The sequence below is a fragment of the Pseudophryne corroboree genome, chromosome 5 (genome assembly GCF_028390025.1).
Source record: "Pseudophryne corroboree isolate aPseCor3 chromosome 5, aPseCor3.hap2, whole genome shotgun sequence".
Taxonomy (NCBI): Eukaryota; Metazoa; Chordata; class Amphibia; order Anura; family Myobatrachidae; genus Pseudophryne; species Pseudophryne corroboree.
The window spans coordinates 333,105,757-334,191,245 of record NC_086448.1 but is presented as its reverse complement, the minus strand read 5'-3'; the positions used below and the strand labels follow the sequence as shown (position 1 = coordinate 334,191,245).

At 45.6% G+C, this 1,085,489-nt stretch overlaps 1 protein-coding gene and 1 pseudogene across 4 annotated transcripts; one reads left to right on the top strand and one right to left on the bottom strand.

The window, feature by feature from the left end:
• The first annotated feature begins 162,500 nt into the window (after positions 1–162,500).
• On the top strand, positions 162,501–1,015,832 carry BBS9 (Bardet-Biedl syndrome 9). Of its 4 annotated transcripts, none has more exons than XM_063922539.1 (23): positions 162,501–162,588; positions 163,500–163,568; positions 191,826–191,946; positions 197,474–197,621; positions 214,758–214,822; positions 277,489–277,602; positions 365,363–365,537; positions 367,897–367,981; positions 414,058–414,241; positions 431,979–432,108; positions 489,196–489,377; positions 501,770–501,846; positions 503,408–503,461; positions 508,653–508,755; positions 517,978–518,082; positions 548,812–548,826; positions 575,695–575,835; positions 577,813–577,908; positions 593,007–593,179; positions 619,577–619,729; positions 845,153–845,335; positions 962,452–962,674; positions 1,014,795–1,015,832. In XM_063922539.1, exons 3-23 carry the CDS (start codon positions 191,835–191,837, stop codon positions 1,014,851–1,014,853), a joined length of 2,577 nt encoding a protein of 858 aa, XP_063778609.1. In that variant the 5' UTR covers positions 162,501–162,588; positions 163,500–163,568; positions 191,826–191,834; the 3' UTR covers positions 1,014,854–1,015,832. The 4 variants fall into 4 exon arrangements, with proteins under 4 accessions (XP_063778609.1, XP_063778608.1, XP_063778611.1 ...); XM_063922538.1 differs by having other exon boundaries at positions 162,501–162,595; XM_063922540.1 differs by having other exon boundaries at positions 162,553–162,642.
• On the bottom strand, positions 921,729–921,846 carry LOC134930079 (5S ribosomal RNA; annotated as a pseudogene).
• Positions 1,015,833–1,085,489: the final 69,657 nt, after the last annotated feature.

Below are 1,085,489 nucleotides of genomic sequence, written 5' to 3'. Positions count from 1 at the left end.
CAGCAGTTATAGCTCTTCCGTTTCCGTTCCCCACGTGTTTCTGAGCTACAACTCCGCCCACTGATATTGAATCCTATTTTCTATTGGTTGTTACGGAGATATACGTCACGGAAAAGCCGTAGGTGCGACGGTTATCCTAGCTCCAGGCATCCCCTTGTTGCTATAGTAACCAAGCCAAGGGCATGCTTGCGCCAGCGCACACTGGGGAGGAGGGTGAGGGAGGGATATACTAAGCCTTGAAAAGTGATAATTTCACTGTGATAAAGTACCAGCCAATCACCTCCTGTAATTTTTTCAAACCCAACCTGTGACATAGAAGTTAGGAGATGATTGGCTGATACTTTATGAGAGTGAAATGATCACTTTTCAAGGTTTAGTACATCCCGCCCTGAATCACAGTGCAAAGACGCTATAGGGGGTCATTCCGAGTTGATCGCTCGCTAGCAGTTTTTAGCAGTCATGCAAACGCTATGCCGCCGCCCTCCTGGAGTGTATTTTAGTTTAGTAGAAGTGCGAACGAAAGGATCGCAGAGCAGCTACACAAAAAATGTGTGCAGTTTCAGAGTAGCTCCAGACCTACTAAGTGCTTACGATAACTTTAGACCATTCAGTTTCTGTTTTGACATCACTAACACGCCCTGCGTTCGCCCAGCCACGCCTGCATTTTTCCAAACACTCCCTGAAAACGGTCAGTTGACACCCAAAAACAGTGTCGGACTGGGGCATGTAGGGCCCACCAGGGAAATGCAATCACAGGGGCCCACTAAGGGGTGTTGCTATATGCTGGAAGGGGTGTGGCCAAGTGACCAGAGATGAGTGGCTAGCCATTATAGGCACCACCTAGCATAGTATATAAAGAAAAAGAGCTCTACCTCGCTGCCTACTTCAACCTGTTGTGTATGTGCCTGGGTTAAACCAGGAGAGAACAGTACTATATGTGCCTGGTTTACACTGGGAGAGAACAGTAGTAGATGTACGTGGGTTACACCGGGAGAGAACAGTAGTATATGCGCCTGGGTTACACCAGGAGAGAACAGTAGTATATGCGCCTGGGTTACACCAGGAGAGAACAGTAGTATATGCGCCTGGGTTACACCAGGAGAGAACAGTAGTATATGCGCCTGGGTTACACCGGGAGAGAGCAGTAGTATATGCGCCGGGGTTACACCAGGAGAGAGCAGTAGTATATGTGCCTGGGTTACACCAGGAGAGAGCAGTAGTATAGGTGCCTGGGTTACACCAGGAGAGAACGGTAGAATATGCGCCTGGGGTAGAGAACAGTAGAATATGCGCCTGGGCTACACCAGGAGAGAACCGTAGTATATGTGCCTGGGTTACACCGGGAGAGAGCAGTAGTATATGTGCCTGGGTTACACTGGGAGAGAGCAGTAGTATATGCGCCTGGGTTACATCGGGAGAGAGCAGTAGTATATGCGCCTGGGTTACATCAGAAGTGAGCAGTAGTATATGCGCCTGGGTTACATCGGGAGTGAGCAGTAGTATATGCGCCTGGGTTACATCAGAAGTGAGCAGTAGTATATGCGCCTGGGTTACATCGGGAGTGAGCAGTAGTATATGCGCCTGGGTTACATCAGGAGTGAGCAGTAGATACACATAAAGACCTCAGTATAGTGCCAGATACAAATAATTACCCCAGTAGTGCAGTGCCAGATACACATACACCCCCAGGAGTGCCAGATACACATCGATACAGGGCGGTAGGGAGGGGATACAGAGAGGCGGGGCAGTAGGGAGGGGATACAGAGAGGCGGGGCGGTAGGGAGGGAAGAGGGAGATGCGGGGCGGTAGGGAGGGGCTACGGAGAGGCGGGCGGTAGGGAGGGGATACGGAGAGACGGGCGGCAGGGGGGGATGCGGAGAGGCGGGGACGCGGAGAGGCAGGGAGGAGACGCAGAGCGGCAGGGAGGGGATACGGAGAGGTGGGCGGTAGGGTGGGGATACGGAGACGCGGGAAAGCAGGCAGGGAGGGGATACGGAGAGGCGGGGTGGTAGGGAGTGGATATGGAGAGGTGAGGCGGTAGGGAGGGGCGGTAGGGAGGGGCTACGGAGAGACGGGGCGGTAGGGAGGGGATACAGCGAGGCGGGGCGGCAGGGAGGGGATACAGAGAGGCAGGGTGGTAGGAAGGGGACACACCGACGCAGGGCGGTAGGAAGGGGACACACCGACGCAGGGCGGTAGGAAGGGGACACACCGACGCAGGGCGGTAGTAAGGGGACACACCGACGCAGGGCGGGGATATGGAGACGCAGGGCAGTAGGGAGGGAATACGGAGATGCGGGAAAGCAGGCAGGGAGGGAATACGGAGAGGCGGGGCGGTAGGAAGGGGCTACGGAGAAGCGGGCGGTAGGGAAGGGATACGGAGAGGCAGGGTGGCGGGGGGGGGCACGGAGACGCAGTGCGGCAGGGGGGGACACGGAGAGGCGGGGTGGCAGGGCGGGGACACGGAGAGGCAGGGAGGGGACGCTGAGAGGCGGGGCGGCAGGGAGGGGACGCGGAAAGGCGAGGAGGAGACGCGGTGTGGCAGGGAGGGGACGCAGAGAGGAGGGGTGGCCGGGAGAGGACGCTGGACGCTGGGGCTCCCTGGCGCAGAGAGTCAGGGCGCCAGGGAGGGGACGCGGGGTGGCAGGGAGGGGACGTGGAGACACAGGGTGCCAGGGAGGGGGCGCGGAGAGGCGGGGTGGCAGGGAGGGGGCGCGGAGAGGCGGGCGGCAGGGAGGGGACGCGGAGAGGCGGGCGGCAGGGAGGGGAGGCGGAGATGCAAGGCTGCAGGGAGGGGACGCGGAGAGGCGGGGCGGCAGGGAGGGGACACAGGCTGCAGGGAGGGGATGCGGAGGCGCGGGCGGCAGGGAGGGGACGCGGAGAGGCAGGGAGGGGTTACAGGTAAAGTATGGGGGGCATAGTGGATGTGGGCAGTGGAGGAAGTGGTGACAGTGTGACCCCACATACCTGTGGTGTGCAGTGAGGGCATCGGCTGTGGCGACGGTGGGAGGCAGCGTCACGTGTGCGGAGAAGGCAGCGGGTCTCTGGCGGTGGTGTGTCCGGAGGAGGCGGCGGGTCTCTGTACGTGGCGCAGGGAGGGCTTCTCCTGCACCACCCGTCCTTTGTGTATGGCGGCGGCGACAATTGTGCGTCTGCCAGGCGCCACTGCCGGGGAGAGAGGGTGTGCTGATGGCGGAGGGGGGTTATAGACAGGCGGCAGTTGTTGCTGTGCCGCTGCCGGAGAGTGAGGGTGTGCTGATGGCGGAGGGGGGTTATAGACAGGCGGCAGTTGTTGCTGTGCCGCTGCCGGGGAGTGAGGGTGTGCCTATGGCGGAGGGGGGTTATAGACAGGCGGCAGTTGTTGCTGTGCCGCTGCCGGGGAGTGAGGGTGTGCCTATGGCGGAGGGGGGGTTATAGACAGGCGGCAGTTGTTGCTGTGCCGCGGCCGGGGAGTGAGGGTGTGCTGATGGCGGAGGGGGGTTATAGACAGGCAGCAGGAGGAAGGACGCAGCAGAGAGATTTGCAGGACATGTGGAGGGCTCTGTGACTCCGCCCAGCGTTAGAAAGCCAGGCACAGAGTCACAGGGCTATTATATAGGAGATAATCACACCAATGTCTAATACCTTGTGCGTGTGACACACCTCCCTCCCTCGTAATCATTTCTGTGTCAGCATGGAAGCTGCTGTGTCTCTCTACTCACCGGCTGTCTCCTTCTCATCAGACATGATTGTTGTCACTGATTACCGTGGCGACACGACCTAAACGTATGCGGATTAGGCTGCCGCCATCTTTAAAACAGTATAATGCCCTAACAAGCTGGCGCATCCGTGCTCATCCCAGATGTTACCACAGTAACAAAAGTTGCGTACTTTCACTATATGTGACACTTGCAGTGTATCGCGATAAACACCATACACTCTCCCTTGCTGTATCTGCCACTAGTTGATATTATATAGATCATGATGACAGAGATGCCACATACAAGGAGTTAGAAAATAAGTTGACTGCCAGTTAGCCAGTGATAGATTTAAGCATATTAAACATTTCTAATTTATTGGAACGTGGCTGGCATCACCATATGCAGTGTATTTAGAGGCTCAAAATGATGTTCCTTTTATAATGTTGATGATAATTAGTGGAAATAATACTAAAATTTATTTTAAAAAATGAAAGCGTTGCACAGTTACAGAGAGCCAGGGCCCCTCCCTCCAGAACCAGGGCTCCTCCCCCCCCGCCGTTCACTGTATATTGGCCGGTGGCCACACTATACAGCCAGGGAGCTGGGAGCTGACATCTGGGAGCCAGGACGCCCCCCTTGCTGTTCTCTGCTATATTGGGAGCCACGACCCACCCGCTGCCCACTGCACGCACTCACCAGTCCCAGAGTGTGTCTTCTGCTCCGGAGCGGTGGGATCCTCCAGACGGCGTGGGGCGGCGTAACGTCAGTCCGTACATCCGCAGACGCTCCTCTGGAAATGGAGCCTGCTGACTGCTAAGCCCCGCCTCCCTGCATAAATGGGCATGGCTACAAACAATCGTGATCCACCGGAACCCCCGGCTGGCCAGTCCGAGCCTGCCCAGAAACGCCCACTTCATGTCAATCACTCTGCGACCAGCAGTGCGACTGAAAAGCTTCGCTAGACCTTGTGTAAAACATCGCCCGTTTTGAAAGTACGTCGCGCGTGCGCACTGCGCCGCATGCGCAGAAGTGCCGATTTTTCATTTAATTGCTGAGCTGCAAACATTTTTCACTAGCGATCAACTTAGAATGACCCCCATAGTGATGAATGGCGGGCACAGAGGCTGAGGTGCTCTGTATATGCTGCACTAAGACAGGTCTGATGACCTAATGGTAAAGGACAGAAATCAGCATACTCACAGACCTATGTTCAAGTCGCAGTAAAACCAGGACACAAATATTTCAGCACTAATAGTGTACATTAGATTATGACAAAATCCTCATTGTTTGATGTGTGCCTCTGTTTCTATCTTTTCTGAATATCCACTGATATTCCAGTTTTTAATATTTTTCACCTCAGGTGCATCTTAAAGAATAACTTTGTTTTAATTTTTCTGAATGTAATTATTCATATTAGATCAACAGTTCATGATACCAGATGCGGGGGTGAAATTTCTTTGTGTGTGTTTTTCTGTGTACATTCAAATTTTTTTTTAGACTTTACTCAATTAAAAGTTACGTTTTAATCACTGTCATCATATCAAGCATGCCCCAACACAGAGTCTTTCTTTTCTTCTCCCTCCATACCTATATGTACTACTGACTCTGGGCGCACCACCAACTACAGAAATTTTCGAAACCCATTTTAGGGATCCCCTATATATCTCCAAATTGTTGGTTTTCCAAGGGCCACATAGAATAGAGTCCGTTTACAACACTAACTAAGGGGGACATGTATTAAGCAGTGATAAAAGTGGAGAAGTGAGCCAGTGGAGAAGCTGCCCATGGCAACCAATCAGCTGCTCTGTATACTTTTATAGTATGCAAATTATAAAAGTTACGTCAATGCTGATTGGTTGCCATGGGCAACTTCTCTACTAACTCACTTCTCCACTTTTATCACTGCTTAGTACATGTCCCCCTAAGTCCTGTGCGGCACCAAACAAACCAATCAATCTCAAGTGTACCGTAAAACACTTTTATAGAAAGAGAAGCTTCTGCTCTTTGAAACTAGCCAGTTTGTTTTCCTGGGTGGTCTTCAGTTTGCCGGCCATCGGCGAATATACCGGCCATATGCCGGCCATATACCGGCGCCGGAATCCCGACACCCGGCATACTGACATCTTTTCTCCCTCTTGGGGGTCCATGACCCCCCTGGAGGGAGAATAAATAGCGTGGCGCGCTTAGTGCACCACTGTGCCCGCAAGGGGCTCATTTGCGCTCTCCCAGCTGTCAGTATGCCGGCGTTCGGGATTCCCGCGCCGGTATGCTGGCCGCCGGGAGCCCGGCCACCGGCATACCATACTACACTTGTTTTCCTATATGGGATCCTTCAGTAAGACTTGAGAAGCCACAAGCACTGGTTTTGCCTATTATATTAACCATAAATAATTTGAATTGGCCCTAGATCACGAACCCAGGGCACCCCTGCAAGTGCCTAGAGGCAGTGGCTTCACAAGGGAGGTGCGGGGGGTGCGGCCCCCAACCGGGTGTCACCCGCTGAGGGGTGACACCAAAATGCCAGCTCCTACTCAGTGACAGGAGCCGAGTGCTGCACTGTTGCATTGTGTGAAGCACTCGGCTCCTGTCACTATGTAGGAGTCGCCACTACCAAAGCAGCACTCTGCGGGAGTCAGACCGCACCTCCTGAACCCCACAAGTGATGGAAAACGGAGTCGGAACGTGAAGCCCCTCCCGTGAAGCCACACCCACTTATGGGAAGCCACACCCCCTTTTGCAGACGCCGCACCAGGTGTTCACAAGGTAAGTGACGCCCCTGCCTAGAGGCAACCAAGTTTGGAAACCACTGATTTAGGGAATATATGTTTGTTTGAAGCTCATTTTGCAATAAGCCCTTGGCTTTTCCAGGACTTTAGCACTGTTTTCTTGTTTGGGGGGTCATTCAGATCTGATTGTAGATGTGCTAAATTTAGCACATCTACGATCACTTACTCTGACATGCGGGGGGACGCCCAGCACAGGGCCCTACCCCCCTACACAGGTACAAAAACATTGCACGGTGGCGATGCTTTTGTACCTGACAAGTAGCTCCCTGCCAGCGTAGCTCCTGCGTGCCAGGAGGCTGCTTCTCACACATCCCGGGTCGCAGCAGCTTCATGTGACGCCACGCAGCGCCGCGGCCCGCCACCCCTAACGGTCCGGAGACGCCTCCGTTATCCTCGCTGCCGCTGCAGAGATGCAGTCTGAATTATCCCCTTGGTCCAGTCATGTGCTGCGGCTCTCAGGACTCTGCAGGTCAGTCATTGGTCAAGACCTAGGAAGCAGGTCAGAGATTCTGTACTGCTGATCACATCCAGCGCTGGTTCAGCATTTTTTTTTATTTTTTATTGATATTGGTTTTTCTCTAACGTCCTAAGTGGATGCTGGGGACTCCGTAAGGACCATGGGGATTAGCGGCTCCGCAGGAGACTGGGCACAACTAAAGAAAGCTTTAGGACTACCTGGTGTGCACTGGCTCCTCCCACTAAGACCCTCCTCCAGACCTCAGTTAGATTCTTGTGCCCGGCTGAGCTGGATGCACACTAGGGGCTCTCCTGAGCTCCTAGAAAGAAAGTATATTTAGGTTTTTTATTTTACAGTGAGATCTGCTGGCAACAGACTCACTGCAGCGAGGGACTAAGGGGAGAAGAAGCGAACCTACCTAACAGGTGGTAGTTTGGGCTTCTTAGGCTACTGGACACCATTAGCTCCAGAGGGATCGACCGCAGGACCCGACCTTGGTGTTCGTTCCCGGAGCCGCGCCGCCGTCCCCCTTACAGAGCCAGAAGCAAGAAGAGGTCCGGAAAATCGGCGGCAGAAGACTTCGGTCTTCACCAAGGTAGCGCACAGCACTGCAGCTGTGCGCCATTGCTCCTCATGTACACCTCACACTCCGGTCACTGATGGGTGCAGGGCGCTGGGGGGGCGCGCCCTGAGGGCAATATATGACACCTTGGCTGGCAAATCTACATCATATATAGTCCTAGAGGCTATATAGATGTAAAATTACCCCTGCCAGTATTCCAGAAAAAGCGGGAGAAAGTCAGCCGAAAAAGGGGCGGGGCCATCTCCCTCAGCACACTGGTGCCATTTTTTCTTCACAGTGCAGCTGGAAGACAGCTCCCAGGCTCTCCCCTGTAGTTTTCAGGCTCAAAGGGTTAAAAAGAGAGGGGGGCACTAAATTTAGGCGCAATATATGTATACAAGCAGCTATTGGGGGAAAAATCACTCAGTTATAGTGTTAATCCCTGCATTATATAGCGCTCTGGTGTGTGCTGGCATACTCTCTCTCTGTCCCCCCAAAGGACTTTGTGGGGTCCTGTCCTCAGTCGGAGCATTCCCTGTGTGTGTGCGGTGTGTCGGTACGGCTGTGTCGACATGTTGGATGAGGAAGGTTACGTGGAGGCGGAGCAGAGGCCGATAAATGGGATGTCGCCCCCTGTGGGGCCGACACCAGAGTGGATGGATAGGAGGTGGAAGGTATTAACCGACAATGTCAACTCCTTACATAAAAGGCTGGATGACGTAGCAGCTGTGGGACAGCCGGCTTCTCAGCCCGCGCCTGCCCAGGCGTCTCATAGGCCATCAGGGGCTCAAAAAAACGCCCGTTACCTCAGATGGCAGACACAGATGTCGACACGGAGTCTGACTCCAGTGTCGACGAGGTTGAGACATATACACAATCCACTAGGAACATCCGTTACATGATCTCGGCAATGAAAAATGTGTTACGCATTTCTGACATGAACCCAAGTACCACATAAAAGGGGTTTTATTTTTGGGGAGAAAAAGCAGCCAGTGTTTTGTTCCCCCATCAGATGAATGAATGAAGTGTGTAAAGAAGCGTGGGTTCCCCCGATAAGAAACTGGTAATTTCTAAACAGTTACTGATGGCGTACCCTTTCCCACCAGAGGATAGGTCACGCTGGGAGATATCCCCTAGGGTGGATAAGGCGCTCACACGTTTGTCAAAAAAGGTGGCACTGCCGTCTTAGGATACGGCCACCTTGAAGGAGCCTGCTGATAAAAAGCAGGAGGCTATCCTGAAGTCTGTATATACACACACTCAGGTTCTATACTGAGACCTGCAATTGCCTCAGCAAAATAGTGCTGCTGCAGCGTGGTCTGATACCCTGTCAGATGATATTAATACCCTAGACAGGGATAATATTTTGCTAACATAGAGCATTTTAAAGACGTCGTCTTATATAGGAAGGATGCACAGAGGGATATTTACCGGCTGGCATCCAGAATTAATGCAATGTCCATTCTGCCAGGAGGGTATTAGAAACCCGGCAGTGGACAGGTGATGCTGCCTTTAAAAGGCACATGGAGATTCTGCCTTATAAGGGTGAGGAATTGTTTGGGGATGGTCTCTGGGACCTCGTATCCACAGCAACAGCTGGGAAGAAAATTTTTTACCTCAGGTTTCCTCACAAAAGCCTAAGAAAGCACCGTATTTTCAGGTACAGTCCTTTCGGCTGCAGAAAAGCAAGCGTGTCAAAGGCGCTTCCTTTCTGCACAGAGACAAGGGAAGAAGGAAAAATCTGCTCTAGGCAGCCAGTTCCCAGGATCAAAAATCCTCCCTCGCTTCCTCTGAGTCCACCGCATGACGCTGGGGCTCCACAGGTGGAGACAGGTGCGGTGGGGGCGCGTCTCGGGAACTTCAGGGACCAGTGGGCTTGCCCACAGGTGGATCCCTAGGTTCTGCAAGTAGTATCACAGGGATACAGGCTGGAGTTCGAGGCGACTCCCCCTCGCCGTTACCTCACATCAGCCTTGCCTGCTGCCCTCGGAGAAAGGTAGTACTGGCGGCAATTCACAAGCTGTACTTCCAGCAGGTGAAATCAAGGTACCCCTCCTTCAACAAGGCCGGGGTTACTATTCCAAAATGTTGTGGTACCGAAACCAGACGGTTCGGTGAGACCCATTCTAAAATTGAAATCCTTGAACACTTATATACGAAGGTTTAAGTTCAAAATTGAATCGCTCAGGGCGATTATTGCAAGCCTGGAGAATTTCAGGGTATCACTGGACATCAAGGATGCTTACCTGCATGTCCCTATTTACCCTCTTCACCAGGTGTACCTCAAAATTGTGGTACACATTTGTCATTACCAATTCCGGACTCTGCAGTTGGTCTGTCCCCGGCACCGAGGGTATTCACCAAGGTAATGGCCGAAGTACTTATCCCGTACTTGGAAGATCTCCTTATAAAGGCGAGGTCCAGGGAGCAGTTGTTCGTCGGAGTAGCACTTTCTCGGGAAGTGCTACAACAGCACGGCTGGATTCTGAATATTCCAAAGTCGCAGCTGGTTCCTACGACGCGACTACTGTTCCTGGGTATGGTTCTGGACACAGAACAGGATAAAAAGGGTTTCTCCCAGAGGAGAAGTACAAGGAGTTGGCGTCTCTAGATGGAGACCTCCTAATACAAATACAGGTGTCGGTGCATCAATGCACGCGAGCCTTGGGAAAGATGGTAGCTTCTTACGAAGAAATTCCATTCGCCAGGTCCCATGCAAGGATCTTCCAGTGGGATCTGTTGGACAAGTGGTCCGGGTCGCATCTTCAGATGCATCGGCGGATAACCCTGTCTCCAAGGGCCAGGGTGTCGCGGTGGTGGTGACTGCAGAGTGCTCATCTTCTAGGGGGCCGCAGATTCGGCATACAGGACTGGGTCCTGGTGACCATGGATGCCAGCCTTCAAGGCTTGGGGGCAGTCACACAGGGAAGAAACTTCCAAGGCCTATGGAAAAGTCAGGAGACTTCCCTACACATAAATGTTCTGGAACTATGGGCCATTTACAATGCCCTAAGTCAGGCTAGACCCCTGCTTCAACACCGGCCGGTGCTGATCCAGTCAGACAACATCACGGCGGTCGCTCAGGGAAACCGACAGGGCGGCACAAGAAGCAGGACAGCGATGGCAGAAGCCACAAGGATTCTCCGATGGGCGGAAAATCATGTGTTAGCACTGTCAGCAGTGTTCATTCCCGGAGTGGACAACTGAGAAGCAGACTTTCTCAGCAGACACGACCTCCACCCGGGAGAGTGGGGACTTCATCCAGAAGTCTTCCAAATGATTGTACACCGTTGGGAAAGGCCACCGGTGGACATGATGGCGTCCCGCCTCAACAAAAAGCTACAAAGATATTGCGCCAGGTCAAGGGACCCTCAGGCGATAGCTGTGGACGCTCTGGTAACACCGTGGGTGTACCAGTCGGTGTATGTGTTCCCTTCTCTGCCTCTCATACCCAGGGTAATGAGAATAATAAGAAGGAGAGGAGTAAGAACTATACTCATTGTTCCGGGTTGGCCAAGAAGAGCTTGGTACCCAGAACTCCAAGAAATGATCTCAGAGGACCCATGGCCTCTGCCGCTCAGACAGGACCTGCTGCAGCAGGGGGCCTGTCTGTTCCAAGACGTACCGCGGCTGCGTTTGACGGCATGGCGGTTGAACGCCGGATCCTGAAGGAAAAGGGCATTCCGGAGGAAGTTATCCCTACGCTATTTAAAGCTAGGAAAGAAGTGAACGCAAACCATTATCACCGCATATGGCGGAAATATGTTGCGTGCTGTGAGGCCAGTAAGGCCCCAAAAGGAGGAATTTCAGCTAGGTCGATTTCTGCACTTCCTACAAGTCAGAGGTGACTATGGGCCTAAAATTGGGTTCCATTAAGGTCCAGATTTCGGCTCTATCGATTTTCTTCCAAAATAGAACTGGCTTCACTGCCTGAAGTTCAGACTTTTGTTAAGGGAGTGCTGCATAGTCAGCCCCCGTTTGGCCTCCAGTGGCACCGTGGGATCTCAACGTGGTGTTGGATTTCCTGAAGTCGCATTGAGTTGAGCCACTTAAATCCGTGGAGCTACAATACCTCACGTGGAAAGTGGTCATGCTGTGGGCCTTGGCGTCGGTCAGGCGTGTATCAGAATTGGCGGCTTTGTCATGCAAAAGCCCTTATCTGTATTTTATATGGATAAGGCGGAATTGAGGACTCGTTCCCAATTCCTTCCTAAGGTGGTATCAGTTTTTCATGTGAACCAACCTATTGTGGTAACACTGAAAACAATTATGGTGTGTGTATTCTGGCGCGGTTTAAAGTGTCAGCCCAATTTCACTCCTCTTGTGATCTGCCCAGTCTCAAACCACATACAATAATAGGAAATAAAGGTCGTTGAGGGGAAATCAAAGGCGATACTGAATAATTGAAACAGGGTAGAGAAAATAAATAATTAAATATACATCACATGAAATCTCGACGAACTGGTATCAATTTGAATTTCTTTCTCATCCAATGTCTATAATAGTTCTTTTTCAATTCAAATGAATCTCCAACGTGAAATTCATAGGAAACAAAAAATGGGAAAGAGGCACACAATGTGTAATAATGTTTGTCATCAGATAATGTAAATGAATCCAGTGACTTCTCCAACGGGAAAGGAACCCTATATGGTGGAAATCTTGATAGCTGAGAAAGGGACAGTTCCTCACCACCTTTTCATTTAAGGATAAACGTACCAAAACTCACTTAAAATAGTGTAGCATCATACATATCAAGGTATCTTTATCAATTCATGAATAGAAGACAATAAAAATTCGTTCAATTTGAACGTACCGCACTCACTCAGTGATTTATCCGTGTTTTTACTGCGTCCTCCTGTTACCATCCAAATCTTGAAGGTATAGTACATGGGTGTTACCTAGGTGTTAGTCTGGAATTCACCTATGTTAGTCTCATTTCATCTGACCCACCCTTTGTGTATATACCTTGTGATGGTAATATATAAGGAGAAATTTTTATGTAATTTTTAATTTTGTGATAATAAACAACCTTTTTTGGAAAGAAACGGCTGCATTCATATCCATTACGTGAGGATACCCACACTCCAAGAAAGTGAGTGCGGTACGTTCAAATTGAACGAATTTTTATTGTCTTCTATTCATGAATTGATAAAGATACCTTGATATGTATGATGCTACACTATTTTAAGTGAGTTTTGGTACGTTTATCCTTAAATGAAAAGGTGGTGAGGAACTGTCCCTTTCTCAGCTATCAAGATTTCCACCATATAGGGTTCCTTTCCCGTTGGGGAAGTCACTGGATTCATTTACATTATCTGATGACAAACATTATTACACATTGTGTGCCTCTTTCCCATTTTTTGTTTCCTATGAATTTCACGTTGGAGATTCATTTGAATTGAAAAAGAACTATTATAGACATTGGATGAGAAAGAAATTCAAATTGATACCAGCTCGTCGAGATTTCATGTGATGTATATTTAATTATTTATTTTCTCTACCCTGTTTCAACCTATTGTGGTGCCTGCGGCTACTTGGGACTTGGAGGATTCCAAGTTTCTGGACGTAGTCAGGGCCCTGAAAAATATATGTTTCCAGGACGGCTGGAGTCAGAAAGACTGACTCGCTATTTATCCTGTATGCACCCAACAAGCTGGGTGCTCCTGCTTCTAAGCAGACTATTGCTCGCTGGATCTGTAGCACGATTCAACTGGCACATTCTGCGGCTGGACTGCCGCACCCTAAATCTGTAAAAGCCCATTCCACGAGGAAAGTGGGCTCCTCTTGGGCGGCTGCCCGAGGGGTCTTGGCTTTACAAATTTGCCGAGCTGTTACTTGGTCGGGTTCAAACACTCTTGCAAGAGTCTACAAGTTTGATACCCTGGCTGAGGAGGACCTAGAGTTTGCTCATTCGGTGCTGCAGAGTCATCCGCACTCTCCCGCCCGTTTGGGAGCTTTGGTATAATCCCCATGGTCCTTACGGAGTCCCCAGCATCCACTTAGGACGTTAGAGAAAATAAGATTTTACTCACCGGTAAATCTATTTCTCGTAGTCCGTAGTGGATGCTGGGCGCCCATCCCAAGTGCGGATTGTCTGCAATACTTGTATATAGTTATTGCCTAACTAAAGGGTTATTGTTGAGCCATCTGTTGAGAGGCTCAGTTGTTATCATACTGTTAACTGGGTATAGTATCACGAGTTATACGATGTGATTGGTGTGGCTGGTATGAGTCTTACCCGGGATTCAAAATCCTTCCTTATTGTGTCAGCTCTTCCGGGCACAGTATCCTAACTGAGGTCTGGAGGAGGGTCTTAGTGGGAGGAGCCAGTGCACACCAGGTAGTCCTAAAGCTTTCTTTAGTTGTGCCCAGACTCCTGCGGAGCCGCTAATCCCCATGGTCCTTACGGAGTCCCCAGCATCCACTATGAACTACGAGAAATAGATTTACCGGTGAGTAAAATCTTATTTTAAGTGAAAATTAGACTAAAACTCGATGATATTATCTCCACTCTAGTTGTTTAGAATGTAATTAACGTTTGTTTAGGTGGTCTCATAGCACTTGTATTTGTCTGTTACCCTTACCACAGCCCCTGTGGCGTAACTAGAAATTTTTCTGCCCCAAGCCAAAACATTCTCTGGTACCCCCCCATAATTGACACTACAAACGTGATGAATCCGCGAGCGCCTGTAGGGCGTGCGCCACAAAAAAGGGGGAGTAGCCTTGCTGTAATGGGTGCAGCTTTGCTTAAAGGGGCGTGGCATTGCAGGAAAAGACTTCCTTATACCCCAGTTTTGCAACCTGCACGCCCAGACACTGGCCACCACAGGAAAAAAAATAATCCTGATTCATGTCCCTTACATTATTTAAAGTGACAAAGACAGACAAAAAAACTCTTTTTGGGAGCACTCTTTTGTAATAATAAAGTCACTTACTTTATTATTACAAAAGAGTGCTCCCAAAAATACTTTTTTTGTCTGTCTTTCTCACTTTAAATTGTAGTTGTCTACAAAATAATTGGGAGCACCAGGCCCGCCATCAGGGGGGTGCCGCGGGCAAGCAGTCCCAGGCCCGGCCTCTCTAACAGAGAGGAGAGGGCCCGGGCTGCCTGTACCTCCGTTCGCCCACCGCCTCTCGTCCCCGTCTTCCACCACAGCCTCCCATCCCCGTCTTCTGCCGCCGTCCGCAGCAATCGAATGGAAATGTCCCTTTCAAAATGGCCACCGCTTAAGAGGAGACAGTTACTAAAGATACTAGAGGAGGCTCTAGTATCTTTAATAACAATCTCCTCTGAGGCCATTTTGGGAGGGACGTTTTCAATTTAAGCAGGCAGGCGCGAACAGTCTGCTCTGCAGCGGCTGAAGCAGTGGTGGCTGGGGGGTGTGGGGGGGGTGTGGGGAGAACCCACTGACAGAGCAGAACCCTCACAAGAAGCAAGGCCTTCACAACAAGCAGGTACTGAATAATTAATGGGGGGTCTTATTATTACAAGGGCATTAATGTTGGGGGTATATTATGTTGTAGGGGCATTACTGTGGGGCATAATATGGTGGCAGGGGCTATGGTGTTGCTCCATATCTGCTTATGATTTTATATATATATATATATATATTTATTTATTATACTTATTTTTTTATTTGTGTGTGTGTATATATATATATATATATATATATAAAATTGGAGGGGGGAGGCCCTGCCTATTTTGTCAGTCCCGGGCCCCACAATTTCTGATGGCAGACAGCATCCCCTTTTTACACAGTACGGCAGACAGCGTCCCCTTTTTACACATTACGGCAGACAGCGTCCCCCTTTTTACATATTACGGCAGACAGCATCCCCGTTTTTACACATTACGGCAGACAGCATCCCGTTTACACAGTACAGCAGTGTCCCCTTTTTACACATTATGGCAGACAGAGTCCCCCTTTTTACACATTACGGCAGACAGCGTCCCCTTATTACACATTACGGCAGACAGCGTCCCCTTTTTTACACATTACGGCAGACAGCGCCCCCCCTTTTTACACATTACGGCAGGCAGCGTCCTTATTACACATTACGGCAGACAGTGTCCCCCTTTTTACACATTATGGTAGACAGCGTCCTCTTTTTACACATTACGGCACACAGCGTCCCCCTTTTTACACATTACGGCAGCCAGTCTCCCTTTTTACACATTACGGCAGGATAGATAGAAAGATAGATAGATAGATAGATAGACAGACAGACAGATAGATACAACCCATCTCTCCGCTGGCTCTGGCAGTCAGGCTCCTTGGTGCTGGCAGCTCCGGAGGCAGGGAAGAAGGAGGAGGAGGAGGGAGCTGCAGCAGCGCAGTGTAATTGCTGGCGGCGCCACATGCAGCTGTCCCCCTCCTTCCGCATTGGCTGACCGCCGCCGCTGTGAATGCTGGGATGAGGGAAGCACATCCCAGCATTCACAGCAGCGCCAGCCAATGCGGAAGGAGAGGGACAGGTGCAGCGGCGCCGCTACCAATTACATAGCGCTGCTGCGGCTCCGGAGTCCCCCTCCCTCCTCCTCCTGCCCTGCCCCCGGAGCTGCTCTTCTCTTCTCCTCCACCGGTGCACACAGCACAGGTGGCTTGTAATGAGTCAATTTGACTCATTACAAGCCGCTGACATGGAATGCTGGCAGTTGCACCCTCAGGACGACTGCGCTGTGTGCCAGGCACACCTGGCACACATGTAGTTACGCCTCTGTAGCCCACATTCATATATACATGCACAAACACACACATATACACAAGCACACATACATACATACATACATACATACATACATACATACTGTACATACACCAGTGCACAAACACACAGACATACATATAAACATACAAATACACACATAAACACTTACTTCAAACTTACATAATCCATCAGGGGCTGGGAGCAGAAGGGCGGCAGTGTGACGGATGGAGCTGCTGTGGCTGAGCATGTGCAGCCAGCAGCTACCCCGGGACATTCTGTGAGCAGAGAGCTCCATGGCTCTCTGTTTCTGCTGCAGCTCCGCGGTCGCAGTTGCAGCTTTTGCTGAGACGGAGACAAAGCTGTCTCTGTCTCAAAATAGAAATCTTGGCTCATCAGGGGGGATTTCTAGCAGTAGCGGATCTTGCCACGGGCAAGCAGGACTTTTGCCTGGGGCACCGCCTTCCGGAGGGCGCAGGGCGCCGCACCAGGGCAAGATCCGCTGCTGCTGTGCCCCCCGCTGCCGCTGGCCGCTGTGAAGGGAAACTAGACGCGTACGCGTCTAGTTTCCCTTCGTGGAGAGGTCCTTTACTGTGCGGTGCGCGATGACGTCATCGCGCACCGCACAGCAAAGGTCCTCTCCACGAAGGGAACTAGACGCTATGCGTCTAGTTTCCCTTCGTGGAGAGGACCTTTGCTGTGCGGTGCGCGATGACGTCATCGCGCACCGCACATCATTTCTCTGACGTCCTAGTGGATGCTGGGTACTCCGTAAGGACCATGGGGTATAGACGGGCTCTGCAGGAGACTGGGCACTCTTAAAAGAAAGATTAGGTACTATATCTGGTGTGCACTGGCTCCTCCCTCTATGCCCCTCCTCCAGACCTCAGTTAGTATCTGTGCCCGGCCAGAGCTGGATGCACCCTAGGGGCTCTCCTGAGCTTCCTAGAAAAGAAAGTATTTGTTAGGTTTTTTATTTTCAGTGAGATCTGCTGGCAACAGACTCACTGCTATGTGGGACTGAGGGGAGAGAAGCGAACCTACCTGCTTGCAGCTAGCTTGGGCTTCTAAGGCTACTGGACACCATTAGCTCCAGAGGGATCGAACACAGGCCCAGTCCTCGGTCGTCCGGTCCCGGAGCCGCGCCGCCGTCCCCCTTGCAGAGCCAGAAGAACGAAGAGAAGTTGAAAATCGTCGGCTGAAGACTCCGGTCTTCATTAAGGTAGCGCACAGCACTGCAGCTGTGCACCATTGCTCCCTTAGCACACCACACACTCCGGTCACTGATGGGTGCAGGGCGCTGGGAGGGGGGGTCCCCCTGGGCAGCAATTAGATTACCTTACTTGGCGAAAAGCACATAATACAGTCTGATCAACTGTATATGTGCATTAAACCCCGCCATTAAAGTACATAAAAGGACAGAAGCCCGCCGCTGAGGGGGCCGGGCCTTCTTCCTCAGCACACCGGCGCCATTTTCTCTTCACAGCTCAGCTGGAAGGAAGCTCCCCAGGCTCTCCCCTGCAGTATCCTGGTACACAAAGGGTAAAAAAGAGAGGGGGGGCACATAAATTTAGGCGCAAAACTGTGTATATAAGCTGCTATGGGGGGAAAATCACTCAGTATAGTGTACATCCCTGTATTATATAGCGCTGTGGTGTGTGCTGGCATACTCTCTCTCTGTCTCTCCAAAGGGCCTGGTGGGGGAACTGTCTTTAAATAGAGCATCCCCTGTGTGTGTGGTGTGTCGGTATGCGTGTGTCGACATGTCTGAGGTAAAAGGCTCCTCTAAGGAGGTGATAGAGTGGATATGTGTGTGGGAGGGTGTCTCCATCGACAACGCCGACACCTGTTTGGATATGTGTAAGCGCTGAGGTAAAATTATTGCACAAAAGGTTAGGGAACAGAAAGGAAATCTACCCTGGTCTGTCCCTATGTCACAGAGTCCTTCAGAGTCTCTCTATGTTCACTATCCAAAATAACAAAGTGTCGACATGGAGTTTAACTCCACTGTCGACTACGATAATGCAAAGTTACAGCCAAGAGGGCTAAAAGATATTCAATATATGATTATTGGAATAAAAGATGATTTGCATATCACTGATGACTCATCTGTCCCTGACACGAGAGTACACATGTTAAGGGGAAGAATGCTGAGGTAAATTTCCCTCCTCTCATGAGGAAAAAGAGCGGGAATCTCCAGACAAGAGACGGCAGCTTCCCACAAGAGAATTCTCAGGCTGTATCCTTTCCCCACTAGGGCCAGGATGTGTTGAGAATCTTCCCATTGGGTGTCCTGTTTGCACTAGCTATTCTCAGGGATCCTGCAGATAGTGTGCACATTCTAGTATACTACCCAGACCGGCGATTGTGTCGGCATGGGTTTATAGCTGTTATGAGCCACGGCTGTGGCTCATTCCTGTTTTTCATGTCAGTTAGGTATTTTATGTTTATAAGTTGTCTTGCAGGCCAGGATTTCCCGTTGCTCTGTTTAAGAATACTCTTGGTTGCTGCCGCTGGTTAGTCTGTGTAATTGCAGCTTGTTCCCATGTGTTCAGCCTCACCTGGCTGCTAATTGCATCTTGTCAGTTTGGAGTCATGCAACAGGGCAGCTGCATGATATTATTAATTAGGCCTCTCTGTTATATGCTGGCTCAGTGCAATTCACAGACGCTGGTGATATTTCTAAGTTTCCAGTCTGCTTGAGTTCTGAGCTTGTTCCTGCCAGTTCCTGAGCTCCAGTCTAGCAGTGTCTGACTAACTGCTTCCTGTGTCGATTCCTGAGTCAGTTCCCATGTCGATTCCTGTATCTGATCCCGTGTCCTGCCGTGAGGCGTTCCTGTTCTGAGGTCCTGTGGCTTTGCCTGTGCCTGGTCGAGTTTCTGGCTTCTTGGTGTCCACCGGTCTGTCGTTTGGGATTCTGCCTGTCCTCCAGTTCTGAGAGTCTGTGTCGGCAGCGGTTCCTGTCCGTTTGCCTGTATTCATACCGGTTCCGTGAGTAGCGGCTCTGCCGCGTCCGTCGGCCTAGGCCGCTGTATTCCGTTATTATTTCTGTCACTGGTGTTTTGCAGAGGGTTCTGCTTATGCTGTCACCGCCGGTACACAAAAGTATTGTGTCGGCGTGTGGTCAGCATTTCCTTTGTTGTTCTTTTCCTTTGGCGGCAAGCCGCACATACTTTGGTTTTAGGTTTGTTAGTAGCCCCTGGCCTTGTTGTTTAGTTAGAGGGCCCCTTGTTATCACCCTGTCTCGGTTCACTTTTTGTCTCTCATTAAGACCTGAGGGGGCATCGAAGTTGGGCAGACGTAATCCGCCCTTCAAATGCGGCTGCCATGGGCTCAAGCAACCATAGTCTCGCAAGAGTGTACTGACAGCACGGGCGAGACAACGGAGATAGGGTGCCAGGGGCTATTCCCTTTCCATTCCCCTTTCCCAGCATTACGTTCTGGTATTCAGGTCCTACCGTATAAGATCACCCCTGACCTGAGTATCAGAATCATAACATTATCACCAGCCATACCACAAAAAAGAAATAAAACTTATTTCTTTTTTGGCCCAGTCCAGTGTCTAGTCTAGAATCCAGTCCTGTCTAGAATTCAGTGTTTAGAATCCAGTCCGGTGTTTAGAATCCAGTCCGGTGTTTAGAATCCAGTCTAAAAATTCAGTCTTGCCTTGTTTAGTCTTGCCTTGTTTGGTCTTGCCTTGTTTGGTCTTGCCTTGTTTAGTCTTGCCTTGTTTAGTCTTGCCTTGTCTAGTCTTGCCTTGTCTTGTCTAGTTTTAAATCCTCCTATGTCTACTATGCAAGCCCTGCAGGCATCTCTCTCAGCCCTAAACTCTGCTTTCAGTGCTTTGAGACCAGAGCGACTAGAAGTTTTGCAGCAATCCTTAAAGCAACTGCAAAACCTTCTGACTAAAATCTTGCTCATCTTGCCAGAAGTCGTTGAGAGTACATCTATCTCTAAAGAGACTCTTGTTCACAGTATGGTGACAAGAGAATCCTCTGGTTTAATTGAAGAGAAAAAGTTTAAAAGTTTTCTGCGGCCCAGGCTCTCAGAAGAGGAGCGTCTGCGTCGCAGAAACTTAAACTTATGCCTATATTGTGGGGGTTTAGGCCACTATCTGCAGACCTGTGAGTTGCGCAAGCCAAAGTGTGGTGACGAGTCTTGCCCTCTGGCCAAGTTGAGTCAGGATACAAGACCTACTCCTGTCTCTACTGTGGCAGAGGTACTTGTCACACAACCCACACTAAAAAGCTCTCTGTCCTATAATTTGGGTCCTTGGGCAAGGGAGCCCCATTATAGATTCAGGAATCAAAAGAGAATGTTTCTCTCCTCTCTTGAAGTTCCTGTTGAAGCAGAGTTGCAAGCCCATGGAGTGGTGCCCGATGCCCAGGTTCCTGGAGTGGTGCCCGTTGCCCAGGGTCCTGGAGTTGTGCCCGTTGCCCAGGGTCCTGGAGTGGTGCCCATTGCCCAGGGTCCTGGAGTGGTGCCCGTTGCCCACGGTCCTAGAGTGGTGCCTGTTGCCCAGGGTCCTGGAGTGGTGCCCGTTGCCCAGGGTCCTGGAGTGGTGCCCATTGCCCAGGGTCCTGGAGTGGTGCCCGTTGCCCAGGGTCCTGGAGCAGTGCCCGTTGCCCAGGGTCCTGGAGCGGTGCCCAATGCCCAGAGTGCTGGAGCGGTACCCGATGCCCAGAGTGCTGGAGCGGTACCCGATGCCCAGAGTGCTGGAGCGGTACCTGATGCTCAGAGTGCTGGAGCGGTACCCGATGCCCAGAGTGCTGGAGCGGTACCCGATGCCCAGAGTGCTGGAGCGGTACCCGATGCCCAGAGTGCTGGAGGTGTACCTGATGCCCAGAGTGCTGGAGCGGTACCTGATGCCCAGAGTGCTGGAGCGGTACCTGATGTCCAGAGTGCTGGAGCGGTACCCGATGCCCAGAGTGCTGGAGCGGTACCCGATGCTCTAGCTTATAGAGGAACATCAAATATTTTAGCTCAGGTTTCCATACCAGAAGGGGTCTCAGAAGCTGTTACCCCAGGTAGGGACTTGAAGAGCGCAACCCCAGAAAGGGTATCTGAAACCATAGTTCTAGACGGGAACTCGAGAAGCAAAACCCCAGAAGGGATCTTTGAAGTAATATCCCCAAGTGGGGTCTCGAGAGACGCAGCCTCTAAGAAGGGTCTAGAGGTCGTTTCCCCAGGAAAGAACTTAAGAGGTGTAGCATTAGTGGAGGTGCTGAAGGTTATAGCTTCAGCAAAAGTTCCGGAAGTTATAGTCCCGGGAGAAGTTTCGATAATTATCGATTCAGAGAGGGAGGCCAATGGCTCAGTCCCAGTGAAGGAAGTCGATGGCTCGGTCCCAGTTAGGGAGGTCGATGGCTCGGTCCCAGTGGGGGAGGCCGACGGCTCGGTCCCAGTAAAAGAATCCGAGGTGCTGACCCCAGCGGGGTTCCCAGAGGCCACTTCCCTAGCGGGGTTCCTGAAGGCCACTGCCCCGGGTGGGGTTCAGAAAGTCACTGCCCCGGGTGGGGTTCAGAAAGTCACTGCCCCGGGTGGGGTTCAGAGAGTCACTGCCCCGTGTGGGGTTCAGAAAGTTACTGCCCCGTGTGGGGTTCAGAAAGTCACTGCCCCGTGTGGGGTTCAGAAAGTCACTGCCCGGGTGGGGTTCAGAGAGTCTCAGCCTCGAGTAAGGTCAATAGTGACCAGGTCCTAGCAAAGCACTCCAGTCAGTCAGATGGGAAGGAAACAGATCCTGACTCTGTTGATATCTCAACATCCATAATCTTTGATGGGGACTTAGCCCAATTTCTGGCGCTTTTCAAACACTATTACACTATTATGTTGTCTAGACCATTTCTGGGCATCACTTTAGAGAACCTTGGGCTCTATCTGATTTATTCTTTTAGAGGAGAGCATTTGATTGGGCGACCAGCCTAATGAAAGCTGAAGATCCCATTCTTCAGGATCCCCCAGCATTCTGTGATGCAAATAGTAAAAGATATGGTTCCAAAGAAATTGGTTCAGGTTCCTCTAAGTCACCCGTCTTGTCTGCTGAGAGTCCACCAAATACTGTAAACTCGGCACAAGAGTCTCAGCCCGTTGTTTTGACTGCAGGATGTGCTTTTCTGACTTCTTCTTCTAATAGGAGTACTTTGCCAGAAAGTTCAGCTCCCAAGGGTAAGAAACCTATCTCTGATTTGAACGCAGCCTTGCTGGGTGGTACCATCAGTTCAGACAATGTTTGGGGAATTACCTTGGTCAGACCTAATGAGCTTTGTAAAAAGAAGAAGAAAAAGAAATAATTTTTGACTCTTGCCTTGATTAAAAAAAAAAAAAAGATTTTTTTTTCCTTGTCTTGTGTCCAGTGGCCACCGTCAAGGGGAGGGCACTGTTACAAGCTGTTGTTGCAGCTTGTTTCTGTTTTCTTGTCTGTTAGACCAGTGTGTCAGGTTTTTTTTTGTATCCCTTGTTTTGGATAGTCTGTATTTTGGGGTCCTTTGACCCCTCCTCAAGGGGGGGGGGGTACTGTTATGAGCCACGGCTGTGGCTCATTCCTGTTTTTCATGTCAGTTAGGTATTTTATGTTTATAAGTTGTCTTGCAGGCCAGGATTTCCCGTTGCTCTGTTTAAGAATACTCTTGGTTGCTGCCGCTGGTTAGTCTGTGTAATTGCAGCTTGTTCCCATGTGTTCAGCCTCACCTGGCTGCTAATTGCATCTTGTCAGTTTGGAGTCATGCAACAGGGCAGCTGCATGATATTATTAATTAGGCCTCTCTGTTATATGCTGGCTCAGTGCAATTCACAGACGCTGGTGATATTTCTAAGTTTCCAGTCTGCTTGAGTTCTGAGCTTGTTCCTGCCAGTTCCTGAGCTCCAGTCTAGCAGTGTCTGACTAACTGCTTCCTGTGTCGATTCCTGAGTCAGTTCCCATGTCGATTCCAGTGTCTGATCCCGTGTCCTGCCGTGAGGCGTTCCTGTTCTGAGGTCCTGTGGCTTTGCCTGTGCCTGGTCGAGTTTCTGGCTTCTTGGTGTCCACCGGTCTGTCGTTTGGGATTCTGCCTGTCCTCCAGTTCTGAGAGTCTGTGTCGGCAGCATTGGGGGTTCCTGTCCGTTTGCCAGTATTCATACCGGTTCCGTGAGTAGCGGCTCTGCCGCGTCCGTCGGCCTAGGCCGCTGTATTCCGTTATTATTTCTGTCACTGGTGTTTTGCAGAGGGTTCTGCTTATGCTGTCACCGCCGGTACACAAAAGTATTGTGTCGGCGTGTGGTCAGCATTTCCTTTGTTGTTCTTTTCCTTTGGCGGCAAGCCGCACATACTTTGGTTTTAGGTTTGTTAGTAGCCCCTGGCCTTGTTGTTTAGTTAGAGGGCCCCTTGTTATCACCCTGTCTCGGTTCACTCTTTGTCTCTCATTAAGACCTGAGGGGCCATCGAAGTTGGGCAGACGTAATCCGCCCTTCAAACGCGGCTGCCATGGGCTCAAGCAACTATAGTCTCGCAAGAGTGTACTGACAGCACGGGCGAGACAACGGAGATAGGGTGCCAGGGGCTATTCCCTTTCCATTCCCCTTTCCCAGCATTACGTTCTGGTATTCAGGTCCTACCGTATAAGATCACCCCTGACCTGAGTATCAGAATCATAACAATAGCGCTGTGGCAGCGTGGACAGGTACCTTTATCAGCAGAGATTGAGACCCTAGTATGCATATAAATATTTTAAGATGCTGTCTTAAGTGATAGATATAATTATAAAGCATGCCCAAAGGGACATGAGTATACTGGGTCCTAGAGACAAAGCTATGTCGATTTCTGCTTGACGTGTCCTGTAGAATATACATTGGACAGATGATGCCGACTTAAGAGGCATATGGAAGGCTGAGGATTGTGTGGAGAAAGGTTCTCGGGCCTGGTCTCCACAGCTATAGCTGGTAATTCTGATATTTTGCCTTATATTCCTGCACAGCCTAGGAAAGCACGACATTATTAAATGCAGCTTTTCGAATAAAGAAACAAGAAAGTCTGAGGTGCGTCCTTTCTTGTCAGAGCTGGGGGCAGAGGAAAGAAGCTGTACAACACAGCTAGTCCCCAGGAACAGAAGTCCTCCCCGGCCTCTACAAAAATCCACCGCATGTCGCTGGGGCTCCACAGGCGGAGCTAGGCCCGGTGGGGACACGCCTTCGTAAGTTCAGCCACAAGTGGGTTCACTCCGTTAGATCCCTGGGCAATAGAAATTGTATCGCAGGGATACAGGTTGGACTGTGAGAAGATGCCCCCTCACCGAGGACCCGGCGGGCTTCCCCCCAAGAGAGGGAGCCAGTGTTAACTGCAATTCATAAATTGTATCTTCAACAGGTGGTGGTCAAGGGTCCCCTCCTTCAACAAGAGGGTGTTATTATTCGACCATGTTATAATCCCGAAACCAGACGGTTCGGTTAGACCCATATTGTATTAAAATCCCTGAACATATACCTGAAAAGTTTCAGGTTCAAGATGGAATCGCTAAGAGCGGTCATTGCAAGCCTGAAATGAATCGGGACATAAGGGATGCATACCTTCGTGTCCCCATTTATCCACCTCATCAGGCGTACCTCAGAATTGCGGTACGGGATTGTCATCACCAATTTCACCAAGGTAATGGCGGATATGATGGTGCTCCTGCGGAAGCAAGGTGTCACTATTATTACATACTTGGATGATCTCCTCATAAAAGCGAGATCAAGAGAGCAGTTGCTGGACAGCGTATCACCTTCTCTGGAAGTGAAACGGCAACACGACTGGATTCTATATATTCCGAAGTCGCAGTTGGTTCCTACAGCTCATCTGCCTCGCCTAGGCATGATCCTAGACACAGACCAGAAGAGGGTTTATCTCCCGATAGAGAAAGCTCAGGAGCTCATGACACTGGTCAGGAATCCATTGAAAACCAAAACAGGTGTCAGTGCATCACTGCACTCGAGTCCTGGGAAGGATGATGGCATCATACGAGGCCATCCCCTTCGGCTGGTTCCATGGAAGGACAATGGAACTTACTGGACAAGTGGTCCGGATCACATCTTCAGATGCATCGGTTAATCACCCTATCCCCCAGGGCCAGGGTGTCTCTCCTGTGGTGGCTGCGGAGTGCTCACCTTCTCGAGGGCCGCAGATTCGGCATTCAGGACTGGGTCCTGGTGACCACGGATGCAAGCCTCCGAGGGTGGGGGGCAGTTACACAGGGAAGAAAATTCCAAGGTTTGTGGTCAAGCCAACAGACTTGCCTTCACATCAATATCCTGGAACTAAGGGCCATATACAACGCCCTAAGTCAAGCGGAGTTCCTGCTTCGCGACCAACCGGTTCTGATCCAGTCAGACCGCAGGGGCTCATGTAAACCGCCAGGGCGGCACAAGTAGCAGGGTGGCGAGGGTAGAAGCCACCAGAATTCTTCGCTGGGTGGAGAATCAAGTAAGCGCACTGTCAGCAGTGTTCATTCCGGGAGTGGACACGACCTCCACCCGGGAAAGTGGTGACTTCATCAGAAAGTCTTCACGCAGTTTTGCAAATTGATGGAAACTGCCTCAGGTGGACTACATGGCGTCCCACCTCAATAAAAAGATAAAAAAGGTTTTACGCTGGGTCAAGGGAATCTCAGGCGATAGCTATGGTCGCACTAGTAACACCGTGGGTGTTCCAGTCGGTCTATATATTCCCTCCTCTTCCTACCCAAGGGCTGAGAATTGTAATAAACGGAGGAGTGTGAACAATATTCTTTGCTCCGGATTGGCCAAGAAGGACTCGGTACCCGGAACTGCAAGAAATGCTCTCAGAGGACCCATGGCCTCTGCCTCTCAGTCAGGACATGTTGCAACAGGGACCCTGTCTGATCCAAGACTTACCGCGGCTGCGTTGGACGGCATGGCGGTTGAACGCCGGATCCTAGCGGAAAAGGGCATTCCGGATGCAGTTATTCCTACGCTGATAAAGGCTAGGAAAGACGTGACAGCAAGACTTTTTCACTGTATATGGCGAAAATAGGTTGCTTGGTGTGTGGCCGGGAAGGCCCTACAGAGGAATTCCAGGGGGGTCGATTCCTGCACTTCCTACAGTCAGGAGTGACTATGGGCCTAAAATTAGGATCCATAAAGGCCAAGATTTCGGCCCTATCCCTTTTTCTCTCAAAAAGAACTGGTTTCACTGCCTGAAGTTCGGACGTTGTTACAGGGGTGCTGCATATTCAGCCCCTTTTGTGCCTCCAGTGGCACCTTGGGATCTTAACATGTGTTGGATTCCTAAAATCCCACTGCTTTGAGCCACTTAAGACCGTGGAGCTAAATTATCTCACGTGGAAAGTGGTCATGCTTTTGGCCTTAGCTTGGACTAGGCGTGTGTCAGAATTGGCGGCTTTGTCATGTAAAAGCCCATATCTGATCTTCCATATGGAAAGGGCAGAATGGAGGACTCGTTCCCAATTTCTCCCTAAGATGGTATCATCGTTTCATTTGAACCAACCTATTGTGGTGCCTGCGGCTACTAGGGACTTGGAGGATTCCAAGTTGCTGGACGTAGTCCGAGCCCTGAAACTTTATGTTTCCAGGACGGCTAGAGTCAGAAAAACTGACTCGCTATTTATCCTGCATGCACCCAACAAGCTGGGTGCTCCTGCTTCAAAGCAGACTATTGCTCGCTGGATCTGTAGCACGATTCAGCTTGCACATTCTGCGGCTGGACTGCCGCATCCTAAATTAGTAAAAGCCCATTCCACGAGGAAGGTGGGCTCTTCTTGGGCGGCTGCCCGAGGGGTCTCCGCTTTACAACTTTGCCGAGCTGCTACTTGGTCGGGTTCAAACACTTTTGCAAAATTCTACAAGTTTGATACCCTGGCTGAGGAGGACCTTGAGTTTGCTCATTCGGTGCTGCAGAGTCATCCGCACGCTCCCGCCCGTTTGGGAGCTTTGGTATAATTCCCATGGTCCTTACGGAGTACCCAGCATCCACTAGGACGTCAGAGAAAATAAGAATTTACTCACCAGTAATTCTATTTCTCGTAGTCCGTAGTGGATGCTGGGAGCCCGTCCCAAGTGCGGACTCTCTGCAATACATGTATATAGTTATTGCTTAACTAAAGGGTTATTGTATGAGCCATCTGTTGAGAGAGGCTCAGTTATTGTTCATACTGTTAACTGGGTATAGTTATCACGAGTTGTACGGTGTGATTGGTGTGGCTGGTATGAGTCTTACCCTGGATTCCAAATCCTTTCCTAGTAATGTCAGTTCTTCCGGGCACAGTTTCCCTAACTGAGGTCTGGAGGAGGGGCATAGAGGGAGGAGCCAGTGCACACCAGATATAGTACCTAATCTTTCTTTTAAGAGTGCCCAGTCTCCTGCGGAGCCCGTCTATACCCCATGGTCCTTACGGAGTACCCAGCATCCACTACGGACTACGAGAAATAGAATTACCGGTGAGTAAATTCTTATTTTCAGTCTGTACAGGGGGCGTAAATGACCACGCCCCCTGTACGAAGCCACGCCCCCACTTGCCGCCCGGGGCGCACAGAGCCCCAGAACCGGCCCTGTTTTGTAGGTACTCGGAACCCCCCCACGTGCGCCACTGAGTGGCGGCGCCCCTGCAGCCCTACGCCTCGAAGCCTCCACAGTGGCTGCAGGGGTGGTAGTTACGCCACTGCACAGCCCAAAATTAGCACATCCCTCCTGAGGTGTTAGTAATCCATGTGGCCTTCATACAAATATTTTATGCAATTAACAATATGAGCCCAATATGAGCTTACCATCTTTGGAGTGTTGGAGAATTAATATAACTTTTTATGTTTTGTCTGTTTTTTTTTTTTATTATTTCAAAATATAACTGGACCCTCTTTTGTTATTTTCCCCTCAGCTCACTTTTTAAATCGTTATAAAAGAGAAAAGTGTCTTAAAGCAATTACAGAGTAAGACTATTTTCCTTACTGTGTAAGCTGCAGAACTAGGTGACCTGTTAGTTGCTTTTCATTTTACCCTTGTATGCCTCATTGCCATGTTTTACTAATCGCACAGTGTAACCTATGTAGCGGGACTACATGGCTGCCTCATCTGGTACTCTCTTTTGTAGAATAAACAATGCATGGTTCTGAACTCTCCTAATATTTCTCATACGTCCTAGAGGATGCTGGGGACACCATTAGAACCATGGGGTATAGATGGGATCCGCAGGAGACATGGGCACTTTAAGACTTTGAAAGGGGTGTGAACTGGCTCCTCCCTCTATGCCCCTCCTCCAGACTCCAGTTTTAGAATTGTGCCCAGTGAGACTGGACGCACTAAGGGGAGCTCTACTGAGTTTCTCTGTAAAGACTTTTTGTTAGGTTTTTTATTTTCAGGGAAGCTGCTGGCAACAGTCTCCCTGCTTCGTGGGACTTAGGGGAGAGAAGTATGACCCGCTTCCAGTGAGTTCAAGGGCTCTGCTTCTGGCTACAGGACACCATTAGCTCCTGAGGGTTTGATCGCTGGGTACGCTCAGATGCTCGCTCCCACAGCCTGACGTCACCCCCTTTCAGAGCCAGAAGTCAGAAGACAGGTGAGTAACCGAAGAAAAGAAGACTTCTCTTCAGTGACGGCATTTGCAGAGGTACAGCGCAGCGGGCAGATGCTGCGCGCCAAGCTCCCACTCACACAGCACTGCAGGATGCAGGGCGCGGAGGGGGGGGGGGTTGCCCTGGGCAGCTGAAAACAATCCTCATAAGCACACTGGCAAGAGGGTACATTAGTGCCGCGGCACTGTCCCAACCCCCGCCAGTATAAATATTGAAAAAAGCGGGACAGAAGCGCGCCATTACGGGGGCAGAGCTTCTTCCTCACAGCTCACGGCGCCATTTCCTCTCCACAAGCTGCAGAGACGCTGGTCCTCCAAACACACTGACAAGTACCAGGGGTGCAAAAACGGAGGGGGGAGGCGTATAATTGGTGCAATATATATATACATATATGTGATAAAAGCGCTATAGGTCTGAGGCATTGTCTTGCCAATTTCAGACCTGTTTTTTCAGTGCAGGGTTGTGAGCTGGCAAACCCCCTCTGTGTCTCTCTGACAGACTTTACTGTGGGTCTGTCCCCTATATGCCCAGTGTGCCTGTGGGTGTTTGGTGCACGAGTGTTGACATGTCTGAGGCTGAAGGCTCTTCCCAGGAGGAAGCTGTATTAGGGACGCAGACAGCTGCGGGGGTGACCCTGTCGGCACCGCCGACACCTGATTGGGTAAATGTGTTGAACGCCTTGAATGCTAATGTGGCTCTTATTAGTAAGAGGTTAGATAAGTCTGAGTCGCAGACCCAGGCATGGAAGAAATCTGTGGAAGATATGTTATTCCAAAGTCAGGTCCCATCAGGGTCACAAAAACGTACGTTGGCCCAATTGGCAGACACTGATACCGACATGGACACTGATTCCAGTGTCGACTATAGTGATTCCAGGTTAGACCCAAAATTGGCAAAGAGCATTCAGTACATGATTGTGGCGGTTAAAGATGTGTTACATATCACTGAGGACCCAGCTATCCCTGATAAAAGGGTCTGTATGTATAAAGAAAGGAAACCTGAGATAACGTTTCCTCCCTCTCGTGAACTGAACACACTATTTGAAAAAGTTTGGGAAGGTCCTGACAGAAAGTTTCAGATTCCCAAAAGAATTATGGCAGCTTATCAGTTTCCCTCGGCGGATAGGGAAAAGTGGGAGTCACCCCCCACTGTGGACAAAGCCTTGTCTCGTTTGTCTAAGAAGGTGGCTCTCCCGTCACCTGACACAGCGGCCCTTAAGGATCCTGCAGATCGTAAACAAGAAACTACGTTGAAGTCAATTTATGTGACCATGGGTACACTACTCCGACCTGTCATTGCGTCTGCGTGGAAAAGTAGTGCTATCGAAAAGTGGGCAGATAACTTGTCATCTGATATAGATACCCTAGTGTCACGATCCGGGTATCTGGACGCCATTACCTGCCGTTTAGGTGTCTTCTGAGGCTGGCCCAGCGTTCCAAATCCGGATCTCATCTGTGTCAACACTCTGCACATCCCTCCTGTCATTCTGAGACACTACCACAGCGGCGCCATGTTTTAATCCAACATGGCGTCTCCCGTCCTCCGCGGCCTCCGCCGCCGTTACTGTGTTATTGCTGCAGGTTCTCAGAATCATGTATCATGCCTGCCGCGGCCTCTGCTGCCCTCCAAGGGTCTCAGCATTTAACAGTCATCTGGCGTCTCCTGTCCTCCGCGGCCGGCGCCGCCATTATCACTATGTTTGCACATTTCATTTCAAACCAGTTTTCCCTCCAGGTTCCAGCATGGGCGCAGCCATGTTGGATTTGATCACATGCTCCAATTCCTCCAATCCACCGTCTCTGAAATCTGCATAATTGCCCAGCCAATGCCTGCATAGCAGCAGGTATAAGTATCCTGTGTCTGGGCCAGATAGATGTCAGTGCTTTGAATGTCATACCTTGTTCCAGTCTCTCTCTCCTGTGGCTTGTTTCTCCAGGTTCCAGTTCCTGTCTCCAGCATCCACAAAGAGACCCGCACCTGCTTTCCATCTTGCAGTGCAGCCTGACTCTACAGCCTTCCGTGGCTGTCCAGTTTCCAGCTATCTACTATCTGCTTCCAAGCAGCCAGCTTTCAACTGATTCCAGCTTCTACCAAACACCGGTGCTGATCCAGCGGATCCTATCTTACCAGCAGTATCCACTACCACCGGTAATCAACTATCAGTTATTCTGTTTCTACGCTCACTAGCATCTCACATCATCCATTCTATATTTCATCACCTGGCTGGTTCCATCCAGCACCCACTCCGTGACTTTAGTACCTGGCTGATTCCATTCAGCACCCACTCTGTGTTTCATTACCTGGCTGATTCCATTCAGCATCCACTCCGTGTTTTACCACCTGGCTGGTTCCATCCAGCTGATATAGCAGCTTACTCAAATTACCAGATTCACCTGTTACAACTACTGGCATGTTCCTCGGCTATCTCCACTACTACAACCAGGCCTGGTAAGGATTTCTATCAAAGGACTTTAACATCTGTTCTAACCTACCAGTGCTCTGCAATACCTTATACGGTTACGTGTTCCAGGAACGGTGTTATTTGCCACTGTATTTGATTTACTTTGAATGCTGCTTGTCATTTCACGGAGTCTGTTAAATAAACTTTTATTTTGAATTTTAAACTGGTTGTCATGGTCACACCTTCGGGTAATCAATCTGCACTTACATGTCCAGGGGTCTGATTAAACCTCCCAGGTTTAACTTCATCTCAGCCCCTACAACTGAGGCTTCCTCCCGTCAGCCTAAACCCTCAGTTGTGACACCTAGATAGGGATAGCATCCTCTTGACGCTGGGTTATATCAAGGATGCTGCAGCATAACTTAAGGAAGCTGCGAGAGATATTGGTCTTTTGGGATCAAAGGCTGTCTCAGCTAGGCGTGCGTTGTGGATTCACCAATGGAATGCTGTTGCTGACTCCAAGAAAAGTATGGAATCTCTACCATATAAGGGTAAGGTCTTATTTGGAGACGGCCTTGATGATTTGATGTCTACGGCTACCGCAGGTAAGTCATCCTTTTTACCTTATGTTCCTCCACAACAAAAGAAAACGCACCATTATCAGATGCAGTCCTTTCGGTCCAATAATTTCAGAAAGGGCCGGGGTTCTTCCTTTCTTGCTACTAGAGGAAGGGGAAGAGGTAAACGATCTCCAGTCTTGTCAGGCTCCAAGGAGCAGAAGTCCTCCCAGGCTTCTACCAATTCCACCGCATGATGTTGGGGCTCCTATGCGCGAGTCCGCACCGGTGGGGGCCCGTCTAAAACTATTCAGTCAGTTTTGGGTTCATTCGAATCTAGACCCTTGGATTTTACAAATAGTATCCCAAGGGTACAAGCTGGAGTTTCAAGACGTCCCCCCTCGCCGTTTTTTCAAATCGGTCTTACCAGCTTCTCTTCCCGACAGGGAGGTAGTTTGCGATGCAATACAAAAGTTGTGTCAAAATCAAGTTATCATCAAGGTTTCCCAGTCACAACAGGGAGAAGTTTTTTTTATTCGAGCCTGTTTGTGGTCCCGAAGCCGGACGGCTCGGTCTAACCAATCCTAAACCTGAAATCCCTGAATTTCTACCTAACGAGATTCAAATTCAAGATGGAGTCTCTCCGAGCAGTGATCTCCAGTCTGGAGGAGGGGGATTTTATGGTGTTGTGGATATAAAAGATGCCTACTTACTTGTTCCCATTTATCCTCCGCATCGGGCGTACCTGAGATTTGCAATTCAGGATTGTATTTACCAATTTCAAACGTTGCCGTTTGGTCTATCCACGGCTCCGAGGATTTTCACCAAAGTAATGGCGGAGATGATGGTTCTCCTTCGCAAGCAAGGAGTCACAATTATCCCATACTTGGACGATCTCCTGATAAAGGCGAGATCCAGAGACCAGTTGGTCCAAAACGTTGCACTCTCCATGACAGTTCCTCAACAACATGGTTGGCTCCTAAACTTGCCAAAATCACAGTTGATTCCGACGACGCGGTTGTCGTTTTTGGGAATGATATTGGACACAGAACTACAGAGAGTCTTTCTTCCTGTGGAAAAAGCTCTGGAACTTCAGAGTCTGGTCAAACAAATTCTGAAACCAGCAAGAGTGTCGATCCATCAATGCATTCGGTTGCTGGGAAAGATGGTTGCGGCCTACGAGGCCATTCAGTTTGGCAGGTTCCATGCCAGAGTGTTCCAGTGGGACCTGTTGGACAAGTGGTCCGGGTCCCATCTACACATGCACCAGAGGATAATCCTGTCTTCCAAGACCAGGGTATCACTCCTATGGTGGCTGCACAGATCTCACCTCCTAAAGGGGCGCAGGTTTGGGATACAGGACTGGATCCTAGTGACCACGAATGCAAGCCTCGGAGGCTGGGGGGCAGTCACAATGGGAGAAAACTTCCAAGGAAGATGGTCAAGTCAGGAAACTTGTCTCCACATAAATGTTCTGGCGATAAGGGCCATTTACAACGGCTTACTACAAGCGGGGCATCTTCTTCGAGATCTGCCTGTACTGATCCAGTCGGACAATGTAACAGCGGTAGCGTACATAAACCGTCAGAGCAGAACGAAAAGCAGAGCGGCGATGGCAGAAGCCACAAGTATTTTCCGCTGGGCGGAAAAGTATACAAGCGCTCTGTCAGCAATCTTCATTCCAGGAGTGGACAACTGGGAAGCAGACTTCCTCAGCAGACACGATCTCCATCCAGGAGAGTGGGGCCTCCACCAAGAAGTCTTCGCAGAGGTGACAGGTCGTTGGGGAATTCCTCAAGTAGACATGATGGCTTCTCGTCTCAACAAGAAGCTTCAGAGATATTGTTCCAGGTCAAGGGACCCTCAAGCGATTGCAGTGGATGCTCTCGTGACACCGTAGGTGTTTCTGTCGGTGTATGTATTCCCTCCACTTCCTCTCATTCCAAAAGTTCTAAAGATCATAAGAAGAACAAAAATCCGAGCAATCCTCATTGTTCCAGACTGGCCAAGGAGGGCTTGGTGTCCAGATCTTCAGGAATTACTCATAGGAGATACCTGGCTGCTTCTGTTACAACAGGGGCCGTGCGTGTATCAGGACTTACCGTGGCTACGTTTGACGGCGTGGCAGTTGAACGCAAAATCCTAGCCCGTAAGGGTATTCCCAGTGAAGTCATTCCCACACTTATTCAGGCTAGAAAAGAGGTAACGTCTATACATTACTACCGTATTTGGAGAAAATATGTGTCTTGGTGTGAATCCAAGAAGACTCCTATGGAAGAGTTTCACCTAGGATGGTTTCTCCATTTTCTACAAGCAGGTGTGGATGCAGGCCTAAAATTGAGCTCAATCAAGGTTCAGATTTCAGCCTTATCGATTTTCTTTCAGAAACAATTAGCCTCCCTTCCAGAAGTTCAGACTTTCGTGAAGGGCGTATTGCACATCCAGCCTCCATTTGTGCCTCCGGTGGCACCATGGGATCTTAATGTGGTGTAGCAGTTCCTTCAATCGCATTGGTTTGAACCTTTACGGAAGGTGGAGTTGAAATTCCTCACTTGGAAAGTGGTTATCCTGTTGGCCTTGGCATCTGCAAGGCGGGTGTCTGAGTTGGCAGCCTTGTCTCACAAGAGCCCTTATTTGATCTTCCATGAAGATGGAGCTGAATTGAGGACACGTCAGCAATTTTTACCGAAGGTGGTTTCTTCTTTCCACATAAACCAACCTATCGTGGTACCTGTGGCTACTGACGCCTTAGTTGAGTCAAAATCTCTGGATGTGGTCAGAGCTTTGAAGATTTTTGTCGCCAGAACGGCTCAGATTAGGAAAACAGAAGCTCTGTTTGTCCTGTATGCTCCCAACAAGGTTGGGTGTCCTGCTCTTAGCAGACCATTGCGCGCTGGATCTGTAACACGATTCAGCAGGCCCATTCCACGGCTGGATTGCCATTACCGGAATCAGTAAAGGCCCATTCCACTAGGAAGGTGGGCTCATCCTGGGCGGCTGCACGGGGGGGTCTCGGCATTGCAACTTTGCCATGCAGCTACTTGGTCGGGGTCAAACACTTTTGCAAAGTTCTACAAGTTTGACACCTTGGCCGATGAAGACCTTAAGTTCGGTCAGTCGGTGCTGCAGAGTCGTCCGCACTCTCCCGCCCGTTCTAGAGCTTTGGTATAACCCCATGGTTCTAATGGTGTCCCCAGCATCCTCTAGGACGTATGAGAAAATAGGATTTTAATACCTACCAGTAAATCCTTTTCTCTTAGTCCGTAGAGGATGCTGGGCGCCCATCCCGGTGCGTACTGTATCTGCAGTTAATAGTTATGGTTACACATATGTTGTGTTACATTTATTGTCAGCCTGTTGCTGCATTTGTTCATGCCGTTGGCCTGTGTTCTGTTGAATGCCATGTTCTGCGGCATGGTTGAGGTGTGAGCTGGAATGAATCTCACCTTAGTTTAACAATAAATCCTTTCCTCAAAATGTCCGTCTCCCTGGGCACAGTTCCTATAACTGGAGTCTGGAGGAGGGGCATAGAGGGAGGAGCCAGTTCCCACCCCTTTCAAAGTCTTAAAGTGCCCATGTCTCCTGCGGATCCCGTCTATACCCCATGGTTCTAATGGTGTCCCCAGCATCCTCTACGGACTAAGAGAAAAGGATTTACCGGTTGGTATCAAAATCCTATTTTTTGTCTCCCCAAATATGTGTTATTTCTTCACGTTTTGAGAGGATTTATTAATAAAAATAAAGGCAACTTCTTCTTCTTCTTCTTCTTCTTCTTCTTCTTCTTCTTCTTCTTCTTCTTCTTCTTCTTCTTCTCCTTCTCCTTCTCCTTCTCCTTCTGTAATTATTATTATTATTTGCTCTGCATTATAAAATAGGGAATTTCGGACCAAGATTGGTCCAGAAATCTTACAAGCTTGTCCTATAAGAGGAACAAGATGGCGGAAGCATCATGACTCATGAAGAGTCATCCTTCAGCACTCAGGAGAGGAAAAAACCCCTTGTATAGGAAACTTCTGGGGACCCATGGCTGAAGGACTGCTTGTCCCTTTAGGCATTAAGAGACTATGCAGAGTTTGCCCAGACCACCCGCCCACCCACTAACCTTGCATAACCCAATCATCCCTTCTGTTGCCTAAAATCTGCTATTTTGACCTTTTACCCAGCCGGTGAAGAATGCACCTACAGTCTATGTTGAGAGAGTGAAAAAAGAGAGCAAGAGATGGATGGGAGGGGGAAGGGGAAGGGGGGCGATGGGGACAGTCATAACCACCATAGCACTCGTCTCTGATGCTAACAGGGAGTTACAACTGTACAAATGTAGACAATCTCGTTGTGGCTACATAATACTATGATTGCGGCTTGTTAGGCGCGACCGCGCAGCGTATGTCTTCACGTCTAAGATGTTTGTGCGCCCATTTCGCATGTATGGGTGCGGCAAATTCCTCAACTCGGCATGGCTAGGCGCAGGCGCGCATAGCTGCGTCGAGGGTGCACGTTTACCTCAGATGTAACCATGATCAGCGTGGCTACATCTGTATATAGTATTGGATAAAAACAAAAGTAATCACTAAAGCACAATAATAGGATTTTAATTACCTACCGGTAAATAATTTTCTCGTAGTCCGTAGAGGATGCTGGGGTCCACATTAGTACCATGGAGTATAGACGGGTCCACTAGGAGCCATGGGCACTTTAAGAGTTTAATAGTGTGGGCTGGCTCCTCCCTCTATGCCTCTCCTGCCAGACTCAATCTAGAAACTGTGCCCGAGCAAACAGACATACTTCGAGACAAGGAAATACACAGATAGTGGCGAGATTCACACCAGCTAACACATACAAGGCAAACCAAGCTAACCAGCTTGAAACAATTCAGCAACGGCTGACCAACAGTTCTTAACCAAGTAACAAAGCAGTACTCAACCAGGTAACAAGGCAGTACTGAACCAAGTAACAACTGCAGGAAAACGAAGAGCTGGGAGGGCCCCAGCATCCTCTACGGACTACAAGAAAAGGATTTACCAGTAGGTAATTAAAATCCTATTTTCTCTTACGTCCTAGAGCAGGCTTTTTCAACCAGTGTGCCATGGCACACTAGTGTGCCGCAACCAGTTGCAAGGTTTTGCCGCGGAGCCAGACCAGCTTCCTGCACCTTCAGAGTGAACCGTTGGCCCGGGCTCTTCTTAGAGGATCAGTCGTGCTCTGGCCGTGACGTATGCCTTGAAGGCGCGGCGGTGTGATATCATAGGTCATGGCCGCCGCTTCTCACCACCCAGCCAACCCACCCACCTGCACACACATCTTCCAGTTCCTGCCTGCATACACAGCTTTCCTTGCCCACCCACATCCACACCTGCCCGATCGCCCACTGCTCAGTATTTGCAGCACTCCACTAAGAACAATCCCCGCCTCTGAGGGACAGGGAGGAGGACAGCTGACCAGTAGGGGCTAATATTTGTTATTTTTTTTCTCCTGTGGGGAACAATAGGATTTATGTGGGGAGAATTAGGATTATGAATTTATGGGGGGAACAATGGGAATAATTCATGTGGGGAGCAATAGGATTTATGTAGGGAGCAATATGATTTATGTGAGGAGCAATGTGATTGTTTTTTCTGTGTAGGCCAATGTATGTGTGGATTTTTTTTTACTATGAGGGCCAATGTGTGTTTTTTTTCTGTGGGGAACTTATGGTGTGCCTTGGCAATTTTAAAATATTGTTTGGTGTGCCGCGAGTAAAAAAAGGTTGAAAATCACTGTCCTAGAGGATGCTGGGGTCCACATTAGTACCATGGGGATGTACCAAAGCTCCCAGTATAGGAGGGAGAGCGCGGAGGCTCCTGCAGAACAGATTGACCAAACTTGAGGTCCTCAGAGGCCAAAGTATCGAACTTGTAAAACTTCACAAACGTGTTCGACTCTGACCAAGTTGCTGCTCGGCAAAGTTGTAAAGCTGAGACACCCCGGGCAGCCGCCCAGGAAGAACTCACTTTACGAGTAGAGTGGGCCTTAACAGATTTTGGACACGGCAAGCCTGCCGTAGAATAAGCATGCTGGATAGTGAACCTGATCCAGTAATAAATCTTCTGCTTAGAAGCAGGACACCCAATCTTGTTGGGATCATAAAGGACAAAGAGAGAGTACGATTTTCTGTAACGTGAAGTCCTCTTCACATAAATCCTCAAAGCCCTCACAATATCCATGGACTTTGAGGTGATTGAGGAGTCAGTAGCCACTGGCACCACAATAGGTTGGTTGATATGAAAAGCCAACACAACCTTTGGAATAAATTGCTGACGCGTCCTGAGCTCAGCTCTATCTTCATGGAAAATCAAGTAGGGGCTCTTGCAGGACAATGCCCCCAATTCAGACACATGCCTAGCAGAAGCCAATGCCAACAGTGTGACTACCTTCCAAGTGAGAAACTTGACCTCAGCCTCCTGTAAAGGCTCGAACCAATCCGATTGCAGGAACTGCAACACCACGTTAAGATCCCAAGGTGGCACAATGGGAGGCTGGATGTGCCATGGATTTGAGCGTAGTCTCAATCTTGCGGTCTGCTGGTTCTTTCAAAGCGGTAGACCCAGGGACAGGTAAAACCACCTTTTTAGACAAGCTAGAAACAGAAGCGTCTACTATAGGAGGGTTTTCCTACTTTTTCCTATCCTCTTCAGGGAAAGGAAAAGCAACCAGAACTCTCTTTGGGATCTGGAATATTTCCTCTGGGTTTTCCCAGGATTTTTCAAATATTGCGTTTAATTCCCTAGACGCAGGAAAGGTAAGGGGGACTTTCTTATTTTCTGTAAGGAAAGACTCCTCGACCTGTTCAGGTACCTTGTCAGTAATGTGTAAAACATCCTGAATGGCCTCAATCATTAGCTGCACCCCTTTAGTAAGGGATGCCTCCCCCCGCAGAATGTCCCCATCACCATCACCCGTATCAGAGTCAGTATCCGTGTCGACTTGCATTACCTGGGCAAGAGCACGCTTTTGGGGGCATATACCAGGGGACTTAGATGAGGTAGTGGGAGATGAATACGACAAAACCTCCACAGATTGTTTTAAAACCTGTATTTCAGTTTCATAATGAGCTATCCTAGATGAAATCTGGGATATCATCCCCTTAATAGAAGCCACCCACTTGGGTTCGGGTTTAGAGGGCTGAGACAGTGTATTGCATTCCTGAATACATGGAATGGACTCTTCTGGAGAAGATACATACTCTGCAGCACAAGATACAGAGTCCCTAGACATGGTAATGTGAGATATATAGCATACACACACACACACACACACACACACACACACACACACACACACACACACACACACACACAGGAAAATGTCAGAAACAGTTTCCCCCAAGTATCTTCAGAGAGACACAGAGTTATGGAGCCAGCCCACATAGCGCCCCAGTAGACAGTTATAAAATAATTGCCTGGCGCTGACTGTGCAACCTTAATAGATTACAATGTACACTCTCCCCCCCTTCCCCCCCTCTATAACTCCCTGGTACCGCACAGGATAGCTGGAGTTATGTGGAGGGTCAGCGCTTCCTGTCAGTGTCTTTGTATGTGATCTGCAGGGACAAAATGGCGCTGGTGAGCTGCTGGATCTGCTCTGAGGAGAAATTGCGCATCTTCCCGCACTTTTAAAGATTATACTGTCCTGAGGTAATCAATGCTAGCAGCAGTACCGTGTACCTGATAGCTTCTGTGACCAGTGTAAGGGTGTCTGTGCTGGCCCAGGGCGCCGCTCACAGCGCCGCATCTCTGTGCCTCTGAGCCCTCCGGAGTGCAGCCGCAGCTGCGCTCCCACCCTGGTGCCGCCATTCTCACCAGATACCCGCTTGTCCAACTCACCACCAACGTCTTCTGACTCTCCGGCAGTGCTGCGGGAGCGAGCGGTCGCCTCGGGGGCTTGTGATTGACACCCTCAGGAACTCAGTGTCCTGTCAGTGGAGATAGTGGCCATTAACCTCAGGGGGTTGGACACTACTGCCCCCTAAGTCCCACGAAGCAGGGAGGCTGTTGCCAGCAGCCTCCCTGTGCCTAGCTCTAAAAAAAACAATAAAACTAGAAAAACTCCTATGGAGCTCACCTAGCTGTGACCGGCTCCTCCGGGCACATTTTCTAAACTGAGTCTGATAGGAGGGGCATAGAGGGACGAGCCAGCCCACACTATTAAACTCTTAAAGTGCCCATGGCTCCTAGTGGACCCGTCTATACTCCATGGTACTAATGTGGACCCCAGCATCCTCTAGGACGTAAGAGAAATTTAGTTGATTGGACATGATTTGGAAAGGCATACTCCTGTCTATATAAGGTACCACACTTGACAGTGCATGTCTGAGCACAAACCAAGCATGAAGTCAAAGGAATTGTCTGTAGACCTCCTAAACAGGATTGTCTTGAGGCACAAATCTGGGGAAGGGTACAGAAAAAATAAGATTTTAAACCTACCGGTAAATCTTTTTATCCTAGTCCGTAGAGGATGCTGGGGACTCCGTGAGGACCATGGGGAATAGACGGGCTCCACAGGAGACATGGGCACTAAAAAGAACTTTAGATATGGGTGTGCACTGGCTCCTCCCTCTATGCCCCTCTAAGCGGGTCAGTCATAACCACCATAGCACTCATCTCTGATGCTAACAGGGAGTTACAACTGTACAAATGTAGCCAATCTCGTCGTGGCTACATCATACCGCGATTGCGCCTTATTAGGCTTGACCGTACTGAGTATGTCTGGACATCTAAGATGTTTGTGCACCCATTTCGCATCTATGGGCGCGGAAAATGCAGCAGCTCAGCACGGCTAGGCGCAGGCGTGCATAGCTGCATCGAGGGTACACGTTTGCCTCAGATGTAGCCATGATCAGCGTGGCTACATCTGTATATAGTATTGGATAAAAACAAAAGTAATCACTAAAGCACAATATAATTCTTTTACACCTCTGCAAATTAATAAAAATGGAACCGTCTGCAAACCTGGCACACTGGGATTTAGGCAGGCAGAGAGAGAGAGTAAAGGATTTACCTTGCAACATTATAGACTCACCAAACAACTCCAAGGAGATGTCATAGGTGCAGCCACAAATAAAGGATTTAATTAGGGACATTATAGGCCCATCTAGATAGCACTCTTCAAATATCTCCAATGACCTATTTGCAGCTGCTTGTGGTTGTTAAGTAACAGCACTGTCCTAGTAGGTGTGACATTTTGTTTTTATCCAATACAATGCTATCCCCAAGGTCATAAGTCATATATTATAGTAGTCATGCTAAAAGTCTGCAGACACTTCGAACTAAGCTACCCTTATCTTTATCCAGTCACTAACCTTCTGCCGGTGTGCTATGCTATCCCAGGCCTTAGGAGGCATATGCAAGAGACAGCAAGAGCACAGCCCTGATATGGGCAGTTGCCATTATGACATCACTTCATAACCTCACACACACACACCACTCCATACTTGCCTACTTTTGAAAAAGCATTTCAGGGAGATGTGAAAGTAATACCTATCCTATCCGTGCGTATGTGTACTGCTACATCTGAGAGGCGTGTCATAAAAATGACTTACATCCAAATGTAAATGAGCCCCAAAGTTAGTAAGATCTACTTGTTGAAGAAAAGACTCATATTTTGTAGAATTTGTTTGTGTATTGTGCTTTACAAGGGATTCCATATACTGTAAGTGGCCGCGAGAAACTTTATTTAAATGCATGTAGCCATAGTGATCATTGTGTCTTGTAATCAATGCAGGGAAATAGCACTGATGTTCCCATTTGAATGTATCTGAAATTTATTTTTTTCCCCCAAGAATGTAACAGCTGCACAATGGGGTTGTCACAACTGAGGGCCTGAGCTGACGGGAGGCAGCCTCAGTTGTAGGGGCTGAGATGTACCAGAACCTGGGAGGTTGTATCAGACCCCTGGACATGTAAGTAACATGAATAATAACTGCCCAAAGGCGTGACCACGACAACTTGGATAAAAGTCAATGATGTTTATTATGACAACTCCGCAACACAGCAGCAGTAAAAGAAAACGTAAAAGTCAGCAAAGAATAAATACAGTTCCTGGGTACTACAGGATGGCAGGAGCCACAGGGCACTGGTAGTGTGAGATAGTTCTTATAATCTTCTAGATGGAAAGTCCTTACCAGGCCCGACTGTAGCAATGGAGATAACCCAGGATTGTACCAGCTGGTGTTCCAGGAAAAGCTGGGTTGCTGAAGATAAAACGGCTGCTGTGGATACTGGCTGGAACCAGACTGTTGTTAGCACGGAGTGGATACTGGCTGGAACCAGTTAAATAATAAATGAACTTGGGAGCGATGAAATATGAACTGTAATGTAGAACTTGAGAGCGGAGAAATAATAATACCGGTGGAGAGTGGTAAAGTGTAGAAAGGACACAGGCCCTTTAAGAGAAGCTGTACTCTGCTGGAAGCTGGGCTGGAAGCAGGTAATGTTGTAGCTGGAAACAGATGAATCCACAATGGATTGGAGAGTCAGGCTACACCGCAGGTGGAATGCTGGTGCGGGTCTCTATGGTGGAAGTCTTGAGACAGGAGCTGGAACCTGGAAGACAATCACAGGAGAGAGACAAACAGGAATTAGGTTTGACAACCAAAGCACTGACGCCTTCCTTGCTCAGGCACAGTGTATTTATACCTGCAGCAAGGAAGGGATTGGCTAGGCAATTATGCAGATTAACAATACTGACAACAGATTGGAGGAAATGATCAGCTGACAGAATCCAAGATGGCTGCGCCCATGCAGACACTTGGAGGGAAGTTTGGTTTGTAATCCATGTGGTAATGAAAACAGTAATGGCGGCGCCAGCCACTGGAGACAGGAGACGCCAGGCTGACAAGTGCACATCCAACCACGCGGACACAGCGGAGGCCGCGGCTGACGTAATCGCCACTCTGACACTCTGCATGCAGAAGCTCAGGGACGGCGGCGGAGGCCGCGGGAGACGCCATGCCAGATGTAATAAGGCGTTACTGTGACAGCGTCTCAGAGAGACAGGAGAGGATGCAGGAATGTGAACATTAGGATAACAGATGGAATCCGGTCCTGGAGCGCTGAGCCAGCCTTAGGAGGCATCTGATGGGTAAGAAATGGCGTCCAGATACCCGGATCGTGACAGCACCCCCCCTTTAGGAGTGGCCCCAGGACACTTCTTTGGCTTTTGAGGAAACTTGGAATGGAATCTCCGGACCAAGGCAGGAGCATGGACATCAGAAGCATTGGTCCATGAACGTTCCTCAGGGCCGTAACCCTTCCAGTCAATAAGATACTGTAGTTGACCGTAACGGTGACGTGAGTCCAGGATCTTGGCCACTTCATACTCAACGCCTCGTTGAGTTTGGACTTTCGGAGTTGGAGGAAGTGAGGAATGAAACCGATTCAAGATCAGCGGTTTCAACAGGGAAACATGGAATGTCCTGGGTATTTTTAAGAAGGGAGGCAACTGAAGTCTGTAAGCAACAGGATTGATGACTTGTTCAATCTTGAAAGGACCGATATAGCGAGGTGCAAACTTCATGCTGGGAACTCTTAACCTCAAATTCTTCGTGGATAACCATACCCGATCACCCACCTTGAGAGCAGGAACTGCTCGACGCTTCTTATCCGCAAACTTCTTGTACCTGAACGATGCCTTGAGCAGAGCTGATCGTACGCTCTTCCAGATATTGGCAAACTGATGCAAGGTGATATCCACTGCGGGAACAGAAGTTGCTGGAAGCGGTTGGAACTCAGGGACTTTAGGGTGGAATCCAAAGTTAGTGAAGAATGGTGTTGAAGCAGATGAAGAATGATACTGGTTGTTATGACAGAACTCGGCCCAGGGAAGTAATTGAACCCAGTCATCTTGAGAGGAGGACACATAGATGCGGAGGAAGGCCTCCAAGTCCTGATTCACCCTCTCGGTTTGACCATTGGTCTGAGGATGGTAAGCTGTGGAAAACTTTAGCTTGACTTGAAGGACTTGACATAAACTTCGCCAGAATTTGGCTGTGAATTGAACTCCTCGATCTGAGATAATTTCTTCAGGAAGACCGTGGAGTCGGAAGATCTCTTGTATGAATACTTGAGCCAACTTGGAAGCTGACGGAAGACCGGTGAGAGGAATGAAGTGTGCCATCTTGGTGAACCGGTCAACTACCACCCAGATGGTATTGAACTTGTTGCACATGGGTAAATCTGTAATAAAATCCATCGACAAATGGGTCCAAGGTCGACGGGGAACAGATAGTGGAACCAGTTGCCCCGCAGGCGACTGGCGGGATACCTTATGTTGCGCACACTTTGGGCAAGATGCAATAAACTCCAAGACGTCCTTTTTCAGAGTTGGCCACCAATAGGACCTAGAGATAAACTCCAGGGTTTTTTGGATACCTGTATGTCCGGCAAAACGGGAAGCATGGGCCCAATGCATGAGCTTCTTCCTTAGCATCGGTTTCACCAAACTTTTCCCTGATGGGGGCGTAGAGTCCATCCCTACCGTGGAGAATGCCAACGGATTTATAATAGGATGCTTGTCTGAAGACTCTGACTCATTTTCTTGCTCCCATGAGCGGGAAAGGGCATCGGCCTTGCGATTCTGAGAGCCCGGACAGAACTGGAGTTTAAAGTCGAACCTGGAAAAGAAAAGTGCCCATCTGGCCTGACGAGGGTTGAGACATTGTGCGCCTTTCAGATATAAAAGATTCTTGTGGTCTGTAAGTATGGTGATTGAATGAGAAGCTCCCTCCAACAGATACCTCCACTCTTCTAGAGCGAGCTTGATGGCTAGCAACTCCTGGTCGCCAATGGCATAGTTGCGCTCAGCTGGGGAGAACTTCCGGGAGAAGAAACTGCAAGGGTGTAAATGGCCATCTTTAGCCCTCTGAGATAACACCGCTCCTACTCCAACGGAGGAGGCATCCACCTCTAAGATGAAAGGAGAGTCGATGTCAGGCTGTTTCAGAACAGGCGCAGAGATGAACCTTTGTTTTAAAAGATGAAATGCTTGCATGGCTTCTTCAGACCACTTGGACGGGTTAGCACCCTTCTTAGTGAAAGCAGTAATAGGCGCCACAATGGTGGAAAAGTCTCGTATAAACTTTCGGTAATAGTTGGCGAACCCCAAGAACCTCTGGACCCCTTTGAGGGTTAAGGGTATCGGCCAATTTTGGATTGCTTGTAGTTTCTCAGGATCCATCTCTAGTCCGGAACTGGACACAATGTACCCTAGAAACGGAATGGACTTGACTTCAAAGACGCATTTCTCTAATTTGCAATAGAGATGATTGACACGGAGACGGGACAGAACCTCTTTAACCCAAAAACGATGTTCCTCTAAATCGTTGGCAAAAATGAGGATATCGTCTAGATAGACCACGACATGACGGTATAGAATGTCTCTGAAGATCTCATTGACAAAATGCTGGAAGACAGCTGGAGCATTACTCAATCCGAAGGGCATGACGAGGTACTCATAATGTCCGTCACGGGTGTTAAAGGCGGTCTTCCACTCGTCACCCTCACGGATCCGGATGAGATTGTATGCACCTCTCAAGTCCAGCTTTGTAAAGATGGTAGCTCCGCTAACTCTGTCAAAGAGCTCAGTAATCAGGGGTAAAGGATAACGGTTCTTGATGGTAATGTCGTTCAAACCTCTGTAGTCGATGCACGGCCGCAGACCACCATCTTTCTTTTTTACAAAAAAGAAGCCTGCGCCGGCTGGGGAAGAAGAAGGTCGAATGAACCCCTTTGCTATGTTCTCTCTAATGTATTCCTCCATAGAATGCGTCTCAGGCAGAGACAACGGATAAGTTCGGCCTCGAGGTGGAACCTTCCCTGGAACGAGATCAATCGGGCAGTCCCATTCTCTATGAGGAGGAAGGATATCAGCAGAAGCTTTACTGAACACATCCGTGAAATCTTGATATGGAGGAGGTGGAACATCAGACGACCTGGGGGAGGAAGAACAGACAGGCAATACTTTAAACAAACATGTCTCAGCACAGGAGGAACCCCATGCCAGGATTTGCGTAGTCGTCCAATCAATTGTAGGATTGTGAAGACGGAGCCATGGAAGGCCCAGGACCACAGGATGTGTGGCTCTTGGAATCACTAAAAAAGAAATAAGTTCGGAATGAAGAACTCCCACTCTCAGACGAACTGGTAGAGTCCTTAAAGAAATAACTGCATCAAAAATTTTGCTGCCATCCACGGCAGTTAAAGAAATGGACGAAGGAAGTCTCTCGGTGGGTAGGGACCACCGTTTAACATAGGCTTCGGTAATAAAGTTCCCAGCTGCTCCGGAATCAAGGAGGGCAATGATGTTCCGATAACGTTGAGCAACTTGAAGCGAGACTGGGAGATTACAATCTTGAGGAGATGGAGAGGAGATCATTACTCCTAGCCGGCCCTCTCCTTGGCGAGCTAGGATTTGGAGTTTCCCGGACGTTTGGGACAGGCATTAATGGTGTGAGACGGAGCTGCACAATAGAGACAGAGAGACTCGGAGAGACGTCTTCGGCGCTCAGCAGGAGTTAAACGGGAACGGCCAAGTTGCATGGGCTCATCCTTAGATGGTGACAGTTGACGAGGAGGAGGAGCAGAAGATTTTGGAGCAGATGATCTTCCACGCTCAGTTGCTTTCTCTCTGAAACGTAAATCAACTTTCGTGCAGAGTGAGATTAGCTCATCTAACTTAGAAGGTAAGTCTCTGGTAGCTAACTCATCTTTAATACGCTCAGATAAGCCATGCCAGAATGCAGCATACAGGGCCTCGTCGTTCCATGCCAGTTCGGATGCCAGGATCTGGAACTGTATCAGATATTGTCCTACAGTACGTGACCCCTGGCGTAAACGGAGAATCTCGGATGAAGCTGAGGTTACCCGGCCTGGCTCGTCGAAGATGCGCCTGAATGTTGACACGAAGGCAGTGTAGGAAGATAGCAGGGTGTCAGACCTCTCCCATAACGGTGATGCCCAATCAAGGGCTGAGCCACTGAGAAGAGAAATAATGTAGGCAATTTTTGTATGGTCACTGGGAAAATTGCCAGGTTGTAGCTCAAACTGAATCTCACACTGGTTGAGAAATCCCCTGCAGAATCTTGGAGATCCGTCAAATTTTGCTGGCGTTGGAAGATGAAGACGTGGAGCAGAAATGGGTAAGGTGGGTGGGGTTATAGCTGGAGTCACTGTGGTTGACTCACCAGACGCGCCTGATCCACGGAGAGTTGTCTGAATCCCATCCAGCCGAGTAGAGAAATCCTGGAGACAGCGGATGATGTGGCCCTGTGCAGCCTCCTGATGTTCTAGTCGGGCTGCCAGTTCTTGCATCGGCCTGGCCGCTTGATCCTGGTCTCCGGCTGGATTCATTAGGTCAGTGCTTACTGTCACAACTGAGGGCCTGAGCTGACGGGAGGCAGCCTCAGTTGTAGGGGCTGAGATGTACCGGAACCTGGGAGGTTGTATCAGACCCCTGGACATGTAAGTAACATGAATAATAACTGCCCGAAGGCGTGACCACGACAACTTGGATAAAAGTCAATGATGTTTATTATGACAACTCCGCAACACAGCAGCAGTAAAAGAAAACGTAAAAGTCAGCAAAGAATAAATACAGTTCCTGGGTACTACAGGATGGCAGGAGCCACAGGGCACTGGTAGTGTGAGATAGTTCTTATAATCTTCTAGATGGAAAGTCCTTACCAGGCCCGACTGTAGCAATGGAGATAACCCAGGATTGTACCAGCTGGTGTTCCAGGAAAAGCTGGGTTGCTGAAGATAAAACGGCTGCTGTGGATACTGGCTGGAACCAGACTGTTGTTAGCACGGAGTGGATACTGGCTGGAACCAGTTAAATAATAAATGAACTTGGGAGCGATTAAATATGAACTGTAATGTAGAACTTGAGAGCGGAGAAATAATAATACCGGTGGAGAGTGGTAAAGTGTAGAAAGGACACCGGCCCTTTAAGAGAAGCTGTACTCTGCTGGAAGCTGGGCTGGAAGCAGGTAATGTTGTAGCTGGAAACAGATGAATCCACAATGGATTGGAGAGTCAGGCTACACCGCAGGTGGAATGCTGGTGCGGGTCTCTATGGTGGAAGTCTTGAGACAGGAGCTGGAACCTGGAAGACAATCACAGGAGAGAGACAAACAGGAACTAGGTTTGACAACCAAAGCACTGACGCCTTCCTTGCTCAGGCACAGTGTATTTATACCTGCAGCAAGGAAGGGATTGGCTAGGCAATTATGCAGATTAACAATACTGACAACAGATTGGAGGAAATGATCAGCTGACAGAATCCAAGATGGCTGCGCCCATGCAGACACTTGGAGGGAAGTTTGGTTTGTAATCCATGTGGTAATGAAAACAGTAATGGCGGCGCCGGCCACTGGAGACAGGAGACGCCAGGCTGACAAGTGCACATCCAACCACGCGGACACAGCGGAGGCCGCGGTTGACGTAATCGCCACTCTGACACTCTGCATGCAGAAGCTCAGGGACGGCGGCGGAGGCCGCGGGAGACGCCATGCCAGATGTAATAAGGCGTTACTGTGACAGCGTCTCAAAGAGACAGGAGAGGATGCAGGAATGTGAACATTAGGATAACAGATGGAATCCGGTCCTGGAGCGCTGAGCCAGCCTTAGGAGGCATCTGATGGGTAAGAAATGGCGTCCAGATACCCGGATCGTGACAGGGGTTAAGGTGCAATCAGGGAGATTGCTGGACTATTCAGGGAGTCAGGGAGATTGCTTCTATTTCAGGGAGTCTCCTGCAGAATGAGGGAGCGTAGGCAAGTATGCACCACTCTCCTGTAGAAAGTTATCTGCTGCAGTGCCCTCTGGCATAAATCCAATAGAAACCAATACAAACAAGCAGCAGCACTCAGAGACTGAGTTATAAAGTCAATGTATTAAAACACATAAAATTCATACGTTTCGGGGCACACCTTGACAAAGGGGCAGTTGTGCAGCGAAATGTTGTAATGTTATGCACTTACGTGTTTTATACATTGACTTTATAACTTAGTCTTCGAGTGCTGCTTGTTCATATTGGTATATATATATATATATATATACAGTGAAGCAGCCCGGCACTCCCTGAATGCGTTGAATAACTGGCCTGGGTGCCCTCCGGGGTTTTGGTGATGATATGCAGAAAGAAATCGGCGGCACTCCAGGACTTTTCAAACAAAATTTGGTGTATTTAAAGCATCACAAAATACAACATGTGACCGACGTTTCGGGGCCCGTAGCCCCTTCTTCAAGGTGTATGTGATGTGTGTCTAAAGCTTACCTTATAAGCCGTGAACTACCCGCCAAACGAAAGTGAGGACGGACGCCTCCGGCCACTCTGTCTCCGCTGCGCTCCCTGGACTTCCGGGGTCCGCTACGGATGACGTCACGCGTCCATGCGTCGGGTTGCCATGGTAGCAGCCGACGCGTCGGATCGCGCTGGCCGGGGCTGTCAAGAAAACAAACGAGTGATGTAAATGTCAAAGTCAAAAATATTACATAGAGAGAACATTCAAACCACACACACATTTAAGTCGCTATACTTGCAAATATGCGCAGCGAGCACCAGACATCATGGAGATTTAAAATTAGCTAATGAATTAATGTCATGGATGTGTATCATTCGAACCGAACCAGATAAACACATCATGTTTGGTATTGAAGCAAGCAGAATGAGGTGTGGGTTAGTTTGAGGCCTGTTGTGTTGTTGTGGGACATTGCAGCGGATAGATATGATTATATGTATAAAAGCTGGGATCACTGTGTTGGGAACAATGGATGATCAAGACAACCCTTTACTAAGTTTTCAGGGCTGAACCTGATTAGCATATACAAGGGAGCTAGAGAGACCCCTCCCCCAGGAACAGACACACAGGAAGAGTAGTTTCTGTCTGGGGAGGTGAGAGTCAGTGTTGCTGTTTTGCCTCAGAGAAGCAGATGTGATGTGGCTGCGCTCAGAAGCATGGCTGGATCCTCCAGGAAACAAAGGCTAAGTATCATAATTTCAATATCTCATGGCTGATTGGCATAGAGTAGTTTTAAATGTGTGTTTTGTGGTGGGGTAGTTGTGGAATGATGGGTAAGCATAGAGTGGTTGGTTTGGAGAAACAAATGGCTTGGGGATGGTGAGGCTTGCGCAGCTGTGTGAATGTAACTTGTAGCATAGCATTTGTGGTATTTGTTTGCCTATGGAGATTTAATAAGATGGTTCTAGGAAGTTGGATTGAAAGTGTGAAAGGTGATTTAGATTGTTTGGAATTGTAAAATCAGAACATATGCATTGTTTTGAGGCTTGGACATTTTGGAATAAAATGGAGTCTTGTGTTTTCTGCTATGTGATTGTGGTGTAGTAGAGAGTGCCATGTGTTTGGACCTGCAAATCTAAAATGGCTGCTGCTGGATGTCTTCCCCTCCCCCTTTCAGCCATGTGGTGCAGTCTTTGGAATTATGGGAGTTTTCTCAAAATGGAGTCTAGCTTCCATCCCATGCGGTATTCAGCATTGACTAACTGCGCAGCGATTGTCTCTCACATGTGTAGTTTTATCTGCAACCATGTTGTCTCTTATTTAATGTTATCGTGAGCCATTTCTCTCTATCTCTCTCTTCTCTTCTTTTCTTCCCCTTCCATTTTCCCATAAATAGTAATTGTATTGTATTGTATTTCTGGTGTAGTTATCTGGTTAGGTAGTCTCTGTTATATTGTAGTGTATCATTTGTACTGTGTTTCTTTTTGCAAGTATAATAGTCATAATACATATAATAGGCTTTGGACCCTAAACCCAGGTATCTGTGTATTTCTTATAGTGTTAAGTATTCTCTGAGCGTCGGTGACGCTCAAACAGCTTTGTAGTTAATCAGGTTACACCAGGTTGCACTTACACCCTGTCTCTACACTAAGGTATACTGTGTATCTCATTGTTAAAGGTATAGATATAAAGGTTTAACGTTGTGAGCGTCTGCGCCGCTGGTGATCTTCTTGTGGTCTCGAGCGTCCGCTACGCCATAGCGAAACATTACGTTAGTCAGCGGCCAATAGCGTGCCTGCCTGTGATCTCTGGGCCGTGAGCGAACGCGACGCTTGAGCGTCTCGCCTACGGCTGAGCGATCGTTACGCAACTTGCGTACCCTTACGGTACTTCTTACGTAGATAGCGTACAGTGTTCTTAGACCTCATAAAGGGTAATATATACGATAAATATTTAGCTTTGTTAGATGGGGGCTCTGGTCCGCGATATCACGATCTTAATGATGCACTGTACATTACAAACGCGGCTGTAATTGACCGGCTAATGATGGACATCTCGCAAAATGCTGAAAAAAAAAAAAAAAAAACACCCACGTTAATGTATTGTGGTATCAGTAAGACGCTGATAGGAAATTTTAAGGGACAAGGCGTTTCTCATAATATTTAAGATGCTAAAATGTATTTTTATTGTCGCAAAACCAGGTTCAAATGGATCATATCGTATTTGATTAAGATTAGATTGTTTATCTGTTTAAGTAGGTTTAAAAGTACATTTAAAAGTTACTTTGGGAACTAGCATGGTGATTTTCTTTATGGCAGGAGAGGCCGCATGGTCTGTCCACCATTTTGTGTGACCCTCATGGAGGTGGAAGGGGGAGGAGCAGCGGCCATTTTGGGAAGGTCACATTTTTTTTTTTTGAACGGCTGCTTTTCAGTTGACTCAGGAAATAATCAGCCACCCATTGTCAAAAATAATAATAATAATTAATAAAAAAAAAAATAAAAAAAAATCACCATTTATGAGTTACCAATGCATTTATTTAACCAGTGTCATAGTCAATTATAAATAGTTCAGATAGGGCTTAATGAAAGTTGTTGTTTTGTTTTTTGTTGTGTTTTTTTTTCTTTTTCCCCTCTCACCTCCAAGATTCTAGGATTCTCTGCTAGTTGTGAGATGGGCCATTGAAATGCAAATGAACTTGTGTGACTGGTTTGTTGTTTTTTTTTTCTCTCCCAGCAGTGAAGGAGATTGCATTCACAGATAGTTTGAAAGCACATTCGTATGCAAATTGGAAGCACTGAATAAGGTCTCATATATGTAATAAGTGATTAGTACATATATGTAATGTCTATATGTCTGTGCTTACATCAATGTATGTTATTAGATTAATTTAGAATTGCATTTTCATCTGTGTACTTTCACATATCTCACCTTCCTGTTTGCCATTTGCATTGGTAACGTGCTGAGAAAATTTGCTGCTAATTAAAAAAAAAAAAAGGTAAGGGAGTAATTGAAAAAAAAAAACAAGCACACAGCATAGAAGATACTGTGTGGTGTTTGGTAAGCGTTTATATAGTGAAATATTGCTTATAGTAAGGCGATACAGAAGCCACAAGATCATAGCACAAATTGATTTCAGTTTCCAAAACTTAGTTTAAATACCTTACTTTACTGTAACGCCTCTGGGGAGAGCTATCAGACTACGGGAAATGATTTTTCTGATCAGAAAACTATAAGAATGATAGTGGGTTGAAAACGGTATGAGTGTATTGAATCCCGCTTTGTGGACTTTGTGATCTATGTGATAAAACGGTATTGAATCCCGCTTTGTGGACTTTGTGATCTGTGTGATCTTTAGTGGAACGTGATGAGCACGGTCTGAGTGAAAACGTGCAACAGAGTGTGATAAAGTTTTCGTTGTATTACGCTCTGGCTGTTTTGGAGCACAGTAGGGAGACTCCAATGATCCTACCATTTATGGGCAACAAGTGTCTATAAGTGGTACGATTGGACCGCACGGTTGTATGTGTGACCAATAACGCAACGTGATATGAGGTCGTATATCCATGCGTAAATCTTGCCCTCATACGTGTTGTAGGGAGCACATGCAAGCGTGATTTGTGTAAAGAAAAAGGAAGGGAATTTTCTCAGGAAAATCTCTAGAGATAGGGCCTGCAACGGCTACACGTGTCTGCTAGAAGGCGGACCGGAGATACCCGGAGCAGAAGAAGTTCAGTGGAAGAGCTTTAAGGATTTCCAACGAAGTTCTGTGTTTGGTGCATTTTAGGAAGTTTTTCTGTGTTAAAAAGGTCCACAATGGCAGCCAAGTGCACAACACAGAGACGGTCGGAGGTCAGGATTCAGACTCCAGAGGCTTGCAGACCCCGAGGGTCTGCTCGGTTAGTAATGTGGGGGAAATATGGTCCCCACACTGAGACCTTTTGTGATGAATGGACACGAATGACTGCGGGGGATAAGGCACCATTTCCCGGGATAGGTAGTTTTGACTCAGAGGTGTTGCATAATTTAAGGCAAAGGATCAGTCTCATAAAATCCTGGAAACAACGAGTTAAACATGATGATTGTTTGCAGTTATGGCAACAGGAAAGTGAAATGCAAAGAAATGTAACTTACATATCTAACTTTCATCTTGAGAGGAGAGACATGGCAATGAAGAGGATTATGGTTGCAGAGAAATGGCACAATGTTGTACGATAAAAATGCACTTAGTAACTGTATTAAGAATGAAAGTGTTAAATGTAATAATGTTTATGAAAATGAAAGTGTAAAAATTACAAATGTTAACCTGTGCAAGTCGCACCCCATGTTAAACTTCCCTCAGGATTACCAACAAGAAAGTGAGCCCAGAACGATGTCGGCACCTCTTCCAGAAGCCATCCTACAAGACATCCAGGTGGACGCGACCAAATTGGTAAAGGCAATAATCAAACCCCCTAACGGAGGGTCAGGTGAGGTCGTGTCCACAGGTACGTACAATGTTTTATATCACGCACAAACAAATGTACCCCATATTGTAAGACCAAAACAAGGTGATGTAATTGAGTTTAGTCCTGTCAGGGTGATCACAGTCCCCAATGGGAAGACTGACGATCAGGGAACCATTCCCGTCAAGGACAGTGCAATGCGCCATCCCTGGTCCCGGACAGAATTGAGATCAATCATGTCTGATTACCCAGATCCTAGGAAAGATCTAACTGTATGATCAAAGATTCACAGAAGGTATATGAACCCCCTAGACAACGACATAATCATGGTATCCAAGGAATCAGGTAGGTACAGGGAAAGCGGTTGATGGTGATGAGCATCCAAGCGTTTGAGGAGGCATCAAATCAACCAAAAACCCCAGGCCATTGGCACATGGAGGAACTTAAGGATTTGTGATCTGTGCAAAAGAGAAGGGCATTATGCCAGTAACTGCAACAGCCCACATAAAATCAGACCCCCTAGACATGAAAATGAGCAAAAGTTATGACACACCAAATTATAATCAGGGATCATATAGGAAGGATTTTGGGCCACACCCATAATATATAGTCAGGAAAGGTGATCATTAGGACTGATGGTAAGCCTGAGGTAACGGTTAATAAATTGGGAGGTCATTCACTGAAAGACACAGGAATGACCAGGTGAAACGTTGTAAATGTATCTGTGAAATGTTTTTTTTTTCTCTCTCTCTCTCTATCCCCATCTCTGACGAGTATTGGTAAGAATTCACACATTGCATATCCACTTGATCCTTGCAGAAGTCTACCAAACCCCAGCATGACCTCCGCCACAATGTATTTCTGGCCAGATACAGACAGTGGAGTAATGCAGGTGCTGGTGGGGAGGGACTGCTCAAGGAGACCATTAGACACGTAGATATGACAGCCTGATAATCTAACAATGTTTTCTTAATGTTGACAATGTTTTAAAAATGCTTTGTTTCTCTTTTCCTATTGATGGTTAATGTCGAGTTATGTAATATATATATGCATATGAATTGTTCTCTATCTCTTTTGTTTTTTTTTGTTTTCTCTCTTCTCACTCATGTTTTCATGGTTTAAAGATGGTATGTCACCCCTCAGTTGGACCAATGGTAATGCCAGATTTTTGCTCCTTACAGAAAGATCGCCGGTTAGGAAGGAATATTGCATCACCAGAATGTTCGTTTGGAAGACTGAGAGACAGCACCTTTGAGAGGACAGCAGAACAAGAAGAACAACAAGACGAGAGAACTTATTATCGTAACAAGTTCTCTCCCCCTCAAACTGATTTCTTATACCCCCTTTACAAATTTCTTCTTTTCTCCTCCTGTAAGATGGACTTGCCCCAAGAGACTGTGATATGGATTTTCCTGTTGACCATGATGTTGACCAGAACAGTCTGTTTCGGTGAGAGTACCAGTGAGGTCGAGAAAGGATCCAGAAAGGTCCTGATGACTGAGACGGAGGTGTAAATTTCCAATAGCAACCCAATCACCAAGCAAAGGCGAGTACCGGGCACGATCTAACAACCATGTTATTTGTAAACAATTGTGAAGGATTGTTAGTTCAAAAAGAAAATTGTATCTGTAGGCTCTGTGACAATCTGGTAGAGGATGGATGCATAAAGAAATGCCAATCCAGTTTTAATATCCATATGGACCGGCATCCATTGAGTGACTATCACTCCTTAGTGGGTAGTGTGTTAAATAAAACAGATTGTTGGGTATGCTCTCAAGTACCTCAGGGTCATAGTAAATCAGGGCTAGTACCATTTCCTTTAACGGTAGGGGAGGTACTTGAGCTAAAGGGTGGGAGACCGGTGGACAGGAGGTTTAATAGCTCCAGCCCTCCTAGTTTGAAGCTCCACCAATACCATGTGGATAGGTCCCTAATATGTTTTAACATCTCCAATCCCCGAAAGCCGGGAAATTGGGAAGTGTCATGGAGCAACCAAACCATGACCTTTTCGCATAGAGCAGATAGAATGCCTACAGATACAGAGCTTGTACGCCACATAGCCAGTAGAGGAAAATCTTTCCGGTATAGGTATACCTTAGGAAATAGGATTACGAGAGTTGGAGAAGTATCACCAGGATACTGTGCACATATCGTACAAACTGATACGTGTACTAAACAGATGGGAGAATTAGGGTTAGGAGAGTTCACATGGAAAATGTGTAACATGGTAATGACATATTCCGTCCCATATGTTCTCCCCGATGATGCATATTTCATATGCGGGAGAAAGGCGTATGAGCGGCTTGCCCCAAACTCTGAAGGATTGTGTTGTATTGGAAAAGTACTACCTGAGGTAATGAGTCTAAGGAGTGAGGAAACTGTAATTAACCTGGATTTGATTTATGACCCAATGATAGAAACAATGATGTGATGAAAATGTGGTTATACGGTCCGTTTCTTTCACCTGTTTTTCTGCTTTTCCCCAAGATAAAAAGACCCCCTTGGACGAGGAAGTTGACGAGACGCTATACAGACAACGAATAGACCAAAGAAGAAGTTTTGACAACTTGAGATACGGACATTTGATGAACTTTGCCATGGATCCCCAGTTTCCCTAGTATTCTTAAACTTACGCTAGCCCAACATTTTTTGTAAATCTAATGGCATTGACAAAGCTTTTTGCTCACGCCTAAAGAGCAAAACAGCGCAAAGAAGACGACTTTCAACTGATACCGAACAAAACTTCAACCGACAGATGTACATTAACCTGACATAGAATACCACTGCATTTTCCATAAGTGTTCTTTATATTTATCTCTATAACCCTCAGGTAATGACACACATAGTCGATAGGGAATACAGGCACAGATATCAGCAATCACATACCTCCCCCATTCATGTATCATCAACTAAAATGTGCTCCCCCATTTTGTTACAACCACAGCCGAAATGAGCTCGGTAAAGTTTGACAGCCCATCCACAGACCCTTAGTACGGGATAAGAAGGAATTCAAATGTATACTTCGCAATACCTCGAAGCTTGATGTACAACACGTACGGCACGATGATACATGACCCCCCAAACATGGATTCATACATACATACTTCTGCTATCTCACTAGGTCATACCTTTTTCCCACCTTCTTCTCTCCTCCCTTACCCAATCATAGAAATGTATTTACATATGACATATATTTTTCTCTTTTTGAAATGTTTTAGGAAATGGCAGTTATTGGTGACTGCCAAAGGGTGGACTGTCAAAGTCAAAAATATTACATAGAGAGAACATTCAAAGCACACACACATTTAAGTCGCTATACTTGCAAATATGCGCAGCGAGCACCAGACATCATGGAGATTTAAAATTAGCTAATGAATTAATGTCATGGATGTGTATCATTCGAACCGAACCAGATAAACACATCATGTTTGGTATTGAAGCAAGCAGAATGAGGTGTGGGTTAGTTTGAGGCCTGTTGTGTTGTTGTGGGACATTGCAGCGGATAGATATGATTATATGTATAAAAGCTGGGATCACTGTGTTGGGAACAATGGATGATCAAGACAACCCTTTACTAAGTTTTCAGGGCTGAACCTGATTAGCATATACAAGGGAGCTAGAGAGACCCCTCCCCCAGGAACAGACACACAGGAAGAGTAGTTTCTGTCTGGGGAGGTGAGAGTCAGTGTTGCTGTTTTGCCTCAGAGAAGCAGATGTGATGTGGCTGCGCTCAGAAGCATGGCTGGATCCTCCAGGAAACAAAGGCTAAGTATCATAATTTCAATATCTCATGGCTGATTGGCATAGAGTAGTTTTAAATGTGTGTTTTGTGGTGGGGTAGTTGTGGAATGATGGGTAAGCATAGAGTGGTTGGTTTGGAGAAACAAATGGCTTGGGGATGGTGAGGCTTGCGCAGCTGTGTGAATGTAACTTGTAGCATAGCATTTGTGGTATTTGTTTGCCTATGGAGATTTAATAAGATGGTTCTAGGAAGTTGGATTGAAAGTGTGAAAGGTGATTTAGATTGTTTGGAATTGTAAAATCAGAACATATGCATTGTTTTGAGGCTTGGACATTTTGGAATAAAATGGAGTCTTGTGTTTTCTGCTATGTGATTGTGGTGTAGTAGAGAGTGCCATGTGTTTGGACCTGCAAATCTAAAATGGCTGCTGCTGGATGTCTTCCCCTCCCCCTTTCAGCCATGTGGTGCAGTCTTTGGAATTATGGGAGTTTTCTCAAAATGGAGTCTAGCTTCCATCCCATGCGGTATTCAGCATTGACTAACTGCGCAGCGATTGTCTCTCACATGTGTAGTTTTATCTGCAACCATGTTGTCTCTTATTTAATGTTATCGTGAGCCATTTCTCTCTATCTCTCTCTTCTTTTCTTCCCCTTCCATTTTCCCATAAATAGTAATTGTATTGTATTGTATTTCTGGTGTAGTTATCTGGTTAGGTAGTCTCTGTTATATTGTAGTGTATCATTTGTACTGTGTTTCTTTTTGCAAGTATAATAGTCATAATACATATAATAGGCTTTGGACCCTAAACCCAGGTATCTGTGTATTTCTTATAGTGTTAAGTATTCTCTGAGCGTCGGTGACGCTCAAACAGCTTTGTAGTTAATCAGGTTACACCAGGTTGCACTTACACCCTGTCTCTACACTAAGGTATACTGTGTATCTCATTGTTAAAGGTATAGATATAAAGGTTTAACGTTGTGAGCGTCTGCGCCGCTGGTGATCTTCTTGTGGTCTCGAGCGTCCGCTACGCCATAGCGAAACATTACGTTAGTCAGCGGCCAATAGCGTGCCTGCCTGTGATCTCTGGGCCGTGAGCGAACGCGACGCTTGAGCGTCTCGCCTACGGCTGAGCGATCGTTACGCAACTTGCGTACCCTTACGGTACTTCTTATGTAGATAGCGTACAGTGTTCTTAGACCTCATAAAGGGTAATATATACGATAAATATTTAGCTTTGTTATAAATTACAAGAATGTGGAGCACCCATGCACTATGTGACTAATAAGGTTCATCTAATAAAGTAAGGAGGGATATTCTCTAGAACACAGACGTAGAGGTGGACTTATTGATGGGGATGTAATGTAAGTGTTGGTGCACAACCTATTAATATCTGAAACCATTTTCACCAGTTGTTAAGATATGCTGATGGCAGTAATGGTTAAGAGTGATCACGCTCCCCAAATATCTACTGGTTAAAACCCTTATGTAAAGTCACCATGTGTGGTAGGCAAGATATCTAATAACCATACACATAAGCACCAAGTGCACACCAGATATGATAGTAAGCAAACAATGACATCCCCTCTATTCCCCTTGGTGTTGGATCATCTGTAGGAAAGTCCATCATAAGCACACCATCAAATGTCCCTATTGATATTCTGTCCAACTTAATGAAGGGAATTCAATGCTATATTCTCATTTAGGCCCATAGGGCTTATCGTGTTGAGTTTAAAGATCCATCTCGCTTCCAATGTGAGGAGTTTACCACCTCTGTCTCCTCCACGAATGGTGTCTGGTACGTGGTCTATAAGGATATGCTTAAGAGAGTTCAGTGGGTGTCCCATCTCTGCGAAATGCCTGGCTATTGGTTGATCAATTTTCTTCCCAGACAGCGCTTGGCTAATGGCAGATCTATGTAAGGCCATACGTTCTCTTGCTGTCCTGATAGTCTTCCCCACATAGCCTTTGCCACATGGGCATATTATTAGGTAGACTATGTATTTGGAGGTACAGGTTAAGACTTGTCTTATTTGTCCCACTTTCTCAGACAGGGGGAATTTGAAAGAAGATCCAGTTAACATGTGTGTACAAGTGGTGCACCCTAGGCACCTATAGCACCCGGGCATTTTGGTTAGAAAATTGGAAGAAGTAGTATTACTAAACCCTGTTATATCTGGGTGGACTATATTGTCCTTGATATTCTTTCCTCTCAAGAAGCAAGACATAGGTCTCTTGGATCTAAAACATTTAAGATTTTCATCTGACGCCACTATGGGCCAGAGGGCTCTCACTACTCTCTGGACCACTGGGCTGGAGGTAGTATATGTGGTTTTCCATGGAATCACCTGTTGGGCTGGTTCTTTAATCTTAGCAGATAATATGGATTGACTGTCCATTGATAGAACTTCTTCCTTCTGCTGTATTAATAAGGACCAGTCGTATCCTCTTTGGACAAATTTGTGAACTACAGAATCAAGTTGGGTTGCCAAGGTCGTTCTATCACTGTTGATCCTGGCTATTCTCAGCATTTGAGATTTAGGTAGACCTTTGATCAGAGATCTCGGATGGTGGCTGTTAGCCCTCAGGAGATTATTCTTGTCAGTCGGTTTTGTATACACTGTCGTAGACAAGACCTGATTTAAGCATGTGACATGGACATCCAAATAGTCAGCCTCTGTGTTACTGCATTTAAAGGTGAACTTAATTGGTGAGTTGGTGGAATTGATATGGCTCATCAGTTGCATGAACTTTTCTTCGCCACCTGTCCATACCATGAAGATATCTTCTATGAATCTTGTGTATAGCAAAATATGCTCCGATATGTTGTCATCATTAAAGAAAAATTTCTTCTCCTCCTGAAACATAAAAATGTTAGCATAAGACGGGGCGACTGAGCTCCCCATGGCGCAACCCGACCGCTGTTCGTAAAATTTCCCATTAAATAGGAAATAGTTTCTCCGCAACGTCAATTCCAGTAATTGTAAGAACAACCCATGTCCAATGCAATGGACATCTTCCTGTATCAGGAACCTCTTCATCGCCTCTAATCCCTCAGCATGAGGGATACTTGTGTATAAATTACACACATCCATCACACACAGTAAGGTGTTAGGGGGGATGTGTTGAAGGCTCTTGAGTGCGTGGAGGAATTCCGTTGTGTCCTTAATGAGGGTGGGCTGTTTCTTAACAAGAGGTTGTAAAATGAAGTCCAAAAACTGGGATATTGGCTGATATAAAGAAGTTCGTGTGGAAATAATGGGGCGCCCGGGGGGATTGTCCAGATTTTTATGAATTTTGGGTGTAGTGAATAAGATTGGTACTACCGGAAATTGCTGGGTAAGGGCTTTGTGAAGTTTATTCGAAATCTCTTGATCTACTTTTGCTCTATTCAAGATGTCATCCAGTTCCCATTTGTATTGGACAGTAGGGTCCACTTTTAATATGGAGTAAGTGTTTGGATCTGCCAATTGTCTATCAATTTCTCTGATGTAATCGGATAAATTCTGAATTACGATCCCCCCTCCCTTGTCCGCTGACCTAAATACCACATCGGTGTAGCCACTTAGGTCTTTAAGGGCTGCTTTTTCTGCCCTCGACATGTTGTAGTGGACTCTCTTCGATGCTTTGGAGTATTTGTCCACCGAGGTGTCCAAGAGACGTGTAAAGGTCTTAATTGAAGCGTTTGTTGAGGGGGGGTCAAACATAGAACATGATCTATTATTGAGAAATCCAGAGAAGATGTCCGGTGTCAGGTCAGGTTGCCTGTCTTGATAAAATTCTTGCAGGCGCAATTTTCTGGAAAATCGATGGGATTCCAGGTTCCATGTGAAATTATCATGTAGGTTCGTTGGCACGAAGGAAAGTCCTTTGTTCAGGACCGCCATCTCGATATCACTAAAAGTCCTTGTGGACAAATTGAAAACTAAAGTTTCTTCTTGGCAACCAGATTTCTGGTGCCTTTTGTTCTGGCCACCCCTGCGGGTGGGAGATCTTTTGGGAGGCTTGATTTCGAGGCCCCTTGAGCTTTTTCTAAAGGGATGTCGGTGGTCTGTACAGAATCTTCTGAATCCCCCGCCGCAAATTCACTGTCACTAGTAGTGGAGGCTTTTCTGAGCGATTGACCTTCTCTCCGCCTCCTCCATCCAGGGTTAAACCTGGGCTGTCTCTGGCCCGGGGCAGACCGCTCTCCCCCCATGATCCACTTATAAACTTTGTTTTCTTCATAGTCAGTTTTGACTAGATCCAATTTGTTGTGTTTAAAACGGATCAGTTCCCGCTTGTAGCTATCACACTGGTTTTGCAGCTTGGGAATCCAGTCCTGAGTTTGGTCCTGCTGGAGAATAGGTAAATGTACACGTTCAAACTCGGCAATCTTATCTCTGGTGTGTTTCAACTCCCGACCCAACTCTTCTATGACTAAGAGCATGAGGTCCGTACTGCACTTGTTTAAGATGCCGATCCATCTTGCACAAAAATCCGGGTTATGTCGGCCCAACGTGGGGATGTTTTTAACTCTAAAACCCCTAGGAATCATATGGTCTCTGTGATAATCTGATAGTGATATGCCGTGAAGTAGGAAATCAGTTTCTTTTTTCTTTAATTTGAGAAGTTGCTGGTATATGTCCTTCGAGTCCAGTATGGATTCAGTGGGAGGTAAACACTCTTTAAATCGTAGCCGATCAGCATCTTCCTCTGTAAAGCTGTAAGTGTCTCCTTTGTTGGCAATCACTCCCCTGTGACCCCTCTGGTCCATGTTCTTTTGAAAAGTGCTGGGTGCTTCCATAATGATAAAGTGCACTGTGCCCAAAAAAAGTGCTGTGTGAGTTAGTGTCCTATGTTAAAACGAGAATCCACCTGAAAAAGTTCATTAAATGATGAGGGGTGCCTTGGCTCGAGAGAAGCAAATGCCTCAGATAATGTATACAGTGAAGCAGCCCGGCACTCCCTGAATGCGTTGAATAACTGGCCTGGGTGCCCTCCGGGGTTTTGGTGATGATATGCAGAAAGAAATCGGCGGCACTCCAGGACTTTTCAAACAAAATTTGGTGTATTTAAAGCATCACAAAATACAACATGTGACTGACGTTTCGGGGCCCGTAGCCCCTTCTTCAAGGTGTATGTGATGTGTGTCTAAAGCTTACCTTATAAGCCGTGAACTACCCGCCAAACGAAAGTGAGGACGGACGCCTCCGGCCACTCTGTCTCCGCTGCGCTCCCTGGACTTCCGGGGTCCGCTATGGATGACGTCACGCGTCCATGCGTCGGGTTGCCATGGTAGCACCAACTCACCAATTAAGTTCACCTTTAAATGCAGTAACACAGAGGCTGACTATTTGGATGTCCATGTCACATGCTTAAATCAGGTCTTGTCTACGACAGTGTATACAAGACCGACTGACAAGAATAATCTCCTGAGGGCTAACAGCCACCATCCGAGATCTCTGATCAAAGGTCTACCTAAATCTCAAATGCTGAGAATAGCCAGGATCAACAGTGATAGAACGACCTTGGCAACCCAACTCGATTCTGTAGTTCACAAATTTGTCCAAAGAGGATACGACTGGTCCTTATTAATACAGCAGAAGGAAGAAGTTCTATCAATGGACAGTCAATCCATATTATCTGCTAAGATTAAAGAACCAGCCCAACAGGTGATTCCATGGAAAACCACATATACTACCTCCAGCCCAGTGGTCCAGAGAGCAGTGAGAGCCCTCTGGCCCATAGTGGCGTCAGATGAAAATCTTAAATGTTTTAGATCCAAGAGACCTATGCAGGGGCGGATTGGGAACAAAAAGCGGCCCTGGAAAAATTTGTACTAGTAGCCCCACTTGGGCAGCACCAGAGGTGTAAGGTCTGGCCATGGGCCATGGCAGCAGCACCCTTCCCCCAAGACTTTCCAGATAGTGGGGATGTCCAGCATCAAGGGGGAAGTTAAAAATAAATAAAATTAAATATTATGAGCACATTATATGATATACCTTCAGAATTTAGGAAACTATATAATTCTTTAGAAAGATATATTTTCTTACTTATTACACCAACCGTATCCCAATCACTATTCACTCAATCTTATATGTCAGCCAAGCAGGCAGACAGAGCATACACTAGATCATCTGCAATCACAGGCCAAAGACATTTTCATATATGCAAATTATTTTGCATCTTATTCATTATGTCTATAAAAATGACCACATGTCCTCAAACAAAACAGGCCCCACGGGTGCGTCGGCCCACCGGGAATCTTCCCTGTAAACCCTATGGCCAATCCGCCTATGGACCTATGTCTTGCTTCTTGAGAGGAAAGAATATCAAGGACAATATAGTCCACCCAGATATAACAGGGTTTAGTATTACTCCTTCTTCCAATTTTCTAACCAAAATGCCCGGGTGCTATAGGTGCCTAGGGTGCACCACTTGTACACACATGTTAACTGGATCTTCTTTCAAATTCCCCCTGTCTGAGAAAGTGGGAGAAATAAGACAAGTCTTAACCTGTACCTCCAAATACATAGTCTACCTAATAATATGCCCATGTGGCAAAGGCTATGTAGGGAAGACTATCAGGACAGCAAGAGAACGTATGGCCTTACATAGATCTGCCATTAGCCAAGCGCTGTCTGGGAAGAAAATTGATCAACCAATAGCCAGGCATTTCGCAGAGATGGGACACCCACTGAACTCTCTTAAGCATATCCTTATAGACCACATACCAGACACCATTCGTGGAGGAGACAGAGGTGGTAAACTCCTCACATTGGAAGCGAGATGGATCTTTAAACTCAACACGATAAGCCCTATGGGCCTAAATGAGAATATAGCATGGAATTCCCTTCATTAAGTTGGACAGAATATCAATAGGGACATTTGATGGCGTGCTTATGATGGACTTTCCTACAGATGATCCAACGCCAAGGGGATGTTAGGGTCTCCTGCCCTGTGCTGCCACGTCGTCATGGCAACCGGGAGACAAGTGCTAGCGGAGTAACCTGAGCGCAGCTGATACTCCGGTTCGGGTCTTTTGCTGTGCAGTGGTTACAGGCATGGGATCCGGTGCTGGTTTTTGTGCTCACAGTCTGTGAGGTCTGAGGGGGGCGTGGACAGCACCTGCTTTATAAGGCCTCTTCTCAGATTAAGCAGATGCTGCTGAATCTTTGTTGGTTAGTCAGTTCCTGAAAGTTAGCCAGTACTGTGTAGCTTTGTATTTTGTTATTGCTTACTGCAAATAGGCCTGGGCATTTGGTACTACACTCTGCCAATCCAGACCTAGCAGTAAGACTGGAGTCAGTCGTTTAGCCTGCTGAGGTTCTTTTGCTATTCTGTGAACCCAGCAGGTTTGTGGCTGTACTTTCAGACCTGCCTGCATAATCCTCTCTCACTGTGCAGGGCGTCCATGTGTCAGTTTAGTGGCAGTAAGCTGAACCTGGGCCCTGCAAGTGAGAATTAGGATTGTGGAGACTCTCCTTGTGTCTATTATTCCATCTCTGACCAAGGAGTTTACTGCCACACCCGTTGGTAACCCTTTAGGGTTTTGCTGTTGCCCTTAGCAACAGCATTTCGGGTTCTCTACGTATTAAAACACAACATCTTGCTTTTTCCATCTGAGCATTTCTAATACTAGGGAGACACCCAGTTTCTTAGCCTCTGGGCTTCTCTGTTCACTCTGTGTTGGTTTTGTTACCCTATCACCTTCTGTGTACGTTATGTCATATTTCCCAGTCTGTCTGTGAGTTCATTTGTTTTGCATCCCTCTCTGTTCAGACACCAGTACATTCCTGCAGGCACTGGTGTGTATAACAGTTCAAACACCAGTACATTCCTGCAGGCACTGGTGTGCATAACAGGGGAATAGAGGGGATGTCATTGTTTGCTTACTATCATATCTGGTGTGCACTTGGTGCTTATGTGTATGGTTATTAGATATCTTGCCTACCACACATGGTGACTTTACATAAGGGTTTTAACCAGTAGACATTTGGGGAGCGTGATCACTCTTAACCATTACTGCCATTAGCATATCTTAACAACTGGTGAAAATGGTTTCAGATATTAATAGGTTGTGCACCAACACTTACATTACATCCCCATCAATAAGTCCACCTCTACGTCTGTGTTCTAGAGAATATCCCTCCTTACTTTATTAGATGAACCTTATTAGTCACATAGTGCATGGGTGCTCCTCATTCTTGTAATTTACATCACTCATTTGTTTTCTTGACAGCCCCGGCCAGCGCGATCCGACGCGTCGGCTGCTACCATGGCAACCCGACGCATGGACGCGTGACGTCATCCGTAGCGGACCCCGGAAGTCCAGGGAGCGCAGCGGAGACAGAGTGGCCGGAGGCGTCCGTCCTCACTTTCGTTTGGCGGGTAGTTCACGGCTTATAAGGTAAGCTTTAGACACACATCACATACACCTTGAAGAAGGGGCTACGGGCCCCGAAACGTCGGTCACATGTTGTATTTTGTGATGCTTTAAATACACCAAATTTTGTTTGAAAAGTCCTGGAGTGCCGCCGATTTCTTTCTGTATATATATTATATATATATATATATATATATATATATATATATATATACACACACACAGTGGGGCATAAAAGTATTTGTACATCCACCGATTGTGCAAGTGGACCCACTTAAAAAGATGAGAGAGGTCTGTAATTTCCATCATAGGTACACTTCAACTGTGAGAGACAGAATCTGAAGGAAAAAAAACCAAGGAAATCACATTGTATGGTTTTTAAACAATTTACTTGTATATTCTTGTGGAAAATAAATATTTGGACACCTACCAAGCAGCAAAGATTTCTGGCTCTCACAGACCTGTTACTTCTTCTTTAAGAAGCTCTTCTATCCTCCACTCGTTACCTGTATTAATGGCACCTGTTTGAACTGGTTATCTGTATAAAAGACACCTGTCCACACCCTCAAACAGTCAAACTGCTACCTCTCCACCATGGCCAAGACCAGAGAGCTGTCTAAGGACACCAGGGACAAAATTGTAGAGCTGCACAAGGCTGGGATAAACTACTCGACAACAGGCAAGCAGCTTGGTGAGAAGAGATCAACGGTTGGCACAATTATAAAAAAATGGAAGAAATACAAGATCACAGACAATCTCCCTCGACATGGGGCTCCATGCAAGATCTCACCTCGTGGGGTATCAGAGATCCTGAGAACGGTGGGGAATCAGCCCAGAACTACACGGGGGGACCTGGTCAATGACCTCAAGAGAGCTGGGACCACAGTCACAAACGTTACTATTAGTAACATACTACATCGTCATGGATTGAAATCCTGCAGCGCCTGAAAGGTCCCCCTGCTTAAGCCAGCACATGTCCAGACCCATCTAAAGTTTGCCAGTGATCATCTGGATGACCCAGAGGAGAATTGGGAGAATGTAACGTGGTCAGATGAGAGCAAAATTGAACTCTTTGGTATAAACTCCACTCGCCGTGTTTGGAGGGAGAAGAATGATGAATGACATCCAAAGAACACCATACCAACTGTGAAGCATGGGGGTGGAAACATCATGCTTTGGGGCTGCTTTTCTGCAAAGGGGACAGGACGACTGATCCGTATTAAGGAGAGGATGAATGGGGCCATGTATTGTGAGATTTTGGGCAAAAACCTCCTTCCCTCTGTAAGAGCATTGAAGATGGAACGTGGCTGGGTCTTCCAGCATGACAATGACCCCAAACACACTGCCCTGGCAACTAAGGAGTGGCTCCGTAAGAAGCATTTCAAGGTCCTGGAGTGGCCTAGCCAGTCTCCAGACCTCAACCCAATAGAAAATCTGTGGAGGGAGTTGAAAGTCCGTGTTGCCCGGCGACAGCCCCAAAACATGACTGATCTAGAGAAGATCTGCATGGAAGAGTGGGCCAAAATACCTACTACACTGTGTGCAAACCTGGTCAAGAACTACAGGAAACGTTTGACCTCTGTAATTGCCAACCGAGGTTATATTACAAAGTATTGAGTTAAACTTTTTGATTGTCCAAATATTTATTTTCCGCAAGAATATACAAATAAATTGTTTAAAAATCATACAATGTGATTTCCTAGGTTTTTTTTTTCTTCAGATTATGTCTCACAGTTGAAGTGTACCTATGATGGAAATTACAGACCTCTCTCATTCTTTTAAGTGGGTCAATTTGCACAATCGGTGGCTGTTCAAATACTTTTTTGCCCCACTGTATATATATAAATTTGCATTATTGAGTTAACAAAGCCATACCACAAGCACCTGGTTGGATACACGTCCCTTTCAAGTTCTGACTGTGATCACCTGATTGTAAATTCCTCACATCAACTGAAAATGTCTATGTATAAGATTGTTAAATTGTTTTATTGAATTTTTAGATATTTGTACCAATGACAAACTTTTAGGTTACAAATACCTTTCGTTTGTGTATGAATAAAAAACTTTTAATATTGTTATTCTGAAGGCTGATTGGCTTCCACAAGAATCTTTTTCTATTCCATATCTACTTTTGATACCTTATCTGACAGAGGGTATTTCTTGGTGGTCTGAGACTAGTGGTACAGCGCAAAAAAAGGGTTACCTTCTGTTTTGTAATATATATATATATATATATATATATACAGTTGTGCTCATAAGTATACATACCCTAGCAGAATTTGTGATTTTCTGGCCATTTGTCAGAGAATATGAATGATAACTCACAAACTTTTCTTTCACTCATGGTTAGTGGTTGGGTGAAGCCATTTATTGACAAACAACTGTGTTTACTCTTTTTAAATCATAATGACAACAGAAACTACCCAAATGACCCTGATCAAAAGTTTACATACCCTGGAGATTTTGGCCTAATAACATGCACACAAGTTGACACAAATGGGTTTGAATGGCTACTAAAGGTAACCATCCTCACCTGTGATCTGTTTGCTTGTAATCAGTGTGTGTGTGTATAAAAGGTCAGTGAGTTTCTGGACTCCTGAAAGACCCTTGCATCTTTCATCCAGTGCTGCACTGACGTGTCTAGATTCTGAGTCATGGGGAAAGCAAAAGAATTGTCAAAGGATCTGCGGGAAAAGGTAATTGAAATGTATAAAACAGGAAAGGGATATAAAAATATACCCAAGCAATTGAGAATGTCAATCAGCAGTGTTCAAACTCTAATTAGGAAATGGAAAATGAGGGATTCTGTGGAAACCAAATCACGGTCAGGTAGACCAACAAAAATTTCAGCCACAACTGCCAGGAAAATTGTTCGGGATGCAAAGAAAAATCCACAAATAACTTCAGTTGAAATACAGGACTCTCTGAAAAAAAAGTGGTGTGGTTGTTTCAAGATGCACAATAAGGAGGTATTTGAAGAAAAATGGGCTGCATGGTCGAGTCGCCAGAAGAAAGCCATTACTACGCAAATGCCACAAAGCATCCCGCTTACAATACTCAAAACAGCACCGAGACAAGCTTCAAAACTTCTTGAACAAAGTCATGAGACCAAAATTGAACTTTTTGGCTCAACCATAAACGTTACATTTGGAGAGGAGTCAACAAGGCCTATGATGAAAGGTACACCATTCCTACCGTGAAACACGGAGGTGGGTCGCTGATGTTTTGGGGATGTGTGAGCTACAAAGGCACTGGAAACTTGGTCAAAATTGATGGCAAGATGAATGCAGCATGTTATCAGAAAATACTGGAGGAAAATTTGCCCTCATCAGCCCGGAAGATGCGCATGGGACGTACTTGGACGTTCCAACATGACAATGAGCCAAAACACAAGGCCAAGTCGACCTGTCATTGGCTACAGCAGAATAAAGTGAAGGTTCTGGAGTGGCCATCTCAGTCTCCTGACCTCAATATCATTGAGCCACTCTGGGGAGATCTCAAACGTGCAGTTCATGCAAGACAGCCCAAGAATTTACAGGAACTGGAGGCTTTTTGCCAAGAAGAATGGGCAGCTTTACCATCTGAGAAAATAAAGAGCCTCATCCACAACTACCACAAAAGACTTCAAGCTGTCATTGATGTTAAAGGGGGCAATACACGGTATTAAGAACTGGGGTATGTAAACTTTTGATCAGGGTCATTTGGGTAGTTTCTGTTGTCATTATGATTTAAAAAGAGTAAACACAGTTGTTTGACAATAAATGGCTTCACCCAACCACTAACCATGAGTGAAAGAAAAGTTTGTGAGTTATCATTCATATTCTCTGCCAAATGGCCAGAAAAATCACAAATTCTGCTAGGGTATGTAAACTTATGAGCACAACTGTGTGTATGTGTGTGTATATATATATATATATATATATATATATAAAACTTAAATTCAAACTCAGTAAAAAGTCTTATTGCCAGTGGAAATTGCTGTGTTGCCCAACTTATCTTAATTTTGCTCTTTACATAATTACCCGGGTTGTTAGTGGCCATGGGCCTTTAGTTTTCAGTCATATCTATACACATTACATACAGGTGCACTGCTGCCACTTATGGAATGTGTGTATGCATACCTCCCAACTGTCCCGATTTTGGCGGGACAGTCCCGTTTTTCACGGTCTGTCCCGCTGTCCCACCCGCGGGTCGCAGTGTCTCGCAGGTGGGGGGGCAGTTGGGAGATCCCTCCCTGTCACTCACTGCTCTGAGGAGAGCAGCAGTGAATAGATGCTGTGCGCATGCTCACAGCGTCTATTCACGGCAGAGGGACAGGGGGCATGACCAGCAGCTCTCACAGCGCTGTTCATGCCCCCATAATGACAAAAACGGGATGTGGCTTGCGATCGCGGCACTTGCCGCGAGGCCACGCCGCCTAAAAAGCGGACGCGCGCCTTTGGCGCGCGATGTGGTCCCTCTTCCAGAGATGCCATAGTTGGGAGGTATGGTGTATGTGTGTCCTGAATCAGTGGCGTAACTACTGCCCCCGCAGTCCTCGCGGTGGCTTGGGGGCGAGGGGCTGCGGAGGCGCCACTGACTTTGCACAGATTGACATGCGGACGAGCGTCCGCATGTCAATCTGCAGTCTCCCTCCCTGCTGTAAGGACTAGGAGGGACACGGAGCGCATAGCGCGTCTCTCCTGTGTCCCTCCTTGCTCTCCCCCGGCCGGTCTAATAAAGGAAGTGCCGTTCGTGAGCTCTGATTGGCTCACGAACCGGCACTTCCTTTATTAGACCGGCCGGGGGAGAGCCAGGAGGGACACTGGAGAGGTGCGCTATGCGCTCCGTGTCCCTCCAACACAAAGGTGCGGGGGGGAGGAAGCAGGCACTGGGGGCATATACCTGGCACTGTGGGGGAAGATCTGGCACTGGGGGCATATACCTGGCACTGGGGGGCATATACCTGGCACTGTGGGGGAAGATCTGGCACTGGGGGCATATACCTGGCACTGTGGGGGAAGATCTGGCACTGGGGGCATATACCTGGCACTGGGGGCATATACCTGGCACTGTGGGGGAAGATCTGGCACTGGGGGCATATACCTGGCACTGGGGGCATATACCTGGCACTGGGGGCATATACCTGGCACTGTGGGGGAAGATCTGGCACTGGGGGCATATACCTGGCACTGGGGGCATATACCTGGCACTGGGGGGGAAGCAGGCACTGTGGGGGAAGATCTGGCACTGGGGGCATATACCTGGCACTGTGGGGGAAGATCTGGCACTGGGGGCATATACCTGGCACTGGGGGCATATACCTGGCACTGTGGGGGAAGATCTGGCACTGGGGGCATATACCTGGCACTGGGGGCATATACCTGGCACTGTGGGGGAAGATCTGGCACTGGGGGCATATACCTGGCACTGGGGGCATATACCTGGCACTGTGGGGGCATATACCTGGCACTGGGGGCATATACCTGGCACTGGGGGCATATACCTGGCACTGTGGGGGAAGATCTGGCACTGGGGGCATATACCTGGCACTGTGGGGGAATATCTGGCACTGGGGGCATATACCTGGCACTGTGGGGGGATATCTGGCACTGTGGGGGAAGATCTGGCACTGGGGGCATATACCTGGCACTGTGGGGGAAGATCTGGCACTGGGGGCATATACCTGGCACTGGGGGCATATACCTGGCACTGTGGGGGAAGATTTGGCACTGGGGGCATATACCTGGCACTGGGGGCATATACCTGGCACTGTGGGGGAAGATCTGGCACTGGGGGCATATGTGGCACTGGGAGCACGGCCCTAGCAACAAGCACTACCCCCTAGCAACGAGCATGACACCCAGTGCATGAAACCCCTGGCAACGAGCATGACACCCAGTGCATGAAACCCCTGGCAACGAGCATGACACCCTGAGCATGAAAACCCCTGGCACCGTGCATGGAACCAAGAGCATGAAACCCCTGGCAACGAGCAGGTAATTTAAAAGTAATTAGAAGCCTTACTGTAGAACTTAATGTGTAATGGGCATTACGGTGTGTGGCATAATGTATCATGGACATTGCGGTGTGTGTCATAATGTATCAGGCATTACGGTGTGTTGTATACTATATCACGGGCATTGTGGTATGTGGTATAATGTCTCAGGATCATTGTGGTGTGTGTCATACTGTGTCACAGACATTGTATGTGCTATAATGTATCAGGGGCATTGCAGTGTGTAGCATAATGTATAACGGGCATTGCGATTCCTGTCATAATGTGTCACAGGCATTACGGTGTGTGGCATAATGTGTCGGGGGCATTACAGTGTGTGCATATTGTGTCATGTGCATTATTGTGTGTGGCATAATGGCTAAGGGTCTGGTGGGAGGGGCATGGAGGGAGGGGCCAGTCCGCACTCTCGGGCTCTTGGGGTGCCAATGGCTCCTGGCGGACCCGTCTATACCCCATGGTGCTAATGTGAACCCCAGCATCCTCTAGGGCGTAAGAGAAATAGGCCTGGAAAGCACAGTGTCAATCTTTGTAGATGATACTAAACTGTGTAGGGTAATTAATTCAGAAATAGATGTGGAGTCTCTGCAGAATTACTTATATAAACTTGAAATCTGGGCGTCTAAATCGAGAATGAGGTTCAGTATAGAAAAATGCAAGGTTATACATTTCGGGACTAAAAACAAACTTACATCCTACATATTAAACAGGGAAAGTCTAGGGGTAATAGTTTTGGAAAAAGATTTGGGGGTACTCTGATAATAAGCTTAATAACTGCATACAATGTCAAAGCGCAGTAAAGAAGGCAAGTAAGGTGCTAGCATGCATAAAACGGGGAATTGAGACAAGGGACAAGGATGTAATTCTGCCGCTGTACAAATTATTGGTATGTCCGCACCTGGAATATTGTGTTCAGTTTTGGGCAACACTGTATAAAAAAAAAGGTATCGGTGAACTCAAAAGGGTTCAAATGCGAGCTACTAAATTGATAGCAATGAGAAAGGCAAGTCAGATGCTTGGTTGCATAGGGAGAGGAATCAGTAGCAGGAAAAAAGAAGTGATAATGCCACTGTATAGGTCATTGGTAAGGCCCCATCTGGAATACTGTGTCCAGTTCTGGAGACCCTATCTCCAGAAGGATATAAATACATTAGAGAGTGTACAAAGAAGGGCAACTAAAATGGTGCATGGCCTACATCACAAAACTTACCCGGAAAGGCTAAAAGATCTTAACATGTATAGTTTGGAGGAGAGAAGGGAAAGGGGAGACATGATAGAAACTTTCAAATATATAAAGGGTCTTAACAAAGTTCAGGAGGGAAACATTCTTCAAAGGAAAAGAAGTATTAGAACTCGAGGGCATACATTGAGACTGGAGGGGGGGAGGCTCAGGGGAAATTTAAGGAAAAATTACTTCACAGAAAGGGTAGTGGATAAGTGGAATAGCCTCCCATCAGAGGTGGTAGAGGCTAAGACTGTAGGGCAATTTAAACATGCTTGGGACAGGCATATGAATATCCTTACAAAGAATCAAGGTTAAAAAAGGGTTGAGATTGCCTAAAGGATAAAATAAAAAAGGGGCAGACTAGATGGGCCAAGTGGTTCTTATCTGCCGTCAAATTCTATGTTTCTATGTTTCTATGTAAGGCTATTGCAGTATGTGGAATAATGTATACTGGGCATTACTATAAGGAGGAAAAATGACAAATAATGTAAGGGGCATGAATCAGGATTATTTTTCTTTCCTGTGGTGGCTAACGTCTGGGCGTGCAGGTTTCAAAACTGGGGTATAAGGTAGTCTTTTCCTGCAATACCACGCCCCTTTACGCGAAGCCACGCCTATTTTAACGAAGCCACACACCCTTTTTGGCGGCGCGCGCCTACGGCGCGTGCATATTTGTCCCTTTACTGATGCCAATTATGGGGGGTACGGAGGGGGGGGGGGGGGGGGGGGGCGCCGAAGGATTTTTTGGCTTGGGGGAGGAAAATTTCTAGTTATGCCACTGTCCTGAATGTTGTGCTACAGTACATGTAAGAGCTGGTAGCATCAGGTTGTGAAAGGTTACACCTGCTCCTCTTTCCTTCAGCCATGTGATAATTGCACTAGCCCCCAAAACATCACAATAGCCATAAACATATGTATCTTTTTTCTGAAACATGTACCTTCAATATATATTAAAGCATAAACAGTGATGTGTACGTGAAAAAATCATGGAGCAGAGTAAAAGTCTTTATTGAAAAACTCACACAACCAAATTTCAATGAAATTCTGTGGTAAACGTGTAGCTTTTTTTCTTTTTTTCCTAATAAATATATTTGACAAACTTTATATATAACCAAAATTGGAGCACCAACAGGGGCGGATTGGGATAGAAAACCAGCCCGGGAAATTTCTGGAAGCAGCCCTAATGTAGGCGGGGTCTGTTGAGGGGGTGGGGTATGTTGAGAGAGCTGGGATACTCTTCATAGAGCCTGACACAGCCATCCTTGCATCTTTTGCTTCAGTTGGGCCTGTGACTTCATGCTAATTCTTCTACATAACCCTTCCATGGTGGCATTTGTCTATTCTCACTATATACAGAACTTTACTGTCCTAATCAATGGTCGTTGCTTAGTCTGGCTCAAGTTTAGAACATGGGAACCCTGGTTTATTAGTTTCACTATTCACGTGGACATCTAATGGTATCAGTAAACTGTGGCAAGCAAAGTGGAGCAAGCCACCCCGCCCAAAGCATGGCGAGCGAAGCGAGCCCACGATGGTACACTTATTAATGTTTTGACCAGTGTAGTTATACTAATCCAAGGGATCCCATATTCTCAACTTGAACCCTTAGTTTTTTTAGATTCCTTATGCTCCTACACTATATTTTTGTACATTCTCTGGTATGCGGTTAGCTCATTGAGATCCCGACTGTCACAGTACCGATGCCGGGATCCCGATGGGGGGGGGGGGGGGGCACCATACTGCCACCGGTATACTAGTGAGGTAGGTCATTCCCCATCTTTTTTTTTTTTTATCATGCATGTAATATTATTTAGAAGGAGAAGTATATGATTCAGCATAAAGTAATATGACAGAAATATCATCAATAAACATGTAGCTGAAAGGCCAGTATAAAAGCAGATACATAAAGTTTCTCCAAGGAGGTAATAGAAGGGGAAGAACGTATAGTATTGTAACGTCAAGTCTAGAGACTTGAGACATAAAAAGAAAAGCATTTTTGGTTAACAATAAAATATAATATCAGAAAAAGGTGTGAGCCTGTAGAGTTCCGAGCTGTAATGGAGACTTTAAATATTTAGCAAGACAGACAAGTAGAGTAGGTGGGAAGGGAGGGAAAGAAAAGAGAAGTCAAGAGATGTAGAAGAAAGAAAAAAAAAAGGGGGAGAAGAAAGGAAAGAGAAAAAAAGTACTCCTGTGGGTCAGGGGCCTGAGAAGTAGGAAGGTAATGAGGGGAGGAAAAAAAAGGGGGGGTTAGGGGGAGTGATAATATTTATGGAACGGGTTAGTTCAAACCTGGGAGGGGGTGGTTATGGTGCCTGTACCAGGGAAGCCAGATAAAGTGGAATTTTTGTACTGTGTTGTGTTGAAGACCAGTAATGTATTCCATGTTTGCGACAAACCAAATCCTGCTCATTAGCGCCTGATGGTTGGGTGCTTCGGGGCTCCTCCAATTACGTGCTATTTGATATTTGGCTGCGCAAGAGATAAAGAGGATCAGTTTTTTTGAATCTCTAGAAATGTAGTCGGGTGGGGCGCAAAGGAGAAAATTAGCGGGTGAAAGAGGCGCTGACAAATCAATGAATTGAGAAGAGAGTGTGCGGACCATCGCTCAGTATTGAGCAATTACTGGGCAGGTCCACCAGATATGATAAAATATGCCTACTTGACCGCAGTTCCTCCAGCAGAGGTTGGAGGCGTCAGGATAGATCCTGTGCAATCGATCCGGCACCAAATACCATCTCGTGTATATTTTGTATTAATTCTCACAGATAGCCACGCTGATGGAGCATTGCAAGATCGTGGTGCGAATTGTATTCCACTCCTCGTCCCCATGGTGTTGTCCAAGGTCTGATTCCCATGCCAGCTCGTGCGGTTCAAGGAGGGGAGATTCAGGGTTTAGGATGGATTTATAGAGAAGAGAGAGAGTGCCTCTATCAGTAGGGTTGTAAATGCAGAGTCTCTCAAGAGATTAGGGAACCGGTAGTGGGTATGATAAGTGTAGAGAGAAGAGAAAGTGACGGATTTGTAGATATTGATAAAACAGAGAGTTAGGTAAATCATATGTGTTTTGTAAATCGGAGAATGATTTAATGGCGTGTGTCCTTGTGAAGTGGTGGATTCTAGTGACACCTGCAGAGATCCAAGGGCGGGCCATTCCTTGAGAGAGCCCCGCGGGGAATGCTGAGTTGTTCTAGATGGGAGTCAGAGGGGAGGGATAGGTAGACAATTTACATTTTTTGTTCAGACTCTGCCAATGACTAAGTGTCAATTGTATTGTGGGTGAAGGGTAGTGAAATTGAGGGCAATGTTTTCAAGAGAGTCAAGGCAAGTATGAGATCACTTTCCAAGTCAACCCACCTTTTAGTGTGCTTCGGGACGTGCCAGGCAACCAGTTGGCTCAACCAAGTCGCGTCATAATAGCGCTGAAGGATGGGGAGGCCTAGACTGCCGTTCCGAGAATGTTTGGATTCTAGGTTTTTTATGGTTCCAAATGAATTTACACAAAGAAGATTGGAGGGTACTAAGAGTCTGAGGAGGGATCGAGATTGGGGGCGTCTGAAACAAGTATAGGAGTTTGGGGAGGGCATTCATTTTTATTGCATTGATTCATCCCACCCATGAGAGAAAGTAAGATTCCCATTGTTGGACATCTTTAAGGATAGAGGCAATGAGCGGGGGGATAGTTAGCTCGGTAAAAAGAGCTGTGAGATTTAGTAATGAAAACTCGTAGATATTTGAGCGAATGTCTGCACCAGGAAAGTCAAAATTCGTTTGTAGTTGAGATTTAGTAGGTTTGGGGATATGTAAGGAAAGGGCTTCAGATTTTGCCTGATTAATCTTATATTCTGAAAGGTTGCCATATATGGACAATTCTCGAAAGAGATTCGGAAGGGAGATAGTGGGTTTGTCAAAGTCAGAAGGATATCGTCGGTGAAGAGGGTTGATATAGACCCCTGAGATGTCAGGGTTGGCCCGGATATCATTTGCAAAGGGTGCAATGACAATTGCGAAGATGAGAGGAGATAGTGGACACCCCTGTCGAGTTCCGTTTGAAATTTTGAAGGGATCCGACAATAAGCCATTAGAGTGTACCGATGCCGAGGTGTTTTGGTATAAGGCCTGTATGGCCTGAAGAAATTTACCTTGAAAGCCAAAACGCTGCAGAGTCTGCAGCATGAAAGGCCAGGAGACCCTGTCGAAGGCTTTCTCCGCATCCAGAGCAAGCGCCAAGGATGGGATCTTATGAAGATTAATGTAATGAATGATATTGACAACGCGTCTAGTATTGTCAAGCGCCTGTCTGGACGTGACGAAGCCCACCTGGTCAGGGTGTATGAGCGAGGGAATAGGATTAAGTCTACTAGCCAGTACTTTAGCGAAGATTTTCAGATCAGAATTCAGAAGTGATCTAGGCCGGTAGTTAGATAGGAGCTGGGGGTCTTTATCGGGTTTTTGGAGCACGGTAATAATAGCCTTAGTAGAGTGGGAGTAGAAGGGAGACCCGTCCAGTATAAGGTTAAATATTGTTGTGAGGTGGGGAAGCAGTGGGGGTTGAAAAGATTTATAATAGGACATCGGAAAGCTGTCTGGGCCTGGTGCTTTGGACGGTTTCTGACATTTGATAGCGAGGTCGACTTCTTCAGGGGTAATAGGTTTATCGAGGTCCGATGAGGTATTTGAGTCGATACAGGGTAGATCAGAGGATGTTAAGTAGTCAGAGGTCGTGGGGTGGGTCGAGTTCAAAGAAGATGAAGTGTCAGGCAGACTGTAAAGCCACTCGTAGTAAGTCTTGAAAAGAGAGTTAATAGCCGCTGGGTTGTATTGGAGGGAGCCGTTGTAATCTTTAATAGCCGGAATAGCAGTGTGCGCTTTCCGAGCTTTCAATCTATTGGCCAATAGTGTGTCAGCTTTGTTACTCTTTTCGTAAAATTTTTGTTTTAACCAATGGAGAGTGCTCAGTTTTTTCGGCTAGTAAAGATGCGAGGGCCGTTGTTTATGTTGGGTTTCCAGGTTGTGGACCTCGTCCGTGAGGGACGATATTTTTTGTTTGTGTTCCCTGTTTCTGTGTGACGCGTAGCTAATAATGTGACCTCTGATGACAGCTTTGTGGGCTTCCCAGATTAATGGAGTACAAGAGGAGTCAGTGATATTTAAGGAGAAATAGTGATAGCTAGATTAATTTTTTCTTGGAATTTAGGGATCTTCAAGAGTGCCTCGTTTAATCGCCAGTTAGGACGGGTTGTCAGAGTTTCAAGAAAGTGGCAGTGATAATGGAATGGCACGACCAAGGGTTAGTAATAACAGATGAATCTGAAACGTGTTTGGAGACTAGGGTGCCGCAAAAAAAAAGGTTGATTCGAGAGTATGATTGGTGTGGGATCGAGAAAAAGGTTGAGGGCCCGCCAGACATCGAAAAGGCCAAATTCATTTAAGGATCGTGAGTAGGAATCGCACTGTGGGCGGGACGGACCAGAAGATTTATCTAGGACAGTGTCTGAAACGGTGTTAAAGTCACCCCCTAGTATTAAATAACCTTTCCTGACTTCAGCCAATTCAGAAAAAAAGAATTAAAGAAGGAGGATTGTCCGAAGTTGGGGGCATAAACAGTGGTGATCGTGCATTCCAAATGTCCCAATGTGCCTGTCAGGATGACGTAGCGTCCGTCAGTATCCACATGTGTCGAGTGTAGTGTAAATGGGATTTTAGAGTGTATCAAAATGGCCACCCCATTATGTTTCGATTGGCTTGAGGAATAAAAAGCCATTGAGTAGCATTTGGTGGACAGGGTTGGATGTGACTGGGATTTAAAGTGAGTTTCCTGAATAAATACTATTCCCGCTTTAAGAGTTTGGAGAGAGCGGAACAGGGACGAGCATTTCTGAGGGGTATTGAGACCCTTGGCTTTCAGAGACGCCAACACCAGGGGCATCTTGGATGTTGCTTAAAAGGAGGGGGAGGGGGGAGAGATGTGAGCGAGAGAGAGAAAAAAAGGGGGGGGGGGGGAATGAAGAAAGGACCCCGACTCGACGGAGGAGAGAGAGAGAAAGAGAGAAAAGAAAAGGGGAAAATAGGTACTGAGAGGAAGTGTCAGGGGGGCGGGAGGAGTCTGTGCAGGGGTTCCTCACGTCCAGCGAAAAGGAACAGGCACAGAGAGTAGGATCAAGTGATCCGAGGTGGAGGAGTATCGGGTATCGACCGCACTCCCTCTACGGAGGGGAAAAGGTGGAGAGGCGGGCCTAAAGACTAGAAATCAATAATGCGAACTTGTGGAGTAGGTGAAGGTAACGAGGAAACACATCCCTCCAGTTGTGGTCTATGTGAAATTATCGATAATGGCCATGGGGTGTAAGAACCAGTGTGTAAAAGACATGCAGTAAATGCAAAAGTAGGAGGATAGTGGTAGTAAAAGTGGCTAGACAAATGTCAGAGTAGTGGGCAGAGCCTAACATTGGTCGCATTAATAGCAATACTACAGTAACATAAACAACAAAGTTACTAGAAATCTCATCTATACATCCTGGCATATGTACGTGAAAATAACTTATGCACGAGCAGCAATTATTCAATAGTAAGTACCGTGTAAGCAGTGCTAATAAAGTAGATACAGCCACGGAAATATAAGTAGCAAGGTAAGAAAAACAGGATGAGAGAAAAAGGGGCATACAATATACCAGCGTTTTTCAACCCCTGTGCCGCGGCACACTAGTGTGCCGCCAGCAGTTGTCAGGTGTGCCGCAGCCTGCCGGTCACCGGCCACCAGAATTGCCCTGCACAGTGCTCCGCCGCCCGCCGACAGTGCTCCTCCGCCGCACGCTGGGTCCTCCAGCAGTCATGCACGGCAGCACAGTCGGCTCTCCTGCTGCCCGGTCCGTGACCTATGGTGACATGCGCATTTCCGCCCGCGCTTGGTGCTGATGTGTGCTACGGACTGCCCTGCACTGCTCTGCTCATACTACTCCAGCTCAGATATGCAGTACTTCAGGCTGACATTTCAGAGGGGGCTGTGAGTACTATTACATGGGGGGAGGGGGAGGGCAGTGTGTGTGTGTGTACCATTACTGTGGGGGCTGTTATTACTATTACAGGGGTTAGCAGTGTGTGCCATTCCTGTGGGGGCTGTGAGTGCCATTACAAGGGGGGGGCAGTGTGTGTGCAATTACTGTAGGGGCCAGTGCGTTTGATTTATACCTGTGGGGGCCAATGTGCTTCATAACTGTTAGGGTCAATGTGTTTAATTACTGTGGGGACCAATGTGCTTATTTGATATCTGTGGGGGCCAATGTTTGTTTGTTTTTCCCCGTGGGTAACCGATAGTGTGCCTTGGGAATTTTGAAGTCTTGTTAGGCGTGCCGCGAGTTGAGAAAGGTTGAAAATCACTGCAATATACGGTAGGCATTCAGTAATAACCAGGATGATAAACTGAAACAGATCAAACAATCAGTGTAATAACTAGAACAATATAACGAGTAGAGTGTTCACATAACCGCAGATGCGAAAGCATTTAGGCCGGTCGAGAGTTGGGAGTCGGCCCGGTTGGAGGGTAAGAGTCCTCCAAGTGTGACAGAAAGTCCCCACCCTCTCTTGGGTCCTTGATGACGATCGTTTTGCCGTTGTATTCGACCAGAAGCTTGAAGGGGTATCCCCAGCGGTATCGAATCCAGCATATGCGGAGTGCGGAGGTTAAATCCCTAAGTTCTCTCCTTTTAAGTATTGTAAAGGGAGCCAAATCCTGAAAGAACTGTAACTTGGAGTCCTCAAACAATATGTGCGGCTTGCCCCGGATCGGGAGGAGAACCAGTTCTTTATCTTTGAAACTGAGAAAGCGCATGATAACATCCCTAGTGGGATCGCCGTCACGTGGTCTAGATCGGAGAGCCCTATGAGCCCTTTCCAAGGGCAACTCCCGAGGGCCCATACTCGGCCCGAGGGTGGAGAACAGCTTTTGTAAGTATGCCTCGAGGGTGGCTGGGAGAATAGACTCTGGGATATTGCGGATTCGGAGATTATTTCTCCTTACGCGATTTTCCAAACCCTCGTTTTTGGAACGTAACTCTGATCCATCCTGGATAAGGTGATCAATATCCCTGACAGTCTCTATGTTATCCTTTTGTAGAATGTCTTGTCTGGATTCTAATTTAGAGGTTCTAGAAGACAAAGATGAGACATCTGATCTGATTGAAGTAACCACTCTGTCCAATTTAGATTCCAGCGATTCTTTAAAGTCCATTATGAGCGATTTCAAGGCCATGATATCCTCTTTGGTCGATAGAGCTGGTGAGGAGGACGTATCGTCTTTAGCTGATGATGATAGGCTAGGAGAAGGAGGGCCTGAGAGCGAGGAGGGTTTATCACTTTTGTAGTTTTTAGTAAAATGTTGGGAGATATCCGTTCCCGCGCGTTTTCTGGTATTCGCATTGGATTTAGACATGGTTGCACCTCAGCAGTTGGGTCGGAGTAGAGAAGGTTAAACAGAACACTGGAGAAGGTGGCGAAAGCGAAGTAGCCAGACAGCCAGAGAGAGGACCACTGGAGGGCTGAGTTATGATGCGATCAGTGGGGCATGAGGGCTTTTAGATGTCGTAGGCACCCGCAGGGCTCTCTAGACCACTCGCCGCCAGGCGGCTGATATAGGGCTATGAACAATGGGAACCCTTGCGGGTGATGGAGGTCTGGACATAAGCGATACAGTGGTCAGGAAGCGAAGGCCATCCACCCCACACACAGCAGCAGAGGTCTGCGGGAGTGTCGAAGACGGATCCCCGCTATTACAGTCGACAGCTACAGGCCGCAGACAGGCAGAATCAGCGATTTTAATGAGGAAGATGGTCGCCGTCAGTGAGGGATCGTGACCTGCCATCCAGGTAGTACAGGCTGGGCCGGGGAAGACCATTACAGTCCAGCAAACACCACTGCATGGGACTTTGTAGAAAGTAGCGGTGATAGTAGTGGAGCTCCGGTGCTGCAGGCAGATGCCAGAGAGTCGCGACCAGCCGATCTGAGAGCCTCCAGGTAGCTGGAATTGAGGCAACGGCTTCCGGGGGGCAGGTGGGCCGCAATCCACGGGAGCTCCACCAGTGCACTGCTGACCCAACCCGACGGCAGCAATGGGGGTCAGGGAGGTGGAGAGATACGGGGGAAGCAGGAGGGTCCCGCTGCAGCGCCTCTCACCGGTGTCTGCTATGCCGGATGCTGCGGACCGGGGATCAGCATCTAGGTGGTATTGGGAGCTTCAGCCAGCCTCTGCTGCACACTCGAGAGGCTTACCTCCCACCGCCGAGTCCTTCAGTCTTCTCCGCAGGCTCCGCGGGTCTCCATGCCGGGCTCGGGCGCTCCACGGGCTCAGATGGTAACGTGAGACCCTGGCTTCCTCCTGGAGGCAGGGCCGCCGCTCCCCACCAGCACGACACGGAACGCAGGGAGCCATCTCAGCGGAGGAAGCCGCCAGTCACAAGATGGTGGGTGTTTGTTCGGCCCAGGGAGAGGAGAAGCTGCGGCAGCTGCGGGGAACCGAAGTGGGAGTAGGAGGATGGCTTCTCCAGCGGTGAGTGTGGCAGGAGTCAGTCCGGGTGCCGCTGGGTCACAGGAGGGATCGGGAAGTCTGGTGGAGTCCAATGATCCGTCTGCCGGGCAGGCCAAAAAATCTAGGTCCCGGTCCGTGTGGAGTAGGCAGGCCGCAACCCGCAGAGAGGCCCAGTGCCTCTCCCGGCTCTGCCCTCCCACAGGTAGAGAGGAGGGGGACTCAGAAAGGAGGGATTAGAGCGTGGCCAGGGGGTCTAAAAGCAGCTCTGGCTTCTTGCTGGCAGGTGCCCCAGATTAGCACGTCCGTCTTCAATGGCTACTAGACCACGCCCATCAGGTCATTCCCCTTCTATGGGTGTCCACAACACCCATAGAGGGAGAATAGAACCTGTGGTGATTGAAGCTTGCCACCGAACCTGCAAGGGGCTTCATTTTGCTTGACCCCCTGCCGGCATTCTACCGCTCGGGATGCAGATGTCGGGAAACTGACATTCAGCATCCCGGGCAACGGGAAATCATACCGAACCCCATTGTCTCATCTGTATCTTTTATCCTCTTTCTTCTTTGTGCATTCTGTCATGCCCTACACTTTACTCTTGTTCCACTCACTTATTATATAGTCTCTCCTTTATTTTATTTTATCATATTAATATTATTCTCATTATCTTTTCTCTTCGTCCTTTACTTTCTCCAAATCTCTCTTGCTTTTTAGTTTCCATAAATTTTTATCTTTCCATGCTCTCATACTATATACTCATACTATATTATACCGCACACAGGTCCCTGACCCTCTATATTACAAAACACGCAAGTACCTGTCCCTCTATACCACAACACACACAAGTCCATGTCCCTCTATGTTAGAAAACACGCAAATCTCTATCCCTTTATATTACCACATGCAAGTACCTGTCCCTCTATATTACAACACACATAAGTACCTGTCCCTCTATTTTACAACGGTCCCTGTCCCTCTACATTACAACTCACGCAATTCCCTGTCCCACTATATTACAACACGCAAGTCCCTGTCCCTCTGTATTACAACACACGCAAGTACTTGTCCCTCTATATTAAAACACACATGTCCCTCTATATTACAACACACACAAGTCCTTGTCCCGCTATATTACAACACGCAAGTCCCTGTCGCTCTGTATTACAACACACGCAAGTACTTGTTCCTCTATATTAAAACTAGTGATGTGCACCGGAAATTTTTCGGGTTTTGTGTTTTGGTTTTGGGTTCGGTTCCGCGGCCGTGTTTCGGGTTCGAACGCGTTTTGGCAAAACCTCACCGAAATTTTTTGGATTTGGGTGTTTTTTTCAAAAAACCCTAAAAAACAGCTTAAATCATAGAATTTGGGGGTCATTTTGATCCCATAGTATTATTAACCTCAATAACCATAATTTCCACTCATTTTCAGTCTATTCTGAACACCTCACACCTCACAATATTATTTTTAGTCCTAAAATTTGCACCGAGGTAGCTGTGTGACTAAGCTAAGCGACCCAAGTGGCCGACACAAACACCTGGCCCATCTAGGAGTGGCACTGCAGTGTCAGACAGGATGGCCCTTCAAAAAAATACTCCCCAAACAGCACATGACGCAAAGAAAAAAAGAGGCGCAATGAGGTAGCTGTGTGACTAAGCTAAGCGACCCAAGTGGCCGACACAAACACCTGGCCCATCTAGGAGTGGCACTGCAGTGTCAGACAGGATGGCCCTTCAAAAAAATACTCCCCAAACAGCACATGACGCAAAGAAAAAAAGAGGCGCAATGAGGTAGCTGTGTGACTAATATAAGCGACCCAAGTGGCCGACACAAACACCTATCCCATCTAGGAGTGGCACTGCAGTGTCACGCAGGATGGCCCTTCAAAAAAATACTCCCCAAACAGCACATGACGCAAAGAAAAATGAAAGAAAAAAGAGGTGCAAGATGGAATTGTCCTTGGGCCCTCCCACCCACCCTTATGTTGTATAAACAGGACATGCACACTTTAACGAACCCATCATTTCAGCGACAGGGTCTGCCACACGACTGTGACTGAAATGACTGGTTGGTTTGGGCCCCCACCAAAAAAGAAGCAATCAATCTCTCCTTGCACAAACTGGCTCTACAGAGGCAAGATGTCCACCTCATCATCATCGTCCGATTCATCACCCCTTTCACTGTGTACATCCCCCTCCTCACAGATTATTAATTCGTCCCCACTGGAATCCACCATCTCAGGTCCCCGTGTACTTTCTGGAGGCAATTGCTGCTGGTGAATGTCTCCACGGAGGAAATGATTATAATTCATTTTGATGAACATCATCTTCTCCACATTTTCTGGAAGTAACCTCGTACGCCGATTGCTGACAAGGTGAGCAGCGGCACTAAACACTCTTTCGGAGTACACACTGGAGGGAGGGCAACTTAGGTAGAATAAAGCCAGTTTGTGCAAGGGCCTCCAAATTGCCTCTTTTTCCTGCCAGTATACGTACGGACTGTCTGACGTGCCTACTTGGATGCGGTCACTCATATAATCCTCCACCATTCTTTCAATGGTGAGAGAATCATATGCAGTGACAGTAGACGACATGTCAGTAATCGTTGGCAGGTCCTTCAGTCCAGACCAGATGTCAGCACTCGCTCCAGACTGCCCTGCATCACCGCCAGCGGGTGGGCTCGGAATTCGTAGCCTTCTCCTCGCACCCCCAGTTGCGGGAGAATGTGAAGGAGGAGATGTTGACGGGTCACGTTCCGCTTGACTTGACAATTTTCTCACCAGCAGGTCTTTGAACCTCTGCAGACTTGTGTCTGCCGGAAAGAGAGATACAACGTAGGTTTTAAATCTAGGATCGAGCACGGTGGCCAAAATGTAGTGCTCTGATTTCAACAGATTGACCACCCGTGAATCCTGGTTAAGCGAATGAAGGGCTCCATCCACAAGTCCCACATGCCTAGCGGAATCGCTCTGTTTTAGCTCCTCCTTCAATGTCTCCAGCTTCTTCTGCAAAAGCCTGATGAGGGGAATGACCTGACTCAGGCTGGCAGTGTCTGAACTGACTTCACGTGTGGCAAGTTCAAAAGGTTGCAGAACCTTGCACAACGTTGAAATCATTCTCCACTGCGCTTGAGTCAGGTGCATTCCACCTCCTTTGCCTATATTGTGGCCAGATGTATAGGCTTTGTCAGAATTCGTTTGGATCTTCCAGTGTGAAAACATATTGGCAGGGACTGAGGTTCACGGAATAATAACTAGTTTATTAAAGCAACGTACAACTGTAAACAATAAATATAAAGCAGGAATAACTAGAGAACACAAAGGGAAAACTGAGGGGACATGGGATGCCAGGAAACTGTGAGTACATGAGAATGATGTAGACTGTGGTAGAGTATGCACGTACCAGGGTTGCAGGATTGCACTGTAACTGGAACACAGGATGACACTGATGATTTGTAAACTTGTGAACGGTGACTAAAGGTGCTGATGAGTTAAGGAACTTGTGAATGATGATTTAAGACACTGGTGATTTGCAGACTTGTAAATGGTGACTGAAGATGCTGATGAGTTAAGGAACTTGTAAATGATGATTGAAGACACTGGTGATTTGCAGACTTGTAAATGGTGACTGAAGATGCTGATGAGTTAAGGAACTTAAGAATAATGGTTAAAGACACTGGTGGTTTACAGAGTAGTAAATGGTGACTGGAGACGCTGATGATTCCAGGAACTTGAGAATGATAACTAAAGACACTGGTGGTTTGTAGAGTAGTAAATGGTGACTGAAGACGCTGATGATTCCAGGAACTTGAGAATAATAATTAAAGACACTGGTGATTTGCAAAGTAGTAAACGGTGACTGAGGACGCTGATGATTCCAGGAACTTGAGAATAATAATTAAAGACACTGGTGGTTTGCAGAGTAGTAAACGGTGACTGGAGACACTGATGATTCTAGGAACTTGAAAATAACAATTAAAGACACTGATGGTTTGCAGAGTAGTAAACGGTGACTGGAGACACTGATGATTCTAGGAACTTGAAAATAACAATTAAAGACATTGATGGTTTGCAGAGTAGTAAACGGTGACTGAAGACGCTGATGATTCCGGGAACTTGAAAATAACAATTAAAGACACTGATGGTTTGCAGAGTAGCAAACGGTGACTGGAGACACTGATGATTCTAGGAACTTGAGAATGATAACTAAAGACACTGGTGGTTTGCAGAGTAGTAAATGGTGACTGAAGACGCTGATGATTCCAGGAACTTGAGAATAATAATTAAAGACACTGGTGATTTGCAAAGTAGTAAACGGTGACTGAGGACGCTGATGATTCCAGGAACTTGAGAATAATAATTAAAGTCCAGAAGCTGCTTGAGAATGCTGGAAGCTGTGCAGCAGTTAATGCTGGAAGCACCGGAGACACTGGGGTAGACTGCGGAGAAACTCGCCGGGAACAAAAGCACTGGCAGTTCTTTGGTCTATTTAGCAGCAGAGATCAGCATGACCAGGACCAGGAGCTGTAACAATCTTGACTCGATGAACTGGCACCAGGGAGCCTGTGTGGCTGGCCTAAGTAGTGAGTACAGGTGCTGCTCACAGCTGTGGTAGCAGCTACTAATCAAGATGCAGATACAGAGCAGAACTCTGAACACCAGAGCAGAGAGCGCCACCCCAGGCAGGGAGTAGAAACTACATGGGATTGTGACAGTACCCCCTCCCTAAGGAGCGGATTCCAGACGCTCAACACATGTCAGAGTCTGAATCAAAAGGTAGAGGGCATATCACGGTATCCTCATGCTGCAAAGGAAGTCCAACAGAGGCTTTCAACTTAGATTTTCCCTTTTTCTTCTTTCTCCTTTTTGTGGATTTCCCAGTAGGAACAATAGACTGGAGCTGAAGAAAACCAACAGGTAAGCTGATTGCTGGAGTCTCAAAGCTGGCAACAGGATTCTCGGATGAATCAAGATAGATAGGAACCTTGGATGACCCCGCCTGGGCAGGAACCTCATTTGGGACTGAAGACTGGTAAGACCATGAATTGAATTTCTTAATTACCATTTCACTGAAGGCCACAAGATTAAGAAGAACTGGGTCATTGGTCTCAATTAGTGGACTAGCCCAAGCCGCGGCTTCTCCTCTGAAGGTCAGGAATAAAAGTTTAACTATGTTGGATGGAGTAATTCCGAGGGAAAGATCTGTCTCCATCATAGAAACATATCGATTAACTAGTGCGTAGTATTGCGTTAAATCTCCATCAAAGTAATCCAAAGATGGAGCGTTGGATGAATTCTGTGAAGTGGAAACTTGATTTTCGGAAAACACTGGAGATGGATCATCAGGACACTGATGAGGGGACAGACTTTCAGAAGACTGGTCAGAAATATATGATGATCCTAACTGAACTTGGATTAGAGGCTTGGATGGTACTTTTTGGATTTGGTCCTTCCTGGAAGTCCTGGGGGACTGGGCTGTACCCAAATCGTGAGCCAACAAGTTAGTAGTAGAATTGGAACCCAGGACTACAACAGTGCCTATGTGTCTAGATATATGGCCTGTGTTGTGAGAAACGAGAGTGCTAGATTCTTCTTCTGAAATTGACATAATGCTCAAAGCCCCCTCGTCACGGGGCTGAACTAAGGCAGAAGCCCCCTTGTCACGAGGCTGAACTACGGCAGAAGCCCCCTCTTCACGGGGCTGAACTAAGGCAGAAGCCCCCTCTTCACGGGGCTGAACTAAGGCAGAAGCCCCCTCTTCACGGGGCTGAACTAAGGCAGAAGCCCCCTCTTCACGGGGCTGAACTAAGGCAGGAGCCCCCTCTTCAAGGGGCTGAACTAAGGCATTAGCCCCCTCTTCACGGGGCTGAACTAATGCAGGAGCCCCCTCTTCACGGGGCTGGGCTGAGGCAAGAGCCCCCTCGTCACGGGGCTGGGCTGAGGCAAGAGCCCCCTCGTCACGGGGCTGGGCTGAAGCAAGAGCCCCCTCTTCACGGGGCTGGGCTGAGGCAAGAGCCCCCTCTTCACGGGGCTGGGCTGAGGCAAGAGCCCCCTCTTCACGGGGCTGGGCTGAGGCAAGAGCCCCCTCTTCACGGGGCTGGGCTGAGGCAAGAGCCCCCTCTTCACGGGGCTGGGCTGAGGCAAGAGCCCCCTCTTCATGGGGCTGGGCTGAGGCAAGAGCCCCCTCTTCACGGGGCTGGGCTGAGGCAAGAGCCCCCTCTTCACGGGGCTGGGCTGAGGCAAGAGCCCCCTCTTCACGGGGCTGGGCTGAGGCAAGAGCCCCCTCTTCACGGGGCTGGGCTGAGGCAAGAGCCCCCTCTTCACGGGGCTGGGCTGCGCTCTGAAGGCTCCCTTGCTGGGCAGCACTCTGAAGGCTCTCTTGCTGGGCAGCGCTCTGAAGGCTCTCTGGCTGGGCAGCGCTCTGAAGGCTCTCTGGCTGGGCAGCGCTCTGAAGGCTCTCTGGCTGGGCAGCGCTCTGAAGGCTCTCTGGCTGGGCAGCGCTCTGAAGGCTCTCTGGCTGGGCAGCGCTCTGAAGGCTCTCTGGCTGGGCAGCGCTCTGTAGACCCTCTGGCTGGGCAGCACTCTGTAGACCCTCTGGCTGGGCAGCACTCTGTAGACCCTCTGGCTGGGCAGCACTCTGTAGACCCTCTGGCTGGGCAGCACTCTGTAGACCCTCTGGCTCTGGACCCTCGGATCCCCTTCCTGGGGCTGGACCCTCGGAACCCACTCCTGGGGCTGGACCCTCTGAAGAACCCCCTCCTGGGGCTGGACACTCTGAAGAACCCCCTCCTGGGGCTGGATGTGCTGAACCCTTCACTGGGGCTGGACGCTCTGAAGAACCCCCTCTTGGGGCTGGACATTCTGAAAAACCCCTCACTGGGGCTGGACGCTCTGAACCCCTCACTGGGGCTGGACGCTCTGAAGAACCCCCTCTTGGGGCTGGACGCTCCGAACCCCTCACTGGGGCTGGACACTCTGAAGAACCCCTTCTTGGGGCAAGATACTCTGAAGAACCCCTTCTTGGGGCTGGACACTCTGAAGAACCCCCTCCTGGGGCGACAGGCTTGGAAACTCTAGGTGGAAGACCAGTTTTGTGACAGATGGTATTTAAAGATTGGAGATACACTCTGCCCTCATTTCTTGGTTTTCGAATGGGACAGGTTAAAATAAAATGTCCTTGACCCCCACAATACAGGCAAAGTTTATAGTCTCTTCGATACTGGCGTTCTGTTTCAGAGAGGCTAGGTCGAGGGAAACTTTGGAACTTGCCTCTTGTCTGAGGAGGAGAGGTGCCCCTATCATGCCTAGTCCATGGGTCAGAAGAAAACTCCTTTTCTGGAGCTATTTTACTGGGGTCCACCAGTCTCCCCAGGAATTCAGGAAGAACGCATAGAATACCGGACACTAAAGTCTGTAGCTGGTCTAACTGCTCCTTTAAAACCCCCAGTTGTAATAAATCTAAAGAAGGTGATGTCACGGGAGCTGAGGGGTTAACGAGCTGTGAGAAAACTCCCTCAGGCAGACTGCAATTATTTCCCCTGCTGTTTGTTTTTGGCCAGTTCATACTGTCAGAATTCGTTTGGATCTTCCAGTGTGAAAACATATTGGCAGGGACTGAGGTTCACGGAATAACTAGTTTATTAAAGCAACGTACAACTGTAAACAATAAATATAAAGCAGGAATAACTAGAGAACACAAAGGGAAAACTGAGGGGACATGGGATGCCAGGAAATTGTGAGTACATGAGAATGATGTAGACTGTGGTAGAGTATGCACGTACCAGGGTTGCAGGATTGCACTGTAACTGGAACACAGGATGACACTGATGAGTTGTAAACTTGTGAACGGTGACTAAAGGTGCTGATGAGTTAAGGAACTTGTGAATGATTATTTAAGACACTGGTGATTTGCAGACTTGTAAATGGTGACTGAAGATGCTGATGAGTTAAGGAACTTGTAAATGATGATTGAAGACACTGGTGATTTGCAGACTTGTAAATGGTGACTGAAGATGCTGATGAGTTAAGGAACTTGTAAATGATGATTGAAGACACTGGTGATTTGCAGACTTGTAAATGGTGACTGAAGATGCTGATGAGTTAAGGAACTTAAGAATAATGGTTAAAGACACTGGTGGTTTACAGAGTAGTAAATGGTGACTGGAGACGCTGATGATTCCAGGAACTTGAGAATGATAACTAAAGACACTGGTGGTTTGTAGAGTAGTAAATGGTGACTGAAGACGCTGATGATTCCAGGAACTTGAGAATAATAATTAAAGACACTGGTGATTTGCAAAGTAGTAAACGGTGACTGAGGACGCTGATGATTCCAGGAACTTGAGAATAATAATTAAAGACACTGGTGGTTTGCAGAGTAGTAAACGGTGACTGGAGACACTGATGATTCTAGGAACTTGAAAATAACAATTAAAGACACTGATGGTTTGCAGAGTAGTAAACGGTGACTGGAGACACTGATGATTCTAGGAACTTGAAAATAACAATTAAAGACATTGATGGTTTGCAGAGTAGTAAACGGTGACTGAAGACGCTGATGATTCCGGGAACTTGAAAATAACAATTAAAGACACTGATGGTTTGCAGAGTAGCAAACGGTGACTGGAGACACTGATGATTCTAGGAACTTGAGAATGATAACTAAAGACACTGGTGGTTTGCAGAGTAGTAAATGGTGACTGAAGACGCTGATGATTCCAGGAACTTGAGAATGATAACTAAAGACACTGGTGGTTTGCAGAGTAGTAAATGGTGACTGAAGACGCTGATGATTCCAGGAACTTGAGAATAATAATTAAAGACACTGGTGATTTGCAAAGTAGTAAACGGTGACTGAGGACGCTGACGATTCCAGGAACTTGAGAATAATAATTAAAGTCCAGAAGCTGCTTGAGAATGCTGGAAGCTGTGCAGCAGTTAATGCTGGAAGCACCGGAGACACTGGGGTAGACTGCGGAGAAACTCGCCGGGAACAAAAGCACTGGCAGTTCTTTGGTCTATTTAGCAGCAGAGATCAGCATGACCAGGACCAGGAGCTGTAACAATCTTGACTCGATGAACTGGCACCAGGGAGCCTGTGTGGCTGGCCTAAGTAGTGAGTACAGGTGCTGCTCACAGCTGTGGTAGCAGCTACTAATCAAGATGCAGATACAGAGCAGAACTCTGAACACCAGAGCAGAGAGTGCCACCCCAGGCAGGGAGTAGAAACTACATGGGATTGTTACAGGCTTGAATGGCCTTTTGCTGCTCCTCCATCCTCTGAAGCATATAGAGGGTTGAATTCCACCTCGTTACCACCTCTTGCTTCAGATGATGGCAGGGCAGGTTCAGGTGTTTTTGGTGGTGCTCCAGTCTTCTGTACGCAGTGCCTGTACACCGAAAGTGGCCCGCAATTCTTCTGGCCACCGACAGCATCTCTTGCATGCCCCTGTCATTTTTTAAATAATTCTGCACCACCAAATTCAAGGTATGTGCAAAACATGGGACGTGCTGGAATTTGCCCAGATGTAATGCACGCACAATATTGCTGGCGTTGTCCGATGCCACAAATCCCCAGGAGAGTCCAATTGGGGTAAGCCATTCTGCGATGATCTTCCTCAGTTGCCGTAAGAGGTTTTCAGCTGTGTGCGTATTCTGGAAAGCGGTGATACAAAGCGTAGCCTGCCTAGGAACGAGTTGGCGTTTGCGAGATGCTGCTACTGGTGCCGCCGCTGCTGTTCTTGCAGCGGGAGGCAATACATCTACCCAGTGGGCTGTCACAGTCATGTAGTCCTGAGTCTGCCCTGATCCACTTGTCCACATGTCCGTGGTTAAGTGGACATTGGGTACAACTGCATTTTTTAGGACACTGGTGACTCTTTTTCTGAGGTCTGTGTACATTTTCGGTATCGCCTGCCTAGAGAAATGGAACCTAGATGGTATTTGGTACCGGGGACACAGTACCTCAATCAAGTCTCTAGTTGGCTCTGAATTAACGATGGATACCGGAACCACGTTTCTCACCGCCCAGGCTGCCAAGGCCTCAGTTATCCGCTTTGCAGCAGGATGACTGCTGTGATATTTCATCTTCCTCGCAAAGGACTGTTGGACAGTCAATTGCTTACTGGAAGTAGTACAAGTGGTCTTCCGACTTCCCCTCTGGGATGACGATCGACTCCCAGCAGCAACAACAGCAGCGCCAGCAGCAGTAGGCGTTACACTCAAGGATGCATCGGAGGAATCCCAGGCAGGAGAGGACTCGTCAGACTTGCCAGTGACATGGCCTGCAGGACTATTGGCTTTCCTGGGTAAGGAGGAAATTGACACTGAGGGAGTTGGTGGTGTGGTTTGCAGGAGCTTGGTTACAAGAGGAAGGGATTTAGTGGTCAGTGGACTGCTTCCGCTGTCACCCAACGTTTTTGAACTTGTCACTGACATGAATGCGCTGCAGGTGGCGTATAAGGGAGGATGTTCCGAGGTGGTTAACGTCCTTACCCCTACTTATTACAGCTTGACAAAGGCAACACACGGCTTGACACCTGTTGTCCGCATTTGTGTTGAAATAATTCCACACCGAAGAGCTGATTTTTTTTGTATTTTGACCAGGCATGTCAATGGCCATATTCGTCCCACGGACAACAGGTGTCTCCCCGGGTGCCTGACTTAAACAAACCACCTCACCATCAGAATCCTCCTTGTCAATTTCCTCCCCAGCGCCAGCAACACCCATATCCTCATCCTGGTGTACTTCAACAGTGACATCTTCAATTTGACTATCAGGAACTGGACTGCGGGTGCTCCTTCCAGCACTTGCAGGGGGCGTGCAAATGGTGGAAGGTGCAAGCTCTTCCCGTCAAGTGTTGGGAAGGTCAGGCATCGCAGCCGACACAATTGGACTCTCCTTGGGGATTTGTGATTTCGAAGAACGCACAGTTCTTTGCTGTGCTTTTGCCAGCTTAAGTCTTTTCTTTTTTCTAGCGAGAGGATGAGTGCTTCCATCCTCATGTGAAGCTGAACCACTAGCCATGAACATAGGCCAGGGCCTCAGCCGTTCCTTGCCACTCCGTGTCGTAAATGGCATATTGGCAAGTTTACGCTTCTCCTCAGGCGCTTTTAATTTTGATTTTTGGGTCATTTTTTTACTGATCTTTTGTGTTTTGGATTTTACATGCTCTGTACTATGACATTGGGCATCGGCCTTGGCAGACGACGTTGATGGCATTTCATCGTCTCGGCCATGACTAGTGGCAGCAGCTTCAGCACGAGGTGAAAGTGGATCTTGATCTTTCCCTATTTTTTTAACCTCCACATTTTTGTTCTCCATATTTTAATGCGCACAACTAAAAGGCACCACAGGTATACAATGTAGATGGATGGATAGTATACTTTATGTATGACGACCAGTGACTGAAGACACAGAGGTAGGTACAGCAGTGGCCTACCATACTGCTATATACAGTATAATGGACCTGGTGGACACTGTCAGCAGACTGCGTTTATAGTATAATGAAAAAAAGACACCACAGGTATACAATGTAGATGGATGGATAGTATACTTTATGTATGACGACGAGTGACTGAAGACACAGAGGTAGGTACAGCAGTGGCCTACCGTACTGCTATATACAGTATAATGGACCTGGTGGACACTGTCAGCAGACTGCGTTTATAGTATAAAGAAAAAAAGACACCACAGGTATACAATGTAGATGGATGGATAGTATACTTTATGTATGACGACGAGTGACTGAAGACACAGAGGTAGGTACAGCAGTGGCCTACCGTACTGCTATATACAGTATAATGGACCTGGTGGACACTGTCAGCAGACTGCGTTTATAGTATAAAGAAAAAAAGACACCACAGGTATACAATGTAGATGGATGGATAGTATACTTTATGTATGACGACGAGTGACTGAAGACACAGAGGTAGGTACAGCAGTGGCCTACCGTACTGCTATATACAGTATAATGGACCTGGTGGACACTGTCAGCAGACTGCGTTTATAGTATAAAGAAAAAAAGACACCACAGATATACAATGTAGATGGATGGATAGTATACTTTATGTATGACGACGCGTGACTGAAGACACAGAGGTAGGTACAGCAGTGGCCTACCGTACTGCTATATACAGTATAATGGACCAGGTGGACACTGTCAGCAGACTGCGTTTATAGTATAAAGAAAAAAAGACACCACAGGTATACAATGTAGATGGATGGATAGTATACTTTATGTATGACGACGAGTGACTGAAGACACAGAGGTAGGTACAGCAGTGGCCTACCGTACTGCTATATACAGTATAATGGACCCAGGGCCGGTTCAAGGGCCCTCGGCGCCCCGGGCAGGGGATGGGGGCGAGGCTTAATACAGGGGGCGTGGTCCGTTACGTCCCCTGTACAGTAGAAGCGCCGCTTAAACGCTGAGCGGTACGCGATGACGTCATCGCGCACCGCTCAGTAAAGGTCCTCTCCGCGAAGGGAAACTAGATGCTACGCGTCTCGTTCCCTTCATAGGGGACCACAGCCGCAGGAGCCGGGGGACACAGCGTGACAGCGGGCAGCTGAGGGCACAGCAGTGGCGGATCTTGCCTCCGGAAGGCGGCGCCCCGGGAAAAAGTCCTGCTACTGAATGGACCTGGTGGACACTGTCAGCAGACTGCGTTTATACTTATAGTATAAAGAAAAAAAGATACCACAGGAGTGTTTTTCAGGCAGACAAACGTATACTGGTGGTCACTGTCAGCAAAACTGTGCACTGTACTCCTGCTATAGCTGCTCCCCAGTCTCCCCCACAATTAAGCAGTGTGAGCACTCAGCACAGTCAGATATATCATGCAGCACACTGAGGCTGAGCACAGATATGGTATGGAGCGTTTTTTTCAGGCAGAGAACGGATTAAAAAAAACTAGCAAAACTCTGCACTGTACTCCTCCTGAGTCCTAACAGCTGCTCCCTAATCCTCCCCACAATAAGCTAAGCAGTAGCAATCAGATCAACTAACTACTATAACTATATAAACGGAGAGGACGCCAGCCACGTCCTCTCCCTATCAATCTCAATGCACGTGTGAAAATGGCGGCGACGCGCGGCTGCTTATATAGAATCCGAATCTCGCGAGAATCCGACAGCGGGATGATGACGTTCGGGCGCGCTCGGTTTACCCGAGCCACACGGGAGAATCCGAGTACGGCTCGGACCCGTGTAAAAAGGCTGAAGTTCGGGGGGGTTCGGTTTCCGAGAAACCGAACCCGCTCATCACTAATTAAAACACACATGTCCCTCTATATTACAACACGCAAGTCCCTGTCCCGCTATATTACAACATGCAAGTCTCTGTCCCTCTGTATCGCAAGTACTTGTCCCTCTATATTAAAACACGCAAGTCCATCTATATTACAACACACGCAAGTCCCTGTCCCGCTATATTACAACACGCAAGTCCCTGTCCCTCTATATTACAACACACAAGTCCCTTTCTCTCCATATTACAACACGCAAGTTCCTGTCCCTCTATATTACAACACACAAGTATCTGTCCCTTTTATTGACTCTCTACACTATTTGAAGCCTCTTTAGTCTTTATACTTTAGTCTCATTTATTTTGTCTTCCTTTTTCTCCATAATATCTTACTGACATATTTTTTTTCTAATCCCTAAGATAAAGCCTCTTACTTGCCTTATTTTCTCTCTCTCTCTCTCTCTCAATCACATACTTTTCTTTGCTGCCTCGTTTTCTTTTCTTTCACTACACTTTTATCCTCCTTACTAATCCATATTCCTCTCTGTACTCTCCCTCATCCCTTCTTCTACTGCATCTTACTGTACTTTACCATGCATTAAGCTATTGAACCTCTTTCTGCCCCTGTAGTCGGTTCAGTCACTTCTCTGCAGGACAGGCTTGCAGCAGAGCAGTGGCGAGTGCTAGCCCCGCCCCGATACATGATGTCATGCAGAGTCCGGAGTTTGCAGTTTCAGGAAGTGCTCCACGAACTGCTGCATCACTGGTAGTTGCTGTGCACTGTCACAGGGCTGTTTCCAAGATCTGCCTGATCGGAGTTGAGCTCCGATCGCAGCCGGAGGCCAGGTGGAGGGGTGAGTCAGCCCGCTAAGGGGACAATGGGCCCGGCCAAGCAGGAACTGGGCCGGTGTCCCGGCGTCCCAATCCGCCCCTGAACACCAATGTGAAGCTTTACCAAATGTTAAGAGTATTCTGCCACTAGTTCTGTTGTTGAGAAAACTATACTTATGGGACCTCATTCCGATCCCGTTGGATCTGCTTCGTGATGTGCAAAGTACAGATGTTAGTACTTTGCGCATGCACAGGTCTTGCTCAGACTGGCAAAAGACTGTTAGTGACTCCCAATCTGCCACCATCTTGGGGTGGGTAGGACGCAGCGACGGCCTCCGTTTGTGAAAAAGGAGGTTTGTCACTGCCTTTTAGAGATCTCCATCATTGGACTGAGATTTCCTTGTTTCTGTGATGGGGGATTTGCGTGTCCCCATGGGTGGCGCAAGCCACCCAATGGTGAGTCCAGTGATACGAAGCATGCGTCCTACTACACAGGGTGGATCACTACTGCAGCAGGAGGCAACTGCTTGTAATCGACACTTCCTGAGGCATTAACTTACAGATCTATCGCTGCTGCTTCCAAGGAAGCAGCAGCGATAGCCACGTCGTCCACATCCTAACTAGCCCCATTGTCCTTGAGACAGAACCATATTGTACTTTAGAAGCAAAGTAAATGAAGCTAAAGTTCATTACGTGACATATGCCTACAAATACATGCGTAGAATGACTTTAAAAGAATTACAGGTCACCATTATGTAATCTAACTTAATATTTGTGAGAATGGGACCAATCAATTTATTAGGAAACATTGACATCACTTATGCATGCCCCAGTGACATCACTAGTTGCTAGCTAGTGGATTAATATACATGGTTGAAAATGGCTGTCCTGTGTTACTGTTTAGCTAACTAAATTCTAGGTTCAAGGTGTATTATAGGCAAACTACCATTCTACTGAACTCATATTATATTGAAGGTAATATATATCATGGGTTTTGTTATTTAAGACTAGATTTGATGTAAAATCTGTGATGTTTACCACTATCTTTCTGCACCATTTAGTATAAATGTTTGAAGAGCTAACATTACCTACGGCTACTTGACGGTGCTCTCTAAACAAGAGTAGTAGGTATTGTGTGTATATAATATTCACTCCTGCTGTAGAGATGTGACCTGCAAAGCTGCAGTGGCGGAGTGCAGGGGATCTGCGTCCCCTGCAGGACACAGTGGCGGACAGCGCTGGGATCAAGTGTCTGATCCCAGCGCTGGTGAGGCTGCGGAGGCATTTGAATATTGGCACCCAATCACAGATGGGTGCGGCAAGCCAATCGGCGCTCGCCACATCATAGGCCCCGTCCCCGGCGTCTGACGTCAGAAGGAGGCCGCGTGGAAGAGCGGCGAAGAGCCCAACGGAGAGAAGCTGCGTGACAGGAGAATAAGATGGCGGCCATGGGAGGAAGAGCTCCGGTGGCCTATGAAGAGGCCGGAAGACGCCTGCATACAGGAGAAAGATGTCCAGCGGCGGCTGGATGCGGAACGGCAGAGGCGGCGCCGCTGGCCAGGATGGGTCAGCGGCAGAAGAAGACCTCTGAAGCAGGTGAGGCCTCGGTGAAGCTCCTCCCTAGACCACCAGGGATCAGGCATTAGGCCCGGGGGCACAGCCAGGCCTATGGCCTGTGGCGCAGTAGGCAGGCAATAGGCCTGTGGGGAATGTTAGAGGGCATTAGGCCCTAGTTCCAGCACACACCCCCTGTCAGGTATATAAGGTGACTCTGGGCATTAGGCCCGGGTCACCCAACCGGCCCCATGATAGGCGGGCACTAGGCCCATGGGTACTTGTCAGGCCTCAGGCCTGGGAGGATAGTTAGGGGGCACTAGGCCCAGTGTAAAAGGGGTGCTCCCCAGGTGAATAAGCGTGGTACTGTGCACTATGCCCAGGCCACTCCAACGTGTACATGCAGGCAAGCTCACAGGGCCTGAGCCCCTGGTAAGTAAGTGTATGGTAGGTGGGTAGGCTGTACGGTGCCCGCTCCCCAGTAATGTAAAGCAAATAGGAACTTAAAGGGACAGCACCGTTGTAGTTACTTGTACTATACTGTGTTATTGGATTGTTGTTCCCGTGCAGGGCCAAGTTTGCTTATATTTTTTGTTTAGTTTTGTTGCACCACACACACAGAGTTAGTTTGAGGGCTCTGCTGTTGAAGTTAGTGTAGTGGTGTTACACTAAGATAGAGTTAGGCCCTGCACAGTAGTGTGGTTCTTATCTCCTTACAGGGACCTGTAAGTGAAGAAGAGGAAGATCGCAGTACAAGATTGGCAACGGTGAGCATCATCTGTGTCTGTCTGTCCCTCTGTCCGTCTGTCCCCTGAGCGCCGGTTCGGTGGACCTTGCACGGCCGTGCGAGATCCAGGGTACACCTCAGCGTGAGAGCGCTGTTAGGTGAAAATTGGGTGGCTGTGGCTTTGTGCCTGTGATGACCTTTTACCCAACCGGTGAAGGTCACCGTCACCCCTGGAGTATCCTCTTTTTCAGTGGAAGAAGATTGATACTCCTTAATTGGTTTACGTTCCTTTCTATTCCGGACGTCATCTACACCTGGAAGGGGATCGCCGTGTCCGGGTCCAACTGCAGTTTCCAGGTCCATTGAAGGATCCATGACCTGAAGGAGAGGGGGTGGTGACTGGTAAGTAGTGGATCTACACCTGCATGGCAGCAGTCACTACACCGCACTGCCACCCTCACACTGCACATGCGCAGCATGAAACACACAGGGGGAAATTATCAGTATCCGAAAAACTCTTCTCAATAATGCCAGATTTTCAAAAGTGAGAATTTTCTCATTGGGGCATGATGAATCATGAAAAAATTGTGAGAGAATACTATAAAAATGTAAAACTAAAAATTCTCATTGCACAATTGTTTTCATGATGACTATACCTCTTTATCTGAACTACCTGTAAATCTATGTGTACAGTGCCACCTTGTGGCCACAGGGTAGATTCTGAGTTGAGAATAAAGTAAAAAGAAAGAAGATCCAACTGTATTTTCCAGCTTTTGTACACCTAGGGTTTTATAAGGTAAGATTATTTGTTTTGTTCTTGCTACACCTTTCTGAAGACGGGGCATGTGAAGTCCTGAAACATCAGTAAACAGTGTACCTGTAATCAGACCTGCGGTGCCATGCCGTGCTTACACACCCAAGCCAGGGTGTTTTTTCACACGCTAACTATATATATATTTCAGGCAGGAAGTCCCTACTGCCACATCTAATGGGTTACTGTAATCACTGGCCCTGTATACAGTATGTCAGAATTCTGATATACAGTACATTGCACTTTGTATAATGCATGTTATAGTTGCTTCAGTGCTAATTATGCCCTCTTCATGGACTGGCCACAAGCACCCTAAAATCAAGCATTTGGAAACCACCATCTAGAAATCCTGCGTTTTCTGTTGCCGGCTCTGCCTCCAGTCCTCTCTCTGCCCCTGTTCCTCTCCATGTGTGACTGCACTCTTATTGTCCTGTTTATGACTCTATTACCCCACAGCCACAGCCCCCTTCTGTCTCTCCACCTGCCCCTGTCTCTGCCCCTCTCCCTTTGTGATTGCTCTGTCATTGTACTGTTTTTGACACCCTCTTTTACCTGCCCCATTCGCCTCTCTCTGCCCCTATTCCTCACCCTGTGTGACTGCACTCTCTCTGTCCTGTTTCATTGTCCTGTTTCTAACACCATAGGCGTTTCTATAATGGGTGCAGTGTATGCGGTGCACACAGGCCCCTGGGTCCAGTGGGGCCCACACCACACACACTGCACCCATAGAATATACTTACCCCTTCGGAGTCCTGTAACGGAGGCCCTGCTGTGCGGCACAGATCACTTGGAAAATCACTTGGAACCCGGCTCCGACCATTGCTTTGCTGCTGCTCCTGGGCCAGGCTTGTTGAAGAGACCTTTGGCCGGGTCCAGAGAGAGGATGCTGCTGGGCTGGTTAACTTTCTTATGGTCCCCCATTGGTAGAACAGCATAACCACTTTTCACGGCTAACGGCCCGCTAGCCTAACTTCCGGATTGCATTCCAATGAACCACAAGTACTGGAAGCAGTATGAGCCAGCCCAGCCTGAGTGTGAATTGGCCTGGCTGAGGGGGATATGGGACCAGCCCATCGAAATCTGTCATGGTGTCCTGGAGGGCCAATCTGCCCCTAGTAGCTGCACTCCCTGCACCTATGGTAGCTATACCCTTGTATATAACACATGAAACTGTGACAGGGAAGGTGGCCCCTCTCAGCTGTGGGTCCCAAAGCAGCTGCACCTATGGTAGCTACACCCTGCATATAACACATGTAATTGTGACAGGGAAGGTTGCCCCTCCCAGCTCTGCATAGCAGCTGCACTCCCTGCACTTATGGTAGCTACGTCCTTGTATATAACACATGTAACTGTGACAGGGAAGTGGCCCCTCTCAGCACTGGGCCCCATAGCAGCTGCACTCCCAGCAACTATGGTAGCTACACCGTGTATATAACACATGTAATTGTGACAGGAAAGGTTGCCCCTCTCAGCTCTGCATAGCAGCTGTACTCCCTGCACTTATGGTAGCTACATCCTTGTATATAACACATGTAACTGTGACAGGGAAGGTGGCCCCTCTCAGCACTGGGCCCCATAGCAGCTGCACTCCTCACACCTATGGTAGCTATACCCTTTATATAACACATGTAACTGTGACAGGGAAGGTGGCCCCTCTCAGCACTGGGCCCCATAGCAGCTGCACTCCTCGCACCTATGGTAGCTACACCCTGTATTTAACACATGTAACTGTGACAGGGAAGGTGGCCCCTTTCAGCTCTGGGCCCCATAGCAGCTGCACTCCCTGCACCTATGGTAGCTACACCGTGTATATAACACATGTAACTGTGACAGGGAAGGTGTCCCCTCTCAGCACTGGGCCCCATAGCAGCTGCACTCCCTGCACCTATGGTAGCTACACCCCTGTATATAACACATGTAACTGTGACAGGGAAGGTGGCCTCTCTCAGCTCTGGGTCCCATAGCACCTGCACCCTGCACCTATGGTAGCTACACCCTGTATATAACACATGTAACTGTGACAGGGAAGGTGGCCCCTCTCAGTTCTGGGCCCCATAGCAGCTGCACTCCCTGTACCTATGGTATCAGGATGCTGACCGCTGGGATCCCAACCGCTGGTTACACGATCCTAACGCATGATAGAGCATATGGTACTTGCCTATTCTCCCGCAATGTCTTGGAGACTCCAGGATAGCAGGCAGCAAGGTGTAGGCATATCTTCAGTAATGCCTCAGTTCCACAAGTGACAGTCCAGGCGAGCTGATGATGCTATTCCTGCTGAATACCATCATCATGGCCCCTTCCCCCGCTTTACAATGATGTAATCGTGGCTTTATATACTGTGCCTTGATGATGCGATTCTGCTGTCATGCCCCTGCACTGCCCACATCGTTGCGCCATACCCCTCCCAACTGGCAGCCAAGAACTTGGTAAGTGTGTGATATCTGGGCCCTGTAGCTCACCAGCAAAAAAGTATCTATTTTTTTAACCATTTCATCACCCCCACATCCACTGCATACAATTGGGTCTATGTACTAAGCCTTGGAGAGAGATAAAGTGGATGGAGATAAAGTACCAGCCAATCAGCTCCTGTCATTTTTCAAACCCAGCCTATAATATGACAGCTAGCAGCTGATTGGCTGGTACTTATCTCCGTCCACTTTATCTCTCTCCAGGGCTTAGTAAATAGACTCCAGTATCTGTAACGAGCCCCAGTGCTTTAGCCTACCAAACACCCACCACCACCACCAATTTTGCAACTAAACACTGTAAAGCGTGAGAGGACATGGACTGTTATCCGATGTCTCCACTGTACAGCTGGCCACGCGCAGGCCCATCCCGCCTCTGGAGCTGCGGCCCAGGATTATTCATCAATTTGACCTCACACTTGGATGGCCAAACCTGCCATGGACCAGTAAAACAGCCCTATGGGGTTTCTGGAGGATCTATGGGGCCAATTCAGACCTGATCGCTCGCTAGCTGTTTTTTGCAGTCCTGCGTTCACTGAGTCGCCGCACGCCACGGAGTGTATTTTAGCTGTGCAAGTGTGCGATCGCATGTGCAGCCGAGCGGTACAAAAGATTTTGTGCAGTTTCTGAGTATCCCAGGACTTACTCAGCCGCAGCGATCACTTCAACCTGTCCGGGACCAGAATTCACATCAGACACCTGCCCTGCAAACGCTTGGGAACGCCTGCGTTTTTTCCAACCACTCCCAGAAAACGGTCAGTTGACACCCACAAATGACTTCTTCCTGTCAATCTCCTTGCGATCGCCCATGCAAATGGATTCTTTGCACAAACTGATAATGTCGGTATTATCTTAGACCGCAAAGCTATACCCCTTTGTACACTATTACCGTTGAGCCGATATGGCCGCTAGACTACGTGCACGTGCTACGCACTTTGTACGCTATTTGCATACAGAGTCCTGCACGTGGTACGCACTTGGCGTACGCACGCTGCGCTGAGTGTACGGAGTACACACAGCGAGCGCTCACACAATGGATAACCTTTAAACCTTGTTAATGATACAATGTAATGATATGCTTATACTTTAAACCTTTGGCAGCAAAGTACTGCAACGATGTTATACCTTTAAACCTTAAGTAGCGCTGGCGATACAAAGTATCCGCAGTGCGTACACCTTAACAATGCTTATACACCTTAAACAGGTTAAACTACTTTAAAGCCCATGCAGGAAAGTGAAAACACAACACTGTTTGTAGTTGAAACCACAGGGTTCTAAGGCCACCATGGATTGATTCCAAAAGATAAAAACAATACAATTTATACACTACAGGCTAACAAGTAAATCTAAACAGAATAATGGCTACAGAGAATGTACGTACGTGAGAATATTCGCAAGCGCAACCCGAATCCGGTCCTCCGCTGGTCATACAGATAGCGTTTAGAGTCTTCTGACCGGCCAGGCAACAATGGTTCTTTTATACACAACATGCATACACAATACAATGGTCACTGTAATCTCATTGTTCATTGGACACAGTGATATGTCTCCACATTACAGCAAAGGTCATAGGTGGATTTGAAAAGGTGGGCAATGTCTTTCCCAACTGCTCTTGTGGGTGGTATCCTCTGGATTCCCGCCGCATATGTAATTTACAGTAAATACAGTTAATGTTCATAATCTACTTTTGTACATAACTATACGCAGGAACAAGCGATCTTTCTCTAACTAACACCGGAATGTTACCCTCAAAATACCCTACAGCTGGATACTAGACATCACCTTCCAACCTTTATCTGACCCTTCCTATCATGCAAAGGCGAATCTCTCTGTCCAGGAACTGTTTAAACTAATAATACTCGCTGACATGGTCTAGGGGAACTGTGTCTACAAAATGCACTATTTGGGTTAAATATGCAATGTTCTAATAACACGCTACACGCTCACAAACTCCGCCGTAAATACCCATATCATGCGCATGATCGCCGGAGCGATCTTACGCAAATTGCGGATATGTGCACGCACGGCGGACTGAGTGCACGAGCAGCGGGCATGTGCATGGGGTTAGTACAAGGCATATGCATTATGATATTTTTCGACTTTGACAGTCCACCCTTTGGCAGTCAACAATAACTGCCACTATCTAAACATTAAACAGAAAAATATACAATACAATACCTATAAATGATTGGGGGGTAGGAGCAGAGAAGTAGGCAGGAAATGTATGATCTAGTGGGATAGTAAAAGCATGTATGTATGAAATCCATGTCAGAGGGGCATGTATCATCGTGCCGTACATGTTCTAGATAAGCTTCGAGGTATTGCGAAGTATACATTAAATCCATCTTATCCCGTATTAAGGGTCTGTAAGTGGGCCAACAAACACTACCGAGCTCTTTTCGGCTTCTTGTTCTAACAAATGGGGTGCACATTTAGTTAATGATACATGGAGGGGGAAAAACATGTGAAAGCTAATATATGTATCTGTATCACCTGTCGACTATGTGTGTCACTACCTGAAGGTTGAAGAGATGAAGATAAGAAACATATCATAAATACATTCACATAATAATGTGTGCAATCGTCCTTGGGTGTTGGTTGAAGTCTTGTCCGGATGGGTGTATCCTTGCTGTGGGTGGTAATCAAAGTCTTTCAAGTGTCCATAAAAAGTCTTTCAAAGTCTTTAGAATGTCCATCAAAGTCTTCTTCCGAATGAATGTATTTTTGCTTGGGAGAAAAACAAAGGAGAAACGGGTGAAAGAAACGGACCGTGGAATCACGTCTAATCACAACATTGTCTCAATTGATGGGTCATAAATTAAATCAGTTTGTGTAACAATGCCCCCGCTCCTCAAACTCATCACTTTGGTACTGCGCTTGCACTGCATTAAAAATCGAACACATCTAAATATCAAACCAATCATTACGACGACTCCCAGGATACAAAGGAGAAACTTTCCTACACTCACGATAACATTTTGAGCCCATTCTCCTAAACCAGAGAACCAATTGCGTGGGTTCAACCATGAGACCCAGCCGGTCAGTTCATTACTCACAGCAGTCAGGGTAAGGTTGTGTCTCCTTCGGAACTCCCATTTCAATTGCAAGATATCGTCCATCTTTTGATCTATGACCTCGGTTGGGTCATCAGTGCTGTTTGTAATATACATGCAGCACTTCACACAATACTGATTTGCTAGGTTGACACAGTACCCACCTGTCACCGCTGTGATGTAATTGAGAACCATCCTGTGCTGGATCAGTTCCGTTTTGTAAGCTTGCAATTCCCTCCCTGTATACCTGAAGGTGTCATCATACATTTCGGCGATATTATCTATCAGATTCGCTAGCGCATGAATAGACCTAAAATTTATAATTCCTCTGGCGGTACGGGTGATACCGCGAGTGTGATGTCTAACGCGAGTAGGAATTGAATCCCAGTGGATTCGTGGATCAAATCAGAGGCTGCGTGCTCTGTCCTATCTATAAGGTGTCTCTTAACGATGTGTTCATAATGAGTGTGAGTGTAAGGAGCTTGAGCATTGCGGTGAACGTCTTTCATCTTATTATGGGTTATGGTCATAACTTCTGGCAACACTCTTCCAATGTAACACAATCCCTCTGAGTTTGGGGCAAGCCACTTATACGCCTTCCTCCCGCATATGAAATATGCATCATCGGGGAGAACATATGGGACAGAATATGACATTACCATATTGCAAACCTTCCAGGTGAAAAATCCTACTCCTAACTCTCTCATCTGTTCAGTACACGTATCAGGCTGTATGATATGCGCACAGTACCCTGGAGATACTTCTCCAACCCGCATGGTCCTACTTCCTAGAGTATACCTGTACCGAAAATACCTCCCACCGTTGGCTATTTAGTGTATAAGTTGTGAGTCTACGGGCATTTTGGCCTCTGTGTGTGAAAATGCCATGGTTTGGTTATTCCATGTTACTTCCCAATTTCCCGGCTTTCGGGGATTGGAAATGTTGAAACATACTAAGGACCTATCCACATGATATTGATGGAGCTTCAAGCTAGAGGGCCTAGAAATATTAAATTTCTTGTCCACCGGTCTCCCATCCCTTAATTCAAGTACCTCATCTATTGTTAAGGGATACGGTACTAGTCCTGACTTGCTCTGACCTTGAGGTACTTGTGAGCACACCCAGCATTCTGTTTGGTTTAAAACCTTACCCACTAATGAGTGATAGTCACTCAATGGATGACGGTCCATGTTGATATTAAGGCTGGACTGACATCTCTGGATGCACCCGTCCTCAACTATGTTTTCACAGTTTCTACAAATACAATTTTCCTCAGCCAATAACCCTTCACAATGCCTCCTAGTTTCATGACTACCAGATCATTTTCTGATACTCGCCTTTGCTCGGTGAATGTGTTGCTCTTGGAATTCTACAAATCCGTCCTTGTCATCAGAACCCATTCCAGATCCTTTCTCGACCTCTCTGGTACTCTCACCGAAACAGACTGCTCTGGTCAACAACAGGGTCAACAGGAAAACCCGGAATGCAGTCTCTTGGGGTAAGTCCATCTTGCTAAGGGGAGAGAAAAAGGAGCAAGGAAGGGGGGGGGAAAGGAGGGTTATGGGAGATGGAGAAAATAATGAAAAGGAAAAAGAAATTTTGTGCGACAACCGCCTCTGGTCTTGTAGTTCTCTGTGCTCAGGTGCCGTGACAACAGTCCTGCCTCTCAACCTTCCCGGAATAAGCACTCCAGTGATACGATTTCCTCCACACTCTGCTCTTTGTCACGGGCTTTCTCTGGGTCAGCGACCTTCTTACAGTGGGACGAGTGGACCCAAGTCTCTCTCTCGGCGACCTTCAATGCTGTCGTGCTGGTTAGTAAGACTTGGTACGGTCCTTCCCACCGGTCAATAAGGCAACCTGAGCGTAGAAAATTTCGAATCATTACATAATCCCCAGGTTCAATGTCATGACAATTACTGTCTGGCAGGTCAGGAATCACCAGCTTTAGATTGCTGTTTTGATTCCTCAACTACTTGCTCATCTTAACCAAATATTTTTACAGTTACTTCATTATTGCATTTCAAATCATCCTGGGGGTCAATCATTACATGGGGTTGTCGACCAAAAAGAATCTCAAAGGGTGATAGGTAAAGGGGGGACATGGGAGTGGTTCTGATGCTGTACAATACAAGTGGCAAAGCTTCTGGCCACAACAATCCAGTTTCAGCCATCATCTTGCTCAGCTTGTTCTTAATAGTGCTGTTTACTCTTTCCACTTTCGCACTCGCCTGTGGGCGGTACGGAGTATGCAGCTTACTATTAATTACCATTAATTTACACATAACCTGAAAGACTTCACCTGTAAAATGGGTACCCCTATCACTTTCAATTATCCTAGGGATACCATATCTGCACACAAATTCCTGCACAATCTTTTTTGCAGTGAACGTAGCAGTATTTGTGGCAGCGGGGAATGCTTCTACCCAATTTGAAAACATGTCAATACAAACCAACACACATACTTTAAATTTCTGCAGGGTGGCAACTGTATGAAATCAATTTGTATTACCTGAAAAGGGCCGTCTGTTGGCGGGATATGGGATGGTTCTGTTGGTATAGACTTTCCAATATTCTTCCTCAAGCAGATAAGACATGTCATTGCTCTCTTACCCGCATGAGAAGAGAATCCTGGCGCACACCAGTAGGCTCTTACCAGCTTACACATACCCTCTTTGCCCAGATGAGTCAGACCATGTGCCGCCTCAGCTAAACTTGGACGGTATGCTCTGGGGGCTACTGGCTTACCCTGTCCATCCTGAGGACTCCTGGCCATATCCTTTTGACCTCCAGACTGCCTTTTCCTGTGGAGAACACAAATTTTGCATTTCACTTAATTTTTGTGTGTTGACGGTATTGAATACCATCAGTTGTGTGATGTCTGTCTGTATGGGGGTGCCGGCTGCTGATTTAGCAGCTTCGTCTGCCTGGCTGTTACCAAGTGACACTGGGTCTTGACTGTAAGTGTGGGCTTTGCACTTGATAACAGCCACTCTGTCAGGTTCCTGTATCGCTGCTAGAAGTCTTTTGATGTGGGTCGCATGCGCCACGGGTGTACCAGCTGCCGTCATGAAATTTCTGAGGCGCCATAGGGCCCCGAAATCATGCACTACTCCAAAGGCATACCTATAATCCATGTAGATATTGGCTGACTTACCCGTAGCCAATTCACACGCACTGGTTAGGGCGACCAGCTCAGCAACTTGTGCTGAGTGTGGTGGGCCCAGGGGTTCGGCTTCTATGATACCTTTGTCATCTACGACTGCGTATCCAGTACACAAGTCTCCCGAGTCCGTCTGTCTGTGGCAACTGCCGTCAGTGTAAAAAGTAAAATCTACGCCTTCCAGTGGGTTGTCACTGATGTCGGGCCTTGCAGTGAAAGTTTGGTTCAAATATTCCATACAATCATGTGTGTCAGTGTCTGTACTAAATCCTCCTTCACCATCACTCTCATCCCCCACCATTTGTGCCTGTCCAGGCACACCTGGGAGATACGTTGCAGGATTTAGTGCGCTGCATCTCCTTATGGTGATGTTTACAGGGGCCATTAGTGCTAATTCCCACCTTGTAAACCGTGCTGATGAGACGTGTCTGGTTTGGGCAGAATTCAGTAAGACTGACACTGCATGAGGTGTATGGATGGTCAGGTTGTGTCCCAACACTACATCTTCGCTTTTACTCACTAGCAATGCTATCGCTGCAACACTTCGCAAGCATGTGGGGAGAGACCGTGCTACGGTGTCCAATTGTGCACTGTAGTAAGCTACCGGCCTGCTGGCATCACCATGTTTCTGGGTTAAAACACCTGCCGCACACTCAGCACTCTCCGTACCGTATAATTCAAAGGGTTTCCCATAATCTGGCATACCTAAGGCAGGTGCTTGTGATAGACACTGTTTGAGTCTCTCAATGCCAGTTCGGACTCATCTGTGTGCGAAATCTGATCTGGTTTGTTTGACGAGACCATCTCTTGCAAAGGTAAACCTAGTATGGAGAACCCTGGGATCCAGTTTCGGCAGTACCCACACATTCCTAGGAAAGTGCGGATCTGCTGCTGGGTTTGTGGCAGAGTCATGTCGCGAATCGCCTGTATTCTATCAGCGGTGAGGTGTCTCAGTCCTTGTGTTAAACAATGTCCCAAGTATTTCACTTTGGTCTGGCACAACTGTAACTTATCCTTTGAAACCTTGTGTCCCTTATTAGAAAGGTGAAACAGAAGCTGTTTCGTGTCTTTCAAGGACGATTCGAGTGAGTCAGAACACAGCAGTAAGTCATCTACATACTGTATTAATACTGATCCGCTCTCAGGTTGAAAGGATTGTAAACAGTCATGCAAAGACTGGGAGAAAATACTTGGGCTGTCAATGAAACCTTGGGGTAAGCGAGTCCAGGTGTACTGTACTCCTCTATGTAAATGCAAACAAGTATTGGCTGTCAGGGTGCAGAGGGACCGAAAAGAAAGCAGAACAGAGGTCAATGACAGTGAAAAACTTTGCAGTAGGAGGAATTTGCATGAGGATGACAGCTGGATTTGGCACTACGGGGAATTGGCTCTCAACTATCTTGTTTATCCCCCTTAGATCCTGCACTAGCCTGTAACCCCTCCCACCACTCTTTTTCACAGGGAAGATGGGACTATTGGCAGTGCTGGACGTCCTAACCAGAATGCCCTGTAGTAGCAAGCGCTCTATGACTGGGTAAACTCCTAATTCCACCTCTGGCTTCAGAGGATACTGTGGGATTTTTGGAGCTATCCTACCATCTTTTACTTGCACCACTACAGGAGCTACATTTGCCATCAATCCAGTGTCTTGTCCATCTTTGGTCCAGAGGGATTCCGGTATCTGGGAGATCATTTCCTCTACCTTGGATGGACACCTGTCTATAACAGCAGAGTGTGACATCAACCTTTGTGGGGTGTCTAACATATCCTGCACTTCCTGAACGTGATTCTCGGGTATATCTAAGAAGACACCCTCAGGGGTACAATATATGACACACCCCATCTTACACAATAAATCTCTCCCAAGTAGATTATTCGGAGCCGATGCAGCTAGCAAAAAGGAGTGCTTGGTCTGAAAAGGCCCTATCGTAATCTCTGCTGGTTTACTTAAAGGATAGTGTTGCACTACTCCTGTTACCCCCATTGCTGAAATTGTTTTACCCGTGGTCTTCATACCTACCGTTGAATTTAACACTGACCTGGCCGCCCCTGTATCTAAAAGGAAAGGTAGTGATCTACCAGCTACATCAACTGTAACCTCGGGTTCATTTCCAAGGCAAGCAATCAACTTCACTTGCTGCAAACTATAGGTGTGGCCTGACCCCTATTGTAAGTTGTGACCCTCCCGCAGCGTGCTGGCAGCTACAATATGTGAGGGGGGTAGCTGAGAATTTCCAGAAGTCTGCCAGTCCTTCCTAGGTGGGTACCTCCTTGTTTCCCCTGCATGTGGCTCATAACTCCTCCTATGCGGTCCCTGATCCCAATTACGTGCGCCATACTGTGTGTCATGTTCTGGTCTAGGGGGTCGATATACCTTATATGGGTCTTTAAAATTACAATTCCGTGCGTAATGTCCTTCCCTCTGACATTTAAAACATTTTACCACATATGACTTACCATCAGGGGTCTGGGGTTTAGGCTGATGTGGCTTCGTTGTCAGGGCTTTTATACTTACTGTCATCAGCTTATCCCCCTGTGACTCCCTGTGCCTAATGATGTTCCGATCATGCTCAATAGCGGACTCTCTTAATGCAGCCACCGAGATACCTCTCCAACTTGGTTGAGTGGTTTGTACCCTTGTTCTCAACGTTTCCTTTAAGCCGTCCATTAATACAGACACCGCTACCTCCCTATGATGCACATTTTCCTTAATGTCCGCGACCCCAGTGTATCTAGCCATTTCCTGCAGTGCTCAATGGAAATAGTCAGAAGCCGTTTCACCTTCTTTTTGTCTAATGGAGAAGATTTTATTCCACTTGACAACAGTTGGGAAATATACTCCTAACTGCAGATTGATCTGTTTTACGTTCTCCTGATTGTATTCATCAGTGAGAGGTACTTCTGCGTCTAATTTACAGTCAGCAATGAATTTCACAGGGTCAATATTAGAGGGCAAACATGCCCGTAGCACTGTCCGCCAATCTTTGTTATTGGGTTCGGTGGCGTTACCTAGTTCTCTAATAAACCTCTGACATGCGGCTAGATCTTTCCTGGGATCGGGAAATTCACACATAATTGTCCTCAATTCTGTCCGGGACCAGGGGCAATGCATAGCAATGTTCCTGACGGGAGTGATTCCCAGAGCGTCAGTCTTCCCATTGGGGACTGCGATCACCCTGACAGGATTTAGTTCAATTACATCATTCTGGGTTGCTTCTACAATGTGAGGTGCAATTGTCTCTGCATAATGTACTGTACCGTACTTACCTGTGGACACGACCTCACCTGTCCCTCCGCTAGGGGCCTTAGCTACTGCTCTTACTGGTTGGGCCGTGCCCACTTGGGTGTCTTGTATGGTGGCTGCTAGAGAGAGTGCCGATATCGTGGTGGGCTCATCTTCTTGGTCGCAGTCCTGAGGGAAGTTTAAGATGGGATACAACTTGCACGGGTTAGTATTAATACATTTATTAAGTTCACTCTTATCATATATTAGTATGCCATTCTCTGTAGCCACTTTCTCTCCTGTAATGTACGGTGGCGGTGGTGGTGCAGTTGCTATCAGTTTCCTGCTAGGGTTGGAACCAGCCGCTTGAGCTAATCCCCTTTGCATATCACCCTCCTGTTGCCATAAATGTAAACAATCATAATGTCTAATCCTTTGTTTTCTGGATCTTATTAGACATATCCTTCTCCTTAAATTTTGCAACACCTCAGGACTAAAACTGCCTACCCTAGGGAACGGTTCCCTATTTTCCGCAGTCATACGTTCCCATTCATTGCATAAAACCTCTGCGTGTGATCAATATTTCTCACACATTATGTACCTCGCCGACCCTTTGGGCCGCGGAATATCAACCTGAACCCTGGTTGATCGTCCCTTACTTCAGCAACTGGCCCCCATTCTTTGCAGGTATTGCCTTCTCAGCTAATTCCTACAAAAACCAAATTACTCAGTGGTAAGGCGACGGTGAAAGTTCTCCGAGCGCTCTCACCCACTCACGCCCACGTTGGCCAATAAACCTGAGTACTGTCCGCAGCACTGGTCGTACCCAACCTAGGGCCCTACGTAACCTCTATTTACTGAGAGTGTGTGGGAGTGACTTACCCTTCCCAGTAAATATCAGTTTACCGGAGGTTTCCCCACCTACTCGCAAGCATCGGCGGCTTCCTGACACTGAGGAAGCCGCCGATGCTTGCGAGTAGGCGGGGAAACGCGTCTGTCAGCACCTCCAGTTACATACTACAGCGGACCATTCTTATCAGCCGGCTAGCTGAGCACTTTTCCCGTAGCAGGGGGACGCCTCTACAATCACCTACCCACGGACTCCGAATAAGGCCGAGGGTACCTGCACCGGCCGGGAGGAAGAAGTGAACACACCGTGGAAAAAGCAGACACATGCTTTACTCCGATAAAAGGCTACCCGTGAAAGATCAGCCAGGAGGATTGTCGCATGCATTGTGACTTAACAGAGGCTTTTGTACGGTACACAAATTCATTATATATCACTGTGGCACAGTGACTCTCTTTTACAATCAGCTTTTGCATGAACTGCGTTTAATACTACTAACAAGCTGATAGCAAGACTGCTCATTTCATTGCCACTAACACGTGTTCTATTAATTACAATAATGGACATATGGACATAAGTACTATATAATATTTCTACAAAGGTACATGGTCCACTGTGAATATGGAAAAATAGTTATAATGCACTTGAATATGAGAGATATTTAATGTGTTATATGGTTTGCATATAAATATCTGTCTCACTAGAGAGATATAAGCCAGAGTTGCTGTGGTTATAATCCAAATGTGTATATGAAATGAATTATTTAGAGCATAAGCATTGATTTTATTGTGATATTTTAGTAATTTTGTGCATTGCCGGCCGGCACTATAAAAATATATAATGTGCTTTTAGGAGATATTGATAAATAAGGAAAAATAAAATCCACATTAGATGTGCATAGCGCTCCCTCGTCTGGTTTTTTTCTATTTCTTTTTCAGGGGTAAAATACCAATTGCCCCTGAGAGAGCAGCTTACACACCTATGTAATCACAGCGCCAGGAATTTTCTCTTGTTTTGTATTCACAGGGGATACTCCGCCCTTTGCTGATAGATAAAGTCTGCCAAAACTCTGCTAGGTTGTGGGTATGAGAAGGAACCGGACGAGCCCTCAATTGATAATGTCGGTATTATCTTAGACCGCAAAGCTATACCCCTTTGTACACTATTACCGTTGAGCCGCTATGGCCGCTAGACTACGTGCACGTGCTACGCACTTTGTACGCTATTTGCGTACAGAGTCCTGCACGTGCTACGCACTTGGCATACGCACGTTGCGCTGAGTGTACGGAGTACACACAGCGAGCGCTCACACAATGGATAACCTTTAAACCTTGTTAATGATACAATGTAATGATATGCTTATACTTTAAACCTTTGGCAGCGACCTCCGGTGGGTGGCGCATCCAAGATGGCCACATCTTAATTGAGCTCTGCTCCCTTCAGCTCCATCCACCATCATCTGCCTGCTTTCCAGTTGCCTCTCTGGGGCATCTTAACGGGATTGTTTACCCCGAGCACCGGGGAACCCGTTGGGGACCTTTCTGGACAGATATACTGGATGGGGGCCCTGTTCCCCGGAGTCGGGCCCGTGATCGGGCCACCGCGTGGTGAGTGTCCGCGCTCCCCACCCTCCCGTTTGAGTTCCCCTGCAGTCAATCCTAACCGGCCTGCCGCTCCTCTGTTGTGGCCTCAGTGGGGACTGCTGCCTTATCCCTTCAACTCACCGCTGTTCAAATACGGACCCTGCCCGTGCGTTCGCGGGGCTGCTTCAGGGGTGCCCGGTCTGCTGCCGAACCAGCGGGGGTGGCTGTCAAGGAAGGCGTCTACACCTGCTGCTGTCTCCCTGACTACGGACTCCCGAGGTGGCTGGATTGGGGCCGTGGCGTCGGACCTCGGGCTGGGGTGTTTGGGGCTCCGTCACCCTGGTTGCCGCTCTACTTTCACCCGCCCCGCAGCTTACCTGTACGACTGACCGACGCTGACCCGGCTTCCTCCGACACGGCTGCTTTATGTGTGAATGCCCGGCCCTCCTGAGGTCCCCTCTTGCCTGGCACTGATCTGCTTACCCTGGAGGACTGGTTGTCGCCTCCCATCTGGACATCCCTGGGGGTGACCTTGCTGCTCCGAGTGACACCCGCTGCTGTAGACGGGTGATATAGCTGGACTCTTCCCCTGCGGTGTGCTGCCTGGCGCCTACCTTCTACATCTGGAATACCGCTACTACATCCTGCCGCCTTGCTGGACCTTTGAGGCTGCCTTTGGTGGACACGGACGCCCCGACGAAAGGCTTCTCACTGTTGAAGCCCCCATTCCGGCTGTAAATGACCCTTCCTGAGACATCAGGACGCTGAGGGACTATTCTGTACAGGGGGCCCGTTCGGTATTGTTACTGCTCCTCTATCTGGTATTACCCTTACCCTCTTATTGTTACCCTTTTCCTCCCCATTTCTCTGATATTGCCTTTTTATTTTTTATTTTTTTATTACTTTCTTGTCCCCACGTTAAATATACTTTGACTATGCCAGCCTCCATATTACCATAGTATTGAAAGCTCACACATTAACTGCTCTCTCAATAGCTTAGCTTGGTGGACACTGACACCTTGTGGCCGTTCAATATAATTTTTTGTCTGGTTTGCTCTAATTTTAATTTAATTTCCATTATAAGCATTACTGATTCTACCTACCGTCTATAATATCTGTGTGAATAATATTTTGTTATATATCTAGAGGAAAAGGGGAGAGGGGATGAAAAAAGAAAGAAAAAAAAAGGAGAGAATTTAATTATTTTCTTATTTTTTCTTATTATCTCTTGCCTGCTCACACTCTCCCTACCCCTCTGTAAACGGTTTATGTAGTGGTTGGATTGGTACACGCAGTGACCTTGCCCCGATCTTGAACCGCTGCTCCTCATATTTGCCTTAACACTGATGGTTATGTGTTGCTGACATCATTATTTTGCTTACAACTGTCCCTTTGTGATATATATATATTTTTTTAAATTACTTTATTCATTTTATTCTTTTATGCCAATTGTACTGCCCACACCTATAAGCCGTAGGTTGGTCACTCTTTAGATAGGAGGTCTGTCACTCAATATTTGCAATGTGAAATTTTAAATATCCCTTTGGGGCGTTATACTTTACGATTTCAGATATATTTCATCTGATATTTCTATTTACTGGTGAACCGTATTTGATCCTTTTGGATCTTTCTTTCTAAACATTTAACACTTGATGGAGAGATTTTTAAATAGGACAGTTTCTGACACTATGGTCAGAAAGAAGTCACAAAAGACCGGTGGTTCTTTCCCCCCTCATTCGCAACCTGTAACAAATATGGCTGGGAACCTCGATTCTATACCTCCACTTGACACAACCATCACTGTGTCTCAAACTGCTAAAGAGATTCTTTCTGTGCTCATGCCGCACATTGATAGGAAATTGGACGAATTTAAGGATTCATTTCAGACCACCCTACTAGAAGTGGCCTCAAACACTTCCAGAATATCGGAGGTGGAGCAGAGACTTAGTGATATGGAGGACATGGTCCACAATGTAGAGTCCTCCGTTGACTCGTCCATTGGTATGATTCGGGAACTCCAAGAAAAACTAGATGATCTCGAGAACAGAAATCGAAGAAATAACCTATGTTTTATTGGTATCCCGGAACATGTCAAACCCTCACTTTTGGGAAAGTACCTAACATCTCAATTAGTCACGGCTCTTTGTATTTCTGATGGAATGGAGTTTCCCCAGATTGAAAGAGTCCATAGAGTGGGAATTGAGAGAGACGGTCCAAATCCTCCTCCTAGACCGGTAGTAGCCCGTTATTTTGATTATAGGACAAAGGAAACAATACTCCGAGCATATAAGAAACTGGGTAAATTGGTCATTGACGATAACCGTATCCTGATCTTTCAGGATTTTTCAGTGGTAGTCACCAAGAAATGCAGGGCATTTTCGCCAATTTGCAAATTTCTAGTGGAATCGCAGAAACGCTTTGCCCTCCTCTACCCTGCTAAGTTACGGGTCACTGATAATGGCCGTACTCTATTTTTTGACAACCCAGACGAGGCCCGGAGACACTTTTTGCCCTCTCCATCCCCATTGAGTTCACCAGTATCCCCTTCCCAGAGATCCCCCAATCGCTGAATGCTTATACTGCACTATGTGATAATTTTCTAACTTGGTTCTATTATGGCGGTGGGGGACTGGGTTTTGCTTTTAGTATACCCCCCCAAAGTTAATGGTTGCTGTAATGTTACTATCTTGGAAACTATTTTTTTTTTTTTCATAATTACTGTTTGTTTTTTGAAGGGACTGTTGGTCGGCCGCAGTGTCACCACTGTGACCCTCCAGGATAGTTTTTGGTTTAAGAAAATTCAGAAAATGTTATTGAAGCATGATTTTATGTCTTTTGGAAATTGTGATATATTCCTTACATTGTACTTTCAATTTCTTGTGCTATATTTTGGTGCTGCAGGGATGGAGAGGCGGGGACGCGTGGCCGTGATTCTGTTCTGTGGGTTGCCCCCTGCTCGCTGGGATGGGGGACCCCGCCATATATCCATGGGGCTATATCATACAATTAGCGCTGCGAGGATTGGGATTGGATGATGGCAAATAGTACCCATATTCTACCTTATTCACCTCCCAGGATTCGATTAAATGTCTCTCATGGAATATGGGGGGACTTAATTCTCCCATTAAGCGTCAAAGAGTTTTGTCTCACCTTAAGAAGTTCGGCTCGGACATTATATTCCTGCAGGAGACCCACTGGAGGGAGGGCGATGGCTCATCCCTTCGAGCTGGCTGGTTGGGGGATTGCTTTTCTGCCCCGTATATAAATAAAACTAGAGGGGTAGCTATCCTCTTTGCGAGACACCTTCCGTACACTATTTTGACTATTACACCTGATCCTAATGGTCGATACTTGCTGATCGACGTTAAGATTGGGGATGCCACATATACACTTTTAAATATATATGCTCCCAATACTCAGGTATCGGAATTTCTGACACAAACGACCTTCATGATACAACAACGAGAGACTTTCCCACTGATTATTGGGGGGGATTTCAATACGGTGCATGATCCGACCTTGGATAAAACGCCACTCCCGTCCAATCGACACTCCTCAATTTGGTCTACACTTGTGAAATTTATGTTAGGACTACGGGTGACTGATATCTGGAGACTTTTTAATCCTTCAGACAAATCTTTTACTTTCCATTCGGGGGTTCACCGCACTGTTTCCCGCATAGACTACTTTTTAGTTGCGGATTCTTTGGTGTCTGAGGTGACCTCTGCAAATATTGCTGAGATACTGGTCTCGGATCATGCGCCGATTGAGTTCTCGTTCAAACTACCACATATGGGCCCCACACACTGTGCCTGGAAATTTCCTGCGTATTTATATCAATCAGAACGATTCCGGGAATATCTAAAACGTAACTGGCTAGATTATGTTGATAACAACATTGCCCACTGGGATGACCCGATCCTTTTTTGGGAAGCATCGAAGTCTGTGATGAGGGGTAATATTATCTCATATGTGTCAGGTCGCAAAAAAATTCAAAAGGACCAATATAACTCCCTCTCTCACACACTGCAGACTACATTTGTAGAATATATAGCAGACCCCTCGGAGGAAAAATTTACCATATATAACCAAGCTAAATCTGTACTAGAAAATTTCCTTCTTTCTCAAGCACAATCGCGTTTGGACTTTACGAAAAACAAATATTATAGGCGGGGTGCCCGGACGGGACGTTTATTGGCCTCGCTGACTAAAGGATACAAGAGAAGAAATCATATTGTCTCTATTAAGGGGAATGATACCTCCTCTTGTCTGACAAAAACGTCTGATATATCAAGAGCCTTCCATGACTATTATTGTAATTTATACTCTGCTAGACCGTCGACCCCAGAATCTCTAGATGACATCATTAGAGAAGCCAATTTGCCAAGTTTAGATCAGGACCAAATAGATCTTTTGGACTCTGAAATTACGGAAGAGGAAATAAGATCAGCAATCTCTTCCCTGCATACCTGTAAAGCATCGGGGCCGGACGGCTTCTCGGGAGAATATTTTAAGATCCTGTCTACTGACATTGTGCCAACCTTACTAGAACTTTATCGTACTATACATAAAAAATGCCCATCTTATCCCTCCTTTAATACCGCATTTACTACCCTAATTCCAAAGCCGGACCGTGACCCTACACTGTTAGGCTCCTATCGTCCCATTACTCTGCTAAATGTGGATTTTAAAATTATGTCCAAAATTATGTCTTCTCGATTACAATCATTCTCTTCCTCTCTTTGCTCAACCCACCAACTAGGTTTTACCCGGGGCAGACAATTGGTTAAGGGTATTCGCACAGCCATTGCATCCATAATTGCTTCCAACAATAATCCCACTGTTTCCAATATGCTTTTGAGCCTTGACGCTCAAAAGGCTTTTGATACGGTGTCCTGGCCCTTTTTATTTAAAGTATTATCGACTCGAAACTTTGGCCCCGACTTCATCAATCTTATAAAATTCTTCTATAGCTCCCCTACTACTGTCCTTTTAATTAACGGCACAAGAAGTGATCCTATTATTATGTCCAGAGGTACCCGCCAAGGCTGCCCCTTATCCCCCATACTCTTTAATTTATCTCTTGACCCCCTGCTTCGTATAATTGATTCCTGGCCTATCCTTCAAGGTATATCTGTTGGTACGGTGAAAGTGAAACTCACTGCGTTTGCAGATGATGTTTTAATATATATATCCAATCCCAAATAATCCCTTAAACCGTTGCTGGAACTACTTGATAGGGTGGGATCTTTATCTGGCTTTTTTATAAATTTTGAAAAATCTAGTGCACTCTATTTAAAACACGGATTTTATATACCCTTATGGGCGGCGCAATTACCTTTGAACTGGGCAAAAAAGAAACTCCCGTATTTGGGTGTTCTTCTCCCCAAATATATTGCAAACCTCTATGACATTCATATCAAGAAAACGCTTACTAAACTTATATGGAACCTTGGGGAGATGGCCCATTTACAACTTTCTTTCTTAGGTAGGATAAATATAATCAAAATGATATATTTTCCGAAACTCCTTTATCAATTGCAAGTTCTCCCTCTTTTGCTTTCTAGACAAGATCTCTTACAGATTACATCAGCCTTTAGGAAATTTATTTGGAATAATAAACGCGCAAGAATTGGCCTATTTAAATTATGTCAGCCTAAAACAAATGGGGGAGTTAACTTTCCGGATATTTTGACATATAGCTATGCTTCCCACATCTGATACATCAAGGACTGGTTGTCTTGCACCCACACTTACACTGACTCGCTGATTGAACAAAACTTCATTCCTCACATATCCTTGACAGCCTTTCTACACCTAAATGATGCAGAGGTCCCTACAGGATTGACCAATAACCCCCTCTTAATGACCACAAGGAAGGTTTGGTTGTCCTTGAGACATAAATACAAATTGCACAAACACTTGTCCATCCACTTGCCTTTCTTACAAAATCCAGGTTTTCAAAACGGTGATGCAGCCTTTCCCTTTATTGACTGGAAATCATTAGGACTTTGCAGCATAGGACAGCTAATTAATCTTGACTCCCACAAACCCTTATCCTATGCGGAGGCCCTATCTAAATACCCATATATTGGCCCCCAGAACTTCGCTTTCTTCCAAGCCCAACATTATGTTAATACGGTTTCTAGACTACTGCCCACGACTGATTGGGATAACCATCTGGATCGCATGCTATTAAGACCGGAACAATCCATAGGCGCTATTTCTTTTTACTATAAACAACTTCATACTACAATAGAACACTCAACATTTGGAACTGGGATAGCCCAATGGCTAGAACATTTTCCTAACTTGAATGTTGATGGATTACTACGCATGCTGCATCTCTCAATGACAATGTTCCCTGCGGCTAAGTACACCGAAATGTATCTCAATATTTTTCATAATCTTATATTTCTCCCCATAGAGGATTTTTAATAGGTCTTCTAAATGACCCTTGTTGTCCTAAATGCGGTCGCCAAAGGGCAGACCTCTACCATTGTCTATGGGCTTGCCCACTTTTAAGAAGGTTCTGGTTAGCAGTGTGGCGCTTTGCCTCCCAGCATTTAGTAAACTATGTCCCCTTCACACCGGAATGGGCATTATTTGGTATGTTACCTCCTGGCACTAGAGCTCCCAAGGCCGTTCAAAAATTACTCTTAGCAGTCTCATCTGCGGCTAGAAAAGCTCTTTTGCACATGTGGATCAACAGTTCTGCTCCAACTCTAGAAATGTTCAGGGACAAATTATTTTTTCTTTGCCATATGGATTGGCTGGAGGCCTCTCTTCAAAAAGAGTCTCGTACCGAATCCTTTTTCGCAACATGGGAAAGTTTTATTGAAACGCTACCCATTCATACTAGAGAGGCCATCAGCCAATGCTTTCGCAACACACTTTGGTATGAAACCAGGACTTTTCTTAGAGACCCACCCATTACCCTTGATAACGCTGGTTCGCGTGCATAGCGTGTCCCTGTCTCTCCAATGGTCGAGGATCACCTTGTGAAGGTTATTTGTTATATCACAATTCTACGCGAATTACCGTCTTTTATAATCTTCCCTGCACTCTGTACTATGTCATATATAAATTGTACTATGTTTTCTTTGTTATTTTTCACAATGATTATATGAATATTGTGACTTTTTATATGGAATGCTTCAATAAAGAAAGAAATGTTAAAAAAAAAAACCTTTGGCAGCAAAGTACTGCAACGATGTTATACCTTTAAACCTTAAGTAGCGCTGGCGATACAAAGTATCCGCAGTGCGTACACCTTAACAATGCTTATACACCTTAAACAGGTTAAACTACTTTAAAGCCCATGCAGGAAAGTGAAAACACAACACTGTTTGTAGTTGAAACCACAGGGTTCTAAGGCCACCGTGGATTGATTCCAAAAGATAAAAACAATACAATTTATACACTACAGGCTAACAAGTAAATCTAAATAGAATAATGGCTACAGAGAATGTAGGTACGTGAGAATATTCGCAAGCGCAACCCGAATCCGGTCCTCCGCTGGTCATACAGATAGCGTTTAGAGTCTTCTGACCGGCCAGGCATCAATGGTTCTTTTATACACAACATGCATACACAATACAATGGTCACTGTAATCTCATTGTTCATTGGACACAGTGATATGTCTCCACATTACAGCAAAGGTCATAGGTGGATTTGAAAAGGTGGGCAATGTCTTTCCCAACTGCTCTTGTGGGTGGTATCCTCTGGATTCCCGCCGCATATGTAATTTACAGTAAATTCAGTTAATGTTCATAATCTACTTTTGTACATAACTATACGCAGGAACAAGCGATCTTTCTCTAACTAACACCGGAATGTTACCCTCAAAATACCCTACAGCTGGATACTAGACATCACCTTCCAACCTTTATCTGACCCTTCCTATCATGCAAAGGCGAATCTCTCTGTCCAGGAACTGTTTAAACTAATAATACTCGCTGACATGGTCTAGGGGAACTGTGTCTACAAAATGCACTATTTGGGTTAAATATGCAATGTTCTAATAACACGCTACAAGCTCACAAACTCCGCCGTAAATACCCATATCATGCGCATGATCGCCGGAGCGATCCTACGCAAATTGCGGATATGTGCACGCACGGCGGACTGAGTGCACGAGCAGCGGGCATGTGCATGGGGTTAAGTACAAGGCATATGCATTATGATATTTTTCGACTTTGACAAACCCATCGCAGAGCAACGAACCGCTTTGTACCTGTGCCACGTGCCTGCACATTGCGGTGAATACACATGCGCAGTTCTGACCTGATGGCAGCGCTGCAAAAACGCTAGCGGGCGATCAGGTCTGAATTTGGCCCTGTAAACACTGTGTTATATGCACATTAAGCATTAAGTGGTATAAATGAAAATGTATGGAACATGAGTAATTAACATGAATTAAAAACAAATCATCACATTATAATGAAGTCCAGTAAACATGACATGATAGGAGTTGTAGTGCACAAAGGTCCTCCTAGACAGATCTGCACATGACATTCCACCATGCACTGGGCTCAGCCAGCAAGCATCCCTGGAACTTGTTATAAATTGTTGCCAAGTATGACAGTTACATATCAAAGTAAACTTTAAGTGTATCTACTATATAAAAGCGAAAATCCGTCCTTCTGTCTATCTAGACAAATCCACAGTTTACAAGCGACGATCATTAAATTTTACATACGAGCGTATTTAAACACGGCGGAGGCAACTAAAACAATTAGAAATCCCTAGCACCCCTAGGGGGGCAGACAGCAGCACAGAATATATCAGGAGACAGCATAACTCCGGAATTGCTGGAGCAATGTACTCAAAACTTGGTACACATACAGTTGTGCTCATAAGTTTACATACCCTAGCAGAATTTGTGATTTTCTGGCCATTTGTCAGAGAATATGAATGATAACTCACAAACTTTTCTTTCACTCATGGTTAGTGGTTGGGTGATGCCATTTATTGTCAAACAACTGTGTTTACTCTTTTTAAATCACAAATTCTGCTAGGGTATGTAAACTTAAGAGCACAACTGTATGCCTTACAATCTGGGAACAAACACTGCGGGAGGAAGACACCCCTAGCACCCCTAGGGGTGAGGCAGCAGCACTGAGTATTTCAGCAGACAGCATAACTCTGGAATGCCTGCAGCAATTTACACCAAACTTGGTACACAAAGAACTTTCACTGTGGAAACAAACACTGTGGGGGTCAGACACCCCTAGCACCTCTAGGGGTGGGACAGCAGCACAGAGTATGTCAGCAGACAGCATATCTGAGGAAGTCCTGGAGCAATTTACACCAAACTTGGTACTCATCTGACTTACAATCTGGGAACAAACACTGTGCGAGGAAGACACCCCTAGCACCCCTAGGGGTGAGGCAGCAGCACTGAGTATTTCAGCAGACAGCATAACTCTGGAATGCCTGCAGCAATTTACAACAAACTTGGTACACATATGACTTTCACTGTGGAAACAAACACTGTGGGGGTCATACACCCCTAGTACCTCTAGGGGTGGGACAGCAGCACAGAGTATGTCAGCAGACAGCATATCTGAGGAAGTCCTGGAGCAATTTACACCAAACTTGGTACACATCTGACTTACAAACTGCAAACAAACTCTGTGGGGGTTAGACACCCCTAGGGGTGGGACAGCAGCACAGGAGACAGCATAACTCCCAAATGCCTGGACCAATTTACAACAAACTTAGTTCACATATGACTTGCGAGCTGAGAACAAACATTGTGGGAGTAAGACACCCCTAGCACCCCTAGGGGTGAGGCAGCAGCACAGAGTTTTTAAGCAGTCAGCATAACTCTGGAATGCCTAGAGCAATTTACACCAAACTTGCTACACATATGCTTACACTCTGGGAACAAACACTGTGAGGGTAACACACCACTGGTACCCCTAGGGGTGGGCTAGCAGCACACACTATATCAGGACATGCATGCTGTCTCAGTGATGACAGGGCTGCATGTGACAGGGCCAGTGACATGATGAGGGGGGGAATGGAGGCAGCAGGAAGCCACAGACTGAGAGTTGTATAGTGGGAAGAGCAGGGTCCCTTGGGAGACCAAAAAGGGGTGCGGCCACTACACAAAGTGCATCAGGGAAGCAAGATATGCCTATATACTAGCATACCCTCCAACTGTACCTTTTTGGCAGGTACAGTACCTTTTTTATGATCTGTACTGATTTTTGGCTCTACAAAATGCCATTGAAAGTATAGGAAAAGGGGTGTGACCACGCCCCCTTTACACGTGGCCATGCCTCTTTTCCTACTTTGTACCGATTTTTATGTGTAAAATGTTGGAGTGTATGTACTAAATCTCCAATCAACCTAAATTAACAAACTATCATTCTATTTTATATCATCATCCCGTACCAAAGCACGGGTATTCAGCTATCTACTATGTTATTTATACTGTGTGTTTAATTTTTCCATTTATTTTTGTAAACAGACATTCTTAAAATCCTGGACAACGCCAGGTACTCCAGCTAGTATATACTAAATCATCTGTCACACAGTAGCAATATTCTAACCATATTGGAAGTCTCGCAACAGAACATTTGTAGATGGAGTTTAAGATCATACATGTTAACATTAGGGATGTGCACCGGACATTTTTCGGGTTTTGTGTTTTGGTTTTGGATTCGGTTCCGCGGCCGTGTTTTGGATTCGGACGCGTTTTGGCAAAACCTCCCTGAAAACTTTTTGTCGGATTCGGGTGTGTTTTGGATTCGGGTGTTTTTTTTACAAAAACCCCTCAAAAACAGCTTAAATCATAGAATTTGGGGGTAATTTTGATCCCATAGTATTATTAACCTCAATAACCATAATTTCCACTCATTTCCAGTCTATTCTGAACACCTCACACCTCACAATATTATTTTTAGTCCTAAAATTTGCACCGAGGTCGCTGGATGACTAAGCTAAGCGACCCAAGTGGGCGGCACAAACACCTGGCCCATCTAGGAGTGGCACTGCAGTGTCAGACAGGATGGCACTTCAAAAAATAGTCCCCAAACAGCACATGATGCAAAGAAAAAAAGAGGTACACCAAGGTCGCTGGATGGCTAAGCTAAGCGACCCAAGTGGCCGACACAAACACCTGGCCCATCTAGGAGTGGCACTGCAGTGTCAGACAGGATGGTAGATTAAAAAATAGTCCCCAAACAGCACATGATGCAAAGAAAAAAAGAGGCGCAATGAGGTAGCTGTGTGACTAAGCTAAGCGACCCAAGTGGCCGACACAAACACCTGGCCCATCTAGGAGTGGCACTGCAGTGTCAGACAGGATGGCAGATTAAAAAATAGTCCCCAAACAGTATATGATGCAAAGAAAAAAAGAGGCGCAATGAGGTAGCTGTGTGACTAAGCTAAGCGACCCAAGTGGCCGACACAAACACCTGGCCCATCTAGGAGTGGCACTGCAGTGTCAGACAGGATGGCAGATTAAAAAAATAGTCCCCAAACAGCACATGATGCAAAGAAAAAAAGAGGTGCACCAAGGTAGCAGGTAGCTGTGTGACTAAGCTAAGCGACCCAAGTGGCCGACACAAACACCTGGCCCATCTAGGAGTGCACTGCAGTGTCAGACAGGATGGCAGATTAAAAAAAATAGTCCCCAAACAGCACATGATGCAAAGAAAAAAAGAGGCGCAATGAGGTAGCTGTGTGACTAAGCTAAGCAACCCAAGTGGCCGACACAAACACCTGGCCCATCTAGGAGTGGCACTGCAGTGTCAGACAGGATGGCACTTCAAAAAATAGTCCCCAAACAGCACATGATGCAAAGAAAAAAAGAGGTGCACCAAGGTCGCTGGATGGCTAAGCTAAGCGACCCAAGTGGCCGACACAAACACCTGGCCCATCTAGGAGTGGCACTGCAGTGTCAGACAGGATGGCACTTCAAAAAATAGTCCCCAAACAGCACATGATGCAAAGAAAAATGAAAGAAAAAAGAGGTGCAAGATGGAATTGTCCTTGGGCCCTTCTGTCACGATCCTGACTGTAGTTCTCGTATTTGGTGACTTACCCCTGCCATCTGTCCTGGATCCTGTGCCTTTTTGCTCACTGAGATAAACAGCTTGTCAGCACCATGCGTTTCCTGAGTTCTCTGCCTGGAGGGTAATAGTTAACGAGCTCTACCTGTGATTAATCTTCGGTGTGAGTCTGAATTCAGCAATCTGAAGTTTAGGCCTAAAAGCCAGCATTCTCTGTTTGTTTGCAGAAGTTCAGGCTTCAGTGTTCTCTCGGCCTGCTAGGCCTTGCTCCACTTCACAGCATAGTCTAGAGTACTCACATGACAGTGACTGTTCAACTGACCCAGAGCGGTCCAATCCTGTGCCAGCCTGAGACTCTCTGAATCACCTGACACTGCTCACCAATCACCAAGGACCAGGAAGTATAAGTCTGAAGGCTGGAGTTGCAAACGCTGCCAGTTCCTTGTGTCACACACAGCTCTGTGTGAGCTTTGAAGCTGAGCTCCCTAAAGGTAACCCTTGTACTTCAGTTCCTGTAAAAACTCTGTTCCTTTGTCACCCAGTTTGGATTTCATTTGTGTTACCATTGATATACAGTATTCCACAGTCTCAACTTAAAGGCACAGTTGCAGTGTTTCATCTTAAAGGCACAGTACAATATTCCATAGTCTCAACTGAAAACCACAGCTGCAGTGTTTCATCTTAAAGGCACAGTACAGTATTCCACAAGTCTCAACTTAAAGGCACAGTTGCAGTGTTTCATCTTAAAGGCACAGTACAGTATTCCATAGACTCAACTGAAAACCACAGCTGCAGTGTTTCATCTTAAAGGCACAGTACAGTATTCCACAAGTCTCAACTTAAAGGCACAGTTGCAGTGTATCATCTTAAAGGCACAGTACAGTGTTCCATAGTCTCAACTGAAAACCACAGTTGCAGTGTTTCATCTTAAAGGCACAGTATGGTATTTCACAAGTCTCAACTTAAAGGCACAGTTGCAGTGTTTCATGTTAAAGGCACAGTACAATATTCCATAGTCTCAACTGAAAACCACAGCTGCAGTATTCTACCGTCACAGCCGCAGGGTTCTTCAGCCTCGTACTAGAGTTACAGCCACAGTCATCGTTCTGCTTACAGTTGCATCGCAGTCTCACCGGTAACCAGCCCGGTTATCAGTCTCACCAGTAACCAGTCCATCTTACTATCTTGCCAGTAACCTTGAGTACATAAGCACCTACTCCTGTGACACTATATCCAGTACAGTCTCACCTATACATTCATCATCCTGCTATCAAAGTCCCTGGTGATCCAGTGGTCAGGATACGGCTTCCTCTGCCGAGGCCCGGGTTCGATCCCCGGTCAGGGATTGCTCCTTCTTCTCACTGATTACTACAGACCAGCCTAATATTCACATAGTCCTCCTGTCGCCCGCAAAGACTTCACTAACACCGGGTTCACAAAACCACAGTCCTGACACCTTCCACCCACCCTTATGTTGTATAAACAGGACATGCACACTTTAACAAACCCATCATTTCAGCGACAGGGTCTGCCACACGACTGTGACTGAAATGACTGGTTGGTTTGGGCCCCCACCAAAAAAGTAGCAATCAATCTCTCCTTGCACAAACTGGCTCTACAGAGGCAAGATGTCCACCTCCTCCTCATCGTCCGATTCCTCATCCCTTTCACTGTGTACATCCCCCTCCTGTTAGGCGCCGAGGGTCCGCTCGTCAGTGCGGCCCGGCGCCTAGCAACTAGGGACGCCGCATGCGGACAGCCGCCGGCTCCCTAGCAACGCTAGACGCCGGGCGCACGGAGCCGCACAGACCCTAGCAACGGGGACGCCACTGTCGGACCGCGTTCCCCGTTGCTGGGTCTAAGTTAATCACCTCACTGGTTCCTGGCCGTGCAGCATGCAGCTGCACGGCATGTTGTAATTAGCCCTGTCTGGCTCCTGATTGGAGGGCTTCCATTTAAAGGCACTCTCAGGACTTCTCACAGACGCCGGTTATAGCTTCCTGTTTGCTGTGTCAGTTGCAGAGAGTTTTCCAGTCCTGTTCTATCCGGTCGTTCCTGTCCTCAGTGATCCAGTACTCGGAAGTTGTCATCCTTTCCTGGAGTCCAGACCGAGCACCTTTAACATCCTGTGGTGTTCGTGAGTCGCGGCGTAGCCGTGTGTTGCGGCTTGACCGCTTACTATTTATTATTTGGTTATATTGTGTTTCGGAGCTTTTTGCGGAGGATTCCGCTCCCACAAATCCACTCTGGTATCCAGCGGTGCTGGATAGGAGTAACGGATTAGTGGATTTTTGGTTGTCCTTTTCCCTGGCGGTTTGTCCGCACATACTTCTGGTTTAAGTTAGTTAGCTTGTAGCCCCTGGCCTGGTTGCTGAGTCAGAGGGCCCCTTGTTATCACCCTGTCTCGGATTTCCCTTTGTCTCCCATTAAGACCTGAGGGGGCATCGGAGTTGGGCAGACATAATCCGCCCTTCAAACGCGGCTGCCATGGGCTCAAGCAACCATAGTCTCGCAGGGGATTTCTGATTACACGGGCGAGACAACGGAGTTAGGGCGCCAGGGGTTACTAGGCTTTCCCGCTCCCGTAACCAGCATTTCCTTCCAGTACTCTGGCCTCTGTCATAAGATCTCCTCTGGTCAGAAGTACTGGAATCAAAACATTATAACCGGCCAGACCAAAACTTAAAATTTAACAGGGTTTGATTTTTTCCCTTATTCAGTTTAGAAGATTTGTCGGCCTCATGAATCCCACTGGTTTAGGGCCAAATCCTGGCCAGCTTCTAGTTAGCCAGATTCAAGAACTTACTCAGATGGTTCAGGATCTTTCCCTTCGGGTGAGGTCACAGGAAGATCTTTTACGGACTTCCCCGAGGGTCGTTCCTGAACCGAAAATGCATTTGCCTGACCGTTTTTCTGGTGATAGGAAGCAGTTTTTTAATTTTAAAGAGTCTTGTAAACTTTATTTTCGTTTAAGACCAGTCTCCTCAGGTACGGAATCTCAGCGGGTCGGAATTATTATTTCTTTACTTCAGGGGGATCCCCAGACCTGGGCTTTTGGTTTAAGAACAGAGGATCCGGCATTGTTGTCTGTAGACGCCTTTCTGGGGTCTTTAGGGCTATTGTATGATGACCCTGATAGAGAGGCATCCGCCGAGAGTCAGTTACGTGCTCTCAGACAGGGTAGGAATCCCGCAGAGATTTATTGTACGGAGTTTCGCCGTTGGTCGAACGACTGTGGATGGAATGACCCAGCCCTGCGCAGTCAGTTTCGCCTCGGCTTATCTGAGTCTATAAAAGACAGTCTCCTTCAGTATCCCGCTCCTGAGACTCTCGATAAACTCATGGAGCTTTCTATTAAGATTGATCGTCGTCTCAGAGAGCGGAGGGCTGAAAAAGGAGCACCTGTCGGGTCTACCCCTTGTGTTTTTTCCATTCCTGTGGACATAGAGGAGCCCATGCAGATGGGTCTCTCCAAGCTGTCTCCTGAAGAAAGAACCAGAAGGCAAAATTCTGGTCTTTGTTTGTACTGTGGGGGTAAAGGACATTTTGCCCGTAATTGTCCGAGCAAGTCGGGAAACGCCTCGACCAAGTGAATTGTGAGGGGGTTCACTTTGGTCTGCAGCTTATCTCCTCGAATAATTCCCTGTTAGTCCCAGCTAAAGTTTCCTTTGGCAGCCTCTGTTCTTCGGTGTCGGCTTTCGTTGACAGTGGAGCTGCAGGGAACTTTATGGACTTAACGTGGGCCAAGGCCTTAGGTATTCCTCAGTTAACCTTGGGTAGGCATATCACCATGCATGGTTTAGATGGGAGTCCCTTATCCAATGGGGTTATTTCTCTCTGTACACCCCCTGTTCTACTTTCGGTTGGGGCTCTTCATTCCGAAAAAATTGAATTTTTCCTTACCCATTGCCCAGCAGTTCCAGTGGTTCTGGGTCACCCTTGGCTGGCCTTTCATAATCCCATCATTGATTGGCAGTCGGGGGAGATCTCACAATGGGGTACCATCTGTAATAAGGAATGTATTACGCTTCCCCTCAGAATTGCTGCTGTCATTCCCGCACCCATTCCTGTGGAATACCAGGATTTTGTTGATGTATTTTCCAAGGGCAATGCGGACATTCTGCCTCCCCATCGGCCTTATGATTGTGCTATTGAGCTAATTCCTGGTGCCACATTGCCAAAGGGAAGGTTATATGCATTGTCCGGACCAGAAACTGTGGCCATGAATGAGTATGTTAAAGAGAGCCTAGGGAAAGGATTTATCAGGCCATCTAAATCCCCTTTAAGTGCAGGCTTCTTCTTTGTGGAGAAGAAAGATGGATCACTCAGACCCTGCATTGACTTTAGAGCCTTGAATAAGATCTCAGTAAAAAATACTTACCCTTTGCCGCTGATTTCTGTCCTCTTTGATCAGCTACGTTCGGCTGTGATTTTTTCTAAGATTGACCTGAGAGGAGCGTATAACCTCATCCGAATCAAGTCAGGAGATGAGTGGAAAACGGCATTCAGTACTCAATCGGGTCACTACGAGTATCTGGTTATGCCATTCGGCCTGTCTAACGCTCCGGCAGTTTTCCAGGATCTCATTAACGATGTGCTCCGTGATTTTCTTGGAAGATTCGTAGTCGTCTACTTAGACGATATTTTGATCTATTCTGACTCTATTGAACAACATGTTACCCAGGTGCGTCAGGTTCTTCAAAAATTACGTGAAAATCACCTATATGCCAAGCTGGAGAAGTGTGAATTTCATGTCACGGAGGTATCCTTTTTAGGGTACATTATTTCCCCTCGGGGATTCTGTATGGAACCTAAGAAGCTCCAAGCCATCCTTAGTTGGGCGCAACCCACCAACTTAAAAGCAATTCAGCGCTTTTTAGGGTTTGCGAATTATTATAGAAGATTTATTCATTCTTTCTCCGACCTGGTTGCTCCCATTGTGGCACTGACTAAGAAGGGAGCGGATCCAACCAACTGGTCACGTGAAGCTGAAGTATCTTTTCAGGCCTTGAAACAAGCCTTCATCTCAGCCCCAGTCCTCAGACATCCCAACCCAGAATTGCCTTTCATTGTTGAGGTTGATGCCTCGGAGGTTGGAGTAGGGGCTATCCTGTCTCAGAAGGATCCGGACTCTCTAGAATTACATCCTTGTGCCTTTATGTCCAGGAAATTCTCTTCTGCTGAATCCAACTACGATGTTGGTAACCGGGAATTACTGGCTATTAAATGGGCTTTCGAGGAGTGGAGGCATTGGCTTGAGGGAGCAACACATACCATTTCAGTTTTGACTGATCACAAAAATCTTCAGTACATCGAATCAGCTAAACGGCTGAATGCCCGGCAGGCTCGTTGGGCTTTATTTTTTACTCGTTTCAAGTTTTTTATCACCTTCAGGCCAGGTTCCAAGAATACCAAGGCGGATGCCCTGTCACGCAGTTTTCTTCCAGTTCATGATAACAGTCCTGTTACTCCCATACTTCCGTCTTCAGTCATTCGGGCAGGTCTCACACAAGATTTATTCACCCAGTTAAAGCAGCTTCAACATCAAGCTCCTGGAAATACTCCTGCTGGTCGTCTTTATGTCCCTGAGTTTTTGAGAGCAACTGTTTTGACTGAGTTTCATGATAGCAAAGTTGCCGGGCATCCGGGGATCTCTAAGACTTTGGAATTAGTCTCCCGCTCAGTATGGTGGCCTGGTCTTTCCAAAGACATTAAGGAGTTTGTTTTTTCTTGTCAAGTCTGTGCACAGCATAAAGTTCCCCGTTCCTTGCCTATCGGTCAACTTATGCCCTTAAATGTTCCTCTCAGGCCATGGTCTCATATTTCCATGGATTTTGTGGTAGACCTCCCTCTGTCAGCCGGATGCCGAGTCATATGGGTAGTAGTGGACCGTTTTAGCAAGATGGCCCATTTCATTGCTCTTCCCCGACTGCCATCTGCCCAGGGATTGGCAGTTTTGTTCCTCCGCCATGTTTTCAGACTCCATGGATTACCCACTGATATTGTTTCTGATCGGGGTCCACAATTCATTGCACAATTTTGGAAGTCTTTTTGTGCCTCATTAAAGATGAAATTGTCTTTAACGTCCGGCTACCATCCCCAATCCAACGGGCAGACTGAGCGAGTTAATCAATCATTAAAACAGTATTTGCGTTTGTACTCGGCCAAACTCCAAAATGATTGGTCCGAGTTTCTTCCTTTGGCGGAGTTTGCTTACAACAATGCCTGTCATTCCTCCACCAATGTGTCTCCATTTTTTACAGTTTTCGGTTTTCACCCCAGGGCTAATTCCTTTTTTCAACATTCCTCTGTCTCCTCGCTGACCTTGACCTCTCATCTCAGACACATTTGGAGAAAAGTGCACCTTGCTCTCAGAAAAGCGGCATTTCGGGAGAAAAATTTTTCTGACAGGCTCCGGCGGCCTTGCACTTTTAAAGTAGGAGATAGGGTATGGTTGTCGACTCGCAACATTAAACTTCGACAAACCTCAGCCAGATTGGGCCCCAAATTTATTGGACCATTTCATATTATAAAAAAAATCAATCCAGTTGCTTTCCGGTTACGTTTACCAAGAACTCTCCGGATCGGAAATACGTTCCATTGCTCCTTGTTGAAACCATACGTTTCTTCCAGTAGATTTCCTCGAAAGGTCTCTCAGGGGAAATCACCAGTAGATGTACAGGGTCAGCAGGAGTTCTTGGTGGAGAAGGTTCTCGATTCCAAGTTGTCCCGGGGTCGGCTTTATTTTCTGGTACATTGGAGAGGTTATGGTCCAGAAGAAAGGTCTTGGGTCCTGGATAAGGATCTCCATGCCCCGAGGCTCAAGAGGGCATTTTTTCGAGAATTTCCTCAGAAACCTGGCCTTAGGGGTTCCTTGACCCCTCCTCAAGGGGGGCGTACTGTTAGGCGCCGAGGGTCCGCTCGTCAGTGCGGCCCGGCGCCTAGCAACTAGGGACGCCGCATGCGGACAGCCGCCGGCTCCCTAGCAACGCTAGACGCCGGGCGCACGGAGCCGCACAGACCCTAGCAACGGGGACGCCACTGTCGGACCGCGTTCCCCGTTGCTGGGTCTAAGTTAATCACCTCACTGGTTCCTGGCCGTGCAGCATGCAGCTGCACGGCATGTTGTAATTAGCCCTGTCTGGCTCCTGATTGGAGGGCTTCCATTTAAAGGCACTCTCAGGACTTCTCACAGACGCCGGTTATAGCTTCCTGTTTGCTGTGTCAGTTGCAGAGAGTTTTCCAGTCCTGTTCTATCCGGTCGTTCCTGTCCTCAGTGATCCAGTACTCGGAAGTTGTCATCCTTTCCTGGAGTCCAGACCGAGCACCTTTAACATCCTGTGGTGTTCGTGAGTCGCGGCGTAGCCGTGTGTTGCAGCTTGACCGCTTACTATTTATTATTTGGTTATATTGTGTTTCGGAGCTTTTTGCGGAGGATTCCGCTCCCACAAATCCACTCTGGTATCCAGCGGTGCTGGATAGGAGTAACAGATTAGTGGATTTTTGGTTGTCCTTTTCCCTGGCGGTTTGTCCGCACATACTTCTGGTTTAAGTTAGTTAGCTTGTAGCCCCTGGCCTGGTTGCTGAGTCAGAGGGCCCCTTGTTATCACCCTGTCTCGGATTTCCCTTTGTCTCCCATTAAGACCTGAGGGGGCATCGGAGTTGGGCAGACATAATCCGCCCTTCAAACGCGGCTGCCATGGGCTCAAGCAACCATAGTCTCGCAGGGGATTTCTGATTACACGGGCGAGACAACGGAGTTAGGGCGCCAGGGGTTACTAGGCTTTCCCGCTCCCGTAACCAGCATTTCCTTCCAGTACTCTGGCCTCTGTCATAAGATCTCCTCTGGTCAGAAGTACTGGAATCATAACACCTCCTCACAGATTATTAATTCGTCCCCACTGGAATCCACCATCTCAGGTCCCTGTGTACTTTCTGGAGGCAATTGCTGGTGAATGTCTCCACGGAGGAATTGATTATAATTCATTTTGATGAACATCATCTTCTCCACATTTTCTGGAAGTAACCTCGTACGCCGATTGCTGACTAGGTGAGCGGCTGCACTAAACACTCTTTCGGAGTACACACTGGAGGGTGGGCAACTTAGGTAAAATAGTTTCTGCAAGGGCCTCCAAATTGCCTCTTTTTCCTGCCAATATACGTACGGACTGTCTGACGTGCCTACTTGGATGCGGTCACTCATATAATCCTCCACCATTCTTTCAATGGTGACAGAATCATATGCAGTGACAGTAGACGACATGTCAGTAATCGTTGGCAGGTCCTTCAGTCCGGACCAGATGTCAGCACTCACTCCAGACTGCCCTGCATCACCGCCAGCAGGTGGGCTCGGAATTCTTAGCCTTTTCCTGGCAGCCCCAGTTGCGGGAGAATGTGAAGGAGGAGCTGTTGACGGGTCACGTTCCGCTTGACTTGACAATTTTCTCACCAGCAGGTCTTTGAACCTCTGCAGACTTGTGTCTGCCAGAAAGAGAGATCCAACGTAGGTTTTAAATCTAGGATCGAGCACGGTCGCCAAAATGTAGTGCTCTGATTTCAACAGATTGACCACCCGTGAATCCTGGTTAAGCGAATTAAGGGCTCCATCCACAAGTCCCACATGCCTAGTGGAATTGCTCTGTTTTAGCTCCTCCTTCAATCTCTCCAGCTTCTTCTGCAAAAGCCTGATGAGGGGAATGACCTGACTCAGGCTGGCAGTGTCTGAACTGACTTCACGTGTGGCAAGCTCAAAGGGTTGCAGAACCCTGCACAACGTTGAAATCATTCTCCACTGCGCTTGAGTCAGATGCATTCCCCCTCCTTTGCCTATATCGTAGGTAGCTGTATAGGCTTGAATGGCCTTTTGCTGCTCCTCCATCCTCTGAAGCATATAGAGGGTTGAATTCCACCTCGTTACCACCTCTTGCTTCAGATAATGGCATGGCAGGTTCAGGAGTGTTTTCTGGTGCTCCAGTCTACGGCACGCGGTGGCTGAATGCCGAAAGTGGCCTGCAATTCTTCGGGCCACCGACAGCATCTCTTGCACCCCCCTGTCGTTTTTTAAATAATTCTGCACCACCAAATTCAATGTATGTGCAAAACATGGGACGTGCTGGAATTTGCCCACATGTAATGCACACACAATATTGGTGGCGTTGTCCGATGTCACAAATCCCCATGAGAGTCCAATTGGGGTAAGCCATTCTGCGATGATGTTCCTCAGTTTCCGTAAGAGGTTGTCATCTGTGTGCCTCTTATGGAAAGCGGTGATACAAAGCGTAGCCTGCCTAGGAACGAGTTGGCGTTTGTGAGATGCTGCTACTGGTGCTACTGGTGCCGCCGCTGCTGTTCTTGCTGCGGGAGGCAATACATCTACCCAGTGGGCTGTCAGTCATATAGTCCTGAGTCTGCCCTGCTCCACTCTGAATCCAAAACCTGGTGCAATAGAGTGTGGCGTCCCACCTCGTTAAATGCACTGTTGGGATTCTATATTGTGGATAATAATACAACACAGTCCCGAAGGAAATGGGAGCTCTTAATATCAGTCTGGGCTTGGAGTTGGAGAGTCTTTTGTAGATGTTACAGGTTAACCTCTTTCCAGAGGCGGGTGCTGGTCCGGTAGTGGTAGCAACACTAAGGGGTACCCCTAACTGGATAGCGGGGGGACAAGGTGACCAGGGGACAAGTAAACCCTTTGCTCCGGACTCTCCGTTTGTCCCCACCACCACGGAAGGCGGGAGGCGCCTGAGTCCACATACGTCCACCGCCCGCCGGGTACGAGGGACGCGGTCGCGTCTCTGGGGGGAAAGTAGCGCTGGCTTCGGGACACACAAAGGGACTGTCTGCCGCGCACTTCCCCTCTTACGGAGCTGTTACCTTATCTCCTGCGCTTGAGTCCCAGCGTCCGCATCCACTTCTGTGCTAGGTCTTCCTTGCATCCGTTGATCGGTACTCTGCTTTCTGGTCTCGCACCTCACGTGACTCAATCTTCCTCCGTATTCCTCCTGTGTCTTTTAGTGTGTTTGTAGAGCTCCACTGTATTGTGTATATAGACAATAGTTTAAAGTAGGAGTATTGTATTTCTCCTCCAACGCGTGTCGACCCGTCTGGGTCTTCCTCAGGGAGTCCTTGAATGCCATCTTTGTTGAGGGCTATTTATGCCCATACTTGATTGCCTCCTATGGGTGGGTGTGTTCTTTGGTTCCTCCCACTGAACACACAAATTGCAGTACTCCAAATTGACAAGAAGAATATAAATAATAAAAAAAGTAAATAATAAAGTTTTTTGTAAAAGAAAAATATATCAAAATAAAATAAAACACTAGGCAATAAATAAAAGGAAATACAATAAATAAATTGTATACAGAAATGAATTGTGATTGTGTGAAAGAGAAAAAGAATAATTGTATCATATAGATAAGTAGTTATAGTGGGATATTAATTGAATAGATAAATAGAAAAATGAATGTTAATATTAATTAAATCTGGGAAATAATGACATAAATGGTGAAGGGGGGTTTGATCCTGATTTCCCTATACTCTAATTGAAAATTAAGAACACTAAACATTAGGGTAAATGGTTCTAAGGCCAATCAGTGTATTCATTAGGGATATCAATCCAGAATGTTAGTGTAATTACATGGGTCAGTCACAGTGTCCTTTATCTTTCAATGTACTTAGTAAGTAAATTAAATTCACAATACAGATAACGAACTATGCCGTCAGTTCATAACTATTGATCTGACTTCATTGTCCAAGTTGAGACCCTGTGGTCTCAGTGTTTTTAGAGTGTATATCCACCTTAGTTCCTCCTTATTGATTTTCTTCAAAAAATCTCCTCCTCTCCAATTCGGTGACACTAGCTTGATTCCCACAATCCTCATACCTATAGGGTTGCTATCATGCAGTTCTTTGAAGTGGTGTGACAGACTGTGCGTTTCTAGTCCCTTTCTCACATTCTTAATGTGTTCTGATATTCTTATCTTTAGGGGTCTTGTTGTTCTGCCTACGTACTGTAATTTACATGGGCATTCGATGAGATATATTACCCCTTTGCTATGGCATGATATATGTTCTTGTATATCAAAATCTTTTCCTGTTCTGTTGGAAACAAAGTTGGAAATCTTTTTGGTACTAACTTTGTGTGTTTTACAGTAGCTGCAGGTGCCACAATGAAAAAAACCTTTACTTAGTCTCTGTCCTATCATGGTGGTCTGTACTGTCTCTATCTTTCTAATGTGATCTGTGACAATCTCGATTTTAAGTCTGGCGCTTTTTTGTAAACCACTTTTGGTCTTGATGGGAGTTTGTCAGCTAAAAGATCATCTTCTAGAAGAATATGCCAATGCTTGTATAGAATTTTTTCCAGTTGTTTATTGTTGGTGTTGTATTGTGTTAAAAAAAACTGTCTTAAACTCCTCACTCGATGTCTCTCTATTTTTATAGGTTAGAAGGGTATCTCTATCTGTCTTCGTGGCTATTTCCAAATCTTTTTCCAAAGTGTCTTCCTTGTAGCCTTTTTCTAAAAATTTACATTTCATTTCCCCTGCTTGCACTTTGAAATCTTCTAATTTAGTGCAGTTTCTCCTGATTCTTTTAAACTGGCCTGACGGGATGCTCTTTAACCAGTTGGGGTGGTGTCCACTACTCTTTAAAATATAACTGTTCACGTCTACGCTCTTTTGAAAGGTTTTCGTATGTATGTCTGAATTTTCTTTAAAGACCGTTATGTCCAAAAAATTCACTGTGGATTGACTGTAATCTGTACTAAAAACCAGATTGCTATTATTTGAATTAATGTATGTCAAGAAATCCAATAGTGTTTCTTCTGTGCCTTGCCAAATGAAAATCACATCATCTATGTATCTTCGCCATAGGACCAGGTTTGCTCCAAAGTCATGCCCACACCAGATACTGGTGTCCTCCCACCTACTCATGAATAAATTGGCATAACTTGGAGCAAACCTGGTCCCCATAGCTGTGCCTGTAGTTTGTCTGTAATGGGTGTCGTTAGACCAAAAATAATTGTGCTGTAAAATGAATTTTATGCATTCCAGAAAAAAAGCCAACTGTTTTGAATCTAGGGTCTCGTCTGATGAAAGAAAATGTTGCACTGCAGCTAAACCTCGCTCCTGATCGATGATTGTGTATAGTGATGTAAGCAAATTCTCCCTCTAACTACTTTAACACCTGGGTGCTTCCTCAAAGAGTTAGAGTTATATGCCCTACAGACTCGGCGATGTGCTGCCGAGCTTCCCGACCACCGATACGGCAGACGGGCGACCCGGCGGCGGGGGGGGGGGGGGGGGGGCAGTGATGGGGGGAGTGAAGTTTCTTCACTCCTCCCGTCACCCGGCTCCATAGACGTGCAGGCAAATATGAACGATCTCATCCATATTGGCCTGCATGCACAGCCGACGGGGCATCAGCGATGAACGAGCGCAGGGTCGCGCATCGTTCATCGCTGGTGCCTCCACACTGACAGATATGAACGTTATCTAGTTCATTAATGAACGAGATCGTTCATATCTTGCAGTGTTATCGCTCAGTGTGTAGGGCACATTAGAGGGAGAATTTTCTGATCATTCTACAAATTCCTACAACTGATGGTGATCTGGTCCATAAGCTGGGAACCAAGGACGGCCAAACGTGACTCCTTACATCAGAAACCGCCGGCTGGGTCTTCTGCATCGAGGACGCGGCCAACCAGCTGACGGGGAGAGTCAGATCTGCACAGCCGTCCGTATACAAGTGGCTCCAGCTTCCCGTGCTCTGTTGAGCGGACGTAGACGGGTGAGAGACAGCACCACACACCGCTGAGTGCAGCGCAAGATCCCACAAAACAGCCAGTTGGGCTGCAGTGGTAAGCTGCCATACACGGCACACAAGCAGCAATCACATTACGGGACAAGTGCTCTCAGGATCGTTTGCACATAATGTGGGACACCATACTTAGTGCCACTGCTTGTATATACAAGAGACTGCACCTTAAAACTGAAAAGCATACGAGTGTGCAAAAGTTTTCATACCATTATAAGAAACATATATATCATGGAACAATAAGCTGTGCGCATACAGCATATGAGTGGTAACCACAATTTGGGACAGCATCTTTAAACACAGTTGTTTCTACAATATCTATATGGATAACATTTTAAAGTTAAATCGCACTTTTTTATGAAAGATGTATACTTAAGATTGGATACTATCTAGAGTGTGCATAAGTATTCATACTACATGTGGTAATATATATGAGGTGTTTTCCATTGTTATAGCATTTGGGAAAAGTATTTGATGACTTGTACACATTAATTCTATATAGTAAAAGCAGAACGTTACCCAATCGTTTTATATATAAATTTTTATTGAATAAACAAATCAGATGGTTATATATTATACAGGAGTTTTCATTCATATATGCACCATTTAGTATTTTAGCGCAAAACAGTAATTTTTTGGTTCTTTGGTTTGCTTTAATTTCTGAGGTGGAGATCTGTGGCTCTTCATCATCACTAATTAAAATAGCTGTGTGCACACAGACACAGCTGGACTGTTTTTTTGCAGCTCATAGTATAAAAACTAATTGAATTTATACATTTTTAAAAACATAAAGCGCCTGAATTGTGATTTTTGGAGTTCTGAAAAGGATTCTTAAGTAAGGAATGTAGTGTTTAGCCCACTGGAGGGGAAACCGCCGAGCCCACCGAGGACGCCCACCCGAACGCCCGAGTTACATTGCAGAGGACTTGTCCAAATTAATGTGTAAACCAGATATTGAGCCAAAAAGATCAATTTTGTTCAATATAAATGGGAGAGTTTGTTCTGGGTTTCCAATATAAAGAATTATACCATCAGCAAACGCTGAAAGTTTTATTTCCTGTCGACCTATCTTTATACCCGGAAAGGAGTTTTCATGCTGGAGAAATCGCAGCAAAGGATCTAAAGCTAAATTAAATAATAATGGAGAGAGTGGGCAGCCTTGATGGGTGCCCCTCTCCAAGTAGAAACGAGGCCCCACTATTCCGTTGGATGGGTTTTGAAAAAAATAGGATTTTAATACCTACCGGTAAATCCTTTTCTCCTAGTCCGTTGAGGATGCTGGAGTCCACTTCAGTATAATGGGGTACAGACGGTTCCGCAGGAGCCATGGGCACTTTAAGACTTTTCAAGGGTGTGAACTGGCTCCTCCCTCTATGCCCCTCCTCCAGACCTCAGTTATAGAAACTGTGCCCAGGGAGACGGACATTTTGAGGAAAGGATTTACTTTTATACTAATGGTGAGATTCATACCAGCTCACACCTCAACCATGCCGCACAACATGGCATTCAACATGACACGCCAACAGACATGAACCATTTACAGCAACATGCTGAAAACAAATGAAACACAACTTGTGTAACTATAAAGAACAAACTGCAGGTAAAGTATGCACTGGGTCAGGTGCCCAGCATCCTCTACGGACTAGGAGAAAAGGATTTACCGGTAGGTATTAAAATCCTATTTTCTCATACGTCCTAGAGGATGCTGGGGTCCACTTCAGTACCATGGGGTTATACCAAAGCTCCAGTACGGGCGGGAGAGTGCGGATGACCCTGCAGCACCGATTGACCAACTCTGAGGTCCTCATCGGCCAAAGTGTCAAACTTATAAAATTTAGCAAATGTGTTTGACCCTGACCAAGTAGCTGCTCGGCAAAGTTGTAAAGCCGAGACGCCCCAGGCAGCCGCCCAGGATGAGCCCACTTTCCTAGTAGAATGGGTCTTCACCGACTTCGGTACCGGCAAGCCTGCCATAGAATGACCGTGCTGAATTGTCCCTCTGATCCAGCGTGCAATAGTCTGCTTAGAAGCAGGACACCCAATCTTGCTGGGAGCATACAGGACAAACAGAGCCTCTGTTTTCCGTAACCGAGCTGTTCTTGCGACATAAATCTTCAAAGCTCTAACCACATCTAGAGACTGTGACTCAGTGAAAGTGTCAGTAGCTACTGGCACCACAATAGGTTGGTTTATGTGGAAGGACGAAACCACCTTTGGAAGAAATTGTTGACGAGTTCTTAACCCTGCCCTATCTTCATGGAAGATCAGGTAAGGGCTCTTGTGAGACAAGGCCCCCAACTCAGACACCTGCCTTGCGGATGCCAAGGCCAAAAGCATCACCACTTTCCAAATGAGAACATTCAATTGTATCTCCTGCAAAGGTTCAAATCAATCTGATTGAAGGAACTGCAACACCACATTAAGGTCCCATGGTGCCACTGGAGGCACAAATGGAGGCTGGATGTGCAGAACCCCTTTCACAAACGTCTGAACTTCTGGAAAGGAGGCCAAATGTTTTTGAAAGAAAACTGATAAGGCCGAAAGCTTGACCTTGATTGACCCCAATCTAAGGCCCGCATCCACACCAGCCTGCAGAAAATGGAGAAAAACGTCCCAACTCAAACTCTTCCGTAGGAGCCTTCTTGGCTTCACACCAAGACACATATTTTCTCCAAATACGGTGGAATGTTTAAACATTACTCCTTTCCTGGCCTGAATAAGAGTGGGGATGACTTCCTTGGGAATACCCTTTCGGGCTAGGAGCCGACGCTCAACAGCCATACCGTCAAACGTAGCCACGATAAGTCTTGATACACACACGGCCCCTGCTGTAGTAGGTCCTCTCGAGGAGGAAGAGGCCGAGGATCTTCTATGAGCAACTCCTGAAGATCTGGATACCAAGCCCTCCTTGGCCAGTCTGGGGCAATTAAGCTTGCTCGAATTCTTGTTCTTCTTATTATTTTGAGAACTTTTGGAATCAGTGGAAGTGGAGGGAAAACATATACCGACCGAAACACCCACTGGGTCAACAGTGCATCCACTGCTATTGCTTGAGGGTCTCTCGACCTGGAACAATATCTCTGAAGCTTCTTGTTTAGACGAGATGCCATCGTGTCTACTTGAGGAACTCCCCAAAGACCTGTCACCTCTGCGAAAACTTCTTGGTGGAGGCCCCACTCTTCTGGATGGAGATCGTGTCTGCTGAGGAAGTCTGCTTCCCAGTTGTCCACTACCGGAATGAAAATTGCTGACAGAGCTCTAAACACTCTTTCGGAGTACACACTGGAGGGTGGGCAACTTAGGTAAAATAGTTTCTGCAAGGGCCTCCAAATTGCCTCTTTTTCCTGCCAGTATACGTACGGACTGTCTGACGTGCCTACTTGGATGCGGTCACTCATATAATCCTCCACCATTCTTTCAATGGTGACAGAATCATATGCAGTGACAGTAGACGACATGTCAGTAATCGTTGGCAGGTCCTTCAGTCCGGACCAGATGTCAGCACTCACTCCAGACTGCCCTGCATCACCGCCAGCAGGTGGGCTCGGAATTCTTAGCCTTTTCCTCGCAGCCCCAGTTGCGGGAGAATGTGAAGGAGGAGCTGTTGACGGGTCACGTTCCGCTTGACTTGACAATTTTCTCACCAGCAGGTCTTTGAACCTCTGCAGACTTGTGTCTGCCGGAAAGAGAGATCCAACGTAGGTTTTAAATCTAGGATCGAGCACGGTGGCCAAAATGTAGTGCTCTGATTTCAACAGATTGACCACCCGTGAATCCTGGTTAAGCGAATTAAGGGCTCCATCCACAAGTCCCACATGCCTAGCGGAATCGCTCTGTTTTAGCTCCTCCTTCAATCTCTCCAGCTTCTTCCGCAAAAGCCTGATGAGGGGAATGACCTGACTCAGGCTGGCAGTGTCTGAACTGACTTCACGTGTGGCAAGTTCAAAGGGTTGCAGAACCCTGCACAACGTTGAAATCATTCTCCACTGCGCTTGAGTCAGATGCATTCCCCCTCCTTTGCCTATATCGTAGGTAGCTGTATAGGCTTGAATGGCCTTTTGCTGCTCCTCCATCCTCTGAAGCATATAGAGGGTTGAATTCCACCTCGTTACCACCTCTTGCTTCAGATAATGGCATGGCAGGTTCAAGAGTGTTTTCTGGTGCTCCAGTCTACGGCACACGGTGGCTGAATGCCGAAAGTGGCCCGCAATTCTTCGGGCCACCGACAGCATCTCTTGCACCCCCCTGTCGTTTTTTAAATAATTCTGCACCACCAAATTCAATGTATGTGCAAAACATGGGACGTGCTGGAATTTGCCCACATGTGATGCACACACAATATTGGTGGCGTTGTCCGATGTCACAAATCCCCAGGAGAGTCCAATTGGGGTAAGCCATTCTGCGATGATGTTCCTCAGTTTCCGTAAGAGGTTGTCATCTGTGTGCCTCTTATGGAAAGCGGTGATACAAAGCGTAGCCTGCCTAGGAACGAGTTGGCGTTTGTGAGATGCTGCTACTGGTGCTACTGGTGCCGCCGCTGCTGTTCTTGCTGCGGGAGGCAATACATCTACCCAGTGGGCTGTCAGTCATATAGTCCTGAGTCTGCCCTGCTCCACTCTGAATCCAAAACCTGGTGCAATAGAGTGTGGCGTCCCACCTCGTTAAATGCACTGTTGGGATTCTATATTGTGGATAATAATACAACACAGTCCCGAAGGAAATGGGAGCTCTTAATATCAGTCTGGGCTTGGAGTTGGAGAGTCTTTTGTAGATGTTACAGGTTAACCTCTTTCCAGAGGCGGGTGCTGGTCCGGTAGTGGTAGCAACACTAAGGGGTACCCCTAACTGGATAGCGGGGGGACAAGGTGACCAGGGGACAAGTAAACCCTTTGCTCCGGACTCTCCGTTTGTCCCCACCACCACGGAAGGCGGGAGGCGCCTGAGTCCACATACGTCCACCGCCCGCCGGGTACGAGGGACGTGGTCGCGTCTCTGGGGGGAAAGTAGCGCTGGCTTCGGGACACACAAAGGGACTGTCTGCCGCGCACTTCCCCTCTTACGGAGCTGTTACCTTATCTCCTGCGCTTGAGTCCCAGCGTCCGCATCCACTTCTGTGCTAGGTCTTCCTTGCATCCGTTGATCGGTACTCTGCTTCCTGGTCTCGCACCTCACGTGACTCAATCTTCCTCCGTATTCCTCCTGTGTCTTTTAGTGTGTTTGTAGAGCTCCGCTGTATTGTGTATATAGACAATAGTTTAAAGTAGGAGTATTGTATTTCTCCTCCAACGCGTGTCGACCCGTCTGGGTCTTCCTCAGGGAGTCCTTGAATGCCATCTTTGTTGAGGGCTATTTATGCCCATACTTGATTGCCTCCTATGGGTGGGTGTGTTCTTTGGTTCCTCCCACTGAACACACAAATTGCAGTACTCCAAATTGACAAGAAGAATATAAATAATAAAAAAAGTAAATAATAAAGTTTTTTGTAAAAGAAAAATATATCAAAATAAAATAAAACACTAGGCAATAAATAAAAGGAAATACAATAAATAAATTGTATACAGAAATGAATTGTGATTGTGTGAAAGAGAAAAAGAATAATTGTATCATATAGATAAGTAGTTATAGCGGGATATTAATTGAATAGATAAATAGAAAAAATAAGAATTTACTTACCGATAATTCTATTTCTCGTAGTCCGTAGTGGATGCTGGGGACTCCGTAAGGACCATGGGGAATAGCGGCTCCGCAGGAGACTGGGCACAAAAGTAAAAGCTTTAGGACTACCTGGTGTGCACTGGCTCCTCCCCCTATGACCCTCCTCCAAGCCTCAGTTAGGATACTGTGCCCGGACGAGCGTACACAATAAGGAAGGATTTTGAATCCCGGGTAAGACTCATACCAGCCACACCAATCATACCGTACAACCTGTGATCTGAACCCAGTTAACAGCATGATAACAGAGGAGCCTCTGAAAAGATGGCTCACAACAATAATAACCCGATTTTTTTTTGGTAACAATAACTATGTACCAGTATTGCAGACAATCCGCACTTGGGATGGGCGCCCAGCATCCACTACGGACTACGAGAAATAGAATTATCGGTAAGTAAATTCTTATTTTCTCTAACGTCCTAAGTGGATGCTGGGGACTCCGTAAGGACCATGGGGATTATACCAAAGCTCCCAAACGGGCGGGAGAGTGCGGATGACTCTGCAGCACCAAATGAGAGAACTCCAGGTCCTCCTCAGCCAGGGTATCAAATTTGTAGAATTTTACAAACGTATTTGCTCCTGACCAAGTAGCTGCTCGGCAAAGTTGTAAAGCCGAGACCCCTCGGGCAGCCGCCCAAGATGAGCCCACCTTCCTTGTGGAATGGGCTTTTACAGATTTTGGCTGTGGCAGGCCTGCCACAGAATGTGCAAGCTGAATTGTGCTACAAATCCAACGAGCAATAGTCTGCTTAGAAGCAGGAGCACCCAGCTTGTTGGGTGCATACAGAATAAACAACGAGTCAGGTTTTCTGACTCCAGCCGTCCTGGAAACCTATTGTCACGATCCGGGTATCTGGACGCCATTTCTTACCCATCAGATGCCTCCTAAGGCTGGCTCAGCGCTCCAGGACCGGATCCCATCTGTTATCCTAATGTTCACATTCCTGCATCCTCTCCTGTCTCTCTGAGACGCTGTCACAGTAACGCCTTATTACATCTGGCATGGCGTCTCCCGCAGCCTCCGCCGCCGTCCCTGAGCTTCTGCATGCAGAGTGTCAGAGTGGCGATTACGTCAGCCGCGGCCTCCGCTGTGTCCGCGTGGTTGGATGTGCACTTGTCAGCCTGGCGTCTCCTGTCTCCAGTGGCCGGCGCCGCCATTACTGTTTTCATTACCACATGGATTACAAACCAAACTTCCCTCCAAGTGTCTGCATGGGCGCAGCCATCTTGGATTCTGTCAGCTGATCATTTCCTCCAATCTGTTGTCAGTATTGTTAATCTGCATAATTGCCTAGCCAATCCCTTCCTTGCTGCAGGTATAAATACACTGTGCCTGAGCAAGGAAGGCGTCAGTGCTTTGGTTGTCAAACCTAGTTCCTGTTTGTCTCTTTCCTGTGATTGTCTTCCAGGTTCCAGCTCCTGTCTCAAGACTTCCACCATAGAGACCCGCACCAGCATTCCACCTGCGGTGTAGCCTGACTCTCCAATCCATTGTGGATTCATCTGTTTCCAGCTACAACATTACCTGCTTCCAGCTCAGCTTCCAGCAGAGTACAGCTTCCCTTAAAGGGCCGGTGTCCTTTCTACACTTTACCACTCTCCACCGGTATTATTATTTCTCCGCTCTCAAGTTCTACATTTCAGTTCATATTTCATCGCTCCCAAGTTCATTTATTATTTAACTGGTTCCAGCCAGTATCCACTCCGTGCTAACAACAGTCTGGTTCCAGCCAGTATCCACAGCAGCTGTTTTATCTTCAGCAACCCAGCTTTTCCTGGAACACCAGCTGGCACAATCCTGGGTTATCTCCATTGCTACAGTCGGGCCTGGTAAGGACTTTCCATCTAGAAAGATCATAAGAACTATCTCACACTACCAGTGCCCTGTGGCTCCTGCCATCCTGTAGTACCCAGGAACTGTATTTATTCTTTGCTGACTTTTACGTTTTCTTTTACTGCTGCTGTGTTGCGGAGTTGTCATAATAAACATCATTGACTTTTATCCAAGTTGTCGAGGTCACGCCTTCGGGCAGTTATTATTCATGTTACTTACATGTCCAGGGGTCTGATACAACCTCCCAGTTTCCGGTACATCTCAGCCCCTACAACTGAGGCTGCCTCCCGTCAGCTCAGGCCCTCAGTTGTGACACCTATATTTCCAGGGCTCTGACAACGTCCAGCAACTTGGATTCCTCCAAGTCCCTAGTAGCCGCAGGCACCACAATAGGTTGATTCAGGTGAAACGCTGAAAACCACCTTAGGGAGAAACTGAGGACAAGTCCTCAATTCCGCCCTGTCCGAATGGAAAATCAGATGAGGGCTTTTACAGGATAAAGCCGCCAATTCTGACACGCACCTGGCCCAGGCCAGGGCCAACAGCATGACCACTTTCCATGTGAGATATTTTAACTCCACATATTTAAGTGGTTCAAACCAATGTGACTTTTGGAACCCAAAAACTACATTTAGATCCCAAGGTGCCACTGGAGGCACAAAAGGAGGCTGTATATACAGTACCCCTTTCACAAACGTCTGAACTTCAGGGACTGAAGCTAGTTCTTTTTGGAAGAAAATTGACAGGGCCGAAATTTGAACCTTAATGGACCCCCATTTCAGGCCCATAGACACTCCTGTTTGCAGGAAATGTAGGAATCGACCTAGTTGAAAATTCCTCCGTCGGGGCCTTACTGGCCTCGCACCACGCAACATATTTTCGCCAAATGCGGTGATAATGTTTTGCGGTTATATCTTTCCTGGCTTTGATCAGGATAGGGATGACTTCATCCGGAATGCCTTTTTCCTTCAGGATCCGGCGTTCAACCGCCCTGCCGTTAAACGCAGCCGCGGTAAGTCTTGGAACAGACAGGGTCCTTGCTGGAGCAGGTCCCTTCTTAGAGGTAGAGGCTACGGATCCTCCGTGAGCATCTCTTGAAGTTCCGGTTACCAAGTCCTTCTTGGCCAATCCGGAGCCACGAATATAGTGCTTACTCCTCTCCATCTTATAATTCTCAGTACCTTGGTTATGAGAGGCAGAGGAGGGAACACATACACTGACTGGTACACCCACTGTGTTACCAGAGTGTCTACAGCTATTGCCTGAGGGTCCCTTGACCTGGCGCAATACTTGTCGAGTTTTATAAACATGTGGAAGACTTCTGAGTGAAGTCCCCACTCTCCCGGGTGGAGGTCGTCCACTCCCGGAATGAATACTGCTGACAGTGCTATCACATGATTTTCCGCCCAGCGAAGAATCCTTGCAGCTTCTGCCATTGCCCTTCTGCTTCTTGTGTCACCCTGTCTGTTTACGTGGGTGACTGCCGTGATGTTGTCCGAATGGATCAACTCCGGGTGACCTTGAAGCAGAGGTCTTGCTGAGCTTAGAGCATTGTAAATGGCCCTTAGCTTCAGGATATTTATGTGAAGTGATGTCTCCAGGCTTGACCATAAGCTCTGGAAATTCCTTCCCTGTGTGACTGCTCCCCAGCCTCGCAGGCTGGCATCCGTGGTCACCAGGAACCAGTCCTGAATGTGCGGCCCTCTAGAAGATGAGCACTCTGCAACCACCACAGGAGAGACACCCTTGTGCTTGGTGACAGGGTTATCCGCTGATGCATCTGAAGATGCGACCCGGACCATTTGTCCAGCAGGTCCCACTGGAAAGTTCTTGCGTGGAATCTGCCGCATGGGATTGCTTCATAGGAAGCCACCATTTTTCCCAGAACCATCTCATTGATGTACTGAGACTTGGCTCGGTTATAGGAGGTTCCCGACTAGCTCGGATAACTCCCTGGCTTTCTCCTCCAGGAGAAACACCTTTTTCTGAACTGTGTCCAGGATCATCCCTAAGAACAGAAGACGAGTCGTCGGAATCAGCTGCGATTTTGGAATATTGAGAATTCAATCGTGCTGCCGCAACACTACCTGAGATAGTGCTACACCGACCTCCAACTGTTCCCTGGATCTTACCCTTATCAGGGAATCGTCCAAGTAAGGGATAACTAAAATTCCCTTCCTTCGAAGGAGTATCATCATTTCGGCCATTACCTTGGTAAAGACCCGGGGTGCCGTGGACCATCCATACGGCAGCGTCTGAACTGATAGTGACAGTTCTGTACCATAAACCTGAGGTACCCTTGGTGAGAAGGGTAAATTTGGACATGAAGGTAAGCATCCTTGATGTCCCGAGACATCATGTAGTCCTCTTCTTCCAGGTTCGCAATCACTGCTCTGAGTGACTCAATCTTGAATTTGAACCTCTGTATGTAAGTGTTCAAAGATTTTAGATTTAGAATCGGTCTCACCGAGCCGTCCGGCTTCGGTACCACAACAGTGTGGAATAATACCCCGTTCCCTGTTGCAGGAGGGGTACCTTGATTATCACCTGCTGGGAATACAGCTTGTGAATGGCTTCCAAAACTGTCTCCCTGTCAGAAGGAGACATCGGTAAAGCCGACTTTAGGAAACGGCGAGGGGGAGACGTCTCGAATTCCAATTTGTACCCCTGAGATATCACCTGAAGGATCCAGGGGTCTACTTGCGAGTGAGCCCACTGCGCGCTGAAATTCATTGAGACGGGCCCCCACCGTGCCTGATTCTGCTTGTAAAGCCCCAGCGTCATACTGAGGGCTTGGCAGAGGCGGGAGAGGGTTTCTGTTCCTGGGAACTGGCTGATTTCTGCAGCCTTTTTCCTCTCCCTCTGTCACGGGGCAGAAATGAGGAACCTTTTGCCCGCTTGCCCACGAAAAGACTGCGCCTGATAATACGGCGTCTTCTCATGTTGAGAGGCGACCTGGGGTACAAACGTGGATTTCCCAGCTGTTGCCGTGGCCACCAGGTCTGAAAGACCGACCCCAAATAACCCCTCCCCTTAATAAGGCAATACTTCCAAATGCCGTTTGGAATCCGCATCACCTGACCACTGTCGTGTCCATAACCCTCTACTGGTAGAAATGGACAACGCACTTAGACTTGATGCCAGTCGGCAAATATTCCGCTGTGCATCACGCATATATAGAAATGCATCTTTTAAATGCTCTATAGGCAATAATATACTGTCCCTATCTAGGGTATCAATATTTTCAGTCAGGGAATCCGACCACGCCAACCCAGCACTGCACATCCAGGCTGAGGCGATTGCTGGTCGCAGTATAACACCAGTATGTGTGTAAATACCTTTTAGGATGCCCTCCTGCTTTCTATCAGCAGGATCCTTAAGGGCGGCCATCTCAGGAGAGGGTAGAGCCCTTGTTCTTACAAGCGTGTGAGCGCTTTATCCACTCTAGGGGGTGTTTCCCAACGCACCCTAACCTCTGGCGGGAAAGAATATAATGCCAATAACATTTTAGAAATTATCAGTTGTTATCGGGGGAAAACCACGCATCATCACACACCTCATTTAATTTCTCAGATTCAGGAAAACTACAGGTAGTTTTTCCTCACCGAACACAATACCCTTTTTTGGTGGTACTCATATTATCAGAAATGTGTAAAACATTTTTCATTGCCTCAATCATGTAACGTGTGGCCCTACTGGAAGTCACATTTGTCTCTTCACCGTCGACACTGGAGTTAGTATCCGTGTCGGCGTCTATATCTTTAGAGCCCCTGACGGCCTATGAGACGTCTGGACAGGCACAAGCTGAGTAGCCGGCTGTCTCATGTCAACCACTGTCTTTTATACAGAGCTGACACTGTTACGTAATTCCTTCCAACAGTTCATCCACTCAGGTGTCGACCCCCTAGGGGGTGACATCACTATTACAGGCAATCTGCTCCGTCTCCACATCATTTTTCTCCTCATACATGTCGACACAAACGTACCGACATACAGCACACACACAGGGAATGCTCTGATAGAGGACAGGACCCCACTAGCCCTTTGGGGAGACAGAGGGAGAGTTTGCCAGCACACACCAGAGCGCTATATATATACAGGGATAACCTTATATAAGTGTTTTTCCCCTTATAGCTGCTGTATCTTTAATACTGCGCGTAATTAGTGCCCCCCCTCTCTTTTTTAACCCTTTCTGTAGAGTAGTGACTGCAGGGGAGAGCCAGGGAGCTTCCCTCCAACGGAGCTGTGAGGGAAAATGGCGCCAGTGTGCTGAGGAGATAGGCTCCGCCCCCTTATCGGCGGCCTTATCTCCCGTTTTTCTATGTATTCTGGCAGGGGTTAAATTCATCCATATAGCCCAGGAGCTATATGTGATGCATTTTTTTGCCATCCAAGGTGTTTTATTGCGTCTCAGGGCGCCCCCCCCCAGCGCCCTGCACCCTCAGTGTGAAGTGTGCTGAGAGCAATGGCGCACAGCTGCAGTGCTGTGCGCTACCTTGTTGAAGACAGGACGTCTTCTGCCGCCGATTTTCCGGACCTCTTCTGTCTTCTGGCTCTGTAAGGGGGCCGGCGGCGCGGCTCTGGGACCCATCCATGGCTGGGCCTGTGATCGTCCCTCTGGAGCTAATGTCCAGTAGCCTAAGAAGCCCAATCCACTCTGCACGCAGGTGAGTTCGCTTCTTCTCCCCTTAGTCCCTCGATGCAGTGAGCCTGTTGCCAGCAGGTCTCACTGAAAATAAAAAACCTAAAACTAAACTTTTCACTAAGCAGCTCAGGAGAGCCACCTAGTGTGCACCCTTCTCGTTCGGGCACAAAAATCTAACTGAGGCTTGGAGGAGGGTCATAGGGGGAGGAGCCAGTGCACACCAGGTAGTCCTAAAGCTTTTACTTTTGTGCCCAGTCTCCTGCGGAGCCGCTATTCCCCATGGTCCTTACGGAGTCCCCAGCATCCACTTAGGACGTTAGAGAAATGAATGTTAATATTAATTAAATCTGGGAAATAATGAAATAAATGGTGAAGGGGGGTTTGATCCTGATTTCCCTATACTCTAATTGAAAATTAAGAACACTAAACATTAGGGTAAATGGTTCTAAGGCCAATCAGTGTATTCATTAGGGATATCAATCCAGAATGTTAGTGTAATTACATGGGTCAGTCACAGTGTCCTTTATCTTTCAATGTACTTAGTAAGTAAATGAAATTCACAATACAGATAACGAACTATGCCGTCAGTTCATAACTATTGATCTGACTTCATTGTCCAAGTTGAGACCCTGTGGTCTCAGTGTTTTTAGAGTGTATATCCACCTTAGTTCCTCCTTATTGATTTTCTTCAAAAAATCTCCTCCTCTCCAATTCGGTGACACTAGCTTGATTCCCACAATCCTCATACCTATAGGGTTGCTATCATGCAGTTCTTTGAAGTGGTGTGACAGACTGTGCGTTTCTAGTCCCTTTCTCACATTCCTAATGTGTTCTGATATTCTTATCTTTAGGGGTCTTGTTGTTCTGCCTACGTACTGTAATTTACATGGGCATTCGATGAGATATATTACCCCTTTGCTATGGCATGATATATGTTCTTGTATATCAAAATATTTTCCTGTTCTGTTGGAAACAAAGTTGGAAATCTTTTTGGTACTAACTTTGTGTGTTTTACAGTAGCTGCAGGTGCCACCATGAAAAAAACCTTTACTTAGTCTCTGTCCTATCATGGTGGTCTGTACTGTCTCTATCTTTCTAATGTGACTCTGTGACAATCTCGATTTTAAGTCTGGCGCTTTTTTGTAAACCACTTTTGGTCTTGATGGGAGTTTGTCAGCTAAAAGATCATCTTCTAGAAGAATATGCCAATGCTTGTATAGAATTTTTTCCAGTTGTTTATTGTTGGTGTTGTATTGTGTTAAAAAAAACTGTCTTAAACTCCTCACTCGATGTCTCTCTATTTTTATAGGTTAGAAGGGTATCTCTATCTGTCTTCGTGGCTATTTCCAAATCTTTTTTCCAAAGTGTCTTCCTTGTAGCCTTTTTCTAAAAATTTACATTTCATTTCCCCTGCTTGTACTTTGAAATCTTCTAATTTAGTGCAGTTTCTCCTGATTCTTTTAAACTGGCCTGACGGGATGCTCTTTAACCAGTTGGGGTGGTGTCCACTATTCTTTAAAATATAACTGTTCACGTCTACGCTCTTTTGAAAGGTTTTCGTATGTATGTCTGAATTTTCTTTAAAGACCGTTATGTCCAAAAAATTCACTGTGGATTGACTGTAATCTGTAATAAAAACCAGATTGCTATTATTTGAATTAATGTATGTCAAGAAATCCAATAGTGTTTCTTCTGTGCCTTGCCAAATGAAAATCACATCATCTATGTATCTTCGCCATAGGACCAGGTTTGCTCCAAAGTCATGCCCACACCAGATACTGGTGTCCTCCCACCTACTCATGAATAAATTGGCATAACTTGGAGCAAACCTGGTCCCCATAGCTGTGCCTGTAGTTTGTCTGTAATGGGTGTCGTTAAACCAAAAATAATTGTGCTGTAAAATGAATTTTATGCATTCCAGAAAAAAAGCCAACTGTTTTGAAACTAGGGTCTCGTCTGATGAAAGAAAATGTTGCACTGCAGCTAAACCTTGCTCCTGATCGATGATTGTGTATAGTGATGTAAGCAAATTCTCCCTCTAACTACTTTAACACCTGGGTGCTTCCTCAAAGAGTTAGAGTTATATGCCCTACAGACTCGGCGATGTGCTGCCGAGCTTCCCGACCACCGATACGGCAGACGGGCGTCCCAGCGGCGGGGGGGGGGGGGGCAGTGACGGGGGGAGTGAAGTTTCTTCACTCCTCCCGTCACCCGGCTCCATAGACGTGCAGGCAAATATGAACGATCTCATCCATATTGGCCTGCATGCACAGCCGACGGGGCATCAGCGATGAACGAGTGCAGGGTCGCGCATCGTTCATCGCTGGTGCCTCCACACTGACAGATATGAACGTTATCTAGTTCATTAATGAACGAGATCGTTCATATCTTGCAGTGTTATCGCCCAGTGTGTAGGGCACATTAGAGGGAGAATTTGCTGATCATTCTACAAATTCCTACAACTGATGGTGATCTGGTCCATAAGCTGGGAACCAAGGACGGCCAAACGTGACTCCTTACATCAGAAACCGCCGGCTGGGTCTTCTGCATCGAGGACGCGGCCAACCAGCTGACGGGGAGAGTCAGATCTGCACAGCCGTCCGTATACAAGTGGCTCCAGCTTCCCGTGCTCTGTTGAGCGGACGTAGACGGGTGAGAGACAGCACCACACACCGCTGAGTGCAGCGCAAGATCCCACAAAACAGCCAGTTGGGCTGCAGTGGTAAGCTGCCATACACGGCACATAAGCAGCAATCACATTATGGGACAAGTGCTCTCAGGATCGTTTGCACATAATGTGGGACACCATACTTAGTGCCACTGCTTGTATATACAAGAGACTGCACCTTAAAACTGAAAAGCATACGAGTGTGCAAAAGTTTTCATACCATTATAAGAAACATATATATCATGGAACAATAAGCTGTGCGCATACAGCATATGAGTGGTAACCACAATTTGGGACAGCATCTTTAAACACAGTTGTTTCTACAATATCTATATGGATAACATTTTAAAGTTAAATCGCACTTTTTTATGAAAGATGTATACTTAAGATTGGATACTATCTAGAGTGTGCATAAGTATTCATACTACATGTGGTAATATATATGAGGTGTTTTCCATTGTTATAGCATTTGGGAAAAGTATTTGATGACTTGTACACATTAATTCTATATAGTAAAAGCAGAACGTTACCCAATCTTTTTATATATAAATTTTTATTGAATAAACAAATCAGATGGTTATATATTATACAGGAGTTTTCATTCATATATGCACCATTTAGTATTTTAGCGCAAAACAGTAATTTTTTGGTTCTTTGGTTTGCTTTAATTTCTGAGGTGGAGATCTGTGGCTCTTCATCATCACTAATTAAAATAGCTGTGTGCACACAGACACAGCTGGACTGTTTTTTTGCAGCTCATAGTATAAAAACTAATTGAATTTATACATTTTTAAAAACATAAAGCGCCTGAATTGTGATTTTTGGAGTTCTGAAAAGGATTCTTAAGTAAGGAATGTAGTGTTTAGCCCACTGGAGGGGAAACCGCCGAGCCCACCGAGGACGCCCACCCGAACGCCCGAGTTACATTGCAGAGGACTTGTCCAAATTAATGTGTAAACCAGATATTGAGCCAAAAAGATCAATTTTGTTCAATATAAATGGGAGAGTTTGTTCTGGGTTTCCAATATAAAGAATTATATCATCAGCAAACGCTGAAAGTTTTATTTCCTGTCGACCTATCTTTATACCCGGAAAGGAGTTTTCATGCTGGAGAAATCGCAGCAAAGGATCTAAAGCTAAATTAAATAATAATGGAGAGAGTGGGCAGCCTTGATGGGTGCCCCTCTCCAAGTAGAAACGAGGCCCCACTATTCCGTTGGATGGGTTTTGAAAAAAATAGGATTTTAATACCTACCGGTAAATCCTTTTCTCCTAGTCCGTTGAGGATGCTGGAGTCCACTTCAGTATAATGGGGTACAGACGGTTCCGCAGGAGCCATGGGCACTTTAAGACTTTTCAAGGGTGTGAACTGGCTCCTCCCTCTATGCCCCTCCTCCAGACCTCAGTTATAGAAACTGTGCCCAGGGAGACGGACATTTTGAGGAAAGGATTTAGTTTTATACTAATGGTGAGATTCATACCAGCTCACACCTCAACCATGCCGCACAACATGGCATTCAACATGACACGCCAACAGACATGAACCATTTACAGCAACATGCTGAAAACAAATGAAACACAACTTGTGTAACTATAAAGAACAAACTGCAGGTAAAGTACGCACTGGGTCAGGTGCCCAGCATCCTCTACGGACTAGGAGAAAAGGATTTACCGGTAGGTATTAAAATCCTATTTTCTCATACGTCCTAGAGGATGCTGGGGTCCACTTCAGTACCATGGGGTTATACCAAAGCTCCAGTACGGGCGGGAGAGTGCGGATGACCCTGCAGCACCGATTGACCAACTTTGAGGTCCTCATCGGCCAAAGTGTCAAACTTATAAAATTTAGCAAATGTGTTTGACCCTGACCAAGTAGCTGCTCGGCAAAGTTGTAAAGCCGAGACGCCCCAGGCAGCCGCCCAGGATGAGCCCACTTTCCTAGTAGAATGGGTCTTCACCGACTTCGGTACCGGCAAGCCTGCCATAGAATGACCGTGCTGAATTGTCCCTCTGATCCAGCGTGCAATAGTCTGCTTAGAAGCAGGACACCCAATCTTGCTGGGAGCATACAGGACAAACAGAGCCTCTGTTTTCCGTAACCGAGCTGTTCTTGCGACATAAATCTTCAAAGCTCTAACCACATCTAGAGACTGTGACTCAGTGAAAGTGTCAGTAGCTACTGGCACCACAATAGGTTGGTTTATGTGGAAGGACGAAACCACCTTTGGAAGAAATTGTTGACGAGTTCTTAACCCTGCCCTATCTTCATGGAAGATCAGGTAAGGGCTCTTGTGAGACAAGGCCCCCAACTCAGACACCTGCCTTGCGGATGCCAAGGCCAAAAGCATCACCACTTTCCAAATGAGAACATTCAATTGTATCTCCTGCAAAGGTTCAAATCAATCTGATTGAAGGAACTGCAACACCACATTAAGGTCCCATGGTGCCACTGGAGGCACAAATGGAGGCTGGATGTGCAGAACCCCTTTCACGAACATCTGAACTTCTGGAAAGGAGGCCAAATGTTTTTGAAAGAAAACTGATAAGGCCGAAAGCTTGACCTTGATTGACCCCAATCTAAGGCCCACATCCACACCAGCCTGCAGAAAATGGAGAAAAACGTCCCAACTCAAACTCTTCCGTAGGAGCCTTCTTGGCTTCACACCAAGACACATATTTTCTCCAAATACCGGTGGAATGTTTAAACATTACTCCTTTTCTGGCCTGAATAAGAGTGGGGATGACTTCCTTGGGAATACCCTTTCGGGCTAGGAGCCGACGCTCAACAGCCATACCGTCAAACGTAGCCACGATAAGTCTTGATACACACACGGCCCCTGCTGTAGTAGGTCCTCTCGAGGAGGAAGAGGCCGAAGATCTTCTATGAGCAACTCCTGAAGATCTGGATACCAAGCCCTCCTTGGCCAGTCTGGGGCAATGAAGCTTGCTCGAATTCTTGTTCTTCTTATTATTTTGAGAACTTTTGGAATCAGTGGAAGTGGAGGGAAAACATATACCGACCGAAACACCCACTGGGTCACCAGTGCATCCACTGCTATTGCTTGAGGGTCTCTCGACCTGGAACAATATCTCTGAAGCTTCTTGTTTAGACGAGATGCCATCATGTCTACTTGAGGAACTCCCCAAAGACCTGTCACCTCTGCGAAAACTTCTTGGTGGAGGCCCCACTCTTCTGGATGGAGATCGTGTCTGCTGAGGAAGTCTGCTTCCTAGTTGTCCACTACCGGAATGAAAATTGCTGACAGAGCTCTTACATGTCTTTCTGCCCAGAGGAGAATTCTTGTCACCTCTGCCATTTCCGCTCTGCCTTTCGTTCCGCCTTGCCTGTTTATGTACGCGACTGCTGTTACATTGTCCGACTGGATCTGCACGGGATGATCTTGAAGAAGATGTACCGCTTGTAGAAGGCCGTTGTAAATGGCTCTCAATTCCAGAACGTTTATGTGAAGGCAGGCTTCCTGACATGACCATTTTCCTTGGAAGCTTTCCCTCTGTGTGACAGCTCCTCAGCCTCAGAGACTTGCATCCGTGGTTATTAGGACCCAGTCATGAATCCCAAACCTGCGTCCCTATAGTAGGGGAGAACTGTGTAGCCACTACAGGAGCGAAATCCTGGCTTTGGGGGACAGGATTATTTTCCGGTGCATGTGTAGGTGGGATCCGGACCACTTGTCCAACAGGTCCCACTGGAATACTCTGGCATGAAATCGGCCAAACTGTATGGCCTCGTAGGCCGCTACCATTTTCCCCAACAATTGAATGCATTGATGGATCGACACGCTTGTTGGTTTTAATATTTGTTTGACCATTTTCTGGATTTCCAGAGTCTTTTCCACTGGAAGAAATACTCTCCGTACTTCTGTGTCCAGAATCATCCCTAAAAAGGACAATCTTGTCGTCGGTTCCAACTGCGACTTTGGAAAATTCATGATTCAACCGTGTTGTTGGGAGTATTGACAGGAAGAGTGCGATGTTCTGCACCAACTGTTCCCTGGATCTCGCTTTTATCAGGAGATCGTCCAGATAAGGAATGATATTGTCTCCTTTTTGACGAAGGAGGACCATCTCCGCCATCACCTTGGTGAATACCCTCGGTGCCGTGGAGAGTCCAAACAGCAACGTCTGGAACTGGTAATGGCAATCCTGTACTGCGAATCTCAGATAAGCTTGGTGAGGAGGATAAATGGGAACATGCAAGTAAGCATCCTTTATGTCTACTGACACCATGAAGTCCCCGTCCTCCAGACTGGAAATCACTACCCTCAGGGATTCCATCTTGAACTTGAACCTTTTCAGGTAGAGATTCAGATTTTTCAGGATTAAAATCGGTCTGACCGAGCCGTCCAGCTTCGGAACTACGAAGAGGCTTGCATAAAAATCTTCTCCTTGCTGTGACAAGGGTACCAGGACAATGACCTGATCCTGACATAATTTCTGAATTGCCGTTGTTACTGCTCTCTTTCTGGAAGAGAAGCTGGCAAGGTCGAATTGAAAAATCGTCATGTGGGGACGTCTTGAAACTCTAGTTTATACCCATGGGACACTATTTGTAAGACCCATGGGTCCAGGCCAGATTGAATCCAGATTTGACTGAAAAGTTTCAGACGTGCTCCCACCCGAACGGCCTCCCGCAAGGGAGCCCCAGCGTCATGCTGCAAATTTGGCAGAAGCAGGGGTGGACTTCTGCTCCTGCGATCCGGGAGATGATGCAGATTTCTTTCCTTTTCCCCTTCCCCTACCTGCAAAAAAGGGGGAACCTTTGGTCTTTTTGTATTTGTTGGGCCGAAAGGACTGCATGTGAGAGTGATGTGTCTTTTTCGCCGGTGTAGGAGCATAAGTCAAGAATGTCGACTTACCTGCGGTAGCCGCAGAGACTAACGCATCCATCCCATCACCAAACAAGGCCTCACCCTTATACGGGAGTGCCTCCATATTTCTTTTGGAATCTGCATCAGCATTCCACTGGCGAATCCACAACGCCCTCCGAGACGATACTGCCATGGTAGCGGTTCTTGATCCCAAGAGACCAATATATTTCATGGATTCTAGTACGTACGCAGCAGCATCTTTGATATGACCTAACGTTAGGAGTATCTCGTCTCCATCTATTGTGTCAATGTCTAATGACAAGTTTTCTGACCACTTTTCAATAGCACTACTCACCCACGCACAGACAATGGTAGGCCTGAGTAGTGTCCCATTGGCCACATCAATAGATCACCTCACTCACTTGCGGTCTGTCGGCTCCTTAAGTGAAGCCATTCCAGGCACAGGGAGAAACACCTTTTCTCTTTTATGACAGGGCCCTGTCTAAAATGCGGGGTGACTCCCACCTTTTGGAAAAAGATAAGCTGCCTGAATTCCTTTTGGGAATCTGAAATTTCTTTTCAGGTTAGATCAGACTCCCTCCAAGAGACTGTTCAACTCCTGAGGTGGAGGGAAAATTACATTACTTCTTTACTAAAGTAAACCCTCTCCTTGTGGTAAAAGAGGGGACTTTGTAACTTCTAACACCACCTTTATTGCTAAAACATGTTTTGAATGCTTTTTTGCTAACTTAGGACCTATTCCCCTGGAATCACCAGTGTCGACACAGGAATTAGAGTCCGTGTCGGTATCAGTTTGTACTACTTGTGCAAGTTTGTATGTGACCCAGAGGGGTCCCTGTGGATGAAAGGCAGAACAATTAAAAATCACATCTTCAACAGATTATTTTCAGTTTTCTGTATGAGATTCAGTCCAACCTCTTACTGTTATGATTCACACTATCATGTAACCTTTCACCCAGGCAGGCTCTTGGTGTCATATTACACCTCCATGTCTCCCACAGAGGAAGAATTATCTGCCACAGACATGTCACACACGTGCACAACCACACCACAGACACTCCGGGACTTATAGGGGACAGACCCATAGTAAAATCTGTCAGAGGGACACAGGATTTGCCAGTTCACAACCCAGCGCCAGTAACACAATGTCTGTGAACACAAAATGCCCACTGACATGCAGTGCTTTTATAATGTTAATCACACAATTATATAGCACCAAATTCACTGTGGCCCCCCCGTTTTGCACCCTGATACTTGTTCAGTAGTGGAGGACCAGCGTTGTCTCTATAGCCTGTGGAGAGAGAGAAAATGGTGCTGAGCAGTGTGCTGGCTGACTGAGGAGGAAGCTCCACTCTTCAATGGTGTGTTTCTCCTCAGCTTTTATGAGGTAATTTTTTATATTGGCGGGGGTAGGACTGTGCCTCAGCAACTTATGCCCCTTATTTATGCCAGTTTCCATAGGTTTCATGCTGCCCAGGGCGCCCCCCCCCCGCGCCCTGCACCCTGCAGTGCCTGTGTATGTGTGGGCAACATGGCGCTCTGCGCTCCCGCCAGCCGCGCGGTACCTTTAGCCGTCACTTTCTTGATTGAAGATCTGTCTTCTAACACTCACCTGTCTTCTGACTTCTGGCTCTGTTAGGGGGGTGACGGCGTGCTGTGGGAGTGAGCATCTAGGCACGGCTAGCGTTCAGTTCCCTTCAGGAGCTAATGGTGTCCTGTCAGCCAGAAGCAGAGCCATGAAACTCTTTAGGAAGTTGGTTCCTACTTCTGCCCCCTCAGTCCCACGAAGCAGGGAGACTGTTGCCAGCAGTTCTCCCTGAAAATAAAAAACCTAACATAAGTCTTTTCAGAGAAACTCAGTAGAGCTCCTCTGGAGTGCATCCAGTCTGCCTGGGCACATTTCTAAAACTAAGGTCTGGAGGAGGGGCAGAGAGGGAGGAGCCAGTTCACACCCTTGAAAAGTCTTAAAGTGCCCATGGCTCCGTCTATACCCCATGGTACTGAAGTGGACCCCAGCATCCTCTAGGACGTATGAGAAAATAGCGAACCAAATAAACAAAACCAGTATCGAAGGCCCTCTCCTCCAGCACTTTAAATAAGTGTGGCCATAAGACCATATCAAATGCCTTTAAGCTTCTAAGCTTAAAAGCATATTTTCACCACCGGACGAACTAGCCGACATTGCTACCGCTGCTATCGCTGTTCTTATAGCCTTTATCGCATGACAGCCTTGAACAAAGCCCATCTGATGTTCAGTTAGAATAGACGGAAGAATAGTCTGGAGCCGTGTGGCCATGATTTTGGCTAGAAGCTTAAAATCGACATTTAATAAACTTATAGGTCTGTAGGAGACCATTAAACTGGGGTCTTTATTGGGTTTAGGTAATAATGTTACATAAGCCTCGTTGAAGGATGGATAAGGAGCTGTATTGTCTTGGATGTCTGTATATAGCGCTAATAAAGTTGGTGTTATATAAGATTGCAAAATACAGTAATATTCTCCGGAGAACCCATCGGGTCCCGGGGATTTACCTATAGGGAGATTCAAAATGGTTGTAGTAATCTCCGCTATTATGACATTTCCTGCAAGGGCTTCTCTTTGTTCCGAGGTTAGTTTTGGTAATGTCATATCTGAGAGAAAGCCATTCTGAGCATGGACATCAATAGGAGAGGAACGAAACAAGGTTTCAAAGTGATTCTGAAATTGGGACGCTATATCCCTAGATTTAGTTAGGATAGTTCCATTTGAGGGGTGTTTTAGGGAAGTAATAGTATGTCTTGATCTGGGCTGCTTAGATAGCGAAGCCAGGAGCTTGCCAGCTTTGTTACCCCAGCGGTAGAATTTGTGTTTTGTATACTCTAAAGAACGCCTTGCCTGCGTTGCTAAATAATTTTCCAACAATTGACGAGTTTGTCTATAAGCATGCATATTATCCTCCGTTGGGTTAGTAGTATATTGTTGGAATGAGTCTAGTATTGTAGCTTTAAGGTCATCATACTCCGCCTTCGCTTCCTTCCTCTTCCGGGAGATGTAACTGATTATATGCCCCCTCATTACTGCCTTAGAAGCATCCCAGAAAAGGACCGAACTGTCCCAATAATCTAAATTGTCATCGACATAATTCGTCCAGTGGTAAACAAGATAAGATTTAAAATCCTCGGATTGTGCCAGATAGTGAGGAAAGCGCCATATGCGGTCGGCAGGGTGCATTTGCGGGTGAGTGAGGGCCAACGTCACAGGTACATGGTCCGATATGATGATTTAATGGATGTCTACCCGGGAAACGGTAGTCATTAAGTCATCGGAAATTAAAATCTTATCTATGCGTGAAAGTGATCCATGTACTAAGGATAAATGCGTCAGAGTTCTGTCGGTGAGATTTAGTAATCGCCAGGGTTCAGATACATCTAAATTTGTTCTAAAGATATTAAAAGAACGATGTTGGGAGCCCACGGGTCCCAAGAGTGGGGGTGATTTGTCCAGTAAGGGGTCCTCCACCAAATTGAAGTCCCCCCCCCCCCCCCAAGATAAGGGGATAGTTATTTCTACCCAGTAGAATCAAGTGATGAGGATTCACATTCGAGGCATGTATATTAACTGATGTATAATTAGTGTGATACACCTCTACATCTAGAATGACGTATCGTCGCTCAGGGTCAATAGTTTGTGATAATATAGAGATGGGCAGATTTTTCCAGAAGTGTATCGCTACTCCACGCGCCTTTCTCCCAAAGGGAGATGAAATGCATGCGCCTAACCAAGTAGCTTTCAGTGAATTTTCCTCTGAAGAGATCCAATGTTGCATCTCCCGAAGAAATATATTATCGGGGTCCAAGCATTTAAGGTGGGTAACAACCCTTTTTCGTTTAATGGGGGTATTTAATACACCCACATTCCATGACAGGATTTGTAAAGGTTTTGGGGGAAGAGAAATAACAGGATCAGGCATTAGTAACGGCATGGCTACTCCCACCATGGGCTGTTACACTGCAGAGAATTTGTAAACACAGAATATATCAGCAGAGGCTGCATCTCCCCCCTCCCGTTCCCAGGCTCCAGGCCAGAGGTAATTCTGTGATAGACATAGAAATCTGCCAATCACTATGTATGTTGGGCATTCGGCACTCGCTCACTACATTTCCCAGAATCCCCCGCAGTCCCGTCCTTGTGCGTGTTACTGTTGCCTGGGTAACGGAGGGAAGATGGCGGCATGCGGCAGAGCTGGGGAGAGTGATAGCGGAGAGCAGCAGTGATTGTACTGGAAAGTGTGAGTGGTGGGTAATCTGTTAGCGTGACGTCACTAATTGGGAAGCAGCGAGAGGTGGGGGTCGCAGTACGTACATTGCTATTACGCTGCATGTTGTGCTGTATGCACTGGCAGCATCTTATTGTGCTGTTGTGATTGTAATGTAAATAACCGTGTGTAGTATACACATGTGCATTGTACACATAGACTCGGTGCTTGCATCAGCAGATGAATACTATGTAATCTGTGCAGTACGTACAGTATATGTTGTGTCTCCTCACTTTATTTCTGGATAATGTTGAGGGAGCAACATTATTGCCACAGCACTGGCTCATTATTTAACCTATTTGTAATGTTGCTATACAGTATTATGTGAGCTTGGTATGGATCTGAGTTTGCAATCTCTTCATCATGTAACATACGCTGGTAACCTTGGTATTAAGCTTATGCAGAAATATCCATAACATTATATACCTGACAACAGGTGCCATTGGTGATATAAACTATATGTATTCATAGCAAACTGGTGTATTACAGTACTCTGACTCTAGTACCGTCTTCATATGAGTATTGCCTGTTTTACAATTGATTTCATGCTGCACTGTCCTTAGCATTATAGAAATGTTCTTTGTGCATCGTGTGCATACTATACAGTACATGCAGTAGGAAAGTGTACATGGCTTTAATTGCCATACCTATGGTAGCACATGTACAGTATATGTTACATCAGATTATGTAATAACTACAGGCCAAAAAAGAATACAGTGCTTATTATGAAATGCAAAATATGGTGTGATTACTACTATAATTTATCTTTGCTGTTCTATAAATATACACATACTTTTAAAATAAATAATCTTGTTTATCATTTTGCTTTTTCCTTTGGAAAATATGGCTGATAAATATTGACATCACAATGGCTGCAATGACAGAATCTAGAGGTTTCTTCGCTGCAATAATTGTTGCTGTACCACTATTTTTTCTCTATTCGTCACAGTAAGGTAGGTGCTTCTAAATGGGATTTGATTAACTGTCTAAATATCTGTATAGCTGTGAAACAGGATAAATATTTAGTTTGCTACAGTCTACAACTTAAGGTCCATACACACTTGCTGATAAAATGAGCGCCATCGCTCATTTTATCAGCAAGTGTGTATGCTGCCAGCGACGACTGATGCGCGGCCCCACGGGTCGGCAACGGTCGTCGCTGTCGGTAGGACATGCATGCAGGATCTGAACTGTCGTCCAGGACCTGCATGCACGGCTGGCGGAGGCGTGATGTCACTGAGGCATATGAGCGGCCATATCGCTCAGTGTGTAAAGTCGGCCGCCGACCGGCCAGCCGTGGAGGGGAAACATTAGACGACGTCGCTCATAGAGCGACATCGTGTAATGTGTACGGACCTTTACACTTGCTTTGTTTTTTGAATATTTAACATTTCCAGTGAGTATATGCCTGTAGCCAGGCCATACATTTCTTACCAACTTATTCCAGTTTCCAAGGAAAACTATTTATTAAGGTAAACAACATATAATTACATTCTATCAGACTTTGCTAGTAGTATGTGGATGGCATTCTCTTTCCTTTTGATTATAAATATGATATTGGAACCTCAGTCAAAAACGTTGTAATATTTGTATTCATCAATACACCAGTTTTTATTGAATGACATTTCCTAGAAGCATCCTAGTAAAGCTACAGATTGTCTACACATACTTATTGTACCACCACTCTAACACCTACTGTATATTTTCTCCCAAATGCATCATGTTTAGTACATGTTGGAGCATAATGTTTAAATACACTTTTTGGAGTTTGTACTGTTTGTGTCTTAAGGCTGTTTTCCTTTGGATAGGATTAATATTTATTTCACATATTCGGTATTTCTGACTTGTTTCCTTTTAAGACCTGTTTAAGAATAAAAAGAGAGTTAATTTGACAAAATAACTGCTGCAGTTTGTGCCTTCTAATAGAATACATCTAAAACATCACAGAGCAAAGATGACTTTTATCTTGAATATTTCTTATTAATACTTACCTATATAAAAATATTCCATTGCACTTTTATTTAATAACATTTTATATTTAAATCCTAAAAATACAGTTTTCCACTGTTGCTACTAATGTCACTAAAGTATTTTGACAATTGTGACGAAAATCCCCATCTTTCTTGCTGGTGCCTTCCCTCCCTCTTGTCAGGCAGACGGTAAGCATTGTAAAGAGGATTGTAGCCCAACTGATGGCTGGCATGATCAGCTTCCTTAAGTAGATTATCGTTATGCTGCTACTAGTATTTCTTTAATCTTTTTAATTCCATGCAGAACAGTGTCGCTGCTAGTGATGCTTTATGCAGGTCTTCTTTATGTACATAAGTTTATGAATACTATCAGACAGCCACATTCTCTGTAAAATACAGCAGTGTGAGAAACCATTACAAAAGTTTGTAACAAGGAAAATAAACACACCAACCACATGGTCAGAGTTCTGTAACAATGGGGGTAATTCTGAGTTGATCGCAGCAGGAACTTTGTTAGCAGTTGGGCAAAACCATGTGCACTGCAGGGGAGGCAGATATAACATGTGCAGAGATAGATAGATTTGGGTGTGGTGTGTTCAATCTGCAATCTAAATTGCAGTGTAAAAATAAAGCAGCCAGTATTTACCCTGCACAGAAAGAAAATAACCCACCCAAATCTAACTCTCTCTGCACATGTTATATCTTCCTCCCCTGCAGTGCACATGGTTTTGCCCAACTGCTTACAGAGTTCCTGCTACGATCAACTCAGAATTACCCCCAATATAATTATAATGTTCTCTAGATGGTGCTTGTTATTTTATTATGCAAATAAAGATCACTGTGGATAGAAAATATTGTGATGACTGATTATAGTTGCTGTTCCACTGACCACGAGATTCGTGGCAGCCACCTAGGATTGCAACAATTGTTTCTATTGGCTCCCTGTCTGATTTCATGTCAGATAATAGAAAAGTTTAGTACAGGTGCCAGTAGGATTGATTATTACATGAAGAAGGAGCCCATTACTATTACAAAAGACAAGGTATAAACTGGAATACTATTTACTTGAGTCCTGTTACCATATACCCCCCACCCCAAAAAAAAAAAAATTCCCCCAAGTTTGTTATTGAAAGTACCAGAGAAGTTACGACACTAGAAATACAGTCCTATAATGGAAACCAGTGTCAGTCAATCGAAAAGACAATTGCTATAAAAAAATATATGGAGCAGATAAAGAAAACCATGGCATACTTTTCATTTATAAAAAAGAGAGAGGGATAAAATAAGATTTTACTCACCGGTAAATCTATTTCTCGTAGTCCGTAGTGGATGCTGGGGACTCCGTAAGGACCATGGGGAATAGACGGGCTCCGCAGGAGACTGGGCACCTAAGAAAGTATTAGGACTACTGGTGTGCACTGGCTCCTCCCTCTATGCCCCTCCTCCAGACCTCAGTTAAGGAAACTGTGCCCGGAAGAGCTGACATTACAAGGAAAGGATTTTGGAATCCAGGGTAAGACTCATACCAGCCACACCGTATAACTTGTGATAACATACCCAGTTAACAGTATGAAAAACAACAGAGCATCCGACAACCTGATGCAACATAACATAACCCTTATTTAAGAAATAACTATATACAAGTATTGCAGAAGAAGTCCGCACTTGGGACGGGCGCCCATCATCCACTACGGACTACGAGAAATAGATTTACAGGTGAGTAAAATCTTATTTTCTCTAACGTACTAGTGGATGCTGGGGACTCCGTAAGGACCATGGGGATTATACCAAAGCTCCCAAACGGGCGGGAGAGTGCGGATGAATCTGCAGCACCGAATGGGCTAACACAAGGTCCTCCTCTGCCAGGCTATCAAACTTGTAGAATTTTGCAAAAGTGTTTGAACCCGACCAAGTAGCTGCTCGGCAAAGCTGTAATGCCGAGACCCCTCGGGCAGCCGCACAAGAAGAGCCCACCTTCCTTGTGGAATGGGCTTTTACTGATTTTGGATGCGGCAATCCAGCCGCAGAATGAGCCTGCTGAATCGTGTTACAGATCCAGCGAGCAATAGTTTGCTTTGAAGCAGGAGCACCCAGCTTGTTGGATGCATACAGGATAAACAGCGAGTCAGTTTTCCTGACTGCAGCCGTTCTGGCTACATAAATCTTCAAAGCCCTGACTACATCAAGTAACTTGGAATCCTCCAAGTCACAAGTAGCCGCAGGCACCACAATAGGTTGGTTCAAATGAAAAGATGACACCACCTTCGGCAGAAATTGCGGACGAGTCCGTAATTCTGCCCTGTCCATATGGAAAACCAGATAGGGGCTTTTACATGACAAAGCCGCCAATTCTGACACACGCCTAGCCGAAGCTAAGGCCAATAGCATGACCACTTTCCACGTGAGATACTTTAGCTCCACGGTCTTAAGTGGCTCAAACCAGTGAGATTTCAGGAAACTCAACACCACGTTAAGATCCCAAGGTGCCACTGGTGGCACAAAAAGGGGGCTGAATATGCAGCACTCCCTTTACAAACGTCTGAACCTCAGGAAGTGAAGCCAGTTCCTTTTGAAAGAAAATGGATAGGGCCGAAATCTGGACCTTTATGGATCCTAATTTTAAGCCCATAGTCATTCCTGACTGTAGGAAGTGCAGGAACCGGCCCAGCTAGAATTCCTCTGTAGGGGCCTTCCTGGCCTCGCACCAAGCAACATATTTTCGCCATATACGGTGATAATGTTTTGTCCTTCCTAGCCTTTATCAGCGTAGGAATAACTTCATCCGGAATGCCTTTTTCCGCTAAGATCCGGCGTTCAACCGCCATTCCGTCAAACGCAGCCGCGGTAAGTCTTGGAACAGACAGGGCCCCTGTTGCAACAGATCCTGTCTGAGAGGCAGAGGCCACGGGTCCTCTGTGAGCATTTCTTGCAGTTCCGGGTACCAAGTCCTTCTTGGCCAATCCGGAACAATGAGTATTGTTCTCACTCCTCTTTCTCTAACGTCCTAAGTGGATGCTGGGGACTCCGTCAGGACCATGGGGAATAGCGGCTCCGCAGGAGACAGGGCACAAAAATAAAGCTTTAGGATTAGGTGGTGTGTACTGGCTCCTCCCCCTATGACCCTCCTCCAAGCCTCAGTTAGGTTTTTGTGCCCGTCCGAGCAGGGTGCAATCTAGGTGGCTCTCTTAAAGAGCTGCTTAGAAAAAGTTTTTTAGGTTTTTTATTTTCAGTGAGTCCTGCTGGCAACAGGCTCACTGCATCGAGGGACTTAGGGGAGAGAATTTCAACTCACCTGCGTGCAGGATGGATTGGATTCTTAGGCTACTGGACACCATTAGCTCCAGAGGGAGTCGGAACACAGGTCTCACCCTGGGGTTCGTCCCGGAGCCGCGCCGCCGACCCCCCTTACAGATGCTGAAAATTGAAGGTCCGGAAACAGGCGGCAGAAGGCTCTTCAGTCTTCATGAAGGTAGCGCACAGCACTGCAGCTGTGCGCCATTGTTGTCACACACTTCACACCAAGCGGTCACGGAGGGTGCAGGGCGCTGCTGGGGGCGCCCTGGGCAGCAATATTTTATTACCTTAAGGCAAAAGAATACATCACATATAGCCATTAAGGCTATATGTATGTATTTAACCCATGCCAGTTATCTAAATCCACGGGAGGAAAGCCCGCCGAAATAGGGGGCGGGGCTTATTCTCCTCAGCACACAGCGCCATTTTCCTGCTCAGCTCCGCTGTGAGGAAGGCTCCCAGGACTCTCCCCTGCACTGCACTACAGAAACAGGGTAAAACAGAGAGGGGGGGCATTTTTTGGCGATATATTGGATATATTTAAGCTGCTATAAGGAACAACACTTATATAAGGTTGTTCCCATATATATTATAGCGCTTGGGTGTGTGCTGGCAAACTCTCCCTCTGTCTCCCCAAAGGGCTAGTGGGGTCCTGTCTTCGATAAGAGCATTCCCTGTGTGTCGGTACGTGTGTGTCGACATGTATGAGGACGATGTTGGCGTGGAGGCAGAGCAATTGCCGATAATGGTGATGTCACCCCCCAGGGAGTCGACACCGGAATGGATGGCTTTGTTTATGGAATTACGTGATAATGTCAGCACATTACAAAAATCAGTTGACGACATGAGACGGCCGGCAAACCAGTTAGTACCTGCCCAGGCGTCTCAGACACCGTCAGGGGCTGTAAAGCGCCCTTTACCTCAGTCGGTCGACACAGACCCAGACACAGACACTGAATCTAGTGTCGACGGTGATGAAACAAACGTATTTTCAAGTAGAGCCACTCGTTATATGATCACGGCAATGAAGGAGGCTTTGCATATCTCTGATGCTGCAAGTACCACAAAAAGGGGTATTATGTGGGGGGTGAAAAAACTACCTGTAGTTTTTCCTGAATCAGAGGAATTAAATGATGTATGTGATGAAGCGTGGTTTAACCCAGATAGAAAAATGCTAATTTCAAAAAAGTTATTAGCATTATACCCTTTCCCGCCAGAGGTTAGGGCGCGCTGGGAAACACCCCCTAGGGTGGATAAGGCGCTCACACGCTTATCAAAACAAGTGGCGTTACCGTCTCCGGATACGGCCGCCCTCAAGGATCCAGCAGATAGGAGACTGGAAACTACCCTAAAAAGTATATACACACATACTGGTGTTATACTGCGACCGGCCATCGCCTCAGCCTGGATGTGCAGTGCTGTGGTCGTCTGGTTGGATTCCCTGACTGAAAATATTGATACCCTGGATAGGGACAGTATTTTATTGACTATAGAGCAATTAAAGGATGCTTTCCTTTATATGCGAGATGCGCAGAGAGATATTTGCACTCTGGCATCGAGAGTAAATGCGATGTCCATATCTGCCAGAAGGAGTTTATGGACGCGACAGTGGTCAGGTGATGCGGATTCCAAACGACATATGGAAGTATTGCCGTAAAAAGGGGAGGAATTATTTGGCGTCGGTCTATCGGATCTGGTGGCCACGGCAACTGCCGGAAAATCCACCTTTTTACCTCAGACCCCCTCCCAACAGAAAAAGACACCGTCTTTTCAGCCACAGTCCTTTCGGTCCTATAAGAACAAGCGGACAAAAGGACAGTCATATCTGCCTCGGGGCAGAGGAAGGGGTAAGAGAGGGCAGCAAGCAGCCCCTGGCCAGGAACAGAAGCCCTCCCAGGGTTCTGCAAAGCCCTCAGCATGACGCTGGGGCCTTACAAGCGGACTCAGGAACGGTGGGGGGTCGACTCAAGAATTTCAGCGCACAGTGGGCTTGCTCACAGGTGGACCCCTGGATTCTGCAGGTAGTATCTCAGGGTTACAGGTTGGAATTCGAGAAGTCTCCCCCTCGCCGGTTCCTAAAGTCTGCTTTGCCAACGTCTCCCTCAGACAGGGCGACGGTATTGGAAGCCATTCACAAGCTGTTTGCTCAGCAGGTGATAGTCAAGGTACCCCTCCTACAACAGGGAAAGGGGTATTACTCCACGCTATTTGTGGTACCGAAGCCGGACGGCTCGGTAAGACCTATTCTAAATCTGAAATCTTTGAACCTGTACATACAAAAATTCAAGTTCAAGATGGAGTCACTCAGAGCAGTGATAGCGAATCTGGAAGAAGGGGACTTTATGGTGTCCCTGGACATAAAGGATGCTTACCTGCATGTCCCAATTTGCCCTTCACATCAAGGGTACCTCAGGTTCGTGGTGCAAAACTGTCATTATCAGTTTCAGACGCTGCCGTTTGGATTGTCCACGGCACCTCGGGTCTTTACCAAGGTAATGGCCGAAATGATGATTCTTCTGCGAAGAAGAGGCGTATTAATTATCCCTTACTTGGACGATCTCCTGATAAGGGCAAGGTCCAGAGAACAGCTGGAGGACGGAGTAGCACTAACCCAAGTAGTGCTGCAACAACACGGGTGGATTCTGAATTTTCCAAAATCTCAGTTGACCCCGACAACACGTCTGCTGTTCCTGGGAATGATTCTGGACACGGTTCAGAAAAAGGTGTTTCTTCCGGAGGAGAAAGCCAGGGAGTTATCCGAACTTGTCAGGAACCTCCTAAAACCAGGGACAGTGTCTGTGCATCAATGCACAAGAGTCCTGGGAAAGATGGTGGCTTCTTACGAAGCGATTCCATTCGGCAGATTCCACGCACAAACTTTTCAGTGGGATCTACTGGACAAATGGTCCGGATCGCATCTGCAGATGCATCAGCGGATAACCTTATCGCCACGGACAAGGGTGTCTCTTCTGTGGTGGTTGCAGAGTGCTCATCTGTTAGAGGGCCGCAGATTCGGCATACAGGACTGGGTCCTGGTGACCACGGATGCCAGTCTGAGAGGCTGGGGAGCGGTCACACAAGGAAGAAACTTCCAGGGAGTATGGTCAAGCCTGGAGATGTCTCTTCACATAAATATACTGGAGCTAAGAGCGATTTACAATGCTCTAAGTCTGGCAAAACCCCTGCTTCAGGGTCAGCCGGTGTTGATCCAGTCGGACAACATCACGGCAGTCGCCCACGTAAACAGACAGGGCGGCACAAGAAGCAGGACAGCAATGGCAGAAGCTGCAAGGATTCTTCGCTGGGCGGAAGATCATGTGATAGCACTGTCAGCAGTATTCATTCCGGGAGTGGACAACTGGGAAGAAGACTTCCTCAGCAGACACAATCTACACCCGGGAGAGTGGGGACTTCATCCAGAAGTCTTCCACATGATTGTGAACCGTTGGGAAAAACCAATGGTGGATATGATGGCGTCCCGCCTCAACAAAAAACTGGACAGGTATTGCGCCAGGTCAAGAGATCCTCAGGCAATAGCTGTGGACGCTCTGGTAACACCGTGGGTGTTCCAGTCAGTGTATGTGTTCCCTCCTCTGCCTCTCATACCAAAAGTACTGAGAATTATACGGCAGAAGGGAGTAAGAACGATACTAGTGGCTCCGGATTGGCCAAGAAGAACTTGGTACCCGAAACTTCAAGAGATGCTCACGGAGGATCCGTGGCCTCTACCTCTAAGACGGGACCTGCTTCAGCAGGGACCGTGTCTATTCCAAGACTTACCGCGGCTGCGTTTGACGGCATGGCGGTTGAACGCCGAATTCTAAAGGAAAAAGGCATTCCGGAAGAGGTCATTCCTACACTGGTAAAAGCCAGGAAGGAGGTGACTGCACAACATTATCACCGCATTTGGAGAAAATATGTTGCGTGGTGTGAGGCCAGGAAGGCCCCCACGGAGGAATTTCAACTGGGTCGATTCCTACATTTCCTACAAACAGGATTGTCTATGGGCCTCAAATTGGGGTCCATTAAGGTTCAAATTTCGGCCCTGTCGATTTTCTTCCAGAAAGAATTGGCTTCAGTTCCTGAAGTCCAGACTTTTGTAAAAGGAGTACTACATATACAGCCCCCGGTTGTGCCCCCAGTGGCACCGTGGGATCTTAATGTAGTCTTGGATTTTCTCAAATCCCATTGGTTTGAGCCGCTCAAATCGGTGGAGCTGAAGTATCTCACATGGAAAGTAACCATGCTACTGGCCCTGGCTTCAGCCAGGAGAGTATCAGAATTGGCGGCTTTATCATATAAGAGCCCATATCTGATTTTCCATACGGACAGGGCAGAACTGCGGACGCGTCCTCATTTTCTGCCTAAGGTGGTGTCAGCGTTTCACCTGAACCAGCCTATTGTGGTGCCTGCGGCTACTAACGAGTTGGAGGATTCCAAGTTGTTGGACGTGGTCCGGGCATTGAAAATATATATTTCAAGAACGGCGGGAGTCAGAAAGTCTGACTCACTGCTTATATTGTATGCACCCAACTAGATGGGTGCTCCTGCTTCTAAGCAGACGATTGCTCGTTGGATTTGTAGCACAATTCAACTTGCACATTCTGTGGCAGGCTTGCCACAACCTAAATCTGTCAAGGCCCATTCCACAAGGAAAGTGGGCTCATCCTGGGCGGCTGCCCGGGGAGTCTCGGCATTACAACTCTGCCGAGCTGCTACTTGGTCAGGGGCAAACACGTTTGCAAAATTCTACAAATTTGATACCCTGGCTGAGGAGGACCTTGAGTTCTCTCATTCGGTGCTGCAGAGTCATCCGCACTCTCCCGCCCGTTTGGGAGCTTTGGTATAATCCCCATGGTCCCGACGGAGTCCCCAGCATCCACTTAGGACGTTAGAGAAAATAAGAATTTACTTACCGATAATTCTATTTCTCGTAGTCCGTAGTGGATGCTGGGCGCCCATCCCAAGTGCGGATTGTCTGCAATACTTGTACATAGTTATTGTTACAAAAAAATCGGGTTGTTATTTGTTGTGAGCCGTCTGTTCAGAGGCTCCTACGTTTGTCATACTGTTAACTGGGTTCAGATCACAAGTTATACGGTGTGATTGGTGTGGCTGGTATGAGTCTTACCCGGGGTTCAATATCCTTCCTTATTGTGTACGCTCGTCCGGGCACAGTATCCTAACTGAGGCTTGGAGGAGGGTCATAGGGGGAGGAGCCAGTACACACCACCTAATCCTAAAGCTTTATTTTTGTGCCCTGTCTCCTGCGGAGCCGCTATTCCCCATGGTCCTGACGGAGTCCCCAGCATCCACTACGGACTACGAGAAATAGAATTATCGGTAAGTAAATTCTTATTTTTTCTTACGATTCTCAGCACCTTGGGTATGAGAGGAAGAGGAGGAAACGCATAGACCGACTGGAACACCCACGGTGTTACTAGAGCGTCCACAGCTATCGCCTGAGGGTCTCTTGACCTGGCGCAATACCTTTGTAGTTTTTTGTTGAGGCGGGATGCCATCATGTCCACCTGTGGCAGTTCCCATCGATTTGTAATCTGAGTGAAGACTTCCTGATGAAGTCCCCACTTTCCCAGGTGGAGGTCGTGCCTGCTGAGGAAGTCTGCTTCCCAGTTGTCCACTCCCGGAATGAACACTGCTGACAGTGCTTGCACGTGATTCTCCGCCCAACGAAGAATTCTGGTGGCTTCCGCCATCGCCACCCTGCTTCTTGTGCCGCCCTGGCGGTTTACATGAGCCACTGCGGTGATGTTGTCTGACTGAATCAGCACTGGCTGGTTGCGAAGCAGAGGCTCCGCTTGACTCAGGGCGTTGTATATGGCCCTTAGTTCCAGGATATTTATATGCAGACCAGTCTCCTGACTTGACCACAGCCCTTGGAAGTTTCTTCCCTGAGTGACTGCCCCCCATCCTCGGAGGCTTGCATCTGTGGTCACCAGGACCCAGTCCTGTATGCCGAACCTGCGGCCCTCGAGAAGGTGAGCACTCTGCAGCCACCACAGAAGAGACACCCTGGCCCTGGGGGATAGGGTGAGCAGCCGATGCATTAGAAGATGCGATCCGGACCACTTGTCCAACAGATCCCACTGAAAGGTCCTCGCATGGAACCTGCCGAAGGGAATGGCTTCGTATGACGTCACCATCTTTCCCAGGACTCGCGTGCCTTGATGCACCGACACCTGTTTTGGTTTTAAGAGGCCTCTGACCAGAGTCACGAGCTCCTGAGCCTTCTCCGCCGGGAGAAAAACCTTCTTCTGGTCTGTCTCCAGAATCATGCCCAAGAAGGGCAGACGCGTCGTAGGAACCAGCTGCGACTTTGGACTATTCAGAACCCAGCCGTGCTGTTGCAACACCTCCCAAGAGTGTGCTACGCTGATCAGCAACTGCTCTCTGGACCTCGCCTTTATGAGGAGATCGTCCAAGTATGGGATAATTGTAACTCCTTGCTTTCGCAGAAGCACCATCATTTCTGCCATTACCTTGGTAAATATTCTCGGTGCCGTGGACAGACCAAACGGCAACGTCTGGAATTGGTAATGACAATCCTGTACCACAAATCTGAGGTACGCCTGATGAGGTGGATAAATGGGGACATGAAGATATGCATCCTTTATGTCCAGAGACACCAGAGACACCATATAATCCCCCCCTTCCAGGCTTTCGATGACCGCTCTGAGCGATTCCATCTTGAACTTGAACCTTTTCAGGTATATGTTCAGGGATTTTAAATTCAATATGGGTCTGACCGAACCGTCCGGTTTCGGTACTACAACATGGTCGAATAACCCTTTCCTTGTTGAAGGAGGGGAACCTTGACCACCACCTGCTGAAGATACAATTTGTGAATTGCAGTTAACACTGTTTCCCTCTCGTGGGGGGAAGCTGGCAGGGCCGTCGGTGAGGGGGCATCTTCTCAAAGTCCAGCTTGCCTCCCTGAGACACAATATCTATTGCTCAGGGACCTAACAGGGAGTGAACCCACTTGTGGCTAAACTTACGCAGGCGTGCCCCCACCGGGCCTAGCTCCGCCTGTGGAGCCCCAGCGACATGCGGCGGATTTTTGTAGAGGCCGGGGAGGACTTCTGTTCCTGGGACCTAGCTGTGTTGTGCAGCTTCTTTCCTCTGCCCCCGCCTCTGGCAAGAAAGGACGCACCTCGGACTTTCTTGTTTCTTTGTTCTAAAGGCTGCATTTGATAATGTCGCGCTTTCCTAGGCTGTGCAGGAATATAAGGCAAAACAGCAGAATCACCAGCTATAGCTGTGGAGACCAGGTCCGAGAACCCTTCTTTACACAATCCTCAGCCTTCCATATGCCTCTTAAGTCGGCATCATCTGTCCATTGCATATTCTACAGGACACGTCAAGCAGAAATCGACATAGCTTTGTCTCTAGGACCCAGTATACTCATGTCCTTTGGGCATGTTTTATATTATATATATATATATATATAATATCTATATATATATATATATCTATCTATCTTAAGACAGCATCTTTAATATATATCTCTATATCTCTATATATACATATATCTATATATATCTACATTCTAGGGTCTCAATCTCTGCTGATAAGGTACCTGTCCACGCTGCCCCAGCGCTATAAACCCATGCCGACACAATCGCCGGTCTGAGTAGTGTACCAGAATGTGCACGCTATCTGCAGGATCCCTGAGAATAGCTGTTACGACAGGTTACCTTTTGGGCAAACGTGACACCCTAGGGGAAGATTCCCATCGTATCCTGGCCCTAGTGGGGGAAGGATACTGCCTGAGAATTCTTTGTGGGAAACTGCAGTCTCTTGTCTGGAGATTCCCGCTCTTTTTCCTCATGAGAGGAGGGAAATTTACCTCTGCTTTCTTCCCCTTAAACATGTGTACCCTTGTGTCAGGGACAGATGAGTCATCAGTGATATGCAAATCATCTTTTATTACAATAATCATATATTGAATACTTTTCTGCCATTTTGGCTGTAACTTTGCATTATCGTAGTCGACACTGGAGTCAATCTCCGTGTCGACATCAGTGTTTATTATTTTGGATAGTGAGCATTGAGAGACACTGAAGGTCTCTGCGACATAGGGACAGACCTGGGTAGATTTCTTGTCTGTTCTCTAATCTTTTGTGCAATAAATTCACCTCAGCACTTAATTACACATATCCAACAGGTGTCGGCGTTGTCGACGGAGACACCCTCACACACACACATTTGCTCTATCTCCTCCTTAGGGGAGCCTTTTACCTCAGACATGTCGACACACACGTACCGACACACCACACACAGGGGATGCTCTATTTGAAGACAGTTCCCCCACAAGGCCCTTTGGAGAGACAGAGAGAGAGTATGCCAGCACACACCCCAGCGCTATATGACCCAGGAATCACACAGCAACTTAGTGTTAACCCAGTAGCTGCTGTATATATTGTTTTTACGCCAAATTTATGTGCTAGGAGGTTAGAGAAAAAGGGTGAAAAGAAGAAGAGTACAGAGGGGGAACGAGAGTGTTACATACTGCAAAAGGTCAGCTGCTAGGGGGCCTAAACGGTGTGGTAGGAGTTTGTTCTAGTCATTGAGAATAAACTCCTTTATCTTTAACTCGATGGAGAGGTTGGTTTTATCAGCAGATCCATGGGGACAGCACCATGTGGATGGAAGTGGATGCATTCCTCAGGGTGCTTGTAATGTAATGTATTTTATGTTATATGTATGCTAAACCCTGGAGAAGACTGAGGTGACACAGTGAAGGGAAGAAGATTCTTCCTGGAGGAGGCTCTCTGATTGCATATTAAGAACGTGAGAGGTTTAGGATATGACTGCTTTCCAGAAGTTTGGAGTTTGGTACAGCTCCATCAGATGTGCTTTCTACAGTGGTGAATGGGTGTCTGTTGAGTTATAGTAGTGTCTGATCTGCAGATACTGGTGGAACTATACTCTAGTGACCCCAGGTCCTCAAACAAGTTAAAGGCCCTGGCTTTACGTCCAGTATCTCAGTGTAGGAATGGCCATCAACTATTGATGATTCAAAATCATCGATGGTCTATGACAAATGTTAACTACTTTTACCATTAATGGGGGAGAACCAGATGGTTTCCTGCCATCGATAAGATGCTATTGAATATTTTTTTTTCTCTCTCTCCAGGGTGTTGGGGACACGAGCATAGATCCGCCACCCGACACCTGCAAAGCCATGCCCCTGGGCCCTGATTGGTCCGCGACTTGCTCAATACTAAAGTAGAGCAGACCATCAATAGCTGAAACCATCGATGGTTACCTTTATAGATAGTTTCCCACCATCAAGGTTATCCATAAGTGGTACCATTGATGGATAACCTACTGATGGCCATCCCTACCTCAGTCGTGGTTTTGAAATTAGAGAGGAAAAGCAGTAAAGTTCATCGAACAAGTTAGGGATGGAAGTGAAGGGCTGTATTATGGTTAGGAGGATATTATCCACATAGAGGGACATTTTATGTTTACCAGAATACATAAGAATGCAGGAGAGATCAGGGTTAGATCTACTTTTAGAGGTATGGAGAGTATAAATATCAAAGGGAAAAGGGGACAACCTTGTCTTGTCTCAGTTGATAATGGAAAGGTTGTGATAAAATGTCTGGAATTCCTTATGGATTAGGTTTGGGTAGTCGGCTACCATGAACCTACTGTGCCATAGGCATATTGTGTCAGGGAGATGATACAAAGGTATGCAACAGGGTAGAAACACCAGGTGGGGTAAAACAAATGATTGAGGATCTAGGTAAACTAGAGGAATGGTCAAGAGTGTGGCAATCACAGTTTAATGCCAAAAAATGCAAAATCATGCACTTGGGTCTCAAAAATCCAAAGGCTAAATATACACTGCTCAAAAAAATAAAAGGAACACTTAAACAACACAGTGTAACTCCAAGTCAATCACAATTCTGTGAAATCAAACTGTCCACTTAGGAAGCAACACTGATCGACAATCAATTTCACATGCTGTTGTGCAAATGGAATAGACAACAGGTGGAAATTATAGGCAATTAACAAGACACCCCTGTCACTGACCTGGATTGGGAGTGTTGTGAACTCGGGGGCTCCTCCGATGGTCGAGAAAAGGCACCACAGCTGGGTCGGAGCAGAGAAGGCTGGATATAGGTTTTCCTCATACAGGACTCTGACAATTGTGTTTGATGAAGAAATGCTGAAGAACTTTATTTAGGGAAGGGAGCAATACAGCAACACATGGAAGAAAGAGGACTGGTGGGCAATGTCAAAGGCTACTGAAGAATTTGTGAGCGATGTTTAAAGATACATGAATAAAGAACTTGTGAGCGATGGTGAAAGACACTAAAGAATTCGTGAGCGATGTTTAAAGTCACTGATGATTGAAGAACTTGTGAGCGATGTTTAAAGACACTGATGAATGAAGAATTTGTGAGCGATGATAAAGACACCGATGTATGAAGAACTTGTGAGCGATGATAAAGACACCGATGAATGAAGAATTTGTGAGCGATGATAAAGACACCGATGAATGAAGAACTTGTGAGCGGTGATAATGACACTGATGAATGAAGAACTTGTGAGCGATGATAAAGACACTGGTGAATGAAGAACTTGTGAGCGATGATAAAGACGCTGGTGAATGAAGAACTTGTGAGCGATGATAAAGACGCTGATGAATGAAGAACTTGTGAGCGATGATAAAGACACTGATGAATGAAGAACTTGTGAGCGATGATACAGACACTGGTGAATGAAGAACTTGTGAGCGATGATAAAGACGCTGGTGAATGAAGAACTTGTGAGCGATGATAAAGACACTGATGAATGAAGAACTTGTGAGCGATGATAAAGACGCTGATGAATGAAGAACTTGTGAGCGATGATAAAGACACTGATGAATGAAGAACTTGTTAGCGATGATACAGACACTGGTGAATGAAGAACTTGTGAGCGATGATAAAGACACTGGTGAATGAAGAACTTGTGAGCGATGATAAAGACACTGAAGATTTCGTGAGCAGTGTTCAAAGACGCTGATGATTGAAGAACTCGTGAGCGATGTTTAAAAACACTGAAGACTAGGTGAGCGAGCAGCACGATATGCTGGGAAAGCTGACTGGATGCTGGAAACTCTAGGAGGTAGCACAGCGGTCACAGGAGCACTGGAGATCACCTCTGGAAAAGCGACGATACTCAGGCGCCGGAGCTCTGCCCGGCGTCTGGTTTTGAATCTCCCGCCCTAACAGGATTGGTGGAGCGGTTCTGTGATGCCACCCACTCCCGCCCACGTGACGCCGGGTGCAATGGCGGCGCCCACACTCCGGGGAACCGCCGGGAGCAGCGCCAGCCAGATGCCGGGACCCGACGACCGCCGGAGGCCGCCAGACGGACCAGCAGACACGCAGGGGTAACCGCGGCGGCCGCTGTCTCTGGTGTGTGACAACCCCCAATAAAGGAGTTGATACACAACAACAGATAATGAATACACCTTTAGGCGCTACCACTTTCTCAAAAGTCACGTATTGTTCTTAATCAATAGTCCCAAATTGTATCACTTGTTTCACTGACAATATTCCTCCTTGTGGATGTTCCTTCCTCTTCAATTTTCTTATGTAGAGATATAGTTCATAAAATGGAAAAAATAACGTATATAGTGTAGTAGTTTTAAGTGAATTTATTCAGTAATAAAAATGCATAAAAATATATTACTATCCAATTAAAAGTGACAGCTTCACTCTCTAATAAAATTGGAACCGTACCGTGTCAAGCTCCCAGCATGGATCACGGCATCCAGTGATCCTTTACCTGTACTTAGAACAAGAGGGGAACCTTGCCAGGTCCAGTGGTCAGCAGATTGCGTGAAGGGAGGAGGGAGGAATTCCGGAACCTTCCAATTTTACTTTCTTCATTGCTCCATGCTGGGAGCTTGACACGGTACGGTTCCAATTTTATTAGAGAGTGAAGCTGTCACTTTTAATTGGATAGTAATATATTTTTATGCATTTTTATTACTGAATAAATTCACTTAAAACTACTACACTATATACGTTATTTTTTCCATTTTATGAACTATATCTCTACATAAGAAAATTGAAGAGGAAGGAACATCCACAAGGAGGAATATTGTCAGTGAAACAAGTGATACAATTTGGGACTATTGATTAAGAACAATACGTGACTTTTGAGAAAGTGGTAGCGCCTAAAGGTGTATTCATTATCTGTTGTTGTGTATCATCTTTTCCGGTGATTGGGAGTCACCAGAATATATCTTGGGCTGCTTTGTTTCCACTAAGCGCTATTTTCTGTTCCGCTCACACATTCCCAATAAAGGAGTTGTTCTGCAGGTGGTGACCACAGACCACTTCTCAGCTCCTATGCTTTCTGGCTGATGTTTTGGTCACTTTTGAAAGCTGGCGGTGCTTTCACTCTAGTGGTAGCATGAGACGGAGACTACAACCCACACAAGTGGCTCAGGTAGTGCAGCTCATCCAGGATGGCACAGCAATGCGAGCTGTGACAAGAAGGTTTGTTGTGTCTGTCAGCCTAGTGTCCAGAGCATGGAGGAGCTACCAGGAGACAGGCCAGTACATCAGGAGACGTGGAGGAGGCCGTAGGAGGGCAACAACCCAGCAGCAGGACCGCTACCTACGCCTTTGTGCAAGGAGGAACAGGAGGAGCACTGCCAGAGCCCTGCAAAATGACCTCCAGCAAGCCACAAATGTGTCTACTCAAACGATCAGAAACAGACTCCATGAGGGTGGTATGAGGGCCCGACGTCCACAAGTGGGGGTTGTGCTTACAGCCCAACACCGTGCAGGACGTTTGGCATTTGCAAGAGAACACCAAGATTGGCAAATTCACCACTGGCACCCTGTGCTCTTCACAGATGAAAGCAGGTTCTCACTGAGCACATGTGACAGACGTGACAGAGTCTGGAGACGCCAAGGAGAACGTTCTGCAGCCTGCAACATCCTCCAGCATGACCGGTTTGGCAGTGGGTCAGTAATGGTGTGGGGTGGCATTTCTTTGGGGGGCCGCACAGCCCTCCATGTGCTCGCCAGAGGTAGCATGACTGCCATTAGGTACCGAGATGAGATCCTCAGACCCCTTGTGAGACCATATGCTGGTGCGATTGGCCCTGGGTTCCTCCTAATGCAAGACAATGCTAGACCTCATGTGGCTGGAGTGTCAGCAGTTCCTGCAAGACGAAGGCATTGATACTATGGACTGGCCCGCCCGTTCCCCAGACCTGAATCCAATTGAGCACATCTGGGACATCATGTCTCGCTCCATCCACCAACGCCACGTTGCACCACAGACTGTCTAGGAGTTGGCGGATGCTTTAGTCCAGGTCTGGGAGGAGATCCCTCAGGAGACCATCCGCCACCTCATCAGGAGCATGCCCAGGCGTTGTAGGGAGGTCATACAGGCACGTGGAGGCCACACACACTACTGAGCCTCATTTTGACTTGTTTTAAGGACATTACATCAAAGTTGGATCAGCCTGTAGTGTGTTTTTCCACTTTAATTTTCAGTGTGACTCCAAATCCAGACCTCCATGGGTTAATAAATTTGATTTCCATTGATAATTTTTGTGTGATTTTGTTGTCGGCACATTCAACTATGTAAAGAACAAAGTATTTAATAAGAATATTTCATTCATTCAGATCTAGGATGTGTTGTTTTAAGTGTTCCCTTTATTTTTTTGAGCAGTGTAGTATTAATGGCACTATACTGGAAACTACTGAGGAGGAAAGGTATCTAGGAGTCACTATTTCAGGTGACTTAAAGGCAGGTAAGCAATGTAACAAAGCAATGAGGAAGGCTAGTCAGATGCTTGGTTGCATTGGGAGAGGAATCAGCAGCAGAAAGAAAGAAGTAATAATGCCACTGTATAGGTCATTGGTACAGCCTCATCTTGAATACTGTGTTCAGTTCTGGAGGCCATATCTTCAAAAGGATATTAATACATTAGAGACTGTACAAAGAAGGGCAACTAAAATGGTGCATGGCCTACATCACAAAACAAAGCCAGAAAGACAAAAAAAAATCTCAATATGTATAGTTTGGAGCAGAGAAGGGAAAGGGGGGACATGATAGAAACTTTCAAATATATCAAGGATTTTAACAAAGTTCAGGAGGGAAACATTCTTCAAAGGAAGAGACGTATTAGAGCTCGAGGACATACACTGAGACTGGAGGGGGGGAGGTTCAGGGGAAATTTGAGGAAAATTACTTCACAGAAAGGGTAGTAGACAAGTGGAATAGCCTCCCATCAGAGGTGGTAGAGGCTAATACAGTAGAGCAATTTAAACATGCATGGGATAGACATAAGGATATCCTTACAAATAAATAAGGATCAAATAAGGTTTGAGATAAAAATATGGTAAAAAAAAGGGGCAGACTGGATGGGCCAAGTGGTTCTTATCTGCCGTCAAATTCTATGGGGTATATTTACTAAGGTCCCGATTTTGACCGAGATGCCGTTTTTTCTTCAAAGTGTCATCTCGGGAATTTACTAAGCAGAAATCACGGCAGTGATGAGGCCATTCGTATTTTTTTTGCAAGTCCAAGAATAAAAATACGAATGAATACACCATCGGTCAAAACGCGGCTGTTTAGATATGAATCTCGGTCATTTACTAAGAAGTGCAAAGCAAAAAAAAAAAAAAACACTGCCGTGAAAAAATACAACTCGTAAAAAAGTGCTAAAAAAACCAGACCTGCTTTTTTGAGCCGTGATTGGATAGGCATGCACGGATCCATGAGATCCGTGCATGTATATCAGTGGGAAGGGGTGGGAAAGTGTTAATTTTTTGAAAAAAAATTGCGTGGGGTCCCCCCTCCTAAGCATAACCAGCCTCGGGCTCTTTGAGCCGATCCTGGTTGCAGAAATATGGGAAAAAAATGGACAGGGGTTCCCCCATATTTAAGCAACCAGCATCGGGCTCTGCGCCTGGTCCTGGTTCCAAAAATACGGGGGACAAAAAGCGTAGGGGTCCCCCGTATTTTTAAAACCAGCACCGGGCTCCACTAGCTGGACAGATAATGCCACAGCCGGGGGTCACTTTTATACCGTGCCCTGCGGCCGTGGCATCAAATATCCAACTAGTCACCCCTGGCCGGGGTACCCTGGGGGAGTGGGGACCCCTTCAATCAAGGGGTCCCCCCCCCAGCCACCCAAGGGCCAGGGGTGAAGCCCGAGGCTGTCCCCCCCATCCAATGGGCTGCGGATGGGGGGCTGATAGCCTTTTTGTAAAAGTGATTGATATTGTTTTTAGTAGCAGTACTACAAGGCCCAGCAAGCCTTCCCCGCATGCTGGTACTTGGAGAACCACAAGTACCAGCATGCGGCGGAAAAACGGGCCCGCTGGTACCTGTAGTACTACTACTAAAAAAATACCCAAAAAAAGACAATACACACACACCTTGAAAGTAAAGTTTTATTACATCCATCCACACAAACATACATACATACATACTTACCTTATGTTCACACGAGGGTCGGTCCTCTTCTCCAGTAGAATCCATGGGGTACCTGTTGAATAAATTATACTCACCAGATCCAGGGTACCAGGCTCCTCGGATAATCCTTTTGTAATCCACGTACTTGATTAAAAAAATAAAACGGATACCCGAGTCACGCACTGAAAGGGGACCCATGTATTCACATGGGTCCCCTTTCCCCGAATGCCAGAAACCCACTCTGACTGATGTCTAAGTGGGTTTCTTCAGCCAATCAGGGAGCGCCACGTTGTAGCACCCTCCTGATCGGCTGTGTGCTCCTGTACTGTCTGACAGGCGGCACACGGCAGTGTTACAATGTAGCGCCTATGCGCTCCATTGTAACCAATGGTGGGAACTTTCTGCTCAGCGGTGAGGTCACTTTCGCTCAACCGCTGAGCAGAAAGTTCCCACCATTGGTTACAATGGAGCGCATAGGCGCTACATTGTAACACTGCCGTGTGCCGCCTGTCAGACAGTACAGGAGCACACAGCCGATCAGGAGGGTGCTACAACGTGGCGCTCCCTGATTGGCTGAAGAAACCCACTTAGACATCAGTCAGAGTGGGTTTCTGGCATTCGGGGAAAGGGGACCCATGTGAAAACATGGGTCCCCTTTCAGTGCGTGGCTCGGGTATCCGTTTTATTTTCTCTGACGTCCTAAGTGGATGCTGGGGACTCCGTCAGGACCATGGGGATCAGCGGCTCCGCAGGAGACAGGGCACAAAACTAAAGCTTTAGGATCAGGTGGTGTGTACTGGCTCCTCCCCCTATGACCCTCCTCCAAGCCTCAGTTAGGTTTTTGTGCCCGTCCGAGCAGGGTGCAATCTAGGTGGCTCTCTTAAGGAGCTGCTTAGAAAAAGTTTTTAGGTTTCTTATTTTCAGTGAGTCCTGCTGGCAACAGGCTCACTGCATCGAGGGACTTAGGGGAGAGAAGTTCAACTCACCTGCGTGCAGGATGGATTGGCTTCTTAGGCTACTGGACACCATTAGCTCCAGAGGGAGTCGGAACACAGGTCTCACCCTGGGGTTCGTCCCGGAGCCGCGCCGCCGACCCCCCTTGCAGATGCTGAAGATTGAAGGTCCAGAAACCGGCGGCAGAAGGCTTTTCAGTCTTCATGAAGGTAGCGCACAGCACTGCAGCTGTGCGCCATTGTTGTCACACACTTCACACCAACGGTCACGGAGGGTGCAGGGCGTTGCTGGGGGCGCCCTGGGCAGCAATGTATAATACCTTATTCTGGCTAAAAATACATCACATATAGCCCCTGGAGGCTATATGGATGTATTTAACCCCTGCCAGGTCTCAGAAAAACGGGAGAAGAAGCCCGCCGAAAAGGGGGCGGGGCCTATTCTCCTCAGCACACAGCGCCATTTTCCCTCACAGAAAGGCTGGTGGGAAGGCTCCCAGGCTCTCCCCTGCACTGCACTACAGAAACAGGGTTAAAACAGAGAGGGGGGGCACTTATTTGGCGATATGTATATATATATATATATATTAAAATGCTATAAGGGAAAAACACTTATATAAAGGTTGTCCCTGTATAATATAGCGTTTTTGGTGTGTGCTGGCAAACTCTCCCTCTGTCTCCCCAAAGGGCTAGTGGGGTCCTGTCCTCTATCAGAGCATTCCCTGTGTGTGTGCTGTGTGTCGGTACTTGTGTGTCGACATGTATGAGGACGATGTTGGTGAGGAGGCGGAGCAATTGCCGGTAATGGTGATGTCACTCTCTAGGGAGTCGACACCGGAATGGATGGCTTATTTAAGGAATTACGTGATAATGTCAACACGCTGCAAGGTCGGTTGACGACATGAGACGGCCGGCAAACCAATTAGTACCTGTCCAGGCGTCTAAAACACCGTCAGGGGCGTTAAAACGTCCTTTTACCTCAGTCGGTCGACACAGACACAGACACGGACACTGACTCCAGTGTCGACGGTGAAGAAACAAACGTATTTTCCTTTAGGGCCACACGTTACTTGTTAAGGGCAATGAAGGAGATGTTACATATTTCTGATACTACAAGTACCACAAAAAAGGGTATTATGTGGAGTGTAAAAAAACTACATGTGGTTTTTCCTGAATCAGATAAATTAAATGAAGTGTGTGATGATGCGTGGGTTTCCCCCGATAGAAAATTATTGGCGGTATACCCTTTCCCGCCAGAAGTTATGGCGCGTTGGGAAACACACCTTAGGGTGGATACGGCGCTCACACGCTTATAAAAACAAGTGGCGTTACCGTCTCCAGATACGGACGCCCTCAAGGAGCCAACTGATAGGAGGTTGGAAAATATCCTAAAAAGTATATACACACATACTGGTGTTATACTGCGACCAGCGATCGCCTCAGCCTGGATGGGCAGCACTGGGGTGGCTTGGTCGGATTCCCTGACTGGAAATATTGATACCCTTGACAGGGACAGTATTTTATTGACTATAGAGCATTTAAAAGATGCATTTCTATATATGCGAAACTCTGGCATCAAGAGTAAGTGCGATGTCCATATCTGCCAGACGATGTTTATGGACACGACAGTGGTCAGGTGATGCAGATTCCAAACGGCACATGGAAGTATTGCCGTATAAAGGGGAGGAGTTATTTGGGGTCGGTCCATCGGACCTGGTGGCCACGGCAACAGCTAAAAAATCCACCTTTTTTACCCCAAGTCACATCTCAGCAGAAAAAGACATAGTCTTTTCAGCCTCAGTCCTTTCGTCCCCATAATATCTGCCCAGGGATAGAGGTAAGGGAAGAAGACTGCAGCAGGCAGCCCATTCCCAGGAACAGAAGCCTTCCACCGCTTCTGCCAAGTCCTCAGCATGACGCTGGGGCCGTACAAACAGGTGCGGTGGGGGGTCGTCTCAAGAGTTTCAGCACGCAGTGGGCTCACTCGCAAGTGGACCCCTGGATCCTACAAGTAGTATCCCAGGGGTACAGATTGGAGATTCGAGACGTCTCCCCCTCGCAGGTTCCTGAAGTTTGCTTTACCAACGTCTACCTCCGACAGGGAGGCAGTATTGGAAACAATTCACAAGCTGTATTCCCAGCAGGTGATAATCAAAGTACCCCTCCTACAACAAGTAAAGGGGTATTATTCCACACTATATTGTGGTACTGAAGCCAGACGGCTCGGTGAGACCTATTCTAAATGGAGTCACTCAGAGCAATGATAGCGAACCAGGAAGAAGGGGACTATATGGTGTCCCTGGACATCAAGGATGCTTACCTCCATGTCCAAATTTGCCCTTCTCACAAAGGGTACCTCAGGTTCGTGGTACAAAACTGTCACTATCAGTTTCAGACGCTGCTGTTTGGATTGTCCACGGCACCCCGGGTCTTTACCAAGGTAATGGCCGAAATGATGATTCTTCTTCAAAGAAAAGGCGTCTTAATTATCCCTTACTTGGACGATCTCCTGATAAGGGCAAGGTCCAGAGAACAGTTGGAGGTCTGAGTAGCACTATCTCAAGTAGTTCTACGACAGCACGGGTGGATTCTAAATATTCCAAAATCGCAGCTGTCTCCGACGACACGTCTGCTGTCCCTAGGGATGATTCTGGACACAGTTCAGAAAAAGGTGTTTCTCCCGGAGGAGAAAGCCAGGGAGTTATCCGAGCTAGTCAGGAACCTCCAAAAACCAGGAAAAGTGTCAGTGCATCATTGCACAAGGGTCCTGGGAAAAATGGTGGCTTCTTACGAAGCGATTCCATTCGGCAGATTTCACGCAAGAACTTTTCAGTGGGATCTGCTGGACAAATGGTCCGGATCGCATCTTCAGATGCATCAGCGGATAACCCTGTCTTCAAGGACAAGGGTGTCTCTTCTGTGGTGGCTGCAGAGTGCTCATCTACTAAAGTGCCACAGTTATGCATTCAGGACTGGGTCCTGGTAACCACGGATTCCAGCTTGAAAGGCTGGGGAGCAGTCACACAGGGAAAAAATTTCCAGGGAGTGTGATCAAGTCTGGGGACTTCTCTCCGCATAAATATACTGGAGCTAAGAGCAATTTACAGTGCTCTAAGCTTAGCAAGACCTCTGCTTCAAGGTCAGCCGGTATTGATCCAGTGGGACAACATCACGGCAGTCGCCCACGTAAACAGACAGGGCGGCACAAGAAGCAGGAGGACAATGGCAGAAACTGCAAGGATTCTTCGCTGGGCGGAAAATCATGTGATAGCACTGTCAGCAGTTTTCATTCCGGGAGTGGACAACTGGGAAGCAGACTTCCTCAGCACGACCTCCACCCGGGAGAGTGGGGACTTCATCGAGAAGTTGTTTCCACATGATTGTGCACCGTTGGGAAAGACCAAAGGTGGACATGATGGCGTCCCGCCTGAACAAAAAACTGGACAGGTATTGCGCCAGGTCAAGAGACCCTCAGGAAATAGCTGTGGACGTTCTGGTAACACCATGGGTGTACCAGTCGGTGTATGTGTTCCCTCCTCTGCTTCTCATACCAAAGGTACTGAGAATTATAAGACGTAGAGGAGTAAGAACTATACTCGTGGCTCCGGATGGGCCAAGAAGGACTTGGTACCCGGAACTTCATGAGATGCTCACAGAGGACTCAGGGCCTCTGCCGATAAGAAGGGACTTGCTTCAGCAAGTACCGTGTCTGTTCCAAGACTTACCGCGGGTGCGTTTGACGGCATGGCGGTTGAACGCCGGATCCTAAGGGAAAAAAGGCATTCCGGAAGAGGTCATTCCTACCCTGGTCAAAGCCAGGAAGGAGGTGACCGCACAACATTATCACCACATGTGGCGAAAATATGTTGCGTGGTGTGAGGCCAGGAAGGCCCCACGAAGAAATTTCAACTCGGTCGATTCCTGCATTTCCTGCAAACAGGAGTGTCTATGGGCCTCAAATTGGGGTCCATTAAGGTTCAAATTTCGGCCCTGTCGATTTTCTTCCAGAAAGAATTGGCTTCAGTTCCTGAAGTCCAGAAATTTGACAAGGGAGTACTGCATATACAACCCCCTTTTTGTGCCTCCAGTGGCACTGTGGGATCTCAACGTAGTCCTGGGATTCCTCAAATCACGTTGGTTTAAACCGCTCAAATCTGTGGATTTGAAATATCTCACATGGAAAGTGACCATGATGTTGGCCCTGGCCTCGGCCAGGCGAGTGTCAGAATTGGCGGCTTTGTCTCACAAAAGCCCATATCTGATTGTCCATTCGGACAGGGCAGAGCTGCGGACTCGTCCCCAGTTTCTCCCTAAGGTGGTGTCAGCGTTTCATCTGAACCAGCTTATTGTGGTACCTGCGGCTACTAGAGACTTGGAGGACTCCAAGTTGCTAGATGTTGTCAGGGCCCTGAAAATATAGATTTCCAGGACGGCTGGAGTCAGGAAAACTGACTTGCTGTTATCCTGTATGCACCCAAAAAACTGGGTGCTCTTGCTTCTAAGCAGACGATTGCTAGTTGAATGTGTAGTACAATTCAGCTTGCACATTCTGTGGCAGGACTGCCACAGCCAAAAATATATAAATGCCCATTCCACAAGGAAGGTGGGCTCATCTTGGGCGACTGCCCGAGGGGTCTCGGCTTTACAACTTTGCCGAGCTGCTACTTGGTCAGGGGCACACCCTGGCTGAGGAGGACCTGGAGTTCTCTCACTCGGTGCTGCAGAGTCATCCGCACTCTCCCGCCCGTTTGGGAGCTTTGGTATAATCCCCATGGTCCTGACGGAGTCCCCAGCATCCACTTAGGACGTCAGAGAAAATAAGATTTTACTTACCGATAAATCTATTTCTCGTAGTCCGTAGTGGATGCTGGGCGCCCATCCCAAGTGCGGATTGTCTGCAATACTTGTACATAGTTATTGTTACAAAAAAATCGGGTTGTTATTGTTGTGAGCCGTCTGTTCAGAGGCTCCTACGTTTGTCATACTGTTAACTGGGTTTAGATCACAAGTTATACGGTGTGATTGGTGTGGCTGGTATGAGTCTTACCCGGGATTCAATATCCTTCCTTATTGTGTACGCTCGTCCGGGCACAGTATCCTAACTGAGGCTTGGAGGAGGGTCATAGGGGGAGGAGCCAGTACACACCACCTGATCCTAAAGCTTTAGTTTTGTGCCCTGTCTCCTGCGGAGCCGCTGATCCCCATGGTCCTGACGGAGTCCCCAGCATCCACTACGGACTACGAGAAATAGATTTATCGGTAAGTAAAATCTTATTTTTTTAATCAAGTACGTGGATTACAAAAGGATTATCCGAGGAGCCTGGTACCTTGGATCTGGTGAGTATAATTTATTCAACAGGTACCCCATGGATTCTACTGGAGAAGAGGACCGACCCTCGTGTGAACATAAGGTAAGTATGTATGTATGTTTGTGTGGATGGATGTAATAAAACTTTACTTTCAAGGTGTGTGTGTATTGTATTTTTTTAGTAGTAGTACTACAGGTACCAGCGGGCCCGTTTTTCCGCCGCATGCTGGTACTTGTGGTTCTCCAAGTACCAGCATGCGGGGGAGGCTTGCTGGGCCTTGTAGTACTGCTACTAAAAACAATATCAATCACTTTTACAAAAAGGCTATCAGCCCCCCATCCGCAGCCCATTGGATGGGGGGACAGCCTCGGGCTTCACCCCTGGCCCTTGGGTGGCTGGGGGGGGGGGACCCCTTGATTGAAGGGGTCCCCACTCCCCCAGGGTACCCCGGCCAGGGGTGACTAGTTGGATATTTGATGCCACGGCCGCAGGGCACGGTATAAAAGTGACCCCCGGCTGTGGCATTATCTGTCCAGCTAGTGGAGCCCGGTGCTGGTTTTAAAAATACGGGGGACCCCTACGCTTTTTGTCCCCCGTATTTTTGGAACCAGGACCAGGCGCAGAGCCCGATGCTGGTTGCTTAAATATGGGGGAACCCCTGTCCATTTTTTTCCCATATTTCTGCAACCAGGATCGGCTCAAAGAGCCGGAGGCTGGTTTGCCTTAGGAGGGGGGACCCCACGCAATTTTTTTTTAACATTTAAACTTTTTTTTTTTTTTTTTTTAACAAAGTGCACAATGAAGCCCAGCACGGATCTCTCAGATCCGGCTGAGATTCATTGTATTAAAGTCGGCAGTGTTTTACAAGTCACTCACGTAAAACACTGCCTAAAAAAACGAATGACATCGACATCGGAAAACCCGAAAATGCAGAATACGGCAGCTTAGTAAATTAGTCGTAACAAATTCAAAAAGTTGCAGTTTTACACTTTCGATGTCATTCGTGATTATTCTCCCACCAAATCGGGAGAATTACGAATGTTAGTAAATATACCCCTATGTTTCTAGGGAGAGAAAGTGCCACCCCAAGTTTATTATTATTATTATTATTATTATTATTATTATTATTATTTTTTATTAAACCATAATATCCAAAACACATTTTCTATATTGCTGCCTATCTTTTTTTAATATTGGCATATTTGTATTTTGGCTTTTTAGGGCATACATGCTAGACTTTTATAATAGGGGTATACGTACTAAATCATCCACAATCTTAGATGTATTTTTGATTACTGTCTAAAGACAGTAACAGTAACTTTATACTGTGACTATATTACAGTTTAATTTATATAATTGTTAATAAATTTAAAAACAAAGTCCTCTACACAATCCTTATTTTCATGAAAATATGTTCATGTACAATAGAGAATAGTAATGCATACTGACATTAGATTCTCAGCACATACAATGTCAGAACCATACCTTAGATACAACCCGTTTCAAATCTTTTTTTTCCTGTATTAGCAGTAAGAAAGGAGCAATAATGTCACTTTATGGTTGAATAACAGGTGCAACAAAAGTTGAAAGTTTTGGACCTGATTCTGAGTTGGATGCAATTGGGTTTGCAGACAGATCTCATGAATTTCTGCATACTGTGCATGTGTCATAGAAAGAAATTGGCAAGTGCGGTTGGATTGATAAGACCACTGTTTCTGTTAAATTAGGGTTTCTGGGTGACGACTCATGGACCACCGCTTAGGGTGTTTCTGAGCAATCCTAGAAAAGTCCTCACTTTGTCTAATACTGTATGAGCTAGATCTATATAGATGACTCTCTAGCTTATATTAGACTAAGTCTAGTTCAGACTTGAGGTTCAATTCTCTTTTCATTTCGATTTACTAACGCAGACCCTCACCATGTAAAGACATTTCAGGGGTTCTGAAAATACATCTCTTTCACACCATACCTGACTTTATCACAATGTGTTTCTCTTTACAGATGTGTCCTCATACATCTGTCCTTTTTGTGCCATATGGTGCGATTCAGTGCTGTGTACTTTTTCTTCAATTTTGCATCTTAGTACATACAATCATACATACATACATACATACATACATACATACATACATACGTACTGTACTAGGTACTTAGACACATATCCAATTATATATTATTATTATAATAATAATAATAAACATAATTATATTTTCTAGACTGCTGACATGTCACTCTTCAAAGCTCGTGATTGGTGGTCCACTACAATGGGCGAGAAAGAAGAATTTGACCAAGGATGTTTGTCTGTGGCCGATGTTGACAACAGTGGTTCAGGGGAAGGTAAAATTATTTTCATCTTTTAGAAAGTAGTTTTGTACTATAATCTGTAATATAAAGCGATTTAAGGTAATTCTCCACCCAAACACAAAAATAAGTATATACTTCCTGAGGTTTCCTTTTATCCCAATGAAAATACTGTTAGCTTAAAACACCTCTGCCAATAAACACAGAAAATAATTCAATATCTAAACAGCATTTTTATTTCATTATGCTATAACAATACGTGAGTGGTGTAAATGCATTTGTAGAATTAAGGATTTAAATAAAGACACTTTTAAAACTGACACTCCCAAAACCACTTGTGTGACTCTGCAGCATTTGTGTATTATTTACAGCAGGATGTGATGCACTTTTGCACATCACTTACCATAAACCGTTCCCCATGTAAAAGTCAGCTGTGGGTACCTCTGCTTGCTGTTCTCTTAGACTACACAAAAAAAAAAAAATTCTCAGTGCACTGAGATAGAGAATTGTTGCCTAGTTACCTTCCCTACCCTACTCCATTCATTAAATCACTTTTGGGTCCGATGGTTACACCGGGCATGTAACTCCACTCTTTCCAATAAATATTTATGGTTGGGCACCAGCCAAATCGCGCACAGAGGCTGCTGAAGGTTAAAGACCCCAAGGGTCTTATCCTTCCACAAACAGATTTTTTTTAATGGGGTATCTCCCACTTCTGCACCTCAAAAAATAGTAATGAACAGAAACAGAACAGACACTTATCTTGTAAATGTGTAATCTGTTGAGTTCGTTGTTATCAGTTATTCTCCTCACAGTTGTTTGCAGTGGTAGATAAAATTTACCCAATCTAGTGCAGCATGTTCATAATAGGTAAGTATCAAGCTTAATCACCATAAGAGGGCCATTCTGACACTTCATACATTTATAATTAAACAGGTGAGATGGGTAAATTTATATTAAAAGAAAATTTAATAAAAGCTCAAAAAATTATTCCATGTTGTCAGGTGCCGGATGCTTACCTCCGGGACCGAAGGCCAGTACCGGCTGATGGCAGTACTGCGCGGCCATGGCGGGGCTGGCGGAAGTGTCGGTACGACTGCTGGAGTGGAGGAGATGGGTGACCTGGTGGGTAAAAGGGCGTGTTCCCGTGTGTCTGCAGCACTGGGAGCCACCATATTGGAGACCCAAGAGTACCTGTGGCCAATCGCTGAGTTAAGTGGTTGCTCAGTCCAATGGGAGGCAACTTCCTCTTACAAAAGGGGTCAGCCCACTCTTGCATGCTGCCAGTGCTTTATGTTGCTGCCTAGAGCAGAAGCTTCAGTTCGGAGCTCCCTCAGGTACCCGCTGTGGGTTTTCCATGATCCACAGGTCTCTAACTCCGATGTACAGGTCTGCCTGTCATTCTCCACTGCACTTCTGCCAGAGGTTCCTCTGTTCCGCAGTCCGCAGCTGTCCGCCCTCCGGGCGGCACCTCAGGTGCCCCGCGACCGCAGAGGAGTTCCGCGATCATCCGCAGTGCCCTCCAGCCACAACTATTCAGCATCCATTCTTCAACAGTAATATCCAGTGTTCTTCAGTCATGTCACCGCAGCATTCATTCTTCAACAGTAATATACAATGTTCTTCAGTCACGTCACCACAGCATTCATTCTTCAACAGTAATATCCAGTGTTCTTCAGTCAACGTCACCCAGCATTCATTCTTCAACAGTAATATCCAGTATTCTTCATTCACGCATTGTCAGTATTCAGTCTTCAGCAGCGTCCTTTGAGTTCCTCAGCCATGTCGCTTCAGCTCCTTTCAGAGTTTTGTAGGCTAGTTCTTAAAGTTCTGTTCTTCAGTTACTCATCCTTGTACCTCAAGTTATATGAGAAGGAACTACATCCAGCTTCCTCAATTCATAGTATTTGACATAGTAACATAGTATTTAAGGTTGAATAGAGGCAAATTGCCCATCGTGTTCAACCTGTTTTAAGTTGTGATGATTCTACATACTTGCTGAATAATGTTTTATGACTAGTTAGCTACTATAACTCATGTTAGCCCTGGATTAACCACGTTGATATTTTAAGTATTATAACCTTGGGTAGCTTTTTCATTCAGAAATGTATCCATTCCTTTTTTAAATCCAATTACAGAGTCCGCCATTATCACATTCCCTGGCAGGGAATTCCACATCCTGATTGCCCTAACAGTGAAGAACCCTTTCCTCCGTTGCGTTCGGAACTTTCTATCCTCCAGTCGCAGCGAGTACCCACGTGTCCAAAACTGTGTTCTTTTAATAAATAATTCCTCTGATAACTCTTTGTGATGTCCCTTTACATATTTGAAGATATTAATAATATCTCCTCTTAGGCGCCTCTTTTCTAGTGTATACATATTCAACCTAGTAAGTCTTTCCTTATAGTCCAGTCCTTCTATGCCTTTAATCAATTTAGTAGCTCGCCTTTGAACCCTTTCGAGTTCACTGATGTCTTTTTTATACAATGGTGCCCAAAACTGAACACAATATTCCAGGTGCGGACGTACCAATGCCTTATACAGCGGCATGATTACATCAGAGTCCCTTGTCTCAATTCCACTTTTTATGCACGCTAGCACCTTACTTGCCTTCTTTACTGCGATTTGACATTGTGTATGGTTATTAAGCCTATTATAAATGAATACCCCCAAAAATTTTTCCAACTCTGTTTCCCCTAGACGTTCCCCATTTAATATGTAGGATGCAAGTTTGTTTTTAGTCCCAAAATGCATAACCTTGCATTTGTCTGTATTGAACCTCATTTTCCATTTAGACGCCCAGAGTTCAAGTTTAGATAGATCATTCTGCAAGGACTCCACATCCAATTCTGAATTAATTACCTTACACAGTTTAGTATCATCTGCAAAGATTGACACTATGCTTTCCAGGCCTATTTCTAGGTCATTGATAAATATGTTGAACAGTAGTGGTCAGAGTACGGACCCTTGTGGTATTCCGCTGACTACTGGGGACCAGGTTGAGGACTTCCTGTTGACCACTACTCGCTGTACCCTGCTATGCAACCAGTTGCTTATCCATGTGCAAATAGTTTTTCCTAGGCCAAGCTCCTTTAATTTGATCATCAGTCTCCTGTGAGGAACTGTATCAAAGGCTTTTGCAAAATCTAGGAAGACCACATCCACTGCTTTTCCTAATAATCCTAGCGGACTGTAGATACTCCTGTATGCTGTCCCTTAGAAATCCTTCCAATATTTTCCCCACTATAGATGTTAAACTAACTGGTCTGTAGTTTCCCGGAAGATTTTTGGATCCATTTTTAAATAATGGCACTACCTCAGCTATACGTTAATCCTTCGGTACCATGCCTGATCTAATTGAACTATTGAAAATCAAGTATAGGGGTCGTGCTAGTTGTGAACTAAGCTCCATAAGAACCCTCGGGTGAAGTCCATCAGGACCAGGTGATTTATTAATCTTAATTTTGCTTAGTCTCTCCCGTACTACTTCTTCGCTTAAACAAGTATCTAACCCTGAATCATTACTGTCACAATTGTTATGCTCTACTCCCACCATCAGTTCTTCACTGGTGAATACTGATGAAAATAATTTTTTCAGTATGTCTGCTTTTATTTCGTCATCATTTATCAATTCTCCTAATTCATCTTTTAATGGACCCATAGTCTCCTTTTTTTTAACCTTTTACCGTTTATGTATTTAAAAAACTTTTTAGGATTAGTTTTACTCTCTTCTGCTCTTATTGCTTTTTTGCATTTCTTATTACACTCCTTGTAATACTTGAAAGACTCCTCCTTTCCATTAGATTTAAATGCTTTGAAAGCCCGCTTTTTTTTTTTTTTATCCATTTTTGCCTTAACCTTCTTGTTAAGACACATCGGTTTGAGTTTAATACTCCTGCGTTTACTGCCCATGGGAATAAAGGCCCTCATTCCGAGTTGATCACTAGCTGCCGTTGTTCGCAGCACAGTGATCAGGCTAAAAATCGGCATTTCTGCGCATGCTTACGGGCCGCAGTACGCGTGCGCGAAGTACTTACACACAAAACTATGCAGTTTTACACAAGGTCTAGCGACGCTTTTCTGTCGCTATGTTGATCGGTGAGTGATTGACAGGAAGTGGGTGTTTCTGGGTGGTAACTGGCCGTTTTCAGGGAGTGTGCTAAAAAAACGCAGGCGTGACAGGTAAAAACGCAGGCGTGCCTGGGGAAATGGGGGAGTGGCTGGCTGAACGCAGGGTTTTTCGAGCAGTTCTGCTAACCTTTCGTTCGCAATTCTGCTAAGCTAAGATACACTCCCAGAGGGCGGCGGCCTAGCGTTTGCACTGCTGCTAAAAGCAGCTAGCGAGCGATCAACTCGGAATGAGGGCCAAAGTTATGAATATTGCTATCCAGCAACCCTTTTAAAACATCCCACATTTCCGAAGTTCCTCCCTGCTACTTTCCTGCTTCTGCAGCCACTCCTCCAACAAATGCTCAGCCTATGGATTTTCAACTTCAGCCTGTTGTGACACACGCAAGGATATCACATAAGAACATATAAAATACAATCCAGAACTTGATGATGGTGGCCTCCTACCAGATTTTGGATTAGAAAGGTGCCTATAGAAAACTGGGTAAATTTTTAACGTCCCGGGCACACACCAGCTCCACACGGACACCCGTCTTCACCTGGTCTGGTCAAAGGGCCACTTCTCCTCTTAGCCAACGTGTTTTGATCAGTCCTTTGATCTTTGTCAAGGCATATATCTATGCCTTGACAATGATCAGAGGATTGATCAAAACATGTTGGCTAAGAGGAGGAGGCTGTATCTGCCCTAGTTCTATAAAAGCACTCTTGACTTGTGGGATTCTGGGGGCGGGACGAGTGTCAGCGAGAGGTGCGGACCCCCATATGTGTATCCAGTAGTGTAGGTATACATTTATGGCTAAGGTCCGATACTGCAAGAGTAATGTTTTCCATTTTTTGTTTCCCTTTTTATTCATTATCGGATATTTTGGAATTGGATTTCCAAAAACCACAGAAATTGTCAAGTTTTTTTTATGTTTTTATTAAGTCAAAAACATCTATTGAAGACTTATCCAACACGATTTTAGTAAAAAAAAAAAAAAAAAGTATTTATTTTTTTGAACACAGTATATTCATTTTGATGATAGGAACTTGAACTTTTAAACTATTTAGGATAACTGGCCATTCATACTTGGAGGTCCCGTATTAATATTCTAAATCGATCGCCATAATCAAAATGATCCATGAAAGAATTCCTCATTGCAATACCTGCTCTGCAAGCACTGAATAGAGGTGCCCCTGGACTACCCAATCACTGTTACCAGCAGTGATTGGGTCACACTGGGGAACCTTGTAGTCCATGTGCCTACTTAGCTAATCTGACCATGTGTTTATAAAAATGTCATCAGATTATTCAGCAAAGATAAAACATTGCAATGGCCAATATCAATGACAGGCTTTAAAAATTAAAATCCTGCTGCTGATGCTTTTCTATGTTTTTAGCGGATACATGGCCTTTTATATGCTATCTCCATAAGGTGTCTCTTTATTTCCTCAGACAAAATAATTGTTGGAAGTTACAGTGGATATCTGCGTTTATTCTCTCCTCATCCTCTAAAAGCTGATGGAATTCAGGCTGAAGATCTGTTACTTGAGGTTCAGTTGCGCAACCCAGTTCTCCAATTAGAAGTGGGAAAGTTTGTTTCGTAAGTACTCAGTATAAACCTCAGGAAGACCTCTGGTTGCAGATCCTTGGTTTATCAATATCCATTTTATGAAAACTGTTAACTTGTTGGCAGCTCCATAGCAACTTAGTTCAGCTCCCATGATACGGCCTAGCAATATGAGTTCTGCAGGGAATTTACAGTTTTGGAAAAATAATAAGTGTTGCTATAATAAAATCTACTGTATGGTCATTGTATTATCAGACATGTAAAAACGTAAGTATATTTTCTTTAAAAAATGCACTTTAACATATAAGAACGTGAATAACTTTGTTGTTGACGTGTAACAGCAATCTGCATATCTATATAATGAAGAAAACAGAGCTTTCTGGCGTACCCTATACCCCTTTCTGTCTGTTTCTTTCTTTCTTTCTTTCTTTCTTTCTTTCTTTCTTTCTTTCTTTCTTTCTTTCTTTCTTTCTTTCTTTCTTTCTTTCTTTCTTTCTTTCTTTCTTTCTTTCTTTCTTTCTTTTTCTCTCTCTCTCTCTCTCTCTCTCTCCTCTATTCTCTGTGCTTTTTCTTTTTCTCTCTCTTGGGTTGATGTATCAAGCAGTGGAAAGAGTGGAGAAGTTGCTCATAGAAACCAGTCAGATGCAGTCTATTTTGATGCAGTCTTTTTATGAAATGATGCGTAGAACCTTATTGGTTGCTATGGGCGACTTCTCCATTGGTCCACTTCACTCTTTTCACTGCTTGATACATCTTTCTCGTAACCTCTCACAAGCAGGTCCCTTTTCCCTCGTGCTTTTCCCTTTTTTTTTTTTTTTTTATAATCAACCCCCCTTCCTGCCCATTTTCTGCAAGGGTATTGAGAACTTTTTTGATTCTACAGATTATATTTGTGAGGGTATTATGGTTGGAGCAATGGTTTTATAGCTTTAATGTATATAACAGATCAGAATTCTGGATTTACCTCTGATTACTGCGTCTCTAGTTAGTGCCAATCTTTTTCAAAGTTTCTTCTTATTCCCACCCAAATTTAGGGTGGAATTTAATGATTTGATTACTGCACTTACTCCATTCTATTTGCAATCATGTTAAGAAGCTTTTGGTTCTAATCTTCTTTATATATATATATATATATATATATATATATAAAAAAAGACTAAAGAAGATAATTTTATAGCACTGCTACAAGTTTGGCAGGATTTTACACATGTGAAAACCCTGGAATATAATTTCTAACATTTTTGCTGTTTAAGCTATATATAAACTTCACTTCAAGTATTGTATAGTGTAACAACGAACAGTGCACTTCCAAAGGGGTACATTTACAAAGGTGGGAGTTTTTTTTAGAACTGGTAATGTTGACCATAGCAACTAATCAGATTCTATCTATTACCTACTTAAAGTAGCTAGATAAATATTAAGTATCTGGTTGCAATGAGCAACATCACAAGTTCTAAAAAAAACCTCCCACCTTAGTAAATGTACCCCAAAGTCTCCTAATCAGAATGCATTCAATTATTTACTGCAAAATAATACTGCAAATGAAGTGGAACTGTTTCCCAGTACCGAAAAATACAGTATCATCCAGCATCCATTACAAACCTCCAAAATGTAGACCCTTGCTTATTATTTTAGTGTAAGTGCTCCTAATTGCCCACACAACACATTATAAATTGCACATTTCCCTGACCCTGAAAACGGGAGGTATGATGCGTGGTTTACACAAGCAGTTAAATCTGGTCCATTTTTAAGGTGAAAAATGCTGTGCAACAATATTTACATATGTGCCTTCTCCAACCAGGTCATTTAGTCCTACAAAATCAAGACATGTTTTTTTTAGTTCAGTACAAAGCAAAAGGAACCCAGTATGATGAGGCAATGTGTTCCATCTTACTCCACCTACTGCAATGTGATGACACGAATCACAGCATCATGCTCTACCCAATTTCATGACAACCGTACTTGCACGGATGCTATAAGTGAGGGGTTTCTAGCTTCACTTACCTACCCTCCACACTTCCCAGGAGGTCTGAAAAGCCAGATACTCCTCATTGTTCTATACGCTAATAAAATGTTTATTGAATAATATCATCCACAATAAAGAAAATAATCAGCTTAAGGGTAGATTCAATTACATGCATTGGCAGCTTATGTTGCATATTTATCTGCAAGTTACAGTACTAAGATATTGCTTGATCTATGCTGATCTAAGCTGCAAACAGAATCTGTGAGTTAATGCACATAACCATTGGAAGCCACCCCAACTTAATAGAAACTGCCCTGCAATATAATTACTTATATACTGTAATATCCTTATTAGTGCTTTCACTGGAGATAGTTGTTTATCATTGGATTAAGTAATATCAAAATTATCAGAATTTTATTTGCTTACTATAAATATTACATTGATGCTTTTCCCATAAAATGGTTGAACCTTCAGAAAACTAGTTCCCCACGCAAGAGTCTTTCTTTCTTTCTCTTTTACATACAGTATAAGCTAACTACATATTCCCCAATATACTGTAGACCATTATTATGTGGTGTCACCCATAGCTACAGCCAGTTAATTTGATTTCAAAATATAGTATTTTTTTGTGATGAAGGGAAGGTTAAAGAAAGGAAAATAAGAAGCTGAGGGAAGGGATCTAATGCTGCTTATAGAAGTAGAAAACATAAACATAATTGAAGATCATAAAGTTTCCTAACACCCCCCCCCCCCCGCAATTTATCCATTCCTCCCCTCCTGGGGCAGAGTTGGCTGTTTCCTATTTATTTAGGTTCTCATAACTTATTCACTGGGTTTATCTGGACTTCTTCCATTTGTTTGTTATGTATTCTGTAATTGCGCCAACTCTTTGTTTATGTTCTGAAAAATAACTCTTCCACATTTAGGGGGTTATTCAGGTTTGTTAGCAAACCAAAAAGACAAGCAACTGGGCAAAACCATGTTGCACTGCAGGTGGGGCAGATGTAACATGTGCAGAGAGAGTAAGATTTGGGTGGGTTATATTGTCTCTGTGCATAGTAGATATTGTCTGCTTTATTTTTACACTTATTGAGTTATGGAATAATATTTATAAATTATATATTTTTTAATATTAATATACCATATATGATTTTCTCTAACGTCCTAGAGGATGCTGGGAACTCCGTAAGGACCATTGGGGATATACGGGCTCCGCAGGAGATAGGGCACTTTAAGAAAGCTTTGGATTCTGGGTGTGCACTGGCTCCTCCCTCTATGTCCCTCCTCCAGACCTCAGTTTTACACTGTGCCCAGAGGAAGATGGGCGCACTGCAGGGAGCTCTCCTGAGTTCTTTGCATTAGAAAGCATTTTTGTTTGGATTTTTCTATTTTTACAGGGAGCACTGCTGGCAACAGGCTCCCTGCATCGAGGGACTGGGGAGAGAGGAGCAGACCTACTTAAATGATAGGATCTGCTTCCTCGGCTACTGGACACCATTAGCTCCAGAGGGGGTGAACACAGGTTCGTCCTGGGCGTCCACCCCCGGAGCCACGCCGCCGTTCTCCTCACAGAGCCAGAAGAACAGAAGCAAGAAGACGTCTCAGGCGGCAGAAGCCTTCAGCGGCTTCACTGAGGTAACGCACAGCACCGCAGCTGTGCGTCATTGCTCCACACACCTCGCACACTCCGGTCACTGTATGGGTGCAGGGCGCAGGGGGGGCGCCCTGGGCAGCAATAATAACACCTCAAAACATGGCAAAAAGATATATACATGTACAGCTGGGCACTGTACATGTATATAAAAGAGCCCCCGCCATTTTTACACAAATTTGAGCGGGACCGAAGCCCGCCGCCGAGGGGACGGGGCTTCTCCCTCAGCACTCACCAGCGCCATTTTTCTCTCCACAGAACGCTGAGAGGAAGCTCCCCGGACTCTCCCCTACTTACACACGGTGAAGGGGTGTTTAAAAGAGAGGGGGGGGGCACATAATTGGCGGATAAGATATTATACAGCGCTGCTGGGGGAAAAACATTTTGTGTTGGTCTCCAGGGTCATTGCGCTGGGGTGTGTGCTGGCATACTCTCTCTCTGTCTCTCCAAAGGGCCTTAAAGGGGATACTGTCTTCAGAAAGAGTTTCCCTGTGTGTGTGGGAAGTGTTTCGGTACGTGTGTGTCGACATGTTTGACGAGGAAGGCTCGCTTAATATGGAGGGGGAGTGTTTGAATGTCAGGTCGCCGTCGGCAACGCCGACACCGGACTGGGTGGATATGCTGAATGTCTTAAATGCAAATGTGAATCTCCTGCATAAAAGGTTAGACAAGGCTGAAGCTAGGTCAGTCAGGTAGCCAGACTATGCCTGTCCCTGTGGCGCCAGGACCTTCAGGGTCTCAAAAGCGCCCCATATCCCAGGTCGCTGACACAGATACTGACTCTAGTGTCGACTACGAGGATGCAAAATTACAGCCGAAGGTGGCAAAGGGTATTCGATACATGATTATTGCCATAAAAGAGGTTTTGCATATCACTGAGGAACTCCCTGTCTCTGACACGAGGGTTCACATGTATAAAGGGAAAAAGCCTGAGGTCACGTTTCCGTCCTCATTTGAGCTAAGCGAATTGTGCGAAAAGGCTTGGGAGTCTCCGGATAGGAGACTACATGTTCCCAAAAGGTTTCTTATGGCGTATCCTTTTCCACAGAGGGATAGGATACGATGGGAATCTTCGCCTAAAGTAGACAAGGCGCTGACACGCTTATCCAAGAAGGTGGCACTGCCTTCTCCGGATACTGCTTCCCTCAAGGATCCTGCTGATCGCAAGCAGGAAATTACCATGAAGCACATTTACACACATTCAGGAACTATCGTTAGACCGGCCATGGCGTCGGCCTGGGCTTGTAGTGCTGTCGTGGCATGGGCAGACTCCTTATCTACGGAATTTGACACCTTAGATAGGGATACCATTCTAATGACCATTGAGCATATCAGAGATGCTGCCTTGTATATGAGGGATGCTCAGAGAGACATTTGTTTACTAAGCTCCAGAATAAACGCTATGTCTATTTCTGCTAGGCGACTCTTGTGGACCCGACAGTGGATGGGAGACGCCGACTCAAAGCGGCATATGGAGTCATTGCCTTACAAGGGGGAGGAGTTGTTTGGAGAAGGCCTCTCGGACCTTGTCTCTACTGCTACGGCCGGTAAATCGAATTTCTCTAACGTCCTAGTGGATGCTGGGGACTCCGTAAGGACCATGGGGAATAGCGGGCTCCGCAGGAGACTGGGCACTCTAAAGAAAGATTTAGTACTATCTGGTGTGCACTGGCTCCTCCCTCTATGCCCCTCCTCCAGACCTCAGTTAGAATCTGTGCCCGGCCGAGCTGGGTGCTCCTAGTGGGCTCTCCTGAGCTTGCTAGAAAAGAAAGTTATTTTGTTAGGTTTTTTTATTTTCAGAGAGCTTCTGCTGGTAACAGACTCTCTGCTACAAGGGACTGAGGGGAGAGAAGCAAACCTACTCACGGCAGCTAGGTAGCGCTTCTTAGGCTACTGGACTCCATTAGCTCCAGAGGGATCGAACACAGGTACCTAACCTTGATCGTCCGGTCCCGGAGCCGCGCCGCCGTCCCCCTCGCAGAGCCAGAAGAACAGAAGCAGCAGAAGCATGAAGACATCGAAATCGGCGGCTGAAGACTCCTGTCTTCACTTAAGGTAGCGCACAGCACTGCAGCTGTGCGCCATTGCTCCCACAGCACACCGCACACTCCGGTCACTGTAGGGTGCAGGGCGCAGGGGGGGGGGGGGGCGCCCTGGGCAGCAATTAAGATACCTTTTGGCAAAATTATACATATATACAGTCAGGCACTGTATATATGTACGAGCCCCCGCCATTATTTTTACACAGAAAAGGGACAGAAGCCCGCCGCTGAGGGGGCGGGGCCTTCTTCCTCAGCACTCACCAGCGCCATTTTCTCTCCACAGATCCACTGAGAGAAGCTCCCCAGGCTCTCCCCTGTAATAGAAGAGGGTAAAAAGAGAGGGGGGCATATAAATTTGGTGCAAAAACAATATATACAGCAGCTACTGGGTTAACACTAAGTTACTGTGTGATTCCTGGGTCAAATAGCGCTGGGGTGTGTGCTGGCATACTCTCTCTCTGTCTCTCCAAAGGGCCTTGTGGGGGAACTGTCTTCAAATAGAGCATCCCCTGTGTGTGTGGTGTGTCGGTACGTGTGTGTCGACATGTCTGAGGTAAAAGGCTCCCCTAAGGAGGAGATAGGGCAAATATGTGTGTGAGAGGGTGTCTCCGTCGACAACGCCGACACCTGTTTGGATATGCGTAAGTGCTGAGGTGAATTTATTGCACAAAAGATTAGAGAACAGACAGGAAATCTACCCATGTCTGTCCCTATGTCACAGAGACCTTTAGAGTCTCACAATGCTCACTATCCAAAATAATAAACACTGATATCGACACGGAGTTTGGCTCCAGTGTCGACTACGATAATGCAAAGTTACAGCCAAAATGGCTGAAAGGTATTCAATATATGATTATTGTAATAAAAGAGGATTTGCATATCACTGATGACTCATCTGTCCCTGACACAAGGGTACACATGTTAAGGGGAAGAAAGCTGAGGTAAATTTCCCTCCTCTCATGAGGAAAAAGAGCGGGAAACTCCAGACAAGAGACTGCAGCTTCCCACAAAAAATTCTCAAGCAGTATCCTTTCCCCACTAGGGCCAGGATGTGATGGGAATCTTCCCCTAGGGTGTCCCGTTCACCCAGAAGGTAGCACTAGCTATTCTCAGGGATCCTGCAGATAGCGTGCACATTCTAGTATACTACTCAGACCGGCGATTGTGTCGGCATGGGTTTATAGCGCTGTGGCAGCGTGGACAGGTACCTTATCAGCAGAGATTGAGACCCTAGTATGCATATATATATATATATATATATATATATATATATATTTAGAAATATATATATATTAAAGATGCTGTCTTAAGTGATATATATATATATATATATATATATATATATATATATTAAACATGCCCAAAGAGACATGAGTATACTGGGTCCTAGAGTCAAAGCTATGTCGATTTCTGCTTTACGTGTCCTGTAGAATATGCAATGGACAGATGATGCCGACTTAAGAGGCATTTGGAAGGCTGAGGATTGTGTGGAGAAGGGTTCTCGGACCTGGTCTCCACAGCTATAGCTGGTAATTCTGATATTTTGCCTTATATTCCTGCACAGCCTACGAAAGCACGACATTATCAAATGCAGCCTTTCGAATAAAGAAACAAGAAAGTCCGAGGTGCGTCCTTTCTTGCCAGAGGCGGGGGCAGAGGAAAGAAGCTGCACAACACAGCTAGTTCCCAGGTACAGAAGTCCTCCCCGGCCTCTACAAAAATCCACCGCATGTCGCTGGGGCTCCACAGGCGGAGCTAGGCCCGGTGGGGGCACGCCTTCGTAAGTTCAGCCACAAGTGGGTTCACTCCCTGTTAGATCCCTGGGCAATAGATATTGTGTCTCAGGGATACAAGCTGGACTTTGAGAAGATGCCCCCTCACCGACGGCCCTGCCAGCTTCCCCCCACGAGAGGGAAACAGTGTTAACTGCAATTCATAAATTGTATCTTCAACAGGTGGTGGTCAAGGTTCCCCTCCTTCAACAAGGAGGGGGTTATTATTCTACCATGTTGTAGTTCCGAAACCAGACGGTTCGGTCGGACCCATATTGAATTTAAAATCCCTGAACATATACCTGAAAGGGTTCAAGTTCAAGTTGGAATCGCTAAGAGCGGTGATTGCAAGCCTGAAAGGGGGAGATTTTATGGTGACTCGGGACATAAAGGATGCATTGCTTCATGTCCCCATTTATCCACCTCATCAGGCGTACCTCAGAATTGCGGTACGGGATGGTCATTACCAATTTCAAATGTTGCCGTTTGGTCTCTTCACGGCCTTGAGAATATTCACCAAGGTAATGGCGGAAATGATGGTGCTCCTGCGGAAGCAAGGTGTCACTATTATCACGTACTTGGACGATCTCCTCATAAAAGCGAGATCAAGAGAGCAGTTGCTGAACAGCGTATCACTTTCTCTGGAAGTGAAACGGCAACACGGCTGGATTCTATATATTCCAAAGTCGCAGTTGTTTCTTACAGCTCATCTGCCTCTCCTAGGCATGATCCTAGACACAGACCAGAAAAAGGTTTATCTCCCGATAGAGAGAGCTCAGGAGCTCGTGACACTAGTCAGGAATCTATTAGAACTAAAACAGGTGTCAGTGCTTCACTGCACTCGAGTCCTGGGAAGGAGGGTGGCATCATACGAGGCCATTCCCTTCGGCAGGTTCCATACCTTCCAATGGGACTTACTGGACAAGTGGTCCGGATCACATCTTCGGATGCATCGGTTAATCACCCTATCCCCCAGAGCAAGGGTGTCTCTCCTGTGGTGACTGTAGAGTGCTCACCTTCTCGAAGGTCGCAGATTCGGCATTCAGGACTGGGTCCTGGTGACCACGGATGCAAGCCTCCGAGGGTGGGGGGCAGTCACACAGGGAAGAAATTTCCAAGGGCTGTGGTCAAGGCAGGAGACTTGCCTTCACATCAATATCCTGGAACTAAGGGCCATATACAACGCCCTAAGTCAAGCGGAGACCCTGCTTCGCGACCAACCGGTTCTGATCCAGTCAGACAATATCACCGCAGTGGCTCATGTAAACCGCCAAGGCGGCACAAGGAGCAGGGTGGCGATGGTAGAAGCCACCAGAATTCTTCGCTGGGCGGAGAATCACGTAAGCACACTGTCAGCAGTGTTCATTCCGGGAGTGGACGACTGGGAAGCAGACTTCCTCAGCAGGCACGACCTCCACCCGGGAGAGTGGGGACTTCACCAAGAAGTCTTCACGCAGATTGCGAATCGACGGGAACTGCCACAGGTGGACATGATGGCGTCCCGCCTCGACAAAAAGCTAAAATGGTATTGCGCCAGGTCAAGGGACCCTCAGGCGATAGCTGTGGATGCACTAGTAACACCGTGGGTGTTCCAGTCGGTCTATGTGTTTCCTCCTCTTCCTCTCATACCAAAGGTGCTGAGAATTGTAAGAAAAAGAGGAGTGAGAACAATACTCATTGTTCCGGATTGGCCATGAAGGACTTGGTACCCGGAACTGCAAGAAATGCTCACAGAGGACCCATGGCCTCTGCCTCTCAGACAGGACCTGTTGCAACAAGGGCCCTGTCTGTTCCAAGACTTACCGCGGCTGCGTTTGACGGCATGGCGGTTGAACACCGGATCCTAGCGGAAAAAGGCATTCCGGATGCAGTTATTCCTACGCTGATAAAGGCTAGGAAGGACGTGACAGCAAAGAATTATCACCGTATATGGCGAAAATATGTGCTTGGTGTGATGCCAGGAAGGCCCTACAGAAGAATTCCAGCTGGGTCGATTCCTGCACTTCCTAGAGTCAGGAGTGACTATGGGCCTAAAATTAGGGTCCATACAGGTCCAGATTTCGGCCCTATCCATTTTCTTTCAAAGAGAACTGGCTTCACTGCCTGAGGTTCAGACGTTTGTTAAGGGAGTGCTGCATATTCAGCGCCCTTTTGTGCCACCAGTGGCACTTTGGGATCTTAACGTGGTGTTGGGTTTCCTGAAATCCCACTGGTTTGAGCCATTTAAGACTGTGGAGCTAAAGTATCTCACGTGGAAAGTGGTCATGCTGTTGGCCTTGGCTCCAGCTAGGCGTGTGTCAGAATTGGCGACTTTGTCATGTAAAAGCCCCTATCTGGTTTTCCAGATGGACAGGGCAGAATTGCGGACTCGTCCGCAATTTCTGCAAAAGGTGGTGTCATCTTTTCATTTGAACCAACCTATTGTGGTGCCTGCGGCTACTTGTGACTTGGAAGATTCCAAGTTGCTTGACGTAGTCCGGGCTTTGAAGAATTATGTAACCAGAACGGCTGGGGTCAGGAAGACTAACTCGCTGTTTATCCTGTATGCATCCAACAAAGTGGGTGCTCCTGCTTCAAAGCAAGCTATTGCTCGCTGGATCTGTAACACGATTCAGCAGGCTCATTCTGCGGCTGGATTGCCGCATCCAAAATCAGTGAAAGCCCATTCCACAAGGAAGGTGGGCTCTTCTTGGGCGGCTGCCCGAGGGGTCTCGGCATTACAGCTTTGCCGAGCTGCTACTTGGTTGGGTTCAAACACATTTGCAAAATTCTACAAGTTTGATACCCTGGCTGAGGAGGACCTTGTGTTTGCCCATTCGGTGCTGCAGAGTCATCCGCACTCTCCCGCCCGTTTGGGAGCTTTGGTATAATCCCCATGGTCCTTACGGAGTCCCCAGCATCCACTAGGACGTTAGAGAAAATAAGATTTTACTTACCGGTAAATCTATTTCTCGTAGTCCGTAGTGGATGTTGGGCGCCCGTCCCAAGTGTGGACTTTTTCTGCAATGCTTGTATATAGTTATTGCTTAAATAAGGGTTATGTTATAGTTGCATCAGGGTTTATCTGATGCTCTGTTATTGTTCATACTGTTAACTGGGTAAGTTTATCACAAGTTATACGGTGTGATTGGTGTGGCTGGTATGAGTCTTACCCTGGATTCCAAAATCCTTTCCTTGTAATGTCAGCTCTTCCGGGCACAGTTTCCTTAACTGAGGTCTGGAGGAGGGGCATAGAGGGAGGAGCCAGTGCACACCAGATAGTACTAAATCTTTCTTTAGAGTGCCCAGTCTCCTGCGGAGCCCGCTATTCCCCATGGTCCTTACGGAGTCCCCAGCATCCACTACGGACTACGAGAAATAGATTTACCGGTAAGTAAAATCTTATTTTTTTACCTTATGTTCCCCCGCAGCATGCTAAGAAGGTACCGCATTATCAAATGCAGTCCTTTCGTTCCAATAAAAGCAAGAAGGTACGAGGATCGTCCTTTGTTACCAGAGGTAAAGGCAAGGGAAAAAAACTGCACTCGGCTAGTTCCCAAGAGCAGAAGTCCTCCCCTACTTCCGCAAAGTCCACCGCATGACGCTGGGGCTTTCCGGGGGGAATCAGATCAAGTGGGGGCACGTCTTCGTCTTTTCAGCCACGTCTGGGTTCTATCACAGGTGGATCCCTGTGCAATAGAGATTGTTTCCCAGGGATACAGACTGGAATTCGAAGACATGCCTCCTCGCCGGCTTTTCAAATCGGCTCTGCCGGCTTCCCCGTCGGAGAGGGAGCTAGTGTTAGCTGCAATTCACAAATTGTACATTCAACAGGTGATAGTCGAAGTCCCTCATCTCCAGCAAGGAGAGGGTTATTATTCATCCCTGTTTGTGGTACCGAAACCGGACGGTTCGGTCAGACCTATTTTAAATCTGAAATCCCTGAACCTGTACTTAAAGAGGTTCAAGTTCAAGATGGAATCGCTCAGAGCGGTCATCGCCAGCCTGGAGGGAGGGGATTGGATGGTGTCCCTGGACATAAAGGATGCGTACCTTCATGTTCCGATTTTCCCTCCTCACCAGGCATTCCTGAGATTTGCAGTACAGGACTTTCACTACCAATTTCAGACCTTGCCGTTTGGTCTTTCCACGGCCCCGAGAATTTTCACCAAGGTAATGGCGGAAATGATGGTGCTCCTGCGCAGGCAGGGCGTCACAATTATCCCGTACTTGGACGATCTCCTCATAAAGGCGAGATCTCTGTCCGTGAAGACGTTGCAGAGGCACGGCTGGATTCTCAATTTACCGAAATCCCAGCTAGTCCCTGCAACGCGTCTGACCTTTTTGGGCCTGATTCTAGACACAGACCAAAAAAGAGTTTTTCTTCCAGTGGAGAAGGCTCAGGAGCTCGTAGCTCTGGTCAGGAACCTATTGAAGCCAAAAAAGGTTTCAGTGCATCATTGCACGAGGGTTCTGGTTCGGCAGGTTCCATGCAAGGACCTTTCAATGGGAACTATTGGACAAATGGTCCGGGTCCCATCTACACATGCAAAAACGGATCACCCTGTCTCCCAGGGCCAGGGTGTCTCTCCTGTGGTGGCTGCGCAGTGCTCACCTCCTGGAGGGTCGCAGGTTCGGCATTCAGGACTGGGTCCTGGTGATACGGACGCGAGCCTCCGAGGTTGGGGAGCTGTCGCACTAGGAAGAAATTTCCTGGGTCTCTGGTCAAGCCTAGAGACTGGTCTCCACATCAATGTCCTGGAGTTGAGGGCCATATACAACGCCCTACGCCAAGCAGAGGAATGGCTTCGGAACAAACCGGTTCTGATTCAGTCAGACAATGTCACGGCAGTGGCTCATGTAAACCGCCAAGGCGGCACAAGGATCAGAGTGGCCATGGCAGAGGCGACCAGGATTCTAAGCTGGGCGGAAGGCCATGTAAGCGCACTATCAGCAGTGTTCATCCCGGGGGTGGACAACTGGGAGGCGGACTTCCTCAGCAGGCACAACCTTTTATCCGGGAGAGTGGGGACTTCATCAAGAAGTCTTCACACAGATCACGGATCGGTGGGGACTGCCTCAGATAGACATGATGGCGTCCCGCCTCAACAAAAAGCTAAAGAGGTATTGCGCCAGGTCAAGAGACCCTCAGGCGGTTGCGGTAGACGCTCTGGTGACACCTTGGGTGTTCAGATTGGTCTATGGGTTTCCTCCTCTACCTCTCATACCCAAGGTGTTGAGGATAATAAGAATAAGAAGGGTCAGAACAATCCTCATTGTTCCAGATTGGCCAAGGAGGACTTGGTATCCGGATCTGCAAGAGTTGCTCACAGAAGAGCCGTGGCCTCTTCCTCTAAGGCAGGACCTGCTGCAGCAGGGGCCCTGTCTGTTCCAAGACTTACCGCGGCTGCGTTTGACGGCATGGCGGTTGAACGCCGTATCCTAGCGGAAAAAGGGATTCCGGAGGAGGTCAGTCCTACCCTGATCAAGGCTAGGAAGGACGTGACGTCGAAACATTATCACCGTATATGGCGAAAATATGTTTCTTGGTGTGAGGCCAGAGCTGCTCCTACGGAGGAGTTCCAGTTGGGCTGTCTGCTTCACTTCCTTCAAACGGGAGTGAATTTGGGCCTAAAATTAGGGTCCATAAAGGTTCAAATTTCGCCCTTATCCATTTTCTTTCAAAGAGAATTGGCTTCTCTTCCTGAAGTACAGACTTTTGTGAAGGGCGTGCTGCATATTCAGCCTCCCTTTGTACCTCCGGTGGCGCCTTGGGACCTTAACGTGGTATTAAGTTTCCTCAAGTCACCTTGATTTGAACCACTCAAAACAGTGGAGTTGAAATATCTCACTTGGAAAGTGGTCATGTTGTTGGCCTTAGCTTCTGCAAGGCGGGTTTCGGAATTGGCGGCTTTATCATATAAAAGGCCATACCTGATTTTTCACGTTGATAGGGCAGAGTTGAGGACTCGTTCTCAATTTCTGCCCAAGGTGGTCTCACCTTTTCATATGAACCAACCTATTGTCGTGCCTGTGGCTACACGGGACTTGGAGGATTCCGAGTCCCTGGATGTGGTCAGGACTTTGAAGATTTATGTGACCAGAACAGCTAGGATCAGGAAGACCGAAGCTATGTTTGTTCTGTATGCGGCCAACAAGGTTGGCGCTCCTGCTTCAAAGCAGACTATTGCTCGCTGGATCTGTAACACGATTCAGCAGGCGCATTCTTCGGCAGGATTGCCATTGCCTAAAACGGTTTAGGCCCATTCCACTAGGAAGGTGGGCTCTTCTTGGGCGGCTGCCCGAAGGGTCTCGGCACTACAACTGTGCCGAGCTGCTACTTGGTCGGGGTCAAACACCTTTGCAAAGTTCTATAAGTTTGATACCCTGGCTAAGGAGGACCTCCTGTGTGCTCAGTCGGTGCTGCAGAGTCATCCGCACTCTCCCGCCCGTTTGGGAGCTATGGTATAATCCCCATGGTCCTTACGGAGTCCCCAGCATCCTCTAGGACGTGAGAGAAAATAAGATTTTACTTACCGGTAAATCTATTTCTCGTAGTCCGTAGAGGATGCTGGGCGCCCGTCCCAAGTGCGGACTTCTTCTGCAAGACTTGTATATAGTTATTGCTTACATAAGGGTTATGTTATAGTTGATCGGGTTTGAACCGAGGCTATGTTATTGTTCATACTGTTAACTGGGTAGTTTATCACAAGTTATACGGTGTGATTGGTGTGGCTGGTATGAATCTTGCCCTTAGATTTACAAAAATCCTTTCCTCGTACTGTTCATCTCCTCTGGGCACAGTTTCTCTAACTGAGGTCTGGAGGAGGGACATAGAGGGAGGAGCCAGTGCACACCCAGAATCCAAAGCTTTCTTAAAGTGCCCTATCTCCTGCGGAGCCCGTCTATCCCCCATGGTCCTTACGGAGTCCCCAGCATCCTCTACGGACTACGAGAAATAGATTTACCGGTAAGTAAAATCTTATTATTAATATACAGATATATTTTAATTAATGTGCGTTTAGCACATATATCTGCAAATCTGTTGTGTCAGGCTTACAAACTAAGTGGCTGATAAATATACGCAGTCCGACTCCTTATACATATGAATTCTGAAATTATAATGTTATGATTCCTTAAAGAGAGTTCAGACTTGAGATTACTGCTCTTATCATCTGATTGTTTATTTACAGGCAAATCAAATCATACAGAATAAGATATACACAGTAGTGACATATATACTAATACTATTTATGCTTCCTTAATTATAGAACTTAAAACAACATGAAGCAATCTAACAAATTTAGACAATTACTAACATAAAGTCTATACTTGCAAGTGCATAGTTACATAGTTGTTCCATGATGGAATATTCATAGCTACCTAAAGACCATTCCTTCTGTGTGTCACCATCTCCTCCAGCACCTAGCTTCTTCTCTACTGACTCACTTAGGGGTATATGCAATTGCGGTCGAATTGCCGCAAATGTCGAAAAACGGGTCATTTTCGACAAAAAAAAAAAACCTGTCTAATTGGATTCGACAATGCAATACAGTACTTTTCAACAAAAAACCTGCCGTTTCAGATTCGACTTTTTGCAATTCGACATTTGTCAAATTCGACATGTCTGCAATGGTAAAAATGCGGCTTTTCAACAAAAGTATATTCAATTGAAGAATGTTGATTCGACAACAGTGCTTTTCGACAGTCATTTCGTCAATTTCATTACGCCTCATTTTGCTGTCGTGATCTATTAAATTTTTTTTAAAACATGGGTTTTTTTGTGTTTTTTTGATTGCTAATAGCATATCTATTTATATTAGAAGGGATTATCTACTTGGTTTGTCTATTTAGGAGCTGTGCACGTCTGAGCTGTCAGGCGGCGCATAGCGCATAGGCGCTCCATTATATTCAATGGTGGGAACTTTGCGGTCAGCGGTTGACCGCGAGGTAATGTGGGGTCACCCTCGCGGTCAACCGCTGACCGCAAAGTTCCCACCATTGAATATAATGGAGCGCCTATGCGCTATGCGCCGCCTGACAGCTCAGACGCGCACAGCCAATCATGAGAGTGCCACGATGTGGCGCTCCCTGATTGGCTTAAGGGACCCGCTTTGACAGCAGTCACGGGGGGTCCCGGCAGTTGGGGAAAGGCTTCCCATGTGTAAACATGGGACCCCTTTCAGTGCGTGGTCCGTGGTTTCCGTTTTTTTATTTTGCCAAGTACGTGGATTACAAACAAGAAGAAGACCGATCTACACAGGATTGTTGTGAGTATAATTTTATTTACAGGTACCCCGTGGATTCTACGTGGAGAAGGGGACCGAGCCTTAGTGTCAACATAGGTAAGTATGTGTGTATGTTGGTGTACATGTATGTAATAAAGTTATACTGTCACGGTGTGTGTGTGTGTGTGTGTGTACTGTTTTTATTTGGGTATTGTTTTTGTAGTAGAACTACAGGTACCAGCGGGCCTGTTTCCCCCCATGTTGGTACTTGTGGTTCTCCAAGTACCAGCTTGTGGGGGAGGCTTGCTGCTACAAAAAACAATATTCTTTTTTTTGACACTTGGCTATCAGCCTCCCATCCGCCGCCCTTGGATGGGGGGGACAGCCTCGGGCTTCACCCCTGGCCCTTGGGTAGCTGGAGGGGGGGACCCCTTGATTTAAGGGGTCCCCACTCCTCCAGGGTACCCAGGCCAGGGGTGACTAGTTAGTGATTTAATGCCAGGGCCGCAGGGACCTATATAAAAGTGTCCCCCGGCTGTGGCATTATCTTTCTGACTAGTGGAGCCCGGTGCTGGTGTTAAAAATACGGGGGACACTTACGTGTTTTGTCCCCCGTATTTTTGGCACCAGGACCGGACGCAGAGCCCGGAGCTGGTTGTTAAAATACGGGGGATCCCCTGTCATTTTCCCCCCCGTATTTTTACAACCAGGACCGGCTCAAAGAGCCCGAGGGTGGTTATGCTTAGGAGGGGGGGGGCCCCACGCAATTTTTTTCAGGGTTTTTTTATCACTTTTGTGCTGTCCATGAAGTCGAATCCAGGATGCACACTATTCGTCAATTGGTCCGTTTTTCGACAGCGGGACTGTCGAATCCGTTTTTTATTGAATATGTCAAATTCGGGTCCCGGCGGCCGGGATTCGACTGTCGAATTGTGTCGAATCCAAAAACAGTGGAATCCCAGACGGAATTCGACCGCAATTGCATATACCCCTTAATCTTCTTACAACCAACCTGACTTAACTACTTCTGACTGAACTCATGTGTATATATACCTATAAACATCTGCTAGTACAGTCTAATAGTGTTTTCAGTGCAATAGATAATTATAGATTTGCCATTTACATTCCAAGGTGTCATAAAACAAACCCTGAACTAAGCTGGGTTGTCCTGCTCAAGCAGGCATGGCAAACTTGGCCCACTCTGCCTCAAGCATGGAGAGTATTGTAAAATTCAAAATGGTTTTTCATCCAAAATTCTGTTGTGTTAACAAGTTTTGCCTGTGTTAACAATATTTCAGTTTGAACACACCCCACCCAAATCTAACTCTCTCTGCACATGTTACATCTGCTTCACCTGCAGTGGAACATGGTTTTGCCCAATTGGTAACTTTTCCAGGTTTACTAAGAAACCTGAATATGGCCCATAGGGTGGATCATCTCTGTAACACTGTCACATGTCGTGTAACATGTCAAATAAAATGGTTTAGTATTAATTTTTTTTTTCTTGGTAACTTCTCCCCTTTTCTTGTAGAGGTACAGAACTTCTCCATCTTGCTGTATTGCATCCAAGAAAGCTGTGTGTCTATTCTGTCTCAGGTACATGCAGGCTTTATATCCCATCAATATCTTGTCGTTGCAGTATTTTATTACTTATTGCTAATCAAAGTTGATCTAATGAAAGTTAATAATAAGAGGCCAATGCAATTTTTTGGCAGAAATAGGCTGATTTATTTACAGTGCCTTCAATAGCTTCTGCACCACAATAATATAGAAGGGGAGGGGGATTGAAGAATGGAGGACCACTTGGTTTGCATTATATCATTGAATTAATCCTGTCTGTTCTTTATTTACTGTGTACGTGGTGCCACCATTTTATTATTGTTACGCATTCACCATACCTTAATGTTACATACACCATACAGTTTGTTGTTGGTTGGCAAATTGAGAAATTGCTGTTTTGTTTTATTAAAATAAGAATTTACTTACCGATAATTCTATTTCTCATAGTCCGTAGTGGATGCTGGGGACTCCGAAAGGACCATGGGGAATAGCGGCTCCGCAGGAGACTGGGCACAAAGTAAAAGCTTTAGGACTAGCTGGTGTGCACTGGCTCCTCCCCCTATGACCCTCCTCCAAGCCTCAGTTAGGATACTGTGCCCGGACGAGCGTACACAATAAGGAAGGATTTTGAATCCCGGGTAAGACTCATTACCAGCCACACCAATCACACCGTACAACTTGTGATCTGAACCCAGTTAACAGCATGATAACAGAAGGAGCCTCTGAAAAGATGGCTCACAACAACAATAACCCGATTTTTGTAACAATAACTATGTACAAGTAATGCAGACAATCCGCACTTGGGATGGGCGCCCAGCATCCACTACGGACTATGAGAAATAGAATTATCGGTAAGTAAATTCTTATTTTCTCTAACGTCCTAGTGGATGCTGGGGACTCCGAAAGGACCATGGGGATTATACCAAAGCTCCCAAACGGGCGGGAGAGTGCGGATGACTCTGCAGCACCGAATGAGAGAACTCCAGGTCCTCCTCAGCCAGGGTATCAAATTTGTAGAATTTAGCAAACGTGTTTGCCCCTGACCAAGTAGCTGCTCGGCAAAGTTGTAAAGCCGAGACCCCTCGGGCAGCCGCCCAAGATGAGCCCACTTTCCGTGTGGAATGGGCTTTTACAGATTTTGGCTGTGGCAGGCCTGCCACAAAATGTGCAAGCTGAATTGTACTGCAAATCCAACGAGCAATCGTCTGCTTAGAAGCAGGAGCACCCAGCTTGTTGGGTGCATACAGGATAAACAGCGAGTCAGATTTTCTGACTCCAGCCGTCCTGGAAACATATATTTTCAGGGCCCTGACTACGTCCAGCAACTTGGAATCCTCCAAGTCCCTAGTAGCCGCAGGCACCACAATAGGTTGGTTTAAGTGAAATGCTGAAAACACCTTAGGGAGAAATTGAGGACGAGTCCTCAATTCCGCCCTGTCCGAATGGAAAATCAGATAAGGGCTTTTACAGGATAAAGCCGCCAATTCTGACACGCGCCTGGCCCAGGCCAGGGCCAACAGCATGACCACTTTCCATGTGAGATATTTTAACTCCACAGATTTAAGTGGTTCAAACCAATGTGACTTTTGGAATCCAAAAAAAAAACTACATTGAGATCCCAAGTGCCACTGGAGGCACAAAAGGAGGCTGTATATGCAGTACCCCTTTTACAAACGTCTGAACTTCAGGGACTGAAGCTAGTTCTTTTTGGAAGAAAATTGACAGGGCCGAAATTTGAACCTTAATGGACCCCAATTTCAGGCCCATAGACACTCCTGTTTGCAGGAAATGTAGGAATCGACCCAGTCGAATTTCCACCGTCGGGCCTTACTGGCCTCGCACCACGCAACATATTTTCGCCAATTGCGGTGATAATGTTTTTGCGGTTACATCCTTCCTGGCTTTGATCAGGATAGGGATGACTTCATCCGGAATGCCCTTTTTCCTTCAGGATCCGGCGTTCAACCGCCATGCCGTCAAACGCAGCCGCGGTAAGTCTTGGAACAGACAGGGTCCTTGCTGGAGCAGGTCCCTTCTTAGAGGTAGAGGCCACGGATCCTCCGTGAGCATCTCTTGAAGTTCCGGTTACCAAGTCCTTCTTGGCCAATCCGGAGCCACGAATATAGTGCTTACTCCTCACCATCTTATCAATCTCAGTACCTTGGGTATGAGAGGCAGAGGAGGAAACACATACCCTGACTGGTACACCCACGGTGTTACCAGAGCGTCTACAGCTATTGCCTGAGGGTCCCTGGACCTGGCGCAATACCTGTCGAGTTTTTCCCAACGGTTTATAATCCTGTGGAAGACTTCTGGGTGAAGTCCCCACTCTCCCCGGGTGGAGGTCGTGCTGAGGAAGTCTGCTTCCCAGTTGTCCACTCCCGGAATGAATACTGCTGACAGTGCTATCCCATGATTTTCCGCCCAGCGAAGAATCCTTGCTGCTTCTGTCATTGCCCTTCTGCTTCTTGTGCCACCCTGTCTGTTTACGTGGGTGACTGCCGTGATGTTGTCCGACTGGATCAACACCGGCTGTCCTTGAAGCAAAGGTCTTGCTAAGCTTAGAGCATTGTAAATGTCCCTTAGCTTCAGGATATTTATGTGAAGTGATGTCTCCAGGCTTGACCATAAGTCCTGGATATTCCTTCCCTGTGTGACTGCTCCCGAGCCTCGCAGGCTGGCATCCGTGGTTACCAGGACCCAGTCCTGAATGCCGAATCTGCGGCCCTCTAGAAGATGAGCACTCTGCAACCACCACAGGAGGGACACCCTTGTCCTTGGTGACAGGGTTATCCGCTGATGCATCTGAAGATGCGACCCGGACCATTTGTCCAGCAGGTCCCACTGGAAAGTTCTTGCGTGGAATCTGCCAAATGGGATTGCTTCGTAGGAAGCCCCCATTTTACCCAGAACCCTTGTGCATTGATGCACTGAGACTTGGCTCGGTTTGAGGAGGTTCCTGACTAGCTCGGATAACTCCCTGGCTTTCTCCTCCGGGAGAAACACCTTTTTCTGGACTGTGTCCAGGATCATCCCTAGGAACAGAAGACACGTCGACGGAACCAGCTGCGATTTTGGAATATTGAGAATCCAATCGTGCTGCCGCAACACTATCTGAGATAGTGCTACACCGACCTCCAACTGTTCCCTGGATCTTACCCTTATCAGGGAATCGTCCAAGTAAGGGATAACTAAAATTCCCTTCCTTCGAAGGAACATCATCATTTCGGCCATTACCTTGGTAAAGACCCGGGGTGCCGTGGACCATCCCTACGGCAGCGTCTGAACTGATAGTGACAGTTCTGTACCATAAACCTGAGGTACCCTTGGTGAGAAGGGTAAATTTTGACATGAAGGTAAGCATCCTTGATGTCCCGAGACATCATGTAGTCCCCTTCTTCCAGGTTCGCAATCACTGCTCTGAGTGACTCAATCTTGAATTTGAACCTCTGTATGTAAGTGTTCAAAGATTTTAGATTTTAGAATCGGTCTCACCGAGCCGTCTGGCTTCGGTACCACAATAGTGTGGAATAATACCCCGTTCCCTGTTGCAGGAGGGGTACCTTGATTATCACCTGCTGGGAATACAGCTTGCGAATGGCTTCCAAAACTGCCTCCCTGTCCGAGGGAGACGTCGGTAAAGTCGACTTTTGGAAACGGCGAGGGGGAGACGTCTCGAATTCCAATATGTACCCCTGAGATATTACCTGAAGGATCCAGGGGTCTACTTGCGAGTGAGCCCACTGCGCACTGAAATTCATTGAGAACGGGCCCCCACCGTGCCTGAGCTTGTAAAGCCCTAGCGTCATACTGAGGGCTTGGCAGAGGCTGGAAAGGGTTTCTGTTCCTGGGAACTGGCTGATCTCTGCAGCCTTTTTCCTCTCCCTCTGTCACGAGCAGAAAAGAGGAACCTTTTGTCCGCTTGCCAACAAAGGACTGCGCCTGATAATACGGCGTCTTATTTTGAGAGGCGACCTGGGGTACAAACGTGGATTTCCCAGCTGTTGCCGTGGCCACCAGGTCTAAAAGACCGACCCCAAATGTCCCCTTTCAAAGGCAATACTTCCAAATGACGTTTGGAATCCGCATCACCTGACCATTTTACTGGTAGAATTGGACAACGCACTTATACTTGATGCCAGTCGGCAATTATTCCGCTGTGCATCATGCATATATAGAAATGCATCTTTTAAATGCTCTATAGGCAATAATATACTATCCTTATCTAGGATATCAATATTTCCAGTCAGGGAATCCGACCATGCCAACCCAGCACTGCACCTCCAGGCTGAGGCGATAGCTGGTCGCAGTATAACACCAGTATGTGTGTAAATACCTTTTTTTGGATACCCTCCTGCTTTCTATCAGCAGGATCCTTAAGGGCGGCCATCTCATGAGAGGGTAGAGCCCTTGTTCTTACAAGCGTGTGAGCGCCTTATCCCCCCTAGGGGGTGTTTCCCAATGCATCCTAACCTCTGGCGGGAAAGGGTATGCAGCCAATACTTTTTAAGAAATTCTTAATTGTTATCGGGGGGAAACCCACGCATCATCACACATTTTATTTCTCAGATTCAGGAAAACTACAGGTAGTTTTTCCCTCACCGAACATAATACCCCTATTTTGGTGGTACTCGTATTATCAGAAATGTATAAAACATTTTCCATTGTCTCAATCATGTAACATGTGGCCCTACTGGAAATCACGGTTGTCTCTTCACCGTCGACACAGGAGTCAGTATCCGTGTCGGCGTCTGTATCTGCCATCTGCCTGACGGCCTATGAGACGTCTGGACAGGCACAAGCTGAGTAGCCGGCTGTCTCATGTCAACCACTGTTTTTTTATATAGAGCTGACACTGTCACGTAATTTTCAACAGTACATCCACTCAGGTGTCGACCCCCTAGGGGGTGACATCACTGTTACAGACACTCTGCTCCGCCTCCACATCATTTTCCTCCTCATACATGTCGACACACACGTACCGACACCCAGCACACACACAGGGAATGCTCTGATAGAGGACAGGACCCACTTAGCCCTTTGGGGAGACAGAGGGAGAGTTTGCCAGCACACACCAGAGCGCTATATATGTATAGGGACAACCTTACAATAAGTGTCTATCCCTTATAGCTGCTTATATCTGTTATTTTGCCAAATAAGTGCCCCCCTCTCTTTTTTACCCTGTTTCTGTAGTTGCAGGATGCAGGGGAGATTCTGGGAGCCTTCCTACCAGCGGAGCTGTGTGGGAAAAATGGCGCTGTGTGCTGAGGAGATAGGCCCCGCCCCCTTCACGGCGGGCTCTTCTCCCGCTTTTTACTGGAAAACTGGCAGGGGTTAAATACATCCATATAGCCCAGGAGCTATATGTGATGTATTTTTCGCCAACTAAGGTAAATTCATTGCTTCCCAGGACGCCCCCCCCCAGCGTCCTGCACCCTCAGTGACCGGAGTGTGAAGTGTGCTGAGAGCAATGGCGCACAGCTGCAGTGCTGTGCGCTACCTTATGAAGACAGGAAAGTCTTCTGCCGCCGATTTATGGACCTCTTCTTGCTTCAGCATCTGTAAGGGGGCCGGCGGCGCGGCTCCGGGACCCATCCATGGCTGGGCCTGTGATCGTCCCTCTGGAGCTAATGTCCAGTAGCCTAAGAAACCCAATCCACTCTGCACGCAGGTGAGTTCGTTTCTCTCCCCTAAGTCCCTCGATGCAGTGAGCCTGTTGCCAGCAGGTCTCGCTGAAAATAAAAAACCTATTTAAACTTTTACTCTAAGCAGCTCAGGAGAGCCACCTAGATTGCACCCTTCTCGTTCGGGCACAAAATCTAACTGATGCTTGGAGGAGGGTCATAGGGGGAGGAGCCAGTGCACACCAGCTAGTCCTAAAGCTTTTACTTTGTGCCCAGTCTCCTGCGGAGCCGCTATTCCCCATGGTCCTTTCGGAGTCCCCAGCATCCACTAGGACGTTAGAGAAAATAAAATAGGAATAGCAGTTTAGCTTGACAAAAAAAAATGTGTATGTATGTGTGTGTGTATATGTATATGTATGTGTGTGTGTGTGTGTGTGTGTGTGTGTGTGTGTGTATATATATTTAATAAAAATGGAAGAGCAATCTACCTTTCTCTCAACTAATACGTTTGAAAAGAAACTGTACTTCAATAGTTAAATTTGAGGAACAAGCTTTAGAGTACAAAAGGAGATTTTTAGAAAAAGGTTACCCTCTGTCCTTGATCGAAGCGGCCATCAAAAAAGCGAGGGCGCTGGATAGAACAGAACTTATTAAGTATAAAAAACGCGATGATAAGAATTTAGTCAAAAATGAGAAGATGTTTTGTCCGTTCGTGACTCAATTCAATTCATCTAACTATGAAATCCAGAGGAGCCTTAAACGAAATTGGCATATCTTGCAAATAGATCCGGTATTATCACAACATATATCAGTAAGACCAGATATGGTGTTTAGACGAGCAAAGACTTTAAAAACTCATCTAGCACCTAGTTTGTTGCCTGTTTTGGACAAGAAGGATGACTGTCCATCCAATAGTACCCTATTGCCCAGAGTAGAAGGATTTTATACATGTGGCAAGTGTAAAGTGTGCCAGTATGGGTTAAAAGGTACGAAAACCTTCAGTGGTTTAAATACGGATAAAAAGTTCAGAATAAATAACTTTATTAATTGTAACACTACATATGTTGTATATCTGCTGGAATGTGGGTGCGGGATGCGTTATATTGGCAAGACGAAGAGAGTGCTAAAGTTGAGAATTTTAGAGCACCTAAGAAACATCAGGAACAATGTAGAAAACCATAGTGTTCCACGTCATTTTAAACAGCATCATTGCAGCAATCCAGCCTCATTAAAATTTATAGGGCTGGAACACATACCACTTGACAAGCGTGGTGGAGATAGAGAAAACATATTGAATAAAAGAGAGACATTCTGGATATTTACATTGAAGACTTTGCATCCAAAGGGATTGAATGAGGGGTATGAACTTACTCCGTTTCTCAAATAGGTCACATCTCTCCGTTAAGTGTGCAGCTGGCCTAAATAGCCAGTTTCATGTGGTGTCCCTATTAGTATCATTTGCTCTAATAACATGCTTCAAACTAAAAAAAAAATTTCTTTATAAGATGCTTGAATTGACCTTTTAATTCCCTCTTGAGTCGATATATACGATACAAACAAGAGGCTTTTTAGTATGTGCATAGTTGCTGTGCCATTATAATTAGTCCATCATCTAAACCTGTTGGTGTTGGGAAAAACTCCTGTCTGCTTAATTACCCTGCTGTGGTTGCCAATGGTAACAAGAGTACAATGAATATAGGGTTGGTCAGTATGTGATATATAGAAGTTTGGAATATTGCTTATTTTACTCTAATATAGTTATTGGTTTATGAATAACAATGTGTCTATGGGTAGTGTGAATATTACCTATTAGAGTGCATTAATATTTTTATACTGCATTTACATGATTACATTTCAACAAACAAATTTTTTTTTTATATATGTTTTATTTTTTAATATTCCGTACATATTCATGTACTTTGATGCCTTTATGAATTCTCTCCTAATCGTTTAGACACGTATAAAATGTACTATTTGATAAATTAATCCATTGGTTTAATATGGATCAGCTGCTGTATAGATGATTTGTAGCTGTTCTAAGGGGCCCTACTCATTTGAAGATGCGCCGCCGAGGTGCCCGACGGCCGAAACGGCCGACGAGCGACCCGGCGGCGGGGGGGGGCAGTGACGGGGGGAGTGAAGTTTCTTTACTCCCCCCGTCACGCGGCTGCATTGAAGTGCAGGCAAATATGGACGAGATCGTCCATATTGGCCTGCATGCACAGCCGACGGGAGACCAGCGATGAACGAGCGCGGGGCCGCGCATCGTTCATCGCTGGAGTCTCCACACTGAAAGATATGAACGAGTTCTCGTTCATTTATGAACGAGATCGTTCATATCTTTCAGAAATTCGGCCAGTGTGTAGGGCCTATCAGACATCTTGCATAGGTCAATCAGAGTGCTGCAGGGTGTATTTAAATAATGAGATTGTGATTTCAGACCAAGCCCACTGACGAAGTCTGATGACGAAATGCGTATGGGCGTGGTCTGACGTATGGATACTGAATCACGTATGCTGAGTTGTATTGTGGGATAATTTCATGCTGGTTATACAAGCGGTGGTTTAACCACCTTTTATGGTACGGGTTTTATTTGATCATCGTATTTGGATGTGTTATAAATAAATTGTTACACTTTTAATGCACTATTGGCGCTCCCTGCTTCTTTCAAAATTTCTCGGCATATATATATTTGTGACATGTGTGAAGATTGAGATCCACTATTACCGCATAGAATTGTTTCATGGAGGGGCACCAGAGAAGCAGTTGCATCATTCATTTGTGTGTCGGTTGTTGGGAGGAATGAGTATACATATATACACACTGTTAGGTCCAAATATATTTGAACACTGACACAATTTTCAGAATTTTGTCACGCCACCACATTGGATGTGAAATAAAAGTGGACTTGCAAATGAAGTGCAGACGTTCAGCTTTAATTCAAGGAGTTGAAAAAAAAAATGTTGTGTGAAACATTTAGGAATTGCAACTATTTTTATACACAGTCCCCTATCTTCAAGGGCTCAAATGTAATTTGACAAATTATTAACATAATCCTAACTAAAATGTTCATTTGTAATACTTTGTTGAAAATCCTTTGCAGGCAATGACTGTCTGAAACCCAAGGATATCACCAAATACTGGGTTTCCTCCTCTGTTAGGCTTTGCCAGGTCTTTACTGCTGCTGTCTTTAGTCGTTTGTTCGTGTGGTCTTTCAGCCTTTAGTTTTGTCTTAAGCAAGTGAAATGTATGCTCGATCAGGTGATTGACTTCGGCCATTGTAGAATTTCCACTTTTTGCCTTAAACTCCTGGGTTGCTTTCGCAGTACTGTATGTTTTGGGTCATTGCTCATCTGTACTGTGAAGCTCTGTCCAATCATCTCTGCTGAATTTGTCTGAATCTGAGCATACCGTATATAAATTAAATATACACTTCAGAATTAATCCAGCTGCATCTGTCTCCTGTCACATCATCAATAAACACTAGTGACACAGTACCATTGGAAGTCATGCATGCTCATGCCATCACACTGCCTCCTTTGGGTTATACGGATGATGTGGTATGCTTCAGATCATGAGCCATTCTGATCCTTCGCCGTACTATATTCTTCCTAGTTTCATCTGCCCAAAGATTACTGTTCTAGAACTGGGCAGGATTTTTTAGCTGTTGTTTGGCAAAGTCTAATTTGGCCTTTCTATTTTTAAGTCTTATGAATGGTTTGCACCTTGTGGTTAACCCTCTATATTTGCTCTTGTTACGGCTCCTCTTTATGGTAGACTTGAATAATGATATGCCTAACCTCCTGGAGAGTGTTTTTCACTCGTATGGATCTTGTGAAGGGGGTTTTCTTTATCATGGAAAGGATCCTGTGATCGTTCACCACTGTTGTCTTCCATGGATGTCTAGGCCTTTTTGTGTTGCTGAGCTCGCCAGTGCGTTCTTTTTTTTTTTTTTTTTTTCTCATCAGAGTGTACTAAAGTATTCATTTGTCCACTCCTAACATTTCCATTATCTCTCTGATAGATTTTGCTTGTTTTTGAAGTCTAAAGCTGGGCATACACTAAACAGTTATGTAGCAAATAATCTGCCAGATCTAGCTGGTTGGAATGGAAATCTGGTAATGGATGAGAGCAAATTACAATGGGCCATTTGCTCCAAAACACTGGAAAACAGACAAAACCTGTCGTTCATTTCCGGTGAGCGGACCCTGAGCAGCGGCCGCATTTTATATGGGCTCCCCGGTCTCTGAGGACAAAGTGCAGGTCCAGAGACTACAATAGCGCCGGCGCTCACCTGGTCTGTGCGGCGCCGTGCCGGGGATACTGCAGGGAAGGCACTGAATCATCGCCGGCCCCCTGCGCAGCCACAACACCGGAGTCTGGCCCGACGGCTGTCTCTCACGCCGCAGCCTCCGGCACCCGACGCCATCTTGCGGCTCCCATCAACGCCGCGTGCGCTCCTGCGGAATCAGCGGGACTGGCGGCACCTTGGCCTCTGACCACTACCCAGGGGATGAACACAGCCTGAATAGAGTGAGGAGTTTCACTGGACTCCCTGCAGACGCTGAGCCCTGCTGAGATCTGCACAGTGCACACTCTGGGGTGCTTGAGGACCCGGTGGCCATCTTGGTTCCTGGAACTTGGCCAACTCTGCCCCAAGTTAAATAGTAAGAGACAAACTCTTTTTCTCTGACGTCCTAGTGGATGCTGGGAACTCCGTAAGGACCATTGGGAATAGCGGCTCCGCAGGAGACTGGGCACAAAAGTAAAGCTTTAGGACTACCTGGTGTGCACTGGCTCCTCCCCCTATGACGCTCCTCCAAGCCTCAGTTAGATTTTTGTGCCCGGCCGAGAAGGGTGCATTCTAGGAGGCTCTCCTGAGTTTCTTAGTAAAAGTTTAGTTTTAGGTTTTTTATTTTCAGTGAGAACTGCTGGCAACAGGCTCACTGCATCGAGGGACTAAGGGGAGAAGAAGCGAACCTGCCTGCTTGCAGCCAGCTTGGGCTTCTTGGCTACTGGACACCATTAGCTCCAGAGGGACCGAACACAGGCCCAGCCTCGGAGTCCAGTCCCAGAGCCGCGCCGCCGCCCCCCTTACAGAGCCAGAAGCAAGAAGAGGTCTGGAAAATCGGCGGCAGAAGACATCAGTCTTCACCAAGGTAGCGCACAGCACTGCAGCTGTGCGCCATTGCTCCTCAGGCACACTTCACACTCCGGTCACTGAGGGTGCAGGGCGCTGGGGGGGGGGCGCCCTGAGCAGCAATAGAAACACCTTGGCTGGCGAAAATACATCACATATAACCCCCAGGGCTATATGGATGTATTTTAACCCCTGCCAGAATACAGCAAAAAGCGGGAGAAAAGTCCGCAGAGAAGGGGGCGGAGCCTATCTCCTCAGCACACAGGCGCCATTTTCCCTCACAGCTTCGCTGGAAGGACGTCTCCCTGACTCTCCCCTGCAGTCCTGCACTACAGAAAAGGGTAAAACAAGAGAGGGGGGCACTAATTAGGCGCAGTATAAATAAAACAGCAGCTATAAGGGGAAAAACACTTCTATAAGGTTATCCCTGTATATATATAGCGCTCTGGTGTGTGCTGGCATACTCTCCCTCTGTCTCCCCAAAGGGCTAGTGGGGTCCTGTCCTCTATCAGAGCATTCCCTGTGTGTGTGCTGTGTGTCGGTACGATTGTGTCGACATGTATGAGGCGGAAAATGGTGTGGAGGCGGAGCAATTGCCTGTAATGGAGATGTCAGCCCCTAGGGAGTCGACACCTGAGTGGCTGAGCTTATGGAAGGAATTACGTGACAGTGTCAGCGCTTTACAAAAGACGGTTGATGACATGAGACAGCAGGCTACTCAGCTCGTGCCTGTCCAGGCGTCTCAAAAGCCATCAGGGGCTCTAAAACGCCCGTTACCTCAGATGGCAGATACAGACGCCGACACGGATACTGACTCCAGTGTCGACGATGAAGAGACGAATGTGACTTACAGTAGGCCCACACGTTACATGATTGATGCTATGAAAAATGTTTTACATATTTCTGATAATACAAGTACCACTAAAAAGGGTATTATGTTTGGTGAGAAAAAACTGCCTGTAGTTTTTCCTGCATCTGAGGAATTAAATGAAGTGTGTGATGAAGCGTGGGTTTCCCCCGATAAAAAACTGATAATTCCTAAAAGGTTATTAGCATCATACCCCTTCCCGCCAGAGGATAGGGCACGTTGGGAAACACCCCCTAAGGTGGATAAAGCGCTCACACGTTTGTCAAAACAGGTGGCACTACCGTCTCCTGATACGGCCGCCCTTAAGGAACCTGCTGACAGAAAGCAGGAGAATATCCTAAAATGTATATACACTCACACGGGTGTTATACTGCGACCAGCAATCGCCTCAGCCTGGATGTGCAGTGCTGGGGTGGCTTGGTCGGATTCCCTGACTGACAATATTGATACCTTAGATAGGGACAGTATATTACTGACTATAGAGCATTTGAAAGATGCATTTCTATATATGCGTGATGCACAGAGGGATATTTGCCGACTGGCATCAAGAGTAAGTGCGCTGTCCATTTCTGCCAGAAGAGGGTTATGGACGAGGCAGTGGTCAGGTGATGCTGATTCCAAAAGGCATATGGAAGTATTGCCTTACAAAGGGGAGGCGTTATTTGGGGTAGGTCTATCAGACCTGGTGGCCACGGCAACTGCTGGGAAATCCACATTTTTACCCCAGGTAGCCTCTCAACATAAGAAGACGCCGTATTATCAGGCGCAGTCCTTTCGGCCCCATAAGGGCAAGCGGGCAAAAGGCTCCTCATTTCTGCCCCGTGGCAGAGGGAGAGGAAAAAGGCTGCAGCAAACAGCCAGTTCCCAGGAACAGAAGCCCTCTCCCGTTTTCTGCCAAGTCCTCAGCATGACGCTGGGGCTTTACAAGCGGACTCAGGCACTCCCCTAAAGTCTGCTTTACCGACGTCTCCCTCCGACAGGGAGGCGGTATTGGAAGCCATTCACAAGCTGTATTCCCAGCAGGTGATAATCAAGATACCCCTCCTGCAACAGGGACAGGGGTATTATTCCACGCTGTTTGTGGTACCGAAGCCGGACGGCTCGGTGAGACCTATTTTAAATCTGAAATCCTTGAACACTTACATACACAGGTTCAAATTCAAGATGGAGTCACTCAGAGCGGTGATTGCGAACTTGGAAGAAGGGGATTATATGGTGTCTTTGGACATCAAGGAGGCTTACCTCCATGTCCCAATTTACCCTTCTCACCAAGGATACCTCAGGTTTGTGGTACAGAACTGTCACTATCAGTTTCAGACGCTGCCGTTTGGTTTGTCCACGGCACCCCGGGTCTTTACCAAGGTAATGGCCGAAATGATGATACTCCTTCGAAGGAAGGGAGTTTTAGTTATCCCGTACTTGGACGATCTCCTGATAAGGGCAAGATCCAGGGAACAATTGGTAGTCGGGGTAGCACTATCTCAAGTAGTGTTGCGGCAGCACGGTTGGATTCTCAATATTCCAAAATCGCAGCTGATCCCGACGACACGTCTTCTATTCCTAGGGATGATCCTGGACACAGTCCAGAAAAAGGTGTTTCTCCCGGAGGAGAAAGCCAGGGAGTTATCCGAACTAGTCAGAAACCTCCTAAAACCAGGCCAAGTGTCAGTGCATCAATGCACAAGGGTCCTGGGAAAAATGGTGGCTTCCTACGAAGCAATCCCTTTCGGCAGATTCCACGCAAGAACTTTCCAGTGGGACCTGCTGGACAAATGGTCCGGATCGCATCTTCAGATGCATCAGCGGATAACCCTGTTACCAAAGACAAGGGTGTCTCTCCTGTGGTGGTTGCAGAGTGCTCATCTTCTAGAGGGCCGCAGATTCGGCATTCAGGACTGGGTCCTGGTGACCACGGATGCCAGCCTGCGAGGCTGGGGAGCAGTCACACAGGGAAGAAATTTCCAGGGCTTGTGGTCAAGCCTGGAGACATCACTTCACATAAATATCCTGGAGCTGAGGGCCATTTACAATGCCCTAAGCCAAGCAAGACCTCTGCTTCAAGGTCAGCCGGTGCTGATCCAGTCGGACAACATCACGGCAGTCGCCCACGTGAACAGACAGGGCGGCACAAGAAGCAGGAGGGCAATGGCAGAAGCTGTAAGGATTCTTCGCTGGGCGGAAAATCATGTGATAGCACTGTCAGCAGTGTTCATTCCGGGAGTGGACAACTGGGAAGCAGACTTCCTCAGCAGACACGACCTCCACCCGGGAGAGTGGTGACTTCACCCAGAAGTCTTCCACATGATTGTAAACCGTTGGAAAAAACCAAAGGTGGACATGATGGCGTCCCGCCTCAACAAAAAATTGGACAGGTATTGCGCCAGGTCAAGGGACCCTCAGGCAATAGCTGTGGACGCTCTGGTAACACCATGGGTGTACCAGTCAGTGTATGTGTTTCCCTACTCTGCCTCTCATACCCAAGGTACTGAGAATTATAAGACGGAGAGGAGTAAGAACTATACTCGTGGCTCCGGATTGGCCAAGAAGGACTTGGTACCCGGAACTTCAAGAGATGCTCACAGAGGACCCGTGGCCTCTACCTCTAAGAAGGGACCTGCTCCAGCAAGGACCCTGTCTGTTCCAAGACTTACCACGGCTGCGTTTGACGGCATGGCGGTTGAACGCCGGATCCTGAAGGAAAAAGGCATTCCGGAAGAAGTCATTCCTACCCTGATCAAAGCCAGGAAGGATGTGACCGCAAAGCATTATCACCGCATTTGGCGGAAATATGTTGCGTGGTGCGAGGCCAGGAAGGCCCCAACGGAGGAATTTCAACTGGGTCGATTCCTGCATTTCCTGCAAACAGGAGTGTCTATGGGCCTAAAATTAGGATCCATTAAGGTTCAGATTTCAGCCCTGTCGATTTTCTTCCAGAAAGAACTAGCTTCAGTTCCTGAAGTTCAGACGTTTGTCAAGGGGGTGCTGCATATACAGCCTCCTTTTGTGCCTCCAGTGGCACCTTGGGATCTCAATGTAGTTTTGGGGTTCCTAAAATCACATTGGTTTGAACCGCTTAAATCTGTGGATTTGAAATATCTCACATGGAAAGTGGTCATGCTGTTGGCCCTGGCTTCGGCCAGGCGCGTGTCAGAATTGGCGGCTTTATCTTATAAAAGCCCTTACCTGATTTTTCATACGGACAGGGCAGAATTGAGGACTCGTCCACAATTTCTCCCTAAGGTGGTTTCAGCGTTTCACCTGAACCAGCCTATTGTGGTACCTGCGGCTACTAGGGACTTGGAGGACTCCAAGTTGCTGGACGTTGTCAGGGCCCTGAAAATATATGTTTCCAGGACGGCTGGAGTCAGAAAATCTGACTCCCTGTTTATCCTGTATGCACCCAACAAGCTGGGTGCTCCTGCTTCTAAGCAGACTATTGCTCGTTGGATTTGTAGTACAATTCAGCTTGCACATTCTGTGGCAGGCCTGCCACAGCCAAAATCTGTAAAAGCCCATTCCACAAGGAAGGTGGGCTCATCTTGGGCGGCTGCCCGAGGGGTCTCGGCTTTACAACTTTGCCGAGCAGCTACTTGGTCAGGGGCAAACACGTTTGCTAAATTCTACAAAATTGATACCCTGGCTGAGGAGGACCTGGAGTTCTCTCATTCGGTGCTGCAGAGTCATCCGCACTCTCCCGCCCGTTTGGGAGCTTTGGTATAATCCCCATGGTCCTTACGGAGTTCCCAGCATCCACTAGGACGTCAGAGAAAATAAGAATTTACTTACCGATAATTCTATTTCTCGTAGTCCGTAGTGGATGCTGGGCGCCCATCCCAAGTGCGGATTGTCTGCAATACTTGTACATAGTTATTGTTAACTAAATCGGGTTATTGTTGTTGTGAGCCATCTTTCCAGAGGCTCCTCTGTTATCATGCTGTTAACTGGGTTCAGATCACAAGTTGTACGGTGTGATTGGTGTGGCTGGTATGAGTCTTACCCGGGATTCAAAATCCTTCCTTATTGTGTACGCTCGTCCGGGCACAGTATCCTAACTGAGGCTTGGAGGAGGGTCATAGGGGGAGGAGCCAGTGCACACCAGGTAGTCCTAAAGCTTTACTTTTGTGCCCAGTCTCCTGCGGAGCCGCTATTCCCCATGGTCCTTACGGAGTTCCCAGCATCCACTACGGACTACGAGAAATAGAATTATCGGTAAGTAAATTCTTATTTTCCATTACCCTAACCCTCCCCCCTGTGGCTGGGAGATTTATTTGTAAGAGTGCTACCTTCATCTGCTTAGGCGCTGCACATATTTACAGACATAAGAGTGGCAGCCTGATATCCTCTCACTGTCTATCACTAAACGCTTCCCTCCACTGTTCTGTATTATGCACTTTGTGATTTGCTTGGAATAGTAGAAGGTTTGTCTATATGTAACCTCCCTGCTGTTTACTGCATCGGATCTGCCAGGCTAGACGCACATATTCAGTGCCTGTATTCTCGTGCTCCTCCTTATGGATAAATTTATGGCAAAACAACAGAAAGCTGGCAGAGGGGGCGCGGTGGTTAGAACCAGAGATACCAGGGCCAATCCTCCAGCGCCCACCAGCCCTTCTTCGTCACCTGGGAGAGATGATGTAATGGATGGAATCACCGACCCTGACAAATACAGCTCGACAGCTATTGCTAAGGCGCAGGAGATTTCTGATTTAATATCACCCTTGCTCGATTAAAAATTAGCTGGACTTAAGGAATCCATTGATTCGGCTATGTCGCAACTAAAAGACCATAACACTCGTATAGAAGAGGCGGAGCAACGCATCTCTACTGTTGAGCATGACCTCCTAGCGGCTTAAGCGGTTATTAAGTCCCAGGAATCGGCTCTCACGGCAGTCCAAGAGAAGCTTGAGGACTTAGAAAATTGCAATCGCAGAAGTAATTTACGTATCATCGGCCTACCGGAGTCAGTTAAAATGGCGGATCTCATGCCGCTGGTTTTGGTCTGGCTGCCGAAGGAATTGGGCTGCTCTCCTGATTCAGGCTCTATCCTGGTGGAACGAGTACACAGGATTGGACCGGACCGCCCAAATGATCAACGTAGACCTCGGCCAGTTATATTAAATTTTCTTAACTACACTGATAAAGTTCGTATTCTTGATGCGTACCGGAACACAAAGATCTGACTTATCAAGGTAACAGATTATTGCTTTTTCAGGACTTCTCGTATCAGGTCGCCATGAAGAGACGGGAGTTCTCCCCTATTTGCAAGCTTCTTTTCAATGCTGGACTGCGTTTTGCCTTACTTTACCCGGCTAAGCTCCGTGTGTTCTACGCTGGTAAACAGCATCTTTTTGATTCCCCGCAAGCCGCAAAAGTCTTTGTGAGTTCTCTCCCAGAAGCTTCGCCGCACGACACGGATGTGGCGGAATGACTGATGTGAATATAGCTGTACAACATATTCCATTGTGTTCAAAATGCCTGATTTCTCTTTGCATTTGTGGTTTTTCCAGTTTGTTTTATTGTCATTGCTACTTATTCTTCTTACACGTGCATACCATGGGGTAAATTTACTAACATTCGTAATTTTCGGAAAAAGGTCAAAGTTCAATCACGAATGACATCGAAAGTGTAAAACTGCAACTTTTTGAATTTATTACGACTAATTTACTAAGCTGCCGTATTCGGGTTTTTTTTTTCTTCCGATGTCGATGTCATTCGTTTTTTTTTTTTTTGTTTTTTACGGCAGTGATTAGCAAAACACTGCCGACTTTTTTTACAATTAATCTCGGCCGGATCTGTGTGATCCGTGCTGGGGTTCATTTTTTTTTTTTTTTTTAATTAAACACTGTAAAATCTAAAAAAAAAATTGCGTGGGGTCCCCCCTCCTAAGCATAACCAGCCTCGGGCTCTTTGAGCCGATCCTGGTTGCAAAAATATGGGGAAAAAAATGACAGGGGTTCCCCCATATTTAAGCAACCAGCATCGGGCTCTGCGCCTGGTCCTGGTTCCAAAAATACGGGGGACAAAAAGAGTAGGGGTCCCCCGTATTTTTAAAACCAGCACCGGGCTCCACTAGCTGGACAGATAATGCCACAGCCGGGGGTCACTTTTATATAGTGCCCTGCGGCCGTGGCATCAAAAATCCAACTAGTCACCCCTGGCCGGGGTACCCTGGGGGAGTGGGGACCCCTTCAATCAAGGGGTTCCCCCCCCCCAGCCACCCAAGGGCCAGGGGTGAAGCCCGAGGCTGTCCCCCCCCCATCCAATGGGCTGCGGATGGGGGGGCTGATAGCCTTTGATGTAAATGAAAATATATTGTTTTTAGTAGCAGTACTACAAGTCCCAGCAAGCCTCCCCCGCATGCTGGTACTTGGAGAACCACAAGTACCAGCATGCGGCGGAAAAACGGGCCCGCTGGTACCTGTAGTACTACCACTAAAAAAATACCCCAAAAAACACAAGACACACACACCTTGAAAGTATAATTTTATTACATACATACACACAAACATACATACATACTTACCTATGTTCCCACGCAGGTCGGTCCACTTGTCCAGTAGAATCCAAGGGTACCTGTTGAATAAATTATACTCACGAGATCCAGGGGCCCAGGGTCCTCGTCGCATCCATTTATAATCCAGGTACTTGAATAAAAAAACAAAACGCAGAGCCGAGCCACGAACTGAAAGGGGACCCATGTTTTCACATGGGTCACCTTTCCCCGAATGCCAGAAACCCACTCTGACTTCTGTCTAAGTGGGTTTCTTCAGCCAATCAGGGAGCGCCACGTTGTAGCACTCTCCTGATCGGCTGTGTGCTCCTGTCCTAACTGACAGGCAGCACACGGCAGTGTTACAATGTAGCGCCTATGCGCTACATTGTAACCAATGCTGGGAACTTTCTGCCCTGCGGTTGACCTAAAGTGACGTCACCGCTGAGCAGAAAGTTCCCAGCATTGGTTACAATGGAGCGCATAGGCGCTACATTGTAACACTGCCGTGTGCCGCCTGTCACTCAGTACAGGAGCACACAGCCGATCAGGAGAGTGCTACAACGTGGCACTCCCTGATTGGCTGAAGAAACCCACTTAGACATCAGTCAGAGTGGGTTTCTGGCAGTCGGGAAAAGGGGATCCATGTGCAAACATGGGTCCCCTTTTAGTGCGTGGCTCGGGTGTCCGTTTTGTTATTTTTTTCAAGTACGTGGATTACACCTGGATTCCCCGAGGACCCTGGACCCCTGGATCTCGTGAGTATAATTTCTTCAACAGGTACCCCTTGGATTCTACTGGAGAAGAGGACCGACCTGCGTGGGAACATAAGGTAAGTATGTATGTATGTGTGTATGTATGTAATAAAATTATACTTTCACGGTGTGTGTGTCTTGTGTTTTTTTGGGTATTTTTTTAGTAGTAGTACTACAGGTACCAGCGGGCCCGTTTTTCTGCCGCATGCTGGTACTTGTGGTTCTCCAAGTACCAGCATGCGGGGGAGGCTTGCTGGGACTTGTAGTACTGCTACTAAAAACAATATCTTTTCTTTTACAACAAAGGCTATCAGCCCCCCCATCCGCAGCCCATTGGATGGGGGGGGGACAGCCTCGGGCTTCACCCCTGGCCCTTGGGTGGCTGGGGGGGGGGGACCTTTTGATTGAAGGGGTCCCCACTCCCCCAGGGTACCCCGGCCAGGGGTGACTAGTTGGATTTTTGATGCCACGGCCGCAGGGCACTATATAAAAGTGACCCCCGGCTGTGGCATTATCTGTCCAGCTAGTGGAGCCCGGTGCTGGTTTTAAAAATACGGGGGACCCCTACTCTTTTTGTCCCCCGTATTTTTGGAACCAGGACCAGGCGCAGAGCCCGATGCTGGTTGCTTAAATATGGGGGAACCCCTGTCAATTTTTTCCCCATATTTCTGCAACCAGGATCGGCTCAAAGAGCCCGAGGCTGGTTATGCTTAGGAGGGGGGACCCCACGCAATTTTTTTTGAAAAAATAAGCACTTTCCCACCCCTTCCCACTGATATACATGCACGGATCTCATGGATCCGTGCATGCCTATCCAATCACGAATAAAAAAAAAAGGTCTGGTTTTTTTTAGCACTTTTTTACGAGTTGTAATTTTTCACGGCAGTGTTTGTTTTTTTTTTGCTTTGCACTTCTTAGTAAATGACCGAGATTCATACTTAAACAGCCGCGTTTTGACCGATGGTGTATTCATTCGTGATTTTTTTCCTAGGACTTCAAAATATTACGAATGCCCTCATCACTGCCGTGATTATTGCTTAGTAAATTACCGAGATGACACTTTGATGAAAAAACGGCATCTCGGTCAAAATCGGGAGCTTAGTAAATTTACCCCCATGTGTGTCTTAGAGTCATAGATGTGCTTTACATAGTCATTGTTCTTCATGTTCTCCCACCCTCCCACTGCTGCCTTCCCTTTTTCTTCTATACTCAAATCCGTTTTTTTGTTTTTGATGACAAGGGGCTCTCTGAGTCTCACGTTTTGGTTCGTAAAATGTTTAAAATTTATAGGACTGTATCTTGGTCACTCTTTTTTGTAATCTTTTTTCAGAGGTTATTAGTGGTGAAGTTACACACACGTTTTCTTATATCCTGTTTATTCAGCGTACCCCGTGCTTGCTGGGACACGGGGGCTGACGAGTTATGATGTCTTTTTCATTTTGTTCTTTGTTAGATTGGGAATAGGATGACAGTATGGCCCCACAGCCAGTTACTGCTATAGTACAACGTTCCTTGAAGTTCCTTTCGTGGAACGTTGAGGGGCTAAACACCCCTATTAAACGCAAAAAGGTTTTGCAACACTTAAAACGGCTACGGCCTGATATTGCGGTGCTTCAGGAGACCCATTGGAGAGCCAGCGATACTAACACCCTTCGTGAGGTGTGGATCGGTGATGTAACAGCTGCTTCTTTCTTGACCCAAAAAAAGAGGGGTCTTGATAATTCTCCGCAAATCTCTTCGATATAGAATATTAGACTCACAGTTAGATGTAGAGGGTCGTTTTTTGTTTCTCAAGTTGGAAATTGAAGGTGAATTATTTACTGTGGCGACTCTGTATGCTCCAACGGGTCCTAATAACGCCTTTTTTACTGTTGTGTATGCCAAACTGCAGGATTGGGTGGAAGGTGTATTGGTTCTGGGTGGTGACTTTAATACCACATTGTCACCCCCGTTAGACAAATCAGATCTCCCTACACGTGGTCGCTCTGGTGTATCACCTGCATTGTCGCTATTGACACAAACTCTATGTTTGATAGATCCCTGGAGATATCAACATTCGGTAGAGAGGGCATACACATTCTATTCGCACCCACATCGTACTTCCTCGAGAATAGATTTCTGGTTGGTGTCCACTTCTCTACTCTCTCGGATCTGCGACTCTAAGGTTGAGAATATTGCGTTATCTGACCACGCTCCCACTTGGTTCACATTATCCCTTAATGTACCTAAGGTCACTACTTTCAACTGGAGGTTTCCGACATATCTTTATACTTCACCAGATTTTAAATTGTTTTTAGACCAGCAGATGGCTAACTATATAGATGATAATATTAAGCATACAGAGGACATTAATTTATTCTGGGCGGCCTCTAAACCTGTCTTGAGAGGTCATATAATTGCTTTTGTCTCTAGTAAGAAAAAGAGTCTAAATCAGAGATTTCAGTCACTGAGCTTACAACTGAAAGAGGCCTATGAAGCCCTCTTGTGTTCAGACACTGAAACTACACGTAATGAATATAAATATTTTAAGGCCCTTTATGATACTTTATGTACGGAGAGAGCGCAATGGTGTTTAGATTATCAAAAACACAGATATTTCAAATGGGGAAATAAGGCCGGGAAGTTGCTAGCTAATGTAGTTAAAGGATACGGGAAAGCTACGAATATTCAATCTCTCACGGCACTTTCGGGCAAGCTATATGATACTCCTGATATTGCTGATGCCTTTTTGCAGTATTATAAAGATTTGTACACTGCCCCTATAGACAATCCAGTTTTAGGCGCTAATTTCCTTAAAACTGTTGCAGACCCTAAATTGTCTGATGAAGAGCGTGACTCTCTTACCGCCCCGATCTCTGAACTTGAACTCACGAATGCCATAAAACACCTCCCTGTTGGGAAATCTCCGGGCCCAGATGGCCTTAGTGCCGAATATTATAAATTACTATGCCCTACCTTAGTACCCCATTTATTGTCGTTATATAATTCTATTCTGGAAGAGAATGAAGCTCCGTCTGACTTTAATCAGGCTCGCATAATAATAATACACAAACCAGGGAAGGACCCACAGCTGGTCCAATCTTATCGTCCAATATCTCTTCTCAATCAGGACCTCAAGATTCTCACTACAATCATAGCACACAGACTACAATTGCTATTGCCCACTCTATTGCACCCCTCACAGACAGGCTTTGTGAAAGGCAGGACCTCTGTGCTTAACATGCGTCAGGTAATCGCAGTTCTGACGAAGTCGCTCTCATCAACTTCTGGCAACGCCCTCTTATTGAGTTGTGATGCGGACAAGGCTTTTGATAGGGTGTCATGGGCCCATCTATTGAGAACGTTACATTCTAGAAACTTTGGAGCACAATTTGTTACTTTCTTTAGGACTTTATATAAAATACCGAGGGTGAGTCTCACGGTTAATAATTTTAACACTGAATCCTTTCAACTATATAGAGGCACTAGACAGGGTTGTCCCCTGTCCCCATTGCTTTTCAATTTGGCTTTGGACCCGCTTATACGCCACTTTTATGATTGCTCGGATTGGAGAGGAGTACATATAGGACATCACGAGTTGAAAGTAACTGCCTATGCGGATGATCTCTTGTTGTTTTTTGAGAATCCTCAAGCGGCTCTGCCCAGTTTACTTACACTGCTGGAGGACTTTCATAAGATATCGGGATTTCTCATTAATAAATCACAATCTGAAGCCTTAGCATTACATAACGCTGCCAAATTACATTGGGACGACAAGTTCCCATTTAAATGGGCCACCTCCTCTTTGAAATATTTAGGACTAAATGTCCCCGCCAACCCACTCAATTTGTATAGGGCGAATTTTCCGGGCATAATTAATCGTATACAGTCTGACTTTGCTAGTTGGAAACATTTGCCCCTGTCTTATTTAGGCAGATGTCATCTCATAAAAATGATTTCTTTCCCGAGAATACTGTACCCACTGCAGATGTTGCCTCTACTGATCTCAGATACAGATCTTAAAATTTTAAATACAGCGGTTAGTAAATTCATTTGGGCGAATAAAGAAAACCACGTAGCTCCTTATTTAAATTAAGTCAACCTCCCACATTGGGGGGGGGGGGGGGGGTTAACCTGCCTTGTTTTCGCACCTATGCTCTAGCGGCAAATTATAGATATGCTCTGGACTGGTTGAAAGACACCGAAAATTATGCCAATACGAGCTTAGAACAAGCATTGTGCCCTCAGATATCATTGTCTAGTCTATTGCATATGCGACCTTCCGCTTTCCCGGCTCGTATTTCCAAAAACTTATTACTGACTACCACTTGTACTGCCTGGAGGCTGGTACGTAAGAAGATGGGGGTCTCAGCCTCCCATACAATTTTTCTCCCAATAACCCATAGCATTGGATTCGCCAGGGGTTTGTCGCCCAATTTCCCCGCCTCTTGGTCTAGGAAAGGTCTGCGATTAATTTATCAATTTTTAGATTTAGACACCTTACAGTTGCGTACACTTGAACATCTTCAACAATCGTACCCGCAAATCCCTATACCCCTCTTCGTTTATTTTGAAATTCGCAGTTTTATAAAGAAAGTTCTATCGGCCCTATCAGATAAGGACAAGTCATGCAATATAGATAATATAGTCAGCCGGGGCTCCCTATTGATTTTTCTCGACCTCATTCATATATTCCCTGGTGAAAAGTCAGCTGAATTTAGGAACACTGAGCTCTGGCCTGGCAAAATGGAGGGGGGTATTTCCTAATGTATCCATACAAGACATCTTGTCTTCCTTTGTCAAATTAAACAAATGCCTTATTTCAACTTCCTACGCAGAAATGCACTACAAATTGTTACGTCATGCATATTTCTCTGACGTCCTAGTTGATGCTGGGAACTCCGTAAGGACCATGGGGAATAGACGGGCTCCGCAGGAGACTGGGCACTCTAAGAAAGAATTAGGACTACTGGTGTGCACTGGCTCCTCCCTCTATGCCCCTCCTCCAGACCTCAGTTAGAATCTGTGCCCGGCTCGAGCTGGTTGCACACTAGGGGCTCTCCTGAGCTTCTAGTAAAGAAAGTATTTATTAGGTTTTTTATTTTCAGTGAGATCTGCTGGCAACAGACTCACTGCTACGAGGGACTTAGGGGAGAGAAGCGAACCTACCTGCTTGCAGCTAGCTTGGGCTTCTAGGCTACTGGACACCATTAGCTCCAGAGGGATCGAACACAGGCCCAGCCTCGGTCGTCCGGTCCCGGAGCCGCGCCGCCGTCCCCCTTGCAGAGCCAGAAGCAAGAAGAACGTCCTGGAAATCGGCGGCTGAAGACTCCGGTCTTCATTAAGGTAGCGCACAGCACTGCAGCTGTGCGCCATTGCTCCCTATGCACACCACATACTCCGGTCACTGATGGGTGCAGGGCGCTGGGGGGGTGGGGCGCCCTGGGCTGCAATTAGAGTACCTTACATTGGCAAACAGCACATAATATAGTCTAATAAACTATATATGTGCAAAAATCCCCTGTCATAATATTAATATAAGAGCAGGAGAAGCCCGCCGAAAAGGGGGCGGGGCTATCTCCCTCAGCACACTGGCGCCATTTCCTCTTCACAGCTCCGCTGGAAGACAGCTCCCCAGGCTCTCCCCTGCAGTTTCCAGGCTCAAAGGGTAAAAAAGAGAGGGGGGGCACTAAATTTAGGCGCAAACTGTATTTGTATAGCTGCTATAGGGAAAATCACTTTGTGTTAGTGTAAATCCCTGATTATATAGCGCTGTGGTGTGTGCTGGCATACTCTCTCTCTGTCTCCCCAAAGGACTTGGTGGGGTCCTGTCCTCAGTCAGAGCATTCCCTGTGTGTGTGCGGTGTGTCGGTACGGCTGTGTCGACATGTTTGATGAGGAGGCTTATGTGGAGGCGGAGCAGGTGCCGATAAATGTGATGTCACCCCCTGCGGGGTCGACACCAGAGTGGATGGATATGTGGAAGGTTTACACGACAGTGTCAACTCCTTACATAAAAGGTTCGATGACATAACAGCTGTGGGACAGCCGGCTTCTCAGCCAGTGCCTGCCCAGGCGTCTCAAAGGCCATCAGGGGCTCAAAAACGCCCGCTACCTCAGATGGCAGACACAGATGTCGACACGGAGTCTGACTCCAGTGTCGACGAGGACTAGACTAATGTACATTCCACTAGGGCCATCCGTTGCATGATTACGGCAATGAAAAATGTGTTGCACATTTCTGACATTAACCCAGGTACCACTAAAAAGGGTATTATGTTTGGGGAGAAAAAGCAACCAGTGGTTTTTCCCCCATCAGATGAGTTGAATGAAGTGTGTGAAGAAGCGTGGGCTTCCCCCGATAAGAAACTAGTGATTTCTAAAAAGTTACTGATGGCGTACCCTTTCCCGCCAGAGGACAGGTTACGTTGGGAGACATCCCCGAGGGTGGATAAGGAGCTCACACGCTTGTCAAAAAAGGTGGCACTGCCGTCTCAGGATACGGCCGCCTTAAAGGAGCCTGCGGATAGAAAACAGGAGGCTATCCTGCAGTCTGTATATACACACTCAGGTACTATACTGAGACCTGCTATTGCTTCAGCATGGATGTGCAGTGCTGCAGCAGCGTGGTCTGATTCTCTGTCTGATAACATTGATTCCCTTGACAGGGACACTATATTGCTAACCATAGAGCATATTAAAGACGTAGTCTTATATATGAGAGATGCACAGAGGGATATTTGCCGGCTGGCATCTAGAAATAATGCAATGTCCATTTCTGCCAGGAGAGTATTATGGACTCGGCAGTGGACAGGTGATGCGGATTCTAAAAGGCACATGGAGGTTTTGCCTTACAAGGGTGAGGAATTGTTTGGGGATGGTCTCTCAGACCTCGTTTCCACAGCAACAGCTGGGAAGTCGACATTTTTACCTCAGGTTCCCTCGCAGCCTAAGAAAGCACCGTATTATCAGGTACAGTCCTTTCGGCCCCAGAAAGGCAAGCGGGTTAAAGGCGCGTCCTTTCTGCCCAGAGGCAGCGGTAGAGGGAAAAAGCTGCACCATACAGCCAGTTCCCAAGAACAAAAATCCTCCCCTGCTTCCACTAAATCCACCGCATGACGCTGGGGCTCCACTGGTGGAGCCAGGTGCGGTGGGGGCCCATCTCCGGAACTTCAGCGACCGGTGGGTTCGCTCACAGGTGGATCCCTGGGTTCTACAAGTCTCCCCCTCGCCGTTACCTCAAATCAGCCTTGCCAGATACTCCCCAGGACACGGAGGTAGTGCTGGCGGCAATTCACAAGCTGTACCTCCAGCAGGTGATAATAAAAGTTCCCCTCCTTCAACAGGGACGGGGTTACTATTCCACAATGTTTGTGGTACCGAAACCAGACGGTTCGGTGAGACCCATTCTAAATTTGAAATCCTTGAACACTTATATAAGGAAGTTCAAGTTCAAAATGGAATCGCTCAGGGCGGTTATTGCAAGCCTGGAAGAGGGGGATTACATGGTATCACTGGACATCAAGGATGCTTACCTGCATGTCCCCATTTACCCACCTCACCAGGTGTACCTCCGTTTTGTGGTACAGGACTGCCATTACCAATTCCAGACGTTGCCGTTTGGTCTGTCCACGGCACCGAGGGTATTTACCAAAGTAATGGCCGAAATGATGATACTCCTTCGAAAGAAGGGAGTTATAATTGTCCCGTACTTGGACGATCTCCTTATAAAGGCGAGGTCCAGGGAGCAGTTGTTGGTCGGAGTAGCACTATCTCAGGAAGTGCTACAACAGCACGGCTGGATTCTGAATATTCCAAAGTCGCAGCTGGTTCCTACGACGCGTCTGCTGTTCCTGGGTATGATTCTGGACACAGAACAGAAGAAGGTGTTTCTCCCGGAGGAGAAGGCCAAGGAGTTGTCATCTCTGGTCAGAGACCTCCTGAAACCAAAACAGGTGTCGGTGCATCACTGCACGCGAGTCCTGGGAAAGATGGTAGCTTCTTACGAGGCAATTCCATTCGGCAGGTTCCATGCAAGGATCTTTCAGTGGGATCTGTTAGACAAGTGGTCCGGATCGCATCTTCAGATGCATCGGCTGATCACCCTGTCCCCGAGGGCCAGGGTGTTTCTGCTGTGGTGGCTGCAGAGTGCTCATCTTCTCGAGGGCCGCAGATTCGGCATACAGGACTGGGTCCTGGTGACCACGGATGCAAGCCTCCGAGGTTGGGGGGCAGTCACTCAGGGAAGAAACTTCCAAGGACAATGGTCGAGTCAGGAGGCTTCCCTACACATAAATATTCTGGAACTAAGGGCCATTTACAATGCCCTAAGTCAGGCAATACCCCTGCTTCAAAACCAGGCGGTGCTGATTCAGTCAGACAACATCACGGCGGTCGCCCATGTAAACCGACAGGGCGGCACAAGAAGCAGGATGGCGATGGCAGAAGCCACAAGGATTCTCCGATGGGCGGAAAATCACGTGATAGCACTGTCAGCAGTGTTCATTCCGGGAGTGGACAACTGGTAAAGCAGACTTCCTCAGCAGGCACGACCTCCACCCGGGAGAGTGGGGACTTCATCCAGAAGTCTTCCAGCTGATTGTAAATCGTTGGGAAAGGCCACAGGTGGACATGATGGCGTCCCGCCTCAACAAAAAGCTAAAAAGATATTGCGCCAGGTCAAGGGACCCTCAGGCGATAGCTGTGGACGCTCTAGTGACACCGTGGGTGTACCAGTCGGTTTATGTGTTCCCTCCTCTTCCTCTCATACCAAAGGTGCTGAGGATAATAAGAAAGAGAGGAGTAAGAACTATACTCGTCGTTCCGGATTGGCCAAGAAGGACTTGGTACCCGGAACTACAAGAAATGATCTCAGAGGACCCTTGGCCTCTGCCTCTCAGACAGGACCTGCTACAGCAGGGGCCCTGTCTGTTCCAAGACTTACCGCGGCTGCGTTTGACGGCATGGCGGTTGAACGCCGGATCCTGATGGTAAAGGGCATTCCGATTGAAGTCATTCCTACGCTGATAAAAGCTAGGAAGGATGTGACAGCAAAACATTATCACCGCATATGGCGAAAATACGTTGCTTGGTGTGAGGCTATGAAGGCCCCCACAGAAGAATTTCAGCTTGGTCGATTTCTGCACTTCCTACAGTCAGGAGTGACTATGGGCCTAAAATTGGGATCCATTAAAGTCCAGATTTCGGCCCTGTCTATTTTCTTTCAAAAAGAACTGGCTTCACTGCCTGAAGTTCAGACGTTTGTTAAGGGAGTCCTGCATATTCAGCCCCCTTTTGTGCCCCCAGTGGCACCTTGGGATCTCAACGTTGTGTTGGATTTCCTAAAATCACATTGGTTTGAGCCACTTCAGACCGTGGAATTAAAATATCTCACGTGGAAAGTGGTCATGCTTTTGGCCTTGGCTTCGGCTAGGCGGGTGTCAGAATTGGCGGCTTTGTCCTGTAAAAGCCCCTATCTGATCTTCCATATGGACAGAGCAGAATTGAGGACTCGTCCCCAATTTCTCCCTAAGGTGGTATCAGCGTTTCATTTGAACCAACCTATTGTGGTGCCTGCGGCTACTCGGGACTTGGAGGCTTCCAAGTTGCTGGACGTAGTCTGGGCCCTGAAAATCTATGTTTCCAGGACGGCTAGAGTCAGAAAGACTGACTCGCTGTTTATCCTGCATGCACCCAACAAGCTGGGTGCTCCTGCTTCTAAGCAGACTATTGCTCGCTGGATCTGCTCCACGATTCAACTTGTACATTCTGCGGCTGGACTGCCGCATCATAAATCAGTAAAAGCCCATTCCACGAGGAAAGTGGGCTCTTCTTGGGCGGCTGCCTGAGGGGTCTCGGCTTTACAACTTTGTCGAGCTGCTACCTGGTCGGGATCAAACACGTTTGCAAAATTCTACAAGTTTGATACCCTGGCCGAGGAGGACCTTGAGTTTGCTCATTCGGTGCTGCAGAGTCATCCGCACTCTCCCGCCCGTTTGGGAGCTTTGGTATAATCCCCATGGTCCTTACGGAGTTCCCAGCATCCACTAGGACGTCAGAGAAAATAAGAATTTACTCACCGGTAATTCTATTTCTCGTAGTCCGTAGTGGATGCTGGGCGCCCATCCCAAGTGCGGATTGTCTGCAATACTTGTATATAGTTATTGCTTAACTAAAGGGTTATTGTTATGAGCCATCTGTTCAGTGAGGCTCAGTTGTTATTCATACTGTTAACTGGGTATAGTTATCACGAGTTGTACGGTGTGATTGGTGTGGCTGGTATGAGTCTTACCTGGGATTCCAAATCCTTTCCTTGTAGTGTCAGCTCTTCCGGGCACAGTTTCCCTAACTGAGGTCTGGAGGAGGGGCATAGAGGGAGGAGCCAGTGCACACCAGTAGTCCTAATTCTTTCTTAGAGTGCCCAGTCTCCTGCGGAGCCCGTCTATTCCCCATGGTCCTTACGGAGTTCCCAGCATCCACTACGGACTACGAGAAATAGAATTACCGGTGAGTAAATTCTTATTATTACACCAAAAATACGCCTTTTATTGGGAGCATCTTCGAACTCTGATTGTTTTTAAATGTGGAATGTCAGGTGCAGATATAATGCACTGTATGTGGGCCTGCAAAGAGGTTCAATCGTTCTGGTCTCTGGTTCAATCCTTTATAAATGACTCGCTCAAGCTTAACTTTAAGGTCACTTCTGAATGGGCACTATGGGATATTTACACAACACCCTCACGTTCTGCTCTACCAAGGGTGAGAAATTGCTACTAGCTAAAATTGCAGCAGCTGCTAAGAAAACGATCTTGTCGCAGTGGGTCTCCTCGGGCACCTTGTCTTTGACCCTACTTATGCCTAGAATAGAACACCTATTTCATATTGACTGGTTGGAAACCTCTATTAATAAGGAACGCAATGCGGAGAGATTCTTCGGTATATGGTTACCGCTTATACACACTTTCTCCTTGCGTAGGAAGGATACTCTCCGTACCGCAATACACCTGACATCCTGGTATAATTTAGAGACCTTGACGCTAGGCCGCCCTCCTTTCTAGGGAAGTTAAATGATTCCTTCAAAAGTGTAGAATCCTTCAAAAGTATAGAATCCTTCAAAAGTAGACTCAAGACTTTTCTGTTTACTCAAGCATTTCCATAATGTCCCTTTTAGTATCTTCATGCTTCTGTATTTTATGAAAATGTACTTCATTATTTTCTGTACTATATTATGCTATGTATCTGTTAAGCGCCTTGAGTCCTATTGGAGAAAGAGCGCTATATAAATAAAATTATTATTATTATTATTATTTTTGTGAGTTGTACTATTCACCCATTTCCTCTGTTGTGTGTAATCACCCAATTATTCTTCTTCTTACCATGTTATTTTAGTCATGTTGGTATCCCAAAGTTTGTCTTTGTATCTGATTGGGTTTTTGGTCTGATACTTTCATGATTTTTGTTTATTCCATATACAGTTCTATAATAAAATATGTTTAAAAAAACAACAACCTGTCGTTCATCCAAATTGGGTAAATCCTTGATTTAACAAATTTGTCTGCACAAAAGTGTTTGTCCATTTCCGGTGTTTGGGAGCAAGTTGTCAATTGTCATTTTCTCTCATCCATTACCAGATTTTTATTCCAACCAACCAGATCTGGCAGATTAACTGCCATACTGTATAATTGTATAATGTATGCCAGAGCCAGATTAAAGCTATGGGGGGCCCGGGGCATCTCAGACAGCGGCACCCCTAATACAGAGACAGCAAGATGAATTATATATATATATATATATATATTGGAACAAATAGCCCGGCACTCCCACGAAGGATATCAACTTGCCCCGGTGCCCTCAGGAACGGCTGACATAAGAAAGAAAAACTGCGGCACTCGGGGACTGATGAAAAGATAATGTATTCAGCAATACATAATTTACATCAACGTTTCGGGGATTTTAACCCCTTTGTCAAGATGTACCTTTTCATCAGTCCCCGAGTGCCGCAGTTTTTCTTTTTCTTTCTTATATATATATATATATATATATATATATATATATATATATATTTATCCCGTAGAAAGGAAGAGGCAGCATTCTGCAAACTTTTATATTAGTGTACATCTGTATTAATAGTTACTAACGTGGGTTTTTCCTTCAGGGTACAGATTTACACTCATTTAAAAGCCTGTGGAGTGCTGCCTATTTCTTATATTGAGCTAAGAGGACAACCTGGCATTCTATCGATCCATCGATCTATCGATCTATAAAAATATGGGTTCAGTATAATGGTTAATCCAATGGATGTGATGCTGGCGGTCAGGATACTGACAGCAGCATTCCGTCCATCAGAATCCCGACAGCCTCCTCTAAAGTACCCTAACGCTCCCTTCCTCACTGCCTAAACCTTACCCTCCCCGCTTGGTGCCTATCCCTAACCTCTGCTTCTATGTGCCTAACCCTAACCCTCCATCCCCAGTTCCTAACCTTCCCGGCCCTGCACCCTAACCCCCTTCTCCTGCCTAAACATAACACCCTCTCCCCATGGTAGGACGCAAATGCATATTGCTGGATGGATGTTTGGGATTCCGGTTGTTGGTATTGTGATGCCGGTTTTCAATTCAGTGTCCATATCTAGACGCCAGGATAGCGGCATTCCGGCGTCGGTATATCGACCGCCAAGATCTCGCTGGAAAGCAGGTACGCCGATGTCACATAGGAGACAGGAGAGACAGCGATCGTTTGTCTCTGTCAGTCTGTCTCTTCTCTCTGTCACGCCGACACATCTCTCTCCCCTGCAGCAGGGCAGCCTACGCACCCAGCCAATGACTGAGCTGCAGGCTGCTACTTCACAAACTATTGGACAGCTGAGCCGTTTTTCAGCTCTCCTGTCCTGCAATGCGGTGCTGGCGCCGCTGCTGTTAGGTTGCCAGGGCAACCTAGGGGTAGCCGGGAGCACATTACAGCGCAGCGCTGCAGAAGCTCCTATCTGTGGCGGGGGGCCCATTTAGAAAGGGGGGCCCGGGGTACTTACTCCCAGGGCCCACCCTTTAATCCGGCTCTGGTGTATGCCCATTTTAAGGACAGTCATTACACATGCATTAAAAGAGCCTTTGATCACTTGTTGGTTCACAGCAAAGGCTTCCAGATGCAAATGTCACACTTAAAATTAACGCCAGTTCTTTTTCCTGCTTAATTGATGAATAAATAACAAAGCAATAGCCCAGACCTGTCCATGAAACAGCTTTTGAGTACATTGTCCAGTTGCTTTTGGTCCCTTGAAAAAGAGGGGGGTTCATATTAAACAGCTGTAATTCATAAACCCTTTCTCCAATATGGATGTGAATATACTCAAATTAAAGCTGATAGTCTGCACTATCTTTATATTCACTGTATACTGGTATCTTGAATATGTTTTGGTAAACAGCTAAAATAACAAGAACTGTGTCAGTGTCCAAATATCCATTTACCTAACTGTATTTGTATACATATATAACCATATAACACTTCTTCCTCAATTATTGGGCACTGTATGGTTCCTACGCAATTTAGAGGAAGCTACTCACATTGCATGATCATAGGCTCTGTCAGTGGAGGAAGCAGGTGTGAAAAGGAACATGGATGGCTGTACTTTGCTTCTCTAAGTCAAAAGGCTGTGCATGTTCTAGCCTACAGAAAATGCCAGCCCGAACCTGGAGTACCTGGCTCAGGGTGCCCCTAGATTGAAAGGCCATCTAGGCCATGTGACCCATGTACCCTCCATTCCCTCCTTTAATATTGGATGCAGGGGCAGTTCTGCTAATGTTGGGACGTGAATAAAAAAGATCAAGTAACCCTCCTTATAGACCACCATCTACCGCTCTTCAAACTTTTTATTTCAAAATATATTACAACAAAAGCTGTACGTGCTGTGATTATGATTTCGATGAATAAAGTTATTCATAATGGGGTTAAAGAATAGAGTAATGCTTAAGTCTGTCAATAATACTGTACATAGTAACAGAACATCGAGGCCTTAAACCACCTGGAACCAAAGGTCTCATGCCCACTGGTGTTAATTCAAATTTGTTTTTTTGCTGCGGGGTACACTGGGCTCCACAGGGAATGACATTGGGGTGTAGAGTAGGATCTTGATCCGAGGCACCAACAGGCTCAAAGCTTTGCCCTTCTTCCCAAAATGCATAGCGCCGCCTCCTCTATAACCCCGCCTCAATTCACAGGAGCTCAGTTTTGTAGTTGGTGCCATGCAGTAAGCAGGCATACAACAGGGGGGCTGCTCCAGCAGCCCTAGGGAAAAGCTTTTTAAAGAAAAATGAAGACTTCAAGGGCTGCAGCAGAGGCACTGTAAGTGCTGGATGTCAGTCAGACATCTCCTGCTGCAGCTCCATCACCTCCCCCAGCAGCGCTGTACACTCCTGCGCCCTGGTTGCCGGGTACCTACAGCGGAGGTTCCGGTTTTCTTCCTGTAAGAAACACACACGACCGCTGCTCTCCTGGATCACGTGGCCGCACTCAGGGAGGAGGTAAGTGGGTCCAACCGGCGGCACCCGCTGTAAATCGCGATCCCGCGCGGCCGGTGGGAGGCGGGCCGCGCGCGCGCGCTGGCGTGGACACTGTGGTAGTACAGGGACCCCACTAGACCACCAGGGCATGGGCACAGGTCGGTTTTCTCTCATAAAACCGTTTATTTAAGCCCCCAGTACCCGGTGGTGAAGTCCAGCAGGGGGATAAGGCTTTGATCTGTAGCCCCTCCCCCAACCCCAGGGCGCCATATAGAGTAAATGTTCCCACCCTTGGAGCTGCATATCTCTCTCTCCCTCACTCCCTGTCAGCGTTTGGGCGCCATTAGGACAAGCTGAGCTGATCCTGGGACTGTTCGGGCAAATCCTCCTCTGTAAAGCCGTCTGCCTGTCAGCACTGTGCATTTTACAGGACACTTAAGTATTCTACATGTCTGCTGACAGTGTCAGTTCAGAAAAAGTGCATAGTACAAGTACCCTATGATATACATCCTGTCTTTACTGTGCATTGTTATATCTATTAAGTGTATAGCTTTACTTAGAACTACTTTGTATTGCTAGTCCAGTGCAGTTTTATTGCATGTAATAATTTCTGCATTGTACAATGTGACTATGTGTGTGTGCATATAGCTGTTGTGTGACCTCCATTTCGTGTATCTCACTCAGATTGCGATCCCTATATTCTATAACCTGAGGGGGCTAAGTGCGTCAGGTTTATCATTAATATAGGTAGTTCACAGGATATACTCAGTGTGTATTTTTCTCTGTGATTTGTAGTCACCATATACCTCTAGAATTCCCTGTTTATGCTGAAATACACTGTATTGTCAGGCATTGTGCTGCTGATATTGTACTGTGTTGCCTTGCATTGAGCTTTTGATTATGTCAGCTACAAAGGGCAATGGTGCTGGGGCTGATCCCACATTGCGTGGTGTTGACGCTGCAGACACATTTGAGGATAACATAGCAGCTGAGGGTTCAGGTTCTGGGGGCTCTTTACCCCCCAGTGGGACTGTAGCATCGGGGGTTCAAAATGACCCACCTTGGGCTACCTTCTCCACGCTATTGAATACGCTGGTAACTAGTTTAACGCCCCCTATGGGACCTCCTGTGCTGGTACAACCGCTTATGGGCAGATTAACTGTCCAATCAGTTACAGCAATTGATCCAATCACTGACTACTCAGAAGTCTAACCCTTGCCCGTCTAAGACCAAGGGGTCCTCTAAGCGGGCAATTACTTCCTCACAATCCACCAACGTCCCAGACACCTCGACTAATGAGGATAGCGTTTATACTGACCCCACAGATTCTGACCCCGATGCTTCTGACGGGGAAGCTGTTTCACAGGTTTATGTTTCTCTTACGTCCTAGAGGATGCTGGGGACTCCGTAAGGACCATGGGGTATAGACGGGCTCCGCAGGAGATAGGGCACCTAAAAGAACTTTGACTATGGGTGTGCACTGGCTCCTCCCTCTATGCCGCTCCTCCAGACCTCAGTTAGATTCTGTGCCCAGAGGAGAAAGGGTACAAAGCAGTGAGCTCTCAAGAGTTTGCTGTTTTAAAGAATTTTGTTAGGTTTTTTATTTTCAGGGAGTCCTGTTGGCAACAGGTTCCCTGCATCGTGGGACCGAGGAGAGAGAAGCAGAGCTGGCTTGTAAGGTTGTGCACTGCTTCTAGGCTACTGGACACCATTAGCTCCAGAGGGAGTCGGAACGCAGGTCTCACCTGGGGTTCGTCCCGGAGCCGCGCCGCCGTCCTCCTCACAGATGCCGAAGATAGAAGCCGGGTGAGTATTGAGGAAAAGACTTCAGGCGGCAGAAGACATCAGATCTTCATGAGGTAAGCGCGCAGCGGTAAGCTGCGCGCCATTGCTCCCAGTCACACACACACAACCCTGGGCAGCAATATTCCTCAATTTGGGCATATATATGTTGGATTAGGCTGTGGGACAGTAAATCCACGGACCCCCGCTATTTTCTTACAATATCATGAGGGGACCGAAGCCCGCCGTCGGGTGGGCGGGGCTTGATCCTCGGCACTAACCAGCGCCATTTTCTCCACAGAGGCTGCATGAGAAAATGCTGGCTCCCTGTTCTCTCCCCTGCTGAGCTTCACAGGCTGGAAAAAAGAGGAGGGGGGCACATTGGCGACGCAGTGAGTGGAGATTAACATTATAAATATATAAAAGCGCTATCTGGTCATATATTCCAGTGTTTGGGCGCTGGGTGTGTGCTGGCATTCTCTCTCTCTGTCTCCCCTAAGGGCCTGGTTGGGGTTTTGTCCCCTTATAGGTACCCCCCTGTGTGTGTGGGGTGTCGGTAAGTGTGTGTCGACATGTCTGAAGCGGAAGGCTTCTCCAAGGAGGAGGTGGAGCAAATGAGTGGTGTGTCCCCGTCGCTGGTGCCGACTCAGGATTGGATGAGCATGTGGCATAGGTTAAATGCAAGTGTGACATCTTTACATGAAAGGCTTGATAAGGCTGAATTAGGGGGAACATCAGGGGGTCAATCCTCGGATTGGACCGATTCACAGGGCCCGTCGGGGTCTCAAAAACGTCCCTTAACACAAGACACTACTACCGACACGGACTCTGATTCCAGTGTCGACTATGACGAAGTAAAATTGCACCCTAGGGTGACTAAAACCATTCAGTGTATGATTGTGGCTATTAGGGATGTCTTGCATATTGAGGATGAACCCTCGGTCCCTGACACAAGGGTACACATGTTTAAGGAAAAGAAACAGATTATTAATTTTCCCACATCTCATGAATTAAATGAATTCTTTATAAAAGCTTGGGAGACTCCGGAGAAGAGGCCGCAGATCCCCAAAAGAATTTATATGGCATACCCCTTCCCTAAACAGGACAGGGAGATTTGGGAATCACCTCCCACTGTGGACAAGGCCCTGACGCGCTTGTCCAAGAAGGTGGCGCTATCGTCTCCTGACACAGCTGCCCTTAAGGACCCTGCAGATCGCAGGCAAGAAACTACCTTAAAGTGTATTTATTCTCATACGGGTGCTGTACTACGACCGACGATTGCGTCGGCATGGGTGTGTAGCGCAGTTGCAGCTTGGGCAGATGAGCTGACAGATAATTTTGAAAATATGGATAAGGATACTATATTCTTAACTCTAGCCCATATAAAAGACGCAGTTTTATTTATGAGGGATGCTCAAAGAGACATTGGATTGCTGGCTTCTAGGGCCAATGCCATGTCGATCTCAGCGAGACGATCCTTATGGACTCGCCAATGGACGGGTGATGCGGATTCCAAAAAGCATATGGAAGTACTACCCTATAAGGGTGATGTATTATTTGGGGATGGGCTGACGGACCTGGTTTCCACAGCTACAGCAGGTAAATCAAATTTTTTTACCATATATTCCCCAACAGCAAAAGAAAATGCCACCCTATCAGATGCAGTCCTTTCGGTCGCACAAGTCCAGAAGAGGTCGGGGATCCTCCTTCCTTGCCAGAGGTAAGGGCAGAGGCAAAAGAGCACCTGCTTCGGCAGGCGCCCAGGAACAAAAGTCCTCCCCGGCTACTCCAAAACCCACAGCAAGACGCCGGGACTCCCCTGAGGGAGTCCGCACCGGTGGGCGCACGTCTTCGACTTTTCAACCAGGTCTGGGTCAGCTCAGGCCTGAATCCCTGGGTGTTAGAAATAGTTTCCCAGGGTTACAAACTGGAATTCGAAGAGGTGCCCCCGCGCCGATTTTTCAAGTCGGCCCTACCAGTTTCCACGTCGGAACGGGATATAGTGTTAGCTGCAATTCAAACGCTGTGTATACAGCAAGTGATAATCAGGGTTCCCATGAACCAGCAGGGAGGAGGTTACTACTCAACCCTCTTTGTGGTCCCGAAACCAGACGGTTCGGTCAGACCTATAATGAATCTGAAATCCCTAAACCTGTACATAAAAAGATTCAAATTCAAAATGGAATCACTCAGAGCGATAATAGCCAATATGGAGGAGGGGGAGTTTATGGTGTCTCTGGACATAAAGGATGCGTACCTTCATGTCCCCATATATCCCCCCCATCAAGAATTCCTGAGATTCGCTGTACAGGATTGTCATTACCAATTTCAGACGGTGCCGTTTGGACTTTCCACGGCCCCGAGGATTTTCACCAAGATAATGGCGGAAATGATGGTGGTCCTGCTCAAGCATGGAGTCACAATTATCCCATACTTGGACGATCTCCTGATAAAAGCGAGATCAAGGGAGAAATTGCTGAGCAGTGTGGCGCTCTCTCTGAGAGTGCTCCAGCAACACGGTTGGATTCTAAATCTACCGAAGTCACAGTTGATTCCGACAACTCGACTACCGTTCCTAGGTATGATACTGGATACGGAACAAATGAAGGTCTTCCTTCCAATGGAGAAAGCCCAGGACATCCAGAACATGGTCAGAGACCTGCTGAAACCGAAAAGGGTGTCTGTTCACCAGTGCACTCGAGTTCTGGGAAAGATGGTGGCGGCCTACGAGGCCATTCCATTCGGAAGGTTCCATGCAAGGACTTTTCAATGGGACCTTCTGGACAAGTGGTCCGGGTCCCATCTACACTTACATCGAAAAATTACTCTGTCCCCAGGGGCCAGGGTGTCTCTCCTGTGGTGGTTGCAAAGTGCTCACCTACTGGAGGGTCGCAGATTCGGAATTCAGGATTGGATCCTGGTTACCACGGACGCGAGCCTCCGAGGATGGGGAGCAGTCACACAAGGAAGAAATTTTCAGGGACTTTGGTCAGACCAGGAGTCATGTCTACACATCAATGTGTTGGAACTCAGGGCCATATACAACGGCCTTCGACAAGCGGAGAGTCTTCTCCGAAACCTACCGGTTCTGATTCAGTCAGACAATGTCACAGCAGTGGCTCATGTGAACCGCCAAGGCGGGACAAGAAGCAGAGTCACGATGGCGGAAGCCACCAGGATTCTTCGCTGGGCGGAAAATCACGTAAGCGCTCTGTCGGCTGTCTTCATTCCGGGAGTGGACAACTGGGAAGCAGACTTCCTCAGCAGACACGATCTCCATCCAGGAGAGTGGGGACTTCATCAAGAAGTCTTTGCAGACATAATACGTCTTTGGGGAACTCCTCAAATAGACATGATGGCGTCACGCCTCAACAAAAAACTTCGGAGGTATTGTGCCAGGTCTCGGGACCTGCAGGCAGTGGCAGTAGACACTCTGATAACACCGTGGGTGTTCAAATTGGTCTACGTGTTTCCTCCTCTTCCTCTCATCACAAAAGTGTTGAGGATCATAAGACGAAGAAGAGTACAGACGATACTCGTTGTCCCAGACTGGCCTCGAAGGGCCTGGTACTCAGATCTACAAGAGATGCTCACGGGAGATCCCTGGCCTCTTCCGCTGAGGGAAGACCTGTTGCAACAAAGGCCCTGTGTATTTCAAGACTTACCGCGGTTACGTTTGACGGCATGGCGGTTGAACGCCGAATCCTAGCAAAAAAGGGGAATCCGGAAGAGGTCATCCCTACTTTAATTAAGGCTAGGAAGGAGGTGACGGTTAGCATTATCACCGTATCTGGCGAAAGTATGTGTCTTGGTGTGAGACCAAGAATGCACCTACGGAAGATTTTCATCTGGGTCGTTTTCTCCACTTTCTACAAACAGGAGTGGATATGGGCCTGAAATTAGGCTCTGTTAAAGTTCAGATTTCGGCCCTCTCGATTTTCTTTGAGAAGGAATTGGCTTCTCTTCCAGAAGTCCAGACGTTTGTAAAGGGAGTGCTGCACATCCAGTCCCCTTTTGTGCCTCCTGTGGCACCATGGGACCTCAACGTGGTGTTGCAGTTCCTAAAATCACACTGGTTTGAACCGCTTAACAAGGTTGAGTTGAAATTTCTTACTTGGAAGGTGGTCATGTTGTTGGCCTTGGCATCGGCAAGGCGAGTATCAGAATTGGCGGCTTTGTCACACAAAAGCCCCTACTTGATTTTTCATGTGGATCGAGCTGAATGGAGGACACGTCCGCAATTTTTGCCTAAGATGGTTTCTTCATTCCATGTGAATCAACCTATTGTGGTGCCTATGGCTACAAGTGACCTGGAGGATTCCAGATCCCTGGACGTAGTCAGGGCCTTAAAGATTTATGTAGCCAGGACGGCTAGAATTAGGAAAACAGAGGCCCTGTTTGTCCTGTATGCGGCCAATAAGATTAGCGCGCCTGCTTCGAAGCAGACTATTGCTCGCTGGATCTGTAATACGATTCAGCAGGCTCACTCTACGGCTGGATTGCCGGTACCAAATTTGGTTAAGGCCCATTCCACTAGGAAGGTGGGCTCTTCTTGGGCGGCTGCCCGAGGCGTCTCGGCATTACAACTTTGCCGAGCGGCGATTTGGTCGGGGTCAAACACTTTTGCTAAATTCTACAAGTTTGATACCCTGGCTGATGAGGACCTAGCGTTTGCTCAGTCGGTGCTGCAGAATCATACGCACTCTCCCGCTAGGAGGTAAGAGAAAATAAGATTTTAAACCTACCGGTAAATCTATTTCTCCTAGTCCGTAGAGGATGCTGGGCGCCCGTCCCAGTGCGGAAACTCTGCAAGACTTGTATATAGTTGTTGATTACATAAGGGTTATATTACAGTTGGAATCGGTCTTGGACCGTTGCTGTTTTTTGTTCATACAGTTAACTGGTTATGTATGATCCAGGTTACATGGTATGATTGGTGTGGGCTGGTATGAATCTTGCCCTTGGATTTCCAAATCCTGCCTTGTAGTGTCCATCTCCTCTGGGCACAGTTCTCTAACTGAGGTCTGGAGGAGGGGCATAGAGGGAGGAGCCAGTGCACACCCATAGTCAAAGTTCTTTTAGGTGCCCTATCCTGCGGAGCCCGTCTATACCCCATGGTCCTTACGGAGTCCCCAGCATCCTCTACGGACTAGGAGAAATAGATTTACCGGTAGGTTTAAAATCTTATTTTCTGACTTGTTGGAGGCTATCAGGCTCATTCTTCAAGTTGATGATGAACCGGAGCCTGATGCTGCCCCTAAGAAACAGGACAGGTTTAAACGTCAGAAAGTGGTTAAACAAGTTTTACCTCACTCTGACCATTTAGTTGACATACGTCAGGAGTCCTGGGGAAATCCAGGAAAGAAATTCACGCCTCACAAGAAGATGCTGGCTTGTTACCCCCTCGCTGTGGAGCTTAGTAAAAATTGGGAAACACCCCCACCAGTGGATTCGCAGGTGGCGCGGCTGGTGGTATCCTCAGCTCTGCCTGTAACTACCGTCACGTCCCTGAGAGAGCCGACGGATAAGCGTGTGGAGGGTTGTTTAAAGGCAATTTACACCCTAACCGGTGCTGCGCATAGGCCCACCATTGCAGCGACATGGGCTGCAGAAGCTGTGGAAGCGTGGGCTCAGGAGCTGGAGGCGGAGTTGCCATCCAACGCTTCTGATCATGCTAGACAATGCTTGTCATACATTGTCACAGCGTCTCATTACATTAAGGAGGTGGCTTCTGATGCCGGTATTCTGGCGGCCAAGGCTTCTACTACGTCCATTTTGGCTCGCTGGATTCTCTGTTTACGGTCCTGGTCTGTGGATATGGACTCTAAGAAAACCCTGGATGTACTTCCTTTTAAGGGAGACATTATTTTTGGAGAAGACCTCTACAAGATAGTGGCTGACTTAGCTTCTGCTAAAACAGCATGTCTACCTAGTACTGCTCCTTCGGTGCCAAAGGCTAAGAGTACTCCATTTCGCTCCTTTCGTCCTTCAGGGAAAGCAAAAGGTCAGGCGTACCCGAAACAGGTTTGCACTTTCAAACCCAATAAGCCCAAACCCAAAAGGGCCTAGGCTGGCCGTCAGCCTGCTTCCAAAACTGACAAGCCTGCCGCATGACGGGACAGGCCTCCCTCTGGGGGAATCCCAGGGTGGGGGGCCAACTTCTAGGGTATACCCAGGAATGGTTGAAGACCACTTCCGATGCCTGGGTAAGTCGTCACTCGAGGTTACGCCGTACCCTTCAAGAATCGTCCCCCTCATCGATTTTGCCTGACAGACGTCTCTTTCGGATCAGGTGAAGGCAAAAACTCTTCTTTCGGTGGTACAGTCCCTCCTGCACACAGGAGTGGTAGTACAGGTGCCTCTGGCTCAGAGAGGCAAGGAGTACTATTCAACGCTGTTCCTAGTCCCGAAACAGAATGGGTCCTCCTGGCCCATTCTCAACCTCAAGTCCTTGAACAAATTTGTGAGGGTCTTCAAGTTTCATATGGCAACTCTTCGCTCTATTGTTCTGGCCTTGGAACCTGGGGATTATATGGTCTCCCTTGACATACAGGATGCTTACCTGCATATTCCCATTGCAGTGTCACATCAGCAGTACCTGAGGTTTGCGGTTGGCAACCTCCATTACCAATTTCAGGCGTTACCTTTTGGTTTGACCACGGCTCCGCGAATCTTCACCAAGGTCATGGCGGTAATGACGGCTGTACTCCGCCGTCAAGGGGTCAGGATCCTACCGTACCTGAACGACTTGTTGATCCTGGCAAATTCCTCAGAAATTCTCCTACGCCATCTGTATCTGACTATCCAGTTTTCTGCAAGCCCACGGGTGGCTCATCAACTGGAAGAAATCTTCCCTAGTCCCTGCTCAGAGCATGGTGCACCTGGGGGCGTTGTTGGACACTCACAACCAGCAGTTGTTCTTGTCTCAGGAGAAAGTCCTGAAGCTTCAGGACAGGATTTAATGCTTCCTATCTCGTCCGCGAGTATCGATACATTCGGCGATGCAAGTGCTAGGTCTCATGGTGTCTGCTTTCGACATGGTGGAGTATGCTCAATTCCATTCCCGCCCTCTACAGAAGCTGATTCTTGCCAAATGGGACGGCCTTCCTCACTGGTTCAGGCCGCCAAATGATCTTCTTGTCTCCGGAGGTCCGTCTGTCACTGATCTGGTGGCTTCAGGACCAACGATTGAGCAGGGGTCGTCCCTTCTGGATCTCCAACTGGGTCCTTCTGATTACGGATGCCAGGCTGGGAGGTTGGGGCGCGGTGTTGGCCAACACTCCCCTTCAGGGTCGGTGGACCAAGGAGCAGTCTCTCCTCCCGATAAACATTCTGGAATTGCGGGCGGTGTTCAACTCATTGAACTTGGCCCACCATTTAATACAGAACAGACCTGTTCAAGTACAGTCAGACAACGCCTCCAAGGTGGCATACATCAATCATCAAGGTGGCACTCGAAGCCGCATGGCAATGAGGGAAGTATCACGGATTCTTCACGCCATCTGGCAGCATTCATTCCGGGGGTCCTAAACTGGGAAGCGGACTTTCTCAGTTGTCAGGATGTACACGCCGGAGAGTGGAGCCTCCATCCAGAAGTGTTTCCATTCCTCGTGGACAGGTGGGGCCTTCCAGGTGTGGACCTGATGGCGTCTCGACACAATCACAAGGTTCCGGTCTTTGGAGCAAGGACAAGGGATCCTCAAGCAACGTTCGTGGATGCACTGGCAATTCCATGGAACTTTCGGTTGCCATACGTGTTCCCTCCGGTGTCACTCCTGCCCAGAGTAATAAGGAAGTTCAAGCAAGAAGGAGGAATCCTACTTCTGATCGCTCCAGCGTGGCCAAGACGGCATTGGTTCTCAGACCTTCAGGGTCTCTTGATAGTGTCCCCCTCTACTTCTGCATCACCCAGATCTCCTCATTCAGGGCCCCTGTGTATATCAGGATTTAGCCCGGTTGGCTTTGACGGCGTGGCTCTTGAAGCTTCCGTCTTGAGGGCCAAAGGATTTTCTGAGGCGGTCATTCAAACTATGTTGTAGGCTCGGAAACCGGCTTCTGTTCGATTTTACCATAGGGTCTGGAATTCTTACTTTGCTTGGTGCGCATCTAACAATCATGACACTTTAGTTTAGTACGGACAAACTTTTGGCCTTTCTACAACAGGGGAAAGGAAATTTTTACACATGACAATAGCGCTCACCAAGTGACATGCAAAAGTGTATAATCAACTGGTATAGAATGCATTCACCCTTAGTTGAAAGATATTCCTCATAAGCTGATGAATAGAGGATGAAGATTCACTCTAGAAGGTCCTCATAACAAACATCAATATTCAAATTGAACGGATGATATCCGGGAGGAACCTAAAAAATAATAAGTGCCTCTTTCCCCAATATGAATGGGCATGCAATAAGAGGCACCATTAAACACAGACCATGGTGTAGTATTTTTTGATAAAAACACGCACTGGTTTTAATGCACAGATCAAACTTACAATAAGTTAAAAGAACAAAAGCATGTATATAAGACTCCACGGGATAACACAGATGGTATATCACCCAAAGATTCCTTGCAGCCACAGCAGATGGTGTTGGAAGATGTGCACGATCTCTCCAAGTGTCCAATAGCATGCAGGGTAACAGACGGTGGTTGTGTCCAGATGTTCCAGGGTCAGTCACACATAAAAAGCAAGAGCCACGCTTAACGCGTATCGGACCAAGTGTCCTTTATCAGAAGCGCTTCTGATGAAGGACACTTGGTCCGATACGCGTTAAGCGTCGCTCTTGCTTTTTATGTGTGACTGACCCTGGAACATCTGGACACAACCACCGTCTGTTACCCTGCATGCTATTGGACACTTGGAGAGATCGTGCACATCTTCCAACACCATCTGCTGTGGCTGCAAGGAATCTTTGGGTGATATACCATCTGTGTTATCCCGTGGAGTCTTATATACATGCTTTTGTTCTTTTAACTTATTGTAAGTTTGATCTGTGCATTAAAACTAGTGCGTGTTTTTATCAAAAAATACTACACCATGGTCTGTGTTTAATGGTGCCTCTTATTGCATGCCCATTCATATTGGGGAAAGAGGCACTTATTATTTTTTAGGTTCCTCCCGGATATCATCCGTTCAATTTGAATATTGATGTTTGTTATGAGGACCTTCTAGAGTGAATCTTCATCCTCTATTCATCAGCTTATGAGGAATATCTTTCAATTAAGGGTGAATGCATTCTATACCAGTTGATTATATACTTTTGCATGTCACTTGGTGAGCGCTATTGTCATGTGTAAAAATTTCCTTTTCCATTGTTAGATTTTTGAAGTGTGGGGTACACCTCTCTTTGCACTTGATTAGCTGCACTCCGTGTATATTGCGCATATCATTGAAAACACCCCCTTTTTTAATTTCTTTCTACAACAGGGCCTGGACTTGGGCCTTCGTCTGGCCTCCATCAAGGTTCATATTTCTGCCTTGTCGGTTTGGTTCCAGAAAAAAATTGCGACTTTACCTGATGTTTACACGTTCACTCAGGGTTTGTTGCGGATTCAACCTCCTTATGTCCCGCCTGTGGCTCCTTGGGACTTGTCGGTGGTTCTAGAGGCGTTACAAGAGTCTCCATTTGAGCCCCTTGAATCTGCAGACCTTAAGTGGCTTTCTCTTAAGGTTTGTTTCTGCTGGCTATTGCCTCTGCTAGACGGGTGTCTGATTTGGGTGCCTTATCTTGTAGGTTACCATATCTGATTTTTCACTGTGATCGGGCGGTTCTTAGAACACGTCTCGGGTATTTACCTAAGGTGGTGTCTTCTTTCCACCTTAATCAGGAGATTGTGGTTCCGGCCTTTGCCTCTCCTGAATTGTCTTCCAAAGAGCGATCTTTGGATGTGGTACGGGCTCTCTGTATCTACGTGAAGAGATCTGCCTCCATTAGGAAGTCAGATTCTATCTTTGTTCTGTTTGGTTTTCACAAACGTGGCTCGCCTGCTCACAAGCAGACCCTAGCTAGATGGAATAGAATGGTGATTGCACATGCTTATGTACAGGCTGGCCTTCCAGCTTCTGCTACCATCAAGGCCCATTCTACTCGGTCTGTTGGACCCTCTTGGGCGGCCCACCGTGGTGCGACCCTTGAACATTTGTGCAAGGCGGATACGTGGTCCTCAGTGAACACATTCATAAGGTTCTATGCCTTTGATACTTCCGCCTCCCAGGATGCTTCCTTTGGACGCCGGGTTCTTGTGCCTGCTACAGTGCATCCCCTCCCATAAGGAACTGCTTTAGGACATCCCCAATGTCATTCCCTGTGGAGCCCAGTGTACCCCACAGCAGAAAACGAGATTTATGGTAAGAACTTACCGTTGTTAAATCCCTTTCTACGAGGTACACTGGGCTCCACAGGGCGCCCACCCTGACGCACTTAGCTTCTTTGGGTTTGCATGGCATTAGCCGCTGACACTTTCTCCTGTCGTGAGAATGTGGTGTATGTGGCTACTAACAATTGTCGTCTCTGGTACCTGCTACTGCATTGGACTGGTTAACAAAAACTGAGCTCCTGTGCACGGAGGCGGGGTTATGGAGGAGGCGGCGCTATGCATTCTGGGAAGAAGGTCAAAGCTTTGAGCCTGTTGGTGCCTCGGATCAAGATCCTACTCTACACCTTAATGTCATTCCCTGTGGAGCCCTGTGGAGCCCAGTGTACCTCAGTGTACCTCGCAGAAAGAGATTTAACAACGGTAAGTTCTTACCATAAATCTCGTTTTTTCTTTGTAACATTTGTGAAATGTATGACCTTTTCCTAGCAGGTAAATCATTGTTTCTAGTGTTAACATATGTAATGGAGTTTTCTCTTACGTCCTAGAGGATACTGGGGTCCACATTAGTACCATGGGGTATAGACTGGTCGACTAGGAGCCTTGAGCACTTTAAGAAATCAATAGTGTGCACTGGTTCCTCCCTCTATGCCCCTCCTATCAGACTCAGTTTAGAAAATGTGCCCGGAGGAGCCAGTCACGCTTGGGAAGCTCCTGGAGAGTTTTCTGCTTTTACTTTCTATTTTATTGTTTGCAGGCAGGTCTGGCTGGCACCAGACTGCTTGCTTCGTGGGACTTAGTGGGGGGAGAGGGGTGACGGCCCAACCTCCCTAGGGGTAATGGTCTCGTTCACTGCTGACAGGACACTGAGCTCCTGAGGGTCCTATTGGTAAGTCCCATCACGGCCAGCGTACAGACCCACAGCACGCCTAACAGAGCCAGAAGACTGAAGAGTGGTGAGTAGGTGGCCGGCATCCTGGTTAGCCAGTCGTCTGCTTTAATGGCGACATAAGGTTAGGAGCGCAGCGTTGCAAGCATGCAGATTCACCATGTGACCGCTGTGAGGGGTGGCTGGAGCCACTACAATTACCCACAACTGGCACATATTACAGGGGTTTTAACTCACTGTAACCCTTATTATGCACCTCAGCCAGTATAAAAAATGGGAAGACCGCTTGCCATTTCGGGGGCGGGGCCTTCATTTTGAGCAGATCCAACGGCTCACCAGCGCCATTTCCCTTCTGCAGCTTACACAGGCAGCCCGACAGGACAGTGCAGCTCCTTCACAAGGACTCCAGAGCACTTCAGTGGTACCAGGGGGTCATAGCAAAGGGCGGAGGGAGGGGGGTTAGCAATAATTTGGTGCACTAAGCCCTATTAAGGGTACTTAGTTTGCGACCCAGCTAAGTCTATACTTTAGCTATAGGGGTGCTGTGTAGCTGGCTCCGATACTCTGTCTCTCTAGAAGGGCTCTGTGTGGGTTAACTGTGCTTTTAACCTATTCCTCACTGTGTGTGTGTGTGTGTGTGGTGTGTGTGTGTGTGTTCTTTTACATTTGTCATGTCAAAGGAGTGTGTATCATGCACAGTAGAGTGCTTTTCTCAATCTGGGGGATCACTGCCGTGTACTCGGGATAGTACACATTCTCAGGCTAGTGGATATGAACCTGTTTGATTAGATTCGTTAAAGAGGATGATTTCAAATATTTCAAACAAATTGTTCCAAAATGAAAAGGAGACGCAATATTTAAGGCAATCTGTAGATGACCTGATGAATAGAGATTCAGTGGTCATTCCAGCGTCTCAGACCCCTGCTATTTGTCCACAGAAGCGTACTCTAGCCCAAATCATGCAGGCTGATACCGATGATGATGTATCAGACCCAGAGGAGGGGGAGGTGGACTTAGTGGGGGGATGCAGCTTTAGCACAGGGAATACAGGCCCTGATTGAACTATAAGAGAGGTCTTGCACATTCCTGACAAAGTTTCAGAGGAAGAGGAGGAATCCTTTTTTAATGTGAAATAGAAATCCTCTGCTACTTTTCCTGCTTCTAAGGAATTAAATACCCTCTTTGAAGCAACTTGGGTTAACCCTGACAGGAAGTTTCAGATTCCAAAAACGGTTAATAACATCCTTCCCATTTCCTCAGGATGATAGAAAAAAATGGGAAAACCCACTGATAGTTGACGCATCGGTTTCCAGGCTGTCACGTAATATAGTATTACCTGTTCCTGGGGCAGCTTCATTGAACGATGCTGTAGACCGCAAGATTGAGACCACTCTCAAATCTCTGTACACAGCGGCAGGAGTGGCCCAAAGACCCACTATAGCTTGTGCATGGATCACTAGGCCATTGCAAAATGGTCTGGCAATCTTATTGAGGGGTTAGATTCCTTGTCCGGGGGGAAATGATTTTACTCCTACAGCATATTCAGGATTCTGCTAACTTTATGGTGGAGGCCATAAAGGAGATTGGACTACTCATCGTATGAACCACTGCCATGGCAGTGTCAGCACACAGGGGCTTGTGGCTACGCCAGTGGACTGTGGATGCGGATTCCAGGAAAGGTGTGGAAAGCCTACCTTTCACAGGTGAAGCCCTGTTTGGAGATGAACTGGATGTGTGGATATCCAAGGCTACGGCGGGTAAGTCTACATACCTTCCTTCCGCAGCACCCCTGGCTAGAAAATCCTGTTCTGTTCCAACTTTGCAGTCCTTTCGGACAGCGAAGTTTAAAGGTAAGTCCAAAGGTTCTTCTACTGCCTTCAAAGGCAATACAGAAAACCTGCAAATTCAGGCTCACAGGATTAGATCTCAGGTTCTGTTTCCGCAAAACCTTCAGCATGATGGTGGACCACACTGCTTGGTCAACAGGCAGGTGGGAGCCCGGTTAGAATATTTCAGTCACGTATGGACCACATCATACCTGGATCCATGGGTAAAAGATCTTATCGTCCAGGGCTACAGACTGGAGTTTCAGGAACTCCCACCTCACAGATTCTTCAAATCAGGCTTGCCAGCTTCACCGGAAGCAAGTATAACCTCACAAGCAGCAGTTCAAATACTGGTATAGACTCAGGTCATTGTTCCAGTTCCACTTCAACTACAAAACCAAGGTTTCTATTCCAACCTGTTTGTGGTACCGAAACTGGACGGTTCGGTGAGGCCCATTTTAAACCTCAAGTCACTGAACCCGCATTTATGGGTGTTCAAATTCAAGATGGAGTCGCTGAGAGCGGTGTTCTCAGGTCTGGAGGAGGGAGAATTCCTAGTGTCTCTGGATATCAAGGATGCGTACCTTCATATTCTGATTTGTCCGCCTCATCAGGCTTATCTAAGGTTTGCGTTGCAGGACTGTCACTAGTTTCAGGCCCTACCCTTTGGGCTCTCCACGGCACCGAGGGTGTTTACAAAAGTAATGGTGGAGATGATGTTTCTCCTCCGCAAGCAAGGAGTGAACATAATACCATACCTGGATGATCTACTGATAAAAGCACCGTCCAGGTAGAGGTTGTTACACAGCATTGCCCTCTCCACACGTCTACTCCAGAATCACGGGTGGATTCTGAACCTGGCAAAATCTCATCTGGAACCAACACGGAGGCTTCCGTTCTTGGGGATGATCCTGGATACGGAGGTACAGAAGGTATTCCTTCCTCTGGAAAAGGCATTTCCAAGGAAAGTGGTCAAGTCAGGAAACCATTCTTCAGATCAATGTTCTGGAACTAAGGGCCATATACAACGCCCTCCTGCAGGCATCTCATCTTCTTCACAATTGAGCCATCCAGGTTTAGTCGGACAGTGTGACGGCAGTGACGTACATAAACCTACAGGGCAGAACAAGGTGACAAGGATTCTCCTCTTGACAGGAAGACACGCGGTGGCGCTGTCCACGATCTTCATTCCGGGTGTGGACAACTGGGAAGCAGACTTCCTCAGCAGGCATGACCTCCACCCAGGGGAGTGGGGCCTTCACCCGGAGGTGTTTGGGTGCTTGACTCGTTGGTGGGGGACTCCACAGATCGACATGATGGCCTCTCGTCTCAATAAGAAGTTCCAGCGTTATTGCTCCAGGTCAAGAGACCCACAGTTAGTGGCGGTGGACGCTCTGGTGACTCCGTGGGTCTATCAGATGGTGTATGTCTTTCCTCCACTTCCTCTGATCCCAAGTATTCTCAAAAGAATAAAAAGAGAAAGGGTTCAAGCAATTCTCATTGGTCCAGATTGTCCAAGAAGGGCTTGGTTCGCAGATCTACTGGAAATGCTTCTGGAGGCCTCTACCTCTACCTCTTCGGGAGGATCTTCTGCAACAGGGGCCATTCGCCTATCAAGACTTACCGTAGCTACGTTTGAAGGCATGGAGGTGGAGCATCAACTTCTAGCCTGGAAAGGGATTCCGGACAGGGTAATTCCTACCTTGATCCAAGCCAGAAAAGTGGTAACGTCTAAACATTACCACCGGATTTGGAGAAATTATGTCTCTTGGTGTGAAAACAGGAAAATTCCTGCGGTGGAATTTCAGCTGGGTCGTTTCTGCTTTTTCTGCAGTCTGGTGTGGATGTGGGCCTACGCCTTGGATCAGTAAAAGTCCAGATTTCGGCCTTAACCATTTTCTTCCACAAACAGTTGTCTTCCCTTCCTGAGGTTCAGACGTTCTTGAAAGGGGTTCTGCACATCCAACCGCCCTTTGTGCCTCCCACGGCACCCTGGGATCTTAACGTGGTGTTGCAGTTTCTGCAATCGGATTGATTTAAGCCTTTACAGGAGGTTGATGTAAAGTTTCTTACATGGAAGACTGTCGTACTATTGGTCTTGGCTTCGGCGAGGCGTGTTTCGGAATTGAGGGCCTTGTCTCACAAGAGCCCCTATTTGATTTTTCATGAAGATAGAGCTGAACTCAGAACTCGTCAGCAGTTTCTTCCAAAGGTGGTGTCTGCGTTTCATATCAACCAGCCTATTGTGGTTCCGGTGCTTACTGACACCTCTTCTACTTCAAACTCAATGGATGTTGTGCAGGCTTTGACAATCTATGACGAACGGACAGCTCAATACAGAGTGCTGGATCACGCTTACTATCCAGCATGCTTACTCTACGACAGGTTTGCCGGTTCCTAAATCTGTTGATGCCCACTCTACTCGGTCGGTGAGTTCTTCCTGGGCAGCTGCCTGGGGTGTCTCGGCTTTACAGCTCTGCCGAGCAGCTACTTGGTCGGGTTCGAACACGTTTGCTAAGTTCTACAAGTTCGATACTTTGCCCTCTGAGAACCTTCAGTTTGGTCAGTCAGTTCTGCAGGAACCTCAGCACTCTCCCACCTGGTTTGGAAGCTTTGGTACATCCCCATGGTACTAATGTGGACCCCTGTATCCTCTAGGATGTAAGAGAAAATAGGATTTTAATTGCCTACCGGTAAATCCTTTTCTTGCAGTCTGTAGATGATACAGGGCGCCCGCCCAGTGCTTCGTGTTTCCTACATGTTACTTGGTTAAGTATTGTTGTTGGTTCAGCTGTTGCTGTTCGTGTTCATGTTGGGTTAACATGGTTTTCTTTTTGTTTGTTTGTGCTGCTTTGAATCTCACCACTATCCTTTCTGAATCCTTCTCTCAAGATATGTCTGTCTCCTCAAGCACAGTTTCTAGACTGAGTCTGGTAGGAGGGCATAGAGGGAGGAGCCAGTGCACACTATTGATTTCTTAAAGTGCCCAAGGCTCCAAGTGGACCCGTCTATACCCCATGGTACTAATATGGACCGCAGTAATACTCTACGGACTACGAGAAAAGGATTTACCGGTAGGTAATTAAAATCCTATTTTTACTTGCAGTTTTTCAAAACTGGTGTGGTACAGAAGTTAGACATTATAAAGATAGGCAGTCATTAGGTCTACACCATAGGGTCGGCAGTAAAAAGGTCAACAGGGTCAAAAAGTCAACACAAACAGAATGTTTTGTTTGTGTGTTTTTAACCATTTTTATCGAAATTTGTTGGTATGAGTCCCCTCGGTGGCTCGCTTCGCTTCCCACAAGGTTATTAAAGGTTATAGTATGTGCCAAGGATAGTAATTAAGGCAAAAGCATGAAAAAAAAACCCTTAAAAACCCCCCCAAAAAACAAAGAAAGTCGGTCGACCTTTTGACTGTCCACACTATGATGTCGACCTTTTGACTGTCGAAATGTTAACTGTCTATATATATATATAAAATACTAAAAAAATCCCTTAACGCGCTCTAAAAATGAAAGATGCTACAAATTTAACGTATATTAATTTCTCTAAACCTATACCTTAATTGATGGGCAAGCTTCCACACAGAGATGATCCCCCGTCGGAAGAGACCAATAATAAATAGAAACAGAATGTATCTCTGTGGAGCGCACTTATTGTAATATGTTTTAATGTAATACTATCTGAAAATTGAGTTTAATATAATTATATTCGGTTTCTGATGAAGAAAGGATAACTGTACAAAAACACCTTTTTTCTTCAAAACACTTATTTTTTATTGCTAAAAATGATTTAAGATTTTCATCTCATTAAAACAAGTTGATAAACATTTTAACAATGTGTTATTGTTCATTATAAATACAATATTGAATTTCAACTTTCTCTAACGTCCTAGTGGATGCTGGGAACTCCGTAAGGACCATGGGGAATAGCGGGCTCCGAAGGAGGCTGGGCACTCTAGAAAGATCTTAGACTACCTGGTGTGCACTGGCCCCTCCCACTATGACCCTCCTCCAAGCCTCAGTTAGATTTCGTGCCCGGCCGAGGTTGGATGCACACTAGGGGCTCTCCTGAGCTCTTAGAAAGTTATAGTCTTAGAATTTGTTCTTTTCAGTGAGACCTGCTGGCAACAGGCTCACTGCAGCGAGGGACTAAGGGGAGAAGAAGCGAACTCGCCTGCTTGCAGCCGGATTGGGCTTTTTAGGCTACTGGACACCATTAGCTCCAGAGGGATCGACCGCAGGCCCAGCCTTGATGTTCGGTCCCGGAGCCGCGCCGCCGTCCCCCTTACAGAGCCAGAAGCAAGAAGATGGTCCGGAAAATCGGCGGCATGAAGACTCAGTCTTCACCAAGGTAGCGCACAGCACTGCAGCTGTGCGCCATTGCTCCTCTCACACACTTCATACTCCGGTCACTGAGGGTGCAGGGCGCTGGGGGGGGGGGCGCCCTGAGGCAGCAATAAAAACACCTTGGCTGGCAAAAATACCTCAATATATAGCCCCAGGGGCTATATATGAGGTAAATACCCCTGCCAGAAGTCCATAAAAAACGGGAGAATAGGCCACGAAAAAGGGGCGGAGCCTATCTCCTCAGCACACTGGCGCCATTTTCCCTCACAGCTCCGTTGGAGGGAAGCTCCCTGGCTCTCCCCTGCAGTCTACAAGGGTTAAAAAAAGAGAGAGGGGGCACTAAATTTAGGCGCAGTATACATTATATATATAGATATAAAGCTATAGGGGACATAACTCAGTTAGTCCCTGCAGTATATAGCGCTCTGGTGTGTGCTGGCATACTCTCACTCTGTCCCCCCAAAGGGCTTTTGTGGGTCCTGTCCTCGTTTAGAGCATTCCCTGTGTGTCTGCGGTGTGTCGGTACGGCTGTGTCGACATGTTGAATGAGGAGGCTTATATGGTGACGGAACAGAGGCCGATATATGTGATGTCGCCCCCTGTGGGGCCGACACCAGAGTGGATAGAGAGGTAAAAGGTATTAACCGACAGTGTCAACTCCTTACATAAAAGGGTGGATGACGTAACAGCTGTGGGACAGCCGGCTTCGCAGCCCGCGCCTGCCCAGGCGTCTCAAAGGCCATCAGGGGCTCAAAAACGCCCGCTCTCTCAGATGGCAGACACAGATGTTGACAAGGTGGAGACATATACACAATCCAATCCGTGACTTGATCCCGGCAATAAAAAATGTGTTATACATTTCTGACTTTAACCTCTATAAATGGGTTTTAGGTTTGGGGAGAAAAAACAGGCAGTGTTTTGTTCCCCCATCAGATGAATAAATGAAGTGTGTGAAAAGCGTGGGTTCCCCCGTTAAGAAACTGGTAATTTATAAAAAGTTACTGATGGCGTACCCTTTCCCGCCAGGAGGATAAGTTACGCTGGGAGATATCCCCTAGGGTGGATAAGGCGCTCACACGTTTGTCAAAAAAGGTGGCACTGCCGTCTTAGGATACGGCCACTTTAATAGGTACCTGTTGATAAAAAATACAGGAGGCTATCCTGAAGACTGTATTTACACACTCAGGTACTAGACTGAGACCTGCAGATAGTGCTGCTGCAGCGTGGTTGGTGACCCTGTCAAACAGGGATAATAGTTGGCAAACATAAAAACATATTAAAGACGTTGTCTTATATATGGGGGATGCACAGAGGGATATTTTGCCGGCTGGCATCCAAAATAAATGTAATGTCCATTCTGTCAGGAGGGTATTAGAGACCTGTCACTGGACAGGTGATGCTGACTTAAAAAGCGCATAGAGAGCCTTATAAGAGTGAGGAATTATTTGGGGATGGTCTCTGGGACCTCGTATCCACAGCAACTGCTGGGAAGAAATAATTTTACCTCAGGTTTCCTCACAGAAAAAGGTACAGTCCTTTCGGCTTCAGAAAAGCAAGCGGGTCAAATGGCGCTTCCTTTCTGTACAGAGACAAGGGTAGAGGGAAAAAGCTGCACCAGTCAGCCTGTTCCCAGAATCAAGATTCTTCCCCCGCCTCCTGTGAGTACACACCATGACGCGGGTGCTCCACAGGTGTAGCCAGGTACGGTGGGGGGCCGCCTCAAAAATTTCAGCAATTAGTGGGCTCGCTCACAGGTGGATCCCTGTTTCTTCCAAGTAGTATTTCAGGGGTACAAGCTGGAATTAGAGATGTCTCCCCCCAGCCGTTTCCTAAAATATGCCTTGCTGACAACTCCCTCAAGCAGGGAGGCTGTGCTAGAGGCAATTAATAAGCGGTATTCCCAGCAGGTAATACTCAAGGTGCCCCTACTTCAACAAGGACGGGGTTACTATTCCACACGGGTTGGGGTACCGAAACCGCATGGTTCGGTGTGACCCATTTTATATTTAAAATCCTTGAACATAAAAAAATTCAAGTTCAAGATGGAATCGCTCAGGGCGGTTATTGCAAGCCTGGACGAGGGGGATTACATGGTATCCCGGGACATCAAGGATGCTTACCTGCATGTCCCCATTTACCGTCCTCGCCAGGAGTACCTCAGATTTGTGGTACAGGATTACCATTACCAAGTCCAGACACTGCCGTTTGGACTGTACATGGCACCGAGGGTGTTTTATCAAGGTAATGGCCGAAATGATGATACTCCTTCAAAAAAAGGGAGTTGTAATTATCCCGTAATTGGACAATCTCGTTATAAGGGCGAGGTCCAAGGAGCAGTTGGTAGTAGGGGTAGCACTATTTTGGAAAGTGCTACAACAGCATAGGTGGATTCTAAACAGTCCAAAGTCACAGCTGGTTCCTATGACACGTCTACTGTTCCTGGGGATGGTTCTGGACATAAACCAGAAATAGTGTTTCTCCCGGAGGAGAAAGCCAAGGAGTTGTCATCTCTAGTCAGAGACCTCCTGAAACCAAAATAGGTAGCGGTGCATCATTGCACGCGAGTCCTGGGAAAAATGGTAGCTTCTTACGAAGCAATCCCATTAGGCAGGTTCCATACAAGAACTTTTCAGAGGGACCTGTTGGACAAGTGGTCCGGATCGCATCTTCCGATGCATAGGCTGATAACCCTGTCTCCAAGGACCAGGGTATCTCTACTGTGGTGGCTGCAGAGTGCCCATCTTTAAGAGGGCCGCAGGTTCGGCATACAGGACTAGGTCCTAGTGACCATGGATTCCAGCCTTTGAGGCTGGGGGGCAGTCGCATAGGGAAGAAACTTCCAGGGACTTTGGTCAAGTCAGGTTATTTCCCTACACATAAATATTCTGGATCTGAGGGCCATTTACAATGCCCTGAGGCCAGCAAGGCCTCTGCTTCAAAACCAGCCGGTACTGATCCAATCAGACAACATCACGGCAGTCGCCCATGTAATCAACAGGGCGGCACAAAAAGCAGGATGGCGATGGCAGAAGCCACAAGGATTCTCCGATAGGCGGAAAATCATGTGTTAGCACTGTCAGCAGTGTTCATTCCCGGAGTGGACAACTGGGAAGCAGATCTTCTCAACAGACACGACCTCCACCCGGGAGAATGGGGACTTCCTCCAGAAGTCTTCCAATAGGATTGTACACCATTGGGAAAGGCCACAGGTGGACATGATGGCGTCCCGCCTTAACAAAAAGCTATAAAAGATATTGCTCCAGGTCAAGGGACCCTCAGGCGATAGCTATGGACGCTCTGGTAACACCGTGGGTGTACCAGTCGGTTTAGGTGTTCTCCCCTCTGCCTCTCATACCAAAGGTACTGAGAATAATAAGAAGGCGAGGAGTAAGAACGATACTCGTGGATGGCCAAGAAGAGCTTGGTACCCAGAACTTCAAGAATTTATATCAGAGGACCAATGGCCTCTGCCACTCAGTCAGGACCTGCGGCAGCAGGGGCCCTGTCTGTTCCAAGACTTACCGCGGCTGCGTTTGACGGCATGGCGGTTGAATGCCGGATCCTGAAGGAAAAGGGTATTCCGGAGGAAGTAATTCCTACGCTTACTAAAGCCAGGAAAGAGGTTACAGCAACTCATTATCACCGCATATGGCGAAAATATGTTGCATGGTGTGAGGCCGAAAGGGCCCCAACAGAGGAATTTCAACTAGGTCGATTTCTGCATTTCCTGCAAGCAGGAGTGACTATGGGCCTTAAATTGGGTTCCATTAAGGTACAGATCTCGGCTCTGTCGATTTTCTTTCAAAAAAGAACTAGCTTCAGTACCTGAAGTTCAGACATTTATAAAAGGAGTGCTGCATAGTCAGCCCCCGTTTGTGCCTCCTGTGGCACCTTGGGATCTCAACGTGGTGTTGAGTTTTCTTAAAATCACTTTGGTTTGAACCACTAAAAACCGTGGATCTGAAATATCTCACATGGAAGGTGGTTATGTTATTGGCCTTGGCTTCTGCCAGGCGAGTATCAGAATTGGCGGCTTTGTCTTGTAAAAGCCCTTATTTGATTTTCCATATGGATAGGGCAGAATTGAGGACTCGTCCCCAGTTTCTCCCTAAGGTGGTGTCAGCGTTTCACCTGAACCAGCCTATTGTGGTGCCTGCGGCTACTGAGGATTTGGAGGACTCCAAGTTGCTGGACGTTGTCAGGGCCCTGAAAATATATGTTTCCAGGACGGCTGGAGTCAGAAAATCTGACTCGCTGTTTATCCTATATGCACCCAACAAGCTGGATGCTCCTGCTTCTAAGCAGTCTATTGCTCGCTGGATTTGTAGTACAATTCAGCTTGCACATACTGTGGCAGGCCTGCCACAGCCAAAATCTGTCAATGCCCATTCCACAAGGAAGGTGGGCTCATCTTGGGCGGCTGCCCGAGGGGTCTCGGCTTTACAACTTTGCCGAGCAGCTACTTGGTCAGGGGCAAACACGTTTCCAAAATTCTACAAATTTGATACCCTGGCTGAGGAGGACCTGGAGTTCTCTCATTCGGTGCTGCAGAGTCATCCGCACTCTCCCGCCCGTTTGGGAGCTTTGGTATAATCCCCATGGTCCTTACGGAGTTCCCAGCATCCACTAGGACGTTAGAGAAAATAAGAATTTACTCACCGGTAATTCTATTTCTCGTAGTCCGTAGTGGATGCTGGGCGCCCATCCCAAGTGCGGTTTATCTGCATTACTTGTACATAGTTATTGTTAACTAAATCGGGTTATTGTTGAGCCATCTGTTGAGAGGCTCTATTGTTTCATACTGTTAACTGTGTTTCATATCACGAGTTGTACGGTGTGATTGGTGTGGCTGGTATGAGTCTTACCCGGGATTCAAAATCCTTCCTTATTGTGTACGCTCGTCCGGGCACAGTACCTAACTGAGGCTTGGAGGAGGGTCATAGTGGGAGGGGCCAGTGCACACCAGGTAGTCTAAGATCTTTCTAGAGTGCCCAGCCTCCTTCGGAGCCCGCTATTCCCCATGGTCCTTACGGAGTTCCCAGCATCCACTACGGACTACGAGAAATAGAATTACCGGTGAGTAAATTCTTATTTTTCCAAACAATAAAGCATGTATTTTCATTCAACGCGTTTCGTCTTATAAAGACTTCTTCAGGGGTGTTTTTTTTTTATAGATAACGGATAATTATTTATTTTGAAACGGCTGTTTTTTCATGAAAATCAAATATGGTCCATATTAAACGGAAAATTTGTATTATTCTTGTAAATGACTTAACTGACTTTTTATTTATAATCTTCCCACAATTTTTTCATATATCAATAAAAATAAGAATCCCGAAGTGAACTGAATATTATTAGGCCTCTTTTAATTACCAGCAGCTCTCATATATGACCGCATACATAGGGATCCAAAAGTGGGATGGGGATCCTTATTTTTATTGATATATGAAAAAATTGTGGGAAGATTATAAATAAAAAGTCAGTTAAGTCAGAAAAGTTGAAATTCAATATTGTATTTATAATGAACAATAACACATTGTGAAAATGTTTATCAACTTGTTTTAATGAGATGAAAATCTTAAATAATTTTTAGCAATAAAAAAAAAGTGTTTTGAAGAAAAAAGGTGTTTTTGTACAGTTATCCTCTCTTCATCAGCAACCGAATATAATTATATTAAATTGAATTTTCAGATAGTATTACATTAAAACATATTACAATAAATGCACTCCACAGAGATACATTCTGCTTTTATATATATATATATATATATATATATAATATATATAATCCACCTCTATTTAAAACAATAGTTATTCCTGTTTTAGTGGTTGCTGAATTTAAATGAATTAGTAATCTATTTTGTGTCTGATATGTGTTTTACTAGCATTAAAAAAAAAGTTAAATGACAGTGGGTACAGTATGTATCCTAAATTAGTTCGTTTTTGTTGCCTAAAGGCCCATACACACTGGGTGATTTTGAGCTGAAAGCAGGTCACTTTTGGTGTTTTTGAGCTGCTTTCAGCTCAAAGCCGCCCAGTGTGTATGGATAAGCGATGAGCGGTGAGCGCTGATGCGCGCTCCCGCTTCATCGCCAGCGGCCGCCGTTCATCTACTGGTATTACCAGTAGATGAACGGCGGGGTGAGCGGCTTTCCATAGCGTCCTGCTATGGAAAGCCGCTCACCCCGCTGACATCGCTGGGCAGCGGGGAAAAGCGCTTAGTGTGTATACACTGAGCGCTTTTCAGCCCAGCGATGTCAGCGATCATCGCTGTTCATACACGCTGGGCAAAAACGCGCAGTGTGTATGGACCTTTACACATCACACTTACTGCAGGTATCCTTAGACTTTAAGTATATAGGTTAGATCAGGAGCACTTTAAGAGGGGAGGAGGCCCATGCACAGCCTGCTCCATTCAGACCCCCTCCTCTCTGCCGGCAGTGCTAAGAGTCTGAGCTCTAGAGGGCTTAGACTGTACGGCGCATGCGCAGATCTCCAGGAAAATGGCGCGGCGGCCATTCTCCCATTGTTTTCTCTACTGCGAATGCGCAGAACTCCGTGAAAATGGTCACTGTACCATTTTCACGTTGATTAACCAGCGCTGCTGGTGTTGGCATGGGACTCCGGAGGGGTGAGTATTCAAAAATCGTGTGTGGAGTGGGCCTCCCCTGGACTCAGGTGCCCCTGTGAGTTAGATCTTCAAGTAAATTATGGTGCATCTTCACTTTGTTGTGTAATGGCAGCATGACCATGCCCACATATATATTTTGTGTGCACATTTCATTTTAGTTTATGGATTTAAAGGAAAGTTATTCTTATCATGCTCGTAAGATATAGCAATAAGTAATTAATTTTTGCATGTTACTACTGAAAACATAGATTTAAAATATTTTTAATTAAATGTACAAACCAAAACACTGCTGCCTAGAATATGCTACAGTTTCAGTGCAATTGGGACATGAAAGTTTGCTCTAGGCCATTTGAGGTGATGCGTTTAAGATGCTGACTGTCAGGATCCCCACATTCGTCAAAATGCAGACTTTGGTATCCTGACAGGATCAGCAGAGGCGTCACCGGGTGTGGAGACACCCGGTGCACACTCTGTATTATTACACCCCCCTCCTGCTCAGCCAGCTGGAGCCATGGGCATCCAAAAAGGGGGATGGACTCATTTAAATGGGGCGTGGCCTCAAATATTTTTTCTCCTTCGTTCCGGGGGCATGAGCAGCTTCCCCGAAGATGCTGACTGCCCCCGGAGACTGGGCAGCATGCAGTGCCGGCTCTTATCTGTGACAGGAGCCGAGTGCTGCAGGAGATTATCTCACTGCAGCATTCGGCTCCTGACACTGCAGAAGAGCTGGCACTTTGGTGTCACCCCTTCTGAGGGGGACACCAAAGTGCGGGCCGCACCCCCCGCACCCACCTTCTGACGCCACTGAGGATCAGGAGACTGATGCCGGAATCCTAACAGCTGGCATCCCGAACTTAAGTATAATGGGGATGTTAGGGTTAGCCTGCAGGGATGGGGGGTTAGGGTTACATACCATCGGGGATAAGTTAAGTTTAGGCACTAAGGGGAAGGTTAGGGTTAAGCTGCAGGGATGGGGGGGGGGGGGGGTTAGGGTTACATACCACCGGGGACGGGTTGGGTTTAGGTACTAAGGGGGAGGTTAGGGTTAGGCTGCAGGGATGGGGGGTTAGGGTTACATACCACCGGGGACGGGTTAGGTTTAGGCACTAAGGGGGAGGTTAGGGTTACATACCACCGGGGACGGGTTAGGTTTAGGCACTAAGGGGGAGGTTATAGTTAGAATGCAGGGATGGGGGGTTAGGGTTACATACCACCGGGGACGGGTTAGGTTTAGGCACTAAGGGGGATGTTAGGGTTAGAATGCAGGGATGGGGGGTTAGGGTTAAATACCACCGGGGACGGGTTAGGTTTAGGCACTAAGGGGGAGGTTAGGGTTACATACCATTGGGGATGGGTTAGGTTTAGGCACTAAGGGGCAGGTTAGGGTTAGGCTGCAGGGATGGGGGGTTAGGGTTACATACCACCGGGGACGGGTTAGGTATAGGCACTAAGGGGGATGTTAGGGTTAGGCTGCAAGGATGGGGGGTTAGGGTTACATACCACCAGGGACGGGTTAGGTTTAGGCACTAAGGGGGATGTTAGGGTTAGGCTGCAGGGATGGGGGGTTAGGGTTACATACCACCGGGGATGGGTTAGGTTTAGGCACTAAGGGGAAGGTTAGGGTTAGACTGCAGGAAGGGAGGGTTAGGAGCAGGGGGACAGGGGGAAACATATCTTGCCCCAGTTGGGATTTCATACTTCTGGATTCCAGCGTCTGTAATGTGACCGCCGGCATCCCATCCGCAGTCATTCATACTGATCCCCATTGAAGGGTGCACTGTTAATCTTTCAAGGATGTTGGTCCCTGGACTGACTCCTGTTGCCGTAGACTGAATAGTTACATGAAGTGAGAATCACTGCAACATTGATACTTATTTTACACATTGGGGTAAATTTACTAAGATGGGATGTTGCCCATAGCAACTGTTAAAAATACTGCCAGATAAGAGACAATATGAATAGAACATCTATAATTTATCTAGCACCTTCTAGAATATAATACCTGGAATCTGATTGGTTGCTATGGGCAACATCACATTTTTGTAAATTTACCCCATTGTTTCTCTTTTTGCATTTTAATCCTGTTCTGATATTTCCATGTACTGTAGGTGTTTTGTGAATTTATGTCTAATATATATTATTGACAAATGAAATGTTCATTATCCATTGCACATTTTGCTTTGGCTTAGGGGGATATACACTTAGCCATGGTAATTTACCGCTGCTAATGGATTGCCGGCGCTTATCAGGGAATTTGCTTTGCTGTCTAAGCATTTTTTCTGTGATAAATACATAGGGGGTCATTCCGAGTTGTTCGCTCGCAAGCTGCTTTTAGCAGCTTTACACACGCTAAGCCGCCGCCTACTGGGAGTGAATCTTAGCTTCTTAAAATTGCGAACGAAAGATTCGCAATATAGCGAAAAGACATCTCTGTGCAGTTTCTGAGTAGCTCGAGACTTACTCGGCATCTGCGATCAGTTCAGTGCTTGTCGTTCCTGGTTTGACGTCATAAACACACCCAGCGTTCGCCCAGACACTCCTCCGTTTCTCCAGCCACTCCCGCGTTTTTCCCAGAAACGGTAGCGTTTTTTCGCACACACCCATAAAACGGCCAGTTTCCGCCCAGAAACACCCACTTCCTGTCAATCACATTACGATCACTAGAACGAAGAAAAAACCGTGAGTAAAAAACCTAACTGCATAGCAAATTTACTTGGCGCAGTCGCACTGCGGACATTGCGCATGCGCACTAAGCGGAAAATCGCTGCGATGCGAAAAAATTTACAGAGCGAAGAACTCGGAATGACCCCCATAGGTCCACAGATTTCTGTGGACCCTGTGTATTTTCGTGTGAAATTGGCTACTTTTTCTCACCAAAAAAATTGGATAGCCCGGTAATGACCATCAGCTAAAAATCGCAAGAAAAATTATCACGGCTATTAGGCTACTCCCCCCAGTTTTATGATCATGAGCCTGTTCGGCAGTCCTTATATTTCTATTGTTGTGCATGAAAGGTTTCTATCAGGTTTATGGCATAACTATACGGGAGACTCCCAAATTTCAGGGAGTGCTCCTGGGAGGGGGTGTAACCCCTGGGAGGGTGTGCCATACACCTGCTTTTCTTTCTCGCAAGTCTATGAGGCACTGATGATGCAGGGTGGCAAGGTGGGGTGACACACATCACTCTCCCATCTGGGATCTCCCTCTCAAGGTCACAAAAATAATGGCTTCCCACAAGTTTTTGTTTAGAAAAGTCATATTTTGTACTAGTGCCATTTTGTAAATATCAAATTAAATGACTCTGCAGTGACTTTTATACTGTTTATAAAATTGCAGTGTGACCTCACATAATGTTATAGCCTATAACAGCGGTTATTGTTTGCAGTGGTTGTATTGCATAGAAAATTTTGATCCAAACACTGACTTGTTACAGAACTAATTGAATTTATCTGTGACATTATAATTGTTCTCAGCAAGATTTTAATATGTCCTTACAATTAATTGTCACTATTTTAATTGAACATTTTGAATTAACATAATTTATCCTTTTGATAAAGGTACATTGGGAAACGTAGAACATGGTAACCAATATCAGATTAAATTGATGTATGAACATAATCTTCAGCGAACAGCTTGCAACATGACTCATGGACCATTTGGAGGAGTTAAAGGTATTTTGGGAACTAACAGTAAAACGTCTGTGAATATCGTTCCTTGCTAGTGCAGTACTATTGATTTACTGTAAAGTTTAGTAAGATATGTTTATTATTCTCTGAACACACTACAAAACATTTCTTTGTATTACCTTGTCTCCAAGAGGAACATAATAAAGCTCATGTGCAGAAAATTGGGATGAGCCCCCTGCTTTTACCCTAGTTCACTTACTCCTGATGCCATGTTTTGGGTTGGTACGAAATATATTTTCTTTTTTTTGTTTCTTGTGTTTTTTAACATAGTAGGATGAGTTACATGTAACTGTTAAAAATACTGCCAGATAAGAGACAATATGAATAGAACATCTATCTAATTTATTGTGTGAACGCCACACACATCATCACCTCTGTCCTAGAGCAGTGCTGTCCCACTATGTAGAGGGTTTGCACATTTTTGGCTTTACATCGGGGTGGGGAACCTCCAGCTGTTGTTGAACTGCACATACCAACATGCCGTGCTACAGTTTTGCTATTTGGCCATGCTAAAACTGTTGCAGAGCATGCTGAGATATGTAGTTCAACAACAGCTGGAGGGCCGCAGTTTCCCCACTTCTGCACATGGTGTGTGTCAAAAATTAACCCTTGTGTGTACGTGGGTAGATTAGATGGATTTAGGTGGTTCTAATCTGGCCTCAAATTATTTGTTTCTAGTTCCATGCCTACAATGCATGTAGCATCCTTCCCATAACTCCATAATATTTACCATATTCATTCTTGTGCCCATCCTCATGGCTGCTAGCTGGGCAGAGCCGGATTAACAACAGAGTGGCCGGGGCATTCGCCATGGGAGGGTGTAGTATGGCTGACCGGTGGTCAGGAGACCGCCGGTCAGCATACCGACGCCGGGATCCCGGCAGCATACCGACGCCGGGATCCCGACGGGGTGGGGCGAGTGCAGCAAGCCACAGGTTCTATTCCCATTCTATGGGTGTCTTGGACACCCACAAGTGGAAATAGTCCCTGTAGGTCGGCATGCCGACCATCGGGATAGTGAGGGGTCGGGATGCTGGAGGAGGTCATGTGACTGTCGGTCTCCCGACCGCCGGTCACATGAATACCACCCCCCTGGGAGGCCCCCATGCATAACTACATCACCAGTTTAGGGGTCATTGGGCAGATGTGTTAACGTGGAGAAGGCATAAGAAAGTGATAAAGCAGTGATCAATGCAAGGTGATAACGCACCAGCCAATGAGCGCCTAACTGTTAATTTATATATGGGAGCTGATTGGCTGGTGAATTTATCACGTTACATTAATCACTGATTTATCATTTCCTTATGCCTTCTGCAGGTTAATAAATCTGCCCCAATGTTATACATGTAAACTATGTGTGGTATTTTGTGAACTGGGTCCACTACAGTGTGGTGTTGGGAGTATTTGCACATTATACTTTTTGATATAATCACCGGCATATCTTATTGACAGATTTATCCCCCCCCCCCCCCCCCCCCCAAGACTTACGTTTCCTGTCCATATTGCTGTGATTTCCCGATATATTACTTCCTTTATCTGGGGTGCTAAGCGGGCACGTATTGCATATAAAACGCTTAGTAGACCCAGAACCGAAGGTGGCCTGGCCTTGCCGGATATACGTTTATACTATTTGGCTGCCCCAAGTAGTACAACTTTATGAATGGGTTACCCCCGGGGATTATGGGAGCCTTCCTGTGGCTCTTTTAGACAGGGCTGGCCTCTTGTTTTCTCCGTTACAGTTTTTATTAGCAAATATTCCGCTGACCTCTCTCCCCCATATTATTACAACAGGCTCGTAGAGTATGGTTGGCGGATGAGAAGCTGCTGGGGGATCCCACGTTGGACCCCTGCTCTCAACTTTGGAATAATACAAATTTCTCTAACGTCCTAAGTGGATGCTGGGGACTCCGTAAGGACCATGGGGAATAGCGGCTCCGCAGGAGACTGGGCACATCTAAAGAAAGCTTTAGGACTATCTGGTGTGCACTGGCTCCTCCCCCTATGACCCTCCTCCAAGCCTCAGTTAGATCTCTGTGCCCGAACGAGAAGGGTGCACACTAGGGGCTCTCCTGAGCTTCTTAGTGAAAGTTTTAGTTTAGGTTTTTTATTTTCAGTGAGACCTGCTGGCAACAGGCTCACTGCATCGAGGGACTAAGGGGAGAAGAAGCGAACTCACCTGCGTGCAGAGTGGATTGGGCTTCTTAGGCTACTGGACATTAGCTCCAGAGGGACGATCACAGGCCCAGCTTGGATGGGTCCCAGAGCCGCGCCGCCAACCCCCTTACAGAGCCAGAAGGCAGAAGAGGTCCGGAAAATCGGCGGCAGAAGACGTCCTGTCTTCAACAAGGTAGCGCACAGCACTGCAGCTGTGCGCCATTGCTCTCAGCACACTTCACACTCCGGTCACTGAGGGTGCAGGGCGCTGGGGGGGGGCGCCCTGTGACGCAATAAAAACACCTTGGATGGCAAAAAAATGCATCACATATAGCTCCTGGGCTATATGGATGCATTTAACCCCTGCCAGAATACATAGAAAAACGGGAGATAAGGCCGCCGATAAGGGGGCGGAGCCTATCTCCTCAGCACACTGGCGCCATTTTCCCTCACAGCTCCGTTGGAGGGAAGCTCCCTGGCTCTCCCCTGCAGTCACTACACTACAGAAAGGGTTAAAAAAGAGAGGGGGGCACTAATTAGGCGCAGTATTAACTATACAGCAGCTATAAGGGGAAAAACACTTATATAAGGTTATCCCTGTATATATATAGCGCTCTGGTGTGTGCTGGCAAACTCTCCCTCTGTCTCCCCAAAGGGCTAGTGGGGTCCTGTCCTCTATCAGAGCATTCCCTGTGTGTGTGCTGTATGTCGGTACTTTTGTGTCGACATGTATGAGGAGAAAAATGATGTGGAGACGGAGCAGATTGCCTGTAATAGTGATGTCACCCCCTAGGGGGTCGACACCTGAGTGGATGAACTGTTGGAAGAAATTACGTGACAGTGTCAGCTCTGTATAAAAGACAGTGGTTGACATGAGACAGCCGGCTACTCAGCTTGTGCCTGTCCAGACGTCTCTTAGGCCGTCAGGGGCTCTAAAGCGCCCGTTACCTCAGATGGCAGATATAGACGCCGACACGGATACTGACTCCAGTGTCGACGGTGAAGAGACAAATGTGACTTCCAGTAGGGCCACACGTTACATGATTGAGGCAATGAAAAATGTTTTACACATTTCTGATAATACGAGTACCACCAAAAAGGGGTATTATGTTCGGTGAGGAAAAACTACCTGTAGTTTTCCTGAATCTGAGAAATTAAATGAGGTGTGTGATGATGCGTGGGTTTCCCCCGATAACAACTGATAATTTCTAAAATGTTATTGGCATTATATCCTTTCCCGCCAGAGGTTAGGGTGCGTTGGGAAACACCCCCTAGGGTGGATAAAGCGCTCACACGCTTGTAAGGGCTCTACCCTCTCCAGAGATGGCCGCCCTTAAGGATCCTGCTGATAGAAAGCAGGAGAGTATCCTAAAATGTATTTACACAAATACTGGTGTTATACTGCGACCAGCAATCGCCTCAGCCTGAATGTGCAGTGCTGGGTTGGCGTGGTCGGATTCCCTGACTGAAAATATTGATACCCTAGATAGGGACAGTATATTTTTGCCTATAGAGCATTTAAAAGATGCATTTCTATATATGCGTGATGCACAGCGGAATATTTGCCGACTGGCATCAAGTCTAAGTGCGTTGTCCATTTCTACCAGTAGAGGGTTATGGACACGTCAGTGGTCAGGTGATGCGTATTCCAAACGGCATTTGGAAGTATTGCCTTATTAAGGGGAGGAGTTATTTGGGGTCGGTCTTTCAGACCTGGTGGCCACGGCAACAGCTGGGAAATCCACGTTTGTACCCCAGGTCGCCTCTCAACATGAGAAGACGCCGTATTATCAGGCGCAGTCTTTTCGTGGACAAGCGGGCAAAAGGTTCCTCATTTCTGCCCCGTGACAGAGGGAGAGGAAAAAGGCTGCAGTAATCAGCCAGTTCCCAGGAACAGAAACCCTCTCCCGCCTCTGCCAAGCCCTCAGTATACGCTGGGGCTTTACAAGCAGAATCAGGCACGGTGGGGGGCCCGTCTCAATGAATTTCAGCGCGCAGTGGGCTCACTCGCAAGTAGACCCCTGGATCCTTCAGGTGATATCTCAGGGGTACAAATTAGAATTCGAGACGTCTCCCCCTCGCCGTTTCCTAAAGTCGGCTTTACCGATGTCTCCTTCTGACAGGGAGACAGTTTTGGAAGCCATTCACAAGCTGTATTCCCAGCAGGTGATAATCAAGATACCCCTCCTGCAACAGGGAACGGGGTATTATTCCACACTGTTGTGGTACCGAAGCCGGACGGCTCGGTGAGACCGATTCTAAATCTAAAATCTTTGAACACTTACATACAGAGGTTCAAATTCAAGATTGAGTTACTCAGAGCAGTGATTGCGAACCTGGAAGAAGGGGACTACATGATGTCTCGGGACATCAAGGATGCTTACCTTCATGTCAAAATTTACCCTTCTCACCAAGGGTACCTCAGGTTTATGGTACAGAACTGTCACTATCAGTTCAGACGCTGCCGTATGGATGGTCCACGGCACCCCGGGTCTTTACCAAGGTAATGGCCGAAATGATGATATTCCTTCGAAGGAAGGGAATTTTAGTTATCCCTTACTTGGACAATTCCCTGATAAGGGTAAGATCCAGGGAACAGTTGGAGGTCGGTGTAGCACTATCTCAGGTAGTGTTGCGGCAGCACGATTGGATTCTCAATATTCCAAAATCGCAGCTGGTTCCGACGACTTGTCTTCTGTTCCTAGGGATGATCCTGGACACAGTCCAGAAAAAGGTGTTTCTCCCGGAGGAGAAAGCCAGGGAGTTATCCGAGCTAGTCAGGAACCTCCTAAAACCGAGCCAAGTCTCAGTGCATCAATGCACAAGGGTTCTGGGTAAAATGGTGGCTTCCTACGAAGCAATCCCATTCGGCAGATTCCACCCAAGAACTTTCCAGTGGGACCTGCTGGACAAATGGTCCGGGTCGCATCTTCAGATGCATCAGCGGATAACCCTGTCACCAAGGACAAGGGTGTCCCTCCTGTGGTGGTTGCAGAGTGCTCATCTTCTAGAGGGCCGCAGATTCGGCATTCAGGACTGGGTCCTGGTGACCACGGATGCCAGCCTGCGAGGCTGGGGAGCAGTCACACAGGGAAGGAATATCCAGGGCTTATGGTCAAGCCTGGAGACATCACTTCACATAAATATCCTGAAGCTAAGGGACATTTACAATGCTCTAAGCTTAGCAAGACCTCTGCTTCAAGGTCAGCCGGTGTTGATCCAGTCGGACAACATCACGGCAGTCACCCACGTAAACAGACAGGGTGGCACAAGAAGCAGGAGGGCAATGGCAGAAGCTGCAAGGATTCTTCGCTGGGCGGAAAATCATGTGATAGCACTGTCGGCAGTATTCATTCCGGGAGTGGTCAACTGGGAAGCAGACTTCCTCAGCACGACCTCCACCCGGGAGAGTGGGGACTTCACCCAGAAGTCTTCCACATGATTATAAACCGTTGGGAAAAACTCGACAGGTATTACGCCAGGTCCAGGGACCCTCAGGCAATAGCTGTAGACGCTCTGGTAACACCGTGGGTGTACCAGTCAGGGTATGTGTTCCCTCCTCTGCCTCTCATACCCAAGGTACTGAGATTGATAAGATGGAGAGGAGTAAGCACTATATTCGTGGCTCCGGATTGGCCAAGAAGGACTTGGTAACCGGAACTTCAAGAGATGCTCACGGAGGATCCGTGGCCTCTACCTCTAAGAAGGGACCTGCTCCAGCAAGGACCCTGTCTGTTCCAAGACTTACCGCGGCTGCGTTTGACGGCATGGCGGTTGAACGCCGGATCCTGAAGGAAAAAAGGCATTCCGGATGAAGTCATCCCTATCCTGATCAAAGCCAGGAAGGATGTAACCGCAAAAACATTATCACCGCAATTGGCGAAAATATGTTGCGTGGTGCGAGGCCAGTAAGGCCCGACGGAGGAAATTCAACTGGGTCGATTCCTACATTTCCTGCAAACAGGAGTGTCTATGGGCCTGAAATTGGGGTCCATTAAGGTTCAAATTTCGGCCCTGTCAATTTTCTTCCAAAAAGAACTAGCTTCAGTCCCTGAAGTTCAGACGTTTGTAAAAGGGGTACTGCATATACAGCCTCCTTTTGTGCCTCCAGTGGCACTTTGGGATCTCAATGTAGTTTTGGGTTCCAAAAGTCACATTGGTTTGAACCACTTAAATCTGTAGAGTTAAAATATCTCACATGGAAAGTGGTCATGCTGTTGGCCCTGGCCTGGGCCAGGCGCGTGTCAGAATTGGCGGCTTTATCCTAAAAAAAGCCCTTATCTGATTTTCCATTCGGACAGGGCGGAATTGAGGACTCGTCCTCAGTTTCTCCCTAAGGTGGTTTCAGCGTTTCACCTGAACCAACCTATTTGTGGTGCCTGCGGCTACTAGGGACTTGGAGGACTCCAAGTTGCTAGACGTTGTCAGGGCCCTGAAAATATATGTTTCCAGGACGGCTGGAGTCAGGAAATCTGACTCGCTGTTTATCCTGTATGCACCCAACAAGCTGGGTGCTCCTGCTTCTAAGCAGACTATTGCTCGTTGGATTTATAGTACAATTCAGCTTGCACATTCTGTGGCAGGCCTGCCACAGCCAAAAATCTGTAAATGCCCACTCCACAAGGAAGGTGGGCTCATCTTGGGCGGCTGCCCGAGGGGTCTCGGCTTTACAACTTTGCCGAGCAGCTACTTGGTCAGGAGCAAATACGTTTGTAAAATTCTACAAAATTGATATCCTGGCTGAGGAGGACCTGGAGTTCTCTCATTTGGTGCTGCAGAGTCATCCGCACTCTCCCGCCCGTTTGGGAGCTTTGGTATAATCCCCATGGTCCTTACGGAGTCCCCAGCATCCACTTAGGACGTTAGAGAAAATAAGAATTTACTTACCGATAATTCTATTTCTAATAGTCCGTAGTGGATGCTGGGCGCCCATCCCAAGTGCGGATTGTCTGCAATACTGGTACATAGTTATTGTTACCAAAAAATCGGGTTATTGCTGTAGTGAGCCATCTTTTCTAGAGGCTCCTCTGTTATCATGCTGTTAACTGGGTTCAGATCACAAGTTGTACGGTGTGATTGGTGTGGCTGGTATGAGTCTTACCCGGGATTTAAAATCCTTCCTTATTGTGTACGCTCGTCCGGGCACAGTATCCTAACTGAGGCTTGGAGGAGGGTCATAGGGGGAGGAGCCAGTGCACACCAGATAGTCCTAAAGCTTTCTTTAGATGTGCCCAGTCTCCTGCGGAGCCGCTATTCCCCATGGTCCTTACGGAGTCCCCAGCATCCACTACGGACTATGAGAAATAGAATTATCGGTAAGTAAATTCTTATTTTCTCTGAGCTCTTTAAAATGGAGGGTGGTTCGATTTGGATTTCGTATGAGGTGACTGCAGTGGGGCAACTCTACCAGGATGGAGTACTCCATAGTTATGAGTATCTGTCCACTACATATAGTATCCCTAGACAATATTTTTTTCGCTATTTACAGCTCCGACATGCTCTGACGGCACAGTGGCGGGGCTCTGCTCCACAACTTTCTGAATCCCCTGTTCACAAATTAATTCGTACTCTGCCTTCTTGTGGGAGGGTCTCGGCTTCGTACTCCTCCCTTCTCTCCTCCTCTGGATTGGATGGGCTGTCCACCCTCAGGGCTAAATGGATGCAGGACTTAGGTGAAATTGGTGAGGAGGATTGGAATTAAATATTGGCTTCCCCGAGTGCGGCCTCGACGAGTGCAAATACAGCTTTATATTTTACATAGGGTCTACTGGACTCCTTCTCATCTGTTTCAATTTGGAAGCTCGACCTCTGATAAATGCCCGAAATGCTCTGCTTCGGCTGCTGGGTTCTGGCACTTGCTCTGGCAGTGCCCGTGGGTGTGCTCCTTTTGGGAGGATGTCACGACATCTGTTGCCCGTACGGATATTTGGATCCCATTGTTGACTCCACGTATTTGTATATTCGGCCTTGTCTTGAGGGACCGCCTCCCACTTCACTCCTGCCTTTATGTGAATATTGTTCTAGCACTAGCCCGGGTGTGTATCGCTCGCACCTGGATGGCTCATGTTCCCCCGTCATCTGCTGAATGGGTTGCCCTTGTAAATTCCACCCTTTCCCATGAGCGCTTTATGTACACTAAGCGTAATTCTTTATTGAAATTTGATAAGATTTGGGCTCTCTGGAGGAACTCTCCGTACTCTATTGACCCCCTTCTTTAAAGAATGAATATGTATGTCGATTGCTGCAATGCACTGTTTCTGGTACGGCCCGGTTCACCTTCCTTAAGTATCCCCCCTTGATCTCTAGCACGCCATTTGATTCTTCTGTTTTCTCTTCTATGTCTGTTTTATTTTGCTCTGATGAGTGGATGTGACTATGTCTTATATCCACATACCGCAATATTTTGAAGAACTACCTATAAAGCACGATTTTGATTTTGTAGATGTTTATTGGAATTGTTTATTGTAATGTTCTTTTTCTTTTCTCTTGTAAAACAATAAAAAAATACTTGATTAAAAAAAAAAATATCAAACAGAAATTCGATGGTGGGTGTATAACAACTAAGATAATCTCAGCAATTTTTGTAGCGTGCTTGTTTTTCTCCTGGTATATAACAATGATAAGAATTCACAGTAATATTAACAAAACACAGCACAGACATGTACACCCACAATTCTATAAGTACAACTGGAAGGACACTTCCATGCAGATATGTGTATACATATGCAAACAATAGAAAAGAAATACTTGCTCACAAGCATACAGGGCCGAGCACAATTCTTTGTTACCCATCCAGCTATATTGCTTGCTGTATCCTGGGTGTTAGCCATTATTGGCAGCTAAAAGATTAATACATTTATACAGGGGGGAAACACCCTGTCTCTTTCTGTTGGACTTTATTATATGATATAATAAAATTGTACAGAAATAGACTAGTTTTGGATAGAGGTTTAATAAAAAGGAAATTGCTAAGGTTAACAACTATAATTTCCCATGGAAACTACAATAGTTCAGACATCATCATATGTTTTATCATTTGCAACATGTTATTCTATAGTTTTACAATTTTAATAGCTTTCTCAGTGGTCCAGTCTAATAGGAACCTTTGACTAGAGCAGGGGGCGCACAACCTTTTCTATTATGAGGGCCGTATTGGGAAATCACACTTATTGAAGGGCCCACAATAAAACGTTACCTGCATATACGTATAAAATATATACACTTTACTATTGCAAAAGTACTCTTTCATAGCATTGTTAGAAGATCCTTTTGAGGCAGAAGTGTGTGCAGTGTCACACAGCAGTGTGTGTCACCACCAGGTTGTGGCCATCCCGTGTAGCAACACATTCCCCTTCCCTGCTGTAGCAACAAATTTCCTCGCCTCTATATCAACACCATCACAACCCCATAGCAATACATACTCCTGTACTGCCACTGTGCTCTCTCAGTTTGGCTCCCACTAAGGGGGGTCATTCCGACCCGATCGCTCGCTGCATTTTGTCGCAGCGCAGCGATCGGGTCAGAACTGCGCATGTGCCGGCTTCTCCAGGGGAATCCATTCCATGTACTCAGGAATGTAATACCATGTTTCAAGCTCCTGAATCTGATCCCCAATGGCTGGCTTCCATTAAGGGAATGATATCTCAGATTTCTACTAGGGTAGCCCATACCGAGGCTGGTTCTGTCCCTATTACTTCTAAACCCCCTGGCATATACCCAAAGAAACATGCACTTGCCCAGATTATGCAAGCCGACACGGATACCGACTCTGACACAGCGGACGGTGATGGGGATGTGCTGAGGAGGGCGCATCCCTTGCAAAGGGGGTGCAGCTCATGATTGAGGCCATTAGGGATGTGTTACACATTACTGACACACCTCCTGAGCAGGTTGAGGAGGCTTACTTCACAGACAATAAGAAAGCCTCGCTAACCTTTCCTGCGTCTAAGGAATTAAACTCATTGGGGCAGATGTATTAACTTGGAGAAGGCATAGGGAAGTGATAAACCAGTGATATGTGCAAGGTGATAAAGGCACCAGCCAATCAGTTCCAATATGTAAATTAACAGTTAGAATCTGATTGGCTGGTGCCTTTATCACCTTGCACATATCACTGGTTTATCACTTCCTTATGCCTTCTCCAGGTTAATACATCTACCCCATTATTTGAAAAGTCCTGGGAAAAAATTCCAGGTCCCGAAAAGGGTTCTTGTTGCTTTTCCATTCCCTGGGGAGGATAGAAAAAAATGGGGAACCCCACCCATAGTTGATGCATCTGTCTCCAGACTGTCAAAAAAGGCAGTTTTACCTGTCCCTGGATCTACCGCTTTAAAAGAACCGGCTGATCGTAAGATTGACACTACGCTCAAATCCATATACACTGCTTCAGGAGTGGTGTCAAGGCCCACTATTGCCTGTGCATGGATTTCTAAAGCCATCGTATAGTGGGCAGGCACATTACTAGAGGACTTCGATGCGATGGATAGAAGTGACATTGAACTGTTTTTACGTAACATACAGGGTTCGGCGGGTTTCATGGTGGAGTCCATGAATGACCTGGGTACTCTGAATGCAAGGATATCTTCCATGGCTGTCTCAGCACGCAGGGGATTCTGGCCACGCCAATGGTCTGCAGACGCGGAATCCAGGAGAAGTGTGGAGAACCTACCCTTCACAGGTCAGGCTCTATTTGGGGAAGCGTTGGATGTGTGGATTTACACGGAAACCGCGGGTAAGTCAACCTTTCTTCCCTCAGCTGCTCCTTCTACGAAGAAACCCTTTTCTTCATCACCATCGCAGTCCTTTCGGACAGCAAAGACAAAGTAGTCCAAGCCCCCTACTACCTTCTTTAGAAGTGGTCGGGCAAAATCCAAAAAGCCTGCACCTACAGGTTCCCAGGACCAGAAGCCTGCTTCTGGTTCCTCAAAATCCTCAGAATGATGGCGGACCGCACAGCCTGCAGAACGGGCTGGTGGGTGCGAGACTCAGACGTTTCAGTCGCGTCTGGGTGTCGTCCGGCCTGGATTCCTGGATACAGGATATTGTGTCCCAGGGGGAAAGGCTGGAGTTTCAATAACTCCCGCCTCCCTTATTTTTCAAATCAGGCTTGCCAGCTTTACTGACGGAAAGGGCTATCCTACAGGAAGCCATCCAAAAATTGGAAAAGTCAGAGGTCATTGTTCAAGTTCCACCTCATCTGCAACGCATGGGTTACTATTCAAACCTTTTCGTAGTACCGAAACCGGATGGTTCGTTCAGACCGATTTTAAACTTGAAATCGTTAAACCCTTATCTGAGGGAGTTCAAATTCAAAATGGAGTCTATGAGCGCGGTGATCTCAGGTCTTGAGGAGGGAGAGTTTCTGGTATCCCTGGATATCAAGGATGCGTACCTCCACATTCCGATTTGGCCGCCTCACCAGTGCTTATCTCAGATTTGCACTGTTAGACAGTCACTATCAGGTCTAGGCACTGCCATTCGGTCTCTCCACGGCACCGAGGATGTTCACCAAGGTGGTGGCAGAGATGATGGTTCTCCTCCACAGACAGGGAGTGAACATAATTCCATATCTGGATGATCTGCTGATAAAGGCATCATCCAGGGAGAAGTTGTTACAGCCCATTGCTCTTACGACTCATCTGCTCAGAGAACATGGTTGGATCCCGAACCTTCCAAAATCACATTTGGAGGCGACAAATAGATTGTCTTTCCTGGGGATGATCCACGACACGGACATGCAGAGGGTGTTTCTGCCGGTGGGAAAGCGTTGGTGATACAATCGATGGTCCGGGATGTCTTGAAGTCTGCCCGCGTATCGATTCATCAGTGCATTCGCTTTCTGGGGAAGATGGTTGCCTCCTATGAGGCTCTACAGTACGGAAGATTTCATGCTCCTAGACAAATGGTCGGGATCTCACCTGCACATGCACCAGAGGATATGTCTGTCGTCGAAAGCAAGGATTTCACTCCTCTGGTGGCTGCAAATGCCTCACCTTCTGGAGGGCCGCAGGTTCGGGGTTCAGAACTGGATCCTTCTAACAACGGATGCAAGTCTCCGAGGTTGGGGCGCAGTCACCCAAGGGGAAACCTTCCAAGGAAGGTGGTCAAGTCAGGAATACCTTCTTCCAATAAACATCCTGGAACTAAGAGCCGTGTACAACGGTCTTCTTCAAGCAGCATACCTTCTGCAAAATCAGGCCATTCAAGTGCAGTCTGACAATGTCACGACGGTGGCCTACATAAACCGTCAGGGCGGAACGAAGAGCAGAGCTGCGATGTCAGAGGTGACGAAAATCCTCCTCTGGGCAGAAAGGCACGCGGTTGCGCTGTCAGCAATCTTCATTCCGGGAGTGGACAACTAGGAAGCGGACTTCCTCAGCAGGCATGATCTCCATCCAGGAGAGTAGGGCCTTCATCCGGAGGTGTTCGCAGAGGTGACAAGTCTTTGGGGTGTACCTCAAATAGACATGATGGCCTCCTGTCTCAACAAGAAGCTTTGGAGGTACTGTTGCAGGTCAAGAGACCCACAAGCAGTGGCGGTGGATGCCCTGGTAACTCCGTGGGTGTTCAAGTCAGTGTATGTGTTCCCTCCACTTCCACTCATCCCAAGGATTCTCAAACTAATAAAAAGATTTAGGCGATCCTCATTGCTCCGGACTGGCCAAGGAGGGCTTGGTACGCGAATCTTCTGGAGTTATTGCTAGAAGATCCAAGGCCTTTTTCTCTTGAGAGGACCTTCGGCAACAGGGGCCGTTCGCTTATCAAGACTTACCGCGGCTACGTTTGACGACATGGAGGTTGAACGCCATATCTTAGCTCGGAAGGGTATTCCGAGCAAGGTTATTCCTACCCTGAGGAAGGGAGTAACGTCTAAACATTATCATCGCATTTGAAAAAAAAAATGTCTCTTGGTGTGAATCCAAGAAATTTCCTACGGTGGAATTTCAACTGGGACGATTTCTCCTCTTCCTGCAAGCAGGTGTGGATATGGGCCTGCGTTTGGGATCCATAAAGGTCCAGATTTCGGCTTTATCTATTTTCTTCCAGAAACAATTGGCTGCCCTCCCTTAGGTTCAAACTTTTTTGAAAGGGGTTCTGCACATCCAGTCTCCTTTTGTGGCGCCGATGGCACCCTGGGATCTTAACGTGGTGTTGCATTTCCTGCAATTGGCTTGGTTTGAGCCTTTACAGGAAGCTGAGGTCAATTTTCTCATGTGAAAGGCTGTCACTTTGTTGACCTTAGCTTCTGCTCGACGTGTGTTGGAATTGGGTGCTTTGTCCTGTAAAAGCCCCTATGAAGATAGAGCTGAGCTCAGGACGCATCAGCAGTTCCTTCCAAAGGTTGTGTCGGCTTTTCATATCAACCAACCTATTGTGGTGCCCGTAGCTACTGACTCCTCAATTACATCAAAGTCCTTGGATGTTGTGAGGGCTTTGCAGATCTATGTGAAGAGGACGGCTCCTCACAGAAAATCAGAGTCTCTGTTTGTCCTGTATGATCCCAAGAAAATTGGGTGTCCTGCTTCTAAGCAGATGATTTCTCGGTGGATCAGGTTCACTATTCATCATGCATATTCTACGGCAGGATTGCAGTGTCCAAAATCTGTTAATCCCACTCTATTTGTAAGGTGGGTTCTTCCTGGGTGGCTACCCGGGGTGTCTCGGCTTTGCAGCTTTGCCGAGCAGCTACTAGGTCTGGGTCGAACACGTATGCTAGGTTCTAAAAGTTCGATACTTTGGCCTCTGAGGACCTTAAGTTTGGTCAATCAGTTCTGCAGGAACCTCCGCGTTCTCCCTCCCATTCTGCGAGCTTTGGTACATCCCCATGGTCTAATGTGGACCCCAGCATCCTCTAGGATGAGAAAATAGGATTTTAATTACCTACCGGTAAATCCTTTTCTCGTAGTCCGAAGAGGATGCTGTGCGCCCACCCAGCGCTTCGTTATCCTGCAGTGGTTACTTGGTGCAGTACTGCTTTGTTCTTAGTTAAGTACTGCATTATTACTTTGGGGGTAATTCAGAGTTGATCACAGTAGCAAATTTTTTAGCAGTTGGGCAATACCATGTGCACTGCAGGGGGGCAGATATAACATGTGCCGAGAGAGTTAGATTTGGGTGGGTTATTTTGTTTCTGTCCAGGGTAAATACTGACTGCTTTTTTTTTTACGGTGCAGTTTAGATTTCAGTTTGAACACACCCCACCCAAATCGAACTCTCACAGCAGCAAATTTTATTTCTCTTACGTCCTAAGAATGGGTGTGCACTGGCTCCTCCCTCTATGCCCCTCCTCCAGACCTCAGTTAGATCCTGTGCCCAGAGGAGACTGGGTGCACTGCAGGGGAGCTCTCCTGAGTTTCTCTGAAAAATACTTTTTGTTAGGTTTTTTATTTTCAGGGAGCACTGCTGGCAACAGGCTCCCTGCATCGTGGGACTGAGGGGAGAGAAGCAGACCTACTTAAATGATAGGCTCTGCTTCTTAGGCTACTGGACACCATTAGCTCCAGAGGGTCGGAACGCAGGTCTCACCCTCGCCGTTCGTCCCGGAGCCGCGCTGCCGTCCTCCTCACAGAGTCAGAAGATAGAAGCCGGGTGAGTATTAAGAAGAAAGAAGACTTCAAAGGCGGCAGAAGACTTCAGATCTTCACTGAGGTAACACACAGCGGTAACGCTGCGCGCCATTGCTCCCACACATACACACACAGCAGGCACTGTAAGGGTGCAGGGCGCAGGGGGGGGCGCCCTGGGCAGCAATTTTAACCTCAAGGGACACTGGCATATGGATTAGATACTGCGGAGGCGGTATATTAACAAACCCCCGCCAGTATAAATATTTTGTGCGGGACCGAAGCCCGCCGCTGAGGGGGCTGAGCTTGATCCTCCAGCACTAACCAGCGCCATTTTCTCCACAGCACACTGCAGAGAAGCTGGCTCCCCGGACTCTCTTCTGCTGAACACGGTTACAGAGGGCAAAAAAGAGGGGGGGGCACATTTAATTGGCGCAGTGAGTGTAATTATATATTTATATAAAAGCGCTGTACTAACTGGGATTTTATTCCAGTGTCCGGTGGCGCTGGGTGTGTGCTGGCATACTCTCTCTCTGTCTCTCCAAAGGGCCTTATTGGGGGACTGTCTCCATATAGATATATCCCTGAGTGTGTGGGGGTGTCGGTACGTGTGTGTCGGCATGTCTGAAGCGGAAGGCTCATCTAAGGAGGAGGTGGAGCAGATGATTGTGGTGTCTCCGTCGGCAACGCCGACACCTGATTGGCTGGATATGTGGAATGTTTTAAATGCAAATGTGTCTTTATTACATAAAAGATTGGACAAAGCAGAATCCAGGGATAAAACAGGGAGTCAATCCATGGCTTTGGCTGTGTCACAGGGCCCTTCAGGGTCTCAGATACGTCCACTGTCCCAAGTAGCAGACACTGATACCGACACGGATTCTGACTCCAGTGTCGACTACGATGATGCGAGGTTACACCCAAGGGTGGCCAAAAGTATTCATTATATGATTATTGCAATAAAAGATGTTTTGCATATCACAGAGGACCGCTCGGTGCCTGACACGAGGGTATGCATGTTTAAGGAAAAGAAACCTGAGGTAACCTTTCCCCCATCTCATGAGCTGAACGCGTCATTTGAAAAAGGTTGGGAAACTCCAGACAAGAAACTGCAGAGAATTCTTATGGCTTATCCTTTCCCTGCAAAGGACAGGTTACGGTGGGAATCTTCACCCAAGGTGGACAAGGCTTTAACGCGCTTGTCCAAAAAGGTGGCGCTACCGTCTCCAGACACGCAGCCCTCAAGGATCCTGCTGATCGCAGACAGGAAACTACCTTAAAATCAATATATGCACATACGGGAGCCTTGCTCAGACCGGCAATAGCGTCGGCTTGGGTGTGTAGCGCTGTATCAGCTTCGGCAGATACCTTGGGGTTTATTTACTAATGTTCGTGTTTTGTCCGTTTTGAAGGGTGTTTGAACTCGAATGGTATCGGGTGCACCGAAAGTAACCTCACCGCTGACCACAAAGTTCCCACCATTGGTTACAATGGAGCGCATAGGCGCTACATTGTATCACTGCCGTGTGCTGCCTGACAGACACTACAGGAGCACACAGCCAATCAGGAGGGTGCCACGACGTGGCGCTCCCTGTTGGCTGAAGGAACCCTCTTAGACAGGAGTCAGGGGGGGGTCCTGGCAGTCGGGGAAAGGGGTCCCATGTGAAAACATGGGGCCCCTTTCAGTGCGTGGTCGGGTTTGCGTTTTATTGTTTTGACAAGTACGTGGATTATACAGAGAACAGAAGAGGACAGATCTACACTGGATTATGTGAGTATAATTTTTCCCACAGGTACCCCATGGATTCTACATGGAGAAGAGGACCGACCCTCGTGTGAACATAGGTAAGTATGTATCTTTGGAGGTGTGCATGTATGTAATAAACTTATACTTTCAAGGTGTGTGTCTCCTGTTTTTATTGGGGTATTTTTTTAGTAGTAGTACTACAGGTGCCAGCGGGCCCGGTTTTCCACCGCATGCTGGTACTTGTGGTTCTCCAAGTACCAGCTTGCGGGGGAGGCTTGCTGGGACTTGTAGTACTGCTACTAAAAACAATATTCACATTTTTTCAAAAAGGCTATCAGCCCCCCATCCGCCGCCCTTGGATGGGGGGGACAGCCTCGGGCTTCACCCCTGGCCCTTGGGTGGCTGGAGGGGGGGGGACCCCTTGATTGAAGGGGTCCCCACTCCTCCAGGGTACCCTGGCCAGGGGTGACTAGTTGGGGTTTTAATGGCACGGCCGCAGGGACCGATATCAAAGTGTCCCCCAGCTGTGGCATTATCTCCCCAGCTAGTGGAGCCCGGTGCTGGTTTCAGAAATACGGGGGACCCCTACACTTTTTGTCCCCCGTATTTTTGGAACCAGGACCAGGCGCAGAGCCCGGTGCTGGTTGATTAAATATGGGGGAACCCCTGTCATTTTTCCCCCCATATGATTAGGAGGGGGGACCCCACGCAATTTTTTTTTCTGATTTTAAACTAAACAGACCCTTTCCCATAGATAACCATGCACAGATCTCACTGATCCGTGCATGGTTATCCAAACTCGACTGGAAAAAGCAGGTCTATTTTTTTGCTGCTTTTTTTTAACGATTCGAAAAAAAACAGACCCGCACTTGAGCACTCAGAAACTAACACCCAAATACGAATGAATAGTGAATGGCCGTATTCTATGAAATAACAGCGCTTTTGACCGATGGTCTATTCATTCGTACTTCGGGACGTTGTCATTCAAACCAGTACGAATAGACCAGACACTGCCGAGATTGGTGCTAAGTAAATTCCCGGATTGGGACTTAGAAAAAAAAACACAAATCGACCAAACTCGGATTTTTAGTAAATACTGGCCCTTGTCAGCTGACATTGATACCCTAGATAGGGATACCATTTTATTGACCTTAGGTCACATTAAAGACGCAGTCTTATATATGAGAGACGCTCAGAGAGACGTTGGGCTGCTAGGTTCGAGAGCCAACGCCATGGCGATTTCTGCTAGGCGGGCCCTGTGGACCCGCCAATGGACGGGTGATGCCGACTCAAAAAGGCATATGGAAGTTTTGCCTTACAAGGGTGAGGTTTTATTTGGGGAAGGTCTCGCAGACCTGGTTTCCACAGCTACCGCGGGTAAATCTACTTTTTTACCTTATGTTCCCCCACAGCAAAAGAAAACACCACAATATCAGATGCAGTCCTTTCGGTCGCATAAGTCCAGAAGAGGTCGGGGCTCTTCCTTCCTCGCCAGAGGTAAGGGTAGAGGGAAAGGAATGCCTGCTACGGCTAGTTCCCAGGAGCAGAAGTCCTCCCTGGCTTCTACTAAATCCACCGCATGACGCTGGGGCTCCACTGAGGGAGTCCGCGCCGGTGGAGGCACGTCTTCGACTCTTCAGCCACGTCTGGGTTCAATCAGACGTGGATCCTTGGGCGATGGAAATTGTATCCCAAGGATATAAGCTGGAATTCGAAGAGGTGCCTCTGCGCCGATTTTTCAAATCGGCTTTACCAGCTTCTCCCCCAGAGAGGGAGATAGTTTTAGCTGCAATTCAAAAGCTGTATCAACAGCAAGTAATTGTCAAGGTTCCCCTAGTTCAACAGGGGAAGGGGTACTATTCAACCCTGTTTGTGGTTTCGAAATCGGATGGCTCAGTCAGGCCCATTCTAAATCTAAAATCCCTAAACCTGTACTTGAAAAATTTCAAATTCAAGATGGAATCACTCCGGGCGGTTATCTCCAGACTGGAAGGGGGGGATTTTATGGTGTCACTAGTCATAAAGGATGCATACCTTCATGTCCCCATATATCCCCCTCATCAGGCGTACCTGAGATTCGCTGTACAGGACTGTCATTATCAGTTTCAGACGTTGCCGTTTGGGCTTTCCATGGCCCCGGGGATTTTCACCAAGGTAATGGCGAAAATGATGGTGCTCCTGCGCAGGCAGGGAGTCACAATTATCCCGTACTTGGATGATCTCCTGATAAAAGCGAGATCGAGAGCTCAGTTGCTGAAAAGCGTGTTGCTTTCCCTGAGAGTGCTACAGCAACATGGCTGTATTCTAAATCTACCAAAGTCACAGTTGGTTCCAACGACTCGGCTATCTTTCTTAGGCATGATTCTGGACACGGAACAAAAGAGGGTTTTTCTCCCGATGGAAAAAGCCCAGGAACTCCAGAACATTGTCATAGACTTGTTAAAACCGAAAAGAGTGTCAGTCCATCAATGCACTCGAGTACTGGGAAAAATGGTGGCGACCTACGAGGCCATCCCCTTCGGCAGGTTTCATGCGAGGACATTTCAGTGGGACCTTCTGGACAAGTGGTCTGGGTCCCATCTTCAAATTTATCAGAAAATAAGCCTGTCCCCCAGGGCCAGGGTGTCTCTCCTGCAGTGGCTGCAGAGTGCTCACCTTCTAGAGGGTCGTAGGTTCGGCATTCAAGACTGGGTGCTGGTGACCACGGATGCGAGCCTCCGAGGATGGGGAGCAGTCACACAAGGAAGAAATTTTCAGGGAACATGGTCAAGCCAGGAGGCTTGTCTACACATCAACATACTGGAATTAAGGGCCATATACAACGGCCTACGACAAGCGGAGAATCTTCTTCGCGACCTACCGGTTCTGATTCAATCAGACAACGTCACAGCTGTGGCTCATGTAAACCGCCAAGGCGGGAAAAGGAGCAGAGTGGCAATGGCGGAAGCCACAAGGATTCTGCGCTGGGCGGAAAATCACGTAAGCGCTCTGTCAGCAGTCTTCATTCCGGGAGTGGACAACTGGGAAGCAGACTTCCTCAGAAGACACGATCTCCATCCAGGAGAGTGGGGACTTCATCAAGAAGTTTTTGCAGAGATAACAAATCTTTGGGGACTTCCTCAAATAGACATGATGGCATCACGCCTCAACAAGAAGCTTCGGAGGTATTGTGCCAGGTCAAGGGACTCTCAGGCAGTAGCGGTAGACACCCTGGTGACACCATGGGTGTTTCAGTCGGTCTATGTATTCCCTCCTCTTCCTCTCATCTCCAAAATATTGAGAATAAGAAGAAGAAAAAGAGTGCAGACAATACTCATTGTTCCAGATTGGCCACGAAGGGCCTGGTATTCAGATCTTCAGGAGATGTTCACAGAAGATCCATGGCCTCTTCCTCTCAGGGAGGACCTGTTGCAGCAGGGGCCCTGCGTGTTCCAAGACTTACCGCAGTTACGTTTGACGGCATGGCGGTTGAACACCGAATCCTAGCTGAGAAAGGTATCCGGAGGAAGTCATCCCGACTCTGATAAGGGCTAGGAAGGACGTGACGGCGAAACATTATCACCGTTTCTGAAGGAAGTATGTTTCTTGGTGTGAAGCCAAGAATTCTCCTACGAAAGAATTCCACCTGGGCCGTTTTCTCCACTTTCTACAGACAGGAGTGGATATGGGCCTGAAGTTAGGCTCCATTAAGGTACAGATTTCGGCCCTATCTATATTCTTTCAGAAGGAATTGGCTTCTCTCCCAGAAGTCCAGACTTTTGTAAAGGGAGTGCTGCACATCCAGCCTCCTTTTGTGCCCCCAGTGGCACCATGGGACCTTAACGTGGCGTTACAGTTCCTTAAGTCACACTGGTTTGAACCTCTTCAAACAGTTGAGTTGAAATTTCTCACTTGGAAAGTGGTCATGTTGTTAGCCTTGGCATCTGCGAGGCGGGTGTCCGAATTGGCGGCTTTGTCTCACAAAAGCCCCTATCTGATTTTCCATGTGGATGGAGGAGAGTTGAGGACTCGTCCTCAATTTCTGCCTAAGGTGGTTTCATTGTTTCATATGAACCAACCTATTGTGGTGCCTGTGGCTAAGGGGGACTTGGAGGATTCCAAGTCTCTTGATGTAGTCAGGGCCTTAAAAGTTTATGTAGCCAGGACGGCTCGGGTTAGGAAAACAGAGGCACTGTTTGTCCTGTATGCGGCCAACAAGGTTGGCGCCCCTGCTTCTAAGCAGACTATTGCCCGCTGGATCTGTAACACGATTCAGCAGGCTCATTCTACGGCTGGATTGCCGGTACCAAATTTGGTAAAGGCCCATTCCACTAGGAAGGTGGGCTCTTCTTGGGCGGCTGCCCGAGGTGTCTCGGCATTACAACTTTGCCGAGCAGCTCTTGGTCGGGTTCAAACACTTTTGCTAAATTCTACAAGTTTGATACCTTGGCTGAGGAGGACGTCATGTTTGCTCAATTGGTGCTGCAGAGTCATCCGCACTCTCCCGCCCGGTTTGGAGCTTTGGTATAATCCCCATGGTCCTTACGGAGTCCCCAGCATCCTCTAGGACGTAAGAGAAAATAAGATTTTAAACCTACCGGTAAATCTTTTTCTCCTAGTCCGTAGAGGATGCTGGGCGCCCGTCCCAGTGCGGATTACATTCTGCAAGACTTGTGTATAGTTTTTGCTTACATAAGGGTTATGTTACAGTTTTGATCAGTCTCGGGCTGATGCTGTTTTGTTTCATACTGTTAACTGGTTCGTATATTCCATGTTGTATGGTGTGGATGGTGTTGGCTGGTATGCATCTTGCCCTTAGATTAACAAAAATCATTTCCTCGTACTGTCCGTCTCCTCTGGGCACAGTCTCTCTAACTGAGGTCTGGAGGAGGGGTATAGAGGGAGGAGCCAGTGCACACCCATTCTAAAGTCTTTAGAGTGCCCATGTCTCCTGCGGAGCCCGTCTATACCCCCATGGTCCTTACGGTGTCCCCAGCATCCTCTACGGACTAGGAGAAAAAGATTTACCGGTAGGTTTAAAATCTTATTATCTGCCATATCTGCAGTGCACATGGGGGGTCATTCCGAGTTGATCATAGCCCTGCAAAATTTTGCAGGGCTACGATCATGTTCATAGACATGCGGGGGGAAGCCCAGCACAGGGCTATCCCACCCCGCATGTCAGTGCCGGCCCCCCCCAGCAGAAGTGCAAAAGCATCGCACAGCGGCAATGCTTTTGCACTTTAGGAGTAGCTCCCGGCCAGCGCAGCTTTAGCGTGCTGGCCGAGAGCTAATCGTCGCTCCCCGGCCCGCGGCGGCTGCGTGTGACGTCACGCAGCCGCAGCGCCCCGCCCTCGCACGGTCCTGCCACGCCTGCATTGGCGGACCGGGCCCACAAAACGGCGGCCAAATGCCGCCATTTCGTTCCCCCCCGTGCGTGCACAGTGACTGCCTCTGCCTGAGGCGATCGTACTGCAGCGACGGCCTTCAGCCGCCTGGCAGATCTGACCTGATCGCACCGATGCGATAAACTGCAGCGTGCGATTGGGTCAGAATGACCTGCATGGTTTTGCCCAACTGCTAACAAATATGATGCTGCGATCAACTCTGAATTAGGCCCTTTGGGGGTCATTCCGAGTTGATCGTAGCTGTGCTAAATTTAGCACAGCTACGATCAGCCACTCAGACATGCGGGGGAACGCCCAGCACAGGGCATGTCAGTGCCACCCCCCTGCAGAAATGCAAAAGCATCGCACAGCGGCGATGCTTTTGCATTTGAGGAGTAACTCCCAGCCAGCGCAGCTCCTGCTGCTGGCCGGGAGAACCTCTTCGCTGCCCGGGTCGCAGCGGCTGCGTGTGTCATCACGCAGCTGCCGCGGCCTGCCCCCCCAACGGTCTGGCCACGCCTGCGTTGACCGGACCGTGCCCCCTAACGCCGCCGTCCAGCCCCCTCCCGCTCAGCGACCACCTCTGCCTGTTAAACATGCAGAGGCGATCGCTGGGCAACGACGGGCTTCGGGCGTCTGGCATGCGCCGGAGCACTGCGGCGCTGGCGCATGCACAGTACTGACCCGATCGCACTGCTGCGATATAAACTGCAGCGTGCGATCGGGTCAGAATGACCCCCTTTGTTCAGTAATGTTTTCAGCTATTGCTGAGTTTTCAGGCTGGTTAGCTTGGTTTGCCTTGTTTGTGTTAGCTGGTGTGAATCTCGCCACTATCTGTGTAATGTCCTTCTCTCGAAGTTGTCCGTCTCCTCGGACACAGTTTCTAGACTGAGTCTGGTGGGAGGGGCATAGAGGGAGGAGCCAGCCCACACTATTAAACTCTTAAAGTTCCAATGGCTCTTAGTGGACCCGTCTATACCCCATGGTACTAATGTGGACCCCAGCATCCTCTACGGACTACGAGAAAAGGATTTATCGGTAGGTAATTAAAATCCTATTTTTTTGCATCAGGGCTTGTGTGCTTTGCTTTAAAGCTCCGGTCTGGCTCTAACTATGGGAATGAAAATAATTATATACAAAATTTTCTAAAAGTAATAGAAACCAGACATTTGTTGTTACAGACAATTAATTAACTCTCTGTAATGTCTTTACTTTTTTTTTTTATAAATTGATATAACCTTAAGAAATGATGACATATAAAAAGAACACTAGTTAACCCTGTTAAATTTATTGTGTATGTTGACTTGTACAAGATGGACTTATAAGTCACGCATTAATATTGGGTCACAGTTTTGGTTGGCTGGGATGCCCATTCTTTGATGCACTGCTGTGTTAACATTATAGAATTATATTTGAGCATATTTTGGTGCATCGCCTGCTTTGCTTTAGCGATTAGTGAACCAAAGCTGTGGTAGAAAGTGTTATGAATTTTAAAGTTTTAAATGCCACCAGCAATTGACTCATCAAAGTGTGCTTCAGAGCTGATGATGACGAGTGACTCAATGAGGTGTGCTTCAGAGCTGATCATGGGGAGTGACTCATCAAAGTGTGCTACAGAACTGATCATGGCAAGGGAATCGTATGAGCTAATATTGTCTAAATAATTAACTGTTTCGTTTATTCCTCAAAAGTATGTGTATCATTTACATAAACAGACTAGATGGGCCAAGTGGTTCTTATCGGTCATCAAATCCTGTGTTTCTGTGTATCTCTGCTATTTGATGTCTCATTCTCAATCAACTGTTGTAAGAAAGGCGATGGCGAAAGTATCACAAGCTGCACTTTTCTTTTGTGACAACACAGGCCAAAAGCATCCAAGTCGTTGTTAGTGGCTTCCAATGCAAAGTAATTTGCGTTGCAATAAGTGCATGCGGCTGACATCTCTCCCAAATTCATAATATCATTGTCCACTGGAACCAATGAAGCTATTCGGTCACATTGTACAGTGCGACCAGTTCTTATCATTAGTTGATGTTTCAATTGCCTTTGACATGGACCCGTTAAGTTCGCGTATATTCGTTACGTAGATAAACTGTAAGAAAAAAATTGCCTTTCTCCTGCAGGGTCCACAGATTATCCACAGGATAAACATTGGGATATGAGGTAGCGTCAGCGGATTGGCACCAACGATCAAAAGCTTTGCACCTCCCAGAATGCAACGGGCCAGTCCCCTATAACCCTGCCTTCTGGCTCAGGCAATTCAGTTTTTTGTTTGGTGCGGCTGGAGCCAGACCACGGTCAATGGGCTGCTGGTTTTCAGCAGCCATAAGCTTTTTATTATTTTATTTTTATAGTCTAATTCTTTTGAGTGATCTTTCTAAAAAGCCAACAACTCCCATGTGTACAGTGCTGTTTCGGTGGGCGTCTGTGTTGGATGTACTAGCAAGTCTAGGAGATGTTGTCAGTTCTGCTTAGTGGGGGGAGGTGCAAGACACAGCTGCACTGTTTTCGGGAGGAGACTACCGAACAGTCACTGACATGGCTGGCACCTCGGGTGCACCAGCGCTAGGCCTCAGGGATCATAGGCTCCAGGGATTAGTATGAGGCCGTGATCCCTGAGGTTTCCTCAGAGTTTCCCACCATGAACTGATTACCCGCTTCCGTCTGAGATGCTTTGTATCTAAAGGACCCAGTCGCAGCATAGACGGCTGTGTGACTGGTGCGTTGGTGTTCACTTAGGTGTCTGTGTTCACTGTTGTGTCCGATGGGTGTTTGTGTACACTATTTCCATCTGGATCCACTCAGCGTTCACTAACGTATTGATCGATCCTGGAAGCGGGGTTAAGTCTCCCTGTATCCCTCTCTCCTGAGCCAGGTGATAAGTCTCTACCTACCATTGGGTACGAGTAGCTGGATAAGTGCCTCATGCGTATGAGTCTGTAAACTATTGCTGCTGTGTCTTTCGCTGTGCGACTGAATACGTTAAATGTGCTATATAAGGTAATGCAGTAATATGTTTCTCCTACATACTTGAAATGTATTTGTAATTGAATATGTGCTCATATTGCTTATTGTATAACTTGTGACTGATTGCTGACTTTACTATTCCTGTCAGTTTCTGTGTATATACTGATCCTCAATGCTGGTGCAAAGCAGTGAGGGAACGGATTGTATATCACTTTAACAAGCTTTAAAGTGATTTTCAGTCATAAATTGTGTAGTTAACACCATACAGGAGCGTGATTTGTTACCATGTCTAAGAGAGGCAAGGGTGAGGAGGATACACTTTCCACAGCAGCATCAACACTGATTTCATGTTTGTCCTGCAAAGCTGGGTTAACCTCTCTGGATCAGGTTTAAATTGGTTATGTGCAAATTGTTTTAGCTTTCACGAAAGCCTCCTGAATACTAGTATGGCACAGGTTCAAATCGAACCCCCATGGGCTGCTTTTGCACAGACATTATCCAATATAGCTGAGCGGATAGTGCCAGCTCTTATACCTGAGATAGGTTACCCTGTTAACCCTTACATGCAGCATTCCCCCTGGGTTTTATCACATCCAGTCCAGGAATCTACAGCCTTTCAACAAAAGCAGGCTGAAAGGCCTGGGGAAGGTAAATCACACAGACATGAAACAACATCTTCACAGTCTACATGTTTCAGATGGGGACACGTCGGAAGATGAAGATTCCTCACTTTCTGGTTCTGCATAGAGATGAGGATGAAGGTCCCATCTCAGTGTCTATACCTGAGCTAATTAGTGCTGTGAAAGCCATTCTATCCTTGGAGGAGGCAACAGAGCCTTTGTTAAATTCCAAGGCTCCTGTGTTTAAACGTCCCAAAACAGTCACAACTGAATTTCCGGGGTCAGAACAGCTGAAGAGGCAAGAGGATTATGCAAGAGGCTTTGGTCGCACCCAGTAAGAAGTTTAGAATTCCAAAGAAATGGAATTCACATTATCCTCATCTGGCTGTGTGTTTAAAGAGGGAGGTGGCTCGCATAGTAGATACGCATGTCATTCGATTAGTGTGAAAGTCTACATTGCCTTTGCCTTCAACATCATTAAATGATATTAAGGATAGAAAAATAGATGTTTTTTAAATACCATTTTTTCCTTGTCTGGGGCAATTGTAAGACCAGCCATGGCTTCAGCCTGGCTGCCAAAAGCAGTGGCAGCCTGGGCTAATGCATTGGAGGGTGATCTCTCATTGGCATCTAGAGAGCAAAAATTCCATATTGCACTTATTAAAGAATTATCTATGTTTATGGAAGAAGCAGCTTTGGATATGGGTTCTATTGCCTCTCAAGCCTCAGCAGTAGCAGCTCGCAGAGCTGTCTGGCTACGTACATGGAAGGCTGATTTAGAGTCCAAGAAGGGTCTAGAGTCTTTGCCTTTTAATGGAGATATTTTTTTTGGTAAAGAATGAAACCGTATTTTGGAGTCAGAGGCAAACTCCAAGAAAGTGAAGTTTCCTTCTTCCTACATATCCAAACCTAAGTTTCCAGCTTTTCGGACCCAAGGAAAAGCAAAAGGAAAGGGTTATGGCAAACAGTCTCAATCTGATAAGTCTGGTAAGACTAAAAAGCATTGGGCTACCAGAGGACCTGCTTCGAAGCCAGGAGATAAGCCATCACAGGGTGGGAGGCCGACTTCTTAATTTTGCACAGATCTGGCAGCAGTCCACCACAGATGCCTGGGTGCAAGAAACAGTATCTAATGGTTATACGTTTGCTTTCAGGAAACACCCTCCACAAAGGTTTTTTTTGTACAAGCCCGTCTTCAGTAGAAATATAGGGCCTTACAAGAGGCAGTTCAGAAGTTGCTTCAATCAGGAGTGATAATTCCAGTTCCTCTTGCACAACAAGGAAAAGGTTTCTATTCCAACATGTTTCTTGTTCAGAAATGGGTCGTTCCGGCCCATACTCAATCTCAAGGTGCTGAACAAGTACATTTGGGTGCCTCGCTTTCATATAGAGACTTTACGTTCCATTATTTTGGCCATGGAGCCGGAGAATTTTATGGTATCCCTGGATATCCAGGATGCTTACCTGCATGTTCCTATAGCACAGTCCCATCATAGCTATCTCAGGTTTGCTATCCTCTAGCAACACTTTCAGTTTCAGGCCCTGCCATTTGGACTGGCTACAGCTCCAAGAGTGTTCACCAAAATTATGGTGGTAATAGCGGCTTATCTCTGTGGGCAGGGATAAGGATTTTTCCATACCTCGACAACCTGTTAATCGTGGCACAGTCTCTGGAATTGCTTCAGTGTCATCTGCAACAGACAATAGCTTGTTTACAGAAAGACGGTTGGCTCATAAATTGGGCAAAGTTGTCCCTGGTTCTGTCACAGCATAAGACGCACTTGGGGGCTGTATTGGATTCCGGACTTCAGAGAGTGTTTTAGTTCAGAACAAAATATCCACAATACAGTCGAGGATTCAGGAGTCAAAGGGTATCCATTCACGCAGCTATGCGTGTGATGGGATCAATGGCGTCGACATTCGACATGGTGGAGTATGCTCAATTCCAATTGAGTCCTCTTCAATGTCTGATCCTTTCCAAATAGAATGGGTTACATCAGACAATAACAACTCAAACTATAGTCCTTCCTCTGGAAGTACGGAGGTCGTTAGCCTGGTGGCTACAGACATTCCATCTGGACAAAGGGACCTTTTTGGATCTCAAATTGAGAGGTTCTGACAATGGATGCCAGTCTTCAGGGCTGGGAAGCGGTGTCAGGAAGGAGTTGCTTCCAGGAGTAGTGGACCGTGGAAGAAAGTCACGCCAGAACAACAAAGTTCCCGCATACGGGTCAAGAACAAAGGATCCCAGAGCAATCTTTGTGGATGCCCTGTCCGTAAGATGGGACTTTTGTCTGGCTTATGTGTTTCCACCGATCCCCCTCTTGCCCAGGGTGATGCGAAAGGTAAAACAGGGAAATGGCGCCGTGATACTAATAGCTCCGGCTTGGCCCTGAAGACATTGGTACACAGATCTGCAGAGGCTGTCGGTGGATACTCCGTTCCTACTCACTCAACATCCAGACCTACTGTCTCAGGATCCTTGCTATTACAAGCACCTGGATCAGCTGTCTTTGACGGCATGGCTCTTGAGACTTCGATCCTGAAAGCAAGAGGATTCTCACAACAGGTAATTCAAACAATGCTTAGAGCAAGGAAACCTTCCTCAGCTCGCATTTATTACCGAATATGGCAAGCCTATATTCAGTGGTTCAGTGACAGGAAATTTGACCCTAGTTCTTTCAGAGTTTCCAGAGTCCTAGCATTCCTTCAGGCAAGAATGGACAAAGGCCTACGGGTGGCATCCTTGAGAGTTCAGGTGTCAGCATTGACTGTATGGTTTAAAAAGAAATTTGCTAACTTACAGGATGTTCGCAATTTTTTCCAAGGAGTGCTTCACATCCAACCTCCTTCTGTTCCTCCTACAGCTCCTTGGTATCTAAGTTTAGTCCTAAATCGCTTCAGGTTGCCCCATTTGAACCACTGAATCAAGTGGATCTTAATGATTGACAGCTAAAGTTCTCTTGCTACTGGCTATTGCTTCAGCTAGGAGAGTTTCAGTCTTAGGGGCATTGTTATGTCGCCCTCCTTTTCTGATATTTCATCCAGATAGAGCTGTTCTCAGAACCAAATCTGGTTATCTTCCTATGGTGATGTGTAAATTCCACCTTAACGAAGAAATTGTAGTCCCGGATTTCCAAGGGCCGGACCTTTCTGTGGGGGATGCATCGTTGAACGTAGTCCATGCTTTAAGGATCTACATGCATCGTACCAGTGCCATCAGAAAGACAGACACTCTCTTTGTTCTCTACGGATTTCACAAGAGAGAATGGCCTGCTGACAGCAGACACTGTTGAGGTGGCTTTGGATGACTATTTCAGAAGCATATTCTCAAGCTGATCTCCCTGTTCCAGATAATGTCCCTGCTCACTCTACTCGTAAGGTAGGTCCTCTGTGAGCAGCACAATGTGGTGCTTCAGCAGAACAGATATGTAAGGCAGCCACATGGTCTTCCATTAACACATTCATTAGACATTATGCCGTTGATACATTTGCCTCTCAGGATGCTGCATTCGGGCAAAAGATTCTCCTGTCCATTCAGGAGCGTCCCCTACACTAAAATGCTTTGGGACATCCCAATGTTTATCCTGTGGATAATCTGTGGACCACAGTATCCACAGGTATCCCACCGTGATGCAATAGATTTGAGAATCCTTACACCTACTAACCTCTTCCTTCTTGTATGGAAGTGTATTCTTCTTGCCTGATTAGGGCTCTCTATGATGCTCCTGTCTTGAGCTTTGACTTGCCTGAGCCAGGAGGCGGAGATATAGGGGACTGGCCCGTTGCATTCTGTGTGGCCGAAAGATTTTGATCGTTGGTGCCAATCCGTTAATGCTACCTCATATCCCTATGTTTGTCCTGTGGATACTGTGGACTTAGGAGAAATAGAGCTATCGATGGTAAGTCTACCATAACTACTGATTTTAGTGTTCTCATTTCAAAACATTAATAAAAAAACTAACGTGAATAATTATTTTATCCAGAAATTTTATTTATTCTGAAAGTTTACTGTATCCCAAGAGTTTACTGTACACTAAAAGTGTAAACTTTCCGAATAAGAAGAACTTTTGGTATACAGTCTTATATATTTATATAATTTTTTATAGCAACTGAATTTAGGACAGAAAAAAGCAAGGCCTTCGCTGCAACGTACAAACTAAAGGTAAAAAGTGTGCGCCCCCCCCCCCCCCACCTCCATACTTTTTTACTGAGGGGAAAAAAATCCTGACTTTGACATGAGCCGCCGGCTCATACGTTATATCGGTAACATCAGACAGTGTATGTGGGTGACATTGTATACGATGCGCGCTCCTGCGGGTCGTATACAACATTGCATATCTTTTGTTCTGCACTTGAGATCAAAAGATATGTGACAGCCCTGCATGCTTCGGGGATGTGGGTGGATGTGGTCACAGCCGATATATCGTACTGTTTGTATGCACTTACGATTTATCGTTTGCGATGTCACATCCGCCCGACATCCTACAGTGTGTACCCAGCCTTATTCATCAACAACCTCAGTGGCGCACCCAGGGGGGTTTCCGAGCACCCAGAAACCCCCCTCCACCAAAAAAAAAAATAATATATATATTTTTTTTCTGCATGAGTATTATTAATGGCTGTCTAGCGTCCTCTGCAGCCTGCTTTCTTCCAGGTGGCACTTGTAAGTGCTTAATAAAAGTTTACTTTATTTTAATTATAGTACATACAGTATATATCCATGAACATGCATATATATATATATATATATATATACACATGTATATACATACATACATATAAACACACACACACATATGATATATATACATGTGTATATATATGTGTACTGTGTGTGTGTGTGTGTGTGTGTGTGTGTGTATATATATTATATATATATATTATATAACAGCCCAACAGCTGTTTCAACCGATACAGGTCTTCCTCAGGGGCCCTGAGGAAGACCTGTATCGGTTGAAACAGCTGTTGGGCTGTGCCTGTATGTACACTTGCCGCCTTGATATGGAATAAATCTTCTTTGTTTTTTCATCTAAATCGTGAGTGCTGGCTTGTTTTGCTTTTTCCAATGAGCTGGGAAAGTGAGTGCCTTTATGTTATTTTACTGCCTTGCACCATCTATTCATTCTATACTATGGTTTTGAGTGCTGTCACTTTTGCTCCTTTATATATATATATATATATATATATATTTATTTCTCTAACGTCCTAGTGGATGCTGGGGACTCCCTAAGGACCATGGGGAATAGACGGGCTTCGCAGGAGACATGGGCACTTTAAGAAAGAATTTAGATTCTGGTGTGCTCTGGCTCCTCCCTCTATGTCCCTCCTTCAGACCTCAGTTTGAATATGTGCCCGGACGAGCAGGGTGCTGTTTAGTGAGCTCTCCTGAGCTTGCTATAAGAAAGTATTTTGTTAGGTTTTTTTATTTTCAGGGAGCTCTGCTGGCAACAGACTCCCTGCATCGTGGGACAGAGGGGAGAGAAGCAGCCCTACTCTCTGCAGGTAGGTCCTGCTTCTTAGGCTACTGGACACCATTAGCTCCAGAGGGATCGTACACAGGATCTCACCCTCGTCGTCCGATCCCGGAGCCGCGCCGCCGCCCCCCTCGCAGAGCCAGAAGACAGAAGCCGGGTGAAAGAAGCAAGAAGACTTCGAAATCGGCGGCAGAAGACTCCAGTCTTCACTGAGGTAGCGCACAGCACTGCAGCTGTGCGCCATTGCTCCCACACTAGACCCACATACTCCGGTCACTGTAAGGGTGCAGGGCGCAGGGGGGGGGGGGGGCGCCCTAGGCAGCAATTAAAGACCTCTTTGGCAAAAGTTTGCATATATACAGTTGGGCACTGTATATATGTATGAGCCCCCGCCAAAAATTGTACATGAAAGCGGGACAGAAGCCCGCTGTCGAGGGGGCGGGGCTTCTTCCTCAGCACTCACCAGCGCCATGTTTTTTCTCCACAGCACCGCTGAGAGGAAGCTCCCCAGTCTCTCCCCTGCAGTTACACGGTAGAAGAGGGTAAAAAGAGAGGGGGGGCACATAATTAGGCGCAAAAATCAATATAAACAGCAGCTACTGGGTTAACATTATTTTACTGTGTTATTCCTGGGTTAATAGCGCTGGGGTGTGTGCTGGCATACTCTCTCTCTGTCTCTCCAAAGGGCCTTATGGGGGAATTGTCTTCAGATGAGCATTCCCTGAGTGTGTGGTGTGTCGGTACGTGTGTGTCGACATGTCTGAGGTAAAAGGCTCCCCTAAGGAGTAGATGGAGCAAATATGTGTGTGAGAGGGTGTCTCCGTCGACCACGCCGACACCTGTTTGGATATGTGTAATTAAGTGCTAAGGTGAGTTTATTGCACAAAAGATTAGAAAACAGACAGGGAATCTACCCATGTCTGTCCCTATGTCGCAGAGACCTTCAGAGTCTCTCAATGCTCACTATCCAAAATAATAGACACTGATATCGACACGGAATCTGACTCCAGTGTCGACTACGATAATGCAAAGTTACAGCCAAAAGGCAGAAAAGTATTCAATATATGATTATTGTAATAAAAGATGATTTGCATTTCACTGATGACTCATCTGTCCCTGACACAAGGGTACACATGTTTAAGGGGAAGAAAGCTGAGGTAAATTTCCCTCCTCTCATGATGAAAAAGAGCGGGAATCTCCAGACTAGAGACTGCAGTTTCCCACAAAGAATTCTCAGGGAATATCCTTTCCCCACTAGGGCCAGGATATGATGGGAATCTTCCCCTAGGGTGTCACTTTTGCCCAAAAGGTAGCCCTGACGTAACAGCTATCCTCAGGGATCCTGCAGGTAGCGTGCACATTCTGGTACACTACTCAGACCGGCGATTGTGTCGGCATGGGTTTATAGCGCTGTGGCAGCGTGGACAGGTACCTTATCAGCAGAGATTGAGACCCTAGTACAGAGGTGGCCAACCCGCGGCTCTCGAGCCGCATGCGGCTCTCTCCTTGTTGTGATGCGGCTCCCGCTCTCTCTCATTCAAGTGACGCGGCTCTTGACTCGCACCGGCACTTGTCTCAGCCTTCCAACAGCCTGCCTCCGTCACAGGAGGCTTGGGAGGCGCCGGCACTGCTCCGCTCTATGCGGGATGTGAAGTTAGGACGTCACATCGCTTAATGAGAGGCGGAGCCGCTGCCACAGGAGAGGATGCAGCTGCGGGACTCGTGGACGCCATTGTAAGTATGCAGTCTAGGCTGCGGCTGGTGTCTAAATGCCACAGCGGAGGAGGGGGTGGTGGTGGAGCCTGGAGCCTGCCATGAGAGCCTGTCTGCATGATGAGGGGGACCCAGGTGCCGCTGTCATCTGTGCGGTGAGGGGGACCCAGGCGCCGCTGTCATCTGTGCGGTGAGGGGGACCCAGGCGCCGCTGTCATCTGTGCGGTGAGGGCGGCCCAGCCAGCACCACGCGCCGTGCGGTGAGGAGATCAGATGCTAAATACCTGCGGGGAGTGAGAGGGGAGGAGGAGGGAATACTCGGGTCTTGGATGTTATGCTGTGTGTGGAGCTGGGGGGAATGCTGACTACTGTGTTTGGATCTGGGGGGGATGCTGGGAACTGTGTTTGGATCTGGGGGGGGATGCTGGCTACTGTGTGTGGAGCTGGGGGGATGCTGGCTACAGTGTTTGGAGCTGGGGGGAATGCTGACTACTGTGTTTGGATCTGGGGGGGATGCTGGGAACTGTGTTTGGATCTGGGGGGGATGCTGGCTACTGTGTGTGGAGCTGGGGGGATGCTGGCTACAGTGTTTGGAGCTGGGGGGGATGCTGGCTACTGTGTGTGGAGCTGGGGGGGATGCTGGCTACTGGGTTTGGAGCTGGGGGGGATGCTTGATACTGTATGTGGAGCTGGGGGGATGCTGGATAGTGGATACTGTGTCCCCTGTCACCCCACCTATAATCTGTCCCTGGGCTGGAATGACATGGGAGGGGCTAAAGTGACACATGGAGACGTGTACTATGTGAATCTGACTTTTTCAATTAATTTATGTGGTTTTGAATTTCAAAATTTATTTTATGTTTGTGGGTTTTAAAAAAAACATTTTATGTGGAAGTGTATTTTTCCAGTGTATTTTCTTGTGGAGTGTATTTTATGTGAAACTGGCTTTTTTCGGTGTATTTTCTTTTGATCTGGCTTGTTTCAGTGTATTTTATGTGAATATGGCTTTCTCTATGTTTGCAAAGTAAAAAGGTAAACAAAGTTTTATACTGGGAAGATTGTGTGCAGATGATGTGTTATTTTCTATGTGCTGGGCTCACCACCTGCGTGATTAAAAATGGGGGAGAACGATACACACGGTCATGCTCCTACGAACATCATACTGAAGGCATACACACAAAAATGGGGCGTAGCCTTGTGCCAGCTAGGCCACGCCCCATTTTTTGGGCGCGCCTTCGGCGCGCACATGACAGTGGCTCTTTCGCTTGACTACAGATATTTTTTGGCTCTTTGCCTCTAACTGGTTGGCCACCCCTGCCCTAGTATGTATATATATATATGTATATATAGAGATATATATATTAAAGATGCTGTCTTAAGAGAGATATATATATATATATATAAAACATGCCAAAGAGACATGAGGCTACTGGGTCCTAGAGTCAAAGCTATGTCGATTTCTGCTTGACGTGTCCTGTAGAATATGCAATGGACAGATGATGCCGACTTAAAAGGCATATGGAAGGCTGAGGATTGTGTGGAGAAGGGTTCTCGGACCTGGTCTACACAGCTATAGCTGGTAATTTTGATATTTTGCCTTATATTCCTGCACAGTCTTGGAAAGCACGACATTATCAAATGCAGCCTTTCGAATAAAGAAACAAGAAAGTCCAAGGTGTGTCCTTTCTTGCCAGAGGCGGCGGCAGAGGAAAGAAGCTGCACAACACAGCTAGTTCCCAGGAACAGAAGTCCTCCCCGGCCTCTACAAAAATCCACCGCATGTCGCTGGGGCTCCACAGGCGGAGCTAGGCCCGGTGGGGGCACGCCTTCGTAAGTTCAGCCACAAGTGGGTTCACTTCCTGTTAGATCCCTGGGCAATAGATATTGTGTCTCAGGGATACAAGCTGGACTTTGAGGAGATGCCCCCTCACCGGCGGCCCTGCCAGCTTCCCCCCACGAGAGGGAAACAGTGTTAACTGCAATTCACAAATTGTATCTTCAACAGGTGGTGGTCAAGGTTCCCCTCCTTCAACAAGGAGGGGGTTATTATTCGACCATGTTGTAGTCCCGAAACCGGACGGTTCGGTCAGACCCATATTGAATTTAAAATCCCTGAACATATACCTGAAAAGGTTCAAGTTCAAGATGGAATCGCTAAGAGCGGTCATTGCAAGCCTGAAAGGGGGAGATTTTATGGTGACTCTGGACATAAAGGATGCATATCTTCATGTCCCCATTTATCCACCTCACCAGGCGTACCTCAGAATTGCGGTACGGGATTGTCATTACTAATTTCAGACGTTGCCGTTTGGTCTCTCCACGGCCCCGAGAATATTACACCAAGGTAATGGCGGAAATGATGGTGCTCCTGCGGAAGCAAGGTGTCACTATTATCCCGTACTTGGACGATCTCATCATAAAAGCGAGATCAAGAGAGCAGTTGCTGAACAGCGTATCACTTTCTCTGGAAGTGTAACGGCAACACGGCTGGATTCTATATATTCCAAAGTCGCAGTTGGTTTCTTCAGCTCATCTGCCTCTCCTAGGCATGATCCTAGACACAGACCAGAAAAGGGTTTATCTCCCGATAGAGAGAGCTCAGGAGCTCATGACACTGGTCAGGAATCTATTAAAACCAAAACAGGTGTCAGTGCATCACTGCACTCGAGTCCTGGGAAGGATGGTGGCATCATACGAGGCCATTCCCTTCGGCAGGTTCCATGCGAGGACCTTCCAATGGGACTTACTGGACAAGTGGTCCGGATCACATCTTCAGATGCATCGGTTAATCACCCTATCCCCCAGGGCCAGGGTGTCTCTCCTGTGGTGACTGCAGAGTGCTCACCTTCTCGAAGGTCGCAGATTCGGCATTCAGGACTGGGTCCTGGTGACCACGGATGCAAGCCTCCGAGGGTGGGGGGCAGTCACACAGGGAAGAAATTTCCAAGGGCTGTGGTCAAGGCAGGAGACTTGCCTTCACATCAACATCCTGGAACTAAGGGCCATATACAACGCCCTACGTCAAGCGGAGTCCCTGCTTCGCGACCAACCGGTTCTGATTCAGTCAGACAATATCACCGCATTGGCTCATGTAAACCGCCAAGGCGGCACAAGGAGCAGGGTGGCGATGGTAGAAGCCACCAGAATTCTTCGCTGGGCGGAGAATCACGTAAGCGCACTGTCAGCAGTGTTCATTCCGTGAGTGGACAACTGGGAAGCAGACTTCCTCAGCAGGCACGACCTCCACCCGGGAGAGTGGGGACTTCATCAAAAAGTCTTCACGCAGATTGCAAGTCGGTGGGAACTGCCACAGGTGGATATGATGGCATCCCGCCTCAACAAAAAGCTGCAGAAATATTACGCCAGGTCAAGAGACCCTCAGGCGATAGCTGTGGACGCACTGGGGACACCGTGGTGTTCCAGTCTGTCTATGTATTTCCTCCTCTTCCTCTCATACCCAAGGTGCTGAGAATCATAAGAAAAAGAGGAGTGAGAACAATACTCATTGTTCCGTATTGACCAAGAAGGACTTGGTATCCAGATCTGCAAGAAATGCTCACAGAGGACCCGTGGCCTCTGCCTCTAAGACAGGACTTGTGCAACAGGGGCCCTGTCTGTTCCAAGACTTACCGCGGCTGCGTTTGACGGCATGGCGGTTGAACGCCGGATCCTAGCAGACAAAGGCATTCCGGATGAGGTCATTCCTACGCTGATAGCGGCTAGGAAGGATGTGACGGCTCAACATTATCACCGTATATGGCGAAAATATGTGGCTTGGTGTGAGGCCAGGAATGCCCCTACGGAGGAATTCCAGCTGGGCCGTTTCCTTCACTTCCTACAGTCGGGAGTGACTTTGGGCCTTAAATTGGGTTCCATTAAGGTTCAGATTTCGGCCTTATCCATTTTTTTTCAAAAACAACTGGCTTCTCTGTCTGAAGTTCAGACGTTTGTAAAGGGAGTGCTGCATATTCAGCCCCCTTTTGTGCCTCCAGTGGCACCTTGGGATCTTAACGTGGTGTTGAGTTTCCTGAAATCACACTGATTTGAACCACTCAAAACGGTGGAAGTAAAATATCTCACGTGGAAGGTGGTCATGCTATTAGCCTTGGCTTCGGCTAGGTGTGTGTCAGAATTGGCGGCTTTGTCACATAAAAGCCCTTATCTGGTTTTCCATGCTGGTAGAGCAGAATTACGGACCCGCCCACAATTTCTGCCGAAAGTGGTTTCATCCTTTCATATAAACCAACCTATTGTGGTGCCTGTGGCTACTACTGACTTGGAGGATTTCGAGTCTCTGGATGTGGTCGGGGCTTTGAAGGCTTATGTAGCCAGAACGGCTAAGGTCAGGAAAACAGAATCTTTGTTTATCCTGTATGCTTCCAACAAGCTTGGGGCGCCTGCTTCAAAGCAAACTATTGCTCGCTGGATCTGTAACACGATTCAGCAGGCTCATTCTGCGGCTGGATTGCCGCTGCCTAAATCAGTTAAGGCCCATTCCACAAGGAAGGTGGGCTCTTCTTGGGCGGCTGCCCGAGGGGTCTCGGCATTACAGCTTTGCCGAGCGGCTACTTGGTCAGGTTCAAACACCTTTGCAAAGTTCTACAAGTTTAATACCCTGGCTGAGGAGGACCTTGTGTTTGCTCATTCGGTGCTGCAGAGTCATCCGCACTCTCCCGCCTGTTTGGGAGCTTTGGTATAATCCCCATGGTCCTTACGGAGTCCCCAGCATCCACTAGGACGTTAGAGAAAATAAGATTTTACTTACCGGTAAATCTATTTCTCGTAGTCCGTAGTGGATGCTGGGCGCCCGTCCCAAGTGTGGACTTCTTCTGCAATGCTTGTATATAGTTATTGCTTAAATAAGGGTTATGTTATAGTTGCATCAGAGTTTATCTGATGCTCTGTGATTGTTCATACTGTTAACTGGGTAAAGTTATCACAAGTTATACGGTGTGATTGGTGTGGCTGGTATGAGTCTTACCCTGGATTCCCAAAATCCTTTCCTTGTACTGTCAGCTCTTCCGGGCACAGTTTCTCTAACTGAGGTCTGGAGGAGGGACGTAGAGGGAGGAGCCAGAGCACACCAGAATCTAAATTCTTTCTTAAAGTGCCCATGTCTCCTGCGGAGCCCGTCTATTCCCCATGGTCCTTACGGAGTCCCCAGCATCCACTACGAACTACGAGAGATAGATTTACCGTTAAGTAAAATCTTATTTTATATATATATATATATATATATACACCGACACACTAGTTTTACGTACCCAGCATATGCTGGGTCACCTCAGTCCCCACCCCCGTGATTGGCTCCACCCAGTTCTGGAAACCCCCCCATGCAAATCCTGCGTTTGCCACTGAACCTGACCACTTATCAAAACCTTGTTGCACATCTACATCACACACATATCAAATGACACTTCAACCATCAAAATCGGTGTTGTCATTTCAGGGTAGTTGCTCTCACAAAAAAATTCCTAGCCGATTAAATGTAAAACCAGTCATATAATTGTACTGAATTTTGATTATTATTTGTTTTTTTATTTTTAAAATAACCAATATTTCTGCAGCAGGATACATTGGTTTCCACAGGAAAACATTGGGTGTAGAGTGGATCTTGATCCAGAGGCACCAACAGGCTAAAGCTTTAGACTGTTCCAGGATGCATTGGGGCCTCCCCTATAAACCCCGCCTCCAGTCACTAGGAGCTCAGTTTTGAGTTGGTGCCTGAAGCAGCAGGTCACCTAACAGGAGGCCTGAAACAAAGCTTGCTAAGAAGATTTTTTCTCCGGGCTGTCTGCACTTTATTTCGTGACTCTTCAGCACTGCAACTCCATCACCTTCCAAGCAGCGTTGCATACTCCCGCGGCTCTGTTCCCGGGTACTTGCGGTGGAGACGCTTCGGCTTAGGCACACGCTCGCAGACGCTCTCCTGATTTGCGTGGCTGCTACGGGGAGGAGGTACAGTTTGAGGGTTCCCCAGGCGTGACCCGCCATTAAATCTCGTTCCGTCCGAGACCTAGGTAGACGGGTGGCGGTGCTGTCGTGGACACTGGGATCTCACTAGACCACCGGGGCATCTGAGTACAGGTCAGGTGTACTAACAACCTATTTAATAAGACTCACTGTACCCGTGGTGGATGTCCAGCACAGGGAAGGTGGCACTTGACCTGTAGCCCCTCCTCCGGCCCAGGGCGCCATCTCTGAGTAGATTTTCCTGCCCTGGAGCTGCCTCACACTCTCCCTCACTCCCTGACTGAGACGCTGGGAACCATCTTCTGAGCGCAGCTGCGGCTGGTCTCCGGGATTGCAGGGCAAGGTCTCCCTTGTAAAGCCGCCCGCATACAGCGATGTGACTTTACAAACATTTGAGTATTCTACATGTCTTTATAAAGACAGCGTTGGTTAAGAAAAAGTGTACCTGTTATAAAATATATTGTATGAGTACTCTGATATATACCTCTGGTCTAGGACCGTGCTGTTATATATATATATATATATATATATATACGATGTAGGTGTTCGTGGTGACTGAAGCCACAGTCCACTGACCCCCTCACCACAGAAACAGGCGGCACTCCACGGATTTGGTGTGAGACAAAAATTTATGAGACAAACTGCATGACTGCATATATAAGTGTGGTAGTGGTGCCCGGCACTCCTGGTCCTGCAGCTTTAGATTGCCTGGGTGCCCTCCGTGCTGGCTTGGATACGCATTCGAAAAAAAGGCGGCGTCACTCCAGGTCTTTAAGGTGCTAGTAGTGTATTTCAAATTAACATCACGAAAACCAACGTTTGACAAAGGGGCTACGGGCCCCCAAACGTTGGTTTTCGTGATGTTAATTTGAAATACACTACTAGCACCTTAAAGACCTGGAGTGACGCTGCCTTTTTTTTCGAATATATATATATATATATATATATTTCTCTAACGTCCTAGTGGATGCTGGGGACTCCGTAAGGACCATGGGGAATAGACGGGCTCCGCAGGAGACTGGGCACTCTAAGAAAGATTTAGTACTACTGGTGTGCACTGGCTCCTCCCTCTATGCCCCTCCTCCAGACCTCAGTTAGAATCTGTGCCTGGTCAGAGCTGGGTGCATTTTAGTGAGCTTTCCTGAGCTTGCTAATAAGAAAGTATTTTATTAGGATTTTTTATTTTCAGAGAGATCTGCTGGCAACAGACTCTCTGCTACGTGGGACAGAGGGGAGAGAAGCAAACCTACTAACTGCGGCTAGGTTGCGCTTCTTAGGCTACTGGACACCATTAGCTCCAGAGGGATCGAACACAGGACCTGACCTTCGTCGTCCGTTCCCGGAGCCGCGCCGCCCTCCCCCTCGCAGAGCCAGAAGACAGAAGCCAGCGGGTTGAAGCAAGAAGACGTCAAAATCGGCGGCAGAAGACTCCTGTCTTCACATGAGGTAGCGCACAGCACTGCAGCTGTGCGCCATTGCGCCCACACTAACCCACACACTCCGGTCACTGTAGGTTGCAGGGCGCAGGGGGGGGGCGCCCTGGGCAGCAATTAAGTACCTCCTGGCAAAAGCAGCATATATACAGTTGGACACTGTTATATGCATGAGCCCCCGCCATTAATTTTACACAAAATCGCGGGACAGAAGCCCGCCGCTGAGGGGGCGGGGCTTCTTCCTCAGCACTCACCAGCGCCATTTTCCTTCCACAGCTCCGCTGAGAGGAAGCTCCCCAGGCTCTCCCCTGCACGATAGAGAGGGTGAAAAAGAGAGGGGGGGGGGGGGGGGGGGACATAAATTTGGCGTAAAAACAATATATACAGCAGCTACTGGGTTAACATTAAGTTACTGTGTGATTCCTGGGTTATATAGCGCTGGGGTGTGTGCTGGCATACTCTCTCTCTGTCTCTCCAAAGGGCCTTGTGGGGGAACTGTCTTCAAATAGAGCATCCCCTGTGTGTGTGGTGTGTCGGTACGTGTGTGTCGACATGTCTGAGGTAAAAGGCTCTCCTAAGGAGGAGATGGAGCAAATATGTGTGTGAGGGGTGTCTCCGTCGACAACGCCGACACCTGTTTGGATATGTGTAATTAAGTGCTAAGGTAAATTTATTGCACAAAAGATTAGAGAACAGACAGGAAATCTACCCATGTCTGTCCCTATGTCGCAGAGACCTTCAGAGTCTCTCAATGATCACTATCCAAAATAATAGACACTGATATCGACACGGAGTCTGACTCCAGTGTCGACTACGATAATGCAAAGTTACAGCCAAGATGGCTGAAAGGTATTCAATATATGATATTGTAATAAAAGATGATTTGCATATCACTGATGACTCATCTGTCCCTGACACAAGGGTACACATGTTTAAGGGGAAGAAAGCTGAGGTAAATTTCCCTCCTTTCATGAGGAAAAAGAGTGGGGATCTCCAGACAAGAAACTGCAGCTTCCCACAAAGAATTCTCAGGCAGTATCCTTTCCCCACTAGGGCCAGGATGTGATGGGAATCTTCCCCTAGGGTGTCACGTTTGCCCAAAAGGTAGCCCTAGCTATTCTCAGGGATCCTGCAGATAGCGTGCACATTCTAGTATACTACTCAGACCGGCGATTGTGTCAGCATGGGTTTATAGCGCTGTGGCAGCGTGGACAGGTACCTTATTAGCAGAGATTGAGACCCTAGTATGCATATAGAGATATATATATATATATATATATATATATTAAAGATGCTGTCTTAAGAGATATGTATATATAAAACATGCCCAAAGAGACATGAGTATACTGGGTCCTAGAGTCAAAGCTATGTAGCTTGACGTGTCCTGTAGAATATGCAATGGACAGATGATGCCGACTTAAAAGGCATATGGAATGCTGAGGATTGTGTGGAGAAGGGTTCTCGGACCTGGTCTCCACAGCTATAGCTGGTAATTTTGATATTTTGCCTTATATTCCTGCACAGTCTTGGAAAGCACGACATTATCAAATGCAGCCTTTCGAATAAAGAAACAAGAAAGTCCGAGGTGTGTCCTTTCTTGCCAGAGGCGGCGGCAGAGGAAAGAAGCTGCACAACACAGCTAGTTCCCAGGAACAGAAGTCCTCCCCGGCCTCTACAAAAATCCACCGCATGTCGCTGGGGCTCCACAGGCGGAGCTAGGCCTGGTGGGGGCACGCCTTCGTAAGTTCAGCCACAAGTGGGTTCACTCCCTGTTAGATCCCTGGGCAATAGATATTGTGTCTCAGGGATACAAGCTGGACTTTGAGAAGATGCCCCCTCACCGGCGGCCCTGCCGGCTTCCCCCCACGAGAGGGAAACAGTGTTAACTGCAATTCACAAATAGTATCTTCAACAGGTGGTGGTCAAGGTTCCCCTCCTTCAACAAGGAGGGGGTTATTATTCGACCATGTTGTAGTCCCGAAACCAGACGGTTCGGTCGGACCCATATTGAATTTAAAATCCCTGAACATATGCCTGAAAAGGTTCAAGTTCAATATGGAATCGCTAAGAGCAGTCATTGCAAGCCTGAAAGGGGGAGATTTTATGGTGACTCGGGACATAAAGGATGCATACCTTCATGTCCCCATTTATCCACCTCATCAGGCGTACCTCAGAATTGCGGTACGGGATTGTCATTACCAATTTCAGACGTTGCCGTTTGGTCTTTCCACGGCCTTGAGAATATTCACCGAGGTAATGGTGGAAATGATGGTGCTCCTGCGGAAGCAAGGTGTCACTATTATCACGTACTTGGACGATCTCCTCATAAAAGCGAGATCAAGAGAGCAGTTGCTGAACAGCGAATCACTTTCTCTGGAAGTGTAACGGCAACACGGCTGGATTCTATATATTCCAAAGTCGCAGTTGTTTCTTACAGCTCATCTGCCCCTCCTAGGCATGATCCTAGACACAGACCAGAAAAGGGTTTATCTCTCAATAGAGAGAGCTCAGGAGCTCGTAATACTGGTCAGGAATCTATTAAAACCAAAACAGGTGTCAGTGCATCACTGCACTCGAGTCCTGGGAAGGAGGGTGGCATCATATGAGGCCATTCCCTTCGGCAGGTTCCATACGAGGACCTTCCAATGGGACTTACTGGACAAGTGGTCCGGATCACATCTTCAGATGCATCGGTTAATCACCCTATCCCCCAGAGCCAGGGTGTCTCTCCTGTGGTGGCTGCAGAGTGCTCACCTTCTCGAAGGTCGTAGATTCTGCATTTAGGACTGGATCCTGGTGACCACGGATGCAAGCCTCCGAGGGTGGGGGGCAGTCACACAGGGAAGAAATTTCCAAGGGCTGTGGTCAAGGCAGGAGACTTGCCTTCACATCAATATCCTGGAACTAAGGGCCATATACAACGCCCTAAGTCAAGCGGAGACCCTGCTTCACGACCAACCGGTTCTGATTCAGTCAGACAATATCACCGCAGTGGCTCAAGTAAACTGCCAAGGCGGCACAAGGAGCAGGGTGGCGATGGTAGAAGCCACCAGAATTCTTCGCTGGCCGGAGAATCACGTAAGCGCACTGTCAGCAGTGTTCATTCCGGGAGTGGACAACTGGGAAGCAGACTTCCTCAGCAGGCACGACCTCCACCCGGGAGAGTGGGGACTTCATCAAGAAGTCTTCGCGCAGATTGTAGGTCGGTGGGAACTGCCACAGGTGGACATGATGGCATCCCGCCTCAACAAAAAGCTACAGAGGTATTGCGCCAGGTCAAGAGACTCTCAGGCGATAGCTGTAGACGCACTGGTGACACCGTGGATGTTCCAGTCGGTTTATGTGTTTCCACCTCTTCCTCTCTTACCCAAGGTGCTGAGAATCATAAGGAAAAGAGGAGTGAGAACAATACTCATTGTTCTGGATTGGCCTAGAAGGACTTGGTATCCAGAGCTGCAAGAAATGCTCACAGAGGACCCATGGCCTCTGCCTCTTGGGCAGGATCTGTTGCAGCAGGGACCTTGTATGTTCCAAGACTTACCGCAGCTGCGTTTGACGGCATGGCGGTTGGACGCCGGATCCTAGTAGAAAAGAGGGATTCCGGATGAGGTTATTCCTACGCTGATAAGGGCTAGGAAGGACGTGACGGCTAAACATTACCACCGTATATGGTAAAAATATGTTGCTGGGTGTGAGGCCAGGAATGCCTCTACAGAGGAATTCCAGCTGGGCCGTTTCCTTCACTTCCTACAGTCGGGAGTGACTTTGGGCCTAGAATTGGGGTCCATTAAGGTCCAGATTTCGGCCCTATCCATTTTCTTTCATTGTAAAGGGAGTGCTGCATATTCAGCCCCCTTTTTGTGCCACCAGTGGCACCTTGGGATCTTAACGTGGTGTTGAGTTTCCTGAAATCTCACTGGTTTGAGCCGCTTAAGACCGTGGAGTTAAAATATCTAACGTGGAAAGTGGTCATGCTATTGGCCTTAGCTTCGGCTAGGCGTGTGTCAGAATTGGCGGCTTTGTCATGTAAAAGCCCCTATCTGGTTTTCCATATGGACAGGGCAGAATTACGGACTCGTCCGCAATTTCTGCCAAAGGTGGTGTCATCTTTTCATTTGAACCAACCTATTGTGGTGCCTGCGGCTACTCGTGACTTGGAGGATTCCAAGTTACTAGATGTAATCAGGGCTTTGAAGATTTATGTAGCCAGAACGGCTGGAGTCAGGAAACCTGACTCGCTGTTTATCCTGAATGCATCCAACAAGCTGGGTGCTCCTGCTTCAAAGCAAACTATTGCTCGCTGGATCTGTAACACGATTCGGCAGGCTCATTCTGCGTCTGGCTTGCCGCCTCCAAAATCAGTAAAAGCCCATTCCACAAGGAAGGTGGGCTCTTCTTGGGCGGCTGCCCGAGGGGTCTCGGCATTACAGCTTTGCCGAGCAGCTACTTGGTCGGGTTCAAACACTTTTGCAAAGTTCTACAAGTTTGATACCCTGGCTGAGGAGGACCTTGTGTTTGCTCATTCGGTGCTGCAGAGTCATCCGCACTCTCCCGCCCGTTTGGGAGCTTTGGTATAATCCCCATGGTCCTTACGGAGTCCCCAGCATCCACTAGGACGTTAGAGAAAATAAGATTTTACTCACCGGTAAATCTATTTCTCGTAGTCCGTAGTGGATGCTGGGCGCCCGTCCCAAGTGCGGACTTCTTCTGCAATACTTGTATATAGTTATTGCTTAAATAAGGGTTATGTTATGGTTGCATCAGGTTTGTCTGATGCTCTGTTGTTGTTCATACTGTTGACTGGGTAAGTTTATCACAAGTTATACGGTGTGATTGGTGTGGCTGGTATGAGTCTTACCCGGGATTCCAAAATCCTTTCCTTGTAATGTCATCTTTTCCGGGCACAGTTTCCTTAACTGAGGTCTGGAGGAGGGGCATAGAGGGAGGAGCCAGTGCACACCAGTAGTACTAAATCTTTCTTAGAGTGCCCAGTCTCCTGCGGAGCCCGTTTATTCCCCATGGTCCTTACGGAGTCCCCAGTATCCACTACGGACTACGAGAAATAGATTTACCGGTGAGTAAAATCTTATTTTATTTATATATATATATATCTATCCACACACCACTCGGCGGCACTCCGGACAGATAAAATGAAGACTACAAAGTCATCTTAGATTTAATCCAAGATGACTTTGTAGTCTTCATTTTATCTGTCCGGAGTGCCGCCGAGTGGTGTGTGGATATTGTGGGCCGTTGCTATACGGCCGTCACGGAGGGCACCTGGCAAGTTTCTATACTGGGACAATAAGAGTGCCGGATCTGGTGGATATATATATATATATATATATATATATATATTCTAATCCAGTGCAGCCTTGTTGCTGTAATAATTTCTGCATTGCCTGTGGCTGTGTGTACCTGTATCTGTTGTGTGGTTTCACTTTCAGTTTTTCCAAGATATATCTGTCACTATATTCTGTTCTCTAAGGGACTAAGTGTGTCTGGGTCATGTATATAGTGCGCCACAGTATTTATCCGTATACGTATATGCTGCTGTGTACTCAGTACCATAATATTGGATTTATTCGCAGGTATTATACTTTATCTGGCTTTATCGTACTAAGGGGGTAATTCCAAGTTGATCGCAGCAGGAATTCTGTTAGCAATTGGGCAAAACCATGTGCACTGCAGGGGATGCAGATATAACATGTGCAGAGAGAGTTAGATTTGGGTGTGGTGTGTTCAATCTGCAGTCTAATTTGCAGTGTAAAAATAAAGCAGCCAGTATTTACCCTGCACAGAAATAAAATAACCCACCCAAATCTAACTCTCTCTGCAAATGTTATATCTGCCTCCCCTGCAGTGCACATGGTTTTGCCCAACTGCTAAAAAATTTCCTGCTGCGATCAACTTGGAATTACCCCCTAAGTCGCTCTGTTGTTGCATATATACCATAATGTCTAACAGAAAGGGAAGTAAATCAGTGGAAGCTCCTGCATCATGCAGCGTATGCTCCAAGGATTTACCAGAGGGGGAAGTGTTCTATAATGGTCTGTGTACTATGTGTCATACACCCACCTCCTTGCCAGTCCGCTGCTCCTGGGTCTACTCAGGAGCCAACCTGGGCTGCGTCCACAAACCTACTGGGTACTCTGGTAGAACGCCTTATGCACCCTATGGGACCACCTTTGCCACTACAGCATGTCCCTATAGTTAATCCGTCTTGGGCGTAAAATTTATCTTACCAGCTGCAACAATTAAATCAGTCTTTGGTTAGACAGAAATCCACTCCAGGCGACTCTCATGTCTTTTGGTCATCCAAGCGGGCTACTTCCTCCTCACAGTCCACATACCTCTCTGATGTTTCATCTGAAGAGGCGGGGGAGCATATGGTCCTGTCAGACACTGAATCTGGTGTTACTGGTGAGGATTCTCCCTTGCAGATTGATGTCCCTGCCTTAGTGGTTGCTATTAAGCAAATACTACAAATCTCTAATGATGAGGATTCCACTACAGTGGCAAAGAAAACTGATAAGTTTACATGGCGAAAAGTGGTTAAAACTCTGTTACCCCATTCTGACCATTTATTGGACATCAGAAGGGAACCCTTATTTACTCCAGGGAAGAAATTCTCTCTGCATAAACTGGTCTTGGCTCGCTATCCTCTCCCTGCATAGTTATGTAGCAAGTGACAAAATTCACCGCCGGTGGAGTCCCACATCACCCGACTTGTGGTGTCATCAACTCTGCCTGTCAGCACTGTTACCTCACTGAAGGAACCGATAGATAAGCGTGTGGAGAGATGCCTGAAATCTATTTACTCCCTTACAGGAGCTGTGCATAGACCCACTATTGCTGCCTCTTGGGCTGCAAAAGGTATTGAGGCGTTGGTTCAGGCATTAGGGGAAGAGCTTCCCGAGGATATATCTGACAGTACCAGACAATACCTGTCTCACATTACCACCGCCGCCTATTACATTCAGGAGTGCGTCCTCTGAGGCAGGTGTGCTGGCGGCCAAGGCGTCGGCTACGTCTGTCCTGGCTCGCCGTATTCTGTGGTTGAAGTCATGAAAGGTGGACCTAGACTCCAAAAAGACCTTGGAGGTACTCCTCTTCACTGGGGACAATTTGTTTGGTGAAAACCTTAATAAAATTGTGTCTGAGTTAGCGGCTGCTAAGACTGCTTTCCCCTCGAATACTAATCCTTCTGCACAGAAGGCAAAAGGTACCACCTTTCGTTCCTTTCGGCCTTAAGGGAAAGCAAAAGGTCAGGCATACCCGAGACAATGTCGTGCTCCCAAAACCACAAAGCCCAAGGCCAAACTATCCTGGGCAGCCCATCAGCCTGCTTCTAGACAAGACAAGCCTGCTGCATGACGGGGCATGCCTCCCCCTGAGGGACCCCAGGGTGGGAGGCCGACTTCTGCAGTTCGCCCAGGTCTGGTTAAAGACCACTTCAGACGCATGGGTGCTGGAATTTGTGTCTCACGGGTACGTTGTCTCTTTCATGAGACGTCCCCCTCGCCAGTTTTGCACCACGGCTCTACAAGCGGATGAGTTAAAGGTGCAAGCTTTGCAAATGAGTGTCAATTCTCTCCTGAGTACTGGAGTGATTGTGCTGGTACCTCAGTCACAGAGAGGCAGAGGTTATTACTCGACCCTGTTTCAAAGTCCTGAAACCAAATGTGTCATTCCGGTCTATACTCAGCCTCAAATCCCTGAATAAGTTTGTGAGAGTGTCCAGGTTTCGTATGGAAACACTGCTCTCAATTGTACTGGCTATGGAACCCGGAGACTATATGGTATCTCTGGATATGCAGGATGCATACCTGCATATACCTATTGCCATGTCACACCAGCAGTTTCTGCAGTTTGCTATTGGCAACCTACATTTTCAATTCCAGGCTCTACCATTTGGACTGGCTAGGGCTCCTCGGATCTTCACCAAGGTCATGGCCGTGATGACGGCACATGTCCGTCGCCAGGGGATCAGAATCCTGCCGTATCTGGACAACCTGCTGATTCTGGCAAATTCCCACAATGTCCTCCTCAGTCATCTGCAACTGACGGTAAACTTCCTGCAAGCCCACGTGTGGATTAGCAATTGGAAAAAGTCCTCGCTGGTCCCAGCTCAGAGCATGGTACACCTGGGGGCAGTTCTGGACACACACAGTCAAAGGCTGTTTCTGTCTCCATAAAAGGTCCTGAAGCTTTAGGTCAGGATAAGATGCTTTCTTTATCGCCAAAGAGTGTCGATACACTTGGCGATGCAAGTACTTGGCCTGATGGTGTAGGCATTCGACATGGTAGAGTACGCTCATTTTCATTTTCGCCCACTACAGAGGTTAATCCTTTCCAAATGGGATGGCCAACCTCATTGGATCAGATCTCAGATGATCACTTTAACTCTAGAGGTTCGTCTGTCGCTGACCTGGTGGTTACAGGACTAGCGATTAAGAAAGGGCCGTCCCTTCTGGATCCCCGACTGGGTCTTGCTGACAGCGGATGCCAGTCTGAGGGGATGGGGTGCGGTGTTGGGCTAACACTCTTTTAGGGTCTCTGGACCAAGGAGGAATCACTCCTCCCAATAAACATTCTGGACCTGAGGGCAGTGTTCAGTGCATTATCACTTGCCCTGCCTCTGGTATAGAACAGGCCTGTTCAAGTACGGCCAGACAACACCACCACGGTGGCATACATTAACCATCAAGGCAGCACTCGAATCTGCTTGGCAGTGATGGTAGTGTCAAAAATCCTTTCTTGGGCAGAACGCCATCTGCCAGCCATATTGGCAGTGTTCATTCCAGGTATCTTGAACTGAGAAGCAGAATTATTCAGTCGCCAGGACGTGCACGCCGGAGAGTGGAGTCTTCATCCGAAAATTTTTCAGCTCCTAGTGGACAGATGGGGCCTACTGGACATAGGTGTTAATTCAGAGTGATCGTAGCAGGAAATTTGTTAGCAGTTGGGCAAATCCATGTGCACTGCAGGTGTGGCAGATATAACATTTGCAGAGAGAGTTAGATTTGTGTGGGTTATTTCGTTTCTGTGCAGGGTAAATACTGACTGCTTTATTTTTTCACAGCAATTTAGATTTCAGTTTGAACACACCCCACTCAAATCTAACACTCTCTGCACATGTTCTATCTGCCCCCCTGCAGTGCACATGGTTTTGCCCAACTGCTAACAAATTTGCTGCTGCGATCAACTCTGAATTAAGCCCATAGACCTAATGGCATCTCGACACATTCACAAGGTTCCGGTCTTCGGATCAAGGACCAGGGATCCTCAAGCAGTGTTCATGGACGCACTGGCGGTTCCATGGAACTTTCGGCTGCCCTACGTGTTCCCTCCAGTGTCATTCCTGCCCAAGCTACTACGGAAGTTCAAACAAGAAGGAGGAATACTACTTCTAGTCACCCCAGCGTGGCCTCGAAGGCATTGGTTCTCAGACCTGCACGGTCTGTCAACAGAGAACCCCCTTCTGCTTCCTCAGCACCTGGACCTCCTCATGCAGGGCCCTTGTCTATACCCAGACCTGGCCAGACTGGCTTTGACGGCGTGGCTCTTGAAGCATCACTCCTGAGGGCCAAAGGTTTCTCTGAGGTGGTTTATCCAGACTATGTTGAAAGGCCGCAAACCGTCCTCTGCCCGGATTTATTACAGGGTTTGGAATTCTTACTTCACATGGTGTGCTGATAAGAAGGGATCTATGACCTCACATGATCTCCCCCAGCATCCTTCCCCCTCACTATCCCGACGATCGGCATGCTGACCAACAGGGACTATTCACCCATACAGTAGGAGTGCGGCCACCACCGGGCCCGCAAGAGGCTTGCTGCACTTGCCCCTCCGCCGGGATTCCGCTTCCGTGATCCCGGTGTTGGTATGCTACCGCCGGTCAGCCATACCACACCCAATAAGAATTATGATATCTCTACATCCAGAATAACAGAATTCTGGCTTTCCTGCAACAAGGCCTTGACCTAGGTCTCTGTCTGGCCTTCCTCAAGGTTCACATATCTGCCTTGTCGGTATGGTTTCAGAGAAAAATTGTGTCTATACCTGACGTTCATACTTTCACTCAGGGCGTACTTAGGATTCAGCCTCCCTATGTCCCTCCTGTGGCTCCATGGGATTTAACTGTTGTACTGAAAGCCCTGCAAGAGTCTCCTATTGAACCTCTTGAGTCAGCGGACCTTAAATGGTTAACGGCCAAGATCCTGTTCTTGATGGCTATTGCCTCGGCAAGACAGGTGTCAGACTTAGGCAGTTTGTCCTGTCATCTACCCTTTCTGATTTTTCACAGTGACTGGGTAATTCTACGAGCTCGACCGGGTTATTTGCCTAAGGTGGTGTCATCTTTTCACCTTAACCAAGAGATTGTGGTTCCGGCCTTTATCTCTTCAGACTTTTCTTCCAAAGAGCGCTCTCCGTGTTTATGTGGAGAGGACTGCCTCTATCAGAAAGTCAGATTCCCTTTTTGTACTGTTTGGTTTCCACAAACGTGGCTGGCCTGCGAATAAGCAAACCTTGGCCAGATGGATTAGAATGGTGATTGCACAAGCTTATGCGTAGGCTGGACTTCCAGCTCCTGCTGCTATTAAAGCCCATTCTACTCGGTCTTTTGGACCTTCTTGGGCGGCCCGCTGTGGTCCTCAGTGAACACTTTCATTAGGTTCTATGCCTTTGATGCTACCGCCTCCCAGGATGCTTCCTCTGTACGCCGTGTTCTCATACCAGCTAAGGCGCGTCCCCTCCCTTGAGGAACTGCTTTAGGACATCCCCGATGTTTTCCTGTGGAAACCAATATATCCTGCTTTATAAAATAAGTTATGGTAGACTTACCATTGTTAACTCTCTTTCTGCGAGGTACATGGTACCACAGGGTGCCCACCCTCACGCACCTTGCTTCTTTGGGTTTGTATGGCATTAGCCGCTGGTACCTTCTCCTGTCATGAGAATGTGGTTCTATGTGACTAACATCTACCTTCTCTCTTGCCTGCTACTGCGTTGGACTGGTTAACAAAACTAAGCTCCTAGTGCCTGGAGGCGGGGTTTATAGGGGAGGCCCCAATGCATCCTGGGACAGTCTAAAGCTTTAGCCTGTTGGTGCCTGTGGATCAAGATGTACTCTACACCCGATGTTTTCCTGTGGAAACCAATGTACCTTGCAGAAAGAGAGTTAACAATGGTAAGTCTTCCATAACTCTTTTTTATACAAGTGTGCATAGGCTGGGCAAAGGACTCTTTTCTATTTATACGTACGGGACTTTTACATCTGCACATTAGAATCTAGGAATTTATAAGTATGTTATTGTTAATTGACAATCATCAATTACACAACATGTAAATGTATATTATTTGAATGCTCTTTTGAGACACATACATATGTTAAGATTTTATGATAAATATTTTGATTTTATTTAATTTCTATTAATGTGAACTCTGAGATTTATCTTAAATATAGTAAACTAATAAGCACTATTGTGAGTATAGTGGCACAGGCTACAGTTGTTTTGCTATTTCTATTTTTTAAGTGATTACCTTTGGTCTGGTCTCATTGTATTTGAAATATTTATGGTAAGCCAAAATCTTGCCCCTTATGTTATACATGCCCCTCTATTTTCTCTAGCATTTATCAAATATATTTTATAAAATGATAGATAGAAGTTGCTACAGATGTGTCCTCATACATCCTTGCTGATAAAAACAGCATGGTGTGACGTTGCCGCGATGCATGCATCATGGGAACATGCACCGCTACCTTTCCTTTGTTCTGCTATTAATTGCGGGTGCGTCCGTATGCACTCACCTGCAAATGCCACCTTTTGGGCAGCGGGAGCATTCCTTCCCGCTGCCTGTGCCCATAGTATGCAGCTGGCTCCCCCTCCCTATGCACGGCACCTGGAGCTTCTTACTCCTGCTGCCTGCAAACGCAAGCATATGCATGCACCCACAAACACCACTTTGTGCCGGGAATTCTTGCATCGCCTGCAAGGATGTATGAGGACACATCTGTATGGGAAACTTCTCCACGCTTTACACTGCCTGGTACATCTCCCCCGTACTTGGGTTTGAAGCTGTAGCTCAGTCTGTCTGTTGGAATTTAGCTAGAGTAGTGAATAAGAAAGCTCTTCATGCAATCTCCTTATCTAATGATTACATTATAGGGACTGATAGATTTACGGCCACTCCTCGACAAATACAGATTCTTGGCAGCTAATTTAATTGGCCACCAGACTGCTTGACACAGGCATGACTGATGAGTCCTGCCTGGAAGAGTACGTCCCACCCCTCTACACAGTGTTGAGTGCCTCCTTTGGGTACCCAACAGAGGGCCACATATAATGAAGGCAAGGGATGCAAGAAGCCCCTAGTCCACAGATTGTGTATGGCTGTTTTATGGAATTCATATCCTGACTGAAATTAGGCTTGCATTCCCCATATAACCATAAAAGTTAAGGTCAGGGCCCATTGCAAAGCACCAGCACACATACTTCAGTCACCAGCATACGTGGTTCAGTGCCTGCCAGCTACAACTTGTAGCTCTAGCTCTTCCATCCCCTGCTTATAGATGCAAAACGCCTAATCATATTACATACCAATTTATAGATTATACACAGAAATGAAGATGGTGCCGCCGATGCCGGCAACAGGTTTGCTTGGAGGGAATGGACCCGGGGGCCCCATCAATAGCCAGGGTAATTTGTAACACCCCCCCTTTCCCCCCTTCCTCCTCTCGGCTTGTCATATGACCTCAGTGTGGATTTTATGTGTGTAGGCTTGCCAGATCAACTATTTACAATTAAACACATTTAAAATACACAGGGGGAGATGTATCAAACCTTCTGAAGAGTACAGATGGAGAATTTGCCAATATCAACCCATCAGATTCTACATATTATATAGAATGTACTAGATAAATGATAGCTTGAGGCTGACCGGTTGCTATGGGCAACTTCACTTGTCATTGTTAGAAGCTTTGCTACATCTCCATCACAGCCTTCTTCATACAAGGGTAACTAAGCCATTTCAGTTTTATAATATCCTGCTTTTGCTTGTGTCATATATTTCCAATATACTTTGATATTAGAGGTATTTTAATAATACTGTACTTCAGCTAGTGTTTCACACTTGAGGAATAAGTGTGAAAAGCAGAATATTAACATTTCTCTTACGTCCTAGAGGATACTGGGGGTCCATATCGTACCATGGGGTATAGACTGGTCCACTAGGAGCCATGGGCACTTTGAGAATTTGATAGTGTGGGCTGGCTCCTCCCTCTATGCCCCTCCTACCAGACTCAGTTTAGAAAATGTGCCAGGAGGAGCCAGTCACGCTTATGGAAGCTCCTGAAGAGTTTTCTGCATTTATTTTATCTGTTTTTGTTTTCAGGCAGGACTGGATGGTACCAGCCTGCCTGCTTTGTGGGACTTGGGGGAAGGGGGGGGGGGGGGGGGTTTAATGGTCTTGAAGGGTTAATGGTCCCGTACCGCACTGACAGGACACTACCTCCTGAGGGAACTATTTGCAAGCCCCACCACGGCGAGCGTACATTCCCGCGGCACGCCGCCACCCATAACAGAGCCAGAAGAGTGGTGAGTACTAAGCCGGCGTCCCGGGTTAGCGGGGCACCGGCCATTATGGCGTCATGAGAGTATGGAGACGCACGGCTTCTAACCAGGGCAGACTGCGTTTCCAGACTCAGTACACAACTACGTCTCAGTACACTGTACACAGTACCAAACACTGACAAACAAAGCCTTAAAACGGATCTGACTCCATTTTAAGTACTAAATTACCTCAGCCAGTATAAAAAAAAGCTGGAAGACCGCGTGCCATTGAGGGGGCGGGGCTTCACTATGAGCGGATCCAGCAGCTCACCGCCATTTTCCTTCTGCAGTGGACACAGACGCTGACTGACTGGGACGCGCAGCTCCTCTGGTGTGACTCCAGATTACCTCAGCAGTACTAGGGGGTCATAGCAGGGGGGGAGTGATTATTAGTGTACGAAGTCCCCAATCTGGGTACTTAGTCTGCGACCTGGCTAAGCTTGGCATTAGCGATAAGGGCGCTGTGTGCTGGCTCCAAAATATCTCTGTGTCTCCCTGGAAGGGCTCTTTGTGTGTTAACTGTGCTTTTAACCTTTTCCTGTGTGTGTGTGTGTGTGTGTGTGTGTGTGTGTGTGCTGTCACATTTACAATATGTCAGGCAAAGAGTGTGTTTCATGTACGGCAGTGTTCCTCTTCCCCTTGGAGCTCACTACTATGTACTCAGTGTAGTGCACCTTCCCAGATTGGCGGGGCTGAAGCAGTGTGGCTGGATCCATTAATGGAATGATTTCCAATATTTCTAATAAATTGTCCCACAATGAGCAAGAGACGCAATACTTAAGACCGTCTGTGGATGAGTTTATGAACAGAGACTCAGTCCCCAAACAAGCGTCTCAGTCCCCTGCCATTTGTCCACAAAAACAAGCTCTGGCCCATATCCTGCAGTCTGACTCTGATGCTGAGGGGTCAGACATGGGGGGGGGGGGGAGGATGCTGCTCTGTCACAGGGAATAGAGGCTATTTATAGAAGCTATCAGAGACGTTCTGCAAATTCCTGATAAGGTGACAGAGGAGTGTGAGGAGTCTTATTTTAATGTAAAATTTTAATGTACCCTGTTTGAAGAGCCGTGGGTTAATCCTCTCAACTTTTCCTTTTCCTCCTGAGGATAGAAAAAAATGGGAAAGTCCACCGATAGTGGATGCATCAGTGTCCAGGCTGTCACGAAAGATTGTATTGCCTGTCCCTGGGGCAGCCTCCCTGATAGACACAGCTGATCGTAAAATTGAGACTACACTCAAATCCTTGTACACAGCTGCTGGGGTGGCCCAGAGACCCACTATAGAATGGACGTGGATTACTAAAACCATTGCTAAATGGTCAGATAACCTAATTGAGGGATTTGATTCCTTATCTAGGGGGGAGATTGTTTTACTCCTGCAACATATACAGGACTCTGCGAACTTTATGGTGGAAGCCATAAAGGAGATAGGCTTGCTTAATGCACCCACTACTGCTATGGCAGTATCAGCACGCAGGGGCTTATGGCCACGCCAGTGGACTTCTACCATTCACAGGAGAGGCCTTATTTGGAGATGAACTAGACAAATGGATCTCCAAAGCTACTGCGGATAAGTCTACATATCTTCCTTCAGCAGCTCCCCCAACCAGGAAGGCTTACTCAGCTTCGAATTTACAGTCCTTTCGGACGGCCAAGTTTAAGTGCAAAACCAGAGATGCTTCTACAGCCACCAGAGGCACTAGAAATAAACCACGCAAACCAGCAACCGCCGGTTCTCAGGAACAGAGCTCAAGCTCTGCTTCCTCAAAACCTTCAGCATGACTGTGGACTGCGAGGCCCGGAGGACTGGCAGGTGGGAGCCCGACTAAAATTCTTCAGTCACAACATCATACCAGGTTCCATGGGACATAGATCTTATTTCCCAGGGTTACAGACTGGAGTTCTAGGAGCTCCCACCTCACAGATTCTTCAAATAAGGCTTACCAGTTTCGCAAGAGGCAAGCATAACTTTACAGGACGCCATTCAAAAACTGGTACAGACTCGGGTCATTGTTCCAGTTCCACCTCATCTGCAAAACAAGGGATATTATTTCAACTTGTTTGTAGTACCGAAACCGGACAGTTCGATACGACAGATTCTGAACCTCAAGTCGTTGAACCCGTACTTAAGAGTGTTCAGATTCAAGATGGAGTCTTTGAGAGCGGTGATCTCAGGTCTGGAGGAGGGGGAATTTCTAGTGTCCCTGGATATCAAGGATGCGTACCTTCACATTCCGATCTGGCCACCTCATCAGGCTTATCTGCTGTTTGCACTGCAGGACTGTCACTACCAGTTCCAGGCCCTGCCATTTTCTCTCTCCATGGCACCGAGGGTGTTCACCAAGGTGATGGCAGAGATGATGTTTCTCCTCAGAAAACAGGGAGTAAACATAATTCCGTACCTGGACAATCTTCTGGACAGCATTGGTCTCTCAACCAAAATTCTCCAGTATCATGGGTGGATTCTGAACCTTACGAAATCTCACTTAGAGCCAGCACGGAGTCTTCCATTCCTGGGAATGATATTGGACACGGAGTCGCAGAAGGTGTTCCTACCAGTGGAAAAGGCATTAGTAATCCAGTCAATGGTTCGGGATGTCCTGAAGCCAACCCGGATATCGTTGCATCTCTGCATTTGCCTTCTGGAGAAAATGGTGGCCTCTTACGAGGAACTTCAGTACAGAAAGTTTCACGCAAGACCCTTCCAGCTCAATCTGTTGGAAAAATGGTCCGGATCGCATGCACCAGAGGATCCGTCTGTCGCCAAAAGCCAGAATTTCCCTTCTGTGGTGGCTACAGACTTCTCAGTCTCGCAAGTCTCAGAGGTTGGGGAGCAGTCACCCATGGGGGTACAGTTTCAAGGAAGATGATCAAGTAAGGAAGTTGTCCTTCCAATCAACATTCTGGAACTCAGAGCCATATACAACGCCCTTCTGCAGGCCTCCTCTCTTCTTCAGGATCGGGCCATTCAGGACCAGTCGGAATATGTGACGGCAGTAGCGTACATAAACCGACAGGGCGGAACGAAAAGCAGAGCAGCAATGTCAGAGGTGTCAAAAATTCTCTTCTGAGCAGAAAAACACGCTGTGGCATTGTCAGATTTCTTCATTCCGGGAGTAGACAACTGGGAAGCAAACTTCCTCATCAGACACGACCTGCACCCGGAGGAGTGGGGCCTTCACCCGGAATTGTTCAGGTGCTTGACAAGCCAATGGGGATATCCACAAATTGACATGATGGCCTCTCGTCTCAACAAGAAGCTCAAGCGGTATTGTTCCAGGTTGAGAGACCCACAGGCAGTGGCAGTAGACGCTCTGGCGACTCCTTGGGTCTATCAGATGGTGTACGTGTTTCCTCCACTTTCTCTGATCCCAAGAAATCTAAAGAGAATAAAAAGGGCAAAGGTTCAAGCAATACTCATTGCTTCGGACTGGCCAAGAAGCGCCTGGTACGCGGATCTTCTGGAGATGCTCCTCGAATATCCGTGGCCTCTACCTCTTTGCGAGGATCTTCTGCAACATGGCCCGTTCGTCTATCGAGACTTAACGCGGCTTTGTTTAAAAGCATGTAAGTTGAACGGCTGATTCTAGCCGGGAGAGGGATCCCTGACAAGGTTATCCCGACTATGATCCAAGCCAGAAAGGGGGTAACGTCTAAACATTACCACCGTATTTGGAAGAAATACGTCTTTGGTGTGAGAGCAGAACATTTTCTGCTGTGGAATTTCATCTGGGACGTTTCCTACTTTTTCTCCAATCAGGTGTGCATGTGGTCCTACGTCTGGGCTCCATAAAAGTTCAGATTTCGGCCTTGTCAATTTTTTTTCAGAAACAATTGGCTTCTATTCCTGAAGTCCAGACGTTCTTGAAAGGTGTGCTGCACATCCAACCTCCCTTTGTGCCTCCCATGGCACCTTGGGATCTCAATTTGGTGCTGCAGTTCCTCCAATCAGACTGGTTTGAACCTTTACAGGAGGTTGACGTAAAGTACTTTACGTGGAAGACCGTCACACTGTTGGCCTTGGCTTCAGCAAGACGTGTGTCGGAGCTGGGGGCATTGTCTCACAAAAGCCCCTATTTAATTTTCCATGAAGACAGAGCTTAACTCAGAACTCGTCAGAAATTTCTTCCTAAATTGGTGTCTGCGTTTCACATCAACCAACCTATTGTGGTTCCGGTTGTTATTGACACCTCTGCTACTTCACAGTCTTTGGATGTTGTGAGGGCTTTGAAGGTGTACGTAAAGCGAACAGCTCATCACAGGAAGTCGGACTCGCTTTTTGTTTTTTATGATCCCAATAAGATTGGGTGTCCTGCTTCAAAGCAGTCCATTGCGCGCTGGATCAGATTCACTATCCAGCATGCTTATTCCACGGCATGATTGCCGGTTCCAAAATCTATACAGGCCCACTCTACTAGGTCGGTGGGTTTTTCTTGGGCAGCTGTCCGGGGTGTCTTGGCTTTACAGCTCTGTCGAGCAGCTACTTGGTCAGGTTCGAACACGTTTGCTAAGTTCTACAAGTTCGATACTTTGGTTTCTGAGGACCTTCAGTTAGGTCAATCAGTTCTGCAGGAACCTCAGCACTCTCACACCCGGTTTGGGATCTTTGGTGCTTCCCCATGGTACTAAATGGATCCACAGTATCCTCTAGGATGCAAGAGAAAATAGGATTTTAATTACCTACCGGTAAATCCTTTTCTCTTAGTCCGTAGAGGATACTGGGCGCCCACCCGGTGTTTTGTTCTTACTGCACTGTTACTTGTTTTAGTATTTTTGTTTGGTTCAGCTGTTGCTGTTCCTGTTTCAAGTTTGGTTAGCATGGCTTTCCTCATGTTTGTGTATGCTGGTTCGGAATCTCACCACTATCCTTTTATATCCTTCTCTCAAAGTATATCTGTGTCCTCGGGCACAGTTTCCTAGACTGAGTCTGGTAGGAGGGGCATAGAGGGAGGAGCCAGCCCACACGATCAAATTCTTAAAGTGCTCATGGCTCCTAGTGGACCCGTCTATACCCCATGGTACTAATTGGATCCCCAGTATCCTCTACGGACTACGAGAAAAGGATTTACCGGTAGGTAATTAAAATCCTATTATTCTAAATGCTGATGTCTGCAGACATAGGACCTTATTCAGGTCGCATCGCTAATGCCATGCAACCACATTCTCCCGTTATAGAGGCCACTGTGCACGCGCAGGTCTCGTTCTGCACGTGCGCAGGTGTGAGAATGTGATCACATCGCATTGCTGCAAACGTCTCTGACTGACAGGCAGAGGCGTTCGCGGAACAGAGCAGTGACGTAGCATTGCGGGGGCGTCGATTCGGTGTTGTGCAAGCATGGCGTGGGAAACGGAGGCGGGTTCGATGTCACACGAGGCCACTGTGAACCGAAACGTGACGGCTGTAGAGGCAGGGGGGCTTCCGTAAATCAGCGATGCGCATCTCTGCCCTGTGCTGGGCGGACACCAGCGTGCAATCGCAGCCAGTTGCACTTTTGCTAAATTAGAAAAACTGATGCTGAATAAGGTCCCTAGTCTATTAGTTCACATGCCTTTTGCATATCTGCATCTCTAACATATGTAGTAAAGGCATTTTCATGAGGACTGTAATCAGTGCAGCATGTTTATTCAATTTGTGTCCTCTTTTAAATGGCTTAACTGGAAATCTGTATGTGTGGGTAGTTTGTGAGACTGCAGACTCTATAATATATCAAATCTGTTTCAAACAACCAGTTTATAAGACGAATTTGCTTCTACGTGTTCCAGGCTGCACATTGATCTCACTTCCTGAGCAGGTCATCTATTCAGGGGGACAGTAAGAGAATCTATTGGTCAGGCCAGAACGCTGAAATATCATGCATGCTGACCTGCACTTTCTAACACTATTTGTCTGACCAGCAGAGGAATGCTGGCTCCGAAATCAGCGAGACTTTTGTCTTCACAATATTCAGAGCCGTTTGCTCATTTTTTGTTCTGTCTCATACACCACTTAAGTAAATTATTACTAAACACTCTTTATCCACTCGTCTGACAAAACTGTCTTTTGAGTAATTAAAAATAAATACCTACAAATCCTGTCGCATTACGTTTGGAAATTATTCAATACAACCAATGATTTAGCTTGATCTTACAGCTTAATTGCTGTTATCAACTGCTCTCTATGGAGGAAACTTTCTGGGCCCAAATAACGGGGAGGATAAAAAGTCATCTTATTAAGAATTGAGGAATTCTGAGATGAGAAAACCAGAGTGACAGGATGTAAATCCACTCAGACTAAAATGACCACATGAAAATTCATCATAAATTGGAATTGTTTGAATAAAAGTGATAATCCCTCCTGGGTTTTATTGCAAGGATGTTGGCACTGATTTCTATCATGGGATATATAAATTTGTCAGCAAAAAATCCTGTATCGATTGCAAGGACGATTGCATGAATGTATCTTGCTTGATGAATTGGACACTTTTATTTTCATAAAGAGTTCAGTCCAAATATTAACCCCATGGTGTTCCTTTTGTCTCTATTTTTAATCAAAATTAGTCCGATGGGACAAAGTTCTCAGACCAAAAGCACATAAGTTTCGTTCAGTATAAAAAGTATGTTGTAAAACCATCGTTTTTGTAAATTGTCCATTTTCTGCTTTTATTGCCTGCTTTTCTGCTTCAGTTTTAAAACATTTAAAACATTTTATTGTGGAAATCCTTTTTGTTAAAGGAGCAAAGAAAACTCTATTTATATATATATATATATATATATATATATATATATATATATATAGTGTTTCTACTACTCTGATATATATATATTTCTTCATTTTCCATTTATCAGTATTATTAGATGCCAGGTTATAGCGTCTTAAGCAGCAGAAGCAGCAGTATGGTTGCCGGAATTTAAGTAGAATGTCTAGGGTCTTTTGACCACTGGGTATTCATAGTATAACCTTGGCTAAGCTACAAACACTTTTATTATATGTTTAACAAGCATGGGTCTAACACCAATGTATGAATCCCAGGTAATAACCGTAGGCCAGGAGATTTGCATTTCAAATATTTAAATAAATTGTACAGTTGATCGATATTGATTGAGGGTCAAATGTTTGAAGACTGTTTGAATTGCCGTTGGAAATCAGGTATGGTTGGCAAGTATGATTTATAACAGTTCTATTCTGTGACCTTATTACCGTACAAATGTCTGAATGTTTAGCATTACTAATCTGTAACTCATGAATAAAATATAATTATTTGGCAGACAAAGCTATATAAATCTTATACTGTTCTTGAATAAGTAATTTTTCAAATTGTGTATTTCATATTTATGTTAATACAGAACAGCGATTGGTAGCCGAACAAAATACGATTTAATCCTACTATAAATGTGAGTGTGAAATAAACCGGAAATGTGTAACATGGTTTAATAGTAAGCCTAACAAATAATACACTTTCCATGCTATACCATCACACACCTGTTCTAATTGCAAAATAATATTATATAGTTATTTAACCACTTAACTGGCATGGTCAGATCACAAATGACTGTGCCGCCCCACTGTGTTCTCCAGTTTTTGACGAGGAGATCCGTTTTGCAGATGTGCATAATATAATATTTAAATATTTGAATGAATATTTTTGAAACTATATTAAATAATTTAAAATAAACAAAAACTATATTGACAGTTCTGAAGGGAAAACTGGTCAGTTAAGTGTTTGTTGTAATGTTTATTTGGATTGTGTTACTTGGGATACATTTCTTTTAAAACCACTAGGTGGCTCTGCAGCTTTAATTTGCTAAGAGCTCCAAATAATAAAGCATGTTAAATTATTTGATGGAAACACTCTTTAGGGAAATCATACATCTAAATGCGTTTGTCTGCGTACTTCTAAAGTGGATCTTTCGTTTTTATTTTTAATAATGCATCCATACATAAAAAAAATAAAAAAATCTGTGTATAGGAAAATAAACACATTTAAAACCTTTTTACGCATATGTCTATATTACTATTTAATCTGTCTAATGATAGGATAATACACAGTACAAGGTAAACCCATATGATTCTCCAGAACCGAAAGAGAGCCTAGTGCAAGAGAGTACAAAACTATGCTCAAATTCTACAAGTGTAGTCAATGTTCCCAATACATTTTCATTTGGATTAGTGAGGCTGTTGTAATGTGAAGTGAAATTACACTGTAGTGGGGACGCTGTACAGGAAGTATCACTCTCTGTGTTCCATGCCAAGGTATTTTATTTACACTGCCCTTTTTCTCCATCTATGCTATACCCGCTATTTTGCTTTATGTTGCTATTATCACGCTTGTGCACTATAGGAGTTGACAAAATCCCCCAATATACATACACACAGTTTTATTGCAAATCAAAGTAGCACAGTGGAGTTTATTTAGTAATCATCCATGGTCTATGACAACAATATTGCCTCATTCTCATGTAATAGTAACGAGTCTGATTAGACAGATTTAAATCTTCATTTTTACCTGCTGTTACCAACAACTTCAGCTATATGCTCTCAAACTGCAGTATTCAAATAATTAAAATGTCATAACCTACTTTTAAAGGCATATTAGACATGTAGGGGCTGCAAAAAATAAAATAAAATCTGTATTAAGTGCACCCTCTGGAGATTACCGCGTAGAGTAATATCACAGTTTGGGGCAATGAACCCGGGAGCTATGCGATAACACGTGTTAGCCTCAGGTGTATCATGCATGGAAATTGACAAGTTAATTGAATAGCCCCAGGTATTAAATCCAGACACTTAAAAATAGTTTTCACTCACTTTACTGTGTTACAATAGTACTCCTCTACTAAAGTTCAAAATAAGGGACAAAATGTGCCCTGTTAAAATTCAAGTATGAAACTGGAAGACCACTGTATCAGATCATGTACAAAACCAAAGTGAAAAAATTGGCGTGTCCCCTACACAAATGCATCTATATACAGTATATACCTTATCCACTTCCTTATCTTGTTTCCATAATAGAAACTTGTTTTTGTATTACTCCATATATGGGTAATACTAAGGACAACAGTGTGTATTATTTATACTTTACAAGGAGCAGCTTCATTCTCCCCATCTCTTCCCCTCAACTGGTCTCTGCAAACTTCTGCTTTTCTGCAAATGCTGTGATCATGCTAAGTAAATTTGTTCATTTTTGTGGAAATATAGATAAAGTAGGCTTTCATCCCTTCTTCAGTTATCTTGTTCTGCCCCTCAGCCATTTTGCGCTTTTTAAAAGTACTGCACTGTCATCATACTGTACAATGGAAAGCTTAAAGAGTTTACTGACCCGTTTAAATCGAAACCATGCACATGCACAAACTGTAGTCTATAGGCTGCCGAGTGACCGGTAAGACAGTTAAGAAAGTCAGTAGATTTTAATTAAAGCCCTTTTTCTTTTTTCTTTTTTTTTTTGCTGAAAAACACTTGCTTTATATCATTTTTCACTGTTTTAGAATAATGCATATAACAGCCATTGGGCACATTTTAAGAACCCCACATTTTTTTTATTATGGCCACTCATAGACCTCTATATTGTTATCCTATATTAGTTTTCCTTTTTTGGGAGTACAGGCAGATTTCCCCATTTCCAACTAGAATTATCAGTAAAATTCAATTTTTACACACATTTCTAATTAGATTGTACGAAAAACAGAAGCATGCATACAGACATGGAAGTGGAATTTTCAGGCAATATGTGTGTTAAGTTAACTTAACGCTTTATCACGATTAATTGGTTTCCTCCCATAGTATTACAATAGTCAGAGATATGAGTGAAAGTGACAGGTGGTATTTTCAGTTCTAGACCTTTGCTGAGAGGGTTATATTTGAGGAATGTTTAATGAGGGGAATCATGTGTATTGTAGAAAAGCCTCATATATATGAAATACATAGAATACTGAGAAAAGAGGCTTTGACGGGGCAAAGGAGTTCACCAATGCCCAATAATAAGATTTAAGATCTGGAAAGCCTCTGCCACCACTAGTCTGCCTCTTTATGGTTTAATGGAGGGAGATGGTATAAGACTACATGGCCCTGCAACATAATAGTTTATACTAATAATTATAAATAAAATGGTCTATCTCGTTTTGAACCACATCTGCCTGCTATCCATATTGTCCAGGTATGTATCAAGTATTTGTCAACAAGTACCTGTGTTAAACTCTTAATCAATGCAGTAATGTTATGTTACAGATAGGTTTTAATCATCTTTAACACTGAACACTAGAATTCCTTTGTCCAAATTGGCCACATGTGGACAATGAGTCTACCATACCTGGACCACTTGACCATTTTTTTCGTCTGGTTATCTTTTTAATGTTATGTCTTGGCCTCTTCTACTCATTCTTATGGCCACTGAGCAGATCATTTTCTCCTGGCTTTGATTAGTATATGATTTAGCACCCCATTTCCTCCCACTCTTAGCCCTCTACCTTTACACTTACAAGTTCTCTTCCACTACTTTTTAGATTCTAACTCAACCAGGCCTCTTCATACACAGAAATCGCAATACTTTTTGCCCACCATAGAAATGCAATCTTCATAAACCCTACGTAAGGGTAAATGAATTAGCCACATATTTCTCATGACTTCACCAAATATACTGCTACATACTGTACATGACTCAAACCAAATGTTGTGGACACCAACACCTTTGACCAGTGCGGATTTAGGGTTAGGGGTGCCCCTAGGCACAACAGTAATGGCCGCCCTCCCCTGCCTAATTTTATTATTTTTATTGGTTGGTTATAAGCTCTTATTTGATGATAGCCAAATTAATAGAATAATAAAAAAGCCACCATTTTTTTTTTTAAATTACTGTATGTATACATATTTACCAAGTAGGACAGCGGTATGTCCTACCCATTTACACTCCAAACAAGATGGCATATAGTACAGTACAGTGGAAATATTTTGCAGTTTAAGGTACGTTTCAGGCTGACAGTGCCAACACAAGCATCCAAGTGCAGCCCCTAGGCACGTGCCTTATAGGAAATTCGCCACTGCCTCTGACCAACATCAATGGCAACTAGAATTCCTGATATTATTTGATATGATAATAGTCTGCTACATTATTCACTATTTTATGTGTGATTTTATTTGGATTAAATATAACCTAATGAATTTTAATTCATGTACTACAATATAGGAGATTTCCATTTTAAAGTATATATTCGCATTAGCATTTAGTTTTCACATTTAAGGTGTATGCCCGGATAGTCTCACAGCCTTTCCTTCTCACAAAATTGCTTGACTTTTTTGGGCTAATTAGGGTGTCAAAACCCAACTACGTTTCTCTACTTGTAAGGGAATTTATGTTGCACCTACAGCTTACTCATGTGATAATGTCATTAAATAATAAAGGAGAGGAGCAATAAACGGGATGTAATTATGTGACCAGTGGTTGGGATTCCGCCGGTCAGTATACCGATGGTGGACTCCCGACCACTAAAAATCCTGACAGTTGGCATGCCAACAACATGGGACTATTCCCACTGGTGGGCAAGGTGCTTGGTTGCGATTGCCCCCCGCCGCCGGCAATCTTGCGGACAGGATCCTGGAGTCGGTATGCTGACCGCCAGGATCACCACCACTGGTCACCCGATCCCAACCCCAATAAACAGTTAAAATAATGATGGGAGTGCACCTATGGTGGAGCAAGGCTGAGTGTTAGTAAACCTGCAAAGGCTTATGCAGATTGATATATGGAGCATTTTCAAAGACCGGGAAGTGTGTGATCACTGTTATAAGTAATTGGCATACTTGTGCAAAGAGAAACGCAACACTGGTCCCCATTTTTTGATAGTTCATAAAAGAGCAGAGAATTGGCTAAAACACATATACACACTAGGGTCCAATTTTTTAGAAGCCAGCTTACCAGTATGCCTTTTGGAAGCGAGCATAATACATTGAGGAAAACATGATGGCACATACAAACTCCACACATATAATGCCCTGGTCAGAATAAAACCCATGGCCCCATGGGGGTGCATAAAAAAATAAATTAGTAGGTTTTTGTTCATTTTAAGGGACTTTTAAAAAATCTTTCAAAAAATACCTGTAACTACAAACACCTTTCCCATTCATGCAGCACCTCAATATTTTTGCACTTTGCATTTTTTCACCCCAAAAATGACGTATCATTATTGGACAAATTAAGCTAATTAAAAAAAAAAAATTCAAAGTGCCTAATTAGTCAATTACAGAAGTGTCCATGGTGTTCTGAATCTAGTCCCAACATTTTTAGCCCAAATTAGAGATTTTCTCCAACTTTTCACCTGCTCAGCAGGTGATGAAAAGAAATCCCGTAAAACCTATGGTGAATTATGGCTATAATTTTTCACGGTCAATTGAATAGCCACGTTTTCTAGAGTCTTGATAAAACAGCCAGTTTTTAACACAAAAAATGGTTATCATGGCTAATTGAATTCCCCCCTATGTTGTAATCCTGAGTTTCCCCCAGGGGAATGCATTCTCTGCGAGGTGGTGAGATTCTGGTATACACTTTACCAGATTCTGGTATACACTTTACCTGTGAGATAATAGTCTCCCTTGTGGCGCTCCAAATTAAATATCTGGATATCTACAATTACACAAATATCTTCAGGCATTTTGTGGGATCTCTCCAAAAAAGTCAGATAATTAGGCAATGGAAGCCCTGGCTTAACCTTGATGTAAAGCTCAGAATTGAGTTTGGAACCATAACAAATTTTTAATTAGAAAATATCCATGCATAGCAAACTACATAAAATTCCAAGGCTTTGTTAGCCAGAGAGACAGACAATCTTCTCACTGATACAACAAGTTTATACATTTCTAAGTTAGGGAATACTAGCCCTTTAACAGAGTTGGGTAACATCATAGATTTTCTGGCTACTGAATTGTATACAATTTGTTAAACCAGGAGCAGTCTAAGAAGAAAACTAAGTTAATATAATATTGGGAAGGAACCTCATTTTGGCAGCTGCCAGGCAGTCAGTCTACAGATCTACAAAACCTTGTAATTCATCTAATCCCTCATAAAGGATTCCAATGTGCACAATAGATGGTGGTTTTAGTCAGGGCTATCAGAACATTTTTAGGTGGGGGAGGCAAGCTATAATCTCATTTGGCAGCCATGGATCTGTGTGGCAGAACTGTGGTGGCTTGTGAGGAGTCCTGGGGGCGGAGCCACTGTGGAGGTTGAGGCCGGGAGTACCAAGGACTGAGGCCCTGCGATGGGTTGGGGAGGGGCTTGGGACCGCAGCAGCTGTACAGTCAGCAGCACCATCATCATGTATAAGGTGAGGCCGGCCGCCAGGACCACCGGGGACCACTGCACAGAGGATGTAATGTCCTGTCTTTCACCTAACAACAGATCGGTCCTGTGCTTCTGTACATCGGTGGTTCTCTTATGTTGCGGGGGGGGGGCGAGCTGTCCCCACCCCCTACCATTCCGACACCTCTGGTTACAATATTCTCTTTGGCTGGAAGAAGGTATATAATAACTTAAATCTTATGCTGTAAATATGGATAGTAAATTACATTTTTAAGTGTTCCAAGAAGATCCAGAGGAACTTTAATGGGCAGGGCTACCGTTTTGGACAAATGTCCAAATTAACAGAATTAATATCCATAGCAGAATAGATGGCCAGCAACGAGGTTTCTGGATAGGCAGCAAAGATCAGCACATTGGCTGTGAGTAGGGACACCTTGTGGTGGAGACCCTTAATAATTTAGAAGTGTGGTTCTTTTCCGCTAGTGGAAAAGCAGGAAAATAGGAACCTGTTGCCAGACAATCTTGCTGTAGGAGTTCAATATAAAGCAAAAATGATCTCAATACATTTCCTGTAAATGCCAAATTTGAGGAGAATGGACACATTTGAGAACAGCCCCACTGAAGCCTGTTGAATGTTTTTGGTTTTTTTGTGGCTAGTGAGGGCATGAAAGCAGGAATCCAACCATTGGTCGCCATAAACAAACTAAGGAAAGTGGTTGAAACTATGGGTGTTCATTTTTTTTTTTTTTTTTTAAATAAAGCTTAATGTTTGTATAACAATACTAATGGGCAGGAAGTCTGTGGATAGACTGGATTTTTGCCTGGCTTTGGGTTAATAATAATCTGGTCCTCTAGCATCACCGCAGGAAGAGATCCAGAGAAAGTTCCTGCCTCAAACACTCTGAAGATCAGCAGCCAGCTCCTTCTGAAATGTGTTATTGTTATGCCTGTCTGTGTTTGTAGCTTTGTAGATGATGGTGTGTTTAAGCTTGGCTTCTAACCATGGGGCATTAAGAGAAGCCAGAAAAACAGATATCTGACAGAAAATTTAAGCTATACAAATGGTGTAGATTGGGGTTACCAGATAACTTCTTAAATAATACTGACCAACATAGTAGATGACCCACACATTCGATATATTTAGGGAGCAGGTCAATTTATCACCCTTCGAGTTGCATAAAACTTAAATACTACTTCTAGCCATCCTGGCTTTCAGTATCCTTGCCAACAAAAGGGTGCTCTATTCTCTTTACAGAAAAATATCTTGTTGAGATGAGCCACATCAATGTGAATAACTGTCACTGAATAAACACTGAAAAATCATACCCTAGTTTGTTAAGCATTTTTTTAAAGTGTGACATCATGGAGGAACTGTATACTGTGCTTCCCGTTCGTTGTAATTGGGATCCTTTTGTGTTTGCATTTCATGTTTATTAATCTTAAGAAACTACCTAGGTCTATAAGCAAGAGGAGTGCATTTTCTGCTATGGTATTATTTTATATAATTATATTTTGTATAATTATATTTCACTTTATAGTTGAATTCAAAATAATAATTGTTGAAATTTCAGAAATAGATTTCCCGGAAAAAGGTGGATCGTCTAATAATAGTAACTAGACACAACAACAAGGATTATTTCAGAAGGGCACTCCTAATATATAGAAAGGCTAAGAAAGGTATACTGATCCTCTTCCTTTATTTTTTCTGATGTTATATTCAATATATAAGTGGGAAATAAGTTTCTTGCGCAAAAGTAGACCTATACAAAGACAAGTTGCAGGATGTGTTCAAAACACAGGTGGCTGCCTCTTCCAAATGTAATTCATGACATGACCTGCTAGAAGAAAGGCCATGCCCCACCATGTGAGTTTTAAACAAAATAAAAACTGCAGAACCAATACAGCTGTTTTTTTTACACTTTGTATCAAAATTAGATGCTAAAATAAAAAATAAACTCAGTTGTGAGTAATTAGTTATATACATTCTAAATAACTTATGTGAATCAAAAGAAACTACCAAGGAAAATACAGCAGCTGTCTGTAAATTGTGTAATGTTAAACATGTGACAGACCATAGAGCGAGTGAGAATTACAGAGTAAGACATCTTTTGCCCGTGTGATCCTAAGACAAGGATTTTGAGATGTCTTAGGATCAGTTTGAGATTCCAATGTGAAAAAGCAATGGTATACAGTAAGTAATGGAAAGTAGTGACTAATAAACTCTCCCTTTTGGAAACTGTAGAAATATATCTCTATTGGTACATACAATAACAGTAAAAGAAATGAAAGAAAGCTTGATGGTAATTAATCTGAACTTGTGGTGCCAATTTAAAAAATACATAAAAAGTAGGTCTCGTTTGCTACCTGATCAGATTAGACGTCCCGTCTTTGAAATGTAGGCGTTTGGGACCAGACGTATGAGTGAGTAGGTGTTTCCGTTGACATGTTAGTAACGTGAGATCTCTGCCTCTTGAAATCATTGTTACCCAAATTGTCTGCGAGTCCCCAGTGCTCTGAAAAGCTGTCTTTTTATATCAAATAATGGCCCGTCGCTCTCAGAAGGAAAAGGAGTAAGAACAGAAGGTCAGAATAGGAAGTAAAAACAAGAGGAAGTAGAAAACCAAGACAGTACAAAGGACAGGAAAGAGACTAGCAATCTGACTGGACTCCTTTTACTTTCATTACAAGCTTTGCCGCGAGGGAAATTGTGGGGAGTATTACAACAAAGAGTGTGTTATATGGAGGCCTTTTTTTTTTTTTTTTTTCGTTTACAATGAAACATAACATATGTGTAAACCATACAGCCTTGTAACAGGAAACCTTATAATAAGACAGGACTGTACTTAACTTTTCCACAATTCTGCAAGAAACAGTTTTATTAGGTGCTAGGAAGAAAAAAATTATCAGCTGGGTTGTATGCTTGAAGGTTAAATGGTTCTTATTGCCATGGTTTAAATTCAGTCCTCTTAAATCTTGGCTGCAATTTATCTCTGACTTCTAATAAAGCATGGTGTTTAACTATTGCATTTCAGTGGGCCATAAAGTGACCTTTTGGTTATATGGCTCCTTTCTTTACAAAACATTTTTAATGTATCAGTTAGGTCATTTGATTTTAGGAAATGTTTAACAAGTCAGTTCAACTAAAACCTCTTAAAAAAAAAGCTTAAGAATAGTCTGTGTCCAGGATACAACACTAAAGGTTGTTTAAGTGCAAATGTATAATGCACAGCACACTCTAAGCTTCCATTATCAACAGTCCTCTCAAAAGCTGAATGCTCATTGGTTACAAATACCACCCATTGGTCTATTTAATTTGTGATTGCTCGGGCAGTAGTAGCACCTTTCTGGACATACTATGGGACTCCGGGTCTAATAAAGCATGTATTTAAGCCCTGGACACACTTTGCCAATGATTCCCAAACTGTTTTGAATCATGGCGCCCTAGACTATCAGAATTTTTTTCACGGCACCCCTAGGCCAAAATTTTCTTATTGAGAAATTCATAAAAAATATAAAATTAAGTAAATTGTGTTTATACTGTATGTCATCCTTCGGTTCAGTTATGTGGTGAGGGACAGGATTCTATTTTGTTTTTCCTTATATTTTATCATTGGAAGCCACATGCACTATTTTAGCCTATCACATTGACCATAAATAATTTGAAATGGTCCTGGACCATTAACCCAGGGGAACCCTGCAAATGCCTTAGAGAGCCATGGCACCCATTTTATGGATGACTGCACTAGGCAATATATTGGGTGTTTGAGCAAACGATATGCCTGTGAACGGCGTCATTCACAGACATACAGCCGACAGCTTCAGATATTTCTGCGCATCTTGCTGTGTGTACGGGTGGTCAGCCAATCTCCCGTATACATGCTGAAGGGGATGACGTAACAGCTACGCAGGCAAATTCAGATGCCCATCAAACTTGATGTCAGGACCAACCTATCAAGCGGCCATTTGGTAAGTGTATATGCTTGCCTGGATCGGCCAATATGTCGCATGCCGACAGGTCTGCCGTCAAGTCATTACAGTGTGTACCCAGCCTGAGATGGCCACACGATCTCATACAACAGTAATCTAGGTACATGTGTGACAATTTAGGCACTTGTCTGAGTTTTAACTACAGTATGTACTCATCCCCATTGTACTGCAGATTGTTCACTTGGGTCCATGCATTAACTTATTCCTGTATGCTGCACACTGCAGGGTCTTTTGTGTGCAGAATTATATGCACCACAGTCTCCCATTTAAAGGAATGGCACTTCTTCCAAGCATCACTGGTTATTTAACAGATGTACTTAGAAAAAGAAAAAAAAAAGGTATTAAAGGAGTAATGTGCTGAATAAGACAAACTAAATAGCCAAGATCTGTTGTTTTTTTATGATTGTGTTGGAAAAATCACAAAAAATGAGCACATTGTGGGTTTGTGTGGGCTGTATCCCAAAATAAGTTTGACTTTCAAAATGACTTTTAACTCCAGCACTAGTTCACAAACTAATACTAGTATAATAATATTCCTGCCATAACACTGTTTATAGAGTACCAATTTATAACATGTATATTGACTTAATTTTTTCTTAAAGTGGATTTTTTACGGTAGCATACAGTTCAGTGCTGTGATTGTTATTTCCTAATATTTCAAGCAGAAAACAATAGGCTGGAATATCATCTAACTTAAAACCATCAGAAAACTGCAGATCTAAGAATAACATTTCAATCTTAATAGAGTTGCATATTAAGTGATTTGAAAGAAAAAATATAAAACCTGATAAGTTAATATAAGATGGCTTCAAGTTGTGAAGACAGTGAATGTAGAAGGGCTGCCGCATTTCCCATTTACCTGTTGGAAACAGGTTCTTTGCCCCTGAAAAATTGGAAAAAACTTGATTTTCACAAATCCTCAGAGGCAGCAGATATGAGGCTTAAGTCTGTGCACAGTACTTTAAAAAGTGAAATCATTTTCCCATGGAAACTAATGTCATAAAATGATTGTAATGTTGAATTGTGACACATACAGTGTAGACCGATCCAATATCCCCTTACTCGTATGACTCATTTAAAACATGAATAAGGCTGCAAAGAGCAGTATTTAAAAAAAGAAAAATGACAAAGCTCTAATTAACAAAGGTGATCGTCCAAACTGATATTGGTCAAGACCTTATAGTGACTTTTTGACTTATTCAGCCATTAATATTTCACTTTAAATCCCACATATAACTGCAGAAATAGTTTGGGTGAGGTGGATGCAAGATGGTCAGATAAGCACATTTGTACTTAATAAAATGCACTGCACTTAATAAAATGCACTGCACATGGTCAGTAAATGTGTATTCACAATACAGACCTATATGATCCACTATACAAGGAATGGTATGATTAACCTGAATCCTTTATTAGTTTTGCTTTATGCGATTTCTTTTTACTATTTCTTAGTGATGAAATTAGCAAAGTGTTACTCTATAATGCTTGTACATAAATACAAAGCTTTGATCAGTAAAGAAAAACTGTCCGCTTTTTAATTTATACTAAAAATATGTAAATCAAAAGTATAATATTTTTTTTAAATATGATGCCGAACAATTTTTTATTTTGTGTCAAACTCCCCTGTCCACCCTCCCAACCTACATTGCACTGATAGCCCTCATACAGATGTGTCCTCTTACATCCTTGCTGTAGTCACGCTAAACAGACCTTCAAGTCGCGCTAAAATGTGGCGGGACTCAGTAGTGCTGAGCGTCTTTCTTTGCTTTCCCCCCCCCCGCAGAAATGTGTCTTAGTCGCATAAAAATGCTATAGGGCACACAAGTAGATTTAAATAATATGCAGCATGCCTATATTCTGCGTGAAATTTTATCTGCATCCGAAATGTCACGTTACAGTGTTTTCCAGGAAACCGTTAGTGTTTTCCAGGAAAACACTGTAGCATAGCATTTTGTTTTCCAGGAAAACACTGTAGCATAGTATTTTGTATGCAAATACATCCACAGTCACACACAGAATATAGGCATTTTAATCAGCAGAAGCTATTTGTGCATCCTATTTCATTACATTGCGTCTTAGATGCTTTCTCTCTGAAAAAAAATGTGAGAAAGACGCTCGGCACTACTGAGTCACGCGACACTCACGCGTTGTGTGTAACGCAACTTATAGCGCACGGAGCAAAGATGTAAGAGAAGGATCAACACACTGCACCTTTGGAAGCTGGTCAGTGTTTGCTCTACAGGTGCTTTCTGTGCACGCTGCTGAGGCGGGACCCATTGGTGCACACTTAGTGTATGCTATACATGCTGCGGAGCCGAGACCTTTTGCCGCATACCCAGCGCACAACGGAGCCAGCTTCCCACATGAGATGGAAACAACTTACCGTGAGTTGGGAGTTATAAATACGGAGATTGGCCCTTCCAGCCCTCACTCTGCTGTGTGCAGTCCTCTGCACATTACAATTATCAAGGCAGATCGGTGTGTACTGTTGAAACGGAGGCAGTTTTATCATCATTGTGCAGCGGGTGCTGGCGACATAAAGCGGTTAAAGTTGGGGTGAAAGTGGAGGCGAATGAGCCCCCTAGATTAATGGTCATCACGGATAACCTTTAACTGAGGTTTGGCGGACATCCTTTTATAGCAGAGAAAAGCACCTCAGTATTTCATTTTGGAATCTGAATATAATCACTCCATACTATAGTAATTACGGCTGCAGGACTTTTGGAGCAACTCAAAACGGAGGGTAATATAATATCAACCCATTGTTTGCATAATTACAAGTATTCATGTGATGTTTTTATTACAAATTTTGCCTGACCTGACTTGTTACATATCTTCAAGTGGCTGTCTGAAATATAAGTGTGGCAGAGCATTGGAATGGTTGTTTGATACAAAATAACTTTTATTGTTAGACCACAAGGTTTTAGCAACATATTGTCACATAACATTTTAATACCAATGTACATGTTGTGATTTTATTCACTGGCCAGTGAATTGTTTTTTTATATGTCATTCATATGATTATTTTGAATAAAATCAGAATATATAAATTAATTCATTGCTGTTGTGCTCTAAACCAGCGCTTTTCAATACTGGTTTTATAAAGATTTAAGAGGACACATCTGTATTAGTGCACAGGTAATATTTCCTCACTTGCATTGTCACAAAGATTTTCACTGTTTACTTTAGTAGTCAAATTTATTTAGTACTCAAATTTAGTTACTCTGGGCCGATAACATAGATTTTCTTTTCTTTTTTCCATTATTGTCAGTGCTTAGCAAGTTTGAAGTTTTTAACTTCAGTCTTTTTATTGAGGTTTACAAAAACTGTAAAGGAAGGGGTGCAGGTACAGAAAGAAAGAAAAGGGGGGAAGGTTATCAAGTAAAGGAAGCATTGGGGTGCAGAAAAAAAGGGGTGGTGGGAAGCTTATCCAAATAGGCATTGTAAAATAACAGAACAAACATCTGGATATACAATGCTATAGAGAGTCATATAGGCAATATCATGCAGACTGCTAACAAAGACTGATAGCAATAAAAAGACACATATCTAAATGTGGTTACTTACACAGGAAAAACAATTGGGCGAGAAAAACTAGAGAACACGAATCAGGTATCTTGCAGCATCAAAACTGGTGAATCTTGGTTCGGGGAGCTAGGTACGCGAATAAGCCTAAGAGCCCTGGTTCTGGCTTCCTCAGTGACGTAGAAATGCCATGAAAGCTTTTTCATCTGGGAGTAAAAAGAGAGGTGAATAGGGAACTGCAAAGGTCTTCATTTCGAATTATATTGCATTTTAGAGATCACTTTAGCAAATTAGGGGGACTTCCACAACTGGGCTAATGCAACTCTAGCAGCAAGTAGTATTTGGCCAGTGTAAAATGGATACTTGAAATAAGGGCTCGTGGGCAGGTTTTCTCGTAGAACACAGTGTCTTTACTGGCATCAGATATTGGACATAGCAAACACAGGCTTAGGCCTGGCCATACAGATACATAACTTAAAATGAGCAAATGAAAGTAAATGTCTTAGCACTTCCCATGCTCAACAGTCATTCTGCTGCAACGATTTGCAGCCACCATCCCCCATGCTCTCCTAGCACAGCCAATGTCCACAGTCCTTGGCACTATAAAACTGCAGCCTACTCGCTGGCCTCTAACAGGCATCAGTGCAACATGCAGTGGGTGTATGGGAGTTTTAAACCCCTCTCCTGCTTCAGACTTCCTGCTGGCTCTGGGTGAGCTGGAATACCCAGCCCTCTATTTTTCTACTTGGAGCTGTGCAATCCAGAAAGGCCAGAGTTCCAAATTACTACTGCAGGTGCAGAATGTGCAGGTCTTGTTTTTCTCTGTCTTGAATGGAGCTGATCCCACAGAAATGTGGGTAATTGTGCTGAGACACAAGCTCTCTCACCACACCAGTCAAGTAACGTTCATTTTTAGGATTGGACTGGGGACACCAATTTAATAAGGCAAGAAACGGATTCGGGTTTACAGTTATCCAAAGTACTTCAGACAGTAAATCAACAATGTCTACCCAGTAACCTCAAAGAACTGGGCAATACCAGAAGACATGAAAGAGGCTTCCTTCCTCCAAGCATTGTCTCCAGCAGAATTTTGAGCAGGAGCACCACATTTTATGCATTTTGAAAGGAGTAAGCTACAATCAATGAAGCAGTTTGAAATACATCTCAGTATGGTTAGTACAAATAGACATATGGGGCCGGATGTAATGGAGTGCGAGACGGCTGGAGCTCTGAGATTCTGGCCGAACTTGTACATTTTTGTAAAGTAGCAAACATTGTTTAAAAAAAAAACTTACGAGTTCGGCCATAATCTCGGAGCTCCGGATGTCCCTCCATTACATCCAGCCCATGTAATGAGATGTTACAAATATTTTCCCACTGTATGGGTTTAGCGTTACACTGTAGATCAGATTCCCTGTCAAGTTGGGTTGTAGATTTTTCAGTAGGTACAGATTGTGCATTGAAATACCAAAAGGAAATATCCCCCTTAGAAATTTGCAATGTAAGTTTACAAAAGAGTATTATTGGAAGTAGGTACAAAGCTCCGGGTAATTTACAAAGGTCACAAAATCAGTGATCAATTAAGAGATATGAATAGTGGTCCGTATTTGGAAAACCATAAGCCAACCGGAGTTGGGAGAAAAACAGAAACGTATCACCTGAGAGGAGATCACTTAGAGTGTATACTGTATACTCAAAGAGAACCACATATTAAGGTATAGGTGGGGAATCAGGAAACTCTACACCGTATCGGATGCATTTCTAGAGGGCAGTCCCAAATCTGCTCTTTTGATAACATTATTGTCCCAAACCCGCAGTGCATCTGTAATGGCTAATAGACAAATCTTAGGGAGGGGTGGACCATTTTCGAGAGCCATAGTAGGTCTGCTAAGAGGAATCCCACTAAAGCAGCATGTTACATGTCAACCTAGGACTTGACCCCAGCATGCGGAACCCAGTTGCGGACTTGTGCAAAAATACATGCTGATTGATACAGGGAAAGGTCAGGGAGCTTGAGCCCACCATACTGCTGTGGCAATGTCAGCATATGTGCCACCAGTCGTGGAGGCTTTTTTTTTTTTGCAAACAGAGAATACCGTTAGGTTTTTTTTCAATTTCACCAAATTACAGGTAGGAAAAAGGTAAGGTATGTATATCTTACAAACATAATTTAAATTTGAGCATCTTCATATAAATAAAGGCTTTGTTTCAAATATGTTATTCTAGTATTCTCCCCAGTTATCACCATCCTGAGATGGCATTAGTGGTAGGACTGCACTGGAACTTGTACTTCCACTTGCTAAACAGGCAAAGCATGGCAAGCGGATGGTACTGTAGCTGGCAGTAGTTTTCACCTTTTGGACACAAATTCATGGACACATACTGGTTCTGTGTAGTAGTGTTTTGCAGTTTGCTGTATAAATGTAAATGGAAGCTGTAGCTGGTTAGAAGGAATGACTGTTTTAAAGGTGTTAAACAGTTGTTACTTGTAATAGGAGTCCATTACATTAGCACCAGCTCATGGGCTTTCTGTATAGTTGATATATTTCACTATAAGAAACATTTGATTCTCCCCAGCTCATGGGCTTTCTGTGTAGTTGATATATTTCACTGTAAGAAACATTTGATTCTCCCAGTGGCAGAGATATGAAATAGTGTTCAGCATTTCCACCTTTTGATATATGTCCATATATAATTGATACAACCTGACTGAAATACCTACCTGTCAGTGAAAATAAAATCAGGTAGAAAGACTTAACTTTAAGCCTCAGACCACTCTCCAGTACCTTTTAGGCACTGCGCCAATCCTGCTGCCAGCCTTATGGTTTTCAGTAAGTTACATGTTCTAGTTAACTTGATTATTCTATCTGATGTTTGAACTATTTATTTAAATATTTCTTTAGTTTAATGGAGTGGTTTGGGTGGAGGGCCCTGTCATTGCTCCAGATTTAAATAGGGTTTACATCCATTACTCATGGTCTGGCTTTTATGGTCAGTGAGTCATGTTGCCAAAGGCTGAGGTGGTCGGTGCCACGAGAAAACTGTATTTTATACCATACGTTGTGCTTGTTGAAAAGTCATTGCTGTGTTAGACTGTGGTGCTTGGCACATTGCCACTGTTCCTGATAAGCTTCTATTTGGTGGTCTTCCAGGTATTTACTTTTTCATTTCTTCGTTTCTTATTTCGCAAAGGGACAGCGTGTTCAGACACTCTTTTATTTCAACAAATATAAGATTTAGCTGTGTTAATTTGTGACACATTCATGGAAAACCTGGTTCAGTGGTTTCCAGTGTGTGTTGTCACCGTTACCAGGTGACCATTCTGGACTATGACTTTTAAGCTTGGCAACCCCAGTTCTGCCACAGGAATTCCGTTTTTTAAATAATCTTTATCTGAAGTGCAGTGGGTCCTTATTAATGTTTTAAGGTTCAATGAGCGTTACTATATTTTATCAAAAGAACAAAATACTAATTTGTTGTATTCTTAGCATATCAAAACCACTGTTATCTTTGTTGCCTTGTCATAGATATGAAGACACTTCCAATTTGGGTTTCTTACAGCTCTGTTTTCTCAGTAACTCTCGTAACATATTATATACCCCATGGAAGGCAGACAGCAGTTACTGTTGCCATGGTTGTACTTTAGTCTAGCTCTGTGCCCTATCTGTGTCTACGTCCTGTAGTGAGCATAGTGTCAACTAAAAATACTCACAGCAACTCTTGTAACATATATACCCCATGGAAGGCAGACAGCAGTTACTGTTGCCATGGCTGCACATTAGACTAGCTCTGTGCCCTATCTGTGTCTACGTCCTGTAGTGAACATAGTGTCAACTAAAAATACTCACAGCAAATCCATGCTGGCAGGTAAACACAAGAGTGCACATGTTGCACAAGAGTCTTCTCCAGAACCTCAAGAGGTAGTTCAGTTAAATGGTGGACCATGCTGTCTTAATATGTTTACAATATCTAGGTCATCTTTCATACAGTATCTCCTTTTACCACTGTTTCTTCTCATTCCAACCATGCCGCATTATTGGTAGGCGCACAGTGTATCTGTGATTGTGTCTACTATAATATCCCGGCTTTGGGGATCCCGGCGCCCAGCATACCGGCGCTGGGATCCTGACCGCTGGAATGCTGGCAGTGGGGTGAGTGCAAAAGAGCCCCTTGCGGGCTTGTAGCACTCGCCACGCTGCCGGCACGGTGGTGCGCTACGTACGCCACGCTATTTATTCTCCCTCCTGGGGTGTCATGGACACCCCAAGAGGGAGAATAGTTGGCAGTATTCTGGCAGTCGGGATCCCGGGGCCAGTATGCTGAGCGCCGGGATAGCGACAGCCGGGATATTGAATTCTTCCCATGCGATTAATGGCTAGTTTATTATTGGTGGCTGGAAATGTCTCTAAACACACAGCATTTTGCCACCAATTGTTATTCCTCTACCTCCTGTATTAGGTGTTCCGCACACTTCCTTGATAGCTTGTGTACACTGGCGCATGTGATTTATTGTATCATTATTCACTTAATGTACAGTGCTGTGTAATATGTTTGTACTTTATTTGTAAAATAATAATAAAAAGCCTCACAATATTACATTTTGGATTGGTATATGGCCACATCCCCTCTAAAATGGTGTGTGCCTCATGTTAGGGGCATGGCAATGTCTGAAGTTCAAGGCCTGTCCTGATTTTCTCCCCTTAAACATGTCTGCGTTGTCGCCATTACTAATTAACCACTGCTCTGCTGTCAGTGGGACATCACTCCCAACATTCTGGCAGTAAAGATTGTTCCAGAGAACGAAGACTGTCTTTCTCCTACAGGGTTCACAGTTTATCCACAGGATAACATTGGGATATGAGGTAGCGTCAGCGGAATGGCACCAAATGATCAAAGCTTTCGGCCTTCCAGAATGCAACGGGCCAGTCCCCTATATCCCCGCCTCCTGTCTTGGGCATTTCAGTTTTTTGTTTGGTGCACCAGGAGCCGGACAACGGTCATGGGGCTGCTGGTTTTTGCATCCATAAACTTTTAATTATTTTATTTTTATAGCCTTATTCTTTTTGAGTGATCTTTCTAAAAAGCGTCTTGTACGCATCTTAGAAAGAGTCGCTCCAACAAGTCTCTACCGTGTCGCGACAACGCTTACCCACGTGTACAGTGCTGTTTCGGCGGGCGTGTGTGTGTACTAGCAAGTCCAGCTGACGTTACCAGGCTGTGGCCGGAGCACAGGGAGAAGGTAAGGCGTCTGTTCCGCTTAGTGACTAAGACGCGAGCTACAGCTGCACTGTTTTCAGGAGGAGACTACCGAACAGTCGCTGACATGGCTGCCACCTCGGGTGCACCAGCGCTAGGCCTCAGGGATCATAGGCTCCAGGGGTTAGTGTGAGGCCGCGATCCCTGGGGTTGATGTTAGCAGTGGGGAGTAAGATGCTCCCCTGGTCGCCCCTCCCCCCAGTTCATGACCAGTTTCCCCCGAGTTTCCCACCATGAACTGATTTCCTGCTTCTGTCTGAGATGCTAGATATCTAACTGACCCAGACGCAGCATAGGTGGCTTTGTCACTGGTGCGTCGGTGTTCACTTGGGCATCTGTGTTCACTGATAACATATGTGTTCACTTAGGCGTCTGTGTTCACTATTTGCATCTGAATCCCCTCAGCATTTGATAGCGTATTGATCAATCCTGGAAGCAAGGCTAAGTCTCCCTGTATCCCGCTCTCCAGAGGCTGGTGATACAGCACTAAGTCTCTACCTACCATTGGGGTATGAGTAGTTGGATAAGTGCCTGATGCATATGAGTCTGATAAACTGTTACTGCTTTTTCATTCACTGTGCGACTGAATACGTTAAAAGTCCTATATAAGGTAATGCAGTAATTTTTTTCCTACATACCTGAAATGTATCTGTAGTTGAATATATGCTCATATTGCTTATTATACTAATATATAACTTGTGACTGATTGCTAGTGCGGCTGCTGACCTTTACTATACTATACTATAATATATTTCTGTCAGTTCTGCTGTCCTTTTATATACCGATTCTTAATGCTGGTGCAAAGCAGGGAGGGATTGTATTGTATATCACTTTAGCAAGCTTAAAGTGAATACGGTCACAACTTGTGTAGTTAACACTATACAGGTGTGTAAGTTTGTTTACCATGTCTAAGAGAGGCATGTGTGAGGAGGATACACTCTCCACAGCAGCACCAACACTGATTTCATGTTTGTCCTGCAAAGCTGGGTTAACCTCTCAAGATCTGGTACAAAATGGATTGTGTGCAAATTGTTGTAGCTTTCACCAAAGTCTCCTTAATAATCCATGGCAGACACAGGTTCAATCAGAACCCCCATGGGCTTCTTTTGCACAAACATTATCCAGTATAGCTGAGCGGATAATGCCAGCTCCCATACCAGGGATAGGTTACCCAGTTAACCCTTACATGCAACATTCCCCCTGGGTCTTATCACATCCAGTTCAGGAATCTGCAGCCTTTCAACAAAAACAGGCTGAAAGGTCGGTGGAAGGTAAATCACATAGACAACATCTTCACAGTCTACACATGTTTCAGAAGGAGACACTTCGGAGGATGAGGATGGTTCCTCGCATTCTGGGTCTGTATACAGAGATGAGGATGAAGGTTCCAGCTCAGTAGATATACCTGAGCTAAGTAATGCTATGAAAGCCATTCTATCCTTAGAGGAGGCAGCAGAGCCTGTGTTAAAATCCAAGGCACCTGTGTTTAAACTTCGCAAAATGGCCAGAACTGAATTTCCAGAGTCAGAACAGCTGATGGAAATCATGCAAGAGGCTTGGGTCACACCTAGTAAGAAGTTCAGAATTTTTAAAAGATTGAATTCTCATTATCCTCTTCCGGCTGGGGATTGTTTGAAAAGAGAGATTGCTCTCAAAGTAAATATGCATGTCATTCGCTTGGTGCATAAATCTACATTACCTCTGCCTTCAACATCATTAAATTATGTAACAGATAGAAAAATAGATGGGTTTCTAAAAACTGTTTTTTTTTTCCTTGTCTGGGGCAGTTGTTTGACCGGCCATGGCTTCAGCCTGGAGGCAGTGGGGTCCTGGGCTGATGCATTGGAAGACGACCTTTCATTGGCTTCTAGAGATCAAAAGTCCCATATTGCACATATTAAACAAGCAGCTGTCTTTGTGAAAGAAGCAGCATTGGATATGGGTATAGTAGCTTCTCAGGCATCAGCCTCAGCAGTAGCAGCAAGCAGAGCGGTCTGGCTACGTACATGAAAGGCTAACTCAGAGTCCAAAAAGGTGCTAGATTCTTTGCCTTTTGCTGGAGATATTCTTTTTGGTAAAGAGTTAAACAATATTCTGGAGTCAGAAGCAGACTCTAAGAAAGTGAAGTTTACATCTACCTACAAGTCTAAACCTAGTTTTCCAGCTTTTATGTCCTTTCAGACCCAAGGAAAAGCAAAAGGAAGGGGTTACGGCAAACAGTCCCAATCGGATAAGTCTGGAAAGACTAAAAAGCATTGGGCTACTAGAAGGCCTGCTTCCAAACCAGAAGATGAACCATCAGCCTGATTGCACGGGACTCCACCTGGGGTACCCCAGGGTGGGAGGCCGACTTCTTTTATTTGCACAGACCTGGCAGCAAAGGCTTTACAGGAGGCAGTTCAGAAGTTGCTTCAATCAGGGGTGATAGTACCAGTCCCTCCTGCACAGCAGGGACAATGTTTCTAGTACAGAAACCGAATGGGTCATACCGGCTCAATCTCAAAGCTCTGAACAAATACATTCCGGTGCATCGTTTTCATATGGAGACTTTACGTTATCTTGGCCATGGAGCCGGGGGATTTTATGGTATCCCTAGATATCCAGGATGCTTACCTGCATGTACCTATAGCACCGTTCCATCAGTGCTATCCCAGGTTTGCTATCCTCCAGCAACATTTTCAGTTTCAGGCCCTACCATTTGGACTAGCTACAGCTCCAAGAGTGTTCACCAAAATTATGGTGGTCAGGGGATAAGAATTTTCCCATACCTTTTTTTCCCATACCTGGATGACTGTTAATCCTGGCTCATTCTTAGGAAACTCTCCAGGGCTACTGCAATTGACAATAGCCTATTTACAAAGCCACGGCTGGCTCATAAATTGGGCGAAGTCATCCCAGTTTCCGTCACATAACAGAGGGACTCTGTCATCATCGCGGGATCGTAGCCGATCACGTGGACGGACGCGGGGTCACGTGATCGGCGTCATCTCGCAAACTAACCTATGAGTCTCTAGTATGCGTTCCAGAGACCGGAAACACTTGCCCGCGGTCATGTGACCATTAGACATATCCAGGAAGTGTTTCCGACATTCTAAGCTGTACAAACAATAAACCACTATTCAAATAAAGTTTTTTAGTACATATTCCATTGTCTCCACTAATTATAATTTAACTGAACTGGATATAGCTTTATTTTAAGCATTTTTTTAATTTTATGATGCTTATAATGAGTTACAGCTGCACTCACTGGGCAATCAGCACAGCCTTTATAAGGGGCACTCTGTCACGTCTAGCAAAGTTTGAGGATCCGGCAGCTGAGATTTGCCTGAGGAGGTAGCAGGCTGTGAATGAACCAGATGAGGGGGCTGGATATAGTTCCTTTGCATGGGACACGGAGCAATGAAGAACGTAGGCGGGGTTTGACAGTCAATGGAAAGTATTTATTATGTACAGGGCTGAGATAGAGGACCGAGGCTGGAGCACGATGGTTAATGACGTGGCAGGAGGCGAAGAACTGTGGACTGTGATTTGAAAGACGAGACTGTAGATGATGAACTGTGAAACTGTGGATGGTGGTTGAAGACGTGGCTGGAGACAAGGACTGTGGACTGTGGTTTGTTAAACGAGGCTGAAGATAATCTGCAGGCTGAGGTCGGTGGTACAAAGGCGTGGCTGGTGAAGGAGATCTGTGGAGTGTGGCTTGAAAGACGAGGCAGAAGACCCGGGGCCGACTGTGCCCAAAGAGTCTTACTGGACCGGGTTTTCCAGGAGCGCTTCCTCAGGCAGTAACAGGCTAGAAACGGCAGGGCTGCAGCAGCAGCAGAGAACCGACCAAGCAGGATCAGGAGGAACCAGAATACAGCAGGAATCCTGGGAGCACAAGCTAAAGCACCTACAACAGGGTTGTAGCTTGAAGCACTGGCATCCCTGTCCTAAACCAGCCCCCTTTTATAGGGAGAGCTTCCCCTGGATTGGCTGGAAGAAACAGGAACTATGCTTAAAATTTGGTCTCCCCTTTTTAGGATACACCCAAACTCTAGACCCCTTGCTTATTGTCCTTTCTCCCCGCCACTAGAACATCTTTACAAATCTGGGATAAATTGGTGACTCGCCTGCCTGGACATCAATTTCCATATTCTACTATCTCACTACGAGCCATAGCTAAATTAATACCTAATTTAAATCTCTCTACCTGGTTTGTTTGTGGTTTGACTGTCTTGGGGGACCTTATGGATGGTAATGTTATGCTATCGTTTTCTCAACTCCAGTCTCGATATAATCTCCCCAGTGGAGAATTATTGCATTATTTCCAAATTCACCACTGGTACAAAGGTTTGCCTAGACAGGTGGCTCCCCCGAACCCGTTATCCCAGGTTGTCTTAACACGTGTATCTCTGTGTGACTCTAGAGGGGACATCTCGTTTTGGTACAGGACGCTTATCAGCTTGCTTACTACTACTAAGTCTAATGCGCAGCTGAAATGGGAACAAGACTTGGATCTTCCCCTATCTGAAGCCTTATGGGAACAAATTTTTATTTCTTCTTACCGAATGTCCAAGTGCTTGAATCACATGGAGATGCATATCAAACTCCTTAATAGACTATATTTAACACCGGATAGGCTACACTCATTCTGGCAATCTTGTTCCATATATTGCTGGCATAACTGTGGGGAAATAGGCCATATTTTCCATATTTTCTGGTCCTGTCCTTCCCTTCGACATTTCTGGAGTGAGATATTTGTTTTGATTAATTCGGTCTTACACCTGTCCCTCACCCCCTCTCCGGCCATGGCCCTGCTCCACATTTTTCCTGCTGAGATACCACCTCATCAGAGATATCTGGTGGGGCATATTTGTATAGCTGCCAGGGCTGCATTGGCCCAAAGTTGGAAACAAGCTTCTCCCCCTCCTCTATCACTAGTCACCAACAAAATTCAATTCCATTTTACTATGGAAACTGAGTTCATGCCTTACTCTTCTGCGGCCTCCTCCCCAATGGTGAAATGGAGAGCATGGCATGACTACGTCACTGCTGGAGGGGGTGTTTCGCCTTCCCCCTAACTGACTCGGCTTATACTTCCGCTCTGTGCACCGGCTGTGCCTTACTAGCCCTGTGTCTATTATTGATTATTTGTTTATTGATATGTTTTCATGTTTGACCCGTGTTTATCTGTATCTTTTTCCAAGATGACTTTGTATTTTTCCTATTGTATCTATATTAGATTGTTATATTTAACTTCTGACAATTTTGATATTTGCATGTTTACATCCCGTTCCCTTGGTTCTTTGTACCCCCCCCCCCCCCCCCTCTTCCTTCTTTCTTTCTGTACCCCTTCCCCTTGCAAAAAGAAAACTTGTTTTCAATAAAAACTATTGATGAAAAAAAACAAAACTTGGTCTCCAACATGGCGGCGCCCAGTAATGCAGACCTTTTTGCAAAGCCACAATGCTTAATGCCCCTGGTCTCCTAGCAACTGCTCAGCAAGAGCGACCCGCTGTAGCGGCGTCCCGCCGCCACAAGCGGACCCCCTCACCGCTGCTACTGCTGTCCACGGATCCGGCGCAGCAGCCCACCTCCGCCGCTGCCCGCACATCGCCAAGGAAGCCAGCCCCACGGCCCCAGCGTACCGGTAAGACTCCGGACGCTGACACACTCTCACAATGGACACTCACACCTTGATGAAGCTGTTGACACAGCGAAACGCGTCGGTTTTAAGAAGTCCTCCACTACAGATCTCACAGATATCCTGGAACACGCCTAGAAGTCCATTCTCTGCAAAAACGGGGAACACACTGCTGTCCAAGCAAGGAGTATAGGACAAAGCTTTCAATAGGACTCTGGTGTCTGGAATCAAGCAATAAAGGTCTGTGCATCTCACTCCGCAAGGACTAATAACATCTGACAAGTGTCTTATGCACCCCTGGGACTGTGGCTCCATTTCCATGGACTTTAAACAGGAGATCATGTGAGGCTATTATATGTGATATTATTTTATCCAAAACTGCTGTGCTGAGTTTGCCCCATTTGTTTTATATTGATAAATTTTAAAAGTATTTACCGTTTGTTATTATCTCTTACTAATTACATAAGTACTTATGATATGTTGCAACTTTTTTCTTTTTCTAATAAACTATGTAATTATATATCCAGTTCATAGCGCTGCATACTCTCTTTCTGCAAATTGTTCTGTAAGGGGTTAACTATCCCTCAAGCAGCTGCTCCAGGTCAAACACCTCAATTTACAAGCGCCTTTCTATGGGAGATTCATCATTGGACGTAGTCCGTGCTTTAAGGATCTACGTGGATCGTACCAGTGCCATCAGAAAGACAGATAATCTCTTCGTTCTCTGCTGATTTCACAAGAGAGGATGGCCTGCTGACAAGTAGACACTCGCGAGATGGCTTCGGATGACTATTTTTAGAAGCATATTCTCAAGCTGCTCTCCCTATTCCAGCTAATTTCTCTGCTAACTCTACTCGTAAAGTAGGTCTGTCATGGGCAGCACAACGTGGTGCCTAAGCTGATCAGATATGTAAGGCAGCCACATGGTCTTCCATTAACACATTCATTAGACATTATACCTTTGATACTTTCGAACGCAACGTACACCTGCAGGAAGGTGGGGGAGCGGGTCCATGCTGCATTCCGCAGCATGGTCCTCGACTGCGATATGGCCCATTGAACCTGCATGCAGATCTGACGGGAGACGTTGAATCGATGACCCGTGGGAGTGCGCATCTTGTGATATATCCTTCGTCCACACTAGACTATATCATTCTGAACCGCCCGATATCGCCTAGTGTGTACGCACCCTAAGAATCTAGTCTGGACAATGGTTTCCAGAAAGCCTTTGCAGTCTTGCAGAGCTGTTTCTAGCATTACATACTTTGGGGGGTTTTCAGGTTTGTTACCAAACCAAGAAAGTTAGCAATTTGGAAAAACCGTGTTGCACTACAGATGGGGTAAATAGAAACGTGCAGAGAGATTTAAATTTGAGTAGGTTATAATGTTTCTGTGCATGGTAAATACTGGCTGCTTAATTTTTACACTGCAATTTATATTTCAGTTTAAGCACCTCCCACCCAAATCTAAATCTCTCTGCACATGTTACATCTGCCCTACCTGCAGTGCACATGGTTTTAACCAAATGCTATTTTTTTTTGTTTGCTAACAAACCTGAATAAGGCCCTTTATTTTGGATTCACTAATAATTTTGTGATTTCTATACAAAGACCAAGCTTAATTTGTTACCAACTTACTGTCACTTCAGTATAGAACAATTTATAACATAAAGTTCAGCAGCGTTGCTAGTTATGAGACATGACAACACACAGAAAATGGATACAGATCTGTACAGTACACTTTGCATTTGCAAATAATAAAGTTTAAAGTTACCTACAGAAAATATGCACTGTTTTCCTGTTTAACCTTGTTTTTGCAGTGACAGCAGTGCTGAACATGTGTATAATGTCATTCCTACAGTTACAGCACAGGCAGACGGGTGTGGTTCGTTTTATCGACAGTATCTAGGTCGACAATGTTTAGGTCGACCACTATAGGTCGACAGTCACTAGGTCGACATGGATGGAAGGTCGACAGGGTTTCTAGGTCGACATGTGCTAGGTCGACAGGTCTAAAGGTCGACATGAGGGGAAAAAAAATGTTGGTGTTGTTTTCTTCGTAGAGTGACCGGGATCCCAAATTAGTGCACCGCGTCCCCTCGCATGGCTCGCTTCGCTCGCCATGCTTCGGGCATGGTGCCTTCGCTCCGCTACCGCTTCGCTCGGCACACTTTACCGTTCCAATCGTACTCCACGTGGATCGTTAAGTATGAAAAAAAATAAAAAATAAAAATGAAAAAAACTCATGTCGACCTTTAGACCTGTCGACCTAGCACATGTTGACCTAGAAACCCTGTCGACCTTCCATCCATGTCGACCTAGTGACTGTCGACCTATAGTGGTCGACCTAAACATTGTCGACCTAGACACTGTCGATCTTCAGACCGGATCCCCAGGCAGACATAGGGCAAAGGCAGGCTGATTTGCCTTTAGTAAGTTTTCTTTTTTTTCTTTTACAGGTCGAGATTTGATTTGCATTCAATCAATGGATGGGATGCTCATGTTCTTTGAGCAGGAAAGCTATGCATTTGGCCGTTACTTGCCAGGTTTTCTTATACCTGGTCCCCTGAGATACAGTCCTAGAACAGACTCGTTTGTTACTGTGTCTTCTTGCCGACAAGTCGAAAGCTACAAGTGAGTATTCCATTATATTAGATTTAAACGTTGGTGCAGTGATGGGACCAGCAACTGTTTTATTTGGCTCAGGAGCTTTATAAACTGCGTTGTTGTTTGTTCACTACAGTTGCACAAGAGTGACATTGTCACAGGAAATCCAGTGATGTTACCATGTGACACTACCAGATTTTCTTTACATTTGGTAGGTCCTATAAATTAACTTTTACTTGCAAGACAACTACTGCATTTGAAATAGGCCATTGATCTTTATAGGAAGGCAGACTGTATATACCTGCAATGGGTTAACAAATACAGTTTAACTAGTGTTGGTTTGTAATTTTCCCTTTCATGTCAGTGGCCCTTTAATACAATGCTAGAATAGCCAGTGAGATTATAGGAACTTCACAGCATTGTTAATTTGCACTAAGTCCCCACCGCCCATAGTTATTCAGTTAATATTTGTTCATATGTGATGAAAGCTTGGAGTCTACAGGCAGGGGCAGATTGGGAACAAAAAGCGGCCCTGGAAAAATTTGTACTAGTGGCCCCACATGGGTAGCACCAGAGGTGTAAGGTCTAGCCATGGGCCATGGCAGCAGCACCCTCCCCTCAAGACTTTCCAGATAGTGGGCATGTCCAGCATCAAGGGGGAAGTTAAAAATAAATAAAATTACATATTATGAGCACATTATATGATACACCTTCAGAATTTAGGAAACTATATCATTCTTTAGAAAGATACATTGTCTTGCTTATTACACCAACCATATCCCAATCACTATTCACTCAATCTTATATGTCAGCCAAGCAGGCAGACAGAGCATACACTAGATCATCTGCAATCACAGGCTAAGTGGCAAAGTAATTTTCATATATGCAAATTATTTTGCATCTTATTCATTATGTCTATAAAAAGGACCACATGTCCTCAAACAAAACAGGCCCCACTGGTGCGTCGGCCCACCGGGAATCTTCCCTGTGAACTCTATGGCCAATCCGCCTCTGTCTACAGGACACCCCATATTGCCACCAATCTCATAATGGCTATCTTGTGAAGCTGTATGTCAATGGCTGAGGGCATAATTCATCATGTAACGCAGGTATGATTGCGTTCATATGCTGAAGCCCTGTGAAGTGTGCGCTCATGCAGCAGCTGTACTGCGCGTGGGCATACAGTGAGATGCAACAGCATCTCACTTGTGCAAATGCCTCTGCCTGGTTGACAGGCAAAGGCGTGTGTGGGGCGGGAAAGGGCGTTGACTTGGCGTTTAAGGGGCGTTGCGGTGGCATTGGGGGGTCGCGGTCCAGACAGTGCATGCGTGTCCGGACCGTTTGCCGGGCGGGCTACGGTGGCTGTTTTCGGGGCAGGGGGGGCAGGGCCCGGCATGTGGGCTGGACTTACCCTGTGCTGGGTGTCCCCCGCATGTCAATGTAATGGATCGTAGATGTGCGATTTTTTCGCACATCTACGATCCATGCTGAATTATGCCCCGAGTTTGCTGTCATTCTGCACTGAAAAGTTTTGTTAATAATTTTTAAAGAGTGATTGCCCATGTCCTTTAGGAAGACTGATAACATTTTATGTTCCTTTTGTTTTAAGAAATTTTGGGAATTGCTTATTTTATGGTTTTAACAACACAAGTACTGTAGGTAAAATGGACAATGACAGGGCTAGTGTAAAGCATGCAAGTCACTATTAATATTTACCATTTCAACCTTTTTTCTATATCATGAAGGTTTTTATCCCAGTATCGTTGTTTTTCTTTTTTTATTTCTTTTCTTTTTCTATGTCTTATCCTACCTGTTCTTTGTGACTAGTATCCAATGCTTTGGTATGCAAATGAAATGGAGGAGTCCGAGCCAGTATCATCTAGTAAAAAGTTGTCCCTGCTAAAGTGATTTCAAAAATAAAATAAAGCTGATCTGATTGAACAGTAGGAGAAAGTTAATTAAGTAAATAATTGGGATGTAGTTAGCATTTCGATAATCAGGATGCTGACTGTCAGAAGACTGGCATCGAAATGCAGACAGTCACAATCCCGAATATAAGTATCAGGGAGAGGACTGGGCTGCGGGAGGGGAGGTTTAGGTCTAGGCTGTGGGTTGGCGGGTAAGGGGTAAGGTTAGTCTATTAACCAAAATATGTTGGGATTCTGACCATCGTAATGCCTCTGTCTGTATTCTGACCGTTGGCTCCTGACTGTCGGGATCCCGTACCCAACCAGATAAACTGCTCTTATTTATCACTGTTCATATTAAACTGAGTGACTGTGTCACTGTTGTATTTTACACTGTGCAAGTACAGTACTTAATACATTTCATGTTGTACAATAAATAATATAGTTCTGATATCTTGAACCTTTCTTTTGTATAACAGATACCAGGTGCTTGCTGTTGCAACAGATGCAGATACTAAAAAAGAGACAGAACAGCAAAAAATTGGTTCTGGGAAGAAACTGCTGGTAAATATTTATCATTATTAAGTTCTTGGTAACACAAAAATATTGTATTCAAATGTACTGTTTCATTCTTTATTGAAATCCTTTTTTACTGTATGTATTGAAGCTATTCTTTACATACTAAAAATATTAATTTTGTAATGTGAAGAATAATTCAATTGTTATAAAATTTGAGTTTTGAAATGTTATGAAATTGTTCAAGTACACGGAAAAAGAAAATACTTAAATGAAAACAATATATGTAATTTAGCTTATTTTACATGGGGTGATGTGCTGATTTCTTGTAGTTTCCCAAAGTACTAGTGAGCCTATTTTTCTCTTATGAAAGAAATTGCTGTGTGCCACCATATCTTGCCACAGACATATGGCAGCAGAGCATTGCCAGCCAGTCAAGATCCCTTCTGCGTGATGTGGCATTGCTAGCTCACACTTGTGCACAGCATTTCCAGCAAAAACAGCAGTTGTGGGGTGGGTTTTAAGGCTGTTTGTCCTTTAATAAATAGAACCCTTTATCTGCAGTCATTGACATTCTTACTTTTTCTTGAAATGCTGTTCACTTTCAAGATGATAAAGCTACCCTATCGTACTGGAACATTGATGTACATATTCCATTAGAAGTATTTTGCTAGGGAGATCCTTGTTAGTGTGTATTTAAATAGAATTTCACTATTGTATGTTTGTTAAAGCACCTGCACATGCCTACTCATAAGGTTGTTCAAGACAGCTTGAGGTTCATCAAGGATTACAATGGTCTCCAAAGTTTGCTGCATTATGTGAAAAATGACCATATATGGTACAACAGATGTATCGGGAACTTCATACTTTCCATCAGTATCTCTTTCTGCGTGTTTTTAAAACAGGATCAAGCCCTGCGTAAACCTGGATGGAATATTTACAGGACATTTGTTGCCAGCAATATCTTATCTAAGAAACCTTGGTTAGACCCTGTTCTCAGTAAGTCTCAGGAGGAGATGTACTAATCCTTGGATAGAGAGAAAGTGGAGCGAGATAAACCGCCAACTATCAGTTCCTAACTGCCATGTTATAGGCTGTGTTTGAAAAATGACAGGAGCTGATTGGTAGGTACTTTATCTCTCTCCACTTTATTGATCTCCAAAGCTTAGTACATCTTCCCCATAATATTTTACTGTGGAGCTCAGCACTTTTACATACACAGCCAAACTCTAGAGTCCGAGTACTTCAATGCATGTTTTTCAGAGACCACCTTCTATAGTTTACTGAATAGGTAGAAAAATGTTGAATAATAATGCTTGCACGTTGTCTAATAAGATGGGATGGGATGTTACGCTGCTTTTAGCATTACCCCAGAGCGATACACCATGGGTGACTGTAAAGGTTTTGGGTACATGGCTTTGCTGAAAGCGTGTGAAGTGTTGCTGGTTTTCTTCATACATCTGCTCTTAGGAACCTCTACTTTCATACAATTCTTACAAGTTACACTGTTGTCATATGAGAAGACCTGATTTTTAGCTCAGCAATAGTGTCCACTGGATATATAGTTAATAGAGTCTGAGTACTGCTCTCAACCCGCAGCTGTTTTACAGACATACTGTACCAATAATTGCCTGAGCGCATATGGCAGAGAATACTTTATTGTAAGTTTTATCACATGTTTATAAAATTTCCTTTGGCCATAAAAGCAACAATCTACTTTTTGTACTTTCCCCCCCTCAAATTGATATAATATTCCCTTGCTCATCATATTTAAGTAAGCATGTATTACTGTCTCCTGCTTCATCACACAGGAGACCCTTTTATGTTCATATTGCTGGCGCTGCATGGGATTTTCACCTAATCATGATACGCTCTCCACTTTTTATGCCTTTAACTTGATCTTTAGGTGATCGCTCTAGGTTTCTATACATTAAGTACAATGATGAGATAAAAGTTCTATAGTTGTCATCAAAGTCAGATTCTTAGAAAGGTTCAGAGTGATTTTTGGTCTGATTGAACTTTGCAGAACAATTTAAAATTACATTATTAAATCTTGGCTTTATATCTTTTATGGTTTTTTTTTGTATATTTATTTTTGGCTGGTGTACTGGATTTTGTTTAACCTATTTAGTTAGAAGTAGCAACATGCAACAACAAGGGATTGAGTGATGTATATAATGTTGCTGGTAATAATTAGTGAGAAAGCTTGTATCCATTAATAAGCTGCTCCTGTACCGTCATGTGTAAACAGGACAGTAACCTGTGCCGTGGAAGAGCAACTGGGCTTTTTTAGCCATATTTAGCTGCTCTTAACGTCTCAGTTTACAATTCTTGTGCTTAAGCTGTCTGCTCATCTTTCAGAATTGCTTGCTTTGGGAAAAGAACACCTTTTGTAATGACGTGTGGCTAGGCAGAACTTTCATCTACTTCTAGTATTTGGGTGGGTGGTATGCTCATATCATTCATCACTCCTCTCTAGTCTCTAAGCCTGTGTTACGTGGGTGACTTCACTATCTTTCTCATAAACGGTTTACATTTGTATCAGGTTTTATAACTTTTTTCAAAATCTGAAGTGATTATGGTCAAACTTGTGTTGACTTAACCTACTTGGTCTTCAGGTGAAAAGCATTCAGCTCAGTGTAAGTCTTATATCCTATTTAAAAGATACTATGGGAAGGCATTCTGTACATAGATGTTGGGTAATAAGATGAGATAATGACATTTGGTATGCCTTAAAGGGCATCTAAGCCCCCTTAATATTTGTTGTACAGAGGGGTGATCATTTGTCATGCATTGATGTCCATGAATGTCAGAAGATGATTGCGTTTTTAAAAGTTGCTCACTTCACGCTGCAGTGTGTATGTGTTGAAAGCTTTGGCAATTTCTTTGTAACTGCCATGTTAATAACAATATGATATAAGGCTTTTGTATTCCTTACTTGATTCCTTATAAAATGTCAGTTAGAGCAGGAGATATTCAGTATTACATAATTTTCTTTGCTCTCAGCATCTACAATACTTCCCTCTTTTAAGCAGTGAACACACTGGAGCGATGTCGGCCCGATATGCTGTTTCGTAACGGCATATCGCCTACATCGCTCAGTGTGTATGCATGGTTGCGCGCTCCCACTTGTTCGCTAGCCGTCCGTGCTGCACATCAAACCTAGTGATATCACTAGTGATTTTGTGCCAATTGTGCAGTGTGCACGGTGAACCAGATGACAAACTATATGTTGCACTATAATGGAAGTGGCATGAAGGTTGTTCTAGTGTCTACAGTAGCCAGTGCCGTAACAAGACATTTTAGTGCTGTGTGCAAGAAACCGCATTGGCGCGCCCTTCCTCCCACCCCCACCCCCCACCCCCCATCCCCATCCCCCCACCCATCATATTTAAAATAGGACCAGTGCACGCGGGGGGGGGGGCGTGCCAAAAATATAGGGGTGTGGCTTTTTGGGGAAGAAGCGTGGCCACAAAATAATACCAATTCATATTATGCTGCACAGTAGTCTCTATTATTCAAATTATGCCACACAGCCACTTACACACATTACGGCAGCCCCATTTTACACATTACAGAGGTAGAGCCCCTTTTTACATAGTATGGCAGGTAGACTCAACTTTTACACATTATGGCAGGTACAGTCCCCTTTTACACAGTACGGCAGGTACAATCTCCTTTTACACGTTACGGCAGGCATAGTCCCCTTTTACACAGTACAGCAGGTACAGTCCCCTATTATACAGTACGGCAGGCAGAGTCCCCTTTTACACATTACAGCAGGCAGAGTCCCCTTTTACACATTACGGCAGGCAGAGTCCCCTTTTACACATTACGGCAGGCAGAGTCCCGTTTTACATATTACGGCAGGCAGAGCCCCCTTTTACACATTATGCCAGGTAGAGTCCCCTTTTTAAACATTACGACAGGCAGAGTCCCCGTTTTACACATTATGCCAGGTAGAGTCCCCTTTTACACATTACGGCAAGCAGAGTCCCCTTTTCTCTGACGTCCTAGTGGATGCTGGGGACTCCGTCAGGACCATGGGGAACAGCGGCTCCGCAGGAGACAGGGCACAAAATTTAAAAGTTTGACCACTAGGTGGTGTGTACTGGCTCCTCCCCCTATGACCCTCCTCCAAGCCTTAGTTAGGTTTTTGTGCCCGTCCGAGCAGGGTGCAATCTAGGTGGCTCTCATAAAGAGCTGCTTAGAGTAAAAGTTTTGATAGTTTTATTATTTTCAGTGAGTCCTGCTGGCAACAGGCTCACTGCAACGAGGGACCTAGGGGAGAAGAAGTGAACTCACCTGCGTGCAGGATGGATTTGCTTCTTAGGCTACTGGACACTAGCTCCAGAGGGACGATCACAGGTACAGCCTGGATGGGTCACCGGAGCCGCGCCGCCGACCCCCTTGCAGATGCCGAAGTAAGAAGAGGTCCAGAAACGGCGGCTGAAGGCTTTTCAGTCTTCATGAGGTAGCGCACAGCACTGCAGCTGTGCGCCATTGCGCTCAGGCACACTTCACACCGGCGGTCACTGAGGGTGCAGGGCGCTGGGGGGGGCGCCCTGGGCAGCAATGTTAATACCTTTCTGGCTAAAAAGAATACATCACATATAGTCCATGAGGCTATATGGATGTATTTCACCCCTGCCAGGTCTCAGAAAAACCGGGAGAAGAGCCCGCCGGAATAGGGGGCGGGGCCTATCTCCTCAGCACACAGCGCCATTTTCCTACACAGCTCCGCTGCTAGGAAGGCTCCCAGGCTCTCCCCTGCACCGCACTACAGAAACAGGGTAAAAAACAGAGAGGGGGGGCATTTTTTGGCGATATTATATATATTTAAGCAGCTATAAGGAAACAACACTTATATAAGGTTGTTCCTATATAATTATAGCGCTTTGGTGTGTGCTGGCAAACTCTCCCTCTGTCTCCCCAAAGGGCTAGTGGGGTCCTGTCTTCTATCAGAGCATTCCCTGTGTGTCTGCTGTGTGTCGGTACGTGTGTGTCGACATGTATGAGGACGATGTTGGTGTGGAGGCGGAGCAATTGCCGGTAATGGTGATGTCACCCCCTAGGGAGTCGACACCGGAATGGATGGCTTTGTTTATGGAATTACGTGATAATGTCAGCACGCTGCAAAAGTCGGTTGACGACATGAGACGACCGGCAAACCAGTTAGTACCTGTACAGGCGTCTCAAACACCGTCAGGGGCTGTAAAACGCCCTTTGCCTCAGTCGGTCGACACAGACCCAGACACGGACACCGAATCTAGTGTCGACGGTGAAGAAACGAACGTATTTTCCAGTAGGGCCACACGTTATATGATCACGGCAATGAAGGAGGCTTTGCATATCTCTGATACTGCAAGTACCACAAAAAGGGTATTATGTGGGGTCTGAAAAAACTACCTGTAGTTTTTCCTGAATCAGAGAAATTGAATGACGTGTGTGATGAAGCGTGGGTTACCCCTGATAAAAAACTGCTAATTTCAAAGAAGTTATTGGCGTTATACCCTTTCCCGCCAGAGGTTAGGGCGCGCTGGGAAACACCCCCTAGGGTGGACAAGGCGCTCACACGTTTATCCAAACAAGTGGCGTTACCGTCTCCTGATACGGCCGCCCTCAAGGATCCAGCTGATAGGAGGCTGGAAAATATTCTAAAAAGTATATACACACATACTGGTGTTATACTGCGACCAGCAATCGCCTCAGCCTGGATGTGCAGTTCTGGGGTGGCTTGGTCGGATTCCCTGACTGAAAATATTGATACCCTGGATAGGGACAGTATTTTATTGACTATAGAGCAATTAAAGGATGCATTCCTTTATATGCGAGATGCACAGAGGGATATCTGCACTCTGGCATCAAGAGTAAGTGCGATGTCCATATCTGCCAGAAGAAGTCTATGGACACGACAGTGGTCAGGCGATGCGGATTCCAAACGGCATATGGAAGTATTGCCGTATAAAGGGGAGGAATTATTTGGGGTCGGTCTATCGGATTTGGTAGCCACGGCAACAGCCGGGAAGTCCACCTTTTTACCTCAAGTCCCCTCCCAGCAGAAAAAGACGCAGTCTTTTCAGCCGCAGTCCTTTCGTTCCTATAAGAACAAGCGAGCAAAAGGACATTCATATTTGCCCCGAGGCAAAGGAAAGGGTAAGAGACTGCAGCAAGCAGCCCCTTCCCAGGAGCAGAAGTCCTCCCCGGCTTCTGCAAAGGCCTCAGCATGACGCTGGGACCTTACAAGCGGACTCAGGGGCGGTGGGGGGTCGCCTCAAGAATTTCAGCGCACAGTGGGCTCACTCGCAGGTGGACCCCTGGATCCTGCAGGTAGTATCTCAGGGTTACAGGTTGGAATTCGAGAAGTCTCCCCCTCGCCGGTTCCTAAAATCTGCTTTGCCAACGTCTCCCTCAGACAGGGCGACGGTATTGGAAGCCATTCACAAGCTGTATTCTCAGCAGGTGATAATCAAGGTACCCCTTCTACAACAGGGAAAGGGGTATTACTCCACGCTATTTGTGGTACCGAAGCCGGACGGCTCGGTAAGACCTATTCTAAATCTGAAATCTCTGAACCTGTACATAAAAAAATTCAAGTTCAAGATGGAGTCACTCAGAGCAGTGATAGCGAATCTGGAAGAAGGGGATTTTATGGTGTCCTTGGACATCAAGGATGCTTACCTTCATGTCCCAATTTGCCCTTCACACCAAGGGTACCTCAGGTTCGTGGTACAAAACTGTCATTATCAGTTTCAGACGCTGCTGTTTGGATTGTCCACGGCACCCAGGGTCTTTACCAAGGTAATGGCCGAAATGATGATCCTTCTTCGAAGAGAAGGCGTATTAATTATCCCTTACTTGGACGATCTCCTGATAAGGGCAAGATCCAGAGAACAGCTGGAGGTCGGAGTAGCACTAACTCAAGTAGTGCTCCAACAGCACGGGTGGATTCTGAATTTTCCAAAATCCCAACTGATCCCGACGACACGTCTGCTGTTCCTAGGGATGATTCTGGACACTGTTCAGAAAAAGGTATTTCTTCCGGAGGAGAAAGCCAGGGAGTTATCCGAACTCGTCAGGAACCTCCTAAAACCAGGGACAGTGTCTGTGCATCAATGCACAAGAGTCCTGGGAAAAATGGTGGCTTCTTACGAAGCGATTCCATTCGGCAGATTCCATGCACGAATTTTTCAGTGGGATCTGCTAGACAAATGGTCCGGATCGCATCTGCAGATGCATCAGCGGATAAAATTGTCGACAAGGACAAGGGTCTCTCTGCTATGGTGGTTGCAGAGTGCTCATCTGTTAGAGGGCCGCAGATTCGGCATACAGAACTGGGTCCTAGTGACCACGGATGCCAGCCTGAGAGGCTGGGGAGCGGTCACACAAGGAAGAAACTTCCAGGGCGTGTGGTCAAGCCTGGAAACGTCTCTTCACATAAATATACTGGAACTAAGAGCAATCTACAATGCTCTAAGCCTGGCAAAACCTCTGCTTCAGGGTCAGCCGGTGTTGATCCAGTCGGACAACATCACGGCAGTCGCCCACGTAAACAGACAGGGCGGCACAAGAAGCAGGAGGGCAATGGCAGAAGCTGCAAGGATTCTTCGCTGGGCGGAAAATCATGTGATAGCACTGTCAGCAGTGTTCATCCCGGGAGTGGACAACTGGGAAGCAGACTTCCTCAGCAGACACGATCTTCACCCGGGAGAGTGGGGACTTCATCCAGAAGTCTTCCACATGATTGTAGTCCATTGGGAAAGACCAATGGTGGACATGATGGCGTCCCGCCTCAACAAAAAACTGGACAGGTATTGCGCCAGGTCAAGAGACCCTCAGGCAATAGCTGTGGACGCTCTGGTAACACCATGGGTGTACCAGTCAGTGTATGTGTTCCCTCCTCTGCCTCTCATACCCAAGGTACTGAGAATTATACGGCAAAGGGGAGTAAGAACGATACTAGTGGCTCTGGACTGGCCAAGAAGGACTTGGTACCCGGAACTTCAGGAGATGCTCATGGAAGATCCGTGGCCTCTACCTCTAAGAAGTGATCTGCTTCAGCAGGGACCGTGTCTATTCCAAGACTTACCGCGGCTGCGTTTGACGGCATGGCGGTTGAACGCCGGATCCTAAGGGAAAAAGGCATTCCGGAAGAGGTCATCCCTACCCTGGTCAAAGCCAGGAAGGAGGTGACTGCACAACATTATCACCGCATTTGGAGAAAATATGTTGCATGGTGTGAGGCCAGGAAGGCCCCGACAGAGGAATTTCAACTGGGTCGATTCCTACATTTCCTGCAAACAGGATTATCTATGGGCCTCAAATTAGGGTCCATTAAGGTTCAAATTTCGCCCCTGTCGATTTTCTTCCAGAAAGAATTGGCTTCAGTTCCTGAAGTCCAGACTTTTGTAAAAGGAGTACTACATATACAGCCCCCGGTTGTGCCCCCAGTGGCACCGTGGGATCTCAATGTAGTTTTGGATTTTCTCAAATCCCATTGGTTTGAGCCACTCAAATCGGTAGATTTGAAATATCTTACATGGAAAGTAACCATGCTACTGGCCCTGGCTTCAGCCAGGAGAGTGTCGGAATTGGCGGCTTTATCGTATAAAAGCCCATATCTGATTTTCCATTCTGACAGGGCAGAATTGAGGACGCGTCCTCATTTTCTGCCTAAGGTGGTATCAGCGTTTCACCTGAACCAGCCTATTGTGGTGCCTGCAGCTACTAGCGATTTGGAGGATTCCAAGTTGCTGGACGTTGTCAGAGCATTGAAAATATATATTTCAATCAATGCCCACTCCACAAGGAAGGTGGGCTCATCTTGGGCGGCTGCCCGAGGGGTCTCGGCATTACAACTCTGCCGAGCAGCTACGTGGTCAGGGGAGAACACGTTTGTAAAATTCTACAAATTTGATACCCTGGCTAAGGAGGACCTGGAGTTCTCTCATTCGGTGCTGCAGAGTCATCCGCACTCTCCCGCCCGTTTGGGAGCTTTGGTATAATCCCCATGGTCCTGACGGAGTCCCCAGCATCCACTAGGACGTCAGAGAAAATAAGAATTTACTCACCGGTAATTCTATTTCTCGTAGTCCGTAGTGGATGCTGGGCGCCCATCCCAAGTGCGGATTGTCTGCAATACTTGTACATAGTTATTGTTACAAAAAAATCGGGTTGTTTATTGTTGTGAGCCATCTTTTCAGAGGCTCCTACGTTATCATACTGTTAACTGGGTTCAGATCACAAGTTGTACGGTGTGATTGGTGTGGCTGGTATGAGTCTTACCCGGGATTCAAAATCCTTCCTTATTGTGTACGCTCGTCCGGGCACAGTATCCTAACTGAGGCTTGGAGGAGGGTCATAGGGGGAGGAGCCAGTACACACCACCTAGTGGTCAAACTTTTAAATTTTGTGCCCTGTCTCCTGCGGAGCCGCTGTTCCCCATGGTCCTGACGGAGTCCCCAGCATCCACTACGGACTACGAGAAATAGAATTACCGGTGAGTAAATTCTTATTTTACACATTATGGCAGGCAGAGTCCCCTTTTACACATTATGGCAGGCAGAGTCCCCCTTTTACACATTACGGCAGGCAGAGCATCATACACCTCCCCCCCACCCTTAGGGTATAGTGTAGTGTACTGTAGTGTAGTGTGATATAGTGTAGTGTCATTGTAGGCACTTACATGATGTTTACAATCTTCCTACACTGTTGCCGACTCCTGTACAGAACTGACTCCTCTGTACACTTCACAGACAAAGAGGGGGCGGGCCGCGGGAGCGCAGCAGCACAGGGGGGATATACTGTCCAGCGCTGCAGCTGACTATACACAGCGATCAGCGGCAGAGGCTCCAGCTGGTCGGAGCTTGGGGCTGTGGGCGCCAGGCACAGGGGAGCGGGAGGGCGGCCGTCAGCATGAGGGATATGCAGCCACTCGGGGTGTATGTAGAAGGTGCGCCCACAGGGCAAGTGCTCTGTGGGCAATGCACCTTTTTCTCACACCTAATTACGGCCCTGACAGTAGCAATGATAAATCGCTACCGACCAAGCAATGCAATATATCGTTTGGTCGTTAGGAAGATTGTGTCACGATCCGGGTATCTGGACGCCATTTCTTACCCATCAGATGCCTCCTAAGGCTGGCTCAGCGCTCCAGGACCGGATCCCATCTGTTATCCTGATGTGTACATTCCTGTATCCTCTCCTGTCACTCTGGGACGCTGTCACAGTAAACGCCATATTACACCTGGCATGGCGTCTCCCGCGGCCTCCGCCCCTGAACTTCTGCATGCAGAGTGTCTGAGTGGCGATTACGTCAGCCGCGGCCTCCGCTGTGTCCGCGTGGTTGGATGTGCATCTGTCAGCCTGGCGCCTCCTGTCTCCGGTGGCCGGCGCCGCCATTACTGTTTTCATTACCACATGGATTACAAACCAAACTTCCCTCCAAGTGTCTGCATGGGCGCAGCCATCTTGGATTCTGTCAGCTGATCATTTCCACCAATCTGTTCTCAGTATTGATAATCTGCATAATTGCCTAGCCAATCCCTTCCTTGCTGCAGGTATAAATACACTGTGCCTGAGCAAGGAAGGCGTCAGTGCTTTGGTTGTCAAACCTAGTTCCTGTTTGTCTCTCTCCTGTGATTGTCTTCCAGGTTCCAGCTCCTGTCTCAAGACTTCCACCATAGAGACCCGCACCAGCATTCCACCTGCGGTGTAGCCTGACTCTCCGATCCATTGTGGATTCATCTGTTTCCAGCTACAACATTACCTGCTTCCAGCCCAGCTTCCAGCAGAGTACAGCTTCTCTTAAAGGGCCGGTGTCCTTTCTACACTTTACCACTCTCCACCGGTATTATTATTTCTCCGCTCTCAAGTTCTACATTTCATTCATATTGCATCGCTCTCAAGCTTCATTTATTATTTAACTGGTTCCAGCCAGTATCCACTCCGTGCTAACAACAGTCTGGTTCCAGCCAGTATCCACAGCAGCCGTTTTATCTTCAGCAACCCAGCTTTTCCTGGAACACCAGCTGGTACAATCCTGGGTTATCTCCATTGCTACAGTCGGGCCTGGTAAGGACTTTCCATCTAGAAGATTATAAGAACTATCTCACACTACCAGTGCCCTGTGGCTCCTGCCACCCTGTAGTACCCAGGAACTGTATTTATTCTTTGCTGACTTTTATGTTTTCTTTTACTGCTGCTGTGTTGCGGAGTTGTCATAATAAACATCATTGACTTTTATCCAAGTTGTCGTGGTCACGCCTTCGGGCAGTTATTATTCATCCTAAAATTATAAATAACTATAATAGAGAGCACAAACATATAAAATTAAAAACAATTTATTGTTTAAAAAACAGCATATATTTAGCTATGAGAATCAGTACTAATAAGCCAATTGTTAGGTAAATAGGAACAGTTGCTCATACCATAACCTATTAATGAAAATGATTATGAAGATAGTCCCTTGTTGGATTTATTTGGATAATTTATCCGGTATATCAAAAAATGAGAAATATCCAAAATATGTATCGTTCCTTATATATCCAAGAAAATTGTTAATTCAGCTGAATCACTGTTATTATGGACAAGTGCCTAAAGTGTTCTAGATTGCCTCATTAAAGGTGAAATTATTCATGTGATAGCACACACAATTTATCCAACTGTAGAATGGTGAATAGTTCCTTAACACGTATTTGTAACACCCCTCTGCCATTATCAAGATGATAAATATTTTTCACCACGGTGTAATATATAGAGCCGTATCCTATGGCACAAGGATGAAGCGGCTACAGCGGCGCTGGATGCTAACGTTGGTGCCGGGTCCTATAGCACAAGGACCGGACGGCACTGAAGGAAATGATGACAAGACAAGTTGGAAATAGTGACGATGAGGCACTTCTAGGAACACTGGCCGATCTCACATGCAGCTGAATATAAGAGTCCAGGATCCGATGCTGTATAATTCTTGCGGCTTTAAAATACTGTGTCTCAACTCCTTGACGCGTTTCTCCGGCTTGGACTCTGCCGGTCACCTTCTGAGGAAACCGGCAGAGTCCAAGCCGGAGAAACGCGTCAAGGAGTTGAGACACAGTATTTTAAAGCCGCAAGAATTATACAGCATCGGATCCTGGACTCTTATATTCAGCTGCATGTGAGATCGGCCAGTGTTCCTAGAAGTGCCTCATCGTCACTATTTCCAACTTGTCTTGTCATCATTTCCTTCAGTGCCGTCCGGTCCTTGTGCTATAGGACCCGGCACCAACGTTAGCATCCAGCGCCGCTGTAGCCGCTTCATCCTTGTGCCATAGGATACGGCTCTATATATTACACCGTGGTGAGAAATATTTATCATCTTGATAACGGCAGAGGGGTGTTACAAATACGTGTTAAGGAACTATTCACCATTCTACAGTTAGATAAATTGTGTGTGCTATCACATGAATAATTTCACCTTTAATGAGGCAATCTAGAACACTTTAGGCACTTGTCCATAATAACAGTGATTCAGCTGAATTAACAATTTTCTTGGATATATAAGGAACGATACATATTTTGGATATTTCTCATTTTTTGATATACCGGATAAATTATCCAAATAAATCCAACAAGGGACTATCTTCATAATCATTTTCATTAATAGGTTATGGTATGAGCAACTGTTCCTATTTACCTAACAATTGGCTTATTAGTACTGATTCTCATAGCTAAATATATGCTGTTTTTTAAACAATAAATTGTTTTTAATTTTATATGTTTGCGCTCTCTATTATAGTTATTTATAATTTTAGGTTGACTAGGTATAACAGAATACCATCTGAGAGCAGCATTTATAAATTATTAATTAAATTAGAGTGGTCACATTTCTAAAGCGCCTGTATTTATTTCCTGATTAGGAATTTTTTCTTTAATTGACGAGTTATTATTCATGTTACTTACATGTCCTGGGGTCTGATACAACCTCCCAGGTTCCGGTACATCTCAGCCCCTACAACTGAGGCTGCCTCCCGTCAGCTCAGGCCCTCAGTTGTGACAGTAAGCACTGACCTAATGAATCCAGCCGGAGACCAGGATCAAGCGGCCAGGCCGATGCAAGAACTGGCAGCCCGACTAGAACATCAGGAGGCTGCACAGGGCCACATCATCCGCTGTCTCCAGGATCTCTCTACTCGGCTGGATGGGATTCAGACAACTCTCCGTGGATCAGGCGCGTCTGGTGCGTCAACCACAGTGACTCCAGCTATAACCCCACCCACCTTACCCATTTCTGCTCCACGTCTTCATCTCCCAACGCCAGCAAAATTTGACGGATCTCCAAGATTCTGCAGGGGATTTCTCAACCAGTGTGAGATTCAGTTTGAGCTACAACCTGGCAATTTTCCCAGTGACCGTACAAAAATTGCCTACATTATTTCTCTTCTCAGTGGCTCAGCCCTTGATTGGGCATCACCGTTATGGGAGAGGTCCGACACCCTGCTATCTTCCTACACTGCCTTCGTGTCAACATTCAGGCGCATCTTCGACGAGCCAGGCCGGGTAACCTCAGCTTCATCCGAGATTCTCCGTTTACGCCAGGGGTCACGTACTGTAGGACAATATCTGATACAGTTCCAGATCCTGGCATCCGAACTGGCATGGAACGACGAGGCCCTGTATGCTGCATTCTGGCATGGCTTATCTGAGCGTATTAAAGATGAGTTAGCTACCAGAGACTTACCCTCTAAGTTAGATGAGCTAATCTCACTCTGCACGAAAGTTGATTTACGTTTCAGAGAGAGAGCAACTAAGCGTGGAAGATCATCTGCTCCAAAATCTTCTGCTCCTCCTCCTCGCCAACTGTCACCAACTAAAGATGAGCCTATGCAATTTGGTCGTTCCCGTTTAACTCCTGCTGAGCGCCGAAGACGTCTCTCCGAGTCTCTCTGTCTTTATTGTGCAGCTCCGTCTCACACCATCAATGCCTGTCCCAAACGTCCGGGAAAACTCCAAACCCTAGCTCGCCCAGGAGAGGGCCGGCTAGGAGTAATGATCTCCTCTCCATCTCCTCATGATTGTAATCTCCCAGTGTCGCTCCAAATTGCTCAACGTTATCGGAACGTCATTGCCCTCCTTGATTCCGGAGCAGCTGGGAACTTTATTACCGAAGCCTATGTTAAACGGTGGTCCCTACCCACCGAGAGACTTCCTTCGTCCATCTCCTTAACTGCCGTGGATGGCAGCAAGATTTTTGATGCAGTTATTTCCCTAAGGACTCTACCAGTTCGTCTGAGAGTGGGAGTTCTTCATTTCGAATTTATTTCTTTTTTAGTGATTCCAAGAGCCACACATCCTGTGGTCCTGGGCCTTCCATGGCTCCGTCTTCACAATCCATCTATTGATTGGACGACTACGCAGATTCTGGCATGGGGTCCCTCCTGTGCTGAGACATGTTTGTTTAAAGTATTGCCTGTCTGTTCTTCCTCCCCCAGGTCGTCTGATGTTCCACCTCCTCCATATCAAGATTTTACGGATGTGTTCAGTAAGGCTTCTGCTGATATCCTTCCTCCTCATAGAGAATGGGACTGCCCGATTGATCTCGTTCCAGGGAAGGTTCCACCTCGAGGCCGAACTTACCCGTTGTCTCTGCCTGAGACGCATTCTATGGAGGAATACATTAAAGAGAACCTAGCAAAGGGGTTCATTCGACCTTCTTCTTCTCCAGCCGGCGCAGGCTTCTTTTTTGTAAAGAAGAAAGATGGTGGTCTGCGGCCGTGCATCGACTACAGAGGTTTGAACGACATTACCATCAAGAACCGTTATCCTTTACCCCTGATTACTGAGCTCTTTGACAGAGTTAGCGGAGCTACCATCTTTACAAAGCTGGACTTGAGAGGTGCATACAATCTCATCCGGATCCGTGAGGGTGACGAGTGGAAGACCGCCTTTAACACCCGTGACGGACATTATGAGTACCTCGTCATGCCCTTCGGATTGAGCAATGCTCCAGCTGTCTTCCAGCATTTTGTCAATGAGATCTTCAGAGACATTCTATACCGTCATGTCGTGGTCTATCTAGACGATATCCTCATTTTTGCCAACGATTTAGAGGAACATCGTTTTTGGGTTAAAGAGGTTCTGTCCCGTCTCCGTGTCAATCATCTCTATTGCAAATTAGAGAAATGCGTCTTTGAAGTCAAGTCCATTCCGTTTCTAGGGTACATTGTGTCCGGTTCCGGACTAGAGATGGATCCTGAGAAACTACAAGCAATCCAAAATTGGCCGATACCCTTAACCCTCAAAGGGGTCCAGAGGTTCTTGGGGTTCGCCAACTATTACCGAAAGTTTATACGAGACTTTTCCACCATTGTGGCGCCTATTACTGCTTTCACTAAGAAGGGTGCTAACCCGTCCAAGTGGTCTGAAGAAGCCATGCAAGCATTTCATCTTTTAAAACAAAGGTTCATCTCTGCGCCTGTTCTGAAACAGCCTGACATCGACTCTCCTTTCATCTTAGAGGTGGATGCCTCCTCCGTTGGAGTAGGAGCGGTGTTATCTCAGAGGGCTAAAGATGGCCATTTACACCCTTGCAGTTTCTTCTCCCGGAAGTTCTCCCCAGCTGAGCACAACTATGCCATTGGCGACCAGGAGTTGCTAGCCATCAAGCTCGCTCTAGAAGAGTGGAGGTATCTGTTGGAGGGAGCTTCTCATTCAATCACCATACTTACAGACCACAAGAACCTTTTATATCTGAAAGGCGCACAATGTCTCAACCCTCGTCAGGCCAGATGGGCACTTTTCTTTTCCAGGTTCGACTTTAAACTCCAGTTCTGTCCGGGCTCTCAGAATCGCAAGGCCGATGCCCTTTCCCGCTCATGGGAGCAAGAAAATGAGTCAGAGTCTTCAGACAAGCATCCTATTATAAATCCGTTGGCATTCTCCACGGTAGGGATGGACTCTACGCCCCTATCAGGGAAAAGTTTTGTGAAACCGATGCTAAGGAAGAAGCTCATGCATTGGGCCCATGCTTCCCGTTTTTCCGGACATACAGGTATCCAAAAAACCCTGGAGTTTATCTCTAGGTCCTATTGGTGGCCAACTCTGAAAAAGGACGTCTTGGAGTTTATTGTATCTTGCCCAAAGTGTGCTCAACATAAGGTATCCCGCCAGTCGCCTGCGGGGCAACTGGTTCCACTATCTGTTCCCCGTCGACCTTGGACCCATTTGTCGATGGATTTTATTACAGATTTACCCATGTGCAACAAGTTCAATACCATCTGGGTGGTAGTTGACCGGTTCACCAAGATGGCACACTTCATTCCTCTCACCGGTCTTCCGTCAGCTTCCAAGTTGGCTCAAGTATTCATACAAGAGATCTTCCGACTCCACGGTCTTCCTGAAGAAATTATCTCAGATCGAGGAGTTCAATTCACAGCCAAATTCTGGCGAAGTTTATGTCAGGTCCTTCAAGTCAAGCTAAAGTTTTCCACGGCTTACCATCCTCAGACCAATGGTCAAACCGAGAGGGTGAATCAGGACTTGGAGGCCTTCCTCCGCATCTATGTGTCCTCCTCTCAAGATGACTGGGTTCAATTACTTCCCTGGGCCGAGTTCTGTCATAACAACCAGTATCATTCTTCATCTGCTTCAACACCATTCTTCACTAACTTTGGATTCCACCCTAAAGTCCCTGAGTTCCAACCGCTTCCAGCAACTTCTGTTCCCGCAGTGGATATCACCTTGCATCAGTTTGCCAATATCTGGAAGAGCGTACGATCAGCTCTGCTCAAGGCATCGTTCAGGTACAAGAAGTTTGCGGATAAGAAGCGTCGAGCAGTTCCTGCTCTCAAGGTGGGTGATCGGGTATGGTTATCCACGAAGAATTTGAGGTTAAGAGTTCCCAGTATGAAGTTTGCACCTCGCTATATCGGTCCTTTCAAGATTGAACAAGTCATCAATCCTGTTGCTTACAGACTTCAGTTGCCTCCCTTCTTAAAAATACCCAGGACATTCCATGTTTCCCTGTTGAAACCGCTGATCTTGAATCGGTTTCATTCCTCACTTCCTCCAACTCCGAAAGTCCAAACTCAACGAGGCGTTGAGTATGAAGTGGCCAAGATCCTGGACTCACGTCACCGTTACGGTCAACTACAATATCTTATTGACTGGAAGGGTTATGGTCCTGAGGAACGTTCATGGACCAATGCTTCTGATGTCCATGCTCCTGCCTTGGTCCGGAGATTCCATTCCAAGTTTCCTCAAAAGCCAAAGAAGTGTCCTGGGGCCACTCCTAAAGGGGGGGGGTGCTGTCACGATCCGGGTATCTGGACGCCATTTCTTACCCATCAGATGCCTCCTAAGGCTGGCTCAGCGCTCCAGGACCGGATCCCATCTGTTATCCTGATGTGTACATTCCTGTATCCTCTCCTGTCACTCTGGGACGCTGTCACAGTAAACGCCATATTACACCTGGCATGGCGTCTCCCGCGGCCTCCGCTGCCGTCCCTGAACTTCTGCATGCAGAGTGTCTGAGTGGCGATTACGTCAGCCGCGGCCTCCGCTGTGTCCGCGTGGTTGGATGTGCATCTGTCAGCCTGGCGCCTCCTGTCTCCGGTGGCCGGCGCCGCCATTACTGTTTTCATTACCACATGGATTACAAACCAAACTTCCCTCCAAGTGTCTGCATGGGCGCAGCCATCTTGGATTCTGTCAGCTGATCATTTCCACCAATCTGTTCTCAATATTGATAATCTGCATAATTGCCTAGCCAATCCCTTCCTTGCTGCAGGTATAAATACACTGTGCCTGAGCAAGGAAGGCGTCAGTGCTTTGGTTGTCAAACCTAGTTCCTGTTTGTCTCTCTCCTGTGATTGTCTTCCAGGTTCCAGCTCCTGTCTCAAGACTTCCACCATAGAGACCCGCACCAGCATTCCACCTGCGGTGTAGCCTGACTCTCCGATCCATTGTGGATTCATCTGTTTCCAGCTACAACATTACCTGCTTCCAGCCCAGCTTCCAGCAGAGTACAGCTTCTCTTAAAGGGCCGGTGTCCTTTCTACACTTTACCACTCTCCACCGGTATTATTATTTCTCCGCTCTCAAGTTCTACATTTCATTCATATTGCATCGCTCTCAAGCTTCATTTATTATTTAACTGGTTCCAGCCAGTATCCACTCCGTGCTAACAACAGTCTGGTTCCAGCCAGTATCCACAGCAGCCGTTTTATCTTCAGCAACCCAGCTTTTCCTGGAACACCAGCTGGTACAATCCTGGGTTATCTCCATTGCTACAGTCGGGCCTGGTAAGGACTTTCCATCTAGAAGATTATAAGAACTATCTCACACTACCAGTGCCCTGTGGCTCCTGCCACCCTGTAGTACCCAGGAACTGTATTTATTCTTTGCTGACTTTTATGTTTTCTTTTACTGCTGCTGTGTTGCGGAGTTGTCATAATAAACATCATTGACTTTTATCCAAGTTGTCGTGGTCACGCCTTCGGGCAGTTATTATTCATGTTACTTACATGTCCAGGGGTCTGATACAACCTCCCAGGTTCCGGTACATCTCAGCCCCTACAACTGAGGCTGCCTCCCGTCAGCTCAGGCCCTCAGTTGTGACAGATTGCAGTGTGTGTACACTCAATTTTGCTTGTTCTGGGCTTAGGGGAAATCGTCAGTAAAGTTGGAATGATTAGCGATCGCTCCAGTGTGTTCCAGCTACAGATTTTAGCACCCAGGCAATTAAATCAGATAGCAGAATTTTTTTATTACTTTCATGTAGGTATAAATACCTCAAAAACAGATTATTAAAATGGCAACCACCAGAATGGTGTCTAAGTAGACAACACTTGCCTACTTTTGAAAATGCTCAGAGAGAAAGTAATATCTATGCGTCAAAGAATCTGTGTATTTATGGTAGCCCAGTGGGAGGGGTGAGGGGGGGGCGGTGCTAATTGCCCGTGTATGTCTTTCTAAGTTTTGATTTTCAGTAGATCAATCTGTTTTACCATCTGCGAGCAACAATTGGAGGCAGATCCCCATAATATAACAGATGGATGTGATAAAGCCTAGTGCAAAATGTCTGGTGGGTTTTTGTGATCTATAAAAGATTGTGATACATGACTATTTGTATCAAGGGCAGTGACTGGGCTTAATGGTATGATTTGTGTTGTGGCCCCAATCCACGTAAAGTGATAACGCCAATCACATCATTTTGCAGCGGTTGTGGGGCTATGATGATGCAGGGAAAAAGTAACTCCGCAAATAGTGATTTGAACCACTATTACCAAACCTTGTCTGTAGAGCATGCCTGATTTGTAGGTAGCAAAAGTGGAATGTTCTGGAAAAACAAGAGTCATCTGCCATCTGTTGACATTAGGTTGTGGTTGTGGTACTTATGTAGGTTACACCACTATTTCATCTCACCCCACACATTCCAGCATACACAGGTCAGTTAACAAAATGTTTTCCCATAAACGGATGGGTGTATGCATGTCATCATTATATACCAAATAGGTAACCCTGGTTCACATGTGAAAAGTATTTCACAGTTGTATGTACAGTAACCGTCTGTAGAGCATGTGCCATATACCGGTGATTTATTCAGAAATCTCCTGACTAATTGAAGAGGTAGCTAACATGCCGGGCAGTTAAATAAATGCAGTGGATGCAGGGTTATTGTGTTGCTTAACGGTAGCCTTGTTTATTTGGGCACTATTTTGCCCAGCTTCTCAAAATATGATGCACTTGCGTTATCTGACCATTTCCTGTTTTATTTGCTGACCTTTGCTTTTAATGTTTTCAATTTTGTTATACTTTACTGTTAAACTTTTGTTTTGCTTTTTTTTGTACACTTTACTTTTTAATCAACACATGCAAAGAACATTGAAAATAAGTCAAAGATGCATTTCCCACCATTGTGTTCTACTATGCTAAGCATTTTTCCATGCCTTATTAAGCTACCATTCTAATAGATTGTGTTGGAATAGGTCTGGCACATGGAAAACGCACTGAAAATGTATTGCTAAACCCAGCATTAGTTTTCATACATTATACCCATTTTCTTGGTGCATACAGTTTGTGTGAATCAGTTCTATAGGATCGCTAAATTACATAATTTATATTTTGTGTGATGAAGAAAGTCTTATTTGTTTAGGGTTAACCTGACATTCCACTGCAACATTCATAAAAATGACCTCCCAGCTTTTTATCTGCATTATTGTACCAGCACTGGCCTGCACTATGTATAAATCCTCCAGTCCAAACCATACATTTCTGTTCAGCAACTTTGCCCTGCCCAGGGGCTGACAGGCAACTTTCAGCCTGGGGGGTATACTCAAGCAAGTGGCCCAGCTCTTCTGCCAGCGCATGTAACAGAAATGTTCCCACCCTCATGCGGGTGCAGTTGAAATAGCTGTTGAAATATATTTAAAAAATTGTTCTGACAAAGCTAAATTAATACATCACCTACCAGCAGCCTCTGACAAAGTTGGGACTATTCTAGTGAACGATACACAATACAGGGACTGCACTAGTGAACGATAAACAATGCAGGGACCATTCTATTCCATATATAAAAAATAATAATAATAATTAGTGATATAAATATTTTTTTTTCACCTTTAAAACAAAAATCTACTAGATATGCAGCAAAATATAAGTGTAATACTGACAACCTTATATTGGTGTAATAATACTAAATCGTTGTTACCACTAGTTTTCTTTTATTCATTCAACCCACCACCGTCACCTCTCTCACTGAAAATTAGACCCCAGATCCGATCCACTCCTGCTTCAATAAAAATCATACCCCAGATATGAACACACTCTATTACCCCTTCCCCTAGATCAGGTGAAATTAAACACATATAAACAAGAATTTAAGAATGAAAAATAAGAAACCCCTCTAAAATCCCTTTTCTAGACAATCCAGTGCATCCTTCCACAATACATGAAAAATATTTCTATTATACCTGTATGTACATACATGCATACACATTAAAACTTAATACACTGAAACTTTGGGAATATATTTATACTGTACATCATATAATATTGAAAGCATTAGTTCTGTTCTTTAATTATTTTGTATTCCTTCTTGCAAGAATCACTTAGACATTTTCTTCTAAAACTGATGGAGATGAATTAACAGAAGACTCACTGTATACTCGCTCGTTATTTATGCCCTTAGTTCATAATCGAGAATTTCCAGGATGGTGACACAGACATTATTTTTAAAGGTTGGCACCTCCATGGTTTACGCTTAAAACATCAGTTGTTGGATGAGGACTGCTCCTCCGTTCTCACCCTGTCCAGATTTAAGGATTAATTTCCCTGTACCCGGTTCCTGTTGTTTGCCTATTTCCAAGTACGCAGTTATATTTTGAAATTATTAACTTAACTTTCCTCAGCTGAAAGAAATAACCCATTAGATATTTTGATAAGGCGCCATAATGGCGAACCTTTTTCTACTTCGACATTGTATGAGCAGATCAGGAAAAAGCTAGATCTCTCTAATATTACCACGGGACTGGCAAAGTGGCAGGATTCCTTCCCTGACCTCTCACTACAGAATATTATAATGACATTTTCAGGGGTTACTAAATAAACAATTAGTATCTTCCTCCTTTGCAGAAATACAATACAAAATATTGTATAGAGCTTACTATACCGCAAAACTAAAATGCATCAGAGAGCTTACTATACCGCAAAACTAAAATGCATAACAGGTGTGTCGGATAATTCTAATTGCTTTAAATGTTCACTGCAAGAGGCAGATATTCTTCATTATCTGTGGTCCTGTAATATAGTACAATTATTTTGGAAAGAGGTCCAGTCCTATATTACTGATACTTGACGTGTCCTGTTTACCAGGGTTGGACTGGCCCACAGGGGCATAGAAGAAACCCCCGGTGGGCCCCACAGCCTGGGGACCCATCTCTTCCTCTAGGGATCAGCTTCCAGACTGTGCACTTGAATTATACATTATACATATTTACATTATACTGTACAGGACTGGGGTGTATTTTCTCAAATGCATTGCTGTTATTAATCTGGCATATTATCACACATGGCATATAATTATAAAGGGGTCCAGACCATACACTCTCTAATGGTTAGCCAAACATCTGTATTAGCTGGCCACACCCCTAAACATGGGCGCTTACCTCTGCATTTTCCCAGTGGGTCCTTCATGCCCTAGTCCAACTCTGCTGTTTACTGTAACTCTACCCTGGGCTCTGTGGTATTATTATCTTTCCTTAATAGTTTCCAGACCTACAATTGGAACCCACCTTTTACTGGTTAAAGTGGCAACGGTGGCCAAGAAAACTATCTTGTCCAAATAGATCCAACCTGACCGTATCTCCGTGACATTAATGCTCCCTAGACTGGCTTATGTTTATCAATTGGACTGGGTCGAATGTACAATAGATGTGGAATCAAGAGCATCAAAATTCTTTGATATTTGGTTGCCCTATATTCTTATGCTATCTACTGTGAGGGATCATATTAGGAAAATAGTTAATTTAACTATGTGGTATAATATGGCTGTATTAAAAGACAATGTACCTCCTTATTGAGGGGGTATTCAGAGACTTCTTAAATGTATATAATCACATACAACGTTCTTCAAGATGTATATTTGATTACCTTTATTTTATTTATTTATTAACAGTTTATTATACAGTGCAGCATATTCCGTTGCGCTTTACAATTAGAACAACAGTAATAGAACAAAACTGGGCAAAGACAGACAGACATAGAGGTAGGAAGGCCCTGCTCGCAAGCTTACAATCTATAGGGAAATAGGCATTGATACACAAGGATAGATGCTGCCTATTGCATAATGGTCCACCAGATTGCTAGGTTCTTAATGGGTTGTATGATGATACCCCGCAATGTTGGCCAAGTGTCAGGCGGGTGTGAGAGTAAAGAAAGACAAGATATGTGATGTTATGTATACTGTACAGAGAGGATGTAATTAGATAGGGAAACACTGAAGGTTATGAGGGTGGGTCAGGAATTTGGTAGGCTTGTCTGAAGAGATGTGTTTTCAGGGAAAGTTTAAAGGTTTGGAGACTAGAGGCGAGTCATATTGTGCGTGGGAGGGCATTCCACAGAGTGGGTGAAGCCCAGGATAAAGTCCTGTAATTTTGGGTGTGAACAAATAATGCGTGTGGATGAGAGACGTCGATCTTGTGCAGAGCGGAGAGGTCGGGTAGGGAGATATTTTGCGATTAGTGAAGAGATGTATGTTGGTGCAGTTTGGTTAATAGCCTTGTATGTCAGTAAAAGTATTTTATATTTTATATTTAATACAGTAGAATACTGGTAACCAATGGAGGGACTGACAGAGTGGATCTGCAGACGATGACCGTCCAGCGAGGAAGATTAGCCTCGCAACTGCATTCAAAATTGATTGTAGTGGTGAGAGCCTATGGGGGTCATTCCAAGTTGATCGCTCGCTCCCAGTTTTTAGCAGCCGTGTGAAACACTAAGCCGCCGCCCTCTGGGAGTGTACCTTAGCTTAGCAGAAGTGCGAACAAAAGGATCGCAGAGCGGCTACAAAAAAATATTCTGCAGTTTCTGAGTAGCTTCAGACATACTCAGCGCTTGCGATCACTTCAGACCATTCAGTACCAGATTTGACGTCACAAACACGCCCTGCGTTCAGCCAGCCACGCCTGCGTTTTTCCTGGCACGCCTGCGTTTTTTCGAACACTCCCTGAAAACGGTCAGTTGATACACAGAAACGCCCACTTCATGTCAATCACTCTGCGGTCAGCAGTGCGACTGAAAAGCTTCGCTAGACCTTGTGTGAAAATACATCAGCCGTTGTGAAAGTATGTCGCGCGTGCGCACCGCGCCGCATACACATGCGCAGAAGTACCATTTTTTTCCTTAATTGCAGCGCAGCGAACATTTTCAGCTAGCGATCAACTCGGTATGACCCCCTATGTTTGGGAAGACCGGTCAGGAGACTATTACAATAATCAATGCTGGAGATAATGAGAGCATGGATTATAGTTTTTGCAGTGTCTTGTGTAAGATATGATCGTATTTTGGATATGTTTCTCAGATGTATGTAACATGATCTTGAGACAGATTGAATGTGGGGAACAAAGGACAGTTCAGAGTCAAGAATGACACCTAGGCAGCGAGCTTGTGGGGTAGGGATGATTGCTGAGTTATCAACAGTGATAGAGAAATCAGGTTGGAAACTACTATTGGCCGGTGGAAATATAATTAACTAGGTGATTCATCGCGCCCTACGGGCGCTCTTCACACCATCATAAGGGGCTACTCCCCCTTAACCCTTGCACACCCTTGTGGCATGCAATATTTTTATTATATGGGAGTATTACCTCCAATCATAATTGTGTGAGTGGTAAAATATTGCACGGACAAAGGGCGTGCAATGGTTAAGGGGTCGAAGTCCCTGGCAATGGCGTGAACAGCGCACGCAGGGCCTTATGAATCACCTAGTAGGTGCTTTGGTTGGGGGAGTGGCGGGTGCGGGGGCGACGCGGATGGGATCCAGGGGGGGCGCGGGCGGGGCGGTTGCGGTGGTGCCGCAGGTGGGGGAGGGGCTGGTGTGGTGGTGCCGCAGGTGGGGGTCCGGAGCCACCGCGGCTGGGGGAGGAGCAGTTGCGGGGGTGCCCTGGGTGGGGGAAGGGCGAATGCGGTGGTGCGGCGGGAGGGGCGGGTGGGGGAAGAAGTCCAGAGCTACCGCCGGTGCTGGAAGGGGGGTGTGGGGGTGCCGCGGATGGGGCCCGGAGGTACTGTGAGTGGGGGAGGGGCGGGTAATGCTTATCCTGCTCCTGTCAGCAGCTAAACTGCTGTCCTCCCTTTGGCAGTGGCTGTCCCGGAGACTCGCACAACAGCCAGTCACTATTGTTAGCACCGGTGTCCCAACACGCTGCATTACAGGGAAGAAGATGCACTCAATAAACTACAGCTCCCAGCAGCCCTACGGGCCCGAATGCTTCGGCGCTAAGGGCTGCTGGGAAGCAGAGTTTATTTAGTGCGTCTACTTCCCTGTAATGCGGCGCGTTCGGACACTGGTGATAACAATAGTGACTGGCTGTTTGAACTGAGTGACTGGCTGAATCAGTGTAAAAGGTGAGAGTGCTGTGCAGTGTCAGTGACACTGCACACAGGCCAAGCGGTAGCCGCTCAGCAAAGGGATGCAGTGCAGGGAGGCACCAGGAAGGAGAGGCGCTCTCCCTGCTCTGCATCCCTCTGCTGAGCTGCTGCTTTCACTGCTGCTGCTGCCGGCTGCTGTCACACATGCAGTGGCGCCAGCAGCACAAAACCTCCTCCCCCCCTCAGCGCCGGCAGCACAAAGCCTCCTCTCTCCCCCCGCTCCCTTGTGTGACATTCAGTGGCCGGGCGGGAGCCAAAGGGGCGGAGCTATATGGGAATAAGAAGTGGAGCTAGACGGGACCATGCTGCAGGAGGAGGATGAGCTGCTACAGCTTCGGCCAGCCAGACTTCATTAGCTAAGTGTCTGGAAAGAGAGTGAGTGTGTGTCTGTATATACAGTGTCTGTGTATACTGTATATATGTGTGACTGTGTATGTGTGTAATGTATGTACAGTATGTGTGTGTTTTGTGTATATATATTTATATACATATATATATTATAAAATAAAGCCGCGCATTACAGTCCACCTTAGACTTATATGTTAGTCCATAATTAGCAGTCTGTGTCCGGTTTTTGAGTATTGTCAGATGTATGCTGCCGCCTCCTCCGCTTTAGGACCAGAGCCACTGAATCCAATGTACATGCAAATGAAAAAAGAATGGAGGGCGCAGGTGTGAGTAAAATATTACAATTCCATTTATTATAAAACAAAGCTCACAAACATCTTAGCTTCAGAAGATCAGCGTAATCAACCATATAGCAGCAAAGCCTCAGGAAAACTCTGTCCCGTACTGTCTCAAACCACCAGCCGCGGGAGCCGCCAGGCACAGCCCGTCAGTCGCACCGGGACCAGACTCGGAGACGTTACATAGAAACATAGAATTTGTCGGCAGATAAGAACCACTTGGCCCATCTAGTCTGCCCCTTTTTTTTTTTTTACATTATTTTTATCTCTAACCTTATTTGATCCTTATTTCTTTGTAAGGATATCCTTATGTCTATCCCATGCATGTTTAAATTGCTCTACTGTCTTAGCCTCTACCACCTCTGATGGGAGGCTATTCCACTTGTCCACTACCCTTTCTGTGAAATAATTTTTCCGCAAATTTCCCCTGAACCTCCCCCCCTCCAGCCTCAGTGCATGTCCTCGTGTCCTATTGCTTCTCTTCATTTGGAGAATGTTTCCCTCCTGGACTTTGTTAAAACCCTTGATATATTTGAAAGTTTCTATCATGTCCCCCCTTTCCCTTCTCTGCTCCAAACTATACATATTGAGATTTCTTAGTCTTTCTGGGTATGTTTTGTGATGTAGGCCATGCACCATTTTAGTTGCCCTCCTTTGTACAGTTTCTAATGTATTAATATCCTTTTGAAGATATGGCCTCCAGAACTGAATACAGTATTCTAGATGAGGCCGTACCAATGACCTATACAGTGGCATTATTACTTCTTTCTTTCTTTCTGCTGCTGATTCCTCTCCCAATGCAGCCAAGCATCTGACTAGCCTTCCTCATTGCCTTGTTACATTGCTTACCTGCCTTTAAGTCATCTAAAATAGTGACTCCTAGATCCCTTTCCTCCTCAGTAGTTTCCAGTATAGTGACATTAATACTATATTTAGCTTTAGGATTTTTGAGACCCAAGTGCATGATTTTGCATTTTTTGGCATTAAACTGTAATTGCCAAACTCTTGACCATTCCTCTAGTCTACCTAGATCCTCAATCATTTGTTTTACCCCACTTGGTGTGTCTACCCTGTTGCATACCTTTGTGTCATCTGCAAAAAGGCATGCTTTCCCTTTAATGCCATTTGCAGTGTCACCAATAAAGATATTAAAAAGCACTGGTCCAAGTACAGATCCCTGGGGTACTCCACTGGTAACATTTCCCTCCTGTGAATGCACTCCATTTACCACAACTCTCTGTTTTCTATCCTTCAACCAAGATCTTATCCATTCAATAATCCTAATATCCAATGGAACAGTGTCAAAAGCCTTACTAAAGTCTAGATAAGCTATATTCATCACACGTCTATCGCTCCACAAGCCACGCCCAACGTATCCCATTAAAAAACACACCATATTAAGTCATTACCATCTAAACGGTAGCTATTGCAACCACTAACTACAGCAAATCTGTACCACATATTCATGAAATAGAACCTGTAAAGATAAATAATTATGCGCTGTGAAATATATATATATATATGTGTGTGTCCAAAACAAGAGCAATACAGGTGCGCTGGTTTTAATTATCAGTCCACAGGCTTCTAGCTCCTGGCTGAAGCACAGGCACTGATAGGTGCCGCAGCAAACTTCAAACAGACGACTCCGAACTACTGGAGCCAGGGATTTTTTCTAAGAACAAAAGAAGAATGCGCTCATAGTGCAGATAAGTTTGATTTTTTATTTTCACATAGGTAGGTCAAAGCTGCTCACAATAATTAAAGAGACTCGTACCCTGTATTCCCACTCTGTGGGCTGATTACCACATGGTATAGTAAAAAACCCAGGCAACAACCTGCACACCGCCTTCCAAGGACCAGGACCTGAAACCCGCGCCGCTGGCTGAAGATCTCGGCCGTGACTCGTCCGGACACCACGTCAATGGAGCGGTCGGTGATGCAGTGCACACTGGTGAATCGAGCGTCTGGTAGGCCACGCCTCAACGCGTTTCGTAAGGTACTTCGTCAGGAGGCTGGCCTGCCAGACGCAACACTGATCTTAATATACTCCGCAGGCCAGGCAATTAACCATTCACGGCCGCCGGATAATTCAACTTGCTCAGCTGTTTACCACAATTACATTCATTTACACAAAACACACATGATTTAAGCACAAGAATAAATCACGTATAAAAACACTTTGTGTAACAGTAACATACAATATATGTGCATAAGACAACATCTACATTAAAACTACATATATATAAGAACTCCATATACATATAGCAGCATTTATTTTAGAAGTTGTTCTTCTCTATTACCTCCATCTGGATTTTGGGCCACATGTTCAATCCCAACAAATTTGAGACACCCAGGATCAGCATTATGCTTTTCCACAAAGTGTCGTGGAACACTGTGGTTCAGAACTCTATTCCTAATATACCTGGTATGTTCCAAAATCCTTAGTTTTAGAACCCTTTTTGTCTTACCAACATATCGGAATCCACAAGGGCAGATAAGCATGTATATACAGAAAGGGGTATTACAATTAATAAAGGACTTAACATTAAAGACCAGTTTTTTGTTGGTATTATTATAAAAGGTTTTTGTGCCTCTCTCCGCTAAACTGCATATTTTACAATGCCCACAATTGAAAAACCCTTTTATGGAACTCAAAAAATGTTCCCCATTATTACTCTTAATTTTAGCTAATTTACTTTTTGATACTATAGATTTAATCGTATTAGATTTCCTATAAATCATTTCCGGCCTCTTTGGGAGCTCAGGGCCCAGGATTGGATCAAGTTTTAGCACATGCCAGTTTTTCTTCGTTATTCTTTCTAACTGTCTAAAATCTGTACTGAACTGAGTGACAAAGGGACAGAACATTTTTTTATGATTATCTTTTTTCTTATATTGCAAAAGGGAACTTCTCTCTTTCCCCTTGCTTTCACTCTAGCTGTTTCTACTACTTCCTTTGGGTATCCTCTCTCCTGAAATCTTGCTGTATAAGTATCAGCTTGTTCATCAAACTTCGTCAAATTTGTGCAATTTCTTCTAAGTCTCGTATACTGCGAAAAAGGAATATTTTCCTTCCACTGTGGAAGGGGGCAGCTATTAAATTCTAAATAGCTATTGCTATCTACCTTTTTAAAATGTGTAAACGTCTCAATCTCCCCAGTCAAACTGAAATTTTCAGAAGATAATACCAGATCTAGAAATTCCACACGATTGGTGGAAAAGGTACCCGTGAACTTTAAATTATATGTATTAATATTAATTTCCCTAAGGAAATCAATCCATTCCCCTTCAGTCCCCTTCCACACAATCAGGACGTCATCTATATACCTCTTATACTCTATGATGTTCTGTTTCAGGTCACCCTTAATCATTTCACCTACCTATGTGAAAATAAAAAATCAAACTTATCTGCACTATGGGGGTGATTCCGAGTTGTTCGCTCGCAAGCTGCTTTTAGCAGCATTGCACACGCTAAGCCGCCGCCTACTGGGAGTGAATCTTAGCTTATCAAAATTGCGAACGAAAGGTTCTCAAAATTGCGAATAGAAATTTCTTTGCAGTTTCTGAGTAGCTCGAGACTTACTCTTCCAGTGCGATCAGTTCAGTGCTTGTCGTTCCTGGTTTGACGTCACAAACACACCCAGCGTTCGCCCAGACACTCCTCCGTTTCTCCAGCCACTCCGCCGTTTTTCCCAGAAACGGTAACGTTTTTTCACACACTCCCATAAAACGGCCAGTTTCCGCCCAGAAACACCCACTTCCTGTCAATCACATTACGATCACCAGAACGAAGAAAAAACCTCGTAATGCCGTGAGTAAAATTCCTAACTGCATAGCAAATTTACTTGGCGCAGTCGCAGTGCGAACATTGGGCATGCGCAATTAGCGGAAAATCGCTGCGATGCAAAGAAAATTACCGAGCGAACAACTCGGAATGACCACCCATGAGCGCATTCTTCTTTTGTTCTTAGAAAATATATATATATATATATATATATGTGTCTGTTGTGTGTGTATGTGTGACTGCGGCATAATGTGTGTAAGCGTCACTGGTACAGTAGGCGTTACGTGTGTAAGCAGCACTGGTACAGGGGGCATTACATGTGTAAGCGGCAATGGTACAGGGGGTATTACGTGTGTAAGCGTCACTGGTACAGTAGGCGTTACGTGTGTAAGCTGCACTGGTACAGGGGGCATTACATGTGTAAGCGGCACTGGTACAGGGGGCATTACGTGTGTAAGCATCACTGGTACAGGGGGCGTTATGTGTCTAAGCGGCACAGATACAGGGGCGTTACGTGTCTAAGCGTCACTGGTATAGAGGGCATTATGTGTCTAAGCAGCACTGGTACAGAGGGCGTTACGTGTGTAAGCGTCACTGCTACGGGGGATGTTACGTGTGTAAGCATCACTGGTACAGGGGGCGTTACGTGTGTAAGCGTTACTGGTACAGGGGGCGTTACATGTGTAAGTATCTCTACTACAGGGGGTATTATGTGCGCTGTGCCTTTGTAAAGTATGCAAGGGTGCAAATTTAAAGTTTGCAAGGGGGCGCCGAACACCCTAGCACCGGCCCAGACTTCACACCCACTGCACTGCACAGCACTGTCACCCAGTGGCAAACGCAGGATTTCTTGAGGGGGGTTTCCAAATGCAGTCCACAGTTTCCCACTCTGCGGAACATTGGAGCAATTGCAGGAGTCTGGGGGAGCGGTAGAAGAAACTAGTAACGACTCTGAACAGTGGTCTTTTTATACACTGTATACTGTATGGAATATAGTATTTATATTTAACCCTATAGATTGTCTCTAGTATAGGCTGTATCAAACATACTTAAATAATATAAATAAGTGGTCAGAAAAAGGTTAAACATACCATAATAAATAAATACACAAACATAATAGAACCAGTACTGTACTTTCTAAGAACACATTCTTCCACCTTATGGTAAGGCTTCTGTCTCTTCTTCCTGGTAGCTAGTCTCTGGTACAGTGCACTGATTGAGGACTCAGATCCACACACACAGCAAACTTGGTAGAAGAAGCTGCTACCACTGGGCATCTGGGCATGTGCAGCAGCTCTGCTGTCCCAAAAATTGCATGATGTGGCGGCAGTTCTAGTAATAGTATTGTCTACCATGACCATTGTTGTCATCATTTGAGCCACTTGCCAAGAGGAGGGGGGTTTCCGTGCAACCGGACCCCCCCCCCCCCCCCTGCGTTTGCCTATGTCACCTTTTACATTGATTCATCATCCAGACATTACCCTCCACGATATCACCCCACTCTATCCGTTACATTAGCCATCTTGGGGCTTCCAGGCTGGCAGTCCAGGTGCTGTGTTGCGGAGTCAGGGCCTCTGGGGATCTGGGCGCGGCTGTGGCGGGGAGGCAGTTCTGTGACATCAAGCGCAGAGGAGGCTCCAGGGCTCAGAGAGTATGCGGCGCAGGGAGTGCTATGTGAGCCTTCTGCTGCGCCGCTTTCATACTCATCTATGCCGGTGGCCGCAGAAGCTTTTGTTCCACCTGCGCCATGGCTAGGGAGTGGGGATTATTGATGCTGGAGGGGACAGGTGGACTGGCAGTAGGACATAGGACGCTGCAGTAAAAGGATGTTTTTTCCCCCCTATCTACAGCACAGAGACTTGCTGCAGATGCAGTGGCATACCCTCCAGCTGCACCTTTTTGGCAGGTACAGTCCCTTTTTTTTATGGTCTATACCGATTTTTGACTCTCCAAGCTTCCATTGAAAGTATAGGAAAAAGGGCGTGGCCATGCGGCTGTACCCGTGTCCACGCCCCCTTTTCGAATTTGTATCAATTTTTATGTCTAAATTGTTGGAGGGTATGTTGCTGCAGATGCAGTGGGCCTATTTTGGGGTGTGGGGCTGGAGCTGCATCTCCATCAGTCCCATTGCTAATCCTCCTCTGTGAAAACACAGCAGGCAAAGGGCAGAGCCTCCAATTGGATGTAACCTGTGTGGGAGGGCGTTTCTCTCCCAATCAGCTGTGGACTGGGTGTGATAGACTTGCCACTAACCCAATGAGAGATGCGTTATACACACAGGCACAAAGTCACAGATCTGGGCTATTATATAGGAGATTCTGTTTTGGAAATATTAAGTTTGGGGTGGCGAGATGTCATCCAAGATGAAATGGCAGAAAGGCATTCAGTGACACGGCCCTATACAGATGGTGACAAATCAGGGGAGCATAGGTAGATTTGAGTATCTTCCGCATACAGATGGTACTGAAATTCAAAAGAGTTGATTAGTTTGCCAAGAGATGTGGTATAGATAGAGAAAAGCCGAGGACCTAATACTGAGCCTTGCGGTACTCCAACTGAAAGAGGTAGCGAAGAGGAGGTGGAATCAGAGAAACGAACACTGAAGGAGCGATTAGATAGGTAGGATGAGAACCAAGAAATACCAACAATACTTTTATCTGAGATCTGGATAATAGATTATAGTCAATTATATGTCAATATTATTGTCCCTTGTTGTGGACTGGATTCATGTATTCTCCATGCTATATATGCCTGTACCATTTGCTTACACTGTGATGTCATTTATTCTCAAACATATTTTACAAAAAAAAAAAACACCTTCACATGCTTGCCACACAAGTATAAATGGGTTAATCAAAACAAAAATTAAGTTAAACAAATGACATTCTTACTACCTTACATGTCCAATAACCCAAGGGGAGGGGGAAACGAGGGAGAACTAAACACTGGTGTAAATGCTGTACATGATGATGTTAAATAGGGAAATCCATCTGCGGGCAAAATATCATGCCACTAAGGGCCAATTGCTAAAATACTACTGGAGGTGTCCCCATGAGAGTAAGATACAGGTATGAACAAGGAGAAAGTACTCTCTTTGTTTGGGGCTCTCACCCTAACAGAAAGAGTACTTTTCTTTCTACTTGCTTATACCTTACATATCCTAAAAGCCAAGTATTAAGACAACTTTAATTATACTATAAACCTAACAAAGCTTGTTTGATACGTCAGTTATTTAAGAACACAGAGACAGAATGTTATTAATAAATGTAACTTTGTATAACAAAGGTCACAAATTCTATCCAATAAAAATGGTGATAACAAATGTGACACAAATATAAATGTAAAACTGTTTATTTAAAAAAAAGCAAAGAAAAAAAAAAAAGCCAGAAATAGAAACACTGCACTCACATTTTGTCATGTAATCAGTCCCCTGGGTCTATATATGAAGAAACATGGAACTTGACATTGAAAAAAACACAGGATCTGCATTGTAGCACTTTGTTTGCATATTCATTGTGAGACGCGTTTTGACTAAAACGTATTTCCGGACAAAAAAATACACTAAAAAGATGCCTGACGCTATCAGAGTCTCACGGGACCTAGCGTGCCAATAGGGGCTATTTGGCATGATTGCAGCAAATATGTATCTGTATATTGTGTTCTAAAAGTCAATGTACAAGAGTTCTCTAATACAGTATAAAGACCATCCACCAGTGGTTCCCAAACTTTTTTGAATCACGGCATCCTAGAGTATCAGAACTTTATTCATGACACCTCTAGGCCAAAAGTAAATTGTGTTTATGTCGTCCTTAGATTCAGTTGTGTGGTGAGGGACAATGGCCCTCATTCCGAGTTGTTCGCTCGGTAAATTTCATCGCATCGCAGCGATTTTCCGCTTAGTGCGCATGCGCAATGTCCGCACTGCGACTGCGCCAAGTAAATTTGCTATGAAGGTAGTATTTTTACTCACGGCTTTTTCTTCGCTCCGGCGATCGTAGTGTGATTGACAGGAAATGGGTGTTTCTGGGCGGAAACAGGCCGTTTTATGGGCGTGTGGGAAAAAACGCTACCGTTTCCGGAAAAAACGCGGGAGTGGCTGGAGAAACGGGGGAGTGTCTGGGCGAACGCTGGGTGTGTTTGTGACGTCAAACCAGGAACGACAAGCACTGAACTGATCGCAGATGTCGAGTAAGTCTGAAGCTACTCAGAAACTGCTAAGAAGTTTGTAATCGCAATATTGCGAATCTTTCGTTCGCAATTTTAAGAAGCTAAGATTCACTCCCAGTAGGCGGCGGCTTAGCGTGAGCAACTCTGCTAAAATCGCCTTGCGAGCGAACAACTCGGAATGACCTCCAAGATTTGCTTCTGTTTGTCCACATATTTTATGATTGACAGCCACCAGCACTGATTTTGCCTTTTACATTGACCATGAATAATTTGCATTGGTCCTTAAGCACCAATCGAAGGCACCCCTGCAAGTGTCTTGAAGCACCACAGGGTGCCACGGCACATAGTGTGGGAACCACTGCCATACACGATTGCAACAATGTAGTCATAACTCTATTCTAACATTTCAGTCTGTCTTATTTAAAAGCCAAGAATGATACTTTATTTCATGTGTTTCATTTTACATTAGGGTTGTGTAATCACTATTCACTTCTCTGACAATGTTGTTACTGATGACTGGAATAAAAACCATGGGCAATTGGGAAAGGTTTGTTCAATTGGTATCTGAATATTGTTTGAATACTGGGTCATTTTGCTGCAAAGGTGCCAGATGGAAATAATGTAGTTAGCATCAATATTTTAGCAGATTTATCTTGCGGTATCTCTCATCCGCCAGAGAAATGATTCATAGTGTAATTTTAAATACTCAACACTACTGTACGTACTCTGTACAGTAGCTTCAGTGATTGATGTACACAAACGTAGCCAGCTTCATGCTCCCTGTGGAAACAGTAACAGATATTTTTATTGATAACCTCAGCTTGTTACTGCCAATATGACCATGAACCTGCAACAAGATATATACATTTATTGAAAAGCTTTTATGGAATTTCAATACTATGCCAGTATAAGCATACATTGGAATATATATATATATATATATATATATATATTTCTCTAATGTCCTAGAGGATGCTGGGGACTCCGTAAGGACCATGGGGAATAGACTGGCTCCGCAGGAGATAGGGCACTTTAAGAAAGCTTTGGATTCTGGGTGTGCACTGGCTTCTCCCTCTATGTCCCTCCTCCACACCTCAGTTTTACACTGTGCCCAGAGCGAGATGGGTGCACTGCAAGGAGCTCCCCGGAGTTCTCTGCCTAGGAAGCATTTTCGTTTGGATTTTTTCTACATTTTTACAGGGAGCACTGCTGGCGACAGGCTCCCTGCATCGAGGGACTGAGGAGAGAGGGGCAGACCTACTTAAATGATAGGCTCTGCTTCCTCGGCTACTGGACACCATTAGCTCCAGAGGGGGTGAACACAGGTTCTTACTGGGCGTCCACCCCCAGAGCCGCGCCGCCGTTCTCCTCACAGAGCCAGAAGAAACTAAGTCAGAAGACGTCTCAGACGGCAGAAGCCTTCAGAGCTTCACTGAGGTAACGCACAGCACCGCAGCTGTGCGTCATTGCTCCCATACACCTCACTTACTCCGGTCACTGTAAGGGTGCAGGGCGCAGGGGGGGCGCCCTGGGCAGCAATATAACACCTCTCTTATGGCATAAGACAATATACATGTACAGGTGGGCACTGTACATGTATATAAAAGAGCCCCCGCCATTTTTTAATAACTTTGAGCGGGACTGAAGCCCGCCGCCGAGGGGGCGGGGCTTCTCCCTCAGCACTCACCAGCGCCATGTTCTCTCCACAGCACCGCTGAGAGGAAGCTCCCCGGACTCTCCCCTGCTTACACACGGTGAAGGGGTGTTTAAAAGAGAAGGGGGGGGAGGGCACATAATTGGCGGATAACATATTATACAGTGCGGCTGGGGAAAAACATTTTGTGTTGGTCTCCAGGGTCATTGCGCTGGGGGGGGTGCTGGCATACTCTCTCTCTGTCTCTCCAAAGGGCCTTAAAGGGGATTCTGTCTTCAGAAAAGAGTTTCCCTGTGTGTGTGTGAAGTGTGTCGGTACGCGTGTGTCGACATGTTTGACGAGGAAGGCTCGCTTAATGTGGAGGGGGAGTGCTTGAATGTCATATCGCCGTCGGCAGCGCCGACACAGGAATGGATGGATATGCTAAATGTCTTAAATGCAAATGTCAATCTATTGCATAAAAGGTTTGACAAGGCTGAAGCTAGGGATCAGTCAGGTAGCCAGACCATGCCTGTCCCTGTGGCGCCAGGACCTTCGGGGGCATCAGAAGCGCACGATATCCCAGATCGATGACACAGATACCGACACGGACACTGACTCTAGTGTCGACTATGAAGATGCAAAATTACAGCTGAAGGTGGCAAAAGGTATTCGGTACATGATAATTGCCATTAAAGAGGTTTTGCATATTACTGAGGAACCCCCAGTCCCTGACACGAGGGTACACATGTATAAAGGGAAACAGCCTGAGGTCACCTTTCCGTCCTCATTTGAGCTGAGCGAATTGTGCGAAAAAGCTTGGGAATCTCCAGATAGGAGACCACAAGTTCCCAAAAGGATTCTTATGGCGTATGTATATGAGAGATGCTCAAAGAGACATTTGTTTACTAAGCTCCAGAATAAACGCTATGTCTATTTCTGCTAGGCGGCTCTTGTGGACCCGACAGTGGACGGGAGACGCCGATTCAAAGCGGCATATGGAGTCCTTGCCTTACAAGGGGGAGGAGTTGTTTGGAGACGGCCTCTCGGACCATGTCTCTACTGCTACGGCTGGTAAGTCAAATTTCTTACCTTATGTCCCCCCGCAGCATACAAAAAAGGCACCTCATTATCAAATGCAGTCCTTTAGTTCCAATAAGAGCAAGAAGGTACGGGGATCGTCCTTTGTTGCCAGAGGAAAAGGCAAGGGAAAAAGGCTGCACACAGCTAGTTCCCAGGAGCATAAGTCCTCCCCTGCATCTGCAAAGTCCACCGCATGACGCTGGGGCTTCCCGGGGGGAGGCAGATCTAGTGGGGGCTCGTCTTCGGTTTTTCAGCCACGTCTGGGTTCGCTCGCAGGTGGATCCCTAGGCATTAGAGATTGTTTCTCAGGGATACAGGCTGGAATTCGAAGACTTGCCTCCTCGCCGGTTTTTCAAATCGGCTCTGCCGGCTTCCCCGTCAGAGAGGGAGCTAGTGTTAGCAGCAATCCAAAAATTGTATATTCAACAGGTGATTATCACAGTTTCTCATCTCCAGCAAGGAGAGGGATATTACTCAGCCCTGTTTGTGGTCCCGAAACCAGACGGTTTGGTCAGACCCATTTTAAATCTAAAATCCCTGAACCTGTACTTGAAGAGGTTCAAGTTCAAAATGGAATCACTCAGGGCGGTCATCGCCAGCCTGGAGGGGGGGGGGGGATTGGATGGTGTCCCTGGACATAAAGGATGCTTACCTTCATGTTCCGATATTCCCCCCTCACCAGGCGTTCCTGAGATTTGCAGTGCAGGACTGTCACTACCAATTTCAGACATTGCCGTTTGGGCTTTCCACGGCCCGGAGAATTTTCACCAAGGTAATGGCAGAAATGATGGTGCTCCTGCGCAGGCAGGGTGTCACATTTATCCCATACTTGGACGATCTCCTCATAAAGGCGAGATCTCGGGAGAAGTTGCTGGACAGCGTGTCTCTGTCCATGAAGACGTTGCAGTTACACGGCTGGATTCTCAATATACCGAAGTCCCAGCTAGTCCCTACAACACGTCTGACCTTTTTGGGTCTGATTCTGGACACAGACCAGAAAAAGGTTTTTCTTCCGATCGAAAAGGTTTAGGAGCTCATAGCCCTGGTCAGGAACCTATTAAAGCCAAAAGGAATTGCTTAGGAAAAAAAACGGTTCTGATTCAGTCAGACAATGTCACGGCAGTGGCTCATGTAAACCGCCAAGGTGGAACGCGAAGCAGAGTGGCCATGGCAGAAGCGACCAGGATTCTACGCTGGGCGGAAGGCCATGTAAGCGCACTATCAGCAGTGTTCATCCCGGGGGTGGACAACTGGGAGGCGGATTTCCTCAGCAGGCACGACCTGCATCCGGGAGAGTGGGGACTTCATCAAGAAGTCTTCGCACAGATCACGGGTCGGTGGGGGCTGCCTCAAATAGACATGATGGCGTCCCGTCTCAACAAAAAGCTAAAGCGATATTGCGCCAGTTCAAGGGACCCTCAGGCGGTAGCGGTAGGCGCTCTGGTGACACCTTGGGTGTTCAGATCGGTCTATGTGTTTCCTCCTCTTCCTCTCATACCCAAGGTGTTGAGAATAATAAGAATAAGCAGGGTCAGAACAATCCTCATTGTTCCAGATTGGCTACGGAGGACTTGGTATCCGGAGCTGAGTTGCTCACAGAAGATCCGTGGCCTCTTCCTCTAAGGCAGGACCTGCTGCAGCAGGGGCCCTGTCTGTTCCAAGACTTACCGTGGCTGCGTTTGACGGCATGGCGGTTGAACGCCGGATCCTAGTGGAAAAAGGGATTCCGGAGGAGGTCATTCCTACCCTGATCAAGGCTAGGAAAGATGTGACGTTGAAACATTATCACCGTATATGGCGAAAATATGTTTCTTGGTGTGAGGCCAGAGCTGCTCCTACGGAGGAGTTCCAGTTGGGCCGTCTGCTTCACTTCCTTCAAACGGGAGTGAATTTGGGCCTAAAATTAGGGTCCATAAAGGTTCAAATTTCGGCCTTATCCATTTTCTTTCAAAGAGAATTGGCTTCTCTTCCTGAAGTACAGACTTTTGTGAAGGGCGTGCTGCATATTCAGCCTCCCTTTGTACCTCCGGTGGCGCCTTGGGACCTAAACGTGGTATTAAGTTTCCTCAAGTCACCTTGGTTTGAACCACTCAAAACAGTGGAGTTGAAATACCTCACTTGGAAAGTGGTCATGTTGTTGGCCTTAGCTTCTGCAAGGCGGGTTTCGGAATTGGCGGCTTTATCATATAAAAGCCCATACCTGATTTTTCACGTGGATAGGGCAGAGTTGAGGACTCGTTCTCAATTTCTGCCCAAGGTGGTCTCATCTTTTCATATGAACCAACCTATTGTCGTGCCTGTGGCTACACGGGACTTGGAGGATTCCGAGTCCCTGGATGTGGTCCGGGCTTTGAAGATTTATGTGACCAGAACAGCTAGGATCAGGAAGACCGAAGCTTTGTTTGTTCTGTATGCGGCCAACAAGGTTGGCGCTCCTGCTTCAAAGCAGACTATTGCTCGCTGGATCTGTAACACGATTCAGCAGGCGCATTCTTCGGCAGGATTGCCATTGCCTAAATCGGTTAAGGCCCATTCCACTAGGAAGGTGGGCTCCTCTTGGGCGGCTGCCCGGGGGGTCTCGGCACAACAACTGTGCCGAGCTGCTACATGGTCGGGGTCAAACACCTTTGCAAAGTTCTATAAGTTTGATACCCTGGCTGAGGATGACCTCCTGTTTGCTCAATCGGTGCTGCAGAGTCATCCGCACTCTCCTGCCCGTTTGGGAGCTTTGGTATAATCCCCATGGTCCTTACGGAGTCCCCAGCATCCTCTAGGACGTTAGAGAAAATAAGATTTTACTTACCGGTAAATCTATTTCTCGTAGTCCGTAGAGGATGCTGGGCGCCCGTCCCAAGTGCAGACTTCTTCTGCAAGACTTGTATATAGTTATTGCTTACATAAGGGTTATGTTATAGTTGATCAGGTTTGAACCGAGGCTATGTTATTGTTCATACTGTTAACTGAGTAGTTTATCACAAGTTATACGGTGTGATTGGTGTGGCTGGTATGAATCTTGCCCTTAGATTTACAAAAATCCTTTCCTCGTACTGTTCATCTCCTCTGGGCACAGTTTCTCTAACTGAGGTCTGGAGGAGGGACATAGAGGGAGGAGCCAGTGCACACCCAGAATCCAAAGCTTTCTTAAAGTGCCCTATCTCCTGTGGAGCCCGTCTATTCCCCATGGTCCTTACGGAGTCCCCTACGGACCCTCTACGGACTACGAGAAATAGATTTACCGGTAAGTAAAATCTTATTTTATATATATATATATATATATATATATATATACATACATATATATACACACATACATACTTACATACAGTGGGGCAAAAAAGTATTTGGACAGCCACCGATTGTGCAAGTTGACACACTTAAAAAGAAGACAAAGGTCTGTAATTTCCATCATAGGTACACTTCAACTGTGAAAGACAGAATCTGACAAAAAATAAACAGGAAATCACATTGTATGATTTTTAAACAGTTTACTTGTATATTCTTGAGGAAAATAAATATTTGGACACCTACCAAGCAGCAAGATTTCTGGCTCTCACAGACCTGTTTCTTCTATAAGAAGCTCTTCTATGCTCCACTCGTTACCTGTATTAATGGCACCTGTTTGAACTGGTTATCTGTATAAAAGTCACCTGTCCACACTCTCAAACAGTCAGACTGCTACCGCTCCACCATGGCCAAGACCAGAGAGCTGTCTAAGGACACCAGGGACAAAATTGTAGAGCTGCACAAGGCTGGGATGAGCTACTCGACAATAAGCAAGCAGCTTGGTGAGAAGAGATCAACTGTTGTTGCAATTATTAAAAAATGGAAGAAATAAAAGATCACTGACAATCTCCCTCAACCTCGGGATCCATGCAAGATCTCCCCTCATGGGGTATCAATGATTTTGAGAATGGTGAGGAATCAGCCTAGAGCTACACGGGGGGACCTGGTCAATGACCTCAAGAGAGCTGGGACCACAGTCACAAAGGTTACCATTAGTAACACACTACGTCGTCATGGATTGAAATCCTGCAGCACCCGAAAGGTCCCCCTGCTTAAGCCAGCACATGTCCAGGCCCGTCTAAAGTTTGCCAGTGACCATCTGGATGATCCAGATGAGGATTGGGAGAATATAAGATGAGAGCAAAATCAAACTTTTTGATATAAACTCTACTCGCCGTGTTTGGAGGGAGAAGAATTTTTAATGGCGTCCCAAGAACACCATAAACCACTGTGAAGCATAGGGGTTGAAACATCATGCTTTGGGGCTGCTTTTCTGCAGAGGGGACAGGACGACTGATCCGTATTAAGGAGAGGATGAATGGGGCCATGTCTTGTGAGATTTTGGGCAAAAACTTCCTTCCCTCAGTAAGAGCATTGAAGATGGAACGTGGCTGGGTCTTCCAGCATGACAATGACCTCAAACACACCGGCCAGTCAACTAAGGAGTGGCTCCGTAAGAAGCATTTCAAGGTCCTGGAATGGCCTAGCCAGTCTCCAGTCCTCAACCCAATAGAAAATCTGTGGAGGGAGTTGAAAGTCTGTGTTGCCCGCGCAACAGCCCCAAAACATGACAGATCTAGAGAAGATCTGCATGGAAGAGTGGGCCAAAATACCTGGTACAGTGTGTGCAAACCGGGTCAAGAACTACAGAAAACGTTTGACCTCTGTAATTGCCAACCGAGGTTATATTACAAAGTATTGAGTTAAACTTTTTGATTGTCCAAATATTTATTTTCCACAAGAATATACAAATAAATTGTTTAAAAATCATACAATGTGATTTTGTAGGTTTTTTTTTTTCAGATTCTGTCTCACAGTTGAAGTGTACCTATGATGGAAATTACAGACCTCTCTCATCTTTTTAAGTGGGTCAACTTGCACAATCGGTGGTTGTCCAAATACTTTTTTGCCCGACTGTATAATATGCAATATATGTTTAAGTCCTTTGCCAGAAATTTGTGAATCAAATAGTTGTGGTACTGTGGCATCACAGCATCCACCTCTTTGAGATGCTTCATTTTGTTAGACAGCCAGCTTCCTCCTATTTGTCAGTTTAGCTTATCCACCATGCCAAATTAACAATGATATTAATTTATTATTACATGTGTGTGCAAGACATGGCTAGAGAGCAATTACGTGGCATAATTGGAATTGGGAAAAAGGCTGTACTTATGTCACTGCATACGGGAGTGTTTAGTAATACAGGGTGAGGCAAAAAAACCTCACAGATTTTAAAGGTTAACAAAAAGTCATGGTAAATGCTATTCAAAATGTTAGTACATAATGTAAAATGCATGGAGTACAGTTTATTTTCAATTGGTTTTGAATATGATGTCGTTCAGATGGTGGCCTTCATTTGTGATACACATCTGTAGTCTATTTCTGAAGTTTCGCATCACTCGGCTGGTCATTTCCGGCATTACCGCCGCAGTTTCCAAACGAAGCTCACTTTAATTTGTCTGGCTACGTTAACAAGCAGAATTTGTATTACTGGGCAGAAGACAATCCTCAGCCGCTTCAAAGTCAGCCAGCGGGGCCATCTGAAAGCTGAGGTCTACAAACATTGACCAAGAACCATTAATTACCTATATACCAAGAAATTACAGTATCATATTCAAAACCAATGTATTCAATGTACTGTTAGATTATGTACTAAAATTTTGAATAGCATTTACCATGCTTTTTTTTTAGTAACCTTCAAGTTTATTTTTTTTGCAAAAATTCTATGTAAATTGTCTGTTAATACACTGCATGCACTACGGGGACATAGCTATTTTCACATTAGTGCTACTAATGTTTTAATAACTTCACTTAATGTGTCACGCTTTTTTTTATTGCGGATCTCTGAAGTTTTTGATTTTAAGGAAAAACAAAGAAACCATGGTCCATGCCATGTGATACATACACATGATTGTAAAGGAACATTTTAAAATAAATAGTAGTTAGAAATAGATAGACATGGTGTATTGCTGCCTCACCTTAAAGCACACTATGCACATTTCTATTTCAGTATGTACTTTGTATTTAATTGCATAAAAATTCTGAATAGAGTTGTATTTTTCCCCATAATGTGAATAAGTAATGAAAACATCATACTGACAGCATATATACTTTATTAAGACATCAATATAAATATCTCATAACTGAAGTAGCAAATCTACATATACTATAGGGGTATAGTTTATTAGGTTGACAATGTCTAGTTTAACCCAAAAAGGTCGACTTGCACAAGGTCGACATGAGGTTTTTTAAGTTTTTGGTGTGTTAATGTTTAACTTCTAGCTCATGGATCCCCAGTTAGTGTACTGCAGGCCTGGCCAACCTGTGGCTCTCCAGATGTTGTGAAACTACACATCCCAGTATGTCCTGCCACAGTTTTAGTATTTCCTAATAGCAAAACTGTGGCAAAGCATGATGGGGCTTGTAGTTTTACAACAGCTGGAGAGCCACAGGTTGGCCAGGCCTGGTGTACTGCATCCCCTTGTATTCAGGCAAGGTGCTTCACTCTGCACAGATTACCATTCCCAATCGTAGTCCACGTGGATGGCAAAGTATGAAAAAGAAAAATTATGAAAAAAAAAACCCCTTGAAAACTCATGTCGACCATATGGACCATATGCGGTGTTGACCATTGTCCTGTTGACATTTTGACTACGTCGACCAATAGTGGTCGACTTATTGACTGTCGACCTAAAGACCGAATACCATACTTTAGTACTGCAGTTAGTATTTAAGAAACCAGGGGTGGCATATATTGTAAGGATTGCAAGGCACGATTACAACAAAGGGCACTGTGATGTAAAAAGTATGCATAAACATACTATAATGTGATGTATTTAAAAGGTTTACTGAATTATTAGGACCACAGTTCATATCTGTGTTGTCCAATTTAAATCTATAGGTGGGAATTCAGCTAGGTGCGAGTTTGATCCTGCAAGGCGAACTCACAACAAATTTGCATTGTAATCCAAACTCACATTTATTTTTCAGAGTAAATTCACTTGTGTTTGTCCACACCCCCCTAAGCAGGTGAAAAGGTGTGAAATTCTTCATTTTAAGGCAAAAATGGTGTGACTTGCTTCAGAAACCCTTGGAACCCCTTCCCAATGACTAATTAGACATTTGAAAGTTTTCATTTAGCTTAATAAATTACAGGTCAATTTTGTGGTAAAAAATTACCCCAAAATCAATGTTCTCGTTAGTGTATACACACCAAAATGAAAGTATTTATTCCAATTAGAAAGAATTACTTATTAGTGTGTATGTATATGTATGTATATATATATATATATATATATATATATATAATTGTTTTTTATTTTTTTTAAATAAAGTAGTCTCAAATTATCGCCAAGTCACCTTTTTTTCTATATATTATTATTTTTTGTTTTAATTCCTTCAGGCAAAGTGTGAGAGTTTAACTAGGTGAGTTTACCCTCTGCAAACTCGCACCTAATTGAATTCGCCCAATACTATCAATGTTTCACACATAACTTGTACATTTTTATTATTGAATATATTAAGTTTATATATCTTATTAAAAACTTTAATTATTTGAAAAATTTATAAATCATGTAAAAATTATTTGTTATATTTTAAAAAAGTCACATTATGTTAATCTTAAAATGATATGAATTATATTAATACTTACACTAGTATTTTTTCTTATGTTTCTTACAGTTATAGTACAACTTTTACTTCATAAAAATGTGAAATCCATTAAATTGATAGCCTGTGATTACCATTTACTGTCGTTTGTTGACTATAAATTACGCCTTTTAGTACAACATTAATTTAGCATACTTAATTTAATATAAACTACACCCACATGTGATATTGTCAATCTGCAATATTTAATAGTAGTGATTTTTAACAAGTTTTGATTGGTTTGAGGATATGTTGTTGAAGGAGTCGTTACAACATAAACATGTGCCTCTAGGTGACTTAAACATTACGCCTGTTTCTGAAATTCAGCTGAATTGCCACTCTGTCTGTCTCCATTGACCTCTGACATCTCATTGTATCAAGAGGCACATTGGGCTGTAAACTTCCTTCTACTTAATGTTTTATTGCTAAGGACAGAATGGCTGGTGTGAATTACACCTTTAGAGCCCTAATCCCACTGAGTTTGCTGCTTAATGTTTTATTGTATGGGACACACTGACTGATTCAAAAGGGTCTATAGTCCTTCGCACTGTTATAATTCCCATAAACAACACTGGGAGGTCATGCCAGAAATGCCTCTGTAATGGAAGAAGGGAAGGAAAGTAAAATGCTCTGTCCTATGCATACCCTCCAACTGTACTGTTTTAGCAGGTACAGTACCTTTTTTTAATGGTCTGTACTGATTTTTGGCTCTCCAAACTTCCATTGAAAGTATAGGAAAAGGCACTTTGCCCGTGACCACGCCCCCTTTTCGAATTTGTACCGATTTTTATGTGTAAATTGTTTGAGTGTATGCCTATGTCAAGTGCAACATAAAATGTTTTGGTCTGTGTAATGTATATACCACATCTTCATTGTTTTGTAGCTATCTTTCCTATATATGATTACCAAATTATACAATGGAGTAGCTGCCATGAAATTTGTGGGATTCAGCCAGTACTGTTTTTTAAGTCCCAAATATATGCAATTCCCTTGATCCGCCTCCAATAGTTATATACAGCTTAATGACCATAAGCCATCAATACCATCCAGCTGTCATCTTAACCCAATGCACCTTGCTTCTGCCTCACCAACTATGCCATCTGTGTCACCTGTCTGTCTGCTCTTCCCTTGTAGAATGTAAGCTGTTATGAGCAGGTCCCTCTTCCCTCATGTGCTTCTCCTTCTCTTACTTTTGTTATCATTTATTCCGCACTCTCTACAATGGCACATAACCTTTGGTTGTTGCTCTTGCACTGCTGCTTATTTCAGCGGTAGGATAGCTGATACAGCAATGTTTGTGAACCATGTACTTGTCCTGCATTGTTTTGTACTGTAAGTCACACTCTTTTTGTAACTGATTTGTTATGTACTTTGTACGGCGTTGCGGAACACTTGTGGCACCATATAAATAAAGGATAATAATAATAATAATAATAATAATATTCCAGGTATCTTAATTGTTACGGCTTAGTACCACTAATACAAGATGAGCAGGTGGCCGCGGGTGTTATAAACAAATAAGCCATAGACACCCTGGTGGTGGTATTGATTTGATATGACATACACTTGCCAAATATTCCCCAGTGTTACTCGTCAAATGCTGTAGAGTTACTGAGGACGTGTGCAATGTGTAAGATACACCCATCAATGGCAAAAGTATTCAATATTGACCATAAACCATCGATGATTTGAATTCATCGGTGGTCGATGGCCATCCCTATTTCCATGTTTCCATTAAATTAATGATGTATCTTCAATTTGTTCCATTTTGCATGTAATAATTAAAAAGAAAACTGAAAAAATTAAAATAATACACACATAATTATAGTTTTCTTGGTGCCTTTGGGGTTTAGGTAATAGTTTTGCGCACAAAACATGATCCTCTAGGCCAGGACCCCGGCAACCCATTGTAGAGCATGCGTCTCTCGATAAAATTAATTAGGTGATGTGCAACTGTGAAAGTGATTTATTTATGTTCACTGCTCATTCTCTTCTGCAGGCAGACTGGATATTAAACATTGGTGAGCAGGCATTGGATATCAACATAGTCTCCTTTAATCACACTGCATTCTCGATTTTTGTACTTGGCGAAAGACACTTCTTCTGTCTCAAAGAGAACGGACAGATCCGCTTCATGAAAAAGCTTGAGTACAGTCCAAGCTGCTTCCTTCCATATTGTTCAGGTTAGTTGAATTACGATACCCAATGTTTTCAGTTCCACGGGACTAGATGTACAAACTATATACGTTTTAATATGCTGTCTGCATACACTGTTCCTCTTGATAATTTACAGACACCTTTTTTGGCAGTAAAAGAAGTTAATATAAAAATGTAACATTTAATCAATATGTTGTGTTTAAAGCCGCTATCAGTCCATTGGGCCGGATGTGTGTCTGCATGCTTAATCATTTTTTGTCTTAAGTATAAAAAACACAGTATCTGCAATCTACTTAAATATTAATACAGGCTACCTACAGGTCTACGTGAGGGACATAAACATGAAATATAAATGAGTCTTACTTGCCCTCTGCTTCCCATCTCTAGGTCAAGGGAGCATATATGCTATTAATTCTGAAGATGTTATTGGTATAGCGCTAGTGAATATGTGGGCTCAGGTTATTTTCTATGCAATATGTTAGTCTAAAATGCTTGCTTGTTTTCACTGTCTTTTTAGAAGTATATTTTTTCTTCATATATATTATACTTAAAAAATTCATGCTGTTTTATTCAGTTGCCAAAGCTATTTCTTTTATATTGTTATGAAATCTATCTACCATCACTTCATTTTCTCTGCTTTCTTTGCCAAATCTGCCTTGGTGATGGGTGTGAGACACTGCACCACACTCTTCTCCTGTCAGCTTCTTTCAGTCAGACTCCCTGGAAGAAGAGGAGTGCAGCTCTCTGTGTAACCATGAAAGATAAGCAAGTGTTTGGTTTTTATTTCATCTCACTGAACGCCACCAAAAATAAAATAATAAATTTTGTGTGTAGTTCTCCTTTAACTCTGCTGGAGGGGGGGGGGGGGGGGGATTTAATTTATAGTGATGGATGTGATGTGCTCTTCCAGAATGGCAACCGATAGAGGTGAAAGGAGAAACCTGATCTGGGTGCAGCTGGGCATCATCTCTATTTATCATTATAATTCAGGTCACTCACAATAGTGAGTTGTTCCTATAGAGTAGAGTTAGGCAACCCTTGACACTAGTGCCACAAGTTGCCAGTTGGGGAGGCTTTGTGTAGCACCCATGGGATCAGTCCCTCCCCTACTGGTGCACCATGTTTCTCCTCCCCTTCCACTCTAATTTGGGGCATCAGACCTTCTGCAAACAAAAGAACCAAAGTGTACCCAGTGAAGCCTGTGCCTCTGATGAGTGATCTCTGCCACAAGTAATTGCTGCTTACAATAGCAATGCAAAATCAACCTAACCTATCCTGAACAAACTACATTCAAAAAAAGGAATAATAGTGATGGTACTAACCTTTTCAGTAATCATCTTTTACTTTTGTAAAGGATCACAGCTACAGAATATATGTAGCACATAAAAAGAAAACCATTGAATACACCTACTCTAGAGTATCCATTATTGTAAATTAGTACAAAAACTGTCTCTACTATTTTCTGCCATGTTTGCAAATTCCAAAGTACAACTTATCTACGTTACAGCGTTTACCCGTTCAACTATACAGTATCTAACCAGATAATGACTGAGACATTTTTGATAGCAGTTATTAATAATCTATTTTGTCATTATATGTGCTCGTTTATTTTTATTTTTTGAAAAAGGTAGAAATATTGTATACAATAAATAAATTGTGTTTTAGGTGTTAGCATGAGTTGTAACGTTTCTTATTAAGAGGTTCTATGACGATTTAGTTTTAACTGTTTAAATAAAACCCATGCTTCCCGAGTACCCCGAGTTTGATAAGATGTTGCCGAATTACGTGCCTCCAAAAGGAGAAGAGATGGCATTAAAATAAGTGGGTCTTTGCCCAATTTTGAATGTTGTATGGTAATCAAAACATTGGTACTCATTTGGTACAAACGATCTACAGTATGATTAAAGTCTCTATCTTTGAGATCATTGTCATTTACACATTAACTCTTAAATCTTATTTTCTATATTGCTTTGTATTTTTGGCATTCTACATTTTGTGACCAAATCCATTATTTCATCAACTTATCTTTTTGCTCCTGTACACAACACATGATTGATCTTTGGGTGCAATTGCATAAGCTAGGCTGTCTCATATGCAATAGCAACAAGAATAACAACAACTATATGCAGTGCATCCGGAAAGTATTCACAGCGCTTCACTTTTTCCACATTTTGTTAAGTTACAGCCTTATTCCAAAATGGAATAAATGTATTTTCTCTTACGTCCTAGAGGATACTGGGAATCCATTTAATACCATGGGGTATAGACTGATCCACTAGGAGCCATGGGCACTTTAAGAATTTTATAGTGTGTGCTGGCTCCTCCCTCTTTGCCCCTCCTACCAGACTCAGTTTCGAAAATGTGCCCGGAGGAGCCGGTCACGCTTATGGAAGCTCCTGAAGAGTTTTCTGCATTTATTTTTCTCTTTGTTATTTTCAGGCAGGACTAGGACATAGGAGGGGGGGGGGGGGCTTGCGGCCCAACCTCTTGAAGAGTTCATTGTCCAGTTCCCCGTTGACAGGACACTAGCTCCTGAGGTTACGGTCTCGTATGGCTACTAAACGGGGCTGACTGCGTCTCCAGACTCAGTACACAGTGCAGACGCACCGCTTCTGAAGGGGCGAACTGAGTCTCAGTACACTGTACACAGTACCCACACTGGCAAACACAGACTTAACATGGATTTGACTCCATTTTAAGCACTAAATTACCTCAGCCAGTATAAAAAAGGCAGGAAGCCTGTGCGCCATGGAGGGGCCGGGGCTTCACTATGAATGGATACAGCAGCTCACCAGCGCCATTTTTCCTCTGCAGTGTACACAGACACTGCCTGACAGGGACGCGCAGCTCCTCCGGAGTGACTCCAGATTACTTCAGCGGTACCAGGGGGTCATAGCAGGGGGGAGCGATTATTAGTGTACTGAGTCCCCAATCTGGGTACTCAGTCTGCGACCCGGCTAAGCTTGGCATTAGCGATAAGGGTGCGGTGTGCTGGCTCCATACTATCTCTGTGTCTCCCTGGAAGGCCTATTTGTGGGTTAATTGTGCTTTTAACCTTTTCCTGTGTGTGTGTGCTGTCACATTTACAATATGTCAGGCAAAGAGTGTGTTTCATGTACGGCAGAGTGTTCCTCTTCCCCAGGGGGAGGCTCACTACTGTGTACTCAGTGTAGTGCACCTTCCCAGGCTAGGGGGGCCAAACCAGCGTGGCTGGATTCCATTAAAGGAATTATTTCTAATATTTCTACGAAATTATCCCGCAAAGAGAAAGAGACGCAATACTTAAGACAGTGGATGAGTTTATGAACATGGACTTAGTCCCCAAACCAGTGTCTCAGACCCCTACCATTTGTCCTCAAATGTGTACTCTGGACCATATCCTGCAGTCTGACTCTGGTGATGGAGGGTCACACATGGAGGAGGGGGAGCTGGACTCAGAGGGTTGGGATGCTGCTCTGTCATAGGGAATAGAAGCTCTTATAGAAGCTATCGGAGATGTTCTGTAAATTCCTGATAAGGTGACAGAGGAATGTGCGGAATCTTATTTTAATGTAAAAAAGAAATTCTCAGTCACTTTTCCTGTGTCAAAGGAGCTGAATACCATGTTTGAAGAACCGTGGGTTAATCCTGATAGGAAATTTCAAATCCCTAAGAGGATACTCTCATCCTTTCCTTTTCCTCTTGAGGATAGGAAAATGGGAAAATCCACCGATAGTGGACGCATTAGTATCCAGGCTATCACGGAAAATAGTATTGCCTGTCCCTGGTGCAGCCTCCCTGAAAGACACGGTTGATTGTAGAATTGAGGCCACACTCAAATCTTTGTACACAGCTGCGGGGGTGGCCTAGAGACCCACTATAGTGTGTGCGCGGATCACTAAATCCATTGCTAAATGGTCAGGTAACCTAATTGAGGGGTTAGATTCCTTATCTAGGGGGGAGTTTGTTTTACTCCTGCAACATATACAGGACTCTGCAAACTTTATGGTGGAAGCCATAAAAGAAATAGGCTTACTTAATGCACGCTATGGCAGGGTCAGCATGCAGGGGCTTATGGCTACGCCAGTGGACTGCTTACGCGGACTCCATGAAAGACTCCACGAAAGGCGTGGAAGGCCTACCATTTACAGAGAGGCCTTATTCAGAGATGAACTGGATAAATGGATCTCCAAAGCTACTGCGGGTAAGTCCACATCTTCCTTCCGCAGCTCCCCAAGCCAGCTTCCTCAGCTTCCAATTTGCAGTCCTCAACGCAAACCAGCAACTGCAGGTTCTCCGGAACAGAGCTCAAGCTCTGCTTCTTCAAAGCCTTCAGCTGGACCGCGATGCCTGGAAGACTGGCAGGTGGGAGCCCAGCTAAAATTCTTCAGTCACATCTAGACAAGTACGTGCCACGATCCCTGGGTCATATATCTTATTTCCCAAGGCTACAGGCTGGAGTTCCAAGAGCACCCACCTCACAGAGTCTTCAAATCAGGCTTACCAGTTTCACAAGAGGCAAGTATAACTTTACCATTCAAAAACTGGTACAGACTCAGGTCATTGTTCCAGTTCCACCTCATCTGCAAAACAAGGGGTACTATTCCAACTTGTTTGTAGTACCGAAACCGGACGGTTCGGTAAGACCGATTCTGAACCTCAAGTCGTTGAACCCGTACTTACGAGTGTTCAATTTCAAGATGGAGTCTCTGAGAGCGGTGGTCTCAGGTCTGGAGGAGAGGGAATTCCTAGTGTCTCTGGATATCAAGGATGCATACCGCCACATTCCGTTCTGGCCGCCTCATCAGGCTTTTCTACGGTTTGCACTGCAGGACTGTCACTACCAGTTCCAGGCCCTGCCATTTGGTCTCTCCACGGCACCGAGACTGTTCACCAAGGTGATGGCAGAGATGATGTTTCTCCTCCGCAAACAGGGAGTGAACATAATTCCTTACCTGGACGATCTTCTGATAAAGGCGCTGTCCAGGGAGAGGTTGTTGGACAGCATTGCCCTCTCAACCAGACTACTCCAGGATCACGGGTGGATTCTGAAACTTCAGAAATCTCAGCCAACACGGAGGCTTCCATTCCTGGGAATGATACTGGACACAGAGTCGCAGAAAGTGTCCCTTCCATTGGAAAAGGCATTTGTGATCCAGTCAATGGTTCGGGATGTCCTGAAACTAACCCGGATATCGGTGCATCTATGCATTCACCTTCTGGGGAAAATGGTCGCCTCTTACGAGGCACTTCAGTATGGGAGGTTTCACGCAAGACCCTTCCAGCACGATCTGTTGGACAAATGGTCCGGTTCGCATCTTTACATGCACCAGAGGATCCCTCTGTCGCCAATAGCGAGGATTTCTCTTCTTTGGTGGCTTCAGACTTCTCACCTAATCGAAGGTCGACGGTTCAGGATTCAGAATTGGATTCTGCTAACCACAGACGCAAGCCTCAGAGGTTGGGGAGCAGTCACCCAGGGGGTGCAGTTTCCAGGAAGACGGTCAAGTCAGGAAGTCGTCCTTCCAATCAAAATTCTGGAACTCAGGGCGATATACAATGCCCTTATACAGGCCTCATATCTTCTTCAAGATCAGGCCATTCAGGTCCAGTCGGACAGTGTGACGGCGGTAATGTACATAAACCGACAGGGCAGAACGAAAAGCAGGGCAACAGTGTCAGAGGTTACAAGAATCCTCCTCTGGGCAGAGAAACACGCTGTGGCATTGTCAGCAGTCTTCATTCTGGGAGTAGACAACTGGAAAGCAGATTTCCTCAGCAGACACTACCTGCACCCGGTGGGGGGGGGGGGCCTTCACCCGGAGGTGTTTAGGTGCTTGACACGGTGGGGATATCCACAAATCGACATGATGGCCTCTCGTCTCAACAAGAAGCTCAAGCGGTATTGTTCCAGGTCGAGAGACCCACAGGCAGTGGTGGTAGACGCTCTGACGACTCCATAGGTCTAACAGATGGTGTACGTGTTTCCTCCACTTCCTTTGAGCCCAAGGATTCTCAAAAGAATAAAAAGGGAAAAGGTTCAAGCAATACTCATTGCTCCGGACTAACCAAGAAGGGCCTGGTACGCGGATCTTCTAGAGATGCTGATCGAAGATCCATGGCCTCTATCTTTTCGAGAGGATCTTATACAACAGGGCCCGTTTGTCTATCAAGACTTACCGCGGATATGTTTAACGGCGTTAAAGTTGAACGACTGATTCTAGCCAGGAGAGGGATCCCTAACAAGGTCATTCTGACTATGATCCAGGCCATTAAGGGGGTAACGTCTAAACATTACCACCCTATTTGGAAGAAATACGTCTCTTGGTGTGAGAGCAGAACATTTTCTGCAGTGGCATTTCATCTGGGACGTTTTTGGCTTTTTCTGCAGTCAGGTGTGGATGTGGGCCTACGTCTGGGCTCCATAAAAGTCCAGATTTCGGCCTTGTCCCTTTTCTTTCAGAAAAAATTGGCTTCTCTCCCTGAGGTCCAGATGTTCTTGAAAGGTGCACATCCAGCCACCCTTTGTGCCTCCCACGGCACTTTGGGATCTCAATTTGGTGCTGCAGTTCCTCCAATCGGACTTCTTTGAGCCGTTATAGGAGGTTGATGTAAAATATCTTTTGTGGAAGACCATCACACTGTTGGCCTTGGCTTCAGCAAGATGTGTGTCAGAGCTGGGGGCGTTGTCTCACAAGAGCCCCTATTTAATTTTCCACGAAGACATAGCTGAACTCAAGACACTCTTCAGCAATTTCTTCCTAAGGTGGTGTCTGCGTTTCACAGCAACCAACCTATTGTGGTTCCGGTTGTTACTGTCACCTCTGCTACTTCAAAGTCTTTGGATGTTGTGAGGGCTTTGAAGTTGTATGAAAAGCGAACAGCTCGTCACAGAAAATCCGACTCGCTGTTTATTCTTTATGATCCCAATAAAATTGGGTGTCCTGCTTCGAAGCAGTCCATTGCACGCTGGATCAGGTTCACTATCCAGCATGCTTATTCCACAGCAGTATTGCCGGTTCCTAACTCTGTACAGGCCAACTCTACTAGGTCGGTGGGTTCTTTTTGGGCGGCTGCCCGGGGTGTCTCGGCTTTACAGCTCTGCTGAGCAGCTACTTGGTCAGGTTCAAACACGTTTTCTAAGTTCTACAAGTTCGATACGTTGGCCTCTGAGGACCTTCAGTTTGATTAGTCAGTTCTGCAGGAACCTCAGCACTCTCACACCCGGTTTGGAAGCTTTGGTACTTCCCCATGGTACTAAATGGATTCCCAGTATACTCTAGGATAGGGGTGGGCAACATGCGGCCCGCGGGCCGGATGCGGCCCGCGGACCGATCGTGCCTGGCCCGCTGTGCCCCACCAGAGTGCAATGACAAGCGGCCCGACAGGCCGCTTGTCATTGCACTGCTCTCAGACGCGGCGCCGCTGAGGAAATCCCGGTCATGTCACAGGGTCAGCTGACCGGGATTTCCTCTGTTACCATGCGCGCGCTGGGCGGCACGGGGGGCGGGCACTGCAGTGAGCAGGAGCGGCGGCTGAGTGAGGAGAAGAAGCGGTGGCCAGCGAGCGGGAGCAGGAGAGGCCACATCAGCAGTGACTCCAGGCGGCAGCAGCAGCAGCGCGGATCATCGGACAGTGGGGATCATCTGCCACTGTGACAAACAGGTAAACCCCCTGTCCAGCCAGCCCCTGGATCAGCGCTTCAGCTGCCATATAGGTTAGGGGTGGGGAGGCCGCGGAGTTAAAAACTGCAATATGGGTTTACGGGAGGGGGGGGGGAAGGGAGGTAAGGGACTGTCTGCCTTAATGTGTAAAAAGGGGACGCTGTCTGCCCTAATATGTAAAAAAGTGGGACGCTGTCTGCCGTAATGTGTAAAAGGGGGGACGATGTCTGCCGTAATGTGTAAAAACGGGGGCACTGTCTGCCGTAATGTGTAAAAAGGGGGGCGATGTCTGCCGTAATGTGTAAAAAGGGGGACGATGTCTGCCGTAATGTGTAAAAAGGGGACGCTGTCTGCCGTAATATGTAAAAAGGGGATGATGTCTGCCGTAATGTGTAAAAACGGGGGTGCTGTCTGCTGTAATGTGTAAAAAGGGGGACGATGTCTGCCGTAATGTGTAAAAACGGGGGCGCTGTCTGCCGTAATGTGTAAAAAGGGGACGCTGTCTGCCGTAATGTGTAAAAAGGGGACGCTGTCTGCCGTAATGTGTAAAAAGGGGACGCTGTCTCTTGTAATGTGTAAAAAGGGATGCTGTCTGCCTTAATGTGTAAAAAGGGGGACGCTATCTGCCATAATGTGTAAAAAGAGCACGCTGTCTGCCGTAATGTGTAAAAAGGGGACGATGTCTGCCGTAATGTGTAAAAACGGGGGCGCTGTCTGCTGTAATGTGTAAAAAGGGGACGCTGTCTGCTGTAATGTGTAAAAAGGGATGCTGTCTGCTGTAATGTGTAAAAAGGGGGACGCTATCTGCCGTAATGTGTAAAAAAAAAGGTCATGCTGTCTGCCGTAATGTGTAAAAAGGGGACTCTTTTTGAGTATTTTGTGTGTGCCCTCGAATATTCGCTGGAAGTGTTAAGCGGCCCCCCAGCTGAAATAATTTCCCACCCCTGCTCTAGGATGTAAGAGAAAATAGAATTTTAATTACCTACCGGTAAATCCTTTTCTCATAGTCCGTAGAGGATACTGGGCGCCCGCCCGGTGCTTCGTACTTCTTGCATTGTTACTTGGTTAAACAAGAAAAAAACCTAGGCGCTAATTTTATGAAAGATATCGATATATTTATAGATGTATATATGTATATACACATCTAAATTATTCACATCTCTGTTCCTCCCGTTCGCTGCTGTAAACAAACTTCTGTGTGTTTGTGAGTTTAGTATAAAAAGGAAAAATACAACTGCGCCCGGGATTGGCAGAAGATTGAATATACCCTAATTGAACAATTGATTAAATATGGATATAAATGCAAATACAAGCCACTGAGTGTCAATAAACAAGTACACTAATCAATGTTGCACATAAATGTTTATATATAAATAACAAATAAAAATTACTGTTAAAAATTAACTGTGCACAGTATACATTTTATAATGAAAAAAAAAATTAAAAAGAAAATAATGTAGCATAAAAATGTGTCCAAGTATGAACACAAACACTGTATCATATGCGGTATCTCAAACTGTCTCAGCTAAATAGACATCTCCATTAGGAGACACTGTTGCGCAATGAGTATGATGAGTAGCTATATAAATAACCAGTCTCTAGAATCCACATAGATATATGTTATTAGCTTTCAAAAAGTCCCTCTGGTATTCAGGTCCATGACAAATATGCTTTTTGTGTATTAGATAGCAGTTCGTACAGTTATATGAAGAGGACTGTAAAGTGCTTGTTTATAGAGCAGGTACGTGTGGCGTCCCACCATGCTATTACCTGGTCCAGTTGTGAGAAAAAAACGGAATCAGGCTGTGCTCACCTCATACGACTGCTGGATTGTTTGTCAGTAAAGAGGACCACTGACCCTTAGTTGGAAGTTGGCCAAACGTGTAGGTAGCTGGCGCCAGACTGCGCTGGCTGAGGTGATCCCCTCGTAGTGCTCTCACCGGAAACTCGTCCTGCAGCGAGGGGGAGCCGAGCCGGGGCTGTGTCACCTCATATATGGCTTGTTGGGTCAGTTCCAATGTAGTGACCGGTATGCGGTAGCAGGGGCCGGCCGGCCTCGTCTCATAAGCACCGGGCGGCGCTAACGAAGTTGTTCAGACCTCTGGGTAACCTCACCAGAGGTGTTGCATATAGCAGGTATTCCAGGTGGAAACAATAGGGAGGAGTCCTAATGCGTTTCGTCACGCCCACGTGACTTTCTCAAAGGTATGACTCCTATAGCCAAGATCAGAGTTATATACCTCTTCCATGGAGCACCTGTGTTGTATTTTAATCACAGTGCAAAGCTGTCATAAGCCTTAGACCTGATTAGGCACATTCACATAGGGTCTTTAACGCATACCCGCAATGATATATTTAATAAAAAAAGAACTATAAAAACAATAATAAAACTTCATTAGGCTGCATATTATTTTCCAATTTAAATCGGAAAAGAAATGACACTCAGTGGCTTGAATTCACAGTATTAATAATAACATCTAATAAAATAATATAACAATACCGATAACACATAAGGGGATATATGACAATTGTACACAGAGAGAGGAATATATGTATATATTTTTATAAACATTTATACGAGATTTATTAACTCATAGATACCAAGATAAAGTATATAGACGTTAGGTTCCTGGTGCTCAGAACAAGGGAGATGTTCATGAAGTGAGTCCAGAGCACCAGGACGTAACGCTGGGAAAGGGGAATGGAAAGGGAATAGCCCCTGGCGCCCTAACTCTGTTGTCTCACCCGTGCTGTCAGAAATCCCTTGCGAGACTATGGTTTCTTGAGCCCTTGGCAGCCGCGTTTGAAGGGCGGATTATGTCTGCCCAACTCCGATGCCCCCCGGTCTTAGTGAGAGACAAAGGGAAATCCGAGACAGGATGATAACAAGAGGCCCTCTAACTAAGCAAACAGGCCAGGGGCTACAAGCTAACTAAAAACCTAAAGTATGTGCGGAGAAACCGCCAAAGGAAAATAACAACAAAGGAAATGCTGATCACACGCCGACACAATACCTTTGTGTACCGGCGGTGACAGCATAAGCAGAACCCTCTGCAAAACACCAGGGACAGAAACAATAATGAAATACAGCGGCCTAGGCCAACGGACGCGGGAGAGCCGCTACTCACGGAACCGGTACGAATACTGGCAAACGGACAGGAACCCTCAATGATGCCGACACACACTCTCAGAACTGGAGGACAGGCAGAATCCCAAACGACAGACCGGTGGACACCAGGAAACCAGGAACTTGACCAGGGATAGGCAAAGCCACTGGACCTCAGGGCAGGAACGCCTCACAGCAGGACACGGGAACAGACACAGGAATCGACACAGGGACTGACACAGGAATCAACACAGGAAGCAGCTAGTCAGACACTGCTATACAGGAGCTCAGGGACTGGCAGGAACCAGGTCAGACTTCAAGCAGACTGAAAACCAAGAAATATCACCAGCATCTGTGAATTGCAAACAGCCAGCATATAACAGAGAGGCCTAATTAATAATCCCATGCAGCTGCCCTGTTGCATGACTCTAAACTGACAAGATGCAATTAGCAGCCAGGTGAGGCTGAACACATGGGAACAAGCTGCAATTACACAGACTCACCAGCGGCAGCAGACAAGAGTATTCTAAAACAGAGCAACGGGAAATCCTGGCATGCAAGACAACTTTATAAACATAAAATAGTAATGAACCACTACCTGTGGTTCATAACAATAGATAACCCTAAAAATAAATTAAACTCTTATACTCAAACATAAATTGATGTTAAATGTAAGTATATCATAAAAAATTATTATTATAGATGTAATATTTCATATATGAACATAGTTCAGAATTAGCTATGACATTTATTTACTTCTATGCTTGGGCATATGCAAATTGGTTACTATAGTGTTGATAAAATTAATAAACACAGAGATTGTTAAGACAGATTACCTATATATATTTTACTATAATTATATCATTTATTCAATTTATAAAAAAGTAAGAGAAAAAAAAGAGAGGAATATTGAGGAGATATATATGAGACATATGCAAGAGGGAGGGAGAGGGGTAAAGGGGGGGTGGGGGGGGGAGGGGGTGATGGTCTTAGGTTGAGAACTATGAGTGAAAAGGATATAAAAAAATTAAAGATCTATATCAATATGTTCGTTGAGTCCCTCGGGAACGAGGGTCCCTAACCTATGTATCCCAATAGTTTTCTCTCACACAGAGTTTTCTATACCTATCCCCTCCCCTCAATGTTGGACTTATAGTTTCAATACCCAACAGTTTCAGATCACGTGGATTCCTACAGTGGAATTCTGAGAAATGTTTGGATAACCCATGTGTGAGGATACCCTTAAGAATATTACGTCTATGCTCAAGGAAGCGTGTTTTTAGTGGTCTAGTAGTTCTGCCCACGTACTTCATATTACAATCGCATATTAGCACATATATAACATATGTGCTATTGCAATTGATGAAGGACTGTATTTCAAAAATCTCACCATTTGGGGTATTAGTCACCTAAAATCGTCGTGTGTTATTTAAAATAAAAGAGCAAGTTATACAGATGTTATGGCCGCATTTAAAACACCCTTTAGGTTTCTCTGGAAGCCACTGTAAGGGACCATTGCTTGTTACATGATCAATTTGTCTCTTATCAACGAAAAAACTAGGAGCTAAGCTCTGTTGTAAACTAGAGGATTTCTTGAAAATAACTGAAGGAATCTCCTTGATGCACTTCTTTAGGAGAGGATCAGCATGGAGAATAGAGAAATTATTTGTTATAATCTTCTTAATCTTGGTGGATGCAGTGTTGTATTTAGTGATAAGAGACAAATTGATCATGTAACAAGCAATGGTCCCTTACAGTGGCTTCCAGAGAAACCTAATGGGGGTTTTAAATGCGGCCATAACATCTGTATAACTTGCTCTTTTATTTTAAATAACACACGACGATTTGAGGCGACTAATATCCCAAATGGTGAGATTTTTGAAATACAGTCCTTCATCAATTGCAATAGCACATATGTTATATATGTGCTAACATGCTATTGTAATATGAAGTACGTGGGCAGAACTACTAGACCACTAAAAACACGCTTCCTTGAGCATAGACGTAATATTCTTAAGGGTATCCTCACACATGGGTTATCCAAACATTTATCGGAATTCCACTGTAGGAATCCATGTGATCTGAAACTGTTGGTTATTGAAACTATAAGTCCAACATTGAGGGGAGGGGATAGGTATAGAAAACTCTGTGTGAGAAAAAACTATTGGATACATAGGTTAGGGACCCTCGTTCCCGAGGGACTCAACGAACATATTGATATAGAGCTTTAATTTTTTAATATCCTTTTCACTCATAGTTCTCAACCTAAGACCATCACCCCTTCCCCTCCCTTTCCCCCCTCCCCCCCCCCCTCTTGTATATGTCTCATATATATCTCCTCAATATTCCTCTCTTTTTTTTCTCTTACTTTTTTATAAATTGAATAAATGATATAATTATAGTAAAATATATATAGGTAATCTGTCTTAACAATCTCTGTGTTTATTAATTTTATCAACACTATAGTAACCAATTTGCATATGCCCAAGCATAGAAGTAAATAAATGTCATAGTTAATTCTGAACTATGTTCATATATGAAATATTACATTTATAATAATAATTTTTTATGATATACTTACATTTAACATCAATTTATGTTTGAGTATAAGAGTTTAATTTATTTTTAGGGTTATCTATATACTTTATCTTGGTATCTATGAGTTAATAAATCTCGTATAAATGTATATAAAAATATATACATATATTCCTCTCTCTGTACAATTGTCATATATCCCCTTATGTATTATCGGTATTGTTATATTATTTTATTAGATGTTATTATTAATACTGTGAATTCAAGCCACTGAGTGTCATTTTTTTTCCGATTTAAATTGGAAAATAATATGCAGCCTAATGAAGTTTTATTATTGTTCTTTATAGTTCTTTTTTTATTAAATATATCATTGCGGGTATCCGTTAAAGACCCTATGTGAATGTGCCTAATCAGGTCTAAGGCTTATGACAGCTTTGCACTGTGATTAAAATACAACACAGGTGCTCCATGGAAGAGGTATATAACTCTGATCTTGGCTATAGGAGTCATACCTTTGAGAAAGTCACGTGGGCGTGACGAAACGCGTTAGGACTCCTCCCTATTGTTTCCACCTGGAATACCTGCTATATGCAACACCTCTGGTGAGGTTACCCAGAGGTCTGAACAACTTCGTTAGCGCCGCCCGGTGCTTATGAGATGCGGCCGGCCGGCCCCTGCTACCGCATACCGGTCACTACATTGGAACTGACCCAACAAGCCATATATGAGGTGACACAGCCCCGGCTCGGCTCCCCCTCGCTGCAGGACGAGTTTCCGGTGAGAGTACTACGAGGGGATCACCTCAGCCAGCGCAGTCTGGCGCCAGCTACCTACACGTTTGGCCAACTTCCAACTAAGGGTCAGTGGTCCTCTTTACTGACAAACAATCCAGCAGTCGTATGAGGTGAGCACAGCCTGATTCCGTTTTTTTCTCACAACTGGACCAGGTAATAGCATGGTGGGACGCCACACGTACCTGCTCTATAAACAAGCACTTTACAGTCCTCTTCATATAACTGTACGAACTGCTATCTAATACACAAAAAGCATATTTGTCACGGACCTGAATACCAGAGGGACTTTTTGAAAGCTAATAACATATATCTATGTGAATTCTAGAGACTGGTTATTTATATAGCTATTCATCATACTCATTGCGCAACAGTGTATCCTAATGGAGATGTCTATTTAGCTGAGACAGTTTGAGATACCGCATATGATACAGTGTTTGTGTTCATACTTGGACACATTTTTATGCTACATTATTTTCTTTTTAATATTTTTTTTTTCATTATAAAATGTATACTGTGCACAGTTAATTTTTAACAGTAATTTTTATTTGTTATTTATATATAAACATTTATGTGCAACATTGATTAGTGTGCTTGTTTATTGACACTCAGTGGCTTGTATTTGCATTTATATCCATATTTAATCAGTTACTTGGTTAAGTATTGTTGTTCGGTTCAGCTCTTGCTGTTCCTGGTTTCAAGTTTGGTTAGCATGGCTTGCCTCTTGTTTCATGTGTAGTGTTCGGAATCTCACCACTGTCCTTTTATATCCTTCTCTCAAAGTATGTCTGTCTCCACAGGCACAGTTTCCTAGACTGAGTCTGGTAGGGGGGGCATAGAGGGAGGAGCCAGCACACACTATCAAATTCTTAAAGTGCCCATGGCTCCTAGTGGACCCATCTGCACCCCATGGTACTGAATGGATTCCCAGTATCCTGTACGGACTACGAGAAAAGTATTTACCGGTAGGTAATTAAAATCTTTTTTTTTCCCCTCCAAATTCTACACACAATACCCATAATGACAATGTGAAAAAAGTTTTTTTTTTTAGATTTTTGGAAATTTAATAAAAATAAAAAACCTAAGAAATCACATTTTCACAGCCTTTGCCATGAAGCTCAAAATTGAGCTCAGGTGCATCCTGTTTCCGCTGATCATCCTTGAGATGTCCCTACAGCTTAATTAGAGTCCACCTGTGGTAAATTCAGTTGATTGGACATGATTTGGAAAGGAACACACCTGTCTATATAAGGTACCACACTTGACAGTGCATGTATGAGCACAAACCAAGAATGAAGTCAAAGGAATTGTCTGTAGACCTCCGAGACAGGATTGTCTCGAGGCACAAATATGGGGAAGGGTACAGAAAAATATCTGCTGCTTTGTAGGTCCCAATGAGCACAGTGGCCTCCATCATCCATAAATGGAAGAAGTTCGGAACCATCAGGACTTTTCCTAGAGCTAGCCGGCCGTCTAAACTGAGTGATCGGGGGAGAAGAGCCTTAACAGGAAGGTGACCAAAACCCGATGGTCACTCTGTCAGAGCTACTGCATTCCACTGTGGAGAGAGGAGAACCTTCCAGAAGGAAAACCATCTCTGCAGCAATCCACTAATCAGGCCTGTATGGTAGAGTAGCAGACGAAAGCCACTCCTTAGTAAAAAGCACATGGCAGCCCAGCTGGAGTTTGCCAAAATGCACCTGAAGGACTCTCAGACTATGAGAAACAAAATTCTGTGGTCTGATGAGAACTCTTTGGCATGAATGCCAGGCGTCATGTGTGGATGAACCAAGGCACCGCTCATCACCAGGTCAATACCATCTCTACAGTAAAGCATGGTGGTGGCAGCATCATGCTGTGGGGATGTTTTTCAGCGGCAGGAACTGGGAGACTTGTCAGGATAGAGGGAAAGATGAACACAGCAATGTACAGAGACATCCTGGATGAAAATCTGCTCCAGTGCGCTCTTGATCTCAGACTGGGGTGACTGTTCATCTTTCAGCAGGACAACGGCCCTAAGCACACAGCCAAAATATCAAAGAAGTGGCTTAAGGACAACTCTGTGAATGTCCTTGAGTTGCCCATACTTGAATCCGATTGACCATCTCTGGAGAGATCTGAAAATGGCTGTGCACCTGCGGTTCTCATGCAGTCTGATGGAGCTTGAGAGGTGCTGCAAAGAGGAATGGGCAAAATTGCCCAAAAATAGATGTGCCAAGCTTGTGGCATCATATTCAAAAAGACTTGAGGGTGTAATTGCTGCCAAAGGTGCATCAACAAAGTATTGAGCAAAGACTGTGAATACTTATGTACATATGATTTCTTAGTTTTTTATTTTTAATAAATGTGCAAAAATCTCACAAAAACTTTTTTCACGTTATCATCATGGGGTTTTGTGTGTGGATTTTTGAGGTGAAAAAATGTATTTATTCCATTTTGGAATCAGGCTGTAACATAACAAAATGTGGAAAAAGTGAAGCGATGTGAATACTTTCCGGATGCACTGTATACTACTTTTAGTTTAAAGACTACAAGTTCACTTTAAATCCTGTTAACCACCTTGCATACCATACCGTTAATTGAATACCAGTCATATTATAACAGACATTCAGCTATTACCTGTAAAGTAATGATACACATGGGGCCTGATTCAGATCCCGAGGCAACTTGAAAGCATGTTGCAAAGCACTGATGGCCAGACCCATAATGCACATGTGCAGTATGGGTCCTGTGTCGTTGGATGCACTGCAGTTGCAGATGTCAAGTGATTGGCAGTCTGCTTCCGTTTGGGGGTGGGGAGGCCTGATTTCCTGGCCTCCTGGTAGGAGCTGCAGTGACCTTTGGTGTTGCAGGTGATCTGATGCTGCATTACCCATTGTAATCTGTGCTCCTGGAGTCTCAGCAGATTTGCTCAGCCTGTGACTGCTCAGACTCACTTAGGGCTAAAACACACTACCCGGCTTTTGCCGGCCGGGAAAAAGCCGGACGGCTTTTTCCCGTGCCGGCATTGTAGTTAACAGTGTGAGGGGTAGGGTCCCTTCACACTGCACGGCCCCGGCCCGGCTGCCGGGTTGCAGCCGGGTCTCACCACTGGAAGGTCCGGCTGCCGGGCGGGCGCCGGGCCGTCTTTGTAGCCAGTAAACCGTGTGTGTGAAGGGGAGCTTTCACACACAACGTTTTTTTCTGAAGCCGTGTCTGATGCTGCGCATGCGCACAGCATCACACATGGCTCAAAGCCGTCCTGTGTGACAGACTCTATCGGTTTCTCCCGGATGGCAAAAAGCTGGACAAAGTTTGTCCGGCTTTTTGCCATCCGGGAAAAACCGGAGTGTGTGTTACAGCCCTTAGAGGGTGGACGGTCGCCTGATCTGTGACAGTGGTACCGATGTTTCAGCTGTTTTATGCCATCGGACGGCTATGAGGAAGCAGCAGTGAGTGTCCCTATGCTTCCCCTCATGTTAGCATATACTCGCAATTGCGAACGGCAAAAGATTGCAGCAGCTATCGCTTTAACAACCACATCTGAATCCAGCCCATAATGCGGACAGATTTGTCTTTAATTTTATTTGTGGCAGCAGCTTTTACAGAGATGAATGTCTATTTTTGCTGGAAAATGTGAATGTCTTTGGTATGGAATATCTTATTTAGCACTTTTTCTTTCAAACGTTTTTTTCTTGTCCTTCTACAGTAAGCGAAGGAACAATAAACTCTTTGGTTGGGAACCATAATAACATGTTGCTTGTGTACCAGGATGTGACATTGAAGTGGGCAGCGCAGCTTCCGTACATTCCTGTTGCAGTAAAAGTTGCCAATTTCCAGTAAGTATCTTTAAATAACCACATGCTTTCTATAACAACCTATCTTCACACGAGTATGGCTGTTGTGTGGGAGAGTTATTTGTTCTTGTGTATGTCCTTTTTTTATAGTATCTATTATAAATGTGTGAAAAACGGAGTGCAGTGCCTTGTCTTGTAAATATCACAGTGACCTAGTGCTTTTAGTAAGGAAGCAAGATAATAAGAGGTTTGCTAAGCGGTCTTATCAGATTTTATAAGAAAGAGCCTTTTTAACTTTTTATTTTATTTTATTGTTTAAGTTAAAGTTTATTGATGATATAAATTTCAATACAGTAGTGATGTGTGAAGTGAATAACAAAGCTGATGAGAAGTGGCCCACATATGGAGTTTTAATTAATTTAAAGGCAAGCGGAGGTGGGGGTTGACAAAGCAAAGGGGTGAACAGAGAAAAGGAAGTAAAGACATAAGGATGGGGAAAGGCAGTTCCACTTGGGTGCGGCCAAATGAAATATGTTAGCACGTAGGGGGGTATCTATTTAGATCCGATCTGTTTTCTGTGGGTGAAAACGGACGGATATCGCGATTAATGGCCAATGGTTATTATTGCTGTATCCAATTAAGGTCCGTATTCACCGGACAAAAATGGATCCGCAGTTGCGCGAAAACACATGGGATCAGGACTGAGTCACCGATCCCATGTGTTTTTGCGGCTCCGGCAGTTGCTTATCGCGGATTATGCTTCGGGAGATATATGGCAGGGGGTGGAGGGGTCGCAGCATCTGGGCTAATAGGGTAGCCCACGGTAATACAATTACCCCCCTTACACATCTAAGTGGGAGCTGTATTAAGCTTTGGACAGTGATAAAATGGAGAGTGGTAAAGTAATGAATTTAAATTATTGAATTATATATCTTCACAATATTTATTTAAACATTTGCCACAGCATTTTCATTTATCTTTGTTTACTAAATATTTTTCTGCTTATATACAGTATGTACTATATACAGTCATTTGGGTAAACACAACCTTTACTTCATTGGAAATCAATTGTCAATGTTCGTTAGAGAGTTTCCATGAAAAAGAATATATAGCGTAGTACATTCAGTAATACTATTGTTAGTATATCTGCATACCACAAGATTTCCAAAGCTTTTAACAATAATTTTGTAATATATATTCTGGTTATGTGCATGACACATTAATATGCCAGTCAGGAAAGTATTTTGATGGGAACAGGCGTTATTAGAACATTCTCCTGATTATTGATTGCATGGGGGTTGGTGGTGCAGAATAGAGAGATAGATGTCATGTTAGTATGTTACTACTACTGTATTCATTTTTTCTGGATCCAGGAAAACAGGTCAATGAAGGCGGAATTATTGGAGATATTCAATTAGGGACGTTTTTTCACCTAGGCCAAAAAAAAGGCACTTTTCGCTATTTTTTTAGGGCGAATTGGGATTCACCCTATTCAGTAGCAGTGCTGTTTTTATCGCATAGGTGAAAAATGTAGCAGGAGCGTAAAACGTGTTTTTACACCTGCGCCGGCGAAAACACAGACAGTTTTCTCTGATTTTGATGCATTTTTCGCCAGTGCCTTTTCGCTAAAAAGAGAGTGAAAAGGCATTGGCAAAAATTTCTTAAAAACGGCCTGCAATTAAATACTCAGGGTAGTCAATTCAGTAGCTCCGAAATTATCGGATCTAATTGAATTCCCCTCCTATGACGCATCCCTTGACAGCAGAGCTGGATTGCCACCTTATAGGTCCCTGGGCCTAAAGTTGGATCCCACCTCCAACTTTGAACTGTCCCAGGAACTACTGCAGCTAAGCATATTTCTCTGGCTGGGTCCACAGGTTATCCACAGGTTATCCACAGGATAACATTGGGATATGCCGGAGCGACAGCGGAAATGGCACCAAACGGTCACGAGCTTTCTGGCCTCCCAGGATGCATATAATCCCGCCCACTGACTCAGTCAAATAAGTTTTTTGTTTGGTGCGGCAGGAGCCGTACCATGGTCACAGGGGTGCTGGTAATAGCAGCCTGAAGCTTTTATTATTTTATAGTCTTACTATGTTTTTTTTTTTTCTGAGTGACTTTTCTTAACAGCGTCTTAAATGCATATTAGAAAGAGTCGCTCCAACAACTCTCCACCGGGTCCAAACAACGCTTACCTTTGCGGTATAGTGCTGTCTCGACGGGCGTCTGTGTCGGATGATTCTAGCAGGTCCAGCAGACATAACCAGGCTGTGGCCGGAGCATAGGGAGAAGGTAAGGCATCGGTTTCCTCTTACTAGGGGGTCCGGACACAGCTTCACTGTATTGGAGGAGACTACAAACAGTGGTTGATGCGCCGCCACTCTTAAGTGCAACAGCGCTATGCTTTAGGGATCATAGGCACCAGGGCTAGGTGAGGCCGCGATCCTTAGAGTTTAAGTCAACAGGCGGAGTTAGACGCTCTCCTGGCTGCCCCTCCCCCAAGTTCATGGCCAGTTTCCGTGCGTCTCCCATCCATGAACTAATGACCTCACTTCCGTTTCAGACGCTACCACGAGGATACTTGGTCGCAGCTTCGACGCTGCAATGGTGTACACTAGACTTTCCGCCTTGGCCCGGTCGTAGACAGGAGCGTCTGCATACACTTATCGTTCAATGAGCGTCTGTGTCCATTAAAGAGCGTCTGTGTCTCTCATCAGTCATCAAGAGCGGCAGTGTACACTAGTAGCGTCTGAATCCACTCAGCGTCTTTCGAGCGTATTGATAGATATGGAAGTGTGGTGAGTCTCCCTGTATCCCACTCTATGGAGAAATGGGTTATACAGTACTAAAAATTCTCTCTACTTGTTAGTATGAATTGTTAATTTTTGGTACATATTGCATATATGGCCTGTATATTACTGTTGTTTTCTGCATGATATGTTAGAAAAAACTGGTTAAAAATAGAAATACAATTGTCCCACTTACTTGTTATGATGGTAGTTGTATTCTCATATGACAATGTCTAATATTTTAACATGTGAATGACTGCTAGTATGTGTGCTGACTTATATATGTTGTCAGTTCTGTTCTGAACCTCAATTCAGGTGCACGTTGTGGTCATATTGATCTCACTTCTATATATTTATATATAGGTGATTTTCAGTCACAAATTGTGGAGGACAATTTATCAGGCACTCCTACATCCTTAACATGTTTATCTTGTAAAACAGGGTTAATTGGAATAGGCCAGTTGGTCACTTATGAGGGGTTATGTGCAAAGTGTTTTGCTTTTCAGCAAAGTAAAAAACAGGAATTGGTTCAACAACCAGCAGAACCACCATGGAGTATGTTCGCACAGACTTTGTCTTCAATAGCGGACAGATTCACTCCTGCAGCGCCACCCCAGGGAATAGGTTACACTATTAACCCATACATGCAGCTCCCTTCCTATGGTTTGGTTCCAGTAGCTTCTACAAGTAACCAGGCTATTAACCAAGGTACAGGTAAGACTAAAGTAGATGTTGCAGACTACACAAGATGATACAACAGATGATGATACAGTATATTCAAATACTCCGTATGATGATCAGTCGCAGAGTTTCAGCTCAGAGGATGTAGCTGAACTTATTGATGCAATGAAGGCTAGTCTCTCTTTGGAGGAAACAGCCAAAACAGTGTCAAAATCTAAAGCACCTGTGTTTAAACGAACAAAAACAGTTAAAACTGAATTCCCAGCGTCAGAGGATCTGACGGAAATGATGGAAGAACCCTGGGCGACGCCCAATAAAAAATATAAGATTCCGAAAAAATGGGATTCTTATTATCCATTCCCAGCTGCGGATTGTTCAAAAAGAGAAGTTCCCCCTAAAGTAGATGCACATGTACTGTGACTTGCGCATAAATCTGCTTTGCCATTTTCATCTACCTCTCTAAATGATGTCACAGACAGAAGGGTAGATAGCTTCTTGAAAAATATATTTCTCTGACGTCCTAGTGGATGCTGGGAACTCCGTAAGGACCATGGGGGATAGCGGGCTCCGAAGGAGGCTGGGCACTCTAGAAAGATCTTAGACTACCTGGTGTGCACTGGCTCCTCCCACTATGACCCTCCTCCAAGCCTCAGTTAGATTTCGTGCCCGGCCGAGGTTGGATGCACACTAGGGGCTCTCCTGAGCTCTTAGAAAGAAATAGACTTAGGTTTTTTTATTTTCAGTGAGACCTGCTGGCAACAGGCTCACTGCAGCGAGGGACTAAGGGGAGAAGAAGCGAACTCGCCTGCTTGCAGCCGGATTGGGCTTCTTAGGCTACTGGACACCATTAGCTCCAGAGGGATCGACCGCAGGCCCAGTCCTTGGTGTTCGGTCCCGGAGCCGCGCCGCCGTCCCCCTTACAGAGCCAGAAGCAAGAAGATGGTCCGGAAAATCGGCGGCATGAAGACTCAGTCTTCACCAAGGTAGCGCACAGCACTGCAGCTGTGCGCCATTGCTCCTCTCACACACTTCACACTCCGGTCACTGAGGGTGCAGGGCGCTGGGGGGGGGGGCGCCCTGAGGCAGCAATAAAAACACCTTGGCTGGCAAAAATACCTCAATATATAGCCCCAGGGGCTATATATGAGGTAAATACCCCTGCCAGATTCCATAAAAAAGCGGGAGAATAGGCCGCGGAAAAGGGGCGGAGCTATCTCCCTCAAGCACACTGGCGCCATTTTCCCTCACAGCTCCGATGGAGGGAAGCTCCCTAGCTCTCCCCTGCAGTTTACAACACAGAAAAGGGTTAAAAAAGAGAGGGGGGGGGGGCATTTAATTTAGGCGCAGTATACATTATATAAAAAAAGCAGCTATAGGGGACATAACTCAGTTAGTCCCTGCATTATATAGCGCTCTGGTGTGTGCTGGCATACTCTCACTCTGTCCCCCCAAAGGGCTTTTGTGGGTCCTGTCCTCGTTTAGAGCATTCCCTGTGTGTCTGCGGTGTGTCGGTACGGCTGTGTCAACATGTTGAATGAGGAGGCTTATATGGTGACGGAGCAGAGGCCGATATATGTGATGTAGCCCCCTGTGGGGCCGACACCAGAGTGGATGGATAGGTGAAAGGTATTGACAGTGTCAACTCCTTACATAAAAGGGTGGATGACGTAACAGCTGTGGGACAGCCGGCTTCTCAGCCCGCGCCTGCCCAGGCGTCTCAAAGGCCATCAGGGGCTCAAAAACGCCCGCTCTCTCAGATGGCAGACACAGATGTCGACACGGAGTCTGACTCCAGTGTCGACAAGGTTGAGACATATACACAATCCACTAGGAACATCCGTGACTTGATCCCGGCAATAAAAAATGTGTTACACATTTCTGACATTAACCCAAGCACCTCTAAAAATGGGTTTTTAGGTTTGGGGAGAAAAAACAGGCAGTGTTTTGTTCCCCCATCAGATGAATAAATGAAGTGTGTGAAAAGCGTGGGTTCCCCCGTTTAGAAACTGGTAATTTCTAAAAAGTTACTGATGGCGTACCCTTTCCCGCCAGGAGGATAAGTTACGCTGGGAGATATCCCCTAGGGTGGATAAGGCGCTCACACGGTTGTCAAAAAAGGTGGCACTGCCGTTTTAGGAACGGCCACTTTGAAGGTACCTGTTGATAAAAGACAGGAGGATATCCTGAAGTCTGTATTTACACACTCAGGTACTAGACGGAGACCTGCAGATCGTGCTGCTGCAGCGTGGTCGGTGACCCTGTCAAACATGAGAACATATTAAAGACGTCGTCTTATATATGAGGGATGCACAGAGGGATATTTTGCCGGCTGGCATCCAAAATGAATGTAATGTCCATTCTGTCAGGAGGGTATTAGAGACCTGTCACGGGACAGGTGATGCTGATTTTAAAAAGATTCTGCCTTATAAGGGTGAGGAATTATTTGGGGATGGTCTCTGGGACCTCGTATCCACAGCCACAGCTGGGAAGAAATATTTTTACCTCACGTTTCCTCACAGACTAAGAAAGCACTGTATCAGGTACAGTCCTTTCGGCTTCAGAAAAGCAAGCGGGTCAAAGGCGTTTCCCTTCTGTACAGAGACAAGGGAAGAGGGAGAAAGCTGCACCAGTCAGCCTGCTCCCAGATTCAAAATTCTTCTCTCAATTCCTCTGAGCCCACAGCATGACGCGGGGGCTGCACAGGTGTAGCCAGGTACGGTGGAGGGCCGTCTAAAAAATTTCAGCGATAAGTGGGCTCGCTCACAGGTGGATCCCTGTTTTTTTCAAGAAGTATGTCAGGGGTACAAGCTGGAATTCGAGATATCTCCCCCCAGCCGTTTCCTAGATTATGGCTTGCCGACAACTCCCTCAGGCAGGGAGGCTGTACTAAAGGCAGTTAATAAGCAGTATTCCCAACAGGTAATACTCAAGTGCCCCTACTTCAACAAGGACGGGGTTACTATTCTACACGGGTTGGGGTACCGAAACCGCATGGTTCGGTGTGACCCATTTATATTAAAATCCTTGAACACATACATAAAAAAATTCAAGTTCAAGATGGAATCGCTCGGGGCGGTTATTGCAAGCCTGGACGAGGGGGATTACATGGTATCCCAGGACATCAAGGATGCTTACCTGCATGTCCCCATTTACCATCCTCGCCAGAAGTACCTCAGATTTGTGGTACAGGATTACCATTACCAAGTCCAGACAGGACTGTACAAGGCACCGAGGGTGTTTACCGGGGTAATGGCCGAAATGATGATACTCCTTCGAAAAAAGGGAGTTTTAATTATCCCGTACTTGGACAATCTCCTTATAAGGGCGAGGTCCAAGGAGCAGTTGCTAGTCGGGGTAGCACTATTTTGGAAAAGTGCTACAACAGCAGAGTTGGATTCTAAACAGCTGGTTCCTATGACACGTCTACTGTTCCTGGGGATGGTTCTGGACACAGACCAGAAATAAGTGTTTCTCCGGGAGGAGAAAGCCAAGGAGCTGTCATCTCTAGTCAGAGACCTCCTGAAGCCAAAACAGGTATCGGTGCATCATTGCACGCGAATCCTGGGAAAAAGGGTTGCTTCCTACGAAGCAATCCCATTCGGCAGGTTCCATGCAAGAACTTTTCAGTGGGACCTGTTGGACAAGTGGTCCGGATCGCATCTTCAAATGCATCGGCTGATAACCCTGTCTCCAAGGACCAGGGTATCTCTAAAATGGTGGCTGCAGAGTGCCCATCTTAAGGAGGGCCGCAGGTTCGACATACTGGACTAGGTCCTAGTGACCATGGAGGCCAGCCTTTGAGGCTGGGGGCAGTCACACAGGGAAGAAAATTCCAAGGACTTTGGTCAAGTCAGGTGACTTCTCTACACAGGCAAGGCCTCTGCTTCAAAACCAGCCGGTACTGATTCAATCAGACAACATCACGGCGGTCGCCCATGTAAACCAACAGGGCGACACAAGAAGCAGGATGGCGATGGCAAAAGCCACAAGGATTCTCCGATGGACGGAAAATCATGTGTTAGCACTGTCAACAGTGTTCATTCCCGGAGTGGACAACTGGGAAGCTGATCTTCTCAGCAGACACGACCTCCTACCGGGAGAGTGGGGACTTCATCCAGAAGTCTTCCAAAGGATTGTACACCTTTGGGAAAGGCCACAGGTGGACATGATGGCGTCCCGCCTCAACAAAAAGCTATAAAAGATATTGCGCCAGGTCAAGGGACCCTCAGGCGATAGTTGTGGACGCTCTGGTAACACCGTGGGTGTACCAGTCGTTTTATGTGTTCCCTCCTCTGCCCCTCATACCAAAGGTATTGAGAATAATAATAAGAAGCCGAGGAGTAAGAACGATACTCGTGGTTCCGGATTGGCCAAGAAGAGCTTGGTACCCAGAACTTCAAAAAATTATATCAGAGGACCCATGGCCTCTGCCGCTCAGACAGGACCTGCGGCAGCAGGGGCCCTGTCTGTTCCAAAACTTACCGCGGCTGCGTTTGACGGCATGGCGGTTGAACGCCGGATCCTGAAGGAAAAGGGCATTCCGGAAGAAGTCATTCCTACGCTTATTAAAGCTAGGAAAGAGGTTACAGCAAATCATTATCACCGCATATGGCGGAAGTATGTTGCATGGTGTGAGGCCGAAAAGGCCCCAACAGAGGAATTTCAACTAGGTCGATTTCTGCATTTCCTGCAAGCAGGAGTGAATATGGGCCTAAAACTGGGCTCCATTAAGGTACAGATCTCGGCTCTGTCGATTTTCTTTCAAAAAGAACTAGCTTCAGTACCTGAAGTTCAGACTTTTGTAAAGGGAGTGCTGCATATTCAGCCCCCGTTTGTGCCCCCTGTGGCACCTTGGGATCTCAACGTGGTGTTGAGTTTCTTAAAATCACATTGGTTTGTACCACTAAAAACCGTGGATCTGAAATATCTCACGTGGAAGGTGGTCATGTTATTGGCCTTGGCTTCGGCCAGGCGAGTATCAGAATTAGCGGCTTTGTCCTGTAAAAGCCCTTATCTGATTTTCCATATGGATAGGGCAGAATTGAGGACTCGTCCCCAGTTTCTCCCTAAGGTGGTGTCAGCGTTTCACCTGAACCAGCCTATTGTGGTGCCTGCGGCTACTAGGGACTTGGAGGACTCCAAGTTGTTAGACGTGGTCAGGGCCCTGAAAATATATGTTTCCAGGACGGCTGGAGTCAGAAAATCTGACTCGCTGTTTATCCTATATGCACCCAACAAGCTGGGTGCTCCTGCTTCTAAGCAGACTATTGCTCGTTGGATTTGTAGTACAATTCAGCTTGCACATTCTGTGGCAGGCCTGCCACAGCCAAAATCTGTCAATGCCCATTCCACAAGGAAGGTGGGCTCATCTTGGGCGGCTGCCCGAGGGGTCTCGGCTTTACAGCTTTGCCGAGCTGCTACTTGGTCAGGGGCAAACACGTTTGCAAAATTCTATAAATTTGATACCCTGGCTGAGGAGGACCTGGAGTTCTCTCATTCGGTGTTGCAGAGTCATCCGCACTCTCCCGCCCGTTTGGGAGCTTTGGTATAATCCCCATGGTCCTTACGGAGTTCCCAGCATCCACTAGGACGTCAGAGAAAATAAGAATTTACTCACCGGTAATTCTATTTCTCGTAGTCCGTAGTGGATGCTGGGCGCCCGTCCCAAGTGCGGTGTATCTGCAATACTTGTACGTAGTTATTGTTAACTAAATCGGGTTATTGTTGAGCCATCTGTTGAGGGGCTCGGTTGTTTCATACTGTTAACTGGGTTTCATATCACGAGTTATACGGTGTGATTGGTGTGGCTGGTATGAGTCTTACCCGGGATTCAAAATCCTTCCTTATTGTGTACGCTCGTCCGGGCACGGTGTCCTAACTGAGGCTTGGAGGAGGGTCATAGTGGGAGGAGCCAGTGCACACCAGGTAGTCTAAGATCTTTCTAGAGTGCCCAGCCTCCTTCGGAGCACGCTATCCCCCATGGTCCTGACGGAGTTCCCAGCATCCACTACGGACTACGAGAAATAGAATTACCGGTGAGTAAATTCTTATTTTTCTCTCTCAGGAGCAGTGGTAAGACCTGCTATGGCTTCAGCCTGGAAGGCAAAGGCAATGGGAGAATGGATAGAGGAACTAGAGAATGGCCTCTCCCCTCCTAATAGGGAGCAGGAGTATCATCTAGGCCGTTTAAGACAAGCTGCCCCATATTTGGAAGAAGCAGCAATTGATATGGGTATGATTGCTTCTAAAGCATCAGCCTTGACAGTAGCCGCTCGTAGAGCAGTTTGGCTACGCACTTGGAAAGCAGGTGCAGAATCCAAGAAAGCTCTGGAAGCATTGCCTTTCATTGGTAATATATTGTTTGGGAAACAATTGTCAGATATTCTAGAATCGGAAGCTGAATCCAAAAAAGTCAGATTTCTGGCTAGTTATAACCCTAAGACTAGGGGTTCAAAATTTCAGCCATTTTGATGGCAAGGCAAAGCAAAAGCTAAAGAGGAGTCTAAGCAACCCCAGTTCAATAGAGCAGCCAGGGGTAGGAAGCAATGGGTTAGTAGAAAGCCAGCTTCCAAGCCTGAATAGAAGCCATCAGCCCGAGGAGACGGGCCTCTACCTGGAGGATTCCAGGGTTGGGGGCCGACTCCTTCATTTTGCACACATATGGCAACAGTCGACGACAGATGCTTGGGTACAGAAGGTGGTATCTCTCGGTTATGGGTTCCCATTCAGGAGGCAGCCTCCTCAAAGGTTTTTTTGCACCAGCCCATCTTGTATAGAGTCGAAGGCCAATGCCCTACAAGAAGCAGTTCAGAAATTGCTTCAGTCTGGTGTGATTATCCCGGTACCCCCATCACAACGGGAACAGGGGTTTTACTCCAATCTATTTTTGATTCAGAAGCCAAATGGGTCATTCCGACCAATTCTCAATCTCAAAATGTTAAACAAATACATTTGGATTCCAAGGTTCCACATGGAGACGTTACGCTCTATAGTGTTGGCTATGGAACCGGAAGATTACATGGTATCTCTGGATATACAGGATGCTTACCTACATGTGCCTATAGCAAGGTCTCATCGATGTTACCTCAGGTTTGCCATCCTCCATCAACATTTTCAATTCCAAGCCTTTCCCTTCGGGCTAGCAACAGCACCCAGGGTGTTTTTCCAAAATGATGGTGATTATGGCAGCTTATCTCCACAAGCAGGAGATAAGAATATTTCCATACCTCGACGATCTGTTAATCCTAGCACATTCGCAAGAATTACTTTTGAGCCATCTTCAACAGACAGTAGTTTGTCTACAAATACACGGGTGGCTCATAAACTGGGAAAGGTGTCTCTGTATCCGTCACAGCGAATGGTTCATTTGGAGGCCATATTGGATTCAGGTCTACAGAGAGTTTTCTTACCATAGAAAAAGATAGCCAAGGTTCAGGTCATAACTCAGGAGGCGTTGCACACTCAGACAATGTCAGTCCATGCAGCAATGCGACTGTTGGGTCTGATGGTGTCAACCTTCGACATGGTGGAATATGCACAATTCCACTCCAGACCTCTATAGCACCTTATTCTGACCAAATGGAACGGAAATTATCTGGCAATAAAAAAACAGATGATAAAGTTTCCGGTAAACGTTAGAAGGTCTCTAGCTTGGTGGCTACAGAGGGACCATTTAAACAAGGGGAGACCCTTTTGGATAAAGGAATGGCAAGTCCTGATAACAGATGCCAGTCTTCAAGGCTGGGGAGTGGTGCTCGAAAGCCTTTGGTTCCAGGGAAAATGGACCATAAGGGAAAGTCGCCTACCAATAAATCTGTTGGAAATAAGGGCCATTTATATGGCTCTAGTTCAGGCAAAGGACAGTCTGCAAGGAAGACCAGTCCAGATTCGTTCAGACAATGCAACAGCAGTAGCGTACCTCAATCATCAGGTAGGAACTCAAGCAAAAGATTGATGGAGGAAGTAACTCCCATACTAAGGTGGGCAGAACTCCATCTTCCAGCATTGTCAGCAGTGTTTGTTCCAGGTGTAATGTACTGGGAAATGGATTTTCTCAGTCGACACACCATTCAGGAAACCGAATGGGCATTACACTCAGAAGTGTTTCAAACTATAGTGAACAGATGGGGTCTACCAGAGATAGACCTCATGGCGTCTCATTTAAACAACAAAGTTCCGAGGTACGAATCAAGAACAAAGGATCCCAGAGCGGTCCTTGTAGACGCACTGTCAGTTAAATGGAAATTTCATCTGGCATATCTGTTCCCTCCAATCTCTCTGTTACCCAGAGTAGTGAGGAAAATAAAGCAAGCAAAGGGAGTTATAATTCTAATAGCTCCAGCTTGGCCAAGAAGGCATTGGTACATAGATCTACTAAGGATGTCCATGGAAGCACCAATACTGCTCCGTCAACGTCCAGATCTGCGAATGCAGGGTCCTTGTTGTCACAGCCATCTGGATCGTCTGTCTTTGACGGCGTGGCTGTTGAAACCTCTATCCTAGAAGCTAGAGGATTTTCAAAATAAGTAATTCAGACTATGCTTAGAGCAAGAAAACCTTCTTCAGCTCGTATTTATCATCGAATATGGCAAGCCTATATTCATTGGTGTAGTGAAAAAAGTTTGAATCCAAGATCTTTTAAAGTATCCAGGATTTTGGATTTTCTTCAAGCAGGATTGGATAAGGGCTTGAAGGTAGCTTCCTTGAGAGTTCAAGTATCAGCATTAACTGTGTGGTTTCAGAGAAAGATTGCTGACTTACAGGATGTGCGTACTTTCTTTCAGGGAGTTGTACATATTCAACCTTCATTTGTTCCTCCTGCAGCTCCCTGGGATTTGAATCTGGTTCTTAAAATCCTTTAGGGTCCTCCGTTTGAACCACTTAAGAGAGCAGATCTTAAGTGGTTGACGGCTAAAGTGCTCTTTCTACTGTCAATGGTATCAGCTAGAAGAGTGTCAGATTTAGGAGCACTGTCGTGTAAGTCTCCTTTCCTAAGTTTTTTCCAGATAAGGCAGTTCTCAGAACTAGGCCTGGTTATCTTCCGAAGGTGGTTTCAAAGTTTCACCTTAACAAAGAGATTGTAGTCCCAGCTTTTCAGGTATCGGGACTTTCTGCGGGAGAAGCGTCGCTGGATGTGGTCCGAGCGTTAAGAATCTACATAGATCGTACTAGTGCCATCAGAAAAACAGATTCTCTCTTCATCCTCTATGGATTTCACAGAAGAAGATGGCCTGCTAGTAAACAGACGCTGGCAAGATGGCTCCGAATGGTAATTTCAGAAGCTTATTCTCGTGCTGATCTCCCTACTCCGGCTAATGTCTCTGCTCACTCTACACGTAAGGTAGGTCCTTCATAGGCAGCACAACATGGTGCTTCAGCAGAACAGATTTGTAAGGCAGCCACCTGGTCTTCCATTAACACATTCATTAGACATAATGCCTTGGATACTTTTGCCTTTCATGAAGCTGAATTCGGGCGAAAGGTTCTCCTGTCTAATCAGGAGCGTCCCCACCACTAAAACTGGCTTTGGGAATACCAATGTTATCCTGTGGATAACCTGTGGACCCAGCCACAGAAATATACGTTATGGTGAGAACTTACCGTTGATAACGTGATTTCTCTTATGTCCACAGGTATCCACAGGGGTCCCACCCTGACGCACCTGATTTGAGGATCTTTACAATCACTAAACCTCTTGCCTCTTGCATGGAAGGGTGTGCATGTGTGTTCTTATCGCCTGAATAGGTTTCTTCCTGATGCTCCTGCCTAATTGCTGAGGAAAGGTCTGATTTGACTGAGTCAGTGGGCGGGATTATATGGAGAAGCCTCACTGCATCCTGGGAGGCCAGAAAGCTTGTGACCGTTTGGTGCCATTTCCGCTGTCGCTTCGGCATATCCCAATGTAATCCTGTGGATACCTGTGGACATAAGAGAAATCACGTTATCAACGGTAAGTTCTTACCATAACGTATATTTTGCAGCCACACAATCCCCTGCTGCTGCACACTGCATATATCTTATTAGCTGCACACGTTTTGAACTGACAATTACAACTAGCTTCATATACTTGGAATGACAAGCATCCTATGCAGGAGCAGATCGCTCCATATCCCTCATCACGAGTTGATCGCTCACTAGCTACTGTCAGCAGCCGTGCAAATGCATAGTTGCCGCCCACGGGGGAGTGTATTTTCGCTTTGCAGAAGTGCGAACCCCTGTGCAGCAGAGCGCCTGCAAACACGTTTTGTGCAGAACAAGACCAGCCCTGTAGTTACTTATTCTGTGCGATGATTGCTGCGACGACTGACAATGTAATGACGTCAGATACCTGCCCAGCAAACGCCCGACCACACCTGCATTTTTCCAAACACTCCCAGAAAACGGTCACTTGACACCCAGAAACGCCCTCTTCCTGTCAATCTCCTTACGTTCGGCTGTGCGATTAGAATCGTCGCTAGAACCAATGCAAAACCACAAAGGACTTCGTACCCGTGCGACGCGCGTGCGCATTGTGGTGCATACGCATGCACAGATTAGCCTTTTTTTCACTGTTCGCTACGCAGCGAACAATGGCAAAGCTAGCGATCAACTCGGAATGACCCCCCCCCCCCCCCCCCCGTGTGTGGTGTATGATGCTGAGAGTTTGTTTACCAGTATGACACGGTGAGAAATCTTTTCTAACTGAATGTGCACATATCTCCCGTAAGTACAGGAGCCTGCCTGCTCTGCTGCTCAGAGCTCACATTCTCCTCACTGGTTGTGTGTGTGCAGCATCAACCAAACCACCTACTCCACCCGCCCTGCAGTCTAGAACTAGATAGGTTGACTACTTCACTAAGAATTTCCACAGTAAGTGCTTAGAGCAATCTTTGAAGCCACATTGCTCACTGCCCCCGGTCTCCTAGCAACGGCTCAGCAAGAGCGACCCGCTCTAGCGGCGTCCCGCTGCCACGAGCAGACCCCCTCACCGCCGCTACTGCTGCCCACGGATCTGGCGCAGCAGCCCATCTCCGCCGCTGCCCGCACATCGCCAAGGAAGCCAGCCCCGCGGCCCCAGCGTACCGGCAAGACTCCGGACGCTGACACATACTTGGCAATATAAGAAAATCATTTCCAGGCACAGTTTGGTGTTTAGCAGATGCACTACAATACTCGTCATGTCACGTTTATTGAACTTGTTTATACTGTACTTACTGGTACTGCTTTTCTCTTTAATTACTAATTTTCAGTAAACCGTGTACTTCATGAAGGGCCTGATTTAGGTTTGTTGCAAAGCAGAAAAGCACCCAACTGGGCAAAACCATGTTGCACTGCAGATGGGGCAGGTGGCGTTGATAAACTAAATTTACTACTGAAACAGAATAACAAATGGCAACTTTGAATTAATTGCCAATGCCAGTGTTATGTTTTACATTAATACACTTGTTGTCACCATGAAAAATGTATTATTGGCGCAAGGAAAGGCTATTTTCAGCCCGCAAAAATGCTAATAAATGAGCAGTATTAAAGTTGCAGAACTCTTATTAATGGACACCTCTATCTGGAAGCGGGGATTTGTAGTACTGCATGGCTGCTTTCTTTGCTTCCTTTGATATCTGGGTTTGTACTCCTCAGTACTAGAAGGGTCTCCTTATTGTACAAGCCCCATTTCCTTGTGTTTTGTTATGTGATTTTTGTTATCGGTCTATTGATTACGCATCTTTTCATTACATGTGTTGCAAGATGTCAAAGTTACTTAATACCCCTTTCAGACTGACAAATATTTCCCGGGTTGTTGCACATGAACGCACATCAACCCTGGACTTTGCTCAGTGTGAAAGGGTCCTGAAAGAATATCCCGGGTTGAGCGTCCCGGCATTTCATCCCAGGTCTCGACCTGGGTTGAATCCGGAATCGTCCCGGGATGCTGTGCAGTGTGAATGGTCCTTACCCGGTATTCAGTACACGGGACTGTTAAAAGGCCTCTCATTGGAGCTTTCTTGGGCTCAGAAAAGATGATGTCATCATCTAGAGCCCGGGGAAGCATCCTGGAAGCGGAGCAGACATGCAACTCATCCCACCACCCAAAAAAAAACAACACTTACCAATATTTGTGGTCCACAACAGTCTGTAATATGATTGAGTGCCAGCCTTTTCTGTTAAAATAGTCTGCAGGGTTGTCACGTGGGGCAATAATGGGGATGTGTGTCCCATCGATCGCTCCTGCACACTGCGGATAGCTTCGCTTCACAAATCCTTTTATGGTATCCTGTAAGCGCTGTCCTTGTGGTAAAGATATGAAGCGTTTGTATAAGGTAGACACCGTTGCCTGAGTCACCTGGTGGACTATGACACAGACTGTGGAGATCACAACACCGAACAAGCACGAGATTGTGCGGTACTCTCCCGGGGTAGCATACCACCACAATGCAATGGCTTGCCTCCTGCTTTCCTCGATGGGTCTCCTAAGCCTGGTGGTCTGCATGTCAAGTGCTGGGGTAAGTAAGCCCAGGATGTAATCAAAGTTTGCACGTGACATACGGAAGTTAGCCATCCACTCATCATCCTGGTAAGCTTTCACGGTCCTCATAAAGGCTTCTTCGTGCCGGCGATCTCTGGACCACAATGATCGGTTGGTCCCTGTGTTCAGTCTCAGGATGGTACTTATTCTGGATGATATGTATCCTCTCCTCCTGCGCAAATATTGGCGGCAACTAGCAGCCTTCTCCACCATAAATTGCGCCCTCCTCCTCATATAATACATGTGCATGAAACAGCTGTAAAGCATAAAGAATCTGGAGCTCCGGCATACACACTGGTACTCCGTTGGCCATGACTGCAGCAATGTTGTGAGCAGGCCCCACCCCTCCCTTTGCTTGCCTATTGTGACCTCATCTATGTGAGCCAGAAAAATGTCCATTTCTAATGACATACATATGCATTTATGCATTTGCAGGGATTTCCAAGGATCAGTGTAAACGGGGCTCTCCCGGGTCAATCCCAGGTCTAAGGTCTAATGCTAAGCAGGCCTTTGCCTCAGGTAGAAAGCTTAACCCCTTCCAACTTCTTTTGGCGGAAGCAAAACCAAAGTGTTGGTCCAGAAGTGTCCAAAATAAAATTCTTAATAATAATTAAAATTTGTTGGTACAAACACTATTTTTATTTTTTTTTATTTTTTTTTAACGATGGAACCTGGTGGATGATGGGGAATTGGCCACTGTGGCTATCAAGACAAACCCCACCTAGACAGAACATGATAGTTGAATATAAGAGGACGCTTTAAAGGAAAATCATGGTGGAGGATATTAGCAATGCTGGCCTACCCGTTGGTGGTCAAGAATAAATCCTGGAAAAATGAGCCAAACGTAGTACAAAGTCTTAAGGTCCATACACACGGTGCGATATAGTTGAGCGATTTTGACTATATAGTCAAAATCGCTCAGACAGTTAGTGCATATCGCTCTGTGTGTATACAGCCAGCGATAGCGATGCGCGTCCCCACCAGGTCGCTATCGCTGCTAAAAATAAACTGTGCAGGCAAGTAAATTTTGGCCAGGTCGCTGGAAAAGAAAAAACATCCCTTTGCTTAAATGAGTTAGCCAAAATCGCTTGCACACTTAGTCAATATCGCTAGAAAAGTTAGTCAAAATCTCCTACTGCCAGTTCAAGGGAAAATGCTCAGTCAAAATCTCTCATAGTTAAAATCTCTCTGTGTGTATGCACATTTACTTAACAACTGCTGATTTATTGTTTGGTTTTGGGATCCCCAGTGCTGTTGCACTCTAGAAGAGAACCCTATCCAAGTATACAGAATGGAGTGTGGTTGTTGGTGGAGTAATATAGATAGAAAATTAAAACTGATGCCAAAAAATAAATAAAATGCAAGTGGCCCAGACACACATGATTTGGAAGTAAATTTGTTGTACTCATCTGAAGCATGGATTTTCCCCAAAATGGCTGTATTTGATGCAGTACAAAGTTGTATGTTTAGTGACATGGGTGGAGATGTATCAAACCTTTTAAAGATGACAATTTGCTTTTAGGACTTGTGTTAAAATCTGAGGTCGTTTTAGGCCAAATTCCTTGAGAAATATACAAAATTCTGAAGGGTTCACAAACTTTTTAGCACTACTGTATATTGTTTAAATTACTCTGTTAAGGGGCTAGAAAATGCATGTCACTTAGGATTCCTTGTAATAGAAAAGGCAGGGCCGTAACTAGGTGTGTGCCGATGGTGCCTTGCCCACAGCGCAAATGCACTGAGGGCGCACCATCAGCAGCACACCCGCTGGCCCAGACAGCTGAAGGCGGCGCCGCCTGTGTCCCGCTGATGGCGGCGCCGCCTCTGTACTACTTAAGTCACCGCCGCCCGCCCGTGTTCCCCCCGGAAGCTGCCACAACTTCCTCTGAAGCCGCCGGCTAGCCGCGCGCTCGGCCGCCCACCTGCCCAACTTCTCCTGAAGGTGCCGGCCGCGCGCTCGAAACTTCTTCTGAAGCCGCCGGCCGCCCGCCCGCCCAACTTCCTCTGAAACCGCCGCTGCCGTTCGCCCGCCTGTGTCCCACTGAACCAGCTGCGGCTGAGCGGCATCAGTGTGACAGGGATGCTGCTCTCTGGCCCAGCGGCAGCCCGGCCCCCCCTTTGCAATTTGGAACTTGTCAGAGCGCCTCAGTCTGTCTGACCTATCTGGTTAGTACATGCAGGGGCAAACGCAGGATTTACTGGGGGGGGGGGGGGGGGGGCTGGGGGACTCTGTCTGCTGTAATGTGTAAAAAGGGGGACAATGTCTGCTGTAATGTGTAAAAAGGGGGACAATGTCTGCTGTAATGTGTAAAAAGGGGGACAATGTCTGCTGTAGTGTGTAAAAAGGGGGACAATGTCTGCTGTAATGTGTAAAAAGGGGGACAATGTCTGCTGTAATGTGTAAAAAGGGGGACAATGTCTGCTGTAATGTGTAAAAAGGGGGGACAATGTCTGCTGTAATGTGTAAAAAGGGGGACAATGTCTGCTGTAATGTGTAAAAAGGGGGACAATGTCTGGCATAATGTGTAAAAAGGGGGACAAGGTCTGCTGTAATGTGTAAAAAGGGGGACAAGGTCTGCTGTAATGTGTAAAAAGGGGGACAATGTCTGCTGTAATGTGTAAAAAGGGGGACAATGTCTGGCGTAATGTGTAAAAAGGGGGACAATGTCTGCCGTAATGTGTAAATAGGGGACGCTGACTGCCGTAATGTGTAAAAGGGGCTCTACCTGGTGTAGTGGCGCTACTGTGCGGTGTAATTTGAATAATGGAGACTACTGTGCACTGTAGTATGGTATTATTTTGTGGCCACACCCTTTTCCCATGAAGCCACGCCCCTAATTTTTTTGCACGCGCCTATGGCGCGCACTGCCCTTGTTTTACATGAGGTGTGGGGGGGGGGGGGGGGGGCGCGCCAATGCCGTTTCTTGCCCACAGCGCTAAAATGCCTAGTTACGGCACTGAGAAAAGGTAATAGTAAATGTTGATATGGATTGGGTATATAATTGCTTATGTATTTTTCTGAATTGTTTAATCACTATAAATAGCTTTTACCTTGTAGAATTGGATACTTCCTAACTAAAGTACCCCTGTAGCCCTAAATGAACATTTTGATCAAACCTTTTATAGACCTGAAAGTAGAAAACATGAGATAGAGCCATGGTGATCTAAAAACAAAATAGCTCCAGGTAACCGTAAAATGATGTGATATGGAGTAACACCAGGGCCAGATAAGATAAACAGTGGGATCAATTGTGAGAAGAGTCTCTTAAACTTTTCCCAGAGAACAAGAATAGGCAATTCATAGTTGTAGCATATTAACCACAATCCAAACAGATTTCTCCAGCACCCATTTATAACAACTTTGTTTTAAAGTTGCAAGAATGTTTGAACACTATTTTAATGTTTTTTTTTTTCACATTGTAAAGAACAACCTGCTTACATGATCCTCACCATATTTCTAATAGTACTGTAAAATCTACTTGAACAGTAAATTATGATACTATTGCACTTTCCCTAATATTCTTCCATCATATTTAATGTAGGAGAAATATATATTTTTTGGCTATTTAAACCCATGTGTGTATCAGACATTTTAGTGAATCTTCTATACTATGGTAGCTTGTCTGTGTGTCTTACATGACTAGCTTATTTAACGGTTGATATCTATTTAATGATATCAGCTACTCCAGACAAATGACCCCTTTTTAGTCCATAAGCATAATGTGATTTAAAGCCCTACAATGTAGAATTTTTACAATAATATATGGAAAAAAAAATGTCTTTCAGAAATATGAGAATGAGTAGGCTTTGAATGATAAACATATAACACCGATAGTCTCCTATAACATACAAGAGTATGATATTGCTTCAATTTACCACAATGGGTTTATTCAGATGAGTGAAGTGCACTTAATGGCTCCCTCGTTGCTCTCCAGAGCTGCCTAAATCTCATCACCCTCCAAAAGTAACCTACTTTCTAGAGCATTTTACGCACTTCATGTTCACGGATCACTTAGCTCTTTTTCCCTGTGTTCTTTAGTTTGCTTTTTATGGTGGTATTATTTGACATTAAAGGGTTAGTCTGTCAACAGCTGTTAAATGAGTTTTTTGTTCCGGCTGAGAACCCTGCTGTGGATATTCCATCATTGCCTACTCTTTGCTTGACAACTCTTGCATAGGTCTGCTAAACTAAATGCATCTGAAAGCACACATTTGATGCTCATTCAGGTACGGTCACAAAGCGGGTGTTGTATGCACATTGGTCGATGTTTTCTTACTGCGCATGCATCTGAGCCGGAGTGCGCACGCCATGGGCGGATTTACCGCTAGGCAACACAGGCATGCGCTTAGGGCCTCACGAGTTTCAGGGGGACCGGCCAGCGGCCAAGGATGGGGATCAGGAGCAGCGCTGCAAAGTACATGTGAGGCTGAGCCGGCCCGGCCCCAGCAAGCTGTCAGCTCACACTGATTGGACAGCTGCCGCTGGGACCAGCACCAGCTCAACGCCCACACAGTCTGTCTCCGCTATCAGTTACAGTGTAGCCCTCCTCCACCATAGTGGTACACGTGACTGACCAGCACGGCGTGGGAAAGACTAGAGGAGCCCAGCGGAGAGCAGTCTGACAGGTGCGCACCATGGCCTGCTGAACGGAGGATCGGAGTTGGAAGGGGGAAGACTCACTGAAGTGATGAACTTGTCAGTGAGTGCTGCGGCTACCTTTACAATGTGTACGGAGGCAGGTGGGGACACGGGATGGGCGGGAGGTGAAGTTCTGCAGGTGGCTTTACTGTGTGTGTGCGGGGAAAGGGGGTGATCGGGCTTGTCGATGTGGGGGAGGGGGTAACTCTGGGGCCCGAAGCTCCCCTGCACCCAGTAGTCACGCTGAGAGAGACACGCCCTACCGGCTCAAACACAGTGTCTCTCTCTACACTAGAATAAATACACAAATGAAGTGTGCTGTCAACGGCAGCCCGTACTGGGAAGGTCAGTTCCCTTGGTAATTTAAGCAAAAAAGGAAGAAATGGGTACTGGCGCCGGCTGAAGTACAGAATATGATGAACGACTCAATAAATAAAATATAAAAAGGTGCATTTAATATACATTCATCAAACAGAGGTTATCCACCCCTCAGGAGTAAAACATAAGTAATAGCAGAACAATAAAAAGTACAATTAGTAGGATCCCACAGGGTTAACCCTTTCAAGTATAATGTCCACAGTTCCTGGCTAGGACGCTATTCCACATTTGCCCACAAGTTCAATTAGGTGTAAGGTAATTTACCAGACTGGATTCCAGATAAGTCCCCTAGGTCTCTCTTGCAGTTAGGAACCAAATGGCAGATAGGGATGAGTCCAGATCATATGAAGAACTTGTGTCGGAATTTCATCCAGTGGAAGCTGATAAATCCAAAGTTTACCAGGAGGTGGATGAGGGTGCTGATACTTGTGGTCCTACAAACTTAAGCTGGTCACAGCTGTACTAGAGAGGGGGAGGGCAAGCCACATGCAAAGTTCCTCCCATTTGCCTGTGGCTGCCAAAGCCCCGCCCACATGTGACACCTTAAGACCCACCCACAACACCTTAAGCCCCGGCCTCACTCTGGTTGATAGCCACCCATTCACCCCCAGTAATTGACTGAGTTACGAGCTGGCCCTAGGCATTTAAGTTCTGAGAAAAAGGGAGCTGGGGAGGCTGAGGATTGCTACAGGTCAGGTCTGAGGCTGCTCCTAGCTGTGTTACCATCTTACCCTGGTGCTCTGTATGTTCTGTTCTGCCACCATTTCTGCTGCTCTGGCTGGCTCCAGTTTACAGGTCTTTTTGTTTTCCAATTTCCTTTGCCTTGCCCCCCCCCCCTCCCCTCCATCACACAAGTAATTTCACAGTAGCCCCTCACACACACGCTGCCCCATAGCCGCACACACTCACTGCCCCATAGCCGCATACACACACGCTGCCCCATAGCCTTACACACACACGCACGCTGCCCCATAGCCTCACACACGCACGCTGCCACATAGCCTCACACACATGCTGCCCCATAGCCGCACACACACGCTGACCCATAGACTCACACACACGCTGCCCCATAGCCGCACACACACTCGCTGCCCCATAGCTTTACACACACACACGCTGCCCCATATCTTTACACACACACACTGCCCCTATCCGCACACATGCTGCCCCATGGCCGCTCACACACACGCTTCCCCATAGCTGCACACACACACACTGCTCCATATCCGCACACATGCTGCCCCATAGCCGCTCACACATACGGTGCCCCATAGCCACACACACACACGCTGCCCCATAGCCGCTCACACACACGCTGCCCCATAGCCGCTCACACACACGCTGCCCCATAGCCACACACACACATGCTGCCCCATAGCCGCTCACACACACGCTGCCCCATAGCCGCTCACACACGCTGCCCCATAACCGCACACACACACTCTTCCCCATAGCCACACATACACACGCTGCCCTTTTAGCCGCTCACACACACGTTGCCCCATAGCCATACACACACACGCTGCCCCATAGCCGCTCACACACACGCTGCCCCATAGCCGCACACACACGCGTTGTCCCATTGCCGCACACACACGCTGCCCCATAACCGCACACACATGCTGCCCCATAGCCGCATGCACACACGCTGTGCCATAGCCGCGCACACACAGATGTGATGCGGTCAAGATGACGACTGTTGAGATCCCGACAGTCAAAATACCGATGCCTGGATCCCGACATCCTTCAAAATCCCGAATGGGTCACATCAGATTGTAGGGGGGGGGGGGGGTTAGGGTTAGGCTGCAGGGGAATGGGGGGAGGTTAGGGTTAGGCTGCGTGGAGGGGGGTTAGGGTTAGAGGTGCTTGGAGTGGAGGGAACTCCCCTTACTCACCCCTGTCGGTCTTCTCACCAGTGGGATCCCAGCGTCAGTATTATGATCGCTGGAATATCATACTGATTCCACACAAACACACTGTACTTATGGCCCAGCACTATTTCAGTTAACCCCTGAAAACTTTTTTTTTCACGGGGGAAGTGCTGGTCCCCCCCAGTGGCACATTTAAGGGCCCCATACACTAGGTAGATGTATCTCAGCAATGAGTTGCATCAATTTTCCTGCAATCTGGCTGGGAGCTTCCCAGGAGCCCTGCAATTGTGATTTGCTACTTGAGTGTATTTTTTTACATGTGATTTATCTCATGCAATCTAACGTTATTAAACCTATTTCCATGCAATTGAGATAAATATTACTTGCCGCCTGTGTGATCTGCAGTTGCGATGGGAGACACACGGGAGCGCGCATTGCATCGCAATCGCAGCAAAAGTACATTCAGTTTGACATTTTTCATGCTGTCCGTCTCAGGAACTTGTCTCAATTGCATGAAAACATGCAATATCGCACTAGTGTATGGGGCCCTTTAGGCCCTTCATAAACTTCAGCCCCAGAACCATGAGAACCTTTTATGTGGGGACAAATGTGTGTATTTACCTTTCGGTGCCAATAGGAGGGGCCCTTTCAAGATTTTGCTATGGGGCCCACAGAGTACTAATTACGCCCCTGAATAGAGCTCCACAAATAATGTAAGGGGAATAAATCAGGAGTGAAAATATAGTGTTATGGATTGTTTGAGGAAGGGGAGGCCCAAATCGGTGTCCTATATAGGGCCCCATAAGGTCTAAATCCGCCTCTGGCGCATGCGCATCAATTTGAATTGCTATAACGGTTGCAACAAGGAATTAGTCACATAGGAGTGACAGGAAGGCAGCATTTGGCGGTGGTAACAGGGAGTGGTCAGCCAAACACAGGCGTGTCATGGCTATTCAGACTGCGTTTTCAGGGCGTATATAAATTAGCAGTTGCGATCTTACTTGCTAATGAAAAGCCCTCTGTGTCCTAGGAGAGCAGCTCAGCCTGCAGTGTCTTCAGAGGCACTCAGACTCTGCAACATGGTCCGATTTGCAACAAAAGTACCAATGTATCAGCAGTTATATGCTGTTGGACGGAAATTATGTGACTGCAGTGTGCGTCCTTATGCTCAGGTTAGCTTCTGCCCATATTAGCATATAATCGCGATTGTGTACAGCAAAAGATAACAACGGCAGCGGCAAGAACAACCACACCTAATGAACCCCTTCGTGCATGCATTGTTATATGTAATATGTATGTGTACACACACACACACATATATATCTGTTGATCTACTGTGTGTTTTTGTCTGACAAAACTTTACAATACTTGTCAAGAGTTGGGTAGTAAATGTTAGACAATAATGCAGACACCTTCTGTTTTATATTGTACATACACTAAGTGACCTCTTCTAATTAGTGTGTTTGGCGATATCAGCCACATTGATAGGTGCATAACCAAGCATACAGGCTTGCAGTCTCCATAGTGAAATATTTGCAGAAGAAAAAGTTGTACTGAAGTGCTCAGTGACTTTCAATGTAGAACTGTCATTGGATTCTACTTTGTCAAGTCAGTTTGTCAAATTTCAGCCCTGTTATAGTTGCCACAGTCAACTGTAAGTGCAGTTATTGTGAAGTTGAGCCCCAGCTCGGCCACAAGGCATTGGGTCATCCAAGTTCTCAGAATGGTGTTACTAAGTGCCAAAGCACTTAGCATCTAAAGCAATCGCTTGTTCTCAGTTGCAGTGCTTGCTGCTGAGTTCTAAACAGCCTCTGGAAGTAACTCCTGCTCAATACCTCTTCATTAGATGCTTCATAGATTGAGTTTTCATGGCCAATGAGCTGCACAGAACATTTAGATAACCATGCACAATGCCAAACATCGGATGCAGTGGTGTAAAACACACTGCCATTCTTCTCTGGAGTAATATATCATGCTTCATTATCTGGCACTCTGACAGGCAAATTTGGGCTTTGGTGGATGACGTCTTGCTCAGATTTGTGTTTCCAGCTACAAAGTAGGTCTGGAGCTATCTTTCATGGTTTGGTCTGCATGCCTTAATTCCAGTGAAGGGAAATCTTAATACTACAGAATACAATTGCATTCTAGAGAATTGTGTGCTTCAAGCTTGTGGCTATACTGTAGCTTGGGGAAGACCCTTTCCTGTTTCACTGTTACATTGCCCCTGTGCGCAAAGCGAGCTCCATCAAACAATGGATTCCTTAGTTTGGTGTAGGAGAATGTTACTGACCAACACAGATGTTTGGCCTTACCCCATATATCAGGGACCCAAAAGCACTACAGGTTCACCGACCCTGTTTATATCACACTGCCACCACCCGCAAATATTTCCACCATTTGTCAGGGACCCGCAAGCGCTGCAAAGTCCGCCAACAAATAATTCTACAATAAAACCAGTGAAGTTGTGGGCCATTAAGCACACCTTTTATACTAATTGTGCATAGGCAGCTGTTCCCAAGCATCCAGACAGTCTGCTGGTAAGGCTCCTATGTCAGCAATTAATAACCGTGCACTAATTACAGTTCATTTGCACAAGAAAAGCCAACCCCCGCAGTCCACATTTTAACCTCTACTTTGCGCACAAGACTTAGCGATATCCACATCAACGCAGTCAAGGATAACGCTCCTTAACACTCGCAGTTTATTAATATTTCCTATTGCACAGACTTCGCAACACAGACCTCCACGCAGTATGGTTGTGTGCCTACAGTTTCAGCAATTAATAATACCTTTGTATGACAATTGCGCTTAGACATTGCAAACAGACGTCCACACAGTACACTGTTGCACCCTTCTTGGCAGTTCATCACAATTTAAAGCATTACTTAGCACTATGATAGTCTCTTCATAGAATTTGGGTTCTGGAAGCATTTGTGACAGATTAAATGAAGAACTTTTATTTATAAAAAAAAAAAAAAAAGAGTACAATGCCTAGTTTAGAAAGTTCTAAAAAGTAGTGGTCAAAAAGTAAAAGGTATATAAAGAATATACATACATGTAAGTCGAGAGTAAATAAAACAGGATTCATTTACAGCCTTAACACGCAGCTAGGTCTGTCCGTAGGGTAACGGTGGGGAATGTGTCAAAAACCGATCTGTGATGGACCCCTGGTTTTTAAGACCTGAACACCAGCTACAAACACCTTTTATCACCAGACTATCATACCTTTGGTTCGGTCAGCTGAGGACCTGTTGATTGGCTCATTCGATAACCAATGCAGGGACCTCCCCTGAAATGCTCTTAGAACTTGTAACTCACATTCACATATTAGGGCATAACGTCCCCCACAAAAGGATAATCTTAGATTTTGGGTGTCCATTTAACCCTTTGCTATTTTAGCAACAATATGAATATAAATATCATGTGTTTGTGACATAGTGGTGTAGTGGAGAGGTTTTATATCTTGGAAACGATGCTTCTCAGAGAAATGAAAAATGAAGTACCTCTCCGCATATACTAGATAAACTTATATGCATTTTGGGAGTATGGAAATATTAATTTTACTCCATATACCATATGAAAGCTGAGAAGACTTTCATATATCCTGTGTTTAAGCTGCAGTTTGGCTCAGCCCTGAATACACGTGGTCTGTGGACATCCTATGGGGTGCTTCCCTTGAGATGCCAACACAGACAAAAGACTGTCCTGTCAGGCAATTGGCATTTTCCTCTGAATTCAGTTACTTTTGATGTGGTCCCTTCCAGCAGACCTAGACCATTTGGTAGGGCTGTGGCAGTCAGATGCTAATCTGATTGCCAGCTACTGGCTCATCCTATGTCCCAATGAACAATTCTTAAAATTAAGACGTCTCCTTAATTGTGAAGTGGCTTTTCAAGAATATACAGAGATAGATAACATATACATGTCAAATGGTCATCTTGTTCAGGATAAACAGCTTATACATTTTAATGACCACACAGGCTAACCACAGCACTTCCTAAGTGTATTAACATGCTAAAGGCATCATCCTAGTGTCTAACCAAAGTTTCCATGTGGCTAACAAAACCAGCAGCCTAAATCAATTAGTTAGTTGACAAGTGGGAGGTAGCTTCATAATTCAGACTTAAATGAAACATAACTTGTAAGGCCCTAATATTTATAGATAAATGGGCAGCAGATTCATAACCCCGTTTAAAAAAAAAAAAAAAGAAAACATAATTCCAACTACCTGAATATTGAGTTTCTATTCTAATAGCTCTGAATCTCACACCATACAGTATATCACATTTGGGATGAACTGGAATGCAGAACGTGAGCCAGACTTTATCCCATAACATCAGTGCCCTACCTCACTACTGATGTTGCTGAATGGATGTGATTCCCCGCAGTTATGTTCTAAAATCTAGTAGAAAGCCTTCCCAGAAGAGTGGAGGCTGTAACATCAGCAAACAGGAAACCAACTCCGTAATAATGCCCACGGTTTTGCAATGACATGTTCAGCAAGCACACCTGGTTCAGCAGGCCACATTCTTTTGGCTATGTAATGCATATAAAGGTATGAGCTCTATTATCAAGATACTGATTATCCAGAAAGTTTAGAAAGCCAAAAACAAAATTATATAGATCTGTAATTTTCTAAAGAAAAAGAAAATGCATATGTTTGTATGTGTCAGTTATGTTTTTGGCCATCTTCATGATCACACTTGGTAACTGACTACAAATGTAAATGACCTTTATACATATACAATAAGGGGGGTATCCTATGAACCCCGATGCAGCGGTGTGTCCCCCACCCCACCCCACCCCGATGCCGGCACTTGAAGCACCCGAAGCATAATCCGCGGTTAGTGGCTGCTGGAGCCGTGATAACACATTGGATCGGGGACCTATCCCTGATTCCATGTGTTTTTGTGCGATCATAGGTCCGTTTTCGACCAATGAAAACGGACCTTAATTGGATTCAATAACAATAACCATCAGTAATTAATCACTATATCCGTACGTTTTCACCTGCCGAAAATGGATCAGATCTAATGTGATACCCCCCCTAAATCTGGAATGATAATTTCCTTGCATTTATGCAAAACTTTCTAAAGCAGCCACAATTTATGAGCAAACTCTGAATCAGGCCTACAATGTACTCCTTAATTACAGTAGTGAGATGTTTTTGACAAATATGAGTGCTGGTGGTGTTTCTTATGTTGTTGAAAACTTATGTAATGTCTGATTTAAGTTGAAAAGATGAATGGAAAGCAAAGGTTTTTACTTCTGGAGATTTCTGTGCATATATTTTGCGTGGCAGTGGCATTATTGAAATTAATTATTTTTTTCTTTAGCACTGTTCTGTTTCTGTTGCATCAAGAGCTAATAATAATAGTACTGCACACATTTCACTCTAGTAGCCTTTTTGACAGCATTCTCTCCTTGTTCACGTCTTACTTTTCCAACCTCCCCTTTTCTGTTTCTTTCCTCCTGTCGTCCCTGGGGTCCCTAGGCTATGTCCTCAGTACTCAGTTCTTCTTTCTGTCCAACTCCTCCCTTGGTAAACTAATTATTTCAAAGCTCAGTATCACTTTTATGCTGACGACACCCAAATCAATATTCTCCAGACCTATACCTATACCTATACCTCTAGCTATTTTATATTGTAAGTGTAGAAACCTTCCTTAAGAACCAAAGCCAGCGATGTTCATCTTTTCCAATCCTAATAAAAAAAAGACAGACCATTTTTGGAAGTCATTCTAGAGTATACTACTTTATCTTTCCAAGAAGTTTATAGATGTTTATTGCTCAACACATATGGTAAGTACAGGAAAAAAGGAGTTGGTTTCCCAGGGCCAGCATTGGGCAGAGGCGGCGTAGGCATTTTCCTGTTGAAACCTAGCCTTAGCCCAAGAGGGAGAGCACACTATGGATGAACTTCCTGATGCTTTCTGTTTGCTGCACAAGTGTTACCAGGAGAGAGTGCTCAGTAGATGGAACAGAGTCTTGTTGAGACTGCTGAATAGGACTGGAAAGCACAATACATTTAGAAAGCTAGAAGCTGCTGGAACTGGAGCCAGGAAACAAGTCACAACTGAAGTTGTTCTGGCACTGTACTACTATGCTAGGTGGATTTAAATAGGGTGCTCAGAATCCCTATGGGTACATTAGTCAGCTGGAAGGAAAGCAGCCACTGATTGGAAGACCTGGGATCAGGTGACTAAAACCAACATGGCAACACTGGGTCCGGGTAAAGGCGCCAAATGGATAAACAAATACAAATGTTATGGATTGCTGCGATGACCAGCAGACACACCCCAGGAGACAAAACAGGAGTGCCAGGTCACATAGCAGGGTCTCAGATGTTTGTCATATTGTGTTTGATATGTGATTTACTCTCTTATTTTCATAAGCATTTGCATGTGTTTATAAACATGTACAGAATGCAAGCTATTCTTCAACCAGTGTTGGTCCTAGACTTGGTTGTTTCTTGGTAAAACAGGAAGACCACAAGTATCGGCGCCCCCTGCAAGAGTATAAACCTTACTACAGGTTAGTCAATATGGGCCAATTCAGGCTGTTTATAGGTAAACCAGTAGTGTGGGACCTTCAAGTCCTAGTGAAACCAATCCCAGACCCTCCCACCGCAGACATACCCCACTGGTGAAAAGGGCTAATTGTGAATACTGGGACTCCCTGGAGTGTCAAGTTTTCCACTCCCCTAGTTCCAGTATATGAACAGAGGTTCCAAGTGAAATCTTATAAAATTTGGAATCCAAGGGAAATTGTTTTGTAATCCATGTTTAATCTGCTTGAGCCCCGCCACATAAATAAAGCAAATTGAATGGTCAGTGAAGCCTTGTAATCACTTTGCCTATAGGTTTCCAACACTATTTGTGATGTGATTTCCTGTTGTGGAGCCATGGGAACTTCCTGCCTTGATCACACATAAATAGTTTATTTGCATCTCAACTAATTTGTGTGTTTTAATATCTCTCATAAGCTATGGTAAGAAGTACAGTATGCTATTCCTTATGCTATATATATATATATATATATATATATATATATATATTTATTTATTTCTCTAACGTCCTAAGTGGATGCTGGGACTCCGTAAGGACCATGGGGAATAGCGGCTCCGCAGGAGACTGGGCACAACTAAAGAAAGCTTTTAGGTCACCTGGTGTGCACTGGCTCCTCCCACTATGACCCTCCTCCAAGCCTCAGTTAGATTTTGTGCCCGGCCGAGGTTGGATGCACACTAGGGGCTCTCCTGAGCTTCTAAAAAGAAAGTATATAATTAGGTTTTTTATTTTACAGTGAGACCTGCTGGCAACAGGCTCACTGCAGCGAGGGACTAAGGGGAGAAGAAGCGAACCTACCTGCTTGCAGCTAGCTTGGGCTTCTTAGGCTACTGGACACCATTAGCTCCAGAGGGATCGACCGCATGGAACTGGCCTTGGTGTTCGGTCCCGGAGCCGCGCCGCCGTCCCCCTTACAGAGCCAGAAGCAAGAAGAGGTCCGGAAAATCGGCGGCAGAAGACATCAGTCTTCACCAAGGTAGCGCACAGCACTGCAGCTGTGCGCCATTGCTCCTCATACACACTTCACACTCCGGTCACTGAGGGTGCAGGGCGCTAGGGGGGGGCGCCCTGAGCAGCAATAAAAACACCTTGGCTGGCAAAAATACCACAATATATAGCCCCAGGCTATATATGTGATAATTACCCCTGCCAGAATCCATAAAAAAGTGGGAGAAAAGTCAGCGAAAAAGGGGCGGAGCTATCTCCTTCAGCACACTGGCGCCATTTCTCCCTCACAGCTCCGCTGGAAGGAAGCTCCCTGGCTCTCCCCTGCAGTCTACACTACAGAAAAGGGTAAAAAAGAGAGGGGGGGCACTAAATTTAGGCGCAGTATATATAACAGCAGCTATAGGGGACATAATTCAGTTAGTCCCTGCATTATATAGCGCTCTGGTGTGTGCTGGCATACTCTCACTCTGTCTCCCCAAAGGGCTTTTGTGGGTCCTGTCCTCTGTTAGAGCATTCCCTGTGTGTGTGCGGTGTGTCGGTACGGCTGTGTCGACATGTTTGATGAGGATAATGATGTGGAGGCGGAGCAGATGCCTATAGAAGGGATGTCACCCCCTGCGGGGCAGACACCTGAGTGGATGGACTTATGGAAGGAATTGCGTGCACGTGTCGACTCCTTACACAAAAAAATTTGACGACATGCCAAATGCGGGACAGCCGGCTTCTCAGCTCGTGCCTGTCCAGGCGTCTCAAAGGCCATCGGGGGCTCTAAAACGCCCGCTACCTCAGATGGCAGACGCGGATGTCGACACGGATACTGACACCAGTGTCGACGACGATGAGTCTAGTCTAATGTCCACTAAGGCCATTCGTTGCATGATTGAAGCAATGAAAGAGGTGTTACAAATTTCTGATATAAACCCAGGTACCACTAAAAAGGGTATTATGTTTGGGGAGAAAAAACTACCCGTAGTTTTTCCCCCATCAGAAGAATTAAATGAAGTGTGTGAAGAAGCGTGGGCTTTCCCTGATAAAAGATTGGTAATCTCTAAGAAGTTACTAATGGCGTTCCCTTTCCCGCCAGAGGATAGGTCATGTTGGGAGACACCCCCCAGGGTGGATAAAGCGCTCACACGTTTGTCTAAAAAGGTGGCACTACCGTCTCCGGATACGGCCGCCCTCAAGGAACCTGCTGATAGAAAGCAGGAGGCGATCCTGAAGTCTGTATATACACACTCAGGCATTATACTTAGACCAGCTATTGCGTCAGCATGGATGTGCAGTGCTGCCGCTGCGTGGTCAGATTCCCTGTCAGAAAATATTGACACCCTAGACAGGGACACTATTCTGCTAACCATAGAGCATATAAAAGACTCAGTCTTATACATGAGAGATGCACAGAGGGAGATCTGCCGGCTGGCATCTAAAATAAGTGTATTGTCCATTTCTGCTAGGAGAGGCTTATGGACTCGCCAGTGGACAGGGGATGCAGATTCAAAAAGGCACATGGAAGTTTTGCCTTATAAGGGTGAGGAGTTATTTGGGGATGGTCTCTCGGACCTAGTTTCCACAGCAACTGCTGGGAAGTCAGCATTTTTACCCCATGTTCCCTCACAGCCTAAAAAGGCGCCGTTTTATCAGGTACAGTCCTTTCGGACTCAGAAAAACAGGCGTGGAAAAGGCGGGTCCTTTCTGTCCAGAGGTAGGGGAAAAAGGCTGCAACAAACAGCAGGTTCCCAGGAGCAAAAGTCCTCCCCCGCTTCTTCCAAATCCGCCGCATGACGGTGGGGCTCCACAGGCGGAGCCAGGTACGGTGGGGGGCCGCCTCAAAAATTTCAGCGATCAGTGGGCTCGCTCACAGGTGGATCCCTGGATCCTGCAAATAGTATCTCAAGGGTACAAACTGGAATTCGAGGCGTCTCCACCCCACCGGTTCCTAAAATCTGCCTTGCCGATAACTCCTTCAGACAGGGAGGCTGTGCTAGCGGCAATTCACAAGCTGTATTCCCAGCAGGTGATAATCAAGGTGCCCCTACTTCAACAAGGACGGGGTTACTATTCCACACTGTTTGTGGTACCGAAACCGGACGGTTCGGTGAGACCCATTTTAAATTTGAAATCCTTGAACACATACATAAAAAAATTCAAGTTCAAGATGGAATCGCTCAGGGCGGTTATTGCAAGCCTGGACGAGGGGGATTACATGGTATCCCTGGACATCAAGGATGCTTACCTGCATGTCCCCATTTACTATCCTCACCAGGAGTACCTCAGATTTGTGGTACAGGATTGCCATTACCAATTCCAGACGCTGCCGTTTGGACTCTCCACGGCACCGAGGGTGTTTACCAAGGTAATGGCGGAAATGATGATACTCCTTCGAAGAAAGGGAGTTTTAATTATCCCGTACTTGGACGATCTCCTAATAAAGGCGAGGTCCAAGCAGCAGTTGTTGGTGGGAGTAGCACTGTCTCAGGAGGTGCTACACCAGCACGGTTGGATTCTGAATATTCCAAAATCACAGCTGGTTCCGACGACACGTCTATTGTTCCTGGGTATGATTCTGGATACAGTCCAGAAAAAAGTGTTTCTCCCGGAGGAGAAAGCCAAGGAGCTGTCATCTCTAGTCAGAGACCTCCTGAAACCAAAACAGGTATCGGTGCATCACTGCACGCGGGTCCTGGGAAAGATGGTGGCTTCTTACGAAGCAATTCCTTTCGGTAGGTTCCATGCCAGAATCTTTCAGTGGGACCTGTTGGACCAATGGTCCGGATCGCATCTTCAGATGCATCGCCTTTTAACCCTGTCTCCAAGAACCAGGGTGTCTCTGCTGTGGTGGCTGCAGAGTGCTCATCTTCTAGAGGGCCGCAGATTCGGCATACAGGACTGGGTCCTGGTGACCACGGATGCCAGCCTTCGAGGCTGGGGGGCAGTCACACAGGGAAGAAACTTCCAAGGACTATGGTCGAGTCAGGAGACTTCCCTACACATAAATATTCTGGAACTAAGGGCCATTTACAATGCCCTAAGTCAGGCAAAATCCCTGCTTCTACACCAGCCGGTACTGATCCAGTCAGACAACATCACGGCAGTCGCCCATGTAAATCGACAGGGCGGCACAAGAAGCAGGATGGCAATGGCAGAAGCCACAAGGATTCTCCGATGGGCGGAAAATCACGTACTAGCACTGTCAGCAGTGTTCATTCCGGGAGTGGACAACTGGGAAGCAGACTTTCTCAGCAGGCACGACCTCCACCCGGGAGAGTGGGGACTTCATCCAGAAGTCTTCACGCTGATTGTAAATCGATGGGAACGGCCACAGGTGGACATGATGGCGTCCCGCCTAAACAAAAAACTAGAGAGATATTGCGCCAGGTCAAGGGACCCTCAGGCGATAGCTGTGGACGCTCTAGTGACACCGTGGGTGTACCAGTCAGTTTATGTGTTCCCTCCTCTGCCTCTCATACCAAGGGTACTGAGAATAATAAGAAAACGAGGAGTAAGAACAATACTCGTGGTTCCGGATTGGCCAAGACGAGCGTGGTACCCGGAACTTCAAGAGATGATCTCAGAGGACCCATGGCCTCTGCCGCTCAGACAGGACCTGCTGCAGCAGGGGCCCTGTCTGTTCCAAGACTTACCGCGGCTGCGTTTGACGGCATGGCGGTTGAACGCCGGATCCTGAAGGAAAAGGGCATTCCGGAGGAAGTCATTCCTACGCTGATTAAAGCCAGGAAAGATGTAACTGCAAAGCATTATCACCGCATATGGCGGAAATATGTTGCTTGGTGTGAGGCCAAAAAGGCCCCAACAGAGGAATTTCAACTAGGTCGATTTCTGCATTTCCTACAAGCAGGAGTGACTATGGGCCTGAAATTAGGCTCCATTAAGGTACAGATCTCGGCTCTGTCGATTTTCTTCCAGAAAGAACTAGCTTCACTACCTGAAGTTCAGACGTTTGTGAAAGGAGTGCTGCATATTCAGCCCCCGTTTGTGCCTCCAGTGGCACCTTGGGATCTCAACGTGGTGTTGAGTTTCTTAAAATCACATTGGTTTGAGCCACTTAAAACCGTGGATCTAAAATATCTCACGTGGAAAGTGGTCATGTTATTGGCCTTGGCTTCAGCCAGGCGTGTGTCGGAATTGGCAGCTTTGTCATGTAAAAGCCCTTATCTGATTTTCCATATGGATAGGGCGGAATTGAGGACTCGTCCCCAGTTTCTCCCTAAGGTGGTATCAGCTTTTCACTTGAACCAACCTATTGTGGTGCCTGCGGCTACTAGGGACTTGGAGGATTCCAAGTTACTGGACGTAGTCAGGGCCTTGAAAATTTATGTTTCCAGGACGGCTAGAGTCAGGAAAACTGACTCGCTATTTATCCTGTATGCACCCAACAAACTGGGTGCTCCTGCTTCTAAGCAGACTATTGCTCGCTGGATTTGTAGCACAATTCAGCTGGCGCATTCTGCGGCTGGACTGCCGCATCCTAAATCAGTAAAAGCCCATTCCACAAGGAAGGTGGGCTCATCTTGGGCGGCTGCCCGAGGGGTCTCGGCTTTACAAATTTGCCGAGCTGTTACTTGGTCGGGTTAAAACACTCTTGCAAGAGTCTACAAGTTTGATACCCTGGCTGAGGAGGACCTAGAGTTTGCTCATTCGGTGCTGCAGAGTCATCCGCACTCTCCCGCCCGTTTGGGAGCTTTGGTATAATCCCCATGGTCCTTACGGAGTCCCAGCATCCACTTAGGACGTTAGAGAAAATAAGATTTTACTCACCGGTAAATCTATTTCTCGTAGTCCGTAGTGGATGCTGGGCGCCCATCCCAAGTGCGGATTGTCTGCAATACTTGTACATAGTTATTGTTAACTAAAGGGTTATTGTTGAGCCATCTGTTGAGAGGCTCAGTTGTTTTCATACTGTTAAACTGGGTATAGTATCACGAGTTATACGGTGTGATTGGTGTGGCTGGTAAGAGTCTTACCCGGGATTCAAAATTCTTCCTTATTATGTCAGCTCGTCCGGGCACAGTGTCTTAACTGAGGCTTGGAGGAGGGTCATAGTGGGAGGAGCCAGTGCACACCAGGTGACCTAAAAGCTTTCTTTAGTTGTGCCCAGTCTCCTGCGGAGCCGCTATTCCCCATGGTCCTTACGGAGTCTCAGCATCCACTACGGACTACGAGAAATAGATTTACCGGTGAGTAAAATCTTATTATTTATATATATATATATATATATATATATATATATATATATATACACTAGCTGGAGTACCCGGCGTTGCCCGGATTTTTAGGAATGTTAACAAAAATGAATTTAAATGTTAAACACACAGTATAAATAACATAGTATAAAAAAGCATGGAAAATGTTATACACATCAATAAAATGAAAACCCAATGTGCTGCTGGGGGACCGTGCTACTACCACTATATAACTCTCAGTGTGTGGGTTTGTGCTACCTCCATTCCCCTCCTGACATCATGTCACTGCCCCTGTCCCATGCAACCCTGTCATCACTGACATATCATGCATGTCCTGATATACTCTGTGCTGCTGGCCCACCCCTAGGGTTGCTAGTGGTGTGTTACCCCCACAGTGTTTGTTCCCAGAGTGTAAGTAATATGTGTAGCAAGTTTGGGGTAAATTGCTCCAGGCATTCCAGAGTTATGCTGTCTACTAAAAAAAACTCTGTGCTGCTCCCTCATCCCTAGGGGTATTAGAAGTGTCTTACACCCACAGTGTTTGTTCCCAGCTTGTAAGTCTTATGTGTAGCAAGTTTTTTGTAAATTGGTCTAGGCATTCTGGAGTTATGCTGTCTCCTTAAATTTTATGTGCTACTGTCCCGCCCCTGGGGGGGGGGGGGGGTAGGGGTGTATAACCCCCACCGAGTTTGTTCCCAGATTGTATGTTAGATGTGTACCAAGTTTGTTGTAAATTGCTGCAGGCCTTCTACAGTAATGCTCTCTGCTGACGTACTCTGTGCTGCTGTCCCACCCCTAGGGGTGTCTGACCCCCACATTGTTTGTTTCCCGATTGTAAGTTATATGTGTACCCAGTTTGTTGCAAATTGGTCTAGCCATTCGGGAGTTATGCTATCTCCTTAAATACTATGTGCCGCTGTCCCACCCCTAGTGGTGGTAGGGGTGTTTTCGAGATTGTAAGTCAAATGTGTACCAAGTTTGGTGTAAATTGCTCCAGGCCTTCCACAGTTATTCTGTCTGCTGACATACTCTGTGCTGCTGTCCCATCACTGGGGGTGCTAGCGGTGTTTAACCCCCACATTTTTTTTCACTAGTGTAAGTCATATGTGTACCCAGTTTGTTGTAAATTGGTCTACCCATTCGGGATTTATGCTGTCTCCTGAAATACTCTGTGCTGCTGTGCCACCCCTAGGGGTGCTAGGGTTGTCTAACCCCCACAGAGTTTGTTCCCAGATTGTAAGTGAGATGTGTACCAATTTTGGTATAAATTGCTCCAGGCCTTCCATAGTTTTGCTGTCTCCTGAAATTCTATGTGCTGCTGTCCCACCCCTAGGGGGCGATAGGAGTGTTTAACCCCCACAAAGTTTGTTCCAAGATTGTAAGTCAGATGTGTACCAAGTTTGGTGTAAATTGCTCCAGGCCTTCCACAGTTTTGCTGGATGCTGACATACTCTGTGCTTCTGTCCCACCCCTAGGGGTGCTCGGGGTGTCCGACCCCCATAGTGTTTGTTTCCAGAGTTTAATTCATATGTGTACCAAGTTTTTTTGTAAATTGCTGCAGGCATTCCAGAGTTATGCTGTCTGCTGAAATACTCAGTGCTGCTGGCTCACCCCTAAGGGTGCTAGGGGTGTCTTCTTTCCACAGTGTTTGTTGGCAGATTGGAATGCATATATGTACCAATTTTTTAGTACATGGGTCCAGCAATTCCGGAGTTATGCTGTCTCCTGATATACTCTGTGCTGCTGTCTGCCCCCTTAGGGGTGCTAGGGATTTCAAATTGTTTTAGTTGCGTCCGCCATGTTTTAATACGCTTGTATGTGAAATTTCATGTTCTTCGCTTGTAAACTGTGGATTTGTATAGAAAAACAGAAAACAGGATTTTGATACCTACCGGTAAATCCTTTTCTCCTAGTCCGTAGAGGATGCTGGGGTCCACTTCATGACCATGGGGTATAGATGGTTCCTCAGGAGCCATAGGCACTCTTAAGACTTTTCAATGGGTGTGAACTGGCTCCTCTCTCTATGCCCCTCCTCCAGACCTCAGTTATAGGAACTGTGCCCAGGGAGACGGACATTTCGAGGAAAGGATTTACTTTAATACTAATGGTGAGATACATACCAGCTCACACCTCAACCATGCCGCACAACATGGCATTCAACGTAACACACGCCAACAGGCATGAACCAATTACAGCAAACATGCTGAAACTAATAAAATACAACATGTGTAACTCTAATAAACAAAACTGCAGGTAAAGTACGCACTGGGACGGGCGTCCAGCATCCTCTACGGCAGGGGTGGGGAACCTTTTTTTCTACCGAGGGCCATTTGGATATTTATAAAATCCTTCGGGGGCCATACAAAAATTCTCAACTTAAAAAATTACCCTGCCCCCCAGTAGGTCTGCCCCTTAGAGGTACTGTGTGTGCGCATGCCAAAAAAATGGGTGTGGCCAGTTAAAATGGGACGTGATACACATATGCCCCCAATAGTGCGGTGCCAGATCCACAATTGCCCCCACAGTGCCAGGTATACAAATGCCCCTCACAGTGCCAGGTATACAGATGTCCCCACAGTGCCAGGTATACAGATGCCCCCACAGTGCCAGGTATACAAATGCCCCCACAGTGCCAGGTATACAAATGCCCCTCACAGTGCCAGGTATACAGATGTCACCACAGTGCCAGGTATACAGATGCCCCCACAGTGCCAGGTATACAAATGCCCCTCACAGTGCCAGTTATACAGATGCCCCCACAGTGCCAGGTATACAAATGCCCCCCACAGTGCCAGGTATACAAATGCCCCCCACAGTGCCAGGTATACAGATGCCCCCACAGTGCCAGGTATACAAATGCCCTTCACAGTGCCAGGTATAAAGATGCCCCCACAGTGCCAGGTATACAAATGCCCCTCACAGTGCCAGGTATACAGATGTCCCCACAGTGCCAGGTATACAGATGTCCCCACAGTGCCAGGTATACAGATGCCACCACAGTGCCAGGTATACAAATGCCCCTCACAGTGCCAGGTATACAGATGTCCCCACAGTGCCAGGTATACAGATGCCCCCACAGTGCCAGGTATACAGATGCCCCCACAGTGCCAGGTATACAAATGCCCCCACAGTGCCAGGTATACAAATGCCCCACAGTACCATGTATATAGATGCCCTCCCCCCTCCCCTCTCCCCTCCGTGCTGCTTACCGTGCTCCTTTCGGCGGGACACGGAGGAGAGCGCGGCTGTCGGGTGGGAGCGGCGGCGTGTAGTACTTCAAACCAGCCGCCGGTTCGAGAGCCAAACAGAGCTCGCGGACCGGCAGCCGCGGCTCCTGATTGGCTGCCGGTCCGCGAGCTCTGATTGGCTCACGGACCGGCGGCTGGTTTGAAGTACTACACGCCGCCGCTCCCACCCGACAGCCGCGCTCTCCTCCCTGTTCTGACAGCTGAGACACGCTGCCGCCGGACTGAGCGGCAGCGTGTCTCACTGACACAAGCTGGTGGGCCGGACCAAACGGCTTCGCGGGCCGGAGGTTCCCCACCCCTGCTCTACGGACTAGTAGAAAAGGATTTACCGGTAGGTATCAAAATCCTGTTTTTTCATACGTCCTAGAGGATGCTGGGGTCCACTTCATAACCATGGGGTTTATACCAAAGCTCCAGTACGGGCGGGAGAGTGCGGATGACCCTGCAGCACCGATTGACCGAACTTGAGGTCTTCATCGGCCAAGGTGTCAAACTTGTAGAATTTTGCAAATGTGTTTGACCCCGACCAAGTAGCTGCTCAGCAAAGTTGCAATGCCGAGATCCCCCGGGCAGCCGCCCAGGATGAGCCCACCTTCCTAGTGGAATGGGCCTTCACAGACGTCGGTAACGGCAATCCAGCCGTAGTATGAGCATGCTGAATCGTACTTCTGATCCAACGCGCAATAGTCTGCTTGGAAGCAGGACAGCCAATCTTGTTGGGAGCATACAGGGCAAACAAAGACTCTGTTTTCCATATTCGAGCTGTTCTAGCGACATAAATCTTCAAAGCTCTAACCACATCTAGAGACTTTGACTCAGTGAACGTGTCAGTAACTACTGGCACCACAACAGGTTGGTTTATGTGGAAAGATGAAACCACCTTTGGAAGAAAATGTTGACGAGTTCTCAACTCTGCCCTATCTTCATGGAAGATCAGGTAAGGGCCCTTGTGAGACAAGGCCTCCAACTCAGACAGCCGCCGTGCGGATGCCAATGCCAAAAGCATCACCACTTTCCAAGTGAGAAACTTCAACTCTATCTCTTGTAGAGGCTCAAACCAATCCGATTGAAGAAACTGCAACACCACATTAAGGTCCCATGGTGCCACTGGAGGCACAAATGGAGGCTGGATGTGCAGAACCCCTTTCACGAAGGTCTGAACCTCTGGAAGAGAGGCCAATTGTTTTTGGAAGAACACTGACAAGGCCGAAATCTGGACCTTGATTGACCCCAATCGGAGGCCCGCCTCCACACCAGCCTGCAGAAAATGGAGAAAACGTTCCAACTGAAACTCTTCCATAGGAGCCTTCTTGGATTCACACTAAGACACATATTTTCTCCTTTTACGGTGGTAATATTTCAACGTTACTCCTTTCCTGGCCTGAATAAGGGTGGGGATGACTTCCTTGGGAATACCCTTACGGGCTAGGATCCGGCGCTCAACAGCCATGTCATCAAACGTAGCCGCGGTAAGTCTTGATACACGCACGGCCCCTGCTGCAGCAGGTCCTCGCGAAGAGGAAGAGGCCGAGGATCTTCTATGAGCAACTCCTGAAGATCTAGGTACCAAGACCTCCTTGGCCAGTCTGTGGCAATGAAGATTGCTCGAACTCTTGTTCTTATGATCCTGAGCACATTTGGGTTCAGCGGAAGTGGAGGGAAGACATACACCGACCGGAACACCCACTGGGCCACTAGCGCATCCACTGCTATTGCTTGAGGGTCTCTCGACCTGGAACAATATTTCTGAAGCTTCTTGTTGAGATGAGATGCCATCATGTCTACTTGAGGAACTCCCCAAAGACTTGTCACCTCTGCAAAGACTTCTTGGTGGAGGCCCCACTCTCCTGGATGGAGATCGTGTCTGCTGAGGAAGTCTGCTTCCCAGTTGTCCACTCCCGGAATGAAAATTGCCGACAGAGCCTTTACATGTCTTTCTGCCCAGAGGAGGATCTTTGTCACCTCTGCCATTGCCGCTCTGCTTTTCGTTCCGCCCTGCCTGTTTATGTACGCGACTGCTGTTACATTGTCCGACTGGATCTGCACGGAATGATCTTGAAGAAGATGTACCGCTTGTTGAAGGCCATTGTAAATGGCTCTCAATTCCAGCACGTTTATGTGAAGGCAGGCTACCTGACTTGACCATTTTCCTTAGAAGCTTTCCCCCTGAGTGACAGCTCCCCAGCCTCGGAGATTTGCATCCGTGGTTACCAGGACCCAGTCCTGAATCCCGAACCTGCGTCCCTCTAGTAGGTGAGAACTGTGTAGCCACCACAGGAGCGAAATCCTGGCTTTTGACGACAGGATTATCTTCCGGTGCATGTGTAGGTGGGATCCCGACCACTTGTCCAACAGGTCCCACTGGAATACCCTGGCATGGAACCTGCCAAACTGTATGGCCTCGTAGGCCGCCACCATCTTCCCCAACAACCGAATGCACTGATGGATCGACACACTCGATAGTTTCAATATCTGTTTTACCATTTTCTAGATTTCCAGAGCCTTTTCCAGCGGAAGAAATATTCTCTGAACTTCTGTGTCCAGAATCATCCCGAGAAAAGACAATCTTGTCGTCGGTTCCATCTGTGACTTTGGATAATTTATGATCCAACCGTGTTGTTGGAGTATTGACAGGGAGAGTGTGATGTTTTGTAACAACTGCTCCCTGGATCTCGCCTTTATCAGGAGATCGTCTAGATAAGGAATTATATTGACTCCTTTTTGATGCAGGAGAACCATCATCTCCGCCATCACCTTGGTGAATACCCTCGGCGCCGTGGAGAGACCGAAAGGTATCGTCTGGAATTGGTAATGGCAATCCTGAACCGCGAATCTCAGATAAGCCTGGTGAGAAGGATAAATGGGAACATGCAGGTAAGCATCTTTTATGTCTACAGACACCATGTAGTCCCCCTCCTCCAGACTGGAAATCACTGCCCTCAGTGATTCCATTTTGAACTTGAATCTTTTCAAGTAGAGATTCAGATTTTTCAGGTTTAGGATCGTTCTGACCGAGCCGTCCGGCTTTGGAACTACAAAAAGGCTTGAATAAAAACCCTCCTCTTATTATGACAAAGGTACCAGGACTATGACCTGATCCTGACATGATTTTTGGATTGCCGCTGTTACTGCTTCCCTTTCTGGAAGAGATGCTGGCAAGGTCGATTTGAAAAATCGGCATGGGGGAACGTCTTGAAACTCCAGCTTGTTTCCCTGGGACACTATTTGCAACACCCAGGGATCCAGGCCAGACAGAATTCAACCTTGGCTGAACAGTTTGAGACGTGCCCCCACCCGATGGCCCCCCGCAAAGGAGCCTCAGCGTCATGCTGAAGATTTGGCAGAAGTAGGGGTAGACTTCTGCTCCTAGGAACCTGAAGCTGCTGTGGACTTCTTTCCCTTTCCCCTTCCCCTACCCTCAAAGAAGGGGGAACCTCTCGCTTTTTTGTATTTATTGGGCCGAAAGGACTGCATGTGCGGGTGATATGTCTTTTTTGCCGGTGCAGGCGCAGAGGTAAAAAATGTCGACTTACCTGCGGTAGCCGCTGAGACTAACGCATCCAGTCCATCGCCAAATAAGGCCTCACCTTTATATGGGAAAGCCTCCATATTTCTTTTGGAATCTGCATCCGCGTTCCACTGGCGAATCTACAACGCCCGCCGAGCCGATACTGCCATGGTAGCGGCTTGTGAACTCAGAGTCCAATATCTTTCATCGCTTCTAGCATGTATGCGGCAGCGTCTTTGATATTCCCTAATTTAAGGAGTATCTCATCTTTATCAATCGTGTCAATTTCTGATGACACACTTTCTGACCATTTTTCAATAGCGAGACTCACCCACGCGCAAGCAATTGTGGGCCTGAACAGCGTACCATTGGCAACATAAATGGATTTCAATGTAGTTTCCATCTTTCGGTTTGCCGGCTCTTTTAGTGAAGACGTGCCTGGTGCAGGGAGAATTACCTTCTTTGTCAACCTGGACAGTGCACTGTCTAACACAGGGAGTGACTCCCATATTTTCCTGTCCTCCACCGGAAAAGGATAAGCTATCTGAATTCTCTTGGGAATACGAAATTTATTTTCGGGATTCACCCACATCCCTTCAAAGAGTGTATTAAGCTCGTGGGAAGGAGGGAAAGTGACCTTAGATTTCTTTTCTTTATAGAAATAAGCCTTCTCCTGAGGTACAGGAGTGGCTTCTGTGACTTCCAAAACTTCCCTTATAGGCACAATCATATATTGTATATTTTTTGCCAATTTATGATCTATTTCTCTGGAGTCACTATCGTCGACACAAGAATCAGTGTCCGTGTCGGTATCAGTATTCACAATATTCGCAAATGATCTCTTATGTGACCCAGAGGGGTCGCCTGCGGATGGAAGAACAGAGCCCTGAAAAATCACATCCTCCACAGATTTTCTCCAGCACTCAGCATGAGATTCAGACTTATCTAATCTCCTACTGATATGATGCATACTGTCACGTATTTCTTTCACCCATGCAGGCTCTTGGTGTGCCGGCAGCGCCACCACATAACACTTCTGTGTCCCTAAAATGGTTTCCTCTGGTTGCCTCTGACATGTCTTACACACGTATACAACACACACACAGACACACTGGGACTTATAGGGGACAGACCCACAGTAAAATCTGTCAGAGGGACACAGTTTAGGAGCAGCCAGTTCACAACCCCAGCGCCAGTATCTAATGCCTGTGAACACAGAATGCCCACTGACATGCAGCGCTTTTTACACAGTAAAACACACTTGTAAAGTATCAAATTCGCTTGTGCCCCCCCTGTTTTGCACCCTGATACTTGTAGTCAGAAGTGAAGGTGGACCAGCGATGTCTCTGCAGCCTGAGGAGAGAGAAAATGGCACTGAGCAGTGTGCTGGCTGCCTGAGGAAGAAGCTCCACCCTTTTTGCCTCAGAAACTTTTCATAATATTTATACTGGCGGGGGTAGGGCTGTGCCTGGGCATCTTATGCCCCCTTTTTGACAGTTTATAGAGGTGTTTTTGCTGCCCAGGGTGCCCCCCCCCGCGCCCTGCACCCTGCGGTGCCTGTGTGTGTGGGCAGCAATGGCTCCCACCAGCCGCACTGTACCTCAGCCGTCACTTTTCTTGATAGAAGATCTGTCTTTTTCTACTCCCCTGTCTTCTGATTTCTGGCTCTGTGAGGGGGGTGACGGCGTGCTGTGGGAGTGAGCATCTAGACACGGCTAACGTTCAGTACCCTTGAGGAGCTAATGGTGTCCTGTCAGCCAGAAGCAGAGCCATGAAACTCTTCAGGAAGTTGGTTCCTACTTCTGCCCCCTCAGTCCCACGAAGCAGGGAGACTGTTGCCAGCAGTTCTCCCTGAAAACAAAAAACCTAACATAAGTCTTTTCAGAGAAGCTCAGTAGAGATCCCCTAGAGTGCATCCAGTCAGCCTGGGCACATTTCTAAAAACTGAGGTCTGGAGGAGGGGCATAGAGGGAGGAGCCAGCTCACCCCCATTGAAAAGTCTTAAGAGTGCCCATGGCTCCTGCGGAACCGTCTATACCCCATGGTCATGAAGTGGACTCCAGCATCCTCTAGGACGTATGAGAAAGACAGAATGACTGATTTTCATTTATATATATATATATATATATATATATATACAGTGTTGTAGTGCCCGGCACTCCCAAAATATTGACGTTAATCCGGGTGCCCTCACGCCTTGACAAAGGGGTCTCAGGACCCCGAAACGTTGGTTCTTTATGTGACCATTGTGATGTTATTTTGCCCATAATACACGTTTGCTGATTCATTTCAACGGAGTGCCGCTGCTTTTTCTTTACTGTTCCATATATATATATATATATATATATATATATATATATACGATACCAGTTCCCTTAGAATAAAGGAGAGGCGGCACTCATCCGGTCTTGAAAAAAAGCTGGAAAGATGCTGTGTTTAATCACATCACAACGTTTCAAAGCTCACATGCTTTGTCATCAGGTGCATAGTGTTGACAAAGCATGTGAGCTTTGAAAGACGGGGGACAGCCGTGAGCAGACGGGGGACAGCAGCGCTGCAGAAGGATGTGGCACAGCCGCCAGACCTCACGGCAGCGTCCACCCGGCTCCAGCAAGCGGGACCTCACTTGCTGGAGACAGGTGGACTCTGCCGTGAGCGGCGGCTGTGCCACATCCTCCTGCAGCGCTGTGCTGTAGCACTGCTGTCCCCCGTCTGTTCGCGGCTCTCCCCCCTCTCCTCCTCTCAGGTTCCTCATCTCAGTCTGACTTTTTTTTAAGTCGAACTGAGATGGTCGGAAACGGGGCCAAAACCTGTCGAATTTGGCCCCGTTTCCCTCAGAAGCACGTGAGTCGGCAGCTATACCACCGATTCACGTACTATTCGACAAGTCGAATTCCCCGACTTGTCGAATAAAAAAGCTTGGGACAGAATAGGTCGGAACCATAGTGGGAGTGGTGTACTGAGTGCTATAGACTAATACTTATTAATATATACACACATGTGTACATCAGAGTTAGACAGTAAGCCATAACTTACCATTTAGTTAACTATACAATAATGCCTCCATGTACAAAAGAAATAATTATTTTATAGTGTTTTCCAACATTTTAAGGTGGCAAAATGCACAAAAATAGATTGTATTTGATTCTGAATTTGAGGTAGGAGAGTTCTCTTATCTCTCTTCTTTTTTTTTTTTAAGTCTTTGTGTTACAAGGTACATTTCCACTTTCTCTTTTTTCACAGCAGGTGAACCTTCCAAGTTTTGAAAAGGTAAGAAAGTGGTGATAATCTGTAACACAATTCTTTTGTATTCATTCATGCTTGAATAACAATACATAAAGGCCCTAGCTATAGGTATATAACATGTGCAATATGAACTGTTAACACCAACAAGGATAAGTGTATTGTCATCAAACCAATCTTTAATGTTTTGTGACATTTCTTGGCAACAAATTGATCCACAGAAAAATCCTTCAAAATGTTTCTAAAATCATTGGTGATGTCGGCACATTGGCCTTTGATGTAAAACCAACATGATTTTTTTTTCTTAAACAATGATTCATTTCTTTAAAATACAGAGAGATTGTCATTGATTGTAAGTTTGTGACAAGGCCCTCTTATCTCTTTCTGGGGTGGAATTTAATCGGGTACAGCTTTTAAAAAGTGCTTATTTTTTCGGTAGGATTTATAGCAGCATTTTGTTAAAGTCAAAACTAACCTGGTTTTGCATTTTATACAGGTTGAGTATCCCTTATCCAAAATGCTTGGGACCAGAGGTATTTTGGATATCGGATTTTTCCGTATTTTGGAATAATTGCATACCATAATGAGATATCATGGTGATGGGACCTAAATCTAAGCACAGAATGCATTTATGTTTCATATACACCTTATACATACAGCCTGAAGGTAATTTTATCCAATATTTTTTATAACTTTGTGCATTAAACAAAGTTTGTCTACATTCACACAATTCATTTATGTTTCATATACACCTTATACACACAGCCTGAAGGTCATTTAATACAATATTTTTAATAACTTTGTGTATTAAACAAAGTTTGTGTACATTGAACCAATAAAAAACAAAGGTTTCACTATCTCACTCAAAAAAGTCAGTATTTCGGAATATTTGGATATGGGATACTCAACCTGTATTGCTATTTTAAATAAAGTTGCAAAATCACAGAAAAATCTGCAATTTTACAATGTCATACACTTTTATATTCCCTCCTTTGCCTATTTATTACCCATTCGCAGTTGGATATGGTATGATTTGCCAACATGCCAATATTCATCATGTCTACCTAGATGATATGTTGACATGATAAACTGTCGAAAAACTGTCCCTGGTGGCTCTTACGTTCTCTAAGTGGCCGCGGGGGCTCCAGCGTCTTTTTATTCTAGGTCCCGGCTGTGCTGTAACAGTCATCCAGCATGCACCTGTGATGCTCCTGTGTTTCGGTAAGTATTTCTTCCCCTAACCCTCTCTTTATGTGCCTAAACTTCAGGGACGTAGAGAGGATGACTAGGCCCCTAAGGGGTGTGGCCTAATGTATGGAGGCATGGTCAAACCAGGAAAATTATATGGTGTCATGAAGCAGTGTCATCCTCTCCACAGGGGGGCGCCATTGTGCCCCTCTACCAGGAGAAGTTCAAACTTGGGCATGATCAGTGTGATTGCTCTCCTGCACAGCCAGTGGAGACTGCTGCTGATTCTCAGCGGCAGCAGCCTCCATGCACCCACTGCTGCCCAGCACATGCAGCGTGTGCCTGGTTGACAGTCAGAATCCTTGGTGCTGCCAGGCAGGGTGGAGGCAATTGGCAGACCCGGGCCCCTCAATTGGGCATGGGTAATTAGTACCTTTCCCTCTTTCTTGGCGTCACTGCAGTCCTAAACCCTCCCTCTCCACACAGCTTAACCCTAAAAACCCCATCCTCAGTCTTTCAACATAGATGGTGACATTTAAGTAGGATATGCCTAGTTTTATTTCACAATTGTAAATCACAATGGAACATGCTAGTCTTTTATATATATATATATATATATATATATATAAATGTTCTTAAGTAAACTATTGGTCACGATTCAATTTCCGTGCATACTTATGTTTATTAATAATCTTGCGAGCTACATTTTCTTTGTATTTCGTAGTACGATAAAATCTTACCAAATGGTAATATATGACCTTATTAAGAAATTGTATATGATTTAAGTATTTTGCAGACATAGGAGATCCTTGTTTTATTCATCAAGAATAGGAATATATATCTTACATTATTATATAGTTGCACTCTGTTCAAGTATAGTAGCACTAGTACAGGTCACCACTTAAAAAATAGATTTCCTACTTGAAGTGCACTATAAACATATGGGATTATACTGCTTTAGACAACTGAATGATCCATAGTAAAACATTTGTGTGAAGGTGATTGGAATTGCAGGTGACATTCCGTATGTGCCAAATCTGGTAATAGGTTTTGCAGAAACTCAAGAATAGATTTCAGGCACACTGTAAATTAAGCTGTTTAAGATAAGATAGAAATTTGGAAAGGAGACTTTTTTTCCATAGTTTTTGAAATGGAAATATATTTTTAGTAAATGAGATTTAATGGGAAGTGTGGCAGTATTAAGGTATTCATTAGCCTAAGTACACAGTGTAGTCGTTTCATGGACTAAAGCAGGAATGGTTCGTTCTTTTTTAGCAGAAATATAATTACACCATCAGAATGGTTCCCTTACGAATCACCCCTTATAAGCTTCCTGAAAATGTTTTTTTTTCTTTTTTAGTTAGTTCACTGTGACTGTGTTATTGCAATTGAAGCTCTTCCACTAAGGAAACTGTGTTTTATTATTCGGTTTTCTGAGGTAACATTAACAGAAATGTAGCCATATATTTATACAGAAATGCTGTGTAAAATACCAGATGGCCAAACCATATACATTTTTTTTGTAATGTTTACAATGAATTTTGTGTCACCTAGCCCAGTTGTATATATGTTTATAATATAGATATCTTACATTTTTATAATAAACTATGAAGTATACAGTATATACGAGGGTGGCTCAATAAATAAGGTAGCAAGACCTCTCATTGTGTAAATGTATTAAACTAGTACATATACGTACAGTATACTTGATAGTATGGCCTTTTTAAAGATTATTTTTCCACAAAGTCCACATACTTGCATTTGTTCCAGTGGTACACCAAGGTATCTATCCCAGCATAGAAGAAATCCGTGCAAGGCGCTTGAAGCCAGGACATGACAGCTTGCTGTACAGTCGGTTGTGAATCACCTTTCACCCAGGTGCTTCTTCAATGGTCCAAAGAGATGGAAATCACTTGGTGCTAGGTCAGTGCTATAGTGAGGATGGTCCAGTACCTCCCAAAGGTAGTGTTGTAACAAGTCATGCATGCCTTATCAAAGGCAGTGCACCAAACCCACACCTGTTTCTGTGATATGACGTTATCACCATACACCTCAGCAAGTTGGCAATGAATTTCAGCTACTGATGTGCCCTTTAGACACAGATGTCTGATCGCACTATACACCTCAATGTTTGACCATGTTTTATCCAAACCCACCATCTTACAACTAATATTGGGACAGTATGGGCGGGATTCAAATCTTGCAGCTGCCCTCCCGCCCTCATCGCGCCCGCCAGCAGTATTCAAATGTTACTGCCGATGGGCGCGATATCAGCACTTCAGCTCGCCACCTCCTGGGGTGGTGAGCTAAAATGCATGAAAAGTGACCCGTTTGGATGCCCAAACGGGACTTTTCGCGATCGCGCCCATGACTTGGTTTAGCTGCTTTACGTGGCTAAACCCGTCTCTTATGGGGGCGATCAGCGTGATAACAGGGGTCCTTAGAATATCGCCCTGCGATCTCCCGTCACTTTAGACGGGAGATCAGGGACAATAAAAGATTTGAATCTTGCCCTATGACTGATAAGTCTACCTGCTCTGGCCTGGTGGGAAATAAGAATGAAACTGAGAACATTACACACGTGCGATGCTTTGTTACCTACGTTATTGAAGCACGCTGGTATCCTATATGCTTATAATAAACTATACCTTTCTCATCCTCCTGCCTCTGTCATCTCTCATACTATCAATTCCTGCCCTCAGCTGTCCGTATACTGGCTCACTCCTTGTGTCATCCGTTTGTCTCCGCTCTTCCCCTGTAGATTGTAAGTTCGTATAAGCAAGGTCCTCCTCCTTCCTGTTCTCACTACTTGTCTTGCACACCAGCGAAACTCCATAGCTGTGTTGAGAGTTGTAATGGTATTTGTTATTATTATCTTTTATTTATATGGCGCTACAAGGGATCCGCAGCGCCCAATTACAGAGTACATAAGTGAATAAGCAAAACAGGAAACCAGGGACTTACAATTGAAGATATTAAAAAGTACAGCAGGCACTGCTGAATTGTATACCAAAACCCCCCCCGACAATTAGACATTCTTACAAGTATAAACAAATTATTTAATAAAATTGACAATATAAATTAGTGATCATGCTGTTAGTGCATATGCATAACTATGCAATCACATAAATAGTAACGGTATTATTCAGATAATAAACAGATAAATAAAATAGATAAAAACTATATCTACATATCTGGACTTTCAAACTCGGCATACAGCTGTGCCATTTGGTGCAGATGGTGCCCTCATCAATGGAGGTGTTCGTTGGTAATAAATAATATATTGCCAAACTGCATAGCGTGAGAATATTATCTGATTCTTGAGAAAGCTGCAACAAGCAGAGAAACATGTTGAATTAATATCCTGTTATTGGACTTCTCTGCTATTTACAACTGCTATATACGCCACTGGGTTAACTTTATCTCTCACTGCTAAAAGCACTTAATCTACACTGTAGGACCGGAGCCGTACCATCTGCTGCTGCATCCACCTCAGCGCATACTATCAGCCACCGGAGCTCCTGTTCCCAGTGTCCTATTGCTTTCTCACATACAGTGAGTTTTCTGCTGGGCTAGTGCTTTTCCATCTGCCACAATGAACCGGCCAGCGCACCCTAGCAACAAACATCATTACGGCTCCTAGCACCCTCTCACCACCGTACCTGCTCTCATAACAGGTACCAGGAAAGGTATTCTTTCAGCAGCGGCAGGGGCTCTGGTGGGCTGTGCAACGTGCCAGCTGAGCAGGACACTATTACCCTTCTCCGTTACCTGACGGTTGTGAGTATGTGGGCAACTTACATTTCCGGTGAAGATTGTGTTTATCAAAGCTTGTAAGTTCACCGGTTGTGCTGGGACATACGTCATCAGTGACTGTTAAATAAAACCTTGCTCTATGCAGTTTGGCAATATATCATTTATTACCAATGAACACCTCCATTGGTGAGGGCACCACCTGCACTAAATGGCACAGGTTTATGCAGAGTTTGAAAGTCCAGATGTTTAGCACATCTAATTGTGTTTTCTTTGGTATGCAATTCAGCAGCGCCTAGTGTACTGTTTAATATTGTCTGCTTCTTGTGTAGAGAACTGGCACCTCTCTATTCAGTAAGGCAGCTGCAGTGCGCATGACCAAAAGGGGAATTTGGTGATTGCCTTAAAGCAGGCGCCTGGACTATTTATTCTGTTTGTAACTTACAGTTGAAGACAATATAGGACAAGTACAGGATACATAAACATATCTGCATCAGCAGACAACACTAAAATAAGTATCAGGGTGGCTTAAACCAGCGGGATTTGATGCCGTCGAAGATGGTATAAGTAATAGAAGTGTAAGCACATGAGGAAAGAGGGCCCTACTCATGAGAGCTTAATTTCTAAAGGGGAGGGGTAGACAGACAGTGGTGACACAGATAGGGTAGACAGTGACTGTGGAATAGGTGGTTAGGATGAGATTTGGCTGGGTTTAGTGAAGAAGTGGGTCTTGAGAGCCCGTTTGAAATTTTACAGAGGTGGAGAGTCTGTAGTGTACCCTTTTCTGTTTTATACTGTCTTATATGACTCTCTTATTGTATGGCCTATGTAAGGTGCTGATCACCACTTGTGGCGCCTTATAAATAAAGTTTCATAATAAAAATAATAATGATTATGGGGTATATTCAATTAAGGTCGAAACTGCCACCTTGTCGAAAAGACGGCAGTTTTCGACTTTTTCAGGTAGGTAGGGGTTCTGACCTATTCAGTCCCGAGCATTTTTATTTGACAAGTCGGGGAATTCGACTTGTCGAATAGTACGTGAATTGGCGGTATAGCTGCCGATTCGCATACTTCTGAGGGAAACGGCCAAATTCGACAGGTTTTGTCCCCGTTTCCGACCATCTCAGTTCGACTTAAAAAAAAGTCGAACTAAGATGAGGGACCTGAGAGGAGGAGAGGGGGGAGAGCCGCGGGCAGACGGGGGACAGCAGCGCTACAGCACAGCGCTACAGGAGGATGTGTCATAGCCGCCACTCACGGCAGCGTCCACCCGGCTCCAGCAAGTGAGGTCCCGTTTGCTGGAGCCGGGTGGACGCTGCCGTGAGGTCTGGCGGCTGTGCCACATCCTTCTGCAGCGCTGCTGTCCCCCGTCTGCCCGCAGCTGTCCCCCGTCTTCCCACGGCTCTCTACCCTCTCCCCCCTCTCCGGTCCCTCATCTCAATTCAACTCTTTTAAAGTAGAATTGAGATGGGCTGTGAATAGCCCTTGTCGGATCCATTCCGACAAATGCATGTCAGAATGGATCCGACCCTAACTAAATATACCCCTATGGCTGCTTTTTTTTTTTTTTTTTTTAAGCATATAGCTTTGTAAGAACCCTCAATAGCTCTCTATCATGAAGTCAGTTGTAATGACATTACATAGCACATTGTGGTGTTTGAAGTATAATGGCAGACACTGGGTGGAGTGAGAGTGTTACTTGCAATATATGGAGTAAGCCTACTGGTACAATTAGTTTTATGGAGCAGTGCAAATTTGAGATTTCATTTTGTTTGAGAAATGTTATTGATATGAGATAAATGTTGGAAGAGGGATACATTTTAGGGCTGTTTCTCATGTGTGATGTCAGGTCTCTGGTTTTGTCTGTCCCCGGCGGGGGCGCTAGTGGGTCAGTGTTGGTGCGATGTACAAAGCGGGGAGGCAATATGAAAGTCCTGCGCATAAGCGCTGATATTTATTAAAAAGCAGATGGTATAATACTGAATACAATGGAAACCGGTAATGTGGAAAACTATGACAGTTAACTGAATCCAAACAACTTAAAAGTCTCTTGCAGCAGAACGTAAAATAACTTGATAATGAATGCAGGTGAAATAACAGAACTCCAGTAGTATTTGGAAATACACAGTCTCTGAATAACACAGGGCAAACTGATAATGGTTAGGAAAGCAGAACTCCGGAATATATAAGTAACTCACAGTCTCTGTAAAGCACAAGTCCATATAGCCACACTTAGGCTAAAGCAGGAGACAGTCTCTAAGCAAGTAGATGTTATACTGCTGAGTTGCACAGATGGTATGCTGACAATTAGTGCACAGGTAAGTAATGAGAAAGAACACCTGAGGAGAGTCTCTTACTGCTGATGAGTTTGAAGCTGGATGTAGCTGAAGTCCGGAGTAACAGGAGAGCTGTAGAAATGGAAACTGGAACAAATGAGGTAACCACAGGGGAACGCTGGAAACAGGAACGCAGGAACTGGGAAAACTAGACACAGGGTATGTGACTTGTTGTCCGAGGCGATGAGAGTGAGCCCCGGACAGGAACTTATAACCCTTGCTCTGCAGTGATTGGTCGCAGTGTTCTGGCTGGAAACACAGGGCTGGATTAGAAGCCGGGATTAGCTGAGTGCAGGTGACATAGCAGCATCCATACATACCGGATGCCGGCACACAGCGGAACACAAACGCAGGACCAGACTCAGGGGTACTCAGCGACACGGGAGATGACGCTCGCGGTCAGCGCATCCATGCAGCCGCGACTGGGGCCATGACCTCCGGAGGCCTGCACACCAGCGCGCTGGTAGGTGAGACGCAGCTGACCGCCGATTCCTGACATGTGAGAGGTATAAACTCACCCAAAAGGTATTCAAAAATCAAGTGCAAGTATGGCAACAGACCAAGTTAGTTGCAGAGTCCAAGAGCCAACACACTGAATCAAAATCAGAGTTAGGTTTGGTATACAACCAGGCAAGTCAGTAATGAGAAAAGGCACGGCATGACATAATAGCAAGCAGTAAAGGTTTGAACAAGAAGTCTAAATGTAACAGAGGTCCAATATACAGAAGTCAGAGCATGTACGTGAGCAGACAAAATGGATGGTCAATTCACAAAACTGAGATCAAAACACACAGGAGCATGCTGTTCAACAGAGATATGAGCTAACACATGGACTAACCTAACACCAATTGCAAGGTTCATCTCCACTTTATAGCTTCAGGGGACCAGGATCTTTTCTTGAAAAACTGCTCTAAACCCTTTCATTCAATTTTTTTTAGTAATCAGATCTCAGCGGCGGTAGCGCTTGCGCAGCAGGACGGCTGGATATTTAAAAATGCCCCAATACTGCAGCATAGTAGCATGTTAGGGACAGGGCTTTCTCACAAGCTCTGTCTCTGCATGAAATTATTGATACATCCATGCAATGTAATCAATAATTGCGTTGAGAGTTTGGTCGATTTTATCACCTCACATCCGCGTCTCAGGATGCAGATGGTGATAAATCGGCCCCTAAACCGTAGCAGTAGATAACCTCTTGCTATAGACAGTGGAGTCAGCCTTCATGTTGCATATGTTTCTGTATAGGTAGTAGAGAGGTTGACTTCACTAGAAAAATCACCATTCTCATCATCTTGAAGAATAAAACTAGCAGTGTACCTTGAAAATGGCATACTGTGCCCCAACCAGACGGTAAGGTTGCAGCAAAAGTGAGCACAGGAAGGTCTGTTGTTGATAAAAAATGAAAAAGAATCAGCATTTCTGTTTTTACGCCGTGTTGCACTTACACTCTTAATACAGCAATGCCTTTGGGGAAACAACAAATTTACAGTTATTATTTAACTTTTACATTTTCTATTTATTTGCAGTTTTGATTTTCATCATACTGATGCAATGTATTCATCCAGTATATGTGAGTACATGGAGTAATCATGGTTTAAACAGAACCAGTTGGTTTGAAAGAACCATATGAACATTTAATCATAATATTTGAAATACTGTGTCACCATGTAGTACAGCTCTGTGGGTAATTTGGAAAAGAATATGCTCAGATACAGTAGAGTAATCAGACTGTAACCCCTTTTGCTACTGGTGGTTGAGGCCATTTTTCCACCTATGAGATTGTCACATTCCAACATCAATGTTATGCTGTATCCACACAAATTATACCTTGTTTTTTTGAAGGCTTCACATTTTCAGAACTTATTGCACCAATACTCTTTTGCTTCATCTACAACAAAAGTGTTTTATTTTTCATTAAATTTCAACAGAGTGAACTAACAGTAAATGTGTATTTTTTTATTTTTTTTTAAATACTCACCACAAAGAAATACATTTGTGTTTCTTTGGCTTTAATCCATCTTTTCAAAGCCAGAAAAACTAGGATTTTATAGAGCTGGTTCAATTCCCATCAGGTTGGGTCGCAGTCTGTTCTCCCAGGTAAAGTGTCCAGAGCTGTTCCGTTAGAGACCCAGGCAGCAGTTAAATGTTATTTTTGCTTGTACTCTCCGGATGTGAGTCTATATAATAATTTCCTACGGTTTTACCCATCTCCAATATGCTTGTACAGTGGAAGCTGGGGAACGCACCCCAACCGTTCCCACTGCTAGGGGTATGGAAGGTGTCAGAGCAGCAGAGAGGAGAGGTGGACCAGCAGATAGAGAGATTGAGCCATACAGCTAAAGTGGGGCGGAAATGTGGGCAGACTGAGGTGACTCACATATACCAGGTCTCTTCGCTAGCTAATTTATAATCAAGCGTTCTTGTGGAAATTTATATCACACATTGAAAAATCATGTTGTTTTACTTTCAGATCTATGAACTCTACCGTTTTATCACAAATCTAGGGACCCATCTATTTCCAATACAGGGTGCATCATATTCATTTCTTACTGTAAACCGCATATTACTTTTCTACATATGCATCTTAGCCAGTGCTGGTATAAGGTTGGGCACTAGGGGACAGTACACCTGGGCTCCCCTATCTTAGAAGTCCAGTGCTGTAACAAGGCTCAAATGCACCCTGTGCTGCCCCACCTCCTGAGCGCCCAATGCCATGGTGTCATATGCATGATATCATTATGTTGCATAGAGGGGTTGGGGCAAGGAGTAAAGGCAGCGCTGAGCGGAGCATTCTGAGGATGCTCCAATCGGCTATATTATTCTGCAAGGTTCCTGCCTGGTCATGTAAGGGATCCTCCAGTGGAGCCGTAGCAACAATGCTGGCTGTAAAGTGCCTTAACAGGTACCCTGCTAGGCTAAAGCAAGGGCCTTGGGGCAGCGATGGTGCTTCCCACAGAACCCTGAGCTCTGTACGGTGGCACTGGTTGCACACCCCTAGGTACGGACCTGGTGGGGGCGAATCAGATACTCTCAGCCCCCACAAACAGGGTCAGTCCCCGGATAGAGGGAATGGCTGCAGCAGGTTTTGTGGACTGTCACTGTCTTATTGTAGCTCAGGAATTCATCCACTTAACTATCAATTTTCATTACAGCTGCTGTACCTGTATGTCAGAGGGCCTGGGCAACTTACTATTACACAGTGCTTCTAATGCTTTCCAGCACTCGTACACAGCGCTGTAGTCGATCTTCAAGGCAGCGCCATTTCTAAGAGCCCAAAATATATAGAAGTGGAGCCAGGCAGCTTGAACAAAATGTCTCCCATAATGGGGACAAAAATATTTGTTTCTCTAGTAATGAATACTATCCTGCTATAGAGCGTGTTGTGTTGTATGATCAACATTTATAACATTTCTAGTCTACTGTAAACTATATGTAAATGTTCTCACAGTCACAAACCATCCACTGCCACTTTACTATCATATAAATGTGTCTGTATGCTGGTGTATCATGGAAGTGTCTGTAGGATTGTGCTGCTGCTGCTGCCGCATGCAGCTGCAGGGGGAGGAGGAACACAGTGGGCACAGCTAGGGGGGCAGTGCAGACAAGAGGGTGAGAACAGGAAGAGTGTGGATTGGCCCCCCTGTCTTATGTGTCCTGGACCCCCAAAAACTTAATCTGGCTCCGATCTTATCAGTAAGTGCTACATTATCAAAAGCTGCATGATTTTGCCTTGTGTGTTCACAGAAGAGAATAATTTGCTATGAGTTCCGAGTGCCAACTGTTATTACCCACTTTTGGGAAATGACATAAGTATTTACAGCACGCCTTGTACATTTTTAAAACCAAATGAAAATGTTGATTACTACAAGAAGATTACAAAATGGCAAATAAGGATTAAAAAGTACAATTTATTAGTAGAAAATAAATAAACCTTATCTTATTTTAATTGTCCATTCTTTAGCTCCAGACCCACCCATTTTCTCTGTTAGCTGTCATACATTATGCTTTCCTTCTCTCTATCTCTAATGTTTTTCTCAGATGTAAGCTAGCTACACAGTGTAATTTTAAAACATATTAAACATTTTTTTCACACACCGTAACATTTTCATTATTGGCAAAAAATACCCCATCACCTAATTTGTCAGAAATCAATATTACTCTGGGAGCAGTTGCATCTAAATTCCCTGGATTGCTGTGCATGTTGTGTTTTGCAGTGCGCGCATGTGTTTTTTTTCCTGCAACTGTAGAATAAATGATGTATTTCTCCCACAGAGACATGAAAGGAATCATAGTCACTCTAAGTGACAGTGGTCAATTACAGTGCTCGTATTTTGGAACAGACCCTTCTCTCTTTCAAGCTCCTAAAGTGGAATCTAGGGATATAAATTATGAAAAACTTGATGTTGAAATGAGAGAACTCCAGAGAATTATTAAAGACTCTACAAAAACACAAGGTACTGTATTTTGTCAGAGTATTTCTGAAACTTGGTATAAAAATGTTGTAATCTGTTGCAACCAAACCGATTCTAGCTTTTTCAATAAAAAAAAAAAAACTACTAAGCCACCTTTTCTATGTAACTAAGCACTAGGTTTTATATATTTCTCCCTGTAATATTAAGTTGACTCATCTTATGGAGTTTGTCAAATAGATTTCTTGTAACTTTATCTTTGTAAGTCGCAATTAGATTTGAATATTCCAGTGCAGATAATACTAAATAAAGCGAATGTTAATCTAGTTTTGTATGTGCAGTATGTTTGTATAGTAACTCCCCCCTTTCCCCTCAACCCACTCCTCTGTCTTTCTGTCTCTCACTTCTGTACTCCATAATCCCCACCTCTCATTTCTGTCCCCCTCACTCCCCCACCTCCCTATCTGCCATCTCTGACCACTAGCCCCCTTTCTCCCTGTATCTCATATCTTTCCCACTTCCCCCTACCACCCCTTCTCCCCAACTGTCATCTCTTTCCTATGCTTTATTTTGTGCGTATTGGGACAACCAAGCTAAGGACTAACACTGGATTAAAATACAATGGCCAATCAAGGCTAGTTTAAAACCTAGATACAAAAATGTTATCCATTAAAGTTTGGTCGATCCCAGATAAGCCTTCCTACACCTAGTCCTCACATGAAACTAGTACTTATGAAGCAGTTTGTAAAAGCTTATGAAATTTATGGGATTGTCAGATGCCAATTTCATAGACGGCACTTTTGTTGGACCAGACATTTGAAAATTACTAAAAACTGAGTATGAAAAAGTAAGGAAACTTTTGAAGGAGAGTCTTGAAATAGTTAAGAAGCTCTTAGGGAACTTCAAAGATGCCTGCTACGATCAACCAGTGCAACGTATTAGGTTGTTTGGTGAGCTTTAACTCGAACTTTATGAATGATCACTTGGCTAACTTTCCTGAAATCTTTGAAGCTGTTAGAGATTAGAAAGAACAAAGATTCCACCCAAACATAAAGGAGATGGAATGATGATTTCCGGGAAGATGGAACGTCAACATGATGGGAGAATATTGTTGGATGTTACACAGTATAAATCCATGCCTAAACACATGTGACTTAACTAGTACCTCAATCAGTTTGATTATAAAATCTGTAAATGTGTATGGATAGCCTTAAGACTTGAACTGTTAGGATGCCTTGAGGCCCGAGTTTGGATAACCCTGGTATATAAGTAAAAATACCAAACAAAGCTTTAAAGCGGTGTTGTTTACCTTCAGTCCTCAAGTACCACCAACAGGCCATGTTTTGTGGATTTTTTTAATCTTTAACAGGTGCGTTATTCTATTTTGCTGTGTCCATAATTATCCCACCTCTTTCCTCAAAACATGGCCTGTTGGGAAAACTTGAGGGTTGAGGTTGAGAACCACTGTTTTAAAGGAGATAGAAAAAAGCAATATAAGGACTTGAAAATATAAGTAAGATTGTAAGATGGTTATTCGGTATCAGAATTTTTTTTTTTTTTACTTTTAATACTATTAATATTTCACCAGAATACACTTGAATAGGATATTTCCCCATCTATTTATATCCATTTTGTGAAAAATACTTACCTCTTGGAGAAAATCGTAGTTATTTATTAAATAAGCATACCAAACACCTTTGGAATAAGCCAGAGAATTGGAGACAATTATCAGTGAACCAAAATTTGCAGGCCTGTGTTATTAGCGAGACTTAAGTCACCACTTCAAAAATAGAATTGAGGTTACTGGCAGAAAACTGGTCTTCTACTTCCATCTATGACTCTTACACAGAGTTGTTCATTGTTTCAGATACTCTTCTGTTAATACTTTGGCATTATATGTGCTGGAGACGTGCAGTCCTTGTTGGACTGTTTGTAGAGGATGGTGAGACAGTCATTACATCTCACTGTGTAATATACTTCAGGAAATGGGTGTGACACAGACTGCCTGGAATTTAGCCACTCACCGTATTGGCAATTTCTGTAGCTTTATAGCTAGATTGTAACAGGCATTGCTCACAGTGAAAGATATTGGAAACAGTAGGTCTACTATAATAAGCTGCCTCTGCTTTATATGTAAACTTCAATAAACCTTCACTTAACATGAATGAAAAAAAACAAATTCCCATTATGTTACCATGTGTTGTTTTCCTTGCCTAAACAACACATGGTAACATAATGGGAATTTGGTTGTCAATATTGGAAATCTGGAATACCAAAAGTTATAAAGTATATATATAAAACACACACACACACACACACACACACACACACACACACACACACACACACACACACACACACACACACGTTTACCAGGCACTCGTACTATAAGTCTGTGTACTGCTCTGGTGTCCTCCTCGGGTATGGCGGCCCATGTGTAGATAGATGGAGATAAAGGCGGCACTCGGGAGTCTTTTTAGATGCTTATACTTTAATTATTATATATATATATATATATATATACTGTATATATATACTGGATATATATAAAATATACAGTATATATTGGGGATGTATATATAAAATATACAGTATATATCGGGGACGTGCGGTGAGGTAAATGGCTGAGGAGACCACAGCTTACTACCAGAGCCAGATTTATACACAATATATAAGCCAAAGGGTTCATGTGGGCATTATGCACAGGTGCGACAGTATATAGGGCTGGGATGTTGGTGAATTTTGATCATAGATGTGTGGAAAAGGTAGGCAGGGGAGGCACTGCATCACCTGCCATAGACTTTTTACTCAATTTTAGTCCATAAATAGGCTATTATGTATGCAAAGGATACCCTGTAGGCAATAAAACACTGAAAACTGTTTCTACTACTAACCTGAAGAGTGCCTTCTTTCTTCTATACACTGTAGTAGATACCTTGGATATAGGTAGGTGTGTGTGTGTTTGTATATATATGTGTGTGTGTGTGTGTATATATATATATATATATATGTATATGTATATGTATGTGTGTGTGTAACACGGGAAGCATTCAATATCCCGGCTGTCGGTATCCCGGCACTCCTCATACCGACATCGGGATACCAACCGATTGGATACCGACAACTACTCCCCCTCTTGAGGTGTCCACGACACCCCTGGAGGTAGAATAAATAGCGTATGTGCACCACCATGCCCGCAGCGTAGCGAGTGCAGCAAGCCCGCAAGAGACTCTTTTGCACTCACCACACTGCTGGCGGTCGGGATCCCAGTGCTGGTATGCTGGGCGCCGTGATCCCTACAGCTGGGTCATCGTAGCACACCCATGTAACACTATATTTGTTTTCCCTAATGAAGGACATTAATGCCATATTTTAACATAAATAACTATGATTCGGCCAACTTTTTATAAACCTTAAGAAACTTTGTTTTTACTCTATTTGTGTACTTCGGATATGTAAGTGGAATTTGATTAGATCTACAATGTTGTTAACACAAAGTCAACACTCTCTAATTACTTAAACTTGTGTCATCATGTGTTTTAATCTTAAAGCATTAAACATGGCACATTGAATGGATGCTAATTATTTTTATTAAATCTGCTTTCCATGCAAAGTTTCCAGAGCCAAGTACTTTACAAGGCATCCTCAACATAAAATTATACTGACGTTTAAATGCCAAACATCTACTAAAATACTTCATTAAGTCATTGAATGCTGGTGCTCTTCCCCACTGGTGCTCAGCAGGCCTCTCTCTCTTGAAATGATCATTCTGAGAGTATGTTCTGGCACTTTACGTTATGTGTCTGGTTCATTTTGAGTAACCATGTCTGTTATTTTATTGTAAGTACTTTTAAATTGATGACAGATAAGAGCCATTGGGCCACCTGCTTTGCCAGTTTCGACTATTTTGCTGTAAAACTTGAAAATACATTGGTATAATTCATTATAAAGTTATCCATGACCTGGGCTATTTTCTGGTCTATTATTATTTAGTCTTTTAATATGCAGGTTTTTCATGGCACAATTACTCAAATTCTTAGAAATGATTAATAAGTAATTTCATAATCATTATAGTTCATTAATGAACAATTCAGGGGTGTCCAGATGGGGAAAAAAATCTACTCTTGTAAAATAAATCATTCCTTTGTGTCACTCATAGTCCTTGAGTGGAGTAGCAATCGATCTTTTTTCCGCCTATATGGCTAGTTGAAAATGTATTGTTAGGCATGATATTTCATAAATTGTTGTGAACCTTAATTTTTAGGAGTGTTTTGCCCAAAGACCATATTTCTTTGGGGGCAAGCTCTAGAAACAACCCAGCCACTTGCAGGATTACATAATTAATTCTGAAATTGTTCAGTAGTAAATTATACAGTATAAATACCAGTAGTTGGGCTTAAGTGGGGCAATTTACTGTTTTATTCATTCCTCTGAATCCATCTGGGGGACACTGCCACCATACGGTTGTCCTAAGGATGAAAGAGCTGGCTCTTAATAGGTCAAAGCATAAGGTTTAAACACGTGAGAATAGACGTTCACAAAAAAAGAAGATGAGTGTATTGTACCCCAGATGGACTCTGAGGAATGGATTTTAAAGTAAGTACGAAAAGTCCAGTTTTCATCCTTTATCTAGGAGACACTGCCACCAAAGCTATCTTTAGGGGATGGTTTGTTCAGACTTTGCTGCTCAGAAAACCTTGCATCCAAAGCAATAATAGAAAACAGAAAGGGGGTTGCCCCCTCCCCACCCCAGGTGTCCCCAATTACAGTAAATAGTACTTGCAACCATACTTGAAAAACAATATGGTAATAGAAATTCTGAGATATTTGTTGCATGCATTTGCAAATACATGGTTAGCCATTGGGGCACTTTATGGCTTCTCTGATACCAGCAGCCCCTACACTGCATGATAACAACACCCACTCTGGGCCATGTAATTGTCTATAGGCCTCATGATAAAGGCACACACAAAATACACCCAAATTGAGAGCTAGCTTATCTAGGAGCCACCCCTGGCATCTCCAAATAGCACTACAGGAACCAGTATGCCCTCCAAATGCTGATTCCATCCATTCCTCTCACAACAGCAAACAAATGCAGTGGAAGCTGCTCAAATCAATCTGGCAGTACTTTTCAGGTGCATGAAAGGAAGGGGTCATACCAAACAGCAATAATCCCTGGATGCAAAAACGTGAACCGATAATTTAAGGTTAATGTGAGGACCAAGTGGCTACCCAATACAGTTGCTTAGTGTAAACTCCATGCCTAGCCGCACAAGACATACCACTGGTGGAGTGAGCCTGCTTAGATGCTAACCTATCCTTATTTTGTTTTAACTTACAAGAAGATGTGCAAACTGGCTTTTTTTTAGTAGACTGGCAGTTCTACTTAACAGCATGCAAAAGAGCCAGCTGAATCTGCTTCGATGAAGAACCCCCTTCAATACCGCAGTTCCTTGATTAAGGTAGATACCTTCTTAGCCGGAAACCATGGATACTGTCCTATAGCTGTGAAAAATTAAAAATTGAGATCTTCAAAACAGGGCCCCTATTTACAAAACTGTTTTAACTTAGGTTATAGCTAAAAAAAAAAAAAAAACACCTTAAAGCATTGGAAGAGGAGGAAAGAGACAGTACAGCTGAAAATCCCATGGAACCATCATTAAATCCACCCTTGACCTAGAACAGTGTCCTTAAAATTGGGCTTTCAAACCTGGTTCATGCACAGAGTGATTCATCACTTACCTGTCCCACAGGTCAGGCTTCTAGTTGTACTTATATTGTGGAGCTGAGACATAGGTGGATCTTGTCAGATAGGCTGCCAGGTGAGCAAGCCCAGGTGGTGAAACGTACGTCAACTAACGGCCTCACGCACGGACTCCTCACTGCAGGAGGAGCCGTGACCAACAGCAGTTATTCAGAACGGCTGAGCGGCATTGATCCATCGAGTTCGGGGAGATCGCGAGTGGTAATGTACAATAACCTACGGGTCAGACTCACTCACCCGACACTCCCCACATCCTCTCTCTTCCTGTCAACTCTCACCTTCACGGACGGACACCTGGTCTCCGGTGGCGCATCCGGACCCTGCAAGGCAAGTGGCAACAGGGTTCGCCTAACACCACATACGGCTTCTCAGGCTGCCGTCCGCTGTCTTTCTTTCCACGGCACAACCCACGATCCCACTCTCATCTGTCCTCCGCTCCAATGATGAGGTCAGACAGCAGATGTGATCAGTGAACTGGAGTGCCGACTATCTTTCGCCTTTCAGAGTTATAGTTTCACATTTGACCAGCTACTTGTATGCAATCTTGATAAAATAATAAGTACCAACGTATATAAAACATGGCAACAAACAAGGCGCAATTATTGTGGAAATAAATACCTGTGATTTTGTTTTAATTTGTGCCTATTAAGATAATATCAATTGTTTTCCAGCAACTGCCATGTTTTTTATTAGGAGCAGGTCTGTTCTGTGCAATCTCATTGCACAATTTAAATGTGTTTAAGTGATGCAGTTTTATTAACACAATTGTGATCTAGCCTATTACTGTGGGCCTTTTCATTTCATTTTCGGACTCTGGCTCGGACCCAAGTGGCGCATTTAGGACCCTGCAAGGCTCATAAGCATCAGGGCCCATCTAACACCACGTTGGGGTCTCTAGCCAGTGTGCCAGTTCTACCTTTTTTCCGTGACGCAGTCGACGGTCCTACTCTCATCTTTCCTCCGCTCATGGATGAGGTTAGACAGCAGATGGGACTAGCAGACTAGAGTGTCACTATCTAATTTTCTACTATCCATGCCAGCACAATTCCGTTTTTTCTTTTTTTGCATTTGTTAGATTATACCTAACAACAACATTAGTGTGTCAGCCTTTCATTCAAGATACAAATGAATCATTTTGGAGACAGAGTGTTGCAGTAAAACTTAATTGTAACTATGCATTTTCTAACAGACATGGAGAGTACTTTCTTTTTGACATGGAAGAGATGTCAAAACACAGATTAACATTGTGAAATATGGGGAGAAGCTGATCTCACATGTATAGCAGCATTTATCTGCCAGGTGTAATCTAAACAGCTATTATCAGATGTGATCTTATATGAGATATTGAATTAGAATTTATCTATAAACTTTCTGATTGCATAGACTTTATATCACCAATATCATCTCTGCTGCTCACAGGATATTTTTGATAGATTACTATCATTTTTTGTCATTAATTTCTGTGATTACTGCTGCTTATTGGATAAGTTTGATAGATTACTATCATTTCTCTTATCACCCATTTTTGAGCAAAATATATAAATAATTTCAAGATGATAACATTTGCTCTTCTTGATTTATTCATATTTTTACCACTGTTTAAAAGGGGAATAATCAATTGATACGTCTAGTATACCCCTGTTATTTCATTTTAGTTAAGTATTGGATAAATAAAAGCTAAGTTTTAATTATAGACAGTTTTCATCTTTTTCACATATCTAATCATCAAAAGAGTGCTCCAAATATAGGAATTTCTTCTGTTTGGTAAGATGTGGGCTCTTCCACACCCACCAAATCATTTTGGATCTTGTCAGCTGACAGCTTCTCCTCCAGTCAGAATGCCTCTTTACCTAAGCTGACTCTGCCAGCCAATCTGTGACCTGCAGCTCCTATTTAAACCCTTTTTTTTTTTTACAGCACACTCCAGATCAAAAAGTCACATTGCTGAATTCCTGGCTCCTGTTTAGCAGTAAGTCTGCAGTTCCTAGTGAGTTTCTGTACTGCTGGATTTTGTTTCTGCAAGTATCAGCGCTGCTGAACTTTCCAAGATTTCAGATCATCCCTGTGATTCTTGTACATCTACTTAGTTAGGCCTCAGAGTTCCTAGTACAGTTATTTCCTGTCTCTCCAGCTCAAAACTGACTCCAGCTGCACTTCATGGATTATCAGACTCTCCAGTGTTCTCAAGTTCTCAGTTCTGCTGGAATCTGTCCCTGAATTCTCAAGGCTTGTTTTTGTGCCTGCATCTTAGTGCTGCTGTCAGTTTCTCTGCTTATTGAGCTTTTCATCTGTGTTTAGTACCTCCGGTCTCCAGCGCCCAGTTTCAGCATCCATCAATTTTAGTCCGTCATCCAGTATTATAGACTTCCAGCCTGGTTAACCTACTTGCTTTGTTACCCCAGAGTCTTCTCCAGCAAGTAGCATCATTAGTGTACTTAGCAATTCTCATTACAGCTTCATCTATATAGCCCAGTGGTTCCAGTTGCTGTGCCCACAAACAAATGCAGATTCCAACTGTTCAAGACAGTATGGGGACTACCAAACAGAAAGTGACTGCCCCAATTCCTGAAGACTTAAATCAGTTGTGACCACCATCCTGTTATAGATGGTCTTTATTCAGGTTTTCCTCCTCAACCACCATCTCCAGGTTTTCCTCCTCAACCACCATCTCCTCAACCACCATGACCAGTACTTTAGGATGTTGATCTGAAAATACCTCCCTCAATAACATTTACTGAAAGGGTACCAGAATGTAATTGTGGAAACTTACAAACTAGCTGTGTGACTGCAACACTAATGGAGGGATTCACTTAGCCGTAGTAAATTACCGTGGCTAATTGATCCCCAGGGGATAATTTAATTATCTACGGTAGCCACCACTATCAGGGATTTTCTTTCACCTGCCCTGAGGCAGGAGAAATGAAATCCATGATAAGTGCCATTTTTTTGCGATCACAAAAACCCATGGATACGAGGTGCTTTTCCAGGATCATGTGTTTTTCTTATGATAGCTGGTAAATTTTACTGTGAAAAAAGGGCATTATTTGAATAGCCCAATAAAAACATTGGACAAAAAAATTGTGATAAAGCTTATTTTTTTCGCTGTAAAATTTACCGCAATCAATTGGATTCCCCTGAACTTCATAAGAATCCTCTAAAAAAGGAATAAAAGCTATCCATCGAGACCCTAACAAAGCTGCAAAGACTGCTATTATTTTTGTAAATTCGTTTAACACTTTGGCCAAACCTGAACGGCAGAGTCGCATACTAAAAAAGACTGATGCCCCTCCCAGATAAGAACATGGAGGTAAGCACTTTTTAAATCTCTAAAAAGCTAAAAATTCTTTTACTTCCACACCATTGATTATTGATCTTAAGGATTCCATCTTGAACCTGTCTACCAAGTCTTCTTGATCAAGGATTTTAGGGTCAAAATATTTTGTCTCGTTTTAGAACCAGAAATAGATTGGAGCAGCAATACTGATTTCTCTGATGCAGAGGAACTAGAGAAATTACTCCCAAAGAAACATTGGAGGAAATTACTTGACAACGAGCCTTTGTCTTTCCCTTCTCTATTGGAAAATTTATTGAAAGAAGACTCTCTCCATTGTTCCTGAAACAACAGACGTTGTTTCCCACCCCAGACAAAGCTGTATCTGTGTTTTTTATTTTGTTCCTACCTGAGTGCCCTAGTTTGTTTACTGTTGTTTGTTTTAAAAGCCACTTCTAGAGCTTCTTCCCCCAGGTAGCCAGATGCTACTCTAATTTTTAATTTTGAAAGTTCCTACTTAGGACAGTTGCCTGGATGCTTACCCACAGGAGCTCAGACCATTTTTTTTATGAGCTGTGAAACACAGTCTGCCACTAAATTAGGTCTTTATGCTGTACCATGGCTACATAATAGACTTTAGTGTGTTGAGAAGTATCCTTCAAAGAAACCCCATCCGGAACCAGAAAAGGGCTTATTTAGACCTTCTAGCTCATGGGTCTTCATCCTGTGGCCCTCCAGCTGCTGTGAAACTACACATCCCAGCATGCCCTGCCACAGTTTTGCTATTAAGGTATGCTAAAACTGAGGCAGGGCATGCTGGGATGTGTAGTTCCACAGCAGCTGGAGGGTCGCAGGTTGAAGACCCATGTTCTAGCTAAATGTCTACCCAGGGTGACTCTGGCAAAATATGATATATGGAAGGAAAACATTGTGGTATTAAAAAACTTTTTTCTGATTTTGACTGTGTTTCACCAAGCACATTTTGACAACCATGCCAAGGAACTGAACAACTCTAATAACTCTTCTTTTTCATTTTCCTCATTCTGAAGATATAGCTTGAAGTAAATGGGAAAATGGACCTGCTCCTGGTGGCACCATCTGTTACCAGTTTTAAGGCTCCGAGACATGGCTAACAGCCTCTATAAAGATTAATGGGTATATTCAATAAGAGTCTGGTCCATTCCAACATGCAGTTGTCGGAATGGACCCGACAACCCCTATTGAAAGAGCGCCCAAATCCGACTGTCGGATTTGGCCATTCCCGGTGTCCTGACCTGCTGCGGCATCAGGGGAAGCTGTCAGCGGCACCGGGAGGGGGGAGCTGTCAGTGGCGCGGGGTGGAGGGGGAGATGTCTGCGCGCTGGGGGGGGGCGGAGATGTCTGCAGTGGTGGGGAGAGCAGCAGAGTAGACGGAGTGGACGGGGGGAGGAGAGGAGAAGATGGGAGCAGCGGCTGCAGCAGCGTAACTTGGGGCTCTTGGCAGCGTCCACCCGGCTCCAGCAAGCGGGACCTCGCTTTCTGGAGCCGGGTGGACGCTGCCGCTGGGTTCCTGCTCCCCCACTGCTCCTGCTCCTGTCTCCTGCTCTCAGCTCCCTCATCTCAATCCGACTTTTTTTAAAGTTGGATTGAGATTGTCGGAAACGGGGCTAAAACCTGTCGGGTTTGGCCCCGCTTCCGACAATGTACGCTGATCGGCGGCTGAAGCCGCCGATCAGCGTGCATTCTGTCAAGTCTGGTTTCCCGACTTGTCGGAAAAAATGGGGCCGTAATGAATAGGTCGGAACCTCTTCCGACCTAAAGCTGTCGGAAGCTGCCGTCTTTCCGACAAGACGGCAGCTTCCGACAGTTATTGAATATACCCCTTAGTGGTATATTCAATTAAGGTCGAAACTGCCGTCTTGTCGAAAAGACGGCAGTTTTTGACTTTTTCAGGTCGGAAGGGGTTCCGACCTATTCAGTCCCCAGCATTTTTGTTCGACAAGTCGGGCAATTCGACTTGTTGAATAGTATGTGAATTGGCGGTATAGCTGCCGATTCACGTGCTTCTGAGGGCAACGGGGCCAAATTCAACAGGTTTTGGCCCCGTTTCCGACCATCTCAGTTCGACTTAAAAAAAAGTTGAACTGAGATGAGGGACCTGAGAGGAGGAGAGGGGGAGAGCCGCGAACAGACGGGGGACAGCAGCGCTACAGCACAGCACTGCAGGAGGATGTGTCATAGCCGCCGCTCACGGCAGCGTCCACCCGGCTCCAGCAAGCGAGGTCCCGCTTGCTGGAGCCGGGTGGACGCTGCTGTGAGGTCTGGCGGCTGTGCCACATCCTCCTGCAGCGCTGCTGTCCCCCGTCTGCCCGCGTCTCTCCCCCTCTCCCCCCTCTCCGGTCCATCATCTCAATTCGACTTTTTTAAAGTCAAATTGAGATGGGCATTGAATAGCCCATGTCGGATCCATTCCGACAAATGCATGTTGGAATGGATCCGACCTCAATTGAATATACCCCTTAGTATTTCCCACTTCAAGGCAATACATTTCATATCTCTATCCAAAGATGGATAATTTGCAGGGGTTGGAATCGGAACCTGCCAAATCTGTTATTATGGATTAAGCCAAAGATTTAACCAAGCTGGTTGCTCTACTAGATTAGCTGGGTAACATCAGATGGGCATTTTAGGGTAGGCTGCAATTAAGGTTATGGTTTGTTTTAGGCAAAAAAAATATAATTGTTGACATTGTGACTGTCGACTTTCACGTCAACACTGATTTTTTTGGCTTGAAACCATGATCCTAATTAAACATGTTTCAATTGCCTTTAGATATGACTCTGTTCCCTGAGTTTCATTCATTGGCTAATGTCTGTTGCTTCCAAGTACAACTATGGTAAACAACACAAGTTGAGATAAATGCTAAGGGCTGGAATCCGTTAGCTGCGGTAACTAGCCATTGGCTTATTGGTCTGCCTAGGCTATTCAGTTACAGCCACGGCAGCCTACGTTACCTTGCAGGCCGCACTTAATGTGGATTTCTGCTTGAGCCTAAGAAAGGCTCAAACTGGAATCTGCCGTAAGTGCCCTTATTATGGGTGCCCCAAATGGGTTAACCCATAGCTCTGGGTACTTTTATCAGATTCTGTGGGTTATAGCGCATTAGCTGCAAATTTACCCATGCGAGAAAAAGGAGCTGCCAGCCATTTCCCATGCATAGTTACTGTGGCTAATTAAATCCGGCCATAGTTGTAAAAAACAGAAAGATATCAGAAAGATAAAGAAATGTATTTATTAAAAAAAGTAGGAGAGAGTCAGTGAAAATGCGTGCAACTTGTTAATGTATAGTCATAACTTGAACTTGTGTACTTATATTTCACTAATTTAATTCAACATAATTTTTGTGTTTAAATACTGTAGATATTTTACCAAAGATTGAAAAAGAAGAGGATTTCACTTTGTCAGCCACGGTGTCTCCTGCCCTTGATGCTGTGTCTGTAAGTATTTATCGGAACAGATACCGTGGCATAAGGATAACCATTTTTAAGTCATTGCATTCTCCCATAGCTGACATTTGTCTTTCACTTCTAGGGACAGTCTCAGGTTTTATTAAATGGTACTTTCTGGAAATGGTTGTCCCTTGTAATGTCCCTGTTGCATTTTCCCAGCAACTCTCCATAAATGCCAGGTTACCGCCCACAAACGGTCAATTCCTGTCAATCGAAGTGTGATCGCTTTACACGTAGGCTGCAAACGCAGAGCGATCACATTTTTACCTTTGCGCGTTCGCAGCAAATGCGCAGATAATTACTCAGTGCGTGCATTCTCACATTAGCATATGATAGCGGATTGGCCCTCAAGTCTGCATAGGCAGCAGCATACATAACATGATTCATTGGGGAAGCATTCGATATCCCGGCTGTCGGGATCCCGGCGCTCAGCATACCGGCACTGGGATACTGACAACTATGCTTCCTCTTGGGGTGTCCACGACTCCCCTGAGGAAGAATAAATAGCGTGGCTCGCCACCGTGCCCACAGCGTGGCAAGCACAGCGAGCCCGCAAGGGGCTCTTTTGCACTCGCCCCACTGCCGGCATTCCGGCGGTCGAGATCCCAGCTGTCGGGATCCCAGAGCTCAGCAAACCGGCGCCGGGATCCCGACAGCTGGGATATCGTTGTACACCCGATTCATTGCCCCTACCCAGCAGTGGCATATTTTTCCAATATTGGCAACTGCATTCTCAATAAAGTCAGTTGCAGGTTAGTATAAATATTATATTAATTAGGGCTAAATGCTTTCATCAGTAACACAGATTGAATTTTTATAGTAAGTTGGATTAACTATGTATACTGTATATGATATTATGCATTTCTGCCATTTTCTATGATATACTTTACTACTCTTTAGGAGGGATCAGTACGAGATCCCGCCTGACGGGATCCTGGCGGTCAGAATACCAACACTGGGATCCTGACCGGCAAAATCCCGACAGGGGGGCGAGCGCAACGCAGCCCCTTGCGGGCTCGCTGCTCTCACCACGCTGCGGGATCCCGGTATCTGTATTCCGACCGTCGAGATCCCGTCTGGCGGGATCTTGACCGCATCCCCTTTAGGAAAGTTAATTATCTTCATTGTTTGAATATTGTTATTGGTGCATTTTATTTACTGCTATAGGGCGATTCAATTGTTTTGCCCTGCAGCTGCCACTAGAAGGCACCCAACGGATAAGTCAATTTTTGCTTCATTCGGGCGCGAGTGTCGCGGGGAGACACATTTCTTATCGCCACCTTCTGAGGTGGCAAGCAGAATTGTGTGAAAATTGTCCTGGTTTTATGCCCAATCAATACTTTTTGTGGTGCCACCAGCACTAAACCAGTTCTATTTTGGCGTTACAAGAGCGATACTTAATGGGCACCTGGAACAATTTAATTTCTCCTTCGGCGCCCATTAATCATTGCAGCTGTTTAAACAATTGAATCACTCCCAATATATTAACATAAAAGTAGCAAAAATGTCACAGTGTTCCAGATTTGTAATAATTGTTTCTTTTGAGCAGCAAGCTGTGGACTGTGCTATGGAGTCTGAGAACACACCTTCTGTAACAGTAAAGGTATGGATTGTATGTTACTATTCTGTCTATGACAAGGGTATTATGCCTCTGGCCTACATTTTGTCTTCAAGCTTCTCTATTACTAGATACGAAGGTACCCACAAATATTAAGCATCCTTGGGCTATATTTAGGGTTGTCCATTTTCGATCTCTGCAAGTTCACTAACACATATAAGCCTAGTGCTGTTGTCCCGCGACTTGTCTCCTGGCTGGCTCCAATGTGCATAAGTGGCTCCTCTATAGGGATTGGGAGGTCGGCTGTGCGGAACATAAAATGTAACCTCGTGGTTCCAACCGTTGCAGGAGCATTATAAGCCGTTTATCGGCTAAAGCTCCTGCATAGGTCCAGTACTGCAAACACAACAATTCAACGGCTGTTCACCGATATTGGGAGAAAGGGCAGACGATTGTATATGTGTGTACAAAGCTGTACACACCACAGACATGTTTGAGGACATTGTGAATAAAGAATTCTGAGTGTTTGAGGGGAAGGAGAGACACAAGGAGAGGCACACATGCAAGAGTGAAGACTGGGGCAAGCAAAGTCATAGGCAATTTCAAAGGTAGCTAGTCCAAGGGGACTTGCTAGCCAGCACGAAGCAATGCAAGATTTAGTCAAGCCCCCGCAAGGGCCAGCCTAGATAAACATGCTGCCACTCTAACAGAAGTCAGACGTATGATGTCATAGGGACCAGCTGGCCACTGGGAAGACTCACCTTGAGTTCTACTGTATGACCAGTCACTGTGAGATTTACATTACTGTTCTGTGCTGTTGGGGAACCTGTTCCTTCCATTGTCTCTCTCTCTCTCTCTCTGTAGTTGTCTCCATTACCTTCCCCACACAGGGGCATATTTATTAAAGTTTGCACAGATATCTTTTTTGGGGGTTACCCGCAAATATTAAGAATATAACATGGAGGGAATATAGCAGATATCTAGAATATCTGCCACAGGGCCTCCATTTCCGACCACAAAAATGGCCCTCATATGTTTTTATGGGGGCTGCTAAACTTTCGGATTTACCTGAAGATGATGTTAGGTCATGGTATCCTGTAAGCTACTCTGTCACTATCGTTTTCAGAGAGGGATCTGAAGGATCCCTCCCTTGTCCTGCCTGCTTCCACGTGCTCTGACTGATGTTGGTGCCATCACTGCGCAGTGGGGGTCCAAGGCAAGACACAAAGTTATTGCATATACCGATAAGGGTCCATCCTGGCAACACAGAAAATATACATGTACTGTAGGCAGTGGTACAAGTAGAAATATTTTCTTAGTGGTACTGAGTGACGAAAAATGGGCGTGGTAATGTGTTGTGAGGGGGCGTGGCCCCTTGCTGCTAGTGGGAGTGGCTACATTACATTAGCGGCGTGGTCACACGACAGCCCCTTTTTTTGGGGGGAATCTGGAGGCAAGGCTAAAAATATTTAGTAATGCCTCCAGTATGATAGAAATATATAGTAATGTCCCCAATTTAATAACAATATATAGTAATGCCTCCATTATAGCATGAAAATACGGCCACTGTCGCACTCCCAGTAACCCTGACAAAGTGGGAGGAGCCGTCATGCTGCCAAGCACCATGGTCTTGTTGCTTTGTGGCACATTATAATTGTGGTAATGGCAAAGTGTGTGGCAGGTGGTACTGCGTACCCGCTGCCAAATTCCTACGGGTACTCCATACCCGAGCGTACCCGCATACTTGCACTCCTGACTGTAGGCGAATAAATATTCCTTATTGCTGCAAAATGCTCATTAAATTCGGGGGCAGACTGCAAATATTAATAAATATGCCCCATAATGACATTGCTGTGGTCACATGTAGCCGTGCCCTCTGCAACAAATTGCTCTGGTCACATGTTGCCATGCCCTATGCAACAGATGACATTGCTCCGGTAACATGTAGCCATGCCCTATGGAACAAATGACATTGTTCCAGTCACATTTTGCCTTGCCCTATGCAACATATGACATTGTACCGTGTAACAAATGACATTGATTCAGGCACATGTAGCCATACCCTATGCAACTTCATTTCACAAGTGGACCGGTGACTGCCTACTAAAGATCAGCACTCTCATCTGGTATGCTCTGATTTTATGTGGAATGTGCTGAGCCCCAAGATTTCTGTAGCCGACCCTTAATGAATATTTCTGAAGATGTAGCCACCCAGGCTAAAGCAATTCCCCCTTTCTGCTCTTTAGACCACACTGGGCATAAGTTAAAGTGACACAGACTATTAAGTTGACCCCAACTAACAGCTAATTTGCATTAGGGAATACTGTTGAAAACACTAGATAGAAAGGGACGGGTAACTTTTTTTAGCTGATTGTCTTTAAAATGGTATACTGTATGTTGATAATGTATCTTCCAATTACATTTTATTAAGGTTTTAAAATTATTTATATGTTTTAGATCGGCATAACAAGTAAAGTTTCATTTATTATAAATTATTTTATTCCACAGACTCTTATAATCCCTTAACACTTTTCCTTGCAGTGAAGGCAACATAGGTTGAAATATTTTTTTTAAATGTAATTATGTATCTGATAAACCATAGCTTCTCCGTTACAGTTTCAGTGACATCATTGATCATGATTGTGTGTAAGAGAACCTAATGTGCGGTCTGTACGGAACAACTCATTACATAGGACACAGGGAAAGCTATTCACACAAAGTTTGGCTTCTCAGCTGCCTGAGAGTAATGTAATATAATTGCCCTCCTGGGCAACTCTTTCGACATGTCAGCTTTCCCAGGATTTTTAACTAACATGATGGAGAGCCGGATGCAATACTGTATATAGAATTATTTCAATTCAGTAAATTTAGATATGAAGAAGCATGTTGTATTCAGTAAGCTAACAATACATAAGTATACACAGATGATATCTGCAGTACAGTTGTTATATAAGACGCCTTTCACACATGCTTATACCACCTCCAACGTCTTATAGTCCTAAATCAAGAATGGCAGCAAAAAATACTATAGAAATGTGTGCTTATTAAATTGTTCTGAAATGTCTAGGATTATATTATAAGGGTAAATAAGGTGAGTGTATAGACCGAGCAAAAGGAAATGCCTAGAATCTTGGGATAATGCAAAAGGTGTTTATTTTCCAAAACATGTAAGCGCCACTGACGTGCGCTGTAATAAGGGAACTGATTACAGTGATAACTTGTTTCTCGGTATTGGGTATGATTTATTCAGAATTTCTGCTCTAGTAAACAGTTTGAAATCCACCTTAATTGTGATTCACTGTAACTCAGCGTTTCCCTGCATGTTCTCAGGAAATATAAAACACAGTTCACTTTACCATTTCCTGTTTGGAGACTGTCATTTGGGCAACTGTGCCAAAATGTCCTGCCAAAATCCTACCCCTGATAGATGAATAAAGACTTAACAGTTCTATGTAAATACACCTTGTCATTTGGAGATTGAGAAAGGGTAATGTGAGAGAAGAGGGTTGAATTTGCATGCTGTTGTGTGGTTTATAGGCATAGACAGTGTTCAGAGGGTATATTATAGACCTGATTCAGACTGTGATATGCATGTGGCAGCCGTAGCCAGGGCGGGAGCTAGTGGTGTGTGACTGGTGCCGCCGAACAGAGTGCAGGGTTCTGTGTGCGGCACTGTTACTGCCTCATGGTCCTTGCTTCTGGCTAGCAGGGTGCTTAGAACGACACCCTGCAGCTGGAATCGCTGCGGCAGCACTAAGGATGCTTCAGACCCGCACCCTACAGCCTGTACAGCCTATCTGAGCATCCTCAGGATGCTCCAGTCAGTGATGACTTATTGGTGCTGCTGGCCTCGTCCCCTCTGCGTGTTTGTCATCCGAAGCTAACATATCCATCTCTGCGGATCTGCTTGCTATTCAACGTAGCACTGAAGTCAACTGGATTTACACTTACAGCTTAAATGGTTGTAACCGGATGGCAGCAGGGCGAATGCACATAGCATACGTTTGCACTGGGTGTGCAGAAGGAGCTGCCACCGAGAAGTAAGCATACGCACAAGGCCAGCAATTTCAAATTGATCTCTTGTAACCTGGATATGGCTAGTGCAAAAGTCGTTCCTTTCGCAAAGCTTACACTGGCAATTGGGATGGGAGGGCGGGTAAAGCTTCCAGAAAAGAGACCACCCTTAACCCAACTAAATCATATAAAATTACCAAACACTCCCACCACTACATAAAACCTTTTCATATTAGCTATAAAAGAAAACCTAGCAACACCATCTGTGTGCTGCCGGCCTGGAGTTTTCTGACACACCAGCGTATAAAATGGTTTCCGTGTTCCTTCTTGCGGTAAGACAATAAATGATTGTTCTAAGAACAAATCATTATGTCTTCACTTACCCCAATATTAGTTTTGTGCCCATATTGTTCTAGCAACTTCCATACCAGTTTATAATTAAATACATTTATAAGATTATTCTATTTATTTGTTCCTAAATACAACATTTTTCTTTGCGAGTTATACAGTAAGTACAATGGTTATGGTGGATTTAGATGCTGACACAGTAGCACCTACCTGACAGCACTGGAATAGTCATACTGCCAGACAAATGTAAGGGCAGGGAGACAGTGGCATCACTAAGGGGGTGTGGGGTGTGCGGGACGCGCCAGGCCACACCAAAATAGCAGAGCTGGTGTCAACCCCTTAGATGTCACTAAGCAACAGTGAGACCAGGAAGATGCTGGTGACTGCCCAGCAGATCCCGGAGTTCTGGGCAAATCACCAGCATGTTGAAAACGAAATGTCATACACCTGGGGTGTTGCTTCGTGGGCACAAGACCACACCCCCATCAGTGAGCTTTTGCGTCTTCCGTGCGTGCAAGAAGTCCAGGACTAGGAGGGGCAGGGGCAGTAGGTGCAATGGGTGAAACCCATCCTAGTGATGCCACTGGGAGGAGTGGGGGGGGGGGGGTTGTAATCATATAGCATTTAGAACTTTTTCAATTTATTAATATCAAACTAGTTTATGGTTCATGATTCCAGTGTGCTTTTTTTGTGTTACTATATTGCACTGAATTGATTTGTTATGTAGCAGTTTGGGTTATGTAACAAAGTATAAAATGATTATTTTACCGTTTGTTTTTTATTTGTGAGCTCAGATGCATTTTATATTTGCATTTATGAAGTTTGCTTATTAATGAACCTTTGCTAAAATGTTGTTTTCTAATTCCCTGGTTAGTTCTGTGTACGGAGCAGACTGCATGTGCAGAAGACTGTGCTATCCATAAGCGTACCACCATTTTTAGCTCTTACTCAGGATCAATTCATTTTTCATTCTGTTGGTGAGTATAGAACAAATGAATCCCTCGTTGTGTATTTAAATAGTGTGAACCATACTGGTAATATGTATAGGTAACGTTGGAAATGCTAAACTACCTTTATTATGAGTGAATCTTTCAATAATACATTTTTGGTTTCCCTGGATAAGTCCATGTACAGAAAAATTACCAAACATGAAACTACTGTAGAGATTTATTTTCTGTCATAGGGCCTAATTCAGACTTGATTGTAGATGTGCTAAATTTAGCACATCTTCGATCAGTCTTCAGACATGCAGAGGGCAAGTCCGCCCCGCATGTCAGGCCCGACCTCCACACACAAGTACAAAAGCATTGCAAAGCCACTCAAGGACATTCACAGAGTTGTACTGAAGCCACGCCTTTGATATTTTGGCTGTGTGCTTAGGGTCGTTGTCCTGCTGAAAGATGAACTGTCGACCCAGTCTGAGGTCAGGAGCACCCTGGAGCAGGTTTTCATCCAGGATGTCTCTGTACATTGCTGCATTCATCTTTCCCTCTATCCTGACTAGTCTCCCAGTTCCTGCCACTAAAAAAACAATCCCCACAGCATGATGCTGCCACCACCATGCTTCACTGTAGGGATAGTATTGGCCTGGTGATGAGCGGTGCCTGGTTTCCTCCAAACATGACGCCTGGCATTTAAGCCAAAGAGTTCAATCTTTGTCTCATTAGACCAGAGAATTCTGTTTCTCATGGTCTGAGAGTCCTTAAGGTGCATTTTGGCAAACTGCAGGCGGGCAGCCATGTGCTTTTTACTAAGGAGTGGCTTCCATCTGGCCACTCTGCCATGTAGGCCTGATTGGTGGATTGCTGCAGAGATGGTTGTCCTTCTGGAAGCTTCTCCACTCTCCACAGAGCAATGCTGTAGCTCTGACAGTGTGACCATCGGGTTCTTGGTCACCTCCCTGACTAGGGCCCTTCTACCCTGATTGCTCAGTTTAGATGGCCGGCCAGCTCTAGGAAGAGTCCTGGTGGTTCCAAACTTCTTCCATTTACAGATGATGGAGGCAGAGGTGTAGCTAGGTGCCGTAGTGCCCGGAGCAAGGCTATGTTTTGGCGCCCCCTCCCCTGTACTGATTTGGGGGCTTGGCCAACATGTGGTGGCATGTTACATTTGAAAAGAAAAAATATTTAAAAATCCTAACTTGACCTTGTGGAGGTAAGGGTGGAAGTTTCCTTTTTGTGCCCCTATGTTTAACGTAGGGACAGTGCGCATCGAAGTCGTGCACCAAAATATGGGGGCTTGGCTTCATGGGGAAGGGGCTAGGCCACATAATAGTACTTATTAAACCACAGTATAGTCCGTTATTCACATTACATTACTTAGTAGTGTCCGTTACATTACACTACACATTAATACCCCTTATACACTTTATGACACACAGTAGAGTCCCTTATACATGTAACACTACTGTAGAGCCGCTTATACATGTATCACCACAGTAGAGCCACTTATACACGTTACACCACAGTAGAGATGCAAATACACATTATGCCAAGAGAGAGAAGTGCTGCAGCAGCAGCAGCTGGGACAGATAACGGTCCTGCAGCATCAGTGTAGAGAGAGGTGCTGTAGCAGGCGGGTAGAGTGGGGTGTTGCAGCAGCCGAAGCAGAGAGAGGTGCTGCAGCAGTTGGGGCAGAAAGAGGTGCTGCAGCAGTTGGGGCAGAAAGAGGTGCTGCAGCAGGTGGGGCAGAAAGAGGTGCTACAGCAGTTGGGGCAGAAAGAGGTGCTGCAGCATCTGGATATAGAGAGGTACTGCAGCAGCTGGGGCAGAGAGTGGTATTGCAGGACAGAAATAACCCTGCTACACATCTACAAGCAGACAGTGAGACATATAAAGAGGGTGGCAGAGCTCCTGCATGTGCTGGCTGTCAGTATCTCCTGCTATCGCCGCTGGTCTGCATTGTACCCTACCTAGTCTCTGAGTCAGAATCAGTGTCCGCCCCTCTGCTTCTCCTTCTCCTGCTCTGTGGCTGCCTGTACAGCGGCCCATGGTATAGCAGTGGAGGGAGGGGGTTGGTGAGGCGGTAGCGCGTCTTTTATCTTTTCTAGCACCCAGAGCTCACGCTCCAACTGAGCCACCCTCGCTACACCCCCGTATGGAGGCCACTGTGCTCATTAGGACCTTCAAAGCAGCAGATATTTTTCTGTACCCTTTCCCAGATTTGTTCCTCAAGACGATCCTATCTCAGTGGTCTACAGACAATTCCTTTGACTTCATACTTGGTTTGTGCTGAGACATGCACTGTCAAGTGTGGGACCTTATATAGAAAGTGTGTGCCTTTCCAAATCATGTCCAATCAACTGAATTTACTAAATTTACTTACCTCCAATTAAGCTGTAGGAACATCTCAAGTATGATCAGTGGATGCACCTGAGCTGAATTTTGATCTTCACGGCAAAGGCTGTGAATACTTATGTACAAGTGATTTTTAAATGTTTAATAAAGTGAAGCGCTGTAAATATGCCTGTTCAGTTGTAATGTCATTTTCAATGGTTCCTATGGCAACACAATAAGATGTGAATGATATATCTGTACTATATATTTCATCTTCTGTGCATCACAGGTGATGCACTATATCTATGGAAGATGTGTTCACAGATATATTGTGTATCTATGGTTGGTACAATATATTGTTCTGCGGCTGTACAAATTATATATCATCTAGTGTGTCCCTAGCGTTAGTCATAAGAATAGACAAACACAGTCTACTTAAGCTAATATCACACAAACAATTATACGTTTTGATGTCTTCATTGAAAGCGCTGTGTAAACATTCACAGTGCAGAGTGGCCGAAGTATATATACTGTTGAATTTAATAACTGGTTGACCCACCTTTAGTAACCTCAACCAGATGTTTCCTGCATTATTATTAGTAGTAAACTTTATTTATAGGGCGCCACAAGTTGTCTGCAGCACTGTAAAGCTGCTGATCAATCCTGCACGATGGTCAGGTCACAATGGACCATTCCTCTTTACAAAGCTATTTCAGTTCCACAGTATACTTAGGATGCGTGGTGTGGACCACTTTCTTCGTGCCATGCCTCGGCATCTCAGTCCGGTTGATATCAGGATTCTGGATGGGCACCTCCAGAAGATGAATTATCTTCTGTTGAAGCAATTCAGATTATTTTCTTCTGTGTATAAGGTCATTGTTATGTTGCCTCATCCAACTTCTCTCCTGCAAAATATCTTTATGAATTTTGGAATTCATTTTTCTATCAATGAGAGCAAGTGGTGCATTGTCTGATGCAGCAAAGCTCTAACTTATGTCACTCTCTCCACCATACTTTATAGTTGATATGAGGTTTTGACACCGACAGCCAAATTCCATTGTATATCCTGAGCAACCATAGAGTTGCTTGAATATTTATTGGGAGAAGGGGAAATGGGAAGAACATGAGCACCAGTAGGATGTGATCAATTTTAGATATATGTTAAAGTATATGGACAGTCCACTATGTATTTGTATAAATCTTGTATTATATGAGATAAAAATATCATGTGTGGAGGTTCACCCCTGAGGAAATCCGGACTATAGGCCGACAATGTCTAGGTCGACAGTCAATAGGTTTACCCTATATGGTCGGCATTGACCAAAAGTCGACCATTGAAAGGTCAACATTAGAAAAGGTCAACATGGACAGAAGGTCATCAGGTTCAAATGGTTGACATGGCAGTAGTCGACACCCACACTGCACTACTGGGAATGCCGGGTGCCTCTGAAGCCTTCAGAGGCTAATTACAGGGGCACTTCTAAAATTGGTTGCGATCTACCAGCTGGAGCTTTGCGAGCTACCGGTAGATCGTGATCAACGTTTTGGCTGAGTCTGACATAGGTTGTATTATCTGTGGTCCTGCACTATACTTTATTTTTATCTTTCTGACTCTGGGTACTCACCTGAAATGGGCCTAATGAACCTGCCCGGCTATTACTAAAGGCAAAAATCTAACCAAGTCTGTTTTTCAGAAACCGTCATTTTCCTGGGGGTTTAAATCATATAGGTCAGTAGCTTGAGACAAACATATTTCCCGTTTATAACTTTCCCAGTACTTTTATCACAAAAGCAAACTCAACATTTGTGAGAGGTTTTTTTATAGGGCAGCACAACTCCTCCAATATTTTCTCATTGATTGAACTTCAAGCTTGCTAACTCCTGATGTCAGTAAGGTTTTTGAAAGTAATTTTTCGAACCTATATGTTGAATGTTAAAAACATGTATTTAGTATCAAGAAAACTACTGTAATTTGTGTGTTGTTAGTATAAACAGACTGTGTCTATTATTATGAAATAAATGAAGGTCAGATCACAATTTATGACCAATTTATGCAAAAATCTAGCTGAATCCAAAGGGTTCACATTTTTTCCACATTTTGTTTCACATCAGTTAGATCACAGATATTCTGCACATGTTGTACAGGTTACAATGATATATTCTTATAGTCACTGACTACTTTGTGTAATCCTAAAAACTCCAGAATATTTTGTCATTAATATCTACTATTGTTACATACCTGTGTGTTTCACAGTGGTATCTACCTAGATAATCCTTTGACTTCCTTTCCACCCTCAGGTTTCCTAGAATGACCTTTTTCATGGAATAATCTGTTAAGATTTATATTCAAAATATTTTATGTTAATTTGACATCTGCTTTTACAGACTATTCAGGTTTGCTTCATTTGTTTGTCCTGCTGTGCACAAAGCTTTTTCCTCCAGGATCCCAATTTATTTCATTTTATTTTATTTAATAGTCCATATTTAACATCCTTACATAGTGGTTAAAACCATTGCTTTTACCATTTGTATGTCTGTATCTATCTAAATGTGTTATAAGCTTCCTGTCTAGAAGTTTACTTTTCATTTTCATTTTGGTCTGTGAGCTTCTGAAAATAAAACCATTGGCAGTTTCAGTTTCCTTATTATAGATATGTATTTAATTTATTTGAGTAGTTCGGAGAAACATAGTCGTCTCTATATTAAACTTTCTTTTTATTAATTTGAATTATGTACTTCTGCTTTGGCCTTATTGATGAATTGCTGCAGATATTCATTGTTTTATTGCCTGCTGTCATTGTAAAGGTATGGGGAGAAATCAGTTAGAGTAACTCTCATGTCATTGAGAGTATGCCAGAGCTTCTACTGATCTACTGTATGTGTTCAATTCCAAATGGCTGCTAACATAACCCCAGACCCCCAACCTATCTCATTGCCACTTGCTGGCATCAGGAGCAATGACCTACTGAACAAACACATTTTTAAAGGTAGCAGACAAGTTGTAATGATTAGCCCAGCTGTGGCTTACAACAACAAAAAAGAAGGGCGCCTCCCTGAGCCTATGTTGAAACGCTGCCCGCTGCTCTCAAAGGAATAGGGTATTAGCAATCCCTAAACAAATGAAAACCAAAAAAAGACTAAACAAGAGAGCGCAGGCAGACTTAACAAAAGTTCACAATTTATTAAAACAGTGATCACAGAATATGATAATATTAAGATAATTAAGAATTGATTCCGTACTACAACTCCATAAATTCCACACAGTCCAGTGCACTAATATACTGGTATAATGACGATATGAAGTAATCCTAAAATTTTTAGCAGCTGGTGTTTAAGTGCTGAGAATCTGGATATTATCCATATAACAGTCTCGTATTGATTTGTTCAAATGAAAGTCACATGTATACAAAGTCAGTGCACTGTTGATTATGGATTAAATATCTGTAAGTTACCTCCAATGGACATAGCACCAGTTCCGTTTGATTTAGTATATCCTCATATAGGAAAATGACGCTTACCGCTTCCTTGATGTGAGTATAGCACTCGCGAGTGCTCGGGTGTCTGCTTGTTCCAGCGACTGTATCCACTGCTACTGACTACTTTTCATCCAACCACTTCCACCTCTCACGGACTTCACCTGTTCCAGCTCTACTCCACTGTCGGGTAAAAATCTGCCCGAGCAGAGCCTCCTGCACTGGTCCCTTTTGTATCACAGGGACCGTGGCTACCAGCTCATTTCTACTGTCGGGTCTAAATCTGCCCGAATAAAGCCACCTGCACTGGTCCCGTCTGCAATACGGGGACCGTGGCTGTCAGCTCATCTCCTTGGATCAACGGCACTTCGGTTAATTACAGCACCGTCAGATGATCCGTAGGAGCGGTGAGCAGTTAGGAGTCTGACACGACTTAGTAAGTAGAGAGCAGTGGATACAGTCGCTGGAACAAGCAGACACCCGAGCACTCGCGAGTGCTATACTCACATCAAGGAAGCGGTAAGCGTCATTTTCCTATATGAGGATATACTAAATCAAACGGAACTGGTGCTATGTCCATTGGAGGTAACTTACAGATATTTAATCCATAATCAACAGTGCACTGACTTTGTATACATGTGACTTTCATTTGAACAAATCAATACGAGACTGTTATATGGATAATATCCAGATTCTCAGCACTTAAACACCAGCTGCTAAAAATTTTAGGATTACTTCATATCGTCATTATACCAGTATATTAGTGCACTGGACTGTGTGGAATTTATGGAGTTGTAGTACGGAATCAATTCTTAATTATCTTAATATTATCATATTCTGTGATCACTGTTTTAATAAATTGTGAACTTTTGTTAAGTCTGCCTGCGCTCTCTTGTTTAGTCTTTTTGTGGCTTACAACAGACTCCGCTAAAACCAAGACTGGATTCCATCAGACCTGTTGCTTCTGCTCCAATCCTTCAAAAGCCTGCCGTTCCACATTTACCATATGTGGAATCATCCTGTCCCTGCCACAGTTTATAAATGGAATATTATTTATAGTATCTTTAACACGTCAGTTATGCAAATATAAGCACAGTTTTAATATGTGCAATTGTCATAGCTAGATCTGCACATGATCAATAAACAATTAGCGTCAAAGAGGCAAGCATTTAACAATTATTGAGACTCACTAATATTTGTACAACTAATGGTGGAATTAATACATGGTCAAAATAACATATTGATGAACAAATAGTAGTCTGAAAACAGAACAGTTATAGATTTCTCCTCAAAGGAGTATTTTGGGGACATACAAGCTAATGGGATTCTATAGATTGTAAGCTTGCGAGCAGGGCCCTCCTACCTCTATGTCTGTCTGCTTTTACCCAGTTCTATTAATGTTGTTCTAATTGTAAAGCGCTACGGAATATGCTGTGCTATATAAGAAACTGTTAATAAATAATAAATACTGTTTATAGTATCTTCTTCATTTATTTTTGCCTACACAAGTTTGAGACTTGTGTGGGTAATGAGTTAGATCTGTACACAATGTACATCAATATACTGATTATGTGCCCCCATTGAATCTGGGCTGTAGGCATTTGAGCAATGTTGGGGTTAGGTATGGGATACCGGCAGTCAGGATGCCGGCGGTCAGAATACTGACACCGGCACTCTGACTGCCCTAACCCTCCCCCTAACCCCCCCTCGCTGCCTAACCCTAACCCCCCCCCCCCGACCACCACAGGGGTGGATCATAGGGTCGACCACACATAGGTCGACAGTGTCTTGGTCGACCTCTATTGTTCGACAGTAAGTAGATTCAACATGGTTTTAGGTCGACAGGGTCTGTAGGCTGACATGTACAAGGTCGACATGACAGAAGGTCGACATGAGGTTTTTTTGTGTCGTTTTCTCTGTAGAGTGACTGGGAACCCCAATTAGTGCACTGTATTCCCTCGCATGGCTTGCTTTGCTCGCCATTCTGCAGGCAAGGTGCCACGCTTTGCTACCACAGCGCTCGGCACAGGTTACTGTTCCCAATTGTAGTCCACGTAGATTGTAAAGCATGAAAAAGTAAAAAAATATGAAAAACTCACGTCGACCTTCTGTCATGTCGACCTAGAGACCATGTCGATCTACTTACTGTCGACCTAAGTGTGGTCGACCTAGAGACCGGATACCACCACAGCCTAACCTTCCCCCTGCAGCCTATCCCTAACCCTCCCCAGCATACTTACGTTTGGGATTCCAGCTGCTGCAATTCTGATGTCGGCATTCTGACAGCTATTGGGTTTCTGGCGCCAGTATTCTGACCATCGGGATGCTAAATATGGGGCTTATTCAGAGCTGGATACAGATCTGGCTTCCCGCAGCAAGATCTGCGTCCATCTCCTCACATGCTGGGGGCCGCCCAGCATGTGTTTAGCGCGGCCTCATCGATTAGAGGTTGACCCCTGCCTGCGCAGCCTGCCTCTGTTGGCAGGCGGTCCAACACCATTTTGTCTATTGAAGCGGCTGTGTGTGACGCCACACAGCACCCTGAAAACGCTTGCAACACCCTCCCGTTTTGGCTGCCACGCCCCCGTAATGCCGAAACACTGCCACCCAAACGCCCACCGCTGTCATATAATCTTACAGCCACATCCTTCCACAAAGGGCCGCAAGAAAAATGCTTGCATTCGCACTGCAGCCAGTGCACGTACGCAGACCAGATGGACACGGCTGCTGCGTACAGACGTGTGACTGCGTCCATCTCTGAATCAGCCCCTATCTCCCCAATGTTTCTTTATGTAACAGAAAATAAGGTGATGCCTAAATATAAATTGTAACACAATATATGAGTTAACATGAACGATATTTATCAAAGCTTGGAGAGAGATAAAGTAGGAAGAAATAAACTACCAACCAATCAGCTCCTAACTTACATTTTTTATATACCGCATGTAAAATGTCAGTAAGAAGCTGATTGATTAGTACTTCTATCTCTCCGAGCTTTGATAAATGTCCCCCTATATTATATGAAAAATGGAAAATATTAATTTCTCTTTCCAAGTTATCACTGTACACTGTAAAGGTGGTGAGCACCTGCTATGATAGATGATTCATTTTAATAAATCTTTATTCACATTATTTCTTTATTTTGTGTCCTTATTAGTTCTATTTTAATATGTTGCTAGAGAGACTAAGGGTTGTAACATAAATTGTAATTCTTATTAATAAATGTATATTTTATCTGTATATAAGCATGGACCTTAAAAGTGCTTCCATATCAGAATCTTTTTTGAGGTAAGCACATTTTAATCTGGGAAGGCGCCGCTAAATATGGATGTATATTTTATCAATCCAATATATACGGTAGGTCCACCTTTGTGCAGATATTAATCCTTTTTTGTTTTATTTTGCCACATTAACACATATGCCCTCTTATGTACTTTCCTTGTGTTTTCAGAGCCAGGAATAGCTAAAACAATAAGTGTTTCGGTGTTCCTGAAGGGGAACTCTGCCCCAGCTGACCTTGAAGGGGAAGCAGTGGCCTCATACTGCACTCCTACAGGCAAGTATTCCAGTCCAGTGTTTGAACACATGGTTTAAGCTGTTTTCAGATTATTTATCTTTGTTATCATAACAGTGGTTCACTTTTTAGGATTTAGTGCTTTAGTTGTCAATATGCCTTCAAGTACATGGATATAAAATGCTTCTGGAGCGAATAAGCAACATAGTTTATACTGCTATTACTATAACTCCCAACTTCTGCACTTTTGGAAGAGAAACAAATGCGCAAATTAGAGGCGTGACTTAACAGCAAGGGGGCATGGCTTCATGGGAAGGCCAAACCTGTGAGCCACGCCTTCATTTTCCATCATGCTGGGAGCTTGCCCATCGCTCGGGGAGCTGCTAGACAGTCCCAAGCCTCCCTCCATGCCTCTCCCCCAGCCAGCAGCTTGTGTGTGGATGACAGGGGCATGCACAGCGATGCCAAAGTGTCCCCCCAACCTCCCGCCACCCGTGGGACATTGTAGCCTGTGGGCGGGGCAGCAGGACAGTCCCAGAAAAACTGGACTGTCCTGCTAAAATCGGGACAGCTGGGATCTATGGGGGTCATTCCGGGTTGATCGCTAGCTGCTTTCGTTCGCTCTGTAGCGATGCGGCAAAAAAACGGCACTTCTGCACATGCGGTGCAGTGCGCACGCGCGTTGTACTATTGCAACGAACAATGTAGTTTCACACAAGGTCTAGCGAAGCTTTTCAGTCACACTGCTGGCTGCAGAGTGATTGACAGGAAGAGGGCATTTCTGGGTGTCAACTGACCATTTTCAGGGAGTGTTCGGAAAAACGCAGGCGTGCCAGGAAAAACGCAGGCGTGGCTGGGCGAACGCAGGTCGTATTCGTGACGTCAAAACAGGAACTCAACAGTCTGAAGTGATCGCAAGCGCTAAGTAGGTATTGAGCTACTCTAAAACTGCACAAAAAAATTTTGCCGCCGCTGTGCGATCCTTTCGTTCGCACTTCTGCTAAGCTAAAATACACTCCCAGTGGGAGGCGTCATAGCGTTTGCACGGCTGCAAAAAACTGCTAGCGAGCGAACAACTCGGAATGACCCCCTATGTATTACTAATTTCATGGATGGGGTGTTTTCTTGAGGAACTGGTATCTTTTCTCTTTAGTTTGCATATTGTGCAGGTTGAGTCTCCTATATCCAAAATTATTGGGACCAGAAGTATTTTGGATTTAGTTTTTCTTCTGTATTTTCGGAATATTTGCATACCATAATGAGATATCTTGGGGATGGGACCCAAGTCTAAACACAAAATTAATTTATGTTTCATATACACCTTAAACAGCTATGTGTAATAGCCTCCGAGTTCTGGAGGTGCAGGACTTTGTGCGAGTCTGGCCATTTTTCTAAAACGGCAATCATTTTCAAGGCAAAACCAGGTTGGTTTGGCTTTGTAAATGATTGCTGCTTTAGAAAAAGGGCCAGACTCGCACAAAAGTCCCACACCTCTGGAACTCGCCAACTTTGACATTTAGCTGCTAGTCTATAGGTAATTGTATACAGTATTTTTTAATCATTTTGTGTATGAAACGTTTGTGTACATTGAACCTTCAGAAAGCAAGGGTGTCACTACCGAAGTTTCACTCAAAAAAAAATTGGTATTTCATATTTTTGGATATATTGTAAGAGACTAAACCTGTATATAAAATCCTTTCTGGTGTGTTTTTGGCTCTAAGCAGGTCCCATTTTTTAGGTCCAATTTTGTTTTACTTTTATGGGGGGAACCATTTATAGAGGTATAAAATAATAAATGCTGCCCCCTTCTTAAATAGATTTGTATTTACATGAAAATGAATCAAATTAAACACAATCACACCCAATTATATTTATAATATGCTATTGCCCCCATAACAGTATTATTAATGTTATTTTCCTCTTTCATCAATGCATAATGGCCCAGATTCAGATTTGCTTGTATAAAGCATAGTGGAAGCAGCAGTGATGCTTTCATATGGTAATGCAGCAGGAGGCGCCTGGTATAAGTAGACACCTCCATCATGCATGTGTGATCCAGTGCTGTGTCCAAAGATGCAGCATCTGGTCACTTTCTAACAGCATTAAGCAGCTGAGTAACCCTAAGAATTCGTAGGCCAGCTGCCGCAGCTACGTAGGAAGATGAAGACCCTGGCATCGGCACTCCCACAAAATGGAGGTGACACGTCTATGTTTTGTGAAACTCAGACCATCGCCGCTCCAAATGGCTGCAGATTGTCAATCACTTGATGTCTACAGTCGCTTTGCAAACAATGACGCAGGGCCCATACAGCACATGCACAGTACGGATCCTGCAGATGCACAATGTAACTATCATTGGTACATTGCAACTTTACCCATATCAGGGTAAATGACCTGAATCGGGTACAGTGACTACAGTAAATTGGGAATTCTGTTGATTGTCCAGTTATTCTTGCGTTTTTCAAAACTGCTTTTTAAATGTGGCGGTTTCTACGAATAAAAATTGGGACGGCAATGTGTCTGATGGCGATTTCTAACCTTTCATATTTCTGTCTGTTTTTGCCCTTAGTATATATGGCGGTTCCAAAACCGCCAGAAAACTGTTACTTTTGAGTAAATTTACATAAAGATGTCTGATTGCTTGCTATGGTCTAGTGTAAATTGTGTTCCTCAATGCAATAATAGTACATGAGCCTAAAGGGCAGCTGTCCTGCTTGTAGTAAGCAAAAAGTGTTTACACGGGGAGCCTCTAAGTAGTTAAAATTGTGTGTACCCCTATGTCTATGCAAGGCAGTCAGGTTCATTTACACAAACTTACATGTGTGGCACATATGCTTACTGTACTTTGTGGCTGGCAAATAAGTAGGTCTTATATAAACCTACATATCCTACTCATTTGTATTATTAATAGTTTCATGGTTAAAATATTTATCTTAATTATTAAGTATATTTCAATCTTTTTCATGGATGAAGCTGCTTTTATTACAACAATTTTATAGTCTAAACCTTTAGTTCCAAGTAGCCACTAACTGGACACATCTGTGGTAATACTCAGGTGCCTTAAAACACCTTTTGATTTTATTGTCTGAGAAACATCTTCCCGTGTAAGGCCAAGCAGTACTCTGCCAAAACAAGCAACAGGGGCTTTGCGGGGAAATTTTTGGATGTTTGTTTTTTCATCACCTTCCAAGAAAGTTTCAAATTCTAGACATCCTCCAAAGGCAATACAATTGTTATCAGCCTCTTCTACTTAAAATGATGAACATGTAAATAGAGACTGTGCACAGCCATTTATCAGGCGAAGTCTTGTGGTGGTTGAATACACACAGCAAAGCCTCTTTGAAGCTATGCGAAAGTGCTTTGCAAGTGTTTCCCCTTGAGACTATAAGTTAAATAGTCTTTAATAAATATCACATACAATGAATAGAATAAGCATGATTCTGTTAAGTGTGCAGCTGTTTAAAACATTTGTGAGTATTTAAATCACTGCTGGAGAAGAACTAAAATGAAAAAATAAAATGGTGGCCGCTTATAGCAGTTTTTCTATGTCCAGAAGTTTTTGTTTTCAGATTTTCATTTTTTTGGGAAAAAAACCCAGAGTAGGTTTAATTTTTGTTGTTGTATTCCACAACTTGGAAAATGATGCTTTATCTATGCATGGAATAAAAATATAATGAATTGAACTTTAAAATCTATAAATATATATGTAAAAAAAAATCAAGAGACTATACAGAGTAACATTTGTAAAGGGTGCAGAGTGTGTAGTGCACACGGGCCAAGGATGCCCAGTATTGCAAACACCTCACCCAGAACAGATCCCAGTGCATACCATGCATTGGTTTCCCCCTTCTGTATTTTGCCGAGGTGCCATGTTTATGGGTCATGTCTTTGGAAATATGGGCCCTCATTCCGACCCGATCGCACGCTGCACTTCTTTGCAGCGGTGTGATCGGGTCTGGAATGTGCATAGGCGGCGTGCGTATTGCGCACGCACGTCGTTGCGCCGGGCAACGACGCTGACAGCAAAGAAAGTCGTCGCAGCTGCGACCGCAAGAGGATTGACAGCAGGAAGGCGTTCCGGGGCGTCAACTGACCGTTTGAAGCCTTTTTTGGGGAGTGGAAAGAAAAACGCAGGCGTGTCCAGGCGAACGGAGGGCGGATGTCTGACGTCAAAGCCGTGACCATCATCGCTGGACCCGTCACACAGGGTATGTCCAGGGCTGGTCTTGTTTTGTGTGAAACCTTTTTAGCAAGCGATCGCAGCCCTGCTATGCTAAAATACACTCCCCCATAGGCGGAGATTAGTTGATCGCACCAGCAGCAAAAAGTTGCTTGGTGCGATCAACTCGAAATGAGGGCCATGATGCTGGTGGAATTGATAGCAAAACCTGTGGCATTGTTCCAAAGCCTCTGCTATCTTCTACACATGCATGATCTTCCCAAAAATATTGCACAAATTCAGAGTAGTGGATGGACCAGCTGTGTGAGGGGCTCTCTGATAAGATCATCAATCATACAGTTTCACTATAACCAATACAATTTGTAGATATATACGTACATGTGATATAAATAAGAAAAAAATCAATTAACGTACAAACAATTTTCCCTGCAATAAGTAGGGTAGATTGTTGTCCTTTAGAAGACCACATGATGCATCAGGTCTAGTGATCTGTGGAGACTGATAAAAGGCCGGCAAATACTAGTGTAGTAATTGGAGTCACATAAATGTAAAAAGTTGTAAGTTGGGGCAAAGGTTGGCTTATCTGCAGCTGCGCTCAGGTGGTGAGGTAGGTACTGATTACATGGACTTGTAACTAAGGGTCAGATGTGGAAGCAGAGTCATTTTCTGTGTGGGTGTGACCAGGGCAGTAAAGAGCTTGGCCGTGCCCAGGTACTTCTGGGGATGTGTGGCCACATCATGGGAGGCATGGTCCTGCACGCTTAGAATAAATACAGGATAATTAGTACTTTAAGCACCTAACTTGCCACACTGCAGCCCAACACACAGCAGAATGTGCTGGGCTGAGGAGAACAGATACAGCTGCTGCTGCCTGTAGCTAGAGAGGAGGTACGTTCACATGCAGTGGTGCCAAAAGGGGGGGGTGAGAGAGATATCATTGATATGGTGATACGATATAATACAGTGACCTTTTGATTTTAATATATGTCTGTTGAAATGTCTAATGTATGTAATTGTTTGTGATATGGGGTGTGGGGGAGTTGCTGAGATTAATTGGAGGGAGGGATTTACATGGGTATATAGGTAGCACTAGTTCATTGCACTGGTATCTTGACAAAGGTCAGAACCATGACTGAAACGTCAACATAAACTATTTGCTGCTGATGGTTTCAATAAACTTTTTTCTACTTGAAGACTGGTGAGTGCTCCCCTAATTTGGAATTGTATTGGAGTGAAAATTTTCTCCCTCATTGGATGTCACCCCAGCACTGTTTATATTCAAACCTGAGTGTGGACCCTCTATCTTTATATATATATATATATATATATATATATATATATTAAGACTCAGTGCCCTGATTGTACACATTAGATCACATGACTGTGCATTATTTCCCAATGACTGTTCACCAGTTCACAGCGTAACCGCGCATTGCAACTGATAGATCCCACCATTTATTGAGTACATACTGGCGTTACCCACCTGGTCCTAGCTGGTGCATATGGGTAATGAAGCCAAATTCCAAAATAGCAGTTGCCTTTAGTACTCACAGAACGGCAGCACATACCAGCTTAACTGACAGCAGCACATCCCTGCCTCACTGACAGCAGCACATCTTCGCCTCACTGACAGCAGCACATCTTCGCCTCACTGACAGCAGCACATCCCTGCCTCACTGACAGCAGCACATCCATGCCTCACTGACAGCAGCACATCCCCGCCTCACTGACAGCAGCACATCCCTGCCTCACTGACAGCAGCACATCCCCCCTCACTGACATCCCTGCCTTACTGACAGCAGCACATCCCTGCCTCACTGACAGCAGCACATCCCCGCCTCACTGACATCGCTGCCTCACTGACAGCAGCACATCCCTGCCTCACTGACAGCAGCACATCCCTGCCTCACTGACAACTGCACATCCCCGTCTTACTGACAGCAGCACATCCCTGCCTCACTGACAGCAGCACATCCCTGCCTCACTGACAGCAGCACATCCCTGTCTCACTGACAGCAGCACATCCCTGCCTCACTGACAGCAGCACATCCCCGCCTCACTGACAGCAGCACATCCCCGCCTCACTGACAGCAGCACATCCCCGCCTCACTGACAGCAGCACATCCCTGCCTCACTCACAGCAGCAAATCGCCTCAATGACAGCAGCAGCACATCGCCTCCCCTCTGACAGCAGCAGCAGCACACCACCGCCTCACTGACAGCGACAACACATCGCCTTCTCAATGACAGCAGCCGCATATCGCCTCCTCAGTGACAGAAGCAGCACATCGCCTCCTCAATGACAGCAGCAGACCATTGCTTCCTCAATGACAGAAGCAGCACATCACTGCCTTTCTGACAGAAGCATATCCCTTCCTTTCTGACAGAAGCACATCCCTTCCTTTCTGACAGCAGCACATCCGTTCCTCTCTGACAGCAGCAAATCACTGCCTCACTGACAGGCATACATATTTTTGACAGAAAAATGTAAACCTAAGTATTTTATTAATTTACGCTGTTATCCAGTCAAATGTTTATTCATTAATAATAGTTAAAACTAAACAGCCTATTGTGAACTATTTTTCTATCCTATTCTGTATGTATTTCACCCTGTTTTGTCGAACAGGGACTATTTTAGAAGACAAATATTGTATACCATTCTTGTGTGTGCAGTCGCACTCTGAAATACGCACACCATTGGTGGTTGAACGCACACCAAGCCATGCAATTTCAGAACACGACCACACTCCCAAGAATGGTATATCTTTTACATATATAGACATTTATACAGTACATAAACATGTACACAATTTTTGCAGCTATGCATGCTCCACAGTGCACACAGAGTATATGCACAAAGGTGCTTTAATGTTCGATGTGCACGGATGAAAAAGTTTGTAGCATTAGCATTAAGTCACAGATGGGCGACCTCCAATAGATGCAGCTTTGGTCGCTTCTGCGTCAGACTCAGAATCCGGCACTATGCGACAATATAATGCCCGGTACACGTTATGCCACATTGTAGTGCCCCCAATACGCCTTATACCTATTAGTGCAAAACATACACACACACACACACACACACACACACACACACACACACACACACACACACACACAAATCCATATGCACATACTGTATATGTATGTATGGGATGTAGTTATGTGACCAGCGGTCAGGAGACAGACGGTCACATAACCTCCCGCCCCTTCACAATCACGATGGTCGGCATGCTGACCAACAGGGACAAACAGAAACCTTTTGATCAAAATAATCAAGTTTCATATACTATGTGTGGATACTGCGGTACGTGTTGTATAATATACAGTATGTGTGTGTATATGTATATATATTAGTGATGTGCACCGGAAATGTTTCGGGTTTTGGTTTTGGATTCGGTTCCGCGGCCGTGTTTTGGATTCGGACGCGTTTTTGCAAAACCTCCCTGAAATTTTTTTGTCGGATTCGGGTGTGTTTTGGATTCGGGTGTTTTTTTACAAAAAAAACTCAAAAACAGCTTAAATCATAGAATTTGGGGGTCATTTTGATCCCATAGTATTATTAACCTCAATAACCATAATTTCCACTCATTTTCAGTCTATTCTGAACACCTCACAATATTATTTTTAGTCCTAAAATTTGCACCGAGGTCGCTGGATGACTAAGCTAAGCGACCCAAGTGGCCGACACAAACACCTGGCCCATCTAGGAGTGGCACTGCAGTGTCAGACAGGATGGCACTTCAAAAAAATAGTCCCCAAACAGCACATGATGCAAAGAAAAAAAGAGGCGCAATGAGGTAGCTGTGTGACTAAGCTAAGCGACCCAAGGGACAGACAAGAACACCTGGCCCATCTAGGAGTGGCACTGCAGGGTCAGACAGGATGGCAGATTTAAAAAATAGTCCCCAAACAACACATGATGCAAAGAAAAAAAGAGGTGCTGGATGGCTAAGCTAAGCGACACAAGTGGCTGACACAAACACCTGGCCCATCTAGGTGTGGCACTGCAGTGTCAGGCAGGATGGCACTTCAAAAAAATAGTCACCAAACAGCACATGATGCAAAGAAAAATGAAAGAAAAAGAAGTGCAAGATGGAATTGTCCTTGGGCCCTCCCACCCACCCTTATGTTGTATAAACAGGACTTGCACACTTTAACAAACCCATCATTTCAGCGACAGGGTCTGCCACACGACTGTGACTGAAATGACTGGTTGGTTTGGGCCCCCACCAAAAAAGAAGCAATCAATCTATCCTTGCACAAACTGGCTCTACAGAGGCAAGATTGTACCTCCTCCTAATCGTCCGATTCCTCACCCCTTTCACTGTGTACATCCCCCTCCTCACAGATTATTAATTCGTCCCCACTGGAATCCACCATCTCAGGTCCCTGTGTACTTTCTGGAGGCAATTGCTGGTGAATGTCTCCACGGAGGAATTAATTATAATTCATTTTGATGAACATCATCTTCTCCACATTTTCTGGAAGTAACCTCGTACGCCGATTGCTGACAAGGTGAGCGGCTGCACTAAACACTCTTTCGGAGTACACACTGGAGGGGGGGGGGGGGCAACTTAGGTAAAATAAAGCCAGTTTGTGCAAGGGCCTCCAAATTGCCTCTTTTTCCTGCCAGTATACATACGGACTGTCTGACGTGCCTACTTGGATGCGGTCACTCATATAATCCTCCACCATTCTTTCAATGGTGACAGAATCATATGCAGTGACAGTAGACGACATGTCAGTAATCGGCAGGTCCTTCAGTCCGGACCAGATTTCAGCACTCGCTCCAGACTGCCCTGCATCACCGCCAGCGGGTGGGCTCGGAATTCTTAGCCTTTTCCTCGCAGCCCCAGTTGCGGGAGAATGTGAAGGAGGAGCTGTTGACGGGTCACGTTCCACTTGACTTGACAAATTTCTCACCAGCAGGTCTTTGAACCTCTGCAGACTTGTGTCTGCCGGAAAGAGAGATACAACGTAGGTTTTAAATCTAGGAACGAGTACGGTGGCCAAAATGTAGTGCTCTGATTTCAACAGATTGACCACCCGTTAATCCTGGTTAAGCGAATTAAGGGCTTCATCCACAAGTCCCACATGCCTAGCGGAATCGCTCTGTTTTAGCTCCTCCTTCAATGTCTCCAGCTTCTTCTGCAAAAGCCTGATGAGGGGAATGACCTGACTCAGGCTGGCAGTGTCTGAACTGACTTCACGTGTGGCAAGTTCAAAGGATTGGAGAACCTTGCACAATGTTGAAATCATTCTCCACTGCGCTTGAGTCAGGTGCATTCCCCCTCCTTTGCCTATATCGTAGGCAGATGTATAGGCTTGAATGGCCTTTTGCTGCTCCTCCATCCTCTGAAGCATATAGAGGGTTGAATTCCACCTCGTTACCACCTCTTGCTTCAGATGATGGCATGGCAGGTTCAGGAGTGTTTGCTGGTGCTCCAGTCTTCGGCACGCGGTGGCTGAATGCCGAAAGTGGCCCGCAATTCTTCGGGCCACCGACAGCATCTCTTGCACGCCCCTGACGTTTTTTAAATAATTCTGCACCACCAAATTCAATGTATGTGCAAAACATGGGACGTGCTGGAATTTGCCCAGATGTAATGCACGCACAACATTGGTGGCGTTGTCCGATGTCACAAATCCCCAGGAGAGTCCAATTGGGGTAAGCCATTCTGCAATGATGTTCCTCAGAGGTTGTCAGCTGTGTGCCTCTTATGGAGAGCGGTGATACAAAGCGTAGCCTGCCTAGGAACGAGTTGGCGTTTGCGAGATGCTGCTACTGGTGCCGCCGCTGCTGTTCTTGCTGCGGGAGGCAATACATCTACCCAGTGGGCTGTCACAGTCATATAGTCCTGAGTCTGCCCTGTTCCACTTGTCCACATGTCCGTGGTTAAGTGGACATTGGGTACAACTGCATTTTTTAGGACACTGGTGACTCTTTATCTGACGTCTGTGTACATTTTCGGTATCGCCTGCCTAGAGAAATGGAACCTAGATGGTATTTGGTACCGGGGTCACAGTACCTCAATCAAGTCTCTAGTTCCCTGTGAATTAACGGTGGATACCGGAAACGCGTTTCTCACCACCCAGGCTGCCAAGGCCTGAGTTATCCGCTTTGCAGCAGGATGACTGCTGTGATATTTCATCTTCCTCGCAAAGGACTGTTGGACAGTCAATTGCTTACTGGAAGTAGTACAAGTGGTCTTCCGACTTCCCCTCTGGGATGACGATCGACTCCCAGCAGCAACAACAGCAGCGCCAGCAGCAGTAGGCGTTACACTCAAGGATGCATTGGAGGAATCCCAGGCAGGAGAGGACTCGTCAGACTTGATAGTGACATGGCCTGCAGGACTATTGGCTTTCCTGTCTAAGGAGGAAATTGACACTGAGGGAGTTGGTGGTGTGGTTTGCAGGAGCTTGGTTACAAGAGGAAGGGATTTAGTGGTCAGTGGACTGCTTCCGCTGTCACCCAAAGTTTTTGAACTTGTCACTGACTTCTGATGAATGTGGTCCAGGTGACGTATAAGGGAGGATGTTCCTAGGTGGTTAACATCCTTACCCCTACTTATTACAGCTTGACAAAGGCAACACACGGCTTGACACCAGTTGTCCGCATTTCTGTTGAAATAATTCCACACCGAAGAGGTGATTTTTTTTGTATTTTAACCAGGCATGTCAATGGCCATATTCGTCCCACGGACAACAGGTGTTTCACCGGGTGCCTGACTTAAACAAACCACCTCACCATCAGAATCCTCCTTGTCAATTTCCTCCCCAGAGCCAGCAACACCCATATCCTCATCCTGGTGTACTTCAACAGTGACATCTTCAATTTGACTATCAGGAACTGGACTGCGGGTGCTCCTTCCAGCACTTGCAGGGGGTGTGCAAATGGTGGAAAGCGCAACCTCTTCCCGTCCAGTGTTGGGAAGGTCAGGCATCGCAACCGACACAATTGGACTCTCCTTGGGGATTTGTGATTTAGAAGAACGCACAGTTCTTTGCTGTGCTTTTGCCATCTTAACTCTTTTAAGTTTTCTAGCAGGAGGATGAGTGCTTCCATCCTCAGGTGAAGCTGAACCACTAGCCTTGAGCATAGGCCAGGGCCTCAGCCGTTCCTTGCCACTCCGTGTCGTAAATGGCACTTTGGCAAGTTTACGCTTCTCCTCAGACGATTTTGATTTAGATTTTTGGGTCATTTTACTGAGCTTTATTTTTTTGGATTTTACATGCTCTCTACTATGACATTGGGCATCGGCCTTGGCAGACGACGTTGATGGCATTTCATAGTCTCGGCCATGACTAGTGGCAGCAGCTTCAGCACGAGGTGGAAGTGGATCTTGATCTTTCCCTATTTTACCCTCCACATTTTTGTTCTCCATTTTTTAATGTGTGTAATTATATGCCAGTAATATATCAATAGCAATGGCCTACTACTATATATAGTGCGTACAACTGAAATGCACCACAGGTATGGATGGATAGTATACTTGATGACACAGAGGTAGGTAGAGCAGTGGCCTACTGTACCGTACTGCTATATGTTATATACTGGTGGACAGCAAACTGTGCAAAACTGAAATGCACCACAGGTATAGATGGATAGTATACTTGACGACACAGAGGTAGGTAGAGCAGTGGCCTACTGTACCATACTACTATATATTATATACTGGTGGACCGCAAACTGTGCAAAACTGAAATGCACCACAGGTATGGATGGATAGTATACTTGACGACACAGAGGTAGGTAGAGCAGTGGCCTACTGTACCGTACTGCTATATATTATATACTGGTGGACAGCAAACTGTGCAAAACTGAAATGCACCACAGGTATGGATGGATAGTATACTTGACGACACAGAGGTAGGTAGAGCAGTGGCCTACTGTACCGTACTGCTATATATTATATATGGTGGTCAGCAAACTGTGCAAAACTGAAATGCACCACAGGTATGGATGGATAGTATACTTGACGACACAGAGGTAGGTAGAGCAGTGGCCTACTGTAGCGTACTGCTATATATTATATACTGGTGGTCAACAAACTGTGCAAAACTGAAATGCACCACAGGTATGGATGGATAGTATACTTGACGACACAGAGGTAGGTAGAGCAGTGGCCTTCTGTACCGTACTGCTATATAGTATATACTGGTGGTCAGCAAACTGTGCAAAACTGAAATGCACCACAGGTATGGATGGATAGTATACTTGACGACACAGAGGTAGGTAGAGCAGTGGCCTTCTGTACCGTACTGCTATATATTATATACTGGTGGTCAGCAATCTGTGCAAAACTGAAATGCACCACAGGTATGGATGGATAGTATACTTGACGACACAGAGGTAGGTAGAGCAGTGGACTACTGTACCGTACTGCTATATATATAGTTATACTGATGGTCAGCAAAATTTCGCACTGTCCTCCTACTATATACTACAATGCAGCACAGATATGGAGCGTTTTTCAGGCAGATAACGTATAATACTGGTGGTCACTGGTCAGCAAAACTCTGCACTGTCCTCCTACTATGTAATACTGCTGGTCCCCAGTCCCCACAATAAAGCAATTAGCACACTGAGCACAGATATTTGCAGCACACTGAGCACAGTCAGATATGGAGCGTTTTTCAGGCAGAGAACGTAGATATTTGCACTTGCAGCACACTGAGCACAGATATTTGCAGCACAATTTGCAGCCCACTGAACATAGAAACTGAGAGGACGCCAGCCACGTCCTCTCACGCTCATCTCCAATGCACGAGTGAAAAGTGGCGGCAACGCGCAGCTCCTTATATAGAATACGAATCTCTCGAGAATCCGACCGCGGGATGATGACGTTCGGGCGCGCTCGGGTTAACCGAGCAAGGCGGGAGGATCCGAGTTGCTCGGACCCGTGAAAAAAAAAGGTGAAGTTCGGATCGTGAGCATCCGAACCCGCTCATCACTAATATATATATATATATATATATATATACACACACAAACACACATATATTATACAACACATACCACCGTATCCGCACATAGTATATGAAACTTGATCAATTTTATCAAAATGTTTCTTTCTTTAAGTGCTTGCATACTGTACCTTTATGATAGCACTATCTGAGGCTCGGTGATCAGCAGCAGCGAGCAGGACATGACATCCAGTCAGCAGCACTTGCACGATCAGTCACTCATCCGGTCGGCCAGCTGGGCAGCCCTCACGTAGATACAGTAAGTTCATGTTCGGCTGCTTAAAGGCGCGGTGATGAGGGTGGCACATATGACATTATACGCCATGCTACCACGCAGAGGCGGCGGCGGTGCTGTGTCACTATGCAGTGCAGGGGGGCTAGTACAGCTGCAGCCTACTGTGCGGCTGGGACGTGCGGTGAGGTAAATTTCTCAGGAGGCACTGGTTAGTACCAGAGCCAGATGTACACACAATATATGAGCCAAATGGTTCATGTGGGCATTATACACAGCAGTGACGTGCGGTGAGGTCAATGGCTGGGGAGGCACTGGCTTCTCCAGTACATCCCCAGCAGCACAAGAACACAAACCTCACCTCACTTTTTAGGAACAGCAGATACATTACGGTATATGGGGGGTCGGCTGGTACTGCAGCCATTGTGTATATACTGTGATTACAGGACAGACCCCAAAGTACCCAGACAGCAGCCAGAGCCAGCTCCAGGCCTACTAGAACCCTGAGTGAGATCATTTGAAGTGCCCCCTCTCCTCAATGTGCGCGCATTCGCTCCTATAATAGTGGGCATGGCCTCGCAACTATATATTATGAAATCAACTTATAAATGTATATACTGTATTATCAGCCCCCCTACACACACAATTGGCAGCATTATACATAATGCCCACAGTAGTGCTCCTTACACATAACGCCCCCAGCATAGTGCCAGATAAACATAATGCCCCCAGTGTAGTGCCAGACAAATGTAATGCCCCCAGAATAGTGCCAGTTACACGTAGTGCCCCCAGTATAGTGCCAGTTACACATAGCGCCCCCTGTAGTGCCAGTTACGTGTAGTGCCCCCTGTAGTGCCAGTAACACGTAGTGCCCCCTGTAGTGCCAGTTACATGTAATGCATCATATAGTGCCAGTTACACATAATGCGTCCTATAGTGCCAGTTACATGTATTGCCCTCCTGTAGTGCCAGTTACACGTAGTGCCCCCTGTAGTGCCAGTTACACGTAATGCATCCTGTAGTGCCAGTTACATGTATTGCCCCCCTGTTGTGCCAGTTACACGTAATGCATCCTGTAGTGCCAGTTACACATAGCGCCAATTACATGTAGTGCCAGTTACACGTAGTGCCCCCTGTCTCGGATGTGGGATGAGCTACCCCCCTTCCCACACTACTTCAAGTCACCTTCCCCCCACCCAGCCCCTCGCATCAGAGCCGCCGGCGGGAGAGTGCAGCAGGCCCGGTGCTGCTGCTCAGAGCCGGCCCTAGACAATTTGATGCCCTAGGCAAGATTTTTGTTGGTGCCTCCTAGCAAATAATCCCATCCCTCATCCCAGTATGCTGTGCACGGCCAGAGAGTTAGCCACAGCGGCTCACCGTCAACTTGAAGAGTGATGATTGATCTCATCACCTTTCATTTGAACTGATGACACCACTACTATGGGTCCCATCAGAGTTTCCCAAACTCCACCATTACAGTCCAGGTTTTCAGGATATCCATGCTTGAGCCCAGACAGTTAAGTCAGATCGACTGAGTTACTAACTAAGTCACCTGTTCTCAAGCATGGCTACTAACTCACCTTGTGTTCAAGCATGGCTATCCTTAAAACGTGGACTGGATGGCAGAGTATGCGAAACTCAGGTCTACATTAAAAAAGCTAGATCCAAATAAAAATACAGTACTTTGAAAATGCCAGACCCATACATATATTAAGAGAGCCAGATCCACATAAAAATACACAGAAAATACATGAACAAAAAAACAGATCCATATAAAACTACATAAAAAAAAAACTACATAAAAATACAGTTCAAAGTATAAAAGTTTGTGTGGTAACATGGTGGGGGACAGAATTTGTGGGGTGACCGACTGTGACCAGTGGGTAGATGTGTGGTGTGACCGGTTGTGAGCGGGTGACATATTGTGTGAGGTGGTAGTATGTGAACAGGAGTAGAGGATGTGGGGTAACAAGCTGTGACTGTGAGGTTTTGAGGTGATGTGCTGAGGCCGGGGGACAGAGGTGAATACATTATTGATCACGGGTGATGAGCTGTGATTGGGGACAATGCGTGTGGGTGACGGGTTGTGACCAGGAAACACAGGAATTTGTGTTTACTGACTGGGAGCCAGGTATGAGTCGAGAGAGGAGGGGGCGGAATACAATCAAAAATCCAATTTAACCCCTTTCACAGGTCCATTGCTGTCAGTGTATATATTACAGATAAAAGCATGCATGGGTGGTCTTCAGTATGCCAGCTGTTGGGATCCCGGCGCTCAGTATACCGGTACCGGAATCCCGACACCCGGTATATCGACACCTATTCTTCCTCTTGAGGGTCCACTACCCCCCTGGAGGGAGAATAAATAGCGTGGCAAGCACAGCGAGCCCGCAAGGGGCTCATTTGCGCTCACCCCGCTGTCCGCATGCCGGCGGTCGGGATCCCGGCGATGGTATGCTGGGCGCCGGGAGCCCAACCGCGGCAAACCATACGACACCCACATGCATATAGAAGAGCGAAAGGCCAACATACAGTACTGTATAATATGAAGGGGGGGGGTGTTACAGGGTGACAGACACACAAAGGTAGTGGGAACAGTGTGTCAAACATGGGGGGGCTAGGGGGTACAGTATGTCACACATACAGGGGTAGGGGGGTATAGGCGGTTACACATCAGGGTGAGGGGGGGTCACACACAAAGTTACCAGGTTACTCACCGTGCTGTGTCTAATCAACCTCGGGATGAGCTGCACTGCTGCGGGGTGTGATTGAGGGAGGCCTGCGGAGTGCGGACCCAGGTACAGCTCAGAGGAGGTCGGCAGATGGAGGACCTACATTGGACGCGGTGGCTGGCTGACTGCACAGTCAGACTCCGCAAAGGCTGCTGCATCTAGGCATATGTAGTGCAGAAGCCCTCCCCCAGGACCAGCGGCCATATTTGTTAATGGCAGCCGGCCCAGTTAGTGTTAGTGGCAGCCTGCCCTCCCCCCCACCCTACTCTGGCATGGCAGGCAGGTAGGTATTGCCAGCCATGCACCCCCCTGCTGCCGGCTCAGGTCAGCTTAATGAGCGGCCTCCCTAACAGAGCGGCATGTTTAATTTGCAGCCTCTCCGGTGCTCCCTCCCGCTGCAGGCTCAGCTCAGCTGTGTGAGCTGTCCTGCCGGCTGCTGCCCGATCTCAATAGAGACCAATAGAGACAGGCAGCGCAAATTCAGCAATCGCCGGCGGGTGCCCCTGCACAGATAAACTTCCACAGAGCCGGAACCCTAGGCAGCGCAAATGCAGCAGTCATCGGCGGGGGCCCCACCTGAGAGGAGGAGGAGAGTGCCGGCCGCCGATGCTCTGAGCTTCCCGCCGCATCCTCTGTGCCCATTGTCATAGATTAAATGATGCTCTCCCGCTCCCCAGTGCTGACGGCTACGTCTGAGGGGTAACGGTGATCACCGGGTGCCGGCAACTGCAGGCGACTGCAGGCTCCCACCAACAGCAGCAGGTGAGGAGGAGTCAGGGGAAGGGGATAATAATTATTGGCAGCTCCGAGACCCTTATCCCGCCGCCGCTTACCGGTGATTGGACAGCGGATCCAGCACTGGATCCGCTGTCCAATCACATGTGCCTCGCTGACAGGGATGTGCTTCTTGTCAGCGAGGCACTTTTATAAGTGCCGCTTTTTACAGTTTTTTCAATGGGCTTTTATAGCCCAGTGCTAGGCCTCGCCCCCCCTCTCTATCTCATTCTCATTGACTACGGGAGGCACTGCTATAAGTGCCTCCCAAACAACTTTAATTAGTTACAATGATTAGAATAATATAAAGAGGATACTTATGACACAGAATATGTGTCATAAGTATCTTCTTTGTATTATCTTAATCATTAATGACTGGGGAATGACAGGGGAGGCACTGCCTCCCCTGACTGCACGTCCCTGTTACACAGGTGCAGAGGTATAAACTCCTAGAAATGTGGTGAGTTTTGATCAGAGATGGGTGGAAAAGATAAGCAGGTGAGGCAGCCATAGACTTTTTACTCCAGAGATTTGACTACAAAATTGATCAGAATAATAGAAAGAAGATATTTTTAACATATTCTTTCTATTTTTCATATACTTTATCCAGTCAAAACTCTGGCACAAACGTTAGTATGACAGGAAAGGCTCTGCCTCACCTGCCTCACCCCACCGCACATCACTGCTGTGCGGCCATGTATCTGGTAGTGTTTGAAATTAAACGCCGCCAGGGTTTAAGTGGACAGGGCCTCGGGTAGCTGCTGGCCGGAATGCTGTAGAGTAGCAGGAATTTTATTTCCCTGTCTACAGCAGATGGCCTATTTTGATGGTGAGCCTGGAGCTGCAGCTCCATCAGCCCCATTGTTAATCCTGCCCTGGGTACAGGACCCATCAGATGACAGTCCTGCTTATCTGTATTGTTGTTTGTGTGGTTCAACATGGTTAATTATATTTTCTTAGATCCTTCAAATGAAATATTTGAAATTCATACAAAATAAGAGAAATACTGTAGTATTTTGAGAAAAATGGTGATTTAACTTATTTCCATACCAATTGCCTACTTTAAAAATAAAATTCTTTGTGGCTTATTTGGTAGATAGTGTTATCTTCTTATAATTTAATGTGTCTGTGTTTTTGTCACATCAGACTCAAAGGGGTATATTCAATTAAAGTCGGATCCATTCCGACAGTCATTTGTCGGAATGGATCCGACCTGGGCTATTCAATGACATCTCAATTCGACTTTAAAAAAAGTTGAATTGAGATGCGGGAGGGGAGACGGGGGAGAACAGCGCTACAGCTGCTATAGCGCTGCTCTCCCCGTCTGCCCCCCCCCCAGTCTCTCTGCCTCTTCCCGTCCTTCCCTGCATCACAGCCGCCTCTCATGGCCGTGTCCACCCGACTCCAGTAAGCGAGGTCTCGCTTGGTGGAGCCGGGTGGACGCTGCTGTGAGCGGCAGCTGTGACATCCTCCAGCGCTGCTCACCCCGTCCCCGCCTCGGCTCTCCCCGTCTCCGGCGCTGCTCTCCCCATCTCACTTCGACTTTTTTTTAAAGTTGAACTGAGATGGTCGAAAAGGGGGACAAAACCTGACGGTTTTGGCCCCGTTTTCCACACAAGCACGCGGATCGGCAGCTATTCCGACAATCCATGTGCTTTTCGACAAGTTGAATTCATCGACTTGTCGAAAAATTTGGGGTTATATTGAATGGGTCGGAACCCCTTCCGACCTAAAAAGTCGAAAACTGCCATCTTTTCGACAGACGGCAGCTTTCGACTTCAATTGAATATACCCCAAAAAGTGATAGAGAAATAGCAACATAGTACAGTGGTTTTTATTTTTATTTTAATTGAAAAACAAGATTAAAAATGTGTTCAGAATGATACTTGAAACTTGATCTCTGCAATGGATGATGCCAAAGATTCCACAGGGTGGTGCAAATTTACATGGTTACTTTCAAAGTGAAGGGATTCAAGTGTTTAGTGAAGTTGATACTGTATCCCACAATGGTGTCCGGATGATAGATGTCTAGTTAGACAGTCAATAGATAGACACCATATGTTAGGCAGACATTAGGTCGACAGGGTCAAAAGGTCGACATTAAAAAAGGTAGACAATACAAAAGGTCGACAGGGTCAAAAGTTTGATATGAAAGTGGTTGACATATAAAGGTAGACTTTTTTTTACATGCTTTTGGACTATTTCATACCTTCTCTATCCATGTCGGCATAGAGCTGGCTATAAACCTGAGCCCGAAGTGTGGCGAGCAAAGCAAGTCCCGTGAGGGTATGCCTTTCTACAATTGGGGGTCCCAGATGACAAAACTATCCACACAAACCACAAAAAATGCAAAAAACATGGTGTCTACCTTTTTTTGTGTCGACCATTTGTATTGTCTACCTTTTTCATGTCAACCATTTGACCCTGTTGACCTAATGTCTGTCTAACGTGGTGTCTATCTATTGACTGTCTAACTAGACACTGTCTATCTATCATCACACACCTCTCACAATATAGGGAGATCTCACAATATAGGCCATCATTCTGCTTCAGTTGCAGTTTTGCTATTTCAGCAAAACTGCAACTGGCTGTAATCGCATGCTGGGGGGCGCCCCGCATGCAAATACCCAAATGCAAAATTGCGATCGCATAGCTGATTTGTGGAAGCCCCCCTGTCTCGAAGGCAGGCACAGGGTGGCCATCTTTCGGGTCGCAGCGGCAGCCCCAAACCCACACCCATTTCCCATGCTTTTATTTAGTGCAAGTTTTTAGAAGTGGAGATGTTGCCATAGCAACCAGTCATATTCTAGCTATTATCTTCTAGAGGAATTATATGTAGAATCTGATTGATTGCTATAGGAAACATAACTTCTAAAAGCCCAAGCTTTTGTACCCCATCAACTTCAATAACTGAGTATTCACTTACTGCCTAATGTAGCCCACCACTTGACAGGCACCATTGTAATTAGATAATGATATCAGTGTTATTCCCTTCACCTGTTAGTGTTTTAATGTTATGGCTATATATATAATCTAATTTGTAATCCATACTTCAGCAATGAGGCATAGCAAAGACCAGCACACCAAGCTTTAAGTTTAAACTCAATATATTGTGAAGCAAGCGACATTACCACAGGGATATGGATGGTGTAATGGTTAGCATTACTGCCTCACAACACTGAGGTCATGGGTTCGATTCCCACCATGGCTCTAACTGTGTGGAGTTTGTATATTCTCGCCGTACTTGCGTCTTCCTCTGGGTACTCCGATTTTCTCCCACAATCCATAAATATACTGGTAAATTAATTGAATTCCAACAAAATGAACCCTAGTATGAATGTTTGTGCATGTACATGTGATAGGGAATATAGATTGTAAGCTCCACTGGGGGCAGGGACTGATGTGAATGGCCAAATATTCTCGGTAAAGTGCTGAGGAATATAAATAACTGGTAATAATAAATAAATCACAGCAGTATGGAGTAACACCTAATTTCGGAGCTGACATGCACCTTCCTCATGGTCTCCAGTTTGGCATGCTAGTCTTTTCTATGCCTCCTTGCTAAATTATGGATTACAAATTGGACTACAAATACCATTTGACTTCGCACCCATTTTATATGCTGGATTTGTGGCAAGTGCTTTTTTTGGGTGTTTCGCTCTTTTGTATATTTTATATAAAATATATATAAGAAAATGTGTTCCAGAATACTTTGATAAGAAGGTAGTTTATTAAATAGCGGCACAGAAAAAAAGATATTTTTGTGTTTGATCAATTAGGTGACATATACTTAACTAAAAAAATAAATATAACTTGCCATGTAACATACATTAAAACTGACTCCCATTTTTACAATATATACCTGGTTTGTAATTACCAAAGTTATGCGGATTCCCAGAAAAGTAGGGTTGGAATGGTAGGGTGTGCACTGGGGTGTGGCCCACTTTTGTTTCCATTTATTTATGAATGTTGTGATTTATGCAAAAATCCCAAGAATGTTTTTATAATTGCAGATATCTCCTCCCTCACCGTTGCTGGAGTCACGTTAAACAGCCCTTCTTGTCGTGCCTAGTCATGAGCATGTTTACGAACGCCGAGTGTCTTTTTGTGTATTTTTCCCAAACAAATTCATCGCTATGCGAATAAGGCACATAAGCAGATTCTGCTCATCAGATTGATGATGACAAGACACTTTTTTGGGGGGAAAAGATGCTCAGCGCTGGTTTAGTCACACAGGAGTTGGCAGTTCTCATACACCCTGTGTGCTGCGACACATTATGTACAGAGGCTAGATGAGGAAGGACGCATCTGTAATTATTTTTAACTATGGAAATTGTACTTAAAATGGTTTAAAAATGTTCTTGCTGTTATTATCTGAGGGCCTGAGATGGACAACGTACACATCGTTGCTGCGTCTTTGGATGCATCAGCGATGTGTAAAAATGCTAATGCAGCTGTTGGCTCCTGAGAAAAAAAGATGTATCCTGCTAGCATCTGCAAGCCTAGTGCTCTGTCTGAAGACAGTTCATCAGACCACTATTGCGACCAATGGCCGAGATGGTCGCAGCCCCCAGCCATCTGAGTAAGCCTCTGCTTATTTAGAAAGGCTAGCGGAACTGTTCAGCCAGGACCAGGAAGTCTGTGACATGCTCCTGTGTTCAGGAACGCTGGCCAACCCTGCCCATCCCCACCCCCTAACTCCGGCAGCCTGTCAATCAGTCTGCAGCCCAGGGACATTGCGTGCGATCACACAGGACCTGTTCTGCACATGCACAGTCTAGCCACCATTGGAGATGTACATAAACCATTGAGTTAGCGTATATCTCTGAATGAGGCGCTGAGTCAATGGTTTCTGCCTTGATATTCAATTACTGGAATAGGTGACAATATGTTTACTTTACATCTAAGTATATGAAGTTAATATTGTCTTGCATAAGCAATGAGAAAGGTCCCAATCTGATTTCCACCCAGCTAGAAAAATTGAAAGAAGAAAAAAATATAATTTATTTAATGTACTGTAAACCTGAATGACTTTCGGACAAAGTACTAAGAATACAAATACAACATTTTAAAACTAATGAAATGCTAGAAACCTTGAGAGTTTTTTGTTAAATGTGTGCTTCCTTAAGAGTATGACAAAATAGATTGCGCTACAGTTTCAGTTCTGGAAATTAAATTTACAAACAAAAAAACAAAACAAGTATTCAAACGTAACAGATTGGTGCTATAAGATCTGGTTTATTGCATGCTGCTTTAGATCATGTTATCATTCTTTTGACTTCTACAATACAATGTCCTTTTATAACTAAATTATCACAAACATGAAGAGTGCCAAACTGCAAAGCAGTGTATACTGGCAAGGTAATGTGTTTATGTTTCTGGGAGGCTTATACAAAGTAATAGAACACAAGGTGTTCCCAGCATTATGTTCAGAAGCCTATGTACTGCAGTGTTTAGGTATCCAACCATCAACAGATATATAATGGGATTCTTGTCACATAGATAAATGTTTTCATTTTGTTTTAAGCTTGTTGACCATTCTTAAGGGAAAAGATCATACTGTATTTTTATAGAATATGATGTGGCTTATAAAGAGGGCTTTACATATCTACTAAGGGTTATTTTCTAACAGAGCTCAATTGTTCAACAAACAAGCAGCTTTTAGCTTTGTTCTGTACGACACAAGTTGGGCAATGAAAATAACTTTTTGTGGATGCTACAAACTTGTATTGTGTAACTTGTTCATGCATTTTGGGATTTTGTTGCTGTTACAATAACTTTGTATTTTTTCCACCTTAGCTAAAGTATAGTGAGATTTGTCTTGAGAAAAATATCCTACATGAGTTTCATTTATAAGATATGAGTCTATTAATTTTATAGTTTAAAGAGATTTTCTACTTAGTCCACTAAAGACATATGCTCTTACCTACTATACAACCAAGTTTAGGGTGGTTTCTCACTGACATTAAGCAGTCTCCTGGCATGTTACACAGTTGATCTTGTTTGACATGTGTGCAACCAGTGCTTGCATATGCTTTCCGGATTAAGGAATATATAACCCGTCAGGTCATTTGGAGCGAACTGCTTCACTGCTGAAGAAGTCCAGAGTGAGGATTATCAATCCTGCTATGGATGTGACTGGGCATTGGTATACAGCTCTGCATGCTCTTGCCAACAATGTATGCAGTGCAAAAAATGACTGCTGCTGTCTGAAAGAGACTCCAGACAAGGTTTAGCATGCAAGGAGCTCAGGTGGGCAGGTGGAAACGCTGGGAGAATAGGCAAATATCCCGAGATCTCAACTTGGAGGAGAGGTAGATATAACTTGGCAGGTGATTAATTATTTTGATAGGCAACAATTTTATATCTGTGAGCATCTGTGTCTGCTGCACCATAGGACTGCATATACAAATTCTGACTCAGTCGCACACAGATATGTGTTGCATATAAAAAATAATCAGTGCAGTCTTGTAAGCAGTTTTGTCACATCCAGTTGTGATTTTTGGAATTATTTAACCAGTCACTAGCTACAGGAGTAGTTCCAGAGGACTAGAAAATAGCATAGGTTTCCCACTGCACAAACGTGGAAGCAAGGAACTATTAACCAGTGAGCCTTACATCAGTAGTAGAAAAATTGATGGAAACACTATTAAAAGTAAGAACTGTGGAATATCTCAAATCCAGAAATTTATATGATCCCAGACAGCATGGACTTACCGGGGAAAGGTCATGCGAAACAAATCTTCTTTACTTCTTTGATTGGGTGACTAAAATAATGTCATGACTGAGGTTTTTGTGAACCCGGTGTAGTGAAGTCTGTGCGGGCGACTGGAGGATTATGTGAATACTACCACTGACCTGGTTTGGAAATGCTGTGGACTCTGGGTTTCCTCCGGTGACTGGGAAGAGGAACCGCAGCAGAGATGGCCGAATCTAGGTTCTCCTCATGCAGGATTAGGTCGGCAGACAGGAGGCATGCTGAAGGTCTCCTGAAAGACAGAACTGGAAAGGCACTGATGAATCAGTGAAGAATACCAGGTATAATTGTGCTAAAGGGCACGGGGTGCTTGGAGACACTGAGGTGCTTGCGGACACTGAGGTGCTTGCGGACACTGAGGTGCTTGGAGACACTGAGGTGCTTGCGGACACTGAGGTGCTTGCGGACACTGAGGTGCTTGCGGACACTGAGGTGCTTGGGGACACTGAGGTGCTTGGGGACACTGAGGTGCTTGGAGACACTGAGGTGCGTGGAGGCACTGAGGTGCGTGGAGGCACTGGGGTGCGTAGAGACACTGGGGTGCGTAGGGGTGCTGAGGCACGGAGGTGCTGGAAGCACGGAGATGCTGAGGCACGGAGGTACTGAGGCACGGAGGTACTGAGGCACGGAGGTGCTGTGGCACGGAGGTACTGAGGCACGGAGGTACTGAGGCACGGAGGTGCTGGAAGCACGGAGGTGCTGGAAGCACGGAGGTGCTGAGGCACTGAGGCACGGAGATGCTGAGGCACTGAGGTGCTGAGGCACGGAGATGCTGAGTCACGGAGATGCTGAGGTGCTGGAAGCACGGAGGTGCTGAGGCACTGAGGCACGGAGATGCTGAGGCACTGAGGTGCTGAGGCACGGAGATGCTGAGTCACGGAGATGCTGAGGTGCTGGAAGCACGAAGGTGCTGAGGCACTGAGATGCTGAGGCACTGAGATGCTGGAAGCACGAAGATGCTGAGGCACGAGGTACTGAGCCCTGGAGATCCCAACTACAACAGTAGTAAAACTGAAATACGACAGCTGTGGTTTTCAGTGGAGAACACGGAATTCAGTACTGTGCCTTTAAGACGAAACATTGCAGCTGTACCTTTACATTGAGACTCAGGGAAATGGTGAAATCAAATGGCAACACACAAATAAACCAAACGGTAACAAGGGAACAGAGTTTCCACAGGAACTTAGGTACAAAGGTTACCTTTAGGGAGCTCAGCTTAAGACCCACACAAGGCTGTATGTGACACAAGGAACTGGCCCAGATTCCAACTCAGCCTCCTGATTTATACTTCCTGGTCCTTGATGATTGGTGGGCAGGATTAGGTGATGTCACTGTCATGCGACTACTCTAGCCAAGGCTGTGATGTAGAATGAGGCCTAGCAGGCCAAGAGAACACTGAAGCCTGGACTTCTGCAAAACACAGGATGCTTGCTTTTAGATTACTGAATTCAGCCTCACACAGGAGATCACCACAGGTGGAGCTGATTACCTATTACCTCTCAGGCAGAGAACTCAGGAAAACTGACAAGCTGTTTAACTCCGTGAGTGAAAAGACACAGGATCCAGGACAGATGGCAGGGGTAAGTCACCAAATATAAAACCTACAGTCAGGATTGTGACAGTATCCCCCTCTTCAAGGGTGGACTCCGGACACCCATCTTGAATCTTAGAGGAACTTGAGAAATTCATACAGAAGAATTTAGGACCTTCGTTGATGCAGATTCCAAAGGTTTAGGACTAAATTCTTTAACTACAGCGTTACTGAAAGTCTGTAAGTCATGGAACACAGGATCATTACTCTCAAAGAGCATGTTGGCCCACTCCAAAGCTCTTCCTCTGAATGCCAGGAACAGATATCGAGTAACGTTGGAAAGAGTTACTGCACCTGAAGGATCAGACTCCATCCGAGAGAGAAATTGTTCAACCAGAGCGGCATATTGCAATAAATCTCCATCAAAGTAAATAGGTGGAAAACCATCAGACGAAAGCTTAGAGGATGAAACTGAAGAAAGCTTTGGCTGGACGAGTAGGACTGGATTGGATCCGAGGATACTTGGATTGGCTGGAGCCAAAGGAGACGGACCAGGCTGGTCCTGGAGTATTGCTGGACCGGCTGGAACCGGGACGGACTGACCAGGCGGAGCCTGGAGTATTGCTGGACCGGCTGGAACCGGGACGGACTGACCAGGCGGAGCCTGGAGTATTGCTGGACCGGCTGGAACCGGGACGGACTGACCAGGCTGGGCCTGGAGTATTGCTGGACCGGCTGGAACCGGGACGGACTGACCAGGCAGAACCTGGAGTATTACTGGACCGGCTGGAACCGGGACGGACTGACCAGGCGGAGCCTGGAGTATTGCTGGACCGGCTGGAACCGGGACGGACTGACCAGGCTGGGCCTGGAGTATTGCTGGACCGGCTGGAACCGGGACGGACTGACCAGGCAGGGCCTGGAATATTGCTGGACCGGCTGGAACCGGGACGGGCTGAGCCCTTTCTTCACAGGGCTGGGCTGAGGCAAGAGCCCCCACTTCACGGGGCTGGGCTGAGGCAAGAGCCCCCTCTTCACGGGGCTGGGCTGAGGCAAGAGCCCCCTCTTCACGGGGCTGGGCTGAGGCAAGAGCCCCCTCTTCACGGGGCTGGGCTGAGGCAAGAGCCCCCTCTTCACGGGGCTGGGCTGAGGCAAGAGCCCCCTCTTCACGGGGCTGGGCAGCACTCTGTAGAATCTCTGGCTGGGCAGCACTCTGTAGAATCTCTGGCTGGGCAGCACTCTGTAGAATCTCTGGCTGGGCAGCACTCTGTAGAATCTCTGGCTGGGCAGCACTCTGTAGAATCTCTGGCTGGGCAGCACTCTGTAGAATCTCTGGCTGGGCAGCACTCTGTAGAATCTCTGGCTGGGCAGCACTCTGTAGAATCTCTGGCTGGGCAGCACTCTGAAGACTCTCTGGGGCTGGACGCTCTGAAGACGCCCCTCCTGGGGCTGGACGCTCTGAAGACGCCCCTCCTGGGGCTGGACGCTCTGAAGACGCCCCTCCTGGGGCTGGACGCTCTGAAAACGCCCCTCCTGGGGCTGGACGCTCTGAAAACGCCCCTCCTGGGTCTGTGGACACGGACTCCTCTGTGACTGTAAATGGCTTGAACATTCTTCTCTGGACACCCAACTTGGGATAAGGTCTTTTAACCACCGGACCCCAGTCATAAATTTGAGTCTCTCTCAGAAGAGTAGCCTTCTTGATACCCCCGTCAGCAGCAGAAGGATCGGATACTGTGGATGACTTGTAGATATGAGCACTATGATACTGAGATTTGTCACTATTACCTGGCTTGCGAAGAATGCAGTCTTTAACAAAATGACCAGAATTTCCACAGTAAAGACAGAGATGTAGCTCCTTACGCCGCTGACGTTCAGCTTCAGAGAGCTTGGGCCGTGGATAGCTCTGATGAAAAACTTTCCCTTGCGCAGAGGAAGAGACTTTATTAACTGGATGGGACAAAACAGGATCAACAACGTTGGTAGTATTCCTGAGGAGATCAGGCATCACAGAGAGAATACTAGGCAAAAGTTCTTGTAACTGTAGTAACATCTGGTAGAAAATCTGCAGTTGGTCAGGAGTCTTAGAGCAGAAGGTCATAGAATCTCTGGAGGACGAATTCCGCTGCAGACACTGTGCCAATCGATGCTGAGTCGACTCCAGACCTTCCAAGCGTCCTGCAATATTGCTTAGGAGGTCATGCGTCAGACTAACACTTTCGGCCGGGTCCATGTGGCCAGTTCCTACTGTCATGACTGAGGTTTTTGTGAACCCGGTGTAGTGAAGTCTGTGCGGGCGACTGGAGGATTATGTGAATACTACCACTGACCTGGTTTGGAAATGCTGTGGACTCTGGGTTTCCTCCGGTGACTGGGAAGAGGAACCGCAGCAGAGATGGCCGAATCTAGGTTCTCCTCATGCAGGATTAGGTCGGCAGACAGGAGGCATGCTGAAGGTCTCCTGAAAGACAGAACTGGAAAGGCACTGATGAATCAGTGAAGAATACCAGGTATAATTGTGCTAAAGGGCACGGGGTGCTTGGAGACACTGAGGTGCTTGCGGACACTGAGGTGCTTGCGGACACTGAGGTGCTTGGGGACACTGAGGTGCTTGCGGACACTGAGGTGCTTGCGGACACTGAGGTGCTTGCGGACACTGAGGTGCTTGCGGACACTGAGGTGCTTGCGGACACTGAGGTGCTTGGGGACACTGAGGTGCTTGGGGACACTGAGGTGCTTGGGGACACTGAGGTGCGTGGAGGCACTGAGGTGCGTGGAGGCACTGAGGTGCGTGGAGGCACTGGGGTGCGTAGAGACACTGGGGTGCGTAGGGGTGCTGAGGCACGGAGGTGCTGGAAGCACGGAGATGCTGAGGCACGGAGGTACTGAGGCACGGAGGTACTGAGGCACGGAGGTGCTGTGGCACGGAGGTGCTGTGGCACGGAGGTGCTGAGGCACGGAGGTGCTGGAAGCACGGAGGTGCTGGAAGCACAGAGGTGCTGAGGCACTGAGGCACGGAGATGCTGAGGCACTGAGGTGCTGAGGCACGGAGATGCTGAGTCACGGAGATGCTGAGGTGCTGGAAGCACGGAGGTGCTGAGGCACTGAGGCACGGAGATGCTGAGGCACTGAGGTGCTGAGGCACGGAGATGCTGAGTCACGGAGATGCTGAGGTGCTGGAAGCACGAAGGTGCTGAGGCACTGAGATGCTGAGGCACTGAGATGCTGGAAGCACGAAGATGCTGAGGCACGAGGTACTGAGCCCTGGAGATCCCAACTACAACAGTAGTAAAACTGAAATACGACAGCTGTGGTTTTCAGTGGAGAACACGGAATTCAGTACTGTGCCTTTAAGACGAAACATTGCAGCTGTACCTTTACATTGAGACTCAGGGAAATGGTGAAATCAAATGGCAACACACAAATAAACCAAACGGTAACAAGGGAACAGAGTTTCCACAGGAACTTAGGTACAAAGGTTACCTTTAGGGAGCTCAGCTTAAGACCCACACAAGGCTGTATGTGACACAAGGAACTGGCCCAGATTCCAACTCAGCCTCCTGATTTATACTTCCTGGTCCTTGATGATTGGTGGGCAGGATTAGGTGATGTCACTGTCATGTGACTACTCTAGCCAAGGCTGTGATGTAGAATGAGGCCTAGCAGGCCAAGAGAACACTGAAGCCTGGACTTCTGCAAAACACAGGATGCTTGCTTTTAGATTACTGAATTCAGCCTCACACAGGAGATCACCACAGGTGGAGCTGATTACCTATTACCTCTCAGGCAGAGAACTCAGGAAAACTGACAAGCTGTTTAACTCCGTGAGTGAAAAGACACAGGATCCAGGACAGATGGCAGGGGTAAGTCACCAAATATAAAACCTACAGTCAGGATTGTGACAAATAATAGATCACCTAATGTTCTGTATTTAGCATATTTAGTCTTTAGTAAGGATTTTGACGAGGACCCACATTGCAAACTGCTAAATACATTTAAAAGGTTGGGTTTGGATTTTAAGAGGGTGGAATGGAAGAACTTGGTTGCATGACAGGGAACAGAGGGCTGTAGTAAGTAGAGTGCAGGTGACTTAAAGGCAACTAAGCAATGTAACAAAGCAATGGGAAAGCCAAGTCAGATGCTTGGCTGCGTAGGGAGAAAAATCAGTAGCAGAAAGATAAAGGTAATAATCCCACTGAAAGTTTTTAATATGTATAGTTTGGAGAAGAGAAAGACGAGTCATGATAGAAACTTTCAAATATATCAAGCGTTTTAACAAGGTACAGAAGGGAGACATTCTTCCAACGAAAGAAGTATTAGAACAAGAGGAAACATGTTGAAACTGTAAGGTGGTAGCTTCAAAGGAAACTTGAGGAAATATTACTTTTCAGAAAGGGTAAAAGGGTGGAAAAGTGGAATAGCCTCCCATCAGAGGTGGTAGATGCCTTGACAGCAAAGCTATTTAAACATGCTTGGGATACACATAAGAATATTCTTACAAAGAACTAAGGGTCAAATAGGCTTCAGGTTACCACAAGGAAAAAAAAAAGGGTCAGATTAGTGGTTCTAGCTGCCATCAAATTCTGTTTCTATGAGAAGACTTTTGTTTTAAACAAATTCTGTTTCTATGAAAAAGACTTTTGCTTTAACAAACTTAACTGCAATTCTTTTTCTTTTTTTTATTTACATTTACATGAATTGACATCTTTGGTTAGTACATAGGAGATACCTGTGTACATTTTTTTTATGGAGTATCTTTTAGAAAAGTTTCACTTTGAACTTTCATCAGTGGCACTTCTTGATCGGATATTGGTGGCTAAAAGAATGAATATCAAATGTTTGAATTAAAGCAATTAGATCTCATTCCTAGAAGGCAGTAATGCAGTATTATGTGATAAGCTGGAACACAAAATGGGACAGAGCACTTTATATTTGTCTTGTCTCAACAATAAAATATAACTTTTATTAAAATAAATTATACATTTTAATATTAAATCAACTACAAAGTGCACCAATTAATGTCTCTCTCTCTCTCTCTCTCTCTCTCTCTCTCTCTCTCTATGTCTCATTTGTTTCCATGTAAAATAAAGACTTATGTTTGCATCCCTGAATACTGACAGAAACAGCACTTGAAAAACTATATTTAAAAGTTGTAACAATACAATCACTATAATTATTTAGTGGGAATGGATTCTTTGCCCAATATAGCACATTTATAAACTCTATGCTTGTTGGTAATAATGTTATGGTAGCATTTAACAAGCGTGCATTTGCCTGTTAGTAAATGTTATATGTAATCCTGATTTTGTATTGTTCTTTCTGGATAGAGGGCCAAGCTTCGAATTAAAAAGAAATGCATTGCAGATTGCTGTATATATAAAAGGCTGTAAGATATTCATAGCCTATTTACCTCATCTTGCTGTAGCTTATTACATTTCCATTAAGTAGCTGATCTTTATTGAATTACCTATTTTCCAATATTATATGCAATTTCCAACTAATGTGACCTAAAGTTGATACAGCTGTTCTTTTATTCAACATTTCTTACCTTTTCTTGATTTCTTTTCTCCTTTTTGCTGCTTGTGACTTTAGAATTGAACCCTGAAGGTAAGAGTAATTGGCAGTAGACATTGACTATATATATTGAAATAGTAGGCACCACTTGTGCTACAAAAGTATGGTAATTGTTGCAAGAATGCTGATCAATGATGTAGTAATGAATCATTTTACAAATTCCTTGTCCTTTAGCAATTCTGTCATTTTTGTGTTTGTGAACAGTTTCAAAGGTATATGTTGGGCTGATTGGGAACAAATCAAATAAAGGTGAAAAAGAAGGAGCAATTTACTCCTGGAACAAGCCATGTTGTAACACATTGGGATGGAAATTTGTTTTTTTTAGGAGTTTTTTGACATGTAGGGAAAATACTGTCTGCTTTTGCATGTGGCGATCAAATACTGGGCAGCTTTGTTTTACACTGAAATTTAGAAATAAGCTATAAAACATCAATTCCCAATTATAATTCTCTCCTCCAAAAATCTGTTTCACTTGCAGTGCAACTTTGTATCACCAAAGTGCAAAATGCTCATATTTTTGTTCCTTTCTTAACTTGGTCCTAACTCTGAATCAGGCCCACAGTACCACTTGTAGTATATTAGTAATTGATTTTGTCGTGTTAGTAGGCTCATGTCATTTGGTGGGCCTATTGCTCCACTGAGCCAGGTTTTCTTGAAGAGGATGTGTACAGTAGTGTACTGTATATTTCAAACTCAGGAGAAGGGATTAGAGAAGGATCATCATCATTGTCGGGCAGCACAGGTGGTGTAATGGTTAGCATTATTGCCTCACAGCACTGAGGTCATGGGTTTGATTCCCACCCTGGCCCTAACTGTGTGGAGCTTGTATTTTCTCCCCTTGCTTGCTTCGGTTTCCTCTAGGTACTCCTTTTTCCTCCCACAATCCAAAAATATACTGGTAGGTTAATTGGCTGCAACAAAATTAACCCTAGTGTTAATATGTGTGTGTGTGTGTGTGTGTGTGTGTGTGTGTGTGTGTGTGTGTGTCCATGTATTAGGGAATATAGATTGTAAGCTCCACTGGGGCAGGGAGTGATATGAATGTCCAGATATTCTCGGTAAAGCGCTGCGAAATAACTGGTAATAAATAATAAAATAAATATTGTATTATCCTTTTATTATTTATTATTCTTGTATAATGTGATAGTTTTCTTAAAATGTTTCATATATTGTACTCAAGTCCAAGGGCATAACTACCATAGGTGCAGTGAGTGCAGCTGCTATGGTGCCCAGAGCTGAGAGGGGCCACCTTCCCTGTCACAGTTACATGTGTTCTATACATTTTTCACCGTACCAACTTTGGCCTTGGGGTATGCAATATATCTGGGAATGCCCCTGGGTCTGCTCATTGTAATGTGATACCAAATGAACTAGAGGGCATTGTAATGTTATATAATATGAATTGGGGCACTGTAATGTGATATAATATGAACTGGGGACACTGTATGTCAAAATGTGAATTGATGTGTTGCATAATGTGTACTGCCAGCCCTGCAATGTGACATCCAGAGCCGGCCCCAGGGAATATTTTGTCTGGTCCACCCTAGCACCGCTGCTAGTTCTGCCTCTGACCCAGTACCCCTCTCCCAGCACTGACATCATGTGAACTAGAGCACTACTATGGTTCATAAAATAAACTAGGGCACTGCTATGTGGCATAACCTTAACTAAGACACTGCTGTGGTTCAGAAAATGAACTAGGGCACCATTATGGGGCATAAAACTAACAATTGCTGCGGAGAGCTGTCTCTCTAGAAGTATTGGGACAGGGGCCTGTTCAAAATATTGCTATGGGGCCCACAAAGTTCTGGCTATGCCCCTGCTCAAATTCCATTAGAAGTAAACGTGTAGTGGACATTTATTAGCTTTCCTGAGGTCCTGCAGTGGTACTTAAGTCTGACACAAATAATATAATCTATTATGCAGCAACCAATGAGATACTTGCTTATTTTAACTGCACTAGAAAATTACCCAATCTTTTTTGTTGTTATTAATAACACCTTTATTGAAGAATTATATGTGGGCCTCAGTGGCGTGCGGTGCGGTCAGTGGCTGGTGAGGCACTGCAGCCATAATGTCCGCCGAATCCCGCCGATGACCCCTACCACCGCTGAGCCAATGCCCGCTAATGCCCCTGAGCCAATGCCCGCTACCCCCGCCACCGCCTTACAAACTCGCCCACACATCAACTGCCCCGGCACTCCACCACTAATTCGCATCTCAGTCCGAGAGAGGGCGACAGGAAGAGCGTGACACCAGGGAGATGGTGACAGCAGTGGATGATGCCAGGGAGAGGGAGACGGGAAAGGTGATGCCAGGGAGAGGGTGGCAGCAGTGAGTGACAGGGAGTAACGCCAGGGAGAGGGTGATTGCAGGGAGAGGGTGACGACAGGAAGAGAGTGACGCCAGGGAGACAGTGACAGCAGTGGATGATGCCAGGGAAAGGATGACGGGGAGGGTGGCAGCAGTGGGTGACAGGGAGAGGGTGATGACAGGAAGAGGGTGACAGTAGTGGGTGACAGGGAGAGGGTTATGCTAAAGCGAGTGCGACATTAGTGGGTGACAGTGAGAGAGTGATCTGCATTGCCCTGCACCCTTGAGGGCTTGTAACAGCAGTTGGGCACCTTCCTGGTAGCAGACCAGACTATCCTGGTACCAGTAACTTCAATCCAGTTCCACTGCCCGCCTGAGCACTACCCCTGTCGAGGTCTCCAAATGGTCAGGACAGACATGCAGGGAGCAGTGGTCACTATTCTCCCCCCCCCCCCACCCCTCTCCAGCTCCTATTTCTTTTACCGGTGCTTACATGTCCCCCCCCCCCCCCTCCCGCTCCTGCTATGTCTATTGCCGGTGATTACAAGCTCTTCCCCCCCCCCCCGCTCCCGCTCCGGATCTCTGACACTCACCCAGGCCGACACTGTCCAGCAGGTCCCAGGGGCCATCTGTAGTCGGGCCAGCTGTGACTGTAATCCCTTACCCGTGCCGCGGTAGAGAATCATCCGGCATAGGAGGGGGTGTGTCAGCCAGAACAGCTGCGACAGTGGGTCTCCGAGAGTAAGGAACTGGGTTGAAGCGAGGGGGAGGTTGCTGGGAGGGCAGCTGTTGTGGGAGGGGTTGTCACGGCATAGCAGTGCCATGTAAAAGGATGTCTCTGAGGTAGACAGACCGGCGCCCAATCACCTCCTCCACAGTGACAGGGGCGTGCTGTCATATGGGCTGAAAGCACGCCCCTGTCAAAGAGGCACTTCTAGTAGTGCCGCTTACAGGGTTTCTCTATCGTCCTAGTGGATGCTGGGGTTCCTGAAAGGACCATGGGGAATAGCGGCTCCGCAGGAGACAGGGCACAAAAGTTAAGCTTTAGGATCAGGTGGTGTGCACTGGCTCCTCCCCCTATGACCCTCCTCCAAGCCTCAGTTAGGTTTTTGTGCCCGGCCGAGAAGGGTGCAATCTAGGTGGCTCTCCTAAAGAGCTGCTTAGAAAAGTTTAGTTTTAGGTTTTTTTATTTTACAGTGAGTCCTGCTGGCAACAGGATCACTGCATCGAGGGACTTAGGGGAGAAGAAGTGAACTCACCTGCATGCAGGATGGATTGGCTTCTTAGGCTACTGGACATTAGCTCCAGAGGGACGATCACAGGTACAGCCTGGATGGGTCACCGGAGCCGCGCCGCCGGCCCCCTTGCAGATGCCGAAAAGAGAAGAGGTCCAGAAATCGGCGGCAGAAGACTCTTCAGTCTTCTTAAGGTAGCGCACAGCACTGCAGCTGTGCGCCATTGCTCTCAGCACACTTCACACGGCAGTCACTGAGGGTGCAGGGCGCTGGGGGGGGGCGCCCTGGGCAGCAATGGAAACCTGTTATTTGGCAAAAAATACCTCACATATAGCCTCCGGGGGCTATATGGAGATATTTAACCCCTGCCAGAATCCGTTGAAGAGCGGGAGACGAGCCCGCCGAAAAGGGGGCGGGGCCTATCTCCTCAGCACACAGCGCCATTTTCCCTCACAGAAAGGCTGGAGGGAAGGCTCCCAGGCTCTCCCCTGCACTGCACTACAGAAACAGGGTTAAAACAGAGAGGGGGGGCACTAATTTGGCGTTAGACATATATATAAAGATGCTATAAGGGAAAACACTTATATAAGGTTGTCCCTATATAATTATAGCGTTTTTGGTGTGTGCTGGCAAACTCTCCCTCTGTCTCTCCAAAGGGCTAGTGGGTCCTGTCCTCTATCAGAGCATTCCCTGTGTGTGTGCTGTGTGTCGGTACGTGTGTGTCGACATGTATGAGGACGATGTTGGTGAGGAGGCGGAGCAATTGCCTGTAATGGTGATGTCACTCTCTAGGGAGTCGACACCGGAATGGATGGCTTATTTAGGGAATTACGTGATAATGTCAACACGCTGCAAGGTCGGTTGACGACATGAGACGGCCGACAAACAATTAGTACCGGTCCAGACGTCTCAAAAACACCGTCAGGGGTTTAAAACGCCCGTTTACCTTAGTCGGTCGACACAGACACAGACACGGACACTGAATCCAGTGTCGACGGTGAATAAACAAACGTATTCCTCATTAGGGCCACACGTTAAGGGCAATGAAGGAGGTGTTACATATTTCTGATACTACAAGTACCACAAAGATGGGTATTATGTGGCAGTGAAAAAACTACCGTAGTTTTTCCTGAATCAGATAAAATAAAATGAAGTGTGTGATGAGGCGTGGGTTTACCCCGATAGCAAATATTGGCGTTATACCTTTTCCCGCCAGAAGTTAGGGCGCGTTGGGAAACACCCCTTAGGGTGGATAAGGCGCTCACACGCTTATCATGTGGCGTTACCGTCTCCAGATACGGCCGCCCTCAAGGAGCCAGCTGATATGAAGCTGGAGTAATATCCTAAAAAGTATATACACACATACGGTGGTTATACTGCGACCAGCGATCGCCTCAGCCTGGAAATGCAGTGCTGGGTTGGCTTGGTCGGATTCCCTGACTGAAAATATTTTAGTGATATAGAGCATTTAATAGGATGCAGTCTATATATATATATATATATATATATATATATATGCGAGATGCACAGAGGGATATTTGCACTCTGGCATCAAGATAAGTGCGTTGTCCATATCTGCCAGAAGATGTTATGGACACGACAGTGGTCAGGTGATGCAGATCCCATACGGCACATGAAAGTATGGTCGTATAAAGGAGAGTAGGTACTTGGGGTCGGTCCATCGGACCTGGGGGCCACGGCAACAGCTGGGAAATCCAACCTTTTTACCCCAAGTCACATCTCAGCAGAAAAAGACACTGTCTTTTCAGCCTCAATCCTTCCGTTCCCATAAGGGCATGCGGGCAAAAGGCCAGTCATATCTGCCCAGACATAGAGGAAAGGGAAGTAGACTGCAGAAGGCAGCCCCTTTCCAGGAACAGAAGCCCTCCACCGAGTCTGCCAAGTCCTCAGCAGGACGCTGGGGCCGTGCAAGCTGACTCAGGTGAGGTGGGGGGTCGTCTCAAGAGTCTCAGCGTGCATTGGGATCACTCGCAAGTTGACCCCTAGATCGTACAAAGTATTATCCCAGGGGTACAGTTTGGAGATTCGAGACATCTTTTCCTCGCAGGTTCCTGAAGTCTGCTTTACCAAAGGCTCCCTCCGACAGGGAGGCAGTATTGGGAAAAAATTCACAAGCTGTATTTCCAGCAGGTGATAATCAAAGTACCCCTCCTACAATCAAGGAAAAGGGTATTAGTCTTCCACACTATATTGTGGTACTGAAGCCAGACGGCTTGGTGAGACATATTCTAAATCTGAAATTTTTGAACACTTACATACAAAGGTTCAAATCAAGATGGAGTCACTCAGACAGTGATAGCGAACCGGAAAAAAGGGGACTATATGGTGTCCCTGGACATCAAGGATTACCTCCATGTCCAAATTTGCCCTTCTCAACAAGGGTACCTATGGTTCGTGGTACAGAACTGTCAATATCAGTTTCTGACGCTGCTGTTGAATTATCCACGGCACCCCGGGCCTTTACCAAGGTAATGGCCGAAAAGATGATTCTCTTCAAAGAAAAGGGCATCTTAATTATCCCTTACTTGGACGATATCCTGAAAAGGGAAAGGTCCAGAGAACAGTTGGAGGTCGGAATAGCACTATCTAAAGTAGTTCTATGACAGCACGAGTGGATTCTAAATATTCCAAAAATCGCAGCGTTTTTCCGACGATACGTCTGCTGTTCCTAGGAATGATTCTGGGCATAGTCCAGAAAAAGGTGTTTCTCCTGGAGGAGAAAGCCAGGGAGCTATCCGAACTAGTCAGAAACCTCCTAAAACCAGGCCAAGTATCAGTGCATCAATGCACAGGAGTCCTGGGAAAAATGGTGGCTTCTTACGAAGCAATTCCATTCGGCAGATCTCACGCAAAAAATTTTCAGGGGGATTTGCTGGACGAATGGTCCGGATCGCATCTTCAGATGCATCAGCAGATAATCCTGTCTCCAAGGACAAGGGTGTCTCTTCTGTGGGGGCTGCAGAGTGCTCATCTTCTAGAGGACAGCACATTCAGCATTCAGGACTGTGTTCTGGTGACCACGGATGCCAGCCTGAGAGGCTGGGAAGCAGTCACACAGGGAAGAAATTTCCAAGGAATGTGGTCAAGTCTGGAGACTTTTCTCCACATGAATATACTGGAGCTAAGAGCAATTTCCAATGCTCTGAGCCTAGGAAGACCTCTGCTTCAAAGTCAGTCGGTGCTGATCTGGTCGGACATCATCATGGCAGTCGCCCACGAAAACAGACGGGGCGGCACAAGAAGCAGGAGGGCAATGACAGCAAGAACTTTTCGCTGAGCAAAAAATCATGTGATAACACTGTCAGCAGTGTTCATTCCGGGAGTGGAAAACTGAATTTCCTCAGCAGGAATGAATTCCACTCGGAAAAGTGGGAACTTCATCTGGAAGTTTCCACATGATTGTAAACCGTGGGAAAGACCAAAGGTGGTCATAAGATGGCGTCCCACCTGAAGCGCCAGGTCAAGAGACCCTCAGGCAATAGCTGGGTCGCTCTGGTAACACCGCGGGTGTACCAGTCGGGTATGTGTTCCCTCCTCTGCCTCTCATACCCAGGGTATTGAGAATTATAGGAAGGAGAGGAGTAAGAATTATACTCGTGGCTCCGGTTTGGCCAAGAAGGACTTGGTAACCGGAACTTCAAGAGATAAGAAGGGTCTTGATTCAGCAAGAATCATGTCTGTTCCAAGACTTACCGCAGCTGCGTTGACGCAGGGGCGGGTGAACGCCGGATCCTAAGGGAAAAAGGCATTCCGGAAGAGGTCATCCCTACCCTGGTCAGAGCCAGGAAGGAGGTGACCGCACAACATTATCACAGTTTAGGTGAAAATATGTTCCATGGTGTGAGGCCAGGAAGGCTCCACGGAAGAATTTCAACTAGGTTAATTCCTATATTTCCTGCAAACAGGAGTGTCTATGGGCCTCAAATTGGGGTCCATTAAGGTTCAAATTTCGGCCTGTCGATTTTCTTCCAGAAAGAATTGGCTTCAGTTCCTGAAGTCCAGAAGTTTGTCAAGGGAGTACTGCATATACAACCCCTTTTGATGTCTCCAGTGGCACTGGGGGATCTCAACGTAGTTTTGGGGATTCCAAAAATCACATTGGTTTAAACCACTCAAATCTGTGGATTTGATATATCTCACATGGAAAGTGAACATGCGGTTGGTCCTGGCCTCGGCCAGGCGAGTGTCAAAATTGGCGGCTTTTGTCTCACAAAGCCATATCTGATTGTCCATTCGGACAGAGCAAAGCTGCGGACTCGTCCCCAGTTTATCCCTAAGGTGGTGTCAGCGTTTTACCTGAACCAGCTTATTGTGGTACCTGCGGCTACTAGGGACTTGGAGGACTCCAAGTTGCTGGATGTTGTCAGGGCCCTGAAAATATAGTTTTCCAGGTCGGCTGGAGTCAGGAAATCTGACTTGCTGTTTTATCCTGTATGCACCCAACAAGCTGGGTGCCCCTGCTTCTAAGCAGACTATTGCTCGTTGGATTTGTAGTACAATTCAGCTTGCACATTCTGTGGCAGGCTTGCCACAGCCAAAAATATGTAAATGCCCATTCCACAAGGAAGGTGGGCTCATCTTGGGCGGCTGCCCGAGGGGTCTCGGCTTTACAACTTTGCCGAGCGGCTACGTGGTCGGGGGAGAACACGTTTGTAAAATCCTACAAATTTGATACCCTGGCTAAGGAGGACCTGGAGTTCTCTCATTCGGTGCTGCAGAGTCATCCGCACTCTCCCGCACGTTTGGGAGCTTTGGTATAATCCCCATGGTCCTTTCAGGAACTCCAGCATCCACTAGGACGATAGAGAAAATAAGAATTTACTTACCGATAATTCTATTTCTCGGAGTCCGTAGTGGATGCTGGGCGCCCATCCCAAGTGCGGATTATCTGCAATACTTGTACATAGTTATTGTTAACTAAATCGGGTTATTGTTGTAGTGAGCCATCTTTCAGAGGCTCCTCTGTTCTCATACTGTTAACTGGGTTCAGATCACAGGTTGTACAGTGTGATTGGTGTGGCTGGTATGAGTCTTACCCGGGATTCAAAATCCTTCCTTATTATGTACGCTCGTCCGGGCACAGTATCCTAACTGAGGCTTGGAGGAGGGTCATAGGGGGAGGAGCCAGTGCACACCACCTGATCCTAAAGCTTAACTTTTGTGCCCTGTCTCCTGCGGAGCCGCTATTCCCCATGGTCCTTTCAGGAACCCCAGCATCCACTACGGACTCCGAGAAATAGAATTATCGGTAAGTAAATTCTTATTTTTTTTAAAATGGGATTTTACTCCCCGCTGCTTGGCCCCGCCCCCAACTTCCGGCCCTTTTACATTGTCAGCGGGACAACACTTTTAACACGGAAAAAAAATGATAAAAATAATACAAATATACTTATGACACAAAATCTGTGTCATAAGTATCTTCTTTGTATTATTTTTTGCATTAATGACAGGGGAGGCACTGCCTCCCCTGACTGCACGTCCCTGGTGGGCTTTCTTCTTTATAGAATACGGGAGGAATGAAATAGGCCCTTTCCCATTTTGGGCTCCATTACCAGCTAGTTTGATTGTGGTTCCCTAATTCTAGGGGATGTAGACAAATTATGCTTCAGCCTGTGTATGACACGTCCTGTCGGTAATTATTATACTCTTTCTATAAAAAAAAAATCTGCAGCATTTATACACTTAAAGGCATTCCCATTTAAGTATGTGCTATGTTTATAACCCTTTTAGAGAATTTGATATTTCGAAAGTAGGGATTAGTACATTTAAGGTTTTATCCTTTATTGAAAGTAACACTCTAATGACAGCTACTACTTGGTAGGACACTGGAGCAGAACAGGTTACTACTTTGAGTCACTATCACTCATTCTAAATTGCAATACAACTAATGAATAAAGCAAAATGTTCCCTCAGGTTGCATGTGAAGTGCATGACTGCACTTGGTTGGGGTTGCAGATGTGAAGACCTGACAAACTTCTCAGACTGTTCACTAGGGGGTGCTGCAGTTCTATATGTAAAGCTGTATTCATTATTCTCTGCTTGATGTGTGGGAAGACTCCTACTGTTTTCCAGTAGTGCTAACAAATACAATAGTGATTGCGGAATGTAAGATGTACAACAGGTCTGAAGATACATATCATGTTATGTTTTTATTACCTTAACAGAACTAAAGATGTTAAGTGGAGTTTTCCTTTATTACAGCTGCAGCATTTATAGACATACTCAGACATCAGCAGGGTAGTCTATGATAAGGTGGCTGACTGCATTCCTTACAAGCAACATACTCACTGAAATCTTCTATTACACTGAAAGTATCAGTTACTGTTTAAAGCATAATATTCATTGATATCACACTGGCATGTTAGTTTATCCAGTGCCTGGTCAACTATATGGCTGCAGCCTTTGGGCCTAGGATTTGGAGGGGCATACACAAGTGGCAACTATGTAATAATATGAAGATTTCATTAATTTCATGTTTGCGGTGACCGAACAGCTTAATAAGAGAAACTTTTTTGTTATATGGAGTCCTGAGGTGGTGTTGAGTGAAGTTTTTCAAGTGACTACCAGATGACTTTGGCAATGTGACCATGCCAGTCTTCGAAGAGGGGCGGGTCCAATATGATGCATTTCTATTATGGGTGCAAGATGATGGCCTGATGACGAGAATAGTCTGGCCCTGTCCCATCACTTGCTACCTGCCAATAAGATCAACATAGTTACACTATGTAGCTTATACGGGTGTGATACCGGTGACCCGTGGTCACGATGCCAGCTGTCAGAAGACCGACAGCGGCATCCCAATGGTTTGAATCCTGATAGGGGTCCGGTAAGTATACTTACCCCCCCATCTACCCGTCTATCCCTCCTATTCCGCAGTCTGACCCTAACCCTCTCCCTCCCACTCAGTCTAACCCTAATCCTTCCCAGTGGTGCCTATCCCCCTCCCCCCCACATCCTAACTCTTCCTCCCCCGCAGCCTAACCCTAATACTCCCCGCTGTTGCCAAACCCTAAACCCCCTCCCCGCTGCCAGACCTTAACCCCCGTTTCCCACAGCAGAATCCTAACCCTCCCCAATGGAGCCTAAACCTATCCTCCAGCCCCCCTTCCCCCCCCCCCCCCCCCCCCACACACACACACACACACACACACGCTAGGAGTCCCCACATAGTTACGATTGGGATGCTGGGTGTCGGGATTCCAGTGTCAGAATTTCAGCTTATGTTGGGATTCCGGCTCCGATCTTTTGTCTGCATGTCGGGATTTTACTGCTGGATCCCGACCACTGGTATCCTGGCCGCATCCCATTTACACTTCACAAAATCAGAGGTCCGTAGATGCCAAGACCACAAGTGTTCACTTGTGCGTTATAAGGACTAATATACTGGTTACATTTATATTTTGTATTATTTAAATTTAAGTTCAATACTATTTTTTTTGTGGTCTTTACAGTACTTTAATGTAAATGTTACTTTTACAGATGAAACATTAATAATATTTATTTTATAAAATACTTGTTTCAAGAAAATACAAATAACAACATGAATAGCAGGTAACAGGAAGAACATGCAAAATAAAGAACATTTTTAAACCAAATAAACAAGCTTGAATTGCTTCCTTATTGTTTGGGTATATGGAGTTTCTAAGATGGTATAAGCGAGAAAGTAGGCTGACCATAATATCCCTTTAACCTGGGACACTCATGAATTACACAGGTTCTGTGGCTGGCTGACTACAAGCCAGCATTTCACCTGGTTTTAAGCAGCCACAGAACCTGTGTAATTCATGTGTGTTCCAGGTTAAAGGGATAATATGGTCAGCCTAGAGAAAGGGGAAATGTTGGATGATTGAAAATATAAGGACTTGAGGAAAAGAGGATAGAGGGATATTTGGAAGAACACACAACCATGATAAATATAGCATACAGCTTTTTCCGTAAGGTAGAAAAGAATATGGGGAAAATATAATTTTCTAATAACGTTTTCTTAGTAAGACTTACCAGTGCAAAGGTCATTGGAAGTAGACGTCCAGCAAATTATAATTAGGGAGAACTTGGCATTCCCAAATAGTAAGTAATCCACAACTCCCATATCTGGTTGAATTTGTCTCCTTTGTCATGTATATAGTGGGTAATTTTTTCCATTTCCACTATAAACCAATCTCACTTTTCGACTGAATAGGAGATGGTGAAAATTTCCGGTGCTGAAAATTTCCCTGCTGAACTATTGGCAGTCTGGAGAAGATGAAGTGATAATTTATTAAGTATTATAGGGAGGTGTGGTACAGACAGCCCAAGGAGGGCATTCCAATGGCTTAACGTAGTATTAGTTTGTAATATCTCCTCTAATATTTTTTTTTTTTAAACCAGCCAAAAAGATAGAAATCTTTGGACAGGTCCTCCAGACCTTAGGCCACAACCCCACCAGCTCAGAGGGGAGGCAGATGGAAAAATTTAGTTTCATCTAGTTGGAACCAATTACCATCTTGAATAAATTTTATGTAAGTTCTTCTTAAACAGGGTGTATATGGAATATTTAGCAACACCTTGTTTAATGATTAGCCAAGAGTCTTCACCTGGTGGCAGGAAGGACATAATTATTTTGAGAACATTTCTCTGACAAATTTTCCTTTTAGCCTTTCTTGTTATGGTCCCTTAAGATTTTCTCTGTCTTTGCAGTCTCTTTATATATATATTTGATGGGATTAGGATCTCTTAATACTTATATTCTGTTATATTTGTGTTGTATTTTGAGGAGGTACTGTGGATATTTGGATTATGCTTCAAAGTATCAGACACACATCATATGTTTACCTGAACTACCATTAATATTTGTAAAAAAAAGAATAAAAAGAAAGGGATTTTTAGGATGATTTGTTAACCTCATAAGAACGGTTACAAATAAGACACACAAAGGAGAATAGTTTCCGTGTAGTGAACTGTTTTTTCTTCTTGCAAATATTGTAGACTCCTTGCAAAACTACTACTATTTGTTGTGTGTGTGAATAATTGAAACATCTGTAGGGAGCATTTACAGAATTTAAATAAAACATAACATGCTGTACAGTTTATATTATACATTTTCTGTAGTGGAGGTGTCAAGACTAAAATTACAAATGAACCTATGAGGTCTATAGATCAAAGGTTCGAAGCCATAACTCCTGCAAAATGCTCCTGTTTTTTGGGTATTCTCCTGCAGATGAAGGCTTCATTGTCTATAGCAGAGGTGGGGAACCTTCGGCCCTCCAGCTGTTGTTGAACTACACATACCAGCATGCCTTGCTACAGTTTTGCTATTTGGCCATGCTAAAACTGTTGCAGGGCATGCTGGGATGTGTAGTTCAACAGCAGTTGGAGGGCCGAAGGTTCACCATCCCTGGTCTATAGCAAGAGATGACCATAACCAGGGGCAATGCTTCGCCATCCAGAGCATGGTAGCCAACATAATATGGGCAGCTGTGTTATAAATGCGGCAGCCGTTCAGAATTGATAACACAGTCTCAGGATTGTGTTACATGGGAATGAACACAGAAAAAAAAATATTATTAGAATAAAGCATATTGTTCCTTATATATAAGGCAAATACCACTGACTCATCACACAAGCTCCTGAACCATAAGGACTCGGAACTTGAAATTTGGACAGTAGCTTGCTTTTGTGACGTAGGCAACCACTAAGAAGGGATTTTTCAAAATTCCACCCACAAGAGAGTTGAAGGCGGTGAGATGATTATTGGGAATTCCCCCATCACATTAACAGTAGTACCCGAAGTAGGAATGCAGCAAAAAAGGCAATCAAGGTATTAGCGTGCATTAAGTTGGGAATTGATGCAAGGATTGAGTGTGTTATACTCCCATGATATAAATCACTAGTGAGGCCACATCTCGATTACTGTGCACAATTATGGGCACCATACTACAAAAAGGATACCCTGGAACTAGAAAAGGTTCAGAGACGGACGACCAAGGTGATTAAGTGGATGGAGACGCTAGAATATGAGGAAAAGCTTGCTAGGCTAGGCATGTTTACACTGAAAAAAGGAGATTAAGAGGGGACATGATTAACATTTACAAATATATAAGGGGTCAATACGCAGAGCTAGCGGGGGATTTTGTTTTTGGAAAGATCATCAAAAAGGACATGTGGACACTCGCTTAGGTTAGAGGAGAGGAGATTTAGCACACTAAAGCCCAGTACCCACGGGCCGATGCAGGAGAGATGTGTGCTGAGCGAACCGCTCAGCACACATCTCTCCTGCCGCTCAGCACAGCGCGATCTGTGCTGACCGTGCGGAGGGAGACGGGGGGGCCCCTCGCTTCACCCAGCGGGTGAAGTGAGCGACCCGCTAGATTGGCCTGCATGCAGGCCAATCTGGCAGCAGCGATAGCGATGTGCGGGGCCGCGCATCGCTATCGCTGAGTGGGCTACACACGGAGTGATCATGCTGATATTCTAAGCAATCTAGTCAGATTGCTTAGAATATCGCTCCGTGAGTACCCCACTAGAGACGGAAAGGTTTCTTCACAGTAAGGACAATACGTATTTGGAATTTCCTGCCTGAAAGAGTAGTAATAGTGGACTCTGTCATTACTTTAAAGAATGGGCTAGATACATTCCTATTGGATAAGGATATACAGGGTTATTGTGGATAAATCATGTACTATAGTAATAAAAATTAAAAAAGGATTTATTTTCGTTTACAGCAAAATATTCACCACAGTTAAAATTAGTCTTAAAAATTTTTCAGTGTAGGAGATCACTAACATGTTGAACTCGATGGACAAATTGTCATTTTTCAACATCAGAAACTATGTTACTATGTATGTTACAGAGGAGAGTTAAGACAGCCCACCCAGCCATGGTTATAAAGAATGCATAGTGTCGGGGATACCAAGTCGCGGAGGGGGGAGGACACAATGCTGTATTCCTGGACTTCCTTTCCAGTGGTAGTTGCAGAGCAGTCCATTATTCAGATAGGGTAGCTACATCAAATGCCTCCCTTGAACCATGTCAAATATCGCTGGGTGTGTCCTTCCTATTTGAATAATGGACTACTGTGCAACTGCCACTGGCAAGTAAGTCCAGCCTTATGGTTCAGGAGATTTTGTGATAAATCGGTGGCTATTTGCCTTTTATACATATAGATTTCAGATATACAGTATGTACTTAACCAACCCATTTCCAGTCAGGAGAGGATAGTGTCTCAATTATCAGAGGTTAACCTGTCACTTGAATTAAACATTGACAATCCTCTCAGAGAGCAATAGGTGGAAAGGAGAGATAGATATTTTGACTCTTAAATGCATTAATGGAAAGCTTGATAGTCAGCAACTGCTAATCTGCTGTGTGAAGGGTACTGACAGCTCTCCCAGTGACCTTAAGTGTTGTGCAAAAATATTTACCTTTTTACCTTCAAGGAGGAGCCCTAAGGAGAGCAAGAAGCTAAGCAAGGAGATCTAGGGCCCTTTGGTATAGGTCAGCCTATCCCTGCAAACCTTACATAGTTAACATACAGTGGGCGTTGCTTGGACTGTCATCCCAGCATGTACAGCACTGAGCAGGTCAGCATCAGAGGCAGGACAGGGCAAAGAAGGAGGCGGATTATTCTCCTCAGCGACAGCCTTTTGACAGCATCAATCTGGGGAAGGCCCGCCCGTAGGTGCGGCCTGACAAAGATTGGCAGCGGCGTACGGAGCATGTCCTGTTGTAAGTCTAATTGCTGATCTTCTGTGATAAACTAACCAGTTAACTTTAGGTATATCCAGTGGTGCAAGTGGGCGGGTACGGGTGGGTACGGCGTACCCGTAAGAATTTAGCCGTGGGTACGCCGTACCCACACCGACGGGCCGCCGCTCCTCTTCCCTCCCTCCCTCTGCTGCTCCACGCCGCACCCGCCGTCCCCGCCGCACCGCCGCTGATGTGAGGGGAGGAGAGCGCAGCCTGCGCCTCTCCTTCCCCTCAGTCTCCGGCGGGTGTCATAGTTTAATTCAGCGCCGATCCGTGAGCCAATCAGAGCTCGCACCGCGAGCTCTAATTGGCTCACGGATCGGCGCTGAATTAAACTGTGAGACACCCGCCGGAGACTGAGGGGAAGGAGAGGCGCAGGCTGCGCTCTGCTTCCCTCACATGACAGACAGGACGGCAGCGAGCAGCGGTGAGCAGGGAAGGGGGGGCATGTTATACCTGGCACTGGGGGATATCTGGCACTGGGGGGGGGGGATTTCTATCTGGCACTGGGGGATATCTGGCACTGGGGTGGCATTTCTATCTGGCACTGGGGGATATCTGGCACTGGGGGCATATCTGGCACAGGGGGGCATATATACCTGGCACTGGGGGATATCTGGCACAGGGGGGCATGTATACCTGGCACTGGGGGATATCTGGCACTGGGGGGGGCATGTATACCTGGCACTGGGGGATATCTGGCACAGGGGGGCATGTATACCTGGCACTGGGGGATATCTGGCACAGGGGGGCATGTATACCTGGCACTGGGGGATATCTGGCACTGGGGCGGCATGTATACCTGGCACTGGGGGCATATCTGGCACTGTAGGGGCATTTCTGTATCTGGCACGGGGGGCAATGTATATCTGACACAGTGGGGGCATTTGTGTATTTGGCACTGTGGGGCAATGTGTATCTGACACTGTGAGGCAATGTATATCTGGCACTCTGGGGGCATTTCTGTATCTGGCACTGTGGGGCAATGTGTATCTGGCACTGTGGGGCAATGTATATCTGGCACGGTGGGGCAACGTGTATCTGGCACTATTGGGGTCATACGTGTATCTGCCCCTCCCCCCATATGTGTACCACGCCCCCATTTTCATTGGCCACGCCCCATGTGGCATTTGGTCACACCCATTTTTTTGCGCGCACGCGCCTTCGGCACACAGTACCCGTAAGACATTTTTTCTACTTGCACCACTGGGTATATCCCGTTTTCAAGAAAATAAGACAGAGAGACTACAGATTCCCCGGCGGTTTGGGTGTGTTCTCAGGCAGTTTCATGGAGGGGCACTTTGATGCTACCAGTTCTCAACAACATACTACCACAAGTGAGCCTATTTTAAAAGCAGTATTAAATTTGCTTACATATAAGCACTTTTCATCTCTTTGTCATTATACTTGAAATTCCGTAGCAAAGCACGGGTATTCAGCTAGTGTGTATGTATATATATATATATATATATATATATATATATATATTTGTTGAATTTGGAAGTAAAAGCCTGGGTTGCAGCTTCTAGTCTACTAATGGGCATGAGGGATCTGATAACTGGTCTGGCAAGCTGTAATAGAGATGTGTCCTATACTAGTGCTGTATGGCATGATTCCCATGCTATGCAATTTTTCCTTAATTTTGCTACATTTTACTCAATTTTGTGTCCTGGGGCCTGATTCTCAGTTGAGATCAGTGGTGGATTTTACCTATGCCCCCCCCCCTTCCCCCCCCCCCCCCAGGTATATCACCACCCCTCTCAGTGTCAGTGAAGCTAGATGCAGTCCATGAGACTGCACTGACTTCACTGTGGCTGGCAATGACTACCTATTGGAAGCTCTACCTGCCAGTCAGGGACACTACAGGCAGTCCCGTTGGAAGGTGCTTCCAGTATGGATTAAAGATTCCATTTGCGTACCAATTAAAAGGAAAGTGGCTTTGCTAGAAGGGGGTGTGGCCTCAGGGCCCAATCTCCATTTTTGTCACTTTCTGGAGTAGCTGGGCGGGGCAGAGACTATCTGTCTGCAGTACTGGCTCCTACTTTGTTATAGGAGCCATGTGCTGCAAGCAGCAATGGACTGGGGCACAAAAATGGCCCGGGCATTTGTGAGCGTGCGCGCGCTCGGCACGGGGGCATGCAGAGAGTCATGGGGGCGTGGACTCGTGGCACACCCCCATTACTATGGCGACGCTTGCTGGGGGGCGCCGCAAGTCTGGGGGCGTGGACTCACGGCACGCCCCCATTTCCATGGAGACCAGTGGGGGCGGCTGAATCAGAGAGCCGGAGGCTACTCTGCGCGCGGCCTTCCCAGCTCTCTGAGGGACCGGACCGGCCCACCTGCCCATCGGCCCTTCTGGCATGTGCCAGATAGCCAGTCTGGCCCTTGCAAGCAGGGACGTGCAGGCAGGGGAGGCAGTGACTCCCCTGTCATTAATTATGAAAATAATACAAAGAAGATACTTATGACACATATTCTGTGTCATAAGTATCTTCTTAATATTATGGCACTCATAAATACCTTTTTAACTAATGTCAGCAGCACCGAGAGCGGTGCCTCACGCTAGTCCTTGTATATGGCCGGAAGCAGGGGGCGGGTAGGGGGCGGGACCAAGCAGAGGGCTGTAAAAGCCCATTAAAAAATCCACAGGAAGCGGCACCTGTACAAGTGCCTCGACTGGCCGACTGGTGCATGGGGCCGCCTGTCATCTGTGGCGCCGCCCCCCTTATCTGTCACCCGGCCACAAGTTTTGTGCATGACAAATTCCGTGACCTGGTGACGTGCTATGGGGGGCGGGGCCACAAATGATAGGCAGACCCGCACACTAATCAAAGCTGATTTCCCCCGCCACTGCCTTCACCCCAGGGAACCGGCACTGTTCCCCCCTCCTGCAGCGTCATCTGAAGGCAGCCGAGCTCCACTGGTGGAGTGGCTGGAGCCAAAGGAGCGGGGAGAGCACATGGACCGGGATGCGGCACTGCACGCCTCCGCACAGCTTAAGGGCATAAGCAACACCGTTGGCTTCCCACCTGCCTCCGTCACCGGATCCTCATGGGGCTATACAGCGAGGCTCATCTCATCCTGCCACTCGCTCTCCTGCCTGGCTGCTTCCCCTGCTCTGGAGCTGCTCCTCCCACCAGGCATTGGCAGTCCATTTCACACGGGTCATTATCCAGAGGAGAGCGCACGGGGATCAGGCCTCCTCCAGCTCCAGGCCCACCCATCCTGCGGAGACCAGCTGGTCTGGGCCCAGCTCTGGATGTGCTCCGGACCTACTCCACAAGGTGAGCCGGGAGCTGAGGGGGGTGCACACTAGGACTGCCCTGGGTTCTGAATGGGTATAAAGACAGTTCCCTCACTTCTGAAGTCTAGTGACCACCATCGATGCTGCAGACAACATATCATAAGCTCCTGGCATCCACCTTCTCAGTCCATTTGCCAGTGCTTTTGTCACCCTTGGCTGCTGGACTGAATCCCATTGCACCTTTGGGTACTGTGGGCCCCTGCCATTGATGATTAAAATAATATAAAGAAGATACTTATGACACATATTCTGTGTCATAAGTAATCTCTTTATATTATGTTAAGCATTTTAAATCTTTAAATCACTTTGGGAGGCACTTGGAATGTGAGAGAAAGGGGGGCGGGGCCAAGCACAGGGCTTTAAAAGCCCATTAAAAAACTGCGGGGGAAGCGGCACATATGCCAGTGCCCCGTTGACAGGTGAAACCCGCCCCTGTCAGCGAGGCAGATGTGATTGGACAGCGGATCCAGTGATGGATCCGCTGGTCCAATCACCCATAGGCATTGAGGTCAAGCTGCGGCGGGACCCGGCGCTACAGTGGAGCTGCCTGCCACTACAGGAGCGTGGCGGGGGGGCAGCGGCGGCGGCGGGATCCGATGTTGGAGCTGCAGTGGCGGCCAGCACTGTTACCTCTATTTCCGTGCCCTCAGCATATCCGCCAGCATCTGCTTCCTCCGGGACTGAGGGACCAGGACCACTAAGGTGAGAGGGGGGTGGGGGGAGTTGTGCTTGGTGGTAAGTGTCTGGGCAGCTCACCCCCTGATCACTTGGACTGCAGCTGGGGGTGAGCGGCAGTCCACGTGATCTAGGGGTGAGCTGCAGTCCAAGTGATCTGGGCAAGATCACTTGGACTGCAGGGACAGGGAAAAATAAATGTAAAAAAATGATATATTTATATCACAGCCGCCCGCTGCTGACCAGCACTCACTGCCGCACACTGCACCGCCACTGAAAGCTGACCACCGCAGACCACAACTTGCGGTGGTCAGAGGAACATCAATGCCACAGCGACGAAGGACAGCTTAGTACCGCCGCATCCCCCGCAGACCATGGGCTCATCCGCCACCGACAACCACAGTCCCTTCCGCACCTCCGCTGCACATATCAGGTAATGTTCCCCTGCTTCCCTATGTCCCTGCTGTCACTCTCTCTGTCCCTGCTGTCACTCTCTCTGTCCCTGCTGTCACTCTCTCTGTCCCTGCTGTCACTCTCTCAATCCCTGCTGTCACTCTCCCTGTCCCTGAATTGTGGGTCATACCGTGTGCTATAATGTGAATTTTGGATCATACCATGTCCTATAATGTGATATTGCGGCTCATACCATGTGGTAAAATCAGAATTTTGGGTCATAGCGTGTGCTGTAATGTGAATTTCGGCTCATAGCGTGTTCTGCCCTTAGGACCTTATTCAGCTTCAGTTGCTGTTTTGGTAAAACAGCAAAACTGCAACTGCATACGATCGCATGTTGGGGGCCGTCCAGTCCAGGGCAAGGCATGATAATTGGTGTCAATTGCAATCGCATTGCAGACCCGGCAAAATAGAGATAGCCCCTGAATACATAGCCAGGTAGAATATGCAGGCGCTGTTTGGGGGTGAGTGAGCAATAGGAGAAGATCACTATAAGAAGGCTCTCTTTGTGGTGCACTCTTTTATTAAATTTGATTTGTTAGTTATTTATAACTAACAAATCAAATATTTTTTTGATTACACTGCCCATAATCAATGGGAATGTAATTATTATATTTTCGCATAACGAGTTACTCAAGATCCAATGTAATTTATTACCCATCACATGGATCAATCATTGTGATCATTTTAGACACTGGAGCTTGGATTTTATGATTAATTACCTTGCTCCTATGAATGTATTCACACAAAAAATATTTTTCTTTGTTCCACATACTATCATTGTTTAAAACTTGTTATATTATTTTAAGCTATTACAAAATAAAAGTTACCGTATATACTCGAGTATAAGTCGACCCGAATATAAGCCGAGGCACCTAATTTTACCACAAAAACCTGGGAAAACTTATTGACTCGAGTATAAGCCTAGGGTGGGAAATGCAGCTCTACCCGTACACAGAACTCATAGTGCCAGATGTGCCCCACAGTGCCAGATGTGCCCCACAGTGCCAGATGTGTCACACAGTGCCAAATATGCCCCACAGTGCCAGATATGGCCCACAGTGCCAGATATGCCCCACAGTGCCAGATATGCCACACAGTGCCCCACAGTGCCAGATATGCCCCACAGTGCCAGATGTGCCCCACAGTGCCAGATGTGCCAGGTGTGCCCCACAGTGCCAGGTGTGCCAGATATGCCCCACAGTGCCATGTGTGCCAGATATGCCCCACAGTGCCAGGTGTGCCAGATATGCCCCACAGTGCCAGGTGTGCCAGATATGCCCCACAGTGCTAGATACTTACCCTCCGTCGCTCCCGCGCTGTCTTCTGAAGGAGGGACACGGAGAGCGCAGCACGCGGCTCTCCTGTGTCACTCCTGCGTCTCCGGCGGCAGCGGCGTGTGTTAAAGGAAGTGCCAGTTCGTGCACTTCCTTTACCACACAGATGCCGCTGCCGCCGGAGATGCAGGAGGGACACAGGAGAGCCGCGCGCTGTGCTCTCCGTGTCCCTCTTAAAGCTGACTCGAGTATAAGCCGAGGTGGCTTTTTCAGCACAAAAAAAAGTGCTGAAAAAGTCGGCTTATACTCGAGTATATACGGTATGTTTTAAATAACTAACAAATCAAATTTAATAAAAGAGTGCACCACAAAGAGAGCCTTCTTATAGTGAACTTCTATTGCTCACTCACCCCCAAACCCCAATACTGTATTTTTGCTTTCGGGTGCACCTCGAGCCCAATAAGAATTACGACATTAAATATGTAGAATACTCATAAACTGGCTGGTTTCATGAAATTCGCTGTTATTAATATTCTGTCCTGTGCATAATCATCTTAGGGGTCACCCTCCGTTTGTATACACAGCATATGCAGGCGCACTAGCGCCATGTTTTGTTTCGCTGTTTGTGATGTCACGCGGCCAACGTGAAAATGGCCCGGACCCGCTTGTATTTCTGTCGCCATGCCCCGCAATGCTGCGTCACAGCCCCGCAAATGCCTCTGCCTGTCAATTAGACAGAGGCGTTTGCATCACTGCGATGCGATCGTATCTCCCGATCCATATGCAGTACGGGCCCTCCGCATCCGCACTGGCCCGTTAGAAGGGAAAGTTTGATCTCATCGCATTAACGATGCTTACTGAATAAGGCCCTTAGTTCACATATTCTAGGTACTTAGGATTAACATTTTTTGTTGCAAGGTAATTAGTACAAAGTTGCAGATACAGTAAAGCATAACGATGCATAGCGCAGGTCACTCCTATGGGCTCTGTCTTGTGCATTATTACATATTGGACCCTTTGCCTCTCATGCTGGGGGCCGCCCATCTCAGGGCAAGGCCGCCCAGCATGCTAACCGCCGCCCCCCCCATCTGCGATCCGAACTATTTGCCGCAATTAGTGCATGGTCGCAGTAAGCAGGGAAGCATCTTGATTGGAGCTGCTGCGTGTGACATCACACAGTCACCCCGATCACGCCCATTCCCCCCCTTGTTCATGCCGCCTTGCCTCCATTTCCCCGCCCCCACAATGCTCTGTCTCCGCCTTGGAAATGGAACGTTGCCGCCCCATCCCGTCCCCGCGAACGCCTCTGCCTGTCAATCAGGCAGAGGCGTTCGTAATTAGTGCGGGTCACCCGCAGTAAATGCGCGCGCATGTGCAGGATGGGCCCAGCGCATGCAACCGCAAATGCAGAAATTCCAGTTGGATCGCGATGTGCGATATGTATGTATGTTAATATTTAATATGTATGTTTATATTTTGTGTAACTGGTGTTGGTCGGCCATATAGTGTGTCCTTGGCCAGTTTCTCCTCACAGTATCTGTCAGTACTGATTTTGTCAATTAGCCACACATTACGTGTTGCTAACTGGAATATAAAGCATTCCTGAAAGTACAGTAGGTGGCAACTGCCTTAAGCTACTTTTAGTTTCGTGTGAAACCAGAACTTTAGATTGTGTATGTTCCTCACCACAGGAAATAATGGAGTCAAAGAGATTAGGAAAATGTTACTCTAGGAGACTGCCCATCTGGTAATACAGCTTAATGTACTTCTTCTTTGTTTATGTTTGCATTCCATTTCCGTGAACTATTCACGTGAGCTGCAGAAATGTTAACTATAGTAGCAGTAGGATCTCAGCCATCACAGTACCAATGTATTACCCTTGTAATCAAAAGAATAGACATATGCACAAAATGAAACACTTGGCACTTGCAGGACTGTGTGTTAGCCTTCATATTTTTCCAAACTTTATATCTAGTCTACAGTATATACATTACTGTATATATTGTAATCTATTTATCCAGGTTAGCTACTATGTATAGATGTCAGATTTCTTAGATTCATTTATCTTATGTATTTTTATCTCTCATTTTCAAAATATCAATTAAAACAAAAACAGTGTGTCCACTGTCCAGGCTTATTAGCAATGTTTAAAATATTTCTCCGCTTTTAAAGGTTTTATGATGGAGTTCACCTATGCTCTTTAGTGACCTGTATCACATGTATAATGATAGGATGAAAGAACATCCAATAACCGCTGCTGGCAAATGTGACTTAGGTCACAATTATGCGTCATATGTTACAGCAAATTACTGTCACATTAACAGATGCCTTCATGTAGCAAGATACAAAGGACAATCACACATGCTGTAATGGTAGCACCTAGTTACCCTTCGTGGAGAGGACCTTTCCCATAATCCCCTGGGTCCATGTCACCAACTATTTGGAATAGTACAAAAGAAAATAAACAAGATATCACTTCACCAGCGCTTAGTATTAACTGCTAGTTCCAGTTTTCATAGAGCTGTTTTGTCCATCCTTCTATTTTGTTCATATGGGGGTATTGTATATCAGTGACACCTCACTCCGGAACCGGAGGACAAAGAAAAAAGTGCAATAGTGTAATACTTTTTTTAAAAGGTTACACATTTAATACACAAACAATATACAATGTAAAATACATGAAGACATCCAACAAATGAGCCGCTGCTTGACGAGTATAAAGTGTAGGCACACAATTACCGTCTGTAGATGAGAACCGATATGCAATCAGTTCTTATGCGCATATGAGTGAAAGAGTCCTCCTGGCTGCAGCTACGGGTCCTTCGTCTCACTCCAATTCGCTCCCTCACCGCCAGGCAAGTGGGCCACCACCGTCACGCACCGGACAACAGTCTCCTTGAGCACCCACGCGTTCCGACCCTCCCCAGGTCTTTTTCAAGGCTAGCTCAGCGTGCAGCGGCTCATTTGTTGGATGTCTCCATGTATTTTACATTGTATATTGTTTGTGTATTAAATGTGTAACCTTTAAAAAAAAAGTATTACACTATTGCACTTTTTTCTTTGTCCTCCGGTTCCGGATTGAGGTGTCATTGATATACAATACACCCATATGAACAAAATAGAAGGATGGACAAAACAGCTCTATGAAAACTGGAACTAGCAGTTAATACTAAGCACTGGTGAAGTGGTATCTTGTTTATTTTCTTTTGTATATTGTATGGTGGAGGTTGGAAGAGCCTCTTGCAGGATCACCTAAATTCCAGCTGCTAGTGCACTCATTGATATTCTTGGTCTATTTTGCTATATTTGGAATAGTAACCTGTGGCGAGCGAAGCAGAGCGGTGCGAGACAGCGAGCCCGAAGCATATATAATACAAAATAACCTAAAACAAATGGAGAATAGATAAAAGATTAACATGCTGTAAGGGCGGAAGTCCTCTCCTACCCTCTTGTGCTGTCACTTCATGGTCCTTTCCATGTGGGCAACATACAGTAGACACAACTATGCTGTAATGGGGCAGACTGTACCCCCTGGTTGACACTTTAGGCACAGAGATGAGACTTGGGAGTGGGAACAGGGCAGAGATTTCCCACAGCCACATTGTAACATCCCAGACAGCCATAACCGATTATAATGTGTAAAGTAATTTTGCCCATGGGTGTTACCAACAAATTAGCCTTAATCATCTAAAACCAGTGGTCATCATATTACATTTAGACAATGTACAGAAGATTGTAAGCTTGTGAGCAGGGCCCTTTTTCCTTTCTGTATGTCTGTTATTACCCAGTCTTGGTTTTATTACTGTTTGTTCCCAATTGTAAAGATCAATGGAATATGCTGGCGCTATAACTGTTAATAAATAAGATGGAGCTTAATATAAATAATAAGACTGTTATTTATAAACATTTTACTTACGAAAGTGATTGTAGCTATTTGGATAAAATACAAAAGCCGCAAAGTTACAGTTTCAATGGTGTTTGTTATCAAAGTACTAAATGGTGTCGGTGTACGCAGTACAGATGTGTCCTTCCTTTGCTCTCCGCGCAACAAATATTGGATATAGTGGGGGAAGATGATGGTCCCTAGGGCCTAATTCAGAGTTGATCGCGACAGCAAATTTGTTAGCAGTTGGGCGAAACCTTGTGTACTGCAGGTGTCACAGATATAACATGTGCAGAGAGAGTTAGATTTGGGTGGGGTGTGTTCAAACTGAAATCTAAATTGCAGTGTAAAAATAAAGCAGCCAGTATTTACCCTGCACGGAAACAAAATAACCCACCCAAATCTAACTCTCTCTGCACATGTTATATCTGCCACACCTGCAGTGCACATGGTTTTGCCCAACTGCTAACTGCTGCGATCAACTCTGAATTACCCCCTTAGTTAAGGATACCATCTTGCAATGTTTCATCTGTCTGTATGATGTTTTTGCAAAAGTAATACAGGTACTCTGCCGTCAGGAGGCACTTTTGTCAGAGTCTATGGTGCCTGCATGTATTTGCATATACTCTCGAGCACTGTCGCTGCTACTGCCCTATACTTAACATAGGGGGTAATTCAGACCTGATTGCTGCTATGCGTTTTCGCACAGCAGGCAATCCTGTCCAAACTGCGCATGCGTATCCACCGCACAGGTACAAAGCGGATCGCTACTCAGCTATGGGTTTGTGCGATGGATCTGTTCGCATGGGCGATCGCAAGGAGATTGACAGGAAGAAGGCATTTGTGAGTGTCAACTGACTGTTTTCAGGGAGTGTCTGGAGAAACGCAGATGTGTCCATGCGTTAGCAGGGAGGGTTCCTGACATCAGTTCCGGTCCCAGATAGGCTGATGTGATCGCAGTGGCTGAGTGAGTCCTGAGCTGCGCAGAGACTGCGCAACATCTGTTTGTACAGCTGTGTTACACATGCGTTCGCATACTTGCACAGCTAAAATACCCTCCCCCTGTAGGCGGTGACTATCTGATCACTGCAGTGAAAAAATCGCTTGCTAGCGATCAGGTCTGAATTAGCATCATAGTGCTTTCTATTGCCCTTGTATTACACTCAGATTAGGTCGAGAATTCTAGCTTCACCAAGTTAGCAAAAACTTTAACTTGATGTAATGTTTGTACAAATGTGTGTTTCATTCTGTGTCTAAGGGCCAGATTTACTAAAGCTTCTAAAACAGACCAGTAGTGGTATTGCCTATAGCAACCAATCAGGTGCTATCATTTTCTAGTATGCAACAGAGAAATTATAACTAAAATCTGATTGATTGCTCTAGGCAACACCACCACTTGTCTGTTTTTAAGCTTTAGTAAATATACCCCAAACTGCTTTCAATTACCATGCAATGAAACAAATGTATTGAACATAGACAGAATATCTGTGTGTTAGTACAAATTAAAAATTACCAGCAATCAGGGAGTTAGGCCACAGATTCATTGCTCACAAGGCTGGTATACCATTTGATCACATTCCAAATTAAATTAAAAGTAATTTTACACCTGTCCTTCCCTTTTCCACATCTAATCAACAGTAGGCAATAAGTACAGCCAGGTATGCCAGCACTTTTTTTATATAGATGGTTTAGTCAAATGTATTAAGCTTGCAAATAACTGTTTTTTTGTTTTTTTTTCATTAAAATTATTATATATTTGACTGTAATGAATCTTATTCAGGATAGACAAATAACTGTGAACATATAGAGTGCATTTACAGTGTTAATCCATGTGGATTTTCTGAAGTAACATTCTGATTTGACAGCTACTGGGAATAAAGTGAATGTACAGTACACACTGTTTGGCCACCTCTGCCAGAATGGTAGAGATTTAAGTAGTGCACTATGATAATGGATATTACATGTAAAGTTCTACTATTCATGTTACTTTTTTCTTGATATTTTTCTTTACTACAGGTGTCCCTCGAGTTACGCAGTGTAAATTTCGTCTTCCCTTACGATTAGTGTGTTTCCCTATACAACCAACAAAAACAGCAAATCACAAACTGACTATTGACACCAACAAACCTCCAGTCAATCTGATAAACCTATTCCCAGGTGAGTATTAAGTGTAACATATTATTTGCATTTGATATATATGTGTGTGTGTGTGTGTGTGTGTGTGTGTGTGTGTGTGTGTATATACATACATACATACTGGTTGAGTATCCCATATCCAAAATGCTTGGGACCAGAAGTATTTTGGATATCGGATGTTTCCGTATTTTGGAATAATTGCATACCATAATGAGATATTGTGGTGATGGGACCCAAGTCTAAGCACAGAATGCATTTGTGTTTCATATACACCTTATACCCGCAGCCTGAAGGTTATTTTAGCCAATATTTTTAATAACTTTGTGCATTAAACAAAGTTTGTGTACATACACACAATTTATTTATGTTTCAAATACACCTTATATACACAGCCTGAAGGTAATTAAACACAATATTTTGAATAACTTTGTGTATTAAACAAAGTTTGTGTACAATGAGCCATCAGAAAACAAAGGTTTCACTATCTCAGTCCTACTCAAAAAATTCTGTATTTCGGAATATTTGGATATGGGATACTCAACCTGTGTGTGTGTGTGTGTGTGTGTGTGTGTGTATATATGTGTGTATATATATATATATATATATATATACACAGGTTGAGTATCCCTTATCCAAAATGCTTGGGACCAGACGTATTTTGGATATCGGATTTTTCCGTATTTTGGAATAATTGCATACCATAATGAGATGTCATGGCGATGGGACCTAAATCTAAGCACAGAATACATTTATGTTTCATATACACCTTATACACACAGCCTGAAGGTCATTTTAGCCAATATTTTTTATAACTTTGTGCATTAAACAAAGTGTGTGTACATTCACACAATTCATTTATGTTTCATATACAGCTTATACACACAGCCTAAAGGTCATTTAATACAATATTTTTAACAACTTTGTGTATTAAACAAAGTTTGTGTACATTGAGCCATCAAAAAACAAAGGTTTCACTATCTCAGTCTCATTCAAAAAAGTCCGTATTTCGGAATATTTGGATATGGGATACTCAACCTGTATATATATATATTTTTTTTAGGGCAGTATGCAATTGAAGTTGGAACTGCCATTTAGTTGGAAAGACGACTGTTTCCGACTTTTTTAGGACGAATCATGATTCAACCTATTTAATGGGGCTGCCGTTTTTCTGGCTTGTTGGAAAACACGAGGATCGGCGGATTAGCTGCGAATCCACGTGTTTTGTCGGATTAGCAGCCAAATCCAACAGGTTTTAGTCCCGTTTTCGACAATGTCAATCCAACTTTAAAAAAAGTCGGATTGACTTTGTCGAAAATGGCCAAAACATATAGACCCCATAATAGACATATGGCAGCACTCATGGTGACAACAGTCTGAAAGCCCATTTCTGTCTTCAACGTTTCAAAACCTTTACTGCATTTTTTTCATCAGGACTTCCTGATGAAAAAACCACAGTGAAGGTTCTGAAATGTTGGACTCAGAATTGGGCTTTCAGACTCTTATTTACAAGTCACCGTGAGAGCCGCCTTATGCCTAAAATTGTAGCCTGTTAATGACCACAGATTTCCTAAATGGTGGTTTAGGTCTAACGTGAGATTGAGATTAAACAAAATCTAAGATAAACCTCATATCATAATACACCCATAGCAGGTAATTTTCATAACAAATTTTATTAATAACTTGAATAACATTATACATACAACATGCCCTTCTTGACCTTTACAGTCCTGTTGGTACTAAGTAAGTAAGATATTGATCTAGTTCGCATAGTCAACCAATACTACAACTATATGTATATGTATAAGGGTATAAGGATACTTTAATGATAAATCGAAACTTTATGTTTATGTATACAAACACTCAGTATGGATTGCAATGTAGCAGAATTTGCAATCCTTTCACTTGCATTCTGGGGGCCGCCTATAGTAGGGCAAAGCCGCCCAGCATGCTGTCATAGAGAATTATTATTGTATAACTTTTATTTAATATGTCTCTCAGATTTTGTTGAGCGCAGTGATGATGACCAGCTTAATGTGTTAGGATTCCAGTTGCTTGCCGGACAAAAGGTCACACTTCTTGCCTCTAAAACATCACGTAAGTAGAAACATCCTATTATACTTCCTTGTTTTTTTCTATTAATGTGTATATACAGCAGTGGCTACTGCTTATCTGTCTGACCGGGGGTCTGTCTGCTGGCTCCCTGTCCTGCTGATTAATGGCTGACATCACCAGAAGACAGGGCTTAAGTCTGCCGGCAGCAGGGGCGGGGCTTAGCCCTGGCATTGCTAGGAAACAGCCTTGCTACTACTGCATAAGCTGCATTTCGTAGAAGCCAGAAAGGGCTGATGTATTAGTAAGGGAGTGGCCCCCAATGGGAAGTGCTCTCTGCTATTGCAATCTGCAGCCTCAGGGGAAGAAAACACCTCCCCCTGCAGGGGCAAACTCCCAGCCTCTGTGTCACAATCCCCCTCTCTGTCTTCTGTTCTAGCCACTGTGCCAGCCCTCCCGTGATCTGCCCCAACCACTGTGTAACCCCCCTTCTGTGTCCCAGCCACTGTGTCACAACTCCCCTCCCCTCGTTTTTTTGTCCTAGTCACTTTGTCACAATTCCCCCCCCCCCCCCGTCCTGTCCCAGTCCCACCTGTGCTCTCCCCCCCCTCCCCCTTGTTACATGCAGCTTCCCCGTAAATCTGCTGTGCTTACTTGATCCAGCTGCTACCTCAGTGTCTGTGGTAAGCCTGTCCCACCGTTGGTCTCCTGCTGAGTCCTCCACCGCGCCGCTCGAGTCAGTCTTCCTTGGGCCCCGTGCAGTGCAGTAACGATTTCCATTGTCAGACAGCTTCCCTCACTGACCCAACCCCTGTGCTATTGGCTGCTGAACCTCCCGCTCCGCTCCCACACAAGCACACTAGCTCCAGCCTCCCTTGACTAATTGCCCGGCCGGAGCTCTGGCTCACGGAAAAAAAAAAATATCCTACCCCGGCCACTTTGGATGCACTAACAGAGTTAGCCATCAAAGTAGATAGGCGGATCCGGGATCGGAGAATGGAGAAAGAGGTTCCCACACATTCATCTCGTTGGACAGTGTCAGAGTTTGCGGGGGATGCTGAGGAACCCATGCAAATCGGGGCTTTCCGTTTGACATCTCAAGAGAAGGCTAGACGTTGCAGTCTGGGATTATACCTTTATTGCGGGATCAAGGGGCATCTGGCGAACACTTTTCCGCAGAAGATGGAAAACAAGTAGTCCCGAGAAATTCAGGGAGCATTTTCTCGGGTCTCTGTTCCATCTCCCCGAATAATTCTTTATTACCTATTAGGATAACTACCCCTTCTGGTTCAATTGAAGTAACTGCTTTTGTAGATTCTGGTGCTGCCGGAAATTTTCTGGACTTGGAATTTGCTCTTGCCCGAGGAATTCCTCAGGAGACTCCTTATCCTCCAATTTCCGTCTGCGGTTTGGATGGAAGTCCTTTTCAAAACGGGCGGGTGAGTGCCCGGACTCCAGCCCTCCAGTTTTTTGTCGAAATGTTACATTGTGAAGAGTTGTCTTTTTACCTTGTACAATGGGCTTTCTTCAGAGTTGATCGCAGCAGCAAATTTGTTAGCAGTTGGGCAAAACTATCTGCACTGCAGGTGTGGCAGATATAACATGCTCAGAGAGAGTTAGATTTGGGTGGGGTGTGTTCACTCTGAAATCTAAATTGCAGTGTAAAAATAAAGCAGCCAGTATTTACCCTGCACAGAAACAATATAACCCAATCAAATCTAACTCTCTCTGTAAATGTTATATCTTCCCCACCTGCAGTGCACATGGTTTTGCCCAACTGCTGCTGCAATCAACCCTGAATTACCCAGAGTGTCCGCTCACTCCAATTGTACTGGGCCTCCCCTGGCTAAACACTCCTAACCCAGTGTTCAACTGGAATACTGGAGATCTTGTTTCTTGGGTCATGGAATGTGCTACCAAATGTTTGACTGTGCTGGCCCATTCGGCCCTCTTAGTCCCTGAAGTGTTGCCCGCCCAATATTTGTCTTTCATGGATGTCTTCTCCAAACAGAAAGCTGAATCTTTGCCTCCTCACCGTCCTTATGATTGTGCAATCAATCTTATTCCTGGAGCTAGACTCCCTAAAGGTTGCCTTTACGCTCTGCCTTTGCCCGAGATGAAAGCTATGGAGGAATACATCCGGGAGAGTTTAGAAAAAGGCTTTATCGGGCCTTCTAAGTCACCGGTTGGAGACAGCTTTTTCTTCATTGGAAAAAAGGATGGCTCATTACGGCCATGCATAGATTACAGGGAATTGAATAAAATAACAATAAAAAAATCATACCCATTGCTCTGATCTCCGTCTTATTTGATCAGCTCAGAAATGCTACATTCTTCTCCAAGATTGATTTGCAAGGAGCATACAATCTAATCCAGATCCGGCAGGGGGACGAGTGGAAAACCGCATTCAAATCCCACTCAGTACACTACGAGTACTTAGTAATGCCTATTGGACTCTCCAACGCCCCTGCCGTCTTCCAGGATCTCATAAATGACATTCCTAGGAAGATTTGTGGTCATCTATTTAGATGATATACTCTGCCTCCCTCAAAGAACACCCATCTCATGTTAAAGCAGTCCTCACCAAGCTCAGGGAAAATCATCTTTATGCAAAACTTAAGAAATGTGAATTTGAGGTAGAGAAGGTGGCCTTCCTAGGACACATTATCACCTTTAAAGGTTTTTCTATAGATCCTAAGAAACTTCAGACAATTATGGAACGGGTACGTCCCTCTAATCTAAAAGCTACTCAACGTTTCCTTGGTTTTGCAAATTATTACAAAATATTTATCAATTCATTTTCTTCAGTTGTAGCCCCAGTTGTGTGTTTAACCAAGAAAGGTGCTGATCCTCCTCATTGGTCACCACGGACAATTAAGACATTTGAGGACCTTAAAAAAGCATTTATCTCTGCTCCTGTTCCCTGGCATCCCGATCCAGATCTGCCCTTCATTGTAGAAGTGGATGCCTCTGAAGTAGGCGTTAGAGCCATTCTTTCACAAGAGGATCCAGTCAGTCATAAACCACCCCTGTGCCTTTTTCTCTCAGAAAAATTTCCCCTACTGAAGTCAACTATGACATAGGAAATCGAGAGCTCTTAGCAGTCAAATGTGCTGTAGAGGAATGGAGGCACTGGCTGGAGGGGGCAAGTCATGAATCTGCTAAAAGATTGAACTCTTGTCAAGCCAGATGGGCGTTCTTTGCTAGGTTCAATTTTGTAATTACTTATAGGCCTGACTCCAAAAGCATCAAAGCTGACACTTTATCCCGGAGTTTTTTGTCTAACCATGAAGTCTCTAAGCTTACGAAGCCAATTCTTTACCCGGGATGCATTCTTGCTGGTCTCACCATTAATCTTGCCTCTCAAATCCAGTCAGCACAAATTCAGGCCCCATCTGAGACTCCTTAAGGTCTCCGGTTTGTTCCAGAGAAACTCAGATCAGCCGTGTTATCTGAGTTCCATTTCAACAAGACCTCAGGACATCTAGAGGTTACTAAGACTTTACACCTTCTCTCTCGCTCAGTATGGTGGACAACTATCAAGACAGACGTTCAGGAGTTTGTTAGGGCCTGTCATGTCTGTGCCAAAAACAAGTCTTCTCGTGTTCTTCCTTCTGGACAATTACTTCCTCTGTCTGTAACATCCAAGCCATGGACCCATTTGTCTATGGATTTTATTGTGGACCTGCCAAGATCTTCCAAATGCTCAGTCATCTGGGTAGTAGTTGACCATTTCAGTAAAATGGCTCATTTCATTCCCCTATCTAAACTGCCTAATGCTAAGGATCTTGTTTCATTGTTCATTCAACACATATTAGGTATTAATGGCTTACCACAAGACATCGTCTCAGATAGAGGCTCTCAATTTGTAGCCCGTTTCTGGAGGTATTTTTGTGCAGAACTGGGGATCAATATCAGTCTCTCGTCAGTGTATCATCCACAGTCCACTGGGCGAAAAGAGCGGGTTACTCAACCGTTGGAGCAATAGTTACAGTGTTACATCTCTAAATACCAGGATGATTGGGTTGACCACCTACCCTTTACAGAATTTGCGTACAATAATTCTGAACTTTCTTCAACTTCCATGTCTACTTTCTTTTGTGTTTCCGGTTTTCATCCTAAATTTAATACTTTAACTCCATCACAACAGTCTAGTTCTTTTTCTCCCGTGTCTCACCTCAGGAGGATTTGGAGGGAAGTTCATCAAGCCTTGGAGGATGCACCAGCCCCGTCTAAGATATCTGCTTACAGTTTTTGGAAATCTTGTTCTTTCAAAGTAGGAGAAGTGGAGTGGTTATCTGCCAGGAACATCAGGCTCCGCCAGACATCTCAGAAATTGGGTCCCCGTTACATTGAACCATTTCAAATCATCCAGAAAATCAATCCTGTTGATTTCCATCTTCAATTACCCAGATCTTTGAGAATCAGTAATACCTTCCATTGTTCTTTGTTTAAACCGGCATTTGTTTCTAAAGAATTTAAAGTAAGAGGTTTCAGGAGACCTCTTCTAGTCATGATTCGGGGACGTCAAGAATTTGTTGTAAAGAAAATCCGGGACTCCCAAGTCTGTGTGGGGTCAAGTACATTATTTAGTTCATTGGAAAGGCTATGGACCTGAGGAGAAAGCCTGGGTGCCTGGGAAGTTCCTCCATGCTCCTGAATTTAAGAAAGGATTCTTCAAGAAATATCCCCAGAAATCCCTCTTCAAGGGGGGGTACTGTTAGCGATGGGAGGCACGCGTCCCAGCCGTTGACTTGGTGCCGGGACGCCGCACCTCCCACTGACCCCCCCAGGCAGACACCCGGCGCAAGGTCTCTTGGTCCCCGCCCAGAGCCTAGCAACAGGTTGACGCCGGGCACAAGGTCTTCTGGTCCCTTCCCAGCACCTAGCAACAGGTTGACGCTGTGCGCTGCCTGACTCCTAGCAACGGGGATGCCGCAGACAGACGGCATTCCCCCGTTGCTTAGGAAATAGGTTACGTGCAGCAGGGCAACTGCACTTGTTTAGCATTTAGGGTTCTGAATGGTTGGAGGGCATTTATAAGTGCTTCCAGTTCACTCCCCAAATCGCTGGTGATAGTTCCTGCTCTAAGAGAGAACCTGTCAGCCTGCAAACACCAGTGATTCTGAGACCCTGTCTGACTACTTTCCTGATTGGATCTAGCTAGCCTTGTATTCAGGTTTTGGTGTGGAACTTCCACACAGGCACTGTCTTTGCCTATTTTCCTTTATTGTTTCCACCTTGTGCATCGTTGCATTTATATTTAAGTTGCTTATTGCATCATGTGCATTGTTGCATTTACAAATAATTTGTTACATTCATTCCAGCCTGTGTATTGTTGCATTTACAAATAATTTGTTATATTTATTCCATCTTGTGCATTGTTGCATTTGTAAGATTATCTGCTTTAATTTTATCTGTGCATTGTTGCACTCACGTGCACTCCCTATATACCCCCCTGGAGCAGTAATTTTTGCATATTACTCCTTTACTGCACAGATGGTGGGAGATGGGGTGAGAGGGAGAACACTAAACTGTAGAAGGGGGCATTGGGCTGAATGAAGGGGCTGCGGTACATGACTTGATTTCTTAGCTTCAATAGGATAAAAGAAACTAGTGTCCCACCTTTCAGGATGTACTTTGGACTCTGGGATCAGAGTTCAGGGGCCAGAGCAATCCACCAGTGAAAATATAAAACTGCATACCAGGTGTGTGGAGCTGGTGCAGGGACTAGCTGCTGGAAGGCTGTTATCTCTGGTTCTGGGCATAATAGAGACAAGCTACCAGTGTCGACCGAAAGAGGAGAGTCCCAACTTTAGAAGTGTGCCCTCAGAAAACATCTAAGTCAGACAGAACCCGAGATATCTTGCTGGGGAGAGCAATTATCAGGCTCAGATGGGGACCACTGTTTTGAAGTCGAATATCTCTGGTTCCCCAGGGCCGATTTAAAAAAAATCTGGTACCCCTGGAAAAAGCTATCTGCCTATGGCCCTTATACTCCTGGGGCCCTTGGGCAAGTGCCCATTGAGCCCAGATGAAATGACGGCCCTTCGGACACCCCCCTAATGACTAATTTGGCATTCAGAAGTTTCAGTTAACCTAATTGGGCCAATAATTACATGTCTTTATTGTGTTTAAAAACAAATATTGACATCAAATTACCTCAAAATTAAGTTTTTTTTGTTAATTTAGGTAAACTAATTTAATGAAAGTATTTATTTCAATGAAAAATAGTTGCTTTTTCATATATATATATATATATATATATATATATATCAGTTCGATTAGAAGGTGTGCAGGTGCGCTGGCAGTCCTTTTTCTCTCAACGGTAGAGAAAATTACAAGCACCAGAAACCTCTGAGTTGTAGCACAGGTATAGGATAAATACCGCAGCACTTTCCCAATGAAGGCTCCGGACTCCTGGAGCAGGATTGATTTCTAGGAATAAAACATAATGGAAAAGGCGCTCATAGTGCAGACTGTTTATTCAATTTAAAAACAGTAACAGGTCCACGGACAAATTGTATAGGACTCGTACCATGTAGCACACGCTGTGGGCTGGTTACCACGCGGTTCAAAGAAAATCCACTGGCACAAACTGCATACCCGCTGGCCGCCACTCGGGACCACACACCGCGCCGCCGGCTATGGTATAGCCGTGACTCGTCGGGAAACCTCTCTGGATCAGACAGTGGGAGCAGCTGCACAGGTGGACACAGTGCGTCAGACAGGCCACGACCCAACGCGTTTCGTATCACACTTCGTCAAGAGGCTGGCCTGTCTGACGCTGAGCTCATGTTTTATGTCCCTGGGCTGTGTGTGCGCATCAGCCCACACTGCTCAATTAGTGGCAAGCACAGCTGAGCACTATTATGGCTCCAGGTAAAAGTGTTTAAAACATGCCAATAAAGCACGTTTTTTCTAAAAACATAACAACAGAACATTTTTAACACTTTTTAACCTAATAGCAGCAACTTTTAGCTTAAAAGACCATACATAGATCACAGGCAATGAATAGCAAATACGAATGAACATTTCATGACATGTACACAAAACACATACATATAATGCAATATAAAATATATCTATAAAAAATCTTTACTTATAGGAGGGAGATCACAGTAGTTAGATTCAGGGAGTGCACACAGAGAGAGGGTACCAGAAGATACTTCAGAACACTAAACTCTACACAACTGACAGGAGAACTTTCTCATAAGCATTTCTCTCAGTTAATCACAGCTAGATCCCTTGTTACATGTTGCTTAAAGCAACAGTAACCATTATTTGTTGTATCACTTAAGATCGTTTCCAGCTATTTTGTTACCTACTGCACATATTTGTAACAGTATTGCTAATATTGGGGGTAATTCCAAGTTGATCGCAGCAGGAATTTTGTTAGCAGTTGAGCAAAACCATGTGCACTGCAGGTGGAGCAGATGTAACATGTGCAGAGAGAGTTAGATTTGGGTGGGGTGTATTCAAACTGAAATCTAAATTGCAGTGTAAAAATAAAGCAGCCAGTATTTACCCTGCACAGAAACAATATAACCCACTCAAATCTAACTCTCTCTGCAAATGTTATATCTGCCCCCCCTGCAGTGCACATGTTTTTGCCCAATTGCTAACAAACGTGCTGCTGCGATCAACTCAGAATTACCTCCATTGTTCAAAACTGCTAGCAGACACAGAAAGACTGATATTTATCATTCTGGCCTCAAGGGTGTCAGTAATATAAACTACCGGTATATGTCCCTAATAGCAGCTGTCACAATCAAGGGGAATAGAGAAAATATCAGGTAGCTAGATTACACGTAAAGGTACTAGAAATAATAAAAAGTAAAATGATGGAGACAGAAAAAACAGCAGAGCGAACAGAGGAATTTATCAGTGACTACCAAATCATGTCTTGATAATTCTGCAGTACAGAGATAGGAATTTTCTTCATATTTTCTCTCTACCCCTATATTCTCATATTGGAGTACTAAAAGCAGGGAGAAAGTAACTATCCAATTATTTAACCCTACCACGCTTATCTCTGTCTGATGAATGGGGTGATCTCATATGTTTAATTTAACCCCTTAGGAATCAGAGTGTCTAGAGACAGGATCCAGAAAGTTTCTCGTCTCAGCAGTTGTTCCTCTCTGTTTCCTCCGTCCTTATTTTGAGCAACATGTTCAATCCTCATAAACTTCAATAACCTAGTGTCAGCATTGTGGCATTCTGTAAAGCATACTTGCCTACCTGACCCTCTCCATGAGGGAGAAAATGCTCTGTTCCTGGACTTTCCTGTTAATGTATGATTGCCATCACCTGTGGTGAGGCACCTTTCTTATCAATTAACTAGCTCACCACAGGTGATGGCAATCATACATTACCAGGAAAGTCCAGGAACAGAGCATTTTCTCCCTCATGGAGAGGGTCAGGTAGGCAAGTATGCTGTAAAGTGTCGGGGGACACTATGATTTAGAACCCGGTTTTTTATGTTCCGGGTATGCTCTAAAATTCTAATCTTCAAGACTCTTTTGGTTTTTCCCACGTATCTTAGTCCACATGGGCAACTCAATACATATATGCAAAAAGGTGTATTGCAGTTAATAAAAGACCTGATGTTATTGGGAGAACTCTGGAAGGGCACCGAGCCAGAGTGGAATGACTTTCTAAAAGAGATGAATATTAATTCATACAATTTTAAATTTACGGGTACTTTTAGTAGAAACCGTCTTGAGTTCCTTGACCTGGTATTATCAACAGAAAATTTTCAAAGCTCTGGTGTTATTGAAACCTCCACACATTTCAAACAGGTAGACAGTAACAGCTACTTAGACTACACTAGGGGGTAAATTTACTAAGATGGGAGTTCTATTTAAGATGGGATGTTGCCCATAGCAACCAATCAGATTCCAGGTATCATCTTCTAGAAGGTGCTAGATAAATGGGAAGTAGATGCTGATTGGTTGCTATGGGCAACATCCCATCTTAAATAGAACTCCCATCGTAGTAAATATACCCCTAGCTGTCACCTTCCGCAATGGAAGGGAAACATTCCCCTGTCCCAATACACTAGACTTCGTAGGAATTGCACCCATGTATCTAAGTTTGATGAACAAGCTCAGATGTATACTGATAGATTTACTGAAAGGGGCTACCCAGAAAAACTTGTGTCAACAGCTAGAGAAAAAGCTAGGCTAAAAGAAAGGACTGGCCACCTTCAGTATAAGAAAAGGGAGAATCAAAAGAAATTATTTTGCCCCTTAGTCACACAATTCAGTGCAGGATTCCGAGAGCTAGAAAAGATAGTCCGAAAAAATTGGCATATCCTCCAGCTAGACCCAGTCCTGGGACCTGAACTTAACAGCAAACCAGAGATCATTTACAAAAAGGCTAAAACCATCAAATCCATGATATCTAAGAGTAAACTAAAAAAGGTTCATGGAAATATGGAAAAAAAATTCCTGGATGGTCTGAAAGGCTTCTTTAGTTGTGGGAAATGTAAGGTATGTAATAATGCAGAAAATGGAAAAAAGACGTTTTCTGGAAATAATAAGCAGAGTTCTTCCAATAACATCAGGTCTTTTATTAACTGCAATACACCTTTTTGCATATATGTATTGAGTTGCTCATGTGGACTAAGATACGTGGGAAAAACCAAGAGTCTTGAAGATTAGAATTTTAGAGCATACCCGGAACATAAAAAAACGGGTTCTAAATCATAGTATCCCCCGACACTTTACAGAATGCCACAATGCTGACACTAGTTTATTGAAGTTTATGGGGATTGAACATGTTGCTCAAAATAAGGACGGAGGAAACAGAGAGGAACAACTGCTGAGACGAGAAACTTTCTGGATCCTGTCTCTAGACACTCTGATTCCTAAGGGGTTAAATTAAACATATGAGATCACCCCATTCATCAGACAGAGATAAGCGTGGTAGGGTTAAATAATTGGATAGTTACTTTCTCCCTGCTTTTAGTACTCCAATATGAGAATATAGGGGTAGAGAGAAAAATATGAAGAAAATTCCTATCTCTGTACTGCAGAATTATCAAGACATGATTTGGTAGTCACTGATAAATTCCTCTGTTCGCTCTGTTGTTTTTTCTGTCTCCATTATTTTACTTTTTATTATTACTAGTACCTTTATGTGTAATCTAGCTACCTGATATTTTCTCTATTCCCCTTGATTGTGACAGCTGCTATTCCGGACATATAGTTTATATTACTGATACCCTTGAGGCCAGAATGATAAAGATCAGTCTTTCTGTGTCTGCTAGCAGTTTTGAACAATATTAGCAATACTGTTACAAATATGTGCAGTAGGTAACAAAATAGCTGGAAACGATCTTAAGTGATAAAACGAATAATGGTTACTGTTGCTTTAAGCAACATGTAACAAGGGATCTAGCTGTGATTAACTGAGAGAAATGCTTAAGAGAAAGTTCTCCTGTCAGTTGTGTAGAGTTTAGTGTTCTGAAGTATCTTCTGGTACCTTCTCTCTGTGTGCACTCCCTGAATCTAACTACTGTGATCTCCCTCCTATAAGTAAAGATTTTTTATAGATATTATTTATATTGCATTATATGTATGTGTTTTGTGTACATGTCATGAAATGTTCATTAGTATTTGCTATTCATTGCCTGTGATCTATGTATGGTCTTTTAAGCTAAAAGTTGCTGCTATTAGGCTAAAAAGTGTTAAAAATGTTCTGTTGTTATGTTTTTAGAAAAAAAGTGCTTTATTGGCATGTCTTAAACACTTTTACCTGGAGCCATAATAGTGCTCAGCTGTGCTTGCCACTAATTGAGCAGTGTGGGCTGATGCGCACACACAGCCCAGGGACATAAAACATGAGCTCAGCGTCAGACAGGCCAGCCTCCTGACGAAGTGTGATACGAAATGCGTTGGGGCGTGGCCTGACTGACGCACTGTGTCCACCTGTGCAGCTGCTCCCACTGTCTGATCCAGAGAGGTTTCCCGACGAGTCACGGCTATACCATAGCCGGCGGCGCGGTGTGTGGTCCCGAGTGGCGGCCAGCGGGTATGCAGTTTGTGCCAGTGGATTTTCTTTGAACCGCGTGGTAACCAGCCCACAGCGTGTGCTATATGGTACGAGTCCTATACAATTTGTCCGTGGACCTGTTACTGTTTTTAAATTGAATAAACAGTCTGCACTATGAGCGCCTTTTCCATTATGTTTTATTCCTATATATATATATATATATATATATTGTGCAAAAAAGATAGTATAGCGCCACTTGTGGGGTTAAAATCTCAGTAAAACTATATGAATGAATTATAAACTTTTGTTAAAAAAGCTACAAGCCCACGTAACCTTTTAAAATGGTGTCAGCCCACCCCTAAAAATACAACACTGGTATGGTATTGTTAGAGAGTATAAAAAATGGGGGGATAGGGGTACTGGCGACGAGTGTGGCTAAAAACAATGTTTATGTATGCTTATAATTAGAAGACAAAAGATATTGTAAAATTATAAAAATAGATTTTAATATATACGAGAGTAAAACAGTTTCAAAGAATGGTTTTAAAAACAAGAATAAAAAACTTTTGTCAATAAACGAGAAATATAAAAGGATAGGAATTCAGAACTTAGCTTGAAAACAGTGGGTGGTCAGTACAGGACCAACGCGTTTCGTCTCAGCAGACTTCTTCAAGACTTCTTGAAGAAGTCTGCTGAGACGAAACGCGTTGGTCCTGTACTGACCACCCACTATTTTCAAGCTAAGTTCTGAATTCCTATCCTTTTATATTTCTCGTTTATTGACAAAAGTTTTTTATTCTTGTTTTTAAAACCATTCTTTGAAACTGTTATACTCTCGTATATATATTAAAATCTGTTTTTATAATTTTATAATATCTTTTGGCTTCTAATTATAAGCATACAAAAACATTGTTTTTAGCCACACTCGTCGCCAGTACCCCTGTCCCCCCATTTTATATATATACATATATATATATATATATATATATATAGTAAAAAAATTTTTATGAAAAGTGGTCTCAAATTACCCCCAAATTATGTTTTCTCTCCTTTTTTTTTTGCGCAATTTTTATTTAATTCATTTGTAATTAAATTAAAAAAGTTAGGTTTTTATTAAAAAAAAAGTGTAAGTGCACAAAGTCAGCCAGTTAACACCTTTTAAGAGCGTCCAGTACTTTCCTAATGCCCATTAATAGCCTTCTACATGGTCCTGCTAAAAATTTCCCATTTTGGGGTCAAGGAATGTCTTCCCACTTTTGATTCTCTTTTCTGAGTTTGCTGTATAGTCAAAATCCGCACAGCTCGCTGAGATTAATGCGAATTGGCATTTCTAATTGAACTGTACGATTCTCGGGTAAGCGCATGAAGGCGAAGTGTAGTGTTACGATGCAAGTTTACCTCTTGCAAACTCGCACCTAATTGAATTCCCCCCACTGGTTTGTAGGATAGATAAGAAAAACTACTATAGCACTTCAGAGGCCACATTACTTTTAAGGAGCAACCCAGGAACAAAACTAGTCTGTTCTCTGACAGACCATCTAGTCCATTTTTATTTATTCTCATTAGGGAAAAAATTTTTTAGATACTGAGATGACCTCTGAGTCCCTGTGATCCACAGTGTGTGCTGTTTTCTGTAGGTAAGCGCTAGTGATAAGTCTGCACCGAGATAGACTGAGGGGAGAAGCTTAGCCAAGTCTTGTTTATATCCTGCAGTTGCTCTTGTGAACGGCCTTAATACAAGTCTACATCTGGTGCGAATCATCCATTGCAAGTTACAGTATAGATCAAAAGAGTTGCTCCATCATTACAGGGTATATTTAAACTCCCATTTCTTGCTAGAGGCATTGGTGACAGGATCCCTTTAACTTACTTTCAAAGCTGGCAGTTAGTTCTCCCACAGTTTTAGGGCACACACCCTGCTCTTTAAGTTGATTCTTATAGGTAAAGTGGCCTCATCAGCCAAAGCTCTCCTGCTCCTTACTCAGAGCTGCTACCTTTCAGTATATATAGGATTCTAATGAGCCCTACACACTGGGCGATAATACTGAAAGATATGAACGAGATACCGTTCATATCTTTAAGTGTGGAGACACCAGCGATGAACGATACGCGGCCCCGTGCTCGTTCATCGCTGGTGCCCCGTCGCTTGGGCATGCAGTCCAATATGGACGATCTCGTCCATATTGGCCTGCACTGCTATGGAGCCAGGTGACGGGAGTGAAGAAACTTCACTCCCCCCGTCACTGCCCCCTGCCGCCGGGTCCCCCATCGGCCGTATCCGCCGTCAGGCAGCTCGGTGGCGGATCGCAAAGTGTGTAGGGCCCATATGAAGATATCACCAGATCTGTACATTGGGCCTTATTCACAGTTGATCGCAGCAGCACATTTGTTAGCAGATATAACGTGCAGAGAGAGTTAGATTTGGGTGGGTTATTTTGTTTCTGTGCAGGGTATATACTGCCTGCTTTATTTTTACACTGCAATTTAAATTTCAGTTTGAACACACCCCACCCAAATCTAACTCTCTCTGCAAATGTTATATCTGCCCCCCCCCCCCCCTGCAGTGCACATAGTTTTGCCCAACTGCTAACAAATTTGCTACTTCGATCAACTCTGAATTACCCCCATTGACTGTTCATGATGTCATCACATTGCATGCAGCCAAATATTTTTAGTTTCTAAATACATTAATGAATCAGACAAATTGAATATACTTTGATAATATTAAATAAATATACAATATAACAGCCACAGGAGAGGATAGGTCTAATTATTTCTGTATGTGGTAAAACATGAGGACATTGCTTACTGCCTGTAGTTATGTTATAGTAATGTTATTTTCTCTTGCACCAAATAACTTTAAATGAGAGAAAGTTCAGTGAAAGTGCACTGTTAATGTTTCTGTCATACATGGGTCCCTCTATGCTCTGCAACATCTGTTTTATAAACATACCTCATTTCTGCAGTCTGACCCACTAAACATATTGTATAATGATATTTCATGTAAATTGTATGTCCTGTGTTGTGCTTTGTGAATCTGGATAATGGAGTCACTTTGGGTCTCTGGAATTCAGCCTGTTTCAATTAATTTATTGTAGAGGGTAAAGTTAAATGGGATAATTTATCAAAGGTTAAAAGAGCTATTACATGTGTAGTCTCCAGTGATAATATAAATGTTAGCTCCATCATAATTCTGTGATTGCTAGCATATACTGTTGTGAATGTATTTATTCAGTGCTACTTACAGTACATTTAGATGTATGGACAAATAATTGAGTTATGTATAACTAATTGTGTTGTTGCTTAGCAATGAGCAGGGACATGGTTCTTAAAGATACATCACCTCTATATGCTTCATAGGTGCCTACCATGCTGCACCATCTTCCGGGAGGCTGCAGCGTGGTAGGCTAATGGGGGCGTATCCAACGGCAATGTGGGCGGTCGGGGGGCGTGGCCACCGGGGAAAGTAAGCGGTCCGGGCAGAACCATGCTGCACTGTAGGGGGGGCAGATATAAAATGTGCAGAGAGAGTTAGATTTGGGTGGGTTATATTGTTTCTGTACAGGGTAAATACTGGCTGCTTTATTTTTACACTGCAATTTAGATTTCAGTTTAAACACACCCCACCCAAATCTAACTCTCTCGGCCCATAATACATTGGTTAATGGAGGAATATGGGGGCAGTTTTTAACTTTTTTAGCCATCATTACTATTTAACATTTCAATAGAAGCTCTGCCATGGCACTGCCATTTCTGACACTACAGAGACACATGCACTGACTGTTCTTGACAGTGCTATATACTTAATATATCAATATGTATCTTTGGACAAAAAAGCTTCTATAACAGAAATTCCTTGCTGTGATGTTTTCTTCTTAAGTGTGACATGTAAAAGGAGAATTCTGCCCAATATGTTGCTTTTGACAAAGCAGTTAGCTCTTCCAAGTCATATATGTCTCCAGTGATAAGCATCTGAATAGTTTTCATAGTAAAAAATGTATTGGCTGTCCAAGGAATGGCCGGGGACACTCCATCCCCCAATATAAAGTATGACATGTTTTATTTCAAGTTTCACTGACTCACAGTGCTTGATTCTGATTATTCCAAGAAAACACAAGACTTTCACCTTTCATGTTTTACTTTAGAGAGATACAGGATCCAGAGTGAGCAGTTTGAGGACCTCTGGCTTATTACGAAAGAGCTCATCCTGCGTTTTGAGGAGTATTTCCGGAAGCAAGGAATTAAGGACTTTGCATGCTTGTTTTCTGGACCAATTCCACTGCAACCATATTTTGAACTAATAGACCAACATTTTGAGGTATGCTGTTTCCATTTTGTTGTAATACTCAAACCGTGCCTGCCAAGATTATTCAGGAATACTGTATACTCACTTTCTGCAGCAGGTTACATTGGTTTCCACAGGGAAACATCGGAGTAGAGTGGATCTTGATCCAGAGGCACCAACAGGCTACAGCTTTAGGCTGTCCCAGGATGCATTGGGGCCTCCTCTATAACCCCGCCTTCAGGCACTGTGAGCTCAGTTTCAGTTGGTGTCTGCAGCAGCAGGTCACTTAACAGGTGCGCTGCACTTGGCAGCCCTGAAAAAGATTTTTCTGACAGAAAATTTCTTCAAAACCGTGCTGTGAGCACTGTATGTCATAGTGACACTGCAGCTCCATCACGGTGGTGTCGCGGGTGGGGTAGGTGTGGGGATACCGTGGATGGGGTCCGGAGGTGCTGCAGGTGATGGAGGGGTGGGTGTGTCGTGGGTGGGGGAGGGGTTCGTGCAGGGGTGCCGAAGGTGGGGGAAGGGCTGTGCGCGGGTCCGCCGCGGGTGGGGGAGGTGCGGGTGCGCCGTGGGTGGGGGAGGGGGTCCGGAGGCGCATCGGGTGGGGGAGGGGTAGGATCGGGGTGCCCCAAATGGGGGATGGGGTCTAGAGGCGCTGCGGGTGGTGGAGGGGGGTTTGCAGGGGCGCCGAGGATAGGGGAGGGGGTCCGGGTGCACTGCGGGTGGGGGAAGGGCCAGGGGCGGGCGTGCCGTGGGTGGGGGAGAGACTATATTAAGGTGTATATAATGGAGTGGGGTACACTTTGGGGGGGTATATATAATGGGGATTGGTACACTGTGGGGGGGTATATATAATGGGGATGGGTACACTGTGGGGGGTATATATAATGGGGATGGGGTATGTATAATAGGGTTGGGGTTATTGGAGGAGACTCCCCGCCGCAGGTCCCTCACCTTTCCTGGCCAGCTCGCCTCTCTCCATCCCGCTGGCCAGAGCTTCTCCTCCTCGGCCCTGCAGGCAGGTGGCACCAGAGGATGCGGCTGGTGGGGGGGGGGGGGAGTGGGAAACACGGAGCGGAGGGTGCAGCCACCTGGGCTGGGAGAGGAGGGGAGTCAGCGGGGAGAGCGGCATCCAGCAGCCAGGGCACAGGGACTACAGAGCTGCCCCCACATGGGGTATATACAGGGGGCGTCCAGTCCTACACATAGCTCCGTACTCCAGGGGTTACAGTGCTGCTAGTACCGCATGCTGGGGGTTATAGCTGCAGGGGCGTGCGGTGAGGTGTTTGACCAGATATTTGCCCAGATCTGTGACTCATTTCCTAATGCTGTGTGACTCCGCCCAGCGTTATACACATAGTCAGAGAGTCACAGATCTGGGCAAATATATAGGAGATATCTGTACATATACTAGTCCAGTGCAGTTTTATTGTCATAATAATTATCTGTATTGCCTGTGACTGTGTGTGTCTGTATCTGCTGTGTGGTTTCACTTTCAGTATTTCCAAGATATATCTATCACTATATTCTGTACCCTAGGTGCGTCAGGTTCATATATATAGTACGTACTCAGTCACATAATACCGGATTTATTCACTGGTGTTGTGTACTGTGTCTACAGTCACATACTAACAGATTTATTCGCAGGTATTGTACTCTGTCTGGCTTTATCGTACTAAGTCGCTCTGTTGTTGCATTTGTGTTCAATGTCTAACAAGAAGGGCAGTAAGTCTGTGGACGCTTCTGCATCATTCAGAGCATGTGCCAAAGATTTACCAGAGGGGGAAGCTGTGTATGATGGTCTGTGTACTATGTATCATACATCTCCCAGTCGGTCCGCAGCTCCTGTAACCAATCAGGAGCCACCCTGGGCTGTGTTCACAAAACTATTGGGTACTCTGGTGGAACGCCTTATACCCCCTTTGGGACCAACTGTGCCATTACAGCCACAAATTGTCCCTATGGATAATCCGTGGAAAATTTGTCTAACCAGCTACAGCAATTAAATCATTCCTTGGTCAGACAAAAATATTCTCCAGGTCAATCTAGTGTCTCTGAGTCATCTAAGCGGGCTGCTTCCTGCTCACAATCCATGAGTCTTTCAGATGTTTCATCTGAAGAGGAGGGGGAGCATACTGTCCTGTCAGACACTGTATCAGTTATTTCTGACGAGGATTCTCCATTGCAAATTGATGTCCCTGTCCTTGTGGTTGCTATTAAGCAAATGCTAGAAATAACTGATGATGAGGATTCCACTACTGTGGCTAAGAAAACCGATATGTTTAACGACAGATGGTGGTCAAAAACCTATTACCCCATTCTGACCATTTGGTGGACATCAGGCAGGAGCCCTGTTCTAATCCAAGGAAGATATTCCCTCTGGCTAAACGGGCCTTGGCTCGCTATCCTCTGCCTGCAGAGTTAGGTAACAAGTGGGAAAATTCACCGCCGGTGTGTTCTCATGTCACCCACCTAATGGTGTCGTCCACTCTGCCTGTAACCACTGTCCCCTCACTGTAGGAACCGACCAATATGCGTGTGGAGGGATGCCTGAAATCTATTTACTGCCTTAAGGGTGCTGTACTAAGACACACTATTGCGACCTCTTGGGCTGTAAAAGGAATTGAAGCATGGGTTCAGGCATTAGAAGAAGAGCTGCCTGAGGATATATCTGACAATGCCAGACAATACCTGTCTCACATTACCACCGCCGCCTATTACATTCAGGAGGTGTCCTCTGAGGCGGGTGTGTTGGCAGCCAAGGCGTCGAGTACGTCTGTCCTGGCTATCCATATTCTGTGGCTGAGGTCAAGGAAGGTGGACCAAAAAGACCTTGATATTACTCCACTTTAAGGGTGCAGGGGTGTAGCGAGGGTGGCTCTGGTGGAGCGCAAGCTCTGGGTGCTGGAAAAGATAAAGGGCGCGCTACTGCCTGACCAACCCCCTCTCTCCATCTGCTGTACCATGGGCCGCTGTACAGGCAGCCACAGAGCAGGAGGAGGAGAAGCAGAGGGGCGGACTGATTCTGACTCACAGAGTAGGTAGGGTGCAATGCAGACCAGAGGCGATAGCAGGAGATACTGACAGCCAGCACATGCAGGAGCTCTGCCGTCCTCATTATACATCTCACTGTCTGCTTTTAGCTGTGTAGCAGGGTTACTTCTGTCTTGCAATATCTCTTTCTGCCCCACCTGCTGCAGCACCTCTTTCTGCCCCAACTGCTGCAGCACCTCTCCCTGCCTCGGCTGCTGCAGCACCCCACTCTACCCACCTGCTACAGCACCTCTCTCTACATTGATGCTACATCACCTCTCTCTGCCCCAGCTGCTGCTGCAGCACTTCTCTCTCTTGGCATAATGTGTATTAGCGTCTCTACTGTGTTGTAACGTGTATAAGTGGCTCTACTGTGGTGTTACGTGTATAAGCGGCTCTACAGTAGTGTAACATGTATAAGGGACTCTACTTTGTGTCGTAAAGTGTATAAGAGGTATTACTGTGCAGTGTAGTGTAACGGACACTACTAAGTGGTGTAATTTAAATAACGGACTATACTGTGTTGTGTAATAGGTACTATTATGTGGCCAAGCCCCTTCCCCATGAAGCCACGCCCCCATATTTTGGTGCGCGTCTGCGATGCGCATTGTCCCTACATTAAACATAGGGGAACCCAAAGGAAACTTCCACCCTTACCTCCACAAGGTCAATTTAGGATTTTTTCTTTTAAAATGTAACATGCCACCACATGTTGTCCAGGCCCCCAATGCAGTACAGGGGAGGGGGCGCCAAAACATACCCTTGCTCCGGGCACCACAGCACCTAGCTACACCTAGCTACACCTCTGTAAGGGGGACATCTTGTTTGAGGAATACCTAAATAAAATTGTGTCTGAATTGGCAGATGCTAAGACTGCCTTTCTCCCAAATACTAATCCTTCTGCACAGAAGGTTAAAGGATCCACTTTTCGTTCCTTTCGCCCTCAAGGGAAAGCAAAAGGTCAGGCATACCCGAGACAATCTCATGCTCCCAAAACCACTAAACCCAAGGCAAAGCAGTCCTGGGCACCCTGTCAGCCTGCTTCTAAACAAGACAAGCCTGCCGCATGACGAGGCTGGCCCCCCCCTGGGGGACCCCAGGGTAGGAGACCGACTTCTGCAGTTCACCCAGGTCTGGTTAATGACCACTTCAAACGCATGGGTGCGAGAAATTGTCTATAACGGGTAAGCAGTCTCCTTTAAGAGACGTCCCCTTCGCCAGTTTTGCACCACAGTTAGCCCTTTAAACCGGTTAAAGGTGCAAGCTTTTTAAAAGGTTGTCAGTTCTCTCCTGAATACAGAAGTGGTAGTGCCGGTTCCTCTGGCCCAGAGAGGCAGAGGTTACTACTTGACCCTATTTTTAGTTCAGAAGCCCAATGGGTCTTTCCGACCTACAGTATACTCAACTTCAAATCACTGAACAAGTTTGTGAGAGTGTCCAAGTTCCATATGGAAACACTGCACTCAATTATACTGGCTATGGAACCCGGAGACTATATGGTATTCCTGGTTATACAGGATGCATACCTGCATATACCTATTGCCATGTCGCATCAGCAGTATCTGAGGTTTGCTATTTGCAACCTCCACTATCAGTTTTAGGCTCTGCCATTTGGACTGGCTACGGCTCCTCGGATCTTCACCAAGGTCACAGCCTTAATGACGGCCCATCTCCGTCGCCAGGGAGTCAGGGTCCTGCTGTATCTGGACGACTTGCTGGTTCTGACAAACACCCATGATGTCCTCCTCAGTCATCTACAACTGACAGTAAGCTTCCTACAAGCCCACGGGTGGCTCGTCAATTGGAAGAAATCCTCGCTGATCCCAGCTCAGAGCATGGTGCACCTGGGGGCACTCCTGGACACACACACTCAACGACTGTTTCTGTCTCCAGAAAAAGCCCTGAGACTTCAAGACAGGATAAGATGCTTCCTTTGTCACCCCAGAGTGTCGATACACTCGGCGATGCAAGTACTTGGCCTGATGGTGTCAGCATTCGACATGGTAGAGTATGCTTAATTTCATTCTCGCCCTCAGAGGTTAATCCTTTCCAAATGGGATGGCATACCTCATCGGATCAGATCTCACATGATCACTTTGACTTCGGAGGTTCATCTGTCGCTGACCTGGTGGCTACAGGGCCAGCAATTGAGCAGGGGCCGTCCCTTCTGGGTCCCTGACTGGGACCTTCTGACAACAGATGCCAGTCTGAGGGGATGGGGTGCGGTGTTGGAGCAACACTCTTTTCAGGGTCGCTGTACCAAGGAGGAGTTACTCCTCTAAATAGACATACTGGAGTTGCGGGCGGTGTTCAATGCATTGACTCTCTCCCTGTCTCTGGTACAGAACAGTCTGGTTCAAGTACGGTCAGACAATGCCACTACGATGGCATACATAAACCATCAAGGCGGCACTCAAAGCCGCATGGCTATGATGGAAGTGTCAAAAATCCTTAGTTGGGCGGAGCGCCATCTGCCAGCAATATCGGCAGTGTTCATTCCGGGGGTCCTAAACTGGGAATCGGACTTCCTCGGTCGCCAGGACATACACGCCGGAGAGTGGAGTCTTCATCCAGAAGTGTTTCAACTCCTAGTGGACAAGTGGGGCCTATCAGATGTAGACCTGATGGCGTCTCAACACAATCGCAAGGTTCCAGTCTTCGTATCAAGGACCAGGGATCCTCACGCAGCGTTAGTGGATGCACTGGCAATTCCATGTAACTTTCGGCTGCCCTACGTGTTCCCTCCAGTGTCACTCCTGCCCAGGGTCCTGCGGATGTTCAAACAAGAAGGAGGAATGCTACTTTTCTAGTCGCTCCAGCATGGTCCAGATGGCATTGGTTCTCAGACATAGAGGGTCTATCGACAGAGCGTACTCTTCTACTTCCTCAGTGCCAAAAACTCCTCATACAGGACCCTTGTCTTTATCCGGACCTGGCCAGGCTGGCTTTGACGGCATGGCCTTTGAGACTTCACTCATGAGAGCCAAAGGATTCTCTGAGGCGGTCATCCAAACTATGTTAAAAGCCAGCAAACTGGCATCTGCTCGGATTTATTACAGGGTCTGGAATTCTAACTTCAACTGGTGTGCTGATAAGAATTATGATACATACAGATTCAGATCTTTCACAATTCTGGCTTTTCTGCAAAGAGGCCTGGACTTAGGTCTTTGTCTGGCCTCCCTCAAGGTTCACATATCTGCCTTGTCGGTATGGTTTCATAGAAAAATTGCGTCTTTACCTGACGTTCATACATTCACTCAGGGTGTGTTACGGATTCAGCCTCCCTATGTCCCTCCTGTGGCTCCATGGGATCTGTCTGTTGTCCTGAAGGCCCTGCAAGAGTGTCCTTTTGAATCTCGGTGAAGATTAAATGGCTCACTGCCAAGGTCTTGTTTTCACTGGCTATTGCCTCTGCAAGAAGGGTGTCTGACTTAGGCACATGGTCCTGTTGTCCACCCTTTCTAATATTTCATAGTGATCGGGCAGTTCTTAGAACTCGCCCAGGTTATTTACCTAAGGTGGTGTCATCTTTTCACCTTAACCAAGAGATTGTGCTTCCGGCCTTTATCTCTTCAGATTTGTCCTCCAAAGAGCGGTCTTTGGATGTGGTATGGGCTCTCCTTATATATGTGGAGAGGACTGCCTCTATCAGTAGGTCAGGTTCCCTTTTTATTTTGTTTGGGTTTCTCAAACATGGCTGGCCTGCGAATAAGCAAACCTTGGCCAGATGTATTAGAATGGTGATTGCACAAGCTTATGCGCAGGCTGGTCTCCCAGCTCCTGCTGCTATTAATGCCCATTCTACTCTGCCTGTTGGACCGTGCCGCATCCGCAGAACAATTGTGCAAGGCGGCTGCGTGGTTCTCTGTGAACACGTTTATTAGGTTCTATGCCTTTGATACTTCCGCCTCCCAGGATGCTTCCTTTGGACGCCGGGTTCTCACACTCACTACGGCGCTTCCACTCCCTTGAGGAACTGCTTTAAGACATCCCTGAATGGAACCTGCTGCAGAAAAGGAGAGTTATGGTAGGCTTACCATTGTTAACTCTCTTTCTGAGAGGTACATTGGGTTCCATAGGGCGCCCACCCTGATGCATCTAGCTTCTATGGGTTTGTATGGCATTAGCCGCTGGTCCCTTCTTCTGTTGTGAGAATGTGGTTCTATGTGACTAACATCTACCTTCTCTCCATCCTGCTCCTGCATTGGGCTGGTTAACAAAACTGAGCTAACAATGCCTGGAGGCAGGGTTCTAGAGGAGGCCCCAATGCATCCTGGGACAGCCTAAAGCTTTAGCCTGTTGGTGCCTCTGGATCAAGATCCACTCTACTTCGATGTTTCCCTGTGGAACCCAATGTACCTCACAGAAAGAGAGTTAACAATGGTAGGTCTACCATAACACTCCTTATCTTGACTGTAGAATATTAGAGTCCATCTCTGAATAAGGCCCTATAGCTATAAAATAATAGAAGCTTTTATACTTCACTAAGTAGCTGAATCTGTCTTTCTGTGAAATTAAGGCGGAATCTGGGTGGCAACAGTACAATCACACAGGACCTCCCTGACTTGTAGGTGTGTCCTGGGCGTGTATTTAAAGCTCAGTGCAATTCAGAGTTGTGCATGTATAAAGAGGAGTACGCTACTGTGCAGACGCAAGTCTTCTTGTTCTCCAGGTAGTATTCATGCCCTATCCCAAGAAGGCCGCCAAGATCTCTACTGAGCATGTGCAGGGGCCATCTTGTTATTTACTGTGTAAGACTGTGGTGTGACATGGTTGGAGACAGAAGTTTCCTGTTCAGCTCCAGAGAGACCTGCGATTTCCCACAAACTTCAATGTTTTCCAGCATCCCTGCACCGCTATCCATTTGCAGCATACACTCACCAGCTGGTCAGCTGTATGAAACCCAACTCAGTTCAAGCTACACTCCATCACCAGTGTACATGTAACAGCTGTACCTGCTATCTATCAATAAACCAACACCACTGGTTAAGTAACTGTGTGTGCCTACACAACTGCAGAATCAACACCTGTACACACATCAATTTTAAATGGTATAAATCAATGGGCACGACATCCTACTTGCAGACACACAAACCGTATTAGCTGAATGGACTCTTGTGTTAGCATTAAGGAGTAAATACAGCTTTGCAGATGCCCACATATACAACCCTTTCTCTGACGTACTAGTGGATGCTGGGTACTCCGTAACGACCACGGGGTATAGACGGGCTCCGCAGGAGACTGGGCACTCTTAAAAGAAAGATTAGGTACTATATCTGGTGAGCACTGGCTCCTCCCTCTATGCCCCTCCTCCAGACCTCAGTTAGTATCTGTGCCCGGCCAGAGCTGGATGCACCCTAGGGGCTCTCCTGAGCTTCCTAGAAAAGAAAGTATTTGTTAGGTTTTTTATTTTCAGTGAGATCTGCTGGCAACAGACTCACTGCTACGTGGGACTGAGGGGAGAGAAGCGAACCTACCTGCTTGCAGCTAGCTTGGGCTTCTAAGGCTACTGGACACCATTAGCTCCAGAGGGATCGAACACAGGCCCAGTCCTCGGTCGTCCGGTCCCGGAGCCGCGCCGCCGTCCCCCTTGCAGAGCCAGAAGAACGAAGAGAAGTTGAAAATCGGCGGCTGAAGACTCCGGTCTTCATTAAGGTAGCGCACAGCACTGCAGCTGTGCGCCATTGCTCCCTTAGCACACTACACACTCCGGTCACTGATGGGTGCAGGGCGCTGGGGGGGGGGGCGCCCTGGGCAGCAATTAGATTACCTTACTTGGCGAAAAGCACATAATACAGTCTGATAAACTGTATATGTGCATTAACCCCCGCCATTAAAGTACATAAAAGGACAGAAGCCCGCCGCTGAGGGGGCCGGGCCTTCTTCCTCAGCACACCAGCGCCATTTTCTCTTCACAGCTCAGCTGGAAGGAAGCTCCCCAGGCTCTCCCTTGCAGTATCCTGGTACACAAAGGGTAAAAAAGAGAGGGGGGCACATAAATTTAGGCGCAAAACTGTGTATATAAGCTGCTATAGGGGAAAAATCACTCAGTATAGTGTACATCCCTGTATTATATAGCGCTGTGGTGTGTGCTGGCAAACTCTCTCTCTCTGTCTCTCCAAAGGGCCTGGTGGGGGAACTGTCTTCAAATAGAGCATTCCCTGTGTGTGTGGTGTGTCGGTACGCGTGTGTCGACATGTCTGAGGTAAAAGGCTCCTCTAAGGAGGTGATAGAGCGGATAAGTGTGTGAGTGGGTGTCTCCGTCAACAACGCCGACACTTGTTTGGATATGTGTAAGTGCTGAGGTAAAATTATTGCACAAAAGGTTAGGGAACAGAAAGGAAATCTACCCTGGTCTGTCCCTATGTCACAGAGTCCTTCAGAGTCTCTCTATGCTCACTATCCAAAATAACAAAGTATCGACACGGAGTTTAACTCCACTGTCGACTACGATAATGCAAAGTTACAGCCAAGAGGGCTAAAAGATATTCAATATATGATTATTGGAATAAAAGATGATTTGCATATCACTGATGACTCATCTGTCCCTGACACGAGAGTACACATGTTAAGGGGAAGAATGCTGAGGTAAATTTCCCTCCTCTCATGAGGAAAAAGAGCGGGAATCTCCAGACAAGAGACGGCAGCTTCCCACAAGAGAATTCTCAGGCTGTATCCTTTCCCCACTAGGGCCAGGATGTGTTGAGAATCTTCCCCTTGGGTGTCCTGTTTGCACTAGCTATTCTCAGGGATCCTGCAGATAGTGTGCACATTCTAGTATACTACCCAGACCGGCGATTGTGTCGGCATGGGTTTATAGCGCTGTGGCAGCGTGGACAGGTACCTTATCAGCAGAGATTGAGACCCTAGTATGCATATAAATATTTTAAGATGCTGTCTTAAGTGATAGATATATAATTATAAAGCATGCCCAAAGGGACATGAGTATACTGGGTCCTAGAGACAAAAGCTATGTCGATTTCTGCTTGACGTGTCCTGTAGAATATACATTGGACAGATGATGCCGACTTAAGAGGCATATGGAAGGCTGAGGATTGTGTGGAGAAAGGTTCTCGGGCCTGGTCTCCACAGCTATAGCTGGTAATTCTGATATTTTGCCTTATATTCCTGCACAGCCTAGGAAAGCACGACATTATTAAATGCAGCTTTTCGAATAAAGAAACAAGAAAGTCTGAGGTGTGTCCTTTCTTGTCAGAGCCGGGGGCAGAAGAAAGAAGCTGTAAAACACAGCTAGTCCCCAGGAACAGAAGTCCTCCCCGGCCTCTACAAAAATCCACCGCATGTCGCTGGGGCTCCACAGGCGGAGCTAGGCCCGGTGGGGACACGCCTTCGTAAGTTCAGCCACAAGTGGGTTCACTCCCTGTTAGATCCCTGGGCAATAGAAATTGTATCGCAGGGATACAGGCTGGACTGTGAGAAGATGCCCCCTCACCGAGGACCCGGCGGGCTTCCCCCCAAGAGAGGGAGCCAGTGTTAACTGCAATTCGTAAATTGTATCTTCAACAGGTGGTGGTCAAGGGTCCCCTCCTTCAACAAGAGGGTGTTATTATTCGACCATGTTATAATCCCGAAACCAGACTGTTCGGTTAGACCCATATTGAATTAAAATCCCTGAACATATACCTGAAAAGGTTCAGGTTCAAGATGGAATCGCTAAGAGCGGTCATTGCAAGCCTGAAATGAATCGGGACATAAGGGATGCATACCTTCGTGTCCCCATTTATCCACCTCATCAGGCGTACCTCAGAATTGCGGTACGGGATTGTCATTACCAATTTCACCAAGGTAATGGCGGATATGATGGTGCTCCTGCGGAAGCAAGGTGTCACTATTATCACATACTTGGATGATCTCCTCATAAAAGCGAGATCAAGAGAGCAGTTGCTGGACAGCGTATCACCCTCTCTAGAAGTGAAACGGCAACACGACTGGATTCTATATATTCCGAAGTCGCAGTTGGTTCCTACAGCTCATCTGCCTCGCCTAGGCATGATCCTAGACACAGACAGAAGAGGGTTTATCTCCCGATAGAGAGAGCTCAGGAGCTCATGACACTGGTCAGGAATCTATTGAAAACCAAAACAGGTGTCAGTGCATCACTGCACTCGAGTCCTGGGAAGGATGATGGCATCATACGAGGCCATCCCCTTCGGCTGGTTCCATGCAAGGACAATGGAACTTACTGGACAAGTGGTCCGGATCACATCTTCAGATGCATCGGTTAATCACCCTATCCCCCAGGGCCAGGGTGTCTCTCCTGTGGTGGCTGCGGAGTGCTCACCTTCTCGAGGGCCGCAGATTCGGCATTCAGGACTGGGTCCTGGTGACCACGGATGCAAGCCTCCGAGGGTGGGGGGCAGTTACACAGGGAAGAAAATTCCAAGGTTTGTGGTCAAGCCAACAGACTTGCCTTCACATCAATATCCTGAAACTAAGGGCCATATACAACGCCCTAAGTCAAGCGGAGTTCCTGCTTCGCGACCAACCGGTTCTGATCCAGTCAGACCGCAGGGGCTCATGTAAACCGCCAGGGCGGCACAAGGAGCAGGGTGGCGAGGGTAGAAGCCACCAGAATTCTTCGCTGGGCGGAGAATCAAGTAAGCGCACTGTCAGCAGTGTTCATTCCGGGAGTGGACACGACCTCCACCCGGGAAAGTGGTGACTTCATCAGGAAGTCTTCACGCAGTTTTGCAAATTGATGGAAACTGCCTCAGGTGGACTACATGGCGTCCCACCTCAATAAAAAGATAAAAAAGGTTTTACGCTGGGTCAAGGGACTCTCAGGCGATAGCTGTGGTCGCACTAGTAACACCGTGGGTGTTCCAGTCGGTCTATATATTCCCTCCTCTTCCTCTCAGACCCAAGGGCTGAGAATTGTAATAAACGGAGGAGTGTGAACAATATTCTTTGCTCCGGATTGGCCAAGAAGGACTCGGTACCCGGAACTGCAAGAAATGCTCTCAGAGGACCCAGGGCCTCTGCCTCTCAGTCAGGACATGTTGCAACAGGGACCCTGTCTGATCCAAGACTTACCGCGGCTACGTTGGATGGCATGGCGGTTGAACGCCGGATCCTAGCGGAAAAGGACATTCCGGATGCAGTTATTCCTACGCTGATAAAGGGTAGGAAAGACGTTGCAGCAAGACTTTTTCACTGTATATGGCGAAAATAGGTTGCTTGGTGTGTGGCCGGGAAGGCCCTACAGAGGAATTCCAGGGGGTCGATTCCTGCACTTCCTACAGTCAGGAGTGACTATGGGCCTAAAATTAGGATCCATAAAGGCCAAGATTTCGGCCCTATCCCTTTTTCTCTCAAAAAGAACTGGCTTCACTGCCTGAAGTTCGGACGTTGTTACAGGGGTGCTGCATATTCAGCCCCTTTTGTGCCTCCAGTGGCACCTTGGGATCTTAACGTGTGTTGGATTCCTAAAATCCCACTGGTTTGAGCCACTTAAGACCGTGGAGCTAAAATATCTCACGTGGAAAGTGGTCATGCTTTTGGCCTTAGCTTGGACTAGGCGTGTGTCAGAATTGGCGGCTTTGTCATGTAAAAGCCCATATCTGATCTTCCATATGGAAAGGGCAGAATGGAGGACTCGTCCCCAATTTCTCCCTAAGGTGGTATCATCGTTTCATTTGAACCAACCTATTGTGGTGCCTGCGGCTACTATGGACTTGGAGGATTCCAAGTTGCTGGACGTAGTCCGGGCCCTGAAACTTTCTGTTTCCAGGACGGCTAGAGTCAGAAAAACTGACTCGCTATTTATCCTGCATGCACCCAACAAGCTGGGTGCTCCTGCTTCAAAGCAGACTATTGCTCGCTGGATCTGTAGCACGATTCAGCTTGCACATTCTGCGGCTGGACTGCCGCATCCTAAATCAGTAAAAGCCCATTCCACGAGGAAGGTGGGCTCTTCTTGGGCGGCTGCCCGAGGGGTCTCGGCTTTACAACTTTGCCGAGCTGCTACTTGGTCGGGTTCAAACACTTTTGCAAAATTCTACAAGTTTGATACCCTGGCTGAGGAGGACCTTGAGTTTGCTCATTCGGTGCTGCAGAGTCATCCGCACTCTCCCGCCCGTTTGGGAGCTTTGGTATAATCCCCATGGTCCTTACGGAGTACCCAGCATCCACTAGGACGTCAGAGAAAATAAGAATTTACTCACCGGTAATTCTATTTCTCGTAGTCCGTAGTGGATGCTGGGAGCCCGTCCCAAGTGCGGACTCTCTGCAATACATGTATATAGTTATTGCTTAACTAAAGGGTTATTGTATGAGCCATCTGTTGAGATAGGCTCAGTTATTGTTCATACTTTTAACTGGGTATAGTTATCACGAGTTGTACGGTGTGATTGGTGTGGCTGGTATGAGTCTTACCCTGGATTCCAAATCCTTTCCTAGTAATGTCAGCTCTTCCGGGCACAGTTTCCCTAACTGAGGTCTGGAGGAGGGGCATAGAGGGAGGAGCCAGTGCACACCAGATATAGGCCCTCATTCCGAGTTGATCGGTCGCAAGGCGAATTTAGCAGAGTTACACACGCTAAGCCGCCGCCTACTGGGAGTGAATCTTAGCTTCTTAAAATTGCGACCGATGTATTCGCAATATTGCGATTACTAACTACTTAGCAGTTTCAGAGTAGCTCCAGACTTACTCTGCCTGTGCGATCATTTCAGTGCTTGTCGTTCCTGGTTGACGTCACAAACACACCCAGCGTTCGCCCAGGCACTCCCACCGTTTCTCCGGCCACTCCTGCGTTTTTTCCGGAAACGGTAGCGTTTTTTGCCACACGCCCCTGAAACGCCATGTTTCCGCCCAGTAACACCCATTTCCTGTCAATCACATTACGATCGCCGGAGCGAAGAAAAAGCCGTGAGTAAAAATACTTTCTTCATAGTAAAGTTACTTGGCGCAGTCGCAGTGCGAACATTGCGCATGCGTACTAGGCGGATTTTCACTGCGATGCGATGAAAAATACCGAGCGAACAACTCGGAATGAGGGCCATAGTACCTAATCTTTCTTTTAAGAGTGCCCAGTCTCCTGCGGAGCCCGTCTATACCCCATGGTCCTTACGGAGTACCCAGCATCCACTACGGACTACGAGAAATAGAATTACCGGTGAGTAAATTCTTATTTTTGCATGCAGCTCAGAATTTCATTTCCAATATGGGCTTTTCAGGGCTTGTTCATTTCTTCCCACAGTAGTTTACAGAAACGACACCAGTGATGTCATTAGAGCTTAACAGACTGCAGCCTTAGCTCTTTCATGCTTATCTGTCCTAAAGATTGGAAGGCTTGTTAGCTGCATAGCAGAGCAGTGGTGCATGGGTGTTACATGCATTTTCCACTTTGGAGTATAACAAAATAAAGTTGCCTGCAGGGGACAAGAGTGTGATAAGGAGCAGCCTACTGTAGCGCCTTTCAGTGCTAGACACACCTCCAATAGGATTACCACCTTTTCATTTTCAGGATCCCGGATAGGGGGCGTGACAGCCGTGGGGGTGTGATGAAACCCACAGCAGGTCTACAATGCATTTCCCCCTAATACTCACATGTAGTTCACATAGTTAGTAGGATCCCCATCATTCATGGTTTTTCCAGCACTTTCCTATTGTTCTGGCCAAAACTTTTTACTTATACTTAGAGAGGAGAAAAATTTTATATATTGTATCACTATATATTTGCCTAATTCTTCAATTGATTGCAAAAGTATTCCTATTTCCCAGTGCATTCCCCTTATTTTACATTGGCCCTCATTCCGAGTTGTTCGCTCGGAGTTTTTCATCGCATCGCAGTGAGAATTCTCTTAGTGCGCATGCGCAATGTTCGCACTGCGACTGCGCCAAGTAACTTTACTATGAAGAAAGTAAGTTTACTCACGGCATTTTCATCGCTCCGACGTTCGCATTGTGATTGACAGGAAATGGGTGTTACTGGGCGGATGCACGGCGTTTTAGGGGCGTGTGGCTGGAAACGCTACCGTTTCCGGAAAAAACGCAGGAGTGGCCGGAGAAACGGTGGGAGTGCCTGGGCGAACGCTGGGTGTGTTTATGACGTCAGCCAGGAACGAAAAGCACTGAACTGATCGCACAGGCAGAGTAAGTCTGAAGCTACTCAGAAACTGCTAACTCGTTTGTAATCGCAATATTGCGCGTACGTCGGTCGCAATTTTAAGAAGCTAAGATTCACTCCCAGTAGGCGGCGGCTTAGCGTGTGTAACTCTGCTACATTCGCCTTGCGAGCGAACAACTCGGAATGAGGGCCATTGGTAGGTAAGTTATGTTTAATTGTAGTCCCTTGAAATGAGTGCAGTCTCCCCGTGCAAGCTGCTATACAGAGTAAGATGGTGCATCCATGTTCTACAAATTGATGCCACCATCGCTAAATCACAAGCCTCTGCCATATGTTGACTGCACAAGTCTGGGCTGTCCCACCTAAGCTGGGACTTTATGCCACCATATACTCAAAGTAATGACTTCTTCCTCTACATTTGCCACTAAACAAAAAGTGTGCTGTAATTGTGGCTAACTGTTCCCAATTTTTTCAAGCTCTTGAATATTTGTCTGCAGACAGGTTTGTGGAATCATGAGTTCCATGCCACCAAATTGCTGAAGCCTGGTTATAATTTAACCGGCAAGGGACTAAAAACCTAGAAAACAAACCACACCATCCCAAGCCATACAATGCTCCATAGTTTATTGGGCCGGCCAATAACATTAGAGCATTACAGTAACAGTGGCCCAAGATGGTTACAATCCCAGAGGAAGACCCTAACAGGTCGAAACGCGTTGGAGCTACCCATCTATACTACATTGGACTGAGGACGAATATTCACTACAAAGAAGGACAGTACTGCTAATCCTTTCCGCAAACCATCCGGTCACGTGATCCGGAGTTCCGGAAGCAACCGGTTGCCAGGCGACGGAAGAAGCCCGAGACAGAGGAGAGTGGAAGGCGGAGGGGAAGGGAGAAGGTAAGTCCCTGTAGGAGGAGGAGAGGCGCGGCAAGCCGCTCGGAGAGCCCAGGCCGGGTCCACTTCGCCTCTGTGACAGGCGCACACCCCAGGTCAGCGGCCCCACAGAGCGGGCCTGATTCGGGCGCTCTACTGTGGGACGTGCTGCAGGAGGTATAGCGCCAGTCCAGAGTCCTTATTCTCCACTCTAACCAAAGCATACACTACCGCTGTCAACTGTTCATCACTTCACAAGAGAATCCTTCACTTCAGAGCACAGATTAGCGGGACGCCGCTGTCTGTATAGACTTGTAAACCGTTTGGACTTTAGTACATATTATCATTAATATTTTTTTGTGGCATTTTTCTTTTTCTTTTTCTTTTTTTCGACTTTACAAAGATTACAGCATTTGTTCTTTCAATTGAACCTTGCACTTCAGAATTTAAGCTCAAACCAGGAGCGTGCCCCAATCACTGATTGACTTTTAAACCGAATTTATACCTGTTGGGAAAGAAAGTATCTCAGCATCTTAGAATAAACAACCTTAAGTATATTACCTGCTTTTTCATTATTGATTTTAGTTTCACTTTATAACCGTATCATTCACCACTACAAATAGGGTTTGAGCGCTGGTTCCCTGTGGATTTATCCACATCTGTATACTTACCATTTAAGGGGGGGTGGGACACCCCTCATTACCAGCAGCACAGCCCGCCACAGATTAACACCTCAGTGCGCAGAGAACCCATTTCTGTATATCTACAAGATGGTTACAAGCTGGGCTAGGATGTTGAAAGAAACAACAGTAACATCAACCAATTGCATAATGTACCAAGAACTTCAGCCAGCAGGATATGAGAGAGGTTTCACCTTCGCTCTTAAATCAAATAACCAAAAACTGAGTTGATATGCTACCGATGCGCCTCTGTAGGATATCAACTTTATTTAGGGTTAGAATGTTGACTGAAATGGAGAAGCACATTTTATCATAAGTTTAGGAGACAAGCCTAGTAGCTGCAACATAACTGTCATCCAGTCCTATCTGTTCACCATAGCAGAGCGTCCACTCACCATACTGCCTAGAAGTCAACCACACAAAAACATGTTGGATGAACAGTAGCTCTTTCCCAGAGATGAGCAATCTGTCTTACCATGGTGACGTTTCCTTCACCTGGCAGAAGCAACAGATGACAACACCGCATGGCATGGGACTCATGATTCCACAATAATGATTAGAGTTTATTTTGAAGTGCACATAGCTAGGAGCCAGTGAATCCAATGATTGCACCAGCGTGAGCACTAAAGGCAGGGAAGCAGCAGATTGCAGTTCACACCAACATACCTGTTCAAGACGAGCAGTAGTCAGGAGGCAGGACTGAGCAGAGTGGGCAGGCCCATGTGCGAGTCACTCATACGAACTAGGGATAGAGGTTCTACCTATAAGAAAAATAACAATTCCGGTCACTGCCTGTCTGGGATTATCTTTGATCCATACTCCATATAGCTGTCCTCATTTCCAGACTGACCTGAGTAATCCTAGATGCGTGGCATCCCTGACCACCAAAGATATGACCATGTTCATTGTCCTGATCCAGGCTCACACCGCATTGCTTGAAATATGCTTAGAGTTTATTTTAGATTAATTTAAGACAGATCCAATTCGAAGTACACATGTAAGGCCACCATTTTGCGGCCACAGATTTATGCCTACATTCAGGCTTCAAAATTTGTATCGTACTATAAATCAAGCCTATAATTACTATCTTCCAGCTGTATATTTTTGTTGGGTGTTGGTAATTGCCGTTTTATTGTTCACATTTGTATTGGTTTATTTGATTCATTTTACTGCTCAGTAAAATGTACCAAAATGAGTCCTTTTGAAAAATCTCTGTATGAATAAATTATTTTTCATACTCCCTTTTGTTTGTCGCATTGCTTCTCTAAAGAAAAGTCGTAACCAAGCTGTAAAAACCTTATTTGACTCTTACCCCACGTATTGGCCGCATGAATGTTTTATCACTGTCTCCCCAGCAGCAACTTATTTAGTCTTTCTTACAGCCAACAAAATAAATAAAGGTTCCTCGATCCCTTTAGACTGCACTCAGGACTTTGAGACTCAGTAGCTGGTGGAAAATACATTTTAAACGTATTAGAGCGATGCTTGCACTGTGTGTTTGGGGCTGGTGAATATTGTTATCAGCTATCCACAAAACATAAATCTTTGTTTTATGCCTGACCAACGGAATGTCATGTATTTAAAAACATTTACTACTTTCTGGCATGTATTTTCCAGAGGAAATCCAGTTGAAATTCTTTAATCATTAGAAATAGTTTTCTGGACTTCACTGGGAATTCTGTTCTGGGTGACCTGCCAACTCATGTAAAATCCTGTGTAGCATTATATTGTTTACTAATGGGATTATCTTTGTATGTCTATAAGGGAAACTTTTGCATTCCAGTTTTTCACAATTGTTTTCTTTATATGTCTATTTCCATAATTTATATTACATATGACAAGACTGCTGTTTTTCCCTTCTTAATCATACTATAGAAGTACTGATGATAGGAGATTGGTTTGGTTTTAGCTTCATTTTACTGGCAGAAAAGGCTCTGAACTAGAATTCAAATTCTCTGTCCATTAGCAAATGTCGACATTAGGTGTGGGATAAGCAATTCAAGAACTACAGATGTAGCCACCTTTATCTTGACTGTTTCTCCGCCGAGACGGGCGTTTAGTCACGCTAAGGCGATAGCTGAGTTTAATCACAGGTAGGCGCGTTGAGGCGATCTAGATACTCATCATGCATTACACATCTCCACCACTGTGTGGCTAATGCTCCACTAATCCAGTACTTTCGATCGTACAGTATAGCGGCGGATTGATCTACAGCTCTGGCAATACTGTAGGCGTAACGGGAGGCGGTGGAAAAAGTATGGAGTACTGTATGTGTATGGAGACGCAACTAAAGTAATTGTGTAAAAGGAAGAATGTACGTGTCAATGTATAAATACCGTGCTTTTAAAATACATGAGCGTCTGGGAATGGAGGGCTACAGTAGCTAGCAGGAGGCGGTGGAAAATACCGTGCTTTACAAATGCGAGCGTCCGAGTCCTCTAAGGCATAAACCAACACCAATGGGGTGGGGGCCGGGCGCTGTTTGCAGTACTTTCACACATGAAATTGGGAGTCTCTCATGAGGCGTCGTGGGCTAGGGGTGAAGGCTCCCACCTCCCACGCTGGGGGTCCAGGGTTCGAGACGTGATGTGCCTTCTTTTTTTTTTTTATTGTAATAATACACTGTATTATTTTATCTACATTGTAAGACAGTCAATGGAAAGGTGCACACAAGTTACATATAAATCAGAGTACATCTGCAGGAGCGATTCTTTACGCTAAATGCAACTAAACAGCGGGAATGAAATGAGGGTATTCTGACGCTACTAACTGAGCAAAACAGTACTGTAGATCTTCAGCGTTTGTGTATTGCACATGACCTGAATTCCCTCCCTGTGCAGGCTCCCAGGGGGGAAGGGCGATGGGGGTAGGGGGAGACGATGGGAAATACTGTACTGTGCCTTTGAAATGCAATTACATGAGCGTCCGAGTCCACTACGGCATACTGTAAACGCAACACCAATGGGAAGGAAATGCCAACCATTATTTTTATGTGTTCCCGTGACATTCATTTGAAAATTATTTTTTTTCTCTCTAATACATCCAATGGAAGGATGCACACAGGTTTCACATAAATCAAAGTACATCTGCAGGAGCGATTCTTTACGCTAAATGCAACTGCACAACGGCAATGAGTAGAAATGAGTGTATTCTGACGCTACTAAGTGAGCAAAACAGTACTATACAGTAGATATTCGGCGTTTGTGTATTGCACATGACCTGAATTCCCTCCCTGTCTACTGCATGATCTGTGCAGGCTCCCAGGGGGGAAGGGCAATAGGCTAGCAGGAGGCGGTGGAAAATACCGTGCTTTACAAATGCGAGCGTCCGAGTCCTCTAAGGCATAAACCAACACCAATGGGGTGGGGGCCGGGCGCTGTTTGCAGTACTTTCACACATGAAATTGGGAGTCTCTCATGAGGCGTCGTGGGCTAGGGGTGAAGGCTCCCACGCTGGGTGTCCAGGGTTCGAGATGTGATGTGCCTTCTTTTTTTTTTTTTATTGTAATAATACACTGTATTATTTTATCTACATTGTAAGACAGTCAATGGAAAGGTGCACACAAGTTACATATAAATCAGAGTACATCTGCAGGAGCGATTCTTTACGCTAAATGCAACTAAACAGCGGGAATGAGTAGAAATGAGTGTATTCTGACGCTACTGTGAGCAAAACAGTACTATACAGTAGATATTCGGCGTTTGTGTATTGCACATGACCTGAATTCCCTCCCTGTCTACTGCATGATCTGTGCAGGCTCCCAGGGGGGAAGGGCAATAGGCTAGCAGGAGGCTACTGGGGACTCAGACTCATACAGTACTTGCATTTCAAAAGCACAGTATTTTCCACCGCCTCCCGCTTGCCCATCGCCCTTCCCCCCTGGGATCCTGCACAGGTCATGCAGTAGACAGGGAGGGAGTTATTCACGTAAACTAGGGCAAAGCTGCAGGAGCAGTTGTACTGTTTAGGGTCTATGCACCATATGGTATACATACAATTCTATAGCAGGGCAGACTCAATTGAAATGGCTACCGCCTGTGTCTCCTCGCCCAATGGAGGCCCTCGGCTATGGAGCAAGTAACAGCACAGATTTGGTAGGTCACGGGGCAATGCTGAAGGAGCGTCAGAATCCCCTAGCTAAAATACACAGGGGTGATAGGGATAAGTGAGGTCTTTGCGCATAACGATACACCGCAAAGTTCCCCATGGTTTTGATTATGCCTTTTCTTTGAACACGGTATTTTCCACTGCCTCACCCTACCCCCATCCCACTTTCCCCTTCCCCCCCTGGGAGCCTGCAAAGTACATGCAGTAGACAGGGAGGGAGTTCCGATCAGGTTACAAGACATGTGCAACAGTATACTACTGTATGTAGGAAAATCCACCGCCCACTCTGATTTATGTGAAACCTGTGTGCACCCTTCCATTGAATGTATAACAAAGAAAAATAATAATAATAAAGTGAATGTTACAGGAACACATTAAAAAAAGGTTGGCACTTCCTTCCCATTGGTGTTGGTTTATGCCTTAGGGGACTCGGACGTTAATACTTGTATTTCAAAAGCACAGTGTTTTCCACCGCCTCTCCCTACCCCCATCGCCCTTCCCCCCTGGGAGCCTGCACAGGTCATGCAGTGGACAGGGAGGGAGTTCAGGTCAGGTACAATACACAAATGCTGACGATCTACAGTACTGTGTTGCTCAGTTAGTTGCGTTGGAATACACTAATCTATACTCATTACCGCTGTGTATTTGTATATAGCGGAATGAATCGCTGCTGCAGATTTACTTTGATTTATGTGAAACCTGTGTGCACCCTTTCATTGAATGTACAACAAAGAAAAAAAATAATAAAGTGAATGTCACGGGAACATAGAAAAAAAAAGGTTGGCACTTTGTGACTCTCAGCATGGGAGGTGGGAGCCTTCATCGATAGGTTGGTATGGAAGGGGAGACAATTAGCTACCGGAGGGTACCAACCCCAAGTTTCTGTGACCCCCACAAGGCTCATGGCAAGCGTCGGAACCTATGGTGGGTCTGAATTAACGGTCCCATTATAGTCTATGGGAAAATGGGTCCACTTTGCGTACTGATATCTCTGGTTCTGGGTGTCCCAGAGACTCAGGACTGGTACCATACAAAAGAGGAGACTCTTGGCTTTCGGGGCAGACCAACCACTAGTTTATGTGACACTGGAAAAGGAAACGGGAAGCAACCGTGTTTCGGGTCCCCTCCAGTTGTCCGCCTAGCTTGCACAGGATACAGGGTTTCTGGCTAGATAGGAAATACTGTACAGAAATGCTAAGCATGGTAATTTGACATTCAGGAACATAGGGAGGAGTTTTTATCTCACTCCATTATACTTAGAAAAATTACACTTGCCACTGTACGTTACAAGCTGTTTGTGCTAATTAGTACACTAGTAGAACATACTGTACAGAGATACTAAGGACAGTGATTTGGCATCCACGAACTTAGGGAGGAGCTTTTATCTCTCTCCATTGTAATCTTTCTAAGTATAATGGAGAGAGATAAAAGCTCCTCCCTAAATTCCTGGGTGCCAAATAACCGTCTTTAGTATCTCTATATAGTATTTTCAATTAGGGTACTAATTAGCACGGACAGCTTGTAAAGTACAGCGGCAAGTTTAATCTTTCTATGTAAAATGGAGAGAGATAAAAGCTCCTCAGTAAGTTCCTGGATGCCACATCACTATACTTAGTATCTCGGTACAGTATTTTCTATTAGGGTACTAATTAGCTGTTCGAGCTAATTAGTACCCTGATAGAAAATACTATACAGAGATACTAAGGATGGTGATTTGGCAACCAGGAACTTAGGGAGTTGCTTTTATCTCTCTATATTATACATAGAAAGATTAAAATTGCCACTGTACGTTACAAGCTGTTCGTGCTAATTAGTACACTAGTAGAACATACTGTACAGAGATACTAAGTACAGTGATTTGGCATCCACGAACTTAGGGAGGAGCTTTATTCTCTCTCCATTGTAATCTTTCTAAGCATAATGGAGAGAGATAAAAGCTCCTCCCTAAGGTTCCTGGATGCCAAATCACTGTATGTAGTATCTCTGTACAGTATGTTCTACTAGTGTACTAATTAGCACGAACAGCTTGTAACGTACAGTGGCAAGATTAATCTTTCTATGTATAATGGAGAGAGATAAAAGCTCCTCAGTAAGTTCCTGGATGCCACATCACTGTACTTAGTATCTCTGTACAGTATTTTCTATTAGGGTACTAATTAGCTGTTCGTGCTAATTAGTACCCTAATAGAAAATACTATACAGAGAAACTAAGGATGGTGATTTGGCAACCAGGAACTGAGGGAGGAGCTTTTATCTCTCTACATTATACATAGAAAGATCAAAACTGCCACTGTACGTTACAAGCTGCTCGTGCTAATTAGTACACTAGTAGAACATACTGTACAGAGATACTACAGACAGTGATTTGGCATCTGGGTGTCTCTGGGACACCCAGAACCAGAGATATCAGTACGCAAAGTGGACTCATTTTCCCATAGACTATAATGGGCCCGTTAATTCAGACCCACCATGGGTTCCGACGCTTGCCATGAGCCTTGTGGGGGTCACAGAAACTTGGAGTTGGTACCCTCTGGTAGCTAATTGTCTCCTCTTCCATACCAACCTAGCGATGAAGGCTCTTACGTCCCACACTGAGAGTCCCAGCTTTGAGTCCCAAAGTGCCAACCTTTTTTTTTTATATGTTCCCGTGACATTCACTTTATTATTGTTTTTCTTTGTTATACATTCAATGAAAGGGTGCACACAGGTTTCACATAAATCAAAGTAAATCTGCAGCAGCGATTCATTCCGCTATATACAAATACACAGCGGTAATGAGTATAAACTAGTGTATTCCGACGCAACTAACTGAGCAACACAGTACTGTAGATTGTCGGCATTTGTGTATTGTACCTGACCTGAACTCCCTCCCTGTCCACTGCATGACCTGTGCAGGCTCCCAGGGGGGAAGGGCAATGGGGGTAGGGAGAGGCAGTGGAAAATACGTGCTTTTCAAATACAAGTATTTGCGTCCGAGTCCCCTAAGGCATAAACCAACACCAATGGGAAGGAAGTGCCAACCTTTTTTTAATGTGTTCCTGTAACATTCACTTTATTATTATTTTTTTTCTTTGTTATACATTCAATGGAAGGGTGCCCACAGGTTTCACATAAATCAGAGTGGGCGGGGGATTTTCCTACATACAGTAGTATACTGTTGCACGTCTTGTAACCTGATCGGAACTCCCTCCCTGTCTACTGCATGTACATTGCAGGCTCCCAGGGGGGAAGGGGAAAGTGGGATGGGTGTAGGGCGAGGCAGTCGAAAATACTGTGTTCAAAGAAAAGGCATAATTAAAACCATGGGGAACTTTGCAGTGTATCGTTATGTGCATATACCTCGCTTAGTCCTATCGCCCCTGTGTATTTTAGCTAGGGGATTGTGACGCTCCTTCAGCATTGCCCCATAGCCTGCAAAATCTGGACTGTTACTTGCTCCGTAGCCTAGGGCCTCCGTGGAGCAAGGAGTCATAGGTGGTAGCCATTTCAATTGAGTCTGCCCTGCTACAGAATTGTATGTGTACTGTACGGTGCATGGAACCTTAACAGAACCGCTCCTGCAGCTTTGCCCTGGTTTATGTGAATAAAAAAATAATAAAGTGTCTGGAAAAAACTAACATGCATTCGTACTTTAGAAATCGAACTCGGGACTCTGAGTATAGGAAGCGGAACACTTCACCACTTCGCCGCAGACAGATGAATAAATCCATTGGTTTTGATTATGCTGTAATGGCTATGGGATTAGGACGCTAACATACTGTACAAAATTCCTAATCTCAAGAGGCAATAGTGAACTTCTAACACGTCCATTTGCGACAGTGTACACTACTGGTTTTATGTTGTTTTGTCTGCGGGACTTGGACGCTCACATATTCATAAAGTACTGTAGATGGATCATATACTGTATGCTGTACTATTTGCGTCTGTACCGTATATACTGTATTAAATAATGCAGCATAATGAGTATTTACTGTATTAAATAATGCAGCGTAATGAGTATTTACTGTATGCAGCGTAATGAGACGCTTAGTAAATTAGTCCTTATTATATATTTCAGTATTGTATTTTACGGGAGACCACACGCATGCGCAGTGGTGATTGTAAAAGGCGACATCTGGTGGATGATCGCAGGTATTACACGTAAAGGTAACGCCAAACGCTCTGTCTGCCTCCGTGCGATTAGGTACGCCTCTCTGTGACTAGGCGCGCCTCCCTACGCCCTGGTATGCTGCGTATGCTCGATCGGGACAAACGCCTCAGCCAGTAAAGATAAAGGAGGCTACATCTGTAGGCCCATCATCATGACAGCATGATTATGATAAGCCACCAGCTGGCCACACGGTCTGCCATATATCATCAATATTAAAACAATGGGCCCGATTCAGACCTGATCGCTGTTGTGCGAAATTGCGCAGCGGCCGATTATCGAACGACTGCGTATGCACTGCAATGCGCAGGCGCAACACCAAACATCGACAGAATGGTGCGAAAATTTAGATCGCTAGGCGTATCCAAGGGTGATTGACAGGAAGCAGACGTTTGGGGATGGTAACTGGCTGTTTTCTGGAAGTGTCAGGAAAAACGCAGGCATTCCCAAGCGTTTTCTGGGAGTGTGTGTGATGTCAGCTCCGGCCCTGAACAGCCTGATTCTATCGCACTGTAGGAGTAAGTCTTGGACTATGCACAGACTGGAAGAATCATTTGATAGTGAGTGAGTTGCAAACAGATTTGCAGCTGTCCGGTAAAGTTTTTGCACGGCGTACGCATGCATTCGCACACTTGCACGGGGTGGGTTTTCACTCTCTATGGGCGGCGACTATCTGATTGCAGTCCTACGCAAATTTGCAGAGGAGCGATCAGGTCTGAATTGTGCCCAGTGTTTATATCTTACCCACAAAATGTTGCAATTTGTATTCTTTTACATATTTAGGGGAACAGTGGGGTTGAGTTTATGGAGTGTACACACCCACATGTCACAGGCCACATCCATGCAGCAATGGTTACAGCTTCTCAGAATAGGCCCTTGATCATTTTCAGCCTCACTCCCATATGGCCCTTTATTTGGATCTAAATAGCATGAATGAGTGTAACTATAAGATATGAGTGTGTATAGCATCATTAAAGGGTTTGTAGAGGTACATAATCCATGGGTCACAAAATGACAGGTGTGGTAATAGGCTAATGTATACTTTGTGCAAATTAATGCAAGTAAGATTTTTGTTGTTATACTTCTAGTACAAGTTGTAATTAGGATGTCTTTTGATAGGACGTAATTGAGTGTGGAAGGAATTTGATGTGTTCATATGAAAGGCATAGAGTCAATACTTTTTGTGTTTCCATGGTGTAAAGCCAAAAGGAACATTTATCCTTTATGTGTATGGAAACGTTATTAACAATTCATAATAATACCCAGCATGATAAAAATCAAACAGACATATGAAGAAGCACTTCAAGATCCCAAAAAAGTAAGTCAGAGGCAGAGCCCATTTCCTGATCATAATACCAACCAAACATGGTCCAATTCTGCTGCTCTGCAAGGGACATTTTCCAAATTGGCAACACATGATTGATTTTCTATGAAGATTAAACTGTATTTTATTATAAAATCATATTTTTTAATGATATGTCATCATATTTCTAGCTGCGAATGAATACAGAGAAGTATGAAAAATTATTATCTGAACGTGCCGTTCAGTTTCGTGCTATTGAAAGACTCCTCTTAACAAGGTTCAAAGATAAGACACCCTCTCCACTACAAAATCTGGACACCCTTTTGGATGGGACCTACAGACAGGTAAGACGCAAATGATTAATGCAGTATATTAATTTGATGTCCAGAGGTCATCTGTAACATCGAAAAAGTAATTTCCGATTGAAAAGTTTGCAATACTCTGTTGCTATTAAGGATGAGCGGATTTGGTTCCCTGGGAACCGAACCCCCGCAAACTTCACGCTCTGAGTCCGGCTCGGGTTTTCCCGCCAGACTCGGAAACCAGAACGAGGCAAAACATCATCATCCCGCTGTCGGATTTTTGCAGGTTTTGGATTCCATATAAGGAGCCACGCGTCACCGCCATTTACACTCCAGTCCTGGAGAGTGTAGCGAGTCGACGTGTCTCATCAGTGTCTGTTCGGGAAAGTGGCGTGGCGACCTGCTCTTTTGTGTCATTCCAGTGGGTGCTGTCTTGTGCTGCATCAGTCCAGTGGTGGTGTCTTGCGCTGCATCAGTCCAGTCACAGTGGTGGTGTCCTATGCTGCCATAAGTCCAGTGCTGCTGTATAAGTCCAGTCCAGTGGTGCTGTCTTGTGCTGCATCAGTCCAGTTGTGGTGTCCTGTGCTGCCATAAGTCCAGTGGTGGTGTCTTGTGCTGCCATAAGTCCAGTGCTGCTGTTTAAGTCCAGTCCAGTGGTGCTGTCTTGTGCTGCATCAGTCCAGTGGTGCTGTCTTGTGCTGCATCTGTCCAGTCACTCCAGTGGTAGTGTCCTGTGCTGTCATAAGTCCAGTGGTAGTGTCCTGTGCTGCCTTAAGTCCAGTGCTGCTGTATAAGTCCAATCCAGTGGTACTGTCTTGTGCTGCATCAGTCCAGTGGTAATGTATTGTGCTGCATTAGTTCAGTCACTCCAGTGGTGGTGTCCTGTGCTGCCATAATTCCAGTGGTGCTGCTGTATAAATCCAGTCCATTGGTGCTGTTTTGTGCTGCATCAGTCCAGTGGGGGTGTCCTATGCTGCCATAAGTCCAGTGGTGCTGCTGTATAAGTCCAGTCCAGTGGTGCTGCCGTATAAATCCAGCGGTACTGCCGTATAAGCCCAGTCCAGCGGTACTGCCGTATAAGTCCAGCGGTACTGCCGTATAAATCCAGCGGTACTGCCGTATAAGCCCAGTCCAGCGGTACTGCCGTATAAGTCCAGCGGTACTGCCGTATAAGTCCAGCGGTACTGCCGTATAAGTCCAGCGGTACTGCCGTATAACTCCAGCAGTACTGCCGTATTGGTCCAGTGGTGCTGTCCTGTGCTGTATATTATTTACTCCAAATAAATGGGTTATTAATATTTAATCCAAATAATTTTTACAGGCTTTGACATGTGTGTGTGGTTAAGGGGTACGCTCTCCTGTGCTGCATGTTATTATAATAACTCCAAATAAAAGGATTATTATCCAAATAATTTGTACAGGCTTTGCCTTGTGTGGTTTAGAGGTACACTCTCCTGTGCCGCATATTATTATAATAAATCCAAATAAAAGGGTTATTATCCAAAAAATTTTTACAGGCTCTGCCGTGTGTGTGTGGTTTAGGGGTACACTCTCCTATGCCGCGTATTATTATAATAACTCCAAATAAAAGGGTTATTATCCAAATAATTTTTACAGGGTTTGCCCTGTGTGGTGTAGGGGTATGCTCTCCTGTGCCACATATTGTTATATAACTCCAGAAACGTAAACTTGCCAATATGCCATTTACGACACGGAGTGGCAAGGAACGGCAAAGGCCCTGGCGTATGTTCATGACTAGTGATTCATCTTCACATGACGATGGAAACCCTCATCCTCCCGCTAGAAAAATGAAAAGAGTTAAGCTGGCAAAAGCACAGCAAAGAACTGTGCGTTCTAAGATGGTATCACAAATCCCCAAGGAGAGTCCAAGTGTGTCGGCGGTTGCGATGTCTGACCTTCCCAACACTGGACGGGAAGAGGTGGTTCCTTCCACCATTAGCACGCCCTCTGCAAGTGCTGGAAGGAGCACCCACAGTCCAGTTTCTGATATTCAAATTGAAGGTGTCACTGTTGAAGTACACCAGGATGAGGATATGGGTGTTGCTGGCGCTAAGGAGGAAGTTGATGATGAGGATTCTGATGGTGATGTGGTTTGTTTAAATCAGGCACCGGGGGACACAGTTGTTGTCCGTGGGATGAATAAGCCCATTGTCATGCCTGGGCAAAATACGAAAAAAGCCACCTCTTTCGGTGTGGAATTATTTCTCCACAAATCCGGTCAACAGGTGTCAAGCCATCTGTTGCCTTTGTCAATCCATAATAAGTAGGGGTAAGGACGTAAACCACATTGGAACATTCTCCCTTATACGTCACCTGCAGCGCATTCATCATAAGTCATTGTCAAGTTCAGAAACTTTGGGTAATAGCGTAAGTAGTCCACTGACACCTAAATTATGTGGTTTTGTTTGTTTGAATATTATTTCTCTGTGAGGATGTAAACACTGAAGGGGAGGGGGGGGGGGGATCTGAGAATGAGGACGACATCTTGCCACTGTAGAGCTAGTTTGTGCAAGGAGGGACTAATTGCTTATTTTTTGGTGGGGGTCCAGACAAACCAATAATTTCAGCCACAGTCGCTTCGCTGAAATGATTGGTTTGTTAAAGTGTGTATGTCCTGTTTATACAACATAAGGGTGGGTGGGAGGACCCAAGGACAATTCCATCTTGTACCTCTTTTTCTTCTTTGCATTATGTGCTCTTTGGGGCCTAATTTTTAAAAGTGCCATCCTGTCTGCCACTGCAGTGCCACTCCTAGATGGGCCAGGTGTTTGTGCCGCCCACTTGGGTCGCTTAGCTTAGTCATTCAGCGACCTCGGTGCAACCTTTTGGCCGAGCACTGTGAGTTGGGGTACGCTTGAGTGGACCAATATTTCACTCCTTTCTATACTAAAGATACCTTGATGTGTTTAACACCCACCTTGCGAGTGTGACTTCTTGGGTACGCTTCATTTATATATATTTCCATCCTAAAACATCATGCCGGGCGTAGTTCAAGTGGGCGAGGCCACGGCATTGGGCAAAGAAACCTTGATGGGCTTATAGTTTCTTAATCAAAGTGTTAGTTGGGTACGCTCCTAAGCCACCTCTTTATCATATAAAAAATACACTAAGAACTGTGGATACATAAAAGGAATCTACTACACATTGGTCTTTATTTTTATTCCCTTAAATGTTACTATACTCTTGAGAAATTCCATCAGAACATTCGCTTTGAGCACTCCATCACAGGAACCTTCATTAAGGGACGTTATGGTGATTTTTATTTGTCTATAATTTTGTGTTAAAGCGCTGTGGTTATAAACACAGATCTCTGATTTTGTGAAAGTATTGGAGACAGTCTGTGGTGGATGCACTGTTTGCTGACTCCTCCACTTCATCCACTCGGGATCACTCGAATTCCCAAAAAAGGTCTCTGGCGCAGATTATGCAAAGGGACACTGACACAGATTCCGACACTGAGATTGACACTGGGGATTTGAGAGGGGTAAACCCCCAACTGGCAAAGAGCATTCAGTGTATGATAGTCGCTATAAAAGAGGTGTTGGAAATTACTGTCACAACACCTACACCTGAGGAAAAAGATTATTTTAAATAAAATAAAAAACAGGTGGTGACTTTTCTTCCGTCTAAGGACTTAAATGCATTCTTTGAAGAATCCTGGTCTAACCCGGAAAATAAGTTTGCTGTCCCTAGAAGGTTGCGTGTAGCGTACCCTTTCCCTGAAGAGGACAGGCGTAAGTGGGAGTCACCCCCAATGGTAGACACCTCAGTCTCTAGGCTTTCGAAGAAAATCATTTTGCCTGCCCCAGGGTCAGCTTCCTTAAAGGAACCTGCTGGCCGTAAGTTAGAGACGACTTTGAAGTCTATCTATATAGCTACGGGTACGTTACTCAGGCCCACAATTGCTTCTGCGTGGGTAGGTAACGCAGTGGAAAAATGGGCAGACAACTTGATTGTTAAAATTGACACGGTTGATAAGGATGATATGCTTCTAATTTTAGATCATATAAAAGATTCTGCAGGTTACATAGTTGAGGCTATGAAGGACGTTGGCTTAATGGGCTCAAGAGCCTCTGCTATGGCAATTTCAGCTCGCAGGGCACTCTGAAACCGCCAATGGAATGCTGACGCAGAAACCAAAAGAAATATTGAGGTGCTCCCCTACAATGGTGAGGCACTTTTTGGTGAAAAGCTGGATGCCATGATATCAACTACTACATCTGTCAAATCAGCATTTCTGCCGTCGGCAGCTGCACCGCCTAAAAAAGTATATCATTCTCATACTATGCAGTCCTTTCGGCCCAACAAATACAAAAAGGCAAAGGGTATTCCCATCTTCGCAGGAAGAGGGAGAGGTAGAAGTAGGAAATCTACAACAACATCAGGCTCGCAGGAGCAGAAGTCAACAACTACTTCTGCCAAAACCACAGCATGACGCTGGGGCTCCCCTGCGGGAGTGCATTCGGGTGGGGGCGCGTCTTCTGTTCTTCAGCCAGGTCTGGGTTCACTCAGATCTGAATCCTTGGATATTACAAATAGTATCCCAAGGTTACAAGCTAGAATTTCAAGACCTTCCCCCATGCCGATTTTTCAAATCAGCCTTGCCAGTTTCTGCTTAGGACAGAACAAAAGTGCTGAACGCAATACAGAAATTAGTTCAAGACGACGTAATTTCCTTGGTTCCTGCCGAACAATAGAACAGGGGATATTATTCAAGCCTGTTCGTAGTGCCGAAACCGGATGGCTCGGTCAGGCCGATTTTAAACCTAAAAACTCTGAATCTTTATTTAAAAAGATTCAAATTCAAGATGGAGTCCCTGAGAATGGTGATCTTCAGCTTGGAGGGAAAGGAATTCGTGGTGTCGGTGGACATCAAGGATGCTTATTTGCATGTTCCCATTTTTCCTCCGCATCAAGCATACCTGAGGTTTGCGGTTCAAGACTCTCACTACCAGTTCCAGACTTACCTTTCGGGCTCTCCACGGCTCCGAGAATATTCACCAAGGTAATGGCGGAGAGGATGGTTCTCCTTCGCATGAAAGGAGTCAACATAATTCCTTACTTGGACGATCTCCTCATAAAGGCGAGATCGAGGGAGAAGTTGGTCCAGGACATAACACTGTCCCTGATGGTACTGCAAAAGCACGGTTGGATCATCAACTTCCAAATATCACAATTGGAACCGACAATGAGGTTATCATTTCTGGGAATGATACTGGACACCGAAGAACAGAGAGTATTTCTACCGGTGGAAAAAGCTCAGGAGATCCAGAGCATGGTCAGACAAATTTTGAGACCAAATCGTGTATCCATTCATCAGTGCATTCGCCTGCTGGGGAAGATGGTAGCGGCTTACGAGGCACTACAATATGGCCGATTCCATGCCAGGGTTTTCCAGTGGGACCTACTGGACAAGTGGTCCGGATCACATCTGCACATGCATCAACGGATAACTTTATTTGCGAAAGCCAGAATTTCGCTCCTGTGGTGGCTGCAAAGTTCTCACCTCCTAGAGGGACGCAGGTGTCACAACTGAGGGCCTGAGCTGACGGGAGGCAGCCTCAGTTGTAGGGGCTGAGATGTACCGAAACCTGGGAGGTTATATCAGACCCCTGGACATGTAAGTAACATAAATAATAACTGCCCGAAGGCGTGACCACGACAACTTGGATAAAAGTCAATGATGTTTATTATGACAACTCCGCAACACAGCAGCAGTAAAAGAAAACGTAAAAGTCAGCAAAGAATAAATACAGTTCCTGGGTACTACAGGATGTCAGGAGCCACAGGGCACTGGTAGTGTGAGATAGTTCTTATGATCTTCTAGATGGAAAGTCCTTACCAGGCCCGACTGTAGCAATGGAGATAACCCAGGATTGTGCCAGCTGGTGTTCCAGGAAAAGCTGGGTTGCTGAAGATAAAACAGCTGCTGTGGATACTGGCTGGAACCAGACTGTTGTTAGCACGGAGTGGATACTGGCTGGAACCAGTTAAATAATAAATGAACTTGGGAGCGATGAAATATGAACTGAAATGTAGAACTTGAGAGCGGAGAAATAATAATACCGGTGGAGAGTGGTAAAGTGTAGAAAGGACACCGGCCCTTTAAGGGAAACTGTACTCTGCTGGAAGCTGAGCTGGAAGCAGGTAATGTTGTAGCTGGAAACAGATGAATCCACAATGGATTGGAGAGTCAGGCTACACCGCAGGTGGAATGCTGGTGCGGGTCTCTATGGTGGAAGTCTTGAGACAGGAGCTGGAACCTGGAAGACAATCACAGGAGAGAGACAAACAGGAACTAGGTTTGACAACCAAAGCACTGACGCCTTCCTTGCTCAGGCACAGTGTATTTATACCTGCAGCAAGGAAGGGATTGGCTAGGCAATTATGCAGATTATCAATACTGAGAACAGATTGGTGGAAATGATCAGCTGACAGAATCCAAGATGGCTGCGCCCATGCAGACACTTGGAGGGAAGTTTGGTTTGTAATCCATGTGGTAATGAAAACAGTAATGGCGGCGCCGGCCACCGGAGACAGGAGGCGCCAGGCTGACAGATGCACATCCAACCACGCGGACACAGCGGAGGCCGCGGCTGACGTAATCGCCACTCAGACACTCTGCATGCAGAAGTTCAGGGACGGCGGCGGAGGCCGCGGGAGACGCCATGCCAGGTGTAATATGGCGTTTACTGTGACAGCGTCCCAGAGTGACAGGAGAGGATACAGGAATGTACACATCAGGATAACAGATGGGATCCGGTCCTGGAGCGCTGAGCCAGCCTTAGGAGGCATCTGATGGGTAAGAAATGGCGTCCAGATACCCGGATCGTGACAGCACCCCCCCCTTTAGGAGTGGCCCCAGGACACTTCTTTGGCTTTTGAGGAAACTTGGAATGGAATCTCCGGACCAAGGCAGGAGCATGGACATCAGAAGCATTGGTCCATGAACGTTCCTCAGGACCATAACCCTTCCAGTCAATAAGATATTGTAGTTGACCGTAACGGTGACGTGAGTCCAGGATCTTGGCCACTTCATACTCAACGCCTCGTTGAGTTTGGACTTTCGGAGTTGGAGGAAGTGAGGAATGAAACCGATTCAAGATCAGCGGTTTCAACAGGGAAACATGGAATGTCCTGGGTATTTTTAAGAAGGGAGGCAACTGGAGTCTGTAAGCAACAGGATTGATGACTTGTTCAATCTTGAAAGGACCGATATAGCGAGGTGCAAACTTCATACTGGGAACTCTTAACCTCAAATTCTTCGTGGATAACCATACCCGATCACCCACCTTGAGAGCAGGAACTGCTCGACGCTTCTTATCCGCAAACTTCTTGTACCTGAACGATGCCTTGAGCAGAGCTGATCGTACGCTCTTCCAGATATTGGCAAACTGATGCAAGGTGATATCCACTGCGGGAACAGAAGTTGCTGGAAGCGGTTGGAACTCAGGGACTTTAGGGTGGAATCCAAAGTTAGTGAAGAATGGTGTTGAAGCAGATGAAGAATGATACTGGTTGTTATGACAGAACTCGGCCCAGGGAAGTAATTGAACCCAGTCATCTTGAGAGGAGGACACATAGATGCGGAGGAAGGCCTCCAAGTCCTGATTCACCCTCTCGGTTTGACCATTGGTCTGAGGATGGTAAGCCGTGGAAAACTTTAGCTTGACTTGGAGGACTTGACATAAACTTCGCCAGAATTTGGCTGTGAATTGAACTCCTCGATCTGAGATAATTTCTTCAGGAAGACCGTGGAGTCGGAAGATCTCTTGTATGAATACTTGAGCCAACTTGGAAGCTGACGGAAGACCGGTGAGAGGAATGAAGTGTGCCATCTTGGTGAACCGGTCAACTACCACCCAGATGGTATTGCACTTGTTGCACATGGGTAAGTCTGTAATGAAATCCATCTACAAGTGGGTCTATGGTCGACGGGGAACGGATAGTGGAACCAGTTGCCCCGCAGGCGACTGGCGGGTTACTTTATGTTGGGCACACTTTGGGCAAGATGCAATAAACTCTAAGACGTCCTTTTTCAGAGTTGGCCACCAATAGGACCTAGAGATAAACTCCAGGGTTTTTTGGATACCTGTATGTCCGGCAAAACGGGAAGCATGGGCCCAATGCATGAGCTTCTTCCTTAGCATCGGCTTCACAAAACTTTTCCCTGATGGGGGCGTAGAGTCCATCCCTACCGTGGAGAATGCCAACGGATTTATAATAGGATGCTTGTCTGAAGACTCTGACTCATTTTCTTGCTCCCATGAGCGGGAAAGGGCATCGGCCTTGCGATTCTGAGAGCCCGGACAGAACTGGAGTTTAAAGTCGAACCTGGAAAAGAAAAGTGCCCATCTGGCCTGACGAGGGTTGAGACATTGTGCGCCCTTCAGGTATAAAAGGTTCTTGTGGTCTGTAAGTATGGTGATTGAATGAGAAGCTCCCTCCAACAGATACCTCCACTCTTCTAGAGCGAGCTTGATGGCTAGCAACTCCTGGTCGCCAATGGCATAGTTGCGCTCAGCTGGGGAGAACTTCCGGGAGAAGAAACTGCAAGGGTGTAAATGGCCATCTTTAGCCCTCTGAGATAACACCGCTCCTACTCCAACGGAGGAGGCATCCACCTCTAAGATGAAAGGAGAGTCGATGTCAGGCTGTTTCAGAACAGGCGCAGAGATGAACCTTTGTTTTAAAAGATGAAATGCTTGCATGGCTTCTTCAGACCACTTGGACGGGTTAGCACCCTTCTTAGTGAAAGCAGTAATAGGCGCCACAATGGTGGAAAAGTCTCGTATAAACTTTCGGTAATAGTTGGCGAACCCTAAGAACCTCTGGACCCCTTTGAGGGTTAAGGGTACCGGCCAATTTTGGATTGCTTGTAGTTTCTCAGGATCCATCTCTAGTCCGGAACCGGACACAATGTACCCTAGAAACGGAATGGACTTGACTTCAAAGACGCATTTTTCTAATTTGCAATAGAATGATTGACACGGAGACGGGACAGAACCTCTTTAACCCAAAAACGATGTTCCTCTAAATCGTTGGCAAAAATGAGGATATCGTCTAGATAGACCACGACATGACGGTATAGAATGTCTCTGAAGATCTCATTGACAAAATGCTGGAAGACAGCTGGAGCATTGCTCAATCCGAAGGGCATGACGAGGTACTCATAATGTCCGTCACGGGTGTTAAAGGCGGTCTTCCACTCGTCACCCTCACGGATCCGGATGAGATTGTATGCACCTCGCAAGTCCAGCTTTGTAAAGATGGTAGCTCCGCTAACTCTGTCAAAGAGCTCAGTAATCAGGGGTAAAGGATAACGGTTCTTGATGGTAATGTCGTTCAAACCTCTGTAGTCGATGCACGGCCGCAGACCACCATCTTTCTTTTTTACAAAAAAGAAGTCTGCGCCGGATGGAGAAGAAGAAGGTCGAATGAACCCCTTTGCTAGGTTCTCTTTAATATATTCCTCCATAGAATGCGTCTCAGGCAGAGACAACGGATAAGTTCGGCCTCGAGGTGGAACCTTCCCTGGAACGAGATCAATCGGACAGTCCCATTCTCTATGAGGAGGAAGGATATCAGCAGAAGCTTTACTGAACACATCCGTGAAATCTTGATATGGAGGAGGTGGAACATCAGACGACCTGGGGGAGGAAGAACAGACAGGCAATACTTTAAACAAACATGTCTCAGCACAGGAGGAACCCCATGCCAGGATTTGCGTAGTCGTCCAATCAATTGTAGGATTGTGAAGACGGAGCCATGGAAGGCCCAGGACCACAGGATGTGTGGCTCTTGGAATCACTAAAAAAGAAATAAGTTCGGAATGAAGAACTCCCACTCTCAGACGAACTGGTAGAGTCCTTAAAGAAATAACTGCATCAAAAATTTTGCTGCCATCCACGGCAGTTAAAGAAATGGACGAAGGAAGTCTCTCGGTGGGTAGGAACCACCGTTTAACATAGGCTTCGGTAATAAAGTTCCCAGCTGCTCCGGAATCAAGGAGGGCAATGACGTTCCGATAACGTTGAGCAACTTGAAGCGAGACTGGGAGATTACAATCTTGAGGAGATGGAGAGGAGATCATTACTCCTAGCCGGCCCTCTCCTTGGCGAGCTAGGATTTGGAGTTTCCCGGACGTTTGGGACAGGCATTAATGGTGTGAGACGGAGCTGCACAATAGAGACAGAGAAACTCGGAGAGACGTCTTCGGCGCTCAGCAGGAGTTAAACGGGAACGGCCAAGTTGCATGGGCTCATCTTTAGATGGTGACAGTTGACGAGGAGGAGGAGCAGAAGATTTTGGAGCAGATGATCTTCCACGCTCAGTTGCTCTCTCTCTGAAACGTAAATCAACTTTCGTGCAGAGTGAGATTAGCTCATCTAACTTAGAAGGTAAGTCTCTGGTAGCTAACTCATCTTTAATACGCTCAGATAAGCCATGCCAGAATGCAGCATACAGGGCCTCGTCGTTCCATGCCAGTTCGGATGCCAGGATCTGGAACTGTATCAGATATTGTCCTACAGTACGTGACCCCTGGCGTAAACGGAGAATCTCGGATGAAGCTGAGGTTACCCGGCCTGGCTCGTCGAAGATGCGCCTGAATGTTGACACGAAGGCAGTGTAGGAAGATAGCAGGGTGTCGGACCTCTCCCATAACGGTGATGCCCAATCAAGGGCTGAGCCACTGAAAAGAGAAATAATGTAGGCAATTTTTGTACGGTCACTGGGAAAATTGCCAGGTTGTAGCTCAAACTGAATCTCACACTGGTTGAGAAATCCCCAGCAGAATCTTGGAGATCCGTCAAATTTTGCTGGCGTTGGAAGATGAAGACGTGGAGCAGAAATGGGTAAGGTGGGTGGGGTTATAGCTGGAGTCACTGTGGTTGACGCACCAGACGCGCCTGATCCATGGAGAGTTGTCTGAATCCCATCCAGCCGAGTAGAGAGATCCTGGAGACAGCGGATGATGTGGCCCTGTGCAGCCTCCTGATGTTCTAGTCGGGCTGCCAGTTCTTGCATCGGCCTGGCCGCTTGATCCTGGTCTCCGGCTGGATTCATTAGGTCAGTGCTTACTGTCACAACTGAGGGCCTGAGCTGACGGGAGGCAGCCTCATTTGTAGGGGCTGAGATGTACCGAAACCTGGGAGGTTATATCAGACCCCTGGACATGTAAGTAACATAAATAATAACTGCCCGAAGGCGTGACCACAACAACTTGGATAAAAGTCAATGATGTTTATTATGACAACTCCGCAACACAGCAGCAGTAAAAGAAAACGTAAAAGTCAGCAAAGAATAAATACAGTTCCTGGGTACTACAGGATGGCAGGAGCCACAGGGCACTGGTAGTGTGAGATAGTTCTTATGATCTTCTAGATGGAAAGTCCTTACCAGGCCCGACTGTAGCAATGGAGATAACCCAGGATTGTGCCAGCTGGTGTTCCAGGAAAAGCTGGGTTGCTGAAGATAAAACAGCTGCTGTGGATACTGGCTGGAACCAGACTGTTGTTAGCACGGAGTGGATACTGGCTGGAACCAGTTAAATAATAAATGAACTTGGGAGCGATGAAATATGAACTGAAATGTAGAACTTGAGAGCGGAGAAATAATAATACCGGTGGAGAGTGGTAAAGTGTAGAAAGGACACCGGCCCTTTAAGGGAAGCTGTACTCTGCTGGAAGCTGAGCTGGAAGCAGGTAATGTTGTAGCTGGAAACAGATGAATCCACAATGGATTGGAGAGTCAGGCTACACCGCAGGTGGAATGCTGGTGCGGGTCTCTATGGTGGAAGTCTTGAGACAGGAGCTGGAACCTGGAAGACAATCACAGGAGAGAGACAAACAGGAACTAGGTTTGACAACCAAAGCACTGACGCCTTCCTTGCTCAGGCACGGTGTATTTATACCTGCAGCAAGGAAGGGATTGGCTAGGCAATTATGCAGATTATCAATACTGAGAACAGATTGGTGGAAATGATCAGCTGACAGAATCCAAGATGGCTGCGCCCATGCAGACACTTGGAGGGAAGTTTGGTTTGTAATCCATGTGGTAATGAAAACAGTAATGGCGGCGCCGGCCACCGGAGACAGGAGGCGCCAGGCTGACAGATGCACATCCAACCACGCGGACACAGCGGAGGCCGCGGCTGACATAATCGCCACTCAGACACTCTGCATGCAGAAGTTCAGGGACGGCGGCGGAGGCCGCGGGAGACGCCATGCCAGGTGTAATATGGCGTTTACTGTGACAGCGTCCCAGAGTGACAGGAGAGGATACAGGAATGTACACATCAGGATAACAGATGGGATCCGGTCCTGGAGCGCTGAGCCAGCCTTAGGAGGCATCTGATGGGTAAGAAATGGCGTCCAGATACCCGGATCGTGACAGCAGGTTCGGGATTCAGACTTGGATCCTGGTGACCACAGATGCAAGCCTCCGAGGTTGGGAGCAGTCACACAAGGGGAAAGCTTCCAAGGAAGATGGTCAAATCAAGAAGTACTCCTTCACATAAACATTCTGGAACTAAGAGCTGTGTACAACATCCTTCATCAAGCAGCGCACCTTCTACAAGGCCGTCTGTACTGATCCAGTGAGACAATGTAACGGCAATAGCTTACATAAACCGCCAGGGCAGAACAAAAAGCAGAGCGGCAATGGCAGAGGTGACAAAAATTCTCCTCTGGGCAGAGAGACATGCAAAAGCTCTGTCGGCAGTCTTCATTCCGGGAGTGGACAACTGGGAAGCGGACTTCCTCAGCAGACACGATCTCCATCCAGGAGAATGGGGCCTCCACCCAGAGGTCTTTGCGGAGGTAGCAAGTTGTTGTGGCGTTCCCCAAGTAGATATGATGGCATCACGTCTCAACAAGAAGCTTCAGAATTATTTTTCCAGGTCGAGAGACCCACAAGCAATAGCAGTGGATGCTCTGGTTACCCAGAGGGTGTTCCAGTCAGTGTATCTGTTCCCTCCACTTCCGCTAATACCAAAAGTTCTCAAGATCATCAGAAGAACAGGGGTTCGAGCAATTCTCATTGCTCCAGACTGGCCAAGGAGGGCTTGGTATCCAGATCTTCAGGAGTTATTACTGGAAGATCCTCAGCCTCTTCCTCTTCGCGAGGACCTGCTTCAGCAGGGGCCGTTAATTTATCAAGACTTACCGCGGCTGCATTTGATGGCATGGCTGTTGAGCGCCAGATCCTAGCCCGTAAGGGTATTCCTACTGAAGTCATTCCCACACTTATTCTGGCCAGGAAAGGGGTAACGTCCAAACATCACCATTGTATTTGGGGAAAATATGTATCGTGGTGTGAATCCAAGAAGTCTCCTGCGGTGGAGTTTCAAATAGGACGTCTTCTCCTATTTCTACAGGCAGGTGTGGATGCTGGCTTGAGATTAGAGTCTATCAAGGTCCAAATTTCGGCCTTGTCCAATTTCTTTCTGAAACAGTTGGCTTCTCTTCCTAAGGTTCAGACGTTCGTGAAGGGGGTTCTGCGCATCCAACCTCCCTTTGTGCCTCCTGCGGCACCATGGGATCTTAATGTGGTGTTGCAGTTCCTTAAATCAGACTGGTTTGAGCCTCTACAAAAGGTAGAGTTGAAGTTTCTCACTTGGAAAGTGGTCATGCTGTTGGCCTTGGCCTCAGGCAGACGAGTGTCTGAGTTAGGAGCTCTGTCTCACAAGAGTCCTTACTTAATCTTTCATTAAGATAGGGCTGAACTGAGAACGCGTCAGCATTATCTTCCAAAGGTTGTGTCATCTTTCCATATCAACCAACCTGTTGTGGTGCCAGTGGCTTCTGACACCTCAGCCGTTTCAGAGTCCTTGGATGTCGTCAGAGCATTAAGGATTTATGTTGCTAGAACGGCTCGGATTAGGAAAACAGAAGCTTTGTTTGTTCTCTATGACCCCATCAAAATTGGGGGCCCTGCTTCTAAGCAGACTATTGCGCGCTGGATCAGAGGTACCATTCAGCACGCTCATTCCACTGCAGGGTTGCCGTTACCGACTTCGGTAAAGGCCCACTCTACTAGGAAAGTGGGTTCGTCCTGGGCGGCTGCCCGGATGTCTCTGCATTGCAAATCTGCCGAGCAGTTACTTGATCAGGCGCAAACACGTTTGTTAAGTTTTACAAGTTTGATACCTTGGCTGCTGACGACCTTAAATTTGGTCAGTCAGTTCTGTAGGAACATTAGCACTTTCCCGCCCGTACTGGGAGCTTTGGTACATCCCCATGGTACTAAAATGGACCCCAGCATCCTCTAGGACGTAAGAGAAAATAGGATTTTAACAACCTAGCGGTAAATCCTTTTCTCGTAGTCCGTAGAGGATGCTGGGCGCCGGCCCAGTGCTCATTTTTCCTGTGAATTACGTTTGTCTTTTTACACAGGTTCTCATGTGTTAAGATGTTTTACAGCAGTTGCTGTTACGTTAAGCATGCACGTTAGCATGGGATATGTTGAAGGCCATGTTTTTGCGGCATGTTTGTTGTATGGTGTGAGCTGGTGTGAATCTCACCACTAGTTTAATATAAATTATTCTCTCAAAGATGTCCGTTTCCTCGGGCACAGTTCCTATACTGAGGTCTGGAGGAGGGGCATAGAGGGAGGAGCCAGTTCACACTGTTGAAAAGTCTTAAAGTGCCCAGGGCTCCTGCGGAACCGTCTATACCCCACGGCACTAAAATGGACCGCAGCATCCTCTACGGACTACGAGAAAAGGATTTACCGGTAGGTTATTAAAATCCTATTTTTTTGTGTTTTTTTTTTTTAAATAATCCAGATGCAAAACCAAAACCCGAAAGGGTAGTTTTGGCAAAACCAATCCAGATCCAAAACATGAGTGGGGAGCCAAAACCAAAACACGAAAAGTGTCCGCCGCACATCTCTAGTTGCTATATGATTACTGTTTGAACATTGGGATGCGGTCAAGATGCCGCCGGCCGGAACCCCGGCGGTCGAAATACCGACGCCGGAATCCCGACCGCCACAATCCCGACATATTCTCCCTCCGTTCGTGTCCACGACACCCATAGAGGGAGAATATAATAGTGTGCCGAGTGTAGCGAGGCACCGTGCCCGCAGCGTGGCGAGCGAAGCGAGCCCGCAAGGGGCTGCGTTCCGCTCGCCACCCCTGTCGGGATTGTGTGGTCGGGATTCCGGCGTCGAGATTTCGACCGCCGGGATTACGGCCGGCGGCATTTAGTATTGCTCCCTGAACATTAATGTAATGCTTTTGATCTGTGGTAATGTAGTTCACAGTAGCATTAAAGAGCATATTATAGAATGGCATTACTGTGTGTTAAACATTAAATGAAAGCTAAAAGTACAGTAAGTTACCCTTAGCTGAAGTCTTTCACTTTCTGAACAAGAATCTGCATTCCTTCTCTGGAAGGATTTATGAATGTTCCTGGCCTCAATCTTTCATCTTGACTGTAAGCTACCGAATAGAAGAAAAAACTGGAGTGACTTGCTACAAGCCACTATCAGTCCCAGACAGAGAAGTAGTAGCGTTGTCTTTGTAACAATACAAGGAAGTTCTGTCTTTGCATTAGGTTGCAATCTCTGCCGTAGTATACAGCATATGAAAAACCATAGTTTTGGTAATTTGCTCTGAATACCATTTCTATATGTGGAGTTTGAGACTTTATATTAATGTAAAGGCTTAGATGGATTGGTCAAGACCCAGATGCAGTGGGCATGTAATGAGGTGACATTACAAGGATTACTGTGGCGAAAGGTCTTTTTGCATTTAAATAATTAAGCTAATATCAAAATGAAAGTAGGGAAACAATTTAAGTTTTATACATAGGAGAGATGTATGTAAAATGTTTTTAACAATTTGTTAAGTAGTTATTGCTGGAGAAACATGGCTCTCTTTGTCATACCATATAGTTTTTTCCACCGTATGTACTGAACTGTGGGAAGAGATGATAGATGCAATTTATAAAGCAACAATTTAGCCAGTAATTCTCTCTCTAGACTGTCCTCTGTCTCGGGCTGACGTTATGCAGAAATTTTGGCTCAGAGAGAGAGTTCACACAGATCCCTCCTCAACTGGCTCATTGGCCCTGCAGCCAATGCTAATAAATAACTACCGTTACTTACCATTTTTATATATATATATATATATATATATATATATATATATATATATATATATACACTAGCTTTTGCCTGCGGCTTGACTCGCGTGGATGTCTTCCAAACAAAAAAAAACAAATGTCTCCATAGTTCATAAACATAATACATACCTCAGTGAGTTTCTTTCAAGGTCACTAGGCTATCCAATAGTGAAAACGCAATCCAAATTCATCCTGTCTTTTTTTTGACAGACGAACAGATAAAAATTACAAGTGTATTATATATAAAGATCTGGGGTGCATGTGGCATGTGATCACATTCTTTAAATAAAAATCACAGATGCTGTGAAAGAATGAGCTGAGATGCTTAACAATGAGCATGCATGGACCTGCCTTTCGCACACGGAGCCAGAGAGAAACCTCCCGCTGCAGCTAGGGTGGCCAATCCTGGGCCATTTTTCACAATCTCTGGTATCGGGACTGAAAAATGACAAATTCTGGGATTGGCTTCTCTTTAGTGTTGGTGGACAAAGCCCATCACCCCCCCCCCCCCCTTATTCCCCCCCCCCCCCCCCATGGCCTGTCTAGCCAAGCCCACACAACTCACCCTCATGCGAACAGGTTGGTGGGTGAGTCCTCTTTCTGAGGTGAGGTGCGGTGCGGGGCAGTACAGGCGGTGAGGTTCAGACAGCGGACAGCAGGCTGCACAGTGTGACCTCTGACTTCATGTCATGCTGTGCAGTGATCACAGCCGGGGGTAGTGGGAGCTCAGTAGGGGGAGCCAGGCAGCGTCTGAGCCTCCTGAGGATGCTCAACGCTACCCAGCGTTGAAAAAACAAAGGGGCTGGCCAAACCTGAAATCCCTGGGATTGGAGCTTCCAATCCCGGGATTGAATCCCGGACAATTTTTGGCCAAGATTCCGGGATCCCACTAATCCTGATCCTGGGATTGGCCACCATAGCTGCAGCATTTGTCTATCGCTGAGCAGGGGGATTTCGCAAGAGATCGCTGGGCTGCTCACCCATGATAAGCTCCGGAGGAACCTCAAATACTCCACTGGAGAGAAGCAGTGAAATTGGAATTTGGGTAGAGGTACAGTAAGTATTGACAAATAGATCCCTTAGGGTGCTTTATATCAAGATTTATTTTTTTTAAATATAAAATTACATAGGCAATTTTATGAATTGTTGCTATGTACTAATAGCCTAATGCAGGCTATATCACAGAAATCGCCTGCAGAAGGCTAATTAGTGCTGCAGATCGCAGTCCCCATTATTATCAGTGGGCTATGATCTAACCCCTATGTACCAAAACAAGTTTTGCCCCTTTAGTTTACACCATATTCAGGTGGTGGAAAGCGATTTAAGACTATGGAGGATTCCTTGCAAGAGAGAGATTTTCCGATCCCTCTCCTGCAGCCTGCATCTGGCAGTGGTCAAGACGATAGCGCTCCTCTCCCAAACCAGCGTCTGATTCAAGTGCTGCTGCAGTAACACGTGGCTCTGGGTGAGTCCATGGAGCGATTCAAAAGGGTTGTGTGAAGTATTAGTGACCAGCAAGGGGTAACTCTGACATGTTTCGTCCCCTAAATCAGAGGCTTTATCAAAGAGCTAATCTGAAATATATTATACTTACACTTTACATATTATGTACTATTTACGGTGTACATCAAATCCAAGTGTATTACTGGAATGATATGGTGTCAGGGGATGGCTATCTCTAACTACAGTAGTGTAACTACAACTCGCACCATACTTTGGTAGCAGCTAAATACATGCATCCCATGTACACACCTAAAAAGTGTTTAACTTTCCTGAGAAGCTACATGGTTAACATGAAAATGTCTCCTTGGGGAGGCTTGGGTTTCCATGCTAAAGTATACTGTGGAAAGGGGCCATTGATGGAATAAAATTAGAATTTTTGGACACAAAGGAAGATATGGATCCCATGTGATTTCCTTCCCTTCTGTGCAATGAATCACATCACTGTCGCTCTTATGCTAACCACCTGTTTAATAAATGAAGAACGTGCAAGATTTATACGCACCTGCCTGGGCTCTTGTCATCCTAAATCAAAATGAACAATCAAGCAGTGAAAGAAAGCCTCATGTGTATAGATTTATGTGATCCTCTGAAAACAATATCCATAAAAGAATAGGCTTCTATTATTGTGGGACTGGGGTTCAGTAGAGGGAATGGTGTGATCATTGAATCTTTTTTTATTACAAAGTTGATAGCTCTGCGGCAGTGCTCAGGGTTTCTGTTCCTCCTCTTGCGCTTTGCATGTTCTCTCTGCAGACATCAAAACAATATTACCTTTATCATGCTTCCCACGCTATTGTCGAGTAATCCTAATCAAAAAATGATCCCACTGCTTTAAAGGATACATTGTTCTTGATTATTTTTGTTAAACATTTTCTTAGTGTGATATTACTTCTAGGTTATAGATTTTTGTATCTGGCTTTTCAAGGTTATATTTAATATGTGCTGCAAAGTCTCATTTAAAGGACTACAAATCAGTCACTACTTCCTGTGTCTTTTATACTTCTCAAAGAGTTCATTTAAGTAGTAATGCTTTGCGTTTACAACGTGTTTAAGTAGTAATGCTTTGCGTTTACAACGTGTTCACAGTTCACGATACTTTTTGCTGTAGTAGCAATTGCAGCTATTTGCATGACTTTTAATATGCCTTTCCATAGGCATACAATAAAATAATGCGCTAGAACACATCAGCAAGCACGCACTTTAGTTCATGCTGTAACATGAGTCAGTGACGTCCATAGAAAATGTATTAGACATCAGTAACCACAGCTGGCGCAGCAGAGAGGTCAGAAAGAGATAATAAATTGCAGGCACTGAAGTCTTTTCACAACATTTTGATGCTTCATGCATTGTGATACAGGTGCTTTGAGAATCTTAACTATGAAAGGGAGAAAAAAAAACTCTCTGAAGTGGTAGCAATCTCCCTGATTGCACCTTACACCTTACCCCCTTTATGTACTGTAGCTCTTATATGTTTGGGGACAAAAAAAAAATCAGATATACATTCAAATGGGATCATCAGTGCCATTTACCTGCATTGGTTAGGTTATAAGTAGAGAGGTGGGAGATCCACAACAATAAGGGTGTATCTCCCACCCACCCTTATGTTGTATATATTAAACAGGACATGCACAGTTTAATAGACCAATCATTTCAGCGACAGAGACCGTCACTTGTGGCTGAAATGGTTTGTTTGTTTGTTTGTTTGTTTGTTTGGGCCCCCACAAAACAAGCTGCCAAGTGGCAATGGGCATTGCGCAAACTGGCTCTACATAGGCAAGATGTTGTCCTCATCATCCGATTACTCTTCCCCATCAGTGGCCCTCATTCCGAGTTGTTCGCTTGGTAATTTTCTTCGCATCGCAGCGATTTTCCGCTAATTGCGCATGCGCAATGTTCGCACTGTGACTGCGCCAAGTAAATTTGCTATGCAGTTAGGTATTTTACTCACGGCATTACGAGGTTTTTTCTTTGTTCTGGTGATCGTAATGTGATTGACAGGAAGTGGGTGTTTCTGGGCGGAAACTGGCCGTTTTATGGGTGTGTGTGAAAAAACGCTGCCGTTTCTGGGAAAAACGCGGGAGTGGCTGGAGAAACGGGGGAGTGTCTGGGCGAACGCTGGGTGTGTTTGTGACGTCAAAGCAGGAACGAAACTGACTGAACTGATCGCAGTTGCCGAGTAAGTCTGGAGCTACTCAGAAACTGCTAAGAAGTGTCTATTCGCAATTCTGCTAATCTTTCGTTCGCAATTTTACTATGCTAAGATTCACTCCCAGTAGGCGGCGGCTTAGCGTGTGCAAAGCTGCTAAAAGAAGCTTGCGAGCGAACAACTCGGAATGACCACCAGTGTGTACAGCCTCTTCTTCGCACAATATTAATTCATCCCTAATGAAATCCACCGTTACAGGTGCATCTTTATTTGTGGACGTAATTGTCAGTAAAGGTCTTCCTCGTGGAATTGGTAATTCATTTTTATGAACATCATCTTTTCCACATTTTAGGGAAGTAACCTCCTACGCTGATCACTGACAAGGTTCCCGGCTGCGCTGAAAACGCTTTCTTAGTACACACTGGAGGGTGGGCAACTTATGTAAAGCAAAGCCAGTTTGTGCAAGGGCCTCCAAATTGCCTTTTTTTTCCTGCTAGTAGTGAAACAGACTGTCTGACATGCCTATTTGACATGCGTATTTATAATACGTGTATGAGAAGAAAATAAAATGTATTACTGTGATACCACATTCGCCCACAGCGTTGCACAATACGTGTATGAGTCAGAAATAGTAATCGAACACTGTGGTTTAATTTCACCAACAGTGTCGCACAATATGTCCATAAGTATGAAATATATTACTGTGGTACCACCTTCACCCACAGTGTTGCACAATACGTGCATGAGTACGAAATAATAATATACTGTGGTCTGACCAGCAGTGTCACAGTACTTATAAAAATAAAATAAAAATGATATAGCACACTGGGGTACAGCATAAACAAACAAAAAAACATTTTTTTTATAATACTTTTAAGCTTTTTGTTTTTCACTTTTATTATTTTAATTTTAGAATGGGGGGAGCCCCTGGATGGACGGACAGATCACCCCTTTCAAATACAGCAGACAGAGCACTCCTTTCAGATACAGGAGACAGAGCACCCCTTTCAGTTAGAGCAGACATTGCACCCCTAGACCGATACTGATAGGACACACCAGCCCCTGGATGTTACTGGGTTAATTTAATTAACAATGGGGCAGAGCCCCCTGGATGTATGGGCAGAGCACCCCTTTCAGATACAGCAGACAGAGCATCCCTGGACTGATACTGATAGGACACACCAGCCCCTGGATGTTACTGGGTTAATTTAATTAATAATGGGGCAGAGCCCCCTGGATGTATGGACAGAGCACCCCTGGACGGATACAGCAGACAGAGAACCCCTTTCAGATACAGCAGACAGAGCACCCATTTCAGATACACCAGCCCCACGCCAGTCAGACACTACAGTACTGAGATGGACACTTCTGTTCAGTACATTCTCCACAGTCGGAGTGAAAATTGCGCCAATCACTGGGGACTTTTTACAGAACCAAAACCCACGAGAATCCAACAGCGGGATAATGACGTTTTGCCTCAATTTGGGACCGAGTGTGGCGGGAAACCCCGAGCCGGACTCGGATCGTGAAGCTCGGGTGGGTACGGTTCTCGGTCTACTGGCCCACTCAACTCTAGCTATAAGGCACAATGAGCCATATTGCTACATGCATTTTCAAATAAGGTTTTTCTGGCCATTTAGTATGGAGCCACATGTGAGTAGAGCACAATACATGAAAAGTGCTGAACAGTATTAGTGTCTTCTCATCAACAAGTAGGTCTTACTGAGCAACAATACCAGTACGCATCCACTTTCACAAAGGTGCTGCTTTCACAATCTTCCTGAAAAGCTTTTCCAAAAGTAGGAAAGTATGCTACTAATAAACAGAAAAGTGTTTTTCTCGACAAATATGATTATTATTATTATTTTTTAAACATTAGTTTCTATTGAGTTTAGTCACACAACAAAATACTGTAAAAGGGATAAAGAAATTAAGAGACGGGAAGAAGAAGAACAAGGGATAAAGGGTGCCTTGGGTGGTTTTACCTATGGGCTGCAGTTACCCCCCCCCCCCCCTACCTTCAGTAAAATCCACCACCCTCAGGGACTGACTGGCAGTGACAGTTACTTCCCATTGGAAGCACTCCCTGCTAATCACAGCCAGGCAACATCCCCAGGGGGAGGTGTTCTTTTTTTTCCTGGGACTGCCAGTCCGAACTGCGATAGCTGCTATACCATCAGCCCTATCTGACTTCTATGGGCTGCAGCCAATGTAGTCCATTGAAGCCAGTCTGTTCAGCAGCAGTGGGTTTAAGCACCGCCCCTGACCCTAAGAACCACACCCAATCCCGCCGGACCTAAGATCCGCACCCTGGTGACATTATCCATCAATCAGCAGGAGGTCTGTGACTGCAGCCTGGAGGATATCAGCCAGCACCCCCCCCCCCCCCCCCAGCTGCCAACAAGAAGGGTAAGCAGCCATTGCTGCTTTTCTTACTTTTTAATATTGCCAATAACTTAAGTTACAAAAATGTAATAAAAAAAAAAATCTAAATATTTCTTGCATTGCTTATGGACTGTCAATCCTTCTGTTCTAACCAACTATCTCTTACTGTAGGGATGACCATCGATGATTTCAAATCATCAATGATTTATGGACGGTGCCAAATACTTTTGCCATCGATCTGGGGGACCTGGTTTTTCCCCCGCCATTGATGGTATAGATCCAGGGCTTTGCGGGTGTCAGATTCTACTGAGGAGCCTCTGACACCCGCAAAGCCCTGCCCCCAGTTTCTGATTGGCCCAAAGGCCACTCTGTGAAGTACAGAGATTATCATTGGTTTATAAAACCATCGATGGTCATCTGTTGCATAGTACGCAACCATTGATGGACACCTGCCATATCACGATCAATGGTAACTATCAATGGTAGGCATACCGATGGCCTTCCCTATCTTACTGCGTCTCCTTTTGGTGTTACTATTGTACTTACTTGTTCCTTATTGATAATCTGCCCTTTTTTTGCACAATATGATGTCACTCCCTACTATCTTTGGGGCACCTTCCTAGCAGGAAATGTTGCTGTTTATACAGTATGCTAATCAACAAAGTATTTGTTTTGCATCATGTTGGATTGTCATGGCCTTTTCCTATTGTACAATTATTTTTCCTCCCAATAGTACGGATTCATAACTATTTTATTGTTATGATATTGTGAAATAAAAAAAATTTAATACTTATTTTTAAAAGTTTTTAATCAAAAAGGAAAAGAGTGACATTTCAAATAAAATGAAATGTAAAACCCAGAAAATAGCAGTAGCACATGTCCTTACACATAGTTGGAGCCTCATTGGCTGCACCATGCAACGGTTTTACCTTTTGTTCTGATTATACAGAACCTTAAATGTATTTAATTCATCCTTTTAAAATGGCAGACCCTCCCTCTAGTGCAGGCATTCCCAACCACGGTCCTCAAGGCACACCAACAGGGCAGGTTTTAGTGATATCCAGGCTGCAGCACAGATGGTTAAATCAAAATAACTGAGCTACTAATTAAGTCACCTGTGCTGAAGCCTGGATATCACTAAGACCAGAACTGTTGGTGTGCCTTGAGGACCGTGGTTGGGAATGCCTGCTCTAGTGCCTAACCCTAGCCTCCCCTTTCCCAGCCTAACCCTAATGTCAGCATTCTGACATTGTCCACATTTCAGTTGTCACCTTGCCTGTTGACATTTTAACAATGTTGTCATCATAACTGTCAACATTATGGGGTCAACATTATGTGGTTGACATTATGGGGGGTATCCAATTAGCTGCACTAGTTTTTCGGCCAATAAAAACAGGCTACTATTGCGATTTTAGCCCATTTTTTTTTTTTTTCAAATAACTTTTTATTGAGTCATCATGAAAGTCACAAAAAGCATATAAATCATAAGGTTATAATACACAAACATTAAGATCAAGTGGTATACATCAACAGTGTCTACATTAATCATCGGTTAAGACATTATTCATCGAAAAAGAAAGGTTTACAGTAATCGTGCTAGTGATATCGTACATGATATAAGCGACCGAGAGGGAGGCCGCCTCAGCCATCTACACCTAGACCAGGGATACCGGTTGTTCCTGTGTGGCCAGTCTAGTTAGATACTACGTGGTGTTTTTGAGGCTGTTATGAATGTTTAGGCGTGTGGTAAGGGGCAGGGTGGGGATGTAGGATTCCCACAGGTGAAAGAATCGTTCCACTTGTTTACCCCTGTCTACAAAGGCCTCCACCCAGTCCATCCTAAATATATGATGTAACTTGTTTAGGAATAGTGGTATTTGTGGTGGTGTACTATCTATCCAACCCTGTAGTATAGTCTTTTTCCCCGCAGCGCTTAGGGCTATCAGTAGTTTTTTACATTCCGATGGCATGCGGAGGGCAGGATCAATAATGCCCAAGACTGCCCATTCAGGGGTGAAGGGCACGTGGGTAATTAGATTTGCCTCCGCATATCTCCTAACCAGGTGCCAGAAGTATTGCACAATCGGGCATGTCCACAAACAGTGAAAAGTGTCTGCTTCACTCTGATGACATTTTGGACAAGAGTGCGAGTCGGTCGCTCCCATGTGGAAGCGCCGTAGTGGGGATAAGTAGGTGTTATGATATACATTAAGAAACAACTCAGTGTACATGCTTGCCGGGAGGACCTTTCTGGAGTAAAGTAGCGATTTTTCCATAGTTGGTATGGTCAGATCAGGAAAGTTAGCCAACCAAGAGGACATGCCACCCCTCACAGTAGCGTGATCTAATATTTTTCTCAAGAAAGTGTAGTGGATAGAAATGGCCTTATATCTCGGTACCGGATGTGTTAAGAGGCTATCCAGGGAGTTGGTCCAGTCCCCATCCGCAAAATGAGCGAGGACATGTCTGACATAGAATTGTGTCTGTAGATATGGAAGGGAAGATGAGACAATCACCTCATGCCTCGCTGAGACCTCTGAGAGGGTGAGCGGGCGGCGGTCTCCCACTGCCACTAGTGAGCGAATTGATGTTATGCCCTCCTCCCTCCAAGTCTGGAAGGGGTGAGCAGCCATGCCGTCTAAGAAGTCTGGGTTTTTAATTAGGGGTAGATGTAGGAAGTAATACGGATTTATTTTGCATTGTGTCGCAGTAGGTGCCACATCTTCCTGGTAGACCATAGAAGAGGGTTAGACCGAATGTGTTCAGGTATTTCCCAGTCATGCTGATGGAGGAAACATGTCAAGGCTACAGTCGGAAGGAAGCTTTGTTCGAGGGATGTATTTGTGTAAATAGAGCTGTTCTGCAACCAGTCCCTCAAGTGTCTCAGAAGAGCAGCGTGGTTATAAACCACTACATCTGGGAAATTAATACCCCCATTGGATTTAGGCTGAGTAAGCTTACGTAGCGCGATACGAGCTCGGCCCCCCTTCCATATGAAGGTTCTAGTAAGTTTATTAATCTGCTGTGAGTCCTGCTTCGTTAACAGTATGGGAAGTGTTTGCAAGGGGCATAGTAGGCGAGGTATTGCCACCATTTTCAGAAGATTGGCCCTACCAAGATATGACAGTGGAAGGCGTTCCCATCTCTTGACATCTTCGGTCAAGGTGTGTAATACCTTATGTACGTTGATTTTATAGAGTTCTGAAATATAATGTGGGACACAAATATCCAAGTATGTGATATATGTGGATACCCAATGAAAGGGGAAACGTGTGGCCCAAGGTGGACATGTTACAGAGCCGCACAACAGCAGGGCCTTCGATTTGTCCATATTAATGCTAAAACCCGATATGCGGCCAAATGAAGTAATCCTGTCCATGATCTGAGCTAGGGAACATTCGGGGTCTGAAATATAAAGGAGGATGTCGTCAGCGAAGGCTGATAGTTTAATTTCCTGACTACCCGCTTTTATCCCTCTAAAAACAGACCAGTCCTGCAGTGTTCTAAGCAGTGGGTCAAGGGCCAAGTTAAATAGAAGGGGCGATAAAGGGCATCCCTGACGGGTTCCCCTTTCCAAGAAAAACCGTTGACCTCTGATCCCGTTAATTAGGAGCGAGGCGGATGGAGTGCTGTAGATATATCGTATATAGTTAATAAAACTCACATCAAACCCCCTTTTCTCCAACACAGTAAATAAGTGTGGCCATAGTACCATGTCGAAAGCCTTATTGGGGTCGAGGCTAAGAAGCATGTTAGAGTCTGTGCAGGGAGACTGGGATGCCGCCACCGCCGCCAGTGCCGTGCGGATCGCCTTAACCGCATGTCTGCCAGTCACAAAACCCATTTGTGTCGTGGTGAGAATATCAGGAAGGATGGATTGGAGTCTCGTTGCCATAATCTTAGCTAAAAGTTTGTAATCTACATTTAGGAGACTAATTGGTCTGTAAGAGGAGAGGAAATTTGAGTCCCTGTCAGGTTTAGGGATAAGTGTAATAAAAGCTTCATTAAAAAGCGGGGACGGGGAACTCCGTTCGTGTATTGCACGAAACAGTTCCAGTAAAGAGGGGACAATTTGGGCCTGTAACATGCGGTAATAATCACCCGACAAACCATCTGGGCCCGGGGACTTGCCATGGGGCAAATTAGAGATGGAGATGTTAACTTCCTCTGCCGTTATTGGACCCATAAGGGCTTCTCTCTGGTCTCTGGTCAGAGGGGGTAGCACGTCATCCGTGAGCAACTGTGTTTGTGTTTCAGTGTCTATTTGTATCGATTGGAACAAGGACTGAAAGTAGGAATGGAATTGTTCTACTATTTCCTGCGACTTTGTGATAAACCGACCGGTCCTGGGGTGATGTATGGTAGTTATAACATGACGTTTTTGGGGAGGTCTAGAGATGACCGCCAATAATCTACCAGCCTTATTGCCCCATCTGTAGAATTTGTTTTTGGTGTAGTCTAAGGAATGTTTCGCCTGGGTGGCTAAATAGGTTTCAAGTAGGCGCCTGGCCTGTTTGTATTCATCAAGAGTAGCCTCTGTAGGGTTAGCAGTATATGTTTGGAAGGTCCTGGACATAGTAGCTTTTAACGTTGTGTATTAAAATTTAGAGTCTCTTTTCTTCCGAGAGACATAACTAATAATATGACCCCTCATCACTGCCTTTGAGGCATTCCAGAAAATCTCGGGCTTGTCCCAATATTCTATGTTGTCATCAACGTAATTGGTCCAATGATAGGTTAGGTATGATTTAAAATCCTCTGAATTTGCCAAATAATGCGGGAACCGCCAGGTACGATCTGTCGGGTGCATATAGGGATGGGCCAGCGCTAGCGTGACGGGGGCATGATCAGAGATCAATATATCGAGTATGTCTACCCCCGCGATCTGGGATACTAAGTCATCAGCTATTAAAAACCTGTCAATACGAGACAAGGTTCCATGTGCTAGCGCCAAATGGGTATGTGTCCTGTCAGTCGGGTGCAGCAATCTCCATGGGTCAGAGAGGTCTAGTGAGTCTCGAAAGGCCAATAGATGCCTGCTCTGGGAGTCAGTAGTTCTCGGCACACTTGGTGATCTGTCAACTGTGGGGTCGTCCACCATGTTATAGTCCCCCCCCACTATCAAGGAATAGTTAGTTCTGCTTAAGAGAATGTGGGCAATGTCCTGAATAAATGTATGTGTATTGACATTGGGGGCGTATAAATTGACAAGTGTGTATTTGGTATGAAAAAGCTCTATGTCCATAATGATGTACCTGCCTTCTATGATTTCTGACAGGATAGTAACAGGTAGGTTTTTCTGAAAAAGTATCGCTACCCCTCTGGACTTCGTTCAAAAGGGGGCAGCTATACAGGGGCCAAGCCATGGTGCCCTCAGGACATTTTCCTCCCCCACCAGCCAGTGGGTCTCCTGTAAGAAAATAACATCTGGGTGGAAACGTTTAAGGTGTGCGGTCACACGTCGTCGCTTGATTGGGGAGTTAAGTCCCCCTACATTCCAGGAAATGAATTGTATCGGCTTCGGGGGTAGTACCTCATCTGAGGAAGGGACTAAAGACGGCATGGCTACCCAATCCCTCAGGGCAATGTGAGACTTGACTGGTAATCAATAAATTCAGGCGGATAGCTGCGGCCCCCCTCCCACACCAAGGTCGCCAGGACATCAGCAATTTCAACCATACAAACACCAGCATGACATAAAATCTATAAAACAGTCTTAATGCGTGAAACAACAATAATGAACCATGATGACTCGTAACTCCTTTTTCCAACATTTTCTCAACTTCCAAAACCGTAGTGGGCACCAACTGGGTCCAGTGGTGCGCACACAAAAATTCAACAAAATAAGTATTAAATTATTAAGGTGAACACTTATAGTATAGTACTATATTATCTATAAACTGGATACTACACCAATCAATGGCTAGCACCTATCCGCCCGAGGCGGGAGTTCCCGATACAATCAACCCGTTGTTCCCTCCCGACCAACATCCTATCCATTAGGTGATTTTGATGGGGATTTATGAGTCAGAAAACGAGATCTTGCCACTTCCGGGTCCGTGTAATCAATGGCGAGCACATATCCGCCCGAGGCGGAAGTACCCGATACAATCAACCCCTTGTTCCTTCCCGACAAACACCCTAACCAACAGGTGACTTTGATGGGGATTTATGAGTCAGAAAACGAGATCTCTCCACTTCCGGATCCGTGTAGAACACCTGATTACCATTCTCTGTGACCCGTAGTTTTGCTGGGTACAACAGAGCAAATCTGATGTTTTTGCTATGCAAATGGGAGCAAACCTCAGAGAATTCCTTTCGTTTCTGAGCCACTGCAACTGAGAAGTCTTGGAATATCAAGATCTTGTGACCCTTGACCAACAACTCTCTAGTTTTACGATAAGCTGTGAGAACCTGTTCTTTGGCCCTATAGTCAAGGTAGCGAGCAATGACCGGGCGCGAGCGCTTTCGCGCTCCGTCCTGCATCGCCCCCAACCTATGGACTCTTTCAAGATGTGGGATTTCCATATCATCTATAATTCCCAACGAGTTTGGGAGGTCTACAGAAAGATATGAGGAGAGGGCCTGGCCCGTCAAGGACTCCGGAACACCTATAAATCGAAGGTTATTTCTACGCGATCTATTATCCAGGTCTTCGACTTTATCCTGCAGTTGCTGTATATATGTATGCTGAGATGATATCCCCGCCTGACAGGATTGGACTAGGTCCTCAGTGTCTCCCAGTCTCGTCTCCAACGCAGTAAGACGCGTTGCATGAGAGTCTATGCGAGCCAGGCCCGATTCTAAGCGGGCCTGTAGGTCGTCAAATCGCTTATCAAGTAAGGGCATGAGAAAATCCGAAATCTCTTTGGCCGTAAGAGGAGGGTTTTTTTCACTGGGAAAACTAGGTGGTTCCGACCTGTGTCCAACTGGGGAGGGTGGGCCTGATTTAGGGAGGGGCTCTTTCCCCTTTCCCGCCTTATGTGAGGTGTTGGACTGTTTCGGGGGCATGGTCTTGTCGAGGTATTTGTCCATACCCCAGAGGATGAAATATGGGGCAGTCAGCGGCACCTCTAAATAGTGCTTCCCCCGGTACGGACAGTGGCAAAGATACAGAGGCGGTTACATACAGAGCTCGGGCGGAGGTGCTAGGCCAAGCCCATTATCTAGAGCATACCGTAACCTGCAAGGGGGCTCGCGGAGCAGCCCCAGCAACAAACTACAGCAGTTTTTAACTAGGATAAAAGTATATATATCTAGAAACAATATACTATGCTTCCAGGAACATTATGTTATGTCAAGCAATACAGAATAGAGTACTGTGATGAAAATAACAAACGTCACATGTGAACCATATATGAAAAATAACAAACATTACAGGAAGGTTCCGATAGGAACAACAGAAAGTGAGATGGTATAGCAGTATCAAAACAATATAAATATGTGGTGTAGCAGAAAGAACAGTGCATTAAATTTGTGAAAACAATACACAGTGTATACCTACTAAATGGCTCATAACAGTTCAGAGAACTCGACAATATTAAGTATATAAAAACAGTGACAGTAAAGGCCAGTTAGCAAATTGGCACAATGGTATAGTTTCTGATGTTCGCCCCAGATCCGTAAGAGTTCAGGGCGTTATATACAACCCTGGATGGTGAGTAGTGTAGGAAATTTCAGCCGTAAGATAGGTCTGCTACCACCACAATAATGGAATCCAGCAGAAGGGCTTCGTGTAACCTCCCTTCACAGGGGGTCAGAACTTTGTGGTCTGAGGGTCAGGGGGAGCTAGTGTATGTCTCCCAGCTCCACTGTGTCATAGCAGCAGAGGCGTCCCAGGTATCACCTGTGGTGCACAGAAAAATATGTGCGGAGGAGGTAGAGAGAGAGGGGGGAGCAAGAAAGGGTAGGTCTGATAAGGAAGGAGAGGAATGGACTGCAAGGGGGGAAAAGGCTCACACACGAGGGTGGATGGTATCAAGTATGGAGTAATGTAAATGAGGAAAGGGGGGATCGTTAGTAAAAGGCAGTAGGGGGAGACAAACAGTGTTAGTACCTGGGGTAGTTGCAGGACCTTGCAAGTGAACGAGAGCAACAGGTGTCGGGACAACTCCAGGAGCACCAGTCAATTGAAAGCCTGGGGAGTTGCAATCACGCGGTCCCACGGATGTCAGCAAGAGTTGACTGGCAGTCTCAGCGTCAGTCCTCAACGGCACAAGTAGGGATGGGGCACCGTGATAACATTAGGTCCGTGCAGGGATGTATAAACGGCCGCACAGCAGGTCCACACTCCCACCGGCTCCCGCGGCCATCCACAAGGGCAGGAGTGAGGGGGTTAATAGCAGCCCTAAGCGTCAGATGGCCCCTGTCAGGATAGCGTCCGCAGCAGGGGATAGTGCATAGCCGCGGCAATCCCCGCAGGTATTTCCGGCGGCGCAGAGCCGGTTGAGTCACAGAGGCACCAGGGGAATCAGCCGTGCCCGTGAAGCGGGCGGTCCAGTGAGCGATGGGGGGATAGCCCGTGCTGCACCCCGGCCCACGATGTAGAGAGTATTCCTACGTCCGGCGGGCAGCGGCTCCGTGTGAAGCAGGAAACCCAGCTGTGGCGTCACGACGGGGGGACCCCCCGCCCGGCGGCCCAGGCCTCCCGAGCACAGCCCCAGGAACCCACGGCCGGAGATTCGAACAGTCGTGGTGGGGGCGCTGCCGCACGAGGCAGGCGAACGAGTGCCCCGTAGTGTGATCTCCCCGAGAGAGCTGATCAGGGATGCGGGGGATAAGGGTTGGTGGAGGGGGCAGGGCGGCCGATGCTTCAGTGGCTGCAGACGCGTTCCTCCCAAAGGCAAGCAACCCTCCACGCCGTCTGCATTAACGGCTCGACTTCGGTGGATAATAGGTCCACAGGGGGGAGTAAGATATCAAAACGTTCCTATATACTCGGGGGAACACACTCCTATGAAATATGTAACCCCATGAGGGCTAGAAAGGGAGGATTGGAGTGGATTACTTTAGCCCCTGTGTAGAGAGAGATTAAAAAGCGGCCATGCTAGATGCCCCGCCCACCGGAAGTCAATTTTAGCCCATTTTTATTGCCCAAAAGATGTTTCATGCTCGCTCGATGACACATGGGTTCCAGTCTAAGTTCCCGGACCCATATGTTATTGCGGCTCTGAGAGCTGGTTATCGGGCCTCATGCATGCAAAGTATAGTCCCCAATAAGTACCGGCTATGGTTAGCCCCCCACGAATAATGGACATTGTCGAGCTGTCTAATTATACCTTCTTTTTTTTTTTGAGGGGGGGGGGGGTTGAAAAATGTCCTGTTTTTGGCCGATAGCACATGGTTTCCTGGTTCCAGGACCCATGTGTTATTGCAGCTCTGAGGGCTGGTTAATAATAATAATAATAATAATTTTATTTATATAGCGCCCTTTCTCCAATAGTACTCAAGGTGCTTAACAGATACATAGCATAATATAGTACAGAAAATAATGAAATACAGAATAGCATTTCATAAAATACAGAAGCATGGAGATACTAAAGGGGCATTATGGAAATGCTTGAGTAAACAGGAAAGTCTTGAGTCTACTTTTGAAGGATTCTATAGTTGGGGCCTCTCGCACTGTACGGGGGAAGTGAGTTCCATAGAGTCTGAGCCGCATGATTAAAAGCTCGACTCCCAGATGAATTACGGGAGATTCTAGGTACTGCTAAAAGTCCTTCATGCACAGATCGCAGTAATCGAGTGGGGTAGTATGGGTTATTAGGCCTCAGGCATTCAAGGCATAGTCCCCAATAAGTGACGGCTATCGAGGCTAATTGGATAGTCCCCTGCAAATCCATTGGCCGCGCCAATTTACCACGGGTAATTGGATACCGCCCGATGAATGTCAATATTGTTATTGTCGACCTTTTGACAACATACCTGTAAATATATTTCCCTTTTTAGGCGTGCATAAACATAGTACACAAGACTTAGAAATAAACTGTCCAGGGTTTGTATATTCTTCCCCATACTTGCGTGAGTTTCCTCCGGGTACTCCGGTTTCCTCCCACAATCCAAAAATATACTGGCAGGTTAATTTGCTCCCAACAAAATTAACCCTAGTGTGAATGTGTGTGTGTGTGTGTGTGTGTGTGTGTGTGTGTGTGTGTGTGTGTGTGTGTGTGTACATCTGATAGGGAATAAAGATTGTAAGCTCCACTGGGGCAGGGACTGATGTGAGTAGGCAAACATTCTCTGTAAAGCACTGCGGAATATGTGTGCGCTATATAAGTTACTGGTAATAAATAAATAAATAAATAAATAAATAATAAATAAATAAAGTATAATGGCTTACTGCAGGCATAGTAAATCTGTTTTGAATTGTATTGATTTGTTGTAGGCCTCCTGCAGGAACTGTAGTATGTCAATGTGCATATTGTTTTAGCAGAGACCTCTAAAAAAATAACTTCAGTGTCTGTCTGTCAGTGTCATGAAAGAATGGTTTGTTTTAGAAAACAGAACCCACATGTATTTTAGGTTAATCTTGTCCAGTGTAATTATTTCTTTTGTATCAGTTATTATACCCACACTTGTGAAGAAGATAGATCCAGCAGTGTCCATTGTATAATCTACATCTGACACCGACCCATTTTTCTCATGAAAGAAATAGGAGACAGCCTGTTGTACAATCGTCCTTTACAAGAACAGAGAAAACCCAAGAAAATAAATTGTTGCTCGCTAAGGGACTTTACAATAAAAAATGTGGGGTAATTATTTCAGTTGAAATGACTGGAATGAAATGTCTGCTGTTTCCACATCTTCAGGATGTCAGAATATAAGAGTCTACAATTTTGTGTATCAATTTCAAAGAATCGTTCTAGAGTGCACCTTGAAGACACAAGTAAATTGGTTCAAACAAGCCCTCTTCGGTATTATCACTTGGGCTGTGTTCACAATATCATTATAGTATATGTGTGTGTGTGTGTGTATATATATATATATATATATATATGTATGTATATGTATATATATATATATATATATATAGATATATATATATATACACATGTATACCGCAAAAGTTCCAAAGATTTGGAGGTGCACTCTCACAGAGAAAAACTCTCATATCAGCTTCTCATTTAAATCACCATTATTTTATTGTCGACGTTTCGGTCTGGTCACAGGCCTTTATCAAGACAGGTGATGTACTATGTCACATATTCAACGTTTTTGACAAACGAGATAAATCTGCAAATAAACAGTTATGACAATTACAAACAGCAAGCCTCACCGGCCCCTAAGGTGGCCAATTCACAGAAACAGATCCACCACCAATTTTCACCATACAGGTGATAAAAAACATTCAATAGTGGAGTGCAAATGTAGTATGTTCACAAATACCTTGGGGAACTACTGTAATCCACAAGCTCTTGCAAAAGGTCACGAAATCACATGATTTTAAAATCGTACTTGGAAAAATCCTTACTGTCAAAAAAGAACCAATGCATATTGTCATAAATGCGTGTATGGTTTACAGACCATTCTACCATATTCAACAGAATTGGTGGTGATACCAAACTAATTAAATACCTGGCTCAAGGGGCCTAGATGCATGGATGCAACAGCTTCAGTAATGCGGCTAGCGACTATGGCCGTCCAGCTATAGGTAGCAATCTGTCCAAACAACAACAACTTAAGTATCTAATATCGCATTCACAATCAGGAAAACCTCACTCAGGGATAAAAGACACAGATCAGTACTTACATCTGACAGGAGCCGCTGGCACGCACTGCTGCATGCAGCCTCACTGTCAGTGAACTCAATTTAAGCTCCCCTGACCGGAAGTGCCATCAGTTACCGGAAGTAACTGTTACCGGTGAAGCAAACTCCAAATGACTACTTTTAACAACCCTTAGTACAAGAGGCTAAGTCGTGGGTCCCCTGTAGAGACTGCTATTATTACCATAAATAAACTGCAAACGACGAGTTCGTCAGAAAGGCGCTGTACACCATGCACCTTTCGGTTCGTCACACTTCCGGGCGTTTCAACTCCCGGAAGTGCGTCACTGTGCGTTCCACCGCTCGTGGGCGGGGACGCACGAGCCCTACATCATCACGCATTTCATTGCCAGCCGGCGGGACACGCTCGGCGGCGCACTGTAAGAGACTTTCTCTTATTTGCAGATTTATCTCGTTTGTCAAAAACGTTGAATATGTGACATAGTACATCACCTGTCTTGATAAAGGCCTGTGACCAGACCGAAACGTCGACAATAAAATAATGGTGATTTAAATGAGAAGCTGATATGAGAGTTTTTCTCTGTGAGAGTGCACCTCCAAATCTTTGGAACTTTTGCGGTACATTTGTGGACCCACCCGGCCCATTGGGAGCACCCACTATTTAATGGACTATCCATATTGTGGATGAGAGAGCAGGATTTCCAGCAGATATATACATTATATATATACACACACATACATAGAGAGAGGGGTTGCATTATATAACAAACAGTGAGGTGTATAGTATAAAATAACAGAAAATCACATGAATAATTTGTAAATCTCTATTATATGTTTTACTTGAGCCTTAGTAACAACTATCTATTTTAACCTACACAATCTCAACTTTTTAATTTACAGCACTATTTAACAGAGCTACTGTATGGGTTGTACCATAATCGTTTGTTTTGCTATAACAATCTTAACTAACTTCACTAACAGGTCACTCAGTGTTCCCCACAGTATGCTATCTCTTACGGCAGTTTCCCTTAGAATTCTGTAGGCTTTGATGGTAAAATGCTAGTAACTATGTAAGATTGGGACTGCACTAGGGAATCAAAGATGTTCTGGGTACCACAGACACTCCAAAAACATACTGGTAGGTTATTAGGTTTTTGACAAAACATAAACCCTAGTAATGTGCATGTTATATGGAATGCAGATTGTAATATCCACTGGGGCAAGTACTTTTGCAAATCTCTAAATAAAGATGTGTCCTCATACATTATTACTGCAGTCACACCAAATAGCCCCTCTTGGCACGCCAGGTCCTGTGCAAGTCTTCTAGAGCCAGGTATCTACTTTGCCCAAAAATGCATCTTAAAAATTGCAATGTACAACACCAAGAGACTGTGCTGAATAATTTCATATGTGACCATTGTAAATCTGTGTGTGACTAAAGTCTCAATCTGTACCAATTGCTGGCCATGGCTTTTTTCCAAACCAAGTTCCATTGTGCTTTGTGTAGAGACTCAGTCGCACACAGATATACAAGTGTCGCATATCAAATTAGCACAGTCTTTTATGCTGGATACACACTGGCAGATATATTGGCCAATCATTTGGTTGTCCAATACATCTTTTGCTGATCTGCAGGTGTGCACAAGCAATATGTCTGTGAAAGACGTCTTTCACAGATATATTGCATCTGCTGTGCAACACAGCAGATGACCAATATATCTGCAGATATATTAGTGCATCTTTCAGTGTGTATGAACAATCCCCATCTGCATATATAGCTGCAGATAGATTTAACAGCAGATTTCTCATACGTCCTAGAGGATGCTGGGGACGACATCAAGACCATGGGGTATAGACGGGATCCGCAGGGGACATGGGTGTGAACTGGCTCCTCCCTCTATGCCCCTCCTCCAGACCTCAGTTTTAGAAATGTGCCCAGGTCGATTGGGTGCACTCTGAGGAGTTCTACTGAGTTTCTCTGAAAAGACTTATGTTAGTTTTTTTATTTTCAGGGAGATCTGCTGGCATCAGACTCCCTGCTTCGTGGGACTGAGGGGGCAGAAGTAGGAACCAACTTCCTAAAGAGTTTCATGGCTCTGCTTCTGGCTGACAGGACACCATTAGCTCCTGAAGGGAACTGAACGCTAGCCGTGCCTAGATGCTCACTCCCACAGCACGCCGTCACCCCCTCACAGAGCCAGAAGTCAGAAGACAAGTGAGTGCTAGAAGACAGATCTTCAATCAAGAAAAGTGACGGCTAAAGGTACCGCGCGGCTGGCGGGAGCGCAGCGCGCCATGTTGCCCACACATACACAGGCACTGCAGGGTGCAGGGCGCGGAGGGGCGCTCTGGGCAGCATGAAACCTATGGAAACTGGCATAAATAAGGGGCATAAGTTGCTGAGGCACAGTCCTACCCCCACCAGTATAAAAAATTACCTCATAAAAGCTGAGGAGAAACACACCATTGAAGAGTGGAGCTTCCTCCTCAGTCAGCCAGCACACTGCTCAGCGCCATTTTCTCTCTCTCCTCAGGCTGCAGAGACGAGGCTGGTCCTCCTCCACTACTGAACAAGTATCAGGGTGCATAACAGGAGGGGCCACAGTGAATTTGGTGCTATATAATTGTGTGATTAACATTATAAAAGCGCTGAATGTCAGTGGGTATTTTGTGTTCACAGGCATTGTGTTACTGGCGCTGGGTTGTGAACTGGCAAATCCCATCTATGTCCCTCTGACAGATTTTACTGTGGGTCTGTCCCCCTATAAGTCCCGGAGTGTCTGTGGTGTGGTTCTGCACGTGTGTGACATGTCTGTGGCAAAAAAAGCATTCAAAACATGTTTTAGCTATAAAGGAGGTGTTAGAAGTTACGAAGCCCCCTCTTTTACCACAAGGAGAGGGTTTACTTTATTAAAGAAGTAATGTAATTTTCCCTCCACCTCAGGTCTGATTTAACCTGAAAAGAAATTTCAGATTCCCAAAAGGAATTCAGGCAGGTTACCTTTTTCCAAAAAAGGTGGGAGTCACTGCGCATTTTAGACAGGGCCCTGTCATAAAAGAGAAAAGGTGTTTCTCCCTACGCCTGGAATGGCTTCACTTAAGGAGCCGACAGACCGCAAGTGAGTGAGGTGATTTATTGATGTGGCCAATGGGACACTACTCAGGCCTACCATTGTCTGTGAGTGGGTGAGTAGTGCTATTGAAAAGTGGTCAGAAAACTTGTCATTAGACATTGACACAATAGGTGGAGACGAGATACTCCTAACGTTAGGTCATATCAAAGACGCTGCTGCGTACGTACTAGAATCCATGAAATATATTGGTTTCTTGGGATCAAGAACCGCTACCATGGCAGTATCGGCTCGGAGGGCGTTGTGGATTCGCCAGTGGAATGCTGATGTAGATTCCAAAATAAAATATGGAGGCTCTCCCATATAAAGGTGAGGCCTTGTTTGGTGATGGGCTGGATGCGTTAGTCTCGGCGGCTACCGCAGGTAAGTCGACATTCTTGCCTTATGCTCCTATACCGGTGAAAAAGACACATCACTCTCACATACAGTCCATTCGGCCCAACAAATACAAAAAGGCCAAAGGTCTCCCCTTTTTTTGCAGGTAGGGGAAGGGGAAAAGGAAAGAAATCCGCAGCGTCTCCCGGAACGCAGGAGCAGATGTCCACCCCTGCTTCTGCCAAATCTGCAGAATAACGCTGGGGCTCCCTTGCGGGAGTCCGCTCGGGTGGGAGAACGTCTGAAACTTTTCAGCCAAATCTGGATTCAATCTGGCCTGAACCAATGGGTCTTACAAATAGTGTCCCATGGGTACAAACTAGAGTTTCAAGACGTCCCCCCATGCCGATTTTTCAAATCGACCTTGCCAGCTTTTCTTCCGGGAAGAGAGGCAGTAACAACGGCAATTCAAAGATTATGTCAGGATCAGGTCATTGTCCTGGTACCCTTGGCACAGTAAGGAGAAGGTTTTTTTATTCAAGCCTCTTCGTAGTGCCGAAGCCGGACAGCTCGGTCAGACCGATTTTAAACCTGAAAATCTGACTCTCTACCTGAAAAGGTTCAAGTTCAAGATGGAATCCCTGAGAGTTGTGATTTCCAGTCTGGAAGAGGGGGACTTCATGGTGTCAGTAGACATAAAAGATGCTTACTTGCATGTTCCCATTTATCCTCCTCACCAAGCTTATCTGAGATTCGCAGTACAGGATTGCCAGTTTCAGATGTTGCCGTTCGGACTCTCCACGGCACCGAGGGTATTCACCAAGGTGATGGCGGAGATGATGGTTCTCCTTTGTTAAAAAGGTGTCAATATAATTCCTTATCTGGACGATCTCCTGATAAAAGCGAGATCCAGGGAACAGTTGGTGCAGAACATCACACTCTCCCTGTCAATACTCCAACAACACGGTTGAATCATGAATTTTCCAAAGTCGCAGTTGGAACCGACGACAAGATTGTCCTTTTTAGGGATGATTCTGGACACTGAAGTATGGAGAGTATTTCTTCCAGTGGAAAAGGCTCTGGAAATCCAGAAAATGGTCAAACAAATATTGAAACCAACAAGCGTGTTGATCCATCAATGCATTCGGTTGTTGGGGAAAATGGTAGCGGCCTACGAGGCCATACAGTTTGGCCGATTTCATGCCAGAGTATTCCAGTGGGACCTGTTGAACAAGTGGTCCGGATGCCACCTACACATACACCGGAAAATAATCCTGTCCCCCAAAGCCAGGATTTTGCTCCTGTGGTGGCTACACAGTTCTCACCTACTAGAGGGACGCAGGTTTGGGATTCACGACTGGGTCCTAATAACCACGGATGCAAGTCTCCGAGGCTGGAGAGCTGTCACACAGGGGGAAAGCTTCCAAAGAAAATGGTCAAGTCAGGAAGCCTGCCTTCACATAAACGTTCTGGAATTGAGAGCCATTTACAACGGCCTTCTACAAGCGGTACATCTTCTTCAAGATCCCGTGCAGATCCAGTCGGACAATGTAACAGCAGTCGCGTACATAAACAGGCAAGGCGGAAAGAAAGGCAGAGCGTCAATGGCAGAGGTGACAAGGATTCTCCTCTGGGCAGATATACATGTTAGAGCTCTGTCAGCAATTTTCATTCCGGGAGTGGACAACTGGGAAGAAGACTTCCTCAGCAGACACGATCTCCATCCAGGAGAGTGGGGCCTCCACCAAGAAGTCTTCGCAGAGGTGACGAGTCATTGGGGAGTTCCTCAAGTAGACATGATGGCATCTCGTCTAAACAAGAAGCTTCAGAGATATTGTTCCAGGTCTAGAGACCCTCAAGTCAGTGGATACACTGGTGACCCAGTGGGTGTTTCGGTCGGTATATGTTTTCCCTCACTTCCACTGATTCCAAAAGTTCTCAAAATAATAATAAGAACAAGAGTTTGAGCAATCTTCATTGCTCCAGACTGGCCAAGGAGGGCTTGGTATCCAGATCTTCAGGAGTTGCTCATAGAAGATCCTCGGCCTCTTCCTCCTCGAGAGGACGTACTACAGCAGGGGCCGTGTGTGTATCAAGACTTACCGTGGCTACGTTTGACGGCATGGCTGTTGAGCGTCGGATCCTAGCCCGAAAGGGTATTCCCAAGGAAGTCATCCCCACTCTTTTATACAGGCCAGGAAAGGAGTAACGTCTAAACATTACCACCGTATTTGGAGAAAATATGTGTCTTGGTGTGAATCCAAGAAGGCTCCTACGGAAGAGTTTCAGTTGGGACGTTTTCTCCATTTTCTGCAGGCTGGTGTGGATGCGGGCCTTAGATTGGGGTCAATCAAGGTCCAGATTTCGGCCTTATAAGCTTTCTTTCACAAACAATTGGCCTCCTTTCCAGAAGTTCAGGCATTCGTGAAAGGGGTTTTGCACATCCAGCCTCCATTTGTGCCTCCAGTGGCACCATGGGACCTTAATCTGGTGTTGCAGTTCCTTCAATCGGGTTGGTTTGAGCCTCTATAAGAAATAGAGTTGAAGTTTCTCACTTGGAAAGTGGTGATGCTTTTGGCGTTGGTATCCGCAAAGCGGGTGTCTGAATTGGGGGCCTTGTCCCACAAGAGCCCTTACCTGATCTTCCATGAAGAACTCGTCAATATTTTCTTCCAAAGGTGGTTTCCTCTTTCCACATAAACCAACCTATTGTGGTGCCAGTTGCTACTGACACGTTCGCTGAGTCAAAGTCTCTAGATGTGGTTAGAGCTTTGAAGATTTATGTCGCTAGAACAGCTCGAATACGGAAAACAGAGGTTTTGTTTGTCCTGTATGCTCCCAACGGGATTGGGTGTCCTGCTTCCAAGCAGACTGTTGCGCGCTGGATCAGAGGTATGATTCAGCAGGCTCATTCTACGGCTGGATTGCCGTTACTGATGTCGGTGAAGGCCCATTCTACTAGGAAGGTGGGCTCCTCCTAGGCGGCTGCCTGGGGGGTCTCGGCATTACAACTTTGCCGAGCAGCTACTTGGTCAGGGTCAAACACATTTGCAAAATTCTACAAGTTTGACACCTTGGCCGATGAGGACCTAAAGTTTGGTCAATCGGTGCTGCAAGGTCATCCGCACTCTCCCGCCCGTACTGGAGATTTGGTATAGACCCCATGGTCTTGATGTCGTCCCCAGCATCCTCTAGGACGTATGAGAAAATAGGATTTTGATAACCTACCGGTAAATCCTTTTCTCCTTGTCCATAGAGGATGCTGGGCGCCCGTGCCAGTGCGTACTTTACCTGCAGTTTAGTTATTACAGTTACACAAGTTGTGTTATCTTGGTTTCAGCATGTTGCTGCAATTAGTTCATGCCTGTTGGCGTGTGTTATGTTGAATGCCATGTGTGCGGCATGGTTGAGGGTGTGAGTTGGTAGATATCTCACCACTAGTTAAGTAATTCCTTTCCTCGAAATGTTAGTCTCCCTGGGCACAGTTCCTACAACTGAGGTCTGGAGGAGGGGCATAGAGGGAGGAGCCAGTTCACACCCAATGAAAAGTCTTTAGAGTGCCCATGTCTCCTGCGGATCCTGTCTATACCCCAATGGTCTTGATGTCGTCCCCAGCATCCTCTATGGACTAGGAGAAAAGGATTTACCGGTAGGTTATCAAAATCCTATTATTTCTTTAAGATATATTGGTACATCTTTCTGTGTGTATGAACAACCACTATCTGCAGATATATCTGCAGATCGATTGAACTGCAGCTACATCTGCCAGTGTGTACCCAGCTTTAGTTACACCATATTGCAACTAATGCTGGATACACACTGGCAGATATATTGGCCAATCAATTGATCAACTAGTTTATCTTTTGCTCATCTACAGGTGTGTACAAGCAATATGTCTGTGAAAGACGTCTTTCACAGAAATATTGTATCTGCTGTGCAGCACAACAGATGGCAAGTATATCTGCAGATTCACACCAAGACACATACGTTTTCCAAATGCGATGGTAGTGTTTAGACGTAACTCCTTTCCTAGTCTATATCAGGGTAGGAATAACCTTGTTCGGAATGCCCTTCCGAGCTAATATCTGGCGTTCAACCTCCATGCCGTCAAACGTAGCCGTGTTAAGTCTTGATAAGCGAACGACCCCTGTTGTAGAAGATCCTCCTGAAGAGGAAGAGGCCTTGGCTCTTCCAGTAATAGATCCAGGAGATCTGTTTACCAAGCCCTCCTTGGCCAGTCCGGAGCAATGAGAATCGCCTGAACTTTTTGTTCTTTTTACAAGCTTTAGAATTCTTGGAGTGGGTGGAAGTGGAGGTAACACATACACTGACTTGAACACCCACGGAGTTACCAGGGCATCCACCGCCAGTGCTTATGGGTCTCTCGACCTGGAACAGTACCTCCAAAGTTTCTTGTTGAGACGCGAGGCTATCATGTCTATTTGAGGTACGCCCCAACGACTGGTCACCTCCGTGAACACCTCCGGATGGGGGCCCCATTCTCCTGGATGGAGATCGTGCCTGCTGAGGAAGTTTGCTTCCCAGTTGTCCACTCCCGGAATGAAGATTGCTGACAGTGCCACTGTGTGCCTTTCTGCCCAGAGGAGGATTTTTGTTACCTCTGACATTGTAGCCCTGTCAGTTTATGTAGGCCACCATCATTACATTGTCCGACTGCACTTGAATGGCCTGATTTTGCAGAAGTGGTGCTGCTTGTAGAAGACCATTGTACACGGCTCTTAGCTCCAGGATGTTTATTGGAAGAAGGGATTCTTGACTTGACCATCTTGCTTGGAAGGTTTTCACTTGGGTGACTGTGCCACAACCTCTGAGACTTGCATCCTTGGTTAGAAGGATCCAGTTCTGAACCCCGAACCTGCTGCCCTCCAGAAGGTGCGGCAGTTGCAGCCACCAAAGGAGTGAAATCCTTGCTTTCGGCGACACACGTATCCTCTGGTGCATGTGAAGGTGAGATCCTGACCACTTGTCTAGGAGATCCAGTTGGAATGAATGAGCATGAAATCTTCCGTACTGTATAGTCTAGTAAGAGGAAACCATCTTCCCCAGAAGGCGAATGCACTGATGAACCGATACCCGGGCTGGTTTCAGGACATCCCGGACCATTGTTTGAATCACAAACGCTTTCTCCTCCGGTAGAAACACCCACTGCACCTCTGTGTCGAGGATCATTCCCAGGAACGACAATCTCCTTTTCGGCTCCAAATGTGACTTCGGAAGGTTCAAGATCCAACCGTGCTTCCTGAGTAGATGAGTCGTGAGAGCAATGGACTGTAACAACTTCTCCCTGGACGATGCCTTTATCAGCAGGTCATCCAGATATGGAATTATGTTTACCCCCTGTCTGTGGAGGAGAACCATTATATCTGCCATCACCTTGGTGAACACCCTCAAAGCCGTTGAGAGTCCGAATGGCAGCGCCTGGAACTGATAGTAACAGTCCAACAGTGCAAATCTGAGATAAGCCTGGTGTGGCGGCCAAATCGGAATGTGGAGGTACGCATCCTTGATATCCAGGGATACCAGAAACTCTCCCTCCTCCAGACCGGAGATCACCGCTCTCAGAGACTGCATTTTGAATTTGAACTCCCTCAGATAAGGGTTTAACGATTTCAAGTTCAAAATCGGTCTGACCGAACCATCCTGTTTCGGTACCACGAAAAGGTTTCAATAATACCCCTTGGTTTGCATATGAGGTGGAACAGGGACAATAACCTGTGACTTTTCCAATTTTTGGATGGCTTCCTGTAGGATAGCCCTGTCTGCCAGCAAAACTGGCAAGCCTGATTTGAAGAACCGGTGCGCCGGAAGTTCTTGAAACTCCAGTCTGTACCCCTGGGACACAATATCCTGTACCCAGGGATCCAGGCCGGACGACACCCAGACATGGCTGAAACGTCTGAGCCTCGCACCCACCAGCCCATCTTCCAGGCTTCGCGGACCACCGTCATGCTGAGGATTTTGAGGAACCAGAAGCCAGTGTCTGGTCCTGGGAGCCTGCGGGTGCAGGCTTTTTGGATTTTGCACGACCACCTCTAAAGAAGGTGGTAGGAGGCTTGGACTTTTTTGTCTTAGCGGTCCGAAAGGACTGCGATGCAGATGAAGAAAAGGGTTTCTTCATAGAAGGCGTAGCTGAGGGAAGAAAAGGTGACTTACCCGCGGTTGCCGTGGAAATCGACGCATCCAATGTTTCCCCAAATAGAGCCTGACCTGTGTAGGGTAGGTTCTCCACACTTCTCCTGGATTCCGCGTCTGCAGATCATTGGCGTAGCCAGAGACCCCTGCGAGCTGAGACAGACATGGAAGATACCCTTGCAGTCAGTGTACCCAGGTCCTTCATGGATTCCGTGAATCCCATAGAATCCTGTATGTTACGTAAAAATAATTCAATGTCGCTTCTATCCATTGAATCAAAATCCTCTAGTAACGTGCCTGACCACTTTACTATAGCTTTAGAAATCCATGCACAGGCAATGGTGGGTCTCAACGCCACCCCTGAAGCCGTGTATATGGATTTGAGCGTAGTGTCAATCTTACGATCAGCCAGTTTTTTTAACGCGATAGACCCAGCGACAGGTAAAACCACCTTCTTTGACAGTCTGGAAACAGATGCTTCAACTATGGGTGGATTTTCCCATTTTTTTCTATCCTCCTCAGGGAAAGGAAAGGCAACCAAAACCCTTGGGGATCTGGAATTTTTTCTCCGGGTTCTCCCAGGATTTTTCAAATAAAGCGTTTAATTCTTTAGACGCAGGGAAGGTTAGCGAGGCTTTCTTATTATCTGTGAAGTGAGCCTCCTCAACCTGCTCAGGTATTGTTTCAGAAATGTTTAACACATCTCTAATAGCCTCAATCATGAGCTGCACCCCCTTAGCCAGGAATGCCACCCCCCTCAGCACATCCCTATCACTGTCAGCAGTGTCAGAGTAGGTATCCGTGTCATCTTGCATAATCTGGGCAAGTGCACGTTTTTGTCGGCATATGCTAGGGGATTTTGAAGGAATAGGGACAGAACCCGACCAAACTGCCATAGACTTCTTTAATACCTGAGTTTCAGTCTCAGTATGAGCTACCCTAGTAGATATCTGAGAGATCATTCCCTTAATAGAGGTCAATCACTCAGGCTCAGTAATAGCGATCTGAGACACAACATTACATTCCTGTGTACATGGAATGGATTCCTCCTGAGAAGAAATGTCCTCTGCAGCATAAGACACAGAGTCCCTGGACATGGCTATGTGAGAACAAACACCCACCCACACACACACAGGAAAATGTCAGACACAGTTTCCCCCTAAGTATGCCACAGAGAAACACAGAGTTTGGAGCCAACCCACACACAGCGCTTCCCTAGGTAGATATAATACAACTACCTGGTGCCGACTGTGTACCTTGATAGACTACACAGTATTTACACAGCCCCCCCCCCCCCCCCCCTTCTACAACCCCTTGGTACCACACAGGATAGCTGGAGTTGCGTGGAGGGACAGCTCTCCCTGTCAGCGTCTCTGTACTGGATCTGCAGGCAGGAAAATGGTGCTGAACGCTGCTGGGTCCGCTCTGAGGAGAAGCTCCGCCCCTTGAACATGGCGCTGCTTCCCGCTCTTCACTTCTTTATACTGGCCTGAGGAATGGTGCTGGCAGCGTTATGGAGGTCCCTGACAGCCTTGATGACCAGTGTCGGGTATAGGCGCTGGCTCAGGGCGCCCCTCAAAGCACCGCACTGTGTACCGCTGAGCCTCTGGAGCGTAGTTAGTACTGCGCTCCCACCCTGTTGCCGCCATCTTCACACCGGCTCCCTGCTTGCTGTGGGGGCCGGTGACTCACTCGCCACCGGAATCTTCTGGGTCTGTTAGGGGGTGGCGGCATGCTGCGGGAGTGAGCGGTCACCTGGGGCTGCTAGCTCAGTGTCCTGTCAGCGGAGATAGTGGCTCAAAACCCCTCAGGGAGGACACTACTCCCACCCTAAGTCCCACGAAGCAGGGAGGCTGTTGCCAGCAGTCTCCCTGTGCCTAACTAACTCTTAGAAAAAAAGAAAACTAAAAAAGCTCTAGGAGCTCCCCTAGCTGTGACCGGCTCCTCCGGGCACATTTTCTAAACGGAGTCTGGTAGGAGGGGCATAGAGGGAGGAGCCAGCCCACACTATTAAACTTTTAAAGTGCCAATGGCTCCTAGTGGACCCGTCTATACCCCATGGTACTAATGTGGACCCCAGCATCCTCTAGGACGTAAGAGAAAATATATTGAACCATTGGGAAGCAAGTAGGACTAGGCAGTACTTATGTATGACCCTGTCCTCTTTTTGCTACACTTTAATTCTTACTCTTATCATGTGTTAAACAAGTTGATGCTTCTAAACCTAAAACTGGACAAGATCCTGATCCTAAGCTTAAGTAAAATGAGATTTTTATTAACACGTTTTGTCTGCCTTTATGATGTTTTTATTGATAAACTGTATTGTGGTTCTGTTTAATAGACTGTTTACTTTTTACATTTACCATTTCCATACAGTGAAAGAAGCTTCTTTTTTCACATACACACTTACAAGTTAGTTAGGTATAATAGATTTCTCGTTTGTCAAAACCGTAATACTGTGCATTTTTTGGGCCATTTTGCCCTATGGTGGGGATGGTCTGTAAATTATCCCCTGTGCTGTGATTGGAGTGGTACTCACTGGGATTTTTTTAAGGCCATATTCTGCAGTAAAAATGTGTGAACTTTTGCAGCTAAATGCGGAATGAAACGACTTCAGTGGAACAATTTGTCTCCTCTATGGGGAGTATTCAATTAGTGTCAGAATTTCCGGCAGAGCGGAAAGACGTCACTTTCCGCCGATAATAAGAACTTTTCGACACTTCAGTATTTTGAAAAGTGAAAAAAACACATGGATGAGCGGAATCTCTGCTCATCTATGTGTTTTCGACCCCGCCACAGTCAAAAATGGGTCCGTTTTCGACCATTCAAGTCCGCCCATAAGAGAGGGCCGAAATGCATAGTCAGAATCAGAGGGGGAAATGGCCCGCATTGAATACTTAAGTGTCGGATCCTCACTGTCGGAGAGGATCCGACACTAATTGAATACTCCCCAATATTGTCTATCTGTGCAATTCAGCGATATACAGTATCTCAGACTAGGTTAACTGTGTGTGAATAGCTAAGTATATTGGGTTAATTGGAAATGGCATTGTTTATGCAATACCATGTATTGGCATTAACTGTAATTGATTTGTATTTTTGTTCTGTATTCAAGCTGCAATATATTTATTCTACTGAAAAAACATGGTGTACTTCCTTCCTTTTGCTGTCTGCAGCTTTTCATTTTGTTTTTTAGGTCTAATTTAGCCAAGCGGGTATTATTAGAATTTATTTACTTACTGATGTAGAAAAAGAGAAAGGCAGAATGGTACTAATTCAGCAACTGAGTCTTCCCGATAGGCTAAGTAGAGGCTGGAAGAATGCTTACAATATGTGTGGGCTGTAACATATGCCAACTGGCACAGAGAAAATAAGGGGTATTCTTTATTTTGCTAAGTATTTGCTGACAGCTTTATTTAGATTTTATCTGCTGCCACAAAAACCTAAAATTTCTTTTTGTGTAAATAATTCTAATTTGAGATGCTGACCACCCAATGGTAGTTCCTTCCTGGGCACGTTGCTGGTTTTAACAGGTGCTGTTCTCTAAAAGCTCTTAAATAAAACTGTCATGGTATTTTTTCCTTTTGAATATATTGAGTTTTCTTTCTTTTCTTTTTTTGTCAGTGATTTTAACAGCAACTATTCTTTCTACAGTTGTAATAGCCAGCATACAGTATGTATGAGTGCATGAGGGAGAGAAAAAATAAATTAATTACATTAATTTAATTCTTTTAGAGTTGTGACTTTGCTCATTTTTATAAAGATTTTTTTTTTTACGGAGAGTAGCAATGTACCCATACAGTAACCCATATCTGCGGAGGAAATATACATGTGTCCTGGACAGTGGCGGAACTTGTGAGTGGTGGGCCCAGGTACAAAAATAAAATTTTGGCCCCCCTCCTCCACCCCAACCCAAGTCCACAATATGCCACGCACAAGTGGATGACACGGAGAGGCAGAGGGTGATACCATAAGGCAGGTGGAGGCAGAGTTTGACAACGTAAGGCAAGAGAAGGCAGAGGGTAACAGCAGAATGCAGGGGTGGTAGAGGGTGACAGGGAGAGGCAGTGCGTGACAGTAGTGCAAGCAACATGGAGGAGGGGAGGGGGCATGTACCTTGGTGGGGACAAGAACACAGCGGCCTCTGCTCTGTCTGAGGCAGAGGCCCCGCCCCTTGTGCTTTTCTATGTTTGGCATCAGTCAGGAAGACTCTACAGTACCATTTACACCTGTTGTGACTGCATTTAATTCACAGATAATAGTGAATCAGAAGAAATGTACAGGTGTGGGTTAATTAGAGGCAGTAAGTGGCTGTGATCATCAGCGCTGATAGGAGGCAGACCTACTCTATCAGTCCAGCACCCAAAAGGTCAGCCAGACTATTCCTCTGACATTGGGGGTAATTCCAAGTTGATCGCAGCAGGAAATTTTTTAGCAGTTGGGCAAAACCATGTGCACTGCAGGGGGGGGCAGATATAACATTTGCAGAGAGAGTTAGATTTGGGTGGGTTACTTTGTTTCTGTGCAGGGTAAATACTGGCTGCTTTTTTTTTACACTGCAATTTAGATTGCAGATTGAACTCACCACACCCAAATCTATCTCTCTCTGCACATGTTATTTGCCCAACTGCTAACAAAGTTCCTGCTGCGATCAACTCAGAATTACCCCCATTGCTCAAAATGGTCTGCAGGAAAGGGGGGTCTCAGGGGATAACTCATTGCTGGTCTGAGAAGCGGTGGGCCCATTAGTCCTCAGGGGCCCCGTTGCAATGCACCTGCTGCACCAATGGTAGTCCTAGAAGATTATTCAAATGTAACTGTCAGATCTGTGTGAGTTTGTGTTCCTAGCTTGAGGTCTGGTGTAGGAGTTGGAGCAGTAGCTGTATTGCAGAATGCTAGGTGGCCTGATGAAGTTTCTGCACATGGAAAGAAACATGTGGAATGCTGAAGGATAACTCAGGAATCCTGAATACTGGAGATCTTGGATTAGCACAAGGATAAAATGAGCCTGGCTTGGACCGGCAAGGCTTAGCTCAGGATTCGGGCTAGGACCGGTCTTGCTTAGCTCTGGAACCCGACTGGGACCAGTGAAATGTAAGATTAGAATAGATCCGAGGTGTATATCTTGAAAAGTCTGTGACACTGCAGGCTTGGCTGGATCTAGACTTGGTGAACCGGATTGGAGCTGGTGGACGAGGAAACCGCACTGAAGCCGGTGACACTGGGAACCGGACTTGTACCTGCGATAATGAGAACCAGACTGGAATCAGACTGGAACCGGTGGCATTGAGAACCGAACAGGAACCAATGACCGCTGTTGCAGAAGTAGTGTAAGAACACTGTGGAGCACAGGTCTGAGCCATACGCTGCTGTCTAAGAGTGACGTTGCACTGGCAACCAACCAATCGTCTAAGTCTTCTTTATAGGGACTGTTGGTTCTGGATTGGCTGCTGAAGTCGGGTGTCCTGGAGACTGGTTCATATTGATGGTGAACCAGTCACCTGACTGAAACAAGCATGGCTGCGCCCAGAGTCCGAAGTTGACGGGAGTCACATGCTGGGGGACACTGGAGCTGCCTGCCACGAGAAAGCAGCCGTCAGACCCCCGAGGATCTCCACAACAGCTGAGTCAGCAGTGTCCAGAGAGGAAAGTAACATGGTCTGGGCTGGGAGCAGCGCTGAGCTGTGACAGTAACTTAAGACACTGGTCTTGTCTGACCAAAAAGTTAGGAATATGCATACGGGATCAAGGGGAATATTTACTTAGTGGTGGGTTTAAAGTACCGGCAAGATTGGAGAGTCTCACAGTTGGAGCACATTTTGTAGATTTGTTAAGCTCAAAACCTCTGACAAACCACACTTTAGGACCCGCACTTTTGCACAGATGCCTAGGATCTTTTCTTGTTTTTTAATTATAAATGCAGACATTTTGCTTAATAAAAAAAAAGTGCTTGAAATTTACCTCCAAAATGTGAAAACCCCTTTTCTCGCACGTGACAGATGGAAAAAGGGATTTCACATACTTAGAAATAGAATCCTTTAAATAGACTTCTTAATCCATACTTACCTACACTCATGGAACAGTCGGGAGACTCACGAATTTAAGGTTAAATTCCCTTGGCCCCCATAAGAGTGGGTAGCTCTGTCACATCCCACACATATTCTAGTGAAGTGGGTAGGATGGGAGTGCATAACACCGCGCAATACTGTACTTGCCTACTCTCCTAGAAGGTGTGGGAGACAGTGGCGTAACTACTGCCCCCGCAGCCCTCGCGGTGGCTTGGGGGCGCAGGGCTGCGGGGGCGCCACTGATTTAGCGCAGATTGACATGCGGACGAGCGTCCACATGTCAATCTGTGGTCTCCTCCTTCCCTCCACTGCTGTAAGGAGGGACACGGTGGGCACAGCGCGCGCCTCTCCTGTGTCCCTCCTGGGTCTCCGGCGTGTCTAATAAAGGAAGTGCCGTTCGTGAACTCTGATTGGCTCACGAACCGGCACTTCCTTTAACAGACCCGCCGGAGACCCAGGAGGGACACAGGAGTGGCGCGCGCTGTGCCCTCCGTGTCCCTCCAACACAAAACAGCGGGGGAGCACGGGGGGGGGGGCTTATGTGGCACTGGGGGCATATGTGGCACAGGGGGAGGGGGGCTTATGTGGCAGTGGGGGCATATGTGGCACAGGGGGAGGGGGGCTTATGTGGCACTGGGGGCATATGTGGCACTGGGGGGTATATGTGTACCTGGCACATGGGGGGGAAGGGGGCTGTATTTGGCACTGGGGGCATGTGAGTACCTGGCACTGTGGGGGAATATCTGGCACTGGGGGCATATGTGGCACTGGGAGAGCACAGCCCTAGCAACAAGCACTACCCCTAGCAATGAGCATGACACCCAGTGCATGAAACCCCTGGCAACGAGCATGACACCAAGTGCATGAAACCCCTGGCAACGAGCATGACACCCTGAGCATGAAAACCCTTGGCACAGTGCATGGAACCAAGAGCATGAAGCCACTGGCAACGAGCAGGTAATTTAAAAGTAATTAGAAGCCTTACTGTAGGACTTAATGTGTAATGGGCATTACGGTGTGTGGCATAATGTATCATGGACATTGCGGTGTGTGTCATAATGTGCCACAGGCATTACGGTGTGTGGCATACTATATCACGGGCATTGCGGTATGTGGTATAATGTCTCAGGGGCATTGCAGTGTGGCATAATGTATAACGGGCATTGCGGTGTGTGGCATAGGGTATAACGGGCATTGCAGTATGTGTCACAGACATTACGGTGTATGGTATACTATATCACGGGCATTGTGATATGTGGTATAATGTCTCAGGGTCATTGCAGTGTGTGGCATAATGTATCACAGACATTGCGGTGTGTGTCATAATGTGTCAGGCATTACGGTGTGTTGTATACTATATCACGAGCATTGTGGTATGTGGTATAATGTCTCAGGGTCATTGCGGTGTGTGTCATAATGTGTCACAGACATTGTATGTGCTATAATGTATCAGGGGCATTGCAGTGTGTAGCATAATGTATAACGGGCATTGCGATTCCTGTAATAATGTGTCACAGGCATTACGGTGTGTGGCATAATGTGTCGGGGGCATTACGGTGCGTGCATTATTGTGTGTGGCATAATGTCTAAAGGCCATTGCAGTATGTGGCATAATGTATACTGGACATTACTATAAGGAGGAAAAATGACAAATAATGTAAGGGGCATGAATTAGGATTATTTTTCTTTCCTGTGGTGGCTAACGTCTGGGCGTGCAGGTTGTAAAACTGGGGTATGAGGTAGTATTTTCCTGCAATGCCACGCCCCTTTATGCAAAGACACGCCCATTTCAATGAAGCCACGCCCCTTTTGCATGTTTATCCCTTTACTAGTGCCAATTATGGGGGATGGGGGGGACGGCGAATAATTTTTTGGCTTGGGGGAGAAAAATTTCTAGTTACGCCACTGGTGGGAGACTCCTGATATTTCGGGTAGTCCCCTACACCCCTGGAAGAGTGGGTGGATCTCTAGTATCCCAGCTAATTCCTAGTAAAGTGAACAGAATTGGGAAATAATAGTGGGACTCAGGGGTCCATAGGTAGGATGCAAAGTGATGCAAAGCTGCATTTTGATGTGGGGCCTACTGATGTTAGAGCATGGGCAGAGAAAATTGCAGTTTACAGTGAGTGAAAATACAGGGGAGGAGGGTGGGGGTACCAGCCAACTCCTACCTCCACTTTAAGTGAATATGTTATTAATTTCAGCACCATGCCCCTTTCTGGGACAGTCCTAATCTCAGAGCTCTATCCTCGCCCAATAGCTCCCTTCACAAATGCTGTAAACCTACTTTCTTACAGTGCTGGGCTCACTGATTAACACAACCGTGTCTGTGGGGGTTGGGTATGCAACCCCCATAGCGAATCCAGTATCCTGGCAGCGGAATGGCAGCGTGGTGGGGGGGGGGACGAGCACAACAAGCCCCTTGTGGGCTCGCTGCATTCGCCACGCAGCGGGCTTGGTGTACTGCAACCCGTCTGTGGGGTTGAAACAGGAGTCTGGGAGATGGATTATATCAGTGTGGGGCATTACTGAGAGGCAGAGACTAAAACCTGTATGAGCACTGATGAGTCGCTTTTTTTCAGGCTGGGGAACAGGATGCACTCAGTTGCTTAGCCGCTAATTTCTGTGACCTGGGTCTGTGGCCCCTTGAGCCACTGGAACCCATGGCACTCATTATAGGTACGCCCATTCTTTATTGTATAATTCTAATTTAGTGCATTTTTAAAACACTGAGTATTAAGTATAATGTTAAATGTATTTGGAGAGACAGGCTGAAAACAACGACAGTCATTTGACATCAGTCCATTGGTTTTGTCTGTTTTTCCACCTTCAAGGATGTCACTGCTTCAGCAGAGTTGAGTCACTGGTTCAGTCATTTGTGGATAAGATGGAATATAATTATGTATAATGATGACCTGTCTCTGGTATAGTGGCGAGTTCACTGTGTCACGATCCGGGTATCTGGACGCCATTACTTACCCTTCAGATGCCTCCTAAGGCTGGCTCAGCGTTCCAGGACCGGATCCCGTCTGTTGTACTGATGTCCACATTCCTGCCTCCTCTCCTGTCACTCTGAGACGCGGTCACCGCGACGCCTGTTGCATCCGGAATGGCGTCTCCCGCGGCCTCCGCCGCTGTTCCTGAGTTTCTGCATGCAGAATGTCAGAGTGGTGATTACGTCAGCCGCGGCCTCCGCTGTGCCCGCGTGGTTAAATGTGCACTTATCAGTCTGGCGTCTCCTGTGGCCGGCGCCGCCATTACTGTTTTAATTCCCACATGGATTACAAACCAAACTTCCCTCCAAGTGTCTGCATGGGCGCAGCCATCTTGGATTCTGTCATCTGTTCATTTCCACCAATCTGTTGTTTGCAATGTTAATCTGCATAATTGCCTAGCCAATCCCTTCCTTGCTGCAGGTATAAATAATCTGTGCCTGAGCAAGGAAGGCGTCAGTGCTTTGGTTGTCAAACCTAGTTCCAGTTTGTCTCTCTCCTGTGGTTGTTTTCCAGGTTCCAGTTCCTATCTCCAAACCTCCACTAAAGAGACCCGCACCAGCATTCCACCTGCGGTGTAGCCTGACTCTCCTATCCATTTGGATTCATCTGCTTCTTTTCTACAGATTACCATTTATCACCGGTATTATTATTTCACCGCTCTCAAGCTCCATATATCATTTCATATTTCATCGCTCTCAAGCTACATTTATTATTTAACTGGTTTCAGCCAGTATCCACTCCGTGCCAACATCAGTCTGGTTCCAGCCAGTATCCACAGCAGCCGTTTTATCCACAGCAGCCCAGTTTTTCCTGGAACACCAGCTGGTACGATCCTGGGCTATTTCCATTGCTACAGTCGGGCCTGGTAAGGACTTTCCAACTAGAAGATTATAAGAACTATCTCACACTACCAGGGCCCTGTGGCCTTGCCACCCTGTAGTACCCAGGAACTGTATTTATCCTCTGCTGATTTTATGTTTTCTTTTACTGCTGCTGTGTTACGGAGTATGTCATAATAAACATCATTGACTTTTACTTTGGTTGTCGTGGTCACGCCTTTGGGCAATTCTTCTACATGTAACTTACATGTCTAGGGGTCTGATACAACCTCCCAGGTTCCTTTACACCTCAGCCCCTACAACTGAGGCTGCCTCCCGTCAGCTCAGGCCCTCAGTTGTGACAGTAAGCACTGACCATATGAATCCAGCCGGAGACCAGGATCAAGCGGCCAGGCCGATGCAAGAACTGGCAGCCCGACTTGAACATCAGGAGGCTGCACAGGGCCACATCGTCCGCTATCTCCAGGATCTCTCTACTCGGCTGGATGGGATTCAGACAACCCTCCGTGGATCAGACGCGTCCGGTGCGTCAACCACAGTGACTCCAGCTATAACCCCACCCACCTTACCCATTTCTGCTCCACGTCTTCATCTTCCAACGCCAGCAAAATTTGACGGATCTCCAAGATTCTGCAGGGGATTTCTCAACCAGTGTGAGATTCAGTTTGAGCTACAACCTGGCAATTTTCCCAGTAACCGTACAAAAATTGCCTACATTATCTCTCTTCTCAGTGGCTCAGCCCTTGATTGGGCATCACCGTTATGGGAGAGGTCCGACACCCTGCTATCCTCCTACACTGCATTCGTGTCAACATTCAGGCGTATCTTCGACGAGCCAGGCCGGGTAACTTCAGCTTCATCTGAGATTCTCAGTTTACGCCAGGGATCACGTACTGTAGGACAATATCTTATACAGTTCCAGATCCTGGCATCCGAACTGGCATGGAACGACGAGGCCCTGTATGCTGCATTCTGGCATGGCTTATCTGAGCGTATTAAAGATGAGTTAGCTACCAGAGACTTACCTTCCAAGTTAGATGAGTTAATCTCACTCTGCACGAAAGTTGATTTACGTTTCAGAGAGAGAGCAACTGAGCGTGGAAGATCATCTGCTCCAAAATCTTCTGCTCCTCCTCCTCGCCAACTGTCACCATCTAAAGACGAGCCCATGCAAATTGGCCGTTCCCGTTTAACTCCTGCTGAGCGCCGAAGACGTCTCTCTGAGTCTCTTTGTCTTTACTGTGCAGCTCCGTCTCACTCCATCAATGCCTGTCCCGAACGTCCGGGAAAACTCCAAACCCTAGCTCGCCCAGGAGAGGGCTGGCTAGGAGTAATGATCTCCTCTCCATCTCCTCATGATTGTAATCTCCCAGTGTCGCTCCAAATTGCTCAACGTTATCGGAACGTCATTGCCCTCCTTGATTCCGGAGCAGCTGGGAACTTTATTTCCGAAGCCTATGTTAAACGGTGGTCCCTACCCACCGAGAGACTTCCTTCGTCCATCTCCTTAACTGCCGTGGATGGCAGCAAGATTTTTGATGCAGTTATTTCCCTAAGGACTCGACCAGTTCGTCTGAGAGTGGGAGTTCTTCATTCCGAATTTATTTCTTTTTTAGTGATTCCAAGAGCCACACATCCTGTGGTCCTGGGCCTTCCATGGCTCCGTCTTCACAATCCATCTATTGATTGGACGACTACGCAGATTCTGGCATGGGGTCCCTCCTGTGCTGAGACATGTTTGTTTAAAGTATTGCCTGTCTGTTCTTCCTCCCCCAGGTCGTCTGATGTTCCACCTCCTCCATATCAAGATTTCACGGATGTGTTCAGTAAGGCTTCTGCTGATATCCTTCCTCCTCATAGAGAATGGGACTGCCCGATTGATCTCGTTCCAGGGAAGGTTCCACCTCGAGGCCGAACTTACCCGTTGTCTCTGCCTGAGACGCATTCTATGGAGGAATACATTAAAGAGAACCTAGCAAAAGGGTTCATTCGACCTTCCTCTTCTCCAGCCGGCGAAGGCTTCTTTTTCGTAAAGAAAAAAGATGGTGGTCTGCGGCCGTGCATTGACTACAGAGGTCTGAACGACATTACCATCAAGAACCGCTATCCACTACCCCTGATTACTGAGCTCTTTGATAGAGTTAGCGGAGCTACCATCTTCACAAAGCTGGACTTGAGAGGTGCATACAATCTCATCCGGATCCGTGAGGGTGACGAGTGGAAGACCGCCTTTAACACCCGTGACGGACATTGTGAGTACCTCGTCATGCCCTTCGGATTGAGCAATGCTCCAGCTGTCTTCCAGCATTTTGTCAATGAGCTCTTCAGAGACATTTTATACCGTCATGTCGTGGTCTATCTAGATGATATCCTCATTTTTGCCAACAATTTAGAGGAACATCGTTTTTGGGTAAAAGAGGTTCTGTCCCGTCTCCGTGTCAATCATCTCTATTGCAAATTAGAGAAATGCGTCTTTGAAGTCAAGTCCATTCCGTTTCTAGGTTACATTGTGTCCGGTTCCGGACTAGAGATGGATCCTGAGAAACTACAAGCAATCCAGAATTGGCCGATACCCTTAACCCTCAAAGGGGTCCAGAGGTTCTTAGGGTTCGCCAATTATTACAGAAAGTTTATACGAGACTTTTCCACCATTGTGGCGCCTATTACTGCTTTAACTAAGAAGGGTGCTAACCCGTCCAAGTGGTCTGAAGAAGCTACGCAAGCTTTTCATCTCTTAAAACAACGGTTCATCTCTGCACCAGTTCTGAAACAGCCCGACATCGACTCTCCTTTCATCTTAGAGGTGGATGCCTCCTCCGTTGGAGTAGGAGCGGTGTTATCTCAGAGGGCTAAAGATGGCCATTTACATCCTTGCAGTTTCTTCTCCCGGAAGTTCTCCCCAGCGGAGCGCAACTATGCCATTGGCGACCAGGAGTTGCTAGCCATCAAGCTCGCTCTAGAGGAGTGGAGATATCTGTTGGAGGGAGCTTCTCATTCAATCACCATACTTAGAGACCACAAGAACCTTTTATATCTGAAAGGCGCACAATGTCTCAACCCTCGTCAGGCCAGATGGGCACTTTTCTTTTCCAGGTTCGACTTTAAACTCCAGTTCTGTCCGGGCTCTCAGAATCGCAAGGCCGATGCCCTTTCCCGCTCATGGGAGCAAGAAAATGAGTCAGAGTCTTCAGACAAGCATCCTATTATCAATCCGTTGGCATTCTCCACGGTAGGGATGGACTCTACGCCCCCACTAGGGAAAAGTTTTGTGAAGCCGGTACTGAGGAAGAAGCTCATGCATTGGGCCCATGCTTCCCGTTTTGCCGGACATACAGGTATCCAAAAAACCCTGGAGTTTATCTCTAGGTCCTATTGGTGGCCAACTCTGAGAAAGGACGTCATGGAGTTTATTGCATCTTGCCCAAAGTGTGCCCAACATAAAGTATCCCGCCAGTCGCCTGCGGGGCAACTGGTTCCACTATCCGTTCCCCGTCGACCATGGACCCATTTGTCGATGGATTTCATTACAGACTTACCCATGTGCAACAAGTTCAATACCATCTGGGTGGTAGTTGACCGGTTCACCAAGATGGCACACTTCATTCCTCTCACCGGTCTTCAGTCAGCTTCCAAGTTGGCTCAAGTGTTCATACAAGAGATCTTCCGACTCCACGGTCTGCCTGAAGAAATTATCTCAGATCGAGGAGTTCAATTCACAGCCAAATTCTGGCGAAGTTTATGTCAAGTCCTCCAAGTCAAACTAAAGTTTTCCACGGCTTACCATCCTCAGACCAATGGTCAAACTGAGAGGGTGAATCAGGACTTGGAGGCCTTCCTCCGCATCTATGTGTCTTCCTCTCAAGATGACTGGGTTCAATTACTTCCCTGGGCCGAGTTCTGTCATAACAATCAGTATCATTCCTCATCTTCTTCAACACCATTCTTCACCAACTTTGGATTCCACCCTAAAGTCCCTGAATTCCAACCGCTCCCAGCAACTTCTGTTCCAGCAGTGGATATCACCTTGCATCAGTTTGCAAACAACTGGAAGAGTGTACGAGCAGCTCTGCTCAAGGCATCGTTCAGGTATAAGAAGTTTGCGGACAAGAAGCGTAGAGTGGTTCCTGCTCTCAAGGTGGGTGATCGGGTATGGTTATCCACGAAGAATTTAAGGTTAAGAGTTCCCAGTATGAAGTTTGCACCTCGCTACATTGGTCCTTTCAAAATTGAGCAAGTCATCAATCCTGTTGCTTACAGACTTCAGTTACCTCCCTTCTTAAAAATACCCAGGACATTCCATGTTTCCCTGTTGAAACCGCTGATCCTGAATCGGTTTCATTCCTCACTTCCTCCAACTCCGAAAGTCCAAACTCAACGAGGCGTTGAGTATGAAGTGGCCAAGATCCTGGACTCACGTCACCGTTACGGTCAACTACAGTATCTTATTGACTGGAAGGGTTACGGCCCTGAGGAACACTCATGGACTAATGCTTCTGATGTCCATGCTCCTGCCTTGGTCCAGAGATTCCATTCCAAGTTTCCTCAAAAGCCAAAGAAGTGTCCTGGGGCCACTCCTAAAGGGGGGGGTGCTGTCACGATCCGGGTATCTGGACGCCATTACTTACCCTTCAGATGCCTCCTAAGGCTGGCTCAGCGTTCCAGGACCGGATCCCGTCTGTTGTACTGATGTCCACATTCCTGCCTCCTCTCCTGTCACTCTGAGACGCGGTCACCGCGACGCCTGTTGCATCCGGAATGGCGTCTCCCGCGGCCTCCGCCGCTGTTCCTGAGTTTCTGCATGCAGAATGTCAGAGTGGTGATTACGTCAGCCGCGGCCTCCGCTGTGCCCGCGTGGTTAAATGTGCACTTATCAGTCTGGCGTCTCCTGTCTCCTGTGGCCGGCGCCGCCATTACTGTTTTAATTCCCACATGGATTACAAACCAAACTTCCCTCCAAGTGTCTGCATGGGCGCAGCCATCTTGGATTCTGTCATCTGTTCATTTCCACCAATCTGTTGTTTGCAATGTTAATCTGCATAATTGCCTAGCCAATCCCTTCCTTGCTGCAGGTATAAATAATCTGTGCCTGAGCAAGGAAGGCGTCAGTGCTTTGGTTGTCAAACCTAGTTCCAGTTTGTCTCTCTCCTGTGGTTGTTTTCCAGGTTCCAGTTCCTATCTCCAAACCTCCACTAAAGAGACCCGCACCAGCATTCCACCTGCGGTGTAGCCTGACTCTCCTATCCATTTGGATTCATCTGCTTCCAGCTACAGATCCACCTGCTTACAGCAATCAGCTTCCAGCAGAGATCAGCTCTTCTTAAAGTGCCGGTACCCTTTTCTACAGATTACCATTTATCACTGGTATTATTATTTCACCGCTCTCAAGCTCCATATATAATTTCATATTTCATCGCTCTCAAGCTACATTTATTATTTAACTGGTTTCAGCCAGTATCCACTCCGTGCCAACATCAGTCTGGTTCCAGCCAGTATCCACAGCAGCCGTTTTATCCACAGCAGCCCAGTTTTTCCTGGAACACCAGCTGGTACGATCCTGGGCTATTTCCATTGCTACAGTCGGGCCTGGTAAGGACTTTCCAACTAGAAGATTATAAGAACTATCTCACACTACCAGGGCCCTGTGGCCTTGCCACCCTGTAGTACCCAGGAACTGTATTTATCCTCTGCTGATTTTATGTTTTCTTTTACTGCTGCTGTGTTACGGAGTATGTCATAATAAACATCATTGACTTTTACTTTGGTTGTCATGGTCACGCCTTTGGGCAATTCTTCTACATGTAACTTACATGTCTAGGGGTCTGATACAACCTCCCAGGTTCCTTTACACCTCAGCCCCTACAACTGAGGCTGCCTCCCGTCAGCTCAGGCCCTCAGTTGTGACACACTGTTTTGGAAATAGCAATGGGCAGAATGACTCTAGCTGTGAGGAAACATAACTCTTTCCAATTTACTGAGCTGCCGTGTTTCAGCATAATACACCAGTCTAATCTTTCATTTCAGTAATAAATGAAAGCTATCTGCCAATCATATGAATGGTAAAACAAAGTTGCTTTTTTCCTCTTATACATTTACTCCATAGTGATAATTCTATTGATAACTATTTTCTACATGTGACTCAAGCAAATAACTTTTTTCTCTGTGGACTTTAGTATACATTGTCAGAAGTTCCATCTTTATTTGTAATCTACTCACATACTTCACTGCTACTTAGCACATAACCCTCTGCCAACTGGTTAGAGTGACTGTAAGGAAGTTTGCCATGAGCGACTGTAAAATAGAAAGAAATTGGGTTACAGCTTTATATGTAATATGTGTGTGTGTGTGTGTGTGTGTGTGTGTGTGTGTATATAGATATATATATATATATATATATACCGTATTTGCCGGCGTATAAGACGACTGGGCGTATAAGACGACCCCCAACATTTCCACTCAAAATATAGTTTGTTATATACTCGCCGTATAAGACTACCCCCTTCCACGCACCAAATAAAACGTAAAAGAATATCAGATTTGTGACATACTGTATATTATGACCTGATAAGAGATTTGGATAGGGAGTATTTATCAAGGTATGCATAAGAAGGGGGGAGGGGGCGAGGAGAAAGTTGTAAAATGTATAAAAGTATACCCCTGTATGCATTTATTGTTACCGGTTTCACATGAGTGCCATTAGTATTAGTGCCATTACAGTACCTGTCATTGTCACCATTGTACGGCCACAACGCGACCGCAGCGCCTCCGGCCAGTCCCTGCATCTCCCTGTAATTGGCACTAGTGACCCGCCGCGGCTGCACTGGATACCGCGCTATACTGGATGGTATGTAGAATGAGGTGGGCGGGCATCGGGAGGCCACTATGGGCACCGGGCGAGTATCGGAAGGCCACTATGGCAGCTATGTCTATCCCAACTGAAGTGCACCCGGCGTATAAGACGACCCCCCCACTTGGAGGCATGTTTTTCAGGGCAAAAAAGTAGTCTTATACGCCAGCAAATACTGTATATATATATATCTATATCTATATATATATGTCTGTGTGTGTGAATAATAGAGACAGAACAGGCGCCTAATAGTGTAGTATTGATGACTACAATATGCTTCAAGAATAATAAATAATCTACGTGCCAGATCTCTTAGTACTTCAATGCACATCAAAAAGGTTCTTTTTCTTTCATCCAACAGATCAGGATATTCAATACCCATCAAAGGATCTCTCAACCTTCTATGTGTCCATTTGTAACTCCTCAAAGATACTAGAGAGATTGCTCCATGGCGTAGTATATAAGTATACCAAATGGGACCATTTATTTATAAATACATACAATGAATGTGCAAAACAACATAAAAATAAGAAATATAAGATATTAAAAAGAGCTTATCTTAGAGCCCCCAAAACATAGGGGATGGCGTGGAGTTGTCAGTGCTTCCCCTCAGGGGAAGCAAAATCCAGTACAGTTTCAATAGTTCCTTGATGTGAAAAGAGGTAGGTAGGTAGAAGCAAGTCAATTTTCCAATGCGTTTCACCTTTTAAGGTTACCTCAGGGGTGTTTAGTAGGGTACAGTAGGGGGAGATACATCTACCCCTCTCAATTAACCCTTATTTTGGGGTTTCCCACTGACTTCCAGTCTGCGACCGAAAGTGGTCTTGTGGAATGCACCAGAAGTGCGTCATACCCGGTCCTCCGGTGACACGTTCCCTTTTCCTCAACCATTGGAGTCAGTAGTATTTATACATAGAGACCCGGGGAATGAGATGTATCACTCCATTACTCTTTTTCACATGCCTGTGTGAATAAGTCTCAGCACCCCTGTGGTTCTCTCCTGCTTCTGACTACCTGCTGTCTCTGGGTGAGCCGGAAAACCTGGACAGCTGTGCAATACTGAAAGCCTAGAGTTATAAATCTCCACTGCAGGTCCTGAATGTGCAGGTCTTCTTTTCTTTTCCCCTGGAGGGTGATGATGCCACCAGAATGTGGCCAATTGTGGTGTGACACAAGCCCTCTCACCGCTAATATATATATATATATATATATATATATATATATATGTGTGTATGTATTATATATGTGTGTATGTATTATATATGTGTATATATATATATATATATATATATATATATATATATTTATTTATTTATTTATTTATTTTTACAATTTTTTGTCTCTCCTTCTTATTACATTTTCCACAAAAGTAAAACTGGAAGCCCAAGTCCAGGGGTCAGTACCACTACACATATACAGTGGGGCAAAAATGTATTTGGACAGCCACCGATTAGGTCTGTAATTTCCATCATAGGTACACTTCAACTGCAAGAGACAGAATCTGAAAGAAAAGAGAAAAAAAACAGGAAATCACATTCTATGATTTTTAAACAATTTACTTGTATATTCTTCAGGAAAATAAATATTTGGACACCTAATAAGCAGCAAGATTTCTGGCTCTCACAGACCTGTTACTTCTTCTTTAGGATGCTCTTCTATCCTCCACTCGTTACCTGTATTAATGGCACCTGTTTGAACTGGTTATCCTTATAAAAGACACCTGTCCACACCCTCAAACAGTCAAACTGCTACCTCTCCACCATGGCCAAGACCAGAGAGCTGTCTAAGGACACCAGGGACAAAATTGTAGAGCTGCACAAGGCTGGGATGAGCTACTCAACAATAGGCAAGCAGCTTGGTGAGAAGAGATCAACTGTTGGCGCAATTATTAAAAAATGGAAGAAATACAAGATCACTGACAATCTCCCTCGACCTGGGGTTCCATGCAAGATCTCACCTCGTGAGGTATCAATGATCTTGAGAACGGTGAGGAATCAGCCCATAACTACACAGGGAGACCTGGTCAATGACCTCAAGGGAGCTGGGACCACAGTCACAATGGTTACCATTAGTAACACACTACGTCGTCATGGATTGAAATCCTGCAGCGCCCGAATGGTCCCCCTGCTTAAGCTAGCACATGTCCAGGCCCGTATGAAGTTTGCCAGTGACCATCTGGATGATCCAGAGGAGAATTGGGAGAATGTAATGTGGTCAGATGAGAGCAAAATCGAACTTTTTGGTATAAACTCCACTCGCCATGTTTGGAGGGAGAAGAATGATGAATGGCATCCCAATAACACCATACCCACTGTGAAGCATGGGGGTGGAAACATAATGCTTTCTGCAAAGGGGACAGCACCGTATTAAGGAGAGGATGAATGGGGCAATGTATTGTGAGATTTTGGCCAAAAACCTCCTTCCCTCAGTAAGAGCATTGAAGATGGAACATGGCTGGGTCTTCCAGCATGACAATGACCCCAAACACACCGCGCGGGCAACTAAGGAGTGGCTCCGTAAGAAGCATTTCAAGGTCCTGGAGTGGCCTAGCCAGTTTCCAGACCTCAACCCAATAGAAAATCTGTGGAGGGAGTTGAAAGTCCGTGTTGCCCGGCGACAGCCCTAAAACATGACAGATCTAGAGAAGATCTGCATGGAAGAGTGGGCCAAAATACCTGCTACAGTGTGTGCAAACCTGGTCAAGAACTACAGGAAACATTTGACCTCTGTAATTGCCAACCGAGGTTATATTACAGAGTATTGAGTTAAACTTTTTGATTGTCCAAATATTTATTTTCCGCAATAATATACAAATAAACTGTTTAAAAATCATACAATGTGATTTCCTAGTTTTTTTTTCAGATTCTGTCTCTCACAGTTGAAGTGTACCTAAAACTTGCCAGCTAAAGTTATAGTTGCCTCAAGATTTATAGCCTCCTCACTGGACAAATGAGGAAATACTTATTTTATTAATTTGATAAATGATTCCACTGATTTTGTGCTGTTTCCATAACTAGTAATAATTACAAAAATAGAACAAAAAAGGGAGTTTGTACTGCATAACCCGGAGTACCGCCACAGTTGTTAGAGAATTGAGACTGTATTATTCCAAATCGACAGTGGTCAGGGCAGAGGCGTAGCTAGGGTTTTCGGAGCCCAGGGCAAGATGGAAAGTGGCACCACCCCAAAAAAAAAAAAAAAGAAGCATGTGCGCGCGTCGTCAAAAAAAAATGGGCGTGGCCACACGCCAGAAGGGGTGTGGCCACTGAAAATGGCCCACAGTGCCAGTTACATTGCCCCGCAGTGCCAGATACAATGCCCCACAGTGGCGGATACATGCCCCACAGTGGCAGATACATGCCCCACAGTGGCAGATACATGCCCCACAGTGCCAGATACATTGCCCCACAGTGCCAGATACATTGCCCCACAGTGCCAGATACATTGCCCCACTGTGCCAGATACATTGCCTCACTGTGCCAGATACATGCCCCACAGTGCTAGATACATGCCCTACAGTGCCAGTTACATTGCCCCACAGTGCCAGATACATTGCCCCACAGTGCCAGATACATTGCCAGATACATGCCCCACAGTGCCAGATACATTGCCCCACAGTGCCAGATACATTGCCCCACAGTGCCAGATACATGCCCCACAGTGCCAGTTACATTGCCCCACTGTGCCAGATACATGCCCCACTGTGCCAGATACATGCCCCACTGTGCCAGATACATGCCCCACTGTACCAGTTACATGCCCCACTGTGCCAGATACATGCCCCACTGTGCCAGATACATGCCCCACTGTGCCAGTTACATGCCCCACTGTGCCAGATACATGCCCCACTGTGCCAGTTACATGCCCCACTGTGCCATATACATGCCCCACTGTGTCAGATACATTGCCCCACAGTGCCAGATACGTGCCCCACAGTGCCAGTTACATGTCCCACAGTGCCAGATACATGCCACACAGTGCCAGTTACATTGCCCCACAGTGCCAGATACATTGCCCCACAGTGCCAGATACATTGCCCCACAGTGCCAGTTACATGCCCCACAGTGCCAGTTACATGCCCCACAGTGCCAGATACATTGCCCCGCAGTGCCAGATACATTGCCCCACAGTGCCAGATACATGCCTCACTGTGCCAGATACATGCCCCACTGTGCCAGTTACATACCCCACTGTGCCAGTTACATCCCCCACTGTGCTCCCCCCCCCGGTCACTCACCGCTTGTGTTGATATGTGAGGGGAGGAGAGCGCAGCGCCTCTCCTTCCCCTCACCGCTCCAGGTCTCCGGCGGCTGTGTGGCGCCGGTTCGCTAGCCAATCAGAGCTCGCGGACCGATAGCCAATCAGGAGCCGGTCCGCAAGCTCTGATTGGCTAACACCGCCGGAGACCGGACACACGCAGCGCTGCTGGCGGCGGTGAGGGGAGGGAGAGACTCTGCGCTCTCGTCCCCTCACATTTCGGCGTGACGGGGGCGAGTGGGGCATGATGCCCTGGCCGCCGGCGGCGCCCCCTGTCCTGGACCTGCCAAGGCGCCCAGGGCACGTGCCCCACTCGCCCTCCCCTAGTTACGCCTCTGGGTCAGGGGGACTCAACCAATGGTATAGCAGAAATAGAGAAATTATGTTGACTACTATGTGTGGTAAGTAGAGAAGCCCTAAATCTAACAAAAATACCAGGCTTTTCCCTATTCAAGAAGCCCCTAGACCAGTAATTTCAACCTTTTTTTACTCGCAGCACACCGAACAATATTTTAAAATTGCCCCACAGAAAAAACCCAAAAAACACACATTGGCCCTCACAGTAAAAAAAAATCCACACATACATTAGCCTACACAGAAAAAACAATCACATTTCTCCCCACATAAATCCTATTGCTCCCCACATTAATTATTCACATTTTTACCCCCATAAATCCATAAATCCTATTGCTCCCCACAGGAGAAATAACATAACAAATATTAGCCCCTACCGGTCAGCTGTCCTCCTCCCTATCCCTCAGTGGCGGGGGTTGTTCATAGTGGAGTGCTGCGAATACTGAGATGTGGGTGGGCAGGGAAAGCAGTGGATGCAGGCGGGAACTGGAGGATGTATATGCAGGTGGGTGGGCTTGCTGAGTGGTGAGACGCGGCGGCCGTGACCTATGATATCACACCGCCACATCATCAAGGCATAGGTCACGGCCAGAGCATGACTGATCCTCTAAGAAGAGCACAGACCAACAGTTCACTCTGAAGGTGCAGGAAGCTGCTCTGACACCTTGCTACTGGTCGCTGCAAGAAAAGGGGTTGTATCTGCACACACACTCTTTATTAATTCGTGATTGGAACAAAAAGCTCCAAAAATGGCCCCTATTAATTGTAGGTATGTACCATTAATATTGGGGGTGCTACCAACTACAGCTGAGGTAAGTAGACAAGGCAAAGAGGAAGAAAAAGGCTGTATTGTTGATGCACAGGAATAAGGGTGACCTAATTGTCACCACATTCTCAAGAATTCATAAAATGTAACTTTTATTGTTGTCAAATTAAAATGGTGTGACAATAACAAACACACAAACTACGAGTATAGACGAAACATAGAGGTTAAAATCAAGACACATACAACATATACCACAGGTGCAATTGAAATAATAAATGTGATTAAAGATTAAAAAATGTGTCCGCGTATTGATTCTTATGTCCTATTATAAGATATTGCTCTTAATCTTACACCAGTCTGATAGTCGTTGTCAGCAGTTGGTCACTATATCTTTACATGGCCATCTATTGATATATAAATATATAATATCAGAACTGCTTCACTCGTATTTATTATGTTGACAGCTGACAGTATCCTTCAGACAGCAAGTATAATATATTATGTAGATATCAAAGCTGTCTGTTTATTGTTCTGTACGCAGAAGAGCCTTATTAGAAAAAAAGGTACAATTTACTATGTATGTATCAGTGGTTCAGTATTAAGCCTTCCAAAGGACGTTCATAAAAAGGGGCAAATTAAATTATTCTGCCTAAAAATTGGCACATAAACTACACCAATTGGTGCCTATGTGCTGATTATGGTTGTAAATAGTGCTAGTGGAATACAGTGTATTAATATGTCTCAAAAATTATTATATTGAATATACTTGTAACTTTAGTGAGACTCTCTGTAATCACATGGGGCGACTATAACAAAGATCATGCTGTTTTAGGTAATGAGAGAGAATACCTTCCTCATTCCTCAGTGTCAATATTATAAATATATAGCTATTTATTATATTCATTTAGCTATACCAGATGCTGATATCCCACTTGGGGAGAGCACCTTATTGTAACAATGAATTCAATATATCTCGATTTAAGCGAAGATAGCTATATCCCCTGTTAATTATGAATAACCAGACGGTTATAGATTATAGTTTGTAGTTTACTGGCTTTATTATTGCCTCTAAAGCAGGTTCAAATTGACACTGATACATTTAGTCTGTTAGCAATTGTTAAATTTGTATCAGATATCTCCTCATGACTAACAGGTGGCCTCAAGGATTACATATGAAACATTGTAACATTTCCATACACTTGTTTAATCCACAACACTATTTGTCATTGCTTGTTCACTAGCATAGATATATAGCATGAATCTGCTTAAATAAAGACAGTAGGTGTCCGTGCATTCAATTATATCAGCACATCTACTAATTACTTAGGCACAAATTATATTATCCATAGGCATTGGAAGGAATACAGGTCTCTATCATTTAGTGTTCCAACTGCCTGTTATATAATAATAAATATACAGCACATATATGCTGTGTTCAGGCAGTTGCAGTCTTTTCATTAAATTGTATCAGAACGTCTATTACTTAATCTTGCACTAATTGCATTGTCCATAGGCAACGAAAGGAATACAGATCTCTGTCACTAGCTATTTCATCTCTCTGCTGTACATTACATATCGATGCTATCAGATTTTAACTCATCAACTAGGTCAGAACTGGTTATACATTTGAATTAATATATGAGCAAGGGCATAGAGCACAAACGCGGACACACGCTGCCCACACGCGTGTTCCGCCGTTACTCTGACAGCTTCGTCAGCCAATTTTTAGGCAGAATAATTTAATTTGCCCCTTTTTATGAACGTCCTTTGGAAGGCGTAATACTGAACCACTGATACATACATAGTAAATTGTACCTTTTTTTCTAATAAGGCTCTTCTGCGTACAGAACAATAAACAGACAGCTTTGATATCTACATAATATATTATACTTGCTGTCTGAAGGATACTGTCAGCTGTCAACATAATAAATACGAGTGAAGCAGTTCTGATATTATATATTTATATATCAATAGATGGCCATGTAAAGATATAGTGACCAACTGCTGACAACGACTATCAGACTGGTGTAAGATTAAGAGCAATATCTTATAATAGGACATAAGAATCAATACGCGGACACATTTTTTAATCTTTAATCACATTTATTATTTCAATTGCACCTGTGGTATATGTTGTATGTGTCTTGATTTTAACCCCTATGTTTCGTCTATACTCGTAGTTTGTGTGTTTGTTATTGTCACACCATTTTAAGTTGACAACAATAAAAGTTAAATTTTATGAATTCTTGAGAATGTGGTGACAATTAGGTCACCCTTATTCCTGTGCATCAACAATACTGGTCGCGGCACACTGGTTGAAAATGCCTGCCCTAGACCAACTATAGCCTTAGATTATTACCTCTGGCGATCGCTTACCCCAGAAAACTAATGAAGAACGACGGTGATAGCCATTTTTTTTATCTGCGGGATATGGCTTGCTCCGGTGCCCTCCCCAGCAGAGGGCTCACTCTACCGTAATGTACAAACAAACAACGAGGCGTCACTCGGAGACTGTAAATCAAACGTGTATTCGTGCAAATATCACCATTGATGGTGATATTTGCACGAATACACGTTTGATTTACAGTCTCCGAGTGACGCCTCGTTGTTTTTATATATATATATATATATATATATATATATATTACTGGTAAATTGGAATGAAGGATAAAGCGACCAATGGTGTAAAACAATAAGGTGCTATGCCCAATTGGTAAAAAATAAATATACTATTTATTAAACAATTATGCACAGTTAAAAAATGGGACAATAAATACAAACACAAATGATCTAAAGTACTTAAAATGGAAATTAAAATGCTATTAAAAGATAATTCCTTATCTGGGTATGTGGTCAGTATAGGTCTTCCAAAGCGTTTCGTCACTTAGACTTCATCATGGACCCCATGATGAAGTCTAAGTGACGAAACGCATTGGGAGACCTATACTGACCACATACCCAGATAAGGAATTATCTTTTAATAGCATTTTAATTTCCATTTTAAGTACTTTAGATCATTTGTGTTTGTATTTATTGTCCCATTTTTTAACTGTGCATAATTGTTTAATAAATAGTATATTTATTTTTTACCAATTGGGCATAGTAGCTTATTGTTTTACACCATTGGTCGCTTTATCCTTCATTCCAATTTACCAGTAATTTTATTTCAGAGAAAGTACCATCTCTGTTTTTATTTTGAGGGAGTCCGCTGACGCCCCTTATCTTGGGGAGTGTTGTCATATGTATTTTATATTATAACCTATACAGCATTTCTGTTACGTTGTCCCTTTTACTCGTGGCGCAATATTATTCCCTGTTTTGCTATATATATATATATATATATATATAAATTGTTATAATAGTATTGCATTCAAAAAAAGGTTGATCTAGAACAGTGCAATTCCATTCGATAAGGAGTGATGCCTAGACTGTAACATATTAACTAGGATATTATATTATTAAACACCAGTAGGTTGATCCTCAATGCCGATAAGGACTAGCAACATAACTAGTATATAGAAACCCATTTTATACTGCATCACAGGCTAACGATTTTAATGTAATATAAGGGCACCTCAAAAGAAATGTCTTTCTATTTCCTTGTGTGTGCACATAATGTTTACTTTTTATATATTTTTTTAAGTATCTAGGAGAGTGAGCCAGCTGAAGGCATAATAGGGTGTAATTAAGATTTTGCAGAGCAGTAACAGTAATCACTGGTGCTTGACTGGAGAATCTGAAGACAAAATGAGTGATCCTTCCTGTTCTTACATACAATAGGGCTGAGTGTGCACTGTGCAGCATCAGGAAAAAGCGTGACATCACTCATGAAGCATCTTATGCCAGTAACTGGCATGAGAGGAACACCCTCTGATGACTCTTTCGACCCACGTGTCACCAGCGCCCAAGTTGGGGCTACTGTTTAACCCATCCCACCATGGAATAATCACAGCAGCAGTCAGGGACATTTTAATTTTGAGAATACTGCTAAGCAGGACTGCACATGTTAGTCCCATATAAATGATGCAAGGCCAGATGGATGGCGCCCCGCATTTCTGTCAGCACTGAAGTATCTGTTCCAGGTGCTATACCCTGATTACCAGCTGGGACAGGTTTATGGCCATCAGATAGTAACTAACAAGTGTTGGTTTTATAGACATTTGTGATTCCAATAATATCGAAGTCTTTCTTATGTTAGCAATGCATCCATAGCAAATATTAATGCTTTGTTCTTTAACCACTGAACTGACAATTATTATTTTCCAAAAAGACATGAGAAATTGGCAATAGCTACCCCTAAAGCATTACCAATTACAGTGGTCATAAATTGCACAGTGGCATTAGCCCAAGCCCCACCCAACCCTTGTCCATAGTTCCCAGTGAAGATGATAATCTCCCTCTCCTTTGGCAATTTACTTACTCGGAACACAGAGATCAGTATGATAGTGCACATGGAATGCCTGAAATTTTCCTCTCCGCACTAATGTTACGGGCACATGCATGCCAGATTGCCGTTCATACGGCTGTAGTGGTCATGAACTGCACAGTGGCATTACCCCCAGTCCCAACCAACCCTTGTCCATAGTTCTCAGTGAAGATAATAATCTTCCTCTCCCTTTGGCAGTTTACTTACTCAGAATACAGAGATCATCATGATAGTGCTAAAAATTTTCCTCTTCACATTAATGTTACTGGCACATGCATGCTAGATTGCCGTTCATACAGCTACAGCACTACTGGCGGCCTGGACAAGCAGGAGGAAATACAGATGTGTCCTCTCATAGCCTTGCTGCAGCCTCAAGACACGCCATGCCGTGGCGGGACTTGGTAGCTACGAGCTTATTTTTTGCGTTTTTCTACTGCGGAAAAATTTCTTAGTTGCAAAGTACTGCAATAGGACGCACGAGCAGATCCTGCTGATTAAAGTAATATTCAGCATGCCTATATTCTGTGTATAATTGCGGCTGTATCTGCATCCGAAATGCCACGTTACAATGTTTTCCAGGAAAACACTGTAGCATAGCCTTTTGTATGCAACCCCTAAATATTACTATAATGATTATGATACACTCATATATTATTATTGCTAGTGCTGTACCTTACTGCTAGAGCTGTGCTTGTGTTGTTCCAGTATTTGTGGTGCCACTAACCATGTCTGTAGCATTTTTCAGTCACTACTGATTGTTTAAAAAGTCATCTGTTTGTGTGTGTCTGTCTGTGTGTGTATAATTGTTACTTTAAATATTTTCTTCCGGAATCTGCAAATATTGTGTCTATTTATTATTTTAATTCGATGTCACAGAGGGTCATGCGTAAAACACTTATATACAATTAAAAGAATTGCAGTTGATTTAGTCTATACAAGTATACTTCCTAAGAAGATACATTACATTGAATTTAATTTGAAATGTCATGCATCTTGTGATATCATTGCTTGTTTCCAATTAAAATTGTAAATTGGTCCAGAAAGTACCTTTAACAAGCAAGATACAAATCTTAACCAGACTGTATGTTCTGAATGTTTGTATGCTTAGGTAATAATTATATTAGAAGATAACATTCTACAAATCATCTAATCAAACAGTCTTTATTGGTATTTTAGGGCTTAATAGCTCTTGGTAAAGTAAAAACTATTTTCCTACAAAATAAATAAATAAAACAAATAATCTTTCTCCCATGTGGTCTATAAATATGGTCTTGGAGAGAATGAAAAAGTCTCATTTGAAATGGCGTTCTAGAAAAGTGCAGTCTGTCATGTTTGTTATTCTCGCCGTATGTTTATGGTCAGAGGGTTGAGTGATTGTTTTATGTTATAGTGTAATATAAACATATCTGGAATGCAGTGGCCAGTTATGGTTCATCGGCCAGCTAGTCTTTAGTATGAGCTGAGATACCATGAGAGATACTCAGCGTTCACTACCATCAAGTATTTGAAGTGATTTAAAAGGTGGTTACATTTGAAATCGGCATATTCCCTCTCATTAGGCTTACTGAGGGGATTGCAACTTTATGGCCATAAAAATCTCATTGCCTACAGTACCTTACTACCCAAGAGTTAAAACCCCTGTTACCTGATCAACAATAGCATAAGGTCTGATTCAGAGATGTACACAGCGACTGTGCAAAAATATGCTAATGTTGGTGCTGTCTGGATTTGTATAGAGACGCCCACCTTCCTGTGGCTGTATACAAAGATTTAGCATCCCCAGCAGAACAGGTGATTATCGAAGCTTTGAGTCACACTATGATTGCGCATCATGGCAGCTGTATATAAACCACCAAACACATTGCAGCTGCACACAGGATCGCAGTCACAGACTCAAACTCCCCCCCCCCCCCCCCCAAAAAAAAGAAAATGGTTGTGACACATCTGCCACTCCCCCATTACCTCCAACCAAATGATCACCGACTGTCAATCACTTTGCTAATAAATACTCTCTGTGACCGCTGTTACAAGACTATCGCAGCCCATGCACACTTACCGGTCCTGAGCCTGATGTGTTGTGACTGATGTCACAACAATGCAGGCACTTACATGGGCCCGTCCGGTTATGATGTCGCAGCAAGGACCGCCCGTACACACAGCATGATGCTCTCATATGTCTGCAGATACAGTATATCACCCATTGGTTGTACTGAAGGACCGATAGACATATCGGGGGTAGACACTTGCCAATGCGCCCACAATGTATCTGCCAGCATGTAACCAGCTTAAGACACATGATCAGATTGCTGATAATGACTCCGCAGCAAAAAAAATCAGGTTTCCGTACATCTCTGAATCGGGCCCTATGTGACTAAAGCATCTCTGCTCAATTTTAAATTAAACAGAACTTTTAGTTGTGGCATTTCATTTTTGCCTGTGGAGCTGGGCCCACAGTGATAGTGGGACCTGCTCCTGATAAATTGTACAAATCATCTCCTGGCAGAATGCCATGGGGTCCGTGCTGTTCCTTTTTTCTTTGGAAATTCAAAAATGTATTTAATTCGATAGTTAAAGTCCAAAAGGGTATTAAAGGTGTTAAAGTGATACATTGCTGCTGGCCACTTAGATGACGCAATAGTGTGTACACAGTAATGATAGGAGGAAATGTATCTAACCTCCTAAAGAGTGAAGAAGTTGCCGATACCCATCATTTTATACAATGCACTTGGTAAATTCTAGTCGGAAGCTGTTTGAATGGGGAACCTCTCCGTGTGTCCACTCCACTCTTTAGAAGCTTCGATACCTCTCCCCCAACATCTGTTATCACTGCAATAGGGTGCCATTACTGTATGTGCGCCAAGTATTCCACCACACTTTATACTTGCACTATTATTGTTCTGTATTAGTTATTGTGTTTAATACATCTTTTTTTTTTTAAGTAATAGATTGTTCATTTCTTAACTTATTCTAAAGATTTAAGTAGCATAAACAATTAATTCTTTACTATTCACTCATAACGATCCACAACCCTCAACCAACCGTAGGTTAGCCGTCTATCATATTATATATTAAGCTTGCGAGCAGGGCCTTCCTACCTCTATGACTGTTTGTTATCACCCAGTTTGTTATTGTTATTTGAAATTGTAAAGCACAACGGAATTTGCTGCGCTATATAAGAAACTGTTAATAAATAAATATATTCTATCAATGATTTGTATTGTCTGGCGTAATTAACTTATTGGGATCATTTGTGACAAATCGGGCACCACATGCTTTTTGTTTTATTATCTTTATTACTATTTTTTTGTATTGCTACATTTATGCTGTACACAGGCTCACATTCTGACTCCCACACAACAAATACAGTAGTATTATATGTCCATTTTAGTGTTTTTCTCTGCTTTCTCCTTGCATTGGATGCTGATGGGGAAAAAAGAAAAGTCAGATTACTACTTCGGCTGCATTGCTAATGTGACACTCATTTATATTAGACTCTAGAATATTAGTGGACATATAGCTCCATTTATTTGAAGTGTCATATTTCTAGATTTTGAGAAACAAAATATTATTTGGCTCGTGTTTAATTGCACGTCCAGTTTTTCTTTTGAGACTAGGATGAGTAAGTAATACCCATTTAAAGTATTTGTTTGGAAATTGTTGGTTTTAAACCCTTAACCTTGACATCTTCCCTCCCCAGTTCAGGTAAAACATTCACGCCTCCACAAAAGACATCCTCTTGATGTGTAAAACAGTACACTTCGGCATATTACCAGAACCATGTATCAGGTCGTTGGAGCAGAAGACAAACTGCTTTAGCGCTTGTATCCAGAACTCAGATAAAGTATTACATTTCTAGTCACGTAAAGCTTGTTGTAAACATGCAGAGCATGCCATCCAATATGGTGCAACATTAGTCTGGGTGTGACCTTCAAAACTATTGTTCTAAGTAGTGTTCACTCTAGGAGTGAAAAGGGGCAGGGCACCGGACTCCGGGGGCACATGTGCGCGCGCGCGTCCGAAACGGGGGTGCGACCACGCAAATTAGGCGGCGTGGCCACGCCTACGTCATTTTAGGGGACGGTGCGGCCCACAGACGCTACTATAGAGAGCGTCTGTGGCCGGCGACGTCACTGTTGGGGGCGTGCCCAGCACCTCCGTCGGTGCTGGGCTTCCCCCAGCCCTCTCCCAATGCGTGAATGGATGCCGCGCGCATGCGCACGGCATCTATACACGCCGGGAGGGCAGGAAGCGGGCGGCTGTTCTAGCAGGGCGCCGCAAAAGGGGCAGGGCGGGTTTTGCCTGCTAAAAAACGGGCAGGGCGCAGCGCCCTGCTAAAACAGCCTAGAGTGAACACTAGTTCTAAGTACTCAATAGCTATTCAATAGCTGATATCTAGAGATGGGTAACTGTGGTCTAACATTATCCTGATAGCTGCAGATGGGTAACTCGTGGTCTCACTTTGTCTGGATAGATGCAGATGAGTATTTTGTGCTCTCACACTGTCCTGCTAGCTTTAGATGGGTAATCTGTGGTCTCACATTGTCCTGATAGTTGTAGATGGATAACTTGTGATCTCTCATGCTCCTGATAGTTGTAGATGGGTAACTTGTGGTATAACATTATCCTGGTAGTTGCAGATGGGTAACTGTGGTCGAACATTATCCTGATAACTGCAGATGGGTAATTTGTGATCTCACTTTGCCCTGATAGCAGCGGATTGGTAACTTGTGTTCTCTCGTGATCCTGATAGCTGCAGATGGGTAACTTGTGGGCTCTCATGGTCCTGATATCTGGAGATGGGTAACTTGTGGTATCTCACTGTCCTGATACCTGGAGATGGGTAACTTGTGGTCTGTCACTGTCCTGATATTTGGAGATGGGTAACTTGTGGTCTCACATTATCCTGATAGATGCACATGGGTAACTTGTGTTTTCACATCTAATTGGAGACTGGCAACTTATGGTCTCACATTGTCCTGATAGCTGCAGATGGGTAACTTGTGGTCTCACATTATCCTGATAGATGCAGATGGGTAACTTGTGGTTTCACATCTAATTGGAGACTGGTAACTTATAGTCTCACATTGTCCTGAAATCTGTAGATGGGTAACTTGTGGTCTCACATTATCCTGATAGATGCAGATGGGTAACTTGTGGTTTCACATCTAATTGGAGACTGGTAACTTATGGTCTCGCATCGTCCTGATATCTGGAGATGGGTTTCTTGACTTCTCTTATGATCCTGATAGTTGCAGATGGGTAACTTGTGGTCTCACATTGTCCTGATAGATGCAGATGGGTAACTTGTGGTCTCACATTGTCCTGATAGATGCAGATGGGTAACTTGTGGTCTCACATTTAGCTGGAGACTGGTAACTTCTGGTCTCACATTATCCTGATAGATGCAGATGGGTAACTTGTGGTCTCACATTTAGCTGGAGACTGGTAACTTCTGGTCTCACATTGTCCTGATAGCTGAAGACAGGCATTAATAGCAAAAATAAAAAAGCAAATACATGTCTTTAGTATTTGATCCTTCCATTGTTATTTTCCAATACTGTATGGTACCAACCTGTTCAATTTATTGTTTATCTAAAAATGTGTCCTATTTTCAGGAAAGACAGTTAAGTAAGTTTTAGATTTTGGCTCATTATTTGTGTTAATGAGTATGCATTAATGTAAAGCCAGTAATGGAAAGCAGTGTGTTTGGTATGCACAGCTGTTCTGTGTTGCTTCATAATCTTGTGTAACGTATGCCAGGTAGTTTAATCAGTCTAGCCCCAGCTGATGGGACAGACAGTGAAACAAATCTACAGTTCTCTCTGTATGATTGCTCTCTGAGGACTGTGAGCCAAGTCTAATCAATTACAGGACTAAGTTTTTGAATGGACATTGACGCTAATAAAAACAAATGTGATGTCACATGGAATCTGATAGAGAAGGCAGAGTATTTACAGTATAGGTATAAATGGATAATTAGCCACTGCTAAAAATAAAACCAGCTAAAGGCCCGTACACACTGGTCGATGTATCGGCCGTTCTCTTGAACGGCCGATACATCGCGGGACCGTCGGCCAGTGTGTACGGGCGATACGTCTGTGAACTCCGTCGTTCACAGACGTATCGCGTCGGCCGCGCAGCACAGCCGACAGCCAATATATCTAACGATATATTGGCCCGTCGCTGTGTGTGTACGGGGCGGTCGTCCGACCGCCCGTACACATGCTGCGGCGGCCGGCGGTGATTGACAGGTGAACTGGGCGGGCGCGAGCGCCCGCCTGCCCAGTTCATGACATCAGTCCCCGACGGATCGGGCTGTGTGTATGCACAGCACACTGCCCGATCCGTACATAGATATATCTGCAGATCAATTGATCTGCAGATATATCTAATAGTGTGTACCCACCTTAACCCTTTTAAGCATTCCATGTATGTTCATAAGTGGGTTTTTTATTTTTATAATAATAACATTTTATTTAGATTTTTTTTACATGATACCAGTGACATTATTAACCACAACCCCCAGATTGCAGTGAACGACATTGCTGCTGGTTTAGCTATGTACACTCTTATTTTGAGCTGTAAAGACAATTGTAAAGCACTTTGAGTCCTATTAGGAGAAAAGTGCTATATAAATATTATTATTATTATTATTATTATTATTATTATTATTATTATTATTGTTATACTAAGATATAACACTTAAACACGTTACTTTGTATGTGATGTGACCATGCTCCCAATTGTATACAAAGCTCCAATTAAGATGTTTTCAAAGTTGGAAGATTTAAAAATACAGTACTAAAGTGATTCCAAAGGCATCATTTAAGTCTTTTGGTTAGCCCAGCTCTGTGGAAAGGTCACGTATTGTAGGTTAGTGCCTTGGGTGGTGCTGATGGTATGTTGTAGACCTTAAGGCCAGTACACACGGGGAGATGGACCCAGAGATATGTGCTGAGCGATCTAGCATGAACGCTCAGCACACATCTCTCCCCCGCTCAGCACACAGCGCGATGTGTGCTGAGCAATGTGTGGGGGGAGGGGGGGCGCTCATTTCACCCAGCGGTGCATGCAGGCCAATCTAGCACCGGCAATAGCGATGTGCGGGGCCGCGCATCGCTGTCGCTGTAGGGGATACACACGTAGAGATCTGTGCTTAAGTTCTAAGCAATGTAGTCAGATTGCTTAGAGTTTAAGCACGGAACTCTCCGTGTGTACCCCCCTTTAAGAACATAGCACAAAAGGTACAGGCATCATCATATGTGTTTAATTCTGTTTTAGACTTTATTTTCTTTAGTCTTTAGTTGTTATCTTTAAAGTATTTTGTAATGCAGGGAGATTTGTCCAGGATATGCTGGAAGTTTAGTAGAAGGTCAAGTTTCTTGTAAGAAGATTACAATAAGAAACTTTGGGGTGGGTGCTAGAATTTATAGAAAGCATTGCTGGAATGTAATAAGTACAGTATGTTGAGTTTTAGAACTGGATACCTGTAGTAAAGTATTAGTATGTAATACAGATGTGTCCTCATACACCAAACCTCAATGCACTATGTGGCGCGAGTGAGTTGCACCGAACAGTGCAGTTTAGTGACTTCTTCATCCTATTTACACAGCAGACGCAGCGAAAAACCACTAAATCTGGGCTGCCACTTTAACCTCACAGGAATTAGTTTAAATATGTCACAGTCACAGTGAAGCACAACAGATCTTGGCATCAAAAAAAGCTGCAGCCGCATCATCGTAGCATTTTAAATATAGATTCATTCACACTTAGATGTACAGTACAAGTGACACATATCCAATTAATTAGTGCAGTCTTGTTAACTAACAGGTTTTGTCGCTTAGTTGTTTCATTTGTGCAACTAAGATGCACTTTAGAGCACTTTAGAGCAAAAAATACACTTGGCACAAGTCATGTTGCACGGGACCTGGTGCACCAAGGAGGACTGTTTGGCATGACTGCGGCAATAGTGTATGAGGACTCATCTGTAGAAATACATTATTCCATGTCGTTCACTATGCGTATATTAGGAAGTACAGTACATGCATGTAGCTCTCATTTTTTCATTTGTAAGTTCAGGAGAATCTTTACATCATAATGTGTAAGGCAATTCTCCTAGGTATAGCCTAAACCTAATATGGAAACAAGTTAAATATATGTGAGATTTATATACATGTCTTGAACCATTACTTACCAGCTTGATTACTTATTGCTTCATGCCTATTTCATTATATGCTGTTTAATGATTTGCTGAATATTTAGTGATGATAGGTAGGAACATTAGTTAATGTGCATGCTAATATTTTCCTGGAAATCAGGAATTGCTACGCATCAGGATTTTATATACAGTTAATGGTTGTGGTTTTGGAAACATCACTTAATATTACTTTAGCCTGTAATTCTCTATTCTGTAAGTTTGGTGCCAAAAAAATTGTAAAGCTAAAATCCCTTAAGATTTTCTTGTTTCAAGTTTATATCACAAGTGCAATTTTTTTTTATTTTAATTTTAATATACTTAACCTTTAATGAGGTATTTATTAAAGCTTGGTGAGGGATAAAATTGTGAGAGATAAAGTACCAACATCTTCCATCATTTTTCAAACACAGCCTGTAACATGTAAGTCAAAAGCTGATTGGCTAGTACTATATATCTGCTATAATACTGGTCGCACAGGTAAATTAATATTTAGTAAATGACCCCCATTTTTCAAATTATCAAAGGTATTCTTTATATTCTTCCAGAATTTGGGGGGTGCTGCCACAGGCAAGGTAAGTCTACAAGAAAAAAGAAGAAAGAATTCGAAATGCCCTAAGGTGGTGCACACAATCTTGTATTAAGATATAACTTTTATTGAAATATATGTTAAAACCAGCGAATATTAAAAGGAAAGTAGAGTCGTGTAAATAGAAAAGAAATAGTGTCTTAAAATGAAAATGCTGCGCACTAGATGTCACCGGATTCACTCATATATTGCTAGCAAAATCTATAAATGGTCAAGAGTGTATCAGAAATATTCCATATGTGTTATATTACACTTTTTAGACAGCTGAAAAGGCTCCAAGGATAGGTGTCCCACAGATTAAATATATTCCTTCCCAGGATTCCAAATGTAGGATCGTTGGAGCCAAATTCCAGATGTCACCTTGTATAATGCTAATGGTTTACTCTATGTTTTGCTGAATTGTCTCTCAATAAAACTGATCAGAATGCTAAATGTGTACTGTGTCTCTCTATATCTCAAAGTTAATATACAAGCTCTATTATAAGGTCTCAATAATATCTGTGTGTTCTGGTTTCATGAGCAGTGTTGTATCCACTGATAAAGGAGCATGTGAAACATTCGGTTACAAATGTATCCACTAAAGGGAAACAGTTGTTAAGCTCTGGCAGTATCCAATCTTTTAGTTGTCACAAGATTTTATCATAGCATCGCTATGGCTCATAGAGAGCTGTGACAATTAATGGTAATAAATGGTCAGAATTATTTTAACAAGATATGACTGTACATCATATTCATTCCCTCAAGAGCCTTATGCTCAAATAGATGTTAGTGATCTATTTAAGATCATAAGAGTAGTTTATTCCTCTGTGTTATAATAGGAATATTAAGGGCTCAGCACATTCTTATATGAATGTAGGCTCAAAATATCAATATGAACATGGTTCGTTAGTGTATCATGTTGAGCCTGCGGGGTGTGTGTGTAATAATAAATCTTACACCAGGTACCTAAATATATTAGGCGCCCTCTGCTGCCCTTATTACTTGGGAGGATTATATATACAGTGAATATATAGCACTTGCTGTAAATGGGTCTGTGATCACTATAGAGTTAATGTAAGTGTGAAATGTGTCATTAGTGTCCTGACACACATCCAGCCTTTTATTAAATAATTTCTGATATAGATGTTATATACACATTAAGCATCTTTTGGTGTGCATATCAGGGCTTTATTATTTAGCCTTGTGAACACCATTTAATACCATTCATAATACACAGTGTTATATCGGCACAGTGAATTATTTTATCAGCATCTGATTGTGCAATTTCCTCCCTGTAACTACCACACTTTGCCTGAATTGAGACACTTACAAAATCAATAGTTACTGATATAGATACATATACACATTGAACGTCTATTGACCATATAGATTAGAACCTAGATGTACTGCCTTAATATAGGGTTCAGTATGGTTCATTACATATAGTATTTGCTTGCACAGTAAAGCATTCTGTTGGCTGCTAATAGTGTTGTTTGCTTCCAATAAGCCTCACAGCTAACACAAGTTAAACACTCTCGTATAACAAATCTTTCCTAATCTATCTAGCTGAGCATTGTCCGGTGACTACCTAAAGTGCGCAGCTAGCCTGACGCACGCTTCGCAGTTTGCTTCATCAGAGGTCTGATGAAGCAAACAGCGAAGCATGCGTCAGGCTAGCTGCGCACTTTAGGTAGTCACCGGACAATGCTCAGCTAGATAGATTAGGAAAGATTTGTTATACGAGAGTGTTTAACTTGTGTTAGCTGTGAGGCTTATTGGAAGCAAACAACACTATTAGCAGCCAACAGAATGCTTTACTGTGCAAGCAAATGCTATATGTAATGAACCATCTATTTGAGCATAAGGATCTTGATGGAATGAATATGATGTACAGTCATATCTTGTTAAAATAATTCTGACCATTTATTACCATTAATTGTCACAGCTCTCTATGAGCCATAGCGATGCTATGATAAAATCTTGTGACAACTAAAAGATTGGATACTGCCAGAGCTTAACAACTGTTTCCCTTTAGTGGATACATTTGTATCCGAATGTTTCACATGCTCCTTTATCAGTGGATACAACACTGCTCATGAAACCAGAACACACAGATATTATTGAGACCTTATAATAGAGCAGGGGTGGCCAACCAGTCAGAAACAAAGAGCCAAAAAATCTTGAAAGGCACGTCAAAGAGCCGACATCAAGCCACAGGCACACATGCAAAAATTGGGTGTGGCCTTGTGCCTGCTAGGCCACGCCTCTGGTATAAAATACATTTAAAAAGCCAGATCCACATAAAATAAATTTTTAAAGCCAGATCCAACATAAAATACATTGAAAAGGCCACTTCCACATACCCTACTGTGTCACTTTAGCCAGCTACCTCATGTGTCACTCCTGCTAGCACACTCCTTCAGTATGTCACTACAGCCAGCTCCCCCATGAGTCACTCCTGCCAGCACTCTCCTGTTTCACTCCTGCTAGGACCCTCATGTGTCATTACAGCCCCCACGAAAATACAACTCGTGTCATTGCAGCAGCCCCTTATGTGTCCATTGTTTGCCAGTGGGTGTCTCACCTCTAGTATCTGGCTCTCTCAGTTCTCAGCCCCCGTAGTGCTGCTGCCTGTCTGGCTGGATTGCAGCAGTTTCTGTTGTGGTCACGTGACTTCGAGTGTCGGGAGCCACATTTGAATAAAGAAAGAGCCGCATGAGGCTCAAGAGCCACAGGTTGGCCACCGCTGTAATAGAGCTTGTATATTAACTTTGAGATATAGAGAGACACAGTACACATTTAGCATTCTGATCAGTTTTATTGAGAGACAATTCAGCAAAACATAGAGTAAACCATTAGCATTATACAAGGTGACATCTGGAATTTGGCTCCAACGATCCTACATTTGGAATCCTGGGAAGGAATATATTTAATCTGTGGGACACCTATCCTTGGAGCCTTTTCAGCTGTCTAAAAAGTGTAATATAACACATATGGAATATTTCTGATACACTCTTGACCATTTATAGATTTTGCTAGCAATATATGAGCGAATCCGGTGACATCTAGTGCGCAGCATTTTCATTTTAAGACACTATTTCTTTTCTATTTACACGACTCTACTTTCCTTTTAATATTCGCTGGTTTTAACATATATTTCAATAAAAGTTATATCTTAATACAAGATTGTGTGCACCACCTTAGGGCATTTCGAATTCTTTCTTCTTTTTTCTTGTAGTACTATATATCTCACAACTGTATCACTCTCTGAGCTTTAATAAGTGCCCCGTCGCCCCTAATCATATGACAATATCCACAGCAATTTTAATTTGTAGTGATGTTCAGCATTGAAATCATCGATACTGATCTTTGATGATAAAAGTTAGAAGAGTAATCGCCACAAAAATCAGAAAGTCATACAGTATATTCAAAAGTTAAATAATAATCACAGCACTCATAGAAAGCAGTAAAAGTGAACACGGTTAATCACAGATTCCACCAGTAAATCATTCTCATGCAGTGTGTATGCATACCTCCCAACTGTCCCGATTTTCGCAGGACAGTCCCGTTTTTTTTATAGTGTCCCACAGTGGTGTTTGGGGCAGTTGGGAGGCTCCTGTCACTCGCTGCCCTGCTTAGCAGAGCAGCAATGAATGGACGCTGGGCGTACAGTATGCACACAGCATCTATTCGCAGGAGACTGAGGGACTGGGGGCATGCCAGCAGCTCACAGAGCGATGGCCATGGCCACATAGTGATGGAAAACATGGGGCATGGCTCGCGATCACGGTGCTCCCACGAAGCCACGCCCCCTTTTTGGCCTGGTGCGGCTAGGGTGTCCCGGGTTTCCTTCTATAGATGTTGGGAGTATGTGGATTTAAACTTACTAAACCAAAGTGTCGACAAAACAAGGGTTGTGTATCTGCACACTTTTATAGTTTTCTAATGAGAGGGGTTCCCCCGTATTTTGATAGATTTTATGATACATAGTTTTTAATAGGGGGTGCCACCAACTACAGTAAAATTACAAATGTTGAAAATCTTGTGCCTTTTTTTCACAGTTTTTCGATAAAACAGTGAAAAATAGAGGTTAAATTCACACAGACAAGGACATACAAATATGTGATTATGAAAATAAAGAGTGTAATAGAGATTTAAAAAAGGAGAAAGCAAGGTCCACCTGTTGTTGTTGTTGTCCTGTTTCTGTCATTGGCCGCACAACCAAATTATTAAATTCACATTTATTTTTGTATGGTATTGGTGATTTTTTTTTGTGTAAATTCTGTTTATTGGAATTTTATCAATAAAGAAACAATACTTACACATCATAGACTTGAGATCGATATTATACAGTGTAAGAAAAGTAAATTCTCAGAAGGGTCCCACACTACACAAAATGGATCCGCTCGAATAGCAGTATGTAGACATAGTGGAACCAGTAGCCAAACAAGTCTGGAACAAATAATATCCAAAAATTGCAGCGAGAGAAATAAAATAGGGGGAAAAAGATAACTAAAACACAAACACGGGGAAAACAGGGAGGGGAAGGAGCATGGATGAGCAAAGAGCTGGGAGAGAAAGAGTGTCATGAACCTTCAATTAAATTAACTTAGAGGCTAATATTAGGAGGAGAGTTTACGTGGGAGAGAAAGCAATTCTCCTGTGGAGAGGTTGTTCTGCATGGTCCAACAAGGTAAAAACAGAGTCTTGGGTCGATTGGTCAAGGGAGAGTGTGTATAAGACCCATTTTTTTATGAAATGTCACAGCACCAGTGTTAATATTGTTTAAAGCAGTTTTCCTATCAAAATACATAAGTTGTAACAGTTTCTGGTGTATCTCTGAGAGCGAAGGAGAAGTGCGTGACAACCAATGAGTTAATATAATTTTTTTTGCAACCGTGACTATAACTGTAAGTGTAGGCGTGAAAGCACGTTTATTCAGACCTAGATTCCAGTTCGTAAAATCAGCCAAGAGTCATGCTGAGGGATCTAGGGTAACAGAGATTGTGAATATGCGTTTGATATAATTAAGAATTTTAAACCAGAAGCGACGTATATAAATGGGCAATCCCACATGCAATGAAGGAAGGAAGCAGTGATACAATGACACGTAATACACTCTGCAGAATTTGCCGGGTTAAAATGGGCATATTGTGCAGGGGAGATGTATGCCCTGTGGAGTGTTCTAATATGAACCTCTTGTAAATACGAGGATTGAAGAACTTTCATAGTCTGAGCAAATTGAGCATTCATGCAGTCAGGTTGGGGGGTGTAATTTAGGTCTGTATTCCATTTGAGTCTAATTCCTGTCCATCGCTTCTCAGAGGTACATTCAGTGAGGAGAGAGTATAATGAGCTAATGCGGTACATTTTTTCAATACTGAGGGTTAATAACGGTTGTAGGGGGTCAGAAGGTGGAGTTGTAGTTGAGGAACGTGAAGGGGGTGACCAGGCAAGAGAAGAAAGGTAATGTCGGACCTGGAGGTACATATTGAAATGCTTATGTGAGATATCAAATTTGGTGACAAGGTCAATGAATTGGATAAAATTGCCACCAGGATCAAAGACTTTGGAGGAGATATGGAGTCCCTTATCCCTCCATAGGCAAAACATGTTATTAGAGGGGCTTAAAACTGATATAATGAGGGAAGATCAAGGGCACTACTGAACAAATGGTGAACACTTGGACACTATTGTTCAAGTATAATAAAGAGTGTGGATATACATCACATGAAATCTCTGCAGTCCTGTGTCGATTATCATTTTTCCTTTTGTCAATTCAGTGACTCCCAGATGTTACATATACAAAAAAAAAAAAGCACAAAATGTGTAGTATAGCTTTTTTCTAATTGATATAAGTCCCGTGAATTCTCCAGAGAAAAGAACCCTGTATGGTGGATGTTTCTTGATAGTAGAAAAGGACAGTTCCTCTCCACCACTTCACAACATGAAAAGACGTACCAATACTCACTTAAGTATGTTTATCACCATACACATGGTTGCCATTGTTATTCCCCATCTCCCATGTACTCACAGTATGAATATTTGGAGAAGATTCTGTTTATCCATTTAAAGAAACCGCTATATGTGGAAATCCACCTTCCAAGAAGTGAGTGTGGTATGTTCAATTGAACGTTTTATATCCTATCTTGTTGGTTTTAAGAAGTATGAAAGATACCTTTATGTGTATGGTGATATATTTTTCCATGACCATAAGAAGGAGGTCATTACTCTCCGCAAAATTCCCAGGTCATGAGTGGTTATGCAGATCAGGAGTATTTGCATAATATAGAAATTTTTTGGAAAGATGATACTTTGTATAACAGCAATTTGGCCCAATAATGATATTGGAAGGAGTTTCCAACCTGCAAGTACTGTAAGCTAGAAATTTTGATGATAATGGGAGTGAAATTCAGTGAATAGAGCTGTGTTAGAGTAGAGGGTATCTGGATTCCTAGGTATTTTAAGGAGGTATGGGTGGCGCGAAAGGGCAGAGAAGAAAGAAAGAGGCTAAGGTGGTGTGAAAAGTGCCCAGACATAAAAGTTCAGATTTAGAAATATTAGTGCGATATCCTGCTACGGAGCCAAAGGAGGTGGTATTGGTGATTATTAACTTCCAAATTTTCTGGCTGTTACTCACAAGTGCTATTACCGTTCAGTGTCAGTAAATCTTTAGCTGTATTGTTCCATAAGGACATATGAACAGTACTCCACAAAATTTCTCATTGGTCTGCCACAAATAAGGTAATAATAGTACCATAAAATCAATACATTGAATGGTTATATATTTAACTGATTTTAGACTACTTGAGCTGACATCCCCTATTGAAGATATAGGCCCTCATTCCGAGTTGTTCGCTCGGTATTTTTCATCGCATCGCAGTGAAAATCCGCTTAGTACGCATGCGCAATGTTCGCACTGCGACTGCGCCAAGTAACTTTACTATGATGAAAGTATTTTTACTCACGGCTTTTTCTTCGCTCCGGCGATCGTAATGTGATTGACAGGAAATGGGTGTTACTGGGCGGAAACACGGCGTTTCAGGGGCGTGTGGCTGAAAACGCTACCGTTTCCGGAAAAAACGCAGGAGTGGCCGGAGAAACGGTGGGAGTGCCTGGGCGAACGCTGGGTGTGTTTGTGACGTCAACCAGGAACGACAAGCACTGAAATGATCGCACAGGCAGAGTAAGTCTGAAGCTACTCAGAAACTGCTAACTCGTTTGTAATCGCAATATTGCGCGTACGTCGGTCGCAATTTTAAGAAGCTAAGATTCACTCCCAGTAGGCGGCGGCTTAGCGTGTGTAACTCTGCTACATTCGCCTTGCGAGCGAACAACTCGGAATGAGGGCCATAGTGTATTACAGGCGCATTCACCATTCAATGTATTGATTTTATGGTACTATTAATATCTTTTTTGTGGTAGATCAATGAAAAATGAGATAACATTGGAATACTGTTTATGTGTCCTTATGGAGCAATACAGCTATAGATTTACTGACACTGAATGGTAATACCACTTGTGAGTAACAGACAGACAATTTGGAAGTTTATAATCACCAATACCTACCACATACATAACTGACTAAATAAATAAGAAATAAATGTGAATTTAATAATTTGGTTGTGCGGCCAATGACAGAAACAGGACAATAACAACAGGGGGACATTACTTTCTCCTTTTTTTACTCTCTATTACACTATATTTTCATAATCCCATATTTGTATGTCCTTGTCAGTGTGATTATAACCTCTATTTTTCACTGTTATATCGAAACAAACTGTGAAAAAAGGCACAAGATTTTACCTAATAAGTTTATTAAAAGTTACGTTTTATTAAATTACTTTTTTTTGTGCGCCCATTATACAGTACTCTCTCCTCAGTATTGCCAAACCCCCAAAAGAATCCCTTCAGTAGCTGATATTGCCAGAATATATTTCCATTATATAGTGATTTCCAATGATTTAGGAGAAGAGACCCAGGAACTATACAATCTTCAGTCAGCATGCAAATCATTTAGTAAAGTGTCTCAACTGCTTGTGGTTGCCGTAAGCAACCAGTGTGATGGCCTTGTCTGCCTTAAATTTTCAAGTGTGAGGCTCTTACTAACGTTGCTTCCCCTTTTAATTCCATTGCATTAATTCTTCAGTTCTTTTTTTGTAATGTGCTGTGATTTTAGTACTTATTTTAAATATATCATATTAATGCAAATTATTATTGCAGTCAAACAGTAGTTTTATTAATAAGTCAGATAGATATACCTACTACTTATACTTGTATTTATGTTTCGAGTGCTTTAGGATTTTGTAAGGTACTTTTATGTCATGTTTGTTATGTTTATGCTTAGGCATCATTTTGATACCTACTGTATACATGATTACATATCATTATAACATTGTAAGCCAAGCTTGTATTATTTTCATATTATGTTTGTTTTCTCAGTTATTGCTTACATAATACCATATGGTGACCAATATTTTACATTATGCGACTCATAAACATCATGTCATTGCACAGCTTGCTGGTGAGACAATGTTAGGATCTTAAATTGTTCTGCATTCCAAAATATTTTTTTTTTGTTTCATGTTAAATGGCATGGGAAATTATATATAAAACCTATCATTTATGTTGCACATCAAATTAACATTCATAAAAGTAAGTAACAGTCTACACATTACTGACTGGATTGCTGATGTACTAAACCTACTGAAAATGATTACATACTATATATCCAGATATATCCGCTGTTCTTCTGTGCTTCATACACTGTCAAAGCACTTCTCCATGTGTCCAGTACATACTGCATTTCTATTACCTTTGTTTGGAAAGGTAACAATATATCCACCATACATTGTTTCACATTAATAGGACTGGATCAGTTAGATTTACCGACGGTCGGGATGCCGGCTGGCAGTATACCGACAACGGCATCCCGGCCGTCAGTATGCCGGGAGCGGGACGAGTGCAAAGAGTCCCCTTGCGGGCTCACTGCGCTCACCACAGGTACTATTCTCACTCTAAGGGTGTTGTGGACACCCACGAGTCAGAATAGTCCCTGTGGGCTGGGATTCTGGCTGTCTGTATTGTCAGATGTCGGGATTCTGGTGTCAATATCATTTTGCAGCAAAAAGCTGTAAAAAAACAAAAAACCATTTTCTATTGTTTTGTGATGGATGGTTTATCAAATTATTATGGTTCATATCTTTCAGAAAGTACCATTGTTATATAATGACTTTGTAGGTCTGCCATCAGGGATATCTGGGAAGGGGAAGTCTTGAGAAGCTGCAGGGAGCATGACATTTTGCAGCAGGAGCCAGGGCTAAAGTGATGCAATTCACTGCAGAAGTGGACAGGATGCCAGAGAGTTTTCTGATCTCCAAGGAGTCCAGGAGAGCTCTGCTGAATTCCGTTGTCTCTCCTGAACATTCCGGGAAAATAGCCAAGCATTAATTGATAGAAGTTTTGTACCTATTCTTCAGTGACGTGCAGTGGGGTGAGGCAGAGCCTTTCCTGTCATATTAACATTTGCGGCAAAGTTTTGACTATATAAAGTATATGAAAAATACAAAGAATATGTTAGAAACATCTTCTTTGTATTATTCTAAACATTTTTATAGTCAAAACTCTGGAGTAAAAAGTCTATGGCAGGTGAGGCAGTGCCTCCCTGCCTACCTTTTCCACAGAGCCGCAACTAGGGGGGAGGCTAAGGGGTCACGTGCCCCGGGCGCGGGAGTCGAGGGGTGCAGGGAACTCTCCCTGGCTCCCTGACAGCTGCTCCCTCCCCCCCGCGATTGTCACCCGCAGCCGCGAATGGCGCCGTCATGGACCCACCGCGGCTGCGTCTCCAGTCTCCCTCTGCCCGCCCACCGAGTGCGCCTCCTGCAAGCCCCCCCCCCCCCCACCTGCATCTTTACCGCCTGGCGGCCGCTGTTTCCGGTGCACGGAGACGCGGCCGTGCGCGCACCGTCACCTGCCGCCCCTCTGACCTCCGGCACCTGCTGCAAGCCCCAGACACTGGCCTCACTCACTGCACCGAGGTTTAGGATTGATCTACAGCGGTGAGTGGAGAGAGATTTTATATATATATATATATATATATACTGCTCACAAAAATAAAGGGAACACTAAAATAACACATCCTAGATCTGAATGAATGAAATATTCTTATTAAATACTTAGTTCTTTATATAGTTGAATGTGCTGACAACAAAATCACACAAAAATTATCAATGGAAATCAAATTTATTAACCCATGGAGGTCTGGATTTGGAGTCACCCTCAAAACTAAAGTGGAAAAACACACTACATGCTGATCCAACTTTGATGTAATGTCCTTAAAACAAGTCAAAATGAGGCTCAGTAGTGTGTGTGGCCTCCACGTGCCTGTATGACCTCCCTACAACCCACACAAGTGGCTCAGGTAGTGCAGCTCATCCAGGATGGCACATCAATGCGAGCTGTGGCAAGAAGGTTTGCTGTGTCTGTCAGCGTAGTGTCCAGAGCATGGAGGCGCTACCAGGAGACAGGCCAGTACATCAGGAGACGTTGAGGAGGCCGTAGGAGGGCAACAACCCAGCAGCAGGACCGCTACCTCCGCCTTTGTGCAAGGAGGAACAGGAGGAGCACTGCCAGAGCCCTGCAAAATTACCTCCAGCAAGCCACAAATGTGCATGTGTCTACTCAAACGATCAGAAACAGACTCCATGAGGGTGGTATGAGAGCCCGACGTCCACAGGTGGGGGTTGTGCTTACAGCCAAACACCGTGCAGGACGTTTGGCATTTGCCAGAGAACACCAAGATTGGCAAATTCACAATTGGCGCCCTGTGCTCTTCACAGATGAAAGCAGGTTCTCACTAAGCACATGTGACAGATGTGACAGAGTCTGGAGACGCCAAGGAGAACCTTCTGCTGCCTGCAACATCCTCCAGCATGACCATTTGGCAGTGGGTCAGTAATGGTGTGGGGTGGCATTTCTTTGGCTACCTCTGGCGAGCACAGCCCTCCATGTGCTCGCCAGAGGTAGCCTGACTGCCATTAGGTACCGAGATGAGATCCTCAGACCCCTTGTGAGACCATATGCTGGTGCGGTTGGCCCTGGGTTCCTCCTAATGCAAGACAATGCTACACCTCATGTGGCTGGAGTGTGTCAGCAGTTCCTGCAAGGTGAAGGCATTGATGCTATGGACTGGCCCGCCCATTCCCCAGACCTGAATCCAATTGAGCACATCTGGGACATCATGTCTCACTCCATCCACCAACAGACTGTCCAGGAGTTGGCGGATGCTTTAGTCCAGGTCTGGGAGGAGATCCCTCAGGAGACCATCCGCCACCTCATCAGGAGCATGCCCAGGCATTGTAGGGAGGTCATTCAGGCACGTGGAGGCCACACACACTACTGAGCCTCATTTTGACTTGTTTTAAGGACATTACATCAAAGTTGGATCAGCCTGTAGTGTGTTTTTCCACTTTAATTTTGAGGGGGACTCCAAATCCAGACCTCCATGGGTTAATAAATTTGATTTCCATTGATAATTTTTGTGTGATTTTGTTGTCAACACATTCAACTATGTAAAGAACAAAGTATTTAATAAGAATATTTCATTCATTCACATCTAGGATGTGTTATTTTAGTGTTCCCTTTATTTTTTTGAGCAGTGTATATATATAATGTGTGTGTGTGTGTGTGTGTGTGTGTGTGTGTGTGTGTGTGTGTGTGTGTGTGTGTGTGTGTGTGTGTGTGTGTGTGTGTGTGTGTGTATATAATTAGTGATGTGCACCGGACATTTTTCGGGTTTTGTGTTTTGGTTTTGGATTCGGTTCCGCGGCCGTGTTTTGGATTCGGACGCGTTTTGGCAAAACCTCACCGAAATTTTTTTGTCGGATTCGGGTGTGTTTTGGATTCGGGTGTTTTTTACAAAAAACCCTAAAAAACAGCTTAAATCATAGAATTTGGGGGTCATTTCGATCCCATAGTTTTATTAACCTCAATAACCATAATTTCCACTCATTTCCAGTCTATTCTGAACACCTCACACCTCACAATATTATTTTTAGTCCTAAAATTTGCACCGAGCTCGCTGGATGGCTAAGCTAAGCGATACAAGTGGCCGACACAAACACCTGGCCCATCTAGGAGTGGCACTGCAGTGTCAGGCAGGATGGCACTTCAAAAAAATAGTCCCCAAACAGCACATGATGCAAAGAAAAAAAGAGGAGCACCAATGTCGCTGTGTGACTAAGCTAAGCGACACAAGTGGCCGACACAAACACCTGGCCCATCTAGGAGTGGCACTGCAGTGTCAGGCAGGATGACACTTCAAAAAAATTGTCCCCAAACAGCACATGATGCAAAGAAAAAAAGAGGCGCACCAAGGTCGCTGTGTGACTAAGCTAAGCGACACAAGTGGCCGACACAAACACCTGGCCCATCTAGGAGTGGCACTGCAGTGTCAGGCAGGATGGCACTTCAAAAAAATTGTCCCCAAACAGCACATGATGCAAAGAAAAAAAGAGGTGCACCAAGGTCGCTGTGTGACTAAGCTAAGCGACACAAGTGGCCGACACAAACACCTGGCCCATCTAGGAGTGGCACTGCAGTGTCAGGCAGGATGGCACTTCAAAAAAATTGTCCCCAAACAGCACATGATGCAAAGAAAAATTAAAGAAAAAAGAGGTGCAAGATGGAATTGTCCTTGGGAGGCACCCACCCTTATGTTGTATAAACAGGACATGCACACTTTAACGAACCCATCATTTCAGCGACAGGGTCTGCCACACGACTGTGACTGAAATGACTGGTTGGTTTGGGCCCCCACCAAAAAAAGAAGCAATCAATCTCTCCTTGCACAAACTGGCTCTACAGAGGCAAGATGTCCACCTCATCATCATCCTCCAATTCCTCACCCCCTTCACTGTGTACATCCCCCTCCTCACAGATTATTAATTCGTCCCCACTGGAATCCACCATCTCAGGTCCCTGTGTACTTTGTGGAGGCAATTGCTGCTGGTGAATGTCTCCACGGAGGAATTGATTATAATTCATTTTGATGAACATCATCTTCTCCACATTTTCTGGAAGTAACCTCGTACGCCGATTGCTGACAAGGTGAGCGGCTGCACTAAACACTTTTTCGGAGTACACACTGGAGGGAGGGCAACTTAGGTAGAATAAAGCCAGTTTGTGCAAGGGCCTCCAAATTGCCTCTTTTGCCTGCCAGTATACGTACGGACTGTCTGACATGCCTACTTGGATGCGGTCACTCATATAATCCTCCACCATTCTTTCAATGGTGAGAGAATCATATGAAGTGACAGTAGACGACATGTCAGTAATCGTTGGCAGGTCCTTCAGTCTGGACCAGATGTCAGCACTCGCTCCAGACTGCCCTGCATCACCGCCAGCGGGTGGGCTCGGAATTCTTAGCCTTTTCCTCGCACCCCCAGTTGCGGGAGAATGTGAAGGAGGAGATGTTGACGGGTCACGTTCCACTTGACTTGACAATTTTCTCACCAGCAGGTCTTTGAACCTCTGCAGACTTGTGTCTGCCGGAAAGAGAGATACAACGTAGGTTTTAAATCTAGGATCGAGCATGGTGGCCAAAATGTAGTGCTCTGATTTCAACAGATTGACCACCCGTGAATCCTGGTTAAGCGAATTAAGGGCTCCATCCACAAGTCCCACATGCCTAGCGGAATCGCTCTGTTTTAGCTCCTCCTTCAATGTCTCCAGCTTCTTCTGCAAAAGCCTGATGAGGGGAATGACCTGACTCAGGCTGGCAGTGTCTGAACTGACTTCACGTGTGGCAAGTTCAAAGGGTTGCAGAACCTTGCACAACGTTGAAATCATTCTCCACTGCGCTTGAGTCAGGTGCATTCCCCCTCCTTTGCCTATATCGTGGGCAGATGTATAGGCTTGAATGGCCTTTTGCTGCTCCTCCATCCTCTGAAGCATATAGAGGGTTGAATTCCACCTTGTTACCACCTCTTGCTTCAGATGATGGCAGGGCAGGTTCAGGAATGTTTGGTGGTGCTCCAGTCTTCTGTACGCGGTGGCTGAATGCCGAAAGTGGCCCGCAATTCTTCGGGCCACCGACAGCATCTCTTGCACGCCCCTGTCGTTTTTTAAATAATTCTGCACCACCAAATTCAAGGTATGTGCAAAACATGGGACGTGCTGGAATTTGCCCAGATGTAATGCACGCACAATATTGCTGGCGTTGTCCGATGTCACAAATCCCCAGGAGAGTCAAATTGGGGTAAGCCATTCTGCGATGATCTTCCTCAGTTTCCGTAAGAGGTTGTCAGCTGTGTGCCTATTCTGGAAAGCGGTGATACAAAGCGTAGCCTGCCTAGGAACGAGTTGGTGTTTGTGAGATGCTGCTACTGGTGCCGCCGCTGCTGTTCTTGCTGCGGGAGGCAATACATCTACCCAGTGGGCTGTCACAGTCATATAGTCCTGAGTCTGCCCTGCTCCACTTGTCCACATGTCCGTGGTTAAGTGGACATTGGGTACAACTGCATTTTTTAGGACACTGGTGAGTCTTTTTCTGAGGTCTGTGTACATTTTCGGTATCGCCTGCCTAGAGAAATGGAACCTATATGGTATTTGGTACCGGGGACACAGTACCTCAATCAAGTCTCTAGTTGGCTCTGAATTAACGGTGGATACCGGAACCACGTTTCTCACCGCCCAGGCTGCCAAGGCCTGAGTTATCTGCTTTGCAGCAGGATGACTGCTGTGATATTTCATCTTCCTCGCAAAGGACTGTTGGACAGTCAATTGCTTACTGGAAGTAGTACAAGTGGTCTTCCGACTTTCCCTCTGGGATGACGATCGACTCCCAGCAGCTACAACAGCAGCGCCAGCAGCAGTAGGCGTTACACCCAGGCAGGAGAGGACTCGTCAGACTTGCCAGTGACATGGCCTGCAGGACTATTGGCTTTCCTGGGTAAGGAGGAAATTGACACTGAGGGAGTTGGTGGTGTGGTTTGCAGGAGCTTGGTTACAAGAGGAAGGGATTTAGTGGTCAGTGGACTGCTTCCTCTGTCACCCAAAGTTTTTGAACTTGTCACTGACTTATGATGAATGCGCTGCAGGTGACGTATAAGGGAGGATGTTCCGAGGTGGTTAACGTCCTTACCCCTACTTATTACAGCTTGACAAAGGCAACACACGGCTTGACACCTGTTGTCCGCATTTGTGTTGAAATAATTCCACACCGAAGAGCTGATTTTTTTTGTATTTTGACCAGGCATGTCAATGGCCATATTCGTCCCACGGACAACAGGTGTCTCCCCGGGTGCCTGACTTAAACAAACCACCTCACCATCAGAATCCTCCTTGTCAATTTCCTCCCCAGCGCCAGCAACACCCATATCCTCATCCTGGTGTACTTCAACAGTGACATCTTCAATTTGACTATCAGGAACTGGACTGCGGGTGCTCCTTCCAGCACTTGCAGGGGGCTTGCAAATGGTGGAAGGCGCAAGCTCTTCCCGTCCAGTGTTGGGAAGGTCAGGCATCGCAACCAACACAATTGGACTCTCCTTGGGTATTTGTGATTTAGAAGAACGCACAGTTCTTTGCTGTGCTTTTGCCAGCTTAAGTCTTTTCATTTTTCTAGCGAGAGGATGAGTGCTTCCATCCTCATGTGAAGCTGAACCACTAGTCATGAACATAGGCCAGGGCCTCAGCCGTTCCTTACCACTCCGTGTCGTAAATGGCATATTGGCAAGTTTACGCTTCTCCTCAGACGCTTTTCATTTTGATTTTTGGGTCATTTTACTGAACTTTTGTTTTTTGGATTTTACATGCTCTCTATGACATTGGGCATCGGCCTTGGCAGACGACGTTGATGGCATTTCATCGTCTCGGCCATGACTAGTGGCAGCAGCTTCAGCATGAGGTGGAAGTGGATCTTTATCTTTCCCTATTTTAACCTCCACATTTTTGTTCTCCATTTTTTAATGTGTGGAATTATATGCCAGTATCAATAGCAATGGCCTACTACTATATATACTGCGCACAACTGAAATGCACCACAGGTATGGATGGATAGTATACTTGACGACACAGAGGTAGGTAGAGCAGTGGCCTTCCGTACCGTACTGCTATATATACTGGTGGTCACTGTGTCAGCAAACTGCAAAACTAAAATGCACCAAAGGTATAGAATGTAGATGGACAGTATACTTAATGACGACACAGAGGTAGGTACAGCAGTGGCTTTCCGTACTGCTATATATAGTATACTGGTGGTCACTGTGTCAGCAAACTGCAAAACTAAAATGCACCACAGGTATAGAATGTAGATGGATAGTATACTTAATGACGACACAGAGGTAGGTACAGCAGTGGCCTTCCGTACTGCTATATATAGTATACTCTTGGTCACTGTGTCAGCAAACTGCAAAACTAAAATGCACCACAGGTATAGAATGTAGATGGATAGTATACTTAATGACGACACAGAGGTAGGTACAGCAGTGGCCTTCCGTACCGTACTGCTATATATAGTATACTGGTGGTCACTGTGTCAGCAAACTGCAAAACTAAAATGCACCACAGGTATAGAATGTAGATGGATAGTATACTTAATGACGACACAGAGGTAGGTACAGCAGTGGCCTTCCGTACTGCTATATATAGTATACTGGTGGTCACTGTGTCAGCAAACTGCAAAACTAAAATGCACCACAGGTATAGAATGTAGATGGATAGTATACTTAATGACGACACAGAGGTAGGTACAGCAGTGGCCTTCCGTACTTATATATATAGCATACTGGTGGTCACTGTGTCAGCAAACTGCAAAACTAAAATGCACCACAGGTATAGAATGTAGATGGATAGTATACTTAATGACGACACAGAGGTAGGTACAGCAGTGGCCTACTGTACCGTAATGCTATATATTATATACTGGTGGTCACTGGTCAGCAAAACTCTGCACTGTACTCCTCCTATATAATAGTATACTGGTGGTCCCCAGTCCCCACAATAAAGCAGCACACTGAGCACAGATATGGAGTGTTTTTCAGGCAGACAACGTATACTGGTGGTCACTGTTAGCAAAACTCTGCACTGTACTCCTGCTATATAATACAGCTGCTCCCCAGTCCCCACAATTAAGCAGTGTGAGCACAGATATATGCAGCATACTGAGCACAGATATGGAGCGTTTTTTTCAGGCAGAGAACGGATAACTGGTGGTCACTGATCAGCAAAACTCTGCACTGTACTCCTCCTATATTATACAGCTGCTCCCCAGCCCTCCCCACAAATAAGCAATAGTGCACAGCACAATCAAGTTCAACAATAACGGAGAGGACGCCAGCCACGTCCTCTCCCTAACATTTCCAATGCACGAGTGAAAATGGCGGCGACGCACGGCTGCTTATATAGAATCCGAATCTCGCGAGAATCCGACAGCGGGATGATGACGTTCGGGCGCGCTCGGGTTACCTGAGCCATACGGGAGAATTCGAGTATGGCTCGGACCCGTGTAAAAAGGGTGAAGTTCGGGGGGGTTCGGTTTCCGAGAAACCAAACCCGCTCATCACTAATAAATATATATATATATATATATATATATATACACATACTCTCCTGGGATGCGGTACTCCTGGTGATTTCAAATAAGAAACTTCAAACAGGCATGCTACTGCCTTGCCCCGGGTGCTGAAAATCCTAGTTTCGGCCCAATTTCCACACATCTGTGCTCAAAGCTCACTGTATATACTGCTGCACCTGTGTATAATGCCCATATAAACCCTTTAGCTTATATATTGTGTGTAAAACTGTCTCTGGTACTATCCAGTGCCTCCTCAGTCATTTACCTCAAGGCACATCCCTGCTACTCTTTACCAAATTTCCCTTCTCTCTTGGAAGGCTCGGGAGACTCCCGATTTTTCGGGTAGTCCAGAAGGGTGTAGCTATAATGAGTGCAGGCAATGCCATTGCGATGTGACCTGGAGGCTTAAGGGGCCTGTCTCTGGGTCCTGTCTTCCTTACACACAGGTCATATAGTTGTCTACCAAATTTTTTAGAATTGCCTAATAAGCAATTGCTTCTGACCTGTTGCCCAGCCTGAAAAGAGAGACTCGTCAGCACTTGTATTTATTATTGATGAGTCAGTGGCTACGTTATGTATTCATGTTTATAGCATTTTGTCTCAAGTTCCTGGCAGTCTTAAGGTGCATACACACGGTGAGATATTGACTATCTACTATTTTGACTTTGCGATTTAATATATATCTTGCATTCAACAATAACTCATACAATATAAAAAAAATCCTAAAATTACAATATACACATTTCTCAACTAGTATCACTGTATCAAACATCAAATGAAACAGACTCTTATTTCTCGGAAGAGTGGATTAATTAATATATGTGCACAGCTTGAATCAGGTATACAGTATATAGAGTTCTTTTTCAATCACTGAATAGAAAATAAGTGAGACCGTTCTTAGTATTGTAAATGGCTGTTGACCTTAAGCAGTGAATCCGAGCATACCTCAGCCAGCTCCTTCCTCACTGTGGTGGCCGGGTAAGCAGTGCAATATCTGCTCAAGCGGGCCAACAACTGCTGGCTAATACTCCCTCCGTTTACTTGCTGGAGAAACAGAGGAGTCTATAGAACAGTTCATCCGGCTTTGGAGCTCAATTGCCGGTAATTTATATGCAGTTCACTGCTTAAGGTCAATAGCCATTTGTAATACTAAGAACGGTCTCACTTGAACCTTTGCCTCTACAAAGGTGACTGTTATTGGGACTAATACATTGGCATCAGCCTTATTAATTTTTGGGACATCCAATAGCGTCATTTTAATTATTTTCTATTCAGTGGTAAATACCTGATTCAAGCTGTGCACATATATTAATTAATCCACTCTTCCGAGAAATAAGATTCAGTTTCATTTGATATTTGATACATAGATACTAGTTAAGAAATATGTATATTGTAATTTTAGGATTTTTTTATATTGTATGAATTATTGTTGAATGCGAGATATATATTAAAAGTGCTATTTTAGCAGAAATTTTACTTTTGTGGTTATATCATTCACCCACACCAGTGCATATTTGAGTTAATTAGTGCAAGGTGATTCATTCTTTGCAGATTCCCTTCCGTGAAGGAAGGTGTGGTTTGTTTGTGCAATCACAGGCACAATACACTCTGCTGCTATTGAAAGTAATATATGTATATATATATATATATATATATATATATATACATATATACCGTACATATATACATATATACAGATATTGTGAATAGAATTGTGTTTTTATAATACAGAGCGCCTAGAAATAAAAAATATTAGATTTTTACTTTACAGTCAAAATTGTAAGGTTAGATCGCACCGTGTTATGTCCCTTTTGTGCTACCAGTGAAAGGTATCCAGCTCAAAGATGCATTTTTGAGACCAAATGTTCAGGCAAAATGTGTACTTCAGACGAGGGTCTATTCTAACTCAACTGCAAACCATGGTGTTACATAAAGCTGCCCAGGATTTGTGTGCTATATGCAAAAACGGGCACTATTCTACCAGGTTCAGTATTGATATCCCAATGGACAGGATGCCAGGAGGTCAGGATACCGACAGCGGCATCTCAACCATCAGAATCTCGACAGCTCCATGGAAAGTACCCTAACCCTCCCCTGCGCTAACCCTAAACCTCCCTTATGGGTTCCTAAACCTAACCATCCCCGGTGGTGCCTAACCCTACCTGGTGGTGCCTCCTCCGCCTGGATCCTGTCCTTCGGGATATTAACTGCATCCCGTTCTACCTGTACTGCGTGAGGGGGGGTTGGAAACTTTTGCATCCCTTGCACCTCCACATAGTTTGTTCAGGTGGAAATCATCTGGATTTACTCTTACCTCTAGATGAGGACCAGCATCTGCCTTTTTAATTTTAATAACATTTCTTATGAAGAATAACCAAAAAAGCTGAAAATAAAACATTTTGTCCTGAGTTACAGCAGGGATGTTTCCCTGCCTGCAGAATCGCATTTATTGTTTTGAGAAAAATCCTGGCATAGATGAGGTGACACTAAGCGCTATGATCTTCTTAGCACATTTGTGAAGATGCCGAGAATGTTTCCTGCACTTGGGAAATGACAATAGCAGAAGCGGAAGGATAACACTAGCACAATGTTTCGCCCCGAGAGTTCTGTGTAAAACATATACTCTGTAAAGCCTAACTCCAGAAGTGTTCCAGAAAGAGACTTTAGACTAACGGTAATATTTTCTTTCTCACCTAATTCAGTGGTATACATTGTACCGGTGCCTTGGATTATACCTTTAATCATTGTTGCAAGATCCTCAGCTTTAGTTTTGCTTATTTGCTCTAAATATTTCCTAGCTATAAAATAAATCCTTCACTGTGTAACTTGATGTCAATAGTTGGTTTATGACTTCCGTATGTCATAAGCAAATACAAAACACACAATATATTCAATGAAAATATAATTGATAATAACTATGCAGAATATAAGCGGATACAGAGTACTGGAATATGTTACACATGATATATGGAATATATTACACACAGGATTTATTAAAGCATATTAAAGAGGAGACTCAGTGCAAAGAGAACAGGATACAATTTGTATGACACTGTAGATTACTATCTGGATGGTTATAAAATTCCCATATCTTGAAATATAAGTTCATATTTTACAACAGATCATTCTGAGTAATGCTACAATTTCCAAAAGGAAAATGTCCTTATTCTAAATGTCTTAAACCCCAATAAAAATTACATGGTTATTTCCGTATGAGGTGCTATGTGTTGTGTTTAAGGCCCGAGATACCTTAAGAAAACCAGGAAACCAATAGTGGTTTCACAGAGAAGTAAAACTTTGTGAGTTTTAATAGATTGTGTGGTACATTTCCCCTTATTGTCAGTAATTCCATAAAGCAGCAATCCCACATACATGTAGAAGGTTTTCTTCTTGATAAAGCAGTTAAGTAACACTTAATTCATGCATCTGATTATCTCCATTTTCTTAGCTTTCCTTCTAGGAATCATGATCTTCTTTATTTTCAATATCTTTAGCTGCCTCCAATGCATAGTTTATGGCCACTAACAGGATGCAGTTAAAATACTGGCTGCCGGGTTCCCGGCGTTCAGGAGACCAACACCCGAATCTTGACAGCCAGTGAAATACCGACACCCGGAATTCACACTCGGTTATTGGGTCCATGCCACCAACCGAGTGGGAATATAACCTGTAGTGAGCAAAGCGAGCCACTAGGCCCAAAGCGCGGAAAGCAAAGTACCACAGTAAATCATATGTTTCTCTAACGTCCTAAGTGGATGCTGGGGACTCCGTAAGGACCATGGGGAATAGCGGCTCCGCAGGAGACTGGGCACATCTAAAGAAAGCTTTAGGACTATCTGGTGTGCACTGGCTCCTCCCCCTATGACCCTCCTCCAAGCCTCAGTTAGATCTCTGTGCCCGAACGAGAAGGGTGCACACTAGGGGCTCTCCTGAGCTTCTTAGTGAAAGTTTTAGTTTAGGTTTTTTATTTTCAGTGAGACCTGCTGGCAACAGGCTCACTGCATCGAGGGACTAAGGGGAGAAGAAGCGAACTCACCTGCGTGCAGAGTGGATTGGGCTTCTTAGGCTACTGGACATTAGCTCCAGAGGGACGATCACAGGCCCAGCTTGGATGGGTCCCAGAGCCGCGCCGCCGGCCCCCTTACAGAGCCAGAAGGCAGAAGAGGTCCGGAAAATCGGCGGCAGAAGACGTCCTGTCTTCAACAAGGTAGCGCACAGCACTGCAGCTGTGCGCCATTGCTCTCAGCACACTTCACACTCCGGTCACTGAGGGTGCAGGGCGCTGGGGGGGGGCGCCCTGAGACGCAATAATAAACACCTTGGATGGCAAAAAATGCATCACATATAGCTCCTGGGCTATATGGATGCATTTAACCCCTGCCAAAATACATAAAAAAACGGGTGATAAGGCCGCCGATAAGGGGGCGGAGCCTATCTCCTCAGCACACTGGCGCCATTTTCCCTCACAGCTCCGTTGGAGGGAAGCTCCCTGGCTCTCTCCTGCAGTCACTACACTACAGAAAGGGTTAAAAAAGAGAGGGGGGCACAAATTAGGCGCAGTATTAACTATACAGCAACTATAAGGGGAAAAACACTTATATAAGGTTATCCCTGTATATATATATAGCGCTCTGGTGTGTGCTGGCAAACTCTCCCTCTGTCTCCCCAAAGGGCTAGTGGGGTCCTGTCCTCTATCAGAGCATTCCCTGTGTGTGTGCTGTATGTCGGTACTTTTGTGTCGACATGTATGAGGAGAAAAATGATGTGGAGACGGAGCAGATTGCCTGTAATAGTGATGTCACCCCCTAGGGGGTCGACACCTGAGTGGATGAACTGTTGGAAGGAATTACGTGACAGTGTCAGCTCTGTATAAAAGACAGTGGTTGACATGAGACAGCCGGCTACTCAGCTTGTGCCTGTCCAGACGTCTCATAGGCCGTCAGGGGCTCTAAAGCGCCCGTTCCCTCAGATGGCAGATATAGACGCCGACACGGATACTGACTCCAGTGTCGACGGTGATGAGACAAATGTGACTTCCAGTAGGGCCACATGTTACATGATTGAGGCAATGAAAAATGTTTTACGCATTTCTGATAATACGAGTACCACCAAAAAGGGGTATTATGTTCGGTGAGGAAAAACTACCTGTAGTTTTCCTGAATCTGAGAAATTAAATGAGGTGTGTGATGATGCGTGGGTTTCCCCCGATAACAACTGATAATTTCTAAAATGTTATTGGCATTATATCCTTTCCCGCCAGAGGTTAGGGTGCGTTGGGAAACACCCCCTAGGGTGGATAAAGCGCTCACACGCTTGTAAGGGCTCTATCCTCTCCTGAGATGGCCGCCCTTAAGGATCCTGCTGATAGAAAGCAGGAGGGTATCCTAAAATGTATTTACACACATACTGGTGTTATACTGCGACCAGCAATCGCCTCAGCCTGGATGTGCAGTGCTGGGTTGGCGTGGTCGGATTCCCTGACTGAAAATATTGTTACCCTAGATAGGGACAGTATATTTTTGCCTATAGAGCATTTGAAAGATGCATTTCTATATATGCGTGATGCACAGCGGAATATTTGCCGACTGGCATCAAGTCTAAGTGCGTTGTCCATTTCTACCAGTAGAGGGTTATGGACACGTCAGTGGTCAGGTGATGCGTATTCCAAACGGCATTTGGAAGTATTGCCTTATTAAGGGGAGGAGTTATTTGGGGTCGGTCTTTCAGACCTGGTGGCCACGGCAACAGCTGGGAATTCCACGTTTGTACCCCAGGTCGCCTCTCAACATGAGAAGACGCCGTATTATCAGGCGCAGTCTTTTCGCGGATAAGCGGGCAAAAGGTTCCTCATTTCTGCCCCGTGACAGAGGGAGAGGAAAAAGGCTGCAGAAATCAGCCAGTTCCTAGGAACAGAAACCCTCTCCCGCCTCTGCCAAGCCCTCAGTATATGCTGGGGCTTTACAAGCAGAATCAGGCACGGGGGGGGGGGCCCGTCTCAATGAATTTCAGCGCGCAGTGGGCTCACTCGCAAGTAGACCCCTGGATCCTTCAGGTGATATCTCAGGGGTACAAATTAGAATTCGAGACGTCTCCCCCTCGCCGTTTCCTAAAGTCGGCTTTACCGATGTCTCCTTCTGACAGGGAGACAGTTTTGGAAGCCATTCACAAGCTGTATTCCCAGCAGGTGATAATCAAGATACCCCTCCTGCAACAGGGAACGGGGTATTATTCCACACTGTTGTGGTACCGAAGCCGGACGGCTCGGTGAGACCGATTCTAAATCTAAAATCTTTGAACACTTACATACAGAGGTTCAAATTCAAGATTGAGTCACTCAGAGCAGTGATTGCGAACCTGGAAGAAGGGGACTACATGATGTCTCGGGACATCAAGGATGCTTACCTTCATGTCAAAATTTACCCTTCTCACCAAGGGTACCTCAGGTTTATGGTACAGAACTGTCACTATCAGTTCAGACGCTGCCGTATGGATGGTCCACGGCACCCCGGGTCTTTACCAAGGTAATGGCCGAAATGATGATATTCCTTCAAAGGAAGGGAATTTTAGTTATCCCTTACTTGGACGATTCCCTGATAAGGGTAAGATCCAGGGAACAGTTGGAGGTCGGTGTAGCACTATCTCAGGTAGTGTTGCTGCAGCACGGTTGGTTTCTCAATATTCCAAAATCGCAGCTGGTTCCGACGACTTGTCTTCTGTTCCTAGGGATGATCCTGGACACAGTCCAGAAAAAGGTGTTTCTCCCGGAGGAGAAAGCCTGGGAGTTATCCGAGCTAGTCAGGAACCTCCTAAAACCGAGCCAAGTCTCAGTGCATCAATGCACAAGGGTTCTGGGTAAAATGGTGGCTTCCTACGAAGCAATCCCATTCGGCAGATTCCACGCAAGAACTTTCCAGTGGGACCTGCTGGACAAATGGTCCGGGTCGCATCTTCAGATGCATCAGCGGATAACCCTGTCACCAAGGACAAGGGTGTCCCTCCTGTGGTGGTTGCAGAGTGCTCATCTTCTAGAGGGCCGCAGATTCGGCATTCAGGACTGGGTCCTGGTAACCACGGATGCCAGCCTGCGAGGCTGGGGAGCAGTCACACAGGGAAGGAATATCCAGGACTTATGGTCAAGCCTGGAGACATCACTTCACATAAATATCCTGAAGCTAAGGGACATTTACGATGCTCTAAGCTTAGCAAGACCTCTGCTTCAAGGTCAGCCGGTGTTGATCCAGTCGGACAACATCACGGCAGTCACCCACGTAAACAGACAGGGTGGCACAAGAAGCAGGAGGGCAATGGCAGAAGCTGCAAGGATTCTTCGCGGGGCGGAAAATCATGTGATAGCACTGTCAGCAGTATTCATTCCGGGAGTGGACAACTGGGAAGCAGACTTCCTCAGCAGACACGACCTCCACCCGGGAGAGTGGGGACTTCACCCAGAAGTCTTCCACATGATTATAAACCGTTGGGAAAAACTCGACAGGTATTGCGCCAGGTCCAGGGACCCTCAGGCAATAGCTGTAGACGCTCTGGTAACACCGTGGGTGTACCAGTCAGGGTATGTGTTCCCTCCTCTGCCTCTCATACCCAAGGTACTGAGATTGATAAGATGGAGAGGAGTAAGCACTATATTCGTGGCTCCGGATTGGCCAAGAAGGATTTGGTAACCGGAACTTCAAGAGATGTTCACGGAGGATCCGTGGCCTCTACCTCTAAGAAGGGACCTGCTCCAGCAAGGACCCTGTCTGTTCCAAGACTTACCGCGGCTGCGTTTGACGGCATGGCGGTTGAACGCCGGATCCTGAAGGAAAAAAGGCATTCCGGATGAAGTCATCCCTATCCTGATCAAAGCCAGGAAGGATGTAACCGCAAAAAACATTATCACCGCAATTGGCGAAAATATGTTGCGTGGTGCGAGGCCAGTAAGGCCCGACGGTGGAAATTCAACTGGGTCGATTCCTACATTTCCTGCAAACAGGAGTGTCTATGGGCCTGAAATTGGGGTCCATTAAGGTTCAAATTTCGGCCCTGTCAATTTTCTTCCAAAAAGAACTAGCTTCAGTTCCTGAAGTTCAGACGTTTGTAAAAGGGGTACTGCATATACAGCCTCCTTTTGTGCCTCCAGTGGCACTTTGGGATCTCAATGTAGTTTTGGGTTCCAAAAGTCACATTGGTTTGAACCACTTAAATCTGTGGAGTTAAAATATCTCACATGGAAAGTGGTCATGCTGTTGGCCCTGGCCTGGGCCAGGCGCGTGTCAGAATTGGCGGCTTTATCCTGAAAAAGCCCTTATCTGATGTTCCATTCGGACAGGGCGGAATTGAGGACTCGTCCTCAGTTTCTCCCTAAGGTGGTTTCAGCGTTTCACCTGAACCAACCTATTTGTGGTGCCTGCGGCTACTAGGGACTTGGAGGACTCCAAGTTGCTAGACGTTGTCAGGGCCCTGAAAATATATGTTTCCAGGAGGGCTGGAGTCAGGAAATCTGACTCGCTGTTTATCCTGTATGCACCCAACAAGCTGGGTGCTCCTGCTTCTAAGCAGACTATTGCTCGTTGGATTTGTAGTACAATTCAGCTTGCACATTCTGTGGCAGGCCTGCCACAGCCAAAAATCTGTAAATGCCCACTCCACAAGGAAGGTGGGCTCATCTTGGGCGGCTGCCCGAGGGGTCTCGGCTTTACAACTTTGCCGAGCAGCTACTTGGTCAGGAGCAAATACGTTTGTAAAATTATACAAAATTGATATCCTGGCTGAGGAGGACCTGGAGTTCTCTCATTTGGTGCTGCAGAGTCATCCGCACTCTCCCGCCCGTTTGGGAGCTTTGGTATAATCCCCATGGTCCTTACGGAGTCCCCAGCATCCACTTAGGACGTTAGAGAAAATAAGAATTTACTTACCGATAATTCTATTTCTCATAGTCCGTAGTGGATGCTGGGCGCCCATCCCAAGTGCGGATTGTCTGCAATACTTGTACATAGTTATTGTTACAAAAATCGGGTTATTATTGTTGTGAGCCATCTTTCAGAGGCTCCTCTGTTATCATGCTGTTAACTGGGTTCAGATCACAGGTTATACGGTGTGATTGGTGTGGGTGGTATGAGTCTTACCCGGGATTCAAAATCCTTCCTTATTGTGTACGCTCGTCCGGGCACAGTATCCTAACTGAGGCTTGGAGGAGGGTCATAGGGGGAGGAGCCAGTACACACCAGATAGTCCTAAAGCTTTCTTTAGATGTGCCCAGTCTCCTGCGGAGCCGCTATTCCCCATGGTCCTTACGGAGTCCCCAGCATCCACTACGGACTATGAGAAATAGAATTATCGGTAAGTAAATTCTTATTATTCCCCCCTAACAGCCTCCTACACCATCCTGCTAGCTAATACCCTTTGCACAACTAAATCCTGGGTCCGGTTCAGGTAAAGTGAACACTGTTTTTCCATGTCACAGCTGCTAAACCCCTTTCTCACTGCACGTTGCACCTGGGTCATCCCATTTTACATAGCACACGTGGCTTCCCTAGAGTCATTAAAACTGCATTACAGGCTGATGTCATCTCTCCAAGCTCCTGATCCTCCAGTGAACAGCTTGGTAACATAAACTGAGTAGAAAAACCCAGGTCGCACCTTTCAGACAATGACAGATCTGTCGACAGTTAAAAGGTCAACATATGGTCGACACATGTTTGATAGAGATCTTTCAAGTTTTTACACCTTTTTCTGCATTCTCTATCCGTGTCACAAACTATTTAGTAACCTTGTGGCAAGCAGAGTGGAGTGAGCCACCGAGCCCGAAGCGTGACGAGCCCGTGAGGGGACGCATTTCCATAGCCGGCCCTAACCATTATGATGCCCTAGGCAAGATTTTGGCTGGTGCCCCCTAGCCTATGACCCTGCACCACTTTCCCAGCACCATCATCCCTCACCCATAGAAGTCCTTATTTTGGTCTTCCTACTACCTATATTTTAAATAGGAACAGTACGCCCAAAAAGGGGTGTGTTTTTGCTGGCAAGGGGCATGGCCACGCAATAGTACTCCCAATTGAAATTACGCTACACAGTACTGCAACTTAATTATCACACTGAATTGCTTCTTATTTACATTACACCAACCATATTGCTCTTTTTTCACATTACACCACACAGTAGTGCCCTTTCTATACGTAACACCACACAGTAGAGCACCTTATACACATAATGCCACACATTAGTAATTAATTTATACACATAATACCACACAGTAATGCCCCTTACACATATTACACACATTATTAATGTCCTTATAAACATAAGGCACCGTACACGTTATGCCAATCTTTATTAATGCCCTTATACACATAATGTCCCTTACACACATATGCTGCACATTATTAATGCCCTTATACACATAATGACACACATAATGTCCCTTACACATATGCTGCAATTATTAGTGCCCTTATATACATAATGTCCCTTACACATATGCCGCACATTATTAATGCATTTATACACATGACACGCATAATGCCCCTTACACATATACCTCACACATATGCTTACACAACCAGCCAGCTTACACACAGCGCTCACATGTCCGTTTACACTGTGACCTCTGCTTGGATACAGATGTGTCCTCATAAATCTTGCCTCAATGCATCATGCAGCAGGAGATGCCTGGCGTGGGTCAGCTGGCAGCTGTGCTAACGTTGGGCACCTTTTTTTATGACAATGCATCTTGCTATGTGCCTAGGATACACAAGCAGCTTCTGCTGATTAAAATGATATGCGGCATGCTTATATACTGTGTGAGACTGTGGCTGTATCTGCATACGAAATGCTACACACAGAATATAGGCATGCCGCATATAATTTTAATCAGCAGAAGCTGCTGGTGCCCCTAGGCATAGCAAATGCCCTAGGCATTTGCCTAGTTTGCCAATGCCTAGGGCTGGCTCTGCGCATTTCAATAAATTTGGGTAAAAATATTTAAAAACACAAAATAACACCCACATTTTTTTTGTGTGTGTGATGACCTTTTGACCCTGTCGACCTTTTGACTGTCAACCCTATGGTGTAGACCTAATGACTGCCTATCTTTTTGATGTCTATCTTCTGTATCACACCCTTTGCAACATGCAAACTCCGGAGCTGAGGTTTTTCTGTACAAATGTCATTGGAAGTTTTCCATACACTGAAAACATGATTATGTGCATATAAACATTGTTCTGATGTTTTTGATTGTCAACCAAATACACAAATTACATTCAAAGCAAACTAACTTAAGATGCATACACATGTTGCGATGTAACCTTACGGTCAAAATCGTAAGGAAAGTCGCACTGTGTGTACACAGCTTTCGATACCGATGCGTGCTTCTGTGAGGTCGGTATCTCAAGAAAAGATAGACTTTGCAGGCAAGTCAATCTTGACTATATTGTGTATAATCTAGTACATAGTATAGTCAAAATTGGCACTTAGGGGGTAATGCAGATCTGATCGCTGCTGTGTGTTTTCGCATAGCGGGCGATCAGATCCTAACTGCGCGTGCATATGCACCGCAATGCACACGCGTGTCGGACAACAGCAACAGGCATCACTGGGCAGCGACGGGATGGTGTGAAAAAGCAGATCGCACGGGTGTTCGCAAGGTGATTGACCGGAAGAGGCCGTTTATGGGTGGCAACTGACAATTTACAGGGAGTGTTCGGAAAAACGCAGGCGTTACCAAGCGTTTTCAGGGAGGGTGTCTGATGTCAGCTCCAGCCCCGATCAGCCTGTTCTTATCGCACTGGAGGAGTAAGTCCTGGGTTGCGCACAAACTGCACACACTGGGTTTTAGCAGCTCAGCTACACATGCGATCGCACACTTGCACGGCGAAAATACACTACTCCTGTGGGCGGCGACTATCTGATCGCAGGACAGTAAAAAACGCAGCCCAGCGATCAGATCTGAATTAGGCCCCTAGATAAAATATCACATAGTCAAAATCTCAAGTAAAGATAGTCAATATCCGTGGTTCAGGGCTCCGGGAGTTCAGGGGAAATCGCAAAGTCAAAATCAGAGATAGTCAATATCTCACTGTGTGTATGCGCCTTAAGATCAAAGGGCCTGATTCAGACCTGATCGCTGCTGTGCAATTTTTCACAGTGGGCGATTATCAAACTACTGCGCATGTGTATGCACTACAATGCGCACTCGCGTCGCCAAACAGCGACAGGATGGTGCAAAAATTTTGATCGCATGGCTGTTCGACAGGAAGAGGACGTTTGTGGGTGGTAACTGGCCGTTTTTAGGGAGTGTCTGGAAAAATGCAGGCGTTAACTTCCCAAGCGTTTTCATGGAGGGTGTGATACGTCCGCTCCGGCCACGATCAGCCTGATTCCTTCGCACTGGAGTATTGTGCTACACACAGACTGCACAGAATGGGAAAAACATTTGATGGTGAGTGTGATGCAAACGGTTTTGCAGCCGTCCGCTGAATGAGGGGAATTTTTGTACAGCGTACACATGCAATTGCACACTTACACTGGCAAATTTTCACTCCCCCTGGGAGGCAACTATCTACTTGCAAGACAGTGTAATTTGCAGCACAGCGATCAGGTCTGAATTAGGCCCAAAGTCCTGGACACCCTGCAAAAGGGTACTTAACATATCCTCCTCCTACTGACTGCTTTGCCATTATGAATGTTGTGTTCTCCATGGTTGAAATGGCACACTATGGTCAGGATGTAATGTAGTCCTAGTTCGGCGGCCTTGCTGGAAAACGTCTGAGTTCGGCCGGCATCCCGCACGGCCACCGCACTCTGACTTTATTACATACATCCCTACATTGGGAATTCTACAGAACTCTGGTAATGTCATGATGATAACAGAGGAGCAGAGCAGGGGGGGTACAATTTGTGCCTCCCATGCACTGCACCAACAAAAGTGCCTCCTAGTATTGAATCACATTTACAAATAACTTTATATTACTTAGATGCTGAGGAGTTTGAATTAGTATAACTGCACTCTTAGTACATATGAGTAAAAGATAAAATAAAGTATATATAGTAAAATATGATATATATATATATATATATATATATATATATAACAAAGAATCCTCCCTGAGTCCTTGGTAAGGACTCTATAGAAGAAAACACGGGCGGCACTCCACGGTCTTCAAAAAGCAAAGTGTATTCAAAAGTACAGCATAGTGCAAATTAGAGATGAGCGGGTTCGGTTCCTCGGGATCCGAACCCCCCCGAACTTCACCCATTTTACACGGTTCCGAGGCAGCCTCGGATCTTCCCGCCTTGCTCGGTTAACCCGAGCGCGCCTGAACGTCATCATCCCGCTGTCGGATTCTTGCGAGATTCGTATTCTATATAAGGAGCCGCATGTCGCCGCCATTTTCACTCGTGCATTGGAGATGATAGCGAGAGGACGTGGCTGCGTTCTCTCAGTTTCTGTGTTCAGTGTGCTGCAAATATCTGTGCTCAGTGTGCTGCAGATATCTGTGCTCAGTGTGCTGCAAATATCTACGTTCTCTGCCTGAAAAACGCTCCATATCTGTGCTGCATTGTAGTATATAGTAGGAGGACAGTGCAGAATTTTGCTGACCACCAGTATATATATAGCAGTACTGTACAGTAGTCCATTGCTCTACCTCTGTGTCGTCAAGTATACTATCCATCCATACCTGTGCTGCATTGTAGTTGTGCGCAATATATAGTAGGAGGACAGTGCAGAATTTTGCTGACCACAAGTATATATATATATAGCAGTACGGTACAGTAGGCCATTGCTATTGATATATTACTGGCATATATTTCCACACATTAAAAAATGGAGAACAGAAATGTGGAGGGTAAAATAGGGAAAGATCAGGATCCACTTCCACCTTGTGCTGAAGCTGCTGCCACTAGTCATTGCCGAGACGATGAAATGCCATCAACGTCGTCTGCCAAGGCCGATGCCCAATGTCATAGTAGAGAGCATGTAAAATCCAAAAAACAAAAGTTCAGTAAAATGACCCAAAAAGCAAAATTAAAAGCGTCTGATGAGAAGCGTAAACTTGCCAATATGCCATTTACGACACGGAGTGGCAAGGAACGGCTGAGGCCCTGGCCTATGTTCATGGCTAGTGGTTCAGCTTCACATGAGGATGGAAGCACTCATCCTCTCGCTAGAAAAATGAAAAGACTTAAGCTGGCAAAAGCACAGCAAAGAACTGTGCGTTCTTCTAAATCACAAATCCCCAAGGAGAGTCCAATTGTGTCGGTTGCGATGCCTGACCTTCCCAACACTGGACGGGAAGAGGTGGCACCTTCCACCATTTGCACGCCCCCTGCAAGTGCTGAAAGGAGCACCCGCAGTCCAGTTCCTGATAGTCAAATTGAAGATATCACTGTTGAAGTACACCAGGATGAGGATATGGGTGTTGCTGGCGCTAGGGAGGAAATTGACAAGGAGGATTCTGATGGTGGGGTGGTTTGTTTAAGTCAGGCACCCGGGGAGACACCTGTTGTCCGTATGACGAATATGGCCATTGACATGCCTGGTCAAATTACAAAAAAAATCACCTCTTCGATGTGGAATTATTTTAACAGAAATGCGGACAACAGGTGTCAAGCCGTGTGTTGCCTTTGTCAAGCTGTAATAAGTAGGGGTAAGGACGTTAACCACCTAGGAACATCCTCCCTTATACGTCACCTGCAGCGCATTCATCATAAGTCATTGACAAGTTCAAAAACTTTGGGTGACAGAGGAAGCAGTCCACTGACCACTAAATCCCTTCCTCTTGTAACCAAGCTCCTGCAAACCACCCCACCAACTCCCTCAGTGTCAATTTCCTCCTTAGACAGGAAAGCCAATAGTCCTGCAGGCCATGTCACTGGCAAGTCTGACAAGTCCTCTCCTGCCTGGGATTCCCTCCGATGCATCCTTGAGTGTAACGCCTACTGCTGCTGGCGCTGCTGTTGTTGCTGCTGGGAGTCGATCGCCATCCCAGAGGGGAAGTCGGAAGACCACTTGTACTACTTCCAGTAAGCAATTGACTGTCCAACAGTCCTTTGCAAGGAAGATGAAATATCACAGCAGTCATCCTGCTGCAAAGCGGATAACTCAGGCCTTGGCAGCTGCGGTGGTGTTAAACGTGTGTCCGGTATCCACCGTTAATTCACAGGGAATTAGAGAATTGATTAAGGTACTGTGTCCCCCGTACCAAATACCATCTAGGTTCCATTTCTCTAGGCAGGCGATACTGAGAATGTACACAGACCTCAGAAAAAGAGTCACCAGTGTCCTAAAAAATGCAGTTGTACCCAATGTCCACTTAACCACGGACATGTGGACAAGTGGAGCAGGGCAGACTCAGGACTATATGACTGTGACAGCCAACTGGGTAGATGTATTGCCTCCCGCAGCAAGAACAGCAGCGGCGGCACCAGTAGCAGCTTATCGCAAACGCCAACTCGTTCCTAGGCAGGCTACGCTTTGTATCACCGCTTTACATAAGAGGCACACAGCTGACAACCTCTTACGGAAACTGAGGAACATCATTTCAGAATGGCTTACCCCAATTGGACTCTCCTGGGGATTTGTGACATCGGACAATGCCACCAATATTGTGCGTGCATTACATGTGGGCAAATTCCAGCACGTCCCATGTTTTGCACATACATTAAATTTGGTGGTGCAGAATTTTTTAAAAAACGACAGGGGCGTGGAAGATATGCTGTCGGTGGCCCGAAAAATTGCGGGCCACTTTCGGCATTCAACCACCGCGTGCCGAAGACTGGAGCACCAGCAAACACTCCTGATCCTGCCCCGCCATCATCTGAAGCAAGAGGTGGTAACAAGGTGGAATTCAACCCTCTATATGCTTCAGAGGATGGAGGAGCAGCAAAAGGCCATTCAAGCCTATACATCTGCCTACGATATAGGCAAAGGAGGGGGAATGCACCTGACTTAGGCGCAGTGGAGAATGATTTCAACGTTGTGCAAGGTTCTGCAACCCTTTGAACTTGCCACACGTGAAGTCAGTTCAGACACTGCCAGCCTGAGTCAGGTCATTCCCCTCATCAGGCTTTTGCAGAAGCAGCTGGAAAGATTGAAGGAGGAGCTAAAACGGAGCGATTCCGCTAGGCATGTGGGACTTGTGGATGGAGCCCTTAATTTGCTTAACCAGGATTCACGGGTGGTCAATCTGTTGAAATCAGAGTACTACCTTTTGGCCACCGTGCTCAATCCTAGGTTTAAAGCCTACGTTGTATCTCTCTTTCCGGCAGACACAAGTCTGCAGAGGTGCAAAGACCTGCTGGTGACACACTTTTCAAGTCAAGCGGAACGTGACCCGTCAACAGCTACTCCTTCACATTCTCCCGCAACTAGGGCTGCGAGGAAAAGGCTAAGAATTCCGAGCCCACCCGCTGGCGGTGATGCAGGGCAGTCTGGAGCGAGTGCTGACATCTGGTCCGGACTGAAGGACCTGCCAACGATTACTGACATGTCGTCTACTGTCACTGCATATGATTCTGTCACCATTGAAAGAATGGTGGAGGATTATATGAGTGACCACATCCAAGTAGGCACGTCAGACAGTCCGTACGTATACTGGCAGGAAAAAGAGGCAATTTGGAGGCCCTTGCACAAACTGGCTTTATTTTACCTAAGTTGCCCCCCCTCCAGTGTGTACTCCGAAAGAGTGTTTAGTGCAGCCATTCACCTTGTCAGAAATCGGCGTACGAGGTTACTTCCAGAAAATGTAGAGAAGATGATGTTCATCAAAATGAATTATAATCAATTCCTCCGTGGAGACATTCACCAGCAATTGCCTCCAGAAAGTATACAGGGACCTGAGATGGTTGATTCCAGTGGGGACAAATTAATACTCAGTGAGGAGGGGGATGTACACAGTAAAAGGGGCGAGGAATCGGAGGATGAGGAGGAGGTGGACATCTTGCCTCTGTAGAGCCAGTTTGTGCAAGGAGAGATTGATTGCTTCTTTTTTTGGTGGGGGCCCAAACCAACCAGTCATTTCAGTCACAGTCGTGTGGCAGACCCTGTCGCTGAAATTATGGGTTTGTTAAAGTATGCATGTCCTGTTTATACAACATAAGGGTGGGTGGGAGGGCCCAAGGACAATTCCATCTTGCACCTCTTTTTTCTTTAATTTATCTTTGCATCATGTGATGTTTGGGGACTATTTTTTGAAGTGCCATCCTGTCTGACACTGCAGTGCCACTCCTAGATGGGCCAGGTGTTTGTGTCGGCCACTTGGGTCGCTTAGCTTAGCCATCCAGCGACCTTGGTGCACCTCTTTTTTTCTTTGCATCATGTGCTGTTTGGGGACTATTTTTTGAAGTGCCATCCTATCTGACACTGCAGTGCCACTCCTAGATGGGCCAGGTGTTTGTGTCGGCCACTTGAATCGCTTAGCTTAGTCATCCAGCGACCTCGGTGCAAATTTTAGGACTAAAAATAATATTGTGAGGTGTGAGGTGTTCAGAATAGACTGGAAATGAGTGGAAATTATGGTTATTGAGGTTAATAATACTATGGGATCAAAATGACCCCCAAATTCTATGATTTAAGCTGTTTTTGAGGGGTTTTTGAAAAAAAACGCCCGAATCCGACAAAAAAATTTCAGAGAGGTTTTGCCAAAACGCGTCCGAATTCAAAACACGGCCGCGGAACTGAATCCAAAACCAAAACACAAAACCCAAAAAATTTCCAGTGCACATCACTAGTGCAAATACGACGTTTCAAGGCCATTGCAGCCTTTTCATCAGGTTGTGCAGCATGATGGAAAAAAACAAATGACTAAACAGTGTTGCTTGTGCTTACCTGTGTTAAATACCATGTACACAACACGCGCCCCCTGCAAATAATCGATCGTATATTGAGGTGTCATGAAATAACCAATGTTTCAGGGCCCATGTGACAAGCTCTAGGACAAATAGGCAGATTTGAGCATAATGAACATCTGTGCACATGTGCATATTCTGGGTGTATAACTGAACTATACCATAATGCACAGACCTATTTTACCGCCCCCCCCCCCCCCCACCCCCCCAAAAAACACACACACACACAAAAGTTAGCAACCACAGTGTACACTGCTGCTTTGATGGATTAATTCACCTGCTTTTATGGCTCTTATTGGCAGGGCTAGGAAGTCCGTTGAATCTTCTCTCCAGCACTAGGGATCCTGCCTGGAATGATGACATCCCCTCCCCACAGGCCCGCGAATCACGAGTAAAATGTCGTGAGTGGGCGGAGCCTAATGCCGCGAGTGGGCAGAGCTACGATCGTGACCCGCGATCAGAAAAAAATCTTTTAAGTTAATCAGGGGGGGGGGGGGGGGGTTTCTGGGTACGCATGCGCCAGTGAGAGGGACAGCAGCAGCAGCGCCTGAACCTATAACACAGCGCTGCTGCGGCTCCCTCCTCCACCTCCCTCCTCCTCCTTCCCCCCGTGTCCGCTGCCTGCGCTGCTCTCCTCTCCTGTCTGCGCGGCTGTGTGCCTCATTACATGCTTTGGGCCCCTGGACAGTGGCGGGCCCAGTGCAACAGTGTGGTTGCAGTGGCGGTAGTTCCGCCTCTGTATCTATCTATCTATCTATCTATCTATCTATCTATCTATCTATCTATCTATCTATCTATCTATATTATTGGCCAACCCCCATGCCCTATCTCCTCTCACTCTTGCCATACAGTCTTTTCAGGTCACTGTATGCTGCCACAGTATGTTTTACATTAAAAATACCCTATAAAAAACTAACAATGTATTTATGGCAGGCCCTATCACTTCATCAGATATTTGATATATCTGTACTCATGAGAAAATGGATTAGATCTTTGTTTATAATGCCTATATAATATACACATATATAAACTGCATTATGTTACCAACAGAAAAGCAAATCGGTAATCAAAATGAGTATCAAATTTACCAAGGTAGACAATATGAAACTTACTGTTCCATTTATGGTATATATTATCATGGTCTTTAGAGGTTAAATATGGCTTGCCTGGTACATATTGGATAACTGTTTGTTTATTTTTGTTTATTTTTTGTCATGTCATTTTGTTATTTATTTATATGACGCCACTACTGTGTGTATTTTATGTAATAAATCTAATCTGTATTTATTTAGAAAGAACTCTCCAGGCTTGTTTCATCTCTCATTCTTTGTTGTAGTTAAGCAATGACAATGATTACCCATGCATTTTCAATATTCTGGCTGGTTTTAGGGGGTCATTCCGAGTTGTTCGCTCGCTAGCTACTTTTAGCAGCAATGCAAACGCAAAGCCGCCGCCCTCTGGGAGTGTATCTTAGCTTAGCAGAATTGCTAACGAAAGATTAGCAATTCTGCTATTAAGTATTTCCTTGCAGTTTCTGAGTAGCTCCAGACCTACTCCTAGATTGCGATCACCTCGGTCCGTTTAGTTCCTGCTTTGACGTCACAAACACGCCCAGCGTCCGGCCAGCCACTCCTGCGTTTTATGCTGGCACGCCTGCGTTTTTTAGCACACTCCCGGAAAACGCTCAGTTACCACCCAGAAGCACCCACTTCTTGTCAATCACTCAGCGATCAGCAGAGCGATTGAAAAGCTTTGTTCGCCCGTGAGTAAAATAGCATAGTTTTGTGTAAAAATACTTAGCGCGTGAGCCCTGCGGTGCATACGCATGCGCAGAACTGCCGGATTTTAGCCTATTAGCAATTCTGCTAAAAATAGCAGCGAGCGAACAACTCGGAATGACCCCCTTAGTCCATAATGGGATATCATGCTGTTGTCTTTTCCATAAGAACACATTCTATCACATGCACATTCATATGTCCTCTGTTACGCAGAAGAAATAACTCAAGTTGTTTGATTAATAACACTTATGCACTGTGTATGTTATCTGCATTAATTCTGTGGTTGTAGCCGATCAGACCCATCCGTTGCTTCTTAATTCATTGCCTTCACCTCATTTTGTAGCTCAAATTGGCATATCTAATTTTTTTTAAAGTAGTTAATTGTGCTTCTCTCCTTAAATAGATTAGACCCTGTTTATTTTATAGTGCTGTTCATAGTGCAGTGAAAGCTTGGGAGCACTAGACTGTGAAATCAAAGGATTTCAGTTTTCAAGCAGATTTAAAGGTCTTGGTAATGCACACTGCAAAACTATTTTACATTTTCCTATGCAGAATTGTCAACAAGTGGCCTGAATAAGGTTTTGTTTGTAACCTTTTAGCTGCAAAATGAAGGCTGCCTCAGGGACTCAGTTGAAGGCTTTGATACACATTTCAGCTGGATGAAGTTAACATCCTAGATCATATCTCAGAAACTGTCTGAACTCTGTGATAGCCTGGGCTGACTATTGCATTTAATGTTAGAGCTGACTCCTTCCTCTTTCTGTCCTTATAATTAAAAGAGACTGTCCTTTGCAACAAGGGTACAGATTTTTGAGACTTTTAATACTGTGTATGTAGTAATTTTGCAAACAATACATTGCGATGGACTTCTTGTTCATCAAAAGAGACTGTTCAAAACCTGTTGCTTGGTATTGTGTTGTATATTTTTCTGCAGCGGGGTACATTGGTTTCCACAGGGAAATATCGGGGTGTAGAGATGGATCTTGATCCAGGCACCAACAGGCTAAAGCATTAGACTGTCCCAGGATGCATTGGGGCCTCCTCTATAACCCCACCTCCAGGCACTGTGAGCTCAGTTTCGAGTTGGTGCCTGCAGAAGGAGGTCAGTTAACAGGGGGGCTGCACTGGGCAGCCCTGAAAAAGCTTTAAGCAGACTTCAAGGGCCGCAGCACTTACATGTCAGAGTGACATTCTGTACTGCGGCTCCGTCACCTCCCCAGCGGCGTCGCATACTCCTGCTGGCTCTGTTCCCGGGTACTTGCGGCGGAGACGCTCCAGCTCTAGACACACGGTCGCAGACGCTCTGCTGGTTCGCTTGGCTGCTACAGAAGGGAGGAGGTAAGAGGGTCCCCCAGGCAGGACCCGCCATTAAATCGCGTTTCGGTCACATTCTAAGGAGAAGGACTGCGACGCTGGCGTGGACACTGTAACAGAGCAGGGACCCCACTATGTCCACCAGGGCAGATGCGTACAGGTCGGATATGTTAATGTCCACTTTATTAAGACTCCATAGTACCAGGTGGTGAGGACCAGCATAGGGGAGCAGGCGCTTGACCTGTAACCCCTCCCCCATCTCCGGACGCCATCTACTGCTGGTGTTCCCACCCTGGAGCTGCCTCACACTCTCCCTCACTCCCTGACTGAGACGCTGGGCGCCATCTTCTCTGAATAGCTGCGACTGGTCTCCGGGACTACAGGGCAAGGTCCCCTCTATAAATCCACCTGTACATCAGCGCCGTGATGTTACAGACACTTAAGTATTCTACATGTCAATGTTAAGACAGCGTTAGTTAAGAACAAATGTACCTGTGCCAGAATATATTGTACGAGTATTCTAATATATACATCCGGTCTTGGACCGCACATTGTTATTTATATATACATATACTAGTCCAGTGCAGTTTTATTGTCCTACTAAAATAATTATCTGCATTGTCACTGTGACTGTGTGTGCCTGTATCTGCTGTGTGGATTTCACTTTCAGTGTATCACAGCTTTATCTATCACTTTATTCTGTACCCTAAGGGACCAGGTGTGTTAGGGTCTCATATATAGTGCTGCACAATATTTACCGTCAAGTGTATTCTATAGTGTACTCAGTTACATACTAACGGATTAATTCGCTGGTGTTGTGTATTGTATGCGCAGTCACATAGTACCTGATTTAGACGCTGGTGTTGTATACTGTGTACGCTGTCACATACTAGGGGATTTATTCACAGGTAGTGTACTCTGTCTATCTGTATCGTACTCATACGCTCTGCGGTTACATTCCCTAAAATGTCTAACACAAAGGGCGGGAAATCCACGGACGCTCCTGTATCATGCAGCGCATGCACCAAGGATTTACCTGAGGGGGAAGCTTTGTATGATGGTCTGTTTAATATGTGCCCTACATCTCCCAGTCAGTCCGCAGCTCCTGTAACCAATCAGGAGCCACCTTGGGCGGATTTCTCAACTATGCTCACTACGCTTGTGACATACCTTATGCCCCCTATGGGACCTCCTGTGCCATTGCAGCCATATATTGTCCCTATGGTAAATCCACCTTGGGCGGATAATTTGTCTACCCAGTTGCAGCAATTGAATCAATCTTTGGTTAGACATAAATCTACCCCAACTCACTCTCATGTCAAGGGGTCATCTAAGCAGGCCACTTCCTCCTCACAATCCACTAATCTCTCTGAAGATTTTTCTGATGAGGATGGGGAGTATACTGACCCGTCAGACACTGATACAGCTGCTTCTGACGAGGAATCCACAACTCAAGTTGATGTCCCTGACCTAGTGGTTGCTATTAAACAGATCCTACAAATAGATGATGATGATGTGGATCCCACTACTGTGTCTAAGAAACCTGATTAGTTTAAACGTCAGAAGGTAACTAAAATATTCTTACCGCATTCTGACCATTTAGTAGACATACGTCAGGATCCCTGGTCTTCGCCAGGAAATAAATTCTCCCTGTCTAAAAAGATGGTAGCTCGTTAATCTCTACCTTCTCAGTTGTGTAACTAGTGGGAAAATTCACCACCGGTGGATTCCCATGTCACCCGTCTCGTGGTGTTATCTTCTCTGCCTGTCACCACTGTCACCTCACTGAAGGAACCGACAGATAAGCACGTGGAAGGTTGCCTGAAGTCTATTTATTCCCTTACAGGTGCTGTACATAAACCCACTATAGCAGCCTCCTGGGCTGCAAAAGGAATTAAAGCATGGGTTCAGGCATTAGAGGAAGAGCTGCCTCAGGATATCTCTGACACTGCCACACAATATTTGTCTCATATTACCACCACCGCCTATTACATTCAGGAGGCGTCCTCTGAGGCAGATGTGTTGGCAGGCAAGGCATCGACTACGTCCAACCTGTCTCGCCGTATTCTGTGGTTGAGGTCGTGGAAGGTGGACCTGGACTCCAAAAAGACCTTGGAGGTACTCCTATTTGGGGAAGATCTCAATAACATTGTGACTGACTTAGCGGCTGCTAAGACTGCATTTCTCCCGAATACGAATCCTTCTGCACAGAAGGCAAAAGGAACCACTTGCCGTTCCTTTTGGCCTCACGGGAAAGCAAAAGGTCAGGCATTCCCGAGAAAATCTCATGCTCCCAAAACCACCAAGCCCAGTCCTGGGCCGCCGTTAGCCTGCTTCTAAACATGACAAGCCTGTAGCATGATGGGGCGGGCCTCCCCCTGAGGGACCCCAGGGTGGGAGGCCGACTTCTGCGATTCACCCAGGTCTGGTTAAAGACCACTTCAGACACATGGGTGTGAGAAGTTGTCTCTCACAGGTACGCAGTCTCGTTCAGGAGATGTCCCCCTCGCCAGTTCTGCACAACGGTTATCCCTTCGGATTCGTTGAAGGTGCAAGCTCTACAACTTGTTGTGCGTTCCCTCCTGGATACAGGAGTGGTAGTGCCGGTACCTCTGTCCCAGCGAGGAAGGGGATACTACTCTACCCTGTTTCTAGTCCCGAAACCCAATGGGTCTTTCCGGCCTATACTCAACCTCAAATCACTGAACTAGTTTGTGAGAGTGTCCAAGTTCTGTATGGAAACACTGCGCTCGATTGTTCTGGCCATGGAACCCGGAGACTACATGTATCCCTGGATATACAAGATGCTTACCTGCATATTCCTATTGCCATATCGCATCAGCAATATCTGCAGTTTGCTATTGGCAACCTCCACTATCAATTCCAGGCTCTGCCGTTTGGACTGGCAACGGCCCCTCGGATCTTCACCAAGGTTATGGCCGTGATGACGGCTCATCTTCATAGCCAGGGAGCCAGAATCCTGTCGTATCGGGACGACTTGCTGAATCTGGCAAACTCCCAAGATGTCCTCCGCAGTCATCTTCAACTGACGGTAAACTTCCTACAAGCCCACTTGTGGCTTATCAACTGGAAGAAGTCCTCGCTGGTCCCTGCTCAGAGCATGGTGCACCTGGGGGTACTTCTGAACACGCACAGTCAATGGCTGTTTCTGTTTCCAGAAAAGGTCCTGAAACTTCAGGACAGGATCAGATACTTCCTCTCTTGCTCAAGAGTGTTGATACACTCGGCGATGCAAGTACTAGGCCTCATGGTGTCGGCTTTCGACATGATGGAGTATGCTCAATTCATTCCCGCCCTCTGCAGAGGTTAATCCTTTCCCAGTGGGATGGCCTGCCTAATTGGATCAGGTCTCACATGATCTCCTTAAATCCGGAGGTTCGTCTGTCGCTGACCTAGTGGCTACAGGATCAGCAGTTAAGCAGGGGCCATCCCTTCTGGATCCCCAACTGGGTCCTACTGATGACGGATGCCAGTCTGAGGGGTTGGGGCAACACTCCTTCCAGGGTTGGTGGACCAAGGAGGAATCACTCCTCCCGATAAACATTCTGGAATTGCGGGCAGTGTTCAATGCTTTGTCTCTCGCTTTGCCTCTGTTACAGAACAGGCATGTTCAAGTACTGTCGGACAACGCCACCACGGTATACATAAACCATCAAGGAGGCACTCAAAGCCACATGGCAATGCTGGAAGTATCAAAAATCCTTAGTTGGGATAAACGCCATCTGCCAGCAATATCGGTAGTGTTCATTCCGGGAGTCCTCAACTGGGAAGTGGATTTCCTCAGTCGTCAGGACGTGCACGCCAGAGAGTGGAGTCTTCATCAAGAAGTCTTTCAACTCCTAGTGGACAAGTGGGGCCTACCAGATGTAGACCTGATGGCGTCTCGACACAATCACAAAGTTCCGATCTTCAGATCAAGAACCAGGGATCCTCAAGCAGCGTTCGTGGATGCACTTGCAATTCGATGGCACTTTCGGCTGCCCTTTGAGTTCCCTCCAGTGTTACTTCTGCCCAGGTTACTGCGGAAGTTCAAACAAGAAGGAGGAATTCTACTTATAGTCGCACCAGCGTGGCCCAGAAGGCATTGGTTGTCAGACCTGCAGGGTCTATCGATGGAGCGTCCTCTTCTACTTCCGCAATGCCCAGTCCTCCTCGTTCAGGTCCCTTGTGTCTACCCGGACCTGGCCAGACTGGCTTTGACGGCATGGCTCTTGAAGCATCACTCCTGAGGGCAAAAGGATTCTCCGAGGTGATTATCCAAACTATGCTAAAGGCCCGCAAACCGGCATCTGCGCGGATTTATTATAGGGTCTTGCATTCTTACTTCACCTGGTGTGCCTACACATTCAGAAGTTCCAGACTTCTGGTTTTTCTGCAACACGGCCTGCACTTAGGCCTTCGTCTGTCCTCCCTCAAGGTTCATATTTCTGCCTTGTCGGTGTGGTTTCAGGAAAAGATTGCCTCTGCTAGGAGGGTGTCAGACCTAGGCGTTTTGTCCTGTCGTCCACCCTTCCTGATATTTCTCCGTGACCGGGCAGTTTTTAGAACTCGCCCGGGTTATTTACCTAAGGTGGTGTCATCTTTTCACCTTAACCAAGAGATTGTGGTTCTGGATTTCGTCTCTTCTGATTTGTCCTCCGAAGAGCAGTCTTTGGATGTGGTTCGGGCTCTCCGTATATATGTGGAGGGGACTGCCTCTATCAGGAGGTCAGATCCCCTTTTAGTACTTTTTGGTTTTCACAAACATAGCTGGCCTGCAAATAAGCAAACCTTGGCCAGATGGATTAGAATGGACTCCCAGCTCTTGCTGCTATTAAAGCCCATTCTACTCGGTCTGTTGGACCTTCTTGGGCAGCCCGCCGAGGCACGTCCGCTGAACAAATTGTGCAAGGCGGCTACGTGGTCCTCAGTGAACACGTTCATCAGGTTCTATGCCTTTCGATACTTCCGCCTCCGAGGATGCTTCCTTTGGACGCCGGGTTCTCATACCCGCTACGGCGCGTCCCCTCCCTTGAGGAACTGCTTTAGGACATCCCCAATGTTTCCCTGTGGAAACCAATGTACCCCGCTGCAGAAAAGGAGATATATGGTAGACTTACCATGGTTAAATCTGTTTCTACAAGGTACATTGGTTCCACAGGGCGCCCACCCTGACAAACCTAGCTTCTATGAGTTTGCATGGCATTAGCCACTAGTCTCTTCTCCTATCGTGAGAATGTGGTTCTATGTGACTAACATCTACCTTCTCTTTTTTTGTTGTTGCAATAATTGTTTATTAGATTTTAACATAGTAAACACCATAGACATATAAGCAGGCATGTCGGAGGGACACAATACACCTAGAACAGGGGTGTCAAACTCAAATTCATCGGGGGCCGCATCAGCAGTTTGGTCCCCATCAAAGGGCCGGTTGTATCTGTAGGTCTATCCAAAATTTACCGCTCCACCTGCCTTATATGTGCCCAGCCATCTGCCCCCTTTTAAAGTGCCCTGCGATGTGCCCCCTTTTATAGTGCCCAGCCATGTGCCCCCTTTTATAGTGCACAGGTCCCCATTTTACACATTGCGGCAGGCACAGGTCCCCATTTTACACATTGCGGCAGGCACAGGTCCCCATTTTACACATAGCGGCAGGTACAGGTCCCCATTTTACACATTGTGGCAGGCACAGGTCCCCATTTTACACATTGTGGCAGGCACAGGTCCCCATTTTACACATAGCGGCAGGTACAGGTCCCCATTTTACACATTGTGGCAGGCACAGGTCCCCATTTTACACATTGTGGCAGGCACAGGTCCCCATTTTACACATAGCGGCAGGTACAGGTCCCCATTTTACACATTGTGGCAGGCACAGGTCCCCATTTTACACATTGTGGCAGGCACAGGTCCCCATTTTACACATAGCGGCAGGTACAGGTCCCCATTTTACACATTGTGGCAGGCACAGGTCCCCATTTTACACATTGTGGCAGGCACAGGTCCCCATTTTACACATAGCGGCAGGTACAGGTCCCCATTTTACACATTGTGGCAGGCACAGGTCCCCATTTTACACATTGTGGCAGGCACAGGTCCCCATTTTACACATAGCGGCAGGTACAGGTCCCCATTTTACACATTGTGGCAGGCACAGGTCCCCATTTTACACATTGTGGCAGGCACAGGTCCCCATTTTACACATAGCGGCAGGTACAGGTCCCCATTTTACACATTGTGGCAGGCACAGGTCCCCATTTTACACATTGTGGCAGGCACAGGTCCCCATTTTACACATAGCGGCAGGTACAGGTCCCCATTTTACACATTGTGGCAGGCACAGGTCCCCATTTTACACATTGTGGCAGGCACAGGTCCCCATTTTACACATAGCGGCAGGTACAGGTCCCCATTTTACACATTGTGGCAGGCACAGGTCCCCATTTTACACATTGTGGCAGGCACAGGTCCCCATTTTACACATTGTGGCAGGCACAGGTCCCCATTTTACACATAGCGGCAGGTACAGGTCCCCATTTTACACATAGCGGCAGGTACAGGTCCCCATTTTACACATTGTGGCAGGTGGTGGAAGGAGGGAGAGAGAGAGAAAGAGAGGAAGGGAGAGGGGCTGACTTACATTTGAAGCGGTTCTCGCCGCTCTTCAGCCGCCTCTCCCTCCTTGTCTGCGCGGCTCCCTTCTCCCTCCTCCGACGGGGTTTCGTTGAATGACGCGTTTGCGCCGTGACGTCACGATGCAATCGCGTCATTCCGCGAAACCCCGCCCCCCCGAGCTGGGCACTCGGGAGAAGGGGGTTTCATGGCGGCGGCACCGCGGGCCATCAGACGAGGTCTGGCGGGCCGGATTTGGCCCGCGGGCCTTGTCTTTGACACCCCTGACCTAGAATAATCAGAAAATATCAGACAAGGATAAATCAAACATACATGAATATACAGTAACTAAAATTAATGCCCCCCCCCAAAAAAAACAACAAGTAACCTGTAAATCACAGAGCAAATCCCGCCTGATCAGTATTAGACCAAACATACAAGCAAGAAAAAGACAAAAAAACAGGAAAGAGAAGCAGAAAGAGACAGGAAGGGAGGATAGAAAGGGTGTGGGAGGGGAAGGTATTGTACGGTATGTCAATTGTCAGAGCAAACTGACTAGGAGAAGATTCTCCCCACAACAGCAAAAATCCAACAAATTTTAAAAAAATTGACAGAAGAGGGCCCAGTATTGGAGGTTTGTTCTCAGTGCATGTGCAGTAAGTATGTCTGTGAGGACTTGAAGTCAAGGCAGGGAAACCAAGTTGCTGTAAACCCCTGTTGGCTTTCAGGCGTCACCCGTAGTTCCTCCATTGACATGTACATGTCTATCCTATTAAACCACGCCCTACTTTCTCTTCTACCTGCTCCTGCATTGGACTGGTTAACGAAACTGTGCTCACAATGCCTGGAGGCGGGGTTATAGAGGAGGCCTCAATGCATCCTGGGACAGTCTAAAGCTTTAGCCTGTTGGTGCCTGGATCAAGATCCATCTCTACACCCCGATATTTCCCCTGTGGAAACAATGTACCTCGCAGAAAGAGATTTAACCATGGTAAGTCCATAAATCTCCTTTTTTCAAGACAATTTGTTCAGTTAAAGTGTAGGTTGGTGAGAGTCAGTTTACATAATTCTAATCAGAATGAGCGATGTGTATGTTTTTAGTTAAAGTAAAGTGAGTAAAATCACATTTTGATGGGGTAGTAAATATCAAGTCGCACAGGTGTAGATAAATCCCTGCAATTTGGCCACAATCTGTGTGTATTTGCAGCATGAATGCAGTATTAATTAATTAGGGACAAGGAATGTTGATTGGCAAACCAAAGGTGGAAACCATTGATCTTTTAGCTCTCGCCTCTCTGCTCTGTGGAATAGGCCCTACACACTGGCCGAGCTGCCCGACGGCGGATACGGCCGACGGGCGACCCGGCGGCGGGGGGGCACTGACGGGGGGAGTGAAGTTTCTTCACTCCCCCCGTCACCCGGCTGCATTGAAGTGCAGGCAAATATGGACGAGATCGTCCATATTGGCCTGCATGTACAGCCGACGGGAGACCAGCGATGAACGAGCGCGGGGCCGCGCATCGTTCATCGCTGGATCCTCCACACTGCACGATATGAACATTATCTCGTTCATTAATGAACGAGATCGTTCATATCGTGCTGTCATGTCGGTCAGTGTGTAGGGCCCATAACATTTTGTTTGCACAGATGCGTTACCTCAGCCTAAGTATCTTAAAACTGCTTGTAAAATGTGGGCATCTTACTGATCAATGATCCCTGAGGCGACACGCTTACCTGTTCACAACGTACAATGGGGGTAATTCCAAGTTGATCGCAGCAGGAATATTGTTAGCAGTTGGGCAAAACCATGTGCACTGCAGGGGAGGCAGATTTAACATGTGCAGAGAGAGTTAGATTTGGGTGTGGTGAGTTCAATCTGCAATCTAAATTGCAGTGTAAAAATAAAGCAGCCAGTATTTACCCTGCACAGAAATAAAATAACCCACCCAAATCTAACTCTTTCTGCACATGTTATATCTGCCTCCCCTGCAGTGCACATGGTTTTACCCAACTGCTAACAAAATTCCTGCTGCGATCAACTTGGAATTACCCCCAATGGGCGAGATGTAATGCTGCCCGAGTTCGGCGGCCGTGCGGGATCCCGGACGAACTCAGATGTTTTTTTAAAGAGCCTTGTGATTGCCCCTTTAAAAAAATGTCCGAGTTCAGCCAGCATCCCACACTGCTGTTGAACTCAGGTGGCATTACATCCCGCCCTCTGTGTTGAAACCTAATGCACTGGAAACATTTAATGATATCTTTTAGATCTGCTTGACTGTAATGTTTGGTAATCTGCAAGACTGTTATAGGGTATAATAATCGTTAAAGCACCAGCACTTTTGAAGTGATCAAAAGTGCCCTAGCTGCTCTTTTTCTCTTATATAAAAGGGTGATACTGTTAAAACACCATTAGACTATCTGAGGAGATCTTCAGATTTTGCCTCTGATCTGATAAGTGTATGTTAAAGTCACATTAACTGCATATGTGCAAATGTGTAGAAGACTAATCTGGAGTGAAATCAGATTGTGCGCACCATGGTAAAATCCTGCCTGCATAGATGGTCCACTAAGATTGACAGACTGTGCTGCTCTTTGGTGCCTGCTTTTGCAGCTTTCACTACTTGCTGCTGCTGGTGTCTTAATCTAATTTACTTCTTGGTCGGATCTTGGAATGTTGGAGCCCTGTTGGAAAAGAGATGGATACTGTTGACCTCCTGAAAACTCAAACTACAGTATGAGTAAACATTCTAGGACTCCTCTGCCACCCAGCACCTACATTACATTCACGTCATCTATGTAGTATCTATGGCCTATTTATTACCATCCAGCTTCTAAACTAATAGCAATCACAATTACTAAATAGACTTATTGACCCGCCTCTGCCCCAAAATTAAAGTAATTGCAGTAACATTTAATGAAAAGTCCTATTTCCACCCAAAGAGCCCTGACACTATATTAAAATCATTTATATGTAATAAATTAGCCATTTTCCTCCAAGTTCAGCCCCTCACAAAATAAATAGGCCCCAGTAGCCCTAACACTGCCCGAAATGTAAATAATAGGCACCTCAAACCACCCAGCATTAAATAATTGCCCCATTACCCTGCCTTAAATTAGTAAGGCCAAATTATAGTGTTGCATACCACCACTAAATGAATATCCCTAGCCATCACCTCAGCAATAAATAACCTTCAATTTTTCCATCATGAGAGGCATATTGTAGGATCCCTTCCTGCCTCTTTTGGTGTTCTATTATTGCTGCTTGTGGGCTCAGAGATAGAAGAGGCAGCCATGAGGGAGGCAGAGAGGAGACAAACAAGGAGGAGCAGAGAAGAGCCAGGAGGAATAAGTGAGCAGTGATCAGAAGGTTAGAATGCAAGTTAATCTCAAGCCCTGGGACAGACTGCTACATTCCACATGACAGGGTGCTAGGCCAGTCAGGGAGCTATGGCCGGGACCCGTGTCCACATGACAGGGTGCTAGGCCAGTCAGGGAGCTATGGCCGGGACCCGTGTAAAGTAGTAGTGTGTTGAAAATGGGTGGCTTGTTCAGACTCAAGACCACTGAGATTTATTGAAAAGATCACCCCCTCCCCCTCAATATGTCACACCACCATACTACTTGCTTTTCAATTACTTGGAGACATGACTAAGGGGGATATTCAATCGGCCCCAATAATTTTTCAGGAGAAAAACACAGGTTTATCACGATTTGTGCCTGATATTTTGTGAAATTCAATTAATATCCGTTTCTTCCTCCTGAAAAATTTAAAACTTTTGTCCAAAAACACATAGCACCCGGGATAAGTTCCTGGGCCCATGTGTTTTCGCGAAAAAACAAACAAAACGGGGCTGATAGGACTGACCATCTGGGATCTTTTTTCACCTGCCTAAGGGAAAAATTACTATCCTGGGTGGAAGTCCGCATTATATAACTGAGAGAATTACTAAATTCTAAAAGCCCAAAATATGACAAAGAGGCTTCAAATAATTGGCTGATACAAATCCTTACAGTAACTCATACATCTTACAGAGAAAAGCGTTGTTCTAGGTTCCTTTGCCTGCCCTCTCACCATAATACCTTAGTCATCGCCTTCCCACTGCTGAAATGAGCATGGTGACTGACACGATGACAGGCGTAGGGGCAGACATAGAAGACTACTTCCTTATTGGGGGTACACACAGGGAGATTTCTCCCAGAGATGTGTGCTGAGCATTCTAGCACAGAACGCTCAGCACACATCTTCCTCGCTCCTACACACCAGCGGTGAGGGGAGCGATCTTACTAGATTTGGCATACATGTGAAATCTAGAGTCAGCGATAGCGTCGCGCGGGGCCGTGCATCGCTATCGCTATGGGGCACGGAGAGATGCGTGCTTAATTTTTAAGCAATTTAGTCAGATTGCTTAGAATTTAAGCACGGATCTCTCTGTGTGTACCCCCCTTTACCCTTTCCTGTCCCCTTGACTCTCATACAGTAAGTCACCGCACAGTGATTGTAGGAAGGAGCACAGGAGACTTGTGTCACCTGGTATCATCCACGTTTAATTACTGCAGAGCATACTTGCCGGCTTTAAATATCTCCTCTCCGGGAGAAGCCCATAGAGGAAACACTGCAGGAGACCCCACACCGGGAAACACCGCGATTCGCCGGTCCACAGGAAGGGGGCGGGGCTAAAATGACACGATTTGCATCATTTTAACCCCTTCCCCACCCCACGGACTCACGTATACAGGAATTTATCTCTTCATCCTGCCCGCATAACTAGGGTGCGAGCATGATGCGGGAGACCTGCCTACTCTTCCGGGGGTGCGGGGGGCTACCCCAAAAAAAGGGAGCCTCCCGCAGCTTCCGGGAGAGTAGGCAAGTATGCTGCAGAGCAGTTGCTGACCACAGCACTGGTCAGGTGACTACATCCCGATAAAAAGAGATGAGAACCTCACTTCTGCCATTCCCAAGATGCTTCCACGTGAGACTAGGTACTTACCTCCCCTTAATGGAGAAACTGCCCTGACACAGACATGTCTATGCATTCCCCTGTACTAGACAAAACCTATAAGCATTTGTGAGGTTAGAGTTTGTTTACATATTGTTGTTAAAATGTGAAGATTTTCATAGGGATGAGCGGGTTCGGTTCCTCGGAAACCGAACCCGCCCGAACTTCAGTTTTTTTTACACGGGTCCGAGCGACTCGGATCTTCCCGCCTTGCTCGGTTAACCCGAGCGCGCCCGAACGTCATCATCCCGCTGTCGGATTCTCGCAAGGCTCGGATTCTATCGCGAGACTCGGATTCTATATAAGGAGCCGCGCGTCGCCGCCATTTTCACACGTGCATTGAGATTCATAGGGAGAGGACGTGGCTGGCGTCCTCTCCGTTTAGAATAGATAGAGAGTGAGACAGTAGAGAGAGACACAGTAGTAATTTTGGGGAGCATTAGGAGGAGTACTAGTTACTTGCTGAAGTGATAGATAGTGTGACTGTATATTATCTGACTTGTGGGGGAGACACTGACAGTGGGGAGCAGTTAGAGTCTGAGAGCAGGACTCAGGAGTACATATAACGTACAGTGCACACTTTTGCTGCCAGAGTGCCACACTGCCATTGTGACCACACTGACCACCAGTATAATATATATTGTGATTGTCTGCTTAGGAGTACTACTTGCAAGTTGCTGATAGTGTGACCAGTGACCTGACCACCAGTCACCACCAGTTTAATATATATATATATATATATATATATATAATTGGTTGGTGAAGAAGTCAGCGGCACTCAGCAGACGGTATGATAAATAGCAAGTGTCTTTATTAGCGTCCTACGCCGTTTCGGGGACTAACCCCCGTCTTCAGGGACAAATCATGTGTATGATTTGTCCCTGAAGACAGGGGTTAGTCCCCGAAACGGCGTAGGACGCTAATAAAGACACTTGCTATTTATCATACCGTCTGCTGAGTGCCGCTGACTTCTTCACCTATCTACTTGGATCTTGCCACAGATCACAGAGGGCACCGCAGCAAGTATTACGCCATATACCCACTTGAGTGCCGAACCTAACCGCTATCTATATATATAATTGTATATAATATATATATAATATTGTATACCACCTACCCGTGGTTTTTTTTTTTCTTTCTTCTTTATACATACTACTATGGTAGCTTACTGTAGCAGTCTGCGGTGCTGCTGAGCTGACTGTGTCCAGCAGGTCCGTCATCAGTCATTACATAATAAATATATATACCTGTCCGGCTGCAGTACTAGTGATATTATATATATATATATATATATATATATATATATATTGATTTCATCTCATTATCATCCAGTCTATATTAGCAGCAGACACAGTACGGTAGTCCACGGCTGTAGCTACCTCTGTGTCGGCAGTCGCTCGTCCATCCATAATTGTATACCACCTACCCGTGGTTTTTTTTTTCTTTCTTCTTTATACATACTACTATAGTAGCTTACTGTAGCAGTCTGCGGTGCTGCTGAGCTGACAGTGTCCAGCAGGTCCATCATCAGTCATTACATAATAAATATATATACCTGTCCGGCTGCAGTACTAGTGATATTATATATATATATATATTGATTTCATCTCATTATCATCCAGTCTATATTAGCAGCAGACACAGTACGGTAGTCCACGGCTGTAGCTACCTCTGTGTCGGCAGTCGCTCGTCCATCCATAATTGTATACCACCTACCCGTGGTTTTTTTTTTTTTCTTTCTTCTTTATACATACTACTATAGTAGCTTACTGTAGCAGTCTGCGGTGCTGCTGAGCTGACAGTGTCCAGCAGGTCCGTCATCAGTCATTACATAATAAATATATATACCTGTCCGGCTGCAGTACTAGTGATATTATATATATATATATATATTGATTTCATCTCATTATCCAGTCTATATTAGCAGCAGACACAGTACGGTAGTCCACGGCTGTAGCTACCTCTGTGTCGGCAGTCGCTCGTCCATCCATAATTGTATACCACCTACCCATGGTTTTTTTTTTCTTTCTTCTTTATACATACTACTATAGTAGCTTACTGTAGCAGTCTGCGGTGCTGCTGAGCTGACAGTGTCCAGCAGGTCCGTCATCAGTCATTACATAATAAATATATATACCTGTCCGGCTGCAGTACTAGTGATATTATATATATATATATTGATTTCATCTCATTATCATCCAGTCTATATTAGCAGCAGACACAGTACGGTAGTCCACGGCTGTAGCTACCTCTGTGTCGGCAGTCGCTCGTCCATCCATAATTGTATACCACCTACCCGTGGTTTTTTTTTTTTCTTTCTTCTTTATACATACTACTATAGTAGCTTACTGTAGCAGTCTGCGGTGCTGCTGAGCTGACAGTGTCCAGCAGGTCCGTCATCAGTCATTACATAATAAATATATATACCTGTCCGGCTGCAGTACTAGTGATATTATATATATATATATATTGATTTCATCTCATTATCCAGTCTATATTAGCAGCAGACACAGTACGGTAGTCCACGGCTGTAGCTACCTCTGTGTCGGCAGTCGCTCGTCCATCCATAATTGTATACCACCTACCCATGGTTTTTTTTTTCTTTCTTCTTTATACATACTACTATAGTAGCTTACTGTAGCAGTCTGCGGTGCTGCTGAGCTGACAGTGTCCAGCAGGTCCGTCATCAGTCATTACATAATAAATATATATACCTGTCCGGCTGCAGTACTAGTGATATTATATATATATATATTGATTTCATCTCATTATCATCCAGTCTATATTAGCAGCAGACACAGTACGGTAGTCCACGGCTGTAGCTACCTCTGTGTCGGCAGTCGCTCGTCCATCCATAATTGTATACCACCTACCCGTGGTTTTTTTCTTTTTCTTTCTTCTTTATACATACTACTATAGTAGCTTACTGTAGCAGTCTGCGGTGCTGCTGAGCTGACAGTGTCCAGCAGGTCCGTCATCAGTCATTACATAATAAATATATCTACCTGTCCGGCTGCAGTACTAGTGTGATATAATATATATTGATTTCATCTCATTATCATCCAGTCTATATTAGCAGCAGACACAGTACGGTAGTCCACGGCTGTAGCTACCTCTGTGTCGGCAGTCGCTCGTCCATCCATAATTGTATACCACCTACCCGTGGTTTTTTTTCTTTTTCTTCTTTATACATACTACTATAGTAGCTTACTGTAGCAGTCTGCGGTGCTGCTGAGCTGACAGTGTCCAGCAGGTCCGTCATCAGTCATTACATAATAAATATATCTACCTGTCCGGCTGCAGTACTAGTGTGATATAATATATATTGATTTCATCTCATTATCATCCAGTCTATATTAGCAGCAGACACAGTACGGTAGTCCACGGCTGTAGCTACCTCTGTGTCGGCAGTCGCTCGTCCATCCATAATTGTATACCACCTACCCGTGTTTTTTTTTTTTCTTTCTTCTTTATACATACTACTATAGTAGCTTACTGTAGCAGTCTGCGGTGCTGCTGAGCTGACAGTGTCCAGCAGGTCCGTCATCAGTCATTACATAATAAATATATATACCTGTCCGGCTGCAGTACTAGTGATATTATATATATATATATTAATTTCATCTCCTTATCATCCAGTCTATATTAGCAGCAGACACAGTACGGTAGTCCACGGCTGTAGCTACCTCTGTGTCGGCAGTCGCTCGTCCATCCATAAGTATACTAGTATCCATCCATCTCCATTGTTTACCTGAGGTGCCTTTTAGTTGTGCCTATTAAAATATGGAGAACAAAAATGTTGAGGTTCCAAAATTAGGGAAAGATCAAGATCCACTTCCACCTCGTGCTGAAGCTGCTGCCACTAGTCATGGCCGAGACGATGAAATGCCAGCAACGTCGTCTGCCAAGGCAGATGCCCAATGTCATAGTACAGAGCATGTAAAATCCAAAACACCAAATATCAGTAAAAAAAGGACTCCAAAATCTAAAATAAAATTGTCGGAGGAGAAGCGTAAACTTGCCAATATGCCATTTACCACACGGAGTGGCAAGGAACGGCTGAGGCCCTGGCCTATGTTCATGGCTAGTGGTTCAGCTTCACATGAGGATGGAAGCACTCAGCCTCTCGCTAGAAAACTGAAAAGACTCAAGCTGGCAAAAGCACCGCAAAGAACTGTGCGTTCTTCGAAATCCCAAATCCACAAGGAGAGTCCAATTGTGTCGGTTGCGATGCCTGACCTTCCCAACACTGGACGTGAAGAGCATGCGCCTTCCACCATTTGCACGCCCCCTGCAAGTGCTGGAAGGAGCACCCGCAGTCCAGTTCCTGATAGTCAGATTGAAGATGTCAGTGTTGAAGTACACCAGGATGAGGAGGATATGGGTGTTGCTGGCGCTGGGGAGGAAATTGACAAGGAGGATTCTGATGGTGAGGTGGTTTGTTTAAGTCAGGCACCCGGGGAGACACCTGTTGTCCGTGGGAGGAATAGGGCCGTTGACATGCCTGGTGAAAATACCAAAAAAATCAGCTCTTCGGTGTGGAAGTATTTCACCAGAAATGCGGACAACATTTGTCAAGCCGTGTGTTGCCTTTGTCAAGCTGTAATAAGTAGGGGTAAGGACGTTAACCACCTCGGAACATCCTCCCTTATACGTCACCTGCAGCGCATTCATAATAAGTCAGTGACAAGTTCAAAAACTTTGGGCGACAGCGGAAGCAGTCCACTGACCAGTAAATCCCTTCCTCTTGTAACCAAGCGCACGCAAACCACCCCACCAACTCCCTCAGTGTCAATTTCCTCCTTCCCCAGAAATGCCAATAGTCCTGCATGCCATGTCACTGGCAATTCTGACGAGTCCTCTCCTGCCTGGGATTCCTCCGATGCATCCTTGCATGTAACGCCTACTGCTGCTGGCGCTGCTGTTGTTGCTGCTGGGAGTCGATGGTCATCCCAGAGGGGAAGTCGTAAGCCCACTTTTACTACTTCCACCAAGCAATTGACTGTCCAACAGTCCTTTGCGAGGAAGATGAAATATCACAGCAGTCATCCTGTTGCAAAGCGGATAACTGAGGCCTTGACAACTATGTTGGTGTTAGACGTGCGTCCGGTATCCGCCGTTAGTTCACAGGGAACTAGACAATTTCTTGAGGCAGTGTGCCCCCGTTACCAAATACCATCTAGGTTCCACTTCTCTAGGCAGGCGATACCGAGAATGTACACGGACGTCAGAAAAAGACTCACCAGTGTCCTAAAAAATGCAGTTGTACCCAATGTCCACTTAACCACGGACATGTGGACAAGTGGAGCAGGGCAGGGTCAGGACTATATGACTGTGACAGCCCACTGGGTAGATGTATGGACTCCCGCCGCAAGAACAGCAGCGGCGGCACCAGTAGCAGCATCTCGCAAACGCCAACTCTTTCCTAGGCAGGCTACGCTTTGTATCACCGGTTTCCAGAATACGCACACAGCTGAAAACCTCTTACGGCAACTGAGGAAGATCATCGCGGAATGGCTTACCCCAATTGGACTCTCCTGTGGATTTGTGGCATCGGACAACGCCAGCAATATTGTGTGTGCATTAAATATGGGCAAATTCCAGCACGTCCCATGTTTTGCACATACCTTGAATTTGGTGGTGCAGAATTTTTTAAAAAACGACAGGGGCGTGCAAGAGATGCTGTCGGTGGCCAGAAGAATTGCGGGACACTTTCGGCGTACAGGCACCACGTACAGAAGACTGGAGCACCTCCAAAAACGCCTGAACCTGCCCTGCCATCATCTGAAGCAAGAAGTGGTAACGAGGTGGAATTCAACCCTCTATATGCTTCAGAGGTTGGAGGAGCAGCAAAAGGCCATTCAAGCCTATACAATTGAGCACGATATAGGAGGTGTAATGTACCTGTCTCAAGCGCAGTGGAGAATGATTTCAACGTTGTGCAAGGTTCTGCAACCTTTTGAACTTGCCACACGTGAAGTCAGTTCAGACACTGCCAGCCTGAGTCAGGTCATTCCCCTCATCAGGCTTTTGCAGAAGAAGCTGGAGGCATTGAAGGAGGAGCTAAAAGGGAGCGATTCCGCTAGGCATGTGGGACTTGTGGATGGAGCCCTTAATTCGCTTAACAAGGATTCACGGGTGGTCAATCTGTTGAAATCAGAGCACTACATTTTGGCCACCGTGCTCGATCCTAGATTTAAAACCTACCTTTGATCTCTCTTTCCGGCAGACACAAGTCTGCTGGGGTTCAAAGACCTGCTGGTGACAAAATTGTCAAGTCAAGCGGAACGCGACCTGTCAACATCTCCTCCTTCACATTCTCCCGCAACTGGGGGTGCGAGGAAAAGGCTCAGAATTCCGAGCCCACCCGCTGGCGGTGATGCAGGGCAGTCTGGAGCGACTGCTGATGCTGACATCTGGTCCGGACTGAAGGACCTGCCAACGATTACGGACATGTCGTCTACTGTCACTGCATATGATTCTCTCACCATTGAAAGAATGGTGGAGGATTATATGAGTGACCGCATCCAAGTAGGCACGTCAGACAGTCCGTACTTATACTGGCAGGAAAAAGAGGCAATTTGGAGGCCCTTGCACAAACTGGCTTTATTCTACCTAAGTTGCCCTCCCACAAGTGTGTACTCCGAAAGAGTGTTTAGTGCCGCCGCTCACCTTGTCAGCAATCTGCGTACGAGGTTACTTCCAGAAAATGTGGAGAAGATGATGTTCATTAAAATGAATTATAATCAATTCCTCCGTGGAGACATTGACCAGCAGCAATTGCCTCCACAAAGTACACAGGGAGCTGAGATGGTGGATTCCAGTGGGGACGAATTGATAATCTGTGAGGAGCGGGATGTACACGGTGATATATCGGAGGATGATGATGAGGTGGACATCTTGCCTCTGTAGAGCCAGTTTGTGCAAGGAGAGATTAATTGCTTCTTTTTCGGTGGGGGTCCAAACCAACCCGTCATTTCAGTCACAGTCGTGTGGCAGACCCTGTCACTGAAATGATGGGTTGGTTAAAGTGTGCATGTCCTGTTTATACAACATAAGGGTGGGTGGGAGGGCCCAAGGACAATTCCATCTTGCACCTCTTTTTTCTTTCATTTTTATTTGCGTCATGTGCTGTTTGTGGAGTGTTTTTTGGAAGGGCCATCCTGCGTGACACTGCAGTGCCACTCCTAGATGGGCCAGGTGTTTGTGTCGGCCACTAGGGTCGCTTATCTTACTCACACAGCTACCTCATTGCGCCTCTTTTTTTCTTCTTTGCGTCATGTGCTGTTTGGGGAGTGTTTTTTGGAAGGGCCATCCTGCGTGACACTGCAGTGCCACTCCTAGATGGGCCAGGTGTTTGTGTCGGCCACTAGGGTCGCTTAGCTTAGTCATCCAGCGACCTCGGTGCAAATTTTAGGACTAAAAATAATATTGTGAGGTGTGAGGTATTCAGAATAGACTGAAAATGAGTGGAAATTATGGTTTTTGAGGTTAATAATACTTTGGGATCAAAATGACCCCCAAATTCTATGATTTAAGCTGTTTTTTAGGGTTTTTTGAAAAAAACACCCGAATCCAAAACACACCCGAATCCGACAAAAAAAATTCGGTGAGGTTTTGCCAAAACGCGGTCGAACCCAAAACACGGCCGCGGAACCGAACCCAAAACCAAAACACAAAACCCGAAAAATTTCAAGTGCACATCATTTTCAAGATTTTTTTTACTTTTAAAGGGCAGAATCATTCATGTCATACCCAAAATGATAGGCTCTAAGGAATTGTTATCCACTGTAAAACAGAGTAAATCATGCCTCTGTTGCCGTGAGTGTGTTTTTTTATGGTACCTTAGGAATTATTTAGATTTAAATATTGCATTGCTTAGAACAAGATTTTGCTGAGCGGTGAGGTCATTTTGCTGCCAGTTCATAGCCCTTCTATGCATTCACTTGCACACTGCACTGGAATCGCACACTTGGAGGAGCAGACTCTATATAAGTAGAGGTACTGTATAAGCTGATTCCTGTGTTTTGGTTTTGGTAAAACCACCCTCAAGTGTTTTGGTTCTAATTCAGTTTGGTTTTGGATTTCTTTAAAATAGATAAAAAGCTAAAAAAAAAATTAGTTTTTGGACCTGTGGTTGTTCCTACAGTATTAATATCAATAACATTCATTTCCAGTGTGCTGTGGCACCTTAAATCGCCAGGGATGGACTTCCATGCAATCAGAAACACGCAAGATTCAGTTTTTAGATCCGAGATCCAACCCCAAAGAGACCCGAGTCGGAACTTTGTTGGACTCCAAACCCCAAAATTCGGGTGTGTTCGGATTTCACCAAAACTGAATCTCTCATATCTAATCTAAAATAATAAACAGAAAAAAACCCAACAACAATAAAGACGTACATATATTATACTGGTAAATGAACCTGGTATATATAACTATATATTTTTAGCATGGACGGCATCACGTATTAAGGGGCCAAAGCCAAATCTCCAGACAAGGACCTACCAAATTGCCGCCTTTTATTTGCCACAGGGACTGTTTCCTTCTGCAATCACTGTATATTTGAGTTTTCTATTGACACCAATTCTTTCAAAATCCTAAGTGCAAAAAACGGATTTCAAAATCAATTATATCATGCAGATGCTGTGGTGGATGCTGAATGTATTATATAGATGAAATACTCTCCCAACATATTATTCACATCCAGTTGGTGCTAAGCTGGGTACACACCTGAGCGATGGGTCAGCTGTTTGGCTGATCCACCAGCATATCTAATGATTGGTAAGTGCATACACACTCACCAGTCGTTTTCCCGATGTGTCATGCCTAGTGTCACAACTTTAGATGTTCCTGCCCAGTTGAGATGTCAGTCACCGGCAATCCCTGCAGCAAGTGCACATGCGGTCAGCAGACTGCCCTTACACACAGCCAATATATCTGTATCTGTGGTGCAGGGTCCGTGCGATTTGTCTGTGAACAACGTTATTTACAAACATATTGGGGTTCACAATATCTCGGTCATTTGATTGAATGGCCAATATATAGCTCAGTGGTTACCCAGCTTTAGACACAGATTGAAACTGTATCTACAGTATCTTGCGAAACAAGTTATGGATTTGTGCTGGCAAACTTTGAGTCTTCTTGTTTAGGTTAAAAATATTCAGAGAGGTGGGCATTTCCTTGAACCATATGTCAGCAAAATGTAAAAACTATATAAATGTATAAAACTAATGTGGAAAAACTACAACTTTGAATATTCTTTAATCAATACTTTGAGGATTAAAGGGTTTTTAGATGTAGATGTCCAAATCTTCAAAATAAATATATTATATTTTGTATACACAGTATGCATTTTACGTATTTACATTTTCTATAACTAATGCATATTATATAACATCAGTGCATCTGTACCTTACGTTTGTATACATGGTTTTATCATATGATTTAATTTTTTGTTTTCCTTTTTTTTTTTTCTTTTTTACTTTTTTTTGTGGTTCTTATAAATTCACAAGATAATATATTCAGATTTTTACTACTTCTCACTATTACCATTTGTGGTCACTAGGGGGAGCCTTTAGAATGGAGAAATATTTTCACTGAGTTAATTTTCCTCTCAGCTGTGATTTATCGGAGTGTGTGTCAATGAGCTTATTGCAGATATATACATAATGGAGATATATCACTGGAAAAGGTTTTTATATTGTATTTATATATATATATATATATATATATATATATATATATATATATAACACATTCAGATAGCCAATTGAAATATATGGTAGTTTGTATTGCTGCAAAAGTGTATGAATAACCCTTACTATTTAGGAACATGCTTCCCACCCCCATAAACAACTGAAAAGATACACGGGAAAAGAGTCTAAGAGGTAAATTTACTAAGGTGGGAGGTTTTTTTTAGAACTGGTAATGTTGCCCATAGCAACTATTCAGATTCCACTTAACATTTAACTAGCTGCTTCTAAAAAATAAAATCTGATTGGTTGCTTTGGGCAACATCACCAGTTCTATAAAAAACTCCCACCTTAGTAAATTTAAGTTCAAAAGTAGACTGACCCTATAAACCAGTAATTTATCTTTTCACCTAACTCTCATGCAGTTACATCTCATCTTCCTTTATCGCCAAAGCAGTCAGACTCCTATTGTTGATACCCATACAGCAATCACATTTTCATTTTTTTCCCCTTTTACCCATATATAAATTATATAGTACTATTTGCATCTTTTATCAGTTCTGCACATACTGTACAGTTTCTCATATTGTGAATGCAAAATGACAACCAAATGGGCAGCACAGAGAACAGAGACGGACGGAACAGAATAAGCTGCTCATGCTGATGCAAATTTATTACATTTATCTAAAGAAAAAAAAAATTATACTGGTTTTAGACAGTAATGTCGCGTCACAACTTGAATGGAAATTGCAGTCGAAGTTGTCTATTATATACTCAAAGGATGTTATATACTCAGACTGGTCCTGCTTCAGCTGGGTGCTGTGGAGGGGAGGAGGAACAGCTGCTGTATCAGTAGGGAGGGAGATACACTGATGGGGAATCCGGATCAGAGATGAAAGATAAGCAAGAGATATCAGTGACATCTCCTGTGTTACCAGGATGGTGATTGCCTCTGATACTGTGCCTGGATTTAACAAAAGTCTGGGAATATGTCTATTTGTGATGAATAACATATCAAATATAATTTTTAGGAAACATATGCAATACAGAGCATTATAGTGTCCTCTATACAATACAGAATTCATTCTAGTGACTGGTACCAAAGCAGACAATAATGACAATATAAAATGCAGAGAGCATTCTGACCTATATACAATACAGAGGACATCCTAGAGGCCACTATACGATACAATTAACATTACAGTGACAAACACTTATCCTTTTTGCATCATACAGAGAAAGACTTATGGTACGATACCCGTGCTGTGCACGGTTTCCTCAGTTTTGCTACTTTTTCCTCAGTTTTGTGTCTGAGTTGGCATATAGTATACTAGGTACTTAAGATTAGGGGTTTTCTATCACAAAGGAATGTTTTTAAAGCTGTACTTAAACACTGCATGACGTCACGTGTTGGAAAGGTCTTTTTCCCTTTTTACACAAACTGCATACTTTTTCCTCAGTTTGGAATGCTGTGATCATGAGGTACCCCCCCCCCCCCCCAACCCCCTCCCCTCACACACAACTTTCCGTCATTGTGGGGTCATGCACAGCGCTCTGGGAACTACTGGACATGTCTCCAGTCCCTGTCTCCCGTGAATAGATGCCATGCTCACATCAAAGTAATCAGCAGAGTCTGCTGGTGTACCCTCCCAATCCCCTCCCCACCGCGGGACATTGCAGCCTGCATGTGGTACGATGGGACAGTGCCCAAAAAATGGGACTGTCCTGAAAAAAATTGGGACAGTTGGGAGGTATGCTGCATTGTTGACTTTTTCCTCAGTTTTTCTACTTTTTCCTCCATTGTGCAATTTTTACCTCAGTAATCTTTGTAGTCTCAATGTACACTACTAGGTGCATGAGTTTAGTGTTTAGCATGGCTAGTTTGCAAAGTCACTGGTACGCTATACAGGACTATTTGGCGTGATATGAGAATAAGCGTATGTGGTCACATGTTTAGATTGCAGACATTACCAATTTCTGTTGGGTTTACGCGCTTTTACAGATGTTTTCCCATACAGGGAAAAGGGTAATTAATTAAAATAGCTATCAATTAGTTGCAGGGTAAACCCCACGGCTAATTAAATTCCCCCATAAGAGGCAGCAGAGATGTTATAATGGTTAGCATTACTGCATCACAGCACCGAGGTTATGGATTCGATTCCCACAAATGGCCCTAACTGTGTGGAGTTTGTATATTCTCTCCATGTGGTTTCCTCCGAGTGCTCAGGTTTCCTCCCACAATCCAAAAATATACTTGTAGGTTATTTGGCTCCCTACAAAATTAACCCTAGTGTGAATGTGCATGCGTGTTCTTACGGTAAGGATTATAGATTGTAAACTCCACTGGGGCAGGAAATGGGCAAATATTCTCTGTAAAGTTCTGCGGAATATGTGTGTGCGCTCTATAAATAACTGGTAATAAATAAATAGGTATCGTTAGAATGTACCATGGTAAACCCTCCGCAGACATCTTTGATATCTGCTGTAGCCCCTCCATTGCCTTTTTTTTGTTTGTTTTTTGTTTTGTATAATCTGTTTTTATTAGTTTTGTAAAGAGCATAAAGCATACATACAAAACGTAATAAGACAAGAGTATAAAGCATTGACAATGGTAGGCATGGAACATCAGTGTCTTAAAAGCAACAAATATAAAAATTAGCTTTATGTATGATAGTTAGAACATGGAAAGGAAAAAAAGAGTACAGTTAGTAAGAAGAAGGGGAAAAGAGATGGAATTAGGAAAGAAGAAGTAAGAAAAGTGGGATGGGATGAGAGAGAATGGGTGGGAAAAGGGATCTCCCTTTAAGTAATGAAGCAATCACATCAGGATTATGTACGTGACATATATGGGGGAATTCAAATGTTATCGACCCCAATCTCCCGAGTAAAGTGACGGGAGATCGCAGGGGGTGATATTCGTTTAATGACCCCTATCTCTGCCCTTAAGTGTAGGGTTTAGCCGCGTAAAGCGGCCAAACCCGACTAAATTAATAGGTGTGATTGGGAAAAGTGCCGTTGGGATCACTTTTTACACATTTCAACTGCCACCCCTGGCGGGTGCGTGCAGAAGTGTAGACGCCTGCAGCCGATTATGCCCAAACGGGGCTACATTTGAATATCTCCATTCGGCACCATCTAGTGGCTGCCGGGGTCACGAAGATTTGAATGTTGCCCATAGAGTTTATAGTCATCTGAAAACATATATTCTACCCACGATGACCATGTAGCTGAGAAGCGTGAGGGTTTAGTAGATGTGGAATTCAGGATCAGGGCCGTCTTTTCGTATGGGCTCAATGGGCTCTTGCCCAAGGGTAAAAGGGCCCTAGGCTGATAGCTGAGGGTCCCCTCTTTCCAGGGGTACCAGATTTTTGAAAATCGGCCCTGAGGAACCAGAGATATCCGACTTCAAAGCAGTGGTCCCCATCCAAGCCTGTTAATTGCTCTTCCCAGCCAGATATCTCGAGTTCTGTCTGACTTAGAGTTTTTCTGAGGGTATAGTCCAAAAGCTGGGACTCTCCTCTTCTGGTGAACAATGTCAGCTTTTCTCTACTCTGCTCAGAACCAGAGATATCAGCTTTCAAGCAGCTGGTCCCTGCTCCAGCTCCACATGCCTAATATGCAGTTTTATATTTTCGTTGGTGGATTGCTCTGATTCCTGAACTCTGATCCCCAAATCCCCAGTACCTCCTGAAAGGTTGGACTCTCTAGTTTTAAAGCTAGGAATTCTATTTCCAGGTACTGGAGATATCTGCAGTAAAGCAAGCTGCCCTCCCACCAGAAAATTATGAATATTAAGCCCACTCCACTATTGACCCCTCCCCTGTGTATTAAACACCCCTGCCACCCTGGAAATCATGTACTGGGGCCCCTTTATTCAGCCCAATGCCCCCTTCTACAGTTTAGTGTTCTCCTTCCTGACCCATCTGTGCAGTAAAGGAGTAATTAGCAGAAATTATTTCTCCAGGTCCCACATACTGAGCGAAAGATAGAACACCCCTTCTGCCCGCGGAACTTCAAAGCTGCTGCTGATAGAACCCCCCACCCCTACCGCTGATGGGTGGGTAGGGGGCCCAGTGCATTGCTGTGCCCAGGGGCCTACACTGCTGTTAAGACGGCTCTGTTCAGGATGTCCTCCATAGACATGAAATAATCTATTTTAATGAACCATTCTTTGCACAGATGTCTAAGAAGAGATATCTTGACATACAGATATCTTGTACTCGGCTAGCGGGGATATAAGAGTGGTTAAGTAACCAAAATGCAGGGTCTATTGGAACCTGGATATGCAGGATTTGTTGGGAAATATTAATTATATCAGATCAAAAGGTAGTCAAATGCGGACAATCCCACCTGATATGTTTCAGATTACTCGTTGCCGAAGAGTACCTCCAACATAAGTTGGAGACCAAAGGGTAGATAGTATGAAGTAATGATGGGTGTCTGTACCACCACATCAAGATTTTATATTGTGTTTCTCTAATTGTTACACAAATAGAACTAAAATGGGCTTCCATAAAAACTCAGTCCGATAGAGTGATTTCTAATTCTTTTTCCCCCGAATCTAGCCCAGGAGAGGATAGCGGAAACCTGATTTGTTAGTCCCTCCATTTCCAAACCACAAATGGTGTCTGTGGTGGATGCTGTGCAGCAGGGACGTGCAGTCAGGGGAGGCAGTGCCTCCCCTGTGATTAATTATTAAAATAATAAAAAGAAGATACTTATGACACATATTTTGTGTCATAAGTATCTTCTTTATTTTATTCTAATAATTTTAGGTCCCTAAAGTACTTTGGGAGGCACTGATAGCAGTGCCTCCCGTGGATAATGGAATCGGGGACAGAGTGGGGGGCGGGGCCAAGCACTGGGCTGTAAAAGCCCATTAAAAAATATATGGAAAGCGGCACTTAAACAAGTGCCTCGCTGACAGGGACACCACCCCAATGTCAGCGAGGCACCTGTGATTGGACAGCGGATCCAGGGCTGGATCCGCTTGTCCAATCACCCACATGCGGCACTGGAGGCGTCGGGTCCCGGGGGTGAGTGCCTTGAAGGTAGCTGTGAGCAGCGGTGGGCTTGCAGTGTGTGCGGCTCTCCCCCCGTCCTCCTCCGCCGGCTCCCGCACAGTCAGCAGCGGTGTCCTCCCGTCCTGCTCACCTGACAGCCACTGCAATCCGTGCGGCTCTCCCACCGTCCTCCTCCGCCAGCTCCCGCACAGTCAGCAGCGGTGTCCTCCCGTCCTGCTCACCTGACAGCCACTGCAATCTGTGCGGCTCTCCCACCGTCGTCCTCTGCCGGCTCCCGCACAGTCAGCAGCGGTGTCCTCCCGTCCTGCTCACCTGACAGCCACTGCAATCTGTGCGGCTCTCCCACCGTCCTTCTCCGCGGCTCCGAGCTCCAGCAGCAGCAGGTTAGATTTACACACTGTTTATTTTCTTGAGCAGTGGCTTTTAGGTGAAGGAAGGTAAATGATTAGTTAAGGCTATTTATTCCTTTCTAAAACTAGTTTTCTGTGCATCATGTTGGACTAATTACTGGGTTATGCTGCATTTATTCATTTTTAGCGGTATTTGATGTATACATGTTACATCAACATATCACATGCTCTCTCTCTCTCTCTCTCCTCTCCCCGTCCCTCCTGTGTGTTCCTCCTCTGATGTCATTCGTCTTCTCTCCCTCCTCTGATGTCATTCGTCTTCTGTGATCTGATCTATGCTGTCTCAGATGTCTCTCTCTCTCTCCCCTGTGGATGTGTAAGTATAATGTTCATTTTTACAGGTCCCCCTACCCTATTGGATTCTACTGGACAAGTGGACGTGACCGGCGTGGAATGTAGGTAAGTCATCTCTCTCATTTTTACAGGTGCCCCTATTGGATTCTACTGGACAAGTGGACGTGACCGGCGTGGGATGTAGGTAAGTATGTGTGAGTGTGTAAGTGTGTTATAATAAAATTTTACTTTCACGGTGTGTGTGTTGTGTTTTTATTTGGGTATTTTTTTGTTGTAGAACTACAGGTACCAGCGAGCCCGTTATTTTCCCGCATGCTGGTACTTGAGGTTCTCCAAGTACCAGCAAGCGGGGGAGGCTTGCTGGGCCTTGTAGTTCCACAACAAAAAACAATATTCTTTTTTCACACACATGGCTATCAGCCTGGCACCAACCGCCCAGGGGTGCTGGGGACAGCCTCGCGCTTCACCCCTGGGTGCCTGAAGGGGGGGACCCCTTGATTTAAGGGGTCCCAACTCATCCAGGAAACCCCGGCCAGAGGTGACTAGTTGGGAGGGTAATGCCACGGCCGCAGGGACCTACATAAAAGTGTCCCCCGGCTGTGGCATTATCTCTCTGGCTAGTGGAGCCCGGTGCTGGTTTTAAAAATACGGGGGACCCCTACATCTTTTGTCCCCCGTATTTTTGGAACCAGGACCGGACTAAGAGCCCGGTGCTAGTTGTCTAAATACGGGGAGCCCCTGTCCAATTTTTTTCCCAGTATTTAAACAACCAGGATCGGCTCAAAGAGCCCGAGGCTAATTATACTTAGGAGGGGGACCCCACACATTTTTTTTTTAACCCATTCAGACCATTCTCCATTAAGTTAATGGAAGCCCTGGACAACAAAATTGCATTTATGTCCTCCTCCCACTCCCTTCCCAGTCCCAAACATTAATTATTATTATTTTTTCTATAAAAATGTACAATATATCACAAGTATGATGAGCAGGCAGGCAGCGGGCATTGGCGGCATCAGACTGAGATGCAAATTAGTGGCAGAAGGCTTGGTCAGTTGATGGTGGGCGAGATTGTAAGCCATTGGCGGTGGCACCGGACATCGGCTCAGAGGCAGTAGCGGGTATTGGCTCAGCGGCGGTAGGGGGTCATCGGCAGGAATCCAGCGGACATTATGGCTGTAGTGCCTCACCAGCCACTGACCTCACCGCACGCCACTGCTGTGCAGTCAGATTTAACCATCTCATGCTATGGCTGCTAGCCGTGCATTAACTGCGGGGAACCCGAACCAGGAGTGGAAGCTATCACTCAGCTTCCATCTCTTTTCTGGGACAGGCTTTTACCAGAGCCCTTTTCCTGGCAAGAGAAGCTTGCTATATTTGTGTGAAAATTTTAGTTTCACGTTACGAATTTTGGTGGTAAAAATCTATCACATCTGCATTAAAAATATGGATTGTGATAAATCTGTCCTTTACAGTGACTGACATCAATGAGACCCTTTGTGCAAGCCTTTCAATGGCTACCTGTACTTTGAAATGCAAAATATAATTTATAGACTCCAATGGAACTGTGGACCTCCTGGTCAAGTTTTCATTTGAAATGACATTCAGCATATTTTAACTTTACTAAGTAATATGGTTGGGGAAAAAAGCACCCATTATTTAATTGTACTTTTTACATTCTTTGATTTTAATTTTTTCTAAAATGTATTTTAACAGCTGTTTCTAATTACTATCTTCTAATTTAACTAACTTTATGCTCTCAGCGTATAATGCCAAGCAATATATTAGACGTATTATTATCTCCTGTCATATTATCTCTCCACTCAAGTACTGTCATGTAGTTTATGTAGAGTGTTACTATGTAGTGTCATCTCGTTGTTTATTATAGCAATATTTCAGTACAGTGGTTAATTTATTAGTGATAACAAATACTGTGTGTTTAATATGCAAGACTGGGTATGATTACTAAAATAAATAACAAGAATAAAGCTTCACTTACTAGCTTTCTCCTTTCTTGGTATACATTGGTATTTATCATGACGTCTCATTCATTCTGCTCTTGGCATCCACTTAAATACTTTAAAGTTAGCCATACAGAAAGCAAAAGGTTTTAGTTAATTGTCCAGAACATGAGATTAAATTATCCAGCCTGACATAGTCTGGTAAAACGACACTCAATTTGGAAAGGATCACGAGACGAGATGTAGTCTCTTTTTCATGTCATCTGTCCCTTTGTAAACAGGTGTTTGCCTAAGGGAAGCATTGGAACATCACTTTGTACATTTTATGCAACAGTGATTATGGAGGGGATATGGACAGTTCTATCTCTACACTGAAGTACTCTTGTATATATTATGTCAATCCTTTTAGCACATATTGTTTCCACTGGTCTGTAGCTTGCAGTAAAAGCTATTGGATTCCAATCCTTCTGGAAGTCATTCAGTCTGACTAATGAACCTGAGCGTTTTAAATGTTGAGTGGCAGTTTTTTGTTCGGGTTTTAATTAAACTGCTACTTAAATCAGTGCTTTCTTTTGTCCCCAATGTCTCGCAAGACTTTCTTTTGTGTATTGCTACAGAGGAAAGTGGTTACAGAACACAGCTTACAACAAAGGTGTTGGCCCAGAAACACACTTGTTAAATGACTTCTTTAAACGAGTCTTTTACAGCAACTGCAAAGACAAATACTAAATGTCAAGTGTCTCTGATCTGTATGCTTATGCTTTTTTTGAACATCAAAAATGGTTCCTGCGATAAAATAACAGCATGGGATTTAGTTATTTTTTACTACCTGGCAAATGTTGCTTTTTTTTTTTAGTGGAATATGCAGAAACAAATACCCTAATTTCTGACAATATTCCTTTTACATTATTAGGTTTGTCTTTCCTTTTTCATGTTGTGTAGAGTAGATTAATGGGGGAATCCAATTGGGCACAAGGTTTTGCCTGCAAAGAAAACTTTGCAGACGTTGCGCCCAATTTTGGATTCCTGTAGACATACGCGCTCCTGATACAGCCAGTATCCAATTAATTTAAAAAATTGCATGCAGGGTTTTCTGCTCTGAAAACCCTGTGGTGCGAGAAATAAAATAGGATTTTGATTACCTACCGGTAAATCCTTTTCTCGTAGTCCGTAGGGGATACTGGGAATCCATTTAGAACCATGGGGTATAGACGGGTCCACTAGGAGCCTTGGGCACTTTAAGAATTTGATAGTGTGCGCTGGCTCCTCCCTCTATGCCAATCCTACCAGACTCAGTCTAGGAAACTGTGCAAGAGGAGACAGACATACTTTGAGAGAAGAACAGATAAGGAAAGTGGTGAGATTACGAACCAGCACACACAAAACAAGAGGAAAGCCATACTTACCAAACTTGAAACCAGGAACAGCAACAGCTGAACCAACCAGAATACCTAACAAAGTAACAGTGCAGGAAGAACGAAGCACCGGGTGGGTGCCCAGTGTCCCCTACGGACTATGAGAAAAGGATTTACCGGTAGGTAATTAAAATCCTATTTTCTCTTACGCCCTTGGGGATACTGGGAATCCATTTAGTACCATGGAGAAGTACCAAAGCTCCCAAACCGGGTGGGAGAGTGCTGAGGCTCCTGCAGAACTGATTGACCAAACTGAAGGTCCTCAGAGGCCAAAGTATCGAACTTGTAAAACTTTGCAAACATGTTCGAACCTGACCAAATAGCTACTCGGCAGAGCTGTAAAGCCGACACACCCCGAGCAGCCGCCCAAGAAGAACCCACCGATCTAGTAGAGTGGGCCTGTACAGATTTTGGAACCGGCAATCCTGCCGTGGAATAAGCATGCTGGATAGTGAGCTTGATCCAGCATGCAATAGACTGCTTTGAAGCAGGACACCCAATTATATTGGGATCATAGAGAACAAACAGCAAGTCGGATTTCCTGTTACGAGCTGTTCTCTTTACATACACCTTCAAAGCCTGCACAACATCCAAAGACTTTGAAATAGCAGAGGTGTCCATAACAGCCGAAACCACAATAGGTTGGTTGATGTGAAATGCGGACACCACCTTAGGAAGAAATTGCTGATGAGTTCTGAGTTCAGCTCTGTCCTCATGGAAAATTAAGTAGGGACTCTTGTGAGACAACGCCCCTAGCTCCGAGAGAAGCCAAATGTTTCTGAAAGTAAATAGACAAGGCCGAAATCTGGACTTTAATGGAGCCAATGCGTAGGCCAACATCCACTCCTGACTGCAGAATAAGCAGGAGACGTCTCAGATAAAATTCCACAAAAGAATATCGGCCCTCATTCCGAGTTGTTCGCTCGTTGCCGAGTTTCGCTATATTGCGATTAGTCGCTTACTGCGCATGCGCAAGGTTCGCAGAGCGCATGCGCTTAGTTATTTTACACAAAAGTTAGGTATTTTACTCACGGCATAACGAGGATTTTTCATCGTTCTGGTGATCGGAGTGCGATTGACAGGAAGTGGGTGTTACTGGGCGGAAACTGGCCGTTTTATGGGTGTGTGCGGAAAAACGCTGCCGTTTCTGGGAAAAACGCGGGAGTGGCTGGAGAAACGGGGGAGTGTCTGGGCGAACGCTGGGTGTGTTTGTGACGTCAAACCAGGAACGAAACTGACTGAACTGATCGCAGTGGCAGAGTAAGTCCCGAGCTACTCAGAAACTGCAAAGAAATTTCTATTCGCAAGTATGCAAATCTTTCGTTCGCAATTCTGCAAAGCTAAGATTCACTCCCAGTAGGCGGCGGCTTAGCGTGTGCAATGCTGCTAAAAGCAGCTAGCGAGCGAACAACTTGGAATGAGGGCCATTGTCTGCTCTCACACCAAGAGACATACTTCTTCCATATACGGTGGTAATGTTTAGACGTTACCCACTTTCTGGCTTTGATCATAGTTGGGATGACCCTGTCAGGAATTCCTCTCCTTGCTAGAATCAGCCATTCAACTTCCATGCCGTTAAACGTAGCCGCGGTAAGTCTTGATAGACGTATGGGCCCTGTTGCAGAAGATCCTCGCGAAGGGGTAGAGGCCACGGATCTTCGATCATCATCTCGAGAATATCCAAGTACCAGGCCTTTCTAGGCCAGTCCGGAGCAATGAGGATTGCTTGAACCTTTTCCCTTTTTATTCTCTTTAGAATTCTTGGGATCAGAGGAAGTGGAGGAAACACATACACCAGCTGGTAGACCCACAGAGTTTCAGAGCATCTAACGCCACTGCTTGTGGGTCTGTCGACCTGGAACAATACAGCTTGAGCTTCTTGTTGAGTCAAGAAGCCATCATGTCGATCTGTGGATATCCCCACCGATGTGTCACTCCCCCAGGTGCAGGTCGTGCCTGCTGAGGAAGTCTGCTTCCTAGTTGTCTACTCCCAGAATGAAGACCGCTGACAATGCCACGGCGTGTTTTTCCACCCAGAGGAGAATTCTTGACACCTCTGACATTGCTGCTCTGCTTTTCGTTCCGCCCTGTCGGTTTATGTACGTTAACGCCGTTACATTGTTCGACTGGACTTGAATGGCCTGATTCCAAAGTACAGATGAGGCCTGCAGAAGGGGGTTGTAGAGTTCCAAGATGTTTATTGGAAGGATGACTTCACGACTTTACCATCTTCCTTGAAACTGCACCCTCCTGGGTGACTGCTCCCCGACCTCTGAGGCTTGCATCTGTGGTTGGCAGAATCCGATTCTGAATCCCGAACCTCTGACCCTCGACGAGGTGAGAAGTCTGTAGCCACCACAGAAGGGAGATCCTGGCTTTTGTGCATGTAAAGCACAACGGAATTTGCTGCTCTATATAAGAAACTGTTAATAAATAAATAAGATGCAATCTGGACCATTTGTCCAACAGATTCAGCTGGAAGGGCCTCGCATGAAACCTTCCGTACTGAAGCGCCTCATAAGAGGCCACCATTTTCCCCAAAAGGCGAATGCACAGATGCACCGAGATCCGGGTTGGCTTTAGGACAGCCCGAGCCATCGACTGGATTACCATAGCCTTCTTCAAGGGAAGGAACACTCACTGAGACTCTGTGTCCAGTATCATTCCCAGGAAAGGAAGCCTCTGCTTCGGTTCCAGGTCAGATTTTAGTAAGTTCAGAATGCTTTGAGGAAGCAGAGCTTGAGCTCTGTTCCTGAGAATTGGCAGTTGCTGGTTTGTGTGGTTTACCTCTAGCGCCTCTGGTGGCTGTAGAAGAACCTCTGGTTTTGCCCTTAAACTTGGCTGTCCGAAAGGACTGTTAATTTGAACCTGAGTAAGCCTTCCTGGCTGGGGGAGCTGCAGAAGGAAGATATGTGGACTTACCCGCAGTAGCTTTGGAGATCCATTTGTCATCTCCAAATAAGGCCTCTCCTGTGAAGGGTAGGCCTTCCACGCCTTTCCTGGATTCCGCGTCAGCAGTGCACTGGCGTAGCCATAAGCCTCTGCGTGCTGACACTGCCATAGCAGTGGTTCATGCGTTAAGCAAGCTTCCACCATAAAGTTCGCTGAGTCCTATATATGTTGCAGGGGTAAAATTATCTCCCCTTGAGGCAAGGTATCTAACCCCTCAATTAGGTTATCTGACATTTAGCAACGGCCTTAGTAATCCAGCCACATGCTATAGTGGGTCTCTGGGCCACTCCAGCAACTGTATACAAGGATTTGAGTGTAGTCTCAATTCTACGATCAGCCGTGTCTTTTAGGGAGGCTGCACCCAGGACAGGCAATACAATTTTTCGTGACAGCCTGGATACTCATGTTTCCACTATTATCCTCAGGATGTAAAGGAAAAGATGATGGCAACCTTTTAGGGATTTGAAAGTTCCTATCAGTATTAACCCATGGTTCTTCAAACAGGGTATTTAGTTAAAATATTAAAATAAGATTCCTCACTCTCCTCTGTCACCTTGTCAGGGATATGCAGAACTTCTCTGATAGCTTCTATGTGAGCCTCTATTTCCTGTGACAGGGTAGCCTCCCACACCTCTGAGTCCACCTCCCCCTCCTCCATGTCTGACCCTTCATCAGAGTCAGACTGCAGGATTTGGGCCAAAGTACATTTTTGTGGACAAATGGCAGAGGACTGAGATGCTGGTTTGGGTGCTGAGTCTCTTTTCATAAACTCAGTCTTCGATTTTCTTAAGTATTGCGTCTCTTTCTCATTGCAGGTCAATTTAGTAGAAATATTGGAAACCATTCCCTTAATGGAGTCTAGCCAAGCTGGCTCTGCCCCAGTAGCCTGGGAAGGTACACTACACTGAGTACACAGTAGTGAACCCCCTGGGGAAGAGGAACACTGTGCCTTACATGAAACACACTCTTTGCCTGACATACTGTGACAGTGACAGCACACACACAAAGGAAAAGGTTAAATGCACAATTAACCCACAAAGAGCCCTTCCAGGGAGATGCTTGGAGATGATCTCATCTCTAAGCGCCAGCTCAGGATGCATCGGCGGTGATGTCACCAACCCAGCAATAAGCCTATTCGGGCCGCTAGTCTGAAAGGAGTCTCAGCCATGTCGCGTCCAGGAAAGGACCTGGGTGTTACCCAGCAATACTGTGTGAAAGGGGTATCATTTATTAGGTGAGCACTGCAGGGGTGCCAGAGCAGGCCCCAATGATTTTTCCTAAAAATAAAGATTTTAGGAAAAATCAGACTTGCTCTGGGGTGCGAGAAAAAAAAGACACCTTCTCTAGAAATCACCCAGGGTTTACTTTCTATACTTCAACTGAATAGGTAAAACCCAGTGCCGCTGGATTTTTCAAATCTCCTGCGCACATCTGAATATGCCCCGCAATCTGCAACATTTATGAACACTGGTTCCCAGAAAAAATGTGGCCAAAATCACCTATTACCTCTGGGCCAATGATACACAAGTTTTCCAGTTTTAACAACAATAAAAAGAGATTAATTCCATTCTTCACGATTTGCTGCAGTGATTTTTGGCTACGTGCAATCACAATAGAATATACAGTAGTGTAATACTGTAACTGCTACGTTTCCTTGCTTACAGTCACTATATCATTTTAAAGTTTACAGACTGTAGGTGTCACTGTAGCTCTCAACTTACTTTAGGTACTCAGAAGACACTACTAAATATAGATTAGACAAGGCATATCATCAGGGTCATGTTACCAGTAGACACTGTACGTGAATGCATCCTAAATTAGTGATTGTTCCTTTTGCTGTGTACAACTGTCCCATCATTGGTACAGGTTGAGTATCCCTTATCCAAAATGCTTGGGACCAGAAGTATTTTAGATATCGGATTTTTCCGTATTTTGGAATAATTGCATACCATAATGAGATATCATGGCGATGGGACCCAAGTCTAAGCACAGAATGTATTTATGTTACATATACACCTTATACACACAGCCTGAAGGTAATTTTAGCCAATATTTTGAATAACTTTGAGCATTAAACAAAGTGTGTGTACATTCACACAATGTATCTATGTTTCTTATACACACAGCCTGAAGGTCATTTAATACAATATTTGTAATAACTTTGTGTATTAAACAAAGATTGTTTACATTGAGCTATCAGAAAACAAAGGTTTCACTATCTCAGTATCGCTCAAAAAAATCCGTATTTCGGAATATTTGGATATGGGATACTCAACCTGTATCACACTATTCTTTTTTTTTTTTTTTACTGGAAAATAGGTTCTTAAATAGTGGAAAAAAACAAAAAATATTGCGATAAATAAAAAACAACTTATCCATGTAACAAAAAGGATTTCATTGCAACAATAATTCTGCTATCAGCCCATAAAAAATAAGTATGGGAGACTGAATGTTTTTCTGTTGCTTGTAATTTATCTCCTTGATGACATAACTTTTTTGTCCAGTTAAAATTAGAGGATAATGAGGATTCAGATTCTGAATCGGTTTCTTGATTTTAATAAAAACTCTTTGGGTTCAGACCAATCCAGGAACTGAATACACAATTTGGTACATTGCCAGAACAATTATTCCAAAAAATTCCATTATAAACTATAAAGGACTTTTTTTCACTTTCAAAAGGCCTACATTTATTGACATGTATCTCCTGTCCTGTAACATTTTCTAAATATACAGTACTGTGCAAAATTTTTAGCCAGGTGTGGAAAAAAATGCTGCAAAGTAAGAATGCTTTCAAAAATAGAAGTGTTATATGCAAAGTGAATGAACAGAAGTGAAAGCTAAATAAAATCAATATTTGATGTGACCACATTATGCCTTCAAAACAGCATCAATTTTACTTGCACACAGTTTTTGAAGGAACTCGCCAGGGAGGTTGTTCCAAACATATTGGAGAACTAACCACAGGTCTTCTGTGGATGTAGGCCTGCTCAATTCCTTCAGTCTCTTCATGTAATCCCAGACAGACTCGATGTTGAGACTAGTGCTTCATATCATCACTTCCAGGACTCCTTGTTCTTCTTTACGCTAAAGATAGTTCTTACTGACAATGGCTGTATGTTTGGGGTTGTTGCCCTGCTGCAGAATAAATTTTGAACTAATCAGACGCCTCACTGATGGTATTGCATGATGAATAAGTACCTGCCTGTATTTCTCAGCATTGAGGAGACTATTAATGCTGACCAAATCCCCAACTCCATTTGCTGAAATCCAGCCCCAAACTTGCAAGGAACCGCCACCATGCTTCACTGTGACACTTATTATTGTACCGCTTTCCAACCCTTTACTGCCTTCTGTTACAGCCAAATATTCATATTATGACTCATCAGTCCATGGCACCTGCTGCCATTTTTCTGTACCCCAGTTCCTATGTTTTTCATGCATAGTTGATCACTTGGCCTTGTTTCCATGTGGAAGGTATGGCTTTTTGGCCTCAATTCTTCCATGAAGACCACTTCTAGCCAGACTTCTCTGACAGTAGATGGGTGTACCTGGGTCCCACTGGTTTCTGACAGTTCTGAGCTGCTGGACATGTTCTGATTTTGAAGGGAAGTGGGCATGATGCGTCTTTCAGCTGATGCACTAAGTTTCCTTGGCTGACCACTGCATCTACGGTCCTCAGTGTTGCCTGTTTCTTTGTGCTTTTTCAAAAGAGCTTGAACAGCACATCTTGAAACCCCATCTTTGCCTGGGAGAGACATTGCTGATGCAGTATAACTACTGTGTGTCTTGATCCTGTGCTCAGTTTTGCCATGGTGTATGACCTGTGACATGAAACTGTCTTCCGCAATCTCCCCTTTGTAGCAGAGTTTCGCTGATCCTCACCCAGTTTTAAGACTCCTACACAGCTGTTTCTGTTTATTAATGACTGTATTTCAACCTACATCATGAAAATGATGCTCATGATCACCTGTTTGGTATGGTTGGTTAATCATGCACCTGAATATAATCCTACAAAATCCCTGACTTTGTGCAAGTGTACCTAGCATAATTTATGCTGTTTTGAAGGCAAAGGGTGGTCACACCAAATATTTATTTGATTTAGATTCCTTTTTTGTTCATTCACTTAACATTTTGTTAATTGATAAAAATAAACAATTTTTATCAATTAACAAATATAACTATATAACTTATCAGGCCGCTCCTCTCCCAGAGTGCGACTAAACTTATTATCCACTCACTAGTCATCTCACTGCTTGACTATTGCTATATTCTCTTCACTGGCCTCCCAGTCTCCCATCTCGCTCCACTCCGATCTGTTCTCAACTCCGCAGCTAGACTTATCGTCCTCTCCCGCTGCTCCACATCTGCCACTCCTCTTCTATAAAACCTGCAGTGGCTCCAGTTCCCCTGCAGAATCCTCTTCAAACGCCTCACCTTCATATACAAAGCCCTCTCTAACTCCACTGCTCCATACATCTCCAACCTCCTCTCCCTACATACCCCCTCTCCAGTGGCAAACGCAGGATTTGTATGGGGGGGTTTCCAGAACTGGGTGGAGCCAATCACGGGGGTGGGGACTGAGGACCCAGTATATGCTGGGTCCATAAAACTAGTGTGTGTGTGTGTGTGTGTGTGTGTGTGTGTATATATATATATATATATATATACACCCATATCTACACATATATATACCGTGGAATATCATTAATAAGTCACTTAAACACAGTGTATCGATACACTTTGTTAGATTCCACGAAGGTGATCCTAAGGGGCTGTCCCTTACGATCATTGAGCAGATTAAGAGCACCAGAAGAGGGGGTAATAGGTTTCGACAGTTATGTCTAGGGGAATCCTCATGGATATTTAAATTAGATACTCTGAACCCTAAGGGTCTAAATGAAGCTCTTGATTACACCTGTTTTGATACATGGGAATCAGTTTAATACGGATCATATTTCCGGGGTTGCAGTTGGATGATTTGGCCTCTGGGGGGGTTGGATCTATTACCATTATCTATTTTGCTGCAATTTAGTTTTAGATTTAGATGTAAATAAGGGGATTTATATAGATATATAGGAAAAAGTCTTGGGTATTGGTCTGTTACAATCGACAGTGATTTATTCACTGTCCATCATGTATGAGTGATAATTCTTGGTATGTATACATATGCATATACATGTACACACATATATATATATATATATATATATATATATATACGTGTGTATGTGGTTGTGTATGAATATATATATATTTATATAGAATCAACTTGGTGTTTAGTAATATATGAGAGTTATTGTTACCTATATATTATCTAGGTGATTAAAATATAAAAATATCATATTTCTGTTTCTGACCACCAACTGTGTTGATTATAAAGATATAAGATATCATGAAGGGATCAGCTTTGCGAAATTAATAATAATTTTTAACTTTTAAGCTTTTAAATCTATGAATTTATATTATAATGACTCAGAACTATATAGTTATATATTTGTGGAACACATAATGTTGTGCTTATACTAGTTAGATACACAGTGAATGAAATATACAATATTAAAAACATTTTGTATTAAAATATTTCATTTATATTAATTGCAATTAACTATTTAGGTCATGTGGCTATTTATTTTTATTTATTGGTTCTACTTTATTTAATTAATGTGTGTATATATATATATATATATATATATATATTGTATTGAATAGGTTGAGAGACTTGTTTTTATGTATAGAAATGTTTCTGGCAAGATATCTGTGGTACTAGTACGTGTAGCAGGTGGTTGTAATTAACATCAGAGGCTGGACCTTTAAGGGATATAAAAGGGATCATAATTGATAAGCCCAATAGTCTTGAGGAAGTCCCGAGTTCACGGGAAGAAACGCGTTGACGTCATCCCGGTTACCCTGTTGTCTGAGCTGAGTGAGCTGATACTTTTGAGCTACGGACTATTACTGATCTATACCTTTAATGATCACAGTCACATTTACTATTTGCACACGGAGACGAGCTGAGCCGGACAAGCAGTGGAGGTTGGCCGACCCGGCTTTAATTCATCCTGCTCGTGGCAGTAGCAGCGGTTCTCTGAACACACAGAGACCAGTCCGGTAAGCAGCGGAGGTTGGCAGATCCAGCTTTACTTTCATCTGCTCGTGTGTGCATTAGTGTGTCGGAAGAGGCTGCTTTGGAGAGTTAAGTCATCATCACGGGAATCTCTAAACTTGAGAAAGGTGTGCCATCCATCCCGCATATCATCAGCAGCCACCGACATAATTAAAGTATATTGTGGAGCTATATTTGGTGAGCATACACCGGATAATTGAATCTTCATTATCAGTATACCATAAGCCCCGCTGGATCGGGTAGAATATCTCTGTGCATACTCCCTGTACCGGGACGCCGGTTACAGGTGAAATACTACTGCTAGTAATTGACCGTATAGCAGGACCTGGTTATCAGTATTGTGAATGCTCACAAATTGTAGCAACTTATTGCTATTTTCCATCATACGTGACTGTTGCCATTTAAGAAGTAACATCATTGCTAAAAAGTATCTGATATGCTCAGTGTATTTTTTGTCTAATATAGACTTTCTCCGGATGTTCAGCTATTTAATGTGAATATATCTACATTGATTTTATTATATATGTTGGTGTTTTACATTTGTCATTATTAAGATCATAAACTTAGTAAAAACTTTTTTATTAAAGCAAGTCTCTCAATCATTTAATCCTCAATGAATCCAAATATATAACTATATAATTAGTTGATATATTAAACTTTGTGTCAGCACATCGAGCGCACACATTTTGGTGGTTTAGTAATTTCTTTTGTTTGAAGCCTTGTATAGCTCTTAATTGTGTGCAGCTGATGAGTGCGGGACCTTGTCATTGAATTAATTATCTGCGCTGGGAGGAAAGGTGATTCATTCACCTAAAACAGTTTTATATATATATATATATATATATATACATACACACACACATACATCTACAAATATACATAGCATAGTAAACACATATATATATATATATATATATATATATATACACATACAGTACACGTATATATACACATTTATATATATCATATGTGTGAGTATGTGTGTGTGTGTGTTTATATGTATGTATGTATGTATATACATGTGTATATATGTAGGCACATGGATATATATGTACTATAATTAAAATAAAGTAAACTGTTATTGCACTTACAAGTGCCACCAGGAAGACAGCAGGCTGCAGAGGACGCTAGACAGCCATTAGTAATACTCATGCAGCTAAGGGGGGGTTTCTGGGTGCTTGGGAACCCCCCCTGGGTGCGCCACTGCTCTCTCTCCGGAAGGCCAATGACCGCCACCTCTCCTCTACCCTGGTCACAGCATCCCATGCGTGAATCCAAGATTTTATCCGGGCTGCCTCCTTCACTAGAATGAGCTTCCTTGCTCTATTAGACTCTCACCGATCTTGCAAAGCTTCAAACAGGCAAAGAAAACTCACCTGTTCATCAAAGCGTACCCTTCTGCATAACCTACTCTCGAGGCCGCTCTCCCATCCTCATGCCTTGGCCATCTCTGCCTCGCTTACTTCCTGCCACCAGGCCACCTTCCGCTTGCTTGTGCCTCATGTCACCTGTCTGTCTCCCCCTCTCCCTAGATTGTAAGTTCCTTGGAGCAGGGTGCCTCTTCCCTCCTGTTCTCACAGCCCTCTTCTCTTGCACTTAATTTACAGCTTTCTCGTACTCAGTGACTGTCTATACCTGCATTTCTGCTGGCTTGTGACTGTTATCTTTTCTAACTGCTACCTGCCCCAGGTAGTACTCCGATTACTCCTTTGTTTCCTTGTATCTAATCTGTAATGCATAGTTGCCTACCTTGCTGCACCATCCTCCAGGAGGCTGCAGCGTGGTAGGCTAATAGGGGCGTGTCCGGCGGTGATGCGGGTGGTCTGGGGAGAGAAAACAGGCACTGTACAGCGGGGGGCGGAGCTACGATGACGCAAATAGCTTCATCGTATCCCCCTCGGACCGCCCACTTGTTCTCTGCTGTGGGCAGCCGAGGGGGAGTGCGGGGGCTGCCAGGAAAAGCGGGACACTTGCTCACCTTCCCGGGGGGGCGGGAGGGCCACTCGATTTTTGGGAGCCTCCTGGCCTTTACGGGAGGGTAGGCAAGTATGCTGTACTGAGAATTGTGGTGCTAATTGTTACCTGTGCTCTGCTTTAGTTTTACTGTAATGTTAAGTTCTGTGTAGCCTGTATTGTTCTAATGTGTCGTATGTACAGCGCTGCAAAACACTTGTGGTGCATTATTAATAAAATGTAGTAATAATTATAATAATAATAATAATAATAATAACACTTCTTTTTTTTTTTAAAGCATTTTGTCCACACCTGCCTAAAACTTTTGCACAGTATTGTATATTTTTTTCTTTCTGATTCCATTATATGCTTTCTAGCCTTTTGTTTATATGATATCAGACCAAACTTGCTTCTCTCCCAGAATGTCTGGGACTCGAGAATAGCCTGACTTCTTGGATCCCAGTGAAGTGGGCGGGACAAGGGCCTGTTGATGCGATTAACTGCATTGTGTCATTCTTTTATATGACCCACTAAAAAAAAAATGGTTTTCTGAATACAGTTGTAGTCAGTGTAAAGAGCAAAGCAGAGCTGTTTTCCGTCCCATGTAAAATAAAACCCCAAAAACTAACAACTCTTCCTGGTTTTATAAATATATGACTGATAAGCACCAAAGGAAGCTATGGAGAAATGTATTTACTGAAGATTGCATTAGAGTAATTTGCAGTTGTTATATTAAATAAGATGCTCTTTAAACCCCATTTTTTTGCACAACATTTTGAAACTATTCATCAGATACTTTCTGCTTACAGCTCTGAAACAGCTGAATTATGTTGGTCGATAATCATTTGGTCACTAACATCAGTCAGCACAATACTGTTGCTAGGCCTCAGTGTTTTTAATTGCCCGTTAACAGAGTAGTGTTCCGAGGAATGTCTGGCACAGGAGTCTGCAATTGTTACATGTGCTCTTCTGTTGGGTTCCAAAATAAAAGGTGCTCAATTGTCTTTGTGATCCAAAATCTGTTTTGTTTTACTCTGACATGAGACATCTTCCAAACTGGAAGAGAACAGACAACATCTGTGTATTCTCTAATACTGCTTGTTCTGCATCCCCAAAGGACACAATGACTAGTGTTAAAAGCTTGTCACATTTTCTTGTACACATTTTCAAAAAATTCTCATCAGGGGATGTTATAGCACAAGTTATATATTTCCTGGAATTAATGCAACCTAGAGTAAAAACCCAAGAAGCGTCCATATTAAAGGGTAACATGTCAGAGTATGTAGCCCCAGGGCCGGCAACAGAAATCCTGGGGCCCGGTACACTGATATCTCTGGGCCCCCTCCCTCTTTAAGTATTTATGGTATACGGTCAGCATACCGCTCGTTGGGATCCAGGCTGTCACAATACCGATGCCGGGATCCCGACTGGGTTACCATACCACCGCCGGTATACTGGCGAGGTAGGTGATTCCCTCTTTATCGGTGTCCATGACACCCATAGAGGTAGAATAGAACCTATGGCGAGCGTAGCCCGCCACCGAGCCCACAAAGGGCTTCGTTGCCCTCGTACCCCTAACGGCATGCCAACGCAAGGGATGCCGATGTCGGTATACTGACATTCGGCATCCCGAGCAGCAGTACAACATACTGATCCCGTATTTATACATATATATATATACATATATGTGCACACACTCGCATACATATAGTGATGTATCCTTTTACACTGTTGCCGCATCGCAGGGCACAGGTCGCGGCATAGCTTGTCGCATGCGTATGCATGCTCCCGTTATGCAAACACTGATATGGGGCTGGCAGCAGGTGTATAAGCGCAGCAGTCCCACAACAGAATGTAGCAAAGGTGTTGCGGGATACATCTGTACATACATACATACTGTATACATAATTAGCATATAGCCCGGTCCAGGGCCGCACCAAATGCAGAATTTGTGATTTTCTGACCATTTGTCAGAGAGTATGAATGATAACTCACAAACTTTTCTTTCACTCATGGTTAGTGGTTAGGTGATGCCATTTATTGTCAAACAACTGCGTTTACTCTTTTTAAATCATAATGACAACAGAAACTACCCAAATGACCCTGATCAAAAGTTTACATACCCCCAGTTCTTAATACTGTGTATTGCCCCCTTTAACATCAATGACAGCGGGGATGGTGAGTATTGTGTTTTGTGTGTGGCGCTACTAGGGGGCATAATAGGGACATCTCTTTTGGGGGCATAACTATAGGGGTCAAACATACTGGGGGCATAACTACAGGGGGAATATCTACTGGGGGCATATCTACTGCGGACATCTCTACAGGGGGCATATCTAATGGGGGTATATATACTGGGGGCATCACTACTGGGGCCATATATACCTGGGGCATCTCTACTGGGGGCAATACTACACGGGGGCATATCTACTGGGGACATCTCTACTGGGGACATCTTTACTGGGGGAATATATACTGGGGGCATCTTTACTGGGGGGCATCTCTACAGGGGTCTTATCTACTGGGGGCATAACTACATGTGGTAATACTACACGAGGGCATTACTAGTGGGGGCACTTCTAATGAGGGCATTCCATAGAGGGCACTTAATAAGTGCAATGTGTATAAGGGTCTACCTGGTGCAATGTGTAAAAGGGTCTACCTGGTGCAATGTGTGTAAGGGGCTACCTGGCGTAACGTTTATAAGGGGCTCTGCTCTACTGTGGTGTAATGTGTGTAAGGGGCTCTAACATTGTATAAGGGGTACCACTGTGTGGTGTAATATGACTGACGGACACTACTATGTGGTGTAGTGTGACTGAAGGACACTACTGTGTGATGTAATGTGAATTGGTACTATTCTGTAACCACGCCCCTTCACTATGAAGCCACACCCCCATTTTTTGCGACGCACACTAGGCGCGCACTGACCCTATTTTACCTGCCGGGGGGGGGGGGGGCATAGGAAACCTGGGCGCCACAAGGTCTAGAACCGGCCCTGCCCAGAAGCCCAGTTTGAGAATTGATCATGTGTGACGTACAGTACACATCTAGTTGTGCACACCTCAGGATATAGGGGAGTCCCGCATTTTTTCTATGCACCCAGTGTGGTGTTATTACGGCCGACTTGCATACAACTCTGTCTGAGTCAAGCTCTGAGTGTCTGTTTTTTCCAGCAACAAAAAATGCAGACTACTATTTCTATACAGAAGGGAGCGAACTACCAACTCAGAAACAAGAAAAGACAGCATTCCTATTTGTTTTCACATACTTGTCCTAAATTAACTCAGTTCTGTAAATTGAGACAAAGTTGGCTCATAGATTAATATTGTAATATCCCATCTGTTGCCCAGCGCATAAAATCTGAGATGTAGAGATGTACTGAATTTGAGTGCTTTTTAATGAAAGCCACATCTAAATGTGCATGCTTTATAATTGTTTATTGCTAATGCATGACATCCAGTTTCTTTACTTACGATAATGCATGGGATTATTCATGCTAACGTTTGTTTTATACACCATATGTTTTCTAACCTCTTTCTGTAAATATGTACTCAGTTCAACTGTACCAAAGAGGCATTACAACTGTGTTCTTTATTTTATATCACATCTATAAAACATGTTAAGGTTGGTTTAACAGTGGACATTCTGCAATTCCAATAAAAATAAAATAATTTTTTTTTTATATATATATATATATATATATATATATACACACACATATATATATATATATATTGTGACAAGAACACTGGGATAGTGTTTGAGGGCAGGTATATTTGTCCCAGGTTCTTGTCTTACATGTTTTAGAAAATGTTAACTTCTAGGAAAAATGCTTTTTGTTTTGTCTGAACCTTTTCAGTTTGCTGTAAAAGCTGGGTAAAGGCTCTGAGAGAGAGATAAGGCGAGTTCTAGACATTGGGCCCAGTTCGGGTCTTTGGCCTCACAGAGGGCTAATCAGGGTTTCAGCTGTGTAAGAGTGTTATAGTGCTTCTAACCTGATTAGTATGGGCAGACTGCCTGGGAAGGCTGCAGGATCTGTGTGTGAGAGACACGCTTTCTGATGCAAGTAAGCTATACAGTATGTACTGAAGAACTCTGTGTTTTGTTTAGTGACAGTTAGGAATATCTTATGTTTAGTTAGTGCCGGACAGGCAAGGTATTTTTATTTTGGGGTTTGTTTTATTTTCTGTTTCAATAAAACTGGCCGGGGTCAGTTGTACCAGAAACTGGACTTGTGTTGTTCCTCAGCTGCTGCGTGCGGCCATATTCCCCAGGAAAAGGCGCCTTGCACCCCTACAGTGTTACAACTTGGTGGAGAATGCGAGCACACCGTTCTGCGCATAAGTGAAAGCAGCAGCTTTGTGAGGCCTGCAGAAAACGGTGGTTTATGCAGATACAGCCCAGTGTGAAGTTACTGAGACTCACCCCTGAGGGTTTGATATATGTCCTGGGTGAAAGCAGCTACAAAGCCGCCTGAAAAATCTGTCGACATGGAGGATCTGCTTAAAGCCTTGCTGCAAGCTACAGCGGCTCAGCAGGAGGCCAACCGACAGCAGCAGGTGGCAATGGAGGAAAATTGGAGACTACAGCAGGAGGCCAACAGACAGCAGCAGGTGGCAATGGAGGAAAATATAAGACAGCAGCAGGTGGCAATGGAGGAAAATAAGAGACAACAGCAGGCAGTTGTTGATGAACTTTACAGGCAACAGCGTCAGGATAGAGAGGCCTTAGCAGAAGTGGTGCAGAGACTTGCAGCTCGGGTTGGAGATGTGGCCGTCAGTGCTCCAACCAGCTCTAGTTCTATACGGGCCAGTCACTTCCTGCAGAAAATGACAGAGGCTGATGATGTGGAGGCCTATCTGACCACGTTTGAAAGGACTGCCGAGCGTGAGAACTGGCCGAAAGCACAGTGGGCCAGTCTGCTGGCACCTTTCCTGTCAGGTGAGCCCCAAAAAGCTTACTTTGATTTAAGCCCTGCTGAGGCTCGGGACTATGATAAACTAAAGACTGAGATCCTGACCCGCCTGGGAGTCACGCTGTCAGTACGAGCACAACGGGTGCACCGTTGGCTGTACGCCATGGAGAAGCCTCCGCGCTCCCAGATGCACGACCTTATTCAGCTAACAAAAAAATGGCTACAGCCAGAGACATTAACTGGTCCCCAGATGGTGGAAAGAGTCGTCATGGACCGCTACTTGAGATCCTTGCCCATGGTCCTGCGCAAGTGGGTGAGCCATGGAAACCCGGGTACTGCTGACCAATTAGTGGACATGGTAGAGAGGTATTTGGCAGCAGAGGAACTACTGATGACCACCCAGCAACCCATAGATCCTCGACAGCGCCCTTCAGTAAAGACTGGTAAGACTGTTCCGTGGGAAAACGTTGCTGGGCGGTTAAGAGAACGCAAGGCTGGAGAGACTGTAAACACTGGCCCTGGAGACAGGCCAATGGGGCTAGAACGGTCTATGCTGCCCAAACGGGTTGATAATCGTGTGGTTAAATGTTTTAGGTGTGGTATGCCAGGTCATGTTATTGCCAATTGCCCAGTCACGCAAGAACCCATGCAATGTGATGCTGCCTTTGAATGTCGCAGAATGTCTTTCTTTGCTAGGTTAGCCTGTACTGTGGTACCTTCACCTGAGCTGGAAAAACAAATGTGTGATGTGTTCTTAGAGGGTAACCGGGTAGAGGCCTTGCTAGATTCAGGAAGTTTAGTTACCCTCGTGAAAGCTGGGTTAGTGAACCCCTTAAAGGTCCAGCAAATACCTATTGGGGTAACTTGCATACATGGGGATACCCAACATTATGCCACTGCTGAGGTGAATATAGAAACTTGTTGTGGGTCAGCAATGGTTAAAGTGGGACTGGTCCCTACCTTGGTGCATGAGGCCATAATAGGGAGGGATTTTCCTCATTTTTGGAAACTGTGGGAATCACGGTTATCAACAGATGTGAGAAGTAAAAAGCCAGTTGATAATACCGGTGATTTTATGGATGTACGTGGGTCTTCGGAACTTTCTGGCCCTTTGCCTTTTGCTAGTTTGGCTGGGGAAGTGACAGATGGGGAGTCCAGTGAGGACCCTCTTGCCGGGAACAGAGACATAGTAGTTAGAACTGAAAGCGTGCCTGACCTGGAGGTAAAGAAGGATCTGTTTGCGTCTGAACAGTTAAAGGATCCTACCTTAATAAAGGCTAGAGAGAATGTTAAGATTGTTAATGGGGAACCTGTGGTACCAGGTGACAGGGTTACGTATCCCCACATGGCCATCTGTAATGAGCTCTTGTACCACATTGTCAAAAGGGGTGAGGATGTGGTGGAACAGCTGGTAGTTCCCCAGCCTTATCGGAGAACGGTACTAGATTTAGCTCATAGTCACGTTACCGCAGGACATTTAGGGGCAGAAAAAACCACTGAAAGAGTTTTACAAAGGTTCTTTTGGCCAGGGGTTTATAAAGAAGTGTCTGAATATTGTTCTTCCTGTCCTGAATGCCAGTATCATGCCCCTAGACCCCATTTCAGGAGCCCACTAGTTCCCATGCCTATTATAGAGGTCCCGTTTGACAGAATAGCCATGGATCTCGTGGGGCCCTTGTTAAAGTCTGCTCGGGGCCATCAGTATATCCTGGTAATTATGGACTATGCCACTCGATATCCTGAGGCTGTCCCTTTACGCACTATCACAACCAAGGCGATAGCTAGGGAGCTGGTGCAGGTATTTAGTAGAGTAGGAATACCAAAAGAAATTTTGACTGACCAAGGTACTCCATTTATGTCAAGGATCATGAAAGAGTTGTGCAAGTTATTTAAGGTCACTCACCTCAGGACGTCCATCTACCATCCCCAAACTGACGGGTTGGTGGAAAGGTTTAATAAAACATTAAAAAGTATGTTAAAAAAGGTTGTTGAGAGAGATGGGAAAAACTGGGATTGTTTGTTGCCCTACTTGTTAATGGCCATCAGAGAAGTTCCTCAGTCCTCTACGGGGTTTTCTCCATTTGATTTGTTGTATGGTAGACACCCCAGAGGGCTGTTGGATATTGCCAAAGAGACGTGGGAAGGACAGCCCGCTCCTTATAGAAGCGTTATTGAGCATGTAACACAAATGCAGGATAGGATTGCAGCCGTGGTACCTGTTGTCAGAGAGCACATGGAACAGGCCCAAAGTGCTCAACAGAGGGTCTATAACCGGAGTGCCAAGATACGGGAATTTGCTCCTGGCGATAGAGTTCTTGTTTTGGTACCCACTGTGGAAAGCAAATTCCTAGCTAAATGGCAGGGTCCATTTGAGATTAGGGAAAAAGTGAATGAGGTTAATTACAAAGTATACCAGCCGGGAAAGAGAAAACCCGAACAGATCTACCATGTTAACTTAATCAAACCCTGGAAAGATAGGTTGTCTCTGTCAGCGGAGCCTTGCCCTTCGGTGTCTTCACCCCGGTTGCTTCCCGCAGTGAAGGTGTCAGAGACATTATCAGCTGATCAGAACAATCAGGTTAAAGAATTTCTCATCCAAAATAGGGAGGTATTTTCAGAGCTGCCTGGCCGAACGACCATAATAAAACATGACATTGTCACAGAACCAGGGGTCAGGGTTCATTTAAAGCCATATAGGATTCCTGAAGCTCAGCGAGAAGCTATTTCTAAGGAAGTTAAAACCATGTTAGAACTGGGAGTCATAGAGGAGTCTAACAGTGAGTGGTCCAGTCCCATAGTGCTCATCCCGAAGCCCGACGGTAGCATACGCTTCTGTAATGACTTTCGTAAGTTAAATGAGGTGTCCAAGTTTGACGCATACCCCATGCCCCGTGTGGATGAGCTTGTAGAAAGGCTGGGAACAGCCAGGTTTCTCACCACATTGGACCTGACCAAAGGTTACTGGCAAATACCTTTATCTGATAGCGCCAAAGAAAAAACAGCCTTTTCGGTTCCGGAGGGGCTGTACCAGTATAAGATGTTACCCTTTGGGTTGCATGGGGCTCCAGCAACCTTTCAACGGGCGATGGATAAAATTTTGAGGCCCCATAGAAAATATGCAGCTGCCTATTTGGATGATGTGGTAATTCACAGTACAGACTGGGGGTCCCATTTGGTTAAAGTACAAGCAGTACTGGACTCAATCAGAGAGGCAGGGTTAACTGCTAACCCAAAGAAGTGCTGCCTCGCAATGGAGGAGGTCAAATACTTGGGCTTCACCATAGGCAGAGGTCTGATTAGGCCCCAATTGAATAAAGTTGATGCTAGTCAAAACTGGCCTCGTCCAGTGAATAAAAAACAGGTAAGGGCTTTTTTGGGAATTACTGGGTACTATAGACGGTTTATTCCTAATTTTGCGACCACAGCGGTGCCGTTGTCAGACCTTACCAAAGGGAAGCAGTCAAATGTGGTGAAATGGAACCCTGATGCAGAAAAGGCGTTCCAAGCGTTAAAAGTGGCTTTGTGTTCACAACCGGTGTTGATAACACCAGATTTTTCAAAAGAATTTGTGGTACAGACAGATGCCTCAGAGGTAGGGATAGGTGCTGTGCTGTCCCAAACCAGAGATGGGGACGAACACCCTATCATTTATTTGAGTAGGAAACTCAATGAGCATGAAAAAAGGTATGCCATTGTGGAAAAGGAGGCTTTGGCCATTAAGTGGGCACTAGATACCTTGAGATATTACCTCTTGGGTAGACAATTCAGACTAGTGACAGACCATGCCCCTTTAAAATGGATGTATGTAAATAGAGGCAAGAATGCTCGTGTAACTAGATGGTTTCTAGCGTTGCAGGACTTTAAGTTTACTGTCGAACATAGACCGGGAACACAATTGGCCAACGCAGATGCATTGTCTCGCATCTTCTGTTTGGGGGCTACAAGTGTTCCGGCCCCTAGGTCGAAACAGGGGAGGGGGATATGTGACAAGAACACTGGGATAGTGTTTGAGGGCAGGTATATTTGTCCCAGGTTCTTGTCTTACATGTTTTAGAAAATGTTAACTTCTAGGAAAAATGCTTTTTGTTTTGTCTGAACCTTTTCAGTTTGCTGTAAAAGCTGGGTAACGGCTCTGAGAGAGAGATAAGGCGAGTTCTAGACATTGGGCCCAGTTCGGGTCTTTGGCCTCACAGAGGGCTAATCAGGGTTTCAGCTGTGTAAGAGTGTTATAGTGCTTCTAACCTGATTAGTATGGGCAGACTGCCTGGGAAGGCTGCAGGATCTGTGTGTGAGAGACACGCTTTCTGATGCAAGTAAGCTATACAGTATGTACTGAAGAACTCTGTGTTTTGTTTAGTGACAGTTAGGAATATCTTATGTTTAGTTAGTGCCGGACAGGCAAGGTATTTTTATTTTGGGGTTTGTTTTATTTTCTGTTTCAATAAAACTGGCCGGGGTCAGTTGTACCAGAAACTGGACTTGTGTTGTTCCTCAGCTGCTGCGTGCGGCCATATTCCCCAGGAAAAGGCGCCTTGCACCCCTACAGTGTTACAACTTATATATATATATATATGTATATAATTATTATTTTTTTGCCTGGATCATATGCAAGCTTATTCTTCCCTTTCATACAATACTTCCCAAATACTGACATGAGTGTTGCCAGCAAATTATTTATTGCATAGCTGATGGGTCTTTTTGGGCCAATGCAAAATTCTGAACAAAGTTGGCAACATTCAGGCAGCACAGACTGGAGTGGCTCTGCGGTGTGAGAACTAGTGTCAACAAACTGGCATTTATTTCAATGGACTGAAGCAGACTATATTTACTGTACTTTTATTTTGATTGCTTATTTTGGTTCATCACTTTCCTATCACTTCATACTGCAAAGCCAGAGTGAGGGCAGATAGGTCCTTGTATGGCTTATCCTCCACAATGTAACCTTTGTAATGCGCCCAACATGGCTACCTCACCTGATACACTTCTGTATTTGATGATACATGGACCTGAAGGTTATGTTGGGACCCTACTTCTAGTATTAGGACGCTGCAACCACCCATTTTGTGTCATCTTTTCTAGGGGTAACCTATCACACCAAAGGTAAACCTAGTTAGTACCCAAAATGAGTACACCAACCCTGCATTATGCTTGCTGGGTTTTCTAGATTTTTGTTATCTTTAACTATTCCTGTGTGGTTCTTCTAATCCTTTGTACAGTGTACAGGTTTTGATGTCTGTAAAGCGACTTTGAGCACTGCGGGAGAAAAGTGCCATATAAATAAAATTATTATTATTATTATTCGACAGTAGTTTCAACATTCTGGATATTGATAATTTGTCACACCTACTGTCAAGAGAAACCTATTGTACTAAATATGTAAAACAGCCATAATATCCTGCATGTTGTAAACCTTAATGAACACCAGTGTGTAGAACGGGTGGTCTTCAGTATGCCGGCGGTCGGGCTCCCGGCAACCAGCATACCGGCGCCGGGAGCCCGACAGCCGGCATACCGACTCTTATTCTCCCTCGTGGGGGTCCACGACCCCCCTGGAGGGAGAATAAAATAGTGTGGCGCACGTAGCGCGCCACCGTGCCCGTAGCGTGGCGAGCGCAGCGAGCCCGCAAGGGGCTCATTTGCGCTCGCCACACTGTCGGTAAGCCGGCGGTCGGGCTCCCGGCGCCGGTATGCTGGTTGCCGGGAGCCCGGCCGCCGGCATATCGTAGTGAACCCGTGTAGAACAAGTGCACCAGTGCATGCTATGATCACACCAGTTATCAGTACTGCTGCTTTTCTTCTGTTTACAGCCTTCCCATGTACACTGGTTGCAGCACATAGGGCTGGCTCCAGGTCTACTAGCATCTTGTGGGCCCCCTCCAATATGTGCCTGTGGTGGGTTGTTAAAAGTGGGCATGGCCTCACCTCAAAGGAAGTGGTCTGGCAGCAAGTAGCATGGCCTCAAAGGGAATGCCGTATCCGTATGACGGGGAGAGGGTGATGCCTTGGAGGGTGACAGGTGAGAGAGGGTGATGGGGAGACGCAGTGGGTTGTCCCTTGCAGATTACGCCCACACAGTAGTAGTGCCCCTTACACAATACGCTCACACAGTAGCGGGCCCCTTTCACATTATGCCCACACAGTAGAAGTGCCCCTTACACATTGCGCCCACACAGTAGCAGTGACGCTTACACATTACACCCACACAGTAGCAGTGCGCCTTACACATTATGGCCACACAGTAGTAGTGCCCATTACACATGCCCAAACAGTATTAATACCCCTTACATATTATGCTCACAATGTCATAATTGCAAATTCATCCATGATTAGCCGGCCATAACAGTTGCAATAATAAAGTGCCTGCGGTTGTGAGTCTGTCTCCTGACTCTCACTCATGCTGCTGACAGGGTCTGTCCCACAGTCATAGTCTCCGCTTCTGTCTGCTGGGTAATACTGCACTACTGGCACTGGCAGCTTCTGTGCTGGAGATGTGTGTGTTGCCCGTGGGACCTCCATGCTCCGACGAACAGTGTGCAGACTCTGCATGCATAGTGCTCCTTTGGGACAGATATTTTGAGGGTCAAGGGGATTTCATGGGACCCATCCATGGGCAGTAGGCCCCTTGGGACCTCAGGAGGGAATATGGCGGCAGAAACCGGCCACACAGGTTAATATGCATCGAGCCAGCCCTGGCTGTACAGTTGACCAGGGCTGAAAGTAGAATTGTTGTCACCAGGGAAAAAGGCAGTAGTTTGGCATGCCCTCCCCCCTTTTGTGACATTAATATCCATCGCTCTCCCTACGACACTCTATAAAGGGACCAACATGCGCTGAAGGCGTGCGCCACAAAATGGGGGTCTTACAGTAGGATGGGAGGATCCGTGGCAGCCATGACACCCCCAGGTCTTACAGTAGGGAGGGAGAACCCCTGGCACCCATGACACCCCCAGGTCTTATTTCTGGGTGACAAGACCCTAGGCTACACAGCAACAGACCCCAGACATTATGCCGGATCTCCCCCCCAATATGTAGCCACCACTAACTCACCAGCTGGTTCCCTTGTCAGATGTGTTTTCTGGCCACGCCAACTGGGTCCCCCCCCCCAAAAGTCAGAGCATGATGGTATTTTCATCCTCCGTGGCGACACGTCCTGAAACCACCAGGTATATTGCTAACTGCAGGGAGCTCTGGATCTGCTGGCCCCCACTTCCACCCTGCTAGGTACAGGCCAGTTGCCCCCTCAAGTCTGGCACCCCCCTTCCTTGTTGCGGCCCTGCGGTGACTTAATACAAAAAGGCACTAGCAGCGACAATGGATCTCCCAAGATCATCAGTCCATCACATGGGCTCTGTTGGTACTTATTTATACAATTTACTCAATGCAGAGCAGCTCAATAGCACTAGTGAATGTCCCAAAAGTCTCCAGATCATCAGTGCACTGTGCATACATATGGAGTTTCCAAGGATGTGCCACTGTCAGGACTTGTACTGACCAGGGAAGCTATACAGTTGTGCTTGAGGTTATCAATTATTTGTTGGGTAGTCCACATTAATTTCCAGCCATTTCCATTGTATGAGTGTTGGCTGTGTCCCCTTTTCTATAGGCTAAACATAGATTTTGGTTTCAAAATCCTAGTCCCCAGGAACTTTTTGAATTTTCCAAATAGTAGGTGTCGATCACAAAACTAATTTCAAATGACTGAAGTAATTTCATCTTGCTCCCCTGAGATTGATAGCAGCCTTCCAAATGATCCTACCTGCCATAAACACCAAACTTATACAGAACTTATACAGCTATGATATCATTTTGTTAAAAAAGATAGCAGAAGGTAATGTACTTTGTCACTGAATTCGGTGCATAAATCTCAATGTAACTTGTGCAACCTTTAACTGACCGCTTAATCTAGCCCCAACTCCTGTAAGGTTTACCTTTATGTATTAGAGTTAAATTCTGTTTTGACAATTAATAATGACTTTAGCATAGTATAACACAAATTGCTGTCTGTCCATCTATCTTTCAAGCTATTATTTTTTATAAACTCATTTCTTTTCACAGTGGGCTGTTACATTTTGGACAAGGAAAGGGTCAATTTTACTGTATATCTTACAATTTCGCAGTAGTATGTATAGTTGTAGATATACGTTGCATTTTAACAAGGAAACAAAAATTAAAAAGGAGAAAAGTACAGAAAACATTTACAGTGGAACACTTTCTTTTAACAGCATCAGGGGGCAGGGCCGGATTAAGGGCCACTTGGGCTTGGAGCTGAAAATATTCAAGGGCCTATTATGAGAAACAAGGGAGGTGTGATCAGTGCTGTGTGGGTGTGGCCAGAGCCATGTGGGCATGTACTTCCACTACACTATCAGCTCCAATGTCTCCCAAAATATATAAAAACATACCCTCCAACTGTACCTTTTTGCCAGGTACAGTACCTTTTTTTTCTCTAACGTCCTAAGTGGATGCTGGGGACTCCGTCAGGACCATGGGGAATAGCGGCTCCGCAGGAGACAGGGCACAAAAATAAAGCTTTAGGATTAGGTGGTGTGTACTGGCTCCTCCCCCTATGACCCTCCTCCAAGCCTCAGTTAGGTTTTTGTGCCCGTCCGAGCAGGGTGCAATCTAGGTGGCTCTCCTAAAGAGCTGCTTAGAAAAAGTTTTTAGGTTTTTTATTTTCAGTGAGTCCTGCTGGCAACAGGCTCACTGCATCGAGGGACTTAGGGGAGAGAATTTCAACTCACTTGCGTGCAGGATGGATTGGATTCTTAGGCTACTGGACACCATTAGCTCCAGAGGGAGTCGGAACACAGGTCTCACCCTGGGGTTCGTCCCGGAGCCGCGCCGCCGACCCCCCTTACAGATGCTGAAGATTGAAGGTCCGGAAACAGGCGGCAGAAGGCTCTTCAGTCTTCATGAAGGTAGCGCACAGCACTGCAGCTGTGCGCCATTGTTGTCACACACTTCACACCAAGCGGTCACGGAGGGTGCAGGGCGCTGCTGGGGGCGCCCTGGGCAGCAATATTTAATACCTTTATGGCAAAAGAATACATCACATATAGCCATTGAGGCTATATGTATGTATTTAACCCATGCCAGATATCTAAAACTCCGGGAGAAAAGCCCGCCGAAATAGGGGGCGGGGCTTATTCTCCTCAGCACACAGCGCCATTTTCCTGCTCAGCTCCGCTGTGAGGAAGGCTCCCAGGACTCTCCCCTGCACTGCACTACAGAAACAGGGTAAAACAGAGAGGGGGGGGCATTTTTTGGCGATATTTTGATATATTTAAGCTGCTATAAGGAACAACACTTATATAAGGTTGTTCCCATATATATTATAGCGCTTGGGTGTGTGCTGGCAAACTCTCCCTCTGTCTCCCCAAAGGGCTAGTGGGGTCCTGTCTTCGATAAGAGCATTCCCTGTGTGTCTGCTGTGTGTCGGTACGTGTGTGTCGACATGTATGAGGACGATGTTGGTGTGGAGGCAGAGCAATTGCCGATAATGGTGATGTCACCCCCCAGGGAGTCGACACCGGAATGGATGGCTTTGTTTATGGAATTACGTGATAATGTCAGCACATTACAAAAATCAGTTGACGACATGAGACGGCCGGCAAACCAGTTAGTACCTGCCCAGGCGTCTCAGACACCGTCAGGGGCTGTAAAGCGCCCTTTACCTCAGTCGGTCGACACAGACCCAGACACAGACACTGAATCTAGTGTCGACGGTGATGAAACAAACGTATTTTCAAGTAGGGCCACACGTTATATGATCACGGCAATGAAGGAGGCTTTGCATATCTCTGATACTGCAAGTACCACAAAAAGGGGTATTATGTGGGGGGTGAAAAAACTACCTGTAGTTTTTCCTGAATCAGAGGAATTAAATGTGATGAAGCGTGGGTTAACCCAGATAGAAAAGTGCTAATTTCAAAAAAGTTATTAGCATTATACCCTTTCCCGCCAGGGGTTAGGGCGCGCTGGGAAACACCCCCTAGGGTGGATAAGGCGCTCACACGCTTATCAAAACAAGTGGCGTTACCGTCTCCTGATACGGCCGCCCTCAGGGATCCAGCTGATAGGAGACTGGAAACTACCCTAAAAAGTATATACACACATACTGGTGTTATACTGCGACCAGCCATCGCCTCAGCCTGGATGTGCAGTGCTGGGGTCGTCTGGTTGGATTCCCTGACTGAAAATATTGATACCCTGGATAGGGACAGTATTTTATTGACTATAGAGCAATTAAAGGATGCTTTCCTTTATATGCGAGATGCTCAGAGAGATATTTGCACTCTGGCATCGAGAGTAAATGCGATGTCCATATCTGCCAGAAGGAGTTTATGGACACGACAGTGGTCAGGTGATGCGGATTCCAAACGACATATGGAAGTATTGCCGTATAAAGGGGAGGAATTATTTGGCGTCGGTCTATCGGATCTGGTGGCCACGGCAACTGCCGGAAAATCCACCTTTTTACCTCAGACCCCCTCCCAACAGAAAAAGACACCGTCTTTTCAGCCGCAGTCCTTTCGGTCCTATAAGAACAAGCGGACAAAAGGACAGTCATATCTGCCTCGGGCCAGAGGAAGGGGTAAGAGAGGGCAGCAAGCAGCCCCTGCCCAGGAACAGAAGCCCTCTCAGGGTTCTGCAAAGCCCTCAGCATGACGCTGGGGCCTTACAAGCGGACTCAGGAGCGGTGGGGGGTCGACTCAAGAATTTCAGCGCACAGTGGGCTTGCTCACAGGTGGACCCCTGGATCCTGCAGGTAGTATCTCAGGGTTACAGGTTGGAATTCGAGAAGTCTCCCCCTCGCAGGTTCCTAAAGTCTGCTTTGCCAACGTCTCCCTCAGACAGGGCGACGGTATTGGAAGCCATTCACAAGCTGTTTTCTCAGCAGGTGATAGTCAAGGTACCCCTCCTACAACAGGGAAAGGGGTATTACTCCACGCTATTTGTGGTACCGAAGCCGGACGGCTCGGTAAGACCTATTCTAAATCTGAAATCTTTGAACCTGTACATACAAAAATTCAAGTTCAAGATGGAGTCACTCAGAGCAGTGATAGCGAATCTGGAAGAAGGGGACTTTATGGTGTCCCTGGACATAAAGGATGCTTACCTGCATGTCCCAATTTGCCCTTCACATCAAGGGTACCTCAGGTTCGTGGTGCAAAACTGTCATTATCAGTTTCAGACGCTGCCGTTTGGATTGTCCACGGCACCTCGGGTCTTTACCAAGGTAATGGCCGAAATGATGATTCTTCTGCGAAGAAGAGGCGTATTAATTATCCCTTACTTGGACGATCTCCTGATAAGGGCAAGGTCCAGAGAACAGCTGGAGGACAGAGTAGCACTAACCCGACTAGTGCTGCAACAACACGGGTGGATTCTGAATTTTCCAAAATCTCAGTTGACCCCGACGACACGTCTGCTGTTCCTGGGAATGATTCTGGACACGGTTCAGAAAAAGGTGTTTCTTCCGGAGGAGAAAGCCAGGGAGTTATCCGAACTTGTCAGGAACCTCCTAAAACCAGGGAAAGTGTCTGTGCATCAATGCACAAGAGTCCTGGGAAAGATGGTGGCTTCTTACGAAGCGATTCCATTCGGCAGATTCCACGCACGAACTTTTCAGTGGGATCTGCTGGACAAATGGTCCGGATCACATCTGCAGATGCATCAGCGGATAACCTTATCGCCACGGACAAGGGTGTCTCTTCTGTGGTGGTTGCAGAGTGCTCATCTGTTAGAGGGCCGCAGATTCGGCATACAGGACTGGGTCCTGGTGACCACGGATGCCAGTCTGAGAGGCTGGGGAGCGGTCACACAGGGAAGAAACTTCCAGGGAGTATGGTCAAGCCTGGAGATGTCTCTTCACATAAATATACTGGAGCTAAGAGCGATTTACAATGCTCTAAGTCTGGCAAAACCCCTGCTTCAGGGTCAGCCGGTGTTGATCCAGTCGGACAACATCACGGCAGTCGCCCACGTAAACAGACAGGGCGGCACAAGAAGCAGGACAGCAATGGCAGAAGCTGCAAGGATTCTTCGCTGGGCGGAAGATCATGTGATAGCACTGTCAGCAGTATTCATTCCGGGAGTGGACAACTGGGAAGCAGACTTCCTCAGCAGACACGATCTACACCCGGGAGAGTGGGGACTTCATCCAGAAGTCTTCCACATGATTGTGAACCGTTGGGAAAAACCAATGGTGGATATGATGGCGTCCCGCCTCAACAAAAAACTGGACAGGTATTGCGCCAGGTCAAGAGACCCTCAGGCAATAGCTGTGGACGCTCTGGTAACACCGTGGGTGTTCCAGTCAGTGTATGTGTTCCCTCCTCTGCCTCTCATACCAAAAGTACTGAGAATTATACGGCAAAAGGGAGTAAGAACGATACTAGTGGCTCCGGATTGGCCAAGAAGAACTTGGTACCCGGAACTTCAAGAGATGCTCACGGAGGATCCGTGGCCTCTACCTCTAAGACGGGACCTGCTTCAGCAGGGACCGTGTCTATTCCAAGACTTACCGCGGCTGCGTTTGACGGCATGGCGGTTGAACGCCGAATTCTAAGGGAAAAAGGCATTCCGGAAGAGGTCATTCCTACACTGGTAAAAGCCAGGAAGGAGGTGACTGCACAACATTATCACCGCATTTGGAGAAAATATGTTGCGTGGTGTGAGGCCAGGAAGGCCCCCACGGAGGAATTTCAACTGGGTCGATTCCTACATTTCCTGCAAACAGGATTGTCTATGGGCCTCAAATTGGGGTCCATTAAGGTTCAAATTTCGGCCCTGTCGATTTTCTTCCAGAAAGAATTGGCTTCAGTTCCTGAAGTCCAGACTTTTGTAAAAGGAGTACTACATATACAGCCCCCAGTTGTGCCCCCAGTGGCACCGTGGGATCTTAATGTAGTCTTGGATTTTCTAAAATCCCATTGGTTTGAGCCGCTCAAATCGGCGGAGTTGAAGTATCTTACATGGAAAGTAACTATGCTACTGGCCCTGACTTCAGCCAGGAGAGTATCAGAATTGGCGGCTTTATCATATAAGAGCCCATATCTGATTTTCCATACGGACAGGGCAGAACTGCGGACGCGTCCTCATTTTCTGCCTAAGGTGGTGTCAGCGTTTCACCTGAACCAGCCTATTGTGGTGCCTGCGGCTACTAACGATTTGGAGGATTCCAAGTTGTTGGACGTGGTCCGGGCATTGAAAATATATATTCAAGAACGGCGGGAGTCAGAAAGTCTGACTCACTGTTTATATTGTATGCACCCAACAAGATGGGTGCTCCTGCTTCTAAGCAGACGATTGCTCGTTGGATTTGTAGCACAATTCAACTTGCACATTCTGTGGCATGCTTGCCACAACCTAAATCTGTCAAGGCCCATTCCACAAGGAAAGTGGGCTCATCCTGGGCGGCTGCCCGGGGGGGTCTCGGCATTACAACTCTGCCGAGCTGCTACTTGGTCAGGGGCAAACACGTTTGCAAAATTCTACAAATTTGATACCCTGGCTGAGGAGGACCTTGAGTTCTCTCATTCGGTGCTGCAGAGTCATCCGCACTCTCCCGCCCGTTTGGGAGCTTTGGTATAATCCCCATGGTCCTGACGGAGTCCCCAGCATCCACTTAGGACGTTAGAGAAAATAAGAATTTACTTACCGATAATTCTATTTCTCGTAGTCCGTAGTGGATGCTGGGCGCCCATCCCAAGTGCGGATTGTCTGCAATACTTGTACATAGTTATTGTTACAAACAAATTCGGGTTGTTATTGTTGTAAGCCGTCTATTCAGAGGCTCCTACGTTTGTCATACTGTTAACTGGGTTCAGATCACAAGTTATACGGTGTGATTGGTGTGGCTGGTATGAGTCTTACCCGGGATTCAATATCCTTCCTTATTGTGTACGCTCGTCCGGGCACAGTATCCTAACTGAGGCTTGGAGGAGGGTCATAGGGGGAGGAGCCAGTACACACCACCTAATCCTAAAGCTTTATTTTTGTGCCCTGTCTCCTGCGGAGCCGCTATTCCCCATGGTCCTGACGGAGTCCCCAGCATCCACTACGGACTACGAGAAATAGAATTATCGGTAAGTAAATTCTTATTTTATGGTCTGTACTGATTTTTGACTCTCCAAATGTCCATTGAAAGTATAGGAAAAGGGGCATGGCCAAACCCCCTTTACCCGTGACCATGCCCACTTTCCTGATTTGTACCGATTTTTATGTATAGAATGTTGGAGGGTATGTAAAATTATAAAAAATTGCATAATTTTGTGAGAAAAATAGAAATGCAATGTTAATATTATGATTTATCGGCGACCATGTGGCCAGCTGGTGGCTAGTGATCATCATGCTGCCATGATGATGGGCCTATTTTTATGTGGAGGCCTGGAGCTCCAGCCGCCCCATTGTTAATCTGGCCCTGTCGGGGTCATGAAACAGCAATGACTAGGGAGGAGATGGGGTGGCAGATGAGAGGAGCAGTTTATAGTGAAAATAACAGAATGGAAGAGAAAGAAGCCTCCATTTAGATACCCTCCAGCTGGGGAAAGGTTAGGTTCTCTCAGGCAGTAATAAGGGAATTTATGGAAGTATTTCAAGGTTGTGGATAAGGTAAATGTCTTATTACAGTTACTTTTAATAAGGGATAAAATAGCTGCAATGGGGATAGGGAAGGGTATGTGTGGTAGAACTGTGGATCTAGGTCTGGTTATAGAGATTTTAGTTAACTACAACTATGCCACATGCAATACCCTGGTGTAAATAAAACTAATATACAGTAGTGGATTTGCACTTGTTTCCAAAGACTCAGCTTATTTCTATCTTGCGGGAGTTACATTGTGATAAACAGCAAGATGGGGATATCCCTGATGTCTTTAAATAATTGCAGTAGGTTCTGCTTGAAAGTGTGGCCTTGTAAGATGGCTGCAAGGCCACACCACTGGAGCAGGCATTTTACAAGCAATAATACATTTGACAACAAGTCAGGAGGCAGTTGGGGGGGGGGGGGGGGGGGGAGTGACGGACACATAGGTGAAGGCTCGAAGGCCCGCCTTTGTCTACATAGAAGCGTAGACTTTTATGGCAGATAGCCACTTGGCCCATCTAGTCTGCCCTAAACACATGTACACTTAAACTGGGTACACCCTAGATGATTTTTTAAATGATTCCAACGGACCAGAATGACAAATCATTCAAATCATCCAGGTGTGTACGCACTATTTGCGCGCCCCTGTGTTCGTCAGCGATGTCTTCTCTTCGGCCCTACATGCAAATCAATCTGAGGATATCGTCAACAACAGCATACTCCTAGATGTGGTCACTGATTATATATTTTGCAAGATTGCACAGTGTCTACACACTATATAATTTGTCCAGAAGTTCAAGGGAAATCATTGACGATATTGCATCGTTTGCTGGTCGTCTAATGTGTACCCAGCTTTACATACTAGGGCTTTTTTTTACTTTTGTCAGGAGACAATTAACCTACCATTATATTTTTAGATTGTGGGAGGAAACCCATGCAAGCCCGGGGAAGAATATAAACTACACACAGTTAGGGCCATGGTGGCAATCAAACCCGTGACCTCAGTGCTGTGAGGCAGTAATACTAACAATTATACCATCTGTACTACCTGATCATAGACCCAGGCTATTAAATAAAGATACAAGTAGCTACTGTATTATTGAGAATCCTAAGTAGTATTTTATAGTAGGATCTTACTCTACATACTGTAACTGCTACTCATCTAATATAAAGAGATGTGGATGAAGTTTATCAAATTTCCCATTAGAAATATGAATGTTAGGGAATTTGATAGTACCAGATTATTAGCTATATGCGCCGGTCATGTGACCCCTGATGTCAAGTCATCTTTCCCTCCTTCAGATATCTCCCTGGAGCTAGTAGCTGCAGAAGGCACAAACGCCTCTAACCATTCCACTCAACATACAAATGCACACTTGATCATTACCATAAATAATTTTCCTTATAAGCAGGGTAACACATCATGACTATGTATTTTATTTTTCTAAAGGGATGTTTTGTGATGTTGCTCGTAGGTAAATAAATAAAAAATGATATAAAAAATGATGCACATCAACAATGCAGTTCATTTTGTCATAGAGTAAAATAAATAAAAATGAATCGTTAACGTGTTTGTGTCAGCACATTAGTTGCTTTCGAAGGCTTTTCTTTTAATGTAAAGTCTGTTTCTTTGAATTTAGGTGATCCTGTCCCTACAGTCTCTTCTTTCTACACTAATGGTCACCACCAGGGGGCATGTTGTTCTTTAGTGCATTTTCATAGACTGTGAATGTCTCTATTTACTTGCCAAGTTAATACAGTCCCAGTGGTGATTTCAGGTTTCAGGGTTACCTATGTTTCTCTTTCCTGTGGGTGACACTTGAGTGAATAATGTGCAGCTTTACAGAAAACTGTTTAGAAATCTCAGGGTTGTTCTTCATTCAAAGTGCTATGCATGCGTGTCTGAGGTTGGTGTTGATAACGTGGCTTAGCAACTCCAGCCCTGCTGGACGTTTCCATCCCACAAAACACAACTTAGCCTGGAAGTAAGTAGTAGCTGTTCTCTCCTGTCTGTACTCTCTTGAGGGGAAGATTCAAAATATAGTAAATCCATTCTTCTTATTCATTACAAGGAAGCTTTGATGTGCTTTGCAGCAAATGTGGTACACATATATTTTAGGTAGACAGTCTGGTTTCAGCGAAAAAAGGAAATATTCATACTCCCCAATTGTTAGGGAAATTTTTAATTTGCTACAGACCAGACTTGTTTAACTTTAGAACTCACTGCACATGAGTCCAAACCCAAATATACAACTAAAAATGCCTCGAAGGGGAATTAAAAACTCATGTGGTTATTTTGGTTTGGATACATTTCTTGGCTGCTTAAACCACGTTAAACAAACTGTTCTTTACTTTATAAAAGAGGAAGCCATATGAAGCAATGTACCTAAATATTAGATATTTGAAAGGCTTCCGTTTTAGCGTATTATCTGTGAACTTAGGAGGTATTAACTTCTCTTTAATAAGGGTCAATTACTCATTGTTCCCTGGTTCTCTTCCAACTGCTCCCATCAACTCACCCAACTTCAACTTCAGCAAGAGAACAGACATTAGCTTCTTTCATAACAATCCTGTTTTGTCACAACTATTCATTGCCATTTCTTGCTGTGTGACATAAATATTATATTCAAGAGGAATGTGAGCTCTATAACTGTGACTTTAAAATGTAACTCTAACTAGCCATACAGTATGTTTCCTTCTTCAGCCAGCCTAGACCAGTTATCTGTGCCGGGTTTAGTGTGAAATACAGTGCATCCGAAAAGTATTCACAGCGCTTCACTTTTTCCACATTTTGTTATGTTACAGCCTTATTCCAAACTGCAATAACTTTATTTTTTCCCTCCAAATTGTACACACAATGGGGGTCATTCCGAGTTGTTCGCTCGTTGATGATTTTCGCAACGGAGCGATTAAGGCAAAAATGCGCATGGTTCGCAGTGCGCATGCGGTTAGTATTTTAACTCAAAACTTAGTAGAGTTACTCACGCCCGAACGAAGATTTTTCATCGTTGAAGTGATCGTAGTGTGATTGACAGGAAGTGGGTGTTTCTGGGCGGAAACTGGCCGTTTTCTGGGAGTGTGCGGAAAAACGCAGGCGTGCCAGGGAAAAACGCGGGAGTGTCTGGAGAAACGGGGGAGTGGCTGGCCGAACTCTGGGCGTGTGTGTGACGTCAAACCAGGAACGAAACTGACTGAACTGATCGCTATTTGTGAGTAAGTCTCGAGCTACTCAGAAACTGCTAAGAAATTTCTTTTCGCAATTCTGCTAATTTTTAATTCGCAATTCTGCTAAGCTAAGATACACTCCCAGAGGGCGGTGGCCTAGCGTGTGCAATGCTGCTAAAAGCAGCTAGCGAGCGAACAACTCGGAATCACCCCCAATACCCCATAATGACAACATGAACAATGTGTTTTTGAGATTTTTACTAATTTATTAAAAACAAAAAACTAAGAAATCACATGTACTTAAGTATTCACAACCTTTGCTCAATACTTTGTTAATGCACCTTTGGCAGCAATTACAGTATTTTTGAATATGATGCCATAAGCTTGACACACCTATCTTTGGGCAGTTTCGCCCATTCCTCCTTGCAGCACCACTCAAGCTCCATCAGGTTGCATAGGAAGCGTTGGTGCACAGCCATTTTCAAATCTCTCCAGAGATGTTCAATCGGATTCAAGTCTGGGCTCTGGCTGAGCCACTCAAGGACATTCACAGAGTTGTCCTGAAGCCACTCCTTTGATATCTTGGCTGTCTGCTTAGGGTCATTGTCCTGCTGAAAGATGAACTGTCACCCCAGTCTGAGGTCAAGAGCACTGTGGAGCAGGTTTTCATCCAGGATGTCTCTGTACATTGCTGCATTCATCTTTCCCTCTATCCTGACTAGTCTCCCAGTTCCTGCCGCTGAAAAACATCCCCACAGCATGATGCTGCCACCACCATGCTTCACTGTAAGGATGGTATTGGCCCGGTGATGAACGGTGCCTGGTTTCCGCCAAACATGATGCCTGGCATTCACACCAAAGAGTTCAATCTTTGTCTCATCAGACCAGAGAATTTTGTTTCTCATGGTCTGAGAGTCTTTCAGGTTCATTTTTGCAAACTCCAGGCAGGCTGCCATTTCCTTTTTTACTAAGGAGTGGCTTCCGTCTGGCCACTCTACCATACAAGCCTAGTTGGGGGATTGCTGCAGAAATGGTTGTCCTTCTGGAAGGTTTTCCTCTCTCTACAGAGGAATGCTGTAGCTCTGACAAAGTGACCATCGGGTTCTTGGTCACCACCGGTCAAAATACCGACAACAATTGACCGATGGTCAAAATCCCAACAAGCTGAAAATACCAACATTTAAAATACCGACAAGGTCAAAATACCGACATTTAAAATACAGACAAGGTCAAAATACAGACATTTAAAATGTCTACATGTAAAAAAGTCGACACAAGTTTTTCATTGTTTTTTTTTTGGGGTGTGTATGTAGATATAGGTGTCACACGCCATAGGCGGCGTTCACCGAGCTTACCCCTGCGTGCCTGCTGGTCTGTGTTGCGGCCTCCGCCTTCGTTGGTCCACGGCTCCGGCGCCTGGCTGGCGCGGCTCCCAGCGGTTCTCCGGGGGCAGGGGCGCCGCCATGACACCCGGCATCACGTGGGCGGGGAGCAGGTGACGTCATCAGACTGTTCCGCCAATCCAGTGGAGGCGGGAGATTCAAAGGCAGACGCCGGGCAGCGCCTCGGCGCCTGAGTATCGTCTTTTCCCCTGAAGTGGATGCCAGTGCTTCTGTCCTCGGCGGATCTCTCTGCAGCATACCCCAGTGTCTCCGGCATTTCCAGGTGTCAGTTGTTGCACAGCTTCCAGCGTTCCCAGCCGCTGCTGGGTTCCACTGCGCTCTAGTCACCAGTGCTTCTTGGAGTCAGCGTGGGCTGCAGGTTAACCGTCGCTCTCAAGTTATTCAAGTCCTCAGTGTCTTTAACCCTCGCTCTCAAGTTATACAAGTCCTCAGTGTCTTTAACCCTCGCTCTCAAGTTATGCAAGTCCTCAGTGTCTTTAACCCTCGCTCTCAAGTTATACAAGTCCTCAGTGTCTTTAACCCTCGCTCTCAAGATATACAAGTCTTCAGTGTCTTTAACCCTCGCTCTCAAGTTCTTCAAATCATCAGTGTCTTTAACCCTCGCTCTCAAGTTCTTCAAATCATCAGTGTCTTTCACCACCGCTCTCAAGTTCTTCAAATCATCAGTGTCTTTAACCACCGCTCTCAAGTTCTTCAAATCATCAGTGTCTTTAACCACCGCTCTCAAGTTCTTCAAATGATCAGAGTCTTAACCACCGCTCTCAAGTTCTTCAAATCATCAGTGTCTTTAACCACCGCTCTCAAGTTCTTCAAATCATCAGTGTCTTTAACCACCGCTCTCAAGTTCTTCAAATTATCAGAATCTTAACCACCGCTCTCAAGTTCTTCAAATCATCAGTGTCTTTTAACCACCGCTCTCAAGTTCTTCAGTCACCAGTATCTTTTACCGTCACTCACAAGTACTTCCTTTACATTTCTCAATACACTCCTTCTCTGTTATGTGACATTGTGTTGCTCTCTTCCTGCAATAAAGTCCTTTAATATTTTCACCAATCCAAAGAATTGCCGTGGTTTTCTCAATCAGTGCGAGGTACATTTTGAACTGCTTTCACATAACTTCCCTATTGATCGGTCCAAGGTGGCATACATTATTTCTTTGCTCGATGGTTCAGCGTTGGATTGGGTGTCTCCGTTATGGGAGCGATCTGATCCATTGGTTTCTAGTTACACCAATTTCATTACGTCATTCCGGAGGATCTTTGATGAGCCCGGCAGGACGACCGCTGCCTCTGCAGACTTGCTTCATGTCTGACAAGGCTCTCGTTCAGTGGGACAGTATGTAATTAATTTTCAGACCATAGCCTCAGAACTGCGCTGGAATAATGATGCCCTTCGGGCTGCCTTTTGGAACGAGCTCTCTGATCGTCTAAAGGACGAGTTGGTCACTAGAGATTAGCCGGATTCTTTAGAACAGTTGATCTCACTCTGTGTAAAGGTAGATCTTCGCATGCAGGAACGAGGTGGCGAACGTAGTCGGTCAGATCGATCAAGGGTCCGATCTCTTCCGTCTAAGCAAACGATTATTCCAAGTCCTGATGAACCCATGCAGATTAATCGATCCCGGCTGTCCCCAGAAGAACGTCAGCGTCGTCGTGAGGGTAGACTCTGCCTCTACTATGGAGCCGCGGATCACTTTCTCAAGTTTTGCAAGTCTCGCCCGGGAAACGGGCAGTCCTAGCTTGTTCTGGAGGAGTCGAGCTAGGAGTTTCTTCTAAACCTTCTCCGCCAGTGGACTGTTTACTCTCCGTGTCTCTGTTCTCCGAGTCAATAGCCAAACCCGTTAAGGCTCTGCTGGACTGAGGGGCTGCAGAGAATTTTATTTCCCTTTCCTGTGCCCGGGATCTGGTTGTCGGCTACGGTCGGTCGAACGACCTAATACGTTGACTGCTATCAATGGTACCCAAATTTCTAACGGTCTGATTTCAAGTTGTACAGTACCAATCAAACTGCAAGTGGGAGCTCTGCATCAAGAACACCTAGAGTCCCTAGTGATTCGGGAGATGCCCCACGATCTGGTTCTTGGCCTTCCTTGGCTTAAACTTCACAGCCCTCACGTCGACTGGAGTTCGACACAAATAACATCTTGGAGTTCTTTTTGTCATTCAAATTGTCTCACCCCAGTCTATCCGCTCCGTGTATCTTCCCAGTCAGATGACGGGCTCATTCTGGAGGCCTATCGGGAGTTTTCTGACGTGTTCTCGGAGCAAGCGGCCAATCAGCTACCACCACATAGACCCTGGGACTGCCCCATTGAGCTCATTCCGGGGAAAATGCCACCTCGGGGTCGCACTTATCCCTTATCATTGCCCGAGACCCACGCTATGTCGGACTATATCAAGTCTAATCTACAGAAAGGATTCATCCGCCCCTCTACTTCTCCGGCGGGGGCGGGTTTCTTTTTTATAAAGAAGAAGGACGGAGGGCTGAGACCATGTATTGACTATCGTGGTCTAAATTATGTCACCATTAAGAACAAGTATCCTTTGCCGCTCATTACGGAGCTTTTTGATAGAGTTCGCGGAGCCCGAGTTTTCACCAAGCTTGATTTAAGGGGAGCTTATAATTTGATACGTATCCAACAGGGGGACGAATGGAAGACTGCCTTCAATACCAGGGACGGGCATTACGAGTATCTGGTAATGCTGTTTGGCCTCAGCAACGCCCCTGCCATCTTCCAGGGATTCATTAACGAAGTCTTTCGGGATATGCTATACCTAAGTATAGTGGTAGATTTGGATGACATTCTGATATTTTCTAAAAATCTCACAGAGCACAGGATACATGTCAAAGAGTTACTTCTTCGATTGCGAGAGAATCATCTTTATGGCAAGATTTCTAAATGTACTTTTGAGGTTCCTTCTATTCCATTTCTTGGTTACATCATTTCGGGCACGGAGCTTCGTATGGATCCAGAGAAACTCACTGCCATCCGGGACTGGACTCAGCCTCTTTCCTTGAAAGCGGTACAACGATTTCTGGGCTTTGCAAATTACTACCGGAAATTCAGAAAGGGATTCTCTACCATTGTGGCACCCATTACTGCCCTATCCAAGAAGGGTTCTGATCCAAGTCATTGGTCCTCCGAAGCTGTAGCAGCGTTCGCTCAGTTAAAGGCAGCCTTTATGTCCGCTCCAGTCCTTCAACAACCAAATTTTTCAAAACCACTCTTCTTGGAGGTTGATGCTTCCTCGGTAGGCATAGGTGCCGTGCTTTCGCAGTACGCTCCAGATGGGAAGTTACATCCATGTGGTTTCCATTCTCGCAAATTCTCTCCTGCGGAACAGAATTACACCATTGGAGACAAAGAGCTTTTGGCAATAAAATCTGCCTTGGAGGAATGGAGATATCTTTTGGAAGGTGCTAAACACCTAATTACAATTTTCACTGATCATAAGAATTTGCTGTACCTCAAGACGGCCCAGTGCTTGAATCCCCGTCAAGCTAGATGGGCGCTCTTCTTTACCCGGTTTTCATTTGTTATTAAGTACCGGGCTGGGACTTTTAACACCAAGGCTGATGCTTTATCCCGTTCCTTAACAGCTTCGAATGAGGAGAATTCCGTTGAGAAGGCTTTGATTCTCAGTCCATTTTCTATGTCAGCGGCTCCCAACGCTTTGGGTCCTCCTCCTGGGAGAATGTCTGTTCCAGCTAAATTTCGACCAAGGTTGTTGCAGTGGGCTCATGTTTCCAAGTTTTCCGGTCATCCTGGAGTTCAAAATATGTGGGAGTTTCTACGAAGGTCTTACTGGTGGGACACTATGAAGAAGGATATTCAAGATTATGTCAACTCATGTCCTCAGTGTGCTCAGCACAAAATTCCTCGTTTGCCTCCTGCGGGGTTATTGCATCCACTGTCCATTCCTCAGAGGCCTTGGACCCATATCTCTATGGACTTTGTCACCGAATTGCCCCTCTCCAAGGGTCACAATACTGTCTGGGTAAATATCGACCGTTTCTCTAAGATGGCACATTTTGTACCTTTGACTGGGTTACCATCAGCTCCCAAGTTGGCTTTGTTATTTATCAGAGAACATTTCCGCCTGCACGGCTTACCTCAGGAAATTGTCTCTGACCGGGGGGTACAATTCACTGCAAGATTCTGGAGAGCTCTCTGTACGGCCTTACAAATAAAACTCAAGTTTTCATCCGCTTACCATCCACAAACCAATGGGCAAACTGAACGCGTCATTCAAGATTTAGAGACTTTTCTCCTTCGCAAGATGATTGGGTGGAACTGTTGCCATGGACCGAGTTTGCCCATAATCATCTGTACCACTCTTCGTCTGGTGAGTCCCCATTTTTCATTAATTATGGGTTCCATCCTCAAGTTCCTGAATTACCCATTTGTCCTCCGGAGGAGGTTCCTGCTGCAGCCTCTACTCTTCGGCACTTCAGCCAAATTTGGAGTCGAGTTCATGCTAATCTCGAGAGTTTCCGGCCGCTATAAGTTCTTTGCGGATAGGAAGCGACCAGCAGCTCCCCAATACAAGGTTGGTGACAGGGTATGGCTTTCCACCCACAACCTCCGGTTAAGGGTGTCCACTATGAAGTTCGCCCCAAAGTTTATTGGTCCTTACCCCGTGTTACAAGTCCTGAACCCGGTTGTCTGCAAATTGGGATTGCCTTCCCATTTCCGGATACCAAACTCCTTTCATGTTTCTCTCCTTCGCCCCCTTATTTTAAACCGGTTCCATTCAAAGTCCCCAAGGCCAACCTCTGCAGAGTCTGAAGCTGGAAAGGACTTTGAAATCAAAGCTATTCTTGACTCTCGTTATCTTCACAAGAATCTACAGTATTTGGTGGAGTGGAAAGGTTTTGGCCCCGAGGAGAGGAGCTGGGTCAAGGCTACTGAAGTTATGGCTCCCCGACTGGTGCGGATTTTCCATTCCAGACATCCAACAAAACCTGGAAAGTGTCCAGGGGCCACTCCTGGAGGAGGGGGTACTGTCACACGCCATAGGCGGCGTTCACCGCACTTACCCCTGCGTGCCTGCTGGTCTGTGTTGCGGCCTCCGCCTTCGTTGGTCCACAGGCTCCGGCGCCTGGCTGGCGCGGCTCCCCGCGGTTCTCCGGGGGCAGGGGCGCCGCCATGACACCCGGCATCACGTGGGCGGGGAGCAGGTGACGTCATCATACTGTTCCGCCAATCCAGCGGAGGCGGGAGATTCAAAGGCAGACGCCGGGCAGCGCCTCGGCGCCTGAGTATCGTCTTTTCCCCTGAAGTGGATGCCAGTGCTTCTGTCCTCGGCGGATCTCTCTGCAGCATACCCCAGTGTCTCCGGCATTTCCAGGTGTCAGTTGTTGCACAGCTTACAGCGTTCCCAGCCGCTGCTGGGTTCCACTGCGCTCTAGTCACCAGTGCTTCTTGGAGTCAGCGTGGGCTGCAGGTTAAACGTCGCTCTCAAGTTATACAAGTCCTCAGTGTCTTTAACCCTCGCTCTCAAGTTATACAAGTCCTCAGTGTCTTTAACCCTCGCTCTCAAGTTATACAAGTCCTCAGTGTCTTTAACCCTCGCTCTCAAGTTATACAAGTCCTCAGTGTCTTTAACCCTCGCTCTCAAGTTATACAAGTCCTCAGTGTCTTTAACCCTCGCTCTCAAGTTATACAAGTCCTCAGTGTCTTTAACCCTCGCTCTCAAGTTATACAAGTCCTCAGTGTCTTTAATCCTCGCTCTCAAGGTATACAGATCTTCAGTGTCTTTAACCCTCGCTCTTAAGTTCTTCAAATGATCAGTGTCTTTAACCACCGCTCTCAAGTTCTTCAAATCATCAGTGTCTTTCACCACCGCTCTCAAGTTCTTCAAATCATCAGTGTCTTTAACCACCGCTCTCAAGTTCTTCAAATCATCAGTGTCTTTAACCACCGCTCTCAAGTTCTTCAAATTATCAGAGTCTTAACCACCGCTCTCAAGTTCTTCAAATCATCAGTGTCTTTAACCACCGCTCTCAAGTTCTTCAAATTATCAGAGTCTTAACCACCGCTCTCAAGTTCTTCAAATCATCAGTGTCTTTTAACCACCGCTCTCAAGTTCTTCAGTCACCAGTATCTTTTACCGTCACTCACAAGTACTTCCTGGACATTTCTCCATACACTCCTTCTCTGTTATGTGACATTGTGTTGCTCTCTTCCTGCAATAAAGTCCTTTAATATTTTCACCAAGCTTTTCTGTCAGAGTCCTGTATGAGGAAGACCTATATCAAGCCATCCCTGTTCCGACCCAACTGTGGTTCCTCTCCCCTACCATCGGGAGAACCCCCGAGTTCACAACACCCCCAACCTAGGTCAGTGACAATAGGTCGACATGGACACCGTATAAGTGTACCGCGTCCCCTCGCATGGCTCGCTGCGCTGACTGAGCTCGGCACACTATTTTATTCCCCCTCCAGGTCCTCTGGGATGGTAAAGTATGAAGTCGGTTTCAATGAAAAAATCATGAAAAGCTCATGTCGACATTTTTATCTGTCGATATTTTAAATGTCTGTCTTTTGACCTTGTCAGTATTTTTAATGTCAGTATTTTGACCATGTCTGTATTTTAAATGTCAGTATTTTGACCATGTCTGTATTTTAAATGTCAGTATTTTGACAATGTTGAGATTTTGACCGTCTTTCAATGGTTGTCGGTATTTTGATTGTAGGTAAATTGACCGCATCCCATCTGTGCCCACATTAATACGTACAACTTTCAGCTTACGCTGAATATTTCCATTGTACCCTCTGCATTAGTGGCTTTTTTGAGAGTAGTAGTGCTATTTCTTACTTGTCTACTGTATTGTACTGTTTTCTGTACTGTACTGTTTTACCCTGCACTGTTGTTGGAGCCAAATGCTGCACTTATTTACAGTGAAGCACCCGGCTCCTGTCATTAAAGACGAGTTGGCATTAACCAACACCGCAGACCCATTTTTTTCAATACTTTTTTATTTTTAACACTTATAAACACTAACTGACACCTTAGCCTCTCACTGGTGTGCTGCTCTGGGGTGGCTGGACTTCGCTGGCTTGGTGGGTTCCCGCAAACCTGGACTCAAACATTGTTATAGGGACCCACCAGAGACATGTCCCCATAACCCCTGACCTGCCATCAATAAACATGGGGGTTACCTCATTTGCTGAAGTAGTTTATCTATTTGTCAAAATACAGTAGTGTGCCTTGTTTTACTGACATATTATTCCTACACATTTTATGAATTTCATTCAAACAAGTATTCAGCCCAAATCACTTACCTGTAATTTAACCAGTGGCGGTTTTACCTATGGGCTTTACCCCAATTTCCCCCACCCCCCATGGGAAAAATACGCCACCTCAGCTCCAGTCCATGATACTGCACTGGCTTCATTGTGACTGGCAGTGACTTCCTATTGGAAGTCCTACCTGCCAGTCACAAGACACTGCAGGCAGTCCCATTGGGAGTCGCCTCTGTATTTAACTATTTCTTAGTTAAAACAGCTCATTTGTTGCAGGACCACACTCTCCATGTTGATCTGGAGTTACAAGGGTAACAAGGTGAAATCAGCTTGAATTTATTGTGTTCCACCTATGCAGCATTTTCAATGATTGATAGTGCCATTTGCCTCAACCTAAGTGGGGTTTTCAGTTGGGGCTAATTGCCAGTAAATTCCGCCACTAATTGAATTCCTCATTCAGTGTACAATTAATTAATCCTCATAAATTAAAACAACACTGAAAAGGAAGTCACGTGTGTGTGTATGTGTGTGTGTGTGTGTGTGTGTGTGTGTGTATATAGATATATATAGATATGTATAGATATATATATATATGTATATATACATTGTATTGCATATATATATAAATGATTATTTTTTTCTCAATTGCATTTAGTGTAATTATGAGTGGCACACATTGACAGACTTAAGGATCATTTATATTTGCTGAATACCAAAACTCATATTACATACCTCCCAACATTGGGACCTCAAAAAGAGGGACCCCCTTGCGCGATGTCCGTGGCCTCTAGAAAAGGGGGCGTAGCTTTGTGGTCATGCTACGATCGTGAGCCACGCCTCTCATTTTCGTAACTCCAGGTACATGGCCAGCACTCTGTGACATGCTGGCATGCCTCCAGTCTCTCTGTCTCCATGTATAGACACTGTGTTCGCATGCACGCAGCGTCTATTTACCCTGCTCTGCTCTGCACTAAGCAGAGCAGCCAAAGAGTGACAGGAGCTTCCCGATGGCCCCCTTTTACCGCAGGACACTACTCCCGCGAGTGGGACAGCGGGACAGTCACGAAAAAACAGGATTGTCTCGCGAAAATCGGGACAGTTGGGAGGTATGATATTACTTTAAAACCTAATAAAGTATGTGTAATGTACATTGTATTGTCCGATATTGGAAGTTCACAGATCAGTACATTATGATGAAATTAGACAGATGTCTGGTTTTGCACTTGTGTCCACAGCTGGGCTGCCCAGCATACATAAGAAATAGTTTACCTATTTTTCTCTTACGTCCTAGGGGATACTGGGAATACATTTAGAACCATGGGGTATAGATGGTTCCACTTGAAGCCATGGGCACTGTAGAAGTTTGATAACGTGTTGCTGGCTCCTCCCTCTATGCCCCTCCTACCAGACTCAGTTTAGAAAATGTGCCCGATGGAGCCGATCACATCTCTGGAAGTTCCCTCAGTTTTCTGCATTTATTTTTAAAGTTTGTTGTTTTCAGGCAGGACTGGATGGCACCAGCCTGTCTGCTTCGTGGGACTTAGGGGGTGGAAACTGCCCAACCCCGCTAAGGGTTAATGGTCCCATTCCCCGCTGACAGGACACTAGCGCCTGATGGAACTATTCACAAGCCCCACCACGGCGAGCGTACATTCCCGCAGCACGCCGACACCCCGAACAGAGCCAGAAGAAAGAAGAGTGGTGAGTACTAAGCCGGCGTCCCGGTTAGCGGGTCGCCAGCCATTTTGGCGTCATAAGGGTAGAGAGACGCACGGCTTCTACACGGGGTGAAATGAATCTCCAGACTTAGTACACTGTAGTGTGCACAGTGCCCAGACTGGCAATACAGGCTTAAAAGGGGGCTTACTCCATTTCATGCACTCAGACACATAAAGCCAGTATAAAGAAGAGCGGGAAGACTGCGTGCCATTGAAGGGACTGGGCTTCACTATGAGCGGATACAGCAGATCACAGGTGCCATTTTCCCTCACTGCAGCTACACAGATGCTGACTACAGGGACGCGCAACTCCTCCGGAGAGCCTCCAGATTACCTCAGCGGTACCAGGGGGGTCATAGCAGGGGGGAGCTATATACTAGTGTACTAAGTACCTAATCTAGGTACTTAGTCTGCAACCCAGCTAAGCATGGATTTAGCGATAAGGGCGCCGTGTGCTGGTTCTATCCTCTCTCTGTGTCTCTCGGGAAGGGCTCTTTGTGGGTTAATTGTACATTTAACCTTTTCCTGTGTGTGTGCTCTCACTGCTGCAGTATGTCAGGCAAAGAGTGTGTTTCATGTAAGGCACAGTGTTCCTCTTCTCCAGGGGGTTCACTAGTGTGTACTCAGTGTAGTATCCCTTCTCAGGCTAGTGGGTTGGAACCAGCATGGCTGAACTCCATTAGGGGGATGATTTTGACCGTCTCTACTAAATAATCTCGTAATGAGAAAGGGACGCAATACATAACACAGTCTATGGCTGAGTTTATGCAAAAGTACTCAGAACTCAGACCAGCGTCTCAGTCCTCTACCATTTGTCAGCAAAGACGTACTTTGGCCCATATCCTGCATTCTGACTCTGATAATGAAGGGTCAGAAATGGAGGAAGGTGAGGTGAACACAGAGGTAGAGCAGTGTACTCTGTCGCAGGGTGTAGCGGCTCTCATAGATTCTATCAGAGAATTCCTAAATATCCCTGATAAGGTGACAGAGGAGTGTGAGGAATCTTACTTTAATATAAAGAAAAAAATCTCAGCCACTTTTCCTGTATCAAAGGAACTAAATACCATGTTTGAAGAACCGTGGGCTAATCCAGATAAGAAATTGTGAATTCCTAGGTAGTTATTATCATCTTTTCCTTATCCTCCTGAGGATAGGAAAAAAATGGGAAAATCCACCGATAATGGATTCATCTGTCTCCAGGCTCTCACGTAAAATAGTACTACCTGTTCCTGATGCAGCCTCCCTAAAGGATACAGCTGATCGTAAGATTGAGACTACACTCAAATCTTTGTATACAGCTGCAGGGGTGGCCCAGAGACCCACTATAACGTGGGTGGATTACTCGAGCCAGTGTTCTGATAATTTAATTGAGGGGTTAGACACCTTAACTCAAGAGGAAATTGTGTTACTCCTGCAGCACATACAATACTCTGGGAACTTTATGGTGGAAGCCATTAAAGAGATAGGGTTGCTTAATGCATGCACTACAGCTATGGCAGTGTTGGCACGCAGAGGATTATGGCTATGTCAGTGAACTGCTGAACCGGACTCCAAAAAAGGTGTGGAAGGCCTCCTTTTCACATGTGAGACCTTATTTGGCGACGAACTTGACAAATGGATCTCATGAGCTACTGCGGGAAAGTCCACTTACCTATCTTCTGCAGCTCCGCCAACTAGGAAGGCCTACTCAGGACCCAATTTACAGTCCTTTCAGACTGCCAAGTTTAGGGGCAAGGCCAGAGGTTTTTCTACTGCCATCAGAGGTGCTAGAGGCAAACCACGCAAACCAGTGACTTCTGGTTCACAGGAACAGAGCTCAGGCTCTGCCTCCTCAAAACTTTACGCATGACGGTGGACCGCAATGCCTGGGAGACAAGAAGATGGGAGGCTGGCTACAATTCTTCAGTCACACCTGGACAAGATCTTGCCAGGATCCCTGGGTCATAGACCTTATATCCCAGGGCTACAGGCTGGAGTTCCAGGATCTCCAACCTCATAGATTCTTCAAATTAGGCTTACCAGTTTCACAAGAAGCATGAGTAACCTTATAAAAAACTATTCAAAAACTATTACAGACCAAGGTCATTGTTCCAGTTCCACTTCATCTACAAAACAAGGGATACTATTCCGGCTTGTTTGTAGTTCCGAAACCGGACGGTTCGGTAAGACCAATTCTGAATCTCAAGTCATTGAACCCTTACTTACGAGTGTGCAAGTTCAAGATGGAGTCTCTGAGAGCGTTGATCTCAGGTCTGGAAGAGGGGGATTTCCTAGCATCTCTGGATATCAAGGATGCGTACCTTCACATTCCAAATCTGGCTGCCTCATCTTTATCTATGGTTTGCAATGCAGGACTGTCACTACCAGTTTCAAGCCCTGCCATTTGGTCTCTCCACGGCACCGAGGGTGTTCATCAAAATGATGGCAGAGAAGATTATGTTACTCCACAGACAGGGAGTAAACGTAATTCCTTACCTGGACAACCTTCTGATAAAGGCTGCGTCCAGGGAGCAGTTGTTGGCGAACATTGGTCTCATGACCAGATTACTCCTGGACCATGGGTGGATTCTGAATTTACCAAAATCTCACCTAGAACCAATGCAGAAGCTTAATTTCCTGGGAATGATACTGGACCCAGAGTCTCAGAGAATGTTCCTTCCCTTGGAAAAGGCAATGGTGATCCAGTCGATGGTTCGGGCTGTCTTAAAGCCGACCCGAATCTCATTACATCTGTGCATTGGCCTTCTGGGGATAATGGTGGCTTCTTACAAAACAATCCAGTACGGAAGGTTTCATGCGAGGGCCTTCCAGCTGGATCTGTTGGACAAATGGTCCAGATCCCATCTTCACATGTATCAGAGAATTTGTCTGTCGCCAAAAGTCAGGACCTCCCTCCTGTGGAGGCTACAAACTTCTCACCTAGTGGAGGGTCGAAGGTTCAGGATTCAGAATTGGATTCTGCTAACCACAGATGCAAGTCTCAGAGGTTGGGGTGCAGTCACCCAGGTGGTGCAGTTTCAAGGAAGATGGTCAAGTCAGGAAATCATTCTTCCAGTAAACATCCTGGAACTCAGGGCTACCTACAACGTCCTTCTGCAGGCCTCATCTCTTCTTCAGAATCAGGCCATTCAAGTTCAGTCGGACAATGTGACAGCGGTGTCTTACATCAACCGACAGGGCGGAATGAAAAGCAGGGTCGCAATGTCATAGATGTCAAGAATTCTCCTCTGGGCAGAAAAACACGCCGTGGCACTGTCTGCAATCTTCATTCCAGGAGTAGACAACTGGGAAGCAGACTTCCTCAGCAGACACGACCTGCACCCAGGGGAATGGGGCCTCCACCCGGAGGTGTTCCAGTCACTGACACGTCAGTGGGGGTATCCACAAATCGACATGATGGCCTCTCGACTCAATAAGAAACTCAAGCAATATTGTTCCAGGTCGAAGGACCCACAAGCTGTGGCGGTCGATGCCCTGACAACTCCGTGGGTCTACCAGCTGTTGTACTTTCCTCCCATTCCTCTGATCCCAAGAGTTCTCAAAACAATAAAAATGGAAAGAGTTCAAGCACTTCTCATTGCTCCGGACTGGCCTCGAAGGGCCTGGTATGCGGATCTTCTCGAGACGCTAATCGAAGATCCGTGGCCTCTGCCTTTTCGAGAGGATCTTCTGCAACAGGGCCCATTTGTCTATCAAGACTTACCATGGCTACATTTGATGGCTTGGAAGTTGAACGGCTAATTCTTGCCAGGAGAGGGATTCCTGACAAGGTTGTCCCGACTATGATCCAAGCCAGGAAGGGGGTAACGTCTAAGCATTACCATCGTATCTGGAAGAAATATGTCTCTTGGTGTGAGAGCAGACATTATTCCATGGTGGAATTTCATCTGGGATGTTTTCTGCTTTTTCTGCAGTCGGGAGTTGATGTGGGCGTATGCCTAGGCTCCATAAAAGTTCAGATTTCGGCCTTGTCTATTTTCTTTCAGAAAACAATTGGCTTCTCTCCCTGAGGTCCAGATGTTCTTAAAGGTGTTCTTCATATCCAACCTCCTTTTGTGCCTCCCACGGCACCTTGGGATCCTAATTTGGTTCTAACATTCCTCCAATCGGACTGGTTTGAACCATTACAGGAAGTAGACATAAAGTATCTTACATGGAAGACTGTCACACTGTTGGCCTTGGCTTTGGCAAGGCGCGTGTCGGAACTAGAAGAGCCCCTACTTGATTTTCCATGAGGATGGAGCTGAACTCAGGACTCGTCAGCAATTTCTTCCTAAGGTGGTGTCGGCGTTTCACATCATCCAGCCAATTGTGGTCCCGGTTGTTACTGACACCTCTGCTACTTCAAAGTCCTTGGACATTGTAAGGGCTTTGAAGATATCTCTAAAGCAAACTGCTCGTCACAGGAAATCGGACTCGCTGTTCGTTCTATATGATGCCAACAAGATTATATGTCCTGCTTCAAAGCAGTCAATTGCTCGCTGGATCAGGCTCACGATCCAGCATGCATATTCCACGGCAGGCTTGCCAAATCCACAATCTGAATCTTGGGTGGCTGCCCGGGGTGTCTCGGCATTACAGCTCTGCCGAGCAGCTATGTGGTCGGGTTCGAACACGTACGCCAAGTTATATAAGTTCGATACCTTGGCCTCTGAGGACCTTCAGTTTGGTCAGTCAGTTCTGCAGGAACCTCATCACTCCCCCCCCCCCCCCCCCCCCCCCTGCCGGCATTCTGTGGCCGGTATCCCAGTGTCGGGATGCTGAACGTTGGGATCCTGGTGGCTGGTCACGTGGCCCCAACCCTTTCAAAACACCCCTTTCATTGGGTAATCCTTTTCAGTTTTTCTCCAAAAATACTTCTCATTTTAGACTCACATATGGTTTCAATTAAGCATGAGAGTGGGAGACATCGGGACTATGTTTTATTATTTGGCACATTTTTCTGTGTAAATAATTATATTATTTTGCTAAGTTTATGCCTAGAAATGTGCTCCTCTGCCGAAGTGGAGCATTGAGATGCAAAATGGGTTCTGTTTCACTATCGTATGAGGCCCAACTGTGAGCTGGTACAAAACTGTGTTCAGCAGGGTGGATCTGGCCCTAAAAGGACATCCTCTTAAATCCTTTCTCATTTTGTAGTTATGTACACTGCTTCTCTAATCTGTGCACTGGCTCCTCTCCTCAGCATGTACTGTACCAACTTCTGTTTCTCCATAAACACCTCCATCTTGTGCAAATCTATGCCTTTTTGGTGGAAAACTAGATGCACCTGCTCAAAGTATATCATATTGTAGGGCCAAAGCCGATTTTGAACTCCAGTGATATCTAATGCATACACTAAAGGACAAAAATGAATTTGGAAACAAAGTAATATTTTCAATACTGACCAGTTGTTCTTTTTCCTTTAGAACATTATACACTGCTGTCTAATCACCTGCCACACATTGCATTAGAAGACGTTTATTTATACTTCCGGTTTATAAAGACAAGCTGTGATCGTCAATGTACCGTGAGTGTAGAACCCTGAGATTTCATGTCCCGAGAGGCAGGAATCTCCCTGCTATAGGGAAGAATTCAGTTATCTGTGGTAAATTACTGCGGGTGAAAACGGGAGGTAGCTATTTAACTAAGGTCCTGACTTCTCCTGATGTATTAACGGGCATTATTTCACAGAATCCATGAAAAGTTCACGGATTTGTGCGTAAACGTGGTCACAGCACCCGTTAAGCCCCAAGTTTTCTCAACCCGCAATCAAGCTCCAAAAACTTTCCGTTTTCTGAGCTTGATATGTAGGACATGCACATAGAAAGCTATTAGAGGACATTGGTGGTGTGCTATGATCTTTAGCGAAGACAGCTTTTCCATAGTCTGCTGAGGAGTACTAGCCTCCAGCATCCTAGCACAAAAGCACCCCCTTCCCCCCTGTCCATGTATACATCAGGGTTGCCATCACGGACACCCAAACCCACCCCCTGGCTGTGTCTGCCTGTCTGTTCTATAGATCAAACAGTCGCTGGACTGCCTGGCTGGAAGGTAGCTCTGAAACAGCAGGTAGGAATCGGAAAAGATCCCTCTGCTGCACAAGCTGTCATGTAAATGACAGCTTGTGCAGACTATCGAGAGCTGTACGCCATCTCAAAGTGGCGTACTGTAACACTCACAAGATTTGAAAAAAAAGCTTGATGAATTACATAATTTCTACATCCCTATACTTTTGTATGGAGACTGTGGAAATTATCGGTAGATAATTGTAACCAGGAGATATCTGTGATAACGCCTGCATTACAGTGTTAATGAATGGCCCTAACACCTAGGGGCTCATTTATCAACCAGTGATAAAACTCGTTGTGAATGATAAAACTTGTTCCGTATGATAAATGGTGCTCCTGCCAATCAGCTCCTGTCATGTGTTCAGCTCCTGTCATGTGTTTGAGTAATGATACGCAATGAGTTTTGTCATTCACAACGAGTTTTAACACTCTTTGATAATTTCAAAGCAGGACAATTTCACATGATTTAAGACTTTTCTCTAAAGCTCCCCTCCTGGTGAAGGCTATTGCAGGCTATCACAAATGCTGGGGTTGTTCTTCCCTATGGAAAACATTAAGAAGCCTATTACATAAATACCACAGCTGTCCTATTAAACTGGAGATAGAGGGGCCTCAGATTACTCAAACCTATTTCCTATGTGTGTGTGCGTGTGTGTGTGTTTTATTTATTTATTTTTTGACTAATGGAGGGGGGGGGGGGATAATTCCAAAACGCTACCTTGCCTGTATCTTATTTCAATACAGTTCTTATAAGAACATCTCAGGATGTCATTAGCATACCTCCCAACTTTCCCTGGCGTGGAGGAGGGACAAAATCGTGCACCAAAGGCTTTGGTCCAAATTTGCCCATGATTGTGGCACTTCTGCAAGGCCACATCCGTATTTCCGCTGCTATGGGACATGCCCAGCGCTCTGTGAGTTGCTGGAATGCCCCCTGTCCCTCTCTCCTAATAAACAAACGCTGTGCGTCTATTCAGTCTCTCAACTGACCCCACCACCACCACCACGGGACACTGCGCCCCGTGGGTGGGACAGCGGCACTGTCCCAGGAAAACGGGACTTTCCTGCTAAAATCGGGACATTTGGGAGGTATGCATTAGTTATGGGTTACAAAGGGAAAAAATGCTTGTTATGATTTTTATTATTTTTATTTTCCTGTTTTGTTTTTTAAACAAACAGAGCAAAGTTTTTTGTTTTTTTTTCAAACGTGTTTTTAGTGCAAACTGTACAAGGAATGTCAAAGTTGAGCAATACATTGAATCATTGTATACATTTTCTAATATTTTCTTCCTTCTGGTATAACATCACAGACATATACATCGATTTTCATGTTGTAAGAGAATATTGCTAACAATACTTATCAATAAATTACATATCTTATTTTATAAACACAGTCTCTGGAGTGTTTTTGTTGTGAATAATTAGCGCACAATAGATGATAGTAAATTAGAGTCTTATTGAAAGAAGAGATAAAAAGAGTAAAGAAAGAAAGAAGGCTAGAGGGGGGGGGGAAGTAAAGGGGATAAAGAGGAAAGAGATAAAGGGAGGGGGGGAGGTAAAGCCATGCGCGTCCAAGTCATCCTTTATGTTTTAGATTAAGGTGACCGGTGGGTTTTGTATGAATATTCTAGTTTCATACCAAAGGGTCATATCGCATTTATGTATTTGTTGTCTAGTTTCAATGAGTAACGTGTCTATGTAACTTTCCCGCAAAGTTTTTTTTAATGATCTCCAGAACTGTGGGTCTGGGCTTCCCGTCCCAGGATGCATCCTGGACATGATAATCCATAGATTCACTCCTTGACAACTAACTGGCCTGGCCAGATCTGAGCATTGGTCAGTTGCTCTGGAATCTTTAATTTTTTTTATTTATTAAGTAAATTGCTCATCCATAATATCAGTGATAAGCAAAAATAGGTAATATTATGTTCTGAAGGATCTTAATAAACAGACCCCAAGAAACATTAAGGGGTACTAAATCTATTACAAGTAAATCCAATGTGACAAAAAAATAAAATCCTAATATTCATTATTATACTGAATAACATAAAAGTCCTTATGCCATGAAAGGAGTTAGCATTTTGATATTGTTTATAACATTGGATGTCATTCCGAGTTGTTCGCTCGTTGCCGATTTTCGCTATGCTGCTATTAGTTGCAAATTGCGCATGCGCAAGGCACGCAGGGCGCATGCACTTAGTTATTTAACACAAAACGTAGCTTTTTTGCTGTGGCTTCTGTGGCGCTTTTCCGTCGCACTGGTGTTCGGTAAATGATTGACAGGAAAGGGGCGTTTCTGGGCGGCAACTCAGCGTTTTCCCGGCGTTTGCAAAAAAACGCAGGCGTGTCAGGGAAAAACGTGGGAGTGTCTGGAGAAACGGGGGAGTGGCTGGGCGAACGCAGGGCGTGTTTGTGACGTCAAACCAGGAACTAAATGGACTGAGCTGATCGCAATTCGTGAGTAGGTCCGGAGCTACTCAGAAACTGCAAAGAATTATTTAGTAGCAATTCTGCTACTCTTTCGTTCGCAATTCTGCTATGCTAAGATACACTCCCAGAGGGCGGCGGCCTAGCGTGTGCAATGCTGCTAAAAGCAGCTAGCGAGCGAACAATTCGGAATAAGGGCCATTGTTATTTACCTATCCTATAACCTCAGAGTTGCCTTGCTGTATTCTTACTGATGATGTATGATGTGGATTAGAATGTGGCCTCTCAGGTGATTAAGGGGCATATTTATTATTTATTGCGATGTGCTCCGGGTATTAGGGATTCCATATCACAGCAATAAGGAATCATTTTTCGGTTGAGTGTATTATTAGGATTACAGAGTCGCTATAATAGAGGCTGTGATAGGAGCCTATCCCGTTGTTTGGTAAAAGTGATCACTTTACTTTCTACTTCGACCAGCTTCTGTACTACTGCACAAGTACTGATGTCCGGAGGTGCATGTGCGAATATAAGGGGTTATTCAAGTTTGTTATTAAACAAAAAAAGTTAGCAATTGTGCAAAACCATGTTGTACTGCAGGGGGGTGGGGGTGGGGGGGCAGATACAACATGTGCAGAGAGATTTAGGTTAGGGTGGGTTATATTTCTGTGCATGGTAAATACTGGCTGCTTAATTTCTACACTGCAATTTAGATTTCAGTTTGAACACACCCCACCCGAATCTAAATCTCTGCACATGTTACATCTGGCCCACCTGCACTGCACATGGTTTTGCCCAATTGCTAACTTTTTTTTGGTTTGCTAACAAACCTGAATCAGCCCATAGTCATTAGACTACAATGTGTTAACGTCATGTATCGGCATGGGCCAAGCTCCGGAATGCCTAGCATCCCCCATAAAACCCTGTGGGTTCTGCTTTTGCTGTGGGAAATGGAGACTGCTGCAGATATCGGAGATATCTTCTGCGGTCCTTCCAAGGTACTGTTCATCCAAGGGATGCTTAATATTTGCGAGTACCTCCCTGAAAACCGGTGTAAATAATAATTGATAGTGCCCTAACTCCTTGTGTCATATATGGTTAGTTCTCATGTGTTTCTGCATACTGGTAAATATCTGTGAAAACTATTAGCAGCTCCTTTATATGCAGATAATTTATATGTTATGTTTAGTGGTCCTTTGAGCAATACTGTTACAGCCTAGCTTTTTAACATTAGATTGTAAGCTTCTTTGGCATACTTAATCTTCCGCAAAAAGTCTCAATCAGAACTATGACTCTATGAAATATGTTTTCTAAAAAAATATATATTTTGGCATGCCTCATTTTTAATAAACTTCTCTTTCAATATAAAATTAATTTAATTTATACTTAACACAGTTACAAAATTTATAGTACTCCCCTGAATACTGGCAGGAGGACATTCACAGCGCAGATACCTCAGTAAGTTCGGAGGTGTCCCTAATGATTTCAATACTAGATTTATCGAATTTTTTGGGGGTCCAGATTTCTTGTTCTGAATCTTTTTTTCTCTCTTGCTAATCTCAAACAATTCTGCATATTTATATCTACTACATAGCAAATCCCACAAATGGGGCCAGCTGGAAATCTTTGTTATTACTTTTTTATATGGTTTCATCAAAATAATGAAAACTGCTTGAGTAGAGAAGGGATTTTACATAAGCAAACAACTGTATAAAATATGTACTTTTACTGTACTGTAAATTATAAACATTTTCTGTTTGTTGCTGTACTTCACTGTATTATTTGTGGCTTCCATATCATTTCCCAAGAAGGTGGCCTAGTTATTTTAATGCTGGTGACTGTATGATACAATCTATGCTTAGTGCAGTTGTTTCATTTACTTACATTGACAGTGTAGTCACTTAGGGGGTCTTTCCGAGTTGATCGTAGCAGCACAGCTACGATCATGTTCCCAGACATGCAGGGGGACGCCCAGCACAGGGCTAGCCCGCCCCACATGTCTGTCCACCCCCCCCACAACTACAAAAGCATCGCACAGCGGTGATGCTTTTGTACTTGTTCAGTAACTCCCGGCCAGCGCAGCTCCTGTGACTGGCCGGGATTTGCTCGTCGCTGCCCCTGGTCGCAGCGGCTGCGTGTGATGTCACGCAGCTGTTGCAGCCTGCCCCCCACACGGTCCGGCCACGCCTGCGTCCCAATACGGTGGCCGCAAAACAGCGGGCAAATGTCACCGTGCCGCCCCCTCCCGCCCAGTGACCGCCTCTGCCTGTCAATCAGGCAGAGGCGATCGCTAGGGAACGACGGCCTTCGGTCGTCTGGCATGTGCCGACCCGATCGCTGCGAACAACTGCAGCGAGCGATCGGGTCGGACTGACCCCCTTAATCTCTGCATCTATTTATTACAAATATTCCTCACTCATGAAGTCATTGGTTAATATATTCACGCCAATATCAAAAGTATTTCCCATGAAATATAATCATGGTCATTATATTTCTGAGCAGATTCTCATTTTTGCTTTTTGATGATATAGCCAATATTGCTTGTAAGTGACCATACGTGGTCCTTACCACCATCTTACTTCTCTATTACCTCATTATCTCTTGTCTTGACTTGTTGCTACTTTCTTCTCACTCAGGGTTGTTTCTAGACAATTTGGATTTCAGTGCGAACAGGCCTTGCAGGAAAAGACTACCTTACACCCCAGTTTTTCACCCTGCATTCCCAGACATTGGCCAGCACAGGGAAAAATAAAGTCTTGTTTCATGCCTCTTATATTAGTTGTCATTTTTCCTCCTTATAGTAATGCCCCTTACTCATTATGCCACATACCAAAATGCCACTTACACATTATGCAACACTCCGTAATGCCCTTATAACATTAAGTTCCATCATATTATGATCCACACAGTAATGCCCCCTACAACATATTATGCCTCACAGTTTTCCCCCTTGCACCACATTATGCCCCACACAGTAATGCCCCTTACATCAACTTATGCTCCGCAGTTATGCCCCTGACACCATATTATGCCCCAAACAGTAATGCCCCTGACACCATATTATGCGGCCACAGTTATAACCATCACCAAATTATGCCTCACACAGTAATGCCCCTGACACCAAATTAAACCCCCACAGTTATGACCCTGTCGCCATATGCCCCCATAATAATGCCCCTTACAAATGATGCCACACTACCTGCTTGTTGTCAGGGGTTCCACCCCTCCCCATGGGTTGGCTGTCCCGGCACTTCCAGGAACCACTGTTTGTGTCTGCCTTCTTTCACACACTGAGCCTTAATTAAATGTCCCTCCCATCTCCTCAAGCATCATTCACAACTGTCTCCTCTGAGGCAGCGGCCATTTTGGGAGAGCCATTTTCAACAGTATTCCATGTAGATGGCCAGATTGCATGGAATACTGTCTGCAGGAGACACTGGCCATGGCCGCAGGAACCCCATGTGTCATCCGGCCCTGTTCTTACTGGTCTTCCCCTCAACTGTCTCTTTTCTCTCCAATCTGTATTTAATGCTGCTGCTGCTGCTAGACTGAGTTTTCTTTCCTCTCTGTCTCTGCCAATCCCTACACTGGTTTCCAATGCCCAACATGATCCAGTTCAAACTTCTCAACCTAATTTTTCAATTCAACTCTATATCTTTCCTGTCATCACTGTTACTCCTCAGTTATTACCACCTCTCACTACTGCCTCCAAAACGTCTCCCGTCTTGCCCCAAACTTTTGGAATGCTTTCATTAATTCTAATAGCCTCTCCCCAAATATCAATTACTACAAATATTCCCTAGAAACACACTTATGCACCCAGTGTCCCCATTAGAATGTACAGTCTCATGAGCGTACCTCCTAGTGTTGCTATCTGGTATAAGTTATATGCCCACATCTGTAGTTATATGTATATATTATTCAGTTTTTCTGTTAACTCAGTTTTTCACCTTGCTCTGTGCACAGTTGTGGCACCTTAATATACAGGCAAATAATAAATGAAATCCACGTTGAACCACAGGATCTGTCAAAATTTGAATGGTTTGTCCGCAAATATTTTGACTGATTTTTGCATTGGTGTGTTTTGTATGCACAGTCACGGGCCAGCCTGAATTAAGTCTCCCCTTTTAATAGAACTCTATTCAACCCAATCAATGAAAGAGTAGGCCTGTACCATGTGACCACCCATGTGTGTGTGCCAAAAATTAGTAATAGATTTAGGTGCATATTTACTAACCAGCGGGTTTTCATAGCCACCGATTTAGCTTGTATTTGTATTGCTGTTAATTCTAACAGTGAAAGCCCCTCATGATTAGCAGCTTTAATGTGGCCATCTTTGAGAACCATTGTTAGTACAGCCACCTTGGTCATTCAAGCACTTAAGAACAAAATTATGTCAGTCAACTGTGGTTTAACTTTTTATTTTGTCTCCTATAACAGCCATTCAAACCAATTTCATCCTGTTTTACAGACAAGCGAACGCGTGCCGGCATCCACTGAAACGTAGAACCCCTTACTGTGCATATTCCCTGTGTACTTGTTGTACTTCCATGTTTCGATTTATGAACCTACATATAAAATAAATATGATCGTCATATATTCAGTACCACATATAAAACTCGGTATATGCTCTAGTTATCTCAAGTAGAGGATGAGCAGCTGCACGTCTGGATGTTTTCTTGAGACCAGTGTTTGATCACGAGAGAGAACATGGCTCAATTTGTCAAGGTTGGAAGGGAGGAATATACCTGCTTCTCACAGGTGCTTCTCTGAACTTTATCTACGTTGAATTGAATTTTCACAACTTTAAGATGTCAGAAATATCATAAACAAGTCGTCCCTTCAACGGCTAAAACACCAAAGCGCAGTATAACATCACACATCACATACGTTATATCTTTGAAGATCTCCCCTTTTTTATTTCCATGGCAATCATCCAATGCCGGGATAAGTGGAAGGTGCAAGTTAGATTTTCCCAGTGCTCACTTTCCACCAGACTTGCTTATCTTGTGCTTGGCACATCTATCTGCTAATATAACAGCTTTCTGTTGGAAGCATCTGCAACAGATTCATTTTAATTCACTGGCATGTTTCTTACTGTATAATTTGCAGCAGATGTTACATCAGTCAGATAAGATACATTCGTACATATATATACGTATAATATATATTTGTTTCTACCTTTTAACAGATGGGATGTGCGCTACGTTTGAATCTGAGTGTACATGGGCCAAAACAGGCTTTTACAAAAATAATAAGTTGTCTGTAAGAAAATAACATACGTAATTCATTTATTTGCCTGCCGAAAGTCTTATAGTTATAAGACTTTCATAAAATTCTTATGTATGGTTTAAAAGGACATAATACCTAAATATTATGAATTTAATTATTGCTTATTAACATTTTCCACAATAATTTTGCAGCTAGGGGCACTTTTCTGGTGAACTCTATGGATAATCAGTTTTGCTCAGCCTCAATATAGTAACTGCTTAAAGCTGCACTGCTACCTACATATTACTGTCCTGCTGATTCCCCTAGCTGAAGCCGCCTTGGACTACTCCAGGCCCAGCTCTGTGTGGTTCTTAGAACGGCCAGCTTAAAACCAGGACGTGCAACAATGTGGAAGGGGCTTTTAAATGAGATGACCCTTTCACCACTCCATGCAAATGTTTCCCCTTGGCTTTGGCCAGGGGAGTAAGCTATTTAGTTATCTTTAGGTGGTTGTGCATTCTTCAGCAAATACATGCAAAACACAGTAAAATTAGGTTATTTTTGCATAAAAGTTTGTTAACACAATGTACTGTATTTGTAGGAAAATTAAAATAAACAATGTCATTTTTATTTTGCCTTTTAAGTATAATATCAATGAAAGAAAAGATATACTGTAACTTCACTTGTGAAGAAACAAATAGGCCAGCGGTTCCCAAACTGTGTGCCTAGGCACCCTGGGGTGCCGCAGAACACTTGCAGGGGTGCCTTGGATTGGTGGTCCAGGACCAATCAAAAATATTTCTGGTCAATGTAATAGGCAAAACCAGTGCTGGTGGCTGCCATTCATAACATATGTGGACAAACAGAAGCAAATCTTGTTCCTCACCACATAATGGAACCTAAAGATGACATGTAAACACAATTTTTTATTTAATATTTATTTCAAAATTTCTTGCTAAGAAATGTTTGGCCTAGGGGTGCCGTGAATAAAATTCTGATACTCGAGGGTGCCATGATTCCAAAAAGTTTGGGAACCACTGAAATAGGCATTGTATCCTTTTCCAGGGGGATTAGGGGGGTAATTCAGATGTGGATGGAATAGAGTTACATGCAACAAAGTACCGATCAGTACTTTGCGCATGTGCAGGACCTGTTTGGCGCATGTGCGAATGGGTACTGCGACGACAGATGCTGGTCAGCATCAGACTATCAGTGATTCACAGTCTGATACCATTTGGGGGCAGGGAGAAGGTGACATCAGCCTCCGTTTCTCTAAAAAGTGGTTTGTCACCGCTGTTGCAGGGGAGGGAAGAGGCCAGGATCTCCATCAGAGGATGGAAACTTTCTGGCCTCTAGGTAGTAGCTGCGGCGGTCAGCTTGCGTGACCCCATGTGTCACGCAGTCGGCCGATGTTGTCGTAGATGATCCAACACTGTGTCCAGATCAGTCCTCCTGCTGCATTACCATATTAGTGCTACCGCTGCTGCTTCTGTGTAAGCAGAAGCGATAGCAACTCCAACCACATCTGAATTAGCCCCTAGGTGCGGAATCCCAAGAGTTCTAGTTTGCATAACAGTTCCAGTACAAGCTGGCTCTAATTCTGGAACAAGACAAAATATTATCACTAATCAGCCTGGCAAGGGTGCGATGATCCAGAATTGATCATGTTGTAATAATTCAAAGCTATTAAGTTCAATTGCGTTAAGTGTTAAGAAATCTGTGTAAGTAAATATAGTGTCCATTGTTCTTGTACTTGTTTCCTTTGCATTATTTTTTCATCACTTTTCATTGAAAAATCATTCTTTGTTTGCAAAAAGATAGCAAAAAGTATACATAAAACATTACATACAGGCTTTTGCAGTAAATCTGGATCTCTGAAATATTGGGTGCCTGTGAAGATCCCTGTTCCCTAGTCCATTACTATAATAATGATGTGACAGCTGCAATGGATCTTATCGTCCCAATGCGTATACGACCATGCAAACCACACCGTGAAGCTACTTGGTTTGACAATAGTGTTAGAGTTTAAGAAAACGGGGTGTAGACTTGAAAGACGATGGAGGAAGACTAACCTGGTAGAGAGTAAGATAAAACTAAGACGTAAACCACAATCACCTGTAAGAAATCATCCTTGAGATCACAGCAGCAAACAATAGGCCAGTTCAGCTTTTCTGTACAGTGGAGATGCTTTGCAAGCCAGCATGCCTTCAGCCCCATGAAACCCTCTCCGAGGCAAGATGCAATGAATTTGCAAAATTCTTTGCAGATAAAATATCAACCATCCAGGCTGGAACCTCCACAGTGCCAAACTACCAAGCCTGCCAATGTAAGCCACCTGTAACCCTGGACCAGCTTTGACCCAATGGATGTAAAAGATATTGCTAAAATTGCCTGAATGTTGCGTCCCACTACCTGTGTTCTGGACCCAGCCTCAACAGAGCTCCTAATCGGGTGTATGGACATAATTGGCCCTGTATTTGCAAAAATAGTTCAGGGCTTTCTGCAGACAGGAATTTTTCCTGAACTCTTAAAGGCAGCAATTGGTAGACTTCTTTTAAAAAACCTAATTTAGAACCCGACTGCATGACCAACTACAGAACAATATCAAACCTTCCTTTTCTAGAAAGGTTATTGAGAAAGTGGTTGCAAATCAACTGGAAACCCGCCTGACAACCCGTTAAATTTATGATCCATTCCAAACAGGATTCAGGAGAAGTGATCTCCTGATGGCAAGGGACAGAGAGACAGAAGTTTAATCTTAATCCTTCTGGATCTCTGCAGCGTTTCATACCATGGACCATGGGATTTTGATTGAGCTCCTGAAAAATTTCTGTGGACTGGATGGCACAGTCCTTAGCTGGTTCAAATCATTTCTCACTGTCAGGTCACAGAGAGCTTCATCTGGAGTACACTCATCATCACCAGTGCCACTGCCATTTGGTGTGCCACATGGTTCTATTCTATCTCACATGCTTTTTGCAGTATACATGCGCTACCACTGGGTGAAATATTCAGATGCCATGGCCTGGTCTACCACTGCTATGCAGATGATACACAATTGTACCTGTCCTTTGCTCTGGGTAATGAAAACCCAACAACAACCTTAAATGTCCAGCTGAGCTCCAGGAGTGGATGAGTGCCAGTTGGCTGTGACTGAATCCTGAAAAAACAGAGGTTTTTATGATAGGGCTGCAATATCAAAGGACAAGACTGCAGCATAGCCAACTAACTGGACTTACAGGATTCAGAATTACAAACTACTGATCATGTGCAGAATCTTGGCGTTGTCCTGAATGGTGGCTTGACGCTTAAACATCAGATATCAGCCACAATCAAATCCTCATTCTTTCATCTGAGGAACATAACCAGAATCAAGCACTTAATTCCCTCTAAAGATCTGCCAAAAGTCATACATGCATTTGTATCATCTCGATTAGGCTACTGCAGTGCCTTCTTTCTTGGTCTCCCAGCAAAAGTATTGTACCATTTACAGTTGGTACAAAACACAGCTGCCAGGCTGTTCACCAACCATCCCTGTTCCAGCCACATAACACCCATTCTCTACTCCCTCCACTGGCTGTCGGTAAAATTATGAATCGTTTTCAAGATTGGCTTACTGGCTTTCAATGCACTACATGAACAGGGCCCAAGGTACCTGAACCAGCTTCTGATTCCATACTGCTCCACTCAATTACTGCGATCTGTAGATGAAGGACTATTAGCAGTACCTAGAATTTCCCATAATTCATCTCAGGGTCGAGCTTTTAGCTATGTTGCTCCAACTCTATGGAACTCACTTCCCCGTACAGTTCGAGAGGCCCCCACTATAGAATCCTTCAAAACTGAATTTAAGACTTTCCTGTTTATTCAAGCATTTCCATAATTGTCCCTTGTACGGGTGGTCTTCTGTATGCCGAATGTCGGGATCCCGGCGCACAGTATACCGGCGCCGGAATCCCAACACCCGGCATACCGACAACTATTCTCCCTCGTGGGGGTCCACGACCCCCCTGGAGGGAGAATAAAATAGTGTGGCGCGCGTAGCGCGCCACCGTGCCCGCAGCGTGGCGAGCGCAGCGAGCCCGCAAGGGGCTCCTTTGCGCTCGCCACGCTGTCGGTATGCCGGCGGTAGGGCTCCCGGCGCCGGTATGCTGGGCGCCGGGAGCCCGACCGCCGGCATACCATACGACACCCCCTTGTACATCTCCATGCTCTCTGTATTTTATGAAAATCTTTTCTGTACTGTATTATGTTAATTCTGGTAAGTGCCTTGAGTCCTATTGGAGAAAGAGCGCTATATAAATAAAATTATTATTGTTGTTTTGTTGTTATTATTATTATTATTATTATTATTACAAGTGCACTATATCCCAGCACAGCTAAAACACAATACACACCACAAAAATAATCATTCATACATCATAGCACATTACAATATGTATGGTATAGAATATACTGCATGTACTGCACTAAATAAAAAAGTCAACAATGTATATGGGTGTGGTGTGGGAAAAGGGTTGAGGGAGTGGATCACATGCATGAAGCTTTATTGAAAAATACATCGTCAGGCAGCGTGGAAAACTGGAGGATGGAGGTTACAGGCAGGGCCGGCTCGAGGCACTTCCTTAGGAGTGGCCGCGCTGGGCGCCGGACTCCTAAGGGCAGCACTCTGCCCTTTCAAATCAGGTGACGGTTTATGAGCCAATCAAAACTCGCAGACTGGCAACGGCAGCTCCTGATTGGCTGCAGGACCGCGGGCTTTGATTGGCTCACAAGCTGGCGGCTGATTTGACATACACGCCACCGGAGACTGGACTGAGGGGCAGGAAAGGTGCGTGTTGCGCTCTCCTCCCCACAGACACAGCAACAGCAGAGACCAGCAGCGGGAGCAGCCAAGTGCGGCAGCGGTGGCTGTGAGCAGCACTACTGGGGGCATATGTGTATGTGGCACATATTTGTATCTGGCACTGTGGGGGCATATTTGTATCTGGCACTGTGGGGACATATGTGTATCTAGCACTATTGGGGGTATATGTGTTACTGGCACTATTGGGGGCATATGTGTATCTGGCACTGCACTACTGGGGGCATGTATGTATCTGGCCCTGTAGAGGCATATGTATATGTGGCACTATTGGGGGCATATGTGTATGTGGCACTGGCGGGGTCATCTTTGTATCTGGCACTGCACTACTGGGGATATATGTGTATATGGCACTATTGGGGGCATACTGTATGTGTATCTGGCACTGCTGGGGCCATATGTGTAACTGGCACTACTGGGGTCGTGTCTGTATCTGGCACTGCACTACTGGGGTCATTATGTGTATCTGGCACTGCACTACTGGGGTCATTATGTGTATCTGGCACTGCACTACTGGGGTCATAATGTGTATCTGGCACTATTGGGGGCATATGTGAATCTGGCACTTTACTGGGATCATTATGCGTAATTGGCACTCTACTGGGGTCATTATGCGTATCTGGCACTCTACTGGGGTCATTATGCGTATCTGGCACTCTACTGGGGTCATTATGCGTATCTGGCACTCTACTGGGGTCATTATGCATATCTGACACTCTACTGGGGTCATTATGCATATCTGGCACTCTACTGGGGTCATTATGTATATCTGGCACTCTACTAGGGTCATTATATGTATCTGGCACTATACTGGAACATTATATGTATCTGACACTATACTGGGGCCTAATTCAGAGTTGATCGCAGCAGCAAATTTGTTAGCAGTTGGGAAAAACTATGGGGGTAATTCCAAGTTGATCGCAGCAGGATATTTTTTAGCAGTTGGGCAAAACCATGCGCACTGCAGGGGAGGCAGATATAACATGTGCAGAGAGAGTTAGATTTGGGTGGGTTATTTTGTTTCTGTGCAGGGTAAATACTGGCTGCTTTATTTTTACACTGCAAATTAGATTGCAGATTGAACTCACCACACCCAAATCTATCTCTCTCTGCACATGTTATATCTGTCCCCCCTGCAGTGCACTTGGTTTTGCCCAACTGCTAAAAAATTTCCAGCTGCGATCAACTTGGAATTACCCCCCATGTGCACTGCAGAGAGAGTTAGATTTGGGTGGGGTGTGTTCAAACTGAAATCTAACTTGCAGTGTAGAAATAAAGCAGCCATCATTTACCCTGCACAGAAACAAAATAACCCACCCAAATTTAACTCTCTCTGCACATGTTATATCTGCCACACCTACAGTGCACATGGTTTTGCCCAACTGCTAACAAATTTGATGCTGTGAACAACTCTGCATTACCCCCATTATGTGTAAGGAGCACTACTGTGGGCGTTATGATAAGGCTGCTAATTGTGTGTGTAGAGGGGTGTGTGAAAATATTTATATTTATAGTTTGATATCATAACATAATTTTGCGAGGCCATGTCCACTTTTCCAGGAGCACACGCACCTTTGGCGCACACATTGAGGGAGGGGTGCTTCAAAATTTCTCGCTCAGCATGCTAGTAGGCTTGGAGCCGGCCCTGGTCACGGGCTCAAGTCTTATTTGGACCGACACATCGGCAGAAGGAGTGGTTTAATCTTCTTCTTCCTCAGGACTGTTCATGGTGGAGTCGTCTCTCAGCAGTCTGTGGATCAGCCTGTGAGAGTCCTGGATAGACATTGTCTCCATTCTACAAGTGAGGCAATTCCCAGCAAGCCACAAAGCAACCTTAAAACAGTTCATAAGGCACCAGGCCTCCTGGATTGTACCATAGGAGTGGGTGCAAGGAAACAGTCCATAAACTATTAAGAGGTACAAAAGGCTGTTCCTTGGCAATCTCTCTGAGTTCATGTTCCAGTGCATCCAACAATAATTGTGCATAGGGAAAGTTCCAAAAGAGGTGCATAGATGTTTCCTTGTGGACAATGCACCAGGGTCATTGAATACACCTGCACAGGTTACAGGAGTGCATAAATGACCTGAGTGGCAGACCCCCCTAGATGGAAATTTATCTTTCCCATTGTGCTTACTGTTATGGGAATCAAACCCTAGCTATACCCTTTACTGAGCATTACCACTGCTCTACTGGAGCTGGTTCATCTATAAGACACGTTTACTTTTTAGGGGTACTTGTTTGTCTCATGTTACACATATAATTGCAGTTGGATCGCACCTGAATTCGCCCCTTAATGCATAGAGCCCTTTGTGCTTATTGCTGTTTTCTTTCATTTATGTTGTATTAAGTTATCTAAGTTATAATTTTTTAGATATTATATACTTCTGTTTACATATGTTTCTGTGATATATTTATAAACAAACCAATTTTAATAAAAATGTAAGTTTAAAACTAACATTATCCAATATTTTAAGAGAATGTGATGAAAGATTCTTTAGGAGTCCTGTTAGGATTCCTTGAATCTTTTCGATCCTTATCAGAAAATTATCTGTGTCCATTGGTCTCCGGAATTTCATCTGAGCAGATTGTGCAGTATCAGAAGAATGAAAAACATTGTAACAAGAAAGTGTTTACACGGTGACATTTCATGCTGCACTGTCATACTGGCGCCATGCTATTTCTTACAAAACATGGTCATATTATGCTGTAGACATTTTTCTCCTAACAATGCAGGGCATTCAGGCACAGCCAGGTATTGGTCAGATAAACCTATTCTAGCCAGGATCAAAGTGTTCAGTTTGAGACTACCTTGTGAATACACTTTTATTGTGGCATAGTGGTTTTGCTATCTCTTGGAAGGTTTTGGAATGTCAAACCTAAATGTGAGAGTATTGGTTCACTTGTGTAACCACTGATAAAGTGAACTGGAAATCTTCATCCTGCTCATCCTCAGAAACACCTTCACAATATTGGCTGCTATCTCATACAGTTTTTTTTACAACTGAATGTAAAATAACTGACTCACATATTACACTTAAAGGACCACTACACCGTAAAAATGTTACCAATATGAAATTGTAACTTGTAACATAATTAAGTGTACTATATGATGATAACACAATAATACTGTTATGGAGCATTAGACATTTTTGGATTATATTTTTTATGTTTATGTATGTGAACGCCATTTATTCTCTTTTATCAGGCATGTTACATGTTTCACAACTCCCTTGTGATGTTAAAATATTGTTTGCTTATTACAAACAAATACTCCATAGCTATGCTGTATACCAGATTAGGGTGACCAATCCCGGGCCATTTTTTCAATCACGGGAATCGGGATTGAAAAATGATCAATTGCGACATTCCCGGGATTGGCTGCTTTTCAATGTGTCGTCCCCCCCCGTCCTGACCAGCCCAGATAACTAACCGTAATCTGGATGGAAGGGAGGGGGGGCCACTTGCTGTGAGGTCTGGCGGCTGGGCGGGCAGTGCAGCTGTGAGGTCTGGCGGCTGGGCAGGCAGTGCGGCCGTGAGGTCCAGCGGCTGGGCGGGCAGTGCGGCGGTGAGGTCCAGCGGCTGGGCAAGCAGGGTGGCGGTGAGGTCCGGCGGCTGGGCGGGCAGTGCGGTGGTGAGGTCTGGCGGCTGGGCGGCCGGCTATCAAGCGTGACTTCTGACTTCACGTCACGCTGCTCAGTGCGCTCAGCCAGGGTGAGGGGGAGCTGAGCAGGGGGGAACTGGGTAGCGTCTGAGTCTCCTGAAGATGCTTAACATTGCCCGGCATAGAAAATACTAAAGTGATGGCCAGTCCCGAAATCCCCAGGATTGGCCACCCTAACACAGATATTTCAGATTTGATCAACCTTTGAAACTTTTTACTTTTACTTTTTACTACTCTTAACCATTTATAACATACTTTTCATTATTTTACATTTTTATGGTAAAAAATGTAAGACTGACATAATCTTGAAATCTTAAACTGGAACATTCATGTTAAATTCATTTTGTTCAGTCTTAAAATACATTTTGGCTGTGAAATAGTTAGTACTTGAGGGGAAAAAAGGATTCTGAGTTACTTAATTTTCACTATGAAAAACTAACACGCCCGCACTTCTTAGACTAAATAATGTGCGATTTGTGCTAGAAGCATTGCATGGCTTCTCCTGCAGACAAATGACTATTTCTGTTGTTTGCTGTGGTCAGTAACACTTTATTCAAAGCACATGTGAAATATGTAAATTTCTAAGTAAGTTCGGTTAAGGAAGTATGTTTGTCACGGTGCATGGTTTAATCTTAAGCAATTATGTGTTATTGGGCTGATTATTAATATCTTTTCAGCTTGTTGATACTATGTCATTAATGCCAGAATTGCTGGAAGTGCTCACAGATTTACTAAGTGGGTGTATATTGTATCTGCACTCCTATGGAATTGCCTTAACCCAGGAGCGCTTTAAGAGAGGCGGAGGCCCATGTGCAGCCTCCTCCATCCATACCCCCTCCTCTCTGCCGGCAGCACTGTACAGTCTGATCACAATAGGGCTCAGACTCTAATGCGCATGCACAGATCTCAGGGAAAAGGCTGTGGCGGCCATTTTCCCAGCGATTTCCCCACGCACACACTGCACCCATTATAAATACACCAGTCACTTAACCACTTTCCTGGCATCAGAAACTGTGCGAGGCTGGGCTTTCCCTGACATGGTTGCATTTGATGTGACCAGTCAGAAATGCCCACTGGGGTCATTCAGGCTTGGTTGCACCTGCAATATCGCAAAGTACCAATGTTCGCTTTCTGACGTGGTTTGGTGCCGGGGAGGGGGTGGCACCATTTAGGGGGAGGAAAGAGGTCATGGATCTCCATCCTTGGATGGAGATTTCCTGGCTTCTGCGATGTGCGGCTTTTGCGTCCCCATAGGTGCCAATAGCTGCCTGATTATTATTATTATTATTATCCTTTATTTATATGGCACCAAAAGGGATCCACAGCGCCTATTACACAGTATATAATCAAATGAGCAAACAAGAAAACAGCACTTACAGTTCAAGACAATATAGGACAGGCATGGGAAACCAGGGGTTAGGTGCCATCAAAGGGAGTCTGGAGTACGATACAATACATTTATTGTCATTATCAAATAAAATGTAACAACGAAATTCAATTGTACAGCACACCAAGCAATGATAAAAAGTTTGAACATAGGTATATAAAAGCACACAGTAACACGCATTTGAGAGATAACACATTATTCCCAATGAGCGTTTAACATGCGCACAGCAGTTGGGAAGAAGCTATTCCATAGGCGATTTGTGCGTGCCTTCACTGATGCCAGAGACAATTTAGCAAAAAGAGAAACAGACGGATGGCTAGAATCAGACATTATACACCTAGCTCGATTTGTCAATCTTGCTGCAAAAAGATCTTTAACAGTCTGCATCTGGACCCCAATAATTTTACTAGCTAACCAAGCGCTCTAACTCCTCTTGGTCACGGCAGTACAGTTTCCGTACTAAACTATAATTCCATAGGTTAAAACACTGTCAATTGCACATCTGTAAAAATGTATTAACGTACCAACGCCCACACCTGCAACCTTAAGACGGCGAAGGAAAAATAAGCGTTGGTGTATCTTTTTAACTATTTCCTGAGTATTAACCACCCACGATAAACTGGAGGAAACATGGATACCTAAGAATTTAAAGGACTGAACAGCCTCTATATTTAACCCATTTATGGATACTGGGAGTAGCAAAAAATCACTACTACGCCTAAAATTCAACACCAATTCCTTGGTTTTGTCCACATGTATCAAAAGGTAATTAACCTCACTCCAAGTCACCAAATTCTCAATTTCCCTACGATAACTTGCCTCATTCTCACCAGATATTAATCCAATGATGTCAATGTCATCCGCAAATTTAATAATTTGCACACAATCAGAGGAAGACACGCAGTTGTGGCTGAATAGCGAGTAAAGAAGAGGGATTTGGGGGGTCATTCTGACCCATTAGCACGCTGCTGGTTGTCGCAGCGGTGCCAATGGGTCGGGACTGCACCTGCGCGGCGCCCGCAATGCGCATGCGCGTCGTTGCCCGCAATGACCAGAAGAAAGAAGAAAGTAGAAAGTGATCGCTAGCGCGATCGCAAGAAGATTGACAGTGGGGAGGCGTTCCGGGGCAGATACTCACCATTTTCTGGGAGTGGTGAGTCCAACGCAGGCATGTCCAGGCATTTGGAGGGTGGATGTCTGATGTCATTTCCGGGACCTGCATCGCTGGATTGATCGCACCGGGTAAGCAACTCTTACCCTGGTCTTCTTTTACAGGAATCTTTTTTTGCATAGCAGGGCTGCACAAGCGTTTGCAGTTCTGGTATGCAGAAATACACTCCCCCATAGACGGCGTTTAGTTGATCGCACGGGCAGCAAAAAGTTGCTACGTGTGATCAACTCGGAATGACCCCCTTAGTGCACAACCTTGTGGGATTCCTGTACTAATAGTTACAATCTTAGATAGAAGGTTACCTAATTTTACCGTCTGGGATCTGTTTGATAAGAAGTCTAGTAACCAATTACAAGTAGGTATACCAATACCTAAGTCAGGTAGCTTACCTATTAGTGACTGGGGAATTACGGTATAAAATAGTGTAATAAGACAGAGTATAGGATAGTGTTAGAAAAGGAAAGGCACATGAGGAAAGAAGGCAATGCTCTTGCGAGCTTACAATCTGTGGGTGCTTGGATCCAGTGCTGCTTGTAATAGACGCCTCCTGCTGTATTTCCATGCAGAGCTTTTTACAGAGCTATCACTGCTGGTTCCAAGGAAGCAGCAGTGATAGCAACTCCAACCACAACTGAATGACCCTTACTGTGTGGCAGCTGGAAGATAATCTTCCACTAGCTGCCACTCTCAGAGGGACCTCCCGGCCTTTCTGCTTCCTGGTTTCCCCCAGTGCCTGCCGTGCTGCCGATCACTGCTGATCGGGTAGCCCGGCGGCAACCCCCACCCATTGGCTGCAGAGAAAATATAATAGAAGCAGTCCTTACCTTGCTGTGTACACCCTGCAGCTGCAGTGAAGCAGCGCAGCCACAAGGATAATGTGAGTTTACAATGGACATGTTGTTCCGATCATCAATGGCCAAATATTGTGGCCATCGATGGTTAGCCAATGTTTCTTTACAAAAATTGTATATATATTTTTTTATATAAAATCGTGTTGGATATGTTTTACATAAATGTTAAATAGGTGTTTACCATTTAGTAGAATGTTATTGTTTTTTCTTTGTCTCAAAATACATTCCTATCACTTTGATGTGATGTGTGATAAGTACCTAATTTTACATGAGGTGAGCATAATGTCACTGGGGACTTGGCAGGACCAGAACATTCTTAGATCCAGCAAGACCTGTACAGCAAGATTTTGTTGAATTTTAATATTTGACTTTTACAGTGTAGACAACTGCAGAAATGTTTGTGCGAGTTTGGAATAAGATGAGCGTTATTATTTCAGTTGTTGCCACAGGCAGTACAGTGGCTGGCCACACCCCTTCTCATTTCCTACTGGAAAAATGGAAGCTCGACAATATATGCTTTGTGAGGGGCACTGAAATAGCGGTTGTTCATTTGATTCATCACAGAAGCTGTACAGACAGTCCTGGAGTAAGTGATTGTATGCTTGTTGGCCAAGCCGATTAATTTGCTTCCATGTGCAGGGCCGTTTCTTGGGGCAGGCGAGCAGTGCAGCCGCACTGGGCGCCCGCCGCGGCACTAACTGTGTCTCCCTGCTTCCCCCTCCTATTTCTCCCCGAATAACCCGCTCGGGGGGCGGAGTTTTACGGAATGACGCGGTTGCGTCGTTACGTCACGACGCAACCCCGTCACTCCGCAAAACTCCCCCCCCCAAGCGGAGTACAGAGGGGGATCCAAGTTAGGAAGAGGGAAAGGCCGGCGCGAGGAGCGACTGGTGAGGCGGGCCGAAGAGCGGTAATCGCCTCTGTAAGTATTCTCTCTCTCTCAATGTGTAAAATGGGGACACCTGCCGTAATGTGTGAAATGGGGACTCTTGCCTGCCGTAGTGTGGGGATTTAATGTATCAAGTGCATTGCGGTGTGTGGCATAATATGGTGCAGGGGGCATTACTGAGTGGGGCTCAATATGGTAGAATTTTTTTTCCCCGTGGTGGTCGTGATCTGTTGGAGCAGGGTCAAAAACTGGATTGTGAGGTAGTCTTTTCAGACGAGGCCATGCCCATTTAAATGAGACCACACCCATTTAGATGAGGCCACGCCCCCTTGCCAGGTGTGCGTGCAAGTTTTTTTTTTATCTAAGTGTGTGTGTGTGTGGGGGGGGGGGGGCACATTTTTTTATGTCATGGGGGGGCGTATTTTTAAATCTCGCACTAGGAGCCAAATTGGCTAGAAACAGCCCTGTATGGAAGAACTATCACCTACAGTGCCTTGCTAAAGTATTCACCCCCTTTGCATTTTTCATGGTTTGTTGCCTCACAACCTGGAATTAAAATGGTTTGTTTGAAGGTTTTCATCATTTCATTCACAGAACATGCCTACAACTTTGAAGTTGTTGTTTTTTTTAATTGTGAAGCAAACAACAAATAGGACAAAATAACAGAAAACTTCAGCGTCCATAACTATTTACCCCCCTAAAGTCAGTACTTTGTAGAGCCACCTTTTGCAGCAATTACAGCTGCAAGTCGCTTTGGATAAGTCTCTATGAGCTTGCCACATCTTCCCACTGGGATTTTTGCCCATTCCTCAAGGCAAAACTGCTCCAGCTCCTTCATGTTGGATGGTTTCCGCTTGTGAACAGCAATCTTCAAGTCTGACCACAGCTTCTCAATTGGATTGATATCTGGGCTTTGACTAGACCATTCCAACACATTTAAATCTTTCCCCTTAAACCACTCGAGTGTTGCTTTAGCAGTATGCTTTGTGTCATTGTCCTGATGGAAGGTGAACCTCCGTCCCAGTCTCAAATCACAGGCAGACTGAAACAGGTTTTGCTCAAGAATATCCATGTATTTAGCACCATCCATCTTTCCCTCGACTCAAAACAGTTTCCCGGTCCCTGCTGCTGAAAAACACAGCATGATGCTGCCACTGCCATGTTTCACTGTGGGGATGGTGTTCTTGGGGTGATGGGATGTGTTGGGTTTGCACCAGACATAGCGTTTTCCTTAGTGGCCGAAAAGTTAAATTTTAGTCTCATCTGACCAGGGCACCTTCCTCCATACACTTGGGGAGTCGTCCACATGCCTTTTGGCAAAGTCAAAACGTGCCTTCTTATTTTTAACACTAAGTAATGGATTTTTTCTGGCCACTCTTCCATAAAGCCCAGCTCTATGGAGTGTACGGCTTATTGTGGTCATATGCGCAGATACACCAGTCTCTGCTGTGGAACTCTGCAGCTCCTTCAGGGTTACCTTTGGTCTCTGTGCTGCCTCTCTGATTAATGCCCTCCATGCCCGGTCTGTGAGTTTTGGTGGCCGGCCCTCTCTTGGCAGATTTGTTGTGGTACCAAGTTCTTTCAATTTGAAGATGATGGATTTGATGGTGCTCCGGGGGATCATCAAAGATTTGGATATTTTTTTTTATAACCCAACCCTGACTTGTACTTCTCAACAACTTTGTCTCTGACTTGTTTGGAAAGCTCCTTGGTCTTCATAGTGTGATGCTTAGTGGTGGTGCAGCTTCTGGGGCCTTTCAGAAAAGGTGTGTTTATACTGACAGATCATGTGACAATTAGATTGCACACAGGTGGACTTAATTTCACTAATGCACCAGAACTTTTGAGGGGCTAAGGGGGTGAATACATATGCACATGCCATTTTTCAGATTTTTATTTATAAAAATTATTTTTTATATAAATTTTTCTCATTTCACTTCACCAACTTAGACTATTTTGTGTAGATCCATCACATAAAATTCAGGTAAAAAAAATAAATTACAGGTTGTAATGTAACAGAATAGGTAAAAAGCCAAGGTGGGTGTATACTTTAGCAAGGTACTGTATTTACTGCCGTCACCTATTTATAAAGCTACAGTAGTTAAACTGCTTGACTTTGCCTCTTTTTCTTGAGTACCTGCTGTCATTGTCCCTTGGGGTGTAGTATGGCTGACCGGCGGTCTCCTGACCGCCGGTCAGCTTACCGACGCCGGGATCCCGGCAGCATACCGACGCCGGGATCCCGGCGGGGAGGGGCGAGTGCAGCAAGCCCCTTGCGGGCTCGCTGCGCTCGCCACGCTGCGCTCGCCACGCTGCGCTCGCCACGCTGCGGACTCGGTGGCGACCTGCGGTCGCCATGGGTTCTATTCCCACTCTATGGGTGTCGTGGACACCCACGAGTGGAAATAGTCCCTGTTGGTCGGCATGCCGACCATCGGGACAGTGACCCGTCGGGCTGGTGGAGGAGGTCATCTGACTGTCGGTCAGCTGACCGGCGGTCACATGAATACCACCCGTCCCTTGTACCCCTGGAGATGGCAATACCATTGTACCTATTATCTTGGCCTTGTACAACACAAAAATAAACAAAGAACATATTTGACATTAGAATGCCTTCTAATCTATAGACCCGTGACATGGGTGATTGGAGATGCATACTATACAATTAATTTCTGTCAGTGCAAATAGAAACCCCTTGGCAGCATGTAATAATGTTGCATAACTACTGAGATCAAAACACATCAGATTTAACACAGTCATGTTTCATTAGATTGTTGGTGATTTTATCACACACTTAACTAATTGTCGTCAGATGTTGGAAGATACACTCACGCAGTTTGTTACCATACTGAACATGTCTCTAGTACAGTTCTGTTTTATTCTAAATACTTCCTAGAACAAAAGCAAGTTCATACAGTATGAAGACTAAGTACAGGTACTGTTACAGTAGGAATAAGTCCGGACAATAGGAAACGTCTATTGCGCAGTTTGTCTGTTTTACATGGGTAATCCAGTTAAATTAAAACACGGTATTATTCAGACAGGGACATATTCTAACACTGAACTGTTGCATACAAATACTCTGTGCACAATAAAAAAAAAACACTCCGCTTTACGTACTGGTCTGCATGATAATGAATCTGGTGGTTTACACCTGAGATTCCATGAAGCTCTCCAGCCTCTCTGATACACTGTAATATGCTCAGAGCACAGAAAAAAAGAGAGACAGTATATGACATTAATGTAGGTCATTTCCCCAAGTAGAAAAAGGTGTGAGAACTACAGAGCTTCTCTGAAAATTACCATGCACCGCTGCTTCTCGCCGTCATATTTGAACATATCAAAATATCGAATGGTCAGTGAGTGAGTGCATCTGGTAACAAGGGTTTGTGATTGGAATCAGAAAACTCATTGAGGAGAGTGTAATTTTAGTGAAAAATCATTCTGTGACATATATACCCCTTTCACACTGCACAAATAACCCGGTATCGACCCGGCATATTGCCGGGTCGGCGTGCGGTGTGAAAGGGTCACAGCCGAAATCGCGGGTCGCCTGACACGCCAATTCAACCCGGGTATAAAGCAGTGTTATACCTGGGTTGAATACCGGGTCAGTGGCTGCGTAAATGGGCTCCCGGGTCGACGCGACCTGGGACCCGTTTACTAGATAGGGAGAGGCAGCGCGGAGATGAGCTCATCTCCCAGCTCCGCCCCCGCCGCCGGCTCCGACCCCCTGGTGCTATGGCAACCCGCCCGGCTTATTGCCGTGTCGAGGAAGTCAGCAGCAGCTGCCAATGCCGGATCCCACCCGGGAAGGTACCCCTTTCAATTCCGGGGTGGGATCCGGCATTGGCAGTGTGAAAGAGGTATAATTCTGAGTTCCAACAAGGGTTGGTATTCGCTCCAAATCCCTTGTTTTTACATATGTTAAGTGTTTATTCGGGATCCGGTCTCTAGGTTGACAAGACTTAGGTCGACACTGTCTAGGTCGACCACTATTGGTCAACATGGTTTCTAGGTCGGCAGGGGCTCTAGGTCGACATGACAAAAGGTCGACATGAGTTTTTTAAAAAAAAAATTACTTTTTCATACTTTATGATCCACATGGACTACAATTGGGAACGGTAACCTGTGCCGAGCGTAGCGAGGCACCTTGCCCGAAGCATGGCGAGACCAGTGCACTAATTGGGGTTCCCGGTCACTACGAAGAAAACGACACCAAAAAAAATGTAAAAAAACTCATGTCAACCTTTTTTTCATGTCAGCCTAGTACATGTCGACCTAGAGTCCCCATCGACCTAGAAACCATGTCGACCTACTTACTGTCGACCAATAGTGGTCGACCTAGACACTGTCGACCTAAGTCTATTCTATCTAACATATCACACCCTGTTTGTTCGTCTGAAAGTGAGTCCACACATAAAATTTAAGTGTTATTAACATACAATAAGAGTTCCCCAGAAAAGAGAGTTTTCTTTTGTCTCTGTTCTCATATATATTCAGTTCTAACCAGTGGTGCAAGTAGAAAAAAATTCTTAGCAGAACTGTGTGGATGTGGCCACATGGGGCGTGGCCAATGAAAATAGTAGCGTGATACACATATGGAGGGACAGATACACATATGACCCCAATAGTGGAGTGCCAGATACACATATGCCCCCAAAAGGGGCACATACACACATGCCCCCAGTGCCACAAATGCCCCATAATGCCAGATATCTCCTTACAGGGCCAGATACACATATGCCCCGAGTGCAAAGTAGAGATTGTTCCCCACCCGCCTGCCCCTGGAATATGGTGAGTTATGTGTGCGGGGCAGGGTGGGGCGAGGGGGCGGCCACATATCTAAAAGCCAATCCCGGGAATCCCGGGATTGGCCATTTTTCAACCCCGATACCCGGGATTGAAAAGAGTACGTCATATTTAGGGTATCCAATCCCGGGCCATTTTCCAATCCCGATACCCGGGTATCGGGATTGGAAAATGGCCCGGGATTGGATTCCTTAAATAATGCGCACTCTTTTGTTAACATTACGGTTTATAAATATTGACTCTCACCTACTGACCAGGTGACTATACCAGTGCGCCTACCTACCACCCTTGTTGCTTTTCCTACTTTTCTAAGTTTAACCAGAGACCTATTTTAAATAACAGGGTGAACACATTTTTACAAACATTTAATTGCCATTGACATTATAAATTGGTGGCACTGTAACTCAAATTAATATACCAGTTCTGATTATGCCGTTTTGTGCCAGTTGTTGCTGTTGCTCTAAAGTTGACAATTATAATGTATAGATGTTTACAAGCATTCTGATTTAGTGTTGTAGCATATCTACTGCAGTGTAATGTATGGGAGCTTTTGCACTAAAAGCTCTGCATAACTTATACAGGCTTTTTATGACCGTGCTATCCTTGAACTGTCTATGCTTAGTAAAGTATTGCAAATTTACTATGTTAATATAGGAAACAGTCTCCATTTTCTACAGCTCATAATATAACACAAGTAAAGCACATGGTGATGTGGAAGTATACAGTTGTATCTCACTTGGGTGTTGTATTTTGTGTCACTCACCTACAAGATGTTCAGTTTTTCCTGTGTCCCACTTCCATCTATCCTCAGCAGACATATATAAAAAGGATTAATTTCAGACACATTTTAATACATTATTGGCTTTGTGCATTACTACCTATGTATTTTGCCTATATCATTTCATCTACTGATGTTTCTTTTATATATGGCACATATGTTTAGAGGCCAGTAGTATAACAAAGTAATCCTTTTTTTTTTTTTAAAGCAACAGTCATATAATGACATAGGGGCTAATTCAGACCTGATCACTGCTGTGCGTTTTCGCACAGCGGGCGATCAGGTCTGAACTGCGCTTGCGCCGCAGTGCGCATGTGAATGCTAGAGGTGTTATCAGCATCTCAGCCCAATGATCGCCTCTGCCTGATTGACAGCCAGAGGCGTTCGCTGGGCGGGCTGGCGGCGTTTGGCCGCTGCTTTGGGGGCGCGGTCTGGGCAACACAGGCGTGCCCGGACTGTGCGAATGGCGGGCCGCGGCAGCTGCGTGATGTCACACGCATCCGCTGCGACTCGGCATGCGACAAGTAGCTCCCTGCCAGCACGCAGGAGCTGCACAGGTAGGGAGCTACTTGTCAAGTACAAAAGCATCGCCGCTGTGCGATACTTTTGTACTTGTGCAGGAGGGGGTTAAGGTCTGACATGCGGGGAATACTAGCCCCGTGCTGGGCTTTCCCCCGCATGTCAGAGTAAATGATCGTAGCACATCTACGATCAACTCTGAATTACCCCCCATAGCACAGAGGTTCTCAAACGTGGCCCTCAAGGCACCCCAATGGTCCAGGTTTTAAGTATATCCATGCTTGGCCACAGGTGACTTAATTAGCACCTCAGTCAATTTGATTTAGCCATCTGTGCTGAGTCATAGATATACCTAACACCTGGACCATTGGCTTGGCTTGAAGACTGCGCTGAGAACCTCTGACATAGAGGCTGTTGCTGAAAGAGTGCTGGGTGTATCTTGTGTGTTTTCGCATTGTGGGGTGGACTGAATAATCCAGTCATTTACTGCACTGGGGTAAGGGTGGTATCCTCTGGCTTTTACAGTATAATTACTGCGGCTAATGAATAGTATTCTATGAATCCTTGGGAACTGAATTAGGCATACATGGGCGATGTAGAGTCATACACATTTCAATCACATATACACTTGTGTGTAAAGAGGCACAACTGGGCTGTAACAGAGCCTTCTCATGTAGGGAAAGCTCAGTGCAGATGTACAGATTTGTAACTTTTGCACCTATAAGTGTGCAATGATGATGATGACTAGGCCAACCAGGCATACACTTGTCGGCATATTGCAAGATACATGGAATTCTGTATACTGGCAAAATACTGTATATGCAGGTTGAAAGCAACATATGCCCAATTTACTTCCAACTTTGCATCAGCTCCACAACCTGCATTGTGCATATCCATAATGACTTGTTGTAGGTCTATATTTGTCTGTATATCTCTCCACAGTTTGTTTTCAGAACTATTTAAATTCTCTTTTTTATCCATTATTTTGTACATCTCAGTTACCATGAACAGTTGACATGTCTCATTTATTCTCTTTGTATAGGTAATGGGAATAGCAGATGCTGCTGAAGAACTCCAAACCAACCTGTTCCGTGCTTTCACAAAGCTGAGGAGCGCAACACAGCTTGTAATCCTGCTGATTGGGTTGTGGCAGAAGCTTAATAAAGACCAGATGGGCATTTTGGAAGCCACCTTTTTGCCACTTGTAGAAGATGGTCAAGAACTGGTAAGATGATCAAAGTAGTGTGATCTGTACATTAGTAATGACATTCATTATATGTTGTTTCACATTTATTTGAGTTTGATAACATCTTACGACTTGTTTATTTATTTATTTTACTTTGTCCACTGTACTGTACTATACTATAATTATTTGGGCATGATACATAGAGAAGTGTATTCTAGGCTTGGCGCCAAAAGGTGACATAGCGCGTGAAAGAGTTCAGTTGCTCTGTGTGATGCACGGCAAGAGCTGCCTGCATCATCTTCTCTTGGATATTAATGTGCTAGTTCAACGCAGTGTGTGTACAGTACAGTATATGCAGCAATACACACACTTTTCCTATTGGGAGGCAATCGCAACATCGCTCTTCTAGACGAACTCTACTTCTCACTTATACTGTACCCATTCTTTTAAGCATTAAACAAATAATAATAATTATTATTATTATTATTATTTAAAAAAAATATGTATTGTATGTTCAAATATATTAGAAGTATTATAAGCCATTTATTTTTAGCATATTGGGTAAGATTCCTATATGACAGCCACGTGTCATATTCTTTTTTTATTATATTTACACAATATAGAATGATCAGGATTGTGTCATGTTAGGTAGCCAGACTTTAGGCTAGGTTTCATTATTTCTTGCCTTGGTTTAGCATACACTACTGTATACATTTATTGCCCACTAGAGTGTCTGTAAGTGCAGACGGATGCCAATAAATGTATGTATTGTAAATATTTCTTAATAAAGCAGACTCTACTCATGTTACATGCATCTGTTATAGAATTGAATGGAGAAACGTTGTAATTGCATGGATGTCATAGCAAGTAATATTGCAAACATTGAATAATTTAATATTATAACAATGCAGTTTGATACACAAATGTGCAATTTGTTTTATTTTTTTATTGAAAATATTGGGTTTCAAAAGCAACATTGGGACTGTCAGATATCAAAGGTAGTGGAATCCAAATAGTGCTTCTGGGGTAGAACAGCAGCCTTGGAACACCTGGATGCTTCACCCACAGTAAACCAGACACTGGTACTGAGAATAGGTGTGCCAATGTGGTGCTGATTAGATGGATAGAAAGTTACAGTGAGTGAAGAAAAAGTATCATAACCATAAAATAATTAGATAAAACCTCCCTTGGAATGAATATAGGGGGTAATTCTGAGTTGATCGCAGCAGGATTTTTGTTAGCAATTGGGCAAAACCATGTGCACTGCAGGGGGGACAGATGTAACATGTGCAGAGAGAGATAGATTTGGGTGTGGTGAGTTCAATCTGCAATCTAATTTGCAGTGTAACAATAAAGCAGCCAGAATTTACCCTGCACAGAAACAAAATAACCCACCCAAATCTAACTCTCTCTGCACGTTATATCTGCCTCCCCTGCAGTGTACATGGCTTTGCCCAATTGCTAAAAAATTTCCTGCTGCGATCAACTTGGAATTACCCCCATAGATCCTCCCTAGTCACATTCAGGTACATGAAATACAAAAGAATGTAATATTTATTTATTAATAGCTTCTTATATAGTGCAGCATATTCCGTTGCGCTTTACAATTGTAACAACATTAGTAGAACAAAACTGGGTAATAATAGACAGACATAGAGGTAGGAAGATCCTGCTTGCAAGCATACAATCTATAGGGAAATAGGTATTATACGCAATGATACGTGCTACCTAATGCATAATGGTCTGGCCAGATTGCAAAGGTTCTTAATGGGCTGTATGATATGGTCACTCAGCAATAATGGCCATGGGTCATCAACAACATATAACAAGGGAAAACAAATCTCAATGGTGAAACATCCTTTTTTTGGTGGGGCGGAAATTGGATAAAACATAATAAAAAACCACCTGAATGTAAGGCAGCATACCAGAATATTTAGTGTACATAGTACACCAAATACAGCTTAAGACAGTAACTAGCTATCTCCCAAGAATGGACGTCTGGGTCAGATATCTTCCTCCTGCTCTCCACCAAGTGGATCCGGAGCATTTCAATATTGCTGTGGTGCAGGTACAGTTATGAAAAGCAGCTGTCCTCGCAATCCCATAACACTGCTGCAGAATACTTACCAGAGATGACCCAGCTGACTGTAGTAACGTGGCATGTGCACAGTCGAAGGTCGCGCAGTGGCGGTGGAGGCATACACCCCAATTCCTCTTCACAACCCCAGACTTTCTTCCCAAATGAAAGACCGAGGCTCCGGGGACTAGCGCCATATGGCATTTGTTCGAGCTAGCAAATTCTGAAAACTCTGAAACCTATTTGTCCCCTAATAATGAATGGGCCCATTACAAAAAAAAAAAAAAAATGTGGAAGCTAACGTTTCAGAATGTGTCTTACCGGGCCATTGTTGATGATGAATAGGCCTCTAAATATGATATTTTTCTCTTTGTTTCAACCATTGTAAACGCAGTGTGGTAAAAAAATAATTGAAACTCTGAGTGCGCAACTTCTGCTAAATGACCAGAATTAGTGTAACTTGCTGCTCCCCTTCACCAGCCACCAGTAGCTGGCTACTTGTGATTGACTTGCTGTGAAGAGAATTCCTTGGCAATGCCTACTTTTTATTGGTTATTCATAGTGTGTTGGTGGATCTTTTTTTATGGCGACTAAATTTACAATGCAGTGCTTTTTGAAGCCGCCACATCTTTGGTGTTTTGGGCTGACGAATTTAAAGGGGCAGTAATATTTAATACAGACTCAAGGCTTTGAAAAGTGCTGCATTATAAATTTAGCCCTAGAATGTAGACAAATACAGGAAGTAAAAAATATTTAGTTTACTAAAGTGACCAACAAGATTTTCTTCAGTTACAGGTTTATTTTAAAATTGTGCGCTTTTTTCTATTCTTTGGTACAATGAGCAGAGAGAGGTTCCTCACACTCATGGTATTCCTGTAAAGCCCTGGTTCAGATTAAGATGAGAAGGAGGAATTCAGTTTTTTTTTTTTTTGCTTTGTTTTTTAATGAGACCAAAAATCATTCAAATTTAAAATGGATTTTAATTGAATAAATCACACCCCAAACTACCATTCACCAATTTATTAAATATAAAATAAAATCTTATTTTGTTCTTTTTGTATCTAATCTACTGTAGTCCATGTTATATACAACTCATGACGGGTGCCATACAGAAGACATACGTGCATAGTACAGTCTTACATAAGCACCACCTGCAGTATGCGTGCCTGACAAATGATGCAAGATCATGCTACCATCACCATTCTATTAGATTTTTTCTTCCATAAAGGATCGATAAAGGAAGACACATCTGTAATGACTTTCCCTTCTCCACTGTTGACATGTGTTTGATACAAATGACTGGCAGTTATGCCTGCTCAGCCCACAGATGCTGCCAACTCATTAATTTAAAATTAAGTGTTTTAATTATTTATCGGCAGCATCTGTCATTGTAAAAAATGGTTTCTCACTACAATTTTTAACAATTCACATGTAGCAATACTGGGGTTATAAAGCAATTTACATATGTATTATATCTTGATGGACATTATTACTGTCATATATCTTGCTTTAGATTATCATTTCCATATTTGATTATTATGAGCTGGTTGTCCTACATGGTTGTGTTCAAGTAGTATTCTTGTTCAGTAGCAGCCCTCCCCGGAAACTGGGCCATAGGTGAGCTGCCACATAGAATCTATGGGGTCAATCCAGTTACCCGCAATATCTTCGTGGGTGCAAGTACAGTAAGTGAGGCTGTATGTTGCACTTATGTTACCAACAACGCAGATTTTTGTTTAATATGCGACCAAATATCGAACAAAAATCGAGCCAGATCGATTTTTAGCAAATATACCCCTAAATTTCATATTTACTAACAGATGAATTTTTATTTTATTTTTATTTTTAAATATGTCATAAATCATGTTAGTAAATGTGTGATTTAGACCCTGAAACACAAAATCGATCAAAAATCGACCCAAATCTGTGAAGCTGTAGCAGTGAGACAGGCCAGGCTGGAGCCTGTATTACACTGCAGGAAACAGGACTGAGACTTATACTGCAAGAGGGCCAGAAGGCTAGTCCAGACCTGCATGTGGCAGAGCGGAGCTACCAAGACTTTGACATATAGGGCGGCAGGGCCGAAACTAGGATTTTTGTCACCCGGGGCAAGGTAGTCATTTGACACCCCCCCCCCCCCCCCCCCTCCGCAAAAAAAAAAAAATTATTTTACAATAAATAAATAAAAATAATAATAAAATAAAATAAATAAATACATGAATAAAAATATTATATATATATATATATATATATATATATATATCTCTTTCAGAACTTTTTTACCTGAAAAATTGCCTTTTCTAACATAAATTTCATATCCAGGAAAAAGTGTCCCCATTTTACACAGTACGACAGGCAAGTGTCCCCATTCCCCATTTTACACATTGCGGCAGACAGGTGACCCCATTTTACACATTGCGGCAGGAAAAAGTGTCCCCATTTTACACATTGCGGCAGACAGGTGACCCCATTTTACACATTGCGGCAGACAGGTGTCCCCATTTTACACATTGCGGCAGGAAAAAGTGTCCCCATTTTACACATTGCGGCAGGCACGTGTCCCCATTTTACACAGTACGCTGGCAAGTGTCCCCATTTTACACATTGCGGCAGGAAAAAGTGTCCCCATTTTACACATTACGGCAGGCACGTGTCCCCATTTTACACAGTACGCTGGCAAGTGTCCCCATTTTACACATTGCGGCAGGAAAGTGTCCCCATTTTACACATTGCGGCAGGAAAAAGTGTCACCATTTTACACATTGCGGCAGGAAAAAGTGTCCCCATTTTACACATTGCGGCAGGCACAGGTCCCCATTTTACACATTGCGGCAGGAAAAAGTGTCCCCATTTTACACATTGCGGCAGGCACAGGTCCCCATTTTACACAGTACGCTGGCAAGTGTCCCCATTTTACACATTGCGGCAGGCACAGGTCCCCATTTTACACAGTACGCTGGCAAGTGTCCCCATTTTACACATTGCGGCAGGAAAAAGTGTCCCCATTTTACACATTGCGGCAGGCACAGGTCCCCATTTTACACATTGCGGCAGGCACAGGTCCCCATTTTACACATTGCGGCAGGCACAGGTCCCCATTTTACACATTGCGGCAGGTGGTGGAGGGAGAGAGAGAGAGAGGAAGGGAGAGGGGCTGACTTACATTTGAAGCGGTTCTCGCCGCTCTTCAGCCGCCTCTCCCTCCTCGTCTGGTCTGCGCGGCTCCCCCTTCTCCCTCCTCCGGCGGGGTTTCGTGGAATGACGCGTTTGCGCCGTGACGTCACGACGCAATCGCGTCATTCCGCGAAACCCCGCCCCCCGAGCTGGGCACTCGGGAGAAGGGGGTTTCAAAGTTATAAAAGTGCCGCGGCGGGTGTTAGGGGGTCTCGGCGCCCCCTCCAATCCGGCGCCCAGGTCGCCTGCCCCCCTAGCCCCCACCCTAGTTTCGGCCCTGAGGGCGGGATATACTAAATGGAAAATGCGCTAAACCCCCATTTACCCCCGCAATTGTCAATCAGGCTGTACCCAGATTATGTGTCCTCAGATAAAATGAGGCTGTAACTGTTTAAATGAACTGAAACTCCTGGGATGCACAGACAATAACTGGCTGTAAAACTTAGTAACATACGTAAAGTACAGTTTCCAGTACTAGAGCTGTAGTGTCCCAGATTGCCTGTTCTTGCATGCATCCATTATGGCATGCGGTTAGGCATTTTGTTGGACAGTAGCTAAAAAAAATAAAAAATCATTGATTTCAATTGTTTTATATTGATGTTTATTAAATATCTACTTCCTAAATTTCCGTGCCATACTGTGACAATAATGCTTTCTTTGTTTTAAAGGATTGTAATTACAAGTAATTAATGATGGCTTGAATACCTTTGTTTGTGGCTGCTTTATAAATATTTGGCTAAGCTGCATATACAAATATCTTCAGGACAGGGTCGGACTGGCCCACAGGGGAACAGGGGAAACCACCGGTGGGTCCCACCGCTTGTGGATCCTCCTCCTCCTCCTCTAGGGATCAGGTTTCAGACTCTATCCTAGTGCACTTGAATTATGCATTATACTTATATTACATTATACTTCACAAGAATATGGTTTATTATATATTTACCAAGCGGAACAGAGCATGTACGCTGTAATGGTTAGACAAACGTCTGTGGTGGCTGGCCACGCCCCAGTGGAGCCTGGCCACACCCTTAAGCATGGGCCCCTACAACAGCACCCCACCGGTGGGCCCTTCATTTCCCAGTCCGACACTGCTTCAGGATGTCACCTTATAGAAAAGTACCACGCTTACTGCAATAAAGCCTATTGAGGAAGGTGGAAACTATGTGAAGGGGAAGCGGTTAAGATCTTGCCGCATGGGATCCCAGTGATCACAATGCAGACGCCGGAATCCCGCACAGTGGTACAATGCCGGCACTGGAATACCGGCAAGACAGGCTATTCTCCCTCTGTGGTGTGTCCACGACACCCATAGAGGCGGAATGTAATCTCAAGGGGCTTTCTAGTGCTCGCCCAGCTGCTGGAATACTGGTGGCCGGGATATCGCTGTCGGTATACTGATGGCCTGCATCCCGGTCATCGGTATTTCATACAGAACCCATGTGCAGAGACCTTTGGCCTAGACTGACTAGAAAAATGGTCTAATGACTAATGTTAAGAATTAGAGTGTTTTATGCAACTTATTGAATAACAGAGCAGATGAAATGCTTGATTGGATATTAGGATCATAACTATAGTTGCAGAGCTGATCAAATGAATGTTCGGTTTTGATTGATTAACCATGACTACAATATTATGGGGAGGTCTGAGGATCAGGCTTCGTCTCCAAAAGAGCCACAGTCCATCCCAACTCATCTGCAATCACTTCTCCCATGCACATTTTTAAAGGTATGTTTATTCTAGCTACAGTGTACGGATATCCTGTTTTATTTTTCAATTGATTTATAGCAAGTTTGTTTAAAAAAAAATTCTGCAGCGGGGTACATTGGTTTCCACAGGGAAAACATTGGGGTGTAGAGATGGATCTTGATCCACAGGCACCAACAGGCTAAAGCTTTAGACTGTCCCAGGATGCATTGGGGCCTCCTCTATAATCCCGCCTCCAGGCACTGGAGCTCAGTTTCGAGTTGGTGCCTGCAGAAGCAGGTCACTTAACAGGGGGGCTGCACTGGGCAGCCATGAAAATAAGAATTTACTCACCGGTAATTCTATTTCTCGTAGTCCGTAGTGGATGCTGGGAACTCCGTAAGGACCATGGGGAATAGCGGGCTCCGAAGGAGGCTGGGCACTCTAGAAAGATTTATGACTACCTGGTGTGCACTGGCTCCTCCCACTATGACCCTCCTCCAAGCCTCAGTTAGGACACTGTGCCCGGACGAGCTGACATAATAAGGAAGGATTTTGAATCCCGGGTAAGACTCATACCAGCCACACCAATCACACCGTACAACTCGTGATACTATATCCAGTTTGACAGTATGAAAACAACTGAGCCTCTCAACAGATGGCTCAACAATAACCCTTTAGTTAGCAATAACTATTTACAAGTATTGCAGACAATCCGCACTTGGGATGGGCGCCCAGCATCCACTACGGACTACGAGAAATAGAATTACCGGTGAGTAAATTCTTATTTTCTCTGACGTCCTAGTGGATGCTGGGAACTCCGTAAGGACCATGGGGATTATACCAAAGCTCCCAAACGGGCGGGAGAGTGCGGATGACTCTGCAGCACCGAATGAGAGAACTCCAGGTCCTCCTCAGCCAGGGTATCAAATTTGTAGAATTTTGCAAACGTGTTTGCCCCTGACCAAGTAGCTGCTCGGCAAAGTTGTAAAGCCGAGACCCCTCGGGCAGCCGCCCAAGATGAGCCCACCTTCCTTGTGGAATGGGCATTTACAGATTTTGGCTGTGGCAGGCCTGCCACAGAATGTGCAAGCTGAATTGTACTACAAATCCAGCGAGCAATAGTCTGCTTAGAAGCAGGAGCACCCAGCTTGTTGGGTGCATACAGGATAAACAGCGAGTCAGATTTTCTGACTCCAGCCGTCCTGGAAACATATATTTTCAGGGCCCTGACAACGTCTAGCAACTTGGAGTCCTCCAAGTCCCTAGTAGCCGCAGGCACCACAATAGGCTGGTTCAGGTGAAACGCTGACACCACCTTAGGGAGAAATTGGGGACGAGTCCTCAATTCTGCCCTATCCATATGGAAAATCAGATAAGGGCTTTTACATGATAAAGCCGCCAATTCTGACACTCGCCTGGCTGAAGCCAAGGCCAATAACATGACCACTTTCCACGTGAGATATTTCAGATCCACGGTTTTTAGTGGCTCAAACCAATGTGATTTTAAGAAACTCAACACCACGTTGAGATCCCAAGGTGCCACAGGAGGCACAAACTGGGGCTGAATATGCAGCACTCCTTTCACAAATGTCTGAACTTCAGGTACTGAAGCTAGTTCTTTTTGAAAGAAAATCGACAGAGCCGAGATCTGTACTTTAATGGAGCCTAGTTTTAGGCCCATATTCACTCCTGTTTGCAGGAAATGCAGAAATCGACCTAGTTTAGTTGAAATTCCTCTGTTGGGGCCTTTTCGGCCTCGCACCATGCAACATATTTCCGCCATATGCGGTGATAATGATTTGCCGTAACATCTTTCCTGGCTTTAAGAAGCGTAGGAATGACTTCCTCCGGAATGCCCTTTTCCTTCAGGATCCGGCGTTCAACCGCCATGCCGTCAAACGCAGCCGCGGTAAGTCTTGGAACAGACAGGGCCCCTGCTGTAGCAGGTCTTGTCTGAGCGGCAGAGGCCACGGGTCCTCTGAGATCATCTCTTGAAGTTCCGGGTACCACGCTCGTCTTGGCCAATCCGGAACCACGAGAATTGTGTTTACTCCTCGCTTTCTTATTATTCTCAATACCTTTGGTATGAGAGGCAGAGGAGGGAACACATAAACTGACTGGTACACCCACGGTGTCACTAGAGCGTCCACAGCTATCGCCTGAGGGTCCCTTGACCTGGCGCAATATCTTTTTAACTTTTTGTTGAGGCGGGACGCCATCATGTCCACCTGTGGTTTTTCCCAACGGTTTACCAGCATCTGGAAGACTTCTGGATGAAGTCCCCACTCTCCCGGGTGGAGGTCGTGTCTGCTGAGGAAGTCTGCTTCCCAGTTGTCCACTCCCGGAATGAACACTGCTGACAGTGCTAGTACATGATTCTCCGCCCATCGGAGAATTCTTGTGGCTTCTGCCATTGCCATCCTGCTTCTTGTGCCGCCCTGTCGATTTACATGGGCGACTGCCGTGATGTTGTCTGACTGGATCAGCATCGGCTGGTGTAGGAGCAGGGATTTTGCTTGACTTAGGGCATTGTAAATGGCCCTTAGTTCCAGAATATTTATGTGAAGGGAACTCTCCTGACTCGACCATAGTCCTTGGACGTTTCTTCCCCGTGTGACTGCCCCCCAGCCTCGAAGGCTGGCATCCGTGGTCACCAGGACCCAGTCCTGTATGCCGAACCTGCTGCCCTCTAGAAGATGGGCACTCTGCAGCCACCACTGTAGAGACACCCTGGTTCTTGGAGACAGGGTTATTAAGCGATGCATCTGAAGATGCGATCCGGACCATTTGTCCAACAGGTCCCACTGAAAGATTCTGGCATGGAACCTGCCGAAGGGAATTGCTTCGTAAGAAGCTACCATCTTTCCCAGGACCCGCGTGCAGTGATGCACCGATACCTGTTTTGGTTTCAGGAGGTCTCTGACTAGAGATGACAACTCCCTGGCTTTCTCCTCCGGGAGAAACACTTTTTTCTGGACTGTATCCAGAATCATACCCAGGAACAGTAGACGTGTCGTCGGAACCAGCTGTAACTTTGGGATATTCAGAATCCAGCCGTGCTGGTGCAGCACTTCCTGAGATAGTGCTACTCCCACCAACAACTGTTCCTTGGACCTCGCCTTTATTAGGAGATCGTCCAAGTACGGGATAATTAAAACTCCCTTTTTTCGAAGGAGTATCATAATTTCCGCCATAACCTTGGTAAATACCCTCGGTGCCGTGGACAGTCCAAACGGCAGCGTCTGGAATTGGTAATGGCAATCCTGTACCACAAATCTGAGGTACTCCTGGTGAGGATGGTAAATGGGGACATGCAAGTAAGCATCCTTGATGTCCAGGGATACCATGTAATCCCCCTCGTCCAGGCTTGCAATAACCGCCCTGAGCGATTCCATCTTGAACTTGAATTTTTTTACGTATGTGTTCAAGGATTTCAAATTTAAAATGGGTCTCACCGAACCGTCCGGTTTCGGCACCACAAATAGTGTGGAATAGTAACCCCGGCCTTGTTGATGTAGGGGTACCTTGATTATCACCTGCTGGGAATACAGCTTGTGAATTGCCGCTAGCACCGCCTCCCTGTCTGAGGGAGCAATCGGCAAGGCAGATTTTAGGAACCGGTGGGGTGGAGACGCCTCGAATTCCAGTTTGTACCCCTGAGATACTATTTGAAGAATCCAGGGATCTACCTGTGAGCGAGCCCACTGATCGCTGAAATTCTTGAGGCGGCCCCCCACCGTACCTGGCTCCGCCTGTGGAGCCCCACCGTCATGCGGCGGACTTGGAAGAAGAAGCGGGGGAGGACTTTTGCTCCTGGGAACCTGCTGTTTGTTGCAGCCTTTTTCCCCTACCTCTGCCTCTGGACAGAAAAGACCCGCCTTTTCCACGCTTGTTTTTCTGGGTCCGAAAGGACTGAACCTGATAAAACGGCGCCTTCTTAGGCTGTGAGGGGACATGGGGTAAAAATGCTGACTTCCCAGATGTTGCTGTGGAAACTAGGTCCGAGAGACCATCCCCAAATAATTCCTCACCCTTATAAGGCAAAACTTCCATGTGCCTTTTAGAATCTGCATCTCCTGTCCACTGGCGAGTCCATAAGCCTCTCCTAGCAGAAATGGACAATGCACTTACTTTAGATGCCAGCCGGCAGATTTCCCTCTGTGCATCTCTCATATATAAGACTGAGTCTTTGATATGGTCTATGGTTAGCAGAATCGTGTCTCTGTCTAGTGTGTCAATATTTTCTGACAGTTTATCTGACCACGCAGCGGCAGCACTGCACATCCATGCTGACGCAATAGCTGGCCTAAGTATAATGCCTGAGTGTGTGTATACAGACTTCAGGATCGCCTCCTGCTTTCTATCAGCAGGTTCCTTGAGGGCGGCCGTATCCGGAGACGGTAGTGCCACCTTTTTAGACAAACGTGTGAGCGCTTTATCCACCCTAGGAGGTGTTTCCCAACGTGACCTATCCTCTGGCGGGAAAGGGAACGCCATTAGTACCTTCTTAGGAATTACCAATTTTTTATCAGGGAAGGCCCACGCTTCTTCACACACTTCATTTAATTCATCTGATGGGGGAAAAACTACGGGTAGTTTTTTCTCCCCAAACATAATACCCTTTTTAGTGGTACCTGTATTTATATCAGAAATGTGTAACACCTCTTTCATTGCCTCAATCATGCAGTGAATGGCCTTAGTGGGCATCAGGTTAGACTCATCGTCGTCGACACTGGTGTCAGTATCAGTGTCGACATCTGCGTCTGCGATCTGAGGTAGCGGGCGTTTCAGAGCCCCTGATGACCTTTGAGACGCCTGGACAGGCACGAGCTGAGAAGTCGGCTGTCCCACATTTGGCATGTCGTCAAATTTCTTATGCAAGGAGTCTATACGTGCACTCATTTCTTTCCATAAGCTCATCCACTCAGGTGTCTGCCCCGCAGGGGGTGACATCCCTTCTAAAGGCATCTGCTCCGTCTCCACATCATTATCCTCATCAAACATGTCGACACAGCCGTACCGACACACCGCCCACACACAGGGAATGCTCTAACAGAGGACAGGACCGACAAAAGCCCTTTGGGGGGACAGAGTGAGAGTATGCCAGCACACACCAGAGCGCTATATAATGCAGGGACTGACTGAGTTATGTCCCCTATAGCTGCTTTTTCTATATAAATGTATACTGCGCCTAAATTTAGTGCCCCCCCTCTTTTTTTTACCCTTTTCTGTAGTGTAGACTGCAGGGGAGAGTCAGGGAGCTTCCTTTCAGCGGAGCTGTGAGGGAAAATGGCGCCAGTGTGCTGAAGGAGATAGCTCCGCCCCTTTTCCGCGGACTATTCTCCAGCTTTTTCCTATATTCTGGCAGAGGTATTTTCCACATATATAGCCTCTGGGGCTATATATTGTGGTATTTTTGCCAGCCAAGGTGTTATTATTGCTTCTCAGGGCGCCCCCCCCCCCCCCCCAGCGCCCTGCACCCTCAGTGACCGGTGTGTGAAGTGTGTGTGAGGAGCAATGGCGCACAGCTGCAGTGCTGTGCGCTACCTTGGTGAAGACTGATGTCTTCTGCCGCCGATTTTCCGGACCTCTTCTTGCTTCTGGCTCTGTAAGGGGGACGGCGGCGCGGCTCCGGGACCGAACACCAAGGACTGGGCCTGCGGTCGATCCCTCTGGAGCTAATGGTGTCCAGTAGCCTAAGAAGCCCAAGCTGGCTGCAAGCAGGCAGGTTCGCTTCTTCTCCCCTTAGTCCCTTGCTGCAGTGAGCCTGTTGCCAGCAGGTCTCACTGAAAATAAAAAACCTAATTTCTATACTTTCTTTCTAAAGGCTCAGGAGAGCCCCTAGTGTGCATCCAACCTCGGCCGGGCACAAAATCTAACTGAGGCTTGGAGGAGGGTCATAGTGGGAGGAGCCAGTGCACACCAGGTAGTCATAAATCTTTCTAGAGTGCCCAGCCTCCTTCGGAGCCCGCTATTCCCCATGGTCCTTACGGAGTTCCCAGCATCCACTAGGACGTCAGAGAAAAGCTATTAGAAGACTTCAAGGGTCGCAGCACTTACATGTCAGGGTGACATTCTGTGCTGCAGCTCCGTCACCTCCCCAGCGGCGTAACATACTCCCGCTGGCTCTGTTCCCAGGTACTTGCGGCGGAGACGCTCCGGCTCTAGGCACACGATTGCAAACGCTCTCCTGGTACGCGTGGCTGCTACAGAAGGGAGGAGGTAAGAGGGTCCCCCAGACGGAACCCGCCATTAAAACGCGTTCCGGTCGCAGTCTAAGAAGATGGACTGCGACGCTGGCGTGGACACTGTAACAGAGCAGGGACCCCACTGTATCCACCAGGGCAGATGAGTATAGGTCGGATATGTTAATGTCCACTTTAATAAGACTCCATAGTATCAGGTGGTGAAGTCCAGCATAGGGAGAAGATGCTTGACCTGTAGCCCATGCCCCGGCCCAGGGCGCCATTCTACTAGTGAGTGTTCCTGCCCTGGAGCTGCCTCACACTCTCCCTCACTCCCTGACTGAGATGCTGGGTGCCATTTTCTAAAATAGCTGCGACTGGTTTCCCGGACTGCAGGGCAAGGTCTCCCTTGTAAACCCGCCTGTACATCAGCGCCGTGGTTTTACAAACACTTAAGTATTCTACATGTCAATAATAAGACAGCGTTAGTTAAGAACAAGTGTACCTGTGCCAAAATATATTGTACCAGTATTCTGATGTATACATCCAGTCTCAGACCGTGCATTGTTTTATATATATATATATGTATGTATATATATATGTATATATATATATATATATATATATATTTCTTCATATATTAATCCAATGCAATTTTATTGTCATGAAAATAATTATCTGCATTGCAAACGTGACTATGTGTGCCTGTTTCTGCTATGTGATTTCACTGCGGTGTATCCCAGATATGTCTATCACTGTATACTGTACCCTAGGGGACTAGGTACGTCTGGGTCAATATATAGTGCGTCACAGTATTTACCTTTTACGTGTATTCTACTGTGTACTCAGTCACATAATACCGGATTTATTTGCAGGTGTTGTGTACTGAGTACTCAGTCACATGCTAACGGATTTATTCGCAGGTATTATACTTTGTCTGGCTTCAAAGTACTAAACCGCTCTCTGTTTCATTTGTGTATAATGTCTAACATGTAGGGCAGTAAATCTGGGGAAGCTCCTGCATCTTGCAGAGAATGCGCAACGGATTTACCTGAGGGGGAAGTTTTGTGTAATGCTCTGTGTACTATGTCTCATACATCCCCAGTTAGTCCGCAGCTTCTGTAACCAATCAGAAGCCGTCCTGGGCTGCGTTATCAAACCTACTGGGTATTCTAGTTGAACGCTTTATACCCTCTATAGGACCACCTATCACATTACAGTCACTGATGTCCCTATTGGGCGGGAAAAATTTTGCCTCACAGGTTGTAGTGTATGACTCATTCCTTGGTCAGGCAAAACGTAATGCCAGGTCACTCTCGTGTCTCTGGGTCTTCTAAAGCGGGCTGTTTCCTCCTCCCTATTCAATAATCTCTCAGATATTTTATCTGATGAGGGGGGGAATATGCTGTCCTATCTGTCCCTGTATTAGGTGTTTCTGACAAGGATTCTTCATTGCTAAATGATGCCACTGCCCTTGTGGTTAAGCAAATGGATATGTTCACACGTCAGAAGACAATTAAAACTCTGTTACCACAGTCTGACCATTAAGTGGACATCCGACAATACCCCTGGTCTAATCCTGTGAAGACATTCCCCCTGTCCGCAACCGGCATTAGCTTGTTATCCTCTTCCTGCAGAGTTATATAACAAGTGGGTAATTCACTACTAGTGAACTAATGTGTCGCCCATCTCGGGTGCCGTTCACTCTGCCTGTCACCACTGTCTCCTCAATGTAGGAACCGACAGATAAGTGTGTGGAGGGATGCCTGAAGTCTATTACTCCCTTACAGGTGTTGTACATAGACCTCTTGGGGCTGCAAAATAGATTAATAGCTGGATCAGGCATTAGAGGATGAGCTGTCCGAGGATATATCTGACAATGCCAGGAGGCGTCCCCTGAGGCGGGAGTGTCGGCTGCCAAGGCGTCGAATACGTCTGTTCTGGCTCGCCGTATTCTGTGGTTGAGGTCATGGAAGGTGGAACTGGACTCCAAAAGTCCTTGGAGGTATTTCCTTTTACTGTGGCAGACCTAATTATAAATTGGGTCTGGATCGGCGACTACTATGTCTGCCTTTCTCTCAAATGCTACTCCTTCTGCACAGAGGGCAAAAGGTACCACTTTCCCTGCTTTCGGCCTCAAGGGAAAGCAAAGCTCAGGCATACCCGAGATTATCTCGTGCTCCCAAAAACCACTAAACTCAAGACCTAACAATCCTGGGCAGCCCATCTGCCTGCTTCTAAACATGACAAGCCTGCTGCATGACAGGACAGGGCTTTCCCTGGGGGTCCCCAGGGTCGGAGGATGACTTCTGCGATTCACCCAGGTTTGATTAATGACCACTTCAGACGTATGGGTGCTAGAAGTTGTTTCTCATGGGTACGCAGTCTCTTTCAAGAGGCGTCCCCCTCACCAGTTTTGCAAAACGGTTATCCCTTCGGATCCGTTAAAGGCGCAAGCTCTACAATTGGTTGGGAGTTCCATCCTGGATACAGGAGTGGTGGTGCCGATACCTCTATCCCAAAGAGGCAGAGTATACTAATCGACCCTGTTTCTAGTACCGATACCCAATGGGTCTTGCCGGCCTATACTCAACCTCAAATCAATGAACAAGTTTGTGAGAGTATCCAAGTTCCGTATGGAAACACTGTGCTCAATTGTACTGGCCATGGAACCTGGAGATTATATGGTATCGCTGGATATACAAGATGCTTACCTGCATATACCTATTGCCATATCGCATCAGCAATATCTGCGGTTTGCTATTGGCAACCTTCACTATCAGTCCCAAGCTCTGCCGTTTGGACTGGCCACGGCTCCTCGGATCTTCACCAAGGTTATGGCCATGATGACGACTCATCTCCGTCATCAGGGAGTAAGGATCTTTTCGTATCTGGACGACTTGCTGATCCTGGCAAACTCCCACGATGTCCTCCTCAGTCATCTACAACTGACGGTAAACTTCTTACAAGCCCACGGGTGGCTCATCAACTGGAAGAAATCCTCGCTGGTCCCTGCTTTGAGCATGGTGCGCCTGGGGGCACTACTGGACACACCCAGTCAACGGCTGTTTCTGTCTCCAGAGAATGTCCTGAAGCTTGAGGACAGGATCAGATACTTCCTCTCTTGCCCAAGAGTGTGCATACACTCGGCGATGCAAGTACTAGGCCTGATGATGACGGCTTTCGACATGGTAGAGTACGCTCAATTTCATTCCCTCCTCTGCAGAGGTTAATCCTTTCCAAGTGGGACGGCCTACCTCATCGGATCAAATCTCACATGATCTCTTAGACTCCGGAGGGTCGTCTGTCGCTGACCTCGTGGCTACAGGACCAGCAGTCAAGCAGGGGCCGTCCCTTCTGGATCCCCAACTGGGTCCTACTGACTACGGACGCCAGTCTGAGGGGATGGGGCGCGGTGTTGGAGAAACACTTTTTCCAGGGTCGGGGGACCAAGGAGGAATCACTCCTCCCGATAAACATTTGGGAATTGCAGGCAGTGTTCAATTCTTTGCCTCTCTCCCTGCCTATGTTACAGAACAGACCTGTTCAAGTATGGCCAGACAACGCCACCATGGTGACATACCTAAATCATGAAGGCAGCACCCAAAGCCGCATGGCAATGATGGAAGTGTCAAGAATCCTTTGTTGGGCGGAACGTCATCTGCCAGCAGTATCGGCAGTGTTCATTCCGGGTGTCCTCAAATGGGAAGCGGATTTCCTCAGTCGACAGGACATGCATGCTGGAGAGTGGCATCTTCCTCAGGAAGTCGTTCAACTCCCAGTGGACAAGTGGAGCCTACCAGATGTAGACCTGATGGCATTTCGACACAATCACAAAGTTCAGGTCTTCGGATCAAAAAACAGGGATCCTCAAGCAGCGTTTATGGAAGCATTGGCAATTCCATGGACCTTTCGGCTGCCATTAGTGTTCCCTCCAGTGTCACTCCTGCCCAGGGTACTACGGAAGTTCAAACAAGAAGGAGGAATACTACTTCTAGTCGCTCCAGCATGGCCCAGACGGCATTGGTTCTCAGACCTGCAGGGTCTATCGATAGAGCGTCCTCTTCTACTTCCACAACGTCCAGACCTCCTCGTTCAGGGCCCTTGTGTCTTCCCGGACCTGGCCAGACTGGCTTTGACGGCGTGGCTCTTGAAGCTTCACTCCTAAGGGCCAAGGGATTCTCCGAGGTGGTTATCCAAACTATGCTGAAGGCCCGCAATCCGGCATCTGCGCGGATTAATTACAGGGTATTTAGGTCTTCGTCTGGCCTCCCTCAAGGTTCATACTGTATCTCTGCCTTGTCGGTGTGGTTTCAGAGAAAAATTGCATCTATTCCTGACGTTCATACTTTCACTCAGGGTGTTTTACAGATTCAGCCTCCCTATGTCCCTTCTGTGGCTCCATGGGATCTATCTGTTGTCCTGAATGCCCTGTAAGAGTCTCCATTTGAACCTCTTGAGTCAGTGGACCTTACATGGCTCACGGTCAAGGTCCTATTCCTACTGGCTATTGCCTCTGCCAGGAGGGTGTCTGAGTTAGGCGCTTTGTCCTGTCGTCCACCCTTTCTGATTTTTCACCGTGACCTGGCAGTTCTTAGGACTCGCCCTGGTTATCTACCTATGGTGGTGTCATCTTTACATTTTAACCAAGAGATTGTGGTTCTGGCTTTTATCTCTTCTGGTTTGTCCTCCAAAGAGCGGTCTTTGGATATGGTACGGGCTCTCCGTATTTACGTGGAGAGAACTGCCTCTATTTTGAGGTCAGATACCCTTTTTGTACTTTTTGGTTTTCACGAACGTGGCTGGCCTGCGAACAAGCAAACATTGGCCAGATGGATTAGAATTGCTCAAGCATATGCACAGGCTGGTCTTCCTGCTCCTGCTGTTATTAAAGCCCATTCTACTCGGCCTGTTGGATCTTCTTGGGTGGCCCGCCGAGGCGCGTCCGCTGAACAATTGTGCAAGGCGGCTACGTGGTCCTCAGTGAACACATTCATTACGTTCTATGCCTTTGATACTTCCATCTCCCAGTATGCTTCCTTTGGACGCCGGGTTCTCATACCCTTTATGGCGCGTCCCCTCCCATGAGGAACTGCTTTAGGACATCCCCGCGCTGATGCACCTAGCACCCGCGCTGATGCACCTAGCGTCTATGGGTTTGTATGGCATTAGCTGCTGGTCCCTTCTCCTGTCGTGAGAACGTGGTTCTATGTGACTAACATCTGCCTTTTATTTTACCAGCTCCTGCATTGGACTGGTTAACGAAACTAAACTCCATTGCCTGGAGGCAGGGTTATAGAGGAGGCCCCAATGCATCCTGGGACAGTCTAAAGCTTTAGCCTGTTGGTGCCTGTGGATCAAGATCCATCTCTACACCCCAATGTTTTTCCTGTGGAACCAATGTATCTCGCAGAACGAGATTTAACAATGGTAAGTCTACCATAAATCTCCCTATGCAAGCTTCTTGGTGGCCAATTTATTAATCATTGGAGTTTAGACACAATAATTATATTTCTAAATCACTGAAACAAGAAATATGTGGGCAGATGTATTAAGCCTGGAGAAGTGATAAAGCAGTGATAAGTGCAAGGTGATTATGCACCAGCCAGTCAGCTCCTGTCAATTTACATATTGGAGCTGATTGGCTGGTGCATTATCACCTTGCACTTATCACTGCTTTATCACTTCTCCAGGCTTATTACATCTGCCCCAATGTACCACTGGCATGTATCATCAAACGCATGCAGGAACAAGGGCTCCAATAGGTGTCCATCCATACAATGTGTAAATATAAAGTGATCACTTTAGCGAACACTTTAATTTTCAGGAGCCACTGTACTACTGCACGAGTGGTCTGCCCGAGTGTAGAGTGCCAAGAGAGAAGTCCTACGGATCCCTATTCCGGTACTTTTTGCTGATTCTAGCCCATAGACTACAATAGCTAATGCCATCTTCAAACACAAATATAAAGTAACACTAAACTATTAGGAATTAAGATAATACAAATCAATAATTATATAGAGACATAGGTGCAGATTCAATTAGCTGTGGTGCTTATCGCTTGCTTGTAGCAGTACCCGGGCATATTCATATGCAGCCAGTGGTAAGCCCACTGGTGAGGGGGTGCAGCCTGCACCAGGTGTCATCACCATTAGTGATGCCTCTGCTGTCACGTCAGGAGATTCTTGTGTTCCTAGAAGTAACACTAGCGGGTCAGTGGTCAGAGCTGAGAGCAGGAATCTAGCTTGATCTAATTCTTGCGTATGGGGTAGTGCTGCAGGATCAAGACTGTAGCAGTACTGGTGAGATAGAGAATACTGGACAGGAACTGGATGGACGAAAGGACTGACAGTGTCTCTTTAGCTGGAATGGAATCAGCAGAAATAGTACTGAAGGCAGGCTGGAACTGACAGCTGAACTAGAACTATCAGGAACTATATTGGAACGGACAGTGCTTCTTTAGCTGACTGTTGCTTCTGGACCGGGCTGGAACCGGCTGGAGTGGAGTGGAAATCACACTGGGACTGACTAGTGCCTCTTTACCGGACTGGAACCGACTGATCTTGCAATTGGAGGATACAGAAATCAGCAGGAAACAAAGAGTGCAGACTCTAGTTCAGGCCTGGCCAACATGTGGCTCTCCAGCTGTTCTGAAACTACAAGTTCCAGCATGCCCTGCCATACAGATGTGTCCACTGACATCTATCCTCTCTGCATGTTAATCAGCCCTTCTAGTTACGCCATGCATTGGCATGACTTGGTACCGCTGAGCGTCTTTTTGCGCAACTTTTTCCATCTAAATGCATCTTATTCGCAAAATGATGCAAATAGGATGCACAAGCAGCTCTTGCTGATTAAAATTATATGTGTCATGTGTGGTTGGCATACAAAATGCTACATTACAGTGTCAGTGGCTGTTTTCCTAGAAAACATTGTAACGCACCATTTCTAATCCATATACAGCCGTAGACGCACACAGCATATAGGCATGCTGCATATTATAATCAGCAGAGTTTGCTTGTACGTCTTATTTGCGTAGCGATGCGAATAAGACACGTTTACGGCAAAATAGCACTAATGGGGTTGTGCGGGACCTTTCAGCTCACTCACGCCAGGCAACTCCCTCTGCATGGCGTATTAAGGCAAGATGTATAAAGACACATCTGTAGTTTAGCTATTAGGGAATCCTAAAACTGTGGCAGGGCATGATGGGATGTGTAGTTTTACAACAGCTGGAGAGCCACAGGTTGGCCAGGTCTGCTCTAGTTCATATAGCTACTACTGCAGGAATTGAACCACAGTGAATACTGGACTGGAATCAGGATTACTTGCAGATTTCTCAGAATGCAGACTAGTCAGTAGAACTGCAGACTGCCAGTATTAGCTGCACAGGTAATACTGGCTAAGCACAGGATCATCTGGAAAGGGTAGCTGAATACTAGGATCCAGCTGCAATCACTGAGTGTTGAGATGAATGGACATAGCTGCATGCTGTAAACAGGAGCACCGGAAACACAGCAGTACTAGAGCAGTCTGGAACCTGTACTGCTACAATGCAGAAGATCAGAGCTACTGTGGACAGAGACTGAAACACAGAAGTCTGGAGCCAAGGGACGCAGCTATAGATTGCAATGCTGTTCTGTGCATGTGCTGCCTGTCTGGACTTTCCTTTTATCCCCCCTGCCCGTCGGTGATTGGAGGCCGGAATCCGCTGATGCAGCACTTGTGGTTGTAGGACTTGGAATCAACTGACTGCTAGTGTCATGGCAATGCCCAGCAGCCGAAGAGAAGAATGGGGTGCACTGTGGGTAGCAGTTGGCACCATGGGGCTGTCAGCAGGAGCGCCTGTATGAGCTCTGCAGACTGTGCACCGGTAAGTGATGGACGCAATAGTTTGGGTCCTGACACTATGTAAGTAGGGCTTTCTGCACTTGATGCGGCCGCCGCAAGTGCGTTAATTCATAGCACTGGGCATATAACCCGGAATTTGTAGGTTTAGGTGAGTTAGCCACGGGCATACCTCGGGAGGAAATGGCTTACAGATGAATAGCTCCAGGAGTTAAAGATCGAGGCTGTCTGCACGTGATAAGTGCCATGGCTAATTGAATCTGCCCCATAAAGTGGCTGATGCGGGTTTGAATGTACACCTGTTTTTACTGGGCATATCTTCCAGGTTTTTACACTGTGCATGCTCTGGAACTGAGTCTACACAAGTATGAGAAATGCAGAGCCATGTACACTTACAACTGAAGAGGCATCACTAGGTTGTAACAGAGCGTGCTCAGTAGGCACTTCTCAGTGATGGTGTGTCAGTGTAAATGCAGGCTATGCTGAGTTGGACACCTACATACACCTGTTTGAAGGCATATCTTTTCTCTGACGTCCTAGTGGATGCTGGGACTCCGTCAGGACCATGGGGAATAGCGGCTCCGCAGGAGACAGGGCACAAAATTTAAAAGTTTGACCACTAGGTGGTGTGTACTGGCTCCTCCCCCTATGACCCTCCTCCAAGCCTCAGTTAGGTTTTTGTGCCCGTCCGAGCAGGGTGCAATCTAGGTGGCTCTCCTAAAGAGCTGCTTAGAAAAAGTTTGTTAGGTTTTTTATTTTCAGTGAGTCCTGCTGGCAACAGGCTCACTGCAACGAGGGACTTAGGGGAGAAGAAGTAAACTCACCTGCGTGCAGGATGGATTTGCTTCTTAGGCTACTGGACACTAGCTCCAGAGGGACGATCACAGGTACAGCCTGGATGGGTCACCGGAGCCGCGCCGCCGACCCCCTTGCAGATGCCGAATAGAGAAGAGGTCCAGAAACCGGCGGCAGAAGACGTCTCAGTCTTCATGAGGTAGCGCACAGCACTGCAGCTGTGCGCCATTGCTCTCCGCACACTTCACACCAGCGGTCACTGAGGGTGCAGGGCGCTGGGGGGGCGCCCTGGGCAGCAATGTAATATACCTATTCTGGCTAAAATATATCACATATAGCCCCTGGGGCTATATGGATGTATTTAACCCCTGCCAGGTTCCAAAAAAAACGGGAGAAGAAGCCCGCCGAAAAGGGGGCGGGGCCTATTCTCCTCAGCACACAGCGCCATTTTCCTGCCCAGCTCCGCTGCGAGGAAGGCTCCCAGGACTCTCCCCTGCACTGCACTACAGAAACAGGGTAAAAACAGAGAGGGGGGCACTTATTGGCGATATTTATAATATTTGAGCTGCTATAAAGGGAACACACTTATTAAGGTTGTCCCTATATATATTTATAGCGCTTGGGTGTGTGCTGGCAAACTCTCCCTCTGTCTCCCCAAAGGGCTAGTGGGGTCCTGTCTTCTATCAGAGCATTCCCTGTGTGTCTGCTGTGTGTCGGTACGTGTGTGTCGACATGTATGAGGACGATGTTGGCGTGGAGGCGGAGCAATTGCCTGTAATGGTGATGTCACCCCCTAGGGAGTCGACACCAGAATGGATGGCTTTGTTTATGGAATTACGGGATAGTGTCAGCACGCTACAAAAGTCGGTTGACGACATGAGACAGCCGGCAAACCAGTTAGTACCTGTCCAGGCGTCTCAGACACCGTCAGGGGCTGTAAAACGCCCTTTACCTCAGTCGGTCGACACAGACCCAGACACTGACACTGAATCCAGTGTCGACGGTGAAGAAACAAACGTATTTTCCAGTAGGGCACACGTTATATGATCACGGCAATGAAGGAGGCTTTGCATATCTCTGATACTGCAAGTACCACAAAAAGGGGTATTATGTGGGGTGTGAAAAAACTACCGATAGTTTTTCCTGAATCAGAGGAACTGAATGAAGTGTGTGATGAAGCGTGGGTTACCCCAGATAGAAAACTGCTAATTTCAAAGAAGTTATTGGCATTATACCCTTTCCCGCCAGAGGTTAGGGCGCGCTGGGAAACACCTCCTAGGGTGGATAAGGCGCTCACACGCTTATCAAAGCAAGTGGCGTTACCGTCTCCTGATACGGCCACCCTCAAGGATCCAGCTGATAGGAGGCTGGAGAATACATTAAAAAGTATATACACTCATACGGGTGTTATACTGAGACCAGCAATCGCCTCAGCCTGGATGTGCAGTGCTGGCGTGGCTTGGTCGGAGTCACTGTCTGAAAATATTGATACCCTGGATAGGGACAGTATTTTACTGACTATAGAGCAGTTAAAGGATGCATTTCTTTATATGCGAGATGCACAGAGAGATATTTGCACTCTGGCATCAAGAGTAAGTGCGATGTCCATATCTGCCAGAAGAAGTTTATGGACGCGCCAGTGGTCAGGTGATGCGGATTCCAAACGACATATAGAAGTGTTGCCGTTTAAGGGGGAGGAATTATTTGGGGTCGGTCTATCGGATCTGGTGGCCACGGCAACGGCCGGAAAATCCACCTTTTTACCCCAGGTCACCTCCCAGCAGAAAAAGCCGCAGGCTTTTCAGCCGCAGTCCTTTCGTTCCTATAAGAACAAACGAGCAAAAGGACATTCCTATTTGCCCCGAGGCAAAGGAAAGGGTAAGAGACTGCAACAAGCAGCTCCTTCCCAGGAGCAGAAGCCCTCCCCGGCTTCTACAAAGGCGTCAGCATGACGCTGGGACCTTACAAGCAGACTCAGAGGCGGTGGGGGGTCGCCTCAAACATTTCAGCGCACAGTGGGCTCACTCGCAGGTGGACCCCTGGATCCTGCAGGTAGTATCTCAGGGTTACAGGTTGGAATTCGAGAAGTCCCCTCCTCGCCGTTTCCTAAAGTCTGCTTTGCCAACGTCTCCCTCCGACAGGGCGACGGTATTGGAGGCCATTCACAAGCTGTATTCTCAGCAGGTGATAGTCAAGGTACCCCTCCTACAACAGGGACAGGGGTATTACTCCACGCTATTTGTGGTACCGAAGCCGGACGGCTCGGTAAGACCGATTCTAAATCTAAAATCTCTGAACCTGTACATACAAAAATTCAAGTTCAAGATGGAGTCACTCAGAGCAGTGATAGCGAATCTGGAAGAGATCCTTCTTCGAAGAGAAGGCGTCTTAATTATCCCTTACTTGGACGATCTCCTGATAAGGGCAAGATCCAGAGAACAGCTGGAGGTCGGAGTAGCACTAACCCAAGTAGGGCTCCAACAACACGGGTGGATTCTGAATTTTCCAAAATCCCAACTGATCCCGACGACACGTCTGTTGTTCCTAGGGATGATTCTGGACACTGTTCAGAAAAATGTATATCTTCCGGAGGAGAAAGCCAGGGAGTTATCCGATCTAGTCAGGAACCTCCTAAAACCAGGAAAAGTATCTGTGCATCAATGCACAAGAGTCCTGGGAAAAATGGTAGCTTCTTACGAAGCGATTCCATTCGGCAGATTCCATGCACGAACTTTTCAGTGGGATCTGCTGGACAAATGGTCCGGATCGCATCTGCAGATGCATCAGCGGATAAAATTGTCCACAAGGACAAGAGTGTCTCTGCTATGGTGGTTGCAGAGTGCTCATCTGTTAGAGGGCCGCAGATTCGGCATACAGAACTGGGTCCTAGTGACCACGGATGCCAGCCTGAGAGGCTGGGGAGCGGTCTCACAGGGAAGAAACTTCCAGGGCGTGTGGTCAAGCCTGGAGACGTCTCTTCACATAAATATACTGGAGCTAAGAGCAATCTACAATGCTCTAAGCCTGGCAAAACCTCTGCTTCAGGGTCAGCCGGTGTTGATTCAGTCGGACAACATCACGGCAGTCACCCACGTAAACAGACAGGGCGGCACAAGAAGCAGGAGGGCAATGGCAGAAGCTGCAAGGATTCTCCGCTGGGCAGAAAATCATGTGTTAGCACTGTCAGCTGTGTTCATCTCGGGAGTGGACAACTGGGAAGCAGACTTCCTCAGCAGACACGATCTGCACCTGGGAGAGTGGGGACTTCATCCAGAAGTCTTCCACATGATTGTCGTCCATTGGGAAAGACCAATGGTGGACATGATGGCGTCCCGCCTCAACAAAAAACTGGACAGGTATTGCGCCAGGTCAAGAGACCCTCAGGCAATAGCTGTAGATGCTCTGGTAACACCATGGGTGTACCAGTCAGTGTATGTGTTTCCTCCTCTGCCTCTCATACCAAAAGTACTGAGAATTATACGGCAAAGGGGAGTAAGAACGATACTCGTGGCTCCGGATTGGCCAAGAAGAACTTGGTACCCGGAACTTCAGGAGATGCTCACGGAAGATCCGTGGCCTCTACCTCTAAGACGGGACCTGCTTCAGCAGGGACCGTGTCTATTCCAAGACTTACCGCGGCTGCGTTTGACGGCATGGCGGTTGAACGCCGAATCCTAAGGGAAAAAGGCATTCCGGAAGAGGTCATCCCTACCCTGGTAAAAGCCAGGAAGGAGGTGACTGCACAACATTATCACCGCATTTGGAGAAAATATGTTGCGTGGTGTGAGGCCAGGAAGGCCCGACGGATGAATTTCAACTGGGTCGATTCCTACATTTCCTGCAAACAGGATTGTCTATTGGCCTCAAATTAGGGTCCATTAAGGTTCAAATTTCGGCCCTGTCGATTTTCTTCCAGAAAGAATTGGCTTCAGTTCCTGAAGTCCAGACTTTTGTAAAAGGAGTACTACATATACAGCCCCCGGTTGTGCCCCCAGTGGCACCGTGGGATCTTAATGTAGTTTTGGATTTTCTCAAATCCCATTGGTTTGAGCCACTCAAATCGGTGGATTTGAAATATCTTACATGGAAAGTAACCATGCTACTGGCCCTGGCTTCAGCCAGGAGAGTGTCAGAATTGGCGGCTTTATCGTATAAAAGCCCATATCTGATTTTCCATTCGGACAGGGCAGAACTGCGGACGCATCCTCACTTTCTGCCTAAGGTGGTTTCAGCGTTTCACCTGAACCAGCCTATTGTGGTGCCTGCGGCTACTAGCGATTTGGAGGATTCCAAGTTGCTGGACGTTGTCAGAGCATTGAAAATATATATTTCAAGGACGGCTGGAGTCAGAAAATCTGACTCGCTGTTTATACTGTATGCACCCAACAAGCTGGGTGCTCCTGCTTCTAAGCAGACGATTGCTCGTTGGATTTGTAGCACAATTCAACTTGCACATTCTGTGGCAGGCCTGCCACAGCCTAAATCTGTCAAGGCCCATTCCACAAGGAAGGTGGGCTCATCTTGGGCGGCTGCCCGAGGGGTCTCGGCATTACAACTCTGCCGAGCAGCTACGTGGTCAGGGGAGAACACGTTTGTAAAATTCTACAAATTTGATACCCTGGCTAAGGAGGACCTGGAGTTCTCTCATTCGGTGCTGCAGAGTCATCCGCACTCTCCTGACGGAGTCCCAGCATCCACTAGGACGTCAGAGAAAATAAGATTTTACTTACCGATAAATCTATTTCTCGTAGTCCGTAGTGGATGCTGGGCGCCCATCCCAAGTGCGGATTGTCTGCAATACTTGTACATAGTTATTGTTACAAAAACATCGGGTTGTTATTGTTGTGAGCCGTCTGTTCAGAGGCTCCTACGTTTGTCATACTGTTAACTGGGTTCAGATCACAAGTTGTACGGTGTGATTGGTGTGGCTGGTATGAGTCTTACCCGGGATTCAAAATCCTTCCTTATTGTGTACGCTCGTCCGGGCACAGTATCCTAACTGAGGCTTGGAGGAGGGTCATAGGGGGAGGAGCCAGTGCACACCACCTAGTCCTAAAGCTTTTATTTTTGTGCCCTGTCTCCTGCGGAGCCGCTATTCCCCATGGTCCCGACGGAGTCCCAGCATCCACTACGGACTACGAGAAATAGATTTATCGGTAAGTAAAATCTTATTTTCCACCTAGTGTAGGGTAGGTGCAGGTATGCCCTGCTGCTGCTGATGATGAATAGGAGAAAACCAAATGGACACATAGGGGACACAAAACTATATGCGTACATATCAGCATAAGGGCATGTATATAGTACACATTTTTTCTTAACATGCATTTTGGGAACAATATACTGTACACCCGATTTACAGTACTTCCAACTCATCAAGCCCTAAGCAAGAATGGTACTTAAGTAGTGAATACATCCATTGTTGTCTTTTTTCTTTTCAATCTGGAATTGTCCCTATATCCATTTAATTGCCTCTCTTTAGCTTAAGTATATAGGCCTTACTGGATGAACTGCATTTTTCTTAGATTTGGTCTGATATCAGGGAATGAAATTGTTTAGAATTTGGTATTAGACTGGTACAGTGTTCCAATTAAAGGACATACGTTGTTTCACCATCTCTGTTGGTGTACTTTATTTGTGGCTTCCTCCATCGCAGCAGGGACGATCCCACCTAACGCTAAATGCCTGTACCTTAGTAAATGTATCAGACATATGTTTATCTTCATCACCTATTCAGATCCTAGAAAACCCCAATTCACCAGCTGTATCTCATGTTATAACGTGCTTGAGAAATGTATCAGATGGAATATTAGCTATTGTTTTGTGGAACTCCTCAGGCTACATTTATGAAACCTGGACTCCTGGCATTTTCCTTTCGTAACCATCTACTCTCTTCTTTCAGAATTGCCCATACAGTACCTCCATTGCTGGTCTCTTTCTTTCATCAATCTCAGTTTGATACACATGTGAGGAAGCTGTACAAATCATATGTACAGGATATCTCAGGGGTGGCCAAAGCATTGATTGGGGTTGACCATGGACCCTCAACTGGTAGATTGTGGTGATGTCCAGCTGCAGTCAATAAGAATCAGACTGATACCTATTAGCTTGCTGTGCTGAAGCCACAGCTATCCCTGTCAGCTGCCATATGTGACTGCAAAAGTCAATAAGAATCAGACTGATTCTTATTGGTGAAGACTGACCCACGGGTGGGCTGACCTGGGGGTAGGGTGGTATCTGATCCCCCAGGTTGGTACACTTTAAGGCACTTGGGGCTGTGCTTATCTGCCAAGGTCATGTGATTCCGGCAGTGGTCTGCTGCCTTGACCTGCAGTAAGTCTGTACTAAGCTGGGCAGACAGTAGAGCCAGCATGGTCCACTACCCTCCTCCCTGAGCGTTTCATGGCCTGGCACCTCCTCCTCCCTTCACACGCCTGCTGCCAGAGTGACCAGTATTTGTAGCCACTCTGAGGCAGCCCATAGTGAAAGGAAGACAGCAGAAGTGACAGCTGTTAAGAGTGCCCCCACTCTTCCCTGTAATTTTTTAGACTTTTTTTGCTTGCCCCAGCGACTGTTTCAGGGCACTTTTAATGTGGTTACAAGTTGTTCCTCACACATCACATTTAGCCTGATCCTCTTTAAACATGTCATGCAGCAAATAGGTTTTGGAAGCCCCGTGGCTCCCTAGCAGCTTGACTTGTAATCCTGGACATGCAGCAAAATGCTGCATGAGGAGCCCAGGAACAGGACCTCCCTCAATATCTTCACCCCCCTTCCCCCTTCTGCGCACAAACAGGTGCCAGAGAAAAAACCTGAGTGGCACAACCCCAGCAAAGTGACAAGCACGTTAATACTGTAACATGTATACCATATATTTATATGCTGAGTGATTATCTTGTCTGCCACTAAGCTGTGTAAATATATTCACCTGATATGTTTTGTTAGTTTGCGTGTAATTGACTCAGAGCCCTAAAAATTATACTTCCCAACATCCCGATTTTTTTGCATAACAGTGCCCACGCCCCTTGCAGCGAGGCCTCTTCCCTTTTCAAATGCGCACCTTAGGCGTGCAAATGTCTCTACTTGGTAGATCACCAAAACTTTTTGGGCTTTAGAGTAGATCACCGAGTCCAAAAGTCTCACCATCCCTGGTGTATCTACTGCTATATTCTGTGTAATCCTATTACGTGACATGCAACTCTCTGCTGTGTATCTGTGTTATTTCCATTGTTGCCAACCGTAAAAAGCTGAAACTTTGGCTCTAATAGAAAGCAATATATGTTGTCCTTTCTATAGCGTTTAGTGCTGTAAGCGGAAACTCTTTTCTTTAGTTAATTATAAGAACAACAACCACACATACCCTTCTTATCTGACAACTTTTCCAAATTCCCTTCCCTTGTTATCATAAATAAACATTTCCCAGCACCTACAGAAGTCATCTCTTCGTGCTGACAAAAATTCTTATTCAGGGATTGATGCAGAGCTTACTTGCTTAGCGTTTCTTGCTTGAATTGCACTGTGAATAATTGGAAAACGAGTTCACACAAATCTATGAATTTATAGTTAAATGCTTTCTTGTCATATCTACACTTCCAACTATTTATACAGAGCAGGGGTGTAAAGGGGAATTCTCACATAGGCAAAGGACATGTTCATTCGAAGGTCCAGAGATATTAGGAGGTATAATGGTACATACTGATGATGATGACCTGTAGTAAACTGGGCCGATGCAGCGGAGTACTCATCTCTATATGATATGTGCGGACGGGAACAGTATGAAAAACTGGCGTCTGGGATCCTGGTCGTCAGTATACTGACAGCGGTATCCTAGCCACTGTTATGCCAGCAGCGGGGCGAGCACTGGAGAGCCCCTTGCGGGCACTGTGGCTCGCTGCGCTTGACACGCTGCGGGCTTGGTGGGTCGCTGCGCTCTCCACGTTATATTCTCCCTCTGTGGGTGTCATAGACACCCATAGAGGGAGAAAAACATGTGGCACCGGGATTCCGGCGGCGGTATTTCACCGCTAATGGGGATTCCGGCGTCGGCATTGTGACGTCCGGGATCCTGACTAGTGGTATTGTAACCATTTTCGGTGCAGACATATGCTAACCTTTCTCTGCCCATTTCTTTGAATAACGTACGCCCATTTAACTTCCAAGTCTCTATTGACCCCTTAATGAGCAGGTAACATTATACATGAAAATAGAAAGTGACTCAATATACTCGTATGTGTAAAATGAGAAACATAGCTGGTACATTCAAGTTATGGTAAACAAAAGTAAAATACTAGTAGCTGAAGGTTAGTCTGTGTAAGATCTACGATGACCTGCTGTATTCTAGTTCAGCTTCCAGATTGGTGGCAGGTATTAATGTGCATTTGAGAACATAATGGAAACTGTTTGCTGTGAAGAATCCAAACACATATATTGGGTGTAGTATAGTATGCCGGCGCTCGGGCTCTCCGGCAACCAGCATACCCGCGCCGGGAGCCCGACCGCCGGCATACCGACAGCGTGGCGAGCGCAAAGGAGCCCCTTGCGGGCTCGCTGCGCTCGCCACGCTACGGCATCGAGGGAGAATAGCTGTCGGTATGCCGGGTGTCGGGATTCCGGCGCCGGTATACTGTGCGCCGGGATGCCGACATTCGGCATACAGAAGACCACCCCATATATTTGTGGTTTGCCTATAACAAGCGTGCATGGGATGGAATATTTTTATATATTTGCTGCAGAGATTTTTAGACTCTGGCTTGGGAATATATTTTCTGGATTTCTCCTGACATCATTGAAAATTAAATGCAGACTACTTGGCTATCTGATGTCAAAAATAAAAGAACATAGCATGGGGTCATAGGCTTTAACCTTAAATTCCCTTCAGTAAACATGGTACCTGATCATTTTACTTGCAATATTCTTAAGCCTAATTCAATTTAAACCTCTTATAAAATGTTGCTTTTTGGGTTGTACAGTGGAAATGTTATCATGTTTTTTTTTTTTAATAGTGAGTTAGGCAGTGGTATTACACAATATAGATTGCAGTTATTAATTTGTAAACTCTTGGATATACAAGAGTTACTGTACAGCTTTGTTGATGTGGCGACAGTAGTCAACACAATGTAAGATTTGGATGCAAATGTTTGTGTTTCCCACAATGCTGAACAAAATAGTAAATCTAAAGGCTGCGTTTACTGCCTGCTGTATTGCTTACTGTGGTTACCACAACTTTAAATTAAAAAGACAAAAACAAATTCTATTGTAATTTTTAATAAAGTTCCCACTTACCGCCTTAACTTTTTAACTTACAGTTACCATTAGGTAAAAAATCTAAATAAATAAATAACTAAAGGTATGAGCGCTATGTTTTCTATAAATAAAATAAAATAAAAATAGCGGCACCTGTAAAAATAATAATAGAAAAGCTCCTTTTTGAAAAAGTGGTAAGTGATGAGCGTAGATGTTTATCCCACATCGCTCAGGTACAAGTCCCATTTTCCTAACTGTCCCTACCTTGGACTCTTATATGTCCTGTATAAAAGGTCCGATCTGCTGTCCTACTGTATTATGTCCGGCTCCCTATACACAGATTTCCGCCACCGCGTCCAGCGGCAGCGGTTCCTGGCTGATGGCGTCACTTGGGCAGCGGCAGTGTCTTGTGCAGGTAGGTGCTGGTTGTTCCGTCTTCACCTCCAATGCCTCCAGCGCGTTTCGTGCTGCTAGCACATCTTATCAAGTATGGCTTGTAGGTTAGAACACAATGTATATATAACAAAAAACGTTTTTGTCCTGACAGGAAGTTACGGACGGATATGCATAAAAACGGTGCGTGTGCTCAAGTGAACTTAAGCCACAGTTTTTATGCATATTCGGCCATAACTTTCTGTCAGGACTATAACGTTTTTGTGCCACTGTTTTATTTTAGTTTATTTATAAAAAACACACACAGTGCTCATACCTTTATTTAATTATTAATTCATGTCATATTGAGCTGCTTCTTATACAATATTAACAAGCGCGGTTATACTACATTTAAAGGTAAAAAAAATTGCCCATTTTATCTTCAAAGCTCTTGTTGCTTATAATGGACCACCAAGCAGAAGTCATATAAAGGGGTGGCACATTTCTACCACCTCACCATACCAGCACCAATGAATGTTTGAGTTGCCTTTCATAAACACCATCCAATACCACTTCAGTGTAACTCACCCGTGATTAGGGAATTCAAGCTGCCAAATGCTATGTCTGATCGGTGTATATACAGATTGTTACCACTGTCATTATTCATTCTAAGGCCAAAATTTATCAAGCCTTGGAGAGTGATAAATTGCACGGTGATAAACCAACCAGCTCCTAACTGCCATGTTACAGGCAGTGTTTGAAAAATGACAGGAGCTGATTGGTTGGTAGTTTATTACCGTGCAATTTAGCACTTTCCAAGTCTTGATAAATCTGGGCCTAAGTGTGGATAAGCTAACCTTTATTTTAAAAGAGGAAAAACACCACGCCCAATTCCATTCTGTCCATCAATCCCAAATGAGATGTGCACTAATTTTATAAGTGCAGATCCACAAACCGGAATCGAGGCAGATAAATATGTTGGTGCAGCTATAGAAGGGAACCAGCCACCATGAAGTGTTTACAATCAGGGCCAGCTCACCTGAACCATTGGTGAACCACCCATGGGCCTATTGTTAAGTGATGGCAGGGAGTTCCATTGTTTCATTTAGTAGTAGTGATGTATGGGCCCAGCAACTGGTGTGTACAAGGTGGACACATGTATAATGCCCCAAGATTCCAACCTGTACTCCTACTGGAGAGGAATGTGATGGCCTTATAAACTTAAGTGTGTGGGGCCCCAAGATTTCGGTTGCAGACCCTAGTTATGTACAGTATCTGTGTGTGTATTCTCACAGGATTCTGAAAAGGTAGGTGTAGAGGGGGTGAGTCTGGAGGATTCCTAGATACCCAGTGAGTGGCCTAGGGTATCTGTTGTATTATCACTGGTCTCACTGGGCAAGCCTGGCAAAGGAGTGAGAGGCAATTTCTCAGCAGTACAGTAGCCAGTTGTACAGTACATTGTTTCAGGTGGAGAGATTATCAAAAAAGGCAATAGCATAGTCCTTGCACCAAATGTTTGAGGGTCCTGTCTGTCACAATGTCACAATTTGTGTCAAAGTTACACAATATAGTTGCTACTGACCTGATCCCTGGAAAGGAGAACAGAAAGTCCAATCTGAACACAGCAGACAACAGGGGCTATGACCTTAGGTAAGCACTACAGCAGGAGATAATATGACTGCTTGCACTGGTTGATTGGCAGCTGCTGAGCACTAGAGGCAATCATGGAGTTAGAGTCAGTTCCCAGGGTTAAAAGAAGACAGCAGGGCACTAATCAGTGCAATCAACTCTGACCCCAGACAACTGGTGGAAAGATGCGCCAATCATTAGAATAATGCCACTGCAAAGAGCCTCTGGCATATCGCTCTATCTGATGGCGAGTGTGCAGTGGCATGAGACAGAACAAAGGCAGTCATTGGAGATGATGCCAGCAGTCACCAGGCAGTAACTCAGTGGAGAGGTCATGTCCATCCATGAGTGATTTGAGCTCAGTGCATGCAGGCCATCTTCACCTAATATACTTACAGTATATAATATTAAACACTAATATACAACACACTTGATTCAAAAGGTAAAGTGTATCTGGTAACATTTGCAAAAGTTTCTATATTACAAGGCATTAAAGAAGATATGTTTGGCTTGAACTACGTTAACATTAATGGTATTTCACTATATGCCTGATCTGTCAGATCCATCCGACTGTCCCTGTCTCTTACTCCTCTACATTCCCAACTACTAGTTCTGATTACCTTGTTCACATTAAAATCATATGCAGGGTGGCCATTGGTGGAGACAGCCCAGGACTGTTATCCTGGGCCCGGACAGGCAGGGGGCCCGGGTCACCTCTGCAGCTGCGGACAAGTGTATAACTTTATATAAATTTCCTCAACAATATGGCCACCACCATGGAGGAGACAAAGCAACCAGCAATATGTGCTAACATGTACATAGGAACAAAAGGAAGCATCACGTTTAACAGTAGTCAGAGATAAGGCAACTATTTCTGCAGAATCGCAGCAGACCAACTATCACACTGGGAAACTCTAACTCACAGCAGTGAGGAAGGGCTTGGGTGTGTATGTATGTATATATATATATATATATATATATATTATATATGTATATATATATATATATATATATATATATCTATATCTGTGAGAGGGAGGTGGCAGTGGTATGTGTGTGAGAGGGAGGTGAAGAGGGCAGGCGCATATATGTGTGAGAGGTAGGTGGCTGAGGTATATGAGGGCGGTAGATGGGGCAGGGCTGGGGTATATGTGTGAGAGGGAGGTGGCTGGGGCAGGAGCATATACAGTGTGTGTGAGAGGGCGGTTGTTGGGGTATATGTGTGTTTGTGAGTGAGCATATTTTTGACAAATTGACATGTTCTAATAACACCCACCCCCACAGCCCAAACTTTGACAATTTTTTTCTCCAACTGGTTTATGCACCAATTTATGCCCCACCCCACCACTGTAGCTCCACCCACATTATCCACAGCTCCACTTCGCGAAGGGGGGGGGGGGGGGGGGCTTGCATATTTTGTCAGCTGTGGGCCCCACAGTTTCTGATGGCAGCCCTGCACATATGCATGTATTGGGATGTACTTGTGTGATGGGGCATCCACATTAGCTCTTACTCTTTCAATCAGACAAGCGTGTGAGGAGAAAAGTGTGAGTCCCTCCTAGGTCTAAGAGCCCGAGCAGATGAATGGCACGCCATATTAAGTAATTAGAACACTGGTTTTAATGGTACCTTATTCTTAATAATGATTGGACCTAACAGTGGGATCTAAATTATGAAACTCTGTATGATTTTGGAGACTATAAATACTTATGTTTTGGCTCAGAAAAGTGATAGCTCTCAATCATCTGGAAAAAATATTTCTGTAATTTCTGTATTGTGACAGCACATCTGCAATGATCTAATTTGGCATTACGTTTTACCTGAAAACATCTTTTATCCATATAACATTAATTCAACATTACTCAAGTCTCAGGACTGTGTTATTAAAGGATAATTCATATCTATATTAAAGTGGATATTTGCTGAAGTAATATGTTCTTGTTTTATTATCATAACCCCAGAAATACTTTTGTAGGCATTTTAGGGAATCACAGGAGCCATTATCTAGTTTGGTATTTACTAAGCCTTGGATGGAGATAAAGTCGCTTGAGTACCAGCCAATCGGCACCTAACTGTCATTTTTCAAACACAGCCTGTGGCATGGCAGTTAGGTGCCGATTGGCTGGTACCAGTTTTTATAAAAAATAAAAATAAACATTTGCACCCCTTATGTTACAGCATGGTTTGTCCAGGTGCACAGTTGCTTACCCTTTTTTTGATTTACTTCTAACTCGGCATCAGGCCATTCATACATGCAGCCGACAGCAGCATTAATCATTATCGGTGTCACAGCTGTGACTTTGGGGTCTATTCACTAAACTTTGGATGGAGATAAAGTGGACGGAGATAAAATACCAGCCAACCAGCTTCTAACTGACATTTTTCAAACCAAGCCTGTGACATGGCAGTTAGGAGCTGATTGGCTGGTACTTTCTCTAATGTCCTAGTGGATGCTGGGGACTCCGTAAGGACCATGGGGAATAGACGGGCTCCGCAGGAGACTGGGCACTCTAAAGAAAGATTTAGTACTACCTGGTGTGCACTGGCTCCTCCCTCTATGCTCCTCCTCCAGACCTCAGTTAGAATCTGTGCCCGGCCAGAGCTGGGTGCTTTTAGTGGGCTCTCCTGAGCTTGCTAAGAAGAAAGTATTTAGTTTAGGTTTTTGTATTTTCAGAGAGCTTCTGCTGGCAACAGACTCTCTGCTACGTGGGACTGAGGGGAGAGAAGCAAACCTACTAACTGCGGCTAGGTTGCGCTTCTTAGGCTACTGGACACCATTAGCTCCAGAGGGATCGAACACAGGTACCTAACCTTGATTGTCCGTTCCCGGAGCCGCGCCGCCGTCCCCCTCGCAGAGCCAGAAGTACAGAAGCAGCAGAAGCATGAAGAATCGAAATCGGCGGCAGAAGACTCCTGTCTTCACTTAAGGTAGCGCACAGCACTGCAGCTGTGCGCCATTGCTCCCGCAGCACACCCGCACACTCCGGTCACTGTAGGGTGCAGGGCGCAGGGGGGGCGCCCTGGGCAGCAATTAAGGTACCTTTTGGCAAAATAACACATATATCCAGTCAGGCACTGGATATATGTTCGAGCCCCCGCCATTTTTTACACATAGAAGCGGGCCTTCTTCCTCAGCACACCAGCGCCATTTTCTCTTCACAGCTCCGCTGGAAAGACGCTCCCCAGGCTCTCCCCTGCAGTATCCAGGTGCAAAAAGGGTAAAAAGAGAGGGGGGGCACATAAATTTAGGCGCAAAATGATCACAAACAGCAGCTACTGGGTAATCACTAAGGTACAGTGTAATCCCTGGGTTATATAGCGCTGGGGTGTGTGCTGGCATACTCTCTCTCTGTCTCCCCAAAAGCCTTTGTGGGGTCCTGTCCTCAGAGCATTCCCTGTGTGTGTGCGGTGTGTCGGTACGTCAGTGTCGACATGTTTGATGAGGAAGGATATGTGGAGGCAGAACAAGTGCAGGTGAATGAGGTGACAGTGCCGACACCTGATTGGATGGATATGTGGAAGGTGTTAAATGATAATGTAAGCTCCTTACATAACAGGTTGGATAAAGCTGTAGCCTTGGGACAGTCAGGGTCTCAACCCATGCCTGATCCTACAATGCAGAGGCCGTCAGGGTCTCACAAGCGCCCACTATCCCAGATGGTTGACACAGATGCCGACACGGAGTCTGACTCCAGTGTCGATGTCGATGATGCAAAGTTGCAGCCTAAAATGACTAAAGCCATCCGCTACATGATTATAGCAATGAAGGATATATTGCACATATCAGAGGAAAACCCTGTCCCTGACAAGAGGGTTTATATGTATGGGGAGAAAAAGCAAGAAGTGACTTTTCCCCCTTCACATGAATTAAATGAATTATGTGTAAAAGCGTGGGATTCCCCTGATAGGAAAGTAGTAATTTCCAAGAGATTACTGATGGCGTATCCTTTCCCGCCAACGGACAGGTCACGCTGGGAATCCTCCCCGAGGGTAGACAAGGCGTTGACACGCTTATCTAAGAGGGTGGCCCTGCCGTCTCAGGATACGGCCGCCCTAAAGGATCCTGCGGATAGAAAGCAGGAAGCTATCCTGAAGTCTGTTTATACACATTCTGGTACTCTACTGAGGCCAGCAATTGCTTCGGCCTGGATGTGTAGTGCTGTAGCAGCTTGGACTGATAATCTCTCGGAGGAGATAGATACCCTGGACAGAGACACTGTTCTACTGACCCTGGGACATATCAAGGACGCTGTCCTATATATGCGCGATGCCCAGAGGGACATTTGCCTGCTGGGCTCTAGAATAAACGCAATGTCCATTTCTGCCAGAAGGGTCTTATGGACTCGGCAATGGACAGGGGATGCCGACTCTAAAAAAACACATGGAGGTTTTGCCTTATAAGGGTGAAGAATTATTTGGGGACGGTCTCTCGGACCTAGTTTCCACTGCTACGGCAGGGAAGTCAAATTTCTTGCCTTATGTTCCCTCACAGCCGAAGAAAGCACCGTATTACCAAATGCAGTCCTTTCGTTCGCAAAAGTGCAAGAAAGTCAGAGGGGCATCTTTTCTTGCCAGAGGCAGGGGTAGAGGAAAAAAGCTGCACCATGCAGCTAGTTCCCAGGAACAAAAGTCCTCCCCGGCTTCCACTAAATCCACCGCATGACGCTGGGGCTCCACAGGCGGAGCCAGGAGCGGTGGGGGCGCGTCTCCGAAATTTCAGCCACCAGTGGGTTCGCTCACAGGTGGATCCTTGGGCTATACAAATTGTGTCTCAGGGATACAAGCTGGAGTTCGAGGTGACGCCCCCTCACCGTTACCTAAAATCGGCCTTGCCAGCTTCCCCCATAGAAAGGGAGGTAGTGCTGTCGGCAATTCACAAGCTATACCTCCAGCAGGTGGTAGTAAAGGTTCCCCTCCTTCAACAGGGAAGGGGTTACTATTCCACTATGTTTGTGGTACCGAAACTGGACGGTTCGGTCAGGCCCATCTTGAATTTAAAATCCCTGAATATTTATCTGAGGAAATTCAAGTTCAAAATGGAATCGCTCAGAGCGGTCATTGCAAGTCTGGAAGAGGGGGATTTCATGGTGTCTCTGGACATCAAGGATGCTTACTTGCATGTCCCCATTTATCCGCCTCATCAAGAGTACCTCAGGTTTGTGGTACAGGACTGTCATTACCAATTCCAGACGCTGCCGTTTGGCCTGTCCACGGCACCGAGAATATTTACCAAGGTGATGGCGGAGATGATGGTGCTCCTTCGGAAGCAAGGAGTTACAATTATCCCATACTTGGACGATCTCCTCATAAAGGCGAGGTCCAGGGAGCAATTACTGATCAGCGTAGCACACTCTTAGGAAGTGTTGCGGCAGCACGGCTGGATTCTGAATATTCCAAAGTCGCAGCTGATCCCTACGAAGCGTCTGCCCTTCCTGGGCATGATTCTGGATACAGGCCAGAAGAAGGTATTTCTCCCAGAGGAGAAGGCTCAGGAGCTCGTGACTCTGGTCAGGGACCTCCTGAAGCCAAAACAGGTGTCGGTGCATCACTGCACGCGAGTCCTGGGAAAGATGGTGGCGTCATACGAAGCCATTCCCTTCGGCAGGTTCCATGCCAGGATTTTTCAGTGGGATCTGTTGGACAAGTGGTCCGGATCGCATCTTCAGATGCATCGGCTGATCACCCTGGCCCCCAGGGCCAGGGTGTCTCTTCTGTGGTGGCTGCAGAGGGCTCACCTCCTCGAGGGCCGCAGGTTCGGCATACAGGACTGGGTCCTGGTGACCACGGATGCAAGCCTCCGAGGTTGGGGGGCAGTCACTCAGGGAAGAAACTTCCAAGGGCTGTGGTCAAGTCAGGAGACTTGTCTGCACATAAATATCCTAGAACTAAGGGCCATATACAACGCCCTAAGCCAAGCGGAGCCTCTGCTTCGAGACCAACCAGTGCTGATTCAGTCAGACAACATCACTGCAGTGGCCCATGTCAACCGACAGGGCGACACAAGAAGCAGGGTGGCGATGGCAGAAGCCACCAGGATTCTTCGTTGGGCGGAGAATCACGTGCAGGCACTGTCAGCAGTGTTCATTCCGGGGGTCGACAACTGGGAAGCAGACTTCCTCAGCAGACACGACCTCCACCCGGGAGAGTGGGGACTTCATCAAGAAGTCTTCACGCTGATTGCAAATCGATGGGAACTCCCACAGGTGGACATGATGGCGTCACGCCTCAACAAAAAGCTAAACAGGTATTGCGCCAGGTCAAGGGACCCTCAGGCGATAGCTGTGGACGCACTAGTAACACCATGGGTGTTCCAGTCGGTCTATGTGTTTCCTCCTCTTCCTCTCATACCCAAGGTGCTGAGAATTGTAAGAAAAAGAGGAGTGAGAACAATATTCATTGCTCCGGATTGGCCAAGAAGGACTTGGTACCCGGAACTGCAAGAAATGCTCACAGAGGACCCATGGCCTCAGCCTCTCAGACAGGACCGGTTGCAACAAGGGCCCTGTCTGTTCCAAGACTTACCGCGGCTGCGTTTGACGGCATGGCGGTTGAACGCCGGATCCTAGCGGAACAGGGCATTCCGGATGAAGTTATTCCTACGCTGATAAAGGCTAGGAAAGACGTGACTGCAAAACATTATCACCGTATATGGCGAAAATATGTTGCTTGGTGTGAGGCCAGGAAGGCCCCTACAGAGGAATTCCAGCTGGATCGATTCCTGCACTTCCTGCAGTCAGGAGTGACTATGGGCCTAAAATTAGGGTCCATAAAGGTCCAGATTTCGGCCCTATCCACTTTCGTTCAAAAGGAACTGGCTTCACTGCCTGAGGTTCAGACGTTTGTTAAGGGAGTGCTGCATATTCAGCCCCCTTTTGTGCCACCAGTGGCACCTTGGGATCTTAACGTGGTCTTGGGGTTCCTGAAATCCCACTGGTTTGAGCCACTTAAGACCGTGGAGCTAAAGTATCTCACATGGAAAGTGGTCATGCTGTTGGCCTTAGCGTCGGCTAGGCGTGTGTCAGAATTGGCGGCTTTGTCATGTAAAAGCCCCTATCTGGTTTTTCATATGGACAGGGCAGAATTGCGGACTCGTCCGCAATTTCTACCAAAGGTTGTGTCTTCGTTTCATTTGAACCAACCTATTGTGGTGCCTGCGGCTACTCGTGACTTGGAGGATTCCAAGTTGCTGGACGTGGTCCGGGCTTTGAAGACTTATGTTAACAGAACGGCTGGAGTCAGGAAGACTGACTCGCTGTTTATCCTGTATGCATCCAACAAGCTGGGTGCTCCTGCTTCAAAGCAAACTATTGCGCGCTGGATCTGTAACACGATTCAGCAGGCTCATTCTGCGGCAGGATTGCCGCATCCAAAATCAGTGAAAGCCCACTCCACAAGGAAGGTGGGCTCTTCTTGGGCGGCTGCCCGAGGGGTCTCGGCATTACAGTTTTGCCGAGCTGCTACTTGGTCGGGTTCAAACACTTTTGCAAAATTCTACAAGTTTGATACCCTGGCTGAGGAGGACCTTGTGTTTGCCCATTCGGTGCTGCAGAGTCATCCGCATTCTCCCGCCCGTTTGGAGGCTTTGGTATAATCCCCATGGTTCTTACGGAGTCCCCAGCATCCACTAGGACATTAGAGAAAATAAGATTTTACTCACTGGTAAATATTTTTCTCGTAGTCCGTAGTGGATGTTGGGCGCCCGTCCCCAGTGCGGACTTTCTGCAATACGTGTATATAGTTATTGCTTAATAAAGGGTTGTTATATTGGCATCCTTTGGTTGATGCTATGTTGTTTGTTCATACTGTTAACTGGGTAAGGTTATCACAAGTTATACGGTGTGATTGGTGTGGCTGGTATGAGTCTTACCCTGGATTCCAAAATCCTTTCCTTGTAATGTCAGCTCTTCCGGGCACAGTTTCCTTAACTTAGGTCTGGAGGAGGGGCATAGAGGGAGGAGCCAGTGCACACCAGGTAGTACTAAATCTTTCTTTAGAGTGCCCAGTCTCCTGCGGAGCACGTCTATTCCCCATGGTCCTTACGGAGTCCCCAGCATCCACTACGGACTACGAGAAAAAGATTTACCGGTGAGTAAAATCTTATTTTTTCTCCATCCACTTTATCTCCATCCAAGGCTTAGTAAATAGAGTAAGCAACCTGCCTTGAGCCCAGTTGAATGGTTAATGCTTGCATCTTGTACAGAGTAAAAAGCTGTAGATAACACAATTTAGGCATTAAAGTTTGATGGGTAAAGGAGATGTGCATAATATAAATGATGTAAATCATACTGCCTACTCCAGGAGATTTCCAAATTTCTGGGGGCTCTCCCTAAATACCCAGAGTGGAGGTCACAGAAATCGACAAGTATGTTTAATAAAAGCAAGTAATATAAATGTCTCTTTAATAAGTACAAAAGTTGTTCATGGTATATATGAGGCAGGGGATGGCGACGGGCACCATTTGTGTCACCGTTTAGGGCGTGGGAAGAGGCCAGGATCTTTGTCGTGGGATGGAGGTTTCCTTGCCTCTGCGACAGGCTGTTTGCTCGTCACCATAGGTGCCATAAGCTGCCCGATGGCGAGAGAAAGATCCGATGCTGCGCCCTAGGATCACTACTGCAGCAGGTGGTGTCTACTTGTAATACAAGAATTCCAACAAAGCAGCAATGATAGCAACTCCAACCACATCTGAATGACACCCATTATATTTTAATGTACAGTTTCTGGCCCTGTCCTGAACACACTTTGTTTTTGTTTGTTTTATTATGATGGTTTTCCTCATATTTTCCTAAAATTGACACAGTCACAGTACTGCAGCCCACAGCCCTGCACTGATGACACTGACACAGTAGCGCACAGATCTTCATTGATGTCACTGAGAATGACCCAGTCACATACAGTGCTGCAGCCCACAGCCCTAGTTAACTGATGATGATGATGATGACAGACACTGACTGAGGGGCAGATTTATTAAGCCTGTGGAAGTGATAAAGTCGACGGTGGTAAAGCACCAGCCAGTCAGATCCTAACTGTCATTTTTCAAACCCAGCCTGTAACATGTTAGTTTGGATATGATTGGCTGGCACTTTATCACCTTCCACTTTCTCACTTCACCAGGCTTAATAAATCTGCCCCACAGTTACATATAGGGGCGGATGTATTAACCTGGAAAAGGCATAAGGAAGTGATAAAGCAGTGATAAACGCACCAGCCAATCAGGTCCTAACTGTTAATTTACATATTGGAGCTGATTGGCTGGTGCGTTTATCACCTTGCACTTATCACTGGTTTATCATTTCCTTATGCCTTCTCCAGGTTAATACAGCTGCCCCATAGTGCTGCAGCCCTAGTTCACTGATGACACTGAGCGTGTGTGACACAGTATCCCACAGCCATTAATCACAGTCACCATAGCCCTTAATCATGGTCACAGTAGTTCCTTAATCACACTGCAGCCCAAACCAAAACCCTCTTCCTATGGCGTCCAGTATGAAATGGCCTCCGAATCACGAGGGAGGGACTTTAATTAAATCCAAAATACTCGAAATCCAACGCCAGGATAATTAAATTTTCCCACGTTTTCGGATCCGAGACTGGCAGAAAATACTGAGCCCAGGCTCGGAAGTACTTGGAAAACAGAAGTTTGGGTGGTATCAGTTTCCTAGGAAACTGAACTGCTTATCTCTACGTTTAATCAGTAAACATGTACTGTATACTATATATGGCTTTGTTTGAGTCCTGTATATCTGTAAAAGAAAAGAACTGTACCTGCTGAAAAACGTTGTTGCTTGAGGGTTAATGAACGCTTAAGTAACTGTCTTTCCAATATGCAAAAAATAGAATAATAACGAAGAGTCTGACAGTATGATAGTAGCTTCCTGGTTTTTTAATGTGGCAAAGTAATGTTTACATATAAAGTGCTTGTGCCAAAAGCAAACCAGAGATTCCTTAATTTGTCTCAGCAGACTTTCGGGAGACAGCATTCACCTGCCAGCATAACAATGTGTTATTTGTATTGTATTCCTAACTCTCCTATCACCTGTCAAGCGATGGTCTGAACAATGCTGCTTTTACTCATAGAGTGAGCCATTAGCTCATTCATCTTCATCTATATTTTGGCCAGGAACAGAAAGAATTACTATTATAATAATCCTCAATCCTAATAGTAACTTTCCTTTAGCTTGGCATGTATATGTTTACCTTCTGTTGCATATGTTCCACTGTCATTTATTTAATACAGAGATTCAAGGGCACCTTTGATCAGTATGGTTTTGGAAAGCACATAACCTGTCAGACAGTTCCTGGCACATAATAGACTAGGTATTGTAATAAAAGTCCCAACTGTGGAAAATCTCATTTTACAGCATGTGTAAGGATACAATTACCCTATAATTAAAGCTGTGTTTATGTTGTAAATTCACACAGATAATTACATAAATGTCTCATTTCCACAAAGGATTGATTGCACTTTTGGGTTTTTATTGGTTTGGAGGTGTATTTACATGATTCCTCCAAAATTGCTGTTAGTGGACACTTGCACAGATTTCAGTCGTTACAATTTTATGTGTCTATATATTCCACATCCTCTGTTTACTGCTGTCTCTGTTCTGTCTTATGATGGTGGATGGGGTAGAGGTCACAAAGGCAAGTATCTGCTATACAGTACATCTACATAACATATGCAGTATTTCTAGGGTATAGAGTGACTTATGCTGGGCACACACTAGAAAGATACAGATGTGTCTTAATACATCTAGTGTTAACACAGCATGCAGCATGGTGCAAGTGAGCTGGCAGGTCCCATGCTACTCCGCTGGCATTGGGCGTCTTTTTGCCAATGCGACTAGAAAGCACCAGAAGGCTGTGCTGATTAATTTGATATGCAACACTTGTAAATCTGTGTGCAACATAGAATTTATATGAAGTACAATAGAACCTGGCATGAAAAAAAGGCTTCGACCACTGCATAGTAGCACATCGTAAGCTGATTCAGAGACTCACTCGTACACAAATATACACATATCAAATTAATCAGCACAGTGCCTTGGTGTGTCTTAGGGTGTGTACACACGGTGAGATATTTTCTTTTGATTTTGACTATATAGTCAAAATCGCAAGAAAAGTTGGTGCAGATCGCAAGGTGAAAGTCACCTTGCGATCCCGATTCGATCCAGATGCGCGGTCCCGCCAGGTCGGCATCGTAAGAAAAGATAGACTGTGCAGGCAAGTCAATACTTGCTAGATCGGTGTACTATCTAGTTCATCACACATGTCAATGACATCTCACATAAGCCAAAATCATAAGCAAACATAGTCCATATCTCAAGAAAAGTTAGTCAAAATCAGTGGTGCTGGGCTCTGGGGAGTTCAAGGGAAATCGCAAGTGAAAATCGGGCATAGCAAGGATCTCACCGTGTGTACACACCTTTAGTTGCATCGCATTGCGACATAGACACATATTTGGCCAAAAAAAACCGACGTACTCTAGCAGTTGAGACATGGTGCAACTGCAGCAATGATGTATGAGGACACATCTGTACATCATACATTCTAGCGGTGAACGATATATCTGTAGTTCATAGGCTGGTGTGTACGACGTCGTTCCTGCAAGTCGGCCCTGCAGCACAGCCGATGCCGATATATCTGCATGTGTGTACAGTAGAGATGAGCGGGTTCGGTTTCTCTGAATCCGAACCCGCCAGAACTTCATGTTTTTTTTCACGGGTCCGAGCGACTCGGATCTTCCCGCCTTGCTCGGTTAACCCGAGCGCGCCCGAACGTCATCATGACGCTGTCGGATTCTCGCGAGGCTCGGATTCTATCGCGAGACTCGGATTCTATATAAGGAGCCGCGCGTCGCCGCCATTTTCACACGTGCATTGAGATTGATAGGGAGAGGACGTGGCTGGCGTCCTCTCCGTTTAGAATTAGAATAGATTAGAGAGACACTTGATTTACTAATTTTGGGGAGCATTAGGAGTACTCAGTAGTGTACAGTGCAGAGTTTTGCTGATAGTGACCAGTGACCACCACTTTTATTTATAATCCGTTCTCTGCCTGAAAAAAGCTATACACAGCACACAGTGACTCAGTCACATACCATATCTGTGTGCACTGCTCAGGCTCAGGCCAGTGTGCTGCATCATCTATTATCTATATATAATATTATATATATCTGTCTGACTGCTCAGCTCACACAGCTTATAATTGTGGGGGAGACTGGGGAGCACTACTGCAGTGCCAGTTATAGGTTATAGCAGGAGCCAGGAGTACATAATATAATCCGTTCTCTGCCTGAAAAAAGCGATACACAGCACACAGTGACTCAGTCACATACCATATCTGTGTGCACTGCTCAGGCTCAGGCCAGTGTGCTGCATCATCTATTATCTATATATAATATTATATATATCTGTCTGACTGCTCAGCTCACACAGCTTATAATTGTGGGGGAGACTGGGGAGCACTACTGCAGTGCCAGTTATAGGTTATAGCAGGAGCCAGGAGTACATAATATATTATATAGTGAGTGACCACCAGACACACAGTGCAGTTTATTTAATATATCCGTTCTCTGCCTGAAAAAAGCGATACACACAGTGACTCAGTCAGTCACATACCATATCTGTGTGCACTGCTCAGGCTCAGGCCAGTGTGCTGCATCATCTATATATATTATATATCTGTCTGACTGCTCAGCTCACACAGCTTATAATTGTGGGGGAGACTGGGGAGCACTACTGCAGTGCCAGTTATAGGTTATAGCAGGAGCCAGGAGTACATAATATTATATTAAAATTAAACAGTGCACACTTTTGCTGCAGGAGTGCCACTGCCAGTGTGACTAGTGACCAGTGACCTGACCACCAGTATATAATATTAGTAGTATACTATCTCTTTATCAACCAGTCTATATTAGCAGCAGACACAGTACAGTGCGGTAGTTCACGGCTGTGGCTACCTCTGTGTCGGCACTCGGCAGCCCGTCCATAATTGTATATACCACCTAACCGTGGTTTTTTTTTCTTTCTTTATACATACATACTAGTTACGAGTATACTATCTCTTTATCAACCAGTCTATATATTAGCAGCAGACACAGTACAGTGCGGTAGTTCACGGCTGTGGCTACCTCTGTGTCGGCACTCGGCAGCCCGTCCATAATTGTATATACCACCTAACCGTGGTTTTTTTTTCTTTCTTTATACATACATACTAGTTACGAGTATACTATCTCTTTATCAACCAGTCTATATATTAGCAGCAGACACAGTACAGTGCGGTAGTTCACGGCTGTGGCTACCTCTGTGTCGGCACTCGGCAGCCCGTCCATAATTGTATATACCACCTAACCGTGGTTTTTTTTTCATTCTTTATACATACATACTAGTTACGAGTATACTATCTCTTTATCAACCAGTCTATATTAGCAGCAGACACAGTACAGTGCGGTAGTTCACAGCTGTGGCTACCTCTGTGTCGGCACTCGGCAGCCCGTCCATAATTGTATATACCACCTAACCGTGGTTTTTTTTTCTTTCTTTATACATACATACTAGTTACGAGTATACTATCTCTTTATCAACCAGTCTATATATTAGCAGCAGACACAGTACAGTGCGGTAGTTCACGGCTGTGGCTACCTCTGTGTCGGCACTCGGCAGCCCGTCCATAATTGTATATACCACCTAACCGTGGTTTTTTTTTCTTTCTTTATACATACATACTAGTTACGAGTATACTATCTCTTTATCAACCAGTCTATATATTAGCAGCAGACACAGTACAGTGCGGTAGTTCACGGCTGTGGCTACCTCTGTGTCGGCACTCGGCAGCCCGTCCATAATTGTATATACCACCTAACCGTGGTTTTTTTTTCTTTCTTTATACATACATACTAGTTACGAGTATACTATCTCTTTATCAACCAGTCTATATATTAGCAGCAGACACAGTACAGTGCGGTAGTTCACGGCTGTGGCTACCTCTGTGTCGGCACTCGGCAGCCCGTCCATAATTGTATATACCACCTAACCGTGGTTTTTTTTTCTTTCTTTATACATACATACTAGTTACGAGTATACTATCTCTTTATCAACCAGTCTATATATTAGCAGCAGACACAGTACAGTGCGGTAGTTCACGGCTGTGGCTACCTCTGTGTCGGCACTCGGCAGCCCGTCCATAATTGTATATACCACCTAACCGTGGTTTTTTTTTCTTTCTTTATACATACATACTAGTTACGAGTATACTATCTCTTTATCAACCAGTCTATATATTAGCAGCAGACACAGTACAGTGCGGTAGTTCACGGCTGTGGCTACCTCTGTGTCGGCACTCGGCAGCCCGTCCATAATTGTATATACCACCTAACCGTGGTTTTTTTTTCTTTCTTTATACATACATACTAGTTACGAGTATACTATCTCTTTATCAACCAGTCTATATATTAGCAGCAGACACAGTACAGTGCGGTAGTTCACGGCTGTGGCTACCTCTGTGTCGGCACTCGGCAGCCCGTCCATAATTGTATACTAGTATCCAATCCATCCATCTCCATTGTTTACCTGAGGTGCCTTTTAGTTGTGCCTATTAAAATATGGAGAACAAAAATGTTGAGGTTCCAAAATTAGGGAAAGATCAAGATCCACTTCCACCTCGTGCTGAAGCTGCTGCCACTAGTCATGGCCGAGACGATGAAATGCCAGCAACGTCGTCTGCCAAGGCCGATGCCCAATGGCATAGTACAGAGCATGTCAAAATCAAAACACCAAATATCAGTAAAAAAAGGACTCCAAAACCTAAAATAAAATTGTCGGAGGAGAAGCGTAAACTTGCCAATATGCCATTTACCACACGGAGTGGCAAGGAACGGCTGAGGCCCTGGCCTATGTTCATGGCTAGTGGTTCAGCTTCACATGAGGATGGAAGCACTCAGCCTCTCGCTAGAAAACTGAAAAGACTCAAGCTGGCAAAAGCACCGCAAAGAACTGTGCGTTCTTTGAAATCCCAAATCCACAAGGAGAGTCCAATTGTGTCGGTTGCGATGCCTGACCTTCCCAACACTGGACGTGAAGAGCATGCGCCTTCCACCATTTGCACGCCCCCTGCAAGTGCTGGAAGGAGCACCCGCAGTCCAGTTCCTGATAGTCAGATTGAAGATGTCAGTGTTGAAGTACACCAGGATGAGGAGGATATGGGTGTTGCTGGCGCTGGGGAGGAAATTGACCAGGAGGATTCTGATGGTGAGGTGGTTTGTTTAAGTCAGGCACCCGGGGAGACACCTGTTGTCCGTGGGAGGAATATGGCCGTTGACATGCCAGGTGAAAATACCAAAAAAATCAGCTCTTCGGTGTGGAGGTATTTCACCAGAAATGCGGACAACAGGTGTCAAGCCGTGTGTTCCCTTTGTCAAGCTGTAATAAGTAGGGCTAAGGACGTTAACCACCTCGGAACATCCTCCCTTATACGTCACCTGCAGCGCATTCATAATAAGTCAGTGACAAGTTCAAAAACTTTGGGTGACAGCGGAAGCAGTCCACTGACCAGTAAATCCCTTCCTCTTGTAACCAAGCTCACGCAAACCACCCCACCAACTCCCTCAGTGTCAATTTCCTCCTTCCCCAGGAATGCCAATAGTCCTGCAGGCCATGTCACTGGCAATTCTGACGAGTCCTCTCCTGCCTGGGATTCCTCCGATGCATCCTTGCGTGTAACGCCTACTGCTGCTGGCGCTGCTGTTGTTGCCGCTGGGAGTCGATGGTCATCCCAGAGGGGAAGTCGTAAGCCCACTTGTGCTACTTCCAGTAAGCAATTGACTGTTCAACAGTCCTTTGCGAGGAAGATGAAATATCACAGCAGTCATCCTACTGCAAAGCGGATAACTGAGTCCTTGACAACTATGTTGGTGTTAGACGTGCGTCCGGTATCCGCCGTTAGTTCACAGGGAACTAGACAATTTATTGAGGCAGTGTGCCCCCGTTACCAAATACCATCTAGGTTCCACTTCTCTAGGCAGGCGATACCGAGAATGTACACGGACGTCAGAAAAAGACTCACCAGTGTCCTAAAAAATGCAGTTGTACCCAATGTCCACTTAACCACGGACATGTGGACAAGTGGAGCAGGGCAGGGTCAGGACTATATGACTGTGACAGCCCACTGGGTAGATGTATGGACTCCCGCCGCAAGAACAGCAGCGGCGGCACCAGTAGCAGCATCTCGCAAACGCCAACTCTTTCCTAGGCAGGCTACGCTTTGTATCACCGCTTTCCAGAATACGCACACAGCTGAAAACCTCTTACGGCAACTGAGGAAGATCATCGCGGAATGGCTTACCCCAATTGGACTCTCCTGTGGATTTGTGGCATCGGACAACGCCAGCAATATTGTGTGTGCATTAAATATGGGCAAATTCCAGCACGTCCCATGTTTTGCACATACCTTGAATTTGGTGGTGCAGAATTTTTTAAAAAACGACAGGGGCGTGCAAGAGATGCTGTCGGTGGCCAGAAAAATTGCGGGACACTTTCGGCGTACAGGCACCACGTACAGAAGACTGGAGCACCACCAAAAACTACTGAACCTGCCCTGCCATCATCTGAAGCAAGAAGTGGTAACGAGGTGGAATTCAACCCTCTATATGCTTCAGAGGTTGGAGGAGCAGCAAAAGGCCATTCAAGCCTATACAATTGAGCACGATATAGTAGGTGGAATGCACCTGTCTCAAGTGCAGTGGAGAATGATTTCAACGTTGTGCAAGGTTCTGATGCCCTTTGAACTTGCCACACGTGAAGTCAGTTCAGACACTGCCAGCCTGAGTCAGGTCATTCCCCTCATCAGGCTTTTGCAGAAGAAGCTGGAGGCATTGAAGAAGGAGCTAAAAGGGAGCGATTCTGCTAGGCATGTGGGACTTGTGGATGCAGCCCTTAATTCGCTTAACAAGGATTCACGGGTGGTCAATCTGTTGAAATCAGAGCACTACATTTTGGCCACCGTGCTCGATCCTAGATTTAAAGCCTACCTTGGATCTCTCTTTCCGGCAGACACAGGTCTGCTGGGGTTGAAAGACCTGCTGGTGACAAAATTGTCAAGTCAAGCGGAACGCGACCTGTCAACATCTCCTCCTTCACATTCTCCCGCAACTGGGGGTGCGAGGAAAAGGCTCAGAATTCCGAGCCCACCCGCTGGCGGTGATGCAGGGCAGTCTGGAGCGACTGCTGATGCTGACATCTGGTCCGGACTGAAGGACCTGACAACGATTACGGACATGTCGTCTACTGTCACTGCATATGATTCTCTCAACATTGATAGAATGGTGGAGGATTATATGAGTGACCGCATCCAAGTAGGCACGTCACACAGTCCGTACTTATACTGGCAGGAAAAAGAGGCAATTTGGAGGCCCTTGCACAAACTGGCTTTATTCTACCTAAGTTGCCCTCCCACAAGTGTGTACTCCGAAAGAGTGTTTAGTGCCGCCGCTCACCTTGTCAGCAATCGGCGTACGAGGTTACATCCAGAAAATGTGGAGAAGATGATGTTCATTAAAATGAATTATAATCAATTCCTCCGCGGAGACATTGACCAGCAGCAATTGCCTCCACAAAGTACACAGGGAGCTGAGATGGTGGATTCCAGTGGGGACGAATTGATAATCTGTGAGGAGGGGGATGTACACGGTGATATATCGGAGGGTGAAGATGAGGTGGACATCTTGCCTCTGTAGAGCCAGTTTGTGCAAGGAGAGATTAATTGCTTCTTTTTTGGGGGGGGTCCAAACCAACCCGTCATATCAGTCACAGTCGTGTGGCAGACCCTGTCACTGAAATGATGGGTTGGTTAAAGTGTGCATGTCCTGTTTTGTTTATACAACATAAGGGTGGGTGGGAGGGCCCAAGGACAATTCCATCTTGCACCTCTTTTTTCTTTTCTTTTTCTTTGCATCATGTGCTGATTGGGGAGGGTTTTTTGGAAGGGACATCCTGCGTGACACTGCAGTGCCACTCCTAGATGGGCCCGGTGTTTGTGTCGGCCACTAGGGTCGCTAATCTTACTCACACAGTCAGCTACCTCATTGCGCCTCTTTTTTTCTTTGCGTCATGTGCTGTTTGGGGAGGGTTTTTTGGAAGGGACATCCTGCGTGACACTGCAGTGCCACTCCTAGATGGGCCCGGTGTTTGTGTCGGCCACTAGGGTCGCTAATCTTACTCACACAGTCAGCTACCTCATTGCGCCTCTTTTTTTCTTTGCGTCATGTGCTGTTTGGGGAGGGTTTTTTGGAAGGGACATCCTGCGTGACACTGCAGTGCCACTCCTAGATGGGCCCGGTGTTTGTGTCGGCCACTAGGGTCGCTAATCTTACTCACACAGCTACCTCATTGCGCCTCTTTTTTTCTTTGCGTCATGTGCTGTTTGGGGAGGGTTTTTTGGAAGGGACATCCTGCGTGACACTGCAGTGCCACTCCTAGATGGGCCCGGTGTTTGTGTCGGCCACTAGGGTCGCTAATCTTACTCACACAGCTACCTCATTGCGCCTCTTTTTTTCTTTGCGTCATGTGCTGTTTGGGGAGGGTTTTTTGGAAGGGACATCCTGCGTGACACTGCAGTGCCACTCCAAGATGGGCCCGGTGTTTGTGTCGGCCACTAGGGTCGCTAATCTTACTCACACAGTCAGCTACCTCATTGCGCCTCTTTTTTTCTTTGCGTCATGTGCTGTTTGGGGAGGGTTTTTTGGAAGGGCCATCCTGCGTGACACTGCAGTGCCACTCCTAGATGGGCCCGGTGTTTGTGTCGGCCACTAGGGTCGCTAATCTTACTCACACAGCTACCTCATTGCGCCTCTTTTTTTCTTTGCGTCATGTGCTGTTTGGGGAGGGTTTTTTGGAAGGGCCATCCTGCGTGACACTGCAGTGCCACTCCTAGATGGGCCCGGTGTTTGTGTCGGCCACTAGGGTCGCTAATCTTACTCACACAGCTACCTCATTGCGCCTCTTTTTTTCTTTGCGTCATGTGCTGTTTGGGGAGGGTTTTTTGGAAGGGACATCCTGCGTGACACTGCAGTGCCACTCCTAGATGGGCCCGGTGTTTGTGTCGGCCACTAGGGTCGCTTATCTTACTCACACAGCGACCTCGGTGCAAATTTTAGGACTAAAAATAATATTGTGAGGTGTGAGGTATTCAGAATAGACTGAAAATGAGTGTAAATTATGGTTTTTGAGGTTAATAATACTTTGGGATCAAAATGACCCCCAAATTCTATGATTTAAGCTGTTTTTTAGTGTTTTTGGAAAAAAACACCCGAATCCAAAACACACCCGAATCCGACAAAAAAAATTCGGTGAGGTTTTGCCAAAACGCGTTCGAACCCAAAACACGGCCGCGGAACCGAACCCAAAACCAAAACACAAAACCCGAAAAATTTCAGGCGCTCATCTCTAGTGTACAGGTGACACTCCAATCTGGCTGCAGGGATCACCAACACTGACATCACTACTGGGCGGGAAAATTCAGATGCCTACCCTCTTTTATGAGTGACATATTTCTATGATGCCGTTGTCTGAGCAGAGCACATCATATGCCAAATTGAAGCTCTTGGTCCATGGATTTATTGAATTATGTTGGCATTGTAATTGGTTGTGGAGTTATGTGGCAAAACGTCCGCCTGCCATTATAATGCATCATCATTGTGCTCTTTGAAAATTAACTCTCCCTGTGCACCTGCTGTGTGACCTGGAACATGTGATCTACTGGGTGGCCTGAAACTGTGACAGTTATTTGCAGCCACCCACTATGCAGGGATTTTTCGATTTCTAAGGGGTTGAAAAGTGGTAAAATGTTCTGCCCAGGTAACCTTTGCCCGGTTGGAGAAGTTGTGAGGGTGCATTAGTATGAGTAATAAAGGTGGCAGAAAGGTAAGATATGTTTCAGAGATTGTTGAAAGATTTGAAGACTGTGGGAGAATATGATCAGATGTTAGGAAATTCCATTCACATTACCTCTGTTACTAGAGTTAGATGGGCTTAAGTCGGAATAAGAGGTTGCAATTTACAAATTTGTAATTGTCCGTAAGGCAATGTTAGGATGGCATAGAATCTTTATTATTCATATGGCTGTACTTTATATTAACTCTATGCCATATTTAAATATGTGTAAAGACAGTGTGTAGTACTGAGGAATGTTTTGAAGATCTACTGGTAAGCCATCTCAGTTCACCTGCTTGATTTGGTGAGTTGATCTGTAATTGTTATCATCATCCATTCATTGTTTGAGAATCTCTATGGTCGCCTTGGTTGCAGCATTTGCCACCACAACTTCTGCAAATATGTGGAACAATTGTTCTGACTCTGTGTACAGCAGTCAGCGTGATGCCAAAGATAAATACCAGACAGACAGCTACTCTGAGCTGGCCGACAGCCACAAGGGAGCACATGCAGCACAACAGCTGAAGCCTTAATTGTTTAGTGTGTATGGCCCTCATTCCGAGTTGATCGCTCGCTAGCTGCTTTTAGCAGCAGTGCAAACGCTAAGCCGCCGCCCTCTGGGAGTGTATCTTAGCTTAGCAGAAGTGCGAACGAAAGGATCGCAGCTCTGGTACAAAAAAAAATTGTGCAGTTTCAGAGTAGCTGCAGACCTACTCCTACCTTGCGATCACTTCAGACTATTTAGTTCCTGTTTTGACGTCACAAACAAGCCCTGCGTTCGGCCAGCCACTCCCCCATTTCTCCAGCCACTCCTGTGTTTTTATCTGGCACGTCTGCGTTTTTTCACACACTCCCCGAAAACGGTCCGTTACCACCCAGAAACACCCACTTCCTGTCAATCACTCAACGATCAGCAGTGCGACTGAAAAGCGTCGCTAGACCTTGTGTGAAACTGCATCGGCTTTTGTGAAAGTATGTCGCACGTGCGCACTGCGCATCATACGCATGCGCAGAAGTGCCGATTTCTTTTGCATGATCGCTGCGCTGCGAACAACGGCAACTAGCGATCAACTCGGAATGATCCCCTATGCACAATGTTGTGTGTCTCGATCGTTAGGAAAATCATCATGGTAGTCGGTATGTTGTTACATTATTCAAGTGTGTACCCCACATTAGACTCCACCTGATTTTCAAGAGTCTCACGGCTGTTCTGGGAGAGTGGGCAAGTATTTCCTACCTTTAAGAGCTCAGGGCAGCCGTGACTCCCACCAGTTTCTCCTATGGTCAGTCTGTGATTTGCAATCCTAACATGAATGCCCACCCCCTGAATCCAGCTTCTCTTCTCGGAGGACTATAAAGTACTATGAGAAGTGTAACGATCTCAAGACACTGAAAAAAAAAAGATGTGAGCTGTACTGTAACGTGTGTATTGTTATTTGTTCATTATATTAAATCAGTTTTAACAAAGTATTAAAAATGTTCAATTTAATTTAAAAAATTTACATTTTCCTCTTGTTGGACCCTTCTTGCTTATTTATTGGTCATCATCTTTCTTCTTCCCTTTCCTCCACTACGTGTGATATTCCTTTCTTCTGGTGTTTTCTGTCTACCTTCTCCCTTTCTCTATATTCCTGTCACCATTGCATCTCTTTTTCTTTCCTCTCATCCCTTTAACTCATATCCTCCTCCTCATTTACTTTATGCATAATGTTTATTATTGTGTTCATTCTGCCTACGAAAAAATAAGCTTGCCTGTTTTACTTGCTCTGTATTATTTTTGATGTCCTTTTCTGTGGGCTCACAAAATTAAGAATTGGATAAAAATTATATTTTCACAAATGTTTAGAGAAAGGAGACAGTTAAATGGTTAATAGTATCATCTGGTTCACTGCCCAGTCCTGTATAAAGAACTGGAGTAATTATTAGCAGAACTGTGAACACATCTCATATCAGCACAGCCTCTATGCAAGAAGGGTTCATTATAGGGAGGGCTTTAAAAGGTATATGGCATCTATGACATGGGCTACAGTATCCCTAACAATGATCGGAGAAATGGCTCATTCCACAACATACTTACTTACTCTCCCGCAAGTGCCGTGAGACTCACCATTTTTTGGCTACCAACGGAAGAGTGGGCAGATCTCCAGCATCCCGTCCGCTTCCTAGTGAAGTGGGCAGGATGATGAGAGTTTATGGAGAATTACAGTTCAGATATGGAGGGGGCGGGGCGTAATGATGCAAATTTGCACCATAAACCCCGCCTCTCATCGCAAACTAAAGAGTCACTGCCTTTTGAGGGAGGGACTTAGTGATTGACCGCCTAGCCTCACCCCCCGAAGGTGCAAGCAGTGTCTCCTCTCCAGGCTTCTCCCAGGGAGGAGATTTTAAAAGTTGCCAAGTACGTTCCACAACAATAGCCCAGGCTCTTCAAAAATCTGCACCCTATGAGAGGGTGGCAAAAGAAAGCAATTGCCAAGATAAACTCAAATGTCTTGTCTAAAGTTTCCCAGAAAGCCTGTTGGAGACCCTTATAATACAGTAAGTGGAGGAAGTTCAATAGTCTGATGAGATCAAGGGCTATATTTACTAAAGTGCGGGTTTATAGTAGAGATGTGCACCAGAAATATTTTGTGTTTTGGTTCTGGATTCGGTTCCGCGACCGTGTTCTGGATTCGGACGCATTTTGGCAAAACCTCCCTGAAATTTTTTTGGCGGATTCGGGTGTCTTTTGGATTTGGGTGGTTTTTTTCAAAAACAGCTTAAATCATAGAATTTGGGAGTCATTTTGATCCTATAGTATTATTAACCTCAATAACCACAATTTCCACTCATTTCCAGTCTATTCTGAACACCTCACACCTCACAATACTATTTTTAGTCCTAAAATTTGCACCGAGGTCGCTGGATGACCAAGCAAAGCGACCCAAGAGGGCGGCACAAACACCTGGCCCATCTAGGAGTGGCACTGCAGTGTCAGACAGGATGGCACTTAAAAAAATTGGCCCCAAACAGCACATGATGCAAAGAAAAGAGAAAAAGAGGTGCACTGTGGTCGCTGGACGGCTAAGCTAAGCGACACAAACACCTCAATATCACTGGAATTATTCGTTCTAATCAATGGTATTATTGGTCCAAATCACTGGAAGAAAATGACAAAATCACTGGAATTATTCGTTCTAATCAATGGTATTATTGGTCCAAATCACTGGAAGAAAATGACAAAATCACTGGAATTCTAATCAATGGTATTATTGGTTCAAATCACTGGAAGAAAATGACAAAATCACTGGAATTATTCGTTCTAATCAATGGTATTATTGGTCCAAATCACTGGAAGAAAATGACAAAATCACTGGAATTATTCGTTCTAATCAATGGTATTATTGGTCCAAATCACTGGAAGAAAATGACAAAATCACTGGAATTATTTGTTCTAATCAATGGTATTATTAATCCAAATCACTGGAAGAAAATTACAAAATCACTGGAATTATTCGTTCTAATCAATGGTATTATTGGTCCAAATCACTGGAAGAAAATGACAAAATCACTGGAATTATTCGTTCTAATCAATGGTATTATTGGTCCAAATCACTGGAAGAAAATGACAAAATCACTGGAATTATTCGTTCTAATCAATGGTATTATTGGTCCAAATCACTGGAAGAAAATGACAAAATCACTGAAATTATTCGTAAACATTTGTAGAAAGTCGCTGCTTTCTGATTACAGAAATGCTCAGATATTCCTGCGAATCCACAATCCCTTCCCAGAGGAAAAAGAAATTGAGAAACCGTTGTTTGACAACGTTTGTTCTCTTTCCCTTACAAAGGAACAAACCACTTTCCAAGAAGACTGACGTTTTGGGGATTATGGAGACATAATGTTTTTGAATATAAATCCTAAAGCAGGTGGTGTATTAGAGCAAAAGAGTGCAAGAGACCAGCCATGCAGTTTCTGAAATATTATAACACAATTTTACTGTATTTCATAAGCACTCATTCCTAACTCTGCTAAGTACTATTTGGTATACTGTATCTGGCTTCCATGAGGTAGTTGTCGATTATTTCAGCTTCCATTGACCTTTTTGAAAGCGGTAGAAGTTATCAATTCTTTTTTTTTTCTTCCCTATTTTTAATATTCTCCTGCATAGCCCAGTAAAATGTTGCAATGTTAAGTATTGACTTGTGCCTTCTGGGGGTCCACTTCTTTACCAAACCCAGCCAAATCTCATCCTAACCCACGTTCTCTATGTACCCCATCTGTGTCACCCATGTCTGTGTACCCCTCCTCTTTAGATTGTAAACTCTCACGAGCAGGGCCCTCTTCCCTCATGTGCTTATCCTTTGTCTTACTTTAATAATCTTCAACTGTACCACATCCAGCAGTCTTCTACCACTTGATACTTATTCCAGTGTCATCTGCTGATGTAACTATGTTTATTTACCCTGTACTTGTCCTATACTGTTTCTGTTTTCCTGTTTGATTATTTATGTACTCTGTAATTGGGCGCTGCAGAACCCTTGTGGCGCCATATGAATAAAGGATGATAATAATAATATAGGGTGTATAATCACCAGGTGTATCTCACACATCGCTCAGTACAGTATATAGGGTGTATAATCCCCAGGTGTATCTCACACATCGCTCAGTACAGATTACAGGATGTATAATCACCAGGTGTATAACACACATCGCACAGTACAGTATATAGGGTGTATAATCCCCAGGTGTATCTCACACATCGCTCAGTACAGATTACAGGATGTATAATCACCAGGTGTATAACACACACCGCACAGTACAGTATATAGGGTGTATAATCCCCAGGTGTATCTCACACATCGCTCAGTACAGATTACAGGATGTATAATCACCAGGTGTATAACACACGTTGCACAGTACAGTATACATACTGGTCACAACAATGCAGCAGATATTGAGCACTGATAGGGATACTAGAAGTGACACAGAGCTGCAAGATACAGCAATGGCCTACTGTACTGTACTATATATGTATACTGCTGGTCACCAAAATGCTGCACTGTCCTACTATGTACTGCTCACAATAATGCAGCACAGATATGGAATGGATAGTTGCAGTGACACAGAGCTGCAAGATACAGCAATGGCCTACTGTACAACTATATACTGTTGGTTATTAAAATGCTGCACTGTAATACTATATATACTGCTCACAAAAATGCAGCACAGATATGGAATGGATACTTGCAGTGACACAGAGCTGCAAGATACAGCAGTGGCCTACTGTACACAACTATATACTGTTGGTCACCAAAATGCTGCACTGTAATACTATATATACTGCTCGCAAAAATGCAGCACAGATATGGAATGGATACTTGCAGTGACACAGAGCTGCAAGATACAGCAATGGCCTACTGTACAACTATATACTGTTGGTCACCAAAATGCTGCACTGTAATACTATATATACTGCTCACAAAAATGCAGCACAGATATGGAATGGATACTTGCAGTGACACAGAGCTGCAAGATACAGCAGTGGCCTACTGTACACAACTATATACTGTTGGTCACCAAAATGCTGCACTGTAATACTAGATATACTGCTCACAAAAATGCAGCACAGATATGGAATGAATACTTGCAGTGACACAGAGCTGCAAGGTACAGCAATGGCCTACTGTACTGTACTACTATAATTATATACTGGTGGTCCCCAGTCCCCACAATGCAGCACACTGATCAGATATTTGCAGCACACTGAGCACAGATATGGAGCGTTTTCAGGCAGAGAACGTAGATATTTTCAGCACACTGAGCAGTAGCACAGATATTTGCAGCACACTGAGCACAGATATTTGCAGCACACTGAGCACAGATTACGGAGCTTTTCAGGGAGAGAACGCAGCCACGTCCTCTCCGTTCAATCTCCAATGCATGAGTGAAAATGTCGGCGACGCGCGGCTCTTTATATAGAATACGAATCTCGCAAGAATCCGACAGCGGGATGATGACGTTCGGGCGCGTTCGGGTTAACCGAGCAAGGTGGGAAGATCCAAGGCTGCCTCGGAACCGTGTAAAATAGGTGAAGTTCGGGGGGGTTCGGATCTCGGAAAACCGAACCCGCTCATCTCTAGTTTATAGAAGTGGATACATGCCCATAGCAACTAATCAGATTCTAGCTAGTATCTTCTAGAAGATGCTATGTTAGATAAATGATTATAAACCCACCCTTTAGTAAATACATCCCCTAGTTTGAATACATTCTCTTTAGTTTTAGAGGCATAATTATTAATATCCCCCAGATAGTAAGCAATAAGCAATCCTTATACGCCTGAATATATTATTATTGAAACGCTGGGACAAGGGCTCTGTTAGGATCAGTGAGAAGTGAAATGATTATATCCGCTATCAAATCACCATAAGAAGTAAAATGATTACATTGATGATCACTTCACTTCTTGTTTTGGCCTGCTGCTGCAGTAATGACATCCGTCTGCCGTGTGGAAACGGACAGCACCAGGTAGGGATCCTATGGATCCCTTTCTCAGTAAATTTTGCAAATGTAGCCTATAGGCTTCAGTGGGCTAAGATGGCGTTAGCTGCTGTGGCCAAGCCAAGCATTCTGAAGCTTGGTAAATCTTACAGCCTAGCAGCCCCCATAAAAACCTATGGGGCTGCTTCTGCTGTTGGATATGGAGGGACCGTGGCAGATATCAGAGATATCTGCTGCGGTCCATCCTTCTTACATACTTGTTATGCTTAATATTTGCTGGTACCCCACTGAAAACGAGTGTTTTGGAGGAATATCCCACAAATAAACTTTAATAAATGTGCACCTCTGAGTGATATTTATATAGACTTTCAGTGAATGGTGCTTATTCAATAGTTTATTCTCTGATTTTATTTGAATGTTTTATTATTTTCATGATGAAGCTTTCGTATAAAAATGCACAAATTAACCAAGGGGCTTCGCCGTCCATTCCCCACCCCCCAAATGCCTGCTTAAGGGGCACTGTGACCCTTGTCACAGACAGAGATTTGCACATGTGGAGTTCTGATCCTGTGCGTAGATCAATAGCATCGGAGATGTACGGAAAACATAGGGTTTGCGTATATCAATTATTTATAAACCAATTGAAACACTCTCGTTCAAATGTGGGCTCCAATACATTCGTTATGTGGTTCTGGGTTTACTTAGGCGTATCTTACAACAAGTGCTGCTGTTTTCTCTTTATTTGTAAGTACTGTATTTAATAAATAAAAAATTTGAATGTTGTTTTTTTTCATTTCACATTACAGAGTACTTTGTATTGATCAATGGTGACAATTCTGGAATAAATCCATTCTTATTCCATGAGAAAATTAAATTGGAATGAGCCAACAAGTTTAAATACTTTTTTATAACTACTTTATGTGCAAAGAGCAAACGTACATGAAATGTGCCATCTTTGAAGATATACATAACATTCTTCCTTTTCCTATTTTATACAAAAACCTCTCCCAGTTGATTCATTAAAACAAAAAGTTCTTTGAAATGAATATGCGCACATTTTGTAATTGTAGGAGGTGTAAGTCCTGACATTAAATTTCATGGTGATAGCTAAGATATAATTTGTGCCACCTCTAAGGTGGTGCAAGTTTCGAGTTCAATTTCACATGTGGAGTGTCACAAAATCAGATATACTTTACACTTAACATATCATTTACTATTGCATCTGATTTGCATGTCATCGCACCTAACCAGCTCACATAAAAATGTTTGGTCTACAAGTAATAGCCTGCGAGCTGCAGAAAAAAGTGCCATTCCAGTGATTTAGCCCATAGATTTAAAGTGGCAATAATTTCAAATGTAAAACCAGGTTGGTTTTGCTTTTAAAATTTCTGATGCTTTAAATCTACAGGCTAAATCTCCGTATTTGCTTCCGTTCCTGCACAGTGCATGCTATTACATATGGGTCACTGTCTGCAAATACTGTACAATTTTGTGATCTCACAGCTTCCTGTGTTGTGCTAACACCACTCATTTTTCAAGTGCAACCTATTCCTGTGAAGTAGCTCTTTCTGTTTTCTATTAGTGTATTTGAGCAGGTACAGTATTTGTACATTTGGTAATTACTATAGACATCAATGGTCACTTTGATTACATCACTCCAGGTCACAATCACTCATAGGGTGGAATTCAAATGTTTGAAAATTCGGTTGGGTGTCTGTTTTTTCCTGCCTGTTAGATAGCAAAAAAAACTGACTCCCTACTGACTTCTCAAACATTTGAATATCCCCCATAGTGTGGTGAATACAACGATGCACATACCCCAAGAATATGTCTGGAACAAAGGTGGTTAAAGAGAGGAGGGGGCTCGTGTGCAGGTTCCTAACAGCCCCCTCTTCTCCAGCATTTCAGTAGACTCTGGCATCGTTCCAGGTCTCTGGGAACATGGCGTCAGTGCCTTTGCATGCACAAATCACCAGGAAAATTTCTGCAGCCAGTGCCGAGCTGACAGAGCAGTAAGTATAATTAATAGGTGAAGGGTGTGTGGTATGTGGGCCCCCTGGACACCACATACCTTGCACCCATTTTAGATACACCAGTGTCTGGAACCATGTTTCAAACAGAGCAGACAAATGCCAAACACAATCATACTGCATTAATGTATGTGAATTAGGACTGATTCATAGATGGATGCAGTTCATACAGCAGCTGGGTCTTTGGAATATGCTAATGCCGCAGCAGGCATCTTGTGTTTATAGGTACCTCCTGCCGGCTTCTGTGATCTGATGTTGCATCTGAAGGGACAGCATCAGATCATCTGCGTGAACATCGATTATCTGAGAAACCCTTGTATTTTCACGCGGCCAGTTCCAATGAAGCTGCGTCCAATATGCAGCCACTGGCCTCGGCACACCCAGAGATAAGGCAGAAGTGCCCCGTTTTCTGAAACACTGGCCATCGCTGCCCCTTCCAGCCCCCAAATGGCTGCTGTGGCGTAGGGGCCGTGTCGCAGATAGAGAGGTATAAACGCCCAGTTCTGATCCTGAGCATGCACAGATCAGTAAAGATGGGAGCTGTACGTAAACCATAGGGGTTGCATGCATGTCTGAATCAGGCCCTTTACTGGAAGAGTAGAGCTAATATGACACACAGCACATTTTCTTCCGCTAACACATCCTCACATCTTTGTTTCTAGTAAAAGTACATTCTCCTTACATACTGCATAATACACCATTTAATGATTTTAGTACTCAAGTTATTGTGTGCATCCTGCTAAATAGTGGATCCAAACTATATCGGGGCATATAACAGAAAGTCTAAACCTTGATTAAATAAAAAATAACATTGTTCTATTGTTTGTTTTTTTTCTTTAGAACAACTGCAGATTTATTCTTTACATAGATTTAAGAAATATGCTATAAATTGAACTTAATCTACTGGTTCACTATACAGTCTTATTCAAGGTTGTGCTTTACCATGTGACTGTGAAGGGTGTTGTAATGGATTCAGTACTACAATTTGCTTCTCCCTGGTATGCCGTCTGCAAACCATGTCTAACAAGCTTTTACTACCAGGCTGATTGCAGACAGAATTAAAGTGCAGACATGAAGGTGATTTTCATTGACTTGACATTCCTTATGAATAGAGCTATTCATTAGGTGAACCTTAAACTGATCTTTTCACCTCCTTTTACTTGGCTAATCCTCCCTCAGGCTGCTGTACAACAAAAGTTAAATGACTTGTGATAAAAAAAAGTTGGTGGTCTCAGTTGTTCAGTTATGTGGGGACAACTAAACCACATTATCAAGTCACTTATCATAATCCTCACAAACCCAAGTGTTGTTGATAAATTGTCTTGCTGATTAAACTATAATTCAACAGTGTTGTTCAGCATATTGCACATAACACCCCTGACAATGAGCGGGAACACATCCACCATTTACAGTCGCAAAGTTTGGATTTGGTGGGACTGGGAAAACTTTAACATCTTAAAGGAGCAGAGTTTATGTGTTTGGGATGTCTCCTTGGCAAACCAGAGGATGTATATGTGCCTTCTTGTGACTGAAGAGGTGTGATTGGGAGTAAAGTACCAGCCTAACATATTGCATAATTGTATTGCATAATTGTAAGCCCATACAGAGCTGCATGAAGAAGCACATACACCTGTCAAAGTCATACCAATTGCAGGTGCCTCAGGGCCTACGCAAATACACATAGATTATAAAAGGCGCAAGCACCAGTTGCCGATTTGCTAATCTACCTCTGAAGCTGATTTTACTATGAGTATTATATCTGCGTATTATAGAAGTAAAAAAAACTAAAATAGTGGATTGAAGTGTATAGTGTTTCCTTTATGAACACCTTGCACAGTATATCGATTTAAAATTGCTCATAACCAGATGGGACCTTTGCTAGATCGTTACGGACCTGCAGTATTGTGGGGTCCCTTGTCGGGGGCTGCAGGCTTAAATGCATTGATCAATACAGGAACTAAAACTCCACTGTTCAGTATTGTTAGTTAATATGCAGAAAGCCTCATATTGCAAAACGTATTGTTATTATTATTATTATTATTATTATTATTATTCAAATTAGTAATGTCTGAATAGTGCACCTGCACTTGTTCTCTTTGTGTGTGGCACTACAGGTGTCAGTCAGCAAGGTAGCACCTTTCATTACTAGCAGTCAGGCCCTGCAGTCTAGGGCCCCTTCCCTATAAGCCAGATGGAACCTTGTAAAAGAACTATAGTTTATAGGCTATTATATTTAATATGAATCTCTGTATCGGGAAACGGTTACCATACCGCTAGTCGGGATCCCGGACATCACAATGCCTACGCCAGAATCCCGACTAGCGCTGAAATGCCGCCCATGAAATCCCGCCGCCACAGGCTTTTCTCCCTCTATGGGTGTCCACGACACCCATAGAGGGATAATATAACCTGTGGCGAGCGCAGTGAGCAACCATGCCCACAACGCGGTGAGCGCAGCGAGCTCGCATGGGGCTTGCTAGCGCTTGCCCCGCTATCGGTATACTGACGGCTGGTTTTACAAACTGATCCCTCTGTATCACTTTTAATTATAGTTAAAATACATATACAGTAGTGCAGTCTTACAAAGGTATACATTAAATAATGGCATTTTCATAATACAGGTTGAGTATCCCTTATCCAAAATGCTTGGGACCAGAGGAATGTTGGATATCGGATTTTTCCGTATTTTGGAATAATTGCATACCATAATGAGATATCATGGTGATGGGACCTAAATCTAAGCACAGAATGCATTTATGTTACAAATACACTTTATACACCCAGCCTGATGGTAATTTTAGCCAATATTTTTTATAACTTTGTGCATTAAGCAAAGTGTGTGTACATTCACACAATTCATTTATGTTTCATATACACCTTATGCACACAGCCTGAAGGTCATTTAATACAATATTTTTAATAAGTTTGAGTATTAAACAAAGTTTGTGTACATTGATTCATCAAAAAACAAAGGTTTCACTATCTCAGTCTCACTCAAAAAAGTCCGTATTTCGGAATATTCCGTATTTCTGAATATTTGGATATGGGATACTCAACCTGTATGACATTTTTAGCAAATTTTCATAATATAATCATATTTAATTATAAGCATTGTATGTAAGTGCATGATGGCTACAATAGTTCGACTCATGATTGAAATTTTTTTTTAGCTTGGTGATTTACATAACAGAAAGAATGGCTCCTATTTTCGGTCATTGCAAACTTCATGGTATGTGAAAGTCCATAGAAAACCCTTGGAAACAGTATACTTGCATGGTAGATTTAGCAAGCGTAACCCCGTATTGTATGCTTTTTTTCTGTCTTTTGTAAAAAGGGATTAAACCAAAAGCCCTTTGTAGTGCATATGTTTATACAAGGTAAATACACCTGAAGCATTGGAGAGAAACACTTAATGAAGTAAAGCAAATTCTGGTGTTCATTGCATTCCCTTGTCATCTTCACCAGCACCTTAATTGCCTGGAATTGCATGTTTTCTTAAGGTTATGTCCTGGGCTTTAAAAGGCATTCAGTCTGTGTAGCTATAACACCAGTATAATTAGGATTCTAAGTGTGACAGATTTTTTTTTTTTTTTGTAGTCATAGTATTTATTTAAAAATATGCCTTTATGTGTAGATTTACCATACTGCCCTAGATCCAACTGTTCAAGCACCTGACTAAGCAACCAGATCACAGCGGGATTCTTACTTCTCCTTGTTATTAACTTATTGGTGTACCTCTTGTTTGGGACCTCACTGATGTGGTATGTCAAGCTGATTTTTCCAGTCTGATACATAAGAGCTGACCACATTTGAGATGACATTTAGCGAGATAAGGCCACACACACTGCAATTGACAACTTCCATCACAAATTACCAAATTGGCCAATCACAGATTAATATTGCTCACCATGTTTTGCTGTTAATAGTAATGACTACTCACAGTAGATGTCTGTGTTTTTAGTGTGTCAGCACTAGTGACGTTAGGACTTCAGACTGATTCCTCAGGAAGTACAGGTAGCATGGAGTGAGAGAAACACCCCCAAGCCGTACTGTACAAATCATTTCCAATGTTTTCTAATGTGTCTTATTCGCGGGAATGTTACCAGGAGAACCACTGTTTAATATGCATAGTGTGGCTGCTGCAGGCTGCACCTTTGTCTCCATGACGGGATACATACGATATCCCGGCGGATGGGATGCCAGCAGTCATATGACCGACATCGGCATCCGGAAAGCAGTGAATCCCGATAGGGGTCAGGTATGTATGCATGCCGAACGCCGTTATTATATTGCTAATGTCTCACTATATGACCAGCTGTTATGTACTGAGGCCATTTTACTTGCTGTGAGTTGCAGCAGTGGATACCAAATCACCATCCAAAGATCAGCTGTCGCTACGATTCCTACAACCGCTACTTCAATAGTGGTGAAACTTAGCACTGTCACTAGTACTCATGTGTGAACTTAGGTTCATGCGTGTGCAACATCCAGCGGAGGGAGCTGAACAGGGGCAGAGGAGTCCGAAACGGAAGGAGCGGCGTCCAGGAATCGGCTCCATGTGAGGATGGCAATGGTTCCAGCTATGAAGAAAAATCTAGTATTTTCAGAGTTTGGTGAATTTAGGTACTTGCCCATACATGTTTATGGGGACAGCGGGCCAGACCAGGACTGATAGGCAAGCAGGAGATATCTGTGGTATCTCTTGTGTTACCTTTATAAAGAATGACAATGTCTACAAAAGGGTAAACCCAACTTTTGTAGAAATGAACGGATCATGAATAGACCTCTCAACTTTAACTTAAATCTTCGTTAAATCATATGATTATAGGGGGTCATTCCGAGTTATTCGCTCGCTAGCAGTTTTTAGCAGCCATGCAAACGCTATGTCGCCGCCCACTGGGAGTGTATTTTAGCTTAGCAGAAGTGCGAACGAAAGGATCGCATAGCGGCGGCAAACTTTTTTTGTGCAGTTCTACTCAGCGCTTGCGATCACTTCAGACTGTTCAGTTCCTGTTTTGACGTCACAAACAAGACCTGCATTCGCCCAGCCACACCTGCGTTTTTCCTGGCACGCCTACGTTTTTCCGACCACTCCCTGAAAACGGTCAGTTGACACCCAGAAACGCCCTCTTCCTGTCAATCACTCTGCGGCCAGCAGTGCGACTGAAAAGTTTCGCTAGACCTTGTGTGAAACTACATCGTTTATTGCAATAGTACGATGCGCCGCATACGCATGCACAGAAGTTACTTTTTTTGCCTCATCGCTGCAGAGCGAACGAAAGCAGCTAGCGATCAACTCGATAGTTACTACTGGTGTTTCAGCAAAACAAGCCATAGTATTAAAAAGTTATTTATAGTAAATTAAAAATGAAATAGAAATCTGAAAAGACAAATGTGTGGAATGTGAGAAAATTGGAATTAAGAAAAAGAGAGCATTTAAATTTACTGAAGGCAAATGTTCTGCTATTAAAAGTAAAGCTACAGTATAATATAGAGGGCCTGTTGTGGTACATATACTATGTAATAATATGCAGCTGTTAATGTCATCCTCTGAAGTTAGGTTTATTCACACATTTTTAGGAAGTCTAAGGTTGTGTTGAAAGCAAAATCATTAGCGCTTACATTTGGAAGTCTAGAAATGCATACCTAACCTAACATATCAAGACGTCTGTCAGAATAGATGATTTATTTACAGAACAGCAAATTACAATGAAATGAAAGTGCTGACAGACCTGGCACCCACATGGCACTTCTTTTTCACAGCATAAATATGTAGTAAAATGTCCTATCCATGAAATAGCCACAAACTGAAAATCACATAGACAGCAGTCTAGTGTTAGTGGGAACACATCCATGTACACTGTTACAGTTAGGGCTAGTAGTAATGTCTGGGAAGCTCTTTATAGACTTTCACTCAATCAGGGAAAATGTGAGGAGAATGCATGGAAAACACACTGTAGGTAGTACTAACTCTACTGGAAAATGAATACAATTACAGAATTTTCTATCTAAACCCACTTTATTGCTGCCCATTACCTTTTACATGGTTGCATATTATTAGTATTCATTTTTATTCTTATAGACCCAACATATAGGTTGAGTTTCCCATTTCCTAAAATATTCCAAAATCCAAAATTCGTTCAGCACAACTGAGTTAGTGGCACTTTTGCTTTCTTATAGTTCAGTGTATACAAACTTTGCACAAAATTATAAAAAAATATTGTATAAAATGACCTTCAGGCTATGGGTATAAGGTGTAAAGAAAACATAAATGGATATTGCATCTAGACAAGGTCCCATCTACAAGATATCTCATTATGGTATGCAAACATTCAAAAATAGGAAAAATTCAACATCCAAAATTCTTCTGGTCCCAAGCATTATAGGAGACTCCACCTGTGTTATGTAGAGACTGTTGTTACTCAGTCACATCAGTTCCTGCCCCAGTGAGGCTTACAGTCCAAGTAGTCTGTTTATGAAGTTTAGGTAAGCCCTTTCTCCCGCTCTTTACCCAGAGAAAAAGCTTAAAGGGGGGTACTGACGAGAGAGATGTGTGCTGAGTGATCTTAACACAGACCGCTCAGCACACATCTCCCCCCCTGCTCAGCACAGCGCGATGTGCTGAGCGGGGGGGCGATGACGGGGGTCCGCTCACTTCACACAGCGGTGAGGTGAGCGACCCGCTAGCACCGGCGATAGCGATTCGCGGCCCTATCGCTGGGGGGCATACACATGGCAGATCTGTGCTTAAAATCTAAACAATCTAGTCAGATTGCTTAGATTTTAAACACCGATCTCTCTGTGTGTACCCCCCTTAACTCAGCATGACGCAATTTACCAAGACGTAGAGTAAACTATCGAGAAATCACGTCTATGAGGACGGTGGTCTGAGTAACTTTAACAGTTGCTAACAACAATCTATACTGCTTGCCAATAGCCATCACTATCTCGGATTGGAGTTAACTGTACTTTGAACAGAGACTAGTGAAGCCAGTGAGGCTTCACTTGATCCCATGCAGGTCAAATGCATATGTCCGTGCATGGACATTTGCTGTGCATGCACATATCCCTTTGTCAGACTCTGTGTTTGTGTTCTGGACAGGGACCGCTGGGCAGGACTGGCTGGGGCTGGAGTGAATGAAGTTACTGTAGCTGGTTTTATGACATCGGGGGTCATTCCGAGTTGTTCGCTCGTTGCTGATTTTCGCAACGGAGCGATTAAGGCAAAAATGCGGTTGCGCATCCGCTAAGTATTTTAGCACAAAACTTAGTAGATTTACTCACGTCCGAACTAAGAATTTTCATTGTTGAAGTGATCGGCGTGTGATTGACTGGAAGTGGGTGTTTCTGGGAGGAAACTGACCGTTTTCTGGGAGTGTGCGGAAAAACGCAGGCGTGCCAGGATAAAACGCAGGAGTGTCTGGAGAAACGGGGGAGTGGCTGGCCGAACGCAGTGCGTGTTTGTGATGTCAAACCAGGAATGAAACGGGCTGAGCTGATCGCAGTGTAGGAGTAAGTCTCGAGCTACTCAGAAACTGCTAAGAATTATTTATTCGCAATTCTGCTACTCTTTCGTTCGCAATTCTGCTAAGCTAAGATACACTCCCAGAGGGCGGCGGCCTAGCGTGTGCAATGCTGCTAAAAGCAGCTAGCGAGCGAACAACTCGGAATGAGGGCCACTCTTCCTTATTCAGTAATATCACAGGAGCAAATCTTGGAATATCCGATCTGAACAGCAATGAAAGTCAGAATGAAGCACTAAGCTGCGGGTAACTGATATCCTGCAGTGGAAGCAGGTACAGTACTTGCTGGCGGACCCTGCAGTTAGGTATGCAGTAGTAGGCTCAGCTGGTGAAGTAACTGCACACATTGGTGAGGATAGGCACCCTGGTGATTATGGATGGTATTCACATACTGGTACAGGTTGTGCACTCTGTAGGATAAGAGTAGTAACCCACACAAATAATGGATATGCACCCGTGCTGGACTGCCCATCTGGCACTTCTGGCATATGCCAGAAGGGCCGATGGTCTGGTGGGGCCAGAGAGACCGGGAATGCCACGCATATCGCAGTTTCCGGCTCTTTGGTTTGGCCGCCCTGCCCAAAGCGTGTGTCTGTAAAAGAATGGGGGTGTGCCGCAAGTCCATGCACCCTGACTCGCGGCATGCTCCCGTGTGCTGTGTCCACGCTCCCACGTTTACGAATGCTGCTACGGAATAGTGGCCACAGTCTGTCCCTGATACTGGCTGTGAGAATGATTATCAGACTGAAACTGCACAGAATGTCAGTGGTTAATTGCACATTCTCTGCAAGCTGGAGATGTTAGCAGTGTGGGAACTGCTCAGGATTGAAGGCAGAAACAAGCTTGGAGAAACTATGGCAGAAAACAGGAACTGATGAGCTCAGATGACAGCGTGTACTAGACAGGCAGATTCAGCAGAATCAGGAAGCGGAGCTGCCGATACTGGAACCAGGAACTGGTAGGATGCATGTTGTACTGGCAATGAGGAGATGAAAGTGAGGTGTTTTAAATAGGGCACTCTGATCAGTCATTGATGCCTGTGGTCAGGTAGAAACTAACCTCTCTGTGACTGGGAGAAACTGGACTCAGCTGATCAATCCTACATGGCGGCACCTATGCAGTGCAGAAGCCAGGAATTTGCACCAAATCACCAGCAGCTAACTGGATTCACTGTTATTGTTTACTGTAATGGCCAAAGTGAGTGCCCCATCCACTCCCTTCCATCTCTGCCCCATACAAAGGATAAAAAGCCCATTCATTGAATTAAGTATTTTTCTGCAGCAGGTTACATTGATTTCCACAGGGAAACATTGGGGGGTAGAGTGGATCTTGATCCAGAGGCACCAACAGGCTAAAGCTTTAGGCTGTCCCAAGATGCATTGGGGCCTCCTCTATAACCCCGCCTCCAGGCACTGTGAGCTCAGTTTCAGTTGGTGTCTGCAGCAGCAGGTCACTTAATAGGTGGGCTGCACTGGGCAGCCCTGAAAAAGCTTTTTCTGACAGAAAATTTCTTCAAAACTGGCCTGTCAGCACTGTATGTCATAGTGACACTTCAGTGTTTGCAGCTCCATCACCTTCCAAGCGGTGTGGCATAACCGGCATGTTCCTGGGTACTTTTGGCTTTAGGCACACGGTCGCAGTTGCTCTCCTGGTTCGCGTGGCTGCTATGGGGAGGAGGTAAGAGGGTCCCCCAGGCAGGACCCTCCATTAAATCGCGTTCCATCCGCGACCTAGGGAGACGGGTTGCGGCGCTGGTATGGACACTGTCACTGAACAGGGACCCCACTAGACCACCAGATCAATAGAGCACAGGTCAGGTGTACTAACGCCCCATTGAATAAGACTTGCTAGTACCATGGGTAGAGGTCCAGCATAGGGGAGCTGGCGCTTGACCTGTAGTCTCTCCCCGACCCAGGGTGACATCTACTGCAGGTTTCCCCGCCCTGGAACTGCCTCACACTCTTCCTCACTCCCTGACTGAGATGCTGGGCGCCATCTTATAAGCATAGTTGCGGCTAGTCTCTGGGACTGCAGGGCAAGGTCACCCTTGTAAAGCCGCCTGTATACAGCGCTGTGAGTTTACAAACACGAGTATTCTACATGTCTTTATACAGACAGCGTTAGTTAAGAAAAAGTGTACCTACAGTATTACAGGATATATTGGCCCTCATTCCGAGTTGATCGCTCCCTGCCGTTTTTCGCAGCGCAGCGATCAGATAAAAAACTGGCTAAACTGCGCATGCGTACGGGCCGCAGTACGCACTCGCGAAGTACTTTCACACAAAACTATGCAGTTTTACACAAGGTCGAGCGACGCTTTTCTGTCGCTGTGTTGATCGGTGAGTGAGTGACAGGAAGTGGGTGTTTCTGGGTGGTAACTGCCCATTTTCAGGGAGTGTGCTAAAAAACGCAGGCGTGACAGATAAAAACGCAGGCGTGCCTGGGGAAACGGGGGAGTGGCAGGCCGAATGCAGGGCGGGTTTGTGACGTCAAAGCAAGAACTAAACTGAGTGAGTTGATCGCAAGCTAGGAGTAGGTCTAGAGCTGCTCAGAAACTGCATGAAAATTTTTACGAGCAGTTCTGCTAACCTCTCGTTTGCACTTCTGCTAAGATAAGATACACTCCCAGAGGGCGGCGGCTACCGAGCGATCAACTCGGAATGAGGGCCATTGTACGAGTATTCTGAAATATACCTCCGGTCTAGGACCGTGCTGTGTTTTATATATATATATATATATATATATATATATATATATGTCTGTACATATACTAGTCCAGTGCAGTGTTATTGTCATAATAATCTGGTTTCACTTTCAGTGTTTCCGAGATATTTCTATCACTATATTCTGTACCCTAAGGGACTAGGTGCGTCACGGTCATATATATAGTGCGTCACAGTATTTAACTATTACGTGTATTCAGCTAAGGCATGTGGGGTCCCATAGCAAAAATCCCCCCCCCACTCCCACCCCCTCCCCCCGCTCTCAGCCCTGCTGCATTACGCAAACAAAGGGTACTGCTACCCTACTTGTCAGCCGCCTGCAACCCACCCCACCACCGGACACCGTGCAGACGGGCACTCACCTCCTGTGCCCCGCGGCTTCTCCTCTATCAGCAGTGTGCTATGGCAGGCACATCTGTTGTCAATGTCCCGGCCGGCTGGCTCCGTGTCTCTCCATGCTCACTGATGATAGGAAGAGCCAGAATAAGCAATGCCATGGCATCCTCCCAGCATCAGTGAGAGAACGGGGAGTCAGAGCCATCCGTAACACTGACAGCAGATGTGCCTGCAGCAGCAGCACACTGCTGATAGAGGAGAAGCCACGGGGCACTGTGTTAACGTTAGTGTGTGGCTAGCACTAGCAGGTAGCATATGCAGGGGGAGGGGAGGGCTGACCCCCCATAGCAACCGCACTTCCTGCACCTATGATACCTACACCTATGCGTGTATTCTACTGTGTACTCCGTCACATAATACCAGATTTATTCGCTTGTGTTGTGTACTGTGTCTACAGTCACATACTAACAGATTTATTTGCAGGTATTGTACTCTGTCTGGCTTTATCATACTAATTCGCTCTGTTGTTGCATTTGTGTACAATGTCTAACAAGAAGGGCAGTAAATCTGTGGACGCTTCTGCATCATGCAGAGCATGTGCCAAAGATTTACCTGAGGGGGAAGCTGTGTATGATGGTCTGTGTACTATGTATCATACATCTCCCAGTCAGTCTGCAGCGCCTGTAATCAATCAGGAGCCACCCTGGGCTGTGTTCACAAAACTATTGGGTACTCTGGTGGAATGCCTTACGCCCCCTATGGGACAACCTTTGTCATTACAGCCACAAATTGTCCCTATGGTTAATCCGCCTTGGACGGAAAATTTGTCTAACCAGTTGCAGCAATTCAATTATTCCTTGGTAAGACAAAAATCTACTCCAGGTCACGCTAGTGTCTCTGGGTCATCTAAGTGGGCTGCTTCCTCCTCACAATCCACAAATCTCTTAGATGTTTCATCTGAAGAGGAGGGGGAGCATACTGTCCTGTCGGACACTGAATCAGGTGTTTCTGACGAGGATTCTCCGTTGCAAATTGATGTCCCTGCCCTTGTGGTTGCTATTAAGCAAATCCTACAAATCACTGATGATGAGGATTCCACTACTGTGGCTAAGAAAGCGGATATGTTTAAACGGCAGAAGGTGGTTAAAAATCTATTACCCCATTCTGATTATTTGGTGGACATCAGGCAGGAGCCCTGGTCTAATCCAGGGAAGAAATTCACTGGACCATTTGGTGGACATCAAGCAGGAGCCCTGGTCTAATCCAGGGAAGAAATTCACTCTGTCTAAATAGGCCTTGACTCGCTATCTTCTCTCTGCAGAGTTATGTAACAAGTGGGAAAATTCACTGCTAATGGATTCTCATGTCACCCGCCTAGTGGTGTCGTCCACTCTGCCTATCACCACTGTCACTTCACTGAAGGAACCGGCAGATAAGCGTGTGGAGGGATGCCTGAAATCTATTTACTCCCTTACAGGTTCTGTACATAGACCCACTATTGCAGCCTCTTGGGCTGCAAAAGGAAATACATCATGGATTCAGGCATTAGAGGAAGAGCTGCCTGAGGATATATCTGACAATGCTAGACAATACCTGTCTCACATTACGACCGCCACCTATTACATTCAGGAGGCATCCTCTTAGGCGGGTGTGTTGGCAGCCAAGGCGTCGACTAAGTCTGTCTTGGCTCACCGTATTCTGTGGTTGAGGTCATGGAAGGCGGACCTAGACTCCAAAAAGACCTGGAGGTACTCCCCTTTACTGGGGACATTTTGTGTGGGGAAGATCTAAATAAAATTGTGTCTGAATTGGCGGCTGCTAAGACTGCCTTTCTCCCAAATACTAATCCTTCTGCACAAAAGGCTAAAGGTACCACTCTTCGGTCCTTTCAGCCTCAAGGGAAAGCAAAAGGTTAGGCATACCTGAGACAATCTCGTGCTCCCAAAACCACTTAGCCCAAGGCAAAGCAGTACTGGGCAGCCCGTCAGCCTTCTTCTAAACAAGACAAGCCTGCCACATGATGGGGCGGGCCTCCCCCTGGGGGACCCCAGGGTGGGAGGCTGAATTCTGCAGTTAATCCAGGTCTGGTTAATGACCACTTCAGATGCATGGGTGCGAGAAGTTGTCTCTCACGGGTACGCAGTCTCCTTCAAGAGACGTCCCCCTCTCCAGTTGTTCACCTTGGTTATCCCTTCCCTCCGTTAAAGGCGCAGGCTTTGCAAAAGGTTGTGAGTTATCTCCTGAATACAGGAGTGGTAGCGCCAGTTCCCCTGGCCCAGAGAGGCAGAGTTTACTACTCGACCCTGTTTCTAGTTCCGAAACCCAATGGGTCTTTCTGGCCTATACTTAACCTGAAATCACTGAATAAGTTTGTGAGAGTATCCACGTTCCGTATGGAAACACTGCACTCAATTATACTGGCTGTGGAACGCTGAGACTATATGGTATCTCTGGATATACAGGATGCATACCTGCATATACCTATTGCCATGTCGCATCAGCAGTATCTGTGGTTTGCTCTTGGCAACCTCCACTATCGGTTCATGGCTCTGCCATTTGGACTGGCTACGGCTCCTTAGATCTTCACCAAGGTCATGACCTTAAAGGCGGCCCATCTCCGTCACCAGGGAGTCAGGATCCTGCCATATCTGGATGACTTGCTGATTCTGGCAAACTCCCAAGATGTCCTCCTTAGTCATTTACAACTGACGGTAAGCTTCCTACAAGCCCACGGGTGGCTCATCAATTGGTAGAAATCCTCGCTGTTCCCAGCTCTGAGCATGGTGCACTCCTGGACACACACAGTCAATGACTTTCTGTCTCCAGAAAAAGTCCTGAGACTTCAAGACAGGATAAGATGCTTCCTTTGTCGCCCCAGAGTGTCGATACACTCAGCGGCGCAAGTATTTGGCCTGATGGTGTCGGCATTCGACATGGTAGAGTACGCTCAATTTCATTCTCGCCCTCTGCAGAGGTTAATTCTTTCCAAGTGGGACAACCTACCTCATCGGATCAGATCTCACATGATCACTTTGACTCTAGAGGTTCACTTGTCGCTGACCTAGTGGCTACAGGACCAGCAGTTGAGCAGGTGTCATCCCTTCTGGATCCCCGACTGGGTCCTCCTGACAACGGACGCCAGTCTGAGGGGATGGGGTGCGGTGTTAGAGCAACACTCTTTTCAGAGTCGCTGGACCAAGGAGGAGTCACTCCTCCCAATAAACATACTGGAGTTGCTGGCGTTGTTCAATGCATTGACTCTCACCCTGCCTCTGGTACAGAACAGGCCGGTTCAGACAATGCCACTATGGTGGCATACATAAACCATCAAGGCGGCACTCGAAGCCGCATGGCTATGATGGAAGAGTCACAAATCCTTTGCGGAACTCCATCTGCCAGCAATATCGGCAGTGTTCATTCTGGGCATCCTAAACTGGGAAGCAGACTTCCTCAGTCACCAGGACGTGCACGCCGGAGAGTGGAGTCTTCATCCAGAAGTCTTTAAACTCCTAGAGGACAAGTGGGGCCTACCAGGCGTAGACCTGATGGCGTCATGACACAATCACAAGGTTCCGGTCTTCGGATCAAGGACCAGGGATCCTCAAGCAGAGTTTGTGGAAACACTGGCAATTCCATGGAACTTCCGGCTGCCCTGCATGTTCCCTCCAGTGTCACTCCTGCCCAGGGTCCTACGGAGGTTGAAACAAGAAGGAGGATCTCTACTTCTAGTTGCTCCAGCGCGCCCCAGACAGCATTGGTTCTCAGACTTGCAGGGTCTATCGACAGAGCATCCTCCTCTTCTTCCTCAGCACCCAGACTTCCTCGTACAGGGCCCTTGTCTATATCCGGACCTGGCCAGGCTGGCTTTGACGGCGTAGCTCTTGAGGCATCACTCCTGAGAGCCAAAGGATTCTCTGAGGTGGTCATCCAAACTATGTTAAAAGCCCTGTAAATTGTTAGTTCCGCACCATCTGATTGTATATGAACATATAATCATCCAAATCAAAACCAATATCAATACTGCTATTGAATACATTTGTGGCAGTCACTTATTTGTGGTGCTCCCCAAGATTTTTGTAGGTCAAACTACAATGTTAAAATTAGAGAAAGAAAAGACAAAAATAACTCTTTTTGGGAGCACTCTTCAAATTAAATTATAATAAATGTACATATAAAAATAAATATGTACTGGTGAATTACCTAAAACTTAACCTTTATTCAGTTTATAGATTTAAAATAAAGACTTATTGTCCTACGTAGCCTAAAAGTCTTGATTGCCCTCTGATTTATATGGTTCAAGATAAAAATGGTGAAATTATATTTCAGGATGTTATATTCAGATAGGGCTCTATATTTATTAAGATCAACCTGTGATAGACAGAATGGTATTCACCCAAAATTTAGTATAAACCCACAGTACCTAGTATTCCTTGGTGGTCTCCCATCCAAGTACTGGCCAGGCCTATCCTACTTAGCTTCCGAAATCAAACAGGATCGGGAGCATTAGGGATAGTATGGCCGTGGGCAAATGAAACCAGGATGAAGGAAGGAAGAAAAAGAACCCACTTCTGCTGTCTGTACTGAGCCTCCGTCCAGAATATGAAATACTGGTGCCAAGGCTGTTCAAGATGAGAGAGTGTTGGAAAAAGGAATTGGTTACACAAAATAATCCACAAATATCTGTAAGGGTTCTGATCATTCAATCTTATCTCAGGCCTGAAGGAAGAAAAGAAACTTCTGCTGTCTGTTGTGACTGCAAATTGTTCACTGAAGGGAGCAAAGCTCACATCAGTACTGCTGTCAGCCAGATGAGAGAGTGATAGCGTACTAATTAATATTTCACAGATGATCACTTGTTTGGTTCTTCAGTAATACAGATGTAATTGTGTCACAAGCTAGAGCCCATTTTTGAACAGCTATTGCCAACAAGGGTGCTGAGTGTTCATGAGTTATATATGTACGCACAAAAAGATGGCACTACAATGATGTCACCTCATAAAGCCAGGGTTTCAAAGTGCAAATTTTACTCCCAACTTCACATGGGAAAAAATACCATACAATGCACACTAATATAAATGCTGCAAGTACAAGTACAAAAACAGAAACACCTGTATAATAAATGCATTTTTTTTTATTTGCACACACATATCACCTCCTCATGAAAAAAGTCTGCACTTGTATGAAAAATCCATACTAATATCAGTGAGACACTGAATGTGTGGAGGTGTCATACTGTGCATAGAGGTTGGAATTTTAGCCAAAAAAATCAATGCCTTTAGTGACAATATAACCTTAAAAATAAGTATCAACATTGTATGTGCCAATACAAATGTAACAAATATGTTGCAACTTAGCAAACAAAGTCTCACAGATTAATCATGAGATGCATCAGCTACCACATTGTCAAGTAGTAAGAGAATTTTAGTTCGTAACTGGATATCAACATCCTGATACATGTGTATCAGTTAGAACCAAGAAAGATAAACTTTATATAGGAATCATGAGGACACTGCTTATTTGTGCCTGTTTAATACTGACTGTGTGAACATTGATACAGTTGCATCCTCTATTGATCCCCATTGGTTCCTAACCAAAACACATTAAACAGGGCAGGGGGGAATTAAATTCTAGAGCTGATTGGAGCATGGCTGTGGGTGTAAAGTTACCAATCCTGACGGCGATACCGCTGATCACTTGTGTGCTGCCAGATATCATGCTGGCAGTTTGGCTTTCACTTTGGTATCTCCCCAGCATCTCCCGTTCTGCTGCTCTGCCCCCGGCCTCAATGGTGCGGCCGCCCGTTCCGTAAGGGGTGTGACCGCAATGACGTCACCTGATGACGTCAGTCCCGACGTACATTTCACCGCTGGGCTTGATCACGGGAACCTCCATGCCAAAGTGAGATCCAAACTGCCTGAGATTATGGTTTCGGCCTTTATCTCTACTGATTTGTCCTCCAAAGAGCGATCTGTGGATGTGTTACAGTCTCAGTATATATGTGGAGAGGTCTTCCTCTATCAGGAGGTCAGATTCCCGTTTTGTTTTGTTTGTTTTTCACAAACGTGGCTTGCCTGCGAATAAGCAATCCTTGGCTAGATGGATTAGAATGGTGATTGCACAAGCTTATGCGCAGGCTGGTCTCCCAGCTCCTGCTGCTATTAAAGCCCATTCTACTTGGTCTGTTGGACCCTCTTGGGCGGCCCGCCGTAGCGCGTACGCAGAACAATTGTGCAAGGCAGCTACGTGGTTCTCTGTGAACATGTTTATTCCTATAATAAAAAAAAAACCCACGGTAGTACCCCTGTTAGTGGGAACAAAACAATGTAGACAAATGAAGAAGCCCGGAGGGCACTAGAACATCAAAACCAATTGTCCATAAATAAGTCCATATGAATTTATGGATTTCAAGGCCAGATTATTTTCAACCGTTGTTTCTGATTGGACTTGATTGTAAATCCAACTTGGAGTGGGTATACTTATCTCCTTTCAATCTATGTTCAGTAATACTCAGCCAGGTGTTAAACCTAGAAAATACCCTCTCACCAAAGAGATGTAGACACCCAAAACAGAAACTTGGATTAATAAAATTCCGATGTTTATTGATAACATCAAACATAAAATATAATGTGAGACAATCTCTACATTACATGCAAGGTGTATTACAAGGAACAACCAAGTTGCACAAAGACAGATGTAAACCTGAGTGCCACCAACCACCCCAGGATGTGAGCTCAGTGGTGGGGACTCTCCAATGTGTACTGGGTGTCCTAATCATCTTGTTTCTTTAAAACCCTACACGTTTCGTCCTTTTAACAGGGCTTCCTCAGGGGTATATAAAGATCTAAAGATGTACAGTGTGGTGGATATTGATAATTTCCACCTACTTCACATCAAATCCGAGGGACAAATCATTAAAATACTGCCAGTAGTGGTGCCGGAAATGTGGCAACTCAACTGGCCCAGTAATTTTATAAGTTTATACACTCCCCAAATTGGTATTTAATTTTTAATGGAGAAAGACCACTGGTCAGACACGTCTCAAAGGATCAAGAGGCACAAACAACTGTGTGTGTCCACTACGATCCTATCACCTCAATGTCTGCAGTGCGTTTATTCCTATGCCTTTGATACTTCCTCCTCCCAGGATGCTTCCTTCGGATGCCGGGTTCTCTTACCTGCTAAGGTGCAACCCCTCCCTTGAGGAACAGCTTTAGGACATCCCCGATGTTTCCCTGTGGAAATCAATGTAACCTGCTGCAGAAAAGGAGAGTTATGGTAGACTTACCATTGTTAACTTTCTTTTTGCGAGCTACATTTGGTTCCACAGGGCGCCCACCCTGATGCACCTAGCTTCTATGGGTTTGTATGGTATTAGCTGCTGGTCCCTTCTCCTGTCGTGAGAATGTGGTTCTATGTGACTAACATCTACCTTCTCTCATACCTGCTCCTGCATTGGACTGCTTAACGAAACTGAGCTCACAGTGCCTGGAGGCGGGGTTATAGAGGAGGCCCCAATGCATCCTGGGACAACCTAAAGCTTTAGACTATTGGTGCCTCTGGATCAAGATCCACTCTACCCCCGATGTTTCCCTGTGGAACCCAATGTACCTTGCAGAGAGTTAAGAATGGTAAGTCTACCATAACTCTCCTTTTATTAATGTATTGCATGATGTATTGTTGAAAGTGAAAACATAATGGCCCCCCATTGAATATTGCAATTCTGATTAGTACACAACAGCAATATAAATCCAATTGTACACTGCCACATAGTTTATATAACTATTTACAGTATAAACTATTTTCTCTGACGTCCTAGTGGATGCTGGGGACTCCGTAAGGACCATGGGGATATAGCGGCTCCGCAGGAGACAGGGCACAATAATAAAAGCTTTAGGATCAGGTGGTGTGCACTGGCTCCTCCCCCTATGACCCTCCTCCAAGCCTCAGTTAGATTTTTGTGCCCGGCCGAGAAGGGTGCAATCTAGGTGGCTCTCCTGAGCTGCTTAGAATAAAAGTTTAAGTTAGGTTTTTTTCTTTCAGTGAGACCTGCTGGCAACAGGCTCACTGCTACGAGGGACTTAGGGGAGAGAAGTAAACTCACCTGCGTGCAGGATGGATTTGCTTCTTAGGCTACTGGACACCATTAGCTCCAGAGGGAGTCGGAACACAGGTCTCACCCTGGGGTTCGTCCCGGAGCCGTGCCGCCGACCCCCCTTGCAGATGCCGAAGTTGAAGAGGTCCAGAAACAGGCGGCAGAAGACTTTCAGTCTTCATAAGGTAGCGCACAGCACTGCAGCTGTGCGCCATTGTTGTCAGCACACTTCACCAACAGTCACCAACTGTCACTGAGGGTGCAGGGCGCTGGGGGGGGGCGCCCTGGGCAGCAATGTATAATACCTTTTTATGGCTAAAATACATCACATATAGCCCTTGAGGCTATATGGATGTATTTAACCCCAGCCAGATCTCACAAACTCCGGGAGAAGAGCCCGCCGAAAAGGGGGCGGGGCCTATTCTCCTCAGCACACGGCGCCATTTTCCTGCTCAGCTCTGCTGTGAGGAAGGCTCCCAGGCTCTCCCCTGCACTGCACTACAGAAACAGGGTTAAAACAGAGAGGGGGGGCACTTATTTGGCGATATGATTACATATATAAAAATGCCATAAGGGAAAACACTTGTATAAGGGGTTGTCCCTGTATAATTATAGCGTTTTTGGTGTGTGCTGGCAAACTCTCCCTCTGTCTCCCCAAAGGGCTAGTGGGGTCCTGTCCTCTATCAGAGCATTCCCTGTGTGTGTGCTGTGTGTCGGTACGTGTGTGTCGACATGTAGGAGGACGATGTTGGTGAGGAGGCGGAGCAAATTGCCTGTATTGGTGATGTCACTCTCTAGGGAGTCGACACTGGAATGGATGGCTTATTTAGGAATTACGTGATAATGTCAACACGCTGTAAGGTCGGTTGACGACATGAGACGGCCGGCAAACAAATTAGTACCTGTCCAGGCGTCTCAGACACCGTCAGGGGCTTGTAAAAACGCCCATTTACCTCAGTCGGTTGACACAGACACAGACACGGACACTGACTCCAGTGTCGACGGTGAATAAACAAACGTATTTTCCTTTAGGGCCACACGTTTCATGTTAAGGGCAATGAAGGAGGTGTTACATATTTCTGATACTACAAGTACCACAAATAAGGGTATTATGTAGGGTGTAAATAAACTACTTGTAGTTTTTCCTGAATCAGATAAATTAAATGAAGTGTGTGATGATACGTGGGTTTCCTCCGATAGAAAATTATTGGCGGTATACCCTTTCCCGCCAGAAGTTAGGGCGAGTTGGGAAACACACCTTAGGGTGGATAAGGCGCTCACACGCTTATAAAAACAAGGGGCGTTACCGTCTCCAGATACGGCAGCCCTCAAGGAGCCAGCTGATAGGAAGCTAAAAAAATATCCTAAAAGTATATACACACATACTGGTGTTATACTACGACCAGCAATCGCCTCAGCCTGGATGTGCAGCGCTGAGGGGGCTTGGTCGGATTTCCTGACTGAAAATATTGATACCCTCGACAGGGACAAGATTTTATTGACTATAGATGCATTTCTATATATGCGAGATGCGCAGAGGGATATTTGCATTCTGGCATCAAGAGTAAATGTGATGTCCATATCTGCCAGACGAAGACACGACAGTGGTCAGGTGATGCAGATTCCAGACGGCACATGGAAGTATTGCCGTATAAAGGGGCGGTCCATCGGACCTGGTGGCCATGGCAACAGCTGAAAAATCCACCTTTTGTTACCCCAAGTCACATCTCAGCAGAAAAGGACACAGTCTTTTCAGTCTCAGTCCTTTCGTCCCCATAAGGGCAGGCGGGCAAAAGGGCCAGTCATATCTGCCCAGGGGTAGAGGAAAGGGAAGAAGACTGCAGCAGGCAGTCCATTCCCAGGAACAGAAGCCCTCCACAGCTTCTGCCAAGTCCGCAGCATGACGCTGGGGCAGTACAAGCGGACTCAGGTGCGGTAGGGGGTCATCTCAAGAGTTTCAGCACGCAGGGGGCTCACTCACAAGTGGACTCCTGGATCCTACACGTAGTATCCCAGGTGTACATTGGAAATTCGAGACGTCTCCCCCTCACAAGTTCCTGAAGTCTGCTTTACCAACGTCTCCCTCCGACAGGGAGGCAGTATTGGGAAAATTCACAGGCTGTATTCCCAGCAGGTGATAATCAAAGTACCCCTTCTACAACAAGGGAAGGGGTATCATTCCACACTATATTGTGGTACTGAAGCCAGACGGCTCGGTGAGATCTGAAATATTTGAACACTTACATACAAGCGTTCAAATCAAGATGGAGTCACTCAGAGTAGTGATAGCGAACCAGGAAGAAGGGGACGATATGGTGTCACTGGATATCAGGGACGCTTACCTACATGTCCAAATTTGCCTTCTCACCAAGGGTACCTCAGGTTCGTGGTACAGAACTGTCACTATCAGTTCAGACGCTGCCGTTTGGATTGTCCACGGCACCCCGGGTCTTTACCAAGGTAATGGCCGAAATGATGATTCTTCTTAAAAGAAATATGGACGCTTTCCTGATAAAGGCAAGGTCCAGAGAACAGTTGGAGGTCGGAGTAGCACTATCTTAAGTAGTTCTACGACAGCACGAGTGGATTCTAAATATTCCAAAATCGCAGTTTTTTCCGACGACACGTCTACTGTTCCTAGGGATGATTCTGGACACAGTCCAGAAAAGGATGTTTTCTCCCGGAGAAGAAAGCCAGGGAGTTATCCGAGCTAGTCAGGAACCTCCTAAAACCAGGAAAAGTATCAGTGCATCATTGCACAAGGATCCTGTGAAAAATGGTGGTTTCTTACAAAGCGATCCCATTCGGTAGATTTCACGCAAGAACCTTTCCGTGGGATCTGCTGGAAAAATGGTCCGGATCGCATCTTCAGATGCATCAGCGGATAACCCTGTCTCCAAGGACAAGGGTGTTTCTTCTGCGGTGGCTGCAGAGTGCTCATCTATGAAAGGGCCGCAGATTCGGCATTCAGGACTGGGTCCTGGTGACCACGGATGCCAGCCTGAGTGGCTGGGGAGCAGTCACACAAGGAAAAAATTTCCAGAGAGTGTGATCAAGTCTGGAGACTTCTCTCCACATAAATATACTGGAGCTAAGGGCAATTTACAATGCTCTAAGCTTAGCAAGACCTCTGCTTCAAGGTCAGCCGGTATTGATCCAGTGGGACAACATCACGGCAGTCGCCCACGTAAACAGGGCGGCACAAGAAGCAGGAGGGAAATGGCAGAAACTACAAGGATTCTTCGCTGGGCGAAAAATCATGTGATAACACTCTCAGCAGTGTTCATTCCGGGAGTGGAAAACTGGGAAGCAGACTTCCTCAGCAGGCATGACCTCTACCCGGGAGAGTGGGGACTTCATCGGGAAGTCTTCCACATGATTGTAAACCGTTGGGAAAAACCAAAGGTGGACATGATGGCGTCCCGCCTGAACAAAAAACTAGACAGATATTGCGCCAGGTCAAGGGACCCTCAGGCAATAGCGGTGGACGCTCTGGTAACACTGTGGGTGTACCAGTCAGAGTATGTGTTCCCTCCTATGCCTCTCATACCAAAAGTACTGAGAATCATAAGAGGGAGATGAGTAAGAACGATACTCGTGGTTCCGGATTGGCCAAGAAGGACTTGGTACCCGAAACTTCAAGAGATGTTCACGGAAGACCCGTGGCCTCTACCTTTAAGAAAGGACCTGCTCCAGCAGGGGCCTTGTCTGTTCCAAGACTTACCGCGGCCGCGTTTGACGGCATGGCGGTTGAACGCCGGATCCTGAAAGGGCATTCCAGATGAAGTCATCCCTACCCTGGTCAAAGACAGGATGGATGTAACCGCAAAACATTTTCACCGCATTTGGTGAAGATATGTTGCGTGGTGTGAGGCCAAGAAGGCCCCTACAGAGGAATTCCAACTGGGTCGTTTCCTACATTTCCTGAAAACAGGACTGTCTATTGGCCTAAAATTAGGGTCCATTAAGGTTCAAATTTCGGCCCTGTCGAATTTCTTCCAGAAAGAACTGGCTTTAGATGTTTGTAAAAGGGGTACTGCATATACAGCCTCATTTTGTGCCCCAGTGGCACCTTGGGATCTCAATGTTGTTTTGAGTTTCCTAAAGTCACATTGGTTTGAACCACTCACCACTGTGGACTTAAAATATCTCACATGGAAGGTGACGATGCTATTAGCCCTGGCTTCAGCCAGGCGTGTGTCAGAATTGGCGGCTTTATCATATATAAAGCCCTTACTTAATTTTTCATTCTGACAGGGCAGAATTGAGGACTCGTCCTCAATTTCTCCTTAAGGTGTTTTCTGTTTTTCACATGAACCAACCTATTGTGGTACCTGCGGGTACTAGGGACTTGGAGGACTCCAAGTTACTTGACGTTGTCAGGGCCCTGAAAAATATGTTTCCAGGACGGCTGGAGTCAGAAAATCTGACTCGCTGTTTAGCCTGTATGCACCCAACAAGATGGGTGCTCCTGCTTCTAAGCAGACGATTGCTCGCTGGATTTGTAATACAATTCAGTTTACACATTCTGTGGCAGGCCTGCCACAGCCAAAATCTGTAAAAGCCCATTCCAAAAGGAAGGGGGCTCATCTTGGGCGACTGCCCGAGGGGTCTCGGCTTTACAACTTTGCCGAGCAGTTACTTGGTCAGGGGCAAACACGTTTGCTAAATTCTACAAATTTGATACCCTGGCTGAGGAGGACATGGAGTCTCTCATTCGGTGCTGCAGGGTCATCCGCACTCTCCCGCCCGTTTGGGAGCTTTGGTATAATCCCCATGGTCCTTACGGAGTCCCCAGCATCCACTAGGACGTCAGAGAAAATAAGATTTTACTTACCGATAAATCTATTTCTCGTAGTCCGTAGTGGATGCTGGGCGCCCATCCCAAGTGCGGATTGTCTGCAATACTTGTACATAGTTATTGTTACAAAAATCGGGTTATTCTTGTTGTGAGCCATCTTGTCAGAGGCTCCTTCGTTGTTATCATACTGTTAACTGGGTTCAGATCACAGGTTGTACGGTGTAATTGGTGTGGCTGGTATGAGTCTTACCCGGGATTCAATATCCTTCCTTATTATGCACGCTCGTCCGGGCACAGTATCCTAACTGAGGCTTGGAGGAGGGTCATAGGGGGAGGAGCCAGTGCACACCACCTGATCCTAAAGCTTTTATTATTGTGCCCTGTCTCCTGCGGAGCCGCTATATCCCCATGGTCCTTACGGAGTCCCCAGCATCCACTACGGACTACGAGAAATAGATTTATCGGTAAGTAAAATCTTATTATGTAGTATAAACTGTTATTTACCTTGTTTTATAAGTACAGGTTGAGTATCCCTTATCCAAAATTCAAAATCCTGTATAGGCAATTCACAAGATCACAGGTGGTTTGAGCCTGTGAGACTGAACACACGTGAGAGATGCAATGAGTAACATTTAATTGTTGACCTATACCTACATTACTTTACAGAAGACATATTTCAGTGCGGCAGTTCACATCAGTAGTTTAGTATTGCCTTTGATGCATTCAGTATTTTATGTGTGCTTGATATGACTCATATACACACACACACACACACACACACACACACACACACACACACACACACACACACATACATATGTAAGGAAGACTCTATGGAACATGCATTAAATTGATGTATCATATTTACCATATGTTGCTGATGTATTTAATCATGTAACCTACTGTATGAGGAAAATTAGCTGTAAAAAAAAAATGATGAAAAGTGAGGAAAAAGTACCGATTAATAATTTTGCATGCACAGCTGAGAAAACATATCAGGTGGCTCATCCCGGAACAAGCATAGTCTATGGTAGCCTACAGTATGTGTCTGGAAAATATTCAGAAATAGTCCATGTACAGATAAACTAGGGGTTCATTCAGTACAATCTGGTGCTCACTTTCTGGCAAAGTGCAAATATGCAGTAAGTCATAGCAACCAATTAGGAGGTAGAGTTAATGCAATTGGCAAGGATCTGTGGCAATACCAGCTACAGACAACAGGTGTCAATGCACCATCGAAACTGCCTTTTTTATGTATAATTATTTGGTAAACAAAAAGAAAGTATAAGACAATACATTCAGATGTACAGTACTACATCAAAATACAGCCCAAACACAATACACCATATTTATAAATTACAGTTCAAATGAAATCATACGGCCTACAGTATAATCTGAGATATATAACAAAGTTTTCAACAAAGATAAAGCGGTGCTACAGGGGATGGGGTGAAGGGCAATGATAGGCACGGAGCATTATTGAAAGATAGAAAATACAGTGAGGTTCGGTGAACCTTTAATTATAGATAAGGCAGCAAGAGATATTTTTTGGAGCACTTGTAGAAACCATTTACTTTAGTAATATAAATATTGAAAGATAAACACATATACAGGGAGAAGGAGAGATGTGTTCAATACTCTCCTTTCTCAACACTGTTTATGATATAACTAGTTAGAAGCCCCTCAAAATAACAGACATCACGGCTGGATTATGGGGGAAGGGGGGTGTTTCTGTAACTCCTGCTGCTTGGAGCTGGGGCTCTGTCATGCTGAGTGTATGTGTGTGTGTGTGTGTGTGTGTGTGTGTGTGTGTGTGTGTATGTAGCCCAGTGGCGGTTTTTGCCACGGGCAAGCAGAACTTTTGCCCGGGGCGCCGCCTTCCGGAGGGCGCTGGCGCCATCCGGAGGGCGCCGCACCGTGGCAAGATCCGCCACTGCTGCCCGCTGTGTCCCCCGTCCGCCTCCGCTGCCCGCTGCCGTCCCCGTCCTCGGCGCCTCCTGTGAAGGGAACTAGACGCTATGCGTCTAGTTTCCCTTCGTGGAGAGTAACTGCTGAGCGGTGCGCGATGACGTCATCGCGCACCGCACAGCAAAGGTCCTCTCCACGAAGGGAACTAGACGCATAGCGTCTAGTTTCTCTTCGTGGAGAGGACCTTTTGCTGTGCGGTGCGCGATGACGTCATCGCGCACCGCTCAGCATTCAAGCGGCGCTTTCAATGTACAGGGGGCGTGACTCACCACGCCCCCTGTATTAGGCCACGCCCCTTTCCTGCCCGGGGCGCTCTGCGCCCTTGAACCGGCCCTGATGTAGCCTTAGCCCTTTATATATATGTAGGTGCTGTATATCTGTGTAGGGCAGGCTATAATGATGTTGCACTGTATACACCAGTACTGGCATGTGTAATCTCACCACTCCCTGCACAGCTCCCGGCCGGTCCGGGGGTAGAGGACACCAGTAGCCACCAGCAGCTGGCTGGAGGTGTCTGGGCATGACCTGTGCGGTTGTGGGAGGGGCGAGCACAGGACCCCGACCCTCTGCCGGTGTGCAGTATATATAAAGCAGCTGAGCCAGTTATCTGCCTCCTCCTCACCTGCATCATCTGTTGCTCCAGCACCAAACTCTCTTCCTCCCGGTCACCGCACTGCTCACCCCACACAGGGTCTCACCTCTTCCTGCCAGACTGATTAACCCCTATTCCCCCGCTGATAAGTGGCCACACGTGTCCCCGGTGTCTAGGCTCTGAGCGGTGCGGGACCATCTGGTGGTTCCTGCAGCAACGGCACTACAGCGGTGAACATATTGAAAAAATCTGCATCTCTCTCTCCACTGTCCCTATCTGCCCCTACAACTCCACTCTCTCCCCTGTCCCTATTTGCCCCAACCCCTTCTCCTCTTTCTCCCCCCCCCCATCCCTATCTACCCCTACCCCCTCTCTCTCTCCCCAGTCCCTATCTGCTTCTACCACCACTCTTTCCCCAGCCCCCTCTATCCATATTGAGCAAGTGTGGAACAGTCAGATCAGTATTATTAATTTTTCTTACGTTCTTGGGGATACTGGGAATCCATTTAGTACCATGGGGTATAGACGGTCCACTAGGAGCCTTGGGCACTTTAAGAATTTGTTAGTGTGCACTGACTCCTCCCTCTATGCACCTCCTGCCAGACTCAGTTTAGAAAATGTGCCCGGAGGAGCCGGTCACATCGCTGGAAGCCCCTGAAGAGTTTTCTGCATTTTTTTTAATGTGTTTTTTTATTTTAAGGCAGGACTAGATGGCACCAGCCTGCCTGCTTCGTAGGGGGGAACGGCCCAAACTCTTGAAGGGTTAATGGTCCTGTTCCTCACTGACAGGACACTAGCTCCTGAAAGAACTATTTGCAAGCCCCACCACGCGAGTGTACATTCCCGCAGCACGCCGCCACCCCTAACAGAGCCAGAAGATAGAAGAGTGGTGAGTACTAAGCCAGTGTCCCGTTTAAGCGGGTCACCGGCCATTATTGCGGCATGAGGGTACGGAGACGCACGGCTTCTACATGGGGCGGCTGGGTCTCCAGACTCAGTACACAGTGCAGATGCACGGCTTCTGAGGGAGCGAACTGAGTGTCAGTACACCACATGTGTACACAGTACCCAGACTGGCATTGCAGAATTAAAAGGGGACTGACTCCATTTTAGGCACAAAATTACCTCAGCCAGTATAAAAAAGTGCGATTGAAGGGGCGGGGCTTCACTATCAGCAGATCCAGCAGCTCACCAGCGCCATTTTCCATCTGCAGTGGACACAGACGCTGACTGACAGGGACGCGCAGCTCCTTTGGAGAGACTCCAGATTACCTCAGCGGTACCAGGGGGTCATAGCAGGGGAGAGCGCTTACTAGTGTAGTAAGTCCCCAATCTGGGTACTTAGTCTGCGACCCGGCTAAGCTTGGCATTAGCAGTAAGGGCGCTGGGTGCCGGCTCCATACTATCTCTGTGTCTTCCTGGAAGGGCTCTTTGTGGTTTAATTGTGCAATTAACCTGTCAAAGTATGTCAGACAAAGAGGGTGTTTCATGTAAGGCACAGTGTTCCTCTTCTCCAGGGGGTTCACTACAGTGTGCTCAGTGCAGTGTACCTTCCCAGGCTAGTGGGGCAGAGCCACCTTGGCTGGACTCCATTAGGGGAATAATTTCCAATATTTCTACTAAATTGTCCCGCAATGAGAAAGAGACGCAATACTTAAGACAATCGATGACTGAGTTTATGAAAAGAGACTCAGTACCCAAACCAGCGTCTCAGTCCCATGCCATTTGTCCGCAAAAACGTCCTTTGTCCCATATCCTGCAGTCTGACTCTGATGATGAAGGGTCAGACATGGAGGAGGGGGAGGTGGACTCAGAGGCGGGGGAAGCTACTCTGTCATATGGAATATATGCTCTCATAGAAGCTATCAGATATCCCTGATAAGGTGACAGAGGAGACTGAGGAGTCTTATTTTAATATAAAAAATAAATCCTCATCCACTTTTCCTGTGTCAAAGGAACTAAATACCCTGTTTGAAGCGTGGGTTAATCCTGATATGAAATTTTAAATCCCTAAAAGGTTGAAACCATCTTTTCCTTTTCCTCCTGAGGATAGGAAAAAATCGGAAAATCCACCGATAGTGGATGCATCAGTATCCAGGCTGTCACGGAAAATTGTATTGTCTGTCCCGGGTGCAGCCTCCCTGAAAGACACGGCTGATCGTAGAATTGAGACTACACTCAAATCTTTGTATACAGCTGCTGGGGAGACTCACTCTAGCATGTGGGTGGATTACTAATGCCGTCGCCAAATGGTCGGGTAACCTACTTGAGGGCAGGGCCGGCCCAAGCTTATTTTTTTAAGTAAGCAAAAATCTATTTTGGCGCCCCTTGATGGGATAAAAGGGGTGTGGTCTTACAAGAAAGGGGTGTGGCTACACAATTGTACTCCCTGTGGTACAGGGTGATAGTGGGCAACAGGGAGATAATAGATTACTGGTGAGGCAGGGATGACAGGGAGATGGTGGATGACAGAGGCAGGGTGACATTGAGATAGTGGATGACTGATGTCCCCAGTGCCAGATACACATGTCCCCACAGCGCCAGATATACCCCCAGTGCAGATACACATATCCCCACAGTGCCAGATATGCTGCCAGTGCAGATACATTTGCCTCCACAGTGCCAGATATGCCCCCAGTGCAGATACACATGCCTCCACTGTGCCAGATATGCCCCCAATGCAGATACACATGCCTCCACAGTGCCAGCTATGCCCCCAGTGCAGATACACATGCCCCCACAGTGCCTCCCACAGTGCCAGGTATGCCCCCAGTGCAGATACACATGCCTCCACAGTGCAGATACACATGCCTCCCACAGTGCCAGATATGCCCCCAGTGCTGATACACATGCCCCCAACAGTGCCTAATATGCCCCCAGTGCAGATACATATATCCTCACAGTGCCAGATATGCCCCCAAGTACAGATACATATGCCCCCACAGTGCCAGATATGCCCCCAGTGGTGATACACATGCCCCCCACTGTGCCATCCTCATACATATATCCCCACAGTGCCAGATATACCCCAAGTGCAGATACATATGTCCCCACAGTGCCAGATATGCCCCCAGTGCAGATACACATGTCCCCACAGTGCCTCCCACAGTCCCAGATATGCCCCCAGTGCTGATACACATGCCCCCACAGTGCCAGATATGCCCCCAGTGCTGATACACATGCCCCCACAGTGCCTCCCACAGTGGCAGATATGCCCACAGTGCTCCCCCCCCCCCCCCCCCGAAAAAAAAAATGCTGCTCACCGCTTCTAAGCTGCTGCTGTGAGGGGAGGAGAGCGCAGCGTGCGCCTCTCCTACCCCTCCGTCTCCAGCGGTGGTGTCTATCTTTAATTCGCCGCTGGCCCGTGAGCCAATCAGAGCTCGCGGTCCGGCAGCCAATCAGGAGCCTTAGCTGCCGGTCCGCAAGCTCTGATTGGCTCACGGGCCGGCGCCAAATTTAAGATAGACAGCGCCGCTGGAGACGTCAGTGCGCGCCGGGCAGCGGTGGCCAGGAGCGGATCGAAACGCTTGCTGGCCACCGCTGCTGTAGAGAGTGAGTCACTGTGACTCACTGTCTGCAGCAGTGCCCTCTACTGCCTGGCGCTCAACGCGGGTATGCGTCGGGCCGGCCCTGCTTGAGGGGTTAGATACCTTGCCTCAGGGGGAGATTTTTTTTACTCCTGAAACATATACAGGACTCTGCAAATTTTATGGAGGAAGCCATAAAAGAAATAGGCTTGCTTAATGCACGCACCACTGCTATGGCAGTGTCAGCACGCATAGGCTTATGGCTACGCCAGTGGACTGCTGACGCGGACTCCAGGAAAGGCGTGGAAGGCCTACCCTTCACAGGAGAGGCCTTATTTGGAGATGAACTAGACAAATGGATCTCCAAAGCTACTGCGGGTAAGTCCATATACTGTATCTTCCTTCTACAGCTTCCCCATCCAGAAAGGCCTACTCAGGACCTAATGTACAGTCCTTTTGGACTGCCATGTTTAAGGGAAAAATCCGAGGTTCTTCTACAGCCACCAGAGGCGCTAGAGGTAAACCACGCAAACCAGCAACTGCCGGTTCACAGGAACAGAGCTCAAGCTCTCCTTCCTCAAAGCTTTCAGCATGACGGTGGACCGCGATGCCTGGAAGACTGGCGGGTAAGAGCCCGACTAAAATTTTTCACTCACATCTGGACAGGTTCGTGCCAGGATCCCTGGGTCATAGATCTTATTTCCCAGGGCTACAGACTGGAGTTTCAGGAGCTCCCACCACACAGATTCTTCAAATCATGCTTACCAGTTTCACAAGAGGCAAGTATAACCTTACAGTACGCCATTCAAAAACTGGTACAGACTCAGGTCATTGTTCCAGTTCCACCTCATCTGTAAAACAAGGGATATTATTCCAACTTGTTTGTAGTACCGAAACTGGACGGTTCAGAAAGACCGATTTTGAACCTCAAGTCGTTAAACCTGTACTTACGAGTGTTCAAATTTAAGATGGAGTCTCTGAGAGTGGTGATCTGAGGTCTGGAGGAGGGGGAATTCTTAGTGTCTCTGGATATCAAGGATGCGTACCTTTACATTCCAATCTGGCCGCCTCATCAGGCTTATCTACGGTTTGCACTGCAGGACTGCCACTACCAGTTCCAGGCCCTGTCATTTGGTCTCTCCACGGCACCAAGAGTGTTCACCAAAGTGATGGCAGAGATGATGTTTCTACTCCGCAAATAGGGAGTGAACATAATTCCGTACCTGGATGATCTTCTGATAAAGGCACCGTCCAGGTAGCGGTTGTTGTACAGCATTGGCCTTTCAACCAGACTACTCCTGGATCACGGGTGGATTCTGAACTTACCAAAATCTCACCTGGAACCGACGCAGAGGCTTCCTTTCCTGGGAAATATACTGGACACAGCGTCTCAGAGAGTGTTCCTTCCCTTGGAGAAGGCTATGGTAATCCAGTCGATGGTTCGGACTGTCTTGAAGCCAACCCAAATCTCGGTGCTTCTGTGCATTCGCCTTCTGGGGAAAATGGTGGCCTCTTACGAGGCGTTTCAGTACAGAAGGTTTCATGCGAGGCCGTTCCAGGTGGATCTGTTGGACAAATGGTCCGGATCGCATCTTCACATGCACCAGGGGATCTGTCTGTCGCTAAGAGCCAGAATCTCCCTTCTGTGATGGCTACAGACGTCTCACGTCGTTGAGGGTTGGAGGTTCGGAATTCAGAATTGGATTCTGCTAACCACAGACGCAAGCCTCAGAGGTTGGGGAGCAGTCACCCAGGGGGTGCAGTTTCAAGGAAGATGGTCAAGTTGGAATGTCGTCCTTCCAATAAACATCCTGGAACTTAGGGCAATTTACAGCGCCCTTCTGCAGGCCTTATCTCTACTTCGGAATAAGGCCATTCAGGTCCAGTCGGACAATGTAACAGCAGTAACGTACATAAACCAACAGTGCAGAACAATACAAATATTATGGTTAGCGGTCCTGTGAATATGTATTTGTGAAGATATTGTTGCATTTAAAAATAGAAGAATAAATTGGCATTAATTGACTGGCTTGGCAACCAACTGTTGCAGTAACTGTAAGTTAAACAGTTGACATTCAATAATTTTTCATAAAATCCCTTTAAGTAACTGCAGCAAATCCACTGGTAAGGTGCTTATTAACTTGTAATATTGTGACTTCAAATATCTTATTCTTTTTACAGGAACTTCTAGGCTTCGGTTTAAGCAGCACTGCTTTGAACATGCTGTTGGCTTGCAAACAATATTGTATTATTGGCATAAATGAAAAAAGTATACCCAATATACCCAAGCCCAATAATAAAGGTCATAAATGGCATTAAAAAGTTTCTTATGGCTTGCTGTGACCACTCCAGACTTCTTCTCATGTGGCTTATGATGTCACCCAGAACACCTCCAGAGGAATTTACTGGTTCCTTACTAGCGGTTTGGCATATACAATTCTTCACCTTATTATTGTTATGACAGTGCATACAGAGTTTTATAGCCAATGTGAAACCAGATAACCTTTCCTTTAATTTTTCTTTTCAATTTTATGGCCTTCACTAAATGAATTTTAGCAGGTCACCCACAAAAAAAGGTGCGATTTACCCCTGTAAGTGCCAATGGGGGCTTGCAGTGTATTTCTGGAAATGTACTGCAGGCCCCTCCATGACTGAAGTGAAACCCATACTCCTTTTTGTATATCTTGTAAAATTGAGTTGTTAAATTAATCCATCTGGCATAGTTTTTAAGCTAGATTTTATAGTTAACGCCTGGTTTTGGACACTTGATGCATAGCCTCAGTTTATAGATTTATGTGCTTTTTTCTTTGTTTCCTTTGGGCACATTGTAATGCTGAGGATATTTCATCTTTTGTTTCTTCTACCCAAATTTCTGTTCTTTGTTTTATCTTCATTTTTACTCCAGCAACACTAGCAAGATTATTATAAATGTTTTTTTTTAATTTGGAAATTATTTTTATGTGTTTTAGACCACTAAATCTAAAATACATATTGCTTTATATAAATTCAATGTTAGCAACTTTCACTGATGTGCATATGAAAGCTTAAGAACTAAGAAGGACCTGACCTCCACACACAGCTACATGGGTATATATATATATTTAAATAATAATTTATAGTTATTTCTTGGAGACTGCTCATACGTGACTCAGCATGAAAAGTTTCATATAATAGGAAAAAGTGCTTTAGTTGAATAATATAGCATTCCTTCTGGAACTGACCACCTACTATCACTCTCCCGGGATAGTGAGAACGATAAGGATTAATAGTGTTATATGTGCCCTCAATCTTTCTTAAATAGGCTTTTCCATGCTATACATGTGGTAGCCTTCACATTGGAGGCAAGGATTACAGTTCAAGGGGCTGATGTATCAAAAATGCTATATGTGTCTACATTTTTTTCGTCCCTTATCGTGTCTTTTTCAATTTTATTTTCAAAGTATGTATCATTTTTTTTAATTGAAAATGTGATTGTGATAAATGCCCCAAAATTCTATATTATCGCAATCTACTTTTCAGTGGTTTTATCGCATTTTTAAAAATTGTAATGAAGTGCATGTGCTCTTATTTAGAGCCAGACATGCGTAGTGAGTTCTGTGGTGGCATTCAGCACATACTCGAGCTACAGCAGAAAAGGATAGCTATTTTACTAGTGGACAGTATAAGAAAACAATGACGGTGGAGAGAACTTTTAATAAGACAATTCTATTGGTTATTCAAATGACTGATAAGAACATCATGTTACTTAGATGAAATTCCTCTGGCCTTTAGTAGTGTCTGTTGTTAACTACCAACAAAACTATTGAGCCTCACAAACAAAGAATGAATACATAATTATATATATATATATATATATATATATAGAGAGAGAGAGATTTATATAAATATAATATAAATTCATAATTATACATATAGTAAATATAAGTACAACATTTTGAAACTAGCTCAGCATACAGATGTAGCCATGCTCATCGTTGCTGCTGCACTATACAAGCGTCCTAGTCATGCCATACAAATAGCGCAGGTAGGCGAAGTAAGGCGTGATAAGGCACAAGAGGATTCACAGCATTCAATACACAATTTCATCACTGGGTGGTGATTGTTCCACTAATGAAAACTACAGTACAGTGCTGAATAGCAGCAGATGGATATGGCACTACAGAATACTGAACAATGTAGCAAGCCCTAACAAGCGGGCCAGTGCACATTAAATATAGTAGTTCTGTTTTAATACATTAATACTGCAGGGTGGAGTGTGAAATCACCAGAACGGCAGGCACCCAGTGACAGCATGCCTTACAACTGAAAGTTCCCCTGATGTGCTGTACAAAATGATCCCTACATTAAGTAGAAATGTGAACACAGCAAAACATTTGCTCAGCGTCTCCAATGAACACAAAAAAAGCACAGTTCAGAGTTCTACACAGCTCTCTAAAAGAAAAAAATAATTACAATCACAGTTGGGGCACACAGCACAATTAAAAAAATTATAAGGAACGACATCACTATGTCACTGCATGTGTCAATCCACTATCTCCAAGGCTCTCTTGGCATAGTGGTATCGCCGATAGTTACCATGCCCGTGAGCTAGGTTTCAATTCCCGCAAGGAACACACTTGTATAACTGTAAAAATTAGCATCCACAGTTTTTTTTCTAATGTTCCCACAACAAGTTCTGTCATATTTTGTATAAAGACTCAGGCATGCACACAGATAAGCAGACAAAATTAGAAGAAAACTGGAGATGCTACTTTTTGCACAAATATACAATATAAATGTGACAAAATATACAATATAAATGTGACTTTTCAAATTCCGAGTCTTACCTTTATGAGACTGAATTTACTAACGGGTCACAAGTCTAAGGCGCCCTACACATTAGGCGATGTGCCGCCGACGTGCCCGACGGCCGATACGGCTGACGGGCGACCCGGCAGCGGGGGAGGGCAGTGACGGGGGAGTGAAGTTTCTTCACTCCCCCCGTCACCCGGCTCCATAGACATGCAGGCAAATATGGATGATCTCGTCCATATTGGCCTGCATGCACAGCCGACATGTCACCAGCGATGAACGAGCGCGGGGCCGCGCATCGTTCATCGCTGGTGACTCCACACTGCACGATATGAACGTTATCTCGTTCATTAATGAACGAGATCGTTCATATCGTGCAGTGATATCGGCATGTGTGTAGGGCCTTTAACGGTGGTACGATTGTGGGCGGGGGAAGCCCGAGAAGAAGTCCAGTAAACTTAGTCTCATAAACATAAGACTCTCAGAATTTGAAAAGTCACACTTGTATACTGTATTTGTGTAAAAAGTAGCACCTCCAGGTTTTCTTTTTAATTTTGACTGTATATCTGTGTCCATGTCTGAGTCTGTATGCAAAGTATGACAGAACTTGTTTTGGGAAAATTAGAAAAAGCTGTGGATGCTTTTTACACAGATATACACGTGTGTCCTTTGCAGGACTGACACCTGCAGTGATATAGTGATGTTGCTCATTGTAATTTTTTTTATAGTTCTGTGTGTTCCAACTCTATCGCTGATTGTAATGATTTACTGATCCAATCTTTTTTTTGTTCACATTTCTAATTAATGTAGAGATCATCTAAAAAAGTAGTTCTTAAACTAGAAACATCGTTTGACTTTACAATGGAGGTTTTCAAAAGCAACACCTGGTGGACGAACACCGGTATTGCACCCGACAGAGACTAAGGGGTCTATTTACTAAGCCTTGGATGGAGATAAAGTCGCTGGAGATAAAGTACCAGCCAATCAGCTACTAACTTGTCATTTTTCAAACAACCTGTAGCATAGCAGTTAGGAGCCGATTGGTTGGTACTTTGGGGGTCATTCCGAGATGTTCGCTAGCTGCATTCGTTCGCTGTGCAGAGATGATGCAAAAATAGGCATTTCTGCGCATGCGTATGCTTCTCAATGCACACGCGCATCGTACTATTACAACTAACGATGTCGTTTCACACAGGGAGGCGGCATAGCGTTTGCATGGCTGCTAAAAACTGCTAGCGAGCGATCAACTCGGAATAACCACCTTTATCTCCAGCAACTTTATCTCCATCCAAGGCTTAGTAAATAGACCCCTTAATTCATTACACTGTGACTGAATTTACCAAGCTGCGACAAGGTGAAGGGAAACATAATGTGACTAGTTTTTCGCACTACACACCACGAGGAGAATAGATGAGCATGGTTACATCTGTATATATGTATAATTAAAATAATAATAATTTGAGCATATACTTTTAGTAAAAAAACACATTTTACAGATGTAACTAGAAGAACAATTGTGGCCTGTTGCAAAACTCGCCAGTGCCTAGACCGATTTACAACAAACTTGCTACACATATGACTTACAAGCTGGGACCAAACACTGTGGGGGCAAGACACCCCTAGCACCCCTAGGGTTGAGGCAGCAGCACAGATTTTTTTCAGCAGACAGCATAACTCTGGAATGCCTGGAGCAATTTACACCAAACTTGCTACACATATTACTTACACTCTGGGAACAAACACTGTGGGGGTAACACACCACTAGCACCCCTAGGGGTGGCCCAGCAGCACACAGTATATCAGGACATGCATGATATGTCAATGTTGACAGGGCTGCATGGGACAGGGGCTGTGACATGATGTGAGGAGGGGAATGGAGGTAGCACGAACCCACACACTGAGAGTTATATAGTGGAAGTAGCATGGTCCCCCAGCAGCACATTAGGTTTGCAGTGTATTGATGTGTATAATATTTTACATGCTTTTTTATACAATGTTATTTATACTGTGTGTTTAATATTTACATTCATTTTTGGTACTCCAGCTAATATATATATATATATATATATATATATATATCTCTATCTATATCTATCTGTACATATACTAGTCCAGTGCAGTTTTATTGTCATAATAATTATCTGCATTGCCTGTGACTGTATGTGCCTGTGTCTGCTGTGTGGTTTCACTTTCAGTGTTTCCCAGATATATCTATCACTATATTCTGTACCCTAAAGGACTGGGTGCGTCTGGGTCATATATATATATATATATATATATATATATACTGCGTCACAGTATTTACCCATTACGTGTATTCTACTGTGTACTCAGTCTCATAATACTGGATTTATTTGCAGGTGTTGGGTACTGTGTATTTAGTCACATACTAACGGATTTATTTGCAGGTATTGTACTCTGTCTGGCTTTATCGTACTAAACCGCTCTTTTGTTGCATTTGTGTACAATGTCTAACAAAAAGGGCAGTAAGTCTGTGGACGCTCCTGCATCATGCAGAGCATGCGCCAAAGATTTAGCAGATGGGGATGTTTTGTATGATGGTCTGTGTACTGTGTGTCATACATCTCCCAGTCAGTCCGCAGCTCCTGTAATCAATCAGGAGCCACCCTGGGCTGCATTCACAAACCTACAGGGTACTCTGGTGGAACGCCTTACACCCCCTATGGGACCACCTGTGCCACTACAGCCACAAATTGTCCCTATAATTATTCCGCCTTGGACGGAAAATTTGTCCAACCAGTTGCAGGATCCGTTAAAGGTGAAAGCTCTGCAAAAGGTTGTGAGTTCCCTCCTGAATACAGGAGTGGTAGTGCCAGAGGCAGAGGTTACTACTCGACCCTGTTTCTAGTTCCGATACCTATTGGGTCTTTCCGGCCTGTACTCAACCTCAAATCACTGAACAAGTTTTTGAGAGTGTCCAAGTTCCGTATGGAAACACTGTGCTCAATTGTACTGGCTATGGAACCCGGATACTATATGGTATCCCTGGATATACAGGATGCATGTACCTACTATCATGTCGCATCAGTGGTGTCCGTGGTTTAGTATTGGCGGCCTCCACTATCAGTTCCAGGCTCTGCCATTTGGACTGGACGACTTGCTGATTCTGGCAAACTCCAGTGATTGTCCTCCTCAGTCATCTGCGGTTGACGGTAAGCTTCCTACTAGCCCACGGATGGCTTATCAATTGGAAGAAATCCTCGCTAGTCCCAGCTCAGGGCATGGTGCACCTGGGGGCACTCCTGGACACACAAGGTCAGCGACTGTTTCTGTCTCTAGAAAAAGTCCTGAGAATTCAGGACAGGATAAGATGCTTCCTTTGTCACCCCAGAGTGTCGATACACTCGACGATGCAGGTACTTGGCCTGATTGTGTCGGCATTCGACATGGTAGAGTACACTCAATTTCATTCCCGCCCTCTACAGAGCTTAATTCATTCCAAGTAGGACGGCCTACCTCAACAGATCATATCTCACATGATCACTTTGACTCCGGAGGTTCGTCTGTCGCTGACCTGGTGGCTACAGAACCAGCAATTGAGCAGGGGCCATCCCTTCTGGATCCCCAACAGTCTGAGGGGATGGGGTGCGGTGTTGGAACAACACTCTTTTCAGGGTCGCTGGACCAAGGAGGAATCACTCCTCCCAATAAATATTCTAGAGTTGCAGGCGGTGTTCAATGCATTGACTCTCGCCCTGCCTCTGGTACAGAACAGGTTGGTTCAAGTACGGTCAGACAATGCCACCACAGTGGCATACATAAACCATCAAGGCGGCACTTGAAGCCGCATGGCTATGATGGAAGTGTTAAAAATCCTTTGTTGGGTGCAACGCCATCTACCAAACATATCGGCAGTGTTCATTTCAGGCGCCCTAAACTGGGAAGCGGACTTCCTTAGTCACCAGGACGTACACGCCGGAGAGTGGAGTCTTCATCCAGAAGTCTTTCAACTCTTAGTGGACAAGTGGGGCCTACCAGATGTAGACCTGATGGCGTCACGACACAATCACAAGGTTCCGTTCTTCAGATCAGGGACCAGGGATCCTCAAGCAGCACTCGTGGATGCACTGGCAATTCCATGGAACTTTCGCCTACGTGTTCCCTCCAGTGTCACTCCTGCCCAGGGTCCTACGGAGGTTGAAACAAGAAGGAGGATTTCTACTTCTAGTCGCTCCAGCATGGTCCAAACGGCACTGGTTGTCAGACCTGCAAGGTCTATCGACACAGCGTCCTCTTCTACTTCCTCAGCGCCCACACCTCCTCATACAGGGCCCTTGTCTTTAACCGGACCTGGCAAGACTGGCTTTGACGGCGTGGCTTTTGAAGCATCACTCCTGAGGGCCAAAAGATTCTCTGAGGTGGTCATCCAAACTATGTTGAAAGCCTGCAAACCGGCATTCGCCCGAATTTATTACAGGGTCTGGAATTCTTACTTCACCTTGTGTGCTGATAAGAATTATGATGCATACAGATTTGCAACGCGGCCTAGACTTAGGCCTTCGTCTGGCCTCCCTCAATGTTCACATATATGCCACGTCGGTTTGGTTTTAGAGAAAGATTGTGTTTTTACCTGATGTGTTTGACCTGACTCAGGGTGTCTTACGGATTGATCCTCCCAATGTCCCTCCTGTGGCTCCATGGGATCTGTCTGTTGTCCTGATTGCTCTCCATTTGAATCTCTTGAGTCGGTGGACCTTAAATGGCTCACACCCAAAGTCTTGTTTTTACTGGCTATTGCCTCTGCTAGAAGGGTGTCAGACTTAAGCGCATTGTCCTGTCGTCCACCCTTTCTGATATTTCATTGTGACCAGGCAGTTCTCAGAACTCGCCCAGGTTATTTACCTAAGGTGGTGTCATTTTTTCCCCTTAACCAAGTGATTGTGGTTCCGGCCTTTATCCCTTCTGATTTGTTCTCCAAAGAGCGGTCTTTGGATGTGGTAAGGGCTCTCCATATATATGTGCCTCTATCTTGTGGTCAGGTACTCTTTTTGTCCTGTTTGGTTTCCACAAACGTGGCTGGTCTGCGAATAAGAAAACCTTGGCCAGATGGATAAGATTGGTGATTGCACAAGCTTATGCGCAGGCTGGTCTCCCAGCTCCTGTTGCTATTAAAGCCCATTCTACTCGGTCTGTTGGACCTTCTTGGGCGGCCCACCATGGCACGTCCGCAGAACAATTGTGCAAGGCAGCTACGTGGTTCTCTGTGAACACGTTTATTCCTATGCCTTTGATATTTCCTCCTCCCAGGATGCTTCCTTTGGACGCTGGGTTCTCATACCCGCTAAGGCGCGTCCCCTCCCTTGAGGAACTGTTTTAGGACATCCCCGATGTTTCCCTGTGGAAACCAATGTAACCTGCTGCAGAAAAGGAGAGTTATGGTAGACTTACCATTGTTAACTTTCTTTCTGTGAGGTACATTGGGTTCCACAGGGCGCCCACTCTGAGGCACCTAGCTTCTATGGGTTTGTATGGCATTAGCTGCTGTCTACTGTCGTGAGAATGTGGTTCTATGTGACTAACATCTACCTTCTCTCTTACCTGCTCCTGCATTGGACTGGTTAACAAAACTGAGCTCACAGTGCCTGGAGGCAGGGTTATAGAGGAGGCCCCAATGCATCCTGGGACAGCCTAAAGCTTTAGTCTATTGGTGCCTCTGGATCAAGATCCACTCTACCCCCGATTTTTCCCTGTGGAACCCAATGTACCTCGCAGAAAGAGAGTTAACCATGGTAAGTCTACCATGACTCTCCTTTTATCTGTTTTTTTAACGCAAAGAACTGTTGATACATCAGTTCTTTAACCTATTAAAAGTAGAGATGAGCGGGTTCGGTTTCTCTGAATCCGAACCCGCACGAACTTCATGTTTTTTTTCACGGGTCCGAGCGACTCGGATCTTCCCGCCTTGCTCGGTTAACCCGAGCGCGCCCGAACGTCATCATGACGCTGTCGGATTCTCGCGAGACTCGGATTCTATATAAGGAGCCGCGCGTCGCCGCCATTTTCACACGTGCATTGAGATTGATAGGGAGAGGACGTGGCTGGCGTCCTCTCCATTTAGATTAGAAGAGAGAGAGAGAGAGATTGACCTGATTTACTGGAGCTTAGGAGTACTGTAGAACTGTAGAGAGTGCAGAGTTTACTAGTGACTGACCACAGTGACCACCAGACAGTGCAGTTTTATTTAATATATCCGTTCTCTGCCTGAAAAAAACGATACACAGTGACTCAGTCACATACCATATCTGTGTGCACTGCTCAGCCCAGTGTGCTGCATCATCTATGTATATATCTGACTGTGCTCAGCTCACACATCTTATAATTGTGGGGGAGACTGGGGAGCACTGCAGTGCCAGTTATAGGTTATAGCAGGAGCCAGGAGTACATATTATTATTAAAATTAAACAGTGCACACTTTTGCTGCAGGAGTGCCACTGCCAGTGTGACTGACCAGTGACCTGACCACACTGACCACCAGTATAGTTAGTAGTATAGTATACTATATTGTGATTGCCTGAAAAAGTTAAACACTCGTATCTGACTGTGCTCAGCTCACACATCTTATAATTGTGGGGGAGACTGGGGAGCACTGCAGTGCCAGTTATAGGTTATAGCAGGAGCCAGGAGTACATATTATTATTAAAATTAAACAGTGCACACTTTTGCTGCAGGAGTGCCACTGCCAGTGTGACTGACCAGTGACCTGACCACACTGACCACCAGTATAGTTAGTAGTATAGTATACTATATTGTGATTGCCTGAAAAAGTTAAACACTCGTCGTGTGACTTCACTTGTGTGGTGTTTTTTTTTTTATTCTATAAAAAACTCATTCTGCTGACAGACAGTGTCCAGCAGGTCCGTCATTATATAATATATACCTGTCCGGCTGCAGTAGTGATATATATATATTTTTTATATCATTATTTATCATCCAGTCGCAGCAGACACAGTACGGTAGTTCACGGCTGTAGCTACCTCTGTGTCGGCACTCGGCAGTCCGTCCATAATTGTATACCACCTACCCGTGGTTTTTTTTTCTTTCTTCTTTATACATACATACTACTACTACATCTCTTTATCAACCAGTCTATATTAGCAGCAGACACAGTACAGTACGGTAGTCCACGGCTGTAGCTACCTCTGTGTCGGCACTCGGCAGTCCGTCCATAATTGTATACCACCTACCCGTGGTTTTTTTTTCTTTCTTCTTTATACATACATACTACTACTACTACTACATCTCTTTATCAACCAGTCTATATTAGCAGCAGACACAGTACAGTACGGTAGTCCACGGCTGTAGCTACCTCTGTGTCGGCACTGGGCAGTCCGTCCATAATTGTATACCACCTACCCGTGGTTTTTTTTTCTTTCTTCTTTATATATACATACTACTACTACATCTCTTTATCAACCAGTCTATATTAGCAGCAGACACAGTACAGTACGGTAGTCCACGGCTGTAGCTACCTCTGTGTCGGCACTGGGCAGTCCGTCCATAATTGTATACCACCTACCCGTGGTTTTTTTTTCTTTCTTCTTTATACATACATACTACTACATCTCTTTATCAACCAGTCTATATTAGCAGCAGACACAGTACAGTACGGTAGTCCACGGCTGTAGCTACCTCTGTGTCGGCACTGGGCAGTCCGTCCATAATTGTATACCACCTACCCGTGTTTTTTTTTTCTTTCTTCTTTATACATACATACTACTACTACATCTCTTTATCAACCAGTCTATATTAGCAGCAGACACAGTACAGTACGGTAGTCCATGGCTGTAGCTACCTCTGTGTCGGCACTGGGCAGTCCGTCCATAATTGTATACCACCTACCCGTGGTTTTTTTTTCTTTCTTCTTTATACATACATACTACTACTACATCTCTTTATCAACCAGTCTATATTAGCAGCAGACACAGTACAGTACGGTAGTCCACGGCTGTAGCTACCTCTGTGTCGGCACTCGGCAGTCCGTCCATAATTGTATACCACCTACCCGTGGTTTTTTTTTCTTTCTTCTTTATACATACATACTACTACTACATCTCTTTATCAACCAGTCTATATTAGCAGCAGACACAGTACAGTACGGTAGTCCACGGCTGTAGCTACCTCTGTGTCGGCACTGGGCAGTCCGTCCATAATTGTATACCACCTACCCGTGGTTTTTTTTTCTTTCTTCTTTATACATACATACTACTACTACATCTCTTTATCAACCAGTCTATATTAGCAGCAGACACAGTACAGTACGGTAGTCCACGGCTGTAGCTACCTCTGTTTCGGCACTCGGCAGTCCGTCCATAATTGTATACCACCTACCCGTGGTTTTTTTTTCTTTCTTCTTTATACATACATACTACTACTACATCTCTTTATCAACCAGTCTATATTAGCAGCAGACACAGTACAGTACGGTAGTCCACGGCTGTAGCTACCTCTGTGTCGGCACTCGGCAGTCCATCCATAATTGTATACTAGTATCCATCCATCTCCATTGTTTACCTGAGGTGCCTTTTAGTTGTGCCTATTAAAATATGGAGAACAAAAATGTTGAGGTTCCAAAATTAGGGAAAGATCAAGATCCACTTCCACCTCGTGCTGAAGCTGCTGCCACTAGTCATGGCCGAGACAATGAAATGCCAGCAACGTCGTCTGCCAAGGCCGATGCCCAATGTCATAGTACAGAGCATGTCAAATCCAAAACACCAAATATCAGTAAAAAAAGGACTCCAAAACCTAAAATAAAATTGTCGGAGGAGAAGCGTAAACTTGCCAATATGCCATTTACCACACGGAGTGGCAAGGAACGGCTGAGGCCCTGGCCTATGTTCATGGCTAGTGGTTCAGCTTCACATGAGGATGGAGGCACTCAGCCTCTCGCTAGAAAAATGAAAAGACTCAAGCTGGCAAAAGCAGTAGCACCGCAAAGAACTGTGCGTTCTTCGAAATCCCAAATCCACAAGGAGAGTCCAATTGTGTCGGTTGCGATGCCTGACCTTCCCAACACTGGACGTGAAGAGCATGCGCCTTCCACCATTTGCACGCCCCCTGCAAGTGCTGGAAGGAGCACCCGCAGTCCAGTTCCTGATAGTCAGATTGAAGATGTCAGTGTTGAAGTACACCAGGATGAGGAGGATATGGGTGTTGCTGGCGCTGGGGAGGAAATTGACCAGGAGGATTCTGATGGTGAGGTGGTTTGTTTAAGTCAGGCACCCGGGGAGACACCTGTTGTCCGTGGGAGGAATAGGGCCGTTGACATGCCTGGTGAAAATACCAAAAAAATCAGCTCTTCGGTGTGGAAGTATTTCACCAGAAATGCGGACAACAGGTGTCAAGCCGTGTGTTCCCTTTGTCAAGCTGTAATAAGTAGGGGTAAGGACGTTAACCACCTCGGAACATCCTCCCTTATACGTCACCTGCAGCGCATTCATAATAAGTCAGTGACAAGTTCAAAAACTTGGGCCGACAGCGGAAGCAGTCCACTGACCAGTAAATCCCTTCCTCTTGTAACCAATCTCACGCAAACCACCCCACCAACTCCCTCAGTGTCAATTTCCTCCTTCCCAGGAATGCCAATAGTCCTGCAGGCCATGTCACTGGCAATTCTGACGAGTCCTCTCCTGCCTGGGATTCCTCCGATGCATCCTTGCGTGTAACGCCTACTGCTGCTGGCGCTGCTGTTGTTGCTGCTGGGAGTCGATGGTCATCCCAGAGGGGAAGTCGTAAGCCCACTTGTACTACTTCCAGTAAGCAATTGACTGTCCAACAGTCCTTTGCGAGGAAGATGAAATATCACAGCAGTCATCCTGTTGCAAAGCGGATAACTGAGTCCTTGACAACTATGTTGGTGTTAGACGTGCGTCCGGTATCCGCCGTTAGTTCACAGGGAACTAGACAATTTATTGAGGCAGTGTGCCCCCGTTACCAAATACCATCTAGGTTCCACTTCTGTAGGCAGGCGATACCGAGAATGTACACGGACGTCAGAAAAAGACTCACCAGTGTCCTAAAAAATGCAGTTGTACCCAATGTCCACTTAACCACGGACATGTGGACAAGTGGAGCAGGGCAGGGTCAGGACTGTGACAGCCCACTGGGTAGATGTATGGACTCCCGCCGCAAGAACAGCAGCGGCGGCACCAGTAGCAGCATCTCGCAAACGCCAACTCTTTCCTAGGCAGGCTACGCTTTGTATCACCGCTTTCCAGAATACGCACACAGCTAAAAACCTCTTACGGCAACTGAGGAAGATCATCGCAGAATGGCTTACCCCAATTGGACTCTCCTGTGGATTTGTGGCATCGGACAACGCCAGCAATATTGTGTGTGCATTAAATATGGGCAAATTCCAGCACGTCCCATGTTTTGCACATACCTTGAATTTGGTGGTGCAGAATTTTTTAAAAAACGACAGGGGCGTGCAAGAGATGCTGTCGGTGGCCAGAAGAATTGCGGGACACTTTCGGCGTACAGGCACCACGTACAGAAGACTGGAGCACCACCAAAAACTACTGAACCTGCCCTGCCATCATCTGAAGCAAGAAGTGGTAACGAGGTGGAATTCAACCCTCTATATGCTTCAGAGGTTGGAGGAGCAGCAAAAGGCCATTCAAGCCTATACAATTGAGCACGATATAGGAGGTGGAATGCACCTGTCTCAAGTGCAGTGGAGAATGATTTCAACGTTGTGCAAGGTTCTGATGCCCTTTGAACTTGCCACACGTGAAGTCAGTTCAGACACTGCCAGCCTGAGTCAGGTCATTCCCCTCATCAGGCTTTTGCAGAAGAAGCTGGAGGCATTGAAGAAGGAGCTAAAAGGGAGCGATTCCGCTAGGCATGTGGGACTTGTGGATGCAGCCCTTAATTCGCTTAACAAGGATTCACGGGTGGTCAATCTGTTGAAATCAGAGCACTACATTTTGGCCACCGTGCTCGATCCTAGATTTAAAACCTACCTTGGATCTCTCTTTCCGGCAGACACAAGTCTGCTGGGGTGCAAAGACCTGCTGGTGACAAAATTGTCAAGTCAAGCGGAACGCGACCTGTCAACATCTCCTCCTTCACATTCTCCCGCAACTGGGGGTGCGAGGAAAAGGCTCAGAATTCCGAGCCCACCCGCTGGCGGTGATGCAGGGCAGTCTGGAGCGACTGCTGATGCTGACATCTGGTCCGGACTGAAGGACCTGACAACGATTACGGACATGTCGTCTACTGTCACTGCATATGATTCTCTCAACATTGAAAGAATGGTGGAGGATTATATGAGTGACCGCATCCAAGTAGGCACGTCAGACAGTCCGTACTTATACTGGCAGGAAAAAGAGGCAATTTGGAGGCCCTTGCACAAACTGGCTTTATTCTACCTAAGTTGCCCTCCCACAAGTGTGTACTCCGAAAGAGTGTTTAGTGCCGCCGCTCACCTTGTCAGCAATCGGCGTACGAGGTTACATCCAGAAAATGTGGAGAAGATGATGTTCATTAAAATGAATTATAATCAATTCCTCCGCGGAGACATTGACCAACAGCAATTGCCTCCACAAAGTACACAGGGAGCTGAGATGGTGGATTCCAGTGGGGACAAATTGATAATCTGTGAGGAGGGGGATGTACACGGTGATATATCGGAGGATGATGATGAGGTGGACATCTTGCCTCTGTAGAGCCAGTTTGTGCAAGGAGAGATTAATTGCTTCTTTTTTGGTGGGGGTCCAAACCAACCCGTCATATCAGTCACAGTCGTGTGGCAGACCCTGTCACTGAAATGATGGGTTGGTTAAAGTGTGCATGTCCTGTTTATACAACATAAGGGTGGGTGGGAGGGCCCAAGGACAATTCCATCTTGCACCTCTTTTTTCTTTTATTTTTCTTTGCGTCATGTGCTGTTTGGGGAGGGTTTTTTGGAAGGGACATCCTGCGTGACACTGCAGTGCCACTCCTAGATGGGCCCGGTGTTTGTGTCGGCCACTAGGGTCGCTAATCTTACTCACACAGCTACCTCATTGCGCCTCTTTTTTTCTTTGCGTCATGTGCTGTTTGGGGAGGGTTTTTTGGAAGGGACATCCTGCGTGACACTGCAGTGCCACTCCTAGATGGGCCAGGTGTTTGTGTCGGGCACTTGGGTCGCTGAGCTTAGTCACACAGCTACCTCATTGCACCTCTTTTTTTCTTTGCGTCATGTGCTGTTTGGGGAGTGTTTTTTGGAAGGGCCATCCTGCGTGACACTGCAGTGCCACTCCTAGATGGGCCAGGTGTTTGTGTCGGCCACTAGGGTCGCTTAGCTTAGTCATCCAGCGACCTCGGTGCAAATTTTAGGACTAAAAATAATATTGTGAGGTGTGAGGTATTCAGAATAGACTGAAAATGAGTGGAAATTATGGTTTTTGAGGTTAATAATAATATGGGATCAAAATGACCCCCAAATTCTATGATTTAAGCTGTTTTTTAGGGTTTTTTGAAAAAAACACCCGAATCCAAAACACACCCGAATCCGACAAAAAAAATTCGGTGAGGTTTTGCCAAAACGCGGTCGAACCCAAAACACGGCCGCGGAACCGAACCCAAAACCAAAACACAAAACCCGAAAAATTTCAGGCGCTCATCTCTAATTAAAAGGGTATTATGGTATGGATTTTGTTCCTATAATAAATAGATCTATGAATAACCAAACAATTTGTTTGTTATAAACAAATAGGTAATATGACTGAAAACTATTTTTTTTTTTTTTAACCACTGAATCAAAAAAATTATACTTACAGTATCTTGATTTGCATTTTAGCAATTTAAGATATTTTAGTTACATCTGTGAGGGAAGGATTTCTTTTCAGTGATCCTTATTCAGCTTCACACACAATAGACCGAAAATCGCAAATGGGTGATTTTCGGACCATTGCGCATGCACTGCACCGCACAGTGCAACCACATCCCGGACAGCGGCGGTTGACAGAGATGTGGCGTCAGGGGGCTTGTGGTCCGGACAAAACACAGGCTTGTCTGGACCGTTCTTGGGTTGGCACGCATGACGTGACACGTGACTGCCGCAGTGAAAAACATGGCCGCACTGCGTCTGCATATGCTGCCTTGCTGCTTATGCAGGGGGACTACCTCTATTTGCCGGGTCTGCAATGCAAGAGCAATTCAATTGTGATCGCATCGCTGGGCGGCTTTGCACTGTGCGGGGAAGCCCCCAGCATGCTAATTCTACTTCAGTTAGCAAAACTGCAACTGAAGCTGAATTAGACCCTATATACAGCAATATGCTTTGCTATATTCTTTGGCCTTATACACTGATACCAGGTAAATGGCTCTAAGATGAGTTAGATGCCTAATAATGAGCTGATCACACTTGTTGAGATAATTATAGGACATGGCTATGCACTCACTTTAAAGTTGATGACAGTGGTCTGTGTGTGATGGTATCTGGGGTCTGATCTAATTTGGTAACATGTGTGGCCAGTTACCCTATCACTTTCCATTCCTGCTGAATAACATGGCCAGTTTGTGTGTGTCCAGCTTATGTCTACTGTGAGACATCTGAACCTTATATGACTTAAGCCGCCTACACACTGTGCGATGCAGGGTAACGGCTGATATTGGGCCTAATTCAGACCTAGTCGGTGTTGTGCGTTTTCGCACAGCAGCCGATCAGGTCTGAAATGCGCCAGCGCCGCAGTGCGCCGGTGCATGCCTGACAGCCTACGGCTGTCTCAGCCCTGCGATCGCCTCTGCCTGATTGACAGGCAGAGGTGGTCCCTGGGCGGGAGGGGGCGGGCTAGCAGTGTTTGGCCACCATTTATGGGGCACGGTCCTGGCAACGCAGGCATGCCCGGTCCTTTGGGGGGGGGGGGGGCGTGACGGCTGCATGACATCACACGCAGCCACTGCGACCCTCACAGCGACGAGTAGCTGCCTGCCAGCGTGCAGGAGCTGCGCTGGTGGGGAGCTACTGTTCAAGTACAAAAGCATTGTTGCAGGTCTGAATTAGGCCCATTGACTATATTGTGGCCAGAGGCATGAACCCCCGATATAGTCAATATTGGCCCTGCCTGCTCACTCTATTTTTCCTTGTGATGCTGATCCCACGGGACCACGCATCAGCATTGGAAGGTGTGTCCACACGGTGCGATATGCACTGTTTTCTACCGATATGGACTATATAGTCCATACCGGTAGATGTAGCGCACCCATAGGCGTGCGCAGAACATTTTATTAGGTGGTGCACCTTCGGAAGGGTGTTTAGCAACACCTACTGGGTGTCTCTAGCACCACCTATTGGCACTCAAAGCAATATAAACATATGCCCCCATAGTGCCAGATACACATATGCCCCCAGCGTTGCTCCTTACTCAATACCCCCAGCGGTGCCATATACACATATGCCCCCAGCGGTACCAGATACACATATGCCCCCAGCGGTGCCAGATCAACAAATGCCCCCAGCAGTGCCAGATTCTCAAATGCCCCCAGCAGTGCCAGATTCTCAAATGCCCCCAGTGGTGCCAGATACATATGCCCCTAGCGGTGCCCGATACACATGCCCCTAGCGGTGCCATATACACAAATTGCCCCCAGTGGTGCCAGATACATATGCCCTCAGCTGTGCCAGGATACATATGCCCTCAGCTATGCCAGATACATTTGCCCTCAGCTGTGCCAGATACACATGCCCCCAGCGATGCCAGATACATATATGCCCCCATTTGTGCTCACCCTCCTGCTGCCAGTGCCGCCGATTCCCGTCTCTGACGCTGAGGGGAGGTGAGCGCACCGTGCGTCTCTCCCGTGCCTCACTTCACAGAGTCCCTGTCTCCGGCGGCCATTTGAAATATAGCGCCGGCTTGTGAGCCAATCAGAGCTCACGGGCCAGCAGCCAGTCAAGAGCCGTTCCGCGAGCTCTGATTGGCTGACAGCCAGAGACTGCCGAAGACGGGGGCAGGAGAGACGCGTGCAGCGCTCTCCTCCCTTCAGCGCCAAGAGACGGGAATTGGCGGCAGCAGGCGAGTGTGCGTGGGGTGCCGGACATTACGGGGGGCACCCCCCATGCACACGCCTATGATCGCACCGTGTGTAGGCCCCTTTACAAAAGACAGTTATTTACAAATGGTATGACACATACTTCTGGGCACTTTAAGGCGCCGACTGCAACACACACTGCATAGTGTACACCTCCATAAATAAACGGAGATACAGTAATCCTATATTCAGGTTTTTTGTATAAAAATTATGCCCAGTTTGCTAACTAACCACTCTGCTTCAGAACCTGTTTGTCTGTGTGGATGTTGAACATTGCAGTGCAGTCAAGTCTGATGCCATTGCATGCTTAGATAATCACAAACACAGAAAAGCAAACTGTTAAATGCTAATCCATAATAAGCATCTTCTTCCAGAGAGTAAATTCCACTAGTCCATAAAAATAAATCTAGTGGCAAATGTAATACATATTTCAAAATGTTTATACTCCAATCCAGGTATAATTACATAGGTCTATTTTTATTCTTAAAAATGAATTCAGTACTTTAATATATGATGAAAAAGAAATGCTTACATTTGCCCTGGGTGATCTGACATCATATGAAATAGCAGGTTTTTATAGTATAGTCTGTGTGGGACCGCTCTATGCTTGTAATTAAACTGTGTACTGTGGCATTTATATTGCTCCTTACATTATATTTATAAAGCCTTATGTATTCCTGGAATAGAACCTAAAATAATGCTTCATGTAGGTGGTCTTTTCTGGCTGCATTATACTTTAGTATATTAGCCCATATGTTCATTGGTCACAGGCAAAGGGATCCTGCATCATCTTCAAACTGCAAATAGTGACTATTCCCGCATTCTTTCGCTCATCTGGCTTTTAAGTACTTGGCCGGCTTACTGACATTTCTTGTTCAGCAAGTTCTTTGACTGGAAATGTTAATATTTGCTATCATCTGTTCTTTTTTGTTCTGCGCTGCACTTTATGGAACATGCGTTAAACATACGCTATTTTTGTAGCACTAAAAATCAGACTTGTTCATGTAACAGTCTGGTTCATAAACCTTTGCCAGCCTGCTGCCTTCCCTCTCCGTTATTGATTTTAAAGAAAAATAGTCACATTTTTTTAAACCAAATCCCCCTGTCAATCAATCCTTTTATTGTACCAAGGGCCACAAAGAGCTTCATCATGGGAGCCTCCCATTATGCTACTGGCACAGTTAGAGTTACATGTACAGACTAGGTATAAAGTGCAACAGATTATGCTGCGCTATATAAGAAACTGTTAATAAATAAATAATAAGAGGTAGGATGTGAATGCGCAGGCTGCTTTAAAGCTGCAGACTTCAGTATTGATCTGCACAGTAACTTTCCTCCAACCACAGCGTAGCTCAGGTGGTGCTTTTACTGAGTGACTGGAGTAGGAGCAGTGTTAATTTTGTCAACGAAAATTTTGACTAAAACTATTTGTCGCCTTCAGTTTATTTCAGTGATTAAGATTAAAACTAAATTTAAAATCCTTGTCAACATTAACAATGGAAGTACTGTAGAGTTTTACATTTACTTACTTAAAAAGCAATTATGTGGGCTAGATATTTGCAAAAAATAAATATCACCTGCTGTGAAGGAAATAGGTTTGTGTGTTGCACTAGTTTGTTCCAACAAACTTAAGGAATTAATTTGTGCAGTACAGGTATATGATATTTGGGAGTATTGCGGTAAGTCGGGCTCAGTATGTAACACATTCTCAACCTACTGAGCCTAGATTACTAAAGAGATAGATAAAGGTATGCAAACTTCTTAAGGGAATTTTAGAGAAATGTTCTTCAGCAAAATCCATAACAGTATCATTAAACTATTGGCAAAAGTTATGACTAAAACATTGACTACAATAAAACTAAAATGAAACTGAGATCCCCTGACTGAATCTTGACTTAAATGAAGCAAAAGGAAAATGTGTCTTTAAACAAACTACAATTAGTAAGTAAGCTACTAACACTACAATTTAAAATCCTTGTCAAAATGAACTCTGAGTAGGAGCCCCATCTGCCCACACCATCATGGTTTCTGCCAGGCCCTCAAATTGTGCCTGTGTAGTTTGTCCTTCTGTGCCCCAGATTGTACCTTATTTGGTTTTGCGTTATACTTTATATTATAGGCAAAGGCATCTTACTATATATTTCATAGACGTACTGTACATTTTTCTATACAATCATGGGAAAAAGATTTGATCAAAATATGATACACTAGTTACAAGCCTGTTAAAATGACAGAGCTGAGCTGCTAGGAGCCGGGCTCTGTCATGCTGAGGTGTGTACGTGTATGTGTGTGTGTGTGTGTGTCCAAACGGAGCAGCATTTGAGTTGCTTTGTCAGAGGCCTTCTAGTGGTTACTATATAGGCTCTTATTTGACATAAAATAACAGATTTTACTTGATCATTAACTAGCTGTTTTACCCGTTCTTCGCACGGGAGTTTCTGATTTTCACGGGTTGGTAAATCTATAGAGATATTTTGGTGTGAGGGAAAAAGAATACTCTATACTGGGGTCACTCTTGGTGTGAGGGAAAAAGAAGATTCTATACTGGGGTCACTCTTGGTGTGAGGGAAAAAGAAGACTCTATACTGGGGTCACTCTTAACTAGTTAAGCGTGACCCCAGTATAGAGTCTTTTCCCCTCACACCAAAATACATTTTTTCTGACTCTGGGGAGCACCACCAATCCCTGTATTATTGATTTTGCTGATGTAACATCAGCCATCAAATGAAAGTAATTTGATTATTCATTTGTATTTCTATCTCCTTATGCAATTCTAAGCATTCCTACTCACCCTAGAGGGTTAATAGGGCTAGGAGAGATCCTGTGCGGTAAAACCCACCCTGTTTTTTTCCAAATCTATAGAGATGTAAATTTGAGACGTGTTCATGTAAGTAAATATTAATCCATGGTTCTTGGCGTTAGCCGAGGAGCACCCGTAGCAGATACGGTAAAAAGTAACAGAACCATTTTTGTAGTTTATTACATTCTACATACTGGAGGTGCAATCCAAATTTTGATCTGATCTTGTCCGTTTGAGCGTTATCGTTCGTGCAAACCAAGCCACGCATCAGTAACGAAGTGACTATGTCAACCCCTTTTCATCCCCGTAGGGGAGATTTATAAAAAAATTCTAATTACGTAGTTTTCCTATTTCCCACCTTAAGAATACCTATGTTACATTTCAGCTTCCTAACATATCGGGAAGTAAGAGAATTAGTGATGAGTTAGTGAGTGAGTGAGGGCTTCCACATATATATATATATATAGATCGCTTGCATGGAAATTTTAACGCAATACGTCAATTTTCATTGCACCCATCTTCAAGTTTAAGTTCACTACTCAACCCCTAAAAGAATTAGCGTGAAGATCCATAGCCTCTATGTTAACGGACAGTCTAAAGAACATATCAATTTTCAACATGCGATCAGCTTAGCGACCCCGAAAACTATAGATTTGACACTAATGTCGGTCATTTTGTAAATTTTATTTTTAACCCCTCCCCCCCCCCCCATGCTGATGGGGTCTGAACTTGGACTTAAACGGCATCAGGAGAGTCACTATTCATCTCAGTGACCCCAAAAACTATGGACTTTTACATGTCACCCCCTTCCCACCCCCACCCTTAGGGGTGCTAGGGGTGTCTTACTCCACAGTAGTTTTTTTCCAGATCGTAAGTCATATGTGTACCAAATTTGGTGTAAATTGCTTCAAGCATTCCAGAGTTATGCCTGAAAACTATGAATGTTTACATGTCACCCCCTTCCCACCCCCACCCCTAGGGGTGCTAGTAGTTTTTTTTTCCAGATTGTAAGTCATATGTGTACCAAGTTTGGTGTAAATTGCTCCAGGCATTCCAGAGTTATGCTGGAACATACATACACACATACGTCAATTTTTATATATATAGATTATAGCGGATACGGTCATTAGGCCGACCACACTTAGGTCGACAGTCATTAGGACAACCACTACTGGTTGACATGCATTAGGTCGACATGTACTAGGTCGATATGGAAAAAAGGTCGACATGCGTTTTTGCACTTTTGTTTTCATTTTTTTAACTTTTTCATACTTTACGAGTAGAAAAACTCATGTCGGCCTTTTTCCATGTCGACCTTGTTCATGTCGACCTAATGACTGTGTCGACCTATTTCAGGTGTCGACCTAGTCACTGTCGACCTAATGACCCATACCCAGATTATACAATCTCAAATAAATCAACACGTAGAAGGCATGTGTGAGTAAGTACACTACAGGCATGTGTAAGTACACTACATGATACAGTAGCTTGTACAATCACCTCTAGCTGCAATAACTTCAAATAATTGTTTTCTGTATTGACTGAGGTTATGAGTCTCTTACATTGTATTTGAGGAATTTCACCCAATGGCTCCTTTATTTTAAGGCATTCATACAGTATATACATAGATATTTGTTTGCAAAAGCCTTTCAATGAGTTTGAGCTGTGAACTTTCACTTGACAATTCCAAAATCTTGATTTTCATCAATGCATCCAGGTTATTAGCATGTTCTATAATCGAATTTCAGTCAAGATACCATCACATTTTAGTCTAGAATACTCCATGGCTTCCAGTTGTCCAGTTGTGCCTGCAAAAGCAAACTCAAATTATCATGATTCACCATCATGCTTGACAGTTGGTATAGTGTTATTATAGTGAAACATGGTGTTTGGTCGTTATAAAACATGGTATTCTGCATGAAGACCATACAATTACTCTTTGATCGTGTTTTTCCAGAGGACATTGGGCCTAATTCAGATCTGATCGCAGCAGCAAATTTGTTAGCTAATGGGCAAAACCATGTGCACTGCAGGGGGGGAGGGGGAGATATAACATGTGCAGAGAGAGTTAGATTTGGGTGGGGTGTGTACAAACTGAAATCTAAATTGCTGTGTAAAAATAAAGCAGCCAGTATTTACCCTGCACAGAAACAATATAACCCACCCAAATCTGACTCTGTCTGCAAATGTTATATCTGCCCCACCTGCAGTGCACATGGTTTACCTGTTAGCTAACAAATTTGTTGCTGCAATCAGATCTGAATTACCCCCTTTGTTTTAGCAATTCAGATGCAGCTTTGCAACCCTAATCAAACACAAGGTTAGGTACAGGCACTTGAGGGAGGGTTAGGGTTAGGCACTTGGGGGGAAGTATAAGGTTAGGCAACCAGCGGGGGCAGTTAGGGTTAGGCATTTGGCGGAGGGTTAAGGTTAGGCTGCAGAAGGGGGCGGGTAGAGTTAGGCACTAGCTGGAGGGTTATGCACCAGGGGAAGGGTTAAGGGCTAGGTACCAGGGGGTGGGTTAGGGCTAGGTATCAGGGGGGAGGGGTAGGGGCTAGGCACCAGGGGGTGGGTTGGGGCTAGGCACTAGGCGACGGGTTAAGATTAAAATAACAAAGAAAGTGTCAACCTTTTCCGTGTGGACCATTTGCATGTCAACCTTTTGAACCTGTCAACCTTTTGACCTGGTTGACCTTAGTCCATGTTGACCATTTAAATGTTGACCTTTTGACTAACTGCCTGTCCACCATCTGGTGTCGACCTTTTAACTTAAAAAACAATTGTGCAGCGCTACTGCTTTCAGCTTATCCTCAAAGACTGATTGATTTTAATTAATGTATAAATAACAATATTATTATTATAATAACTAAGAGCAGACTTCTGCTGTTGTTGTCTAATGCTGGTTGCTATAATTTCCTTGTATTGGTACCAATACCATGTTGTTCATTTTTTCTCTTTTTCAACCTATAAACTGTTTATCTTTATACTGTCTATCCTTCAATCCACACCCATCTCTATTGCCAGGTCTTCCATTGTCGGCGCTTGGAGATGACATCATCTCCAAGCACCGGTGAGCTGACTTTTCATAGGCTTTTAATGGGACCGGGCAACCTTACCTGTGTCCTTTCCAGGTCTAACCTTGGTAGGCACCCGGATTGGATTCCCGGGTCACTGGATCTGGGTTATTTTTCAAGGACCCATTTACACTGAGTCACAACCCTGGTAGACCCGTCAATAAACCAGGTTATTGCGGCAGTGGAAAAGGATTATACTGTAAGTTATATATAAATAAATTTTAAAAAATAATATAATAATATATATATATATATATATATATATATATATATATATATAGAGAGAGAGACTCTTGTGTGCACATTTGGGTATTAATACATTTACTCCACTATGAGTTATTTGTGTGCAGTCTTTTCTTACAATGTGGCATCTTTATTTTTGTTTGTAACTACTTATTGTCCTCTGAGAACTACATTATTCTCTCTTCTTGCTCCCTTTTCCTATAGGGTTGGGAAGAGTCTGTGGATGCAGCACTAACTCATCTGCTAAGGACCTGTCTGTCTAAAAGTTCCAAAGACCAAGCATTAAATCTCACCAGTCAACTAACCATTCCAAAAGATACTGCCAGACTGAAGAAGCACATCACCTTGTTGTGCGATAGACTGTCTAAAGGTGGAAGATTATCCCTAAGTGCGGATTCAGGATCTCAACAAGCCATTGTAATGCCAGGTAAAAAAAAAAAAAATCCTGCCTTACTAAAACTTGCTTAATTCCTTTGACAGAACCAAGCTTGCTTATTGTAACATAGTATTAATTGATAGAAATAGATACTTTGCCAAATCTAATAATCCACTAAGGTCTATCCTCTCTCCAACATTGCACACGCAGTGGAAGCCATTGGAGGGTCAGTGTGAAAAAGTATAGGCCTTAGTCAAAGGAGCACTGGGAAGGGGTGTAGGGGTGATAATCAAGGTGGCTGGGCAGAGCGGGGGTGGGGAGATGGGGGTGGAATGGGCAGACCAAGGTGACCTGGAATATGCCGGGTCCAATATACTAGAAGACTAATAATATGACAGTTTTCTGATCTCCAGTAAATAACACAGTAAACCTAAGCAACACAGAATCACTGATTGTGGCTCCTAAAAATGCTTCACTCCAGAGGTGGGAGGCAACGGAGTCGGCTACCGCCGGGTTCCTGCTCTTCAGGGGGGCACCTCTCCTTCCGTTCCATGTTCAACTACACCATTAAATTAAGTTAATTGACAGCCGCCGCTATCTCTTCCGTGGCTGACTCTACCACTAGTCCCTGCACCTTACAAGTCACACCGTCTTTATTATAGATGCACATTTTAAAAGTGTTATACCCAGTATTAGAACCCACGACCTATTACACTGGAAACAGATGCCTTACTTCTAACTATATGAAGTTACTTCTCCTCCGGGCAACTGGAACAAACCTGTGCTACTGCTTTACCCTACCAAGCAGGAATAACTATAGCAACTCTTCTATCAGAGCGTATTACACACTGTTTATAAAATACTTATGTTGCAGATTGGCTGTCTAATTTACCTTGTAGAAAAGTTGGATACTGTTTTTGAAAATACTTTATATGGGCAAATGACTACTGTAATTATACTTTAACCTTACTTCAATTACTAAGTCATTAAATAGTAATAAGTTAGGGTTAATTAATAAAACTGCTTGCTCTGTTTGCCAGTCAAATGGCGCAAAGTATAAAAAAATACAGTAGTGTTATCTCAGAGTCAGTACTGGCATATTTGGAATCCTCACCTCAGGGCCGGTACTGGCCTATGTGGTATTCTTACCTCAGGCCTATACTGGCTTATTTGGTATCCTCACCTCAGGGCCAGTACTAGCATATTTGGTATCCTCATCTCAGGGCCGATATTGGCATATATGGTATCCTCTCCTCAGGGCCGGTACTGGCATATTTGATATCCTCACCTCGGGGCTGGTACTAGCATATTTGGTGTTCTCACCTCAGGGCCGGAACTGGCATACTTGGAATCCTCACCTCAGGGCTGGTACTAGCATATTTGGTATCCTCACCTCACGGCCGGTACTAGTATATTAGATAGCCTCACCTCTGGGTCGGTACTAGCATATTTGGTATCCTCACTTCAGGGACGGAACTGGCATATTTGGAATCCTCACCTCAGAACCGGTACTGGCCTATGTTGTATCCTAACCTCAGGGCCGGATCTGGCATATTTGGAATCCTCACCTCAGGGCTGGTACTAGCATATTAGATAGCCTCACCTCTGGGTCAGTACTAGCATATTTGGTATCCTCACCTCTGGACTGGTGCTGGCATATTTGGTATCCTCACCTCACGGCCGATACTAGCATATTAGATAGCCTCATCTCTGGGTCGGTACTAGCATATTTGGAATCCCCACCTCAGAACCGGTACTGGCCTATGTTGTATCCTAACCTCATGGCTGGTACTGGCATATTTGGTATGCACACCTCAGGACTGGTGCTGGCATATTTGGTATCCTCACTTCGGGGCTGGTACTGGCATATTTGGTATCCTCCCTGCCGTCTACAAATTCACTACCTCATATTTTACAAATGAGCATTTTTTTACATTTACAACCTGGGCAACGTCTACTCTCATCTCTACCACAAAAACAACAATCTTTGTTGGAGCATAGGTCTTTTTCTAGTTTTCCAAGTAAACACAATTTGTAGTCTTGTCTACTTTTCCAAGCCCCCCACTCACATACCTTACCCCTTTCCCATTCTTACCTCTTGCCAAATATTTGGGACACAATGTCTCTGCTGGTAGGTTGTCGGGTGGGAGGAGTGCTCCTCATCCCTTGACATCTTAACAACATCAGCGCAGATGGAGGGCAGGATGTTGGGCTGTGCTAAATGAGGGGCAGCCTGGGAAGGGCTGTGCTGCGTAGGTGCTCCTCAAGTCCACATGCAGTGGCTGTCCTGGTAAACAGGCTAAAGAGCGAAGCACTTCTGAAGTATGTAACCCCTGCCTTGCTCAGAGCATTCCACAGGTCCTGGGTCAAAATGTAAAATATGTGTTTTCTTTTCTTACTATTGGGTCTTCGTACTAAGCCTTGGAGAGACATAGGGCTATATTCAATTAGTGTCGAAAGCTGCCGTCTGCAGTTTTCGACTTTTCAAGGTCGAATCGTAATTCGAACTATTCAATCCCCAGCATTTTTATTCGACAAGTCGAGGAATTCGACTTGTCGAATAGTACGTGAATCGGCGGTATAGCTGCCGATTCATCTACTTTTCAGGGAAGCGGGGCTAAATTCGACAGGATTCGGCACCGTTTCCGACCATATCAGTCCGACATAAAAAAATATCGGACTGAGATGAGGGACTGTGAAGGAGACGGTGGAGAGCAGCGCTGGAGGAGACGGTGGGGGCACAGGGGGAGAGCAGCGCCGGAGGAGACGGTGGGGGCACAGGGGGAGAGCAGCGCCGGAGGAGACGGGAGAGCCGTGGGCACAGGGTGAGAGCAGCGCCAGAGGAGGCGGGGAGAGCCAGGAGCGCAGCGCTACAGCAGCTGGCAGTGTAGCCGGAGGATGTCACAGCTGCCGCTCACTGCAGCGTCCACCTGGCTCCAGCAAGCGAGGTCCCGCAGTGAGCAGCGGCTGTGACATCCTCCGGCTACGCTGCCAGCTGCTGTAGCGCTGCGCTCCCGGCTCTCCCCGTCTCTGCTCTCACCCTGTGCCTGCGGCTCTCCCGTCTCCTCCGGCGCTGCTCTCCCCCTGTGCCCCCACCGTATCCTCCGGCCCTGCTCTTCCCCTGTGCCCCCACCGTCTCCTTCGGCGCTGCTCTCCCCCTCTGCCCGCATCTCAATTCGACTTTTTTTAAAGTCGAATTGAGATTGCTTTGAATAGCCCAGGTCGGATCCATTCCGACAAATTAATGTCGGAATGGATCCGACTTCAATTGAATATACCCCATAAAGTGGAAGGAGATAATGTATATCTGCTTCTAACTGCCATGTTACAGGCTGTGTGTGAAAAATGACAGGAAATGATTGGCTGGTACTTTATCTCTCTCCAAGGCTTAGTACATTGACCCCATAGTTAGAAAAGAAAACACATATTTTACATTTTGACCCAGGACCTGTGGAATGCTCTTTGTATATCAGGGGTGGGGAACCTTTTTTCTACCAAGGGCCATTTGGATATTTATAAAATCCTTCGGGGGCCATACAAAAATTATCAACTTAAAAATTAGCCTGCCCCCAGTAGATATGACCCCATTAGATGTAGCGCCGCTCACACACACACACACACACACACACACACACACACACACACACACACACACACACACACACACACACACACACACACACACACACACACACACACACACACACACACACACTAAAAGAAAGAAAAAACAGTACTCACCAGCCATGCTCCTGCTTCCGGACCCTTGCCCTCTGCCTGGCTGCCCGCTCCTCAGAACTATGGGAGAGACGTCATGACATCTCTCCCATAGCACTGCACAGGATCAAGTGGCTTTGCGGGCCTTATATGGCCCACGGGCCTGAGGTTCCCCACCCCTGTTGTATATCATAATACTGGCACTCAAGTTAACTCAAAGTAAGAGACATCTCCCATATAAAGTAAGTAATACCGAGCTGATAGTTTAGGATAAAAGTTTTTTATTGATAAATGTAGGTAAAAATATGAAATGAAGTAAAGTGTGCCTACCTGTAATCCTTAGAGTCAGTTATGTGGTGGTGTACAGTTGTGCTTCTGATTGTCCACATGTTTTATGATTAGCAGCCACCAGCACTGGTTTTGCCTATCATTTTTAGCATGAATAATTTGATTTGGTGCTGGTCCACCAATCCGAGGCACCCCTTCAAGAGCCTTGCGACACCCCAGGGTGCCTAGGCAGACAGTTTGGAAACCACTGGTCTAACCTATTCCCTGCTCCAGAACTGTTAGATTGGGTTAAAAGATTTCACACCTACAGATGTGTCCTCACACAACTATCCTTTTTGCTCCATACGACATGAGACACCTGGGTTGACAAGACGCTCTGCCGCGGGTAGCAATTCCCATGCTTGTGTTCCTTTGGTCACATTTTGTGCCATAATTCACATAGTGTACATAACTGATAATAATGTACTAAGTAGCTAATAGTCTGCTAAATAATGTATTTAAGATTAGTATGTTTTTATCACAAAGGAATTGGTATAAAATAGCAAATTAACCCTTTATGACCCATTGCAGGTTTCCGGTGTATCCCAGTAATGTCACTGGTAAAGTAGACGAATGAGGCCCTAAGTAACCTCAAAAAAATATGGTTTGGTCATTTAGACCCAATGTCCATCCTAATGGACAACAATTTGTTAGCGTTGTAGCTCATACACCAACACAATATAAATTTGTTTTAATTCGATATTTTGATACTCTAGCAACTCCAATTATTGTTCGCATAACGATTTGGCCGAAATTCGATTGATAAAGTACGTTGTTTTACTTGTAAACTGGGATCCTCACCTCATGACGATCTTTCTGGATGGCATCTTTTAATCTTGCAGCGACCATTACAAGCTGGTGCTGCCATCTGCCAGAAAAAATTTTCACAGTACATTTGTATATTTAAATGGACATTGGGATTTGAATGGCAACGGTCATCACTAGGCCCAAGATTTTTAGGAACTAAAAAAACCAAAATGTTTTTTTTTTTTCAATCCATGTTTTAGGATTTTATAGGTTTTAAAAATGTAAATTTAGGAATTTATATGTTATATTAAAATAAAACAAAACCACTCAACATATCATTATGCTGGAAACACTGTGCCTTTATTACAGATGTGTCGTGCTACTTCCTTGCAGCGTTTGCTCCCGTGATGTACTATGCCGCGGGATGCTGCAATCCATTTGCAGCCGCGGATTCACCATAAAAGCGGATAGATCGCATATCAAAACTATTCATTCCACACATTTCCACAGTAAATTTATATAATCTCACCTTAAGTAACAGAATTAGGTCTTTTTAGGTTCTAAAGGACAAAATAGGTCATTTTAGGTACTAACACCTATATTAGGTCATTTTGGGTCCTGTAGAGATTAAGTATGTTATTCCCTGGTACAAAAAAACATAAAATGAAACTGAAATTTTAAGTATAATGGAAAAGGATTAGAATAGTAGGTTTGAACCTAAGAATCCTGGGCTTAGTCAGTACAGTACAGTCTAGGCACTACATTTTAAATAATGTCCATTTAAATGGTCAAGGGGTCATAAAGGTTTAAGCATAACAACGCGTGGCACATATCACTCTTAAGGGGGGTACACACGGAGAGATCCGTGCTTAAAATCTAAGCAATCTTGCTAGATTGCTTAGATTTTAAGCACGGATCTGCCGTGTGTATGCCCTCCAGCGATAGCGATGCGCGGCCCCGCACATCGCTATCGCCGATGCTAGATTGAGCCTGCATGCAGGCTCAATCTAGCGGGTCGCTCACTTCACCGTTGTGTGAAGTGAGCGGCCCCCCGTCGGCTTTCCCCCTCGCTCAGCACATCGCGCTGTGCTGAGCGGGGTGAGAGATGTGTGCTGAGCGGTCTGTGTTAAGATCGCTCAGCACACATCTCTCACGTGAGTACCCCCCTTTACTGTACACCAGTGACTTGCGCCCAGCGTCATTATGCATAATTTGCTACATTATACCAATTCTTTTGCGACAAAACACTGTTCTTAGTACAATATTGGTGACTTAAAACTTAAACTTTCTAATTGCATTGGTTTTCTGAAATTCATTTTCACAAGATGAATCCTCCTTCACATCACCCTATGGAAACAGTCATTACAGGTATTATAGAGACACACTTTCCTAAAACTGGAAACTTGTCCCTATTAGTGCTAAATCCAGAAGATCAGAGGGGTTATTTGCCTTACCAAAGATGACCAAATTATACCAATAATAACATGTACACATTGTATTGTATTTCTTATTGTCTAGTGATGAGAGTTGTTTTTGGAAAAGCTGAACATAAGTTATCTTACTGCCACCCACAGGCTTATTAATAGAGAAGGAGGCCCGTGTCCATCCTCCTCCGTCCGGGCCCCCTCCTCTGCAGCCTGCGCCCCCGTCAGCCCAATAGAGTCTGAGCACTAGAGGTGCACATAGGGGGTCATTCCGAGTTGATCTTATCTGTGCTAAATTTAGCACAGCTACGATCATCTTCCCTGACATGCAGGGGGACGCCCAGCACAGGGCTAGTCCGCCCCGCATGCCAGTGCCGCCCCCCCCCCCCCCGCACAAATACAAAAGCATCGCACAGCGGTGATGCTTTTGTATTTGTGGTGTAACTCCCGGCCAGCGCAGCTCCTGTGGCTGACCGCGAGTTGATTGTCGCTGCCACTGGCCACAGCAGCTGTGTGAGACGTCACGCAGCCGCCGCAGCCCGCCCCCCCCTAACAGTCCGGCCACGCCTGTGTTGGCCGGACCACGCCGCCGTCCAGCCCCCTCCCGCCCAGCAACCGCCTCTGTCTCAGAGGTGATCGCTAGGCAACAACGGCTGCCATGCGCCGGCACACTGCGGCGCCGGCGCATGCGCAGTTCCGACCCGATCACTGCGCTGCGACAATCTGCAGCGAGCGATCGGGTCGGAATGACCCCCATAGTCTGTTGTACGCATGTGCAGATGTCCATGAAAACGGCGTGGCATTCCTTACTGCGCATACGCAAATCTCTGGAAAAATGGCCGCCGCACCATTTACTGGAGACTTTTTGAGTGATGCTGCTCCGGGGATTCCAGAGAGGTGAGTATTTAAAAAATGAGTGCAGGGCAGAGGCAGAACTCTGGGAGGCAACGGAGTCATCTGCCGCCGGGCTCCTGCTCTGAAGGGGGGCACCTCTCCTCCCATTCTGTGACACCATTGAATTAAGTTAATTAATAGCTGCCGCTGTCTTTTCAGTGGCCGACTTCCTCACTGGTCCCTGCACCTTACTAATCACACTCTCTTTATTATACTGAATATACACATTTTACAAGTGTCATACCCAGGATTAGAAACCACAACCTATTACACTGGAAGCAGACTCCTTAATGATGAAGCTGTTTGTTCCTGTATAGGAAATATGAGAATTCTAACTATCTGAAGATACTTCTCTGACAATTACATGTAACTTCATATAGTTAGAATTCTCATGCTTCCTCTACAGGAGCAAATAGCTCCATCAGTAAAGTGTCTGCTGTTAGTGTAACAGGTCATGAGTTCTAATCCTGGGTATGACTGCTAAGAAATGTGTGATTTAAAATAAAAGACAATTAAATGTATAAATACAGTATGTACATTTTTTCAGAACCCCCCCCCCCCACACACACACACACACACACACACACACGCGCGTGTGTGTGTATGTGTGTGTGTGTATATATATATATATATATATATATACATACATATATTTATCTTAATATAGTAAATAGGGGGGCACCAATATTTATCTTGCCTCCGGGCAACTGGGACGAACTTACGCCACTGGTGCAGGGTGTGTGATGTGAGCCGCACACACTGCACCCATAATAGATATGCCACTGCTGACACCATACTCTTCCAGTGCTCCTCCTGTTAATCAGGCGGATGGACTGTGTCAAAAACTGTACTGTTTCAACAGCTCCTTGATACATAAATATCTCTTCTGAGCGCTTGACTGCGTGATGAAGCAGGCTATAGAAGGGGTATTCAACATGTGGCCCTCCAGCTGATGTGGAACTAAGCATCCCATTACACCCAGCCATAGTTTTGCTATTAGAGCATGCTTAAACTGTGACAGAGCATGCTTGGGCTGTGTAGTTCCACGGCAGCTGGATGGTTGCATGTTGAATGGGCTGTAGGGTTTATTTACCATCTGTGCTCTGGGGTTGGTATTGGGTTACCGGCAGTTGGGAGGCCGCCGGTCACTGTACCGACGCCGGGATCCCGTCTCTGTCAGATGGCTGGTGCTGGGGGGGGTGAGTGCAACAAAGCCCTTTGCGGGCTCGCTACGCTCGCCACAGGTTCTAATCCCACTCTATGGGTGTCGTGGACACCCACGAGTGGGAATAGTCCATGTTGGCCTGCATGCCGACCGGCGGGGTAGTCAGTGTTCGGGATGCCGTCGCCGGTATTGTGACCACTGGTCACATAACTGCATCCCGTGCTCTCTTAGCTGTGGTAACTATCATTATGTATCGCTGCATGTATCAAAGGGGTATGGTATTTTAGGTAGATTAGACTTAGGTTGATAGTGTCTAGGTCGACAGTAAGTAGGTTGACATAGTTTCTAGGTGGACAGGGACTCTAGGTCGACATGTACTATGTCAACATGAGAAAAGGTGAACATGAGTTTTTCTTTTTACTGTTTTTGGTGTTGTTTTCTCTGTACAGTGACCGGGAACCCCAATTAGTGCACCGTGTAACCGTTCCCAATTGTAGTCCACGTGGATCGTAAAGTATGAAAAAGTAAAAAAAAAAGTGAAAAACGCATGTCGACCTTTTGTTATGTCGACCTAGAACATGTCGACCTAGAAACCATGTCTTACTGTCTACCAATAGTAGTCGACCTAGACAGTGTCGACCTACTTACTGTTGACCTAAAGACCGGATCCCGTATCAAAACCCTACATGACAAGGGCCCAAGGTACCTAAAACAGCTTCTGATTCCATACTGCCCCTCTCACTTACTTTTATCTGTAGATGAAGGGCTTTAAGCAGTAAATAGAACCTTCTGGAATTTATCTGGGGGTCAAGCTTTTAGTCATGTGGCTCTGACTCTATGGAACTCACTTCCCTGCACCTTTTGAGAGGCCCCCACTTTAGACTCAAAACTTTCCTGTTTACTCAGTATTTCCTCAATGTCTCTTTAGTATCTCCATTCTTTCTGTAATTTATGAAAAGCTCTTCTGTACTTTATTATTTGTGTACTGTATTATGTTCATTCTATCTGTGAAGCAGCTTGAGTCCTATTGGAGAAAAATCGCTATGTAAATAAAATTATTATTATTATTATTATTATTTTTATCTCTGCATACTGGTTTTCAGTTCTAATAGAAGACCTTGGCAGTACATTTTAGCCCATGTCATTTACATTTAAATAGATTCCATTAAGATTAGGGGCAGGTTGGCAACTTTCAGCCTGGGATAAATGCAAGCAAGTGGCCCTGACATTTCTATCAGGGGTGGTATTCAGTATGCCAGCTGTTGGGATCCCGGCGCTCAGTATACCAGCGCCGGAATCCCGGCATACCGACAACTATTCTACCTCTTGGGAGTCCACGACCCCCCTGGAGGGAGAATAAATAGCGTGGTGAGCGCAGAGAGCCCGCAAGGGGCTCATTTGAACTCGCCCAGCTGTCGGTATGCCGGCGGTCGGGATCCCGGCGCCGGTATGCTGTCTTCCGGGATCCCGGCCGCCGGCATACATTACTACACCCCTCTATCAGTACACAGCTGTCACACGCCAGAGGCGGCGTTCGCCGCGCTTACCCCTGCGTGCTTGCTGGTCTGTGTTGCGGCCTCCGTCTTCGGTGGTCCACGGGCTCCGGCGTCTGGCTGGCGCAGCTCCCGGCGGTTCTCCGGGGCAGGGGCGCCGCCATGACACCCGGCATCACGTGGGTGGGGAGCAGGTGACGTCATCAGACTGTTCCGCCAATCCAGCGGAGGCGGGAGATTCAAAGTCAGACGCCGGACAGAGCCTCGGTGCCTGAGTATCGTCTCTTTTCCGAAGTGGATGCCAGAGCTCCCGTACGCAGTGTGTTTTCTAGCAGTTATACTCCTGTGCACCTAGCATTCAGGGTACCTTCCTGCAGCACAGTCTCCAGTGATCCGAGCAACTAGTGTGTTCCTCTGCAGTGCAGTTGCCAGCGCTCCCTGGATTCAGAAAGGCCTGCGGGCCGAACCAACTTTAGTGTTTCCAGCATTCAGTGTCATTCACCATCGCTCACAAGTTCCTCATTCATCAGTGTCCTTATACATTGCTCACCAATTCTTCAGTGTCATTCACCATCGCTCACAAGTTCCTCATTCATCAGTGTCCTTAAACATCGCTCACCAATTCTTCAGTGTCATTCACCATCGCTCACAAGTTCTTCATTCATCAGTGCCTTTTAACATCGCTCACAAATTCTTTAGTGTCTTTCATCATCGCTCACAAGTTCTTCATTCATCAGTGTCTTTAAAGATCGCTCACAAATTCTTCAGTGTCTTTCATCATCGCTCACAAGTTCTTCATTCATCAGTGTCTTTTAAACATCGCTCACAAATTCTTCAGTGTCTTTCACCATCGCTCACAAGTTCTTCACTCATCTGTGTCTCTAAACATCGCTCACAAATTCTTCATTCATCAGTTGAACATTGCTCATGAATTCTCCAGTAACTTTTTGACATTGCCCACAAGTTCACTTCCTTTCATGTGCCGCTGTATTGCTCCCTTCCCTTAATAAAGTTCCTCAGCATTCTATCACCAAGCCTAACTATCAGAGTCTTGTATGAGGAAATCCTATATCCGACCATCCCTGCTCCGACCCACCTGTGGTTCCTTTTCCCGACCATCGGAAGAACCCCCGAGTCCACAACATCCCCAACCCAGGTCAGTGACAGAATACTCAGGCCTCATGGACCCGGGGGATCGGAACCCAGAGGCAAGCGCCATCCAGGATCTGGTTTCCTGAGTTCAAAGTCAGGAGACGGCACAAAGCCAAGTGATGCAGTATCTCCAGGAGTTATCTGGTCGGCTGGATCAAATTCAGGCTTCTCTGGCTTCAGTAGTTCCGGCTCCAGCTCCAGTACCCACTCCTGTGGTTGTCCCTAGTAATGTTCAATACCTGTCTGGAACCAGGTCACGCCTTCAGCTTCCCACTCCTTCTCGCTATAATGGGAATCCAAAGAATTGCCATGGTTTTCTCAACCAATGCGAGGTACATTTTGAACTTCTCTCACACAACTTCCCCACAGATCGGTCCAAGGTGGCGTACATTATTTCCTTGCTTGAAGGTTCAGCGTTGGATTGGGTGTCTCCGTTATGGGAGCGTTCTGACCCGTTGTTTTCCAGTTACACCAATTTCATCACGTCATTTCGTAGGATCTTCGATGAGCCCGGCAGAACGACCGCTGCTTCTTCGGATTTGCTCCGAGTCCGACAAGGCTCCCGTTCAGTGGGACAGTAGTATGTGATTCATTTCCAAACCATAGCCTCGTAACTGCGCTGGAATAATGATGCTCTCCGGGCCGCTTTCTGGAATGGTCTCTCTGACCGTCTAAAGGACGAACTGATCACTAGGGACTTGCCGGATTCCTTAGAAGAGTTGATCTCACTCTGTGTAAAGGTGGATCTTCGTATGCAGGAACGAGGTGGTGAACGTAGTCGGACAGAACGATCCAGATTCCGGTCTCTCCCGACTAATCAAACGATCACCCCAAGTCCAGACGAACCTATGCAAATTAATCGATCTCGGCTGTCCCAGGAAGAACAACAGCGCCGTCGTGAGGGTAGACTCTGCCTCTACTGTGGAGCTGCGGATCACTTTCTCAAGTTTTGTAAGTCCCGTCCGGGAAACGGGCAGTCCTAGCTTGTTCCGGAGGAGTCGAGTTAGGGGTTACATCTAAACCTTCTCCGACAGTGGACTGTTTACTCTCCGTTTCTCTGTTTTCTGGGTCAAACCTGTTAAGGCCCTGCTGGACTCCGGGGCTGCAGGGAATTTTGTTTCTCTTTCTTGCGTCCAAAAACTGGGTTTACAGTTACAATCCGTCGAACGACCTATCAATGGTACCCAAATTTCTAATGGTCTTATTTCAAGTCGCACAGTGCCAATCAAACTGCAGGTTGGAGCTCTACATCAAGAACATCTGGAGTTCCTAGTGATTCGGGAGATGCCTCGCGATCTGGTTCTTGGTCTTCCTTGGCTTAAAGTACACAACCCTCACGTCGACTGGAAGTCATCACAAATAGTATCTTGGAGTTCATTCTGTCATTCTAATTGTCTCACTCCTGTCTACCCGCTCCGTGTATCTTCCAAGTCGGATGAGGAGCTCATTCCGGAGGCCTATCGGGAGTTTGCAGACGTGTTTTCGGAACAGGCGGACGATCAGTTACCACCCCATAGACCCTGGGACTGTCCCATTGAGCTCATCCCAGGGAAGATGCCACCCCGGGGGTGCATTTATCCTTTGTCATTGCCCGAGACCCAAGCCATGTCGGACTATATCAAGTCTAATCTGCAGAAAGGATTCATTCGCCCCTCTACTTCCCCGGCGGGAGCAGGCTTCTTTTTTGTGAAGAAGAAGGACGGAGGGTTGAGACCATGCATTGACTACCGCGGCTTAAATGAGATCACCATTAAGAACAAATATCCTTTGCCGCTCATCACGGAACTATTTGATAGAGTTCGCGGAGCCCATGTCTTCACGAAGCTCGACTTAAGGGGAGCTTATAATTTGATTCGTATTCGACAGGGGGACGAATGGAAGACGGCCTTCAATACCAGGGACGGGCATTACGAATATCTGGTAATGCCGTTTGGGCTCAGTAATGCCCCTGCCGTCTTCCAAGGTTTTGTGAATGAAATCTTCCGAGATATGTTATACCTAAGTGTAGTGGTATACTTGGATGACATTCTTATATTTTCTAAGGATCTCACGGAGCATAGAATTCAGGTCAAGGAGGTACTACTTCGTCTACGAAGGAATCATCTCTACGGTAAGATCTCCAAATGTACCTTAGAGGTTCCTTCAATTCCATTTCTTGGTTACGTCATCTCAGGTACGGAGCTTCGCATGGATCCGGAAAAACTCACTGCTATTCGGGACTGGACTCAGCCTCTTTCTTTGAAAGCGGTACAAAGATTTCTGGGTTTTGCGAATTACTACTGGAAATTCATAAAGGGATTTTCTACCATTGTGGCACCTATTACTGCTCTAACCAAAAAGGGGTCTGACCCAGGTCACTGCTCTTCTAAAGCTGTAGCACCATTCGCCCAGTTGAAAGCAGCCTTTATGTCCGCTCCGGTACTCCAGCAACCGAATTTTTCAAAACCATTCTTCTTGGAGGTCGATGCTTCCTCGGTCGGCATCGGTGCCGTGCTTTCACAGTACTCCTCTGACGGGAAGTTACATCCATGTGGTTTCCATTCTCGCAAGTTCTCTCCTGCTGAACGAAACTACACCATCGGAGACCAGGAACTCTTGGCAATAGAATCTGCCCTGGAAGAATGGAGATATCTATTGGAAGGTGCTAAACACCTAATTACGATTTATACCGATCACAAGAACTTACTGTATCTCAAGACAGCCCAGTGCTTGAATCCCCGTCAAGCTAGATGGGCGCTCTTCTTCACTCGATTCTCGTTTGTCATTAAGTACCGGTCCGGGACGCTTAACACCAAAGCTGATGCTTTATCTTGTTCCTTGACGGCTTCAGATGAGGAGAACTGCGTTGGAAAGGCTTTGATTCCCAGTCCAGTTTCTATTTCGGCAGCTCCCACCGCTTTGGGTCCTCCTCCTGGAAGAATGTCTGTACCAGCTGAATTTCGACCGAAGTTGTTGCAGTGGGCTCATACCTCCAAGTTTTCCGGTCATCCTGGAGTTCAAAAAATGTGGAAGTTTCTACGAAGGTCATACTGGTGGGACACTATGAAGAAGGACATACAAGATTATGTCAACTCATGTCCTCAATGTGCTCAGCACAAAATTCTTCGTCTGCCTCCTGCAGGGTTGCTTCATCCACTGTCCATTCCTCAGAGGCCTTGGACCCATATCTCTATGGACTTTGTCACCGAACTGCCCCTCTCCAAGGGTCACAATACCGTGTGGGTGATTATTGACCGCTTTTCTAAAATGTCACATTTTGTTCCTTTGACCGGGTTACCGTCAGCTCCCAAATTGGTTTTATTATTTATCCGTGAACACTTCCGCCTGCATGGGTTACCTCAGGAAATAGTCTCTGATCGGGGGGTGCAGTTCACTGCAAGATTCTGGAGGGCTCTCTGTTCAGCCTTACAAATAAAACTTAAGTTTTCATCTGCCTACCATCCTCAGACCAATGGGCAACTGAACGCGTTAATCAAGATTTAGAGACTTTTCTCCGCGTTTATCTCTCTCCTTCGCAAGATGATTGGGTGGAACTGTTGCCCTGGGCCGAGTTTGCCCATAATCATTTGTACCACTCTTCCACTGGTGAGTCCCCATTCTTCATTAATTATGGATTCCATCCTCAAGTTCCAAAATTACCCGTCTGTCCTCCAGAAGATGTTCCTGCTGCAGCTTCTACTCTTCGGCACTTCAGTCAAATCTGGAGTAGGGTTCACCTTAACCTCAAGAAAATCTCCAGCCGCTACAAATTCTTTGCGGATAGGAAGCGCCGAGCAGCTCCCCAATATAAGGTTGGTGACAGGGTATGGCTCTCTACCCGCAATCTTCGGTTAAGGGTGCCCACTATGAAGTTCGCTCCGAGGTTTATTGGTCCTTATCCCGTGTTACAAGTCCTGAACCCGGTTGTCTGCAAATTGGGATTGCCTTCCCACCTCCGGATACCAAATTCCTTCCATGTGTCTCTCCTTCGCCCCCTTATTTTAAACCGGTTCCATTCAAAGTCCCCAAGGCCAACCTCTGAAGAGACTGAAGCTGGAACGGACTTTGAAATCAAAGCTATTCTTGACTCTCGTTATCTTCACAAGAATCTACAGTATTTGGTGGAGTGGAAAGGTTTTGGCCCCGAGGAGAGGAGCTGGGTCAAGGCTACGGAAGTTATGGCTCCCCGACTGGTGCGGATCTTCCATTCCAGACATCCAACAAAACCTGGGAAGTGTCCGGGGGCCACTCCTGGAGGAGGGGGTACTGTCACATGCCAGAGGCGGCGTTCGCCGCGCTTACCCCTGCGTGCTTGCTGGTCTGTGTTGCGGCCTCCGTCTTCGGTGGTCCACGGGCTCCGGCGTCTGGCTGGCGCGGCTCCCAGCGGTTCTCCGGGGCAGGGGCGCCGCCATGACACCCGGCATCATGTGGGCGGGGAGCAGGTGACGTCATCAGACTGTTCCGCCAATCCATCGGAGGCAGGAGATTCAACGTCAGACGCCGGACAGAGCCTCGGTGCCTGAGTATCGTCTCTTTTCCGAAGTGGATGCCAGAGCTCCCGTACGCAGTGTGTTTCCCAGCAGCTATACTCCTTTGCACCTAGCATTCAGGGTGCCTTCCTGCAGCACAGTCTCCAGTGATCCGAGCAACTAGTGTGTTCCTCTGCAGTGCAGTTGCCAGCGCTCCCTGGATTCAGCAAGGCCTGCGGGCCGAACCAACTTTAGTGTTTCCAGCGTTCAGTGTCATTCACCATCGCTCACAAGTTCCTCATTCATCAGTGTCCTTATACATCGCTCACCAATTCTTCAGTGTCATTCACCATCGCTCACAAGTCCCTCATTCATCAGTATCCTTAAACATCGCTCACCAATTCTTCAGTGTCATTCACCATCGCTCACAAGTTCATCATTCATCAGTGTCTTTTAACATCGCTCACAAATTCTTCAGTGTCTTTCATCATCGCTCACAAGTTCTTCATTCATCAGTGTCTTTAAAGATCGCTCACAAATTCTTCAGTGTCTTTCATCATCGCTCACAAGTTCTTCATTCATCAGTGTCTTTAAACATCGCTCACAAATTCTTCAGTGTCATCTACCATCGCTCACAAGTTCTTCACTCATCTGTGTCTCTAAACATCGCTCACAAATTCTTCATTCATCAGTTGAACATTGCTCACGAATTCTCCAGTAACTTTTTGACATTGCCCACAAGTTCACTTCCTTTCATGTGCCGCTGTATTGCTCCCTTCCCTTAATAAAGTTCCTCAGCATTCTTTCACCAAGCCTAACTATCAGAGTCTTGTATGAGGAAATCCTATATCCGAACATCCCTGCTCCGACCCACCTGTGGTTCCTTTTCCCGACCCATCGGAAGAACCCCCGAGTCCACAACATCCCCAACCCAGGTCAGTGACAACAGCAATGAAATAATGGATGTGTAGAAGTGGTTTGCCTATTGTGGGTGCAGTTTAAAATTGCCACAGAGCTATAATCAAACACAGCACTTATCAGCATTGGCGTTTCTGTAATAGGTGCAATGTGTGCAGTGCACACGGGTCACTGGATCCAGGGACACACACACTGCACCCATGTTTTATTAGTTACCTTTCAGGAGTCCCGCGTCAGAGCTGCAACCGCGGTAAAAAAATCACCGGCAAACTGGCCGCCGCAAATGTGCAGTAGGATTTTAGTCTTTGGAACATGGTGAGCGCCATGTTTCTGGAGATTTGCGCATGCGCAGTAGACTCTGGCACAATGCCAAAGTCTGCTGTGCCGTGAAGAGGAGGGGGCCCACCCGGAGTCTGCACAGGGGCCCTCTCCTCTGTTAAAATGCCCCTGCCTTTCATTGCATTCTCACAAAGCATTCTAGCAACCTCCATGCAATTCAGGGAGCATTCCAATAGCCAAAATATAATATATAGAACATTCTCGTTGCTTATACACCATTCAGCTGTAACGTTAAAACCACCTGCCTAATATTGTCTAGGTCTCCCTCGTTCCACCAAAACATCTGGCATCAAGATGTTAGCAGCATATCCTTTAAGTCCTGAAAGTTGTGAGGTGGGCTTCCATGGCTTAGGTTTGTTTTTCCAGCACATCCCACAGAGGCTCGATCAGATTGAGATGTGGGGAATTTGGATGCAATGTTAACACCTGGAACTCTTTGTCTTGTTCCTCAAACCACTACTGAAGAATTTTTACAGTGTGCATTATCCTGCTGAAAGAGGTCACTGCCATCATAGAATACCATTGCCATAAAGGGGTCTACTTGGTCTATAACAATGTTTAGGTAGGTGGTACATGTCAAAGTAACATCCACATCAGTGCTAGGACCCAGAGCCGGCCCTAGCCAATTTGATGCCCTAGGCAAAATTTTGGCTGGTGCCCCCTGGCACTGCCGCTAGTTCTGCATCTGACCCAGCAACACTCAGGCAGTGGGGCCCACCGGGGGGGGGGGGGGGATTACCCTGTGGGCCAGTTGAACCCTGCATAATGCCCCACAGTAGTACAGTAATGCCCAGTAAATCCCATAATACACATAATTCGACAAAAAAATGCACCTTTCACATATGCCCCACATTAGTAATGCCCATAATACATCAAATTCCACACAATAATACACCTGACACATATGCCCCACATTAGTAATGCCCATAATACATCAAATTCCACACAATAATACACCTGACACATATGCCCCACATTAGTAATGCCCATAATACATCAAATTCCACACAATAATACACCTGACACATATGCCCCACATTAGTAATGCCCATAATACATCAAATTCCACACAATAATACACCTGACACATATGCCCCACATTAGTAATGCCCATAATACATCAAATTCCACACAATAATACACCTGACACATATGCCCCACATTAGTAATGCCCATAATACATCAAATTCCACACAATAATACACCTGACACATATGCCCCACATTAGTAATGCCCATAATACATCAAATTCCACACAATAATACACCTGACACATATGCCCCACATTAGTAATGCTAGTAGCTTGTTTTTTTAATAAAACTTACTTTTGTTTGCTGGTGTGCTTGCAGTCGGTGTGGGCACCCATGCAGCTCCCTAGATCCATGACTGCATTTTGTGAGATGGAGGTGGCAGAATGGGTGAATGCTTGCGCTCGCACCCGTTAAAGGGGCACCTGTATAAGGGATATGACCTCACTGGGTGTGCTGTCCTTTGCAAGCCTCATCCTTTATTTTAGCTTGCTGGTTGGACACAGATGGCAGCAAAGTTCAGATACTGCCATACTTCCTGGTTATACAAAAAGACCAGTATCAAACATGTAGCAACTGTCCACTCTCTTCACTGTTCACTGTGTTTGCTGGTGTCTGTTACTCCCGGCAACTGCATACCCTTTATTTTATACTGCGAGAGCAATATGCTCTGCTCTCCAGTTTGACGTGTCTGAAAGTCACGCTGCACTGACGTTTCATATAGAAATAGCGCAACGCAACTTACTGACCACGTTACAGTGCTGGATGGCAGGGGAATTTTACGGCATGGACTGACTGAGAAATAAAGTGTGGGGAGAACTTATATGTTATATCCCTGCAGACACATGGGGTTTGCACAGGGATGAGGGACACAGGATAGCAGGGTCCCCCTCCCCCAAGTGCACAAGCAGTATAGTTGATGTCAGATTTATGTGGAACAGTCTTCCAAAATACACATGTGGTATCATAAGGAGCCATCCAGTGATAATCTTATATAGTCAGTGAAAATGTCACAGGTCCAGGAATTGCAGTTACTGGGCTTCTGCTGTCTGATATCTCACAGGGGCATTCAAGCATGTCGGAGGGAGTTCAAGGGACTGCATTCTATTTAATAAATGTAAACAGCGGTGTATACAAGTACTGATTGAATACATTTATAAAGTAACAGATAGTTTGCAGACTGTCCCTCCCAGCATGAGATACTGCAGGGACATGCTTGGCTGCCCCTAGACATGCTTGGCTGCCCTAGGCAAATGCCTAGCCTGCCTATAGCTAAGGCCGGCTCTGCTAGGACCCAAGGTTACCCAGCAGAACATTGCCCAGGGCACCACACTGCCTCTACCAGCTTGCGTTCTTCCCATAGTGCATGGTGACAATGCTTCCTCAGGTTAACAGCACACATGCACCCAGGCTGTCCACATGATGTAAAAGAAAGTGTGATTCAACAGACCAGGTCACCTTCTTCCATTGCTCCATGGACCAGTTATGATGCTCACGTACCCTTTGTAGTCTCTTTTGGCAGTGGACTGGGGTCAGCATGGGCACTTTGACCATTCCTCCACTTTTGTTAGGTACAAACCACTGCATACTGGGAGCACCCCACAAGACCTGCTATTTGTCTAGCATCCATAAGGGATATTGGGGAGACTTAGAATGATGGGGTTATAGACGGGGTCCAAAGGAGCCGGTGCACTTTATATTTCTTCAGTGGGTGTGCTGGCTCCTCCCCTCTATGCCCCCTCCCACAGGCAGTTTAGAAAAAAGTGCCCTCAGGAGAGGATGCACATCTCTGCAGCTCCAGAGAGTTTTCTTCAATTTCTTTTAAACTTTTATTATTCTTGCTTTGCTGTTTGGGCAACAGCATACCTGCACCGTGGGAGATAGGGGGAGAGGGATGGGGGGAGGAGGGGGGGGGGGCGGTCACCGGCCTTGCGAGGTGTCGGAGCCGCTTCCCCGCTGCAGGACCACCGTCCTGAGAGGTTGTTTGTTCAGCGGGACACTGCGCCTTAGCTGTCGCAATCGCAGCAAGCCGCACACCCCTAACATATGCCTGAAGGTGACGTCTGTGGTGAGTACAAACCCCTCGCTATGGGTGTCCCCCGGTTAACAGTGCGGCTGAATTCGGGTGCAGCATACGGGACCCTCCTGGGGGGGACCGCTAGAGCCCCCCGTATAATCTGGCTTGGAATAGCGTAAACTAGCACTTGTGTGATGTTTTTAATTATAATAGGAGACATTGCCAGTATAAAAATCACTGTAGATCTGGCACCATTGGGGGGCGGGGGGGCGGAGCTACCTCAGAGCCGGACCAGAGGCATTTTGGCGCCTTCCTCTGCTTAATGCAGCAGCAGCAAGCACACACAGCTCTTCCTGACTCCCAAGACACGCTGGAAACTGGTACAGGGGTGTAGCAAAGGGGGAGAGCCGCTATTGTACATAATATGTGTCCTATACAGGACAGAAATCATGTGCTGGTGTCTCTCTCTGTGTGTCTCCTCTCACATACAGTAAGGGCAGGCTTGATAAGTATTACTGTCTGTGTGTATGTCATTGTGATTACTGTAAACATGGGTAAACACACACTCTGCAGTGTCTGCCACACCAGATTCTCTCCCTTATCTACTGATTCTGTTTCATGTGAACAATGCAGACAATCTACACAACTCAGTGAGGGGGCTGGGGGAAAGGGTCCAGAGCCCTCCTGGTTAGGGGCTCTTAAGACTATGATGTCTGATATGTCATCACAACTCACTGCTAATGTTCAGAAAACTCCGCTACTATAACAGGCTGTTGCAGACTTAGCTATTAGAGCAGATGTTACACAGCCCCCCCTCTCTAGCTCAGGACCACAAAAGCGTGGTTTACCTTCTCTACTCTCTGATTCAGATGAGGAAATACAGGAGGATGGGGATGACTTGGATCCCATTAATGGGGATTCCGCTTCTGCTCAGAGTATTGAACCCCTCATTCTGGTTATATGGGACATGTTAAAGCTCCCTCTAGATGACGCTGCATCACAGCAGTCGTTTTTCTTTACACAAAACAAGCCTAATGTCACTTTCCCTGATTCTGCAGAGTTAGATGACCTATTTAAATTAGCCTGGAAAAATCCAGACAAAAAATACCAAGTGTCAAAAAGATTTTTGCACACTTTCCCATTTGCACCTGAAGCTAGGAAATTCTGGGAAGAACCTCCGGGAGTTGACGTATCAGTCTCTTGACTGTCAAAAAAGGCAGTGCTGCCTGCCCCGGGCTCCTTTACCATAAAGGACCCCGAGGGACAGAAAAATAGAGACTACACTAAAGTCTATCTACACAGCAGCAGGTGTATCGCAAAGGCCGGTCATAGAGGGTTGCTGGATGACCCATGCCATTCATACGTGGGCTACTCAAATTCAGGAGGGCCTCTCTGGGGATATGCCTCTGGTCACTACGGTGACTCTCCTGAAGCACATTCAGGACACTGCACGCGTCCTGTGTGACTCGCTCAAGGAGATGGGCAATATTAATGCTAGGACTTCTGCCATGGCAGTGTCGGTGCGCAGGGCCTTGTGGTTGCGTCAGTGGATAGCGGATGCAGAATCCAAGCGCAGTATTGTTATTACTCCAACCTGTTTGTGGTACCGAAACCGGACGGTTCGGTAAGGCCCATTTTGAATCTCAAGTCCTTGAACCCTTGCCTAAGGGTTTTCAAGTTCAAAATGGAATCCTTGAGAGCAGTGATTGCGGGCCTGGAAGTCCAGGAATTCATGGTTTCCTTGGATATCAAGGATGCCTACCTTCATATTCCAAATTGGCCACCTCATCAGGCTTATCTGAGGGTTGCCCTACTGGAGTATCAATACCAGTTCCAGGCACTACCCTTCAGACTGTCCACAGCTCCGAGGGTATTCACAAAGGTATTCTCTCTCTTTTCATACAAACACTACAGTCCCTAGGTCTTAAAGACACAGCCCTTTCTTGGTTTCTATCCTACTTATCTAATCGCTCCTTCAGTGTTCGCTTCCCTGAATCTACCTCCTCTTCGCTACAGGCCCGTACTCACCGGCAGAACCGCTCAGCACACATCTCTCCCCCCGCTCAGCACAGCACGATGTGTACTAAGTGGGGGGGCGCTCATTGAGGCCAATCTAGCACCAGCGATAGCATCGCTATCGCCGTAGGGGGTACACACTGAGAGATCTTGCTGAAAATCTAAGCAATCTGGTCAGATAGCTTAGATTATCGCTCCATGAGTACCCCCTTTACCTCTTTCAGTTGGAGTACCGCAAGGCTCAGTCTTGGGTCCTCTGCTTTTCTCTATTTATACCTCATCTCTTGGTAAACCAATCAGCTCTTTTGGATTTCAGTATCATCTGTACGCAGATGATACTCAAATCTACCTGTCTTCCAGTGATTTGCCCCTATCTGTACTGAGCCGTGTCACTGAATGCATATCTACCATTTCATCTTGGATGACATCTCGCCATCTCAAACTTAATATTTCAAAGACAGAGTTAATTATATTTCCACCGGCCAGTAGTAGGTATCAACCTGATATCTCTATCACTGTTGAAAACTCGACAGTCAACCCTATCCCACAAGCTCGCTGCCTAGGTGTCATTCTTGACTCTGATCTGTCCTTTGTTCCCCACATTCAATCTGTCTCAAAATCATGTTACATGCCTCTAAAAAACATATCCAAAATACGACCATACCTTACACAAGACACTGCTAAAACTCAAATCCATGCTCTCATTATCTCCCGCATTGATTATTGCAATAGTCTCCTAACTGGCCTTCCCCAAACAAGACTCTCGCCACTACAATCCTTTCTGAATACAGCTGCGAGGCTAATCTTCCTCGCTAGACATTCATTGTATGCAGATCCACTCTGTCAGTCCCTCCATTGGTTACCTGTATTCTACCGTATTCAGTATAAAATACTTTTACTCACACACAAGGCCATTAACCAAACTACACCAACGTACATTACTTCGCTTATCTCAAAATATCTCCCAACCCGACCTCTTCGCTCTTCACAAGATGTGCGTCTCTCATCCACACTCATTACTCGCTCCCACTCACAATTGCAGAACTTTCATCGGGCTGCACCCACTCTGTGGAATGCCCTACCACATACAATAAGACTCTCCTCTAGTCTCCAAACCTTCAAGCGTTCCCTGAAAATTCACCTCTTCAGGCAAGCGTATCAAATTCCAGAACTGCCCACATAACTTTCACAAACCTTACTATCAAATTGCATCCACTCTGCACAGTCTACACATATCCTCATATGTCGTCTCATCCTTCCTCTCGACCCAGGTTCATCATTGCTGTATGACCATATCATGCAGCCCACCAAGAACCGTTGCAATCTGGTGGATAGCACCTATCCTTGTGTATCCATACCTGTTTCCCGTAAGATTGTAAGCTTGCGAGTAGGGCCTTCCTACCTCTATGACTGTTTGTTATTACCCAGTTTTGTTATATCATTCATTCTTATTTCCAATTGTAAAGCACAACAGAATTTGCTGCACTAAATAAGAAACTGTAAATAAATAAATAAAGGTAATGGTGGAGATGGTGTGCCAGCTCCGGGTCCAGGGGGTCAATGTTGTCCCATACCTGGATGATCTTCTGATAAAAGCAAGATCCAGGGAGCTTTTATTGCTCCATATCGACCGCACCATCCAACTTCTGTCACACCTTGGGTGGATTCTCAATTTACAAAAGTCCCACTTGGAGCCAACTCAGCAGCTCCTGTTCCTGGGGATGCTACTGGATACCGTGGCTCAGAATGTGTTCCTCCCGGAGGACAAAGCGAGAACATTTCAGGAGATGGTCCGCATGGTGCTCCGACCTGCTTGAATATCCATCCATCTTTGCATAAGATTGTTGGGGAAGATGGTCGCTTCATACGAGGCGATCCAATATGGGGGGTTCCATGCCAGAACATTTCAATTGGATCTACTGAACAAGTGGTCCGGATCACATCTACAGATGCACCGGATGATTTGGTATGTCACCTCATTCCAGGATTCCCTCCTGTGGTGGCTGCAATCCTCCAATCTCCTGGAAGGCCGGAGTTTCGGGATTCAGGAACGGACCTTCCTCATGATGGATGCGAGTCTGAGAGGTTGGGGAGCTGTCACCCAAGGGGTGCAGTTCGAGGGCAGGTGGTCAGCCCACGATGCCCTCCATCCAATCAACATTCTGGAACTTTGGGCGATCTACAATGCTCTGCTTCAGGCCTCTTCTCTACTCAGGGATCACGCGATCCAAGTACAGTCGGACAACGCCACAGCAGTGGTGTACATCAATCGGCAAGGAGGGACAAAAAGCAGAGCCTGCATGCAAGAGGTGTCAAAGATACTGCTCTGGGCGGAAAGAAGTTGTAAGAGCAATGTCGGCAATCTTCATTCCGGGTGTAGACAACTGGGAAGTGGACTTCCTGAGTCATCACGATCTCTACTCGGGGAAGTGGAGACTCCACCATCAGGTGTTCCAGCAGATCATCCTCCAGTGGCGATGCCCACAAATAGACATGATGGCTTCTCGACTCAACAAGAAGCTTCACTGGTATTGCTCACGAACCAGGGACCCTCATGCGAGGGCAGTGGATGCACTGACGTCGCCTTGGCCTTACCAGCTGGTCTACCTGTTTCCTCCGATTCCATTGCTCCCATGGGTGCTCAAGCGAATCAGAAATCAAGGAGTCCAGGCAATTCTGATTGCCCCGGACTGGCCTCGGAGGGCGTGGTATGCGGTTCTTCTGGACATGTCCGTTGAAGACCCTTGACCTCTGCCACTAAGAAGAGATCTTCTTCAACAAGGACCGTTCGTCTACCCTGACTTATGGTGACTTCGTTTGACGGCATGAAGGTTGAGCGGAACATCCTAGCTCACAAGGGCCTTTCCAAAATGGTTATTGCTACCATGGTTCAGGCCAGGAAACCTGTGACGTCAAAACACTATCATCATATCTGGAGAAGATATGTCTCTTGGTGCGAGGATCGCACGTATCCACCTGCGGAGTTCTACTTGGGACGTTTCTTATGTTTACTGCAGGCTGGTGTGGATAAGGGCTTACGTCTGGGTTCCATTAAGGTCCAGATTTCAGCTCTCTCCATTTTCTTCCAGAAGAAATTGGCACTGTTGCCAGAAGTTCAGACCTTCTTACAAGGGGTACTCCACATACAACCTCCTTTAATGCCGCCTACAGCACCCTGGGATTTGATTGTGTTGTTGGAATTTCTACAGTCCTACTGGTTTGAACCTCTGATGACAGTAGAAGACAAGTACCTCACGTGGAAGAAGGTGATGTTACTGGCCCTGACTTCTGCTAGACATGTCTCAGAATTGGGGGCCTTATCGCAGGGGTCAGGGAGCTTTTTTACCTTTTACCCCAAAATATATTGAGATACGCCGACGTTACCCCTTGATTTGGAAGGAAGGAAATCATATATTATTGTGCATATATACTGGTTATCACTGTTTATATGGCATTTCTGAGATACTGTGTATATATATATATGTATATATATATATATATTTATTTCTTTTTATTTATTTTTTATTATTTACGCCAATTATTTTTTGGCAATGAATGGGTTAACACCTTCTCCCCAAAACACCAGAATGAATGTAAGAAAGATGGATGAGGGGGAGGGGGGGGGGCGACACGACTTTTATCAGACAGATGGTCACATCCTCACCTCAGTAATGTCAGTGGGAATTTCCCACTGTTATGTGGGCCACTGTCTGATCCTGTGGAACTCCGTCAGCGGTCAGCCACAGAACACTTCAAACTCTGTGTGTGGGTTGGCGGGACGCAGGAGGGAGGGGGGCAGGAGGGAGCGCGGTCTGACATCAGCACGTCACACCGTGGCCAGGAACACAGCACAGGGCGGCCAGGAGTGCAGGGCGGGCAGGAGGGAGTGCGGTGTGACATCAGCACGTCACATCTCGAGCTGGACGGGGCTGGGCCATTTGGGGTAATTTACTCCTGTCCCCTGACCACTGCCTTATCATGTAAAAGTCCATACTTGGTCTTTTACAAGGACAGAGCGGAGCTCAGGACTAGGCAGCAGTTCCTGCAGAAGGTTGTCTCTATGTTTCACCTGAATCAGCCTATTGTGGTTCCATCCAGTTCTGACACTTCTGGTCTTTGCCGCGCATGCATAGTCTGCTAATAATCGCTCAGTGTGTGTATTCTCAAATTTGCAAATGATAGTGAATTATCACTATACACACTTTGATGTGCTCCACTCCACTGCTGCTATCACACACATTCCAGGACTCTTCAGCTCAAGGGGGACTACAAAGGGAGTTTGTGTGCAAGGATAGTAGCAGTGACGGTAGAAACTATGAAATGAGTGAAGAGAGATCTATCCTAGTTCAGCAGCCCCCTCGGTCTTTCCTCCTGGATGCCCCTCTGACAGCTGGAGCCCAGAAGCCAGTGCCTCCAATGTCTCTGGGAGTTTATGCCACTGCCTCAGTCCCAGTACCCTGCTACAGTATTATGCTTTTTAAATTGGTAAAGAGATAAATAACCGTTGGAATTATGTACTGTGTTCTTACTATGCTGATACTAGGAAGAAGACAAAAGATACAGTATCCTTTAGGATAATTACTGAAACTTACATGCTGTATTATCCTTAGTGTAGTTCCCTTTTTTAGTTAGTGACCATATTATCCCTTTTATCTGGGACACTCATGAATTCCACAGGTTCTGTGGCTGGCTGACTTCAAGCCTACATTTCAGCTGGTTTTAATCAGCCACAGAACCTGTGTAATCCATGAGGGTCCCAGATAAAAGGGATAATATGGTCACTCTATTTTAGTGCCTGTACCGGTAGCAAAACATTTACAGTGTTATTACTCCAGTTGATTAGATCAAAGTGGCATAGTTTACTAGCTTAGCATCATTGCCATGCCACCAGAGAATCTCAAGGAAAATAGTAAAACTATATTGAAGCATAAATACCAGTAATTGCATTTTACCTTTAGTCGTAATGGTTCTTCACCACTTGTCAAACCGTAGGAGAGGTTTTTAGCAAGAGAAGTGTTTTATGGACTCTTGCATACGACAACGGTAAAGCAGTTTTGTGGGATTCATTTCATGTCCCATTGGCACAAAGTCGGTCAAATTGTACTTGCTTTGCACACACTTGAAAAGTCAAAGGACTTGTAAATAATCCTGCACTGAACTATGTATAAAGAGTAATGACCATGATGAGAGTCAACATCCTCCTCGGATTGTAAAACCCTTTCTCTCATGTTTACACATTGACAGCTTGTAATGTAGACATTCAACGTCTTTGTAGACATACTAAGATATTTGACTGAGAGATTACAGGCAAACACAGTTCTTTCATTGTATTATAGCTGGGGACTAGTTTGTTAGATGTATTAGTAAAGAAATGAAGAGTAAGCTTTTTCATTGGCCCGTGGTTTTCCTTTCCCAGTATAACTTTTTTTTTAAATTATTTTCCTTAGTGACATTGACAGCATTTCCTATATATTTATATATCCTCAATGCATATTAATTTATATGGTATATATAGAATTTATTTGGGAACCTTTGTGCTTTACTTTGCTGTCTTCATTGCAAGTCTAGATCTCTCAGAATCTCAGAAATGAACCCTTATCATTAGAGCCCGAGGCTACCACCTTTTTTCTATACTCGGTCAATTGCTTGATCTAATTGAATTCCCCTATAGAGTTTCTGTAGGATATTGCAACCGATGGCAAAATTTAGCTCTTCATGGGAGTAGCTGGATGGATCTTGGCAGTGGCGGAACTAGCGAGCGGTGGGCCCAGGTGCGACAAAATGCTTTGCCCCCCCCATCCCATCCAAGTCCACCCCCTCACCCCTGGAGAGGAACTGGTGAGGGGGATCTGCACAGGGCCAGAGAAATGAATACCTAACAACAGTGCCGTAACTATACATTTTAGCACTGTGTGCAAGAAACGGCATTGGAGCTCCACCCCTGCATGCAAAACAGGGGCAGTGCGCGCCGTAGGCGCGCGCAAAAATACATAGTGGCGTGGCTTCATGGGGAAGGGGTGTGGCCACAAAATAATATTAATTCATAAAACGGTGCACAGTAGTCTCCATTATTCAAATTACGCCGCACAGTAGCACCACTACACCAGGTAGAGATCCTTTTACACCTTACGCCGGACAGATTCCTCTTTTCTCTAACGTCCTAAGTGGATGCTGGGGACTCCGTCAGGACCATGGGGAATAGCGGCTCCGCAGGAGACAGGGCACAAAAATAAAGCTTTAGGATCAGGTGGTGTGTACTGGCTCCTCCCCCTATGACCCTCCTCTAAGCCTCAGTTAGGTTTTTGTGCCCGTCCGAGCAGGGTGCAATCTAGGTGGCTCTCCTAAAGAGCTGCTTAGAAAAAGTTTTTAGGTTTTTTATTTTCAGTGAGTCCTGCTGGCAACAGGCTCACTGCATCGAGGGACTTAGGGGAGAGAATTTCAACTCACTTGCGTGCAGGATGGATTGGATTCTTAGGCTACTGGACACCATTAGCTCCAGAGGGAGTCGGAACACAGGTCTCACCCTGGGGTTCGTCCCGGAGCCGCGCCGCCGACCCCCCTTACAGATGCTGAAGATTGAAGGTCCGGAAACAGGCGGCAGAAGGCTCTTCAGTCTTCATGAAGGTAGCGCACAGCACTGCAGCTGTGCGCCATTGTTGTCACACACTTCACACCAAGCGGTCACGGAGGGTGCAGGGCGCTGCTGGGGGCGCCCTGGGCAGCAATATTTAATACCTTTATGGCAAAAGAATACATCACATATAGCCATTGAGGCTATATGTATGTATTTAACCCATGCCAGATATCTAAAACTCCGGGAGAAAAGCCCGCCGAAATAGGGGGCGGGGCTTATTCTCCTCAGCACACAGCGCCATTTTCCTGCTCAGCTCCGCTGTGAGGAAGGCTCCCAGGACTCTCCCCTGCACTGCACTACAGAAACAGGGTAAAACAGAGAGGGGGGGCATTTTTTGGCGATATTTTGATATATTTAAGCTGCTATAAGGAACAACACTTATATAAGGTTGTTCCCATATATATTATAGCGCTTGGGTGTGTGCTGGCAAACTCTCCCTCTGTCTCCCCAAAGGGCTAGTGGGGTCCTGTCTTCGATAAGAGCATTCCCTGTGTGTCTGCTGTGTGTCGGTACGTGTGTGTCGACATGTATGAGGACGATGTTGGTGTGGAGGCAGAGCAATTGCCGATAATGGTGATGTCACCCCCCAGGGAGTCGACACCGGAATGGATGGCTTTGTTTATGGAATTACGTGATAATGTCAGCACATTACAAAAATCAGTTGACGACATGAGACGGCCGGCAAACCAGTTAGTACCTGCCCAGGCGTCTCAGACACCGTCAGGGGCTGTAAAGCGCCCTTTACCTCAGTCGGTCGACACAGACCCAGACACAGACACTGAATCTAGTGTCGACGGTGATGAAACAAACGTATTTTCAAGTAGGGCCACACGTTATATGATCACGGCAATGAAGGAGGCTTTGCATATCTCTGATACTGCAAGTACCACAAAAAGGGGTATTATGTGGGGGGTGAAAAAACTACCTGTAGTTTTTCCTGAATCAGAGGAATTAAATGATGTATGTGATGAAGCGTGGGTTAACCCAGATAGAAAAGTGCTAATTTCAAAAAAGTTATTAGCATTATACCCTTTCCCGCCAGAGGTTAGGGCGCGCTGGGAAACACCCCCTAGGGTGGATAAGGCGCTCACACGCTTATCAAAACAAGTGGCGTTACCGTCTCCTGATACGGCCGCCCTCAGGGATCCAGCTGATAGGAGACTGGAAACTACCCTAAAAAGTATATACACACATACTGGTGTTATACCGCGACCAGCCATCGCCTCAGCCTGGATGTGCAGTGCTGGGGTCGTCTGGTTGGATTCCCTGACTGAAAATATTGATACCCTGGATAGGGACAGTATTTTATTGACTATAGAGCAATTAAAGGATGCTTTCCTTTATATGCGAGATGCTCAGAGAGATATTTGCACTCTGGCATCGAGAGTAAATGCGATGTCCATATCTGCCAGAAGGAGTTTATGGACGCGACAGTGGTCAGGTGATGCGGATTCCAAACGACATATGGAAGTATTGCCGTATAAAGGGGAGGAATTATTTGGCGTCGGTCTATCGGATCTGGTGGCCACGGCAACTGCCGGAAAATCCACCTTTTTACCTCAGACCCCCTCCCAACAGAAAAAGACACCGTCTTTTCAGCCGCAGTCCTTTCGGTCCTATAAGAACAAGCGGACAAAAGGACAGTCATATCTGCCTCGGGGCAGAGGAAGGGGTAAGAGAGGGCAGCAAGCAGCCCCTGCCCAGGAACAGAAGCCCTCCCAGGGTTCTGCAAAGCCCTCAGCATGACGCTGGGGCCTTACAAGCGGACTCAGGAGCGGCGGGGGGTCGACTCAAGAATTTCAGCGCACAGTGGGCTTGCTCACAGGTGGACCCCTGGATCCTGCAGGTAGTATCTCAGGGTTACAGGTTGGAATTCGAGAAGTCTCCCCCTCGCAGGTTCCTAAAGTCTGCTTTGCCAACGTCTCCCTCAGACAGGGCGACGGTATTGGAAGCCATTCACAAGCTGTTTTCTCAGCAGGTGATAGTCAAGGTACCTCTCCTACAACAGGGAAAGGGGTATTACTCCACGCTATTTGTGGTACCGAAGCCGGACGGCTCGGTAAGACCTATTCTAAATCTGAAATCTTTGAACCTGTACATACAAAAATTCAAGTTCAAGATGGAGTCACTCAGAGCAGTGATAGCGAATCTGGAAGAAGGGGACTTTATGGTGTCCCTGGACATAAAGGATGCTTACCTGCATGTCCCAATTTGCCCTTCACATCAAGGGTACCTCAGGTTCGTGGTGCAAAACTGTCATTATCAGTTTCAGACGCTGCCGTTTGGATTGTCCACGGCACCTCGGGTCTTTACCAAGGTAATGGCCGAAATGATGATTCTTCTGCGAAGAAGAGGCGTATTAATTATCCCTTACTTGGACGATCTCCTGATAAGGGCAAGGTCCAGAGAACAGCTGGAGGACGGAGTAGCACTAACCCAACTAGTGCTGCAACAACACGGGTGGATTCTGAATTTTCCAAAATCTCAGTTGACCCCGACGACACGTCTGCTGTTCCTGGGAATGATTCTGGACACGGTTCAGAAAAAGGTGTTTCTTCCGGAGGAGAAAGCCAGGGAGTTATCCGAACTTGTCAGGAACCTCCTAAAACCAGGGAAAGTGTCTGTACATCAATGCACAAGAGTCCTGGGAAAGATGGTGGCTTCTTACGAAGCGATTCCATTCGGCAGATTCCACGCACGAACTTTTCAGTGGGATCTGCTGGACAAAAGGTCCGGATCACATCTGCAGATGCATCAGCGGATAACCTTATCGCCACGGACAAGGGTGTCTCTTCTGTGGTGGTTGCAGAGTGCTCATCTGTTAGAGGGCCGCAGATTCGGCATACAGGACTGGGTCCTGGTGACCACGGATGCCAGTCTGAGAGGCTGGGGAGCGGTCACACAGGGAAGAAACTTCCAGGGAGTATGGTCAAGCCTGGAGATGTCTCTTCACATAAATATACTGGAGCTAAGAGCGATTTACAATGCTCTAAGTCTGGAAAACCCCTGCTTCAGGGTCAGCCGGTGTTGATCCAGTCGGACAACATCACGGCAGTCGCCCACGTAAACAGACAGGGCGGCACAAGAAGCAGGACAGCAATGGCAGAAGCTGCAAGGATTCTTCGCTGGGCGGAAGATCTTGTGATAGCACTGTCAGCAGTATTCATTCCGGGAGTGGACAACTGGGAAGCAGACTTCCTCAGCAGACACGATCTACACCCGGGAGAGTGGGGACTTCATCCAGAAGTCTTCCACATGATTGTGAACCGTTGGGAAAAACCAATGGTGGATATGATGGCGTCCCGCCTCAACAAAAAACTGGACAGGTATTGCGCCAGGTCAAGAGACCCTCAGGCAATAGCTGTGGACGCTCTGGTAACACCGTGGGTGTTCCAGTCAGTGTATGTGTTCCCTCCTCTGCCTCTCATACCAAAAGTACTGAGAATTATACGGCAAAAGGGAGTAAGAACGATACTAGTGGCTCCGGATGGGCCAAGAAGAACTTGGTACCCGGAACTTCAAGAGATGCTCACGGAGGATCCGTGGCCTCTACCTCTAAGACGGGTTCTGCTTCAGCAGGGACCGTGTCTATTCCAAGACTTACCGCGGCTGCGTTTGACGGCATGGCGGTTGAACGCCGAATTCTAAGGGAAAAAGGCATTCCGGAAGAGGTCATTCCTACACTGGTAAAAGCCAGGAAGGAGGTGACTGCACAACATTATCACCGCATTTGGAGAAAATATGTTGCGTGGTGTGAGGCCAGGAAGGCCCCCACGGAGGAATTTCAACTGGGTTGATTCCTACATTTCCTGCAAACAGGATTGTCTATGGGCCTCAAATTGGGGTCCATTAAGGTTCAAATTTCGGCCCTGTCGATTTTCTTCCAGAAAGAATTGGCTTCAGTTCCTGAAGTCCAGACTTTTGTAAAAGGAGTACTACATATACAGCCCCCGGTTGTGCCCCCAGTGGCACCGTGGGATCTTAATGTAGTCTTGGATTTTCTCAAATCCCATTGGTTTGAGCCGCTCAAATCGGTGGAGTTGAAGTATCTTACATGGAAAGTAACCATGCTACTGGCCCTGGCTTCAGCCAGGAGAGTATCAGAATTGGCGGCTTTATCATATAAGAGCCCATATCTGATTTTCCATACGGACAGGGCAGAACTGCGGACGCGTCCTCATTTTCTGCCTAAGGTGGTGTCAGCGTTTCACCTGAACCAGCCTATTGTGGTGCCTGCGGCTACTAACGATTTGGAGGATTCCAAGTTGTTGGACGTGGTCCGGGCATTGAAAATATATATTTCAAGAACGGCGGGAGTCAGAAAGTCTGACTCACTGTTTATATTGTATGCACCCAACAAGATGGGTGCTCCTGCTTCTAAGCAGACGATTGCTCGTTGGATTTGTAGCACAATTCAACTTGCACATTCTGTGGCAGGCTTGCCACAACCTAAATCTGTCGAGGCCCATTCCACAAGGAAAGTGGGCTCATCCTGGGCGGCTGCCCGGGGGGTCTCGGCATTACAACTCTGCCGAGCTGCTACTTGGTCAGGGGCAAACACGTTTGCAAAATTCTACAAATTTGATACCCTGGCTGAGGAGGACCTTGAGTTCTCTCATTCGGTGCTGCAGAGTCATCCGCACTCTCCCGCCCGTTTGGGAGCTTTGGTATAATCCCCATGGTCCTTACGGAGTCCCCAGCATCCACTTAGGACGTTAGAGAAAATAAGAATTTACTTACCGATAATTCTATTTCTCGTAGTCCGTAGTGGATGCTGGGCGCCCATCCCAAGTGCGGATTGTCTGCAATACTTGTACATAGTTATTGTTACAAACAAATTCGGGTTGTTATTGTTGTGAGCCGTCTGTTCAGAGGCTCCTACGTTTGTCATACTGTTAACTGGGTTCAGATCACAAGTTATACGGTGTGATTGGTGTGGCTGGTATGAGTCTTACCCGGGATTCAATATCCTTCCTTATTGTGTACGCTCGTCCGGGCACAGTATCCTAACTGAGGCTTGGAGGAGGGTCATAGGGGGAGGAGCCAGTACACACCACCTGATCCTAAAGCTTTATTTTTGTGCCCTGTCTCCTGCGGAGCCGCTATTCCCCATGGTCCTGACGGAGTCCCCAGCATCCACTACGGACTACGAGAAATAGAATTATCGGTAAGTAAATTCTTATTTTTACACATTACGGTAGACAGCGTCCCCTTTTTACACATAACGGCAGACAGCGTCCCCTTTTTACACATTACGGCAGACAGCGTGCCCTTGTTACACATAGCGGCAGACAGCATACACTTTTTACACATAACGGCAGACAGCGTCCCCTTTTTACACATTACGGCAGATAGCGTGCCCTTGTTACACATTACGGCAGGCAAATTCCCCCTTTTTACACATTGCGGCAGACAGCGTCCCCTTTTTACACATTGCGGCAGACAGCATCCCCTTTTTACACATCACGGCAGGCAGATTCCCCCTTTTTACACATCACGTCAGGCAGATTCCCCATTTTTACACATTGCGGCAGGCAGATTCCCCGTTTTTACACATTGCGGCAGGCAGATTCCCCCTTTTTACACATTGCGGCAGGCAGATTCCCCCTTTTTACACATTGCGGCAGGCAGATTCCCCCTTTTTACACATTGCGGCAGGCAGATCCCCCCTTTTTACACATCACGTCAGTCAGATTCCCCCTTTTTACACATTGCGGCAGGCAGATTCCCCCTTTTTACACATTACAGCAGGCAGATTCCCCCTTTTTACACATCACGGCAGGCAGATTCCCCCTTTTTACACATAATGTCAGGCAGATTCCCCCTTTTTACACATTGCGGCAGGCAGATTCCCCCTTTTTACACATTGCGGCAGTCAGATTCCCCCTTTTTACACATTACGGCAGGCAGATTCCCCCTTTTTACACATAAAGAAAGAGAAAAAAAGAAAGAAAGAAAGAAAGAAATTATACTTACCCTTTCCGCTGGCTCAGGCTCCTCGGTGCAGCTTCTGGCAGAGATGGATCACGATTCCCGGGCAGGAGAGAAGGAGGAGGAGGGAGGTGGAGGAGGGAGCCGCAGCAGCGCTGTGTTATTGGTGGAGGCGCTGCTGCTGCTGTCCCTCTGCTTCACTATAGGCTGTCTTCCACCGCTGTGATTGGCTCGGATGCGCTTCACAGCGGCGGAAGACAGCCTATAGTGAAGCAGAGGGACAGCAGCAGCAGCGCCTCAACCAGTAACAAAGCGCTGCTGCGGCTCCCTCCTCCACCTCCCTCCTTCTCCTTACCCCCGTGACCGCTGCGCTCCTCTCCTGTGTCCTGCGGGCGGCTGTGTGCTGCGGGCAGCGGTTGCCCGCTGCACACAGCGGCATGTAATGAGTCAGTTTGACTCATTACATGCTTTGGGCCCCTGGACAGTGGCGGGCCCCAGTGTAACGCACTGGTTGCACTGGCGGTAGTTCCGCCTCTGGATCTTGGGGTGTTTTTCTTCAATAGAAGGCCACAAACAAAACTTTGTGCTGCTTAATATTTAGCTGCATTCTTGGATCTGTGGGTGGTCAAAGAGCTTTTTTCCCTCTGCATAATGGTTTGTTTGTGGACCACATCTTACACCAAGAATGCGGGTTTTATATGTGTAAAGCTATCAGTGTAACTAAGGTGGTCATTCTGAGTTGATCGTAGCTGTGCTAAATTTAGCACCGCTGCGATCATCTTCCCAGACATGCAGGGGGACGCCCAGCACAGGGCTAGTCCGCCCCGCATGTCAGTCCGGCTCCCCCCCCCGCACAAGAACAAAAGCATCACACAGCGGCGATGCTTTTGTACTTGAAGAGTAACTCCCGGCCAGCGCAGCTCCTGTGGCTTGCTGGGAGTTACTCGTCGCTGCCCCGGGTCGCAGCGGCTTCGTGTGATGTCACGCAGCTGCTGCGGCCCGCCCCCTGCATGGTCCGGCCACGCCAGCGTTGGCCGGACCGCGCCCTATAAACGGCAGCCAAACGCCGCCGTGCCACCCCCTCCCGCCCTGCGACCGTCTCTGCCTGTCAATCAGGCAGGGGCGATCACTAGGTAACGACGGCCTTCGGCCGTCTGGCATGTGCCGGCGCCGTTGCATGCGCAGTTCTGATCCGGTCGCTCCGCTGCGAACTGCAGCATGCGATCGGGTCGGAATGACCCCCTAAGACATGAAAAAGAACACATTTGATGGCACCTAAGAGCTCCAAAATTAAGTATTCTAGAGAAAACTCGAAAAGTTTCAGTGAATTTAAGGGGTAGTCACATTTTTAAAGTACCTGTAACAAGGAAAGGAAAGTACTCTTTGGTTGGGTGCTCTCATAGACGCTGATTCTGAGTTGGGAGCAAAGCGAAAAAGAGCAAGTAATTGTTCCCATTGTTACACTGCAGTTGGAGCGGATTTAAATGTGCAGAGGTATTTATGGGATCTGGTCAGTATACTGGCAGTCAAATACAGACGCCGGAATCCAAACACTGATCGAAATGCAGATGCTGGCATTCTGACAAGAAGCACCATCCCGATGGCAGAAACTCGACCTCCTAGATCCCGAATGAGGTGGACCGGCCCGCCAGGCAAGTACGCTGCGGGAGGATTGGGGGGGGGGGGAGCAGTAGGATTGGGCTGCAGGGAAGGAGGTTATGTTTAGGCACCCCTGGAGAGGGTTAGGTTTAGGCTGCAGGAAGGGGGGGTTAGGTGTAGGCACCCCTGGGTACGGTTAGGTTTAGGCTGCTGGGGGGTCCTTTTAGGTTTAGGCTGAGGGGAGGGAGGGTTAAGGGATCCCCATGTAGGGATTTTAAGCAATGGAATGCCGCAGTCGGTCTTCGGGCAGCCGGCATCCTGAACGCCAGCATTTCCTACCCAATGCAATATTTACAGGTATAGATATTATTGAGATCTAAAACTAAAACTGCCCGGCATGTGTGGGGTACTGTTGGTGTCAAACTTGGGCATGAAGGGCGCATCAGGGAATGCAGTGGTAGGGGCCCAAGCTCAAAGGGTGTGGACAGCCACCACAGAGGGACTTGGGCAATCATTATAGCTTATATGCAAAGGAGGGAACAGAGATGTGTCAGGACCACCACTTTGGAAGGAGGTCTATTCGTCATGTAGTTTCCATAGAAGCAAACCAAGCACCCAAATCCATTTACGACCTGGCTCCACCAAGTTGTTGACCCGTAGAGAGAGGAGTTGTGCCCACTGGAAATTTGCCCACTAGACCTGTGGGCCAGTCCGGCCCTGGCTACTGTGCATGCACAAGCTGCCAGTATTTACCCTGCATGCAAAAAATAAATGTATTTGCACCCCTTGCATTGAAACATGGTTTGTTTCAGATTCAAAAGTATTTTCTTTTTTTTATTTGCTCCCAACTCAGAATTAGGCCCATAGTCAGTATTAAACTATAACTTTTATTAAAGTAGATTAAATATTGTGCTAACACCACAAAACAATATTAGACGTACTAGATACATATAGTGGTAAAATCTAAGGATTTAGGCCTTAACAAGTAAAAGGGTGGAAGTACAGTTACTTCCCTACTGGAGATGAATATGAGCGTGAGGTTACTTAGAGTGACCATATTATCCCTTTTACCTGGGACGCTCATGGATTACACAGGTGGTTCTGTGGCTGATTAAAACAAGCTGAAATGTAGGCTTGAAGTCAACCAGCCACAGAACCTGTGTACTCCATGAGTGTCCCAGGTAAAAGGGATAATATGGTCACTCTAGGTTACTTATTGTATAAATATCAGGACAGTATCTCAGTCTATGAGGCTGGCCACTATGCTGATGATCAGGTGAAAAGATGAAGACATGTACTGCAAATTAGAGGACATGCTAATATTTATACGTCACAGTCCTGGTAATAATGTAACGTCAGTTCTTGACCATAGATTAGCCATGGTGATCTCTGTCGAATATGTATTCCAAAGAAAATACAGTAATTGTTAAACTCATATAAATCAACAAATTAGGTTTCAATACATGTATATCAGAAAAAAAATACAATATCCCATTACATTCTTGCATTTTCTTTATTTGTAACTTGACAGAGTATCAGCCGATCCAGCATATTTGTGGAAAATATCAACAAACAGAAAACCCAGCACTCACCAAAGTAAGCTCACTTATCCGCAACAATTCAATAAATAAATGATGGGGGTTTAGTTAGTGGATTGGCCAATGCACGGAAGCCTGCAAACCGATCGCCAAGGTACCCCACCCTCAAGCAGGTCCTACACTATCTCAGAGTCTTAAAACCTGACTGTTGAGGATAAGTGAGCTTACTTGCTTACTTTGGTGAGTGCTGGGTTTTCTGTTTGTATGTATTAGAGCGATGTGGTCATGGGCTACATGCACCCCACCCTGTGAGTGGTAAGTGCAGCTGTGTATCCCTCTTCTGGGATGGCGAGTGCTGTGTTACGTGCACCCCACCCTTTCAGTGGTTACTGTATTGCTGCACCCCGATTCTGGGGTGGCGAGTGCTGTGGTTTTCTATTTGTGTATGTGGAAAATATCAAGATATAAAATATTTGTTAGTCATGACAAAATAAGATCTGGCTCCTGTCAAGTGCGTGCTACAGCAGTCAACACCGTGTGAGCGAACATCAAGATGTCATTAGTGAGTCAAAAAGATAGCAGTAAAGGTGCATGCACACGGTGCGATTTGAACTACCAATATGGACTTTATAGTCCATATCGGTAGAAAACATAGTACACATCGCACCGTGTGTATACAGCTTGCAATGCCGATGCACGCTCCCGCTGGGTCAGTATAGCGAGAAAAAATAGACTGTGCAGGTAGGTCAATTTTGACTAGAAAGTGTACAATCTAGTTTCTAGAACAGTCAAAATTGTAATTGTATATAGTCAAAATTGCACATAGCCAAAATTGCACCGTGTGTATAGTCAATATCTGTAGGTCTGGGCTCTGGGGAGTTCAGGGGAAATCGCAAAGTCAATATTGGCCTTTAGGCAGAATCACACCGTGTGTATGCACCTTAAGTTGAATGCCTAATGTTGTAAATAGAGCAGGAATTCATAACAAATTGATGGCGCAAAAGAGAGCACTCTGAGTAAAGAAACAGAGTGTGCCTGCAGAGCATAGGTTCTCAAACTCAGTCCCCAAACAGTGCATGTTTTACAGGTTTTCTCACAGTATGACAAGTGAAATAATTAGTAGAGATGTGCACTTGAAATTTTTCGGGTTTTGTGTTTTGGTTTTGGGTTCGGTTCCGCGGCCGTGTTTTGGGTTCAACCGCGTTTTGGCAAAACCTCACCGAATTTTTTTTGTCGGATTCGGGTGTGTTTTGGATTCGGGTGTTTTTTTCAAAAAACACTAAAAAACAGCTTAAATCATAGAATTTGGGGGTCATTTTGATCCCAAAGTATTATTAACCTCAAAAACCATAATTTCCACTCATTTTCAGTCTATTCTGAACACCTCACACCTCACAATATTATTTTTAGTCCTAAAATTTGCACCGAGGTCGCTGGATGACTAAGCTAAGCGACCCTAGTGGCCGACACAAACACCTGGCCCATCTAGGAGTGGCACTGCAGTGTCACGCAGGATGACCCTTCCAAAAAACACTCCCCAAACAGCACATGACGCAAAGAAAAAAAGAGGCGCAATGAGGTAGCTGTGTGAGTAAGCTAAGCGACCCTAGTGGCCGACACAAACACCTGGCCCATCTAGGAGTGGCACTGCAGTGTCACGCAGGATGGCCCTTCCAAAAAACACTCCCCAAACAGCACATGACGCAAAGAAAAAAAGAGGCGCAATGAGGTAGCTGTGTGAGTAAGATAAGCGACCCTAGTGGCCGACACAAACACCTGGCCCATCTAGGAGTGGCACTGCAGTGTCACGCAGGATGGCCCTTCCAAAAAACACTCCCCAAACAGCACATGACGCAAAGAAAAAAAGAGGCGCAATGAGGTAGCTGTGTGAGTAAGATAAGCGACCCTAGTGGCCGACACAAACACCTGGCCCATCTAGGAGTGGCACTGCAGTGTCACGCAGGATTGCCCTTCAAAAAAATACTCCCCAAACAGCACATGACGCAAAGAAAAATGAAAGAAAAAAGAGGTGCAAGATGGAATTGTCCTTGGGCCCTCCCACCCACCCTTATGTTGTATAAACAGGACATGCACACTTTAACCAACCCATCATTTCAGTGACAGGGTCTGCCACACGACTGTGACTGAAATGACGGGTTGGTTTGGACCCCCACCAAAAAAGAAGCAATTAATCTCTCCTTGCACAAACTGGCTCTACAGAGGCAAGATGTCCACCTCATCATCATCCTCCGATATATCACCGTGTACATCCCCCTCCTCACAGATTATCAATTCGTCCCCACTGGAATCCACCATCTCAGCTCCCTGTGTACTTTGTGGAGGCAATTGCTGCTGGTCAATGTCTCCACGGAGGAATTGATTATAATTCATTTTAATGAACATCATCTTCTCCACATTTTCTGGAAGTAACCTCGTACGCCGATTGCTGACAAGGTGAGCGGCGGCACTAAACACTCTTTCGGAGTACACACTTGTGGGAGGGCAACTTAGGTAGAATAAAGCCAGTTTGTGCAAGGGCCTCCAAATTGCCTCTTTTTCCTGCCAGTATAAGTACGGACTGTCTGACGTGCCTTCTTGGATGCGGTCACTCATATAATCCTCCACCATTCTTTCAATGGGGAGAGAATCATATGCAGTGCCAGTAGACGACATGTCCGTAATCGTTGGCAGGTCCTTCAGTCCGGACCAGATGTCAGCATCAGCAGTCGCTCCAGACTGCCCTGCATCACCGCCAGCGGGTGGGCTCGGAATTCTGAGCCTTTTCCTCGCACCCCCAGTTGCGGGAGAATGTGAAGGAGGAGATGTTGACAGGTCGCGTTCCGCTTGACTTGACAATTTTCTCACCAGCAGGTCTTTGAACCCCAGCAGACTTGTGTGTGCCGGAAAGAGAGATCCAAGGTAGGTTTTAAATCTAGGATCGAGCACGGTGGCCAAAATGTAGTGCTCTGATTTCAACAGATTGACCACCCGTGAATCCTTGTTAAGCGAATTAAGGGCTCCATCCACAAGTCCCACATGCCTAGCGGAATCGCTCTGTGTTAGCTCCTCCTTCAATGTCTCCAGCTTCTTCTGCAAAAGCCTGATGAGGGGAATGACCTGACTCAGGCTGGCAGTGTCTGAACTGACTTCACGTGTGGCAAGTTCAAAGGGCAGCAGAACCTTGCACAACGTTGAAATCATTCTCCACTGCGCTTGAGACAGGTGCATTCCACCTCCTATATCGTGCTCAATTGTATAGGCTTGAATGGCCTTTTGCTGCTCCTCCAACCTCTGAAGCATATATAGGGTTGAATTCCACCTCGTTACCACTTCTTGCTTCAGATGATGGCAGGGCAGGTTCAGGCGTTTTTGGTGGTGCTCCAGTCTTCTGTACGTGGTGCCTGTACGCCGAAAGTGTCCCGCAATTCTTCTGGCCACCGACAGCATCTCTTGCACGCCCCTCTCGTTTTTTAAATAATTCTGCACCACCAAATTCAAGGTATGTGCAAAACATGGGACGTGCTGGAATTTGCCCATATTTAATGCACACACAATATTGCTGGCGTTGTCCGATGCCACAAATCCACAGGAGAGTCCAATTGGGGTAAGCCATTCCGCGATGATCTTCCTCAGTTGCCGTAAGAGGTTTTCAGCTGTGTGCGTATTCTGGAAACCGGTGATACAAAGCGTAGACTGCCTAGGAAAGAGTTGGCGTTTGCGAGATGCTGCTACTGGTGCCGCCGCTGCTGTTCTTGCGGCGGGAATCCATACATCTACCCAGTGGGCTGTCACAGTCATATAGTCCTGACCCTGCCCTGCTCCACTTGTCCACATGTCCGTGGTTAAGTGGACATTGGGTACAACTGCATTTTTTAGGACACTGGTGAGTCTTTTTCTGACGTCCGTGTACATTCTCGGTATCGCCTGCCTAGAGAAGTGGAACCTAGATGGTATTTGGTAACGGGGGCACACTACCTCAAGAAATTGTCTAGTTCCCTGTGAACTAACGGCGGATACCGGACGCACGTCTAACACCAACATAGTTGTCAAGGCCTCAGTTATCCGCTTTGCAACAGGATGACTGCTGTGATATTTCATCTTACTCGCAAAGGACTGTTGGACAGTCAATTGCTTGGTGGAAGTAGTAAAAGTGGGCTTACGACTTCCCCTCTGGGATGACCATCGACTCCCAGCAGCAACAACAGCAGCGCCAGCAGCAGTAGGCGTTACACGCAAGGATGCATCGGAGGAATCCCAGGCAGGAGAGGACTCGTCAGAATTGCCAGTGACATGGCCTGCAGGACTATTGGCATTCCTGGGGAAGGAGGAAATTGACACTGAGGGAGTTGGTGGGGTGGTTTGCGTGAGCTTGGTTACAAGAGGAAGGGATTTACTGGTCAGTGGACTGCTTCCGCTGTCGCCCAAAGTTTTTGAACTTGTCACTGACTTATTATGAATGCGCTGCAGGTGACGTATAAGGGAGGATGTTCCGAGGTGGTTAACGTCCTTACCCCTACTTATTACAGCTTGACAAAGGCAACACACGGCTTGACAAATGTTGTCCGCATTTCTGTTGAAATACTTCCACACCAAAGAGCTGATTTTTTTGGTATTTTCACCAGGCATGTCAATGGCCATATTCCTCCCACGGACAACAGGTGTCTCCCCGGGTGCCTGACTTAAACAAACCACCTCACCATCAGAATCCTCCTTGTCAATTTCCTCCCCAGCGCCAGCAACACCCATATCCTCCTCATCCTGGTGTACTTCAACACTGACATCTTCAATCTGACTATCAGGAACTGGACTGCGGGTGCTCCTTCCAGCACTTGCAGGGGGCGTGCAAATGGTGGAAGGCGCATGCTCTTCACGTCCAGTGTTGGGAAGGTCAGGCATCGCAACCGACACAATTGGACTCTCCTTGTGGATTTGGGCTTTCGAAGAACGCACAGTTCTTTGCTGTGCTTTTGCCAGCTTGAGTCTTTTCATTTTTCTAGCGAGAGGCTGAGTGCTTCCATCCTCATGTGAAGCTGAACCACTAGCCATGAACATAGGCCAGGGCCTCAGCCGTTCCTTGCCACTCCGTGTGGTAAATGGCATATTGGCAAGTTTACGCTTCTCCTCCGACAATTTTATTTTAGATTTTTGAGTCCTTTTTTTACTGATATTTGGTGTTTTGGATTTTACATGCTCTGTACTATGACATTGGGCATCGGCCTTGGCAGACGACGTTGCTGGCATTTCATCGTCTCGGCCATGACTAGTGGCAGCAGCTTCAGCACGAGGTGGAAGTCGATCTTGATCTTTCCCTATTTTTGGAACCTCAACATTTTTGTTCTCCATATTTTAATAGGCACAACTAAAAGGCACCTCAGGTAAACAATGGAGATGGATGGATACTAGTATACTTATGGATGACGAGCGACTGCCGACACAGAGGTAGCTACAGCCGTGGACTACCGTACTGTGTCTGCTGCTAATATAGACTGGATGATAATGAGATAAAATTAAAATATATATATATATCACACTAGTACTGCAGCCGGACAGGTATATATTATGTAATGACGGACCTGCTGGACACTGTCTGTCAGACTCAGCACTGCAGACTCCTAAAGTAAGCTACTAGTATCAAGAAGATAGAAAAAAAAAAAACCACGGGTAGGTGGTATGCAATTATGGATGGACGAGCGACTGCCGACACAGAGGTAGCTACAGCCGTGGACTACCGTACTGTGTCTGCTGCTAATATAGACTGGATGATAATGAGATAAAATTAAAATATATATATATATATATCACACTAGTACTGCAGCCGGACAGGTATATATTATGTAATGACGGACCTGCTGGACACTGTCTGTCAGCACTGCAGACTCCTAAAGTAAGCTACTAGTATCAAGAAGATAGAAAAAAAAAAACCACGGGTAGGTGGTATACAATTATGGATGGACGAGCGACTGCCGACACAGAGGTAGCTACAGCCGTGGACTACCGTACTGTGTCTGCTGCTAATATAGACTGGATGATAATGAGATAAAATTAAAATATATATATCACACTAGTACTGCAGCCGGACAGGTATATATTATGTAATGACGGACCTGCTGGACACTGTCTGTCAGACTCAGCACTGCAGACTCCTAAAGTAAGCTACTAGTATCAAGAAGATAGAAAAAAAAAACCACGGGTAGGTGGTATACAATTATGGATGGACGAGCGACTGCCGACACAGAGGTAGCTACAGCCGTGGACTACCGTACTGTGTCTGCTGCTAATATAGACTGGATGATAATGAGATAAAATTAAAATATATATATATATATCACACTAGTACTGCAGCCGGACAGGTATATATTATGTAATGACGGACCTGCTGGACACTGTCTGTCAGCACTGCAGACTCCTAAAGTAAGCTACTAGTATCAAGAAGATAGAAAAAAAAAAAACCACGGGTAGGTGGTATACAATTATGGATGGACGAGCGACTGCCGACACAGAGGTAGCTACAGCCGTGGACTACCGTACTGTGTCTGCTGCTAATATAGACTGGATGATAATGAGATAAAATTTAAATATATATATATATATATCACACTAGTACTGCAGCCGGACAGGTATATATTATGTAATGACGGACCTGCTGGACACTGTCTGTCAGACTCAGCACTGCAGACTCCTAAAGTAAGCTACTAGTATCAAGAAGATAGAAAAAAAAAAAGACCACGGGTAGGTGGTATACAATTATGGATGGACGAGCGACTGCCGACACAGAGGTAGCTACAGCCGTGGACTACCGTACTGTGTCTGCTGCTAATATAGACTGGATGATAATGAGATAAAATTAAAATATATATATATCACACTAGTACTGCAGCCGGACAGGTATATATTATGTAATGACGGACCTGCTGGACACTGTCTGCAGAATGCGTTTATAAAAACACCACACGACGAGTGTTTAACTTTTTCAGGCAGACAATCACAATATACTGGTGGTCAGCAGACAATCACAATACTGGTGGTCAGTGGTCACTGGTCAGTCACATTGGCAGTGGCACTCTGGCAGCAAAAGTGTGCACTGTACTTAAAATATGTACTCCTGCTATAACTGCTCCCCAGTCTCCCCCACAATTAAGCTGTGTGAGCAGTGAGCACTCAGCACAGTCAGATAATGATATACAGTATTACATATGATGCAGCACACTGGGCTGAGCACAGATATGGTATGTGACTGTGTCACACTGTGTATCGTTTTTTTTCAGGCAGAGAACGGATTAATTAAACTGGTGGTCACTGGTCACACTATCAGCAGCAAGTAGTACTCCTCCTAATAATATGCTCCCCAAAATTTGTGTCTCTCTCTAGTACTCTAGTCTAAACGGAGAGGACGCCAGCCACGTCCTCTCCCTATCAATCTCAATGCACGTGTGAAAATGGCGGCGACGCGCGGCTCCTTATATAGAATCCGAGTCTCGCGATAGAATACGAGCCTCGCGAGAATCCGACAGCGGGATGATGACGTTCGGGCGCGCTCGGGTTAACCGAGCAAGGCGGGAAGATCCGAGTCGCTCGGCCCCGTGTAAAAAAACCTGAAGTTCGGGCGGGTTCGGATTCCGAGGAACCGAACCCGCTCATCTCTAATAATTAGCTCCACCTGTGGATCTTTTAAAATGTATCAATTAGTAAAGGATACACCTGTGCTAAATCAATTAGCCCCAAATTAATAAATTATAAGGTAAAAATAGAAAAAATAGTTTTTCTTGGTTAGAAATTGGGGATAAGAATAAAATATAAAGTTGATAAAACAGGTATTGCAAGAAGGAAATGTTTATGAATTAATGTATATAAAAATGTGTAATAAAAATGAAATAAATGAATAATTAATTTAAATGATACTGATTTGTTCGGCTATGTTTGCTAAAGAAAAGCATTGAGGTCAAATTCAATATTTAACCCATTTGGTTGCAATGTTTGTAGGAAAAAGATCCACTTTGTCTCTTTTTTTCTGAGCTCTTTGCAGAAGTCGCCTCCTCTCCAGTTTTGATTGATTTTATTTACACATTGCGGCAGGCAGATTCCCCCTTTTTACACATTGCGGCAGGCAGATTCCCCCTTTTTACACATTACGGCATGCAGATTCCCCCTTTTTACACATGAAGAAAGAGAATAAAAGAAAGAAAGAAAGAAATTATACTTACCCTTTCCGCTGGCTCAGGCTCCTCGGTGCAGCTTCTGGCAGAGATGGATCACGATTCCCGGGCAGGAGAGAAGGAGGAGGAGGGAGGTGGAGGAGGGAGCCGCAGCAGCGCTGTGTTATTGGTGGAGGCGCTGCTGCTGCTGTCCCTCTGCTTCACTATAGGCTGTCTTCCACCGCTGTGTATGGCTGGGATGCGCTTCGCAGCGGCGGAAGACAGCCTATAGTGAAGCAGAGAGACAGCAGCAGCAGCGCCTCAACCAGTAACAAAGCGCTGCTGCGGCTCCCTCTTTCACCTCCCTCCTTCTCCTTACCCCCGTGACCGCTGCGCTGCGCTCCTCTCCTCTCCTGTGTCCTGCGGGCGGCTGTGTGCTGCGGGCAGCGGTTGCCCGCAGCACACAGCGGCATGTAATGAGTCAGTTTGACTCATTACATGCTTTGGGCCCCTGGACAGTGGCGGGCCCCAGTGTAACGCACTGGTTGCACTGGCGGTAGTTCCGCCTCTGGATCTTGGGGTGTTTTTCTTCAATAGAAGGCCACAAACAAAACTTTGTGCTGCTTAATATTTAGCTGCATTCTTGGATCTGTGGGTGGTCAAAGAGCTTTTTTCCCTCTGCATAATGGTTTGTTTGTGGACCACATCTTACACCAAGAATGCGGGTTTTATATGTGTAAAGCTATCAGTGTAACTAAGGGGGTCATTCTGAGTTGATCGTCATTCTGAGTTAATTTAGCACCGCTACGATCATCTTCCCAGACATGCAGGGGGACGCCCAGCACAGGGCTAGTCCGTCCCGCATGTCAGTCCGGCTCCCCCCCGCACAAGTACAAAAGCATCACACAGCGGCGATGCTTTTGTACTTGAAGAGTAACTCCCGGCCAGCGCAGCTCCTGTGGCTTGCTGGGAATTACTCGTCGCTGCCCCGAGTCGCAGCGGCTTCGTGTGATGTCACGCAGCTGCTGCGGCCCGCCCCCTGCGTGGTCCGGCCATGCCAGCGTTGGCCGGACCGCGTCCCGAAAACGGCAGCCAAACGCCGCCGTGCCACCCCTTCCCGCCCTGCGACCGTCTCTGCCTGTCAATCAGGCAGGGGCGATCACTAGGTAACGACGGCCTTCAGCCGTCTGGCATGTGCCGGCGCCGGTGCATGCGCAGTTCTGATCCGATCGCTCCGCTGCGAACTGCAGCATGCGATTGGGTCGGAATGACCCCCTAAGACATGAAAAAGTACACATTTGATGGCACCTAAGAGCTCCAAAATTAAGTATTCTAGAGAAAACTCGAAAAGTTTCAGTGAATTTAAGGGGTAGTCACATTTTTAAAGTACCTGTAACAAGGAAAGGAAAGTACTCTTTGGTTGGGTGCTCTCATAGAGGCTGATTCTGAGTTGGGAGCAAAGCGAAAAAGAGCAAGTAATTGTTCCCATTGTTGCACTGCAGTTGGAGCGGATTTAAATGTGCAGAGGTATTTATGGGATCTGGTCAGGATACTGGCAGTCAAATACAGACGCCGGAATCCAAACACTGATCGAAATGCAGATGCTGGCATTCTGACAAGAAGCACCATCCCGATGGCAGAAACTCGACCTCCTAGATCCCGAATGAGGTGGACCGGCCCGCCAGGCAAGTACGCTGCGGGAGGATTGGGGGGGGGGTAGCAGTAGGATTGGGCTGCAGGGAAGGAGGTTATGTTTAGGCACCCCTGGAGAGGGTTAGGTTTAGGCTGCAGGAAGGGGGGGTTAGGTGTAGGCACCCCTGGGTACGGTTAGGTTTAGGCTGCGGGGGGGTCCTTTTAGGTTTAGGCTGAGGGGAGGGAGGGTTAAGTGATCCCCATGTTGGGATTTTAAGCAATGGAATGCCGCAGTCGGTCTTCGGGCAGCCGGCATCCTGAACGCCAGCATTTCCTACCCAATGCAATATTTACAGGTATAGATATTATTGAGAGGGTTGTGTCCAAATTCAAATCTAAAACTAAAACTGCCCGGCATGTGTGGGGTACTGTTGGTGTCGAACTTGGGCATGAAGGGCGCATCAGGGAATGCAGTGGTAGGGGCCCAAGCTCAAAGGGTGTGGACAGCCACCACAGAGTGACTTGGGCAATCATTATAGCTTATATGCAAAGGAGGGAACAGAGATGTGTCAGGACCACCCACTTTGGAAGGAGGTCTATTCGTCATGTAGTTTCCATAGAAGCAAATCAAGCACCCAAATCCATCCACGATCTGGCTCCACCAAGTTGTTGACCCGTAGAGAGAGGAGTTGTGCCCACTGGAAATTTGCCCTCTAGACCTGTGGGCCAGTCCGGCCCTGGCTACTGTGCATGCACAAGCTGCCAGTATTTACCCTGCATGCAAAAAATAAATGTATTTGCACCCCTTGCATTGAAACATGGTTTGTTTCAGATTCAAAAGTATTTTCTTTTTTTTTTATTTGCTCCCAACTCAGAATTAGGCCCATAGTCAGTATTAAACTATAACTTTTATTAAAGTAGATTAAATATCGTGCTAACACCACAAAACAATATTAGACGTACTAGATACATATAGTGGTAAAATCTAAGGATTTAGGCCTTAACAAGTAAAAGGGTGGAAGTACAGTTACTTCCCTACTGGAGATGAATATGAGCGTGAGGTTACTTAGAGTGACCATATTATCCCTTTTACCTGGGACGCTCATGGATTACACAGGTGGTTCTGTGGCTGATTAAAACCAGCTGAAATGTAGGCTTGAAGTCAACCAGCCACAGAACCTGTGTACTGCATGAGTGTCCCAGGTAAAAGGGATAATATGGTTACTCTAGGAACTTATTGTATAAATATCAGGACAGTATCTCAGCCTATGAGGCTGGCCACTATGCTGATGATCAGGTGAAAAGATGAATACATGTACTGCAAATTAGAGGGCACGCTAATATTTATACGTCACAGTCCTGGTAATAATGTAACGTCAGTTCTTGACCATAGATTAGCCATGGTGATCTCTGTCGAATATGTATTCCAAAGAAAATACAGTAATTGTTAAACTCATATAAATCAACAAATTAGGTGTCAATACATGTATATCAGAAAAAAAATACAATATCCCATAACATTCTTGCATTTTCTTTATTTGTAACTTGACAGAGTATCAGCCGATCCAGCATATTTGTGGAAAATATCAACAAACAGAAAACCCAGCACTCACCAAAGTAAGCTCACTTATCTGCAACAATTCAATAAATAAATGATGGGGGTTTAGTTAGTGGATTGGCCAATGCACGGAAGCCTGCAAACCGATCGCCAAGGTACCCCACCCTCAAGCAGGTCCTACACTATCTCAGAGTCTTAAAACCTGACTACTTCACTGCAATCACAATCTAGCAGGCAGATGATGTGAGTAACAGCAGTGAAGTAGTCAGGTTTTAATACTATGTGATAGTGTAGGACCTGCTTGAGGGTGGGGTATCTTGGCGATCGGTTTGCAGGCTTCCGTGTATTGGCCAATCCACTAACTAAACCCCCATCATTTATTTATTGAATTGTTGAGGATAAGTGAGCTTACTTGCTTACTTTGGTGAGTGCTGGGTTTTCTGTTTGTATGTATTAGAGCGATGTGGTCATGGGCTACATGCACCCCACCCTGTGAGTGGTAAGTGCAGCTGTGTATCCCTCTTCTGGGATGGCGAGCGCTGTGTTACGTGCACCCCACCCTTTGAGTGGTTACTGTATTGCTGTACCCCGATTCTGGGGTGGCGAGTGCTGTGGTTTTCTATTTGTGTATGTGGAAAATATCAAGATATAAAATATTTGTTAGTCATGACAAAATAAGATCTGGCTCCTGTCAAGTGCGTGCTACAGCAGTCAACATCGTGTGAGCGAACATCAAGAGGTCATTAGTGAGTCAAAAAGATAGCAGTAAAGGTGCATGCACACGGTGCGATTTGAACTACCAATATGGACTTTATAGTCCATATCGGTAGAAAACATAGTACACATCGCACCGTGTGTATACAGCTTGCAATGCCGATGCACGCTCCCGCTGGGTCAGTATAGCGAGAAAAAATAGACACTGCAGGTAGGTCAATTTTGACTAGAAAGTGTACAATCTAGTTTCTAGAACAGTCAAAACTGTATATAGTCAAAATTGTACATAGCCAAAATTGCACCGTGTGTATAGTCAATATCTGTAGGTCTGGGCTCTGGGGAGTTCAAGGGAAATCGCAAAGTCAATATTGGCCTTTAGGCAGAATCACACCGTGTGTATGCACCTTAAGTTGAATGCCTAATGTTGTAAATAGAGCAGGAATTCATAACAAATTGATGGTGCAAAAGAGAGCACTCTGAGTAAAGAAACAGAGTGTGCCTGCAGAGCATAGGTTCTCAAACTCAGTCCCCAAACAGTGCATGTTTTACAGGCTTCCTCATAGGGGGGGTCATTCCGAGTTGTTCGCTCGTTATTTTTTTCTCGCAATGGAGCGATTAGTCGCTAATGCGCATGCGCAATGTCCGCAGTGCGACTGCGCCAAGTAAATTTGCTATGCAGTTAGGTATTTTACTCACGGCATTACGAGGTTTTTTCTTCGTTCTGGTGATCGTAGTGTGATTGACAGGAAGTGGGTGTTTCTGGGCGGAAACTGGCCGTTTTATGGGTGTGTGTGAAAAAACGCTACCGTTTCTGGGAAAAACGCGGGAGTGGCTGGAGAAACGGAGGAGTGTCTGGGCGAACGCTGGGTGTGTTTGTGACGTCAAACCAGGAACGACACTGACTGAACTGATCGCAGATGCCGAGTAAGTCTGGAGCTACTCAGAAACTGCTAAGAAGTGTCTATTCGCAATTCTGCTAATCTTTCGTTCGCAATTTTACTATGCTAAGATTCACTCCCAGTAGGCGGCGGCTTAGCGTGTGCAAAGCTGCTAAAAGCAGCTTGCGAGCGAACAACTCGGAATGACCCCCAGTATGACAAGTGAAATAATTAGCTCCACCTGTGGATCTTTTAAAATGTATCAATTAGTAAAGGATACACCTGTGCACCTACTGGGTCACCTGGCATAGGTGAACTGTTTGGGGACCTGAGGACCGAGTTTGAGAACCTATGCTGTAGAGAATCGACTCTGTTGAAGTGGTGCTGTGGGCTGTGGTACTGGTGGAATCCCATCTGTGCACAAATGGAATCCCCAATAAGTCACATGATGTGCGTTACGCTGCAGTTTGGTCACATAGGAATTATTAGATTACTCATTCTTATACCATACCATCTTATTCTATACCAGTGATTATATGTTTAAGTTCCTACTCTATTAATTAGGCACTTAACTCATGCTGTGGGTACTGTGACATGTTAGTATACCGGTAATAAAAATAAATTATAGGGAGCGCTTGAATGATTGTGAATATATGAGGTGATATGTGTAGGGTAAGTGTGTATTGCAATACCTGTAAAAGAAAAAGGTTTATTAGGTAAAAATGTTTAAGCTCCTTTGGGCATGTATAATGTTAGCAGTCCGTGCGGGAAATGACAGCGGCGGGTCCCGGTAATTGCCGGCGGCTGGAGCCGCAAAGGTAGTAGCTGAGTCCAGTACTGACTGTCTTTCCCTAGCTGATTAACCTTTGTTGGTAGATCTTGTCCTCTCCGGCCGGCTGGTTCCCTTGGTGTTTTCCACAGGCAGGTGCTTCTCCGTGCGCTGCTTGGAAACTGCAGTGCTGCTGCGCTGATGTTAAAAGTCACTTTCCTCTGTCTCCACAACGGGCACAGCTAACAGGGCGGCCAACGCGTTTCGGGCTATTTCCAGCCCTTTGTCTAGGATAACGCCCATGATCTGAGGTCTCTCCTTTATAGTAGAACATGCTGCTTTAATTAGTTTCAATTAAAAATCAATTAGCCCCAAATTAATAAATTATAAGGTAAAAATAGAAAAAATAGTTTTTCTTGGTTAGAAATTGGGGATAAGAATAAAATATAAAGTTGATAAAACAGGTATTGGCAAGAAGGAAATGTTTATGAATTAATGTATATAAAAATGTGTAATAAAAATGAAACAAACGAATAATTAATTTAAATGATACTGATTTGTTCTGTTATGTTTGCTAAAGAAAGGCATTGAGGTCAAATTCAATATTTAACCCATTTGGTTGCAATGTTTGTAGGAAAAAGATCCACTTTGTCTCTTTTTTTCTGAGCTCTTTGCAGAAGTCGCCTCCTCTCCAGTGTTGATTGATTTTTTGTATTGCCATAAATTTCAAATCTGCAGGGTTTTTATTGTGAACTTCAGAGAAATGTTTAGAGAGGCTGTGTGTCTGAAGCCCCTTTCTGATGTTGAAAATATGTTCTGCGACCCTAGTTTTGAGTTTTCTCTTGGTTTGTCCCACGTACTGGAAGCCACAAGGGCATTCCAGCAAGTATATGATCCCTTCCGTATCACATGTGATACAGAAAGGGGGACGCTCATTTAGCAGTGATACCCACAAAATCTGAGAGAAATAGTTGGTATGCTCTTACATCAGAGCCTTTAACAAAGGGTTATTATTATTATTATTATTTTCAATCTAAACGCAGAATTGCGTTGTTGGATTACAGTATCTTTTGTCTTAACATTAAACACTGTCATCTATAGGAGAAAATGTGGAGACACAGGATGAGAATCCAGAGTCTGGCGTCCAGTACCTACACTGACGATGCTTCTGTGGACTTGGAGATTGCCGATACCAGCAAGCTGCTTCATTTTGCCAGATTCCAATCATCGGCAGTATACAGACACATGGATGTTAGAGTATTGATGTAATGCAGTATAATAAATCTGTTATTGTTTTTAGGTCATGTTACCCACAGTCAGCAGTTTACCTTTCAGCATACAATAATTTACATTTATTTGTGAAGACATTTTATAGCTATAAAACGTTGCTCATGCTTTTTACCCAGTTCGTGTTTACAAATTGACTATAAATTTCCAACAGTATGTACAAGGCAGCAACATACAGCTACAGAATATTTCTCTTGAGGTATCTAATGCAATAAGTGAAATAATTCCGCTATTGTGTCATTAGCCAGCTTGTCATTTTTTACAAAACAATTTCCAATTGTCAATAGCATAAGGAAATCGCCTTATGTAGCAGTTTCCAGATTTAGAGCCATGTACCATATTGTATAAACTGTAGTAGATATTTCTTCCAGTAGTAAAACATTGAGTATTCGTTTTTTTTAGTAATGTGAAAATTGGAAAATGTTCATTACTTTTTATGAATAGGATGCAAGTACAAATTCTTAGTACATTTATAGTTATAAATTTATACATGACAGGTTATTTTTTGAAACATTCATTAAGATTCTTGCTTTAGATATTTTATTAAACGTACTTTTATTGAAGTTCTTTTGCTGCTTCTGTAAAGTGCGCCTAGGCCTAAACAGAGTGGAGGCGGCCATTTTGTTGGCCAAGTCATTTGAATTTCCAAGAATACAGCCTACCATTTTCTGCCAATGACATCACAAAAGCTGTAATAGTGAATTGAAAGATAAACTGCAAATTTCTGTCAAATATTGTTTTTTATATTCTCCATAGAACTGCAAGTCACTTATTTAATAAATTCAAGCAATTTGAACATACGTAATAGGAAGCTCTTAAAACGTTTAATTATTAAACAATTTTCAAATAATACATTTTGCATTTTTGGTCATTTTAATATGAGAAATGGAAATCTCTATAGAAATCAAATTTTGCTATGAAGTCATATAGTCTACACACACAATGTAGGTCTAATTTTCTAGATTCAGTCACCAATAATTGTATATTCAGATTAAGGGGTATATTCAATTGAAGTCGAAAACTGCCGTCTGTTGAAAATACGGCAGTTTTCGACTTTTTAAGGTCGAATCCAGATTCGACTTATTCAATATTTTGCAAAATTTTTCAACAAGTCGATAAATTCGACTTGTTGTAAAGCACGTGGATCGGCGAAATAGCTGCCGATCCACGTGTTGATGTCGAAAACGGGGCCAAATCCAACAGGTTTTGGCCCCCTTTTCGACCATCTCAGTCCGACATCAAAATGATGTTGGAATGAGATGCGGACCCAGAGGAGGCAAGGGGGGGGGGGAGCCGCAGGGAGACGGGGGGACAGCCGGCGGGCATACAGGGAGATCAGCGCTACAGTAGCGCTGCAGCTGGATGTCACTCACCCGCCTGACATCACGGCAGCTTCCACCCGGCTCCAGCACGCTGCTGGAGCCGGGTGGAAGCTGCCGTGAGTCGGGCGGCTGAGTGACATCCTGCTGCAGCGCTACTCCATAGTGCTGATCTCCTTGTATGCCCGCCAGCTGTCCCCCCGCGACTCGCCCCCCTTCTCCTCCTCTGCGTCCCATCTTAATTCGACTTGAAAAAGTCGAATTAAGATGGGATTGAATAGGGGTTGTCGGATCCATTCCAACAAATACATGTCGGAATGGATCCGACTTTAACTGAATATATCCCTAAGATAGCTACAATGTGTTTGCTGACTATAATGGTTTCTAATAAAAAGTGTGTTTATGATTTTTAATTTAGTTATGAGATTAAATAACCCCAAAATTTATTTTCTTGTGTTGTTGCTTCATTTTTATTATTTCCATAATGATGCTGTTTCCTGTAGAAATAATACATATTTTGAACTTTGGTTGCAGGTTTGATACAGTGTATAATAATACATTGAGACCCTTATAGCAGAAATAGCCACCAAATTATTTTATACCTTTTACAACTCTGGTAAAATTCTACAGTAGCTACTGTATGTTGCCATTTACTTGCTCATGTACATGGATCGCGAAGATAATAAGGATGAAAAAGAAGTTATGTGAAAATAACTTGTAGGCAATGATGCAGATTACTGTGATTAACATGTACTAATTGTCTGCAATCTAAAATGCATATTTATTTATAATATCTTATTTAATTTAGATGCCAACAATAAATATTTCTTACTTTTTATGATTTTTAAGTTCTGTGCATCAATTCTATAATTTATTAGTAATAGATTTATTTTATAATTACTTTTGTTTGATAATTTATAGTATAGGTAAGCATAGGGTGGCTTGGTGCATCACATACATGTTCTTTTTGCACAAATGCAATTGATGATTACTTTCCAATTTTCACACAATACAGTATGAAAGTACTTCAGTAAAATGAACAAACAAAATTATATACATTTGTAATAGGAGAAGAAAAAACATTTTTCATAAAATTATTTGACATATGAATATCTAGTGAGCTCTAGTACTCAAAAACAAAATACATCTAGTTGGCCAGGGATGGATCATGTGTAGCCAAACTAGAAGTCCTGATTGCATTTTCGACTAATCCTAATAAATATCTGGCCACATGTTGTCTAGTCCTTTTGTTTCTCCAAACAAATTGGGTCAGCATGTCTAAATCGCTGCATCTGTGAGTGGCTTCAGGTCCACACGTTGATTAAAGTAAGACTGTTTTACCTCAGGTGCAGGAAGCTTCATCCACTGTTCTCACTGTTGATATTACATGCAGGGCTTATAGTGGTCCTGGGGAGGTGATGAACTCATTTATACCCCCCCCCCCCATCTTACATTAAGTGGAGCCAGGGCCAGTGCAAGTGTTTTGGCACCCACCTACAAACTGTAAATTAGTGCCCTACTTCCCATACTTTATAAATACAATAGTGCCACTTATACACATAATGCCCGCAGTAGTGCCCTTTATACACATTTCTGCCTCTGTCCCTCCAGAAGCTCACCACCTGTGTCCCTCCAGCAGCTCCATTCCCTGTATCCCTCCAGCAGCTTCCCCACCTCTTTTGTCCCTTCAGCCCACTCTCATCTTGTCTTCAGGATGCATAGAACCTGCTCCTCTTTATGGCTCTTCTTCACTTCAGTGGTGACAGCATGACAGAAAGAAAGCCGATGGGACCTGAGAAGGGGATGAATGCTGTCCAACAGACACAGCGTTTGTGAGTACCAGGAGGGCTGGGCTGTAGATGGAGGAGGACAATAGAGCCATCAGGACCTGAGGAAGGGGGAGGTGACTGCAGCTCATCAGTAACACTAGCACCGCCTGCATCATCTATTGACGTAGGAAATGGGGCTGGATTTCTGTTGGAATCACTGTGCAGGGCAATGGAGTAGGTGGAACTAGTTCCCCTTACCATTACAGGTGGTGGAACTGAGTTCCACCTCATTCCCCCCCCCCCCCCCCACACACACACTTTAACCCCTGATTACATGTACTGTGATCTCAACTGAAAAAATGGTCTTTGTAACATATTAATTCTATATCCTGGGGACACAATCTTTATGAATATGTTCAAAGACCAATGAAATTCAGACTTTGTGAGTAATTATTAACAAGTATGCTCTGTTCCATTTATTATGGGAAATGCAGCCATGGTTATGCCTAGTGTGTAGACATCCTGAAGCACTTTTCTGGAACAGTACTGACAACAAAATGTAAACAATGGGGGTAATTCCAAGTTGATCGCAGCAGGATTTTTGTTAGCAATTGGGCAAAACCATGTGCACTGCAGGGGAGGCAGATATAACATGTGCAGAAAGAGTTAGATTTGGGTGGGTTATTTTGTTTCTGTGCAGGGTAAATACTGGCTGCTTTATTTTTACATTGCAATTTAGATTGCAGATTGAACACACCACACCCAAATCTAACTCTCTCTGCACATGTTATATCTGCCCCCCTGCAGTGCACATGGTTTTGCCCAATTGCTATCAAAAATCCTGCTGCGATCAACTTGGAATTACCCCCAATATACGTTACTCTGCAATACTTATCTTAATTAATTTAAATTCTACTTTGTTGTATTTTAAAAAATAATTCTGGATGTGTCTACACTACAATTAGAGGGAGTGTATTGATAATTGTCACACAGTTCACCTCATTCACATTCATACAATTCTGAATGCAAATACCATGCAATATAGTAAATTTCCTCTATGTGCTCCATACCTGCCGTCTTTCCTGATATTGACAGAGCAGTGCCCAGTCACAGCCACAGAAAGGGGCAGAATCTCACCAAATGGTAATGTTTCTGGGTGAGGCTGGGCGTAGGCAGACCATGGCGGAGTATCAGCAGATCCGGCTTTCCTTATTTTCTCTCAATTATGTCTAAATGTTGGAAGGTATGGTGCTACAATATGCTGTTTTTGTTTCAAACTTACGCCCTATGTAGTAGTGTTGGTTTATTTCCTGAAAAGATCTTACATTTTATATTAGTATTGATCTACTAAAACTAATTAGTCTTCAGTCCTGGATTGTCAAGCAAACTTAGTGTACAGTAATTACATCACATTCCCTAATTTCTCTGCTGGAGGATTTCTTCAGTACAGAAGAACAGGGCATTCCAGCACTATTCATATAACAAAGAATGCACTGTAACTTTGCTGTCATGGTTATCTGTCATTCATACCCTTTTCAGACTGACAAATATTTCCCGGGTTATTGCACATGAACGCGCATCAACCCGGGAATTTGCTCAGTGTGAAAGGGTCCTGAAAGCATATACCGGGACGAGCGTCCCGGCATTTCATCCCACATCTCGACCAAGGTTGAATCCGGGATCATCCCGGGATGCAGTGTAGTGTGAATGGGCCCAACCCGGTATTCAGTACATGGGACTGTTAAAAGGCCTCTCATTGGAGCTTTCTTGGGCTCAGAAAAGATGATGTCATCATCCAGAGCCCGTGGAAGCATCCTGGAAGCCGAGGAGACAGGCAATATGGCAACCTGGACAGATCAGGAGGTCAGAGAGCTGCTCAGCATAAGGGGGGAGGGGGAAATAAAGAGACAGATAACTGGCACAGTGAAGGATGCTATTGTTTCCAAAAACATTGCAAAGCTGCTTGAAGCCAGAGGAATTATCCGTACACAACAGCAAGTTATTAATAAAATGAAGACTCTGAAAAAGCAGTTCTTGAAGGTGCATGACAACAACCGTAAAAAGAGTAGGGCTGGCCTGATCGAGTGCAATACTGTGATATCTGCGCAAATGTCTCACTGGCTGCATTAAACATCTGTAAAGCAGAAAGAATCATGAGCTCCGGCATACACACTGGGACTCCGTCGGCCATGACTGCAGCAATGCTGTGAGCAGGCCCAACCCCTCCCTTTGCTTGCCTATTGTGACCTCATCTATGTGAGCCAGAAAAATGTCAATTTCTAATGACATACATATGTATTTGCAGGGATTTCCCGGGATCAGTGTAAACGGGGCTGTCCCAGGTCGATCCCAGGTCTAAGTGCAGAGTGAAAAGGGTCATTCCCGGGTTGTGTCCCGGGATGCGTCCGGGAACACATTCCCGGGTGTGACCCGGCTCTGTCATTCTGAAAGGGGTATAAGCTGAAAGCGAAGTAATACCTTATGTCTTTTTTTTTTTTACATTTATATCCTTGATAATTCTACTTATAGAAATGTAATATTTTGATTACACACCTTTTATAGTGGTTCCGCAGGATGTCTTTATCAGTGCAAACAAATTAAATAAAGAATCTACTGTAATCAATTGTAATACAACAGATAAGCTTGTGATTGTATAATGGGATTTAAATGACAAGAGTGCAGTAAGGGGGCAAACCCTGTACTGCATTGGCTAATTCTTAACCTTAGCTAATATTCTTCTCACGTTAATTTAATTCCTGGAGTTAATGGAAATCGGGAAATGCAGTTGGGGGTGGGGTGGGGGCTGGATTGTGTCTGACGCCATCCAGCAAGTGTCTAGAGTAATCCTTATCCATCTTGGCTTTGGGCTTTTCATTTTCTTACATTTTAAATACTACTGGAGCCAGACCTGGAGCAACTTGGCACAGCTGTGTTATACCACCGGAGCATAAAAATACATTGCGGCCTATTGGAAAACTATGAGAACTGTCTCTCCTCGCATACCAGCCCTGCGGAGATCAGACCTAGGTGGCATGGACCTGGCATCCACTGTTCAGAATTTCTCCAAACTAGCCCTCCTAGTGTTTGATGCTGCTCCACCTGTTCTTGGATGTGATCCTTACAGATGTCTTCATTTATAGCCTTATACTATACTCACTTCTTGAATTATAGCATGCTGAGACTCTCTGGTGCATTTTTAGCACTTCTGGGCTTTTCCATGTGATGGCACTGGATAGCCCTCAAATAGCGCACAAGGACACCGTGATGCTATAAGAGAATCGGTCACCACTTCTGGTTCTCATGCGCCTACACCTCATTAACTGATGCTGGTTCTGCGCTCACCAAATAATAGCTTGGTTTGCTTCATCCTTAAAGGAGTGTACCAAACCAAGTGGACTGGAAGCCACCCATGTAAGTGTTCCTTTTCTGCTGACCAGCACTATATCATTTAACCATATAATATAATCTCCTGTTCCACCATACCTTCCGCTGATGATCTTCAAGAAGCACCAGCTAGCAGCCTGTTTCCTTCATGTGTCAAGGTTGTGGTTCAGCTACAAGCTGCTTTTGCTTCCCCATCACATTTGATTTAGGTGAGGATACAACTACTCATCTCTGGAATTGGCTTAGGCATGTATCAATTCAAACCTCAAGAGAGTCAGTCTCTCTTTTTTAGCTGGAAGCCCTAGTATTAGGCCTATCAGTTTCTTCTGAGCCTTTCCTACTACTACAGATCTGCAGCCCTTGCATATAAGGATATCTTTGCAGCCCTTGAGACTGCCTTACAACAGCACTCCAAGCAATAAATTGTGATGACCATCCAGCTGCAGTTCAGCTCTGCTTTCCTGAAGTATTCAGTTTTAGAACTCCCTTTGCAAAACTTTTGAACTCCTGTCCCAACTATGCCAGCATTGGGTCCATTAATGCTGGAGATGATATAACTGAGCAATTTCTGTACAATGTTGTATTCCTTCTGTTTTATCTACACATCCTGGTGTCTTATTCTACCATTGCATGGGCTTAATTGATTAGTCAAAAGACACACCAGAGTTCCACTGGCCCATTCTGTCTTCGTCCCTATCTGACCTGTTCGTACAGTATACCTTCCAGCAACTGAGTGTTCTAGCAATTATTTGTCTGTATTATTTTGCTAAGTAGAGAGTTCAGAGCAGATTATTTGATAAATACCCTAGTCTAGAGACTTTATATATCTCACAGCCCCTAGACTCCAGCTACATAACATTGATATGTCTTTAGTGTTTACACTCACACAGTCCTTCAGGAAGCATAATCTATTTCGTCTTACACAGATACTCTTGTCCTGAAACAGCCATAGCAATTACAATAAAGCCATATGCTTCTTGTGTTATTGTAGCAGATGTAACCACATGCCCACCCTGCAATAATGGCAACAAGTGTTTGATTTCATTCTGTGCCCACATTATTAATGGCAACAAATGTTTGATTTAGTTCCGTGTCCCACAGTATTAACAGTTCCTTCTGGGATGCTGCCGCATGGTGAAGGGTCACGCACTCACACTATACATGCTGCGCGTGCGCAGACCCCTTGAATGCGTCCGCTGCATGTGAACGCGCGGCTGCGTCCTGGCCTGAATAGACCCCAATATTAGATGTTTGCTCATTCTCACACACCTTCACCATAGACAAAGACACCTCTGGAAATGTCTACTTCCACTTTGAGTGTGGGAGTGTGACCCGATAAGTGAGGTAGAAAAAGGTTATAAGGGATGGCAGAGGAGTGTACCATCCATTTCACAATCACAATCATTGGATGTCAGTTTCCATACCAATTTGGATTTGTAACTGTTAACATGCAAATACAACAGGGGCAGTACAGACGGTGTAATGGTTAGCATACCATGCTATATAAGTGGAATTAAGAGCAATAGGCATTGTGAAAGGATAAGTAAGAAGTAAGCTGTATTAGATGTATGTCAGGGCTAAGGGTCTGTTCCACAGAAAAAGTAGTATCCAGTAGTTAGCTTTACCCATTGCATACCTATAATTGACCACCAGTACATATGTTTTAAGAAATAGGTAAATTAACACCCTCTATCTCTTGGGGTTCCTGTAACTTAATTAAATGCAAGGAAGCCGCTTTTAAGGCCATGAACAGGCATATATTCCATGTAATTGTTATTGTAAAAACTACAGGCAGTAAGCATTAGGATGATTTAGTGTGCACACACTTTATGAGGTCAGCCAAGAACATAATGAGTCTGAGGGCGACACAGACACACACAAAGGGGAGGATTCCAGCTGCCCAGAACCCGCTCCCATGGGCCGTGAATGGTGTGATTTCTTCATTGATACACTAGTCCCTCTCTTGAGACCAACCATCTTACTGCTTCTGTTCCTCCTCTCCCCTCTCTCCTTTGCTGACTGCAGCCCACACTGACAGTGCGTTAGGTGGTGTGTGTATGTGGTATGTAATGTTAACATTAATGTCGATATCAGATTGTCTACATGGGATTAATGTCAATATTGTGCATGTTGACAATCTGCATTAGACATAGCATTTTTCCAAGGTTAGAGCCCAAAACCTACCCTAATCCTAACTGCAATGTTCACTGATGAGGTTTTGAACAAGATGACATTCTGAATGTCAACATACAGTAATGTCTACCTGTGTGTAGATGGGAGAGTCGGCCTTTACAAAGCTGGATTGAAGAAGATACATGTATGTGTAAGTGTATATGGCTCTTTTGGTAATGTAGCTGAATTCATAGGTTAATAATGTAATGGTGGGGTGAGAGCTAATTATTTATGTACAGTATCTGTTATGTTAGTGCATTAGAATGCTTAATATTTGTAGACACTCCCTTACTAATATGTATAAGCCTGAATCTTCAGTGATGGTCCCTAGGACCAGAGGGATGCTGGGAAGTGGTTGGTCCTGTGTGCAGTGTGTCTGGAGTTGGTGATGGAATAAAACATCACAGCAGTGAACTCACATGTCTCTGTGTCCTTATGACTGGATTTACAAACATATGAACAAAACATGGTGTCAGAAGAAGTTTAACTTGGACTGCTAGTGCTCTCAGAGTGTGAAAGAATCCTGCAGCAGTCTGTAAGGCTGTGATACTCAGTGTCTGCAAAGCCTGTCATGTTCTCCTCTCTTCAAACAGTGAGTAACCATGGATAAACTGGCTCCCCCAACCGGCATGCTGATGTCTGGTAACTTGTATGAAAACTGGAAAAGATTTAAGCAAAGGTTTAATATATATCTTGCTGCATGTGGAGCTGATACAGAGGCTGACAAAACTAAGGCATCCATTTTCCTCCATGTGATAGGAGAGGATGTGCTGGACATTCATAATAGTTTTCAGTTTGATGAGGGGCAGAATATGGTGCTATCGTCTATAATGCAAAAGTTTGAAGTTTACTTTGTGCCAAGGAAAATGTGACATATGAACGATATAAGTTTTTGACATGTGATAAGAAGTCTGGAGATGGATTTGATCAGTATGTTACAGAGCTGCAATCACTCAGTAAAACCTGTGAGTTTAGTGATTTAAAGGATTCACTGATTAGAGATCGTATTGTCTGTGGAATACCTGATAATGGATTCAGAGAGAGACTGCTGAGAGAGCAAGACCTAACACTAGAAAAGGCAGTGACTATGTGTAGATCTGCAGAAATAACTAGATTTTAAGCCACAACGTTACACAAGGAAGTTGATGGTGCTGTACATGTAGTGCAGAAAACAGCCAAGCAAACCTCCATTCTCAAGAATGAAGCCGTCTAAGCCACAGTCTAATAAGGAAATTTGTAGTACATGTGGAAATGCTCACAATCCTAAAATCTGCCCTGCTTATGGTAAAACCTGCATGAAATGTGGTAGACTAAATCACTTTGCCAAATGCTGTAAAATGAAAAGTGAATCAACCAAAGTGCATGCTGTTAAACAAATAGAGGAATTCTTTGTGGATTGCATTGAACTTTGCAGTGCAGATAAGAAAGAATGGATTGTCCCTTTAACTGTGAACGAGATTGTCATTCCCTTTAAGCTTGATACTGGCGCACAGGTGAATTTAATATCATTTCAAGACTATAAGACTTTTAGAGTAAAACCTAAAATTCATCCAGCCAAAGTGAAAGTTACAGGGTACACTGGGGAGGAAATTCCTGTGAAAGGTACACGCTTAGTGACACTGAAATATAAGGGACAACAGTTTAAAACATCTCTACTGATTGTGGATAAAAATGTGCAACCTATTCTAGGATTAAGCTCCTGTGAGAAACTAAGCTTGCTAAAGAAAGTTTTTATGGTGAACAAACCACGATTCTAGAAAGGTCCAACATGGTTGATGAAACACAGACTGTGTATGAAAGACCCAAAAGGGAAATACGCAGACCTGAGAGACACATTGAAACATGTTAGATGATGTTCTCAATATGACGTTGTTAATTGTTGCATTGACGCATACAGGGTTTATCTTTAAAGAAAAGATGATGTTATGTTAGTGCATTAGAATGCTTAATATTTGTAGACACTCCCTTACTAATATGTATAAGCCTGAATCTTCAGTGATGGTCCCTAGGACCAGAGGGATGCTGGGAAGTGGGTGGTCCAGTGTGCAGTGTGTCTGGAGTTGGTGATGGAATAAAACAGCACAGCAGTGAACTCACATGTCTCTGTGTCCTTATGGCTGGATTTACAAACATATAAACAAAACAGTATCTACAGATGTAATAAAGTTAATATCACTGTAAGATCCTTGCTCTTATTACAGATTCAAATATGACCACTGATGGGCAAACCTAGCTTTCCTTATAATTGATGCAACAGATAATGCACTGTAACTTTATTGCCGGGCCATACACTATAAAATTATTTGTCCAATCTGGCTGGATGTTAGGAAAACCTGGTAGTGTATGGGAGCAAATGACAAACAGGCATGGTCGTTCAGACGGGTTGGGTATTGGATATCGGTAGTCAGGATAACGTCACCGGCATCCCGACTGTTTTTAATCCAGACAGGGGCGCAGGAGGCAGCTAGCCCTAATCCTCTCCCTACCCCAAACCTAACCCTCCCTTTCCACAGCCTAAACCTAACCCTCTCTCCCTCAGACAAACACTAACCTCCCTGGGATACTTACGTCCGGTATCCCGACTGTCAGGATGCCGGCATTGGCATTCTAACAGGTGTCGGGATTCTGGTGTCAGCATTCTAACTGACGGGATTCCGAGCGTCGGAATCCCAATTACATCCCTTTCAAACAAATTGGTTAAATAAAACTGATTTAACCAATTTGCCCGAATGGCCATTTTTGACTGTTTTCTAGTGTTTGTGAGCAAAAGGTCGTTTGTAATTTGATCCCATACATTACCAGATATTCATTCTAACCAGCCAGATTGGACAGATTATTTTAAAGTTTATGTCTAACCTGGTATGCTTTTTGTATTTTTTTTCTTGACAACACTCTACTTACTGCAGCTCAAAATTTCAGTCACAAAACACTGTTTCTAATAAATAATTTAGAGCAAATACAAACGTGAATATTGTCAAATCCACATAAATTTTCTTCCTAGCCTATAGTAACAAAAACAGCATCATCAAGAGTCTGTGATATATAATCTATACCATAATGCCATCAAGATTTATTTCAAAACATGGTACTACTGTATGTGCACAAATACACTGTAACAAAGTACTATAAAATTTTTTTTGGGGGTTTTATGTTTACCATCTCCACCAGAAAAAAAAAAACATATTTGTGGACATTTCATAAGCCGCAATGTTTCCGGTGATGTCATCTGATTTTATCTCCATTCATATACTAGAATCCCACTGAGAATGCTTTAGATTCTTAAGTTACTGTGTCATGAGAGGCAAGTTGTAAAGCAAACACTATAACAAAAAATAGCTTACAATAATGATGTGTAAATACATGCTGCTTCCTGTGAGAATAAATAAGGCAAAACAGCAAGTCGTTGTACTTATTTTTACATTCCTGTCTGTGAAAAATGAGTGTAGGAAACTCACTACTAACAAATAAAAGCAAAAGTAAAGTCTTGCTAAATCGCAGATTGTTCAAATAAAACAGCAATGCACCTTTATTTTGACTTTTTTTTATTACAAATGTACAATATGGGAGTTTATTTTAATTTTAAGGCATTAACAGCTTTTATAAAGGAAAAACAAACAATACACTCTTGACTACCTGGTCAAAATGCAATTTGATAAAAACTGGATCAAATAACGACCCTGCAAGATATTGTTAATACAGTGGTTCTCAAACTTTCTTGGTTAAGGGCACCCTTAGGGTCTGAGACTTTTTTTGCGGCAACCCTACGTGCCAGCGGGGCCAAACGATTTGTGCTAATTTCATCCCCAATTTCTACTCAGAAAAATAGTGGCATAGACATACGGTATAAAATGTCAGCTCTCTGCCAATTTTCTTGTAAGTTTTACATTATTACATATTGCTATACACCATTTGGACAAAATGAGAGGCTATTACTTTCCGGCTGAAGTCTTATTTAAGGCCAAGATGTCTATAAAATGAACTATAATATAGTAAGATAATAATACTCATAATTTGCACTGGTTTTTAGCATAGAATTTTTTTTAATTAATCACATTTAAAAAATATACCTGCGAAGAAGTGTGATTTAGGGTATGGAGGTGACTTACTGCTGATGTGGTAATGCATGTAGTTGAGATTTTGCAATAAAGGACTGTATAGTAGTATGGCTAGTGTAGTGCTCACTGAATAGATTTCCTATTTTGGTGTCTGGAATTCTATTTTCTAGGTTGTCAGAATTTATAAAGATCCAATCAGATTATTGTATGTGCGGTCCAATGATTATATTGTAGAATGAGTAATTGTAGAATGTACATCTATGCCTGATAACAGCCAGGCTGCTGGGACATGGCTGGGTTCTCAATTAAGTTGAGCCAGGTGCTGGTTTTAAAAATAAGGAGGACCCCCACATCTCCCCCCCCCATATTATTGGAACCAGGGCCGGTCCAAGAGCCCGGTGGTGGTTCTTTAAATACTGGGGGACTTCACAGCATTTACCCCTGTATTTTTAGAACCAGGACTGGCTCAAGGAGCCCGTGGCTGGTTATGCTTAGGTGGGTAGACCCCACACAGTTTTCTTTTTTTAATTTTAACTTTAATTAACTCTCACACAGAGAAGCCCTGCACGCTGCTTAGGAGGGCGTCTATTTGAAAATTGCATTTTGAGCTGATTTACAGGTGTGTTTGCAGAAACAAATCTTGGTAAATTTCCATGTTGTAGTGGTGTCTATGGAAAGTCTTCCGAGTTTGGCCAATGGTGTATTTGTTCGTACATGTTTGTTCTACCGTGTTTTGCAGTTCTATTTGAGCAAACTCTGCAGTGTTTTATGTTTAGTAAATTACCTAAATGGGAATTACGGCCGTGATTGCCAACTCGAAAGAACACAGTGCTTAGTAAATTTTCCCTTTTTGAGTCTGAACGATGGACTTAAAAAGGAAATAGAAATAAATGCTAAATCAGGCTTGTTTATCAACCGCTTCGACCAATAGAAATAAAATTGAAGCAAGCCTAATTTAGATTTCAGATCTATTGTCGATTTAAATCTATCATTTGACAAAACATTCCTTAGTAAATCTACCCCTTAGACTTTATAAACCTGTCTCTGAGCACAATAAGGTGCCAGGGTATTAGGCTCATATACTGTATCTCAAGCACTCCTGCATATTGCTAACTTTCTTTACTTCAGTGTATGACTTTGCCTTTCTCTCACTCTCTCTGTCCTGTTGATGGTAGTCTCTTAATTTGCCCTTGGCTCCATTACTGACTACCCTCCATATAATCCTTGTGGCATTGATGATACTATGTACCAGACACTAGCCTACTGACTAATCTCTATATACAGTGACAGTAATTTATCAAACTAGGAACTTGAGCAGGTACCTGTGACCTGTGTGCTGGGTTACAGCAAAGACCAAACTTTCTTGCGTGGTTCCCTGGCATTAGACTTCATGACTCTGTTCCTTGTCTGCAATATATGGCAGTAAATAATGCTGTCTGTATGACAGTGGTATTTTAGTATCCTGCACCAGACTTCAAATATAATTATTGATGCTTTCAATTCGTAAAGAACCAGCCTCTAAAAATTAATCCCCTATAATAGGTTTAAAGTTTATGGTGCTGGAGGTGCTCCAAACAATCAAACCTTAACATGCTGTCTGTATGGCTACAATTTTCTGGGATGGAATGGGGTGTCACAGTGCCGAGTCTTTGCCTCAGGTGACATAAAGACTAGCTTCATTCCCGTATAGTAGAATGTCTCACGAACAATGTAGTAGATCTTCAGAGGCTGCTGAATATAATTTGTGAATTAACAGAAAAGCAAACGGTAAATATATATATATATATATATATATATATATATACACGATACCGAACAAACAGGCGGCACTCCCGGGTCTTGCAGTAAGTTGAATGGTGTATTTCAAAAACATCACATCAGTATTCCAACGTTTATATAGTGTTATAAGATCTTTATAGTACTGTATATAACTGAAATGTCTCATGTAATGCTGAATTGACAGTATAATGATGGCAAATGCCCCAGATATTCGATTGTTAGCATCTAGGAAGGTTAATTTTGTTATCTGCGCACTGAGTGTCTGTCTTTTTCGGACATGCAGCTGTACTACTGTATATAGGTGACCAACCTATATATAGTAAAATGTATATTCCAGGGTACTGCGTTCAATCCTAGGTTTTATGGATGGATTTTGTGTGTAAAATAGTGTTGCATACAATGTGGTCAGTTTCCCACCCCGTTGTCACTCAGGAATACTACTAATAAATGTTGTACCTAGGACAAATTTTGGGTGAATGTTTTACTTTTTCAAAACACAGTAATAAAACAATGTTATGCGTGTTCATAAATAGTATGCAATACACAACATATAACGAGAATGTGTTAATACTTGCAGAAAACACACAAAACTACAAATGTCCAGGGTTTAAAATGTCCCGTTATGCACCATCTGTGCAGCACTAAATTTGGAATGAGTTAATCAATAAAGGTTGATGGGTAAAGTCTCAAGTGCATGGAGAAGAAACAATAATTAGGTATAGCACAAATTACTCAAGTACAGTTCAGACACAGACTGCAGCGTCCCGCATGTCTGTATTTTAGTGAGCGCTTTGTTGCCCAAAGAGAAAAGGACAGTTCACGGGGTCTTCACAGTAAGCTGACTCTGGTGTGGGCTGAAAGTGGGGAGATCGGGGAACTCCGGACTGATACTCCTTCCCTCACCCCTGTTGTGGGTAACTTCCAATATGTTCAGTTAGGCTACAACGCGTTTCAGCCCTCTTGGGGCCTTCCTCTGGGATAAGTGTTTAGCATCTGGCTAGAACGAGACTATTAGGCAAGCTGTTCAAAATCTCCATCTGTTATAATGACACATTACATTACATTTACTTGGTAATGCCCAAAAACTAGAGAGAGCCTGGGAACAAGCATGAGGTCAAAGTTCCTAACACTCAGTGGTAAAGATACATTAAATGTTGCTGAAAAGTTCTTTATTCGTAATGAATGTTTACATTTCGGAATGCTAACGATGCCTGGTTTTTCCGGGTTAATGTCAAACTTTAGCTGTAACTTTCTGATTGTACTGCTATTATGCAAAATTGATCACTATTTAAAACAAACAGCAACTATTGTCTACTTTGTGCTTATTTAACCTGCAAGATTCAGATATAGCTTTGTTCATTACAGAAACACCAAGTTAAGTATACAGTACATTGGGACTAATTCAGAGCTGATCGCAGCAGCAAATTTGTTAGCAAATGGGCAAAACCATGTGCACTGCAGAGGGGGCAGATATAACATGTGCAGAGAGAGTTAGATTTGGGTGGGGTGTATTCAAACTGAAATCTAAATTGCAGTGTAAAAATAAAGCAGCCAGTATTTACCCTGCACAGAAACAATATAACCCACCCAAATCTAACTCTCTCTGCACATGTTATATCTGCCTCCCCTGCAGTGCACATGGGTGGTCAATCCGAGTTGTTCGCTTGGTAATTTTCTTCGCATCGCAGCGATTTTCCGCTTAATGCGCATGCGCAATGTTCGCACTGCGACTGCGCCAAGTAAATTTGCTAAGCAGTTAGGAATATTACTCACGGTTTTTTCATCGTTCTGGTGATCGTAATGTGATTGACAGGAAGTGGGTGTTTCTGGGCGGAAACAGGCCGTTTTAGGGGCGTGTGGGAAAAAACGCTACCGTTTCTTGGAAAAACGCGGGAGTGGCTGGAGAAACGGAGGAGTGTCTGGGCGAACGCTGGGTGTGTTTGTGACGTCAAACCAGGAACGACAAGCACTGAAATGATCGCAGATGCCGAGTAAGTCTGGAGCTACTCTGAAACTGCTAAGAGAGGTGTAATCGCAATATTGCGAATACGTCGTTCGCAATTTTAAGAAGCTAAGATTCACTCCCAGTAGGCGGCGGCTTAGCATGAGTAAATCTGCTAAAAGCAGCTTGCGAGCGAACAACTCGGAATGAGGGCCATGGTTTTACCCATTAGCTAAGAAATTTGCTGCTGCGATCAGGTCTGAATTTGGCCCTTTGTACCTGCAAATGCTCAAACTATGTTTGTCCTTGTATACAGTATGTTAACCCATGCTATCTCATAGTTGCCTACCCTCCCTCATTCTGCAGGAGACTCCCTGAAATAGTAGCAATCTCCCTCACTCCCTGAATGGTCCCTCAATCTCCCTGAAAAAAGAAAAAGAAATCACAGATACATACATTTAATGGTATCATCAGTGCCATTTCCCTATATTGGTTATAAGACACATTGGTGGTCATTCCGAGTTGTTCGCTCATTGCCGATTTTCGCTATGCTGCGATTTGTTGCTAAATGCGCATGCGCATGGTACGCAGCGCGCATGCAATTAGTTATTTAACTAAAAACTTAGCAGTTTTGCTGTTGTCTGTGCGGCGCTTTTCAGTCGCACTGCTGATCGGTGAGTGATTGACAGGAAATGGGCTTTTCTGGGTGGTAACTGAGCGTTTTCCAGGAGTGTGCTAAAAAAACGCAGGCGTGTCGGAAAAACTTGGGAGTGTCTGGAGAAACGGGGGAGTATCTGTCCGAACGCAGGGCGTGTTTGTGACGTCAAACCAGGAACTAAACGGACCGAGCTGATCGCAATCTAGGAGTAGGTCTGGAGCTACTCAGAAACTGCAAGAAAATATTTAGTAGCAATTCTGCTAATCTTTCGTTCGCTATTCTGCTAAACTAAGATACACTCCCAGAGGGCGGCGACCTAGCGTTTGCAATGCTGCTAAAAGCAGCTAGCGAGCGAACAACTCGGAATGAGGGCCATTGATCCCTATGGCCACATGCATTTTAAAGGTTTCTTGTGGCCATTTACAGTATATGGAACCTCTTGTAAAACACAATACACAAACAAATCCTGCAAAATATAATAGTCTTTTCTTCAACAAGTAGATCTTACTAACTTTGGGGCTCATTTACATTTGGATGTAAGTCATTTTCATGACACGCCTCTCAGATGTAGCAGTACACGTCCGCACTGATAGGTGTTACTTTCACAATCTCCCTGAAATGCTTTTTCAAAAGTAGGCAAGTATGTGCTATCTTGAATAGTACAAATGAAAATGCCATCGGTAGAGTATTCCAAATAAATGCCGAGTTGCTCCATTATTTAAACTTACACTAATATGTAGCCTGGGATAGTACAAGGAAGTGAAATATCAATACATGATTCACTAGAAAAGATGAGACACAATCAATAAAATATAATCCTAATATAATATAATCCTATAAATTTAAAGCCTTCTGAAGAAACCGCCATACTCGAACGGCAGCTCAACGCCTAAAGGACTCCTACTATTACAAAGAGCCGCTCATAGCACAAGCTGAATGCAGACACGTCCTCCCTCCACTATTTCACCACTCGCAGAGACAGCAGGACTATTGCACTGTGGTAAACTCATGGATAATGAGAGACTGGACTAATGCTGCCCATACACTTATGAGATAATCGGTGCTATCCTTCGATTTCGACCACATCTGTGAGAGAAATCGAAGGATTGTATGCACATTTTAGGTACCTTGAGATGCGATGCGCGGGCACGCCGGTCGAATATCGCGTCTCAAGATATTATGTGCTGCACTTAATATTTCTCGCATCGCAGTGCGATCGCATGTGGTTTTAAACCCACATGAGATATATCGCACTGCGATGTGGGATGGGCACCCGCTGGGAGTGGCCAGAGGCCGCTCCCACTTGGCGGTGACGTGCCCATCACGTGATTACCATGTGATCTATCGCATGATCACATGGTAATCACTTTGGCAGTTCAGGTGCGATTTCATCGCACCTGAACTGCCGGTGCAATGCCCCGCGATGTCGCATCACGGGGCATCGCACAAGTGTATGGCCAGCATTAGGCTCACATACTCATGATGGCTAACTTCTATAGCTGCCACACCCCAGACGGGGCAGTGTGTAATTAGCATATTACTGCATAAAGATCTTATATGAGCAGACTATCATACACAGGGAACAATTAATATACAGCAAAGGGGAGGTTGAGCATAATGTGACTGTCAGTTTGTTTCTCTTTATGGATATTACTATCAGGGTTGGACTGGCCCACAGGGGTGCAGGGGAAACCCCTCTGTGGGCCCCATTGCTTGGTTTCAGACTGTGCACTCGAATTATACTTTATACATAAACATATGTTACATCATAGTCATGTGCAGTATAAAGTATCTTCTAAAGTGCATTGCTGTTATTAATCTGGTACATTATTATGCATGCACTATCAGTATTCACTATATATATATTTGTCATGGGGCCCAGACCATGCTCTCTCTAATGGTTAGCCAAACCTCTGGAGACTGGCCACACCACTAAACATGGACCCTTACAATTGCATTCCCCTGGTGGGCCCTTCATGCCCCAGTCTGACACTGATTACTATTCACCTACATAAATACAACTCAGGCTACTAATTTTGTGCATTGATATAAAGGACATTATGCTACAGCATTTACTATACCACTGGTGAGAACCGATTTATAGAAGTATTCCGTTGAATGTTTTTAAATGTTTTTCCATATGCTGATTTGATGAATTTTTTTTATATGAATTAAATTGCTATATTCCTTCATTATATTGCGCTCTCCTGGTAATATATTCATATACCTATGTATTTAGTTTGACATTCCAGAGTGGTAATTGGGAGCTGCATACAAAATGAGTGTTTTTGTCTTTTAACGATATATTTTTTTGTGCTGCACACTAGCGTATTTATAATGTGTACATGGGCCCCCGTGGTTCAGGGGGCACACCACACACCCTGCACCCATTATTTTTTTCAATACTAACCCTCCAGAGTCCCGCGTGTGTGAAAATCTAACTTTTTTTTTCAATAATAAACATAGGGATGGGGAATAGGGTACATCAAGTACAGTACATCAACTAGATATGCTACACTCATTGAGAAAACTAAATAAAGAGCCAACAGAGAGCAACCATAGAAATCAATATAAAGTCAATGATTAAGAAGGACGAGAGAACAAAAGAACCACAAGAGAACAGACTAAGAGGAGATTAGAATGAGTAGGAATTAGCCAGAAGGGCGAGTTGGGCTAATTGCTAAATCAATTGCCTAGGAGGGAGGGAGCCTTCTCCTCATCCCCAGCTTCTTCGTCGCCCGGTCTTCAGACCAATTAAACCAGCACACAAGGATGTTATAGGCCGAAGGAGTATACGAGGGGCCTGCAATCTCAAACTCATAGTGGGATTGAACATATGCTTTGACAGCATTGACACTTGGGACATAGGGCGACCGCCAATGTTGGGCTATAAATAGTTTAGTTGTGATGAGAATATGGCCCATAGCTTAACAATCATTAATGAAAGATTACCTTGGTATACCTGTAGAATGGCTAATAAGGTGTGTAGGGATATATGAGTATCAAGGATTGTAGAAATGAGCAGGAAAACCAAGGTACTAAGACCCGAAAGTGTGGGCAGTTCAAAAATACATGTAAAAGAGTATAAATTGGGGTTTGATGACCATATTCCATGTAGTAAAACTGGCATTTTATATAAGCAGTGGAGAAGCTTAAAAAATTGTTTCCGATTGGCATACACACTTACATATGTGAAAGCAGGACTGAAAGACAGAGCTCCAATATTCTTCTGATAGGGAGCATAAGAGATCGATTTCCCATTTTACTAAGTAGGAGAATTTAGGGCTTTTTTAGGCTTGAATCAAAACCACCACATTATGCCCCCTTTGCTATCAGCTTTAAGTAGTTTGTCAGCACAGCTGGTATTCCGGTGCCGGTTTCCCAGCAAAATGGGAATAGTCCTACACAGATACAATATTTTTAAGAGAATGACCATATTCAGCGCTGCAATGCGGTTCAACAAAGAAATATGTAGCATTATCCAATCAGTAATCATTAAGGAGATCTATCCTAGAAGGGGGGAGTAGTTACAGGACACCAAATCTGAGATTTAAGGGGTGATCTGTATCCCCAGGTACTTCTATCCTGCCATAAATAGGGTCTGTAGAAGGTTGGTATGGACGTTAATAGGGAGGGCCAGTTTGGAAGTATTTAACTTACTGTATAATAAGACATACTGGTGTAGTAGTACTCTAATACCTCATGCAAGTGCGGGAGTGAATATTTAGGGTCAGTAACAGGCAGGAGGACCTCATCTGCAAATAAGCAAATTATATGGCATATCCCACATAGAATGGGACCATGAATGGACCACTCAGCCAAAGGTTCAATTGCAAGCGCAAAGATTAAGGGAGACAAAGGACATCCTCGATGAGTACTACTTGATATCAGTAATATAGATGAAAGCAAGTCATTAGTGAAAACCTTGGCTGCGCGGTTAGTGTATAAGACCAAAAGTGAAGTGAGAGCTTTACCAGAAATATCAAACTTACGAAGGACTGCACTGAGATAGCCCCAGTGTAGCCTTTTCTGCATCCAACAATAGAAGAGGTTCATTTGAGGCAGAAAAGTCATCGGTTATGTTGATAAATCTCCTAGTGTTATTGGGTGATTGTCGACCATGAACAAATCCAACCTGGTCTTGATGAATAAGAGAAGGTAGCAGGGGATTAAGTCTATTCGCTATAAGTTTTGCGTAGCTTTTTACATCGGTGTTGAGTAAAGCTATCCGGAGGTACTTTGCCATCAAAGCAAAAGTTTTACTCATTTTAGGAAAGGCAATTCTTGCTTACAGCATTTCTCTTGGAAAGGAGCCACATGGTGAGGCCTCATTAAAGACCTGAACAAAAACTGGGGTCAAGAAGTCTTTAAAACATTTATAAAAGCTATTACTATATCCATCAGGACTAGGGGCCTTGTCGGTAAGGAGAGAGTCAATTACAGTGTTTATTTTTTCCATGGACCAAGGGCGTTCTAAGGATCGCTCAGGTGCATCTAGGGAAGGCAGATTTTTAAAAAAAAGAAATCTGTCTATGGCCTCAGTCATTAGTTGAGGCATAGTAGGGTCATTAGACAACTTATACAATGTAGGGTAGTACTCTGCAAATGCATCGGCAATCTCAGAAGGGTCTTACGCTTTAAGTCCCTTCAGATTAGAAATATGTCAAATCTTTCACTAATTTCCTCCTCAATTTCCTTGCAAGGAGCCTTCCTGCCCTATCTCCCTGCACATAGAATTTCTGTTTTAATTTGAAAAGCATTGCATGGGCCTCCTTCAAAGCCAAAATGTTCCACTCCTCCCCGCACTTTGAGAAGTTCACAGTAAAGTTTACCATTGGACGGGGATATTTTATGCTTGCACTATAAATCAGCTAAACAGGATTCCAGTTTAGCCTGGCAGCACTGAGCAAATTTTTTTTTTTTTAAATAAAGTATTTTTATTTCGAAGGAGAGTAGTTTGCATACAGACATTGCATAACAGGAACACATTAAACACGTAATGACATGTCCTCATCGGGGAACAGCATTCACTTTCGACTTATTTTCAAACTATGTCATTTGCTCATAGGCGCATAGGAATGTACAGTTATATATACCATTATTTTGCATTATCCGTACACTCTAGTATTCATGAAATCACATTATACATTGTTTTGTTCCCCCCCCCCCCCCCCCCCCCTCAAATATAACTCTTACGGACAATCCGTCCGAGTAAAACCCTTTAAAAGAGAAGAAAACAATCAGAAACCAAACACAGAGAACCCCAGAAATAAAAAAATTAAAAAAACAAAGAGACAAAAAACATTATGGGGAAGAGGACGCATTGGGGGATACTAGCACTCTAAATCCTACCCTGTCCAGATAGGCACAGAGCCACTCTCTCATTCACAACCCATTGGGTGAGAGGGAAGCCTATGGCCCTAGAAGATCATAACTTGGCAAATCCAGGACCTGTTAGTAACCCTATCACCATTAAGTTGTAGGGTCTGGGACGGAGTATATGGATTCCAGCCATGGAGACCAAATTCTTTCAAATTTAGCGGAGGCATTGTGTTTCATATAAATGTATCGTTCCTTAAAAACAGTGTCGTTTATTAGTGCCTTAAGAGCGGGGAGTGTAGGGCCCTTAGGGGCCATCCATAGCCTCGCAATGCTCACCTTCGCCATTGCACATATGTTGCGAGCATATAGGCCCTCTGGACCAGACACAAAGTCAGAGCTACCCATTCCCAGGATGCAAAATTGCGGAGTAAGCATGGCCTCGTCCACCCCTGTGTTCCCCAGAATCGATCCGACCCCCGCCCAGAAAGCCCGCAGCACCGGACAATCCCAAATGAGGTGCCAAAAAGTACCTGCAGTCATCCCACACTTAGGGCAGTCACCCACACGACCCGTCCCGAATTTGGCCAGTCTGGCCGGGGTCATATATATTCTATGCAAAAGGAAGTATTGTATCTGTTGATACCTGATGGATTTGGTAACCGTGCACGGAGTTTCCAAAGCAAGGGCCCAGTTCTCTTCATCTATGGGGCCCAGATCCTGCTCCCATTTGACACGGAGACGTGTCAAAGGATCTATATGGAGTTTGGCGAGTAGATAACCATAAGCATGGGAAATCATCTTAACTCGACCCAGCATACTTACAAAGGTCTTAATGGGAAATGGTATAATTTTAGGGGGGGAATTGGCGAATTGGGACTGCAGGGCATGTCTGAGCTGGAGGTATCTAAAAAAATAGGAGTTAGGCAAATTAAACTCATCTTTTAGTTGTTGGAAGGATTTGAGCGTATTATCCGTATAAAGGTGATTTATGGAAATCACTGATTTAGGGGCCCAAACTTCCCTCCCCTCGCGCGCATACAGTTCAGGGAGCCATTTAGAATACCAGAGGGGGGTGTCCGGGTCCAATCCATCAAATTTCAAAAGAATTTTTAGTGTCTGCCACACCTTCATGGCTTGGTATATAAGAGGAGGGAGGAACCGGGCCAAGCTCCCACTCAGCAACACCTGCAGGGGGGATAAGTCAGGGAAGTAGCATTGGACAAATACCCAGTGTAGAGAAGTGACGCCAGTATCCTGTACCCATGCACTAATATGAGACAGCTGAGCGGCATAGTAGTACATCTGAAAGTTTGGCAAGGCCAGACCTCCGTCGCTGCGCAGCCTGGTGAGAGTGTTCAGTTGTATTCTAGGACGTTTGCTAGCCCATATTAAAGAAGACAGGACACTATTCAATTTTCTAAAGAAGGATGGATGAATATATACAGGGGATTGCAGAACCACATATAGAATCTTAGGTAGTATTATCATTTTTACGAGGCTGACCCTGCCAGATACAGTCAATGGAAGCTTACACCAAGTCTTGGATTTACGAGTAATTTGTTGCATGATCGGATCAAGGTTCAAAGGTGTAAAGTCAGAGGGGTCATTGGTTACCTGAATCCCAAGATATTTAAATTTCGCCGTCCAACATAGCGGTAGGGAGATTTTAGGAGCAGCAGGGGGGGGGGGCAATCACAGGCATAATAGAGGACTTAGACCAGTTAATATGAAGGCCTGAATATACACCGAACTCCTCAATCAATTGCAACACTGTAGGCATAGACCTGGTGTAATCCTGCAGAAACAACAGCATGTCGTCAGCGTAAAGGGCAATCCTATCCTCACGAGGGCCGGTATGAATGCCCACCACGCCTGGGTGGGACCTTATTAGACAGGCCAAGGGTTCGATGGCCAGGGCAAACAAGGTTGGGGACAGAGGACATCCCTGCCTGGTCCCGCGAAACAGGCGGAACGAGGGAGAGATATAGCCATTCACTGAGATCCTGGCAGTCGGGTGCTGATAAAGCAATTTAATCCATTTTATAAAATTAGGCCCGAAACCCATAGCTGTCATGACCTCCCATAGATAGGACCACTCGATACTGTCAAATGCCTTGGCGGCATCCAGTGAGACCACTACCGAGTCAGAGGGGAAGTCATATGGGATTTGTAAGATGGTATATAATCTACGTAGGTTAATAGAAGTGGACATCCCTGGCATAAAGCCGGTCTGGTCGGAGTGAATAATGAAAGTAATTACGGTGTTGAGTCGAACTGCTAAAATCTTTGCCAGGATCTTAGCGTCAGTGGGAATCAATTATATCGGTCTATAGGATTCTGGGGATCTAGGGTCTTTTCCGGGCTTCGGGATCACTATAATAATCGCCTCCGCCATAGAGGGGGGAAGTTGATCATTAACAAAAATATCAGAATACAGGGCGTGAAGCCTAGGACCGAAGAAATCAATGTGGGTCTTGTATACCTCTGAGGGGATGCCGTCATAGCCCGGTGCCTTGCCGCTGGGAGACAAGCCAATAGCCGCCGTTACCTCTTCCAGAGTTAAGGGTGCCTCCAGCATCTCAGAGGCCTCCGGGGGGAGTGTGGGTAGGGGAATATTACTTAAATAAGCGGAGAGGTCTGATGTCGAGTCTACCAGTTGTGAACTGTAGACCTCAGCATAGTAGGAGCGGAATAGCTGCGCAATTTCCGGCGTGGTGTTCACAAGGGCGCCATCGCTACCGGTCATCTGAGCAATTGTAGAACCTGGGCGGTCACTGTGCACCAATCGAGCCAACAGGCCACCTGGCCTATCGCCCTGCATGTAAATATTAGTAGCCTGAAATAGAAGCGAGCGCGAGTTTTTATCAGACAGATGAGCCACCCATGCCGACTGGGCCACCAGCCAGCGTACCTACAGCGCAGGGGTGCCATCCACCAAGTATCTAGATTCCAAATCCCTGGCGTCACTCTCAAGGGCTCGCTCTCTCTCCCTGCAGGACATTTTGAGGGCAGAAATACGTCTAATGGGCCTCATTCCGAGTTGTTCGCTCGTTCTTTTTCATCGCATCGCAGTGAAAATCCGCTTAGTACGCATGCGCAAAGTTCGCACTGCGACTGCGCCAAGTAACTTTACTATGAAGAAAGTATTTTTACTCACGGCTTTTTCATCGCTCCGGCGATCGTAATGTGATTGACAGGAAATGGGTGTTACTGGGCGGAAACACGGCGTTTTAGGGGCGTGTGACTGAAAACGCTACCGTTTCCGGGAAAAACGCAGGAGTGGCCGGAGAAACGGTGGGAGTGCCTGGGCGAACGCTGGGTGTGTTTGTGACGTCAACCAGGAACGACAAGCACTGAACTGATCGCACAGGCAGAGTAAGTCTGAAGCTACTCTAAAACTGCTACGAGGTTTGTGATCGCAATATTGCGAATACATCGGTCGCACTTTTAAGAAGCTAAGATACACTCCCAGTAGGCGTAGGCTTAGCGTGTGTAACTCTGCTACATTCGCCTTGCGAGCGATCAACTCGGAATGAGGGCCAATATACGTTCCCCTTAGGAATGCCTTAAATGAATCCCAAACCACTGTTCCGGGGGCCGAGCCTACATTGTCAGTAAAGTATCCCTCCCACTGAGTCACCTGGTCAGAGCAGTCACCTATTTGCAGCAGCCAGGAAGGATGCAGTTTCCAATAAGATTGACCCCTCTGGCTCACCATAGCGAGAGTCAACACCATAGGGGAGTGATCAGATATACCCCGGGCCTCGTATTGGACGTCAACCACCCTAGGGAGAAGAACGGGGGAGAGTAGGGTCAGATCGATCCTGGAGAACGAACCATGCGTGCCAGAGAAGCATGAAAACTGTCTAGTCGTAGGGTGCCGAGCTCTCCACACATCCACCCACTGCAAATTATTCAGAAAATCAGCAAATTTAGTAGGACTAGAGCGGACCCCAGCAGCCTGCGGAGAGCGCCATCTGTCTAAAGCTAAATTCATGACATTGTTAAAGTCACCCAAGCAGATTACCGGGGTGTCCGGAGAGGAGGCCATGAATGAAGCGGCTTGCTGTAGTACATCGTACGAGAATGGGGGGGGGGATATAAACCGCCAGTATGTAGTAGGGTTGGGAACTTAGTCTACATTCAAGGAACACAAATCGACCGTATTTGTCAGTCTTGACCGATACCAGCTCAAATTGGACCGATTTCTTTATCAGGATTGACACACCCCTGGAGGAAGAGGAGTGAGAAGCGTGATAGGCCCAGCCCACCCAGGGTCTTCTAAGTGACAGTAACCTATTCCCCTCCAAGTGAGTCTCGCAGAGACATGCAACATCCGGGCCATATTTCCGAAGTGTAGTTAATACTAAGGAACGCTTTATCTTATTATTTAAACCTCGAACATTCCATGTCAGAAATTTCAAATTAGCCATAGATCTGGTAATATTCTATGTAGTAACCTAAAGATACAGTCCAGCGAATATTCCTGGAAATTGTTAGTGAGGGTAATAATAGTGCTATACTACTCAATCCCTGATTCTTAATCGACAGTATCCAATGCATCAGACATACTTCCCACATCAAAATGAATGTACTCCAAAACAAATTTAAGCATGAGAAAAATAACAAACTATAGAAAGAAAAAAACTTGTGTAAGGCACAGCAACAAGCTGTTCGCTGAACTCTCCCCCCCTCCCCGTATACCACCCCTAACTTCGGCATACTTAAATCCCAAACTATCGTTTCTATCTCTCAAGGGCTAAATACTAAACAAAACCCTTAACCAAAGTCAAGCGATCAAGAGAAAGAAAAGAAAAGTCCTGAGCCACCAACGCCAAGGGGGGGCTCCCTGGCCAATGGGTAGATGCCTCTGGTGGTCCCAACCGATCATTAGACAGTGCAGGGCCTCAATCCGGGGCCATCTGGCGCGCTCCCGGAGCATATCTGTCCAGCCATTGGGCCGCCTCTCTAGGGGAATTGAAGAATTTGGTTTCCCCGTCCGCTACCACCCGGAGTCGGGAGGGGAATAGCATAGAGTAGGAGACGTTCAGGTCTCTGAGGCGCCTCTTGATAGGCATAAACTGGGCTCGATCCTTCTGGACTTCCGCGGCAAAATCAGGAAAAGCAGACACGGTAACCCCGTTTCTGGTAAGGGGGCCTTTTGTGCGTCCCAACCGGAGGACCGAGTCACGGTCCTTATAATGCAGAAATTTGGCGATGAAGGTGCGCGGAGGGGCGCCAGGAGGTAGAGGACGAGATGGTATCCGGTGTGCACGCTCCACCGTAAACTGTGCCGTGAAGGATTCAGCGCCGTACAGTTCCTTAAGCCATGACTCCAGGAAGACCTCAGGCTGGGAGCCCTCCTCCTTCTCCGGCAGGCCCACAAATCGCACATTATTTCTACGCAGCCGACCCTCCATGTCTAGTAATTTGGATTGAAGGGATGTTACTTGCTGGGTTACCGTGGAAATAGATTGTTTCATAGGACCGCACATATCCTCCAGATTCGAGACACGGGTTTCTGCCTCTCCCACTCTCTCTCGTATGCGCTGGACGTCCTGCCGAAGCAGTGAGAGATCACACTGCACTTTCTCCATCTTATCTGAAAGACGCTGTTCCGATCCAGCTATTGCCTCCAGCACTTGTTGAAGAGATGGAGCTGCGGGTGTGTTAGGGGATTCAGCAGCTGTTGCAGATGGGGAGTAGGAGTGGGACGGAGAGGCCCCCTGCGAAGCGGCCTGCGAGGCCCGTTGGTTTAGTGGGTTAGGTTGTCTGGCAAATTTCTCCAGCTTCGCCGCAGCCGTGCGCTGGCCGTCCCGAACCATGACGGACAATAGGTAGTAACAGACACTCCGGTATAATCTCAGGTCAAAAGCGTAGAAGGAGACTTCAGCAATGAGTGAATTTTAGGGTTGTAATAAGCAGAAACACATCCGCAGCTGGTCTCCAAAGTAGTAGGCAAATGTAAAAGAAAGTACTGGCAGCGTCCCAGAATATAGGTGAGAGCAGGAGCGATGCAGTTATTTAGTATGTAAAATAAGACAGCAACTGAAGTCAAAGTGTAATTTGATCCCGGGAGGTAGAAGTCACTCACCAGTTACATATCAGTCAGCCTTTAAGTGAGAGTGTTCCCTCTATGACTGGAAGCAGCAGTCCAGAGCAGTGGGGCCGGGAATCTCCAAAATTGAGGCCGGGGATCCGGAGGAGGTATAGGCCGCAAATCCGGAAGTATGTCTCCTCGGCCGTACAGACCCCGGGGAGAGCGGGGAAATCGCCTGCCGGTGCCCTGCAGCGTAGGGAAGAAAAGCAGGGTATTCAGGCACACCAAAGGGGCCAGGATATTACAGGAGGATGTTTAATCCAGGGAGCTCCCGGGATCTGCTTCCTACTCCTGTGCTGCCGTGGCCACGCCAGCACTGAGCAATTTTATGTAGATCGGCTGCAGCATGGATCGCCAAGCCCCTGACCACTGCCGTCAGAGAACATCAGAAAGTGAATAAGTACGTGTCTTCCGGTTTATTAGTCTCCAAAAATCAGGGACAGGGACTGGGATATGGTCTGCTTAGCATCCGAGTTCAGAAGCAGCTGGTTGCCGAGCACCAAGGATGAGGTGGAGATCTATAGGAATTAGTATCCCAACATAAGCTGAGAGCCGAATGATCAGACCACGTTATGGGCAGGATAAAAGCCTTCTGTTTGTCTAAAATGCCTGTTGTACTTGTTTGTCTAAAATGGTCAAGTCAATGCTGGATTAAGAACGGTGAACATGGGAGTATATGGTATATTCCCGAGAAGATGAGTTACTAGCCGTCCAAACATCATAAAAGTAATATTCTATCAAAATACGTCTAAATGTGGGGGAATGGTCACTTGCAGAAGGGGCTCGAAACGAGTGTTGGGTAGTGGACTTGTCAAAGGAAAGTTCAAGAACCATATTAAAATCAACTCGAACAAGAACAGATCCAGAGCTGCAGGAGTGGAGAGTAGCACAAAATGTCCTAGTGAAAGCTATTTGTTTAGTATTTGGGGCATAGACAGAAGCTATCGTAACAGGTTTATTATCCAATTTACAGTACCTTTGAGAATCAAGAATCTGTCCTCGATCATGCTTGTCCAGGAAAACACCAGCCTTTTTTGTGGGGGCCATTTGACATGTAACACAGAGGGCATTTTGTGTGCGAGAATTGGGGGTTCAATGACTTAATAAAATGTATTTCCTGCAGGGCTACAACGTGGTCTCCAAGCTTTTGCTAAATAACACAGGGCGAGTTCAAACCTTTTACATTCAATGACAGTACCTCAACCATTAGAAATCAAAATATCATAGTGGAAAAGGGGCTATGTTACTATGTTAAAACAAAAATAGTACCACAGTGAGGCTATATGGGGCCACTACCAGTGGTGGCACATTGGGGTAGGTGGAGGTATTGTAGCAGTACCTCTCCGTCACTCCATAGAGAGCCATATAAAAAAAGAGATATGAAACGTGTAAATAAAAGGTAGCTAAACGGGCCAGCGCCGGCAACAGAAATCTTGGGGCCCTGTACACTGATATTTATTCTGGGCCCCCCATCCATGACATGTGCCCAAACCAAACCCAAATCACCAAACTCCTGGAGAAATAAACGCACACACTTACCATCAACATACAGCCACCGCACTGCTATCCAGACCTGGCTCCCACTCCCCATAACAAGCTGCCAGCCAGCCTGCCTGAGTGTGTCTGCGCACTGGCCTGGCAGTCTTTCTAGCCGCAGTCCTGCTCCTGTTTGACCGCTTCTCAGAGCAGATACAGGGCAGGCAGGGAGGATAGGAGGAGAGGAGGACACAGCGTTGCACCAGCAGTGCACGTGGGGACTGGCTGCTGGAGTTCCGGACAGATAACCTTGGGCTCAGCTGGGGGCGGCAGTGAGTGAACAAAAAATGCTACCAGTAAGTTTTAACAACAAAGCGAGCGGGCTGCTCTCGGCGCGATGTCGCAATCTATGTGATTATTTAAATCCATGATCCGCGCAATGCTGCTGCCGCCGCTGGTCCTTGGGGCCTCTCACAACATCTGGGCCCAGGATGGGTGTCCCATTTGACACCCCCTGTCGCCGGGCCCGAAATGGCCCTAATAAAGAAGGAAAACATAATATCTTAGGCCCAGCAATATCATTTGAAACCCCCCAAAAAAGAGAAAAAAATTGGCAGCAAGACAACCCCCCTAATATGTCGAAGTTGTCCTACACTATGTCATGATGAAGGACATAAAATATTGGGGAAATCACAAACTAAACATAAAGAAAACAATATTAAAAAAGGTATACCATAAGCCTAGACTGCTAACGAGTGGAGTAACAGTAAGATTGTCCAACATCCATTCGTTACACAAGGCTTAAACGAACATAAAAGGTATAATATAGGCACTAGCGTGGACACTGGCGTATTTATAGTGGTGCAGTGTGTGCGGCGCACACAAGCCCCTGAGTCCGAGAGGGCCCACACCGCACATGTTGCACCCATTTTTTGAATACTCACCCCTCTGGAGTCCCGCACCAACATCAGCAATGCAGGTAAAACACAGTGAAAATGGAGCTGCGGCCATTTTCACAGAGTTCTATGCTGGTGCAGTAGAGAAATCACTGGAAAGATGGCTGCCAGAGATCTGCGCAATCGCAGTAGAGTCTTAACCCTCTGATGCTCAGACTCGCAGCACTGCCGGCAGAGAAGAGGGGGCCCGAATTGAGGAGGCTTCACATGGGCCTCCTCCTCTCTTAAAGCGCCCCTGAGCGTGGGTAAGTCAAAGCAAACCAGTGTAATGCATAGTGCCTGAGTATACAGCCAGTATAGTGCCAAGCAGACTCAGGTAGAGCTGCCTGTAAAAGACCATTCCTTTGCAAGCTTAGGGCTATTGGGTACCTTTGAAGAAATGTCCCCCAGATTCCATGAGACCAAAACCTGAATACCGGAGTCAGGTGTGGTTACTACCATCACTATTGTTGTGGTGCCATTCCGTCTAATACGTAAAAAAGCCCCAACAATACGGAATGTCAGCCCTTCGAAGAGCTTTAATGACCAGGTAGAAGGATCTATAAAGGGCCAACGTAGCTGCAAAAAGTTCACCAAACACCTGAAGGTTATAGGGGCAGAGACATCTGAGGGCATGTGCACACAAAGAATCTGCTCTATGATATGGAAGTAGTGGAGGTGCATCAAAGTGTCTCTAAGGGCACTCACCAGGGCATTCCTTGCCTTAGAAAGGCGATGTATGCAGTCCAGAAGGAAGTCGGTGATATCAACTGTAGGGAGCAACTTCATAAAGAGATCTGTAGCAAGCTTCTTGAGGTTTGAGTTGGAAACTGATTCAGGGATACCATGTATCTTGATGTTATTACTCCGGGATCTGTCCTCTAAATTACCCATCATCTGTTTCAAGGCTGTGACCACCATCTGGAGTTCCTCATATAGCATGATCAGGTCATTGTGGGATCTAACCACTTCTTCCAATTTAGTTTCAAGATGATCCATGCTGTAACCGAGGGCATCAACAGACTGCTGACAGGTCTGCAGTGCAGTTTTAAATTCTGCAGAGATATCCACTTTAAAGGAGGCCAGCAGCTGTTTCATGGAGTCCAAGGTCAACGGTGCATCGTTACCCAGGTTATCTCTTTGAGCAGAGGCTGACAGTGTGGGCTCAGTAGGGACATCAGACCCTTAGAATTGCTTAGGGTATTTATCCGACATAGTAGCATCCTTTGTGGTCTTAGCGGAAGGGAAGTGTTTTAAAAAGCTCACTTGAGGAACCACAGCTGGGTCTTTCTGGCGTTTGGGTGTCATAGTATTGCCAAAGACGTTCAACAGTACAGAACTTGGCTACTATTGTATAGGATTAAAGGTAGACACAGCCCCAAATCAGACACTCAAGGAGAGGATGCACAGCATAAAGGAGTGATGTAGGTGGATGGGTGTAGTTAAGACGGAGATATCACCTGGTGCGTCAAGCACTGCAGAAAGTATCAGTAGGCTTAGAGTGACCCCTGTATGCAACGAATGTGGCAAAGGTAATGTACGAGTATACTGCCTGTAAGAAGAGCTCACAGGGGGGCGGGCTGATACACATAGGCCAGAAAATAAGGGTCAGAGGACTAGGCCACACCAGAACTGGCCACACCACTCAGACTCAACTATCAGTCCACGGCGGCATAGGGAAAGTGAGAGAATCATGGCAGGGGGCCAGGGCTATACAAGGAAACATTTCCTGACATGGAGGTGACCGCGGCACAGTAGTCTCAGAGAGGGTCCGCTTCCATGCACACTGGGCAAGCAACATCACCCTGGTATCGTAGAGGGCACTGGAGACTGAGAGGAACACTGTTTGTGACGGGATCTCCAAGCAGGTGAGGGAGGAGAAGGGCACGCCACCTCGTATCCCGGTCCGTGTGCAAGATCACCAGTTTGGCAGCAGTCACAGTTGGTGTCTGCGCCAGGAACCAGTATGTCACGTGCAACAGGTCCCAATTTGGGCTGCGGTTGCAGGGAGTAGGTAGGCCGCAACCCGCATGGGCACCTAGAGTGTTCTCTGGAGCAGCACACTGTACCCCTGGTCTGCTCATCAGCGGGTAAGGGTGCCCCAGGGGTGAGGGAAGGCAGCACAGATGGTGTAGTTGGGTGATATAGAAGCCACAAGCTGGGAGCTTCAGGGAGTCATGTCTACTCTGGCTGCTAGCAAGGCCGTACCCAAAAATATTAATTTTCACATTGCAAATTTACACACAAAATATTTATCAGGTCCGTTTAAAAATTGTGGATTGTGATAAATATGTCCCCTTTCCTTTAAAATATTCATGGACATGCCTATGGCGATACTGTAAAGAAATAATTTTATGTTCATTTAGTTTCCTTTTTCTAATTTTGTTATTTTGCTCTTTTACCAACCACTTATTATTCATAGAAGCAGGGTGGGAAGCAGAATTAACTTTTTATTATGAATCAATTCACTGTTAAGTGCAGCATGAAGTCTAATTAGGCCTGAGTGTTTATGTGTGTGTACGCCAATCATTTTCATACAAAGCAGCTCAGAGGAAACAAACACTATTCATTTGAATTGATTCACTTTTATTCAGACAGAAAACACATGAAAGTAATGTTCTTGCAACTTGCAGCCTCAAAAAAAAAAAAGTGGAACAGCTTTGACTTCACTTCAGTGATTTTGCAAATCTTAAATTACGTGTGGAAAAGTTGCTAAAATTTGGCAAAATTACTTGGACTTCAACATCTATTACTAGCAATAATGGATGTTGCCAAGTTACACAGCGAGGGAAAGAACACTCTTCAATCTCATTGTGCTCATTAAAATCCCTGTTGATTAAATGTGTTAGCACTAATTTAGTGTTACATTGCATTAGCTGAAAATGCATGGTTTATCTCGAAACCACAATTCTGAGGTGATTTCTTTTTTTTACATTTTTCATGTTTGCTTAGTAAGCGGGCAAATTACTCGTTCTGAGACAATGATGTCACCTAACTACTTATAGGAAGCAGATTTTATAGAGCTGTTCTTGGCATGGAGAGGCAATATTCTGGTCTAAAGATCTTCGTTTTCCATGCAGTTTAAAGGACTTCTACAATTGTACTATAGCTTAACCTTATACTAGGTTGAACACTATTCAGCCAATTGTTAAGTTATGCTTCTTGGATTGTTACAATATCAGTACATAGGTATGTGTACACTGTACAACAGCTGGAGTGCCAAAGGTTCCCCATCACTGTACTAGGGGAACTCCAAGCAAATATAATACCACTTTTCGACTGATGCTAAAAAGTATTATTGCCATGATAACTCAGTAGCGACTCCGAGATAACCCTGGCACCTGTTACAGCATAGGCGCCGGCACTGGTCATGTGTGCGATGACGTTACTGACCCGGCAATAAGATAGGTCCAGCCACCACTCTGAAAGGGGTGTTAGCCGGGTCGCACCCAGGTTGGACCCATATACAAAATTTTGGGTTTGACCCGGCATTTCAATTTAAAAGGGGTATAAGTCAAAGCATGAAATCCTTCCCTTCTGCAGGACTGTCAGTCAGGTTTTAATGACCTTGTTCAGGCTGTCTTGTCTGTGCTCCGCAGATTGTAACTTCTGAACCACTGGGTTCTCTGTTTGGGTAAAGAGAGATGCAAGTATAATAGTTAGAATTTTATCTGGAGTATTGCTTAAAAAGTAATATGCAACCAACACCTTTAATACATGTGTAGTTTGACTCAAAACCAATATTTTAAATATTTCTTAGGGGGTAATTCTGAGTTGATTGCAGCAGGATCTTTGTTAGCAGTTGGGCAAAACCATGTGCACTGCAGGGGGGACAGATGTAACATGTGCAGAGAGAGTTAGATTTGGGTGTGGTGTGTTCAATCTGCAATCTAAATTGCAGTGTAAAATAAAGCAGCCAGTATTTACCCTGCACAGAAACAAAATAACCCACCCAAATCTAACTCTCTCTGCACATGTTATATCTGCCTCCCCTGCAGTGCACATGGTTTTGCCCAACTGCTAACAAAAATCCTGCTGCGATCAACTCAGAATTACCCCCTTAAGACAGAATAGAAGATAGAGTGGATAAAACGTTTAAAAAGTGACGTTACTTTGTATTTCGAACTCAGTTTAGCTAACCACTGTGTGTGACAGTGGGCCTGATTCAAAGATGCACGCAAGCCACACGCAATGTTTGCGCAGTTGAGCGATTATTTGCTACTGCGCCTGTGCAAAATATTCTGGGAAACCCTGCGGAAAACCTACACACAAATGCGCTATTGCATACAAAAGTGCTGGTATCAGAACTCTGTGTGAAAGGGCAAAAGAAAAGGGTCACTACTACACAAGGGGATGGCTGTAACTGACATTTAATAGGCATCAACAAGAGATTATTTCTGCCTAGGTAAACAGTGTTGCGTGGTTTCTGTTACGCTAATTGTATAAACATTATCTCCTGGCCCATTCAGTTTTCCTTAAAGTAGCTGAAAAGATTATTTTTCATCTTCTTTTGAAGGAATGAAGTATGGTAGACATTCATTATATGCCTCATTATAATGAATGCTGGATATATGACTGATATCTCTTATGTACATTCCACCCCTGATGTGACCACCATCTCCATACAGAATTATGTGGACCTTCATATTCAAATGCCAATGTTCTAGTTTTCTAATATGTAAGGCCATGCCACATCTTTCATTATTTAACTACTTGCATTTGTAAAAGAAAATCAATATACATATTCTGAAATATATTGTCATTGCCATACATTTAATATAATATATGAGTGATTATAGATTTGTAAATTCATCACTAGCTGTTAAAAGTGTTAAAAGTGCTTATTTTAAATGCAATAGATCACTGTAGAAGAAAATGACTTATAATGTTCCAAAGAACAAAAACAGATAACAATGCGCTGTCAAAGTAGACTAAAAAATCTCTGTAATTTAATATGATTTAAGTTGACAGTAAGTTTGCCTAAAATATTGTTATTATGGGGTATATGCAATTGCGGTCGAATTCCCGAAAATGTCGAAAAACGGGACTTTTTCGCCAAAAAAAAAAATTTGACAATGCAATACAGTACTTTTCGTCAAAAAAACTGACTTTTCAAATTCGACTTTTTGAAATTCGACATTTCACAAATTCGACATTTCTGCAATGGTACAAATGCGGCTTTTCGACAAAAGTATATTCAATTGAAGAATGTAAATTCGACAACAGTGCTTTTTGACAGTAAATTCGTCATTTTTAATCCGCCTCACTTTGCTGGCGGAATGTAATAAATTTTTTTAAAAACATGTTTTTTTGTGTGTTTTTTTTTATTGCTAATAGCATATCTATTTATATTAGAAGGGATTAGGTACTTGGTTTGTCTATTTAGGAGGCACAAGTATTATTTATATATTTTTTAAAATATTTTTTTTAATTTTTTATGGAATGGGTTAAAAACCCGAAAAAAAATTGCGTGAGGTCGTCCCCCCTCCTAAGCATAACCAGCCTCGGGCTCTTTGAGCCGGTCCTGGTTGCCAAAATACGGGAAAAAAAATAACAGGGGATCCCCCGTATTTTAACAACCAGCACCGGGCTCTGGGCCTGGTCCTGGTGCAAAAAATACGGGGGACAAAAAGAGTAGGGGTCCCCCGTATTTTTTGTACCAGCACCGGGCTCCACTAGCTGGACAGATAATGCCACAGCCGGAGGACACTTTTATACTGCTCCCTGCGGCCGTGGCATTAAATACCCAACTAGTCACCCCTGGACGGGGTACCCTGGAGGAGTGGGGACCCCTTCAATCAAGGGGTCCCCCCCAGCCACCCAAGGGCCAGGGGTGAAGCCTGAGGCTGTCCCCCCCATCCAAGGGCTGCGGATGGGGGGCTGATAGCCTTGAGTAAAATGAAAGAATATTGTTTAAAGCAGAAGAACTACAAGTCCCAGCAAGCCTCCCACGCAAGCTGATACTTGGAGAACCACAAGTACCAGCATGCGGGGGGGAAATGGGCCCGCTGGTACCTGTAGTTCTACTGCAAAAAAATACCCAAATACACACATACTTACCTATGTTGACACGACGTTCGGTCCACTTGTCCAAGTAGAATCCACGGGGTGTACCTGAAAATAAAATTATACTCACCTAAATCCAGTGTCCAGTGATATTTGTAATCCACGTACTTGGCAAAATAAAAAAACGCATTTACCCGATCCACACGGACTCAAAGGGGTCCCATGTTTACACATGGGACCCCTTTCCCCGAATGCTGAGACCCCCTGTGACTCCTGTCACAGAGGGTCCCTTCAGGCAATCAGGGAGTGCCACGTCCTGGTACTATCCTGATTCCCTATGCGCGTCTGAGCTGGCAGACAGCGCATCGCACAGCACCTCCATTAGTTTCAATGGTGGAAACTTTGCGGTCAGCGGTGGAGTTACCCGCGGTCAGCCGCTGACCGCGGGTGACCTCACCGCTGACCGCAAAGTTCCCACCATTGAAAATAATGGAGGGGGCTGTGCGATGCACGTCTGACAGCTCAGACGCGCATACAGCCAATCAGGAGAGTGCCACGACGTGGCGCTCCCTGATTGCCTGAAGGGACCTTCTGTGACAGCAGTCACGGGGGGTCTCTGCATTCGGGGAAAGGGGTCCCATGTGTAAACATGGGACCCCTTTCAGTGCGTGTGGATCGGGTATGCGTTTTTTTGTTTTGCCAAGTACGTGGATTACAAATATGATATCACAGGACACTGGATTTAGGTGAGTATATAATTTTATTTTCAGGTACCCCGGATTCTTCACCCTTGGAGACGTGGCAGTCGGCGTGTCAACATAGGTAAGTATGTATGTGTCGGCATGTGTGAAATAAGTTGTATTTTCACGGTGTGCGTGTCCTGTTTTTATTTGGGTATTTTTTTGCAGAAGAACTACAGGTACCAGCGGGCCCGTTTCCCCCCCGCATGCTGGTACTTGTGGTTCTCCAAGTACCAGCTTGCGGGGAGGCTTGCTGGGACTTGTAGTTCTTCTGCAAACAACCATATTCGTTCATTTTTACACATGGCTATCAGCCCCCCATCTGCAGCCCTTGGATGGGGGGGACAGCCTCGGGCTTCACCCCTGGCCCTTGGGTGGCTGGGCGGACCCCTTGATTGAAGGGGTCCCCACTCCTCCTGGGTACCCCGGCCAGGGGTGACTAGTTGGGTATTTAATGCCACGGCCGCAGGGACCGGTATAAAAGTGTCCCCCGGCTGTGGCATTATCTGTCCAGCTAGTGGAGCCCGGTGCTGGTACAAAAAATACGGGGGACCCCTACTCTTTTTGTCCCCCGTATTTTTTGCAACAGGACCAGGTGCAGAGCCCGGTGCTGGTTGCTAAAATACGGGGGATCCCCTGTCATTTCCCCCCCCCCCCCCGTATTTTTGCAATCAGGACCGGTTCAAAGAGCCCGAGGCTGGTTATGCTTAGGAGGGGGGACCCCACGCAATTTTTTTTCGGGTTTTTTACCGTTTTTTGTACCATCTGAAAAGTCGATTCAAAATCCGTCAATTGGTCCGTTTTTCGACAGCGGGACTGTCGAATCCGTTTTTTATTGAATATGTCGAATTCCGGCACCCGCCGGCCGGAATTCGACGGTCCAATTGTGTCGAATTTAAAAACGGGCGAAAAATTGCCGCAATTCGCCCGGAATTGCATATACCCCTAAATCTCTTCTCCAAATATTGGGAATTTGATATTAGACTCTTATAGGCCCTACACACTAGGCGATATGAGTGAAAGATATGAACGAGATACCGTTCATATCTTTCAGTGTGGAGTCACCAGCGATGAATGATGCGCGGCCCCGCGCTCGTTTATTGCTGGTGCGCCGTCACTTGTGCATGCAGGTCAATATGGACGATCTCGTCCATATTTGCCTGCACTGCTATGTAACCGGGTGACGGGGGGAGTGAAGAAACTGCACTCCCCCCGTCACTGCCCCCCGCCGCCAGGTCGCCCGTCGGCCGTATCCGCCATCTGGCAGCTCGGCGGCGGATCACGCAGTGTGTAGGGCCCATAAATAGTATTGTTTTTGATTAGTAGTTTATAGACTGTACAGTGTACACAGTTCCTTCTAGCCTTATATGATGTGGTTTGCATCCTCATTGGGAAATTATTAATATATTTATGTACCTTTTTTTAAACTTTAAACTTAACATGTCTAAGACTGAGCTTTTCATCTTCCCACCCTCTCTCACTTCCTCACCTCCCACCATTTCATTATCTATTCATGGCACTACTATTTTTTTTAGCCCGCGGGTACGCTGTCTTGGAATCTCTCCTTCAAACTACACATTCAGCACCTCTCACAGGGGGTCATTCCGAGTTGATCGCTCGCTAGCAGTTTTTAGCAGCCGTGCAAACGCTATGCCGCCACCCACTGGGAGTGTATTTTAGCTTAGCAGAAGTGCAAACGTTTTTATCGCAGAGCGCCTGCAAATATTTTTTGTGTAGTTTCAGAGTAGCTCAAAACCTACTCAGCGCTTGTGATCACTTCAGACTATTCAGAGTCGGATTTGACGTCACACACCCGCCCAGCGTTCGCCCAGCCACGCCTGCGTTTTCCCTGGCACGCCTGCATTTTTCCGAACATTCCCTGAAAACGGTTAGTTGCCACCCAGAAACGCCTACTTCATGTCAATCACTCTGCGGCAACCAGTGTGACTGAAATGCATTGCTAGACCCTGTGCAAAACTGCATCGTTCGTTGTGCCCGTACGTCGCGCGTGTGCATTGCGCCGCACTGCCGTTTTTTAGCCTGATCACTGCGCTGCGAACAAATGCAGCTAGCGATCAACTCAGAATGACCACCACAATCCTGCCATTTTCATCTCAAAAATATTTCCAGGATTAGATCCTTTCTCACCCAGGATGCTACTAAAACCATAATCCATTCACTGGTCATCTCCAGACTGGACTACTGTAATCTCCTCCTAACTGGCATCCCCGACATATGCCTCTCACCACATCTATCCTCAATGCTGCTGCCCGGCTCATCTTCCTCACCAAACACACTACGTCCACCTCCCCTCACCTACTGTACATGCCCTTCACTGGATTCCCTTTCAGAATCCAATTCAAGCTTCTCTCACACACTTACAAAGCCCTCACCCACTCCTCTCCCAATTACATCTCTGACTTATCTCCTTTTACACTCCCACCCGTCCTCTTCACAGCGCTAATGCACGCCGACTCTCCTACTTACTGATTACCTCCTCCCACTCCTACTGTACCTCCCTTTTCACTTGCTGCTTCCTTTAACTGGAATTCTCTACTTCTCCCCCTCAGACTCTCCACCTCTCTTCAAAACTTCAAACGGGCTCTCAAGATCCACTTCTTCACCAAACCCAGCACACTCTCATCCTAAGCCCTATGTGGCCCACACTCACTTTCTACCCCATCTGTGACACCCCTGTATGCCTGCCCCTCCCATTTAAAATGTAAGCTCTCACGAGCAGTATCCTTAACCCTCATGTGCTTATCCTTCTCTTACTTAAACCATCTTCAATGGTACCAAATCCCATGGTTTTCTGCCACTCTGATACTTATTTCAGTGTCGTCTGCTGATGCAGATATGTTTATTTACCCTGTACTCGTCCTATATTGTCTGCAACTGTAAGTCACTGTTTTCCTGTTTTGCTTATTTCTTTATGTACTCTGTAAATGGGCGCTATAAATAAAGAATAATAATAATAATAATAATAATAATAATAATAATAATAATTATAACAAATAAAGCTTATTTTTGGTCATACTGTGTCTGAGGGTAAATATCAAGTTTACCCCCTCCCCTCCTCCAGGGAGATATTCTTTCCATACTTGGTATATGGTGGGCATAGTCATGGATCAAAGGGTCGACAGTCAAAAGGTTAACAATGTCTGGTTTGACACAAAATGGTTGACATGCAAATTGTCGACACATGAAAAGGTCGACGTGAGTTTTTGATGTTAGTTTGGTGTCAAAATTTCCCTTACCACATGTGGACCCTATTTAGTGCACCACGTCCCCTCACCATGCTTTGGGCCATGTCTACCATATGCATGTTAACCATTTGACCTATTGCTTGTCGACATTTTTACTACCGACCTATCATCCAGATACTGGTGGGCATAGGGTCAATTTCACATGGAATGAAACAACCATTTGAGTGTGAGTTAAACTAACTTACAATCCTTTCATTGTCTTTTGGTGTTATGGACTTGTTAATTATTTATCAACCATTATTATTATTGTGCCAACATATTATGCAGCACTTTACACAGAATGTTTTCAGTCCCTGTCCTAATCGCACTTGCAATGAGAATTCTGTGTGCCATAAGTACAACTTTCCCAACTAGCAGGATGGCAGGGGTTAACGTGAGGGAGAGGGGTGCTGGGGGAGGGGGGCTAATAAGTGCCTCCATATATTGCCAGGGCCCTCAGTGTACCTCAAGATGTCAGAAGGGAAATCAAATGGTTGGACACTTTTAAATATAATGAATCTAATGGCGCTGATTACTGTCCAGATGTCATCTGCTCCTGTCTACAAGGCTCCTATTTTCAGTGGTCATTATGATTATCGATGTGTTGAACATGTCAATATTATGTCAATGTAGACATATGAATGTGGACAAGTAAAATGTTGACTATTAGACCCTGCCCACATTCACAATTTATATACAGTGTCACAACTGGTCACTAGTACTAGCTACTGTAACTCATTCTCATTGGCTGGCTCTGAATTAACCTCTTAAGCTGCTTCCTTCATTCATCATATATAAATTAATTTTAAAATGTACCCACAATACCACATAATATATGAACGATACAGAAAGTCTCTATCAGCTTCAGAGGTGAATTTAATCAGAAGCCATTCGTTAGTGATGGCTATTGTCATCATCATCAGGTCTCAGGAACCTGCAACCCACATGCATACAATACTGTATATGTATCTCTGTGCGGGTCTGCCTCTGTTTGCAATAACCCTTCCCTTCCTCCCTCCCTCCCTCCCTCTCTCCAACAGTTAGGAAGCACAAGCACCAAATCTGCATATGGAAGTTGGTGAGCACATTGGCCGGGATGTAAAGGTAGCCGATAGAAGCAAAATGTCCAATGTATACTGCAAGCATCAGGCATTTTGCAAAGTCGGCTAATGTATTAGCAGCCGCAAACTGGATTTTTCAGACCGTATTGCCCTAAAGTAGAGCACCCAATAAAAGTTGGATCCAGATGTTTTGCCCATGTTAAGTATACAACTTGGCCGATGTAATGGAGTCCGATATTGCAAGTCAGACACAACACAGCTCTAAAACTCTCAAAGAATTTAGAGGTGTGTTTTTTTGTCCGAGTTAGTTATGACAATGTTGGAAACCAATTATGGGGTATATGCAATTACCGGCGAATCGCGGCAATTTTTCGCCCGTTTTTTAATTCGACACAATTCGACCGTCGAATTCTGGCAAGTGGGTGCCGGAATTCAACATATTCAATAAAAAACGGATTCGACAGTCCCGCTGTCGAAAAACGGCCGATTTGACGGATTTTGATCCGATTTTAAAAAACCCGGAAAAAACGGTTAAAAACCCGAAAAAAAATTGCGTGGGGTCTCCCCTCCAAAGCATAACCAGCCTCGGGCTCTTCGAGCCGGTCCTGGTTCTAAAAATCCGGGGGGAAAAATGACAGGGGATCCCCCGTATTTTTAAAACCAGCACCGGGCTCTGCGCCTGGTGCTGGTGCAAAAAATACGGGGGACAAAAAGAGTAGGGGTCCCCTGTATTTTTTACACCAGCATTGGGCTCCACTAGCTGGACAGATAATGCCACAGCCGGGGGTCACTTTTATACAGCGCCCTGCGGCCGTGGCATTAAATATCCAACTAGTCACCCCTGGCCGGGGTACCCTGGGGGAGTGGGAACCCCTTCAATCAAGGGGTCCCCCCCCAGCCACCCAAGGGCCAGGGGTGAAGCCCGAGGCTGTCCCCCCCATCCAAGGGCTGCGGATGGGGGGCTGATAGCCTTGAGAAAATTGAAAGAATATTGTTTTTTCCAGTAGTACTACAAGTCCCAGCAAGCCGCCCCCGCAAGCTGGTACTTGGAGAACCACAAGTACCAGCATGCGGGAGAAAAACGGGCCCGCTGGTACCTGTAGTTCTACTGGAAAAAAAATACCCAAATAAAAAATAGGACACGCACACCGTGAGAGTAAAACTTTATTTCACACATGTCGACACACACACACATACTTACCTATGTTCACACGCCGACCTCTGTCCACTTGTCCAAGTAGAATCCACGTGTACCTGTGAATAAAATTATACTCACCTGATCCAGTGTCCGGATTATAATCCACGTACTTGGCAAAAAAAAAAACCGAACACCCGGACCAAACGGACTGAAAGGGGTCCCATGTTTACACATGGGACCCCTTTCCCCGAATGCAGAGACCCCCCCATGACTGCTGTCACAGAAAGGTCCTTTCAGCCAATCAGCGAGCGCAACGTCCTGGCACTCTGCTGATTGGCTATGCGCGTCTGAGCTGTCAGACAGCGCATCGCAAAGCCTCTCCATTATATTCAATGGTGGGAACTTTGCGGTCAGCGGCTGACCGCGGGTAACCCCACCGCTGACCGCAAAGTTCCCACCATTGAAACTAATGGAGGGAGCTGTGCGATGCGCTGTCTGCCAGCAGACGCGCATACAGCCAATCAGGAGAGTGCCACGAAGTAGCGCTTCCTGATTGGCTTAAGAGACCTTTCTGTGACAGCAGTCACGGGGGGGGGGGGGGGGGTGTCTCTGCATTCCGGGAAAGGGGTCCCATGGGACCCCTTTCAGTCCGTTTGGTCCGGGTGTTCATTTTGTTGTTTTGCCAATTGCGAGGATTATTTTAAAAGATCCGGTCACTGGATTGAGGTGAGTATAATTTTATTCACAGGTACACGTGGATTCTACTTAGACAAGTGGACAGAGGTCGGCGTGTGAACATAGGTAAGTATGTGTGTGTGTCGACATGTGTGAAATAAAGTTTTACTCTCACGGTGTGCGTGTCCTGTTTTTATTTGGGTATTTTTTTCCCAGTAGAACTACAGGTACCAGCGGGCCCGTTTTTCTCCTGCATGCTGGTACTTGTGGTTCTCCAAGTACCAGCTTGCGGGGGAGGCTTGCTGGGACTTGTAGTACTACTGGAAAAAACAATATTCTTTCAATTTTCTCAAGGCTATCAGCCCCCCATCCGCAGCCCTTGGATGGGGGGGACAGCCTCTGGCTTCACCCCTGGCCCTTGGGTGGCTGGGGGGGGACCCCTTGATTGAAGGGGTCCCCACTCCCCCAGGGTACCCCGGCCAGGGGTGACTAGTTGGATATTTAATGCCATGGCCGCAGGGCGCTGTATAAAAGTGACCCCCAGCTGTGGCATTATCTACCCAGCTAGTGGAGCCCGATGCTGGTGTAAAAAATATAGGGGACCCCTACTCTTTTTGTCTCCCGTATTTTTTGCACCAGCACCAGGCGCAGAGCCCGGTGCTGGTTTTAAAAATACGGGGGATCCCCTGTCATTTCCCCCCCCCCCCTGGATTTTTAGAACCAGGACCGGCTCGAAGAGCCCGAGGCTGGTTATGCTTAGGAGGGGGGACCCCACGCAATTTTTTTTCTGATTTTTACCATTCCATTTAAAAAATAATAATAATAAAAAAAATAATATTTTTAAAAATATATAAATAATACTTGTGACTCCAAAATAGACAAACCAAGTACCTAATCCCTTCTAATATAAATAGATATGCTATTACCAATAAAAAAAACACCAAAAAAAATATGTTTTTACATTTTTTTATTAGATTCCGCCACCAAAGTGTGGCGGATTGAAAATGACGAATTTACTGTCTAAAAGCACTGTTGTCGAATTTCCAAACTTCAATTGAATATACTTTTGGCGAATTGCCGCATTTGTACCATTGCAGAAATGTCGAATTTGACAAATGTCGAATTTCAAAAAGTCGAATTTGGAAAGCCCGTTTTTTTGACGGAAAGTACTGAATTGCATTGTCGATTTTTTTTTTTTGGCGAAAATGTCCAGTTTTTCGACATTTTCGGGAATTCAACCGCAATTGCATATACCCTATAAGTACACTTTTCAATCACATTTCCAATAAATGAACACTTTTCATTACATTTTGACATACCTAAAAACTTTGATCTCTAAAAATAGTCTGTGTAGTGTAAATGTAAGTTTTGCACATTTTGCACAGGAAATGCATCTGATACACAAAGGGATGTATTTGGATGCACAAGCAGCTTATGCTGATTTAAATGATATTGCATGGAATTATTCCGTGTCTGATTGCTACTGTATAAGCATAACAAATTATGTTACAGGGTTTGGCTGGAATACACTGTACCGTAACATTTTGTATACAGATACAATTGCTATTACACACAGAATATAGGAATGGTGCATACCATTATAAACAGCTGGAGCTGCTTGTACATCATATTAGTATTGGACGCAAAAAAATGCTAATAGGAAGCACAAGCAGCTCCTACTGTTTAAAATGATAAACAGCATCCCTATATTCTGTGTGAATAGCAACTATATCTGCATACACAATATTTTGCTACAGTGTATTCCAGCCAAACACTGTAACATAAGGTATACTGATACAATCGCAATTACACACAGAATATAGTCATGCTGCACATTATTAAAATCAGCATAAACTATACTTGTGTGTCCTGAAGCACTGGGGATTTAAGATGTGTGTTGCTTTAATCGTTGGGCTTTTGGTGGCCAATGGGTGACTTTCTAAGTCACTGTGGTCCTCCTATACTAAAAGACGAATTTTGGTTGGTCCGAAAATATCAGACGATTTCTTGTCTAAACACTGCAAAACCTCGGATCTGATACGCTGAAGCCGGGAAATAGATGCACGCCATTACATTGCCCGAGTTTCAGAAAATAGATGCACATTTGTAATGCTTGATGTGGTGCGTTAATTTCCCAGGCAGCATTATTTGCTCCAATTACATCTCGGCTGTAGTATGGTGGGCATGTGCAGTACACCACATTGAGAGACAGCTGTATGATGGAGTAGTGGTAATACTGAGACTATTATTGTTCATGTTACTAATTCTAACACTAATCCTTACACTGGCTAAAGTTTAGCTCATTTTGTAGTGCATCCACCTGGTTGGGCTGCAGTCACCCGCTTTATGCATCACCCCGCACCTTCCCAGAACCTTGATGTGGGTTACATAAATCACTCAGACAAAAGGTGGGCGGAAGATTCACTCTTTAATTTTTAAGATGCACCATGCAAATATTTAGACATTTTGTGAACAAATACCAGGGGGTTCACCATGCTGTAAATGATACAGTCCTATACCTTATCAACATCTTTGTTTCAGTCCCTCTGATGCACAATCTTGGCTGCTGAGTCATGATCTGCACTCCTCTAACCACATTTCAGGGACTAAGCTCAATGTCTTCCAATTTTTGGCATGTATACACAGTAGTGGGCCTGTAAACATTCAGCACCTTGTGACCTGTCCAACCAGAACCCTATGCCAGGACTGCCCTGTGTCTACATTTTTTTATTAAACCCCCCACCCCCCCATTCCCTTTGGGCCACTGCCAATCCTCAGATACCATGTAAGACTCCAGCGGGATGCTACTTGGTTCCCAGCACTTGGAATGCTGACAGTCAGAATACGACAGTGGCGTCAAGTTGCTCAGGATTCTGACACCAACTAGGTAAGTATGTTACCCCTAATCCCTAACCCCCCTAACCCTCCTTAGCCGCAGTCTGACCTTAACTCTCCCTCTCCCACAGCCTAACCCTAGCCCTCCCTGGTGTTGCCTAAACCTAACCCTCCTCCCTGCTGCCTAAACCTAATCCACCCCGGTGGTGCCTAACCCTAATCCACCCCGGTGGTGCCTAACCCTGACCCTACCTTCCCGCAGCTTAAGTCCCCCTCCCCCCCCCCCCCCCCCCGGCAGCCTATACCTACCCCTTCCCCTCTGCAGTCCTGGCAGACCTACATTCGGGATCCCGGCATTCTGGATCACGGTGCCAGCATTGCGATCCATGTTGGGATACCAGTGGTATTCTGAGCAGTGTCAAGATTCCTCCATCAGTATTCCAACTGCTAGGATCCCGAACGCCGGGATCCTAACCGGATCCCACTCCAGCATGTCTGCTAAAGCACTCAGTGGGTTTTCTGTTGCCTGTGTATAGATGCAATAGAATGCAGCATATTACACAACTAACAGTACACAAAACATACGGCAGTACAAGTAGCAGTGTGTGCTAACCCTCCTTTAGTAAATGTACAATGGACATAAAATACATACATGCATGGTTTAAACAATACAACAGAATAATTACTGTGAACAAACATGTAATAATACAAGATGGGGTATTACCAGACAGTCAGACATGGCTTTGGGGTTTATTTATCAAGAAAGTATAGTGAAATGAGAAACTTTAGTTTTTAATTCTCACAATTACATTTCACATTTTTTTCATAATTCATCATGCATCCCTTACACAATTATCACTGCTGAAAAGCTGCTCCTTATCTGAATTGTGATACTTTTTCCCCTACAGCTGAGGTGCCCATAAGGACTTTTTCATACTATGTATATGCATCCCGCCGCTGGCGTCTGTACCCCCCTCCGGCGCTTAACACACAATTATAACCACAGACCCCCCAGCCGCCGTTATCTGTCACCCATGCATGGCCCACTGCATCCTCCCATCATGTGCAGTGTGCCGGGTTTCCTCTACCTGCCTGTGTGGATGCGGGTGCTGTGCTGTAGGTGTCGTGTAGCCTGTACTGGAAGAGGTGACCCGGGTTTCCATGGAGAGGTGAGCTGTAAGTACATCCTGCAGAGTCTAGGTAAGATGCTGCATCCAGTGTGAGTGTGTGTCCAGAATGTGTGCACGTCCAAAGGAGATGCGGTCATGTGACTGGCACACGGGATCCCAACGGTCACCATGCCGACGCAGGAATCCCGAGTGCTCAAAATGACGGCCAACGGAATGCTGACCCAAAGGGTCTATTCCCACTCGTGGCGAGCACAGTGAGCCCACTAGGGGATTTGTTCTGTTCGCCCCCTTCCCCCCACAAGCATTCTGCTGCCGGGATCCCAGGGGTCGGTATGCTGACTGCCAGGAACCCAGCAGCCGGTAACATATTCCCAACCCATCCAAAGTGTGTGTGTGTATGCATCAAGTGTTTGTGGTTTCGTTAGGGGTGGGTGCACTCCAGATTTTCAATCACTCTTACTAGTGAGGGCCAAAACAACTTCATTGCCCCAGTGCCCCTACAAGCCTTATTCTGGCCCTGTCAGTGGGTAGGCTAGAGACACAGGCAGCGGTGCTGAGGAGGGGTGGAGGGATGGACTACATCCCAAAGCTGCCAGTGGTAGTGGGGTGACAGCAGGGAGGAATCTGAAAAGGTATCTTTCCTGCACAAGCTGACGTGTAAAATAATGCATTTTTGGAGTTTCATGAATGACACAAGTTGTACATGGCAGTGGCGTGCGTTGGGTTAAACGGAAGGGGATGCATTGGTCTCATTAACTCCCCCCCATGAAGAAGGGAAGAAAAAAAAAAAAAAAAAGAAAGCGTGGGACTCCCCCTATGTCACGAAAACCAGCACTAGGCACAACCAGCAAGGGGGGATAATGCCATAGCAGGAGGGACACTTAGTGTGGGGTCCCCCTGCCATCACATTACCCACCGCTAAACTGGTCAGCCCAGGGCTGGAATTCCTCAGAAAGTGGGGACACCCAAAAAATAAAATGGGGTACCCCCTCCTGAACAACAACCAGCACTGGGCTGATAGCCCTGTGCTATGCCCCACACCCCTGGTGGCGGTGGGTGCAGGATTCATGGCAGGATAATATTGTTCTTTACAGGTGGCCTACAGGTCCCAGAAAGCCTGCCCAAGCATGCCGGCACTTGAAGAACCACAAGTGCCAGCATGCCCAGACATTAAGGGCCCGCTGGCACCAGTAGTCCGCCTGTAAAGAAAATATTAAATTAAAAACACCACACCATGTTTTAATATTGTATTGTGCTACACCTTCCCCTGGGGGCGGCAGCCTTTCAGCTATTTTGCATGTCCGCCGCCGCTTCAGGGCTTCCGGCATCTTCACCTGGTGGGCGGCGGCCTTTAAGCTCTTTTGCATGGCCGCCGCCCATCCAGGACTTCCCCGGAGTCTTCTGCCTTCAGGAGCTCGTCACTGCTCCTCCGCCGCCGGACTGACGCTGCTGCCTCGCGCTGACTTATATAAGTCAGCCAGAGGGGGCGGGGCGATGACGCGGCAAGCCGTGATTGGCTTGCAGTGGCCATCTTGAATTAAAAAAATTACACTGAGGCGCCATTTTTGAAATGGGTACCCACTGCCGAACTCTGCAAAATGGCTAGCAATCACAGAATCCACCCTGATCCAGGCCTGCCGCCAGCAGAGCTATGTCCTCCGGGTCCCGCCATAACGAACCCATCGTGTCCTGCCGCATACGCTCGCTACCCAGTGAATCCAGCACTGATCCGGGTGGATCCTGCACTGGATCCGCTGGGCCAATCACATCTCCTGTCATTGAGGCACCTGTACTGGTGCCGCTTTTACATACATTTTAAATGGGCTCTTACAGCCCGTATCTTGGCCTCTTCCCTGCCTGCCCCCCCCCCACTTGCTGAACTTTACTATTGTCAGCGAGAGGCACCTCTCCCACTGCCTCCCACCTTGCTATGCTGCATCACCACCACCACCGGGGTGATGATTAGAATAAAACAAAGATACAGATGTAGCCACCTTTATCTTGACTGTTTCTCCGCCGAGACGGGCGTTTAGCCACGCTAAGGCGATAGCTGAGTTTAATCACAGGCAGGCGCGTTGAGACGATCTAGATACTCATCATGCATTACACATCTCCACCACTGTGTGGCTAATGCTCCACTAATCCAGTACTTTCGATCGTACAGTATAGCGGCGGATTGATCTACAGCTCTGGCAATACTGTAGGCGTAACGGGAGGCGGTGGAAAAAGTATGGAGTACAGTACTGTATGTGTATGGAGACGCAACTACAGTAATTGTGTAAAAGGAAGAATGTACAGTACAATGTATAAACACCGTGCTTTTAAAATATATGAGCGTCTGAGTTCGCTAATGCATAATGGGAATGGAGGACTAGCAGAAGGCGGAGGAAAACACCGTGCTTTACAAATGCGAGCGTCCGAGTCCTCTAAGGCATAAACCAACAGCAATGGGGCGAGGGCCGGGCGCTGTTTGCAGTACTTTCACACATGAAATTAGAAATCTCTCATGAGGCATCGTGGGCTAGGGGTGAAGGCTCCCACCTCCCTCACTGGGGGTCCAGGGTTCGAGACATGATGTGCTTTCTTTCTTTTTTTTTTTTTTTTTCTGTAATAATGCACTGTATTATTTTATTTACATTGTAAGACAGTCAATGGAAGGATGCACACAGGTTTCACATAAATCAAAGTACATCTGCAGGAGCGATTCTTTACGCTAAATGCACCCAAACAGCGTGAATGAAATGAGTGTATTCTGACGCTACCAACTAAGCAAAACAGTACTGTAGATCTTCAGCGTTTGTGCATTGCACAGGACCTGAATTTCCTCCCTGTGCAGGCCCCCAGGGGGGAAGGGCGATGGGGGTAGGGGGGAGACGATGGAAAATACTGTGCCTTTGAAATGCAATTACAGTACATGAGCGTCCGAGTACACTACGGCATACTGTAAACCAACACCAATGGGAAGGAAGTGCCAACCTTATTTTTAATGTGTTCCCGTGACATTCACTTTAACATTTTTTTTTCTCTCCAATACAGTACATCCAATGGAAGGATGCACACAGGTTTCACATAAATCAAAGTACATCTGCAGGAGCGATTCTTTACGCTAAATGCAACCTACAGTACGGTACTGTAAGTGAGCAAAATAGTACTACAGTGGGCGTTTGTGTATTGCACATGACCTGCATTCCCTCCCTGTCTACTGCATGATCTGTGCAGGCTCCCATGGGGGAAGGGCAACAGGCTAGCAGAAGGCGGAGGAAAACACCGTGCTTTACAAATGCGAGCGTCCGAGTCCTCTAAGGCATAAACCAACAGCAATGGGGCGGGGGCCGGGCGCTGTTTGCAGTACTTTCACACATGAAATTAGAAATCTCTCATGAGGCGTCGTGGGCTAGGGGTGAAGGCTCCCACCTCCCTCACTGGGGGTCCAGGGTTCGAGACATGATGTGCTTTCTTTCTTTTTTTTTTTTTTTTCTGTAATAATGCACTGTATTATTTTATTTACATTGTAAGACAGTCAATGGAAGGATGCACACAGGTTTCACATAAATCAAAGTACATCTGCAGGAGCGATTCTTTACGCTAAATGCACCCAAACAGCGTGAATGAAATGAGTGTATTCTGACGCTACCAACTAAGCAAAACAGTACTGTAGATCTTCAGCGTTTGTGCATTGCACAGGACCTGAATTTCCTCCCTGTGCAGGCCCCCAGGGGGGAAGGGCGATGGGGGTAGGGGGGAGACGATGGAAAATACTGTGCCTTTGAAATGCAATTACAGTACATGAGCGTCCGAGTACACTACGGCATACTGTAAACCAACACCAATGGGAAGGAAGTGCCAACCTTATTTTTAATGTGTTCCCGTGACATTCACTTTAACATTTTTTTTTTCTCTCCAATACAGTACATCCAATGGAAGGATGCACACAGGTTTCACATAAATCAAAGTACATCTGCAAGAGCGATTCTTTACGCTAAATGCAACCTACAGTACGGTACTGTAAGTGAGCAAAATAGTACTACAGTGGGCGTTTGTGTATTGCACATGACCTGCATTCCCTCCCTGTCTACTGCATGATCTGTGCAGGCTCCCATGGGGGAAGGGCAACAGGCTAGCAGGAGGCGGAGGAATACACCGTGCTTTACAAATGCGAGCGTCCGAGTCCTCTAAGGCATAAACCAACAGCAATGGGGCGAGGGCCGGGCGCTGTTTGCAGTACTTTCACACATGAAATTAGAAATCTCTCATGAGGCATCGTGGGCTAGGGGTGAAGGCTCCCACCTCCCTCACTGGGGGTCCAGGGTTCGAGACATGATGTGCTTTCTTTCTTTTTTTTTTTTTTTTCTGTAATAATGCACTGTATTATTTTATTTACATTGTAAGACAGTCAATGGAAGGATGCACACAGGTTTCACATAAATCAAAGTACATCTGCAGGAGCGATTCTTTACGCTAAATGCACCCAAACAGCGTGAATGAAATGAGTGTATTCTGACGCTACCAACTAAGCAAAACAGTACTGTAGATCTTCAGCGTTTGTGCATTGCACAGGACCTGAATTTCCTCCCTGTGCAGGCCCCCAGGGGGGAAGGGCGATGGGGGTAGGGGGGAGACGATGGAAAATACTGTGCCTTTGAAATGCAATTACAGTACATGAGCGTCCGAGTACACTACGGCATACTGTAAACCAACACCAATGGGAAGGAAGTGCCAACCTTATTTTTAATGTGTTCCCGTGACATTCACTTTAACATTTTTTTTTTTCTCTCCAATACAGTACATCCAATGGAAGGATGCACACAGGTTTCACATAAATCAAAGTACATCTGCAGGAGCGATTCTTTACGCTAAATGCAACCTACAGTACGGTACTGTAAGTGAGCAAAATAGTACTACAGTGGGCGTTTGTGTATTGCACATGACCTGCATTCCCTCCCTGTCTACTGCATGATCTGTGCAGGCTCCCATGGGGGAAGGGCAACAGGCTAGCAGGAGGCGGAGGAAAACACCGTGCTTTACAAATGCGAGCGTCCGAGTCCTCTAAGGCATAAACCAACAGCAATGGGGCGAGGGCCGGGCGCTGTTTGCAGTACTTTCACACATGAAATTAGAAATCTCTCATGAGGCATCGTGGGCTAGGGGTGAAGGCTCCCACCTCCCTCACTGGGGGGCCAGGGTTCGAGACATGATGTGCTTTCTTTCTTTTTTTTTTTTTTTTCTGTAATAATGCACTGTATTATTTTATTTACATTGTAAGACAGTCAATGGAAGGATGCACACAGGTTTCACATAAATCAAAGTACATCTGCAGGAGCGATTCTTTACGCTAAATGCACCCAAACAGCGTGAATGAAATGAGTGTATTCTGACGCTACCAACTAAGCAAAACAGTACTGTAGATCTTCAGCGTTTGTGCATTGCACAGGACCTGAATTTCCTCCCTGTGCAGGCCCCCAGGGGGGAAGGGCGATGGGGGTAGGGGGGAGACGATGGAAAATACTGTGCCTTTGAAATGCAATTACAGTACATGAGCGTCCGAGTACACTACGGCATACTGTAAACCAACACCAATGGGAAGGAAGTGCCAACCTTATTTTTAATGTGTTCCCGTGACATTCACTTTAACATTTTTTTTTTTCTCTCCAATACAGTACATCCAATGGAAGGATGCACACAGGTTTCACATAAATCAAAGTACATCTGCAGGAGCGATTCTTTACGCTAAATGCAACCTACAGTACGGTACTGTAAGTGAGCAAAATAGTACTACAGTGGGCGTTTGTGTATTGCACATGACCTGCATTCCCTCCCTGTCTACTGCATGATCTGTGCAGGCTCCCATGGGGGAAGGGCAACAGGCTAGCAGGAGGCGGAGGAAAACACCGTGCTTTACAAATGCGAGCGTCCGAGTCCTCTAAGGCATAAACCAACAGCAATGGGGCGAGGGCCGGGCGCTGTTTGCAGTACTTTCACACATGAAATTAGAAATCTCTCATGAGGCATCGTGGGCTAGGGGTGAAGGCTCCCACCTCCCTCACTGGGGGGCCAGGGTTCGAGACATGATGTGCTTTCTTTCTTTTTTTTTTTTTTTTCTGTAATAATGCACTGTATTATTTTATTTACATTGTAAGACAGTCAATGGAAGGATGCACACAGGTTTCACATAAATCAAAGTACATCTGCAGGAGCGATTCTTTACGCTAAATGCACCCAAACAGCGTGAATGAAATGAGTGTATTCTGACGGACTGTGCATCTTCGGTATTTGTGTATAGCATAAGACCTGTGAAGGCTCCCAGGAGGGAAGGGCGTAGGGCAAGACAGTGGAAAATACTGTGGTCAAAGAAAGGGCATATTTAAAACTAAGGGAAACTGTCACAAAGTACAGTAACTACAGTACTGTACGTTGAATGCCTGGAACGCACGACGTCTGAGACGCACGACGTCTGAGACGCACGACGTCTGGATCGCTCATTGAGCATAAGCATGGCTGCTGTACGTGACCGTCCCTATGCTCTGGGTGAGCTGCGTCTCCTCGTTCGCTGGCGGGACAGAACTCTCGCCAGCAACGAGGAGAAAGTTAGAGCATATAGGAGGGCAAGTAGGGCTATCCTCCAGACCTACAACCGGAGGAGAACGGTGAGGTCTCTCCAGAGGAGATGGAGCGACCTCGTGAGGAGGACCCCACGACGCCTGCAGGCCATAAGGGATTGTAAGTACAGTACATTACTGTAGATTACTGTACTTTAAGTTACTGTAGTTACAGGTACAGTACATTATAGCAGGGGCTGCTGTAGCAGCAGGTATCCGGTCTATACAGCACTGTACAGTATTTGTGGTAAACAAATGGTTAAACAAGGACCAAACATTAACCCGGGTCAAAAGGTCAATTTGTTTTTTTGCGTCGACCTAGATGGTGCGGCTTTTGAAATTGGTTGACACCAGTTACTGTAGGTTGACATGGTCGTTAAGTTGACATGGAAAAAGATCGACATGCGTTTTACAAAAACAATTGTTATTTTTTTAAACTTGTGTATATACAGTAGTTCTTTACAATCCAGGTGGTCTACGATTGTGCAGTGTACAGTATCATGCAGTGTACAGTATATGCAATGTATCACAGTGTATCGTGCTGCGTAATTGCAGCGTGTCATGCAGTGTACATTCAGTATATGGTATTGTGCAGTGAGTGTAATACATAGTGAATCACATCGTGCAGCAGAGCCGGCCTTAGGCATAGGCAAACTACAGTAGGCAAATGCCTAGGGCATTTGCTATGCTTAGGGGCACCAGCAGCTTCTGCTGATTAAAATGATATGCGGCATGCCTATATTTTGCGTGACTGCGGCTGTATCTGTACCTGGCTAGGGCCAGCACTGTCGTGCAGTGTACTGTATACACATGTGGTAATTGCAGTTTTTTGTGTAGTGTACATTGTATCATATTTTGCAGGGAAATGTGCAGTTTGTCATATCACGCAGTGCATACACTATGCAGTCGTGCAGTGCATTGTGTGGTTTAATTGCAGTGTGTCGTGCAGTGTGCCGAAATTTGTGTTTCAGATAGTACAGTGTTCTAAGGGATGTTACTTTGGCAGAAATTATTCTAAGGGATGTTACAGTGGCCTAATGTGTTCTGACGTGCATTACTCTTGCATAAGGTTCATGACTGGCAGATCTCTACTTTGTGACGTAATGTGGATATACTACTGCACTACTGTGACGTACAGTACAGTAACGTGAATAAGGTGCTCTACTGTGTGACACAACGTGAATCAAGGACAGTACTGTGACGTGAATACGGTGCTCTACTGTGTGACACAACGTGAATCAAGGACAGTACTGTGACGTGAATACGGTGCTCTACTGTGTGACACAACGTGAATCAAGGACAGTACTGTGACGTGAATACGGTGCTCTACTGTGTGACACAACGTGAATCAAGGACAGTACTGTGACGTGAATAAACTGCACTACTGTGACATGACGTGAATAAGATGAATTCAGGTGAGTACTGCATCATCTGTCATGAAATCAATTTGTAATGTAATGAACAGTACTGAGATGGTTAAGGGTGGGAGGGCTGCATGCTGATGTGTGTCATAATGTTTATAAGGGCAATGCTTATGTGTGTTACAATGTCTACAGTATAAAGGTAGTGTTCTGTCTAATACCCTGGACCTACTGTACTGTAGCGATACTGTAAGTGTACTGTATGTCACATTTAGAAATGTGCCCCTTAAGTTTTGAAGACAGTACAGTACACTATGCCCTCCTGAGTGATTAGGTGCAGGGTACTAGAATGAACAATTCCATTTATTGTGATGTCATAAAGATGCTGTCAATGTTGAATTTCATTGGCTGTACAGTATGCTGCCATTATACTGTATATATATTTTTACAGGGCTGGTAGCACGACGTCACAGGAGGCGGGACAGGCACCGCCAAGCTGGTAAGTATTGTCAAATACAGTAGTGTACAGTACATAGTGATTTCTATAGTCCCAACCCCCTGTCCTGACCATCACAGATAACTCGCTGCAATCCGTTAATGTTAAGAATGTCTGTTTACAAAACTAAATGTAAATATTAAACACAAAGTATAAATAACATTGTAGATAGCTGAATACCCGTGCTTCGCTACGGGATGAGGATGGTAAATTCCAGTGATAGTTGTTTGTTAATTTACGTTTGTTGGCGATCTAGTATATAGTACTGTATACTTTAAGCATACTGTATCTTGCTTCTCTGATGCAGATTGTTTATTGGCCGGACCCCTTTTTGGTCCTGGATACTGTACAGTACATGTTTCAAATTGACAGCTTCACTTACAGTACTGTTATTTTTTTTCCCACAGTACCACCACCACCACCACCACCACCACCACCACCACCACCACCACCTGCTGCGCTGCCAGGTATTGTGTAACGAGAATTCTGGTGCTACTGTCATCGTTGTTACACTACTGTACATGTGTCCTGGATACTGTACAGTACATGTTTCAAATTGACAGCTTCACTTACAGTACTGTTATTTTTTTTCCCACAGTACCAACAACACCACCACCACCACCACCACCACCTGCTGCGCTGCCAGGTATTGTGTAACGAGAATTCTGGTGTGACTGTCATCGTTACACTACTGTACATGTGTCCTGGATACTGTACAGTACATGTTTCCAATTGACAGCTTCACTTACAGTACTGTTATTTTTTTTCCCACAGTACCAACACCACCACCACCACCACCACCACCACCACCTGCTGCGCTGCCAGGTATTGTGTAACGAGAATTCTGGTGCTACTGTCATCGTTGTTACACTACTGTACATGTGTCCTGGATACTGTACAGTACATGTTTCAAATTGACAGCTTCACTTACAGTACTGTTATTTTTTTTCCCACAGTACCAACAACAACACCACCACCACCACCACCACCTGCTGCGCTGCCAGGTATTGTGTAACGAGAATTCTGGTGTGACTGTCATCGTTACACTACTGTACATGTGTCCTGGATACTGTACAGTACATGTTTCCAATTGACAGCTTCACTTACAGTACTGTTATTTTTTTTCCCACAGTACCAACAACACCACCACCACCACCACCACCACCACCTGCTGCGCTGCCAGGTATTGTGTAACGAGAATTCTGGTGTGACTGTCATCGTTACACTACTGTACATGTGTCCTGGATACTGTACAGTACATGTTTCCAATTGACAGCTTCACTTACAGTACTGTTATTTTTTTTCCCACAGTACCAACACCACCACCACCACCACCACCACCACCACCTGCTGCGCTGCCAGGTATTGTGTAACGAGAATTCTGGTGCTACTGTCATCGTTGTTACACTACTGTACATGTGTCCTGGATACTGTACAGTACATGTTTCAAATTGACAGCTTCACTTACAGTACTGTTATTTTTTTTCCCACAGTACCAACAACACCACCACCACCACCACCTGCTGCGCTGCCAGGTATTGTGTAACGAGAATTCTGGTGTGACTGTCATCGTTACACTACTGTACATGTGTCCTGGATACTGTACAGTACATGTTTCCAATTGACAGCTTCACTTACAGTACTGTTATTTTTTTTCCCACAGTACCAACAACACCACCACCACCACCACCACCACCTGCTGCGCTGCCAGGTATTGTGTAACGAGAATTCTGGTGTGACTGTCATCGTTGTTACACTACTGTACATGTGTCCTGGATACTGTATAGTACATGTTACAAATTGACAGCTTCACTTACAGCACTGTTGTTTTTTCTCACAGTACCACCACCACCACCACCACCACCACCACCACCAACACCGTCTGACCAGCAGAGCTCTGGAAGTGGTAATCATTATTTTTGTTACAGACACACTAGTTTCCTACAGTATTACTGTAATTTTTTTATTTTACAATACTTGTTATCTTGTACACACAGACCGCCTCGTTATTGATACCGAGGAGGAGGAAATGGGGGAGCCTTCAGGCCAGCCTGGTAAGAATTGTAATCTACTGTACAGTACTCTACATTCTACATTCATTGATTTATTAACAGTACCAATGGCTTGGGTTTGCGTGACCAGTGGTCAGGATTCCAGCAGTCAAGTGACCGACAGCGGTATCCTGATTGCAGAAATCCCATTGACTTTTCTTTTTGTTTTTTTTATATTCAACACAGATGTCACTTACGTGGACTCTGAGTCGTCGGAGGAGCCGCCACAGTATAGTAAGTACAGTAGGATTTTCTCAAGCCCATTCTTAAAAGTATTGACCAAGTCCACTTTTATTACTTTTCAGGCAGGGAATTCCAAACATGTACTGTACAGTATTTCCCTCACTGTGAAGACCCCTTTTCGCCTCTGTGTGCGAAATCGCCTCTCCTCCAACACGAGTTAAATACAGGCACAGTACAGTACTGTATGTCCCCTACCACTGGACAGTCATTCTGCTCCTACTGTATTATGAATATATCTCTGCCTCCTGTAGCACTGTACTACTGTGCAATTTTGTAGTAACTGTACTCTACTGTATTTTGTTTATAATATTTTTTTATTTTCCACTCAGTAATTATTGACAGTGATGAGGAAGGGGAGAAAAAGCCCTCTCCCCAACTTGGTAAGTAAACTAAAGTATTGTACTGTACTGTACATTGTGTTAAACCAATGGGTTGGGTTTGCATGACCAGCAGGGTGATCCTGATGCATCCTGATTGCAGCAATCCCAACAGGGTGAGGTACGGTATCCTAACCCTCCTCCACTACCCCCTGATTCTGGCCTCGACATTCTCGTCTCTGTGTGCGAAATCTACTCTCCTCCTCCAATTCCTGACTGAATTTTTGCTTTACTGTATTCAACACAGAATACAAAAGTATATTTCATGGAATTTTTGCTTTCACAGGCCCTACACTGTCACAGGCGGTGGCGGAGGACTCTATGTCCATCACCTCACTGCACCCATTAAGTAAGTCCAGTCCGGTACATCTTGCCTCTGTAGAGCCAGTTTGAGCAAGGAGAGATTGATTGCTTCTTTTTTTGGTGGGGGCCCAAACCAACCAGTCATTTCAGCCACAGTCGTGTGGCAGACCCTGTTTATATAACATAAGGGTGGTTGGGAGGGCCCAATCACAATTCCATCTTGCACCTCTTTTTTTATTTATTTATCTTTGCATCATGTGATGTTTGGGGAAAATTGTTATAAGTGACATCCTGTCTGCCACTGCACTGCCACTCCTAAATGGGCCAGGTGTTTGTGCCGGCCACTTGGGTCGCTTAGCTTAGTCATCCAGTGACCTCGGTGAAAATTTTAGGACTACAAATAATATTGTGAGGTGTTCAGAATAGACTGGAAATGAGTGGAAATTATGGTCATTGAGGTTAATAACACTATACAGTAGGATCAAGAATACCCCCAAATTCTACGATTTAAGCTGTTTTTGAGAGGTTTTTGAAAAAAAGCACCAGGATCCAAAACAAGTCCGAATCCAAAAGCAAACACAATAGGACACGAGGATGTGCACGGAGACTGGAGGGGGGCGAGGTTCAGGGGGAATTTTAAGAAAAATTACTTCACAGAAAGTGCAGTGGACAAGTGGAATAGCCTCCCATCAGAGGTGATAGAGCCTAAAACAGTAGAGCTACAGTATTTAAACATGCATGGAAGAGACATACATAAGGATATCCTTACAAAGAAATAAGGATCAAATAAGGTTTGATGTAAAAAAAAGGTTAAAAAAAAGAGGCAGATTAGATGGCCAAAGTGGTTCTTACAGTATTTGTCATCAAATTCTATGTTTCTGTATGCAGACCCTCCAACATGACCCGCCGCACTGCTCTGTTTCTAGACTTCCCTCTTAATTTATGATTTCCATCACCTGTGTTGAACTAGTTATATGATAAGAAAGCTGTTTCTTCACAGGTGATGGCAATAATAAATTAAGAGGGAAGTCCAGAACCAGAGCATTTTGTACCTAGTGGGGCGGGTCATGTTGGAGGGTATGTGTATTTCCTGGAATGAACCTTTTTTTTTTTCACATTAATGTTTTTTTTCACAGGCCCTACACTGGAACAGGCCATGGAGGAGGAGGAGGATGATGATGATGATGATGCTGCTGCATTTAGTGGTAAGAATTATTACTGACATTGATCTGATGCCATCAGAGTAGCACTTTTCATCAGATTTTTCTGGCAAATGCGTAGAAATCGGATGAAAATTGTTTTTGTTTGAACTGGTGATATTGCCCATACAGTAGCAACCGATCACATCCCACATTAACATTTACAGTATCTAGTTACACTTACAGACGATAATACAGTACAGTAGGTAATATTTGATTGGTTGCTACTGTATGGACAACATCCTGTTCTAAAAAAAACACCCATCTTACTCAATTTCTCTCTCTCTCTCTCTCTCTCTCTCTCACCCCTTGTCACTGTCTCTCCATTCATCTCTCTAGATACTGTCAGTGATGAATTTCCCATTAGGCACGAGAGGCACGTACTGTGCCTAGTGGCGGCATCTGTTTGGGGGCCTCAGTTGGATGCTTACAGTATGCTAATACTGTCATCCCAAAAATTACCACTACAGTAACTGCTAAATATTTTAAGTGTACTGTACAATATGCACATACAGTACTGTACAGTATACATAATTCAAAAGAAAAAAGAGTTGCTACCTTATTCTAGTCATAATCACCGGCATACGGGTCACTCACAAATTTTCTGATGGTCTCGGTGGGGTCCCTTGGAATCACCATGCCTGTCACAAGCATACCTTTTTTTACCCACCTGACACTGGGCCTGGACACTAGTGTACTATTACTATACTTTTTACTGTATACTGTATCTTATAATATTCTTCTCTTTTACCCACAGACGACGAGCCAGAATACATTTTTGGTAAATATACTGTACAGTAGCAATAGTTGGTACTGTAATTACAGTATTTTTTTTCTCCAACATTATTTTAAGTCAAACTGATATGACTAACTGTATTTTATCTTTTTACAGTCCGTCGCCAACCAGTGGAGGAGACACCTGGTAATAAAATATAAATACATAATGCACTGTACTGTATTCTAACTTACTGTAACATGTATAACACTGAGCTGATCATCTTCACACCCTCTGACATAACCTTACAGTACATACTGTACTTTCTCTCTTTTTTCACCCTCTTCACTCCACAAATGCATGCTGCCTTTCCTGACTACTGATATAATAGTGTGCAGAGCGTAGCGAGGCACCGTGCCCACCGCATGGCGAGCGAAGCAAGCATAACGAGAATAAGAGACACTATTGCATGATATGTTGTGAATAAAGTTGCAGTACTGTGTGGCGTCATTTCAGATTGGGGAATTACTGTGTGTCCATGCCCCTTCCCAGCAAGAACATGCACCGTTTTGGGATGCACACCGAATGTGCACACTGTTGCTATTTTAAACATACAGTACTGTAGGTTGGAGGAGCACCAAAATGAGGACTGCTATGGTTGAGGGGTGATGGTGCTGGAAAGGGGTACAGGATCAGAGGCGGAAATAGCGTCTGTGCAAGGGGGCAGCATCCAAAAACTTGACTAGGGAATCATAATATTTATGGCTGGCTCTGAGTACAGTCCACTATTATTGATAGTACTCCCTACAACACCACCTACAGTACTGTAACCCTCTTTTTTCTGAAGCGGTCATGAAATGTCATGACTGCTAATACATACAGTAAATGTCTACAGTATTTGTACTGTGGTGTTTTATTCCTTTGACAATTTGTTTATGACCTATTGAAGCTAAACTCTTGTACAGTACTTTATATTTTGAATACCAGCAATACAGTATAATACTGTACCTACAGTATACAGTAATAATTGTATAGTATTTGAATGTGACTAAATGTTTTTTTTTCTCCAATATAGTGCCAATGATTTATGGGGGCCCCAGACAGGGGCAAGATAGGTGGGCTGGCCCAGAAGCGGGCAGGCAGCAGCCCACTTATACAAGAGGTAAACTAAAGCAATGTTTAAATTACCTCGACAGCATACAGTAGTGTTTGATTTACTGTACTGACAATACAGTACTGTACATTGTAAATAACAAGATTGTCTAATATAGAGTAAAGTACTGTATTGCCATTACTACACTGTAAAGTATTCAGTATTTGTTTTGTAATACTGTCCTTTTTTTCCCACAGAACAGTTGCAGCGTGCCGTTCTGCTCCTGCGGGTGGTGGTCCACCTCTTAGTGGACCACTTTTTTAATTTGTTGTTAAGATCATTTTAAATTTTTTTTTTTTTTTATAAATGTTTGTTATTGTACTCCATTGTATAGTATCTTTTTCTACTGTATAAGATAGGCATACTGTACACCATACAATTATCTGGCAGATAATCTGCAAGATCTGGCTGTTTGTAATGAAATTCTCTCGTAATTTAGCTGTGGTGTACCTCCTGAGTGTGCTGGCGTGCTTTCTGTCCAGTTTGGGGTGATTTGGAGCAAGTTTGGTCGGCCATCTGGCCGACATGTGCTGTCGACTGTTTGGCAAACATGTGTTTTCCCTCCAGCATGTGTGTGTCAGGCATTTTGTGTGTGTCAGGCATTTTGTGTGTGTCAGGCATTTTATGTGTGTCAGGCATTGCTGTGTGGTTCCACAAATGTTAGTGTGTCAAAGTGCTGACCACTGACACCACTATTTCACTTTGGACCGCATGCCTTTTGTGGAACCACACAGCCCAGCATGACTTATTGCTGGGCTGTGTGGTTCCACAAATGTTAGCGTGTCAAAGTGCTGACCACTGACACCACTATTTCACTTTGGACCGCATGCCTTTTGTGGAACCACACAGCCCAGCATGACTTATTGCTGGGCTGTGTGGTTCCACAAATTTTCTTGGAAAACAAATGAACATGAGTGTCTTTACTTTAATACTTTTTTTTTTTTTTCCCCACAGATATCTATATACACAAGAAAAGAATGTAACGAAGAACAAACTACTTTTTTGTTTTAATTAACTTTCAAACTTTATTTAAAAAAAAACACCTTTTTTTTCTTCAATAAACTTTTAAAAATAGAAGTTTCCTGTGGTTTTTATTAAAATATGAAATGCAAGATGCCTAACCAAGTTGTTTTACATACAGTATACCACTCTTAATTGAATTCCCATCATACAGTACAGTAGTACTAATTTATACAGTACAGGAAGTTGGGAATACAAACATTGGAAACCACGTCATGTTTATTTTAAGAAACACTTTATTTACGGACAAAATCATTTGGAACATGTAACATCACACATACTGTACTGTATTGTAATAAAGCCAACATCACACATACTGTACGGTACTTTAATCAAAAGGTACAGTAACAGCACAAATACAGTAACAATATCAACTTTAACATTTTTATAATTTATTTTTTTGTGGTGGTGGTGCGGGGTAATGGTTTTTGTACTTTATTTTTAGGTTTTGCTTTTTTGAATTATTTTTCGTTTTTGTCTTTTGCTTTTTAACACTGTCGCATACGGACACCAGAATAGAGGACTGACAACAGCAGCCCCTGGATGGAAACGCAGCCCAAGGCCCCAGATGGACACAGCACAATGGACTCGGCTGCTACTGGATAGATACAGCAGCGCCCAAAAAATCAACAGGAATAAAAGGGGCAACTTGTAACAGGCCCTTACATTACCAGGAATGTGGTGAGCCAAGTTCATGCACTCCCCTTTGAGTAACCAAGCTGCTCCAAGTGGATTCAGCACAGTGCATGCAGCCCCAGAAAATGTACAGGTCATACAGGTACATTGACACAATTTTTTAGCTTCAGCTGTGTGAAGCTGATGTGCTGAAGCTAGGAGGTAGGTAATGATCTGGTTTCATCATAGTCGAGCTTCCAAGTCATTTTCCTCTTCGTTCTCAGCACAGAGTTTATGGTATCCCTTATCTTCCTCTTTTCTGGATCACCAATCCTCACGCGGCGTTCACACCTAGCCATGATGTCATGTACCAGATTTTTGGGCAGTGGAAGTTTGCCCTTGGAACCATCAAAGTTCACACGATTGGCCCACGTCAAGTATTTGTCGTACCGTACATGGTGCTGGAACAGAGAATATGCATATTTCTGAATATGTCCATTTGAAGCTCTGTACAGATGGTCGTCCAGGGAAGTTGAGATGACAGCCAGGGCAATATTGTTCAGAGAGCCTCCGAATGTATTGCGAAGTGGCCTGTGAGCAGGTGTGCTGGTCATCATTGGTGTTCCTGGCAACAGCACACTTGAATCCAGGCCTCTGCGGTCGTCCAGCCCTCTGCGGTCGTCCAGGCCTCCTCTGCGGTCCTCCAGGCCTCCTCTGCGGTCCTCCAGGCCTCCTCTGCGGTCCTCCAGGTCTCTTCTGCGGTCCTCCAGGTCTCTTCTGCGGTCCTCCAGGTCTCTTCTGCGGTCCTCCAGGCCTCCTCTGCGGTCGTCCAAGTCGCTGACTTCGTCCAGTCCGCTGCTGTGGTCCAGGCCTCCTCTGCGGTCCTCCAGGCCTCCTCTGCGGTCCTCCAGGCCTCCTCTGCGGTCCTCCAGGCCTCCTCTGCGGTCCTCCAGGTCTCTTCTGCGGTCCTCCAGGCCTCCTCTGCGGTCCTCCAGGCCTCCTCTGCGGTCCTCCAGGTTTCCTCTGCGGTCCTCCAGGCCTCTGTGGTCGTCCAGGCCTCCTCTGCGGTCGCCCAAGTCGCTGACTTCGTCCAGTCCGCTGCTGTGGTCCAGGCCTCTGCGGTCCTCCAGGTCTCTTCTGCGGTCCTCCAGGCCTCCTCTGCGGTCGTCCAAGTCGCTGACTTCGTCCAGTCCGCTGCTGCGGTCCCCCAGGCCTCCTCTACGGTCGTCCAGGCCTCCTCTGCGGTCGTCCAGGCCTCCTCTGCGGTCGTCCAGGCCTCCTCTGCAGTCGTCCAGGCCTCCTCTGCGGTCGCCCAAGTCGCTGACTTCGCCCAGTCCGCTGCTGTGGTCCAGGCCTCTGCGGTCCTCCAGGCCTCCTCTGCGGTCGTCCAAGTCGCTGACTTCGTCCAGTCCGCTGCTGCGGTCCCCCAGGCCTCCTCTACGGTCCCCCAGGCCTCCTCTGCGGTCGTCCAGGCCTCCTCTGCGGTCGTCCAGGCCTCCTCTGCGGTCGTCCAGGCCTCCTCTGCGGTCCTCCAGGCCTCCTCTGCGGTCCTCCAGGCCTCCTCTGCGGTCCTCCAGGCCTCCTCTGCGGTCCTCCAGGCCTCCTCTGCGGTCGTCCAAGTCGCTGACTTCGTCCAGTCCGCTGCTGCGGTCCCCCAGGCCTCCTCTACGGTCGTCCAGGCCTCCTCTGCGGTCGTCCAGGCCTCCTCTGCGGTCGTCCAGGCCTCCTCTGCGGTCGTCCAGGTCTCTTCTGCGGTCCTCCAGGCCTCCTCTGCGGTCGTCCAAGTCGCTGACTTCGTCCAGTCCGCTGCTGCGGTCCCCCAGGCCTCCTCTGCGGTCGTCCAGGCCTCCTCTGCGGTCGTCCAGGCCTCCTCTGCGGTCGTCCAGGCCTCCTCTGCGGTCGTCCAGGCCTCCTCTGCGGTCCTCCAGGTCTCTTCTGCGGTCCTCCAGGCCTCCTCTGCGGTCGTCCAAGTCGCTGACTTCGTCCAGTCCGCTGCTGCGGTCCCCCAGGCCTCCTCTACGGTCGTCCAGGCCTCCTCTGCGGTCGTCCAGGCCTCCTCTGCGGTCGTCCAGGCCTCCTCTGCGGTCGTCCAGGCCTCCTCTGCGGTCCTCCAGGCCTCCTCTGTGGTCGTCCATGCCGCTGACTTCGTCCAGTCCGCTGCGGTCCTCCAGGCCTCCTCTGCGGTCCTCCAGGCCTCCTCTGCGGTCCTCCAGGCCTCCTCTGCGGTCCTCCAGGCCTCGGTCGTCCAGGCCGCTGACTTGAACCGCTTGGTGGTGTGTTGCAATGATGGTGCGGCAAACTCCAACTTGCCATTCTTCCCTCGTTTGTTCAATGACTTTCTTCATGGCTTCTACCATCTGTTCCTTTATGCCTTCTTTAAGGCCAGCCACATCGGTCTGCAGCTGATTGACCTGTCCACCAACTTCTGACTCCATATTGGTCACCTTACTGAGTAGCTCCTTTAGTAAAACAGGACAGGTACACTGGCAGTCCTGCACTTTGGTGTTCACATCTGTGAAATGCAACCTTCTTCGTGGTGAATGTGTCATGTCTTCTTGTCCAGGGGTGGCTACATGGTCCAAAAAAGAAGCTTCCTGATGCAGCGTGTTTGTCACGTCCTCTAGCACCGGTATTTCCAGATTCATTGGCTGAACACTGTGATCTGCAGGAGATGGAACAATTACATCATTTGCCACACCACATATCATCTCCAACGTATTATTCTTTGCCTTGGCATTTTTTCGTGGTTTCACCACATTTTCTTTCTGAGCCGCCTTGGCAGTTTTCTTCTTCTTTTGTGGGACTAATGCAGCAAGTTTCTGTGCCACTGATGGGTGGGTTTTGGCACTCCCGTAAAATCTGGTAGTCTGCATTCTTTGTCTTTTGTCTAAAAATATAAAAACCACAATAAGAAAACATGTAAAGCACAGCATGCTAAAAATAGCAAACAACTGTGCATTTTCAAATAAAGTGCACAACAGTAAAGTGCAAATACTGTACAGTATTTGCCTTTTTTCCCTGTGCCTCCCAACAAGAACCTCTGCAGGAGGGACAGAATGCTCTGTTACGGACTTCAGTTTAAATATACAGTATGATTACCATCACCTGTGCGAACAACTATACTGTACAGTAGTTACTGTATTTGATAAGATAGGTGTTTCACCACAAGTGATAGCAATCATTCAGTACTACTGCACATACCTGTAGTACACCGGGATAAGCAAGGTCTATGTACATTACGTTATACCGAGCTGGATCGCTTAGCAACCTGACAAAATGGCCACCGACCGTGAACTCCCAGCACGTGGCAGCGCTTGGATATGGAGTGAGATACAGTATGGTACAGTCCAGGGGCAATGCTGAAGGAGCGTCACAATCCCCTAGCTCAATTACTAGAGCCATCTTAACAGCAGTGTGGGCCCCTGGACACAGCAATGCACTGGGGCCCCTACCCACTCACCAGCGGAAGGGGTGGGGGGAGCTATCAGCGGCAGCTTTGATGCTCCGCGGGGGATAGGGGGGGTTCTATCTTTCGCTCAGTATGTACAGTAGGACCTGGAGAAATAATTTCTGCTAATTATTCCTTTACTGCACAGATGGGGCAGGAAGGAGAACACTAAACTGTAGAAGGGGGCATTGTGCTGAATGAAGGGGCCCTGGTACATGACTTCCAGGGTGGTAGGGGGTGTTTAATACACAGGGGAGGAGTGGATAATGGAGTGGGCTTAATATTAGTGTTATGGACTGCAATTAGTTTCCTGTATGAAACAGATACAGTACAGTAAATAACCCTCCTTGGAAGTGCATGGGCCCTGTGAGACTTACAGTAGTGTACAGCATAAGGGTCGACTGACATGATGTACAAGCATTACATACAGTACATGTCAGTACTGTATGTAAATTCTTCAATTATTGCCTAACAACAATGCTGCTTACTGTATATTAAATACTGTAGGCCTAGAAATGTGCATCTCAATATAGTAGTTAAAAACACAGGGGCCTATGTGGATAAGCGAGTTCTATGCACACTAAAAATGGCCACCGACCGTGAACCCCCAGCACGTGGCAGCGCTCGTATATGTAGTGAGATACAGTATGGCATACATTTCACAGTTCAGGGGGCAATGCTGAAGGAGCGTCACAATCCCCTAGCTCAATTACATTGGGATAAGCGAGGTCTATGCACATTACGGTATACCGAGCTGGATCGCTTAGCAACCTGACAAAATGGCCGCCGACCGTGAACTCCCAGCACGTGGCAGCGCTCGGATATGTAGTGAGATACAATATGGCATACATTTCACAGTTCAGGGGGCAATGCTGAAGGAGCGTCACAATCCCCTAGCTCAATTACATTGGGATAAGCGAGGTCTATGCACATTACGGTATACCGAGCTGGATCGCTTAGCAACCTGACAAAATGGCCGCCGACCGTGAACTCCCAGCACGTGGCAGCGCTCGGATATGGAGTGAGATACAATATGGCATACATTTCACAGTTCAGGGGGCAATGCTGAAGGAGCGTCACAATCCCCTAGCTCAATTACATTGGGATAAGCGAGGTCTATGCACATTACGGTATACCGAGCTGGATCGCTTAGCAACCTGACAACATGGCCGCCGACCGTGAACTCCCAGCACGTGGCAGCGCTCGGATATGTAGTGAGATACAATATGGCATACATTTCACAGTTCAGGGGGCAATGCTGAAGGAGCGTCACAATCCCCTAGCTCAATTACATTGGGATAAGCGAGGTCTATGCACATTACGGTATACCGAGCTGGATCGCTTAGCAACCTGACAAAATGGCCGCCGACCGTGAACTCCCAGCACGTGGCAGCGCTCGGATATGTAGTGAGATACAATATGGCATACATTTCACAGTTCAGGGGGCAATGCTGAAGGAGCGTCACAATCCCCTAGCTCAATTACATTGGGATAAGCGAGGTCTATGCACATTACGGTATACCGAGCTGGATCGCTTAGCAACCTGACAAAATGGCCGCCGACCGTGAACTCCCAGCACGTGGCAGCGCTCGGATATGGAGTGAGAGATGGTATACATTTTAAAATACACCGGGATAAGTTGTACAGGCCATGGAGCAATGCACAGGGACATTCATCATTTACGTACAGTATATAAATCATTGTAAACCGTAAATGAAAGAATTACCGGTCAAATACTGTATGACGAAACTGTGTCAATGAGCTGGAACAGTATGGCCTGTGAAGAAGTTTTCGAAGGCAGAAACGGAGAGCAAATTATCAGGAGATTTCTGAAAGGTCGGAGAAGATCCACACAGCAAGTCTGCCTACGAGGAAACAGATTTGCAAAGTGGGTAGCGGGCGGTGACTGAGACGCTCTTTTATTCACATTCAAAAGTACAGTATGCTCTGTGATTGGTGTAAGGATGAATGCGCCTATATTGGCACCAATCACAGCGGTAAGAATTCCTTTTGTGTGAATGTGAATAAAAGAGCGTCTCAGTCACCGCCCCGCTACCCACTTTGCAAAGCTGTTTCCTCGTAAGCAGACTTGCTGTGTGGATCTTCTCCGACCTTTCAGAAATCTCCTGATAATTTGCTCTCCGTTTCTGCCTTCGAAAACTTCTTCACAGGCCATACTGTTCCAGCTCATTGACACAGTTTCGTCATACAGTATTTGACCGGTAATTCTTTCATTTACGGTTTACAATTATTTATATACTGTACGTAAATGATGAATGTCCCTGTGCATTGCTCCATGGCCTATACAACTTATCCCGGTGTATTTTAAAATGTATACCATCTCTCACTCCATATCCGAGCGCTGCCACGTGCTGGGAGTTCACGGTCGGCGGCCATTTTGTCAGGTTGCTAAGCGATCCAGCTCGGTATACCGTAATGTGCATAGACCTCGCTTATCCCAATGTAATTGAGCTAGGGGATTGTGACGCTCCTTCAGCATTGCCCCCTGAACTGTGAAATGTATGCCATATTGTATCTCACTACATATCCGAGCGCTGCCACGTGCTGGGAGTTCACGGTCGGCGGCCATGTTGTCAGGTTGCTAAGCGATCCAGCTCGGTATACCGTAATGTGCATAGACCTCGCTTATCCCAATGTAATTGAGCTAGGGGATTGTGACGCTCCTTCAGCATTGCCCCCTGAACTGTGAAATGTATGCCATATTGTATCTCACTACATATCCGAGCGCTGCCACGTGCTGGGAGTTCACGGTCGGCGGCCATTTTGTCAGGTTGCTAAGCGATCCAGCTCGGTATACCGTAATGTGCATAGACCTCGCTTATCCCAATGTAATTGAGCTAGGGGATTGTGACGCTCCTTCAGCATTGCCCCCTGAACTGTGAAATGTATGCCATACTGTATCTCACTACATATACGAGCGCTGCCACGTGCTGGGGGTTCACGGTCGGTGGCCATTTTTAGTGTGCATAGAACTCGCTTATCCACATAGGCCCCTGTGTTTTTAACTACTATATTGAGATGCACATTTCTAGGCCTACAGTATTTAATATACAGTAAGCAGCATTGTTGTTAGGCAATAATTGAAGAATTTACATACAGTACTGACATGTACTGTATGTAATGCTTGTACATCATGTCAGTCGACCCTTATGCTGTACACTACTGTAAGT

What these genes read in the sequence shown, in the direction of transcription:
- BBS9 (XM_063922539.1), top strand. Translation starts at nt 191,835, where the DNA reads ATGTCACTCTTCAAAGCTCGTGATTGGTGGTCCACTACAATGGGCGAG. An exon ending in CGACAAGTCGAAAGCTACAA is followed by an intron (nt 365,538 to 367,896) that starts GTGAGTATTCCA and finishes TTTGTATAACAG; the next exon opens with ATACCAGGTGCTTGCTGTTG. An exon ending in CTTCCTTCCATATTGTTCAG is followed by an intron (nt 414,242 to 431,978) that starts GTTAGTTGAATT and finishes GTCCTTCTACAG; the next exon opens with TAAGCGAAGGAACAATAAAC.